The sequence below is a fragment of the Bufo bufo genome, chromosome 7 (assembly GCF_905171765.1).
Source record: "Bufo bufo chromosome 7, aBufBuf1.1, whole genome shotgun sequence".
Taxonomy (NCBI): Eukaryota; Metazoa; Chordata; class Amphibia; order Anura; family Bufonidae; genus Bufo; species Bufo bufo.
The window spans coordinates 110,606,228-111,759,660 of record NC_053395.1 but is presented as its reverse complement, the minus strand read 5'-3'; the positions used below and the strand labels follow the sequence as shown (position 1 = coordinate 111,759,660).

The following is a 1,153,433-nucleotide window of genomic DNA, read 5'->3' as shown; positions in this document are numbered from 1 at the left end:
ACATAGGAATTGTACCCCTAATATGTTGGGTCTCTTGAGTGACCCAGCCTATTAGATTTCATTACTTGCATCTCTGCACACTTCTGGGTTTTTCACCCTTTAGATGCCGTGATCACACTTGATCACGGCATCTAAAGGCTGTAATGACGACGATCAGCATTATTGCCGGTCACGGTCATGAGCCACAGCAGAGATCCGCTGGCTATGGCACCTGCTGCATGCATGAGTGGGTGCCATGTTTAAAGAACTGGTAGCCAGTGGGTTAAATGCTTATACACTTAGCAGCTGCAGCATCATGGATGACATTATACGAAAGTACTTAAAGGGGTTATCCCATGATTAATGTAAAAAATGAAAATCGGACATCATATAGTACATGACAATCTCTTTCTAACAAAGCTAGGACCAGCTCTGTACCTCACATGGATCCAGGAATCTCTACATTTATTGCTCTTCTAGATTCATATCAAGATGACAGCTCAAAGGGAGTGTTTTTTTCTGCTGCAGCTCAGAGGACGTGTCTTTTCTGTTGGAGCTCTCTTCCTATCACAGCTCAGGAGGCAGTTAAAGGATGAAACTGAGCATGTGCGGCCATTTCAGTGAGCAGGACAAAGAAATAATAAAAAAAATAAAAAAACAGATGCCTCGATACAGATAAATTTTATTGAATAACACGTGGCTATGCAAAATTTTTCTAATTACATGCAGTTACAAAAGTATTTAGATTCAGGTGCTCTTTTGAAAACTGTACAATATTTTTCATGGGACAACCCCTTTAACAGTAAATAAGTAGGTTTTGGGTTGCAGTTTGGGCACTCGCTCTCTAAGGCCTCTGTCATGTTTTTGGGACGGATAAGATGCGGGTGCGTCGCAAGTTCGGGTTTGGGTTAGGTGTTCTGTAGATTTTATTATTTTCCCTTATAACATGGTTATAATGGAAAATAATAGCATTCTTAATACAGAATGCATAGTACAATAGGGCTGGAGGGGTTAAAAAATAAATAAAAAATAATTTAACTCACCTTAAGGCCGTGGTATCCCGGCCTGGATTCCTGCTGACAGCAGGAGCGCCCGGCGTCATTGGTTGCTATGACGGCGTGTGCTTCATGCCGCCGCTGCACTACAGTAATACACTCGTATAGATCATATGAGTGTATTACTGTAGTGCAGCGGCGTCATAGCAACCGATTCGGCCTTATCCACTTGTTCGCCCCGCTCCGCTTCTCTTCTGTCTTCATCTGTGAGGAAAAGGACCTGTGACGTCCCTGTGCTCATCACATGATCCATCACCATGGTGATGGACCATGTGATGAGCGCAGTGACGTCAAAACAGGTTCTTTTCCTCACAGATGAAGACAGAAGAGAAGCCGAGCTGCGCGAACAAGTGGATTAAGGTGAGTTAAATTATTTTTTTTTAACCCCTCCTGCCCTATTGTACTATGCATTCTGTATTAAGAATTGTTAGCGGTTTTCTTCAGGCAGGTTTATGATGGTTATATGATGAGGCATCAGACCTCCAACCCGTGAATATTTCCCTGTGCAACGAATATCCAGTCGGCTTCTGATCAGGAGATATATAACCAGCCCTGACTTAACATAGGTTGTTAAATATCTGAAATCTTTATTTCCCAGCACATACTTATAGGGCTTATTGGGGGTGGGCGCATATTGTCTCTCAAGATCCAATTGGAACAATCCTGGTATTTCTTAGGAGGCCTTGGGAACATGTTTGTCAAGATACAGTTGAAACTTTGTTAAACAATGCTGGTATCTGCTATATACAATACATGAAAAGGGTTATTTTACATTGAACAGGTTTCTCTCTACTTGCTGATAAGTTGAATAGGGTATCATAGGTCGCTGTCAGTGTATGTGAGGTGAGATGTTAAATAGCCTTTTGTTCAGGGAACCTGCTATTCTGTCCAGAGGGTGTGAGATATGTTAATTTGAGGTACTGCATTCCATAAGAGATAAGGCTTGTATAATCTGTCTAATCTGTGATGTAGCAAAAGTAAGACACCGTCAATGGTATAAAGGCGGGTGCAGCTGGCTCAGTGTGGATATAAGCCAATCCAAATAGCAAAAAAGGGCAGCACTCCAGAAAGTAAAAAATGAAAAAATCTTTTATTTACCCATATGGGACAAGCGACGTTTCGGCTCAGTATGTGAGCCTTTCTCAAGCAGTGAGTACAGACAAAGTACTGAGTTTATATACCAGTAGAGTGAATCCAGTCAATGTACAATACAGGTGTGTTCAATTCATAACAAATTAAATAAAAAATACAATACAAATGCCAAATTTTCAGTGTATCTCTTAATAATAATTAGTACATAATCATACAATAAATATTCGATTATAAAACTGTGTATATTATTCAGTGGACTATACAAATATAAGTAAAAATTCATAATTATCAATCATATCGTAAACTGTGCCAGCTGTATGTGTTGATAAAGTGCTTAGTGCTTACTGCGTAGGTCAAGCAGACGGAGGGTGAAGGAGGAGGTAAAGCATAGACGGCTGCCATAATTCATGCGGTCCGGCGTGCCTGTAGCGCAACTGCGCATGTCTCGATGACGTGTATTACGAACTTCTGGGTTTCGGTATGCTTGCAGTGCCGCGACTGCGTGCTGACATTCTGATGTCACTTCGGCCATCTTAATTAAGGGCACACTATCTTTATTGCCAGATGCTTCTAGTGGCAACAACCGATGTATAACAAAGCAAGGTAATAGCACATATTAATGCTATATAGGTGGCTCAGTGGGCTCAGATACGGGCCGCAACAACATCAGAGTTGTAGCCCCCATCCGTGACCCCAGATCAGTTGCACACCAACACGCTAGTGTAGGGTCGCACTGTATCTGTGATCCAAGCCCACCCATTGCCACCCAATAGGGAGGGATCTCCTCATAGACACCTCCTATGTAAACAACGGACTACACTTGCAGAAATTCCAGATACACACAAAAGTAAAAAATATACAATAAAAGAAGACAGTCCTTGTGTAAGCATGCCGTCCACAATTGCAGCCTCATACTTCCTCACGCCATACTCCATGGCCCACCTATTGCGGTAAAATGAGAGAAAAAAAAGGAAAAGATAAATTATATTAAAAATGAAAATTCATAAAGAACATATTTTTGTCCTGTACAAAAAAAATCACACAATATACACAGGCGCGAACGACATCACAATATGCAACAAAGAGGCAAACCCCACTCCTAACCAACCCCGATTTTGTAGTCCACATTTAGACCATATGGTTTAAGGGAATTAAGTGTGTGAATCCATTTCAACTCCCCTTTTTTTAAGAGATTGGCTCTATTGCCACCTCTCCCGGGCATTGGTATAAAGTCTATGTTGCATTATCGACTTTTTACCAATGCCCAGGAGAGGTGGCAATAGGGCCAATCTCTTAAAAAAAGGGGAGTTGAAATGGATTCACACACTTAATTCCCTTAAACCATATGGTCTAAATGTGGACTACAAAATCGGGGTTGGTTAGGAGTGGGGTTTGCCTCTTTGTTGCATATTGTGATGTCGTCCTCGCCTGTGTATATTGTGTGATTTTTTTTTTTGTACAGGACAAAAATTATATGTTCTTTATGAATTTTCATTTTTAATATAATTTATCTTTTCCTTTTTTCTCTTTTTTTTCTCTCATTTTACCGCAGTAGGTGGGCCACGGAGTATGGAGTGAGGAAGTATGAGGCTGCAATTGTGGACGGCATGCTTACATAAGGACTGCCTTCTTTTATTGTATATTTTTTACTTTTGTGTGTATCTGGAATTTCTGCAAGTGGAGTCCGTTGTTTACATAGCAGGTGTCTATGAGGAGATCCCTCCCTATTGGGTGGCAATGGGTGGGCTTGGATCACAGATACAGTGCGACCCTACACTAGCGTGTTGGTGCGCAACTGATCTGGGGTCACGGATGGGGGCTACAACTCTGATGTTGTTGCGGCCCGTATCTGAGCCCACTGAGCCACCTATATACGCTATATAGCATTAATATGTGCTATTACCTTGCTTTGTTATACATCGGTTGTTGCCACTAGAAGTATCTGGCAATAAAGATAGTGTGCCCTTAATTAAGATGGCTGAAGTGACATCAGAATGTCAGCACGCAGTCGCGGCACTGCAAGCATACCGAAACCCAGAAGTTCGTAATACACGTCATCGAGACATGCGCAGTTGCGCTACAGGCACGCCGGACCGCATGAATTATGGCAGCCGTCTATGCTTTACCTCCTCCTTCACCCTCCGTCTGCTTGACCTACGCAGTAAGCACTAAGCACTTTATCAACACATACAGCTGGCACAGTTTACGATATGATTGATAATTATGAATTTTTACTTATATTTGTATAGTCCACTGAATAATATACACAGTTTTATAATCGAATATTTATTGTATGATTATGCACTAATTATTATTAAGAGATGCACTGAAAATTTGGCATTTGTATTGTATTTTTTATTAAATTATTTTATTTGTTATGAATTGAACACACCTGTATTGTACATTGATTGGATTCACTCTACTGGTATATAAACTCAGTACTTTGTCTGTACTCACTGCTTGAGAAAGGCTCACATACTGAGCCGAAACGTCGCTTGTCCCATATGGGTAAATTAAAAGATTTTTTTTCATTTTTTACTTTCTGGAGTGCTGCCCTTTTTTGATATTGATTTGATATTGATATAGAGAGAGAGAGATGACTGTACGTTTTCCTCCATCTACGGCCGTGTGTGTATGTGTATATATACATATGTATGTGTGTGTGACACATGAAGACACTAAAGACTATGAAGGAGATAAAAAAAAAAAAAAACTTCTGTGTAATTTGGTGCACAGTAGGAAAAAATCTCCTGCATAGTGAAGAGAGAAGAAAGAAAAGTAAGAAAAAAAGATAAGGCATGCAAGCTCTACACATAGATAGGATATTCGGGTTAGATCGTTTACTGGGCTAACCCTGCCCTCCATGGCACATGGCTGCCCAGTAATGTTACAGATAGGCAGGTACATTCCACCTCATGCCTTGACCAATAGAAATACTTTTTAGACCTGGAAGGTACACATTCGCACATTTCCTGAGAGTGGCGGTGGGTGGCGCTCAAACACTCACCATCCACTACCACACCCAGAACATGCGCAAATGCTCCCAAATGAATCAGCCTTCTTTTAAACAAATGTGGCCCTAATCGGACAACATCTATTTAATCTGGTACAAATATTCTACTGACCCACAGTGAATCTCTGTTAGACATGGTTCCGAAAGGGGGGATCAGTCCCTGAGGAAGGTCTTTTAAAACAGGGTCGACCAAGAAAGGTGATATAGCAGTCACATGGACACCAGTCCCACCAACCAATGTTTCATGTTGGGGCCCCCATGGTTCAGTGAGACCGGCATCAATGTGCCATACCCCACCGTTGCTGATGAGGACCTGCTGGTAGCTTTCACTAAGAACATTGCTCTCAGAGCCAGCAGCCATTAGAACCCCCTCAAACCAACGGTGGCGGCTTTCACATGGGAAGTAGGGACCAGTGCTGATTTATAGAATTTCCCTTGCAACGACCTGACCCGATCATGCTCTCATAACCGTAATCAGGTCAGACCTTACACAGGGAGGCATATAGAAAATAAACCTACATACCATTCCTAAGCCAAAAAGAAAGTCTACTATAGTCATCCTATACTTAATAAAACTTTCCATAACAGTTCCCTCCTCTCTGTAATATGTCCCCTGTGTTCTTTGAGTCTCTTGCTGAATTTTCGGTTTCCTCAGCTTGCCCTCGTCGATTGTGATACTCCTTGGGTGTCATTGCCTCCATGATGATGCTCCATCCTTCGGTTAGATTCTTTGGGGAGTTGACTCTGAGGGAGGTCCTGCTGTGGTAAGGTGTGGCGTGGCGATGAACGTTTAGTTGGACATCCTTTCCATCAAAGACATAGGTTGATCCATGGTGTATCTGGGAGCTGCGATGAGGATGTGATTCTCTGCACGTGACTGGGTGATCCGATCGATCAAACAGCAGGAGCATCTCACCAGGATATATATGATAAAGAGAAAAACAACAACATGAGGATATACAGTACAGACCAAAAGTTTGGACACACCTTCTCATTCAAAGAGTTTTCTTTATTTTCATGACTATGAAAATTGTAAATTCACACTGAAGGCATCAAAACTATGAATTAACACATGTGGAATTATATACATAACAAACAAGTGTGAAACAACTGAAAATATGTCATATTCTAGGTTCTTCAAAGTAGCCACCTTTTGCTTTGATTACTGCTTTGCACACTCTTGGCATTCTCTTGTTGAGCTTCAAGAGGTAGTCCCCTGAAATGGTTTTCACTTCACAGGTGTGCCCTGTCAGGTTTAATAAGTGAGATTTCTTGCCTTATAAATGGGGTTGGGACCATCAGTGGCGTTGAGAAGTCAGGTGGATACACAGCTGATAGTCCTACTGAATAGACTGTTAGAATTTGTATTATGGCAAGAAAAAAGCAGCTAAGTAAAGAAAAACGAGTGGCCATCATTACTTTAAGAAATGAAGGTCAGCCAGTCAGCCGAAAAATTGGGAAAACTTTGAAAGTAAGGGCTATTTGACCATGAAGGAGAGTGATGGGGGGCTGCACCAGATGACCTGGCCTCCACAGTCACCGGACCTGAACCCAATCGAGATGGTTTGGGGTGAGCTGGACCGCAGAGTGAAGGCAAAAGGGCCAACAAGTGCTAAGCATCTCTGGGAACTCCTTCAAGACTGTTGGAAGACCATTTCAGGGGACTACCTCTTGAAGCTCATCAAGAGAAGGCCAAGAGTGTGCAAAGCCGTAATCAAAGCAAAAGGTGGCTACTTTGAAGAACCTAGAATATGACATATTTTCAGTTGTTTCACACTTGTTTGTTATGTATATAATTCCACATGTGTTAATTCATAGTTTTGATGCCTTCATAGTCATGAAAATAAAGAAAACTCTTTGAATGAGAAGGTGTGTCCTAACTTTTGGTCTGTACTGTATATACTCCCATTTCCTTCAACCAGTTACCTATGGAAAACAGGAAATCTCCAAAACCACCCAAAGCTGTGAAAGGATTCTATCCCTCATTTGTAATAGCCCTATCTCAATTACAGTGACCTTATCCATATGGGCCTGGACTTTATCCCTGGTATCTGCAGTCCTCTCCTATAAACTCACAGAAACCCCCCTAAGAAGCTAAAAGATAATCCAACGCCATATTTTCCTGTAAGACGAGGGTTGGGTTGGTGCACCTGTTTGCAAGGGAAACAAAAGCGAAATATCATCATAGTCAATGTTTAATTTCTTAATCAGTTTTGCCACATATTCCTCTTGTATCTGCTGCAAGTCTCTAGGCATCAGAATTAATAGACTCATTATCCATGGGGTTGGGAAGGGTCTTCCCATCCAAATACTACTCCTCCCTTTGACCATAGACCGTTAGAGTCTTTTGGTCAGCCCTTGAATCTTTGATGCCCTTGCATATATTGTTCTACTGGGCTGTGCAGACTGTACAATAAGGTGATTAGCATGCTCAGACAAAACTTGTTCCACAGGTTCTGTAAATCCATGAACCTGTGGTAGAGTCAAGTGTGCGCAGATCTCATCATCTGATTCTGTTGTTAATTTTGTTTCTAAAGGGTACAATGGCACATATGGGGGTGGGGCAGGAGTTGGAGTCACAATGGGGGTTTTACTTTGCTGTCTTGTACTTGAACTGCACAAGTCAGTCCAAAACTTTTGCACAGATAGCCATGCCTGGCCACAAGTTTTCATATACTTTTTATTCCAATGAGGGTCTCCTTTGTACCATGGAAAAGTGTCTGTCATTCAGACATAGGCCCTTGATCATGGCCATATGAAAGTCTGAAAAAGACCCTTCTTTTGGGAACGGGTCAGTACATTTCATTCCTTCTGTCCATTTACACATATTATCAACCCAAGGATCAGTACAAAATTGACCTAAACACCTCTGGACAAACATTTTTGGACTTTCCCCCAATTCATTTTTAGGAGACAGTTTCACCATAGAGTGATTCGCAGCAGATTTTCGGAACATGATTTTCAGTTCTAAATTCAAAATTCAGTTTCTCTGTGGGATCCTTCTTACCATAAGAATTGCCCATTTTTTACTTGGCTAAAATATACAGTGAGATCAGCTGAATTTGGAGGTTTATCAAAGGATGATTATGTTTGTGTTCAGTGCAAAAATACTTACTGACAAACCTTATGCTTATCAGTTTATTTTTACAAACTTTGTTAACCCTTTAGGTGTTGCACAAGATTTAATGGAAAATAGAGATACAATTTCAAAATTTCACTTTTTTGGCAGATTTTCCATTTTAATTTTATTTTTCCAGTTACAAAGCAAGGGGTAACAGCCAAACAAAACTCATTATTTATGGCCCTGATTCTGTAGTTTACAGAAACCCCCCATATGTGGTCGTAAACAGCTGTACGGGCACACGGCAGGGCGCAGAAGGAAAGGCATGCCATACGGTTTTTGAAAGGCAGATTTTGCTGGACTGGTTTTTTGACACCATGTCCCATTTCAAGCCCCCCTGATGCACCCCTAGAGTAGAAACTCCAAAAAAGTGAGCCCATTTTAGAAACTACGGGTTAGGGTGGCAGTTTTGTTGGTACTAGTTTAGGATACATATGATTTTTGGTTGCTCTATATTACACTTTTTGTGCGGCAAGGTAACAAGAAATAGCTTTTTTGGCACAGTTTTTTTTTGTTGTTATTTACAACATTCATCTGACAGGTTAGATCATGTGGTAATTTTATAGAGCAGGTTGTCTCGGACACGGCGATACCTAATATGTATACAATTTTTTTTATTTATGTAAGTTTTACACAATGATTCCATTTTTAAAACCCAAAAAAGTTTTAGTGTCTCCATAGTCTAAGAGCCATAGTTTTTTCAGTTTTTGGGCGATTATCTTAAGTAGGTGTAAGATGACAAAAAATGGCTTTTTTTACACCGTTTTTACTTTTAATTTTTTTTACGGTGGTCACCTGAGGGGTTAGGTCATGTGATATTTTTATAGAGCCGGTCGATAAGGACGCGTCATACCTAATATGTATACTTTTTTTATTTATTTAAGTTTTACACAATGATTTCATTTTTGAAACAAAAAAAATCATGTTTTAGTGTTTCCATAGTCTAAGAGCCATAGTTTTTTCAGTTTTTGGGCGATTATCTTGGGTAGGGTATGATTTTTGCGGGATGAGATGACGGTTTGATTGTTACAATTTTGGCGTACATGTGACTTTTTTGATCACTTTTATTACCTTTTTTTGGAAGTAAGGTGGGCAAAATTTAAATTTCATCATAGTTTTTTTATTTTTATGGCATTCACCGTGCGGGGAAAGTAACATGACCGTTGTATAGATCAGGTCGTTACGGACGCGGCGATACCAAACGTGTAGGGATTTTTTATTTTTTTCATTTTTAATCGGTGATAAATGTTGTTGTTTTTTTTTTTTTTTTTTTTTCACTTTTTTCACTTTTTTTTTTGACCCAGACCCACTTGGTTCTTGAAGATCCAGTGGGTCTGATGTCTGTATAATACAGTACAGTACACCATATAGTGTTTTGTACTGTATTTTACTTACACTTTGTCTGAACAGATCTATGCCTTTAGCACAGATCTGTTCAGCACCATGGACAGCAGGATGCCTGACACGGCGTTCTGGTGCCATGGGAACCTTCCCCGTCTGCTCAGTAGTGGCCAAAACTGCGCAGACGGGGAAGGGTAAGGAGGGGGGCTGTCTGGGGGCTCTCTCCATCGGGGGGCTGCAAAGGCACAGCAGCCCCCCGATGGGAGAGGGAGGGAGCTCCCTGAGCTGTTAACCTTTTCCATACAGCGGTCCGTACGAACCGCGGTATGGAAAAGGTTAAACGGCTGACATCGCATCACAGATGTCAGCCGTTTATACCAGGGTGTCAGCAATGTGCTGACACCCTGGTATACCCACTAGCCACCAACGATTATTCAAGGGAAGGCCTCCTGCACCGCCCGCAACACCCCCCCTGCACCTCCCACCGGGATAAAATCATTCAGGGGTGCAGGGGGGTGAAACATATATATTTTAGGAATACTAAAGTTTCTGATCGGGATCAGAAACTGCAGAAAGCGAAACGAACCGCAGGTCTGAATTGACCTGCGGTTTGTTGCGATCGCCGACATGGGGGGTCACGGGGACCCCCCCGCGCATTTAGCCGAGATGCCTGCTCAATGATTTCTGCGGGACTTCAGATCCCTCTATTTCTTTAGGAATATCGGATTCATGCGGGACATCAGATCCCTCTATTTCTTTAGGAATATCAGATTCCTGGGAGACGCTTATCAGAAGCGCTTACCGGGTTCAAATAATCCACTCTTACAGTATAGGGCAGTAATAATATATATAAAAAATATAGAATCACTTACCCCATACAGTTTTTTTGGTGGATCCCACCTTCTGACACCAAACTGTTAGCGGTTTTTCTCAGGCAGGTTTATGATGGTTATATGATGAGGCATCAGACCTCCAACCCGTGAATATTTCCCTGTGCAACGAATATCCAGTCTGCTTCTGATCAGGAGATATATAACCAGCCCTGACTTAACATAGGTTGTTAAATATCTGAAATCTTTATTTCCCAGCACATACTTATAGGGCTTATTGGGGGTGGGCGCATATTGTCTCTCAAGATCCAATTGGAACAATCCTGGTATTTCTTAGGAGGCCTTGGGAACATGTTTGTCAAGATACAGTTGAAACTTTGTTAAACAATGCTGGTATCTGCTATATACAATACATGAAAAGGGTTATTTTACATTGAACAGGTTTCTCTCTACTTGCTGATAAGTTGAATAGGCTATCATAGGTCGCTGTCAGTGTATGTGAGGTGAGATGTTAAATAGCCTTTTGTTCAGGGAACCTGCTATTCTGTCCAGAGGTTGTGAGATATGTTAATTTGAGGTACTGCATTCCACAAGAGATAAGGCTTGTATAATCTGTCTAATCTGTGATGTAGCAAAAGTAAGATTTATGAAAAATCCCTTTCAAGAATGCTATTATTTTCCCTTATAACCATGTGATAAGGGAAAATAATAATGATCGGGTCCCCATCCTGATTGTCTCCTAGCAACCGTGCGTGAAAATCCCACCGCATCCGCACTTGCTTGCGGATGCTTGCGATTTTCACGCAGCCCCATTCACTTCTATGGGGCCTGCGTTGCATGAAAATCGCAGCATGCTCTATATTCTGCGTTTTTCACGCAACGCACAAGTGATGCGTGAAAATCACCGCTCATGTGCACAGCCCCATAGAAATGAATGACTCTGGATCGCCCGTGTGAAAGAGGCCTAAAAGGTTCACCATCAGGAAAAAGTCAAAATGGACGATTTGCTATTTGACGATTTGCTAAGTGAATAAAAAATTATATAAAAGTCGTGCACAAAGTGGTATCAATGAAAAGTACAGATTGCCCTGCAAAATATGAGCCCCCACAGCTCTGTACACATAAAAATAAAAAAGTTATGAGGGTAAGAATATGGTGATGCAAAGAAAATTGTTTTCCAAGAGCCATAACTTGTTTTTATTTTTCCATCAATGTAGCTGTATGTGGGCTTATTTTTGGGAACGGGATGTAGAGGGGGGAAAAAGTGGTGTGAAAAAGTTGAACACTGCGTTAGGGGTGGGCGATATGGCCTAAAATCTATATTGCAATATAATTTTAAGCATGTGCGATATGCAAAATATATTGCGATATATTGTTTTCTATATTTGTGGTGGGGGGGCAGGGGTTTAAACTCCTTTTTTTTTTTTTTTTACTTTTTTATTTAATAACTATTAGCCTCCTTAAGGGCTAGAACCCTTGTCATATTCACCCTAATAGATCTCTATCAGGGTGAATAGGACTTTACACTCTCCCTGCTGCCCTGTGCTTTGTGCACACAACAGCAGGGAGCTGACCATGGCAGCCAGCCTCTGATCCGCCCCCCCAGCCTCTCATGTGCCCCCCCCAGCCTCTGATCAGCCTCTCCCTCTTAGCCCCCCCTTTCTCCCCAGTATTAATCATTGCTGGCAGTGGCCACAGGGTCCCCCTCCTCCCCCCCCCCCCCATCATTGGTGGCAGTGGGCAGTTCCGATCGGAGTCCCAGCAGTGGTGTAATGCTGGGGCTCCGATCGGTTACCATGGCAGCCAGGAGTCACGCTACTGTAGTCCTGGCTGCCATGGTATGTTAGTAAACAGCATTATACTAGCGTGCGCCGTGGCCGCCGGTCGCTCCTTCTTCTCATAGGTCTGTGCGGCGCATTGCTAATGCTATAAGCATTAGCAATGCGCCAGACAGACAGAAGAAGGAGCGACTGGCGGCCACGGCGCACGTGCATATAATGCTGCTCACTAACATACCATGGCAGCCAGGACTACAGTAGCGTGACTCCTGGCTGCCATGGTAACCGATCGGAACTGCCCACTGCCACCAATGATGGGGGGTGGAGGGGGACCCTGTGGGATATGGCTGGCATATTCATTGGTGGCGCAGTGGCCACAGTCCCTCCCCTCCTCCTCCTAATCTGTCCTCATTGGTGGTCAGCGGCAGCTGCGCACAGTGGGGAGGGAGGAACTCCCTCCTTCTCCACTGTGCCGGCTCAGGAGAAAATGGTGCGCGCAGAGAGCGCAATCATATCGCGGTCCGGCGATATAGGCGATATGTCAAAAATCCATATCGTGGCCCAAATTTATATCACCTATATCGCCCACCCCTACACTGCGTGTTTGCGACTTAAAGCGTAACTCATGTTTTCATTAAAAACTGCTGCAGCAGCATTATGCATAAAGTAATCTTTAGTTTCTTCACATAACACTGTTTTCCTTGAGTTTTTCCCTTAGTTACGGCTGTTTAAACATTGGACTGGGAGATTTAATAAAAGTTTATTTGATGCAGTGTTATTGACGTGCTGATTTGGATAAAGTATGATTGATTTAAATGTATTGATATCCTATTGTCATATAATGTACGGTTAATCTGAATAATTGGCTGTATGTAAAACCTTTTTAATAAAAATGATCTGATTAAAAAATAACATTTACAATATGGGGACCTTCTCAAGATGTCTCCTCTTCAAGTTCTCTGAGGCCAAAACTGCTTTCCCTCACTTCCCATACATACTTGCTGTAGCCAGAAGCTCCCGGACAGCCAATCAGATTGGATTACTGAGAGACACGCCTCCTCACTCTGAAGCCTAATGCAGGCATGCAGTGTGAAGGACCGCCATCCGTCTTCCTGTCTTCTTAGCCAGTCTTTTAAAGGAGCAGTGGAAAGGGACAGAGGACATTAATGAAAGCTGTTATTATAATGTAATTGCAGATCTTTTGACAATCATTGACAGACTAACTCAGGTATACATGCCTAGCTCTAATAAACTAGCAAATAAAAAATATATGACAGTTACCCTTTAAAAGCTATGTACACCTTCAGGGGCAATTTTTTTTAATGATTGCATTTTACCCATTTTGGGCTAAAAATCTTCTTTTCGATTGGTCTTTATTAAAAGTGTTGAGCTGTTCTATCACAAAGAGTTGCCATGCCATAGATTGGAGATCACAATTAGAGAACAATTAATGAACACACATTTTCTTCAGAAACAATGTAATCTTCATTGTTATGGCCATACCATGCTACTAGAACAGTGTTTTACAAAATAACTAGGGATGAGCGAATCGACTTTGGATGCTTCATCTGAAGTTGATTCGCATAAAACTTTGTTGTTATACTGTACGGAGCGAGAGCTTTTAGAATGTATTGGCTCCAATGAGCCGAAGTTATTACTTCGCGAAGTCTTCCAAGACAATAACTTCGTGAATTACTTATTACTGTTAAAAAACCTTGATACCAAACTCTGGTTCAGTATCAAGGTTTTTTTACATTAATAATTCACTGGTATATGAAGTCTCACGAGACTTCGCGAAGTAATAACTTTGACTCATCGGAGCCAATACATTGTAATACTGTACGGAAGGTTAAAACGGTCAACAATTAGTAAGAAGTGCCTTTGCTTTGAATGACTTCAGCACATCTATGGCCACAAGACATCACTAGTCTCTCACACTACTCCGGTGTAATTTTTGAATGCAGGGAAGGAACCACTTGTTGTCTAAGAAAGTTCTGTTAAACATTTTCATTCACTCTGCTATGTAGCTGTATAACATATAAAAAGGGATTAGGGTCCGCGCTGCAAAAAAGGAAAGCTTAGGGGTAACACAAAAATCACTGGTTCTTTTGTATGCTGCTTCTTCCAGTCTCCTCCTTACCCTTCCTACTTCGCAGCTTCTTAGTCTCTGAACCAACGGGCGGTAGTGGGTATGCTTTTCACCCCTTCAATGAGAGTATCAACATAGCACAGACCCGCATGTAAAATAGTTCACGCTTCTTTATTATACTTACAAAATCGTGATCTTGAACATGACATAGAACATATAACAAAGCCCGACCCGAGTTTCGCTCCTGCTTCATCTGGGGCTTTTCAGTTTTACTTTCGGTTATGGGCGGTATTTATCACCACGTTACATCCTCTCACTCGCTCATTGCTAAAAAATGCCCTTATACCATTTCCACGTTATTTTGGGCCTGTTTTCAGTATTTCTCAATCCTTTATATACTCATATGCATATATGTAAAAAACTCTATATAAAAAAATATATATATATATGCTCCCAATATGCCATGAATAAATTGGCGAAACTGGCAAGGAGATAGTGAGAGGATGTGACGTGATAAATACCGCCCATACCCGAAAGTGAAACTGAAACGCCCCAGTTGAAGCAGGAGCGAAACCCGGGTCGGGCTTTATCATATGTTCTATGTGATGTTCAAGATTACGATCTTGTAAGTATAATAAAGAAGCGTGAACTATTTTACATGCAGGTGAAGCATACCCACTACTGCCCGTTGGTTCAGAGACTAAGAAGCTGCGAAGTAGGAAGGGTAAGAAGGAGATTGGAAGAAGCAGCATACAAAGAACCAGTGATTTTTGTGTTACCCCTAAGCTTTCCTTTATTGCAGCGTGGACCCTAACCCCTTTTTATACGTTTTGGACTGAAAGAAGTGGGGACCTACTTCTACAAAGGGACTGTAGCTAATATCAGCATGTAATCTAATACACAAAACTTTTGTATATGTGTAGTTGTATGAGGCCCTACTGAAGACATTCCCCCAAACCATTACACTTCCTCCACCTTTTCAATGACTTCTTTATACACTTTGGGTTTAATATTTCCCAGTTTTACGATGAACATAATGTTTCCCATTGGACCCAAATAAATTGAACTTGCTTTCCTCACTAAAGTGAACTTGGGACCACTTCTCCTCTGTCCATGCAACATGCTCCTCAGCAAAAGTTAATGCCCTAAAATAACTTTTTCCAATATAATTTATTTGTTAATTTTGTATTTTTCTGAGTGTTTTACCTACCTAAAGCGCACAGTGAACATTCACTGTGCGCCTAAAACTCAGTTCTCCGTACACCGCTGACAGCTCAAATTTATGAATGGGCAACAGCATCGCAGGGAGTACGGGCAAGAGCACATATTGCTGCTTCTTCCCGTGCTCCCAGGAGGATTACTTACTCCTGGCATGGCACATGGGTACTCTGTACCCATGTACTATGCTAGGATTAGCTGAGCGGAGCCGGCCCCTGCTTCTGCATGCTCTGCTAAGTTATGTGCTGATATTCTGTTTTCTTAGCTTAGCGGAGCAGGCAGAAGCAGGAGCCTGCTCTGCTCAGCTAATCCTGGCATAGTACATGGGTACAGACGACCCATGTACTATGCCAGGGGTTAGTAATCCTCCACACAGGCAGGAGCAGCAATGTGCGCTACTGTTCGCCCATTCATAAATTCACACTGTGTGACAGCTCAGCAGTGTACAGAGAACTGAGTTTAAAGTGAATGGTGCGATTTAGAGAGGAAAAACACTAAGAAAAATACAAAATTAATAATTAAAGTATATTGGAAAGTTTTTTTTTTTTTTAGGGCATTAGGGACATCATATTAAAATTTAATTCAAAGGTTTAGTTACTCTATAAACATCGAGACACTGTATGATGAGACAGATCTTTAGCTTGTTCAGTGCTGAAATGGTGAACAATTCCAGCTGCAGTGTTGAACTGATTGCCCGTTGAGATTCTCCACATTAGGCTACATGCACACGACCGTATGTGTTTTGCGGTCCGCAAAAAAAAGGATGACGTCCGTATGTCATCCGTTGTTTTTTTTTTTTTTTTTGTGGATCTATTGTAGCAATTCCTATCCTTGTCAGCAAAACTGACAAGAATAGGATATCTTCTTTTTTTTTTTGCGGGGCTACGGAACGGACATACTGATGCGGACAGCACACTGTGTGCTGTCTGCATTTTTTGCGGACCCATTGAAAGAAATGGGTCTGCATCCGATCCGCAAAAAAAACGCTACGGAAACAAAATACGTTTGTGTGCATGTAGCCTTTTGCTGTCTTCTCTTGCAGTTGTCTTTCGTGAATAACTAGTCGCCATGGGGGGACTTGTATGAGTTTGTGAAGTTGTAAAGATGCAATATTCTAAAAAATCACAAATTTTGAACAACCAACTTCTCTTGCTATGGCTGATCTAAACAACTTGCCGCCGGAGGGTTTCAGTCACTTAAAGGGACCCTGTCACCTGGATTTTGTATATAGAGCTGAGGACATGGTTTGCTAGATGGCCGCTAGCACATCTCCAAAAAAAAAAACCGATTTGATACATATGCAAATTACCCTGAGATGAGTCAGAGCTTAAAGATATGACTCTTCTCTGGTCACACAAGAAAGATATGACTTATGTTAATTAGCATAAAAGGCGGGAAGTACAAAAATGCATAATACTTATTGAATTCGTCTGCAAATGACATTAAAAGTGTAATTGATATGTTTAGGGTAACCCAATGAACATTTAGAAACGCTCAGTGAGGGTAGCATAGTAGAGGTGACAGGTCCCCTTTAAGAACAGCTCACCATTTTCCAAAGTTGGTTAAATAGCATTTGTCAAATAATTAAGAAAATTAGTACCAGATGCCCGATTAAGACCAATAACTGGGAAGTATCTGAAAGTGTTCTCTAATTTTGATCAGTGTTCTTTAAATCTCATAGAATTTTTTTATACTGTGCTTCAGAATATATGTACCTCATGAAATATGCTTAAAATACTGCTCTTTTACTTCTGTTTGGATAATTTCAAATAGGACTAGGCAGTTACCTTGACATTTAGGAGATTGTACTGTATGTTGTTCTCTAATTTTGATCTCCAGCGTATGTCCACCATCATTTGCGACTTCCAAAGTGCCAAGAAAAGGTGGCATGGCATCGCGGGAATGTGCGAGGCTTTGCACAGCCTGCTGGATTTACTATAATTTATGTTAGAAACTGCCTCTTAATAAATTGCGAGCATCTCACTCCAGAGCAGAGTGATCAAGACTAGCATATGGATATGCCAGTCTTGATGAATGCCCCTTTAATGCTTCTCATTAAAATTTGGTTTCATCAGTCCATAAAACATTGTTTCAATAGCCTTCAATAGTCCATGTGATCTTTAGCAAACTGTATAGTCGTGACCAAAAGTTTTGAGAATGACACAAATATTCGTTTTCACAAAGTTTGCTGCTAAACTGCTTTTAGATCTTTGTTTCAGTTGTTTGTTATGTAGTGAAATATAATTACACGCACTTCATACGTTTCAAAGGCTTTTATCGACAATTACATGACATTTATGCAAAGAGTCAGTATTTGCAGTATTGGCCCTTCTTTTTCAGGACCTCTGCAATTCGACTGGGCATGCTCTCAATTAACTTCTGGGCCAATTCCTGACTGATAGCAACCCATTCTTTCATAATCATTTCTTGGAGTTTGTCAGAATTAGTGGGTTTTTGTTTGTCCACCCGCCTCTTGAGGATTGACCACAAGTTCTCAATGGGATTAAGATCTGGGGAGTTTCCAGGCCATGGACCCAAAATGTAAACGTTTTGGTCCCCGAGCCACTTAGTTATCACTTTTGCCTTATGGCACGGTGCTCCATCGTGCTGGAAAATGCATTGTTCTTCACCAAACTGTTGTTGGATTGTTGGAAGAAGTTGCTGTTGGAGGGTGTTTTGGTACCATTCTTTATTCATGGCTGTGTTTTTGGGCAAAATTGTGAGTGAGCCCACGTCCCTTGGATGAGAAGCAACCCCACACATGAATGGTCTCGGGATGCTTTACTGTTGGCATGACACAGGACTGATGGTAACGCTCACCTTTTCTTCTCCGGACAAGCCTTTTTCCAGATACCCCAAACAATCGGAAAGAGGCTTCATCGGAGAATATGACTTTGCCCCAGTCCTCAGCAGTCCATTTACCATACTTTCTGCAAAAGATCAATCTGTCCCTGATGTTTTTTTTGGAGAGAAGTGGCTTCTTTGCTGGCCTTCTTGACACCAGGCCATCTTCCAAAAGTCTTCGCCTCACTGCGCGTGCAGATGCGCTCACACCTGCCTGCTGCCATTCCAGAGCAAGCTCTGCACTGGTGGCACTCCAATCCCGCAGCTGAATCCTCTTTAGGAGACTATCCTGGCGCTTGCTGGACTTTCTTGGACGCCCTGAAGCCTTCTTAACAAGAATTGAACCTCTTTCCTTGAAGTTCTTGATGATCCTATAAATTGTTGCTTGAGGTGCAATCTTAGTAGCCACAATATCCTTGCCTGTGAAGCCATTTTTATGCAACGCAATGATAGCTACACGCGTTTCTTTGCAGGTCACCATGGTTAACAATGGAAGAACAATGATTTCAAGCATTACCCTCCTTTTAACAGGTCAAGTCTGCCATTTTAACCCAATCAGCCTGACATAATGATCTCCAGCCTTGTGCTCATCAACATTCTCACCTGAGTTAACAACACGATTACTGAAATGATCTCAGCAGGTCCTTAAATGACAGCAATGAAATGCAGTGGAAAGGTTTTTTTGGGATTAAGTAAATTTTCATGGCAAAGAAGGACTATGCAATTCATCTGATCACTCTTGATAACATTCTGGAGTATATGCAAATTGCTATTATAAAAACTTAAGCAGCAACTTTTCCAATTTCCAATATTTATCTAATTCTCAAAACTTTTGGCCACGACTGTAGACAGGCAGCAATACTCTTTTTGGAGAGCAGCGGCTTTGTTTTTGCAAGCCTACCTTGCACACCATTGGTTTTTTTAGTGTCCTTCTCGTGGTGGACTCATGAATATTAGAGAGCAATCATTAGGAGAAATGAAATGGCCACCATCTTATTAGTTCACAGTAGGGCTGCAGCTAACGATTATTTGAATAATCGATTAGTTGTCGATAATTTCATCGATTAATCTGGAAAAAACACCAAAATGACAAAAAAAGGGGTTTAAATGATTTTTCTTGAAACATTATGTTCTAAGGCCATATTAAAACAAATTTAGGAATTAATATTTTTCATTACAATGTAAAAAAGACAAGTTATGGGGGATCTGTGGATGACACTGTTATGGGGATCACACTTACGGGGGATATCTGTGGATGACACACTGTTATGGGGAGGGAGATCTGTGGATGGGACTGTTATGGAATGGATCTGTGGATGGCACTGTTATGGGGTGGGGGAACTTTGCACTGCTATGGGGAGGGGGATCTGTGGATGGCACTGGTATGGGAGGGGGATCTGTGGATGGCACTGTTATGGGGAGGGGGATCTGTGGATGGCACTGTTATGGGGAGGGGGATCTGTGGATGGCACTGTTATGGGGAGGGGGATCTGTGGATGGCACTGTTATGGGGAGGGGGATCTGTGGATGGCACTGTTATGGGGAGGGGGATCTGTGGATGGCACTGTTATGGGGAGGGGGATCTGTGGATGGCACTGTTATGGGAGGGGGATCAGTGGATGACACTATATAGCATCGTATGCTATGTGTCATCCACAGATCTCCCTCCCCATAACAGTACCATCCACAGATCCCCCTCCTCATAGCAGTGCCGTCCACAGACCCCCCTCCCCATAGCAGTGCATAGATCCCCCTCCCCATAGCAGTGCACAGATCCCCCTCCCCATAACAGTGCCATCCACAGACCCCCCCCATAACAGTGCCATCCACAGACCCCCCCCCCATAACAGTGCCATCCACAGACCCCCCCCCCATAACAGTGCCATCCACAGACCCCCCCCATAACAGTGCCATCCACAGATCCCCCCCATAACAGTGCCATCCACAGATCCCCCCCATAACAGTGCCATCCACAGATCCCCCCCCATAACAGTGCCATCCACAGATCCCCCCCATAACAGTGCCATCCACAGATCCCCCCCCCCCATAACAGTGCCATCCACAGATCCCCCCCCCCAACAGTGCCATCCACAGATCCCCCCCATAACAGTGCCATCCACAGATCCCCCCCCCCCCCATAACAGTGCCATCCACAGATCCCCCCCCATAACAGTGCCATCCACAGATCCCCCCCCCCATAACAGTGCCATCCACAGATCCCCCCCATAACTGTGCCATCCACAGATCCCCCCCATAACTGTGCCATCCACAGATCCCCCCCCATAACAGTGCCATCCACAGATCCCCCCCATAACAGTGCCATCCACAGATCCCCCCCCCATAACAGTGCCATCCACAGATCCCCCCCCCATAACAGTGCCATCCACAGATCCCCCCCATAACAGTGCCATCCACAGATCCCCCCCCATAACAGTGCCATCCACAGATCCCCCCCCCCCATAACAGTGCCATCCACAGATCCCCCCATAACAGTGTCATCCACAGATTCCCCCCCATAACCGTGCCATCCACAGATCCCCTCCCCATAGCAGTGCACAGATCCCCCCCCATAACAGTGCCATTCACAGATCCCCCTCCCCATAACAGTGCCATTCACAGATCCCCCTCCCCATAACAGTGCCATTCACAGATCCTCCTCCCCATAACAGTGCCATTCACAGATCCTCCTCCCCATAACAGTGCCATTCACAGATCCCCCCCCATAACAGTGCCATCCACAGATCCCCCCCCCCCATAACAGTGCCATCCACAGATCCCCCCATAACAGTGTCATCCACAGATCCCCCCCATAACCGTGCCATCCACAGATCCCCTCCCCTAACAGTGCCATTCACAGATCCCCCTCCCCATAACAGTGCCATTCACAGATCCCCCTCCCCATAACAGTGCCATTCACAGATCCTCCTCCCCATAACAGTGCCATTCACAGATCCTCCTCCCCATAACAGTGCCATTCACAGATCCTCCTCCCCATAACAGTGCCATTCACAGATCCTCCTCCCCATAACAGTGCCATTCACAGATCCTCCTCCCCATAACAGTGCCATTCACAGATCCCCCTCCCCATAACAGTGCCATTCACAGATCCCCCTCCCCATAACAGTGCCATTCACAGATCCCCCTCCCCATAACAGTGCCATTCACAGATCCCCCTCCCCATAACAGTGCCATTCACAGATCCCCCACCCCATAACAGTGCCATTCACAGATCTCCCAATACACCGGCCACATCAGTATTCAGACTATTCCTTAACTGGCAGTAACTTTTACTTGAACTTTAAATCCGCTCTATTATCTTTTATTACCTTACAAATACAATGAAGTTCCAGTAGCAGGCGGCGGCGTAACGTTACTCACTCACGTGACGCGCCTGCTCTGCCCACTTCATGAATGAAGCAGGCGCGTCACGTGAGTAAGTGACTTAACGCCGCCGCCCGCATCGGAGCTTCATTGTAAGTTAGTAAAGATGCGCTGAGTTAAAGTTCAAGTAAAAGTTACTGCTGGTTAAGGACCCTGACAGCCCGCTCCCGCCCCGCATAGCAACGAATCGGCCGATTATTCGATAACTGCATTCGTTGGCAATGAATCCTGTTATCGAATATTATCGATAACTTCGATTAATCGTTGCAGCCCTAGTTCACAGAAAAGCTGTCCTAATCACACAGCAGGACAAGTTACTTCAGAACACTGAGCTACAGAGCTGCCTCATCCTCCTCTCTGCTTTACTTGTCAGGGCTTATTATTTTGAATACAGTTTAATATGATCTTCAGCTGAATCTCTGTAGGAATGCAGTTCATAAGAAGACTTGACATAGAGAGCAGGGTGGGGGATGTGGCTAATGAGCAGCAGCACTTGTATGCAGTCTCTATTACCACAGTCTGTCCTGTTCATCCTCTCTGTACTTTTGTATTGGAATGAAAGCAAAAATAGTAGAGCTCCATGACCGTACAAATGAAGAGTTCCTTGCGTAATGTGTGGTTCTACCGTCCTGTATTCACAGCATTATTTCCTGGGCGGACTTGGAAATGTAGCTGTTTCATGAATCACTAGCTATGTGAAAGTGGCCAAAAGGAAGAAAAATAAAGGGGAAAAATGTAATTTTCAAAAAATTAGAGGGGTTGTACACCTTTTTGAATAAGTTTTGGGTCCCCACCAGACCTGTGGACAGAGGTCAGTTCTGGGTTCTTCAGTTTGCGGCGCTCTTGTCCACATTTGTCAACTTCCGGCATGGAAGTTGACAAGCGACATGTTCTGCTGCAGCCAATGACTAGCTGCAATGGTGAAATCAACCAATTGGCATGTTACTGGGTCATGTGCTTCTTCAGGTGCATGTTATTGATACAGACAGTCATTGACTGCAGTGGCACACGTGACACCTGTGCATGCCGGAAGTCGACAAGCAGGGACCAGAGTGCCATGAAACAAAGGAGCCAGAACTGAGCATCAGGGAGCAGGTAAGTATGCTTCCCTCCACAGGTCCGCAGGGAAATTTGTTCAAAAGGTGTAGAACCCCTTCAAATTCTTATACATGGTTCTGTTTATGTCTCCAATGAATAATGACTTTGCTCTTATGTTTATTGATAAGCAGCAGGCAAAATATGTTCTGCCCAGTTCATTTCTGTGCAGGCAACAGGCGATGGCATCTTCATTCATGTTGAAGTCAATGTGCTAGTTAATTATATGACAAGAAAATAAAAAGTAACAATTTTTTCGGCTCTCCACTTTTACAGAACAATAATGAATGTGGGTGTAGCACACAGTGAGGTGAACCCAAATACGAGGGTAATGAACAGTCGTGGAATGTGGCTGACGTACGCTTTGGGAGTTGGCATGCTACACATTGTCCTCCTCAGCATTCCCTTCTTTAGTGTTCCTGTTGCTTGGACCTTGACTAATGTCATTCACAACTTGGTAAGTTCTTGATACAGTTGCTTGTTAGTACTTTGAGCCCAAAATAGGAATACCTGAAAGAGTAACTTCATTCAGGAAAGTAACTGAATATCAGTTTAACCCTTTAAGGACCTAGCTATTTTTCACCTTATTGACCAGGCCATTTTTGGAAATTTGACATGTCACTTTATGTGGTGTAAGAAGGTACCTGGAATCATCGTGGATGGAAGGTATGTGTCACCAGAGCGAATCCCCACAGTGGTAATAACTTTGGAATTATTTTACTTATCCAAACCATTCTGAGATTTTGTTTTCTCGTGATACATTGTACTTCAAGATGGTGGTAAATTTGAGTCAATATAATTCACCTTTATTTATTAAAAAATCCATAATTTACAGAAAATTTGGAACAATATGCAATTTTCAAAATTTACATTTCTCTGCTTTTAAGGCAGATGGCAATACCCCATAATAGAGTTATTACTTTACATTTCCCATATGTCCGCTTTTATATTTGCATCATTTTGTAAATGTAACTTTATTTTTTAGGATGTTATAAGGCTTAGAATTTTAAAAGCAAATTTCACTTCTGTATTTGGCGCAGTGAGTGAAGGCCGCGCTCCTGGTGCCGGCTTTCTCATTGTGACATAGTCGGCGCAGGCGCAGTGAGGATTCCGGCACCAGGAGCGCGGCCTTCACTCACTGCCTGCGCCGAATACAAAAGTGAACGGCGCAGGCGTGGGATTTCATCAACGGTGCATGGAACTTGGACGTCAATCAAGAGGAGCGGGACGGGCAGAACGGAGGACCTGGGTGGGATAAAGGGTGAGTAGAGCCTCTAGGTGCTGAATCTACCTAGAGGCTAATTAGCATATGATAAAAGTGTGTATTTTACCAAAACGGCTGCAGGGAGAAATGTAAAAAACATACTGTTATGTAGTGCTGATATTAGCGCATCGCTAATGTCAGTCAGCTACATAACAGTAATTCTGATGGTAGAAACCCTGTAAGGATCAGGCCATTTTTTGCAAATCTGATGTGTCACTTTATGTGGTGATAACTTTAAAACGCTTTTACTTATCCAAGCCATTCTGAGATTGTTTTCTCGTCACATACTGTACTTCATGACAGTGGTTAAATTTGAATCAAAATATTTAATTTTTATTTATAAAAAAAATACCACATTTGCCAAAAAATTTCACATTTTCATTTTTAAAATAGGTATTACTTTACATTTCATACCATTTTGTAAATTACTTTTTATTTTTATTTTTTATTTTTTGGGACGTTAGAAGGTTTCGAAGTTTAGAAGCAAACTTTTTACGAAAATTTCCAAAACCCAATTTTTAAGGACCAGTTCAGGTCTAAAGTCACTTTGTGAGGCTTACATAATAGAAACAACCCTTAAATGGCCCCATTTTAGAAACTACACCCCTCAAGGTATTCAAAACTGATTTTACAAACTCTGTTAACCCTTTTAGGTGTTCCACAAGAATTAGAGGAAAATAGAGATGAAGTTTCAGAATTTCACTTTTTTGGCAAATTTTCCATTTTAATAATTTTTTTTCCAGTAACAAAGCAAGTAGAGATGAGCAAATTTCCGGTTATGAAATTCGTTCACGCGTCGTTTGCTGGTAAAAGGGGAATTGCATTATTACCACGGACCATAACGCAATTCTATGACTGAATGCATAACGGGAACGGGACGGATCCGTTATGCAGTCCATAGACTTCTATTATGAATGAATAACAGAATGCCTCTAAAGGCATTCCTTCATAGAGTTGCGTTATGGTCCGTGGTAACGGAATCCATAACGCAATTCACCTTTTACCAGCAAACGAAGCGTGAACGAAATTCAAAATATGAAATTCTCTCATCTCTAAAAGCAAGGGTTAACAGACAAACAAAACTCAATATCTATTACCCTGATTCTGTAGTTTACAGAAACACCCCATATGTGGTCATAAACTGCTGTACGGGCACACGGCAGGGCGCAGAAGGAAAGGAACGTCATATGGTTTTTGGAAGGCAGATTTCACTGGGATAATTTTATGTTGCATTTGAAGACCCCCAGATGCACCCCTAGAGTAGAAACTCCCAAAAAGTGACCCCATTTCGGAGACTACGTGGTAAAGGTGGCGGTGTTTTACAATGTTCATCTGACAGGTGTTAGATCATGTGCTATTTTTATAGAACAGGTTGTTACAGACACGACAACTTTTTTTGGTTGTTTGTTTCAGTTTTACATAATAAAGCATTTTTTTATTTTTTTTTTATTTTTTTGTGTCTCCTTATTCTGAAAGCCATTGTAACGGATCCGCTTCCGTTAATGGACGCTTCCTAGCTTGCGCCAAGGACCACAAGCACCGCACTGGACACCACAACCACCGCAGACTCCACAACCGCCGTAGCTTAACTGGAGCCGCGCCGTCTTCCTTCCACCCTGAATGAACCTCCAGCATTCAGGACCATGTGGGAAAGATCTCTCCTCCAGGGAATATGCAGAGCATAGCAATCCCCAGCGTGATACAGCAATTCCCTCCAATAACGAGACAAGGCTGCGTTTTGAAGGGTTAGAAAAACATGAACTGAACTGAACTCTTTATTGAGGGCTACCCGCCCGTATTTATGCAGGTCCCCACAATGCATCATGGTTTCCTCCTCTCTGCCCTGGAGACACCCGAAGAGCAATTCAATTATCTCCCAGGACAAAGGGAAATCACCAATACACATGTGAGAACAACAGGAGAGGAATCACCACCCAAATACACAAATTCAACCCTTCTGTCTGGGATATAATTATGGATTAACATAACTATCACAGACAGTAAAAACACAGTTTTTAAACATACACTGTAACTTTCAAACCATACATTCCATCTCCATAAAAATTACATATTTAAACTCCGCATACATCAAACAGAAACACTTCCAAAAATCACACAAATCCCTCCAGCGGATCAAAAGTTTAGTGGAAGTCCTTTGTGACCGACAGCAAGCACAATTTCCTGCCCAAAACAGTTCCATAGATTTGGGCTGTGCGGTCGGTCAATTTCATGCAGAAAACGACTAAGTCCCATCTTCGAACGGGACTTAGTCTCTGGAGCTGAAAGTTCAGTATGGAAGAAGGCAATATGTCCCGGGGCCATAGTCGTAGGGCAGGAGGCTAGCCATAAGTTTTCTGCAATGCCCAGTGGCAAATGGCAGTTTGTCACAGCCATTTTTTTATGGGTGACTGCCTTATGTAGGGGCAAATTTTTTTTCGGTATGAGATGACTGCTACTTTTTTAGGATGCATATGACTTTTTGATCGCTTGGTATTACACTTTTTGTTGTGTAAGTTGACAAAAAATTGCATTTTTGGTCTCATTTTTTATTTTTTTTTGTGTTCTGAAGGTTTAGTTCATGTGATATTTTTATACAGCAGGTTCTTACAGACGCAACAATACCTAATATGTTTACTTTTTTTTTCATTTAAAGAGGACCTTTCACCGATCCTGACATTGTTTTTTTCTCCCAGGCTGTGAGCTCTGCGATGCGATTGGCCAGCGCTTCAGCCTAGGAGAAGGAGACGCCCAGCAGAACAAGGGCAGACTCCGCCTACTATAACCAAGTCCCCGAACATACCAGAGGACATAACGGGAGAACGGAGCGGCGCCCAGGGATAATAGTAAGTGCAGTGAGAATTCTGGGCGCCGCTGTATATGTCATGATACTTAGTTCTCAATGTCAGGATCGGTTAAGTTTTACACAATAACAGCATTAAAAAAAATAAAAATGATCATGTTTTAGTGTCTCCATATTCTGAGAGCCATAGTTTTTTTAGTTTTTTTTTTGCGGAATGAGGTGACGGTTTGATTGGTACTATTTTGGGGGACATACGCCTTTTTGATCGCTTGGTGTTGCACTTTTAGTGATGTAAGGTGACAAAAAAATTATTGTTTTAGCACAGTTATTATATAATTATTATTTTTTACGACGTTCAGGAGAGGGTGTGGATCATGTGATATTTTTGTAGAGCCAGTCGTTACGGACACGGCAACACCCAATATGTCTGGTTTTCTTCTTCTTTTTTTTTTTTTTTTGGTCTCACTCTGGCATCTGTGTTTTCACCTTTGACGGTGTATGTAGCAGGGGCCCGTCAGTGCCGGGTCCGTGCTGCTGATCGGGTGGGCACAGCTCCTGCACCCGCCCAATCAGCCTACTGTGCATGTACGGCGCTGGTCCTTAGGGGGTTTAGCAACAGTTCAGTTATGTAGTCACTTTGTGGGGCTTACATAGTGGAAACTACACCACTTAAGATATTTAAAGCTGATTTTACAAACTTTGTTAACCCTTTAAGTGTTCCACAAGAATTAAAGGAAAAAGATCACATTTTTGAATTTCACTTTTTTGGCAGATTTTCTTTTTCAAATTTTTTTTGCCTGTAATGCATCAAGGGTTAACAGCCAAACGCAAATCAATATTTATTACCCTGATTCTGCAGTACAGAAACACTCCATATGTGGTTTTAAACTGTTGCATGGGCACACAACAGGGCGCAGAAGGAAAGGAGCGCCATATTGACTTTAGAGGGCTGATTTACCTTTTGATAATTTTAACCACTTCGCGACCGCCCATTGACTATAAACATCCTTGGCAGTCAGGTTTATCTCTGAATAGACGTTCTAAAACTTCTTTTCAGAGATCGCAGCTGCACTCTAATCGACCAATGCGACTTAGAATTGCAAAATGGCGACAAGTTTGTAGTCTTGTCGCCATTTGCGCCTAGACGCTCCGCTGCTCTGCTCCTTTCACACATGAGTTGAACTGACATGGGACGTGCTGCTATCAGCGCGTGCCATGTTCTCCTCAACAGCACAGGGGAAAAGGAGGCAGTCCCTCCCCCCTGTGCCACTGCTTCCGCTGCAACCCATGGACTGATAGCAGGGAGGAGAAGGGGAGGGGCTGTTACCACTGCGCCACCAATGAATATAGTTTATGCCTGAATACAAACGCAGGCTGCGAGTACTGGCCATATACCATACCCGGCACCCGGCCTCTATGACTGCGCGCTGCGATCCACCGCAATTAACCACTCAGGCACTATCAGCCTGGGTTTGTAGGCTTGTTTATTTCAGATATAACCTATAATCATTGGTGGTGCAGTGCGCCTCCAACCAGGGGCGGACTGAGAACCCTCAGGGCCCCCGGGCAAAATAAATCAAGGGCCCCCTACAGGCCCCACCCATGTTCTGCTGCAAGCCCCACCCTTGTCCCGCCTCCATGTCCCGCCTCCAGCCACACCCTACACAATCTTTAATAAGATTTCAAAGTTAAAGTGACACAAAAGGCACCCAGACCACTTCAGCTCATTAAAGTGGTCTGGGTACAGTGTCCCTTTTGCAAATCGAGCTGCAATGTTCTAGAGAAACTACATTGTTTACGTCCCAGCAATAAGTTGGCCTCTAGTCGCTGGCAGCCACCTGAGGGCTTCCTGGAGTAAAACAGACCTTAGGTCCGGTATCTGACGCTGGACGTCCTCACACTCGGCATGATGACCTCCAGGGTCAAATTTTTCCCCATAGGAAAGCATTGATTCAATGCTCTCATATGGGGTGATCTAATCTCAGCGTCCATTAGTGAGCCTCTGTTAGAAGCAGTGTGGGCATAACTACTGTGAAGGGGGCACATATCTGGGCATAACTACTGTGAAGAGGGCACATATCTGGGCATAACTACTGTGAAGGGGGGGAGGCCCTTCACAGTAGTTATTCATCCCTTTCAGCAGTCCCCCCTTCAGTGAATGGGGGACTGCTGAAAGGGGTTAATAACTACTGGGCAACCCCACAGATCATCCCCCCCACCCACCTTGTACTTGTTCCACTGATCCGCTACATGGGCATGAGTTCAATCACTTGGGTGCGCAATCCCATCCTGAGGCGCGTGATCCCGCGAGACCCGTGACCTACAGCGGCAGGAAGGGATTGGCCACCGAAGTGACTCAACTCATTCCCGCGCAGCCCACAAGTAGCGGAACAATTTCAAGAGGGGTGGGGAATAGCCAAATAAAAAAATATTTTGAACCAAAAGGTGTTGTGGGGGGATCTGTGGATGGCACTGTTGTGGGGGGATCTGTGGATGGCACACTGTTGTGGGGGGGGGCTCTGTGGATGACACACTGTTGTGGGGGGGGGGGCTCTGTGGATGACACACTGTTGTGGGGGGGCTCTGTGGATGACACACTGTTGTGGGGGGGGCTCTGTGGATGACACACTGTTGTGGGGGGGGCTCTGTGGATGACACACTGTTGTGGGGGGGGGGCTCTGTGGATGACACACTGTTGTGGGGGGGGGGCTCTGTGGATGACACACTGTTGTGGGGGGGGGGGGCTCTGTGGATGACACACTGTTGTGGGGGGGCTCTGTGGATGACTCACTGTTGTGGGGGGGCTCTGTGGATGACACACTGTTATGGGGGCTCTGTGGATGACACACTGTTATGGGGGGCTATGCGCGAAAAAGACGACTTGGCGCAGGCGCAGTAGAGGTTAACAAAATGCAAACAAAAATAAAGGTTAACAAAATGCAAATATCTAGACCTCTTCAGCACCTCGGTGACGTTTAATTGACAGTATTATGTCTATATCGTGGAAAATGGTTTTAAGGAAATGAAATAAAGATTTAAAATGTTATATTAGTCAGCAGTTCAAGCTAGACGTAATGCAAAACTATCTCCCACGATATAGACATAATACTGTCAAGTAAACGGAACACCGGCATCTGGTGCTGTAATGGCAGCGGGGCCCGGTGCAGTCACTGTATTCTATTACATTAGCTTCCACTGTCGGCTCCTATTACACTGCCTGCTACTGAGGTTGTGAGTACAGAGAGGGAGAGGATCGCATAGGAATATTACTATTACAGTGAGCGGGGCCAGGTGTTATGTTATTCTGGGGCGGGCCCCCATCCCGGCCGGGCCCTCGGACCATATCCGAAGTGCCCGACTGGTCAGTCCGCCCCTGCCTCCAACACCCCCCTCCCCCCCAGTATTATAACTATTATAATCATTGGTGGCAGAGGCCACAGCATCCCGTCTCCCCTCTTCCTCATTGGTAGCAGTGGCCACAGGGTCCCCTCTTCTTCATTGGTGGCAGTGGCAGCTTCTAATCGGAGCCCAAACAGTGTAATATTTTAATTCTTGTGGTACATCTAAAGGGTTGAGAAAGTTTGCAAAATCAGTTTTGAATAACTTAACCTGTTGCGGACACATGATGTACTGGTACGGCATGTAGTCCTCGTACTTAAGGACACATGACGTACCGGTACGTCATGTGTAGTTCCGATCATGGACAATGCACGGGGGAGGTCCTGTGACGGGCTTGTGAGATCCTGCCCCCTGGATCTCACAGGCAGGAAGCTGTATGAGTAATACACATTGTATTACTCATACAGCTAATGCATTCCAATACAGAAGCATTGGAATGCACTGTAAAGGGGAGTAGACCTCCAAAAGTTGAAGTCCCAAAGTGGGACAAAAAATAATGTGAAAAAAAAAGTTAAAAAAATAAAGTTTTCCCCCCATAAATTAAAAGTTTCAAGTAAAAATAAACAAAAACGTAATTTTCCCCAAATAAAGTAAAAACAAAATGGGAAAAATTAGGGGGAAAAGAAAAGTAGACATATTAGGTATCGCCGCATCCGTATCGACCGGCTCTATAAACATATCACATGACCTAACCACTCAGATGAACACCGTAAAAAATAAAAACTGTGCTAAATAAACAATTTTTTTTGTCACCTTACATCACAAAAAGTACAGCAAGCGATCAAAAAGGTGTATGCCCACCAAAATAGTACAAATCTAAGTCACCTCATCCCGCAAACAATGAGCCCCTACCTAAGACAATCGCTTAAAAAAAAAAAAAAAAAAAAACTATGGCTCAGGATATGGAGGCACTAAAACATCATTTTTTTTGTTTTAAAAAAGCTGTTATTGTGTAAAACTTAAAGGGCTTTTGTCACCCCACAAAAGTCATATATTTTTTTTTTTGGATAGTTACATTCCTTATAGCGCGATATAGGAGAATATAATTTTATCACTTACTTTCATGCGGCCGTTTCTTTAGAAAACGAAGTTTTATAATATGTAAATCCGGTCTCTACCAGCAAGTAGGGCGTCTACTTGCTGGTAGCCGCAGCAGAATACCGCCCCCTCGCCGTGTTGATTGACAGGGCCAGCCGTGATCTCCTCCTCCGGCCGGCCCTGTCAGTATTTCAAAAATCGCGCGCCTCTGTTCATTCGGCGCAGGCGCTCTGAGATGAGGCTCGTCTCCTCAGAACTCCCTCAGTGCGCCTGCGCCGATGACGTCTTCTCTTTCGGTGATGTCATCGGCGCAGGCGCACTGAGGGAGTTCTGAGGAGACGAGCCTCCTCATCTCAGAGCGCCTGCGCCAAATGAACAGAGGCGCGCGATTTTTGAAATACTGACAGGGCCGGCCGGAGGAGGAGATCACGGCTGGCCCTGTCAATCAACACGGCGAGGGGGCGGTTTTCTGCTGCAGCTACCAGCAAGTAGACGCCCTACTTGCTGGTAGAGACCGGATTTACATATTATAAAACTTCGTTTTCTAAAGAAACGGCCACATGAAAGTAAGTGATAAGATTATATTCTCCTATATCGCGCTATAAGGAATGTAACTATCCAAAAAAAAAATAATGACTTTTGTGGGGTGACAGAAGCCCTTTAAGTAAATAAAAAAAAATCGCCGTGTCTGTAATAACTTGCTCTATAAAAATATCACATGACCTAACCCCTCAGGTGAATACCGTAAAAAAAAAAAAAAAATGGTGTAAAAAAAGCCATTTTTTCACCTTACATTACAAAAAGTGTAATAGCAAGCAATCAAAAAGTCATACGCACCCCAAATAGTGCCAATCAAAAATCATACCCTACCCAAGATAATCGCCCTACCCAAATTATACCCTACCCAATAATAATATGGAGACACTAAAACATGATTTATTTTTTGTTTCTAAATTGAAATCATTGTGTAAAACTTACATAGATAAAAAAAAATAGTACACATATTAGGTATCGCCGCGTCCGTAACAACCTGGTCTATAAAAATACCACATGATCTAACCTGTCAGTTGAATGTTGTAAATAACAAAAAATAAAAACGGTGCCAAAACAGCTATTTCTTTGGTTGTAATATAGAGCAAACAAAAATCATATGTACTTTAAACTAGTACCAACAAAACTGCCACCCTAACCCGTAGTTTCTAAAATGGGGTCACGTTTTTGGGAGTTTCTACTCTAGGGGTGCATCAGGGAGGCTTCAAATGGGACATGGTGTCAAAAAACCAGTCCAGCAAAATCTGCCTTCCAAAAACCTTATGGCATTCCTTTCCTTCTGTGCCCTGCCGTGTGCCCATACAGCAGTTTACAACCACATATGGGGTGTTTCTGTAAACTACAGAATCAGGGCCATAAATGTGGAGTTTTGTTTGGCTGTTAACCCTTGTTTTGTAACTGGAAAAAAAATAATAAAATGGAAAATCTGCCACAAAAGTGAAATTTTGAAATTGTATCTCTATTTTCCATTAATTCTTGTGGAACACCTAAAGGGTTAACAAAGTTTGTAAAATCAGTTTTGAATACCTTGAGGGGTGTAGTTTCTAGAATGGGGTCATTTTTGAGTGGTTTCTATTATGTAAGCCTCACAAAGTGACTTCAGATCGGAACTGGTCCTTAAAAAGTGGGTTAAACAATAAAAAAAAGAAAAAAAAAAGTGGGTTTTTGAAACTTTCTGAAACATTTCAAGATTTGCTTCTAAACTTCTAAGCCTTGTAACATCCCCAAAAAATAAAATGTCATTCCCAAAATGATCCAAACATGAAGTAGACATATGGGGAATGTAAAATAATAACTATTTTTGGAGGTATTACTATGTATTATAGAAGTAGAGAAATTGAAACTTGGAAATTTGCAAATTTTTAAAAATTTTGGGCAAATTTATTTTTTTTTTTTTTTAATAAATAAAATTGATTTTTTTTTTTACTTCATTTTACCAGTGTCATGAAGTACAATATGTGACGGGAAAAAAAATCGCAGAATGGCCTGGATAAGGCTATTTTCACACTTGCGGCAGGACGGATCCGACCTTCCGCTATTTGGCCGGACCGCCGCTCCGTCCCCATTGACTATAATGATGACGGGGGCGGAGCTCCGGCGCAGCACGGCAGTGCATGGCGAAAGGCCGCCGGACTAAAAGTCCTGCATGTCCGACTTTTTAGTCCGACGGCCTCTCACCGCGAACTGCCGTACTGCGCCGGAGCTCCGCATTATAGTCGATGGGGACAGCGAAATAGCGGAAGGACGGATCCGACAGGGTGAACAGCCTGTCGGATCCATCCTGCCACAAGTGTGAAAGTAGCCTAAGTCAAAGCGTTTTAAAGTTATCACCACATATATTGACACTGGTCACATTTGCAAAAAATGGCCTGGGCAGGAAGGTGAAAAATCGGAGAAATTCATATTTAGAAGTGTTTTCAAAATTTTCACTAAACCTGAAGTGATGTGACACAATTACAAAGTTATTACCATAAACTGGCATGCCAGATTTTCAAAAATAGGCTCTGTCAGGAAGGTAAAAAAAATGACGGGTTGGGATTAAAGAATTGGGTTAAAGAATTTTGATGATATTTTAAATTTTGTATGTCAATATTTATATTAAAAAACACATACAATCCTGCAGGTTTTGCACTGGCCAGATCACTTTACTGCAGTTAACTGCATATCACAGTCAGGAGTAGAATGACTGACAGATATCACCTCTTTGTACAGATAACACATTATCCACCATTCAGAATAGGTGATTGTCAGAGCTTATCTATTCTTTCCTTTTACAATGACCTCTGCACAGGTCGGGCATGCTGAAAAACTCTCCAGTGGAAATCGGTGAGTCATCTCCTGTCCATTGTGTCTATGGCCCATGGTGGCTGCTGTAAAGCATTTTGAGATATTCCCAAAAAATTTATTAGCCAATAGGAGCAAGCTCGCAGGTTCTTCACTCATATCCTAACTACCATACAAGGTCACATGACCCTTATTATCCAATAGAAGCTCGCAGCTCCTTCAGTCTTGACATACAGTTTTACACCAGGTTTCCATTTTTCTTCACGGTTATAAGTCACTGAGGAGGCAGGGTGCTGTGGAGGTCACTGTTAAGGAGGCAGGGTGCTGTGGAGATCACTGTTAAGGTCACTGTTAAAGAGGTGTGCTGGGGAAATTACTGTTAAGGGGTAGAGGCTCTGTGAAGGTCACAGTTAAAGGGTTTCTGTCACCCCACAAAACTTTTTTTTTTTTTTTTTTGGATAGTTAGATTCCTCATAGCGCGATATAGGAGAATATAATAGTCTTACTTACTTTCATGCGGCCGATTCTTTATAAAACGAAGTTTTATAATATGTAAATGAGGGCTCTACCAGCAAGTAGGGCGTCTACTTGCTGGTAGCCGCAGCAGAAATCCGCCCCCTCGCCGTGTTGATTGACAGGGCCAGCCGTGATCTCCTCCTCCGGCCGGCCCTGTCAGTAATTCAAAAATCGCGCGCCTCTGGTCATTCGGCGCAGGCGCTCTGAGATGAGGAGGCTCGTCTCCTCAGCACTCCCTCAGTGCGCCTGCGCCGATGACGTCTTCTCTTTCGGTGATGTCATCGGCGCAGGCGCACTGAGGGAGTGCTGAGGAGACGAGCCTCCTCATCTCAGAGCGCCTGCGCCGAATGACCAGAGGCGCGCGATTTTTGAATTACTGACAGGGCCGGCCGGAGGAGGAGATCACGGCTGGCCCTGTCAATCAACACGGCGAGGGGGCGGATTTCTGCTGCGGCTACCAGCAAGTAGACGCCCTACTTGCTGGTAGAGACCGAATTTACATATTATAAAACTTCGTTTTATAAAGAATCGGCCGCATGAAAGTAAGTAAGACTATTATATTCTCCTATATCGCGCTATGAGGAATCTAACTATCCAAAAAAAAAAAAAAGTTTTGTGGGGTGACAGAAACCCTTTAAGTGGATGGGGTGCTGTGGAGGTCACTGTTTAAGTGGATGGGGTGCTGTGGAGGTCACTGTTAAAGGGAACCTGTCACCCGGATTTTGGGTATAGAGCGGAGGACATGGGTTGCTAGATGGCCGCTAGCACATCCGCAATATCCAGTCCCCATAGCTCTGTGTGCTTTTATTGTGTAAAAAAAAACTATTTGATACATATGCAAATTAACATAAAAGAGTCATATCTTACTTGTGTGACCAGAGAAGAGTCATATTTTCAAGCTCTGACTCATCTCAGGTTAATTTGCATATGTATCAAATTGTTTTTTATACACAATAAAAGCACACAGAGCTATGGGGACTGGATATTACAGATGTGCTAGCGGTGATCTAGCAACCCATGTCCTCAGCTCTATACACAAAATCCAGGTGACCGGTTCCCTTTCAGGGCGGAGGTCACTGTTAAGGAGGCCTGGTGCTGTGGAGATCATAGTTAAGGGGACGTGGTGCTGTGGGGTTCACTATTAAGGGTGCGGGGTGCTGTGAAGCTCACAAGAGAGTGGGGTGCTGTGGATTGGGTTGCCACCCAGCCAGTAACTCACTTGCAAAGTCGGTAATTTAGAGCCCCTGCTTTAATTTTTTTTCTACCTGCAATACTAAGTGAAGGTATTGCTATACGGACTGTTACTAATGAGCACTTCCATCATAGAGCGCTCAGTATAGTACAGCCTTTAACTCCCTATCCCCCTTCCTTCCTGGGGGACTCTAATGGGGGCCCTATTAACTCTGGGAGGTGCCAATGGGGACATTATTAATATTGGGGGCATTAGTAATTCTGTCGGGCGCTACTGCGGTGATTACTATTACTGGAGGCATTTAATATTACTGGGTGGCACGAATGGTGGCATTAGTAATTTTGGGGGGTACTAATGGGGGCATTATATTTACTGGGGGGATTAATATTACTGGTGGCGCTAGTGGGGGCATTAATATTACTCGGGGGCGCTAATGAGGGCATAATTCTGGGGGGCACTAATTGGGGCATTACTATTACTGGGTGCGCTGATAGGGGCATTATTCTGGAGGGCACTAATTGAGGCATTATTATTACCGAGGGGCACTATTAATTCTGGGGGGCACTAATGGAGGCATTACTATTACTGGGGGCTCTAATGGGGGCATTATTTTGCAGGGCGCTAATGGGGCATTAATATTACTGGTGGGCACTAATGGAGGCATTATTAATACTGTGGGGCACTAATCGGGGCATTATCAATTCTGGGGGGCACTAATGTAGGCATTATTAATACTGGGAGCCACATTATGACATGGCGACAGCGCTGGGTACTTTTTCTAGTCTATATTATAAAAAATCAATGTCTGTCCTCTGTAGGCATCTAAACATCTGAACCGACATCAAATTTGAGACATAGGTACATCTGGTGTCTGAAAAGGTTTTCGTCTCAGCTCTCTAGGACATACCGTTCTTGAGATTTTCCCACAAAATGCAAATTTTTCATCATTACATATTATTAGTGATGAGCGAGCATGCTCGGCCGAGTATCTGTTCGGCTCGAGCATCACTGGGGAAATTACTGTTAAGGGGTAGAGGCTCTGTGAAGGTCACAGTTAAGTGGGTGGGGTGCTGTGGAGGTCACTGTGTGCTCGTCGCATTGCTCGAGTCTCCTCCCCGCACGTTTGGCGCCTCCTAAGCAGTCAATCAACGTTCAGCTAAGTAATTCTCTTCAGTTTAATGCCATAGCCATGTTATCTATAAGCCTTACACTGGTTGGCTGGCCGGAACACATGGTACTAGTTTATATAGGAGCTGACGTCCTGCGCCCAGATCATTCAGCGGCAGGGACAGATAACGTTTTGCTGAAAATTCACAGATTTAACTCCAAAAAAACTATTGAAAGACCAAACAGTCCTCTTAAGGACTACAGTGTGTTGGACAGCATTGCAGCTTTTTTTTTTTTTTTTTCTTCTTCCCAGGGGTTAAATTCAGCAGTATCAGGGACAGGCGTCTTCAGGAAGGGACAGATAGTGCAGGGCTGGAAAATCGCTTTTTTAAGTACCCAAAAGCTTTTAAAAGACAGGAAGATTTGATAGTAGTGAGATCTACAGTACGCCATCAGAAAGCAGTGTGTTTAGCAGACATTATAAAAAGGGGCTTATTCACTAGTGAGATATACACCGCTCCATCATAGAAAAAAAAAATTCTGGGGAAATTAACCTGATTTGTGCCACATCTTTGTGTGCGTTCATTCCTCAACCGTTATATTCAGTACTCCAGCAGACAATTATTTATATTTTGGTCAAATTTACCTAGTTTTGGGCACATCTGTGTGTGCGTGTTCAATCCACAAACGTTATATACAGTATTCCAGCAGAGAATACATTTTATTTGGGACACATTTAACTACTTTCGGGCACATCTGTGTGTGCGTTTAGGCCGCAACCATATATACAGTATTCTAGCAGAGAATTATTTGTATTTGGGACAAATTTAGCCCGTGCTCAAAATGTTTTTGAGGGTCACCAGCAGGCCATCAAGGATAATTTTTCAAGGGTGTGTATGATGCCCTCTTTTATGTGTAATAAACGGTGTTTTGGAGTGCTGGTTCCTTGTAATACACTGCTCAAAAAAATAAAGGGAACACTTAAACAACACAATGTAACTCCAAGTCAATCACACTTCTGTGAAATCAAACTGTCCACTTAGGAAGCAACACTGAGTGACAATCAATTTCACATGCTGTTGTGCAAATGGGATAGACAACAGGTTGAAATTATAGGCAATTAGCAAGACACCTCCAATAAAGGAGTGGTTCTGCAGGTGGTGACCACAGACCATTTCTCAGTTCCTATGCTTCCTGGCTGATGTTTTGGTCACTTTTGAATGCTGGCGGTGCTTTCGCTCTAGTGGTAGCATGAGACGGAGTCTACAACCCACACAAGCGGCTCAGGTAGTGCAGCTTATCCAGGATGGCACATCAATGCGAGCTGTGGCAAGAAGGTTTGCTGTGTCTGTCAGCATAGTGTCTAGAGCATGGAGGCGCTACCAGGAGACAGGCCAGTACATCAGGAGACGTGGAGGAGGCCGTAGGAGGGCAACAACCCAGCAGCAGGACCGCTACCTCCGCCTTTGTGCAAGGAGGAACAGAAGGAGCACTGCCAGAGCCCTGCAAAATGACCTCCAGCAGGCTACAAATATGCATGTGTCTGCTCAAACGGTCAGAAACAGACTCCATGAGGGTGATATGAGGGCCCGACGTCCACAGGTGGTGGTTGTGCTTACAGCCCAACACCGTGCAGGACATTTGGCATTTGCCAGAGAACACCAATATTGGCAAATTCGCCACTGGCGCCCTGTGCTTTTCACAGATGAAAGCAGGTTCACACTGAGCACATATGACAGACGTGACAGAGTCTTGAGACGCCGTGGAGAACGTTCTGCTGCCTGCAACATCCTCCAGCATGACCGGTTTGGCATTGGGTCAGTAATGGTGTGGGGTGGCATTTCTTTGGAGGGCCGCACAGCCCTCCATGTGCTCGCCAGAGGTAGCCTGACTGCCATTAGGTACCAAGATGAGATCCTCAGACCCCTTGTGAGACCATATGCTGGTGCGGTTGGCCCTGGGTTCCTCCTAATGCAAGACAATGCTAGACCTCATGTGGCTGGAGTGTGTCAGCAGTTCCTGCAAGACAAAGGCATTGATGCGATGGACTGGCCCGCCCGTTCCCCAGACCTGAATCCAATTGAGCACATCTGGGACATCATGTCTCGCTCTATCCACCAACGTCACGTTGCACCACAGACTGTCCAGGAGTTGGCAGATGCTTTAGTCCAGGTCTGGGAGGAGATCCCTCAGGAGACCGTCCGCCACCTCATCAGGAGCATGCACAGGCATTGTAGGGAGGTCATACAGGCACGTGGAGGCCACACACACTACTGAGCCTCATTTTGACTTGTTTTAAGGACATTACATCAAAGTTGGATCAGCCTGTAGTGTGTTTTTCCACTTTAATTTTGAGTGTGACTCCAAATCCAGACCTCCATGGGTTGAAAAATTTGATTTCCATATTTTTTTTTTGTGTGATTTTGTTGTCAGCACATTCAACTATGTAAAGAACAAAGTATTTCAGAAGAATATTTAATTAATTCAGATCTAGGATGTGTTATTTTTGTGTTCCCTTTATTTTTTTGAGCAGTGTATTTGTCAGCCCTTTTACTTAGTACATAGACTTTGAGTGTAGGAGTCCCACTACCTGAACAATTGTACCACAATGTGAATGAGGCCCTCCTTTATGTGATATACAGGTTGTATCGGAGTGCCTCTTCCTTGTAATTTTTGGCAGCACTTACACTGTATATACAATTGAATATACAGGAAAGAATGTTTCCTAACAATTTTTGCTCCAAAAAGTTTTTTTTTTTTGTTTTTTTTTGGGGGGGGGGCGGGGTTTTGGGTGTTATATTTTTTTTTGTCGGTCTGTAAAAGTGGTGTACAACATGGTTCCCAGCAGCGACATTGGAGTCCAAGATGCATCCAGTCATGGTCCCTCTGCTGTTCCTGATCGATTTCAGAGGTGTTTCTATCACTTTCAGACCTTTTCCTATGAACCAGGCACCCTCCCCTCATCCGAGCAGGGGGTGCATCGTTGTCTCCCATTGACTTTCATTATACTCTGGTGCTTGGCCGAGCGCACGAATATCACTATGTGTTCGTACCGAACACCAGAACACTTTGGTGCTCGCTCATCACTACATATCATATTATATTAGTCAATAAAAACTTGCATCTCATTCACTTGTATTCTAACTCACATGACCCTTATTACCTAATAGAAGCTCGCAGGTCCTTTAGTCTTTACCTCACTGACCAACACACAGTTTTACACCAGGTTTCCATAACAATTCAGCCATTTTTATTCACTGTTAGGCCTCTTCACACAAACGTGTTTTCCATCAGGGTGCGATGTGTGAAGCAAACGCATAGAATCCAGACTGAATCCTGACCCATTCATTTCAATGGGTCTGTGCACATGTTTTTCAGGCATCATTTCTGCGTTCTCGAAAAATCACAGCATGTTCTATATTCTGCGTTTTTCACGCAGCTCTGGTTCCATAGAAGTGAATGGGGCTGCAGTGAAAAACTGATCGCATCCGGGTGCAATCTACATGAAATGCGCTTTTCACTGATGGCTGCTGGGACATGTAGATTATTCTTGTGTGAAAAAATGTATCAAAAACGTATTGCACCAATGCATTTTGTGGAGTTCTGGTGACGAACCGGGCTCTCCTTAGGGCTGCCAGGCAGAGGCATCCGACCAGCAGTGAGCCCGGTGATGTCACCGGCACTGATGGGTGGGCTTTAGCGCTGCCCTAGTCTGTAAAACTGCTAGGGCAGCACTAAAGCCCGCCCATCAGAGCGGGTGACGTCGCCGAATACACTGCTGGGCGGAAGCCTCTGCCCGGCAGAGTGTTATTGTAAATAAATGAGCCCTTGCCCTGCGCTATCCAGGGCATGGCAAGGGAGCGCATCGGAGCATAAACTGCTCCGATGCTAACATCAGGGTGGCTGCCGGGGTGAAATTATGGTGTTGTCCGTGTTCAGCTCTGAACCCGGACAACCCCTTTAAGGCATCTCCGTACTGGCATCAGGTTCAGAGGCTTATTCTGACATCCAACAGGAGAGCAAATATATTTGGCTATAAATTTTCTCAGCATTTCTAAAAATTGCTTCTTGTGCTAGGCAGTGTTGTAGTCCAACAACATGCAGATGGCAATATACCTGACATTGGGATTCCATTTAACAAAATAACTCCTTGTCGTAATTGGATATGTCAGAGAGCTATTTTGGCTCCAAGTCTATTGACACCACAATAGAGCCAGAACAGATGGTGCAGTACCCAGTTGAGTTTTTAAATTCTTTAGAACCAACGAGTGCCTTGTTACCTGAATCTAAAGGTTGGTGCTCCAGTTATTCTCTTGCAAAAGCTGGATGCACCAAGACTGTGTAAAGGGTGTGCATTAAAACATGCCATCTTCACTGAATGTGCTAATGGGGCAGAAGTTTTTATTCTACAAATTCTACTGATTAGATCAGATAAACAATACCTTTTAAAAAGTTTAGTTTCCATTTATACTGATAATAAACAGGGCCCAAGGCTGATCATTGCAGGTGGCTTGCATAAATCTAGACTGCATGTTTCTCGCATGGACAATTGTATGTTACATGCTCCAGAGTTTGATCAGGTAAAAATCTTTGGCAGTTTTATCGCCAGGTGCATAGACATGTTGTTTATCCACATGCTCTGTCTTATGACTCCATCTCCTGCCAGTTTAGCTGTATTTAGGAGGTTAAAAATAAAACTGCCAGGGTATATAGGACTACTAGCAATTCTTCAGTAAAAAAAAACAACAAAAAAACGAGGGCATTGATTGGCCTCCTGGGCACCCTTAGAACAAATCCAATAAACTTACAGACCAACGCGTGCAGAACCAGGCACTTTTTCTCATTTGTAATTTTTGGACTGATGTCCATTAACCCTTCAAGACCAAACAATTTTTCACCTCTTTGCCCAGGCTATTTTTAGCAAATCTGACATGCGTCACTTTGTAGTAATAACTTTAAAACGCTTTTACTTATCCAGGCCATTCTGAGATTGTTTTCTCATCACATATTGTACTTCATGACAGTGGTAAAATTGAGTCAAAATATTTCATTTTCCATTTTGTCCACCATGACTGCTACACATGAGATTGACCCCTTGACCTCTGTAGGGGCAGGAACACAGAGTTTAAAAGGCCACCACCCACTCTCGCCCTCAGTGTTTCCTGTCCCTGAGAGGGCAACTCACAGAGAGTCCTCATGTGGGAGGTGAAGATTTATATACAGATTTCTTTATTTTTTTGGTACCTTTCTGAGGGGATTACTGCGGTTTCTCCTTCACTTCTGCCCTCCTGCGATCTTTATTAAAGCTGGGCAATGGACTAAATCAGGAGCAGATCTCGTCCCTGATTAACGGGGGCCTGTTTCTCTCCATTTTCGCAGGGTCTGCCTTCCCTTCTGTGTGGAAGCTGACCGCGAACTTTAGAGCACGCTGCACACCGTCCTTGTTGTTCGCGCCGCAGCACTGCGCTCTATTCCCGGCTTTGCTGGGAACCACATGGGGAGTACGCGCGCGCCTGTGACGTCAAACACTGTGCCTGGATGAAAAAAAGCTGTGTTTTCAAACTACGTACCGCTGCTCCACTGTGGTTGTTCCCGGCTCCAGAATTAAGATGTCAGCTCCTGATGCCCCTGCAAGCCAAATTGATTCTACAGACCCACCATCGGCTACTCCAACAGTGAGAATATCTGTTACCCTGACATTTTATTTATGTTATGTACTTCTGATACTGGATTGCTCCTCTCTTTATAGGGAGTGAAAGAGACCAGAGTTAAATCTAGGGTCGCTAGATGTGCAACTTGTACCAAAAAACTCCCTGAAAATCACAAAAAGCTCTGTCAGGCTTGCATAAATGACCTTGTAAAAGAGGAGCAACAGTCTATCCTTATGGAGGCTAAATCTATGATCCAAAATGAGAGAAAATCCTCCTTGGCCTCCCTCAGATCCATTCCTCCGGCCAGAAGGTCTAAAGTTTCCATTCCATCCGCCTCTGAAGCAGAGGACATGGACGAGGAGGCTTCCACTTCTTGACAGAATTTTGATATTGATGTACTGTCAGAGGGAGAAATTGTGGAAGATAGAAAGCATTATTACTTTTCTTCTGAGGATATGGAGGAGTTGCTGGGAGCTGTGAGAGCTGCTATGGGCATTGAAGACGTGCAAAAGCCCCGATCACTTCAGGATGAGATGTTTGGGGGGCTTAGAGCAAAAAGATCTAACGTATTCCCTGTAAATGAGAATATTAAAGATATGATTCTGGATGAATGGACATACCCAGAAATAAGACTTGGTGTTTCTAGGGAGTTTAGGAATAGGTTGCTGTTTGATCAATCCCTTTTGAGGATTCATCTCAACTAAAGGATCCCATGGAGAGGAAGGCAGATGCGCTATTGAAAAAATCCTGGGAAGCCTCCATGTTTGGGGTTAGGATCAACATAGCCGCAACATCCTTAGCTAGAGCCATGTATATCTGGCTGAACTAATTAGAGAACCATATTAAAAGCAAAGCTCCCAAAGAAGAAATCCTAAGCTCTATTCTCCTAATCGGCCATAGCATTTCTGGCCGATGCCTCAGCAGAATCGGTCAGGTTTGCCGCTAAGGATGCAGCACTTTCAAATTCAGCAAGAAGGGCACTGTGGATGAAGTCTTGGGGGAGCGACCGAATCTCCAAGGCAAAATTATGCTCTATTGCTTTATCCGGCGAATATGTTTTTGGCCCAGTTTTAGATACAATTCTTGAAAAGGCAGCGGACAAGAAAAAGGGTTTCCCAGAGGACAGCAAACAGAAGCCTTTTCGTTCCTTAACCCTCAATCCAAATCTTATAGAGGCAAAGGAAAGTCGGGTCGGTGGAGCCATCAAAAAGGGGGAAAGGGCAGAGGTTTCCTTCTCAATCCCCAGAATAAACAGGCCGAAAAACAATGACGCCAGGGTGGTAAGAAGGTTGAGGAATTTTCTATCTCCTTGGGAATTCATAACCCAGAATCCCTGGTCTTTGGACATTATAAAAAACGGATACAAGATAGAATTTTTCTCAAACCCTCCAAAAAAGTTCCAGATAACCTCCCACAGTCAGAATATAATAGAGAAAATTTGGCAGGGTGTCTTAGATTTTAAAAGATCAAACGTGGTAATAGAGGTTCCCGAGTTAGAAAAGCTAAAAGGTTATTATTCTAATCTATTTTTAGTCCAAAAACCCGATGGGTCTTCCCATACTATTATAAACCTAAAAGGGCTAAACAAAGTCATAACCTACAGGAAATTCAAAATGGACACAATTTTGTCAATAATCCCTTTAATCAAAAATGGTGCATACATGGCGTCTATCGATCTATTGTTCTAAAAGATGCCTATTACCACGTTCCCATACATCAAAATTCTCAAAAATACTTCTGATACGCTTTAATAGACGAATTAGGTATTGTAAATCATTTCCAGTTCACTAACCTACCCTTTGGTATATCTTCCGCTCCAAGGGTATTCACAAAACTGGTGGTAGAAATTATCTCCCCTCTCAGGCTAGAGGGCTTCAAAATGTTCCCCTACTTAGACGATTTTCTTATCGTAGGCAATTCAAAATCGGAAACATCCAAACAGACAGATTATCTGATTTACAAGTTCTCAGAACTAGGTTGGCTGATAAAGTCACTGAAAGTCTTGTCTAGTGCCATCAACACGAATTAAGTTCCTAGGGGTAAATCTAGATTCTATTACCCAGACATCATCTCTCCCACAAGAAAAGCTGGAGTCTTTCAGGGAGAAGATAAGGAAATTCCAATCTCAAAAACAGTGCTCTATCAGAGGAGCCATGAGCATACTGGGAACGATGACCTCATGCATCTCAGCGGTGGCATGGTAACACAATCCTGGATGAAAAGGGAAAATCTGTCAAAAGGTGTAACCTGGTTAAAAATTCCGGAAATTCAGGTCATTAGAGATGCAAGTAACACCGGCTGGGGGGCAAAGGTGGCCTCCTCAAGCTACCAGGGCAAGTGGTCAGACGAGGTAAAGCAAAGTTCACCAAACTACAGAGACCTAAGAGCTGTCTGAGAAACGCTAAAAGTATCTCAAAACAAACTCTTCGGAAAACATCTGAAAATATTTTCCGACAATATAACAACCGTGGCCTACCTAAAGCACCAGGGGGGCACAAGGTCTCCAAGCCTGGGGGGACTGACAGAGAAAATATTTTTCTGGGGAGAAGAAAATGTCCTTTCAATTACAGCGATACATCTCAAGCGTTCAGAGAACATAGAAGCCGACTATCTCAGCAGAAAAATATTAGACCCAGGGGAGTGGTCTCTTCTAAGTCTGGATATTTTTCAGAAGATTTCCAAAAGATGGGGAATGCCTCAGACTTATTTGCGTCAAAAATCTATGCGAAAGTGGAGCGGTTTTATTCCCTGGACCCCAGAGAAGAACCATGGGCTGTCAATGCCTTTTCAGTCAAATGGACTTGGAACCTCGCATATGCTTTTCCTCCTTGGGCCCCAATTCCTTGAGTACTACAGAAAATAATAACCGACCCAATAACAGTGATACTAATTATTAATGTCACGGTAGGTAAGATAAGGGAAGGAAATAGAACACGGCAAAGTGAACAAAACAACTGACAAGGCCCCAAAAGCTAGGGAACAAAGGGGTCACCTCCTAGCAATCCCTAAAACACTTTCCCTAAGCTGCTATGCCCATGTGCATATCTCGGTGGTAGACATGCACATGACCACGTACCTAAGACTAAAATACACTGAACCAAACCTTCAGCTGTAGGGAAGAGGAAAAGAGACACCCAGCTCCTTCAACAACCAAAGGAGCTAGCGTTTCCCTAGAGGCCTAGTCAAAACAGACACAGAAGGGAAAAGGACTTATCTAGAAATGTGCTGGAGCAGACGATCCACCAAACTTCAGAGCTCACACAAGGCAGAACTATAACCCGCAAAGGCTATAGGGAGAGAGAGGAATAAATAGCCTCACCAATTACCTAAAGAACAACACCTGAGAGAAGGTGGGATTCTGCTCAAACCCACAACAAAACAAACTGTCAGATCGAGTCACATGCAGCAATTCTGACAGATCTCCTTAAGAACACCCATAGGGCAGGGCGTGACAATTCCCTACTGGCCGAAGAGATGTTGGTTCCCCCATCTTAAAAGAATAAGCTCTGGAAGAACCGTGGAAAATACCTTTCCAAAAGAACATTCTATCGCAGGGTCCCATCCTCCACCAGGATCTCAAGATCTGGAAAAAATACTGCAGTTGGCTAGGGCAAGATTGCCCAATTATGTCTTCCCTAAGTATCGAGAAAATTTTAGATTTTCTCCAGAAAGGTTTGGCTATCGGTCTCGGGCCTAGTACACTAAAGATCCAGATCTCAGATTTTGGGTGCTTGCTATGATATAGATTTAGCCATCCATAGATGGATAAGCAGATTTATAAGGGCTGCTTCCAGACCCTCTATAACCCCAAGGGTTCCCCAGTGGGGTTTAAACCTGGTCTTGAAAGGGCTAATGAAACACTAATTTTTTCCTTTACTGGACATTTCAATTAAATACCTTTCTTTCAAAGCAGCATTTTTAATAACCATAACCTCAGCAAGACGCCTGGGAGAAATTCGGGCTTTGTCCTGCCGAGAACCATATCTCTCTATTTTTCCGGACAGAATTGTTTTAAGACGCTAGATCCAGGGTTCCTTTCAAAAGTCGTCACAGACTTTCATAGAGATCATCCTACCTTCTTTTTCTACAGACATAGGAAGTTCATTTGAAGAACAATTCCAGCTCCTGGTTGTAAGGGAGACAATTATTTAGTACCTAGCAACTACAAGAGAATTCAGGAAGGGTGACAACCTACTTATTCAATTCGCAGGTCAAAACAAAGGGAAAAAAGCTTCCAAGGCCTCTATAGGTCATTGGATTAAATCCACAATATCCTGCTGCTACCAAATGTCAGGCCTTACTAGTCCCACAAATGTTAGAGCCCATTCCACTAGGGCAGTGGCATCTTCATGGGTGGAAAGAGCTGGCGTTTCACTTGATAGAATCTGTAGAGCCGCCACCTTGTCGAGTATAAATACGTTTATAAAACATTATCGTATTGATGTCTCTGCTTCTGCTGATATGGCCTTTGGCCAGAAAGTATTGCAAGCAGTTTCCCTCCCTACTAAGTAACCTGATAGTTCTCATGCGTAGCCGTCATGGTGGACTCAAGAAAACCGTAATTAGACTTACCCGTAATTCTGTTTCCTTGAGTCCACCATGACTGCTCGTATTTCCCCCCCCCCCCTAAAAAAAATAATAAATAGGTTTGAGTATGAAGAAATATTCTAAAAAAAAATTTTGATAGAATATAAGGCTGCACCCACTTTGCTAATTTGTAAACACTGAGGGTGAGAGTGGGTGGTGGCCTTTTAAACTCTGTGTTCCTGCCCCTACAGAGGTCAAGGGGTCAATCTCATGTGTAGCCGTCATGGTGGACGAAATGAAACAGAATTACCGGTAAGTTTAATTTACGTTTTTTATTTCTAAAAAAAAATACCAAATTTACCAAAAATTGGGAAAATTTCCAAACTTTAAATCTACTTTTATAATAAATAGTAATAGCTCCAAAAATAGTTATTACTTTACATTCCCCATATGTCTACTTTATGTTCGGATCATTTTGTGAATGCCATTTTATTTTTTGGGGACGCTAGAAGACTTAGAAGCTTAGACACAAATCTTGAAATTTTTCTGAAAATTTCCAAAACCCACTTTTTAAGAATCAATTCAGGTCTGAAGTCACTTTGTGAGGCTTACATAATAGAAACCACCCAAAAATGACCCCATTTTAGAAACTACGCCCCTCAAGGTATTGAAAACTGATTTTACAAACTTTGTTAACCCTTTAGGTGTTACAAGAATTAATTAGCAAATTTCTGAATTTCACTTTTTTGGCAGAATTTCCATTTTAATCCATTTTTTTCCACTAACAAAGCAAGGGTTAACAGCCAAAAAAAACTGAATATTTATTGCCTTGATTCTTTAGTTTACAGAAACACCCCATATGTGGTCGTAAACTGCTGTACAGGCACACGGCATTGCGCAGAAGGAAAGGTACGCCATATGGTTGTTGGAAAGCAGATTTCACTGGGATAATTTTAAGCTGCCATGTCACATTTGAAGACCCCCTGATGCACCCCTAGAGTAGAAACCCCAAATAAATTACCCCATTTTGCTACCTTATCCCATAGTTTCCAGTTTTGTTGGTACTATTTTAGGGTACATTTGATTTTTGGTTGCTCTATATTACACTTGTTGTGAGGCAAGGTAACAGAAAATAGCTGTTTTGGCACCGTTTTTATTTTTTGTTATTTTCAATGTTCATCTGACAGGTTAGATCATGTGGTATTTTTATCGAGCAGGTTGTTACGGACGTGAAAATACCAAATATGACTACTTTTTTGGGTTGATTGTGTCAGTTTTGAAAAAAAAAAGATTTATTATGTAAAATAGTGTCTCCATATTCTGAAAGCCATAGTTTTTTTTATTTTTTGGGCGACTGTCTTATGTAGGGGCTAATTTTTTTTGGTATGAGATGATGGTTAGATTGGTACTATTTTAGGGTGCGTATGACTTTTTTATCGCTTGCTATTACACTTTTTGTGAAGTAAGGTGACAAAAAAATTGCTTTTTTTGACACCATTTTTATTTTATCTTTCTTACGGTGTTCACCTGAGGGGTTAGGTCATGTGGTATTTTTTTTAGAGCAGGCTGTTACGGACGCGGCAATACCTAATTTTGGGCGGATTGATACTATTTTGGGCGGCATTCACCTTTTTGATCGCTTGGTGTTTTTACTTTTAGTGATGTAAGGTGACAAAAAAATGTTTTTATGTTTTTTATTTAATTTTTTGACTGTGTTCACCTGAGGGATTACGTCATACCTAATATGTCTATTTTTCTTTTTTTTTCCTATTTTTTTACAATTTATTTATTTTGGGGAAATTACGCTTTTTTTTTTTTCTTTTTTTTTACTTGAAACTGTAAAAATTAATTTTTTTACCTTTTTTTTCACTTTACTTTTTTGTCCCACTCTGGGACTTCAACTTTTGGGGGTCTGATCACCTTTTAAAATGCATGACAATACTTCTGTATTGTCATGCATTGGCTGTAAGTGTATCCAGGGGGCTGGATCTCACAGGCTGTCACGGAAAGCAGCCATGATGCCTAAGGAAGGCATTGGGCTGCCTTCCATGCCATCGGGTCCCCATCATAGCTGCGCGGGGACACGATGGCTGTTTACTCCCTGGACTATCAGTTACTGCCGGACCCCTGCCGCTGATCGGGCGGGCGCAGCTCTTGCACTCGCCCGATTTCTCTTTCTTTATCTAGTTCTTACAAACACAATAAGAGGAATTCTTTATAGTTTTTGTCAGTTTACATACGTCCTCATCCTTTAACCCCTTAGGGACCCATGACATACCGATACGGCATGGTTTCCGAGTCCTTAAGGACCCATGACGTACCGGTACGTCATGTATAGTTCCGATCACCGCCGCCCGGCGGTTTGCGGCGATCGCTGACATGGTTCCCGAGTCCTTAAGGACCCATGACGTCATGTATAGTTCTGATCACCGGCGATTTGCGGCGATCGCCGATAGCTGCCTTCCTGTGACGAGCCTGTGAGATCCAGCCCCCTGGATCTCACAAGCCGGAAACTGTATGAGTAATACACACAGTATTACTCATACAGCCAATGCATTCCAATACAGAAGTGAATAAAAATAAAGTGAAAAAAAAGTTGAAAAAATAAAGTTTTCTCCCCCAAAAATTTAGTTTCAAGTAAAAATAAACAAAAACGTCATTTTCCCCAAATAAAGTTAATATTTTTTTTTAAATGGGGGAGGGGGGAGTATACATATTGGGTATCACCACGTCCGTATCAACCGGCTCTATAAACATATCACATGACCTAACCCCTCAGATGAACACCGTAAAAAATAAAAACTGTGCTAAATAAACCATTTTTTTTGTCACCTTACATCACAAAAAGTACAACAGCAAGCGATCAAAAAGGCGTTTGCCCACCAAAATAGTACCAATCTAACCGTCACCTCATCCCGCAAAAAATGAGGCCCTACCTGAGACAATCTCCCAAAAAATAAAAAAACTATGGCTCAGAATATGGAGACACTAAAACATCAATTTTTTTTTGTTTTAAAAAAGCTGTTATTGTGTAAAACGTACATAAATAAAAAAAAAAAAAAGGTATACATATTTGGTATCGCCGCGTTCGTATCGACCAGGTCTATAAAAATATCACATGACCTAACCCCTTCAGATGAACACTGTAAAAAAATGTAAAATAAAAACTGTGCAAAAAAAACGTTTTTTGTCACCTTACATCACAAAAAGTGTATTAGCAAGCGATCAAAAAGTTACACGCACCCCAAAATAGTGCCAATCAAACAGTCATCTCATCCCGCAAAAATCATACCCTACCCAAAGTAATCACCCCAAAACTGAAAAAATTGTGGCTCTCAGACTATGGAAACACTAAAACATGATTTTTTTTTGCTTGAAAAAAGAAATCATTGTGTAAAACTTACATAAATAAAAAAAAAAGTATACATATTAGGTATCGTTGCATCCGTGACAACCTTCTCTATAAAAATATCACATGATCTAACCTGTCAGATGATTGTTGTAAATAACAAAAAATAATAACTGTGCCAAAACAGCTATTTCTTGTTATCTTGCCTCACAAAAAGTGTAATATAGAGCAACCAAAAATCATATGTACCCTAAACTAGTACCAACAATACTGCCACCCTATCCCGTAGTTTCTAAAATGGGGCCACTTTTTTGGAGTTTCTACTCTAGGGGGGCTTCGAATGGGAGTTGGTGTCAAAAAAATCAGTCCGGCAAAATCTGCCTTCTAAAAACCATATGACATTCCTTTTCTTTTGCGCCCTGCCGTGTGCCCGTACAGTAGTTTACGACCACATATGGGGTGTTTCTGTAAACTACAGAATCAGGGACATAAATATTGAGTTTGGTTTGGCTGTTAACCCTTGCTTTGTAACTGGAAATAAATTATTAAAATGGAAAATCTGCCAGAAATTTTGAAATTGTATCTCTATTTTCCATTAAATCTTGTGGAACACCTAAAAGGTTAACAAAGTTTGTAAAATCAGTTTTGAATACCTTGAGGGGTGTAGTTTATAGAATGGGGTCATTTTTGGGTGGTTTCTATTATGTAAGCCTCACAAAGTGACTTCAGACCTGAACTGGTCCCTAAAAATTGGGTATTGAAAATTTCTGAAAAATTTCAAGATTTGCTTCTAAACTTCTAAGCCTTGTAACATCTCCAAAAAATAAAATATCATTCCCAAAATGATCCAAACATGAAGTAGACATATGGGGAATGTAAAATAACTATTTTGGAGGTATTACTATGTATTATAGAAGTAGAGAAATTGAAACTTGGAAATTTGCAATTTTTTACACATTTTTGGTAAATTTGGTATTTTTTTATAAATAAAAATTATTTTTTTTTAACTTCATTTTACCAGTGTCATGAAGTACAATATGTGACGAAAAAAAACATTCTCAGAATGGCCTGGATAAGTCAAAGCATTTTAAAGTTATCAGCACTTAAAGTGACACTGGTCAGATTTGCAAAAAATGGCCAAGTCCTTAAGGTGAAATAGGGACGAGTCCTTAAGGGGTTAAAGGGAATCTATCTCACTTTTTATTTTGTACTATTATGTGCAGTAATATATGAGTAGTACTGCCAATAAGGAGTGCAAATCTCTGTTTTTATTTTTCTACTGCCCCCTGTTTCCCTATTGGTATTAGGGTTTAAAGCTTTATTGAAATAAATTGTCAGGACTGTATTTCAGTCCCGCTTTGAATGCTAACAGCGGTGGAACTGGGGGCAGTAGGAAAATAAAAAAATAGCAATCTGATCTCCTTGTGTTCAGTACTACTCATATATTACAATTGACAGTAATAGGGGAGTGTCTGTAACAAGCCGGGTGGCAAGCAGCTACATACAGGATGTAAATTAACCATGAACATATCTGTTAAAAATCATAGTAATCTCAGAAAATCCCATTAAATGTTTCCGCCAATGAAATGTGTGCCATATTTTTTTAGAACATCCTGGAGTCTTCTCACCTGTGGACAAAAAGTTGTTTCCTCAGAACCCACCATCTCCTCACCGTTTAGGCCATCTCTGCGGCTTTCAGACCAGCTTTGGGCTGTTCCACTCGGGTCCTGACTGGATGTGTGTACATGCAGCTGAACAGGAAGACTCAGAAACATGTTTGATTGGGACCCGAACAGAAGAGCCCATAACTATTCTGAGCGCAGCAGAGACGGCAGCATTGGCAGGGCAAGAGAAAGGTAAGTAAACAATATTTTGTCCACAGGTCACAAGATCCCAGGATTTTCTTTTCTTTCAAATTTCTGTTTATTGAGGCAACAGAATCAAATAAAAACAGTAATACAAAAAGGGGCAACATACCGCTGGATCATAAAGCAATAGACATTGTATAGAAGAGCATTATAAAGTCATGTATATGCACACATTACCAATTAATGATGACCTTTGACATATCAAATGAAATGATATAACCATACTACCCCACGTGAATGAGTGATCTATGTATATAATAAAGCAGAGCTGCCTCAAAGAGTATTGGGTTGTGCCGGTATTAACCACCCGCGGAGCGTTCGGAGAAAACTTATTTAAGGGTCTGAGGAGAGGTCTGAAGAACACCCTTGGTATTTGTCGAGCCATTTTGCCCAGTTAGTTAAGTACCTGTCATGGGACAAAGTCTCCCAGCTGGACAGTTCCTCAAATCTGCATATTTCTTGCACTTTATCTCTCCACATCTGTACGGTGGGGGCCTGAACAGAAAGCCATTTAAGAGGGATAAGTAGTTTGGCCGCAGCAATTAGGTGAGAGAGTAAGGAGTGCTTGCTAAGGGGACAATGTAGTTCCGGCAAGTTCAAGAGGACAGCTTTGGGCGTTAGTCGTGCCAGCTGGGCAAATTTGTTTGATCTCATTTGCCACACCATCCCAAAACTGGCGAATCCCAGGTCACAACCACCAAACATGCAGAGCTGTGCCCTTGGCTGCAGAGCATCTCCAACAAGCCTCCGACACCGACGGAAACCTCTTATTCAACAAATCTGGTGTACGATACCACTTAGTAACAAGTTTAAAGGCATTTTCTTGCATTGTTATACAGCGGGAAAAACCGCGTGAATGGCTAAGAATCCTGTCTACTTCAGAATCCGTGAAGCTTATTCCCAGGTCGGCTTCCCATTGGTTAATATAAGAAGGTCTTTTACTACCCTTTGATTCAAGTATTTTATTGTAGAGGCATGAGAGTAGTTTACGTCTAGGGATGGGGGATTGTAAAATAGCGTCCTACCAAGAGGGAATGTAATCCTTTTGAGCCTTGCTCAATTAGTCCTTGCATATACTACTAAAATGTAAGTAGTGCAAATGTGTCCACTTGTGTATGTTATAGGAATTCCTTAATCTATGTACCTCCGGGATCACATTGCCCTTCAATACATCGCCCACCACTGCATTCCCAAAGCTAGGCCACAAATTGAAAACGTCCCTATACCCCATATGTAGGTAATATGGAACCAAGAGGATAGGCATAAAAGGAGAAGGACCTCTGGGAAGTTCCAATAGAGATCATACCTTGTTCCAGGCCCTGTACATACCCACATATGTAAGGTTCAATGCATTTCCACCAACATCCACAGAAGGCGGGACCCCCCATAATCTGGCCAGTTCAGCAGGGTCCCATGAGTAATTAACTATGTGACAACCTAGTTTACTAGCGTGGGGGTTCAGTATTTCTGAATGTAATCTAATTTGGTTGGCTAAGTAGTAGCTTTGAACATCCGGTAGGCCAAAAACACCTCTGGAAATTGGTTGGGATAAAAGAGTATAAGATATCCGAGGTCTAGACTTCCTCCAGATGAAGGCTGAAAATAGTCTTTGTACTTGTGACAGATATGATTTGGGAAGGGAGATCGGCAGGGTCTGGAACAGGTATAGTAATCTAGGGAGGACATAAGTCTTTAAAAGGTTTTTCCTACCTATCCAAGAAAGGAAGGGGATTTTTAAATCTTTTAATTGTGCCCGGATATCTGATAAAAGGGTAGCATAATTTAAGCGAAATAATTTGCTTGGAACAGTGGATATATTAACTCCTAGGTATTTAATGTGTGACGTCCATTTGAAGGGAAATTAGTTGGACAATAAGGATATGATACTATTAGGTAAATTAATTCCCATGGCCAAACTTTTTGGGAGATTTATTTTAAAATTGGACACGTGGCCAAACTCCTTCAGTCACTTCAAGACCTCTGGGAAAGCAGTGAAAGGGTCAGACAAGATCAACAGCATATCATCGGCAAAGGCCGCCACTTTGTGTTGTGTGGGGCCCATTTTAACCCCCTTGATGTTGTCATTTTGTCTGACCGCTTGTATAAAGGTCTCCAGACAGAGTATAAAAATGGTAGGGGACAAAGGGCACCCCTGGTGAGTGCCATTAGAAATATTAAAATGAGGGGATAGTATGCTATTGACCCTCACCCTTGCATGGGGGGCTGAGTACAGGGACATCACCGCTCCAACAAACTTAGAGTGGAAACCAAATCTGTGAAGAGCGGCTTCCATAAACCTCCAGTCCACTCTATCAAAAGCCTTTTCGGCATCTGTACTCAGCAGAGTCAGGCTTTTCTTATTCCTCATAGCGTGTTGTATTAACATCTGGACTCTGAAGGTGCTGTCCCTGCACTCACGCCCCCCCACAAAGCCCGTCTGTTCAGGAGAGACAAGAGTTTGTAAGAATGGGGCGATTCTGTGTGTCAACAATTTGGCCCAAAGTTTAATGTCAGTATTTAGGAGGGATATAGGTCTGTAGTTAGAGGGAATTTCCGGATCTTTGTTTGGTTTAGGGAGGACCACAATGTGTGCCTCTAGTGCTTGTTTTGCCGGTGGAGCACCATCTAGCATGAAGTTGAAGTAAGTCACCAAATGTGGGCCTAGTACATGGAAAAATAAAATTTATAATATATAATCGGCAAGCCATCAGGGCCTGGGCTTTTCCCTGAAGGGATTGAATTTAGAATTTTTTGGACTTCTGTAAGAGTGATAGGAGAGGTCAGGGATTCTCTGTCTGCCTGCGAAAGTGCTGGTAAATTAAGAGATGACAGGAAGTTATTGGTAAGATTACTCCTGTCCTGTCTGGTATCGGGTGGGTCATTCTTACGGATGATATAGAGTGACATAGCATGAATTAAATATCTTGGCTATACTTTGAGTATCCGACACTAAGTCTCCTTTTATCACTACGCATCTTGGTTATATAGGACTGTTCATTTCGCTTTTTAACCACCCCAGGACCGCCGTACGCAGGATTGCATCCTGGCGGCGGCCCTGTTATTCCTCCTGGACGCGCCGGCGCGTCATCTCGCGAGAGGCGAGATTTCCTGTGAACCCGCGCACACAGGATCGCGCGTTCACAGGAACCGGAGGTAAACGAGTGGATCTGCAGCCTGCCAGCGGCGATCATTCGCTGGCAGGGTGTAGATGCGATTTTTTATTTTTTATTTATTTATTTTTTTAAGCCCAAAAAGGTATATTAGACTCTGTTTTGATAACAGCGTCTAATATACCTGCTACCTTGTCCTCTGGTGGTCCCTTTTGCTTGGATCGACCACCAGAGGACACAGGCAGCTCTGTAAAGTAGCACCAAACACCACTACACTACACCCCCCCTGTCACTTATTAACCCCTGATCACCCCATATAGACTCCCTGATCACCCCACTGTCATTGATCACCCCCCTGTAAGGCTCCATTCAGACGTCTGTATGTGTTTTGCGGATCCGCAAAACACATACGAATGTCTGAATGGAGCCTTACAGGGGGGTGATCACCCCATATAGACTCCCTGATCACCCCACCCTGTCATTGATCACCCCCCTGTAAGGCTCCATTCAGACGTCCGTATGTGTTTTGCGGATCCACAAAACACGTACACCGCAGATCCGCAAAACACGGACACCGGCATTGTGCTTTCCGCATTTTGCGGATCCGCACATTGCCAGAACTATATAGAAAATGCCTTTTCTTGTCCGCAATTGCGGACAAGAAAAGGACATGTTCTATAGGCTCTACAAAAAACGCAGTGTTCGCCCTATCAGGCCTGATCTTGTGCGCACACTTGCGTTCAGTCCGCTCCACCGCAGTGACATAAAAAAAAAAAATTCTGATCACTGCAAAAACACAGTAAAATCGCTGCGGCGCTATAAAAAGATCACTTTTGAGGGGCATGGCGAGTTCATAGAAGATTTTTTATTTTTTTGGCACAAGTTAGCGGAAATTGATTTTTATTTTTTATTTTTTTGTTTTTTCTTACAAAGTCTCTTATTCTACTAACTTGTGACAAAAAAAAAAATCTCACATGAACTCACCATACCCCTCACGGAATCCAAATGCGTAAAAATCTTTAGACATTTATATTCCAGACTTCTTCTCACGCTTTAGGGCCCCTAAAATGCCAGGGCAGTACAAACACCCCACATGTGACCCCATTTCGGAAAGAAGACACCCCAAGGTATTCGCTGAGGGGCATATTGAGTCCATGAAAGATTTAACTTTTTGTCACAAGTTAGCGGAAAGGGAGACTTTGTGAGAGAAAACTAAAAAAAATCAATTTACGCTAACTTGTGCCAAAAAAAAAAACTTCTATGAACTCGCCATGCCCCTTACGGAATACCTTGGGGTGTCTTCTTTCCAAAATGGGGTCACTTGTGGGGTATTTATACTGCCCTGGCATTTTAGGGGCCCTAAAGCGTGAGAAGAAGTCTGGAATCCAAATGTCTAAAAATGCCCTCCTAAAAGGAATTTGGGCCCCTTTGCGCACCTAGGCTGCAAAAAAGTGTCACACATGTGGTATCGCCGTACTCAGGAGAAGTTGGGCAATGTGTTTTGGGGTGTATTTTTACATATACCCATGCTGGGTGAGAGAAATATCTCTCTCAAATGACAACTTTGTATAAAAAAAATGGGAAAAGTTGACTTTTAGAGAGAGATTTCTCTCACCCAGCATGGGTATATGTAAAAATACACCCCTAAACACATTGCCCTACTTCTTCTGAGTACGGCGATACCACATGTGTGACACTTTTTTGCAGCCTAGGTGCCCAAAGGGGCCCAAATTCTAAAGAGCACCTTTAGGAATTCACTGTGCATTTTTTACGCATTTGGATTCCAAACTACTTCTCACGCTTTAGGTCCCCTAAAATGCCAGGGCAGTATAAATACCCCACAAGTGACCCCATTTTGGAAAGAAGACACCCCAAGGTATTTCGTGATGGGCATAGTGAGTTCATGGAAGTTTTTATTTTTTGTCACAAGTTAGTGGAATATGAGACTTTGTAAGAAAAAAAAAAAAAATCATCATTTTCCGCTAACTTGTGACAAAAAATAAAAACTTCTATGAACTCACTATGCCCATCAGCGAATACCTTAGGGTGTCTACTTTCCGAAATGGGGTCATTTGTGGGGTGTTTCTACTGTCTGGGCATTGTAGAACCTCAGGAAACATGACAGGTGCTCAGAAAGTCAGAGCTGCTTCAAAATGCGGAAATTTAAATTTTTGTACCATAGTTTGTAAACGCTATAACTTTTACCCAAACCAATAAATATACACTTATTGCATTTTTTTTTTTATCAAAGACCTGTAGAACAATAAATTTACAGAAAAATTTATATAGAAATGTAGTTTTATTTGAAAAATTTTACAAACGAAAGTGAAAAATGTCATTTTAGCAAAAATTTCTGTAAATTTCGATTAACCACCTCAGCTCCCCTAGCTTAAACACCCTTAATGACCAGGCCACTTTTTACACTTCTGACCTACAGTACTTTCATCATTTATTGCTCGGTCATGCAACTTACCACCCAAATGAATTTTACCTCCTTTTCTTCTCACTAATAGAGCTTTCATTTGGTGGTATTTCATTGCTGCTGACATTTTTACTTTTTTTGTTATTAATCGAAATTTAACGATTTTTTTGCAAAAAAAGGACATTTTTCACTTTCAGTTGTAAAATTTTGCTAAAAAAACGACATCCATATATAATTTTTTTCTCTAAATTTATTGTTCTACATGTCTTTGATAAAAAAAAAATGTTTGGGTAAAAAAAAATAAAATGGTTTGGGTAAAAGTTATAGCGTTTGCAAACTATGGTACAAAAATGTGAATTTCCGCTTTTTGAAGCAGCTCTGACTTACTGAGCACCTGTCATGTTTCCTGAGGTTCTACAATGGCCAGACAGTACAAACACCCCACAAATGACCCCATTTTGGAAAGTAGACACCCTAAGGTATTCGCTGATGGGCATAGTGAGTTCATAGAACTTTTTATTTTTTGTCACAAGTTAGCGGAAAATGATGATTTTTATATTTTTTTTCTTACAAAGTCTCATATTCCACTAATTTGTGACAAAAAATAAAAACTTCTATGAACTCACTATGCCCATCAGCGAATACCTTGGGGTGTCTTCTTTCCAAAATGGGGTCACTTGTGAAAAATGGCTGGTGAAATCCGAAAGGTGCTCTTTGGAATGTGGGCCCCTTTGCCCACCTAGGCTGCAAAAAAGTGTCACACATGTGGTATCTCCGTACTCAGGAGAAGTTGGGCAATGTGTTTTGGGGTGTCATTTTACATATACCCATGCTGGGTGAGAGAAATATCTTGGCAAAAGACAACTTTTCCCATTTTTTTTTTATACAAAGTTGGCATTTGAACAAGATATTTATCTCACCCAGCATGGGTATATGTAAAATGACACCCCAAAACACATTACCCAACTTCTCCTGAGTACGGCGATACCAGATCTGTGACACTTTTTTGCAGCCTAGATGCGCACATTCCTTTTAGGAGGGCATTTTTAGACATTTGGATACCAGACTTCTTCTCACGCTTTGGGGCCCCTTAAATGCCAGGGCAGTATAAATTCCCCACATGTGACCCCATTTTGGAAAGAAGACACCCCAAGGTACTCAATGAGGGGCATGGCGAGTTCATAGAATTTTTATTTTTTTGGCACAAGTTAGCGGAAAAAGATTTTGTTTTGTTTTTTCTCACAAAGTCTCCCTTTCCGCTAACTTGGGACAAAAATTTCAATCTTTCATGGACTCAATATGCCCCTCACGGAATACCTTGGGGTGTCTTCTTTCCAAAATGGGGTCATTTGTGGTGTGTTTGTACTGCCCTGGCATTTGAGGGTCTACATGTATGGCCAGCATTAGGAGTTTCTGCTATTCTCCTTATATTGAGCATACAGGTAATGAGATTAATATTTTTCCGTTCAGCCTCAGGGCTGAAAGAAAAAATGAACGGCACAGATTTCTTCATTCGCATCGATCAATGTGGATGAAAAAATCTCTGCCAAAAAAAAAAAGAGGGGAAAGGCGTCTGCCAGGACATAGGAGCTCCACCCAACATCCATACCCACTTGGCTCGTATGCCCTGGCAAACCAGATTTCTCCATTCACATCAATCGATGTGAATGAATAAATCATTGCCAGGATTTTTTATATATTTTTTTTTATGTACAAAGTGTTTGCCAAAGTATATGAACACCGCCGCCTCCTCAGCTCATATGCCTCGGCAAACGTATCTTTTACTGCAGAGGAGAAATCTGGTCTTGCAGCGCCGCATACACCGACTTTTGTGTAATCTGACAGCAGCGCAATGCTTCTGTCAGAATGCACATCTATGCTGCAGCTAGTCGATCGGTTGGTCCACCTGGAAGGTAAAAAAAAACAAAACAAAAAAGAAAAAACCAGGCCGCAACATAATAAATTTATTAACTTTATAATAACTTTTGAACAGAACATTTAAACTTTTGAACTGAACGTTAACTTTTTGGCTTACCGGTGATTTTTTATTTTTTATTTTTTTTTACCTTTATAGGACAAACCTCTCCTTCCCCATGGGACAATGTGCAAAGCGCAAATCGCCCAAAGATGTGGCGAAGTACATTATGCACTTTATCCCAGGTGAAAGGAGAGGTTTGCAGCAGCTGTGAGAGAAAGGGCCCTAATAGCCCTGTGTGCCTGTCCTGTGAGATGCAATCCCTATGCTAAGTGTACCTGTGTGTGGTACTTCCGGAAACACTCCCCTAAGCATAGGGCAGGGTGGTCAGGGCAGTCAGGACAGAAATAGCGGGTGTCACGCCTTATTCCACTCCTGCTACAGACACAACATTTTTTTCGGGGTGACGGTTGGGTTGAGGTACCAGCAACGACATTGGGGAAATGTCGCTCGTGTAGACTGCTCACTACACTGGTGGTTGGGGCCACGGAACCTCCTGGATACAGGAGGTTCTCGATGATCTCTTCCTGAAATGTGAGGAAGGATCCTGTTCTCCCAGCCTTACTGTAGAGAACAAAACTATTATAGGCAGCCAATTGAATTAAATATACAGACACCTTCTTATACCAGCGTCTGGTGCATCGGGAAACTAAATACGGAGCCAACATCTGGTCATTGAAGTCCACCCCTCCCATGAGCGCATTATAGTCGTGGACTGAGAGGGGCTTTTCAATGACACGGGTTGCCCGTTCAATTTGTATTGTCGTGTCTGCGTGAATGGAGGAGAGCATGTAAACGTCACGCTTGTCTCTCCATTTCACCGCGAGCAGTTCTTCGTTACACAAGGCAGCCCTCTCCCCCCTTGCAAGACGGGTGGTAACGAGCCGTTGGGGGAAGCCCCGGCGACTAGGTCGCACGGTGCCACAGCAGCCAATCTGTTCTAGGAACAAATGCCTGAAGAGGGGCACACTTGTGTAAAAATTGTCCACATAAAGATGGTACCCCTTGCCAAATAAGGGTGACACCAAGTCCCAGATTGTCTTCCCACTGCTCCCCAGGTAGTCAGGGCAACCGACCGGCTCCAGGGTCTGATCTTTTTCCTCATAGATCCGAAATTTGTGGGTATAGCCTGTGGCCCTTTCACAGAGCTTATACAATTTGACCCCATACCGGGCGCGCTTGCTTGGGATGTATTGTTTGAAGCCAAGGCGCCCGGTAAAATGTATTAGGGACTCGTCTATGCAGATGTTTTGCTCAGGGGTATACAAATCTACAAATTTCTGATTGAAGTGGTCTATGAGGGGCCGAATTTTGTGGAGCCGGTCAAAAGCTGGGTGGCCTCTGGGACGAGAGGTGCTGTTGTCGCTAAAGTGCAGGAAACGCAGGATGGTCTCAAAATGTGTCCTGGACATAGCAGCAGAGAACATGGGCATGTGATGAATTGGGTTCGTGGACCAATATGACCGCAATTCATGCTTTTTGGTTAGACCCATGTTCAGGAGAAGGCCCAGAAAAATTTTAATTTCGGAAACTTGGACTGGTTTCCACCGGAAAGGCTGGGCATAAGAGCTTCCCGGGTTGGCGGATATAAATTGAGTGGCATACCGTTTTGTTTCTGCCACGACTAAGTCCAAGAGCTCCGCAGTCAAGAACAGCTCAAAAAATCCCAGGGCCGAACCGATCTGATCTGTCTCAACCCGAACTCCAGACTGGGCGGTGAAAGGGGGAACTACAGGTGCGGCTGAAGTTGGTGACTGCCAATCAGGATTTGCCAGCACCTCAGGGACTCTAAGGGCTCTACGGGCCTGTCTTTGCGGTGGCTGCGACGGGGTAACTATTGCACGTGCCACCGTACCAGCTTCAACTGCCCTTCTGGTGCTCGCCACTTCACCATGTTGTACGGCAGTGCTGGTACTAGGTCCAGGATGGGCTTCGCTGCTGGTGTATGCCTCACCACGTAATCCAACAGCGCCAGCCCCACTCTGCTGCCCTTGAAACGGATCCTGCACAACCTGTGGTCTAGCGACACGGGGCCGGGTACGCCTGGTGCTATCAGGGACCTCAACCTCCTCGTCCGAACTTTGGGTCAGACTGCCACTGCTTTCTACAGGTTCATATTCTGACCCGCTAGATTCGTCAGATGAGGGTTCCCATTCCTCATCCGACTGGGTCAGAATCCTGTAGGCCTCTTCAGAAGAATACCCCCTGTTTGACATTTTGGACTACTAAATTTAGGGGTATTCCCTGAGACTACCCAAGAAAAAAAGCAAGCCTGTCTTACAAATAGGAGGCTAGCGAAGTACCGGAGGCCGCTGCGATTGATAAAAAATATCAAAACTGATTTTTTTTATCGCCGCAGTGCTTGTAAAGTGATTGTGCAGTGATCAAAAAATAATAATTTTTTTGTCACTGCGGTGGGGCGGGCGTGGGTGAACGCACGTGTGGGCGACCGATCAGGCTTGATCGGGCAAACACTGCGTTTTGGGTGGAGGGCGAGCTAAGGTGACACTAATACAATTATAGATCTGACTGTGATCAGTTTTGATCACTTACAGATACTATAAAAGTACAAATGCTGATTAGCGATACGCTAATCAGCGAATAAGTGACTGCGGTGCGGTGGGCTGGGTGCTAACTGACGCTAACTACCTAACCAAGGGACCTAAACTATCCTAAACCTATCAGTCAATACCAGTGGAAAAAAAAAAGTGACAGTTTACACTGATCACTTTTTTCCCTTTCACTAGGTGATTGACAGGGGGCGATCAAGGGGTTAATTGGGGTGATGGAGGGTGATCTGGGGCTAAGTGCAGTGTTTGGTGGGTACTCACAGTGATGTGTGCTCCTCTGCTGGAACCAACCGACGAAAAGGACCAGCAGAGGAGCACAGAAGCCATTTAACACCTTATATTTATAAATATAAGGTGTTCTATGGCTTCTGATTCGATTTTTTTAAAATCAGCAACCTGCCAGCAACGATCATTGGCTGGCAGGTTGCTGACGAAATACTTCTCAAACTTTTGCCGGCCCGCGATGTGCATGCGCGGGCCGCCTCTGACCGAAATCTCGCGAGAGGACGCGTATATGCGTCCAGGAGGAATCAATTAACCACCTCCAGGACGCGTCGCTGCGTTCGGCGGTCCGGAGGTGGTTAATATCAAAAAAAGTTAAAATTTCAGCAGCAATGAAATACCACCAAATGAAAGCTCTATTAGTGAGAAGAAAAGGAGGTAAAATTCATTTGGGTGGTAAGTTGTATGACCGAGCAATAAACCGTGAAAGTAGTGTAGTGCAGAATTGTAAAAAGTGGTCTGGTCATTAAGGGGGTTTAAGCTAGGGGGGCTGAAGTGGTTAATAAGGGCCGACATCAATCTGTTCCCATGCGCATATTGTTTATGCCTAACTTTAAGATACACCTTAGCTGCCTTTATATTTAAAAGATCTTTTAGTTCCCCCCCTAAGATCTGTCAAAGCGTCTAGATCCCTAACCGCCATGGATCTTTTATGGGCTTGTTCCAGTGATGATATTTGGGACAGCAAGGAGTTTAGACGTATTTCACGTTTTTTCTTTAAATGAGAACCCAGTGCTATGAAGGAAGCTTAGAAGGACCATTAAAGCTGAATGTCAGAGAGACTACCGCTATGGGAAGAAATGGAGTGAAAAGGATACCATTAGGTATCATGTAGGATAATATGACCCCGTTCAATCATTCAACTGCAAGGGGCCACCATTTCTTCTGTTCCTCTGCCTCTTCACCGTGGACCACTTAGAAGGAACTTGTAGCGGAGGTAAGTCCTCTTCCAAGGGAACCGGCATCCAAGAAGATAAGACCATAGGCTCCAGGTTCAATGGTTCCCATATTTGTCTCAGGTCCTCTGGTGCACGGATAGTTTACCGTCTGTTCCCGTGCGTAATGAGAAGGCCGAAGGGAAATAGCCAGCGGTATATAATTCTAGAGGAGCGCAGAAGATCCATAAGAGGTTTCATCAGTCTCCTTTTCTGTAAGGTGAAGGATGCAAGGTCCTGGTATATCTGTATCTTGGAACCCATAAGCTGAATTTCCCCCATAGATCTGGCTTTTTGCAGAATAGCTTCAGTGTCCCTAAAACTTAGCAACCCGCATATAATGTCTCTGGGGTTATCAGAAGGGAGAGGCTTTTGTCGCAAAGCTCTATGAACTCTTTCAATTACTACCTGTTCTGCCCTGGCTGGGCCCAGCAGAAGCTCAAATAGATCCCTCATGACTCTGAATAAGTCCTCTTTATCTGTGGCCTCAGGAAGATTACTGATTCTTAGATTCTTTCTACGGTTTCTATTCTCCTGATCTTCTAGGAGTAATAGAGAGTTGTTTATCACCGTGCGGTGGGTGTTTAAGGTGACTCTAACTGCTGAGTTAAAGGTTAGCAGTGCGTCCTGGTTCTGTTCCAGCGCATGAGATTCAGGGAGAAGAAGCGCTGAGTCTTTCAGCCGGGGCGCCATCTTAGAAGCGCGTCCAGCCTGCTGAAGCGATTGTCGGCTGACGAATTTCTCCATGTCTTTCTGGGGATGGGAGTCTTCCAAAGTAGACACCGTGCAGCCCAGGGAGTTCTTCGGTTGGATTTTGACCATTCCGGAGGGTTAGTGTGCTTGATAACAGGCTTAAAGGGTTTCTACCACCTCATTTTGATCTAATTAGCTCTCAGACACTAGCGATCTGCTAGTGTCTGATCTACCTAACAATGCTATTCTCAGACCTGTGTGTGGATCCGTTTCACTAAAAAACAAACTTTAATTAATATGCTAATGAGCTTATAGGTGCTATGGGGGGCGTCTTTTCAGCACCTAGAGGCTCGGTCTACTCACATTGTATGCCGCCCCGCTCGTCCGTTAAGCCCGCCCATCTCCTCTTGAATGCCATCCTCCATCTGAGCCAGCAGACGAATTCTCGCGCCTGCGCCATGCGCGTCTGTATTCGGCGCAGGCGCAGTGAATGTCTGACCGCTGCCTGCACAGACATCTCGGTCATCGGCGCCGCTATGTGGGCGTAAAATCAGCACCTAGAAGCTCCGTCCACTCACCCATTATGCCGCCCAGGTCCAGTGTTGTGCTTGCCCAGCTCCTCTGGATTGATGGCACGGTCCGTCGCATCGCTGCCGAAATCCCGCGCCTGCGCCGTTCACTTCTGTCTTCGGCGCAGGCGCAGTGAGTGAATGATGCGATCCTGGTGCCGGATTCCTCACTGCGCCTGCGCCGACTACGGCACAGTGAGGAAGCCGGCATCAGGAGAGCGGCCTTCACTCACTGCGCCGAAGACAGAAGTTATCGGCTCAGGCGCGGGATTTCGGCAGCGATGCGGCGGACCGTGCCATCAATCAAGAGGAGCTGGGCGGGCACAACACTGGACCTGGGCGGGATAATGGGTGAGTGGACGGAGCCTCTAGGTGCTGATTTTACGCCCACATAGCACCTAGAGGCTCATTAGCATATAATAAAAGTGCTTTTTTAACAAAAACGACTGCAGGGACTAACGTTAGAAACATACTGTTATGTAGTGCTGACATTAGCGCATCGCATCGCTAATGTAAGTCAGCTACATAACAGTATTTCTGGTGGAGGCAGGGAGTGAGGGATCCTTTTTGGGTGGGCTGTGGAGTGAAACAGTGAAACAAATTTTACCACTTTTTTCAATTAGTTCCAGGACTTGATCACCCACAATCTAATTTTTATTAAGGTAGTTGTGGTGCAGAAGCTCATATCTGTCTGTTCAAGAATATGGACACTCCACAAACGTTCTTGGTCACTTGCTGGGCCAGTCCTGTATTTTACCAGTCGTGTGGTTCATGCATTTTGGTGACTATTTTCAGGTCCCACCAATTTATGATTGCGCGAGTTAATTGAGGAATTAAGGCCAATGATTACCCTCCGGATGGAATAATTCCTAAATCCCTAGACCCCATGAATTTATTTTTGGATGAATTTTTAAAGTAAGGTAACAAATAGCTGTTTTGGCACCGTTTTTATTTTTTTGTTATTTACAACATTCATCTGACAGGTTAGATCATGTGGTATTTTTATAGACCAGGTTGTCACGGACGCGGCGATACCTAATATGTAACATAGTACATAAGGCCGAAAAAAGACATTTGTCCATCCAGTTCGGCCTGTCATCCTGCAAGTTGATCCAGAAGAAGGCAAAAAAAAACTGTGAGGTAGAAGCCAATTTTCTTCACTTTAGGGGAATAAAAAATTCCTTCCTGACTCCAATCAGGCAATCAGAATATCTCCCTGGATCAACGACCCCTCTCTAGTAGCTATAGCCTGTAATATTATTACACTCCAGAAATACATCCAGGCCCCTCTTGAATTCCTTTATTGTACTCACCATCACCACCTCCTCAGGCAGAGAGTTCCATAGTCTCACTGCTCTTACCGTAAAGGATCGTTTTCTATGTTTGTGTACAAACCTTCTTTCCTCCAAACGCAGAGGGTGTCCCCTTGTCACAGTCCTGGGGATAAATAGATGATGGGATAGATCTCTGTACTGACCCCTGATATATTTATACATAGTAATTAGATCTCCCCTCAGTCGTCTTTTTTCTAACGTGAATAACCCTAATTTTGATAATCTTTCAGGGTACTGTAGTTGCCCCATTCCAGTTATTACTTTAGTTGCCCTCCTCTGGATCCTCTCCAGCTCTGCTATGTCTGCCTTGTTCACTGGAGCCCAGAACTGTACACAGTACCCAATATGTATACTTTTTTTATTATTTATGTAAGTTTTACACAATGATTTCATTTTTGAAACAAAAAAAATCATGTTTTAGTGTTTCCATAGTCTGAGAGACATCATTTTTTCAGTTTTTGGGCGGTTACCTTGAGTAGGGTATGATTTTTGCTGGATGAGATGACTGTTTTATTTGCACTATTTTGGGGTGTGTGTGACGTTTTGATCGCTTGCTATTACACTTTTTGTGATGTAAGGTGCCAAAAAATGGCTTTTTTTACACCGTTTTTAGTTTTAGTTTTTTACGGTATTCACCTGAGATTTTAGGTCATGTGATATTTTTATAGAGCAAGTTATTACGGACGCTGCGATACCTAATATGTATACTTTTTTTTTATTTATGTAAGTTTTATACAATGATTTCATTTTTGAAGCAAAAAAAATCATGTTTTAGTGTCTCCATATTCTGAGAGCCATAGTTTTTTCAGTTTTTGGGCGATTATCTTATGTAGCGTCTCAATTTTTGCGGGATGAGATGACTGTTTGATTGGCACTATTTTGGGGTGCATATGACTTTTTGATCACTTGCTATTACACTTTTTGTGATGTAAGGTGACAAAAAATGGTTTATTTAGCACAGTTTTTATTTTTTACGGTGTTCATCTGAGGGGTTAGGTCATGTGATATTTTTATAGAGCCGGTCGATACGGACACGGCAATAACTAATATGTATAATTTTTTTTTATTTATGTAAGTTTTACACAATAACAGTTTTTTTAAAACAAAAAAAATATGTTTTAGTGTCTCCATATTCTGAGCCATAGTTTTTATATTTTTGGGGCGATTGTCTCAGGTAGGGGCTCATTTTTTTGTGGGATGAGGTGACTGTTAGATTGGTACTATTTTGGTGGGCAAACGCCTTTTTGATCGCTTGCTGTTGTACTGTTTGTGATGTAAGGTGACAAAAAAATTGTTTATTTAGCACAGTTTTTTTTGGGGGGGGGGAAATGACGTTTTTGTTTAATTTTACTTGAAACTTTTAATTTTTTTGGGGTTAACTTTATTTTTTCAACTTTTTTTTTTTTCAACTTTTTTTGTCCCACTTTGGGACTTTTACTTTTGTGGTTCTAATCCCTTTACAATGCATTCCAATACTTCTATATTGGAATGCATTGGCTGTATGAGTAATACACAGTGTATTACTTATACAGCTTCCTGCCTGTGAGATCCAGGGGGCTGGATCTCACAGGCTCATCACCAGAAGGCAGCGCAATGCCTTCCTTAGGCATCACGCTGCCTTCCATGCAATCGGGTCCCCCCTACAGCCGCATGGGGACCCGATGGTGCCGCAACCGCAAGTAAAAGCCGCAAACCGCAGGTCTGAATTGACCTGCGGTTTGCGGCGATCGCCGTCACGGGACCCCCCCCCCCCCTCCCCCGCGCATTTAGTCAAGGTGCCTGCTCGCCGTCGGCAAAGATCGGAAATACACATGCCGTTCCGGTACGTCATGTGTGGTGAAGAGGTTAAAGATAATACAAACAGATCCGTTCTGAGTGGATGCAGACGTTTGTATTATCAGTCACTTTGAAAAATAGCTTGTCATTATAGCTAGAGATGAGGGAATTTCAAGTTATGAAATTCGTTTACGCTTCGTTTGGTGGTAAAAGCAGAATTGCGTTATGGATTCCGTTACCACGGACCATAATGCAATTCTATAACGGAATGTCTTTAGACCTTTTTCTACTGCCCCCTGTTCCCCTGCTATTAGGGTTTAAAGCTGTATTGAAATAAATTAGCTTTGGCACTGTCAAGGTCTGTTGGGGTCATCTGCGTCATCGCCCTCTAGATCCTCCTGCTTTTCTCCTGTCGCATAGGCACATAAATCATCTAGTTCTGTATAGAATTCCTGGACGTTTGTCCTCCTCCTCATCCTCCTCCTGTGCCAGTTCAGCCTCCACACTGCACAGGTGGCCATGAGATGTAGGCACCATGTCTTCTGTCCCCTCACCATTCAGATTTATCAGCATCCCCTCCAGGACGTGAAGGAGTGGAATTACATAATTCATCCCATAGTCCTGGCGACTGACAAAGTGGCCTTCTCAAAGGGCCTGAGCAAATAACAGGTGTCGCACATGAGCTGCCACTGTCTAACATCAAAGTTACACCGGGGAGTAGTCCTGTCTTTTGACATCAAGAAATCGGTCACGAGTTTCCTCTGCTCATACAGTCAGCCCAACATGTGGAGCGTGGATTTGCAACAAGTGAAAATGTTGCATATGAGGCGATGTAGGGGAACACTGTTCTGCCTTTGCAGATCAAGGAAGGCGTGTTTTTGCATGGTTAGAGTGGCTGAAGTGCATGCACAGTTTCCTTGATATTTTCAAGACATCGTGCAGTTGGGTGGGAGACTTCAGCCCTCCTGACTCCTCCCGTTATCGGTGACAATGTTTCCTGTCTCCAGTTAGCAAGGAAACAGCCAGGGTTTGATTTCTTGGTTGATGACAGGGAGCAGTTCCTCCTCGGTGTGGCTCCGTTCTCCCAGGCTGACCAGGTACAGAACCACGTGACAACGCTGTGCTTTGCATAGGTGGTATGCTGGAGGACCACTGTGAACAGGGCCTACAGTGGAGGATGACGACAAGGTGGAGGATGAGGAGGCAGAGGAGGACATTGGCGCAGAAATCCCACAATTACAACGCAGAGACAGCATTGCCATCACCTGTTTAAATTGCTGGTGTGCCTGGGCCGGAACAACATTTACAGAGTGGTCTGTAAAGGACATATATTGTCTTTGACCATAGTTAAACCTCCATACATCAGCACTGACAAGAACTGTACCAGATGCCGCCAGGCTCAAGGACTGACCCACCTTCTGCTCGACATATGTGTGTAGGGCTATTACAGCTTTTTTTTAGAGAAGTAATGATGGCTTGGGATTAACCACTTTAGGTGGACACAACCATCAGTTCTCTGAAATGTTCAGAGTCCACCATATAAAAAGGGAGGGACTGTAGTACCAGCAACTTAGCCAGGTGCACATTCAGCTTCTGCGCCGTTGGATGAGTGTATGCATACTGTTGTCTCTTCGCCTCGGTGATTGATTTGCTTACGAAACACGTGATGAGGAGGAGGAAAAGCATCAGGAGCAATTGAAGAAGGGATGGAGCGACAGGTTCCTTCTGCTGAGGTTGAGGAGCCCTGAATGCTGGAGAAGGCATGCTGGCCACTGGGAGATGCAGAGGTTGCTGTGTCAGACTGTATCACTGTATTAGTGCCACCGTTTTCCCAGGCAACTTTATGGTGATGCTCCATATGTTGACGCAGGGCCCTGGTGCCAACATTAGCACCCTGACCACACATCACCTTCTGCCCACATATCCTGCATACCGCCACGATAACATCCTCCAGTGACTTGATAAAAAAAAATCCCACACTGCCAAGTATGGCATTTTGCCCCCTACTGCTGCCTTTATGAACCCTTCCACCTCTAGTTGTTTCCTGACAGATAGGCTCCTGAGTAGCAGACTGTCTCCCCAGGTGCATTTTGCTCCAGATTTCCCACTGCTCCCACCCTCCTGACTTATCTGCACGCTACCACCCTGCAGCTGTTTCATGGGCCTGCTGCCACCCTGACCCCCTGATGATGATGCCTCTTCTTCACCCGGCTCCCACGTGTGATGGGTTACATCATCATCCACTACTGTCTGATCGTCACTTATGTCACCCTCACCATTCTCATGGCAACACGCGCTCTCACCCGACTGTCATCATCCCTAGTTGCGCCCTCCCTTAGGCATGTAGTAGACATCTCTTCAAAGGCCGTGCTGGCCTTTAGCTGCTGACTGTCCTCACTAAGCTCGCCTTCGCTGAAAAGTGAAGCAGAGTCGGCAGCATGAATTGCTTCCCAAACAGAAGGAGCAGCAAAAGAAAGAGGCAGTTGGAGGACAGTTGAGGGCACAGCAGTTGTGGTGTCAGAGGAACCAACAGATTCCTGGCTGTTTGTATCTGTTGTCTCCTGAGATGATGTTGAAGAGCGAGTCAATCATTCCAGTACAGCTAGATTGTTGGTCGAAACATGACCGCTGGATGACACTGACAGCTCTGGCCTGTTGCTGCGGCTGCTGCTACCACCACCCCTTCTTCTGCTGCTACTTGTGCTGGCTACAGCAAGATTTTTGCCACTGCCGTTCCTTTTGAGGGCCCAGGCAACTGTCTGTTGGCTAAAGTGTACAGTAACTGAATCAGTAATGTAACTAAGTATGAATGGCGCAGCAGGTGAACTAGATAAACGCCCCTTAGACCGCCTGTTGACGCTGAGTCTGATTTACAGCAAGGGCTCATGCACGTGAACATATTTTTTTTCCCTGTCCGCTCCATTTTTTTTTCCAACCAGTATGCGAAACCATTCACTTCAGTGGGGCCGCATGGCTGTAACGCAAACAAATACAGCATGTTCTATTAGGAGCCATTTATTCCGTTCCTAAAAATACAGAATGCACATGGCCTACGTGCTCACATGTATATGTATAACAGAGCAGATTAAGGATAAATGGCACAGCAAGTGAACTAGATAAACGTGCCTATATATTAGACCGCCTGTTGACAATGAGTCTGATTTACAGTAAGTCTATGTATAACAGAACAAATTAACCACTTCCCGCAACTGTAACGCCGAAAGGCGTCATTGCGGCGGCTCCCCCAGGCTACGCTAACGCCAATAGGCGTCATCTCGCGTGAGCCGAGATTTCCTGTGAACGCGCGCACACAGGCGCGCGCGCTCACAGGAACGGAAGGTAAGAGAGTTGATCTCCAGCCTGCCAGCGGCGATCGTTCGCTGGCAGGCTGGAGATGTGTTTTTTTTAACCCCTAACAGGTATATTAGACGCTGTTTTGATAACAGCGTCTAATATACCTGCTACCTGGTCCTCTGGTGGTCCCCTTTGTTTGGATCGACCACCAGAGGACACAGGTAGCTCAGTAAAGTAGCACCAAGCACCACTACAGTACACTACACCCCCCCCCCCCCGTCACTTATTAACCCCTTATTAGCCCCTGATCATCCCTGATCACCCCATATAGACTCCCTGATCACCCCCCTGTCATTGATCACCCCCCTGTCATTGATCACCCCCCTGTAAAGCTCCATTCAGACGTCCGCATGATTTTTACGGATCCACTGATAGATGGATCGGATCCGCAAAACGCATCCGGACGTCTGAATGAAGCCTTACACGGGCGTTATCAATGACTGTGGTGATCACCCCATATAGACTCCCTGATCACCCCCCTGTCATTGATTACACCCCTGTCATTGATCACACCCCTGTCATTGATCACCCCCCTGTAAAGCTCCATTCAGATGTCCGCATGATTTTTACGGATGCACTGATAGATGGATCGGATCCGCAAAACGCATACGGACGTCTGAATGAAGCCTTACAGGGGCATGATCAATGACTGTGGTGATCACCCCCCTGTCATTGATTACCCCCCTGTAAAGCTCCATTCAGATGTCCGCATGATTTTTACGGATGCACTGATAGATGGATCGGATCCGCAAAACGCATCCGGACGTCTGAATGAAGCCTTACAGGGGCATGATCAATGACTGTGGTGATCACCCCCCTGTCATTGATTACCCCCCTGTAAAGCTCCATTCAGATGTCCGCATGATTTTTACGGATGCACTGATAGATGGATCGGATCCGCAAAACGCATCCGGACGTCTGAATGAAGCCTTACAGGGGCGTGATCAATGACTGTGGTGATCACCCCATATAGACTCCCTGATCACCCCCCTGTCATTGATTACCCTCCTGTCATTGATTACCCCCCTGTAAAGCTCCATTCAGACGTCCGCATGATTTTTACGGATCCACTGATAGATGGATCGGATCCGCAAAACGCATCCGGACGTCTGAATGAAGCCTTACAGGGGCATGATCAATGACTGTGGTGATCACCCCATATAGACTCCCTGATCACCCCCCTGTCAAGCTCCATTCAGATGTCCGCATGATTTTTACGGATGCACTGATAGATGGATCGGATCCGCAAAACGCATACGGACGTCTGAATGAAGCCTTACACGGGCGTGATCAATGACTGTGGTTATCACCCCATATAGACTCCCTGATCACCCCCCTGTCATTGATTACCCTCCTGTCATTGATTACCCCCCTGTAAAGCTCCATTCAGACGTCCGCATGATTTTTACGGATCCACTGATAGATGGATCGGATCCGCAAAACGCATCCGGACGTCTGAATGAAGCCTTACAGGGGCATGATCAATGACTGTGGTGATCACCCCATATAGACTCCCTGATCACCCCCCTGTCATTGATTACCCCCCTGTAAAGCTCCATTCAGATGTCCGCATGATTTTTACGGATGCACTGATAGATGGATCGGATCCGCAAAACGCATACGGACGTCTGAATGAAGCCTTACAGGGGCGTGATCAATGACTGTGGTTATCACCCCATATAGACTCCCTGATCACCCCCCTGTCATTGATCACCCCCCCTGTCATTGATCACCCCCCCTGTCATTGATCACCCCTCTGTAAGGCTCCATTCAGACATTTTTTTGGCCCAAGTTAGCGGAATTATTATTTTTTTTTCTTACAAAGTCTCATATTCCACTAACTTGTGTCAAAAAATAAAATCTCACATGAACTCACCATACCCCTCACGGAAACCAAATGCGTAAAAATTTTTAGACATTTATATTCCAGACTTCTTCTCACGCTTTAGGGCCCCTAGAATGCCAGGGCAGTATAAATACCCCACATGTGACCCCATTTCGGAAAGAAGACACCCCCAGGTATTCCGTGAGGGGCATATTGAGTCCATGAAAGATTGAAATTTTTGTCCCAAGTTAGCGGAACGGGAGACTTTGTGAGAAAAAAATTAAAAATATCAATTTCCGCTAACTTGTGCCAAAAAAAAAAAATTTCTATGAACTCGCCATGCCCCTCATTGAATACCTTGGGGTGTCTTCTTTCCAAAATGGGGTCACATGTGGGGTATTTATACTGCCCTGGCATTCTAGGGGCCCCAAAGCGTGAGAAGAAGTCTGGTATCCAAATGTCTAAAAATGCCCTCCTAAAAGGAATTTGGGCACCTTTGCGCATCTAGGCTGCAATAAAGTGTCACACATCTGGTATCGCCGTACTCAGGAGAAGTTGGGGAATGTGTTTTGGGGTGTCGTTTTACATATACCCATGCTGGGTGAGAGAAATATCTTGGTCAAATGCCAACTTTGTATAAAAAAATGGGAAAAGTTGTCTTTTGCCAAGATATTTCTCTCACCCAGCAAGGGTATATGTAAAATGACACCCCAAAACACATTCCCCAACTTCTCCTGAATACGGCGATACCACATGTGTGACACTTTTTTGCAGCCTAGGTGGGCAAAGGGGCCCATATTCCAAAGAGCACCTTTAGGATTTCACAGGTCATTTACCTACTTACCACACATTAGGGCCCCTGGAAAATGCCAGGGCAGTATAACTACCCCACAAGTGACCCCATTTTGGAAAGAAGACACCCCAAGGTATTCCGTGAGGGGCATGGCAAGTTCCTAGAATCTTTTATTTTTTGTCACAAGTTAGTGGAAAATGCAGATTTTTTTTTTTTTTTTTTTTTTTTTTTTTTTTTCATACAAAGTCTCATATTCCACTAACTTGTGACAAAAAATAAAAACTTCCATGAACTCACTATGCCCATCAGCGAATACCTTGGGGTCTCTTCTTTCCAAAATGGGGTCACTTGTGGGGTAGTTATACTGCCCTGGCATTCTAGGGGCCCAAATGTGTGGTAAGGAGTTTGAAATCAAATTCTGTAAAAAATGACGAGTGAAATCCGAAAGGTGCTCTTTGGAATATGGGCCCCTTTGCCCACCTAGGCTGCAAAAAAGTGTCACACATCTGGTATCCCCGTACTCAGGAGAAGGTGGGGAATGTGTTTTGGGGTGTCATTTTACATATACCCATGCTGGGTGAGAGAAATATCTTGGCAAAAGACAACTTTTCCCATTTTTTTATACAAAGTTGGCATTTGACCAAGATATTTATCTCACCCAGCATGGGTATATGTAAAAAGACACCCCAAAACACATTCCTCAACTTCTCCTGAATACAGAGATACCAGATGTGTGACACTTTTTTGCAGCCTAGGTGGGCAAAGGGGCCCATATTCCAAAGAGCACCTTTCGGATTTCACAGGTCATTTTTTACAGAATTTGATTTCAAACTCCTTACCACACATTTGGGCCCCTAGAATGCCAGGGCAGTAGAACTACCCCACAAGTGACCCCATTTTGGAAAGAAGAGACCCCAAGGTATTTCGTGATGGGCATAGTGAGTTCATAGAAGTTTTTATTTTTTGTCACAAGTTAGTGGAATATGAGACTTTGTAGGAAAAAAAATAAAATAAAAAAAAATCATCATTTTCCGCTAACTTGTGACAAAAAATAAAAAGTTCTATGAACTCACTATGCCCATCAGCGAATACCTTAGGGTGTGTACTTTCCGAAATGGGGTCATTTGTGGGGTGTTTGTACTGTCTGGGTATTGTAGAACCTCAGGAAACATGACAGGTGCTCAGAAAGTCAGAGCTGCTTCAAAAAGCGGAAATTCACATTTTTGTACCATAGTTTGTAAACGCTATAACTTTTACCCAAACCATTTTTTTTTTACCCAAACATTTTTTTTTTATCAAAGACATGTAGAACTATAAATTTAGAGCAAAATTTCTATATGGATCTCGTTTTTTTTTGCAAAATTGTACAACTGAAAGTGAAAAATGTCATTTTTTTGCAAAAAAATCGTTAAATTTCGATTAATAACAAAAAAAGTAAAAATGTCAGCAGCAATGAAATACCACCAAATGAAAGCTCTATTAGTGAGAAGAAAAGGAGGTAAAATTCATTTGGGTGGTAAGTTGCATGACCGAGCAATAAACGGTGAAAGTAGTGTAGTGCCGATTTGTAAAAAAGGGCCTGGTCTTTAGGGGGGTATAAACCTGTGGTCCTTAAGTGGTTAAGAATGAATGGCAAAGCTGTTTAACAAGATGCACAGGGCGATTACACTAAGCCCGCACTGTACCTGCAGTCTCCCTACAGTGTCTAAACCTGCAGTCTCCCTACGGTGTTTGAAAACTGTCCCTACACTACCTCTGCACTCTCCCTATCCAAAATTCTGCAGTTAAAAGCTTTCTAAAACTCTGTCCCTAGCGCTTGCCACGTCTTTCCCATGCTCAGTTTACAGTGAAATGGCGGCGACCATGCAGGATGAGGTTTTTATAGGGCTGTGACATCACAGGGGATGGCTATCTGCTGAGAGGCTGGCTGCACAGCATTATGGGTGATCTCGCATTCCCAGGCTTCTTACTTTCACTTTGTTAGCCACCATTTTAGCGGGGAAAAAAAACTATTTGTTTCCATGAACTGGGAGAAAATTCGTGGCAAATCTAAATTTTCCTGATACTCGGATCGAAGTCGATTTGTTTCACTTACCGTAGATTTGCTCAACGCTAATTATACCCCTACAGATTTTCTTTCTTCTTGTGAACAAACTCGAATTTGCAAAATAGTTGGATGCATTTTTCTTCGAAATGTTGCCATTCACTGAGGTATCTTCCCACAATAATTTATTAGATGTCCGACAAGAACACTGTAAATCACAATGGCATAAATGTGGGACAACTGCTTTAACAAGACGATATAATTGAAAAGTTAAATTAATTCAGAAAGTGACTCATACTAGCTAGATTCATTACACACAGAGTGATCTATTTCAAGTGTTTATTTCTTTTAACGATGATGATTATGGCTTACAGCTAATGAAAACCAAAAAGTCAGTATCTCAGAAAATTAGAATATTGTGAAAGACTCAGGGTGTCGCGCTCTAATCTGCTAATCTACACAAAACGCTTGCAAAGGTTTCCTAAGCCTTTAACCCCTTCACGACTTGTGGCCGCATGTGACTTGTGGACCTTTGACGTACTAGTACATCATGCTGATTGGGCAGGCATCGGAGCTGTGTGCGCCCGATCAGTGCAGGGGCCTGTGTGTAACTGACTGAAATAAAAAAATAAAAACGGACATATTTCATATTTGGTATTGACGCGTCTGTAACAACCTACTCTTTAAAAATAACACATAATCTGTACTGTCAGGTGAATGCCATAAAAAATAAAAACTTCCAGAATAGCCATTTTTTGGTTACCTTGCCTCACAAAAAGTGTAATATTGAGAGATCAAAAATCATACACACCAAAATTGTACCAATAAAACTGTCACCTTGTCCCGTAGTTTCCAAATTGGGGTCACTTTTTGGGAGTTTCTTCTGTAGGGGTGCGTCAGGGGGTCTTCAAATGTGACATGGCAACTTTTGTCCTCCAAAATCCATTTGTTGCTCCTTCCATTCTGCGCCCTGCCATGTACATTACGACCACATATAGGGTGTTTCTGTAAACTGCAGAATCAGGATAATAAATATTGAGTTTTGTTGTTAACCCTTGCTGCCTTACAGGAAAAAAATGGATTAATATGTGAAATCTGCAAAAAGCGAAATTTTGAAATTTCTTCCCTATTTTCCTTTAATTCTTGTGGAACACCTGAAGGGTTAACAAAGTTTATAAAATCATATGTGAATAACGTGAGGGTGTAGTAAAATGTGGTCATTCATTGACTGGTTTCTGTTATGTAAGCCCCACAAAGTGACTTCATAATTGAATTGGTCCTTTTAAAAAGCGTGTTTTGGAAATTTTTAAAAATTAATAAAATAAAGTAACATTTACAAAATGTATGCATATTGGAAACGTAAACTATTTTATGAGGTATCCTCATCTGTCTTAAAAGCAGAGAAATTGAAATGTTGATAATTGCGAATTTCTCCAAGTTTTTTGTTAAATGTATTTTTTATTAATAAAGGTGAAATATATGGGCTCAAATTTACCAGTGTCATGAAATACAGTATGTCACGAGAAAACACTGAGTGACTTGTTAATTAAAGGAAGGAAAAAGTGTGGTAGAAAAAGGTGCAAAAGCAACAGGGATAACCGCAACCTTGATAGGATTGTCAAGAAAAGCCCATTCAAGAATTTGGGGGAGATTCACAAGGAGTGGAGTGTGGCTGGAGTCAGTGCTTCAGGAGCCACCACACACAGAAGTATCCAGGATGTGGGCTACAACTGTCGCATTCTTTGTGTCAAGCCACAGTGGGCCCCACAGTGCCATCGCTATGTTTTGACTCATGCACAGTACTTACATTGTACTGTGCATGAGTCAGTAAGGTAGAAGCCTATACACTGACAAGACGGCCAGAAGTCCCAAAACATGCGCTATAGTATTATCCTATTGTGCAAGCATAGAGAACAAGGAAGGCTGGCAGGAGGTGGTGACACTCATTGATGACGCGCCATCTCCTTCAGAGATGAGCAGAAGACGCCGCATGAGTGGTCACGGACAATGCCTGCGCTGCGGAAGGTAAGTTCTAATGAACTGTTCATTCCTCCACAGGTTGAGTTCAATGATGATTTTTTAACTATGGGCTGGAGAACCCCTTTAACCTTTTGCAAATAAAGTGCAGTGGTAGGCTCTAAACTGTAACCCAATGCATGAAAGTGTCGGGTTACATTGCGATGTGTTGCAGATTGCTGTGATTGTGCTGTCATTAGACAGCTGTTGTCACAGTAAGGATCACTTAGACAAGCAGAAGCGCTTTCTCTGCGTGGCATCATTGTAGCAGGGCGCTACAACAATCCATCGCAGTGTAAAAGCCCGCAGGGGAGCACTCTTCTTGATGTAAGAGTGCCCCCTATTGGCTTTAAAATTAAAAAAAAAAGTTCTGCGCATTCTTGGCTATGGTTAAAAGATAATTACATGTGATGTGTAATCCCACAAAGTCTCTCTTCATATAAATCTGTGAGATTACGCAATGTTTTCTAGCCCTCGGGGTACTCCAGATCCAAATGTTAGGAACCTTTCCTCAATGCCAAGTGTTCCTCTAGATATTACATATCTCTCCTCACTTCAGCAATAAGGTCCTGGAAAAGGATATAGATATAGTGCTCACCGTATTTTTGGTAATATTAATAGTTTTTATTGTACTTACAAGACATAAAACTTGCTTCATTCATATAAAACTTCATAAAATCTCATAGCCCGACCCGGGTTTTAAACCACTTCATCAGGGGCGTCTCACCATTTATATCTGGTGCAAGCGCTTTTAAACCTCCTGTTTGCAGCATCATATCCGCTTACTCCTTTCCTTATTTTCATAATATGTCTCACACACTTAATAAATAAATACCCATCTTCTCAAATAATTGACAAACCTATATTCCTTTCATTTCATATACAAATACATTTAAATACAAACTCATTTTATATTCCCAATAATAGATGTATCACTAATTTCAATGCTTTCTAGCCCCTACAGAGACCTGCGGATAATTACCATGACCGGCGATAATGCCGATCGCGGTTATTAAAGGCTTTAGACACCCCCTGCGGCCAATAAGTCATCAGTAGTTGCGCTGAAAACTATGAGCCTCACTGACAAGGATGATAGTGTTCATGCTGCAATTCTTATTTTGGCCACCAGATGGCAGGCCAGGATAAGAAATGAGCAATTTTCAATCCAAAACCCATTTTAAAAATTCCTGATAGTACAAAATTTTTAATTAAAAAACATAATTTATAGGCTCATATATGAGCTTCAAAATCATCACAAAAAATGTTTAAAAAAAAGTCATATATATAATTATAATAAAAAAATAAAAATAACAAAAAATATAAACATCATGGCTATCATCGTGACTGAAAACGCCCATACTATTAAAAATATAAAACAATTTCCAATAAGGCGAATGGCGTAACAGAAAAAGCATAAAAATGCCCGATTTGCCATTTTTTCATTGCTTCTCTTACCCAAAAATTTTTTGTCAGACACACTCCAAAAATTGTATCCATAAAAACTACAGATTGTCCCACAAAAAATGAGCCCCTAAACAGCTCAGTAGACATAAGTATATGTACCAGTATATAAGAATATGGTAATGTAAAAAAACATTTTTTTATCAAAGTTTACATTTATTTTTACACTATTTAGACATACAAAAACCTATACATATGTGGCATCGTTGTACTCGTACTGACCCAGTGAATTAAGGGCATGTTTTGCCGCAAACGAAACTCTGTGGGAACAAAACCAGTAAAACGGTGGAGGAATTGCATTTTTTTTTTTCCAATTCCACCCCATTTGGAATTTTATTTTACCGCTTTCCACTATATTTTATGCCATAATTAATGGAGGCATTAAAAAGTACAACTTGTCCCGCAAAAAATAAGCCCTCAGACAGCTATGTGAACGGAAATATAAAAAAGTTATGGCTCAAGGAAAATAGGGAAGATAAATGAAAACGCAAAAATGAAAAAAATAAAACTGCCAGTGAAAGGGTTAATTAGCAGAATCACACCTACTAGACAGGTACTCTTTATATCAAATGCAATATTTTTACTCCACTGTAATTAATCGTAAATGCACTAATAAATCTGTCCTACCACATGGAGAGCTTCTCTGATCACATTTAGGATTGTCAGTAAAGCCTCATTCACACGTCAGTGTTTTGGTCAGTAATTTCTTGTACTTTCACACTTGCGGCAGAGGATTCCGGCAGGCAATCTGGACGCAAACGGATGCATTTGTGAGGCGGATCCCTCTCTCACAAATGCATTGCAATACCGGATCCGTCTTTCCGGTTGTCATCCAGAAAAACGGATCTGGTATTTATTTTTATCTCATTTTTAAAGGTCTGCTTTGCCGGAACACTTGGGGTCGGATCCGGCATTAATGTATTTCAATGGAAATTAATGCCGAAACCGGCATTCCGGCAAGTTTTTAGAATTTTTGGTCGGAGAGAAAACTGCAGCATGTTGCTGTATTTTCTCCGGCCAAAAAAACGTAAGAGGGACTGAACTGATGCATACTGAACGGATTGCTCTCCATTCAGAATGCATTAGGATAAAACTGATCAATTTTTCCGGGATTGAGCCTTTGTGACGGAACTAAATATCGGAAAACAAAAACGCCAGTGTGAAAGTAGCCTTCCATAAGTGATTGTGAGCCAAAACTAGGATTGGAGTCTCCACAGACATGAGATCTAAGGGAGACCTCTGCATCTGTTTTGTGTTTAGAGCTGCATCTGGTTTTGGCTCAAAATCATTGACCAAACACTGACTGTGTGAATGAGGCATAAGTCTGTACCTTGAACTGTCATTTTGATTTGCTACAATGTATTTTACGTCTTATTTCTTATTTCAGGGAATGTATGTTTTTTTACATGCAGTGAAAGGAACACCGTTTGAAACGCCAGACCAGGGCAAAGCACGGCTACTAACACACTGGGAGCAGCTGGATTATGGGGTGCAGTTTACTGCATCAAGAAAATTCTTCACAATCTCTCCAATAATTCTGTAAGTTATGTTTTTTTTTATAGAAATACACAATATGCATTATGGATTGCATTTTGTAAACAATCATTTTAACTTTAAACCTTTTTAGGCCTTATTCACACGTAAGTGCACCCATTCATTTCAATTTGTGTATTCATACATCTATGTTTTAGCACAGTCCATGGTTTTAGCATAGAAGCATGCCCTGTTTTGGTTTGCGGATCCATTATTCCCATTACAGTTTATAGGTCCTTAAAAACACGGACGCTATCCATGTTTCATCCGAGTTCCATGGACCATTTATAGGAGAAGCTCTGAAAATTCTTTTTTTTTAGCTGTGCAGTGTCCATTGAACACAGATGACACATGGACAGCAGAAAACGGACACGCGGGCCAAAAACGGACTCTTCACAGAAGAATCACTAACAATCTTATCACGGATTTCATCACAGATGTGTGAATAAGGCCTTATTTTGGGCCTCAAAGACCAGAAAATGTTTAACCCCATAAGGACATCCGCCGTACATGTACGGCGCTAGTGGACGTGACTTAAAGACCACTGCCGTACATGTACGGCGGGCTGATTGGGAGGGTGCAGGAGCTCCGCCCTCCCGATCAGTGGCAGGGGCCCAGCAGTCACTGATAGCCGGACCCCTGCTGTATGTGCCGGCATCGGTGTTTTCATTAACCCTTGATGTGCCGTGGTCAGCGCTAACCGCGGCACGCGCAATGTCTGTAGAGGGATTGAGCACCCATTGGGTCCCCGCGCTGCTGTGACGGGGACCCAATGGCAGGGAAGGCAGCCCAATGCCTTCCTTGGGTATCGTGGCTGCCTTCCGTGACACTGTTACCGTACACTGATAATACACTTACAGCCAATGCATCACAATACAGAAGTAAAGGGGATCAGACCCCCAAAAGTTGAAGTCCCAGAGTGGGACAAAAAAATAAAGTGGGGAAAAAAAGTTTTATTAAAAGAAATTAAGTTTCAAGTAAAAAAAAAGCGTCCTTTTCCCAAAGTAAGTAAAAAAAATAAATTGTAAAACATATGGGAAAAAAAGAAGAAAAGTAGACATATTGGGTATCACCGCGTCCGTATCAACCGTCTCTATGAAAAATATTACATGACCTAACCCCTTAGATGAACACCGTGAAAAAAATTCAATAAAAACTGTGCTAAGAAAAAAAAAAAAATTGTCACTAAAAGTGCAACACCAAGCGATCAAAAAGGCGTATGCCCCCCAAAATAGTACCAATCTAACTGTCATCCCACAGAAAATAAAACTATAGCTCTCAGACTATGGAGACACTAAAACATGATTTTTTTTTTTGTTTCAAAAATGCTTTTATTGTGTTAAATGTAAAGTAAGTTGACATTAGGTATTGCCACGTTCATAACGACCTGCTCTATAAAAATATCACATGACCTAACCCCTTAGGTAAACACTGTAAAAAATAAAAACTGTCAAAGGCATTTTTGTCACCTTACATCACAAAAAGTGTAATAGCAAGAGATCAAAAAGTCATATGCACCCCAAAATAGTGCCAATCAAACAGTCATCTCATCCCCCAAAAATGATACCCTGCATAAGACAGCCGCCCAAAAAAATAAAAAAAAACTATGGCTCTCAGAATATTGAGATACTAAAACATGATTTTGTTTCAAAAATGCTGTTCTTGTGTAAAACTTAAATAAATTAAAAAAAGTATACATATTAGGTATCGGCGCGTCCGTAAGAACCTGCTGTATACAAATATCACATGACCTAACCCCTCAGTTGAACAACGTAAAAAAATAAAATAGTGTGTCAAAAAAGCCATTTTTGTTCTCACCTAACAACACAAAAAGTGTAATACCAAGCGATGAAAAAGTCACATGCACACCAAAATAGTACCGATCAAACCGTCCTCTCATACCAAAAAAAATAAATAAACGATGGCTTTCAGAATATGGAGACGCTAAAAAATCATTTTTTTTTTTTTTTGAAAAATGCTTTATTTATGTAAAACAACCAAAAATTTGTCATATTTGGTAATGACGCACCCATAACAACCTGCTCTATAAAAATACCACATGATCTAACCTGTCAGATGAACATTGTAAATGACAAAAAATAAATAAAACCTTCCCTCACAAAAAGTGTAATATAGAGCAACCAAAAATCATATGTACCCTAAAATAGTACCATCAAAACTGCCACCTTATCCTGTAGTTTCCAAAATGGGGTTACTCTTTTGGAGTTTCTTCTCAAGGGGTGCATCAGGGGGTCTTCAAATGTGATATGGCAAGTTAAAATTATCCCATTAAACTCTGCCCTCCAAAAACCATATGGCGTTCCTTTCCTTCTGCACCCTTCTGTGTGCCCGTACAGCAGTTTACGACCACATATATGGAGTGTTTCTGTAAACTACAGAATCAGGGCAATAAATATTGAGTTTTATTTGGCTGTTACCCCTTGCTTTGTTACTGGAAAAGATGGATTAAATGGAATATCTGCCAAAAAGTGAAATTCTGAAATCCGTCTACATTTTACTTTAATTCTTGTGGAACACCTAAAGGGTTACCAAGGTTTGTAAAATCAGTTTTGAATACCTTGAGGGGTGTAGTTTCCAAAATGGGGTCACTTTTTTGGAGTTTTTACTCTAGGGGTGCATCAGGCGGTCTTCAAATGTGACATGGCAAATTAGAATTATTCCAGTGAAATCTGCCTTCCAAAAACCATATGGCATTCCTGTCCTTCTGCGCCTTACCGCGTGCCCGTACAGCAGTTTAGGACCACATACGGGGTATTTATGTAAACTACAGAATCAGGGCAATAAATATTGAGTGTTGTTTGGCTGTTAACCCTCGATATGTTAAAGAAAAAAATGGATTAAAATGGAAAATCTGCCCAAAAAATTGAAATTCTGAAATTTCATCTACATTTTCCTTTAATTCTTGTAGAACATCTAAAGGGTTAAGAAAGTTTGTAAAATCAGTTTTGAATACCTAGAGGGGTGTAGTTTCTAAAATGGGGCCATTTTATGGGTGGTTTCTATTATGTAAGCCTCACAAAGTGATTTCAGACCTGAGCTGGTCCTTTTAAAAAGTGGGTTTTGGAAATTTAATGAAAAATTTCAAGATTTGCTTCTAACGTCCCAAAAAAAGAAAATGTCATTTACAAAATACTCCAAACATGAAGTAGACTTGTGGGAAATGTAAAGTAATAACTATTGTAGGAGTTATCACAGAGAAATTTAAACTTTGAAAATCGTGAATTGGTATTTTTTTTTATAAATAAAAATGAAATATTTTGACTCAGAGTTACCACTGTCATGAAGTACAATATGTGACGAGAAAATAGTCTCAGAATGGCCTGGATAAGTAAAAGCGTTTTAAAGTTATCACCACATAAAGATTTGCAAAAAATGGCCAGGCCCTTAGGCTGGGTTCACACTTGAGCGTATTTGTCGCGTGTTTTATGCACGTTTTTGTGCGCGTTTTTGTCCATAGTCAACGCGCGTATTACGCGCGTTTGTGTGATTGACAGCAGTGTTGTTCAATGAAAATACAGCCCTGTCTGTTGCTATGTGCCAAACGCGCGTTCGTCCGCGCGTTTTTCTGGTCACAAACGCGCAAAAGAACATATTTGCGCGTTCCTATGCAATCCTATGGCCGCAAACGCGCGACAAAACGCCCCAAAGAAGCTCAAGAACTTTTTTGAGCGTAGGGCGTTTTTCAGTGCGTTCAAACGCGCTGTAAAACGCTCAAGTGAGAACCAGGGCCATAGGGAAGCATTGGTTTTCATGTGTGGAGCGTTTTACAGCGCGTTTGAACGCGCTGTAAAACGCTCAAGTGTGAACCCAGCCTTAAGGTGAAAAATGGCAGGGTCCTTAAGTGGTTAAAAAATACTTTTTATCCCTCTATACCGATAGCCACAACATTTGCGTCATAAGTTTTATTATTCAGTGGTACTGTTTTGGTGTGTGTATATAATTTATAATATCTTCGCTTTTGTTATTTTTTTGAGGGCTGATGCAAAAAACAAACACAAAAAAGCAAATCCATGGTTTTGGAGGTTTTGTTTTCATGACATTCACTGTGCAGTATAGGCAACTTTATTGTGCAAGTCAGTGCAATTATGGCAATAAACAGGAAAAAAGGACAATCTCCCAACACCCATAAAAATTCTAAATTTATTGTCACAATCTAAAAAACATCATGTATCCACAGGAGACGCTTAGGCTCCTTTCACACTAGCGTTTTTTGCGGATCCGTCTTGGATTTGCAAATGCTTCTGTTACAATAATACAACCGCATTTATCCGTAATGAACGGATTCGGTTGTATTATGTCTTCTATAGCCATGACAGATTCGTCTTGAACACCATTGAAAGTCAATGGGGGACGGATCCGTTTTCTATTGTGCCAGATTATGTCAGAGAAAACGGACCCGTCCCCATGGACTTGCATTGTGTGCCAGGACGGATCCGTTTGGCTCCACTTTGTCAGGCGGAACCGAACTTGACCCCGAACCCTATTGAAGTCAGTGGGCACCCGAACTTTGGGTCACTAAAATTCCTGTAAAATAGTCATAACTTTACGCATGCAAACAATAGAGCTGAGAAATGGAGATCATTCTAAATTAAAGTGGTATTATACCTACTATAAATGGAAAAATGGAAGCTCTTAGCGCACATTTTGATCAAACGTGTGTCGGGCCCATCTACCAGGCGTCAAGGTGGCTTCCGCAGACTGATACCTAACACTAATTTACCACCTCTCTTGGACTTATCTAAGCCTAAGTTTTCAGAGTAGTGTAGGAACCAGCTACATTTGTACTCTGCTCAGAAGCCCCAGGCAGATGGGCGTTGTCCATTCTAAAAGAGGTGCTACCCTCAATATGTACTACAAGAAATTTAGACTAGCACATTCATAGTCACAGGTGCATATCCATAAAGCAAACATGGTTGATAAAAAAAATGGCTGCACAACTTTACACATACAAACAACAGAGCTGAGAAATCAACCATGTTTGCTTTATGGATATGCACCTGTGACTATGAATATGAATGTGCTAGTCTAAATTTCTTGTAGTATATATTAAGGGTAGCACCTCTTTTAGACTGAGCAACGCCCATCTGCCTGGGGCTTCTGAGCGGAGTACAAATGTATCTGGTTCCTACACTGCCCTGAAAATGTAGGCTTGGATAAGTCCAAGAGAGGCAGTAAATTAGTGTTAGGTACCCGTCTGCGGTAGCCACCTTAACGCCTAGTAGATGGGCCTGACATAAGTTTGATCAAAATGTGCGCTAAGAGCTTCCATTTATAGTAGGTATAATACCACTTTAATTTAGAATGATCCCCATTTCTCAGCTCTGTTGTTTGTATGTGTAAAGTTGTGCAGCCATTTTTTTTATCAACCATGTTTGCTTTATGGATATGCACCTGTGACTATGTATATGAATGTGCTAGTCTAAATTTCTTATAGTAGTGTAAAATTGTCATATTAAGGGCTAGAGGGCTGCAAAAGGAAGCAACATGGGGGTAAAAGCAGGACAATTGCCCTGCAGACATATGTGGATAGGGAAATGACATAAAATAACATTAAAAATTAATAATCTTGAACTAGGAGGCGGAGGTCAAAGTGGAGTAGGAGGTTAAGGAGGCGGTGGACGTGGCAGTGTAGGTTGAAGCGTTGGTGGAGGAGGTAGCCAACACTGTTTTTGTTGTTGTTGTTTTTTTTTACTTTTTATTTTTTATAAATTTGGGAAGACGCCAAAACATTGGGAAATAGAAAAGAGAATGCAAAGAGATAGTGCACTGGACTATAACAATTGCTGGGTGCGGCCGGTATACATGTCTATTCAAGGGACGGACAAGACCTGTGGAATCCATGCCTGGTTCATTTTAATGAACAAGAGTTTGTCCACATTGGCTGTGGACAGGCGGCTGCGCTTGTTTGTGCTCACCCCCCTGCCATGCTAAACACACGTTCGGACAATACACTGGCTGCAGGGCAGGCCAGCACCTCCAAGACGTAAAGGGCAAGCTCAGGCCATGTGCCCAATTTGGAGACCCAGAAGTTGAATGTGGCAGACCCATCAGTCAGTACGTGTAGGCGCGTGCACACCTACTGTTCCACCATGTTGCTGATATTCTGCCTTCTGCTAAGACGTTCCATATCAGCTGGTGGTGCTGGTTGTTGTGGCGTGCTCACAAAGCTTTTGCATATTTCGGCCATGATAATACTCCCTCCTGAGGTGCTGGCGGTTCCCCAGCTGCGTTGGCGACTTCTCCCTCCTCCGCTGCCTTCACATTGTGCTTCCACTGAGCCCCCGCTCTCAGGTGGGAATGCCATTAGCAGCGCATCTACCAGTGTGTTCTTGTACTCGCGCATCTTCCGATCATGTTCCAGTGACTGAATTAAGGATGGCATGTTGTCCTTGTAGCGGGGATCCAGCAGGGTGGCCACCCAGTAATTAGCACTGGTTAGAATGTGGGCAACTCGTCAGTCGTTACGCAGGCACTGCAGCATGTAGTCGCTCATGTGTGGTAGGCTGCCCAGAGGCAACGACAAGCTGTCCCCTGTGGGAGGTATATCGTCTGTGTCCTCTGTATCCCCCAGCCATGCTCCAGTGATGCCCATGACCTGCTTTGGGTGCCACCCTGCTGTGAAAACTGTTCCTCCTCCTCATCCTCCAGAACTGTGCTTTGGCTGGACAGTTGTGTACATGACCACTGTTTGTGCAGGAACCATCCCTCCGAGCCACTTGTGAATGACTGGCCTGATAACCGTGGAAATGATCCATCTTTCTTCTCCTGTTCCTCCTGTGCCACATCCTCTTCCATCATCGACCAAAGTGGTTTTTCAAGGAGACATAGAAGTTAGATAGTAACGCTGAGGACTGCGTCATCGGCACTGGCCATGTTGGTGGAGTGTTCGAAACAGCGCAACATGGCACACGTCCCACATGGAGGCCCACTCATTGGTGGTGAAATGGTGCTGTTCCATAGAGCGACTCACCCATGCGTGCTGAAGCTGAAACTCCACTATCGCCTGCTGTTGCTCGCACAGTCTCTCCAGCATGTGCATATGAGACGGTGAGGAGGAAGGCCGAAGTTACGCCGCAGCGCAGACAGGCGAGCAGCAGCAGGGTGAGAACACCGAAAGCGCGCACAGATGACCCGCACTTTCTGCAGCAGCTCTAACATATCGGGGTAATTTTTCAGGAACCTCTGCAACACCAAATTCCGCACATGCACCAGGCAAGGGATGTACATAAAACCGGCTAGGCCCAGAGCTGCTACGGGATTTCGCCCATTATCGCACACCACCAGGCCGGGCTTGAGGCTCAGTGGCACCAACCACTCATCGGTCTGTTGTTCCGTGCCTGTCCACAGCTCTGGTTTTGGTTTTTCCCCCAAACAGATGAGTTTCAAAACAGCCTGCTGTCGTTTCCCCCGGCTGTGCTGAAGTTGGTGGTAAAGGTGTTGCGCTGACCGGATGAGGAGGTGGTAGAGGAGGAAGCGGAGTAGGAGGAGGAGGCAACAGTAGGCATAGAGAAACGTCCTGCAATCCTCGGTGGCGGAAGGACATGCTCCAAACTGCTATCCACCTCAGGCCCAGCCGCCACTGCATTTAACCAGTGTGCAGTTGGGGAGATATAACGTCCCTGCCCTTGCTTACTGGTCCACATATCGGTGGTTATGTCGACCTTGCCACAGGTGGTGTTGCGCAGTGCACACCTAATTTTGTCCAGCACTTAGTTGAGCAGGGCAGGGATGGCTCGTCTGGAAAAGTAATGCGCCTGTGTCACAGCCAAGTCTGTCTCCACCAGACCGAATGACAGCATTTTAAAGGCCAGGAATTTTGAAATGCTGGCATTCAGGGCCAGGGATCGCGGGTGTGTAGGGGGGTACTACCTCTTTCTTTCCAGTGTTTGGAAGATGGACAGCTGAACGCTTCCATGGGACAGTGTGGAGATGCTTGGTGACGGAGGTGGTGGCGTTGCTGCCACATCCTCTGTTTTGCGGGGTGGCAGGTGCCACTGTCACTCGAGATGGGGAGGAAGAGGCCGAGATTGCATCAGAAGAGGGAGCAGGAGGAGCCTGAGATCTTTTGTGGTTTTTGAGGTGTTTACTCCACTGCAGCTCGTGCTTTGCATTTAGATGCCTGGTCATGCAGGTGGTGCTCAGGTTTAGAACGATTATGCCTTGCTTCAGGCTGATTGCACAGCGTGCAAACCACTCTCATCTTGTCGTCAGCACATTGTCTGAAAAACTGCCATGCCAGGGAACTCCTTGGAGCTGGCTTTGGAGTGCTCAGTGCCTGGGTGCGGTGGGCAGTAGCAGGCGTACTGGCTAGGGGACGGCCCCTCTGCTTTTGCACCCTGCTCCCTCTTTTGCTGTGCAGCTGGTGCTGTGTGACCACCACCTCTTCCTCCGAACTGCACACGTCACTCACATGACCTTGATTCCATGTGGGGTCTAGGACCTCATCATCTTCCACCCACTCTAAACCCCTGCCCTCCTTGCCGTCTGCACACTGCAGAAAGCCGCAGCAGTTGGCACCTGTGTTTCGTTATGTCTGCATCCTGAAATATAAGTGGTTGGCATCAGTGCACTCAATCTCTTCCACTTCTGGGGCAGGGCTATGTAGACGGCCCACGGAAACCCTGCCAGCAGAGTCATCAAAAAGCATAAGAGACTGCTGCATGACTTGGGGCTCAGACTGCTTGGCTGACTTGCAAGGGGGTGAGGTGAACGACAGAAGCCCATGGGCTGCAGGTGCCAACTCTGCGTTTTCAGCAGGGGACCGGGCGGGAGACTATGTGGAGGCACTGTCAGCCACCCAATCTACTACCGCCTCTACTTGTTCTGGCCTCAACATTTGTACACCGGTATTCGGGCCTACAAAATGACGCTGAATATTCTGTCGACGACATGCACCTGAGGAAGGTGTTTCATTTGGGCGTGTATCTGGCACAGATCGACCACGTCCTCTCCCTGCAACAGGAGCTCCACCAACACCAGCAGCACCACAACCAGGGCCACGTCCCTTATTTGATGCTCTCCTCATTCTTTGAGGTCACTGTCATGACTGGGAGTAGGGGAAACCCCCCATCGCGCAATGCTCTGGCTACCAGGCCGCAATGCAGGGAAAAGGGAGCTGGTCACCTCCTAACGCTTCCCTCAACAGGCCCTAGTCTCCTAACTGTATGAGCCCCCTTCAGTGGTAAGAGGACTCATACCCACGTGCCTAGAGATCTAGGAATCCCTGCATTGCCCTACAGATGATGACAGGGCAGAGAATACCTGTGCATCCACGACACGGATGACAGGCGTCTCCAGAGGCCCAGTAGCTGACAGGATGCAAGACTGTGGGTGAAACAGAACGGCAGATAAGTCACACAGCAACATAACAATGCTATCTACACTTGCCTGCCGCAGCCGAGATAGACGTAGGCACCAGGCTGGGAAACTCGCAGTCTTGCCTTCGCTTAACCCCTCCGGGAAAGCACGCCCCTTTGGGAGCCATCACACCACCATGCGCACCTCCAAACAGGGACCACACCAAAACTACATACACCAGGTGGGGGAGGGAAAACAGAAACACACCGGAGGGGACAAACTGACACAGCAAAGGAAACAGAATCACAAATAAGGGTGGCTCACACAGACATCAAACATACAGCCAGGGAGCAAAGCTCCAACACAGGCTGACAAGCAAACTCCGACCTCAGGCAGCAACACACCAACATATAAAGAGGCCAGAGGTCACACCCACCACAGAACATTAACCCTGTGCAAACCAAAAATGGGGAAACACCACAACCCATGGAAAATGCCTCACATGCAAACACTGTTGCCAACGACAACCGCACGTGTAGACACAGAGTCACGACTTAACCAAGGGTCGTGACACTCCCACCCCTCAAAGCCCACCCCCAACCAAAAAGGGGAAGCTAGTGGGGCCAAACAACAGGGAGGGGGGAGGGGCAATGACTGATAACCACCAGTGTCTCCCTCCAGAACTGCCGCTAACAAACCTGGACCGACACAAAGGTCCCAGGTCGTCAGCCACCAAAGCAGACTGGAGGAAACAACAACTGTAGGCACTGCCAGACAGGTTCCCGTATCTCCCTCCAGAACTGCCGCCAAACTACCTGGACCGACACCTAGGTCTCAGGCAGCCAGCCACCAAAGCAGTCTGAAGGAGGGACACTGGACACCGCATGCAACTCAGGAAAATGTTCCTACTCCAGGTCGCTGCCAGCAGACATTCCCAGACCAGCACCGAGTAGGTATACCAAGGAATACTGCCAGCAGACGACCAGAGCAAGGAACCCTGAGAGGGACGAGGGGTCACCAACACTGACACGGTTAGCAAGGTGGCGGGGAATAAGCCACCAACCACACCGTTAACGGTGAACCCCATAACGCTCTCCCTCCGGAGAACGCACATGTATGCCGAAAACGGCAGGCAATACATGCTGCACGCTATTTCGAAGGCACGTGACTGCGGAGCCTTTATTTGTGATTATGTCACGGCGGGGAGTGGGGAAACCCCCCACCGTGCCTTTGCGTTCACTGCAACGCAGGGAACAGAGAGCAGGACACCTCCTAACGCGACCCTGAAGATCTCCCTAAACTCCTAATGCATGAGCCGCCTCAGAAGGTAAGGGGGCTCATGCTCTCCAACCTAGAACCCTAAGTCGCCCTGGTAATCCCTCAATAAGGAGCAGGGGAGCGACAACAGAAACACACCGGAGGGGACAAACTGACACAGCAAAGGAAACAGAATCACAAATAAGGGTGGCTCACACAGACATCAAACATACAGCCAGGGAGCAAAGCTCCAACACAGGCTGACAAGCAAACTCCGACCACAGGCAGCAACACACCAACATATAAAGAGGCCAGAGGTCACACCCACCACAGAACATTAACCCTGTGCAAACCAAAAATGGGGAAACACCACAACCCAGGGAAAATGCCTCACATGCAAACACCGTTACCAACGGCAACCGCACGTGTAGACACAGAGTCACGACTTAACCAAGGGTCGTGACAGTCACCCACCGAACTAACAGATGGATTAACTATATTAATTTCCCTGTCACGTATGCAGTGCAGGTGTACCTCACACAAAAAATGGGAATATGTCACCCACCAAACTAACAGACAGATTAAAGGAAACCTGTCATCAACTTTATGCTGACCTCACTGAGGGCAGCATAAATTAGTGACAGAAGTGCTGATTTCAGCGGTGTGTCACTCATGAGCTAAAAGTAAGTGGTTGCCGAGAACCAGCATCATAATCATTGCAGCCCAGGCCTGGAAAAGAGTCAAATTTACCTGAGAAGAGTCATGGTTATTCATCATCTCCTGCTCTCCCCGACCATCTGCTGATGATTGGAAGTTCTCTCCTAGAGAGAAAGGGAGAAAACTAGGTAGACTGTCGATTATCAGCAGGTGGGCAGGGAGAGCAAGAATTCCTAAATAACCATGACTCTTCTCAGGTGGCCGTCACTCTTTTCCAGGCCTAGTCTGCAATGATTGTGATGTTGGTTCTCGGCAACCACTTACAGTTGTTTTCAAAATTATTCAACCCCCACTGAAATTGAGTGTTTTGGCCAGTTTGACATTGATTTTGATCATTTCAGTCATCTTGTTTACAATTAAATCAAAGAGGCACTTGTAAGTCAGACAAATATAACATAACATTTATAATGAAATAACCACAAATGTCTTTTCTGTGCTCACATCATTATCAGTTTTATTCAACCCCCAAGTGACATTCAATCTTAGTACTTAGTACAACATCCTTTTCCAGTTATAACAGCTTTTAAACATGAAGCATAGCTTGACACAAGTGTCTTGCAGCGATCTACGGGTATCTTCGCCCATTCTTCATGGGCAAAAGCCTCCAGTTCAGTCACATTCTTAGGCTTGTGCGCTGCAACTGCTTTCTTTAAGTCCCACCAGAGGTTCTCAATCGGATTTAAGTCTGGTGACTGCGATGGCCACTTCAAAATGTTCCAGCCTTTAATCTGCAACCATGCTCTAGTGGACTTGGAGGTATGCTTGGGATCATTGTCCTGTTGAAAGGTCCAACGTCTCCCAAGCCTCAGGTTTTTGACGGACTGCATCACATTTTCATCCAATATCTCCTGGAACTGAAGAGAATTCATGGTACCTTGCACACGCTGAAGCTTCCCTGTACCTGTAGAAGCAAAACAGCCCCAAAGCATGATTGACCCCCCCGCCATGCTTCATAGTAGGCAAGGTGTTCTTTTCTTCATAGGCCTTGTTCTTCCTCCTCCAAACATAGCGTTGATCCATGGGCCCAAACAGTTCTAATTTTGTTTCATCAGTCCACAGAACACTATCCCAAAACTTTTGTGGTTTGTCCACATGACTTTTGGCATACTGCAGTCGACTCTTCTTATCCTTTGGAGACAGCAAAGGGGTGCGCCTGGGAGTTCTGGCATGGAGGCCTTCATTACGCAGTGTGCGCCTTATTGTCTGAGCTGAAACTTCAGTACCCACATCTGACAAATCTTTTTTCAGTTCCTCAGCAGTCACACAGGGACTTTTCTCCACTTTGCGCTTCAGGTAGTGCACAGCAGTCGAAGTCAGCATCTTCTTTCTGCCACGACCAGGTAGCGTTTCAACAGTGCCCTTTGCCTTGAATTTGCGAATGATGCTTCCTATGGTGTCTCTTGGTATGTTTAACATCTTTGCAATCTTCTTATAGCCATTGCCCTTCCTGTGAAGAGAAATCACCTCTTCTCTTGTCTTCCTGGACCATTCTCTTGACTTCACCATGTTTGTAAACACACCAGTAAATGTCTAGAAGGAGCTGAGTATCACAGTCCTTTTAAATCTGCCTAATTGGTGCTTATTATGCTTGATTGCTGCTCCTTGACATCCACAGGTGTTTTTTATACCTGATAGAAAACACTTGAATGAACCTCTTTTCTTAAGAGTGGTAGTCTTTAAGGGGTTGAATAATTGTGTCAATGAAGAAATCACAATAAAAAACATTTAATACTGTATTACAAAAACAATTGATGTCATTTTAGTTGCATTTGGTTCTTTAAAAAGTCCTTGTAAGATTTCATTCTGAACACAATTACAAATGTACACTAAATTCCCTAAAACCCTTTACAGCATTGAGGGTTGAATAATTTGGAACACAACTGTGCTTTTAACTTGAAAATGACAGACAGAAATCAACTCACCTGTCTCTACTTTATTCTGCTGTCAGTATGGGCAGCATAAAGTTTGACAGGTTTCCTTTAACTATTATATTTTTGTGTCATGGGTAAAAAGATGGTGGATTGCACCCACAAAAAAATCTCTACAGGTCACCCACAGAATTAACAGCCAGATTAATTATTATATTTCTTTGTCAGGGGTGCAAAGCTGGTTTATAGTACCCGACAAAAAAAATCACTATAGGTCTAGGTCACCAACAGAAAAAATGATGAGATGAGATTCCTAACACTGTCCCTCACTTCAGCTGCCTGCTTCCTGTCCCTGCGCTACTCAGAGCTGATGGGCTGTGCTACACGGAATCCAACTTTTATAGAGGCTGGGTCACATGATACAGCGGCCAATCACTTACTAGGCATGGCTATGATAGCTTCTAAGTGCCCACAGCTTAAAAGCTTGTTGATTGGCTGCACTGCAGCCTTTAACCACTTCCCATCTGGGCCCTTTGCCCCCTTCCTGACCAGGCCAAATTTTGCAAAACTGACATATCTCACTTTATGTGGTAATAACTTTGGAACACCTTTATTTATCCAAGTCATTCAGAGATTGTTTTCTCGTGACACATTGTACTTCATGATAGTCATAAATTTGAGTCAAAATATTTCACCTTTATTTATGAAAAAATCCCAAATTTACCCAAAAATTTGAAAAATTCGCAATTTTCTAAATTTCAATTTCTCTGCTTTCAAAACAGAAAGTGATACCTCATAAAATAGTTATTATTTAACATTTCCCATATGTCTACTTTATGTTGGCATCATTTTGGAAATGTCATTTTATTTTTTTAGGACGTTAGAAGGCTTAGAAGTTTAGAAGCAATTCTTCAAATTTGTAAGAAAATTGCCAAAACCCACTTTATAAGGACCAGTTCAGGTCTGAAGTCACTTTGTGGGGCCTACATAGTGGATACCCCCATAAATGACCCCATTGTAGAAACTACACCCCTCAAGGTATTCAAAACCGATTTTACAAACTTTGTTAACCCTTTAGGCGTTCCACAAGAATTAAAGGAAAATGGAGATCAAATTTTTAAATTTCACTTTTTTGGCAGATTTTCCATTTTAATCAATTTTTTTCTTTAACACATCGATGGTTAACAGCCAAACAAAACTCAATATTTATTACCCAGATTCTGTGGTTTACAGAAACACCCCACATGTGGTCGTAAACTGCTGTATGGGCACACGGCAGGGCGCAGAAGGAAAGGAACTCCACATGGTTTTTAGATGCCATGTCCCATTTGAAGCCCCCTGATGCACCCTTACAGTAGAAACTCCCAAGAAGTGACCCCATTTTGGAAACTAGGGGATAAGGTGCCAGTTTTATTAGTACTATTTTTGGGTACATATGATTTTTTGATCATTCATTATAACACTTTATGGGGCAAGGTGACCAAAAAATTGGTTGTTTTAGCACAGTTTCTATTTATTTATTTTTACAGCGTTCACCTGAGGGGTTCAGTCAAGTGACATTTTTATAGAGCAGATTGTTACGGACGTGGCGATACCTAATATGTATACTTTTTCTCATTTATTAAAGTTTTACACAATAATAGCATTTTTGAAACCAAAAAATTATGTTTTAATGTGTCCATGTTCTGAGAGCTATAGGTTTTTTATTTTTTGAGAGATTTTCTTATGTAGGGGCTCATTTTTTGCGGGATGAGGTGACGGTTTTATTGGTACTATTTTGTGGGACATACGCGTTTTTGATCACTTGGTGTTGCACCTTTTGTGATGCAAGGTGACAAAAATTGCTTGTTTTGACAGTTTTTTTTTTTTTTTTTTTTTACGGTGTTCACCCGAGGGGTTAGGTCATGTGATATTTTTATAGAGCTGGTTTTTACGGACGCGGCAATACCTAATATGTATACTTTTTTTTATTTGTTTCACTTTAACACAATAATAGCATTTTTGAAACCAAAAAAATGATTTTTTAGTGTCTCCATGTTCTAAGAGCTATAGTTTTTTTATTTTTTGAGAGATTTTCTTATGTAGGGGCTCATTTTTTGCGGGATGAGGTGACGGTTTTATTGGTACCATTTTGTGGGACATACGCGTTTTTGATCACTTGGTGTTGCACCTTTTGTGATGCAAGGTGACAAAAATTGCTTGTTTTGACACAGTTTTTTTTATTTATTTTTTACGGTGTTCACCCGAGGGGTTAGGTCATGTGATATTTTTATAGAGCTGGTTTTTACGGACGCGGCAATACTAAATATGTCTATTTTATTTTATTTTTTCTATTTTTTTTTTTTTTTTTTTTATTCCTTACTTGGGATTTTTTTTTTTTTTACATGTGAACCTTTTTTTTATTTTATTTTTTCAACACTTTATTTTATTTTTATTTTATTTTACACTTTTCGTCCCCCATAAGGTCATACAAGACCTCTGGGGGACATTTACTTCACTTTTTTTTTTTTTTTCATAGTTGATTTCTCCTGTAACTGGGGCTGACATAGTAGCCCCAGTTACAGGACAAATGCACCCCTATAGAGGCTGTACAGCAGCAATCCTGCGCTGTACAGCCTCACAGCAGGGCTGATCGAGGTCTCTGAGAGACCTCACACAGCTCCTGCACACTCCGGTCCCGGCGGTCACATGACCGCCGGGCCGGAACAGGAAGCGCACAGCGCTTCCTGCTCTGCAGACACAGCGCTCGGTGAGCGCTGTGTCTGCAGCGATCGTGAAGGCAGGGACACCTGGGCACTGTCCCTGCCTTATCTCTGGGTTGCCCTGCTGTCACTGACAGCGGGCAACCCGATCAGCAGCTGCACGATTAGCGTGCAGCTGCTATTTCTGACAGGACGTTTTAAAACGTGCTGTCAGAAATAGACGTCCACCCATAGGACGTTTATATCCTATGGGCGGACGTGAGGCGGTTAAACAAGCTTTATTAAATGCCCGAACACCGAACTCGAACCCAAACTTTTCCGACAAAGTTCGGGTCCGTGATACCCAAAATCATAAAGTTCGGTACGGACCCGAACTTTACAGTTCGGGTTCGCTCAACACTAGTCACGTGTGTTAATAACTTTGGAATGCTTTTACTTATCCAAGCCATTCTGAGATTGTTTTCTCAGGACGTATTGTGCATCATGTTAGTGGTAAATTTGAATCAATATGTTTTACTTTTATTAAAATTTGGAATGTTCAGTATTTTCTAAATTTGACTCTCTCTGCTTTTAAGACAGATTGTGGTTTCTTATAAAATACTTATTAATTAATATTCCCCATATGTCTACTTTATGATGGCATCATTTTGTAAATGTCATTTATTTATTTATTTTAGGACGTTTGAAGGCTTAGAAATTTAAAAAATTTTCAAGAAAATTTCCAATATCACCTTTTTAAGGCTAGCGCTACACTGCGACGTCACGCAGTCTATGGTGTCGCGCTGCGACGCAACTTTCGCACAAAAATTCATAGACTATCATTGCAGTAAAATATACTGATCTCCTGGGGGACAGAGGGGTAAAACTTAGAATTTAATAATATATATCTAAAATGATGAAGCACTAGCCAGGAGAGCCTCTGAGACAAACAAACAAAAGACAGCCCAGATGGGCCTGGACGCACAAACACTGAATGGTAACAGAGGTAAGTAGCATACAAAAAGGAACGTTCTCACCCATCAGATGCAGTAGACGTGGATGGTGTAGTCACTTTCATAAATGTAGACATCCATGCAGAGGACTGTGTTGATGTGTTACCATACGGAAGTGATGCCAGTGTGGGGACCTCAGCATGTACAGGAGCAGGGAGCAAAGAATCCCTAAATCACCCTAAATGAGGGGCAGGGGCTAAGTCACCCTACCTATCTATACGAGGTACTTGCCCCGCAAGGAGCGTCCCCATCCGGATACTTTTCCCTGTTCCTGGCGCGGAATCCCTAGTACACCCTATTGAAGTTAAACTCCTGACGTGTCACGTTTCATTCAGCACGAACTCATCAGGGAAGATGTACATAAGTAATAGCAAGCAAAAGATGGAGCTTGCATTACAAAAACAAAGGGGGGGGGGGGGTTGTGGAGACAAGCAAATATTGGCAGTGGTTAAAGCTGGTATGAAAATATTCCAAAAAGGATAAGAGAGGCCAGGTCAGTGGAACCAAGACCACCAGAAAAACCACAAATAGCTTGAGCACAGGCGCACCAGTGGGTGATGCCTGCTAGAGACCAGGTGTGACCCAGGATATGTAATATCCAAATTGGCTGTCAGCAGAGAGTGCTTACCTGTCAGCGCTTTTTAAATGCACAGAACTGCACGCCAGTGTTCCCAATCTGCCCCGCTTCCGGCCATGTAACACCAGATGGAGGAAGTCACGTGATCGGTGGAACGCAAGGAAGCTGAGCGGCGCATCGCGGCGACGTGCTCCCAGGCCCGTGGCGCCGCATGATGACGTTGCAGATCACATGGCAGAAGCCACATGATCGGACCAAGCCGGCCAAGGAGCCCAGCACCGCAAACACGCCACGCCCTCACATACAAGCGTGCCGCAGCAGGGGCGGTTGTACATATAATCAGGGGGCGGACTAGATGCATAGCAATCCAGATGCCTCAGGCTGTTGAGCCGGGCATCAAAGGTGGCAATTGAGGCACGTAGTGTAACAGAGCCTCTAGTAACTAATTTAAAATACTAATAATACAAAGCTATAGATGGCTAGCTAGGAAGACACCGGCCTCAATTAGCGCACAAACTAGCTATATGTTCGCTATGAGGACCAGACAAACAGAAAAATTGGATAATGGGGGAGGAGGAGGGGAGGGAAGGAGAAAATCCTTAATGTAGCAACTAAAATTCAGTTGCTCATTCAAACTTAGTGGGCCCATGGTTTCTAAATAGTATATCCAACGGATCTCCCGTTGGAGAATGGCACGATCCCAGTCCCCCCCACGCCGTGGAGGAAAGACACTTCTATACCCATGACAGATATACGGGCTTTCCCATTATGGTGACTATAAATGTGATTGGCCACAGGTGTATCTTTGGCCTTAGCAATATCATTTAAATGTTCATGTAATGACCGGCGTCACACAAAGGGAGGGAAATGGGAAGGCCCTGTCCAAGGGAGAGGGAAAGATGGTGACCCCTGACTCACCTTGCGGCTGGCACCTGACTGCCCTGACGTCCCTAGACGGGTTCCTCACCCGTACGCCGATCACGTGCCTAAACCCTGGCTTTCCCTAAGATGAGCCCTATGTAGTGAATGGGGCGGTGGGATCACTAGTCCGCACCACTGACACTAAGAGGAAAACACCAAGGAGAGGACAGACAATACAGACAAACATATAATCCCAGGTGGGCGACAACAACAGACCACCAAGGCCCAACAGGGATCCGGAGGGTAACGTTCTGGAACAACAACCAGGGAACACAGCCACACAGCTCCAGTGGGTCAGTATAGAAGTCCAGGCAGGAAGCTCTATATCTGGAAACCAGAGAAGTGAGAGATGGGAATATAAGGAGGTTGGGATTGCTGGACAAGAAACAGCTGAGGAGGAGAAGCTACGGATCCCTGAGTGAGCCAAAAAGGATTGCAAGGCAAACCCAGAAAGCTACCATTAATAAACAGCACTGTCTTTAGACATAGAGCGTGCAGCCACCCGCTGCGACTTCCTGACCCCGGGTATAACGGAGTCAGGCGTGGCTCTTGACACCCTCGTGACAGTTCACCGATTCTTCTGCAAAACTCCACATATTCCCTGCCGCATTCGCATGTCAGGAGATATATCACCCCGCGAGTTTGACAGTTGATAAAATGATGAATGGAGTATTCTTTGCCCGTGATAGTGCTACGAAACCTCTTCCCGGTTTGCAAATAGGTGCAAGCAATGCAGCCACTGCACCTAAAGAAACCCTTAACGTTAGATTTTAACCATGTGGAATCAGATTGGGGAGGAGGTATAAATTCACTGGAGACCAACCTGTCGCAGAGACTACGGCCGCGGCGATAAGTGAGGTGTGGATACTCGCCCACAACCTCTCTCAAATCCACAATTTTTTTCGGAAAACCTCTCGAATTTCACATGCAGCCCTGTCGTATGTAGTAATTAGGCGTATTAACTTCGGGGTCTGCACTTGATTAGATTTAGGAGTTAGAAGAGTCATTCTATTCTCATAGAGTGCAGACCTAAAGGCTCTCCTCAAGACTTTATCTGGATATCCTCGCTGGCGAAACCAAACACGTAGGTTATCCGCCTGCCTGATTAATTCGCGCTTGGTGGAGCAGTTCCTCCTCAGGCGGAGGTACTGCCCCTTAGGGATTCCTCGCTTAAGCGGGAGAGGGTGACTGCTCTCCCACCTAAGCAAGGTATTAGTGGATGTAGGTTTTCTATATACAGACGTTTCAAGTTCGCCACCATCTGTCTTAGAAACAAGGACATCAAGGAAAGGCAACCGTTTGCAGTCTGCCTCACAGGTAAAATGTAAACCAATATTATTATCATTGAGCATCTCCACCAAAGAACGGAACAAATCCTCGCTACTGTTCCATATGATGAAGATGTCATCAATGTACCGCGCCCACAGCCCCACTTGGTCCATGAGTGCATATCGTTCCTCCCTAAAGACCAGGGTCTCCTCCCACCAGCCCAGGAACAGATTTTTTTTTTTTATAAATAAATCTTTATTACAATTTTTCCAATTCTTACATAGTTTTTCACAAATCATCTTAATCTTACATGATTATATTAATTAAATACATATATTTATTCCCCCCCCCCCCCCCCCAGCCCTTAGTATGTCGGTTGCTGGAAGAGAAAAAATATATAAAAATAAAAAAAATACCATCTTCACGCCATTGCCCCTCCCCCCTGCCAACCCTCAGTTTTTATTGAGCCATCTGTGTTTTTTCTTAAACCCGATCAGATGGAACTCCTCACTGGCTAGCATCATTGTTGTGCGATTTTCCCATTCTTTAAATGTAGGGACCTACATTTAAAGTTGGGGCACTTCCATACCGTCCATCACCCCTAAGATGCATTCCTCAAAATGTCTGGGTACTATAAACTGGTGATATTCCACATTTTTTTTAAGTTAACTTTGCCCAGTAATTTAGGATTTTTATGCATGTCCATAATATATGTATATCGTCCACTCCTGTCTCTCCACACTTCTGGCAAGTAAAGACTTTAGTTCTATAGTACTTCATTAACTTTTTTGGAGAGTAGTAGAGACGATACAGTATATTAAATTGGATTATTCTATAAGAGAAATTCCTTGAAACCCTGGTCTTTGCCTGTATAGCTGAATCCCAAAAACCTTCCCTCACAGGTTCCAAAATGCCCTGTCATTTATGAATCAGGTTATCCACTGCTCTTCTGTTATTCTTTTGATGCGACAGCCATATTCTTGAAATCAATTTCTTGCCAGGTGTTAACTTAATAATATTCTCCAAGGGCTGTGGCAAAGTGGTTATTTGTATGCCTTTCCCTATCATCTTATACAGTGCATGTTTTAGTTGTAAGTAATAGAACCTCATCCCTATATTTTTCAGTTGGTATTTCGTTTTTAGCTCTTAATAATGTATTATATCCCCCACCTCCCATACCTGTCCTAGTTTGTATATTCCGTGTTTCCACCAGATCTTCTGTTCAATTAACTTTAATTCTGTGAGGCCAGTATTATCTCATAGTATGGTATCTGCATAGAGCCCAGTTTGGGACCATAATTCTTTTACTGTCTCCCAACTCTTGGCCATCAGCAGAATCAAAGGTCTATGTTTACCTCCCTGTTGGGCCAGAATACCTGTTTCCATAACTTGAAAGATATTACATTTCTCCAGTTTTTTATTTATCCCTGCTATTAAGTTTTTGTAACTTTGTGTGTTACTCCATGTTATAATGTTTTTTATAATCCATGCACTAAAATAGAGTTCCAGGTCTGGTACGGATAATCCACCCTCCTTCTCCTGGATACTCAGTATCTGTGCCTTAGTCCTCATTTTTTTTTCCTCGCCTTATTAAACCAGTTAGTAGGCTAGCTATTTTTTTAAAGTATCTTTTGGGGATTATCACTGGTGTATTCCACAGAATGTAGTTCAGAGCGGGTAATACGCACATCTTAACCAGTGAAATATGTCCTGCCATCGACATGTACAATTTTTTCCATACCTCTATTTTCTTCCTAATTTCCTGGATTTTCGGGATCACATTTAATTTAACAAAATCTTTGGGATCCGGAGTGATCTGAATTCCCAGATATTTAACAGGTTCATCAATCCTCTTAATTTCCAGCTCTCCCGGTCTGAACTCATTCAGAGGGTCAATCGGGATACACGCCGATTTGGACCAGTTTATCCTAAGTCCCGCATGTCTACCAAATTGCTCGAATACCTGAAATATCCTATTTAACCACCTCAGCCCCCAGTGCTTAAACACCCTGAAAGACCAGGCCACTTTTTACACTCCTGACCTACACTACTTTCACCGTTTATTGCTCGGTCATGCAACTTACCACCCAAATGAATTTTACCTCCTTTTCTTCTCACTAATAGAGCTTTCATTTGGTGGTATTTCATTGCTGCTGACATTTTTACTTTTTATGTTATTAATCGAAATTTAACGATTTTTTTGCAAAAAAATGACATTTTTCAGTTGTCAAATTTTGCAGAAAAAACGAGATCCATATATAAATTTTGCTCTAAATTTATTGTTCTACATGTCTTTGATAAAAAAAAAAATGTTTGGGTAAAAGTTATAGCGTTTACAAACTATGGTACAAAAATGTGAATTTCCGCTTTTTGAAGCAGCTCTGACTTTCTGAGCACCTGTCATGTTTCCTGAGGTTCTACAATGCCCAGACAGTACAAACACCCCACAAATGACCCCATTTCGGAAAGTACACACCCTAAGGTATTCGCTGATGGGCATAGTGAGTTCATAGAACTTTTTATTTTTTGTCACAAGTTAGCGGAAAATGATGATTTATTTTTTTTTTTTTTTCTTACAAAGTCTCATATTCCACTAACTTGTGACAAAAAATAAAAAGTTCTATGAACTCACTATGCCCATCACGAAATACCTTGGGGTCTCTTCTTTCCAAAATGGGGTCACTTGTGGGGTAGTTATACTGCCCTGGCATTCTAGGGGCCCAAATGTGTGGTAAGGAGTTTGAAATCAAATTCTGTAAAAAATGACCTGTGAAATCCGAAAGGTGCTCTTTGGAATATGGGTCCCTTTGCCCACCTAGGCTGCAAAAAAGTGTCACACATCTGGTATCTCTGTATTCAGGAGAAGTTGAGGAATGTGTTTTGGGGTGTCTTTTTACATATACCCATGCTGGGTGAGATAAATATCTTGGTCAAATGCCAACTTTGTATTAAAAAATGGGAAAAGTTGTCTTTTGCCAAGATATTTCTCTCACCCAGCATGGGTATATGTAAAATGACACCCCAAAACACATTCCCCACCTTCTCCCGAGTACGGAGATACCAGATGTGTGACACTTTTTTGCAGCCTAGGTGGGCAAAGGGGCCCATATTCCAAAGAGCACCTTTCGGATTTCACAGGTCATTTTTTACAGAATTTGATTTCAAACTCCTTACCACACATTTGGGCCCCTAGAATGCCAGGGCAGTATAACTACCCCACAAGTGACCCCATTTTGGAAAGAAGAGACCCCAAGGTATTCGCTGATGGGCATAGTGAGTTCATGGAAGTTTTTATTTTTTGTCACAAGTTAGTGGAATATGAGACTTTGTATGAAAAAAATAAAAAAATAAAAAAAAATCATCATTTTCCACTAACTTGTGACAAAAAATAAAAAATTCTAGGAACTTGCCATGCCCCTCACGGAATACCTTGGGGTGTCTTCTTTCCAAAATGGGGTCACTTGTGGGGTAGTTATACTGCCCTGGCATTTTCCAGGGGCCCTAATGTGTGGTAAGTAGGTAAATGACCTGTGAAATCCGAAAGGTGCTCTTTGGAATGTGGGCCTCTTTGCCCACCTAGGCTGCAAAAAAGTGTCACACATCTGGTATCTCCGTACTCAGGAGAAGGTGGGGAATGTGTTTTGGGGTGTCATTTTACATATACCCATGCTGGGTGAGAGAAATATCTTGGCAAAAGACAACTTTTCCCATTTTTTTATACAAAGTTGGCATTTGACCAAGATATTTATCTCACCCAGCATGGGTATATGTAAAAAGACACCCCAAAACACATTCCTCAACTTCTCCTGAATACAGAGATACCAGATGTGTGACACTTTTTTGCAGCCTAGGTGGGCAAAGGTGCCCAAATTCCTTTTAGGAGGGCATTTTTAGACATTTGGATACCAGACTTCTTCTCACGCTTTGGGGCCCCTAAAAAGCCAGGGCAGTATAAATACCCCACATGTGACCCCATTTTGGAAAGAAGACACCCCAAGGTATTTAATGAGGGGCATGGCGAGTTCATAGAAAAAAAAAATTTTGGGCACAAGTTAGCGGAAATTGATTTTTTTGATTTTGTTCTCACAAAGTCTCCCTTTCCGCTAACTTGGGACAAAAATTTCAATCTTTCATGGACTCAATATGCCCCTCAGCGAATACCTTGGGGTGTCTTCTTTCCAAAATGGTGTTATTTGTGGGGTGTTTGTACTGCCCTGGCATTTGAGGGTCTCCACAATCATTACATGTATGCCCAGCATTAGGAGTTTCTGCTATTCTCCTTATATTGAGCATACGGGTAATGAGATTTATTTTTTCCGTTCAGCCTCTGGGCTGAAAGAAAAAAATGAACGGCACAGATTTCTTCATTCGCATCGATCAATGTGGATGAAAAAATCTCTGCCAAAAAAAAAAAAGGAGGGGAAAGGCGTCTGCCAGGACATAGGAGCTCCGCCCAACATCCATACCCACTTAGCTCGTATGCCCTGGCAAACCCGATTTCTCCATTCACATCAATCGATGTGGATGAATAAATCATTGCCGGGATTTTTTTTTTTATATATACAAAGTGTTTGCCAAAGTATATGAACACCGCCACCTCCTCAGCTCATATGCCTCGGCAAACGTATCTTTTACTGCAGAGGAGAAATCTCGTCTTGCAGCGCCGCATACACCGACTTGCGTGTAATCTGACAGCAGCGCAATGCTTCTGTCAGAATGCACATCAGTGCTGCAGCTAGTCGATCGGTTGGTCCACCTGAAAGGTAAAAAAAAGAAAAAAGAAAAGAAAAAAACCAGGCCGCAACGCAATAACTTTATTAACTTTAGAACAGAACATATTAACTTTTTTTAAACTTTTTTACTTACCGGTAATTTTTTTTTTGTTTAGTTTTTTTTACCTTTATAGAACAAACCTCTCCTTCCCCATGGGACAATGTGCAAAGCGCAAATCGCCCAAAGATGTGGCAAAGTACGTTATGCAGTTTATCCCAGGTGAAAGGAGAGGTTTGCAGCAGCTGTGAGTAAAAGGGCCCTAATAGCCCTGTGTGCCTGTCCTGTGAGATGCAATCCCTATGCTAGGTGTACCTGTGTGTGATACTTCCGGAAACACTCACCAAAGCATAGGGCAGGGTAGTCAGGACAGAAATAGCGGGTGTCACGCCTTATTCCACTCCTGCTACAGACACGACATCTTTTTCGGGGTGACGGTTGGGTTGAGGTACCAGGAACGACACTGGGGAAATGTCGCTCGTGTAGACGGCTAACTACACTGGTGGATGGGGCCACGGAACCTCCTGGGTAAAGGAGGTTCTCGATGATCTCTTCCTGGAATTTGAGGAAGGATCCTGTTCTCCCAGCCTTACTGTAGAGAACAAAACTATTATACAGCGCCAATTGAATTAAATATACAGACACCTTCTTATACCAGCGTCTGGTTCTGCGGGAAACTAAATACGGAGACAACATCTGGTCATTGAAGTCCACGCCTCCCATGAGCGCATTATAGTCGTGGACACAGAGGGGCTTTTCAATGACACGGGTTGCTCGCTCAATTTGGATTGTCGTGTCTGCGTGAATGGAGGAGAGCATGTAAACGTCACGCTTGTCTCTCCATTTCACCGCGAGCAGTTCTTCGTTACACAAGGCAGCCCTCTCCCCCCTTGCAAGATGGGTGGTTACAAGCCGTTGGGGGAAGCCCACGCGACTAGTTCGCGCGGTTCCACAGGCGCAAATCCGTTCTAGAAACAAATGCCTAAAGAGGGCCACACTTGTGTAAAAATTGTCCACATAAAGATGGTACCCCTTGCCGAATAAGGGTGACACCAAGTCCCAGACTGTCTTCCCACTGCTCCCCAGGTAGTCAGGGCAACCGACCGGCTCCAGGGTCTGATCTTTTCCCTCATAGATCCGAAATTTGTGGGTATAGCCTGTGGCCCTTTCACAGAGCTTATACAATTTGACCCCATACCGGGCACGCTTGCTTGGGATGTATTGTTTGAAGCCAAGGCGCCCGGTAAAATGTATTAGGGACTCGTCTACGCAGATGTTTTGCTCAGGGGTATACAAATCTGCAAATTTCTGGTTGAAATGGTCTATGAGGGGCCGAATTTTGTGGAGCCGGTCAAAAGCTGGGTGGCCTCTGGGACGGGAGGTGGTGTTGCTAAAATGCAGGAAACGGAGGATGGCCTCAAATCGTGCCCTGGACATAGCAGCAGAGAACATGGGCATGTGATGAATCGGGTTCGTGGACCAATATGACCGCAATTCATGCTTTTTTGTCAGGCCCATGTTGAGGAGAAGGCCCAAAAAAATTTTAAGTTCGGAAACTTGGACTGGTTTCCACCGGAAAGGCTGGGCATAAAAGCTTCCCGGGTTGGCGGTTATAAATTGTGTGGCATACCGGTTTGTCTCTGCCACGACTAAGTCCAAGAGCTCCGCAGTCAAGAACAGCTCAAAAAATCCCAGGGCCGAACCGATTTGAGCTGTCTCAACCCGAACTCCAGCCTGGGCGGTGAAAGGGGGAACTACAGGTGCGGCTGAAGTTGGTGACTGCCAATCAGGGTTTGCCAGCACCTCAGGGATTCTAGGGGCTCTACGGGCCTGTCTGTGCGGTGGCTGCGACGAGGTAACTAGCGCACGTGCCACCGTACCAGCTTCAACTGCCCTTCTGGTGCTCGCCACGTCACCATGTTGTACGGCAGTGCTGGTACTAGGTCCAGGGAGGGCTGCGCTGCTGGTGTATGCCTCACCACGTGATCCGGCAGCGACAGCCCCACTCTGCTGCTCTTGAAGCGGATCCTGAGACTACCCAAGAAAAAAAGCAAACCTGTCTTACAAAGGGGAGGCTAGCGAAGTGCCGGAGGCTGCTGCGGTTGATAAAAAATATCAAAACTGATTTTTTTATCGCCGCAGTGCGTGTAAAATGAATACTATAAAAGTACAAATGCTGATTAGCGATACGCTATTCAGCGAATAAAAGTGACTGCGGTGCGGTGGGGTGGGCGCTAACTACCTAACCAAGGGGCCTAAACTATCCCTAAAACCTAACAGCCAATACTAGTGAAAAAAAAAAAAGTGACAGTTTACACTGATCACTTTTTTTCCTTTCAATAGTGATTGACAGGGGCGATCAAAGAGGTGATCAAAGGGTTAATTGGGGTGCAGGGGGGTGATCTGGGGCTAAGGTGTGCTATTTGGTGTACTCACTGTGAAGTCTGCTCCTCTGCTGGATCCAACCGACGAAAAGGACCAGCAGAGGAGCAGACAAGCCATATAAATGATCATATTTACTAATATGATCTGTTATATGACTTTTGATTGGATTTTTTGAAAATCGCCAGCCTGCCAGCCAATGATCGTTGCTGGCAGGCTGGTGACGAACTTGTTCTTTGAATTTTGCCGGCCCGCGATGCGCATGCGCGGGCCGGCTTTGAGCGAAATCTCGCGTCTCGCGAGATGACGCGTATATGCGTGATTGTCCGCAGCGCTGCCACCTCCGGAACGCGAATCTGCGTTAGGCGGTCCGGAGGTGGATAATGATCCGTGTGAACCCACAAATAACATGATATCATCTGCGTATAAAGCAATTTTTTTCCTCATGGGTGCGATATCTGAACCCCACAATCTGCAAGCGGTTCGATAGCTATAGCAAAGAGCAGCGGGGAGAGGACATCCCTGTCTGACCCCTCTGCCAATTGGTATGCGACCTGAATGTTCTCCATTTACTATCATCCTTGCGGTGATTTCCGTATACAATAGTTTTACCCATGTAACAAAACGATCCCCGAATCCCATTTTTTTCATTGTGCTGAACAAGAAGGGCCATTCTATCGTATCAAAAGCCTTTGAGGCATCTATAGTCACAATCAACCGTTCTCCGCAATTTGTGGGTTCAAACTGGGTATTCACAAAGTATCTCATGATATACTCTGTGGTAGTTTTGCTCAACATGAATCCCGATTGATCCTCATGAACAAGCTCCGAGATCACACACCTAAGTCTGTTTGCCAGAATCTTGGCTAGTATTTTATTATCTGTGGTGATCAATGAGATAGGGCGGTATGAATCCATCAGGGCCGGGTCCTTGCCTGGCTTTAAGATGAGTGGGATCAAGGCCTCTCGCATAGAATCTGGCAGTTTTCCCGCCTGCTCCGCTGACTCCCAGATTTTAAGCAGTTTCAGAATTAATATTTCTTTATATTGGGCGTACACCTCAAATGGGATGCCATCTATTCCTGGGGCCTTGTTCTTTGTTATCCCTTTTAACATCTCCTTCACTTCTATCTGGGTTAAGGGAGCTTCCAGGGACTTGCATTGATCTATTGTTAACCTCGAGATAGTAATTTGATCCAAAAACTGTTGTATTTGCACAGAATTTTTATTTATCTTACTTCTGTATATATCTGTAAAATATTTTTGGAGTAGCTCTATTTTAACTGTTTGCTCCGTATTTTTATGTCCAGTTTTATCCAATATACAATGGATATACTTATTCTTTTTTGTTTGGGTCGCTACCAGGGCCGCTAATTTTTTCCCGGGGATGTGTGCATAGATATAGTTGTCCCTTACGTGGTTTTCTTTTTGTTGTTCTGCCAGTAAGAACAATTTATCCTTTCGTTCGGAGGCCTTCTCTATCCAGAGAGTATAGTTTTGATCTGTGGGATTTGCAGTGTAATTTTTTTCACTTATCTGGATTGTGATCCGAAACACCCCGTTGCCCATATTTCACCCCTGCAATTTCCAGTGAACTTTTCTAATTTGTGAAAACTAAATCAATCCGTGATAGACTCCTATGAGTCTTTGAAAAACATGAGTATTTCCGTAAATTAGGGTGCATGACCCTCCAAATGTCAACCCAACCCATCTCTTTAGTGATATTTATTAGTTTAGATCCCATACAGGGCCCCTGATTATTCCCCAATTTACATCTATCTATTCTTGCATCCATAACGTTATTAAAGTCTCCAACCACCAACAGTAGTTTATCCCCTGCCTTAAGTGCAATATCATACATTTTTAAAAGGACGTCGATTTTAAAGGGTGGCGGTATATACACACTTGCTATCAACCATGCTCTACCTTCCAGTATACAATCCAACAGGACATAGCAGCCCTCCTTGTCTATAGTTACTTTCACTATTTTTATATCTATGTCCCGATGTATTAATATGCTTACTCCTCTCGCGTATGCTGAATATACTGAGTGGAAAGCATATTGCATCCATTGTCTACCTATCCCAGCCGTTGTCTCATTCGTGAGGTGTGTCTCCTGCAAACAGACCACTGCTGGGAGAGATCTATGTATTGCATCGAAGACCGCGACTCTCTTTGAACCCCTACTCAACCCCCTAATATTCCATGAGATGATTCTAATGTTTTTTTTTTTTTTTTTTTTTTTTTTTATCATCTTCCTATCATTACCATAAAATGGCAGGCCCCCAATATTATAGATGGGTCGAAAACCCTGATATAGGAAAAGAAGAGGGATGGCCCAACGGGAATGGAGGAAGGAGACAATGGAGAAAGAGAAAAAAAAAAAAAGGCAAACCTAGGTCCTAGTTCTCTAAACTAGCATTCGCCCCTACGGCGCCCCGTACATCCCAACCCACTGCTCAGCCCTTTATCTTTTCCTTAACCCATTCTCCCGCCGCCTCTGCTGTCTCAAAGAACCACGATTTACTTTCCCATTCAATTCTCAGCTTGGCCAGAAACATCATTGAGTATTTAACATTCTTTGACCGCAATATTTTTTACACATCCATAAACCGGCTTCTTTCATTTACCGTTTCTTTTGCGTAATCGTGAAATATCATAACTGTTGTACCCGCATAGTCCAGCCTCCCTTTCCTTCTTGCGCTGCGCAATATCTCCTCCCTGTCCCTGACCGAGAGCAGATTCAAAATCATAACCCTCGGTCTTGTACCAGGAGGAGGTATCTTTGCCGGCACTCTATAGGCACTCTCCACAAAGCTTTTATATTCAGAAATATCCTGACCCAATTGTTCCTTCAACCAGTCTTGTATAAAAATACGAGGGTCTTGCCCCTCTGTTCCCTCTGGGATCCCCAGGCATCTCAGAGTTGACCTCCTGACCCTATTTTCCAGCTGTATTAATTTATATTTTATTTCCTTATTTTCTACCATTAACCTGTTTTTCTCTTTAACCACTGTCTGCGCTATATCCTCCACTTCTGATGTTCTTTTCTCTACTTCTGTCAATCTATCTTTGTAGTCTTGTAGATCCACCCTAAGGAGTCCGACCGATTCCCTAATATTTCCAGTCTAGAGAGAGAGGTCCCGTATCGCCGTGTTACATTTTTTTATTTCCTGAAATATATCTTGCAGGCTAGGAGCCTGTTCCAAAGCGGCTCTTTTTCTTTCGGCCTCATCAGACTGGCCACCACCTCTCTCCCCAGACTGAGGGCCTTCCCCTACCAACACCAATTCCGAGTTTCCCTCCAGCCCAGGAACAGATTAGCGTACGATGGGGCACAAGAACTCCCCATTGCTGTGCCCCTGAGCTGGTGGTAGACCCTGCCATTAAAAGAAAACACATTACAGGTCAGCGTGAATTCTAGTAAAGAGAGGACAAATAGGCTGTGGGCTTGGAACTGACATCCGCGGGTACTCTGAAAATGTTCAACTGCTCTAATACCCAAGGAATGGGGAATGCTAGAGTACAATGCTTCAACGTCGATGCTTGCTAACATACTGTCATGCCCCGCTCTGACTATGTGCGGAGGTCGGCCAGGATAGCAGCACGAGTTTAGTGTTTGTTTTGGAGCTGTGCTGGATCCGCCTCTCATCAGGTGCACTGGGTGGAGTCATTCGTTTAAATAGCACACCATCCAAGTGCTCTGAGTGGATTATAGGAATCATTGTGGTCTTGGAAGCTAGGAAGGAAGGTTGGCTGTTCCAGCTCAGCAAGCTAAGTGTGATTTCAAGTTTGGTTGTTTTGTGTCATCTCTCCCATCCAGGTTCTGTGCGAGCAGGCTGCTCCTATTTCCCCTCTTCACCATCTTAGGGAATTTAGGGTGTTTCAGCCCAGGCACGGGGACACATCATACCTACCATTAAGGTCTGCATGTGGGCTGAACAGTGCAGGGAAAGAGGTCAGGGATTAGCTAGGAGGTGACCCTTCCCCTGTCTCTCGCCCAGAGCCTTGTTGGTGGGTTATCTGTGAGTCTGAGTGCACGCCCGCCGTCACACATACTATCATCCTCAATATGAATCTTTTCTAATTGTTTTAATAAGTGCGTGGTGTCACGGGTATACAAGGGTAGTGCAGTGACGAAGGGAGCCAGAGCCCGATCAACATAGATCCCCACATTCTGGCAATGATTCCCCACCCCCGATACAATGGGCCGCCCCTTAAGAGGGTGCATCCCCTTGTGTAACTTGGGGTGACAATAAAACGTTGCCATAAGGGGATGGGTAGGTAGCAGAAACTTGTATTCATCGTCCGTGATGATCCGTGACAACCTAGCCTCATCCAAAATAGTCTTCAATTGCATTCTGAACCCTTCAGAAGGATCACGTGCCAAGACTTCATATGTGGAAGTGTCCTTCAACAAAGATTCAAAAATAGTCCTATATTGACCATGGTCCATAACCACCGTATTCCCTCCTTTATCTGAGGGTTTAATAACTATAGAGTGATCGCTTTCAAGATTAGAAATAACAGTGGCATGGGGCCGGTCAAGGTTGGAAAAATGAGAGGGATGTAAGTCCTCAATCTGTTGTGAAACTGTGTTAAGAAAAACATCCACACATGACAATTCACCAGAATTAGGTGGCATTTTATTGCTTTTAAGCTTTAGACTAGTGAACGGACCCAAACCCTCCTGCTGGTCGAATTCCCTATCAAGACCGTACAGTAAACGCACGTCCGAAAGGATGGCTAGAGAAATGCCAAGCTCGCGACACCGTTTTTTCTCTGTAGTTTATGAAATTTGTGCCAGCAAAGCTTGCGAACAAAGAGGTTGAGGTCCTTAATGATGTCAAATTTATTGAAATTAGGGGTCGGTACAAAAGAGAGAGCAAGTTGGAGAACCTCGGTCTCAACCGTACTGAGAAGACGGGAGGAAAGGTTACCAACCTGAGGTCCTAAGGGTTTGGAGTTGGTTGGGTACGATTGCGTAATGGATAGGTCTGCGGATTATTGGCTCTGATATTAGCAAGTACCCCCTAAAAAATGCCAGTCCCTCCCCCGTGAACCTCCTCTCTGTCGCCCACGGCGGTTGCCCCCCCCCCCGAGGGGACAACCTGACTCCTTTTGGCACGCTATCAGAATCAGAGCAATCGGTTCCGGTCGAGGGTTGGTCAGTGTTGCCACCCGCAATATCTCTCCTGTTGGTTTTCTTTAAAGTCTGCTATAGGGTTGTTGCGGGTATCGAAATTTCGATACCCAATCGATACTTTTGTCCCGGTATCGATACGATACCGGGATTTCCGTTTTTTCGATACTGGGCTGCGCTTCTGCGCAGTCTAGTATCTCTGAACATGAGCGCGCTGCTATCGGCGCGCTCATGTTCTCTCTCAGCAGCACGGGGAGAAGGAAGCTGTCCTCCCTCCCCCTGTGCTGCTGCCGCTGCCACCAATGAGAAGAGAGGGGCGGAGGAGGGGCGGCAATGAGAAGAGAGGGGCGGAGGAGGGGCGGCAATGAGAAGAGAGGGGGTGGAGGAGGGGCGGCAATGAGAAGGGAGGGGCGGGCGCACTGCGCCCCCAATGATAGGATTACTATCGGAGCGATGGGAGGAGACATCAGCTTCACTAGTGGGCGTTCCTTTTCCCTGCGCTGCGATTGGACAGCGCTACAGCCAGGGAGAAGGAACGCCCACTAGTGAAGCTAATGTCTCCTCCCATCGCTCCGATAGTAATCAGCAGCATGTGGAGCAGGAGAGGAGACAGTAATGGGGCACTGCGGGCGAACGGAGCGGCGCCCAGGACTAAATGGTGAGTGCTGAGACATCGCTGGGCGCCGCTCTGTGTGGCCTAATAGTGAAAGTCTGGACTCATATACAGTAGTCAGTCTAACACATACAGGAGGCGGGTGCCGGCAGCAGAATCGCATTGCCGGCACCCTGCCCCTGACAGGGAGCTGCGATCAGCGGCAGTTAACTGCCGCTGATCTGCTAGTACCCGCCTCCTGTATAAAGGGGTAAAATCATTGGTGGTGCAGTGTGCCCCCCCCCTCAATCCCCCCATCCCATTAAAATCATTGGTGGCACAGTGCGCCGGCCCCTCTCAACCCTCCAGTATTAAAATCATTGGTGGCAGTGGCCACAGGGACCTCTCCACTCCCCCTCATTGGTGGTGCAGTGGCAGCTTCTGATCGGAGCCCCAGCTGTGTAAGCCTGGGGCTCCGATCGGTTACCATGGCAGCCAGGACGCTACAGAAGCCCTGGTTGCCATGGTAACATCCCTGATGCTGTGTGCACAAAGCACAGAGCAGCAGGGACAGTGTGGAGTCCTATTCACCCTGATAGAGATCTATCAGGGTGAATAGGAAAAGGGATGAAAGATCCCAGGTTCTAGCCCCTAAGGGGGGAAATAGTTATTAAATAAAAAGTGAAAAAAAAAAAAACACTAAAATATGAAGTATAAATCACCCCCCTTTTCCCAATTTCACATATAAAATATATAAATAAACATATTACATCGCCACGTCAGAAAAGTCCAAACTATTAAAATATTAAAAAAAAATCTAGGTGGTGAATGCCGGAACAGAAAAAATAAAATAAAAACTGCGCGATTCGCCATTTTTAAAAATGAGGAATGCACGTGGCTTTTTTTGTTTATTTTTTTCGCGTGGTATCGAATGGTATCGAGTATCGCAATACTTTTTCATGGTATCGAAACCGAATCAAAAATTTGGTATCGCAACAACTCTAGTCTGCTAGGTCTCTCACAAATTGGCAGTGCTTGCGCTCCTTGAGATGATACTGATATTTCTCAAGGAAATTATGTAGTTGCTTCTCTTTATTTGCAAACTCCGCCTCCTGTGAGAACATTTGAGCAACCTCAATACCTGCAGTCCATTTTTTTTTTAGTGCTTCTAGATCATTTTTCTCCTGTATTAAAAGAAGGCGCATGAGCCGTAGAGAACTCTCAGTGGCATCCTTCTCCCACTTGCTGAGGAAGCCCAGACTTCTGAATCTCGCTGCTGGCAATAGCGAGATCCTAAGTCCCCTTGGAACAATATTATGTTTGAGCTAATTCTCCAGGCTCTGTACCTCCCACCAAGAGAGGATTTGGTCCTTATAAATATCAGTTCCTTAAACGCTGCATGAAAGGAGGGAGTGTACTTTTTCTGGGAAAATTATTTGTCAGAAAATACTTCTCTGGCCTCCACCAGCCAGTTCTCAGCATTGAAGCCAGTGGCAAGGAAGCCTGCCATGCTCTGTAACAACTTAATATACGACAATCTATGAGGCCAAGTAAATCAAACTTGACAGATTACTCCCAATAGTAAATAGCGAAATATACTGATCCCCTAGGGGACAGAGGTGTAAAACTTAGAATTTAATAATATATATCTAAAATGATGAAGCACTAGCCAGGAGAGCCTCTGAGACAAACAAACAAAAGGCAGCCCTGATGGGCCTGGACGCACAAACACTGAATGGTAACAGAGGTAAGTAGCATACAAAATGAACGTTCTCGCCCATCAGATGCAGTAGACGTGGATGGTGTAGTCTTTCAGTGTGCGTCCAGGCCCATCTGGGCTGTCTTTTGTTTGTTTGTCTCAGAGGCTCTCCTGGCTAGTGCTTCATCATTTTAGATATACAGTACAGACCAAAAGTTTGGACACACCTTCTCATTCAAAGAGTTTTCTTTATTTTCATGACTATGAAAATTGTAGATTCACACTGAAGGCATCAAAACTATGAATTAACACATGTGGAATTATATACATAACAAACAAGTGTGAAACAACTGAAAATATGTCATATTCTAGGTTCTTCAAAGTAGCCACCTTTTGCTTTGATTACTGCTTTGCACACTCTTGGCAGTCTCTTGATGAGCTTCAAGAGGTAGTCCCCTGAAATGGTTTTCACTTCACAGGTGTGCCCTGTCAGGTTTAATAAGTGGGATTTCTTGCCTTATAAATGGGGTTGGGACCATCAGTGGCGTTGAGGAGAAGTCAGGTGGATACACAGCTGATAGTCCTACTGAATAGACTGTTAGAATTTGTATTATGGCAAGAAAAAAGCAGCTAAGTAAAGAAAAACGAGTGGCTATCATTACTTTAAAAAATGAAGGTCAGTCAGTCAGCCAAAAAATTGGGAAAACTTTGAAAGTAAGGGCTATTTGACCATGAAGGAGAGTGATAGGGTGCTGCGCCAGATGACCTGGCCTCCACAGTCACCGGACCTGGACCCAATCGAGATGGTTTGGGGTGAGCTGGACCGCAGAGTGAAGGCAAAAGGGCCAACAAGTGCTAAGCATCTCTGGGAACTCCTTCAAGACTGTTGGAAGACCATTTCAGGGGACTACCTCTTGAAGCTCATCAAGAGAATGCCAAGAGTGTGCAAGGCAGTAATCAAAGCAGAAGGTGGCTACTTTGAAGAACCTAGAATATGACATATTTTCAGTTGTTTCACACTTGTTTGTTATGTATATAATTCCACATGTGTTAATTCATAGTTTTGATGCCTTCATAGTCATGAAAATAAAGAAAACTCTTTGAATGAGAAGGTGTGTTCAAACTTTTGGTCTGTACTGTATATTATTAAATTCTAAGTTTTACCTCTCTGTCCCCTAGGGGATCAGATAAAGGAGGGAATACGGTGTTTATGAACCATGGTCAATATAGGACTATGTTTGAATCTTTTTTAAGGACTCTTCCACATATGAAGTCTTGGCACGTGATCCTTCTGAAGAGTTCAGAGTGCAATTGAAGACTATTTTGGTTGTAAATTTAGTTTTTATTAACAATTGAAGACTATTTTGGAGGAGGCTAGGTTATCACAGACGATGAATACAAGTTTCAGCTACCTACCGATCCCCGTATGGCAACGTTTTATTGTCTCCCCAAGTTACACAAGGGAACACACCCTCTTAAGGGGCGGCCCATCGTATCGGGGGTGGGGAATCATTGCCAGATTGTGGGGATCTATGTTGATCGGGCTCTGGCTCCTTTCGTCACTGCACTCCCCTCGTATACCCGTGACACCATGCACTTGTTAAAACAATTAGAAGGGATCCATATTGAGGATGATAGTATGTTAGCAAGCATCGACATTGAAGCATTGTACTCTAGCATTCCCCATTCCTTGGGTATTAGAGCAGTTGAACATTTTCAGAGTACCCGCGGATGTCAGTTCCACAGCCTATTTGTCCTCTCTTTACTAGAATTCACGCTGACCTGTAATGTGTTTTCTTTTAATGGCAGGGTCTGCCACCAGCTCAGGGGCACAGCGATGGGGAGTTCTTGTGCCCCATCGTACGCTAATCTGTTGCTGGGCTGGTGGGAGGAGACCCTGGTTTTAGGGAGGAACGATCTGCACTCATGGACCAAGTGGGGCTGTGGGCGCGGTACATTGATGACATCTTCATCATATGGAACGGTAGCGAGGATTTGTTCCGTTCTTTGGTGGAGATGCTCAATGATAATGGTTTACATTTTACCTGTGAGGCAGACTGTAAACAGTTGACTTTCCTTGATGTCCTTGTTCCTAAGATAGATGGTGGCAAACTTGAAACGTCTGTATATAGAAAACCTACATCCACTAATACCTTGCTTAGGTGGGAGAGCAGTCACGCTCTCCCGCTTAAGCGAGGAATCCCTAAGGGGCAGTACCTCCGCCTGAGGAGGAACTGCTCCACCAAGCATGAATTAATCAGGCAGGCGGATAACCTACGTGTTTGGTTTCGCCAGCGAGGATATCCAGATAAAGTCTTGAGGAGAGCCTTTAGGTCTGCACTCTATGAGAATAGAATGACTCTTCTAACTCCTAAATCTAATCAAGTGCAGACCCCGAAGTTAATCCACCTAATTACTACATACGACAGGGCTGCATGTGAAATTCGAGAGGTTTTTCTGAAAAAAATTGGGGAATTCTTTTGCTGGACCTTGATTTGAGAGAGGTTGTGGGCGATTATCCACACCTCACTTATCGCCATGGCCGTAGTCTCTGCGACAGGTTGGTCTAGAGTAAATTTATACCTCCTCCCCAATCTGACTCCACATGGTTAAAATCTAACGTTAAGGGTTTCTTTAGGTGCAGTGGCTGCATTGCTTGCATCTATTTGCAAACCGGGAAGAGGTTCCATAGCACTGTCACTGGCAAAGAATACTCCATTCATCATTTTATCAACTGTCAAACTCGTGGGGTGATATATCTCCTGACATGCGAATGCAGCAAGATCATCTGCGAGTTCCGCAGAAGAATCGGTGAACATTTAAATGATATTTCTAATGCGAAAGATACACCTGTGGCCAATCATATTCATAGTCACCATAATGGGAAAGCCCGTATATCTGTCATGGATATAGACCGTGTCTTTCCCCCACGACGTGGGGGGGACTAGGACCGTGCCATTCTCCAACGCGAGACCCGTTGGATATACAATTTAAAAACCATGGCCCCACTAGGTTTAAATGAGCAACTGAATTTTAGTTGCTACATTTGAAGGATTTTCTCCTCCTTCCCCATTATCCAATTTTTCTGTTTGTCTGGTCCTCATAGCGAACATCTAGCTAGTTTGTGCTCTAATTGAGGCCAGTGTCTTCTTAGCTAGCCATCTATAGTTTTGTATTATTAGCATTTTAAATTAGTTACTAGAGGCTCTGTTACACTACATGCCTCAATTGCCACCTTTGATGCCCGGCTCAACAGCCTGAGGCATCTGGGTTGCTATCCATCTAGCCCGCTCCCTGATTATATGTACAACCACCCCTGCTGTGGCACGCTTGTATGTGAGGGCGTGGCGTGTTTGCGGCGCTGGGCTCCTTGGCCGGCTTGGTCCGATCATGTGGCTTCCATGTGATCTACGACGTCATCATGCGGGGCCTCGGGGCGCGTCGCCACGATGCTCCGCTTCCTTGCGTTCCACCGATTACGTGACTTCCTCCATCTGGTGTCACGTGGCCGGAAGCAGGGCGGATCGGGAACACTGGCGCGCAGTTCTGTGCATTTAAAAAGCGCTGACAGGTAAGCACTCTCTGCTGACAGCCAATTTGGATATTACATATCCTGGGCCACACCTGGACTCTAGCAGGCATCACCCACTGGTGCGCCTGTGCTCAAGCTATTTGTGGTTTTTCTGGTGGTCTTGGTTCCACTGACCTGGCCCCTCTAATCCTTTTTGGAATATTTTCATACCAGCTTTAACCACTGCCAATATTTGCTAGTCTCCACAACCCCCCCTTTGTTTTTGTAATGCAAGCTCCATCTTTTGCTTGCTATTACTTATGTACATCTCCCCTGATGAGTTCGTGCTGAATTAAACGTGACACGTCGGGAGTTTACCTTCAATAGGGTGTACTAGGGATTCCGCCCGGGAACAGGGAAAGGTATCCGGACGGGGACGCTCCTTGCAGGGCAAGTACCTCGTATAGATAGGTAGGGTGACTTAGCCCCTGCCCCTCATTTAGGGTGATTTAGGGATTCTTTGCCCGTACTGCTGTCCATGCTGAGGTCCACACGCTGGCATCACTTCCGTATGGTAACACATCAACACAGTCCTCCGCATGGAAGTCTGCATTTATAAAAAGTGACTACACCATCCATGTCTACTGCATCTGATGGGTGAGAACGTTCCTTTTGTATGCTACTTACCTCTGTTACCATTCAGTGTTTGTGCGTCCAGGCCCATCTGGGCTGTCTTTTGTTTGTTTGTCTCAGAGGCTCTCCTGGCTAGTGCTTCATCATTTTAGTTTTACCCCTCTGTCCCCTAGGGGATCAATATATGTCTCTATTTACTATTGGAAGTAATTTGTCAAGTTTGATTTACTTGGCCTCATAGATTGTCGTATCATTTCAGTAAATGTCGACATGAAGGTTGAGCAACACATGTCGCAATATAGTTGTACCCCTTTTGTCTTGCGACAAATGTCGCTTGTAACCCTGGCTTTAAGGACCAATTGAGTTTTGAAGTCAGTTTGAGGAGCTTACATAATAGAAATCACCCTTAAATCACCCCATTTTAAAAACCACACCCCTCAATTTATTCCAAACAGATTTTTTAAAATGTTGTTATCCCTTTAGGTGTTCCACAGGAATTAAAGCCAATTAAAGGGAAATGTGAAACACTTTTCTTGCAGGTCTTAAATTTTTTTGTATTAACAACACAATTAACTTCAATATTTGTTACCCTGATTCTGCAGTTTACATGAACACCCCATATGTGGTTGTGCACTGCTGTATGGGCACACGCAAGGCTCAGAAAGGAAGGAGGACCATATGGTTTTTGAAGGGCAAATTTTGCTGGAATGGTCTTTGGGAATCGTCATGTTTGAAGAGACCCCGATGTACCTCTACAGTGGACCACATTTTAGAAATTACACCACACAATTAATTAAGGGGTTTGGTGTTTCATAGAATTGGGAAGGACTTGGCTGCTCAAAATAATTTTTTTTTATTTTTTACAAGAAAATGGTGCACAAGGGATAACAGGAGACTATCACCCCACAATTTGCTGCCCATTTGCTGTCTGGGAATATGCCAAGGCTCAGAAGGGAAGGAGCAGCATCTGGATTTTCTAAAATGGGAATTGCTGAAATGGTTTTTAAGGGCCATAATTTTATTTTATTTTTTGGTTGACTGAGCTGTGTGAGGGCTCATTTTTTTGTTAGTTTTTATTGGTACCATTTTGGCTTTGTGATAGCTTTTTATGTCATTATTGGGAGGTGATGTGGGCAAAAATTGCAATTCCATCAGTGTTTTTAATTTTTTTTAAAGGGTTCATCATGTGGTACATGTGATATAAACTTTATTCTGCAGGTTGATACAATTATGGCAATATCAAATTTTTATCTTTCTACAGTAACATTGTGGGATACATATACGTTTTCGATCTTTTGATATTATGTTTTTGGGAGGTTCTGGCATAGTTTTCTATTTATTTATTTTTACGGCATTCACCTGATGTGGGATTTTTATACAGCCTGCCGTTATGCATGTGGCAATACAAAATATGTCTATTTTTTTATTTTTTATTCTATTTTTTTACATGACTTGTTAAGGGAAAGGGGAGCGTTTTTTTTTGTTTGTTTTTTAACACCTGAAATTTGTATTTATTTATTTTTTCTTTAACAGACTCACTGCAGAGCTAATGGAGGTCTAGGAACACCCGGGGACCGCTGGGGCAAGAATAGGAAGCAGAATAGCCCTTTTTTAGCTGTATACACAACGCTCATTCAGTACTGTAAATCGATTTAGAAGGCAGGGACACTGGACACTGAGCAACTGCCACAGCTCTATGGGGTGCCCTGCTGTCAGTGACAGCCAGCCCCCACTCAGCTGCATGATTATTGTGCAATTGCAATCACTGAACAGATGTTCCAAAACATCCATTCAGAGATAAGTCCCAAGCGGCGTGACATTAATAGCCATTGAGCGGCCGGGAACTCGTTGAAAAAGTGTTTTGTTTTTTTATTTTCATGAAAATGTGGAAAATTGCTTCCAAGATTATAAGCATTCTAAGGTAAAAAAAATATGATGTTTAATCCCTTTCTGACAATTGAAGTAATATTACATCACACACGTTATGATGATCGGGAGAGCACAGGAACTGTGTGCGCTCGATCAGTGCGGGGGTGATGCTGTATTCGCCGGTATCATTGTAAATGCGATGCCGATTTATTAACCACTTATATGCAGTGATCAATGGTGACCATGGAATATATGAGGTTCGCAGACTGAGGGAGCTCCCTCTGTCTATCCATCGGCCGCCCACATTGCTGTGACAGGTCGCTGATGGCTGCCATGGCAACCTCACATAGGCCTTGGGGTGTGCCCTGTACAAAATCCCATGAGGCCCAGCCCCCAGTCTGAGTCTCATAGGCACAATTTTAGTGTGAAACTGACAGTTTCAAAGTAGTACAATACAACATGTATTGTACTACATTGAACCAGCTATCAAAGTCCTGAAGTCCCATACTGAGAGTAAAGTAAAAAAGTGAAGTAAAAAAAAGTATTTATTTATTTATAAAAGTCCCCCTTTCCCTTCTTCAAGCCATTTTGAATAAAAAAAAAAATAGCATATTAGGTATTGCCGTGTCTGTTACCACCGCCTCTATAAAAATATCACATGAACAACCCTTTAGCTGAACGCCATAAAAAAAATAAACTTTGCCAAAAAAGCTATTTTTTGATCACCTTGCCCTCAAAAAGTGTAATATCAAGCTATCAAAAAATGATACGTACCTCAAAATGGTACAAATAAAAACGAGCCCCTACACAAGACGATGGGGCAAAAAAAAAAAAAAACATAAATTTTTTTTGTCCTCAAAAATGTTTCTATTGTGTGAAACTTAAACCTGTCAGGTGAACGCGGTAAAAAAATATAAACAGTGCCAGACCCTCCATTTTTTTGTTAACTTGCATTATAAAAAAAGTAGTATCAAGTGATAAAAAAAAACACATGTACCCCAAAATAGTACCAGTGAAACTCTCACCTTATCCTGTAGTTTCCAAAATGGGTTCAATTTGTGTGAGTTTCCACTGAAGGGGCGCATCAGGGGGCTTAAATGGAACATAGAAAATTATCCCAGTGAAATTTACCCTTCAAAATCCACATCCTTCCCTTCTGCACCTTGCCATGCGCCCATACAGCAGTTTATGACCACATGTGGGGTGTTTCTGTAAACTACAGAATCAGGGCAATAAATATTGAGTTTTGTTTGGCCTGCCTTAGAGGAAAAAATTGATTTAAAATCTACACAAAAAAAAGGGAAATTTGGAAATTTCTCATCTACGTATTCCTTGTAGAACACCTAAAGGGTTAACAAAGTTTGTAAAATTATATTTGAATGACTTGACGGTTGTAGTTTTTAAAATTGAGTCATTTATGGGTGGTTTCTATTATGGAAGCCCCACAAAGTGACTTCCTAGCTGAATTGGTCTTTTAAAAAAACGAGTTTTGGAAATTTTCTTAAAAATTCTTAAAGTATTACATCTAAAAATTTACAAAATTAGGGCACCGTAAAGTAGACATATGGGGAATGTAAAGTAATAAATATTTCATGAGGGATCACTCTGTCTTAAAAGCAGAGAAATTCAGATTTTAAAAATAGCTAATTTTTCCAAATTGTTTTGTACATTTTGGATTTTTTTTATAAGTAAAGGTGAAGCTTATTGATTGAAATATACTAGTAATATGAAGTACAATGTATCAACATATTCCAAAGATATTACCACATAAACTATAAACTGAAACCTATCAGATGTCCTGGCCTGGAAGGAGAAAACTGATGGCAACATAAATTTGACATTTGGTAAATTTAAAATATTTAACTATTTTGTGTAGTTTAACTGTCCTAAAAGCCGAGAAATTCAAATTTAAAAGATTGAAAATTTTTTTGATTTTTTTTTAAATAGATAAATGTAAAACACATCGACCTACTTTACCAGTAACATAAAGTATGTACAATTGAGGAGATATATTTGTCCTTTTTGGCATTAAAAATTTTGCACATTTTTAAACACCACATATTTCTTCATTTGCGTCTGTTTTCAGGTGCAAATGAAAACAGAAATTTATGGCGGCTCCAAGCTGCTGTAAATTTCATTCTGGCACAAGGGCAGCAGAAAGATGCACCTAAAGTGGAGTAAATTAGTAAAAAAATTTTACTGCCTCATTTTGAGCTACTTGGTTTGTTTATATCTTTTCTCTTCTTTAACCCCTTAACGACCCAGGACGAGAATGCTCGTCCTCAATCGCCGGCACTTAGCGCTCGTCCTGCAGTTGTTCCTCCCCCCGCGTGCGGTCCCCCGATCAGCAGCAGAGATCCGGCGGTTACTAACAGCCAGATCCCTGCTGCTTCCACCAGCATTGGCGATAACGCCGATGCCGGTGGATTAACCCCTCATATGCCGAGCTGACCGTGGCATATGGCAGGTTTACGCTCCCTCACCTCATGCATCGGGTCCCCGTGCTGCTGTGGCTGGGACTCGATGGTTGCCATGGCAACCCCAAGCCATTCCAAGGATTGGGGCCTGTCATGTCCGGAAGCCTAAGAGGCCCAGCCCCCAGGCTGGGTCTCCTAGGCAACGGTTAGCGTCTTACAGTATAAGACACTAACAGTTCAATACAGCACAATACAAATGTATTGTGCTGTATTGAAACAAGGATTAGACCCTGTCCCATAGTGGGACCACAAATAAAGTGGAAAAAAAAAGTTAATAAAATTAAAGTTTTACAAAATAAATTAAAAGTTTCAAGTAAAAAAAAAAAAAAAGCATCCTTATCCAAAAATAAAGTAAAAAAATAAAAATAGGGAAAAGACATATAGACATATTAGGTATCGTCGCGTCCGTATCGACCAGCTCTATAAACATATCACATGACCTAACCCCTTAGATGAACACCATAAAAAATAAAAACTGTGCTAAATAAAAAAAAAATTTGGTCACCTTCCATCACAAAAAGTACAACAGCAAGCGATCAAAAAGGCGTACGCCCACCAAAATAGTACCAATCTAACCGTCACCTCATCCTGCAAAAAATGAGCCCCTACCTGAGACAATCGCCTAAAAATAAAAAAACTATGGCTCAGAATATGGAGACACTAAAACATGATTTTTTTTTTTGTTTCAAACTGGTATTGTGTAAAACTTACATGAATAAAAAAAAAAGTATACATATTAGGTATCGCCGCATCCGTATCGACCGGCTCTATAAAAATATCACATGACCTAACCCCTCAGGGGAACACAATAAAAAATAAAAACTGTGCTAAATAAACCATTTTTTGTCACTTTACATCACAAAAAGTGTAATAGCAAGCTATCAAAAAGTCATATGCACCCCAAAATAGTGCCAATCAAACCGTCATCTCATCCCACAAAAAATGAGACCCTACCTAAGATAATCGCCCAAAAACTGAAAAAAATATTGCTCTCAGACTATGGAGACACTAAAACATGATTTTTTTTTGTTTCAAAAAAGAAATCATTGTGTAAAACTTACATAAATAAAAAAAATTGTATACATATTAGGTATCGCCGCGTCCGTGACCACCTGCTCTATAAAAATACCACATGATCTAACCTGCCAGATAAATGTTGTAAATAACAAAAAAAAAGGTGCCAAAAAAGCTATTTCTTGTTACCTTGCCTCACAAAAAGTGTAATATAGAGCAACCAAAAATCATATGTACCCTAAACTAGTACCAACAAAACTTCCACCCTATCCCGTAGTTTCTAAAAATGGGGTCACTTTTTTGGAGTTTCTACTATAGGGGTGCATCAGGGGGGCTTCAAATGGGACATGGTGTCAAAAAAAACAGTCCAGCAAAATCTGCCTTCCTAAAACCAAAATGGCGCACCTTTACCTCTATGCCCTACTGTGTGCCCGTACAGTAGTTTACAGCTACATATGGGGTGTTTCTGCAAACTACAGAATCGGGGCAATAAATATAGCATTTTGTTTGGCTGTTAACCCTTGCTTTGTTACTGGAAAAAATGGAAAATTTGCCAAAAAATCTAAATTCTGAAATTTCATCTACATTTGCCAATAACTCTTGTGCAACACCTAAAGGGTTAACAAAGTTTGCAAAATCAGTTTTGAATACCTTGTGGGGTGTAGTTTCTTAGATGGGGTCACTTTTATGGAGTTTCTACTCTAGGGGTGCATCAGGGGGGCTTCAATTGGGACATGGTGTAAATAAACCAGTCCAGCAAAATCTGCCTTCCAAATACCATACGGCACACCTTTCCCTCTACGCCCTACTGTGTGCCAGTACAGTAGTTTACGGCCACATATGGGGTGTTTCTGCAAACCACAGAATCGAGGCAATAAATTTAGCATTTTGTTTGGCTGTTAACCCTTGCTTTGTTACTGGAAAAAATTTATTAAAATGGAAAATTTGGCAAAAAATCTAAATTCGGAAATTTTAGCACCATTTGCCATTAACTCTTGTGGAACACCTAAAGGGTTAACGGCGTTTGTAAAATCAGTTTTGAATACCTTGAGGGGTGTAGTTTCTAGAATGGGGTCATTTTTGGGTGGTTTCTATTATGTAAGCCTCACAAAGTGACTTCAGACCTGAACTGGTCCCTAAAAAGTGGGTTTTTGAAAACTTCAGAAAAATTGCAAGATTTTCTTCTAAACTTCTAAGCCTTGTAACATCCCCCAAAAATAAAATATCATTCCCAAATTGATCCAAACATGAAGTAGACATATGGGGAATGTAAAGTAATTACTATTTTTGTAGGTATTACTATGTATTATAGAAGTAGAGAAATTTTGGGTAAATTTGGTATTTTTTTTATAAATACATTTTTATTTTTTTTAATTTAATTTTACCAGTGTCATGAAGTACAGTATGTGACGTAAAAAACTATCTCAGAATGGCCTGGATAAGTCAAAGCGTTTTAAAGTTATCAGCACTTAAAGTGACACTGGTCAGATTTGCAGAAAAAAAAAAGCCAAGTCCTTAAGGTGAAATAGGGCTGAGTCCTTAAGGGGTTAAAGGCTTCCGTTTTTTGCATTCTGTCTGGGCATTCCATTATTTTCCGTTATAACCAGGTTATAACGTAAAGCCATAACGGAATCCCTAATGCTAGTGTGAACCCACCCTTAGATGGGAAACATTACAAACTAAGGCCTCATGCACACGACCGTTGTGTGCATCCGTGTCCGTTGTTCCGTTTTCCGTGATTTTCTGCTGACCCATTGACTTTCAATGGGTCCGTTGAAAACTCGGAAAATGCACCGTTGTTCGTCCGTGATCAGTGTTTCCTGTCCGTCCAAAAAATCTGACCTGTCCTATTTTTTTGACGGACAACGGATGCACACAAGATTGTCATCCGCGTCCGTGATCCGTGTCCGTAGACTACTTTCACACAGACGGATCGCAGATCCGTCTGCATAAAAGCTTTTTCAGAGCTGAGTTTTCACTTTGGGAAACTCAGATCCGACAGTATATTCTAACACAGAGGCGTTCACATAGTGATGGGGACGCTTCAAGTTAGAATATACTAAGAACTGTGTACATGACTGCCCCCTGCTGCCTGGCAGCACCCGATCTCTTACAGGGGGCTGTGATCCGCACAATTAACCCCTCAGGTGCCGCACCTGAAGGGTTAATTGTGCGTATCATAGCCCCCTGTAAGAGATCAGGTGCTGCCAGGCAGCAGGGGGCAGACCCCCCTCCCTCCCCAGTTTTAAATTCATTGGTGGCCAGTGCGCCCCCCTCCCTCCCCTGTATTACATTCATTGGTGGCCAGTGCGGCCTCCCCTCTCCCCCCCCCCCCTCCTAATTAAAATCCCCCCCTCCATATACTATGGCCCCAGTTGTGCCCTCATACATATACTATGACCCCAGATGTGTCCCTATACATATATTATGGACCCAGTTGTGCCTCCATACATATATTACGGTCCCAGTTGTGACCCTATACATATACGATGGCCCCAGTTGTGCCCCCATAGATATATTATGGCCCCAGTTGGTGGCAGTGGAGAGTTCCGATCGGAGTCCCAGTTTAATCGCTGGGGCTCCGATCGGTAACCATGGCAACCAGGACGCTACTGCAATTTTAGAAGCATTATACTTACCTGTGCTGTCTGTGACCGGCCGGGCTCTCCTCCAACTGGTGAGTGACAGGTCTGTGCTATAAGCAATGTGCCGCACAGACCTTCCACTTACCAGTAGGAGGAGCGCCCGACCGGCCACAGACATCAAGGTAAGTATAATGCTTCTAAAATTGCTAAGTAACCATGGCAGCCAGGACTGCAGTAGCGTCCTGGTTGCCATGGTTACCGATCGGAGCCCCAGCGATTAAACTGGGACTCCGATCGGAACTCTCCGCTGCCACCAACTGGGGCCATAATATATCTAAGGGGGCACAACTGGGGCCATCGTATATGTATGGGGGCACAACTGGGACTGTAATATATGTATGGGCGCACAACTGGGGCCATAATATATGTATAGGGACACATCTGGGGTCATAGTATATGTATGAGGGCACAACTGGGGCCATAATATAAAGATGGGGGCACAACTGGGGCCATAGTATATGGGGGGGGGATTTTAATTAGGAGGGGGGAGGGGAGGCTGCACTGGCCACCAATGAATGTAATACAAGGGAGGGAGGGAGGGGGGGCCGCACTGGCCACCAATGAATTTAAAACTGGGGAGGGAGGAGGGTCTGCCCCCTCCTGCCTGGCAGCACCTGATCTCTTACACCTGCGGCACCTGAGGGGTTATTTGTGCGGATCACAGCCCCCTGTAAGAGATCGGGTGCTGCCAGGCAGCAGGGGGCAGTCATGTACACAGTTCTTAGTATATTCTAACTTGAAGCATCTCCATCACTATGGGAACGCCTCTGTGTTAGAATATACTGTCGGATCTGAGTTTTCACGATATAACTCAAATCCGATGGTATATTTTAACATAGAGGCGTTCCCATGGTGATGGGGACGCTTCAAGTTAAAATATACCATCGGATTGGAGAAAACTCTGATCCGATGGTATAATAGGGACTCCTGACTTTACATTGAAAGTCAATAGGGGAAGGATCCGTTTGCAATTGCACCATATTGTGTCAACGTCAAACGGATCCGTCCCCATTGACTTGCATTGTAAGTCAGGACGGATTCGTTTGGCTCCGCATGGCCAGGCAGACACCAAAATTACTTTTTCCTTCATGTCCGTGGATCCTCCAAAAATCAAGGAAGATCCACGGAAGAAAAAACTGACACGGATCACGGAACTACGGAACCCGTTTTTGCGGATCGCAAAAAAAAAAGGTCGTGTGCATGAGGCCTAAAGGAGAGGGGGTGGAATTTTTATTCATGCCATTCACACCCGTTTCTGGTTATCTATAATCCTATTCCTGGTTCCCCTAATATTATTTAAGTAGTGGTATCCTTTGCTACCTGTAATCCAAAAGTGTTAATTCATTTTATGAGAGATTTTATTTAGTTATGGACTCCTCTATGGATAGATTTTCTTGATTTTTTTTGAAAATGCAAGTGAAGTGGTTAGATCTCTGGAAAATCTTGCTACTGGACCTTAAAGAGTATGGAAACGTTCAAGGCCATTTTGTAAATACGATTTATGCTACTTTCACACCTGCGTTAGGTGTGGATCCGTCTGGTATCTGCACAGACAAATCCGCACCTATAATGCAAACGCTTGTATCCGTTCAGAACGGATCCGTTTGCATTACCATGATAATCCACGGATCCGTTTGCATTACCATGATAATCCACGAATCCGCACCTATAATGCAAACGCTTGTATCCGTTCAGAACGGATCCGTTTTCAGTTGCACCATATTGTGTCAGTGAAAACTGATCCGTCCCCATTGACTTACATTGTAAGTCAGGACAGATCCGTTTGGCTCTACATCGTCAGGCAGACATCAAAACGCTGCAAGCAGCGTTTTGGTGTCCGCCTCCAGAGCGGAATGGAGGCTGAACGGAGGCAAACTGATGCATTCTGAACGGATCCTCAGACTCCTTTAAACCATATTTCTATGAGGTCAGGTGATCAGAGATAAGGCTTCACATGAGTCTCAGCTGACAGAACTCAGGAGCGATGGTCTGCAAATAGATTTTTTTAACAGCATGTATCACAAAAAATACAGAAATTTTTGAATAAAGACAAAAAAATCATTTAACCTAAAATAAGTCAAATACAATCATAAAAAAATGCCCCGAAGATGTTCACAGCCTTTATACAGGGAGTGAAGAATTATTAGGCAAATGAGTATTTTGACCACATCATCCTCTTTATGCATGTTGTCTTACTCCAAGCTGTATAGGCTCGAAAGCCTACTACCAATTAAGCATATTAGGTGATGTGCATCTCTGTAATGAGAAGGGGTGTGGTCTGATGACATCTACACCCTATATTAGGTGTGCATAATTATTAGGCAACTTCCTTTCCTTTGGCAAAATGGGTCAAAAGAAGGACTTGACAGGCTCAGAAAAGTCAAAAATTGTGAGATATCTTGCAGAGGGATGCAGCACTCTTAAAATTGCAAAGCTTTTGAAGCGTGATCATCGAACAATCAAGCGTTTCATTCAAAATAGTCAACAGGGTCGCAAGAAGCGTGTGGAAAAACCAAGGCGCAAAATAACTGCCCATGAACTGAGAAAAGTCAAGCGTGCAGCTGCCAAGATGCCACTTGCCACCAGTTTGGCCATATTTCAGAGCTGCAACATCACTGGAGTGCCCAAAAGCACAAGGTGTGCAATACTCAGAGACATGGCCAAGGTAAGAAAGGCTGAAAGACGACCACCACTGAACAAGACACACAAGCTGAAACGTCAAGACTGGGCCAAGAAATATCTCAAGACTGATTTTTCTAAGGTTTTATGGACTGATGAAATGAGAGTGAGTCTTAATGGGACAGATGGATGGGCCCGTGGCTGGATTGGTAAAGGGCAGAGAGCTCCAGTCCGACTCAGACGCCAGCAAGGTGGAGGTGGAGTACTGGTTTGGGCTGGTATCATCAAAGATGAGCTTGTGGGGCCTTTTCGGGTTGAGGATGGAGTCAAGCTCAACTCCCAGTCCTACTGCCAGTTTCTGGAAGACACCTTCTTCAAGCAGTGGTACAGGAAGAAGTCTGCATCCTTCAAGAAAAACATGATTTTCATGCAGGACAATGCTCCATCACACGCGTCCAAGTACTCCACAGCGTGGCTGGCAAGAAAGGGTAATAAAGAAGAAAATCTAATGACATGGCCTCCTTGTTCACCTGATCTGAACCCCATTGAGAACCTGTGGTCCATCATCAAATGTGAGATTTACAAGGAGGGAAAACAGTACACCTCTCTGAACAGTGTCTGGGAGGCTGTGGTTGCTGCTTCACGCAATGTTGATGGTGAACAGATCAAAACACTGACAGAATCCATGGATGGCAGGCTTTTGAATGTCCTTGCAAAGAAAGGTGGCTATATTGGTCACTGATTTGTTTTTGTTTTGTTTTTGAATGTCAAAAATGTATATCTGTGAATGTTGAGATGTTATATTGGTTTCACTGGTAAAAATAAATAATTGAAATAGGTATATATTTGTTTTTTGTTAAGTTGCCTAATAATTATGCACAGTAATAGTCACCTGCACACAGAGATATCCCCCTAAAATAGCTAAAACTAAAAACAAACTAAAAACAGCTTCCAAAAATATTCAGCTTTGATATTAATGAGTTTTTTGGGTTCATTGAGAACATGGTTGTTGTTCAATAATAAAATTAATCCTCAAAAATACAACTTGCCTAATAATTCTGCACTCCCTGTAGTGTTTACCTATCATAGTTCAAAATACAGTGTCTTGTCTGAACTGGATGACATCTTTGAATCTCCTGCTATTCACACTGAATTGCAGTCTATAGAATACCAACTATCTGGTATTTAGTCCTTTATTGCTTAAATTAAAGCAAGAGCATGTGGAAAAGAAAGGGATGTGTAAGGTGTATATGAGTTTATACGAGTTAATGACTGTGTTTTTATTGATGTATATGAACAAGTGGATAAACGTCTTTTAATGTGGGACTGTAACGCTTGTAGCTAGGGACAGACACTGACAGTGATCCCTAACCTAGAACGTAGCCTGCTTTACCTACTTGCAGTATAAGCCCTGCTTGGCAGAACCACAACTGGATGACAATTCCTACTCTATATAAGTGCAGAGACAACAAACACAAAAACAGAGTTGTACAGCAATGGGTCAGAACCAGACAGGCTACGCAGTGCCAAATGAAAGAAAGAGATTGGTCAGAAGACAAGCCAGGGTAAGAAGAACAAATGAATCAGTATGCACATGCAGGAACAGGGAACAAAGAACCTAGTTAGTGAGCCAAACAAGACTATCACTGGCAATGGTGTATGGCCAGGAAGGGATTTAAATAGAGCATGGAGTCCCTAGATCAGAACCTGATATGTCTATGACTTGGCACTCCATTAGTCAAAAACACCAGTACACAGTTATAAAGCAGCTGAGCTAATCAGCCCACTGCTGATCTTCCCCCAGCACATGCCCGCTACAGGGAGGAACAGAGCATTGCAGCGCGTCTCTCCCGACACGGCCATACCGAGGCTGCTGGAACCCGGACAGGTACGTTTATTACAGGGACACTTTGAAGGGTTAGAGGTTGATGTTGTTTCCCCATTTCCTATATTTGGAAATCTACACCAGATAGGAAGAAGAACCTGCGCAGCAATGTAGATTAGCAGACTAAGCTTTTGTTCAAAATCACACTCTGGATATCAGAACTTCCTGGTTGGTGGTTTGTATTTCTACAAGTTCTGAAGGAGAAGCCTTGCTGTAGACTTTTTCACTACACATTCATATTGCGAGTTAAGGGAACCAGTCTGGGAGACTATTGGGTCATATTGTTAAACAGAGCTCCACAGCTCCTCCAGTGTTGCGGATCCGCACTCCACAGAGTACTTTGTTTACTGACCCTCAAGATATTCTCACTCAGTTTTCTTATTTTTACTAAGATCCGTACATCTCTAAAGTAAATTACAGTATGGCTGACTTGAAGGCATATTTAGATGATATTCTGTTTCCCTCTCTGTCCCAGAAACTCACTCAGATGTTAGATGCTCCATTTTCCCTAGAGGAGATTAAAGTATAGCCTTTATGGCCAAGGGGAAGACATCTAACCCAGTTGGGATTCCATTAGAAGCGAGTGTAATACATTGATGTCTGAGCTCCACAGCTAGTGTTATTATATGATGATGTGTTTCAGCAAGAATCCTTAACTGATTCAATACGTGATTCAACTATTATAGTCAGATTGCAACCTGGGAAAAACCAAGTTTAAATAATCAAATTTCCATGATAAACCTACACAATAAAGTATTAAAGGGGTTTTCCAGGCTCTTGGTATTGATAGGTTTTTTAATATCAGATTGGTGAAGGTGCCACAGAGGATTTTTTTTATTTTTTATTAAATGCTTTTATTGTGTATGATTGCAAAGAAAGAAAAATAGACATACAGTATTAGGTATCACAGCATCCATAATGACTGTCTCTATAAAAAAAATAAATCACATGATCTACCCCGTCAGATGAACACCATAAAAAATAAAAACTGTGTCAAAACAGCCATTTTTGTTAACTTGCCTTACAATAAATTCTTTCATTCAAAAACCGCCTCAGCAGCAAATAACAACCAGGGAAGTAGAAATCAGAAAAATCCAGAACACCTTCCCATAAATCTAAAATATACCTTTTAATAATCTCTTAAAAATAAGATCAAATCAAGGTCAAATCCCATGGATCAAGGCAACATATATACAATGAGAATGCTTTATATCTCAGAACAAAAAAGTTCTCCATGGTTACGGTTTGCTGAAATAGCCCGATGTCCCTTCTTTAAGGATAGGAGCTAAGAATTTACATCATATCCGCTCTGTGGAACACATATGCATACCAATACGGCGTGTTATTAATTTTCTCATGACCATAGGTATTTTTCATCATAGAACATTGGGTAAACATCATTTATCATGTGAAGGAGTAGAGGGTAGACGATTTGAGGAGTTGATGGTGTGGGCGTGTATGTGGGAGGGGTAGTAAATGGGAGGATAGTATTTAAGGCGCCAGTTTTGAACTAGAACTGAGACACCTAACATCTCAAGCCTGCATCTTGGCTCTAGTCTCGATTGAGGGGCACTGAGTGATAGTCTCCACTGTGAGACTGATGGTTAAGTATTATCTTTCCCCTGATGAACTGGTGATCTATACCGACTGGGGAAACGCAGCGTCGGGAATTTGTTTTATGTTACTTTTTGTCCTTTTAGTGGTATGCTTTTATGTACTCAGCTTTATCATTCTCTCTGTATAGGATAGTAGTTTATAGGGGTAATCAGATTAGGTATAAGGACAGGGAACCCCTACCATCAAGGGGTGTCCCTGGGTTGTGGTCTAGTAAGGGACACACAGGGAGATATTTAGGTCTTTTTATCTATCTATTTACATATTGCATTACCCTGGAATTACCATCAGTGATATTATCAACAAGTTCCTCCTCAACACTTGACTCATGGATGAGTCCCCCTCCTATCCTTAAAGAAGGGACATCGGGCTATTTTAGCAAACCGTGAGTAACCCTGGAGAACTTTTTTGTTCTGAGATATAAAGCATTTTCATTGTATATATGTTGTCTTGATCCATGGGATTTGAGCTTGATCTGAGCTTATTTTTAAGAGATGATTAAGGTATATTTTAGATTTATGGGAAGGTGTTCTGGATTTTTCTTGCCTTACAATAAGCATAATAGTGAGTGATCAAAAAGTACTATGTACCTCAAAATGGTACCAATGAAAACATAAACAAAAAGGCTTTGTGTAAAAGTGGTAAAACATGAAAGAAAAACTATATAAAATTGGTTTCTCTGTATTCGTATTGACCAGCAGAATAAAGAGAACCTAACCTGTCATTTTTCCTGCACTGTGTTCACTTGAATAACAATACCCCAAAATAATGTCGAGCAAAGCACGCTTCAGATCATAGATCCGAAGTCGCTTCGTTCAAAACTTTGTTTGAATGCTGTACAGAGACCCATCTCCGTACAGCATTCAAATGTTTAGGCATTGCGAAATTAATTATGTTTGAAGTCTAGCGAGACTTCGCTAATTAACTTTGGACTTCGATTATTCAACTTGGAATAAAAACATTATAAAACTGGAATCCAATGCCGGCTTCGGTCCCAGCTCGTACCTGGTACCTACAATTAAAAGGTGTGATGTGAGTCTTAGATGGCACAAGCTGGGCACAGCATATTTGTCACTGAAATACTTTGCACAGTCCACTGCACATTAGTTTCTGCAAAATATCTGTGGTGTCACAATGCTCACTCCACTCCTCAGTAAATATCTTGAGGGTAGGGCTGGGCGATATGGCCTAAAATCTATATCACGATATAATTTGAAGCATGTGCGATATAACAATATATCACGATATATTATTTTCTTCTCTATGTATGCAAATTACAAAACTGTTCAAGAAATTTTTAAGATGTGTATTGTGTAACAGATCTTTTTCCAAACAATGTAAGGCCTCATGCACACGACCGTTGATCATCCGCGGCCGTGATCCGTGTTTCCTGTCCGTCCAAAAAATATGATCTGTCCTATTTTTTTGACAGACAACGATTCAAGTCAATGGGTCCGTGAAAAAACACGGATGCACACAAGATTGGCATCAGCGCCCGTGATCAGTTGCCGTAGGCTACTTTCACACAGACGGATCGCACAGTATATTCTAACACAGATCCGACAGTATATTCTAACACAGAGGCGTTCCCATAGTGATGGGGACGCTTCAAGTTAGAATATACTAAGAACTTTGTACATGACTGCCCCCTCCTGCCTGGCAGCACCCGATCTCTTACAGGGGGCTGTGATCCGCACAATTAACCCCTCAGGTGCCGCACCTGAGAGGTTAATTGTGCGTATCATAGCCCCCTGTAAGAGATCAGGTGCTGCCAGGCAGGAGGGGGCAGACCCCCCTCCCCTGTATTTAACTCATTGGTGGCCAGTGCGGCCTACCTTCTCCCCCCCCCCACCTAATTAAAATCACCTTCCCACATCATTGGTGGCCAGTGCGGCCTCCCCTCTTCCCCCCCTAATTAAAATCACCTTCCCCCATCATTGATGGCCAGTGCGTCCTCCCCTCTTCCCCCCCCCCAATTAAAATCACCCCCCCATCATTGGTGGCCAGTGCGGCCTCCCCTCTCCCCCCCCTAATTTAAAATCACCTTCCCCCATCATTGGTGGCAGCGGAGAGTTCCGATCGGAGTCCCAGTTTAATCGCTGGGGCTCCGATCGGTAACCATGGCAACCAGGACGCTACTGCAGTCCTGGTTGCCATGGTTACTTAGCAATTTTTAGAAGCATTATACTTACCTGCGATGTCTGTGACCGGCCGGGCGCTCCTCCTACTGGTAAGTGACAGGTCTATGCTATAGGCAATGCGCCGCACAGACCTTCACAGACAGCGAAGGTAAGTATAATGCTTCTAAAATTGCTAAGTAACCATGGCAACCAGGACTGCAGTAGCGTCCTGGTTGCCATGGTTACCGATCGGAGCCCCAGCGATTAAACTGGAACTCCGATCGTAACTCTCCGCTGCCACCAATGATGGGGGAAGGTGATTTTAATTAGGGGGGGGGAGAGGGGAGGCCGCACTGGCCACCAATGATGGGGGGGTGATTTTAATTAGAGGGAGAGGGGAGGCCGCACTGGCCACCAATGATGGGGGGGTGATTTTAATTAGGGGGGGGAGAGGGGAGGCCGCACTGGCCACCAATGATGGGGGAAGGTGATTTTAATTAGGTGGGGGGGGGGGGAGGGGGTAGGCCGCACTGGCCACCAATGAATATAATACTGGGGAGCTAGGGAGAGGGGCCGCACTGGCCACCAATGAGTTAAATACAGGGGGGGGAGGGGGGCCGCACTGGCCACCAATGAGTTAAATACAGAGGAGGGGGGTCTGCTCCCTCCTGCCTGGCAGCACCTGATCTCTTACAGGGGGCTATGATACGCACAATTAACCCCTCAGGTGCGGCACCTGAGGGGTTAATTGTGCTGATCACAGCCCCCTGTAAGAGATCGGGTGCTGCCAGGCAGCAGGGGGCAGTCATGTACACAGTTCTTAGTATATTCTAACTTGAAGCGTCCCCATCATAGAATATATTGTCGGATCTGAGTTTTGACGATCTAACTCAAATCCAATGGTATATTCTAACATAGAGGCGTTCCCATGGTGATGGGGATGCTTCAAGTTAAAATATACCATCGGATTGGAGAAAACTCCGATCCTATGGTATATTAACTCCTGACTTTACATTTAAAGTCAATGGGGGACGGATCCGTTTGCAATTGCACCATATTGTGTCAACGTCAAACGGATCCGTCCCCATTGACTTGCATTGTAAGTCAGGACGGATCCGTTTGGCTCCGCACAGCCAGGCGGACACCAAAACGACTTTTTCTTCATGTCCGTGGATCCTCCAAAAAGTAAAGGAAGACCCACGGAAGAAAAAACAGACACGGATCACGGACCTACGGACCCCGTTTTTGCGGACCTTAAAAAAAACGGTCGTGTGCATGAGGCCTAAAGATGAGATGTCCCCCAGCCAGCACCATCAGCCCCATGCCATTGCCATCATTCATGTCCCCCAGCCAGCGCCATCAGCCCCATTCCATTTGCCATCATCATGTCCCACAGCCAGCGCCATCAGCCGCATGCCATTGCCATTTCTCATCATCCATATCCCCTAGCCAGCGCCATCAGCCCCTTGCCATTGCCGCCATCAGCCCCATGCCATTGCCATATCATCCATGTCCCCCAGCCAGTGCCATCAGCCCCATGCCATTGTCATATCATCCATGTCCCCCAGCCAGCGCCATCAGCCCAATGCCATTGCCACCATCGTCATGTCCTACAGCCAGCACCATCAGCCCCATGCCATTGCCATATCATCCATGTCCCCCAGCCAGCGCCATCAGCCCCATGCCATTGCCATATCACCGTCAGCCAGCGCGATGACGATGTGTGACCGCAAGGCCCTGGCCAGTGCAGCACGGTGCATAGTCGGGAGGCCACGGAGTGATGAGTGAGATGTTTCTTCAATTCACTACCGCTCCGTAGTCATCTATTGCGATATGGCGATATACAGATGTGTCATCGCTACCGCTCCCTTATTTCGCAATTCGTTACTAACTAAACGCGATTTTTATCTCCTTCAGTCTATCAATACACACCAATGCCAGTAGATGGCGGTGTTGAGTTAAAGTTAATATCGCTATCCGGCTCAGGGCTGGGACAAGGCCATTTGGTGCCCAGGGCGAAGATGGCAAACTGCGCCCCCCCCCCCCCGTTTTTAAGAAAGAATCAATGTTGTTTCAAAACAAGAATATACTTAAAGCAATAGAACAAAGGACTGTGGGACTTTGAAAGTCACAGACACTGTGATGTGTAAAGAAGCAATAATTTATTACATAGAAAATGTCAAGTGACAAAAGCTAGCCTACAAATATTAACAAACATACACCATCCATAGTGGTATACATATAAACAACAAAGCAAACAAAAACTGTACAACAAAACATATATAACTGCAATGACACTGTAAACTTGCTGAAAACAGTTGCAAAAATGTCAAGTATACTCCTATGGAAAAGTTAGTATTATGACACAATCACAAAGACACCTTTCTTGCTTTCATAGAAGCAAAATCATCTATGACACTATCAAAATTTATCTCTTTTGCAATTGCATACTCAATAGAAAGAATACTGAGGTTTGAAAGCCTGTCTTGACCTATAGTTGACCGTAAATAATTTTTAATGAGTTTCAGCTTGCTAAAGCTCCTTTCACAAGATGCAACAGTAACAGGAAGAGTCAAAAAAATATTTAATGCTGTTTCAATATTCGGATAACAAGCAGTAAGAGAATAGTCGTGTATTATCTGACACAGATCAAGGGGTGTTGCAGATTTTACATTTGACGGTATAGACTCAATGAAAAATTTAAAGCTTTCAATCTCGGCAGAGATTTCCAAGCCATCAAGATCTTCATTATACTTGGAAGCCAAGTTAAATGCAGATTTTTGTAATTCTGTCACAGTCATTGTTACAAGAGCAGGGCCAGAGAGGAACTCAAAGTCCTGGGATGTTTCCTTTAATGTTTGTGACTTCCATGTCATGTCAGTGATGAGAACATCAAAAACCTGGTTAAAGTCAATTCTAAAACGGTCTTCTTCACTCAGCTTGACCTGAGCATCTTGGGACTCGTATAAGGCTATGGTTTTAGGTTTTCTTTGCCTCTTTGGTGGAAATGTTGCAGGAATCTGAAGTTTTTCACATACTTCTGCAGCATAATGAAATATTTCCTGGACATCCATATTACGCATTTCTTGAAAAGTGCGTCTTAAGCCATCAATCATATGAGATGCCTGTAGTATGGAAATCCCTTTGGCCTGGATAGCTTGGTTTACTCGATCGACCTGATTCAAGATTCTGTTCCACACAAACAACGTACACAAAAAACGATAATTAACCTGCAGCAGAAGACTTTCAGATGTTGATACAGATTCGGGGTTTGACGAGTTTTCTATAATGTCCGAAAGAGCTTCACATACATCGGTGATCTGTGTAAATAAAGCTTTTATTGCATTTGCTCTTGAAGACCATCGAGTATCTGTATGGCCCTTTAGAGTTGTCTTTACAAGTTTTGTTAAGGTTTCCCAGCGGGATGTGGAACTGGAGAAAAATGTAAACATTCTTTGAACAGTTCCGAAAAAGGTTTTAACTTCTGGACTCACGGAAGCTGCATGTACCCCTGCCAGGTTTAGGCTATGGGCTGCACATGGAACATATCTTGCATGTTTATTTTCTTGCAGAATTCTTGCCTGCACACCATTGTATTTGCCAGCCATGTTAGCTGCATTATCATAGCCTTGACCCCTTGCATCCTTAAGGTTAATTCCATCGGTTTTTAACTTGTTGATAATTTCTGAGGCTAGACCACTTCCAGTTTTCTCTTTTGTATAAATAAAATCTATAAAGCTCTCTTCTATTGTCACCTTCCCTTTAACAACAGTGACATAGCGTAGAACTTCACTCATTTGCTCATGATGGGAGATGTCTGGAGTACAATCAAAAAGCAATGAAAAAAACTTTGCCTCCTTTATTCTTAATAAAATGGTAGAGCGAACAGTGTTGGCCAATAAACTGATAAATTCATTTTGAATTTTATTGGAGAAGTAACTGACGGTATGCCTCCGATGTGTTTCTATTTTTTCTTTCAAAAACATGTTGTGATGGCTTATTACTTCCAAAATGTCAAGAAATATACCAGAATGTGGCCTACCAATGACATCTTCGGAACCTCTAAGTGCCAGATTGTTTTTGGCACAAAACAATATGCAATCCAAAATACATTTTAAGACGTTTCGCCACTTCTCTTTTTCAGTATTTATTACTTTCTCCAGTTCACTTCCAATTACTTTCCCATCTTTCAAACTTTTTTCCATCATTTTCCACTTTGAATAGCATTCCCGATGTTCTGGTGAATTTTCATGTGTAGGTATACGAGGATTCAGGTGTTTCCATGCACAGAATCCCTTTTTTGGGTCGGTTAAGGCATAGTTGTGCTTACCAAACAAAATGCATGGAAAGCAAAATAGACAATGTGAGATTTTTGAATAAATTAACCATGCACGATCAATATATTTACCACTACGCACATTTTTAGTAAACCAAGTGGCATTGAAAGTGCGTCCTTCTTGTGGTTTACATTTTCCAAAGTCACCATCTTTTCCTTGATCTGGGCCCTTTTCAACCAAATAACACCTAATCTTGTCTGTTAAAGTTGGCCATGAGGGAGGATCATTTGGGTTAATCGGAATATAAGCTTCAGGCGAAGTATCCTCTAAAGAGGGCTCACTTGGTGTTGTTTGCTTTTCTGCTGCTTGGGCTTCAGAAACAAATGGCTCGCTGTTACTCTCTTCTGTACAGAGCGTGTTCTCCAAACTTTTATCAGCCTCACTGACAGCAATCATCTCTTCATCTAGGGTGGCTGAAGTATTGTCAGTTGCAGAACTTGTGCTGGCAACTTCTTCTGGTGTGGTGGTGGTATTCAGAGAAACGTTGCTTGTGCTTTGTTTCAACCATTTCTGCCACTGTTGCGATAACTTTGTGGCTTCCTCTTGTGCCAATTTCCTTCGTTTTCGGAATTCTGCCCCAGATGGTTTTTTCGACATTCTTTAGAGAACAAAAATACCAAGCAAACTCCGCTCAAAACTGCATGTTCATACAGCAACGATAAATCAAAAAATGCAGGCTAAAATATCTAAATACAGGGTTTGACAAATTTGCTTGGAATCTAGGAGCCAGCTAAAAAAGTTAGGAACCAAAAAACGCTCCCCGTCCCGCCAAGCTCGCGCGCAGAAGCAAACGCATACGTGAGTAGCTCCCGCATATGTAAACGGTATTCAAACCACACATGTGAGGTATCGCCGCGATTGGTAGAGCGAGAGCAATAATTCTAGCCCTAGACCTCCTCTGTAACTCAAAACATGCTACAAACTTGTAGAATTTTTTTAAACGTCGCCTATGGAGATTTTAAAGGGTAAAATTTTGTCGCCATTCCACGAGCTAACGCAATTTTGAAGCGTGACATGTTGGGTATCAATTTACTTGGCGTGACATTATCTTTCACAATATAAACAAAAATTGGGCTAACTTTACTGTTGTCTTATTTTTTAATAAAAAAAGTGCACTTTTAAGACCGCTGCGCAAATACGGTGTGACAGAAAGTATTGCAACGACCGCCATTTTATTCTCTGGGGTGTTAGAATAAAAAATATATATATTGTTTGAAAGTTCTAATTAGAGGGAAGGAGATGGCAGTGAAAACAGTGAAAAACACATTAGAACTGCACAGAGTGGCTGCATGTGATGGCACAGTGAAGCTGCAATTAATGTTTTTTTTTTTTTTACAGAAAAGGCAAGCTTAAAATAACACAAAATCATTTCTTTAAACTGCTTTTTTTTATTAAAAAAATTATGATCATCTCAGTCCAATCCCCCCCCCCCCCCCCCCCCGGGGGGGGGGGGGGGGGATTGGACTGAGATGACCATAATTTTTTTAATAAAAAAATTAGTTTGTTATTTGTATTACATTATTTTCTTACTTTTTACAGTCTGTGTGTGAGTAGCAGCTAGTGAAGGCAGGCTCCTCGTGGCTTGTTCTTCACGCGCCGACACAGCTCCCTGTAGGCTGCGCGAGTCCTCCCTCTCTCACCTCACACCTCGCCTCCGGCGTGAGCCGCGTGACGTCACACGGCGCACGCCGGTGGTATCAACCAAATGAATCCTCCATGGGGGGGGGGGGCGAGGAAACGCAGAGGAGGAAAGGGAGCCCGAGCCAGGAGCGCAGTCGGCACAAAATTCATAGGGGGAGAGAAGGAGCAGCGCTGACATGGCTGGTGTGGACGGTGTAGGCGGGTGCAGGAGCGCACTCAGCACAGCAAGCACAGCAAGTGGCGCTTGGCTAATGTGGTACAGTGAAGCTGTACACTGCTGGCACTTCACCTGCGCCCCAGGGCCGGACTGGGGATAAAAACCAGCCCTGGAAAAAGTTGCACACCAGCCCCACAGCATTGCGTCATTATTTACTTGTTTAGAATAGGAGAAAGCATTCATTTTAAAACACGTGTGTAAACACGAATATGAACTTTGCCCCACGATAGCTCTTTTGTAGAACCCCCATAAAAACTTACAGTTACTTGACTTGGCCCTTGGGGATCTCGGACGCCACTTCAACACTTGGCCGGGGGCTCGGCGGAGCTGATGTTGTGCTTTATCCTAATGAGAAAGATTTCATAATAAGGATTTGGAGAAGGGGCAGAGGGATAGCAGAGCAGGGAGAGGCTGGTGCTGCTACTAGGGGGTCATACCATGGGGGAGTAATAAAGCCCACCATAATGCCCCCCCCCCAGTAGTAATAATTCTCCTTATAATATGCAAAACATACCCCTTTGTAATGCCCCCAGTTGAACTAATGTTCCCATAATGTGCCAACATAAAATACCCCTTCTCAGTGCCCCCGTAGATGACCCCCATAGTGCTCCCCCCTTCCCCATAGTACCCACCATAATGTGTCCCAGTATAAAATGCCCCTATACAGAGCCCCCCATATAAAATATCTTCTTTTTAGCCTCAGTAGATGCCCCTAAATAATCTGCAGTAAGATGTGCCCCCATAGATGCCCCCATATCATGTGCCAGTAGCCAGAGCCCCCCCCCATATCATGTGCCAGTAGCCAGAGTGCCCCCATATCATGTGCCAGTAGCCAGAGTGCCCCCATATCATGTGCCAGTAGCCAGAGTGCCCCCATATCATGTGCCAGTAGCCAGAGCCCCCCCCCCCATATCATGTGCCAGTAGCCAGAGTGCCCCCATATCATGTGCCAGTAGCCAGAGTGCCCCCATATCATGTGCCAGTAGCCCCCCATATCATGTGCCAGTAGCCCCCCTTATTGCCAATAGCCCCCTTATGGGCCAGTAGCCCCCCTTATGTGCCAATAGCCCCCCTTATGTGCCAGTAGCCCCCTTATGGGCCAGTAGCCCCCCTTATCATGTGCCAGTAGCCCCCCTTATCATGTGCCAGTAGCCCCCCTTATCATGTGCCAGCCCAGTAGTCCCCCCTTATCATGTGCCAGCCCAGTAGTCCCCCCTTATCATGTGCCAGCCCAGTAGCCCCCCTTATGTACCAGCCCAGCCCAGTAGTCCCCCCTTATCATGTGCCAGCCCAGTAGCCCCCCTTATGTGCCAGCCCAGCCCAGTAGTCCCCCCTTATCATGTGCCAGCCCAGTAGCCCCCCTTATCATGTGCCAGCCCAGCCCAGTAGTCCCCCCTTATCATGTGCCAGCCCAGTAGTCCCCCCTTATCATGTGCCAGCCCAGTAGCCCCCCTTATGTACCAGCCCAGCCCAGTAGTCCCCCCTTATCATGTGCCAGCCCAGTAGCCCCCCTTATGTGCCAGCCCAGCCCAGTAGTCCCCCCTTATCATGTGCCAGCCCAGTAGCCCCCCTTATCATGTGCCAGCCCAGCCCAGTAGTCCCCCCTTATCATGTGCCAGCCCAGTAGTCCCCCCTTATGTGCCAGCCCAGCCCAGTATTGTACCTATATAAATAAAAAAAATAATAAAAAAAACTTATACTTACCTCCAGCAATGTGATGCGATGCAGGCCGCCTCTTCCGTCTGTGTCCCTCGCTATACGGCAGTCAGGCGACGCGATGACGTCATCGCGCCGCCTGCACCGGCCTCTGATAGGCTGCCAGCACTAGGCCGGCAGCCTATCAGAGGAACAGGAGGGGACACACCTCTCCCTCCTCTGCCGCAGCGCAGGCATCTGTATTGCCGTCCTGAGGACGGCAATACAGATGACTATGGAGATGAGCGCTTCCGCAATGGAAGCGCTCATCTCCTGCTCTGCCCTGCCGCCGGCCGCGGCCGCCCCCACTTGTCACCAGGGCCGCGGCCTTGCGGCACTCAGGCTTGCCGGCCCTGCTGCGCCCCCCTCCTGTAGCGCCCAGGGCACCCGCTCCTTCGGCCCCTGCCTTGTACCGGCCCTGATCCGGCTCCTGATACAGCCCGTAATCATCCCGACACTATACAGGAGCCGGGCGATGGCACCTCAACATTAAATCATAAAAAAAAAAAATATAAGACCAGCAGAGGGTGTGCACACCAAAAAGTTTTACTTTTAGATCGATAAATAGATAGATAGCATAATAATATCATACTTGGTTTGGATTGCACCAGTATGATATTAATAAGCGCTATAGCTGGGTTATATTACTGCCTGTGTAATTTTAACATATTCTTATATGTACTGAACATATTTTTTAAATAAAAAAAATACCTACAGTACAAATGTTTTCTATACCATAGATATCAATAAATCAACATTATTTATCCGATAGTGTATATACAGTACACTGGAGATTACAAGACTAATAAAAGTGTGAATTAGATTGTGTTTTGAACAGTATAATGTACATAGATAGATAGGTAGGTAGAAAAGAGGAGTAAGGAGTACAAACACTGTGGCATTGAATTTCCATTAACCCAGTTGCCGTACAATGCGCGCACCCATCCCCCAAATTTCCTATTCATTGTTCACCAAGGAAACTCCTGTACAAAGGGCATGCTACTACAGAGGATATTGATATCTATGGTATAGAAAACATATTTGTGCTGTATATATAATTTTTATTTAAAAAATATGTTCAGTACATATAAGAATATGTTAAAATGACACAGGCAGTAATATAACCCAGCTATAGCGCTTATTAATATCATATTGGTGCAATCCAAACCAAGTATGATATTATTAAGCTATCTATCTATTTATCGATCTAAAAGTAAAACTTTTTGGTGTGCACACCGTCTGCTGGTCTTGCATCTAAGTTTATTTAACAAATAGCACTGTGAGATAACATACTACTAATGATTAAAAATTTAAAAATAAAATAAAAAAATAAGCATAGAAAGATAGCCTAATCGCCTAATTAAATAAAAAAATTACACATACAGTACACATATATATTACTGAATATGGTGTTATTTTACACCCTACCCCCCACTCTCAGTATGGCTACATTAGGATGTAAGGCCCCTTTCACACTGGAGAGGAGGGGCTGGAGGGGTTAAAAATAAATAAAAAAATAAACTACTGTACAATGGACTAACTGTACATTTAGGGGGGGGGGGGGCGATATTGCCTAAAATCTATATTGCAATATAATTTTAAGCATGTGCGATATACACTCACCTACAGAATTATTAGGAACACCTGTTCTATTTCTCATTAATGCAATTATCTAGTCAACCAATCACATGGCAGTTGCTTCAATGCATTTAGGGGTGTGGTCCTTGTCAAGACAATCTCCTGAACTCCAAACTGAATGTCAGGATGGGAAAGAAAGGTGATTTAAGCAATTTTGAGGGTGGCATGGTTGTTGGTGCCAGACGGGCCGGTCTGAGTATTTCACAATCTGCTCAGTTACTGGGATTTTCACGCACAACCATTTCTAGGGTTTACAAAGAATGGTGTGAAAAGGGAAAAACATCAGGTATGCGGCAGTCCTGTGGGCAAAAATGCCTTGTGAATGCTAGAGGTCAGGGGAGAATGGGCCGACTGATTCAAGCTGATAGAAGAGCAACGTTGACTCAAATAACCACTCGTTACAACCGAGGTATGCAGCAAAGCATTTGTGAAGCCACAACACGCACAACCTTGAGGCGGATGGGCTACAACAGCAGAAGACCCCACCGGGTACCACTCATCTCCACTACAAATAGGAAAAAGAGGCTACAATTTTCACGAGCTCACCAAAATTGGACTGTTGAAGACTGGAAATATGTTGCCTGCAGGGCTGTGGAGTCGAGGAGTCGGGGGAAATTTTGGGTACCTGGAGTCGGAGTCGGCAAACAATGCACCGACTCCGACTCCGTTTTCTACTAAATTTAGATTGGAATAAAAATAAAAAAAGCAAGTTTAAATGTCCCAATTCACAAAAAGTTATAATTAATGACTTCTCTACTGTAAGAATAAAGACCAATGCATGCAGTGCCTCACGTAACCGCAAAACGAACACGTTAAGTGACCGTGAAGAAGCATGCTTTTCATGTGCTTCACTATATGGCACGCAACGCACAATTAGGAGCTGCAATACTTATACTTTCCATAGTGTTGTGTTCTGCTTTTACAGGGAACGCAGCGTCCATGTGTAACCTAGCCTCTCACTGATAAGGGATTAAATAAATATGTTTTTTGCAGGACTAGAGAGTTAGACACTTGTATAAGTGAAGGGAATGGAGGGCCAATAGTTCAAGACTGAAGCTGTAAACCATTGGAAAAACTGCTGTCATTCAGCTAAGGCTATAAAAACTTGTAAACTCTGATTGTTAGCTTAAACTTTAAACATGACTATGGGATTCTCCTAGGAAAATCATGTTTTAGAATAAATGCCCCTTCCTGGATCCTCCCACTGCCCTATCTTCAGCAGCAGATAAGCACACAAAGGAGAAAGCAGCAGCCCAACTACCTCTCTGCTAGAAGAGCTTAGAAGAACTTGTGTTTGTCTTTTGCTTAAACTGTGCAATACAGTAGACTGTTGGCTTCCCAGCCAGTAGTCCTGTGGTAGGTTGCGTTTCTTTCCCTCAAGGAATGTATAAAATACATTCGCATATTAATACGTCGGAGTCGGGGAGTCGGAGTCGGAAGTACATAAAACTGAGGAGTCTGAGTCGGAACATTTATCTACCGACTCCACAGCCCTGGTTGCCTGGTCTGATGAGTCTCGATTTCTGTTGAGACATTCAAATGGTAGAGTCCGAATTTGGCGTAAACAGAATGAGAACATGTATCCATCCTCTGATGGCTACTTCCAGCAGGATAATGCACCATGTCACAAAGCTCGAATCATTTCAAATTGGTTTCTTGAACATGACAATGAGTTCACTGTACTAAAATGGCCCCCACAGTCACCAGATCTCAACCCAATAGAGCATCTTTGGGATTTGGTGGAACAGGAGCTTAGTGCCCTGTATGTGCATCCCTCAAATCTCCATCAACTGCAAGATGCTATCCTATCAATATGGGCCAACATTTCTAAAGAATGCTATCAGCACCTTGTTGAATCAATGGCACATAGAATTAAGGCAGTTCTGAAGGCAAATGGGGGTCCAACACCGTATTAGTATGGTGTTCCTAATAATTCTTTAGGTGAGTGTATATCGCGATATATTGTTTTCTATATTTGGGGGGGGGGGGGTGTTTAAACTTCTTTTTTTTTTTTACTTTTTATTTAATAACTATTAGCCTCCTTAAGGGCTAGAACCCTTGTCATATTCAGCCTAATAGATCTCTACTAGGGTGAATAGGACTTTACACTCTCCCTGCTGCCCTGTGCTTTGTGCACACAAAAGCAGGGAGCTGACCATGGCAGCCAGCCTCTGATCCGCCCCCCAGCCTCTCATGTGCCCCCCAGCCTCTCCCTCTTATCAGCCCCCTCTGGTAACTCAAACCCACCCCTCCCTCCCCAGTATTAATCTTCGGTAGATGTGGCCACAGAGTCCCCCTCCTCCCCCCCCATCATTGGTGGCAGTGGGCAGTTCCGATCGGAGTCCCAGCAGTGTAATGCTGGGGCTCCGATCGGTTACCATGGCAGCCAGGAGTCACGCTACTGAAGTCCTGGCTGCCATGGTATGTTAGTGAGCAGCATTATACTCACGTGCGCCGTGGCCGCCGGACGCTCCTTCTCATAGGTCTGTGCCGCGCATTGCTAATGCTATAAGCATTAGCAATGCGCCGCACAGACAGAAGAAGGAGCGACCGGCGGCCACGGCGCATGTGAGTATAATGCTGCTCACTAACATACCATGGCAGCCAGGACTTCAGTAGCGTGACTCCTGGCTACCATGGTAACCGATCGGAGCCCCAGCATTACACTGCTGAGACTCTGATCAGAACTGCCCACTGCCACCAATGCAGACAAACATTCCCGACCTCTGACAGGACGCTGTGATCCGCGCGATTAACCCCTCAACTGAGGGGTTAATTGCGGCGGATCGCAGCGTGTAGTCATAGGGGACATTCATTTTTATGTACAGTAGTCAGGCGCAGGCAGTGTAGTCAGCGATACTGAGGTATAATACTGCAATGTACACCATTAGTCGATCCTTTTGTATGTACTTGCAACCTTAATGTATCGCACTGATCACTGCGTGCTTCCACTCCATTAGCTGAGATTAGCTTATACTGCTATATTAACCCTATCTTCTGCCAGTAATTCCAGTCGTGGCTGTTTACTAATTCCCTATATACCTATTCACTATTCACACACCGATTCTAACTTGCCCTAAGCTGCTTCGTTAGCTACAATGAAACTCCTTGCTGCAAAACTGTCTAAAAGTTAAGCTCTACACTGTAACACCCCTCCCGACATGTTTCGCCACTATGTGGCTTCGTCAGGGACAGTGGGGTACTAGTAGGAGTGTAAGCACGCAGTGGTCAGTGCGATACATTAAGGTTGCAAGTACATACAAAAGGATCGACTAATGGTGTACATTGCAGTATTATACCTCAGTATCGCTGACTACACTGCCTGCGCCTGACTCTGATATGTGTGTAGGGCTCGCAAAGCCGGCCACGCACAGATAGACTGCTGCGTTGATCGAATATAGTAAAATACCCATATCCCTGCCAGACTAAATTTTGGCACAGTACGATAATGCAATATATCTATTCTCACTAACTATTGACATCAACCTGTCTGCCACAGAAATATAAATATAACACCTGAATAGGTGTCTATAATTACTGAATAAGGGGACAGGATCCCTTGGTTGCCGCTGGTAATTACTAGCAGCTACTAGTTCAGTAGATATAAAACCCCGCTGCACACTGACAATTTTAAACATATTTTTTCTATTACACTTATGTTTTAAGAATGATGAAATAAAGATATATATTTTAATATTAGAGACCCCTAAAGGGATTTGGTTTGGTCTATTGACCGTGGTATACATTGTTTACTGTATATGGTGTTACTTTACGCCCTATCCCCCACTCTCATTATGGCTACAATAGGATCTAAGGCCCCCTTCACATGGGCGAGGAGGGGCTGGAGGGTTTAAAAATAGGGCTGGAGGGGTTAAAAATTAATACAAAATAATTTAACTCGCCTTAATCCACTTGTTCACACAGCCCGGCTTCTCTTCTGTCTTCTTCTTTGAGGAATAGGACCTTTTGATGACGTCACTGCGCTCATCACATGGTCCATCACATGATCTGTTACCATGGTGATGGATCATGTGACGGACCATGTGATGAGCGTAGTGACGTCACCACAGGTCCTTTTCCTGTGCACAGCACAGAAGAAGACAGAAGAGAAGACGGGCTGCACGAACAAGTGGATTAAGGTGAGTTAAAAATATATACACTGCTCAAAAAAATAAAGGGAACACTTAAACAACACAATGTAACTCCAAGTCAATCACACTTCTGTGAAATCAAACGGTCCACTTAGGAAGCAACACTGAGTGACAATCAATTTCACATGCTGTTCTGCAAATGAGATAGACAACAGGTGGAAATTATAGGCAATTAGCAAGACACCCCCAATAAAGGAGTGGTTCTACAGGTGGTGACCACAGACAACTTCTCAGTTCCTATGCTTCCTGGCTGATGTTTTGGTCACTTTTGAATGGTGGCGGTGCTTTCACTCTAGTGGTAGCATGAGACGGAGTCTACAACCCACACAAGTGGCTCAGGTAGTGCAGCTTATCCAGGATGGCACATCAATGCGAGCTGTGGCAAGAAGGTTTGCTGTGTCTGTCAGCGTAGTGTCCAGAGCATGGAGGCGCTACCAGGAGACAGGCCAGTACATCAGGAGACGTGGAGGAGGCCGTAGGAGGGCAAAAACTCAGCAGCAGGACCGCTACCTCCGCCTTTGTGCAAGGAGGAACAGGAGGAGCACTGCCAGAGCCCTGCAAAATGACCTCCAGCAGGCCACAAATGTGCATGTGTCTGCTCAAACGGTCAGAAACAGACTCCATGAGGGTGATATGAGGGCCCAATGTTTACAGGTGGGGGTTGTGTTTACAGCCCAACACCGTGCAGGACGTTTGGCATTTGCCAGAGAACACCAAGATTGGCAAATTCGCCACTGGCACCGTGTGCTCTTCACAGATGAAAGCAGGTTCACACTGAGCACATGTGACAGACGTGACCGAGTCTGTAGATGCCGTGGAGAACGTTCTGCTGCCTGCAACATCCTCTAGCATGACCGGTTTGGCATTGGGTCAGTAATGGTGTGCGGTGGCATTTCTTTGGAGGGCCGCACAGCCCTCCATGTGCTCGCCAGAGGTAGCCTGACTGCCATTAGGTACCGAGATGAGATCCTCAGACCCCTTGTGAGACCATATGCTGGTGCGGTTGGCCCTGGGTTCCTCCTAATGCAAGACAATGCTAGACCTCATGTGGCTGGAGTGTGTCAGCAGTTCCTGCAAGACGAAGGCATTGATGCTATGGACTGCCCCGCCCGTTCCCCAGACCTGAATCCAATTGAGCACATCTGGGACATCATGTCTCGCTCTATCCACCAACGTCACGTTGCACCACAGACTGTCCAGGAGTTGACAGATGCTTTAGTCCAGGTCTGGGAGGAGATCCCTCAGGAGACCGTCCGCCACCTCATCAGGAGCATGCACAGGCGTTGTAGGGAGGTCATACAGGCACGTGGAGGCCACACACACTACTGAGCCTCATTTTGACTTGTTTTAAGGACATTACATCAAAGTTGGATCAGCCTGTAGTGTGTTTTTCCCCCTTTAATTTTAAGTGTGACTCCAAATCCAGACCACAATGGGTTGAAAAATTTGATTTCCATTTTTTTATTTGTGTGATTTTGTTGTCAGCACATTCAACTATGTAAAGAACAAAGTATTTCAGAAGAATATTTAATTAACTCAGATCTAGGATGTGTTATTTTTGTGTTCCCTTTTATTTTTTTGAGCAGTGTATTTATTTTTTCCAACCCCTCCAGCCCTATTGTACTATGCATTCTGTATTAAGAATGCTATTGTTTTCCCTTATAACCATGTTAAAAGAGAAAATAATAATAATCGGGTCTCAATCACGATCGTCTCCTAGAAACCGTGCGTGAAAATCGCACCACATCTGCACTTGCTTGCGGATGCTTGCGATTTTTACTCAACCCCATTCACTTCTATGGGGTCTGCGTTGCTTTGAAAACGCACAAAGAGGAGCATGCTGCGATTTTCACGCAACGCACAAGTGATGCGTGAAAATCACTGCTTATCTGCACAGCCCCATAGAAATAAATGGGTCCGGATTCAGTGCGGGTGCAATGCATTCACCTCACGCATTGCAGCCGTGCGGAAATCTCGCCCGTCTGAAAGGGGCCCTACAAGTGGAGTACGTGTTTATTAACTAAAATCAGGAAAATAGCTAAAATGATGACCAGCAATAAAAAAATAGCAATGAATAAAAAATAGCAATAAATTTAAAAATAGTGATAGATTCAGGAGCATACACAAACAAATAAATTAATATCCCATAAATATCATAGTTTATGTAGCAGCACCTGAGTTAGATAGTGTTCCAATTCACAGAGGGGAATAAGACAAGTTCAGTTCACTTCCATATTCTAATATTGTAGCAGCATAGAAAAGGAGAATAGAGAATAAATATATATATATCTTCAAATTCACAGCAATTTGTTGCAGTATAGACAAGGTGGCAGTAGTTGGTAAATAACTATCAATGTCAGCGCTTCGATCTTTTAATGGAATTTGCCGTATAACAGAGACAGCAGGCAGTTAGTGAAGGACCTATTTATGGGATATTTATTTGTTTGTGTATGCTCCTGGATCTATCACTATTTTATATGTATTGCTATTTTTTATTCATTGCTATTTTTATTGCTGTTCATTATTTTAGCTATTGTCCTGATTTTAGTTAATAAACACGTACTCCACTTGTAAGTGTTGCCTGCTACTATTTATTTATTTATTTACAACTAGATTGGGTGAGTCTTTTAGCAGTGCACCTATCTATTATTACTCCTGGTTGAGCAACCCAATATTTTTATATGTGAAAAACTTGCATTAATTTTTAAATGATTATTTTACCATTTTTCCTATTTACATACATTGACCGTACATATATTTTATTGATTTATTTATATAAGGACCAGTCAGAAAAGAAAATGGCAGTCTACATTTTTTGGGAGGCAGAGATACTGTCCTTTTTTTTTTTTATTTACCCTGGATGTTCTGGAGCGTCCACCTGACCTCCTGTCATAAGGCCCATTAACCCTTTCATCCCCTTGCTACAGTACCTCGCGCTGAGCGGCAGTATAACCAGAAGCGCAGTGAAAGGGTCTCCAGCAGGAAAATAACCTGCACTTTCAGCCATCTGCAGACAATACCCTCCTTCCCCCAAACAGGGAGTTCCTTTAGTCTCCGGGCTTTCAGTGAATGGGAGGGCAGGGCATCAGTGTGTAGAGAGATAGCGTGCGATCTAATTCACAGACAGCAAGATCCCTGTAGGGGGGAGGGGGATGCAACCCTATTCAGAGCCCCAGTAAAGTTCATTTGATATACATGTATGCATATATGTGTATATATATGTGTGTCTGTGTATTCATGTGTGTATATATACATATATATATATATATATATATATATATGTATATGTATGTAATTACATGCATATATTCAGGTATCTATTGCTCTCCAAGAAAAAAAAGGGAGTAGTGCATACAGTACTTTCTTTAGCAGAACAAAGGCTCTTTACAGGAACTGACTAACATTCGATTTGCTAATATAAGCTTAAGTCCTCAGAAGTGTTTTATGTTATATTTATATCCAGTACAGCAGTATATTATGTATATACATAGTTCCACTACCAATCGCAATGCATGACTTCATAGAAATGTAAAAACTGATATTATTGATAACTAGCAATGCATTTTTTGCAAATATAAAAATATATTACAAGTTATATTATAATATTGAAATAGAAAATATATTGGGCGATCACTCTAACATCAAACACACATTTATTATATAAAATGATATCAGACACTATAAAATCAATATAAAATCAATATAGAATCAATTAAATCACAATGTCCACAAAGGGGGCAACTACTGTGTGCCACTGAGAGTCCGTAATACAAATGAAGATCTCTTTTACCATACAAGTGCATATACTGCTCTTTGCTTCCTTATGGAGCTTAGAAGGTTGATGTTATATCGACAAAAATAATTGCAATTGCTGCAAGTAGTGTAAGTTCTTATACAATCCGAAGGGTTGTAGAATCAATAGTGATCATATTTAGTCAAATTGTAACAGATGGTAGTGTCTGCTATTCAGCCGCTTACCTCCTTCCTTCAGGAATTATTCTGGCGTCTCCGCTGATGTTACTGAGGGGCGAGCGGTGCGGGAAACTCCGGCGTCTCGCGTCGCACTCCTGGATTAGATGTTCTCGAGGTCTGTATTGACAAACTCTCGCGGAATCACGCTTACGGGATTTCTCTCTCGTCCGGAACTTACGTCTCTGGTATGTCGAGTCAGAGCCCGATTTTTCTAATTCTTTTACGATGATGTCTGCATGGCCATGCGACTGGAAATATTTAGACAGGTGTGTGGCATTACCAGACGCGTTTTGGGATATGTCACTATCCCTTCCTCAGTGGTTGCGCTACACCTGTCTGCATCCATCTTATATAATAAGTAAAGGTGGAGTCAATTCATGGAAACCGGATCCGAAATCTAGGATTCGATGTTTGCAATTTTTTTAAAGAAGGAAACATTCATTGCGATTTATTTACGATTTATGTCTTGCAATTTTTCTTCTTTTATATGCTTTCTAGATCAGACACTGAGTTTACTACATCAACAATAGATATCAGATTCCATTCGGAATTCAGTTTCTACAGTATCCGTTTTTAGTATGGTACTTCTTTCATGCATTTCCCTTTCGATTTTTTTGCGATTTTTCTTCATTTATTAGCTTTTTCTTTTTTATTATTTAAAACACAAAATTAAAATGTTATTATAATATTATTAAAATATGTGGACAATTCAAATTGATTTCAACATCAACATAAAACATGGTAGGAAATCAATACCATGTCATATCTTGATGGGTAAATACATCCAAAAAAATATCACAATCGATGACAACATTACATACACTTGAGGGTGAGTTCAGAGATGGGCCTCGGCGGTGAAGGAGGAGGCGGGGGCCCCAGGCCGGGCGGGGGTCGCAGTGCCGATAAACGGCCAGACATGCGACCCCCCATCAGGCCGGGGGCACCCACCTACAAAAAGCCGAAGAGCTCCAACTCAGAGTTCAACCCTGCTGGTAGCAATTTCCCAAATTCATATATTCGTCGGGACTCCATCCTAGACATCTGTTTAATAAAATTCCCTCCTCTCCAGTGCTGATCTACCTTTTCCAGTGCCATTAAGATGAGATTGGTTGGGTCACTATTGTGGACCTCTTTGTAGTGTTTAGACAAAAAATGTTTCTCATAATATTGGCTATGTGTTCAGCCAATCTCGTCTTTAGTAGCCGTTTGGTCCTACCAATATACTGTCTATTGCATGGACACTGGATCAGGTAGATAACACCGGTAGAGTTACACGTAAGACAGTCCTTGATCTGCCAAACAACGGCATTTTGTGTGGAAGAGACTGTTGTAGTGTTACGAGGTTTATTATTGATTTTACACGCCATACATTTTCCACATTTGAAAAATCCCTTTAGATCCATCCAGGTACCCAGAAGGGATTTCTTCTTATTTTTGGATTTGACAGAGGGAGCTTTTTTGATACCCAAATTGGGTGCCTTGGTAAATGTGACTTGCGGAGATGTAGATAGAAGATGACCTATCACTTTATCATTTAATATGTGATGCCAATGTGTTTTTACTATTTTTTGTATTTTTCTATAGTCATCATTAAAAGGAAGGATAATCCTACTATTAATCTCATCAGTTGTTTTGGATTTTTTCTTCCTCTCTCCCATCTGGTTATCAAAAAAGGTCTGTCTGTCTAATTTTATGACCTTTTCTATGGCCTCCCCCACTATCTCATCCGGGTATTCCTTCTCTAGGAACAGTTCTCTCATTCTAGCCGCCTCCTCCTCAAAAAGATGGTCCTCTGTACAGTTCCTCCTAATTCTGCGTAACTGGCCGGCTGGGATGTTACTCAACCATCTTGGGAGGTAGCAGCTCGAATATTGAATAAAACTGTTCTTGGTTGTTGGTTTATAAAATGTGTTACATATAAACCTATTGTTCTGTTTCTTTATTATTAGATCAAGGAATTCAGTCTCTTCCTTAACGGTGGAGGTAAATACCAGGTTCAAATGATTCTCATTAATCTCCCTCAGGAAAAGATCCAAATTTCCCCTATCACCCTTCCAGATAAAGATCACGTCGTCAATGTAGCGGCGCCATAGGGCCAGATCCATCCCCAGTCTCGGCCCAATATGGTGATGTTCCCATTCTGCCAAAAACAGATTGGCATAACTGGGGGCGAATCTGGTCCCCATGGCAGTCCCGCATTTCTGTAGATAATAGACGCCTTCAAAATAAAAATAATTGTGATTCAGGATGTAATCTATACCATCTATAATAAAGTCGACGTGTGTATCCTCAATTGTTCCTTCTCTTTCCATTTGTTGTCTCACCGCCATCATCCCCTGTTTGTGGTCGATCGCTGTATAAAGGGATTGAATGTCTAGGGTCCCCATAATCCACTCCGGTTGGCTATCTATATTCTCAAGGGCCTGAATAATATGGGTCGTGTCTTTAATGTATGAACTAGTTTTTTTCACTATTGGTTGTAATTGTGTGTCTATATATCTAGACAAATTAGATGTGATCGATTCAATTCCCGACACGATCGGTCGGCGGGTGGATTTTCCAACTTCTTGTGGATCTTGGGCAGACCATAGAAGACCGGAAGTCTCCTCTGTGTGCCCAAAATGAATTTGAATGTTCTGTTTTGATATTATTTTTTGTTCTAAGCCTCTCCTACAATATTCTTTCAGATCTTGGTCGAATCTATCAAGGGGGTCATTTTTCAATCTTAGATATGTTTTACTATCCGCGAGTTGCCTTAAACATTCATTATTATATTTTATAGTATCTAATATGACCACCGCACCTCCCTTATCTGCGGGGCGTATAGTAATTGATTTTGTTAAGTTATCTCGATAAGGGTGTCTGGCTTTCATTTTCCTTATGTCTTCCTCCACATTTTTTTGGAAGGTTGCGATTTCTCTGCTTATCTCATTCCTTGGGAACATAGTTGATTTTGTTTTTTAGTACAAAACTTTTTGATACAGGATTTCTTGGTGTAGAATTTTTCAAGGGGCTATTCTCATTCACCTCTCTCTCTTGTTATAGGGTTTTTCAAGAAGTATTTCTTTAAACAGACACCTCTGATAAATTTTTGTATCCCTATATATGTTGAAAATGTGTCAACCTTTTCAGTGGGGGCAAATTTAAGGCCTTTTTCTAACAATTTGTTCTGTGTGGTGGTCAGTGTCACAGAACTCAGATTAATCACTGATCCCGTGTTTATTATTAACGGTGCCTCTTGTGTGGTGGTTCTTTTCCTCTTACTCTTTCTTGTTCTTCCGTGTATCTTTGATATTGGTGTCTCGGGATTTCCCTGTGATTTGCTGTGAAATGTGGATAGTGATTCTTTTTCTGTGTATTGTAAAATAGATTCCTTTCTACATTCTGTTGTGGGTAGTGATATCTCTGCCTCAAATTGTAGTGATATTTGAGTGATTCCTGGTTGTGAGTGGGAGGTGTTTGTTCTCTGTGTCTCGTCCGTGTTCTGTGATGGGCCGGGGTGTGATCTAAAAAAGGCTGGTCAGATAATTGTTCATATCTATTATTCACTGACACAGCATAATTATGTGTAGCATCTTTTACACAAATTTTTCTTAGTGAGGTTTCTCTTTGGGGTGAATCAAAACAGTCCCCCGTTCTCTCTATTTGATGATTCCTGTATGTATTTAAATGTTTTTTAGTTTTTTTATTAATAATTTCATTTTCTGTTTTGTCTAATCCCTTACATATTCTTTCTTGCCAGGTATCGAATTCACTATTCCTAGGAAGTTTGTCTATTTGTTCCTTTAATCCATCTATTTTTATATTTAAATCCCCCAATATTTCAGTTCTCCTTTTGATGATAAGTTTGATAAGTGAGATAGAGTGGGTATATAATAATGTATTCCACTCTTCCTCAAATGTCTCACTTAGCAAATCTTGAGCTGGGATCTTATTCAATAATAGTCCTTTGGGGATTTTTTTGTGTTCCATATAAAATTGTAATGACCTGATCTCCCAATGTTGTCTTAATTGTTTTTGTAGCAGACCTTCAAGGTCTCTAAATATATCCACCATGGTTTTATCACCTGCTGCTGTTTCATAGTCCACATCATTAAATTTAAAAGTATCAGCTTTATATTTTTTATTTTGAATATGGTGCCAAATGTCCATAGTGTAATTTGGAGGAGCTCACTCACTGAGGGTGAAAGGATATTGAAATGAAAATCGATTGTAGTGGTGGCTCACTCCCTATTACCTATGGTATGGTGCTGCCAACCCAATAGAGAGGACACCCTGCCTCTCAAAAGAGAAGAAACATGAAATAGAAAATATATTGGGCGAGCACTCTAACATCAAACACACATTTATTATATAAAATGATATCAGACACTAGAAAATCAATAGAAAATCAATATAGAATCTATTAAATCACAATGTCCACAAAGGGGGCAACTTCTGTGTGCCACTATGAGAGTCCGTAATACAAATGAAGATATCTTTTACCATACAAGTGCATATACTGCTCTTTGCTTCCTTATGGAACTTAGAAGGTTGATGTTATATCGACGAAAATAATCGCAATTGCTGCAAGTAGTGTTGTTACTTTCGGGTAAGTTCTTATACAATCCGAAGGGTCGTAGTATCAATAGTGATCGTATTTAGTCAAATTGTAACAGATGGTGGTGTCGGCTATTCAGCCGCTTACCTCCTTCCTTTAGGAATTATTCTGGCGTTTCCGCTGATGTTACCGAGGGGCGAGCGGTGCGGGAAACTAAGTTCAATCAATTTGAGAATATAGGTAACATCTAAGGTATCAAGGCAACCAATAAAATAAACTACCCATTGCATTTGAAATGTTATCAGTGGTTCCCAGAATAAGGAAACAAAAGACTCATACTTGACACGTGACTTCTCCCAGCCAACAGATATTATTCAAATTAAAGATAAACTTTAATCAATCTCAATTAATATATACAGTATTTTTTTTCGCCCTATAAGATGCATCGGCCCGTAAGACGCACATAGGATTTACAGGGGGACAATAAGAAAAAAATATTTTTCATTATACCTCAGGTCAGACCACCAATCAGACCCCCTTGTTAATCATACCTCAGCTAACAGCCCCAATAAGATCTCCAATGTTAATAAGACCTCAAATCAGACCCCCAATTATACCTCAGCTCATGCCCCAATATGAATGACCCCCAATCAGACCTAATAAGAGCCCCATGCCTCTCATCAGCCCCCAGTAGCCTCATAGCAGCCCCCAGTAACCTCTCATCAGCCCCCAGAAGTTTCCATCAGCCTTATAAATGTAAAATAAAAATAAAACACTTAACTCTCCTGCACGCAGCCGCTCCTTCAGCGAGATCTGCATCCTCCTGCTGTCTGCTGTGCTGTGAAGGCTGCACACAGCGTGACGTCACAGAGCACCTCACGCTGTGCGCAGCCCTGCACAGCCGAGGACCAGGAAGCGGTGAGTGCAAAGCCTTCATTGCTTCCCGGTCCTCCGGTACTAATGAGCGCTTCTATAATGGAAGCGACTCATTAGTATTTGCCCCATAAGACGCAGGGGCATTCATTTTCCCCACACAAAAATACTGTGTGTGTGTGTATGTAATATATATATATATATATATATATATATATATATATATATATATTAGACCATTAACAATAGATATATATATATATATATATATATATATACTCACCTAAAGAATTATTAGGAACACCATACTAATACGGTGTTGGACCCCCTTTTTGCCTTCAGAACTGCCTTAATTCTACGTGGCATTAATTCAACAAGGTGCTGATAGCATTCTTTAGAAATGTTAGCCCATATTGATAGGATAGCATCTTGCAGTTGATGGAGATTTGAGGGATGCACATACAGGGCACGAAGCTCCCATTCCACCACATCCCAAAGATGCTCTATTGGGTTGAGATCTGGTGACTGTGGGGGCCATTTTAGTACAGTGAACTCATTGTCATGTTCAAGAAACCAATTTGAAATGATTCGAGCTTTGTGACATGGTGCATTATCTTGCTGGAAGTAGCCATCAGAGGATGGATACATGTTCTCATTCTGTTTACGCCAAATTCGGACTCTACCATTTGAATGTCTCAACAGAAATCGAGACTCATCAGACCAGGCAACATTTTTCCAGTCTTCAACAGTCCAATTTTGGTGAGCTCGTGAAAATTGTAGCCTCTTTTTCCTATTTGTAGTGGAGATGAGTGGTACCCGGTGGGGTCTTCTGCTGTTGCACCCCATCCGCCTCAAGGTTGTGCGTGTTGTGGCTTCACAAATGCTTTGCTGCATACCTCGGTTTAAAAGAGTGGTTATTTCAGTCAACGTTGCTCTTCTATCAGCTTGAATCAGTCGGCCCATTCTCCTCTGACCTCTAGCATCCACAAGGCATTTTTGCCCACAGGACTGCCGCATACTGGATGTTTTTCACTTTTCACACCATTCTTTGTAAACCCTAGAAATGGTTGTGCGTGAAAATCCCAGTAACTGAGCAGATTGTGAAATACTCAGACCGGCCCGTCTGGCACCAACAACCATGCCACGCTCAAAATTGCTTAAATCACCTTTCTTTCCCATTCTGACATTCAGTTTGGAGTTCAGGAGATTGTCTTGACCAGGACCACACCCCTAAATGCATTGAAGCAACTGCCATGTGATTGGTTGACTAAATAATTGCATTAATGAGAAATAGAACAGGTGTTCCTAATAATTCTTTAGGTGTGTGTGTGTGTGTGTGTGTATGTGTGTGTGTGTGTGTGTGTGTATATATATATATATATATATATATATATATACACACAAAGGAAAAATGGCGGCACTGGCTGTAAATAAATAAAAAATAGGGTGCACGATCCTAGGGTATAGACTTCTCACCCCACAAATAGAATCCAGAAAAAGGACGGCACTCCAGTAAGGTGAAAAAAATTATGATACCTTTATTCAAACATCCGGTGCAACGTTTTGGCTCCAAATGAGCCTTTTTCAAGCAGAGATACAAGTTGAGTGGAAACAAACTTATAAGTGAATCAATTAACAAAGGCACACCCATCTCTGGGGGTGGCTACACAATTACAAACATGTGAGTAAATCCTGAAGACACATCCCACATCGGGTGTGTTCACAAAACAAATCTATGTCATGATAAGAAAGTGCAAAACACTAAGTGCTGGATAAAAAAACATATATATCACATAGTTACACATTGCAAGTGCATTTATAAATTACATATTCCATGTGGATCCAGGGACACATACATTGATCGGGCACACATGACTAATCGATGCGTGCGTCCGGTACCCCATGCGTGTAAAGGAGCATAGAGATATGGACATATTCGACATCACCTGGAGACACATTCCATGCGGCTATACAATATGGTAAACATTCCGACACATAGACACGGCGTAACCTTCATCCCGGACTTGGAACGTCATCAAAGCCTGCCGACATCACTGCGTCAACAAGACGCCCTTGGCTGGTAACGGCGCATGCCCAGTATCGATCTATGTTACAAAGCGCCATCTTTAAAGCTGGAAAAATACCCTTAACCTGTGTAGCAGCATACTAAGATGTATTAAAGCATCAAACCTGTATAGAACCAGAGTGTGGCGGTCAAGACAGGTAGTGACAACAAGGTAAACCAATGTGTCAACAAACCATACCCAGGTATCAATCCTGTACACACACGGAAACCGCAGTGTGTAAACAGGTACATACCATGGGTGTCATACCACAGCTAACACTCAAGAGGGCTCTCCTCTCCAGGTATACAGATGCCACAGGGGGTAAATTCAGCCGGCCAAAAGAATCTGGGCTGCAACGCCGCAAACCAGTACCACAGAATATGTGTATATATATATATATATATAAGTCCCAGGAGGTTCGCCGGTCCTAGTGATATGGAAAAATATATAAAAAACACAATAAAAATGTAATAAATAATGATATTATATACACATAGCCCATGGAAATAACGCTCCTGTGTATGATGCTCCTGTGTCCAATTCCTCCACTTGCTCCTGCCCATAAAAGTGCTGAAGTGTAAAATAGTGATCTAAGGGCTCTTTCACACCTGCGTTCTTTTCTTCCAGCATAGAGTTCCGTCGTCGGGGCTCTATGCCGGAAGAATCCTGATCAGTTTTATCCTAATGCATTCTGAATGGAGAGAAATCCGTTCAGGATGTCTTCAGTTCCGGAACGGAACGTTTTTTGGCCGGAGAAAATACCGCAGCATGCTGCGCTTTTTGCTCCAGCCAAAAATCCTGAAGACTTGCCGCAAGGCCGGATCCGGAATTAATGCCCATTGAAAGGCATTGATCCGGATCCGGCCTTAAGCGAAACGTCGTTTCGGCGCATTGCCGGACCCGACATTTAGCTTTTTCAGAGTGGTTACCATGGCTGCCGGGACGCTAAAGTCCTGGCAGCCATGGTAAAGTGTAGTTGGGAGCGGGGGAGCAGTATACTTACCGTCAGTGCGGCTCCCCGGGCGCTCCAGAGTGACGTCAGGGCGCCCCAAGCGCATGGGTCACGTGATCACATGGATCACGTCATCCATGCGCATGGGGCGCTCTGACGTCATTCTGGAGCGCCCCGGGAGCCGCACGGACTGTAAGTATACCGCTCCCCCGCTCCTACTATGGCAACCAGGACTTTAATAGCGTCCTGGGTGCCATAGTAACACTGAAAGCATTTTGAAGACGGCTCCGTCTTCAAATGCTTTCAGTACACTTGCGTTTTTCCGGATCCGGCGGGCACCTCCGGCAACGGAAGTGCACGCCGGATCCCAACAACGCAAGTGTGAAAGAGGCCTAAAGATAAAATAGAAAAATATATGAATATATACACTGCTCAAAAAAATAAAGGGAACACTTAAACAACACAATGTAACTCCAAGTCAATCACACTTCTGTGAAATCAAACTGTCCACTTAGGAAGCAACACTGAGTGACAATAAATTTCACATGCTGTTGTGCAAATGGGATAGACAACAGGTGGAAATTATAGGCAATTAGCAAGACACCCCCAATAAAGGAGTAGTTCTGCAGGTGGTGACCTGACCACTTCACAGTTCCTATGCTTCCTGGCTGATGTTTTGGTCACTTTTGAATGCTGGCGGTGCTTTCACTCTAGTGGTAGCATGAGACGGAGTCTACAACCCACACAAGTGGCTCAGGTAGTGCAGCTTATCCAGGATGGCACATCAATGCGAGCTGTGGCAAGAAGGTTTGCTGTGTCTGTCAGCGTAGTGTCCAGAGCATGGAGGCGCTACCAGGAGACAGGCCAGTACATCAGGAGACGTGGAGGAGGCCGTAGGAGGGCAACAACCCAGCAGCAGGACCGCTACCTCCGCCTTTGTGCAAGGAGGAACAGGAGGAGCACTGCCAGAGCCCTGCAAAATGATCTCCAGCAGGCCACAAATGTGCATGTGTCTGCTCAAACGGTCAGAAACAGACTCCATGAGGGTGATATGAGGGCCCGACATCCACAGGTGGGGGTTGTGCTTACAGCCCAACACCGTGCAGGACGTTTGGCATTTGCCAGAAAACACCAAGATTGGCAAATTCGCCACTGGCGCCCTGTGCTCTTCACAGATGAAAGCAGGTTCACACTGAGCACATGTGACAGACGTGACAGAGTCTGGAGACGCCGTGGAGAACGTTCTGCTGCCTGCAACATCCTCCAGCATGACCGGTTTGGCATTGGGTCAGTAATGGTGTGGGGTGGCATTTCTTTGGAGGGCCGCACAGCCCTCCATGTGCTCGCCAGAGGTAGCCTGACTGCCATTAGGTACCGAGATGAGATCCTCAGACCCCTTGTGAGACCATATGCTGGTGCGGTTAGCCCTGGGTTCCTCCTAATGCAAGACAATGCTAGACCTCATGTGGCTGGAGTGATTCAGCATTGATGCTATGGACTGGCCTGCCCGTTCCCCAGACCTGAATCCAATTGAGCACATCTGGGACATCACGTCTCGCTCTATCCACCAACGTCACGTTGCACCACAGACTGTCCAGGAGTTGGCAGATGCTTTAGTCCAGGTCTGGAAGGAGATCCCTCAGGAGACCGTCCGCCACCTCATCAGGAGCATGCACAGCCGTTGTAGGGAGGTCATACAGGCACGTGGAGGCCACACACACTACTGAGCCTCATTTTGACTTGTTTTAAGGACATTACATCAAAGTTGGATCAGCCTGTAGTGTGTTTTTCCACTTTAATTTTGAGGGTGACTCCAAATCCAGATCTCCATGGGTTAAAAAATTTGATTTCCATTTTTTTTTTTTGTGTGATTTTGTTGTCAGCACATTCAACTATGTAAAGAACAAAGTATTTCAGAAGAATATTTAATTAATTCAGATCTAGGATGTGTTATTTTTGTGTTCCCTTTATTTTTTTGAGCAGTGTATTTAAAAAAAAAAAAGGAGAAATCTTGAAACAGATGTTAATAATCTCTTAGTGTGTACACACGATACAGGACATTAACCTGATGACTGCTGGAGGCAAACCACCCCTCATACCACGTCACCAAAGTAAAACTCAATATTCAAGCCTTTAGGTTTTAGGCTGTCCAGTCTATGGATCCAGCTCAGTTCCCGACGTTTAAGCATTTTGGACCTATCAACCCCACGTCTAGGTTGGGGTATGTGATCGACAATCCAGCATCTAAGATCATTCTCTCTGTGTTTAGCCTCAGAGAAATGCCTTGATACTGGTAAATCCACACGCTTTTTCTTGATACTTAAGCGGTGGTTGTTTAACCGTGTCTTGAGGTCCGTTGTCGTTTCCCCCACATACAACAGGTTACATTGGCAAGAGAAAACATAAATAACATAACTGGAGTTGCATGTGAGGTGAAACGAAATGTCATGTGATACACCTGTACTGGGATGTACAAAGACCTTCCCTTTTCTTATATATCTGCAATTGACACAACCCAAGCAGGGAAAACACCCCAAGCCGGGTTGTGTCAAGGTGGTCTGTTTTAAGGACACCCTAGGACCCATGTCGGCTTGCAATGTGTAACTATGTGATATATATGTTTTTTTATCCAGCACTTTCTTATCATGACATAGATTTGTTTTGTGAACACACCTGATGTGGGATGTGTCTTCAGGATTTACTCACATGTTTGTAATTGTGTAGCCACCCCCAGAGATGGGTGTGCCTTTTTTTAATTGATTCACTTATAAGTTTGTTTCCACTCACCTTGTATCTCTGCTTGAAAAAGGCTCATTTGGAGCCGAAACGTTGCACCGGATGGTTGAATAAAGGTATCATCATTTTTTTCACCTTACTGGAGTGCCGTCCTTTTTCTGGATTCTATATATATATATATATATATATAACAGTCAAAGAGCAGCACAAAAACAAAATGGCGGTGCAATACCTTCAAAAGACCAGGGACCAAGGTCTTGCTGAGTATAGCAGAAAAGAACGAAGGCAGCACTCAAAAATTGGTGAAAAAAGTGGGTAATTTATTAACCCATGTGACAGCAACGTTTCAGCTCTCTCTATGGAGCCTTTGTCAAGCTTTCTCTATGGAGCCTTCTCTTCTTAGTCTTGTTGTGAGCCCATACAGCAGTTTACAACCACGTAAGGTGTGTTTCTGTAAACTGCAGAATCAGAGTAATAAATATTGAAGTTTTTTTGGGCTGTTAACCCTTGCTGCCTTACAGTGGGGGAAATTGATTAAATTGGAAAATTTACAAAAAAGTTAAATTTTGATATTTCACCTCTTTTCTTTAATTCTTGTTAAACATGTAAATGGTAACTAAATTTGTAAAAACAGTTTTGAATCATTTCAGGGGTATAGTTTCTAAAAGGGGGTCATTTATTGGTGGTTTCTACTACGTAAGACCCACAAAGTGACTTTATAACTGAACTATTCCTTAAAAAAGTGAGGTTGGAACTTTTCTATTGCTTCTAAAATTCTAAGCCTTCTAACATCCTAAAATTTTTTTATGACATTTACAAAGGATGCCAACATAAAGTAGACATATGGTGAATGTTAATTGAAAGGTTTTTCCAAGATTTTCATACTGATGACCTATCTTCGGGATAGGTCATCAGTATCTGATCAGTGGGGATCCAATACCTCAGACCCCAGCCGATCAGCTGTTTTGAGAAGGCACCAAGCACAGCATCGTACATTGTATAGCGGCTGTCCTTGGTATTGTGCCCAGCCCCATTAACTTGAATGAGGCTGAGCTGCTCCTAGGCATTGTGACACATGAACGTGTTGTCACTGGCCTAGCAAAAGCTGAGAGAAGGCCTTGGCGCTTCTTGAAGAGCTGATGTCACAGTCTCTCCTGTGACAGGGGTCAGAAGATCTAAGAGACTGGCTGTACATGATGTGATCTGACAGCCTCTTTGGTTTCACTTGTTTCTATGTTGTTGCTGGGTATGACCACACCTCTTCTCAGGTGTAGCTTAAGTGGTCATTCCAACTCCTCTATTTAGTCTGGTCTCACCCATCATGCTCAGGGCAGTTTCTAGGGAATTTTACCAGCAGGGCGAACATTAAAAAACACTGACTTAAACAATATTGCAAAGCATACACAGCACAGAAAAGGTTTTGTCTGTCCATAGGCTGTGCCTGGTATTGCAGCTTAGCTCACTTCTGTTGAATGGAACTGAGTTATAATCACATCCATATCTCATCATAGGTAAGGGTGGTGGAGTTTCTAATCATGGACAACCATTTTATGTATTTATTTAAAAAGTGTCTGTAGCAACACTTATGCAATAGATTATTTTCTTACTGTGCAGTTGTAGTCCAGTGGGTGTAGTTCAGATGGTGCTGTCCAGTTGGTGTAGTTAAGTTGCTGCAGATCTGTGTTTCCACTTCTGATGCAGAACAAGCAAGAACCTGTGAATATAGGACAGAAGCCACCATGTGAAAATGCTTCTCATAGACTGAGTTTTAGCTAACACCAACTCTTCTTTCCAGAAAAGATTTTGTCTGTCCATGGGCTGTTCCTGGTATTTCAGCTTACAGGAAAAAGAAAAGAACAGGAGGGAGCGCCTCGTGTGCAGAACCGTATGTGAGGTTATTATAAAAAATAAATAAATATAAAGTAATGTCGCACTCGAATGAGGTGGAGATCCAACAGAGGTGCTCCCACTAACAGACAACACCCAGTCTGATAAGAGTAAATGTATAAGGAAATAGAAGTGGGGCACTCTCTAAAAGTAAAGGGATCTTTAATAAACGTAAAATACAATAGATTAACAATATACAATAAAATTCAATAATATTTAAAACAGCAGAGGATAAATCGTTAAGAACAGTGGTGAGAGTTCAGCAATGAATAAAACCTAAAATGATAAGATCAACATAAATATAGATCCCAATAGATAAATATTGTAAAACAATAAATTCGAATATATAAAAATAATCGGAAAAATATTTGAATAAATAATCATAAGAATATTATTTTCCACTGGTGGTAAGTGAATGCGTTTTCCACATACGAAGTATAAATGGATAGATAAATAATCGTTTGTATCCGATGATGGTGAACTTATGACCAGTCTTTTATACACATAGATGAATAGTCAATGCAAAATTTTCGTGATATAAATGGTCGCTGACTGCTGAATATTATAATCGAATTACGGCCAGTCTTTTAATACATGTGCATGGTAATGGCCAAAGTTCCAGGAATATATGGCTTTCGATAATTTAGGCAGACAATATTACAGCTGCTTGCTAGCACAGCGGCGTCCCGCTGTATTTGGTTGAAAAAGGCTTCATGTCTAAATACTTATACCGAGGTGGCTGGCACCTACATCCCTGTGTATAAGAGACTGGTCATAAGTTCACCACCAGGGGCGGGCCGTGATGGCAGGCGTCTGCAGAGTGGGAGCGGCTTTTGCTAGAATGCCAAATGTGGCCACGATGTTTATGAGCGGTCATACAGCTGCATGATGCACCTCTAGGAGAGGCTAGAGCGACTGTGCTATGGGCTGCAATGTTTTGTGGGCGGAGTTCCAGCTGTGGGCGGAGTTCAAGGTGCATGACGTGCCTCAGAGTGACAGGCAGAGGCGCGTCTGCATCACTTCGCTCGCATCCGAGGTAGGTGTTTACAGGGCGCCAGTGGGTGGATTCATCTCCCTGTGCTCGGCCCATGACTGGTCCACAGCCTGGAGAGGAGGGGGAAAAAAAGGCTTCATGTCTAAATACTTATACTGAGGTGGCTGGCACCTACAGTTGCAGTACTATAGCTATATGTCGGTGCCGGTAACTGTAAAGGGATTTTGGTATGTTTGGTATATGAATATATAGAACGTTCCGAAGTATGTATTGCGCAGCTAACAATATTTAAGTGACACAAAAAAAAAATATATATATATATATACAGTAAAGACCAAAAGTTTGGACACCTTCTCATTCAAAGAGTTTTCTTTATTTTCATGACTATGAAAATTGTAGATTCACACTGAAGGCATCAAAACTATGAATTAACACATGTGGAATTATATACATAACAAACAAGTGTGAAACATCTGAAAATATGTCATATTCTAGGTTCTTCAAAGTAGCCACCTTTTGCTTTGATTACTGCTTTGCACACTCTTGGCATTCTCTTGATGAGCTTCAAGAGGTAGTCCCCTGAAATGGTTTTTAACTTCACAGGTGTGCCCTGTCAGGTTTAATAAGTGGGATTTCTTTCCTTATAAATGGAGTTGGGACCATCAGTTGCATTGAGGAGAAGTCAGGTGGATACACAGCTGATAGTCCTACTGAATAGACTGTTAGAATTTGTATTATGGCAAGAAAAAAGCAGCTAAGTAAAGAAAAACGAGTGGCCATCATTACTTTAAGAAATGAAGGTCAGTCAGTCAGCCGAAAAATTGGGAAGACTTTGAAAGTAAGGGCTATTTGACCATGAAGGAGAGTGATGGGGTGCTGCGCCAGATGACCTGGCCTCCACAGTCACCGGACCTGAACCCAATCGAGATGGTTTGGGGTGAGCTGGACCGCAGAGTGAAGGCAAAAGGGCCAACAAGTGCTAAGCATCTCTGGGAACTCCTTCAAGACTGTTGGAAGACCATTTCAGGGGACTACCTCTTGAAGCTCATCAAGAGAATGCCAAGAGTGTGCAAAGCAGTAATCAAAGCAAAAGGTGGCTACTTTGAAGAACCTAGAATATGACATATTTTCAGTTGTTTCACACTTGTTTGTTATGTATATAATTCCACATGTGTTAATTCATAGTTTTGATGCCTTCAAACTCTCTGAATGAGAAGGTGTGTCCAAACTTTTGGTCTGTACTGTATATATGCTAGCGATAAGTAAATAAATATTAAGTCCCTAATTGATAGACTCAGAATAAAAACATAGATAGGCACTAATTATAAATAAATAAATGGCAGAGGTTCAGGATAGCTGAATGGTGTTAACCTACACTAAAAAAAAAAAAAAAAAAAAAAAAAAAAAAAAATATATATATATATATGAGCAATACAGAATATCTAAAATATAAAAAATATATATAAAAGAGTGTGCAGTATAAGTGAACACTGTAAAGTGTCTAGAAGCTCTTTTTCTTTTTATCCTATCTTATAGGGGGGTCAAGCTATTTTTACTGATTTTTTTTATTTATTCTTACGACCATTGGGGGTTATCCTTGGTTGTCTTAGTGATGCGCCTGGGACTTATGATGTACTCTTTGGATTTATTATATTTGGTCTAGTCATAGGGTTTGATCTGATATCGCAATACCGCTGGCAGCACGAAATAAGGTGGGCGGGACATTTTTCGCACTATTTGTATGTAAACTATGTGCTCTATATTTTTATAATATAGGAAATGTAGCCATTAATGCAACAAGAGGGGGGGGAAGAAAAAAAATTATTTTTTCTTTCCCTTTTCCCTTCCTTTTTCTTTTCTCTTTCTTTTCTTCTTCCCTTTTTCTTTTCTTTCTCTTCCCTTTCCCTTTCCTTCCTCTTTTCCCTTTCCTTCTCCCCTCTCCCCTTTTTTCTTTTCTCTTTTCTCTTTCCCTCCCCTTTTATTTAGTAGTAATAAGCCAGAGGGGGGGGAGATTATCCTTTTATTCAATTATTATGGATTATAAAATGGTCTCGCTAATCTCGTTCAATCCATATGGGGTAAGAGTATCTAGTTGGTAAATCCAATATACCTCCCTTCTCTGGAGGCTGATGAACCTATTGTATTAATTATCTGGTATGTGATCAATCGGAGTAATTTTTAGTGCATGTTTTTTTTTTTATGGTGTGGATGCACAGTGCCTAGAGATGCTATGTTTCATGCACTGTTTGTGTATGTTATATCTATGTTGATTTACTCTACAGTGTAGTGCTTGTGTCGTGCGTCCCACATATTGAAGGCCACATTCGCACTCAATCAGGTATATGACGTAACCGCTTTGGCAGGTTAAATTATGTTTTATCGTAAAAGTGGCGCCATTCTTTGTTAAGGTAAACGTTGTGCTGTTGTGTGTGATTATAGTACAACATAAGCAGCGCTTTGCTCGACATTTGTAGCTGCCCACGGATTTTTTCGTGGTATTGTTTCATATCCTCAAATGTTGTTTTAATTTACATGGAGCAAGGGTACTTTTAATTGTAGGTGCTCTTCTATAAATAATCACAGTTTTTTTTCTGGAGATGTTTTTCGAGGTACGGGTCTTGTCTCAAGATATGCCAGTAGCCAATATGGTATTTCAGCTTAGCTCACTTCTTTTGAATGTAAGTCTGATACAATCACATCCATATCTCATTATAGGTAAGGGTGGTGGTGTTGTTTCTCATCGTGGACAACCATTTTAGGTATTTTGGTCTTTTTCTAAAAAGTGCCTGGAGAAAACTTATTCAAAATACATTTTCTTACTGTGCGGTTGTAGTCAGTAGTAGTAAGGGTCCAGTTGGTGTAGTTCAGATGGTGCAAGGCAGTTGATGAAGTTCAGATGTTGCAGTCCAGGTCGTGTCGTTAGTTGCTGCAGTCCAGTTTAATGGTCTGGGATATCTACTGAAGCAGAACAAGCAAGAACCTGTGAATAAAGGAAAGATCATGACACCATGTAAACCTGTAGACTGAACTTCAGAAAAGACCAATGCAAATCATATGTCTCTTACTGTTGTATTCATGATGTCGATCTTCAAGATATCTAGTTTTAAACAAAGTTCACTTTTCTTTACTTAGCTGCTGCAAAGGCATCTATTGCTTCAGAATAATCTGTATTTTCCCCTCCCCACGACAGCATCACTGAGAGATGGCTCCGCCTCCATGGACAGGAAACCTGTAGCATAAAAAAGGTGGAGCCACTCTCCCACCTCAGTGAGGTTTCCTGTCCTGGAGCAGGAGACTTGTAGCAAGTTTTTCTTCTAGGGACCCATGGCTTGGAAATCCTAGGAAAGCCTAGAGAGCCATGGGTCATGCCAGTCTTAACCAGGTGTGGAGTTTACCTGAGGGATGGGGGTTGGTCCAGGCCAGCCATTCGTTCTGAGACTGAAGACACCGGTCCCTCAAAGGAGTGGGGCCGCGATGCAGAGCGGCTGATGGAGGACACGCCAGAGGGCGGCTGTCCCAGGCGCGCACCTCGGAGGGACTGCAGGCTGAAGCCGGAGCAGTGGAGTACGCCGGAGCGCCAAACCGGAAGTCGCGGGAATGACATCAGGTAAGACGTGCGTTCCACAGTGGGGTTCCGGTCAGGTGACCGGAAATAAAAGGATGATGTCTCAGTTCGGCAGTTCTCGGAGCGCATTGAGGTCGGCGGACCTCACTAAAACTCTGGGCCACCAGTTTTTCTCCTCCTCAGCCTCTCCAGGCGGATCAGAAGGGTGAGAGACAGACCACTTCGGTTTCAGGCACAGCGCTCCCAGGGAACATGTGGAACTCTCAGAGGAGAGGTGCTGTTCCCTGCGACATATTTACTATTATCCTCTATGCCTCCAGGAATGAAGAGGATAAGAGACCAGAGGAAGCAGAAACTGAAAAACAGATGCCGGTACAGAAGATGCTTCTAAAGGGGTAAGACACAGGATTTTAATGAAGATACTAATGTATGTCTTTCGTATCTATCGTTTGGTTTTTTAGATGGCACCTAAAAAAGCCGTATCAAAAAAGAAATATAAGGAATGTGTATTGTGTAAATGCCCCTTGTCTACTTCTTATACCAAAAAATTATGCCAGGATTGAATTGAGAAGACCCTGGCGGAAGAATCCCCAAATTTCATGAAGGACATTAGAGAGCTAATTAAAACGGAGGTTAAGGAATCCCTTAAAACATCTAAAAAGTCTAAAAGATCAGTAGAAAAGACGGATTCAGAAGTAGAGTCTATAGGTATTAGTGAGGAGGATAGGGATGAGAGGTCGGAAGATTCATCCTTAGAGGAAGAGGAACAAGAGAAAAAATTTCTATTTCCGGTAACTGATACGGAAAAATTGCTTAAAACTATTAGGGCTACGCTAGAGCTAGAGGACATCAGAGAAGACAGGTCTATGGCGGACACAGTCTTTGAGGGATTGCGTGAAAAGAAAAGAAGATGTTTTCCCTTACATAAGAGCATATTGGCTTTAGTTGAAAAGGAATGGAAAAAGCCGGACAAAAAAGCCTTTATTAGTAAAAATTTTAAGAGAAAGTACCCCTTTGAAGAGGAGGCTACTGCTTCATGGGATAAAGCACCTAAATTAGACGTGGCCATTTCTAAAGTTTCCAGGAGATCTTCTTTACCATTTGATGATATGGGATTTTTAAAGGACCCGCTAGACAAAAAGATAGACTCTTGCCTCAAGAATACTTGGGAACCATCTACACCTTCTTTTAGACCCAACATAGCAGCTACAGTTACGGCCAGGTCCTTAGCCTTGTGGCTGGAGAGACTAGAGGGACAGTTAAGAGATAAGTGTCCTAGGAAACAAATTTTAAATTCATTGCCAACCCTGCAGAAGGCGGCGGATTTCCTATCGGATGCTTCCGTTGAGGCGGTTCGGTTGGCAGCCAGATCTGCTTCAACTTCAAACTCTGCCCTTAGAGCCCTTTGGCTTAAGAACTGGAGGGGAGGCGACATGGCCTCTAAACAACGGTTGTGTAGTATCCCCTGTCAGGGGCAGTTTTTGTTTGGCCCAGAGCTGGATGCCCTCTTAGAAAAAGCAGCAGATAGAAAAAAGAGAATGCCTCAGGAATCCTCCCTTTCAGAATACCTCCAGGTTTCAGGGAAAGAGACAACCGGGGAATAGAGATCAGTTTCCCAGACCAAGGGGATCAGGCGGTAGAGGCTTCATGTTTGGAAGTTCCTCCTCCTCCCAGAAGGACAAGCTGTCGAAAAAATGACGCCAGACTACAGGTAGGAGGGAGACTAAAATTCTTTCCCTCCGCCTGGAGAGAAATTGCAGGAAAATGGGTGACTGGAATTGTAACAGAGGGTTTAAAACTGCAGTTCAGAGGACATTGTCCTCAAAGATTTGTGGTTACAGAAAAATCCCAAAAATTGTCAAAGGAGGTGTCTCAGCTGATAGAGAAAAAAGTGTTAGTACCGGTACTAAGGGCAGAACAGGGGGAGGGCTTCTACTCTACTCTGTTCTTAGTCAAAAAACCGGACTGCTCCTACCGAACAATTATAAATTTAAAACAACTAAACAAAAATCTGGTGATAAAGATTCAAGATGGAAACCATAAAGTCTGCAATTCATTTAGTTTTTCAGGGATGTTTCATGGCGGTGTTAGATTTGAAAGACGCATATCTACATATCCCGATGCATCCCCGCTTCCAGAAATTTCTGAGGGTAGCGGTTGTAGAGAACAAGGGAACCAGACACCTACAGTTTCAGGCCATGCCCTTTGGCCTATCAACGGCTCCGAGAACCTTTACCAAGGTGATGGCGGAGGTGGCATCCTTTATTCGGAAGGAAGATATTCTGTTTCTACCCTATCTAGACGACTTCTTGATTATAGCAAAAACACGAGAGAAATGTCGGAATTCTGTCCAGACGGTAATTCAGATCCTAGAGCATCTGGGCTGGATAATCAACTTAAAGAAATCCAAGTTAGAACCCAGCACAAGCCAGACATTCTTGGGATTACAGCTGGACGCGTCTTCCATCAGAAAAGATAGCCAGAATCCAGAACGAAGCCTGGAGAGCTCAGAAGAATCCGAGTATGTCAGTCCGAAAGGCAATGTCTCTATTAGGATTAATGACTGCCTGCATCCCAGCAGTACGATGGGCACAGTTTCATTCAAGAGTATTACAGGGGGAAATATTGAATACAACAAGACGAAAGAAAATAACCCTGGACTCCCAGATGTTTCTCAGCCAGAAAACCCTTATCTCCCTCAACTGGTGGTTGGAGGTCGAAAACTTAGACCAGGGTATCCCGTGGAATTACCCCGATCCAGTAGTGATTACAACAGACGCCAGCCCATGGGGGTGGGGCGCACATTTCCGGGGTCAGTTGAGGCAGGGAATCTGGTCCCCGTTACAGACGCAGTTCTCTTCCAACAGGAAAGAATTAAGAGCAGTATTATTAGCCTTAAGGACAGCCCTTCCAGAACTGCAGCACCAGCATATCAGGATCATGTCAGACAACAGAACGGTGGTGTCATACCTAAACCGTCAGGGAGGTACCAAATCCCGATCTTTAATGAGGGAAACAGAGATGATATTCTCAGTGATAGAAGGGGGTTTAACTCACATATCCGCTCTGCATATAAAGGGGAAAGAGAATGTCCAGGCCGACTTTTTAAGCCGTCATCGTTTCAAACAGGGAGAATGGTCCCTGGACCCATCAGTATTTGCGAAAATCATGGATCTGTGGGGGCTACCAGAAATAGATCTTTTTGCCACCAGGGAGAACAGACAGGTAGCAAGGTTTTGCTCCCTCAGCCCTTACGAATCCCCATTTGGGGTGGATACCTTCCTCCTAGAATGGAAATTTCATCTGGGAATATATGCCTTTCCCCCTCTTCATCTCCTTCCCAAAGTCCTCAAAAAAATAAGGGAAGAAAAATCGGACATGATAGTGATCGCCCCCTTTTGGCCAAGGAGGGCATGGTTCTCTCTTCTCAGGTCCATGTCGGTAGCAGAACCATGAGTTCTTCCCGAGATTCCGAATCTCCTGAGGCAGGGCCCAGTAATGCACGCAGAGGTAGAATCTTTACATCTTACGGCATGGAGATTGAGAGGGCACACTTAATTAAGGAGGGATTCTCAGAAGCACTAATTTCTACTATTCTTAGTAGCAGGAAAAAAGTGACCTAACACTATTTATGCCAGAATATGGAAGAGATTCCTATTCTTTGCAGGTCTTGACACCAGTATTTGGCCAGAGAGGATTTCCACCAGACAGGTCTTAGAATTTTTACAGAGAGGGCTATCTTTAGGATTAGCAAAAAGTACCCTGAAGGTTCAGGTTTCGGCCCTCTCAGGTTTAAGCGGTAGGAGCCTGGTTATGGATCCCTGGATAGTCAGGTTCTTCAGGGCAGTGGATAGGGTTGCACCAGTCAAGGGACCCAGATTTCCCCCCTGGGACTTGAACTTAGTTTTAAAAGTCTTGACCACTCACTCGTCCATTTGAGCCCATTGAAGATTGCTCGATTAAAAATCTCACGTTAAAGTTGGTTATGTTGATAGCTCTTATTTCAGCACGTAGAGTTAGCGAGCTTCAGGCCCTATCTATTAATCCCCCTTTATGACCATACGCGAGGATAGGGTGATACTAAGACCAGATCCAAAGTTCATTCCTAAAGTACCTTCTAAAACTAACAGGTTGCAGGAGATAGTTCTCCCAGTCTTTTTTCCAGAGCCAAAATCTGAGGATGAAGAAAGATGGCACTTATTAGACGTAAGAAGGTGCCTGATCCAGTACCTAGGGAGATCCAAGGACTGGAGAAAATCCTCATCCTTGTTAGTCTTGTACGCTGGGGCTAGGAAAGGTAATGCTGCCTCCAAAAGTACCATCGCCCGGTGGATTCGGGAGCTAATTTCTTTAGCCTACTCCTGTTCTGGTCTTTCTCCTCCAATATCTTTGAAGGCTCACTCTACTAGGGCAGTGTCTACCTCCTGGGCAGAAAGGTCTAGTGTTTCTATTGACCAAATCTGCAGGGCGGCCACGTGGGCTTCTCCCTCTACCTTCTATAAGCACTATAGACTTCAACTTGACTCCATCTCTGACCTACTTTTTGGTACTAAGGTATTAGAGGTTGTCACCCACCCTTGAATTCTACGTAATCTTTCTCAGTGGTGCTGTCGTGGGGAGGGGAAAAATGATGATTACACTTACCGGTAATCGGATTTTCCTGACCCCACGACAGCACCCGTCTAATTCCCTCCCTAAGGTGGTGGTTGGTGTTAAATTTCACGTGGTGAGATGCAAAAAAATAAAATAAAAAAATATAGATATTAACCAAAAGGGGAGTCCCTCTCATACTCTGTAAACCCACTGAGGTGGGAGAGTGGCTCCACTTTTTTTATGCTACAGGTTTCCTGTCCATGGAGGCGGAGCCATCTCTCCGTGGTGCTGTCGTGGGGTCAGGAAAATCCGATTACCGGTAAGTGTAATCATCATTTTTCTGCCATCTCACTTTCAATAGATAGGATTGCTAGAGCCGATAGCCTGTCTTCAGACATAGTAGAACACAAGTATGTTTTTATTAGCTTTAATTTGCTAAAGCTCCTTTCACAACTTGCAACTGTCACTGGAATAGTTAATAAAATTCTCATTGCAATCCATATATTTGAGAATAGATCATGGCATTGGGTATCTTGTATGTGTTGCAAAACTTCAAGTGGTCTAATAGAATCTTTGCTTATAGTTGGTTGGATATGCTGTAGCTCATCACACAGCTGGATGCTATTTATATCATGTTGGTCTACCATCTTCAGCAGTGTGGCTTAATATTTGCTCCAAGTCCTTACATAGGCCTAGAAGTTTGTCTTTTACTGGCAATATGTCTGTGATGGTTCTCATTTATCCAGGTCATGGTATATCTGTAAAGAATAAATCAAGGCAACTGGACTTACTGTAGATTTTTTGAAAACATTTCACTCATTCTTCCAACGAGCTTTCTCAATTCTGAGTGACTGTGCAAGAATTCTCTGTTAATAAATATGTAACTGAATCAACATCTGGTAATTATTCCCAGCATGGGGTCAGAGGTCATTATACCCAGCATGGGGTCAAAGGTGTTGATACTATTATCCTAATTGGAGTCAGTAGGTGATAATGACCTCTCTGAAAAAGGTGTCAAGACAGCATTGTATGTGGCAGACAATAGATGTCTAACCCCCCACCTCTATTCGAGCTTGGCTTCTCTATTTTTACGTAGATGGACTCCTTCACACCTCATTTTGAAGGAGGCCATCTACAAGAGGGATTTAGCTTCAGATGAAAGTTTTGAGTCATCAGTGTTTTCTTCTAAATCCATAAGAGCTTCATAAATCTCAGTATACTGGTAACGGACAGCTTTCAACTCTGCATTCCTAGCTTGTTGCACACACTTTCTTCAATGTTAGATGTTTCACATGGTCACTTATAATACACCATCTTTTTGAAGAAGAAGCAAAAAGGTTCACAGACTTGATAGATAATTTGGATGCATCTGCCACTACAAAATTCAAACTGTGGCAACCACATGGATTGAAAAATGCTCGAGGGGATTGTTGTAAAACGCTGGTTTGCACACCTTTGTTAATGCCAATCATATTGGCCCGTGATCATACCCTTGGCCTCTACAGTTGTCCATATCCAGACCACAATTCGATATCTCATCAAAGAGAAGATTACTAAGTCCTTCACCTGAGGTATCATTTGCTGGTCGGTATCCAATGAAATGTTCACCTACTGATAGTTTTTCTCCTGTGAGATCTACAAACCTTAGGGTATATGATAGCGGTTCAATATGACTAATATCTTGGGTGCAATCCAAAATAATTGAAAAGCATTTAGCTTTCTTTACCTTATCTAATATGTTGTTTTTAACTTGAGAGGCCATTGAAATTATAATTTCATTTTGAATAAGATTACCACAGTAATGGACAAAGGTTTTCTGAGACATTACTCTTTGTAAATGATCTTTCATTACTTGTTTCAAATTTTGCGAGAAGTTGAATCAGACCAAGAAAGTTGCCATTATTCAGTGTATTTAATTTATTGGATGACCCCACGAAATGGCTAATTGTTGCTTGCCAAAAATTGTGTAACTGCCATAATTCTTTCCAGAACATCTCTCCAACGTTTAGTTTCTTGATTTATCTGGGTTTGCTATTTTTTGTCAATGCCTTGTACCTTTTTACGAGTTTTCTGCATGAATCAATTTCTGATGGCTATGAATGTAGGCAGGAGAAGATTCATGCATTGTTCGATATTCCCCAATATGCTGCCATTTATTAATGCCTTCAGCGCCAAATTTAGAATTTTGGACTGGGGTCAAATAACACAGCAAAAGCAGTAAATTCTGTTAGTAGACAAAGAATATTGAACCCATCGCCTAGGCATCTGCTCCTTGTTTGGCAAAACTAAAAAGCCATAGAAAGCGGAAAAATTACGCTTATTATGATCTTTTGGGTAAACAAAATTAGCAGGGGCAGAGGCTGTGGTCCTTGTAATACAATAAGGTTTCTTAATATACTGTTGATTATCCTTGGCCATAGTCCTACATCTTGATATGTGGCCACACTATCCAAATGGGCAGTGTTCCTACTGACTCTTCACTAGTTTCCTGCACACACTCAGAATGGCCTTGAGACTGTGAAACCTGATGTCACGGCTGAGGATGGGGGAAACCCTCAGCCGTGTGCCGGAGGATGATGGTCGCTGCTTGACCAGGACAAACAGGATAAGGGAGCAGGTCACCTCCTAACAGCGTCCCTAACCTGACCCTAACTCCTACCTGCATGGGCCGACCTTGAAGGTAGGAGGACCCATGCGCAGGAACCTCGGATCCCTACTCGCCCTCCGCCGGTCCCTAGGCTAGGAGTCAGAGTAAGACATCCTGTTCCTTCTGGATACGGAGGAACAGGAGTCTAACTGGCCAAGCTGCAAGGAAGGGAGAACAAGTGCAACCTGTGGCAGTGGCAGGTACTTGCCACAAACATCACACTGACCTGCCACAGACAACCAAGCCTGGAACCCATGTGGGTGTACTGCCCACAGACAGCAGGACTCAGCACACACACATACAACACACGGGAACCCAGGACCACAGGTGCAATAAAACAACATAAAGCAAACACATCTTCAGACACCAAAGGACATATATAAGCTTATGACCAGAAGGTTGGCCCCCACTGGCAGTTGGTAAGTAACCAGGAGGATGTCTACAGCCAGCATGGCTGAAACACCCTCTCTGGCTACTGCCTACAACTGAGGCTTTATAGGGCCAAGAGGCCACACCCAACAATCAGACACACCCCGTGACTCAGACACACAGAAAGGGAGTTAACCCTTCCAATACCACAGAAGGGAAAACATAACTTAAAGGGGAAGTGTCAAAACTACAAACACACTGTGGCTGTTGCCGCAGGCAACGACATGGGTGGCAAGCGTGTCCTGGGAGTCAGCCCGAAGGCCGGGACACTGCCACCACATGTACACATACAACCAAACGTTGCCACGGGCAACCACAGTGAAGGGAAGATGTCAGTGCACACCACACACAAAACAGAGTGCACACAGACATACAAAAGTGCATACAAACGTGCACATAACTCCAAGGGAACCGCACACATAGCTGTTGTCCGCGGCAACCGCACCTGAGGCTAACTACATTATGCCTCAAGCTGCGGTTGACACTACAACCCAAAACCGCGGGCAACAGTATGCGGCTCCCAAGGAGTCACGGCCATAACCGTGGCCGTGACACCTGAGGGCTTTCTGTAGATGATGTAGGCTGTATTATGTCATCTGTGGTTTCCTCTTCAGATTGTAAAACATCAGAACAGCTCTTCAGTTGATGTACACTGTACATCTGTAGTTGATAATTCAGCATCTTTTTAAAAAAAAAAACATAGCCATTGTTTTTGCTGCTTTTTTATCTTCAAATTTTTGTTTTCTTTTCTTTCTGTTTTGTGCTCCTGAAAGTTTTGATGGGGCCATTTGTGTTACTTTTGAAGAAAATAAAAAGTGTTGGTAACTAAAGTTGTACATGCCCTTTTGTTTTAACAATAAAAAGGCCAATTTCTGAAAATTCGGTGTTTGGTCAGTCATTTCCATCGGTAATTGTGAGCCAAAACTAGGAGTGGGTCAAAAATATAGAACAGAAACAAATTGTTTTATTATACCTTATCTCTGTGTAACCTTCATTCCTGGTTTTGGCTCACAATCGGTGACCAAAAACAGAATAGGTGAAAGCAGCCTAATTGTATACAATTGTACTTTCATCGCTATTTTAATTGTGTTCCAAATATGTGTTATAAGAAAACATTTCAAGTAATTGTCTCGGATTAGAAAGCAGCATGGGGCACATTTATCTAAACTGTTTCATAAAAAACGGTCTTATTTTCTCAGATCAACCAGTCAGAGCACACCTCTTCATTTCTTAAAGTGTTCGGAAAAAATAAAAGGTGAGCTCTGGTTGGTTGCTATGGGCAACCTAAACAGTTTTCTTATTAGACATTTTGAATGAGCCCCCATATGTTTTTTTTTTTTTTTTCCAGAAAAGGTTTTGGGCTGTGCCTGGTATTGCTGCTTAGCTCAATTTTGTTGAATGGAACTGAGCTACAATCACATCCATATCTCATCACATAAGTAAGGGTTGTGGAGTTTCTAATCATGGACAACCATTTTATGTATTTCTTTAAAAAGTGTCTGTAGCCACACTAAAGTGTATCTGCACTGCCTTAACATTGGGCCGACTAACTGCCACAAGCGTTTATAGAAACTCTTGTGCCAGATAATCGGCCAGTGTAAAGATGCCAGAGATCATGCGATGAACGCTTGGTGGAAATGATCAAAGGTGTGGACGCCTTAATCAATGTTCCTAGTCAGCAGCTCGTGTTGTCTAAACAGACGTCTGCCTGCAGAGAACAATGCTGGCTTATGAGAACAAGCGATAGCTCGTTCTCATATCTGCAAAGACAATCGTTGTGTGTAAATGCAGAGCTTTACATCCACTGAATGAGCAGCAGATTGTCAGGGAGGAAGCATCCTTACTGACAATCTGCTGCTAGTTGCAGTGTGTAAATCCACTTTGTGCAATAGATTGTTTTCTTACTGTGAAATTGTAGTCCAGTGGGTGTAGTTCAAAAGATGCCGTCCAGTTGGCGTAGTTCCGAATGTGCTGTCCATTTGGCCTAGTTAAGTTGCTGCAGATCTGTGTTTCCACTCCTGATGCACAACAAGAAAGAACCTGTGGATATAGGACAGAAGACACCATATAAAAATTCTTCCGCACATCCTCTCATCATAGCTAAGGGTGGTGGTGGTGTTCCTAATGGTGGACAACCCTTTTAAGTTTTTTTTGTCTTTATTTAAAGTTTCTGTAGCAGCACTTAAGCAATAGATTGTTTTCTTACTGTGCAGTTGTAGTCCAGTGGGTGTAGTTCAAATGATGCCGTCCAATTGGCGTAGTTCAGAATGTGCCGTCCAGTTGGCGTAGTTAAGTTGCTGCAGATCTGTGTTTCCACTCCTGATGCAGAACAAGAAAGAACCTGTGGATATGGAAATGCTTCCCATAGACTGAGTTTCAGCTAACGCCAACTCTCTCTCCCACCGCTGAACTATACAGTCCAGTAGCCTTCACTATGATCAGTGTTATAAAAAAAAATATGAAAGTGATTGTCTAGGATTAGAAAAAAAAACTTGCTTTTGCTCACATTTTGTCTGTCCATGGGCTTTGCCTGGTATTGCAGCTTAGCTCACTGCTATAGAATAGAACGGAGGTGTATGAGGGCTTGATTTTTGTGTGACGCTTTGTGGTTTTCATTTTGGGGTACATAGTGCTTTTTGATTGCTTTTTGTTCCCTTCTTTTGGTGGTGAATAAACAAAAAGCAGCAATTCTGGCTATTTTTTTAAGCCATTGTTCACTGTGGCAGTAACGCAGCCAGCTGCTCTGGCAAGAATGCTTGCCGTTGACCATGCTAAAAATGATGCAGCATGCATTTTTTTGTCTGGATGAACACCAACATTTATGCCAGAACTTGTGAGTGTATAAGCCCCTGGCTTGCACTGGATAGCATTAGGCTACCTGCATACAATGTGGGTAGCATTGGTTTTTTTTCTCCATGGATTCTTCTGTGGAAAAACCACAACTTAAGGGCTCATGTAAACAGCGGGTCCACAGTATACGGGCCCCAGCCGTTTGTGCACTGCATCATGAATGAAAGGTGTGGTGCAGAACGGAGGCACGGAACCTTACAGAAGCACTATGGAGTGCTTCGGTGTAGTTTCTCACCATGCTTCCACGCCACAAAAAAATAGAACATGTTCTATTTTTTTTTGGGGTGTGGATGGATCAGTGGAAACCGCACAGAAATTGCGGTCCAAATGAATGGAACAACTGGTCAACAACCGTATGCATGAGCATGTGTGTGTGTGTATGTATATACAGTCAGGTCCATAAATATTGGGACATCGACACAATTCTAATATTTTTGGCTCTATACACCACCACAAATGTATTTGAAATGAAACAAACAAGATGTGCTCTAACTGCAGACTGTTAGCTTTAACCACTTCCCGCAACTGTAACGCCGAAAGGCGTCATTGCGGCGGCTCCCCCAGGCTACGCTAACGCCAATAGGCGTCATCTCGCGTGAGCCGAGATTTCCTGTGAACGCGCGCACACAGGCGCGCGCGCTCACAGGAACGGAAGGTAAGAGAGTTGATCTCCAGCCTGCCAGCGGCGATCGTTCGCTGGCAGGCTGGAGATGTGTTTTTTTTAACCCCTAACAGGTATATTAGACGCTGTTTTGATAACAGCGTCTAATATACCTGCTACCTGGTCCTCTGGTGGTCCCCTTTGTTTGGATCGACCACCAGAGGACACAGGTAGCTCAGTAAAGTAGCACCAAGCACCACTACACTACACTACACCCCCCCGGTCACTTATTAACCCCTTATTAGCCCCTGATCACCCCATATAGACTCCCTGATCACCCCCCTGTCATTGATCACCCCCCTATCATTGATCACCCCCCTGTAAAGCTCCATTCAGACGTCCGCATGATTTTTACGGATCCACTGATAGATGGATCGGATCCGCAAAACGCATCCGGACGTCTGAATGAAGCCTTACAGGGGCGTGATCAATGACTGTGGTGATCACCCCATATAGACTCCCTGATCACCCCCCTGTCATTGATTACCCCCCTGTCATTGATTACCCCCCTGTAAAGCTCCATTCAGACGTCCGCATGATTTTTACGGATCCACTGATAGATGGATCGGATCCGCAAAACGCATCCGGACGTCTGAATGAAGCCTTACAGGGGCATGATCAATGACTGTGGTGATCACCCCATATAGACTCCCTGATCACCCCCCTGTCATTGATTACACCCCTGTCATTGATCACCCCCCTGTAAAGCTCCATTCAGATGTCCGCATGATTTTTACGGATGCACTGATAGATGGATCGGATCCGCAAAACGCATACGGACGTCTGAATGAAGCCTTACAGGGGCATGATCAATGACTGTGGTGATCACCCCCCTGTCATTGATTACCCCCCTGTAAAGCTCCATTCAGATGTCCGCATGATTTTTACGGATGCACTGATAGATGGATCGGATCCGCAAAACGCATCCGGACGTCTGAATGAAGCCTTACAGGGGCATGATCAATGACTGTGGTGATCACCCCCCTGTCATTGATTACCCCCCTGTAAAGCTCCATTCAGATGTCCGCATGATTTTTACGGATCCACTGATAGATGGATCGGATCCGCAAAACGCATCCGGACATCTGAATGAAGCCTTACAGGGGCGTGATCAATGACTGTGGTGATCACCCCATATAGACTCCCTGATCACCCCCCTGTCATTGATTACCCTCCTGTCATTGATTACCCCCCTGTAAAGCTCCATTCAGACGTCCGCATGATTTTTACGGATCCACTGATAGATGGATCGGATCCGCAAAACGCATCCGGACGTCTGAATGAAGCCTTACAGGGGCATGATCAATGACTGTGGTGATCACCCCATATAGACTCCCTGATCACCCCCCTGTCATTGATTACCCCCCTGTAAAGCTCCATTCAGATGTCCGCATGATTTTTACGGATGCACTGATAGATGGATCGGATCCGCAAAACGCATACGGACGTCTGAATGAAGCCTTACACGGGCGTGATCAATGACTGTGGTTATCACCCCATATAGACTCCCTGATCACCCCCCTGTCATTGATCACCCCCCCTGTCATTGATCACCCCCCCTGTCATTGATCACCCCTCTGTAAGGCTCCATTCAGACATTTTTTTGGCCCAAGTTAGCGGAATTATTATTTTTTTTTTCTTACAAAGTCTCATATTCCACTAACTTGTGTCAAAAAATAAAATCTCACATGAACTCACCCTACCCCTCACGGAAACCAAATGCGTAAAAATTTTTAGACATTTATATTCCAGACTTCTTCTCACGCTTTAGGGCCCCTAGAATGCCAGGGCAGTATAAATACCCCACATGTGACCCCATTTCGGAAAGAAGACACCCCCAGGTATTCCGTGAGGGACATATTGAGTCCATGAACGATTGAAATTTTTGTCCCAAGTTAGCGGAACGGGAGACTTTGTGAGAAAAAAATTAAAAATATCAATTTCCGCTAACTTGTGCCAAAAAAAAAAAATTTCTATGAACTCGCCATGCCCCTCATTGAATACCTTGGGGTGTCTTCTTTCCAAAATGGGGTCACATGTGGGGTATTTATACTGCCCTGGCATTCTAGGGGCCCCAAAGCGTGAGAAGAAGTCTGGTATCCAAATGTCTAAAAATGCCCTCCTAAAAGGAATTTGGGCACCTTTGCGCATCTAGGCTGCAATAAAGTGTCACACATCTGGTATCGCCGTACTCAGGAGAAGTTGGGGAATGTGTTTTGGGGTGTCATTTTACATATACCCATGCTGGGTGAGATAAATATCTTGGTCAAATGCCAACTTTGTATAAAAAAATGGGAAAAGTTGTCTTTTGCCAAGATATTTCTCTCACCCAGCAAGGGTATATGTAAAATGACACCCCAAAACACATTCCCCAACTTCTCCTGAATACGGCGATACCACATGTGTGACACTTTTTTGCAGCCTAGGTGGGCAAAGGGGCCCATATTCCAAAGAGCACCTTTAGGATTTCACAGGTCATTTACCTACTTACCACACATTAGGGCCCCTGGAAAATGCCAGGGCAGTATAACTACCCCACAAGTGACCCCATTTTGGAAAGAAGACACCCCAAGGTATTCCGTGAGGGGCATGGCAAGTTCCTAGAATTTTTTATTTTTTGTCACAAGTTAGTGGAAAATGCAGATTTTTTTTTTTTTTTTCTTTTCATACAAAGTCTCATATTCCACTAACTTGTGACAAAAAATAAAAACTTCCATGAACTCACTATGCCCATCAGCGAATACCTTGGGGTCTCTTCTTTCCAAAATGGGGTCACTTGTGGGGTAGTTATACTGCCCTGGCATTCTAGGGGCACAAATGTGTGGTAAGGAGTTTGAAATCAAATTCTGTAAAAAATGACCAGTGAAATCCGAAAGGTGCTCTTTGGAATGTGGGCCCCTTTGCCCACCTAGGCTGCAAAAAAGTGTCACACATCTGGTATCCCCGTACTCAGGAGAAGGTGGGGAATGTGTTTTGGGGTGTCATTTTACATATACCCCTGCTGGGTGAGAGAAATATCTTGGCAAAAGACAACTTTTCCCATTTTTTTATACAAAGTTGGCATTTGACCAAGATATTTATCTCACCCAGCATGGGTATATGTAAAAAGACACCCCAAAACACATTCCTCAACTTCTCCTGAATACAGAGATACCAGATGTGTGACACTTTTTTGCAGCCTAGGTGGGCAAAGGGGCCCATATTCCAAAGAGCACCTTTCGGATTTCACAGGTCATTTTTTACAGAATTTGATTTCAAACTCCTTACCACACATTCGGGCCCCTAGAATGCCAGGGCAGTATAACTACCCCACAAGTGACCCCATTTTGGAAAGAAGAGACCCCAAGGTATTCGCTGATGGGCATAGTGAGTTCATGGAAGTTTTTATTTTTTGTCACAAGTTAGTGGAATATGAGACTTTGTATGAAAAAAAAAAAAAAAAAAAAAAAATCATCATTTTCCACTAACTTGTGACAAAAAATAAAAAATTCTAGGAACTTGCCATGCCCCTCACGGAATACCTTGGGGTGTCTTCTTTCCAAAATGGGGTCACTTGTGGGGTAGTTATACTGCCCTGGCATTCTAGGGGCCCGAATGTGTGGTAAGGAGTTTGAAATCAAATTCTGTAAAAAATGACCTGTGAAATCCGAAAGGTGCTCTTTGGAATATGGGCCCCTTTGCCCACCTAGGCTGCAAAAAAGTGTCACACATCTGGTATTGCCGTACTCAGGAGAAGGTGGGGAATGTGTTTTGGGGTGTCATTTTACATATACCCATGCTGGGTGAGAGAAATATCTTGGCAAAAGACAACTTTTCCCATTTTTTTATACAAAGTTGGCATTTGACCAAGATATTTATCTCACCCAGCATGGGTATATGTAAAATGACACCCCAAAACACATTCCTCAACTTCTCCTGAGTACGTAGATACCAGATGTGTGACACTTTTTTGCAGCCTAGGTGGGCAAAGGGGCCCACATTCCAAAGAGCACCTTTCGGATTTCACTGGTCATTTTTTACAGAATTTGATTTCAAACTCCTTACCACACATTTGGGCCCCTAGAATGCCAGGGCAGTATAACTACCCCACAAGTGACCCCATTTTGGAAAGAAGAGACCCCAAGGTATTTCGTGATGGGCATAGTGAGTTCATAGAAGTTTTTATTTTTTGTCACAAGTTAGTGGAATATGAGACTATGTAGGAAAAAAAAAAAAAAAAAAAAAAATCATCATTTTCCGCTAACTTGTGACAAAAAATAAAAAGTTCTATGAACTCACTATGCCCATCAGCGAATACCTTAGGGTGTGTACTTTCCGAAATGGGGTCATTTGTGGGGTGTTTGTACTGTCTGGGCATTGTAGAACCTCAGGAAACATGACAGGTGCTCAGAAAGTCAGAGCTGCTTCAAAAAGCGGAAATTCACATTTTTGTACCATAGTTTGTAAACGCTATAACTTTTACCCAAACCATTTTTTTTTTACCCAAACATTTTTTTTTTATCAAAGACATGTAGAACTATAAATTTAGAGCAAAATTTCTATATGGATCTCGTTTTTTTTTGCAAAATTTTACAACTGAAAGTGAAAAATGTCATTTTTTTGCAAAAAAATCGTTAAATTTCGATTAATAACAAAAAAAGTAAAAATGTCAGCAGCAATGAAATACCACCAAATGAAAGCTCTATTAGTGAGAAGAAAAGGAGGTAAAATTCATTTGGGTGGTAAGTTGCATGACCGAGCAATAAACGGTGAAAGTAGTGTAGTGCCGATTTGTAAAAAAGGGCCTGGTCTTTAGGGGGGTATAAACCTGTGGTCCTTAAGTGGTTAATTTGAGGGTATTTACATCCAAATCAGGTGAACGGTGTAGGAATTACAACAGTTTGCATATGTGCCTCCCACTTGTTAAGGGACCAAAAGTAATGGGACAGAATAATAATTATAAATCAAACTTTCACTTTTTAATACTTGGTTGCAAATCCTTTGCAGTCAATTACAGCCTGAAGTCTGGAATACATAGACATCACCAGATGCTGGGTTTCATCCCTGGTGATGCTCTGCCAGGCCTCTACTGCAACTGTCTTCAGTTCCTGCTTGTTCTTGGGGCATTTTCCCTTCAGTTTTGTCTAAAGAAAGCGAAATTCATGCTCAATCGGATTGAGGTCAGGTGAATTGACTTGGCCATTGCATAACATTCCACTTCTTTCCCTTAAACTCTTTGGTTGCTTTTGCAGTATGCTTTGGGTCATTGTCCATCTGCACTGTGAAGCGCCGTCCAATGAGTTCTGAAGCATTTGGCTGAATATGAGCAGATAATATTGCCCGAAACACTTCAGAATTCATCCTGCTGCTTTTGTCAGCAGTCACATCATCAATAAATACAAGAGAACCAGTTCCATTGGCAGCCATACATGCCCACGCCATGACCCTACTACCACCATGCTTCACTGATGAGGTGGTATGCTTAGGATCATAAGCAGTGTCTTTCCTTCTCCATATTCTTCTCTTCCCATCACTCTGGTACAAGTTGATCTTGGTCTCATCTGTCCATAGTATGTTATTCCAGAACTGTGAAGGCTTTTTTAGATGTCGTTTGGCAAACTCTAATCTGGCCCTCTTGTTTTTGAGGCTCACCAATGGTTTACATCTTGTGGTGAACCCTCTGTATTCACTCTGGTGAAGTCTTCTCTTGATTGTTGACTTTGACAAACATACACCTACCTCCTGGAGAGTGTTCTTGATCTGGCCAACTGTTGTGAAGGGTGTTTTCTTCACCAGGGAAAGAATTCTATGGTCATCCACCACAGTTGTTTTCTGTGTTCTTCCGGGTCTTTTGGTGTTGCTGAGCTCACCGGTGTGTTCCTTCTTTTTAAGAATGTTCCAAACAGTTGTTTTGGCCACGCCTAATGTTTTTGCTATCTCTCTGATGGGTTTGTTGTGTTTTTTCAGCCTAATGATGTCTTGCTTCACTGATAGTGACAGCTCTTTGGATCTCATCTTGAGAGTTGGCAGCAACAGATTCCAAATGCAAATATAACACTTGAAATTAACTCTGGACCTTTTATCTGCTCATGGTAATTGGGATAATGAGGGAATAACACACACCTGGCCATGGAACAGCTGAGAAGCCAATTGTCCCATTACTTTTGGGACTTTAACAAGTGGGAGGCACATATGCAAACTGTTGTAATTCCTACACCGTTCACCTGATTTGGATGTAAATACCCTCAAATTAAAGCTGACAGTCTGCAGTTAAAGCACCTCTTGTTCGTTTCATTTTAAATGCATTGTGGTGGTGTATAGAGCCAAAAATGTTAGAATTGTGTCGACGTCGCAATATTTATGGACCTGACACATATATATATATATATATATATATATATATATCAGGCTTATACAGCTGCATAGTACATATTTACAATTATGCTCAGCACTGTTACTGTACATATACATTATAATTATACTCAATGACCGTATATTTTCTATAGTATTATCTGAGACTGAGTAAAATTATATATACAGGCTGTATATATAATTATACTCAGTCTCTAATAATACTATAGACAATATACTGTCACTGAGCATAATTTTATATATATATGTACTAAGCAGCTGTACCTGCCATTGCTGCAGGCTGCCAATGTACTGTATTCCTAACTTAATACACTGCTTTAACTTTTTGACTGTAACCTGGGCTGGGCCTGGTGCTATTGCCACTTCCTGACTGAAGAATCTGCTGGTGGAGGGACCGGAGCCTGACTCAGAGACCCTGGATCAGAGGTCGCAATAACGCCTGTACAAGCGTCATAGACGCCTGTTCACGCCATTTTACTCCCTGGAAAAAGTCTAAAGTGTACCAATACGCCTTAGACTTTTCCCTGCCATTTATCAGCGCTGTGAACAGCACAGACAGCGCAGCGATGTTGCTGCTGCCTGAAACAACCAATAACAAGGCTCCTTACAGTAAGGATCTTTGTGATTGGTCAGTTTGAGCCGGCTGCTGGAGCTTATGGCACACCGCTCTGAAGTGAGGAAGGAGGTGCGCGATCCTCACTGGCGGGGTAAGTGAGCTTGCTGTGAAATTTTGTAGGGGTCCCGGATCTGAGCATTTTTTCCTCTCTAATGATGAGTCTGAAGCTCTCAGCCGAGCGCTGTCTCTCCTCACTGCTGGGTGTGGTAGTGAAGACTGCCTCAATAGAAGGTCTAGGGGACAGTCTTCATTACCGCACTCAGCAGTGAGAAAAAGTGGCTGAGCGCTTCAGACTCCTGCCTATAGAAGTCAGCGGAGGTCCCAGCGCTGGACACGCCAACAGGAGACCTCCATACAACCTCCATAACGGACAGACCTGTCACCTGTAGACCTCTACCTATGTCACTTGTCAGCTTTGTTATGAATCCATCAAGGATTCATTGTGCAACATGTTCCATCAGACGCTGAACTAGAGAGAGTGTGTGCTATAAGGATTTCTTCTTTAATGTGGTGGCACATGGTGCTACAAGGACTGCATGTGGCCATTTACAGCCTCCAGAACATACAGTACTTCTGCCAAGCGCATTAAGTCTTCGCTGTAAAACTGTATAATCCAATAACCACAGCGGTGGTGGCAATTTTGCGGCATGAGATAGGGCAACAGGGTCATGGAAGACAAACTATACTATACTAAACTTTATAGCAAGATCAAGCATAACACAAAATGACAGCCTCTAGATCAGGGATCAGCAACCTCTGGCACTCCAGGTGTTCTGAAACTAGAACTCCCAGTATCCTCCTTTCACTTCTTTGAGAGTTACAAGAACAGCTGAGCAAGTGTGCATGCTAGGTGTTGTAGTTTCACAGCAGTGCTGGAGTGCCAAAGGTTGCTGAACCCTAGATCAGTGGTTATCACTGCGTGATGACATCATCCAGATCCACAACATGTGACTGTGGCGGTGCAAGGTATGTGGCCGGGTCTTTCGCTTGTGCCCTTGGCACCAGCATGCACCACCATCCATTGTGCCTGTGTCCTGCTCTGCCAGTGCCTCAGGTCTCTTCAGAGTCTACCAACAGCCCCAGTGGCACCGACATACCCACCTGAGAGGTCATCTATAAGGACTTAACTTTGGTGGGCAGCAATCGCCACGTGATGGATGGCATACCCCAGTGACCAGCGGCACAGAAACAGCAGCAAAAATGAAAGGGATTTTCCCAAGATCAACACTATTTACCTATCCATACTTGACCCAGAGAACACTAGAACCTGGTAACCAAGGTGGGACCCCCAGCGATCATGTACTTGAAGGTGACATGTCTGTTTTAGTAACGACTTGCATTTCCCATGCAATAACAATTTTGGTGAGTCAATTCTTCTGACTCTATATTGTACCATTCCTCTATTATTCCTACTAGCACTTATGAACGAATTGCTAGTAGTCTGCAATAAAGGTCCAGCTGGATGTTACCAGTTGACAGCACTGATTTAATGATGCAGGGACACCCCCATCTGCACCTTCACTGCAAACTGCCAGCAAGTCATTCATAACTAATAACAGTAATAACAGAGTAATTGTGCCACATAAGGTCATAAGAATAGATGCTCCAGGATTGTTATTACACAGGGGGTGCAAGTAGCTACCAAAACAGACAAACCCAGAGAGGTTAGTGGTCCTCTTTAACGACAGGTGATAAATATCGATCTTAGGACAAACCCTTTAAACCTCATAAAATCACTGCAACAGTGACCTCAGTGGTGCCGACCCCTCAGTGCAACAGTGACCTCAGTGGTGCCGACCCCTCAGTGGTACCGACCCCCTCAGAGCAGCAGTGACCTCAGCTAAATTTAAAATTGTCTAAATTTGCTATTTATGCATGGAAGACAGTTCTAGACTACTAGTAATGGTTTCCCTGCATAAATAGCAACCCCTTAATGGTATGTAGGCCTTCGTATTAACTATTTTAATTACTGTAACTTTCGTACTCATCAGCTAAAAATACTCCTCAAAAATTGTAAGAGGAGTATTTTTACTCTTCCAGAAAAAATGTAGCGCAATCTCTGCTCTGGATTCTTCTTTCTGTGCCAGTGAGTGAGAGAGAGACAAAGAAAATGGCGCCGACTGCTGCACTCTTCTGCTCTAAGTCTCTTCTGCTCCCGCCTGAAGTAAACGGACGCACGCAGCAGCGCTGTGAGTCACAGCCTGACGTCACCTCACACAGCGCACTGGGCGTTACGGTTGCTGCTGCCAGGCCCTGCCCCTTAACAGGGCAGTCCGCAGCCATCGCGGAGCGCAGTGGCACTTTTACTTAGCCTGTAGATGCCAACGGCGCCCCCCTCTTCTTGATTGACACACGTGCCCTATGCGGTCGCACCCCTCGCCCGGCTATAGAAATGGCCCTGATCATGCTATGCGGTTGATAGCTCCTTTCTGGTTGTGGAAGTGCTGGTGTTGGTTCTCCTTTGAGTTCCTGCTCGTCTGCGTACTTCGGAGTTAAGTGTTTTTTCCTTATTTCTTGTTTGTTGTATTCTCCTATATTTTAGTATTAGGCCTGAGGGAGTCTCCTGTTCCTTCAGCTGGGAAGGAACAGGACATCTTTTGTCCTGACACTATTTCCAGGGCCCTTTAGGGTCAGATAGGGTGCTAGGTTCCTGCGTATGAACATTCCCACCATATCATACTGATAGTAGTCAGGGCTTGGTTTAGGGATTCACTAGGTGGTGACCTTTCCCCTTTTCTTAGTTTCCAGGCCTAGTTCCCTTCCCTCTTGTGGTCGGTGTGGATTTTACTACCCACACTAAACCGTGACAGCTGATCGGCGTTGGACCCCCTCTGATCAGATACTGATGACTTAGTTCAGAGAATAGGTCATCAATATAAAAAATTCAAAAAAAAACTTTAATAACTAATTTGAAGTATCACTATCCGTCTCAAAAGCAGAGAAAATGTAATTTAGAAAATAGCAAATTTTCCCTTTCATCCTCCATGACGGCATACCATGAGAGATAACCCGCCTCCGACCAGGTAGGGACAGGAAGTATAAATTAAACCCTCCTTCAGCTCATCCTCAGTGTCTTCCTGTCCCTCCAGGTAGGAGAAGGATCATCCTCATGGCACATGCGATGAGCCCGTTCTGTTTCAGGCAGCAGAACGGTAAGAAGAAAGAAGGCCTGATTACACATGAGGGAGCGACAGCACCCGTGCCCTAGTTGGGTATTGAAGTGCTGTGAAGATACCGAGGTTACCGCTCCTTACCTCTCGCTGCACGCGTTGGGCGCGGAGGTCCATGTGCGACCGGACACTCAGGGAGTCCCTCCAGTCTGTTTGGAAGCTCCTCATCGCGATCCGATAGTTTCGTCTCTCGCGATGAACGCCACCGGAAGTCCTATGCGGTTCACGTGGTTTCCAACCGGAACTTCCGCTCTGTGGAACGCACGTGGAGGGGGCGGAGCTAAAAATCGGCCCGCTGATCTGAGGTCTACAGGTGAGAGTATTTAAAGAGGGGTTTTGCAAGATGGTTGTGGTAAACATGTCTGAGCAACCTGATGGAAACCTCTCAGGGACCCTCTATTGTAAGTTAAGGTCCTGGGGGATGGGTGAGTGCTGGTTATATTACTTTGCTAATCCCAGTATGTGCCTCTTCTCTCTCTCTCTCTCTCTCTCTCTCTCTCTCTCTCTCTCGATAAGGATATAGATCAGAAAAAAGCTAGTCCAAAAAGTAAAAAATGTGTTGTGTTCAGCTAGATTGCCCGACACTTATACCAAAAAAACTTAGCAAAAAATTTAACTCTAATATGGTGAAGGACTTAGTCCCGTCAATTAGAGAGGAGCTACGAGATGTAATACGGGAAGAAATGAGATCTGCTATGGTAGAAAGTACGGTAGTTATTCCTGGAACATCTAGCTCTAAACACAGAGATCCAAAATTGAACATCTCTGGGTCGTCATCCTCTGACTCAGAGCTTGATTCTGAGAATGAAGATTCCGAGATCTCTTCCGGGTCTGATTCAGAGTATAAAAACGTCCTTTTTTCCTCTGAAAACACGAAGGAGTTAGTAAAAGCCATTAGTACTACTATGGGGCTATCAGATGAAAAAGTGCAGAGGTCTGTCCAGGACCAAATGTATAGCGGTCTAGAACAAAGAAAAAAGAGGGTGTTTCTGGTCCATAAAAACATGATGGAACTAATTAAAAGAGAATGGAAATCCCCAGATAAAAAACTATTTATTCCAAAAACGATGAAACGTCGCCTCCCATTCTGCAAAGAAGACGAGGCCCTATTAACAACTTGCCCCAAAGTGGATGTATCTCTATCCAAACTAGTAAAGGGGCTAATGCTCTCCCATTTTAAGATATGGGGACCTTAAAGGACCCCATGGACAAAACAATCTGATCAGGTGCTTAAAAAAGTCTGGGAGGCTATTGGACTGAGAACTATTTAAGCCTAATCTGGCGGCCACATCCGTATCAAGGTCTTTAAAACTGTGGCTGTTGCAGTTAGAGGTTCTCCTGAAATAAGGAGCCTCATATGATACTTTAAAAGACTCCTTTCCCCTACTAGTGAAAGCAGTTGATTTCCTGTCAGACTCCACGGCAGAGTCAGTCAGAATGGCCGCAAAGACCTCTGGTCTAGCAGTTGTAGCTAGGAGAGCTCTCTGGTTAAAATCCTGGTCCGGTGATACCGGTTCCAAAACAAGGCTTTGTAGTCTGCCCTTTCATGGGAACCTACTGTTCGGCCAAGATCTTGAATCCATTTTAGAGAAGGCCGCGGACTCAAAAAAAATCATTCCCCAAAGATACAAACAAAAGGAAATTTCCCTTTCGTAGGAATAAAAAAGGGAGTTCTTTCTAGGCCAAGAGAACCTCTAGGGACACTCCTTGGTCAAAAGGGAAAAATCAAAAAAGTGGTAACAGAGCTTTCTTATTCACCCCAAGAAATACAGATCCTAAACAATGACGCCAGAGAGGTAGGAGGAAGACTGAAGCTGTTCTTAAAGGAATGGGAAGATATCACAATAAATCCCTGTGTGTTAAAAATCATTTCAAAAGGTTACAATATTACCTTTCGCCTTCCTCCTCCCCCAAATGTATTCAGAATAACCCCCATCCAAAGATCGGCTGTGTTACAGAAAAATTTGGAAGGGGGGATTCGGGATTTGTTGGCCCAAAAAGCCATTGTCCCGGTTCCTCTCTCTCAATAGAGGAAAGGTTATTATTCAACCGTTTTCCTGGTAAAAAAACAGATGGAAAATCTCGACTAATAATAAACTTTAAAAAAATTTAACTAATTCATAAAACACGTCCGGTTCAAAATGGAAACAATAAGGTCTATAATAAACCTGTTAAAAGAAGGAGATTTTTTAGCATCAATAGACCTAAAGGACGCTTTTTTCCATATCCCAATTTGCGAGGAATCTCAAAAGGTTTTCTTAGGAAAAAAAACTGTCATTTCCAATTTCAGGTACTCCCATTTGGAATTACCTCCGCACCAAGGGTATTTACCAAGGTAATGTTGGAGGTAGTGGCTCACTTAAGAAGACGAAACATCCTGATATTCCCTTACTTAGACGACCTATTGATCGCAAGCAATTCAGAGACAAATCTCAAAAACAATCTGTTTCTGACTTGCCAAACTCTGTACCGTACAGGGTGGCTAATAAATTGGAAAAAGTCAAATCCTTGCCCATCTCAGAATCTAACCTTCCTGGGGGTTCGTCTAGATCCGATTCACCAAGAGACAGTTCTTACAGACCAGAAGGTAATGGGGATAAGCGAAAAGGCAACAAATTTCCAAAATCAACCTGTATGTACGAGCAGAGAAGCAATTAAACTACTGGGCTCTCTGACCTCATGCATCCTGTCTGTAAGATGGGCTCAGTTCAACACCCGGATCCTGCAACAATGGAATTTAGAGTGTTGGAACAGAAGCCCGGATTCTCTAGAGGAAAAAATTCTAATCCCCGGACCAGTGTTTCAGTCCCTGCAGTGGTGGAAACCATCTGTTAAAGGGAGTTCCTTGGAACCCCGAACACTTAGTCGCTATCACAACGGACGCAAGTCTTTGGGGCTGGGGAGCGCATTGTTCTCATCTCTATTCCCAAGGAGAGTGGTCTGTCACTCAAAAATCTCTGTCATCAAATCAAAGAGAACTCACGGCAGTCTGGGAAGCGATAAAGGCGTTTGCCCATCTTATACAAAACAAATACGTTCAGGTAAGAATGGACAATACAACAGTAGTTGCTTACCTGAACCATCAAGGCGGGGCAAGAAGTTTAGCATTGAGCAAACTAACAGAAAAAATATTCTCCTGGGCGGAGAATCACTTATCATCAATCCATTCAAAAGGATCCCTAAACATAGAAGCAGACTTTTTAAGCAAAACTTCCTTAAAAACAACAGAATGGAGCCTAGAAAGACACGTCTTTCTCCAAATCACGGAATTGTGGGGAACCCCACAAGTAGATCTTTTTGCTTCAGCCACAAACACAAAACTAAAAAAGTTTCAGCCAGCAGAAAAGATGTAACTTCTAAAATTTATCGTAAGGTGTGGAATAAATTCTGCTGTTGGTGTATCCAGGAAAAAACTTCTTTGCAGAAGTTCTCAGTCCAAGCAGTTCTAGGTTTCCTGCAGTCCGGCTTTGAAAAAGGTTTACGCCCAAACACGCTAAGGGTACACATATCAGCCTTAAGTGCAGTGTTTGGTGAAAAAATTACGGAACATCCTTGGGTTATCCGTTTCTTAAAAGGAGCAGATAGGTTAAGACCGTAAGACCTACAGTTTCCCCTTGGGATCTCAATGTAGTGCTATTAGGTTTGACAAACGCCCCGTTTGAACCATTGTCAGAAACCTCGTTGAGATATCTATCTCTAAAGACTTTATTCCTGGTATCAATGACCTCAGCGCGAAGAGTGAGTGAAATCCAAGCTCTAAAAATAGTGGAACCCTTTTGCACCATATTTCCGGACAGAATTGTATTTAAACTGGACAATTCTTTTCTTCCTAAAGTGGTATCAAACTTCCACAGGCAGGAGGAAATTATTGTCCCATCATTCGGCTCAAACCCAAAAAATGAAGGAATTTTCACAAGTTAGATGTACGTAGGGCTGTGTTACTCTATCTAGAGGTTGCAAAAATGTTTAGGAAAACAGACTACATCTATTTGTCCAGTTCAGTGGAACACATAAAGGGCAAAAAGCCACAAAAAACTCCTTATCCAGATGGATAAAAATTGCAATTTCAGAGTCATATAAAGTGTCAGATATTCCTCCACCAAAGTCCTTTACAGCACATTCCACACGATCCGTGGCTGCATCCTGGGCAGAGAGGGCAAGTGCCTCATTAGAACAGATATGCAAAGCAGCGACATGGTCAAGTACTCATACATTTATTAAACATTATAGAGTGGATACTACATCTAGTGAGGAGCTCGCTTCGGCAGGAAGGTGCTTCAAGCCATAGTCGTCGTGTCCCCCCCCCCCCCTAATAAGAGTATTAATCTGTTATATCTCATGGTATGCCATCATGGAGGATGAAAGGGAAAAACCAAATTACTTACCGGTAATTCCCTTTTCATGAATCCTCCATGACAGCATGGATTTCCCACCCTAAATTACGTATATGAATAAATATATGTAGGAATATGTACATACAGGCCCACATATAGACCAAAAATTTGGTGAAGGTGTGTGTGGGTGTGAATGCAAAAAAAAATTGTAAATAGATAATAATCCTTTTATATGAGGATAAGACTCTCTAGGCTGTCGGTCCAGAAAGACACTGAGGATGAGCTGAAGGAGGGTCTAATTTATACTTCCTGTCCCTACCTGGTTGGAGGCGGGTCATCTCTCATGGTATGCCGTCATGGAGGATTCATGAAAAGGGAATTACCGGTAAGTAATTTTGTTTTTTTCCAAATTTTTCTTACAATTTTTGATTTTATTATTATTTTTTATAAGTAAAGGTAAAACATATCGACTCAAATTCACCACTAACATGAAGTATGATATGTCGCAAGAAAACAGTCGCAGCTTCCTCGTAAAAGCCAATGAAGGGGCTGCAAGTGGCCAAAAATGAGTGATTTGTGCTGTTCAAAACAGCTGCAATCACTTCCATGTTTACAGAGGGGTTTGGTATAGTGTCCCCAGTAAGTGCTGCAATTAACTACTAAAGCATACCAGCCAATCGCAGCCCCAGAGGGGCATATATTTTAGCAAGAGCCTCTCTGCATGCTGCCATTTCAGTTGATATTGCATGCATAGAGGTTCTGTGACCTGCTGTGCGGTGACCTACTGGGACTTGTCATGCACCTGTGCACTCTGATCTACTGGGTTAATGTGCTAAAACTATGTCTCTCAAACTGCTTGCATTGATCTTAATTTGTGTATTTGCAGCAATTGCACAATCCTTGACCCCTTATCCCCTGTGCAGTTTTGTGCGGATGCCAAGCCATCCATTCCTTTTTTTTTTTTTTTAGCCCTGTACCAATTTTTCTTTACCGGAGTCATAAGTCACTGATCAGCACCTCTGCTCAGCTTTGGTGCAGGGAGTTTTTTTTATTCATCTGTGCTCCTTTTTTGGCCCTTTTTTTTTATTTTTTTTACACCTTTGCTGTGTGCATCCTGCAGCGGCTGAGCACTGATCAGTACCATACATTGTACCTATATATACAGCTCTAGAAAAAAAATGGACTATTCCATTTTTTCTTAAATCGGCATCTCCACATGTATGGCAGCCATTCCATTCTAGTGTTGGTTGAATTCCATCACAGGCACACCTCATTTTACTTATTCAGGTGCAGATTAGGTAATCACCTAAACCAAATCTAAGAAGCAAAAGCATAAAGACCACTGCTTTTGATCATGACTGTTCTTTTGTTATAGAACCAGCTGGATGGCAAAAGCAATACTAGTAGTACCTAAAAGTAAGTGTAATAAAAAATAACTACAGACCATGCCAAAAGAGTTGAAAATAATAGTTCTGAGTGGGAAAAAAATGGTTGAATTCTAGATTTATAGGCAGAGGGATACAGTAAGCATCGGGTTGCTTTCATTTTTCAAATTTCAAAGACAGCGGCTTATAAGAACAAGGTCAAGCAGCAAACATTGGGAACAACAAAGCTACAGATTGGCAGAGGGCAGAAAAGACTTTCTGCTGACCGTGATGATCGCCACCTCATTTGAATCTCACTTAACAACTGTAGGATGACATCAAGTGATCTACAAAAAGAATGGCAAGCAGGACCTGGGGTGACATGCATGGCAAGGATGGTTTGAAACAGGCTTCTAGAGGAAGAGCTGAAGTCATGCAAAGCTAGTAAAAAGCCCTTCATCAATGAGGAGCAAAAGATACAAGGATTGGAACATAGAGGATTGGAATAAGGTCACCTTCTCTGAGTCAAATTTTCAGCTTTGCCCAACAACAGGTCATGTATTGGTTAGACGGAGACCTGTAGAGGCCTACAAGCTACAGTGTCTCACACCCACTGTGAAATTTGTTGAAGGATCGGTGATGATGTGGGGCTGTTTCAGCAAGGCTGATTTGATTTTGTAAAGGACACCTGAATCAAGCCGTGTCCAGAGTTATCCTGGAAGAAAACTTGCTTCCTTCTGCTCTGACAATGTTCCCAAACTCTGACAATTGTTGTTTTTTTTGTTTGTTTTTCCAGCAGGATGTTCCATGTCAAACAACCAGGTTAATCAAGGTGTGGATGAAGGACCACCAGATCAAGACCCTGTCATTGAGCCTAATCTCCAGACCTGAACCCCCATTGAAAACCCCTGGAACCTCAAGAGGAAGATGCATGAACTTCTGCTCTAAGAGTGGCATAAAGTTACCCAACAACCCCGTGAAAGACTGGTGGAAAGCATGCTAACACTTATGAAAGCTGTAAAAATCAGGGTTATTCCATAAAATATTGTTTTCTGGACTACATGTCTGTTCAGTGTGTGCCATTGTATACCTTGTGGGCTGGTTGCTGCGTTCCTTGCATACTGACCACGGAATCTTGTGTGTGTAATCTGCAACTGTGACTTGTATCTATCCTTTTTCTGTATCTGCATAGAGAAGCTATTTGATACTGTACATGTCTGTTCACCATTTACTATTGTGGTGTTGGTTGTTTGCTTGATACTTGTGGATGTTTAGCTAGCATGATTTCTCAGTATGACAGTGCACATTCACTTCAGTCAGTGTGTACTGGCAGTGGTTGTGATTTGCACTACTGTGACATGTATCTTTCTTTATTCTGGTCCTTGTGGGATTAATTCCCTCCTATCTGATTCTGCGCCTGTTGTCCATGAGTTTAAAGGGAACCTGTCATCAACTTTATGCTGACCGTACTGAGACAGAAATAGTGATTTCAGCGGTTGCTGTGAACCAGCATCATAATCATTGCAGCCCAGGCCTTGAAAAAATCTACTTGAAAAGAGTCATGGTTATTCATAATCTCCTGCACTCATTCATCCGCTGATGATTGGCAGTTCTCTCCTAGACAGAAAGGGAGAAAACTAGGTAGAAGCCTGTCAGTCATCAGCAGGTGGGCAGGGAGAGCAGGAATTCATGAATAGCCAGGACTCTTCTCAAGTAGATTTGACTCTTTTCAAGGCCTGGGATGCAATGATTATGTTGCTCGTTCTCGTCAACCACTTACTTTTAGCTGATGTGTGGCACACCGCTGAAATCAGCATTTCTGTCGCTACTTTATGCTGCCCTCAGTACGGTCAGCATAAAGTTGATGACAGGTTCGCTTTAAGTCTGCTACATATGTTCCAGTGTTCTGTGTGAGGTGTTGGTTCCTTGTTCTGTGTCAGGCTGCTGTATGTTGCTGATATCTGTAAAGAATAAATCAAGGCAACTGGACTTACTGTAGATTCCTTGAAAACGTTTCACTCGTTCTTCCAAAGAGCTTTCTCAATTCTGAGTGACTACAAGAATTCTTATTCTCTGGGAATAAATATGTAACTGAATCAACATCTGGTAATTATACCCAGCATGGGGTCAGAGGTCATTATACCCAGCATGGGGTCAAAGGTGTTGATGCCATTATCCTAATTGGAGTCAGTAGGTGATAATGACCTCCCAGAAAAAGGTGTCAAGACAGCAATGTATTGTGCTCCAATTAGGATAATTGAATCAACACCTTTGACCCCATGCTGGGTATAATGACCTCTGACCCCATGCTGGGTATAATTACCAGATGTTGATTCAGTTACATATTTATTAACAGAGAATTCTTGTACAGTCACTCAGAATTGAGAGAGCTCGTTGGAAGAACTAGTGAAACGTTTTCAAGAAATCTACAGTAAGTCCAGTTGCCTTGATTTATTCTTTACAGATATACCATGACCTGGATAAATGAGAACCTTCACAGCTGTATGTTGCTGAGTTCTGTGTTTGCTATGTGTGTCTTGAGTTCTTTAACCCGTCCTGGGTGCTCAAATATATTATCTACAGTCTTTGTTTGTGTACTGGCATGGACTTTCTATATTAATTTAATTTGAGCCTGTTTTTGTGCCCATATTTTGTCCATATTCCTGTGGCAGCTGTGTCTGTACTTTGTGTTGTAAGGTCAATTTGAGTGGCTTGTGCATCTTTCTGCCTAGTCGTCTTGACCATTGCTGTCCAGTATCCACAAAGTGTGAATGGGTTCCTGCAGCTCTTTCCGAGAGTGATTGAGTTCCTTCAGCTCTTGCTGAGTGTGAACAGGTTCCTGCATCTCTTGCTGAGTGTTAACGTGTGAGACTTGTGAGGCACCTGTGACCTCTGATTTACTGTGCTAAAAATATGTCCCTATCCTCCTTCTCCCCTGTGTACGTTTTTACGGATGTTGAGCCATCCATTAACTTTTTTTTTTTTCCTGCCCTGCACCTTTTCTTTATGTGAACTGTGGCTGCCAAGCAGTGATCAGTGACATATGTCACAGCTTTGACACAGGGAGTTTTTCTTTCCTGTGTGCATCCTGCAGCCGCTGAGCTCTGATCAGTACCATACATTACGTATCATACCTGTGTTCTATATATACAGCTTTGGAATAAATTGAGACCACTCCAATTTATTCTTAAATTATCGTCTCCACGTCTATGGCAGCAATTCCATTCCTGTGTCGGTTGAATTCCATCACAGGCACACTTCATTCTACTTTTTCAGGTGCTGATTAGGTGATCACCTAAACCAAATCTAATTATCTACAGGGTTCCTGCAGCTCTTGCCGGGTGTAAATGCATTCCGGCTGCTCTTGCCACGTGTGAACTGGTTCCTGCAGCTCTGGTTGGGTGTGAATGGGTTCCTAAATCACCTACTCTGTGTATGCGGGTTCCTGAAGTTCTTGCTGTGTCTGAACAGTCTGCTAAAGTTCTTTGTCATGTCAGCCTCCTGTTCTATTTGTGCCCAGAACCAGTCTGCAAAGCAAAGACCTGCAGGACTGTTACTTCCCTTGCAAGTGCCATATGTATCTTGGCAGCATATGGCCTTGAACTTCATACCGATCTCCCTCCTGCTTTTGGTTATATTGTAGTCTGGGTGGTGGATGACTGATTTTTTAAAATGGCTTACTTTGTACCTCTGATCAGCCTCCTGTCTGTCAGTCAACTAGCCAATTTGTTCTTCATTTTTTGACTGCATGGTTTACCTTTTATACATCATGTCTGATTGGGAAATGCAGTTCAACTCTAAGTTCTGGAGAGCTACCTGTAAAATGTTGGATATCAAGTTGGACTTTTCCTCAGCTTGCCATCAGCAATCCAATGAAGAAGCTGAATGTATTAATCAAGTCCTGCTCAGCTATCTGCAACGCTTTACTTCTGCACATCATGATGCCTGGGTTGCTTTGTTCCCCTGGGTGGAGTTTCATACAGCTACCTGACTCCTTTTTTCATAGTGTATGGTTGTCAGTTGCAGGTTATTCTTCTGCCACTTGTCTCCTCTGGAGTTCCTGTAGCTGAGTAAAACATCCCTGCTTCGAGGGGGCGGAGCCTGACCGAGCATGGAGTAAGACGCACGGTTCAGAGCTCCTGCAAACATCCGTCCAGTTCAGCCTGACCGCAAGTGTATACAGCCTTTTAAAATATCCCCGCGGACGTACCTGAGGTGCTGATACAGAGGCACGGCAAGTGCGACTGCTTGCGATGCCTAAGAAAGTAAAAAACACGCAGAAACTGGAGCAGGACCTGCGATCCCGAGGAGGAGAACGCGCGTATGCTGCAGCACCAGGACATCGCAGCGCGACTGGGGAAATATGCCCATCAGCCCCAGAGAAGCCAGCCAGAGCAATGGGAAAACGCAGGAGGAGACCAGAATGTTTCAGGGGGTAATGACGGCTCCTCTGACGAAGAGATGCCTATGCAGGACTCTGATGTGATTCTTAGTCAGCAGGCTGCGCTCAGTCAGCCTAGATGCGATACCCCTGTGAACCCAGTGCCAGTTGCAATAGAAGCAGAGCCTAATTTAAATGATATAATGGCAGCCATAGCAAGCTGCAATTCCACTTTGAAGAATTTAAACCTTCAGTTTGGCAGCCTCAAGGAGGACATTTCTATCATAAGGCATAATCTTCATAAAGTGGCAGAGCGTACTTCTGAAGTGGAGCGCAGGGTATCTGCATTGGAGGATGGTGCTAAACCGTTGCACAAGGCCGCCAAAGTTGCTGTTTATGATATAGCGGCATTATACGCTAAAACGGATGACCTGGAAAATAGGTCGAGACGCAACAACCTGCGACTAATTGGTGTGCCCGAAAAGGCGTAAGGACCTAATGCCACAGAATATATTGAAAAATGGTTGGCGGCTAAATTTAAAGATAAAGGCCTTTCCTCCTTGTACGCTATTCAGAGAGTGCATCGCGTCCCCACTAGACCTCTGCCACCTGGTCGCCCGCCCAGTCCAATTTTGGCTAAAGTGCTACACTACAGAGATCGGGACACTATACTGAGGCAGTCCAGGGATCATCCGGATGTAGCGAAAGACGGGGTCAAAATATCTATCTTTCCGGACTACTCGTCCGAAGTGCAGAAGCAAAGAGCCCGTTTTGTGGAAATTAAGCGACGCCTTCGTGGATTGCAGGTTCAATACTCCATGCTGTTCCCGGCTAGACTCCGTGTGGTAGCCTTCGGTTCTGCGATGTTCTTCGAGAACCCGGATTCGGCTCTGCAATGGCTAGATAAGAACGAACGGCAGCTCTGGAATCAAAACTTCGACACTTGAAGTCTGACTGGCGGCTGTGGTACCTACAACACCCTTCCGTGGGGAATGTCTATTTCCTTGAGCGGTATTTAATCTGGACTTCCCGGACCTGTTGTTCAGGGGGGTCCTCTCACAGGAGCGTGAGTAACTGTTGTTACATGTACTCTGGGGCGATACTATATCTCGCTGCATTTTGAACTTAAGTTTGCTTTTTGCTACGTTGGGATGGTTCTTTTTAAAATAGCCCTGTATTGTTGGGTTATTAATATGTCTTTTCAGTATGCTTTACTGGTTGGGAAGGGGGGGGGATTGGGTGGGGAGGGAGGGAGGGAACTTTCCAGTGTTGTTTTAAGAATGCAGGTAATAATTCGATGCAATAGAGTTCGGCTACGCGGAAGCGCCGATTGCAGCTATTATAGTTCTGTGACCTACTATGACAGTTACAACCAGGGTGATTAGCTGGAATGTGCGGGGAATGGCGGAGGTGAACAAGAGAAACAGTATATTTCAGTACCTATTGAGGCACCAACCAGATGTCTGCTGTTTACAAGAGACGCATATGGTTCAATCTAGACTGCATATGATTAAAAAATCTTGGATGGGTTACTCGGTGCACTCTGTCTTCTCCGCACATTCTAGAGGTGTCAGCTTCCTGGTTCATAAGAGGGTCCACTTTGAGTGATTGAAGGAACTAGTAGATCCGGAGGGCAGGTTTGTGGGCGTACATTGTGCTCTTCATGGAATCAGAATGGTGCTGGTGAGCATTTATATACCTCCGCCATATACCTCAGTGCCTTTTGAGGTCGGTACTGGAGTTTGTGGCGGAATTCTCTGATTTACCATGCCTCCTCATAGGTGATTTTAATAATGTACTACATGAATCCTTAGATAGATGTAAGGTGTCGGCGGGAGGTGATGCTGGGGCTGAAACCGCTTTTAGCAGATTGCTAACGGAAGTAGGTCTCTTAGACGTCTGGAGGGAAACTCATCCGGGGTGCTGAATGTACTCTTGCTGATCATCCACATACACGTCCCTGTCTAGGATAGACTTAGGGTTAGTGAACTCCTGTATGTACTCGCTTGTGACTAAATCTGTATATTTGCCTAGGACTCTATCTGACCACTCACCACTGTGTATTGATCTGGCACTGACGGGCAACCCAGTATTGGGGAGAAGGGTGTGGCGCCTTAATGCGTTCTGGCTGACATTGATGGGAGACATGGAAGAGGTGGTGACTGCCATGACTGAATACTTTGAGGTAAACCGAAACACGGCCTCCATTCACTCAGTCTGGGAAGCCTCCAAGGCGTACCTGAGGGGGATTTTGATTAAATCTGTCAGTAAAATAAAATCTAAATCTAGAGAGATGGACGCTCGGATGCATAAGGATATGCAGGTAGTAGAGGCCGCCTTCACCCAGACCCCGACTACAGAAAATGGTGTGCGGTTACGGGAGACTCAGGAAGCGTTGAGATGTCACCTTCTACATGTAGTGAACAGAAAGCGCTTGTTCTATAAGCAGCAACTCTTTGAGGAAGGTGAAAAGGTGGGTCATATGCTATCAGTGGTTTCTAGGGAACAACAGGGCACGGCGTGCATCACGGGCTTAGTGGATTCAGGGGGGCAACTTAGACATGACTCTGGTAGCATATTAGAGATTTTAGCTAATTTTTATTTCTCTCTCTATTAATCGAAGACATCCTGTTCTGAGGAGGATATAATGAAGTTTTTGAGTGAGACTGATCTCCCGAAGTTAACTCCGGAGGCCCGCTCTTTGCTAGATGCCCCTTTGAAATTGGAGGAGCTTGAAGAGGCAGTACGAATGATAAGGCACCAGGGTTAGATGGGCTGCCTGTTGAGATCTATAAGAGATGCTCTGGGGTTCTGTTACCGGATTTACTGGAGGTATTAAAATATTCCCTGGAGGTTGGTTACTTACCGTCTTCAATGCAAGAGGCCCTGATAGTGGTTTTGCCTAAGGCTGGAAAGGACCCGAAGTTGCCGGACTCTTATAGGCCTTTATCCTTGTTATCCACGGATGTTAAGATACTGGCAAAGGCCTTGGCTGCACGCTTGTCCAAAGTAATATTGTCTGTGGTTCACCCTGATCAGATGGGGTTTATGCCCCAGAAGTCAACCGCTATTAATATTCGCAGGGTTTTTGCTAGCTTGCAGTTTGCTTCGGACAATGTGGGGGACAGGGCCATTTTCTCCTTAGATGCGGCCAAGGCCTTTGATAGTGTAGAGTGGCAATTCTTATGGATTACCTTCCGGTACATGGGTTTTGGGGATACCTTTATTGCGTGGTTTAAAGTACTGTATTCTAGCCCGAAGGCCAGTATAAGAGCGAATGGAGGGGTGTCCAAGCAATTTAATCTATATCGGGTCACCCGACAGGGCTGCCCTTTATCACCCTTGTTGTTTGCATTGGCGATAGAACCGCTGGCTGCGGCGGTACGTAAGTCCGCCCAGATCCAAGGATTTCAGTATGGCACTTTACAAAATAAGGTAGCTATGTACGATGATAATACCCTATTGTTTTTGGGGGACACATCTGCGTCATTGGTGGCTGTGAAGTCCCTTATCGACAGATTTGGGCGATTGTCTGGTCTGACGATTAACTGGCATAAATCGGCGCTGATGCTTGTGGATGGTCAACCAATATCAGGGGCGGTATCTGCTAATAATGTCCCATGTGTAGAGGTATTTAAGTATCTGGGGATTAATGTCTCCCCTAGGATTACCGACTTTGAGAGTTTGAATCTTATTCCACTGTTGGATAAACAACGAAATAAGTGCAAAGCCTGGTGTAAATTGTTCCTTTCTGTGGTGGGCAGGGCTAACCTTATTAAAATGGTACTGATGCCACAGCTTCTATATATTCTACATAACGCCCCAATATGGCTGTCCGCAGATAATTTTGGTAGAATTAACTCCATGTTTAGGGAATTGCTGTGGCGTAAGGGACAAGCTAGGATTAAACTCGAAACGCTGCAACATTACAAAACAGAAGGGGGATTGGCGATTCCCAACCCGTGGGTATATTACTTGGCGGCCCAAAGTCAAAATTTTAAGGGGTGGTTAGACTCGGAGCTCTCGGATGTGACTAGTCGGATATTATTGTCACACCTGCGGGCTACTGATATCATGTTATTGTTGGAAGGGGTAGAGGCGAAAACGAGGAGGTCAGATCTTCTCTTGCATCGTACAATGTACTTGGTATGGAACTCGGTCAAACGCCTGAGGGGGGTTGCTAAGATATGTGAATATACTCCACTATGGGGTAACCCAGTTCTATCTGAATTTACGCTGCTGAACGGTTTTGAGGAATGGAAGGAGAGAGGGGTCTGGCGGCTTGGTCATCTGCTAGAAAGTGGAGTCTTTAGAACTTGTCTGCCTACCTTTAAGTCTTCTGAAATAATAACCCTAAATCCCTTTCCTCCGATACTGAGGTTAGGACTGTATCACTGATTGTATATTCTGCTCTTGGGTTTTTACGCCCCAGGTGCATTATCTTGCACTTATCAACATAAAATTTTAGTTGCCAGATTTTTGACCATTCCTCTAGTTTTCCTAAATCCTTTTCCATTTGGTGTATCCCTCCAGGAACATCAACCCTGTTACAAATCTTTGTGTCATCAGAAAAAAGACACACCTTACCATCGAGGCCATCTGCAATATATATTAAACCAGGGCTTGACAAATTTCCTTGGAATCTAGGAGCCAGCTAAAAAAGTTAGGAGCCAGGCGGAGCCGCGTCATAAAATCTATATTGCGATATAATTTTAACCCCTTAAGGACTCAGCCCTATTTCACCTTAAGGACTTGGCCATTTTTTGCAAATCTGACCAGTGTCACTTTAAGTGCTGATAACTTTAAAACGCTTTGACTTATCCAGGCCGTTTTGAGATTGTTTTTTCGTCACATATTGTACTTCATGACACTGGTAAAATGAAGTCAAAAATTTTTTTTTTTTGCTCAAAATAATACCTAATTTACCCAAAAATTTTAAAAATTTGCAAATTTCAAAGTTTCAGTTTCTCTACTTCTGTAATGCATAGTAATACCCCCAAAAATTGTGATGACTTTACATTCCCCATATGTCTACTTCATGTTTGAATTGTTTTGGGAATGATATTTTATTTTTTGGGGATGTTATAAGGCTTAGAAGTTTAGAAGCAAATCTTGAAATTTTTCAGAAATTTACAAAAACTCAATTTTTAGGGACCAGTTCAGGTCTGAAGTCACTTTGCGAGGCTTACATAATAGAAACCACCCAAAAATTACCCCATCTAAGAAACTACACCCCTCAAGGTATTCAAAACTGATTTTACAAACTTCGTTAACCCTTTAGGTGTTGCACAAGAGTTATTGGCAAATGGGGATGAAATTTGAGAATTTCATTTTTTTGCCTAATTTTCCATTTTAACCCATTTTTTCCACTAACAAAGCAAGGGTTAACAGCCAAACAAGACTGTATCTTTATTGCCCTGACTCTGCCGTTTACAGAAACACCCCATATGTGGCCGTAAACTACTGTACGGCCACACAGCGGGGCGTACAGTGAAAGGTGCGCCGTTTGGTTTTTGGAAGACAGATTTTGCTGGACTGGTTTTTTGACACCATGTCCCATTTGAAGCCCCCTGATGCACCCCTAGAGTAGAAACTCCATAAAAGTGACCCCATCTAAGAAACTACACCCCTCAAGGTATTCAAAACTGATTTTACAAACTTTGTTAACCCTTTAGGTGTTGCACAAGATTTAATGGAAAATAGAGATACAATTTCAAAATTTCACTTTTTTGGCAGATTTTCCATTTTAATATTTTTTTTCCAGTTACAAATCAAGGGTTAACAGCCAAACAAAACTCATTATTTATGGCCCTGATTCTGTAGTTTACAGAAACACCCCATATGTGGTCGTAAACCGCTGTACGGGCACACGGGAGGGCGCAGAAGGAAAGGAATGCCATACGGTTTTTGGAAGGCAGGTTTTGCTGGACTGTTTTTGTCCCATTTGAAGCCCCCCTGATGCACCCCTAGAGTAGAAACTCCAGAAAAGTGACCCCATTTTAGAAACTACGGGATAGGGTGGCAGTATTGTTGGTACTAGTTTAGGGTACATATGATTTTTGGTCGCTCTATATTACACTTTTTGTGCGGCAAGGTAACAAGAATTAGCTTTTTTGGCACCGTTTTTTTTTTTGTTATTTACAACATTCATCTGACAGGTTAGATCATGTGGTAATTTCATAGAGCAGGTTGTCACGGACGCGGCGATACCTAATATGTATACAATTTTTTTAATTTATGTAAGTTTTACCCAATGATTTCATTTTTAAAACAAAAAAAAAGTTTTTGTGTCTCCATAGTCTAAGAGCCATAGTTTTTTCAGTTTTTGGGCGATTATCTTAAGTAGGGTCTCATTTTTTGCGGGATGAGATGATAGTTTGATTTGCACTATTTTGGGGTGCATATGACTTTTTGATCGCTTGCTATTACACTTTTTGTGACGTAAGATGACAAAAAATTGCTTTTTTTACACCGTTTTTATTTTTATTTTTTTACGGTGGTCACCTGAGGGGTTAGGTCATGTGATATTTTTATAGAGCCGGTCGATACGGACGCGGCGATACCTAATATGTATACTTTTTTTTAATTTATGTAAGTTCTACACAATGATTTCATTTTTGAAACCAAAAAAATCATGTTTTAGTGTTTCCATAGTCTAAGAGCCATAATTTTTTCAGTTTTTGGGCGATTATCTTAAGTAGGGTCTCATTTTTTGCGGGATGAGATGACGATTTGATTGTTACAATTTTGGCGTACATGCGACTTTTTTGATCACTTTTATTACCTTTTTTTGGGAAGTAAGGTGGGCAAAATTTCAATTTCATCATAGTTTTTTATTTTTATGGCGTTCACCGTTCGGGTAAAGTAACATGACCGTTTTATAGATCAGGTCGTTACGGACGTGGCGATACCAAACATGTGTAGGGAGTTTAATTTTTTTCATTTTTAATCAGTGATAAATGTGTTTTTTGATTTTTACTTTTTTTTTCACTTTTTTTTACTTTTTTTTTTACCCAGACCCACTTGGTTCTTGAAGATCCAGTGGGTCTGATGTCTGTATAATACAGTACTGTACTCTATATAGGGTACTGCACTGTATTTTACTTACACTGAACAGATCTCTGCCTTCAGCACAGATCTGTTCAGCACCATGGACAGCAGGACGCCTGAGCAGGCGTCCTGTTGCCATGGGAACCTTCCCCGTCTGCTCAGAACTTCAGGGAGCTGACCATGGCAGCCAGCCTCTGATCAGCCCCTCCAGCCTCCCTCTTATCAGCCCCTCCAGCCTCCCTCTTATCAGCCCCTCCAGCCTCCCTCTGATCAGCCCCCTCCAGCCTCCCTCTGATCAGCCCCTCCAGCCTCCCTCTGATCAGCCCCTCCAGCCTCCCTCTGATCAGCCCCTCCAGCCTCCCTCTGATCAGCTCCTCCAGCCTCCCTCTTATCAGCCCCTTCAGCCTCCCTCTTATCAGCCCCTCCAGCCTCCCTCTTATCAGCCCCTCCAGCCTCTGATCAGCCCGTCCCGTCCCCCTCCCTCTTATCAGCCCCCTCTGGTAACAAACCCACCCCGCCTCCCTCCCCAGTATTAATCATTGGTGGCAGTGGCCACAGGGTCCCCCTCCTCCTCCTCCCCCCATCATTGGTGGCAGTGGGCAGTTCCGATCGGAGTCCCAGCAGTGTAATGCTGGGGCTCCGATCGGTTACCATGGCAGCCAGGACGCTACTGAAGTCCTGGCTGCGATGGTATGTTAGTAAGCAGCATTATACTCACGTGCGCCGTGATCGCCGGACGCTCCTTCTTCTCATAGGTCTGTGTGGCGCATTGCTAATGCTATAAGCATTAGCAATGAGCCGCACAGACAGAAGAAGGAGCGCCCGGCGGCCTCGGCGCACGTGAGTATAATGATGCTTACTAACATACCATCGCAGCCAGGACTTCAGTAGCGTGACTCCTGGCTGCCATGGAAACCGATCGGAGCCCCAGCATTACACTGCTGGGACTCCGATCGGAACTGCCCACTGCCACCAATGCAGAGAGTCGAGACTGAAGAACCCGGCACCCGACCTCTGACAGGACGCTGTGATCCGCGCGAATAACCCCTCAACTGAGGAGTTAATCGCACGGATCACAGCGTGCAGTCATAGGGGCCGGGATATGGCCGGCACATTCATTGGTGGCGCAGTGGCCACAGTCTCTCCCCTCCTCCTCCTACTCTGTTCTTAGTGGCCAGCGGCAGCCGCGCACAGTGGGGAGGGAGGGACTCCTCTCCTTCTCCACTGTGCCGGCTCAGGAAACCATGGTGCGCGCCGAGAGCGCATCTTTGAAAACGGGCTGACAAATACCCAAGCGCCAGGACCAAATTCCTGGTCGCCATGGCGACCTGGCGCCCGGGATTTGTCGAGCCCTGTATTAAACAATATGGGTCCCAGAACAGATCCCTGAGTTACCCCACTAGTAACAAGACCTTGGTCTGAATATACTCCATTGACTACAACCCTCTGTTGTCTGTCCCTCAGCCACTGCCTAATCCATTCAACAATATGGGAGTCTACGTACAGCCTTATTCTACATAATTAAAAAACGAATCTTTATTTCATGATGGAATAACCTTTGGATGGTAATATATTTTCCTCAAAAAGCATTTTATATAAAAAAAAATCCGATTTAAATCAAAAAAATCAGATTTTTTTTGATTTATTAAAAAAAAAATCATTGATTTTTATCCACCCTGGTTGCCACTTATATAACGCTCTCTGGGGGGCCAGAGAGATAATTTCATTAGGAGTATCCCTGAGTCAAATCTTTGCAAATGACAGCGGATCCACATCTGGAACTGTGTTATCAGACTTGTTTTTATACTATTTGATGGCTATCTTTGTTTCATTTCTAGGTGGATATACTTCTCCCTAATTCTGAACATAATTTAGCAAATTACTCTGTTTGGTGTGGGAGTCTGTTAACTATCACCGGCAACATCTCCTTCCGATACATCAGCTGGTTAAATGGCCACACACCATACCAAAACAGTAACATACTTCTCAGATTTTACTGCAGGTCTCTAGTGGTTTAACTGAGGTCTCGAACATGTATAGCTTACAGTAGGGATCAGCAACCTTCGGCACTCTAACTGCTGTAAAACTACAATTCCCAGCATGCAGATTTAATCAGCTGTTCTTGTACAGTCATAGAAAAAATTGTTGGTACCCTTCGGTTAAAGAGAGAAAAACCCACAATGGTCACGGAACTTGAAACTGACAAAAGTAAAAAATAAAAGCCTATTGGAAATCAGACATTGCTTTTGAATTGTGGTTCAACAGAATCCTTTATAAAACAAACTAATGAAACACAACCTTTTGAGGCAATCCCTGCAATCAAGCAATTTCTGTAACTCTCAATAAGTCTTCTGCACCAGGTATTTTGGCCCACTCCTCATGAGCAACTGCTCCAGCTGTCTCATGTTTGAAAGATATGTTCTCAAGACTGCATGTTTCAGCTCCTTCCACAGATGTTTAATACAATTTAGAACAGGGCTCATAGAAGGCCACTTCAGAATAGCCCATTGCTATGCTTTAGCCACTTCTTGGATGCTTTTAGCTGTGTGTTTTGGGTCAGTATTCTGTTTGAGGACTCATGATTTTTAAATTGTATACTTCACTGTAAGGGCCTGGGAGGTTTGGTCTCTGCTGTTGAATTTAGATCCCCAGCTGCTAAATATAGCTGCTAAATATGCGTGCTGCGGTATTTGTCCGGCCACCTCTTGACATGTTTGCCAGATCTCCGGACCGTCCCCATTATAATGAACGGGACTAGGGCGGACTTCCGGCAGCACACATGTGCAAATGTTAGTACATACTTGGCAGGTTGTTTCACTGTCGGCCTAACGCAAGTGTGAAAGAAGCTTTTTTTGGGTTTGTACATATGTATAATTTTTGTGGTCAAAGGTTACATATTTATTGTATTTTCAATTTATAAGATTCATCGGACTGTAAGACACTCCTCGGGTTTAGACAACAGAAAAATAGAAAAAATATTTCCTAGTTCCTTTGGTCAGCTCCTGTTACCCTTAGTGTGACATCTGCTGACAATTGTACAAACCAGCTATGATTCATGTAGTCACCTCATTTAATGTACCTATCGAAATAAATGTGTCTCTGTCATTGCTCTGTTGTGTCCTGCCATGCTTCTTGTTCTGCAAGATTATTATGCAGCCCATACAGCTGTGCTACACCCATTCAGCACTGCTATATACACACACTAATCTTTAACCCTTTTTCTACCAGTGCTGTACATGTACAGCGCAGGAGCTATGGGTAAGCATGACACCCGCTCGCGTGTGCAGCGGGAGCCATGGCCGGCAGGTCTCTGCTGTTTCAATCAGCAGAGACCCGCGTCTAATGACCATGACCAGCAATAATGCCAATCGCAGTCATTAAAGCCTTTGGATGCCATGATCAAGTGTGATCACAGCATTTAAAAGCTAAAACAATCTGTGCTTCTTACCAGCATCCTCTGCAGCCAATGAGGATGCTGGTAATTGATTTTCAATACGCTGGGTATCTCTGAAGAGACCCAGGATATTGAAGCTGCAATTCTTATTTTGACCAGTAGCTGGCAGGCCAACATAAGAAATGAGCAATTCTAGTACCAATATGGATATACAAGAAACATAATGGTACAGAATAAAAAAATAAAAATACTGAGTAGCCTCAAACACAAACTACAAAACCTCCCCTTTCTGTAGAAAAAAAGTTAATAACAAAAAAATATAAACATCATGGGCATCAAAAAAACACCTGTAATATTAAAATATAAAATATATGGCGAATGGCGTAGCGGAAAAAAGGGTCAAAATGGCAGTTTTGCCATCTTTTCATTGCTTCTCTTACCCGAAATTTTTTTATAAAATGTGATCAAAATGTCACACGCAATGGTATCAATAAAAACTACAGATCGTCCCACAAAAAAATGAGCCCCAGCTCAGTAGATATAAGATATCGCAGCATGTTCTATATACTGCGTTTTTCACACAACACTGGACCCATAGAAGTGAATGGGGCTGCGTGAAAATCGCATCCGCAAGCAAGTCGTGTTGCTTAGTAACTGGACGCTCACCTCGTATTAGGCGAGATACTTGTGTATAAGACCTATCTTATATCATGGCACATTCCAATCAAACATTTGCATGTAAATAGTGTGCAACTATCCCATTTTTTGTACATCACTGTTCGGTGTGCCACTTAAAGGGTTTGTCCCGCGAAAAATAATCTACAGTTTTCAAACCAGCACCTGGACTTTTGTAATTTCATGTAATTAAAAACTTGGCATAGCCACCGAGTTATTCAATAAAAAGTATCAGTATGGTGCCACCTGCTGTTTGTTCTTTTTCTTATTTCTTTGTCCTGCTCACTGAGAAGACTGCTTTTGCTCAGTTTCATCCTTCAGCTGCCTCCTGAGCTGTGATAGGAGAGCATGGACACACCTCCTTAGCTGCATCAGAAAAGACTCTCCCCTTCTAGCATCTGCTAGAAGTTATTGGCATCTGCTATATAATGTCTGATTTTCATTTTTTACATTAGTCATGGGATAACCACTTTAAATCTCTTTGGTAATTCCAGGCAAGACTTTATCTGGTAATCAAGAGTCTATAGTACAGTTTTGTCAAGTTACAGTGATGATTGGTATCATAGTCTGCCATGATAGAAGGTCTGCTTAGCACATAATTCTAATTTTAATAGAAAGCAAGCGTAGCTTTAGCAGCTATAGGAGGTCCGGTTTCCAAGAGAGGGAAGGGATCACAGTCTCCCAAACTAAGCCGATCCTGGGTATACAGATCTATGAATCTCAGTTACTTGGCTACATATTTTTACCGTTTGCAGGGTAATTAAATTCTCTCAGAGGGGCGGATATGGAATTTCCATTCATAAAGGGGGGTGGGTATACAGATCACGACACCAAAACCGAAGTCCTACTATGGCTTAAACATAAATCTAAGCACCTAATACATATTGGTTTGCTGTTTAAAGGGGTTGTCTGGGTTCAGAGCTGAACCCGGACATACCCTTATTTTTCCCCTCCCCACGACAGCACCACTGAGAGATGGCTCCGCCTCCATGGACAGGAAACCTGTAGCATAAAAAAGGTGGAGCCACTCTCCCACCTCAGTGAGGTTTCCTGTCCCTGGAGCGACCTGTTAGCTTTCTTTCCCTAGGGACCCATGACTAGAAAATCTTAGCAAAGCCTAGAGGGTCATGTGGTCTTACCAGCCAGGGACCAGGTGCCGGGGGTCCTTCTTTCAGGAAGACAGGGGATGGTCCAGGCCGTTCCCTGATCTTCACGGCTGGCAGCGCGAGTCCCTCAAAGGAGTGAGACCGCGTGGTGGGCATTAGAACGCTGGGATGTCGGGGGTGGCTGGAGAAGGAACATCCTAGAGGGGTGATGTTCCGGGCGCGCACGTGGAGGCTGTACGCTGTGTTTTAAGTCAGCAGCAGAGACGTGCTGGGAGCCTGAACAGGAAGTCGCGGGAGAGTGACGTCACAGGTGAGACGTGCGTTCCACAGGCCGGGTTCCGGTCATGTGACCGGAAATAAAAGCAGTGTTCGGAGCCGGCGTTTCCAAAGCTGGGGGCACCCTTTTCTTCAGTATTTTCTGGTGTATGAAGTCTATTCTAACCCCTCTAGGGCGGCCGGATTGATTATTACCCAGCTCTCGGGACAGACAGAGCTCAGGCGTTTCGGGACCTGCTACATCGGCACTGGTGAGAACCTGCATGATAGATGTCTGGCACGGGATTGGCTCCCAGGGACCATGTGGAACTCTCAAAGGAGAGGTGCTGTTCCCTGCTACATATAAATATGTTTTTAACCCTCTATGCCCTCAGGAGTAAGCATGGAGGAGGATAAGAGGCCTGAAGAAATGGAAGCAGAGAGGCAGACTCCGGTATAGACGCTTCTGAAGGGGTAAGGTACATTCCTTGGCATTGGAAAATACTGATATACGGTTGTGTATATACTTTTTTTTCCTTAGATGGCGCCAAAAAAGGTCATGGCGAAAAGGAAAAATAAAGAATGTGCCATATGTAGATGCCCCTTGTCTTCCTCCTATCCTAAAAAATTGTGCCAGCAGTGTATCGAAAAGACTCTGGCGGAGGAATCCCCAAGTTTTATGAAAGACATTAGGACCTTAATTAGATCCGAGGTAAAAGATTCCCTAAAATCATCTAAGAAATGTAAGCGATTGGAGGAACAGGTGGAGTCAGAGGTGGAGTCTTCGGGCGATAGTGAAGGCATGAATAAAAGTGAAGAGTCCGAGGATTTGTCTTCTTCAGAAGAAGACAGTGAGAAAAAGTTCCTATTCCCAGTGGGTCATGCTGATAAATTGCTTAAAACTATACGGGCCACTTTGGAATTAGAGGACGTTAAAGAGGACAAGTCGGTAGCGGACGCAGTTTTCGAAGATTTACGTGAAAGGAAAAGAAGATGTTTTCCCTTACACAAAAGTACACTCACCTAAAGAATTATTAGGAACACCATACTAATACGGTCTTGGACCCCCTTTTGCCTTCAGAACTGCCTTAATTCTTCGTGGCATTGATTCAACAAGGTGCTGATAGCATTCTTTAGAAATGTTGGCCCATATTGATAGGATAGCATCTTGCAGTTGATAAAGATTTGAGGGATGCACATCCAGGGCACGAAGCTCCCGTTCCACCACATCCCAAAGATGCTCTATTGGGTTGAGATCTGGTGACTGTGGGGGCCATTTTAGTACAGTGAACTCATTGTCATGTTCAAGAAACCAATTTGAAATGATTCGAGCTTTGTGACATGGTGCATTATCCTGCTGGAAGTAGCCATCAGAGGATGGGTACATGGTGGTCATGAAGGGATGGACATGGTCAGAAACAATGCTCAGGTAGCCCGTGGCATTTAAACGATGCCCAATTGGCACTAAGGGGCCTAAAGTGTGCCCAGAAAACATCCCCCACACCATTACACCACCAGCCTGCACAGTGGTAACAAGGCATGATGGATACATGTTCTCATTCTGTTGACGTCAAATTCGGACTCTACCATTTGAATGTCTCAACACAAATCGAAACTTATCAGACCAGGCAACATTTTTCCAGTCTTCAACAGTCCAATTTTGGTGAGCTCGTGCAAATTGTAGCCTCTTTTTCCTATTTGTAGTAGAGATGAGTGGTACCCGGTGGGGTCTTCTGCTGTTGTAGCCCATCCGCCTCAAGGTTGTGCGTGTTGTGGCTTCACAAATGCTTTGCTGCATACCTCGGTTGTAACGAGTGGTTATTTCAGTCAACGTTGCTCTTCTATCAGCTTGAATCAAGTCGCTCCATTCTCCTCTGACCTCTAGCATCCACAAGGCATTTTTGCCCACAGGACTGCCGCATACTGGATGTTTTTCCCTTTTCACACCATTCTTTGTAAACCCTAGAAATGGTTGTGCGTGAAAATCCCAGTAACTGAGCAGATTGTTAAATACTCAGACCGGCCCGTCTGGCACCAACAACCATGCCACACTCAAAATTGCTTAAAACACCTTTCTTTCCCATTCTGACATTCAGTTTGGAGTTTAGGAGATTGTCTTGACCAGGACCACCCCCCTAAATGCATTGAAGCAACTGCCATGTGATTGGTTGACTAGATAATTGCATTAATGAGAAATAGAACAGGTGTTCCTAATAATTCTTTAGGTGAGTGTATTTATGGCAGAATTTGGAAAAGATTCCTATCCTTTGCAGGCCTAGAGACCAACGTTTGGCCAGCCAAAATTTCTACAAAGCAGATGTTAGAATTTTTGCAGCAAGGACTATCTTTAGGCTTAGCTAAGAGTACTCTAAAAGTTCAGGTTTCTGCCCTCTCTGGGCTAAGCGGTAGGAATTTGGCTATGGATCCTTGGATAGTTAGGTTTTTTAAAGCAGTGGATAGGGTTGCTCCAGTTAAGGGACCTAGATTTCCCCCCTGGGACCTAAATCTGGTATTAAAAGCACCAACCAAATTTTGATTTCTGTTTTCGATTTCAGTATCAGCCTGTCGAAGATGGTTCTATCAAATTGCTCATCCTGAAGTTGGTTATCTTAGTAGCCCTCACTTCAGCACGAAGAATTAGTGAGATCCAGGCCCTGTCCATTAATCCCCCGTTTATGGCGATACGTGAGGATAGGGTAGTGATGAAGCCAGACCCTAATTTTATCCCCAAAGTCCCTTCCAAGAGAAACAGGTTACAGGAGATAGTTCTCCCAGTTTTTTTTCCAGAACCGAAGAATGAGGATGAAGCAAAAAGGCACCTTCTAGATGTAAGAAGGTGTCTGATCCAGTACCTAGAAAAGACCAAGGACTGGAGAAAATCTTCATCGCTATTTGTCTTGTATGCAGGGGCTAGGAAAGGTAATGCTGCCCCAAAGAGTTCTATCGCTAGGTGCATCCGAGAGCTAATTTCGTTAGCATACTCTTATTCTGGTTCTTCTCCTCCTCTATCCTGGAAGGCTCACTCTACTAGAGCGGAGAGGGCCAGTGTATCGATCGATCAAATCTGTAGAGCTGCCACTTGGGCCTCTCCCTCTATTTTCTATAGGCGCTATAGGCTTCAGCTGGACTCTATCTCTGACCTCCTTTTTGGCAGAAAGGTGTTAGAGGCGGTTACCCACCCTTGATTTCTATGTAATCTCTCTGTGGTGCTGTCGTGGGGGAGGGGAAAAATGATGATTACACTTACCGGTAATCGGATTTTCCTGACCCCACGACAGCACCCGTCTCATTCCCTCCCTAAGGTGGTGGTGCTGTGTTGAGAGCACGTGGTGAAGCAAAAAAAATTATTTGAAAATTCTGTTATAACCTTGATTAACCAAAGGGGGAGTCCCTCTCATGCTCTGTAAACTCACTGAGGTGGGAGAGTGGCTCCACCTTTTTTATGCTACAGGTTTCCTGTCCATGGAGGCGGAGCCATCTCTCAGTGGTGCTGTCGTGGGGTCAGGAAAATCCGATTACCGATAAGTGTAATCATCATTTTCACCCAGGCAGCCCCCCTGAGGCTAGAATCAGAGCATCGCATGCTCCGATGCACTCCCGGGCTCTTTTGTTTTGAAAAAACACACGGCCGGGCGGAAACCATTCTACTGGCTAGGGCAGCGCTAAATCCCGCCCATCAGTGCCGGTGACGTCACCGGGCTTCCTGGCAGCCCCATGGAGAGCCCCGGTACGTCACCGGATCTTCAAAAAATGCCTTTGCCCTGCGCGATTTAGCGGACAACCCCTTTAATAATATGTGTTAGTCACTTGAGCATTTAGTAATATATATTCCTAGTAGAGATAAAGAGGGGGTTAATGTTAGTCACGTTCAGAACAAAAACATGTTTCTTACCCCCCAGTGAGTAGTGATAAATGTCCATCTGTGTAAATAAAAACCATGAGTACGAAGACAGTTCATTAATCTAGCATAAATGGTATGGGATCTAGAAAAAACTGAGTCGTAGCAAAAGCGAAATTCATGCTTTTTGGGTACAAGGTATCTAACTCATAGATCCACCTCAATTCTTTCTGTTTCAGGATCATTTTCCTGTCTCCTCCTCATCTAGGTGGAGGGACATAATCAATGATTCTATATCTCCAGTTGACTCACATTGTGTTGAGATTCTTCAAAATGTTTGGGTACACGTAGATCTAAGGCCTTATTCCGCATCTTTGATTTGTTTTGCCCGTTTATTTCTTTACAGGCATTGATCGTTTCTCCTACATACAAGAGTCCACATTGTAATGTGTAGACTACATAGGGTGTATATATTGGGACATCAACACAATTCTAACATTTTTGGCTCTATACACCACCACAATGGATTTGAAGTGAAAAGAACAAGATGTTCTTTAACTGCAGACTGTCAGCTTTAATTTGAGGTTATTTAAATCCAAATCAGGTGAATGGTGTAGGAATTACAACAGTTTGCATATGTGCCTCCCACTTGTTAAGGGACCAATAGTAATGGGACAGAATAATAATCATAAATCAAACTTTCACTTTTTAGTACTTGGTTGCAAATCCTTTGCAGTCAATTACAGCCCGAAGTCTGGAACGCATAGACATCACCAGACGCTGGGTTTCATCCCTGGTGATGCTCTGCCAGGCATCTACTGCAACTGTCTTCAGTTCCTGCTTATTCTTGGGGCATTTTCCCTTCAGTTTTGTCTAAAGAAAGTGAAATGCATGCTCAATCGGATTCAGGTCAGGTGATTGACTTGGCCATTGCATAACATTCCACTTCTTTCCCTTAAAAAACTCTTTGGTTGCCTTTGCAGTATGCTTTGGGTCATTGTCCATCTGCACTGTAAAGCGCCGTCCAATGAGTTCTGAAGCATTTGGCTGAATATGAATAGATAATATTGCCCGAAACACTTCAGAATTCATCCTGCTGCTTTTGTCAGCAGTCACATCATCAATAAATACAAGAGAACCAGTTCCATTGGTAGTCATACATGCCCATGCCATGACACTACTACCACCGTGCTTCACTGATGAGGTGGTATGCTTAGGATCATGAACAGTTCCTTTCCTTCTCCATACTCTTCTCATCCCATCACTCTGGTACAAGTTGATCTTGGTCTCATCTGTCCATAGGATGCTCTTCCAGAACTGTGAAGGCTTTTTTAGATGTCGTTTGGCAAACTCTAATCTGGCCTTCCTGTTTTTGAGACTCGCCAATGGTTTACATCTTGTGGTGAACCCTCTGTATTCACTCTGGTGAAGTCTTCTCTTGATTGTTGACTTTGACACACATACACCTACCTCCTGGAGAGTGTTCTTGATCTGGCCAACTGTTGTGAATGGTGTTTTCTTCACCAGGGAAAGAATTCTTCGGTCATCCACCACTGTTGTTTTCCATGGTCTTCCGGGTCTTTTGGTGTTGCTGAGCTCACCCGGTGAGTTCCTTCTTTTTAAGAATGTTCCCAACAGTTGTTTTGGCCACGCCTAATATTTTTGCTATCTCTCTGATGGGTTTGTTTTGTTTTTTTCAGCCTAATGATGGCTTGCTTCACTGATAGTAACAGCTCTTTGGATCTCATCTTGAAAGTTGACAGCAACAGATTCCAAATGCAAATAGCACACTTGAAATGAACTCTGGACCTTTTATCTGCTCGTTGTAATTGGGACAATAAGGAAATAACACACACCTGGCCATGGAACAGCTGAGAGGCCAATTGTCCCATTACTTTTGGTCCCTTAACAACTGGGAGGCACATATGCAAACTGTTGTAATTCCTACACCGTTCACCTGATTTAGATGTAAATACCCTCAAATGAAAGCTGACAGTCTGCAGTTAAAGCACATCTTGTTTGTTTTATTTCAAATCCATTGTGGTGGTGTATAGAGCCAAAGATGTTAGAATTGTGTCGATGTCCCAATATTTATGGACCTGACTGTATAATAGCCCTCAATAGGGTAGATCTTACCAGTATAGTTTATCTGCTCCTCCCATTGGTTACATCATCAAAGGTCATCATATGAGTGCGGGACAATAGTCCCGCGGGCAGCCCAACGTCCACAGCATCATTGTAATCTATGATACTGTGTGCTCCCGTGTGTCACGAGGGTATCAAGAGCCACGTCTGACTCCGTTATACCCGGGGTCAGGAATTTGCAGCGGGTGGCTGCACGCTCTATAGCTAAAGATCATGGTGTTTCTTAGTTATTGTTTTCTGTGTTTGCCTTGCTATCCTTTTTGTCTCTCTCAGGGATCCGTAGCTTCTCCTCCTCAGCTGTTTCGTGTCTGCCACTCCCTACCTCCTTATATTCTCCCCTCACACTTCTCTAGTTGCCAGTTATAGAGCTTCCTGCCTGGACATCTATACTGACCCACTGGAGTGGTTAATCCTGGTTGTTGTTCCTGTGTGCTACCCTCCGGATCCCTGTTGGGCTTATTGTTGTCTCCTGTTGTCACCCACCTGGGATTATATGTTGAGTCTGTGTTGTCTGTCCTTCCCTTGGTGTTTTCCCTTAGAGCTAGTGGTGCGGACTAGTGTTCCCATCGCCCTGTTCACTACCTAGGGCTCAGCTCAGGGAAAGCCAGGGCTTTAGGCACGTGATCGGCGTACGGGTGAGGAACCCGTCTAGGGACGTCAGGGCAGCCAGGTGCCAGCCGCCAGGTGAGTCAGGGGTCACCATCTTCCCTCTCACTTGGGCAGGGCCTTCCTTGTTCCCTCCCTCTGTGTCACGTATGTGATAGCCACGCCGACCGTGATATTATAACTGGCCCTTACTTTTTGAGAAAAAAAATAATAATAATTATATAATTTTTTATTTGTTGTTTTTTTTTTTCTCTACTTAGAATCCAATATGGATCCTATTGATGCCTTGGCAGAACAGCTTCAAAGCCTGTCTTTGGAGGTGGCAGGATTGAAGGCGTCTGTTCTCCAACAACAGCAGCAAATGCAGCAGACCGCACCCCCAGCGGTTGCTATGGGTAACCAGGTTGTCACTGAACCCAAGGTTGCTCTTCCCGACAGATTTTCTGGGGGAAGGGACAAATTTGCAACGTTCCGTGAGGCCTGCAAATTATATTTTAAGTTGCGCCCTTACTCCTCAGGTCATGAAGAACACCGGGTTGGGATTGTCATTTCCCTGCTTCAGGGGGATCCGCAATCCTGGGCGTTCTCGTTACCCCCTGGTTCTCAGGCTCTTCGGTCAGTGGAGGGATTTTTTGGGGCTTTGGGTCTCATATATGATGACCCTGACCGAGTCGCCCTGGCTGAGTCAAAGTTACGGAGACTCCTACAGGGAGATCGGTCAGCAGAGGAATATTGCTCAGAGTTCCGTAGGTGGGCTACGGATACTCAGTGGAACGACCCGGCTCTCAGGAGTCAGTTCTGCTCTGGGTTATCTGAAAGGGTTAAGGATGCACTGGCGCTGTATGAGACCCCCCTTTTCCTTGATGCTGTTATGTCCCTCTCTATCAGAATAGATAGACGTCTTAGGGAGAGATCGAAAGTTCCGGAGCAATTGGTTACCTCTCCCAAGCAACAGTCAGTCTGTACTGACTTAGATGAGCCTATGCAGCTAGGCGGAACTTCTCGTCAGGTCCGTCCTCCCGAGGTTCGCCGTAGGGGGGGGGCTTGTTTTTTCTGTGGGGGGAGGGGTCATTTCATTAATGTCTGTCCCTCCTTTCTCAAAAACAAAAGACCGTCGGAAAACTACTAACCCCGGGCTGTGCGGAGGATGTCAGCCGGGGGGTATACGTTTCCTCCATACGAACATCTCAATTTGTGTTACCAGCGGTCATTGTTTTTGGTGTTAAGACGGAGTCTATTTCTGTTTTTCTAGACAGTGGAGCAGGGGTAAACTTGATTGATGCCCATTTTGCCCGCACTATGGGTTTGTCTCTCTGTACGCTGCAGAGACCTATTCCCGTATTCGCTATAGATTCTGCTCCTCTGTCTCAGAGAAACCTCACCCACATTGTTCGTAATTTACACCTTCGGGTAGGGGACCACCATAATGAGTGTCTTTCATGTTACGTTCTGGAGGGCCTTCCCTCTCCGGTGGTATTGGGTCTTCCCTGGTTGGTAGCGCACAATCCAGTGGTGGATTGGCAGGCCAGGGAGATATTGGAGTGGAGTGAGCATTGCAGAGAGAATTGCTTAAATAACAATTGCTTAATCGCCTCCATAGCTTCCCTACCTACATTTATTTCGGACTTTGAGGACGTTTTTTCTGAAAAGGGTTGTCAGAAACTACCACCTCATCGTCCTTATGATTGCCCGGTTTACCTGATTCCCGGGGCAAAATTACCCAAGTCCAGGTTGTATAATCTTTCGGGTCCCGAGAGACAAGCCATGAAAGATTATATCTCCGAGAGTCTGGCTAAGGGACACATCAGACCCTCTTCTTCACCTGTGGCTGCAGGGTTTTTCTTTGTTAAAAAGAAAGATGGGGGCCTGCGTCCTTGCTTAGATTTCCGTGAGTTAAACCAGATAACCATCCGTGACCCATACCCTCTTCCTCTGATTCCTGACCTTTTTTATCAGATTGCGGGTGCTAAGTGGTTCTCCAAACTTGATCTTAGGGGGGCCTACAATCTGATTCGTATCAGGGAAGGGGATGAGTGGAAGACAGCTTTTAACACCCCTGAGGGGCATTATGAAAATCTTGTTATGCCTTTCGGTCTGACCAATGCCCCTGCTGTCTTCCAACATTTCGTTAATGATATTTTTAGTCATCTCATCGGCAGGTTTGTAGTCATATACCTAGATGATATCTTAATTTATTCGGCTGATCTGAAAACACATGAGGTGCATGTCAGGCAAGTACTGCAGGTCCTACGGACGAATAAATTATATGCGAAGATTGAAAAATGTGTCTTCGCTGTTCAGGAATTACAGTTCCTGGGATATCTATTATCTGCTTCAGGTTTCCGCATGGATCCTGGGAAGGTCCAAGCAATTTTAGATTGGGATCTTCCTGAGAACCTTAAAGCCCTACAACGGTTTTTGGGTTTCGCTAATTTCTATAGAAAGTTCATTAAAAATTATTCAGTGATCGTTAAACCCCTTACCGACATGACTAGGAAGGGGACGGATTTTTCCAAATGGTCTGACGCCGCTAAAGATGCATTTTCCTCTCTAAAGGAGAGGTTTACCTCGGCACCTGTTCTAATTCAACCTGATGTCTCCCAGCCTTTTATTGTCGAGGTAGATGCGTCAGAGGTGGGAGTGGGAGCTGTATTGTCTCAGGGTCCGTCTCCTGGCAAATGGCGTCCTTGCGCTTTCTTTTCCAAAAAATTATCTTCTGCAGAGAAGAATTATGATATTGGAAATAGGGAACTGTTGGCGATTAAACTGGCGCTTGAAGAGTGGCGTCACTTCTTAGAGGGAGCAGTCCACCCCGTCACGGTGATTACGGATCACAAGAACCTTCTGTATCTAGAATCGGCTAAACGTCTCACCCCTAGACAAGCTAGGTGGTCGCTATTCTTTACCAGATTTAACTTTGTAATCACCTATCGTCCTGGGGCAAAAAATACCAAGGCAGACGCATTATCTCGTAGTTTCCCTGGAGGGGGTAATGTTTGTGATCCGGTACCTATTTTACAAAGAGGAGTGGTTGTCTCTGCTGTACACTCTGTTCTAGAGGGAAAGGTGTTAGAGGCTCAGGGGGACGCCCCGGCCTCTTGCCCCTCAGAGAAATTGTTTGTACCGTTAAACCTGCGTCTTGAATTATTAAAAGAACATCATAATTCGGCACTTGCTGGACACCCGGGTAGTAAAGCAACCTTGGAGCTTTTATCTCGTCGTTTTTGGTGGCCAAGGTTGCGTCAGGATGTAATGGATTTCGTGTCTACTTGTTCTACTTGTGCACGCGCGAAAGCCTCTCATACACGTCCAGCAGGGTCTTTATTGCCACTTTTCATTCCCAATAGGCCATGGACACATCTGTCTATGGATTTCATCACTGACTTACCGTTGTCGGCGGGTAAAACAGTTATCTTGGTAGTAGTAGACAGGTTTAGCAAAATGGTACACTTTATTGCGTTACCCGCACTTCCTAATGCTAAAACTCTTGCTCAGGTGTTTATCAGTGAAATCGTGAAGCTTCACGGGGTCCCTTCCGATGTGGTTTCGGATCGGGGAACCCAGTTTATTTCTAAGTTTTGGAAAGCTTTTTGTTCCCGTTTGGGGGTTCACTTGTCCTTTTCCTCAGCTTTCCATCCTCAGTCGAATGGACAGACTGAGCGTACCAACCAAAACCTAGAAACATATTTAAGGTGTTTTGTGTCTGAAAACCAAGAGTTGTGGTCATCATACTTACCGTTAGCTGAGTTTGCCATAAATAATCATTATCAGGAGTCCACCGGCAAGTCACCATTCCTTGGTGCATACGGTTTTCATCCCCAATTTTGTACTTTCAAAGAGGGGGGGTCTTCTGGGGTTCCCGAAGAGGAAAGGTTTTCTTCATCTCTTTCATCGGTATGGCAGAAGGTGCAAGTTAACTTGAAAAAGATGAGTGGTAAATATAAATGCATGGCCGATAAGAAACGGTCGCCAGGTCCGGACCTAGGAGTGAATGACTATGTGTGGTTGTCTACTAGGAATATTAAGTTGAAGGTTCCTTCTTGGAAACTGGGTCCTAGGTTCATTGGTCCCTATAAAATAGTAACCGTCATTAACCCTGTGGCTTTTCGCCTGGAGCTACCTCAGACTTTTAAGATCCATAACGTCTTCCATAAATCGTTACTCAAGAAGTATGTTCCACCTCTAGAACCATCGCCGCTGCCACCTCCTCCTGTTATTGTGGATGGTAATCTGGAGTTTCAAATAGCCAGAATTGTTGATTCTCGTCGGGTCCGCCGCTCTCTTCAGTATCTTGTGCATTGGAGGGGTTACGGTCCCGAGGAAAGAATGTGGGTTCCAGCGTCAGAGGTAAACGCCAACAGGTTAATTCAGACTTTCCATGCCTCTCATCCGGAGAGACCTGGTCCTGAGTGTCCGGAGGCCCCTCGTGAAAGGGGGGGTACTGTCACGAGGGTATCAAGAGCCACGTCTGACTCCGTTATACCCGGGGTCAGGAAGTCGCAGCGGGTGGCTGCACGCTCTATAGCTAAAGATCATGGTGTTTCTTAGTTATTGTTTTCTGTGTTTGCCTTGCTATCCTTTTTGTCTCTCTCAGGGATCCGTAGCTTCTCCTCCTCAGCTGTTTCGTGTCTGCCACTCCCTACCTCCTTATATTCTCCCCTCACACTTCTCTAGTTGCCAGTTATAGAGCTTCCTGCCTGGACATCTATACTGACCCACTGGAGTGGTTAATCCTGGTTGTTGTTCCTGTGTGCTACCCTCCGGATCCCTGTTGGGCTTATTGTTGTCTCCTGTTGTCACCCACCTGGGATTATATGTTGAGTCTGTGTTGTCTGTCCTTCCCTTGGTGTTTTCCCTTAGAGCTAGTGGTGCGGACTAGTGTTCCCATCGCCCTGTTCACTACCTAGGGCTCAGCTCAGGGAAAGCCAGGGCTTTAGGCACGTGATCGGCGTACGGGTGAGGAACCCGTCTAGGGACGTCAGGGCAGCCAGGTGCCAGCCGCCAGGTGAGTCAGGGGTCACCATCTTCCCTCTCACTTGGGCAGGGCCTTCCTTGTTCCCTCCCTCTGTGTCACGTATGTGATAGCCACGCCGACCGTGATACCGTGCGTACGATCAATGCCGCTCCGGGACATATGGCCCTCTCACGGACCGTATATCTCGGAGGGCATACGGTCGTGTGCAAGAGGCCTTATTATGAAATGTGCTCATCTTTTCCATACTGCTTTCTGCTTCCCACATTTTCTTATTACTGTAGTCTATTGTTTTGCTGTGTGGATGCCATGTTAGTTGTAAAACAATGTAATTTGTAGTTTCTTGTAATGTAATTTGTTGTTTATTTGTATGTTTTTACTATATTTTTTTATTTTCAATAAAACAAGTTAAATGTTTCGTTAACATAGTTTAGACCAGATCTGATATCTGGTTGCAGGGTCCATTGTTCCTCCTACCTGCAAGGAAGAAAAAAAAGACTCTACAGATTGTGTTAGGTCTTCGGTTATTTCTCCCTTTTTATTTTATTTTTGCCTTTTTGTCTTATTTGGCCTCCTTTTTGTATGCACTGCACATTTTCTAATAAAGCCTAAAATGTTTCTGCTGAGAGACATTGGCTCCTGGCACTGATGTGGCTGTTATTTTGATGCCTACAACCTACTGTACGATACCTAAATATTATTCCAGACCCGTTAATGGCGACGGTATACCCAAATGGCAATAGCTTCTGTTTGACCGGCATGAGCGAACCTATACAATATTAGGCCTAATACACACGAAAGTAGTTTGGTCCCATCTGATGTGCATTTTTTGCCGATTTGGATGTGGAGCCATTAATTTCAATGGGGCATCCATATTTCCATTCCGTGGCCCCACAAAAAAAAAAGAATATGTCCTATTCTTGTCCGTTTTGCGGACAAAAATAGACATTTGTAGCATATCGCGGGACCTGCAGAAGGGAAAATGCGGGATGCACACAGCCAGTATTCGTGTTTTGCGGATCCACGATTTGTGAACTGCAAATAAGGATACAGTCATGTGCAGGAGGCCTTAGACAGGTATTTTCAGTGCTATGGCTATTCAGCTTATAATGCCAAGTTAACAAAATAAAGGGATTGCATGGAGTACTTGGGCTACTTTCACACTTGCGTTCGGGGTTCCGTTTGAAGGCTCTCACAAGCGGTCCCGAACGGATCCGTACAGCCCCAATGCATTCTGAGAGGATAAGGATCCGCTCAGAATGCATCAGTATGGCTCCGTTTCGCCTCCGTTCCGCTCAGCAGGCGGACACCCGAACGCAGCTTGCAGCGTTCGGGTGTCCGCCTGGCCGTGCGGAGCCAAACTGATCCGTCCAGACTTACAATGTAAGTCAATGGGGACTGATCCGTTTGACGTTGACACAATATGGTGCAATTTCAAACGGATCCGTCCCCCATTGACTTTCAATGCAAAGTCAGGACGGATCTGTCTGACTAACTTTTAGACGATTTTTTTCTGAAATATAATGCAGACGGATCCGTTCTGAACGGATACCATCGTTTGCATTATAGGAGCGGATCCGTCTGTGCAGACACCAGACGGATCCGCTCCGAACGCAAGTGTGAAAGTAGCCTTACTTTTGCACTGATTATATTTAGATGTATTCTACATGCTAAAAGAACCATAACATTTTGCATGAATTGTTCAGAAATGGGTACAAAATGTCTCGTTTCCAGGTTACATTTCTGCTAACCAAGGAACAAATAAAATTCACAGCAGATATCTTTTATGGAAATTGTTGGTTGGGTGTACTTTGCTTAGGGCAGCTGCAATGACAGGGAACATTACCCAGCTGCAATGATGGAGAACATTACCCAGCTGCAATGACAGGGAACAGCTATGATGCCGAACCCAGTTATTTAACCTTTCAAATGCTGCTTTCAAAAATGGTCAGCATCTGTGAGGTTAGACAGAGGGATGCGGCTCTCTCTGCCTTCCGATCAGAGTTCCTGCATTAAAATTGCGGGGCTCAGATCATTTATCATGACAGCCTGGAGCCTACTGAAGCTTTGCAGGCCTGTCATTGTAATCTGACTGCATAGGCATGAGGCACGGCTCAGCAGGCAGAGCGGCAGAATCCCACTTACCATAATAGACCTCTAATAGACCACATGACCTAACCCCTTGGGTGAACACCGTAAAAAAATAAAAACGGTTTTGAAAAAGCAATTTTTTGTTACCTTACATCACAAAAAGTGTAATAGCAAGCGATCAAAAAGTCATATGCACCCCAAAACCTTAAACATTCTCACCCAAAAAAATAAAATAGGGCTCTCAGAATATGGAGACACTGAAACATGATTTTTTTTTATTCAAAAATGCTGTTTTTGTGTAAAACATGCATAAATAAAAAAAGTTGACATATTAGGTATCGCTGCGTCCGTAACAACCTGATCTATAAAAATACCCTATTATCTAACCTGTCAGATGAACATTGTAAATAATAAAAAAATATAAAAAATGTGCCAAAACAGCTATTTTTTGTTATCTTGCCTCACAAAAAGGTTTAATATCGAGCAACCAAAAATATGTACCCTAAAATCATACCAACAAAACTGCCACCTTATCCCGTAGTTTCCAAAATGGGGTCTTTTTTTTTTTGTAGTTTCTACTCTAGGGGTGTATCAGGGGGTCTTCAAATGTGACATGGCAGCTTAAATGTATCCCAGTGAAATCTGTTCTCCAAAAACAATATGGCGTTCCTTTCCTTCTGCGCAATGCCGTGTGCCTGTACATCAATTTGTGACGACACATGGGGGGTTTCTGTAAACTATAGCATCAGGGCAATAAATATTGAGTTTTGCAAATAAATAAAGTAATTGGAGGGCACTCAAATATCTGACTACATTCAAGGCAGGATATCAATACTCCTAATTTATTCACATAAAACTAATGTATTGGCATAAAACTCATAAAATCTACATACATATAAAACATAAATGTATACATATGTCCATGTAGTAATACTCAGTCAGCCCTGTGACCATGTATCATCGCCAGGTCGGCGTCAATCGTAAATGTCCACGCTAAATATAATCGCCTGATGGCGCTTGAGTCACTTATGATGTATCAGACAACACATGAAAAATAACACATGAAATACTTCAGTCACTCATTTAAAAACTTATTAAACCCAGCGCATCACCAGCCTTTCACAGAGCAGTGTGTAATACGTGAGACACAGCTAGGTCACGTGGGACGCCGCGTTTGAGACCTGCTAACCGCTCGGGACGCCGGGTGAGTTTAAGCGGCTGCTGGATGAGCCCACAGGAACAGAAGAATGGTAAAGTACTCTGCCCTATGGGGCTTATTTGAAAAGATTATACCAGTGATTCCTATTGCATGCAGACACCTGAGCGGGTGATCTAGTGCGGACAATCATAAGTGACTCAAGCGCCATCAGGCGATTATATTTAGCGTGGACATTTACGATTGACGCCGACATGGCGATGATACATGGTCACAGGGCTGACTGAGTATTACTACATGGACATATGTATACATTTATGTTTTATATTTATGTCGATTTTATGAGTTTTATGCCAATACATTAGTTTTATGTGAATAAATTAGGATTATTGATATCCTGCCTTGAATGTAGTCAGATATTTGAGTGCCCTCCAATTATTTTATTTATTTGCATTTTCTTAACGGATTTGGGTGAATCCGCAGAGTGAGCACCGGGTCCTTGGAAGAGGTGGGGTGAGCTGCTGTACACTGGTATATTGAGTTTTGTTTGGCTGTTAACCATTGCTTTGTTAGTGAATTTTTTTTTATTAAAATGGAAAATCTGCCCAAAAAAAGTGAAATTCTGAAATGTCATCTCCATTTTCCATTAATTCTTATGGAACACCTAGAGGGTTAACAAAGTTTGTAAAAATCAGTTTTGAATACCTTGAGGGGTGTAGTTTCTAAAATGGGGTCATTTTTGAGTGTTTTCTATTATGTAAGCCTCACAAAGTGACTTTAGACCTGAACTGGTCCTTAAAAAGTGGGTTTTGGAAATTTCCAGAAAAATTTCAAGATTTGCTTCTTAACTTCTAAGCCTTCTAACGTCCCCAAAAAATAAAATGGCATTCACAAAATAATCCAAACATGAAGTAGACATATGGGGAATGTAAAGTAATAACTATTTTTGGAGTTATTACTATCTATTATAAAAGTAGAGAAATTTAAATTTGCTAATTTTTCCAATTTTGTGGTAAATTTGGTATTGTTTTATAAATAAAAAATAAATATTGTACTCAATTTTACCACTATCACCTTAAAGCCCAGGCCGAATTTAGCAAATCTGATGCGTCACTTCATGTGGTAATAACTTTAAAACCCTTTTACTTATCCAGGCCATTCTGAGATTGGTTTATCAATCTCAGAATAAATAAACATATTGGTATCACCGATTTCCAAAAATTGACTATTTAAATATAAGAATATTTTCCTGCACGGTATAAGCCATAATGGGGAAACAATGAAAAGGGCAATGCAAAGAACATTTAGATTTTTTTGTCAGTTTTTTTTTTTTTTTTTTTTTAATAGTAAAACAAAGTATAAATCTGGTATTGCTGTAATCATATTGAGCTGCAGAATAAGGATGCCATTATTTTTAGTGCGCAGTGAACAACGTAATATAAAAACCTTTATAGCAGGATTGTGGATTTTTTTCATAGCAGAATTGGCCTGCGCCGCGGCCGTACCTATCTTCAATCTGCGCAGGCGCACTGAGAGGCGGCCGCTCGCTCCTCAATGCGCCTGCGCCGGGTGTAGATGTGATGTCATTGGCGCAGGCGCATTGAGGATGGAGCGGCCAAGCGAGTGGCCGCCTCTCAGTGCGCCTGCGCAGATTGAAGATAGGTACGGCCGCGGCGCAGGTGCCAGATTTTGAATGCTAACAGGCAGGGCCAGCAGAGAACGATTCCGTTCCCTGGCCCTGTCAATCACAATGCGGAGGGAGCGTCATTAGGATCGGAGGATGCGGCTGCTACCAGCAAGTAGCCGCCCTACTTGCTGGTAGCAAGGTAATTTGCATATTTTAAAAATAGCTTTTTATCAAATTCTACTGAACCAAAATGATTATTTAACTTATGTATGCAGAGATCGCAGTGTAGGGATTATTTGTAAACAAAATAAATAAATAACGGTTTAGTGGGCTGACAGAAGCCCTTTAAACATAAAAACGTGATTTTAAACAATAGGTCCTTTTTTGATCACACATTTCCCTTAAGGTAGTAGAAGTTGATTGATAGTTGAACCAGCAGTCATCTGGTGAATGATTCATTCTCAGACACAGCCTTGCCTGAGAATTTTATTCCATATTGGCGTTACAGTTGTTCAGACTGGCCATACATGTTTAATGAAATCGGGCGATGGACAAAAGAACTTTCTGGGAACGTTGTTTCTAAGAAAGACGAGCAAATAATTGTTTTGGTTGAAAACTACTAACTTTAGACTACTGTGTATGAGCACCTTTACTCCTTAACTCTGTGGGGCAGATGTACCAAGATTGGCGTTACAAGCACCATTCTTATTTATTTTACTTACGGTATATAGTGTTAACATATTCCGCAGCGCTTTACAGACATTAGCATCACACTGTCCCCAATGGGGCCCACAATCTTAGTTCCCTATAAGTATGTCTTTGAAGTGTGGGAAGAAACCAGAGGAAACCCACGCAGACATAGGGAGAACATGCAAACCTCTGTATTTCCATGCAGTAAAGTACTGTATTATCTATTTTCATTGTGTCCCATGTTAAAGTGTCTAGAGGAGAAGGAACTCTACTTCGAATTGCTGTTACTTTAGCTTTTGCAATATACTAACAATTCCTGAGAATTAATAGGTTCTCTTTAAGCTCTGCAGGTACGATAAAACTTCAAGTTGTAAGTACAGTACTTCCATCCTGTCACAGCATGCTGGACCTTATATTTTTTCAAAAGCTGAATAATGACTGGTTGCCGATCGCCTAAAATATTAGTATATTTATGGTGTTAATTGAGACAGTTTTCTGATTATTTTTCATGTTTCTTTTTCTTTCCTTTTTTGACTCAGGTACTTCTTGACAAGTTTCTATACAAAGTATGATCCAACACATTTCTTCATCAACACGGCTTCCCTCCTTAGTGTACTAATTCCGAAATTACCACAGCTCCATGGAGTCAGAATCTTTGGCATTAATAAATACTGAACAGGGCTACAGCAGAATCTGTTATTTTGAGCGCACAACTTTTTGGCTCTGGCTCTTTCTGGTGGAGGAAAGGATTACTGGTTAGGCCATTTTAACAGTTTATAGCGTAAAATTCTAACTGTCCCTTCTTTGTAAGCTGTCAGAATCCACACAGACTTAAAGAAGGTACCTCCCCTTCTATGAGAGTAAGGGGTCTTGTGTAAAGGTTAGCCTTTGCAGGCTGGGCTGGCCCAGCTATGACCCGAAGTTTGCAGTGCACAAAAAAGACTGACATGAAAGGTAGAAACCGCATCGTGATTATGGATGATCGTATTGTGAACATCATCTATTAAGGACACAGCATTTGTCACTTTTTAATATTTAAATGATCATCTGTAGCGATCCAGTTTGTGACCAGCAACAGCATTCTGTAATGGTTTGCTGCATGCTGCATTGGTATGCATTAGTGTTTATTTCATTTTTTTTTCTCTTTAAATCTTAGTTTATTCATCCTTGCTTTATGGCCGAACATACTGTCAGTAGTCATTCAAATGTCTTATGTAGGCAAACAGTACCATTATTAGACATCCTTCAATATTAGAAGTTTTGTGATAATGTGCTAGTATAATTGAATATGTTTGCTTGATTCATTATCTACACAGTGGCATAATTTCAATAGTGTCTTGTTTTATAAAGAATGTAGAAGTGTGGTGTTATTTTTTTGAAATTTTTATTGTGTGAATATGGCTTTGAATCACAAATGTTAACAGCCAGTGTTCCTCTAAAAGCGTTCTTTATGCTTGTACAATCGGTACAATACCAGTCTGGTCTATGTTGCATTTGGAAAAATAAACTAATCAAGGTTTGTAATAAGAAGTATTACAGTAAGTCCTTGACTCACTGCGCCATACACTGAACGGGACGGCGCAAGATACATGGCAGACAGGCCGGCAGGAAGAGACCAAGGCTGCCTGGCCCTGTCAATCAAGTGCAGAGGGGCACGTCCAGAGGTGGGAGAATGGAGCTTCTAGGAGCAGGGGAAATGCCCATCTTCACCTAGAGGCTAATTAGCATATTATAAAAGTTAGATTTCTGGAGTAACGGGGGCATAGATACAAGTAGGAATAGGCTAGTTAGGTTCAGCTGACATTAGCACATCACTAATGTCAGCTAGTTTAATAGGGTTAATTCTGATGACAGAAACCCTTTAAAGTTACCTAAACTGGTATAGCGTGCCATCATAAGCCAAGCTAGTTCAATTCGTGCAGAATGATGGCTCACCAACTAACTGATACATGAAATAGTTTTATGAGCACCCAGCCTGCTGACTACACACAAATCAGCTATAAAATGTGCAACCAAAAAATTATAAAATATGGCTGTCTTTCCAATAAATTTTATATATACAGACCATTTATTAGCAATGGTAAAATAATTAAAACAACATAAAACTGTTAAAACATATACGCTAATTCAGGTACATATGATCCTAGTCTATGATTCTGCCGTGGGACCCTTGCAATTAGAATACCATTAGTTCATGTATCACACCAGGAGGACACATTTTGCAAATTCTTCTTACATAACTCTTACACATAATTCAGATATGACTTGAATAGATTGATAATTTATTTTGAGCTAATTGCCTGTAGCAGCTTTTCTATTCTTTCGAGGTTATATCCAATGCTGCATATGGCGATAATTATACAGAGCAGTATTTGCTAACAAAAGCTAAGGTATATAAATCAGATGCAAACAGGAACATAGCTTCACATATAGTGTGATTTCACAGTTTATTATACAGTATTATGAACATCATCCCAAATATAACATAGCATTGTGTTCTCACTATCAACATTTGAGTGTCTCTTATAAGAGCTTTTATTTCCTGCTATGAGTCTGCAATTTATGATAGGTCTGTGGTATTAAATAAAGTAGAGAAGAGTTGGTCGGCACTCCTAGTCACTGAAGGTGGTGCTCAGTGGTTAATGGTATTCAAAGTCAGATATAGTAAACCACGGCACAGTTGTATTGCAAAATAGTGAAAATTCTTTATTCCACCCAAAATTAATAAGAAGCCATTGGCCAATGTTTTGGTCTAACCTAGATCTTGTTCACAGCCTGTTGTATACATATAAATAAATTATAAGGGGTGGCACGTGATCAAAAATCCATGATTCCAGAGATTACAAGATTAAAGGGAACCTGTCACCGGGATTTTGGGTATAGAGCTGAGGACATGGGTTGCTAGATGGCCACTAGCACATCTGCAATATCCAGTCCCCATAGCTCTCTGTGCTTTTATTGTGTAAAAAAACCGATTTGATACATATGCAAATTAACATAAAAGAGTCATATCTTACTTGTGTGACCAGAGAAGAGTCATATTTTCAAGCTCTGACTCATCTCAGGTTAATTTGCATATGTATCAAATTGTTTTTTATACACAATAAAAGCACACAGAGCTATGGGGACTGGGTATTGCGGATGTGCTAGCGGCCAGCTAGCAACCCATGTCCTCAGCTCTATACCCAAAATCCAGGTGACAGGTTCCCTTTAAAAAAAGAAATTATAAAGTTCTACATAATAGAAAAGTAGTAAATAATAAAGCATAGGTAAGTGGTCCTCCTAGGAGTCTCATTTAGGGTATAGTGGAGTCATATTGATGAAGATCACTGGGGATGTAGTAAACAAACATCATATGAAATCAAGTTTAACATGGTGTATTAGTACATATTTTGTGTATATATATATATATATATATATATATATATATATATATATAATTAGTGCTGCCCATAATTATTCATACCCCTGGCAAATTTTGACTTAAAGTTACTTTTATTTAACCAGCAAGTAATTTTTTTACGGGAAATGACATAGGTGTCTCCCAAAAGATAAGACGATGTACAAGAGGCATTATTGTGAAAAAAAAAAAAAACATTTCTCCGCTTTTATTTACATTTGAGCAAAAAATACAAGATGTTCCGCACTGTGGAAAATCTCAGAGGACGTGGTCGGAAGCCAAAAGTGACACCTGTGCTGGCCAGGAGGATAGTTAGAGAGGTGAAAAAGAATCCAAGGATCACCACCAAGGCCATCCTGGTGAATCCGGGCTCTGCTGGTGGCAATGTCTCAAGGCAGACAATCCAACGGACACTGCACAATGCAGACCAAGGAGGACTCCACTTCTCCAGATAAGGCACACAAAAGCTCGCTGTCACGACTGTGACTGATCCAGACAGGTCTGGGAGGAGAAGGTCGCAGCGACTTGCTACTCGCGATAGCTTGTGAGTTTGCTCCGTGGTTCAGGGTATGTCATCTGGGTTTTGCCTTGTGAACCTTTTTGTCCTGACTGGGAGTTTGTAGGCATCCTTCTCAGGTGAGTCCTGTCTGCCACTCCCAGCTACTATATTAGTTTCACTTTCACTTGCAGTCATTGCCAGATATAGTCCTTACTTCCAGTTCTATTCTGACCTTTGAAGGAGATCGTTTGATGGTGTTGCTGTGGAGCTCTTGTCCAGCGTGGACTGTCGTGATTGGGATCGCCTTCTCTGCTCGTGACTGGATAAGTCTATTGTTTGATATAGTTTGTTTGTTGCTGTCTTCCCCTGCTGTTCTCCTAGACATGAGTGATGGTGACTAGTGCTCCCATCGGCCTTTCCCCACTCTAGGCTTGTTAGGGTGACTGAAGGTTTTAGGCATCCTGCTCGCCGCACGGGTTCACACCCCGTCTAGGGTATCAGGGCAGACAGGTGCCAGCTTAGGGTTAGTAAGGGGTGGCCATACTATTCCCATCCGTAGATAAGGGTCCCCCTTCCCCTCCGTCTGGTGCGACACGACTGCTGCTGGGGTAGCGGTCGTGACACTCGCTTGGCCTTTGCAAAAGCTCATCTGGACAAAGAAGACGACTTATGGTCTTCTGTGTTATGGTCAGATAAAACAAAAATTGAATTGTTTGGTCACAATGATGTTTCCTTCATTTGGCGTAAAAAAGGAGAAGCCTTCAACCCAAAGAACACCATCCCCACTATCAAACATGGTGCTGGGAACCTAATGATTTGGGGGTGTTTTTCAGCCAGTGGATCAGGGAACCTAATCACAGTAAACGGCACCATGAAAAAAGAGCAATACATGAGGATTTTCAACGACAACATCAGGCAGTCTGCAGAGAAACTTGGCCTTGGGCACCAGTGGACATTTCAGCATGACAATGACCCAAAACACACAACAAAAGTGATGAAGAAATGGTTAGCAGACAACAACATTAACGTTTTGGAGTGGCCCAGCCAGAGTCCAGACTCGAATCCAATTGAGAATCTGTGGAGGGAGCTAAAGATCAGGGTGATGGCAAGAAGACCCTCCAACCTGAAAGATTTGGATTGCTAAAGATGTATGGGAAAAAATACCTGTGGAGACATGCAAAAAGCTGGTCTGCAATTATAGGAAGCGTTTGATTGCTGTAATAGCCAATAAAGACTTTTTGCTCAAATGTAAATAAAAGCTGAGAAATGTTTTTTTTCCACAATAATGCCTCTTGTACATCGTCTTATTATCTTTTGGGAGACACCTATGTCATTTCCCAGTAAAAAATTACTTGCTGGTTGAATAAAAGTAACTAAGTCAAAATTTGCCAGAGGTATGAATAATTATGGGCAGCACTGTGTGTGTGTGTGTGTATATATATATATATATATATATATATATATATATATATATAGTAGCGCAAAGGTCCCCATGTATGCACCAGAGCAAATATGGAATATAGTAGAAAATGGAATAATGTTAGTCCCTTCCAAAAAATGGAATAATGTTAGTCCCTGCTCATGGGTCAATCTAATGCTGGCAGTAATATGCATAAGTAAGTAATCGATAAGGCATATGTATATCAACCAAAATTGGCTATAATATTGGTGGTCAGCGGATACCTACCGTAATCTTGGTCGTTGTAAGGAGGATGGCGTGTGACTGCTGCAGTACGAGATTCACATTTAGCTGAGCTCCCATTAGCAGTACTTACAATTACATAGTGACACAGTTTAGAAGGTTGAAAAAAGACATCTGTCTATCCAGTTTAGCCTGTTATCCTGCAAGTTGAACCAGAGGAAGGCAAACATTTGGATTTGAGGCCTAAATCTAAATTATATCCCAAATAGAACACTACGACGAGGAAAGATTCTTCATCAACATAGAAGGGCATTCTTCACTTTAAGAGCTGTGAGACTGTCAAAATAGTTGTTCACGTCAGGCTCCAAATGATAAAATTATAGCCATATCAATATGTATACTGGAGAGAAACAGATGAAAGTTCTCTGGGCGTTATTTTGGGAAGTGTTTATATACTACATCATACACGCTCAACCAATCAAAAAATGACAGGTATCTGTTTACAGTCAGGTCCATAAATATTGGGACATCGACACTATTCTAAAATTTTTGGCTCTATACACCACCACAATGGATTTGAAATAAAACTAACAAGATGTGCTTTAACTGCAGACTATCAGCTTTAATTTGAGGGTATTTACATCCAAATCAGGTGAATGGTGTAGGAATTACAACAGTTTGCATATGTGCCTCCCACTTGTTAAGGGACAGAATAATAATCATAAATCAAACTTTCACTTTTTAATACTTGGTTGCAAATCCTTTGCAGTCAATTACAGCCTGAAGTCTGGAACGTATAGACCTCACCAGACGCTGGGTTTCATCCCTGGTGATGCTCTGCCAGGCCTCTACTGCAACTGTCTTTAGTTCCTGCTTGTTCTTGGGGCATTTTCCCTTCAGTTTTGTCTTCAGCAAGTGAAATGCATGCTCAATCGGATTCAGGTCAGGTGATTGATTTGGCCATTGCATAACATTCCACTTCTTTCTCTTAAAAAAAACTCTTTGGTTGCTTTTGCAGTATGCTTTGGGTCATTGTCCATTTGCATTGTGAAGCGCCGTACAATGAGTTCTGAAGCAGTTGGCTGAATATGAATAGATAATATTGCCCGAAACACTTCAGAATTCATCCTGCTGCTTTTGTTAGCAGTCACATCATCAATAAATACAAGAGAACCAGTTCCATTGGCAGTTATACATGCCCACGCCATGACACTACCACCACCATGCTTCACTGATGATGTGGTATGCTTAGGATCATGAGCAGTTCCTTTCCTTCTCCATATTTTTCTCTTGTGATCACTCTGGTACAAGTTGATCTTGAACATCCATAGGATGTTGTTCCAGAACTGTGAAGGCTTTTTTAGATGTCGTTTGGCAAACTCTAATCTTGCCTTCCTGTTTTTGAGGTCACCAATGGTTTACATCGTGTGGTTTTCTTCACCAGGAAAAGAATTCTTCGGTCATCCACCACAGTTGTTTTCCGTGGTCTTCCAGGTCTTTTGGTGTTGCTCAGCTCACCTGTGTGTTCAGGGCCGGACTGGGGATAAAAACCAGCCCTGGAAAAAGTTGCATACCAGCCCCACAGCGTTGCGTCATTATTTACTTGTTTATAATAGGAGAAAGCATTCATTTTAAAACACGTGTGTAAACACGAATATGAACTTTGCCCCATGATAGCTCTTTTGTAGAACCCCCATTGTTCATATTATCACAGTGTTTTCCCAACCAGGATGCCTCCAACTGTTGCAAAACTACAACTCTCAGCATGCTCAGACAGTGTTTTACCACGCCCTTTGACCCGCCCCTTTTTTGTTGGCCATCTATTTAATGATTGTTGCATGCAACATTTTACTTGACCAGCTACTTTAGATATTCTACGGCAGTCCTGTTACAATCCCCTCAATGAGCCTTTCGACCAAATAATAAAAATATTTATAAAATCTCACCCATATGACTTCCGGTTCCGGCGCCGACATGTGAGAGCGGCAGGCACGAGAGCTCCGATGCAGTTGTATTTCATATAGTTGCAAATTGCCCGTATATCGCCAGAACTCGAGTGAATACCTGCCCTGAATCACCGACTACAGCGCATGGATCGATTTCTGACTAATATGGGCAAAAAAACAAAAGGCAGAGCGGTTTCTCCCTCGCGGTCCGAGGACCAGGCTGACGCAAGAATGGCGCCTAAGGTACCTGAAGCGGGTGCGGCGGTCGAGCTGACGGGACACTCAAATGCTCCGCCACAAATTGATTATAAGGCTCTTGCGGTGGAGGTAGCTACATTGCTGGCACCGGACATGCGGGAAACCTTAGCAGCGTCGGTTACCAATTTCATGCGACAGTTTCAAGAGGCGGTCCAGCAGCATGAGACTCGGCTGGATGAAGCTGAGGGCCGCATTCAAGTGCTGGAGGACACCACGGAGTCGATTTTATCAAAACTCCAGTCAGCGGTAGCTGACAACAAACGCTTGTGGGAGAAGATTGAAGATCTAGAAAATAGATCCCGGCGCAACAACCTACGGTTAGTGGGCCTCAAAGAATCTATTCCTCAAGGAGATTTACTTACCATCTGTGAGCAGGAGTTGCCACAGGCCTTGGGGATAGCAAGGAGCTGTAAAGTGGAGCGGGCTCACAGAGTGGGTCCTCCTCGCCCTGTCATTGAAAATCAGCCAAGCAGCCCAAGACAGGTGATCATGCATTACTTGGACTATTCAGACAAGGAGGCCATCTTCAAGGCCTTTAAAGCTCACAAGGAACCGGTCATACTGAGGGGCATGAAGATTCTCTTGTTCGGTGACTATTCCGCTGAGGTTACTAAGAAGCGTAAAGCTTTTTCCCCACTGTGCACCCAGTTACATCGCGGAGGAGTTAGATTCGCTCTAATTTATCCGGCCACATTGAGAGTGTTCAAACTGGACGGTTCCAGCAAGACCTTCACCTCACCTGAGAAAGCGGCGGCTGAACTTGAGGGAAAAATGGGTCCAGTAACGAGAGGCCAACGGAACCTACTGAAAGGTGCGCAGGAAGATTTGGCGCAGACTTCTGACCAGCAAGATGATCCCCGACCCAAGAGACTGCGCTGAATACCGATCTGTAAAGTATCATTGCTGTCAGTCTTGGTCTGAGGACGTTTTCTCCTTACAAGGAGATTGTGGAGATAGAGCTGATGTACGAGCAGGGGTGGTGGACGTCATCAGTTTTGTCTATGTCTTAATTTTCTGCTTTATATTTTCCTTTCAACTGTTTCGGGGGTGAAGGAGTTTTAGCCTGATATCACATGAGGAAAAAAGTGAAGTTTATTAGAGCTAGGAAGTGGGCACTAGGTAGATCTGTAGTGCGCTTTGCTTTAGGGATGTTAAATAAATTGGGGGGGCGGGGGGTTGGTTTTATCATGTTAGTCACACGCAAATGTCTGTCTCAATTGATTCTGTTTTTTCCTGCTGTGCAATGGTGAAATTAGTGTCATGGAACGTTAAAGGGTTACGTTCCCCACAAAAGCGTAATATGATCTTCAAACGTTTAAAGCACCTAGGAGCCGATATCGCCATGCTACAGGAAACCCACCTTACGGAAAATGATTTTAGGCGCATGGAAAAATCCTTGGTGGGAAAAGTTGTGGGTTCTCCCGCAGTGCTTCATAAGGCAGGGGTAATGTTTCTACTACATAAAAATCTAAAATATGATATCTTAGGAGTCAACTTAGATGATTCAGGGCGTTGGTGTACGCTGCATTTGAAGTTCAATTCAGAAGAAATTAAGTTACACAACATATATGGCCCCAATGGTGAGAATAAGACCTTTTTTGCTGAGCTGGTAACCAGGATAAATGGAGGTTTGGTGCCCAAACAGATAGTTGGGGGGATTTGAACACAGTGGTTAGCACTTTAGAAGACAGAAAGCGTGCAGTTAGATGGTCAGTTCTCCCTCATTTTTATGATACAGTGCTGGAACCCTTTTTGAGAGACACAGCCTTAATTGATGCATGGAGGTTGGCCAATCCTGACGACAGGGATTTCACTTTTTATTCATCTCCTCATGACTCCTGGTCCAGGATCGACTACATTCTAGTATCAGATTCTCTGAGAACGAGAGTAGTGGATTCAAAAATACATGACATGGTAATCTCGGACCATAGTCTGATTTCTATAACGATGTCTGAGATCCAACCAAAGGGCCAAGATATTATTTGGAGATTTCCTGCTTACCTATATAATGATGAAAACTTTAGGGAGATTCTTAGAGGATGGTATCTAGAGTATAGAGGAGATAATATGTCTAGTCTTGAAAATCCGTCTTTGTTTTGGGACACAGCCAAGGCCGTCCTTAGAGGTAGGATAATAGCTTATGCTAGGGGATTGAAAAAAAAAATCTCGGACCGCCCTCAGGAATTTAGTTCCTCCCTGCGGAGGGCATATACAAACTACCAGACTAGTATGACCTTACAAAACAAGGAAACTTGGATTATTGCTAAAAGGGAGTTTGAGCTCTGGTATGAAAGGAAAATGAAATGTGATATGTCTAACTTGGAGAATAGGTATTTCAGGGGAGGAAACAAATCTGGTAAAATGTTGGCCAATCTTATCAAGAATTCTAGACGTCAGAATCACATCCTGAAAATAGCTGATACTAGAGGTAGTTGTCACGGAACCATGAACCAGACGTACAACAAGAGAGAAGAGAAAATAAGAAGGCTTTATTGAAAATAAAGCTGTAAAGCAAAAGTCCAAACGGATGGTGAAACCGAGCAGAGTCTTTGCGAAGCCAGAGGTCAGGAACCAGAAGGGTAGTCAGACGAAGCCAGGATCAGGAACCAGCAGGGTAGTCAGACGAAGCCAGGATCAGGAACCAGCAGGGTAGTCAGACGAAGCCAGGATCAGGAACCAGCAGGGTAGTCAGACGAAGCCAGGATCAGGAACCAGCAGGGTAGTCAGACGAAGCCAGGATCAGGAACCAGAAGCAGCAGCAGTCTTAGAAGCATGTGTACACAAGAGGACCAAGCAAGGAACTGAAGCCACAGACCTCCTATATATATGAGCTAGGCATCCAGCTCCTCCCAGTGGGAAGGAGGAGTCGCAGGGTGGAAGGCTACAAGAAACCCAGAAACCAAGATGGCCGCCAGCACATGTCAAACGAAGGAGAACAGCAAGAAGGTAAGACCATGACAGTACCTCCCCCTCAAGGGCCCCTCCTCCGCGGAGCACAAAACGGTTTCTGAGGGAAGCGTGCGTGGAAGGCTCGGAGCAAGGCAGGAGCATGGACATCTGCGGAGGGAACCCAGGAACGCTCCTCTGGACCATAACCACGCCAATGGACCAAAAACTGCAACCGACCGCGGACCAGGCGTGAGTCCAGGATATTGCTCACCTCATATTCCTCACGATTGCCCACTTGGACCGGACGAGGCCGAGGAACCGAGGAAGTGAAACGATTACACACCAGTGGCTTCAACAGGGAGACATGAAACACGTTGGAGATCCGCATGCCAGGAGGAAGCGCAAGGGCATAGGCTACCGGGTTTACCCTGCGAAGCACTCGGAAGGGACCAACAAAGCGAGGCGCCAGCTTGGGAGTGGGCACTCGAAGGTTGAGGTTGCGGGTGGACAACCATACACGGTCTCCGACCTGGTAGGAAGGAGCAGGCGCTCGTCTGCGATCAGCCTGGAGTCTCTGGCGCTGCGCAGAGACCTCAAGGGACTTCTGGATCTGTACCCAAGAAGCACGTAGGACGGAAAGGTGATCCTCCACAGCCGGAATATCCTGGGGAGAGAATACCTCCGGTAACACGGCAGGTTGGAACCCATAATTGGCCATGAAGGGAGACGTCCCAGAGGAAGAGTTCACCGCCGTGTTCCTGGCAAACTCAGCCCAAGGCAGGAGGTCAACCCAATTGTCTTGGTGGTCGGAGACATAGCAACGAAGGAATTGCTCCAAGGCCTGATTGGATCGTTCTGCGGCCCCATTGGACTGAGGGTGGTAGGCCGAGGAGAAGGAGAGATGAATCCCCAACTGGGAGCAAAAGGCGCGCCAGAACCTGGACACAAACTGACTCCCCCGATCCGACACAATCTCCTTGGGCAAACCGTGCAACCGGAAGACCTCCCTGGCAAAAATCGTGGCCAACTCTTGTGCAGAGGGTAACTTCTTGAGAGGAACACAGTGGCACATTTTGGAAAACCGATCCACAATCATGAGAATGACCGTATGGCCTCGGGATGCAGGGAGGTCCACAATGAAATCCATCCCCAGGTGTGACCATGGGCGCTCCCCGGTGGCTATGGGTTGCAGAAGGCCCAACGGAAGGTGCCGAGGGGACTTACTCTGGGCACAAACGGAGCATGCCGCTACATATGCGGCGATGTCGGAACGTAGGGAAGGCCACCAGAACAGACGTGAAACAGCCCAGGACAGCTGATTCTTTCCAGGATGCCCCGCGGTCTTGGAGTTATGGTAGGTCCGCAACAACCGAGTGCGCAACTCCTCAGGCACAAAACATCTGCCGTTGGGTCTCCCAGAGGGAGCACCAGATTGAGCCGCCAAAATCTGCTCACCCAGGGGAGAGGTCAGGCTGGTGCGAATGGCGGCCAGGATCTGATTCGGAGGTATGACCGAAGTCGGAATCGACTCCTCCCTGGACAGCTCGGAGTACTGCCGTGATAAGGCATCCGCCCTGATGTTCTTGGAACCGGGTAGGTAGGAGACCACGTAATTAAAACGTGACAAGAACAGAGCCCATCTGGCCTGACGTGGTGTCAATCTCTTGGCCTCAGAAAGGTAGGTCAGATTCTTGTGGTCCGTCAGGATGAGAACCGGAACCACCGAACCCTCGAGCAAGTGCCTCCATTCTTTAAGGGCCTGCACGATGGCCAATAACTCCCTGTCACCAATCTGATAGTTGCACTCCGCGGAAGACAGTTTCCGGGAGTAAAACCCACAAGGAAGCAGAGGACCCTCTGGTGTTCTACGCTGAGACAGAAGGGCGCCTACTCCCGTCTCAGACGCGTCCACCTCGAGGACAAAGGGCAACCCAGGGTTGGGATGCGACAGAATCGGAGCCGACACAAAGGCGGACTTTAGGGCCTCAAAAGCTCGGATGGCCTCGAGCGGCCAGACCTGGGAATTACTGCCCTTCCTGGTCAGATCCGTGAGAGGCTTGGCCAGCATGGAAAAGTCCCTGATGAACTTCCGATAATAATTGGCGAAGCCCAAAAAGCGCTGCAGGGAACGAAGACCACTGGGCTGGGGCCACTGTAAGACAGCCGAAACCTTCTCAGGATCCATGGAGAACCCCTCAGCGGAAATGATGTAACCTAAGAAGGTTACCTGGGATCGGTGAAATTCGCATTTCTCAAGCTTACCGAACAGCTTGTTCTCTCGTAACCGTTGCAACACTCGTCTGACATCCAGAATGTGGACCTCCATGGATTCAGAATATACCAAGATGTCATCCAAATAGACCACCACACACTGCTGCAACAGGTCACGGAAAACATCGTTGATGAATTCCTGAAAGACTGCGGGCGCATTGCACAACCCAAAGGGCATAACCAAGGATTCATAATGACCGGTCCTGGTGTTAAACGCGGTCTTCCACTCATCGCCCGCCTTGATCCTTACCAGGTTATATGCCGCCCTCAGGTCGAGTTTGGTAAAGACCGTGGCCCCTTTAAGGCGATCGAACAGCTCGGAAATCAAGGGTATCGGGTAAGCGTTCTTGATCGTGATGCGATTGAGACCCCTGTAATCGATGCAAGGCCTCAACTCACCGCCCTTCTTTTTCACAAAGAAAAATCCAGCCCCTGCCGGGGACGAAGATTTGCGAATGTGTCCGCGTGAAAGCGCCTCCCTCACGTACTCCTCCATGGCCTCATTCTCCGCTACCGACAGTGGATAGACTTTGCCACGAGGAGGAACGGCACCAGATTGTAACTCTATGGCACAATCGTATGGGCGGTGCGGAGGTAGGGCAACCGCGCGCACCTTATCGAATACATCCCGGTACTCCTCGTATTCAGGAGGCAACAGAGAGTCCGAGGAAGTACACAGCAACTTGACAGGCCCATGGATGCAACTAGCCCCACACTGCGGTGACCACGAGAGGATCTCGACCGATCTCCAATCGAAAGTCGGATTATGCTTCTGGAGCCAGGGGTACCCCAAGACCACCGAGTAGTGTGGAGACGAAATAACCTGGAGACAGACCGACTCTCTGTGAACGGCACCAATGGCTATCCCCACTGGAAGGGTCTCATGAGTCACGTGTGGCGGCAGAAGGGGTCTGCCGTCTATCGCCTCAAGAGCCAGTGGGGAACCTTGAGCCTGCAGAGGAATGGAATTGGCGGCAGCGAACACACTATCAATGAACAAACCACCAGCACCAGAGTCCACCAACGCCTGGGTCGTCACCGAGCCCCCGACCCAGGAGAGGACAACAGTGATCAGTGGTTTGTCAACACGGGAAACCGGGGACGAGGAGACTCCACCCAAGATCTGCCCCCGACAGGATCTCAGGTACGAGCGTTTTCCCGGACGGTTCGGACATGCCAACCGAAAATGCCCACCGAGACCACAGTACATGCATCGGCCCTCGCGTCTCCGGAGTGCCCTCTCCCCCTCGGACAGGCGAGCAAACCCCAGCTGCATGGGTTCACCCCCAGACAAGTCATCCCCAGGAGGCGTGGGAGGAGAGGGAGGCACGGGTGGGACAGCAAACGTAGGCACCAATCTGTTAGAAGACCTCCGCAGGTTCTCCTTAAAGGAAGGTCTCTCCCTGAGTCTGGTGTCAATCAAAATCAGGAATGAAATAAGAGACTCGAGCTCAACTGGTAGGTCCTTAGCTGCAACCTCATCCTTCAAGGCATCCGAGAGACCATGAGAGAAAGCAGCGACCAGAGCCTCATTATTCCAGCCCACCTCTGCTGCCAGGGTACGAAACTCAATGGCGTATTCAGCTACGGATCGTGAACCCTGTCTGATGGACATAAGGAGCTTCGCAGCAGAGGCAGCACGAGCCGGCACATCGAATACCTTCCGAAGAGAAGCAACAAAACCGGAAAACTCGGCAACCACCGGATTGTTGTTCTCCCATAAAGGGCTGGCCCAGGCCAAGGCCTTGTCCGAGAGCAGCGAGATCAAGAAGCCCACCTTTGATCTCTCAGTAGGAAAGGCATGTGGCAGCAACTCGAAATAAATGCCCACCTGGTTAAGGAAACCTCGGCACTGAGTTGGCTCTCCCCCAAAGCGCTGTGGAAGAGGGGCAGAACCGGTCATACCCCGAAACACCGCAGGCGCAACAACAGGTGTCGGGGTAGACTCTGGCGCAACAACCGGAGCGGCAGTAGGAGCGAGCCCAGGAGCGACAACAGACCCATCGGCAACGGGAGCGAAATGAGCCGTGCGTTCAAGCAGGGTTTGCAACGCCACAGCGAACCGACCCAACAGGTGATCCTGCTGATCAAGTCTGGCAACCAGCGTGGGTAGCGAGGATGGCCCTGTACCGTCAGAATTCATGGCTTGGTCCTAATGTCACGGAACCATGAACCAGACGTACAACAAGAGAGAAGAGAAAATAAGAAGGCTTTATTGAAAATAAAGCTGTAAAGCAAAAGTCCAAACGGATGGTGAAACCGAGCAGAGTCTTTGCGAAGCCAGAGGTCAGGAACCAGAAGGGTAGTCAGACGAAGCCAGGATCAGGAACCAGCAGGGTAGTCAGACGAAGCCAGGATCAGGAACCAGCAGGGTAGTCAGACGAAGCCAGGATCAGGAACCAGCAGGGTAGTCAGACGAAGCCAGGATCAGGAACCAGCAGGGTAGTCAGACGAAGCCAGGATCAGGAACCAGAAGCAGCAGCAGTCTTAGAAGCATGTGTACACAAGAGGACCAAGCAAGGAACTGAAGCCACAGACCTCCTATATATATGAGCTAGGCATCCAGCTCCTCCCAGTGGGAAGGAGGAGCCGCAGGGTGGAAGGCTACAAGAAACCCAGAAACCAAGATGGCCGCCAGCACATGTCAAACGAAGGAGAACAGCAAGAAGGTAAGACCATGACAGTAGTATGCATAATAAACCAGAGGAAATAGTCTCTATCCTAGGAGATTTTTATAGGAACTTATATAGAGATCCGGGTCCCAAGTCCCGGTTGTCTTCCTTTCTCTCCAAATGTATTAATCTGCCTACTCTTTCCTCAGCCCAGTTAGATGCATTGAACACCCCTATATCTGAGGAGGAGATCCGTATAGCCATCAAGGGTTTAGGTCTACATAAAGCCCCGGGTCCAGATGGGTTTTCGGGAGAATTTTACAAGATGTTGGGAGATGAGCTAAAAGAGCCCCTAGCTGCAGTGTTTAACGGTATGTTGGGGGGTTCCCCTTTGTCATCATCTGACAACTTGGCGTATATTAAACTAATACCAAAGCCAGGTAAGGATGCGACGGATCCCTCATCATACCGTCCAATATCTTTAATTAATGTGGACTTGAAATTGGTGGCAAGAATTATAGCGGACAGACTCTCTTCATTTATGCCGGGGTTGGTGTCTCCGTCCCAATCTGGCTTTGTCAAGGGCAGAGCTGCTGTTTCCAACATCAGAAAGGTACTGGCGGTGCTGGATGTGGTCCAGTGGAACACTTGTCCTTCTCCGTGTCCGTCGCTCCTGGCGATTGATGCGGAGAAGGCATTCGATAGTGTCAGGTGGGATTGGATGGATGAGATACTACACTGCGTGCAGAATTATTAGGCAAATGAGTATTTTGACCACATCATCCTCTTTATGCATGTTGTCTTACTCCAAGCTGTATAGGCTCGAAAGCCTACTACCAATTAAGCATATTAGGTGATGTGTATCTCTGTAATGAGAAGGGGTGTGGTCTAATGACATCAACACCCTATATCAGGTGTTCATAATTATTAGGCAACTTCCTTTCCTTTGGCAAAATGGGTCAAAAGAAGGACTTGACAGGCTCAGAAAAGTCAAAAATAGTGAGATATCTTGCAGAGGGATGCAGCACTCTTAAAATTGCAAAGCTTCTGAAGCGTGATCATCGAAAAATCAAGCGTTTCATTCAAAATAGTCAACAGGGTCGCAAGAAGCGTGTGGAAAAACCAAGGCGCAAAATAACTGCCCATGAACTGAGAAAAGTCAAGCGTGCAGCTGCCAAGATGCCACTTGCCACCAGTTTGGCCATATTTCATAGCTGCAACATCACTGGAGTGCCCAAAAGCACAAGGTGTGCAATACTCAGAGACATGGCCAAGGTAAAAAAGGCTGAAAGACGACCACCACTGAACAAGACACACAAGCTGAAACGTCAAGACTGGGCCAAGAAATATCTCAAGACTGATTTTTCTAAGGTTTTATGGACTGATGAAATGAGAGTGAGTCTTGATGGGCCAGATGGATGGGCCCGTGGCTGGATTGGTAAAGGGCAGAGAGCTCCAGTCCGACTCAGACGCCAGCAAGGTGGAGGTGGAGTACTGGTTTGGGCTGGTATCATCAAAGATGAGCTTGTGGGGCCTTTTCGGGTTGAGGATGGAGTCAAGCTCAACTCCCAGTCCTACTGCCAGTTTCTGTGGTACAGCAGTGGTACAGGAAGAAGTCTGCATCCTTCAAGAAAAACATGATTTTCATGCAGGACAATGCTCCATCACACGCGTCCAAGTACTCCACAGCGTGGCTGGCAAGAAAGGGTATAAAAGAAGAAAATCTAATGACATAGCCTCCTTGTTCACCTGATCTGAACCCTATTGAGAACCTGTGGTCCATCATCAAATGTGAGATTTACAAGGAGGGAAAACAGTACACCTCTCTGAACAGTGTCTGGGAGGCTGTGGTTGCTGCTGAACGCAATGTTGATGGTGAACAGATCAAAACACTGACAGAATCCATGGATGGGAGGCTTTTGAGTGTCCTTGCAAAGAAAGGTGGCTATATTGGTCACTGATTTGTTTTTGTTTTGTTTTTGAATGTCAGAAATGTATATTTGTGAATGTTGAGATGTTATATTGGTTTCACTGGTAAAAATAAATAATTGAAATGGGTATATATTTGTTTTTTGTTAAGTTGCCTAATAATTATGCACAGTAATAGTCACCTGCACACACAGATATCCCCCTAAAATAGCTAAAACAAAAAACAAACTAAAAACTACTTCCAAAAATATTCAGCTTTGATATTAATGAGTTTTTTGGGTTCATTGAGAACATGGTTGTTGTTCAATAATAAAATTAATCCTCAAAAATACAACTTGCCTAATAATTCTGCACTCCCTGTAGATAGGATGGGTTTTCGTGGCCCAGTAAGAACTTTTATTTCAGCGCTTTATACTTCCCCTAGGGCGAGGATAGCTATTCCAGGTTTTTTGTCACCTTCATTCCCGTTGTGCAGGGGGACACGTCAGGGGTGTCCGCTTTCCCCGCTATTATTTAATCTCACTTTAGAACCTTTAGCTCGTATGTTAGAAGGGGGAGAGGTCTTTAGAGGGATCAAGGTAGGGCAGAAGGAATTATTCACGGCACTTTTCGCCGATGATGTTCTTCTGTTCATGGCCAACCCTTTGGAGGACATGGAAAATGTTATCCGTCTCCTTGACTCCTTTGAGCTAGTGTTCTGATGCCACTAAAACCAGTGATGGCTGGAGGTAGATTTCCCAGTATATGCGAGGGTATTAGGGTTAGTGATTCCCAAATCACCTTTCTAGGCATAAAAATAGGAAGGTCTCCTTCTTCCCTTTACAACCTAAATTATCTCCCCTTGTTTAAAAAAATTAAATCTGATCTCAGCAGGTGGCAGAGCCTCCCCTTGTCTTTGTCCGGTAGGAGTCATTTACTGAAAATGATATGTTTTGAAACACTCTGATGTGCGTGACCTTCATTCAGTGATCACTAGGTTCTTATGGGCAGGTAAGAGACCCCGTATAGCCTTAGCCAAGTTGATGTTACCTAGAGAGTTGGGTGGCCTTAATGTACCAAACGTTAGATTGTATAACCTGGCATGCCTTATTAGGCATGGTTTAGATTGGGTGCACGAGACTAGCCATTTCTCCAATTATGGCCTGGAAACACAGTTGTCTCACCCTTGGCCATTAGTGAATCTACTGCACTCTAGGAGACGGGCTCTACCCCAGCTTCTGAAACACTCATTGATAATTCGTGATATAATGGTGGCATGGAAGGAGGTCCGCAAACTAGCCAAAAAACCTTATTTGGCCTCCAGAGTAATGGGTATTTGGCAGCATCCCGAATTTCCGCAAGGAGTGGCGAATAAGATGTTCCAGGTCTGGAGATCTAGGGGCATTAAAACATTACTTGACCTTCTACAAGTTACAGAAAAAAGATATCTCACTTTTCCAGAACTCTGCCAAAAATATAGTCTAGATAAACATCATATGTTACCCTTCCAGCAGGTGTATTTTTTCTGTAGGGATAGATTAAGAGATGTAGCAAGTGAATGCACAGGGGCCTCCTTGATTTTCTCCCTGGGAGCGGAAAAGTCCAGGCTCTCTATATCTTATATATATAAAGTGTTAAGGGAATCAGGTAATAAAGCCTCAGTCCAGTTTCTCTTTAAAAAATGGGAAAAGACGCTAAACATTGCAGCCGCACCTGAAAAAATTCTTCAGGGTTGGCTCAGAGTGTGCAAGGCGGTGCCTTGTGAGGTGTGGAGGGAATCTCACTTGCGTTTAATGCATTCAGCCATTTATGCATTCACCTTTCCTAAAAAGCCAAATAAGATGGATTTTCTTACTGCCTGCCCGAAATGTGGGGTGGTTAAAGCAGATCTGGCTCATTGTGTATGGTCGTGTCCTCAAGTGCAGGCATTTTGGAGTCAGGTCAGATGCTGGATTGGGGAGGTTTGGAAAGTGGATCTGAGTCTAACACCTGAAATTATGCTCTTCCATGATTTTGAAGACTCTCAAAATTCTACCCCCTTGATAGTGGACATAGTCTTGGTGATTTCACTGCGTTGTCTCCTTCAAAGGTGGTTAAAACCAGGGGTTCCTGGGCTTCAGGAGGTTAAGTCACAGATGGTGCGTTTCATGTATATTGATAAACTAGACACAGAATCTAATAAAGATAAGAAAACTAAAGGGTTTTTAAAAAAATGGAAAACTTTTATTGCAAACAACTTCAAACAAGAGGTTATTGGTGAGATTATGCAGTCATTCAAGTATACAGAATGGTATAACCTAGAAGCCCTCAAAGGCACTTTGGGAAAACTGGCCATCTGACTATTTAAGGTCGGCTACAAAGAGGGATAGGAGGGGTTGACTATAGTATGCGTCTAAGATGATGGGAAAAATCATTAACAATCTGTTGGAATTATAGAGGGGAAGGCATTTGCTGATGTGACTTAGTTGGGTGGGGGAGGATGGTGGGTGTGGGGTTTTTGGGTCTTCTTGTATAAAATTATAAAAATGTGTAGAGAACAAGATGCAAAGATAAGCCGCACTCACCATTCGTGTTCACGCTTCTTTATTGCAGGGCATGTTGCGGGGGCAGACTCACATGGAGTATCAATCCACAGCGACGGCCGTTTCGCGGTATGACCGCTTCCTCCGGCTGTTTGATCCACTCTGGGAATCAAGTGTGTGCTAGTTATAGCCTCATATGGGGGAGGGTCAACTGACCCATCACTCAAACACCCTTGAGGCTACACCCACTGCACAAACCTGAAACACAGGTGCATTGATACATTAGTGCAAGTTTAAGTTTAAAAACAATACTGACACAAATGAAACAATAGTTACAAAAAGTGACACATAGTCTGCGAATAGTATCTACACACATGGAAGAGTACATAAATATAAATGAAAGGGATGCAAAAGTTAATGCAATGATATATAAATACAAAAACGTATAAATATACGTACAGTGACTAAAGATAATCTAAGGTGTATACATAGGAGAATCATATTTATATAGCGTCCTATTCAATGAATGCTGCCAGATCATTGCGTTCGTTTAAGCCTAAACAACCTGTGGCATCCGTTTTAATAATATACCGAGTGATGGGTCAGTTGACCCTCCCCCATATGAGGCTATAACTAGCACACACTTGATTCCCAGAGTGGATCAAACAGCCGGAGGAAGCGGTCATACCGCGAAACGGCTGTCGCTGTGGATTGATACTCCATGTGAGTCTGCCCCCGCAACATGCCCTGCAATAAAGAAGCGTGAACACGAATGGTGAGTGCGGCTTATCTTTGCATCTTGTTCTCTATTTCATTCTGTTCAAGCCCTGCACCCCGATTTCTTGGACGGTCGGATTAGGCCAGGATTGCGTTCCTTCAATTCCCAGGTGGGAGGACGGTGCCCTCAGTACCTCTTGTTATGTGCTGCTGTCTGCTTATTTCTCCTGAGAGAGCACGCCTGATTGTTTAGCACCTGTTTTGTTTTTGGAACCATGGCTGAAGACACGACTCCCAGTGTCACGACGGGCAGAGTGGGGGCGGACTCATATTTCTTGGAGTGCAACTCTAAGGACTTGCTAGAGTCCTGTAGTACAAGGAAATTAGAATACAAAGTTACACAACTCGCTGATAAAGAAGTGCGGCTCTTTTGGACCATTAACTCACTTAGGTCCTATAATGAAAGTGGACGGGTCCCACGTGGACTCCGTACCTATAAAGAGCTGGCACAATTTGAAGACGATACATTGTGAATGAATGGAAGGAGCTACATAAGGACTTCTCAATGAAAATTTTACAAGCGGTTATGAATTGAAACGAAAGGGAATATGATACAGTCAATATGGAGTTAAAAAGAGCAAAAGAGGAATTAAAATCGCGTATATCAGAGGTCCAATTTGTTGCTTTTGAGAAACGCCTTAACAGGAAACTTGTGGTAACCCAGACTGAGATCAAAGAAAAAAAGAAGGATAAATTCCTACGAGACAAAGCTGACTATGATACGGGGCGTATCTTCGATTGGAATAGGAAGAGGTTCAAGAAACGCCGCCCATTTCGGAGACCCAAAAGCGACTATTGGACAACAGAGTCGGAATCTAGTGCGTCTGATGACTCAACTAATCTATCCACCAAACCCCGCAGTAATATCCCTTTAGGAGGAGAACCCGGAGAGGGGGGCGGGGAAGAAGAAAGCGTGCGCAGGTCGGCACGCAGGAAAAAACAGGTCTCATGGAGGAGTTAACAGAAGGGGACAGTGTCATTTCTTCTAACCTTGTCATTAACATCAGTGGTGTCGAGTTGCCCTCGGACTGCACCTCGGTCCTCAATTTGGGACTGGGGTTCAGTCCGACGGAACAATTCGACAGGACCACATTTGAAATTGATCTATTTAAAAATGTACGTAAGCTGTATTTAAAGAAGCATTTTAATAAGGCCTCGATCTCCCAGTATATTACAAGGGAAGGAGACAAACCTGTGGATATTCATCCTTTGGGTTACAATATCTCTGAACCCTTTAATGCACAAGAAGTAGCCTGTCTGGAATTTATGGCCGACACGGATCTAAGCCCGGACTCTGCACCACCCACCCCACATAGCAGTTTCAGAGGAGGTATTCCATCCTCTTTTTGCCCCCCTATGCCCGCCGGCTCGATAATTGATGTATTTTATAAGAGGATTCTGAGAGATACAAAGGCCTTAATATATCCAAAAGGGAAGGAGAATTTGAATAAGAGGCAACTCAATGCCATACAATGGCTGCGTAACTCAGACCTCATTATCAAGCCGGCGGACAAGGGGGGTAACGTTGTTGTTATGTCACGTGATTTTTATGCCACTGAGGCGGAAAGACAGTTGAATGATGGTTTGACATACAAGAAATTACTCTCTGATCCCATTCCCGAAATTAGGTCCAAATTGGTGGACCTGTTGCAGAGGTACATTGAGGCAGGTGTCCTCCATGGATCTACCATTGACAAATTGGTTCCTTCCTTTCCGAATAGACCCTCTTGGTATTTTCTCCCTAAGGTACACAAGTCACTGACCCATCCCCCTGGACGTCCTATTGTGGCGGGGGTTGGGTCAGTGACTGAACCCTTGTCGAGGTACCTAGATTGGTTACTGCGTCCTGTTTTATTCAGGTTTCCCACGTATCTCGGTGACACCAACGACTTCCTCCTGGCCCTTGATGGCTTCCAGTGGCAGGAGGGTTGGAGTTTGGTGTCCCTGGATGTGGTTAATCTTTACACCCGGATCCCACAACGTGGAGGTGTAAACGCAGTTCTTGAACTTATTGAACATTTGGGAAGGGACTGTCAGTTCAGTGAATTTGTATAAGAATCACTTTTGTTCATTTTGGAAAACAATATGTTTCTCTTCAATGACCAGTGGTATAGGCAAATCTTTGGAACGGCCATGGGGACACCTGTCTCATGTACCTTTGCAAATATATTCCTGGGCAGATTTGAAGATAGGTATATATTCTCAACGTCTAACCCCTTCCTCAGTCACATACGTCTGTTTTTGCGCTACGTGGATGATATCTTCATGGTGTGGTCGGGTACACAGGAGCAGTGCAAGCATTTTGTGGCACATCTTTACGACGCGAACGACATGAACATGATGTTCACCCTCAATTTTGGGGGGGGCGACCATCGAGTTCTTGGACGTTCGTGTTGTTGTAGAAGATGGTGCCTTATATACCGAAGGGTATCGCAAACCCACTGCCACAAATACCCTGCTGCACCATGAGAGCTATCATCCACGTAGCGTAACCAAGTCAGTCCCTTATGGACAGTTTTTAAGACTTAGACGTATTAACAGTCAGGATACAATATTCCTGAGACAGGCTGATGAACTGAGGAACAGATTGATCCAGCGCGGATATCCACCAGAGCAGTTAGATACAGCCCTAGAGAGGGCTAAAACCCACACACAGCAATCACTAATGAAACGCAGGAAAAGAAAAAGTGGGCTGGACAGTGGTGCAGAGAAGGACAGATTTGTGTTCGTGTTCAAGCATAGTCCTATGGCAGACTATATTAAGAAAACAATATTAAATAATTGGGAAATCCTAAAGGCAGAGGATGATTTGGGTGAATTCACAGATCAAAAACCCATATTAGCCTTTAAACGATGTCGCACGTTTAGGGACATTCTGGTGCGTAGCCGTTACAGCGAGCAAAAACCGCGCGATTGGTTGTCACTCGGTAAGCCGGTTGGCAACCATCGCTGTGGTGACTGCTCCCTGTGCGGATACATGTTTAAAGGCCGCCATTTTTTCTTTGGAGGTCTGGAACACTGTGTGCATCAATTTATCAATTGCAGAACGACGCACGTAGTCTATGTGTTAATTTGTGTATGTGGATCCTTCTATATAGGAAAAACCAAGAGATCCTTAATGGAGCGGGTACGAGAACATCGTAACTCAATCAAAACAGGCAAGGGACGTACTCGCCTAATTGAGCATGTACGGTGCCAACATGGGGGAGACGCAAATGTCTTGCGATTTGCGGGCCTAGAACATGTCCCCCCACCAGTTCAGGGAGGTGATAGACACCGCACCCTGCTCCAGAAGGAAGCTCGGTATATTATTAAAACGGATGCCACAGGTTGTTTAGGCTTAAACGAACGCAATGATCTGGCAGCATTCATTGAATAGGACGCTATATAAATATGATTCTCCTATGTATACACCTTAGATTATCTTTAGTCACTGTACGTATATTTATACGTTTTTGTATTTATATATCATTGCATTAACTTTTGCATCCCTTTCATTTATATTTATGTACCCTTCCATGTGTGTAGATACTATTCGCAGACTATGTGTCACTTTTTGTAACTATTGTTTCATTTGTGTCAGTATTGTTTTTAAACTTAAACTTGCACTAATGTATCAATGCACCTGTGTTTCAGGTTTGTGCAGTGGGTGTAGCCTCAAGGGTGTTTGAGTGATGGGTCAGTTGACCCTCCCCCATATGAGGCTATAACTAGCACACACTTGATTCCCAGAGTGGATCAAACAGCCGGAGGAAGCGGTCATACCGCGAAACGGCCGTCGCTGTGGATTGATACTCCATGTGAGTCTGCCCCCGCAACATGCCCTGCAATAAAGAAGCGTGAACACGATTGGTGAGTGTGGCTTATCTTTGCATCTTGTTCTCTATTTCATTCTGTTCAAGCCCTGCACCCCGATTTCTTGGACGGTCGGATTAGGCCAGGATTGCGTTCCTTCAATTCCCAGGTGGGAGGACGGTGCCCTCAGTACCTCTTGTTATGTGCTGCTTATAAAAATGTATATTGCCTCTTTGCTCATGTAACCAAAAGTATTGTAAATTTTGTATGTTGGTGACACCAATAAAAAATATTTGCAAAAAAAAAAAATCTCACTCTCACCCATATGCTGCAAAAAAAATAAAAAAATCTGCAATGTAAAATCGATAATAAAGATCAACTACAAACATAAACATATTTCACATGAAAACTTACAATTACTTGGCTTGACCCTTGGGGATCTCGGACACCACTTCAACACTTTGGCCGGGGGCTCGGCAGAGCTGATGTTGTGTTTTATCCTAATGAGAAAGATTTCATAATAAGGATTTGGAGAAGGGGCAGAGGGATAGCAGAGCAGGGAGAGGCTGGTGCTGCTACTAGGGGGTCATACCATGGGGGAGTAATAAAGCCCACCATAATGCCCCCCCCAGTAGTAATAATTCTCCTTATAATGTGAAAAACATACCCCTTTGTAATGCCCCCAGTTGAGCTAATGTTCCCATAATGTGCCAGTATAAAATACCCCTTCTCAGTGCCCCCGTAGATGACCCCATAGTGCTCCTCCTCCCCTTCCCCCCACCATAATATGTCCCAATATAAAATGCCCCTATACAGAGCCCCCCATATAAAATACCCCTTCTTTTGAGCCTCAGTAGATGCCCCTATAGTGCCCCCAATCATGTGCCAGTAAGATGTGCCCCCATAGATGCCCCCAATCATGTGCCAGTAAGATGTGCCCCCATAGATGCCCCAATCATGTGCCAGTAAGATGCACCCCAATCATGTGCCAGTAATAAGAGCCCCCCCACCATCATGTGCCAGCAGCCAGAGCCCCCTCCATATCATGTGCCAGTAGCCCCCCCCTTATGTGCCAATAACCCCCCTTATTATGTGCCAGTAACCCCCCCTTATGTGCCAGTAGCCGCCCCTATCATGTGCCAGTAGCCCCCATATCATGTGCCAATAGCCCCCCTAATGTGCCAATAGCCCCCATATCATGTGCCAATAGCCCCCATATCATGTGCCAATACCCCCATATCATGTGCCAGTAGCCCCCCTAATGTGCCAATAGCCCCATATCATGTGCCAGTAGCCCCCATATCATTAGGCAATATCCCCCATATCATGTGCCAGTAGCCCCCATATCATGAGCCAATATCCCCCATATCATGTGCCAATAGCCCCCATATCATGTGCCAATAGCCCCCATATCATGTGCCAGTAGCCCCCCTAATGTGCCAATAGCCCCCATATCATGTGCCAATAGCCCCCATATCATGTGCCAATAGCCCCCATATCATGTGCCAGTAGCCCCCCTAATGTGCCAATAGCCCCCATATCATGTGCCCATAGCCCCCATATCATGTGCCAATATCCCCCATATCATGTGCCAATATCCCCCATATCATGTGCCAATTGCCCCCATATCATGTGCCAATAGCCCCCATATCATGTGCCAGTAGCCCCCTAATGTGCCAATAGCCCCCATATCATGTGCCCATAGCCCCCATATCATGTGCCTATATCCCCCATATCATATGCCAATAGCCCTATATCATGTGCCAATATCCCCCATATCATGTGCCAATAGCCCCCATATCATGTGCCAATAGCCCCCATATCATGTGCCAATATCCCCCCATATCATGTGCCAATAGCCCCCATATCATGTGCCAATAGCCCCCATATCATGTGCCAATATCCCCCATATCATGTGCCAATAGCCCCATATCATGTGCCAGTAGCCCCCCTAATGTGCCAATAGCCCCCATATCATGTGCCCATAGCCCCCATATCATGTGCCAATATCCCCCATATCATGTGTCAATAGCCCCCATATCATGTGCCAATATCCCCCATATCATGTGTCAATAGCCCCCATATCATGTGCCAATAGCCCCCATATCATGTGCCAATACCCCCATATCATGTGCCAGTAGCCCCCCTAATGTGCCAATAGCCCCCATATCATGTGCCAGTAGCCCCCCTAATGTGCCAATAGCCCCCATATCATGTGCCCATAGCCCCCATATCATGTGCCAATATCCCCCATATCATGTGTCAATAGCCCCCATATCATGTGCCAATAGCCCCCATATCATGTGCCAATACCCCCATATCATGTGCCAGTAGCCCCCCTAATGTGCCAATAGCCCCCATATCATGTGCCAGTAGCCCCCATATCATTAGGCAATATCCCCCATATCATGTGCCAGTAGCCCCCATAATGTGCCAATAGCCCCCATATCATGTGCCAATAGCCCCCATATCATGAGCCAATATCCCCCATATCATGTGCCAATAGCCCCCATATCATGTGCCAATAGCCCCCATATCATGTGCCAGTAGCCCCCCTAATGTGCCAATAGCCCCCATATCATGTGCCAATAGCCCCCATATCATGTGCCAATAGCCCCCATATCATGTGCCAGTAGCCCCCCTAATGTGCCAATAGCCCCCATATCATGTGCCAATATCCCCCATATCATGTGCCAATATCCCCCATATCATGTGCCAATAGCCCCCATATCATGTGCCAATAGCCCCCATATCATGTGCCAGTAGCCCCCCTAATGTGCCAATAGCCCCCATATCATGTGCCCATAGCCCCCATATCATGTGCCTATATCCCCATATCATATGCCAATAGCCCTATATCATGTGCCAATATCCCCCATATCATGTGCCAATAGCCCCCATATCATGTGCCAATAGCCCCCATATCATGTGCCAATAGCCCCCATATCATGTGCCAATATCCCCCATATCATGTGCCAATAGCCCCCATATCATGTGCCAATAGCCCCCATATCATGTGCCAATATCCCCCATATCATGTGCCAATAGCCCCATATCATGTGCCAATATCCCCCATATCATGTGCCAATAGCCCCCATATCATGTGCCAGTAGCCCCCCTAATGTGCCAATAGCCCCCATATCATGTGCCAGTAGCCACCCTAATGTGCCAATAGCCCCCATATCATGTGCCCATAGCCCCCATATCATGTGCCAATATCCCCCATATCATGTGTCAATAGCCCCCATATCATGTGCCAATAGCCCCCATATCATGTGCCTATATCCCCCATATCATATGCCAATAGCCCTATATCATGTGCCAATATCCCCCATATCATGTGCCAATAGCCCCCATATCATGTGCCAATAGCCCCCATATCATGTGCCAATATCCCCCATATCATGTGCCAATAGCCCCATATCATGTGCCAATATCCCCCATATCATGTGCCAATAGCCCCCATATCATGTGCCAGTAGCCCCCCTAATGTGCCAATAGCCCCCATATCATGTGCCAGTAGCTCCCCTAATGTGCCAATAGCCCCCATATCATGTGCCCATAGCCCCCATATCATGTGCCAATATCCCCCATATCATGTGTCAATAGCCCCCATATCATGTGTCAATAGCCCCCATATCATGTGCCAATAGCCCCCATATCATGTGCCAATAGCCCCCATATGTGCCAGTAGGCCCCCTTATCATGATCCAGTAGGCCCCCCCTTATCATGATCCAGTAGGCCCCCCCTTATCATGATCCAGTAGCCCCCCCTTATGATCCAGTAGGCCCCCCCTTATCATGATCCAGTAGGCCCCCCTTATCATGATCCAGTAGGCCCCCCCTTATCATGATCCAGTAGGCCCCCCCTTTATCATGATCCAGTAGGTACCCCCCTTATCATGATCCAGTAGGCCCCCCTTATCATGAGCCAGTAGCCCCCCCCCTTATCATGATCCAGTATTGTACCTATATTTAAAAAAATAAACACTTATACTTACCTCCAGCCCCCATATCATGTGCCAATATCCCCCATATCATGTGCCAATATCCCCCATATCATGTGCCAATATCCCCCATATCATGTGCCAATAGCCCCCATATCATGTGCCAATAGCCCCATATCATGATCCAGTAGGCCCCCTTATCATGATCCAGTAGGCTCCCCCTTATGATCCAGTAGGCCCCCCCTTATCATGATCCAGTAGACCCCCCCTTATCATGATCCAGTAGGCCCCCCCTTATCATGATCCAGTAGGCCCCCCCTTATCATGATCCAGTAGGTACCCCCCTTATCATGATCCAGTAGGCCCCCCCTTATCATGAGCCAGTAGCCCCCCCCCCCCCCTTATCATGATCCAGTATTGTACCTATATTAAAAAAATAATAATAATAAAACACTTATACTTACCTCCAGCAATGTGATGCGATGCAGGCCTCTTCCGGCCTATGTCCCTCGCTATACGGCTCAGGCGGCGCGATGATGTCATCGTGCCGCCTGCACCGGCCTCTGATAGGCTGCCAGCACTAGGCCGGCAGCCTATCAGAAGAACAGGAGGGGACACACCTCTCCCTCCCCTGCCGCAGCATAGACATCTGTATGGCCGTCCTGAGGACGGCGATACAGATGACTATGGAGATGAGCGCTTCCACAATGGAAGCGCTCATCTCCTGCTGCTGTGTCCTGCAGCCAGCCGCCCCTCACTTGCCACCAGGGCCGCGGCCTTGCGGCACTCAGGCCTGCCGGCCTACCGGGATATTTCCCGGTGTCCCGGCAGGCCAGTCTAGCCCTGGGTGTGTTCCTTCTTTTTAAGAATGTTCCAAACAGTTATTTTGGCCACGCCTAATGTTTTTGCTATCTCTCTGATGGGCTTGCTTCACTGATAGTGACAGCTCTTTGGATCTCATCTCGAGAGTTGACAGCAACAGATTCAAATGCAAATAGCACACTTGAACTTGAAATGAACTCTGGACCTTTTATCTGCTCATTGTAATTGGGATAATGAGGTACGGTAATAACACACACCTGGCCATGGAACAGCTGAGAAGCCAATTGTCCCATTACTTTTGGTCCCCTAACAAGTGGGAGGCACATATGCAAACTGTTGTAATTTCTACACCGTTCACCTGATTTGGATGTATATACCCTCAAATTAAGCTGACAGTCTGCAGTTAAAGCACATCTTGTTCGTTTTATTTCAAATCCATTGTGGTGGTGTATAGAGCCAAAAATTTTAGAATTGTGTCAATGTCCTAATATTTATGGACCTGACTGTATATGTGATTACAGTTGAAACTATCATTCTTCTATATTTCATTACTACTCATGCATATATAATATGGAATAGATAATAGGTCACACGGCTCTTGTTGCAGACCCTTGTGAATTCGGCCAGCAAGTAAAATGTGCATAATGAACTTTTCCCCATTTACAGGAAATCTTCCTATGGCCCAAAGTCACAAAAGTGGCCAGAGACTAAACAATAGAAATACTTCTCATGAGAAACATCTTCTTCTCTCATAAATCCCTCTTTTGTTTCTATTTTTAAACTCTGTTTTCTCAGGTACATATGCTCCTCCTAGTCAGGGAGGATACTTTTGCTCTCCAGTAGGTTCTAGAACCTCTCAGAGCAAGGGGACTTTTGATGTTCCTTTTTTCACTCCATTCCCCAATAGTGACCTCCAGAGGGCACTTATCACCTTTAGGGTGTTCCAGTTTCTGCTCCAATTTCCTGCTTATATGGTTGATGTACCTTATCCTTAGTTACATTGTCTAATCATTTTCGTAGTCTACAAAAGTATTTAGAAATCAATAAACAGCATAACTATACTCCTGCTCCTAAAATCAGTAATTGTAAAAGCGTAAGCAATATCCCCATAAACCAGCCACCGATACTTTTTAAACCAATTGGCTGGATTGAGGAAGGATAGGAAGTCAAGCCATGAGGATTCCATTCTTCTTAAGACATCTTTGCTTGAATTCTTTAACCTTTCCCAAAGCTGTTACACCTGCTGGATCGACATAATGACAACAAGTAGGGCAGATTATCTGACACATAGTGGCACATTTATTAAGACCAGCGTTCTAGACACCAGTCTTAATAAACTCCTAAACTGGCGATGAATCCACCAGAGTTATGAAGAGGCACTGGCCTCTTCATAACTTCGGTGGATCCTCCATCAGTTCTAAATGTAAGACAGCTTCCTAGCTGTCTTACATTTAGACCTTTTCCTACACCTAAAACAGGGATAGATAATCGGCCCATCCGCTTCCATGCCACACCCACAATTTTAGACCTGATGTGAACGGGGAGAAGTCACAGATTGCAGCGCAACTAACTGTTGTGCCGCAATCTGCGCCTGAAATACGCCTAATTTTGGCGTATTTCAGATTGATAAATAACCCCTATAATCCCTTCTTTTGCTGTAAGGTAGTCCTGAACCAAAATCGATTTGACTGATAGTTTTCACTAATTTGACATTGTACCACATCGGTGTCATTCATCATATCTAGAATTTTGTAAATATGTACAGAACAGACCAAAAGTTTGGACACACCTTCTCATTCAAAGAGTTTTCTTTATTTTCATGACTATGAAGGCATCAAAACTTTGAATTAACACATGTGGAATTATATACATAACAAACAAGTGTGAAACAACTGAAAATATGTCATATTCTAGGTTCTTCAAAGTAGCCACCTTTTGCTTTGATTACTGCTTTGCACACTCTTGGCATTCTCTTGATGAGCTTCAAGAGGTAGTCCCCTGAAATGGTCTTCACTTCACAGGTGTGCCCTGTCAGGTTTAATAAGTGGGATTTCTTGCCTTATAAATGGGGTTTGGACCATCAGTTGCGTTGAGGAGAAGTCAGGTGGATACACAGCTGATAGTCCTACTGAATAGACTGTTAGCTGCTTTTTTCTTGCCATAATACAAATTCTAACAGTCTATTCAGTAGGGCTATCAGCTGTGTATCCACCTGACTTCTCCTCAACGCAACTGATGGCCCAAACCCCATTTATAAGGCAAGAAATCCCACTTATTAAACCTGACAGGGCACACCTGTGAAGTGAAGACCATTTCAGGGGACTACCTCTTGAAGCTCATCAAGAGAATGTCAAGAGTGTGCAAAGCAGTAATCAAAGCAAAAGGTGGCTACTTTGAAGAACCTAGAATATGACATATTTTCAGTTGTTTCACACTTGTTTGTTATGTATATAATTCCACATGTGTTAATTCATAATTTTGATGCCTTCAGTGTGAATCTACAATTTTCATAGTCATGAAAATAAAGAAAACTCTTTGAATGAGAAGGTGTGTCCAAACTTTTGGTCTGTACTGTATATTGTGGGGATTATCTCTGGTAGACAGGCTTGCGGACGCAGTATAGAGGCAACAACAACATTTTTAACTTAAACAGTTCACTGTTTATTCACACATAATGATAAGAAAAACAAAAAGTCAGTTTCAAGGAAAAGAGTCACCTTGAGTCTGGTGTTTGTTCACACCATGAAGCAATGCAGAAGTCCTTGCACATAGCAGAAACCACCTGCTCTAATGCCAACAAGGTAGCAAGCCTTTACCCAAGCCCAAACTCCCAGGTCCCAAAACACAGAGACTGACAGAGCTTCACTGTCAGAGAGGAGTAAATTCCTACCACCTGACAGTGCTGCCTGTGTTTTATAGCCCGAACCAAGACCTGGCCTGGAACGTGGGGAGAAGCCACCCACCCTGCACTTTGGCTGCTCCCAGTAAGAGCCGGCCCGGATTGGCTTTACAGCCGTACTAAATAGCAAAACCATGTCAGCCAGCACTAGCTGCCGCTGAAACATGAAATTACCGGCTCTTACCTCACCGAGGCCAGGAATCTCGGTGACACATACATTCCGTCAATGACGGACCCTTACGCCTTCCTACAGTATCTAGATATTCTGTATAAGTTAATAACACCTCCCATATTTATGATCTTTTTAAAGCGCCAACATATTCCGCAGCGCTTTACAATTCAGGGATTCATGTACAAACCGTCATAAATAACATATAAACAGATAAGTCAATAATTACAACAAGAGGAATGACGACCCTGTTTGCAAGAGCTTACAATCTATGAGATAGGGGTGACACAAAAGGTAAAAGTGCTTGTTTTGTACATTGATCCAACCATCTTGGTAAAATAGGGGAGCAGATATAAAGCTGCATGAGCTAGTCACCAGCCAATATATAAAATGCTTCTGGGTGCATGGGTGTGGTGGAGGGTTTGGTGGAGAATCAGGTTCAGGAAATGATAATAAATGAGATATATATGGAGAGGTGTTAGATCAGGGATGTGATAGGCCACTCTAAAATGATGTGTTTTTAGGGAGCGCCTAAAACTGTGTATATTGTGATTTAACCTCATTTCTTGGGGTAGGGCATTCCAGAGAACTGGTGCAAATCGGGAGAAGTCTTGGAGCTGGGATTGAGAGGTTCAGATTATGGCGGATGTCAGTCGTAAATCATTTACAGAGCGAAGAGCACGAGAAGGGTGGTAGACAGAGAGGAGAGAGTAGATGTAGAGGGGTGCAGCACTGTGGAGAGCTTTGTGGGTGAGAACAAGCAGTTTAAATTGGATTCTATGCTGTAAGGGCAACCAGTGTAATGACTGGCACAGGGCAGAGGCATTGGAGTAGCGGTTGGACAGATAGCTAACCTTGGCTGCTGCATTAAAGATTGCTTGGAAAGGGGAGAGTCTGGTGAGGCAGAGGCCAATTAATGGAGAGTTACAGTAATCAAGGCAGGAATGGATCAGGGCGACAATGAGAGTTTTCGTTGTTTCCGTAGTGAGAAAGGGGTGGATTCTAGAGATGTTTTTGAGGTGCAGGCAAGAGTCTGAATATAGGGGGTGAAGGAAAGATCAGTGTCAAATGTAATACCTAGACAGCAGGCGTGCTGCCTAGGGGTGATGATGGTGTCGCACTGAGAGGGAGATATCAGGTTTGGGTAGGTTAGTAAATGGAGAGAAAACAAGAAGTTCAGTTTTTAAAAGATTCCTTTTCAGACATGATGTTATAGACGGTGGAAAGATAGTCACTGATGTTCTGTAATACAGTAGGGGTGATGTCGGGTATAGTGTATAGTTGGGTGTCCTCAGCATAGAGATGGTACTGGAAACCAAATATGCTGATGATTTATCCAATTGGGGATATATATAGAGAGAAGAGGAAAGGGCCTAGGACTGAACCCTGAAGAACCCCAACAGCAAGAGGGAGAGGAGAAGTGGAGCGGTCAGAGAGAAATAAAAGGCAGTGTCCTTTAGGCCGATAGATTGGAGCATGGTGAGTAGGAGATGGTGTCAAAAGATGCTGTCATGGACATTCCTGTGGCAGGAGATCGGTGAGACTGGCAACACGTGGTTTGATCTGACAGTTTTTCCCTGTGGATCAATTGGCATCTGTGTGGTTTCTGGTATGGCCACACCCCTTGCCTTAGGTGTTGCCAATGTGGTCATTTAACCTTCCTTATTTATAGTTGCTTCTCCCATAATGCTGTGCGGTTTATAGCTTCAGTTTCAGTTGTGGATTGCTGGTGTGTGGATCTCGGCGGAGTTCCTGGTGCTTCCATTGCTCTTTTAAAAGTTAAGTCTTTCCTTCCCCTTTTGTATTTTGTTTGGGTTCTGTGTGTTGTATTTCCCTATTGTTTGTATTAGGCCTGAGGAAGAATCCAGGTAGTCTCGTCCCTGCCATTAGTACCAGGGTCCTATAGGGCTAGATAGGACTCTAGGTATTCCTGCGTATGAACACTCCTACCTCTTGGGTCTGTTCATACTGATAGTCAGTCAGGATTTTGGTTAGGGTTTTACTAGGAGGTGTCTATCTTCCTTCCTTAGTTCTGAGGCCTTATTCTCTGTTCCCCCTTCCCTCTTATACTCGGTGTGGTGTTTCACTCAAGGGAGAATGGGCAGAGAGTAGGTACTGTTTCAAATTGCTGTCAGGAGGTCATTTGTCGCTTTGGTGAGGGCAGTTTCTGTAAAATGTAGGGCGCAGATACCAGATTGTAATGGATAAAGGAGAGAGAGAGCAGAGAGATAGCGGATGAGGTGAGAGTAGACCAGATGACCAAGGAGTTTAGAGATGAATGGAAGATTGGAGACTGGTCTGTAGTTAGTTGTGCAGAATGGGTCCAGAGATTTTTATTTACTTATAATGGAGTAATGATAGTGTTTGAAAGAGGAGGGGAAGATACCAGAAGACAGAGAGAGGTTGAAGATTTTTTGTTAGGCGTGTGGTGACATCCGGATCATGTGGTAGGACGAGAAGAAGAGAGGAGCCTGGAGACTTCTTCTATGACTGGATCAAACTCCATATGCCTGCTATGCCAAACAACCCACCATAACCTTTCAGCTGCCTGAGATGAGATTTATCTATCCGGGTGCTGGATAGCACCAGCTTCTCGTCTATACTGATGCAGTGTGTTATATGGAATAGCATTGGGATCTATTTTCTCATGTGATACTACAAAAGTGGCTGGTGCTAATTAGATACATGTACCTCATAACCTCTAGGGGGACCCATTTATAGGCATTGGACCTACACACTATATATACACTTTTTGGCAGTATCACAGGTTGATAGAACATTGTATAGTTGACAAATAACCTAATCGTTTTGTCGTCTATCCATTTTTATTGTACCGGATCCCACGCCATCTTTTCCGTACACCTTAGCTGTAATCACTCCGTGGCAGAAACAGGAATAGCCAGATAAGGCATTGTCGACGATGATATAGGACTATGTGTATTAATCCAACAGTTTTTAAGTTAATTTTTACTTTCCATGTAATTTACTAAGACCTGATGATGTTTAATGAATTTATTGTCCCATTCCTCATGCAGAATGTCATTCAGTGACCCCACCTGAGGCAACATCAAATCTAGTAGGAGGATTACACCTGTCAGCATGATGTTTCTTGGCTTCCCCTGGAGTTTGACTGAAGTAGTGGTTGTCAGCTGGACTTGATAAGGGCCATCAAACCTTGTCTCCAGAATTATTCTGGTGTGTCTTTTTAACACCACCCAATAACCATGCTGGAGGTCATGTGATCCCTCTTTTGAATCTAAATCTGGAATTGAAGAATACACAAGTTTATGAGCATTGTTCAACGGTCTCTTCAACTGTTGCATGTAATCTGTCATGTCCCCATACTTGGTGTGCAACTGCTGTGGGAAATACACAGAGCCTTAAAAAAGTATTCATATTCCTTGAATTTTTACACATTTTTTCACATTACACCCACAAACTTAAATGTATTTTATAGGCTTTTTATGTAATAGACCAACACAAAGAAGCAAATACTGTATGTGTGAAGTGAAAAAATCTGTTTTTCAACATTTAGAATAAATAAAAATGTGGCATGCATTTGTATTCAGCCCCCCTGAGTCATTACTTTGTAGGACTACATTTCACTGCAATAACAGCTGCAATTTTTTTTGGCATATATCTCTACCTGCTTTGCAGATCTAAAGGCTGACATTTTTGCCCATTCTTTTTAGCAAAATAGCTAGCTCAAGCTCAGTCAGATTGGATGGAAAGCATCTGTAAACAGCAATTTTCAACTCTTGGCAAGGATTCTCGGAGGCTTGACTTTGACTGGGCCATTCTAACACATGAATATGCTTTGATCTAAACCATTCCATTGTAGCTCTCGCTCGAAGTTGAACCTCTGCACCTCTACCAGGTTTTCCTCCAGGATTGTCCTGTATTTAGCTCCATCCATATTCCCATCAACTATGACCAGCTTCCCTGCCCTGGTGAAGAAATGCATCCCCAGAGCATGATGCTGCTACCACCATGTTTCATGGTGGGGATGGTGTGTTCAGGTTGATGTGTATTTTTATGCCACACATAGCATTTTGCATTTAGGTCAAACTTCAACTTTCAAGTTTGATCTCATCTGGCCAGAGCACCTTCTTCCACGTTTGTTGTGTTCTCTACATGGCTTGTGGCAAACTGCAAACTGAACTTCTTATGGCTTGCTTTCAGAAATTGCTTTCTTCTTGCTACTCTTCTGTAAAGGCTAGATTTGTGGAGTACAGTTCTTATAGTTATCATGTAGACAGATTCTCCCACCTGAGCTGTGGATCTTGGATGCTTCTCCACTTAGTGCTCTCCTTGCGTGGGCTGTCAATTTAGGTGGATGGCCATGTCTTGCTAAGTATACAGTTGTGCCATACTCCTGTTTTTTTGATGATGGATTGAACAGTGCCCTGTGAGATGTTCAGAGCTTGGGATATTTTTTATAACCTAACCCTGCTTTACAACTTCATCCCTGACCCTGTCTGGTGTGTACCTTGGTTTTCATGATGCTATTTGATTACCAATGTTCACAAAAAACCTCTGAGGCCTTCGAAGAACAGCTGTAGTTATGCTGAGAATAAATCACACACAGGTGGACTTTACAGGTATTTACCTATTAGGTGACTTCTGAATGCAATTGGTCATATTAGGTTTTATTTAGGGGTATCAGAGTACAGGGACTAAATATAAATGCACACCACACATTTCACATTTTTATTCTTGCTGCTTGCTACTTTGTGTTGGTCTCATAAAATCTTAATAAAATACATTTACATTTGTGGGTAATTAATTTCAAGGCACTGTAAGCCTGTCTTTGGGGGTCCTCCAAAGAACACCTTATAGGGACTGAGCCCAGTCTTTCTATGTGTGGTGATTCTCACAATATAGAGAGCTATTGAAAGGCACTCAGTCTATTGTCTGGATTTTCAACTTGAATGTACCATTCAGGAGTTATACTCTTCATCTGCTCTAGGGGTGATATGGCACATGGAACGCTTGTTTTATGCCAAAAGCTCTCATTATCTTTTTCATCACTTCTCTCTGTCGTTTCTGGTACTCCGTATGTGCTTATCACTTCATTGATCAACTTCTTTGCAGCGGGAGTATACTTTGCACTGGCCATACTTCTGGATAACCCGAGAAAAGGTATATGCAAACCAGCACAAATTGATAAACACCTACCGTGGGTAGTTGTATATAACCAATCTGCAACTACTGGAATGGGTGGTCTGGCTTTGGAGCTCCATTTAGAGGTACCTTTATCACTTGATTTGGATTGTGTCAGGTTTAAATCCTGCACTCCTGCTAAAAGAGTAATACGCAAGTGGATTCTGTATGCTCCCATGCTTCTGCGTGAGAAACCCTTGGGTATGTTCATCTACCTCATGACAAAAGAGAGTGAAAAACAAATGGTAATTTGGCAACCCTAATGTGCGAGGGGGCGTAAGAAGAGTCTTTAATTGGTAAAAAGATTTCTGCACTTCAGTTGGGACCTCAAAAAGATCTAATGCAACAGTGTCATAAAGTGGTTGTAAAAGAGATGAAGCCCCAGAGATACACTCTCTAACAATAGCTTACCATCCCCAAAAACTGTCTCATCCTCCTGGCTGTCTGTGGAAATGGGGTTGATTCAGTAGCCTGAATGTGCTCATTACTAAGATGCTTTGTACCTGCTGAAATTCAGTGCCCCAAAAATGACACTCTAGGCAAACAGTACTGCAGCTTAGTCTTTGAGGCTTTGCAACCATTAGCAGCCAAAAATCACAGCAAGCTAATCATCTCTTTTGCACAAGCTTCCTGTTGATCACAAGCTAGCAACAAATCATAAACATATTGTGGAATCTGCGTAGTCTCATGTACAGGGTGCCACCCTAACAATACTGTAGCCAACGCTGTACTGTACAGCATGGGTGTATTAGTCGCCCATTGACACAAAACAGTTCAGCAGTGTTGTTCTCCTACATGAGTAAAAGCAAACAAAGACTGACATTGCTCTTCTAATGGCACAGAAAAGAAAGCATTTGCCAAATCCACCACAGTGAAACATGTAGCAGTAGTTGGTATCTGTGATAGGAGAGTATGAAGATTAGGCGCATTGAGGTTTGGATGACAGTCACAGCATTCACTGCTCTAAGATCATGTACCATCCAGTACTCAGTCGGCACCTGTTTTGGTGTTAACAAAGCAACAGGAAACAGGGGCATGTTTTAGAGGGAGGTACATTTCATAATTGCCTCTGCCTGTAGAAGAGAGGTAATTGCGGCCTCTTGGGGGTGCACTCAAAGAATACTGATGTTGGCATGGAGGGGTGTGGTTGGTTTAACCTGTATCACTGCAGAGGCCACTGACATAGTGCCAAAGTCTGTTTTTCCCTTGGCCACAAAGTATCAGGGATTTATTGCATAACTGTCACGAAAAGGGGGTGGGGAAGGGTGCAAAACTGACTCCACCCACACCTCTATCCCTGCCTACTTGCACTTACCTGTCCTAGGTAATGGAGCGCAACTGGGCGGCGATCCCTAAGAGACAAACAAGACAGACAAACACAAAGTAGTAAAGCAAGCAAAGTCTAAACCAGGAGGTCAAGGCGGTACCAGGGAGCAAGCGGAAGCCAAGTCAGAACACTAACCAGGAGTCAATACCAGGAGAAGCAACTAGACACAGGGAGCAGGCGAGGACAAGTCAAAGGCTAAGCAGGAGTCTATACCAGGAAATACAACCGGACACAAGGAGCAGGCGATGACAAAGACGATAAACGAGCCGAGATCCAAAATACCAAAACAGGAATATCACCAAGTGTAGGACCTTAATCACAGGCAACCTGTGGCCAGCAGGCTGCCTGTTAAATAGAGGGGAGAAGGAGTCATGTGACGTGGCCAGCGTCACATGACTCGTTCCCCCTGCATACAGCTGAGCGCCGAGTGCCCAGCTCGGTGCTCAGACTCCTCACAGTAACCATGGGAGCGGAGGACGCCGGCCGCGCTAAGCAAGTGTGCGCGGCCGGGTCCTCCCCGCCCCCCGTTGCTCTGGAGACGAGGATGCAGTGCACGTCCTCTCTCCGAACTCACCACAGGGTGCTGGCGGCACTAAGGAGGAGGAGCGCAAAGCCGGCGCCCTGTGATAGTACCCCCCCTTCTACGAGGGGCCACTGGACCCAAAGTCGCTGGAGATGGTTTTTCCGGATGAGCGAGATGATATTTTTTAATCAACCTCGTAGCATGAATCCTATTCACTGGCACCCAGGACCTTTCCTCGGGTCCATAACTAGGGATGAGCGAACCCGAACTGTATAGGGTTCATAAAGAATTTTGGGGTGTCCGTGACACAGACCCGAACCCAAACATTTTCGTAAAAGTCCGGGTTCGGTGTTCGGCGCTTTCTTGGCGCTTTTTGAAAGGCTGCAAAGCAGCCAATCAACAAGCGTCATACTACTTGACCCAAGAGGCCATCACAGCCATGCCTACTAGTGCAGCATGTGACCCAGCCTCTATTTAAGCTGGAGTCACGTAGCGCCGCACGTCACTCTGCTCTGATCAGTGTAGGGAGAGGATGCAGCTGCTGCTGTTAGGGCGAGATTAGGCAGGGATTTATTTACTGAAGTGATCGATATACAGCTGTGTATCATACAACCTCTGCTATTCAATTGCTCACTGTTTTAAGGCTGCCCAGAGCGTTTTTCAGTCACTTTTTTCTGGGGTGATCGGCGGCCATTTTGGGTCTTGTGGTGCGCCAGCACAAGCTGCCACCAAGTCCATTTTTAACCATCAATAGTGTGTTTTTATTTTTGCTATATCCTACATCAGGGGCTTGGCTGTGCTTGCTATTTTATTGAGGGGTAAAATACAATTGCCAAAATAGTAGTACCCTAAATCTGGTGTTTCAGCTGTGGCTAGCCAATTGTAATACTGTCTGCTGTCTGCCGAAGCACAGTTTTTGTTCTGGGTTGAATACAATTCCCAACTTAGCAATTCCCTAAATTAGTGGTTTCTGCTCTATCAGGCCAAGGTTAAATCTATCCATAAAAGGGTATATTAGATTGAAGGTGCGGATAGGGTCATCCTCAATAACTTCACAAGCTACCGTGCATTTCCAAGTCTAATTCTGTCCGTAAAAGGGATACCTGTCATCCAGCGCCTAAATACTAGGCCTACAATTTATATTCAGCTAAATCTGTCGTTACTGCTGTGCCTGTATTAGTGTAATACGGTACCTAAATAGATAGCCAGATAGTGTTAGGTGCCTGTAAAAAAAGGCCTGAATTTGAATTCAATACATTGGGCCAAATAATTATTTTCTTATTGTGGTGAACGGTAACAATGAGGAAAACATCTAGTAAGGGACGCGGATGCGGACATGGTCGTGGTGGTGTTAGTGGACCCTCTGGTGCTGGGAGAGGACTTGGCCGTTCTGCCACAGCCACACGTCCTAGTGAACCAACTACCTCAGGTCCCAGTAGCCACCAGAATTTACAGCGATATTTGGTGGGGCCCAATGCCGTTCTAAAGATGGTAAGGCCTGAGCAGGTACAGACATTAGTTAATTGGGTGGCTGACAGTGGATCCAGCACGTTCACATTATCTCCCACCCAGTCTTCTGCAGAAAGCGCACAGATGGCGCCTGAAAACCAAGCCCATCAGTCTGTCACCTCACCCCCATGCATATCAGGGAAACTGTCTGAGCCTCAAGTTATGCAGCAGTCTCTTATGCTGTTTGAAGACTCTGCTGGCAGGGTTTCCCAAGGGTATCCACCTAGCCCTTCCCCAGGGGTGGAAGAGATAGAATGCACTAACGCACAACCACTTATGTTTCCTGATGAGGACATGGGAATACCACCTCAGCACATCTCTGATGATGACGAAACACAGGTGCCAACTGCTGCGTCTTTCTGCAGTGTGCAGACTGAACAGGAGGTCAGGGAGGAAGACTGGGTGGAAGACGATGCAGGGGACGATGAGGTCCTAGACCCCACATGGAATGAAGGTCGTGCCACTGACTTTCAGAATTCGGAGGAAGAGGCAGTGGTGAGACCGAGCCAACAGCGTAGCAAAAGAGGGAGCAGTGGGCAAAAGCATAACACCCGCCGCCAAGAGAGTCCGTCTGCTACTGGCCACCGCCATCTGGGACCGAGCACCCCAAAGGCAGCTTCAAAGAGTTCCTTGGCGTGGCAGTTCTTCAAACAATGTGCTGACGACAAGACCCGAGTGGTTTGCACGCTGTGCCATCAGAGCCTGAAGCGAGGCATTAACGTTCTGAACCTTAGCACAACCTGCATGACCAGGCACCTGCATGCAAAGCATGAACTGCAGTGGAGTAAACACCTTAAAAACAAGGAACTCACTCAGGCTCCCCCTGCTACCTCTTCTGCTGCTGCCGCCGCCTCGGCCTCTTCCTCCGCCTCTGGAGGAACGTTGGCACCTGCCGCCCAGCAAACAGAGGATGTACCACCAACACCACCACCTCCGTCACCAAGCATCTCAACCATGTCACACGGCAGCGTTCAGCTCTCCATCTCACAAACATTTGAGAGAAAGCGTAAATTCCCACCTAGCCACCCTCGATCCCTGGCCCTGAATGCCAGCATTTCTAAACTACTGGCCTATGAAAAGCTGTCATTCAGGCTGGTGGACACAGACAGCTTCAAACAGCTCATGTCGCTTGCTGTCCCACAGTATGTTGTTCCCAGCCGCCACTACTTCTCCAAGAGAGCCGTGCCTTCCCTGCACAGCCAAGTATCCGATAAAATCAAGTGTGCACTGCGCAACGCCATCTGTGGCAAGGTCCACCTAACCACAGATACGTGGACCAGTAAGCATGGCCAGGGACGCTATATCTCCCTAACTGCACACTGGGTAAATGTAGTGGCGGCTGGGCCCCAGGCGAAGAGCTGTTTGGCGCACGTCCTTCCGCCGCCAAGGATCGCAGGGCAACATTCTTTGCCTCCTGTTGCCTCCTCCTCCTACTCGGCTTCCTCCTCTTCTTCCACCTGCTCATCCAGTCAGCCACACACCTTCACCACCAACTTCAGCACAGCCCGGGGTAAACGTCAGCAGGCCATTCTGAAACTCATATGTTTGGGGGACAGGCCCCACACCGCACAGGAGTTGTGGCGGGGTATAGAACAACAGACCGACGAGTGGTTGCTGCCGGTGAGCCTCATGCCCGGCCTGGTGGTGTGCGATAATGGGCGAAATCTCGTTGCAGCTCTGGGACTAGCCGGTTTGACGCACATCCCTTGCCTGGCGCATGTGCTGAATTTGGTGGTGCAGAAGTTCATTCACAACTACCCCGACATGTCAGAGCTGCTGCATAAAGTGCGGGCCGTCTGTGCGCGCTTCCAGCGTTCACATCCTGCCGCTGCTCGCCTGTCTGCGCTACAGCGTAACTTCGGCCTTCCCGCTCACTGCCTCATATGCGACGTGCCCACCAGGTGGAACTCCACCTTGCACATGCTGGACAGACTGTGCGAGCAGCAGCAGGCCATAGTGGAGTTTCAGCTGCAGCACGCACGGGTCAGTTGCACTGCGGAACAGCACCACTTCACCACCAATGACTGGGCCTCCATGCGAGACCTGTGTGCCCTGTTGCGCTGTTTCGAGTACTCCACCAACATGGCCAGTGGCGATGACGCCGTTATCAGCGTTACAATACCACTTCTATGTCTCCTTGAGAAAACACTTAGGGTGATGATGGAAGAGAAGGTGGCCCAGGAGGAGGAGGAGGAGGAAGACCGGTCATTTTTAGCACTTTCAGGCCAGTCTCTTCGAAGTGACTCAGAGGGAGATTTTTTGCAACAGCAGAGGCCAGGTACAAATGTGGCCAGACAGGGCCCACTACTGGAGGACGAGGAGGATGAGGAGGAGGTGGAGGAGGATGAGGATGAAGCATGTTCACAGCGGGGTGGCACCCAACGCAGCTCGGGCCCATCACTGGTGCGTGGCTGGGGGGAAACGCAGGACGATGACGATACGCCTCCCACAGAGGACAGCTTGTCCTTACCTCTGGGCAGCCTGGCACACATGAGCGACTACATGCTGCAGTGCCTGCGCAACGACAGCAGAGTTGCCCACATTTTAACGTGTGCGGACTACTGGGTTGCCACCCTGCTGGATCCCCAGTACAAAGACAATGTGCCCACCTTACTTCCTGCACTGGAGCGTGATAGGAAGATGCGCGAGTACAAGCGCACGTTGGTAGACGCGCTACTGAGAGCATTCCCAAATGTCACAGGGGAACAATTGGAAGCCCAAGGCGAAGGCAGAGGAGGAGCAAGAGGTCGCCAACGCAGCTGTGTCACGGCCAGCTCCTCTGAGGGCAGGGTTAGCATGGCAGAGATGTGGAAAAGTTTTGTCACCACGCCACAGCTAACTGCACCACCACCTGATACGGAACGTGTTAGCAGGAGGCAACATTTCACTAACATGGTGGAACAGTACGTGTGCACACCCTTCCACGTACTGACTGATGGTTCGGCCCCATTCAACTTCTGGGTCTCCAAATTGTCCACGTGGCCGGAGCTAGCCTTTTATGCCTTGGAGGTGCTGTGCCTGCCCGGCGGCCAGCGTTTTGTCTGAACGTGTATTCAGCACGGCAGGGGGCGTCATTACAGACAAACGCAGCCGCCTGTCTACAGCCAATGTGGACAAGCTGACGTTCATAAAAATGAACCAAGCATGGATCCCACAGGACCTGTCCATCCCTTGTGCAGATTAGACATTTATAACTACCTCCCCTTAACCATATATTATTGTACTCCAGGGCACTTCCTCATTCAATCCTTTTTTTATTTTCATTTTACCATTATATTGCGGGGCAACCCAAAGTTGAATTAACCTCTCCTCTGTCTGGGTGCCGGGGCCTAAAAATATCTGACAGTGGCCTGTTCCAGTGTTGGGTGACATGAAGCCTGATTCTCTGCTATGACATGAAGCCTGAATCTCTGCTATGGGACCTCTCTCCTCTGTCTGGGTGTCGGGGCCTAAATATATCTGACAGTGGCCTGTTCCAGTGGTGGGTGACGTGAACCCTGATTCTCTGCTATGCCATGAAGCCTGATTCTCTGCTATGGGACCTCTCTCCTCTGTCTGGGTGCCGGGGCCTAAATATCTGACAATGGCCTGTTCCAGTGGTGGGTGACGTGAAGCCTGATTCTCTGCTATGACATGAAGCCTGATTCTCTGCTATGACATGAAGCCTGATTCTCTGCTATGGGACCTCTCTCCTCTGTCTTGGTGCCGGGGCCTAAATATCTGACAATGGCCTGTTCCAGTGGTAGGTGACGTGAAGCCTGATTCTCTGCTATGACATGAAGCCTGATTCTCTGCCATGAGACCTCTCTCCAATTGATATTGGTTCATTTTAATTTATTTTATTTTTATTTTAATTAATTTCCCTATCCACATTTGTTTGCAGGGGATTTACCTACATTTTGCTGCCTTTTGTAGCCCTCTAGCCCTTTCCTGGGCTATTTTACAGTCTTTTTAGTGCCGAAAAGTTTGGGTCCCCATTGACTTCAATGGGGTTCGGGTTCGGGGCGAAGTTCGGGTCGAGTTCGGATCCCGAACCCGAACATTTCCAGGAAGTTCGGCCGAACTTCTCGAACCCGAACATCCAGGTGTTCGCTCAACTCTATCCATAACCCTTCCAATGGACCAGGTATTGAAAAGAGTTACGAAGTCTCCTAACATCAATGATTTTAGAAATAATAAATTATTTTTGATCATTCAACTGTACCGGGGAAGGGACTGCCTATAACTATGGGCGAAATATATTTCTTAAGCAATGATTTGTGAAATACGTTGTGAATATGAAACGAGTCTGGCAGCTTCAACCTAAATGATACGGGATTAATAATGTTGAGAATTTCATATGGTCCAACAAATCGTGGCACCAATTTCCTGGAAGACACTTTTAATGACAAATTTTTTGTGGACAACCAAACCTTTTCCCCAACCCTAAAATGTAACCCTTTGGAACTCTTCCTATTAGCATAAATTTTTTGAACCTCCCGAGCTTTTTCCATGTTCATTTGAACCCGAGCCCAGACTGTGCATAGTTCTGAAGTTACACTGTCAGCTTCAGGGTTAGGTGAGGAAATCGATGAACAAGAATTAAATCGAGGATGGAAACCAAAATAACAGAAAAACGGAGACACTCCAGTGGAAGAGTTCACACTGTTATTGATGGCGAACTCCACCAAAGGAAGATACAGTATTTCACCCATAATTGCTGATTATCAGAGATGTAAGATCTTAAAAATTGTTTAACAGCCTGATTCAACCATTCTGTCTGTCCATTAGTCTCGGGATGAAAAGCTGACGAAAAGGACAATGATATCTCACATCTCTGACAAAAGGCTCTCAAAAACTTAGAAACAAACTGAACACCCCTGTCAGATACAATGTTCTCAGGAACTCCATGCAATCGTACCACTTGCGCAATAAAAACAGAAGCCAGAGTCTTGGCATTCGGGATCTTGGCCAGAGGAACGAAGTGTACCATTTTACTAAACCTATCGACCACTACCCAAACCACTGACTTACCCTCAAAGGGTGGCAAGTAAGTAATGAAATCCATAGAAATATGTGACCAGGGTTTACTAGGAATGGGTAGTGGTCGTAACTCACCAGCAGGACATGTTCTAGGAGTCTTGGACCTGGCACATACCTCGCAAGCAGTGACAATCAAACTGACATCCCTCGATAATGTGGGCCACCAATAAGACCTGGACACCAGTTCCCTGGGGGCCTCAATACTGGGATGACCACATAAAACAGAATCATGGCATTCACCCAGCAGCCGGAGACGGAAATGCCCAGGAGCAAATAACTTATATGTGGGTGTCTGCACCGGAGCTATGTGTTGTGCTGCCTCAAAATCAGAAGCAAGATCCGTGGATAATGATGCCACAATGATGTTAGCTGGTAAGATGTGTTCAGGAGGAGTGTTAGGAGGTTGAAACGCACAAAAGCTTAGAGACAAAGCATCAGCCTTCACATTGTTACTTCCTGGCCTGAAAGTAATAGAGAAGTTAAAACGCGTGAAGAATAATGCCCATCTGGCTTGGCGAAGATTCAGACGTCTCGCGGATTCGAGAAATAATACATTTTTATGGTCAGTAAGAACATTGATGCAATGTTTGGCCCCCTCCAAAAAATATCTCCACTTCTCAAATGCCCATTTAATGGCTAACAATTCACGATTACCAATATCGTAGGAGAGAATTTTTGGGAAAAAAATGCACAGGGTCTTAGGTTAGTGAGGTTAGGGTGTTACTGATAAAGAACTGCCCCCACCCCATCTTCAGAAGCATCCACCTCCACTACAAAAGGTTTTTTCTGATCCGGCTGAATCAAGACTGGGGAGTTCCTAAAATATTTTTTAAGGGTTTCGAAGGCTTCAGTGGCCTCCAAAGATTAATTAACAAGATTCATTCCCTTCTTAGTAAGGTCGGTCAAGGGTTTAGCAGTTACAATTTATTTTTTTATAAACTTGCAGTAATAATTGGAAAACCCCAAAAAGCGCTGTAGAGCTTTAAGGGAGGATGGTCTCACCCAGTCCTGAATAGCCTGTACCTTTTACCGGATCCATCTTAAACAAGTGTGGAGTGAGGATATAGCCCAGATACAAAATTTCTTGCACCCCAAAAATACATTTCTCTAACTTGGCAGACAATTGATTTCTTCTTAGAATATCAAGCATTAGTCTGATGTGCATAACATGAGAATCCCAATTCGAAGAAAAAAATCTAAATATCATCAAGATAAACAATCATAAATCTACCAATAAATTCTCAGAAAATATCATTCATGAAATTTTGAAAAACTGCAGGAGCATTACTAAGCCCAAAAGGCATGACTAAATAGTCAAAATGTCCCTCACGAGTGTTAAAAGCAGTTTTCCATTCATCCCCTTCTTTAATTCGGATCAAATTATATGCCCCTCTCAAATCAAGTTTGAAAAACCATGATGCCCCAGAACCTGATTGAACAGATCGGGGATCAATGGAAAGGAATATTGATTTTTAATGGTGATTTTTTTCAATTCTCGATAGTCAATACAGGGTCCGAGGCCTCCATCCTTCTTTTTGACAAAAAAGAACCCCGCCCCCATAGGGGACACAGAGGGTCTAATGTGTCCTTTAATTAGGCTTTCCTTAATATATTCCCTCATGGAATTGCTCTCTGGACCAGATAAATTATATATTCGACCCAGGAAACCTGGATCCTACCACTAAATCAATAACACAGTGATAAGATCTATGGGGGCGCAGACTCTCTGGGTCAGATGAGCAGAACACATCAGCATATGCCTCGACATATGAAGGTAAGGTAAGATTTTGCAGAGACTCCCGCCTGTACAATGGGTAAACAAGAGTTAAATTTAGGACCCCATTTTTCAACCTCTCCTCTGGTCCAATTAATGACAGGGTTGTGCAATTGGAGCCAGGGCATACCTAAAACAATTTCAGCGGGCAAATTCTCCAAATCAAAAAAGAGCAACTCTTAGTAAGACTCACCCCTACAGTCAAAGTTATTTCAGGTGTGCAAAAAGCTAAACAGTTCCTCCCAACAAAGGGGTGGAATCAATGGCTACAATGTAAATAGAGCTGGGAAGGGCAAAAATAGCTGCATAGGTTCGTCAGTACAAGGCCCTGACTTGACCCCCACAGGACTGGTCTCTGGTTTGGACATAACCTGTGGAAAAAAAACAGATGTTCCCGCTGTCTCTCCCTAATGCGTCTGTCCAGTCTCACAGCAAGTGTCATGGTTTGTTCCAAGGTCCCAGGAGAAGGATAACATACTAACATGTCTAAAATGCACCATTTTCTAAAATGAGTACAGTAGTCTTCTACAGGTCAGTCACCCTGCACAAGAGCTTTAGATGACTCTCCGCTACAGTTGCTCTGTCTGGTTCATCTTATAGAACCCCAAGGGCCTGAAAAAATGTGTCAACTGATCTAAGACACTGAGAGTCGGCGGGTAACTAAAACGTCCACTCCTGGGGGTCGCCTTGTAATAAGGAGATAATAATTCCCACTCTTTGTTGTACAGAACCAGAAGAATGGGTCTGCAGACGGAAATACAGTTTACAATTCTCCTTAAAGGCTAAAAGAGATTGCTGGCTCAGTTTAATATAGGCCAAAAAAGACCCTGCCTGGAGCGTGGGGAGAAGCCACCCACCCAGCACTTTGGCTACTCCCAGTAAAAGCCGGCCCGGATCAGCTTTACAGCCATACTAACAACAAAACAGGGTCAGTCAGCATTAGCTGCCGCTGACACTTAAAACTACCGGCTCTTACCTCACCGAGTCCAGGAATCTCGGTGACACATACCTTCCATCAATGATGGCCCCTTGCGTCTTCCTACATACCTCCCCCCTTTGTTCAACCCTGAGGGAGTGAACACCCGCCAGACAGTGTACCCGGGACAGGGCATCTGCGTTTCCCTGTAACCTGCCTGCCCTATGTTCCACAGAAAACTTGAAGTTTTGTAAAGATAAGAACCATCTGGTGACCCGAGCATTCCTCTCTTTGGCTTGGCTCATCATCGGACTGGCCCATTCACTTTTTCACTCCTCGATGACACCTAGCTGGAGCATTAGCTGCACTTCCTCTGCGATGGCTTGTCGCTGAGCCGCGGGTACCCGGTATGGTTTTAATCAGACTTTTGCCTGAGGCTCAGTGATAATGTCATGTTGGACTATGGAAGTGCGTCCAGGGAGGTCCGAGAACACATCCATGTACTAATGAACTCCCTGGCTTCCTGACCCTGTTTAGAGGCTGTCAGCAATTTTCACTGTGGCAGCCGCTTCCCTTGCCTCAGACAGAGGGGCCTAAACCGCTTCCCCTAGAAACCCTGGTCGTGGGCTGTCTTCCGAACAGGTTTCACTATCTTTTCAGAGTTTGAGCAGATTCACATGGTACACCTGCTCTGGCTTTCACCTCCCTGGCTGGTGTACCTTGTAATCTACCTCTCCAATTTTTTCAAGCACCTCGTAGGGCCCCTGCCACCTAGCTAGGAACTTACTTTCTATGGTTGGTACCACAACCAATACCCAATCACCCGGGTTAAAGGTCCGGACCCGAGCCTGCCGATTATAGATCCTACTCTGGGCTCGCTGCGCTGCCTCCATATGCTCCCTAACCAGAGGTAAAACTGTTTCCATCCGTCCTTGCATCTGGGTGACGTACTCAACAACACTTCTGTTCAGTGTGGGTTGTTGTTCCCACGCCTCTTTGGCCACGTCCAACAGACTGCGGGGGTGTCTGCCGTATAGCAGTTCGAAGGGCGAGAACCCAGTAGAGGCCTTGGGCACTTCTCGCACTGCGAACATGAGATAGGGCAGAAGAAAGTCCCAGTCCCTCCTATCCTTAGAGACCACTCTTTTTAGCATATTTTTAATGTTTGATTAAACAACTACCAGGCCATCCTTTGCAGATGATACACGGACGTCCGTAACTGTTTTATGTGGAGCAACTTACAGAGTTTCCTCATGACCTTTGACATAAATGGTATCCCTTGGTCAGTCAGAACCTACTTAGGCAGACCCACGCGAGAAAACATCTCCATTAACTCCTTAGCTATGAGTTTGGCTGATGTATGCCGCAGTGTATACCGAGTATACCGGGTACCGAGTGGCGTAGTCGAGGACAACCAAGATGGGTTGGTGTATTCTAGCAGACTTCAATACCGGGCCTACGAGATCCATAGCGATTCACTCGAACGGGACCTCGATAATTAGGAGGGGTACAGGGGACTACAGAAATGTGGCTGGGGGGTAGTTATCTGGCAGGTTGGGCAAGACTTACAATATTCTTCTACCTCTCTGAACACACTGGGCCAGTAAAACTGCTGTAGACTCCGATCCTGCATTTTTTGCATTCCCAGATGACCCCCGAGAACATGCTGGTAGGCTAACTCTAACACGAGTTTGCGATAAGTCTGGGGCACCATCAACTGTTCAATGGATTCACCTCGCAGCTGGTTTACTCGATACAACATCTCTTGATGAACCACAAAACGGGGAAACACTGCCTCTGCCCCCGGTTGTTGTGGTTCCCCATCTATTATTAATACATTTTCCCAGGCTTGGGATAGGGTTGGGTCCCAATGTTGTGAAGTGCCAAAATTATCCCCGGAGACATTGAGGTCGGCTAGCTCCGGACCTGGCGGCAAGTCCTCCATGTCTCCCACCATCACACTTAGCGGGGTTGTCTCCCCCTCTTTCACCGAAGTGGTGGTCACCCCTACCGCTGGCCCTTCGGACTCAGGTTCTGGTCTCCCCCCTGAGCCAGGCCACTCTGCTAGGGTCACAGCTGTCTCACAGGTATCGGTAACTTTCGTGTCCGGCCATAGTGCTGGGCAACCGGGGTAGTCTCTCCCAATTATTAGTTCATACGGTAATTTTGTGGCGACGGCCACCTCATGAGTCCACCTACCGGCCACCGTTGATATAGATACCAGGGTGGTGGGATAGTCCTTTAAGTCCCCATGAATACACACAATGCCGACCCTTCGGCCAGTGTACTCAACGGGGCCGCACCAGGGCAGCTCTTACCAGGGACACCAGGCTCCCTGAATCCAGCAGTGCCACCGCCATAGTGTCCCCCACCATAGTGTCCCCCACTTCCACCTGGCACAGGTGGCTATTGTCTACAGTCTCGGAGGTACCTGTGGCACACAGCTTCCTGGCATACAATGAGTGGCGGCAGCCATAATTGGTATCCATGGGTTCACCCCGATGGGGACAGTCGGCCCTTATGTGTCCATGCCCGTGACACCGCCAGCAAACCACTGGGGATTGGTCTGCAGGGGATGCGCCTCGGGCGGGTTTGGCTGGCAACGGCCGCCGGGTCTGGGGTGGAGATTTCATGGTTTGATGGGCCCCCTCACAGAAGAACCCCCCTGCAGATTTCTGGTGGCCTCGTAGCGCTCCACCAGGTCGACCATCTCTAAGACATTACCAGGAGACACCTGGCCGATCCAGTGCTGGAGAGGGTACGACAAAGCCCTCCAAAACACATCCGCCAACAGACGGTCCAGCATAGCAGTGGGAGTCAATATGTCAGGCTGCAGCCATTTCTGCAACCGGTGTAGCAGGTCATAATATTGTGGTCTGGCGGGTTCAGCCGAGTTAAATTCCCACTGGTGCACCCGCTTAGCCTGGACCAATACATTCACCCCCAGTCTTGCCAGGTTCTCACCTTTTATGGTCGGATAGTCGGCCGCTTGATCATCGGGAAGATAAAAAAACACTTGCTGGGTGTCACGGAACCATGAACCAGACGTGCAACAAGAGATAAGAGAAAATAAGAAGGCTTTATTGAAAATAAAGCTGTAAAGCAAAAGTCCAAACGGATGGTGAAACCGAGCAGAGTCTTTGCGAAGCCAGAGGTCAGGAACCAGCAGGGTAGTCAGACGAAGCCAGGATCAGGAACCAGCAGGGTAGTCAGACGAAGCCAGGATCAGGAACCAGCAGGGTAGTCAGACGAAGCCAGGATCAGGAACCAGCAGGGTAGTCAGACGAAGCCAGGATCAGGAACCAGAAGCAGCAGCAGTCTTAGAAGCATGTGTACACAAGAGGACCAAGCAAGGAACTGAAGCCACAGACCTCCTATATATATGAGCTAGGCATCCAGCTCCTCCCAGTGGGAAGGAGGAGCCGCAGGGTGGAAGGCTACAAGAAACCCAGAAACCAAGATGGCCGCCAGCACATGTCAAACGAAGGAGAACAGCAAGAAGGTAAGACCATGACAGTACCTCCCCCTCAAGGGCCCCTCCTCCGCGGAGCACAAAACGGTTTCTGAGGGAAGCGTGCGTGGAAGGCTCGGAGCAAGGCAGGAGCATGGACATCTGCGGAGGGAACCCAGGAACGCTCCTCTGGACCATAACCACGCCAATGGACCAAAAACTGCAACCGACCGCGGACCAGGCGTGAGTCCAGGATATTGCTCACCTCATATTCCTCACGATTGCCCACTTGGACCGGACGAGGCAGAGGAACCGAGGAAGTGAAACGATTACACACCAGTGGCTTCAACAGGGAGACATGAAACACGTTGGAGATCCGCATGCCAGGAGGAAGCGCAAGGGCATAGGCTACCGGGTTTACCCTGCGAAGCACTCGGAAGGGACCAACAAAGCGAGGCGCCAGCTTGGGAGTGGGCACTCGAAGGTTGAGGTTGCGGGTGGACAACCATACACGGTCTCCGACCTGGTAGGAAGGAGCAGGCGCTCGTCTGCGATCAGCCTGGAGTCTCTGGCGCTGCGCAGAGACCTCAAGGGACTTCTGGATCTGTACCCAAGAAGCACGTAGGACGGAAAGGTGATCCTCCACAGCCGGAATATCCTGGGGAGAGAATACCTCCGGTAACATGGCAGGTTGGAACCCATAATTGGCCATGAAGGGAGACGTCCCAGAAGAAGAGTTCACCGCCGTGTTCCTGGCAAACTCAGCCCAAGGCAGGAGGTCAACCCAATTGTCTTGGTGGTCGGAGACATAGCAACGAAGGAATTGCTCCAAGGCCTGATTGGATCATTCTGCGGCCCCATTGGACTGAGGGTGGTAGGCCGAGGAGAAGGAGAGATGAATCCCCAACTGGGAGCAAAAGGCGCGCCAGAACCTGGACACAAACTGACTCCCCCGATCCGACACAATCTCCTTGGGCAAACCGTGCAATCGGAAGACCTCCCTGGCAAAAATCGTGGCCAACTCTTGTGCAGAGGGTAACTTCTTGAGAGGAACACAGTGGCACATTTTGGAAAACCGATCCACAATCATGAGAATGACCGTATGGCCTCGGGATGCAGGGAGGTCCACAATGAAATCCATCCCCAGGTGTGACCATGGGCGCTCCCCGGTGGCTATGGGTTGCAGAAGGCCCAACGGAAGGTGCCGAGGGGACTTACTCTGGGCACAAACGGAGCATGCCGCTACATATGCGGCGATGTCGGAACGTAGGGAAGGCCACCAGAACAGACGTGAAACAGCCCAGGACAGCTGATTCTTTCCAGGATGCCCCGCGGTCTTGGAGTTATGGTAGGTACGCAACAACCGAGTGCGCAACTCCTCAGGCACAAAACATCTGCCGTTGGGTCTCCCAGAGGGAGCACCAGATTGAGCCGCCAAAATCTGCTCACCCAGGGGAGAGGTCAGGCTGGTGCGAATGGCGGCCAGGATCTGATTCGGAGGTATGACCGAAGTCGGAATCGACTCCTCCCTGGACAGCTCGGAGTACTGCCGTGATAAGGCATCCGCCCTGATGTTCTTGGAACCGGGTAGGTAGGAGACCACGTAATTAAAACGTGACAAGAACAGAGCCCATCTGGCCTGACGTGGTGTCAATCTCTTGGCCTCAGAAAGGTAGGTCAGATTCTTGTGGTCCGTCAGGATGAGAACCGGAACCACCGAACCCTCGAGCAAGTGCCTCCATTCTTTAAGGGCCTGCACGATGGCCAATAACTCCCTGTCACCAATCTGATAGTTGCACTCCGCGGAAGACAGTTTCCGGGAGTAAAACCCACAAGGAAGCAGAGGACCCTCTGGTGTTCTACGCTGAGACAGAAGGACGCCTACTCCCGTCTCAGACGCGTCCACCTCGAGGACAAAGGGCAACCCAGGGTTGGGATGCGACAGAATCGGAGCCGACACAAAGGCGGACTTTAGGGCCTCAAAAGCTCGGATGGCCTCGAGCGGCCAGACCTGGGAATTACTGCCCTTCCTGGTCAGATCCGTGAGAGGCTTGGCCAGCATGGAAAAGTCCCTGATGAACTTCCGATAATAATTGGCGAAGCCCAAAAAGCGCTGCAGGGAACGAAGACCACTGGGCTGGGGCCACTGTAAGACAGCCGAAACCTTCTCAGGATCCATGGAGAACCCCTCAGCGGAAATGATGTAACCTAAGAAGGTTACCTGGGATCGGTGAAATTCGCATTTCTCAAGCTTACCGAACAGCTTGTTCTCTCGTAACCGTTGCAACACTCGTCTGACATCCAGAATGTGGACCTCCATGGATTCAGAATATACCAAGATGTCATCCAAATAGACCACCACACACTGCCGCAACAGGTCACGGAAAACATCGTTGATGAATTCCTGAAAGACTGCGGGCGCATTGCACAACCCAAAGGGCATAACCAAGGATTCATAATGACCGGTCCTGGTGTTAAACGCGGTCTTCCACTCATCGCCCGCCTTGATCCTTACCAGGTTATATGCCGCCCTCAGGTCGAGTTTGGTAAAGACTGTGGCCCCTTTAAGGCGATCGAACAGCTCGGAAATCAAGGGTATCGGGTAAGCGTTCTTGATCGTGATGCGATTGAGACCCCTGTAATCGATGCAAGGCCTCAACTCACCGCCCTGCTTTTTCACAAAGAAAAATCCAGCCCCTGCCGGGGACGAAGATTTGCGAATGTGTCCGCGTGAAAGCGCCTCCCTCACGTACTCCTCCATGGCCTCATTCTCCGCTACCGACAGTGGATAGACTTTGCCACGAGGAGGAACGGCACCAGATTGTAACTCTATGGCACAATCGTATGGGCGGTGCGGAGGTAGGGCAACCGCGCGCACCTTATCGAATACATCCCGGTACTCCTCGTATTCAGGAGGCAACAGAGAGTCCGAGGAAGTACACAGCAACTTGACAGGCCCATGGATGCAACTAGCCCCACACTGCGGTGACCACGAGAGGATCTCGACCGATCTCCAATCGAAAGTCGGATTATGCTTCTGGAGCCAGGGGTACCCCAAGACCACCGAGTAGTGTGGAGACGAAATAACCTGGAGACAGACCGACTCTCTGTGAACGGCACCAATGGCTATCCCCACTGGAAGGGTCTCATGAGTCACATGTGGCGGCAGAAGGGGTCTGCCGTCTATCGCCTCAAGAGCCAGTGGGGAACCTCGAGCCTGCAGAGGAATGGAATTGGCGGCAGCGAACACACTATCAATGAACAAACCACCAGCACCAGAGTCCACCAACGCCTGGGTCGTCACCGAGCCCCCGACCCAGGAGAGGACAACAGTGATCAGTGGTTTGTCAACACGGGAAACCGGGGACGAGGAGACTCCACCCAAGATCTGCCCCCGACAGGATCTCAGGTACGAGCGTTCTCCCGGACGGTTCGGACATGCCAACCGAAAATGCCCACCGAGACCACAGTACATGCATCGGCCCTCGCGTCTCCGGAGTGCCCTCTCCCCCTCGGACAGGCGAGCAAACCCCAGCTGCATGGGTTCACCCCCAGACAAGTCATCCCCAGGAGGCGTGGGAGGAGAGGGAGGCACGGGTGGGACAGCAAACGTAGGCACCAATCTGTTAGAAGACCTCCGCAGGTTCTCCTTAAAGGAAGGTCTCTCCCTGAGTCTGGTGTCAATCAAAATCAGGAATGAAATAAGAGACTCGAGCTCAACTGGTAGGTCCTTAGCTGCAACCTCATCCTTCAAGGCATCCGAGAGACCATGAGAGAAAGCAGCGACCAGAGCCTCATTATTCCAGCCCACCTCTGCTGCCAGGGTACGAAACTCAATGGCGTATTCAGCTACGGATCGTGAACCCTGTCTGATGGACATAAGGAGCTTCGCAGCAGAGGCAGCACGAGCCGGCACATCGAATACCTTCCGAAGAGAAGCAACAAAACCGGAAAACTTGGCAACCACCGGATTGTTGTTCTCCCATAAAGGGCTGGCCCAGGCCAAGGCCTTGTCCGAGAGCAGCGAGATCAAGAAGCCCACCTTTGATCTCTCAGTAGGAAAGGCATGTGGCAGCAACTCGAAATAAATGCCCACCTGGTTAAGGAAACCTCGGCACTGAGTTGGCTCTCCCCCAAAGCGCTGTGGAAGAGGGGCAGAACCGGTCATACCCCGAAACACCGCAGGCGCAACAACAGGTGTCGGGGTAGACTCTGGCGCAACAACCGGAGCGGCAGTAGGAGCGAGCCCAGGAGCGACAACCGACCCATCGGCAACGGGAGTGAAATGAGCCGTGCGTTCAAGCAGGGTTTGCAACGCCACAGCGAACCGACCCAACAGGTGATCCTGCTGATCAAGTCTGGCAACCAGCGTGGGTAGCGAGGATGGCCCTGTACCGTCAGAATTCATGGCTTGGTCCTAATGTCACGGAACCATGAACCAGACGTGCAACAAGAGATAAGAGAAAATAAGAAGGCTTTATTGAAAATAAAGCTGTAAAGCAAAAGTCCAAACGGATGGTGAAACCGAGCAGAGTCTTTGCGAAGCCAGAGGTCAGGAACCAGAAGGGTAGTCAGACGAAGCCAGGATCAGGAACCAGCAGGGTAGTCAGACGAAGCCAGGATCAGGAACCAGCAGGGTAGTCAGACGAAGCCAGGATCAGGAACCAGCAGGGTAGTCAGACGAAGCCAGGATCAGGAACCAGAAGCAGCAGCAGTCTTAGAAGCATGTGTACACAAGAGGACCAAGCAAGGAACTGAAGCCACAGACCTCCTATATATATGAGCTAGGCATCCAGCTCCTCCCAGTGGGAAGGAGGAGCCGCAGGGTGGAAGGCTACAAGAAACCCAGAAACCAAGATGGCCGCCAGCACATGTCAAACGAAGGAGAACAGCAAGAAGGTAAGACCATGACACTGGGGCCCAGATGCCAGGAACGGAGCGACGACCTCAGCCCACGGTCTCAGGGTAACTTCTCCCTCACGGCCACCTTTTCGAACATCGCCATATAGGTCTCGACGTCATCTGAGGGGGACATCTTAGGGATCGCCTCACGGACAGCTTTCCGGGCATCGCGGACGTTCTGGGACTGTAATAGCAGATGGTTATTTTCCTGCTGCTGCTTGTTAGCCTCCCGCTGCTGCAAGTTAGCCTCTACGAGGGCTTTCACAACCGCCTCCATTTTATCAGGTGACACGGGTCGTAACTTTGTCGGCTTAATGTAGGACATGCCCTTGTGGCCGGGAAAAACAAAAAAACTTTTCCGCCTTCAGGCCTGCCTCACTGTGTTTGCCCGCATCTGACACCAATTGTGGGGTTTTGCTCTGGTAGACAGGCTAGTGGACACAGTCTTTAACTTAAACAGTTTGGTGTTTATTCACACATAAGGAAAAACAAAATGACCATTTACAGTCTTGGTGTTTGTTCACACCATGCAATGTCCATAGAACAAAATCTTCACCTGGTTAGCAGTTTTCCATCTGCAGTCCACAGCAGGCTTTAGGGGCCTGTTTCCCGGCATGCGGCTCTGAGCCTTTTAGCAAGGCACAAATTCACAGGTCCCAAAACACAGAGACTCCCCAGCTTCTCTGTCAGATGGAGGAAAAACCACACCCAGCTGAGACTGCTGGCTGGGTTTTATATAGGCCAAAAAAGACCCGGCCTGGAGCGTGGGGAGGAGCCACCCACCCAGCACTTTGGCTACTCCCAGTAAGAGCCGGCCCGGATCGGCTTTACAGCCATACTAACAGCAAAACAGTGTCAGTCAGCACTAGCTGCCGCTGACACTTAAAACTACTGGCTCTTACCTCACTGAGGCCAGGAATCTCGGTGACACATACCTTCCATCAATGAAAACCCCTTGCGCCTTCCTACAGAGCCTACAAATGAATATAATAAGCAAATAGTGAACCTCTATTAAAGAGCATTAGAACAAGGAATTCTTAAAAAGGAATAAGATTTTTTTACAGGAACAAAACAACAGTTACTTCTTTTACTGCATTCCAAAGGTACAGAAAGACCCATTAAATCTCTCTAGAAGGCCAATAATATCAGGTATAGGTATATAGTATATAGATGATAAGATATGATATAATGAAAAGTATATAAGTGTGGCCTCGTCATAAATTAGGCAAATCTTCCGGCAGCACAGGGGAGATCACAGCATAAAATGGTGGTCTATGATTTTGTCACAAACAGACTACAATCTGAACAGCTAGACTTCTTACTGGAAAGTATTACGCTTTGTTTGAATTCGCTTTTATTAGTTTTGTCACGTGTAAAACATAAAATTATACAGTGCACAAACATTACAGAGAAAAATGTTCTTACATTTTTTTTGCATATGGCATCATGGCAAAACCAAGTGTAAAATTCTAGGTTGACATGTGAACCTTCCTCCAGTCTATAAACAAGCAGGGTCCACACCCAACCCAAGATGGAAAAGAACAGATGGATTACATGTTTCTATTACCTCTTGTAGTTTCATACATAAAACATCTAAGACACAGACAGATATGTATAAACACGTTGGAAAGAACAGTAAGGAGAGATGGTAAGGAAGGGAAGGGTTGTGGGGGGATGGGGGGATTGGGTCATGAATTATGTGCATCTGCTGCCACCTCTACTTGTAAGAGTATGTTGGGACGTAAACCCTTCATGTTTGGCCCCTCCAAAGTCTCCGGGTATTCCAGATTTTCAAAAAGTGCCCATGTTTCCTCTTGGTCCAACTAATGAGCTCTTCAAAGTTGCACATCTGATCGATCTTTGCACACCATTCCTCCAATGAGGGAGGCGATGTTTGTAGCCATCATAATGGAATCAGCGCCTTCGCTGCTGCCAGCAAATACAGTACAGACCAAAAGTTTGGACACACCTTCTCATTCAAAGAGTTTTCTTTATTTTCATGACTATGAAGGCATCAAAACTATGAATTAACACATGTGGAATTATATACATAACAAACAAGTGTGAAACAACTGAAAATATGTCATATTCTAGGTTCTTCAAAGTAGCCACCTTTTGCTTTGATTACTGCTTTGCACACTCTTGGCATTCTCTTGATGAGCTTCAAGAGGTAGTCCCCTGAAATGGTCTTCCAACAGTCTTGAAGGAGTTCCCAGAGATGCTTAGCACTTGTTGGCCCTTTTGCCTTCACTCTGCGGTCCAGCTCACCCCAAACCATCTCGATTGGGTTCAGGTCCGGTGACTGTGGAGGCCAGGTCATCTGGCGCAGCACCCCATCACTCTCCTTCATGGTCAAATAGCCCTTACTTTCAAAGTTTTCCCAATTTTTTGGCTGACTGACCTTCATTTCTTAAAGTAATGATGTCCACTCGTTTTTCTTTACTTAGCTGCTTCTTTCTTGCCATAATACAAATTCTAACAGTCTATTCAGTAGGACTATCAGCTGTGTATCCACCTGACTTCTCCTCAACGCCACTGATGGTCCCAACCCCATTTATAAGGCAAGAAATCCCACTTATTAAACCTGACAGGGCACACCTGTGAATTGAAAACCATTTCAGGGGACTACCTCTTAAAGCTCATCAAGAGAATGCCAAGAGTGTGCAAAGCAGTAATCCAAGCAAAAGGTGGCTACTTTGAAGAACCTAGAATATGACATATTTTCAGTTGTTTCACACTTGTTTGTTATGTATATAATTCCACATGTGTTAATTCATAGTTTTGATGCTTTCAGTGTGAATCTACAATTTTCATAGTCATGAAAATAAAGAAAACTCTTTGAATGAGAAGGTGTGTCCAAACTTTTGGTCTGTACTGTATGTAATAAGATTGGACTTAGAGGGACAGTACGTACTGCTCGGTTTGGCAAAAAAAACAAACATATCCAGAGTGAGTGTAAAGGGGGATTTGCACAACTCTTGAATAACTGATTCTATTTGTTTTCAAAATGTTACTATGGAGTCGCATGTCCACCAGATGTGCAAGTAGGATCCCCTGGACTTCTGGCATCTCAAACATCTGTCTGTGTCAGAGACATTGTGGAGGAAGAGGAATTCAGGTGTCTTATACCAACGACACAGGAGTTTATAATGATTCTCCTGAAGCCGTACACAGCGGGAGAAACCTTGAAAGTGAGACAATATAAAGCGTGTGTCTGTGTCTGACAAGGTAAGACCCAATTCCTTTTCCCAGGAGCTCAGAAAAATCGGCTTTGTCTGGTGGGAGTTCACTACAAAATGTTGGTATAGATATGAGACTTGACACCATCAGTTCCTCAAAGTCAGTGAGGTCTCTCTCAGGGACGGCCAAAGCTAGGAATTTAGAGCAGATATATCTAAAGTGAGCATAATAGAAGGACAATGTCACCTCACGTATGCCCGCAAGGAGATAGCGGCCAAGTATTTCGAATGATGGGATGGCCTTTCTAGTGAAAGCGTCCCGTAGCATCCACATTTTCAGTGAGTGCCAGAAACCCTCTTTGGCCGAACCTGGGGAAGAGTGAAAAGCTGGATGGAAAAAGTGGGGATGGCCTTGGAGCCAATGATTGACCCATTTGTCGCCAGACTTCCATAGGGCCCTGTAGCATTGGATTAACTCCCACAATTGCTCTGGGTTTAAGGTTTGGGATTCACATGTTCCCCACGTCAGTGCTGCTGTTTGGTGAAATGGTGATTGCAAAGGGGTCGTCCTCCTCACCAACTGGAAACATCAACTGTAGCCATCTATTCAGTTGTACCGCCTTGTAATAAGAAAGCACGTCAGGAAAGCCCAGACCTCCCGTCTTCCTGCTCTTGATAAGCATTGAGTACGACATATGTGATCTCCTGTTTTTCCATAAGAACCTCAAAAAGGGACTCCGAATAGAAGTGAAGAATGCCGGGGAAAGGAGGACCATTTGCAGAATGTACAGAACTTTTGGCATAATATATGTTTTCAATAAATTTCTTCTTTCCAACCAGGATATCCACAGTGAGTCACATGATTTCAGCATTCTAGTGAGCTCCACCAGAAGTGGTGCAAAGTTTAAGCTATAAAGCTCAGATAGGAGAGAGAGAGAGGCGAATATCACGACCGGCGTGCCGATCACATATGTGACGCAAAGGGAGGGAAAAGGAAGGCCCTGTCCAAGGGAGAGGGAAAGATGGTGACCCCCAACTCACCTTGAGGCTGGCACCTGACTGCCCTGACGTCCCTAGACGGGTTTCTCACCCGTACGCCGACCACATGCCTAAACCCTGGCTTTCCCTAAGATGAGCCCTACGTAGTGAATAGGGGGGTGGGAACACTAGTCCGCACCACTAACACTAAAGGGAAACACTAGGGAGAGGACAGACAATACTGACAAAACATATAGTCCCAGGTGGACGACAACAAACAACCAACAGGGATCCGGAGGGTAATGCTCTGGTACGACAACCAGGGATAACAGCAACTCAGCTCCAGTGGGTCAGTATAGAAGTCCAGGCAGGAAGCTCTATATCTGGCAACCAGAGAAGTGGGAGAGGGGAATATAAGGAGGTTGGGAGTGCCGGACAAGAAACAGCTGAGGAGAAGAAGCTACGATTCCCTGAGTGAGACAAAAAGGATTGCAAGGCAAACACAGAAAGCTACCATTAAGAAACAGCGCGATCTTTAGACATAGAGCGCGCAGCCACCTGCTGCAACTTCCTGAGTCGGATATAATGGAGTCAGACATGGTTCTTGACACCCTCGTGACAGCGAACTCCCAGGTAGGTAATTGAGGAAGGGGCCCATGCAAAATTAGTACTTGATTACTACTTAGGGATTAGCAGTTGGAGGACTGATATGTTTAGAATCTCTGATTTAGTTGAGTTTACTTTGTAATTGGACATGACACCAAACTCCTGCAGCAACTTGGAAATACTAGGGAGACTGACCTCTGGGTTAGATGTTAAAAAAAGTAAGTTGTTTGAAAAGCTAGGAATTTCAGCTTTTTTCCACCTACCCGTGTTTCGCCGAAAATAAGACAGGGTCTTATATAATTGTTTTCTCCGAAAAAAAGGGTTAGGGCTTATTTTTGGGGTAGGGCTTATTTTGGCTCCATGAACATATTTTATATAGACACATGCCAATTACAGAACAGTTCCTGGACAGTGTTTATATTAAATATGACTATAACCCCCCTCATCCATAGGAATGCACCCATATCCTGCAGTACATGGGTGCCGTATATTGCCCCCGAGCTGTCCTTACCCAAGGGACCTAGGCAGCCATCTACGTACCAGGGAGAGCATATACAGCACGGAAGCGATGTAGGGAGCTCCTCCAGGCAGCAGAGAGGAGAAGGAGATCCTCCTGTTATCTCCTTCATATAAGTAAGAACGTGCGGGCTGGCGGCAGTACAGGGCATACAGAGAAGCTGCCAGCCCAACATGAAAGTGAGGGGAAATTCGGGCTGCCGGCATAATTTAGCATTTAGTGAAGCCGCCAGTCCGCCCGTCAGGTGCTGCTTAGTGCCGCGATGTATGCGCTGGCTTGTAGCTTCACTGAAGGCTAATTCACTGAAACCTGAAGGCTGCGCTGCCCGCCCTCCAGCCCACAGTTTCAAGGCAGCTCAGGAGCCATTAGTGAGCGCTCCTGAGCTGCTGCAGCCTGCACATTTCCCCCACCTTCCCTTTATATAAAATAAAATATGGCTGTATCTAGGGCTTATTTTTGGAGTAGGGCTTATATTTTAAGCCTACTCCAAAAACCCTGCAAAATAGCACTAGGATTTATTATTGGGGATAGGACTTATTTTCGGGGAAACACGGTAAGTTCATGCCCTGAATGTGTTCTTGTTCCCTAACTGCCTGAAGTAGAGTTTCCATTACGAGCACAAAGAGAGTTCGGGATAAAGGACACCCCTGTCTCGTGCCATTTGTTATTTCAAAGGCTGGGGACAATGTGCCGTTTACATTGAGGCGTGCATGAGGGGACTTATTTAACGTGAAGATGGAATGTATCAAAGGTTGTGGGAAAGAAAATTTGCAGAGAGTCTCCTTGATGAATGTCCATTTGACCTTATCGAAAGCCTAGGGGCTAGGGGAGTGTTGGAATTGTGGGCCATGTGGATGGCATGGAACAGTCGGGAAGTGTTTGTCTTCCCTTCTCTGCATTGAACGAAACCAACCTGTTCTGGGCCTACTAAAGAAGGGATGAAAGGTCTGAGTCTGTTGGCCAGCAGCTTAGCCCATATTTTCAGGTCTTGATTTAACAAAGATATTGGCCTGTAGCTGCCACATTCTGCAGGGTCCTTTCCCTCTTTGGTGATTAAGGTGATGAAGGCTTCTAGGGTTTGTCTGGGTAGGGAACTCCCATCAAGCAGGGCATTACAAACCTCTGTCAACCTGGGAATGATGATCCCCTGGAATCTCTTAAAATACTGTAGGGGAAAACTATCTGGCCCCGGGCTCTTTTTGGGCGAGAAGCTATGAAGAACAGCTTTCAGCTCCTCTTCTGATACTGGACGGACTAAGTCTGCAGCCATTGATGCAGTTATGGTGGGGAGTTTTAGAGAATACAAGAACTTATTAGTTACTTCCATCGCCTTCCTCTCCTCATATTTGTCATCTGGGCCTTTAAGGTTGTACATTTTAGAATAGAAGAGGTGGAAAGCCTTAGCAATATCTTCAGGTCGATGAGGCAAGGTTGCCAGCCTCTGTTTTGATTTTGTGTATGGAAGATTTTGCCATGGCTTTCTTGAGGAAAAAGGACATAAATCCCCATGTGCATAAAGAAGGTGCTTAAAGTATAGGAATTTTTTTGCTGATTAAGGTTGAAAGATATGTTTTGAGTTTGGCTCTTAAGATCCCCAATTCCTCTTGGAGAGGGATAGATTTAGATCTCTTTTGGACTCTTTCAACCGCTGCAATCTGTTGCAGAATGCTATCCACTTCCTTCTGCTTGTCTCTTTTTAGTTTAGAGCCCAGTTTAGCGCCCAGGGCTATGAAGATCTCCCTAATAAATATTTTGCGGGGCCTCACAGACTATCGGCGCCACCATTCCTTTCCCTGCATTTAACTCAAAATACTCTTTCAAGTGTCCCTACCTTTTGGCGAACATTATCATTACTAAAGAGGGACTCATTTAGCCTCCATGACCAATCTCCCTTGGGTAACTAATTCATGGATATAGTAACATGGCAGGGTGTATGATCAGAAATGGTGATATTCCCTATGGTGGCTGTACGAACTTGTAGCTGCACTGCCTTTGAGATTAATATATGATACAATCTTTGGAATGAGCCATGCGTAGCTGATCTGAACGTGTAATCTCTAGTTTGGGGGTGCAACTGTCTCCATACATCTATCAACCCCAACTCATGCAATTTAGTATGTAGCTTTCATATTGCCTTCTGTGTTAAGTGAGAGCATTGTGAAGAGGAGTCTAGGAGTGGATTTAGTACTAGGTTTAGATCTCCCCCTAGGATAATCTGACCCTCAGCGAACAATTTCAGGGTCTCTAGGACTTGTAGTAGCCAGGGTAGTTGTTTTGTGTTTGGGGTGTATATATTTGCTAAAGTGTATTTACTGGAAGCAATAGAATCCTTAAGAAAAAAGAACCCTACCTTCAGCATCAGAGTACTGTTGAGAGACCTGGAATGGGACAGATTTGTGGATCGCTGTTGTCACTCCTTTCGTGCGGGAGGTTTCCTGGCAGCTGTTGTCCCACTGATTAAATTAGCGGTTGGGGAGTTTCGATATTTAGTATTTTCTGAAGAGGGTTTCTTGCAAGAAGGCGATGCTGGTCTTAAGCTTGCGTAGTAGGAAAATAGTATTGTGCCTCTTATCGGGTGAGTTTAGGCCCTATACGTTAAAGGTGGTCACGACTATCTCTGCCATAACTTCCTATGTCAATCTGGCGACAAACAACCTAGTTATTCTAGGAGGATAATAGAGAGCAAAGACAAAGTTTACTAATTCAAGTAAATAATAATGGTGAGATAAACGGGGTTGGGAGAGTAGAGTAGGAATTATAGGACTAACAGACATAGGTAAAGACGTTAGTCAAGACGAGACAGTTAGAAGGTTGTCAACGAATAGTAACCGTCAACTAATAAGTAGTAACTACAATATGTATTATACTTCAGGCGGATAAATCAGGTTGAGGCCTGGAAAGGAAAACAAAAATTGTGTGTGTCTTGCCTGCTAAGACACACTAACAGGTTATATTAGCTCCCACCAACCGACTCTATGGAGTGGGTGTAAAGTGGGGGAGGGGGGCGGTTCGGTTAAACCTAGACATGTTGTGCACCCCAGCACCACCGATGAGGGCGATGAAAGGTTGTGAACAGAAACGAGAAGAGACTTAGAGACAAAGAGTAGTACAACCATTGAGCCAACTGAACAGCCACTTGTTAAGTTCAGCAAAGGTGAGATCATAATCCTCTCTCAGTGGAGGAGAGTGGGGGGAGGTTGAAGGTTAGAGTTGAGAGGCCAGTTGTAACACACTAACACTGCCAAAACAAGTGTTACGACGTAATAATCATTAAAGGGAGTCTGTCACCAGCATTTCACTTTTTTAACCCTTCCTACAGCTCCCTAGCATGCTTACAGTTAATAAAAACGTTACCTCTGGCATCAATCCTGGACTTATAGAACCATAAAAAACGATCTTTATAACATATGCAAATGAGGGCTCGCAAGTGCCCAGGGGCGGCGTTACTCTCTTAGGTGCCCTGCTTGCTCAGCCTTTTCATTGCGTCCCCCTGCTTCTTCTTACCCTCCGCCCACCCATCCTTTCCCTCTGACCGCCTTTCTACTAACTTGTTATGCTGCCGATATCCTGCGCCTGCACACTCATTCCTTTGGCCGGCGCATGCGCACTGCGATGCCCATTCCTTGTACGGCATAGGGATGAGAAGAAACTGGATCTTAGTGGACTTAGGAAATTGGGTTCGCCGTCTTGGGAGGTTTCTTCTTGGACCTTGGCGATTGGATCCTGTGAGCCACCTTCCATGGTTCAACTTTGGGGAGCTGTGGAAGATCTTGGTCATCTAACATTGGTAACCAGGATTGGATAGTCACCTGTGGAATCTCCAGAGCGCACCAGACTTTTTCCAGATCCACGGGGGTATGTAGTGTAAGCCTCCGTCCATTGATCCAAATAGCTAAACGAAACAGGAAGAGCCATGTGTACTGTAGATTTTTTGATCTTAGAACTTCCAGTAATGGCCATTTGCCAGGGTGGCCGGGGCTATGTCTTGATAGAAATGTAGGATGGAGTCAGCGTATTAGGCAAGCTGCTTTTCCCTGGCTGCTGTTAAAATTTGTGAAGTGTCCACAAAGGATAAAAGACCGCAGATGATGACTAGCGGAGACTCCCCTTGTTTATGCTTGGGGCGTAGAGCCCTATTTATGCGCTCTATAACTTTTCCCACGACTCTATCCTGGCCCAATAAATCACTAAAAATCTCAAGTCCTACCTTCTGTAGAGACTCTGGAGCAAACTGTTCAGGTAGGCCTTTCGGATGTTTCTTCTCCGACTCCGATTCTCCTGATCCTCAATAAGCAATAGAGCCTTGTTTATGAATTCAGCCTGCTGCAATGAGCACGTCGCTGCTGCCTCTGAAAAGGCTACAATGGAGGACTGAGCACTTTCAAGGCTCTCCACTCTCTTTCTCTTCATATCCAAACTGCGATACACAAGGTACCACTTGGAACCGAACCCGAGTTCGGGATATGTTTTTTTACAGTATAAATTAATTTCTGAAATTATTATGTGAAGTCTCGCGAGACTTAGCGAAGTAATAACTTTGGCTCATCAGAGCCAATACATTCTAATACTGTACGGAGCTCCTGCTCCATACAGTATTAGAACGAAGTTTTATGCGAATCGACTTCGGATGTTTCATCTGAAGTCGATTCGCTCATTTCTACTAGTAACTATAGCATGTAATATTACACTCCAGAAATACATCCACGCCCTCTTCAACGCTTTTATCAAATTCACCATGACCTCCTCAGGCAGAGGGTTCCACAGTCTCACTGCTCTTACCGTAAAGAATCCTCTTCTATGTTTGTGTACAAACCTTCCTTCCTCCAGATGCAGAGGATGTCCCCTTGTCATAGTCCTGGGGATAAATAGATGATGGGAGAGATCCCTGTACTGACCCCTGATATATTTATACATAGTTATTAGATCTCCCCTCAGTCGTCTTTTTTTGAAGTGAATAACCCTAATTTTGATAATCTTTCAGGGTACTGTAGTCCATCCATTCCAGTTATTACTTTAGTTGCCCTTCTCTGAAACCTCTCCAGCTCTGCTATGTCTGCCTTGTTCACAGGAGCCCAGAACTGTACATAGTACTCCATGTGTGGTCTGACTAGTGATTTGTAAAGTTGCAGGACTATGTTCTCATCACGGGCATCTAATAATAGAACATTGATTGTTTATGGGAGTATGTGTCCTCTTTACTCAATGGACTGGGAAACTGCAAATGTTTCACAGCATACACAGATAGGTAAGTTGAAACATAGTTATTTCCTAAACTCTTGCTTGAAACCTTTTAAAAAAAGGAGTCCATATCATGCTTTCTCCTCAAGTTTTACATCAATTCTCGAATGTTCCAACCTTAGCCCCTTCAGGAGCAAGCCACTTTTCACTTTACATGTATGGCGGGCTGATCGGGCGGGTGCCGGAGCTGCACCCACCCGATCAGTGGCAGGGGTCCGGCAGTCACTGATAGCCAGACCCCTGCTTTATGCGCCGGCATTGGTGAAAACACCGATGCCGGCGCATTAACCCTTGCAATGTCGCGGTCAGCACTGACCACGGCACATGCGGGATCCTGCTGGGTGTGGGGTGGCCATCAGGTCCCATGCTGCTGTGATGGGGACCCGATGGCAGGGAAGGCAGCCCGATGCCTTCCGTGACAGTCTGTGAGATCCAGCCCCCTGGTTCTCACAGGAAGCAGGCTGTAAGTGTATTACAGTATGTAATACACTTACAGCCAATGCATTACAATACAGATGTATTGTGATGCATTGTAAAGGGGATCAGACACCCAAAAGTTAAAGTCCCAGAGTGGGACAAAAAAAATTAATATAAAAAAAAAAAAAAAAAAGTGAAAAATAAAAATAAATTCCTTTTTCCAAAATAAAGTAATATTTTTTTTTTTAAAGTAGGGAAAAAAATTAAAGTAGACATATTAGGTATCACCACGTCCGTATCGACCGGCTCTATAAAAATATAATATTACCTAACCCCTCAGGGGAACACCATCAAAAAAATAAAATAAAAACAGTGCTAAAGAAACATTTTTTTGTCACCTTACATCACAAAAAGGGCAACACCAAGCGACTGAAAATGTGTATGCCCCTCAAAATAGTACCAATCTAACCGTCACCTCATCCCACAAAAAATGAGCCCCTACCTGAAACAATCGCCCAAAAAATAAAAAAAACTGTGGCTCTCAGGCTATGGAGACACTAAAAAATGTTTTTTTTTTAATATCTAAAAAAAAAAGTAGACAAATTAGGTATCGTCGCATCCGTAACAAGCATTATAAAAATACCACATGACCTAACCCCTCAGATGAACACCTTAAAAAAGATAAAATATAAACTGTGTCAAAAAGCACAAGAAATGTAATAGCAAGCGATCAAAAAGTCATGTACCCCAAAATAGTGGCAATCAAACCGTTATCTCATCTTGAAAAAATATCCTACCTAAGACAATCGCCCAAAAAATAAAAAAAAACAATGGCTCTCAGACTATTGAGACACTAAAAGATTTTTTTTTGCTTAAAAATTGCTGGTATTGTGTAAAACTTAAATAAATTTTAAAAAGTACATATATTAGGTATTGCCACGTCTATAAGAACCTGCTGTAAAATATCACATGATCTAAACCCTCAGGTGAACACCGTAAATTTTTTTAAATAAAAAGTGTGTCAAAAAAGCAATTTTTTGTCACTCTACATCAAAAAAATTGTAATACCAAGTGATTGGTATTACATATGCACCCTAAAACAGTACCAATCAAACCGTCATCTCATACAAAAAAAAATGAGCCCCTACATTAGGCTACTTTCACACTAGCGTTGTTTGAATCCGGCGTTCAATTCCGACACCGGAACTGCCCGTCGGATCCGGAAAAACGTGTGAAAACGGATTACATTTGAATCCTGATCAGGATTTTGATCACAATGAAAAAGTGCATTGGAAAAGACGGTTCCACCCATTTATGGACTTTAACTTTTTTTTCACATTTTTCGGGTTTAACATGCAAAAGCCAGATCCGGTTTGACTGAACACACAGCGCCAGATCCGGCGTTACGCAAGTCAATGGGAAAAAGGCCGGATCCGTCGTTCAGTCAAAGTGTTCAGGATTTTTGGCCGGAGGTAAAAATACAACATGCTACGTTTTTCTGAAAAGCCTGATCAGTCAAAAAGACTGAACTGAAGACATCCTGATGCATCCTGAACGGATTGCTCTCCATTCAGAATGCATTAGGATAAAACTGATCAGTTCTTTTCCGGATTTGAGCCCCTAGGATGGAACTCAGCGCTGGAAAAGAAAAACGCTAGTGTGAAAGTACCCTAAGACAGTCGCCCAAAATAAAAAAAAAGTGGCTTTCAGAATATTGGAGACACTACAAAATATAGTTTTTTTTTAAAATGCTTTATTATGTAAAACTGAAACAAACAACCAAAGAAAGTAGTCATATTTGGTATTGTCACGTGCGAAACAACCTCATCTATAAATATACCACATGATCTAACCTGTCAAATGAACATTATAAATAAATAAAAAACAGTGCCAAAACAGCTATTTTTTGTTCATTTGCCTCACAAAAAGTGTAATGTAGAGCAACCAAAAATATGTACCCTAAAATAGTACCAACTAAACTGCCACCTTTTTATCCCGTAGTTTCCAAAATGGGGTCATTTTTGGGAGTTTCTACTCTATAGGGTGCATCAAGGGGTCTTCAAATGTGACATGACAACTTAAAATTATCCTAGTGAAATCTGCCTTCCAAAAACCATATGGCGTTCCTTTCCTTCTGCACCCTGCCGTGTGCCCGTACAGCAGTTTAGGACCACATATGGAGTGTTTCTGTGAACTACAGAATCAGGGCAATAAATATTGAGTTTTGTTTGGATGTTAACCCTTGCTTTGTTACTGGGAAAAAATGGATTAAAATGGAAATTCTGCCAAACATTTTCCTTTAATTCTTGTGGAACTCCTAAAGGGTTACTAAGGTTTGTAAAATCTGTTTTGAAAACCTTGAGGGGTGTATTTTCCAAACTGGGGTCTTTTTTTGGAGTTTCTACTCTAGGGGTGCATCAGGGGGTCTTCAAATGTGACATGGCAACTTAACATTATCCCAGTGAAATCTGCCTTCCAAAAACCATATGGCTTTCCTTTACTTCTGTGCCCTGCCGTGTGCCCGTACAGCAGTTTACGGCCATATATGGGGTGTTTTATAAACTAGAGAATCAAGGTAATAAATATTGAGTTTTGTTTGGCTGTTAACCCTTGCTTTGTTAGCGGGAAAAAATGTATTAAAATTGAAAATCTGTCAAAAAAGTGAAATTCTGAAATTACATCTACATTTTCCTTTAATTCTTGTAGAACACCTAAGGTGTTAAGAAAGTTTGTAAAATTACCTTGATAGGTGTAGTTTCTAAAATGGGGCCATTTATGGGTGGTTTCTCTTATGTAAGCCTCACAGTGACTTCAGACCTGAACTGGTCCTTAAAAAGTGGGTTTTGGAAATTTTCAGAAAAATTTCAAGATTTGCTTCTAAACTTCTAAGCCTTCTAACGTCCCAAAAAAAGAAAATGTAATTCACAAAATGATCCAAACATGACGTAGACATATGGGAAATGTAAAGTAAAATTGGCAAGGTCCTGAAGGGAATTGTATAAAAAAGGGGTAGCAGGCAATCGCTGTTAACACCTGGATACACTATATTTATTACAATTGGAATTAGTTAAAAATGTCAGTAATACACAATAACATAAATTGCTATAATATACCATACAAGATGAAATAAAAAATTAAAAAATATTAATAAAAACTTGGTATCCTTGGTTAATTCAACTGGATGTAAATCAATTATGGGTAGTCTCTGTGTGTTAGTATAACAGCGTTAGTCACAGGTTAGCAGCAGTTTTGTAGTTCCTTAATTACAAGGTGATCGATATGTCCCAAAATAGCCAGGTGGTTCGCACTATTATGTTAACCCCTGATTTGTTCCTTATGAAGTATAGACAAATATATGTAAGCTATACACAATTTTAGTTCAGGATAACTCACGGTTTTTGCGGGTGCCCGATTCCTGAGGATGTGCCTGGACGCGGCATCCCGCGTGGTCTATGGCACTGGTCTTACCTCTGGATATGGCTACCCCTTTGGAGAGTGTTCCGTGAGGTTGCTTCTTTCTTTTAGGCAATCTTCCGTGGTAAACACTATAAGTTGTACTATGTTCCGACCTTGTGAGTCCGCGGTCCTCGAGGTTCCCGGCGGTATGTGCTTCCGGGTATGAAAGCCAACCTCTCCACGTGACTTCAAACTTTGGTCATATGACACGGAAGTCCCGTACTTTTAGATTCAATGATAGCTTTTTCAATATTTCGAATACGATAATAACTGCTTCGAAGATAGTTGCTGTGGGGATCCTGTTCTTTCGTGATCACGTTCATAGATGATGGACCCTCCTTTCCCAAACGCGTTTCGGGACCTCAAGTCCCTTCATCAGTGAGTGAGGGTCTTTCTCCAGACACCGGCCTTTTATAGGGAATTGTGGGTAGTATTTTGAAGTTAACCTGGAGCTGGAGCATCGGACTACATCGGAATGGATCATACATAGATCGCCTAGGCTTTTCTATATCCGACCTACTATAATATAATCGCAAATGAACATACATATTCGATTATATATATTTGAAAATTCGAGAAGTATATTCGAATGTTCGTGCTGCAACAATGTTACCATGATAAAACGATATCCACAACAATTACATACATACGAGCATATACATTTCAATTATACAATCATAAAACATATTTAAAATACAGTATATTAAAATGTGTTAATATAATAAAATAGGTGAAGATCTGGTCAGCATGTGAAAAATATAGGGTACGTATATACAAGTAGTATTGGGGGTGAGGGCCTTCCGCAGAGGGGGAAACAAGCAATTTTTAAGCTATCGTTTTCCCATCGACGGGAGGCACCCACCCCTATAATTATTCCTCACAGGAAGCCAAAGAGCTCCAGTTCTGCATTTAAGCCTTTTGGTACTATGGAGTCGAATTCAAATATTCTCTGTGACTCCAGACGAGACATTCTGCGAACATGGTTACCTCCTCTCCAATCATTTTCTATCTTCTCTATTGCTGCATATTTAAGGCCAGATGGATCCTGATTATGGGCAATTTTAAAATCATTTGAAACTGTGTGTTTTATATACCCTTTCCTTATATTCGAAATATGTTCTGCAATGCGAATTTTAAATGTTCTTTTTGTACGTCCCACATACTGCTTCTGACATGGACACTCCAATACGTATATTACGCTGGTAGTGTGACATGTCAGAAATTCAGAAATAGAGTGGGTATGAGAATTCGCAGTTGATGTTACTTCAGCGGTCTTCCTCGGGAATGATGTTGTAGTGCAATTTGAGCACTTCCCGCATCTAAAGAAGCCTATTATGTCTGCCCATTTTTGGATACTCTTTATTTTATTTTCTTTGCCATTTTTTCTAATGGATGGTGCCACCTTTAGGCCTAAGTTAGGAGCCTTAGAGAAGGTTATCTTGGGTACTGGGGGGATAAGTGCACCTATTATTTTGTCTTTTTGTATATGGTGCCAGTGGTTCTGAATGATTTTTTGAATTTTTCGGTATTCTGTATTATATTGCAAAACCATCCTCATTTGGTTGTCCTCCAATGTCTGTTCTTTTCGCTCTGATTTGTCTTCAAAAAAGGTTTTTCTGTCTAAGGATCTTACTTTATCTAATGATTGTTCCAAAAGTTTTGTTGGGTATTTTTTATTCACAAAGGATGGCTTCATTTTTTCTGCTTCCACCTCAAATGTCTCCTCGTCGGTGCAATTCCTCTTTATCCTATAGAATTGCCATTGTGGAATATTTGAGAGCTATTTATACAAATGGCAACTTGTAAACAATATATAGCCATTTTTAGCTGTGGACTTCTGATAGGTATTGTCACGAGGGTGTCAAGAGCCACGCCTGACTCCGTTATACCCAGGGTCAGGAAGTCGCAGCGGCTGGCTGCGCGCTCGATGTACAAAGACAGTGCTGTTTCGTAATGGTAGCTTTCTGGGTTTGCCTTGCAACCCTTTTGGCTCACTCAGGGATCCGTAGCTTCTCCTCCTCAGCTGTTTCTTGTCCAGCAATCCCAACCACCTTATATTCCCATCTCCCACTTCTCTGGTTGCCAGATATAGAGCTTCCTGCCTGGACTTCTATACTGACCCACTGGAGCTGTGTAGTTGTGTTCCCTGGTTGTTGTTTCAGAACATTACCCTCCGGATCCCTGTTGGGCCTTGGTGGTCTGTTGTTGTCGCCTACCTGGGATTATATGTTTGTCTGTATTGTCTGTCCTCTCCTTGGTGTTTTCCTCTTAGTGTCAGTGGTGCGGACTAGTGATCCCACCGCCCCGTTCACTACTCAGGGCTCATCCTAGGGAAAGCCAGGGTTTAGGCACGTGATCGGCGTACGGGTGAGGAACCCGTCTAGGGACGTCAGGGCAGTCAGGTGCCAGTCGCAAGGTGAGTCAGGGGTCACCACCTTTCCCTCTCCCTTGGACAGGGCCTTCCCATTTCCCTCCCTTTGTGTGACGCCGGTCATTACAGGTATTGCATGTTAACTTGTCCTCATTTTTAGTTATTTGGATATCCAGGAATTCTATTGCTCCCGAGCAGACATTTGAGGTAAATTTCAGATTGTGTGCATTATTGTTAATCTCTCCCAAAAAGTATAGGAGTGCTTGTTCACCTCTCTTCCATACAAAAATGACATCATCAATGTAACGTTGCCATAGTACCAGGTCCGCCCCCAGTCTTGGAGCAATGGAGTTGGATTACCAAATTCGCATAGCTGGGAGCGAACCTGGTACCCATGGCCGTCCCGCATATTTGCAGGTAGTAGTGGGAGTCAAAATAAAAATAATTATGATCCAATATGAACTGTATACCTTCTATTATGAAGTCAATCTGTTCCATATGTAGCCTGCCTTCTTGGATCAGCTGTATCCTTGTGGCCTCAATCCCTTGTTTGTGATCTATACAAGTATACAGGGATTGGACATCCACGGTCCCTATGATCCAACTTGGGTCATATTTAAGGTTCTCTATAGTTTTAACTATCTGGGTTGTATCTTTGATATATGACATAGTAGATTTTACCCTAGGTTGTAATAACCTGTCTATGTACTGTAACAAATTGGCCGTTATTGACCCTATACCCGATATAATGGGGCGGCCTGGTGGGTTGTCTTTATCCTTATGGGTTTTGGGCAGACAGTACAGAACAGGTATTCTTTGTTCTGTATTTCGGATGAAATTATATTCACTGTCTGATAATATACCCTTTTTTAGGCCTTTGTCACAATACACTAACAGTTCTTGATAAAACCGAGTTGTAGGGTTACCTGTCAATTTTTTGTATGTCATGGTATCCGATAATTGTCTATAGCATTCATTATTATAATTTGAAAGGTCCTGGATTACGATGGCACCACCCTTATCTGCCGGATGTATGACAATCTCATTATGGGATTGTAGTACCTTGATCGCATCAATTTCTTTTTTACTCAAATTATTTCGGCTCTTTGGTCTATCATTTAATTTCCTTAGATCTGTTTCCACACATTGTCTAAATGCTGCTATCTCCTGACTTATCTCTTGACGAGGATATTTTTTGGAGCTTTCTTTCAGATTTGTATGGACATATACACTCACCTAAAGAATTATTAGGAACACCTGTTCTATTTCTCATTAATGCAATTATCTAGTCAACCAATTGTCATGGTCTTACCTTCTTGCTGTTCTCCTTCGTTTGACATGTGCTGGCGGCCATCTTGGTTTCTGGGTTTCTTGTAGCCTTCCACCCTGCGGCTCCTCCTTCCCACTGGGAGGAGCTGGATGCCTAGCTCATATATATAGGAGGTCTGTGGCTTCAGTTCCTTGCTTGGTCCTCTTGTGTTCACATACTTCTAAGACTGCTGCTGCTTCTGGTTCCTGATCCTGGCTTCGTCTGACTACCCTGCTGGTTCCTGATCCTGGCTTCGTCTGACTACCCTTCTGGTTCCTGACCTCTGGCTTCGCAAAGACTCTGCTCGGTTTCACCATCCGTTTGGACTTTTGCTTTACAGCTTTATTTTCAATAAAGCCTTCTTATTTTCTCTTATCTCTTGTTGTACGTCTGGTTCATGGTTCCGTGACATTAGGACCAAGCCATAAAATCTGACGGTACAGGGCCATCCTCGCTACCCACGCTGGTTGCCAGACTTGATCAGCAGGATCACCTGTTGGGTCGGTTCGCTGTGGCGTTGCAAACCCTGCTTGAACGCACGGCTCATTTCGCTCCCGTTGCCGATGGGTCGGTTGTCGCTCCTGGGCTCGCTCCTACTGCCGCTCCGGTTGTTGCGCCAGTGTCTACCCCGACACCTGTTGTTGCGCCTGCGGTGTTTCGGGGTATGACCGGTTCTGCCCCTCTTCCACAGCGCTTTGGGGGAGAGCCAACTCAGTGCCGAGGTTTCCTTAACCAGGTGGGCATTTATTTTGAGTTGCTGCCACATGCCTTTCCTACTGAGAGATCAAAGGTGGGCTTCTTGATCTCGCTGCTCTCGGACAAGGCCTTGGCCTGGGCCAGCCCTTTATGGGAGAACAACAATCCGGTGGTTGCCGAGTTTTCCGGTTTTGTTGCTTCTCTTCGGAAGGTATTCGATGTGCCGGCTCGTGCTGCCTCTGCTGCGAAGCTCCTTATGTCCATCAGACAGGGTTCACGATCCGTAGCTGAATACGCCATTGAGTTTCGTACCCTGGCAGCAGAGGTGGGCTGGAATAATGAGGCTCTGGTCGCTGCTTTCTCTCATGGTCTCTCGGATGCCTTGAAGGATGAGGTTGCAGCTAAGGACCTACCAGTTGAGCTCGAGTCTCTTATTTCTTTCCTGATTTTGATTGACACCAGACTCAGGGAGAGACCTTCCTTTAAGGAGAACCTGCGGAGGTCTTCTAACAGATTGGTGCCTACATTTGCTGTCCCACCCGTGCCTCCCTCTCCTCCCACGCCTCCTGGGGATGACTTGTCTGGGGGTGAACCCATGCAGCTGGGGTTTGCTCGCCTGTCCGAGGGGGAGAGGGCACTCCGGAGACGCGAGGGCCGATGCATGTACTGTGGTCTCGGTGGGCATTTTCGGTTGGCATGTCCGAACCGTCCGGGAAAACGCTCGTGACTCATGAGACCCTTCCAGTGGGGATAGCCATTGGTGCCGCTCACAGAGAGTCGGTCTGCCTCCAGGTTATTTCGTCTCCACACTACTCGGTGGTCTTGGGGTACCCCTGGCTCCAGAAGCATAATCCGACTTTCGATTGGAGATCGGTCGAGATCCTCTCGTGGTCACCGCAGTGTGGGGCTAGTTGCATCCATGGGTCTGTCAAGTTGCTGTGTACTTCCTCTGACTCTCTGTTGCCTCCTGAATACGAGGAGTACCGGGATGTATTCGATAAGGTGCGCGCGGTTGCCCTACCTCCGCACCGCCCATACGATTGTGCCATAGAGTTACAATCTGGTGCCGTTCCTCCTCGTGGCAAAGTCTATCCACTGTCGGTAGCGGAGAATGAGGCCATGGAGGAGTACGTGAGGGAGGCGCTTTCACGCGGACACATTCGCAAATCTTCGTCCCCGGCAGGGGCTGGATTTTTCTTTGTGAAAAAGAAGGGCGGTGAGTTGAGGCCTTGCATCGATTACAGGGGTCTCAATCGCATCACGATCAAGAACGCTTACCCGATACCCTTGATTTCCGAGCTGTTCGATCGCCTTAAAGGGGCCACGGTCTTTACCAAACTCGACCTGAGGGCGGCATATAACCTGGTAAGGATCAAGGCGGGCGATGAGTGGAAGACCGCGTTTAACACCAGGACCGGTCATTATGAATCCTTGGTTATGCCCTTTGGGTTGTGCAATGCGCCCGCAGTCTTTCAGGAATTCATCAACGATGTTTTCCGTGACCTGTTGCAGCAGTGTGTGGTGGTCTATTTGGATGACATCTTGGTATATTCTGAATCCATGGAGGCCCACATTCTGGATGTCAGACGAGTGTTGCAACGGTTACGAGAGAACAAGCTGTTCGGTAAGCTTGAGAAATGCGAATTTCACCGATCCCAGGTAACCTTCTTAGGTTACATCATTTCCGCTGAGGGGTTCTCCATGGATCCTGAGAAGGTTTCGGCTGTCTTACAGTGGCCCCAGCCCAGTGGTCTTCGTTCCCTGCAGCGCTTTTTGGGCTTCGCCAATTATTACCGGAAGTTCATCAGGGACTTTTCCATGCTGGCCAAGCCTCTCACGGATCTGACCAGGAAGGGCAGTAATTCCCAGGTCTGGCCGCTCGAGGCCATCCGAGCTTTTGAGGCCCTAAAGTCCGCCTTTGTGTCGGCTCCGATTCTGTCGCATCCCAACCCTGGGTTGCCCTTTGTCCTCGAGGTGGACGCGTCTGAGACGGGAGTAGGCGCCCTTCTGTCTCAGCGTAGAACACCAGAGGGTCCTCTGCTTCCTTGTGGGTTTTACTCCCGGAAACTGTCTTCCGCGGAGTGCAACTATCAGATTGGTGACAGGGAGTTATTGGCCATCGTGCAGGCCCTTAAAGAATGGAGGCACTTGCTCGAGGGTTCGGTGGTTCCGGTTCTCATCCTGACGGACCACAAGAATCTGACCTACCTTTCTGAGGCCAAGAGATTGACACCACGTCAGGCCAGATGGGCTCTGTTCTTGTCACGTTTTAATTACGTGGTCTCCTACCTACCCGGTTCCAAGAACATCAGGGCGGATGCCTTATCACGGCAGTACTCCGAGCTGTCCAGGGAGGAGTCGATTCCGACTTCGGTCATACCTCCGAATCAGATCCTGGCCGCCATTCGCACCAGCCTGACCTCTCCCCTGGGTGAGCAGATTTTGGCGGCTCAATCTGGTGCTCCCTCTGGGAGACCCAACGGCAGATGTTTTGTGCCTGAGGAGTTGCGCACTCGGTTGTTGCGGACCTACCATAACTCCAAGACCGCGGGGCATCCTGGAAAGAATCAGCTGTCCTGGGCTGTTTCACGTCTGTTCTGGTGGCCTTCCCTACGTTCCGACATCGCCGCATATGTAGCGGCATGCTCCGTTTGTGCCCAGAGTAAGTCCCCTCGGCACCTTCCGTTGGGCCTTCTGCAACCCATAGCCACCGGGGAGCGCCCATGGTCACACCTGGGGATGGATTTCATTGTGGACCTCCCTGCATCCCGAGGCCATACGGTCATTCTCATGATTGTGGATCGGTTTTCCAAAATGTGCCACTGTGTTCCTCTCAAGAAGTTACCCTCTGCACAAGAGTTGGCCACGATTTTTGCCAGGGAGGTCTTCCGGTTGCACGGTTTGCCCAAGGAGATTGTGTCGGATCGGGGGAGTCAGTTTGTGTCCAGGTTCTGGCGTGCCTTTTGCTCCCAGTTGGGGATTCATCTCTCCTTCTCCTCGGCCTACCACCCTCAGTCCAATGGGGCCGCAGAACGATCCAATCAGGCCTTGGAGCAATTCCTTCGTTGCTATGTCTCCGACCACCAAGACAATTGGGTTGACCTCCTGCCTTGGGCTGAGTTTGCCAGGAACACGGCGGTGAACTCTTCCTCTGGGACGTCTCCCTTCATGGCCAATTATGGGTTCCAACCTGCCGTGTTACCGGAGGTATTCTCTCCCCAGGATATTCCGGCTGTGGAGGATCACCTTTCCGTCCTACGTGCTTCTTGGGTACAGATCCAGAAGTCCCTTGAGGTCTCTGCGCAGCGCCAGAGACTCCAGGCTGATCGCAGATGAGCGCCTGCTCCTTCCTACCAGGTCGGAGACCGTGTATGGTTGTCCACCCGCAACCTCAACCTTCGAGTGCCCACTCCCAAGCTGGCGCCTCGCTTTGTTGGTCCCTTCCGAGTGCTTCGCAGGGTAAACCCGGTAGCCTATGCCCTTGCGCTTCCTTCCGGCATGCGGATCTCCAACATGTTTCATGTCTCCCTGTTGAAGCCACTGGTGTGTAATCGTTTCACTTCCTCGGTTCCTCGGCCTCGTCCGGTCCAAGTGGGCAATCGTGAGGAATATGAGGTGAGCAATATCCTGGACTCACGCCTGGTCCGCGGTCGGTTGCAGTTTTTGGTCCATTGGCGTGGTTATGGTCCAGAGGAGCGTTCCTGGGTTCCCTCCGCAGATGTCCATGCTCCTGCCTTGCTCCGAGCCTTCCACGCACGCTTCCCTCAGAAACCGTTTTGTGCTCCGCGGAGGAGGGGCCCTTGAGGGGGAGGTACTGTCATGGTCTTACCTTCTTGCTGTTCTCCTTCGTTTGACATGTGCTGGCGGCCATCTTGGTTTCTGGGTTTCTTGTAGCCTTCCACCCTGCGGCTCCTCCTTCCCACTGGGAGGAGCTGGATGCCTAGCTCATATATATAGGAGGTCTGTGGCTTCAGTTCCTTGCTTGGTCCTCTTGTGTTCACATGCTTCTAAGACTGCTGCTGCTTCTGGTTCCTGATCCTGGCTTCGTCGGACTACCCTGCTGGTTCCTGATCCTGGCTTCGTCTGACTACCCTGCTGGTTCCTGATCCTGGCTTCGTCTGACTACCCTTCTGGTTCCTGACCTCTGGCTTCGCAAAGACTCTGCTCGGTTTCACCATCCGTTTGGACTTTTGCTTTACAGCTTTATTTTCAATAAAGCCTTCTTATTTTCTCTTATCTCTTGTTGTACGTCTGGTTCATGGTTCCGTGACACCAATCACATGGCAGTTGCTTCAATGCATTTAGGGGGGTGTTCCTGGTCAAGACAATCTCCTGAACTCCAAACTGAATGTCAGAATGGGAAAGAAAGGTGATTTAAGCAATTTTGAGCGTGGCATGGTTGTTGGTGCCAGACGGGCCGGTCTGAGTATTTCACAATCTGCTCAGTTACTGGGATTTTCACGCACAACCATTTCTAGGGTTCACAAAGAATGGTGTGAAAAGGGAAAAACATCCAGTATGCGGCAGTCCTCTGGGCGAAAATGCCTTGTGGATGCTAGAGGTCAGAGGAGAATGGGCCGACTGATTCAAGCTGATAGAAGAGCAACGTTGACTGAAATAACCACTCGTTACAACCGAGGTATGCAGAAAAGCATTTGTGAAGCCACAACACGCACAACCTTGAGGCGGATGGGCTACAACAGCAGAAGACCCCACCGGGTACCACTCATCTTTACTACAAATAGGAAAAAGAGGCTACAATTTGCACGAGCTCACCAAAATTGGACTGTTGAAGACTGGAAAAATGTTGCCTGGTCTGATGAGTCTCTATTTCTGTTGAGACATTCAAATGGTAGAGTCAGAATTTGGCGTAAACAGAATGAGAACATGTATCCATCATGCCTTGTTACCACTGTGCAGGCTGGTGGTGGTGGTGTAATGGTGTGGGTGATGTTTTATGGGCACACTTTAGGCCCCTTAGTGCCAATTGGGCATCGTTTAAATGCCACAGGCTACCTGAGCATTGTTTCTGACCATGTCCATCCCTTCATGACCACCATGTACCCATCCTCTGATGGCTACTACCAGCAGGATAATGCACCATGTCACAAAGCTCGAATCATTTCAAATTGGTTTCTTGAACATGACAATGAGTTCACTGTACTAAAATGGCCCCCACAGTCACCAGATCTCAACCCAATAGAGCATCTTTGGTATGTGGTGGAACGGAGCTTCGTGCCCTGGATGTGCATCCCTCAAATCTCCATCAACTGCAAGATGCTATCCTATCAATATGGGCCAACATTTCTAAAGAATGCTATCAGCACCTTGTTGAATCAACGCCACGTAGAATTAAGGCAGTTCTAAAGGCAAAAGGGGGTCCAACACCGTATTAGTATGGTGTTCCTAATAATTCTTTAGGTGAGTGTATGTCCTGTTTCTGATCAACATTTATGGGGTTTTTTAAGAAATATTTTTTCAAACACAATTTCCTAATGTATTTTTCCACTCCAATGTAGGTATCAAATTTATTAAACTTTTTAGTAGGTGCAAATTTTAGTCCCTTATTTAATAGATTTGTCTGTGCTGAGTTGAGGGTGATTGAGCTTAAATTGATTACAGAGTCGTCTGTGCTATCTACTATTATCTGTTGTGGTATTTTCTTCCTTCCTCCCCTTCATATCGGTTTCTTTGATTTTCCTGTTTGTTTATTTGGTGTCTTTGTGCATAGTTGTTCCTCAGCCGATATGGCGGTGATTTTGGTGTGTATGTCCCCTGTGTGTATTGTTCCCTGTGATTCCGATCCTGTGATCGTTATCTCAAATTGTATGAGTGATTGTATTGTGGCCTGTGTCTCTTTACTGGTGATTGTGGTGTCCGTTGACGTGGTTGTGCTTCGCGGTGTGATTGTGGTGTTCTCTGTCGTATTCGTGCCCCGTGATGTGGTGGGGTTACATCTAAAAAATGATTGGGATCGCTGGGATTTTTTGTACATTTGTCGCCTCTGTAATTCTTTTTTTTATTATTTATAGTAGGTTGGTTCTTATAGCTGTTTTCTTCCTTTCTCTGATTTCTATTAGTGCTATTTTTTAGTTTCTTTATTTATTTCTCTAGAATTTCATGTTCTATTTTAGATCTGGTCAGCAAGTGTATATACGTACCCTATATTTTGCACATGCTGACCAGATCTTCACCTATTTTATTATATTAACACATTTTAATATATTTTAAATATGTTTTATGATTGTATAATTAAAATGTATATGCTCGTATGTATGTAATTGTTGTGGATATCGATTTATCATGGTAACATTGTTACAGCACGAACATTCGAATATACTTCTCGAATTTCCGAATATATATAATCGAATGTGTATGTTCATTTGCGATTATATTATAGTAGGTCGGATATAGAAAAGCCTAGGCGATCTATATATGATCCATTCCGATGTAGTCCGATGATCCAGCTTTTAGGGTTAACTTCAAAATACTACCCACAATTCCCTATAAAAGGCCGGTGTCTGGAGAAAGACCCTCACTCACTGATGAAGGGACTTGAGGTCCTGAAACGCGTTTAGGAAAGGAGGGTCCATCGTCTATGAACGTGATCACGAAAGAACAGGATCCCCACAGCAACTATCTTCGAAGCAGTTATTATCGTATTCGAAATATTGAAAAAACTATCATCAAATCTAAAAGTACGGGACTTCCGTGTCATATGACCAAAGTTTGAAGTCACGTGGAGAGGTTGGCTTTCATACCCGGAAGCACATACCGCCGGGAACCTCGAGGACCGCGGACTCACAAGGTCGGAACACAGTACAACTTATAGAAGATTGCCTAAAAGAAAGAAGCAACCTCATGGAACACTCTGCAAAGGGGTAGCCATATCCAGAGGTAAGACCAGTGCCATAGACCACGCGGGACGCCGCGTCCAGGCACATCCTCAGGAATCGGGCACCCGCAAAAACCGTGAGTTATCCTGAACTAAAATTGTGTATAGCTTACATATATTTGTCTATACTTCATAAGGAACAAATCAGGGGTTAACGCACCCATAATAGTGCGAACCACCTGACTATTTTGGGACATATCGATTACCTTGTAATTAAGGAACTACAAAACTGCTGCTAACCTGTGACTAACGCTGTTATACTAACACACAGAGACTACCCATAATTGATTTACATCCAGTTAAATTAACCAAGGATACCAAGTTTTTATTAATATTTTTAAATTTTTTATTTCATCTTGTATGGTATATTATAGCAATTTATGTTATTGTATATTACTGACATTTTTAACTAATTCCAATTGTAATAAATATAGTGTATCCAGGTGTTAACAGCGAGTGCCTGCTACCCCTTTTTTATACAATTACCTTTATATACGCTTGGGTGAAGCTTAGTAAGTGCACCGCTACCATCAAGTCAGACGGTGGAGCCACCTCACTCTAGTCTTCTAAGGTCCTGAAGGGGTTAAGGAATGAGCCTAATTTTGCAAATATGACATGTCATTTTATGTGGTTATATCTTTAGAATGGAGACTATTTTCTTGTGACACATTGTACTTCATGTCAGTAGTAAATTTGCATTAATATGTTTTACCATTATTTATAAAAAAAATCTTAATTTTATAGGAAAAATTCACAAGTTTCCAAATTTTTTTTTTTTTTTTTGGTGATACCTCATAAATTAGTTATTCATTAATAGTTATCATGTCTACTTTATGCCAGCATTTTTTTCTAAGGCTACTTTCACATTAGTTTTTTTGGCGCATCCGTCATTGACCTGCAAAAACGCTTATGTTACAATAATACAACCACATGCATCTATTTGTATTATGTCTTCTATAGCCATGACGGATCCGTCATGAACACCATTGAAAGTCAATGGGGGACGGATCTGTTTTCTATTGTGTTAGAGAAAATGGATCCGTCCCCATTGACTTACATATCCTGTGTCAGGACAGATCTGTCTTGCTCCACACCACATGGCGGACAGAAAAGCGCTGCAGGCAGCATTTTGGTGTCTGCCTCCAAAGCGGAATGGTGACAGAACGGAGGCAAACTGATGCATTCTGAGCGGATCTTTTTCCATTCAGAATGCATTAGGGCAAAACTGATCTGTTTTGGACCCCTTCTGAGAGCCCATGACGGATCTCAGAAACGGAAAGTCAAAACGCTAGTGTGAAAGTAGCCTTACATATAATTTTATTTTTTTAAGACATTAAAAGGCTTAAAATTTTAGAAGCAATTTTCACATTTTCAAGAATATTTCCCAAACCCACTTTCCCAAGAACCAGTCCAGCTATGAAGTGAGAGTCTTACATAATAGAAACCACCAATAAATTATCCAAGTGTCACACAAGGGGGTGGGAAGAGTGCACGACTAACTCCACCCACACCTCTGTCCCTGCCTACTTGCACTTACCCGTCCTAGGTAATGGAGCGCAACTGGGCGGCGGTCCCTGACCTGAGTTAGTGCGAGGGGAACACACAAGACAAACAACACAAAGATGTCAAACTAGCAATGACTATATGAGGAGATAACCGCGGTACCAGGAGGGTAGCGGAAGCCAAACCATACAAGCAAGGGTCAATACCAAGAGAAACAAACACGACCAGGGAACAGGTGAAGACGAGTCAAAAATACGAACCAGGGGTCAATACCAGGAGATGCAAACACGACCAGGGAGCAGGCGAAGGCAAGTCAAAATACGAACCAGGGGTCATTACCAGGAGATGCAAACACGACCAGGGAACAGGCGAAGACGAAAACGAGGAACAAGCCGAGAATCCAAAACCAATAACAGGAATGTCTCAGGAAAGATACACCAAGTAATGGACCTAAATTACAGACTGGATAGAGATAGGCTGGATAAAGAAGCAGCAGGGAGGCAGCACTGGGAAGTAGGTAAGTATGCTTCCCCCAAAGATGCACAAGCCTTTTAAAGAGAACCTTTCACCACTCCTGACCTGCCTGTTTTAATAGCTTCATGCATTCCCCATGTAATAATAAGTCTGGAACATAGGAGCACCATATGGCATTTGGAGGGAAGATTTAGCTGAAATGGCCTTCCAGAGCTACAGTATGTCACATTTTGAAAAGACCCTGCGCCCCCCAACAACTGAAAAAATGTATGTCATTTTGGAAACTACACCCCTGAGATAATTTTTCAGGGGTGTAGTGAGCAGTCTAACCCAACAAGTGTTTTATAGAATTTTGAAACACTTGGCTGTGAAAATGAAAAATAAAATTTTTGCAATAAAATGCTACTTTAGACCCACATTTTCACATGGGGTAACAGGAGAAAAAGCACCCCAGAATTTCTTACTCATTTTCTCCTGAAATACAGCAACTCCCTATATGTGCTCATAAACTGCTGTATGGACCACCTCAGGACTCAGGAGGGAAGAAGTGCCATATGGCTTTTGGAGAGGAGATTTAACTAAAAAAGGCTTTCCGTTGCCATCTCATGTTTGAACAGAACCTGAGGTACCCGTACAGTGGAAACGGAAAAATATGACCACATTTTGGAAACTACAACCCGTAAGGAATTTGTCACATGGTCTAGTGAGCACTTTGACCCAACAAGCATTTATAGAATTTAGAAACAATTGCCTTTAACCACTTAAGGACCACAGGTTTATACCCCCCTAGTGACCAGGCCCTTTTTTACAAATCGGCACTTCACAACTTTAACGGTTTATTGCTCGGTCATGCAACTTGGCACCCAAATGAATTTTACCTCCTTTTCTTCTCACAAATACAGCTTTCTTTTGGTGGTATTTGATTGCTGCTAAGATTTTTCGTTTTTCTGATAATCAAAATAGGCCGCAATTTTCTCAAACAAAGTGTATTTTTAACTTTCTCTGGTTAAATTGTTCAAATATAATTAAATTTCTATACAAGTTTGTGTCAGAATTTATTGTGCTACATGTCTTTAATAAAAAAAAAAAGTGTATATTTATTGGTTTGCGCAAAAGTTATAGCATTTACAAACTATGGTACAAAAATTTGAATTTCCGCATTTTGAAGCGGCTCTGTCTTTCTGAGCACCTGTCATGTTTCTTGAGGTGCTAAAATGCCAGGATAGTATAAATACCCCCCAAATGACCCCATTTTAGAAAGAAGACACCCCAAAGTATTCGCAGAGGGGCATGGTGAGTTCATGTATGATTAAAAAAAAATTCACAAGTTAGCGGAAAATGACACTTTCTGAGAAAATAAATAAATAAATAATCTCTGGCAAAAAAAAAAAAAATCTCCCACGGACTCACTATGCCCCTCAGTGAATACCTTGGGGTGTCTACTTTCCGAAATGGGGTCATTTGTGGGGTGTGTTTACTGTTCTGGCATTTTGGGCGGGGCTAAATTGTGAGCAACCCTGTAAAGCCTAAAGGTACTTGTTGGACTTTCGGCCCCTTTACGCACCTAGGCTGCAAAAAAGTGTCACACATGTGGTATCGCCGTACTTAGGAGAAGTAGGGCAATGTGTTTTGGGGTGTATTTTTACATATACCCATGCTAAGTGAGAGAAATATCTCTGTAAATTGACAACTTTGGATAAATTTTTTTTAAAAGTTGTCATTTACAGAGATATTTCTCACACAGAGTATGGGTATATGTAAAAATACACCCCAAAACACATTGCCCTACTTCTCCTGAGTATGGCGATACCACATGTGTGACACTTTTTTGCAGCCTAGGTGCGCAAAGGGGCCCAAATTCCAATGAGTACTTTTAGGATTTCACAGGGCATTTTTTACGCATTTGGATTCCAAACTACTTCTCACGCTTTAGGGCCCCTAAAATGCCAGGGCAGTATAAATATCCCACAAGTGACCCCATTTTGGAAAGAAGACACCCAAGGTATTCCGTGAGGGGCATGGCGAGTTCCTAAAATTATTATTATTTTTGGCACAAGTTAGCGGAAAAAGAATTTATTTTTATTTATTTTTTTCTTACAAAGTCTCATATTCCACTAACTTGTGACAAAAAATAAAATTTTACATGAACTCGCCATACCCCTCACAAAATACCTTGGGGTGTCTTCTTTCCAAAATGGGGTCACTTGTGGGGTATTTATACTGCCCTGGCTTTTTTGGGGCCCTAAAGCGTGAGAAGTAGTTTGGAATCCAAATGCGTAAAAAATGCCCTGTAAAATCCTAAAAGTACTCATTGGAATTTGGGCCCCTTTGCGCACCTAGGCTGCAAAAAAGTGTCACACATGTGGTATCGTCGTACTCAGAAGAAGTAGGGCAATGTGTTTTGGGGTGTATTTTTACATATACCCATGCTGGGTGAGAGAAATATCTCTGTAAATTACAACTTTTCCAATTTTTTTTATACAAAGTTGCCAATTTACAGAGATATTTCTCTCACCCAGCATGGGTATATGTAAAAAGACACCCCAAAACACATTGCCCTACTTCTCCTGATTACGGCGATACCGCATGTGTGACACTTTTTTGCAGCCTAGGTGCGCAAAGGGGCCCAAATTCCAATGAGTACCTTTTAGGAGGGCATTTTTAGACATTTGGATTCCAGACTTCTTCTCACGCTTTAGGGCCCCTAAAATTCCAGGGCAGTATAAATACCCCACAAGTGACCCCATTTTGGAAAGAAGACACCCTAAGGTATTCCGTGAGGGGCATGGCGAGTTCATAGAAGATTATTTTTTTTGGCACAAGTTAGCGGAAATTGATTTTTTGGGGGGTTTTTTTTCTCACAAAGTCTCCCTTTCCGCTAACTTGGGACAAAAAGTTCAATCTTTCATGGACTCAATATGCCCCTCAGCGAATACCTTGGGGTGTCTTCTTTCCAAAATGGGGTCATTTGTGGGGTGTTTGTACTGCCCTGGCATTTGAGGGTCTCCACAATCATTACATGTATGGCCAGCATTAGGAGTTTCTGCTATTCTCCTTATATTGAGCATACGGTAATGAGATTTTTTTTTCCATTCAGCCTCTGGGCTGAAAGAAAAAAATGAATGGCACAGATTTCTTCATTCGCATCGATCAATGTAGATGAAAAAATCTCTGCCAAAAAATGTGCAAAAAAAAAAAAGAGGGGAAAGGCGTCTGCCAGGACATAGGAGCACCGCCCAACATCCAAACCCACTCAGCCCGTATGCCCTGGCAAACCCGATTTCTCCATTCACATCAATCGATGTGGATGAATAAATCATTGCGGGAATTTTTTTATTTTTATACAAAGTGTTTGCCAAAGCATATGAACACCGCCCCTCAGCTCATAAGCCTCGGCAAACGTATCTTTTACTGCAGAGGAGAAATCTCGTCTTGCAGCGCCGCATACACCGACTTTTGTGTAATCTGACAGCAGCGCAATGCTTCTGTCAGAATGCACATCAGTGCTGCAGCTGGTTGATCGCTTGGTCCACCTAGAAGGTAAAAAAAAAACAGAAAAAAAAAAACAGGCCGCAACGCAATAAATTTATTAACATTAACTTTATATAACATTTGAACAGAACATTAACTTTTATAAACTTTATTGAACTTTTGAAACAGAACATTAACTTTTTTGCTTACCTGGGATTTTTTATTTTTTTTACCTTTAGAGGATAAACTTCTCCTTCCCCATGGGACAATTTGCAAAGCGCAAATCGCCCAGAGATGTGGCGAAATACATTATGCACTTTGTCCCGGGTGAAAGGAGAGGTTTGTGGCAGCTCTGTGTGAAAGGGCCCTAAGACCCCTGTGTGCCTGTCCTGTGTAACGCAATCCCTACACTAATAGTGTACCTGTGTGTGTTACTTGCGGAAACACTCCCCTATGCATAGGGCAGGCTGGTCAGGACAGTCAGGACAAAAAAAGGTGGTGTCACGCCTTATTCCACCCCTGCTACATACACAACATCTTTTTCTTGGGGAACGTTGAGTTGGGGTACCAGGATAGACACTGGGGAAGTGTCTGCCATGTAGCCGGCTCACTACATCAGGGACTTGGGGCACAGACCCTCCTGGATACAGGATTTCCGAAATTATCTCTTCCTGGAATTTTAGGAAGGATCCTGTTCTCCCAGCCTTACTGTAGAGAACAAAACTATTATATACAGCCAATTGAATTAAATATACAAACACCTTCTTATACCAGCGTCTGGTGCGGCGGGAAACTAAATAGGGAGCCAAACATCTGGTCATTGAAGTCCACCCCTCCCATGTGAAGGTTATAGTCGTGGACAGAGAGGGGTTTCACAATGACTCCAGTTGCCCTTTCAATTTGGACAGTCGTGTCTGCGTGAATGGTGGACAGAAGGTAAACGTCCCTCTTGTCCCTCCACTTTACCGCGAGCAGTTCTTGGTCACACAAGGCAGCCCTCTCCCCCCATGCAAGTCGGGTACTAACTAGCCGTTGGGGGAAGCCCCGGCGACTAGGTCGCGCGGTGCCATAGCATTGAATTCCGACTAGATGTAAGTGCTGAAAGAGGGCCACACTTGAGTAAATATTGTCCACGTATGAGTGGTACCCCTTGTGGAGTAAGGGTGACACCAAGTCCCAGACAATCTTGCCACTGCTCCCCAAGTAGTCAGGACATCCGACCGGCTCCAGTTTTGAGTCTTTTCCCTCATAGACCCTAAAATGATATGTATAGCCTGTGGCCCTTTCAGAGAGCTTATACAGTTTGACCCCATACCGGGCGCGCTTGCTGGGGATGTACTGTTTGATGCCAAGGCGCCCGGTAAAATGTACTAGGGACTCGTCTATGCAGATGTTCTGATTGGGGGTATACGCATCTGCAAATCTGGATGACAAATGGTCTATGAGGGGCCGAATTTTGTGGAGCCGGTCATAAGCAGGGTGGCCTCTTGGATGACAGGTTTTATTGTCAGCGAAATGCATAAAGCACATGATGACCTCAAAACGTGCCCTGGACATTGCAGCAGAGAACATGGGCATGTAATGTATTGGGTCTTTAGACCAATAGGACCGCAATACATTTTTTTTAGTTAGACCCATGCTAAGGATAAGGCCCAAAAAATTTTTACATTCGGAAACTGACTAGTTTCCACCGGTAAGGCTGGGCATAGTATCTTTCCGGATTGGCGGTTATATAGTCTGTGGCGTAGCGGTTGGTTTCTGCCACAACTAAGTCATAGAGATGAAGAACGGTGAAGAACAGCTCAAAAAACTCGAGGGCTGATCCTAAATGAGCTGTCTCCACGCGAACTCCAGACTGGGCGGTGAATGGGGGCAATACGGGTGCGGCGGAAGCAGGGGAGTGCCAATTAGGATTTGCCAGCACCTCTGGGAGACTAAGGGCTCTACGGGCGTGTGAACGTGGTGGCTGCGACGGGGGAGTTACTCCATGTGCCACCGTACCAGCTTGAACTGCCCTTCTGGTGCTCGCCACTTCACCAGGGAATACGGCAGTGCTGGTAGAAGGTCCAGGATGTGCTGCGCTGCTGGTGTATGCCGCACCATAAAAAAGATCAACGCTAGCACCACTCTGCTGCAAATGAGGATCATCATGCGGGGTATGCAGAACTCTGACATGGGATCGGGTACGCCTGACCGTAGCAGGGACCTCAACCTCGTCATCTTCGCTAACGGTTAGAGTGCCACTGCTGTCTACAGGTTCATATTCTGAACCACTGGATTCAGCGGATGAGGCATCCCCATCGCTTTCATCCATCATGGCCAGAATCCTGTAGGCCTCTTCAGCGGAATACCCCTTGTTTGACATTTTGGGCTCACTAAATTTAGGGGGTATTCCTCTGAGACTACCCAGGAAAAAGAGCAAACCTGCCTAGTAAAAAGGAGTGCTTGCGAAGTAAAGCTGTGATCGCTAATAAAGATCCAAAAAGCTCAAAAGTGATCTTTAACCACCTCAGCCCCCAGTGCTTAAACACCCTGAAAGACCAGGCCACTTTTTACACTTCTGACCTACACTACTTTCACCGTTTATTGCTCGGTCATGCAACTTACCACCCAAATGAATTTTACCTCCTTTTCTTCTCACTAATAGAGCTTTCATTTGGTGGTATTTCATTGCTGCTGACATTTTTACTTTTTTTGTTATTAATCGAAATTTAACGATTTTTTTGCAAAAAAATGACATTTTTCACTTTCAGTTGTCAAATTTTGCAGAAAAAACGAGATCCATATATAAATTTTGCTCTAAATTTATTGTTCTACATGTCTTTGATAAAAAAAAATGTTTGGGTAAAAAAAAAATGGTTTGGGTAAAAGTTATAGCGTTTACAAACTATGGTACAAAAATGTGAATTTCCGCTTTTTGAAGCAGCTCTGACTTTCTGAGCACCTGTCATGTTTCCTGAGGTTCTACAATGCCCAGACAGTACAAACACCCCACAAATGACCCCATTTCGGAAAGTACACACCCTAAGGTATTCGCTGATGGGCATAGTGAGTTCATAGAACTTTTTATTTTTTGTCACAAGTTAGCGGAAAATGATGATTTTTTTTATTTTTTTTTCTTACAAAGTCTCATATTCCACTAACTTGTGACAAAAAATAAAAAGTTCTATGAACTCACTATGCCCATCACGAAATACCTTGGGGTCTCTTCTTTCCAAAATGGGGTCACTTGTGGGGTAGTTATACTGCCCTGGCATTCTAGGGGCCCAAATGTGTGGTAAGGAGTTTGAAATCAAATTCTGTAAAAAATGACTGGTGAAATCCGAAAGGTGCTCTTTGGAATATGGGCCCCTTTGCCCACCTAGGCTGCAAAAAAGTGTCACACATCTGGTATCTCTGTATTCAGGAGAAGTTGAGGAATGTGTTTTGGGGTGTCTTTTTACATATACCCATGCTGGGTGAGATAAATATCTTGGTCAAATGCCAACTTTGTATAAAAAAAATGGGAAAAGTTGTCTTTTGCCAAGATATTTCTCTCACCCAGCATGGGTATATGTAAAATGACACCCCAAAACACATTCCCCAACTTCTCCTGAGTACGGAGATACCAGATGTGTGACACTTTTTTGCAGCCTAGGTGGGCAAAGGGGCCCATATTCCAAAGAGCACCTTTCGGATTTCACAGGTCATTTACCTACTTACCACACATTAGGGCCCCTGGAAAATGCCAGGGCAGTATAACTACCCCACAAGTGACCCCATTTTGGAAAGAAGACACCCCAAGGTATTCCGTGAGGGGCATGGCGAGTTCCTAGAATGTTTTATTTTTTGTCACAAGTTAGTGGAAAATGATGATTTTTTTTTTTTTCATACAAAGTCTCATATTCCACTAACTTGTGACAAAAAATAAAAAGTTCTATGAACTCACTATGCCCATCAGCAAATACCTTGGGGTCTCTTCTTTCCAAAATGGGGTCACTTGTGGGGTAGTTATACTGCCCTGGCATTCTAGGGGCCCAAATGTGTGGTAAGGAGTTTGAAATCAAATTCTGTAAAAAATGCACTGTGAAATCCAAAAGGTGCTCTTTGGAATATGGGCCCCTTTGCCCACCTAGGCTGCAAAAAAGTGTCACACATCTGGTATCTCCGTACTCAGGAGAAGTTGGGCAATGTGTTTTGGGGTGTCATTTTACATATACCCATGCTGGGTATAATACGGCGATACCACATGTGTGACACTTTTTTGCAGCCTAAATGCGCAAAGGTGCCCACATTCCTTTTAGGAGGGCATTTTTAGACATTTGGATCCCAGACTTCTTCTCACGCTTTAGGACCCCTAGAATGCCAGGGCAGTATAAATACCCCACATGTGACCCCATTTTGGAAAGAAAACACCCCAAGGTATTCAATGAGGGGCATGGCGAGTTCATAGAATTTTTTTTTTTTTGGCAAAAGTTAGCGGAAATTGATTTTATTTATTTTTTTCTCACAAAGTCTCCCTTTCCGCTAACTTGGGACAAAAATTTCAATCTTTCATGGACTCAATATGCCCCTCACGGAATACCTGGGGGTGTCTTCTTTCCGAAATGGGGTCACATGTGGGGTATTTATACTGCCCTGGCATTCTAGGGGCCCTAAAGCGTGAGAAGAAGTCTGGAATATAAATGTCTAAAAAATTTTACGCATTTGGATTCCGTGAGGGGTATGGTGAGTTCATGTGAGATTTAATTTTTTGACACAAGTTAGTGGAATATGAGACTTTGTAAGAAAAAAAAAAAAAATTCCGCTAACTTGGGCCAAAAAAATGTCTGAATGGAGCCTTACAGAGGGGTGATCAATGACAGAGGGGTGATCAATGACAGGGGGGTGATCAATGACAGGGGGGTGATCAGGGAGTCTATATGGGGTGATCACCGCAGTCATTGATCACGCCCCTGTAAGGTTTCATTCAGACGTCCGTATGCGTTTTGCGGATCCGATCCATCTATCAGTGGATCCGTAAAAATCATGCGGACATCTGAATGGAGCTTTACAGGGGGGTGATCAATGACAGGGGTGTAATCAATGACAGGGGGGTGATCAGGGAGTCTATATGGGGTGATCACCACAGTCATTGATCACGCCCCTGTAAGGCTTCATTCAGACGTCCGTATGCGTTTTGCGGATCCGATCCATCTATCAGTGGATCCGTAAAAATCATGCGGACATCTGAATGGAGCTTTACAGGGGGGTGATCAATGACAGGGGTGTAATCAATGACAGGGGGGTGATCAGGGAGTCTATATGGGGTGATCAGGGGTGATCAAGGGTGAATAAGGGGTTAATAAGTGACGGGGGGGGGTGTAGTGTAGTGTAGTGGTGCTTGGTGGGACTTTACTGAGCTACCTGTGTCCTCTGGTGGTCGATCCAAACAAAGGGGACCACCAGAGGACCAGGTAGCAGGTATATTAGACGCTGTTATCAAAACAGCGTCTAATATACCTGTTAGGGGTTAAAAAAAACACATCTCCAGCCTGCCAGCGAACGATCGCCGCTGGCAGGCTGGAGATCAACTCTCTTACCTTCCGTTCCTGTGAGCGCGCGCGCCTGTGTGCGCGCGTTCACAGGAAATCCCGGCTCACGCGAGATGACGCGTATATGCGTCGCTGAGCGCAGGGCTGCCACCTCCGGAACGCGAATCTGCGTTAGGCGGTCCGGAGGTGGTTAAAGCGGCGCAGCAATTTTACAGTGTTTTTGCAGTGATCAGAAAAAAAAAATTCTGTCACTGCGGTGGGGCGGTGTAACGGGTTCTGAAGGTGCACTCGGTCCCCCATTACCCGCAGACCTGTTGCTTAGCTTTGGGAATGTGGATCTGTGTTTGACCTCATTCCCAGGGCGGCTTTACTGCTGGGTTGCTCCCTGCTCCTAAGTCTGCCTTGAGCGCCGAGCTGATCAATGGATGCTCAACTGGTTGGTCTGTCGGTCATGTGACGCTGGACACGTCACATGACCCTCACTCCCCACTATAAATACAGGCAGCCTGCTAGTCACAGGTTGCCTGTTAATTTCTAGGTTCCTGGCTATTTGTTGGACTACTTATTACTCACCTGATTCCGTTCCCTGACGATCCTTTGCCTGCTCCTCCTGTACTGCGCATCCGTCCTGGTATTGTGACCTCGGCTCCCACCTGACTACTCTCTTAGGACTCCTCTGGTACTTCTCTGCTCTCCTGGTATTTGACCCCGTCTTCTCCTGACCATTCTTTGCTTAACCCTTTGTACTGCGTAGCTCTCTTGGTTCTGACCCGGTCCGTTCATGTTCCGTATTTTGTCTTGTCTGTCTTCCTTGCACGTATCCTAAGTTAGGGACTGTCGTCCAGTTGTCCCCTGTCATCAGGACTCGTGAGGCAAGTAGGCAGGGCCAGGGGTGAGGGTGGAGCGCAGTGGTCACTATCCCTCCCCCTGTGTGTGTGTGGACGTGACCGTTACAGATTAACAGGCCTCTGGCTGGACCACCGTCTGAGAACAGAACTATCGTTCTTGTCGTCTCTCTCTAACTCGTCTGTCAAGTCGGACAACTAGGGTCATCATCTCCTCTAAGGTCTCAGGAATTTGATCATTGACTAATAGATCTTTTAAATTATCAGATAGACCAGACCTAAACTGACTCTTCAGGGCTGGTTCATTCCATCTTGAGGGGACACACCACCGTCTGAATTGGGTGCAATACCCAGGGCCTGAAAGTTAGACAACTGGCCCCAGGAGGTAACGTAAATGCCCAGTCCTGGGGATCACCCTGTAGTAGAGAAATGATAATCCCCACGAGTTGGCTCTCGGGACCGGAGGACACGGGGCGCAAGCGGAAGTAGAGTTTGCAACTCTCCTTAAAGGAGAGAAAGCTCTTCCGGTCTCCGGAAAAGGGTTCTGGGAGCTTGATCTGGGGTTCAAAATGTGGACTGGAGGGCAGAGGAGTGGAAGAACCTTGCCCTAACTCAAAAGAACGGAGTTTCTCTCCTAGCTCCTGCACCATCTGTGTTAAGTTAGAGACATGGTCAGTCAGGGTAGTAAGAGGATTCATGATACAGTGGTTATTAGGCCTGTTAATCTGTAACGGTCACGTCCACACACACACAGGGGGAGGGATAGTGACCACTGCGCTCCACCCTCACCCCTGGCCCTGCCTACTTGCCTCACGAGTCCTGATGACAGGGGACAACTGGACGACAGTCCCTAACTTAGGATACGTGCAGGCCAGACAGACAAGACAAAATAGATACTCTCTCCCATTGATTCCGGATTTATTTAACCAGGTTTTGATGGCAACCTGGTTTTCCAAGATTGCCCTGAAAGGGGCATACAATCTAATCCGAATCAAGGAGGGAGATGAATGGAAGACGGCGTTCAATACTCCGATAGGACACTTTGAATATCAGGTGATGCCTTTTGGACTCAGCAATGCCCCAGCTGTGTTCCAAAACTTAATGAACGATATTCTTAGGGAGTTCGTAGGGAAATTTATTATTGTCTATCTTGACGACATTTTGATATTCTCTCCTGATTTCGAATCTCATGTGTCTCATGTCAAACAAGTATTAGAGGTGTTGAGGAAGAACCAGCTATCCGCTAAGCAAGAGAAATGTGTCTTTGGTGTACAGGAGAGACTGTTTCTAGGGCACATTCTGACTCCTCATGCCTTTAAGATGGATCCTGGTAAGGTTTTAGCAATTAAGGAATGGGTAAGGCCTTCATCCTTAAAGGCTTTACAACGGTTTTTGGGTTTTGCTAATTACTACCGTAAATTTATCATGAATTTTTCTGTAATTGCTAAGCCATTGACCGACCTTACTAAGAAAGGGGCGGATTTGGAGAATTGGTCTACCAAGGCCATTTCTTCATTTGAAACTTTATAAAAGGCATTTAGTAGCGCTCCCATTCTGATCCAGCCTGATCAGGAGAGACCATTTATTGTGGAGGTGGATGCGTACGAGGACGGGGCAGGAGCAGTCCTTTCACAAGGTCCTGCTAGCCTCACTAACCTGAGACCGTGTGCCTTCTTCTCTAGGAAATTCTCTCCCACGGAGAGAAACTACGACATAGGGAATAGGGAGCTGCTGGCTATTAAATGGGCATTTGAGGAGTGGAGGCATTTTTTGGAGGGGGCAAGGCATTGTGTAACTGTTGTCACTGATCATAAAAACCTAATGTTTCTCGAGTGTGCTAAGAAGTTGAATCCCCGACAAGCCCGATGAGCTCTGTTTTTTACCCGTTTTGATTTCTCCATTACGTTCAGGCCGGGAAGTAAAAATGTGAAGGCAGACGCATTATCTCGGAGCTTCCATGCTTTTCAACCCACTGAGACGCCGCCTGAATCCATCCTACCAGCAAACATCTTCTTAGCGGCTCTAACCCAGGATTTCTCGGCTCACATTAAGGCTGAACAACATCTGGCACCGGCATCCACCCCAACAGATAAGTTGTTTGTCCCCGTACAATTTCGTCTCCAGCTGTTGGGTGAGTGTCACGATTCTGCCATTTGTGGACATCCGGGTGTTGAGGGCACTAAGGATCTGGTTTCTAGATCTTATTGGTGGCCCACTCTGACCAGGGATGTCAAGTCCTACGTGTCAGCCTGTGAGGTTTGTGCCAGGTCTAAGACACCTACGACCCCTACCCATTCCCAGTAGACCCTGGTCCCATATCTCGATCGACTTTATAAGTGACCTACCGCTGGCGGAGGGCAAGACTGTGGTTTGGGTAGTGGTCGATAGGTTTAGCAAGATGGTTGATTTCATTCTTCTGTCTAAACTTCCGAATGCTAAAACCCTGGCGTCTATTTTTGTGAGAGAGATTGTTCGTTTACATGGCATCCCGGAAAATATTGTTTCTGACAGGGGTGTGCAGTTTGTGTCCAAATTATGGAGGGCCTTCTGTCAAAAATGTAAAATTTCGTTGTCTTTTTCTTCCGCCTACCATCCTGAGAGTAATGGGCAGACTGAACGCCTTAATCAGTCTGTGGAACAATTCCTGAGGTTGTATGTTGCTGATGACCAGCAATTATGGGTCAAATTCCTTCCGTTGGCTGAATTTGCTTTGAATAACCATGTCAATTCTTCTGCTGGGGTCTCCCCTTTCTTTTGTAACCATGGTTTTCATCCCCGTTTTCATTCTGGGTCGTCCGTCTCCTCCTCTAACCCTGTAGCTGATAAACTCTCTTCTGAACTGTGCACAGTTTGGGCCCGGGTTCAATCGAACCTAGAAAAGGCTCAAAGTTCTCAAAAACTCAAGGCCGATAGGAGACGTTCAAGGGGGGTGAACTTTCAGGTTGGGGATAAAGTATGGTTGTCCTCCAAGAATATCTCTCTCAAGGTAGCTTCTAGAAAATTTGCTCCTCGTTTTATTGGACCATATAAGATCACGGAGGTGATTAACCCGGTATCATTTAGGTTGGAGCTGCCCGAGTCATTCCACATTCATAATGTGTTCCATAAATCTCTACTTAAAAAATATTTTGAACTGGTAGAACCATCGAAAGCCTCGCCTCCGCCGGTTCTTGTTAATGATGCTGTTGAGTATGTCGTGTCTAAAATAGTGGATGTCAGGAAGGTGCGTAATTCCTTGCAGTACCTGATTCACTGGAAGGGGTATGGACTTGAAGAGAGATCTTGGGTACCTGCCAGGGAGGTTCATGCTCCTAGACTGGTTCGCAAATTTCATTTAGAACACCCTGAAAAGCCATCGCCTGAAGTCTTGGGTCTGGTGGCCCCTCGTAAAAGGGGGGGTACTGTAACAGGGTTACGAAGGTGCACTCGGTCCCCCATTACCCGCAGACCTGTTGCTTACCTTTGGGAATGTGGATCTGTGTTTGACCTCATTCCCAGGGCGGCTTTACTGCTGGGTGGCTCCCTGCTCCTAAGTCTGCCTTGAGCGCCGAGCTGATCACTCGGTGCTCAACTGGTTGGTCTGTCGGTCATGTGACGCTGGACACGTCACATGACCCTCACTCCCCACTATAAATACAGGCAGCCTGCTAGTCACAGGTTGCCTGTTAATTTCTAGGTTCCTGGCTATTTGTTGGACTACTGATTACTCACCTGATTCCGTTCCCTGATGATCCTTTGCCTGCTCCTCCTGTACTGCGCATCCGTCCTGGTATTGTGACCTCGGCTCCCACCTGACTACTCTCTTAGGACTCCTCTGGTACTTCTCTGCTCTCCTGGTATTTGACCCCGTCTTCTCCTGACCATTCTTTGCTTAACCCTTTGTACTGCGTAGCTCTCTTGGTTCTGACCCGGTCCGTTCATGTTCCGTATTTTGTCTTGTCTGTCTTCCCTGCACGTATCCTAAGTTAGGGACTGTCGTCCAGTTTTCCCCTGTCATCAGGACTCGTGAGGCAAGTAGTCAGGGCCAGGGGTGAGGGTGGAGCACAGTGGTCACTATCCCTCCCCCTGTGTGTGTGTGGACTGAACGCAAGTGTGCGCACAAGATCAGGCCTGATCGGGTGAACACTGCGTTTTTTGTAGAGCCTAAGGTGACCCTAATGTACTTATATAGATCTGATCTAATCAGCGACTAATCAGTGACTGCGGTGGGCTGGGCGCTAACTACCTAGCAAGTAGCTAACTACCTGGCGGTGATGAGGGACCCTTACAGGGGGGTGATCAATGACAGGGGGGTGACAGGGGGGTGATCAGGGAGTCTAATATGGGTGATATGGGGTTAATAAGGGGTTAATAAGTGACAGGGGGGGGTGTAGTGTATGTGTGGTGATTGGTGCTACTTACAGAGCTGCCTGTGTCCTCTGGTGGTCGATCCAAGCAAAAGGGACCACCAGAGGACCAGGTAGCAGGTATATCAGAAGCTATTTTGTAAATAGTGTCTGACATACCTCTTTGATTGGATCTTTTAAAAATCTACATCCTGCCAGCCAATGATCGCGGCCAACAGGCTGTAGATGAACTTCTGAACTGCGCGATCCTGTGAATGTGCGCTCCTGTGAGCGCGCGTTCACAGGAAATCTCAGGTCTCACGAGATGACGCCTTTCGGCGTTAGTGTGACCTGGGAGAGCCGCCGCAATCACGCCTTTCGGCGTTAGTGTGACGGGAGATGGTTAAAAATGAAAATTACACTTTTTTACAATAAAATGCTGCTTTAGCCCCAAATGTTTCATTTTCACAAGGAAATTCTTACACATTTCCTCCTGAATACTGCGACACCTCATATTAGGTCGTAAACAGCTAAATCGGCGCACCATTTGGCTTTTGGAGGGCAGAATTTGCTGAAATAGATTTATTGTGCTATGTTCCATTTGAAGATACCCTGAGGTACCCTTACCATGGAAACCTCAAAAAAGTGATCCGATTTTGGAAACTACACTCTTCAAGGAATTTTTCACAGGTTGATGTCAGCATTTTGACTGAAAAAGCTTTTCAGAGAATTTAGAAACACTTGGCTGTAAAAATGAAAAATGAAATTTTTTACAATAGGATGTTATGTATGCCCAATTTTTTTTATTTTCATAGGGACTAACAGGAGAAAACACTTGACAATTTTATCTTGAATATGTCAACATTTCGTATGTAATCGTAAACTGCTGTATGGACACACACCATAGAACTTAGAGGGAAGAAGTGCCATATGGTTTTTGGAGGGCAGATTTTTCTGAAATGTTGCATTTAAAGAGACCCTGAGGTACTCCAACATTGGAAACCCCAAAAGAGTGATCTAATTCTGGAAAGTAACATATTTTTTGCTTTATAACATTTTAGCAAGAAAAAAATCTTATCTTATAAATGGCAGCATATCCAGCATGGCCAAACTCCCGACTACTTACCTAGGCTAGTTTCACACTAGTGTTAGCAAATCGGGTATTCTGATCTGTCTCAGAATACCAGACTTAATACGATTCGGTTTTAGCCCTATTAATTGTCAATAGGGCTAAAATTCGGTTTGGATGCATCATGTTCTTTTGTAAATCCGTTTTTTGGACAGACAAAATACCATTGCTTGCTGAGGTATATTGTCTGGTCAAAATACCAAATTTCAAATGGATCTCTATGGTGTATGGTTGCCGGATTTGAATAGAAATCGTCCAGCATCATCCGTTTTTTTCCAGATCCGTTTTTTCATTTTTAACCATGTGCACATGCGCAGGTGCCATTCTCTTGAAGACCAATACCCCATTTAATCTCTAGTGACCTGAAGACATCACATGACCAGTAAAAAGACCCCTCCCAAGTGGTAATTCTGTAAAAGGAATAAAAGCTGCATCACTGTGTAAAAGGTAAGATATCTTGTATTACATGAATTACAATTAGGGATGAGAGGATCGACTTTGCACGCTTCATCCGAAGTCGATTCACATAAAACTTCATTATAATACTGTAAGGGGCGGTGTGAGGAATATGGATTAATATTTACTGTCAGCCATGAGGTAGTGAACTCCACAGGAGGGAAAAAAAGCTGGTCGTCAGGAGAGACAAGAGTGTCTCCCTGAATACTGCTCAATAGGAAAACCGAAAAACTATGAGGGGCAGTATACTAAAATAAAACTTCACTTTTAATGACGTATAGGAGATAAAAAGACGGCCCCTACAGACATACAACGAGTAAGACCTGTGCACACTCGACCTGGTGTGGTGAGTGGTCAAAGATGGTTACATAACAAACATACATACATATAGGTGATGGACTGGACTAGTAATAAGGAAAGGCGGGCAAGACTATGTTAGAGTACTAACAAACTGGCCCTAATGCCTCCCTACTTGTCCTGATCCGCCCTACAGATAGTGTCCAAGGGACGAGGTCCAAAAAAGCCCCGCAAGGGGTGGCCCAGACTGGAACTCTCTTCCTGTTAAGATGACCCTAATAAGGCCCTGACACAGGGGAGAGATTCCGTCCAAAGGATTAGCACATATACAAAAATAGCAAAAATGAGTAAAAGATGTTACCCCACTCAGACACCACAAGAGGGGAGAGGGTGGGGATATACTCATGTGTCCCGACACGTTTCTTCACAGGATGCCCCAGGATTCATCAGGGGACACGGGGCAATGGTGGCGGTTATCCCTCCCGGCTAGTTAACCCAAGAGCGGGGGAATAGACTGCGTAGATACTACAGTCCTGGTGTGGCTGAGTCTAGGGATAACAATAAAGAGCAAAAAAGCAAAATAAGTCACATAACACAGATAAACCTCCATCAGTCCACCCATATGGGGCTCTGGAGGCAAAATTACTTACATTTTGTTGGCAGCGGTCGGCGTATAGCTCTAGGTCCACCTTTAAAGCAAAGACCCAGGGTGGTGGTGTCTGCTGTGGTGGGGTGACCGGCAACAAGTGGGGCAAAAACCGCCCCCTTATAAGGGCTGTAGGGCCCTGTGATGCGTCCCATAGCCTCCTGCGCCTACCTATGACGTCAGAGGAGGCGTATCCATCGCATGCCCATGTGATCGCACAAGTTGCGATCACATGTTCGCGCATGCGCACAGAGTCACCCATGCGTTTCATGGGGCTGTGAGTGGAACGCATAGCTGTACTTCCGCATCATGTGACCGCCGCAATGCGCCACCGAGACACGCTGTTACATCACAGCGGCGGTCACGTGATCGGAACAGAACAACAGCAAAGGTGTCCCTGGTGACTGAAGAGCCGAGTAAGGCTATACACTTGATAGGCATATAATCATCCAGGGGCATCATAGAGGACATGCAAAACCGCTCCCCCGGTCTGCATACCTCATAGCTGGGTCGTACTCCTCTTAAAGGTATATTAGTAGGAGGAACACAGCGCTAATGGAAACTTCAGAAAATAGGGTAAAGAAGGAATACACCAGGGGGGAGTAAATCTACTCATCAGTCTGTTAGGACCCTAACCCCCTTGTCCCTATTACAAAGAGGGGACATGACAGTATGCGTCCATTGTCCCACATATTAGACCAAAAATACAGGGGTTAAATGGCCGTTCGTCTGATCCACGGATTCAGGAAATTAAATAATGGTAATCAAAGGAAACAGCTAAAATTTAGTTGTTCATTCAAGCCGTGAGGGGCGACCGTATTGAGGGTGAACGTCCACCAGCATTCTCTTTGCAGAATGAGTCTGTTCCAGTCGCCCCCCCGTGTAGGTTTGGGCACCCATTCTATGGCCATGAAGTTGATTGCCGAGGTGCGTCCATCATGAGATAGCTGTACATGATGTGCTATGGGGGTATCTCTGTTATTTCGGATGTCCCCGAAATGTTCCCCCATGCGTTTACGCAATTCCTTAAAGGTTTTGCCCACGTAGCGAAGCCCACAGATACATGTTACAAGGTAAATCACACCCGCCGTGCGGCAATTAATGAAACCCTTCACATGGTAGACCGTGTTGTTGGGTTCCCCAGTGAAGCTCTTACCTTGTGACAGACTCCCACAGAAACTGCAGAACCCGCATCTGTGGCATCCCGTCACAGGTGTGTCCAGCCACGTCCGTGGCTTCACTGGCGGGGTGAAATGGCTGTGCACCAGTCTGTCCCTCAGGTTGTTGCCTCTCCTGAAAGTGAGAGAAACAGTGGGGCTTAGGACATCTGAAAGGTCTGGGTCCATAAGGAGAGTATCCCAATGCCGTGCCAGGATTCTCTTTACCTGGGAAGCTGCGGCGTCAAAAGTACCTATTAACCGGACAGTACCTTGAGATTCGCTCGCCCCACTGGTTGTGGGGTGGAGTAGCTCAGTTCTCGTACGAACTTTGGTTTTTTAATATGCCAGTCTGAGGGTCTTGTCAGGATACCCTCTTTCCTGGAATCTCGATCTTAGATCTCTAGCCTGGTATTTAAAGTCGTTGAGTTCTGAGCAATTACGTTTTAATCTAAGGTACTGTCCGGTTGGGATTCCTCTCTTGAGGGGGACAGGATGACAGCTGTCCCACCTGAGCAGAGAATTAGTGGAAGTCGGCTTCCGATAAATGGACGTGCTCAAGCCGGCCTTTTCGTCCCTGCAAATAACCACATCCAAAAAGGGGAGGCGGTCTTTGACGATCACAGAAGTGAATCTAAGGTTGAAACTGTTTACGTTCAACTCAGAGATGAGTCTGCAAAACTCGCTCTCTGGTCCGCTCCACAAGACGAATATATCGTCAATGTAGCGTGACCAGAGAGCGATATGTTCGGTGAACCACGTTAATGGCTCACCAAACACTACCGACTCATCCCACCAGCCCAGGAGCAAGTTGGCATACGACGGAGCACAGGAACTGCCCATCGCGGTGCCCCTGAGCTGGTGGTATAACCGGCCATCAAACAGAAAAAAGTTATTCGACAGAATAAAATTCAGCAGTTCGAGGGTAAAGGTGTTATGCATCATGAATTGTTGGCCCCTAGGAGGGCCCTGCTTCTAAGCCACAGCCAGATAGCAGAAAACTCCTAGCAGGCCCCATTTGATTACATTTCACATCTCCATTCAGACAGCACTGATCCTGCAGGAAAACCTCCCTGCAGGGGGTCTAAGCCATTCCCCAGTTCAATCGATTCTAGCAGACAGCATGGAAGCGGCAATTTATAAGGAATTATCAATCGCCCGGCCATCGCAGGCGCAAACCAGATACATATTTGTGTCCTAGTGGCCACGATGAACATGCCCATGGTCTTAGTTTGATGGTGGGATGCCAGGAAAGGGATATATATATATCTCCCCACAGAAACCCAATAGCGGCACCATGCTTGGACTCTAGTTGTAGCCGGAACCCAGGCGGATCAATTGGGCCCGGAACCACCTCCCTACGATATTTTGGTCTGGCGCTATGAACCCTAAACATAGAAACATAGAATGGGTTTTAGAAAGGGTTTTGTGGGTCATTTAATGCCAACCCAGAAGAGGGGGGAGTGGACCCTTCTCAGAGGAGGGGCTGGCTACAGGTTAAAAGGCTTGTGCCAGCAAGCGGGCGGGTCTTTTTCTAAAAGGGGGTCACATCATGCAAATGTATTTGGAGAGACCTGGAAACCAGCTGACATCACTGACCTCCATGTGAATACAGCAAAGGAACATTCATCTACCCGGTAACTGACCTGTGCTCTGTGTAATCCTGTTTGGACTATATTACCTGTATCTGTAACCTCAGACCACTGTATACAGTGTATTCTGTGTGTATAGTGTTATTTCTAGTGTGCCCTTAAGGCAATTAAATATATAATTTAATCTTGTGCTGTCTTGTATCTCGATCGCAAATATCCATGTCCGTGTTTCTGCCTAGTTATAAGCTACCGCGGGTTGTTTTCTCACCCTATATAATCCCGTTAGCTCTCTCAGCTTGTTGCCTCTCTGTGCCCACGTGGACAGGAGGTGTCTGTGTAAACTGTACCAAGCCGACCTTACCTGCTTCTCTGGAGGGCGTAACGTCACGCTTTGATAACCAGGGACCATACCACGTCTCGTGAGCTCAACGTAGTTCACGTCAAGCGGGCACGAGGGGTGGTATCCGTCACATATGAGCTCTGTACAGTATTAGAATGTATTGGCCTCGAAGAGCCGAAGTTATTCGGTATCAAGGCTGCCGCTCCATATAGTATTATAACACAGTTTTATGCGAATCGACTTCGTATAAAGCATCCAAAGATGATTTGCTCATCCCTAATTACAATGTTTAAATATGTGCTAGATCCAGGCTTGGACTGGCCCACAGGGGTACAGGTGAATCCCCCGGTGGGCTCCTAAGCAAGGTGGGCTCCCACCCCCTGCACAAGTGGCACATAACACAATAGACTTACAGCACTACATACATATATTCAATATACAGCACCTCAACCAGCTTATGTTCATGTAAAAAACTTGATGAATTATTAAATAAACTCCCCTGTTTATTATTATAGACACGATCAGATAGCTGAGATGACTTCTAGGTATAGAGGAAAGCTAGCTGGTGTCCTCTTTTCCCCAGGACCTACCTTCTCAACGCTGCTGTAGGGACCCCCATATTCAATCATCTGGTAGCATCTTGCTGCTGCTGTATGAGCAGGTAATATTTGAATGTATCCGTATGGTGGGCCCTCAAAATAAATTTTTCTGGTGGGTCCTAGGTACCCTAGTCACTGGCTAGATCTGTCTATATGTGCTCACATATATACACACTACAGACATATATAGTCAGGGACATCAACACAATTCTAACATTTTTAGCTCTATACACCACCACAATGGATTTGAAATGAAACAAACAAGATGTGCTCTAACTGCAGACTGTCAGCTTTAATTTGAGGGTATTTACATCCAAATCAGGTGAACGGTGTAGGAATTACAACAGTTTGTATATGTGCCTCCCACTTGTTAAGGAACCAAAAGTAATGGGACAGAATAATAATCATAAATCAAACTTTCACTTTTTACTACTTGGTTGCAAATCCTTTGCAGTCAATTACAGCCTGAAGTCTGGAACGCATAGACATCACCAGATGCTGGGTTTCATCCCTGGTGATGCTATGCCAGGCCTCTACTGCAACTGTCTTCAGTTCAGGTGGTATGCTTAGGATCATGAGCAGTGTCTTTCCTTCTCCATATTCTTCTCTTCCCATCACTTTGGCACAAGTTGATCTTGGTCTCATCTGTCCATAGGATGTTGTTCCAGAACTGTGAAGGCTTTTTTAGATGTCGTTTGGCAAACTCTAATCTGGCCTTTCTGTTTTTGAGGCTCACCAATGGTTTACATTTTGTGGTGAACCCTCTGCATTCACTCTGGTGAAGTCTTCTCTTCATTGTTGACTTTGACACACATACACCTACCTCCTGGAGAGTGTTCTTGTTCTGGCCAAATGTTGCGAAGGGGTTTTTCTTCACCAGTGAAAGAATTCTTCAGTCATCCACCACAGTTGTTTTCCGCGGTCTTCAGGGGTCTTTTGGTGTTGCTGAGCTCACCGGTGCATTCCTTCTTTTTAAGAATGTTCCAAATAGTTGTTTTGGGCACGCCTAATGTTTTTGCTATCTCTCTGATGGGTTTGTTTTGTTTTTTCAGCCTAATGATGGCTTGCTTCACTGATAGTTACAGCTCTTTGGATCTCATCTTGAGAATTGACAGCAACAGATTCCAAATGCAAATAGCACACTTGAAATGAACTCTGGACCTTTAATCTGCTTATTGTAATTGGTATAATGAGGGAATAACACACACCTGGGTCATGGAAAAGCTGAGTAGCCAATTGTCCCATTACTTTTGGTTCCTTAACCGCATGCGTATCGCGGGCCGGCAAAAGTTAGAGGAGTATTTCGTCATCAACCTGCCAGCCAATGATCGTCGCTGGCAGGTTGATGATTTTTAAAAAAATCTAATCACAAGCCATCTAACACCTTATATTTATAAATATAAGGTGTTAAATGGCTTCTCTGCTCCTCTGCTGGTCCTTTTGGTCGGTTGGTTCCAGCAGAGGAGCAGACATCACAGTGAGTACACACCAAACACTTCACTTAGCCCCAGATCACCCCCCATCACCCCAATTAACCTCTTGATCACCCCTGTCAATCACTAGTGAAAGGGAAAAAAGTGATCAGTGTAAACTGTCACTTTTTTCCCCCACTAGTATTGACTGTTAGGTTTAGGATAGTTTAGGCCCCTTGGTTAGGTAGTTAGCGATCGTTTAGCGCCCACCGCACCGCAGTCACTTATTCGCTGATTAGCGTATCGCTAATCAGCATTTGTACTTTTATAGTATCTGTAAGTGATCAAAACTGATCACAGTCAGATCTACAGGGAGTGCAGAATTATTAGGCAAGTTGTATTTTTGAGGATTAATTTTATTATTGAACAACAACCATGTTCTCAATGAACCCAAAAAACTCATTAATATCAAAGCTGAATATTTTTGGAAGTAGTTTTTAGTTTGTTTTTAGTTTTAGCTATTTTAGGGGGATATCTGTGTGTGCAGGTGACTATTACTGTGCATAATTATTAGGCAACTTAACAAAAAACAAATATATACCCATTTCAATTATTTATTTTTACCAGTGAAACCAATATAACATCTCAACATTCACAAATATACATTTCTGACATTCAAAAACAAAACAAAAACAAATCAGTGACCAATATAGCCACCTTTCTTTGCAAGGACACTCAAAAGCCTGCCATCCATGGATTCTGTCAGTGTTTTGATCTGTTCACCATCAACATTGCGTGCAGCAGCAACCACAGCCTCCCAGACACTGTTCAGAGAGGTGTACTGTTTTCCCTCCTTGTAAATCTCACATTTGATGATGGACCACAGGTTCTCAATTGGGTTCAGATCAGGTGAACAAGGAGGCCATGTCATTAGATTTTCTTCTTTTATACCCTTTCTTGCCAGCCACGCTGTGGAGTACTTGGACGCGTGTGATGGAGCATTGTCCTGCATGAAAATCGTGTTTTTCTTGAAGGATGCAGACTTCTTCCTGTACCACTGCTTGAAGAAGGTGTCTTCCAGAAACTGGCAGTAGGACTGGGAGTTGAGCTTGACTCCATCCTCAACCCGAAAAGGCCCCACAAGCTCATCTTTGATGATACCAGCCCAAACCAGTACTCCACCTCCACCTTGCTGGCGTCTGAGTCGGACTGGAGCTCTCTGCCCTTTACGAATCCAGCCACGGGCCCATCCATCTGGCCCATCAAGACTCACTCTCATTTCATCAGTCCATAAAACCTTAGAAAAATCAGTCTTGAGATATTTCTTGGCCCAGTCTTGACGTTTCAGCTTGTGTGTCTTGTTCAGTGGTGGTCGTCTTTCAGCCTTTCTTACCTTGGCCATGTCTCTGAGTATTGCACACCTTGTGCTTTTGGGCACTCCAGTGATGTTGCAGCTCTGAAATATGGCCAAACTGGTGGCAAGTGGCATCTTGGCAGCTGCACGCTTGACTTTTCTCAGTTCATGGGCAGTTATTTTGCGCCTTGGTTTTTCCACACGCTTCTTGCGACCCTGTTGACTATTTTGAATGAAACGCTTGATTGTTCGATGATCACGCTTCAGAAGCTTTGCAATTTTAAGAGTGCTGCATCCCTCTGCAAGATATCTCACTATTTTTGACTTTTCTGAGCCTGTCAAGTCCTTCTTTTGACCCATTTTGCCAAAGGAAAGGAAGTTGCCTAATAATTATGCACACCTAATATAGGGTGTTGATGTCATTAGACCACACCCCTTCTCATTACAGAGATGCACATCACCTAATATGCTTAATTGGTAGTAGGCTTTCGAGCCTATACAGCTTGGAGTAAGACAACATGCATAAAGAGGATGATGTGGTCAAAATACTCATTTGCCTAATAATTCTGCACTCCCTGTATAATAGTATTAGTGTCACCTTAGTTCGCCGTCCACCCAAAACGCAGTGTTTGCCCGATCAGGCCTGATCGGTCGCCCACACGTGCGTTCACCCACGCCCGCCCCACCGCAGTGACAAAAAATTATTATTTTTTGATCACTGCACAATCACTTTACAAGCGCTGCGGCGATAAAAAAAATCAGTTTTGATATTTTTTATCAATCGCAGCGGCCTCCGGTACTTCGCTAGCCTCCCATTTGTAAGACAGGCTTGCTTTTTTTCTTGGGTAGTCTCAGGGAATACCCCTAAATTTAGTAGTCCAAATGTCAAACAGGGGGTATTCTTCTGAAGAGGCCTACAGGCTTCTGACCCAGTCGGATGAGGAATGGGAACCCTCATCTGACGAATCTAGCGGGTCAGAATATGAACCTGTAGAAAGCAGTGGCAGTCTGACCCAAAGTTCAGACGAGGAGGTTGAGGTCCCTGATAGCAGCAGGCGTACCCGGCCCCTTGTTGCTAGACCACAGGTTGCGCAGGATCCGCTTCAAGGGCAGCAGAGTGGGGCTGGCGCTGTCGGATTACGTGGTGAGGCATACACCAGCAGTGCAGCCCTCCCTGGACCTAGTACCAGCACTGCCGTACAACATGGTGAAGTGGCGAGCACCAGATGGGCAGTTGAAGCTGGTACGATGGCACGTGCAATAGTTACCCCATAGCAGCCACCGCACAGACAGGCCCGTAGAGCCCCTAGAGTCCCTGAGGTGCTGGCAAACCCTGATTGGCAGTCCCCAACTTCAGCCGCACCATTAGTTCCCGCTTTCACCGCCCAGTCTGGAGTTCGGGTTGAGACAGCTCAGATCGGTTCGGCACTGGGATTTTTTGAGCTGTTCTTGACTGCGGAGCTCTTGGACTTAGTCGTGGCAGAAACAAATCGGTATGCCACTCAATTTATAGCCGCCAACCCGGGAAGCTATTATGCCCAGCCTTTCCGGTGGAAACCAGTCCAAGTTTACGAATTAAAAAAAATTCTGGGCCTTCTCCTCAACATGGGTCTAACCAAAAAGCATGAATTGCGGTCATATTGGTCCACGAACCCAATTCATCACATGCCCATGTTCTCTGCTGCTATGTCCAGGGCACGATTTGAGGCCATCCTGCGTTTCCTGCACTTTAGCGACAACACCACCTCCCGTCCCAGAGGCCACCCAGCTTTTGACCGGCTCCACAAAATTCGGCCCCTCATAGACCACTTCAACAACAAATTTGCAGATTAGTATACCCCTGAGCAAAACATCTGCGTAGACAAGTCCCTTATACATTTTACCGGGCGCCTTGGCTTCAAACAATACATCCCAAGCAAGCGCGGCCTGTATGGGGTCAAATTGTATAAGCTCTGTGAAAGGGCCACAGGCTATACCCACAAATTTCGGATCTATGAGGGTAAAGATCAGACCCTGGAGCCAGTCGGTTGCCCTGACTACCTGGGAAGCAGTGGGAAGACAGTCTGGGACTTGGTGTCACCCTTATTTGGCAAGGGGTACCATCTTTATGTGGACAATTTTTACACAAGTGTGCCCCTCTTCAGGCATTTGTTCCTAGAACAGATTGGCTGCTGTGGCACCGTGCGACCTAGTCGCCGGGACTTCCCCCAACAGCTCGTTACCACCCATCTTGCAAGGGGGGAGAGGGCTGCCTTGTGTAACGAAGAACTGCTCGCGGTGAAATGGAGAGACAAGCGTGACGTTTACATGCTCTCCTCCATTCACGCAGACACGACAATACAAATTGAACGGGCAACCAGTGTCATTGAAAAGCCCCTCTCAGTCCATGACTATACAGGGAGTGCAGAATTATTAGGCAAGTTGTATTTTTGAGGATTAATTTTATTATTGAACAACAACCATGTTCTCAATGAACCCAAAAAAATCATTAATATCAAAGCTGAATATTTTTGGAAGTAGTTTTTAGTTTGTTTTTAGTTTTAGCTATTTTAGGGGGATATCTGTGTGTGCAGGTGACTATTACTGTGCATAATTATTAGGCAACTTAACAAAAAACAAATATATACCCATTTCAATTATTTATTTTTACCAGTGAAACCAATATAACATCTCAACATTCACAAATATACATTTCTGACATTCAAAAACAAAACAAAAACAAATCAGTGACCAATATAGCCACCTTTCTTTGCAAGGACACTCAAAAGCCTGCCATCCATGGATTCTGTCAGTGTTTTGATCTGTTCACCATCAACATTGCGTGCAGCAGCAACCACAGCCTCCCAGACACTGTTCAGAGAGGTGTACTCTTTTCCCTCCTTGTAAATCTCACATTTGATGATGGACCACAGGTTCTCAATGGGGTTCAGATCAGGTGAACAAGGAGGCCATGTCATTAGATTTTCTTCTTTTATACCCTTTCTTGCCAGCCACGCTGTGGAGTACTTGGACGCGTGTGATGGAGCATTGTCCTGCATGAAAATCATGTTTTTCTTGAAGGATGCAGACTTCTTCCTGTAACACTGCTTGAAGAAGGTGTCTTCCAGAAACTGGCAGTAGGACTGGGAGTTGAGCTTGACTCCATCCTCAACCCGAAAAGGCCCCACAAGCTCAACTTTGATGATACCAGCCCAAACCAGTACTCCACCTCCACCTTGCTGGCGTCTGAGTCGGACTGGAGCTCTCTGCCCTTTACCAATCCAGCCATGGGCCCATCCATCTGGCCCATCAAGACTCACTCTCATTTCATCAGTCCATAAAACCTTAGAAAAATCAGTCTTGAGATATTTCTTGGCCCAGTCTTGACGTTTCAGCTTGTGTGTCTTGTTCAGTGGTGGTCGTCTTTCAGCCTTTCTTACCTTGGCCATGTCTCTGAGTATTGCACACCTTGTGCTTTTGGGCACTCCAGTGATGTTGCAGCTCTGAAATATGGCCAAACTGGTGGCAAGTGGCATCTTGGCAGCTGCACGCTTGACTTTTCTCAATTCATGGGCAGTTATTTTGCGCCTTGGTTTTTCCACACGCTTCTTGCGACCCTGTTGACTATTTTGAGTGAAACGCTTGATTGTTCGATGATCACGCTTCAGAAGCTTTGCAATTTTAAGAGTGCTGCATCCCTCTGCAAGATATCTCACTATTTTTGACTTTTCTGAGCCTGTCAAGTCCTTCTTTTGACCCATTTTGCCAAAGGAAAGGAAGTTGCCTAATAATTATGCACACCTAATATAGGGTGTTGATGTCATTAGACCACACCCCTTCTCATTACAGAGATGCACATCACCTAATATGCTTAATTGGTAGTAGGCTTTCGAGCCTATACAGCTTGGAGTAAGACAACATGCATAAAGATGTGCTCAAAATACTCATTTGCCTAATAATTCTGCACGCAGTGTAATTCGCTCATGGGAGGGGTGGACTTCAATGACCAGATGTTGGCTCCCTATTTAGTTTCCCGACGCACCAGACGCTGGTATAAGAAGGTGTCTGTATATTTGATTCAATTGGCGATGTACAATAGTTTTGTTCTCTACAGTAAGGCTGGGAGAACAGGATCCTTCCTCAAATTTCAGGAAGAGATCATCGCGAACCTCCTGTATCCAGGAGGTTCTGTGGCCCCAACCACCAGTGTAGTGAGCCGTCTACACGAGCGTCATTTCCCCAATGTCGTTGCTGGTACCTCAACCCAACCGTCACCCCGAAAAAGATGTCGTGTCTGTAGCAGGAGTGGAATAAGGCGTGACACCCGCTATTTCTGTCCTGACTGCCCTGACCACCCTGCCCTATGCTTAGGAAAGTGTTTCCGGAAGTACCACACACAGGTACACTTAGCATAGGGATTGCATCTCACAGGACAGGCACACAGGGCTATTAGGGTCCTTTCACTCACAGCTGCTGCAAACCTCTCCTTTCACCTGGGACAAAGTGCATAATGTACTTCGCCACATCTTTGGGCGATTTGCGCTTTGCACATTGTCCCATGGGGAAGGAGAGGTTTGTCCTATAAAGGTTAAAACATTTTTAAAAAAACACACCGGTAAGCAAAAAAGTTGACGTTCTGTTCAAAAAGTTAAATAAAGTTTATATGTTCCGTTCAAATGTTATTATAAAGTTAATAAATTTATTGCGTTGCGGCCTGGTTTTTTCTTTTTTTTTTTTACCTTCCAGGTGGACCAACCGATCGACTAGCTGCAGCACTGATGTGCATTCTGACAGAAGCATTACTCTGCTGTCAGATTACACAAAAGTCGGTGTATGCGGCGCTGCAAGACGAGATTTCTCCTCTGCAGTAAAAGATACGTTTGCCGAGGCATATGAGCTGAGGAGGCGGCGGTGTTCATATACTTTGGCAAATACTTTGTATATAAAAAAATAAATAAAAAATCCCGGCAATGATTTATTCATCCACATCGATTGATGTGAATGGAGAAATCGGGTTTGCCAGGGCATACGGGCTAAGTGGGTATGGATGTTGGGCGGAGCTCCTATGTCCTGGCAGACGCCTTTCCCCTCCTTTTTTTTTTGGCAGAGATTTTTTCATCCACATTGATCGATGCGAATGAAGAAATCTGTGCCGTTCATTTTTTCTTTCAGCCCAGAGGCTGAACGAAAAAAATAATAATCTCATTACCCGTATGCTCAATATAAGGAGAATAGCAGAAACTCCTAATGCTGGCCATACATGTAATGATTGCGGAGACCCTCAAATGCCCGGGCAGTACAAACACCCCACAAATGGAAAGAAGACACCCCAAGGTATTCGCTGAGGGGCATATTGAGTCCATGAAAGACTGAAATTTTTGTCCCAAGTTAGCGGAAAGGGAGACTTTGTGAGAAAAAACAAAAAAATATCAATTTCCGCTAACTTGTGGCAAAATTTTTTTTTTTATATGAACTCGCCATGCCCCTCATTGAATACCTTGGGGTGTCTTCTTTCCAAAATGGGGTCACATGTGGGGTATTTATACTGCCCTGGCATTTTAGGGTTTTAGGGGCCCTAAAGCGTCAGAAGAAGTCTGGGATCCAAATGTCTAAAAATGGCCAGCTAAAAGGAATTTGGGCCCCTTTGCGCATCTAGGCTGCAAAAAAGTGTCACACATCTGGTATCGCCGTACTCAGGAGAAGTTTGGGAATGTGTTTTGGGGTGTCATTTTACATATACCCATGCTGGGTGAGATAAATATCTTGGTCAAATGCCAACTTTGTATAAAAAAAAATGGGAAAAGTTGGCATTTGCCGAGATATTTCTCTCATCCAGCATGGGTATATGTAAAATGATACCCCAAAACACATTGCCCAACTTCTCCTGAGTACGGCGATACCAGATGTGTGACACTTTTTTGCAGCCTAGGTGGGCAAAGGGGCCCACATTCCAAAGAGCACCTTTAGGATTTCACAGGTCATTTTTTACACATTTTGATTTCAAACTACTTCCCACACATTAGGACCCCTAAATTGCCAGGGCAGTATAACTACCCCACAAGTGACCCCATTTTGGAAAGAAGACACCCCAAGCTATTCAGTGAGGGTCATGGTGAGTTCCTAGAATTATTTTTTATTTGTCACAAGTTAGCGGAAAATGATGATCTTTTTATTTATTTATTTTCTTGCAAAGTCTCATATTCCACAAACTTTTGACAAAAAATAAAAACTTCCATGAACTCACTATGCCCATCACGAAATACCTTGGGGTGTCTACTTTCCAAAATGGGGTCACTTGTGGGGTAGTTATACTGCCCTGGCAATTTAGGGGCCCTAATGTGTGGGAAGTAGTTTGAAATCAAAATGTGTAAAAAATGCCCTGTGAAATCCTAAAGGTGCTCTTTGGAATGTGGGCCCCTTTTCCCACCTAGGCTTCAAAAAAGTGTCACACATCTGGTATCGCCGTATATGTAAATTGACACCCCAAAACACATTGCCAAAGTTCTCCTGAGTACGGCGATACCAGATGTGTGACACTTTTTTGCAGCCTAGGTGGGCAAAGAGGCCCACATTCCAAAGAGCACCTTTAGGATTTCACAGGTCATTTTTTACACATTTTGATTTCAAACTACTTCCCACACATTAGGGCCCCTAAATTGCTAGGGCAGTATAACTACCCCACAAGTGACCCCATTTTGGAAAGAAGACACCCCAAGGTATTTCGTGATGGGCATAGTGAGTTCATGGAAGTTTTTATTTTTTGTCACAAGTTAGTGGAATATGAGACTTTGTAAGAAAAAAAAAATCATCATTTTCCAACGTGTGACAAAAAATAAAAAATTCGATGAACTCACTATGCCCATCAGCGAATACCTTAGGGTGTCTACTTTCCGAAATGGGGTCATTTGTCGGGTGTTTCTACTGTCTGGGCATTGTAGAACCTCAGGAAACATGACAGGTGCTCAGAAAGTCAGAGCTGCTTCAAAAAGCGGAAATTCACATTTTTGTACCATAGTTTGTAAACGCTATAGCTTTTACCCAAACCATTTTTTTTTTACCCAAACATTTTTTTTTATCAAAGACATGTAGAACAATAAATTTAGAGAAAAATTTATATATGGATGTCGTTTTTAAAAAAAAATAATTTACAACTGAAAGTGAAAAATGTCATTTTTTTGGCAAAAAAATCGGTAAATTTCGATTAATAACAAAAAAAGTAAAAATGTCAGCAGCAATGAAATACCACCAAATGAAAGCTCTATTGGTGAGAAGAAAAGGAGGTAAAATTCATTTGGGTGGTAAGTTGCATGACCGAGCAATAAACGGTGAAAGTAGTGTAGTGCAGAAGTGTAAAAAGTGGCCTGGTCATTAAGGGTGTTTAAGCTAGGGGAGCTGAGGTGGTTAACAAGTGGGAGGCACATATGCAAACTGTTGTAATTCGTACACCTTTCACCTGATTTTGATGTAAATACCCTCAAATTAAAGCTGACAGTCTGCAGTTAAATACTATATTGTTCATTTCATTTCAAATCCATTGTGGTGGTGTACAGAGCCAAAAATGTTAGAATTGTGTCCATGTCCCAATATTTATCGACCTGACTGTGTATATATATATATATATATATATATATATACACACAGTGGATATAAAAAATCTACACACCCCTGTTAAAATGTCAGGTTTCTGTGATGTAAAAAAATAAGACAAAGATAAATCATTTCAGAACTTTTTCCACCTTTAATGTGACCTATAAACTGTACAACTCAATTGAAAAACAAACTAAAATCTTTTAGGTAGAGGGAAGAAAAAATATAAAATAATATGTTTGCATAAGTGTGCACACCCTTAACCTGTTAGGGACATACCTGATGTCCTTGTACTTAAGGACACAGGGCGTACCTGTACGTCCTGTGTAGTTTCGATCACCGCCGCGCGGCGGGCGGTGATCGAAGCAAGGTGCCTGCTCAAATCATTGAGCAGGCACCTTGGGTCAATGCGCGTCAATTCAGACCTGTGGTTTGCGGCTTTTACTGGAGGTTGTGGCGCGGGTTGGAGGTACCATCGGGTCCCCGTGCGGCTGTAAGGGGGACCCGATGGCATGGAAGGCAGCGCAATGCCTTCCTTAGGCAACGGCGCTGCCTTCCGGTGACGAGCCTGTGAGATCCAGCCCCCTGGAGCTCACAGGCAGGAAGCTGTATGAGTAATACACACTGTATTACTCATACAGCCAATGCATTCCAATACAGAAGTATTGGAATGCATTGTAAAGGGGATCAGACCCCAAAAGTTCATGTCCCAAAGTGGGACAAAAAAAAAAGTGAAAAAAAGTTTTAAAAATAAAGTTTTTCCCGAAAAAAAAAAAGTTTCAAGTAAAATAAAAGAAATGTCATTTCCCACAAAAAAAGTAAAAAAAATTGGTAAAGAATAGAAAAAAAAAAGACATATTAGGTATCGCCACGTCCGTATCGACCGGCTCTATAAACATATCACACGACCTAACCCCTCAGATGAACACCGTAAAAAAAAAAAAATTAAAACTGTGCTAAATAAACCATTTTTTGGTCACCTTACATCACAAAAAGTACAACAGTAAGCGATCAAAAAGGCGTATCCCCACCAAAATAGTACCAATCTAACCGTCACCTCATCCCGCAAAAATGGGCCCCTACCTAAGACAATCGCCCCAAAAATAAAAAAAAACTATGACTCAGAATATGGAGACACTAAAACATAATTTTTTTGGTTTTAAAAAAGCTGTTATTGTGTAAAACTTAATAAAATTTAAAAAAGTATACATATTATGTATCGCCGCATCCGTAATAACCTGCTCTATAAAAATATCACATGACCTAACCCCTCAGATGAACACCGTAAAAAAATAACAAAAAAAACGGTGTAAAAAAAGCAATTTTTTGTCACCTTACATCACAAAAAGTGTAATAGCAAGCGATCAATAAGTCTTACATAAATACTTACATAAATAAAAACATAGTATACATATTAGGTATCGCCACGTCCATGACAACCTGCTCTATAAAAATACCACATTATCTAACCCTGTGGTGGGCAAACTTTTTTGTCAACTGAGCCAAATATCGCCAAAACCACGATTGGAATTTCTTTCGAGAGCCACATTTTTAAAACCTAAAATATTGCGTCAACAGTACCAGTGAGGTCTATTAGGGCTCATGCACACGACCGTGTGCCCGCAAAAAAGTAGCGCATGCTGAAGTGAATGGGTCCATGATGCGGGCTGCACACGGCCGTGTGCAGCCCGCATCATGGACCCATTCACTTCAGCATGCGCTACTTTTTTGCGGTGCGGGCAGTCGGATGCGGATCACGAATCCCATTCAAGTGAATCCGCGATCCTCATGCAGCTGCCCCATGGTCTGTGTCCGTGCATTGCGGACCGCTATTTGCGTTCTGCAGCACAGGCACGGCGCCCTTACATTCGTGGGCATGAGCCCAGAATGTGTTTTTACATACTTTTATATGTACTTTCTTTTATTTGGATGTTGATTATTATTTCATTTTATCTTTATCATTTTTTACTTTTATTAAACTTGTCTGCAGATGTGGATGTAATGTGGATGACGCACTTATGGGGATATCTGTGGATGACGCACTTATGGGGGATATCTGTGGATGACACATATATAGCATAAGATGCTATATATGTGCCCTCCACAGATATCCCCCATAAGTGCCCTCCACAGATATCCCCCATAAGTGAGTCATCCACAGATATCCCCCATAAGTGCCCTCCACAGATATCCCCCATAAGTGCCTTCCAGTAAGTAAAGTAATGTATTAGTGGGGGGAAGGGAGGAGGCAGGGTCACTTGCGGCGGGGCCGGTGCAGTGCCCGGCGCCGTGCACACACTGGGGGCAGCTCCTACCTTTCTGCTGCAGAACATTTCGCTCCTCCTGAGCGGTGGCCTCTTCACCACTCGTCACATGGCCGGCAGTGGGCAGCCGAACTAGAGCGCCGCTGCCCGCCCTTCTGCTGCTGTGCGCTGCGTGACATCTCTCCCTCCGTCATGCACCTCCTGCCCCGCCTGCCTGCTTCATTCATAAAGTGGAAGGAGCAGACAGACATTTTATAAGCAGCTTGAGCGGCGCGATATGGCTGCGCGGCCGCCCACCTGCCAGCCCGCACCAAAGAGCCGCATTGAAGGATCTAAAGAGCCGCTTGTGGCTCGCGAGCCGCACTTTGCCGATCACTGATGTAACCTGTCAGATGAATGTTGTAAATAACAAAAAAAGAAAATTTGCCAAAACAGCTAACTCTTGTTACCTTGCCTCACAAAAAGTGTAATATAGAGCAACCAAAAATCATATGTACCCTAAACTAGTACAAAACAAAACAAAACTGCCACCCTATCCAGTAGTTTCTAAAAGGGGGGCACTTTTTTGAGTTTCTACTTTAGGGGTGCATCAGGGGGGCTTCAAATGGGACATGGCGTCAAAAAACCAGTCCAGCAAAATCTGCCTTCCAAAAACCGTATGGCATACCTTTCCTTCTGCGCCCTGTTTTGTGCCTGTACAGCAGTTTACAACCACATATGGGATGTTTCTGTAAACTACAGAATCAAGTGTTTCTGTAAACTACAGAATCAGAGCCATAAATATTGAGTTTTGTCTGGCTGTTAACCCTTGCTTTGTAACTGGAAAAAAAATATTAAAATGGAAAATCTGCCAAAAAAAGTGAAATTTTTAAATTGTATCTCTATTTTCCATAAATTCTTGTAGAACACCTAAAGGGTTAACAAAGTTTGTAAAATCAGTTTTGAATACCTTGAGGGGTGTAGTTTCTAAAATGGGGTCACTTTTTTGGAGTTTCTACTCTAGGGGTGCATCAGGGGGGCTTCAAATGGGACATGGTCTCAAAAAAACAGTCCAGCAAAATCTGCCTTCCAAAAACCGTATGGTATTCCTTTACTTCTGCGCCCTGCCGTGTGCCCGTACAGCATTTTACGACCACATATGGGGTGTTTCTGTAAACTAAAGAATCAGAGCCATAAATATTGAGTTTTGTTTGGCTGTTAACCCTTGCTTTGTAACTGGAAAAAAAATATAAGAATGGAAAATCTGCCAAAAAAGTGAAATTTTGAAATTGTATCTCTATTTTCCATTAAATCTTGTGGAACACCTAAAGGGTTAACAAAGTTTGTAAAATCAGTTTTGAATACAATTTCTAGAATGGGGTCATTTTTAAGTGGTTTCTATTATGTAAGCCTCACAAAGTGACTTCAGACCTAAACTGGTCCTTAAAAAGTGGGTTTTTGAAAATTTCAAGATTTGCTTCTAAACTTCTAAGCCTTGTAACATCCCCAAAAAATAAAATATCATTCCCAAAATGATCCAAACATGAAGTAAACATATAGGGAATGTAAAGTTATAACTATTTTTGGAGGTATTACTATGTATTATAGAAGTAGAGAAATTGGAACTTAAAAATTTGCAAATGTTTCCAAATTTTTAGTAAATTTGGTATTTTTTATAAATAAAAATGATTTTTTTTACCCCATTTTACCAGTGTCATGAAGTACAATATGTGACGAAAAAACTATCTCAGAATGGCCTGGATAAGTCAAAGCTTTTTAAAGTTATCACCACTTAAAGTGACACTGGTCAGATTTTAAAAAAATGGCCTGGTCCTTAAGGTGAAAATGAGCCCGGTCCCTATGGGGTTAAACTAATACTTTATTGAAGCACAGAGGGTGGCAGAGAGGAGGCTGAGGAAAGGGAGGTAGCTAGCTGGGTAACAGAAAGCGGGGCAGAGGGAAGAGTGCCAGTGAGGCTAGCCCTGATCTGACACACCCCAACAAGTTTGCATGTTTGGCAGATGAGGGGGATGTCAGTTCAGGGACGGCACTGCTGCAGCCGGACACTTCTTCGGCCAGTCAGGGGAATGTCAGCTCCAGTAAGCAGGGGACCAGGAGAGCAGGGCAATGCAAACAGTTGCTGGTAGTGGGAGACTCCATTATTAGGGGAACAGATAGGGCAATCTGTCACAAAGACCGTGATCGCCGAACAGTGTGCTGTCTTCCTGGCGCTACAGTTCGATACATCGCGGATCGGGTTGACAGATTACTGGGAGGGGCTGGAGAAGATCCAGCGGTCATGGTCTATATCGGAACCAATGACAAAGTTAGAGGTAGGTGGAGAGTCCTTAAAAATGATTTCAGGGATTCAGGTCAAAAGCTTAGGGCAAGGACCTCAAAAGGTAGTATTTTCCTAAATACTGCCTGTAGCACGGGCCCCACAAGAAAGGCAGTGGGAGATTAGGGATATTAACAAGTGGCTCAAGAACTGGTGTAGGAAGGAGGGGTTTGGGTTCTGGAGAACTGAGCCGACTTCTCTATCGGCTACAGGCTCTATCGTAGGGACGGGCTGCACCTCAATGGGGAAGGGGCAGCTGTGTTGGGGAGAAAGATGGCTAGAAGGTTGGAGCAGTATTTAAACTAGAGACTGGGGGGAGGGAAATTACATTATAGGAGGGGAAGATAGATAGTGCAGATAGAGACCAGGGGCAAGGTAGTGGGACTGGGGGAGGAATGGAAGGAGGGACTAGAACAGTTCAGAAGGAAAGGTGTAGGGTAAAAAATATACATAAACCTCTCAAATGTATGTATACTAATGCCAGAAGCCTGACTAATAAAACTGAGGAACTAGAATTAGTGATGTGTGAGGAGGACTATGACATAGTGGGAATAACGGAAACATGGCTGGATGATAGCTATGACTGGGCAGTTAATGTACAAGGTTACAGTCTGTTTAGAAAGGATCGTCAAAACCGGAGAGGGGGAGGGGTCTGCCTTTATGTAAAGTCCTGTCTAAAGCCTACACTCTTGGAAGATATAAGTGAGGGACATGAACATGTGGAGTCACTGTGGGTAGAGATACATGAAGCTAAAAACAATAATAAATTACTAATAGGAGTTTACTACAAACCACCTAATATACCAGAGTCCACAGAAAATCTACTACTAAACTAGATAGACAAGGCAGCAAATCATAATGAGGTTGTTATTATGGGGGACTTTAACTACCCAGATATAGACTGAGAAACTGAAATCTGTACATCCCATAAAGGAAACAGGTTCTTGGCAATAACCAAAGACAATTACCTCTCCCAACTGGTTCAGGACCCAACTAGAGGGACGGCCATACTGGACTTAGTATTAACCAATAGGCCTGACAGAACAACAGACGTGCAGGTTGGGGGACACCTGGGAAATAGTGACCATAAAGTAATAACCTTCCATTTATCATTCAAAAAAGCATTTCTACAGGGAGGAACAAAAATACCAAACTTCAAAAAAGAGAGGCCATAGGCCTAACTAACTGGGACAAAGTCCTCAAAAATAAAAATACATCCACAAAATGGGATATCTTTAAAAACATCCTAAAATATCATTGCGAGAGGTACATACCGTATGGGAATAAAAGGTTAAGGAACAAAAAGAAACCAATGTGGATAAATAGAACTGTAAAGAAAGAAAGAAATGACAAAAAGAAAGCATATAAAATCACTAAAACAGGAGGGTAGCGAGGAAGCACTGAAAAACTATAAGGAAAAAATAGAACATGTAAAAAACAAATAAAAGTGGCCAAACTAGAGACCGAGAGATTAATTGCCAAAGAGAGTAAAACTAACCCTAAAATGTTCTTCAATTATATAAATGTTAATAAGTATAAATCTTAAGGTGTCGTCCCTTTAAAGAGTAATGAGGGGGGAGTCGCAGAGAGTGACGAGGAGAAGGCAAAGCTGTTAAATATTTTTTTCTCCAATGTATTCACTGAGGAAAATAAACTGTCAGATGAAATGCTGAATGTAAAAATAAATTCCCCATTAAAAGTGTCCTGTCTGACCCAGGAAGAAGTACAACAGCGACTTAAAAAGATTAAAATAGACAAATCGCCAGAACCGGATGGCATACACCCCCGTATCCTAAGGGAATTAAGTAATGTCATAGCCAGACACTTATTTCTGATATTTGCCGACTCTATACTGACAGGGAATGTTCCACAGGATTGGCGCATAGCAAATGTGGTGCCAATATTTAAAAAGGGTCCAAAAACAGAGCCTGGAAACTATAGGCTGGAAAGTTTAACATCCTTTGTGGGTAAACTGTTTGAACGTTTTCTAAGAGATGCTATCTTAGAGCATCTCAACGGAAATAAGCAAATAATGCCATATCAGCATGGCTTCATGAGGGATTGGTCATGCTAAACTAATTTAATCAGTTTCTATGAGGAGGTAAGTTCTAGACTTGACAGTGGCGTATCAATGGATGTCGTATATCTGGACTTCTCCAAAGCATTTGACACTGTACAACATAAAAGGTTAGTATATAAAATGAGAATGCTCGGACTGGGAGAAAATGTCTGTATGTGGGTAAGTAACTGGCTGAGTGATTGAAAACAGAGGGTGGTTATTAATGGTACACACTCAGATTGGGTCACTGTCACTAGTGGGGTACCTCAGGGGTCAGTATTGGGCCCTATTCTCTTCAATATATTTATTAGTGATCTTGTAGAAGGCTTGCATAGCAAAATATAAATTTTCGCAGATGACACTAAACTGTGTAAAGTAATTGACACTGAAGAGGGCAGTATACTACTACAGAGGGATCTGGATAGATTGGAGGCTTGGGCAGATAAGTAGCAGATGAGGTTTAACACTGACAAATGTAAAGTTATGCACATGGGAAGGAATAATGCAAGTCACCCGTACATACTAAATGGTAAAACACTTGGTAACACTGACATGGAAAAGGATCTAGGAATTTTAAAAAACAGCTGCAAAAAACAGTGTCAGGCAGCTGCTGCCAAGGCCAATAAGATAATGGGTTGCATCAAAAGGGGCATAGATGCCCGTGTTAAGAACATAGTCCTACTACTTTACAAATCGCTAGTCAGACCACACATGGAGTACTGTGTACAGTTCTGGGCTCTTGTGAACAAGGCAGACATAGCAGAGCTGGAGAGGGTCCAGAGGAGGGAAACTAAAGTAATAACTGGAATGGGGCAACTACAGTACCCTGAAAGATTATCAAAATTAGGGTTATTCACTTTAGAAAAAAGACGACTGAGGGGAGATCTAATTACTATGTATAAATATATCAGGTGTCAGTACAGATATCTATCTCATCATCTATTTATCCCCAGGACTGAGACGAGGGGACATCCTCTGCATCTGGAGGAAAGAAGGATTGTACACAAACATAGAGGAGGATTCTTTACGGTAATGTAACGGGGTGCCGAAGGCGCACTCGGTCTCCCATTAGCCGCAGACCTGCTGCTTAGCTTCGGGAGTGAGGATCTGTGTTTGACCTCGTTCCCAGGGCGGCTTTCCTAGCTGGGAGGCTCCCTGCTCCTAGGTCTGCCTTCATCGCCGAGCTGATCACTCGGTGCTCGACTGGTCGGTCTGTCGGTCATGTGACGCAGGCCACGTCACATGACCCTCACTCCCCACTATAAGTACAGGCAGCCTGCTGGCCACAGGTTGCCTGTTAATTTAGGTTTCTGGCAGTTGTTGGATACCTGTGTACTTACCTGATCCTGTTCCCTGACGATCCTTTGCCTGCTCATCCTGTACTGCGCATCCTTCCTGGTATACTGACCTCGGCTTCCACCTGACTATTCTTTGCGGACTCCTTTGGTACTTCTCGACTCTCCTGGTATTTATGACCCGGCTTCTTCTGACCTTTCTTTGCTTATCCCTCTGTACTGCGTTGTCCTCTTGGTTTTGACCCGGTCCGTTCCCTATCCGTTATTTGTCTTGTCTGTCCTTCCCGCACGTATCCTAAGTAAGGGACTGCCGTCCAGCTGTCCCCTGTCATCAGGACTCGTGAGGCAAGTAGGCAGGGCCAGAGGTGAGGGTGGAGCGCAGTGGTCACTATCCTCCCCCTGTGTGTGTGTGTGTACGTGACCGTTACAGATTAACAGGCCCAATAACAACTGTATAATGAATCCTCTGGTGACCCTGACTGACCATGTCTCTAATATGATGCAGATAGTGCAGGAGCTAGGGGAAAAACTCTGTTCTTTTGAGTTAGGGCAAGGTTCTTCCACTCCTCAGGCCTCCAGTCCGCATTTTGAGCCCCAGATTAAGCTCCCAGAACCCTTTTCTGGAGACCGGAAGAAGTTTCTCTCTTTTAAGAAGAGTTGCAGACTTTACTTCCATTTGCACCTCGTGTCCTCTGGCCCCGAGAGTCAACGCGTGGGCATTATCATTTCCTGACTACAGGGTGATCCCCAGGACTGGGCGTTCTCTTTACCTGCTGGCGCCAGTTGTTTAACTTCTGTGGAGGGGTTCTTTCAGGCCCTGGGTACCCTCTATGATGAACCAGACAGGGCTCTAGTAGCCGAGACGGCTCTAAAGGCACTGGTTCAGGGCAATCTACCTGCGGAGGATTATTGCACCCAATTCAAAAGGTGGCGAGTCCTCTCAGGATGGAATGAACCAGCCCTGAAGAGTCAGTTCAGGTCAGGTCTGTCTGATAATTGAAAGGATCTTCTGGTCAGTTATCAACTTCCAGAGACCTTAGAGGAGATCATGACCCTTGTTGTCCGACTTGACCGATGGGTTAGAGAGAGACGACAGGAACAACAGTTCTTTTCCCAGATGGTGGTCCAGCCAGAGTCCTATACCAGAGACAATGTTGAGGTCTCCACCGAGGAACCCATGCAGGTTGGCATGACCCAAGGGAATCTTCGCCGCAGACGTGGAGAATGCTTTTACTGTGGAGATCCTGACCATTGGATCAAACAGTGTCCTAAGAAGGTCCTCTGTCAAGTCTCCTAAGGCAAGGCAACCTAAAGACCAGGTACACCCTGATTTTTCTAATTGTAAGCTTTTGGTACCCGTTACGATTTCTCTGGGGGTAGATAAATGGCCGGCTAAGGCCTTTATTGATTCTGGCTCAGCGGCTAGCTTTATTGACTCCGAGTACGCTGTAAGATTGGGTATTCCAATGTTTGCTTTACCAACTCCTATCCATGTCATGGCTATTGATGCTACTCCTCTTATTGGTGGTACGGTGAGCTCATGTACCTCAGAGATTTCTCTAACCGTGGGTGTGTGCCACTCAGAGAGATGTTCCCTTTTAGTCCTGGAGAACCTACCGGCTGAGGTGGTACTAGGGTTGCCTTGGCTCCGACTACATAACCCCACTATAGATTGGTCCAAGGGGGAGTTGGTGAGATGGGGGCCTAAGTGTGACTCGTGCTTGTCCGTGGTACAGGCTGGGGTCTCAGTAAAGTCTGATACTTTACCCACTGTTGTTAGTGAATATTCTGATGTATTCTCATCACAAACCCCGGAGGTTCTACCTCCCATAAACCTTATGATTGTACTATAGAGCTAGTAGAGGGGCCCAAGTTTCCTAAGGGGCGAATTTATAATCTTTCTAAGCCCGAACGCAATGCCATGGAAGATTATATTAAGGAGAGCCTTGGTAAAGGGCATATTAGACCTTCTGTCTCTCCTATTGGGGTGGGGTTTTTCTTCGTTAAGAAAAAAGATGGTGGTCTTAGGCCATGTATCGATTACCGGAGATTAAATAAAATCACTGTCCAGAATAGATACTCCCTCCCATTGATTCCGGATTTATTTAACCAGGTTCTGGGGGCAACCTGGTTTTCCAAGATTGACCTGAAAGGGGCATACAATCTAATCCGAATCAAGGAGGGAGACAAATGAAAGACGGCGTTCAAAACTCCGGCAGGACACTTTGAATATCAGGTGATGCCTTTTGGACTCAGCAATGCCCCAGCTGTGTTCCAAAACTTCATGAATGACATTCTTAGGGAGTTCTTGGGTAAATTTGTTATTGTCTATCTTGACGACATTTTGATATTCTCTCCTGACTTCGAATCCCATGTGTCTCATGTTAAACAAGTATTAGAGGTGTTGAGGGAGAATCAGCTATCCGCTAAGCAAGAGAAATGTGTCTTTGGTGTACAGGATATTCTGTTTCTAGGGCATGTTCTGACTCCTCACGCCTTCAAGATGGATCCTGGTAAGGTACTAGCAATTAAGGAATGGGTAAGACCTTCATCCTTAAAGGCCTTACAACGGTTCTTAGGTTTCGCCAATTACTATCGTAAATTTATTATGAATTTTTCCATAATTGCTAAACCGTTGACTGACTTTACTAAGAAAGGGGCGGATTTGGAGAATTGGTCTACTGAAGCCATTTCTTAATTTGAAAAATTAAAAAAGGCATTCAGTAGCGCTCCCATTCTGATCCAGCCTGCTCAGGAGAAACCTTTTATTGTGGAGGTAGATGCGTCCAAGGACGGCGCAGGAGCAGTCCTTTCACAAGGTCCTGCTAGCCTTACTAACCTGAGACCATGTGCCTTCTTCTCCAGGAAATTCTCTCCTACGGAGATAAACTACGACATAGGGAATAGGGAGCTGCTGGCCATTAAATGGGCATTTGAGGAGTGGAGGCATTTTCTGGAGGGGGCAAGGCATTGTGTAACTGTTGTCATTGACCATAAAAACCTTATGTTTCTCGAGTCTGCTAAGAGGTTGAATCCCCGTCAAGCCAGATGGGCTCTGTTTTTTACTCGTTTTGATTTTTCCATTACGTTCAGGCCGGGAAGTAAAAATGTGAAGGCGGACGCATTATATCCGAGCTTCCATGCTTTTCAACCTACTGAGGTACCACCTGAATCCATCCTACCAGCAAAAATCTTCATAGCAGCTCTAACCAAGGATATCTCGGCTCGCATTAGGTCTGAACAACATCTGGCACCGGTATCCACCCCAACAGATAAGTTGTTTGTTCCCGTACAATTTCGTCTCAAGCTGTTGGGTGAGTGTCATGATTTTGCCTTTTGTGGACATCCGGGTGTTGAGGGCACTAAGGATCTGGTTTCTAGATCTTATTGGTGGCCCACTCTAACTAGGGATGTCAAGTCCTACGTGTCAGCCTGTGAGGTTTGTGCCGGGTCCAAGACACCTAGGACTCGCCCTGCTGGTAACCTACGACCCCTACCCATTCCCAGTAGACCCTGGTCCCATAGCTCGATGGACTTTATAACTGACCTACCGCCGGCGGAGGGTAAGACTGTAGTTTGGGTAGTGGTCGATAGGTTTAGCAAGATGGTCCATTTCATTCCCCTGTCTAAACTCCTGAATGCCAAAACCCTGGCGTCTATTTTTGTGAAAGAAATTGTTCGATTGCATGGTATCCCGGAAAATATTGTTTCTGACAGGGGTGTGCAGTTTGTGTCCAAATTATGGAGGGCCTTCTGTCAAAAATTTCAAATTTCATTGTCTTTTTGCTCTGCCTACCACCCTGAGAGTAATGGGCAGACTGAACGCCTTAATCAGACTGTGGAACAATTCTTGAGGTTGTATGTTGCTGATGACCAGCAATTATGGGTGAAATTTCTTCCATTGGCTGAATTTTCTTTGAATAACCGTGTCAATTCTTCTGCTGGGGTTTCACGTTTCTTTTGTAACCATGGTTTACATCCCTGTTTTCATTCTGGGTCATCCGTCTCCTCCTCTAACCCTGAGGAGGATAGGCTCTCCTCTGAACTGTGCACAGTTTGGGCCCGGGTTCAATCGAACTTAGAAAAGGCTCAAAGTTCTCAGAAACTCAAGGCCGATAGACGTTCAAGGGGGGTGAATTTTCAGGTTGGGGATAAGGTATGGTTGTCCTCCAAGAATCTCTCTCTTAAGGTAGATTCTAAAAAGTTTGCTCCTCATTTTATTGGACCATATAAGATCACGGAGGTGATTAACCCAGTATCATTTAGGTTGGAGCTGCCCGAGTCATTCCACATTCATAATGTGTTCCATAAATCTCTACTTAAAAAATATTTTGAACCGGTAGTACCATCGAAAGCCTCGCCTCCGCCGGTTCTTGTTAATGATGCTGTCGAGTATGTCGTGTCTAAAATAGTGCATGTCAGGAAGGTGCGTAATTCCTTGCAGTACCTGATTCACTGGAAGGGGTATGGACCTGAAGAGAGATCTTGGGTACCCGCCAGGGAGTACTTGTTCTAAAATTTCATTTAGAACACCCTGAAAGGCCATCGCCTGAAGTCTTGGGTCCGGTGGCCCCTCGTAAAAGGGGGGCTACTGTAACGGGGTGCCGAAGGCGCACTCGGTCTCCCATCAGCCGCAGACCTGCTGCTTAGCTTCGGGAGTGAGGATCTGTGTTTGACCTCGTTCCCAGGGCGGCTTTCCTAGCTGGGAGGCTCCCTGCTCCTAGGTCTGCCTTGATCGCCGAGCTGATCACTCGGTGCTCGACTGGTCGGTCATGTGATGCTGGCCACGTCACATGACCCTCACTCCCCACTATAGTACAAGCAGCCTGCTGGCCACAGGTTGCCTGTTAATTTAGGTTTCTGGCAGTTGTTGGATACCTGTGTACTTACCTGATCCTGTTCCCTGACGATCCTTTGCCTGCTCCTCCTGTACTGCGCATACTTCCTGGTATATTGATCTCGGCTTCCACCTGACTATACTTTGCGGACTCCTTTGGTTCTTCTCGACTCTCCTGGTATTTATGACCCCGGCTTCTTCTGACCTTTCTTTGCTTATCCCTCTGTACTGCGTTGTCCTCTTGGTTTTGACCCGGTCCGTTCACTATCCGTTATTTGTCTTGTCTGTCCTTCCCGCACGTATCCTAAGTTAGGGACTGCCGTCTAGTTGTCCCCTGTCATCAGGACTCGTGAGGCAAGTAGGCAAGGCCAGGGGTGAGGGTGAAGCGCAGTGGTCACTATCCTCCCCCCTGTGTGTGTGTGTACGTGACTGTTACAGGTAAGAGGAGTGAGACTATGGAACTCTCTGCCTGAGGAGGTGGTGATGGTGAGTACAATAAAAAAGTTCAAGAGGAGCCTGGATGTATTTCTGGAGTGTAATAATATTACAGGCTATAGCTACTAGAGAGGGGTCGTTGATCCAGGCAGTTATTCTTATTGTCTGATTGGAGTCGGGAAGGAATTTTTTATTCCCCTAAATTGGGGAAAATTGGCTTCTACCTCACAGGTTTTTTTTGCCCTTCCTCTTGAATAACTTGCAGGATGACAGGCCGAATTGGATGGACAAATGTCTTTTTTCGGCCTTATGTACAGTCGTGGCCAAAAGTTTTGAGAATGACACAAATATTCGTTTTCACAAAGTTTGCTGCTAAACTGCTTTTAGAGCTTTGTTTCAGTTGTTTCTGTGATGTAGTGAAATATAATTACACGCACTTCATACGTTTCTAAGGCTTTTATCGACAATTACATGACATTTATGCAAAGAGTCAGTATTTGCCGTGTTGGCCCTTCTTTTTCAGGACCTCTGCAATTCGACTGGGCATGCTCTCAATCAACTTCTGGGCCAATTCCTGACTGATAGCAACCCATTCTTTTATAATCACTTCTCGGAGTTTGTCAGAATTAGTGGGTTTTTGTTTGTCCACCCGCCTCTTGAGGATTGACCACAAGTTCTCAATGGGATTAAGATCTGGGGAGTTTCCAGGCCATGGACCCAAAATGTCAACGTTTTGGTCCCCGAGCCACTTAGTTATCACTTTTTGCCTTGGAAAATGCATTGTTTTTCACCAAACTGTTGTTGGATTGTTGGAAGAAGTTGCTGTTGGAGGGTGTTTTGGTACCATTCTTTATTCATGGCTGTGTTTTTGGGTAAAATTGTGAGTGAGCCCACTCCCTTGGATGAGAAGCAACCCCACACATGAATGGTCTCAGGATGCTTTACTGTTGGCATGACACAGGACTGATTGTAGCGCTCACCTTTTCTTCTCTGGACAAGCCTTTTTCCAGATGCCCCAAACAATCAGAAAGAGGCTTCATCTGAGAATATGACTTTGCCCCAGTCCTCAGCAGTCCATTCACCAAACTTTCTGCAGAAGATCAATCTGTCCCTGATGTTTTTTTTGGAGAGAAGTGGCTTCTTTGCTGCCCTTCTTGACACCAGGCCATCTTCCAAAAGTCTTCGCCTCACTGTGCGTGCAGATGCACTCACACCTGCCTGCTGCCATTCCTGAGCAAGCTCTGCACTGGTGGCACTCCGATCCCGCAGCTGAATCCTCTTTAGGAGACGATCCTGGCGCTTGCTGGCCTTTCTTGGACGCCCTGAAGCATCCTTAACAAGAATTGAACCTCTTTCCTTGAAGATCTTGATGATCCTATAAATTGTTGATTGAGGTGCAATCTTAGTAGCCACAATATCCTTGCCTGTGAAGCCATTTTTATGGAACGCAATGATGGCTGCACACGTTTCTTTGCAGGTCACCATGGTTAACAATGGAAGAACAATGATTTCAAGCATCACCCTCTTTTTAACATGTCAAGTCTGCCATTTTAACCCAATCAGCCTGACATAATGATCTCAAGCCTTGTGCTCGTCAACATTCTCACCTGAGTTAACAAGACGATTACTGAAATGATCTCAGCAGGTCCTTTAATGACAGCAATGAAATGCAGTGGAAAGGTTTTTTTGGGATTAAGTTAATTTTCATGGCAAAGAAGGACTATGCAATTCACCTGATCACTCTTCATAACATTCTGGAGTATATGCAAATTGCTATTATAAAAACTTAAGCAGCAACTTTTCCAATTTCCAATATTTATATAATTCTCAAAACTTTTGGCCACGACTGTACTATGTTACTATTATGTTACCTTTTGATTTTATTACAGCACTCAGTCTTTTTGGGTATGAGTATCAGCATGGCATATTTTGACTTGGCAAGATTTGCCCACTCTTCTTTGCAAAAACACTCCAAATCTGTCAGATTGCAAGGGCATCTCCTGTACACAGCCCTCTTCAGATCACCCCACAGATTTTTTATCGGATTCAGGTCTGGGCTCTGGGTGGGCCATTCCAAAACTTGAATCTTCTTCTTGTGAAGCCATTCCTTTGTTGATTTGGATGTATGCTTTGGGTCGTTCTAACAGAAGCCTGAAGGTTTTTTGCCAATATTGACTGGTATTTGGAACTGCTCATAATTCCCTCTAGCTTAACTAAGGCCCCAGTTCCAGCTGAAGAAAAATAGCCCCAAAGCATGATGCTGCCACCACCATGCTTCACTGTGGGTATGGAGTTCTTTTGGTGATGTGCAGTGTTGTTTTTGCGCCAAACATATATTTTGGAATTATGGCCAAAAAATTCAACCTTTGTTTCATCAGACCATAACACCTTTTCCCACATGCTTTTGGGAGACTTCAGATGTGTTTTTGCAAAATGTAGCCTGGTTTGGATGTTTTTCTTTGTAAGAAAAGGCTTTCGTCTTGCCACTCTGCCCCATAGCCCAGACATATGAAGAACATACGGGAGATTGTTGTCACATGTACCACACAGCCAGTACTTGCCAGATATTCCTGCAGCTCCTTTAATGTTGGTGTAGGCCTCTTGGTAGTCTCCCAGACCAGTTTTCTTCTCGTCTTTTCATCAATTTTGGAGGGACGTTCAGTTCTTGGTAATGTCACTTTTAATGGTCACGTACACACACACGGGGGGGGGATGGTGACTACTGCGCTCCACCCTCACCCCTGGCCCTGCCTACTTGCCCCGCAAGTCCTAATGACAGGGGACAACTGGACGGCGGTCCCTAGCTTAGAATACGTGCTGGGAGGACAGACAAGACAAATAACGGATAGTGAACGGACTGGGTCAATACCAAGAGAGCAACGCAGTACAAAAGGATAAAGCAGAGAATAGTCAGGAGAAGCCGGGGTCAAATACCAGGAGAGTAATGAAGTACCACAGGAGTCTGCAAAGAATCGTCAGGTGGAAGCTAGGGTCAGACTGCCAGGAGAGCAGCGCAGTACAGGAGGAGCAGGCAGAGGATCGTCAGGGAACACAGGAACAGGTAAGTATGCCAGGAAACAAAATCGCCAACAACCTAATTAACAGGCAACCTGTGGCCAGTAGGCTGCCTGTTAAATACTGGCTAGCTGGAGTCATGTGACGTGCCCAGCGCCACATGACCCACACTAGTAAATACAGCTGAGCACCGAGTGCCCAGCTCGGTGCTCAGACCTCCCCTGGTTGCAGGGGAACTGAGGACGCAGGCCACACAGAGGAGACGTCCCGCCCCCTATCACCTAGGAGACGAGGACACAGTGCGCGTCCTTGCTCCTGCACAGAGATGGGACGTCGACGGCGCTGAGGAGAGCGAGCACCTCGGAGTCCCGTGACAGTACCCCTCCTCTTATGCGGGGCCACTGGACCCAAGACTTCCGGCAACGGTCTTTCAGGATGTTCTAAATGAAATTTTCGAACAAGTCTAGGAGCATGAACCTCCCTAGAAGGTATCCAAGATCTATCTTTGGGTCCATACCCCTTCCAGTGAATCAGGTACTGTAAGGAATTACGCACTCTCCTGACATCCACTATCTTAGACACCACATACTCGACAGCATCATTAACAAGAACTGGCAGAGGCGAGGCTTTCGATGGTACAATAGGTTCAAAATATTTTTTAAGTAGAGATTTATGAAACACATTGTGAATGTGGAACGACTCGGGCAGCTCCAACCTAAACGATACCCGATTAATCACCTCTGTAATCTTATACGGTCCAATAAAACGAGGAGCAAATTTTCTAAAAACTACCTTGAGAGAGAGAGATTCTTGGAGGACAACCACACCTTATCCCCAACCTGAAAGTTCACACCCTTAGAACGTCTCCTATAGGCCTTGACTTTCTGAGTACTTTGAGCCTTTTCTAGGTTTGATTGAACCCGAGCCCAAATCCACCTCGGGATTAGAGGAGGAGATGGATGACCCAGAATGAAAACGGGTATGGAAACCGTGGTTACAAAAGGGGAGACCCCAGCAGAAGAATTAACACGGTTATTCAAAGCAAATTCAGCCAACGGAAGGTATTTAACCCATAATTGCTGGTCATCAGCAACATACGACCTCAGGAATTATTCCACAGACTGATTGAGGCGTTCAGTCTGCCCATTACTCTCAGGGTGGTAGACGGACGAAAAAGACAACGAAATCTGGGATTTTTTTACAGAAAGCCCTCCAAAACTTGGACACAGACTGCACACTACTGTCAGATACAATATTTTTTTGGATACCATGTAACCGTACAATCTCTTTCACAAAAATAGACGTCAGGGTTTTCGCATTCGGGAGTTTAGACAGCGGAATAAAATGAACCATCTTTCTAATCCTATCGACCACTACCTAAACCACAGTCTTACCATCCGCCGGCGGCAGGCCTGAAAGCAATGGAGAAATCAAAACGAGTAAAAATCAGTGCCTGACGGGGATTTAACCTCTTTGCAGACTCGAGAAACATTAGGTTCTTATGGTCAGTGACAACAGTTACACAATGTCTTGCCCCCTCCAGAAAATGCCTCCACTCCTCAAAAGCCCATTTAATAGCCAGAAACTCCCGATTCCCTGTCGTAGTTTCTCTCGGTGGGGGAAAATTTTCTGGAAAAGAAGGTACAAGGTCTCGGGTTATTAAGGCTAGCAGGACCTTGTGAAAGGACCACTCCTGCCCCGTCATCGGACGCATCCACCTCAACAATAAAAGGTCTCTCCTGATCTGGCTGGATCAGAATGGGAGCGCTACTGAATGCCTTCTTTAGGGTTTCAAATGAAGTAATGGCCTCAGTAGACCAATCATCCAAACCCACCCCTTTCTTAGTGAGGTCGATCAACGGTTTAGCAATTACTGAAAAATTCTTAATGAATTTACGGTAGTAATTGGCAAAACCTAAGAAACGTTGTAAGGCCTTAAGGATGAAGGCCTTACCCATTCCTTAATTGCTAGTACCTTACCAGGATCCATTTTGAAGGTGTGAGGAGTCAGGACATGACCTAGAAACAGAATCTCCTGTACACCAAAGACACATTTCTCTTGTTTAGCGGATAACTGATTCTCCCTCAACACCTCCAATACTTGTCTAACATGACACACATGAGATTTGAAATCAGGAGAAAATATCAAAATGTCGTCAAGATAGACAATGACAAATTTACCCAAGAACTCCCTGAGAATATCATTCATAAAGTTTTGGAACACAGCTGTGGCATTGCTGAGTCCAAAAGGCATAACCTGATATTCAATGTGTCCAGCCGGAGTATTGAACGCCGTCTTCCATTCGTCTCCTTCCTTGATTCGGATTAGATTATATGCCCCATTTCAGGTAAATTTTATAAAACCAGGTTGCCCCCAGTACCTGGTTAAATAAATCCAGAATCAATGGGAGAGATTTATTATTTAATTTCCGGTAATCGATACAAGACCTAAGACCACCATCCTTCTTCCTACCGAAGAAAAACTCCACCCCCATAGGAGAGACAGAATGTCTAATGTGTCCCTAACCGAGGCTTTACTTAATATAATCCTCCATGGCCTTGCGTTCGGGCTTAGAAAGATTAGAAATACGCCCCTTAGAAAACCTGGCACCATCTACTAATTCTATGGTGCAATCAAAAGGTCTATAGGGTGGTAGAACCTCCGGGGTTGATGATAACACATCTGAATATTCCTTAATGACTGTGGGTAATGTATCAGATTCTACAGAGACACCAGTCTGTAACACGGACAAGCACGAGTCGCACTTAGGTCCCCATTTCACCAACTCGCCCCTTGACCAATCTATAGTGGGGTTGTGTAATTGGAGCCAAGGCAACCCTAGTACCACCTCGACCGGTAAGTTCTCCAGGACTAAGAGGGAACATTTCTCAGAGTGGCACACACCCACGGTTAAAGAAATCTCTGAGGTACACAACTTCACCGTACCACCTACCAGGGGAGTGGCGTCAATAGCCATGATATGGATAGGTGTAGGTAGAACAAAAATTGGAATACCCTATCTTAAAGCGTACTCAGAATCAATAAAGCTGGCCACTGAACCAGAGTCAATAAAGGCCTTACCCGACCATTTATTTACCCCCAGAGATATCGTTATAGGTACCAAAAGCTTACATTTCGTAATATCAGGGTGTACCTGGTCTTTAGGTTGCCTTGCCTTGGGAGATTTGTCAGATAGGACCTTCTTAGGACACTGGTTGATCCAATGGTCAGGATCTCCGCAGTAAACACACACTCCACGTCTGCGGCGCAGATTCCCTCGGGTCATGCCGACCTGCATGGGTTCTTCGGAAGAGACCTCAGCATTGTTCCTAGACTAGACCTCAGGCTGGACCACCATCTGGGAAGAGAACTTTCGTTCCTGTCGTCTCTCTCTAACCCATCGGTCAAGTCGGACAACAAGGGTCATCATCTCCTCTAGAGTCTCTTGAAGCTGATAACTCACTAGAAGATCTTTTAAGTTATCAGACCTGAACAGACTCTTATGGGCTGGTTCATTCCACCCTGAGGGAACACACCACCTTCTAAATTGGTTGCAATACTCCTCTGCAGGTAGATCACCCTGAACCAGTGCCTTTAGAGCAGTCTCGGCTACCAGTGCCCTGTCTGGTTCATCATACAGGGTACCCAGGGCCTGAAAAAAAACCTCTACTAATGCTAAACATGTCGTCAGCTGGTAAAGAGAATGCCCACTCCTGGGGATCACCCTGTAATCGAGAAATGACAATGCCCACGCGTTGACTCTCGGGGCCAGAGAACAAGGTGCGCAAACGGAAATAAAGTTTAAAATTTTCCTTAAAGGAAAGAAACTTCTTCCGGTCTCCAGAAAAGGGTTCAGGAAGCTTAATCTGGGGCTCTAAATGTGGACTGGAGGCCTGAGGAATGGAAGAATCTTGTCCAAACTCAAAAGAACAGAGTTTCTGCCCAAGCTCCTCCACCATCTACGTCAGGTTAGAAACGTGGTCTGTCAGGGTCACCAGAGGATTCATGATACAGTGGTTAGGTTAGGCCTGTTAATCTGTAACGGTCACGTACACACACACGGGGGGAAGGAGGATAGTGACCACTGCGCTCCACCCTCACCCCTGGACCTGCCTACTTGCCTCGCAAGTCCTAATGACAGGGTACAACAGGACGGCAGTCCCTAGCTTAGAATACGTGCTGGGAGGACAGACAAGCAACGGATAGTGAACGGACCGGGTCAATACCAAGAGAGCAACGCAGTACAAAAGGATAAAGCAGAGAATATTCAGGAGAAGCCGGGGTCAAATACCAGGAGAGTAATGAAGTACCACAGGAGTCCGCAAAGAATCATCAGGTGGAAGCCGGGGTCAGAATACCAGGAGAGCAGCGCAGTACAGGAGGAGCAGGCAGAGGATCATCAGGGAACACAGGAACAGGTAAGTATGCCAGGAAACAAAATCGCCAAGAACCTAATTAACAGGCAACCTGTGGCCAGCAGGCTGCCTGTTAAATACTGGCTAGCTGGAGTCATGTGACGTGCCCAGCGCCACAGGACCCACACTAGTAAATGCAGCTGAGCACCGAGTGCCCAGCTCGGTGCTCAGATCTCCCCTGGTTGCCGGGGGAACTGAGGACGCCGGCCACGCAGAGGAGACGTGCGCGGCCGGTCCATCCCGCCCCCTATCACCTAGGAGACGAGGACGCTATGCGCGTCCTCGCTCCTGCACAGAGATGGGATGCCGACAGCGCTGAGGAGAGCGTGCGCCTCAGCGTCCCGTGACACACTGTTGTGCCATATTTTCTCCACTTGATGATGTCTGTCTTCACTGTGTTCCATGGTATATCTAATGCCTTGGAAATTCTACCCTTGTATTCGTCTCCTGACTGATACCTTTTAACAATGAGATCCCTCTGATGCTTTGGAAGCTCTCTGTGAACCATCGCTTTTTTTGTGGGATGCAACTAAGAAAATTTCAGGAAAGACCAACTAGAGCAGCTGAACTTTATTTGGGGTTAATCAGAGGCACTTTAAATGATGGCATGATTTTGAATGTTTGATTAATTCTCAACACAGCTACATCCCCAGTTATAAGAGGGTGTGCACACTTATGCAACCACATTATTTTAGTTTTTTTTTGTTTTCTTCCCTCCAACTAAAAGATTTCAATTTGTTTTTCAATTGAGTGGTAGAGTTTATAGGTCACATTAAAAGGTGGAAAAAGTTCTGAAATGATTTATTTTTGTCTCATTTTTTTACATCACAGAAACCTGACATAGTAGTGTATAGACTTTTTATATCCAATATATATATATATATATATATATATATATATATATGCATGCAGAGAAAGCAGGACTGCTCTCCAAATAGTGATGAAAGCAAAAAAGTTTTATTCACCCATAATGTGGCAAATCTTGCGACGTTTCAGCTCACACGAGCCTTCCTCAAGCATAGAGATAGTGAAAGTGAAGACATATAAAGCATTACAGAAAGTGTCCCACCCATCAAGGTGTGGTTACAATCAACTTGAATTACATACATCTGATGCAAATAAATAAAGTGCATGTGTATAAAGTGACCAGTGTCATACGATCTACAATTTCAGGATATAATCCATATTATACAGAACAAAACATGCACAAAACTTTGTTCCAATTTGAATCATAAAATAGTGACAACATAGTGAATAAGGATCATAGAAGTTAGACCCTAGGAAGCCATGGGGCCCACATATACCATCACGTTCCTTGAGCGTCTCCATCTCCTCAGTGCGCATAACCAGGATGGCGTCATCGTGTGGATCACAGTATGAAGGTCGTGCGCATGCGTTCTGTAAGGCCAATCTGAAATCGCCATTTTGCTTATGGGAAACATGCCCTATACATCCGTTCACATTCATCGCATAGATGTTAACTATACAAAATGTTTGCTCAACAAGATATAGAACGGAATATATAGAGGACCGCAGTAGGGATCTCCTACATAAACCAGTGTCAGGACCGGGGTCCCATCCTCTCAGGAGGGATACCAGACCATGGGGCCGTGTATGTCGGAGGGGGACATCTCCATGAACCCCGCCGACAGCCGTAACCCACTTACTGGCAAAAACGCGGTCATAGAGGGGTTATCCCTCACCATTACAGAAACAGCATCGCACTAAGGGCTTATTACATATCTGGAATAGCGCATAAAAGAGAGGACGCTGAGGTCGGTACTGGGCTGCATCGCTTCCAACAGGTCAAAGTCCAAGGATCCACATCCAATATTGTGAAGATTAAAAATTCTAAAAAGGCAAAAAGAAATGCATACTTTAGTTTCCAAATTGATATTATGTTGCAGTTATGATTACACATTGTTCTTTCACAATTCTCCTGCACTATTACATGTACAAGGAAGGTACATCACACACTCGCAGAGAAAACAAGAGTGAGCGACAGATCTAAATGCTCCTACCTAAACTCTACATTCAGACCTCTAGGGTGCAAGCTATCCAAATCATATATCCAACGTAATTCTCTTTTCTTCAAAATTGTTAGGCGATCACCGCCTCTTCTGGGAAGTGCAACCTGATCTATAATCCAGCATCTTAGATCCCGCTCGGAGTGTCCAAGGGATCCAAAGTGTCTGGAGACTGGTAAATCGATGCGTTTTTTCCTTATTGAATTCCTATGGTTATTCAATCTCAATTTCAATTCTGTGGACGTTTCACCAATGTATATCAAGTTACAGGGGCAGGCCAACACATAAATTACATATCATGATCAGCAATTCAAATGAAATTTAATAGGATATTCCTTATGTGTAGATGGATGTATGAAGGACCTGGATTTACATATATAGCGGCAATTGACGCAATTGAGACATGGATAGCAACCAAGTCCCGAGCGCGTCAATGTTCGCTGCACACTGATTTTCTTAGGGCCGACATCCGCTCTAACTAGATGGTCTTTAATGTTTTTATTTTTCCGATATGATAGAAGGGGAGGAAATTTAAGTTCTGGCACATCTTTTATGGACCTACCTAAAATGCTCCAATTAGCCTTAAGGATACGTCCTATCTCCACACTACATTCAGAGTATGTGGACATGAACGGTATCCTCTGGATCTTTTGAGAGGTAGTTGATGTCTTTTCTGTGTTACTATGTAATATTTTATTCTTTTGTTCATCTAACAATCTACGGGGATAACCCCGTTCCCTAAATTTGCCTGCCATCGTTTCTAAAGTGGTCACTAGCTCGGTCTGGACCGATACAATACGTTTTGTGCGTAGGAATTGTGAATGCGGAAGATGTTTGACTAGGCTTCGAGGGTGGTTACTTTCATACCGTAAAATCGTATTCCTGTCTGTTGACTTAACATATAGGCCTATATTGATTGAACCATCAACCAATTTGACATTGGTGTCCAGGAAAGACAATTGTGTTTTAGAGTAAGACACTGTATATTGAAGATCAGAGTCAATACTACACTGCTCAAAAAAATAAAGGGAACACTTAAACAACACAATGTAACTCCAAGTCAATCACACTTCTGTGAAATCAAACTGTCCACTTAGGAAGCAACACTGAGTGACAATCAATTTCACATGCTGTTGTGCAAATGGGATAGACAACAGGTGGAAATTATAGGCAATTAGCAAGACACCCCCAATAAAGGAGTGGTTCTGAAGGTGGTGAGCACAGACCACTTCTCAGTTGCTATGCTTCCTGGCTGATGTTTTGGTCACTTTTGAATGCTGGCGGTGCTTTCACTCTAGTGGTAGCATGAGACGGAGTCTACAACCCACACAAGTGGCTCAGGTAGTGCAGCTTATCCAGGATGGCACGTCAATGCGAGCTGTGGCAAGAAGGTTTGCTGTGTCTGTTAGCGTAGTGTCCAGAGCATGGAGGCGCTACCAGGAGACAGGCCAGTACATCAGGAGACGTGGAGGAGGCCGTAGGAGGGCAACAACCCAGCAGCAGGACCGCTACCTCCGCCTTTGTGCAAGGAGGAACAGGAGGAGCACTGCCAGAGCCCTGCAAAATGACCTCCAGCAGGCCACAAATGTGCATGTGTCTGCTCAAACGGTCAGAAACAGACTCCATGAGGGTGATATGAGGGCCCGACGTCCACAGGTGGGGGTTGTGCTTACAGCCCAACACCGTGCAGGACGTTTGGCATTTGCCAGAGAACACCAAGATTGGCAAATTCGCCACTGGCGCCCTGTGCTCTTCACAGATGAAAGCAGGTTCACACTGAGCACATGTGACAGACGTGACAGAGTCTGGAGACACTGTGGAGAACGTTCTGCTGCCTGCAACATCCTCCAGCATGACCGGTTTGGCATTGGGTCATTAATGGTGTGGGGTGGCATTTCTTTGGAGGGCCGCACAGCCCTCCATGTGCTCGCCAGAGGTAGCCTGACTGCCATTAGGTACCGAGATGAGATCCTCAGACCCCTTGTGAGACCATATGCTGGTGCGGTTGGCCCTGGGTTCCTCCTAATGCAAGACAATGCTAGACCTCATGTGGCTGGAGTGTGTCAGCAGTTCCTGCAAGACGAAGGCATTGATGCTATGGACTGGCCCGCCCGTTCCCCAGACCTGAATCCAATTGAGCACATCTGGGACATCATGTCTCGCTCTATCCACCAACGTCACGTTGCACCACAGACTGTCCAGGAATTGGCAGATGCTTTATTCCAGGTCTGGGAGGAGATCCCTCAGGAGACCGTCCGCCACCTCATCAGGAGCATGCACAGGCGTTGTAGGGAGGTCATACAGGCACGTGGAGGCCACACACACTACTGAGCCTCATTTTGACTTGTTTTAAGGACATTACATCAAAGTTGGATCAGCCTGTAGTGTGTTTTTCCACTTCAATTTTGAGTGTGACTCCAAATCCAGACCTCCATGGGTTGAAAAATTAGATTTCCATTTTTTTTTTTGTGTAATTTTGTTGTCAGCACATTTAACTATGTAAAGAACAAAGTATTTCAGAAGAATATTTAATTAATTCAGATCTAGGATGTGTTATTTTTGTGTTCCCTTTATTTTTTTGAGCAGTGTACATTCTTTACATAGCTTCTTTCCATATTCATCAGGCAATCTTTTAGCGCAAGAAATGCATAGAGGAGGTTTTTTAACTTTTTTTTTTAGCCTCTTTAGGCTACTTTCACACTAGCGTTCGGGGCTCCGCTTGTGAGCCCCTACATTAGATAGTCGCCTAACAAAAAAAAAAACTGTAGCTCCCATGCTATGGGGATACTAAAATATTTTTTTGGGTTCCTAAAATGATAATATAGTGTAAAATCTAAATCAATTTTAAAATGTAGACATATTAGGTATCGCCGCGTCCGTAAGAATCTGACTAAACCCCTCGGATTAACAGCGTTAAAAATTTAAAATAAAAACGGTGCCAAAACACCAATTTTTGGGCAAAAGTTCCATTTGAATCCTTTTTTCCGGTAATAAAGCAAGGGTTAACAGCCAAACAAAACAAAATATTTATTGCCCTGATTCTGTAGTTTGCAGAAACACCCCATATGTGGTCATAAATGGCTATATAGCCACATGGCAGGGCATAGAACGAAGGGAACTCCATATGGTTTCTGGAAGGCAGATTTTGATGGACTGGTTTATTTACACCATGTCCCATTAGAAGCCCCCCCTGATGTAGCCTAGACTAGAAACGCCAAAAAAGTGATCCCATCTAAGAAACTACACCCCTCAAGGTATTCAAAAGTTACTTTAAAAACTTTGTTAACCCTTTAGGTGTTCCACAAAGCTAAATACCGAATGTAGAAACCATTTTAGAATTTAAATTTTTTGTTACCTTGCCTTAAAAAAGTGTAATAAAAAGCAACTAAAAATCATATTTACCCTAAAATAGTCGCAAAACAACAACCACCGTATCCCGTAGTTTCCTAGATGGGGTCACTTTTATGGAGTTTCTACTCTAGGGGTGCATCACGGGGCTTGAAATGGTGTAAATAAACCAGTCCAGCAAAATCTGCCTTCCAAAAACCATATGGCGTTCCCTTTCTTCTATGTCCTGCCGTTTAGCCAAATAGCAGTTTACGACCACATATGGGGTGTTTCTGCAAACTACAGAATCAGGGCAACCCATTTTGGAGTTTTGTTTGGCTGTTAACTCATTTTTCCCAGTAATAAAGTAAAGGTTAAAATGGAAAATTTTCCAAAAAATTGTTTCTCCATCTGCCATTAACTCTTGTGGAACACCTAAAGGGTTAACGAAGTTTGTAAACCCAGTTTTGAATACCTTGAGGGGTGTACTTTCTTAGATGGAGACACTTTTTTGAAATTTCTATTCTAGGGGTGCAACGGGGGGCTTCAAATGGGACATGGTATAAACAAAACCAGTCCTGCAAAATCTGCCTTGCAAAACCCATATGGTGTTCCCCTCCTTCTATGTCCTCCCGTTTGGCCAAACAGTAGTTTACGACCACATATGGGGTGTTTCTGCAAACTACAGAATCAGGGCAACCCATATTGAGTTTTGTTTGGCAGTTAACCCTTGTTTTTTTCCTGGCAAAAATTGATTATATTGGAAAATTTTCCAAAAAATCTAAATTCTTAAATTTTATGTCCATTTGCCATGAAGTCTTGTGGAAGACCTAAAGGGTTAACAAAGTTTGGAAAAACAGTTTTAAATACCTTGAGGGGTGTAGTTTCTAGAAAGGGGTCATTTTTAGATGGTTTCTGTAACGGATCTCCTAGCACCCCGGCCGGGTACCTCAGTCGATAGTTGCTCCTAGTGCTTCCCGAGGTCTCCAAGCACTCCACTTGACACCGTAAGCACTGCAGACCCCACGAACCGCCGAAGCTTGGTTGAGGTCTCGCCGTCTCCTACCCACCCTGGACCTACGACAAGGCTCCAGTGGGTCAACCTCTCTTAAGTCCAGAGAGCAGGAACAGCTCTTACAAGAGCTAGTAGTTATAGCCAGGGGAGTATAGCAAATCTTCAGCGTATAGCAATCCCCAGCGTCGATCAGTTACCCAAACATCAACCTCAACATGATGAAGGATAAAACAGGCACACTTTATTGAGGGCTACCCGCCCGTATTTATGCAGGTCCCCATCTGGTGGACACGCCCCTAGGGGACCAGAAGGAAGACTGTGACACAGGACAGATATGCAGCAATTCAGGATACACAGACACAATACATCCCCACAATGCATCATGGTTTCCTCCTCTCTGCCCTGGAGACACCCGAGGAGTAATTCAATTATCTCTCAAGACAAAGGGAAATCGCCAATACACATGTGGGGACAACAGGACAGGAATCACCATTTAAACATGCAATGTCACAACCCTTACAGTAAACACAGACATTTAACATATCCCCAGATAGCTCAAGTCTGAGTGCATATTATTAGGTGAATGGCACTCAGACTACACGAATACAATAAAATTAGCTATCTGGGTACCCTCACATAACATAAAAGACAATTCCAAAGACAGATTTAAGCTGTGCGGCCGGTCTGTCTTCTCCTTTAAAGTTAGTATGGGCCATAATCCTGAGGCAAGAGGCTGGTAGCCAGGCCCCTCTGAAACCCAGTGGCGAGGTTTGTTTCGCCACACATCTCCCCCTCCCAGGGAAGACTAACCAGATACCTGACCTCATGCCGGTCGGTATCTGAGTTAGTCTGGCAGTCCACCCACAAACCAATACTGGACCTGTTGAATTTTGGGGCCTGGCTCTGTTCTGTGTGTCCCCAGCTGTTGAGGGGGCATCTGCTACTCCTTGCTTCCTTGTTGCTCTCTAGCTTGGAGCTGTAGGTACTTGGTGGGCAGAGGCCAACTGCGCTCTGCCCCGATGCCAGCTCTTCTGCTGGGGTAGCCTGTGGGAAGTCCGGCTCTGGAGAGGAGGATAGAGGAGGGCAGAGGCCGACTGCGCTCTGCCAAGATGCCAGCGCTTCCGCTGGGGTAGCCTGTGGAAAGTCAGCCTCTGGAGAAGAGGATAGAGGAGGGCAGAGGCCAACTGCGCTCTGCCCAGATGCCAGCTCTTCTGCTGGGGTAGCCTGTGGGGAGTCAGGCTCTGGATAAGAGTATAGGGGAGGCCAGAGGCCGACTGCGCTCTGCCCAGATGCCAGCTCTTCCGCTGGGATGTGGTCAGGGAATCCTATCCCCAGGACCTTGTTGCAGATCGGCTGTGGAGAGGAGAAATCGCTTACCTCCTCCTCCTGGCATTCCTGCAGGGTTGGTGGGGGATCTGAACCAGCCGTCCAGCATCCCGGTAGGCATGGTGCAGAGACCGCGGTCCCATCTGCACCATCGGAGTTAGCGGTGCTGTCCCCCTGTGGTTGGGGAGAGAGATAGGTTGTCTCTTCTCTCTTTACAACACACTGCTGCTGGGGAGTCAGACCAACTGTCTCAACTCCCTGAAACTCCGGCTGCCGTTTGGGATCTGGGCCGACTGCCCAGCATCTCTGTAGGGCCGGTGGAGAGACCTCGGTCCCATCTCCACCTGCCATCGGGAGGTCTTCCCAGAACCAGTCGATGAAGTTCCCTACTTTGGGAGTTGGTAGGGAAGCAGGGGGTATCGCCGGCAAGTCTTCCCAGTTGTAGGAGGGCAGATCTGGCTCTGCTTGTCGAGTAGGTTGGGGATGAATGGAGCTGAGCAGGTGTTGGTAGGTCTGCTCCAGCTCCCACTCCCTTGTTACCAGGTGGGTCATGTCTCTGCTCACCTCCCTTCCGTCAGCATAAACATGCATGCCCATCCGGTAGTCGTAGATTTCCCAAAACCTAGGCTCCTCCGTGCTGCCAAGATCAATGTCCTCCTCCAAGGCATCCCATAGTAACCCAGGTCCATCATAATCCTCACCCTCGGGTCTGTTGTGCTCAGCCATCCAGGGGGAATGTTGAATGACATGGCACCTTAGGGCCTGGTAAGCATCCTCTAGCCAAAGCTCCTTACATACCAGGTTCTGGAGCTCTGTTACCCAGTCATCCAGGGGCTGCTCTCCCAAGAGACCCATCCGCATCGCCACACGCTTCTGTAGCCGCTGCTCATAACTGGGGAGACTCTCACCTCGCCGCCGCTGGGCATTTTCCAGGGCATCATACCAGACTTCCTTTCTGTCTGCATCCCTGTAGTCTTCGGCTGCCTCCTCCTCCTCGTCATAGAACGCTGTCCGAAGACTAGCCGATTCCATCCTGCTGTAGCCAGGGGCGCTGTACGGATACTAGCGTTGCCCTCAATTTAGTAAATCCACGAACGGTGTCTCCGAGCTGCTTCTCCTCTCACTAGGACACCATCCCACTGCTTGCCACCAAATGTAACGGATCTCCTAGCACCCCGGCCGGGTACCTCCGTCGATAGTTGCTCCTAGTGCTTCCCGAGGTCTCCAAGCACTCCACTTGACACCGTAAGCACTGCAGACCCCACGAACCGCCGAAGCTTGGTTGAGGTCTCGCCGTCTCCTACCCACCCTGGACCTACTACAAGGCTCCAGTGGGTCAACCTCTCTTAAGTCCAGAGAGCAGGAACAGCTCTTACAAGAGCTAGTAGTTATAGCCAGGGGAGTATAGCAAATCTTCAGCGTATAGCAATCCCCAGCGTCGATCAGTTACCCAAACATCAACCACAACATGATGAAGGATAAAACAGGCACACTTTATTGAGGGCTACCCGCCCGTATTTATGCAGGTCCCCATCTGGTGGACACGCCCCTAGGGGACCAGAAGGAAGACTGTGACACAGGACAGATATGCAGCAATTCAGGATACACAGACACAATACATCCCCACAATGCATCATGGTTTCCTCCTCTCTGCCCTGGAGACACCCGAGGAGTAATTTAATTATCTCTCAAGACAAAGGGAAATCGCCAATACACATGTGGGGACAACAGGACAGGAATCACCATTTAAACATGCAATGTCACAACCCTTACAGTAAACACAGACATTTAACATATCCCCAGATAGCTCAAGTCTGAGTGCATATTATTAGGTGAATGGCACTCAGACTACACGAATACAATAAAATTAGCTATCTGGGTACCCTCACATAACATAAAATACAATTCCAAAGACAGATTTAAGCTGTGCGGCCGGTCTGTCTTCTCCTTTAAAGTTAGTATGGGCCATAATCCTGAGGCAAGAGGCTGGTAGCCAGGCCCCTCTGAAACCCAGTGGCGAGGTTGGTTTCGCCACAGTTTCTATTATGTAAGCCTCACAAAGTGACTTCAAAGCTGAACAGGTCCATAAAAAGTGGGATTTGGAAAATTTCAGAAAAATTTCAAAATTTGCTTCTAAACTTCAAAGCTATGTAACATCCCCAAAAAATAAAATATCATTTCCAAAATGCTACAAACATGAAGTAGACATATGGGGAATGTAAAGTCATCACAATTTTTGGGGGTATTCCTATGTATTACAGAAGTAGAGAAACTGAAACTTTGAAATTTTTCCACATTTTGGTAAATTTGGTATTTTTTTATGCAAAAAAATTTACTTTTTTGACCCAATTTTAGCAGTGTCATGAAGTACAACATGTGACGAAAAAACAATCTCAGAATGTCCTGGGTAAGTCAGAGCGTTTTAAAGTTATCAGCACTTAAAGTGACACTGGTCAGATTTGCAAAAAATGGCCAAGTCCTTAAGGTGAAATAGGGCTGAGTCCTTAAGGGGTTAAGGAGTTAAGGTGAAAAATGGCAGGCTCCTGAAGGGGTTAATACTTGGATGCCTAAATTGTGTCAATGAAAGGTTCTGAATCCCTCATTTTTAGCCCTATTCAGCAGAGGGTGGAGCTGAGCCTGGTTTCCCTCCCATTCTCGGCCCAGCCATACCTGTGCAGGCTCCACCTTTCTCAAGAACTGGGAAAGATAAAATATCCATAAAACATTTCTTCTCGTTCACACTAATGGATATCTGGGGCCTAACATGTTTTATTAACGCATATTTTATCAAGCTGATCGTTCGAATACCAAATATGACTAGTGTAGGAGACCTAGAATGTGAGATACTCGTTATTAGGGTTGTTGCGATACCAAAATTTTGATTAGATTTCGATACTATAAAAAAGTATTGCGATACTCGATACCACGTGAAAAAAATAAAACGCCAAAAAGGCCGCGTGCATTACTCATTTTTTTTCTTTTTTTCCAAACTGTTTTTATTAAGTTTTCAAATATTTAACCCCTTAGTGACCACCCATACGTGTTTTTACGGCGGTCACTAAGGGGCCTTAGGCTGGGCCGCCGGGTTTTTACGGCGGCCCAGTCTAAGCGCTGCACGGCTCCCCCGTGCAGCGGGGAGCGCGGACCTGGCTCTTACATGAGAGCAGGGTCCCTGCTCTAACAGCCCGGACCGGCAGGAGTGCCGATCCGGGCTGTTTAACCCTTTACATGCCGCTGCATGTAAAGTGGTGACAGAGGGAGCGGTCTCCCTCTGTCTACCATCAGCACCCCAAAAATGGGATCGAGGGGTGCTGATGTGTTAGGAAGCTTACCTTGCTTCCGATCAGGGCCCCGAGCCTGTCTTCCGTTACCTCCAGCAGGCTGTGCCTCTCTGGCGCAGCCTGCTGGTCAATGTTTGAATAGCATTGCTATTGAAATGCAATGCATTATAGAGATAATGCATTACATTTTAAAAGCAATCAAAATACTGTATATTATAGTCCCCTTGTGGGACTATTAAGTAGTAAAAAAAAAATAGAAAAAAAATACACATTTATTAAATTTAAAAAATTCCATAAAATAAAAAATATGCTTTTTTTTCCATTGAAAATACGCTTTTCAATGAAAAAAATTGCAAAAAGAAAATATCCCCCATATGTTTGGTATTGCCGCGTCCGTACCGACCGGGACTACATAAATATTACATAAATTATCCCCTATGGTGAACGCCGTAAAAAAAAAAACAGACAGAATTTCAAATTTATTCTTAGTTTCCACCGAAAAAAAGCGTAATAACAAGCGATCAAAAAGCGGCATTTACTCCAAAATCATACCAATGAAAAATACAAGTCGTCTTTCAAAAATCAAGCCCTCACACAATTGCATATAAAAAATAAACAAAGTTATGGGTCTTGTGAAGTGGCAATGCAAAATCATTTTTTGGTAATAAGAGTTTTTATTGCAAAAAAAGTAGTAAAACGTAAACAAAATTATAAGTATTTAGTATCACTGTAATCGTACTTACCCAGAGAATAAAGATATTATGTTATTTGTACCGAAAAATGAACGCCATAAAATTTATAATGTAAAAACGCAGTGGCAGTATTGCTATTTTTCCCCATCTCCCTCCAGAAAGAGTTAATAAAAGTTAATCAGAAAGTTATGTGTACCCCAAAATGGCGCCATTAAAAACTACAACTTGTCCCGTAAAAAACAAGCCCTCATAAAGCTATATAGATGAAAAAATACAAAAGTTATAGCTCTTGGAACGAGACCATGAAAAAAGGAAAAAAAACGCTTGGTCATAAAGGCCCAAACAGGCTTGGTCACTAAGGGGTTAAAGAATAAACATACAAACAAAGGCAGTGTCGCACTGCTACCATTGGTATCCATTCTTACAAGTGCAAAGTAATTTACCAGTTGTAGTGTCCATGAACATACAGAGGCTGACAAAAACCCAACTAAACTATCAGTATTAGCCGTCCGCCTCTGTGGGTTACAATAGCAGCCATCCCCGAGAGAGCCTTAATATTATAGACCGATATGATCCCTAGTGGGCTCCCGGGGTAGATGCCCTGATATTGTCTCATTCCTATTGTACTTTGTAGTAGTGAATTTAGAGAACGACACAGACAAATAAAGAAAAGACTAGAACAAAAACGGAGATGCTCGGGAGTGTTTGGGCTCAATGATCCCCCCCCTTCCCAATTCAGGATAGTAGAACCGGTTCTTCGCCAGCTGTCATCTGTTGCAGAAACCACGTGGTCCCCGAAAAGCATTCGTGTATGGCCTTACGGATATGTAACGGCAGTATATTAATAAAGCTTTCCCACACCTGAAAGAAATGTTCTACTTGGTGTGACGCCTCCACCCAGTCCATGCGCATGATATAAGATAGTTTCTCCAAGAATAATTTAAAAGGGGGAATTGTGGGCTGTAACCAGACTTGCAAAATTGCCTTGGTGTCTGCCGCTGCCACAAAGTGTAGCTGTTTCCTACATCCCGGGGTGCAGTTGTATTTGTCCTTATCCAAATAACCGAACAGCGCCCAAAGTGGGTCGCGTGGGGTAAAATTGGTCAAGTGTGTGTTAGTGAAGGTGATGATTTTGTCCCAAAACTTTCTTATCATTGGACAGTCCCATAGACAATGGTAAAGTCCAGCGTCCAAAGTTCCGCATTTAAAGCAATTGGTGGTGTCATATATACCCATTCTAAACCCCCTTCTCGGAGTCAGATATGATCTATGACAGATTTGTAGGATCATCTCTGTGTATCTTGCTACAGGTAAATGTTTGTATGAGAATTCCAGTGCCCGGAGTATCACTGATGGGGTGGCTTGTGGTACCTCTGTCTGCCATCTAGTCATGGGAACTGTGGATGTGGAATAGTCAATTGGTACATGGAGGAATTTGTAATTTGATGATATTTGTTTCTTCCCCTCATTGGGATTCGAGAACCATTTTTTAAAGTATGGACTCCACTCACGTTCAGTCAAGGCGGAAATCACTTCATTGATATAGCTTTTTGCTTGTAAGTATGGGAAAAAGGGAAAAACTATGTGTGGGTATTCCTTCTGCAAGTCCTGGAGTGGTTTAACCATTCGTGTTTGCGTGCTTATAAGTTTGTCAATGTTGGTGATGCCTTGCGATTGCCAGCGTTTGAACGTTGAGTGGGAAGATCCGTTCTGAAATGAGGGGTTCCTTACTAGTGTCAGATGCACCGAAAATGATGCATGTAATTTACACAGAACTCTTGCCCTGCACCATGCCCGCCATGTTGTCATGAGGAGAGGATTAGTTTTTACCATTTGGGGGAGATTTCCGAATGAGATATGCAGTAGGTTCGGTAGTGCTATATGTGGAATAAAGGCTTGGTCCAGCGTAACCAGAGTGTATTTCGACGTAGAGTGTAGCCAGTCTCGTACCCCTCTCATCAGAGCCGCAATATTGTATAATCTAATATTAGGAAAGATTAGGCCCCCATTTAATTTTGGTTGTTGTAGTATGTGCCAAGCTATTCTAGGGCGCCTCCCATTCCAGACAAACATCCTATATAGATAGTTTATCCTTTTTTCGTCTTTAGGCCTAAGGCAGATGGGCAGCATTTGGAGGATATACAATAGCCTGGGAAACTCTGACATTTTAAGAAGGTTTGTCCTCCCCACATATGAGAGTGTGAAATGTTTCCAGGTCGCCAGGGTAGACTCCAGAGAAGAGAGATAGGGTCCTATGTTACAGTTATACAATTACGATGGGTTTTTGGGGATAGAAACCCCTAGGTATGTTATGGTCTTATTGTTCCATGAAAATGGGAAGGCCCTTGTCCATATCGGCCTCCCAGGTCCGCTCACTAGTAGTGCTTCCGTTTTGTCCGGGTTAATGGTATATCCTGATAAAGTACCAATATCCTGGATCTCAGCCAATAAAATTTCAAGTGAATTTTTGGGGTCGGAGATCATCAGCAGGACATCGTCCGCAAATGCTGCCGTTCTCATTTCCGTGTTACCTATCGTCACCCCACGAAAACTATGCGTGGATTGAAGATAATATAGGAGCAGATCCAGGGACAGATTAAACAAGATTGGGGAAAGGGGGCATCCTTGTCTCGTACCCCTAAAGAGGTCAAGGACTCCCGAGTTTTTCCCGTTAATAGTTATTATAGTTGTGACATCAGTATATGTATTAGTTATGAATTGCCTAAATCCGTTGCCAAAGCCGCGGATATCTAGGACAGTTTGTAGGAAGGACTAAGACACCTTGTGGAAAGCCTTCTCGGCATCTAAGCCGAGAAGGAGTATTTGTGGTTGCGTGGGGTCCTGAGCCGCGACTGTGGCTGCTACTACTCTGCGGACATTATTAACTGCATGTCTCCCTTGTGTGAAACCCATCTGGGTGGGGTAGATTAGGGTCGGAATAAAGGTTTGCAATCTATTTGCAATGATTTTAGCTAAAAATTTGTAGTCTTGGTTCATTAAGGTTATTGGCCTGTAGGATTGTGGTAGGTCAGGATCCTTATCTGGTTTGAGAAACACTATCACCCTAGATTCCGTAAATCTGTCTACCTCCACACCCTCTTTGTATATATTTGTGTGTACAACGTGGTCAGGGTTGGAATAATCACTGGTGCTAACATCTTGTAATATTCCGCAGTTAGGCCGTCAGGCCCTGGTGTTTTGTGATTGTGAGATTCTGAAATAGCTTGTTTCACCTCATCCTCAGTAATGTCAGCGTCTAAATATGTTTTTTCTTCTTCAGATAGGGAGGGCATGGACAGGGAGTTCAGGAAGGATCGATTTCTCCCCTGGTCTGTGGGGGAGACCCTATAAATGTCCTCGTAATATTTAAAAAAGACCTCAATTATTTCATCTGTCGTAGAGTATAGGTGGCCAGTCTCAGGGCACTTGATTCGTGCAATTGGTTTAGTGCTTTTAAAAGGTTTAGTTAGGGAGGCTAGCAGGGTTCCCACCCTATTGCCCCAGCGGAAATATTTGTTCTGTATGCACCGGGTAAACCAGTGTGCCTGACCCTGGACGAATGTATCTAATAGTGTTTTGGCATCTATGAACGCCTGTTTTGTTTGAGGTTTGAGGGACTCTGAATGGGCTTTCTGAGCTGACAGAAGGTCACAATGTAACGTGTTAAAGCGATCCCTCGCCATTTTTTTCCTGTGTGCCATGTTAGCTATTACATGCCCGTGCATAACCGCCTTGGAGGTTGCCCATAGCAATGGGGTGTCTTCGAGATGCACGTCATTGTCATCCAAGTAATTTGTCCATTGGACCTTGAGGTACGTCCTAAAGTCCTCTGACTCAGAGAGGTATGTGAGGAACCTCCATAGGCAGGATCTTATTTGCGGTTGCAAGGCTTGAATAGTGACCGTTACAGGTGCATGGTCCGAAATTAATATCGGGTGTATAGTGGTATCCAGCAAATTATCCAACAGAGTGGTGGAGGTCAGAAACAGATCAATTCGTGAGAATGAATCATGGGTTTTGGAGTAGCAGCTATATTCTCGAGTGTTGTCGTGAATCGTTCTCCATATGTCACATAAGTGTAACCGGTCCATTAGTTGTAATATCGCGCGGGGAGCCGGTGAGGTTTGTGGTCTATGGTGTGATCTGTCTAAGTGTGGATTTAATGTGGCGTTAAAATCTCCTGCCATTATGAGCCTGCGTGACACTCGATTGGTGAGTATCCCTGATATTTTGGTGAAAAAAGCCGGGCTCGGGGAATTGGGGGCATATATATTTAGTAGGGAGTATGGTACACCTTCTATCAATACGTCCAGAAGGAGGTAACGTCCCGCTGGATCTATTGATGAGTCCTGTATCTCATATTTTAGTCCACGTCTGAACAGAATCGCCACTCCCCTGGACTTAGAGGTGTGTGAGGCTGTCAGACACTCAGAGAGCCAAGGGGCTTTTAGTGTAGACTGAGAGGATTTCTTCCAGTGCGTTTCTTGGAGAAATATAATGTCGGGTTTAAATCGTTTAAGGTGTGTCACAACTTTCCTTCTCTTAGTTGGGGTATTTAACCCTGTTTCATTCCATGTGAGCAGTTTTAAATGTGGTGAGGTGTTGTAGGTGGGTGTGGTGGATTTAAGTGTGGTACTCATCTGGCCAAGGGGGTATACGGTAGTGATCGGAAAAGTCAGTCACATTGAGGTCCTCTCCCACCCGTCCCAGCGAGTGAGCAAGAGTGGCGTTACGCGGTAGAGAAGGGGGTCCCAAGTCCCGAGCATCCCAGTTAACAATCTGAAACACAAAACACAACTTGTAATATACAGTGGGATGCGAAAGTTTGGGCAACCTTGTTAATCATCATGATTTTCCTGTATAAATCGTTGGTTGTTACGATAAAAAATGTCAGTTAAATATATCATATAGGAGACACACACAGTGATATTTGAGAAGTAAAATTAAGTTTATTGGATTTACAGAAAGTGTGCTATAATTGTTTAAACAAAATTAGGCAGGTGCATAAATTTGGGCACCACAAAAAAGAAATGAAATCAATATTTAGTAGATCCTCCTTTTGCAGAAATTACAGCCTCTAAATGCTTCCTGTAGGTTCCAATGAGAGTCTGGATTCTGGTTGAAGGTATTTTGGACCATTCCTCTTTACAAAACATCTTTAGTTCATTCAGGTTTGATGGCTTCCGAGCATGGACAGCTCTCTTTAAGTCACACCACAGATTTTCAATTATATTCAGGTCTGGGGACTGAGATGGCCATTCCAGAACGTTGTACTTGTTCCTCTGCATAAATGCCTTAGTGGATTTTCAGCAGTGTTTAGGGTCGTTGTCTTGTTGAAAGATCCAGCCCCGGCGCAGCTTCAGCTTTGTCACTGATTCCTGGACATTGGTCTCCAGAATCTGCTGATACTGAGTGGAATCCATGCATCCCTCAACTTTGACAAGATTCCCAGTCCCTGCACTGGCCACACAGCATGATGGAACCACCACCATATTTTACTGTAGGTAGCAGGTGTTTTTCTTGGAATGCTGTGTTCTTTTTCTCCATGCATAACGCCCCTTGTTATGGCCAAATAACTCAATTTTAGTTTCATCAGTTACAGCACCATATTCCAAAATGAAGCTGGCTTGTCCAAATGTGCTTTAGCCCACCTCAAGCAGCACTTTTTGTGCTGTGGGCGGAGAAAAGGCTTCCTCTGCATCACTCTCGCATACAGCATCTCCTTGTGTAAAGTGCGCCTAATGGTTGAACGATGCACAGTAACTCCATCTGCAGCAAGATGATGTTGTAGGTCTTTAGTGCTGGTCTGTGGGTTAACTCTGACTGTTCTCACCATTCGTCGCTTCTGTCTATCCGAGATTTTTCTTAGTTTGCCACTTCGAGCATTAACTTGAACTGAGCCTGTGGTCTTCCATTTCCTCAATATGTTCCTAACTGTGGAAATAGACAGCTGAAATCTCTGAGACAGCTTTCTGTATCCTTCCCCTAAACCATGATGGTGAACAATCTTTGTCTTCAGGTCATTTGAGAGTTGTTTTGAGACCCCCATGTTGCTACTCTTCAGAGAAAATTAATAGAGGAGGGAAACTTACAATTGACCCCCTTAAATACTCTCTCATAATTGGATTCACCTGTGTATGAAGGTCAGGGGTCACTGAGCTTACCAAGCCAATTTGAGTTCCAATAATTAGTTCTAAAGGTTTTGGAATCAATAAAATGACAACAGTGCCCAAATGTATGCACCTGCCTAATTTTGTTTAAACAATTATAGCACACTTTCTGTAAATCCAATAAACTTCATTTCACTTCTCAAATATCACTGAGTGTGTCTCCTATATGATATATTTAACTGACATTTTTTATCGTAACAACCAACGATTTATACAGGAAAATCATGACAGTTAACAAGGTTGCCCAAACTTTCGCATCCCACTGTACAAAGATAAACATTAGTGAATGTCAAGTGGCATCCCTTGGTAGGGCATTCAAGTGCAATTCAAAAGGCAGAAACACAGAACAATTGAAATTAGGAGGTTCTCCCCCCAATGTGCGACGAATGTTCATCCCGCATCTGGTTGGCCGAAGAATCTTCTGGCATCTGTTGGGTTGTCGAACAGGTGCGTGCGTCCCTCGTGTTGGACTCGCAGCCTTGCCGGGTACAGGAGCTGGAAGCGAATGCCACGGTCATGGAGGTAGCTGCATATTCCCACGAACGCTTTTCTTTTCTGTGTCACCAATGCCGAAAAGCCTTGGAAAATGAGAATTCTCTGGCCTTCTATCACCATTTGTCGTTGGTTACGGTAAGCTCTGAGAATCTTTTCTTCCATTATAAGTCTGGACGGATCCGCTCGCCTCCGCACGGCCAGGCGGACACCCGAACGCTGCAAGCAGCGTTCAGGTGTCCGCTCACTGAGCGGAGCGGAGGCTGAGCGCTGGCAGGCGGATGCATTCTCAGTGGATCCGCCTCCACTGAGAATGCATTAGAGCTGAACGGCTGCGTTCAGGACCGCTCGTGAGCCCCTTCAAACGGAGCTCACGAGCGGACACCTGAACGCAGGTGTGAAAGTAGCCTAAGCTGTAGGGCCTGCAGAATTTTTAGTGCCAGATAAGCTGTTAGTGCCTCCCCAGTCACCGACTCCGGAATTCCCACAAATCAGAGATTGTTTCTCCTATCCCTGTTCTCCAGGTCTTCCAGTTTTTCTCTAAGCAGCGTCTCTGTGGCTTCGCACTGTCGTAATGAGGCCAACGCCACCTCCATATTAGTTTCTCCTGTGACCACTCTGTTTTCTAGATCTGTGATCCTTTGTGTATTAGCAGTGATCTGGGCCATTGCAGAGTTAATGGAGGCGTGTAGGATGTCAAATATTTTATCAAACAGTGGTAGCAGTAGACGGGTCACTTCTTGGGCCACTGACGCAGCCTGTGCGTTGTCCTGGGGTGGCTGAGGAGACGGGCTGTGTGGGGGTGAAAGGTTTGGTGGCGTGATATCATCCGTTATCATTTCTTGCGAAGAGAGTGGCGACTCAGGAGCCTGTTCCTCCATTCGGGACGATGTTTATTCCTCAGCGTAGGTTTATTGGAAACTTTAGTTAGTTGAGATTTGGAAGCCATTTGACTTGGCTGCGTCTTGCGTTGTAGTCTCTGAGGTTGGGGTCCCATGAGGAATTTGTCCATTCCTGTGCCCTGTGTAAGGAGAGTGAGGGTGATCGGTCAAGAGGGGGCCTTAGAAGAACCAGATCTTTACATTAGGAGGGTGGGCCTCTCTTCCGCTGGAGTAATTTATAGCATTTCATGCGGAGGTCTATGACCGCTGGAAAAGTGAGCGATTGGTAAGAAGTTGCTCAGTGTTCTGCGCGGTTGTACGCATTAATAGGTTAATAGATGTGCCAGCATAGAAGATATTGGGATCCCAATTGGTCAGGATTGCTTCGCCTGATTGTAGAGGTATTCTGGAAAGCTATTTCAGTTGGCGTAAGAGATCCGTAGCTCAATTTGACTTTTATGGGTTAACGGTCACACGGTGCGTTCACCCAGTACAATATTTATACAGATAGGAATAAAAAGCAAGGTTTGGCCATAAAGAATTGCAGGAACAGTAGTATTAGATGGTGTTATACCGGGATACACCACTAGATGGCTGTTGGCTCAAAAATTCACTACGTGGAGAGAAGTGAAGAGAACTTCAGCATGGACGGGGAAGCGCCATCTTGGAAGTACTCACAAGTCCCTGTACTGCAGGTAAGGTACCTTCTTCACTCCAGGAGAGGGTTCTGTGTGGGGTCGCTGGTCTCCCTGGCAGATGCACTATGTCCCAGCTTCTGGTCGCTGGTCTCCCTGGCAGATGCACTATGTCCCAGCTTCTGGTGCTGTGCAGTGGGGGTGGGAGGGTGCGGGCCTCGGTAGTGAGGATTTCCTTCAGGGCTCTGGTAGTGGATTTGTGGCCCCTGCGCTTCCTCCCCTTCTTGGGAAAGGGCCCGCTTGGTGTGCTTCTCTGTTGCTGGCCCGACGATCGGGATTGAAGGGGCTGGGTGGCAGGGAGCGGATGCAGGCAGCAGCCCCGTGGTCCAGCAGCCTAAACCAGTGCTGTGCAGCTCACTGCTGCGGACTCCGGGCAATGTTTTTTTGTCTCCCTCCAATCTTTGTGTCCTGGAGGGTTTATGACTTCTTGGTAGGTATGTCTGACGCCTTGTTGGACGCCGATGGTGGCAGATTATTTAGCTGACGAGGAGGACGCTGTTAAAATGCGGCCATACTTGATGTCCCGCCCCCGGAAGTCCCCGTGCATTCCTCATTTAAAAAAATGGCGAATCGCGTAGCTTTTATTTTTATTTTTTTCAATTCCGGCGTTCACCGCATAGGAGATTTTTTTTATATTTTAATAGTTTGGACTTTTAGGACGTGGCAATATGTAATATGTATATTTATTTATTGTTAGAGAGAACAAAGAAGTAGGACTGCACTCCAAGATAGTGATAAAATCAGCAAGTGGTTTATTCACCCATAATATGGCAAGTCTTGCGACGTTTCGGCTCACAAGAGCCTTCCTATATTTTATATGTAAAATTGGGAAAGGGGGTGATTTATACTTAATAATTTGTTGATTTTTTTAAAACTTTTTTTTTTACTTTTTATTTAATAACTATTAGCCCCCTTAGGGGATAGAACCTGGGATCTTTTCAACCCTTGTCTATTCACCCTAAGGGTTCATTCACACGTCCGTGGTGTATTGCGGATTCGCAACACACCCGGCCGGCACCCCCTATAGAAATGCCTATTCTTGTCCGCAGCTGCGGACAAGAATAGGACATGTTTTATCTTTTGCGGAGCTGCAGACCGGAAGATCGGGCCGCGCTCCGCAAATGCGGATAGCACACTGTGTGCTGTCCGCATCCATTCCGTCCCCATAGAGAATGAATGGGTCTGCACCCGTTCCGCAAAATTGCGGAACAGATGCGGACCCATTTGCGGATGTGTGAATGGACCCTAATAGAGCTCTATCAGGGTCAATAGGACCTCACACTCTCCCTGCTGCTCTGTGCATAGTGCACACAGCAGCAGGGAGCTGACTATGGCAGCCAGGGCTTCAGTAGCGTCCTGGCTGCCATGGTAACCGATCGGAGCCCCAGGATTACACAGCTGGGGCTCCGATCAAAAGCTGCCACCAATAAGGAGGAGGGGAGGGGATCCTGTGGCCACTGCCACAATTTTTTTTTTTATACTGAGGGGGTTGAGGGGGGGAGCGCACTGCACCACCAATGATTTTAATACTGTGGAGGGCGCACTGCGCCACCAATGATAATTTACATTTAATACAGGAGGCGGGTGCCGCCAGCAGAATCACATAGCCGGCACCCTGCCTCTGACAGGGAGCTGTGATCAGCGTCAGTTAACCCCTCAGGCGCGGTGTTGGCTATGTGATTCTGCTGCAAGCACCTGTATTTGCATTAAACCTTAACTGTCATTGGTGGCGCAGTGCGCCCGCCCCTCTCTCTTGTTATTGGCAGCAGCGGCACAGGGGGGGAGAGAGAGAGAGAGACTCCTTCTCCCCTGTGCTGAAAGCAGCGCGCTCCATGTTCTCTGATGCTAGGCTGCGCAGCCTAGTATCGATAAATGTCAAATCCCGGTATCAGTGGCGACTCTAGGAACAATATATAAAATGGGGGGGGGGGGGAGAAAAACAAAATAAGTATATATAAATAAGATTACAAAATACGAGAGAATTGCGGTATGCAGGGATACATTCATAATAAAACAATTTACTTACAAATGAAGCTATTCAGTCGTCTGCTGTGCCGTCCTCTGCTTGCTTCCGCGGATTCTTTCCCCTTCTTTCTGTCTCTCGTCAGTGCGCAGGCGCACTGTTATGGTGGATCTGTGGAAGACACACTGTTATGGGGGCATCTGTGGATGACACTGTTATTATGCCTCTCATCACTCCCATATCAGCCCCCATGCCTCTCATTAGCCCCCATATCAGCCCTTATGCCTCATTAGCCCCCATTATAAGCCCTTATGCCTCATTAGCCCCCATTATGCCTCTTATCAACCCATATTAGCCCCCATATCAGCCCTTATGCCTCATTAGCCCCCATATCAGCCCTTATGCCTAATTAGCCCCAATTATAAGCCCTTATGCCTCATTAGCCCCCATTATGCCTCTCATCACCCCAATATCAGCCCCCATGCCTCTCATTAGCCCCCATTATAAGCCCTTATGCCTCATTAGCCCCCATTATGCCTCTCATGCCTCATTAGCCCCCATTATGCCTCTCATCACCCCCACGCCTCTCATTAGCCCCCATATCAGCCCTTATGCCTTATTAGCCCACATTATAAGCCTTTATGCCTCTTATTAGCCCCCATTATGCCTCTTATTAGCTCCCATTATGCCTCTCATCACCCCCATATCTCTCATTAGCCCCCATATCAGCCCTGATGCCTCATTAGCCCCCATTATAAGCCATTATGCCTCATTAGCCCACATTATGCCTCTTATTAGCCCCCATATGCCTAATTAGCTCCTATATGCATAATTAGCCCCCATTATGTCTCTAATTAGTCCCCATTATGCCTCTCATTAGCCCCTATTATGCCTCTTATTAGCGCCCATATGCCTCATTAGCGCCCATAAGCCTCATTAGCGCCCATATGCCTTATTAGCTTCCATTATGCCTCTAATAGTCTAATTAGCCCCCATTGTCTCTAATTAGCCCCCATGATGCCTCTCATTAGCCCCCATGATGCATCTTATTAGCCCCCATATGCCTCATTAGCCCCATTATGCCTCTAATAGTTTAATTAGCCCCCATTATGTCTCTAATTAGCCCCATTATGTCTCTAATTAGCCTCCATTATGCCTCTCATTAGCCCCCATTATGCCCCCAGCAGCCTCATTTTTTATAAAATAAAAAACCACTTACCTCTCCTGCTCCTGGACGCGGCCTGCAATTTTCTTTCTCCTCAGTCGACTGTGCTCTGAACTGGCCCGCACAGCGTGAAGTCACAGAGCGCCCTCACGCTGTGCGCAGCCCTGCACAGCCGACAGCCGAGGACCAGGAAGCGGTAAGTACAAAGCGTTTACCGCTTCCTGGTCCTTCGGTACTATGGAAGCGCTCATTAGTATTCACCGGCCATGGGGGCTCAAGAGGCAGAGAAGGTGCTTTGGGGAATCAGCGGGGGGCACCCGGGGAGGCAAAGAATAACATAGGGGGGCAATTCCCCCCCGCCCTTGCCCCCCTGTAGCGACGCCACTGCCCGGTATCGATACCGGGACAAAAGTATCGATTGGGTATTGATATTTCGATACCCGCAACAACCCTACTCGTTATGCTGGCTGTCGGGGGTGGGATGCATTATTACTGTGATAAGTAGGTTAATTGTACCAGAGATGAGTTATAGCTTCTAATACGTTTTCTTCATCTTCTAGTAGTCCATCTGAAAAGCTTCTGACCTCCACTGTGGGAGGGGCCATGCTGTCAGGACCTACTAAAAGGAATGACAGAAAGGAATGTCCATAGACTTTAACAGGAAAGTGGAATGCCCATAGAGAATAATGGACCAGAGTGGAATAATGCCCATAGAGAATAATGGAAATGTAATATTTGAATTAGAGACAAAACCATTTGACATATCTTTTAATTATTTAGCAGGTTTACTCTCCAAGTTCAGTGGGATTATTTAATGTTCAGATTAAGTGGAATTATCACTGTTTTCTGCAGAATGACGAGGGTGAATGACACAAAGGAATGCCCATAGACTATAATGGAAAGTAAACTATGAGCTCATTTTCAGGTAAATCTGTGTTATGTAGGACATTAACCTTTACCGCAAGTGTTCCCTGGTAGAGTAGCACATTGTAAAATAAAAATTACCTTGGATTATAACAGTTTTCTATAGAATGCAAAGGTGAATGACATAATGGAATGCCCATAGACTATAATGGTAAGTAAAACATGACTTGGTGCCTGAACCATTCAACACATCAAATAAATCTGGAGCAGGCTTACTCTTCAAGTTCAGTGGGATTATTTAAAATTGAAATTAAGTGGGATTATCGTTGGTTTCTATGAAGTGCCAAGGGGAATGACACAAAGGAATGCCCATAGACTATAATGGGAAGTAAACTATAAGCTCATTTGCAGGTAAATCTGTTATGTAGGAAAAAACGGAATTAGTCTTACCGGTAATTCTGTTTCCATGAGATCATCACAACGGCATACAAGGAGATTGACCCCTGACCTCTGTAGGGGCAGGAACAGAGAAAGGTTAAATACCCCCCTCCAACCACCAACACCAGTGTTTCCAAAATCACACAGAGTAACCCGGTGGTGACAAACAGTGAAAAAAGGTATTCCTTCATACCTTCTAGAGACACTCTAAAGTAAAATTTTTGAACAATAGGGAGGGAATAACGTCCCGTCGTGATGATCTCATGGAAACAGAATTACCGGTAAGACTAATTCCGGTTTTTCCCATAGCATCATCACGACGGCATACAAGGAGATATAAAAAATATATCAGTTAAGGGGGGGCTACAGCCTGGAGGACTTTCCATCCGAAGGACAGATCAGAGGATCTGGAAAGATCCAGGCGGTAGTGCTTTATAAACGTATTAATGCTGGACCAAGTGGCAGCACGACAGATTTCTTCCAGGGAGGCCCCAGCTCTCTCTGCCTGAGAGGAAGACATGGCCCTAGTGGAATGGGCCCTAATGTTGACTGGACACGTAAGATTTTGTATTTGGTAACACAGACAAATAGTTTCTTTGAGCCATCTAGCTATAGAGGACCGGGAGGCTTTTTGGCCCTTAAACCTTCCTCCAAAGAGAACTAGCAAGTTGTCGGATTTTCTAAACTTTTCAGTCACAGCAATATAGTTTAGGACTGCCCGTCTAACATCCAGAGAGTGGAAAGAGGATTCTTTGTCATTAGAGGGGTGTTGACAAAAGGAAGGTAGGGTAATTTCCTGGCTCTGGTGAAAACTGGATACAACTTTAGGGAGGAAACCGGGGTCCAGTTGGAGAATGATTCTATCATCTAGAACGCGGAGGTAGGGTTCCCTGACTGATAGAGCTTGCAACTCGCCTAGTCTGCGGGCCGAAGTTATTGCAATTAGGAAGGCAGTCTTTAGGGACAATAATTTTATTGAACAATCGGAAATGGGCTCAAAAGGTGGTAGAGTGAGACCCGTAAGAACGATGTTCAAATCCCAGGAAGGGACACGGGAGGTGATTGTTGGGCGGAGCCTGGTAGCTGCCCTAATAAATCTTTTGATCCAACGATGACTAGCTATATCTTGGTCAAAAAAGCTACTTAGGGCTGAGATTTGGACCTTCAGGGTAGAGGGTCTAAGCCCCAGGTCAAGACCCTGTTGTACGAAATCCAGAATTCTTTGAATGTTGGGTCTATGCAAATGTGGAGACTTGTCCCCACTCCAGGAACAGAAGCGCTTCCAGATTTTAAGGTAGATTGCTGAAGTTATATTCTTTCTGGAGGCTTTCAAGGTAGTAATAACTTTATCTGACAGGCCCTGAAGTCTCAGGGTTTGGGACTCAGGATCCATGCTGCTAATTTCAAAAACTGCGGGTTTGGGTGCAGAACCGGACCCTGCTGGAGTAGATCACCCCCCCGCATAGGAAGGGGCCAAGGATCCTGGAGAGATGTGAACCAACTTCTCTTCAGCCATAGGGGAGCGATCACAATTACCGTGGCCTTGTCCTGGCAAATTTTTTGTATCACCTTCGGAATTAAGGGAAGTGGAGGGAAGGCATAGCACAGTTTCCAATGCCAATGGATGGCGAAGGCGTCCAATGCATGAGGTCTGTCTCTGGGGTTTAAAGAACAGAATGTCTCCACCTTTGAGTTTGCCCTGGTGGCAAATAGGTCCACGTCGGGCATCCGCCACTTTCCTACCACTAGCCTGAATGTTTCTGGGCTTAGGGACCATTCCGTATGATCGATCCTGTGGCGGCTGAGAAAATCTGCTTCCCGAGTCAGTGTTCCTTTCAGATGAACTGCAGATATAGAGGCCACCTTCTGCTCCGCCCATGCAAAGATTTTCGTTGTCAGTGCTTGAAGGGTTGTTGACCGTGTTCCCCCTTGATGGGAAAGGTAGGCAATGGCCGTAGTGTGGTCTGATAGCACTTTTATGTGATGACACAGCATTCTCTCTGCTACCTTCAACGCTTCCCAGACTGCTCTCAGTTCCCTGAAATTTGACGACTGGGATCTGATTGATTGTGGCCAAGTGCCCTGAAATAGATGATCCCCCACCTTTGCACCCCAGCCGGACAGACTTGCGTCTGTTACTACTTGTAATAGGGGAATATTTCTGCCAGGGAGTTCACCGGGATAAGTTTTCGTGGTTTTTCCACCAATTTAGAGTCTGCAGTATCCGGGTTGGTGGGATCACTTGACGATCTAGAGAGGATTGGCACCTGTTCCAGACACTCAGGATCCAGGACTGAAGAGGTCTGAAGTGGATTTGACACCAGGGAACTGCCGGAATACAGGATGTTAACAGACCTAGCATACTCATCGCCTCTCTCTAGGGGTAGGAATACCGCTTGCTTTCGGAAGTCTAGAATCATGCCTAAAAATCGAACTTTCCTCGAGGGGGTGAGGACGGACTTTTCTTCGTTCACGATCCACCCGAGGTCGTCTAGGATGGAGAGAAAATATCTCAGATTTGAGTTGATTGAAGTCTTCGCTGATCAGAAGAAAGTCGTCCAAGTAGGGAATTACAATAAGTCCCTTCCTCCGGACGAAGGCGACCATGTCTACCACTACCTTGGCAAATATTCTCGGGGCTGATGAAATCCTGAAGGGAAGGGCTCTGAACTGGTAGTGATGAATTTTCCCTGATATATCCTGGATTGCAAATCGGAGAAAACTCTGTGAATCGGTGTGAATGGGAATGTGGTAGTAAGCGTCTCGCAGGTCTATTGTACACATGAAGATGTCTTTGCTTAAAAGTGGAATTGTAGATGCCAGGGTTTCCATCCTGAATTTCCGATAAAGAATAAACTTGTTTAATGGTTTCAGGTTTATGATAGTTCGAAACGTGCCTTCTTTTTTCTTGATTAGAAATAATGTTGAATAGTAACCCCTGCCTCTTTCTGGAGGTGGAACTGGGGAGATTACATTCATCTGATGAAGTTTCTGGACTCCCTGCCAAAGGTTGGTTTGGAACCGTGTCAGTGAAAATTTGTTTGGGGGTTTTGAAGACCACTCTATTTGATATTTGATAGCCTGTACCGACTACTTTGGAGATCCAGGGATTTTGGGAAATAGATTCCCATGTCCCCAGGAATTCTGAGAGTCTTCCCCCCACTCCGGCGTCATTGCTTATCGGAGGATTTTTGGTGGGAGGAGGATTGGCCTCTTCCTCTTCCCCCTTTTGGATAACTCCAGAGCCCCGATTTCCCTTTCCCCCTGTAGCTTTTCTCTTGATTCGAGGAGGAGCGAAAGGGAAACTGGCGTCTGAAGGGACGATCTTCCGGAAACCCCTTCTTTTTGTCCGTGGCCTTCTCTAAAATCTTATCTAGGACCGGGCCGAAAACATATTCTCCAGAAAAGGGTATAGAGCAGAGTTTTAATTTAGATGTCTTGTCCCCAGACCAGCACTTCATCCAAAGGGCTCGTCTGGCCGAATTGGAAAGTGCCGCATCTCTGGCGGAGAATCGGACCGACTCGGCCGAGGCATCCGCCAGGAAGGCCGTGGCAGATTTTAAAAGAGGGAGAGAATTTAGGATTTCTTCTCTAGATGTTTTATCTTTTATATGGGCTTCTAATTCTCCCAACCAAAGATACATGGATCTAGCGACTGAGGTAGCCGCAATATTGGTTTTAATATTAAACATGGCAGCCTCCCAAGACTTCCTGAGAAGACTGTCAGCTTTATGATCCATAGAATCCTTGAGTTGGGAGGCATCCTCAAATGGAAGGGATTTTTTTTGTTTACTTTAGCAATTTGAACATCAATTTTGGGGATTTCATTGAAAATTTTGGACTCCTCAGGATCAAATAACAATCTATTTTTAAACAAAGCCGAGACTCCCAGCCGTCTTTCCGGGTCTGCCCATTCGTCAAGGACCATATCTTTAATACTCTCGTTTATGGGAAACACAAGAGTTTTTTTTAACTCTCAATCCCCCAAACATTTCTTCTTGTACAGAATGGGTACGTTGTACCTCCTCCACTCCCATGGTAGACCTGACCGCCCTTAATAGGTCGGACATATCCTCAGTAGAAAAATAATATCTACAACCACTATCCATTGAGTCTGAATCAGAGACTCTTTCCCCCTCTTCCCATGACCTGGCGGAGTGGACGTTCTCGTCTGCTCTAGCCTCAAAGTCAGAAGGGGACGGTAATCTAACCCGCTTTCTTTTAGGTTGCTGCAAATCGGGGGGATTAGTAGACAGGTGGGCTAAAGATGAACGGATCTCTTCCTGTATCATAGATTTTAATTCCTCTTTTAGAGAGGGTGCTTCGTCCCGTACAATATTTGATATACAATGTTTGCACAATTTCTTGGGATAGTTGTCAGGAAGTCTGCCACTACAGGAGATACATTTGAGGGATCTCTTGATCTTTTTTTGGGTTTCTTTAGACACGGATGGAGGCAGCGTCGGTTCAGGCTCTCTAGGGGACCGCTCTGTCCCAGACATTGTAGCCGGATGTTTTGTCCTTTTTCCGGAAGGTAAGGGCTCCGCTAGCTGTGGAACCGATCCTCAGAAGCATCTTACTAGAGTTCAGGCCTCGGCTTTAAGCCGGGCCCGACGCCGAACACGTCACTTCCGGGACGCCAGCCGTGACGTCATAACTATGCACCGCCGGCGCGCAACCCAGCTGAAGCCTCAGTAGGCCAGGAGGGAGTCGACGCCGAGGGAACAGGCCCCGGATTAACCGGGACGAGACAATACCCCCACACCCCCTGCCCAGCGTTAGTACTGGACCATGGGAGGGCAGGGGGACGCCTGCAAGATGCCGGCGATTTTCAAAGGTAACCGAAAAACAAAAAATAATCAAGTTCCTTAGCTTCATCTCCCTGCATACAGGTAGACCTTTCTCTGCCCTGTCCTCTGTAGGGACAGGAAACACTGGTGTTGGTGGTGGGAGGGGGGTATTTAACCTTTCTCTGTTCCTGCCCCTTCAAAGGTCAGGGGTCAATCTCCTTGTATGAAGTCGTGATGATGCTATGGAAATAAACCTTTACCGCAAGTGTTCCCTGGATAGATTAGCATATTGTAAAATGAAAAATACCTTGGATTATAACTATTTTATATAGAATGCAAGGGTGAATGACATAATGGAATGCCCATAGACTATAATGGGAAGTAAAATTTGATTTGGAGTCTGAACCATTTAACATATCAAGTCAATCTTTAGGAGGGTTACTCTTCAAGATCAGTGGGATTATTTAAAATTGAGATTAAGTGTCATTAGTTTCTATGACAAGGGGAATCACACAATGGAATGCCCATAGACTATAATGGGATGTAAACTATGAGCTCATTTGCAGGTAAATCTGTGTTATGTAGGAAATTAACCTTTACCGCAAGTGTTCCCTGGGTAGAGTAACACATTGTAAATTTAAAACTATCTGGGATTAAAGCTGTTTTCTATAGAATGACTGAACACAACGTCAAATATACAGCATCAAATATGTGCAGGATACAGTACGTTTGAATACTCCCTTAGGGTAGGGTCACACTGAGCGCATACGCAGCGTATTTAAGGCTGCGAGAAATGTGCCGGACACCGGGAAATACACTGCGTATGTGCTAAGAGCAGACACACAGGGCTTTCCCTCCGCGGCCTTGTGTGTGCAGTAAGTTTCAGATGCGGGCCGAGCGCACCAACGTTAAGGCTGGGTTCACACTTGAGCGTTTTACAGCGCGTTCAAACGCGCTGTAAAACGCTCAACACATGAAAACCAATGCTTCCCTATGGCCCTGGTTCTCACTTGAGCGTTTTACAGCGCTGAAAAACGCGCTGTAAAACGCCCTACGCTCAAACAAGTACTTGAGCTTCTTTGGGGCGTTTTGACGCGCGTTTGTGGCCATAGGACATTGCAGTCAATCACACAAACGCGCGTCAAACGCGCGTTTACTATTGCAAAAAACGCGCATAAAAACGCGCGACAAAAACGCGCGTTAAACGCGCATATCAAAGACGCTCAGGTCTGAACCCAGCCTAACTGTGACGCGTGGGGCCACTTCCAAACCTCACTGCAGACACAGCGGAGAGAAGTCCTGTGTGTCTGCTCTTAGCGCATACACAGCGTAGTTTCTGCTGCCCTGCACATTTCTCGCAGCGTCAAATATGCTGCGTATGTGCTCAGTGTGACCCTACCCTTAATTTGTAAAAAAAAAAAAAAGCCTCTGAAAAATTAACGAAGCAATCTGTTTGGTTGCTATGGGCAACTGTCAGCTGTTCCCCTGTACAGATTTTGATAAATCTCCCCCTATGTTTTTAGGTTTCTTAATTTGTTGTAACATTGTTCTTGGTTTGTTTAGCCTTTTCTCTGACAATGCTACTTCATTCACTCCCCTATGGCGCTGCCATTGTTTACCACGGCGTTCTTTTTTGTCTCGGAGTGTCATGTTTTTCCTGCTGGGACAGAAATGTCAATGTTTATTTGTATACTTTTTATTTTGACCCCTCCCCACTTCCCATCCCTTCTTTGTTTTTGCCTCCCTCCTAATTTTGATAGAGCTGCAATACCACACACAACCTGAGGACAGGTGTGGTGCTGTTTTTGGAAGAAAACTGTAGTTTTTCTAATCCTGGATTACCCCTTTAAATAAGAAAAGTTTTAAATAAAATAAGTATTTACACATTTTCTATAAACTTGTCAGTTTTCATTCTCAGTAATACCAACATGCTATAGGAGTTTCTTCAGTTTCCCCCTACATTTTACAAGTAAAGTTCTGCTCAGGAAATTTTGATGCAGCAGAGTCCCATTGCAATCAATGGGATTCCACTGCACAGTGCACACTACAGAATTTCAGCGGTGGAGCTTTCCACAGAAATTTCTCTGTTGAAAGAGTGAATATGTTAATTCTTTCAGCGGAATATTGAGCGGAATGCACTGCCAGCTATAGGGACCGGCAATGGCTGCGCTGCTCATGCACCGACTAAATAAGTTGGGGCGGGACGCATTTGGAATTTCCAAAATGAATTTCTCCGCTTGGAAATTCCGTAGTGTGCATGGACCCGTAGTTGCCCCCATGTATCCTCCCCCCCAAAATCAGAGCCCATTCCTAGTCCTGGGCCTATAGTTGGTGAGGGGGTGGAAAGATGTTGTGTCTTTAGTTCAAAAATTACATTTCCATTATTCTCTAGGGTTATTCCACTTCCCATTATACCCTTTGAATCCCCTTTAATCTCCACTTTATTATTTGCCACTGAACTTGGAGATTATGTCTGCTAAAGATTTATTTGATATGTTGAATCGTTCACACTCCAAATCACATTTTAGGCTACTTTCATTCACACTAGCGTTCGGGGTTCCGCTTGTGAGTTCTGTTTGAAGGCTCTCACAAGCGGCCCCGAACGGATCCGTACAGCCCCAATGCATTCTGAGTGGATGCGGATCCGCTCAGAATGCATCAGTTTGCCACCGTTTGGCCTCCGTTCCGCTCAGCAGGCGGACACCCGAACGCAGCTTGCAGCGTTTTCGTGTCCACCTGGCCGTGCGGAGCCAAGCGGATCAGTCCAGACTTACAATGCAAGTGAATGGGGACGGATCCGTTTGACGTTGACACAATATGGTGCAATTGCAAACGGATCCGTCCCCCATTGACTTTCAATGTAAAGTCAGGATTATACCATCAGATCGGAGTTTTCTCCAATCCGATGGTATATTTTAACTTGAAGCGTCCCCATCACCATGGGAACGCCTCTATGTTGGAATATACCATCGGATTTGAGTTAGATCGTGAAACTCAGATCCGACAGTATATTCTAACACAGAGGCGTTCCCATGGTGATGGGGACGCTTCAAGTTAGAATATACTAAAAGAACTGTGTACATGACTGCCCCCTGCTGCCTGGCAGGTGCTGCCAGGCAGCAGGGGGCAGACCCTCCCCCCCTCCCCTGTATTTAACTCATTGGTGGCCAGTGCGGCGGCCCCCCTCCCCCCCTGTTTTTAACTCATTGGTGGCCAGTGCAGCCGGCCCCCCTTCCCTCCCCTATATTTAACTCATTGGTGGCCAGTGCGGCCGGCCCCCCTCCATCCCCTGTTTTTAACTCATTGGTGGCCAGTGCGGCCGGCCCCCCCTCCCCCTGTTTTTAACTCATTGGTGGCCAGTGCGGCCGGCCCCCCCTCCCTCTTCCCCCTAATTAAAATGACCGACCCCCCCATCATTGGTGGCAGCGGAGAGTTCCGATCGGAGTCCCAGCACCTGCCAGGCAGCAGGGGGCAGTCATGTACACAGTTCTTTTAGTATATTCTAACTTGAAGCGTCCCCATCACCATGGGAACGCCTCTGTGTTAGAATATACTGTCGGATCTGAGTTTTCACGAAGTGAAAAATCAGATCTGAAAAAAACCAGTTATGCAGACGGATCCGTTCTGAACGGATGCAAGCGTTTGCATTATAGGAGCGGATCAGTCTGTACAGACACCAGACGGATCCGCTCCTAACGCAAGTGTGAAAGTAGCCTTACTTCCCATTATACTGTATTGGTATTCCATTCTGTCATTCACATGTTATTCCATAGAAAACAGCTTTAATCCCAGATAGTTTTAAATTTACAATGTGCTACTCTACCAGGGAACACTTGCGGTAAAGTTTAATTTCCTACATAACACAGATTTACCTGCAAATGAACTCATAGTTTACTTCCCATTATAGTCTATGGGCATTCCATTATTATTATTATTTATTATTAAAGCGCCATTCATTCCATAGCGCTGTACATATGTTAAGCGGTGCACATACATAATACAGACAGTTGCACTAATCATAAACAAGACAAGTTACATTGTGCCATTCCCCTTGTCATTTCATAGAAACCAATGATAATCCCAATGAATTTGAAGAGTAAGCCTGCTAAAGATTTACTTGATATGTTAAATGGTTCAGACACCAAGTCACGTTTTACTACCCATTATAACTGTTTTCTAATGAAAGCAAAGGGGAGTGACATAATAGAATGCCCATAGACTATAGTCTATGGGCATTCTATTATGTCACTCACCTTTGCTTTCATTAGAAAACAGTTATAATCCAAGGTAATTTTAATTTTAAAATATGCTACTCTACCCAGGGAACACTTGTGGCAAAGGTTAATGTCCTACATAATACAGATCTACCTGCAAATGAGCTCATAGTTTACTTCCCATTATAGTCTATGGGCATTCCATTGTGTCAGTCCTATTGTCATTTCATAGAAACCAATGATAATCCCACTTAATCTCAATTATAAATAATCCCACTGAACTTGAAGAGTAAGCCTGCTACAGATTTATTTACCTATTCTCTTCAATATATTTATTAATGATCTTGTAGAAGGCTTGCATAGTAAAGTATCAATTTTCGCAGATGACACTAAACTGTGTAAAGTAATTAACACTGAAGAGGACAGTATACTACTACAGAGGGATCTGGATAGATTGCAGGCTTGGGCAGATAAGTGGCAGATGAGGTTTAACACTGACAAATGTAAGGTTATGCACATGGGAAGGAAAAATGCAAGTCACCCGTACATACTAAATGATAAAACACTCGGTAACACTGACATGGAAAAGGATCTAGGAATTTTAATAAACAGCAAACTAAACAGCAAAAACCAGTGTCAGGCAGCTGCTGCCAAGGCCAATAAGAAAATGGGTTGCATCAAAAGGGGCATAGATTCCCGTGATATGAACATAGTCCTACCACTTTACAAATCGCTAGTCAGACCACACATGGAGTACTGTGTACAGTTCTGGGCTCCTGTGAACAAGGCAGACATAGCAGAGCTGGAGAGGGTTCAGAGGAGGGCAACTAAAGTAATAACTGGAATGGGGCAACTACAGTACCCTGAAAGATTATCAAAATTAGGGTTATTCACTTTAGAAAAAAGACGACTGAGGGGAGATCTAATTAATATGTATAAATATATCAGGGGTCAGTACAGAGATCTATCCCATCAGCTATTTATCCCCAGGACTGTGACTGTGACGAGGGGACATCCTCTGCGTCTGGAGGAAAGAAGGTTTGTACACAAACATAGAAGAGGATTCTTTATGGTAAGAGCAGTGAGACTATGGAACTCTCTGCCGGAGGAGGTGGTGATGGCGAGTACAATAAAGGAATTCAAGAGGGGCCTGGATGTGTTTCTAGAGCGTAATAATATTACAGGCTATAGCTACTAGAGAGGGGTCGTTGATACAGGGAGTTATTCTGATTGGAGTCGGGAAGAAATTTTTTATTCCCCTAAAGTGGAGAAAATTGGCTTCTACCTCACAGGGTTTTTTGCCTTCCTCTGGATCAACTTGCAGGATAACAGGCCGAACTGGATGGACAAATGTCTTTTTTCGGCCTTATGTACTATGTTACTATGTTACAGATTTATTTGATATGTTGAATGGTTCAGGCACCAAGTCACGTTTTAATTCCCATTATAGTCTATAGGCATTCCTGTGTGTCATTCACCCTCTTCATTCTGGAGAAAACAGTGATAATTCCACGTAATCTGAACATTAAATAATCCCACTGAACTTGGAGAGTTAGCCTGCTAAATAATTATTAGATATGTCAAATGGTTTTGTCTCTAATTCAAATATTACATTTCCATTATTCTCTATGGGCATTCCACTTTCCTGTTAAAGTCTATGGGCATTCCATTCTGTCATTCCTTTTAGGCTACTTTCACACTAGCGGCAGGACGGATCCGACAGGCTGTTCACCCTGTTGGATCCATCCTGCAGCTATTTCACCATGCTGCGTCCCCATTGACTATAATAGGGGCGGGGTGGAGCTCTGGCACAGCACGGCAGTGCACGGCGAAAGGCCGCCGGACTAAAAGTACTGCATGTCCGACTTTTTAGTCCGGCGGCCTCTCACTGCGAACTGCCGTGCTGCGCTGGAGCTCCGCCCCCATTATAGTCAATGGGGGCGGAGCGGCGGTCTGGCGAAATAGCGGTAGGACAGATCCGACAAGGTGAACAGCCTGTCGGATCCATCCTGCCGCTAGTGTGAATGTACCCTTAGTAGGTCCCCATGCTGTCTGAGCTCCGAGAGACATCTTCATTAACACTTGCAAAGGGTCAATTTTTAACATTCAAGTGATAATCTGATTTCCTCCAAAGGGAAAGCATATTCCACATGCAGTCCCAGACTGAACACCAACGCGAAAACAATATTTTAGAATGGTGAAATATAGTATACAGAAACAGGCCTCTGGCAGAGGAAGGCTTGGGTGGCCCCCTGGGCTTCAGCCCATTGCAGGGGAGCAGGAAACTGGATGAGGAGAGGTTTTCGGAGACCCAGCCAGCCCCTACTACTGTATCTATGAAATCTACAGAAAATTAGCAACCCCCATTTGCATTTGGCAAATAGTATACCTATTAGTCTTACATTTATCTGAAGGTTGTAAAGATTGGACACAAATATCTTAAACTACAGCAGTGCACTGTGAGCGTCTCTGTGGGACAGAGCTTTATGAAGTCCTCATCCAGGCAGCTTCCCAAATAACCGCAATTCCGCTTGTCCTGGTCCGCTCCGTGAATTCTATTCAGAGACAGAAAGAAACCACACCCTTTCAGTTCCGCTCTGCTGCGCATGCGCTCTCCTCTGTGCTGTGACCTGTTCTGGAGGAACTTGAAGTGATCCGGGGCACTACGGGTGAGCCACGCATGCTCGGAGGGAAAAGGGAAGCCTGTCCTGAGACGCTAGGGTAAGAAGGGTGCACGTGTTCTAATGTCCTTCTAGTATAGAGTCTGATGAGAAATCTTCTATCCGTTTACGGGAAGGATTAGTTCTGGTCGTAGTGGTATTGCAGGTAGTGCTGTGCAGTCAGAGGGTCTCTCCAGTAACCTTGCATCAGTTGTACTTGGGTCAGATTCTGTTGACCTGTGCCTATGGCATGTCCACGCGCTCACTTTTTGAAAAACTCTGATTTGCCAAAATGTGTCACATGTGCCTGTATTTTATTTATGGCAATAAAGTGAAGAAGGTTTTGCATAAAAGTGAGTGCTGATCCCTTTTAGGCTTGAGTGAATCGACCCTCAATTCATAGTTCCAGAGTCAATTCATTCAAATACTGTTTCCGTATAGCATTAAAATGTATTGGCTCCATGGAGCCAAAGTTCATGTTGCCTGAAGTTGCATGAGACTTCGGTGTATTACTGTATTCACGTCTGAGGACCTTCCCTTAGGCTAGCTGTAGTGTAATTATTATCCTACCTTATAGGGCGGCCCAAACTGATGCCATGGCCCTTTTTTTTAATTTTATTTTTTATTTTTATTTTTTTTTTCTAAAGAGCCCCCCGGTTCGTCCACTGTTGGCACCGTATATTTTGGTGCCTTATATTATAATCAGGCGACTCGGTTATACTAGGCGGAGACTTGTATTTTCCCTGGGAGTGGTTATCTTCCCCCTGGCTGTGAGTGCATCCAATCAGAGCGCCCTGTTCTTAGCTCAAGTTCTCATCTTCATTCAGCAGGACCTGCACTGACGTCACCGCGCTCACCACGTGGTGAGCGCGATTACGTCACCGAAGGTCCTTTGGCAGGTCCTGAAAGAAGAAGAAAGAAGACGATGCCGGCTGCGCGAACAAGAGAATGAGGTGAGTTAATTTTGTTTTTCTTTTTTAACCCCTCAAGGCACATTTTAGTTAGCATTCTGTATTAAGAATGCTATTATTTTCCTTTATAACCATGTTATAAGGGAAAATGATGCATTAAATTGTGGGTATTATCATCTTGCTCTTTCAGCCTTAGGCCTCCTGCACACGACCGTTGTGTGCATCCGTGGCCATTGTGCCGTTTTCCGTTTTTTTTTCGCGGACCCATTGACTTTCAATGGGTCTGTGGAAAAATCGAAAAATGCACCGTTTTGCAGCCGCATCCGTGATCCGTGTTTCCTGTCCGTCAAAAAAATATGACCTGTCCTATTTTTTTGACGGACAACGGTTCACGGACCCATTCAAGTCAATGGGTCCGTGAAAGAACACGGATGCACACAAGATTGGCATCCGCGTCCGTGATCCGTGACCGTAGGTTACTTTCATACAGACGGATCCGAAGATTCGTCTGCATAAAAGCTTTTTCAGAGCTGAGTTTTCACTTCGTGAAAGCTCAGAACCGACAGTATATTCTAACACAGAGGCGTTCCCATAGTGATGGGGACGCTTCTAGTTAGAATATACTACGAACTGTGTACATGACTGCCCCCTGCTGCCTGGCAGCACCCGATCTCTTACAGGGGACTGTGATCCGCACAATTAACCCCTCAGGTGCTACACCTAAAGGGTTAATTGTGCATATCATAGCCCCCTATAAGAGATCAGGGGCTGCCAGGCAGCAGGGGGCAGACCCCCCTCCCTCCCCAGTTTTAATTTCATTGGTGGCCAGTGCGGCCCCCCCTCCCTCCCTCTATTGTATTATTTTCGTGGGTGGCACAGTGTGCGGGCCCCCCCTCCCTCTATTGTATTATTTTCATTGGTGGCACAGTGTGCGGCCTCCCCTCTCCCCCCCCCTCTATTGTATTATTTTCATTGGTGGCACAGTGTGCGCCCCCCCCCCCTCCCTCTATTGTATTATTTTCATTGGTGGCACAGTGTGCGGCCCCCCCCCCCCCCCCCCCCCCCCGATCATTGGTGGCAGCGGAGAGTTCTGATCGGAGTCCCAGTTTAATCGCTGGGGCTCCGATCGGTAACGTCCTGGTTGCCATGGTTACTTAGCAATATTAGAAGCATCATACTTACCTGCTGCGCTGTCTGTGACCGTCCGGGAGCTCCTCCTACTGGTAAGTGACAGATCATTAAAGGGCTTCTGTCACCCCACTAAACTTTTTTTTATTTTTTTTATTTGCTTACTTATAATCCCCACACTGCGATTTATGCCTACATAATCAAATTAATCATTTTGGTCCTGTAGATTTTGTTTTAAACATGCTTTTAAAATATGCAAATTACCTTGCTACCAGGACCAAATTCACCAATGAAAATAATACAATAAAGGGAGGGAGGGGGGGCCGGGGGGAAGGGCCGCACACTGGCCACCAATGAAAATAATACAATAGAGGGGGGGCCGCACACTGGCCACCAATGAAATTAATACAATAGAGGGAGGGGGGGCCGAGGGGGGTCTGCCCCCTGCTGCCTGGCAGCCCCTGATCTCTTACAGGGGACTATGATACGCACAATTAACCCCCCTCAGGTGCGGCACCTGAGGGGTTAATTGTGCGGATCACAGCCCCCTGTAAGAGATCGGGTGCTGCCAGGCAGCAGGGGGCAGTCATGTACACAGTTCTTAGTATATTCTAACTTGAAGCGTCCCCATCACCATGGGAACGCCTCTGTGTTAGAATATACTGTCGGATCTGAGTTTCACGATCTAACTCATATCTGATGGTATATTCTAACATAGAGGCGTTCCCATGGTGATGGGGACGCTTCAAGTTAAAATATACCATCGGATTGGAGAAAACTCAGATCCGATGGTATAATAGGGACTCCTGACTTTACATTGAAAGTCAATGGGGACGGATCCGTTTGCAATTGCACCATATTGTGTCAACGTCAAACGGATCCGTCCCCATTGACTTGCATTGTAATTCAGGGCGGATCCATTTGGCTCCGCACGGCCAGGCGGACACCAAAACGACTTTTTTTTCATGTCCGTGGATCCTCCAAAAATTAATTAAGACCCACGGACGAAAAAACGGTCACGGACCTACGGACCCCGTTTTTGCGGACCTTAAAAAAAAAACGGTCGTGTGCAGGAGGCCTTACCTGCAGTCAGCTAGCTGTTCACTTCCTGGTTTTCTGCAGCTAAGGCTGGGCGGGCTTAGGCAGCTAGAGTGAAGGCCGGCCACACCTCCTTATGACATCACACTGAGAACTGAGTTCTTACGTGCTAGTTCATGTGAATAGTATGAGTCATCAGTCTGGCAGCCTGCAGTGTCTGAGGCCCCTCCCCCTGCTGGGGAATCATCAGAGAGTCATGGGAAGTGAGCTAAGTGTACAGGAACATGTTCTGTCCTGCAGTCTAAGGGTCCATTCACACATCCTTAATTTGGGTCCGCATTCGTTCTGCAATTTGCGGACCCATTCACTTTCAATGGGGCTGGAACGGATGCGAATCCGCATTTCCAGGATCCGCATCAGTTTTTTCAGGATCTGTTTTTTCAGGATCCACAATTCCGTTCCTGAAAAAAATAGAACATGTCCTATTCTTGTCTGCAATTGCGGTCCAGAAAAGGCATTTTCTATTATAGTGTCTGTGATGTGCGGTGCTCAAATTGCGGATCGCACATTGCAGGTGTCTGTGTTTTGTGGATCCGCAATTTGCGGATCTACAAAACACTTACGGACGAGTGAATGGACCCTAATACAGTCTTATCTTTTACAAACCCATTCTGTGCAGCTAAACAGTAGTTCACTACTATACATTTGTTCAAAAGCTTGTCAGCAGTAGCCGTATGATCTGTGCTTTTGACGCCCATAAAACATGACCATCCCCCACTGACGCAGATTTTTATCCAATACAGCTCTACTACAGCTATGTATAAACATTAGACCTTTTATCTGTATATATGCATATACAGTCGTGGCCAAAAGTTTTGAGAATTACATAAATATTGGAAATTGAAAAAGTTGCTGCTTAAGTTTTTATAATAGCAATTTGCATATACTCCAGAATGTTATGAAGAGTTATCAGATGAATTGCATAGTCCTTCTTTGCCATGAAAATTAACTTAATCCCAAAAAACCCTTTCCACTGCATTTCATTGCTGTCATTAAAGGACCTGCTGAGATCATTTCAGTAATCGTCTTGTTAACTCAGGTGAGAATGTTGACGAGCACAAGGCTGGGGATCATTATGTCAGGCTGATTGGGTTAAAATGGCAGACTTGACATGTTAAAAGGAGGGTGATGCTTGAAATCATTGTTCTTCCATTGTTAACCATGGTGACCTGCAAAGAAACGCGTGCAGCCATCATTGTGTTGCATAAAAATGGCTTCACAGGGAAGGATATTGTGGCTACTAAGATTGCACCTCAATCAACAATTTATAGGATCATCAAGAACTTCAAGGAAAGAGGTTAAATTCTTGTTAAGAAGGCTTCAGGGCGTCCAAGAAAGTCCAGCAAGCGCCAGGATCATCTCCTAAAGAGGATTCAGCTGCGGGATCGGAGTGCCACCAGTGCAGAGCTTGCTCTGGAATGGCAGCAGGCAGGTGTGAGCGCATCTGCACGCACAGTGAGGCGAAGACTTTTGGAAGATGGCCTGGTGTCAAGAAGGGCAGCAAAGAAGCCACTTCTCTCCCAAAAAAACATCAGGGACAGATTGATCTTCTGCAGAAAGTTTGGTGAATGGACTTCTGAGGACTGGGGCAAAGTTATATTCTCCGATGAAGCCTCTTTCCAATTGTTTGGGGCATGTGGAAAAAGGTTTGTCCGGAGAAGAAAAGGTGAGCGCTACCATCAGTCCTGTGTCATGCCAACAGTAAAGCATCCTGAGACCATTCATGTGTGGGGTTGCTTCTCATCCAAGGGAGTGGGCTCACTCACAATTTTTCCCCAAAACACAGCCATGAATAAAGAATGGTACCAAAACACCCTCCAACAGCAACTTCTTCCAACAATCCAACGACAGTTTGGTGAAGAACAATGCATTTTCCAGCACGATGGAGCACCGTGCCATAAGGCAAAAGTGATTAACTAAGTGGCTCGGGGACCAAAACGTTGACCTTTTGGGTCCATGGCCTGGAAACTCCCCAGATCTTAATCCCATTGAGAACTTGTGGTCAATCCTCAAGAGGCGGGTGGACAAAGAAAAACCCACTAATTCTGACAAACTCCAAGAAGTGATTATGAAAGAATGGGTTGCTATCAGTCAGGAATTGGCCCAGAAGTTGATTGAGAGCATGCCCAGTCGAATTGCAGAGGTCCTGAAAAAGAAGGGCCAATACTGCAAATACTGACTCTTTGCATTAGGCCTCATGCACACGACCGTTGTGTACATCCGTGGCCGTTGTGCGTTTTCCGTTTTTTTCGCGGACCCATTGACTTTCAATGGGTTCGTGGAAAAATCGGAAAATGCACCGTTTTGCAGCCGAGACCGTGATCAGTGTATCCTGTCCGTCAAAAAAACATGACCTGTCCTATTTTTTTGACGGACAACGGTTCACGGACCCATTCAAGTCAATGGGTCCGTGAAAGAACACGGATGCACACAAGATTGGCATCCGTGTACGTGATCCGTGGCCGTAGGTTACTTTAATACAGACGGATCCGAAGATCCGTCTGCATAAAAGCTTTTTCAGAGCTGAGTTTTCACTTCGTGAAAACTCAGGTCCGACAGTATATTCTAACACAGAGGCGTTCCCATGGTGATGGGGACGCTTCAGGTTAGAATATACTAAAAGAACTGTGTACATGACTGCCCCCTGCTGCTTGGCAGGTGCTGCCAGGCAGCAGGGGGCAGCCCCCCCTGTAGTTAACACATTGGTGGCCAGTGCGGCCGCCCCCCCCACCTCCCTCCCCTGTAGTTAACTCATTGGTGGCCAGTGGGCCCCCCCTCCCTCCCCTGTAGTTAACTCGTTGGTGGCCAGTGGGCCCCCCCTCCCTCCCCCTCCTAATTAAAATCTCCCCCCCTATCATTGGTGGCAGCGGAGAGTACCGATCGGAGTCCCAGTTTAATCGCTGGGGCTCCGATCGGTAACCATGGCAACCAGGACGCTACTGCAGTCCCGGTTGCCATGGTTACTTAGCAATTTGTAGCAGCATTATACTTACCTGCGAGCTGCGATGTTTGCGTCCGGCCGGGAGCTCCTCCTACTGGTAAGTGACAGGTCTGTGCGGCGCATTGCTTAATGACCTGTCACTTACCAGTAGGAGGAGCTCCCGGCCGGACGCAGACATCGCAGGTAAGTATAATGCTTCTACAAATTGCTAAGTAACCATGGCAACCGGGACTGCAGTAGCGTCCTGGTTGCCATGGTTACCGATCGGAGCCCCAGCGATTAAACTGGGACTCCGATCGGTACTCTCCGCTGCCACCAATGATAGGGGGGGAGATTTTAATTAGGAGGGGGAGGGAGGGGAGAGGGCCCACTGGCCACCAACGAGTTAACTACAGGGGAGGGAGGGGGGGGCCCACTGGCCACCAACGAGTTAACTGCAGGGGAGGGAGGGGGGGGCTTACTGGCCACCAACGAGTTAACTACAGGGGAGGGAGGGGGGGCCCATTGGCCACCAATGAGTTAACTACAGGGGAGGGAGGGGGTGGCCACTGGCCACCAACGAGTTAACTACAGGGGAGGGAGGGGGGGTCCACTGGCCACCAACGAGTTAACTACAGGGGAGGGAGGGGGGGGCCGGCCGCACTGGCCACCAATGTGTTAACTACAGGGGGCAGTCATGTACACAGTTCTTTTAGTATATTCTAACCTGAAGCGTCCCCATCACCATGGTAACGCCTCTGTGTTAGAATATACTAAAAGAAGATACAAGCGGCACTTCTGCTCTCAGCGATGCGGTGCGCGTGTCCCGGAGAAGATCCACAGATAATTGTATAGTAAGGACCAGCACTCGCTCTAATAGTAGTTTCAAGAAATTTTAATGGTCACATACAGGTGATAAGTGACGCGTTTCGGCTACTGTGAGCCTTTGTACATAGAATATACTGTCGGATTTGAGTTTCACGATCTAACTCATATGCGACAGTATATTCTAACATAGAGGCGTTCCCATGGTGATGGGGACGCTTCAAGTTAAAATATACCATCGGATTGGAGAAAACTCCGATCCTATGGTATATTAACTCCTGACTTTACATTGAAAGTCAATGGGGGACGGATCCGTTTGAAATTGCACCATATTGTGTCAACGTCAAACGGATCCGTCCCTATTGACTTGCATTGTAATTCAGGACGGATCAGTTTGGCTCCGCACGGCCTGGCGGACACCAAAACGACTTTTTTTTCATGTCCGTGGATCCTCCAAAAATCAATTAAGACCCACGGACGAAAAAACGGTCACGGAAAAACGGAACCCGTTTTTGCGGACCGCAAAAAAATACGGTTGTGTGCATGAGGCCTAAAATGTCATGTAATTGTCGATTAAAAGCCTTTGAAACGTATGAAGTGCGTGTCATTATATTTCACTACATCACAGAAACAACTGAAACAAAGATCTAAAAGCAGTTTAGCAGCAAACTTTGTGAAAACTAATATTTGTGTCATTCTCAAAACTTTTGGCCACGACTGTACACACAGTTTTACACCAGGTTTCCATAACAACCCAGCAATTTTTCTTCACTGCTGTAGATCAGCTTTAACCCTTTCACGCCCAGCGCTGTACATTTGTGGCGCTGAGCCGGTATTTAAAGATGGCGCCCGCTCCTGCCTGCTGCGGGCCCCACAGCCACGGGTGGCTGTCTGATTTTAGCAGACACCCGCGGTTCATGTGTGCAACGGGCAGTAATGCCGATCGCAGACATTTAACCCCTCAGATGCTGTGGTCAATCCTTACCACGGCATCTGAGCGCGCTGATACCGAAAGTGCGCACTTTCAGTTGTGCTTCGGCTCCCCTGTCTGGCGATCGGAGGAGCTGGAGCGTGTATGCAGCAGCCCATGTCTTTATAAATGACACAAGGCTGCTGCATAGTATTTCCTATGGAGCCCTTGCCTGTAATAGGGCTCCATAGGAAAGTAGTGAAATCATCATAGACTTCAATGCAAGTCCATTGGAGTCTATGATAGCAACCAGATTATTGCATGATATAGTTCTATGGGAATTATAAAAAAGTGTAAAAAAAAAGAAAAAGTTAAATTTTTTTTATTAAAAAACCTAAAAATTAAAATCACCCCCCTTTTCCCAAAATAAAAATAAAAATAAAAGAACTAAAAAAATACAAAAAATACACATTATGGGTGTCGCAATGTGCGAAAACGTCCATAGTATAAAATTATATTCCCCATACGGCAAACAGCGAAATGGAAAAAAGTGTCCAAATGGCCGATTCGCTGTTTTTGGTCGTTTCATTTTCTAAAAAAAATGTAATAAAAAGTGATCAAAAAGTCATACACATCCCAGAATGGTATCAATGAAAAGTTCAGATTGCCCCGCAAAAAATGAGCCCCCATACATCTCTGTACACATAATTACAAAAAGGTTTATAGGGGTCAAAATATGGCGACAAAAAATAAAACTGATATTTTTTTCCACTTTTTTAAAAAATTTTATCACTGTCAAAACGCAAGAAAAACTATACATATAAGGTATAGCCTGATTCGTACTGACCTGTAGAATAAAATTATCGTACATCGAACGTCATAATTAAAAAACCTGTAAAACTGGTGGAATCCCTTTTTTTTTTTTTTTTTTTTTTTTTGCAAGTTCACCCCATTTGGAATTTTTTTCCTGCTTCCCACTACATCATATGCAATATTAAATGGTGGCGTTGGAAAGTACAACTTGTCCCACAAAAATCAAGCCCTCATATGGCTATGTGAACAAATAAAAAAGTCATGGCTCTGGGAAGGCAGGGAGTGCAAAATGAAAACGCAAAAAAAATAACTCCGGTCCTGAAAGGGTAGGGGCAGGACGCAGTGGATGACACTGTTAAGGGAGCGGAGTGCTGTGCAGATCACAGTTATAGGGGCAGGTAGAGCGGCAATTCAGGCCACCCTCAAAATACAGACTTAAAAACCCCACCCCAAGGTTTCAATAAGCCATGCCCCCGATCCTGTTAGGTCATCCCCCCCCCCCCCCCCACTCCGCAGCCGACGTGGATTGAAAAAATAAATGTAAAAATCAACTTCTGTCTTATGCATTGGCGGGAGGGAGAGTGACTTTCTTAATGCAGCTCACACTCAGACAGCACAGTGCTGCTGTCTGAGAGTGAGCTGTTCAAAAGGACATCCCTGTGTCTGTCCAGGCCCTGCGCCGGAGGACAGGGAGTCTGAAAGCCATACTGTCCGGCCTAAAACTGGACCTCTGGCCACCTTAGGGGCAAACTGCTGTGAAGGTCACAGTTAAAGGGACTGTCCACTTTGGAGGTGAGTGTTAAAAGGCAGATTGCTGTAGAGGCCACTGTTAAGGGGATGGGGTGTTGTGGAAATCACTGTTAATGAGATGCGATACTGTGGAGGTCACTAATAAGGGGGCAGCTGCTGTGGAGGTCACTGTTAAAGGGGAGACTGTGGTGGAGGTCTCTGTTAAGGGGGTAGGGAACGGTGGAGGTCACAGTTAAGGGGACGGTCCGCTATGGAGGTCATTGTTAAGAGGCGGGGTGCTGTAGAGGTCACGGTTAGGGGGCGGGTGTTGTGTAGGGCACATTTCAAGGGAACAGAGTGCTGGAGGTCACTGTTAATGAGATGGGATACTGTAGAGGTCACTAATAAAGGGACGGCCGCTGTGGAGGTCACTGTTAATGGGGCGGGGTCGTGTAGATGTCACTGTTATAGCGGATACTGTCAACACACACAAACATTAGATGAAATATACCCATGCGAAGCCAGGTCTTTCTGCTAGTATATATAGTGAGGTCCATAAATATTGGGACACTTACACAATTCTAACATTTTTGGCTCTATACAGCACCACAATGGATTTGAAATAAAAAAAACGAACAAGATGTGCTTTAATTGCAGACTGTCAGCTTTAATTTTAGGGTATTTACATCCAAATTAGGTGAACGGTGTAGGAATTACAACAGTTTGCCTTCCACTTGTTAAGGGACCAAAAGTAATGGGACTATTGGCTTTTCAGCTGTTCCATGGCCAGGTGTGTGTTATTCCCTCATTATCCCAATTACAATGAGCAGATAAAAGGTCCAGAGTTCATTTCAAGTGTGCTATTTGCATTTGGAATCTGTTGCTGTCAACTCTCAATATGAGATCCAAAGAGCTGTCACTATCAGTGAAGCAAGCCATCATTAGGCTGAAAAAACACAACAAACCCATCAGAGAGATAGAAACAATATTAGGTGTGGCCAAAACAACTGTTTAGAACATTCTTAAAAAGAAGGAATGCACCAGTGAGCTCAGCAACACCAAAAGACCCGGAAGACCACGGAAAACTGTGGTGGATGACCAAATAATTCTTTCCCTGGTGAAGAAAACACTCTTCACAAGATCAAGAACACTCTCCAGGAGGTAGGTGTATGTGTGTCAAAGTCAACAATCAAGAGAAGACTTCACCAGAGTGAATACAGAGAGTTCTCCACAAGATGTAAACCATTGATGAGTCTCAAAAACAGGAAGGCCAGATTAGAGTTTGCCAAACTACATCTAAAAAAGCCTTCACAGTTCTGGAACAACATCCTATGAACAGATGAGACCAAAATCAACTTGTACCAGAGTGATGGGAAGAGAAGTGTATGGAGAAGAAAAGGAACTGCTCATGATCCTAAGCATACCACTTCATCAGTGAAGCATGGTGGTGGTAGTATCACGGCGTGGGCATGTATAGCTGCCAATGGAACTGGTTCTCTTGTATTTATTGATGATGTGACTGCTGACAAAAGCAGCAGGATGAATTCTGAAGTGTTTCGGGCAATATTATCTGTTCGTATTCAGCCAAATGCTTCAGAACTCATTGGACGGCGCTTCACAGTGCAGATGGACAATGACCCAAAGCATACTGCAAAAGCAACCAAAGAGTTTTTTAAGGGAAAGAAGTGGAATGTTATGCAATGGCCAAGTCAATCACCTGACCTGAATCCGATTTAAGCATGCGTTTCACTTGCTGAAGACAAAATGAAGGGAAAATGCCCCAAGAACAAGCAGGAACTGAAGACAGTTGCAGTAGAGGCCTGGCAGAGCATCACCAGGGATGAAACCCAGCGTCTGGTGATGTCTATGCGATCCAGACTTCAGGCTGTAATTGACTGCAAAGGATTTTCAACCAAGTATTAAAAAGTGAAAGTTTGATTTATGATTATTATTCTGCCCCATTACTTTTGGTCACTTGACAAGTGGGAGGCACATATGCAAACTGTTGTAATTCCTGCACCGTTCACCTGATTTGGATGTAAATACCCTCAAATTAAATCTGACAGTCTGCAGTTAAAGCACATCTTGTTTGTTTCAATTTAAATCCATTGAGGTGGTGTATAGAGCCAAAAATGTTGGAATTGTGTCGATGTCCCAATATTTATGGACCTGACTGTATATAATTTGATAACATGAGAACTTCTCATAAGCAGCTTTAATAACATGAGAACTTCTCAAGGATACACCTTCTACTTATAAGAACCCCATATGACCCTCAAAATGGAGAAACAGACAAAAATGTACAGTGTTTATTTTAGGACATGGTCAGATATCATAGTCACAAAATACGGACTCTGACACCTGACTTTCTTCACAGGTCTGGGTCAAAGTCAGAATGCGTTATAGATTTACTTTTTATATGCTAAATCACACAGCCAAAGAAAGCCCATAGCTGAGCCTATAGCTCTATGATATATGTAGATGTAATAATAGGCATTTTACTTCTCTGAAATGCTGATGAAAAATTTTTCATTTTACTTAACCACTTCAGCCCCCCTAGTTTAAACACCCTTAATGACCAGACCACTTTTTACACTTCTGCACTACACTACTTTCACCATTTATTGCTCGGTCCTGCAACTTACCACCCAAATGAATTTTACCTCCTTTTCTTCTCACTAATAGAGATTTCATTTGGTGGTATTTCATTGCTGCTGACATTTTTACTTTTTTTGTTATTAATCGAAATTTAACGTTTTTTTTGCAAAAAAATGACATTTTTCACTTTCAGTTGTAAAATTTTGCAAAAAAAACAACATCCATATATAAATTTTTCTCTAAATTTATTGTTCTACAGGTCTTTGATAAAAAAAAAATGTTTGGGTAAAAAAAAAAATGGTTTGGGTAAAAGTTATAGTGTTTACAAACTATGGTACAAAAATGTGAATTTCCGCTTTTTGAAGCAGCTCTGACTTTCTGAGCACCTGTCATGTTTCCTGAGGTTCTACAATGCCCAGACAGTACAAACACCCCACAAATGACCCCATTTCGGAAGTAGACACCCTAAGGTATTTGCTGATGGGCATAGTGAGTTCATAGAACTTTTTATTTTTTGTCACAAGTTAGCGGAAAATGATGTTTTTTTTTTTGTTTTTTTTTTCTTACAAAGTCTCATATTCCACTAACTTGTGACAAAAAATAAAAACTTCCATGAACTCACTATGCCCATCAGCGAATACCTTGGGGTTTCTTCTTTCCAAAATGGGGTCACTTGTGGGGTAGTTATACTGCCCTGGCATTTTAGGGGCCCAAATGCGTGCGAAGTAGTTTGAAATCAAAATGTGTAAAAAATGGCCGGTGAAATCCGAAAGGTGCTCTTTGGAATGTGGGCCCCTTTGCCCACCTAGGCAGCAAAAAAGTGTCACACATGTGGTATTGCCGTACTCAGGAGAAGTTGGAAAATGTGTTTTGGGGTGTCATTTTACATATACCCAAAGTTGGCATTTGACCGAGATATTTCTCTCACCCAGCATGGGTATATGTAAAATGACACCCCAAAACACATTCCTCAACTTCTCCTGAGTACGGCGATACCAGATGTGTGACACTTTTTTGCAGCCAAGATGCTCAAAGGGGCCCACATTCCTTTTAGGAGGGCATTTTTAGACATTTGAATCCCAGACTTCTTCTCACGCTTTAGGGCCCCTAAAATGCCAGGGCAGTATAAATACCCCACATGTGACCTCATTTTGGAAAGAAGACACCGCAAGGTATTCAATGAGGGGCATGGCAAGTTTATAGAAATTTTTTTTTTTTTGCCACAAGTTAGCGGAAATTGATTTTTTTTTTTGTCTTTTCTCACAAAGTCTCCCTTTCTGCTAACTTGGGACAAAAATTTCAATCTTTCATGGACTCAATATGCCCTTCAGCGAATACCTTGGGGTGTCTACTTTACGAAATGGGGTCACATGTGGGGTATTTATACTGCCCTGGCATTTTAGGGGCCCTAAAGCGTGAGAAGAAGTCTGGAATATTAATGTCTAAACATTTTTACGCATTTGGATTCCGTGAGGGGTATGGTGAGTTCATGTGAGATTTTATTTTTTGACACAAGTTAGTGGAATATGAGACTTTGTAAGAAAAAAAAAAGAAAAAAATTTCCGCTAACTTGGGCCGAAAAAATGTCTGAATGGAGCCTTACAGGGGGGTGATCAATGACAGGGGGGTGATCAGGGAGTCTATATGGGGTGATCACCCCCCTGTCATTGATCACCCCCCTGTAAGGCTCCATTCAGACGTCCGTATGTTTTTTACGGATCCACGGATACATGGATCGGATCCGCAAAACACGTACGGACATCTGAATGGAGCCTTACAGGGGGGGTGATCAATGACAGGGGGGTGATCAGGGAGTCTATATGGGGTGATCACCCCCCTGTCATTGATCACCCCCCTGTAAGGCTCCATTCAGACGTCCGTATGTTTTTTACGGATCCACGGATACATGGATCGGATCCGCAAAACACGTACGGACATCTGAATGGAGCCTTACAGGGGGGTGATCAATGACAGGGGCGTGATCAGGGAGTCTATATGGGGTGATCACCCCCTGTCATTGACCACCCCCCTGTAAGGCTCCATTCAGACGTCCGTATGTGTTTTGCGGATCCGATCCATGTATCCGTGGATCCGTAAAAAAAACATACGGACGTCTGAATGGAGCCTTACAGGGGGGTGATTAATGACAGGGGGGTGATCAGGGAGTCTATATGGGGTGATTACCCCCTGTCATTGACCACCCCCCTGTAAGGCTCCATTCAGACGTCCGTATGTGTTTTGCGGATCCGATCCATGTATCAGTGGATCCGTAAAAAACTTGCGGACGTCTGAATGGAGCCTTACAAGGGGGTGATCAATGACAGGGGGGTGATCAGGGAGTCTATATGGGGTGATCAGGGGTTAATAAGGGGTTAATAAGTGACAGGAGGGGGGTGTAGTGTAGTGGTGTTTGGTGCTACTTATTACTGAGCTGCCTGCGTCCTCTGGTGGTCGATCCAAGCAAAAGGGACCACCAGAGGACCAGGTAGCAGGTATATTAGACGCTGTTATCAAAACAGCGTCTAATATACCTGTTAGGGGTTAAAAAAAATCGCATCTCCAGCCTGCCAGCGAACGATCGCCGCTAGCAGGCTGGAGATCGACTCGCTTACCTTCCGATCCTGTGAACGTGCGCGCCTGTGTGCGCGCGTTCACAGGAAATCTCGCGTATATGCGTCCACCCAGAATAGCAGGGCTGCCGCCCGGACGCAATCCTGCGTACGGCGGTCCTGAGGCGGTTAAAGGGCTTCTGTCACCCCACTAAACAGTTTTTTTTGGTTACTTATAATCCCTATACTGCGATTTATGCATACATACTGTAATTAATCATTTTGGTTCAGCAGATTCTGTTAAAAACGTACTTTTAAAATATGCAAATTACCTTGCTACCAGCAAGTAGGGCGGCTACTTGCTGGTAGCAGCCGCATCCTCATATCCTAAAGACTCCCCCTCCGCATGTTGATTGACAGGGCCAGCGGACGGGATCTTTCTCTGCTGGCCCTGTCTGCATTCAAAATCTGGCGCCTGCGCCGTACCTGACTTCAGTCGGCGCAGGCGCACTGAGAGGAGGACGCTTGCTCGGCCGCTCCTTCCTCAATGCGCCTGCGTCGGGTGTAGATGTGACGTCATCGGCGCAGGCGCATTGAGGATGGAGCGGCTGAAGGAGCGTCCGCCTCTCAGTGCGCCTGCGCCGACTGAATACCGTTACGGCGCAGTCGCGAGATCTTGATAGCAGACAGGACCAGCCAGAGGACGATCCCGTCCGCTGGCCCTGTCAATCTTTAGGATAGGAGGATGCGGCTGCTACCAGCAAGTGGCCGCCCTACTTGCTGGTAGCAAGGTAATTTGCATATTTTAAAAGTACATTTTTAACAGAATCTGCTGAACCAAAATGATTAATTACAGTATGTATGCATAAATCGCAGTATAGGGATTATAAGTAACCGAAAAAAATAAAATAATGTTTAGTGGGGTGACAGAAGCCCTTTAAAGTATTTGCAAGATCTGATAAAGCTGTAGAAGAGCCTGTAGTCTGATGGTATGATTGTAGCGTTGAAAAACAAAGGTTTTGGGGTTCAAGACCTAATAGAAACCTTAATAACAAAAATGTCTTTTTAAACCCTAGCTAGGAGACAAATTTAAATTATGTTTGACTTTGATGTTTGACTTACCTCACTGATCAGCGTCAGAGTAAAAATGAGTTTTAGAGTTACTGTGTATTTGTATGCTAAATCACATTGATAAAGAAAATCCATAACTATTTAGAGCTGAGCTTATACAGTAGCTTAATGGTAAAGCTTTTGGTTTATAAACTAGTAGCTTTCAGGTTCAAGACCTGATATAAACCTTAAAAAAAAATTATAATTTTTTAGCCCTCGCTAGGAGACAAATTCAAATGATGTTAGACTTTGATGTCTTACTTTTCTTACTGGTCAGCGTCAAAATGAGTTTTAGTTACTGTGTATTTCTATGCTAAATCTCTTAGAAAATCTACAGCTACTTAGAGCTAAGCCTATAGATTAATGGTAAGGCTTCTTGCTTACAAATACCAGTTTTTAGGTTCAAAATCCAATAGAAACCTTAAAAAACAAGAAGTAGAATTTGTTTAACCCTAGCTGGGAAAAAATGCAAATGATGTTTAATTATGTCTGACTTTATCACCCATCAGGGTCAAATGAGTTTCAGATATAATGTGTATTTCTTGCTAAATCACATAGCCCAAAAAAAAATGAAGTAAACCCACATTTGCACCCGCAAGTGAAACTCCTATTGTACCCTTAAAGGGGTTCTGCACTTTGTTTAAACTGATGATCTATCCTCTGGATAGATCATCAGCATCTGATCGGCGGGGGTCCAACACCCGGGACCCCCGTCGATCAGCTGTTTGAGAAGGCAGCGGCGCTCCAGCAGCGCCGCGGCCTTCTCACTGTTTACTGCAGGCCCAGTGACGTCACGACTAGTATCACTGGCCTGGGCGCGGCTAAGCTTCTTTCCCTTGAATGGAGCTTAGCACTGCCCATGTTAGTTGATACAAGTCGTGACGTCACTCGGCCAGCGGTAAACAGTGAGAAGGCCGCGGCGCTGCTGGAGTGCCGCTGCCTTCTCAAACAGCTGATCGGCGGGGGTCCCAGGTGTTGGACCCACGCCGATCAGAAGCTGATGATCTATCCAGAGGATAGATCATCAGTTTAAACAAAGTGCAGAACCCCTTTAAGTGAACCCTCTATTGCAAAAATCACAGAAAAATATACAAAGCATCCTGCATGATATGATAAATGAATATCCAGATGTGCATGTCTACACAGAAAATAATGCACTAATAGCATACACAATAGATGCAAACATTATATATGGACTAAGCCCTCACCTAAGCAAGGTTGCCTGTGGGATAGGCAGGGCAAAAATGCCCAAAAATGCTACTCCCAAGATAAAATAGGAGCGCATTTACATATGAAGGTGCCACTCTTGAAACAGTATACTACAAACTAATAAAGAATCACAGAGAAAAATACAAAACATCTTGCATGATATGAAAAATTTATATGCGGATGTGCACTTTTGCCCTGCCTATCCCAAGGGTGGCCTTGATTAGGTTGTTCCTACGGCTGTGTGGCCTCCTCCTCTCAATGGGGACAAGAATAGGACATGTTCTATTTTTTTGCGCATCCGCAAATGCGGATGCGGACAGCACATTCTGGCCCGATTGAAAATGAATGGGTCCGCACCTGTTCCGCAAAATTGCGGAACGGATGCAGACCCATTTTGCGGACGTGTGAATGGACCCTAAGGGTGCAAACTGGGTTTACTTTTTTGTGCTATGTTAATTTAGCAGCAAATACACAATTATATCTGAAACTCTTTTGACGCTGATGGGTGAGAAAAGTCAGACATCAAAATCAAACATCATTTGCATTTGTCTCCTAGCTAGAGTTAAAAAAAATCTACTTCTTGTTTTTTAAGGTTTCTATTGGGTCTTGAACCTAAAGGCTGGTATTTGTAAAGCTTGCTATTAAGCTTTAAGCTCTGCTCTAAATAGTTGTGGATTTTATTTAGCTATTTGATTTAGCATAGAAATACACATTAACTCTAAAACTCATTTTGAATCTGACCAGTGAGGAAATTCAGACTTCAAAGTCAAACATTATTTAAATTTGTCACGTGCCTAGGGTTAAAAAAAAAAAATATATATATATTTTATATATGTTGTATCTTTATTAAAGGATTTTTCATAAGTTACAATACAAAGGTATAATCAGATTTGTATAAGATCGATAAATCTGTAATTTAGAACAGGGCCATCCAAAGCTAAAGTACTAAACAAGTCAGGGACACTACCATGCAAAAATAATACACGCAAACCTTTAAGATGGAGAGAAAGAGGTGTCCCTGCTAAGCATACAACTTATGTGGTATAAAACAACATTAAAAAAAAATATATTTTTAAAGGGTTTCTGTCATGAGAAATAACGTTCTGTAGCTGACTGACATTAGCGATGTGCTAATGTCAGCAGTACATAACAGTGTGCTTTATAACTCCCTGCCTGCCGCAGTTCTCTTAAAATAAAGACTTTTAAAATATGCTAATGAGCCTCTAGGTGCTATTAGGGCGTTGCTTCAGCACCTAGAGGCTCGGTCTATGCACCCTTTGGCACGCCCAGGTCCAGGTGATTGACTTTCGAGTTCTCCTTGGTGTCCCGTAAATTCTGCGCCGTCCAGTTTAGTATTTGGCGCAGTGAGTGAAGGACGCGCTCCTGCTGCTGGCTTCCTTCCTTTGGCGCAGGGTTAGGGTCACTCACTGCACCAGCGCCAAATACTAAACGGGACGGCGCAGGCGCGGGATTTATGGGACGATGAGGAGAACTCGAAAGTCAATCAACTGGACCTGGGCATGCCAAAGTGTGCGTAGACCAAACCTCTAGGTGCTGAAGCAACGCCCTAATAGCACCTAGATGCTCATTAGCATATTTTAAAAGTCTTTATTTTAAGAGAACGGCGGCAGGCAGGGAGTTATAAAGCACACTGTTATGTACTGCTGACATTAGCACATCGCTAATGTCAGTCAGCTACAGAACGTTCTTTCTCATGACAGAAACCCTTTAACCGCCTCCGGACCGCCTAACGCAGGATCGCGTTCCGGAGGCGGCAGCTCTGCGCACAGTCACGCATATATGCGTCATCTCGCGAGACGCAAGATTTCCTATGAACGCACACAGGCGCGCGCGTTCACAGGATCGGAAGGTAAGCGAATGGATGTCCAGCCTGCCAGCGGCGATCGTTCGCTGGCAGGCTGGAGATGCGATTTTTTTTTTAACCCCTAACAGGTATATTAGACGCTGTTTTGATAACAGCGTCTAATATACCTGCTACCTGGTCCTCTGGTGGTCCCTTTTGTTTGGTTCGACTACCAGAGGGCACAGGCAGCTCAGTAATAAGTAGCACCAAACACCACTACACTACACCCCCCCTGTCACTTATTAACCCCTTATTAACCCCTGATCACCCCATATAGACTCCCTGATCACCCCCCTGTCATTGATCACCCCCTGTCATTGATCACCCCCTTGTAAGGCTCCATTCAGACGTCCGTATGTTTTTTACGGATCCACGGATACATGGATCGAATCCGCAAAACACATACGGACATCTGAATGGAGCCTTATAGGGGGGTGATCAATGACAGGGGAATGATCACCCCATATAGACTCCCTGATCACACCCCTGTCATTGATCACCGCCCTGTAAGGCTCCATTCAGACATCCGTATGTGTTTTGCGGATCCGATCCATGTATCCGTGGATTTGTAAAAAACATACGGACGTCTGAATGGAGCCTTACAGGGGGGTGATCAATGACAGGGGGGTGATCACCCCATATAGACTCCCTGATCACCCCCCTGTCATTGATCACCCCCCTGTAAGGCTCCATTCAGATATTTTTTTGGCCCAAGTTAGCGGAATTTTTTTTTTTTTCCTACAAAGTCTCATATTCCACTAACTTGTGTCAAAAAATAAAATCTCACATGAACTCACCATACCCCTCACGGAATCCAAATGCGTAAATTTTTTTAGACATTTATATTCCAGACTTCTTCTCACGCTTTAGGGCCCCTAAAATGCCAGGGCAGTATAAATACCCCACATGTGACCCCATTTTGGAAAGAAGACACCCCAAGGTATTCCGTGAGGGGCATATTGAGTCCATGAAAGATTTAAATTTTTGTCCCAAGTTAGCGGAAAGGGAGACTTTGTGAGAATTTCTATAAACTTGCCATGCCCCTCATTGAATACCTTTCGGTGTCTTCTTTCCAAAATGAGGTCACATGTGGGGTATTTATACTGCCCTGGCATTTTAGGGGCCCTAAAGCGTGAGAAGAAGTCTGGGATTCAAATGTCTAAAAATGCCCTCCTAAAAGGAATGTGGGCCCCTTTTGCGCATCTAGGCTGCAAAAAAGTGTCACACATGTGGTATTGCCGTACTCAGGAGAAGTTGGGCAATGTGTTTTGGGGTGTCATTTTACATATACCCATTCTGGGTGAGATAAATATCTTGGTCAAATGCCAACTTTGTATAAAAAAATGGGAAAAGTTGTCTTTTGCCAAGATATTTCTCTCACCCAGCATGGGTATATGTAAAATGACACCCCAAAAAACATTGCCCAACTTCTCCTGAATACGGAGATACCACATGTGTGACACTTTTTTGCAGCCTAGGTGGGCAAAGGGGCCCACATTCCAAAGAGCACCTTTCGGATTTCACCGGCCATTTTTTACACATTTTGATTTCAAACTACTTCGCACGCATTTGGGCCCCTAAAATGCCAGGGCAGTATAACTACCCCACAAGTGACCCCATTTTGGAAAGAAGACACCCCAAGGTATTTCGTGATGGGCATAGTGAGTTCATGGAAGTTTTTATTTTTTGTCACAAGTTAGTGGAATATGAGACTTTTTGTAAAAAAAAATAAAAATAAAAAAATCATCATTTTCCGCTAACTTGTGACAAAAAATAAACAGTTCTATGAACTCACTATGCCCATCAGCGAATACCTTAGGGTGTCTACTTTCCGAAATGGGGTCATTTGTGGGGTGTTTGTACTGTCTGGCCATTGTAGAACCTCAGGAAACATGACAGGTGCTCAGAAAGTCAGAGCTGCTTCAAAAAGCGGAAATTCACATTTTTGTACCATAGTTTGTAAACGCTATAACTTTTACCCAAACCATTTTTTTTTTTTTACCCAAACATTTTTTTTTTTATCAAAGACATGTAGAACAATAATTTTAGAGAAAAATTTATATATGGATGTCGTTTTTTTTTTTTGCAAAACTTTACAACTGAAAGTGAAAAATGTCATTTTTTTTTAGAAAAAAATCGTTAAAATTCGATTAATAACAAAAAAACTAAACATGTCAGAAGCAATGAAATACCACCAAATGAAAGCTCTATTAGTGAGAAGAAAAGGAGGTAAAATTCATTTGGGTGGTAAGTTGCATGACCGAGCAATAAACGGTTAAAGTAGTGTAAGTCAGAAGTGTAAAAAGTGGCCTGGTCTTTCAGGGTGTTTAAGCTATGGGGACTGAGGTGGTTAAGGTTTCTATTGGGTCTTGAACCTGAAAACTAATGGTTTATAAACCTTACCTTTTCAGCTATAGGCTCAGCTCTAGATGGTTATGGATTTTCTTTGACTATGCGATTTAGCATACAAATACACAAAGTCAGACATAAAAGTCAAACTCAGATGTCAGAGATATGAAAGTCAGGGGTCAGAGAAAGTATTTTGCCTCACACTGACATTATTCTGATACTTGACTATGATATCTGACCATCTCCTAAAATGAACACTGTACAAATGATTTATTTTCCTGACACCAAAACTGGAATAGATATTCACAGATATATGTGAATATAGAAATGGACACACATATATCTCAACATTATTTAACATTATTTAATATTTTAGCTCTTTAAGGGCTGTTTTTTGCGGTCCGCAAACCGCGGATCCGCAAAAAAACGGAAGCTGCCCAGGTGCCTTCCGCAATTTGCGGAACGGAACGGGCGGCCATTGATATAACTGCCTATTCTTGTCCGTTTTGCGGACAAGAATAGGACATGTTATATTTTTTTTTGCGGGGCCGCGGAACGGAGCAACGGATGCGGACAGCACACAGAGTGCTGTCCGCATCTTTTGCGGCCCCATTGAAGTATGTGCCCACAATGTGCGGCTCGGACGCGGACCAAAACAACGGCCGTGTGCATGAGGCCTAACACTGTACACAGCCATAAAATATGTATTACTGTTACAGATTCCTTTATGGAAGCATTCATTAGTAGAGGAGCAATGGGCTCCATTCAGGCTCTGTGCTCACCGCTTTCTGGTCTTCCTCAGCCGCACGCTGTGTCATAACCTGCTCACAGCGTGAGGACGTCGGACCTCACACTGTGGGACGTCTGGTCACAGCATGGTAGGAAGGCCAGTAAGAGCGCTGGATCTCAGGAGTGGCCATGGCATCCGAAACAGGAGAGGTAAGTTGAGTAAGTTGTTTTTTTGTTTTTTTTCTGCTCTGATTAATATGGGGCTCTGATCTGCGGTCTGATTGGGGGTCATTCACATTGGGGTTCTGATCTGAGGTCTGATTGGGGGTCATTTACATTGGGGGTCTGAATTGAGGGTCTGATCTGAGGTCTGAATGGGGGTCTTGTAAACATTGGGCTCTGGTCTGAGGGCTGATTGGGGTCTTATTGGGGCTGTGATCTACGGTCTGATTAGGGGTCTTAATAACATAAGGGGTCTGAGCTGAGGTCTAATGAGAAAATTTTTATTTATTTTTTTCCGCTCTAAAGACAAGTCATATGGTTATTTGCTGTTAGTTAGGCCCATTGCTAAACATGAAAAATTGACCAGGTAAGGAAGGGTGGATAAGCACTCTGAAAATGAAGTGGTTAACCTGTAGGATAATCGGGCGGGCGCAGGAGCCCCCTGGATCTCACAGGCAGGAAGCTGTAAGTGTATTACAGTGTGTAATACACTTATAGCCAATGCATTACAATACAGAAGTATTGTAATGCATTGTAAAGGGGATCAGACCCCCAAAAGTTGAAGTACCAGAGTGGGACACAAATTAAAGTAAGGCTGCGTTCACACGGGCGAGTATTCCGCGCGGGTGCAATGCGGTAGGTGAACGTATTGCACCCGCACTGAATCCTGACCCATTCGTTTCTATGGGGCGTGAAAATCACCGCTCATCTGAACAGCATCACTTGTGCGTTGCGTGAAAATCGCAGCATGCTCTATATTCTGCGTTTTTCACGCAACGCAGGCCCCATAGAAGTGAATAGGGTTGCGTGAAAATCGCAAGCATCCGCAAGAAAGTGCGGATGCGGTGCGATTTTCACGCATGGTTGCTAGGTGACAGTCTATTCACTATATTATTTTCCCTTATAACATGGTTATAAGGGAAAATAATAGCATTCTGAAAACAGAATGCTTAGTTGTGATCACCGCGGTGATGGACCATGTGATTGGAGCATGTGATCTGACGTCACCAAAGGTCCTTTAGCCCATAGTTCATCTTTAAAGAAGTAAAGAAGAGATCGGGACCTACGCGAACAAGAGGAGAAGGTGAGTTAATTTTTTTAATTTTTTTTAACCCTCAATTGATCACCTACTAAGCATTCTGTTTTCAGAATGCTATTATTTTCCCTTATAACCATGTTATAAGGGAAAATAATAACATCTACACAACACCGAACCCAAACCTGAACTTCTGTGAAGAAGTTCGGGTCTGGGTACCACAGTCGGTTTTTTATCACGCGCGTGCAAAACACATTGCACCCGCGCGATAAAAACTGAACATCGGAACGCAATCGCAGTCAAAACTGACTGCAATTGCATTCCTACTCGCGCGGGTTTGCCGCAACACACCGGGATGCATCCGGAACTAATCCGGACACGCTCGTGTGAACCCAGCCTAAAAAAAGAAGTAAAAAAAATAAAGTTTTGCTAAAAAATTCAAGTAGACATATTGGGTATCGCCACGTCCGTATTGACCGGCTCTATAAACATATCACATGACCTAACCCCTCAGGTGAACACCGTCAAAAAAATAAAATAAAAACTGTGCTAAAAAAATAATTTTTTGTCACCTTACATCACTAAAATTGGCATACCAAGCGATCAAAAAGGCGTAAGCCCGCAAAAATGGTACCAATTTAACCGTCACCTCATCCTGAAAAAAATGAACAAAAGAAGCTCAAAAAATATGGCTCTCAGACACTAAAACATTATTTTTTTTTTGTTTAACAAATGCTTTTATTGTGTTAAATGTAAAAAAAAAAAAAAAAAGTAGACATATTAGGTATTGCCGCGTCCGTAACAACCTGATCTATAAAAATACCACATGACCTATCCCCTCAGATTAACACCGTAAAAAAAAAAAGTGTCAAAAAAGCAATTTTTTTTCATCTTGCATCACAAAAAGTGTAATACCAAGCAATCACGAAGTCATATGCACCTTAACATAGTACCAATCAAACCGTCATCTCATACCGAAAAAAATGTTATCCTACCTAAGACAGTCGCCCAAAAAATAAAAAAAACTATGGCTTTCAGAATATGGAGACACAAAAATTAATTTTTTCCCAAAAATGCTTTATTATGTAAAACTGAAACAAACAACCCAAAAAAATTGTGTATTTGGTATTGTCACGTCCCTAACAACCTGGTGTATAAAAATACAACATGATCCAACCTGTCAGATGAACATTGTAAATAACAAAAAATAAAAACTGTGCCAAAACAGCTATTTTTTGTTACCTTGCCTCACAAAAAGTAATATAGAGCAACCAAAAATCATATGTACCCTAAAATAGCACCAACAAAACTGCCACCTTATCCCGCATTTTCCAAAATGGGGTCATTTTTTGGAGTTTCTACTCTAGGAGTGCATCAGGGCGTCTTCAAATGTGACATGGCAACTTAAAATTATCCCAGTGAAATCTGCCCTCCAAAAACCATATGGCGTTCCTTTCTTTCTGTGCCCTGCTGTGTGCCCATACAGCAGTTTACGACCACCTATGGAGTGTTTCTTTAAACTTCAGAATCAGGGTAATAAATATTGAGTTTTGGTTGGCTGCCTTGCTTTGTTATTGGAAAAAATGGATTAAAATGGAAAATCTGCCAAAAATGTTAAATTTTCATCTACATTTTCTTTTTATTCTTGTGGAATAAAACGTTGTAAAGGGTTAACAACGTTTGTAAAAATCGGTTTTGAATACCTTGAGGGGTGTAGTTTCTAAAATGTGGTCATTTTTGAGTGGTTTCTATTATATAAGCCTCACAAAGTGACTTCAGACCTGAACTGGTCCTTAAAAAGTGGGTTTTAGAAATTTTCTGAAAAATTTCAAGATTTGCTTCTAAACTTCTATGCCTTCTAACGTCCCCAAAAAATAAAATGGCATTCATGAAATGATCCAAACATGAAGTAGACATATGGGAAATGTAAAGTAATTATTACATGAATTATCACTAGCTGTTTTAAAAGCAGAGAGATTTGGAAAGTTACGAATTTTTCCAATGTTATTTTATTTTTTAATTAGTGAAAAATGTTGACTGAAATTTACCAATATCATACAATGTTCAATGTGTCACGAGAAAACAATCTCAGAATGGCTTGGATAAGTAAATGCAATCCAAAGTTATTACCACATAAAGTGACACATGTCAGTCAGATTTGCAAAAATCGGCCTGGGATTTAAGGTGAAATGTGGCCCGGTACTGAAGGGGTTAAAATAGGAAAAACTAGATGGCATCGTTTTTTGTTGCAATTTTTGCGACATTGCTGCAAAATGCCATTGTTTGCTGCAGTTTGGCAAAAACATGTTGTTTTGCATGTATTTTATGAACATTGTGGCAAAAATGCAAGATGAGCACACCTGTAACAATAATGAAACCTGCAAACCTAAGTAAAATACGATAGCGGCTCACCCTTTGGTTATATCGGATCACGTTCTCTATCTATATGAATACACCCTGGCACATATATTTAAATAGTTATTTTATATAGGCACGCTACATCTGGGATTCAGAGACTTTTGGACTTCTATATATCGTTTATTAGAACACACCACTTAGGCTGGTTTCACACGGGCGTTGCGGGAAAAGGTCCGAGTGCGTTGCGGGAACACCCGCAATTTTTCCGCACGAGTGCAAAACATTGTAATGCGTTTTGCACTCGCGTGAGAAAAATCGCGCATGTTTGGTACCCAAACCCGAACTTCTTCACAGAAGTTCGGGCTTGGGATCGGTGTTGTTGAGATGTTATTATTTTCCCTCATAACATGGTTATAAGGGAAAATAATAGCATTCTGAATACAGAATGCTTAGTAGGTGATCAATTGAGGGTTAAAAAAAAAATAATTAACTCACCTTCTCCTCTTGTTCGCGTAGTTCCCGGTCTCTTCTTTACTTCTTTAATGATGAGCTGTGGGCTAAAGGACCTTTGGTGACGTCAGATCACATGCTCCAATCACATGGTCCATCACCGTGGTGATGGACCATGTGATTGGAGCATGTGATCTGACGTCACCAAAGGTCCTTTAGCCCACAGCTCATCATTAAAGAAGTAAAGAAGAGACTGGGAACTACGCGAACAAGAGGAGAAGGTGAGTTAATTTTTTTATTTTTTTTTAACCCTCAATTGATCACCTACTAAGCATTCTGTATTCAGAATGCTATTATTTTCCCTTATAACCATGTTATAAGGCAAAATAATACAGTGAATAGACTGTCACCTAGCAACCATGCGTGAAAATCGCACTGCATCCGCACTTGTTGGCGGATGCTTGCGATTTTCACGCAACCCCATTCACTTCTATGGGGCCTGCATTGCGTGAAAAACGCAAAATATAGAGCATGCTGCGATTTTCACGCAACGCACAAGTTATGTGTGAAAATCACCGCTCATGTGAACAGCCCCATAGAAATAAATGGGTCGGTATTCAGTGCGGGTGCAATGCATTCAACTCGCACATTGCATCCGCGCGGAATACTCGCCCGTGTGAAAGGGGCCTTAGGCTACTTTCACACTGGCGTTTTGGCTTTCCGTTTGTGAGATCCATTCAGGGCTCTCACAAGCGGTCCAAAACAGATCAGTTTTGCCCTAATGGATTCGGAATGGAAAAGGATCCGCTCAGAATGCATCAGTTTGCCTCCGTTTTGTCTCCATTCCGCTTTAGAGGCGGACACCAAAACGCTGTCTGCAGTGTTTTGGTGTCCGTTTGACGAAACTGAGCCAAACGGATCCGTTCTGACACACAATGTCAATGGGGACGGATCAGTTTTCTATGACACAACATGACACAACAAATCAGAAAAAAGACACACCTTAGGGCTCTTTCACACTTGCGTTGTTTTGTTCCGGCATAGAGTTCCGTCGTCGGGGCTCTATGCCGGAAGAATCCTGATCAGGATTATCTCCATGCATTCTGAATGGAGAGAAATCCGTTCAGGATGCATCAGGATGTCTTCAGTTTCGGACCGGAACGTTTTTTGGCCGGAGAAAATACCGCAGCATGCTGCGCTTTTTGCTCCGGCCAAAAATCCTGAACACTTGCCGCAAGGCCAGATCCGGAATTAATGCCCATTGAAAGGCGCATTACCGGATCCGATGTTTAGCTTTTTCTGAATGGTTACCATGGCTGCAAGGACGCTAAAGTCCTGTTTGCCATGGTAAAGTGTAGTGGGGAGCGGGGGAGCAGTATACTTAGCGACCGTGCGGCTCCCGGGGCGCTTCAGAGTGACGTCAGGGCGCCCCACGCGCATGGATGACGTGATCGCATGGATCACGTCATCCATGCGCATGGGGCGCTCTGACGTCATTCTGGAGTGCCCCGGGAGCCGCACGGACTGTAAGTATACTGCTCCCCCGCTCCCCACTACTACTATGGCAACCAGGACTTTAATAGCGTCCTGGCTGCCATAGTAACACTGAACGCATTTTGAAGACGGATCCGTCTTCAAATGCTTTCAGTTCACTTGCGTTGTTACGGATCCGGCGGGCACCTCCGGCAAATGGAGTACACAACGGATCCGAACAACGCAAGTGTGAAAGAGGCCTTACCATCTAGGCCTTCTGCAATATATATTAAACAATATAGATCCCTGAGTTACCCCACTGGTAACAAGACCTTGGTCTGAATATACTCCATTGACTACAACCCTCTGTTGTCTGTCCCTCAGCCACTGCCTAATCCATTCAACAATATGGGAGTCTACGTACAGCCTTATTCTACATAATTAAAAAACTAATCTTTATTTCATGATGGAATAACCTTTGGATGGTAATATATTTTCCTCAAAAAGCATTTTATATAAATAAAAAAAAAATATAATCATTGATTTTTATCCACCCTGGCCCGGTTGAGCAAGATGGGGGAAAGATGATGAATTCTGTTTTATCCACGTTAAGTTTTAGAAAGCGAAAGGTGAAGAAGGATTATATAGAAGATAGACATTGTGGGATTCTTGATAGTAAGGTGGTGATGTCTGGACCAGAGAGGTAGATTTGTGTGTCGTCAGCGTAGGAGTGATACTGAAAGCTATGGGACTCTGAGCTGTCCCAGGCCAAAAGTGTAGATAGAGAAGAGCAGGGGTCCTAGGACAGAGCCTTGCGGGAGATCAACAGAGAGGGAATGAGAAGAGGAGGTGGTGTGGGAGTGGGAGACGCTAAACGTACGGTCTGTGAGGTATGATGTGATCCAGGAGAGGGCCAGGTCAGTGATGCCAAGAGATGAGAGAGTTTGCAACAGAAGGGAGTGGTCAACAGTGTCGAAGGCAGAGGACAGGTCAAGGAGAAGGAGGACAGAGTATTGTTTCTTGGTTTTGGCTGTCAGGTTATTAGTGACTTTGGTGAGGGCAGTCTCAGTCAAATGGTGGGGTCGGAAGCCAGATTGTAGGCGGTCAAAGAGGGAGCACGAGGAAAGGTGAGAGGACAGTTCAGAATGGACATGTTGTTCAAGTAGCTTTGAGGCATACAGAAGAAGTGATATGGGGCGATAACTGGACAAAGAAGATGGGTCAAGTGAAGGCTTTTTGAGGATGGGTGTAATGGTAGCATGTTTAAAAGCAGAGGGGAAGACACCAGAGGTTAGTGATAGGTTGAAGAGATGAGTTAGGGCTGGGATAAACACTGTGGTGAGGTTAGGGATGAGATGGGATTGGGTCAAGTGCACAGGTGGTGAGATGTGATCTGGCCAGTAGAGTGGAGTTAAAAGTGCTAAAAAGTTGTTTAGGACTGTGGGCCAGGGAAGATATGAGAGATGAGAAGTAGGCCTGTTTTGCATCAGCGAGTGAGGATTTGAATATAAGGAGGGATTGCTTGTATGCGGTGAAATTATCTTTTGAATGGGATTTCTTCCATCACCGCTCAGCAGCCCTGGAAGCTTGTCTGAGTTTTGGTCAGGTTGGTGTGCCAGGGTTGTCTGTTAATTTTTCGGGTTTTCTTGTGTGTGAGGGGGGCAACAGTGTCCAGAGCTGTACTTATTGTGGTGTTATATAGGGTGGTGGCATCTGGGTCTTGGAGGGAACAGATGGTAGAGAGTGGGAGAAGAGAGTCAGAAAGCAAGCGAAAGTCGAGATGTTTAAGGTTCCTGTGGGGGGGGGGGGGAGCAGCAGAAGAGACCAATGAAGAGAAGGTGAGTAGGTTGTGGTCGGATAGGAGGAGAGGCGAATTAGAAAGGTTAGATAGGGAGCAGAAGCGGGTAAAGATAAGATCCAAAGTGTGACCATCTCTGTGGGTGGGAGCTGAAGACCACTGTGATAGGCCGAAGGAGGAATAGAGCGATAGGAGTTTAGAGGCGGCCGAGTGGCAGGTGTGAATAGGGATGTTGAAGTCACCCATGATGATAGTGGGTATGTCGGCAGAAAGAAAGTGTAGTAGCCAGGTGTTAAAGATGGTGGCTGGGCCTGGGGGGCGGTAAATGACGGCTACTTGAAGGTAGGAGGGAGAGTAGATGCGAACAGAGTGTACTTCAAATGAGGTGAGTGTAATAAGGGGTGGCAGTGGAGTTGGGCTATAGGAGCAGGTGTCTGATAGGAGAAGACCAACTCCTCTACCATGTTTGCAGCCGGGGCGGGGGGTGTGAGTGAATTGAAATCCACTATAAGAGAGTGCAGCAGGGGAGGAAGTGTCAGAGGGTGTCAGCCATGTTTCTGAGAGACCCAGAAAGGAAAGGTTTTGAGAGATGAAAAGTTCATGAATGTACGACAGTTTGTTACAGACAGAGCGTTTGTTCCATAATGCTCCTGCAAGAGGAACCAAAGGAGCAGGGGTCACAGGAATGGTTATTAGGTTTAAGGGGTTGCAGACATTTTTAGAAGGATATTTTATTGGGACGTAGAGGTGATAGTGGGGATTTGCTGAGTGGGGCCTGGATTTTGAGAGATATCACCAGCGGTAAGGAGAAGCAGAGAAAGTGTTAATAGGTGAGAATAGGAGAGGGCATGAGGTATCTGTGTGTGTTTGGGAAGGAAGTGTTTTATGTTGCCAAACAGGTTTGTGCAAGCTGTCAGATGAGAAGGTAAGATGGAGGAAGAGATGAATAGTTCCTTGCTGGGTGAATGGACGTGGGGGTATTTCAGGAGGTTGTGGAGAAGTGGAAAAAGAGGAAAAATGTAAACATTGTTTGCATTAACTATATCTGTAATTACCTGTGGTCCCCTTCTGGTCATATTCTGGTATAATTCAGTCTGTGCACTTAAGAGTTGCACTTGAGAGATGTTGCATTTGGAAAGACCAAGGTCTGAAAAGACCTAGGACCTTAGATTTATACCACTCATTGTTCAATCAGGTGTGACCAAGAGGGAAGGGGGCTACATTTGGCCTAATCAAGGAGGACCAGATACAGGGGTGAAATAGTCAATGTAAACAAATACTCAATAAATCCAGCAGGGAAGGAGACATTAATAGTTCAGACAAGACATACCAGGATTTAGAAGGAGAGATGAGAGGGATGGACAATATCAGACTGTGGAAAAGCTGGGTGCAGCAGTAAGCTTCAGACAAGACATGCCAGGATTTAGAAGGAGAGATGAGAGGGATGGACAATATCAGATTGTGGAAAAGCTGTGTGCAGCAGTAAGCTTCAGACAAGACATAACTGGAGATGAGAGAATTGGGTGATGGTCAGTAGGCAGTGATGACAAAGTGGATTCAATATCCATAATATTACATTTTGGTATAATTCAGTCTGTGCACTTAAGAGTTGCACTTGAGAGATGTTGCATTTTTCTGTGAGGAAATAGCCGATTACCGTTCAGGTCCTATGCGCTGGCGTCCCACGTGATTCTCTGCTCTCGGTGTTACACGTGGTTTGTTGTGTACGCTGCTCCGATCGGGCTGGTTTGGCTAACAATGATTAAGTCCTTTGGAGCGCTCCAATTTTCTTCTGCTAGCTGAAAACTTTGATACATCATTTTCAAGGTTGGATCTTTTATCACCAAACGCGTTTCAGAGTACTTCCCACTGCATCAGTGGCCATATTGATCCATATGATCCTACCTCCTTTTATACTTTTGACAACAGGAAAAAATGGAATGGACTTTTTTGTTTGTACTTCTAATATGGTTTCCTGACCTCTCTAGTGCTTTTTTTTTGGGCACAGATTCCTCCATATCAGTATTAATTAATCTCACATTTCCTTTCTGTATAATATTCCACAAGAAACGCATTGCATTTCATTCGTGTTTTTCTTGCGTTTTTTCTGCTGTTATTGCTTTTTTTTGCAGTTTTCATTGTGTGCCAAAATGCATATACATTTTTTTTTTTGCTTATTTGTTAAATAAAGCAAATAAAAATATTATAAGGGCTGTTTCACACGAGCGAGTCCATTGCAGGAATCACGCTCCGTGTGTGAGTGTGATCCTCTGCTCTGGACTTGCAGGAGCGCATGGCATTATCATGATTTATAATGCTATGTGTCTCTGCATGGCCTTTTTTCCACAGAATCATACTGACATAAAGCTGTCAGTATGATTCTGTAGAAATAAGGTCAAGCAGAGACACATAGCCTTATAAATCATGACTCCTGCAAGTCCAGAGCAGAGGCTCACACTCACACACGGAGCGTGATTCCCGCAATGGACTCGCTCGTGTGAAGCAGCCCTAAGAGTAGTGAATGTGTATTCGAAAATAACATTAAATAAGGTGAACAAAAATGTAACGTCAGAGAATAATCCCTCACATACACGATCAGAGAGACATTTATATGTATATAGGAGGTTCACAAATGCCCAAGATATTAAGCTGTTATCTCTGCTTTTTTTATTTTTTGTTAAAGGGTAACTGTCATGTTTTTATCAAAAAATCAATTTTAGCATATGTTACTTCTGCAGCAGCATTATGCATAAAGCAATCTTTAGTTTCTTCACATAACACTGTTTTCCTTGAGTTTTTCACATAGTACGGCTGTTTAAACATTTACAATATGAGGATCTTCTCAAGATGGCTCCTCTGCCAGTTCTCTGAGGCCAAAACTGCTTTCCCTCACTTCCCATACACACTTGCTGTAGCCAGCAGCTCCCTGCCAGCCAATCTGATTGGATTACTGAGATACACGCCTCCTCACTCTGAAGCCTAATGCAGGCATGCAGTGTGAAGGACCGCCATCCGTCTTCCTGTCTTCTTAGCCAGAGACAGACAAGCCATAGCAACTGTCTTTTAAGGGAGCAGTGGAAAGGGACAGAGGACATTAATGAAAGCTGTTATTATACGGTAATTACAGATCTTTTGACAATAATTGACAGACTAACTCAGGTATACATGCCTAGCTCTAATTTTTCTTTTTCCTTTTTTTCTTCTTTTTGTATTTGTATCTTTTCTTTTTTTCTGGATTTGGAGAATACAATTCTTTTCAAGATGGTCAAGATTGTTTTTTTTTTTTACGATTTCATATTCATTTCATGTTTGTTTTTATATGTTTTTTAACAGATATATTTTATATATTTTTGGGGGTTTTATGCAAATATGTACTCAGCTGTGCTAAGGCACAAATAAGTGTTCTGTTCTAATAAACTATACACAGAAGTCTAAAAGTCTCTGAATACTGTAATCCCAGATGAAGTGTGGCTATCTAAAATTATAACTGCAAACCTAAGTAGTTTGAATGAAATTGTGAGACCCTGCAAGGTAGGCAAACTTATTGAAGCTGAGACCTTATCTGACAGATGCGGCAGGCAGATATATTTTTATATTTTTTGTGGGTGTTTGCATACTGTTTGTACAGTGCCTTGAAAAAATATTCATACCCCTTGAACTTTTCCCACGTTTTTTTTTTTTGGGTTACACCAATAAGCTTAAATGTATTTTATTGGGCTGTTATGTCAAAGACCAACACAAAGTAGCAATTATGTGTGAAGTGAAAAGAAAATGATACATGGTTTTCAAAATGTTTAATAAATAAAAATGTGAAAAGTGTGTAGTGCATTTGTATTCAGCCCCCCTGAGTCATTACTTTGTAGGACCACCTTTCTTTGCAATTACAGCTGCAAGTCTTTTTGGGGTATGTATCTACCAGCTTTGCACATCTATAGGCAGTTCTTATTTGCAAAATAGCTCAAACTCAATAAGATTAAATGGAGAGCACCTGTAAACAGCAATTTTCACATCTTGCCATAGCTTCTAGTAACATAGTAACATAGTACATAAGGCCGAAAAAAGACATTTGTTCATCCAGTTCGGCCTGTTATCCTGCAAGTTGATCCAGAGGAAGGCAAAAAAAAACTGTGAGGTAGAAGCCAATTTTCCCCACTTTCGGGGAATAAAAAATTCCTTCCCGACTCCAATCAGGCAATCAGAATAACTCTCTGGATCAACGACCCCTCTCTAGTAGCTATAGCCTGTAATATTATTAAGCTCCAGAAATACGTCCAGGCCCCTCTTGAATTCCTTTATTGTACTCACTATCACCACCTCCTCAGGCAGAGAGTTCCATAGTCTCACTGCTCTTACCGTAAAAAGAATCCTTTTGTATGTTTCTTTCCTCCAAACGCAGAGGGTGTCCCCTCGTCACAGTCACAGTTCTGGGGATAAATAGATGATGGGATAGATCTCTGTACTGACCCCTGATATATTTATACATATTAATTAGATCTCCCCTCAGTCGTCTTTTTTCTAAAGTGTAAAGTAAATAACCCTAATTTTGATAATCTTTCAGGGTACTGTAGTTGCCCCATTCCAGTTATTACTTTAGTTGCCCTCCTCTGGACCCTCTCCAGCTCTGCTATGTCTGCCTTGTTTACAGGAGCCCAGAACTGTACACAGTACTCCATGTGTGGTCTGATTAGCGATTTGTAAAGTGGTAGGACTATGTTCTTATCACGGGCATCTATGCCCCTTTTGATGCAAGCCATTATCTTATTGTCAGCTGCCTGACACTGTTTTTTGGAGCTTAGTTTGCTGTTTATTAGAAATTCCTAGATCCTTTTCCATGTCATTGTTATCGAGTGTTTTACCATTTAGTATGTAAGGTTGACTTGCATTATTCCTTCCCATGTGCATAACTTTACATTTGTCAGTGTTAAACCTCATCTGCCACTTATCTGCCCAAGCCTCCAATCTTTCCAGATCCCTCTGTAGTAGTATACTGTCCTCTTCAGTGTTAATTACTTTACACAGTTTAGTATCATCTGCGAAAATTGATAATTTACTATGCAAGCCTTCTACAAGATCATTAATAAATATATTGAAGAGAATAGGGCCCAATACTGACCCCTGAGGTACCCCACTAGTGACAGTGACCCAATCTGAGTGTGTACCGTTAATAACCACCCTCTGTTTTCTATCATTGAGCCAGTTACTTACCCACATACAATGGGATTTAGGTCTGGACTTTGACTGGGCCATTCTAACACATGAATATGCTTTAACCTCTTGCCGTCACACTAACGCCGAAAGGCGTCAGTGCGGGGGCTCTCTCAGGTCTCAATGACTCCTATTGGCGTCATCTCGTGAGACCCGAGATTTCGCGTGAACATGCGCACGCGTTCACAGCAGCGGGCAGCTCTGAAGTTAAACTACAGCCTGCAAGCGATGATCATTCGCTGACAGGCTGTAGATGTTAAAATAATCGCATCAGAAAAGTATATTATACGCTGTTTTATTAGCAGCGTCTGATATACCTGCTACCTGGTCCTCTGGAGGTCCCTTTGGCTTGGATCGACCACCAGAGGACACAGGCAGCTCTGTAAGTAGCACCACACTACACTACACCCCCCCCCCCCCCGCTGTCACTTATTACCCCTTTATTAACCCCTGATCACCCCATATAGACTCCCTGATCACCCCCCTGTCATTGATCACCCCCCTGTAAGGCTCCATTCAGACGTCCGTATGTGTTTTGCGGACACCGGCAATGTGCTTTCCGCATTTTGCGGATCTGCACATTGCCCGAACTATATAGAAAATGCATTTTCTTGTCAGCAATTGCAAGAATAGGACATGTTCTATATTTTTGCGGAACGGAAGTGCGGTCCCGGAAGTGCAGATCCGCAATTCCGGATCCGAGCAGGACAAAGTCTGTCCCCATAGAAATGAATAGGTCCGCAATTCCGTTTCGCAAAATGCTGAACAGAATTGCGGACGTGTGAATGGGGCCTAAGGGTCCCTTATCACCGCCAGTTAGTTAGCTACTTGTTAGGTAGTTGGCGCCCAGCCCACCGCACCGCAGTCACTGATTAGTCGCTGATTAGCGTAATCGCTGTCGCTAATCAGCACTAGTACTATATAGTATCTGTAAGTGATCAAGACTGATCGCAATCAGATCTATATCAGTACATCAGGGTCACCTTAGGCTCTACAAAAAACGCAGTGTTCGCCCGATCAGGCCTGATCTTGTGTGCACACGTGCGTTCAGTCCGCCCCACCGCAGTGACAGAAATATATATTTTTCTGATCACTGCAAAAACACCGTAAAATCGCTCCGGCGCTATAAAGATCACTTTTGAGGGGCATGGCTAGTTCATAGAAGATTTTTTATTTTTTTTGCCACAAGTTAGCGGAAATTTATGTTTTTTTTTTTTTTTTTTTGTTTTTTCTTACAAAATCTCATATTCCACAAACTTGTGTCAAAAAATAAAATCTTACATGTACTCACCATACCCCTCACGGAATCCAAATGCGTAAAAATGCCCTGTGAAATCCTAAAGGTACTCATTGGAATTTGGGCCCCTTTGCGCATCTTGGCTGCAAAAAAGTGTCACACATGTGGTATCGCCGTACTCAGGAGAAGTAGGGCAATGTGTTTTGGGGTGTATTTTTACATATACCCATGCTGGGTGAGAGAAATATCTCTGTAAATTGACAACTTTGTTTAAAAAAAATGGAAAAAGTTGTCATTTACAGAGATATTTCTCACACACAGGATGGGTATGTGTGAAAAGACACCCCAAATCACATTGCCCTACTTCTCCTGAGTACGGCAATACCACATGTGTGACACTTTTTTGCAGCCTAGGTGCGCAAAGGGGCCCAAATTCCAATGAGTACTTTTTAGGATTTCACAGGGCATTTTTACACATTTGGATTCCAGACTTCTTCTCACGCTTTAGGGCCCCTAAAATGCCAGGGCAGTATAAATACCCCACAAGTGACCCCATTTTGGAAAGAAGACACCCCAAGGTATTCCGTAAGGGGCATGGCGAGTTCATGTAAAATTTTATTTTTTGTCACAAGTTAGTGGAATATGAGACTTTGTAACAAAAAATAATAATAATAAAAAATACATTTTCCGCTAATTTGTGCCAAAAAAAAAAACTTCTATGAACTCGCCATGCCCCTCACGGAATACCTTGGGGTGTCTTCTTTCCAAAATAGGGTCACTTGTGGGGTATTTATACTGCCCTGGCATTTTAGGGGCCCTAAAGCGTGAGAAGTAGTTTGGAATCCAAGTGTGTAAAAATGCCCTGTGAAATCCTAAAGGTACTCATTGGAATTTGGGCCCCTTTGCATTGGAATTTGGGCCCCTTTGCGCTCTTTGCAAAAAAGTGTTACACATGTGGTATCGCCGTACTCAGAAGAAGTAGGGCAATGTGTTTTGGGGTGTATTTTTACATATACCCATACTGTGTGTGAGAAATATCTCTGTAAATGACAACTTTAAAAAAAAATGTATACAAAGTTGTCAATTTACAGAGATATTTCTCTCACCCAGCATGGGTATATGTAAAAATACACCCCAAAACAAATTGCCCTACTTCTTCTGAGTACGGCGATACCACATGTGTGACACTTTTTTTGCAGCCTAGGTGCGTAAAGGGGCCGAAAGTCCAATGAGTACCCAATGAGTATAGGGCTGCTCACAATTTAGCCCCGCCCAAAATGCCAGAACAGTAAACACACCCCACAAATGACCCCATTTCGGAAAGTAGACACCCCAAGGTATTCACTGAGGGGCATAGTGAGTCCGTGGGAGATTTTTATTTTATTTTTTGCCAGAAGTTAGCAGAAATGGAAACTTTATTATTTCATTTTTTTTTCCTCAGAAAGTGTCATTTTCCACTAACTTGTGAAAAAAAATTAAATCATACATGAACTCACCATGCCCCTCCGCGAATACTTTGGGGTGTCTTCTTTCTAAAATGGGGTCATTTGGGGGGCATTTATACTATCCTGGCATTCTAGCACCTCAAGAAACTTGACAGGTGCTCAGAAAGTCAGAGCTGCTTAAAAATGTGGAAATTCACTTTTTTTTTAGTTTGTAAACGCTATAACTTTTGCGTAAACCAATAAATATACACTTATTGTATTTTTTTTATCAAAGACATGTAGCACAATAAATTCTGACACAAACTTGTATAGAAATGTAATTATATTTGAACAATTTTACCAGAAAAAGTTAAAAATACACTTTTTTGAGAAAATTGCGGTCTATTTTGATATCAGAAAAACGAAAAATCTCAGCAGCAATCAAATACCACCAAAAGAAAGGTGTATTTGTGAGAAGAAAAGGAGGTAAAATTCATTTGGGTGCCAAGTTGCATGACCGAGCAATAAACCGTTAAAGTTGTGAAGTGCCGATTTGTAAAAAAGGGCCTGGTCACTAGGGGGGTATAAACCTGTGGTCCTTAAGTGGTTAATCCCATTGTACCTCTGGCTGTATTTAAGGTCATTGTCCTGCTGGAAGGTGAACCTCTGTACCATGCTCAAGTCTTTTGCGGCCTCTACCAGGTTTTCCTCCAGGATTGCCCTGTATTTAGCTCCATTAATCCATCCATCCATCCTCCTATCAACTCTGACCAGCTTCCCTTTTCCTGCTGAAGAAAAACATCCCCACAGCATGATGCTGCCACCACTGTGTTTCACGGTGATGATTGAATGTTCAGGGTGATGTGTAGTGTTAATTTTCCACCACACATAGCATTTTGCATTTAGGCCAAAAAGTTCAACTTTGGTCTTATCGGACCAAATCACCTTCTTTCGCATGTTTACTGTGTCCCCTACATGGCTTGTTGCAAACTGCAAATGGGACTTCTTATGGCTTGCTTTCAAAAATGGCTTTCTTCTTGCCACTCTTTCATAAAGGCCAGATTTGTGGAGTACACGGCTAATAGTTTTCCTGTAGACATATTCTTCTATGTGAGCTGTGGATCTGTGGACCATGGGACCTTTTGGCTGCCTCTCTAATTATTGCTCTCCTTGCCCGAACTATCAGTTTAGGTGGATGGCAATCTCTTGGTAGGTTTGCAGTTGTGCCATACTCCTTTCATTTTTAGATGATGGATTTGAACCAGTGCTCCTTGAGATGTTCATAGCTTGGGATATTTTTTGTATAACCCAACGCTGCTTTACACTTTTCCACCAGTTTACTCCTGACTTGGGATGAGCGAACTTATGTTTTCAAGTTTGGCGTACAAGGTTTGGGTTATCTAAGAATTCTGTTATGGAATTCTTAGATAACCCAAACCTTGTACGCCGAACTTGAAAATACAACACTACTCCTGACCTGTCTAGTGTATTCCTTGGTTTTCATGATGCTGTTTGAACATTAATGGTCACTAACAAACCTCTGAGGCCTTCACAAAACTGTCAATGTAGGATTGGCACACTCAAAACATGCGGAGCCCCACGGAGTTGAAACAATTTATTATAACTACGTTTGATAAAATATGATAAAATACAATAAAATACATAAAATAAATTAAACAATGGTAGTAGTTTTGTAATATTCGAATCAACTTATTGCAGACAAAGTATCTTGGATGTTCTCAATAGTGGATGGGTCTGCAATGACACACAATAGATGCTTAACTGCAGATCCTAACAACAGGGTGTTGTCTTGCAAATAAAACGCACTCTAGGTCACTACAGTCCATATGTATACAAGTCACAAAATATTCAGAAGGACTGTTTGAATTCCAGGAGGTTGCATCAAACTCCGGTTATATTCATATGCAAGAAAAACGCACTGAGAGACTCTACATGCAGAAAAGCGCATACAGTGATTTCCTATGCAGGCACTATATTCCTATCTCTGTATATCTACAGTTTCTGCAATCCATGCATTCCAAGGTTGTTATAGGAGTTTTTCATAAGAATTTTCTGCATGCATTTATATTTGTATTTTTCTCAAGAATTCTATTCAAGAGGATCCTCAAAGAAGTTATTCCACACAAAGTCCCGATTGCAATATTCACATATGAACGCTATATTGTTGTTTCGTTATAAATGTAAGTTTGTAACGATAACCCACACTTGTGGGCTTACCTGGCCTTTTTATTCAGCTGTTTTTTTCTGGGTGATTGTCGCTTCCGACTTTAGGCCGGCGTCCCGGTCTTTGCTGTGTCAGCGGCTTAGTATTCCCCAGTGATGACTTTCAGCTGGTTGCAGGCAGGTTAATATAGAGCGTCTTGTTTGAATCCTCGATATCCTCTGGTTTTTAACAGTGCACTGTTATTTCGGGGTTCAAATCCTTCAGGGGTGAAACTCTCGCCAGACGCGTTTCGGGGACACTCTCCCCTTCCTCAGTGGCATCACCCCTATGAGTGAATGGTGGGTTTTTATATCCCTCACGGTCTTGTGTGGAAAAGGATCATGGGAAAAGAAAGGGATCATGGGAAAATGGTATTCTGGAAAAGGAGTATGGATTCTCCCAATATAAGTCTTCCCCTACCATATTTCTTTTTCAATCTTTTTCAATCTTGTTCATCCATGATCATTCAAGGATTGATAAATGATATGATTTTCTTCATAGATAGTTCAAAGTTCATAAGTCATACGATATTGTTGCTTTTCATACATGCGGTTTTTGGTTGCAGTTATTGTGCGTTTTTTTTAAGATTGCGTTTTTTCACCATTTGTTGCATTTTTTGAACCACTTGTTGCGTTTTTTGAAAATTTGTTGTGTTTTTACTTCGAAATGTACTATACCCCATGTTGCATTAAAATAACATTGATATTTAAAATTGTAGGGCAATTTTAGCAGCTTAAAAATGACCTCAAATTGGGTCGGATGGCGATACATCCGACACGTTCAGGGAAGAGTTAGGGGGCGCACGCCTGTGGCCCAGAGAGAGTCACAGTGCTGATAAACAGCCAAACATGCGACTCTCTGTGGACTCACGGGCGGGCGACCCTCCGTCTTATTAAAAGCCAAATATTTCAAGCTCTGAGTTTAGTCCCCTTGGCATCATGCTCCCAAAGTCGTATATACGTCTCGATTCCGCTCTCGACATTTTCTCTATGTGATTGCCCCCCCTCCAGTGTGTGTCTATCTTCTCCAGCGCCATAAATGTCAGGCCTGTACAGCTTTTGTTATGTGTCTCTTTAAAGTGTTTAGATAGTGGATTATTTTCGCATCCTTTTGTGATATTGTTGAGATGTTCCGATACTCTCACTTTCAGCTGTCTTTTAGTGCGGCCAATATACTGTTTAGGACAAGGGCACTGGATTAGGTAGACCACACTGGAGGAATTGCATGTCAGAGGTTGTTTCACTGTCATCGAGAAGGCATTTTGGGTTGAGGAAACTTCTGTCATTTTTTGGGGAAATTTAGTTTTCCTACATCCTATGCATGTTCCACATCTAAAGAAACCTTTAGCATTCAGCCAGCCTGATGTGTTTGTTTTCTTCTTTTTGTCCTTTATTGAGGGGGCTATTTGTATACCCAAGTTAGGAGCTTTAGTATAGGTAATGAGTGGTTGAGCTGGTAAAATAGGGCCAATTATTTTATCATATAGCACATGGTGCCAATGTTGTTTGATCAGTTGTGAGATTTGTTTTGATTGAGCATTGTAAGGCAGGATTATTCTGAACTCAGAACTTTTATCAAAGTTCTGTGGGGATTTGGTCTCAAAGAAGGACTCTCTGTTCAGCTGTCTTACCTTTCCCAAAGCTTCTTCAAGTATTTTAGCCGGGTAATTCCTTTCTCTAAACTGCAAATTCATTGTTATGGCTTCTTCCTCAAAAATTTTATTTTCAGTACAGTTACGTCTAATGCGGCGGAACTGCCCGAGGGGGACATTTGTGAGCCATCTTGGCAAATGGCAGTTAGAGAAAAGAATAAACCCATTTTTAGATGTTGGTTTGTGATAAGTGTTACACAAGTATTTATTGTCTTTTTTTGTTATTTGTATGTCTAGGAAGTAGGGCTGTCGAATATAATCGATGCAGCGATGCATCGCGATTCGACCCCCAGCGATTCTGCATCGATGCGGTTGCTTTAAATAATCGATGCATGTTGATAACGTCAGCGTCGCGTTCGCCGTGCAGAGCCGAGTCGGAAAAAAAAGTTTTTGGGCGCCTTCTTTCCCTCCTCCCGCCTCCCGCTGACGTGACGACAGTGACACCCCCCTCCCCCTGTGTAAATCTTTATTGGATCACACGAACCAAAAAACAAAACAAAAAAACACACCTACCTGACCTCATGTTGTCTGTGGCTGTGCCACATTGCCCGCTTGTCTGTCTGACCTGCTGTGGCCTGCCCTTTACCAATCATTATCCAGTGTCATGTGTGTGTTTTCTTTTTTTTTTTGGTATTCTGTGGTGACTGTTTGTGATCCCATAAATATTTGTCCAAGGTTTTCAGATTCAGTTGCCAATTTTTTCGGTCAAGGATTTTCCAGCTTCCTCTAATGGTGGCGTGGCTTGGCTTCAGTTGGTGTATGCGACTATGCGTGGTAGAGTGCAGGTAAAATTTTCTGTTAAGTCACTGTGTGACGACAAGCTTTTCAATTTCTAGCACTGGGGAGAATGGTATTATTTTTTAAGATTGTGTCAGACACAATCTTCAAAAATGTGTCCATTCCATTGAATTTTCTAACTTGATGTACTGTCTATCTTTTGAATGTCAATTTTTAGGGGGGCTCAACTTAAAACCTCAGCCAAATATTCTAAAAGTGTATTTATTTGATTAAAGACAACTGACGCCCGCCAAGCCACCAGAGGAAGGCAAATCATTGAAAGAATAAATTGAAACTTAAAACCTGGAGTAAATCTTTATTGGATCACACAAATACACATTCACACAAACCAAAAAAACACACACCGACCTTCTGACATCATGTCTGACTATGGTGGCTGTGCCACATTGCCCGTCCTGTGGCCTTCCCTTTACCATTATGATTCAGTGAGGAGGATGTGTGTTTATTTTTTTTCTGGTATTCTGTGGTGTGTGTTTGTGATCCCATAAAGATTTGTCCAAGGTTTTCAGATTCAGTTGAAAATGTATTCTGTCAAGGATTTTCCAGCTTCCTCTAATGGTGGCATGGCTTGGCTTCAGTTGATGTATCGTGGTAGAGTGCTTGCTGAGTGCTCAGTGCAGGTAACGTTTTCTGTAAAGTGACAACTCTGAGAGCTTATAGCACTGATCTAGACGTACTACCCATCTGGTGGTGGTGGTGCTGGTGGTGGTGGTGCTGGTGCTGGTGGTGGTGCTGGTGGTGGTGCTGCTCCTGCTGCCAAAACAATCACGGTGAACCAGGAAGTTCTGCAACACAGACAACTTGAACACACTGTGTGACAGACAGTTCCTGACTGGCAAACATCACAGTGAGTGAACCTATAACACAGTCACTGACTGTGTTATAGGTTCACTGACTCACTGTGATGTTTTACAGTCAGGAACTGAAGTGCTCCTTTTTTTGTAGGTACTGTTTAATATTATATAATATATAATATATATTATATGGTAAAACTATTGTAAAACTTATAAACTAACTGCACCAGCCAGGCCAGCACAACAGTTTAATGTTACAGAGACACTGACAGTACTGTTTTAAATAAATACTGTTGTCTGCTGCACTGTTTTGTTCATTCAGACTTTGCTATATGATATGCAGGGAACTTGGTATGATTTGTTTAAATAGCAGATACAAATAAATTATTTTTGTGCAATTTCTGACTGATTGAATTAATTTTTTGATGTAAAATTGAAAAACAAGGGGACTTGGGTAATAATCTTGATGCATCGTGATGCATCGCCGAATCGAATCGAATCGTGGACTTGATAATCGTAATCGCATCGAATCGTGAGACGAGTGAAGATGCGCAGCCCTACTAGGAAGTCTACCTTTTCTTTGTTCATGCCTGCCGTAAAACGTAAGTTGTATATATTCTTATTTAAGTCTTGCATAAACTGTTGTAGTCCATCCTCACCATTTCTCCAAATGAAAACGACATCGTCGATGTAGCGCCGCCATAGGACCAGGTCGCCCCCAAGCTTGGGGTCTATAAACTCATGTTCCCACTGGGCCAAAAATAAATTAGCGCAGCTGGGGGCGAACCTGGTACCCATGGCGGTGCCCCTCAACTGTAAATAATATTCATCGTTGAAGAAAAAATAATTATGGTGAAGGATATGATCCACACCCTCTATTATAAAATCTATCTGTTCCCGCTGCATAGTCCCATTGGAATTCAGTTGTTCCTTTAGGGCCAAAACCCCCTGTGTATGGTCTATTATCGTGTAGAGGGACTGTATGTCCAGTGTGTTAATAATCCACTCCGGTTGGACATCCAGTCCCTCCAATATCCCAATAATTTGGGTTGTGTCCTTGATATAGGACTTGGTAGTTTTTACCAATGGCTGCAGCAGGATGTCGATATATTGCGATAGATTCGCTGTTAAGGACCCTATCCCTGATATAATTGGGCGCCCCGGAGGGTTTTCAATATCCTTATGGATCTTCGGCAGGCAGTAGAAAATTGGAAGTCTACCTAATGTTCCCGTAATGTAATTATATTCCTGTGCAGTCAGAATGTTTTGTTGAAAACCTTTATCACAATAATTGGTCAAAACCAACTTGAATTCGCTTGTTGGATCCTTCTTTATTTTTTTATAAGTGGATTGGTCAGACAGCTGAAACAGGCATTCTTCATTATATTTGTCTTTACCCCAAATAACAATAGCGCCCCCCTTATCGGCCGGGCGAATTACAATGTTCTGTTCTTCCTGCAATTCTCTTATGGCCTTAATCTCGGCGTTGGTTAGATTGTTCCTATCAGATCTTTTTGGTTTGATCTTGTTCAGACCTATTTCAATGTTTTTTTGAAAGGCAGATATCTCTGGACTGATCTCTGCTCTCGGAAACTTTTTTGATTTGATCTTTAAATGAGTGTGTGTGAAGGGATCTACCTTCTCCGTGTCTGTGCTAATTGGATTCTTCAAAAAATATTTTTTCAAACACAATTTCCGGAAAAATTTTTGAATACCTATGTAGGTATCAAATTTGTTTAGTTTTTTTGTGGGGGCAAATTTTAATCCCTTATTTAATAAGGTGATTTGTGCAGGTGTGAGAATTATTTGACTCAGATTAACAATATTACTCTGGTCTGTATTTAATAGTGTCTCTTGTGCTCTGGTTTTCCTCTTACCTCGTCGTGTTTTCTTAATTTTATGGGATATTCCCTGTGATAGTGTCTCTGACTGTCTGTTAAATAATTGTCTTGAACATTGTGTGAGCGTGAGTCCTGTTTCTCTGCATGTGTCCTCTGGTATGTCGATTTCTTCTGTTCCAATGGTGGAGTTCTGTGCCTCAGATTGTATGGTGGTCTGTAAGGTATTGGTGTTTGTTTTTCGTGATCTGGTGATTGTGATCGTCCGAGTCTGATTCTGGGTGGGTGGTGAGGCGGGGTTTGGTCTAAAAAAGAATTCTGCGCCAAGGTTTCAAATCTATTTTGGGTTGGTACGCTATATCTGTTATGGTCCTCATATTCTCCTAACATCTGTACATTGCTTTTTGTTTTCGGCACTTCATTTGTTGATCTTATTTCGTTTGGTTTTACTTTTGATATATATTTGTGCTTTTTCATTTTTTGGGTAATTATTTCTTGCTCTGTTTTATCTAAACTTTTACACAGTCTTTCTTGCCAAATTTCGAAGATCTGATCTTTTGGAAACTGGTCTATTTTATTTTTCAGTTTTGTAATCTGTTCTGACAGGTTATCCAAAATCTCAGATCTACGTTTAATATTCAATTCGACTAATACACGTGACTGTGTGGATAAAAATTCTTCCCACTCTTTGTTAAATGCCTCTCCTGATAAATCCTGTGCTGGTGATTTGGTTAATTGCAAACCCTTTGGGATCTTATTGAATGCCAAATACTGTTTCAAGGAGCATATTTCCCAGAACTGTCTCAGCTGTTTTTGCATTAGATTTTCCAAATCCCTGAACGTGTCAGAGACAGACGTCTCGCCACCCGATCCCATGATGTCATCATCAATGACATCAAATATGAAGGCCAAGATGGCTCACAAATGTCCCCCTCGGGCAGTTCCGCCGCATTAGACGTAACTGTACTGAAAATAAATTTTTTGAGGAAGAAGCCATAACAATGAATTTGCAGTTTAGAGAAAGGAATTACCCGGCTAAAATACTTGAAGAAGCTTTGGGAAAGGTAAGACAGCTGAACAGAGAGTCCTTCTTTGAGACCAAATCCCCACAGAACTTTGATAAAAGTTCTGAGTTCAGAATAATCCTGCCTTACAATGCTCAATCGAAACAAATCTCACAACTGATCAAACAACATTGGCACCATGTGCTATATGATAAAATAATTGGCCCTATTTTACCAGCTCAACCACTCATTACCTATACTAAAGCTCCTAACTTGGGTATACAAATAGCCCCCTCAATAAAGGACAAAAAGAAGAAAACAAACACATCAGGCTGGCTGAATGCTAAAGGTTTCTTTAGATGTGGAACATGCATAGGATGTAGGAAAACTAAATTTCCCCAAAAAATGACAGAAATTTCCTCAACCCAAAATGCCTTCTCGATGACAGTGAAACAACCTCTGACATGCAATTCCTCCAGTGTGGTCTACCTAATCCAGTGCCCTTGTCCTAAACAGTATATTGGCCGCACTAAAAGACAGCTGAAAGTGAGAGTATCGGAACATCTCAACAATATCACAAAAGGATGCGAAAATAATCCACTATCTAAACACTTTAAAGAGACACATAACAAAAGCTGTACAGGCCTGACATTTATGGCGCTGGAGAAGATAGACACACACTGGAGGGGGGGCAATCACATAGAGAAAATGTCGAGAGCGGAATCGAGACGTATATACGACTTTGGGAGCATGATGCCAAGGGGACTAAACTCAGAGCTTCAAATATTTGGCTTTTTATAAGACGGAGGGTCGCCCGCCCGTGAGTCCACAGAGAGTCGCATGTTTGGCTGTTTATCAGCACTGTGACTCTCTCTGGGCCACAGGCGTGCGCCCCCTAACTCTTCCCTGAACGTGTTGGATGTATCGCCGTCCGACCCAATTTGAGGTCATTTTTAAGCTGCTAAAATTGCCCTACAATTTTAAATATCAATGTTATTTTAATGCAACATGGGGTATAGTACATTTCGAAGTAAAAACACAACAAATTTTCAAAAAACGCAACAAATGGTTCAAAAAATGCAACAAATGGTGAAAAAACGCAATCTTAAAAAAAACGCACAATAACTGCAACCAAAAACCGCATGTATGAAAAGCAACAATATCGTATGACTTATGAACTTTGAACTATCTATGAATGTTATTCTGAGAAAATATGGTTTACAGCAGATTCAGGAGTAAAGAATGTAAACAAATATCAAAAAAAAAAAAACGCATGCAAAAAACGCATGCATAAAAATATTTTGAAAATTAAGAAAATCATATCATTTATCAATCCTTGAATGATCATGGATGAACAAGATTGAAAAAGATTGAAAAAGAAATATGGTAGGGGAAGACTTATATTGGGAGAATCCATACTCCTTCTTTTCCAGAATACCATTTTCCCATGATCCCTTTCTTTTCCCATGATCCTTTTCCACACAAGACCGTGAGGGATATAAAAACCCACCATTCACTCATAGGGGTGATGCCACTGAGGAAGGGGAGAGTGTCCCCGAAACGCGTCTGGCGAGAGTTTCACCCCTGAAGGATTTGAACCCCGAAATAACAGTGCACTGTTAAAAACCAGAGGATATCGAGGATTCAAACAAGACGCTCTATATTAACCTGCCTGCAACCAGCTGAAAGTCATCACTGGGGAATACTAAGCCGCTGACACAGCAAAGACCGGGACGCCGGCCTAAAGTCAGAAGCGACAATCACCCAGAAAAAAACAGCTGAATAAAAAGGCCAGGTAAGCCCACAAGTGTGGGTTATCGTTACAAACTTACATTTATAACGAAACAACAATATAGCGTTCATATGTGAATATTGCAATCGGGACTTTGTGTGGAATAACTTCTTTGAGGATCCTCTTGAATAGAATTCTTGAGAAAAATACAAATATAAATGCATGCAGAAAATTCTTATGAAAAACTCCTATAACAACCTTGGAATGCATGGATTGCAGAAACTGTAGATATACAGAGATAGGAATATAGTGCCTGCATAGGAAATCACTGTATGCGCTTTTCTGCATGTAGAGTCTCTCAGTGCGTTTTTCTTGCAAATGAATATAACCGGAGTTTGATGCAACCTCCTGGAATTCAAACAGTCCTTCTGAATATTTTGTGACTTGTATACATATGGACTGTAGTGACCTAGAGTGCGTTTTATTTGCAAGACAACACCCTGTTGTTAGGATCTGCAGTTAAGCATCTATTGTGTGTCATTGCAGACCCATCCACTATTGAGAACATCCAGGATACTTTGTCTGCAATAAGTTGATTTGAATATTACAAAACTACTACCATTGTTTAATTTATTTTATGTATTTTATCATATTTTATCAAACATAGTTATAATAAATTGTTTCAACTCCGTGGGGCTCCGCATGTTTTGAGTGTGCCAATCCTACATTGACAGTTATACAATTTGAAGGGTGAATTCATCAGATTGTGCACCTCTTATGGTTGTGGGACTAGTGAGCTATTTCCAATATATTTACTAAGCCTTCACAAAACATCTGCAGTTATGCTGAAAATAAATTACAGTACACACAGGTGAACTCTATTTACTTATTAAGTGACTTCTGAAAGCAATTGGTCACACTGGATATTATTTAGAGGTATCAGAGTACAGGGGGCCACACTTTTCAGATTTTTATTTATAAAAATGTTTGAAAGCCATGTATGTATGATTATCTTTTCACTTCACACATACTTGCTACGTTGTGTTGGTCTATTCCAATAAAATACATTAAGTTTGTTGGTATAACATGAAAACATTTGGAAAAGTTGAAGGGTTACTTTTTCAAGGTACTGTATGTATACATGTGTGTTGCATTGGGTTAGACAGGACCCACCAGGGGAATTGATATGGAGGCCAATGTTCCCTCTATACAGGAACAATGCATGTTCTGTTTTAGGTTTGAATGCCATTGATATAAAAACTCCTGAAATGCTGTTTTCTCAGATATTAAATAAATTTGTAAATTATGCATGATTGCTAAATGAGAGAAAAATGTCATGGGTAGAATGTTTACACTGGCAGAGCTCTAAGGCTTTATGGACAACCATTTTTTTCATTTTTGTGGTAGCACACTGACCTATTCATTTCTGTGGGGCTTTGCACACATTTTTTTGTGAATTCAAGTGGCTGTTCTGGAAATTATAGAATACTATATTTCATTTAATGTTTGTGTGTGTCATAAAATGTGATATCAACACTATCCACTCTAACAGCAGTGGCGTCGCCGGGGAGGGGGGGGGGGGGGGCAGAGGGGTCCACGGCCCCCCCTACATCACGCTGTGCCCCTCCAACTAAAATACCGTCATCGCGCTGCCTGAGCCATACAGCGCGGGACACAGGCCGGAAGAGGCCTGCATCGCATCACTGACATGGAGGTAAGTATAAGTGTTTTATTTTTTTTTAAAATATTTTTACAGGCACAATAAGGGGGGCTCTTGTTACTGGCACATTGGGGGGGCTTATTACTGGCACATTTGGGGGGGCTTATTACTGGCACATTTGGGGGGGCTTATTACTGGCACATTTGGGGGGGCTTATTACTGGCACATTGGGGGGGCTTATTACTGGCACATTGAGGGGGCTTATTACTGGCACATTGAGGGGGCTTATTACTGGCACATTGGGGGGGCTTATTACTGGCACATGATGGGGGGCTTATTACTGGCACATGATGGGGGCTTATTACAATACTGGCACATGATGGGGGGCTCTTACTGGAACATTGGGGGGGCTCTTATTACTGGCACGTGATGGGGGGCTCTTGTTACTGGCATGTGATGGGGGCTCTTGTTACTGGCACGTGATGGGAGAACTTATTACTGGCACGTTATTGGAGGCACTTATTACTGGCACGTTATTGGTGGGCACTATAGGGGCATCTACGGAGGCCACAAAGAAGGGGTATTTTATATGGGGGGCTCTGTACAGTAGCATTTTATACTGGGACACATGGTGGGTACTATGGGGAAGGGGGAGAGGAGTACTATGGAGTCATCTACGGGGGGCACTAAGAAGGGGTATTTTATACTTGCAAATTATGGAGGACACTGAGGGCATCTACTGCGGCACGATATATGGGGCATTTTATACTGGTACATTATGGGGGGCACTAGGAGGAAGGGGGGAGAGGAGCACTATTGGGGGCATTTACTGGGGGTACTATATAGGGGTATTTTATACTGGCACATTATGGGGGCACTATGGGGACATTAGCTCAACTGGGGGCATTACAAGTTTTTTGTTTTTTTTGCATTGTCACATTATAAGGAGAATTATTTCTACTGGGGGGGGGCATTATGGTGGGCTTTATTACTCCCCCATGGTATGACCCCCCTAGTAGCGGCACCAGCCCCTCCCTGCTCTGTGACCCCTCTGCCCCTTCTCCAAATCCTTATTATGAAATCTTTCTCATTAGGATAAAGCACAACATCAGCTCTGCAGAGCCCCCGGCCAAAGTGTTGAAGTGGCGTCCGAGATCCCCAAGGGCCAAGCCAAGTTATTGTAAGTTTTCATGTGAAATTTGTTTGTTATACATATATAGCCTACACTGTGCCACACTATGTACAGTATACCTCTACACTGTGCCACACTATGTACAGTATACCTCTACACTGTGTAGTCTGTTCTATAAGCACCCTTGTTCTGTGGCGGCGGACAGAAAATAATCTGGAAGTGCCCCTCTCGAGACCAGGCTCTGGATCCGCCAGTTTAGAAATGTCAAATGTACACTCCTGTGAGAGGCGGGGAGGGAGATCTGTGGATGACACTGTTATGGAGGGGGAAATGGGGATGACACTGTCATGGGGTGGATCTGTGGATGACACATATAGCATAAGATGCTATATACGGTATGTGGCATCCACAGATCCCCCCCATAGCAGTGTCATCCACAGATCCCCCTCCCTATAAAAGTGTCATCCACAGGCAACTAGGACATGTTGAAATCTAAGTGATTTTTTATTTATTTTTTTAAACCACAGACAGCAGGACTTTTCTTCCCTGTTGCGGTTTTAGGTATTGGGTAAAGTATTAAAGTATCGCAGCATTTCTAAGCGTACTTGTGTAAATGTATCGTTGTTATAGCTGCCCCCCCTACTTTTGTCCTGGCTCCTAGTGTGCCCCCCCAAAATTTGAAAGCTAGAGACGCCACTGTCTAACAGTGACATCTACAGCATCCCGCCCCCAAAACAGTGACCTCCACAGCCCCCACCCCTTAACACTGACCCCTCCCCCGCAGTGCCCTGTCCCCTTTAAATTGAACCTCTACAGCAGCCCACCCCCTTAATCTGTCCTTTACAGTAGCCTTCCGCTTTAACAGTGACTTTCACAGCATACCACCCCGTTGACAGTGACCTCCACAGGGGCCCTGTCACTCTAAGACAGCAGCACTGTTGTAAGAGGTGGACCCGAGGGAGTCCGTTAGGATACAGTGAACCACACAAGAATGAATGCACGGACAGTGAGCTGTGTGAACCAAAATAATTTTACTGACTTTAGAAGAAAAAACTACACTGTATATACAATATAATGTACACCGTGATCCAGCCGGACCACACGGAGTCAGGTATGTTCTAGTGTACTGAAGTGGTGATACAAACTCTCTGGGTTGTTAGCAACCCAAGATTGTCCACAGTGGGGCCCCAGCCGGGAATTCCCTAATTTAGGTACTGTACCTTTAAATATTCATACTTTGCCTAAATGCCACTAAATATGGCAGGATCTCCTAACCAAACACAGCGAACCAAAGCCACTAGGAATCAACACAAAATTTGGGGTTTGTGTACCTGGGATCTCAGCTGAGGGTCACTGTGGCTCACAGAGGCCAAATACAGAAAAATCACACACTATCCCCCCCAAATGCCGGTAATGCCCACTCCCCCACCTCAGCTAGACCCCCTTGAACTTCCACGTGGCTATTTGTAACTCCAGAGCCAGGATGTGGATCCACTTGCTGTCGCAGTAAAGCTTGACCCTTTAAGGTTTTTATATTAGGGAAATTTGGACATTTTAATGAAAATATGTGTGTTTCTGTATGTTTTACACACAAAAAAGCTATACAAAATAGAGCTAAAACAAATACCGTATTTTTTGTGAATAATCTTTTTTATTAAGTTTCACATAGATGTTCATAAGATGAACAATATATCAATTAGCACAACTGAAGAACATGCATTATACATATATGCATATTAATTAGAGATGTCATAGATACAAGATATTCCTACATGTTATCATTGACAAATAAAGTGCGAATGAAGTGTAATGCTTCCAAGGGGAGACCAGCCGATCACTCATTTCTATTGGATGTGGAAGCAATGTATCTTTAATCATTTTAAATTAAATCAGTGAACAAAAAACAAAAGGGGGAAACAGGGATAAAAAAGTATTTTCACTCAGGCTGGCGAAAAAGCATATTGGGGAGGGGGTACTATGTGTGATAAATATCCTCACGAAGTGTAAAGGTGGTGAGCTACCCACGGGTCCCAAGTTCTGTCTCTCTTCCTAGGATCAATAATATAAGGGGGGAGACGTCTTTCATATCTACATGTAGTATTTACAGCAAGTATAACTTCTTGTATGCTGGGTGGTGTTGCTGATTTCCAATGTCTCGTTATGACCAATTTGGCGCTAAGAAGTATATGCCCTAGTAAGTTTGTGTGGATAGAGTGAAGATTATGAATACCTATAAACAGGAGAGCTAATTCCGGGGAGGGGGAGACCATAGTAGCAGAAAATTGAGATACTAAGCTAAAAATTTGTTGCCAATAGGTATGTAGTTTAGGGCAGGACCATAAAATGTGGTAGAGAGTGCCCGTGTTTCCGCAGTCTCTCCAGCAACAAGCCGACACCCCCGGATACATTTGGTTCAGCCTATTTGGAGTGAAGTACCACCTCAATAGGGTCTTCACCCCTGCTTCAAAATGTGTGACACATTTGAAGTTGGACGACATAAAACCTATGGCCCGAGACCACTCCTCCTCTGAATAAGCCCGTCCCACATCTGATTCCCATTTTAAAATAGGATTGGATTTCACAAACGTTGCCTTGTCGTTTAAACAGGTCGTATAGATGCCTAGTGCACTGTTTTTTATGGAATAGAGGGTTTTGGAAGAGCCTAATTATGTCAAAGTTTAGACTCAGTGGTGTTTTTAGACATGTATTGTAAAAATGTCTCACTCTCAAATATTTATAAAAATCTTTATGTGGAATGGGGAAACTGCCTTGAATCCCTTCAAAGGAAAGCAGCTCTCCTCCCTGAACAATCTGATCCAGGGTGAGTATACCCGCTTTACGCCAGGTGGAAAGGTCCAGGCCATCAGAACCACCTTCTAGTGTCTGGGTAGATATTAACTTGCTCGGGAGGGCAGCTATCTCTCCATATGAATGGTGAAATCTGCGCCACACATATCCCGCAAAAGCCACAGTAAGTAGAGTGGGTTTGGGAGGTCTGGGGTTCCATAGAATTTGAATTCGGTAGTCCCTTAAAGAGTTCCCTGCAATGGATTCCAGTTCAATCTGAAGCCAAGGTTTATAAGAAGAGTTACTCCACCATTCTCTAAAGAATGAGAGGCCAATTGCAGTTGCACAATGATAATCTTTTATGGAAGGAAGTCCCAGACCTCCCGCTCCCCTCCGCCTAGTCATCAGAGTGATGGCAATTCGCAGGCGCCCAGATCTCCACAGGAATCTATTCAAAAGTGCTTGTGCTCTTGTAAAGAAGGATTCTGGGATGGGGATGGGAAGAGCTCGGAAGACATAAATTAGTTTTGGAAGAGTCATCATCTGGAATGATGCTATTCTACCAACCCAAGATAATGTTCTTCATAGAAAAACAGTTGAGATCCTGCGCTAGGGTGGACAGGAGGGGTTCGTAATTTTGTTTATATAAGGAAGAGGAGGGACATGTAAGTTTTAATGCCTAGATACATAAGCTCTGAGGTTTGCCAATCTAGAGGATAAAGAGCTTTTAATTTCCTAACTCCAGGTAGGGGGATATTAATTGGTAGAACTTGCGTCTTGGCTTCATTTACTTTATAATAGGATAGTGATCCAAAGTGAGATATAACTTTAAGTGCGACGCCAAGGGACTCTGTCGGGTTTGATAAGGTGAGGATGATATCGTCCGCGTATAAGGAGATGGTATGGGTAGATGATCCTACCACAAATCCACGAATCTCAGCTGTAGAGCTGTAGAGCTTCTAGAGCTAAAATAAAAAGGAGGGGCGATAACGGGCAGCCCTGACGGGATCCATTAGTTAGTTGAAAGCTATTGGAGAGCACACCGTTCACAAAGACCTTAGCCGTCGGGGTGGAATATAGGCTAGAGATAGCATTCAGGATGCACCCACTAAACCCCATTTCCTCTAATACAGAGAAGGCGAATGACCAGTGCAGGCGGTCAAACGCCTTCTCCGTGTCTAATGCCACCGCCAGTAGGGGATGTTTATATGACTCGGCATAATTGAACAGGTCCATAACTCTACGGATGTTATCTGAGGCTAATCGTCCTTTAATGAAGCCAGTCTGGTCTGCCCTTACCAGCAATGGAAGAATAGGGGAAAGTCTATTGCCCAAAAAAAATTTGCAAATATTTTGATGTCCGAATTCAGTAAGGAAATCGGTCTGAAATTTTGCGGTACATCATTGGGTTTGCCAGGTTTGGGGATCGTTACGATCAACGCTTGGAGCATTTCCGTTGGGAATGGGTTGCCCAACATACACTGCTTAAAAATAGACAAAAGATGAGGTGATAACACAGATTAAAACTGCTTATAATATTCGTTTGATAAGCTGTCAGGCCCAGGGGATTTTCCCAGAGGTAATGCTGATACCAATCTCTGAATCTCCAATTCAGTAGGGGGAACATTTAAAGCTTCCAGTTGATCTTTACTGAGTGAGGGTAAATCTGCTTTCTCTAGAAACTCCGAGACCAGAGAGGAATAATTCTCCGGTAAGGGAGTGGTATCCCTGAGATTATAGAGATTCAAATAAAACAGCCTAAACTGTTCAGCAATGTCTCTAGGGTCCATTAATTTTGCACGGGTTTGAGGGTGGGTTATAAAGGCGATCCTAGATTTAGCTTGCTGAATTTTAAGTTGTCTTGCTAATAATCGCCTGGCTTTATTGCCCTGTGCGTAGTAGGTAGATTTTAGTCTAAGTAGTCTTTTTTCGTAGTCTTGTTGTAATATTAATCTTAGTTTATCTCTCTCAGTTCTCAGTTCTTTTGAGATATGGGGGGAAGGTTTCTGTTTATTCAACTTTTCTAGTTTGGATATTTTTTCTAATATTATTTTAGCTGTTTGCTCCTTCCTTTTCTTCTCAATGTGGTTCATTTTAATAAGGTGACCACGGATACAGGCCTTGTGGGCTTGCCATATTACAAAAGGGTCACAGACCGAACCTACATTAAATAGAAAGTATTCCTGCAGTGATTGCACAATTTCTTTCTGACAAGAAGGGAGGGTGAACAGAAACGAGTTGTTTCTCCACACAGGAGCTGTGTTAGTCTGATATTTGTCTTCTAGGGTAATACTGATAGGAGCGTGATCAGAGTTGCTAATAAGGCCAATTGCTGATGATACTGTATGGAAGAGCGTAGTTCGGTCTACAAGAAAAAGGTCTATACGGGAGTAAGATTCATGGAACGGAGAGAAATATGTGTAGTCTTTCTCTAAACTATGTTGAGCCTGCCAAGGATCTATAAGGCCCTCTATGTTGATAAAGGACACCAGATCTCCTGAAGAGCGTCTAGATGCATTCGTAGAGTCTAGGGAAGGGTCAATAACGGAATTAAAATCCTCACATAGGATCAGTTTACCCTGCTTGCACCAGTCTCATCACTTTGTGGAGGAATGAGACTTGGCGCATGTTGGGGGCGTAAAGGTTAACCAAGGTGTACACAATATTGTTAATTGAGCAGACCAGAATGACAAATCTTCCATGTTTGTCCGCTTGATGGGATATCAGTGTAAAGGAGACTGTATTTTTGACTGCAATAAAAACCCCTCTAGCTTTTTTGGAGTGATGCGATTGGATAATGGTGGGAAACATGCGATGTTTAATCCGATGGGCATCACTGCTTAAAAGATGTGATTCCTGAACACATAGAATATCAGCTTTTAGAGATATCGCTTCCCTCCATACAAATGACCTCTTTTGAGGACAGTTTAGCCCCCTGACATTCAGAGATACTATCTTAACCCCCATAATGCAGTATTATTCCGCTTTATAGCAATAGGGTATTGCCTGAGAGAGCCAGCATAGTGTGAGTGATAACCTATAAGAAAGGTTAGCGGGATGGGATAACATAGCCATTGTAGTGACAATAACAGTAACAAAAACATAGCAACCTGAACAGTTTAACCCGAATAGGGTCAGGTGAGGCAGAAGTTCTTGCAAGTAGTCAGGCTCGCAGATCAAAAAATGGGTTAACACATCTGCAACGCCGGAAAGGAGGAACCTGCACCTATAATGGAATCACAGTAAAGAGAAAAAACCTCTAATGCAATAAACAATAAGGCCCGCTACGACCCGGGGACCTTCACAATTAGATCCGTAGGTTAGAGAGCTTTTCCTGTTGGGCCTTTTTATAGGTAAATGCATTGATATCCAATTCATTATTGTCAAAATGGATGTTCATTTCCTTTAAGAGCCATGCTCGACTATAGTTGCAATTTTGTATGTCTTGAGTAGGCCAATTTAAGGTCACACAAAGGTTTATACTTTTCAGTGTTATCCTTCCCATGAGTATACCAGTCTGAGAAGAGGCATCCTTGTTTACTTACTTAAATTTATGACGGGAGTAAAAGATAAGCTTTGTGCAGCTGGTGATAATTACCTATACAATTAGGCATTTATTAATGAAGCAAAATATATAATATGTATCTATTCATTTAATGAGCCTTAGTTAGTCCTTAGCATAAGACAATCAGTAGGACATATATATATTTGTTTATATTATATTGTTATATGTTACGAAGACAACATGTATCCAGTATATATATATTTCTCATTAGGGGAATATCTGTCTCAAGAAGAGTGTCTGTGAAGATGTGTATTTTGTAACAATTAATCACATCTTTGGTATGACAGAGGAGGTACTGATATCTTTGTGAGAAAACAAGGGAATTTACGATCCACAAATAAACAGTGTGAGAAACACTAAGTGAGACGCCTAGAGGTCTGTCTCTAATTGCTACAAGTGTCAGAATTAATCCCTATGGCTTTGAATTAAAGCTTCTAAGGTCAAAATGTATATTCGGACTTATATAAGTTAACCCTTTATACTATGATGCAAATAGCTTATACAGCAGTGCCACCTATGTGTCAGTAGGTGACATTACAACAGTAGCAAAAATGCATTCTGGGTAGGGTTATGATGTCACATTTTATCAATGGTCACGCCCATCCGACAATGATTGGAAAGTTCCCAAACTAGGAAGGTGTGTCTAACTGATAAGTTTGGGATCATAAGCCATAGAGAGAAAGTAAGAGAAAGTAAGAGAAAGTGAGAAGGAAGGAGAAAGAAGGAAGGAGAGGAGAAGTTGAGGTCTATCAAGATGAAAGCCATGGTGAGATGTGCTATGATGGACCACCCAGCTTTCCTAGGAGCAGAAGTGAGATTCCTACTAGGACTTGGTAAGAGACACAGAAAATGATATTTCATTTTATTAAGACTAATTTGATAGTGTGGGTGAAATTATACCATCTAGATTGGCGAATAAATAAATGATTAAATTAATTGATCATCTCCATATTGAGATGTAGTCTTAGGATATTGTGAGGCTTCATTCTACCTGCAGAAGAATCTAGACTCATAATCTAGCAAAACATTAAATAATTGCTTATATATATATATATATTGATAGAACATTCTTCGCCAAGCTAAGTGATGGATTCCCACAAGGAAGATTTGTTTCAAATCCTTCCCATTTAAGATCCTAGATCCCTGTTATTTGTCTTAATAGTCTTACCAAAAAGTTATATATGTGAAAATAGTCCAGGATTGGGCGAAAGGATACAGTTATCTCTTCTAAGTTATATCCTTGAATGGATTTGCCCATCTTGATATCATGAGGTTTTCTCTGAACAGAAGTAATATATATAACTTATGTTCCTATTTTGACATCCTAACCTAATAATAGCTCGGTTATAATGTGACAAGTTATTTCCACTCACATGTATTGTTAAGCTTGTAATGCTTTATATTAACGCTACATATATTCATTTGCATGTATCATTATGTTTATTTACTTATATATGTTTATAATCTTGTAACCAATAAATCTGCATATTTTTATAATACCTGCGTATTATTGTATAATGTAGAACTACATTTTATCATTAACGTCATCTCACGTCAAAAGAACTTATTATCTGAGGAAATAGTCGGACTCAGATGTGAATTGTATCAATTAGGTCGTCTACAATTCACCAGGTCATGATTTTAAGAATTTATGACAAATTTTATAAATTTAATTTTTTTATGATTAATTATTTTTATGACAATAATTAATAATTCTTAATTGAATTATTACCCACCGACATTCCGCATATGGATGCGGATAGCCGATGGAAGGATGTTAACCTGCGACTAAGAGTTCCTTCATGTTTTCCGGTTTCTTCCTCGGCTTACTTGCTTCCACTCTTGGGGGATTGCAGGGATGGTAGCAGAATTCTTTGTATCTGGATGAGATAGCGGGATTCTCCATTCACTGAGTAGATTCTTGCCCTCTTCCAAGGTGCGGATCACATGCATACTATCATCTTTATGCACTAGCAATTTCAGGGGGAAGCACCAACGGTACTGAACATTGGAATTACGTAAGGAGACAGTTATAGGCAGGAGATCACGCCTTTGTTTCAGAGTCACTGCCAATAGATCAGCAAAAAATTTCACGGATTGGAAAGGGGAAGGCAGAGTGCCAACCTTTCTAGCAGCGAACATTATGGCTTCTTTCACATGGAAAAAATGGACTCTCGCTAGAGTGTCTCTCGGTATATCAGGGCCCAGGTGTTTTGGTTTAGGAACCCTGTGTGCTCTATCAATAATGAGGTCCTGCTGCGTTAGCTTTGGTAATAACTTGCAGAAGAAAGTTTTGATGTAAGCAGTCAGATCTTTAGGGGGAACATCTTCTGGGATGCCTCTAAACTTAATATTATTTCTACGTGAGCGATCCTCAAAGTCCACCATTTTCCTTTTAATGGTTTCAACCTCCTCATCATATCATTGTGAGCATCAATCACAGTATTTTGAGACGTGGCGAACTCGCCCATTTTCGATTCTACATGCAGGACTCTATCTTCCATCTCTTGCAATCTTGCAGTTATCGGATGGGTTACTGCGACAATGTCCTGCTGTATAGCGCTTGCAGTATGTGCTTTAAAGTCGCCTCTGTCGGTGGCTTGTCTGAGGTTGGCAGGTTAGAGAGAGGATCTGCCTGATTGTTATGCAGTAAGGAACTCTCTAACGCAGCCCTATCACTGACCTGTGAATATACAGGATCGTCTCCTCTCGAACTCTGCCGCTCATAGCCTGAGGGTTGCGGCCGCTCTGACTGGTTGTTCCGGGCGCCATGTTGCAGGTCTGCCTCTGGTAGCGGTGGGGGATCCCGTTCCCTCAGGAGTAGGGGGAAGAGATGGTAGAGCCGGTTCCGGATATACCGGGGAGCTTGGTGCAGATGGAGGAGACAGCGATCTAACCGATTGTGCCGGAGAATCGCTGTGGACAGAAGCGGGAAAGTCCTCCTTGCTCAGTAAGTCGCCGGCATCTTTATTTCTCCCCTTCTCGAAGTAAAAGGCCAAATTCGCGTTATTTAGCTTCGGCAGGGACTTCTTTGTCTTCCCCATGTTGTCAGGAAGGGACATGAGTGGAGGGGGCACTGAATAAAACGAGGTGACTGAGGTTTTACGCTGATTAAAAGTCGCTCTGCTGCAGGAGCTACTCCTCTATGCGGCCATTGCCTTCAGCAGCCAAGCCACGCCCCCCAAATACCGTATTTTTTGCCCTATAAGACGCACCTTGGTTTTTGAGGAGTAAAATAAGAAAATAATTTTTTTTAACCAAAAGGTGTGCTTTTGGTGGGTTTTGAACTAATGGTGGTCTGTGGATGACACTATTAGGAGGATCTGTGGCAGGGCTCCAGACTAAAAAAAATATCAAGGAGCCATTGGCTCCTAACCTGAAAAATTTAGGAGCCAAATGACATTTTTAGTCGCCAAATTTAAAATACATATAATATAGCTGGGATGCTTAGGACTAGGAGCATGGGGTTTTCTAAGCTACAGCCCACGCAGTTAAAGGGGTTGTGCATTCATTTCCATGTCCTGTCAGACTAGCCAGATTCACGTTGGTAATCCCTATGTGCTGGGTTCTGGCTCATTCGCTTCCCGGCCTCCGCTGCTTATCTTGGGTTTCTCTATGAAAAGGTTAGACTGCAGTGGCATCAAGACAATTACTGGCCACAGTGGAGATCTGCTTCCCTTGCATCACAATCATTTAACATATAATGCAAGGAAAGTAGACAGGAGTCCATGCATGCAGCCACTGGCATCTAATGTGTATGAGGATCTTAGTCCTGAAGAGGGGCGTCACCCGATACAGCGACGGTGACGGGACTATCAGACAGGGCAGAGGGCGGCTTCGGCTGTGACCGGACTGTCAGATACGGCAGAGGGTGGCTATGGCTGTCACCGACCTATCGGGGGGATTACTGTAGGGACCGTCACCAGAAACACAGCGAACACTTCTGACGGAACGTCACCTCCGCCCCACTGCCCGTATCCAGTAGGGGTTGTCAGAGGCACCTTTCAGAGAAAACTCGAGTGGGACACTTTACCTAGCACTGTGGCCCCTTGGGTCTATGGACTGGTGGGGACCCCAGTGTGAGAAAACCCCTTCTTTGCTGTAACACATGGCAGTTATGATGCACCCAGGATTGTAAAGGGTTACTATAAAATTATATAATTAACCACTCAACACCGCGAGCAGCCTCTGCAGTACATGATAAACTTGGAGATCACACCGCTGTCATGTGGGAGGTTTCACAGGATCCATTTATCTTCGGCTACAAGGCAGACTTACTATGTAACCTCAGCGCTGAAGGTTAAAACCACCGTGTCAGAGCCAGCATGAAATCTAAGCTGAGCGGCTTCATGACATATTTCAGGGCAGAGAGACAGATTCCATTAAAAAGAGCCCAGCCTCTGCTCGTCAGTCTCGTTACCTGGTATGTGGAGGCCGCATCGTGCTCGGTAGAGGCACAGTCCTGAGGCAATGTGTCAGGTCATGTCAGGGGGAGCATTACACTATACATGAATTATAACACACGGCTCAGTGAACGGGCGGCTCTGACGAATCAGTGGGAGGAGCTCTCCTCACCTACCAGACCAGCAGACTGTAATTCGCGGGTTAGACCTGGCAGCCAATGGCGAAGTGGATAGGTGGGGCTTTCTCCTGACACCAGAGCGTGTCGGCTAAGTGTAAAAGGAACCACAGAAGAAAAAGCCGGCGGGCAGCAGACTCCTTGAAAGCCTTTTTTTTTTTTCTTAAAGAGACAGAGCAGCAGGGGGTTTAGGCGCAAATAGCAACAAGACTGCAAAGTCTTGTCGCCATCTTCTAATTCTAAGTCGCATTGGCGACCATTTTGGTTGCCATCTGGAGCACTGTGTGGATGACACTGTTATGGAGAGGATCTGTGGGTGACACTGTTATGGAGGAATTCTGTGGATGACACTGTTATCGAGGAATTCTGTGGATGACACTGTTATGGGGGGGGGGGGATCTGTGGATGGCACTGTTATGGGAGGGGGATCTGTGTATGACACTTATGGGGGGATCTGTGGATGAACATGTTTTGGGGGGATCTGTGGATGACACTATATAGCATCTTATGCTATATGTGTCATCCACAGATCCCCCCCCATAAGTGTCCCCCAATACACTGGGCCCCGCCTCTCACAGCAGTATTCATATCTAGTATATAGAGAGGCTGAGCACTCTCCACCTGGACCACACAGAGACTGACACAATAGGTACTGATGATAATATTTATTACACCTAAATGAAGATCGATTTCTAAAACTGTAATAGAACAATAAAATATTCAGAATAAAATACAAAGTAAAACAGCATAATAACTAACTGGGCATACAATAAAATACAATGGGTACTTTGTAAAACTCTGAATAGTTAATATATAAATAATCGATGGAAGCTACCACTGAGGAAGGGGCTAGGAAAAGACCCCGAAACACGTCTGATTTTAAGACCCGCACATCAGCTGATGAACGTCCTGACCCCAACAACCCGGACTGGAAATTTTACCCTGACAAACTTTTCTGGCATATATTCAACGCTACATTCGATCCACACTGCTACTACACCTGAAAAAACCGAGAAAATCACTGGAGAATATCTACTGGAGAATACTCGCATCGAGGGCTGCTAACTTGCCTGCACCGCTCCAGCTGAACGATCATAACGAGGTACTGCCGGATCTGACATTTTCAGCCACGTGGGACGCCACTGTGCTTTAGTCAGACGGCAATCGCAAGTGTGATTTATTATTTTGTCATTATTCTGCCAGACAGGGAATATTCGTCGAATATATTGAAATAACCGAATGAAATAATCGAAAGAAATTTATCGAACTGTGTCCGGACATTTACCTGAATATTCGAGTAGCTATTCGACATAGAATACCTCTCGATTTTTTTCATATCTTCGATTATTTATTCATTGAACTTCCATCGATTATTTATATATGAACTATTCCGAGTTTTACAAAGTACCCATTGTATTTTATTGTATGCCCAGTTAGTTATGCTGTTTTACTTTGTATTTTATTCTGAATATTTTATTGTTCTATTACAGTTTTAGAAATCGATCTTCTTCATTTAGGTGTAATAAATATTATCATCAGTACCTATTGTGTCAGTCTCTGTGTGGTCCAGGTGGAGAGTGCTCAGCCTCTCTATATACTCTAGATCTCTTTTTTGACTGGGTGAGTCATTAGGCTTGTTAGCACCCATCCACAGCTATAAGCGGAGTGAGCCACCATATCTTCTATAAGTATTCATATCTAAACAGTAATCCTTAACCTCGAGTACGGCAACTTAATTTTAAAGCAGCACTATCCTGTTTACTACCTTACAATCAAGCTCCCGTCTTGGTAACCACATAATCAAGCTCCCGTAGCAGGCAGAGCGGCCAGCAGTGTAACGTCACTCACTCACGCCACGCGCCTGCTTAATTCATAAAGTGGGAGGAGCAGGCGCGTGAAGTGAGTGAAGTTACACTGCCGCCCGCTCTGCCTGTTACCGGAACTTGATTGTAAGGTAGTAAACAGGATAGCGCTGCTTTAAAGTTAGTTACTCGAGGTTAAGGATTACTATTTAGATATGTATACTGCTGTGAGTGGCGGGGCCCGGTGTAAGAGTACATTGACTGCACCAGGCCCCACCTCGAGTTGCCGGCCTCCAGCCCCTCCTCGCTCCCTGCTTATGCATCGCTGCGCTGTGCAGCATTGCAGCCGGCGATGTATCTGCGTTAGCGATGTAAAAATGGCAGCATTCGCCCCATAAGATGCACTGCCATAAGTGCGTCTTATGGGGCGAAAAATACGGTATATTTAAAAAAAATATGAAAGAAAAAGGGAAAAAAAATGTGTGTATGTAAAAAAAAAAAAAACATAGCTATAGTTATTAGTTTAAGTAATAGGAGAGGAGACTGCATACTCACATTTTCCCCCTTTTTTCTTTAATTAAAAAAAATATATATATACAGTACAGACCAAAAAAACATAGCTATAGTTATTAGTTTTAGTAATAGTATAGCAGACTGCATACACAGATTTTCCCTGTTTTTCTTAAAAAAAAATTAAATAAAATATAGGTACTAGTTTTAGCAATAGTATAGCAGACTGTGGGGGAGATTTATCAAAAGTGGCTTAAAAGAAAACTGGCTTAGTTGCTCATAGCAACCAATCAGAATCCAGAATAAGATTGGTTATGGGCAATGCAGCCAGTTTTACTTTACAGCACTTTTGATAAATCTCCCCCCACAAAGTCTGCTATACTATTACTAAAACTAGTAACTATCATATTCTCTGCCCCATAAGACGCATTTTTTTAGCCCCCAAAAGTAGGGGAAAAGTCCCCAGCGTCTTTTGGGGCAAATACTAATGAGTGCTTCCATTATGGAAGCGCTCATTAGTACCGGAGAACCTGGAAGCGGTGAAGCTCTGTACTTTTTTTTTAATTAAGTAATTTTTTATTAGCATTAAGCATTTTTTAATAATAATACAAACATAAGGCCCCAACCCCCACATACCCTCCCCCCACAAACCATCATTGCGATGCCCTCCATCTTCCGTAGCTTCAACATTCGGTTACACCAGTACATCCACATAAAAATTACACAGGCACAAGCCCCATCCCTACAACAATCCCACAAAATTTTGAGAGAAAATTTGTGATCTTATAATTGGAGTTGGAATATACATTTGTTATCGGCCATAACCTCCCCACATTACATTGCATATCGTAGAAGCATTCTATGTCTTCTATGAGGAATCGCCAATCACCAAGCCATATATATACAATGAGCGATAGTACCCTCACACTAATCCCAGACGGTATCTCTGAAGTTCCCTGGACGCCAGCCCGGGGGCATCAATCCAAGGAGTCCAGAGCTTTTCAAATTTGGCCATGGCACCCCTCTTCCTATAGACCCCTCGTTCCAGATTAAGTAACCAATTAATCTTGGCTATATATTCGGTTTTACTAGGACTACCCTCATCCAGCCAATGTTGAGCAATCAGCTTACGAGCCATATACAACATTCTGGCCACTGCTATCTTCCTGGGCTCAGTGATTGGCAAGTCCTCCACATACCCCAATATACAGACAAATGGCGTCACATCCAGCGTAACTTCATACAGAGAATTGATAAGATGCAGCACTGTGCGCCAAAAACCTTCCAGTGCCGAGCACGACCACAGCATGTGTAGCATACCTGCTTCCTCCCCGCATCGCGGGCATTTGGAGTCCAACTGAAGTCCAATATTAAACAGAAACTGAGGAGTTCTATAAACCCTATGAATTAGATATAGGTGCGACAGCCTATGGGCCTCGCTGAGAGAGAGCTGCGGAATCCTCTCCAATATCTCCGGCCACTGGGTTTCCTCTAACGGCCCCATCTCCGCTTCCCATTTTGTCCTACTATTTATCGGGTGGTCTTGCAGAAATAGATCCAGCAAGGTCTGATAGAGCAAAGAAATAACTCCAGAGGAGGAATCCCTCTTCTCTATAAACGCAATAATCTTGTTTTGAAGTACCGTGCTCAACATACCGCCGTCCTGGTCAGCCCGAAAGGCATGGCGCAGCTGCAAGTACCTATAGAAATCGGAGGACGGCAATCCAGTTTCCGTCTGAAGTTGCTCATAAGATTTAAGACCATTATTATCAATAAGTTGGTGAATTCTAATAATGCCCCTGTTACGCCAACCCCTCATTCCCTGCAAAGCACCTAAATGAGGCAACCACGGGGTGTCCCATATAGAGGTATACTGCGTTATGCCCTTAATGCCCTGCATGTCCCTCACTTTCCACCACATTTTATGCAAGAGGCGCAGCGTAGGGAACGCCACATCCGACATCTTTAGCTTATCTGCCTCTAACGCCTCATAGAGATTTGATACCACCAAAAAGTCTCTCAGTAGCCTATGCTGGGTATCTCCCTCTCCCCTTTCCCAGCCCCTCATATGCTCTTGTTGGGAAGCTAGGAAATACACCCACGGGTTTGGAAGAGCCAATCCCCCATCAGTTTTACCTCTCTGCAGTATTTCCAGCCGCAGTCTTGCTGAGCCCCCCCTCCATATAAGCTCCCTAAACAGTCTATTAACTGAGTGAAAAAATCTGAGCGGTAACCATATAGGGGAATTATGTAGTAGGTAAAGCAGCTGAGGCATCCAGATCATCTCATAATCAGTAAGCTTCCTAGACACCACCACCCCCAGATACTTGAATTCACTCAACACCTGTAATCCTGACTGAGCATAATCCGCAGAATGATCTACCTGATCTATAGGAAGGAGGGACGATTTACTCCAATTGATAACCAGGCCAGAGTACTGCCCAAAAGTGCCAATCACATCCATAACTACTGGAAGGGATTCTCTAGCCTCGGCCAAGAACAGTAAGGCATCGTCCGCATACAATGCTATTTTCTCCTGAAACCCGCCCCGCTTAAACCCAATGACGTCAGCATGACTCCGAATCATAGCCGCCAATGGCTCTATAGCCAGGGCAAATAGTAACGGAGATTGGGGGCAGCCCTGCCTAGTTCCCCTATAAAGCCGAAACCCTTCTGATAAACATCCATTCACCCGAGCTGTAGGCCCACCATATAACAACCGCACCCACACTATAAAGTTATCCCCCAAACCAAACCTCTCCAGTACCTCCCACAAATACTCCCACTCTATACTATCGAATGCCTTAGCGGCATCTAAGGAACAAATGACTCTATCCCCTGGGTTATCTACCGGGATCTGCATATTAAGATAAAGGCGTCGGATGTTAATCGCTGTAGATCTGTTCGGTAGAAATCCTGACTGATCCATATGTACAATGGAAGAGATAACCTTAGAAAGGCGTAAAGCCAGCACCTTAGCAAGTATCTTTATATCTGTGGGTAACAATGAGCTTGGCCGGTAGGAATCTGGAAGAAGTGGATTCTTCCCAGGTTTTGGAAGACTCACAATAATAGCCTCTTGCATTGACGCAGGAAGCGACCCAGTCTCTGAGGCCTCCTGGTAAACCTTCAGCAGCTGGGGCAATAAGATGTCTCCAAACTTCTTATAGATTTCCACCGGCAGCCCATCAGCACCTGGGGATTTATTATTTGCCATAGAGGCCACCGCCTCCTCGATTTCTAGCAATTGTAGTGGGCCATTTAGATATGCACTATCTGAGTCTGACAACTTAGGCAGGGATACCCCCTGCAAATACAGTGATATATCTTCCCTATTATAATCTAGACGAGATTGGTACAAATCAGCATAAAAGGCATGGAACATCGACACTATGGCCTGGCTATCCACTATGTCCCTTCCGTCCTCCCCCTGTAAAGCTGTAACATATGCCGACACGGTCTGCGCCCTAGCCACAGTAGCCAGTAAATGGCCCGCCTTCTCTCCCTCATCATAATACTTCTGTCGCTGAAAGGATTGTTTTGTACGTGCAAGCTCCACAACGTGCGAGTTATATGCGTCCTGTGCCTCCTTCCAGACGGATAAAGATAACTGATCACCCTTCTCCACATACTGCGCCTCCGTCACCCCCACCCGATCCCTCAAAAACTCTCCAAATTGTCTACTTTTAAGTTTGGCCCTACTAATCCCTTGAATAAGCGTACCCCTTAAACAAGCCTTCATGGCATCCCACACCACCCCGCCTGCAGCTGAGCCTACATTTAAGGTAAAATATTCCTGTATAGTGGAGCTTACATGGGGACAATCGATCACCTGCAGCCAAAAAGAGTTAAATGTCCACAACCGTTGAGATATCGGAACCATGGACAATCGCAAAAGCAGAGGGGAATGGTCAGACAAAGCCCTAGCCACCTGCCTCCTCCACCTGCCTACACACCAATTCAGATCCCAGCGCCAGATCAATGCGTGACAAGGCCTCATGCGATCTAGTATAGCAAGAAAACTGACGCACTTTGGGATGACGGACACGCCACAAATCTATCAGGGCCACTTCCTCCAGCAATCTACCAAAGGATGAAACAGGACCCTCAGCTTCCACCTGCGTCCCCCCATGTCTATCTCAGTAGGGGTGTATAGTGTTATTGAAGTCCCCCACCATAATAACTGGAATGTCAGGGTTACTATTAATGTCAGGGCGCCTCTCAACGCCACACTGCTATAAGGTGGCGGTATATATAGTGATACCAGCAGGTGCTCCTGCGTGTAGATAGTGCAGTGAATACATACGAAGCGGCCGTCAGGGTCGACACTGGACGACTGGACCTGGAAAGGGATTGACTTATGAACCAGGATGCTAACCCCGCGAGAATATGTAGAGAACACTGAATGAAATGTATGGCTCATCCATGACCTATGGAATGCCTGCGCCCCTTCCTGCAGAAAATGGGTCTCCTGCAAACATATAATAGCGGGAAAGTACGGGCGTAGATAATCCAGCACGGCAAATCGCTTTGATGGATCACCCAGACCGCGCACATTCCAGCTAACAACAGTAAATACATTAGCCATATTTAAATACTAGGAAAATGACCCAGTCAATAACATAATGTAACGTGAGTGTTGTAGGTACAAACAGTACTACGGCCGTAGTGCACCGACGGGCAAGCATGATATCACAGATAAAGAGCATCACAGATATACTGTAAATAATCCCCAAAACAAAAAAAATATAGTAAAAACAAAAACTGGAACCAAAAAATCGCGCCTGCATTGCGTCTTCCAGCAGGCTGAGGCACAAGTCCTCCATGAAACCGGGTACAACAGTAACGTTACAACCTCTCTACTTCTGCTGAGCGAGATTGTCCCTCGCCATAAAAGGATACACGTGCTCCGTGGGCAGTTCAGTAGTAGAACAGTAGAGGGATAACCTTCCAACAGGTCACCTAGTGAAAACTAAGGATGGAAACTTGTAGTAAACGGACGACCTCTCCTCCTGTCGCAGCTGACGTTCATGCTGGTCGATCCACGTGGCCGCATCTTTCGGTGCATTGAAGAAATGAACAGATCCCAGAGCAGCCACCCGCAGACGTGCTGGGTACATCATAGAGTAGGACACTTGTAAGGAGCGAAGTCGCCGCTTGACATCTAGGAACTGGCTCCACTTCTTCTGGACCTCTGATGAAAAGTCCTGAAAAAACGCAATCTTTTGCCTATTAATAGCAATGTCGGGGCGATTTCTGGCTGCCCGCAATATGGCATCTCGGTCCCGGTAGTGAAGTAATTTAATCAAAACAGGACGCGGTGGCGCTCCCGGTGGCAGCGGTCTGGTGGGAACTCGATGCGCCCGCTCTACCGCATACAGCAGTGAAAGCACCTCAGTGCCAAATGCTTCTTTAAGCCAATTTTCAAAATATGAGGTAGGGTCTTGCCCCTCAACTTTTTCAGGGATCCCCAAAAGCCGCACATTATTGAGTCTAAGACGGTTCTCTAAGTGATCAGACTTGGCGATTAGTGCTGAAATTTGATGATCATGGATGCGGGACGCCCCGGAGAGAAAGGGGGTAGCTTATCCTCCACTTCACTGACACGACCCTCCACCTTCCCCATTCTTTCATTAACTTTTTGTAGGTCATGGCGTATAAAGGACAGTTCTTGCTTTAGGGACCCCACTTGCTGTTGTAGTGTATTCAGGGTCACTCCACATCTAGTAACAGCCTGGAGGACATCTTTCAATGTGGGCTCTGCACTGTGGGTAGACATGTCCCCCTCCTCCTCAGCCATTACAGCCCCCGCTGCACCAACCTCCATATCAGAGTTGTCTCCTCCTGTGGAAGCTGTCTCCGGGTCAGATATCCTCTCCTCCTCCTCCATATACGGCCCCTTCAGCTCCGGCATTTGATGTGTAGCCCTGGAGGACATTGCATTCCGTCCTGCGGCCGGGGTGCCTCCCGCTCTGCCCTGCCTCTTCCCTGGGAGCGTGCCGGCGCGATCTTGTGACTCCCGCTCTGCGCCACCAGCCGCCTCCTTGTTCTTCTTGCCGGCTCCACCAGCCATGGGACGACTTTCAAATGCGGCCCGGAGTAAGTATACACGCAGATATAAACTTTAAATAGGACTTTGCCAACGATAAAGCCCACGGAGCAGGCTATTTGAACAGTACAAGCGGGAGCCGACACACACTGCAGCCGCTCACATCCCCGGTCAGGCCACGCCCTGTGAAGCTCTGTACTTACCGCTTCCTAGTCCTTGGCTGTCCCCTGTGCTGTGGCTGCGCACAGTGTGAGGGCTGATGAGAGGCATGGGTCTCTTATCTGAGGTCTTATCAACACTGGGGGTCTGATTGGGGCTGTCAGCTGAGGTCTAATTAACATTGGGGGTCTGATTGCTGGTCTGACCTGAGGTCTAATGAAAAATATATTTTTTCTTATTGTGCTCCTCTAAAACCTCGGTGTGTCTTATGCCGCAAAAAATACATTATATATACAGTACAGACCAAAAGTTTGGACACACCTTCTCATTCAAAGAGTTTTCTTTATTTTCATGACTATGAAAATTGTAGATTCACACTGAAGGCATCAAAACTATGAATTAACACATGTGGAATTATATACATAACAAACAAGTGTGAAACAACTGAAAATATGTCATATTCTAAGTTCTTCAAAGTAGCCACCTTTTGCTTTTATTACTGCTTTGCACACTCTTGGCATTCTCTTGATGAGCTTCAAGAGGTAGTCCCCTGAAATGGTTTTCACTTCATAGGTGTGCCCTGTCAGGTTTAATAAGTGGGATTTCTTGCCTTATAAATGGGGTTGGGACCATCAGTTGCGTTGAGGAGAAGTCAGGTGGATACACAGCTGATAGTCCTACTGAATAGACTGTTAGAATTTGTATTATGGCAAGAAAAAAAGCAGCTAAGTAAAGAAAAACGAGTGGACATCATTACTTTAAGAAATGAAGGTCAGTCAGTCAGCCGAAAAATTGGGAAGACTTTGAAAGTAAGGGCTATTTGACCATGAAGGAGAGTGATGGGGTGCTGCGCCAGATGACCTGGCCTCCACAGTCACCGGACCTGAACCCAATCGAGATGGTTTGGGGTGAGCTGGACCGCTGAGTGAAGGCAAAAGGGCCAACAATTGCTAAGCATCTCTGGGAACTCCTTCAAGACTGTTGGAAGACCATTTCAGGGGACTACCTCTTGAAGCTCATCAAGAGAACGCCAAGAGTGGGCAAAGCAGTAATCAAAGCAAAAGGTGGCTACTTTGAAGAACCTAGAATATGACATATTTTCAGTTGTTTCACACTTGTTTGTTATGTATATAATTCCACATGTGTTAATTCATAGTTTTGATGCCTTCATAGTCATGAAAATAAAGAAAACTTTTTGAATGAGAAGGTGTGTCCAAACTTTTGGTCTGTACTGTATATATGCATACGTCTCAACCCTTCCTCAACAGTACTCATCCTTGTTCTTCCTCCAAACACAGCGAGTGCCGTTGATACCAATAAGTTATATTTTGGTCTCATCTGACCACATGACAGCCAATGCCTCCTCTGGATCATCCAGATGTTCATTAAGGAACTTCAAACGGACCTGGACATGTCCTGACATGAGCAGGGGAGCCTTGCGTGCCCTGCAGGATTTTAATACTTGACGGCGTAGTGTGTTAATAACGGTAATCTTTGAGACTGTGATCCCCGCTCTCTTCAGGTCATTGACCAGACCCTCTCGTGTAGTTCTGGGCTGATTCCTGACCTTTCTCAGAATCAACCTTACCCCACGAGGTGAGATCCTTCATGGAGCCCCAGACCGAGGAAGATTGACAGTCATCTTGTGTCTGGCATTTTCTAATAATTGTGTCAGCAGTTGTTTCCTTCTCACCAAGCTTCTTGTCAATTGTCCTGTAGCCCATCCCAGCCTTGTACAGGTCTACAATTTTGTCCCTGGTGTCCTTAGACAGCTCTTTGGTCTAGGGCTAGGCCATGGTGGAGAGGTTGGAGTGTGATTGAGTGAGTGTGTGGACAGGTGTCTTTTATATAGGTAACAAGTTTAAACAGGTGCAATTAATACAGGTAATAAGTTCACAGTAGGAGGGCTTTTTAAAGAAAAACGAACAAGTCTGGGAGTGAGAAATATTATTCACAAGTTTAAAACTGACAGTTGACAATCTTCCCAGCCGTAGATGTCCCAGCAAATTCATTCCATGATGAGACTGTGCAAGCTCAGAGACGTTGCAATAGAACCCAAGAGCCTGAGACTCCCCAGGCCTCTCGTAGCGTGCTAAATGTTCAAGTTCATGACAATACAATTTAAAAAAGACCAAACGAGTATGGCTTGTTTGGAAGAGTTGCCAGGAGAAAGCCTATTCTTTCTAAACAGAATATGACAGCCTGGCTTAAAGGGGTTCTCTGACCCCTGCTTGAAATGTCACGGTCACGTGACTGCTCCTCCAGCGATTCCACGTCTTCCAGTCCCTCACGTCTTCTTCTTTTCCTCTGTGAAGCAGGAGACAGTGCATCATCACTGACGTCACTGCCTCCTGACAGCCTTCCTTGGTCCTGATGCCTGCACATTACTGCTCCTGTTCCTGGACCGCTAGCCGTCTTCTGAGTTTCCAGGCTTGTGTGTGAAGGCTGTACTGACTCATACACAGCGTGATGTAAGTGCTGTGTATGAGTCACATCATAGCGAGCAGCCTGGCTGATCGCTATCCTGTGTATGGCACTTGTGGGGCGCTGTGGCGGTCACTGTAAGGGGGGGCACTGTGGATCAATTGATGTACTCCCGTACTTTTTCAATCCTAGGCTGACTCAGAGTCTCACTTTGACTTAGCGTTAACAATCTTAATATACAATTCAGCCATTTATCACTTAGAGCATACTTTGATAGATGAGGCGAGTATTACACTTCTGAAGCACCATCGGTACTTTCATAACTTGATTCTTCAAAATTGAAAATGTTGCATGGCTCGCAGGCCCATATATTCAGAGAACGCCAAGTTGTAGCACATTCAAGCATGACGTTTCGGGGGCACGCCCCCTTACTCATGATCGCTATGCTGTGGATGTCACTGTAATGGGGGGCACTGTGGATGTCACTGTTATAGGGCCACTGTGGTTACTGATATGGGGGCTCAGTATGTGTTATAGGGCTCATGCAAACGACTAGAATTCGGCCCAGGAATCACAGTCCATGTGTCGCCAACATTTTCCAGGTTGACCGTGCATCTCTGACCCTCCTGACTGTATGATTGCAATGTGTGATACAACCAGTCTATATCTGGACTTGGGGCACCTCCTTATGTGTAAATACCCCACGATCAGATAGAGACTGGCTGTATGATAGTAATATGTGATACAACCAGTCTTTACCTGACCGCACGGCCACTGTCGTGCACTCATCTTATCATGCATATACCCCCTAATCAGATAGATACTGGCTGTATCATACATTAATGGGATAGTTTAGGTCAGGAGAGTGCAGTTGGCCTGGGAGATGCGGCCTGCATACGGACAGTGTTCCCCGGGCTGATGATGGTCGTATCACACAGTGTATCACACGTAAAAGGCCAAGATAAACCCTTCAGCAGGCAGGACCAAAAAAGATGGCATTAGACCTCATGCACACAACCGTATGCATTTGTGGTATGCCAGTTGCGCACCTGTTAAATAAGTATACTGTCCATGTGTGACCTGCACTTTTTTGTAGAACCATTGACTTCTATGGCTTCGAAGTCTGAATTTTGAAGACCAGAATAGGACATGTTCTATGTCTTGCAGAACTAACATACAGATGAAAACACCTGCTTTCCACCTCTGTATATCGGTTTCACAAACGATTGAACATGTCCTATTCTGGTTCTAAATATGCAAATCTCGAACCCATAGAAGTCAATTGCTCTACAAAAAATGTTTGTTGCACACGAACAGTATACTTATTTACACACACTTCAGCAGGTAATATTATACAAGATCAGTCCTTTGTGCCATCAGTACTCTATGACATCAACTCCCCCAGTATCATGAGTCCTCTGTGCCATCAGCTCCCTCAATGCCATCAGCTCCCACATTCCATCAGTCCTCTGTGCCATCAGCTCCCTCCAGTGCCATCAGTCCTGTGTTCCATCAGTTCCCTCCAGTGCCATCAGTCCTTTGTGCCATCAGCTCCCCCTAGTGCCATCAGTCCTCTGTGCCATCAGCTCCCCCCAGTGCCATCAGTCCTCTGTGCCATCAGCTCCCCCCAGTGCCATCAGTCCTGTGTTCCATCAGTTCCCTCCAGTGCCATCAGTCCTTTGTGCCATCAGCTCCCCCTAGTGCCATCAGTCCTCTGTGCCATCAGCTCCCCCCAGTGCCATCAGTCCTCTGTGCCATCAGCTCCCCCCAGTGCCATCAGTCCTTTGTGCATCAGCTCCCCCCTTGCCATCAACTCCCCCCATTCCATCAGTCCTTTGTGCCATCAGTGAATGGAGCTGAGGATTATTATTTTTTTAATAGATAATTAGAAATAAATAAAATTTACAATTTTTTTTTTTTAAAAGCCAAAGCTTAAAATGTCCAAATTTTCCCAAGATGAATTAGAGGGTCAACATTAAAAATAAAGTCACTTTGAAGAAGTTTTTAATGTTTCGGCACAGTACAACATCTGTTCTGGCAGTACAGTGCCATAGAACCATCAATAGAAAAAAGGCCACCAAAAATGCAAAGTCCTTTGAAGTCTTGTGCTGAGCCCAGCCAGTGGATAACTTACACAAGCAGCATCCATTTTCACAATATACTGTAAGCATGCAGTAATGGTTTTAGAAACGTTTTGTCTTAATCTTTTGTAACAGAAAAATTATATAAGAAAGGAAAAATTTACTTCTTTTTTCATAATTCTCAATTTTACTTACTGTATTTTTCGCCATATAAGACGCACTTCCCCCCCCCCCCCCCAAAAGTGGGGGGGAAATAGCAGTGCGTCTTATGGGGCGAATGCTGCTGATTTTGCCGTATTTTCAATGATACACCCGCCGCGATGCCGTGCGGCAGGTGTATCAGCTGTGAGGGAGGAGGGGCTGGGGGCTGGCATCTGCATTTATAATTCAACAAAAAGAGAATCGGTACAACATATTACCTAATAAAGTTAAATTTTATTATGACATAAAATAACATACAAACAAATGTAGAGACCATACAGCATGCCTCAAAAGGCAGTCCACAATGCATCCACCACTAACAGTTATAATTAATATCAATTCTCTCAATAGAATAGGAAGTATAGGTGCACACAGGGTCTGGATCAGCATGTATATTTAAAGCTGTATCTAACTATGATAGCACAATTATCTCCACTATGAGGTGAATCAAGCATAAATATATATCGGGCGTCAATGCTGTCCACACATTCCAATTCCAACCATCCTGACTGTTCAATTTGTCATTCATAATATAAGTGAATATGCCGGACCATGCTAATAGCTCGCTTACCCGATATTCAGTGGCGTGCGTGTGGGCTGTCTCTATCTGGCGTACTCCTCGACGTACGTTTCGCTAATGCTTCTTCAGGAGGATTACTTTCTAATGGCTAGGGAGGTCTTTTTAAGTGCATCATGACCAATGACTATCGATCCCTGTATCATGTGGTTCCGTTCCTGATGATTCCTATAGCGGCGCATCCCGTGATCGTAGGATATGGGTGCATATGGGACTTCCGCCCTTCCATCAGCGCGATCCAAGTGAGGGCAGACACGTCTGACGTCACGCTGATCGCGCCCGTCCGGACAGCGGAAGTCCTCCCAGCCTCGATCCGTGATGCGCACAGGAGCCATCAGGTTGTTCATCTTCATAATATTATATATGGGAGTACTTTCTCATCTATGTATCTATTGCTGGTGTTGCTCTTCCATTTCTCCTATGTATCAATCTGTAATTTATACAGAGATAAGTTCGCCACTGAATATGGTTCTACCGAGACTTAGGTTGCGTCCTATTCTTTTAAGCTTTTTCTATATATATTACACAATTACCTTATTAATCTATGCTGGAAAAATAATAATAATAATATATCTATAACCCAAATAAGGGGATGCAGCTATGAGGAGTCAACATCTCCCACAGCATAACATCTCCTATCTAGTATAGGCATGGACAGTACGTGCATGGATCGGAGCTGGAATTATTGATGTCTTTTCATAATGTATGTTAGACACGCATGTGTATCCACATGGCATGCACACATGCGTGTCAACATAAAGTACATACATATTCATATAAGTCACTATATGGCATATCCATGCCCCTTGACAGGTTCATCCAGTATCATTTTCCATGCATGCATTGACACATCCCTGCTTGACATCAAATCTATCTATCAAAGTGTCATGTGCATAAAGTGCATCCATAATTCATATACATATACAAATACAAGTGCATATAAAATATCCGGGGTTTATCCCAATCATTGATGTAAACATTGATGGTCATAAATCCATTTCATTGTCATAAATATTATAAATGTTAAAGTGCCGTGCATAAATTTTACTATCAATCTTTAATGTGTATTTAGTGATACTCTATAATTATTATCAATCCTTTATCTAGCAATCTAATATTTAAAATCCATTCCTAGTCGGAAAAGTGAGTAGACATATTTACCCTTAGTATACGTTAGTGCCTACTTATCCTCCCATACTCTGTAGTCTAGAGGGGTGCTCAGCATTCCCTCCAAACACAGAGTAGTGTCTATTTATCTGTGCATCTTCTATATATGTACATTTCGCCTCTCAGGGCATTATCACCAACCACAGTTCCATTGGTCTATATTGGTTCTTGTGCATAATATATATTTAATGGGGCTGATATCAAACCTTGCATATCATTCCCGTGTCTAGTTTAACCAGCATAGTAGTAATTCCATATATTGTATTCAAATGCTTTTTGCCATTCATTCATTAGCTATTAAATTCTTCTTTTTTCTACTTTTTCCCTTTTCCCAGGTTTCAGTGGACCATCTTAGACGCAGGAATCCCACCACTGATCACACATCACCATCACGTAAGTTCTACAGCATTTATAATGACAGCGGGGCCCGTGCAGTGACTGTATTCTACTACACGGGCCCCACTCACTGTATAATCGTATCTGTATTCTGTAATAGTTAATTGTGTATATAATGTAATCGCATAATCAGCGCTACTTACAACTACAAGCGCTCGGTAGGTAGCAGAGAGGAGGGAGGAGGCAGGCTGGGAGGACGGGCGGGCGGCGCGTCACTCACTACGTCACGCGCTTGCGCCGCCCACTTTATGAATGAAGCAGACGGCGTGGGCGCATGACGTAGTGACTCACGCTGCCAGCGCCCGTCCTCCCGGCCTGCCTCCTCCCTCCTCTCTGCTACCTACCGAGCGCTTGTAGTTGTAAGTAGCGCTGATTATGCGATTTACGTTATATACACAGTTAACTATTACAGAATACAGATACTGACCATGAACTAAACCAAAGTTGAGAAACTCAATAAGCACCTGGAATGACCAGATGTTGATTCAGGAATTAACGACTGAATTTAAGTCTCCTTTCATTAGAGACTTGGATATACTAATGAAGTCACAACTTCAGAACCGATCAAAAATCACTGCCTCACCTACAGTTTCAAAATGTAAGTTATTTAACTCACATTATTTGTATTCTTTTTTCTCTAAACTACAAATGGAATGACGAATATACAACATGTAAACATTATTAATAATATGTAACAACATGTAAAGTATTACAATTCCATGTTTGTACTTATAATTTACTTAAATTTGCAAGTGTATCTACACTTTGAAAAACTTTATAAAAATATTTTGAAAGAATACAGATACGATGATACAGTGAGCGGGGCCCGTGTAGTAGAATACAGTCACTGCACGGGCCCCGCTGTCATTCTAAAAGCAGATGCGACCCCCACCTCTTGTATTGAGGGTCATTCACTACAGGGACACTGTTATGGAGGGGATCTGTGGATGACACATAGCATAAGATGCTATATATGTGTCATCCACAGATCCCCCCCCATAACTGTGTCATCCACAGATCCCCCCCCCATAACTGTGTCATCCACAGATCCCCCCCCATAACTGTGTCATCCACAGATCCCCCCCCATAACTGTGTCATCCACAGATCCCCCCCCATAACTGTGTCATCCACAGATCCCCCCCCATATCTGTGTCATACACAGATCCCCATAACAGTGCCATCCAGAGACCCCAATAAGAGCCACCCACAGATCCCCCATAAGTGTCACCCACAGATCCCCCATAAGTGTCACCCACAGATCCCCCATAAGTGTCACCCACAGATCCCCCATAAGTGTCACCCACAGATCCCCCATAAGTGTCACCCACCGATCCCCCATAAGTGTCACCCACAGATCCCCCATAAGTGTCACCCACAGATCCCCCATGTGCGTCACCCACAGATCCCCCATGTGCGTCACCCACAGATCCCCCATGTGCGTCACCCACAGATCCCCCATGTGCGTCACCCACAGATCCCCCATGTGCGTCACCCACAGATCCCCCATGTGCGTCACCCACAGATCCCCCATGTGCGTCACCCACAGATCCCCCATGTGCGTCACCCACAGATCCCCCATGTGCGTCACCCACAGATCCCCCATGTGCGTCACCCACAGATCCCCCATGTGCGTCACCCACAGATCCCCCATGTGCGTCACCCACAGATCCCCCATGTGCGTCACCCACAGATCCCCCATGTGCGTCACCCACAGATCCCCCATGTGCGTCACCCACAGATCCCCCATGTGCGTCACCCACAGATCCCCCATGTGCGTCACCCACAGATCCCCCATGTGCGTCACCCACAGATCCCCCATGTGCGTCACCCACAGATCCCCCATGTGCGTCACCCACAGATCCCCCATGTGCGTCACCCACAGATCCCCCATGTGCGTCACCCACAGATCCCCCATGTGCGTCACCCACAGATCCCCCATGTGCGTCACCCACAGATCCCCCATGTGCGTCACCCACAGATCCCCCATGTGCGTCACCCACAGATCCCCCATGTGCGTCACCCACAGATCCCCCATGTGCGTCACCCACAGATCCCCCATGTGCGTCACCCACAGATCCCCCATGTGCGTCACCCACAGATCCCCCATGTGCGTCACCCACAGATCCCCCATGTGCGTCACCCACAGATCCCCCATGTGCGTCACCCACAGATCCCCCATGTGCGTCACCCACAGATCCCCCATGTGCGTCACCCACAGATCCCCCATAATAGTGCGTCACCCACAGATCCCCCATAACAGTGCGTCACCCACAGATCCCCCATAACAGTGCGCCATCCACAGACCACAATTAGTTAAAAACCCACCAAAAGCACACCTATTGGTTCAAAATATTTTTTTTCTTATTTTCCTCCTCAAAAACCTAGGTGCGTCTTATGGGCCGGTGCGTCTTATAGGGCGAAAAACACGGCAATTTTATTTTAAAATTATATCTGTCATCTATTGGGACAAAGTAGTCACAGTTAAGACAATGTCCCGTCAGAGGGAGAATAAATACGGATGGCATGTATAAATTGTATAATCACAGGGTACCACCTGCCTTAAAACGTAGCCTTTATTATATAATACGTGTAAAATAACAAACTCCCATTAGAACAAAGAAAGAAAAAGAAAAAACTAAAATCGACACTCTATAGATGGACCAGCGGTCAGTGCTCTGAAACAAGTTATTTCTGTATCTTGGTGAGATCCCTAAAGGACGTTTGATTTTAGGCAGGATGATGGTTTCTAGAATGGGCCTGTCCCTGGATATTGCCCTAAGATATTTATTACTGCCTAAAAAACGGAATGGCCGCCCCGATAGGGGCGATCCCGTGTTCAGGAACCTCCTGTATTGCCCTAGTATACCCCTATTGGTGATAGTTAGGACTGGGTCTGGTCGCAGTCTCCTAGGGAGTAACCTAGGCTAAGTACAGAAAATAATAAAGATATATTCACCGATTATTGCATCATATAAATACATGCTGGGTCCAAAATGTCGTTTAGAGTGAAAAAGAGAGGTATTCTATGATACACATTCTAGACAGCTGCTTAATGCTCACAGTGGTGCATTATTGTGACGCAGACGTTCATTACGATGCCAAGCGTACTATTGGTATTGGTATGTATATATATATATATATATATATATATATATATATAATTCCCAACGCGTTTTGCCCATACCAATAACCTGGGCTCATCAGGGGATATATAACAGGCATCAATATTAGCATGAACAGGACACAATCTTCCTTATCATGGATGACAGTACAATACGATTGTCACCAGTGTTAGGCTTTCAATCTTTACAGCCTTACACCACCAATCCACACTCTTGGACGGTACAGTCAGAACCACACAAAACAGGGTCACAGCCCTATATGGACTTAGTGGATAGATTTGTTCCCCCTAAAGACAGACATCTAAACACTTCACCATATCCATATGTGAGCTGGTAGTGTGTCTGCCGACGATACACATTAATGGTCACATTAAAGGGGTTATCCGAGTTAATAAAAAAAAAAATAAAACCTCTTAAAATCCATCAGGATATACATATAATTTGGTTAAGCTAGATTTCATCAAGTTAAAACCCATATGTCCACCTTTTCATGGTTCTGTCATTGTTTGTTTACATGCTGAAGTACAAGGTGAGGGGGCGTATAACAACAAAGCCTGAGCTCTGCCTCATGAATATTTCTGGGCGTGAACAACCTGACCTTTCCTTCACCCTGCTCTGCACTTTGCAAAAAAACAAAAACAAACATGATCATCTCCTAGCTCACACTGGCAGAAGATCTTCCTGTCACATTGCAGCTAGAGATGGGAAGTTTGGATCTTTTTCATGAATCGGTTCATTTGAATCAGTTCACTCAAAAGAACCGATTCATGAATCGAATCTTCGGTTCACTTGCGGAGTCGGCTCTCAAGTGAACCGAAGGTCAAGAGGGACTCGCTCCTGGCAAACACAGCACTGCTGCAGTGAATGCAGTGGAGCAGACTGTGATGTAGTGGCTATAGTTATTGCAGGGACTCAGATAATTGTCTGAGAGTTTATTAGTTAAAAGAATCGTGTCTACCAGACTTCCTGCTATGCACCCTGTACACACACAGCTCTGCTACATGCTATACTACACACCCTGTACACACACAGCTCTGCTACATGCTATACTACACACCCTGTACACACACAGCTCTGCTACATGCTATACTACACACCCTGTACACACACAGCTCTGCTACATGCTATACTACACACCCTGTACACACACAGCTCTGCTACATGCTATACTACACACCCTGTACACACACAGCTCTGCTACATGCTATACTACACACCCTGTACACACACAGCTCTGCTACATGCTATACTAATGCCCCCCCCAGTCTCCCCTCCCCCCTCTGCTGCCGGAGAAGATATCGCCTCGGCTCTGGTATGTACTGCACATGAGCGATCGTATACCAGAGCCGAGGCAGTGTGAGAAGAGCTGGAGAGGGGAGGGCACCAGAGGCTCTGAGCCGAGGCAGTGTTAGAAGAGCTGGAGGGGGGAGGGCACCAGAGGCTCTGACGTTTCGTTTAGAGCCTGGCCACTCCCTCAAGCGGATGCGCCCCAGAGAGGAGCGTCACGATAGCTCTTCCCCTCCTGCGTCATCGCGCCGCCCATCAGTGAGCAGCCGCTCCTCCCGTTCGCGTCGCCCCCCGCACCACGGCCCAGCCTCCATTCAAGAGGCGCCTTACAGAGAGATCTTTAGACGGTAAAGACAGCATCTTCAGAGCCACATAATCACATCCGGATTATGCAGATGTCTGCCAACCCATATGAATATAACTATTTAAGTGACTCCCACTCACACAAGGTAGATCAATCAGTGATGCTATACATCTCACCTGGCAGGAGACAAAAAATACATAGGTGGATCCCTGCTATATATATATATATATATATATATATATCTGTACAGATGAGGATGTATATGCTGGATAGGGGCATTATAGTCCCTATGTTTACATCTGACCGTACAGTTATATATTTTTATATTTAACGTCCTACACATTTCCGTCAATCACGTGTATGTTTCTTTTTAGCTTTTATGCTATATTTAATTTTGTTCTTCTTGTTTTATTTAATTTTAACTTTCACCTTTTTCACTATAAGAGAAGGTGGGATAGCAGGGTGTAGGAGATGGCTACATGCCCTCCCCATTACAGTCAACCCACTGCTATAATATAACCACACTTTTATATCGATAATTCATGACAGACTATAAAAAGCAAGAGAAATCAATGTTCTCATTAAGTCCCAGTGGTGACATGGTACTTAACCTATGAATCCATCTGGACTTTTGTTTCAAGATAGTGTCTATGTCACCTCCTCTGATAGAGTGTTTTATAGTCTCTATCATAGAGAAACGTAGTGTATTTGGGTCTGCTCCATGCTGGAGTACAACATGTCTGGACAATGGTTTGTCACGTTTATGACGGACATCTCCGACATGTTCCAATATTCTCTTTTTGAATGCCCTACATGTTTTCTATTGGGACAAGAAAGGTCTATGTCCTGCGCAAAAAATAAATAAAAAATAATACATGTAGGCTGGCTTCAAAATTAGTTATTTGCAGTTCAGATGGGCCCATTGCAAAAATTGAAAATAATTGGCTTGGTAAAGAAAAATGCATTTTGGGATACATGGGACCTTTTTTTTTTTATTTTATTTTTTTGGAGGCGGCGGCTAACCAAAAGCAACTCTGGCATTTTTTTTTTACAAAGTGTTCAGCGTAAAATAATGAGATACGTTAATAGATTGGGTCGTGGGGAAAATGTGGTGATACCAATTATTATATTTATTAATTTTTTTAAAATATATTCAGAATAATCAATAGGAATGGGGCCTTTAATTAATTTGTAACTTTATTTTTTTATATATAATTTTAAAAACTTTATACTTTTTTTTTTCTTGAGCCTGTGATCTTTTGATCGTTTGTGCTATACACTAATACGTCTGTACCACAGTGCATAGCATAGTGATTACAGTCTCGGCAATGAGAGCCAGGTGCCAACTGTAATACAGTTGGAAGCCATAAGTGATGGTCGGAGTCCAGCTCCTGACCTCATGCTATCGCCATGGCTTAAAATAATACATCAACTAAAATGCAACAGTACTCTGCTAACTCTGCTACTGTGTGGGGGCAGCCACAAGGAGACGTTATACTGTATGGGGAAGCCACAAGGAGACATTATACTGTATGGGGGCAGCCACAAGGAGACATTATACTGTATGGGGGCAGCCACAAGGAGACGTTATACTGTATGGGGGCAGCCACAAGGAGACGTTATACTGTATGGGGAAGCCACAAGGAGACATTATACTGTATGGGGGCCACAAGGAGACATTATACTGTATGGGGGCAGCCACAAGGAGACATTATACTGTATGGGGGCAGCCTCAAGGAGACGTTATACTGTATGGGGGCCACAAGGAGACATTTATACTGTATGGGGGCAGCCACAAGGAGACGTTATACTGTAGGGGGGCCTCAAGGAGACGTTATACTGTAGGGGGGCCTCAAGGAGACGTTATACTGTAGGGGGGGCCTCAAGGAGACGTTATACTGTATGAGGGCCACAAAGAGCTACTATACTGTATGGGGGGCCACAAGGAGACGTTATACTGTATGGGGGGCCACAAGGAGACGTTATACTGTATGGGGGGCCACAAGGAGACTATATACTGTACGGGGGGGCACAAGGAGACATTACACTGTATGGGGGCCACAAGGAGACATTACACTGCAGGGGGCGGGCGCCACAAGGAGATGTTATAATAAATAAAGTCTTGTGGCGGCCACCATACATACAATAATACTTTACGATATTCAGTCCTGATCAAAAGTTTAAGACCACTTGAAAAATGGCAAAAAATCCTATTTAGCATGGCTGGATTTTAACAAGGTTCCAAGTAGAGCTTCAACATGCAACAAGAAGAAATGGGAGTGAGACAAAACATTTTTTGAGCATTCAATTTAGTGAAAACAACGAATAAACTGAAACAGGCTGTTTTTCAGCTGATCAAAAGTTTAGGACCACACCTCCCAAAAAAACTAAACCAGCCCAAAACAGAAATCCAACTTCCAAACATCAACTCAGTAATGAGTAGCTCCACCGTTATTGTTTATCACTTCAAAAATTCGTTTCAGCATGCTTGATGTAAGCGTTTCCATGAGCTGAGTGGGAACATTTCCCCAAGTGGTGAAGACGGCCGCACGAAGGCCATCTACTGTCTGGAACTGTTGTCCATTTTTATAAACTTGTAAACTTCCCTTGCCATCCATCCCCAAAGGTTCTCAATTGGATTTAGATAAGGGGAACACGCAGGATGGGCCAAAAGAGTGATGTTATTCTCCTGGAAGAAGTCCCTTGTCCTGCGGGCATTGTGTACTGTAGCATTGTCCTGTTGAAAAACCCAGTCGTTACTACATAGACGAGGGCCCTCAGTCATGAGGAATGCTCTCTGCAACATCTGGACATAGCCAGCGGCCGTTTGACGCCCCTGCATTTCTTGAAGCTCCATTGTTCCACTGAAGGAAAAAGCACCCCAGACCATTATGGCGCCCCCTCTACTGTGGCGCGTAGAAAACATCTCAGGTGGGATCTGCTTGTCATGCCAGTAACGTTGGAAACCATCAGGACCATCAAGGTTAAATTTTTTTCTCATCAGAAAATAAAACTTTCTTCCACCTTTGAATGTCCGATGTTTGGTGCTCTCAGGCAAAGTCAAAACAAGCAGTTCTTCTGTGGCGTTCAAGGAGACAAGGTCTTTGAATACGTTTTTTGTTTTTGAAGCCCTTCAGTCTCAGATGCCGTCTGATGGTTATGGGGCTGCAGTCAGCACCAGTAAGGGCCTTAATTTGGGTTGAGGATCGTCCAGTGTCTTGACGGACAGCCAATTGGATCCTCCGGCTCAGTGCTGATGACATTTTTTTGGATCTTCCACTTAACTTTTTTGTTCCATAACCCTCAGGATCATTTAAGAAATTCCAAATGACTGTCTTACTGTGTCCCACCTCAGCAGCGATGGCTCGCTGTGAGAGACCCTGCTTATGCAGTTCAACAACCCGACCACATTCAAAAAGGGAGAGTTTTTTTGCCTTTGCCATCACAACGTGTGACTACCTGACAGAAAATGACAATGAATCCACATCTTTGCACAGATTTGGCCTTTTAAAGGCATGTGGTCCTAAAATTTGGATCAGCTGAAAAACAGCCTGTTTCAGTTTAATCATTATTTTCAATTAATTGAATGCTCAATTTTTTTTTTGTCTTACTCTCATTTCTTCTTGTTGCATGTTGAAGCTCTACTTGGAACCTTGTTAAGATCCAACAATGTAAAATATGATTTTTTTTTACATTTTTCAAGTGGTCTTAAACTTTTGATCAGGACTGTACTTTTCCCGCTTCTGCCTCGCTTGTGTGCTCTGATTCTGACATCAGATGTCGGTGGGCGGAGATTTGAATATGGGAGCAAGGAGGAGGAAGAGCCGGGGGCGGCCCGCTGCGGGAAGTAGTAAGTTTCTAATTTTGTCATCAGAGCACACGAGCGAGGCAGCCGCAGGAAAAGTCTCTCCAGAGACACCCAGTACTCACACAGAGTTCGCCACATAGAACCGGCACGGGTGGGTGACGGATGGTGATGTCAGATGGTGGGTGGAGTCTGGAGACTTGAATAAGGGAGGCAGGGCAAGAAGGAGCGAGTGGAAGTAATGTGTTTGTACTCAGCGCTATGCAAGGTGCAGGGGCGGGCGGATGCAGATTTAGAAGCGGTCAGCGCACATGACCGCTTCGATGACGTCACAAAATACAGCGGTAATGAGGAAACAGCGATATCGCCATATCGCCGTTTTTTAATTCCGCTGTATATCGTGAACACCGGTATATCGCCCAACACTACCCCGCACCCAAAACAGTGACCTCCACAGCCCCCCACCCCTTGGACCTTCACAGCAGACCACCCCCTTAACTTTGACCTTTACAGCATCCTTCCCCTTTAAGGCTACATTAACACGACCGTATGTGTTTTGCGGTCCACAAATTGCAGATCCGCAAAACACGGATACCGGCCGTGTGAATGTAGCCGGCCCTATGATAGAAATGCCTATTCTTGTCCGCGATTGCGGACAAGAATAGGACATGCTCTATATTTTTTGCGGCCCCATTGAAATGAAATTGCGGAAAGGATGCGGAGCCAAAAATACGGTTGTGTGAATGCACCCTAACAGTGACTTTCACAGCATACCACCCCCTTGACAGTGACCTCCACAGGGGCCCGCCCCCTTAACAGTGGCCTTTACTGGATCGGGGGCGTGTCCTTTTGAACAGCTCACTCTAAGACGGCAGATTCGGAGTGATGTCCGCTAACCGTGCACCCATACCTTCACGCATTGCCGTCCGACTATTCGTAACCAGCAGCACTGTACTGTCTGAGTATGAGCTGCAGGGAGAAAGTCACCCTCCCTCCCACCTCTGCAGCTGACAGAAATCGATTTTTACCTTCATTTTTTAAATCCCTGTCGGCTAAGAAGTGGAGGGGCATGGCCTAACCAGATATGGGTGTGGCTTAGTGGGACCTAGAAGGTGATTTTTATTTTTTTTTTAAACATTTTTTTTAATTTTATTTATAATAAATCCTTTTACATGACAATTTCACTGCACGTCACATATTGGTGAGCAGAAAAAGTAATACATCACACATTACAAGAATAATAGACATATTGCATACATGTCAAGGTAGGGTGATCAATGTTGAGCACGTGCAGAAAGAAAAATATAAGTAAGCATTTATTAAACAATAACCTCCCCCCCCTCCCTCCTTAACCCTCCCACCCCACCCTAAAGGATGTCTGTACCTACTCCTACTCCCCCCTCATACAGTATGCTAGACTGAGTCAGCCGGAATTTATTTACGTGGGTTGTGGCACCGGGCCCGACTCCCGGGTATCACCTGCTAATCTCCCAATGCTCCCAGTCAACACTGCCTTTGAGTACCACTCTGTATACCTAAATGATGCCATTAGTGTCGTGATATCTCTCCGTGGAAGATGTTTTTCAATGAAGGTTTGCCATTTACGGAAGAATTCCTTTGTTTTTTTTCCCTTTTTGATGCTCCGTATCAAGTTTGTCTATGTACATGAAGTGAGACATTTGGGAAATCAGTTCACTAATTTGAGGTGTGTTAGGTTTGAGCCAACAATTTAGAAGGCCACGGAGAGATATCAGCAGGGCTACATCAACAATCAACCTGGGTTTTGCGGTGCCTTCAAAAATGTGTAAAAGTAAAGTGCCGGGGCTGTGAGCTAGTGATTCCCCCCATGTGCCCTTGATCCAACCAGACACCAACTTCCAGAAGGTCTGAACAGATGTACATTCCCACATACAGTGTAATAAGTCTGCCTGCTCTGCACCGCATTACGGGCACTTTGTTAAATAACCTTCTTTTGGGCTCCTTCTTGATATGTTGAATGCGTAAATCGCTGAATGTATGAAACGGAAATGTGACTCTCTCCATTTTTCACAAGGCACCGCCTTACAAACTCTCATCCACCCCGTCAAAACTTCCTCTACTGGCAACGACACCTTCAGTTTTCTCCCCCATTTTTTGAAAAGGCCGGCCTCTATCTTCTTATCCGCTGATTCTCTTATAACAAGGTATATATGAGAGATAGAGTATCTAGCATCGCCTTGCGTCAGTGAAAATGCCAGAGATTGGTTTGTACATTCGCTAGAAACGTCAAACAGTCTCTGTTTGCAGAAGTGTATAAGTTGCTGGTAGGCAAGAAACTGGGAACCACCAAGACCATATTTGTCATATACTTCTGAGAATGTCCTATATCTTTTCTCAGATATGTGGAGCACATCTAAAAATGTGTGTATTCCTCTAGATCTCCATGTTTTAAACATTTTGTTTTGTGCTCCTAAGGGGAATTCGGGGTGCCTCCATAGTACCAAGTTTCTGGAAGCTAGAAATGGTCTCTTGGCTAATTTACGCACCTCCTTCCAAGTGACCATGGTGTCTCGTAAAATCAGAGAGTGTTTTAAATGGGGTGGAAGTGCCTGTCTTCTAGTGTGCAGTAAGTTTACCAACGGCCATTCACCCGCCAATTGCTGTTCCAGACTAGGGTTGGAGTAAAAGTGAGTATTATACGTCCAATCCAGGCAATGCCTGAATAGGCAAGCCAGATTGTACAGCCGTATGTTTGGGATGTTCAAACCCCCTTGACACCTGGGCAACATTAGCTTAGATAGGGCCACCCTAGGTTTTTTCCCTGACCATAAGAAAGATGTAAACATGGATTGAATACCCCTGACATCAGAGTGTGTCAAGAGCAATGGCAGTGTTTGCATAGGATACAGGAGTTTCGGGAAACAGATCATCTTGATAAGATGTCCTCTGCCTGTTAGGGACAATGGGAGATTTTTCCACCTGTCAAGATCTTTCTTTATTGCTTTAAATAAGGGGGTATAATTTAGAGCATAAAGTGATTCTAGAGATCGCCCTATTTTGATGCCTAGATATTTGATATAGGTTTCCGCTACTACTATCTGATTACATGACTCTGGCAGTTTGAGTTTTGGCGAGGAAGTTCTCAGTGTGAGTAACATACATTTGTCTAAGTTTATTTTAAAGCCTGAAACCGGGCCAAATGAGGCCAGCAGTCGCAATACTTTCTCTAGGTCAGACAACGGGTCGGAAAGAAAAATGAGAAGGTCATCAGCAAATAACGAGGTCCTCACCTCCACTTTCCCTACCTTTTATGCCCTGACAAATATTTGCCTCCTCCAGCAGCCTAATCAACGGCTCCAAGGCTATATTAAATAATAATGGCGAGAGGGGGCAGCCCTGGCGCGTTCCTCTGGCTAGCTTAAAGGGCAGTGACAGGAATCCGGGTGTCGAGATTCTGGCTCTGGGTTCGCTATAGAGTGCTGATACAAATATTCTAAAGGGACCGGAAATCTGCATTTCGTCCAAGACCCTGTCTAACCAGTCCCATCTCACGTTATCAAATGCCTTTTCCGCGTCAAATGCAACTAACGAGGGCATAACAGATCTATCAAGATTCCCTTTCACTGCATCAAGTACTGTGAGGACTTTGCGGATGTTCAAAACTGCTGCTCTATTTTTGATAAATCCCGACTGGGATGGGGATACTAGATCAGGCATCACCAGAGAGAGTCTATCCGCCATTATTTTCGCTGCTATCTTTAGATCGACATTGATAAGTGAGATGGGACGGTACGACGAAGGAAGCAGCTCCCCCCTCCCGGGCTTGGGAATTAACTTAATATAAGCCACATTATCTGAGGAGGACAAGGGTGAGCCCGTGAGGACACCATTAAAAACCTTAGTGAGAGGCTCCACTATTTCTCCCGCCGACATCTTATAAAATTCTATGGAGTACCCATCGGGTCCTGGTGCCTTGTGTAGTTTCGAGTTTTTGATTGCCTTCAGGACTTCCGAGTCCGTGATTGGCGAGTTTAAAGCCTCGAGCTGGGCCTGCGACGGTGCTGGGAGGGTGGTACACTTCAGAAAGAACTCGGACATTGGATCAATTGGGCCCGGATCTTCATACAACTTAGCATAAAAGTCGCGCAAAACGGATACAATCTTCTCTGGCTTTTTGTGTACCTCACCCCGAGGGTCTGCTATGGACGTGATGTGATGCTGTCGCCTAGCATTTTTCACTAATGACGCCAAGAGTCTGCCTGACTTATTACCTTCCCTAAAAAATTTGGCCGTGGAAATTGACATATCCATCTTTGCCCTTCTCTCACAATTCATAATTTTCCCTGGCTACCCTCCATTGTATCCTAGATTGTTCTGAGGGCCTGGTCACATGTTCCGTATAAGCCGAACGGAGCACCTGACTATGTTTTGTTAATTCTTGAGCCACTTTCCTCTTGAGTCCCTGTGTATATGCCATTATGCGACCTCTTAGCACCGCTTTAGCTGCATCCCAGTAAATAGATGGTGAGTCTTGGTGTGAGCTATTATCCCCCTTGTATTCCCAATACCAACCCCTGAGTAGATCCGCAAAGTTCTCATCGTGATATAAGAATGTTGGGAAGCGCCATATGATGTCTGAACCCCTGGGCTGTTTTTCTGCTAGATTTAAGGAGATGGGGGCATGATCTGATATAATCAAATCGTTTATCTTGGTTCCTAAGATCCTGTTTGTTAGATCGCTGGAGGTAAGAAGGTAATTGATTCTCGACCATGAGTCGTGGGGGTTGGAGTAAAAAGTATACTCCCTACTATCAGGGTTTGAGAGCCGCCAGGAGTCTATCAGTGCTGTATCATCCATAAATTTTACCAGTCCCCCCTCCACTACGGATAGGCGCTCTTCATGCTCCCTCGAGGAATGCACAGCATTAAAGTCTCCCCCCACCACTTTGTTGGATGACCCATCTTTGGCAATAATCCCGGCTAATTTAGATAAAAAGGGCCTATTGTCTCCATTAGGGGCATAAACATTGTAGATCGTGAATTCATCCGATCCCAGCGAGATCCTCGCTACACACCATCTCCCCTCGTCGTCACACGACTGTTCTAGAACAGTGGAGGACAAATTCTTATGTATCAAGATCAGCACTCCCGCTTTGCGATTGACTGCAGCGGAACCCACCACGGTACCCACCCACATCCTCCTCATCCTGACATAATCCTCGTCTGATAAGTGCGTCTCCTGTAGGAGGGCTATGTCAGCATGAAGGTTTTTAAGATGCCGGAGTATCTTGTTTACGCTTCTGAGGGGAGCGCAACCCCTTAACATTCCAGGATACTATTTTCATGGTGGTTCCCGCTGTGTGCCAATTTGCATGCGGAGATGAGGAGAGGCAGACATCCAATAGTTAAATACAAAATTAACATTTCCCAAAATCCCTGCAATATAACAAAAACAACAACAATAAATGCAGAGCCTGAATATATTAGGCCCTAAATATGACCTTAAAGGCCATTTTTGATCTTTTAGCGACTTCGCTTTTTTCCCCATGCGTAAGCGCACGATCAAGATGTTATGATCGCCACGCCCCCCCTAACTACCAACCTACTGAGAGCACGTTTCCAACTTTAACTGTAACCGAGCAGAGCATATCAACATTAAGAATGTGGTGTAGCGTGTCCCAACCATCAGCCCACCCATCCGGATCAAGAAAACCGGGGCCCCAGGGATCAGTGAGAAAAACGATTTCCCTGCGGGAGCAAATTTGTGCCCCCGATTTCCCCAACCCGAAAGGAAAAGGCCAAACCCTACCACACGCATCCATTCCGGTATATAACAATAAAAATGACATGACATAATGGCAGGGCACACCGAGTCAGTGGATCCGCCTCTCGGATTCGGGAGAGCCGGGGCCCCAGGGATCAAGTGAGACCTTAACATCCCTACGGGAGCAAATCTGCCCCCGGCCACCCTCATCCAACAGGCCGACCCCACCACATACCGCCTAAACGCTCTGGAGTCCATATTGTCCCCTGGACCTGGGCAATGGAGTACTTCGCCAGGCTCCGCAGTCAGTTCATCTAATCTCACGACGTTGGCTCGAGCTCACGCCGATTCGATCCACAGTGGGTCGCTCGTGTGGTCCCGCCAACAACGGGTCCTCCGTATGGCCGTTCAAGCCCCAGTCCCGATCACGATGACTCGGCGTCCCCGACATTTCCCGATGGGATGGCGTGTTTCTTACTAGGGAGTTGGAAGCCTCGTCCGGCGAATGGTATAACGTAGAGGAGCCATCCGGACGGTAGATTAGAAGAGATGCTGGGTATACCAGTGCGAATTTGACCTTCCTGTTGTATAGTTGCGTACAGATCGGCGAGAAAGCCTTCCTTCTCCTAGAGACTTCCGCAGAATAGTCCCCAAAAATTAATATCTTCGCCCCTCTCAGCATGACAGGGCCTTTACTCGCTTTGTAAGCTCTGAGGATGGCCTCCTTGTCGGAGTAATCTAAATACCGCATAATGACCTGCCTGGGTCTGACTGGTTGCTGGTCATCACTGCGGTTGTTCGGGCCCACTCTGTGTGCGCGCTCCACCTTGCAATGGCGCGAAATCCCCAGGGCCCCGGGTAGCTCGTTTTCGCAGATAGCCAGTAACTCCCCCGCCGGTATCGCCTCCTTCAGCCCCACCAATCTCAAGTTATTGCGTCTGGAGCGATTTTCTAAGTCCTCCACCTTCTCACACAATCTCTTGTTTTCCGTGAGCACCTTATGCAGTTTGTGGAGGATCGATTCTGCCGTGTCTTCCATCACCTGTATTCAGGATTCAGCCACATCTAATCTGGCATCATGTTGTTGCACAGTGTCCTGCAGCTGTTGCATGACATGGGTGACTGAAGAGGCCAAGGTTTCCCCAGGTCAGGAGCCAGGTGGGCAGCGACTTCCACTGCAAGCGCCTTGTAATCTATATATTTAATCAGGGATTCCGGCATGATATTCTGCGTCTCCTTTCTCTCTGCTATCTGCTCCGGCTGACTCTGGAACGCGCTTAAGTCCGCCGCGTCTGAATTCGGCGCCATGCTGGCTGGCATCTCGTCCTCATGCAGCGGTGATGGTAGCACTCTGCTCTTGAGTTTTTTGCCCATGTTTACAAGGTAGCGATCCATACAGCGTGGTCGCACCCTGCGGTCCCGCTCCCTACTTCAGAGAGGCAGTCGCACGGGCAGTATGTCTCGGTTTGTGGCTGGCAGTCGGGGAGCTCCTGCACCGAGCTGCTTCACATGGCGGCGCCGGAACCGGAAGTCACGTCAGTCTCCGAAGGTGATTTTTAACTTCATTTTTTCAATCTGTCTGCTGAGGAGTGGGAGGGGGCGTGGCCTAACCGGATCGGGGGCGTGGCCTTTTGAACAGCTCACTCTAAGGGTCCATTCACACGTCCGTAGAATGGTTCCGCATCCATTCCGCAATTATGCGGAACAGGTGCGGACCCATTCATTCTCTACGGGGCCGGAAGAGATTTGTGCTGTCCGCATCTGCATTTCCTGAGCGCGGCCCCGATCTTCCGGTCTGCAGCTCCGGAAAAAAATAGAGCATGTACTATTCTTGTTCGCAATTGCGGACAAGAATAGGCATTTCTATGGGGGTGCCGGCTGGGTGTATTGCTGATCCGCAATGCACTACGGACGTCTGAATGGAGCCTAAGGCCTCATGCACACGACCGTATTTTTTTGCGGTCCGCAAAACGGGGTTCCGTTTTCCCGTGATCCGTGACTGTTTTTTGTCCGTGGGTCTTCCTTGATTTTTGGAGGATCCACGGACATGAAAAAAAAAGTCGTTTTGGTGTCCGCCTGGCCGTGCGGAGCCAAACGGATCCGTCCTGAATTACAATGCAAGTCAATGGGGACGGATCCGTTTGACGTTGACACAATATGGTTACATTTCAAACGGATCTGTCCCCATTGACTTTCAATGTAAAGTCTGAAGTCCCTTTTATACCATCGGATCGGAGTTTTCTCCAATCCGATGGTATATTTTAACTTGAAGCGTCCCCATCACCATGGGAACGCCTCTATGTTAGAATATACTGTCGGATATGAGTTAGATCGTGAAACCTCATTTCCGACAGTATATTCTAACACAGAGGCGTTCCCATGGTGATGGGGACGCTTCTAGTTAGAATATACTACAAACTGTGTACATGACTGCTGCCTAGCAGGATCCGATCTCTTACAGGGGGCCGTGATCAGCACAATTAACCCCTCAGGTGCCGCACCTGAAGGGGTTAATTGTACTATCATATCCCCCTGTAAGAGATCAGGGCTGCCAGGCAGCAGGGGGCAGACCCCCCCCCCTCCCCAGTTTGAATATCATCGGTGGCCAGTGCGGCCCCCCCCCTTCCTCCCTCTATTGTAATAAATCGTTGGTGGCACAGTGTGCGCCCCCTCCCCTTCCTCCCTCTATTGTAATAAATCGTTGGTGGCACAGTGTGCGCCCCCTCCCCTTCCTCCCTCTATTGTAATAAATCGTTGGTGGCACAGTGTGCGCCCCCCCCCTTCCTCCCTCTATTGTAATAAATCGTTGGTGGCACAGTGTGCGCCCCCTCCCCTTCCTCCCTCTATTGTAATAAATCGTTGGTGGCACAGTGTGCGCCCCCCATCGGCCCCCCCTCCCTCTATAGCATTAACAACATTGGTGGCCAGTTTGCGGCCTCCCATCTCCCCCCCCCCCCCCAATCATTGGTGGCAGCGGGTTACTAGCAATAGTACAATAGTAAAAGATTCATACTTACCTGGGAGCTGCGATGTCTGTGTCCGGCCGGGAGCTCCTCCTACTGGTAAGTGACAGTTCATTTAGCAATGCGCCGCACAGACCTGTCACTTACCAGTAGGTGGAGCTCCCGGCCGGACACGAACATCGCAGCAGACGCCAGCAGCAGGTAAGTATGAATCTTCTACTATTGTACTATTGCTAAGTAACCATGGCAACCAGGACTGTAGTAGCGTCCTGGTTGCCATGGTTACCGATCGGAGCCCCAGCGATTAAACTGGGACTCCGATCGGAACTCCGCTGCCACCAGGGGGGGAGATGGGAGGCCGCACACTGGCCACCAATGTTGTTAATGCTATAGAGGGAGGGGGGGCCGATGGGGGGCGCACACTGTGCCACCAACGAATTATTACAATAGAGGGAGGGGGGGCCGCACTGGCCACCAACCTATTATTACAATAGAGGGGGGGGCCGCACTGGCCACCAATGATATTCAAACTGGGGAGGGGGGGGGGGGGTCTGCCCCCTGCTGCCTGGCAGCCCTGATCTCTTACAGGGGGATATGATAGTACAATTAACCCTTTCAGGTGCCGCACCTGAAGGGGTTAATTGTGCTGATCACGGCCCCCTGTAAGAGATCGGGTGCTGCCAGGCAGCAGGGGGCAGTCTTGTACACAGTTTGTAGTGTATTCTAACTAGAAGCGTCCCCATCACCATGGGAACGCTTCTGTGTTAGAATATACTGTCGGAAATGAGGTTTCACGAAGTGAAAACTTAGATCTGAAAAAGCTTTTATGCAGACGGATCTTTGGATCCGTATGTATGAAAGTAACCTACGGACACGGATGCCAATCTTGTGTGCATCCGTGTTCTTTCACGGACCCATTGACTTGAATGGGTCCGTGAGCCGTTGTCCGTCAAAAAAATAGGACAGGTCATATTTTTTTGACGGACAGGATACACGGATCACGGTCTCGGCTGCAAAACGGTGCATTTTCCGATTTTTCCACGGACCCATTGAAAGTCAATGGGTCCGCGAAAAAAAACTGAAAATGGCACAACGGCCACGGATGCACACAACGGTCGTGTGCATGAGGCCTAAGTGTAGTGGAGCTTAAGTGAGTGTGAGCTGCAGGGAGAAAGTCACCCTCCCTCCCACCCCTGCAGCTGACAGAAGTTGATTTTTACCTTCATATTTTCAATCCCCGTTGGCTCATTAGTGGGGGGCGTGGTCTAACCGGACCAGGGGCGTGGCTTAGTGGGACCTGGGGCGGGGTTTTAAGTCTTTTGAGGGTGGACACATTGTGGCAGGGGGCGTGTCTGGGCTCCTTCCTGGAAGAGTGACGCCCCTCTGGGCACCTTACTGGCTCATCTGCATATCAAATAAACTGTATTTTCAGAGGATAAAAACATCTATTGCTGGAACAAAGGCACATCTGGAAATAAGGTACTAAGTGCAATTAGGCTATGGCTTTACTTCAATAGCAATTATCCTGGTGAAAGATTTCCTTTAAGGGCTCTTTCACACTTGCGTTGTCCGGATCCGGCGTGCACTCCATTTGCTGGAATTACACGCCGGATCCGGAAAAACGCAAGTGAACTGAAAGCATTTGAAGACAGATCCGTCTTCAAAATGCGTTCAGTGTTACTATGGCACCCAGGACGCTATTAAAGTCCTGGCTGCCATAGTAGTAGTGGGGAGCAGTATACTTACAGTCCGTGCGGCTCCCGGGGTGCTCCAGAATGACGTAAAAGTGCCCCATGCGCATGGATGACGTGTCCATGCGATCACGTCATCCATGCGCTTGGGGCGCCCTGACGTCACTCTGGAGCGCCCGGGGAGCCGCACGGACGGTAAGTATACTGCTCCCCCGCTCCCCACTACACTTTACCATGGCTGCCAGGACTTTAGCGTCCTGGCAGCCATGGTAACCATTCAGAAAAAGCTAAACGTCGGATCCGGCAATGCGCCGAAACGACGTTTAGCTTAAGGCCGGATCCGGATTAATGCCTTTCAATGGGCATTAATTCCGGATCCGGCCTTGCGGCAAGTGTTCAGGATTTTTGGCCGGAGCAAAAAGCACAGCATGCTGCGGTATTTTCTCCGGCCAAAAAACGTTCCGTTCCGGAACTGAAGAGATCCTGATGCATCCTGAACGGATTTCTCTCCATTCAGAATGCATTAGGATAAAACTGATCAGGATTCTTCCGGCATAGAGTCCCGACGACGGAACTCTATGCCGGAAGAAAAGAACGCAAGTGTGAAAGAGCCCTAAACCCTTAGGGACTAGGCCATTTTTTGAAAATCTGACCAGTATCACTTTATGTGGTGATAACTTTAAAACGCTTTTACTTATCCAGGCCATATTGTACTTCATGACACTGGTAAAATGGAGTAAAAAATTAATCTTTTTTATTTATAAAAAAATACCAAATTTGCAAGTTTTTAAGTTTCAATTTCTCTACTTCTATAATACATAGTAATATCTCCAAAAATAGTTATTACTTTACATTCCCCATATGTCTACTTCATGTTTGGATCATTTTGGGAATGACAATTTATTTTTTGGGGATTTTACAAGGCTTAGAAGTTTAGAAGCAAATCTTGAAATTTTTCAGAAATTTTCAAAAACCCACTTTTTAAGGACCAGTTCAGATCTGAAGTCACTTTGTGAGGCTTACATAATAGAAACCGCCCAAAAATGACCCCATTCGAGAAATTACACCCCTCAAGGTATTCAAAACTGATTTTACAAACTTTGTTAACCCTTTAGGTGTTCCACAAGAATTAATGGAAAATGGAGATAAAATTTTAAAATTTAACTTTTTGGGCAGATTTTCCATTCTAATATTTTTTTTCCAGTTACAAAGCAAGGGTTAACCGCCAAACCAAACTCAATATTTATCGCTCTGATTTTGTAGTTTACAGAAACACCCCATATGTGGTTGTAAACTGCTGTACAGGGACACTGCAGGGCGCAGAAGGAAAGGAATGCCATACGGTTTTTGGAAGGCAGATTTTGCTGGACTGGTTTTTTGACACCATGTCCCATTTGAAGCTCCCCTGATGCACAAAGAAATTTTTGCAGCAGAAACTCCAAAAAAGTTACCCCATTTTACAAACTACAGGATAGTGTGGCAGTTTTGTTGGTACTATTTCAGGGTACATATGATTTTTGGTTGCTTTATATTATACATTTTTTGTTATTTACAACATTCATCTGACAGGTTAGATCATGTGATATTTTTATAGAGCAGGTTGTCACGGACGCGGAGATACCTAATATGTATACTATTTTTTTATTTATGTAAGTTTTACACAATGATTTCATTTTTCAAAAAAAAATAATAATCCTGTTTTAGTGTCTCCATAGTCTGAGTGCCATAGTTTTTTCAGTTTTTGGGCGATTATCTTAGGTAGGGTTTCATTTTTTGAGGGATATTCATAGTTGGGACATAACCTGGGTAAGGTTTATTTAAATAGTTTATTTACAAATGCCTATGCAGGCGTTGAACCTATCTTGCCCCAGGTGAAAATTAATACTTCACTTTTATTAATACTTGAGATTAAAATCTAAATGTGAATGTGAAACATTTATTTTTAATTTTAATTAACGAACCAAAATAACAAAGAAGGTTAAAAATCCAGTCACCGCTCCACTGAAATATTGGTCAATAAATCAGGGGGGAGACCATGTGCACTCTCTCACCCTTATCACTTTACAGGCAATATGCTGCCCTCACACTGCTTGCAGTGCTACTGCCAACTGAACTAGGTTGTCAATCCAACCATGTAGTTGTGGGAGCAGTGATGCGTCAACCCACTGTGAGATCAACACATTAGATCATCACATGTGCTTTAAACTGACAGCTATCCTAATGGCAATAGACTCTGCAAGCAGGAAAAGCACGGTTTATGTTAGTAGGCCTAACATTGAAAAGTAGGCCAGCCGGACTACTGTTGGCTAGTTAGCAGTGGAGTGAAGCGCTGAGTTAAAAACTAAGACTGCCCCCGACATGTTTCACCAGACTTCTGGCTTCTTCAGGGTTAAATGGGCAGCAATGAGTGACCCCATGCGACTGGTGGATTAAATACATCATATTAGGATTGACAGACCCGGCATCCTATAATATATATATATATAGCAAAACAACCAACCAATTGTGTCTAAGAACACACCCCCACAAACAGGAGTGAAACGCCAATCCGAATCGTCTGCTGGATTCGTCATCACTGACGCGCTATCGTCATCAGCAGTGCGCTATCAGAGTCACCTGCTAGAATCGTCATCAGTGACGTCCTGTCCTTCAGATCCCTGCGCAAACACTTCGAGCGTCGGAGCTCATATTGTTAAACTGCGCATGCGTGCAGACTCTGACTCTAAAAGAGGAGAGTACTGTGCGGACCGCGGCTACTCCGACACTTAGGGCGAATACACTGTGAATACACTGTACAGAGTGAGGCCGCGCATGGACTTGGAGGTGAATGGGCATAAAATAAACATTCAGTTGACCATCCAAACGCCACCCTATAGATGCACTTCTCATGCGTATCTGTGGTGCGGATATTATAAAATGCTAATTGCTACATTAAATATAGTATAACATAAACAAATTGTGTTATAATAGTATATCGACCACAGTGCCACAGCTGCACAATTAGGAGGATGGCATTATTATTTATTGTGGTGATACATGTTGGTTTTTATCAGGTTGATGTATTCATGTTTTTACCATAACTGCATGATTAAGGGGATAGTTTTATTATTTAGAGTTGTGGTACATATTGGTTTTTAACAGGAGGCTATATCCATGTTCTTGTTGCAAATAGGTGGGCACTATATCTTCCAACAGAGGATGTAATTAATCGACACAGTACTAGGGATACACTGAAATTTTGGCTCTTATATGTATATACTTGTATAGGTGTCCACTGACACTTGAAAGGTAGAAAACATAAGGTAAAAATGCATTGATGACCTAGTTTTTACCACACAAAACCCCTCCTTCATTCTCAAAGAAAAGCCGTGAAGGCAAAACCCTCATTGAGCCCTTTTGGGTTGAGACTATCAAGCCGGTAGATCCACCTAGTTTCTTCTTTCAGAAGGATGACATCCAGATCACCCTTTCTTACACCTAGGTTTTTTTTTTACAAATTCCCCAGAATTTAAGCACCTTGTGATCTCCACCATGATAATCCCTTACATGCCTGGAGATAGACGTATCTGCCTTAGTGTTGATACTACTTCTATGTTGGCAGATCCTTCTCCTAAACTCTTGAGACGTCTTACCGACATAAATCTTAGCACATGGACATTGGATGGCATATACAATGCCTTTGGTCTGCAATTAATATATTGCCTGAGGTGGTATTCTTTCTCATCCACAGGATTGACAAAGGATCGACATCTTCTCACAAGAGGGCAGGAGACACAGTTCCCACACGGGTAGGTACCCACTATATTAGATGTTAGCCAAGTGGTTTTTGGCTGTACAGGACTGTAAAAACTATGGAACAGTGCATCCTTCAAATTCCTACCTAGACGGTAGGTAACACTGGGGTTCTGCGTAATGACTGCCCTCAGATCATTGTCCACCCACAGGACATGCCAGTGTTTCTTCAGAATCCGGAACATTTGATTGTTTTGGGCATCAAAGGTGCCAATGCACCTGACAACATGTGCATCGGGACCTTTGTGTGCGGCATTTAGCAGTTCTGTCCGGTTGATGTTACTTGCCCTGGCATATGCCTGGTGTAAAACCTTTTTAGGATATCCCCTTGCACGAAAGCGCTCATATAGAGTTTTGCTCTCTTTGATAAAACTGCCATTATCTGAACAGTTCCTGCGGGCCCTAATATATTGTCCCACAGGTATTCCCTTTCTGAGTGGTCTCGTGTGATAGCTGTTCCACTGTAGTAAATTGTTCGTCGCTGTGGGTTTGCGATGGATCTCAGACTGGATTTGGCCATCAGGGTCCAGGATAAGTTTGAGATCCAAGAACGTGATAGTGTTATCGTGAATCTCAGAAGTGAATGTCTTACCAATAGAATTGGTATTGAGGGTTTGAACAAACTGGTGAAACTTATCAGTGGTGCCTTCCCAAAGTATTAGTACATCATCGATGTATCTACCCCAGAAAAGTATGTGCTTTGTGAAATCCGATAAATCATGTGTAAAAACAATAGTGTCCTCCCACCACCCTAAGAAGAGGTTAGCATAATTTGGTGCACATTTACTTCCCATCGCGGTGCCAACCGATTGTAAATAATAATGTCCGTCAAAAAGAAAGTAATTGTGCGCGAGTAAAAATTTGAGGAGAGTCAAAATAAACTCATTGTGTGCACAGAATAGAGTGCTCTTGGTGGAAAGAAAAGAAGAGACTGCCTTAATCCCTAAATCGTGTCTAATGTTCGTATACAAGGCCTCAATATCGAGGCTTGCTAACTTGGTTTGTGAGGTAACCTGTATATCCTGGAGCCTGATGACCATATCCTTGGTGTCCCTAATGTATGATGGTAGGCTGGGTACAAATGGTGCTATAAACTCATCTACGTATTGACTGATATTCTCAGTCATACTGTTGTTGCCAGATACTATGGGTCTACCTGGGACCGGTCGTCTTTGTTTATGCACCTTAGGGATGGCATAAATAGTGGTAGTCGTTGGGTGCATCTTAAAGAGGTATTTGAATTCCTCTTTAGAGATGAGCTTGTCCTCCTTCGCTGCAGAGAGTATCACTTTCAGATCACCCAGAAAATTTTCTGTTGGATTGTAATCCAGCTTCTGATAGGTATCTGTTTGTTTAACCAAGTCTTCAACCATCTTTTTATAGTCTAGTTTGTCCATAAGGACAACGTTTCCACCCTTGTCCGAGGGTGTTATTACCAAATCATCATTCTTACTAAGTTCATCTAGTGCCTGTTGTTTATCCACCTCTAAATTAAGCTGTGTATTGGGTATTTTGGTACTAAGGGTTTTTAGATCCCTTGTCACTAACTGGACAAAGGTGTCTATATTCCCGTACTGAGAGAATGGAGGCGTGTATTTTGATTGTGGTCTTAGTGATGACAAAGGTGCCTCAACTAGATCATGGGCATTCTCATCGAGTGTGTCCAGTGATTCCAGAATGGCCAAGGCCTCTTTTTCTTTGGCCTGCATTCGCTGGAAGTCTCTGGATTGTTGATTAAATTATTTATGCAGGGCAAGCTTTCTTGCGAACAGGTTAATGTCCTTGACCCAGTTAAAACATTCAAAGGCTGGAGTGGGTGTAAATGATAAACCTCTACTAAGTATCTTAAGGTGCCTGGGTTCCAATTTAAAGCTGAAAGATTGATAACCCTAAGTGGGTCATCTATGTCTTTACATTGTATGCCCACTTCTCCCTGTCTCTCAGGGCTGGGCCCTGGCCTAAAAAAGAGGGGAGGGCCGTAGGTGCCACTGCAGAGGACACTGTTAAGGATGAAGCACAGAAAGCCCCAGATGCTGCCGAGGGTAACAGTTGTCCTCCAGAGGTGGAGGCATACTGCTGCGAATTCTCTAGTGAGACGGGAACTGGCACTGTCGAAACTGCATTTGGTGCTGGAATAGATCCCTGAAAGCCTTGCAAAGTTTGACCCGTTTGTGTTACTGTACCTATCTGAGGGGCGGGTGCCTTCCTTTGGTTGGACGGTCCTCGTGCTCTATATTTACGTTTAGTCCCCACAGGATTTCTAGTGGGTCGGTTCTCTAATCCTGACCAATCTGACTCAGAAAAGTCAGATTGCGAGGCGTTTGGCCTGTTAGTATTATATCTTTTAGCTTGACTATTAACAGTACTGGGCTTATTGAAATAGACCTGACCTGTGTCAAAATCCCTTTTGTCTCTAATGTATTTATTGTGTTTTCTTTCTTTTATTTCGGTTTGAAAGGACTCAATATGCTTCTGTAGCCGCGATTCCTGTGCAGCAAATTCAGAATTGGACCTAAGATTCTGGATCTGAGCTATTTCTTGCTCCAATTGCTTAGCTGTTCTAGTCAAAGCTAATCTCTCATATTCCAGCAAGTATTGTTGCATCCGTAATGAATTTTCTGTTAGTAGTTGTTGCCAACCCTTAATGAAGGTGGCATTGTCTTGGTGTGAATGTGGGACAATGTTAATTCGCATGCCCCTAAACACCAGGCCCTGTTGCTAGTAGGTGTCTAGACTTGCAACTTCCCACTGGGCTCTAACATATTGCTTATAGGTCTTATATATTTCTCTGAATGCTACTTGTATATCCGTGGTATTGATAGGGAGACAGCCAGTGGAAAACACTTGTGCTGCCTCTGTGATATTGAAATTTGAGGACGGTACATTCGAAAGGAAACCTGCCATATGACACTGGTCACCTGTAGGGTTAGGTAAGAAAAGGAGGGGTTAGTGGGCAATATGGGTCCCTAAAATCAAAGGCTGTTGAGCCTATACCAATAGCATATTCATAGTTGGGACATAACCTGGATGTCATCCTTCTGAAAGAAGATACTAGGTGGATCTACCGGCTTGACAGTCTCAACCCAAAAGGGCTCAATGAGGGTTTTGCCTTCACGGCTTTTCTTTGAGAATGAAGGAGGGGTTTTGTGTGGTAAAAACTAGTGAATCAATGCATTTTTACCTTATGTTTTCTACCTTTCAAGTGTCAGTGGACACCTATACAAGTATATACATATAAGAGCCAAAATTTCAGTGTATCCCTAGTACTGTGTCGATTAATTACATCCTCTGTTGGAAGATATAGTGCCCACCTATTTGCAACAAGAACATGGATATAGCCTCCTGTTAAAAACCAATATGTACCACAACTCTAAATAATAAAACTATCCCCTTAATCATGCAGTTATGGTAAAAACATGAATATATCCACCTGATAAAAACCAACATGTATCACCACTTTAAATAATAATGCCATCCTCCTAATTGTGCAGCTGTGGCACTGTGGTCGATATACTATTATAACACAATTTGTTTATGTTATACTATATTTAATGTAACAATTAGCATTTTATAATATCCGCACCACAGATACACATGAAAAGTGCATCTATAGGGTGGCGTTTGGATGGTCAACTGAATGTTTATTTTATGCCCATTCACCTCCAAGTCCATGCGCGGCCTCACTCTGTACAGTGTATTCACAGGGCAGATCGCACACGGTTTACTGTCTCTCGCCTTAAGTGTCGGCGCAGCCACGGTCCGCACAGTTCTCTCCTCTTTTAGAGTCAGTCTGCACGCATGCGCAGTTTAACAATATGAGCTCCGACACTCTAAGTGTACGCACAGGGATCTGGACGATAGGACATCACTGATGACGATTCCAGCAGGTGACTCTGATAGCGCACTGCTGATGACGATAGCGCGTCAGTGATGACGAATCCAGCAGACGATTCGGATTGGCGTTTCACTCCTGTTTGTGGGGGTGTGTTCTTAGACACAATTGGTTGGTTGGTTTTTGCTATATATATTATAGGATGCCGGGTCTGTCAATCCTAATATGATATATTTAATCCACCAGTCGCATGGGGTCACTCATTGCTGCCCATTTACCCCTGAAGAAGCCAGAAGTCTGGTGAAACATGTCGGGGGGCAGTCTTAGTTTTTAACTCAGCGCTTCACTCCACTGCTAACTAGCCAACAGTAGTCCGGCTGGCCTACTTTTCAATGTTAGGCCTACTAAGTAGTTAGACACTGCATCAAAACCGTGCTTTTCCTGCTTGCAGAGTCTATTGCCATTAGGATAGCTGTCAGTTTAAAGCACATGTGATGATCTAATGTGTTGATCTCACAGTGGGTTGACGCATCACTGCTCCCACAACTACATGGTTGGATTGACAACCTAGTTCAGTTGGCAGTAGCACTGCAAGCAGTGTGAGGGCAGCATATTGCCTGTAAAGTGATAAGGGTGAGAGAGAGTGCACATGGTCTCCCCCCTGATTCACTGACCAATATTTCAGTGGAGCGGTGACTGGATTTTTAACCTTCTTTGTTATTTTGGTTCGTTAATTAAAATAAAAAATATATCACATTCACATTTAGATTTTAATCTCAAGTATTAATAAAAGTGAAGTATTATTTTTTTTTACCTGGGGCAAGATAGGTTCAACGCCTGCATAGGCATTTGTAAATAAACTATTTTTTGCGGGATGAGATGACTGTTTGATTGGCACTATTTTGGGTGCATATGACTTTTTGATCGCTTGCTATTACACTTTTTGTGATGCAAGGTGACAAAAAATGGCTTTTTTTACACCGTTTTAAGTTTTATTTTTTTACGGTATTCACCTAAGGGGTTAGCTCATGTGATATTTTTATAGAGCAGGTTATTACGGACGCGGCGATACCTAATATGTATACTTTTTTTTATTTATGTAAGTTTTACACAATAATATTTTTGAAACAAAACAAAATCATGTTTTAGTGTCTCCATATTCTGAGAGCCATAATTCTTTCAGTTTTTGGGCGATTATCTTAGTTAGGGTCTAATTTTTTGTGGGATGAGATGACTGTTTGATTGGCACTATTTTGGTGGGCATACGCCTTTTTGATCGCTTGCTGTTGTACTTTTAGTGATGTAAGGTGACAATTTTTTTTTTATTTAGCACAGTTTTTATTTTTTACGGTGTTCATCTGAGGTGTTAGGTCATGTGATAGGTTTATAGAGCCGGTTGATACGGACGCGGCGATACCTAATATGTCAACTTATTTTTCCCTATCTTTTAACAATTTTTTCTTACTTTATTGGGGGAAATTAAGTTTTTTTTTTTTTTACTTGAAACATTTAATTTTTTGGGGGGAAAACTTTCTTTTTTAAAACTTTTTTTCACTTTATTTTTTGTCTTACTTTGGGACTTGAACTTTTGGGGGTCTAATCCCCTTTACAATGCATTCCAATACTTCTGTATTGGAATGCATTGGCTGTATGATTAATACAGTGTGTATTACTCATACTGCTTCCTGCCTGTGAGATCGAGGGGGCTGGATCTCACAGGCTCTTCACCGGAAGGCAGCGCCGATGCCTAAGGAAGGCATCGCGCTGCCTTCTATGCCATCGGGTCCCCATTACAGCCGCACGGGGACCCTATGGCACCGCCGCAACCACCCGCAGATCCCCCCGCGCATTTTCCCAGGGTGCCTGCTGATTGATTTCAGCAGGCACCCAGTTCCTATCACCGCCCGGCGGTGATCGGAACTACACATGACGTGTCGGTAAGTCATGTGTCCTTAAGTACCGGGACATCATGCCGTACCTGTGCGTCATATGTCCCCAAGAGGTTAAAACTCATCTACAGCAGTTAAAATAAATGGCTGGGTTGTTATGGAAACCTGAAGTAAAACTGTATATGTGGAGACTGGAGGACCTGCGAGCTTCTATTGGCTGATAAGGGTCATGTGACCAAGCTTCTATTGGCTAATGTATTTTTGGGGAATATCTGTACGTCCTAGAGAGCTGAGTCATGTTCTAAAACCTTCCCGGACACCTGATGTGCCTGTGTGCCAAATTTCGTGATTGTAAATGCGACGGTGCGGATTCCTTTAGCGGACATACACACACACATACACTCAGCTTTATATATTAGATATTCATTGGTGGCGCAGTGGCCACAGTCCCTACCCTCCTCCTCTCTGTTCTCATTGATGGCGCAGTGGCCACAGTCCCTTCTCCTTCTACTCTGTTCTGATTGGTGGCGGAGTGGCCACAGTCCCTCCCCTCCTCCTCCTAGTCTGTTCTCATTGGTGGTCAGCGGCAGCTGCACACACTGTTACGGCTCAGGAGAACATGGTGCATGCCAAGAGCGGCGCATGCCATGTTGCACCGCGATATGGCGATATAATCGAAATCTCTATCGTTGGCCAAATTTATATCATTTATATTGCATATTGTCTATATCGCCCACCCCTTTGTTCATGTCACGATTTTCCTATCCGTTTAACGTGTACAAAAAATGTATGCGTTAATGGATGCCTCAAACAGATACCATACAGTGTCATCCGTCACCATAGAGTTCCATTGTAAGAAAAAAAAAAAAAAACATTAGTATATACAGATGCATCCACTCTTACATGATCTCCAAACTGGAAGTGGTGTCAATTTTGTCCTGACTGCAAAACAACATAATATCGCGAGACTGTAACTAAACAAAGAACTGTAATACACATCACAACCAACCACTGGGTGGTGAGTGCTCCACCTTTAGCTTATTGCTCAGGCTGCTTTTTCTTCTGTTTAGAGAACAGAGAAGCTGGCCTCAGATATGAGATACAGTCATGTGAAAAAATTAGGACACCCTTTGAAAGCATGTGGTTTTTTGTAACATTTTTAATAAATGGTTATTTCATCTCCGTTTCAACAATACAGAGAGATTAACCACCTCAGCCCCCAGTGCTTAAACACCCTGAAAGACCAGGCCACTTTTTACACTTCTGACCTACACTACTTTCACCGTTTATTGCTCGGTCATGCAACTTACCACCCAAATGAATTTTACCTCCTTTTCTTCTCACTAATAGAGCTTTCATTTGGTGGTATTTCATTGCTGCTGACATTTTTACTTTTTTTGTTATTAATCGAAATTTAACGATTTTTTTGCAAAAAAATGACATTTTTCACTTTCAGTTGTAAAATTTTGCAAAAAAAACGACATCCATATAGAAATTTTGCTCTAAATTTATAGTTCTACATGTCTTTGATAAAAAAAAAATGTTTGGGTAAAAAAAAAATGGTTTGGGTAAAAGTTATAGCGTTTACAAACTATGGTACAAAAATGTGAATTTCCGCTTTTTGAAGCCGCTCTGACTTTCTGAGCACCTGTCATGTTTCCTGAGGTTCTACAATGCCCAGACAGTACAAACACCCCACAAATGACCCCATTTCTGAAAGTACACACCCTAAGGTATTCGCTGATGGGCATAGTGAGTTCATAGAACTTTTTTTTTTTTGTCACAAGTTAGCGGAAAATGATGATTTTTTTTTTTTTTTTTTTTTCTTACAAAGTCTCATATTCCACTAACTTGTGACAAAAAATAAAAAGTTCTATGAACTCACTATGCCCATCAGCGAATACCTTGGGGTCTCTTCTTTCCAAAATGGGGTCACTTGTGGGGTAGTTATACTGCCCTGGCATTCTAGGGGCCCAAATGTGTGGTAAGGAGTTTGAAATCAAATTCAGTAAAAAATGACCTGTGAAATCCGAAAGGTGCTCTTTGGAATATGGGCCCCTTTGCCCACCTAGGCTGCAAAAAAGTGTCACACATCTGGTATCTCCGTACTCAGGAGAAGGTGGGGAATGTGTTTTGGGGTGTCATTTTATATATACCCATGCTGGGTGAGAGAAATATCTTGGCAAAAGACAACTTTTCCCATTTTTTTATACAAAGTTGTCATTTGACCAAGATATTTATCTCACCCAGCATGGGTATATGTAAAAAGACACCCCAAAACACATTCCTCAACTTCTCCTGAGTACGGGGATACCAGATGTGTGACGCTTTTTTGCAGCCTAGGTGGGCAAAGGGGCCCATATTCCAAAGAGCACCTTTCGGATTTCACTCCTCATTTTTTCCTGAATTTGATTTCAAACTCCTTACCACACATTTGGGCCCCTAGAATACCAGGGCAGTATAACTACCCCACAAGTGACCCCATTTTGGAAAGAAGACACCCCAAGGTATTCCGTGAGGGGCATGGCGAGTTCCTAGAATTTTTTATTTTTTGTCACAAGTTAGTGGAAAATGATGATTTTTTTTTTTTATTTTTTTTTTCATACAAAGTCTCATATTCCACAAACTTGTGACAAAAAATAAAAACTTCCATGAACTCACTATGCCCATCAGCGAATACCTTGGGGTCTCTTCTTTCCAAAATGGGGTCACTTGTGGGGTAGTTATACTGCCCTGGCATTCTAGGGGCCCAAATGTGTGGTAAGTAGGTAAATGACCTGTGAAATCCGAAAGGTGCTCTTTGGAATGTGGGCCCCTTTGCCCACCTAGGCTGCAAAAAAGTGTCACACATCTGGTATCTCCGTACTCAGGAGAAGTTGAGGAATGTGTTTTGGGGTGTCTTTTTACATATACCCATGCTGGGTGAGATAAATATCTTGGTCAAATGCCAACTTTGTATAAAAAAATGGGAAAAGTTGTCTTTTGCCAAGATATTTCTCTCACCCAGCATGGGTATATGTAAAATGACACCCCAAAACACATTCCCCAACTTCTCCCGATTACGGAGATACCAGATGTGTGACACTTTTTTGCAGCCTAGGTGGGCAAAGGGGCCCATATTCAAAAGAGCACCTTTCGGATTTCACAGGTCATTTTTTACAGAATTTGATTTCAAACTCCTTACCACACATTTGGGCCCCTAGAATGCCAGGGCAGTATAACTACCCCACAAGTGACCCCATTTTGGAAAGAAGAGACCCCAAGGTATTCGCTGATGGGCATAGTGAGTTCATGGAACTTTTTATTTTTTGTCACAAGTTAGTGGAATATGAGACTTTGTATGAAAAAAAAAATAAAAAAAAAAATAAGCATTTTCCACTAACTTGTGACAAAAAATAAAAAATTCTAGGAACTCGCCATGCCCCTCACGGAATACCTTGGGGTGTCTTCTTTCCAAAATGGGGTCACTTGTGGGGTAGTTATACTGCCCTGGCATTTTCCAGGGGCCCTAATGTGTGGTAAGTAGGTAAATGACCTGTGAAATCCTAAAGGTGCTCTTTGGAATATGGGCCCCTTTGCCCACCTAGGCTGCAAAAAAGTGTCACACATGTGGTATCGCCGTATTCAGGAGACGTTGGGGAATGTGTTTTGGGGTGTCATTTTACATATACCCATGCTGGGTGAGAGAAATATCTTGGCAAAAGACAACTTTTCCCATTTTTTTATACAAAGTTGGCATTTGACCAAGATATTTCTCTCACCCAGCATGGGTATATGTAAAATGACACCCCAAAACACATTCCCCAACTTCTCCTGAGTACGGCGATACCAGATGTGTGACACTTTTTTGCAGCCTAGATGCGCAAAGGTGCCCAAATTCCTTTTAGGAGGGCATTTTTAGACATTTGGATACCAGACTTCTTCTCACGCTTTGGGGCCCCTAGAATGCCAGGGCAGTATAAATACCCCACATGTGACCCCATTTTGGAAAGAAGACACCCCAAGGTATTCAATGAGGGGCATGGCGAGTTCATAGAAATTTTTTTTTTTTGGCACAAGTTAGCGGAAATTGATATTTTTAATTTTTTTCTCACAAAGTCTCCCGTTCCGCTAACTTGGGACAAAAATTTCAATCTTTCATGGACTCAATATGCCCCTCACGGAATACCTGGGGGTGTCTTCTTTCCGAAATGGGGTCACATGTGGGGTATTTATACTGCCCTGGCATTCTAGGGGCCCTAAAGCGTGAGAAGAAGTCTGGAATATAAATGTCTAAAAAATTTTACGCATTTGGATTCCGTGAGGGGTATGGGGAGTTCATGTGAGATTTTATTTTTTGACACAAGTTAGGAATATGAGACTTTGTAAGAAAAAAAATAAAAAATTCCGCTAACTTGGGCCAAAAAAATATCTGAATGGAGCCTTACAGAGGGGTGATCAATGACAGGGGGGTTGATCAATGACAGGGGGGTTGATCATCGACAGGGGGGTAATCAATGACAGGGGGGTGATCAGGGAGTCTATATGGGGTGATCACCACAGTCATTGATCATGCCCCTGTAAGGCTTCATTCAGACGTCCGGATGCGTTTTGCGGATCCGATCCATCTATCAGTGCATCCGTAAAAATCATGCGGACGTCTGAATGGAGCTTTACAGGGGGGTAATCAATGACAGGGGTGTAATCAATGACAGGGGGGTGATCAGGGAGTCTATATGGGGTGATCACCACAGTCATTGATCACGCCCCTGTAAGGCTTCATTCAGACGTCCGGATGCGTTTTGCGGATCCGATCCATCTATCAGTGCATCCGTAAAAATCATGCGGACGTCTGAATGGAGCTTTACAGGGGGGTAATCAATGACAGGGGGGTGATCACCACAGTCATTGATCATGCCCCTGTAAGGCTTCATTCAGACGACCGGATGCGTTTTGCGGATCCGATCCATGTATCAGTGCATCCGTAAAAATCATGCGGACATCTGAATGGAGCTTTACAGGGGGGTGATCAGGGAGTCTATATGGGGTGATCACCACAGTCATTGATCACGCCCCTGTAAGGCTTCATTCAGACGTCCGGATGCGTTTTGCGGATCCGATCCATCTATCAGTGGATCCGTAAAAATCATGCGGACGTCTGAATGGAGCTTTACAGGGGGTAATCAATGACAGGGGGGTAATCAATGACAGGGGGGTGATCAGGGAGTCTATATGGGGTGATCACCACAGTCATTGATCACGCCCCTGTAAGGCTTCATTCAGACGTCCGGATGCGTTTTGCGGATCCGATCCATCTATCAGTGGATCCGTAAAAATCATGCGGACGTCTGAATGGAGCTTTACAGGGGGTTGATCAATGACAGGGGGGTAATCAATGACAGGGGGGTGATCAGGGAGTCTATATGGGGTGATCAGGGGTGATTAGGGGTGATCAGGGGCTAATAAGGGGTTAATAAGTGACGGGGGGGGGGGGGTGTAGTGTAGTGTAGTGGTGCTTGGTGCTACTTTACTGAGCTACCTGTGTCCTCTGGTGGTCGATCCAAACAAAGGGGACCACCAGAGGACCAGGTAGCAGGTATATTAGACGCTGTTATCAAAACAGCGTCTAATATACCTGTTAGGGGTTAAAAAAAACACATCTCCAGCCTGCCAGCGAACGATCGCCGCTGGCAGGCTGGAGATCAACTCTCTTACCTTCCGTTCCTGTAAGCGCGCGCGCCTGTGTGCGCGCGTTCACAGGAAGTCTCGCGTCTCGCGAGATGACGCGTATATGCGTGACTGTGCGCAGGGCTGCCACCTCCGGAACGCGATCCTGCGTTAGGCGGTCCGGAGGTGGTTAAAGTAATCCGACTAAACAAAGAAAACTGAAGAAAAGTCTTTTCAAGATCTTCTGTAAATGTCATTCTACAAAAATGCCTATTCTAACTGAGGAAAAAGATAGGACACCCTTGCCCCTAATAGCGAGTGTTACCTCCTTTGGCTGAAATAACTGCAGTGAGACGGTTCTTGTAGCCATCTACCAGTCTTCGACATCGGTCTGAGGAAATTTTACCCCACTCCTCAATGCAGAACTTTTTCAGCTGTGAGATGTTTGAGGGGTTTCTTGCACGTACAGCCCTTTTCAAGTCACCCCACAGCATCTCAATGGGATTCAAATCTGGACTTTGACTTGGCCATTCCAGGACTCTCCATTTCTTCTTTTTCAGCCAATCTTTGGTTGATTTACTAGTATGTTTTGGGTCATTGTCATGTTGCATGGTCCAGTTCCGCTTCAGCTTTAATTTTCTAACTGATGGTCTCACATGTTCTTCAAGCACCTTCTGATACACAGTAGAATTCATCGTGGATTCTATGATGGTGAGCTGACCAGGTCCTGCTGCAGCAAAGCAGCCCCAAACCATGACACTTCCACCTCCATGCTTCACAGTTGGTATGAGGTTCTTTTCTTGGAATGCTGTGTTGTGTTTACGCCAAACATGTCCTCTGCTGTTGTGTCCAAATAATTCAATTTTGGACTCATCTGTCCAAAGAACATTATTCCAGAAGTCCTGGTCTTTGTCAACTTTATCGCTGGCAAATGTCAGTCTGGCCTCGATGTTTCTCTTGGAAAGCAAAGGTTTCCTCCTTGCACACCTCCCATGCAAGTTAAACTTGTACAGTCTCTTTCTGATTGTAGAGGCATGTACTTCTACATCAACAGTAGCCAGAGCCTGCTGTAGTTCTTGAGATGACACTTTAGGGTTTTTGGATACCTCTTTTAGCATCTTGCGGTCTGCTCTTGGGGTGAACTTGCTGGGGCGACCAGTCCTGGGCATGTTGGCAGTTGTTTTGAAAGCCCTCCACTTGTAGACTATCTTCCGGACAGTGGAATGGCTGATTTCAAAATCTTTTGAGATCTTTTTAAATCCCTTCCCAGACTTATAGGCTGCTACAATCTTTTTTCTGAAGTCCTCTGACAGCTCTTTTGCTCTCACCATGGTGCTCACTCTCACTTCAACAGTCAGGAGCACACCAAACTAAATGTCTGAGGTTTAAATAGGGCAAGCCTCATTCAACATGCAGAGTAACGATCTACTAATTATGTGCACCTGGTGTGATATACCTGTGTGAGATCTGAGCCAATTTAAGAGGGAATACATGTGAGGGTGTCCTATCTTTTTCCTCAGTTAGAATAGGCATTTTTGTAGAATGACATTTACAGAAGATCTTGAAAAGACTTTTCTTCAGTTTTCTTTGTTTAGTTGGATTACTTTAATCTCTCTGTATTGTTGAAACGGAGATGAAATAACCATTTATTAAAAATGTTACAAAAAACCACATGCTTTCAAAGGGTGTCCTAATTTTTTCACATGACTGTAGTTATCAGCAGACCCGGCTAAATTTGGTGAGATCTATTGGGAATATTAAGTGTGCGAAAGTCAAACACATAAGAATAAAGGAACACTGAATCCAGAATCCAAACATCATGTGTGATACTGCCTGCTGAGCCGTGTATTTAATCCTATCTGCGATACTGCCTGCTGATCCGTGCATTTAATCCTATGATGTGTGATACTGTCTGCTGAGCTATGTATCTAATCCTACCCTGTGTCACACTGTCTAAAGAGCTTAATTTCCAATCCTATTATGTGTGATACTGTCTGCTGGGCCGTGTGTCTAATCCTATCATGTGTGATACTGTCTGTTGAGCTGTGTATCTAATCCTAAGGCCCCTTTCAGATAAGCGAGTTTTCCACGCGGGTGCAATGCGTGATGTGAAGGCATTGCGCCCGCACTGAATCCGGACACATTCATTTCAATGGGTATGTGTACATGAACGTTGTTTTTCACGCATCAATTGTGTGTTGCGTGAAAATCACAGCATGTTCTATATTCTGCATTTTTCATGTAGCCCTGGCCCCATAGAAGTAAATGGGGCTGCGTGAAAAACGCATTGCATCCGCAAGCAAGTGGTAGTTGCTAAGAGATGTTGTTTGTAAAGCTTCAGTTTTTTTTATCACGTGCGTGAAAAACGCATCAATGCACATTTTACCCGCGCAAAAAAAACTGAACGCAATCGCAGACAAAACTGACTGAACTTGCAAAATGGTGCGAGTTTTCCTGAACGCATCCGGACCTAATCCGTCACGCTCGTGTGAAAGAGGCCTAACGGTTGGGAGTGGAACTGAGGGAGGTGGGAATTTTGTTAAGGGTACTTTCACACTAGCGGCAGGACAGATCCGACAGGCTGTTCACCCTGTCTGATCCGTACTGCCGCTATTTCGCCGTACCACCGGACCGCCGCTCCGTCCCCGTTGACTATAATGGGGACGGGGGCGGAGCTCCGGCGCAGCACGGCAGTTCACGGTGAGAGGCCACCGGACTAAAAAGACGGACATGCAGTACTTTTAGTCCGGCGGCCTTTCGCCGTGCACTGCCGTTCTGTGCCGGAGCTCCGCCCCCGTCCCCATTATAGTCAATGGGGACGGAGCAGCAGCACGACGAAATAACGGCAGGACGGATCTGACAGGTTTAACAGCCTGTCGGATCCATCCTGCCGCTAGTGTGAAAGTAGCCTTAAACGTGTCTGATTTTAAATTCCCAGGTTTTCCTGTATCCATCAATCTTAAAATTCCCTCTAGAGAGGAAGGTTTTATGGTAAGGAACAGATCTGAGCAGGTGGTCAGATGGAGGTAGAGATAAGAAGTTCCTTGCTCATGTGCAGGAGTTTTAGGGTATTTTAGGCAGTGAAGGAAAATTGGGGTAATAGTTGTGGGAAGCAGAAACATTGTTTGCAGTTTATATTTCACTAGTTACAATTCTGGTATAATTTGATTTTGTGCACTTAGGAAGTTTGCATTTTGGATGAAGACCAATGTCTCAGAAGAACTAAAGCCTTACATTTACAGTTCTAAGTGTGAACAATAGAGGAGGGGCTGTATTTCCCTTAGGCCTCATTCACACATACGTGGATTTTCACGGACCACATACTGGCACTACTGGTGGAAACGGAGGAGCATTAAACACTGGAGTCATTAAATATATATATAGGGACCTCAGGGGGCATTATAATACAGGGCACAGTACAGGGGAGTTATAACTGCAGAGGGCATTAGAACTACATGGGGACCTGCAGGGGCGGCATTATAAATACTGAGGGCACTATGATATTACTTGGGAATCGTTGAGTTGCTTGTTAGTGAAGGAGATCGCTGCTATTACATGCAGCAATCTCCTTCATACTATGGGGAGGAGCGATCGCTAATGCCATCGCTCCCCCCATATACAGGGCGGGCCATTTATATGGATACACCTTAATAAAATGGGAATGGTTGGTGATATTAACTTTCTGTTTGTGGCACATTAGTATATGTGAGGGGGGAAACTTTTTAAGATGGGTGGTGACCATGGCGGCCATTTTGAAGTCGGCCATTTTGAATCCAACTTTTGTTTTTTCAATAGGAAGAGGGTCATTTGACACATCAAACTTATTGGGAATTTCACAAGAAAAACAATGGTGTGCTTGGTTTTAACGTAACTTTATTCTTTCATGAGTTATTTACAAGTTTCTGACCACTTTCAAAATGTGTTCAATGTGCTGCCCATTGTGTTGGATTGTCAATGCAACCCTCTTCTCACACTGATAGCAACACCGCAGGAGAAATGCTAGCACAGGCTTCCAGTATCCGTAGTTTCAGGTGCTGCACATCTCGTATCATCTGAAGGCAATCGTCTATGCTGTGAAGATACGAGATGTGCAGCACCTGAAACTACGGATACTGGAAGCCTGTGCTAGCATTTCTCCTGCAGTGTTGCTATCAGTGTGTGAAGAGTGGGAGAAGAGGGTTGCATTGACAATCCAACACAATGGGCAGCACATTGAACACATTTTGTAAGTGGTCAGAAACTTGTAAATAACTCATGAAAGAATAAAGTTACATTAAAACCAAGCACACCATTGTTTTTCTTGTGAAATTCCCAATAAGTTTGATGTGTCAAATGACCCTCTTCCTATTGAAAAAACAAAAGTTGGATTCAAAATGGCCGACTTCAAAATGGCCGCCATGGTCACCACCAATCTTGAAAAGTTTCCCCCTCACATACAGGGAGTGCAGAATTATTAGGCAAGTTGTATTTTTGAGGATTAATTTTATTATTGAACAACAACCATGTTCTCAATGAACCCAAAAAACTCATTAATATCAAAGCTGAATATTTTTGGAAGTAGTTTTTAGTTTGTTTTTAGTTTTAGCTATTTTAGGGGGATATCTGTGTGTGCAGGTGACTATTACTGTGCATAATTATTAGGAAACTTAACAAAAAACAAATATATACCCATTTCAATTATTTATTTTTACCAGTGAAACCAATATAACATCTCAACATTCACAAATATACATTTCTGACATTCAAAAACAAAACAAAAACAAATCAGTGACCAATATAGCCACCTTTCTTTGCAAGGACACTCAAAAGCCTGCCATCCATGGATTCTGTCAGTGTTTTGATCTGTTCACCATCAACATTGCGTGCAGCAGCAACCACAGCCTCCCAGACACTGTTCAGAGAGGTGTACTGTTTTCCCTCCTTGTAAATCTCACATTTGATGATGGACCACAGGTTCTCAATGGGGTTCAGATCAGGTGAACAAGGAGGCCATGTCATTAGATTTTCTTCTTTTATACCCTTTCTTGCCAGCCACGCTGTGGAGTACTTGGACGCGTGTGATGGAGCATTGTCCTGCATGAAAATCATGTTGTTCTTGAAGGATGCAGACTTCTTCCTGTACCACTGCTTGAAGAAGGTGTTTTCCAGAAACTGGCAGTAGGACTGGGAGTTGAGCTTGACTCCATCCTCAACCCGAAAAGGCCCCACAAGCTCATCTTTGATGATACCAGCCCAAACCAGTACTCCACCTCCACCTTGCTGGCGTCTGAGTCGGACTGGAGCTCTCTGCCCTTTACCAATCCAGCCACGGGCCCATCCATCTGGCCCATCAAGACTCACTCTCATTTCATCAGTCCATAAAACCTTAGAAAAATCAATCTTGAGATATTTCTTGGCCCAGTCTTGACGTTTCAGCTTGTGTGTCTTGTTCAGTGGTGGTCGTCTTTCAGCCTTTCTTACCTTGGCCATGTCTCTGAGTATTGCACACCTTGTGCTTTTGGGCACTCCAGTGATGTTGCAGCTCTGAAATATGGCCAAACTGGTGGCAAGTGGCATCTTGGCAGCTGCACGCTTGACTTTTCTCAGTTCATGGGCAGTTATTTTGCGCCTTGGTTTTTCCACACGCTTCTTGCGACCCTGTTGACTATTTTGAATGAAACGCTTGATTGTTCGATGATCACGCTTCAGAAGCTTTGCAATTTTAAGAGTGCTGCATCCCTCTGCAAGATATCTCACTATTTTTTACTTTTCTGAGCCTGTCAAGTCCTTCTTTTGACCCATTTTGCCAAAGAAAAGGAAGTTGCCTAATAATTATGCACACCTAATATAGGGTGTTGATGTCATTAGACCACACCCCTTCTCATTACAGAGATGCACATCACCTAATATGCTTAATTGGTAGTAGGCTTTCGAGCCTATACAGCTTGGAGTAAGACATCATGCATAAAGAGGATGATGTGGTCAAAATACTCATTTGCCTAATAATTCTGCACGCAGTGTATACTAATGTGCGACAAACAGGAAGTCAATATCACCAACCATTCCCATTTTATTAAGGTGTATCCATATAAATGGCCCACCCTGTAGAATTGGTTGGGAAAGGGTTAAATCGCTCATTAGCTGCACAGTCCCAAAGTTGTATTTTACACTTCTTATTGAAAAGTTAATTTTTTTTATACCTTTTGCTATATTATTTGATGTACTGTCCTTATGTGTTCATTGTGCCTACAGTCATATTTTTACTTTACAATAACGTGGTTATTTTGTTAAAAAAAATATTTTACTTACAATAACACCAGCAAAAACGATCACACAAATCTAAGTACATTCTGTATGACCATGTACATTATATTTGCAATGGGCATGTGCTTATGTAGCATGGCAGAAAAGCTGTTTATTATTATTCACTACACACATCACATCCGGACAGAAAACTCTCTTCTGTGAAAAAGGGGGATGGGGGGGGGGGGGGGCTACTGAAATACAGCAGCACCTCCACCACCTTTCTAGTCTCAGTAGTGGTCGCTCAGGACTGTAGGTACACAAAGCAGAGCTCCTTATCTCTGTATCTGTATCACACTCTATACAGATACATACAATAGCTTCATAGAAAGTATCACATCTGTTAGGATTAGATACACAGCTTATCAGACTGTATCACACATGCTAGGATTAGATACACTGCTCAGCACACTCCTCTCCTGAGATACTCTGTGCTGCTGTGGACCCTGCTCCTTCCACTATGTAACAGGATTAGATGCAGCAGCTCAGCAAACATTATCACACATGGCAGAATTGGATACACAGCTCATCATGCAGTATCACACATGACAGGATTAGATACATTGGCTCAGCAGACAGTATCATACATGTTAGGATTAGGTACACAGCTAAGAGGACTGTATCACATATGATTGGATTAGATACATAGCTCAGCAGACAATCGGGGTCTACAATGGTTTACATTGCGCAGGTAAAAGGCTATTGAGTAGTGGAGGCTCTTGTTGTGGGTGCTGAGTGGGCCTTGCACCTCTTGAGTCGCAAGTAGACGCTAGAGGTCAGTGTGTGGATACAGTTAGTATAATAGATATGGGGGGAGCAAAAAAATCTAAAACCAACAAAAGTTTTCTACAACCCATTGTATTATTTGCACAGTGGGCGTGCAGAGGGCAGAGTGGTGACACACAGGGGACAGTGATGGTATACCCAGGGGACAGAGTGGTGGCATCCAGGGGGCAGATCTTTAGAGCCTACAATGTGCTTTATTCTAGTCTAGTAATGAAACCAAAATTAAAGGGTATGGGCACCTTTTGAGCACTAAAAATCAATAAACCCATAACTTACCGTAATGCAGCACATAATAAAACTGCACTTGTTCGTTTACTGGTATCAGCTTTGCTTCACGTGCTCTCAGAAATGCTCTTCTATGAGTTTTGCTTAGGGCTGTCATCTCCTGTGAGAATCTGTGGGCGTTTCTGTTTATTTCACATGCACCAGCACAAACTCTGCTGCCCTGCCCCCACATCCTGTTGCACAGCACAGCTAGCAGCCACTTACATATAGGTTGCTGGAACTTGCAAGTAACTTGGTAGTAAGATTTCATTCCAATCCACAACATGGTAAGTCTTACAGTAGGCTACAGCCTGTAATCAGCAGATCTAGTTCTCATTTTCCATTCTGTAGAAAGTCCATTATTTGTAGACACAATAGATATTTCTGCTGATAACATTAGTGCAATGATGTACAGTCAGAACCATGGTGTTATAAGCAGGATATAATTATCATTACTGACAGCTCTCACTACATGCACTGTCTTCTGAACACAGTATTGTGTGCAGTCTGCACAGTGACCGGTCTCTTGTCCCACACAGATTAGTACAGTGTGATGACACACAATGCTATGTACACATATAAGTACACAAAGGGGGAGATTTATCTTAACTAGTGCAAAGGAAAACTGGCTTAGTTGCCCATAGCGACCAATCAGATTTCTCCTTTCATTTTCCAATGAAGCTGTGAAAAATAAAAGGTGGAATCTGGGTGCTATGGGCAACTAAGCCAGTTCTACTTTACACCAGTTTGATAAATGACATATATATGTATGTGTAAAGAAAAAAATGACAGCACTCTCAAACACTTTATTCACTCCTGTGGTCGCAATGTTTTCAGCTCATTCACAGAGCCTTTTTTCAAGCTATGAGTGAACTTGTGGGGATTCTGTGACCACGGGCCATAAGGGTCCATTCACACGTCTGCAACTGTTTTGCGGTACGCAAATTGCGGATCTGCCAAACACAGACACTGGCCATGTGTGTTCCTCATTTTGCAGTCGGACTGCACATGGCCGGCACTATGATAGAAATGCTTATTCCCTTTCGTCCTAACCAGCAGCACAAGTGGGGTATTCGCCCCTGTGAAGCTGGTCAGGACAGGCGGAATTTTTGCTGAATAAAATTCTGCATCATTAGTAATTAATACTAATAGGAGGGAAATATCTAGGTCTTAGCTGGGAACTTACTATATTTCATAAGATGGTCCCACAGTGGGGAGCCTGGGGATTGTTGGAGGAGGAGCTGTTGCTCCCTCCTCCCCCCTCCCTCCCCTTCCTGCTATATAAGGCCAGGCTGCTTGCTAGGTCAGTGTTGCACTCAGTTTCTGTGTGCAGCTGACCTTGACTGTTGGCTGATCCAGTGTTCTTCTTTACTCTGATCAGAGGGCTCAAGATTGTGCTCAAATTCTTAAGGTCATGACGTCCCCTTCTCACGGTAAGATTGACGTCTGGGGTAGACCCTTTTTTTGCGTTGGAACTATTTAATAGTGCTTATTTCTTTTCTTAGGAAAAGCTGCCCACAAGCAAAAACACCTGACTTGTTCCGGTTGTGGCACCCCGTTACCTGATGCCTACGAGTTCCATCGGTGTCCAGGCTGTCGCCCTAGGCCGGCCAATCCTGAGCCTACGGTTGTAGAAATGTTCTCGTGGATGAAGGAGTTCATGGACACGTCCATCGCGGAGATCAAGGGGGCGGTTTCCAATAAGAGACCTAGGCAGGCCTCTCCTGGGCCTGTTCCAATGTCCGAAGACGTGATCTCGCTTGACGAGAATTCCTCCTCTGAGGAAGAGGAGTCGGTCTTTTCTTTTCCAGACGAAAAGACACAGAGATTTCTGCGCTCCATCAGGTCAAGGGACCAGGATGTTGAGCATGGGGAAGCTCCACACTCCACAGCTAGGGGGCCAAGGGCCTTCAAAGTGGACGAGTCGCTTTAAAAATTAATGGCGACAGAATGGAAACATCCAGAGAAAGGCGCGGTCTTAACCAAAAGGTTCAAACTTATGTTCCCCCTACAGGACGGGGACTCCCTGGATTGGGTCCCACCACCTAAGGTGGATATGGCAATAGCCAAGCTTTCCAGGAGAACCTTGGTGCCTTCCGATGACGGGAGTAATCTGAAGGATCCCCTGGATAGACGCGCAGAATGTTCGCTGCCTCTGTGGCCGTAGCCGGTACCGAAGTGTCTGATTTCATTCGCGCCCGCACGCTTAAGATCCAAGCAGACATAGATTCGGGAGTCGCCAGAGATGACATCCTGGATCAATTTAAGACTCTGTTATTGGGCATAGATTTTATGGCGGATGCAACTAAGGCTAGCTGCTAAGTCAATGGCTTTGTCTGCTGCCAGCAGACGGCCTTTATGGCTGAAGCCCTGGGTAGCGGACAATATATCCAAATTTAATCTGTGCACTCTCCCTTATGAGCCTGGCAGGTTGTTCGGCTCCGAACTAGACCGCCTCATGGAAAATCTAGCGGAGAAGAAGGGAAAATCACTCCCTCAGCAATCCTTTCGAGGACGTGGAAGAGGCAGAGGTGGAAGATTCCAGGGAAGAGAGAGGAACCAGAGACGTTCCAAAGGTAACAGGAGAAATAGAGGTCGCAGTCGCGGGAACCGCAGGGCTGATCAATGACTCTCGGCAGCCCATCACCTCTCCATCCCCACCCCCCACGCTTCCACACGAATCTCCCTGCCTGAATCCTCCAGTAGGAGGTCGTTTATTTTTGTTCAAAGATTTTTGGAAGCAAATAATTCCAGATCCTTGGGTGCTGCAGGTCATCATGACCGGTTACAGGATCGATTTCATTTCCCAACCTCAAGAGAGGTTCGTCCTTACAGGACATCTAACACCCAGCAGACAACTGGTCCTGGAGGACTCTGTACTCCAGTACATTGTCAAAGGGGCCTTAGAGGAGGTTCCTCCTCGCGAGCTCGGTCAGGGAGTGTATTCTCCCATTTTTCTTGTTCCAAAGCCGTCAGGAGACTGGCGCATGATTATCGATCTGCGTTACCTAAATCGGTTCATCAGAAAGAAGCGTTTCCGGATGGAAACCATTCGCTCAGTCCTTAACATCCTGAACCCTGCAGACGTGATGGTAACGATAGATCTGAAGGATGCTTACCTTCATGTTCCTATCTGTCCGGCCCACTGGAAATATCTCAGAGTTGCTGTCTTCATAAAAGAGGTAGTGAAGCACTACCAGTTTGCTGTGCTGCCCTTTGGCATCTCCTCTGCGCCACACACCTTCACAAAGGTTGTGGCTCCTGTGGTTGCCCACTTAAGGCTCCTCGGCTTAGAAGTCGTCCCTTATTTAGACGACTGGCTTTTAAAAGCCGTGTCCGCAGACATCTTACAAGTCCAACTTCAACAAGCTCTCCACACTCTGCAGAACCTGGGATGGCTCGTGAATTGGGACAAATCAGAGTTGGTCCCCTCTACCACAAGGCGGTTTCTGGGGTTTGTGATAGATTCACAACTAATGACCCTATATCTGTCTCCACAGAGGAGAGACAAAGTAATAAAAGCTGCAGAGTTTCTCCTATCCCCCAGACGGGTGTCTATTCGGGTTCTCATGAGGATGTTAGGCCACATGTCAGCGTCTGCAGAGGCAGTGCCTTCGGCCTTGTGGCATCTTCGGCCACTACAAGAGGAAGTCTTAGCGGTTTGGAATCGCAAACCAAGAGACCTAGATCGGAATCACTCCCTGTCTGTAGAAGTCCGTTCCTCCCTCAGGTGGTGGAAGAACCTAGTGGATGGAATGCCTTTATCCCAACCTACTTGGGTGATCATGACCACGAACGCCTCCCTTCTATGCTGGGGAGCCCATCTGGGACACAATACAGTTCAGAATACCTGGAATACTCAGGAGAGACTCCTATCGTCCAATCTGAGGGAGCTAAGGGCGGTCAGGCTAGCCCTCAATCACTTCTCACCTCTCATCCAAGGTCAAGCCGTGAGAGTACGGACCGACAACACGACTGTGGTGGCTTATCTAAACAGACAGGGAGGAACGAGATCCCGGACCCTCCTGAGGGAGGTGGGATTAATTTTATCTTGGGCAGAGAGCAATCTATCTCATCTAGTGGCAGTCCACATCAGAGGGGATCTCAATATAGTAGCAGATCGTCTAAGTCGGGGCCTTCCGGTACCAGGAGAATGGTCCCTGAACGACAACATCTTATCCAGGATAGTCCAACGCTGGGGGTCTCCCGAGATCGATTTGATGGCAACTCTTTTGAACGCCAAAGTAAGCAAATTCTGCTCCTTGTACAAGGAGGACAATCCGGTAGCGATAGATGCTCTGTCCATAACATGGAGGTTCAGGCTGGCCTGTGTATTCCCTCCAATTTCCATGATACCAAGGGTATTGATGAAGATCAAGCAAGACCAGACCTCAGTGATAGCCATCATTCCATTCTGGCCGTAGAGGTCTTGGTTCACCCAGCTCATGCAGATGAGTCAGGGCAATTATTGGAGACTTCCCCTAATACAGAACCTAGTGTACCAGAACACAGGTCCCTGTCTAGATCTGAGGAGGCTCAGTCTGACAGCCTGGAGACTGACCGGTCCCTTCTAGAAGCTAGAGGGCTTTCGGTGGAGGTCCTGAGAACAATCTCTCACTCCAGAGCGGATTCTACGAATCAGAAATATTTCCGCATATTCAAAATATTTATGCAATGGTGCACGGATAGAGAGGTAGTTTCCTCAGATCCTCCTCTCTCTGATATTCTTCAATTCCTGCAGGATGGTCTAGACAAGGGTCTAAGCCCATCTACATTGAGAGCTCACGTTGCTGCCTTGTCAGCATGCCTTGGTAAACCAATTTCTCAGGACCCCCTAATCAAGAGGTTCCTTAAAGGTGCTCAGAGGCTTAGGCCCAGCATCCAGAGATCAATCCCTGAGTGGGAGCTGCCAGTGGTCCTAAGGGGGTTGTGCTCCCCCCCCCCCCTTCGAGCCTTTGGAACAGGTAGACTTAAAATACCTTTCCCTCAAAGTTACCTTTCTTTTGGCCATAACCTCAGCCAAGAGGGTTGGGGAGCTCCAGGCTCTGGGGGCAGCGGAACCATATTTAAGTTTTCTGCAGGACAAGATCCTGTTAAGATTTCTGCCTACCTTTCTACCAAAGGTTCCTTCGTTTGTGAATACCAACCAGACAATAACACTGCCGGTGTTTTCTCCTACTTCTAACACTCCTGAGGAGGAGAGATTACTTTCCTTGGACATCCCAAGGGTCCTCAGAATATACTTGAACAGAACTGAAGAGTTCAGGAGATCAGAAAATCTGCTGATCGCTTATTCAGGGAACAACAGAGGGCTCAAAGTTTCCAAGCCCACCTTGAGCAGATGGATTAAAGAGGCTATTAAGCTGGCGTTTACGTCCCAAGACTTACCACCGCCATCCTTCTTATCTGCCCATTCTACAAGGGCAGTTTCTACATCATATGCGGAAAGGAAACTAATCCCTTTAGAGCAAATTTGTGCTGCTGCCTCGTGGAGTACGCAAAACACCTTTATTTCCCATTACCGCCTGGAGAATAGGCGTTCAGAGGGAACAGCCTTTAGACGGTCTGTGTTAAATGCTGCTCGTCCATAGGTCAGCTCTCTAACTCCTGTGGAATAATTCAACTACTTAGTAGAAAGTCCTTTAGCCCTCCCAAAATTTGTGTGAGGTTCCTTGCTACTTCCGCACTTGTGCTGCTGGTTAGGACGAAAGGGAAGCTTCAATTTTGACGTAAATTTGTTTTCCCTTAGTCCTAACAGCAGCACACAAATATCCCTCCCTCTATGCTGTTATGATTACTTGTTAAAAAAGCAACTAGCCCTATGAAGGGCGGCCTATATAAGGAGGGGGGAATTAATTACTAATGATGCAGAATTTTATTCAGCAAAAATTCCGCCTGTCCTGACCAGCTTCACAGGGGCGAATACCCCACTTGTGCTGCTGTTAGGACTAAGGGAAAACAAATTTACGTCAAAATTGACGCTTCTTGTCCGTGGCTGCGGACAAGAATAGGACATGCTCTATTTTTTTGCGAGGCCGCGGAATGGAAGTTTGGATGCGGACAGCACATGGTTGAAAATGAATGGGTCTGCACCCCTTCCGCAAAATTACGGAACGGATGCGGACCCATTATGTGGATGTGTGAATGGACCATTAGTTATGGCCCATGGTAGCAGAATCCATAACGGAATTCTTACATAATCCGAACCTGAACCTTGTATTCTAAACTTGAAACACAAGATCGCTTATCTCTAGTTGTGACCACAGGGGTGAATGAAGTGTTTTTCTTTTCACTCACTTTTTTGTGAGAGTGCTACCATTTGTTAAAATTCTTATATTGTCCTGGATTTGTTGCAGGATCCATTATCCTGCACCTCCATATTTATATTTGCCCTGATGTGTTGCCATTGTTTTATATATATATATATATATATATATATATATATATATACTGACCAAAAATATAAACGTAACACTTTTTTGGTTTTGCTCCCATTTTGCATGAGCTGAACTCAAAGATCTGAAACATTTTCAACATACACAAAAGACCCATTACTCTCAATAAAATAAATCTGTCTAAATCTGTGTTAGTAAGGGGGGTGGGGGTGGAAAGTGCCTTTAGCGCTGTGGCATTAGAAGAATTTGGGTATCTCTGACTTTTAGTCTAACCAGACTGTCTATTACTCTGTAATTCCTCTAGCGCCGTTTTATGGAAACAATAGGTTTAAATAGCACACCAAATGCTTCAAATAACTTCTTTATTAACTTCAACTTTTCTTCATATATAACACGGACTATCTGCTGCAGAGGCGTCAATGTAAAAAACACGTGTTGAAAAGATATCACAAAATGGCTGTATGCATAAGATGGTGGTTCAACTGTTCAATCTTGTCATTCAACATAAAATGGTGGTTATATGTCTCTTTTTAGTATCTGTACTGTCACTTTAAGTTATTTAAGCACTTTATGATCTCTGAGAGGTATATCTGAGATTAAAATAGACAAATCGCCAGGACCGGATGGCATACACCCCCGTATCCTAAGGGAATTAAGTAATGTCATAGCCAGATCCTTATTTCTGATATTTGCAGACTCTATACTGACAGGGAATGTCTCACAGGATTGGCGCATAGCAAATGTGGTGCCAATATTCAAACAGGGTCCAAAAACAGAGCCTGGAAACTATAGGCCGGTAATTTTAACATTATCTTAGAGCATCTCAACGGAAATAAGCAAATAACGCCATATCAGCATGGCTTCATAAGGGATCTGTCATGCCAAACTAATTTAATCAGTTTCTATGAGGAGGTAAGTTCTAGACTTGACAGCGGCGAATCAATGGATGTTGTATATCTGGACTTCTCCAAAGCATTTGACACTGTACCACATAAGAGGTTAGTATATACAGTGGGATGCGAAAGTTTGGGCAACCTTGTTAATCGTCATGATTTTGCTGTATAAATCGTTGGTTGTTACGATAAAAAATGTCAGTTAAATATATCATATAGGAGACACACACAGTGATATTTGAGAAGTGAAATGAAGTTTATTGGATTTACACAAAGTGTGCTATAATTGTTTAAACAAAATTAGGCAGGTGCATAAATTTGGGCACCACAAAAAAGAAATGAAATCAATATTTAGTAGATCGTTCTTTTGCAGAAATTACAGCCTCTAAACGCTTCCTGTAGGTTCCAATGAGAGTCTGGATTCTGGTTGAAGGTATTTTGGACCATTCCTCTTTACAAAACATCTTTAGTTCATTCAGGTTTGATGGCTTCCGAGCATGGACAGCTCTCTTTAAGTCACACCACAGATTTTCAATTATATTCAGGTCTGGGGACTGTGATGGCCATTCCAGAACGTTGTACTTGTTCCTCTGCATAAATGCCTTAGTGGATTTTGAGCAGTGTTTAGGGTCGTTGTCTTGTTGAAAGATCCAGCCCCGGCGCAGCTTCAGCTTTGTCACTGATTCCTGGACATTGGTCTCCAGAATCTGCTGATACTGAGTGGAATCCATGCGTCCCTCAACTTTGACAAGATTCCCAGTCCCTGCACTGGCCACACGGCCCCACAGCATGATGGGACCACCACCATATTTTACTGTAGGTAGCAGGTGTTTTTCTTGGAATGCTGTGTTCTTTTTCCTCCATGCATAACGCCCCTTGTTATGGCCAAATAACTCAATTTTAGTTTCATCAGTCCACAGCACCTTATTCCAAAATGAAGCTGGCTTGTCCAAATGTGCTTTAGCTCACCTCAAGCGGCACTTTTTGTGCTGTGGGCAGAGAAAAGGCTTCCTCTGCATCACTCTCGCATACAGCATCTCCTTGTGTAAAGTGCGCCGAATGGTTGAACGATGCACAGTGATTCCATTTGCAGCAAGTCTGTGGGTTGACTCTGACTGTTCTCACCATTCGTCGCTTCTGTCTATCCAAGATTTTTCTTGCTCTGCCACTTCGAGCCGTAATTTGAACTGAGCCTGTGGTCTTCCATTTCCTCAATATGTTCCTAACTGTGGGAACAGACAGCTGAAATCTCTGAGACAGCTTTCTGTATCTTTGTCTTCAGGTCATTTGAGAGTTGTTTTGAGACCCCCATGCTGCTACTCTTCAGAGAAAATTAAGAGGAGGGAAACTTACAATTGACCCCCTTAAATAGTCTTTCTCATAATTGGATTCACCTGTGTATGTTGGTCAGGGGTCACTGAGCTTACCAAGCCAATTTGAGTTCCAATAATTAGTTCTAAAGGTTTTGGAATCAATAAAATGACAACAGTGCCCAAATTTATGTACTTGCCTAATTTTGTTGAAACAATTATAGCACACTTTCTGTAAATCCAATAAACTTCATTTCACTTCTCAAATATCACTGTGTGTGTCTCCTATATGATATATTTAACTGACATTTTTTATCGTAACAACCAACGATTTATACAGGAAAATCATGACGATTAACAAGGTTGCCCAAACTTTTGGATCCCACTGTAAAATGAGAATGCTCGGACTGGGAGAAAATGTCTGGATGTGGGTAAGTAACTGGCTAAATTATAGAAAACAGAGGGTGGTTATTAACGGTACACACTCAGAATGGGTCACTGTCACTAGTGGGGTACCTCAGGGGTCAGTATTGGGCCCTATTCTCTTCAATATATTTATTAATGATCTTGTAGAAGGCTTGCATAGTAAAATATTAATTTTCGCAGATGACACTAAACTGTGTAAAGTAATTAACACTGAAGAGGACAGTATACTACTACAGAGGGATCTGGATAGGTTGGAGGCTTGGGCAGATAAGTGGCAGATGAGGTTTAACACTGACAAATGTAAAGTTATGCACTTGGGAAGGAATAATACAAGTCACCCGTACATACTAAATGGTAAAACACTCGGTAACACAAACATAGTAACATAGTACATAAGGCCGAAAAAAGACATTTGTCCATCCAGTTCGGCCTGTCATCCTGCAAATTGATCCAGAGGAAGGCAAAAAAAAACCTGTGAGGTAGAAGACAATTTTCCTCACTTTAGGGGAATAAAAAATTCCTTCCCGACTCCAATCAGGCAATCAGAATAACTCCCTGGATCAATGACCCCTCTCTAGTAGCTATATCCTGTAATATTATTACACTCCAGAAATACATCCAGGCCCCTCTTGAATTCCTTTATTGTACTCACCATCACCACCTCCTCAGGCAGAGAGTTCCATAGTCTCTCACTGCTCTTACCGTAAAGAATCCTTTTCTATGTTTGTGTACAAACCTTCTTTCCTCCAGACGCAGAGGATGTCCCCTCGTCACAGTTACAGTCCTGGGGATAAATAGATGATGGGATAGATCTCTAACGTGAATAACCCTAATTTTGATAATCTTTCAGGGTACTGTAGTTGCCCCATTCCACTGACATGGAAAAGAATCTAGGAATTTTAATAAACAGCAAACTAAGCTGCAAAAACCAGTTTCAGGCAGTTAATGGGTTGCATCAAAAGGGGCATAGATGCCCGTGATAAGAACATAGTCCCACCACTTTACAAATCGCTAGTCAGACCACACATGGAGTACTGTGTACAGTTCTGGGCTCCTGTGAACAAGGCAGACATAGCAGAGCTGGAGAGGGTCCAGAGGAGGGCAACTAAAGTAATAACTGGAATGGGGCAACTACAGTACCCTGAAAGATTATCAAAATTAGGGTTATTCACTTTAGAAAAAAGACGACTGAGGGGAGATCTAATTACTATGTATAAATATATCAGGGGTCAGTACAGTTGCAATAGGTGGAACTATAAGTAAACACATATATATCTAGTTCAGTATACCGTTCTAAACACAATACTAACAATATGAACATTATATAACTGTTTTAAATACCTATATCGGCCTCTTGTTCCCATAAAACTCAGCTCTCACTGGAGTGAATGTCTCTTCAGCTCCTGTCTCTGGTGAATAATGATTCTAGCAGCAGGAGCTGGGGGAATTCCCAGACAGGCTGTGTGTGAGGCTAGCTGTGATTGGTGAAAACTCTTTCTTGCTGTGTGAGAAGCTGGCTATGTTTGGTCTAGACTTCTGCCCAGAAAAAACAGATTAACACTATGCTTTCTGTTGTTTCTGCTGAGCTTACCTAACACTATAAAATGAATCTTAAAGGCATATTATCTTTTCTGCTTCTGTGAACACAAAATATAACCGTTATGACATCCAAAACATGATGTCACAGTAAATAAATCTGCTTTTGTCTTTACCACATAAACATAGGAACTGTATTAAGGTTATTATCAGGTTTAGCTGTATACACTGTGAACTGTTACTCCCTCCTGCGGGGTTGTTTGGGCACAAAACAGCAACACCGACACCTCTGTAGCTTGTGCGTCAGACTGTTGCTAGTTTATTTTGCAAGTTGCTCAAAATAACAAACAAAACCAAAACAAACAATAGCCGTCTGGCTCCTGCCTATCTCACTTGGCAGCCCTAGCTGAACTCATAACACAAAACACAAAGAGCATCTTCAAGGGGAAAACAGAGCAACTTACAGTTCAGTAGTTAGACAGAAAAGCGACCGCTCTCAGACTGCGCACACTCCCAGAGAGAGGGCTCCTGGGTCAGGGCTGCTGACTTAATTAGTACATCTGTGTGAGCAGTCCCCCAAGGCAGGTAAAACCCGAACTGGTTCCGGGTAGTCAGGGAACCCACCCAACTCTTCCCTGACCGGCTCCAGGACCCTAAACTGGCTTTCTTTTTCCCAGGAAGCTTCTAGAGACAAAGAAAACCAAACCTTCCTGGAGCCTTTTAACACATGAAGTGCCGGAAACTTGGTGCAATGTACACACCATGGTAATAGAGAATACTCAAGGTCAGGAGGTCTATAGTCGTGGCCCAGTGTATTGTGACTCAGAGGTGTCTATAAATATAATTATTGTGCTGAAGTGTACCTATATTATAGTTATTTTAAAACATAACTTTTATTTTGTCGATATTTAGAATATAAAGACACTTTTTTTGAAACAATGCTTGTGTTGCACTGCTATCTTTAGAGGAGTGCCAGGCGTGACATAGAGATTCCGATTTTTTCAGGCAGCGTTTTTTTGTGCTGTGGTCGCTTTTTACACGATTATTCAGGTGGGTTGCTCTGCCTGAGTTCTATCCCTACATATACTAGTCGTGATGAGTGGGGAGAACCCTATCTGGCTGTATTCCGGGCACCCGCTCTTACAAGGGCGACCCACAACCGCTGGAACCTCGGATCTATCGCTGTTTCACCCTGACAGCTAAATTCACTCTAAACTGTCCGACGCTTTTCACCACTAGGAGCAGTGGTTCTTCAGGGACAAAGAGACAAGCGTCGGGGCGCCTAGTGCAGTGGCAGCGCTCCCGCACGCATAGGAAGGCAGTGGCAACTAGTAAGGGTAAATGTGTCTCTTTTTATGGCGTCCCAGCTCCTCCCATTTAGTTGATTAACCTATGGGTTCTTTGCTGGGCGTCATGTCAGTGTCCGCCCCTGTCCTTACGTCACACCTCCTGGACGCAAACGCAAGCTGATTGGGCTATTTAGTACTTGCTTACCCTGTCAGCAGTGCTCTGCCCGAAACCGGAAGTGACGTTGGTGGGTGGCGGCTAGGTTACTATGAGGATCTAGTGCCGCGTCCCCGGCAGGTCCTGGCAGCTAACATGTAAAGGAATACTTTTCATGTGTCAGTGGACACTAATTTACAGGCTCGGCAATCATTTCTTAGGATTCTTGGGTGCGATCAGATAATGAGAATCGCGCCTATGCACTATAAATCATTTAAAAATCCTAAGAAATGATTGCCCAGCCTGTAAATTAGTGTCCACTGACACATGAAAAGTATTCCTTTACATGTTAGCTGCCAGGACCTGCCGGGGACGCGGCACTAGATCCTCATAGTAACCTAGCCGCCACCCACCAACGTCACTTCCGGTTTCGGGCAGAGCACTGCTGACAGGGTAAGCAAGTACTAAATAGCCCAATCAGCTTGCGTTTGCGTCCAGGAGGTGTGACGTAAGGACAGGGGCGGACACTGACATGACGCCCAGCAAAGAACCCATAGGTTAATCAACTAAATGGGAGGAGCTGGGACGCCATAAAAAGAGACACATTTACCCTTACTAGTTGCCACTGCCTTCATATGCGTGCGGGAGCGCTGCCACTGCACTAGGCGCCCCGACGCTTGTCTCTTTGTCCCTGAAGAACCACTGCTCCTAGTGGTGAAACGCGTCGGACAGTTTAGAGGGAATTTAGCTGTCAGGGTGAAACAGCGATAGATCCGAGGTTCCAGCGGCTGTGGGTCGCCCTTGTAAGGGCGGGTGCCCGGAATACAGCCAGATAGGGTTCTCCCCACTCATCACGACTAATATATGTAGGGATAGAACTCAGGCAGAGCAACCCACCTGAATAATCGTGTAAAAAGCGACCACTGCACAAAAAACTGCTGCCTGAAAAAATCAGAATCTCTATGTCACGCCTGGCACTCCTCTAAAGATAGCAGTGCAACACAAGCATTGTTTCAAAAAAAGTGTCTTTATATTCTAAATATCGACAAAATAAAAGTTATGTTTTAAAATAACTATAATATAGGTACACTCAGCACAATAATTATATTTAATGTACACACCATCCAGTACTTTCTCTGCCAAACATTGTGACACCCTGTCACAACACATATAAGGCTATACTAGCAACCTAGGAGAGGTCTTAGCTGGCAAGCTACAGGGGGGGGGGGGGTCAGAAAACCAATCAGTACCTGGTGTGGCCACCATTTGCCTCACATAGCGCAAAACATCTCTATGGCATAGAGTTAATCAGGTTGTTGATTGTGGCCTGTGGAATGTTGGTCCACTCCTCTTCAATAGCTATGCGAAGTTGCAGAATATTGGCAGAAACTGGAACACGCTGTCGTATACGCCGATCCAGAGCATCCCAAACATGCTCAATGGGTGACATGTTCGGTGAGTATGCTGGCCATGCAAAAACTGGGATGTTTTCAGCTTCCAGGAATTGTGTACAGATCCTTGCAATATGGAAGGGGTTAAACAGCCGACATCGGTGCCAGCACCAATGTCGGCCATTTCAATCAGAGTGTTAGCTGTACATTACAACTAACACTCTTCCCCGCTGCCGTTCTGCCATCCCTAACCACCTCAGCCCCCAGTGCTTAAACACCCTGAAAGACCAGGCCACTTTTTACACTTCTGACCTACACTACTTTCACCGTTTATTGCTCGGTCATGCAACTTACCACCCAAATGAATTTTACCTCCTTTTCTTCTCACTAATAGAGCTTTCATTTGGTGGTATTTCATTGCTGCTGACATTTTTACTTTTTTTGTTATTAATCGAAAATTAACGATTTTTTTGCAAAAAAAGGACATTTTTCACTTTCAGTTGTAAAATTTTGCAAAAAAAAACGAGATCCATATATAAATTTTGCTCTAAATTTATTGTTCTACATGTCTTTGATAAAAAAAAAAATGTTTGGGTAAAAAAAAAAATGGTTTGGGTAAAAGTTATAGCGTTTACAAACTATGGTACAAAAATGTGAATTTCCGCTTTGACTTTCTGAGCACCTGTCATGTTTCCTGAGGTTCTACAATGGCCAGACAGTACAAACACCCCACAAATGACCCCATTTCGGAAAGTACACACCCTAAGGTATTCGCTGATGGGCATAGTGAGTTCATAGAACTTTTTATTTTTTGTCACAAGTTAGCGGAAAATGATGATTTTTTTTCTTTTTTTTTCTTACAAAGTCTCATATTCCACTAACTTGTGACAAAAAATAAAAACTTCCATGAACTCACTATGCCCATCAGCGAATACCTTGGGGTGTCTTCTTTCCAAAATGGGGTCACTTGTGGGGTAGTTATACTGCCCTGGCATTCTAGGGGCCCAAATGTGTGGTAAGGAGTTTGAAATCAAATTCTGTAAAAAATGACCTGTGAAATCCGAAAGGTGCTCTTTGGAATATGGGCCCCTTTGCCCACCTAGGCTGCAAAAAAGTGTCACACATCTGGTATCTCTGTATTCAGGAGAAGTTGAGGAATGTGTTTTGGGGTGTCATTTTACATATACCCATGCTGGGTGAGATAAATATCTTGGTCAAATGCCAACTTTGTATAAAAAAATGGGAAAAGTTGTCTTTTGCCAAGATATTTCTCTCACCCAGCATGGGTATATGTAAAATGACACCCCAAAACACATTCCCCAACTTCTCCTGAGTACGGAGATACCAGATGTGTGACACTTTTTTGCAGCCTAGGTGGGCAAAGGGGCCCATATTCCAAAGAGCACCTTTCGGATTTCACAGGTCATTTTTTACAGAATTTGATTTCAAACTCCTTACCACACATTTGGGCCCCTAGAATGCCAGGGCAGTATAACTACCCCACAAGTGACCCCATTTTGGAAAGAAGACACCCCAAGGTATTCGCTGATGGGCATAGTGAGTTCATGGAAGTTTTTATTTTTTGTCACAAGTTAGTGGAATATGAGACTTTGTATGAAAAAAAAAAAAAATTAAAAAAAATCTGCATTTTCCACTAACTTGTGACAAAAAATAAAAAATTCTAGGAACTCGCCATGCCCCTCACGGAATACCTTGGGGTGTCTTCTTTCCAAAATGGGGTCACTTGTGGGGTAGTTATACTGCCCTGGCATTTTCCAGGGGCCCTAATGTGTGGTAAGTAGGTAAATGACCTGTGAAATCCTAAAGGTGCTCTTTGGAATATGGGCCCCTTTGCCCACCTAGGCTGCAAAAAAGTGTCACACATGTGGTATCGCCGTATTCAGGAGAAGTTGGGGAATGTGTTTTGGGGTGTCATTTTACATATACCCTTGCTGGGTGAGAGAAATATCTTGGCAAAAGACAACTTTTCCCATTTTTTTATACAAAGTTGGCATTTGACTAAGATATTTCTCTCACCCAGCATGGGTATATGTAAAATGACACCCCAAAACACATTTCCCAACTTCTCCTGAGTACGGCGATACCAGATGTGTGACACTTTTTTGCAGCCTAGATGCGCAAAGGTGCCCAAATTCCTTTTAGGAGGGCATTTTTAGACATTTGGATACCAGACTTCTTCTCACGCTTTGGGGCCCCTAGAATGCCAGGGCAGTATAAATACCCCACATGTGACCCCATTTTGGAAAGAAGACACCCCAAGGTATTTAATGAGGGGCATGGCGAGTTCATAGAACTTTTTTTTTTTTGGCACAAGTTAGCGGAAATTGATATTTTTTATTTTTTTCTCACAAAGTCTCCCGTTCCGCTAACTTGGGACAAAAATTTCAATCTTTCATGGACTCAATATGCCCCTCACGGAATACCTGGGGGTGTCTTCTTTCCGAAATGGGGTCACATGTGGGGTATTTATACTGCCCTGGCATTCTAGGGGCCCTAAAGCGTGAGAAGAAGTCTGGAATATAAATGTCTAAAAAAATTTACGCATTTGGATTCCGTGAGGGGTATGGTGAGTTCATGTGAGATTTTATTTTTTGACACAAGTTAGTGGAATATGAGACTTTGTAAGAAAAAAAAATAATAATTCCGCTAACTTGGGCCAAAAAAATGTCTGAATGGAGCCTTACAGAGGGTGATCAATGACAGGGGGGTGATCAATGACAGGGGGGTTGATCAATGACAGGGGGGTTGATCAATGACAGGGGGGTTGATCAATGACAGGGGGGTGATCAATGACAGGGGGGTGATCAGGGAGTCTATATGGGGTGATAACCACAGTCATTGATCACGCCCGTGTAAGGCTTTATTCAGACGTCCGTATGCGTTTTGCGGATCCGATCCATCTATCAGTGGATCCGTAAAAATCATGCGGACGTCTGAATGGAGCTTTACAGGGGGTTGATCAATGACAGGGGGGTAATCAATGACAGGGGGGAGATCAGGGAGTCTATATGGGGTGATCAGGGGTGATCAGGGGCTAATAAGGGGTTAATAAGTGACGGGGGGGGGGGGTGTAGTGTAGTGTAGTGGTGCTTGGTGCTACTTTACTGAGCTACCTGTGTCCTCTGGTGGTTGATCCAAACAAAGGGGACCACCAGAGGACCAGGTAGCAGGTATATTAGACGCTGTTATCAAAACAGCGTCTAATATACCTGTTAGGGGTTAAAAAAAACACATCTCCAGCCTGCCAGCGAACGATCGCCGCTGGCAGGCTGGAGATCAACTCTCCTACCTTCCGTTCCTGTGAGCGCGCGCGCCTGTGTGCGCGCGTTCACAGGAAGTCTCGCGAGATGACGCATATATGCGTGACTGTGCGCAGCGCTGCCACCTCCGGAACGCGATCCTGCGTTAGGCGGTCCGGAGGTGGTTAAAGGGGGCAGTCCGATGGTTAGCCCCTTCCATACAGTGGTCCTTAAGGACCGCGGCATGAGAAGGGGTTATGTCTGCAGTTTGAAGCAGACTGTCAGCTTTATGTTACAGCTGACATTCTGCACCGCTCTGCCATCCTGAAAGGGAGGGGAGGAGGAGGTAGAGAGAGACATTGGGCCAGATTTATCATGACTCTGACAGCTCACTCCACTTTAACATATGGCTAAAGTCAGTTTTAGCCAAGTCAGATTTATGATCGGCCCTTTAAGACTGTAATAAATGTGGTTTGACAGTAGCAGTTTATCAGTCAGTAAGCAGCTTTACAAAAGTCGCACATCTTTACGAAAAAGTCGCACTTTTTATGAAAAAGTTGCATGTTCTATTAAAAAGTCTCATAATATAAGCATGGTCCTCACTGGAGTGAAATTGCGACTTTTTTGCGACTTTTTAAATAGTCCCAATAGTAAATCTGTCTAGAGATTCATTTACATAAGAAAATACGCCCACTTTCAGAAAACTGGCGAGCATAGTGCAGAGCAGAAAAAAGTCGCAAATTTGTGCGCAGTTTTAGCGTTTGGAACTTTTTTGGGGACTTTTTCACTCCATTATTCTGACCTGAGCTAAAGATAAATCTGGCCCAATGTGTGCTCCCATGTGACGGGATTCTCTGTAAATCCACTGAGAGCAGCCTGCTGTGCGTAGGAAGCACAGCAGGCTGTAGATCAAAAATGGAAAAAGATAGATACCTGTAAATAGAACCAATTGGAGAAATGATTATTTATTTTTTATTTTTACAAAGGTGTCCATATCCTTTAAATACAGAATTATTTCAACTGTGTGAATATTCAGTAAGAAAAAAAGAAGAAAACATTGTGGATCTTGCAGACTTCTGATTTTCCTTTTTGTTTTGTTTCAGACTGTTAATTTAAAGGATGAATTTAAAACTTTGCAATTTTATGAAAAACTCTTGGATGCCTATTAAGCGAAAAATTTCTGTACGTTGTATGGTTTACTACCAAAGAGTTGTTCTGGGAATAGAAACAAGCTGTGATGATACTGGTGCTGCTGTTGTTGATGAAAATGGTAGAATACTGGGAGAGGCTCTTCTTTCGCAGAAAGAAGTTCATTTAAAGTGAGTAAATGTGCATACATTATTGTTTTGTTTTTATATGTTCATTAACTTCTGGGTTAGGGTACTTTCACGCTAGCGTTATTCTTTTTCCGGTATTCAGTTCCGTCCTAGGGGCTCAATACTGGAAAAAAGCTGATCAGTTTTATCCTAATGCATACTGAATGGAGTGCAATCCATTCAGTATGCACGAGGATGTCTTCAGTTCAGTCCCTCTTATGGTATTTTCTCTGTCCAAAATTCCGTAACACTTGCCGAAATGCCGGTTCCGGCATTATTTACCATTTGAAATGCAAATGTTCCGGCAAAACGGATCATGTTTTCCGGTCTGCGCATGCACAGACCTTTAAAAATGCAAAAAAATAAAATAAATCTGAATCCGTTTTTCCAGATGACACCGGACAGACTGATCCGGTGTTTCAATGCATTTGTTAGACGGATCCGCATCCGGATCAGTCTACAAATGCTATCTGTTTGCACACTGATTTCCGAATCCGGCAGGCAGTTTCGGCGATGGAAAAGTACCCTTAAATGAGTTTCCAGCTTTGTAGTTGGCTGTCCAAATGATAGGCCATCACTAATTCATCAGCAGGAGTCCGGATCACAGCTCCCCCTTTCATCGGCTGACCTGTGTAACTCCATTGTCGAAGGCCTGCGTCGGAAATACACTGCACCGTCAACATTGTAGTGGACACTAATCATCATTTTAGCTCTACTCCCAGTGAAGTTAATAGGAGGATCGTTGCAGTGATGTGTGCAGTCCACTACAATGTTGACAGTGCTCTGAAGCTCAGATGCTGCTCAGGTGATGGAGCTACACAGAACAGCTGATTTATGGGGTTGTGGTGTGTTTGACCAACCAATCAGCTAGTGATGACCTATCCTGAGGATAGGTCATCACTTAAAAAAAGGCTGGACAACCCCTTTAACAATTAGGCCTGTTTGTCACTTAATGACCAAGCAAGTTTTTCAAATCTGGTAAATGTGCATATCCTGTTTCTGTTTTGTCACATATTGTACTTTTGGTCCAAAATGTCATATATTCATGTACATACTGTACTAATGCTTTATGAAATTTATATTTATGTATGTCCGCTTTATTTTGTTAGCAATCTTTTAAAAATGCTACCTTTTCAAACTAATTACAAGGCTCACAACAGAGTAACTAAACCTTTGACTAAAATGCTAATAAGATGTCCCGAATGCCCTAATAAAACTTTTTCTAATATACCATTAATGGATTTTTTATTTTTATTAGAGTTTTCCCTACCTAAAGCACACTATTCCCTGTGCACTTAAAACTGTCATTTCTGTACACCGCTAACCGCTCAGCTAATTTTGGCATAGTACATGGGTACAGGGTACCCATATTCTATGGGAGGAGTTAGTAAACCTCCAAGGAGCAGGGGCAGGAGCAGCAATATGTGCTCCTGCCCGTACTCGCTATGCTGCAGCCCCATTCATAAATTGTCTATAGCCCGTACTCTGTACACCGCTGAGCAGTCAGCGGTGAACAGAAATGTCAGTTTTAAGCACACAGGGAATGGTGCACTTTAGGTAAGGCCTCATGCACACGACCGTTGTGTGCATCCGTGGCCGTTGTGCCGTTTTCCGTTTTTTTTTCGCGGACCCATTGACTTTCAATGGGTCCATGGAAAAATCGGAAAATGCACAGTTTTGCCGCCGCATCCATGATCCGTGTATCCTGTCCGTCAAAAAAATATGACCTGTCCTATTTTTTTGACGGACAACGGTTCACGGACCCATTCAAGTCAATGGGTCCGTGAAAGAACACGGATGCACACAAGATTGGCGTCCGTGATCCGTGGCCGTAGGTTACTTTCATACAGACGGATCCGAAGATCCGTCTGCATAAAAGCTTTTTCTGAGCTGAGTTTTCACTTCGTGAAAACTCAGAACCGACAGTATATTCTAACACAGAGGCGATCCCATAGTGATGGGGACGCTTCTAGTTAGAATATACTACGAACTGTGTACATGACTGCCCCCTGCTGCCTGGCAGCACCCGATCTCTTACAGGGGGCTGTGATCCGCACAATTAACCCCTCAGGTGCTGCACCTAAAGGGTTAATTGTGCATATCATAGCCCCCTATAAGAGATCAGGGGCTGCCAGGCAGCAGGGGGCAGACCCCCCTCCCTCCCCAGTTTTAATTTCATTGGTGGCCAGTGCGGCCCCCCCCCTCCCTCTATTGTAATATCATTGGTGGCCAGTGTGTGGCCTCCCCCGGCCCCCCCTCCCTCCCTCTATTGTATTATCATTGGTGGCCAGTGTGCGGCCCCCCCTCTATTGTATTAATATCATTGGTGGCCAGTGTGCGGCCTCCCCTCCCCCCCCCCCTTTCCCCCGATCATTGGTGGCAGCGGAGATTCCGATCTGAGTCCCAGTTTAATCGCTCTGGGGCTCCGATCGGTAACCATGGCAACCAGGAAGCTACTGCAGGCTTGGTTGCCATGGTTACTTAGCAATATTACAATATTAGAAGCATCATACTTACCTGCTGCGATGTCTGTGACCGGCCGGGAGCTCCTCCTACTGGTAAGTGACAGGTCTGTGCGGCGCATTGCTTAATGATCTGTCTGTCTGGGGGGGCCGGGGGGGGCCGCACACTGGCCACCAATGATAATACAATAGAGGGGGGCCGGGGGGGGCGCACACTGGCCACCAATGAAATTACAATAGAGGGGGGCCGACGGAGGCTGCACACTGGCCACCAATGAAATTACAATAGAGGGGGGAGGAGGGCCGACGGAGGCCGCACACTGGCCACCAATGATATTACAATAGAGGGGGGGCGGGGGGGCCGCACACTGGCCACCAATGATATTCAAACTGGGGAGGGAGTTGGTCTGCTGCCTGGCAGCCCCTGATCTCTTACAGGGGGCTATGATACGCACAATTAACCCCTTCAGGTGCGGCACCTGAAGGGTTAATTGTGCTGATCACAGCCCCCTGTAAAAGATCGGGCACTGCCAGGCAGCAGGGGGCAGTCATGTACACAGTTTGTAGTATATTCTAACTAGAAACGTCCCCATCACTATGGGAACGCCTCTGTGTTAGAATATACTGTCGGATATGAGTTTCACGATGTAACTCAAATCCGATGGTATATTCTAACATAGAGGCGTTCCCATGGTGATGGGGACGCTTCAAGTTAAAATATACCATCGGATTGGAGAAAACTCCGATCCTATGGTATATTAACTCCTGACTTTACATTGAAAGTCAATGGGGGACGGATCCGTTTGAAATTGCACCATATTGTGTCAACGTCAAACGGATCCGTCCCCATTGCATTGTAATTCAGGACGGATCAGTTTGGCTCCGCACGGCCAGGCGGACACCAAAACGACTTTTTTTTTTTTTCATGTCCGTGGATCCTCCAAAAATCAAGGAAGACCCACGGACGAAAAAACGGTCACGGATCACGGAAAAACGGAACCCGTTTTTGCAGACCGCAAAAAAAAACGGTCGTGTGCATGAAGCCTAAGGAAAAGTCTAATAAAAATAGAAAATACATTAAGAAATATATTACAAAAAGTTTTATTAGGGCATTAGGGACATCTCATTACAATTTTAGTCAAAGGTTTAGTTAATCTTTAACATTTTTAAATACATTTTGTTTTCAAATGTATGATGCAAGATTCCGGAACATAAGCCTATTTCACAAACCCCACCCCTCACGGTAGTATTCACTGGTGGTGTAATAAGTATTCTGAACACATTAATTTTTTGCATGAATAAATTCAGAGTGGATGTAAAAATCTAGATTTATTTTTATTTTACAAACACTGCATCCATTGGACACATTTATCGTACAGTACATGAAACTGAAAAAATGCACCTCAGCATTTACCCACCTAGGTCATAATCGGTTGCATAGACACATGGTGGGGCCCAAAATAAAGAGAAGTACCTTGTGGGTTTCAGAACAAATTAAATGGATGTACACTCACTGGAAAAAAAAAATAATATAAAAATGATCAGCGCACCCTTATAGAAATGTTAAAAAAAACTCTGTGTGCAGTTAATGTATCAGGCAAATTTGTAAGTGATTATACACTCACCTAAAGAATTATTAGGAACACCTGTTCTATTTCTCATTAATGCAATTATCTAGTCAACCAATCACATGGCAGTTGCTTCAATGCATTTAGGGGGGTGCTCCTGGTCAAGACAATCTCCTGAACTCCAAACTGAATGTCAGAATGGGAAAGAAAGGTGATTTAAGCAATTTTGAGCGTGGCATGGTTGTTGGTGCCAGACGGGCCGGTCTGAGTATTTCAGAATCTGCTCAGGGACTGGGATTTTCACGCACAACCATTTCTAGGGTTTACAAAGAATAGTGTGAAAAGGGAAAAACATCCAGTACGCGGCAGTCCTGTGGGCAAAAATGCCTTGTGGATGCTAGAGGTCTGAGGAGAATGGGCCGACTGATTCAAGCTGATAGAAGAGCAATGTTGACTGAAATAACCACTCGTTACAACCGAGGTATGCAGCAAAGCATTTATGAAGCCACAATACGCACAACCTTGAGGCGGATGGGCTACAACAGCAGAAGACCCCACCGGGTACCACTACAAATAGGAAAAAGAGGCTACAATTTGACGAGCTCACCAAAATTGGACTGTTGAAGACTGGAAAAATTTTGCCTGGTCTGATGAGTCTCGATTTATGTTGAGACATTCAAATGGTAGAGTCCGAATTTGGCGTAAACAGAATGAGAACATGTATCCATCATGCCTTGTTACCACTGTGCAGGCTGCTGGTGGTGGTGTAATGGTGTGGGGGATGTTTTCTGGGCACACTTTAGGCCCCTTAGTGCCAATTGGCCATCGTTTATATGCCACGGGCTACCTGAGCATTGTTTCTGACCATGTCCATCCCTTCATGACCACCATGTACCCTGGCTACTTCCAGCAGGATAATGCACCATGTCACAAAGCTCGAATCATTTCAAATTGGTTTCTTGAACATGATAATGAGTTCACTGTACTAAAATGGCCCCCACAGTCACCAGATCTCAACCCAATAGAGCATCTTTGGTATGTGGTGGAACGGGAGCTTCGTGCCCTGGATGTGCATCCCTCAAATCTCCATCAACTGCAAGATGCTATCCTATCAATATGGGCCAACATTTCTAAAGAATGCTATCAGCACCTTGTTGAATCAATGCCACGTAGAATTAAGGCAGTTCTGAAGGCAAAAGGGGGTCCAAAACCGTATTAGTATGGTGTTCCTAATAATTCTTTAGGTGAGTGTAGGTGTGGTCTGATTAGACACTTACGACCTATTGTGGCAATACCCAAAGCGCTTCCCTTGCTGCACTATTAAAAGGCTCTTAGAGGCTACTTAGGGTAGTCGTTGACTGTTAGACATGCCTCTACTAGGCATTGAAGATAGTTTTGACAAAGTTTTGGCATTTTGACTGCTTGACAGACTTTGAGAGGGGGGAGATCATTGGACACTGTTGGCTGTTCTGACCTAGCTGTTAGGATGCGTTGAGAGCAGTGGTTACATAAGAGCACACACACACACACACACACACATACATGAACAAGCTCTGGAAGGCCCAGACACACCTGCAGTAGAGATGATCATTTTATCTGCTGACAAGCATGAACAACTCGCATGTTTTTGCTGTTCATCTATATTCCATATTACAAACCTTTATCTCTGCCAGGACCATTTCCAGGCACTTAGCAGAAGGAAATTTGTTGTCATGGCACTTATTACGTGTCCTGCAATTGACAGACGGCCACAGTCGCCTTCATTTGCAGTTGTATCATGAAAGAGAAACTTGGATTGCTATGGACTGGAACTGCATTTTGTTCTGTGACAAATCCAGATTCTGTTTGGAATTTAACGAAGATTGGGTTTGAGTATGGAGGCCCTGTGGTAAGTGCTTTAATTCTGCCTTTGTTATGGAGCGATACACTGCCCCATCTGCTGGAGTGATGATCTGGGGAGCCATTTCATTCAACAATCAATGGGACACTGGCAGCTCAGTGATATGTGCAGGACATCTTGCAGCCACATGTGTTGCCTCTCATGGCAGGGCTTCCAGCTGGCATTTTTCAGTCATTTAGAGAAACTCTCAACCAAGGAAATGTCTCAGCCAGATTGCAAGACTTCCATGGCCTTTTCAGTTGTCATATTTATCAACAATCAAGCATTTATAGGACCTGTTGGGACGCCAGCTTCAGCAACCTACAAGTGTTCAGGATCTACAGGCGCATCTGCAACATCTGTGGGAAAATGTGCTGTAAAATACTGTACAGAACCTATAGGCCCATGCCCAAGCTATCTCATCTTGTATCTAGGATAGAGGCGAGCATACAGAGTACTAGAGCCTTCTTTAAATTGTACAGTTTGCAATGAACTTATCCTTTTTGCTCAAAAAATCACTTGCATATATTATCATTAAATTCACACATGTACAGAGAAAATTAAACTCTGAAGAAAGGAAAGGAGAAAAAAAGAGGACAAGGGGAGGAAGAGACGGAAATAAAGGATTAAATATAAATTTGAGAAGAAATAAAGAAAGATATTTAAGGGAAATATCAACAGAGGGGGAAAGGAGAAAAGGGGGGGGGGGAAATTTATTTGGGGAAAAAAATTAAAATTCTTTAATGGCGCCTAAGCAAAATAGGCGATCAGCGGAATACTCATCATCCAAAACGGGGCAAAAACCACCAGAGACTGCTAAAATTGAGCATTTTTTGAAGTCCCCAAGCGTAATCACTAGAGCAGGACAAAAAGGAACCAATGAATTGAATATTAAAAAATCTGCTGGACTGGGCGAGGAAGGTATAGTGGAGGATTATACCCCGGTGGAGGTGGCGGAGAGAGAGGGAGAAAATGAGTTGGCGAAAGATGCCTTGTCTCCACTAAATGAAATCTTGATGGCAGTAAAAAAAAAAATGGGGATCTAATACAGGACATCTCAATCCAGCTCGGAGTAATACAATCGGATGTCGTCCTGATAAGGGATGATGTAAAGAAGATAAGAGACATAGTTACAATCATAGAAAAAAACGTGGGGGTACTAGAGGTGGAGGTTAAAATGCTTAAGACTGAAATCCCTAATTTGAGATCGGAGACCAATACTTAAAAAAAAAAAAAAAGGTTATGGAACTGGAAGACAGATCAAGGCGATCTACTGTGAGAATTGTTGGTCTACCAGAGGCTATGGAGGGAGATAATCCCACTATGATACAGGATCTAATCATGGAGAGGTTTGGAACGGAGCATTTCTCTCCATTATTTCTTGTGGAAAGATACATTGAGTTCCAGGATGTAAACCAGTTCCTGGAAGGCAGCCACGGATACTCCTTGCTAAGTTATTGGTGTCAAGGGATCGGGACATGATTCTGAGGACAAGGGAGTGCTCTCCTACTGTATATAATGGGAATAAATTGTCTTTTTTTCCGGATTTTCCTAAGGACATTCAAGATAAGAGACGTAATTACATTGAAGTTAAAAAAACGTCTCCAGAAAAAGGACATTAAGTATTCATTTGTTTATCCGGCCAAACTGCAGATAATCTTTAATAGTGTCACCCAATTTTTTGACAGGCCAGACCTTGTGGTAGACTGGCTTGATCGGAATAATATTTGAGTGGTCCTTGGCTGGGGAGGCGGGAGGAGAGAGGGAGGTCTTAGTTTAGAGTTCTGTTGCAGGAATGTGGTGGATCAAGAAGTTTGAAAGGGGGGATATGAGTTTTTGGGGAGTGGGTTTTTGGGGATTTGGGGTTGGTTGCGATGCATCTCCTTTTGGGGGTATGGGGGTAGGAATTATGAGTAACCTTGTATTTGGGCAATTTACGGGCTGATTGATGATGGTGACAATACTAACCTGGAATGTTCAAGGGCTTGTAGATAAGTTAAAAAGGCAGGCGGTCTCTGATTTGGTTCGGTGACACCTACTTGGGATTGTTAGTCTGTTGGAGACCCACTTTACTCAGGGCATGATCCCTCGACTTGGTGGGGCCTGGGCTGCACAGGTCTACCACTCCACCTTTACTATTTATTCTAGAGGAGTGACAGTTCTAATTAATAAGCAGATAGATTTTCTTTGTTTGGCATCTTCTATCGATAAGCAGGGAAGATATGTTTTTCTCTATGGAAGGCTTGTAGGGAAATGATGTATTCTGGGTTTTATTTATATTCCTCCTCCTTTTTTTATTCATATACTTAATTCTTTGTTAGCTTTTGTGGATCAGTGGCCGGAATGTCCTACCATAGTGATTGGAGATTTTAATAGCTATTAATCCGGAGACAGACAGGATATCTTCGGGAGGGAATATTCACACTCCTCCCCAAGGGTCCCCATTGGCACTCTTTTGCCAGGAATGTGGCTTTTTGGACGTATAGGGACTCTTAGGAAAGGGAAAAAGAGCTTACTCCTGTGTAAGCAAATCAGGGTATTCTATGTCTAGGATAGATCTGGCACAAATAAATAAAAGTTATCTGAATTGTGTTAAACGGATAAAGTATGAGACTAGGGCCTCATGCACACGACCGTATTTTTTTGCGGTCCGCAAAAACGAGTTTCGTTTTTCCGTGATCCGTGACAGTTTTTTCGTCCGTGGGTCTTCCTTGATTTTTGGAGGATCCACGGACATGAAAAAAAAGTCGTTTTGGTGTCCGCCTGGCTGTGCGGAGCCAAACGGATCCGTCCTGAATTACAATGCAAGTCAATGGGGACGGATCCGTTTGACGTTGACACAATATGGTGCAATTTCAAACGGATCCGTCCCCCATTGACTTTCAATGTAAAGTCAGGAGTTAATATACCATAGGATCGGAGTTTTCTCCAATCCGATGGTATATTTTAACTTGAAGCGTCCCCATCACCATGGGAACGCCTCTGTTAGAATATACCGTCGGATTTGAGTTACATCGTGAAACTCAAATCCGACAGTATATTCTAACACAGAGGCGTTCCCATGGTGATGGGGACGCTTCAGGTTAGAATATACTAAAAGAACTGTGTACATGACTGCCCCCTGCTGCCTGGCAAGTGCTGCCAGGCAGCAGGGGGCAGCCCCCCCCTGTAGTTAACACATTGGTGGCCAGTGCGGCCGGCCCCCCCTCCCCTGTAGTTAACTCATTGGTGGCCAGTGGGCCCCCCTCCCTCCCCTGTAGTTAACTCGTTGGTGGCCAGTGGGCCCCCTCCCTCCCCTGTAGTTAACTCGTTGGTAGCCAGTGGGCCCCCCTCCCTCCCCTGTAGTTAACTCGTTGGTGGCCAGTGGGCCCCCCCTCCCTCCCCTGTAGTTAACTCATTGGGCCCTCTCCCCTCCCTCCCCCTCCTAATTAAAATCTCCCCCCCTATCATTGGTGGCAGCGGAGAGTACCGATCGGAGTCCCAGTTTAATCGCTGGGGATCCGATCGGTAACCATGGCAACCAGGACGCTACTGCTGTCCCGGTTGCCATGGTTACTTAGCAATTTGTAGCAGCATTATACTTACCTGCGAGCTGCGATGTCTGCGTCCGGCCGGGAGCTCCTCCTACTGGTGACAGGTCTGTGCGGCGCATTGCTTAATGACCTGTCACTTACCAGTAGGAGGAGCTCCCGGCCGGATGCAGACATCACAGCTAGCAGGTAAGTATAATGCTGCTACAAATTGCTAAGTAACCATGGCAACCGGGACAGCAGTAGCGTCCTGGTTGCCATGGTTACCGATCGGAGCCCCAGCGATTAAACTGGGACTCCGATCGGTATTCTCCGCGGCCACCAATGATAGGAGGGGGGGATTTTAATTAGAAGGGGGAGGGAGGGGAGAGGGCCCACTGGCCACCAACGAGTTAACTACAGGGGAGGGAGGGGGGGGCCCACTGGCCAGCAACGAGTTAACTACAGGGGAGGGAGGGGGGGGGGGCGGCCGCACTGGCCACCAATGTGTTAACTACAGGGGGGGGCTGCCCCTGCTGCCTGGCAGCACCTGCCAGGCAGCAGGGGGCAGTCATGTACACAGTTCTTTTAGTATATTCTAACCTGAAGCGTCCCCATCACCATGGGAACGCCTCTGTGTTAGAATATACTGTCGGATCTGAGTTTTCACGAAGTGAAAACTCAGTTCTGAAAAAGCTTTTATGCAGACGGATCTTCGGATCCGTCTGTATTAAAGTAACCTACGGCCACGGATCACGGACACGGATGCCAATCTTGTGTGCATCCGTGTTCTTTCACGGACCCATTGACTTGAATGGGTCCGTGAACCGTTGTCCGTCAAAAAAATAGGACAGGTCATATTTTTTTGACGGACAGGATACACGGATCACGGTCTCGGCTGCAAAACGGTGCATTTTTCGATTTTTCCACGGACCCATTGAAAGTCAATGGGTCCGCGAAAAAAAACGGAAAACGGCACAACGGCCACTGATGCGCACAACTGTCGTGTGCATGAGGCCTAGGTCTGTATGAGACCATGTACCTCTTTTGCTGGAGTTATGTGGAGTGGATAACAACTTTAAGGTGAAACCCCCATTTAGACTGAATCCCCCTTGGATCTCAATAATGGACAATCATGATCTGATAAAAAGTGAGATCAGGTATTTTTGGGAAAGGAATTATGGGACAGTGAAGTCCTAGTTTGTGTGGGATTCACTTAAAGCCTTCATGAGGGGGATTTTCATTAGTAATATCTCCAATCTGAGAAAATCGTATGCTATGAAGGAGAAGGAATTAGAGGAAACAGCAGCTGCCGGAATGAATGAGTTTGCCAGGAGTGAAACAGAAAAAAATAGGCAAATTATGCAGAAGACAGGTCAGGCTTATTTTGATTTTCTCCTGGATAAAGCTCAACAGAGGTCAAAAATACATTTTCGGAATCGGGTTGCCCAGGGAAAATGCTGGCTAGGGTGATTTCCAATCAGGACCAAAAAATGCAGAATAGTAGTATTCGGTCTCCTGATGGTATTATTACTGAAGATCAGGACTGTATACAAAAAATATTTGTGAAATATGTTTTTGAATTGTATAAATCGAATAATATCCTTTCAGATTATGCGATTGATTCATATTTGGAATCCATTTATCTTCCAGTTCTTACAGATATTCAAAGAAAGTCTCTTGAGGTCTATTTTTCTATCCAAGAGTTAGAGGACGCAATTAAGGCCTGCTCAGGAAACTCTTCTCCTGGATTGGATGGATTCCCATATGAATTTTATCACAAGTATGGGGAGATTATCCTCCCTTGTTTACTGAAGATATTTACCGATCCACTAGAGAATCAATGACAGAGGCTATGATCATAGTTATATTGAAAAAAGATAAGGATCCCCTTGATTTGGGGTCCTATAGACCTATCTCTCTTCTTAACACTGATGTTCTCTCCAGGATTCTTGCCACAAGGCTTTCCAAGGTTATTCCATCAATCATACACCCTGATCAAAATGGATTTATCCCTAATAAATGTACTCACTATAATTTGCACGACTCTTTGCTAATTTGCAGCCTCCTGGGGGAGTTTCCTGGTCCATGCTGTCTTTAGATGCCTCTAAGGCTTTTGACAGGGTGGAGAGGGGATTCATCTGGAGAGTGCTACAGAAGATGGGATTTGGACCTAGGTTTGTTAATATGATAAAGCTTTTGTACAGATTCCCTACTGCAAGCCTTAATATAAATGGGGCTCTCAAGGAGGAGTATCTCTGACTAGAGGCACCCGCCAGGGATGTCCTGTTTCTCCTCTTTTATTTGATATCTATATTGAGCCCCTTGCTGCTAGGATTAGACAAGACCCCCAGATTTTAGGATTTGGGGTTTAGGCATAAAAGACCGTATGTCCCTATATGCAGATAATATTTTATTTTATTTACAACAGACGAATATTATACTTCCAAAAATTATTGAAATTGTTAACTCCTTTGGGAAGGTCTCGTTTCTAGATATAACCTGGGTGAAAACCACACTTATCCCTTTAGACAGACTTGAACTCCCCAATGAGGAACCTTTAAGTATTTTGAATATCTTGGATTCTTTTGAATATAGAGCATAACAATAACTTCCAAGATTGAGGATTTCCCGAGTATGGATTGAAGATAAGTTATTCAAATTAATTGAGAGAATTCATTATTATTGATTTATTATGGGGGAGAAAATGTGTAAGGCTTAAACTGGAGCATTTTTATAAGCCGTTGGAACAAGGAGGGCTTAACCTTCCCTGTTTCAAGGGCTATTTTTAGCTACACAGTTGTGGGGTTTTTTCGCGAATGGAATGACAGCCCACTCTGTAGAACTTTTGGTGGGGAGTTCTCCATACAATAATATTTTCACCTTAATGGAATCCGGTCAATTAATTAATTCTTATAAGGAATTTAGAGTGGCTGGGAAGCTAATCATATAGTCCTGGGGTTCTTTAAGACACTGGTTGGGAATAGAGGGTTCACTTGGATGCACCCCTTTATGGTATAATTATCACCTACAAGTTTTAGAGGATGTGGGTTTGGATCAGTACTGGCAAAAAAATATTTTTTAATCTCGCACAAGTGGTAAGGAATACGGATATTCTTCCATTTTAGAGTTAACACAAAGAGAAAACTTACAGAATTTATCATCGTTAAGTTATTTGCAGTTAAGATTGGCACATAGGAGTGTTAGGAAAAAAGATATGTTTGAGATAGACACTAATACACATTTAAGTGATTTTATAGGTAATTTGGGGCAAAAGGTCAAGATTTCTCAACTTTATAAAGGATTACTTAAAACCCGATTTAATAACACATGTTCTCCTGGACAAACGGCATGGCAAACTGACTGCCCAGCGATTCAGTTAGAAGAGTTGGATAATATTTTGTCGAATTTAAGATTAGTTTCTTATAATCTTAATCACGTTTGGTTCAATTTAATATTTTACACAGATTATATATTACACCTGTGTGGCTTTATAGATGTGGTGTGAGGAACACTTCCAATTGTCCACGGTGTGATGCACCTGATGCAGACTATCTGCATATGTTTTGGTCTTGTGCACAATTGAAACAATATTGGGGTGCAATCCATAAAATCATTACCCATAAACTGAAAGTTGGGATTCCATTTGCAGTGGAATGTTGGGTGTTGGGTGATCTCTCCAAGGTGGGCTGCCATAAATATAAAAGAGTCCTTTTGATTAAAATTATGTTTCTCGCAAGACTCTTGATAGCTCGGACATGGTTCTCGCGAAATGCCCCAAATATTAATACATGGTTAAACCTTGTCAATATAATTAAGAGGGATGAAAATGGATTAGGATCTGGGAAGAATGGAAGTTTTAAGGTCTTTTTGCCTCAATTCCCTCAATATCCCCTTACGTTTAGGTGAGAGTGATGGGAGACGCATCGCAAAGGGGAGGGTTGTTTGGGGAAGATTATTATATTAAATGTTATCGTTTACATTTTTTATAAAAAAAAAAAATAATTATACATGTAAAGTTTCCTTCAATTCCAACAACTTCTTATTTGGTGCATTATTTGTTGTCAATGATTGTATGATATAACACCCCTAGAATTAACTCCATTATGAAAGCTACACCACCAAAGTATTCTTATGTGGGTGTAGAGAGTATTTAGTTTATTTTATTTTTTTTGTGTAAATTAATGTGAAGCTGGTGCAAAAAAAATGTAAATTAGATTCCCCCCCCAAATCAGTAATTTATAGAACATATCTACAGGAAACTGAAGAAAATCCAGCCCAAAAAATTTTGCACTGTTACTCATGTGTAAATAATTATCTCCACTTAGGGCTCTGTCACACGAGCAGATGCTGTGCGGGTAATCTGCTGCGTGAAAGAGTGCAAAGCCCCTTTCTGGACAGCAGAGACACGGAGCATTAACATGATTGATAATGCTCTTTGCCTCTCTGTGATCTTTTTACTACAAAATCATAGTGAGATAAAATTGTCACTGTGATTTTGTAGTAAAAAGGTCACAGAGAGGCAAAGAGCATTATCAATCATGTTAATGCCACGTGTCTCTGCTAGTCCGGAACGGGGCTTGGCGCTCTTTCACGCAGTGGATTCCATGCACGGAATCCGCTTGTGTGAAAGAGCCCTTAGTCTCTAATCTGTCATCTTTCCACATATTTTCTGGACAAGCATTTGCATAAAAAAGTAAATTAGCCCTTCTGAAATAGCTGGATTTCTGCATTGTTTCCTAATGGATTGTTCTCTTTGTCATGGTGGCGGCCCATGCCCACCGTTGCTTCATTCTCATACAGACAGAACTGCCACTCTGCTTACCAGCTCCCCTGCTCTGGAGACCTTCAGGCCAGCCACTGAAATAGTGTTACCTGGGTTGCCCCCCCCCCCCCCCTCTGACCTAAAACTGTTCATCAGATTGCACTGCCAGTCCAGACCTTGGCCTGTCCCTAACTATGGTTTTACTTGATCCTTTGGAGCTCCACATTGCTGTCTCTTGACCCCATGAGTCAGCAGCTTACCAGACAGACTACTCCAAGAAATAGTGTTTTGGTTGTTCCCTTGCAGCACAGTCCAGATTCCTGTATAGGAGTTAAAGAATAAAGACCAGGAGGCTGCCAGGATAATGTCCTTGGGAGTATCCCCAAGGCAGATCTGTTTAGTAGACACAGTGGGCCAGATTTATCATTCCTCTGACAGCTCACTCCACTTTAACATATGGCTAAAGTCAGTTTTAGCCAAGTCAGATTTATGATCGGCCCTTTAAGACTGTAATAAATGTGGTTTGACGGTAGCAGTTTATCCGTCAGTAAGCAGCTTTACAAAAGTCGCACATCTTTACGAAAAAGTCGCACGTTTTTATGAAAAAGTCGCATGTTCTATTAAAAAGTCTCATAAGATAAGCATGGTCCTCACTGGAGTGAAATTGGGACTTTTTTGCGACTTTTTTAAATAGTCCCAATAGTAAATCTGTCTAGAGATTCATTTACATAAGAAGACACGCCCACTTTCAGAAAACTGGCAAGCATAGTGCAGAGCAGAAAAAAGTCGCAAATTTGTGCGCAGTTTTAGCGTTTGGGACTTTTTTGGGACTTTTTCACTCCATTATTCTGACCTGAGCTAATGATAAATCTGGCCCAGTGGGTCCACATCCGCTTCATGACGTATTTGCTCAGGCAGTGGACCTTGCTGACACACCCAAGTTAGATCTCTCTGAAGTGTATAAGGAGTCAACTCATTTACTGCATCAGCGCCACCTCCACAAGCCACAGTACCTGCACTGCAAACACTGCCAGCCCCTTGCAGATCCAGTCTGCATCTCCCTCTGCCTCCATGCTATGAAGTTCTGCCATGGTTTTCTAAACTAGTGCACTGTCAACTTTGAATTGCAGGCCCATCATTTCCTTATGAACCGGTCCAAGTTTTCCTTACAGTTTTGTACCCTCACTTCTGAGCTTGCATGGAACAATGAGGGTCTGACTGGATGCATCAAAGATGAACTGGCAGTTCGGGACATACCAACTACCTTAGATGATCTAATCTCACTGGCTACCCACATTGTTATTGCTTGAAAAAGGTTCCATTGAGAGGACCCAACGTCGCACCTGGTGTAATAAACACATCAACTGTTTTTTGGAAGTGCCGTGGATTTTCTTATTTTTATATTTGATCTGGATGTTGGATCGCTTCCGTGGCCGCTGGCACTCCGTCTTTTCATTTTGTCTGCAGTGCTGCCCAATATTTTTTTCATTGGCTAACCACATAGATATTCACTTCAGAGAATCCCTTATGAAGTCCATGCATGAGAGGAGGCCTATGCCTTTTTTTCAGAGGCCTATGCTTCCACCTTTTTCAACTACTACTCCTGAACCGATGCAGGAAACTCCAGTGCCTAGGATCTATCTGAGAGATGACTCTGGTCAAGGACAAGATCTCTCCAAAGTTAAATATATCACATGATCCGGGGTGTCCGATGAACACAATAAAATAAAAACTGGGTTAAAAAAAAGCAATTTTTGTCACCTCACATCACAAAACGTGAAACAAGTGATCAAAAAGGCATATGTCCCACAAAATGGTACCAATAAAACAGTCACCTCATCGTGCAAAAAATGAGCCCCTACATAAGAAAATTGCTCAAAAACAAAAACAAAAAAACCTATTGCTCTCAGAAGATAGAGATATTAAAAAAAATGTGTTTCAAAAATGCTTTTATTGTGTTAAAGTGAAATAAATAATAAAAAGTATACATATTGGGTATCGCCGCGTCCGTAACAACTAGCTCTATAAAAATATCACATGACCTAACCCCTCAGGTGAACACCATAAAAAATAAAAACTGTGCCAAAAAAGCTATTTTTTTTATCACCTAACATCACATAAAGTGTAACACCAAGCGATCAAGAAGGTGTATGCCCCCAAAATAGTAACTCTCAAACTGTCACCTCATTCCGAAAAAAATGAGACCCTAAGACACTCTGTCAAAAAATAAAAAAGCTATGGCTCCCAGACTATGGAGACGCTATTATTGTGTAATACTTAAATAAGAAAATATACATATTAGGTATTGCCACGTCCGTAACGATCTGCTCTATAAAAATGTCACATGACCTAACCCCTCAGGTGAGCGCTGTAAAAATAAATAAAAACTGTGCTAAAACAACCAATTTTTGGTCTCCTTGTCCCATAAAGTGTAATAATGAATAATCAAAAAATCATATGTACCCAAAAATGGTACCAATAAAAACATCAACTCTTCCTGCAAAAAACGAGTCCCTGAGCCTTCACATTTTTAACCCCAGGGCGGAACGTGACAACAAAATTAAACCTAGCAAAGAATAAAGACCATCTGGCCTGTCTCGGGTTCAGACGCTTGGCTGACTCCAAGTAGGCCGATTCTTATGGTTGGTAAACACTGTAATAGGGTGTCTGGCTCCCTCTAGCCAATGGCGCCATTCCTCAAAAGCTAATTTGATGGCCAACAACTCCCTATCCCCCACATCGTAATTTCTCTCTGCGGAGGAGAGTTTCTTTGAGAAAAAGGCACACGGTCGCCATTTGACAGGAGAGGGACCCTGAGACAAGACCGCACCCACACCCACACCCACCTCAGAAGCGTCCACCTCAACAATGAAAGGCAGAGAGACATCAAGTTGTACCAAGATGGGAGCGGAAGCAAAGCTTTTTTTGATACTAGAAAAGGCCTTACGCGCATCTACCGACCAGGAGGAAAAATCTACCTCCTTTTTAGTCATATCAGTGAGTGGCTTAACAGAGGAATAATTCAAAATGAACTTCCTGTAAAAATTGGCAAAACCCAAAAAGAGCATCAACGCCTTCTGATTCTCAGGAAGCTCCCAATCAGGCACAGCGCAGACCTTCTCAGGGTCCATGCGAAAACCAGAAGCGGAGAGAAGAAAACCCAGAAATTGAATTTCTGGAACCGCAAACACACATTTTTCCAGTTTAGCGTACAATTTATTCTCCCGCAGAATGAGCAAGACCTAACGTAGGTGGTCCCTATGAGTCTTGAAATCAGGAGAAAAAATCAAAATGTCATCTAGATACACTAGTACAAATTTCCCCATTAAATGATAAAAAATGCTGTTCCCAAAATGTTGGAGGACGGCTGGAGCATTCATCAAACCAAAAGGCATAACCAAATTCTCGAAATGGCCCTCAGGGGTATTGAAGGCCGTCTTCCATTCGTCCCCTTCCCTGACCCTGACCAGGTTGTATGCCCCTCTTAAATCCAACTTAGAAAAAACTTTGGCCCCAACAATCTGGTTGAACAGGTCCGGGATCAGGGGAAGCGGATAAGGGTCACGAATTGTGATACTGTTCAACTCCCTGAAATCCAGACATGGTCTTAAAGAACCATCTTTTTTCTTAACAAAAAAAAAAAAAAAAAACAGCGGTAACAGGTGACTTCGAGGGTCGAATGTGTCCCTTTCTCAGGCTCTCAGAGATATAAGTACACATAGCGACCGTTTCAGGTTGGGAGAGATTGTATAAACGAGATTTAGGCAGCTTGGCGCCTGGAATGAGATTAATAGGGCAATCGTACTCCCGATGAGGGGGCTGCTCCTGGACACCACTCTCTTAAAACACATCCGAAAATTCTGAGAAAAAAAGATGGTACAGTCTTGGTAGAAAGCTCTGAAAGACGCCGTGAGGCAATTCTCTCTGCAAAAGTCACTCCAACCATTTATTTGCCTTGCTTGCCAATCAATGGTGGGGTTATGTTTAGTGAGCCAGGGTAGCCCCAACACTAGAGGAGTAGGTAATCTGCTTAGGACGAAACATGACACATCCTCAACATGAGCATCACCCACAGTCAAACGGATATTGTGAACTATGCCTTTTAATGATTTTTGAGAAAGTGGAGCGGAATCGATAGCAAAAATAGGTATATCATTTCCCAAAGTGCATACCTGGAAACCATGTGTTATAGCAAATTGGTTATCAATGAGATTGACAGCTGCTCCATTATCTACGAAAATCTCACAAACAATGTTCTTGCTATCTAGCGCCACCCTGGCAAGTAGGACAAAACGGGAACTACAAGCAAACGGAAAACCTTCAATTTCCGCATCAACCTTGCCAATAGTAACAGATGGAAAGTTATTAGAGGATTTTTTTCTTTTTGTTTCTTTATTACCCTCAGAAAACTCCCTGAATCTCCTAGAGGGGCAAACATTTGCCAAATGATTTATACCTCCACAACAGAAACAAACCCTCCTCTGAGAGCTGAATCCTCTACTATCAGAGGCAAGCAAACCCAGCTGCATGGCCTCCTGCTCAGAGGGGATTGAGAAAGACTGAGGCCCCTGCAGACTGAATAAGACCGCCCCACTGTCCTTGGACTGAATATGACAGGAAGGTGTGATCTCTCCTCTCTCTCTAAGACGCCTGTCAATACGAATAGCTCGAGACATGGCAGACTCCACCGAGGCAGGTCTCTCATGAAAGGCAAATGCATCTTTCAATCCCTCCGAAAGACCATGGCAAAATTGACTTCGGATTGCAGCATGATTCCAACCAGTATCAGCTGTCCATCTCCGAAATTCTGAACAGTATATCTCTGCGGACTGTTTACCCTGGCATAAAATACGCAGTTTAGATTCAGCCAGAGCAATACGATCCGGGTCATCATATATCTGACCCAGGGCTGCAAAAAAATCATCCACCAATCGGAGGGGCCGTGCCCCCACCGGCACCGAAAAGGCCCAAGACTGAGCATTATCCCTGAGCAGCGAGATGATGATCCCCACCCTCTGCTCCTCATCACCAGAGGATGGGGAAGTAGGCGAAAAATGGAGTTTGCAATCCTCTCTAAAACGAACAAAATTTTCACTACCCCCGGAGAACGTATCCGGAAGCGAGATCTTAGGCTCAGAACAAACTCCATGTACGCAAGCAGAACCGGTCACCTGAAACTGAGATACAGTTTTACGGATATCTGCTGCCTCCAGTGAAAGACCCTGCATGCGCTCAATCAAGACTGAAACCGTATCCATGCTTAAGACCGTTTTGGCGGTTTATAATGTCACGGATGGTGTTGCAGAAAACTAGAAGTCACAAATAAAGATCCGACTGACTTGATCCCAAACTAAGGAACATATGGGTGAGCCCTATAAAAGCCCTAGAGCTCTCCCTGACTGCTCAGCCCATGCAAAGATCTTTGACAGAAAATTGCATGCCCTCGTACCTAGGCTGTGTGACACCTGAAAACCCTATAATAGTGAGGGGACACGACCATTGGCTCCCTGCACTTAATACGGAGGGAGTCAGGGTCGCCTAGAATCAAGCCAACAGGAAAACACAAATACAGGCATAGACTTATCTGAGGAACCAGGAGTTGCAGCATCTAGCAGTGAGCACAATCCAGGAAGTAATATAAACCGCAAAGTGAGGCAGTATGGGAAGGGATGCAATCAATGCAAATAGATGACAGCTGAGAGAGGGAAAAGAGATGACAAAACGAAACCAAAACAAAAGAACCTCATGCAAGAGGTACTGAAGAACGTCTGTCAGAGCTTCAGAGATCTGGCGGTGACAGTAGATATATGGGGAATGTTAAATAATATTTTATGAGGCCAATAAAACTGGCACCTTATCCCCTAGTTTCCAAAATGGCGTCACTTTTTGCGAGTTTCTACTGTAAGGGTGCATCAGGGGGGGCTTCTAATGGGACATTGCATCTAAAAACCAGTTCAGCAAAATCTACCTTCCAAAAACCATATGGCGCTCCTTTTCTTCTGCGCCCTGCCGTGTGCCCTTACAGTACATCGGTTTACGATGTGGGGTCTTAATGTAAACCGCAGAATCAGGGTAATAAATATTAAGTTTTGTTCGGCTGTTAACCCTCGATGTGTTAAAAAAATTGATTTAAAATTGAAAATCTGCCAAAAAAGTGAAATTTAGAAGTTTCATCTCCATTTTCCTTTAATTCTTGTGAAACACCTAAAGGATTAACATAGTTTGTGAAATCCATTTTAAGTAACTTGAGGTGTGTAGTTTCTACAATGGGGTCATTTATGTTTTTTTTTTTTTGTTTTTTTTTTTACTATGTAAGCCCCCACAAAGTAACTTCAGAACTGAACTGGTCCTTAAAAAAGTGGACTGGAAATTTTCTTAAAAATGTAAAAATTTTCTTAAAAAATTCTAAACCTTCTAACGTCCTAAAAAAATAAAATTACATTACCAAAATGATGCCCATATAAAGTAGATGTCACGGATGGTGTTGCAGAAAACTAGAAGTCCCAAATAAAGATCCGACTGACTTGATTCCAAACTAAGGAACATATAGGTGAGCCCTATAAAAGCCCTAGAGCTCTCCCTGATTGCTCAGCCCATGCAAAGATCTTTATGATAGAAAATTGCATGCCCTCGTACCTAGCCTGTGTGACACCTGAAAACCCTATAATAGTGAGGGGACACGGCCACCGGCTCCCTGCACTTAATACGGAGGGAGTCAGGGTCACCTAGAATCAAGCCAACAGGAAAACACAAATAAAGGCATAGAGGAACCAAGAGTTGCAGCATCGAGTAGTGAGCACAATCCAGGAAGTAGTATAAACCGCAAAGTGAGGCAGTATGGGAGGAGATATAAAGGGGTATAAACAGCTGAGAGGGAAAAGAGATGACAAAATGAAACCAAAACAAAAGAACCTCATGCAAGAGGTACTGAAGAACGTCTGTCAGAGCTTCAGAGATCTGGCGGTGACAGTAGATATATGGGGAATGTTAAATAATATTTTATGAGGCATCACTATTGGTCTTAAAAGCAGAGATTCAAATTTGGAAAACAGTGAATTCTTTCAAATTTTCTGTAACTTTTGGATTTTTTTTTATAAATAAAGGTAAAACATATTGACTCGCATTTACCATTAACATAAAGTACAATGTGTCACGAGAAAACAATCTCTGAATGGCTTGGATAAGTAAAAGCGTTCCAAATTTATTACCACATAAAGTGACACATGTCAGATTTGCAAAATTAGACCTGGTCAGGAATGTAAATGGCCCGGTCTGGAAGTGATTAAAAAGGATGGTTCCCTGCGACCTTGTATTAATTTCCATAGCCTGAATGAGATTACTGTGAAGAATAGATACATATCTCTGCCACTGATTTCTGAGCCGTTTGACAGACTTCATGGAGCCTGAGTGTTTACAAAGCTTGATCTGCATATATAGCTGCAAAGACAGTCACTGTGAATACTAGATTATACACCAACTTTGAAAAACTTGTATAAGAAGTCATCTCTTATTTGTTAGGCTGGCCCATGTCTGCTGCTGTCCAGCTGCCCCGGACAGGTGCAGGTGTTGCTCCACTCTACCTGTGTGTATTGGGACTAGTGCTTAGTGAACTTCCTCACAGCAGGCTGAGTATGTGTGATCCGATAAACAGCCAGGATCAGGCAGGAGTCAGGTCAAGCAGCAAATGGTCAAATCCAGAAAACAGACAGAAGTCAGTACACAGGCAGACACACCTGTATAACAGCACACTTTTGTAGGACACTAGTGGAGTAGAACTTACTGCTCCGGCACCCTCCCAGCCTGGCCTCAGGCTGGGGAATATTTAGGTGCGTGTGTGAGAAGCAACAAGCAGGCCGTGGCCTACAAATAACAGCCAGGAAGCTTATGTGGCCAGGGTTGCTGAGGAGTAGAGGAAATCTGGCAGGTCCAGGCGAGCAGAGTGCTGCTCGTGCCCAACAGAAAGAGTGTAGTAGCAGGAGGCATAGGCTGCTGATATAATAGTAACCCCATCTCTTTACTCCCTGTCTACTTTGGTCCAGGCAGCTCTGCTCAAGAAAGCAACATAACCCAGCAATCATGATGTGCAGAAAAAAAGTGCTGTAAAAAGTTAATTAAAATCTGGTTAATGTACTCCTCTTCTCCATAGGTCTGTGGATAATAAGCTGAGCAAATGTTCAATTTGTCATCTAGGTGTTTATAGATGACTCTCCAGAATTTGGAAGTAAATTGCACTCCTTGGTCAGACACAATGTGTAAGAGCATCTAAGCAGACTATGTGTTTTAGGAAGAAGTTGGCTAGTTGAGTAGGAAGGCTTGCCAGAGGTATGAAGTGGGCCATGTTAGAAAATCCATCAGCCACCACCCAGATTACAGTGCAGGAAGGCTGAAGATCAGTGATGAAGTCCATGGCTATGTTTTCCCATTGAGCTTCAGGTATTGGCAAGGGAAGCAAGAGTCCTGCAGGTTTTTGTTTAGGAGAGTTCTGTGTTGTCATTAGAGATCGTAGGCCATCAGTAATGTTGAGAGATCAGGGTAGTAGTTTTGTGGAAATCTGGGTGGCCAGCAAGTTTGGAGCGATGTCCCCTGCCCAGGACCCACCCCCTCTTGACCATCGAGGTGTATGTTTTGTCAGGTAGAATGTCCTTAAGTTGAACTGGAGTGGGAAATATCATGTGGGCAGAAGTGATGATGTGTTGGGGCTCCTCCACCCAAAGAGCCCATCAGTCTTGGTATTCTTGGCTGGGCACAAGTGCAGAATAAAATCAAACTGAGAAAAGAGCAGCGACAACTGGGCTTGCCAAGAATTAAGGTTTTGTGTGGACTGAAGGCAAGTTGAATTTTCATGGTCCATATAGATGACACAGGATGGCTGGTGCCCTCCAACAGATGCTTCCATTCTTCTAGAGCTATCTGAATGGCGAGCAGTTCTCTGTCCGGAATAGTTGGTCTCTGCAGGAGAAAAAGACTTGGAAAAAAGCCACAAGTGACCATCTTACCAGAGAGACCGTTTTATGTTAGGACAGCCCTGGCACGCATCCAACTCTACAGTCGTGGCCAAAAGTTTTGAGAATGACACAAATATTAGTTTTCACAAAGTTTGCTGCTAAACTGCTTTTAGATCTTTGTTTCAGTTGTTTCTGTGATGTAGTGAAATATAATTACATGCACTTCATACGTTTCAAAGGTTTTTATCGACAATTACATGACATTTATGCAAAGAGTCAGTATCTGCAGTATTGGCCCTTCTTTTTCAGGACCTCTGCAATTCGACTGGGCATGCTCTCAATCAACTTCTGGGCCAATTCCTGACTGATAGCAACCCATTCTTTCATAATCACTTCTTGGAGTTTGTCAGAATTAGTGGGTTTTTGTTTGTCCACCCGCCTCTTGAGGATTGACCACAAGTTCTCAATGGGATTAAGATCTGGGGAGTTTCCAGGCCATGGACCCAAAATGTAAACGTTTTGGTCCCCGAGCCACTTAGCTATCACTTTTGCCTTATGGCACGGTGCTCCATCGTGCTGGAAAATGCATTGTTCTTTACCAAACTGTTGTTGGATTGTTGGAAGAAGTTGCTGTTGGAGGGTGTTTTGGTACCATTCTTTATTCATGGCTGTGTTTTTGGGCAAAATTGTGAGTGAGCCCACTCCCTTGGATGAGAAGCAACCCCACACATGAATGGTCTCAGGATGCTTTACTGTTGGCATGACACAGGACTGATGGTAGCGCTTACCTTTTCTTCTCCGGACAAGCCTTTTTCCAGATGCCCCAAACAATCGGAAAGAGGCTTCATTTGAGAATATGACTTCGCCCCAGTCCTCAGCAGTCCATTCACCATACTTTCTGCAGAAGATCAATCTGTCCCTGATGTTTTTTTTGAAGATAAGTGGCTTCTTTGCTGCCCTTCTTGACACCAGGCCATCTTCCAAAAGTCTTCGCCTCACTGTGCGTGCAGATGCGCTCACACCTGCCTGCTGCCATTCCTGAGCAAGCTCTCCACTGGTGGCACTCCGATCCCGCAGCTGAATCCTCTTTAGGAGACGATCCTGGCGCTTGCTGGACTTTCTTGGACGCCCTGAAGCCTTCTTAACAAGAATTGAACCTCTTTCCTTGAAGTTCTTGATGATCCTATAAATTGTTGATTGAGGTGCAATCTTAGTAGCCAAGATATCCTTGCCTGTGAAGCCATTTTTATGCAACGCAATGATGGCTGCACGCGTTTCTTTGCAGGTCACCATGGTTAACAATGGAAGAACAATGATTTCAAGCATCACCCATGTCAAGTCTGCCATTTTAACCCAATCAGCCTGACATAATGATCTCCAGCCTTGTGCTCATCAACATTCTCACCTGAGTTAACAAGACAATTACTGAAATGATCTCAGCAGGTCCTTTAATGACAGCAATGAAATGCAGTGGAAAGTTTTTTTGGGGATTAAGTTAATTTTAATGGCAAAGAAGGACTATGCAATTCATCTGATCACTCTTCATAACATTCTGGAGTATATGCAAATTGCTATTATAAAAACTTAAGCAGCAACTTTTCCAATTTCCAATATTTATGTAATTCTCAAAACTTTTGGCCACGACTGTAAGTAGAACTGCCTAGAGGTACCATAAAATTGGTATCTCCATAATCGTACTATCCTGCAGAATAAAGCTAAAATGGCATTAGTACCACGCAGTGAACACCATAAAAACAAAATCCTAAAAACAGTGGTGGAATTGCTATCATGTCTGATAAGGCAGGTAACAGATGTGCGGAGGGGAGGGAAGGGGAGTACCCTTTCACTAGGGAGAGGGAGGAGTGGTGACCCCTAACTCACCTAGCACTGGCACCTGGCTGTCCTGACGTCCCTAGACGGGCTGCTAAACCTGTACGCCGATCACGTGCCTTGTCCCTGGCTTACCCTGAAGCCCTAGGTAGTGAGTAGGGCGGTGGGAGCACTAGTCCTCACCAATGACACCTAGGGTAACAAAAGGGAAAGGACAAACACCACAAACAATCCCAGAAGGGAGACAACAAACAGAAGAGAACCGGAGATCCGACAGCACCAGTTTCGACAGCTCCACAGCATCTCAAACTCCACCAGAGGTCAGAATAGAAGATCTGGAAAGAAGTTCTACAGGGTGGGCCATTTATATGGATACACCTTAATAAAATGGGAATGGTTGGTGATATTAACTTCCTGTTTGTGGCACATAAGTATATGTGAGGGGGGAAACTTTTCAAGATGGGTGGTGACCATGGCGGCCATTTTGAAGTCTGCCATTTTGAATCCAACTTTTGTTTTTTCAATAGGAAGAGGGTCATGTGACACATCAAACTTATTGGGAATTTCACATGAAAAATGGTGTGCTTGGTTTTAACGTAACTTTATTCTTTCATGAGTTATTTACAAGTTTCTCTTTGTTTACAGCCATTGACATGTTGCCGAGGTTAACACGTGAGGAGCTGATAGAAATTGTGTTGATGTCTGGTTAACGCAGTAACCGGGTCATTGCAGCAGATTTCAATGCAAGACACCCTACGAGACCACCCATCTCCCATGCTACAGTTAGCAAACTGCTTGCTAAGTTTCGTGAAACTGGTTCAGTGTTGGATTTGCCAAAATGTGGACGCATGAAATCTGTCTCTAATGAAGAAACATCAGTGGCTGTCCTAGCTTCATTCAGCAAGAGCCCACAGCGTAGCACTCGCCACATGTCACTGGAGAGTGGCATTAGTCGAACATCCCTTCGGCGGATATTAGCTACTCACAAATGGCACCCTTACAAACTCCAGCTACTGCAGCATCTCAACGAGGATGACCCAGATCGGCGCACTGAATTTGCAGAATGGGCAAAACAAAAATTGGAACAGGACCCTCAGTTTACGCAGAAGATTTTGTTCAGTGATGAGGCAAACTTTTATGTGAATGGTGAAGTTAACAAACAAAACCACCGCTATTGGTCTGACACTAACCCACATTGGATAGATCCCTCCAAGAGTGTTGGAACAAAATTGATGGTATGGTGTGGTATATGGGGTACAAAGATAGTGGGGCCATTCTTCATCAATCAAACCTCAAGGCCACTGGATATGCGAAATTGCTACATGATGATGTGTTTCCCTCTTTATGCACTGAAGCTGGCACGTTCCCTGAGTTTTTCCAGCAAGATGGTGCACCACCACATTATGGGTGTCGGGTCGGAGCATTCCTAGATGAACAGTTTCCTGGAAAGTGGATTGGTCGTCGTGGGCCAGTTGAATGGCCCCCAAGGTCTCCCGATCTGACCCCCTTAGACTTTTATCTTTGGGGTCATCTGAAAGCAATTGTCTATGCTGTGAAGATACGAGATGTGCAGCACCTGACACTACGGATACTGGAAGCCTGTGCTAGCCTTTCTCCTGCGGTGTTGCTATCAGTGTGTGAAGAGTGGGAGAAGAGGGTTGCATTGACAATCCAACACAATGGGCAGCACATTGAACACCTTTTATAAGTGGTCAGAAACTTGTAAATAACTCATGAAAGAATAAAGTTACGTTAAAACCAAGCACACCATTGTTTTTCTTGTGAAATTCCCAATAAGTTTGATGTGTCACATGACCCTCTTCCTATTGAAAAAACAAAAGTTGGTTTCAAAATGGCCGACTTCAAAATGGCCGCCATGGTCACCACCCATCTTAAAAAGTTTCTCCCCTCACATATTTTAATGTGCCTCAAACAGGAAGTTAATATCACCAACCATTCCCATTTTATTAAGGTGTATCCATATAAATGGCCAACCCTGTATATCTGGCAACAAGGGAAGCAGAAAGGGAGAATATATATTAGCTGGGAATGGCTGACAGAGAATGGCTGAAAGGACAAGCTACAAATTCCAAAATGGGACAAAAAAGATCGCAAACCTAAACAGGAAAACCTTGACCGGAATTCATTCCCACCACTAGGTCATAGAGCGATCTCTTGAAACCGAGCGAGTAGCCACCCGCTGCGACCTTCTGACCAGGCACTAAAGGTTCAGCGATAGGTCGTGACACCCTCGTGACAATTACATTGATTTTTCAAAGTCTTGTATAATTCACTCAAAATGGTGCAATAAAAAATTGCAACTTTTACTGCATAAAAAATAAGCCCTCATATGGCTATATTGATGGAAAAGTTAAAATGTTTTGGCTTTTGAAATGCAGAGATAAAAAAAAACTAAATCGCCTAAGGCCAGACACACACGAGTGAGTTCAATGCGAGGAACTCCTATCCTCTGACAGGATCACACAGCATTAGGTTTAATGCACACAAACTAATTTTTCTTTCATTTCCGTATGTCCACATGTCCTTTCCGCAAAAAAACATAGAACATGTTCTATTCTTGTCCGTTTTGCGGAGAAGGACAGCCATTGTTACTAGGGATGAGCAAATCGACTTAGGATAAAACATCCGAAGTCGATTCGCATAATACTTTGCTTGAATACTGTACGGAGCGAGCACTCCGTACAGTATTAGAATGTATTGGCTCCTTTGAGTCAAAGTTATTACTTTGCGAAGTCTCGCAAGACTTCGCTTAATAACTTTATAAATCAATTTCTACTGTAAAAAAACATTTCCCAAACTCTGGTTCGGTTCAAAGTATTGTGCGAATCGACTTCGGATGTTTCATCCAAAGTTGATTCGCTCTTCCCTACTTGTTACAATGGATCTGCAAAGAAATACAGATGCATCACGGACGTCACGCAGATGTCATCTGTTTTTTTTTTTTGTTGTTTTTTTTTTTTGCAGACATACATACGGCCGTGTGCATAGTCCCTTAATTATTTATAAGGCTGTGTGTTTCTGTGAGACCTGGAATCTAATGAATTACATTGACAACAGTCAAGTGAATTTTTTTTTTTCTTACCTCATCCCCAGAATTTTTTTTAATAAAAAAGCCATATTGATCATAAAGTCATATGTCCCCCAACATGGTACCATTAAACCTACAGCCCACTCCATAGAAAACAATCCCTCAAATAGCAAGTGGAAAAGGGTCATGGCCGTCAGAATATGGCAAAACAAAGCAAATTGTTTAACCCCTTAAAAATATTGCTATTTTTCACCTTAAAGGGGTTCTCTGGGAATTAAGAAAATGAAAATACTTATAGGGGTTCTTGCAGTTTGTTTAAACTGATGATCTGTCATCTGGATAGATCATCAGCATCTGATCGGCGGGGGTACGACACCCGGGACCTCCACCGATCAGCTGTTTGAGAAGGCAGCGGCGCTCCAGGCCTTCTCACTGTTTACCGCATCATCAGTTTAAACAAACTGCAGAACCCCTTTTAAATATTACTTTTTTATAAATATATTCCAAAATAAATTTTTATTATAACTGCTTGTTTTGTCTGGGGAGCAATCATTAGCAGAAATAAAATGGCCGCGTCCTATCAGTACACCGAAAACCTGTCTTAGGCTAGTTTCACACTACCGGCAGCCTTCTCCGGCAGACTGTTCTGGCAAAATTTTAATTTCTCTGCTTTTAAGGCAGATAGTGATACCTCACCAAATAGTTATTACTTTACATTTCCCATATGTCTACTTTATGTTGGCATCACTTTGTAGATGTAATTTTATTTTATCAAGACATTAAAAGGCTTAGAATTTTGGAAGCAATTCTTAAAATTTTTAAGAAAATGTTCAAAACCCACTTTAAGGACCAGTTCAGTTATGAAGTCATTTTGTGGGGCTTACATAACAGAAACCACCCATGAATGACCACATTTTAGAGAATACACCGCTCAAGTTATTCAAAACTGATTTTACAAACTTTTTTAACCCTTTAGGTATTCCATAAAAATTAAAGAAAAATGGAGATGAAATTTTGTAAATTACACTTTTTTTAAAAAGATTTTCCATTTTAATCTAAGGGTTAATCTATCGGTTAACAGCTAAACAAAATTCAAAATCTATTACCCTGATTCTGCGGTTTACAGAAATACCCCATATATGGTCATAAAATGCTGTATGGACATGCAGAAGGAAAGTAGCACCATATGGTGTTTGGAGGGCAGATTTTGCTGGACACCATGTCCCATTTGATGCCCCCCTGACGCACTCTACAGTAAAAACAACCAAACAGTGACCCTATTTTGGAAACCACAGGATAGGTATAATTGATAGTATTTTGGGGTACATATGATTTATTATCGCTTTATATTATGCATTTTGTGAGGCAAAGTTACCAAAAATTGCTGTTCTGGCACAATTTTTATTTTTATTTAAATTTTTTTACAATTTTCATCTGACAGGTTAGATCATGCCCTATTGTTATAGAGCAAGTTGTTACGAAACATTTTTTTCTGCTGATTGTCTTTTTTAGGGGCTCGTCTTTTGTGGAAAGAGTTGACGTTTTTATTGGTACCAATTTTGGGTACATGGCACAGTTTTTATTTTATTTTTACGGCTTTCACTTTAGGGGGTAGTTCATGTCAGTTTTATAGAGCAGGTCATTACGGATGCAGTGATACCTAATATGTATATATTTTTTTTTTTAGAACGCATTTTTGAAAAAATAACATGTTTGTGTGTCTCCATTTTCTGAAAGCCATTTTTTTTATTTTTTAGGCGATTGTCTTATGTATGGGCTAGAGTTGAGCAGACACCTGGATGTACGGGTTCGGTCGAACTTCACAAAGAAAGTTCGAGTTCGGGGCCCGAACTTGACCCCAAACTCGAACCCCATTGAAGTTAATGGGGACCGAACTTTTGAGCACTAAAATGGCTGTAAACAAATCATGGAAAGGGTTAGAGGGATGTAAATGGCAGTAAAATGTGGTTAAGAGCATGGCAAGTGCTCTGCAAACAAATGTGGATAGGGAAATAACATAAAATACGTAAAAATAAAAAATTATAATCTTGATCTTGGAGGACGAGGTCCATATGGTGTAGGAGATTGAGGAGGCGGTAGATGTGGCGATGTAGGTGGAAGCAGCGGTGGAGCATGAAGAGGTAGCCTACACTGCTTTTTGGTTTAAATTATTACTTTTTGTTTAAATTAGGGTACACCCCAAAACATTGGGAAATATAACCTGTTATAACCCCCTCTAGCCGTGCTAAACAAACGTTCAGACAATACACTGGCTGCAGGGCAGGCCAGCACCTCCAAGGCGTAAAGGGCAAGCTCAGGCCATATGCCCAATTTAGAGACCCAGAAGTTGAAGGGTGCAGACCCATCAGTCAGTACCTGTAGGCGTGTGCACACATACGTCCCCGTGATGTCCATGATCCAATTGGATATCTGCTCTATCAACTTTCAATGTTCTTTTCTGCGCCTACCATGTTGATCACGGTTAGCGGCGAATCAGGGTTCCACGCCAGAGAGGGAGCATGAGAAAGGGAGACCACATCCAAGGGAGGTCAATGGCTGCAATGTGATCAAGCTGAAATGTGGGACAAATTATTGAAGCCAAAGCTTCCAAGTAAAGGAGGGGGCGCGCGGCAATTACCCACTCCCGACTCGGGGAGGTAGTGACGATAAATAACAATACAGTGATAAGCGTAAATGTGGCGCACAGGATCCCACAATGACCAACCTGAGGTGCACTCAGTAAAGTGGACTCACCCCGTCCACTCCAAATGACTGAGTAGTGAATAATGCCAACAAACTTCGTCTGTCCCGAAATAAGTCCAGTACAATATGTAGTTGGGGGCAACGTCGATTATTTTGTGTCCCACACTGGAAAGTTGTAAACCAGCAAGATGTAGCGGCGTCCCGCTATATATTCAAACCAGCGGCGTCCCACTGGAATATTTACACTGCGATTTTAATAAATGTTCTGCCGGAAAAGTTCGAAAAAAGTCTTACCGTATTGCTTTTCTCACCACAAAGTCGCTCTACTGAATGATTCTATATGGGTAGAAACCAGTATTGTCCGAGCGGTAGTAGTTTTCACTTCCCACGCTGGTAAATGTTTAACACGTGTAGACCGATTTTTGCTGTAAACTGTGGTCTTTCGAAATCTTTCTCATTTACCCTTTACGCGGTAGTGAACAATATTTACTGTGAGAGTCCGGCAATATCTTCAAATTTCCAGTGTTCAAAGGTTCGGGGTCCTGTCTTAGCTAGACGTTGCCCCCAACTACATATTGTACTGGACTTATTTTGGGACATACGAAGTTTGTTGGCATTATTAAAGTCTGGAACTATTTTGTGTCAGAAGGGAGTGAGCTATAAGATCATTATAGCTATCACATTTCCTGCGAGTATTGTATATTCGAAAAATATCACGAATATTGCTGCTATTTATGCGAATATTTCTATTTATTCATCAATTTATAGCATTCATAACCTTATGTCTTTTTGTTTTTTATGCCATTTGGGTCTAATATACTGGTGCACTATCCAGACTAGGAAGTCTTATATGCCACCAATATATTCAGCTATTATAATACATGCTATTATTTGTCGAGCCTTACAGTTATTTTAACACAAGGGTATTATCCTTTTATCGTATTCTTATTACTGTTGCCATTAATGTTGTTTAATAGGTTAATACATTTCTGTGTGGTTCTAATATCTTGAGTGCCCAGTTTTTTCACTATAAATAACAATACAGGACTCTTAAGATGCCTTGTTATTGGAATGATTATTAAAAAATTATAGGGAATATCACTGGGGTATTTTGGATTTGGAAACGTTAGACAGGAGAGACCCTGCTGCCGCTTTGTCAACTCTAGATAACTTCTGCCTGATCGCACGTCCCCGTGATGTCCACAAACCAATTGGATATCTGCTCTATCAACTTTCGATGTTCTTTTCTGCGCCTACCATGTTGATCACGGTTAGCGGTGAATCAGGGTTCCACGTCAGAGAGGGAGCATGAGAAAGAGATACCACATCCAAGGGAGGTCAATGGCTTCAATGTGATCAAGCTGAAATGTGGGAAAAGTTATTAAAGCGGAAGGATCAAATGAAAGGGCCAATAATCTATGCAGAGCAGGGGTTTTTCATCGCCAGAAATGGGTTAATGTCACCCACCAATGGAACAGATGATTTTAAAAAAATTCGTTCCCTGTCACCTATGCAGAGCAGGGGTTTATTCACGGCAAAAATGGTAAAATGTCACCCAAGTATGTAACAGAAAAATTTGTTACATTTATTAACCTGTTCAATAGGTAGAGCAGGGGTATATCGCAGCCAAAAATTGGTGAATGTCGCCCAACTATGTAACAGAAAAATTAGTGAAATTTATTAACCTGTCAACTAGGTAGAGCAGAGGTATATCACAGCCAAATATTGGTGAATTTCACCCGAAAATGTAACAGACAAATTAGTGAAATTTGTTTACCTGTCTACTAGGTAGAGCAGGGGTATATCGCAGGCATAAATTGGTGAATTTCACCTGAAAATGTAACAGACAAATTAGTGAAATAAAATAAAATATAAGTACAAATTAAATCTTGATGTATGAGGTGGAGGTCCATATGGAGTAGGAGTTTGAGGAGGCGGTGGACGTAGCGGTGTAGGTGGAAGCGGCGTTGGAGGAGGATGAGGAAGCCAACACTAGTTTTTGGTTTAAATATATATTTTTTAAATTAGGGTATACCCCAAAAAAGTGGGAAATATCCAAAATACAACAATAAGCAATTGCACTGTAGTATAACAATGACTGGGTAAGGCCGGTATACATGTCTGTTCTGCACAATATATGGACAAGTCCTGTGGGATCCATGCCTGGTTCATTTTAATGAACCTGAGCTTGTCCACATTGGCTGTGGACAGGCGGCTGCGCTTGTCTGTGATAACGCCCCCTGCAGTGCTAAACACACGTTCAGATAATACACTGGCTGCAGGGCAGGCCAGCACCTCCAAGGCGTAAAGGGCAAGCCATGTGCCCAATTTGGAGACCCAGAAGTTGAAGGGGGCAGACCCGTCATTCAGTACGTGTAGGCGTGTGCACACATAATGCTCCACCATGTTGCTGAAATGCTGACACCTGCCAAGACGTTCCATATCAGCTGGTGGTGCTGGTTGTTGTGACGTGCTGACAAAGCTTTTCCACATTTCGGCCTGCCTTATGAGGTGCTGGTGGTGCCCCAGCTTCATTGGTGACCTCTTCCTCCTCCTCTGCCTTCGCCTTGTGCTTCCACTGTGCCCCTGCTGTCAGGTGGTGGGAATGCCACCAGCAGCGTGTCTACCAGCGTGCTCTTGTACTCGCGCATCTTACGAACACGCTCCAGTGACGGAATTAAGGACCATACGTTGTCCTTGTAATGGGGATCCAGCAGCGTGGCCACCCAGTAATCAGCTTAAGTTAGAATGTGGGCAACTCGGCGGTTGTTGTGGAGACACTGCAGCATGTAATCGCTCATGTGTGCCAGGCTGCCCAGAGGCAACGACAAGCTGTCCTCTGTGGGAGGTGTATCGTCTGTGTCCTCTGTATCCCCCCCAGCCACGCACCAATGATGGCCATGAGCAAGTTTGGGTGCCACCCTGCTGTGAACACGGTTCCTTTTCCTCATCCTCCGCCTCGTCATGCTCCAGAACTGTGCCCTGGCTGGACAATTGTGTACCTGGTGTTTGTGGGTGCAGGAACCCACATTTGGAGCCACTTGTGAATGACTGACTGGAAACCCTATGAAATGATCCCTCTTCCTCCTCGTCCTCCTGTGCCACATCCTCTTCCATCATCGCCAGAAGCGTTTTTTCAATGAGGCATAGAAGTGCGATAGTAACGCTGAGAACGGCGTTATCGGCACTGGCCATGTTGGTGGAGTACTCAAAACAGTGCAACAAGGAACACAGGTCTCGCATGGAGGACCAGTCATTGGTGGTGAAGTGGTGCTGTTCCGCAGAGCGACTCACCCCGTGCGAGCTGCAGCTGAAACTCCACTATCGCCTGCTGCTGCTCACACAGTCTGGCCAGCATGTGCAAGGTGGAGTTCCACCTTGTGGGCATGTTGCATATGAGGCGGTGAGCGAGAAAGCCGAAGTTACACTGCAGCACTGTATCAGCAGGGTGAGAACGCCGAAAGCGTGCACAGACGGCCTGCACTTTCTGCAGCAGCTCTGACATATCGGGGTAATTTTTAAGGAACCTCTGCACCACCAAATTCAGCAAATGCGCCAGGCAAGGGATGTGCGTCAAACTCAATAGTCCCAGAGCTGCTCCGAGATTTCGCCCATTATCGCACACCACCAGGCCGGGCTTGAGGCTCACTGGCTCCAACCACTCATGGTCTGTTGTTCCATGCCCTTCCACAGCTTCTGCGTGGTGTGGGGTTTGTCCCCCAAACAGATACGTTTTAAAACTGCCTTCTGTCGTTTACCCCTGGCTGTGCTTAATTTGGTGGTGAAGGTGTTACGCTGACCAGATGAGGAGCCGGTAGAGGATGAGGAAGCGGAATAAGAAGAGAAAGCAACAGGAGGCAAACTGAAGGGCCCTGCAATTCTCGGTGGTGAAAGGACATGCGCTAAACTGCTATCCGCCTCAGGCCCAGCCGCCACTGCATTTACCCAGTGTGCTGTTATGGAGATATAACGTCCCTGACCGTGCTTACTGGTCCACGTTTACATAGTTAGGTGGACCTTGCCACAGATGGTGTTGCGCAGTGCACACCTGATTTTGTCCCCCACTTTGTTGTTCAGGGAAGGAATGGCTCACCTGGAAAAGTAGTGGCGGCTGGGCACGATGTACTGTGGGAGAGCCACCCCATAAAGGCTTTTAAAACTCTCCGTCTCCACTAGACAGAATAACAGCATTTCAAAGACCAGTCATTTTGAAATGCTGGCATTCAGGTCCAGGGATCGCGGGTGGGTAGGGGGGTACTTTCTCTTCTGCTCCAGTGTTTGGGAGATGGAGAGCTGAATGCTTCCGTGGGACGTTGTGGAGATGCTTGGTGACCCAGGTGGTGGTGTTGCTGGCAGATCCTCTGTTTGCGGGGTAGCAGGTGGCACTGTCACTCCAGAGGTGGATGAAGAGGCCGAGACTGCAGCAGAAGAGGAAGCAGGAGGAGCCAGAGACCTTTCTTGTTTTTTGAGGTGTCTACTCCAATGCAGCTTGTGCTTTGCACTTAGATGCCTGGTCATGCAGGTTGTGCTCAGGTTGAGAACGTTTATGCCTCTCTTCAGGCTCTGATTGCACAGCGTGCAAACTACTTGTGTCTTGTCGTCAGCACATTGTCTGAAGAACTGCCACACCGGGGAACTCCTTGGAGCTCGCTTTGGTGTGCTCGGTCCCTTGCTGCATTGGGCAGTAGCAGGTGTACTGTCTAGGGGACGGCCGATCCGCTTTTGCACCCTGCTCCCTCTTCTGCTTTTATTTTTTTTATTTTTTTATTATATCTTTTTATTTTCAAAAGTATAAAGATGTACAATCTTCCATTTCAATATTACAAAACATTTATCTCATCTAATATTGAATTTCATTCTTATTTTTTAACCCCCCCCATCCCACCCTCCAACCCCCTTTTTTCCCTGGAGCTACTGTCATTGCCTTTTCCTTACACCTAATGTTATCATTTCCAATTGCCCCATATCCGCAACCTCTAATGCTTTTCTGGTGGCTCTGTGCGACCACCGCCTCTTCCTCCGAACTACACATGTCACTTGCATGACCTTGATTCCATGTAGGGTCGAGGACCTCATCGTCCTCCACGTGTAGAAAAGAAGATGGCTTCGGCAGCATTCCGCAATATCAAAAATACTTTAATCGTACCTCCAGACACAGATGGCAACGAACGTTTCGACTGTGTAACAGTCTTTGTCAAGCCTAATGACACAAAATCTGATAGGCATATATATACCCCCCTCATATAAAATACACACCCCGTTACATCATTAGTGCAGATCACTACACAATAGGATACACATGTTCATACTTTAACTCACAGCTAACGACATGTCCAACGAACTCGTGTAGTTCTCCTCGGCGTTTCCTTATCTGTAATGCGCAGTCGCGTCTCAACCCATCTAAAACCCGGAAGTATCATACGTCGCCATGGCGCCCGGAGGCGCACGTGTCTCTAGCCAATGAGCTGCCAGAGGGCCTCACTGACGTCACAGACTGCGCGTCAACCTCGTAACACTCACCCAAGAGCGCACATCCGTGCGTCGATGGCGTGGGTCACATGAGGTACGCAGCCAGTAACAACATCGCGCAGGTACCGGCGCCATGACAACGAAGACGCCACGATCCACGCTGCTTACTGTGGAGTAAATATGTGCTATCCGTATCCAAAATGAACTGGTTTGTGCAACATATAGACAACACAGATAATAGCCCGATTACAGAGGGACATCAAGCCGGACTGTACATATTCATGATCATAACAGGTATAGGGCAAAAACATATCATAGCAAGTACAGATAGCAATACAAACAGTGTATCCCATGTATACTTCACATATGGATCATCATCATAGCACTTTGACATATAAATTTGGGGACCAATCCCCCGGTGGATGCGCTACATATAGGTTAAAATCATAATGTCCCTATACTAAGAGGACAAAACAATGACACACATCAATCGATGGATGAGACATTGAACTCTAGATTCAAACCAAAGGGTTGAAGGGACCTAAGGGTATGGATCCATTTAAGTTCCTTTTTCCTCAGGATTCCCTTCCTGTCCCCACCCCTTCTCAAATATCCCACGCTATCAATAGCCCGAAATCTCAATTGATTGATAGAATGTTTGCAATCAATGAAGTGTTTGGCAACCGGTTTGTCGAGTGCACCTGTTCTTATTGTACTTTTATGTTTATTAATTCTTTCCCTCAATTCCATCGTAGTCTCCCCCACATAGATCAAGCTACATGGGCACTGTATCATGTAAACCACATCTGTGGACTTACATGTATAGTGACCCTTGATTTTGAACCGTTTACCACTATAGGGATGTGTAAAACCGTCGCCTTTCATGATGCCACCACAGTTGCAACAGGAAAGGCAAGGGAAATTACCATTCCTCATTGGTGCTAGTCTTTTCTGTCTTTCGATGTCCTTACCCCCTATATCCGCTTTCACCAATCTATCCCGTAGGTTGGGGCTCCGTTTGTATGCCATCATTGGGGGAACTGAAAATTCAGTGACTGTAGGCAATCCTTTCTGCAGGATCTGCCATTCCTGACGTAGGATGGTGGCTATATTGCCGCTATCACTCCCAAAGATGGATACAAATGGAATTCGGGGGGGTCTCATGTTTCTGTGGTTTCTTTACCAAAGTGGAACAACGTTCCATAGATGTAATCCTATGCTTGGTACGGTTAATCAATTTGGTGGGATAACCTCTCTTACTAAACTTATCGCACATCTCATCAACTCTGAATTCAAAGAGGGTGTCATCTGATACGATGCGACGTACTCTAAGTAATTGACTCCACGGAAGGGAGCTTACCATATTCTGAGGGTGACTACTGTCATACATTAACAAGGTGTTCTTGTCTGTAGGTTTTTGGAAGAGATCAGTACAGATCCTTCCATTGAGCACCTGAACTCGGACGTCAAGGAACTGCAGCTCACGGGCAGAATGCATCACGGTGAACTGCAGGTCCCGGACCCCAGAGTTCAGGTGCGCATGGAACTCATCCAACTCGGGCACAGTCCCCGTCCAAATCAAGAAAATGTCGTCGATGTAGCGCCACCAGCACAGGACTCTCTCAAAAAATGTGGAGTGATACACCAGCCGATCCTCCACCTCCGCCATGAAGATGTTTGCGTAGGTGGGGGCCACATTGGACCCCATCGCCACACCCCGCTTTTGCTGGTAGAAGGTGTCCCCGAAGAGAAAATAATTCCTCCTCAGGACCACCTCCAGGAGGGCGAGGATCAGCCGGCGCGCCCCAGGAGAGAGCCCTGTGCCGGCCAGGGCCACATCGACGACATTTAGACCATAAGAGTGATCAATGGATGTATACAGGGATACAACATCAAAACTCACAAGCAAAAACTCCGCCGGCAAATCAAGTGAATTCAGCTTTGTCAAGAAATGGCCAGTATCACTGATATAGGAGGGAGCCGTGGTCGCGTGGATCCGCAACACTTTGTCCAAAAAGATGGATACAGGATTAAAGATGGAACCCCTGCCCGACACTATAGGTCGGCCAGGGGGATCCACAAGACTCTTGTGGATCTTTGGTAATACATATATCACAGGGGTGATCGGATGGCTCACCCGCAGAAAGCGATATTGCGGAATGCTGCCGAAGCCATCTTCTTTTCTACACGTATACGATTTGGCCTGATGGATCAAGGGCCTACGGTTAGGCTGCTGCATTGACATAGACGCATTATCCTGAGACCGCACAGTGCTGCTTCTACACTACTATTTGTCTCTACATTTGATCCGAGAGGCGTGCACTGGGGAGTTGGACGCAGTGGTGATACACATCATGGAGGGTCCCCCAGGTCCAAGTAAGAATATGGATACCTCGCCAAGACACATGTATGTATATACTGATGAGGACATACAGCGACTTATCAATGTAGATGGATGTGATGTGACATTTTTAAGCTCCCCCTCTGTTGATATCCTGAAACGTAAAGTAGAGCAGGACCTCAAGAGATTGAATACTATGGAATTACATTTGATTACCTTAAGGGAATATTACAAGCAACAGAGGATACCTAGGGGACTTAGATCTTATCTTCGCCCCAATTTATTCCCGACGAATGGTGATTTTTGTAAAGCCTTTGAAGCTATCAACAATCAATATTCTTTTGAATTAATGTTATTAAACATAGACTTTTTGCAGAAAGAGGTTGACAACCTGAGGAAAACCACAGCCGAGTTGGAAGTCCAGATCCAGGACCTCATGAGTGCTGAGGATTTTACAGTATACAAAGACAAGACCACACAACATATTGCACGACATAAGTTGGAAGTGGAACACGTCAAGAGAGATAAGTGGCATAGAGACTTAGATGATTACCAGTCTGGCAAAATATACAACTGGCAGTCATCTCAGCCACAAAGGTTTAATAGGCGTAGACGGGGTAAACGCTTTGATCAAGGCAGATTTGGCTTCAGCACTGGGGAATCTGATTCCGCTGACGAATCAGGTGCGTCTAATTTTTTAGGCCCAAGCAGAAAAAGAGGGGAAGGCGATATAGAAGGGGTGGTAGGAAACACCACCGATCCAACAAGAACCCTTCCCCCAATATCGATAGAGGCCCCCACCCATATCCAGGGGAGAGTAACGAGACGCGGACAGCGGAATTGATGAACCTGGTCGTGAACATCTCTTCCTTCCAGCTTGACAAAGCACAAATTAGTGTGCTAAGCCGTGGCCTAACATTCTGCCCTACAACATCAAGGGACTGGTTCGAGTTTGAGCTCGACTTACAAAAGTTCTTTAGACGCTTGAGACTGAAGGCTTTTTTTTCAGTTAGAAATATTGATGTACCTATTAGTCAACTTGATGTTTCCACTGATACCTTAATGTGCAAAAACTTCGATTTACGCAATAAAAGTCACTTTACTCCACCGCAAAACAACCATGTGATTGAAACCTACATCAGCTTTGTCAGGAAACGGATCGAGCAATTGAGGGTGGAGGGAACCCACCAGTTCAAACACAACCTATCTCAAGATGAGAGGCGGGCTGTTCTTGAACTGGAACACAACAAGCAATTGACGATCAAGCCAGCTGACAAGGGGGGCGCCGTGGTCGTGATGGACACCTGTAAATATATTGACGAGATCAAAAGACAGGTAGGAGATATTAATGTCTATGAGATGTTGGGCAAGGATCCGAGGTGGGACATAGCAGATATCATAGGGGTGTTATTGGATGAGGCTCTTAGTCAAGGAGTCATTGACGATGAACTAAACAGCTTTCTGCGGGTGAGCCATCCGATCACCCCTGTGATATATGTATTACCAAAGATCCACAAGAGTCTTGTGGATCCCCCTGGCCGACCTATAGTGTCGGGCAGGGGTTCCATCTTTAATCCTGTATCCATCTTTTTGGACAAAGTGTTGCGGATCCACGCGACCACGGCTCCCTCCTATATCAGTGATACTGGCCATTTCTTGACAAAGCTGAATTCACTTGATTTGCCGGCGGAGTTTTTGCTTGTGAGTTTTGATGTTGTATCCCTGTATACATCCATTGATCACTCTTATGGTCTAAATGTCGTCGATGTGGCCCTGGCCGGCACAGGGCTCTCTCCTGGGGCGCGCCGGCTGATCCTCGCCCTCCTGGAGGTGGTCCTGAGGAGGAATTATTTTCTCTTCGGGGACACCTTCTACCAGCAAAAGCGGGGTGTGGCGATGGGGTCCAATGTGGCCCCCACCTACGCAAACATCTTCATGGCGGAGGTGGAGGATCGGCTGGTGTATCACTCCACATTTTTTGAGAGAGTCCTGTGCTGGTGGCGCTACATCGACGACATTTTCTTGATTTGGACGGGGACTGTGCCCGAGTTGGATGAGTTCCATGCGCACCTGAACTCTGGGGTCCGGGACCTGCAGTTCACCGTGATGCATTCTGCCCGTGAGCTGCAGTTCCTTGACGTCCGAGTTCAGGTGCTCAATGGAAGGATCTGTACTGATCTCTTCCAAAAACCTACAGACAAGAACACCTTGTTAATGTATGACAGTAGTCACCCTCAGAATATGGTAAGCTCCCTTCCGTGGAGTCAATTACTTAGAGTACGTCGCATCGTATCAGATGACACCCTCTTTGAATTCAGAGTTGATGAGATGTGCGATAAGTTTAGTAAGAGAGGTTATCCCACCAAATTGATTAACCGTACCAAGCATAGGATTACATCTATGGAACGTTGTTCCACTTTGGTAAAGAAACCACAGAAACATGAGACCCCCCGAATTCCATTTGTATCCATCTTTGGGAGTGATAGCGGCAATATAGCCACCATCCTACGTCAGGAATGGCAGATCCTGCAGAAAGGATTGCCTACAGTCACTGAATTTTCAGTTCCCCCAATGATGGCATACAAACGGAGCCCCAACCTACGGGATAGATTGGTGAAAGCGGATATAGGGGGTAAGGACATCGAAAGACAGAAAAGACTAGCACCAATGAGGAATGGTAATTTCCCTTGCCTTTCCTGTTGCAACTGTGGTGGCATCATGAAAGGCGACGGTTTTACACATCCCTATAGTGGTAAACGGTTCAAAATCAAGGGTCACTATACATGTAAGTCCACAGATGTGGTTTACATGATACAGTGCCCATGTAGCTTGATCTATGTGGGGGAGACTACGATGGAATTGAGGGAAAGAATTAATAAACATAAAAGTACAATAAGAACAGGTGCACTCGACAAACCGGTTGCCAAACACTTCATTGATTGCAAACATTCTATCAATCAATTGAGATTTCGGGCTATTGATAGCGTGGGATATTTGAGAAGGGGTGGGGACAGGAAGGGAATCCTGAGGAAAAAGGAACTTAAATGGATCCATACCCTTAGGTCCCTTCAACCCTTTGGTTTGAATCTAGAGTTCAATGTCTCATCCATCGATTGATGTGTGTCATTGTTTTGTCCTCTTAGTATAGGGACATTATGATTTTAACCTATATGTAGCGCATCCACCGGGGGATTGGTCCCCAAATTTATATGTCAAAGTGCTATGATGATGATCCATATGTGAAGTATACATGGGATACACTGTTTGTATTGCTATCTGTACTTGCTATGATATGTTTTTGCCCTATACCTGTTATGATCATGAATATGTACAGTCCGGCTTGATGTCCCTCTGTAATCGGGCTATTATCTGTGTTGTCTATATGTTGCACAAACCAGTTCATTTTGGATACGGATAGCACATATTTACTCCACAGTAAGCAGCGTGGATCGTGGCGTCTTCGTTGTCATGGCGCCGGTACCTGCGCGATGTTGTTACTGGCTGCGTACCTCATGTGACCCACGCCATCGACGCACGGATGTGCGCTCTTGGGTGAGTGTTACGAGGTTGACGCGCAGTCTGTGACGTCAGTGAGGCCCTCTGGCAGCTCATTGGCTAGAGACACGTGCGCCTCCGGGCGCCATGGCGACGTATGATACTTCCGGGTTTTAGATGGGTTGAGACGCGACTGCGCATTACAGATAAGGGAACGCCGAGGAGAACTACACGAGTTCGTTGGACATGTCGTTAGCTGTGAGTTAAAGTATGAACATGTGTATCCTATTGTGTAGTGATCTGCACTAATGATGTAACGGGGTGTGTATTTTATATGAGGGGGGTATATATATGCCTATCAGATTTTGTGTCATTAGGCTTGACAAAGACTGTTACACAGTCGAAACGTTCGTTGCCATCTGTGTCTGGAGGTACGATTAAAGTATTTTTGATATTGCGGAATGCTGCCGAAGCCATCTTCTTTTCTACACGTATACGATTTGGCCTGATGGATCAAGGGCCTACGGTTAGGCTGCTGCATTGACATAGACGCATTATCCTGAGACCGCACAGTGCTGCTTCTACACTACTATTTGTCTCATCGTCCTCCACATCATCTTCCACCCAGTCTTCACCCCTGCCCTCCTTGTCGGTCTGCACACTGAAGAAAGCCACAGCATTTGGCAACTGTGTTATGTCATCATCTGAGACGTGCTGTGGTGGTCCTCCCATGCACTCATCATGAAACATAAGTGGTTGGGCATTGGTGCACTTAGCCCTGCCCCAGAAGTGGAAGAGATTATGTGGATGGCCCTGTGAAACCCTGCTAGCAGAGTCATCAAAAAGCAAAAGAGACTGCTGCTGGGGGTGAGGTGAAAGACTGATGGACATCGGCTGCAGGTCCTAACTTTGATCTTTCAGCAGGAGACTGGGTGGGAGACAATGTGAAGGAACTGAAGGCACTGTCAGCTATCCAATCTACTATCGCCTGTCAATGGTGAGGAGAGAAGAGAGATGGGCAGCACTGCCAGACGTCACAATGTATGTGTACCCGGTCCTTAACTACCTGTCCCTTTAAAACGCCAACGGCGGTGCACAGCCTCAACAGCAAGCAATGTAACAGTATAAAGGATAATAGAATAGCATATGGTGCGAAGCAAAACAGGAAGTCGTCGGCCGTTTTGCGCTAACTTGCGCTTCGTCTGGCCAGTGACATAGTTGCGCTAACACGCGCATCTTATACACGTCACTGCATCTGGTTGTCAAAGTAACCAAGACGCTTGACTTCCTTGCGACCGCCCATACGATCCAGCCCAGCTGAATATAGTAACTCCTATGCGGCATAAGGGGAAAAGGTCAGACAAATACGCTTAAATCATTTCTATCATTGAGTCCCAAAGGGCCTCAGGCATCAGCTTTTATTATCCACTTGGATTCCCTCTGTAGGAGTGCACGGTGCCTGTCCCCACCTCGGGACCTAGATGGCACCTGTTTAATCCCTGCAAAGGAAATACACTGTGGATTACCACAATGTTCATTGCGAACGTGTTCAATGAGCCTAGTACAGCCCTTGCCTGTTTCAAGGGAATTTAGATGCTCTCTAAACCTCTCAAACAAGGGGCGGATTGTTTTCCTTATGTAGAAGGCCCCGCAATGACAGGTGATCAAGTAGACGACATAGTTACTTCTGCAGGTGATAAATTGTGTGACTCGGTGTGAAACCCGACCAAAAGACAGGTATTCCCTTTGATTGTTATAATTACAGAAGGAGCAATTCCCACATTTGAAATTGCCCTCTGGTCTACTGGATGACAGCCAATTGCTGGTCGCTTTATTCCTGAATCTACTCCTTACAATTTGATCCTTTAAAGTGTGACACATTTTAAAGGCTATAAGTGGTCTATTATTTGCAATCCCTTCCAACACTTCCTCATTTTTCAAGATCCCAATTGTTACAAATAGCAACGTTTAATGAGACTTGCTGCGGGACTGTATTTGAATGTAAAAACGAATCTCTCCATTTCACTACAAACATTTCTCCTTTTCCTGTGCAATAACTCTTGTTGGGTGAAGGATCCTGCTTTCTTTCTGGCTGTGTCTACATCCCTCTCCTTGTATCCTCTGTCAAGTAATCTACCTTTTAGTTCCTCTGACTGTCTATTGTATCCCTCTTCAATGTTGTTTATACGTTTTAGCCACATAAATTGGCCATAGGGTATAGACTTCTTGACACTGTCCGGGTGGAAGCTTCTGTGGTGCAAAAGGGAGTTTGTAGCTGTGGGCTTACGGTGGCCGCTGGTATGCATGCCAACCTCTCCAGCCTCTACATGCACATCCAAGAACTCAAGAGAATGACCCCCAAAATTGTGGGTAAATCTCATGTTCATGCTGTTGCTATTATTCAGATAAGAAACAAAATCCCTACATTGCATCTCAGTACCCGACCATATAATGAATACATCGTCGACATATCTCAAGAACAACTGTATGTATTGCAAGTATGGGTTGGCCGTAGTGAAGACATACCTGTCCTCAAATACAGTTAAGAACAAATTAGCATACGTGCAAGATACAGACGTACCCATAGCAGTTCCTACATTGATTGTGAAATGTAAAAAAAAACCATGAGAGAATGAAGGTGAGTGCTTCTGCAATAAATTGGCAATATGTATGTTTTTTATCAGTTTTGCCTAACACCTGATTGATTGCTTGAACCCCTATGTCATGTGGTATCCTGGTATATAGGCTTTCCACATCCAGTGACACCAATGCGAGTCCCTCGCGCCATTCAAAATGATTGATGGCCCGGAGGAAGTCGCTAGTGTCACTTAAATATGTGGGAGCCCTGGATAAAAGGGGTCTAAGCAACCAGTCAATATATCAATATATTGGGAGAGAGGTTCCGTTAGAGATCCTATACCCACCACAATGGGGCGGCCTGGAGGAGCTGTAAGAGATTTGTGTATTTTCGGAACAAAATACCAGGCTGGCTTATTGGGATGCTGTGGTACCAACTTCTCAAACATATTGGAGGGCAAAAAATCTGCAGCTACGTATTTAGAAACTAATTCTTTTAACTGAGACAACAAACCTATTGTGGGATCCTTCCCTAATTTTTCATAAGTGGTCGTGTCATCAAGCTGCCTATTCGCCTGACTGATGTAGTAATTCTTAGTTAGTAAAACCACATTGCCCCCCTTGTCGGCGGGCTTGACAACGACATCTTCTAATTTACCCAGCCACTTCAAAGTGGATTTTTCTTGGGGAGTAATATTCTCATACATAGCGGGATAGATGAGGACTTTTACGTCTCTCATCACACGCTTCTGGAAGATGTCGATGCCACAGCCAGCCGGCATGGGGGGAGAGAACGTGGATTTAACGCCTCCCTTAAATGTGTCCCTCTCCACAACCTCACCCTCTCTCTCCTGCAGGTTTATGTCAGTGAGCAACTCTAAACAGCCAATCTCTTCTACATTAAAAGGGTCGGCGATGTTCAACCCCAAATAACTGGTATAGGCTGGAATTTCTCCCTGTTTAATGGGTCGCTGGTGAGATGGTAGATCTTTAAACATTTTCTTTAAATAGAGCTTGCGGACAGCCCTATGCAGATCCACTTCAAATCCTACCTGTTCGAATTGTTCGACCAGACTGTCCCCCAGCCCCAGGTTGAGGGCTGAGATGCAGACCGGAGACAACTCATGATCCATAAGATTAACAACAATGTTCTGTTTCATTCGTGTGTCCTTGTTTCCAGGAGACAAAATTAACATTTCCAAGAGACTTGTCTCCTCCTTCTGGTTGATTTTCTCTGTTCTCTTATTTCTTCTTCTTACCCCTCTTTCTTACCCCTCTTCGGGTTTTCTTCCTAAAGGGTCTACTCCAGTGGTGCTGTTAATTTGGCCTCCTTCTGAGGCATTGGAGTCGGAATCTGTGGTCCAGAATTCACTTCTGATTCTACGCACAGGACGCCTCTTGCGCTGCTTCCGTTTATTCCATTCGAATACTCTTCCATTCTCATAGTCCCACTTATCTCTTAGGAACTTATCTTTTTTCCTCTCTTTTATTTCCACTTGTGTCAAAATTAACTTTTTGTTCAATTTGTTCTCAAAATTGAGATATTGGGTGTCGGTAAATCTCACTTTAAGCTCCTCTCTCATTTTTGCCAATTCCTCTTTCATTTTTGCCAAGCCGCATATTCAGCCTCGTCTTGCTGAAGCACCAGCTGTAATATTTGCATGGAGAAATTCATGTGCATGTCTTTCCATTTGGCAACAAAGGTGTCATCATCCTCATATTGCATGAGTTCCTTATAGATCCTCAGTCCTCTGGGAACTCTTTGACTTTCCTTTTATGATGTGAGTTAACCGTCCAAAAAAAGACACACCACCTTATCAGCCAGCTGTGTTATTCTAACAGGGTGGGCCATTTATATGGATACACCTTAGGCTACTTTCACACTAGCGTTCGGAGCGGATCCGTCTGATGTTTCATCAGACGGATCCGCTCCGATAATGCAGACGTTTGCATCCGTTCAGAACAGATCCGTCTGCATTATTACTTAGAAAATTTTCTAAGTCTGAAAGTAGCCTGAGCGGATCCGTTCAGACTTTACATTGAAAGTCAATGGGGAACAGACCTGCTTGAAGATTGAGCCATATAGTGTCCTCTTCAAGCGGATCCGTCCCCATTGACTTCCATTATAAGTCTGGACGGATCCGCTCGCCTCCGCACGGCCAGGCGGACACCCGAACGCTGCAAGCAGCGTTCAGGTGTCCGCTCACTGAGCGGAGCGGAGGCTGAGCGCTGGCAGGCGGATGCATTCTCAGTGGATCCGCCTCCACTGAGAATGCATTAGGGCCAGACGGATGCGTTCGGGGCCGCTCGTGAGCCCCTTCAAACGGAGCGCACGAGCGGACACCCGAACGCTAGTGGGAAAGTAGCCTTAACCACCTCCCGTCTGCCCATTGACTATAAACGTCCAGGAGGTGGATCTCTATTTCTGAAAGCACGTTTTAAAACGTCCTGCAGCTTTTCCCCCTGTGCTCTGCCCCTGTACATAGAAACTCTGTGACTCAGCTGCCTCCTGACAGCCAAGAACATGGAGCTTTACCCTGAGACCTTTTTTGCTGGTCTCCGGGCTTTTGATCGCTCTGACAAGCAGTCAGAGCGATCACAAATGCATCTACCATCTCCCTCTTATTACTGCCAGTCAGAGAGGGAGATCGGTATTTAAAGTAGGCATCGCGATCGTAATTCTTAACTGTAAGCCCTGGAGACCGATCAGCATAGTCTCCAGGGCATGTGAGCGCTGTAATTTCCAGTTACAGCGCTCTGAAATGCTTGTACCGTCTCCCTCTCTGTAGCGCTGGCAGGAGAGGGAGATCGGTACATTCACACTCCAGCAGCGATCCCCCAGCAGCTGTTTACACTGGAGACAAATCAGCAGCATTGTCTCCAGAGCATGTGTTGTGAGCGCTGTAATTTGCAGTTACAGCGCTCAGAAAGGCTTGTACTGTCTCCCTCTCATTAGTGCTGGCAGGAGAGGGAGATCGGAACATTTACACTCACCCAGCAGCTGTTTTCACTGGAGACCAATCAGCACGATCTCCAGGACATGTGACTGTCTGAGTCGGGTGAGTGCAGGAGCTGTCAGGTCTCCAGAGACCTCGATCAGCCCTGCACTGAGGCTGTACAGCAAAGTATACTGCTGTACAGCCTCTCTGGGGGGTGCATTTCTCCTGTAACTGGGGCTGCTATGTCAGCCCCAGTTACAGGAGAAATCAACAGTGAAAAAAAAAAAAGTGAAGTTAAATGTCCCCCAGAGGTCTTGTATGACCTTATGGGGGACGCAAAGTGTAAAATAAAAAAAATAAAAATAAAATGTTAAAAAAAAAAAAAAAATTAAGTTTTCACATGTAAAAAAAAAAAATTCCCCAAGTAAGAAATAAAAAAATAATTTAAAAATAGAAAAAATAAAATAAAATAGACATATTTGGTATTGCCGCGTCCGTGAGGGTCGGCTCTATAAATATCACATAATCGACCCAGTCCAATAAACACCATAAAAAATAAAAATAAATAACTGTCAAAAAAAGCCATTTTTGTCACCTTACATCACAAAAAGTGCAACACCAAGTGATCAAAAAGGCATATGTCTCACAAAATGGTACCAATAAAACAGTCACCTCATCTTGCAAAAAATGAGCCCCTACATAAGAAAATCTCTCAAAAAATATAAAAAACTATAGCTCTTAGAACATGGACACATTAAAACATAATTTTTTTGTTTCAAAAAGGCTATTATTGGGTAAAACTTTAATAAATAAGAAAAAGTATACATATTAGGTATCGCCACGTCCGTAACAATCTGCTCTATAAAAATGTACCTTGACTGAACCCCTCAAGTGAACGCTGTAAAAATAAATAAACACAAACTGTGCTAAAACAACAAATTTTTTGGTCACCTTGCCCCATAAAGTGTTATTATAAATGATCAAAAAATCATATGTACCCAAAAATAGTACCAATAAAACTGGCACCTTATTACCTAGTTTCCAAAATGGGGTCACTTTTTGGGAGTTTCTACTGTAAGGGTGCATCAGGGGGGCTTCAAATGGGACATGGCATCTAAAAGCCATGTGGAGTTCCTTTTCTTCTGCGCCCTGCCATGTGCCCATACAGCAGTTTATGACCACATGTGGGGTGTTTTTGTAAACCGCAGAATCTGGGTAATAAATATTGAGTTTTGTTTGGCTGTTAACCATCGATGTGTTAAAGAAGAAATTGGATTAGAATGGAAAATCTTCCAAAAAAGTGAAATTCAAAAATTTGATCTCCATTTTCCTTTAATTCTTGTGGAACGCCTAAAGGGTTAACAAAGTTTGTAAAATCGGTTTTAAGTAACTTGAGGGGTGTAGTTTCTACAATGGGGTCATTTATGGGGGTATCCACTATGTATGCCCCACAAAGTGACTTCAGACCTGAACTTGTCCTTAAAAAGTGGGTTTTGGCAATTTTCTTAAAAATGTGAAGAATTGCTTCTAAACTTCTAAGCCTTCTAACATCCTAAAAAAATAAAATGACATTTCCAAAATGATGCCAACATAAAGTAGACATATGGGCAATGTTAAGTAATAAATTTTTTATGAGGTATCACTTTCTGTTTAAAAAGCAGAGGAATTGAAATTTAGAAAATTGCGAATTTTTCAAAATTTTTGGTAAATTTGGGATTTTTTCATAAATAAAGGTGAAATATATTGACTCAAATTTATGACTATCATGAAGTACAATGTGTCACAAGAAAACAATCTCTGAATGACTTGGATAAGTAAAGGCGTTCTAAAGTTATTACCACATAAAGTGAGATAGGTCAGTTTTGCAAAATTAGGCCTGGTCAGGAAGGGGGCAAATGGCCCAGATGGCAAGTGGTTAATAAAATGGGAATGGTTGGTGATATTAACTTCCTGTTTGTGGCACATTAGTATATGTGAGGGGGGAAACTTTTCAAGATGGGTGGTGGCCATTTTGAAGTCGGACATTTTGAATCCAACTTTTGTTTTTTCAATAGGAAGAGGGTCATGTGACACATCAAACTTATTGGGAATTTCACAAGAAAAACATTGGTGTGCTTGGTTTTAACGTAACTTTATTCTTTCATGAGTTATTTACAAGTTTCTGACCACTTATAAAATGTGTTCAATGTGCTGCCCATTGTGTTGGATTGTCAATGCAACCCTCCTTCTCTCACTCTTTACACACTGATAGCAACACAGCAGGAGAAATGCTAGCACAGGCTTCCAGTATCCGTAGTTTCAGGTGCTGCACATCTCGTATCTTCACAGCATAGACAATTGCCTTCAGATGACCCCAAAGACAAAAGTCTAAGGGGGTCAGATCGGGAGACCTTGGGGGCCATTCAACTGGCCCACGACGACCAATCCACTTTCCAGGAAACTGTTCATCTAGGAATGCTCGGACCTGACACCCATAATGTGATGGTGCACCACCACATTATGGGTGTCAGGTCCGAGCATTCCTAGATGAACATTTTCCTGGAAAGTGGATTGGTCGTCGTGGGCCAGTTGAATGGCCCCCAAGGTCTCCCGATCTGACCCCCTTAGACTTTTGTCTTTGGGGTCATCTGAAGGCAATTGTCTATGCTGTGAAGATACGAGATGTGCAGCACCTGAAACTACGGATACTGGAAGCCTGTGCTAGCATTTCTCCTGCGGTGTTGCTATCAGTGTGTGAAGAGTGGGAGAAGAGGGTTGCATTGACAATCCAACACAATGGGCAGCACATTGAACACATTTTATAAGTGGTCAGAAACTTGTAAATAACTCGTGAAAGAATAAAGTTACGTTAAAACCAAGCACACCATTGTTTTTCTTGTGAAATTCCCAATAAGTTCGATGTGTCACATGACCCTCTTCCTATTGAAAAAACAAAAGTTGGATTCAAAATGTTCGACTTCAAAATGGCCGCCATGGTCACCACCCATCTTGAAAAGTTCCCCCCTCACATATACTAATGTGCCACAAACAGGAAGTTAATATCACCAACCATTCCCATTTTATTAAGGTGTATCCATATAAATGACCCACCCTGTATATTCCAGCGACTTAACGCTCATGGACTGGAGCGTATCTTGGTGGTTGCAATCTGTAAAAAACGCACCTGCTCCTTCTCTGCCCATATTCAGACTAGGTGTTGAATCTTGGGACGTCATGGGTACAGAATGTGTGTATGTCAAAAATATCCGGCGTGCTCTACCAACTAAAGTCCATAGAACATCAATGGTGAGGAGAGAAGAGAGATGGGCGGCACTGCCAGACGTCACAATGTGTATGTATGTGTACCCGGTCTTCAACTACCTGTCCCTTTAAAACGTCAACGGCGGTGCACAGCCTCAACAGCAAGTAATGTAACAGTATAAAGGATAGTAGAATAGGCGGCACTCACCAGCGTAGATAAGACTATCCTTTTATTAGTACAAAAGATAAAATGATGCATAGGAGTTACTATATTCAGCTGGTCTGGATCGTATGGGCGGTCACAAGGAAGTCCAGCGTCTTAGTTGCTTTGACAACCGGACGCAGTGACTTGTATAAAATGTGCATGTTAGCACAACTATGTCACTGGCCCGACAAAGTGCAAGTTAGCGCGAAACGGCCGCCGCCGACGACTTCACATGTGTTGCTTCGCACCATATGCTCCAGCCCGAAGATTTTATCTTTTGTACTAACAAAAGGATCGTCTTATCTACGCTGGTGAGTGCCGCCTATTCTATTATCCTTTATACTGTTACTATTGCCTGTACTTGTTCTGGCCTCACCATTCGTAGAGCCGCATTAGGCCCGACCAAATAACGCTGAAGGTTCTGTCGCCTACTCGCACCTGAGGAAGGTGTTTCACTTGTGCGTGTAGCTGGCACAGATCGACCACGTACTCTCCCTGCAACAGGAGCTCCACCAGCAGCACCACGACCGGGGCCACGTCCCTTATTCAACGCTCTCCTCATTCTCCGCAAATGTAGGATCTTGCCCAAACTGGGTGTTTTTTTTAATAACAGAATATAACAGCAGTATCTAATGCGTGTATTTCACACTGACTGATGCAGAAAAAGCTGCAAACTTAGTATTTTGCCCAAAATGGGTGTTTTTTTAATAGCAGAATATAACAGCAGTATCTAACACGTGTATTTCACACTGACAGATGCAGCAAAGGCCGCAAATTTAGTATTTTGCCCAAAAAGGGTGTTTTTTAAAACCCAGAAAATTATTGCAGTATTTCAAGATTATACTTCACACTGACAAATGCAGCATAGGCCCCAGATGTAGGGTATTGCCAAAAATGGGGGCTTTTTTAAACCCAGAAAATTATTGCAGTATTTCAAGCTTATATTTCACACTGATAAATGCTGCAAAGGCACCAGATGTGGGATATTGCCAAAAATGAGTGTTTTTTTAAATCAAGAAAATTATTGCAGTATTTCAAGCTTTCACACTAAGGGCTCTTTCACACCAGCTTTCTTTTCTTCCGGCATAGAGTTCCGTCGTCTGGGCTCTATGCCGGAAGAATCCTGATCAGTTTTATCCTAATGCATTCTGAATGGAGTGAAATCCGTTCAGGATGCATCAGGATGTCTTCAGTTCCGGAACGGAAAGTTTTTGGGCCGGAGAAAATACCGCAGCATGCTGCACTTTTTGCTCCGGCCAAAAATCCTGAAGACTTGCCGCAAGGCCGGATCCGGAATTAATGCCCATTGAAAGGCATTGATCCGGATCCGGCCTTAAGCTAAACGTTGTTTCGGCGCATTGCCGGATCCGACGTTTAGCTTTTTCTGAATGGTTACCATGGCTGCCGGGACGCTAAAGTCCTGGCAGCCATGGTAAAGTGTAGCGGGGAGCGGGGGAGCAGCATACTTACCGTCCGTGCGGCTCCCGGGGCGCTCCAGAGTGACGTCAGGGCGCCCCCAAGCGCATGGATCACGTGATCGCATGGCACGTCATCCATGCGCATGGGGCGCTCTGACGTCATTCTGGAGCGCCCCGGGAGCCGCGCGGACTGTAAGTATACCGCTCCCATGCTCCCCGCTCCTACTATGGCAACCAGGACTTTAATAGCGTCCTGGCTGCCATAGTAACACTGAACGCATTTTGAAGACGGATCCGTCTTCAAATGCTTTCAGTACACTTGCGTTTTTCCGGATCCGGCGTGTAATTCCGGCAAGTGGAGTACACGCCGGATCCGGACAACGCAAGTGTGAAAGAGGCCTAACAAATGCAGCATAGGCCCCAGATGTAGGGTATTGCCAAACATGGGTGCTTTTTTAAACCCAGAAAATTATTGCAGTATTTCAAGATTGTATTTCACACTGACAAATGCTGGAAAGGCCACAGATGTAGGGTCTTGCAAAAAATGGGTGATTTTTTTAAAACCCAGAATATAATTGCAGTATTTCAAGCTTGTATTTGACAAATGCACATATGCTGTGCTGGTGCACTGAACTTGCATAAAATGGCCGCCGCCGCCCACCTAAGTAACAGACGGATAAAAATTATTTTTCTGTGTCAGTGGGCTCAGGGCAGGGTAAAAAGATTGTGCACTGCACCCACAAAACAAAATCTTGGTACATCGCAGAGTTAACAAGCACTTCAGATTAAAGATTCTGTCCTATTCTCTCCCTCACAGCAGCAGCATCCTCTTCCTACACTAATCAGAGCAGAGTGAAGTGCAGCGCTACGTGACTCCAGCTTATATAGAGACTGGGTCACATGCTGCACTGGCCAATCACAGCCATGCCATTAGTAGCATGGCTGTGATGGCTTCTAAGGGCACACAAGTTAAGCGCTTGTTGATTGGCTGCTCTGCAGCTTTTCAAAAAGCGCCATTAAATCGCCGAACCCGAACTTTTACTGAAAGGTTCGGGTCCGGGGTCCAAAAATCCTAAAGTTCGGTACGAACCCGAACTTTACAGTTCGGGTTATCTCAACCCTAGTAGGGGCTCATTTTTGCGGGAAGAGATGACAGTTTGATATGTACTATTTTGCAGTACATAAAACTTTTTTGATCACTTTTAATCACTTTTTAATACCATTTTTTGGGGAAGTGAGGTGGACAAAATTTTAATTCCATCATAGTTCATTTTTATTTTTTATGACTGCCACCGTGCGGGAAAAGTTCCATGATCCTTTTATACAGTGACAAATAAACAAATACACCCAATCCTAACTAAATAAACAAAAAGAAAAACCGAATAAAAAAACCCCCACAAAACTAAAAAGACAAACTAACAATCAATCTGCAACAAAATTTCAGTCCAGAATCAATCTTCATTTATTGCGCTGTGGTCTTTATTGTGAGGTGGGCACCTTTCACAATTAACTGAAAACCAAACAAAAAGAGAAAACCGCGCTGCTCAGAATAGGTATAAATTCACATTAGGAGAGAAAAAGGAGTGTCTTTGCGATGTTATTCGTCAGTATTCTGCATGGATTATCACAAAAGTCGATGCTCTAATCTCCTAGAGAACAGAAGAAATAGCCCGATGAGAGGACGTGCACATTTTATATGATAGTTGTTTTATGGATCTTGTGAGTAGAATAAATCCTTGTATTTAAACTCAGTTGGCAGTACTTCACTATGTCGGGCTATTTCTTCTTTTCTCTAGGAGATTAGAGCATCGACTTTTGGGATAATCCATGCAGGATAGTGAGGAATAGCATTGCAAAGACACTCCTTTTTCACTCCTAATATGAACCTATACCTATTCTGAGCAGCTTGATTTTCTCTTTTTGTTTGATGATCCTTTTATAGATCAGGCCACATGTGTAGTCTATTTTATCATTTTTGATTTGTACCCAGACCCACTTGGTTCTTGAAGATCCAGTGGGTCAGATAGCTGTACAGTACACTGCGGTACATTGTATAGTGTACTGGAGTGTATTGAACTCGCACTAAGCCTGATCAGCCTCCTGCCTCTGGCAGGACCTGTCAGGCTCAGATATACCATGGCAAGCCATGGTTGCCATGGTAACCATTGGGACGCTGCCACAGCAACGGAGCGGCCTGATGAGGGAGGGAGCTACGGTCCGCAGTTTGGAAGGGGTTAAGTGGCCAACGTTGGTGCCAGCACTAATGTCTGCTGTTGGAGCAGAGTGTCATCTGTATGTTACAGCTAAAAAAGATTGCGGCAGGGGAGGGAGATATGCGTCGCTGGCCATCCTGAAGATTATTGGGGGCCCAATTAGGCAAGGACCAAATTGGGGCCAATTGCTGGATAAACTTATACCTGAATTTCCCAGAAAGCCCACTTGGTATTTTGTCCCTAAAATACACAAGTCAATCACTAAGCCCCCCGGCCGTCCAATAGTGGTGGGGATTGGGTCCGTCACAGAACCCCTTTCTAAGTATCTCGACTGGCTACTTAGACCATTACTTACTAGTGCTCCCACTTATCTAGGAGACACCAGTGACTTCCTCCGTACCATTAAAGGTTTTCATTGGCGCGAGGGGTTCAGCCTGGTGTCCCTTGACGTGGAGATCCTTTATACACGTATACCCCACAGTGCTGGTATAGAAGCTAATCTGGTCTGGCACAGAGGATCAATGCAAAGACTTTGTGGCTTACTTAGATGGCAATAATATGAACATAAAGTTCTCTCTGAATTTCGGGGAATTCCTCCTTGGAATTCTTAGATGTTTTAGTGTCCATACAAGGTGACCATCTACACACCACTTGCTATCTCAAGCCGTCAGCCACAAACTCTTTGCTGCATTTCAACAGCTTCCACCACAGAAACGTGAAACAGTCGGTCCCGTATGGCCAATTTATTTGCCTTAGGCGAACTAATAGCACACAGGGAGGCTACACAAAACAATCACATGAATTAAAGCAGAGGCTACTACGTCGAGGTTACGTGGAGGAAGAGATAGAAGATGCCAGGATGAAGGCAGGGTCATTCTCACAAGAGGAGCTTTTATATAGACAGAAACACAATGCGCACAAGAATGAAGATAGGTTTGTGTTCGCATTCAGGTTTAGTACTGCGGCTGAATTGATTAAACGCATCATTCATGAAAATTGGGACACACTGACGGATGAGGCTGGGCTGTCGGGCCTGACTAAGAGCAGACCCATAATTGCCTTTAGACGTTTCCATACTATCAAGGACAAATTAGTCCGTAGTAGAATGCTGGCGAGACCAGCCAGCAATTGGTTAACTAGTCATAAATCCATCTGCAACTACAGGTGTAATTTTTGTTCTTTTTGAAGCTTCAACAGCCAGCTTAAACATCTTATGTTTGGAGGGGTCTCACATAACATCACTCAGTTTGACATGCAGGAGTAAATACGTGGCGGGGCCTTTTACATTGGGAAGATGATATGCCCCCTCTTTGAGAGATTCAGGGAACATCCTAATTCCCTGAAAACTGGGAGAGGCTGCACTAGGCTCATTGAGCATGTTTGCAATATGCATGGTGGTGATCCGCGTTGTTTAACATTCTCTGGTATCGAACTGGAGCCTGTCATGCCCTGCGGGGGTCACAGACACAGGGCGCTCCTAAGGAGAGAAGCCAGGTGGATCATCAAGGCAGCCGCTCTCGATCCCCTGGAGCTCAACGACAAAAATGATTTGAGTGTTTTCATTTAAGTTCGTTACTTTATGTTTGCTATTGCATACTTTGTATATTTGCAACGATGTGTTTTTAATAAGGAAGAGCAACCTGTGAGCGTCGGTGTCGCCTTGACAACCGGATGCAGTGTTTAAGAGGCACTGATGCATGCTTGCGCAGTGAGGTCAGAGGCCAGACGAAGCGCAGATTCGAGCGAAACGGCCGTCGCCGCAACTATGTCCGTACTGATGCACACCTGCTCCACCCTGCTGTTTTTATGAAACTACGCGAATAAAGAATCTTTCATTACAACAGTGGTGAGTGCCGCCCTGCTTTTGCTTTTCTTCTCTGCTTTCTAAAGTAGATGAATTGATGGCCCAGGGGGAAACTAGAGACTGTCATATCTGCCAGCTATACTGCCTACATGAAGATATAGAGAACCGCAACAGGAGAAATAATGTTAGAATAAGAGGTCTCCCTGAATCTACCAAAACAGAGGATTTGATCCCAACACTTCAAGACATATTTAGCACCTGTGAGGCAGTGACAGGAGTCATTTATGATGGGAGATATGTGTCACCCAGAATGCTGCAGGAAGCATTCTAAAAGAGGTTTTGTTTGCACCAGGAACGTGTCACCAAGGTGCCCGGCCTTGGTGTAGTAAAGGCCCCTAGATTAGGTGTCCACTAAGGTAGTTGGTGGACACCATGATAGATAGCATAGCTGGTTCCAGCTAGTCTGGGTCAGGCTTTTACTGGGAACAGGCAATGTGCTGGGTGGGTGCCTCTTCCCCATGCTCCAGTCCGGGACTTGGGGCATGCTCATGTCCAGGGATTCTATTTAATCCAGCTGCTGGACTTAGGTGTGTTTCGGTCTGGGGGATAAATGTAGACAGTGTGAGGTAACACCGTCAGTGTGTGCTGTGTTTGTTGGACCCGGCTGTGATCCGGATTTATCGGCTGTACATATTTGGACAAGCCTAAATAGGGAAGACTTTGATGAACTTTGTGGTGTCCCTGCCTCTGTACACTGGTCACGTGGGTGCGGTTCCTTACACACCATACTGGAGAAACCCGTCTGAGCGCCTGGAGATAGAGTTCATTGAACCCTGGCTCCCATCAACCCAGATCCCTCCAAACCCAGAGATGTCATTTGCCATCTTTACTATTTTGCAGTTAAGGAGGAAATAATGCGAAAGGCCCGCAACTTTTCTACCATTGACTTTGATGGGGCTACTTTAACAATCCTGCAAGATCTGTCACGCTCCACCTTGGCCCAGAGTAGAGCCCTCAAACCTTTTTTAGACCTCCTCAGAGCAAATGATATCGCCTATACGTGTGGTTTGCCATTTTAGCTAGTAGTTCGCAAGAATGGTCAACGTATTGAGCTGCAAGACCCAGAGGATTTGACGGCGTTCCTCACAGCCATGGATCTCGCTATAATTCAACTACTAGATTGGCATGGTGTGCCTCCACTACCTTCTCGTTCTCTACTACGGAGACCTAGGAGCGACTTCCTGCAACACAGCAGCGCTACCCAACCCACCTGAAACTATCGGAAGATTTTGAGGAAAGCATATGTTTATTAAGGGTTCTCTAGAAGAGATAAACAGAGCTCTACCTGCTAGGCAGTGACACTTTGTTTGTATTTAAGAGAGCTCCTATCCATTATAGTTAAGCTACTTGTTTGCTTTCTTCTTTCTTTCTCTTTATTTGGTTATCTGGCTTGTCCCTGGCCTACAGCTCTCGGGGACACATCGCTACTTTGGTGGCTCTGGTTGTGGGGGGTTATATCCTGCTTGTTAGGTATCTGTTTGCTCTGTCATTGGAAGTCCGTCTCCTATTTAGGAAACTCATCTCTACCTAGTTAGAGACGTCGCACCACTCTCCGCAGAGGTTTTTTTTCTCTTCTCTTTTTTTTTTGCTTGTTTTGAGGATTTTTCCTGCGCAGATCAGATACTGCACAGGACCAGTGACACTATCTTGTCATTGCTAGGTCTAACTCTGAATTTTCACACTTTGTAGGGACACATAAGTAGTCTCTTGAGCCTTTTTTATATCCTCCACTTCTTTCTATGTTTCAATCCTTACTTTTCCTGAACCACCCCTTCATACCCTACCTCACCCTTCTATCCGTGAATATGGCTCCACCTCGTGCCAGACTCGGCTCACTAAATGTAAGAGGATTTAATATTCCTGAAAAACGCTCTACTGTTTTATACGGCATGCACAGAGAGAGGGTGCATATTCTTTTGCTACAGGAAACACATTTTAAGCAGGGCCGTATACCGGGTTTATACTCTAAATACTATTGGGCTCACAGTACCAATCCTGACTCGAAAGGGGTCTCTATTGATTTGCATAAATCTCTGCCTTATACCTTTTTAGAGTCCCAGGCGGACCCATGTGAATGGTTCCTTTTTCTTAAGCTGAGGATCCATGAGAGAATGTACACCATCGGGAACCTATACTTGCCGAACTTAACTCCGAACTTAACTCCTTAAGGACCGGGCTCATTTTCACCTTAAGGACCAGGCCATACTATACATGTTACTTTATGTGGTGATAACTTTAAAACGCTTTGACTTACCCGGGCCATTCTGAGATAGTTTTTTTTTTGTCACATATTGTACTTCATGAAACTGGTAAAATGGAGTCCAAAAAATTCATTTTTATTTATAAAAAAAAATACCAAATTTACCAAAAATTGGGAAAAATTAGCAAAATTCCAAGTTTCAATTTCTGTACTTCTATAATACATAGTAATACCTACAAAAATAGTTATTACTTTACATTCTCCATATGTCTACTTCATGTTTGGATCATTTTGGGAATGACATTTTATTTGTTGGGGAAGTTACAAGGCTTAGAAGTTTAGAAGCAAAAACCATCCAAAAATGACCCCATTCTAGAAACTACACCCCTGAAGGTATTCAAAACTGATTTTACAAACTTTGTTAACCCTTTATGTGTTCCACAAGAATTAATGTAAAATAGAGATAAAATTTCCCAATTTCACTTTTTTGGCAGATTTTCCATTTTAATAATTTTTCCCATTTACAAAGCAAGGGTTAACAGCCAAACAAAACTCAATATTTATGGCTCTGATTCTGTAGTTTACAGAAACACCCCATATGTGGTCGTAAACTGCTGTACGGGCACATGACAGGGCGCAGAATGAAAGGAATGCCATATGGTTTTTGGAAGGCAGATTTTGCTGGACTGTTTTTTTGACACCATGTCCCATTTGAATCCCCCCTGATGCACCCCTAGAGTAGAAACTCCAAAAAAGTGACCCCATTTTATAAACTACACCCCTCAAGGTATTCAAAACTGATTTTACAAACTTTGTTAACCCTTTAGGTGTTCCACAAGAACTCATGGAAAATAGAGATAAAATTTTAAAATTTCACTTTTTTGGCAGATTTTCCATTTTTATAATTTTTTTCCAGTTACAAAGCAAGGGTTAACAAATTTAACAGCCAAACAAAACTCCATATTTATGGCTCTGATTCTGTAGTTTACAGAAACACCCCATATATGGTCATAAACTGCTGTACGGGCACATGGCAGGGTGCAGAAGGAAAGGAATGCCATACGGTTTTTGAAAGGCAGATTTTGCTGGACTGTTTTTTTTTTTACACCATGTCCCATTTGAATCCCCCCTGATGCACCCCTAGAGTAGAAACTCCAAAAAAGTGACCCCATTTTAGAAACTACGGGATAGGGTGGCAGTTTTATTGGTACTATTTTAGGGTACATATGATTTTTGGTTGCTTTATATTACACTTTTTGTGAGGCAAGGTAACAAGAAATAGCTGTTTTGGAACCGTTTTTATTTTTTGCTATTTACAACATTCATCTGACAGGTTATGTGGTATTTTTATAGAGCAGGTTGTCACGGACGCGACAATAGCAAATATGACTACTTTTTTGGGTTGTTTGTTTGTTTTACATAACAAAGCATAATATATATTTTTTTTATATATATTTTAGTGTCTCCACATTCTGAAAGCCATAGTTTTATTTATTTTTTGGGCGACTGTCTTGTGTAGGGGCTTATTTTTTTTGGAATGAGATGACTGTTTGGCACTTTTTTGGGGTGCGTATGACATTTTGATCGCTTGCTATTACACTTTTTGTGATGTAAGATGACAAAAAATGGCTTTTTTTTTTTTACACCGTTTTTATTTTTATTTTTTTCTGGTATTCATCTTAGGGGTTAGGTCATGTGACATTTTTATAAATCAGGTTATTGCGGACGTGGCGATACATAAATAAAAAGTATACATATTAGGTAAGTTTTACACATTGATTTAATTTTTGAAACAAAAAAAAATGATGTTTTAGGGTTTCCATGTTCTGAGCCATATTTTGGGGATTGTCTTAGGTAGGGTAACAGTCGCGTACACACACACACACACAGGGGAAAGGGAAGTGACCACTGCGCTCCACCCTTACCCCTGGCCCTGCCTGCTTGCCTCGCGAGTCCTAATGACAGGGGACAACTGGACGGCAATCCCTAACTTGGAATAAGTGCAGGGATGACAGACAGACAAACAACAGGACGTGAACGGTCCGAGTCAATACCAGGAAAGCTACAAAGTACAAAGGGAGCAAGCAGAGAATTGTCAGGAGAAGCCGGGGTCATAAATACCAGGAGAGCAGCAAAGTACACAAGGAGCAGGCAGAGGATCGTCAGGAATTCAGCAGGAGGTAAGTACGCCAGGAAAGACCAAATCACAGGTGGAACCTAAATTAACAGGCAACCTGTGGCCAGCAGGCTGCCTGTATTTATAGTGGGGAGTGAGGGTCATGTGACGTGGCCAGCGCCACATGACCGACAGACCAACCAGTCGAGCACCGAGTGATCAGCTCGGCGCTCAAGGCAGACTTAGGAGCAGGGAGCCACCCAGCTAGTAACGCCGCCCTGGGAATGAGGTAAAACACAGATCCTCATTCCCAAAGCTAAGCAACAGGTCTGCGGGTAATGGGGGACCGAGTGCACCTTTGGAACCCCGTTACAGTACCCCCCCCCTTTTACAAGGGGCCACCGAACCCAAGACTTCAGGCGATGGCTTTTCAGCGTGTTCTATAAAGAAATTTTATGAAAAGTCTAGGAGCATGAACCTCCCTGGCAGGTACCCAAGATCTCTCTTCAGGTCCATACCCCTTCCAGTGAATCAGGTACTGCAAGGAATTACGCACCTTCCTGACATCCACTATTTTAGACACCACATACTCGACAGCATCATTAACAAGAACCGGCGGAGGCGAGGCTTTCGATGGTACTACCGGTTCAAAAAAATTTTTAAGTAGAGACTTATGGAACACATTATGAATGTGGAATGACTCGGGCAGCTCCAACCTAAAAGATACCGGGTTAATCACTTCCGTGATCTTATATGAACCAATAAAACGAGAGTTTCTTGGAGGACAACCATACATTATCCCCAACCTGAAAATTCACCCCCCTTGAACGTCTCCTATCGGCCTTGAGTTTCTGAGAACTTTGAGCCTTTTCTAAGTTCGATTGAACCCGGGCCCAAACTGTGCACAGTTCAGAGGAGAACCTATCCGCCTCAGGGTTAGAGGAGGAGACGGATGACCCAGAATGAAAACGGGGATTGAAACCATGGTTACAAAAGAAAGGTGAAACCCCAGCAGAAGAATTGACACGGTTATTCAAAGCAAATTCAGCCAATGGAAGAAATTTCACCCATAATTGCTGGTCATCAGCAACATACGACCTCAAGAATTGTTCGACAGACTGATTAAGGCGTTCAGTCTGCCCATTACTCTCAGGTTGGTAGGCAGAGGAAAAAGACAATGAAATTTTACATTTTTGACAGAAGGCCCTCCAGAATTTGGACACAAACTGCACACCCCTGTCAGAAACAATATTTTCCGGGATACCATGCAATCGAACAATTTCTTTCACAAAAATAGACGCCAAGGTTTTGGCATTCGGGAGTTTAGACAGGGGAATAAAATCTTGCTAAACCTATCGACCACTACCCAAACTACAGTCTTGCCTTCCGCCAGTGGTAGGTCAGTTATAAAGTCCATCGAGATATGGGATCAGGGTCTACTGGGAATGGGTAGGGGTCGTAGGTTACCAGCAGGGCGAGTCCTAGGTGTCTTGGACCTGGCACAAACCTCACAGGCTGACACGTAGGACTTGACATCCCTAGTTAGAGTGGGCCACCAATAAGATCTAGAAACCAGATCCTTAGTGCCCTCAACACCCGGATGTCCACAAAAGGCAGAATCGTGACACTCACCCAACAGCTGGAGACGAAATTGTACGGGAACAAACAACTTATCTGTTGGGGTGGATACCGGTGCCATGTGTTGTTCAGACCTAATGCGAGCCGAGATATCTTGGGTAAGAGCTGCTAAGAAGATTTTTGCTGGCAGGATGGATTCAGGTGGTACCTCAGTAGGTTGAAAAGCCTGGAAGCTCCGAGATAATGCGTCCGCCTTCACATTTTTACTTCCCGGCCTGAACGTAATGGAAAAATCAAAACGAGTAAAAAACAGAGCCCATCTGGCTTGACGGGGATTAAACCTCTTAGCAGACTCGAGAAACATAAGGTTTTTATGGTCAGTGACAACAGTTACACAATGCCTTGCCCCCTCCAGAAAATGCCTCCACTCCTCAAATGCCCATTTAATGGCCAGCAGCTCCCTATTCCCTATGTCGTAGTTTCTCTCCGTGGGAGAGAATTTCCTGGAGAAGAAGGCACATGGTCTCAGATTAGTGAGGCTAGCAGGACCTTGTGAAAGGACTGCTCCTGCGCCGTTCCACCTCCACAATAAAAGGTTTCTCCTGATCAGGCCTCAGTAGACCAATTCTCCAAATCCGCCCCTTTCTTATTAAGGTTGGTCAACAGTTTAGCAATTACGGAAAAATTCATAATAAATTTACGATAGTAATTGGCGAAACCTAAGAACCGTTGTAAGCAGAGGCGGACTGAGAACCCTCAGGGCCCCCGGGAAAAATAAATCAAGGGCCCCCTTACAGGCCCCACCCATGTTCTGCTGCAAGCCCTACCCTTGTCCTGCCTCCAGCCACACCCTACACAATCTTTAATAAGATTTCAAAGTTAAAGCGACACAAAAGGCACCCAGACCACTTCAGCTCATTGAAGTGGTCTGGGTACAGTGTCCCTTTTGCAAATCGAGCTGCAATGTTCTAGAGAAACTGCATTGTTTACGTTCCAGCAATAAGTCAGCCTCTAGTGGCTGGCAGCCACCTGAGGGCTTCCTGGAGTAAAACAGACCTTTGGTCTGGTATCTGACGCTGGACGTCCAGGGTCAGATTTTTCCCTATAGGAAAGCATTGATTCAATGCTTTCGTATGGGGTGATCTAATCTCAGCGTCGATTAGTGATCCTCTGTTAGAAACAGTCCCCTCCACCTTTTACTTGTTCCACTGATCTGCTACTTGCGGGCTACGTGGGCATGAGTTCAGTCACTTCGGCGCGTGATCCCGCGAGACCCGTGACCTACAGCGGCGGGTCTCGTGGGATCACGCGCTGCAGGACGGGATTGCGCACCGAAGGGACTGAACTCAAGCCCGCGCAGCCCACAAGTAGCGGAACAATTACAAGAGGGGTGGGGAATAGCCAAATAAAAAAATATTTTGAACCAAAAGGTGTGCTTTTGGTGGGTTTTGAGCTAATGGTGGTCTGTGGATGACACTGTTGTTGGGGCTCTGTGGGTGGCACTGTTGTGGGGGCTCTGTGGGTGGCACTGTTGTGGGGGCTCTGTGGGTGGCACTGTTGTGGGGGCTCTGTGGGTGGCACTGTTGTGGGGGCTCTGTGGGTGGCACTGTTGTGGGGGCTCTGTGGGTGGCACTGTTGTGGGGGCTCTGTGGGTGGCACTGTTGTGGGGGCCCTGTGGGTGGCACTGTTGTGGGGGCCCTGTGGGTGGCACTGTTGTGGGGGCCCTGTGGGTGGCACTGTTGTGGGGGCCCTGTGGGTGGCACATATATAGCACCTTATGCTATATATGTGTCATCCACAGATCCCCCCCATAACAGTGTCCCTGTGAGTGAATGACCCCCAATACAGGGTCTGGGGGCCAGCATCTGGTGTTGTAATGGCAGCGGGGCCCGATGCAGTCACTGTATTCTATCGCACCGGGCCCCGCTCACTGTAATACTAATTTTCATATGTGAACAAGAAGAGAAATCCTCTGCGATCCTCTCCCTCTCTGTACTCACAAACTCAGTAGCAGGCAGTCCGGGCGGCAGCGCAACTCACTGACGTCACGCGCCTGCTCCTCCCACTTTATGAATGAAGCAGGCGGAGCAGACGCGTGACGTCAGTGGGTTGCGCTGCCGCCCGGACTGCCTGCTACTGAGTTTGTGAGTACAGAGAGAAGGAGAGGATCGCAGAGGATTTCTCTTCTTGTTCACATATGAAAATTAGTATTACAGTGAGCGGGGCCCGGTGCGATAGAATACAGTGAGTGCACCGGGCCCCGCTCTCATTACCACCATTACCAGGCCAGCATAACACATGCCCCATGACCATGTCCGAAGTGCACGACCGGTCAGTCCGCCCCTGGTTGTAAGGCCTTTATGGATGAAGGTCTTACCCATTCCTTAATTGCTAGTACCTTACCAGGATCCATCTTGAAGGCGTGAGGAGTCAGAACATGCCCTAGAAACAGAATCTCCTGTACACCAAAGACACATTTCTCTTGTTTAGCGGATAGTTGATTCTTCCTCAACACCTCTAATACTTGTTTAACATGAGACACATGGGATTCGAAGTCAGGAGAGAATATCAAAATGTCGTCAAGATAGACAATAACAAATTTACCTAAGAACTCCCTAAGAATGTCATTCATGAAGTTTTGGAACACAGCTGGGGCATTGCTGTGTCCAAAAGGCATCACCTGATATTCAAAGGGTCCTACCGGAGTATTGAACGCCGTCTTCCATTCGTCTCCCTCGTTGATTCGGTTTAGATTGTATGCCCCTTTCAGGTCAGTTTTGGAAAACCAGGTTGACCCCAGAACCTGGTTAAATAAATCCGGAATCAATGGGAGGGAGTATCTATTCTGGACAGTGATTTTATTTAATCTCCGGTAATCGATACATGGCCTAAGACCACCATCTTTTTTCTTAACGAAGAAAAACCCCGCCCCCATAGGAGAGACAGAAGGTCTAATATGCCCTTTACCAAGGCTCTCCTTAATATAATCTTCCATGGCCTTGCGGGCATAGAAAGATTATAAATTCGTCCTTTAGGAAACTTGGCCCCCTCTACTAGCTCTATGGTACAATCATAAGGTCTATGGGGGGGGGGGGGGTAGAACCTCCGGGGTTGGTGATGAGAATACATCAGAATATTCCATAACAACAGTGGGTAAAGTATCAGACTTTACTGAGACCCCAGCCTGTACCACGGACAAGCACGCTTCACACTTAGGCCCCCATCTCACCAACTCCCCATTGGACCAATCTATAGTGGGGTTATGTAGTCTGAGCCAAGGCAACCCTAGTACCACCTCAGCCGGTAGGTTCTCCAGGACTAAAAGCGAACATCTCTCTGAGTGGCACACACCCACGGTTAGAGAAATCTCTGAGGTACATAAGCTCACCGTACCACCAATAAGAGGAGTAGCATCAATAGCCATGACATGGATAGGAGTTGGTAAGGCAAACATAGGAATACCCAATCTTACAGCATACTCAGAGTCAATAAAGCTAGCCGCTGAGCCAGAATCAATAAAGGCCTTACCTGGCCATTTATCTACTCCCAGAGAAATCGTAATGGGTACCGAAAGCTTACATTTAGAAAATTCAGGGTGTACCTGGTCTTTAGGTTGCCTTGCCTTAGGAGACTTGACAGAGAGGACCTTCTTAGGACACTGGTTGATCCAATGGTCAGGATCTCCACAGTAAAAGCATTCTCCACGTCTGTGGCGAAGATTCCCTCGGGTCATGCCAACCTGCATGGGTGGAGACCTCAGCATTGTCTCTGGGATAGGCCTCTGGCTGGACCACCATCTGGGAAGAGAACTGTTGTTTCTGTCGCCTCTCTCTATCCCGTCGGTTGAGTCGGACAACAAGGGTCATCATCTCCTCTAAGGTCTCTGAAAGTTGATAACTGACCAGAAGATCCTTTAATTTATCAGACAGACCTGACCTGAACTGACTCTTCAGGGCTGGTTCGTTCCACACCACCTTCTAAATTGGGTGCAATAATCCTCCGCTGGTAGATTGCCTGTCACGGAAGGTGTACAGCAAACTAAAAGACACAAAAGGAAAATCAGACTGACTGGATCTAAAACTAAGGAACCAAAGGGATAGCCCTGCAACAGACCTGGCTCTCTCCCTAACTGCTCAGCCTATGCAAAATTCTCAATGGTAGAAGATCGCATATCCTCGTACCTCGACTGTATAACCCCTAAACACCCTATAATAGTGAGGGGACATGACCACCGGCTCCCTACACTTGATACGGAGGGAGTCAGGGTCACCTGGGATCCAGCAAACAGGAAAATACAAATGAATGAACAAAACTTATCTGTAGAAGACTCAGTAGTAGCTTCCAGCATGCATACACTCCAGGAAGTTGTATAAACCGCAAAGTGATGCAGTATGGGAAGGGATTTAAAGGGATGCAATCAGTGCAACTACATGACAGCTGAGAGAGGCTAACGAGATGAGGAAACTAAAGCAAAACAAAAGAAACCTCAAGTGGGAGGTTCTGAAGAACATCTGTCAGAGCTTCTCAGATGTCTGGTGATGACATTGCCCTGAACCAGTGCCTTTAGAGCCGTCTCGGCTACTAGAGCCCTGTCTGGTTCATCATAGAGCGTACCCAGGGCCTGAAAGAACCCCTCCACAGAATATAAACAACTGGCGCCAGCAGGTAAAGAGAACGCCCAGTCCTGGGAATCATCCTGTAATCGGGAAATGATAATGCCCACGCGTTGACTCTCAGGGCCAGAGGACACGGGGCGCAAACGGAAGTAAAGTTTACAATTCTCCTTAAAAGAGAGAAACCTCTTCCTGTCTCCAGAAAAGGGTTCTGGGAGCTTAATCTCGGGCTCAAAATGCGGACTGGAGGCCTGAGGAGTGGAAGAACCTTGCCCTAACTCAAAAGAACTGAGTTTTTCCCCTAACTCCGGCACCCTCTGCGTCAGATTAGAGACATGGTCAGTCAGGGTCACCAGAGGATTCATAATACAGTGGTTATTGGGCCTGTTAATCTGTAACGGTCGCGTACACACACACACAGGGGGAAGGGAAGTGACCACTGCGCTCCACCCTTACCCCTGGCCCTGCCTACTTGCCTCGCGAGTCCTATTGACAGGGGACGACTGGACGGCAATCCCTAACTTGGAATAAGTTCAGGGATGACAGACAGACAAACAGGACGTGAACGGACCGAGTCAATACCAGGAAAGCTACAAAGTACAAAGGGAGCAAGCAGAGAATTGTCAGGAGAAGCCGGGGTCATAAATACCAGGAGAGCAGCAAAGTACACAAGGAGCAGGCAGAGGATTGTCAGGAATTCAGCAGGAGGTAAGTACGCCAGGAAAGACCAAATCACAGGTGGAACCTAAATTAACAGGCAACCTGTGGCCAGCAGGTGGGGAGTGAGGGTCATGTGACGTGGCCAGCGTCACATGACCGACAGACAAACCAGTCGAGCACCGAGTGATCAGCTCGGCGCTCAAGGCAGACTTAGGAGCAGGGAACCACCCAGCTAGTAACGCCGCCCTGGGAATGAGGTCAAACACAGATCCTCATTCCCAAAGCTAAGCAACAGGTCTGCGGGTAATAGGGGACCGAGTGCACCTTTGGAACCCCGTTACAGGTAGGGGCTAATTTTTTGCGGGATGAGGTGACGGTTAGATTGGTACTATTATGGTGGGCATACACCTTTTTGATCACTTGCTGTTGTACTTTTAGTGATGTAAGGTGACAAAAAATGGTTTATTTAGCACAGTTTTTATTTTTTATTTTTTACGGTGTTCATCTGAGGGGCTAGGTCATGTGATATGTTTATAGAGCCAGTCGATACGGACGCGGCGATACCTAATATGTCAACTTTTTTGGGAAAAATTACGTTGTTGTTTTTTTTTACTTGAAACTTTTTATTTTTTGGGGGAAAACTTAATTTTTTCAACTTATTTTTACTTTATTTTTTGTCCCACTTTGGGACTTCAACTTTTGGGGGTCTGATCCCCTTTACAATGCATTCCAATACTTCTGTATTGGAATGAATTTGCTGTATGAGTAATACAGTGTGTATTACTCATAAATCTTCCTGCCTGTGAGATCCAGGGGGCTGGATCTCACAGGCTTTTCTCCGGAAGGCGGTCCTGATGCCTAAGGAAGGCCACTGCACTCGCCCCCCGAACCACCCGGAAACGCCGCAAACTACAGGTCTGAATTGACCTGCGGTTTGCTGCGATCATCGATATGGGGAGGGGTCGTCACAGGACCCCCCTCGGCTTTGTCCCAGGGTGCCTGCTGATTGATTTCAGCAGGCACCCAGTTCCGGTCACCGCCCGCCGCACAGCTGTGATCGGAAATACACATGACGTACCGGTACATCATGTGTTCTTAAGTACCAGGACATCATGACGTACCGATACGTCATATGTCCCTAAGAGGTTAAGTAATTACTTACAGGTTTTCTGTCCAAATTAGACGCCTTCTCTGAAGGGATCGTACTGCTAGGGGGCGACTTTAATATGACTATAGAGCCCTTGTTGGACTCCTCCATGGGCAAATCAATGGTTCCTAGCTCAGCAATTTCTTGAGCAAAACAAGCATTACACTCTAGGCAACTGGTAGATGTTTGGCGCATTTTGCAACCTAAGGACATAGATTACACCTATTTTTCCCCAGCCCACCACTCATACAGTAGGTTGAACGTGTTCCTAATCTCACTGTGCACTGGCCTTCCACCCAAAAACACATATAGGGACTTCCAGCTGGTCTGACCACTCCCCAATATTCCTATCTTTGGAGTTACCGGGACTGGTGGCTAGGGAATGGACTTGGCACCTAAATGAGGCTCTCCTTCGTGACAGTGTGTTTTTGAGTGATCTGGAATCCGCCATTAAGGGTTTCATAATGGATCACTCTTCGGATCCTACGGCTCTTCCTCTGCAATGGGAGGCACTAAAATGTGTACTACGAGGGGTGTTTATTCAAAATGGAGCTAGATTCAAGAGGGAGCTGTCTGCCATAGTACAACAGTTATTGTCCCAAGTAACTGCCTTAGAGTATTCAGACAAACAGTTACTGGACCCTGGGCTTCTTATTGAGATTACCCTGGCCAGAGATTAGCTTCAGAAGGTCCTCACAGAATCTACCTGTAGAAATGCTGAAAGGTTTCAGAGTTTCCGGTTTGAAAACTCCCAACAAACCTGGGAAAGCCCTAGCGAGACTCATACATCCTCGCCAACAAGCTAGTCACATTCCCACTATTAAAGATACGAGGGGCACATCAGTTCACCATCCTTGTGAAATAGCTAAGGCCTTTAAATCATATTACGAATTACTATATAACATCAGGGGCGAACTGATATGCAAACATAAGACTTTGACAACCATATAAAAACTTATGTAAAAGAAATTGCGCTGCCCTCAATCTCTGAAGAGGTGAGTGCTACAATGGAGGAGGCATTCTCAGAGATAGCGATTAAAGAGGTTTTGACCTCTCTGAAAGGGGGGAAGAGCCCAGGCCCAGATGGGTTCACTGCACCTTTTTTCAAGAAATTTTGAGATCTCCTTGTACCTTTCCTCTTGAAGGTATTTAATAGCATCTCCCCTTCCTGCCCTTTTCCTAAACAAGCCTTAGAGGCACATATAGTCGTGATCCCGACACCTAACAAAGATGTGACCGTCTGCAATAATTATCGACCCATCTCGTTAATTAATTGTGACATCAAAATGTATTCTAAACTGTTAGCAAATCGCCTCAGCAAAGTGCTTCTGGAGGTTATCCACAGAGATATCAAGTAGGCTTTGTGCCAGGCAGGGAAGCTAGGGATAACACCATTTAGACTATTAGGGTCCATTCACACGTCCGTTGTTTCTTTCCTGATCTGTTCCGTTTTTTGCGGAACAGATCTGGACCAGATCTGGACCCATTCATTTTCAATGGGTCCTGAAAAAAATCGGACAGCTCAATGTCTGATTTTTTTTCAGGAGCCATTTAGAGTTGAGCGAACACCTGGATGTTCGGGTTCGAGAAGTTCGGCCGAACTTCCCGGAAATGTTCGGGATCCGAACCCGACCCGAACTTTGTCCCGAACCCGAACCCCATTGAAGTCAATGGGGACCCGAACTTTTCGGCACTAAAAAGGCTGTAAAACAGCCCAGGAAAGAGCTAGAGGGCTGCAAAAGGCAGCAATGTGTAGGTAAATCCCCTGCAAACAAATGTGGATAGGGAAATCAATTAAAATAAAAATAAAATAAATAAAAATTAACCAATATCAATTGGAGAGAGGTCCCATAGCAGAGAATCTGGCTTCACAACAGCAGAGAATCAGTCTCTTCATGCCATAGCAGAGAATCTGGCTTCACGTCACCCACCACTGTAACAGTCCATTGTCATATATTTAGGCCCCGGCACCCAGGCAGAGGAGAGAGGTCCCGTAACAGAGAATCTGGCTTCATGTCAGCAGAGAATCAGTCTGCATGTCATAGCAGAGAATCAGGCTTTACGTCACCCAATTTAGGCCCAGGCAGAGGAGAGAGGTCCCGTAACAGAGAATCTGGCTTCATGTCAGCAGAGAATCAGTCTGCATGTCATAGCAGAGAATCAGGCTTTACGTCACCCAACACTGGAACAGTCCATTGTCAGATATTTAGACCCAGGCAGAGGAGAGAGTTCCCGTAACAGAGAATCTGGCTTCATGTCAGCAGAGAATCAGTCTGCATGTCCTAGCAGAGAATCATGCTTTACGTCACCCAACACTGGAACAGGCCACTGTCAGATATTTAGACCCAACAGAGATTCAGGCTTCATGTCAGCAGAGAATCAGTCTTCATGTCACCCACCACTGGAACAGGCCACTGTCAGATATTTTTAGGCCCCGGCACCCAGACAGAGGAGAGGTTCATTCAACTTTGGGTTGCCCCGCAATATAATGGTAAAATGAAAATAAAAATAGGATTGAATGAGGAAGTGCCCTGGAGTACAATAATATATTGTTAAGGGGAGGTAGTTAATGTCTAATCTGCACAAGGGATGGACAGGTCCTGTGGGATCCATGCCTGGTTCATTTTTATGAACGTCAGCTTGTCCACATTGGCTGTAGACAGGCGGCTGCGTTTGTCTGTAATGACGCCCCCTGCCGTGCTGAATACACGTTCAGACAAAACGCTGGCCGCCGGGCAGGCCAGCACCTCCTAGGCATAAAAGGCTAGCTCTGGCCACGTGGACAATTTGGAGACCCAGAAGTTGAATGGGGCCGAACCATCAGTCAGTACGTGGAGGGGTGTGCACAGGTACTGTTCCACCATGTTATTGAAATGTTGCCTCCTGCTAACACGTTCCGTATCAGGTGGTGGTGCAGTTAGCTGTAGTGTGGTGACAAAACTTTTCCACATCTCTGCCATGCTAACCCTGCCCTCAGAGGAGCTGGCCGTGACACAGCTGCGTTGGCGACCTCTTGCTCCTCCTCTGCCTTCGCCTTGGGCTTCCACTTGTTCCCCTGTGACATTTGGGAATGCTCTCAGTAGCGCGTCTACCAACGTGCGCTTGTACTCGCGCATCTTCCTATCACGCTCCAGTGCATGAAGTAAGGTGGGCACATTGTCTTTGTACCCTGGATCCAGCAGGGTGGCAACCCAGTAGTCCGCACACGTTAAAATGTGGGCAACTCTGCTGTCGTTGCGCAGGCACTGCAGCATGTAGTCGCTCATGTGTGCCAGGCTGCCCAGAGGTAAGGACAAGCTGTCCTCTGTGGGAGGCGTATCGTCATCGTCCTGCGTTTCCCCCCAGCCACGCACCAGTGATGGGCCCGAGCTGCGTTGGGTGCCAGGCCGCTGTGAACCTGCTTCATCCTCATCCTCCTCCACCTCCTCCTCATCCTCGTCCTCCAGTAGTGGGCCCTGTCTGACCACATTTGTACCTGGCCTCTGCTGTTGCAAAAAACCTCCCTCTGAGTCACTTCGAAGAGACTGGCCTGAAAGTGCTAAAAATGACCCCTCTTCCTCCTCCTCCTCCTGGGCCACCTCCTCTTCCATCATCGCCCTAAGTGTTTTCTCAAGGAGACATAGAAGTGGTATTGTAACGCTGATAACGGCGTCATCGCCACTGGCCATGTTGGTGGAGTACTCGAAACAGCGCAACAGGGCACACAGGTCTCGCATGGAGGCCCAGTCATTGGTGGTGAAGTGGTGCTGTTCCGCAGTGCGACTGACCCGTGCGTGCTGCAGCTGAAACTCCACTATGGCCTGCTGCTGCTCGCACAGTCTGTCCAGCATGTGCAAGGTGGAGTTCCACCTGGTGGGCACGTCGCATATGAGGCGGTGAGCGGGAAGGCCGAAGTTACGCTGTAGCGCAGACAGGCGAGCAGTGGCAGGATGTGAACGCCGGAAGCGCGAACAGACGGCCCGCACTTTATGCAGCAGCTCTGACATGTCGGGGTAGTTGTGAATGAACTTCTGCACCACCAAATTCAGCACATGCGCCAGGCAAGGGATGTGCGTCAAACCGGCTAGTCCCAGAGCTGCAATGAGATTTCGCCCATTATCACACACCACCAGGCCGGGCTTGAGGCTCACCGGCAGCAACCACTCGTCGGTCTGTTGTTCTATACCTCCCCACAACTCCTGTGCGGTGGGGGGCCTGTCCCCCAAACATATGAGTTTCAGAACGGCCTGCTGACGTTTACCCCGGGCTGTGCTGAAGTTGGTGGTGAAGATGTGTGGCTGACTGGATGAGCAGGTGGAAGAAGAGGAGGAGGAAGCTGAGTAGGAGGAGGAGGAGACAGGAGGCAAAGAATGTTGCCCTGCGATCCTTGGCGGCGGAAGGACGTGCGCCAAAAACAGCTCTCCGCCTGGGGCCCAGCCGCCACTACATTTACCCAGTGTGCAGTTAGGGAGATATAGCGTCCCTGGCCGTGCTTACTGGTCCACGTATCTGTGGTTAGGTGGACCTTGCCACAGATGGCGTTGCGCAGTGCACACTTGATTTTATCGGATACTTGGTTGTGCAGGGAAGGCACGGCTCTCTTTGAGAAGTAGTGCCGGCTGGGAACAACATACTGTGGGACAGCAAGCGACATGAGCTGTTTGAAGCTGTCTGTGTCCACCAGCCTAAATGGCAGCATTTCATAGGCCAGTAGTTTAGAAATGCTGGCATTCAGGGCCAGGGATCGAGGGTGGCTAGGTGGGAATTTACGCTTTCTCTCAAATGTTTGTGAGATGGAGAGCTGAACGCTGCCGTGTGACATGGTTGAGATGCTTGGTGACGCAGGTGGTGGTGTTGGTGGTACATCCCATGTTTGCTGGGCGGCAGGTGCCAACGTTCCTCCAGAGGCCGAGGAAGAGGCCGAGGCAGCGGCGGCAGCAGCAGAAGAGGTAGCAGGGGGAGCCTGAGTGACTTCCTTGTTTTTAAGGTGTTTACTCCACTGCAGTTCATGCTTTGCATGCAGGTGCCTGGTCATGCAGGTTGTGCTAAGGTTCAGAACGTTAATGCCTCGCTTCAGGCTCTGATGGCACAGCGTGCAAACCACTCGGGTCTTGTCGTCAGCACATTGTTTGAAGAAGTGCCATGCCAGGGAACTCCTTGAAGCTGCCTTTGGGGTGCTCGGTCCCAGATGGCGGCGGTCAGTAGCAGGCGGAGTCTCTTGGCGGCGGGTGTTCTGCTTTTGCCCACTGCTCCCTCTTTGTCTTTTGCTACGCTGTTGGCTCGGTCTCACCACTGCCTCTTCCTCCGAACTGTGAAAGTCAGTGGCACGACCTTCATTCCATGTGGGGTCTAGGACCTCATCGTCCCCTGAATCGTCTTCCACCCAGTCTTGATCCCTGACCTCCTGTTCAGTCTGCACACTGCAGAAAGACGCAGCAGTTGGCACCTGTGTTTCGTCATCATCAGAGACGTGCTGAGGTGGTATTCCCATGTCCTCATCATCAGGAAACATAAGTGGTTGTGCGTTAGTGCATTTTATCTCTTCCACCCCTGGGGAAGGGCTAGGTGGATGCCCTTGGGAAACCCTGCCAGCAGAGTCTTCAAACAGCATAAGAGACTGCTGCATAACTTGAGGCTCAGACAGTTTCCCTGATATGCATGGGGGTGATGTGACAGACTGATGGGCTTGGTTTTCATGCGCCATCTGTGCGCTTTCTGCAGAAGACTGGGTGGGAGATAATGTGAACGTGCTGGATGCACTGTCGGCCACCCAATTGACTAATGCCTGTACCTGCTCAGGCCTTACCATCCTTAGAACGGCATTGGGCCCCACCAAATATCCCTGTAAATTCTGGCGGCTACTGGGACCTGAGGTATTTGGTACACTAGGACGTGTGGCTGTGGCAGAACGGCCACTTCCTCTCCCAGCACCAGAGGGTCCACTAACACCACCACGACCATGTCCGCGTCCCTTACTAGATGTTTTCCTCATTGTTACCGTTCACCACAATAAGAAAAATATTATTCGGGCCAATGTATTGAATTCAAAATCAGGCCTTTTTTTACAGACACCTAACACTATCTGGCTATCTATTTAGGTACCGTATTACACTAATACAGACACACCAGTAATGACAGATTTAGCTGAATACAAATTTGAGGCCTATTATTTAGGCGCTGGGTGACAGGTATACGTTTACGGACAGAATTAGACTTGGATCTGCACTGTAGCGTGTGTGTGAAGTTCTTGAGAATGACCCTATCAGCATCTAGATTTAAAGTAGGCCTGATACAGCAGAAACCACTAATTTTGAGAATTGCAAACAAAAACTGTGCTTTGACGGACACTAAATAACTTGACCAGCTAAAACAGTAATGACAGATTTGGATGAATATAAATGTGAGGCCTATTTTTTAGGCGCTGGGTGACAGGTATACGTTTAATCACAGAATTAGACTTGGATCTGCACTGTAGCGTGTGTGTGAAGTTCTTGAGAATGACCCTATCAGCACCTCGAATCTAATCTACCCTTTTAGGGATAGATTTAAAGTAGGCCTGATACAGCAGAAACCACTCATTTTGAGAATTGCAAAATTGGGAATTGTTTTTCAACCCAGAACAAAAACTGTGCTTTGACGGACACTAAAAATAACTTGACCAGCTAAAACAGTAATGACAGATTTGGATGAATATAAATGTGAGGCCTATTTTTTAGGCGCTGGGTGACAGGCTCAACTTGCCCCTGATGTAGTATATGGCCAAAAAATAACCACACTATTGATGGTTAAATGCACTTTGTGACAGGCTCAACTTGCCCCTGATGTAGTATATGGCCACAAAATAACCACACTATTGATGGTTAAATGCACTTGATGAAAGCTTGACCCTGATGTAGGATATAGCAAAAAATAACCACACTATTGATGGTTAAATGCACTTGGGGGACAGGCTCAGCTTGCCCCTGATGTAGTCTATGGCCAAAAAATAACCACACTATTGATGGTTAAATGCACTTGATGAAAGCTTGACCCTGATGTAGGATATAGCAAAAAATAACCACACTATTGATGGTTAAATGCACTTGGGGGACAGGCTCAGCTTGCCCCTGATGTAGGATATAGCAAAAAATAACCACACTATTGATGGTTAAATATACTTGGTGGCAGCTTGTGCTGGCGCACCACAAGCCACAAAATGGCCGCCGATCACCCCAGAAAAAAGTGACTAAAAAACGCTCTGGGCAGCCTAAAAACACTGAGCAATTGAATAGCAGCAGTTCAATGATCCACAGCTGTAGATCGATCACTGAATGAAGTCTTTTGGAGGAGTTAATCACTGCCTAATCTCGCCCTAACGTCGCAGCTGCAACCTCTCCCTACATTTGTATCAGCAGAGTGACGTGCATCGCTACGTGACCCAAGCTTATATATAGGCTGGGTCACATGCTGCACTGGCCAATCACAGCCATGCCAATAGTAGGCAAGGCTGTGATGGCCTCTTGGGGCAAGTAGTATGATGCTTGTGGATTGGCTGCTTTGCAGCCTTTCAAAAAGCGCCAAGAAAGCGCCGAACACCGAACTCGAACCCAGACTTTTATGAAAATGTTCGGGTCCGTGTCACGGACACCCCAAAATTCGGTACGAACCCGAACTATACAGTTCGGGTTCGCTCATCCCTAGACCCATTGAAAATGAATGGGTCCAGATCTGGTCCAGATCTGTTCCGCAAAAAACGGAACAGATCAGGAAAGAAACAACGGACGTGTGAATGGACCCTTAATCTTATTTCCAGGGTGCATAGACATCAGGATTCTTTGTATCTCCTATCAGTAGATGCTGAAAAAGCATTCGATAGGGTGCATTTGAGATTTATGATAGCTTTCCTGAAACAATTAGCATTAGGGCCTAGCTTTGTGGATAGAGTCTGTGCCCTTTACACCAACACCACAGCTAGAGTCAGAGCTAATGGTATACTAGTACCTTCTTTTAATATTAGAAATGGGACTCGGCAGGGGTGCCCTCTCTCACCTCTGCTGTATGTCTTGGTAATGGAACATCTAGGCAATGCGCTGAGAAGGAATTCAGTCATTCCTGTAATGCGGGTCGGGGATTGCCAGCATAAACTGGCACTTTATGCGGGTGATCTCCTCCTGTATGTCTCAAGCCCTTATACTTCCCTCCCATCTATTCTCAGTGAATTCCAGCAGTTTAAGATTAACCTCACCAAAATTGGTCTAATAGGTCATCTCTGAAACTCTAGGTCCAGCTGGAACAAGATCTCTCCCCGATGGACTTGTTGATTGCTCCATGGGTGACTCAGGACAATAGACCACCATTAGAGGAATGGCCCTTCCTAGTCCGTCATGCTCTTACTCATTGGGACAGCTGGGTCTTGAAGTTTCAGATATCACAGAGACCAGGTCCTATAACGCGCATCACGGGCAACCCTGCTTTCACCCCTGGATTAAGGGTAGATAGGTTCCTAATATGGAAGAGATCTTCGTATCCCAGGATCCGTGATGTCATGAAGAATGCAAAAGACGTTTCCTACGAATCCCTTGATCTGGATGACAGGCTTAAAGGCTCTCTGTGGCTCTCGTATGCTCTGCTTAGTTCGTACCTAAATGGCTTACTCAACCAAAAGCTTTGTCATAACTTGACGGACTTTGACACCCTTTTTCTAAAACCCAACATTCATTTCAGACTGTTATCACAGATGTATAAGATTCTACTGGACCAGAGCAACCCAGATGTAGCTCCCTATTTTTGAAAATGGGAAGTTGAACTACAACTCACTTTTTCACTGGAGGACATTCTCAAGATGTGTACGTTCTCTCATGGATTGTCTGTAGCAGCCCACACAAAATAAAAGAATTTTAAGATTCTCTCCAGGTGTTATTACTGCCCTACGAACCTTCACCGAATGTCCCCTAATGTATCCAGCTTATGTTGGAGATGTGGACAGGAGGAGGGAACCGTGTTACATATATGGTGGTCTTGCCCTACTATAAGAAAATTCCGGGACCAAGTCCTCCAGGTTTACGGCAAATTTTCAGGGAAGAAAGTGCCCAATCTACTCAAAGTGACTCTTCTCTCGCTAGTACCAGGGACTTTAGCCCAAATGAAGAAGAGTGCTCTGAGGTTCTTCCTCACAGCAGCACGATTAGTGATACCGAGGCACTGGAAACCGAGGGTTGTGCCCTCTCACTGTGAATGGGCTGCTGAGCTCCGACATTTATTTAGATTGGAAGAACTGATTGAATACTCTCATGATCAGGGGGATAGGCTCTATATTAGATGGAACTCTCTCTGTTCCTTTACTCCACAGAGTTCCCCAGGTTTTTTGGAGAGCTTTCCAAGTGATGTTAAGAAACTGACATTGTGGCATTATCATATATTGATGGGACTGGGGTGAGTGTGTCATCTAGGCATTAGCAAAAGGAGTTGGTATAAAAGATTCCTTACCTCCTCCCCCTGCCCTTCATCAGGATAGGTCATCAATATCAGATCAGCGGGGGGCCTGACTCCCGGGACCCACCGCCGATCAGCGCTTTGTGAGCAATACACTCTCTTCCAAGGCCATGTGACATTACTGTACATCAGTTACATGGCCTACATGCAGCTTAGCCCCATTGAAGTGAATGGGGCTGAGCTGCATTACTGAGCACAGCCGCTATACTATGTACAGTCGTGGCCAAAAGTTTTGAGAATTACACAAATATTAGTTTTCACAAATTTTGCTGCTAAACTGCTTTTAGATCTTTGTTTCAGTTGTTTCTGTGATGTAGTGAAATATAATTACACGCACTTCATATGTTTCAAAGGCTTTTATCGACAATTACATGACATTTATGCAAAGAGTCAGTATTTGCAGTGTTGGCCCTTCTTTTTCAGGACCTCTGCAATTCGACTGGGCATGCTCTCAATCAACTTCTGGGACAATTCCTGACTGATAGCAACCCATTCTTTCATAATCACTTCTTAAAGTTTGTCAGAATTAGTGGGTTTTTGTTTGTCCACCCGCCTCTTGAGGGTTGACCACAAGTTCTCAATGGGATTAAGATCTGGGGAGTTTCCAGGCCATGGACCCAAAATGTCAACGTTTTGGTCCCCGAGCCACTTAGTTATCACTTTTGCCTTATGGCACGGTGCTCCATCGTGCTGGAAAATGCATTGTTCTTCACCAAACTGTTGTTGGATTGTTGGAAGAAGTTGCTGTTGGAGGGTGTTTTGGTACAATTCTTTATTCATGGCTGTGTTTTTGGGCAAAATTGTGAGTGAGCCCACTCCCTTGGATGAGAAGCAACCCACATGAATGGTCTCAGGATGCCTTACTGTTGGCATGACACAGGACTGATGGTAACGATCACCTTTTCTTCTCCGGACAAGCCTTTTTCCAGATGCCCCAAACAATCGGAAAGAGGCTTCATCGGAGAATATGACTTTGCCCCAGTCCTCAGCAGTCCATTCACCAAACTTTCTGCAGAAGATCAATCTGTCCCTGATGGGTTTTTTTTTAAGAGAAGTGGCTTCTTTGCTGTCCTTCTTGACACCAGGCCATCTTCCAAAAGTCTTCGCCTCACTGTGCGTGCAGATGCGCTCACACCTGCCTGCTGCCATTCCTGAGCAAGCTCTGCACTGCTGGCACTCCGATCCCGCAGCTGAATCCTCTTTAGGAGACTATCCTGGCGCTTGCTGGACTTTCTTGGACGCCCTGAAGCCTTCTTAACAAGAATTGAACCTCTTTCCTTGAAGTTCTTGATGATCCTATAAATTGTTGATTGAGGTGCAATCTTAGTAACCACAATATCCTTGCCTGTGAAGCCATTTTTATGCAACGCAATGATGGCTGCACGCGTTTCTTTGCAGGTCACCATGGTTAACAATGGAAGAACAATGATTTCAAGCATCACCCTCCTTTTTAACATGTCAAGTCTGCCATTTTAACCCAATCAGCCTGACATAATGATATCCAGTTTTGTGCTCGTCAACATTCTCACCTGAGTTAACAAGACGATTACTGAAATGATCTCAGCAGGTCCTTTAATGACAGCAATGAAATGCAGTGGAAAGTTTTTTTTGGGATTAAGTTAATTTTCATGGCAAAGAAGGACTATGCAATTCATCTGATCACTCTTCATAACATTCTGGAGTATATGCAAATTGCTATTATAAAAACTTAAGCAGCAACTTTTTCAATTTCCAATATTTATGCAATTCTCAAAACTTTTGGCCACGACTGTACAGTGATGTGCATGGTTAGCTGCTAAGACTCCAACGTGCTCACCAGTGCTTCGGTGAGTGTGGCAGTTCCCTGGAACATCTAATTGGGTGGGGGTGATGGGACCCCCACCAATGTGATAATGATGACCTATACTGTTAGGCCATCATCATTTCCTGGATAACCCCTTTAAGTCCTTTTCTCAAAGCCTGAGCAAACCACAGCAAAGAACTGTTAAGAGACTAATAAGAAAGTTAAACTGCATAGTGATTCTGAAGTTCTGTAATTATCTCCATTGGTTCAGTTGCCTGATCACCCAGGCCTGAGGTTAGTGGGGATCAATCTGCAGTTTTATTAAAAGGGTTTTCCGGGATTGTCTGTATAGGTCATTAGTATCTGGTGGGGGACTGATACCCAGGACCCCCAATCTGCTGTGTGAGAAGGCACTGGCTCTCGCAGCAGTTCTGCGGTCTTCTCTCAGCTCACAAAGCATAGCGCTGTACATTGTATGGCGGCTGTGTTTGCTATCACAGCTCAGCCCCATTCACTTAAAGGGGCTGTTCCACAAAAAATATTCTACAGTTTTCAAACCAGCACCTGGATCTGAATACTTTTGTAATTGAATGTAATTAAACATTTAGCACATTATTCAATAAAATGTATAGCGCCACCTGCTGTTTTTTTTTTCTTATATCTTTGACTTGCTCACTGAGAAGGCCGCACATGCTCAATCTCATCCTGCAACTGCCTCCTCAGCTGTGATGGGGAGAGCTGAGACATGCCCCCTTAGCTGCAGCAGGAAAGACACTCCTCTTGGGCTGTCAGCTTGATATAGCAGAGCAAGGAGTGTGTAGACCTCTGAATTCATGTGAGGTATAGGACTGGTTCTATCTTTGTTAGGAAGAGATGGTCATGTACTATATTATGTTGGATTTTCATTTTTTACATCAGTCGTGGGATAACCCTTTTAACTGGTGCTGAGCTGCACCTAGGCCATGTGACTGATGAACTTGACATCACATAGCCTAGGCAAAGCTGTAAGAAGGAGACCGCTGTACTGCGAATGCTGATGCCTTCTCAAAGAGCTGATTGGTGGGGGTCCCAGGTGTCAGACCCCCACCAATCAGATACTGATTATCTATCCAGAGGATCAGCCAATAGAAGTTTGCAGGTCCTTAGTCTCCACATACACACAGTTTTACACTAGGTTTCCATAACAACCCAGCCATTTTTCTTCACTGCTGCAGGTCAGCTTTAAAGGTGTAGGGCGCTGTGGATGACACTGTTAAGGCAGCGGAGTGCTGTGGAGGTCACAGTTCAGGGGGTAGGTAGGGTGGCCAAGGTTAAAAGATGGACTTAAAACCCCGCCCCCAGGTCCCACTAAGCCATGTCCCTGATTGGTTAGGTCACGCCCTCCCACTCCGCAGCCGACGGGGATTGAGAAAATGAACTTCTGTCAGCTGCACGGGTGGGAGGGACAGTGACTTTCTCCCCGCAGCTCACATTCAGACAGCACAGTGCTGCTGTCTGAGAGTGAGCTTTTCAAAAGAACATCCCTGTGTCCGTCTAGGCCCTGATCCAGACGGAGGACAGGGAGTCTGAAAGCCGGACTGTCTGGCCTAAAACCGGACCTCTGGCTACCCTAGAGGCAGGCTTCTGTGGAGGTCACAGTTAAGGGGACTGTCCGCTATGGAGGTCAGTGTTAAGGGGCAGATTGCTGTAGAGGCCACTGTTAAGGGGAGAGGGGTGTTTTGGAAATCACTGTTAACGAGATGAGATACTGTGGAGGTCACTAATAAAGGGGCAGCCACTATGGAGGTCACTGTTAAGGGGGTGGACGCTGTAAAGGGCACTGTTAAGGGGGCAGGGAATGATGGAGGTCACAGTTAATGGGACGATCCGCTATGAAGGTCAGTGATAAGGGGCGGGGTGCTGTAGAGGTCACTGTTAAGGGGGTGGAGTGTTGTGGAAGTCGCATTTTAAGGGAATAGAGCTCTGTGAAGGTCACTGTTAAAGGGGCGAGTTATTGTGGAAATCATTGTTAACGAGACGGGGTACTGTGTAGGTCATTAATAAAGGGGTAGCCGCTGTGGAGGTCACTGTTAAAGACGAGGGCGCTGTGGATGTTACTGTTAAGGGGGCAGGTTGATGTGAATGTCACTATTAAGGGAGGAGGGGACTGTGGAGGCCAGTATTAAAGGGACAGCGGGGTACTGTGTGGTCATTGTTAAGGGAGCGGGGTACTGTGAGGTCGCTTTTAAGGGAGCGGGGTACAATGGAGGTCACTGTTAAGGAAGTGGGGTACTGTGGCAATCACTGTTAAAGCGGCAGTCGCTGTGGCGGTATCTGTTAAGGGGGCCAGGAATGGTGGAGGTCAGTTAAGGGGACTGTATCCTATGGTCAGTGTTAAGGGGCGGGTGCTGTAGAGGTCACTGTTAAGACGGCGAGCCCCTGTGGAGGTCACAGTCAAGGGGATGGGGTGCTGTGGAACTCACTGTTAAAGGGGCAGACTCCTTTAAAGGTCAAAGTTAAGGGGGTGGGCTGCTGTGGAGGCCCCATTTTAAGGAGACGGGGCACTGTGGGGTGGGGTCAGTGTTAAGGGGTGGGGGGCTGTGGTGTTCACTGTTAAGAGGGCCGGGGTGCTGTAGATGTCACTGTTATAGTGGATACTGTCGATATCTTTTAACGATGCACAAAAACATTCAGTGAAATAGATTAAATATACCCATGCGAAGCCGGGTCCTTCAGCTAGTTTTATCATAAATTTTAAGCCCAAATTGAACCCCTTTGCAAATTTTAGTGAAATGCAGCTGGTCTAGGGGCTCATCCACTAAGATGTTGTTTTTCAGGCGCATAGAACTGTGCAAATGTTTCATTTAAATGGTTTTTAACCCCCTCAGGACCATTTTTGTTTTTTCCCCCTCCCTACCTTTGAAGAGCCATAACTTGTTTAGTTTTTGTTCACATAACCATATTAGGGCTTGTTTTTTGTGTGACAAGTTGTATCTTAGATTAGCACCATTGAATGCACCATATTCTTGTATTAAAATTTGGGAAATAAATTCTTTGTTAGGTGAAATTGAAAAAAGCACAATTCTGACAATGTTTTTGGGTTTTGTTTTTAAAGTGCTCACTGTGGTCTATATTGACATGACCCTGTTCTATAGGTTAATACAATTACCATATTGATATATTTTTTATGTATGCTTCGCTATATTCTGACACCCTTAAACTTTTTTACAGTATTTTCATCTACAGAGCTGTGTCAGGGCTTGTTATTTTGCATGGTGAGCTGTAGCTTTTATTGGTAGCATTTTGGGTACAAAAATATTTTTTGATAAATTTTTATTCATTTTTGGGGGATGCAAAGTGACCCACAAATACACTGCGTGCAGAATTATTAGGCAAATTAGTATTTTGACCACATCATCCTCTTTATGCATGTTGTCTTACTCCGAGCTGTATAGGCTCGAAAGCCTACTACCAATTAAGCATATTAGGTGATGTGCATCTCTGTAATGAGAAGGGGTGTGGTCTAATGACATCAACACCCTATATTAGGTGTGCATAATTATTAGGCAACTTCCTTTCCTTTGGCAAAATGGGTCAAAAGAAGGACTTGACAGGCTCAGAAAAGTCAAAAATAGTGAGATATCTTGCAGAGGGATGCAGCACTCTTAAAATTGCAAAGATTCTGAAGCGTGATCATCGAACAATCAAGCGTTTCATTCAAAATAGTCAACAGGGTCGCAAGAAGCGTGTGGAAAAACCAAGGCGCAAAATAACTGCCCATGAACTGAGAAAAGTCAAGCGTGCAGCTGCCAAGATGCCACTTGCCACCAGTTTGGCCATATTTCAGAGCTGCAACATCACTGGAGTGCCCAAAAGCACAAGGTGTGCAATACTCAGAGACATGGCCAAGGTAAGAAAGGCTGAAAGACGACCACTACTGAACAAGACACACAAGCTGAAACGTCAAGACTGGGCCAAGAAATATCTCAAGACTGATTTTTCTAAGGTTTTATGGACTGATGAAATGAGAGTGAGTCTTGATGGGCCAGATGGATGGGCCCGTGGCTGGATTGGTAAAGGGCAGAGAGCTCCAGTCCGACTCAGACGCCAGCAAGGTGGAGGTGGAGTACTGGTTAGGGCTGGTATCATCAAAGATGAGCTTGTGGGGCCTTTTCGGGTTGAGGAGGGAGTCAAGCTCAACTCCCAGTCCTACTGCCAGTTTCTAGAAGACACCTTCTTCAAGCAGTTGTACAGGAAGAAGTCTGCATCCTTCAAGAAAAACATGATTTTCATGCAGGACAATGCTCCATCACACGCGTCCAAGTACTCCACAGCGTGGCTGGCAAGAAAGGGTATAAAAGAAGAAAATCTAATGACATGGCCTCCTTGTTCACCTGATCTGAACCCCATTGAGAACCTGTGGTCCATCATCAAATGTGAGATTTACAAGGAGGGAAAACAGTACACCTCTCTGAACAGTGTCTGGGAGGCTGTGGTTGCTGCTGCACGCAATGTTGATGGTGAACAGATCAAAACACTGACAGAATCCATGGATGGCAGGCTTTTGAGTGTCCTTGCAAAGAAAGGTGGCTATATTGGTCACTGATTTGTTTTTGTTTTGTTTTTGAATGTCAGAAATGTATATTTGTGAATGTTGAGATGTTATATTGGTTTCACTGGTAAAAATAAATAATTGAAATGGGTATATATTAGTTTTTTGTTAAGTTGCCTAATAATTATGCACAGTAATAGTCACCTGCACACACAGATATCCCCCTAAAATAGCTAAAACTAAAAACAAACTAAAAACTACTTCCAAAAATATTCAGCTTTGATATTAATGAGTTTTTTGGGTTCATTGAGAACATGGTTGTTGTTCAATAATAAAATGAATCCTCAAAAATACAACTTGCCTAATAATTCTGCACTCCCTGTAGAGATAGTTTACATATGGAATAAATACTTGTTTGGATGCAGCACTTTTTTTGGGATGTTTAGTTTAGTGTTTATTTTATACGCAAAAGGGGATGATTTGATTTTTCAATTTTGTGTGCTTTTATGTTTTTTTTAAATACTTTTTAATTTTCTTTTTTCATCCTCATAGGGGATTTGAATATGTGCATGTCTCATCACTTACACCAGGGATCAGCAACCTTCGGCACTTAAGCTGCTGTTAAATTACAACTCCCAGCATGCAAACGTGCTCCTTTGTTCTTCTAACTCCCATAGAAGTAAATGAAGCATTCTGGGAGTTGTAGTCTTTGAACATCTGGAGTGCCAGGAGTTGCTGATCCCTGACTTAAACCACTACAATAGTTTAGTTGAAATTAAAACAGCAAGTATTGTAAACATGACCTTCCTGAACAGGGGCGGACTGGCCATAGACCCCACCGGGAAATTTCCTATTGGGTTAATAATTAGCCCATCGGGCTGCCTATGCCCTCCTTATGGATGCAGGGGCCTCTCCTGAATTCAGCTGTATCACCTTCCTCAGGAGGGTGTGTAGTGCTTTATTCTTCTGTATGTATGGTAGTGCTGAAAAACCAGTCAGGAAAGTGCTGATGGTAGAGCTGGCTTTGCTGTTGCCTGTGTCTCATGTCCTTATCCCCTCCTTCTTATCTTAATTAGAAACAAGTAGAGAAGGAGGCTAGAACGTAGCATCTGTCACTGGACACCACAGAGGGCCACCTTCTAAACAAGAAAGGGGCTGCGACAGTATGTTATGCTGCACTGTGTTTTTTTGTTCTGCTAGAACAGTGATGGCAAGTCTGAGTGCCCAAACTGTAACCCAAAACGCACATATATATCGCAAAGTACCAAATCGGCAATTTAACCTGAATACTACAGTCCAATATAGTATATCTTCCATGTAATTGATGATTTAGATGTAATAGCCTGCCTACATTCAGTGTGCTCTCTGTGCCATTCATAGCACGCCCTGCACTGATGAATAGCAGGAAAAGTCGAAGGCATATTGGTACACCATAGACTTTTTCCAGGGTGTGAGTGCCCGTGCCAAAGGTTCGCCATCACTGTGCTAGAGCAGGATGCTGCACTGTGGTATTTGGATATTTTGCTGGGGTAGTATATTGTGCTTCATTGTGATATTGGGTTCTGCTGGGGTAGTATATTGTGTTGTATTGTGATATTTGGTTCTACTGAAGTAGTATATTGTGCTGCACTGTGGTATCTAGTTCTTTTGGGGTAGTATATTGTGCTGTACTGTGGTATCTGGTTCTGTTGGGGTATTATATTGTGCTGCACTATGGTATTTGGTTCTGCTGAGGTAGTATATTATGTTGTACTGTGATATTTGATTCTTCTGGGGTAGTATATTGTGCTGCACTGTGGTATCTGGTTCTGTTGGGGTATTATATTGTGCTGTATTGTATCTATTTCTGTTGGGGTATTATATTGTGCTGCACTGTGGTATTTGGTTCTGCTGGGGCAGTATATTTTGCTGCACTGTGGTATTCAGATCTGCTGGGTTAGTATTTTTGGCTGCACTGTGGTATTTGGTTCTGCTGGGGCAGTATATTTTGCTGCACTGTGGTATTCTGAACTGCTGGGGTAGTATTTTTGGCTGCACTGTGATATTTAGTTCTCCTGGGGCATTTTATTGTGCTACACTGTCACGGCCATGGTTATGACCGTGACTCTTCAACCGCATGCGATTGTCAGCGGTTTGGTTTTGTTGACAATCACAGGTGAGGGCAGTGGTTTTTGCCTCACCTGTGGTTGCCGCTGACAACGCTTGCTTGTGGCAGCTTTCCTGCTGGGCATGCGGTTGCACCTAGCAACCCCTATGTTAGGTGTGTGTGTATTGTGTTCACTGTGTTGTTTGTCTCTGTGTAGTGTGTTGTGTGCACTGACACTTTTCCTGCACTGTGGTTGCCCGTGGCAACGTTTGGCTGTCTGTACATGTGGTGGCAGTGTCCCGGCCTCTGGGCTATTCCCCAGGACACAGTTGCCACCCATGTCGTGGCCAGCGGCAACAACCACAGTGGGTTGCTACTGTTGGACACTTTCCCTTTAATCTTGTGTTTTCCCTTCCCGGGTGTTGGAAGGGTTAACTTCCTTCCTAGTGTGTGTGTGTGTCACTGGGTGTGTCCGACTGTGGGGTGTGGCTTCCTGGCCTATATAGCCTCACTGTTAGCATGGCTCTGGGGGTTGTTTCAGCCATGCTTGCTGGAGCAGCCTCCTGTGTTACTATCTGCCAGTGAGAGCCACCCCTGTGGTCATAAAGATATTGTCCTTATGTTTATGTCTGCTGTGTGTTGATGTAGTATGTTATGTTGAGACCTTTCTATGTGTTTGGTGCAGCTTATGGTTCTGGATTCCTGTTTGCGCAGGGATCCAGTCAGCAAGGCTGTGACAGGTTGGTGGAACTAATAGTTCGCCTGTCATTCCCGTAAGGCTGTATGTGTACCTCTTTTCCCAACAGCTTGGCCATTGAGACTCCTGCTCCTCCGTGCCTAGGAGGAGTAGGTCGTCTTACTCTGACTCCTAGCGCAGGGACCGGACGGAGGGTGAGTTAGGGATTCGAGGTTCCTGCACATGGGTCCTCCTACCTTTAAGGTCGGCCCATGCAGTTAGGAGTTAGGGTCAGGGTAGGGATGCTGTAGGAGGTGACCTGCTCCCTATCCTGTTCTCCTGGCCGAGTAGGCCTACAGCACATGGTAGCGCACGGCTGAGGATTTCCCCCATCCTCAGCCGTGACATACACACTATACTGCCCCTTTGTGACATTGCTGGCCCCATCTATTTGATTTGATCATGCCTACTCATGTTGGCCCTACCTTCTGTTAATCTGGAAATACTGACAGTGCCCGTCACGACCTATGTGGTCTGGCGAGCTGGTGGACGTGGGGAGCAAATCACAACCGGATTCGACAAGTACGGGTTTATTGAGAGACCTTGGTCTCTCAATAAACCCGTACTTGTCAAATCCGGTTGTGATTTGCGCCTCACGTCCACCAGCTCGCCAGACCACATAGGTCGTGACGGGCACTGTCAGTATTTCTAGTAATTAACGAAGTGGCGACTTGGCCCTCGCCCTTGGTTCTTTTGGACACGGCAGCTCCAACCTGATACTTAGCTAATCCAGCGGACCTTCATCACGGTTGCACCCAATCGGTGCAACCTAAACAGGTGAGCAGCACATATTCCCCTTAAATTGAAGAACGCTGTTTCATCTTTACCTATTTACCCTATGAGCGCCTTTCTCATCCTGTGGCCACAAATTTTCTGTTAATCTGGGCCTGCCTACAACATGAGGACACTTTTATCTATTTTTTTCTATTCCAGGGCCACTTTAAATTCTCAGTCCATCCCTGTTACTGAGTGACAGAGTGATAGACAGGTGCAGCCTGTTAGGGCTTACCATCGAAGGGAAGATGGGGAGGGAGACAGAAGGCAAGGTGCCTATGTAGTATAGATAGGGTTATTGCAGGTTGTATTCTTGTCTGAAGTGGTGGGTTTCCAGGTTGCTTTTGAAAGTTTGAATGGTAAGAGAGTTTTTAGCTGCAGGATGTTGTCCCTAATCCCAAGGCAGAAGCTTTATCACCCAGTACAGAAATTGAGTGAAGAATGGAGGACAAGCTAGAGGAGAAAGGGGATAAGTCGGCTCCTCAGCAATCAAGTGCCTGCGAGGAAGACACTCCCTCTTGGCTAGCGCAGACGGAGAGTGCCCCAGGACCCAGCACGGCACCATCCAGGCCTCTAGCTGCTTCCAGAGGCGATTTCTCCCTCCCCTTTTGCTCTACCCAGTCGGGCCAGATGACTAGCAATGCCTCCTGCAGAATCTCTGCTAAATACCCAGGTTCTGGAGTATTTATCTAGAGCCCAGCAGGAGGATCATTTAGACCTTTTTAGTCTGGCCCATTTTTTTCTCCGGCTGCCTCCAGATCGATTACTGAGAACTAAATCGGCTCTCAGAATTGTTCTGGATGCAGCCACTCCCCCCAACGACCCCACAGAGGTGTTTGTGGCCCTGGAAAATTGGCACCTCCATGGGCACATGTTGGCCCCTGGCCAATGCCAATTCCCAGGGCTCACAGAGTCCCCCACAGTTCCCTTCTCCAAGGGATCATTTTGGGCCACCTATTCGGCCATATGGCCCACAGTATCAGGGGGAGTCTTTTTATGGGCAGCTTTTCCCCTCCTCCTTACAAGCTGGCCCATCACAGTACTCAGGCCCCCCTTCCCAACCAGCCTACCGTGGCCCGCAGTATCAGGGTCCCCCCTCGCCATCTGGGCATTTTTTTAAATTTGTGATTTCGTTTTTTTTAGCTTTATTTATGTTATTTTATGAAAAGTACACAAAAAATAAGTTGAGTTGACTTTTTTGTCTGTGAATAAACAGTTATATTTTCATGAATTTTATGGTTAGTTCTCTTTATTATATACAGTGCATAATAATATTTATGTTGCAGCAACACATATACCACATTAATAATAGTACACTTTTACTAAACATTAAAGGGGTTGGCCACTCTCCAAGTATTTGCTACTACTGTGTGGGAGGCAGGGAAAAAGTTAATTTCCTAATATATGTCTTTAAGCAGATCTGCCTGTTTTTTCTATTATCTGAAGCCATGCCTCCTGAGCCCGCTCTGCCATGCAGCCGAATCTGTCCACAGCTGCACGCGACATGGCGGAGCTTCACAACAAACTCGTCCATGCCAGATTATCTGTGCAGTCTATCTGCGCCTGCGCTCTTCTCCCTCACCTGTAAGAGCAGAGCATGTACAGTCTGCTCCCATTACTGGTGCCCTCAGAGTGTGAAAGAAATCAGCAGCTAGTGGAGAAGGAGTATGTGCTTCCCTGAAGTTCCCTGCCTTAACACCCTCCTGAGCCCCTGCATTAAGTAGGCATTTGAAAAAAAAATATTCCGGTTACTGTCCTGACCCGAAAATGGGCGGGGCTACCAAAAAGTGGTCTGATCCTAGATTTTACCAACTATATAAATACGTGTTATATATTTACAGTATATACAAACCGGATTCCAAAAAAGTTGGGACACTATACAAATCGTGAATAAAAACTGAATGCAATGATGTGGAGGTGCCAACTTCTAATATTTTATTCAGAATAGAACATAAATCACGAAACAAAAGTTTAAACTGAGAAAATGTACCATTTTAAGGGAAAAATATGTTGAATCAGAATTTCATGGTGTCAACAAATCCCCAAAAAGTTGGGACAAGGCCATTTTCACCGCTGTGTGGCATCTCCCCTTCTTCTTACAACACTCAACAGACGTCTGGGGACCGAGGAGACCAGTTTCTCAAGTTTAGAAATAGGAATGCTCTCCCATTCTTGTCTAATACAGGCCTCTAACTGTTCAATCGTCTTGGGCCTTCTTTGTTGCACCTTCCTCTTTATGATGCGCCAAATGTTCTCTATAGGTGAAAGATCTGAACTGCAGACTGGCCATTTCAGTACCCGGATCCTTCTCCTACGCAGCCATGATGTTGTGATTGATGCAGAATCTGGTCTGGCATAATCTTGTTGAAAAATGCAGGGTCTTCCCTGAAAGAGATGACGTCTGAATGGGAGCATATGTTGTTCTAGAACCTGAATATATTTTTCTGCATTGATGGTGCCTTTCCAGACATGCAAGCTGCCCATGCCACACGCACTCATGCAACCCCATACCATCAGAGATGCAGGCTTCTGAACTGAGCGTTGATAACAACTTGGGTTGTCCTTGTCCTCTTTGGTCCGGATGACATGGCGTCCCAGATTTCCAAAAAGAACTTCGAATCGTGACTCGTCTGACCACAGAACAGTCTTCCATTTTGACACACTCCATTTTAAATGATCCCTGGTCCAGTGAAAACGCCTGAGCTTGTGGATCTTGCTTAGAAATGGCTTCTTCTTTGCACTGTAGAGCTTCAGCTGGCAACGGCGGATGGCACGGTGGATTGTGTTCACTGACAATGGTTTCTGGAAGTATTCCTGAGCCCATTCTGTGATTTCCTTTACAGTAGCATTCTTGTTTGTGGTGCAGTGTCGTTTAAGGGCCCGGAGATCACGGGCATCCAGTATGGTTTTACGGCCTTGACCCTTACGCACAGAGATTGTTCCAGATTCTCTGAATCTTCGGATGATGTTATGCACAGTTGATGATGATAGATGCAAAGTCTTTGCAATTTTTTCGCTGGGTAACACCTTTCTGATATTGCTCCACTATCTTTCTGCGCAACATTGTGGGAATTGGTGATCCTCTACCCATCTTGGCTTCTGAGAGACACTGCCACTCTGAGAAGCTCTTTTTATACCCAATCATGTTGCCAATTGACCTAATTAGTGTTAATTGGTCTTCCAGCTCTTCGTTATGCTCAAATTTACTTTTTCCAGCCTCTTATTGCTACTTGTCCCAACTTTTTTGGGATTTGTTGACACCGTGAAAATTGGAATCAACGTATTTTTCCTTTAAAATGATACATTTACTCGGATTAAACGTTTGATCTGTCATCTACGTTCTATTACAAATAAAATATTGACATTTGCCATCTCCACATCATTGCATTCAGTTTTTATTCACAATTTGTTTAGTTTCCCAACTTTTTTGGAATCCGGTTTGTACATAATTATATGTGTATATAAACTATATATATACACTCACCTAAACAATTATTAGGAACACCTGTTCTATTTCTCATTAATGCAATTATCTAGTCAACCAATCACATGGCAGTTGCTTTAATGCATTTAGGGGGGTGGTCCTGGTCAAGACAATCTCCTGAACTCCAAACTGAATGTCAGAATGGGAAAGAAAGGTGATTTAAGCAATTTTGAGCGTGGCATGGTTGTTGGTGCCAGACGGGCCGGTCTGAGTATTTCACAATCTGCTCAGTTACTGGGATTTTCACGCACAACCATTTCTAGGGTTTACAAAGAATGGTGTGAAAAGGGAAAAACATCCAGTATGCGGCAGTCCTGTGGGCAAAAATGCCTTGTGGATGCTAGAGGTCAGAGGAGAATGGAGCGACTGATTCAAGCTGATAGAAGAGCAACGTTGACTGAAATAACCACTCGTTTCAACCGAGGTATGCAGCATTTGTGAAGCCACAACACGCACAACCTTGAGGCGGATGGTCTACAACAGCAGAAGACCCCACCGGGTACCACTCATCTCTACTACAAATAGGAAAAAGAGGCTACAATTTGCACAAGCTCACCAAAATTGGACTGTTGAAGACTGGAAAAATGTTGCCTGGTCTGATGAGTCTCGATTTCTGTTGAGACATTCAAATGGTAGAGTCCGAACTTGGCGTAAACAGAATGAGAACATGTATCCATCCTCTGATGGCTACTTCCAGGAGGATAATGCACCATGTCACAAAGCTCGAATCATTTCAAATTGGTTTCTTGAACATGACAATGAGTTCACTGTACTAAAATGGCCCCCACAGTCACCAGATCTCAACCCAATAGAGCATCTTTGGGATGTGGTGGAACGGGAGCTTTGTGCCCTGGATGTGCATCCCTCAAATCTCCATCAACTGCAAGATGCTATCCTATCAATATGGGCCAACATTTCTAAAGAATGCAATCAGCACCTTGTTGAATCAATGCCACGTAGAATTAAGGCAGTTCTGAAGGCAAAAGGGGGTCCAACACCGTATTAGTATGGTGTTCCTAATAATTCTTTAGGTGAGTGTGTGTGTGTGTGTGTATGTATGTATATATATATATATATATATATATATCCAAAAGATGAGGCAGCACTCCAAAGGATCAAGTGAAAAACGGTGGACCCTTTATTGACCCCTCTGCAACGTTTCAACCGCTCAATGCAGTCTTTATCAATCATGCTTGATAAAGACTGCATTGAGCGGTTGAAACGTTGCAGAGGGGTCAATAAATAAAGGGTCCACCGTTTTTCACTTTATCCTTTGGAGTGCTGCCTCATCTTTTGGATATATATCATGTATTTAGCTGTTGAGCCTGAGGCTTGGAGGATTTTGCACCCGTGGTCGATTGGACTAGTGCTGCTGTCTGAATTTTTGTTTGTGTATACATACAGTCAGGTCCATTAATATTGGGACATCGACACAATTCTAAGATTTTTGGCTCTATACACCACCACAATGGATTTGAAATGAAACGAAGTAGATGTGCTTTAACTGCAGACTGTCAGCTTTAATTTGAGGCTATTTACATCCAAATCAGGTGAACAGTGTAGGAATTACAACAGTTTGCCTAGAATATTGAACCTTTTCACAAAATTCTAATTTTAAGCTGCATTAATGCAATTCCTTTTAATTTGCATTACTAAAATAAATAGACTTTTGCACGATATTCTAATTTTTCGAGTTTCACCTGTTTGTGTATGTGTGTGTGTGTGTGTGTATATATATATATATATATATATATATATATATATATATACACTGCTCAAAAAAATAAAGGGAACACAAAAATAACACATCCTAGATCTAAATTAATTAAATATTATTCTGAAATACTTTGTTCTTTTGACAACAAAATCACACAAAAATAAAAAAATGGAAATCAAATTTTTCAACCCATGGAGGTCTGGATTTGGAGTCACACTCAAAATGAAAGTGGAAAAACACACTACAGGCTAATCAAACTTTGATGTAATGTCCTTAAAACAAGTCAAAATGAGGCTCAGTAGTGTGTGTGGCCTCCACGTGCCTGTATGACCTCCCTACAACGCCTGTGCATGCTCCTGATGAGGTGGCGGAAGGTCTCCTGAGGGATCTCCTCCCAGACCTGGACTAAAGCATCTGCCAACTCCTGGACAGTCTGTGGTGCAATAGAGCGAGACATGATGTCCCAGATGTGCTTAATTGGATTCAAGTCTGGGGAACGGGCGGGCCAGTTCATAGCATCAGTGCCTTCGTCTTGCAGGAACTGCTGACACACTCCAGCCACATGAGGTCTAGCATTGTCTTGCATTAGGAGGAACCCAGGGCCAACCGCACCAGCATATGGTCTCACAAGGGGTCTGAGGATCTCATCTCGGTACCTAATGGCAGTCGGACTACCTCTGGCGAGCACATGGAGGGCTGTGCGGCCCTCCAAAGAAATGCCACCCCACACCATTACTGACCCAATGCCAAACCGGTCATGCTGGAGGATGTTGCAGGCAGCAGAACGTTCTCCACGGCGTTTCAAGACTCTGTCACGTCTGTCACATGTGCTCAGTGTGAACCTGCTTTCATCTGTGAAGACCACAGGGAGCCAGTGGCGAATTTGCCAATCTTGGTGTTCTCTGGCAAATGCCAAACGTCCTGCACGGTGTTGGGATGTAAGCACAACCCCCACCTGTGGACGTCGGGCCCTCATATCACCCTCATGGAGTCTGTTTCTGACCGTTTGAGCAGACACATGCACATTTGTGGCCTGCTGGAGGTTATTTTGCAGGGCTCTGGCAGTGCACCTCCTGTTCCTCCTTGCACAAAGGCGGAGGTAGCGGTCCTGCTGCTGGGTTGTTGCCCTCCTACGGCCTCCTCCACGTCTCCTGATGTACTGGCCTGTCTCCTGGTAGCGCCTCCATGCTCTGGACACTACGTTGACAGACACAGCAAACCTTCTTGCCACAGCTCGCATTGATGTGCCATCCTGGATAAGCTGCACTTCCTGAGCCACTTGTGTAGGTTGTAGACTCCGTCTCATGCTACCACTAGAGTGAAAGCACCGCCAGCATTCAAAAGTGACCAAAACATCAGCCAGGAAGCATAGGAACTGAGAAGTGGTCTGTGTTCACCACCTGCAGAACCACTCCTTTATGTTGTCTATCCCATTTGCACAACAGCATGTGAAATTGATTGTCACTCAGTGTTGCTTCCTAAGTGGACAGTTTGATTTCACAGAAGTGTGATTGACTTGGAGTTACATTGTGTTGTTTAAGTGTTCCCTTTAGTTTTTTGAGCAGTGTATATATATATATATATGTATATAGTGTTTGTATTTATATGTATAATTATTATTTTTTAAATATGTTTAACTCCTTAACGACCTGCGTCGTACATGTACGGTGCAAACGGACGTGACTTAACGCCCTGTGCCCGCCCAATATGCTGCAGGGGTCCGGCAGTCACTGATAGCCGAACCCCTGCTGTATGCGCCAGCATCGGTGAAATCACTGATGCCGGCGCATTAACCCCTGCACAGCCGCGGTCAGTGCTGACTGCGGCACGTGCAGGCTTCAGACATGTGCAGGGTGGCCATCGGGTCCCCGCGCTGCTGCGATGGGGACCTGATGGCAGGGAAGGCAGCCGGATGCCTTCCTTAGGCATCGTGCCTGTCTTCCGTGACAGCCTGTGAGATCCAGCTCCCTGTATTACACTAGTAATAACACTTACACCCAATGCATTACAAAACAGAAGTATTGTCTTGCATTGTAAAGGGGATCAGACCCCCAAAAGTTGAAGTCCCAAAGTGGGACAAAAAAGTAAAGTTAAAAAAAAAAAGGTAAATATTTTAGTCAAATTTTTTTTAAAGTTTCAAGTAAAAAAAAAAGCGTCCTTTTCCCAAAATAAAGTAAATTAATATTTTTTTTAAAATCGTGAAAAAAAGAAAAGTAGACATATTAGGTATTGCCGCGTCCATATTGACCGGCTCTATAAAAATATCACATGACCTAACCCCTCAGGTAAACACCGTCAAAAAAATAAAATAAAAAAAGTTTTTTTTTTAGCACCGTTTTTGTCACCTTACATCACAAGTGATCAAAAAGGCGTATGTCCCCAAAATAGTACCAATTTAACAGTCACCTCACCCCGCAATAAATGAGCCCCTACCTAAGACTATCACCAAAAAACTTTGGCTCTCAGACTATGGAGACACTATAACATAATTTTACTTTTGTTTAAAAAATGATATTATTGTGTAAAACTTAAATCAATGAAAAAAATAGTAGACATATTAGGTATCGCCACGTCTGTAAAGACCTGGTCTATAAAAATACCACATGACCTAACTCCTCAGGTGAACACCGTAAAAAAAAAAAAAAAAACTGTCATAAAAGCCATTTTTTTGTCGCCTTACATCACAAAAAGTGTAATACCAAGCGATCAAAAAGTCATACGCACCCCAAAATAGTACCAATCAAACCATCATGCCATCCCGCAATAAATGAGATCCTACCTAAGACAATTGCCCCCCCAAAAAAAAAAAAACTAGGGCTATGCTGTTATTGTGTAAAACATAAATGAATAAAGTATACATATTAAGTATCACGCATCCATAAGAACCTCCTGTATAAAAATATCACATGACCTAACCCCTCAGGTGAACACCGTAAAAAAAAAATTAATGGTGTAAAAAAAGCCATTTTTTGTCAACTTACATCACATAAATTGTAATAGCAAGCGATCAAAAAGTCATACGCACCCCACAAGCATGCCAATCAAACAGTCATGCCATCTCGCAATAAATTAGGTCCTACCTAAGACAATTGCCCCCCCCAAAAAATGAAACTAGAGCTCTCAAAATATGGAGACACTGAAATATGATTTATTTTTAAATTCAAAAATGCTGTTATTGTGTAAAACTTAAATAAATTTAAAAAGTATGCATATTAGGTATCGCCACGACCGTAAGAACTTGCTGTATAAAAATATCACATGATCTAATCCCTCGGGTGAACACCGTAAAAAAAAAAATATATATATATAAAATGTCAAGCCATTTTTTGTCTCCTTACATCAAAAAAAGTGTAATACCAAACAATCAAAAAGTCATACGCACCTAAAATAGTACCAATCAAACCGTTATCTCATACCGAAAAAAATGAGCCCCTACTTAAGACAGTCGCCCAAAAAATAAAAATAAATTATGTCTTTCAGAATATGGAGACACTGAAAAATATATTGTTTTCAACAATGCTTTATTATGTAAAACTGAAACAAACAACCAAAAAAAGTAGTCATGTTTGGTATTGTCACGTCCGTAACAACTTGCTCTATAAAAATACCACATGATGTAACCTGTCAGATGAACATTGTAAAAAACAAAAATAAAAAATGTGCCAAAACTGCTATTTGTTACCTTGCCTCACAAAAAGTGTAATATAGAGCAACCAAAAATCATATGTACCCTAAAATAGTATCAACAAAACTGCCACCTTATCCCGTAGTTTCCAAAATGTTTTTTTTTTTGGAGTTTCTACTCCAGGGGTGCATCAGGGGATCTTCAAATGTGACATGGCAGCTTACAATTATCCCAGTGAAATTTGCCTTCCAAAAACCATATCCTTTGCCTTCCTATTGCGCCCTGCCGTTTGCCCGTACAGCAGTTTGCGACCACATATGGGGTGTTTCTGTAAACTACAGAATCAGGGTAATAAATATAGAGTTTTGTTTGGCTGTTAACCCTTGCTTTGTTAGTGGAAAAAAATTGATTCCAATGTAAAATCTGCCAAAAAAGTGAAATTCTGAAATGTAATCTCCATTTTCAATTAATTCTAAAGGAGCACCTAAAGGGTTAACAAAGTTTGTAAAATCAGTTTTGAATACCTTGAGGGGTGTAGTTTTTTAAATGTGGTCATTTTTAGGTGGTTTCTATTATGTAAGCCTAACAAAGTGACTTCAGGCCTGAACTGGTCCTTTAAAAAGTGGGTTTTGGACATTTTCAGAAACATTTCAAGATTTGCTTCTAAACTTCTAAGCCTTCTAACGTCCCCCAAAAAATAAAATGGCATTCACAAAATGATCCAAACATGAAGTAGACATATGGAGAATGCAAAGTAATAACTATTTTTGGATTTAACTAATTTGGTATTTTATATAAATTAAAATGAAATATTTTGACTCAATTTCACCACTGTCATGAATACAATATGTGATGAGAATACAGTCTCAGAATGGCCTGGATAAGTAAAAGCGTTTTAAAGTTATTACCACATAAAGTGACATGTCAGATTTGCTAAAAATGGCCTGGGCAGAAAGGTAAAAAATGGCTTGGTCCTGAAAGGGTTAAAGGCACCGCGTCCTCTTCATACAGCTGATCGGCTGGGTGGCGTGTGCTGGACCCCTGCCGATCAGATATTGATGACCTATCTTGATGATAGGTCATGAATATATATGGAAGGACAACCCCTTTCACCCCTTCAAGACCAGGCCATTTTCCAATTTTTACTTTTGGCCTTTCCGAAGCCATAACTTTTATAATTTTCCATTCAAATAGCTGTATGAGGGCTTGGTTTTTTTTTGCGGGATAAATTGTATTTTTTTATTGTCACAATCTACTTTTGAATTTGCTGTGGTGTAAAGCTTTAAAATCCAGATGGGGTGTAATGTAAAAAATGTATTAATAAATCTGCCACAGTGTAATTACAGTGATACCACATTTGACATTTTTTTCTTTTAATACTGAAAAAGAGAATTTCAAAAAAGTATATTCTTTTCTTTGCATCTCCATATTCTGATCCCCATTTCTGTTTTAGAATTCTGTCTACGTTGATGATTGAGGGCTAATTTTTTGCATTGTGATCTGTAGTTTTATTATTTAAACCACTTTGGAGTATGTGAGTGAGTGGGTGAAATGAATGGGTCCGCATCCTATCCGCAAAAGAAAATACGGAACGGACATGGAAACAAACAACGTTCGTGTGCATGTAGCCTTACACACACTAATATTAATTTGCTTTTCACCAATATCTACAGATTTATAAACTTTTTTATAATTTTGTTATTATACATATATACATATGTTTATAAAAAATATTATGTCCTTTTAAGCACACTATAGTAAGAACAATACATATGGAGTTAAGCGCCAAGACACATGTAATGATAGTTTTTATTACATCAGAATGAGGCCAACTACAACTTTATTAATGATGAGGTGAAAACATGTATACATTTTTGGCAAAATTTTACACTTTCTATGAATGAGGTATTAGTACTTATTTCACATACCCTGTGCGAAACAATATATGTAAGCAAAATATGTAAGCTTACAAACCCACGTAAAGCGTCCTCATTATCTTGCGAGTCCCTAACTAAAAAATACAAAACCAAACTAAAAAATAACCATCCAGGTTAAAAAAACAAAAAAACTGGCAAACACAAACGTCCATGAGTCGAGTACTACTTCTGAAAAGGGAATGAACTGATAGTCGACATAAAATATTCAGAAAATAAGTCCCTCACTATCAGTCCAGCAGATCCAGATCTTCCAAGTTGGAAAGTGTCTCTTCCTGATGGCGGACTATAGACTTGGGCGTCTTCATCAGGTGTCGACTCATAGGTACGTATGTAGTTGTGAAGCACTACACACGCTTTGATGACCACATTGACATTTTCGGGGGCCAGCTGTATGGCCGAAAGAAAAACCCACCATTTACTAGAAAAAATCCCAAAGGCACACTTCACAAACCTTCTGGCCCTACTTAACCGATAATTAAAAGTGCGCCTCTTTGCATCCAAACCTCGCCTAGCTGTGGTACGTCCAGTTGGTTGGACTGAAGCCACTGACCCATTCTGGAAGCCCTGAAGATGCGAGCATCTGCAGTACTTCCATAGGACCCAATATCTACAATTATAAACCTGTAGTTTGTGTCAGAAAAGGCCACAAAACTACAGAGAAAAACTTTTTATAATTATAGAATCGGGACCCTGAGTTCGGTGGCTTCTTAAGCCTTATGTGCTTCCCATCAAGAGCACCAATACTATTTGGGAATTGAGCCCTCTCCAGGAAGCCCTAGGCAATATCAAGCCACTGCTGCCTGGTTGAATGAGGCACTGAAGCTTTCAGTCTCAACCAAATGGTGGCACATGTAGCCCGTACCATGCCAGCAATTGTGGAGGACCCAATTTTAAACTCAAAATATAAATGATGAAAAATCTGAAATGAAAAAAAAAAAATACAAAAATAAAACATTAATAGGCAAAATATCACATGTTTCAAAATCTACTACCTTACTTTACATTATTTAATGGCAATGTGTCTGGCAAGTTGAAATAAAAATAGGCCATACTCCAAGATTGGGACTCAATACTTTATATTGATATATATACACTGCTCCAAAAAATAAAGGGAACACAAAAATAACACATCCTAGATCTGAGTTAATTAAAAATTCTTCTGAAATACTTTGTTCTTTACATAGTTGAATGTGCTGACAACAAAATCACACAAATAAAAAAATGGAAATCTAATTTTTAACCCATGGAGGTCTGGATTTGGAGTCACGCTCAAAATTAAAGTGGAAAAACACACTACAGGCTGATCCAACTTTGATGTAATGTCCTTAAAACAAGTCAAAATGAGGCTCAGTAGTGTGTGTGGCCTCCACGTGCCTGTTTGACCTCCCTACAACGCCTGTGCATGCTCCTGATGAGGTGACGGACGGTCTCCTGAGGGATCTCCTCCCAGACCTGGACTAAAGCATCTGCCAACTCCTGGACAGTCTGTGGTGCAACGTGACGTTGGTGGATAGAGCGAGACATGATGTCCCAGATGTACTCAATTGGATTCAGGTCTGGGGAACGGGCGGGCCAGTCCATAGCATCAATGCCTTCGTCTTGCAGGAACTGCTGACACACTCCAGCCACATGAGGTCTAGCATTGTCTTGCATTAGGAGGAACCCAGGGCCAACCGCACCAGCATATGGTCTCACAAGGGGTCTGAGGATCTCATCTCGGTACCTAATGGCAGTCAGGCTACCTCTGGCGAGCACATGGAGGGCTGTGCGGCCCTCCAAAGAAATGCCACCCCACACCATTACTGACCCAATGCCAAACCGGTCATGCTGGAGGATGTTGCAGGCAGCAGAACGTTCTCCAGACTCTGTCACATCTGTCACATGTGCTCAGTGTGAACCTGCTTTCATCTGTGAATAGCACAGGGCGCCAGTGGCGAATTTGCCAATCTTGGTGTTCTCTGGCAAATGCCAAACGTCCTGCACGGTGTTGGGCTGTAAGCACAACCCCCACCTGTGGACGTCGGGCCCTCATATCACCCTCATGGAGTCTGTTTCTGACCGTTTGAGCAGACACATGCACATTTGTGGCCTGCTGGAGGTCATTTTGCAGGGCTCTGGCAGTGCTCCTCCTGTTCCTCTTTGCACAAAGGCGGAGGTAGCGGTCCTGCTGCTGGGTTGTTGCCCTCCTACGGCCTCCTCCACGTCTCCTGATGTACTGGCCTGTCTCCTGGTAGCGCCTCCATGCTCTGGACACTACGCTGACAGACACAGCAAACCTTCTTGCCACAGCTCGCATTGATGTGCCATCCTGGATAAGCTGCAATACCTGAGCCACTTGTGTGGGTTGTAGACTCCGTCTCATGCTACCACTAGAGTGAAAGCACCGCCAGCATTCAAAAGTGACCAAAACATCAGCCAGGAAGCATAGGAACTGAGAAGTGGTCTGTGGTTACCACTCCAGAACCACTCCTTTATTGGGGGTGTCTTGCTAATTGCCTATAATTTCCACCTGTTGTCTATCCCATTTGCACAACAGCATGTGAAATTGATTGTCACTCAGTGTTGCTTCCTAAGTGGACAGTTTGATTTCACAGAAGTGTGATTGACTTGGAGTTACATTGTGTTGTTTAAGTGTTCCCTTTAGTTTTTTGAGCAGTGTACTTTTACTCCTTTCCGACCAGCGCCGTAATAGTACGGCACAGCGGAACGTGACTTGCTGCCCAGCGCCGTACTATTACGGCGGGCTGATTGGGGCGGGTGCAGTAGCTCCACCCGCCCGATCAGCAGCAGGGGTCCACCAGTGACTGATAGCCGGACCCCTGCTGCATGTGTCGGCATCGGTGAAAACACTGATGCCGGTGCATTAACCTTTGATATGCCGCGGTCCGCGCTGACCCGCGGCACATGCGATGTATGGGGAGGGAGGGAGCAGACATCGTGTCCCCACACTGCCATGACGGGGACCAATGGCAGGGAAGGCAGCCCGATGCCTTACTTAGGCATCATGGCTGCCTTTCCTCTTAGCCTGTGAGATCCAGCCCCCTGGATCTCACAGGCAAGCAGGCTGTAAGTGTATTACACTGGTAATACACTTAGAGCCAATGCATCACAATACAGAAGTATTGTTATGCTTTGTAAAGGAGATCAGACCCCCAAAAGTTGAAGTTCCAGAGTGGGACAAAAAAAAAAGTGAAAAAAAACTAAGTGAAAAAAATACATTTTACAAAAAAATTAAAAGTTTCAAGTAAAAAAAAAAAAGCGTCCTTTTCCCAAAAGAAAGTTTTAAAAAAAATAAATAAATAGGAGAAAAAAATAATAGTAGACATATTAGGTATCGCCGCGTCCGTATCGACCAGCTCTATAAAAATATCACATTACCTAACCCCTCAGATGAACACCGTCAAAACAATTAAACAAAAACTGTGCTAAAAAAACACATTTTTTGGTCACCTTACATCACTAAAAGTACAACACCAAGCGATCAAAAAGGCATGTGCCCCCCAAAATAGTGCCAATCATCTCATCCCACAAAATTGTTACGGAGACTCCTACAGGGAGAGCGGCCAGCAGAGGAGTATTGCTCAGAGTTCCGTAGGTGGGCTATGGATACCCAGTGGAACGATCCGGCTCTGAGGAGTCCGTTTTTCTCGGAGTTATCCGAAAGGGTTAAGGATGCGCTTGTGCTGTATGAGACCCCCTTTTCCCTTGATGCTGTTATATCCCTTTCTATCAGAATAGATAGACATCTTAGGGACAGATTGAAAGATCCTGAGCAATTAGTAACCCCTCCCAAGCAGCAGCTAGTCCTTACAGACCTAGACGAGCCTATGCAGCTAGGAGGAACTACTCATCAGGTCCGTCCTCCTGAGGCTCGCCGTAGGTGTGGAGTTTGTTTTTTCTGTAGGGGGAGGGGTCATTTCATTAATGTCTGTCCTTCCATACTCAAAAACAAAAGACCGTCGGAAAACTACTAACCCCAGGCTGTGTGGAGGATGTCAGCGGGGGGGGGGGGGGGGGGATACGTTTCCTCCATACGAACATCTCAATTTGTGTTGCCAGCGGTTGTTGTTTTTGGTGTTAAGACAGAGAATATTTCTTTCTTCCTAGGCAGTGGAGCAGGAGTAAATTTGATAGATGCCCAGTTTGCTCAGACTATGGGTTTGTCTTTCTGTACGCTATAGAGACCTATTCCCATTTTCGCTATCAACTCTGCTCCTCTGTCTCAGAGAAACCTTACTCATATTGTCCATAACTTACACCTTCGGGTAGGGGACCACCATAACCAGTGTCTTTCATGTTATGTTCTGGAGGGCCTTCCCACTCCTGTGGTATTGGGTCTTCCCTGGTTGGTAGCGCACAATCCAGTGGTGGATTGGCAGGCCAGGGAGATATTGGAGTGGAGTGAGCATTGCAGAGAAAATTGCTTAAATAGCAATTGCTTAGTCGCCTCCATAGCTACTCTACCTACTTTTGTTTCGGACTTTGAGGACGTTTTCTCTGAAAAGGGGTGTCAGAAGTTACCACCTCACCGTCCTTATGATTGCCCGGTTAACCTGATTCCCGGTGCGAAATTACCCAAGACCAGGTTATATAATCTTTCGGGTCCCGAGAGACAAGCCATGAAAGATGATATCTCCGAGAGCTTGGCTAAGGGACACATCAGACCCTCTTCATCACCTGTGGCTGCAGGGTTTTTCTTTGTTAAAAAGAAAGATGGGGGCCTGCGTCCTTGCCTAGATTTCTGCGAACTAAACCGGATAACCATCCGAGACCCATACCCTCTTCCTCTCATTCCTGACCTGTTTAATCAGATTGCGGGTGCTAAGTGGTTCTCCAAACTTGATCTTAGGGGGGCCTACAATCTGATTCGTATCAAGGAAGGGGATGAGTGGAAGACAGCCTTTAACACCCTGGAGGGGCATTATGAAAATCTAGTCATGCCTTTTGGTCTGACCAATGCTCCCGCTGTCTTCCAACATTTCGTTAATGATATTTTTAGTCATCTTATTGGCAGGTTTGTGGTGATATACCTAGATGATATTTTAATTTACTCGTCTGATCTGAAGACACACGAGGTACATGTCAGACAGGTACTGCAGGTCCTAAGGACGAATAAATTATATGCGAAAATTGAGAAGTGTGTTTTCGACGTTCAGAAAATACAGTTCCTGGGATATCTATTATCTGCTTCAGGTTTCCGTATGGATCCTAGGAAATTCTAGATTGGGATCTTTCGGAGAACCTTAAAGCACTGCAACGGTTTTTGGGTTTCGCTAATTTCTATAGAAAATTCATTAAAAACTATTCTGGGATTGTCAAACCCCTTACTGACATGAGTAGGAAGGGGACTGATTTTTCTATAAGGTCTGACGCCGCCAAAATTGCATTTTCCTCTCTAAAACAGTGGTTTACCTCGGCACCGGTACTAATCCAACCTGCTGTCTCCCAGCCTTTTATTGTTTAAGTAGATGCGTCAGAGGTGGGAGTGGGGGCTGTACTGTCTCAGGGTCCGTCTCCTGGCAAATGGCGTCCTTGTGCTTTCTTTTCTAAAAAACGATCTGCAGCGGAGAAGAACTATTATATTGGCAAAAGAGAACTATTAGCTATTAAACTAGCGTTTGAAGAATGGCGTCACTTTTTAGAGGGGGCAATCCACCCCGTCTATGTGATTATGGACCACAAAAACCTTCTGTATCGCGAATCAGCTAAGCGTCTCACCCCTAGACAAGCTAGGTGGTCTCTATTTTTTACCAGGTTTAACTTTTTCATCACCTATCGTCCTGGGCCAAAAAATACCAAGGCAGACGCATTATCTCGTAGTTTCACTGGAGGGGATAATGTGGGTGATCCGGTACCCATTCTACAAAGAGGAGTGGTTGTCTCCGCTGTACATTCTGTTCTGGAGGGGAAGGTGTTAGAGGACCAGGGGGACGCCCCAGTCTCTTGTCCCTCAGAGAAATTGTTTGTACCTTTTTAAACCTGCATCTCGAATGATTAAAGGAACATCATAATTCGGCACTTGCTGGGCACCCGGTGTCGCCTCCAGTTCTCTGAGAAGGTCTGGCAGACGTTCTTGTCTACCTCTTTCATGACGTTCTTTGTTTTGGTTTCACTTTGTCATCTCCTTTCCTTCTCCCAGCTGTCGCCTATTTACACTAATTGCCTCCCTTTATATTACCTCCCATACTGCCTCACTTTGCGGTTTATACTACTTCCTGGATTGTGTTCACTGCTGGAGGCTTCTGCTGCTGCTGATTCATCAAGATAAGTCTTTTTCCTTTATTTGTGTTTCCTTGCTGGCTTGATTCTAGGTGACCCTGACTCTGTCCTTATTAAGTGCAGGGAGCCGGTGGTCGTGTCTCCTCACTATTATAGGGTTTTCAGGTGTCACATAGTATTAGGTACGTGGGCATGCAATAGTCTACCATAAAGATCTTTGCATGGGCATAGCAGTCAGGGAGAGCTCTAGGGGTTTTATAGGGCTTACCCATATGCTCCTTAGTTTAGGATCAAGCCAGTTGGATGTTTATTTAGAAGTTCCAGCTTTCTGCAACACCATCCGTGACACCCGGGTAGTAAAGCAACCTTGGAGCTATTGTCTCGTCGTTTTTGGTGGCCAAGGTTGCATCAGGATGTAATGGATTTTGTGTCTACTTGTTCTACTTGTGAACGCGCTAAAGTCTCTCATACACGTCCTGCAGGGTCTTTATTGCCACTGGTCATTCCCAATAGGCCTGTCACCGCCAGATCTCTGTGAATCTCTGACAGACGTTCTTCCCACCTTTTGTTTTGGTTTCGCTTTGTCAGCTCTTTTCCTTCTCCCAGCTGTCATCTATCTGCACTGATTGCTTCCCTTTATATCCCCTCCCATACTGCCTCACTTTGCGGTTTATACTACTTCCTGGATTGTGCTCACTGCTAGATGCTGCAACTGCTGGTTCCTCAGATAAGTCCTTTCCTTTATTTGTGTTTTCCTGCTGGCTTGATTCTAGGTGACCCTGACTCCCTCCGTATTAAGTGCAGGGAGCCGGTGGTCGTGTCCCCTCACTACTATAGAGTTTTCAGGTGTCATACAGTCTAGGTACGAGGGCATGCAATTATCTATCATGAAGATCTTTGCATGGGCTGAGCAGTCAGGGAGAGCTCTAGGGCTTTTATAGGGCAAACCCATAAGTTCCTTAGTTTGGGATCAAGTCAGTCGGATGTTATTTATAACTTCCAGTTTTCTGCAACACCATCCGAGACAAGGCCATGGACACATCTGTCAATGGATTTCATCACTGACTTAGCTTTGTCTGTGGGTAAAACAGTTATCTTAGTAGTAGTGGACAGGTTTAGCAAAATGGTACACTTTATTGCGTTACCCGCACTACCTAATGCTAAGACCCTTGCTCAGGTATTCATCAGTGAAATTGTGAAGCTTCACGGGGTCCCTTCCGATGTTGTTTCGGATCGGGGAATCCAGTTTATTTCTACGTTTAAGAAAGCTTTTTGTTCCCGTTTGGGGGTACACTTGTCCTTTTCCTCAGCTTTCCATCCTCAGTCGAATGGACAGACTGAGCGTACCAACCAAAACCTTGAGACATACCTGAGGTGTTTTGTGTCTGAAAACCAAGAGGTGTGGTCATCATATTTACCGTTAGCCAAGTTTGCTATAAATAATCGCCGTCAGGAATCCACTGGCAAGTCACCATTTCTTAGTGCATATGGTTTTCATCCCCAGTTCTGTACTTTAAAAGAGGGGGGGTCTTCTGGGATTCCCGAAGAGGAACGGTTTTCGTAATCTCTTTCATCTGTATGGCAGAAAGTGAAAGCTAACTTGAAAAATATGGGAGGTAAATATAAATGCATGGCTGATAAGAAACGGTCGCCAGGTCCGGACCTAGGAGTGAATGACTGTGTGGTTATCTACTAGGAATATTAAGTTAAAGGTTCCCTCTTGGAAACTGGGTCCTATGTTCATTGGTCCTTACAAAATAGTAGCCATCATTAACCCCGTGACTTTTCGCCTGGAGCTACCACAAACTTTTAAAATCCATAACGTCTTCCATAAGTCGTTACTCAAAAAGTATGTTCCACCTCTAGAACCGTCACCACTGCCACCCCCTCCTGTTTTTGTTGATGGTAATCTAGAGTTTCAAATATCCAAAATTTGTTGATTCTCGTCGGGTCCGCCGCTTTCCTCAATATCTGGTGCATTGGAGGGGTTACGGTCCTGAGGAAAGAATGTAGGTTCCAGCGTCCTGAGAGACCTGGTCCTGAGTGTCCGGAGGCCCCTCATGGAAAGGGGGGTACTGTCACGTCTGACTTCGTTATACCCGGGGTCAGGAAGTCGCAGCGGGTGGCTGTGCGCTCTATGTCTAAAGATAGCGCTGTTACTTAATGGTAGCTTTCTGTGTTTGCCTTGCAATCCTTTCTGTATCACTCAGGGATCCGTAGCTTCTTCTCCTCAGCTGTTTCTTGTCCGGCACTCCCAACCTCCTTATATTCCGCTCTCCCACTTCTCTGGTTGCCAGATATAGAGCTTCCTGTCTGGACTTCTATACTGACCCACTGGAGCTGAGTTGCTGTTATCCCTGGTTTTCGTACCAGAGCATTACCCTCCGGATCCCTGTTGGTTGTTTGTTCTCGCCCACCTGGGACTATATGTTTTGTCAGTATTGTCTGTCCTCTCCCTAGTGTTTCCCTTTAGTTTTAGTGGTGCGGACTAGTGTTCCCACCGCCCTATTCACTACGTAAGTCTCATCTTAGGGAAAGCCAGGGTTTAGGCACGTGATCGGTGTACGGGTGAGAAACCAGTCTAGGGATGTCAGGGCAGTCAGGTGCCAGCCTCAAGGTGAGTTAGGGGTCACCATCTTTCCCTCTCCCTTGAACAGGGCCTTCCTTTTCCCTCCCTTTGCGTCACGTATGTAATCGGCACGCCGGTCGTGATAGCATTAGAGCAAAACTGATCCATTTTGGACCGCTTGTGAGAGCCCATGATGGATCTCACAAACGGAAAGCCAAAACACAAGTGTGAAAGTAGCCTAACCTGTCATTGTAAAAAACAAAAAATTAAAACTGTGCCAGAAAAGCCATTTTTTGGTACCTTGCCTCACAACAAAACGTAACATAAAGCGATCAAAAATCATATGTACCCCAAAATAATACCAATAAAACTGTCACCTTATCCCGTAGTTTCCAAAATGGGGTCACTTTTTGCCGTAGCAGTGGTGAATCAGGGGGGGGCTTCAAATGGGACACGGTGTCTAAAAACCAGTCTAGCAAAATCTGCCTTCCAAAAACCATATGGCGCTCCTTTTCTTCTGCTCCCTGTCGTGTGCCCCTACAGCAGTTTACAACCATGTGTGCGGTATTTCTATAAACTGCAAAATCAGGGTAATAGATATTGAGTTTTGTTTGACTGTTAACCTTTGATGTGTTAAAGAAAAAAAATGGATTAAATGAAAAATCTGCCAAAAAATGAAATGTAGAAATTTCATCTCCATTTGCCTTTAATTCTTGGGGTTAACAAAGTTTGGAAAATCAGTTTTTATTAACTTGTGTGTAATTTCTAAAATGATGTAATTCATGGGTGGTCTCTATTATGTAAACTCCACAAAGTGACTTCATAACTGAATTGGTCCTTAAAAAGTTTAAATTACTTCTAAAATTGTAAGCCTTTTAAAGTCCTTAAAAAGTAAAATGGCATTTACAAAATTATGCCAACATAAAGTAGACCTATGAGGAATATTAACCCTTTCATGATGAAAGGTCATTGATGCCCCAGTGTCCAGGTCAAAATTTACAAATCTGACATGCGTCAATTTATGTGGTAATAGCTTTGGAACGCTTTTACTTATCCAAGCCATTCTGAGATTGTTTTCTCGTGACACATTGTACTTCATGACAGTCATAAATTTGAGTCAATATATTTCACCTTTATTTATGAAAAAATCCCAAATTTACCAAAAATTTAGAAAAATTAGCAATTTTCAAAATTTCTATTTCTCTGCTTCTAAAACAAAAAGTGATACCTCATAAAATATTTATTACTTAACATTCCCTATATGTCTACTTTATGTTGGCATCATTTTAGAAATGTCATTTTATTTTTTTAGGACGTTACAAGGCTTAGAAGTTTAGAAGCAATTCTTAAAATCTTCCAAAACCCACTTTTTAAGGACCAGTTCAGGTCTGAAGTCACTTTGTGGGGCTTACATAGGGGATACCCCCCATAAATGACCCCATTGTAGAAACTACAGCCCTCAAGTTACTCAAAACTGATTTTACAAACTTTGTTAACCCTTTAGGTGTTCCACAAGAATTAAAGCAAAATGGAGGGGAAATTTCTAAATTTCACTTTTTGGGCAGATTTTCCATTTTATTACATTTTTATCTTTAACACATTGAGGGTTAACAGCCAAACAAAACTAAATATTTATTACCCTGATTCTGCAGTTTACAGAAAAACCCTACATGTGGTCGTAAACTGATGTAAGGGCACACGACAGGGTGCAGAACAAAAGTAACGCCACATGGTTTTTGGAAGACAGATTTTGCTGGACTGGTTTTAGATGCCATGTCCCATTTAAAGCCCCCCTGATTCACCCCTACAGTAGAAACTCCCAAAAAGTCACCCTATTTTGGAAACTAGGGTATAAGGTGACAGTTTTATTGGTACTATTTTGGGGTACATATGATTTTTAATTGCTCTATATTATGTTTTTTGTGAGGCAAGGTAACAAAAAAAATTGCTGTTTTGTCATCTTAAATTTTTTACAAGATTCATCTGACATGGTAGATCATGTGCTATTTTTATAGAGCAGATTGTTACGGACGCAGTGATATCAAATATGTTTACTTTATTTGTTTGTTTCAGTTTTACATAATAAGGCATTTTTGAAAAAGAAATTATGTTTTTTGTGTCTATTTTCTGAACGCCATATATTTTCTATTTTTCTACCGATCGTTTTGTGCAGGGGCTCGTTTTTTGCAGAAAGAGTTGAGGTTTTTATTGGTACCATTTTTGGGTACATATGATTTTTTTGATCATTCATTATTACACTTTATGGGGCAAGGTGACCAAAAAAATTGGCTGTTTTGGAACAGTTTTAGTGTCTCCATAGTCTGAGAGCCATAGCTTTTTTATTTTGGGGCGATTGTCTTAAATAGGGGCTCATTTTTTTGTGGGATGAGGTAATGGTTTGATTGGTACTATTTTGGGGTGTATACGCCTTTTTGATCGCTTGGTGTTGCACTTTGTGATGTAAGGTGACAAAAATGGCTTTTTTTTACACATTTTTTATTTTTTATGGTGTTTATTTGACGTGGTTCATTATGTGATATATTTATAGAGATAGTCGTTACAGACGCGGTGATACCGAATATGTGTTTTTTTTTTTTGGGGGGTTTTTTTTATAGGAAAAGGCTAATTTTTATTTTATTTACATTTTTATTTATTTATTTTTACTTTTTATTATTTTCCTTTTTTTTTTTTTATCAGTTCCCTCTTGGATCTTGAAGATCCAGTGGGGCTGATGGTTGTACTATACTTTACAATGCTCTTGCTTTGCAAAGTATAATACTACCAGATTTCCTGTAGGTGACAACATCGGACACCTTTGCAAAGCGTCTGGTTGCCATGGCTGCCATGGTTGCCCCTCCCTCTATTAACCCCATGGATGCCGCTGCCGCGGCATCTATGGGGTTACAGCAGAGTGTCAGCATAGAGCTGACACTCGCTACTGATGGCGGCTGCTCAGGAACAGACCCGCCGCCATCACACACAGCAGGGGGACCGCATCGAGTGCAGGGGGCAGTGCTGGAAAAGGGGGGCGATACGGCCAGCATTGAGAAAGAACAGATCGGGGCGGGCAGGGGGCGGACCGCATCAGGGGCATGCTACATGGATGGGGGGGCGGGGACCGATGGCAGATGCAGGGCTCACGGTGATGATGGGTTGGAGGCGCACAGGAAGGGGGCACAGATCGGGGGGCTTCAGGACACATTACCTGATTGCAGAGCGCAGATCAGAGCCTGAAACCGGCATTTTAACACTGCCGCGATCCGATTGGTTAGTCTGCACAGACTAACCAATCGGATCGATTACCAGCAAGGGACCACTCTGATTGGTCCCTTGCCGGCATTACTAGACTGTATGCTGTCCGTGACAGCACCTGGGCAGGGGCAGAAGCTTTGCAGCGCTTGGATTAAAGAACTGCCATGACGTCTATACACGTGGTAGCTGCACGGGGTATGATTGTGGTCATGAAGGGTTTAAGTAATATTTTATGAGGTATCATTTTCTGTTTTAAAAGCAGAGAAATTCAAATTTTCAAGATTTTTTCATAAATAAAGGTAAAAAATATTGACTCATTTATGACTCTCATGAAGTACAATGTGTCACGAGAAAACAATGGCTTGGATAAGTAAAATGGCCTGGGCAGGAGGGTGAAAACCTGCCCGGGGTAGAAGGGGTTAAGTTCAGTGTATTTTGTTTTGCATTGGTTTTTAGTAATTTTATTTTCAACAGTATCATCATACAGATGCTTTATTTCTATAATCTAAGTGTTTTGATCAAATAGTTTGAAATACTGTAGACCAGAAAATTACATCGTTACATAATATAGCTAACGAGATAGATATTTTTAAAGCTGCCATGTTCTATAAATGTTTTATTTTGCAATTTAATATTTTTTTTTTATGTTGCAGAACAGGAGGAATCCTACCAACTGTGGCACAACAACTTCATAAAGATAACATTGATAGAGTTGTTAATGAAGCCATACTGTCTAGTGGCATCTATCTGCATGAGGTTTCAGCTATCGCCACAACAGTGAAGCCTGGACTTGCATTAAGTCTTGGAGTTGGTGTTTCATACAGCTTAAACTTGGTTAAACGTTATAACAAACCCTTTATACCGATCCATCATATGGAAGCTCATGCATTAACTATTCGATTATTGCACCAAGTGGAATTTCCATTTTTAGTACTTTTAATTTCTGGAGGCCATTGCATCTTGTCTATTGCTAATGGGGTATCAGACTTTTTGCTGCTTGGACAGTCACTAGATGAATCACCAGGTGAAGTCTTGGACAAGGTATTGTCATTTATTTTCCTATTGTCATTCCTAGTGTTTTCCATTGTCATTTAATAGCTATATATCAATGTTTTACTTATTGAAGTCCACTAGGGATAAAGATGGATTTATTTATCCTGGTGGTACAGTAGGTATATACATGTCCATCATCCACTGTAATTGATGTTCCTCTGTACTGTGTCAAGCTGATTTCTGTGCTTTCATACATACTATAGGTCCAAGACAGGGGCGTACATAGAAATCATGGGGCCCCATAGCAAAACTCAGAATTGGCCCCCCCCCCCCCAATAAAAAGTTTAATAATTAAAGCTGATTAGTGAAGGTGCGGGGTACATTAGGAGCTAAATAAAAGGTTAGGCTGTGGTCACATCACGTTTTTGCCATCCGTTTTTACTTATATGTTGGTGGGGGGGGGGGGGGATAAAAAAGTGCTGCACCCAATGCTTTTCTATCCTGCAGAGTCCAGTAGAAAACACATATAGGTTAACATATAAATTTTTCTTTCAAACTCTATGATAAAGGATGCCACTGTATGTATACATGAAACGGATGGAAAAAACGGGATATGAACTCGGCCTTACCCTTTAAGTTTTAGTTATTTTATGATAGGTGTAAATCAGAGGAGAGCCTATAGGGTTAATTACTGCAGCAGAACTGTCCACATTGGTCAATGTGACCCCTGGGACAGATCTTCTGCAGGTCCACAGCATTAGATCTCTGTCTCACAGCTCAACTTCTCCCTTTGTTATTAACAGGGAGCAGAGCTGAGCAATTTTAGTCATGTCCCATCCTTTTACCTCAGAGGTAGTCTATCTGGAGCATCCAGCACATGCCACAGGTCCCATATGAAAGAATACATATGCACTACAGTAAGCAGAGCTGAGGCTCCTGTCTGACCCTGACAGCTCTAAGTACAGTTACCCTGCTGCAGCAAACAGCCCGTCTTCCTGTCAGCTCCTCTCAGCTCCATCATGCAGAGCGCTTCTGCTTCCTGATTGGAGGAATCGGCTGCTCACTCTCCCTGCTCCTTCCCTCCTTCCAGCCTGCTGTTGTCAGCGCAGCACTAGCGCTGTGTATAATGCCAAATGAAAATCTAAATATGTAAATGGCACTGGGGCGTTTGGGGTGGCAATGCGCCCCTCATTGACACTGGGCCCAGGGCCGCCGACTCAAAAGCCCCATTGCCAGTATTTATCTCTCTGTTAACTAATGCAGCATGTATTCAGGTCGGAAAGGGGGCGGAGCCATGCAGCCTGGCCGGGACCCCTAACCTCACGGGCCCCATAGCCAGTGCGTGGTCTGCCTATATTGACGGTACGCCACTGGTCCAAGATCACTTTGGCAAATGTTTTTTTGCACATAACTGGTTGGTTATGTAATACATTGGGTACAAATATTAATTTCTTGTTAACTACATTTGACTAAATGCATTGCTTTTTTGTTGAACTTGTATTGGGTTAGGGCCTTTATAAAGCAGTCAAGCAGAACTGCCGTACTGTGTATCAAAGTTGATTTGTATCAATCATATCAATGGAAAAAGTAATGCAATAAATTAAAATACTATATCACATCTATAGGCACTCTGTGTATTGTGGATGTGAACAAAGCGCAGGCTCTGGGTTGGCATCCAGGTGGGGAGGCACAGAGTAGTCTCTCTGTGAGGGGCAGGGCTGCCATCAGAAATTTTGGGGCCCCTTACACAGCTCAAGGCCTGGGCCCCCCCCCCTCCTACCCCGCTCCTTTAGAATCTGTCCTGACTCCGCCTCCTGGCCCCCCTCCATCCCCAAGGACCCACTTTCCCAATTTCCCAATTTCATTATTTTTTTACAGATACAAAGTTAGTAAAAAGTGAGAATCAGTGATTTCAGTAAGGAATTATTTTTTGACCAAATAATATGAAGCCTGCTACCATGACAAGGTAGACTCTTTTAAGCAGGGGACCCTACACTAACACTAACTACACTACCTGTCTTAATATGCCCTAGCAATCTTCCCCTGGCACATTTAAGAAAAAACACCTTAAAAGCACAAGGTTTACTGTTTTACCGTTTGTTATATCTCCCCTAACAAATCATCTAAGAACTAAACAAAACTCCTACAATACACAAGGTACTCTTTTGAGAAGGACCCTATACCAACTACATGTTTTTTTTTCCATGCCTCCCCTAGCCATCTTCCCCATCATCTAGGACAAAAAAAAAAGAGCCCTTTAGTTTAATGCTTTGGTCAAAATTTTGTGTTTCTTTTGATCCAATCAGTTATGAACTTTTTAATTGTATAAATAAAACCACAAAAAAAAAAATTCACACTGTATCTATAAATATACAGTACAGACCAAAAGTTTGGACACACCTTCTCATTCAAAGAGTTTTCTTTATTTTCATGACTATGAAAATTGTAGATTCACACTGAAGGCATCAAAACTATGAATTAACACATGTGGAATTATATACATAACAAACAAGTGTGAAAAAACTGAAAATATGTCATATTCTAGGTTCTTCAAAGTAGCCACCTTTTGCTTTGATTACTGCTTTGCACACTCTTGGCATTCTCTTGATGAGCTTCAAGAGGTAGTCCCCTGAAATGGTTTTTTAACTTCACAGGTGTGCCCTGTCAGGTTTAATAAGTGGGATTTCTTTCCTTATAAATGGGGTTGGGACCATCAGTTGCGTTGAGGAGAAGTCAGGTGGATACACAGCTGATAGTCCTACTGAATAGACTGTTAGAATTGGTATTATGGCAAGAAAAAAAGCAGCTAAGTAAAGAAAAACGAGTGGCCATCATTACTTTAAGAAATGAAGGTCAGTCAGTCAGCCGAGAAATTGGGAAAACTTTGAAAGTAAGGGATATTTGACTATGAAGGCGAGTGATGGGGTGCTGCGCCAGATGACTTGGCCTCCACAGTCACCGGACCTGAACCCAATCGAGATGGTTTGGGGTGAGCTGGACCGCAGAGTGAAGGCAAAAGGGCCAACAAGTGCTAAGCATCTCTGGGAACTCCTTCAAGACTGTTGGAAGACCATTTTAGGGGACTACCTCTTGAAGCTCATCAAGAGAATGCCAAGAGTGTGCAAAGCAGTAATCAAAGCAAAAGGTGGCTACTAAGAAGAACCTATAATATGACATATTTTCAGTTGTTTCACACTTGTTTGTTATGTATATAATTCCACATGTGTTAATTCATAGTTTTGATGCCTTCATAGTCATGAAAATAAAGAAAACTCTTTGAATGAGAAGGTGTGTCCAAACTTTTGGTCTGTACTGTATATAAATACAATAAATTAGTTAAATATTTAACTATGGTGAGTTGACCATCTCCTCAGTTTTAAGCTTCCAAAGTCTTCAATCAAATCCTTAAAACTCAGTTTACGTGCAAGCTCATGCTCAATGGAAAGAAGTGCAAGACTATTCAGACGTTGCTCACTCATTGTTGACCGCAGATAGTTTTTAATTAAAGATAGCTTGCTAAATGCTCTCTCTCCTTCAGCAACAGAGAGTGGAATTGTGGTGAAAATTCTGAGAGCAATAGATATTTCTCCAAATATTCCTTCAAGCTGTAATTTATGTATGGAGTTCAACAAGTCAAGAGGGGCTAAGTCTCTTGTAAATGTGGCATCATATACCTTGCGAAGATGCTGAAGTTCGCCTACTAGAGAGCTTGAGAGATAGTCAGAGTAGAAGGAGATCAGGTTTTCTGTGGAGCTTACTAATTCCGCATCTGAAAGGGTTCTTAATTTCAAAATGGGAGTAAACAGGCAGCAAACCTTTTCCATTGATTGAAACCGCTGGTTGAACTCACTAATTATAGAATCAAGTGCCACAAAGAAAACGTTGATCTTGAATTCCATTTCAGCTTCTTCTGGTTCAATACATACATCTGGCTGCTGCTTTCTTGACCTATTCAGCCGCCTTGGTGCTTTCAGGATATTCGGTATCCCCATTTCTTCTGCCACAAGTTTTGCCTCAGAAAGTAGATCTGTCCACCTATCACGGAGTGCCTGCATTTCCAGCGAAAGGGATTTAATATTTTCTTTCTCTTTTGCCGATTGAAATAGATCTGGCTTGAAGAATCTTGTTTCTCTCTTCAAAACTGCAGAACTTTTAACCAGAATGTTGCAAGTATCATAGCCTTAAAAGATAAAAAAATATCTTTCAGTCCCATCGCTTCAGAATGAGCCTCACTTGAAAGTCTTTGGGATGAAATTACTTTTTCGAGGGCTTGAATGATGCCTGGAAGTCTTAAAGCAACTGGGCGAACAGCTTCCACTCTAGTACTCCATCTGGTGTCACTCAAGGCATGCAGTGAACTTCCAATTTCATCCTTCAATATTTTCCACCTTTTGTGGACTTCCACTAAACAGTACATATAAACGATTGACACATCCAAAAAACGTAATCACATCAGGGCAGCAGGATGCGGCATGTACACCAACAAGGTTTAAAGAATGGGAAGCACAGGGACAAAATACAGCTTTTGGAAACTTCTTTTGTATGTGTGCTCTAACTCCTTTTTTTTTTTCCCGGACATATTTGCACCATTGTTAAATCCTTATACATTACATTCATATATACCCTGCACGTGTAGAGGCACTTTTATTGTATATACATTTAGTCATAGACTACTGGTTGCCTACTCTTGACAAGTGCATTTGTATTTTTATTTGTTTAAAATTTAACTTTTATTTTGCCTTGTTAATAATAAATTATGAACATCTTATTATCCAACCTACTATATTAAAACTATCTCTGGACATCCATGTGTGTACTTCTATTATTTATTAATTCCCTTTTAGCACTATTAATGCAGCAGTGGTGAATAGGTTGACCTGTGCAATCATCAAGATTTATTCCATGCTCAGCCAGTCTCAATAACAGCTTTTCTGCTATCTCTTTGCCAGTCTTTTGGTGAAAATAAAAAAACTCAATAAACCTTTCTTGAATAACACAATTTTTAGTCTCTGAATTTCTATGCACATACCTTAAAACAATGACATTTTGTTCTGTATGTGAAATATCAGGTGTGGCATCACATATCAGAGAGAAATAAATTGCATTCCTCCTTTCAGACAGAATGGTGTCCAGAACATGTTTCCCACATATATTTATAAACTCATTTTGGGTTTGATAATGAGCATGAACTTTTCTTCCACTCTCTTGGCTTCTCTTTACTTTTTCCAAATGTTCATGTAGCATTGGATCATAGTGTGCTATCAATTCCAGTACACCAAGGAAATTCCCGTTGTGCAAGTCTCCAATTCTTTGAGAGCTTCCACGAAATGCCAAATTTCTTAATGCCAGAAATAAGGTAACATCCAGAAGTCGTTCTAATAAAACAGAACATTTTTTAGTTTCATTGTCCAAACTTTTCTGCAATTGGGAGTCCAAACCATGGCCTGCAATAGATTTTTGAAGCTTCCTCCAACTCCAATAGTGTTGCTTGTGATTGATGGAATTCTCATGTTCTGGCAATCGATTGTACAGAAAATGCCACTTGTTTTTTGACGGATTAAATCCCTCTTTCCGACAAAGAAATCTAGTAGCTTTGCCACGGTCAGAAGAGAATGTAAGGCAAGTCACACAGTACAAAACGTGCTTGCTGGTACTCCACCTTAGCCAGTCCCGCACTATTTTCTCACGTCCATTTGATGATTTTGCATAGAGTAAAAACTCACTGAATGAAAGTTCTTCACAATCCTTGTCCATGCCTTTTATCATTTCCTGTAGTTGTTCTTTATCTAAACCACAAATCACAATACTTTCTCTGTGTTTGTCCGTCAACACATCTGGCCAAACTGCTGGATCCTTCCAATCAGGCTCTTCTTCATTTTCCACAAGGCCAGAAATGTGCTCAGTCTGAGTTTCATCTTCTTCTTGTGGATATGTGTCAGTATGACCTTCAGTGTCAGTTACAAAAGATGTGCTGCATGAAGCAGTCTCCTCTTCTGGTTCAACAAGAACTTCTTTCTCAGATGGCTCAACAGACTCTGCAGTGGCAGCTTCCTCTGGTGATTTCTGCTTCTTGAAAAACTTTAACACATTTTTGTTTCAAAGTTTTTCTTCTTCCTGTTCTCTTTCTCTCTTCTCCTTCCGCTTCAATGAACCAGACTTATGCTGATACATTGTAAAATGTGACATAAAACCTTAAAAAATTAGAAAAGCTCAGTGTTAGGCCCCGCCCCCATACAGCTCCATATACATCTACCATATACAGGGTGAACAGATTTAGAAAAACAAAACAGGACACCTATTAGCAATACAACATTGAAAACCTTTATCCGTTGCTCTGTTCCAGAGATACTGCTCTCAATCCAAATTTGTAAATGATCTTCTTGCGTTCCCGAGCCCCGAGTGCACTGGTACACCCACACACCATCTAGACTGGCATACCAGTGCACTCAGGGCTAAGAACGCCCAATGCATTGTTAGAATCAGAATGAATCCTTGTGCCAGTGTCACGACTGAAGGTGGGGGAAACCCTCAGCCGTGCGATGTCTATATGAAGTATAGCTGCTAGGCCAGGACAGGAATCAGGTCACCTCCTATCACATCCCTAATTCTGACCCTGTCTCCTAGCCGTATGAGCCAACGCTGATGGTGGGAGGGCTCATACTCTGAAACCTCAGATTCCTACTAGCCCTCAGGGTGGCCCTGGACTAGGAGCAGGGTTCCTCCTAGACACAGAGCAACAGGAGTCTAACTGGCCAGCTGCAAAGGTAAGGGGAACAAATACAGCATATGGCAATGGCAGGTAGTGCAACTAGTACCACACCTACCTGCCACAGACACACAGCCTGGAACCCGTGCACAAGTGCTGCTGTCCACAACAACATAAACGGACAGAGCACACACCACACAATCACACAGGAACCCAGGACCATACGCTGCAATAAACATAAAGACACCACTAGACATATAATAACAAAAGAACAATAATGTCTAACATAAGATAAGTTTATGACCACAAGGGTGGCCCTCACTGGCAGATGGTATATAACCAGGAGGATGACTCCAGCTAACCATGGCTGAAGTACCCCTCAGAGTCTGGCATCCAGCAGGAGCTATATAGCCCCAAGTAGCCACACCCACACACAGACACACCCAGTGTTCACACACAAGGAAGGGAATTAACCCTTTCAATACCAGGCAAGGGATGGAAACTACTTAAAGGGGAAAAGCACAAAGAAGCACACACTCCACCTGTTACCACCGGCAACGGCATGCGTGGCAAGCATGTCTTGGGGATCAGCCAGAAGGCCGAGACACTGCCACCACATGCACACAACTCCACACGTTGCCACGGGCAACCACAAGTGAAGGAAAGTGTCACAGTGTACACATAACATAAATCCCGTGCACACCAGACATAGGAAGTGCATACATAAAAACCACACGTTGCCAGAGGGCAACCGCATGCCGTGACAGCAAGCCGCCTAGCGTCCAGCTCCGACTGCTACACTGCCAACCACATCATGTTGCCAGCGGCAACCACACGTGAGGCAACATACCAGCAGCCCTCACCATGTGGTTGACAACAGACCAAACCACAGGCAACTGCATGCGGGTCCAAAAGTCACGACCATGACCATGGTCGTGACAGCCAGTGGCTCAACCTTAGCTACAATCACGGCAAAGGTGCTCTCTCCAGCAGACACACACACCCTATTGTCTTGTGAAAATTGTAGTAGTAATATATAGGCTTCTGGCTGGCACTCAAATAGATGGACTAAGGCTACTTTCACACTTGCGTTCGGTGTTCCGCTTGTGAGTTCCGTTTGAAGGCTCTCACAAGAGGCCCCGAACGGATCCGTACAGCCCCAATGCATTCTGAGTGGATGCGGATCCGCTCAGAACGCATCAGTTTGGCACCGTTTGGCCTCCGTTCCGCTCAGCAGGCGGACACTTGAAGGCAGCTTGCAGCGTTTTGGTGTCCGCCTGGCTGTGCGGAGCCAAACGGATCCGTCCAGACTTATAATGCAAGTCAATGGGGACGGATCCGTTTGACGTTGACACAATATGGTGCAATTGCAAACGGATCCGTCCCCCATTGACTTTCTATGTAAAGTCAGATATACCATCAGATCGGAGTTTTCTCCATTCCGATGGTATATTTTAACTTGAAGCGTCCCCATCACCATGGGAAAGCCTCTGTTAGAATATACCATCGGATTTGAGTTAGATCGTGAAACTCAGATCTGACAGTATATTCTAACACAGAGGCGTTCCCATGGTGATGGGGACTCTTCAAGTTAGAATATACTAAAAGAACTGTGTACATGACTGCCCCCTGCTGCCTGGCAGGTGCTGCCAGGCAGCGGGGGGCAGACCCTCCCCCCCTCCCCTGTATTTAACTCATTGGTGGCCAGTGCGGCCCCCCCTCCCTCCCCTGTATTTAACTCATTGGTGGCCAGTGCGGCCAGCCCCCCCCTGTTTTTAACTCATTGGTGGCCAGTGCGGCCGCAACCCCTCCCCCCTGTATTTAACTCATTGGTGGCCAGTGCGGCCGGCCCCCCCCCCCTAATTAAAATGACCAACCCCCCATCATTGGTGGCAGCGGAGAGTTTTGATCGGAGTCCCAGTTTAATCGCTGGGGCTCCGATCGGTTACCATGGCAGCCAAGACGCTACTGCAGTCCTGGCTGCCATGGTTACTTATCAATTTTAGAAGTATTATACTTACCTGCGATGTCTGTGACCGGCCGTGCGCTCCTCCTACTGGTAAGTGAAAGGTCTGTGCGGCGCATTGCTTATAGCACAGACCTTTCACTTACCAGTAGGAGGAGCGCCCGGCCGGTCACAGACATCGCAGGTAAGTATAATGCTTCTAAAATTGATAAGTAACCATTGCAGCCAGGAATGCAGTAGCGTAGCGATTAAACTGGGACTCCGATCGGAACTCTCCACTGCCACCAATGATGGGGGGTCGGTGATTTTAATTAGTGGGGGCCGGCCGCACTGGCCACCAATGAGTTAAAAACAGGGAGGAGGGAGGGGGGCGGACGCACTGGCCACCAATGAGTTAAAAACAGGGGGGAGGGGGGGCCAGCCGCACTGGCCACCAATGAGTTAAAAACAGGGGGGGGTGGCCACACTGGCCACCAATGAGTTAAAAACAGGGGAGGGAGGGAGGGGGGGCCCGCACTGGCCACCAATGAGTTAATTACAGGGGAGGGAGGGGGCGGGCAGCAGGGGGCAGTCATGTACACAGTTCTTTTAGTATATTCTAACTTGAAGCATCCCCATTACCATGGGAACGCCTCTGTGTTAGAATATACTGTCGGATCTGAGTTTTCACGAAGTGAAAAATCAGATCTGAAATAAAGTTATGCAGACGGATCCATTCTGAACGGATGCAAGCGTTTGCATTATAGGAGCGGATCCGTCTGTACAGACACCAGACGGATCCGCTCCTAACGCAAGTGTGAAAGTAACCTTACATGGACTGGTTTGCCTTGTAAAATATATTGGACAGTTTTATTATTCATGTTCTATTGAATACACATGCATGCGCGTTTATCCAAAAGTTTTGCAATGTCAGCACATCTATATATATCCTTCACAACTGAGCCTGAGTAAAATTGGTGGTGTGAAGGATATCCCGTATATATAGATGTGCTGACATTGCAAAACTTTTGGATAAACGCGCATGCATGTGCATTCAATAGAACATGAATAATAAAACTTACACAAGTTTACTATAAAGGAGCGCTTGGAGAAACCACACACAAGCGGGGACTTATCACTGGAAGCATTACAGTGACCCCTAGGAGTGGTTACTCACAAGTACTATCAGTTCTATTATAGTTCAAGATTTTATGTTATTACATATATGTCCAATAAATGCCCTATATTTTACAAGACAAACCAGTAAATGTAAGTCCATCTATTTGAGTGCCAGCCAGCCCAGAAGCCTATATATTGTTAGCATCAGGGTTGCACGCACTATTACTATGTACCATCCGGTTAGTGAGGGTGACCTGCTGTCAGTTTCTTAATGAAGTCATTACGTTCTATGTTAATACAAAGACCAATATTCCCCCAATACAGTGACCATAAAGTGGTATATACCACTGTACACAAGTGCTCTGCAGACCGTACAAATTATTACAGTATAGTTTTGTTTAAAGACTCACAGGAGATGTCTTCTCTAAACGAATCACAGGGGGTGTCTTCTGTAATGAGAGTTGTCCACTTTTTCTTTTCTTCACTATTCGGTTCAGACCGCCATGAAGATTTCTCCCAGATTTCTTCTGTCTCCACAAAACCTATCAGATAAACATTTTTACAAACTCCCCATGTGTATTGCCCCACACAGTAATAGTGCCCGCTTTGTGCAACTATTAACAGAGTGGGTCCTACCCAAACTATAGGGGCAACTATTAACAGCGGGTCCTACTGAAACTATATGGGGGCAACTATTAAAAAAGGGTCCTACCCAAACATTATAGGGGCAACTATTAACAGAGGGTCCTACTGAAACTATATGGGGGAAACTATTGACAGAGGGTCCTACCCAAACTTTATAGAGGCCCCATAGTTTGGGTAGGCCCCTTTGTTAATAGTTGCCCCCGTATAGTCGTTGTAGGTCCCTCTCAGCAAAGAGGGGCCTGCTACAACAACTATATGGGGCCCCCATAAAGTTTGGGTAGGCCCCTCTGTTGTGCATGCTCTTCTTTCCAGGCGCCGCTCTACTCCTCTGTAGAGATGTCGCGAACATAAAATTTTCCGTTCGCGGACGGCGAACGTGAATTTCCGCAAATGTTCGCGAACCGGGCGAACCGCCATAGACTTCAATAGGCAGGCGAATTTTAAAACCCACAGGGACTCTTTCTGGCCACAATAGTGATGGAAAAGTTGTTTCAAGGGGACTAACACCTGGACTGTGGCATGCCGGAGGGGGATCCATGGCAAAACTCCCATGGAAAATTACGTAGTTGACGCAGAGTCGGGTCTTAATCCATAAAGAGCATAAATCACCTAACATTCCTAAATTGTTTGGAATAACGTGCTTTAAAACATCAGGTATGATGTTGTATCGATCAGGTAGTGTAAGGGTTACGCCTGCTTCACAGTGACAGACCAAACTCTCCGTTTAACGCACCGCAAACAACCGCAAACAGTCCATTTGCACAACCGCAAACTCCCCATTTGCACAAGGTTGGATACCAAGCTAGCCATGTCCTCACTGACGTCATTGAAGGTCTCTTCCTCCACCCAGCCACGTACAACACCAAGGGTCCCCGAAAGGTGACAACAAGCCCCCTGGGACTCCTGCTGTGGTTGGTCTTCCACCTCCTCAAAGCCACCTTCCTCCTCTGACTCCTCTTCTTCAGACTCCTCTCTTTGCGTTGCCGCAGGTCCAGCAATCGACGACGACAAGACTGCTTCTGGTGGTGATGGTGACCACAACTCTTCCTCTTCATGCTCATCTACGGCCTGATCCAGCACTCTTTGCAGGGCACGCTCCAGAAAAAACGCATATGGGATGAGGTCGATGATGTTGCCTTGAGTTTGACTGACCAGGTTTGTCACCTCCGCAAAAAGACGCATGAGCCTACAGCCATTGTGCATGAGCGTTCAGTAACGCGGCCAAAAAATACCCAGCTCCGCAAAGACTGTCCTCTTTTTTTTTTTTATTAAAGAAATCTGATCTTACCAGTTTAATCTCTGTTTTGTTCCCTATCAGGGGCCGTTGTATGGAATAGATTTTAGGAACTGGTAGATGGAAAAAGATGCTTAGTCGGTCCTCTTATTTCCAATTTGGGGCGCTGCGCGTGCGCTGTACAATGTACTGTGCTACCCGATATGATATGAGTACTATTCCTATCAGTTTAATCCCTGTTACGTCCCCTATCAGGGGACGTGTATGGAATAGAGTTTAGACAACCGCAAAGAGTTGTCAAAAGTTCACACACTCATTACATACATTTTTTTCCTCTATGCGTCAATCTTGGTGTAGTGATGACTGTGCTCATGCGCACGTTTGGGAGATTGCAGTCGATGGCGGTTTTTCAAAGCCTATGGTCGTGCTGAGGTAGTTCAGTGACAGTTAAGTGACCCTGAAAACAATGATTCTGCTGTGTGGGCCCATTGTTGGCCTAGTATGCTTTAATGATCACCTTAGATGATCACAAAGAAAATTAATGTTTTTTCTATGCAAAACTCTCCAGCCGATCGCTTTTGGTCTGTTCACAATGAAGCAACGACCTTATCTCATCTGGGGTGTGCCAACATTGCGCTGAAGGTCCTTTCTGACAGGACACTTGAAGCAGAGCAGGCCAGAAGTTCTATCGCAAATTGGGATAGCTCAGGCCACAGGTCAAGCCTGCACACCCAGTAGTCAAGGGGTTCATTGCTCCTCAGAGTGTCGATATCTGCAGTTAAGGCGAGGTAGTCTGCTACCTGTCGGTCGAGTCGTTCTCTGAGGCTGGACCCCGAAGGGCTGTGGCCATGCGTAGGACTTAAAAAGCTCTGCATGTCCTCAATCAACAACACGTCTGTAAAGCGTCCTGTCCTTGCCGGCGTGGTCGTGGTAGGAGGAGGATTACTTTCACCTCTTCCCCTGTTAGATTCCCGTTGTGCTGTGACATCACCCTTATACGCTGTGTAAAGCATACTTTTTTAACTTGTTTTGGAACTGCTGCATCCTTTCCGACTTCCGGTAATTCGGTAACATTTCAGGCACTTTCTGCTTATACCGGGGGTCTAGTAGCGTGGCCACCCAGTACAGGTCGTTCTCCTTCAGCCTTTTTATACGAGGGTCCCTCAACAGGCATGACAGCATGAAAGACCCCATTTGCACAAGGTTGGATGCCGAGCTACTCATGTCCCGTTCCTCGTCCTCACTGATCTCATTGAAGGTCTGTTCTTCCCCCCCAGCCACATAAAACACCACGGGTACCAGATAGGTGACAACAAGCACCCTGGGATGCCTGCTGTGTTTGGTCTTCCTCCTCCTCAAAGCCACATTCCTCCTCTGACTCCTCTTCCTCAGACTCCTCTTCCAGCGTTGCCGCAGGTCCAGCAAGCGATGCTGATAAGGCTGTTTCTGGTTGTGATGGTGACCACAACTCTTCCTCTTCATGCTCATCTACGGCCTGATCCAGCACTCTTCGCAGGGCACGCTCCAGGAAGAAAACAAATGGGATGATGCATGAGCCTACAGGCATTGCGCATGAGCGTCCAGTAACGTGGCAAAAAAATACCCAGCTCCGCAGAGGCTGTCCTAGCACACCGGTCATACAAATACTCGTTGACGGCTTTTTCTTGTTGGAGCAGGCGGTCGAACATTAGGAGTGTTGAATTCCAACGTATCGGTCTGTCGCAAATCAAGTGCCTCACTGGCATGTTGTTTCGCCGCTGAATATCTGAAATGTGCGCCATGGCCGTGTAGGAACGCCTGAAATGGCAACACTCCTTTCTGGCCTGCTTGAGGATGTCCTGTAAGCCTGGGTACTTATGCACAAAGCGTTGTACGATCAGATTCAACACATGTGCCATGCACGGCACATGTGTCAACTTGCCCAAATTCAATGCCTCCAACAAATTGCTTCTGTTGTCACACACCACTTTGCCAATCTCCAGTTGGTGCGGAGTCAGCCACTGATCCACCTGTGCGTTCAGGGCGGACAGGAGTGCTGGTCCGGTGTGACTCTCTGCTTTCAGGCAAGTCAATCCCAAGACGGCGTGACACTGTCGTATCCGGGATGTGGAATAGCCCCTGGGGAGCTGGGGGGGTGCAGTTGATGTGGAGCAAGACGCAGCAGCAGAAGAGGACTCAGCCGAGGAGGTTAGCGAAGAGGATGGAGTAGGAGGAGTAGAGGAGGTGGCAGCAGGCCTGCCTGCAAGTCGTGGCGGTGTCACCAACTCCTCTGCAGAGCCACGCATTCCATGCTTGGCAGCCGTCAGCAGGTTTACCCAATGCACAGTGTACGTGATAGACCTGCCCTGACCGTGCTTTGCAGACCAGGCATCAGTGGTCAGATGGACCCTTGCCCCAACACTGTGTGCCAGACATGCCATGACTTCCTTTTCCACAATAGAGTACAGGTTGGGGATTGCCTTTTGTGAAAAAAAAAAATTCAGCCGTGTACCTTCCACTGCGGTGTCCCAATAGCTACAAATTTTTTGAAGGCCTCAGACTCCACTAGCTTGTATGGTAAAAGCTGGCGGGCTAAGAGTTCCGACAAGCCAGCTGTCAGACGCTGGGCAAGGGGGTGACTCTGTGACATTGGCTTCTTACGCTCAAACATTTCCTTGACAGACACCTGACTGTGGGCAGATGAGCAGGAACTGCTGAAGGTGAGAGGCGGAGTGGCGGATGGTTGAGAGGGGGCAAGGAGGACAGCAGTGGTTGACGTGGCTGAAGATGCTGGACCAGGAGGAGGATGGTGGCTTTGAGTTTGTGTGCTGCTTGTACTCATCATGTGTTGATCCCATAGGCGTTTGTGATGTGAGATCATGTGACTTCGCAAAGCAGTTGTACCTAGGTGGGTGTTGGACTTCCCACGACTCAGTTTCTTTTGGCACAGGTTGCAAATGGCATCGCTGTTATCAGAGGCAGACACACAAAAAAAATGCCACACTGCTGAGCTTTGCAATGACGGCATTCTGGTGGTGGCAACAGCATGCGTTGATTGGCGTGCTGTCTGGCTGACCCCGGGTGCCGATACATGCTGTCTGACTGTGCCACTAGCTCCTTGCGACGACCTCCCCCTGCTTCCAACTCGTCTGCTCCTCCTCTCTGTCTCCCCATCTGAACTTTCCCCCTGTTCTTCTTCTCTTCGAGCGGGCACCCACGTGACATCCACGGACACATCGTCATCATCAACCGCTTCACTTGTATCTGACAACTCAGCAAAGGAAGCAGCAGGGGGTACAACATCATCATCATCACACCGTACGTCCATGTGTGTAATGCTGCATGACTGAGACATATTCCTGTTATCTACATCCTCTGGCAATAATGGTTGCGCATCACTCATTTCTTCCAACTGATGTGTAAATAACTCCTCTGACAGATCAAGTGAAGCAGCTGTGGTGCTAGTGTTGGTGGTGGCGGCAGGCGGGCGAGTGGTAACTTGAGAGGTGCCCAAAGCTGAGCTGGAGGAGGATGGTGCGTCAAGGTTCTGAGCGGAAGCTGTAGAAGATTGGGTGTCCTGTTTTAGCCAGTCAACTATGTCCTCAGAACTTTTCGAGTTCTGGGTACGTGGCCTCTGAACACTGGGTATTATTCTAGGGCCAAAGGAAATCACAGCCTCACGACCACGACGGACCCTGCGGGGTGGCATGCCTCTGCCTGTCATATTTTTTTCTATTAGTTGTACTATGCGTGCAAGCTACTGTGACACCAGATATGAGTGGTGCAACTGGGCACTGGCAGTAGTGAGCACAGTACACTCTGTGGCGGGCCTGACACACACGCTTGCAGGCAACTGCAATTATTTTACAGTGAAAAAATCGTTAGTTTTTTTTTAAATGCAAGCTACTGTGACACCAGATATGAGTGGTGGCACTGGGCACTGGCAGTAGTGGGCACAGTACACTCTGTGGGCCTGACACACGCTGGCAGGCAACTGCAATTAGATTACAGTGAAAAAATTGTTTAAATGCAAGCTACTGTGACACCAGATATGAGTGGTGGCACTGGGCACTGGCAGTAGTGGGCACAGTACACGCTGTGGCGGGCCTGACACACACGCTTGCAGGCAACTGCAATTATATTACAGTGAAAGAATTGTTTAAATGCAAGCTACTGTGATACTAGATATGAGTGGTGGCACTGGGCACTGGCAGTAGTGGGCACAGTACACTCTGTGGGCCTGACACACATGCTGGCAGGCAACTGAAATTAGATTACAAAGAAAAAAAACAGCAGACTGATGTACTAGCCCTAAAAAAGGCTTTTTGGGGAGCTGTCAGGACGCTGTCCTTACAGCAGATCAGATGAGTCTGTGAGGACTGGAGTGGACACTGAATACACTGGCCTAACTATCGATTTCCCTATTAAATCAGCAGCAGCTGCACTGTCCCTGCTCTCACTAAGGCCGAATGCACACGGCCGTGTTCCGCAGCCGAGAGAGATCCGTGGTATGCCGGGCTGGATTCCTGTTCAGAGCAGGAGCGCACGGCGTCATTGGTTGCTATGACGCCGTGCGCTTCATGCCACCGCTGCACTACAGTAATACACTCGTATGATCTATACGAGTGTATTACTGTACAGCAGCGGCGGCATGAAGCGCACGGCGTCATAGCAACCAATGACGCTGTGCGCTCCTGCTCTGAACAGGAATCCAGCCCGGCATACCACGGACCGCTTTCGGCCGCGGAACACGGCCGTGTGCATTCGGCCTAACACTGCAGCTTCCAAATTAATCTAAGATGGATGCTGTCCTTGCTTTTTGATAGGAGGTGGGAGGGTCTGGGACGGAGGGTCTGCTGATTGGCTGGAATGTGTCTACTGACTGTGAGGTACCGGGTCAAAGTTTGCTCAATGATGATGTATAGGGGGCGGACCGAATATCGCATATGTTCGCCCGCCGCGGCGAACGCGAACAAGCGATGTTCGCCGGGAACTGTTCGCCGGGAACTGTTCGCCGCCAAATAGTTCGGGACATCTCTACTCCTCTGTAGCCAGCAGACTGATCCTCTTGCCTTGCTCCTCTTCCGAGCTCCGCCACAGCGCTACTGAGGTCAGGTAACGAGTCACGTCATAGCGCAGCCCCTCCCGGCGGCCACTGCTGTTTTACAGTGGAAGCAGCCGCCGGACCCAGAGCTATGACCGGGTGCTGCATGAAAGTGTATGATGTCAGTGTGTGTGAGTGTGACTGATCGATTGACTGCACTGAGTACAAATTGCAATCAGTCAGTCAGGTCAGTAGCGACTCTAGGAACAATATATAGGGGGGGCACATAAGATACCACAGTCAAAAAGGTGGGGGGCACTAATAATTTTCAACGCTTAATCATACTACTGAAAAAAACAAAATAAGTATATATAAATAAGATATCAAAATACGAGAGTATTGCAGTATGCAGGGATGCCACATTATAGCACTACATTTACATTTATTTATTATCAAAAAGCATCATACATAACAAAAAAAAACTTTTTTACTGTCCCTTTAAGCAAAAGCCAGAATCTAATTAAAGACAAAAACAGACATTAAACTGCATTTATAATAAAGCAATTTACTTACAAAAGAAGCTATTCAGTCGTCTGCTGTGCCGTCCTCTGCTTGCTTTTGCGGATTCTTTCCCCTCCTTTCTCTCTCTTCCTCAGTGCGCAGGCGCACTGTTATGGGGGATCTGTGGATGACACACTGTTATGGGGGGGGATCTGTGGATGACACACTGTTATGGGGGGGGATCTGTGGATGACACACTGTTATGGGGGGGGATCTGTGGATGACACACTGTTATGGGGGGGGATCTGTGGATGACACACTGTTATGGGGGGGGATCTGTGGATGACACTGTTATGGGGGGGGATCTGTGGATGACACACTGTTATGGGGGGGATCTGTGGATGACACTGTTATGGGGGGGGATCTGTGGATGACACTGTTATGGGGGGGATCTGTGGATGACACTGTTATGGGGGGATCTGTGGATGACACACTGTTATGGGGGGATCTGTGGATGACACACTGTTATGGGGGGATCTGTGGATGACACACTGTTATGGGGGGATCTGTGGATGACACTGTTATGGGGGGATCTGTGGATGACACTGTTATGGGGGGGGATCTGTGGATGACACACTGTTATGGGGGGGGATCTGTGGATGACACACTTATGGGGGGGATCTGTGGATGACACACTTATGGGGGGGATCTGTGGATGACACACTGTTATGGGGGGGATCTGTGGATGACACACTGTTATGGGGGGGATCTGTGGATGACACACTGTTATGGGGGGGGATCTGTGTATGACACACTGTTATGGGGGGGATCTGTGGATGACACACTGTTATGGGGGGGGATCTGTGGATGACACTCAACCACTCTCAAACCCAACTGGTCAAACTTGTTAAATGGATCCCAAACAAAATATGCACAATAATAACACCCCCCACCCCCTCCAACACGTAATTAACCCCTTCATGGCCTAAACATTTTTTTCAAAGCAGAACACACAGCTAAATGGGGCTGGGTGGGCTGGCAAGGGAGGGGTTAATAACAATAAGTGATGGATCATGGAGGATCATCATGGCCCTGGATAATGTTGGAGGGGTTAATAACAATAATTGATGGATCATGTCATGGAGCATCATCATGGCCCTGGATAATGTTGCTCGGTCTTTGCTGGTCTTTGCTCGGGGGTAAAATGCAAAATGCTGTTTTCTGGATTATCCCACAGGGCCATGATCCTCTATCACTTATTGTTATTAACCCCTCCCTTGTCAGCCCACCCAGCCCCATTTAGCTGCGTGTTTTCTGCTGCAGAACATGATATGATATTGGGCCGGGACTTCCCCTTGTTTTGGAAGTTGTGGGAGAAGAGAAACATTCCTGCAGAATCTGTGCCTTCTCCTTTAAATAATCATTGCTATGGGGGGCCTATTGAATCCAATGGTTTAAAGGAAGAGACCATTGAAATCAATGGTGCCGATAAGGTGCAAAATGAAGATGTCATGGTAACTGAAATGTCTGATGAAAATGTGGGGTTATGTGACGTACCTAATAATGACACTTTTCCATTGCAGTTCTTAGCTAGTGAAGATGAAGCTTCCCCAACTGGGGAAAATGTGTTGGACTTAGGGGTGTCTCGGGGTAACTTTAGTACAGAGCAATTGAGAGACCCCACTCTCATGAGTGCTCATGGAAATGTTACTGTTATAGATGGTGTACCACAGGTACCAGAAGCGGACCAAAAATTTCCGCATTTTGCCATGAATGGAAACCTGCTGCATCGAGTTAATAAATGCAACAATGAAATTGTGGAGCAGCTTCTGGTGCCAAAACCCTATAGACGTATGGTACTAGATCTCGCACATAACCACGTGCTTGGGGGTCATTTGGGTGTTAGCAAAACACAGGAGAGGGTACTACAAATATTTTTCTGGCCTTGAGTATACAGGGAAGTAGATATATACTGCGAGTCCTGCCCAACCTGCCAGATAAGTGCCCCGACCTCACATTTCCGGAGTCCCTTGGTTCCTCTTCCCATCAATGAGGTACCTTTTGAAAGAATTGCCATGGACTTGGTGGGTCCCATTGTTAAGTCAGCTAGGGGACACCGGTATATCTTGGTTGTGTTGGACTATGCCACATGATACCTGGAAGCGGTACCGTTGCGAAACATGGCGTCCAAAAATATTGCCCAGGAATTATTTTTTATGTTCTCCCGTACGGGGATCCCTAAAGAAATTCTCACAGACCAGGGTACCCCCTTTTATGTCGAAAGTCATGAAAGAGTTGTGCAAGTTGTTCAAAATCACCCAAATACTTACCTCGGTGCACCACCCACAGATGGGTTGGTCGAGAGGTTTAGCAAGACACTGAAACAGATGTTAAAAAAAGTGGTAGAAAAGGATGGTCAGGACTGGGACTGCCTCCTACCATACCTTTTTGTTCTCTGTTAGTGAGGTGCCTCAGGCTTCTACAGGGTTCTCACCATTTGAGTTACTATATGGCCATCACCGGTTTACTCGATGTAGCTAAAGAAACCTGGGAGGCTGAGGCTACGCCCTATAAGAGTGTCATTGAACATGTGGCTGATATGCAAGACAGGATAGCGACAGTGATGCCTATTGTTAAAGAACATCTGCAAAGAGCTCAGGAGGCTCAAAGCAGAATTTATAACAGGTCTGCCAAGGTAAGGGACTTTAATCCCGGGGACAGGGTCCTGATTCTAGTTCCCACTGTAGAAAGTACGTTTCTGGCAAAGTGGCAGGGTCCCTATGAGGTTGTGGAAAAAGTGGGCGAGGTGAACAATAAGGTGCACCAACCAGGAAGGAGAAGACCCTACCAGATTTACCACGTAAATCTGATCAAGCCATGGGAAGATCGGGAGTCATTGGTGGCCGCACAAACCGTGAGTAAGGAGGTGTCACCACCAATTCATCCGGTAAAAATTAGTGAGGCATTGTCAGTACCCCAGAAACAAGAAGTAAAGGAGTTTCTACAGGAAAATAGAGGAAGGTTTTCTGACCTACCAGGCCGTATCCACTTGATAAAACATTCTGTGAGAACTGAGCCCCACAGTAAGGTGAATTCGATGCGTACCCCATGCCTAGAGTAGTTGAACTAATTGAGAGGCTTGGGAAAGCAAGGCACATCACGACCCTTGACCTTACAAAAGGGTATTGGGAGATACCATTATCAGATGATGCAAAAGAAAAGATGGCATTCTCCACTCCAGAGGGGCTGTTCCAGTACACAGTGATGCCGTTCGGGTTACATGGAGCCCCTGCTACATTTCAGAGGTTGATGGACCTGATCTTGAAGCCACATCGTAACTATGCTGCCGCTTACCTTGATGATGTGGTAATTTTTTCATCTGATTGGAGAAGTCACCTCTGGAAGGTACAGGCCGTTATAGACTCATTAGTGATGCTGGCCTAACCATAAACCCTGAGAAGTGTGCAGTGGGTCTAGAGGAAGCAAAATATCTGGGCTACATTATTGGTAAAGGGCTGGTTAAACCCCAGATCAATAAAGTAGAGGTGATACAAGACTGGCCTAGGCCCTTAACAAAGATACAAGTCAGGGCCTTCCTTGGCATGACTGTGTACTACCGCCGGTTCGTACCGAATTTTGCCTCAATGGCAGCACCATTGACTGACCTAATGATAGGCCCTAAGTCAGTAATGGTGAAGTGGACCCCAGAGGCAGAAAAGGCCTTTCAAAGCCTAAAGTCCGCTCTCTGTCAACAGTCCGCTCTCTGCCATAGTGGAACGAGAGTGTCTAGCCATTGAATGGGCTCTGGAGTAACTTAAATATTACCCGCTGGTAGGAAATTTCAGTTGGTAACAGATCACGCTCCTTTAACTTGGATGAAACAAAACAGGGAGAATAACGCAAGAGTGACCCGGTGGTTTCTCTCCCTGCAAAATTTTAATTTCAAGGTTGAACATAGGCTGGGGAAATTACAGGGGAATGCAAATGCTTTGTCCAGGGTACACTGCTTGTTGGCTAAAAATATCCAGACCTCTGGTCTGGAGAAGAGGGGGTGGGGATATGTGGTAAGGTGAACAGAAAAGTGTATGGTAATGTCCTGGAAGGGGTGTATATCCCACCCAGCTTCCTCAACTGGGTGAGGTAAATAAAATCCAGAAGTTTAGAATGGTCTCAGCAATGTGTAGGTTGCTGATGTAGTGTCCCACTAGGTAGGCGTGGGCACTACACAAGGGTCAATTGGGTGACGTGTTACTCCTGCTCACAAGGGACAGTAATATTACATTTAACTATGCATTTAATGTATTTTTCTATGTGTTTTTACATGTATGATTTCCCTGTGTTAACTGGGTGTCAGGCCTATTAGGGTGTAGTTAGGCATCCTAGACGCTAGAGGGAGATAGAGAGCCCCTAATATAAATGTCCAGGCCCAGACAGGGAGGAGTTAGTTCATAGTCAGGAGTCTGTGAAGACAGAAGTGAGAAGGCATCAGCCAGAGATATGCTGAGGGCCTCCTCCTGACATGCAGCTTGATAGCCCTGGCTGCTAGCTACGACCAGGAGGCTAGTGAAGAACTCTAGCCTGCCTGTAGATCAAGTGAGCCTCAGTTAGCTCAGAAGATTACCCCAGTAGTAGGAATGTACCTCCTGGGAGAAACCTGCAGCTTCCCTACCAAGCAAGGATAATACAAGTTCAGATAAGTAACCTGATGGGCAGAAGTACTATAAAGTAAAGAGCAACGGTCAATACTGGAGGAAGGATTTATATACCAAGGATTAAAGCCAGCAATTAGGCATCCGGGCCTTGGGATCCAGCCAGCTAGAATAGCTGAAGGGGATAGAGCAGCATTGCACTGCAAAGCATTAACTGTTTGCCCTCCAAGTATCTTGCATGATTAATACATGCCATTATTGAAAGAAAACCTGCTTGTGGAGTATTGTTCAAGGGACTGCATCATCATTATCAACTGTAACTGTCTGTACAAAGTTGGACTGTTTTTCCACCAAGTAAAGCAACGTTTAGTTCACCAACTGTGTACTCATTTACTACTCCTACAAATCGGTGTGCCACCGTTACAGGCACTGGCGTCACGAATCTTAAAGGGACCTTACCTAAGGCACTCAAAACACCTACAACATCCAGGGCACCCCACACACCATCAGGCCTGGTCCCTATCTACAGAGTGTGCCCCAGAGGAACTAGTGTCTGCCTCTCATTCACTGTTGCATGCCTGCCCAGGGTTCTCCTCAGAAAAGTGAGTAACCCTCGATTTGCCCATACCGTGACCTCACTGTTGCTGTACCCTGCAGGTCTGGCGTGCTGCACTGAGACAGTTTTGTTAAGTTCATGGGCTGGATTTTATTTGACTGGGAAAAGGTAGGATTGGTAGAGGGACCTCCCCAGTCCACCCCATTCTGGGACAGGTTTTCCCCTAGCCTGAGGGATCCCCAGCTGAAGCCAGCTGGGATCATCAAGGGGAAATAAAGCACAGTCCAGGCTGTCAGTCTAGAGAGAGTGATGTCTTGAGAAAGCCGAATTCTCCGTGTGAACTGTGTACAATAATCACTGTATTAGCCAGAGCCCAGACAGGCAGGTGTTTATTTTGGTTTATGTTTTGTGGTGCTGGTCCTTCACCTTACCCAGTGAATTATAACTGGGTTGCCTGTATTGCCGGAGTGTGATAAATAAAGCAACATTTGGATTTTAACCCTGTGGTCTGCAAGAGAATCTGTCATCGCCGCCCTACCTGAGAGTGTAACCCCTTACAGTATGTACAGTCGTGGCCAAAAGTTTTGAAAATGACATAAATATTGGAAATGGGAAAAGTTGCTGCTTAAGTTTTTATAATAGCAATTTGCATATACTCCAGAATGTTATGAAGAGTGATCAGATGAATTGCATAGTCCTTCTTTGCCATGAAAATTAACTTAATCCCAAAAAAAACTTTCCACTGCATTTCATTGCTGTCATTAAAGGACCTGCTGAGATCATTTCAGTAATCGTCTTGTTAACTCAGGTGAGAATGTTGACGAGCACAAGGCTGGAGATCATTATGTCAGGCTGATTGGGTTAAAATGGCAGACTTGACATGTTATAAGAAGGGTGATGCTTGAAATCATTGTTCTTCCATTGTTAACCATGGTGACCTGCAAAGAAACGCATGCAGCCATCATTGCGTTGCATAAAAATTGCTTCACAGGCAAGGATATTGATTGCACCTCAATCAACAATTTATAGGATCATCAAGGAAAGAGGTTCAATTCTTGTTAAGAAAGCTTCAGGGCGTCCAAGAAAGTCCAGCAAGCACCAGGATCGTCTCCTAAAGAGGATTCAGCTGCGGGATCGGAGTGCCACCAGTGCAGAGCTTGCTCAGGAATGGCAGCAGGCAGGTGTGAGCGCATCTGCACGCACAGTGAGGCGAAGACTTTTGGAAGATGGCCTGGTGTCAAGAAGGGCAGCAAAGAAGCCACTTCTCTCCAAAAAAAACATCAGGGACAGATTGATCTTCTGCAGAAAGTATGGTGAATGGACTGCTGAGGACTGGGGCAAAGTCATATTCTCCGATGAAGCCTCTTTCCAATTGTTTGGGGCATCTGGAAAAAGGCTTGTCCGGAGAAGAAAAGGTGAGCGCTACCATCGGTCCTGTGTCATGCCAACAGTAAAGCATCCTGAGACCATTCATGTGTGGGGTTGCTTCTCATCCAAGGGAGTGGGCTCACTCACAATTTTGCCCAAAAACACAGCCATGAATAAAGAATGGTACCAAAACACCCTCCAACAGCAACTTCTTCCAACAATCCAACAACTGTTTGGTGAAGAACAATGCATTTTCCAGCACGATGGAGCACCGTGCCATAAGGCAAAAGTGATAACTAAGTGGCTCGGGGACCAAAACGTTGACATTTTGGGTCCATGGCCTGGAAACTCCCCAGATCTTAATCCCATTGAGAACTTGTGGTCAATCCTCAAGAGGCGGGTGGACAAACAAAAACCCACTAATTCTGACAAACTCCAAGAAGTGATTATGAAAGAATGGGTTGCTATCAGTCAGGAATTGGCCCAGAAGTTGATTGAGAGCATGCCCAGTCGAATTGCAGAGGTCCTAAAAAAGAAGGGCCAACACTGCAAATACTGACTCTTTGCATAAATGTCATGTAATTGTCGATAAAAGCCTTTGAAACGTATGAAGTGCGTGTAATTATATTTCACTACATCACAGAAACAACTGAAACAAAGCAGTTTAGCAGCAAACTTTTTGAAAACTAATATTTGTGTCATTCTCAAAACTTTTGGCCACGACTGTATATTCCAGCAAGATATACATAGAAGAAAATGGCATCCAACACGTCCCCAAGGAAATATAATATCCAACAGGATCAACCAAGTAGCTACCGGCTGTATACTAAATGTTCAGTGTTCAGATAGCATTCAAATCACATTATTCTGATAGCAGTTTCATTTGGGAGTCCAATTGTTTGTTTTTAGCTATCAGACCTGCGGATAAATAATATATGCCTCGGCTGAGGCTCTTACCCCACTCCTGTATGCAGTTTCTTCCTATTTGGGGTGGACGCCAGAGAGCCGTATATGCTGCAGTGTTTGTTTTTGTATCTCCGCGGTCTGTTTAGAGCGACCACGTGATCCAACCATGTGATCGAACGGGAGGTCAGATGATTAGAGTTCCTTGCACAGAGGATGAGCTGTAGAAGTATAGCGCTATTATAGTAAAATGTCTGTGTGCTTCACTTGGTCCGGACCTGGCAATTTCTAGCTGGATGACACAGATGAACGCCAAATGCGTTTCGGGGCTTCTTGCTCTTTCATCAGTGGCTTAAGTCTGTGTCATTTCCAGTTCCCCTTTTATAGGGTTCCATAAAGGTTGGTTCTAAAAAGTGGAATCCGAATCTTCAAGATTAGGTTTAAAACCAGAACTGGATCATGAGAAATAGTGTCCCTTTATTAGTGTTTAGTGCTTCCATTAGCATCTATGCAAATATAGTATCCCAATTCTGATGTTGTCCTATAAAGCAGTGTTTCCCAACCAGCGTGCCTCCAGCTGTTGCAAAACTACAACTCCCAGCATGCCCGGACAGCCTTTGGCTGTGCGGGCATGCTGGGAGGTGTAGTTTTGCAACAGCTGGAGGCACACTGGTTGGGAAACACTGCTATAAAGGGTAGTGCGATTTTGTTGCGTCTTTGTTTTGTTTCTTATTTTATTTTCATTCATTACAGATTTTGAATAGAGTAAGTCCTTCATTGACTATTTTTCATAGCGATATGCTGTTAATAAGGTATACAGTGCTGCCCATAATTATTCATACCCCTGGCAAATTTTGACTTAAAGTTACTTTTATTCAACCAGCAAGTAATTTTTGGACGGGAAATGACATAGGTGTGTCCCAAAAGATACTGAGACGATGTACAAGAGGCATTATTGTGGGAAAAAAAACATTTCTCAGCTTTTATTTACATTTGAGCAAAAAGTGTTTAGTCCAAAATTATTCATACCCTTCTCAATAATCAATAGAAAAGCCTTTATTGGCTATTACAGCAATCAAACGCTTCCTATAATTGCAGACCAGCTTTTTGCATGTCTCCACAGGTATTTTTGCCCATTCATCTTTAGCAATGAGCTCCAAATCTTTCAGGTTGGAGGGTCTTCTTGCCATCACCCTGATCTTTAGCTCCCTCCACAGATTCTCAATTGGATTCAAGTCTGGACTTTGGCTGGGCCATTCAAAACGTTAATGTTGTTGTCTGCTAACCATTTCTTTACCACTTTTGCTGTGTGTTTTGGGTCATTGTCATGCTGAAATGTCCACTGGTGCCCAAGGCCAAGTTTCTCTGCAGACTGCCTGATGTTGTCATTGAGAATCCTCATGTATTGCTCTTTTTTCATGGTGCCGTTTACTGTGATTAGGTTCCCTGGTCCATTGGCTGAAAAACACCCCCAAAGCATTAGGTTCCCACCACCATGTTTGACAGTGGGGATGGTGTTCTTTGGGTTGAAGGCTTCTCCTTTTTTACGCCAAATGAAGAAAACATCATTGTGACCAAAGAATTAAATTTTTGTTTCATCTGACCATAGCACAGAAGACCAGAAGTAGTCTTCTTTGTCCAATTGAGCTTTTGCAAAGGCCAAGCGAGCTTTTGTGTGCCTTATCTGGAGAAGTGGCATCCTCCTTGGTCTGCATTGTGCAGTGTCCGTTGGATTGTCTGCCTTGAGACATTGCCACCAGCAGAGCCCGGATTTACCAGGATGGCCTTGGTGGTGATCCTTGGATTCTTTTTCACCCATATAGTAAAGAAAGGTAGATAATCATGAGAAGGCTGGTCTAGAGGGGGGAGGATTCTGGAATGTGGGGGGAGGAAAAGTTTAACACCTTTTTTATCTGACATCAATACTAATACAAAAAACCTGAAGTTTACTTCCAATATACTGTAAGTACGAAACAAATTGAGTTTTTGGACCTATTGATTTCAGTAGCCTGATGGGAACGTTAAAAATCAAAATAATAAATCTTTATTGGTAAAGAATGTTTAAAAATATAGGGAATAACCCCACTAATAAACAGGCTTAAAGAGGCGTATCCGTTGTATGGCTGAGTACATATGGCTGAATACATATAGACTACCATACACACATGTCAATGGATGAAGTGATGTGCAGATATGTGAAGTACTATACTCTACTTGCGCTCACTAATCCATACCACACACCTCCACTAATATAAGAGGTCACTGAGGACTGATTCATCAGGGTCAATTTTGTGCCCCCAGACAGCTATCATAGGACACAGTTAGCCCACACGCTGCCTATGTCTTTAGGTGACCAGCCGGTCACTCAATGCTGCCCTCACAAGCGACTGTTATTGTCTAACAGTGTGCCTCGCATTGTATTAGGCAATTATTACACATGGCTCAGTAATGTGTCCAGCTTTCTATAATTAGCTAGACGCGTTTCCATGCCTGCATAGACTCAGCACTTCCTCAGGAGCCTATTGCTATAAGATGCACAGTTTAGGTGATTGTGCAACAATATTCTGCCTAGTTGCTGATACTCGGGGTGGCCACGTGAGCACAGAAAATTTAAAGGGGCTACACCCTGCCTCCCTGGGCGTGACAAAGGACGGCCTGCCAGTCAGATGGGAAAAACTTCTTTCTCATATAGAAGACTACAGAGAAGAGAGGGTATTTGATTACAGTACCAAACACATGGATGCTCTGAAGTTGGACACGGACGTGTCCTCATCCGAGTGTGAGACTGAACTTGACCAGCCAGCTCCTAGCAGAGGACAGAACTCACAGTCGCTTAGACAATTACAATGTGCTAGAGGTAGAGGCAGAAGAGGACGTGGTAGTAGAAATTTTAGAGGTTTTTTTAAACACTCCCCCAGTGTCTCAATACCTGCTGTGAAACAAGAAATAAGTGAGTTAGGTCAGACCGGTGATTTACAAATAGTGAATTTTTTGTCACGCCTTTTATCTGACCTTTAAATGAAAGTTCTCCAAAAGAGACCTCTCTTTTGTACTCATCCAGGGATTTAATCTCTTTGGATGGGTAAAGGATATATTCCTCTTTGCACAGAGACTAAAGTGGTGTAAATTCTTTATGACAAATGATTGCCGTAAATGTGAGGAGCTGGGATTTAAAGCCCAAATCCTCCCTGATGTCCAATTACTTGCAGACCTTTATTCTGAGGGTACGCGGGAAGAGGGAGATGGTCCATTTACCGCTTTGAGACCACCCTCTAGGAAACTTCTTTCTTTTGGAGATACTACACCAGTGGACACATTTGTGTCAATTGTTACTAATAAATTGCGTACCTTAGAAATGCACACAAAGGGCCCAGACAATTTGAATAGGATGAGAGAGAGGCATTGAGAGGGCTTCAGCAGGACTGTGATTTCATAATAAAACCATTGAATAAGGGTGGTAACATTGTTTTTCTGGGACATGAGTTATATCACAAAATGTGTTCCAGAATTTTGAGTGATACACAAAAATACAGAAAGTTGCCATCCAATCCCACACTGATATTTTAAAAAAAAGAGCTATCACAGATCCTACAAAGAGCCATTGATACCAACTTGATTAACAAAGCTGAATTTGCCTTTCTACTTTTCAGAATTCCCTGTGTTGGCTGCATTTTATAGTCTTCCTAAGTTGCATAAGGGGACGAACCCCCTAAAGGGCAGGCCAATTGTGTTGGGCGTAGGGAGTTTGACTGTTAACATCAGCACCTACGTAGACACCATTATGAGACCATTTGTGGCTAGTTTGCCCTCATACGCAAGGGACACAATGGATGTTCTTTTCGCCAACTTAATAACATCCACTGTGAAGGGGGCACTCTTCTGGCTAGCCTGGATATTGAGGCCCTCTACAGCTCAATTACCCATGAGTTGGGCTGTAGAGCGGTACTCACGTTTTTGCAGCAAAAAGGGGGCAACATCTGGTATGACATAATTTGTTGGTTATGGAGCTCCTTGAGTTTGTGCTTACACATAATGTGTTTATCTTTGATTCTCAGATCTTCCACCGGCTCAGGGGAGTGGCGATGGGGAGCCCATGTGCCCCTACATTCGCCAATCTCTACCTGGGCTGGTGGGAGAGAGAAATTGTATTCAGCAATGCCCTTGAGCCCTTTACATCTCAGATCCTGTTATGGATCAGGTACAGTTGCAAGAAAAAGTATGTGAACCCTTTGGAATGATATGGATTTCTGCACAAATTGGTCATAAAATGTGATCTGATCTTCATTTAAGTCACGACAATAGACAATCACAGTCTGCTTAAACTAATAACACACAAAGAATTAAATGTTACCATGTTTTTATTGAACACACCATGTAAACATTCACAGTGCAGGTGGAAAAAGTATGTGAACCCTTGGATTTAATAACTGGTTGAACCTCCTTTGGAAGCAATAACTTCAACCAAACGTTTCCTGTAGTTGCAGATCAGACGTGCACAACGGTCAGGAGTAATTCTTGACCATTCCTCTTTACAGAACTGTTTCAGTTCAGCAATATTCTTGGGATGTCTGGTGTGAATCGCTTTCTTGAGGTCATGCCACAGCATATCAATCGGGTTGAGGTCAGAACTCTGACTGGGCCACTCCAGAAGGCATATTTTCTTCTGTTTAAGCTATTCTGTTGTTGATTTACTTCTATGCTTTGGGTCGTTGTCCTGTTGCAACACCAATCTTCTGTTGAGCTTCAGCTGGAGGACAGATGGCTTTAAGTTCTCCTGCAAAATGTCTTGATAAACTTGGAAATTCATTTTTCTTTCGATGATAGCAATTCGTCCAGGCCCTGATGCAGCAAAGCAGCCCCAAACCATGATGCCCCCACCACCATACTTCACAGTTGGGATGAGGTTTTGATGTTGGTGTGCTGTGCCTCTTTTTCTCCACACATAGTGTTGTGTGTTTCTTCCAAACAACTCAACTTTGATTTCATCTGTCCACAGAATATTTTGCCAGTACTGCTGTGGAACATACAGGTGCTCTTGTGCAAACTGTAAACATGCAGCAATGTTTTTTTTGGACAGCAGTGGCTTCCTCTGTGATATCCTCCCATGAAATCCATTCTTGTTTAGTGTTTTACGTATCGTAGAGTCGCTAACAGGGATGTTAGCATATGCCAGAGACTTTTGTAAGTCTTTAGCTGACACTCTAGGATTCTTCTTCACCTCATTGAGCAGTCTGCGCTGTGCTCTTGCAGTCATCTGAACTTTCTCGATTTATAGACAATTTGTCTTACCGTGGACTGATGAACAGCAAGGCTTTTGGAGATATTTTATAACTCTTTCCAGCTTTATGCAAGTCAACAATTCTTAATCGTAGGTCTTCTGAGAGCTCTTTTGTGTGAGGTATTATTCACATCAGGCAATGCTTCTCGTGAAAAGCACACCCAGAACTGGTGTGTGTTTTTTATAGGGCAGGGTAGCTGTAACCAAAACCTCCAATCTCATCTCATTGACTGACACCTCACTGACAGTTGGCTGACACCTCACTTAAATTAGCTCTTGGAGAGGTCATTAGTCTAGGGGTTCACATACTTTTTCCACCTGCACTGTGAATGTTTACATGGTGTGTTCAATAAAAACATGGTAACCTTTAATTCTGTGTGTGTTATTAGTTTAAGCAGACTGTGATAGTCTATTTCTTGTGACTTAGATGAAGATCAGATCACATTTTATGACCAATTTGTGCAGAAATCCATATCATTCCAACGGGTTCACATACTTTTTCTTGCAACTATACATCGATGTACTGATCCTATGGCGTGGCAGTAAGATGCAATTTCAGGAATTTGTTGCAGTCCTTAATGTGAATCAGCTTGGTCTGGTCTTCACATCAGAAATTCATGAGAAGTGTATATCATTTCTGGACCTTTCAATTTCCAGCAATGAATTTGGTTACATAGATACGAGTATTTTTCAAAAATCTACTGCCACAAATAACCTCCTACTGTGGCAAAGTGGACATCTGGTAACCCTTAAAAGAGGTATACCCAAAGGGCAATACCTGAGGGTCTGAAGAAATTGTTCTAAAATTTCTGATTTCAGACATGCAGCCAGGGACCTGCAACAAAGATTTACTGATTGCGGTTATCCCCAATATGTTTTAAAACGGGCTTTCCAGCACTCACTGAGTGTGAATCATGAACAACTGCTATACCCGAAAACAAGGGAACTGCAGGATAATACACTCAGAATTATTGGGACTTATGACAAAGCTCATAAGGAAGTAAGGCAGATATTATCTGAAAATTGGTATATACTGCGAAGTGATCCAGATATTGGTAGCATTGTTCCCGTGCATTCTGCCATCACTTACTGCCGGAGTCAAATTCTACGGGATCGACTTGTTCATAGTTAATATCAAGGGCCTAGTCAACAAATATGGTTACAGAACAACTTGGTTGGCACCTTTCCATGTGGTTCTTGCAAATTCTGCAGATACATACGTAGGGGTAAATCCTTTACGGGCAGCACCACCGATAGATCATTTTTTATTAGATCATTGGTTAACTGTAAATCCATGGGGGTTGTGTACCTAATGTCGTGTGTCTGCGGGATTAAATACTTTGGTAAAACTTAACACAAATTGCGACAACGTATTGGCGAACATATCTCGGATATAGCCAAATTGAATGACACACCGGTAGCCCGCCACGTCAGTGAGTGCCATGATGGCAAGGTTCAATCAGTCAGTTTTCAGGGCATTGAATTGATAAAAAGGTCGCCGAGAGGTTGCAACTGGGACTTGTTACTGCTTCAAAAGGAAGCTCAGTGGATATTTAGGTTAAATACAACCAAACCTATGGGTCTGAATGATGCTATCTCATTCACATCATTCATTTAGATATCCGCTCAACTTAATTGTCTTTCAGTTATTTACGTGATTTTGCTTTCCCTATGTACTTTGTCCGGGGACGATGGTTTATCATCGTCCCCGTTGTTCTCATAAGGGTTTAAATGGGATGTGTTTCTATGTATATCTTGGTTTGCACTGTATGTTTTTTTACCTGTAGCATCACCGAGATATCCCCTATATGATGGATTCCCGAATCTTTATGTATAGCTGCCTTGTAAGTTCCACATGTTTTCTTAGTTACCTTTGGTACTGCCCCTGTTATGTGACGACACGTATAGGGCGGTTCTGCAGGCGTATGAGTAAGAAGTTTTCCCCATCCAACTGGCAGGCCGTCCTTTGTCACGCCCAAGGAGACCGGGTGTAGCCCCTTTTAAATTTCAGCCCTCATGCAGCCACGAAGCGGCCATCATAGCGCCGATGCTCCAACCCGAGTATCAACAACTAGGTAGAATATTGTTGCATAATCACCTAAACTGTGCGTCTTGTAGCAATAGGCTCTGAAGTGCCAAGTCTATGCAGGCACGGAAACGCGTCAAGCCAATTATAAAAAGCTGGACACATTACTGAGCTATGTGTAATAATTGCCTAATACAATGCGAGGCACGCTGTTTGACGATTACAGTCGCTTGTGAGGGCAGCATTGAGTGACCGGCTGGTCACTTAAAGTCATAGGCAGCGTGTGGGCTGTGTCCTATGATAGCTGTCTGGGGCCACACTATTGACCCTGATGAATCAGCCCTCAGTGACCTCTTATATTAGTGGAGGTGTGTGGTATGGATTAGTGAGCGCAAGTAGAGTACAGTACTTCACATATCTGCACATCGCTCCATCCATTGACGTGTGTATGGTAGTCTATATGTATTTAGCCATATGTACTCAGCCATACAACGGATACGCCTCTTTAAGCATGTTTATTAGTGGGGTTATTCCCTATATTTTTAAACATTCTTTACCAATAAAGATGTATTATTTTGATTTTTAACGTTCCCATCAGGCTAGTTAATTTATTGTGAGTAAGGGACGTATACCTACAAACTGATTTAGGGTAAGTCTGTTACCTATTGATTTCAGTACAGACTAATAGCTTAGAATGCAGCACCTTTCAGAAATCAGTAGCAAAAAATAGCTTTATCTTATATTCAAGCTGTCACCTTCCGAGGTGGCTTATGAACATCCCAGTGAGCCAATTCCAACGCCTTAAGCTGAATTGTACTGTGGATGATACCCTTGAAAAGGAGGCTGACCAGATGGCAAGGGAGTTTGAAACTAAGGATTACCCATCGAAATTAATACATACCTCTTTAGACAAGGTTAGAAAGAGGAATAGGATGGATTTTTTAAAATGCAAAGAAAAAGTTGAAAGTGAACAAATTGAAGAAATAAAACTGATTTTCCCATATAATGCCCAATATAGGAAGGTTGAAACGATAGTGAAAAAACATTGCCAATATTTACTGAAGGATAAAATAATAGACCCCTCCCTTCCAGCATCCCCTAGAATTGTCTACACTAAAGTTCCATCCTTATCTTTAAAGAGGACCTTTCACCTATTATGACATTGTGAACTAAGTATACAGACATGGAGAGCGGCGCCCGGGGATCTCACTGCACTTACTATTATCCCCGGGCGCTGCTCTGTTCTCCCATTATGTCCTCCGGTATCTTCGGTCACAAAGTTATGGTAGGCGGAGATTTCAGTCACTAAGTTATGGTAGGCGGAGTCTGCCCTTGTTCTGCTGTAGCGCTGGCCAATCGCATTGCAAAGCTCACAGCCTGGGAGGTTATTTTCTCCCAGGCTGTGAGCTCTGCGCTGCGATTGGCCAGTGCTACAGCAGAACAAGGGAAGACTCCGCCTACCATAACTTAGTGACTGAAATCTCCGCCTACCATAACTTTGTGACCGAAGATACCGGAGGGCATAACGGGAGAACGGAGCGGCGCCCAGGGTTAATAGTAAGTGCAGTGAGATCCCCGGCTGCCGCTCTCCATGTCTGTATACTTATTTCACAATGTCATAATAGGTACCAATACCAAAACCGGGGAAATCTCCTTTACAAACAAATTATCGACCTCTCTCACTGCTAAATTGTGATATTAAAATATATGCTAAGATCCTAGCAAACAGACTTCTCTTGGTTATCCCCTCCTTAGTCTCAATCGATCAAACTGGTTTTGTGTCAGGGAGACAGGCACCAGATAATACTAGGAGACTTTTGACACTTCTGCAGACAGCAGAACGTTCGACCACGCCAACTACATTCTTAACACTGGACGCCGAGAAGGCGTTCGACCGTGTAAATTGGCCGTATGCCTTCTCGGTGCTACGAAAACTTGGCTTCTCTGGACCAATCTACTCAGCAATTGCTGCACTTTACTCCAATCCTTGTGCCAGAGTGTTTACAAACAGCACCCTGTCCACAAATTTTAAGCTGACTAACGGCACCAGACAAGGGTGCCCACTGTCCCCTTTATTTTTCATTCTCTCCATTGAACCCCTAGCAGAATTACTTAGGTGCAATCCTAATATCAAAGGCCTACAAATAGGATCAACTGAACATAAGCTGGCGCTCTTTGCCGACGACATTATAGTAATCTGCACAGACCCGGTAGCCTCCCTTCGCGGAGTATTTGACCTACTGACATCCTTCGGTCGGGTCTCATACTACAAATTAAATGTTGACAAATCCCAATGCTTGCCTATTAACATACCATCCGAACAATTATTACTACTAAAACGCCTATTTCCCCTGGACTGGCAACAGGAAAGTATTTCATACCTAGGTATACAACTAAACTGATTTAAAGAGACAGGGGGCACACCAAATACTTCAGGGAGTGCAAAGGGTGGTGTAACTGCATATGACAAATGACCTGACCCAAGAAGGAGTCAAAAAGAGCCACCCCATAAATGCACATCCGACCATAAAGAAATGTTAAAAAATCGATATAAGTTTATTGAACACAACAACAACAGACACGCATTAAAAAATTGTATACAATATAGAACAAAGTGCGGTATGCAATAAAATGTATGTAACCGACACACTCAGATCCACTGAATTACCACATATATATATATGTATGCGTTATCAACCAGCATATAAAGCAATACAATAAATCCCATGAAGCAAATGTAAGGTAAAGCCACTAGAAATGAGGATAAAGACAGACCGACATAAGGTCAAATATCAAGAGCCAAACCTACATAGCCAGTTGGTGCAGTGGACCTGGAAAAATGACAAGCGCCCAACGCGTATCGCCGGAGCAATCCGGCTTCCTCAGGGGTGAAGGGCTGTATGTTGGAATGTCACCTAATATAGGGTATTGGATAGGGTGTAATTACAATCACCTGTGTAGCAGAAAAAGCTGTAATCCGTGTGTGGGCATATTCAATTCCAGTCAAACCGGAAGTGTGGAAGTCACATGATCGGCTGGTGGAACGCCAAAACACCAGCCAAAACACAGCCATACAGCAAGAAAGGAAGAGGGGGCATTGATATATTGGATATATATTGCATAATGCAGCAATACAACTAACCCACCCAACATCAAAAACATTCCACTCCAATTTCCCCCCTCTCTAGAAGAAATAGAGCAAGAAATTAAAAATATGAAGAGTCAAATGATCTCCTGGTTTGGGAGGGTTGCAGCGTATAAGATGCTGTTACTGCCCAAACTTCTCTATCTTTTCAGAACCCTGCCTATCCCGATCCCTGAACATTTCTTTAACAAAGCTAAAAAACTGATGGACTTCATCTGGAACTTTAAACACCCAAGAGTAGCATATGCAACCCTGACCTCTCACAAAAAAATTGGAGGACTGGGAGTGCCTAACCTAAAACACTACCGAACAGCATGCCTACTGGACCAACTGGTTCACTGGTGGAATGATTCCAAAGATAAACACTGGGTAACCATGGAGAGAACATCTCTCAACCTCTCCTCACTCCGCTCACCAATGATGAGCGCGCTATGGAATCTTAATACTAGGCCTTCCCCTCTGCAGACAGTTAAATTATCCCTCAAGGCGTGGAAATTGTACCTGGGCAGTACTGGCAATGCAGGGACTATCCCATCCCAGGTCATATCCATGAATTGTCTGGCTGATCACATTCCGGGACTTAACCTTCGGAGTTGGATCTCCCAGGGTGTCAAAACGGCGCAAGATTTGATGGACAAGGAGGATCTTCTATCCTTTTCCCATATACATGATAATTATCACATTCCCCACGGGGATTTCTACAAATTCCTACAAATCAGATCTTTTCTGAAGGGGAGGGAGGGCAAGTCCCTACAGTTCCCACTGATAGTTAGGAGATTCTTGCATGATAGGTTCCTGAAAAGGGTAGGTATCTCTCTCTTTTATGATCTTTTGAATCGGGGAAATGAGTGGACAAAACCGCCCCCCATGAAAGCATGGGAAAAAGACCTCGATCAAACGTTTTCTAAAGAGCAATGGCATGCAGCCTTCAGAATAGCCACCTCTTCTTTTAGATGTGTGACACACCGAGGCCATTTTTAAAACTAGCCTAAGATGGTATTTTACCCCGAATAGACTAAACCTGATGTTTCCCTCTGCCACTCCGGACTGCTGGAGATTATGTGGACACAGGGGGTCCCTCCTCCATATCTTATGGTCTTGCCCCAAGGTTTCCCTTCTATGGAGTAGTGTGCATCACCTACTGGCCCCCCTTATGTCTACACTCCCCCCTCTATCGCCCGAACTGGCACTTCTATTCATCGGAATAGACACCATAGATGGTAGCTGTAGGACTGTATTGGCTCATATACTTATGGCAACCAAATTAACGATCACCAAGCATTGGAAGGACCCTAATACCCCTCCTCTACAGGAGGTGATCTCTCTAGTAAATTCTACCTGTATGCACGAAAAAATGTCTCATACTGGCACTCTGTCCCTAAAAAAATTCCAGCCCGCATGGTCAGTTTGGATTTCCAGTCAGTGGTATGTGTGTTAACAAATTCCCGAAGATTGTCCCAGAGTACCCATAGATCTTAGGCCCTCTTTGAGGTCAGTGTCTGTTTCGAGCTGCGATTCCGGTTAGTGGGTCACCTGATAGCCTTGTGTTCAGACTGTTAACTCTGTTCTATGTTCATTGTCATTTATATTTTTGTGTTTCTTTTACTTTGTTTTATTTTCTTTAAAATCTCACTCCTTCAATTAACCCCTGGCTGGGGTGTAATGCTCTTCTGCGGTATATTTGACGCTTGTATTATTACTTGAACGATAACTGATAATAATTTGTCTAATGAATAACTATTGTTTAGGCGCTATTACGCCCTGTATGTGACATTGTAACTTTACTTTTTGGAGATAATCAATAAAAACTTTGTGATTAAAAAAAAAAGTCATATGCTTCCCAAAATAGTGCCAATCAAACCGTCATCTTATCCTGCAAAAATTGAGACCCTACCTAAGATAATCGCCCAAAAACTGTGGCTCTCAGACTATGGAGACACTAAAACATGATTTTTTTTGTTTCAAAAATGAAATCATTGTGTAAAACTTACATAAATTAAAAAATTGTATACATATTAGGTATCGCTGCGTTCGTGACAACCTGCTCTATAAAAATACCACATGATCTATACTGTCAGATGAATGTTGTAAATAAAAAAAATAAAAAACGGTGTAAAAAAGCTATTTCTTGTTACCTTGCCTCACAAAAAGTGTAATATAGAGCAACCAAAAATCATATGTACCCTAAACTAGTATCAACAAAACTTCCACCCTATCCCGTAGTTTCTAAAATGGGGTAACTTTTTTGGAGTTTCTACTCTAGGGGTGCATCAGGGAGGCTTCAATTGGGACATTGTGTCCAAAAAACCAGTCTAGCAAAATCTGCCTTCCAAAAACCGTATGGCATTCCTTTCCTTCTGCGCCCTGCCGTGTGCCCGTACAGCAGTTTACGACCACATATGGGGTGTTTCTGTAAACTTCAGAATCAGGGCCATAAATAATGTTTTGTTTGGCTGTTAACCCTTGCTTTGTAACTGGAAGAAAAATAATAAAATGGAAAATCTGCCAAAAAAGTGAAATTTTAAAATTGTATCTCTATTTTCCATTAATTCTTGTGGAACACCTAAAGTGTTAACGTTTGTAAAATCAGTTTTGAATACCTTGAGGGGTGTAGTTTATAGAATGGGGTCATTTTTGGTTGGTTTCTATCATGTAAGCTTCAGAAAGTGACTTCAGACCTGAACTGGTCCTTAAAAAGTTGGTTTTTGAAAATTTCTGAGAAATTTCAAGATTTACTTCTAAACTTCTAAGCCTTGTAACGTCCCCCAAAAATAAAATGTCATTCCCAAAATGATCCTAACATGAAGAAGACATATGGGAAATGTAAAGTAATAACTATTTTTGTAGGAATTAATATGTATTCTAGAAGTAGAGAAATTGAAACTTGGAAATTTGCAAATTTTTCAAAATTTTTGGCAAATTTGGTATTTTTTTTATAAATAAAAATGAATTTTTTGGACTCCATTTTATCTAGTACACTATGTGACGAAAAAACAATCTCAGAATGGCCGGGATAAGTCAAAGCGTTTTAAACTTATCACCACATAAACTGACACTGGTCAGATTTGCAAAAAATGGCCTGGTCCTGAAGGTGAAAATGAGCCCGGTCCTTAAGGGGTTAAAAAGAGAATTTCAGAACATATTGCCACGGAGTGGATAGGAAAAACACACAGTATCAAAGCACTTCAAATGTCACCATAATAAATATCCTAGTACTTTAGCCTACACTGCATTAGAAGTGATTAGACCACATTGGAGGGGAGGAGATCATATTCCCAACATGTCCCGAGTAAAGTCAAAGAAGATATTTGAATTTAATACACTAGTCCCAGGTGGACTGAATGCAGATCTGAAATTATTTGGTTTTCTGTGGTACTTGGGCCTGGAGTTGACGGAACATCGGGGTCAGGCTGGTACTCTACCAGCACCCCGATCTTCCCTTGACCTCAGGTCCATCTATCCACTTGTCAGAATCCTCCTCCCTCTAGACCAGCCTTCTCATGATTATCTACCTTTCTTTACTATATTGGTGAATTGAAACTATATGGGACATTTCAACACTTTTGCTTTTATGTATTTTAATTTCTATTTATTCTATTCTTCCTTTATTTTATATTTTTTGTATTTCCCAATGTACATTTCATTATATATACATTATATATACCTTATTAACAGTATATCTCTATGAAAAATAGTCAATGAAGGACTTACTCTATTCAAAATCTCAACACCAAAATGAATATATGGATTGTCACTATATCATATGAAATAATATACCAATCAATCCATAATTTTATTACAATCACTTTAATTCACATGATTGGCAAAACACAATATTAAAATGAAGATTAAAATCAATAGGGCTAGTGGTGCATGGTTGGTGGGCTATCAACATAAAGTGCAAGTGCAAACATGCGGTCAGCAATAAAAATAAATAAAGACAATGACCATTAACTGTCAGCTGCAAAGTTGATAGACTGCACTAATTAAAAGATAAATGTAAACATGTGCAAATCAGGAGATGTACCTGGCACCGTTGTTGTGGCACACTATAGAATGTCAAATTATCAATATCAGATCATCTTATACAAAATCAACAAGTACAAACCATTAAAGGCGAATGTGCATCACCAAAGGTTGGTGGAACTTGGTGAAAATCCAAACAGTGCTGCACAATAGTACTGACCGCAAGATAGTCCACAAGAAAACACACACACCACCAGTCCACTCCCCGACGTGTGTTTCGCGTGCTGCTTTTTCAAGGGGTGATAGTAGCCCAGTACTGGATACATATAGGACTCAATATGCAAAACGGATCACAAAGCAAGGTCATTCGTTGGCCCAAACATTTAAACACAATCTATACCTGCTTATGATAGGTAGAGCCATTAGCTGACTAATCTCTCCTGTATATTATAAATAATAAGTAGGCGCCACTGACTATATGGCGCCTGAATCTCTGCCCAGACGCCAGCGAATGTATGCAAGCCCCGCAGTCTGGAAGAGGAGGACCGCGCGTCGGGTCATGTGAATTGCCAATCATGTGAGTTAAAGTGATTGTAATAAAATTATGTATTGTTTGATTACATTTTTTGTTGGTATATTATTTCATATGATATAGTGACGAATCATATATTCTTTTTGGTGTTGATAATTTGTTTATATATTTGTCTAATACATTTATATGGGAAATCTGTAAGGAATGAAAATAAAACAAGAAACGCAACAAAGACGCAGCAAAAACACACTATCCTTTTTAGGACAACATCAGAATTGGGATACTAAATTTGCATAGATGCTAATGGAAGCACTAAACACTAATAAAGGGACACTATTTCTCATGATCCAGTTCTGGTTTTATACCTAATCTTGAAGATTCGGATTCCACTTTTTAGAGCCAACCAATATGAAACCCTATAAAAGGGGAACTGGAAATGACACAAACTTTAAGCCACTGATGAAAGCGCAAGAAGCCCCGAAACGCATTTGGCGTTATTCTGTGTCATCCAGCTAGAAATTGCCAGGTCCGGACCAAGTGAAGCACACAGACATTTTACTATAATAGCGCTATACTTCTACAGCTCGTCCTCTGTGCACGGAGGGTTGAGCACGGAACTCTAATCATCTGACCTCCCGTGCGATCACATGGTTGGATCACGTGATCGCTCCATACAGAAGCAACCACTGCAGCGTATACAGCTCTCTGGCTTCCACCCAAAATAAGAAGAAACCACATACTGGAGTGGGGTAAGAGCCTCAGCCGAGGCATATATTATTTATCCACAGGTCTGATGGCTAAAAACAAACAATTGGACCACCAAATGAAACTGCTATCAGAATAATGTGATTTGAATGCTATCTGAACACTGAACATTTAGTATACAGCCGGTAGCTACTTGGTTTGATCCTGTTGGATATTATATTACCTTGGGGATGTGTTGGATGCCATTTTCTTCTATATATATCTTGCTGGAATATACATATATATATGTATTCAAGATTAACATATCTGGACTCTGAGGATATCTTGAGGACTGAGTATTCATGTATTTGATCTGTGTGAGGCATATGCGAGTCAGCTTTACATTACCTTTTACTGGCTCCTATATATGATACACATAAGTAACATAGGTAGTGTTCTATTATGTATGCAGCATATATGAAATAACCGTATATTTTCATAACCTTCTTTTTTGTCTTGGGGGGATTTTGTTTTCCATGATTTTATGAGATGTGTAGTTTATTTATTTTTGGTTTTTAATTCATATGTACTCAGCATGTTTTTTACTCTATGTACTCAGCTAAAATTTTAATTTATGTACTCAGCTTATATTTGACTAAAAACAAGAAGTGAGAAGTTTTAAATAAATTGTGTTTCCTACAGCAATTAGTATTAGGTGTTCGTGCCTTACTGGTATACAAATACCTTCCCCTTTTTTACCACCAAGCAGAGCACATCCCTGTGCAGAATATTTTTTTTCCCTTGGCTACCACATTTGGTCTGCCAGTCCAGGACTAACCCTCTGCCACTCCAGGCAGATAAGTTATAGTCCCCCCGGGACTCCCCAGGGCCACACCCTCTGTCACTAAGACAGATAATTTAGTGGCCCTTAATTTGAGTCCCACCCGGGGTCATACCCTCCGCCACTAAGACAGATAATTCAGTAATCACTAAATCAAGCCCTGTCCCGGAGCACCCCGGGGCTACTCCCTTTGTCTGGACAGGACAGATAATTTAGTAGCCCCTAATGCGGCACCACCCCCCTGCCAGGGGAAATCTCTTGCTCTGCTTACCATTAACTGTGAAGGTGCCTGACACGAACCACACAGACAAAACACAAACAACAACCTCAGAAGAGCAAACTCAAACTTTTCCTCTAAGGTTCTAGGAACTCACGATTTTACATCAACCGAAGTTGCTACTACGTACGTAACATCAACAGAACAGATTACCACAGGATAGTGGAGTACAGCAGATGAGATGACCAGAATTTTCTCCCTTTGCCTCTGATGCTGCAGTCCTCATCCTCAAGCGTTTTCCACTGTGCTCTGGGAACCCCAAACTTCGGCTAGCGACGCTACTTCTCCTGAGCCCCACGTTGGGTGCCAACTGTTAAAGTTGCCCTCAATTAGGGCTAATTATGTTTGCTCTAATGCTCCAAATCAATAGTAACCCAAGGGTTTTACGTGCACAGAAGAAAATAACAGACTGGGGTCAAAGCAAATTCTCACTTATTACAGGAAGTACAGCAGTTTAAAAAGACATCAGAGGGGCATTCCCCCTGAGGCATGTGGCATTGTTACATTGGCTAGAATATGAAAAAAGATAACACTTGGCATCTGCACATTGTGCATTGTTTTACTAACTCTGGTATGCAAACTATGTAAACATCTAAGTCCAAGCGCCATATTGTAATGGCTTCACTCTAACAGCAGTACAGCATACGTCATATAAGACATCAGGGAAGAGGATCCTCTTGGAACTTAAAGGGAACCTGTCATGTGGATATTTGATTATAATCTAACTAATTATATACAATCATAATACTAAAAAGTGCCATAGATGTATTCACTTACTGGTGTGACAGATGGTTATCTCATAATATACACACAAAGATGCCGCATGCTAATGAGCTGATTTGACTCCAGCGTGATGTCATTGAGTCCAGCGTATATTTAATTCAGAGCTATAGCCACTCCCTTGCCCAACTGCTGCTGATTCATATGGAAAATAACTGTCATTCAGCAGCAGGTGGGCGGGGAGAGTCAGGAGCTCATAAATATTCATGACTCATCATTATCAGCTGGAGCTTTTCAATACAAGATGTTGGCAGATTGACTGGGTCAATTAAAGAAAGTGACCCAGCATTTTGAAGAGAATCAGTCACTTATTTATGTTGCCCTCATGTTCTACTGCCATGGCTGCTGGAGGGGGGTGGAGGGGCAGGAGTTCCAAAGTAGAGGTACTGTTCCAAAGCAGAGGTAGAGGTACTTAACTGAGACAATTTAGATTAAGTCTGACTAGGTTCTTCAAAGACTTTCTGAAGGACCAAGAAAGTGCTGCATATAGGACACATCAGGATTGTTCTTTTCTTTTCAATTGTCTTTTTATTGGTTTTACAAAATGAAAAGTACAACAATAGAGCATGAATAGCATTGTCCAAGGAATATTATGGAGACTACAATGCGAGGCAAATTGGCTTAAGACAATGCATAGCTAACACATGGTTAATACAAGGAAGTCAAGTGTAACAGTAGAAATTACAAATGTACAAAACGGATACATTGAAATTACATAAAATAGATAACGGCAAATGTGAATTACTTCGTTACTAAACCGCTTAGTGAGAAAGACCGTGTGGAATCAAAAGCTTGTGTTGTGGGGGAGAGGGGTTAAGCAAGGGGGAGGGGATGGGGGGTGAAGTGGGCTGCTCCTAAGTGTGATCTTTTGTTTTGTCTATTGGTATGAGATCCAATCGGTCCAGACTTTCTGGAAGGTGATATGTGATTCCCATGCTAAGAGTTCCTCCATATGGTATATGTGGTTAATTTTGTGGAGACATTACAAATGTGTGGGGGAAGTCTGTTGGTTCCAGTGTTGTGTTATCAGGGATTTTGCTGCGGAGGTCAGGTATTGGAATAGTTTTATTTTTGTGTGTGGTCCGGCCGTCTTTAACAAGGGGCAAAAGGGGCAGCTGCCCCAGGCCCAGTTGCTCCTGGGGGGCCCAAGGCCACTGCCCCGGGTTTTAGGCTGTCAGCTACACAGGGGGTGCTGCCATACCATGTCTGCCGGCACTCCAGGCAGCTGTCACGGATGGTGTACAGGAAACAAGACAATACCATATAAACAATGTCTCTCTGGATCCACAACTAAGGAACAAAGGGAGACCCCTGCAATAGACCTGCCGCTCTCCCTCACTGCTCAGCCTATGCGAACACCCCAAAGGTGGATGGCCGCATATCCACGTTCCTCGGCTATCTATTACCTGAAGACCCTACAATAGTGAAGGGACACGACCACCGGCTCCCTACACTGACACGGAGGGAGTCAGGGTCACCTGGATCCAGAAAAGACAAAATCATAAATACATAAACAGCACTTATCTTGCAGACGACTGAGGACTGGGAACTGGGAACAGCATGCACACACACTCCAGGAAGTTGTATCAGCCGCACACTACTGCATTATGGGGAGGAACTTAAAGGGTAGCAATCAGTCCAACTGCATGACAGCTGAGATAGACTAACGAGATGAGAAACTAAACCAAAACAAAGAAATTCAAGGAGGAGGATCTGAGAAGCTCCTGTGAGCGTTTCTCAGCTGTCTGGCTGTGACAGCAGCCAACTGAGAGCTGTGATTCTCTTAGGAGAAAGGACCTTAGATTACATCATCACCATGAGATCAGTAACCTAGCAATATTACTGGTCACATGGCTATGAGGTCATCAAAGGTCCTTTCTTTCTACCAGGAGTGTTGCTGCAGGAGAAGTTTGCCTTAACTGTGGAGCTTTTTTTGTGAAGATTACATCAGGAAAAGGTGACATGGGCTGTTATGCTAATATACTGTAAGCTACTGTATTTTGTGGGGTGCTGTATACTGTGGGGTGCTATACTGTGCTACTGTATACTGTGGGGTACTGTATACCGTGAGGTGCTGTATATTGTGGAGTGCTATACTGCTCTTCTGTATATTGTAGGGGGCTATACTGTTCTACTGTATACTGTGATGTGCTGTATACTGAATACTGTGAGGTGCGGTATTCTGTATAGTTTGGGATGCTGTATACTGTGGGGGGCTGTATAGTGTGGGGTGCTGTATAGTGTATAGTTTGGGGTGCTGTATACTGTGAGGTGCTGTATACTGTGGGGTGCTGTATACTGTGGGGTGCTGTATACTGTGAGATGCTATACTGCTCCACTATATACTGTGGGGTGCTGTATACTGTATAGTGTGGGGTGCTATACTGCATACTGTGGGGTGCTGTATACTATAGGGTGCTATACTGCATACTGTGGGTTTCTGTATACTATAGGGTGCTATACTGCATACTGTGGGGTGCTGTATACTATAGGGTGCTTTACTGCATACTGTGGGGTGCTGGGGTGCACTGTAATGCTAGGGTGAGCCGAGCCCCGATCTCCTTCCTGCAGAGCGGTGCCCACTTCCAGCCTGAGCCCAGCTGCCCAGAGCACTGATCCTGAGCCGCTGGAGTCTTTAGAACTATAAGTATTTACAATCATTCATTGTACTCTACAAGGTGTGTGGATTTTTTGTGTGTTGTGGTGGAGGGCGTGATTGCATGCTAGGGTGTGGGAAGGTGGGATCCAGGGGGCCCAAGTAAATTTTTGTCCAGGGTCCAATCAATATTAAAGACGGCCCTGCGTGTGGTATGTCCTGCAGCCCGACATTTATTAGTACTGAGGCCGGAGTGGGAGTTGTAGGTAGTGAGCATGTGGTCTTAATTGCCTCTAAGGACTTGGACCAGAAAGGTTGAAGTATCGGGCAAGACCACCACATGTGCAAATAAGTGTCTTGTGAGAGAGAACATTTCCAGCAGTGGTCAGTGCCAAGACATCTCATCTGTTTGAGTCTGACTGACGTAAGATACCATCTGGTGCAGAGTTTGAATGAGTTTTCTTGCATCCTCGTGCATCGTGAGATGCCGTGTGATTGTCTGTATATTTGTTTAATCTCTGTTTCTGTCCAAGACGTGTTGAGGTCTCTACTCCATGCCGCAATGTATTCTCTCTCTGAGGGGTGTTTTATTTGTTGGAGGATCCCGTATAGTTGCGATAGCAAGTGTTTGTGGGGTCTTTTCACTGATATCAATTTTTCAAATAGCGTGAGGTCCCTCAGTGTGTTGGGGAGTGCAAGATAGGGCTTCAGAAGAGATCTTATGTGGGCTCTCTCTATAGCAGGGGTCAGCAACCTTCGGCACTCCAGCTGTTGTGAAACTACAATTCCCAGCATGCTCCATTCATTTCTGTGAGAGTTCTGAGAAGAGCAGAGGAAGTATGCATGCTGGGAGTTGTAGTTTCACAACAGCTGGAGTGCCGGAGGTTGCCTACCCCTGCTCTATAGTGTGCAGTGAGGTGGATGTCAAAGGGTCAGGGTTCTTTGAGTCAACAAAATCTAGGATGTGTATGGATCTCAGTTCTGATGCTTGATGTGAGTGTTTGTATATTGTGTGGAGTATAAGCTTGGGATATCACTTAGTAGTGTTGATCACGTATATTCAAATAGCGAATTTTTTTTGCGAATATTGGTACTTCGAGAATTTGCGAATATTTAGAATATAGTGATATATTCATAATTTTGAATATTTTAGATTTTTTTTAAATCTGTACACATGATCCCTCCCTGCTTCTAGCTTGTGGGCCAATGAGAAGGCTGCAATATCTTTGACTTTAGAAGTAGTGTTGATTGCGAATTTTCGTAATGAGAATCAAAGAGATCGTGAAAATTCAGATCCAATGGTATATTCTAACCCCCAGGCGTTCCCATGGTGACGGGGACGCTTGTCGGGGAGGAGTATGTCAAAGTGGAACAACTGTACAGATAAAAAAATAAAAAGACGAATATTCTAAAAAAAAAATTATATATTTGTTTTTTTAGAATATTCGTAATATTCTAAAACAAGAATATATAGCAATATAGCGAATATTCGAAAAAAAACGAATGTAGAAAAATTTTGCTAATATAGTGCTATAATCTTTTTTTTTTAATTACAACTATTAGACAAAGATTATAGCACTATATTAGCTAAATTGCTCTACATTAGTTTTTTTCCGAATATTCTCTATATTGCTATATATTAGTTTTTTAGAATATTCGTAATATTCTAAAACAAGAGTATATAGCAAATTCGCATTACGAAAATTCTCATTCTGAAACTTTGCATTACGAAAATTCGCAATCAACACTACTCCTAAAGTCAAAGATATTGCAGCCTTCTCATTGGCCCACAAGCTAGAAGCAGGAAGGGATCATGTGTACTGATTAAAAAAAAAAAAAAAATCGATACATTCTTGTTTTAGATTATTACAAATATTCTAAAAAACTAATATATAGCACTATATCGAATATATTAGTTTTTTTAAATATTCGTCTTTTTTTCCCATCTGAAGTCATGATTCCTTCCTGCGATTTTTTTGAACGAGAATTTTCGTAATATAATAATTCTATTATATATACCACTATTGATGTCAGGCTTACTGGCCTATAGTTGCCCGATTCCTCCCTACTACCTTTCTTGTGAATGGGCACAACATTTGCTAATTTCCAATCTTCTGGGACGACTCCTGTTGCCAGTGATTGGTTAAATAAATCTGTTAATGGTTTTGCTAGTTCACCGCTGAGCTCTTTTAATAGCTTTGGGTGTATCTCATCAGGCCCCTGTGACTTATTTGTATTAACTTTAGACAGCTGACTTAGAACCTCTTCCTCTGTAAAGACACATGCATCAAAAGATTCATTAGTCTTCTTTCCTAACTGAGGTCCTTTTCCTTCATTTTCCTTTGTAAAAACTGAACAGAAGTATTCATTGAGGCAGTCAGCTAGCTCTTTATCTTCTTCCATATATCTTCCTTCTTTTGTTTTTAATTTTGTAATACCTTGTTTTAGTTTCCTTTTTTCATTTATGTATCTGAAGAATGCCTTATCGCCTTTTTTCCCTGACTGAGCTAATTTCTCTTCTGCCTGTGCTTTAGAAGCTCTTATAACTTGTTTGGCCTCTCTCTGCCTAATCTTATAAATTTGCCTGTCATCCTCGTTTTTTTTTTTTTATAGTTCCTGAATGCTATCTTTTTGTTTTTAATGATTTTGGCCACTTCTGCTGAGTACCACAGTGGTCTCTTCCTTTTTTTGCTTTTACTGACAAGTCTAATGCAATTTTTTGTTGCCTTTAATAGTGCCACTTTTAAGTAGTCCCATTTCTCCTGGACTTCAATGAAACTGTTCCAATCTGATAGGGACTCGTATACCACTAATCTAATTTTAGAAAAGTCAGTTTTTCTAAAATCTAAAACTTTTTTGTTTTTGTGTGGTGTGACTCAGTCACTGTACTTATAGTAAACCACACTGACTGGTGATCACTAGATCCCAAGCTTTCCCCTACAGTAATATCAGATACCAAATTCCCATTTGTGAATACTAAATCTAAAATGGCCTCCTTCCGGGTTGGCTCCTCAACTACTTGCTGTAGAGATAATCCCAGTAGGGAATTTAGAATATCTGTACTTCTGGCAGAACTAGCTATTTTCATTTTCCAGTTTACATCAGGAAGATTGAAGTCTCCTATAATGATAACTTCCCCCTTCAATGTCATTTTAGCTATTTCCTCAACTAGTAGATCATCTAATTCTTTAACTTGGCTAGGTGGTCTATATATCACACCTACACAAGTTACCTTATGATTATCAAGCTGCAAGGTAACCCAAACTAACTCTAAATTGTTCTTGCTAACTTGTATCAAATTAGATTTTATGCTATCTTTCACATACAGGGCCACCCCTCCCCCTTCTTGCCTTCTCTGTCTTTCCTGTATAGAGAGAACCCTGGTATTGTTATATCCCAGTCATTACTCCCATTGAACCATGTCTCAGTAACAGCCACTACATCTATATTCTCAGATGCCATTATAAAATCACAGCTAAGACGATATCCCGTCAGAGGGAGAATAAACACGGATGTTATGTATATATTGTATAGTTACAGGGTACCACCTGTCTGTACACACCTTTGGACACACCTTCTCATTCAAAGAGTTTTCTTTATTTTCATGACTATGAAAATTGTAGATTCACACTGAAGGCATCAAAACTATGAATTAACACATGTGGAATTATATACATAACAAACAAGTGTGAAACAACTGAAAATGTCATATTCTAGGTTCTTCAAAGTAGCCACCTTTTGCTTTGATTACTGCTTTGCACACTCTTGGCATTCTCTTGATGAGCTTCAAGAGGTAGTCCCCTGAAATGGTTTTCACTTCACAGGTGTGCCCTGTCAGGTTTAATAAGTGGGATTTCTTGCCTTATAAATGGGGTTGGGACCATCAGTTGCGTTGAGGAGAAGTCAGGTGGATACACAGCTGATAGTCCTACTGAATAGACTGTTAGAATTTGTATTATGGCAAGAAAAAAGCAGCTAAGTAAAGAAAAACGAGTGGCCATCATTACTTTAAGAAGTGAAGGTCAGTCAGTCAGCCGAAAAATTGGGAAAACTTTGAAAGTAAGGGCTATTTTACCATGAAGGAGAGTGATGGGGTGCTGCGCCAGATGACCTGGCCTCCACAGTCACCGGACCTGAACCCAATCGAGATAGTTTGGGGTGAGCTTGACCGCAGAGTGAAGGCAAAAGGGCCAACAAGTGCTAAGCATCTCTGGGAACTCCTTCAAGACTGTTGGAAGATCATTTAATGGGACTACCTCTTGAAGCTCATCAAGAGAATGCCAAGAGTGTGCAAAGCAGTAATCAAAGCAAAAGGTGGCTACTTTGAAGAACCTAGAATATGACATATTTTCAGTTGTTTCACACTTGTTTGTTATGTATATAATTCCACATGTGTTAATTCATAGTTTTGATGCCTTCATAATCATGAAAATAAAGAAAACTCTTTGAATGAGAAGGTGTGTCCAAACTTTTGGTCTGTACTGTATAAAATAACAAATTCCCATAAAGACAAACACAAAAAAGGGAAAAGAAAAGAATAACGAAATAAGTGGATGTGCGCTCTGTGACAATGTTTCTGTTCCTCAGTAAGATTTTGATCTAGGCCTGGTGATAACTTCCTAGTTATGGCCCTAAGATATTTGTCCCTGCCTAAAAAACGGAATGTCCGCCCCGATAGGGGCGATACCGTGTTCAGGAACCTCCTGTAACGCCCTGGACTGCCCCTGTTCGGGGATATATTGGGCAGAGAATGTTCGAATGCCCAGTTAGTAATGATCTAGTCTAGGTACAAAAAAAATAATAAAGTTTAGGTACGCAGAGCTGCAGAATATACTAATATATATGCACTGTATAGATACGTGCTCAATATAATATGTCGTTTAAACAATACTGAAGAATAAAGATGTTGGATAAATACAATGTTCTATGTACACATTCTAGGCAGCTGCTCAGTGCATACTGTGGTATAGTTCACGGAGCAGCTGTCTATCACGATGCCAAAATACACTATTGGTATAGATATAATCTTATCGGCGCCTAGAGTTGCTGCCCCAAAGCAACAAAGCACACCTGGGCACCTCAGTTCCAATGCGTTTCGCCCACACCAATAACCTGGGCTCATCAGGGGACACTCAATTCAGTGACCTACTAGGCATCAATGTTAACGTGAAGAGAACACAATCTTCCTCCTCACTGATGACACTAAATGAAGTTGTCATCCGTACCAGGCTGTCATTCATTGCAGCCGTACATTAGTTATACATGACAAATAAATCTTACGATAATATATAGTGCAGTCAGACTTATGGACCGGATCCAGTCTCTATGCACTCATTTTCAGTGGACGTTATCCCTGTATGGTCAGAAACCAACAGGGCCAAAGTGCCTTAAAGGTGCCGCACCACGTCCAGATACCAGATCCAGAGGGGGAGGGGTCTGCCTTTATATAAAGTCCTGTCTAAAGCCCACAGTCCGAGAAGATATAAGTGAGGGACATGAACATGTGGAGTCACTGTGGGTAGAGATACATGGAGCTAAAAACAACAATAAATTACTAATAGGAGTTTACTATAAACCACCAAATATACCAGAGTCCACAGAAAATCTACTACTAAACGAGCTAGACGAGGCGGCAAATCATAATGAGGTGGTTATTATGGGGGACTTCAACTACCCAGATATAGACTGGGAAACTGAAACTTGTATATCTCATAAAGGGAAACAGGTTTGTGGCAATAACCAAAGACAATTACCTCTCCCAACTGGTTCAGGACCCGACTAGAGGGACGGCCATATTGGACTTAGTATTAACCAATAGACCTGACAGAACAACAGACGTGCAGGTTGGGGGACACCTGGGAAATAGTGACCATAAAGTAATAACCTTCCAATTATCATTCAAAAGAGCGTTTCTACAAGGAGGAACAAAAATACCAAACTTCAAAAAAGCTAAATTTAGCCAACTAAGAGAGGCCATAGGCCAAACTAACTGGGACAAAGTCCTCACAAATACAGACACAAAATGGGATATCTTTAAAAACATCCTAAAAACTCATTGTGAGAGGTACATACCGTATGGTAATAAAAGGTTAAGGAACAAAAAGAAACCAATGTGGATAAATAGAACTGTAAAGAAAGCAATAAATGACAAAAAGAAAGCATATAAAACACTAAAACAGGAGGGTAGCACGGAAGCACTGAAAAACTATAAGGAAAAAAATAGAACATGTAAAACAAATAAAAGCGGCCAAACTAGAGACCGAGAGATTAATTGCCAAAGAGAGTAAAACTAACCCTAAAATGTTCTTCAATTATATAAATGTTGAAAAATATAAATCTGAAGGTGTTGGCCCTTTAAAGAGTAAGGAGGGGGGAGTCGCAATGAGCGACGAGGAGAAAGCAAAGCTGTTAAATATTTTTGTCTCCAATGTATTCACTGAGGAAAATAAATTGTCAGATGACATGCAGAATGCAAAAATAAATTCCCCATTAAAAGTGTCCTGTCTGACCCAGGAAGAAGTACATCAGCGACTTAAAAAGATTAAAATAGACAAATCGCCAGGACCGGATGACATACACCCCCGTATCCTAAAGGAATTAAGTAATGTCATAGCCAGACCCTTATTTCTGATATTTGCAGACTCTATATTGACAGGGAATGTCCCACAGGATTGGCGCGTGGCATATGTGGTGCCAATATTCAAAAAGGGGCCAAAAACAGAGCCTGGAAACTATAGGCCGGTAAGTTTAACATCTGTTGTGGGTAAACTGTTTGAAGGTTTTCTGAGAGATGCTATATTAGAGCATCTCAACGGAAATAAGCAAATAACGCCATATCAGCATGGCTTCGTGAGGGATCGGTCATGTCAGACTAATTTAATCAGTTTCTATGAGGAGGTAAGTTCTAGACTTGACAGCGGCGAATCAATGGATGTCGTATATCTGGACTTCTCCAAAGCATTTGACACTGTACCACATAAAAGGTTAGTATATAAAATGAGAATGCTCGGACTGGGAGAAAACATCTGTATGTGGGTAAGTAACTGGCTGAGTGATAGAAAACAGAGGGTGGTTATTAATGGTACACACTCATATTGGGTCACTGTCACTAGTGGAGTACCTCAGGGGTCAGTATTGGGCCCTATTCTCTTCAATATATTTATTAATGATCTTGTAGAAGGCTTGCATAGTAAAGTATCAATTTTCGCAGATGACACTAAACTGTGTAAAGTAATTTACACTGATGAGGACAGTATACTACTACAGAGGGATCTGGATAGATTGGAGGCTTGGGCAGATAAGTGGCAGATGAGGTTTAACACTGATAAATGTAAAGTTATGCACATGGGAAGGAAAAATGCAAGTCACCCGTACATACTAAATGGTAAAACACTCGGTAACACTGACATGGAAAAGGATCTAGGAATTTTAATAAACAGCAAACTAAGCAGCAAAAACCAGTGTCAGGCAGCTGCTGCCAAGGCCAACAAGATAATGGGTTGCATCAGAAGGGGCATAGATTCCCGTGATATGAACATAGTCCTACCACTTTACAAATCGCTAGTCAGACCACACATGGAGTACTGTGTACAGTTCTGGGCTCCTGTAAACAAGGCAGACATAGCAGAGCTGGAGAGGGTTCAGAGGAGGGCAACTAAAGTAATAACTGGAATGGGGCAACTACAGTACCCTGAAAGATTATCATAATTAGGGTTATTCACTTTAGAAAAAAGACGACTGAGGGGAGATCTAATTAATATGTATAAATATATCAGGGGTCAGTACAGAGATCTATCCCATCAGCTATTTATCCCCAGGACTGTGACTGTGACGAGGGGACATCCTCTGCGTCTGGAGGAAAGAAGGTTTGTACACAAACATAGAAGAGGATTCTTTACGGTAAGAGCAGTGAGACTATGGAACTCTCTGCCTGAGGAGGTGGTGATGGTGAGTACAATAAAGGAATTCAAGAGGGGCCTGGACGTATTTCTGGAGCTTAATAATATTACAGGCTATAGCTACTAGAGAGGGGTTGTTGATCCAGGGAGTTATTCTGATTGCATGATTGGAGTCGGGAAGGAATTTTTTTTCCCCCTAAAGTGGAGAAAATTGGCTTCTACCTCACAGGGTTTTTTGCCTTCCTCTGGATCAACTTGCAGGATATCAGGCCGAACTGGATGGACAAATGTCTTTTTTCGGCCTTATGTACTATGTTACTATGTAAAGTGCCAGCAAATAGCCATATAAAAGTGGTCACATCTGCTCACTCATGTACACCACATCCCAAGAAATAGATTGTAGTACTTGCGTGCCCAAGACAGGCTACATAGGGGTGGTTCCATACGCTCACTGTAGAGTACGACAGCCAAAGGTGTTCCGGCTTGACCTGTGGTGGTCTGTAGGAGAAAAGGGGGGGGGGGAGAAATAATGGAGTACTTAGCCATCGCAGTAGCTATATTTCTGACCTCCTTTTCCAGAGAATCAGGTCGTCCGTGCTTGTAAAAACGTACCTGCGCCAGTGCCTCAATAATTTCGATGTGAGGTCGCTGGATGCAGCTCTGGCTATGATTCAAATAGCCCGCCTGGTGTGGATATGGGCGGGGCCAGTATCGGCGTGTTCTTCGTTAAACTCACGTGACCTGTTTTCATTTTGCATGGAGTGGGCATTTCTAGATGACGCCTCCCGCGTTGCATCACTGCGTCCATTGGTAACGCGATGACCCGTAGCTACGTCATCCGTCCGTGACAATGGTCACGTGACTGCGCATAGCTACATCAACCCTATGTGACCAAGCAAAGCCTGAATCTGAGATAAGGCGCTTAGCGGCGAGATATTCCACATCACCGGTCACACGACGGCCTGTTGCTAAGTCACCGATCACAAGGCTATAGCAGTCGTCACGTGGTGGTACTGCATAATTTTCATGGATGTCTCGGCTGGCCAAATCAAGCATCGCTGCTGAGAGGGCTCCCCAATTCTCTATGTCATCCAACTAGGGCAGACATAAAACATGACCCTATTATACAGAAAATATGGATGAACCCTGTGCTGTTTATGGTGCAGACGTATGTAAGAGCATACAGATATATCCCTACTGGCACTAGTAAACACATAGAGAGATTGTTAATTCCATGACCATGTCTAACCGTACAGTTACATCTATCGGGCTCAGAAAAACAAAAAATGTGTTGAAATGAATATATATTTGTTTTTTATTTTTTATTGTTTATTTATTTTAACGTTCAATTCCTTCATTTTAAGAGAGAGTGGAGAAGTATAGTGTCATCATTGTCTAGGGACGTCAGGGCAGTCAGGTGCCAGCCGCAAGGTGAGTCAGGGGTCACCACCTCTCCCTTGGGCAGGGCTTTCCCTTTTCCCTCCCTGTGCGTGACGCCTGGTCATTACAGCTATGCACTAACTGATCCCCAATACTACGACCTTGTCTAAAGGTGATCGATAGACGCTCAGGGAGGAGATCAGTTAGATCCGGGTCAGATTTTAATAGTGACCAATAGCGTCCTATTATTTCCCGGACCTGGTGGGACTCCGTATCATATGTTCCAATAATCCTAATAACCTCTTTTGACATTGTGTTTACCATCAGAGTTGATAAGTGTAGACCTGTCTATGGACTCTGCATTATTCCAAGCCTCATACAAACATGCATCTGAGTAGCCTCTCTGTTTGAAGCCATGGAATAGTACTGTGGCCTGGTTCCTAAACTCTGTCTGATTCAAACAGTTTCTGCGTACTCGCAGAAACTGCACTTTAGGAATTCCCCGTTTCAGCGGTTTAGGGTGAAAGCTTTCCCATCTGAGCAAGCTGTTTGTTGATGTCTGCTTTCGGAACAGTGTAGTCGTTAGGGTGTTATTGGCGCTTCTACTGATTTGCACATCCAGGAAGGTTATACTTTGATGCTGCAGTAAAAAACAAACCAATGTGGTTTCTGGTTAGGTCCTGCATGAAACCTTTAAAATCATCTGGAGTACCTGACCAGAACAACAGAATGTCGTCGATGAATCTCGACCAAAACATGATATGTCTGGTCCATCTCATCATGTCCTCGGTAAAGACAACAGTATCCTCCCACCAGCCCAGGAGCAAGTTAGCGTATCTTGGGGCACAGGGGCTCCCCATCGCTGTGCCCCTGAGCTGGTGGTAGAAACGGTCATTGAACACAAAGTAATTGTGATTTAGCGCAAATTCTAGGAGCCGAATCACAAATTGATTATGATGCTTGAGGTCAATGGATCTGGAGTCTAAAAACTACTTGGCTGCTGCTAGGCCTTTACTATGAGGGATCGATGTGTAAAGGGCCTCCACATCAATGGAGGCCAGCCGCACCCCTGGGTCCAGTGTGATACCTTCAATGCGCTTTAACAGATCGGTCGTATCACGGAGATAAGACGGTAATGATGTTACAAAGGGGCGTAGTATCCTATCAATGTAGGTGCCCACATGCTCAGTAAGACTCCCTATCCCAGATACAATAGGTCGACCCTTGAGGGGGACGGTGCCTTTGTGAATTTTTGGAAGGCAGTAGAACGTGGCCACCCTGGGGTTTGGTGGTCCAAGATAATCATGTTCCTGTCGGTCAATAAGTCTCCCCTCAAGGGCTTCCTGTAGAATCTGAGATACTTTGTGTGTATCCTGTAGTCGGATCACATTTCAGTAACTCATAACTGGATCGGTCCGATAAGAGTGATAAACACATATTGCGGTATTGTTGATTAGACATCACCACCACATTACCCCCTTTATCAGATGGTTTAAAGATGAGGTTCTTATTTATACTTAAATTACGCAGTGTTTCCATCTCCATAGATGTATTGTTTTTGTTAGTGCTGCTTTGTGTAGATACAATATTGCCTATATCTCGAGTAACTGATTTCAAAAATAGGTCTATGTGAGCCTCTCCCGCTTCGGAGGCATTCTGGTGCTTTTATTTTTGAAATTGGTGAAAGGTCCCTGGCCTTTGGGGCGATCGTTGTCACCGACTACCGGATACACACAGAAACGATCTCATATTCTACAGGAGGCCCTTGAGGGGAGACTTATTGACCGACAGGAACGTGATTATCTTGGACCACCAAACCCCAGGGTGGCCCCGTTCTACTGCCTTCCAAAAATTCACAAAGGCACCGTCCCCCTCAAGGGTCCACCTATTGTATCTGGGATAGTGAATCTTACTGAGCATGTGGGCACCTACATTGATAGGATACTACGCCCCTTTGTAACATCATTACCGTCTTATCTCCGTGATATGTCCGATCTGTTGAAGCGCATTGAAGGTATCACACTGGACCCAGGGGTATGGCTGGCCTCCATTGATGTGGAGGCCCTCTACACGTCGATCCCTCATAGTAAAGGCCTAGCGGCAGCTAAGTACTTTTTAGACTCCAGATCCATTGACCTCAAGCATCATAACCAATTTGTGATACGACTACACTGTTCCGAAAGCAGACATCAACAAACAGCTTGCTCAGATGGGAAAGCTTTCACCCTAAACTGCTGAAACTGGGAATTCCTAAAGGGCAGTTTCTGTGAGTATGCAGAAACAGTTTGGATCAGACCAAGTTTAGGAACCAGGCCTCCGTACTATTCCATCGCTTCAAACAGAGAGGCTACTCAGATGCATGTTTGCATGAGGCTTGGAATCATGCGGAGTCCATAGACAGGTCTACACTTACCCACTCTGATGGTAAACACAAAATGTCAAAAGAGGTTATTAGGATTATTGGAACATATGATACGGAGTCCCACCAGGTCCGGGAAATAATAGGACGCTATTGGTCACTATTAAAATCTGACCCGGATCTAACTGATCTCCTCCCTGAGCGTCTATCGATCACCTTTAGATGAGGTCGAAGTATTGGGGATCAGTTAGTGCATAGCCATTTTGAAGTCCCCCCTGCACAAAATACTTGGCTCATGGATAGAAGGGTTGGCACCCACAAATGTGGAAAATGTAATGCCTGCTCGTTTATTGAAGTGGGCAATACCTTCTCCAACAGCAACCGGGACTACACATACATGGCTCGCTCCTTTGCAAATTGCAATACGGTAGGCCTGGTGTATATTGGCACAATGTGGGTGCGGCTTGAGCTATGTTGGGAAAACATCTAGGGCCTTTATAAAGAGAATACTGGAACATGTGGGTGATGTCCGCCATAAACGTGACAAACCACTGTCCAGACATGTTGTACTCCAGCATGGAGCGGATCCCAACACATTACGTTTCTCCATGATAGAGACAATCAAACACCCTATCAGGGGAGGTGACATAGACACTATCTTAAAACAGAAGGAGTCCAAATGGATTCATATGTTAAACACAATGTCACCACTGGGACTGAATGAGAACATTGATTTCTCTTGCTTTTTATAGCTGGCCATTTACTATCTATATAAAAGTGAGGGTATATTATAGCATAGTGTCTACCAGAAGAAGGGGAGGGTATGTAGCCATCTCCAACACTATGCTTCTCCACTCTCTCTTAAAATGAAGGAATTGAACGTTAAAATAAACAATAAAAAATAAAAAACAAATACATCTATCGGGCTCAGAAATAAACAAAAAATGTGTAGAACGTAATATATAAAACTGTACGGTTAGACATGGTCATGGAATTAACAATCTCTCTATGTGTTTACTAGTGCCAGTAGGGATATATCTGTTGTGTGCTCTTACATACGTCTGCACCATAAACAGCACGGGGTTCATCCATATTTTCTGTATAATAGGGTCATGTTTTATGTCTGCCCTAGTTGGATGACAGAGAATTGGGGAGCCCTCTCAGCAGCGATTCTTGATTTGGCCGGCCGAGAGATGCATGAGAATTAAGCGGTACCACCACGTGACGACTGCTATAGCCTTGTGATCGGTGACTTAGCAACAGGCCGTCCTGTGACCGGTGATGTGGAATATCTCGCCGCTAAGCGCCTCACCTTAGATTCAGGCTTTGCTTGGTCACGTAGGGTTGACGTAGCTATGCGCAGTGACGTGACCATTGTCACGGATGGATGACGTAGCTACGCGTCATCGCGTTACCAATGGACGCAGTGACGCAACGCGAGAGGCGTCATCTAGAAACGCCCACTCCATGCAAAATGAAAACAGGTCACGTGAGTTTAATGAAGAACACGCCGATACTGGCCTCGCCCATATCCACACCAGGCGGGCTATTTGAATCATAGCCAGAGCTGCATCCAGCGACCACACATCGAAGTTATTGAGGCACTGGCGCAGGTACGTTTTTACAAGCACGGACGACCTGATTCTCTGGAAAAGGAGGTCAGAAATATACCTACTGCGATGGCTAAGCACTCCATTATTTCTCCCCCCCCCCCCCTTTTCTCCTACAGACCACCACAGGTCAAGCCGGACACCTTTGGCTGTCGCACTCTACAGTGAGCGTATGGAACCACCCGTATGTAGCCTGTCTTGGGCACGCAAGTACCACAATCTATTTCTTAGGATGTGGTGTACATGAGTGAGCAGATGTGACCACTTTTATATGGCTATTTGCTGGCACTTTGTTATCATTGTGTATCTGGACGTGCTGCGGCACCTTTAAGGCACTTTGGCCCTGTTGGTTTCTGACCATACAGGGATCATGTCCACTGAAAATGAGTGCATAGGGACTGGATCCGATCATAAGTCTGACTGTACTATATATTATCGTAAGATTTATTTGTCATGTATAACTAATGTACGGCTGCAATGAATGACAGCCTGGTACGGATGACAACTTCATTTAGTGTCATCAGTGAGGAGGAAGATTGTGTTCTCTTCACGTTAACATTGATGCCTAGTAGGTCACTGAATTGAGTGTCCCCTGATGAGCCCAGGTTATTGGTGTGGGCGAAACACGTTGGAACTGAGGCGCCCAGGTGTGCTTTGTTGCTTTAGGGCAGCAGCTCTAGGCGCCGATAAGATTATATCTATACAAATAGTGTATTTTGGAATTGTGATAGACAGCTGCTCCGTGAACTATACCACAGCATGCACTATGCAGCTGCCTACAATGTGTACATAGAATATATCCAACATCTTTATTCTTCAGTATTGTTTAAACAACATATTATATTGAGCACGTATCTATACAGTGCATATATAGCAGTATACAGGGAGTGCAGAATTATTAGGCAAGTTGTATTTTTGAGGATTAATTTTATTATTGAACAACCACCATGTTCTCAATGAACCCAAAAAACTCATTAATATCAAAGCTGAATATTTTTGGAAGTAGTTTAGTTTGTTTTTAGTTTTAGCTATTTTAGGGGGATATCTGTGTGTGCAGGTGACTATTACTGTGCATAATTATTAGGCAACTTAACCAAAAACAAATATATACCCATTTCAATTATTTATTTTTACCAGTGAAACCAATATAACATCTCAACATTCACAAATATACATTTCTGACATTCAAAAACAAAACAAAAACAAATCAGTGACCAATATAGCCACCTTTCTTTGCAAGGACACTCAAAAGCCTGCCATCCATGGATTCTGTCAGTGTTTTGATCTGTTCACCATCAACATTGCGTGCAGCAGCAACCACAGCCTCCCAGACACTGTTCAGAGAGGTGTACTGTGTTCCCTCCTTGTAAATCTCACATTTGATGATGGACCACAGGTTCTCAATGGGGTTCAGATCAGGTGAACAAGGAGGCCATGTCATTAGATTTTCTTCTTTTATACCCTTTCTTGCCAGCCACGCTGTGGAGTACTTGGACGCGTGTGATGGAGCATTGTCCTGCATGAAAATCATGTTTTTCTTGAAGGATGCAGACTTCTTCCTGTACCACTGCTTGAAGAAGGTGTCTTCCAGAAACTGGCAGTAGGACTGGGAGTTGAGCTTGACTCCATCCTCAACCCGAAAAGGCCCCACAAGCTCATCTTTGATGATACCAGCCCAAACCAGTACTCCACCTCCACCTTGCTGGCGTCTGAGTCGGACTGGAGCTCTCTGCCCTTTACCAATCCAGCCACGGGCCCATCCATCTGGCCCATCAAGACTCACTCTCATTTCATCAGTCCATAAAACCTTAGAAAAATCAGTCTTGAGATATTTCTTGGCCCAGTCTTGACGTTTCAGCTTGTGTGTCTTGTTCAGTGGTGGTCGTCTTTCAGCCTTTCTTACCTTGGCCATGTCTCTGAGTATTGCACACCTTGTACTTTTGGGCACTCAAGTGATGTTGCAGCTCTGAAATATGGCCAAACTGGTGGCAAGTGGCATCTTGGCAGCTGCACGCTTGACTTTTCTTAGTTCATGGGCAGTTATTTTGCGCCTTGGTTTTTCCACACGCTTCTTGCGACCCTGTTGACTATTTTGAATGAAACGCTTGATTGTTCGATGATCACGCTTCAGAATCTTTGCAATTTTAAGAGTGCTGCATCCCTCTGCAAGATATCTCACTATTTTTGACTTTTCTGAGCCTGTCAAGTCCTTCTTTTGACCCATTTTGCCAAAGGAAAGGAAGTTGCCTAATAATTATGCACACCTAATATAGGGTGTTGGTCATTAGACCACACCCCTTCTCATTACAGAGATGCACATCACCTAATATGCTTAATTGGTAGTAGGCTTTAGAGCCTATACAGCTTGGAGTAAGACAACATGCATAAAGAGGATGATGTGGTCAAAATACTCATTTGCCTAATAATTCTGCACTCCCTGTATTCTGCTGCTCTGCGTACCTAAACTTTTATTATTTTTTGTACCTAGACTAGGTCATTATTAACTAGGCATTCGAACATACTCTGCCAAACATATCCCCGAACAGGAGCAGTCCAGGGCGTTACAGGAGGTTCCTGAACACGGGATCGCCCCTATCGGGGCGGCCATTCAGTTTTTTTAGGCAGGGACAAATATCTTAGGGCCATATCTAGGGACAGGCCCAAACTAGGAAGTTATCACCCTGCCTAGATCAAAATCTTACTGAGGAACAGAAGTATTGTCACAGAGCGCACTAAGTGCACATCCACTCAGGAAGCGTCGTTATTCTTTTCTTTTCCTTTTTTGTGTTTGTCTTCATGGGAGTTTTATACGTACTAATAATAAAGGCTACATTTTATGACAGGTGGTACCATATCAGATGCCATTATAGCCTCAAGTTCATTGATCTTATTCCCTAAACTGTGAGCATTTGTAGACAAGAATCTGAGCTTGTAATTTCTTAACCTTTGTGCTACTGGCATTGTTCCGGGGGGCAGTTGGACTGCTGGATTATCACTTTTTTGCCCCCCTTTCCTAGTTTAAATGCTCCTTAGCAAATACTTGGAACTGTTCACCGAGGACATTCGTTCCCTTGAGAGAAAGATGCAAACCATCTTTCTTGTTCAGTTCTTTTCTATTCCAACAAGAGCTAACATTAGACACAAAGCCAAACCCTTGGTTCAGACACCATTCACCAAGCCATACATTGAATTACTTAATGCGCATCTTCCTGTCATGCTGAAGGTTATGCACAGGCAAAACTGCAGAGAATGAAACAGTTGCTGCAACCTCCCGTATATCCTTTCCAAGAGTGTGAAAAGCTCCTTTCACCTTTGAAACCTCATTGCAAGCCAGATCATGTGTCCCAAGATGGACAATAACATCCACCTTCCTTTCTGGCTTTGCTTGCCTAACAATATTAAGGATCCGTCGTCTATCCCTGCTAGCGGTAGCACCATGGAGACATCTTACAACACCATTCTCCTCAAACTTCACACATCTTATGATGGAATTGCCCACCAACATCTGCTTACTATCAGTCCTCACCTTCTCCTTTTTGTCTTTGGCTGCAGTCTTGCATACTTTAGGTATGGGAGATGATTGTTCCTCACCCACTGTGCTTGAGCCATCCTCCATGTTGCTCTTGCACTCTGAAAGTGCTGCAAATGAATTATGGAGAGCCACAGACTGTGGGACATGTCTTCTATCCACAACTCTCAGTCTACCAGAACCTGCAGTAACCCATCTTCCATTTTATAGGGGGCCTCTGTGGTAGTGGCATTACAATGTTCTCAGCCTGAGTTTGTTTAACGGTTAATTTACAAATCTCATATTTCAAAAAGGCTATTTCCTGCTGCATTATGGAGATCTGTCTGTCAGAATATTTATGCTGTCTCTGATTGACAGTCTATATTATTTATGTGAATAAGTTAAAATCTGTAATAAAGGAGATTCTAATTTATTATCATAAATATCAAGCTAAAACAAGCTCATGATCTGCGTTGAATTGAAGACAAAACCCAGTTAGACAAAATATATGTAATTTATTAATACAAATTTTAGTACAAAATATATATAATAAAATTGTTGACAATTGAAATTCAATCAATGATATGCAAAATAGTGAGAAAGTCAAAAATAATTGAGAATATATATCTACACAATTATGCCTTCTTATAATGATACCCCTCAATTATATTTTAAATCAATTTAATACTTTATTTCTCTCAGCTGACAAATGTCCGATTAAACCCAAATCTGGTTTATCTTTTATCTATACAGATATTTATACATATATAATCAACCATACCGGTCTAGAACTGAATTCAATTCCTTGGAGATAATACTGTGTTTTCACCAGTATATTTTCAATCTTCCTGTATTGGATTAATTTTCAGGATGATGCTGCAGGTACACCCCAATCTTATTCCAAAACAGATACTATGCGCAAGGTATGGTTAATTGAATATATATAGATATGTATTATATTAATTAATTATCCTATAAAATATAGGTAAGGTTATACTATACCAAAATGTCAGCTAGCAGAAATCAGTTTCAATGGTTCTAAGATGGCTGCCTCCAATGACTGAAAAGGTGGTCAGGGCTGGATCTGGTCTTTTCCCTTTTGATGGTTTCCTGATGATCGTCCCTTGATGATAGAGAGAGAGCTCCAGAGATCGATCCTTTCTGTCAGCCCAGACCATCTTTTTATCCCATCTTAGAAAGGGCTTGGCCAATTTTTATCATTAACTTGTGACCTCACTTTATAATTAATAGAACCTCCCTCTAGGGAAAATACACCCTAGATCTTTATGTTACCCTAACACTAGATGGCACTAGTACTCCATACAAAAATCGAGGCACTTATTATTTCTCTTATTCATTTACTAGCGATAAATTTTAACTAAGGTTTCAGAAAAAACCATGAGGAGATCTTGAATAGACAATGACTTTTGTGTTTAGTCAAACACCTCGCATATCCCTTAATCTTTTGACCAGACCTAATTAAATCAAGATACACATGACCATACTCAAGTCATTGTCTTGGGAAAAGACAGGGTTTGTTTATGATCACCTGTGTCCACATTTCTCCATTCAAGAGAACCTCAAGGAAAGAAATAATTAACTTGTTTTTTATACTGAGAGAAATTCTAAAAATGACAGGAATCTGTACCTCATTTCTAACCTTAAAACTGAATATATCTAAAAGGACCACACTCATATATACAGTACAACACACATATTTTAATTGATGATATAAAAATCAATCTACTCATACATTGCTTAATATAAAAACCCCAAAGAATGATTAGAGTCTTTCTATACACTGAAAATCATCAAGACTCAGCACATGTCTAATACATTGTCTTATCTAGGCAATTACTTTTCATCAGACCTTGGGACGTCTCCTTCTCACAAAAACAGACTTGGGTAAACACTTTGGTACAGATTGTTAATCTTAGGTTAGTAATTCGGAGTTAAAATCCTGAACTCACTCTGCACTCTTAAAATAAGACAAAATGGTTGTCTTTTAGGCTCATGTTCAGACATCTTATATAGGCCTTATACTTATAGACTTTATTTATACCCAATAGTTCTGACATGTCTACAGATCAGACAGTATCCAAACCTCCGAAGAGTGGAACCTGAAATAAAAGCACAACAATTCCTGCACAGAACCAGGTCTGCCATTGTAAAGAGGGGAAAGATTTTAAACAAACAAATCTTACTTGTTTAGATTGTATCCACCTCCAGATTACCTCCTGAGTATCTCCAATGCACTTATAAAATTCAGCAAGCTATAATTTGGCAAGCTAATACTATGTTGCTATATATATATATATATATATATATATATATATAACACTATATCGAATATATTAGTTTTTTAGAATATTCGTCTTTTTTTTTCTATCTGAAGTCATGATTCCTCCCTGCAAATTTTTGTAATGAGAATATTCGTAATGCGAATTTTCGTAATATAATAATTTGCTATATATTTTTGTTTTAGGATATTACGAATATTCTAAAAAACAAATATATAGCAATAGAGAATATTCGAAAAAAAAAAACAAATATAGAGCAATTTAACTAATAGTGCTATAATCTTCTTTGTCTAATAGTTGTAATTTTTTTCTCATCTGAAATTCAGTTTGGAAAAAATTACAACTATTAAAAAAAAAAATGATTATAGCACTAGATTAGCTAAATTGTTCTACATTAGGGTTTTTTCGAATATTCGCTATATTGCTATATATTCTTGTTTTAGAATATTACGAATATTCTAAAAAACTAATATATTCATTTTTTAGAATATTCGTCTTTTTTTTTTTAAATCTGTACAGTTGTTCCACTTTGGCATACTCCTCCCCGACAAACGTCCCCGTCACCATGAGAACGCCTGGGGGTAAGAATATACCATCGGATCTGAGTTTTCACAATATCATTGATCCTCATTACAAAAATTTGCATTACGAAAATTCACAATCAACACTACTCCTAACGAATATTCGAATTCACGAATATTCTACAAAATTTTCGCGAAATATTGGAATTCGAATATGACCCCTGCCGCTCATCACAATCACTGAGTGAGGACGTAGGGGGGGCTTAGTTTGTGGACACAACAGGATTGTTCTTTTCCCCAGAGTGGAGGAGCCCGGGCCAGTGCTTCTCTGGAAAGCAAAGGTAAGATTTGCTTTGTAAGAAAGAAAATGATGTGCCAGGACTTCAAAATAGATTGTACATTGATTAATGAATCCTGTACAGTAGTTCCATCATAGCGTTGATAGACAGGCAAATGTGGCCCAGCACTGCAGGACATCCAGGATCAACCATGGCCATATTGATGTTTTCTCTTACAGTGGGATGCGAAAGTTTGGGCAACCTTGTTAATAATCATGATTTTCCTGTATAAATCGTTGGTTGTTACGATAAAAAATGTCAGTTAAATATATTGTATAGGAGACACACACAGTGATATTTGAGAAGTGAAATGAAGTTTATTGGATTTACAGAAAGTGTGCTATAATTGTTTAAACAAAATTAGGCAGGTGCATAAATTTGGGCACCACAAAAAAGAAATGAAATCAATATTTAGTAGATCCTCCTTTTGCAGAAATTACAGCCTCTAAACGTTTCCTGTAGGTTCCAATGAGAGTCTGGATTCTGGTTGAAGGTATTTTGGACCATTCCTCTTTACAAAACATCTTTAGTTTGATGGCTTCCGAGCATGGACAGCTCTCTTTAAGTCACACCACAGATTTTAAATTATATTCAGGTCTGGGGACGGATATGGCCATTCCAGAACATTGTACTTGTTCCTCTGCATAAATGCCTTAGTGGATTTTGAGCAGTGTTTAGTTGTCTTGTTGAAAGATCCAGCCCCGGCGCAGCTTCAGCTTTGTCACTGATTCCTGGACATTGGTCTCCAGAATCTGCTGGTACTGAGTGGAATCCATGCGTCCCTCAACTTTGACAAGATTCCCAGTCCCTGCACTGGCCACACAGCCCCACAGCATGATGGAACCACCGCCATATTTTACTGTAGGTAGCAGGTGTTTTTCTTGGAATGCTGTGTTCTTTTTCCTCCATGCATAACGCCCCTTGTTATGGCCAAATAACTAAATTTTAGTTTCATCAGTCCACAGCACCTTATTCCAAAATAAAGCTGGCTGTCCAAATGTGCTTTAGCCCACCTCAAGCGGCACTTTTTGTGCTGTGGGCGGAGAAAAGGCTTCCTCTTCATCACTCTCGCATACAGCATCTCCTTGTGTAAAGTGCGCCGAATGGTTGAACAATGCACAGTGACTCCATCTGCAGCAAGATGATGTTGTAGGTCTTTGGTGCTGGTCTGTGGGTTGACTCTGACTGTTCTCACCATTCGTCTCTTCTGTCTATCCGAGATTTTTCTTGGTCTGCCACTTCGAGCCTTAACTTGAACTGAGCCTGTGGTCTTCCATTTCCTCAATATGTTCCTAACTGTGGAAACAGACAGCTGAAATCTCTGAGACAGCTTTCTGTATCCTTCCCCTAAACCATGATGGTGAACAATCTTTGTCTTCAGGTAATTTGAGAGTTGTTTTGAGACCCCCATGTTGCTACTCTTCAGAGAAAATTAAAAGAGGAGGGAAACTTACAATTGACCCCCTTAAATACTCTCTCATAATTGGATTCACCTGTGTATGTAGGTCAGGGGTCACTGAGCTTACCAAGCCAATTTGAGTTCCAATAATTAGTTCTAAAGGTTTTGGAATCAATAAAATGACAACAGTGCCCAAATTTATGCACCTGCCTAATTTTGTTTAAACTATTATAGCACACTTTCTGTAAATCCAATAAACTTCATTTCACTTCTCAAATATCACTGTGTGTGTCTCCTATACAATATATTTAACTGACATTTTTTATCGTAACAACCGACGATTTATACAGGAAAATCATGATTAACAACAAGGTTGCCCAAACTTTCGCATCCCACTGTACCATTATTAGTGGCCCTCCTTTGTTAAAGGGGTATTCCCATCTTGCTAATTCATCCTTACCTGCATCCAGCTATACTGTTCCCTTCCTGGTTTTCTGCTTCTAAGGCTGGGCGGGCTTAGGCAGTTTGAGTGAAGGCCGGCCACACCTCTTTATGACATCACACTGAGAACTCAGTCCTTGCGTGCTAGTTTATGTGAAGAGTATGAATCATCAGTCTGGCAGCCTGCAGTGTCTGTGAGGCCCCTCCCCCCTGCTGGGGAATCGTGCTCAGAGAGCCATGGAAATGATCTAAGACAGTAAACATGTGGCTGTCCTGCATTCTAAAACAGTTTTACACACAAAACCCATTCTGAGCAGCAAAACAATAATTCACCCCTATACATCAGCCTAAAAGCATGTTAGCTAGTAGCCAAATGATCTGTGCTTTGCCTCCCCTAAAATATTACCATCCCCCACCGACCAGCACTGATGCAGATTTGTTTCCATTACAGCTCTACTACAGTTGTGTATACACCTAAGGGTACTTTCACACTAGCGTTATTCTTTTCCGGCACTGAGTTCCGTCCTATGGGCTCAATACCAGAAAAGAACTGATCAGTTTTATCCCCATGCATTCTTAACGGAGAGCAATCCGTTCAGGATGTCTTCAGTTCAGTCTTCATGACTGTTCAGGACGGAGAAAATACCGCAGCATGCTGCAGTTTTATCTCCGTCCAAAAAAACTGAACACTTGCCTGAATGCCGGATTTGGCATTTATCCCCATAGGAATGTATTAGTGCCGGATAAGTCCTTCCGATCTGCGCAAGCACAGACTGAAAAAACGAAATGCCAGATCTGTTTTGCCGGATGATACCGGAAAGACGGATCCGGCATTTCAATGCATTTTTCTGACTGTTCAGGATCCTGATCAGTCTTACTAATGCCATCAGTTGGTATACGTTTTGCCGGATCCGGCAGGCAGTTCCGGCTTGCCGGATCACTCTGCCGCAAGTGCAAGTAGCCTTAGACCATGTATCTGTATAAATGCATATACAGCCCTGCTACATCAATCTTTGCCAGTACCCTCTAGCACTGTGGCAGACCCGCTTCCTATACAGCTCTGCTACATCTGTCTCCGCCAGTACCCTTTAGCACTGTGGCAGAAACGCTTCCTATACAGCTCTGCTACATCTATCTTCCCCAGTACCCTCTAGCACTGTGGCAGAACCGCCTCCTATACAGCTCTGCTACATCTATCTTCGCCAGTACCCTCTAGCACTGTGGCAGAACAGCTTCAGATACAGCTCTGCTATATATATATATATATATATATATATATATATATATATATATATATATATATATATATTAGGGCTGCACGATATATCGCAAAAATAATTGAATCGCGATAATCGGCAAATGCGATATGGCGATTCGGCCGACCCAAAAATGCCGCGATTATATATGAAGGGGCCCCTATTGATAAAATGTCCTCTGTCCTATTGATAAAATGGCCAGCCTCTGTACTCACTTTCACGATGAATGCACTGCAGAGAGCGGGAGTGACGTCACTTAATTCAGGAAGCAGGAGCGTGACTAAGTGGGAGGAGCGTAACAGTGACGTCAGTCACGCGCCGGCCGGCTCGCTCGCTGCCGCTCTCTGCATTGTGAGTGCATTCATAGTGAAAGTACAGAGGCTGGCCATTTTATGAATAGGAGAGTTATGTGCGCAGTTTAGGACACATAGGGCCATGAGGGGGACCAGCATAAGATGCTATATGTGTGTCTTATGCTGGTCCCCCTCATGGCCCCATGTGTCATAGCACACATCCCCTATAACAGTGCCATCCACAGGTCCCCCATAAGTGTCCTCCGCAGATCCCCCCTAACAGCGTCCTCCCCAGATCCCCCACATAACAGCGTCCTCCCCAGATCCCCCACAACAGCGTCCTCCACAGATCCCCCACATAACAGCGTCCTCCACAGATCCCCCACATAACAGCGTCCTCCACAGATCCCCCACATAACAGCGTCCTCCACAGATCCCCCACATAACAGCGTCATCCACAGATCCCCCACATAACAGCGTCCTCCAGATCCCCCACATAACAGCGCCCTCCACAGATCCCCCACATAACAGCGCCATCCACAGATCCCCCACATAACAGCGCCATCCACAGATCCCCCACATAACAGCGCCATCCACAGATCCCCCACATAACAGCGTCCTCCACAGATCCCCCACATAACAGCGTCCTCCACAGATCCCCCACATAACGGGCCCTAATCGCAATCGCACAAAATTCCCATATCGTGCAGCCCATATATATATATATATATATATATATATACACACACACATACACATACACACACACACTGCTCAAAAAAATAAAGGGAACACAAAAATAACACATCCTAGGTCATCCTACATCCTGAATTAAATATTTTTCAGAAATACTTTGTTCTGTACATAGTTGAATGTGCTGACAACAAAATCACACAAAAATAAAAAAATGGAAATCACATTTTTTAACCCATGGAGGTCTGGATTTGGAGTCACACTCAAAATTAAAGTGGAAAAACACACTACAGGCTGATCCAACTTTGATGTAATGTCCTTAAAACAAGTCAAAATGAGGCTCAGTAGTGTGTGTGGCCTCCACGTGCCTGTATGACCTCCCTACAACGCCTGTGCATGCTCCTGAAGAGGTGGCGGGGATCTCCTCCCAGACCTGGACTAAAGCATCTGCCAACTCCTGGACAGTCTGTGGTGCAACGTGACATTGGTGGATAGAGCGAGACATGATGTCCCAGATGTGCTCAATTGGATTCAGGTCTGGGGAACGGGCGGGGCAGTCCATAGCATCAATGCCTTCGTCTTGCAGGAACTGCTGACACACTCCAGCCACATGAGGTCTAGCATTGTCTTGCATTAGGAGGAACCCAGGGCCAACCGCACCAGCATATGGTCTCACAAGGGGTCTGAGGATCTCATCTCGGTACCTAATGGCAGTCAGGCTACCTCTGGCGAGCACATGGAGGGCTGTGCGGCCCTCCAAAGAAATGCCACCCCACACCATTACTGACCCAATGCCAAACCGGTCATGCTGGAGGATGTTGCAGGCAGCAGAACGTTCTCCACGGCGTCTCCAGACTGTCACATCTGTCACATGTGCTCAGTGTGAACCTGCTTTCATCTGTGAAGAGCACAGGGCGCCAGTGGCGAATTTGCCAATCTTGGTGTTCTCTGGCAAATGCCAAACGTCCTGCACGGTGTTGGGCTGTAAGCACAACCCCCCACCTGTGGACGTCGGGCCCTCATGGAGTCTGTTTCTGACTGTTTGAGCAGACACATGCACATTTGTGGCCTGCTGGAGGTCATTTTGCAGGGCTCTGGCAGTGCTCCTCCTGTTCCTCCTTGCACAAAGGCGGAGGTAGCGGTCCTGCTGCTGGGTTGTTGCCCTCCTACGGCCTCCTCCACGTCTACTAATGTACTGGCCTGTTTCCTGGTAGCGCCTCCATGCTCTGGACACTACGCTGACAGACACAGCAAACCTTCTTGCCACAGCTCGCATTGATGTGCCATCCTGGATAAGCTGCACTACCTGAGCCACTTGTGTGGGTTGTAGACTCCGTCTCATGCTACCACTAGAGTGAAAGCACCGCCAGCATTCAGAAGTGACCAAAACATCAGCCAGGAAGCATAGGAACTGAGAAGTGGTCTGTGGTTACCACTCCAGAACCACTCCTTTATTGGGGGTGTCTTGCTAATTGCCTATAATTTCCACCTGTTGTCTATCCCATTTGCACAACAGCATGTGAAATTGATTGTCACACAGTGTTGCTTCCTAAGTGGACAGTTTGATTTCACAGAAGTGGGATTGACTTGGAGTTACATTGTGTTGTTTAAGTGTTCCCTTTATTTTTTTGAGCAGTGTGTATAATATATATATATATATATATATATATATATATATATATATATATATATATATATATATATATAGTTCCATATACGGGCAGAAAAAATTAATAAACCGGACATGGACAAAAAATACTTTCTTGTGCATGAGCCCTAAGGGTAGGTTCACACTGAGGTTTTTTTAAAGCATATTTTGAGGCAGATTTCCATTCAGATTTTTCAGCCAATGCCAGCAGGGAGTCCAGAAGGAAGGCGACGTTGAGTCCTTCTTTTACATTTCCGATTCCTTTCGAACCCACTTCTGGTTTTGAATGAAAAAACTGCAGGAAAATTTACATCAAAACCTCCTCCAAAAATCTCTTTGTGAACCTACCCTCATTCATGTCCTTTTACGCAAATAACTGAAAAATAACGGGGCATATATGTAAATTTTCTGGACAAAATGCTGTATTTATGAAGCGCTGCTCTGTACCATGCACCAGTGTTGCATGTCAGTGGGCGCAGTTGGCGTATGTAGCCATAGGCCTGTATTCACCTGATGGAGGCCAAAAAAGCTTTTTCTTGGCTTCTATGGCAAATTATTACCTCATAAAAGAGCGCGTCGGGCTTTCTATTCATATACAGCAGGTCATAGTTTTTTTTGTATTATTTAGTAGCCATAGCTTTTTTATTTTTTAATCGATTGTCTTAGGTAGGGGCTCATTTTTTGCAGGATGAGATGACGGTTTGATTGGTACTATTTTGGGGGGCATATGCCCTTTTGATCGATTGGTGTTGCACTTTTTGTCATGGTAGGTGACAAAGAATAGCTTTTTTGGCATTTTTTTTTTTTTTTACGGTGTTCATCTGAGGGGTAAGTTCATGTGACGTTAGCCAGGCTATGAGCTGTGCGCTGCGATTTGCCAGCGCTGCAACAAGGGACACGCCTCATACAAAAAATCAGTCCAGTGAGAGCAGACACCGGAGCCTGTACCGGGCGAACGGAGCGGTGCCCAGACATACTAGTAGGTGCAGGGGGACCCCTGGGCACCGCTCTGCCCACTGATATAGTTAGTTTTTAGTTTGTATACAAGTGAAAGGTCCTCTTTAAGGACCACAGGTTTATACCCCCCTAGTGACCAGGCCCTTTTTTACAAATCGGCACTTCACAACTTTAACGGTTTATTGCTCGGTCATGCAACTTGCCACCCAAATAAATTTTACCTCCTTTTCTTCTCACAAATACAGCTTTCTTTTGGTGGTATTTGATTGCTGCTGACATTTTTCGTTTTTCCGATATCAATCAAATAGGCCCCAATTTTCAAAAAAAAAAGTGTATTTTTAATTTTCTCTGGTTAAATTGTTCAAATATAATTACATTTCTATACAAGTTTGTGTCCGAATTTATTGTGCTACATGTCTTTGATAAAAAAAAAATACAATAAGTGTATATTTATTGGCTTGCGCAAAAGTTATAGCGTTTACAAACTATGGTACAAAAATGTGAATTTCCGCATTTTGAAGCAGCTCTGACTTTCTGAGCACCTGTCATGTTTCTTGAGGTGTTAGGATGCCAGGATAGTCTAAATACCCCCCAAATGACCCCATTTTAGAAAGAAGACCCCCCAAAGTATTCGCGGAGGGGCATGGTGAGTTCATGTATGATAAAAAAAAAAATTCACAAGTTAGCGGAAAATGACACTTTCTGAGGAAAAAAATAAATAAATAAAGTTTCCATTTCTGCTAACTTCTGGCAAAAAAATAAAAAATCTCCCACGGACTCACTATGCCCCTCAGTGAATACCTTGGGGTGTCTACTTTCCGAAATGGGGTCATTTGTGGGGTGTGTTTACTGTTCTGGCATTTTGGGCGGGGCTAAATTGTGAGCAACCCTGTAAAGCCTAAGGCTGGGTTCACACGGGCGTTGCGGGAAAATGTGCGGGTGCGTTGCGGGAACACCCGTGATTTTTCCGTGCGAGTGCAAAACATTGTAATGCTTTTTGCACTCGCGTGAGAAAAATCGCGCATGTTTGGTACCCAAACCCGAACTTCTTCACAGAAGTTCGGGCTTGGGTTAGGTGTTCTGTAGATTGTATTATTTCCCCTTATAACATAGTTATAAGGGGAAATAATAGCATTCTGAATACAGAATGCATAGTAAACTAGCGCTGGAGGGGTTAAAATAAATAAATAATTTAACTCACCTTAGTCCACTTGATCGCGTAGCCCGGCATCTCCTTCTGTCTCCTTTGCTGAACAGGACCTGTGGTGAGCATTAATTACAGGTAAAGGACCATTGGTGACGTCACTCCGGTCATCACATGATCCATCACCATGGTAAAAGATCATGTGATGGATCATGTGATGACCGGAGTGACGTCACCAAAGGTCCTTTACCTGTAATTAATGCTCACCACAGGTCCTGTTCAGCAAAGGAGACAGAAGGAGATGCCGGGCTACGCGATCAAGTGGACTAAGGTGAGTTAAATTATTATTTATTTGTGGTCGGATCGGCTATCAGAAAGGTGAAACTAACCTATCTAACCCTATCTACAACGAGCAGTAGAATTATGCCATAACTGCTGTGGAAGGGCAGCCTAAAGTGGGCCACCCTAATGTGAAGTGACTGTAAGATGGTGTGGGTGGGTGAAATCAGCTGAATCGGCGTCAGCCTGGACCCACAGGTGCCTATAAATAGCCTAGTAATCAGCCAGCCAGGGCCCATAGGTACGTATGAATAGCCTTGTAATCAGCCTCCCCTCCCATAAATGCAGCAATATCCTGCTTATACTTGTGGTCGGATCGGCTATCAGAAAGGTGAACCTAACCTATCTAACCCTATCTACAACGAGCAGTAGAATTATGCCATAACTGCTGTGGAAGGGCAGCCTAAAGTGGCCAAAAAGAGCAGGCCTTAGTTTAGAGTAAATATATACATACCGTTACGACACCCACTTTGAACGAAAAGACCTTTCACGATGAAGGTGCGGAATAGACCGTATATAACACTGACTTCCATCTACCTTACCTCTTTGTCTTGTGCATCGGCACATCGTTCTTGGAGATGGTTAATGCTGATGGATTGGACGAGTGGCCGGTAACCAGAAATGATTTACTCCTATGTACACTAACACGTGGCCACACAACGAAAAGGACTGAATCCTGAGTGCTGCAGACTGAAGCAATGGTGAATCTGTTGGAAGGCCCTAAATTAACTCCAACATTCGCCAAGGGTCCTGATAGGACACCAACTGTTCCTGGTGGCAAAATACTTCACCGCTACTTATTCCCCAGGCCACACTTTTATTCTTATTTTTATTTTTTATAAAAGGAGCCAAAAATTAGAACATGGCGTACGCCGTCTTACTCTAGTAGTAGATTAATAGAAATGTGTAAACTCACCAGGCCTGGGGAACCACAAACAGGAATACATGCCTATTTCGATTAACGAGCTAATGTTGCCTGTAATAAGGACAGACGTACACCATACCTGCGGTTGTAACAGAAAATAAGCTTAAGGTCGTGATAAACTATGTATACTGTGCCTGTAGTCGTGATATGCATTGTCGTGTCTGTAGACGTGGTAGACTTCGTAATTTGCGCCTTATCACTGTACCTCCTACTGGAACACAGACAGATACCCAGGACTTAGGCCGGACACCAACACCCTCAGCCTGAGTTTGTAGATGAAGTAAGTCTGCCTGGGAGAAGGTGATGTCCGCAAAGGCAGGCTCGGGATGACGGCTTATAAAGAAAACAACGATTTCCTTTTTATACCCAACAACCTAGAAATTAAAAGTTAGAGAAAACAATAATGTGAGTGAGGCTCTAATGACACGAGCCACCACAAGAAATTGTATTGCGAGCCACAGATGACAAAGCCATGCGAGCAGGTCTGAAGGCAGAAAAGACCTGTAACCTACTTGTGGTGGGACCACGCAGCCGGCCTCGAATGGAGGAGTTTGTGTGTAAAATCTAAACGGAGAAGCCATGCGTGAGAGACTCTAATGGCGGAGCCATGCGTGAGAGACTCTAATGGCGGAGTCGTATGCGTAAACCTAAACAGAGAAGCCATGCGTGAGAGACTAATGGCGGAGTCGCATGCGTAAACCTAAACGGAGAAGCCATGCGCCAGAGACTCTAATGGCGAAGCCACATGTGTAAACTAAAACTGAGAAGCCATCCGTGAGAGACTAATGGCAGAGTCGTCCGTGAGAGACTAATGGCGGAGTCATACGTGTAACTAAAACGAAGAAGCCATGCGCAAGAGACTAATGGCGGAGTCATATGCGTAACCTAAACGGAGAAGCCATGCGCGAGAGACTAATGGCGGAGTCATCCGTGAGAGACTAATGGCGGAGTCATCCGTGAGAGACTAATGGCGGAGTCATCCGTGAGAGACTAATGGCGGAGTCATCCGTGAGAGACTAATGGCGGAGTCATCCGTGAGAGACTAATGGCGGAGTCATCCGTGAGAGACTAATGGCGGAGTCATCCGTGAGAGACTAATGGCGGAGTCATCCGTGAGAGACTAATGGCGGAGTCATCCGTGAGAGACTAATGGCGGAGTCATACGTGTAACTTAAACCAGAGAAGCCATGCGTGAGAGACTAATGGCGGAGCCATGCGCGAGACACTAATGGCGGAGTCATATGCGTAATCTAACGGAGAAGCCATGCGCGAGAGACTAATGGCGGAGTCATCCGTGAGAGACTAATGGCGGAGTCATCCGTCAGAGACTAATGGCGGAGTCATCCGTCAGAGACTAATGGCGGAGTCATCCGTCAGAGACTAATGGCGGAGTCATCCGTCAGAGACTAATGGCGGAGTCATCCGTCAGAGACTAATGGCGGAGTCATCCGTCAGAGACTAATGGCGGAGTCATCCGTCAGAGACTAATGGCGGAGTCATCCGTCAGAGACTAATGGCGGAGTCATCCGTCAGAGACTAATGGCGGAGTCATCCGTGAGAGACTAATGGCGGAGTCATCCGTGAGAGACTAATGGCGGAGTCATCCGTCAGAGACTAATGGCGGAGTCATCCGTCAGAGACTAATGGCGGAGTCATCCGTCAGAGACTAATGGCGGAGTCATCCGTCAGAGACTAATGGCGGAGTCATCCGTCAGAGACTAATGGCGGAGTCATCCGTCAGAGACTAATGGCGGAGTCATCCGTCAGAGACTAATGGCGGAGTCATCCGTCAGAGACTAATGGCGGAGTCATCCGTCAGAGACTAATGGCGGAGTCATCCGTCAGAGACTAATGGCGGAGTCATCCGTCAGAGACTAATGGCGGAGTCATCCGTCAGAGACTAATGGCGGAGTCATCCGTGAGAGACTAATGGCGGAGTCATCCGTGAGAGACTAATGGCGGAGTCATCCGTGAGAGACTAATGGCGGAGTCATCCGTGAGAGACTAATGGCGGAGTCATCCGTGAGAGACTAATGGCGGAGTCATCCGTGAGAGACTAATGGCGGAGTCATCCGTGAGAGACTAATGGCGGAGTCATACGTGTAACTTAAACCAGAGAAGCCATGCGTGAGAGACTAATGGCGGAGCCATGCGCGAGACACTAATGGCGGAGTCATATGCGTAATCTAACGGAGAAGCCATGCGCGAGAGACTAATGGCGGAGTCATGCGTGTAATAAAAACGGAGAAGCCATACGTGAGAGACTAATGGCGGAGCCATGCGTGAGAGACTAATGGTGGAGCCATGCGCGAGACACTAATGGCGGAGTCATATGCGTAACCTAACGGAGAAGCCATGCGCGAGAGACTAATGGCGGAGTCATACGTGTAACTAAACCAGAGAAGCCATGCGTGAGAGACTAATGGCGGAGTCATCCGTGAGAGACTAATGGCGGAGTCATCCGTGAGAGACTAATGGCGGAGTCATCCGTGAGAGACTAATGGCGGAGTCATCCGTGAGAGACTAATGGCGGAGTCATCCGTGAGAGACTAATGGCGGAGTCATCCGTGAGAGACTAATGGCGGAGTCATCCGTGAGAGACTAATGGCGGAGTCATCCGTGAGAGACTAATGGCGGAGTCATCCGTGAGCGACTAATGGCGGAGTCATACGTGTAAAACTAAAACGAAGAAGCCATACATGGGAGACTAATGGTGGAGCCATGCGTGAGACTAATGGCGGATTTCCTTTTTTTTTTTTTTTTTTTTTTTTATAAAATATAAACCACTTATGCAGCACCAGTATGATTTGTGGACTCACATAACCAATGACCCTCTCCGATAATAAACCTAGGACGCTAATCAGCCTACAACCATATTGTACACCTAACGTACATGAAGAACGGTCATCGGGCCCCCGAGGCCATGAAGCCCCCCGAAGCCAAGAGACTGAACTAAATGACCTTACAGTGACAAGTAATTAAAACGTGACCCAGACCTAAAGAAAAATGCATAGACATTAGTGATCCGAACCATGCGTATAAGCGAAACATTAAACCAACCGCAATACTGAAACAGATGGGAGAAAAACAAGAGCCAGAGGCATTGCAGTTCGCTAAGAGAAGACCCTTATCGTGACAAAATGAATGAACTACTGTGAAAATATAGTAAGGCCTTACTCCTATTGGCCCACTGACCGCGGGGGAGCCATTTGGTTAACTGGGGCAGGATACCAATCTGAGTGAATACAATGCAGAAGTCAGGAGACCAGTCTTAGTGAATGCAAACCAGGAGTAAAGAACACCACAAATATATATATATTTTTTTGAAGTGAACAGAAAAAGAAGACCTATGGAATGTAACAAACCACCAAGGAAAGAAACGTAAGCCTGAAAAGAAAGCAGCTATGTTTATCGGAAGAGTAGTATCAGAGCGGTGTGCTGTTTGCCCTAGTAAGAATAGTGAGTAACCATGCTGTAGAAATGAAAAGAAATGCAGCTTCAAGTGGAAGCAGAGTATAACACGTAATGTAAGAACAAGTAGGTGAATGCAGCTCTGGATGCGAGTGGTGTCTAAAACATGGTATGGGCACAGCTCTGAGTAAGAGCATGAAGAGCATGGTATAAAGCAGCCGTATGAAAGCAATCTAAAGTGAGCAGAGTATTAACGTAACGCAACAGCGGACGTATGAACGCAGCTCTAGTAGTGAATGGTGTATAGGACAAAATGTAAATGCAGACACACAGACGTAGTTTTGAAGGTACCAACCCTAACCACAATCATTCGACCATCAGCGCAAAACCCCCTACGTCCCAGAACACTGCAAATCGCGGACCGCAGTGCGAGTCCTGTGCAGCAAGGTCGATGCTACCGTGAGCGCCAGTATTCACATGGCACCTTTTGCTGTTTGCCCAGATGTGAACGAGCTGCCACACAATGCTGCAGGGTTTGTTTTTTATTTTTTTAAATCGACCATTGATCCATATCTACCATCACTTAACACAGCGTGCATAGCTTGAGCCCCCTGCAGACACGCGCTCCGCATGTAAACCAGGTATCGGAAAACATACAACCATGCCCACTCTAAGCACATGCTACCCCAATAACTGTATGCAATGGCCCCACCAGGCCTCTGAATAGCCAGACAAACAATAATAACAACCATCGTTTGACCATTGGCGCCCAAACTCTGCTTCAACCCAGAGCGCTACATGTCGCAGACCGCAGCGTGGGTCCCGTACAAACAACGCCGATCCTACCATGAATACTAGCGCCCTCCTGAGACATTCTGCCATTGCCCAGCCGTAAGGAGCCTCCACACCATGCTGCTGTATCCTAGAGCTGACCCAGAGGTAGTGAAATCAGCTGAATCGGCGTCAGCCTGGACCCACAGGTGCCTATAAATAGCCTAGTAATCAGCCAGCCAGGGCCCACAGGTACGTATGAATAGCCTTGTAATCAGCCTCCCTTCCTACAAATGCAGCAATATCCTGCTTATACTTATTTTTTAACCCCTCCAGCGCTAGTTTACTATGCATTCTGTATTCAGAATGCTATTATTTTCCCTTATAACCATGTTATAAGGGAAAATAATAATGATCGGGTCTCCATCCCGATCGTCTCCTAGCAACCGTGCGTGAAAATCGCACCGCATCCGCACTTGCTTGCGAATGCTTGCGATTTTCACGCAACCCCATTCACTTCTATGGGGCCTGCGTTGCGTGAAAAACGCAGAATATAGAGCATGCTGCGATTTTCACGCAACGCACAAGTGATGCCTGAAAATCACCGCTCATCTGAACAGCCCCATTGAAATGGATGAGTCGGGATTCAGTGCGGGTGCAATACGTTCACATACCACATTGCACCCGCGCGGAAATCTCGCCCGTGTGAACGCAGCCTAAAAGGTATTTGCTAGACTTGCGGCCCCTTTACTCACCTAGGCTGCAAAAAAGTGTCACACATGTGGTATCGCCGTACTCAGGAGAAGTAGGGCAATGTGTTTTGGGGTGTATTTTTACATATACCCATGCTGGGTGAGAGAAATATCTCTGTAAAGTGACAACTTTGTATAAAAAAAATTAAAAAGTTGTCATTTACAAAGATATTTCTCACACACAGTATGGGTATATGTAAAAATACACCCCAAAACACATTGCCCTACTTCTCCTGAGTACGGCGATACTACATGTGTGACACTTTTTTGCAGCCTAGGTGCGCAAAGGGGCCCAAATTCCAATGAGTACCTTTTAGGAGGGCATTTTTAGACATTTGGATTCCAGACTTCTTCTCACGCTTTAGGGCCCCTAAAATGCCAGGGCAGTATAAAATACCCCACAAGTGACCCCATTTTGGAAAGAAGACACCCCAAGGTATTTCGCGATGGGCATAGTGAGTTCATGGACATTTTTATTTTTTGTCACAAGTTAGTGGAATATGAGACTTTGTACGAAAAAAAATTAAATTAGAAAAAAAAAAATTTCCGCTAAGGGCTCTTTCACACTTGCGTTGTCCGGATCCGTCGTGTACTCCATTTGCCGGGAGTGCCCGCCGGATCCGTAACACCGCAAGTGAACTGAAAGCATTTGAAGACTGATCCGTCTTCAAAATGCGTTCAGTGTTACTATGGCAGCCAGGACGCTATTAAAGTCCTGGTTGCCATAGTAGTAGTGGGGAGCGAGGGAGCAGTATACTTACCGTCCGTGCGGCTCCCGGGGCGCTCCAGAATGACGTCAGAGCGCCCCATGCGCATGGATGACGTGATCCATTCGATCACGTCATCCATGCGCGTGGGGCGCCCTGACGTCACTCTGAAGTGCCCCGGGAGCCGCACGGACGGTAAGTATACTGCTCCCCCGCTCCCCACTACACTTTACCATGACAAACAGGACTTTAGTGTCCTGGCAGCCATGGTAACCATTCAGAAAAAGCTAAACGTCGGATCCGGTAATGCGCCAAAACGACGTTTAGCTTAAGGCCGGATCAGGATTAATGCCTTTCAATGGGCATTAATTCCGGATCCGGCCTTGCGGCAAGTGTTCAGGATTTTTGGCCGGAGCAAAAAGCGCAGCATGCTGCGGTATTTTCTCCAGCCAAAAAACGTTCCGGTCCTGAACTGAAGGCATCCTGATGCATCCTGAATGGATTTCTCTCCATTCAGAATGCATTGGGATAATCCTGATTAGGATTTTTCCGGCATAGAGCCCCGACGACGGAACTCTATCCCGGAAAAGAACAACGCAAGTGTGAAAGAGCCTTAACTTGTGCCAAAAAAAAAAAACTTATATGAACTCGCCATGCCCCTCACGGAATACCTTGGGGTGTCTTCTTTCCAAAATGGGGTCACTTGTGGGGTATTTATACTGCCCTGGCATTTTAGGGGCCCTAAAGCGTGAGAAGAAGTCTGGAATCCAAATGTCTAAAAATGCCCTCCTAAAAGGAATTTGGGCCCCTTTGTGCACCTAGGCTGCAAAAAAGTGTCACACATGTGGTATCGCCATACTCAGGAGAAGTAGGGCAATGTGTTTTGTGGTGTATTTTTATATATACCCATGCTGGGTGAGAGAAATATCTCTGTAAATTGACAACTTTGTATAAAAAAAAAATGTAAAAAGATGCGCAAAGGGGCCCAAATTCCAATGAGTACATTATGAGGATTTCACAGGGCATTTTTACGCATTTGGATTCCGTGAGGGGTATGGTGAGTTCATGTAAGATTTTATTTTTTGTCACAAATTAGTGGAATATGAGACTTTGTAAGAAAAAATAAATCAATTTCCGCTAACTTGTGCCCAAAAAAATAAATCTTCTATGAACTCGCCATGCCCCTCAAAAGTGATCTTTATAGCGCTGCAGCGATTTTACTGTGTTTTTGCAGTGATCAGAAAAAAAAAATTCTGTCACTGCGGTGGGGCGGACTGAACGCAAGTGTGCGCACAAGATCAGGCTTGATCGGGCGAACACTGCGTTTTTTGAAAAGGCATTTTCTATATAGTTCTGGCAATGTGCGGATCCGCAAAATGCGGAAAGCACATTGCCGGTGCCCGTGTTTTGCGGATCCACAAAACACATACGGACGTCTGAATGGAGCCTTACAGGGGGGTGATCAATGACAGGGGGGTGATCAGGGAGTCTATATGGGGTGATCAGGGGTTAATAAGTGACAGGGGGTGTAGTGTAGTGTGGTGATTGGCTGCTGCCTGTGTCCTCTAGTGGTTGATCCAAGCAAAAGGGACCACCAGAGGACCAGGTAGCAGGTATATCAGACGCTGTTAACAAAACAGCGTCTGATATACCTTTCTGGGGTTAAAAAAAATCGCATCTACAGCCTGCCAGCGAATGATCGCCGCTGGCATGCTGTAGATCAACTGGTTTACCTTCCGATCCTGTGAACGCGCGCTCCTGTGTGCATGCGTTCACAGGAAATCCCGGCTCACGCGAGATGACGCCGATCGGCGTTAGTGTGACCTGGGAGAGCCGACGCAATCACGGCGTTAGCGAGACGGCAGGAGGTTAAACAAAACAAAATGTTTGTGTCTCCATAGTATGAGAGCCATAGTTTATTTTATTTTTTGGTCCGATTGTCTTAGGTAGGGGCTCATATTTTGCCGGATGAGGTGACTGTTTGATTAACATAGTAACATAGTACATAAGGCCAAAAAAAGACATTTGTCCATCCAGTTCGGCCTGTCATCCTACAAGTTGATCCAGACGAAGGCAAAAAAATAACTGTGAGGTAGAAGCCAATTTTCCTCATTTTAGGGGAATAAAAAATTCCTTCCCGACTCCAATCAGGCAATCAGACTAACTCCCTGGATCAACGACCCCTCTCTAGTAGCTATATCCTGTAATATTATTACACTCCAGAAATACATCCAGGCCCCTCTTGAATTCCTTTATTGTACTCACCATCACCACCGCCTCAGGCAGAGAGTTCCATAGTCTCACTGCTCTTACCGTAAAGAATCCTTTTCTATGTTTGTGTACAAACCTTCTTTCCTCCAGACGCAGAAGATGTCCCCTCGTCACAGTCACAGTCCTGGGGATAAATAGATGATGGGATAGATCTCTGTACTGACCCCTGATATATTTATACATAGTAATTAGATCTCCCCTCAGTCGTCTTTTTTCTAACGTGAATAACCCTAATTTTGATAATCTTTCAGGGTACTGTAGTTGCCCCATTCCAGTTATTACTTTAGTTGCCCTCCTCTGGACCCTCTCCAGCTCTGCTATGTCTGCCTTGTTCACTGGAGCCCAAAACTGTTGTGGAGATTAGCTGTACAAATGGTAGGCAGTCGGCAGGATTGGATGCAACATAAGGGTTTTATTGGAAAAAACACAACTCAAATTTGGTCCAACAGGATGGCTTGGCTTCAGCCCATCAAAGTTCAGTCACATAAAGCACTTATCTTCAGCCCTCATGTGTCATATAACAGTTTAATTGTTAAACAGGCAAAATACAGGAGTCACCTTTGTGCAGAATCTTGTCTTTTCCCTTCTCAGGAACACTGTGGAGAGGAGTGCTCCTAAGTCCTCTGCAGACTAACACCAAACACATACTGACAGTGTGTCTTTTAAATTAGCTTCCAGCTGGGTGAGGTGGTAACACAGGAGATGGAGTATGGGAGTGACTTTCCCACCCAAACTCTTCAGTCACTCCTAAATCCCGGACCCAAGTTCCAGCTACCACAAACTCAGCAATCTAACATCACTGGTTGCCATTTACCTCCGGGATTTACATCACTGAGAGCAGCAGCCTCAGTGACACATACTTACCATCAATAACCTCACCCTTTAGATGCTTACATATCCCCCCCTCTGCCCAAGGCCAGGGGACTGGGCACTTGACCCTGATAGACAGTAAATCCTTTTGACATGAAAGGTGTACCCTGGTCAGTCAGTATTTCTTTTGGTAGGCCAGTTCTGGAAAATATATGAACCAACTCCCGAGCAATGCACTTGGAGGAGGTATTCCGCAACGGAATGGCTTCAGGATACCTGGTGGCATAGTCCAGCACTAACAAAATATACTGGTGGCCTCGGGCAGACCTAACTAACGGCCCCACCAAATCCATAGCTATTCTGTCAAATGGAATCTCAATTATTGGCAGGGGAACCAAGGGGCTCCGAAAGTGACTCACAGGAGCCGTTACTTGGCAGGTAGGGCAGGACCGACAAAACCTTTCAACCTCTTGGTAACAACCTGGCCAATAGAACCTTTGCAGGATTCTTTCCTTTGTTTTGTCAGTCCCCAGATGACCCCCAAGTAAATGGGTGTGGGCCATATCAAGGACCATCCTTCTATAAGGTATGGGTACCACCAATTGCTCCACAATTTCATTACGCATCTTAGTACCACGATACAGTAAGTTATAACTGACAGCAAAATGAGGAAACCTTTGATGAGCATTAGGCTCGTGAGGTACCTCATTCAGTACAGTTACATTTTCCCATGCATGTTTCAGGGTGGAGTCTCGTAACTGAGCAGTCCCAAAGTTCTCCCGTGACACTTCCAAGTCCGGTACATTCTGCTCAGGGTTAGACTCCTCACCCTCATCCCCAGCCAATACTTCAAGGGGAAAACTGTCTGATACCTCATTGGTCACCCCTACAGCATCTGTTTGGGCTTCTTCCCCTAAAGGAATTGGGCTGAAAGAAGGTGAAGATGCAACAGGCGTATCATTACAGTGGGAATGAGACCAGAGTTCCCAGAACAACGGAAAATCACGTCCCACAATCAATGGATGTAATTAGTCTGGTACCACACCCACTTCATGGGTCACTGTCCCGCAGCCAGTCCCTACAGTCACTTTGGCCAGCGGATAATGCTTAGTGTCCCCATGGATACAAACCACCCCCACCCGCCTTTCAGGGATGACCAGGTCATGGGGTACGGCAGCACACAAGAGGGTGACCAGGCTACCTGATTCCAAAAGGGCCACAACACTAACCCCGTTTACCTGGAGTTGACGCTCCTGGGGACCTGGTTCCTGCAGGGGTGTAGCACTGCAAACAGGATGAGCAAACATGGAGAGGCGGCGGGTGGCACCACACTCCATTGGCTCCTCCCCCTGGGAACAGTGTGCTGCAATATGCCCCGGTTGCTGACACTTCCAACAACGGACCTCAGGTCGGCCTTCGAGTGGGGCTTCAGAACGGGAGGGTACCTTTCTTGGAATGAAAAACCTCTTTCCCCGGGGTGAGCCACCCAGGCTTTGTCTGTTGGCTCGGTCCTCCTGCTCAGAGGTAGAAATGGCTGTGGAGGTCACTCTCTGTCGACGACCACCAGAGGATCCCACGAACTGCTGTGGTTTACCTTCAGGCCTCAGACAGGTCTCGGTAGTCGTAAACCGCTCCACAAGTGAAACCAATTGATCCAGGGTTTTGGGGTCTCCCTGAGCAACCCAGCGGTGAATGTCCCAAGGAAGTCCACTCACATAGCGGTCGAGCACGATTCGTTCGACCAGGTCTGCTGTACTCAGTGTCTCGGGTTGTAGCCACTTGCGCACAAGGTGTAACAAATCAAACATTTGAGAGCGGGGCGGTTTTATCTCTTCAAACCGCCATTCATGGACTCTGCAAGCACACACAGATAAGGTGACTCCCAGCCTGGCCATGAATTCTGCTTTAAGGATATCATAGTCTTTGGCCTGTTCTGCTGTTAAATCAAAATATGCTTTTTGCGGCTCTCCAGTCAAATAAGGCGCCAGAACCTCAGTCCATTCAGCCACAGGGAGTTTCTCCCTTTCCACAATCCTTTCAAACACCGCCAGATAGGCCTCTATGTCGTCATCTGGGGTCATTTTTTGCAAGGCGCGGTGCACTGCTTTTTTTTCATTCACAGTCCCAGCTAATTCCTCTATATTCCTTGGTTGAGCTGACACACTCTCTCTCAGGACTGTGATCTGTTCCAGCAACAGACGGTTGGTTTCCTGCTGGGCAGCACTGACCTGCACAAACTGCTTAACCAGCTCATCCATGGCAGGAGTCTCACTGGGCAACAATGTAGCAGCCTTTATCCAGGACATAAGCAGGTTACAGAGTCCAAAAAAAAATATTATGCAGCCGTTACCCTTAGCAACCACTTGCCCGCATCCGACACCATATGTGGAGATTAGCTGTACAAATGGTAGGCAGTCGGCAGGATTGGATGCAACATAAGGGTTTTATTGGAAAAAACACAACTCAAATTTGGTCTAACAGGATGGCTTGGCTTCAGCCCATCAAAGTTCAGTCACATAAAGCACTTATCTTCAGCCCTCATGTGTCATATAACAGTTCAATTGTTAAACAGGCAAAATACAGGAGTCACCTTTGTGCAGAATCTTGTCTTTTCCCTTCTCAGGAACACTGTGGAGAGGAATGCTCCTAAGTCCTCTGCAGACTAACACCAAACACATACTGACAGTGTGTCTTTTAAATTAGCTTCCAGCTGGGTGAGGTGGTAACACAGGAGATGGAGTATGGGAGTGACTTTCCCACCCAAACTCTTCAGTCACTCCTAAATCCCGGACCCAAGTTCCAGCTACCACAAACTCAGCAATCTAACATCACTGGTTGCCATTTACCTCCGGGATTTACATCACTGAGAGCAGCAGCCTCAGTGACACATACTTACCATCAATAACCTCACCCTTTAGATGCTTACACTGTACACAGTACTCCATGTGTGGTCTGACTAATGATTTGTAAAGTAGTAGGAATATGTTCTCATCACGGGCATCTATGCCCCTTTTGATGCAACCCATTATCTTATTGGCCTTGGCAGCAGCTGCCTGACACTGGTTTTTGCAGCTTAGTTTGCTTTTTATCCTTTTCCATGTCAGTGTTACCGAGTGTTTTACCATTTAGTATGTACGGGTGACTTGCATTATTCCTTCCCATGTGCATAACTTTACATTTGTCAGTGTTAAACCTCATCTGCCACTTATCTGCCCAAGACTGCAATCTATCCAGATCCCTCTGTAGTAGTATACTGTCCTCTTCAGTGTTAATTACTTTACACAGTTTAGTGTCATCTGCGAAAATTGATATTTTACTATGCAAGCCTTCTACAAGATCATTAATAAATATATTGAAGAGAATAGGGCCCAATACTGACCCCTGAGGTACTCCACTAGTGACAGTGACCCAATCTGAGTATGTACCGTTAATAACCACCCTCTGTTTTCTATCATTGAGCCAGTTATTTACCCACTTACAGACGTTTTCTCCCAGTCCGAGCATTCTCATTTTATATACTAACCTTTTATGTGGTACAGTGTCAAATGCTTTGGAGAAGTCCAGATACACGACATCCATTGATTCGCCGCCGTCAAATCTAGAACTTACTATTGGTACTATTTTAGGAGGCATACGCGCTTTCGATCTCTTGGTGTTGCACGTTTTGTGATAGTAGGTGACCAGAAAATTTCTTTTTTGCCACTGTTTTTATTTTTATTTATTTACAGTGTTCACCTGAGGGGTTAGGTCATGTGACATTTCTATAGAGCCAGTCATTATGGACGCGGCGATACCTAATATGTATACTTTTTCTAATTTATTGAATTTTTACACAATAGCATTTTTGAAACCAAATTTTTTTTGTGTCTCATAGTCTGAGAGCCATAGCTTTTTTATTTTTTGTTCGATTGTCTTAGGTAGGGGCTTATATTTTGCGGGATGAGGTGACGGTTTGATTGGTACTATATTAGGAGGCATACACCCTATCGATCGCTTGGTGTTGCACTTGCAATGTCGATTTTAACACTGTTTTTATAAAAAAATTTACCGTGTTCACCTGAGAGGTTAGGTCATGTGATATTTTTATAGAGCTGGTCGTTACGGATGTGGCGATTGCAAACATGTTTAGGGTATTTAATATTCTTAATTCTTACTGAATTAGAAAAGTGCGTATATGGGAAAATGTTAGATTTTCTTTTTTACTTAAATTTTTTTTTTTACATTTTTTGATCAGACCCACTTGGTTCTTGAAGATCCATTGGGTCTGATGCCTCTATAATGCACAGCAGTACACTGTATAGTGTACTGCAGTGTATTTTCTATTACTTAGCCTGTTCAGGCTCCTGCCTTTAGCAGGAGCCTGATCAGGCTTAGATATACCATGGCAAGCCGGATGCCTGTGAAGGCGTCTGGTTGCCATGGTAACCGTCGGGGCTGACACAGCAGCGCCCGATGGGGGCAGGAGCTCCCTCCCTGCCCCTTCCATACAGCAGTCCCTACGGACCACGGGATGGAAGGGGTTAACTGACATCAGTGCCAGCATGGGGCATGGGGTTCCGCCCAGCCAGAAATTGAAAGGGGAGGGGTGCCGGCACAGTTATACACAGCAGCGCAGGCCCGATCTCCTCACCACTCACTAAGGGCTGCGCTGCTGAACGCTGCAAATCGATCACAAAGCACGGACAGCTCCACTCCTCGTACCCTGATTCTACACCATTCTCTCCCACTACGGCCACGCTGCATACAGAGCATGCGCGGCTCTGTATCAGACGGCCGTGAAGAAAGAAGCAGACGTGTAGCAGACGTGCGCGCTCTCGTGGGAATGACCAGCTGCCTGGGTAAGTGTAAGTGCGGTCTGCGCAAGCGCCCATAGATGCGGCCGTGGACCGGTAGCCGTATCTATGGTTTGCCAAGTGTAAACAATGGGGTAGGAGGGAAGGCAATTTTTCTAAATGGGTGCATTTTAAATAATAGAAGCAATTTAGAAAAATGAAGTATGGCACCAGTGTAAACATTTGAAACATGATCATGAAGATGGGAATACCCCTTTAACTATTGCATGCCGTGAAAATACAACTCTGATTTATTCCAGATGCAATGTTTCGGCAAACATGCCTTTCTTAAGCATGCATATATGTACACAACTGTGCTACTATATATACTTGAACACATAGTGACGTCATAATTGTGAGATAGGCATACAAAAAACATCCTGTTTCAGCCAAAAATTATATTTATGAAAGGCAACAGAAAGCATATCAGTATAAGTGTAGTAACTAAGAATAATACCTGGATGTTTTGGAGTAGGGATGGCACACTTCTGGTATGACATGAGTCTCTGCCTCATTTCGGATTTGTTTACTACACCAACACCCACAGGTATTATTGTTAGTCAGTACAACCTTTACATGGTCCCTCAGTCTGGTTCAGTAGGCCATACAATCATAGGTAAGCCTCAAAAGGTAATTGCTAAAGAAGCTGGCTATTCAGAGTGCTGTAACCAAGCATATTAATGGGAAGTTGAGTGGAAGGAAAAAAGTATGGTAGAAAAAGATGTACAAGCAACAGAGACAACCGCAGCCTTGAAAGGATTGTCAAGAAAAGACCATTCAAGAAGAGCCACCACACACGTATCCAGCACCTGGGCTACAATTGTCACATTCCTTGTGTCCTGCTACTCATCACCCAGAGACCATGTCAAAAGCGTCTTTCCTGGGATAAGGAGAAAAAGGACTGGACTGTTGCTCAGTGGGCCAAAGTCCTGTTTACAGATTTAAAGAGGACCTTTCATCTGTTTTGACATAGGCTTATTATTTTATTACCTTGTAGGTAAGGAGCTTTCTCCCTGGCTGTAAGCGGTCGGCTCTCATTGGATTGCGCTCAAAGCCAGGGAAAAGGAGACGCCAACAGCAGAAGACTGCGTTTCAGCCCCGTTGCGAAGATACAGCTCATTACAATACAGTGCGCCAAAATAATGGGGGACCACAGCGGACGAACGGGGGGATGGTTTGAAAAAGAAAATACACCCATGGCATCAGTGGGGGCCGCCCTACAAGGTAATAACATAATTAGCCTATGTCAAAACAGATGAAAGGTCCTGTTTAAGTAAATGTTGCTTTTCATTTGGAAATCAAGGTCCCAGAGTCTGGAGCAGGCATCCTCAAACTGCGGCCCTCCAGCTGTTGTAAAACTACAACTCCCACAATGCCCTGCTGTAGACTGATAGCTGTAGGCTGTTCGGGCATGCTGGGAGTTGTAGTTTTGCAACAGCTGGAGGGCCGCAGTTTGAGGATGCCTGGTCTGGAGGAAGAGTAGAGAGACACACTATCCAAGTTGCTTGAGGCCTTGAGGTCCAGTGTGAAGTTTCCACAGTCAGTGAGGATTTGGGGAGCCATGTAATCTGCTGGTGTTGGTCCACTGTGTTATATCAAGTCAAAAGTCAGCACAGCAGTCTACCAGATAATTTTAGAGCAATTCATGCTTCCTTCTGGCAAAAAGCATTATGGTGATGCTGATTTCATTTTCTAGTAGGACTTGTCACCTGCCCACACTGCCAAAAGTGCCAATACCTGGTTTAATAGCCACGGTATCACTGTGCTTGATTGGACAGCTGTTACAACCAGTGAGTTGGAGTCACTGGTCAAACCAGAGAGTATGGATCCTCTGTGTCAACCAAGGGAAGGCAGCCACTAACCCCTAGGATGTGATTCAGAACACTCACAGGAGATAGGATAGAATGCAGCAAGAAAGAAACTGAACCACAACCTACAGGATTAGCTAATATGGTTGACAGCTGACTGGCAGTCAGCTGTGAACACTCCAATAGCTCAAGTTGCAATAATAGCCGCAGTTAGTGTGAACTGAGTCCAATAGCAGACACGGTGGTGAGAAGTGGTTATGCAGAGAAGACTGGAGTAAAGGCAGCAGATGATGATGATTGTCAGAGGCAAAATCTGAAGCGTGGTCAGAGGTCAGAAGCCAGTATCAGATAGTAGCACAGAGGGTCAGACAGGCTCAGAGTCAGACAGGTCCAGTAGTCGACGCAGGTGGCAGGCAAACAGAATGGGAAAAGAGGCTGAGTCAAACACAGGAGATCAGAACACAACACCTTTTGCTATTACTAATAGTAACTCAACTCTCAGGCAATCTCCTGGAAGAGGAAGCTGCTATTTCACCTTGTAACCTCGCCCATGGGCCATGCTGGGAGGCAGGAATGCCAGCATGGGATGAGGCACAGAGGCAGCATGGCCGAAGGACCCGTCTGGCAGGTACGTGCCTGCCAAATCTGGTGGAGACAACAAACAGCAACGGGCAGTAAGGCAGGAAATGCTGGGAATATGACAGGTGAGACCGTGGGAGGTATGGCAGAAGGCCCAGGCCTAACACCAAAAAACTTGCCCGACAAAAACCCCATAGAGGATCTGTGGGTTATTGTCAAGAGAAAGATGAAACACCAGACCCAACAATTCAGACGAGCAGAAGGCCACTATCAAAGCAACCTAGGCCTCCATAATACCTCAGCAGTGCCACAGGTGGATCGCCTGCATGCCACACTGCATTGATTCAGTAATTCATGCAAAAGGAGCCCCAAATAAGTATTAAGTGCATATACTAATCAGATTTTTCAATAGGCCAACATTTCTGTATTAATAATTTTTTTAAATTTTCTAAAAGAATGACGTTTGGGTTTTCATTAGCTGTAAGCCGTATTCATTAACATAAAAATAAATAAACGTTTGAAATTGATCACTCTGTGTGTAATGCATCTATATGTTATATGACATTCACTTTTTGAATTGAATTAAATAAACTTTTCAATTCATTTCTAATTTGAGATGCACCTGTGTGTGTATACAGTATATATACTGAGTTCAGCAGCCAATAATATATTGTGTGTAACTGTAACTGCAATTCTGTGCAAATCAAAATGCATAATTACATAGTTGTAATATTTTTTTCTTTAGGTTGCTAGGAGACTTTCATTGTTCAAGCATGCTGAATGTTCTTCCATGAGTGGTGGACAATCCATAGAGTACTTGGCTCAGTTTGGTAACAAGCGGTTTATCAGACGCCAACCTCCAATGTCACAGTACCAAGACTGCAACTTTTCTTTTGCTGGACTTCGAAACCATTATGATCATATTATTCAAAAACTAGAGAACAATGAAGGTATATTGCAAATACATGGTTTTATGTTATTTCTAAAATATGTTTGGACATCTTCTTCTATTTGTTCGCATGTAAATCCAATGTACCTCAACAGGGCTGAATTAAGCTTGGCGGAGGCCCTTGATCACAAAATCTAGTGGGGTTCCCTGTCACAATCCCTACTCAATAGGTCACGTCACTGGGGTGAATTATACTAGTGAGCTCATCAAGTTACCACAGAAATTCCCACCCACCTATTCTAGATGACGGAATTATGCTAACTTACTCCCCTAGATTCTAACACCCCAATATTTTCTATCACAATAGCTGCCACCACCTATACTATAAGGCAATAGGGGCCTATACTCAGATATTCTCTCAACCCAAATTTAACACAGTAACACATCTATATGGGACCTCAAATCCTCTGAAACACTACTGATAACGTATTCCCTCCGAAAAAGCAAGTTCTATAAGACCACAAGGAAGGGACATCAATTTTTAAATTTAATACACAATAGTGCAGTGCAATACAAAAGAAAGTGTCAGATAAAAGCTAAAAATATACATACAATAACAATGCAGTGAACAGATAAAATAAAAGAGATAAAATACAGAATATTGGCTTACTGAGATGCAGCAGTTATATTCCGGCTGTGGGGACAGCTGAAGATATGGGCAGTCACTCCAAACTATGTGGATCCCCAAAATGGCTGACAATTACCTGTTCCCAAACACCCATTTTTATCCCCCCTCAGCCGATAGGTGGGCTGTGAGGGAACCTCCCTCCTTTTGGTCTGGCCTTCTGGGACGTCTGATATTATTCAGGTTTCTGCCCCACCTTCCCAGAAGACTGACTGAGGTGGCAATATGAATCACGGCGATTCCTCGCTGTATGACAGCAAATTTGGCGAGATAAACGGGAGACAAGGCGCTCATAGGGTAGTTTTAGAGAGAGTACTGTGTCAGTAGTTACACTCACCTTCTGGTGTTGTGCTTGTGACAGCACAACACTTGCAAAGGCGAGGGGGAATAAGGGTTCAATCCGGATGAGGCATGCTGCTGGTATCTTTCTCAATCCTAGGAGTTGCCAGTACTCCAGAGGAGTGATGTAGAATACTGTGAAAGGGCTGTGTACTAGCTTGTACACACTGATACCTTTTGGCGCAAAACCACACAATAGCGAATGATGTCTTTTTAGAAATATTTATTTGTTCAGGTGACAACGCGTTTCGGAGTAACAATACTCCTTTATCAAGTCTAAAAGAAACAGTAATATGTGAAGTAGTAGTGCCAGGGGATAAACCATAAGGAGAAAGATAAAATATATATACAGTACAGACCAAAAGTTTGGACACACCTTCTCATTCAAAGAGTTTTCTTTATTTTCATGACTATGAAGGCATCAAAACTATGAATTAACACATGTGGAATTATATACATAACAAACAAGTGTGAAACAACTGAAAATATGTCATATTCTAGGTTCTTCAAAGTAGCCACCTTTTGCTTTGATTACTGCTTTGCACACTCTTGGCATTCTCTTGATAAGCTTCAAGAGGTAGTCCCCTGAAATGGTCTTCCAACAGTCTTGAAGGAGTTCCCAGAGATGCTTAGCACTTGTTGGCCCTTTTGCCTTCACTCTGCGGTCCAGCTCACCCCAAACCATCTCGATTGGGTTCAGGTCCAGTGACTGTGGAGGCCAGGTCATCTGGCACAGCACCCCATCAATCTCCTTCATGGTCAAATAGCCCTTACTTTCAAAGTTTTCCCAATTTTTCGGCTGACTGACTGACCTTCATTTCTTAAAGTAATGATGGCCACTCGTTTTTCTTTACTTAGCTGCTTTTTTCTTGCCATAATACAAATTCTAACAGTCTATTCAGTAGGACTATCAGCTGTGTATCCACCTGACTTCTCCTCAACGCAACTGATGGTCCCAACCCCATTTATAAGGCAAGAAATCCCACTTATTAAACCTGACAGGGCACACCTGTGAAGTGAAAACCATTTCAGGGGACTACCTCTTGAAGCTCATCAAGAGAATGCCAAGAGTGTGCAAAGCAGTAATCAAAGCAAAAGGTGGCTACTTTGAAGAACCTAGAATATGACATATTTTCAGTTGTTTCACACTTGTTTGTTATGTATATAATTCAACATGTGTTAATTCATAGTTTTGATGCCTTCAGTGTGAATCTACAATTTTCATAGTCATTAAAATAAAGAAAACTCTTTGAATGAGAAGGTGTGTCCAAACTTTTGGTCTGTACTGTATATATATATACACATACACACACGCATACACGTGCGTATAAATCATAATAATGGGAAGTCAATGATGACATTGAGTCAATAGATATAGGATTAAAATTGGAGGTAAAAATAATAATAATATATTATATATATATATATATATATATATATATATATATATATATATACAATGCAGGAGAGAGACTTATATAGGAAAGCTAAAATGGTGGCCTTAGTGCAGAAAAAACAGATGGACTGATAAAATATTATAAAAAATATATGATATATATGATTATAAACATAAATATGGGTATAAGTTTCAGGGGATACATAATTACACTTAATCATGTCACTGCCCTAGTTGCGATTGTACTATCCACAGGGACACTCATAGGTAAAGAATGACAGTGGGCCTGATATGCCGCCAATGTTAACTTTGATGGTGTGGAACCGTATATGCACGCATACCGAATTATAGGCAAACATATGCGTATAAAAACATATATACACACACATACACAACAATAGTAATGATACTTATAGTGATGATTAGGGGAGGCACATGGTGTGAGGTGATGAAGGCAATTACCTTTGGGACCGGCTATACACAATTGGCAGGGCTGGTCCAATTACTATAGTTAGAATAAAAGAAAAGACATTATTTTCTATAGGCTTTGATGCTGGATTGAAGTTCAAAGGTTTTTGAAGTTAAATTGAGTGGTTTATTAGCTCAAATAATCTGATATACTGAGCCAAATAGACCTACAGTATTAGTTTGATGGGTTGGTGTGGAGCAGAGCATTACCTGGTGTCGGGTCCTGTCTGTGTGTGAGCACGCGCTTTAAGAGCCGAACAGAAGGGGGGAGGTGTGGCAGATTGCTGGCTGTTCATTGGAGGATGTGAGAAGGCGGGGGGCGGGGCTGGTCACGGACTGCAGCAGTGGACTCTGTCTGTATTTGCGATGTCAGTGCGCTGTGTTCATCATGTTATTGCGCTTTGTAGCGGAGTATTGCCAACAGTAATCCAATGATGTCGGGGAAAGGGTGTGCTAGAGCTGGATGAATGGATAGAGATCAGTGGTATGGTCAGTTGGTGGTATGTAGGTAGACTAAATCAGGAATGGTTACAGAGTGACTGGGATGAGATACGGTAGATAGAGGGGGCAACCTGAGACTATAGGAGTGTGGGGGGGGTGGTGAATGTTGGTGATATTGATGATAGTGAATGACGATAATGATGATGATGACAATAATGATAATAATGATGATTATCAAAATGATGATAAAACAAATCAGATGATGGGAATAGATTGAAAATGATTATTATGATATTAATGATGGTGAATGATGATAGTAATGATGATGATGACAATGATAATGATGATGATTATCATAATGATGATAAAACGGATCAGATAATGGAAAGGAGATGATAATGATGAAGGGGGGATTTTTATATATATATGGATATCAATATAAATTGATTTGATTGATAATTGTTTTAGAATGTGTGTTTTGGGAGAAGGGGGGGGGTTTGTATTTTAGAAGCAATTGCTTTCAAGAAATTCGTTAAGACCATAGGGCTCTATTGTCTGTAATTTAAATATCCAGAACATTTCTTTCCTTCTTAGTTTTTGATACCGGTTGGTACAGGTGGTGGGGATTTGTTCTATTGGTGTTATTGAAAGGTCCACGGGATTTTTGTTATGGCAGTTGAGAAAATGTTGCGACACTCCATGTTTTATGAAGCCGTTTGTAATATTTCACCGGTGTTTGTTTATTCTCTCTCTCCCATTTTGGAAAGAAGACACCCCAAGGTATTTCGTGATGGGCATAGTGAGTTCATGGAAGTTTTTATTTTTTGTCACAAGTTAGTGGAATATGAGACTTTGTAAGAAAAAAATAAATCATCATTTTAACTTGTGACAAAAGAAAAAAAAAATCTAGGAACTCGCCATGCCCCTCACGGAATACCTTGGGGTGTCTTCTTTCCAAAATGGGGTCACTTGTGGGGTAGTTATACTGCCCTGGCATTCTAGGGGCCCTAATGTGTGGTAAGTAGTTTGAAATTGTCGGAATATTTATGCTGTCTCCGATTGACAGTCTATATTATTTATGTGAATAAATTCAAATCTGTAATGAAGGAGATTATAATTTATTATCATAAATATCAAGCTAAAACAAGCTCGTGATCTGCGTTGAATTGAAGACAAAACCCAGTTATAGACAAAATATATATATAATTTATTAATACAATTTTTAGTACAAAATAATATATAATAAGATTGGTGATAATAAAATTCACTCAATGATATGCAAAATAGTGAGAAAATCAAAAATAATTGAGAATATATATCTACACAATTATGCCTTCTTATAATGATACCCCTCAATTATATTTTAAATCAATTTAATACTTGATTTCTCTCAGCTGACAAATGTCCGATTAAACCCAAATCCGGTTTATCTTTTACCTATACCTATATTTATATATATATATAATCAACCGTACCGGTCTAGAACTGAATTCAGTTCCTTTGGAGATAATACCGTGTTTTCACCAGTATATTTTCAATCTCCCTGTATTGGATTAATTTTCAGGATGATGCTGCAGGTACACCCTAATCTTATTCCAAAACAGATACTATACGCAAGGTATGGTTAATTGAATATATATAGATATGTATTATATTAATTAATTATCCTATAAAATATAGGTAGGGTTATACTATACCAAAATGTCAGCTAGCAGAAATCAGTTTCAATGGTTCTAAGATGGCTGCCTCCAATGACTGAAAAGGTGGTCAGGGCTGGATCTGGTCTTCTCCCTTTTGATGGTTTCCTGATGATCGTCCCTTGATGATAGAGAGAGAGCTCCAGAGATCGATCCTTTCTGTCAGCCCAGACCATCTTTTTATCCTATCTTAGAAAGGGCTTGGCCAAGTTTTATCATTAACTAGTGACCTCACTTTATAATTAATAGAACCTCCCTCTAGGGAAAATACACCCTAGATCTTTGTTACCCTAACACTAGATGGCACTAGTACTCCATACAAAAATCGAGGTACCAATTTATATTTTCTATATATTCTCTTATTCATTTACTAGCGATACATTTTAACTAAGGTTTCAGACAAAACCTTGAGGAGATCTTGAATAGACAATGACTTTTGTATCTGGTCAAACACCTCGCATATCCCTTAATCTTTTGACCAGACCTAATTAAATCAAGATACACATGACCATACTCAAGTCATTGTTCTGGGGAAAAGACAGGGTTTGTTTATGATCACCTGTGTCCACATTTCTCCATTCAAGAAACCTTCAGGAAAGAAATCATTAATTTGTGTTTTATACTGAGAGAAATTCTAAAAATGACAGAGCAATCTGTACCTCATTTCTAACCTTTAAAACTGAATATATCTATAAGGACCACACTCTTATATATACAGTACAACACACGTATTTAAATTGATGATATAAAAATCAATCTATTCATACATTGCTTAATATAAAAACCCCAAAGAAAGATTAGAGTCTTTCTATACACTGAAAATCATCAAGACTCAGCACATGTCTAATACATTGTCTTATCTAGGCCTTATACTTGTGGACTTTATTTATACCCAATAGTTCTGACAAAATCAAAATGTGTAAAAAATGACCTGTGAAATCCTAAAGGAGCTCTTTGGAATGTGGGCCCCTTTGCCCACCTAGGCTGCAAAAAAGTGTCACACGTGTGGTATTGCCGTACTCAGGAGAAGTTGGGCAATGTGTTTTGGGGTGTCATTTTACATATACCCATGCTGGGTGAGATAAATATCTCGGCAAAAGACAACTTTTCTCATTTTTTTTATACAAAGTTGGCATTTGACCGAGATATTTCTCTCACCCAGCATGGGTATATGTAAAATGACACCCCAAAACACATTCCCCAACTTCTCCTGAGTACGGCGATACCAGATGTGTAACACTTTTTTGCAGCCTAGATGCGCAAAGGGGCCCACATTCCTTTTAGGAGGGCATTTTTAGACATTTGGATCCCAGACTTCTTCTCACGCTTTAGGGCCCCTAAAATGCCAGGGCATATAAATACCCCACATGTGACCCCATTTTGGAAAGAAGACACCCCAAGGTATTCAATGAGGGGCATGGCGAGTTCATAGAATTATTTTTTTTTGCCACAAGTTAGCGGAAATTGTTTTTTTTTTGTTTTTTTCTTACAAAGTCTCCCTTTCCGCTAACTTGGGACAAAAATTTCAATCTTTCATGGACTCAATATGCCCCTCAGCGAATACCTTGGGGTGTCTACTTTCCGAAATGGGGTCACATGTGGGGTATTTATACTGCCCTGGCATTTTAGAGGCCCTAAAGCGTGAGAAGAAGTCTGGAATATAAATGTCTAAAAAATTTGACGCATTTGGATTCCATGAGGGGTATGGTGAGTTCATGTGAGATTTAATTTTTTGACACAAGTTAGTGGAATATGAGACTTTGTAAGAAAAAAATTAAATAAAAATTTTTCGCTAACTTGGGCCAAAAAAATGTCTGAATGGAGCCTTACAGGGGGGTAATCAATGACAGGGGGGTGATCAGGGAGTCTATATGGGGTCATCACCCCCCTGTCATTGATCACCCCCCTGTAAGGCTCCATTCAGACGTCCGTATGTTTTTTACGGATCCACGGATACATGGATCGGATCCGCAAAACACATACGGACATCTGAATGGAGCCTTACAGGGGGGTGATCAATGACAGGGGGGTGATCAGGGAGTCTATATGGGGTGATTACCCCCCTGTCATTGATCACCCCCCTGTAAGGCTCCATTCAGATGTCCGTATGTGTTCTGCGGATCCGATCCATGTATCAGTGGATCCGTAAAAATCATACGGACGTCTAAATGGAGCCTTACAGGGTATGATCAATGACAGGGGGGTTATCAATGACATGGGGGTGATCAGGGAGTCTATATGGGGTGATCACCCCCGTCATTGATCACCCCCCTGTACGGCTCCATTCAGATGTCCGTATGCGTTTTGCGGATCCGATCCATGTATCAGTGGATCCGTAAAAATCATACGGACGTCTGAATGGAGCCTTACAGGGGGGTGATCAATGACAGGGGGGTGATCAATGACAGGGGGGTGATCAGGGAGTCTGTATGGGGTGATCACCCCCCTGTAAGGCTCCATTCAGATGTCCGTATGTGTTTTGCGGATCCGATCCATGTATCAGTGGATCCGTAATAATCATACGGACGTCTGAATGGAGCCTTACAGGGGGGTGATCAATGACAGGGGGGTAATCAATGACAGGGGGGTGATCAGGGAGTCTACACTGCGTGCAGAATTATTAGGCAAATGAGTATTTTGACCACATCATCCTCTTTATGCATGTTGTCTTACTCCAAGCTGTATAGGCTCGAAAGCCTACTACCAATTAAGCATATTAGGTGATGTGCATCTCTGTAATGAGAAGGGGTGTGGTCTAATGACATCAACACCCTATATTAGGTGTGCATAATTATTAGGCAACTTCCTTTCCTTTGGCAAAATGGGTCAAAAGAAGGACTTGACAGGCTCAGAAAAGTCAAAAATAGTGAGATTTCTTGCAGAGGGATGCAGCACTCTTAAAATTGCAAAGCTTCTGAAGCGTGATCATCGAACAATCAAGCGTTTCATTCAAAATAGTCAACAGGGTCGCAAGAAGCGTGTGGAAAAACCAAGGCGCAAAATAACTGCCCATGAACTGAGAAAAGTCAAGCGTGCAGCTGCCAAGATGCCACTTGCCACCAGTTTGGCCATATTTCAGAGCTGCAACATCACTGGAGTGCCCAAAAGCACAAGGTGTGCAATACTCAGAGACATGGCCAAGGTAAGAAAGGCTGAAAGACGACCACCACTGAACAAGACACACAAGCTGAAACGTCAAGACTGGGCCAAGAAATATCTCCAGACAGATTTTTTTAAGGTTTTATTGACTGATGAAATGAGAGTGAGTCTTGATGGGCCAGATGGATGGGCCCGTGGCTGGATTGGTAAAGGGCAGAGAGCTCCAGTCCGACTCAGACGCCAGCAAGGTGGAGGTGGAGTACTGGTTTGGGCTGGTATCATCAAAGATGAGCTTGTGGGGCCTTTTCGGGTTGAGGATGGAGTCAAGCTCAACTCCCAGTCCTTCTGCCAGTTTCTGGAAGACACCTTCTTCAAGCAGTGGTACAGGAAGAAGGCTGCATCCTTCAAGAAAAACATGATTTTCATGCAGGACAATGCTCCATCACACGCGTCCAAGTACCCCACAGCGTGGCTGGCAAGAAAGGGTATAAAAGAAGAAAATCTAATGACATGGCCTCCTTGTTCACCTGATCTGAACCCCATTGAGAACCTGTGGTCCATCATCAAATGTGAGATTTACAAGGAGGGAAAACAGTACACCTCTCTGAACAGTGTCTGGGAGGCTGTGGTTGCTGCTGCACGCAATGTTGATGGTGAACAGATCAAAACACTGACAGAATCCATGGATGGCAGGCTTTTGAGTGTCCTTGCAAAGAAAGGTGGCTATATTGGTCACTGATTTGTTTTTGTTTTGTTTTTGAATGTCAGAAATGTATATTTGTGAATGTTGAGATGTTATATTGGTTTCACTGGTAAAAATAAATAATTGAAATGGGTATATATTTGTTTTTTGTTAAGTTGCCTAATAATTATGCACAGTAATAGTCACCTGCACACACAGATATCCCCCTAAAATAGCTAAAACTAAAAACTACTTCCAAAAATATTCAGCTTTGATATTAATGAGTTTTTTGGGTTCATTGAGAACATGGTTGTTGTTCAATAATAAAATTAATCCTCAAAAATACAACTTGCCTAATAATTCTGCACTCCCTGTATATGGGGTGATTACCCCCGTCATTGATCACCCCCCTGTAAGGCTCCATTCAGACGTCCGTATGTGTTTTGCGGATCCGATCCATGTATCAGTGGATCCGTAAAAATCATACGGACGTCTGAATGGAGCCTTACAAGGGGGTGATCAATGACAGGGGGGTGATCAGGGAGTCTATATGGGGTGATCAGGGGTTAATAAGGGGTTAATAAGTGACAGGGGGGGTGTAGTGTAGTGGTGTTTGGTGCTACTTATTACTGAGCTGCCTGTGTCCTCTGGTGGTCGATCCAAACAAAAGGGACCACCAGAGGACCAGGTAGCAGGTATATTAGACGCTGTTATCAAAACAGCATCTAATATACCTGTTAGGGGTTAAAAAATCGCATCTCCAGCCTGCCAGCGAACGATCGCCGCTGGCAGGCTGGAGATCCACTCGCTTACCTTCCGATCCTGTGAACGTGCGCGCGTTCACAGGAAATCTCTCCTCCTGGACGTGTATATGCGTCCAGGAGGAATGAATCGACCACCTCCAGGACGCGTCGCTGCGTTCGGCGGTCCGGAGGTGGTTAATAAAGCCGGTTTTTGCTTCAGTCTGCTTGTCCACTGTACTGTACTTGAATCCTGCTTTGCGGTCTCTCCCTCCTCTGACCGCATCATATACATTAGTGTTTCCCAACCAGTGTGCCTCCAGCTGTTCCAAAACTATAACTCCCAGCATGCCCGGACAGCCTTTGGCTGTGCGGACATTCTGGGAGTTATAGTTTTGCAACAGCTGGAGGCACACTGGTTGGGAAACACTGATATACATGGTCGGGAAGTTCTGAGCTCCCTGAGGCAGGGCAGTCCAAGTATACTGGTTAACCATAAATGCAATGGCAAACAGATACTGACAGTCAGGATGCAGCGGGACACTAAAGAAAACATTTGCCAGGTCTATCACCGTGAAACACATAGCAGTGGATGGAACTTGTGACAATAAGGTGCCTGACAGGCTGTTCTTTAACTGGTTTCTTCTTTATTGGGAACAGTGGGGTATTAGCGGAAGATACTGTTTTTACCAATGCACCAGCCTGGAGAAAAGCATCAATTTGACTGGTCACTGCTATCTCCTGGGCATGACTAAGGGGGTACTGCTTTACTTTAAGGGTCTGACATCCTGGCTTAAGATGCACTGTGACCGGTGACACGGGGAGTTTCCCTATGTCTGTTTTAGATGTTGCCCACAAATCCTTCTGCACCACCTCAAGAACAGCTTGGTCTACTAGAGTTAATTCTGACGGTTCAGTCTCAGGCAGGGCCAGTGTCGCTATTAAGTAACATAATACTTCTTCTGGGACCCCAAAATCTACACGGGTAGTGCCATTGGGGTGAACGTGTATATGGGCTCCCAGTGCTTGCAAAACGTCAGTCCCTAAAATAGGTTCTGGCAGGTTTTCTTTAACTAACAATTGGGTAACAACCGTACTGTCTTTTATCTTTAATTTAACTTGCTCAGATTCACTGACACAAAAACGGTTTCTCCTGTAAATCCCACAGCCGGTACATGCCAAGGAGTAAACTGATGTGGCCGCAAGAAACTCTGGTCTACTACTGTTGGCTGCCCCCGTGTCAACCAGGAATGGTACTGCCTTTCTGTTTCTGAGTATACAACAATCTACCTTGTACAACTTCTCCTCTCCATCCCTTAGTTTCAACCTCACGAGCTACCTTTATCCATGTATCAATCTCTTCTTCACATCCACGATCCTTTATCCAACCACAATGTTTCCTACTGAATCTTTCCCAGACTTCTAGGTTAAGATTCCCATACTTCATCCCTGTCTTCTCCAACACTCTGTCCACATTCTTCAGACCCTCTTTACCTCCCCTTTCCTTCACTAATGTTTTGGCTGTCTTATAACCTTCGGGTATACTGAAATTATTCCCCATTGCTCTTCAACTGTACTAGAACAACTATAGAAAGTAACACAATTCAGACGTCTATTTCCCCTCAGTTTCCTCAGCGCTTCCTCACTATTCACCTAGTGTACTCTGTTTCTGAGATTTCCTCTCTATAATGTTCTGCAATTTTCCAAACACTGTAAAGAACAAACAAAACTTATACCGTGACTCCTAAAGCCAGACCAAAAACATCATCAATCAAAGTTACTCATGATCAGAAACTAAACCCAACAATCATGACCCTAAGCATGCAGCCAAGACAACACAGGAGTGGTTCACAGATACGTCTGAGAATGTCCTTGAGTGGCTCAGCCAAAGTGCTGACTTAAACCCAATCAAACGTCTCTGGTGATACCCGGAAATGTTTGTCCTGCAATGATCCCTATTCAACCTGACAGAGTTTGAGAGAATCGCAGAGAAGAATGGCAAAAATTCCCTAAATCCAGGTGTGCAAACCTTGAGATATCATACCCAAGAAAACTGAAAGCTGTAATTGCTGCCAAAGGTGCTTCAACTCAGCACTAAGTAAAGGGTCTGAATGCTTATGTCAATGCAATATTTTAGCTTTTCCTTTTCAATAAATTAGCAAAGATTTTGAACATTTAGTTTTCACTTTATTATTATGGGGTATTGAATGCAGAATAATGGGAATTTTTATTTATTTATTTTAGCACAAGGATGCAACTTTTTTTTTTTTTTAATTAATTATCTTTATTACTTGATATATAAAAGCAAATTACGGTACAAAAATAATTTTTCATTTTCCTTTCCCCTTATCCCCCACCCCCCTCCCCGTACCTGTGGTGCGTCAAAAAAAAAAAAAAAAAAGGAATAGTTATCCAAACTGATCAAATCCTCCAACCGCCCCATATCTTAATCCACTTCTCCTCAGCTTCCCTCTGTTTATACATAATTTTCTCATAATTTTTTACCTTGTTAATTAGTTTTATCCATGTATTTATCTCTGGAATATATCGAGCAAACCAGGTCCGACTGACCAAAACTCTGGCCAACATCAGTATTCTACCTAGGAAAATCTTTTGATACTTATGGTTATTTATTTTGGAAAGATCATTAAGCACAAACACTTGTGGTTCAAGAGGAATTCGTATTTTTAATTTGTAGCGGATAAAGTTGTTAATACTATTCCAGTATTTTATAAGTTCTGGGCAGGTCCAGATCATATGAAGATAATCCGCACCTGAGGTGTCACATTTAGGGCAATTAGAGGTGTCTCTTAGCCCACATTTATTCATCCATAAAGGGGTAACATATAATCTGTGACAAATATTAAAATGTACTAGAACATGGTTAAAGTTCTGGGATAGTGAACCTAGATTCCCAAAAATATTGTCCCACCCTTCTACTTGTATGTTCGGACAATCCATCTCCCACGCTCTTTGTCCTGGTGATTGTGTATCACTAAATCGTGCCTTAAGTAATAACTTATATATATTTGAAATCTTCAATCTAGGCGGTGTCCCCCCTACCCAATCATTTAAAAAAGATGAGCTATCTATATCCAACACAGATTTATCGTCCAGACTGGATAAGGCTGAACGCAGTTGAAAATATCTAAACCATGAAACATTTTCTATATTATGTGAAATATACAAAATTACCTGTGAAATTACCTGTAAAATATACAAAATTTAATTTTTTTGCCAGAATGTGTCAGCTGCAATATCATCTAACCTTTGTAGGTGCAGATTATGCCAAAGAGGCGTGAATGTAAGTGAGCCCTTTACCTTCAACCATGTCCTAGTAGTAGCCCACACTTTCAGGAGTAGTTTTATAGTCTCTCTATAGCCCTGCTCATGGCTCCTCAATAACCCGGATTCCAGAAGAGTGAATATATTACTATGAGCGTGGCTACCCACTATTTTCCCTAGAAGTGCACTGTTTTCTGATTCAAAGCACATCAATAGCTGAGTAGCAATAAAATATCCTTTTAAAGTAAGGGACATTTAAACCCCCGCACTCCAGTGATTTATACAAATATTCTAACTTTATTCGCACTCGTTTTCTTCCCCATATTAAATCATTAATTATTCTTTCCATAAGTTTAAAGTATTTATCTTGTATCCAGATAGGTGTATTCCTAAGCACATAAAGAAGTTGTGGTAGTATCACCATTTTGACCAATGAAACTCGGTCAGCTCTAGACAGGGGAAGTCTCAACCAGATCCCTATTTTAGCTCTAATCTTTGTCACCATGGGGATCAGATTAAGTTGTAGAAAATTTTCAACCCTGGGTGAAATAATCAAACCCAAATACTGAAAAGAATCAACGATATCCAACTGCGTCACAAGAACCTCTTTCTGTGGTAGGGGGTCTATTGGCATCAAACTGGTCTTAGACCAGTTTATAAGAAAACCGGACACCTCACCAAATGACTTAACCATTTGAATAATTCTGGGGAGAGTTGTTTCCGTATGGTCTATAAAAAAAAGAACATCATCCGCGTATAGGGAAATACGGTCCTGGACTCCTAGCGTACCAAATCCCTTAACTTGATCATCCTGCCTAATGGCCAGCGCAAGAGGTTCAATATAAATATCAAATAACAATGGGGATAGTGGGCAACCCTGACGCGTCCCTCTATTTAAATCAAAGCTAGTTGTCAGGATCCCATTGAGACTCAATTTTGCCTTGGGGAATCTGTACAGTAACTTAAGAATGCCTATGAATCTTTCCCCAAAGCCCATCCTTACCAGGACCTTCCAGAGGAATCGCCACTCCACCCTGTCAAAGGCCTTAGAGGCATCCAGTGACAGGATGGAGCGAGCGGTCCCCCCAGGGGCCTGAATATTAGCAAAGAGCCGATGAAGATTATGGTGTGTGCCCTTGTTTTGAACAAAGCCATTCTGATCCGGATGGACAATGGAGAAAATAACCCCAGAAAGCCTTGTGGCAAAAATCCTCGCAAAGAGCTTTACATCTGCATTAAGCAGTGAGATTGGTCTATATGATTCTAGATCTACGGGATCTTTGCCTTTTTTTGGAATTAATGTTATTACGGCTTCCAACATTGAATCTGGTAACTTCCCATCCTCCACTGAATCAGAAAGGACCTCCAGCAGTCTGGGGAAAATAATGTCCCCATATTTACTGTAGAATTCATATGGGAGTCCATCTGAGCCAGGGGTGGAATTGGCCGAACATAATTTAATCGCTCCCTCAAGTTCCTGGATTGAGACATCCAATTCCAGTGCTTTCTTTTGCGCCTCAGTAATAGTTGGAAAAGCAATGTCATCGAGATAGGCATCCATCTTATCATCTGTGATCTACGAATCCGCTTTATACAAATCCAAGAAATAGTCCACAAAGGCCTTCTCTACAGGACCCTGTCCACTAACCATCTTACCATTAACCAGTCTAACATTATCTATATATTTTTTGGATTGTTGACTTGAGATCACTCTGGCCAAAAGTTTACCAGGTCGCCCTGACTCCATAAAATATTTTTGCCCTTTAAAGAAAAGGCCCTTTTGGGCCTTGTCCAATAAAAAGTTAGAGTATACTTGTGTGGCCATTTGCATACTTTCTCTATTCTCCTCCGTCTTATTCATATAAAAGGATTGTGTCGCCATTGATGCAAGTTCTTCCAGATTTTTCTGTTTTTTCCCGTACTCCTTTCTAAGGTTCGCAATATTACTGACCATCATTCCCCTCATATATGCCTTGAAGGTATCCCATACCACTTGGATTTTTGCTGAGCCATAGTTGTTATCCCAAAATCGACCAATTTCATTCTGGATTGTCTTACGTGTCTTTATTACTGTTAACCAGTAAGGGTTTAATCTAAAAGGGGGCTTTTGTATGTGTCTTTCCTGGGTTAAACAGAGTTCGAGGACTAACGGTGAATGGTCCGAAATTGACCTTGTTTCATATTTCATTCGTTTTACGAGTTTCACGTATTTACTACTAATCAATGCAAGATCTATTCTAGACATAGATTTACCTGCTTTACTAAAGCATGAAAAGGCCCTTTTCCCCTGTCCTAGATGTCCCCACACATCTTCAAAACCCGCCTCAGAGCAAAACCGTGCCAGGGGAGACCACTGAATCGGGCTATCTCCCCTGACACTCGTAGAGACCCTATCACGCAGAGGATCAATGACACAATTGAAATCACCAATAATCATTGTTGGGCACTCTGGCCATTTATCCATAAATAATAACAAAGAATTAAGAACTAAAAAGGAAAATGGCGTGGAATATAAACAAAAGCCAAAATACATGTCTTCCCCCTTAGTCTACAATATAGGAAGATAAATCTCCCCTGATGGTCGACAGAGGATGCCTCACAGACGAAATCAATCTGTCTATGTATCAAGACAGTAACACCTCTAGAGTGGCTGGAAAAAGTAGAATGATACGTGTGCGCGGCCCATCCCCTGCCGACCGCCCTAGAGGTCTCTTCAGTAAGATGAGTTTCTAACAAACATACTATTGCTGGTAGGTGGACCTGTGTCAAGTCAAAAATCGCTTGTCTTTTTCCTCTATCCCCCAATCCGCGTATATTCCAGGCAAGGATTCTAGTCGTCATTATCAAAAGTGGTTAGGTAGGACAAAAACGACAAACAAAAAAAAATAAAAATTAAAAATAAAATAAAAAATAAAAAAATAATAAATTGGACGCACCACAGCCCATCTCCCACCCCAGGGCCCGCCCCCCCGTACAGGTAATCCACCACGTATTGTAGTAGATTTCTCTCCTATGACCATCCCTCCCACTCTCCCCACACTCAGCCCTCCCCATTAAGAAATGGAGAAAAGGACAATTGGGAATATAAACCCCCCATAACAGTTATTCCCACCAAATCCTGAAACAATTAAGTCACAGATCATTTTGTTCGAGCCAGTCCGCGGCTTTATCTGGAGTATCAAAAAATAGGATTTTATCATTAAAAATAATCCGCAATTTTGCTGGGAACATGAGAGAGTATTTAATATCCCTTTCTCTTAGCTTCTTTTTTAGCGTCATGAATGTGCGTCTCTTTTCTTGTATGTCTTTTGAAAAATCCGGAAAAAAAGCCAATCTATTACCATTATATACAACCGGTGAGCATTCCCTCGCCCTTCTCAATAGCATATCTTTATCCCCTGTAGCCAATAACTTAACAAGAAATGTCCGAGGTTGTCTCCCTGGGATCGGTTTACCCCCTGGGACCCGATGGGCTCTTTCTATCATAAACAATGGGGAGAACGAGTCCTTCCCGAAATTCTCAAAAATTAACTTCTGTATAAATTGAGTAGGATTCTTCTCTTCAGCACCCTCTGGGATCCCTATTATTCTCACGTTGTATCTTCGCGACCTATCCTCAAGGTCCGCCACCTTTTTCTTCAGAAGGTTACACTCTAATTTCAGTGTGGAGACTTCAGAGTTTGTTTTTTGGGATTCGTTCTGTATCAAGGACGTAGAGCTCTCAAGATTATTAACTCTGTCTCGGATTTTCGACAAATCATCTCTTATCAGACCCACATCAACCTGGATAAATCCAAGTTGGGTTGTAACAGCCTGTATTAAATCCCCATTTTGTTTAACTGCTAGGAGTATTTCTTCTCCTCCTCTTCTTTTTTTTTTTCTTTCTTTTTCTTTTTCCTCTTCCTTCTTTTCTTTCGCTTTGTGCTTTTATCGCTTATTCCTTTTATATTTGTATTTATAATTCACTTTTTATTTTGCTTTTTGGCCACCTCACTTTTCTCTTTCAACAGTGAGGGTACTAGCAGTAAGCTTTACAACATATAGATTGAAAATGTTCTAAAATGCTAAAGCAGTTTTAATTAGTGGTTAGTATTGAAGGTAGAGGGCATATGGAGACACAATAAGCCAGAAAAAAAAAAAAAAAGGAACAGTCTCACCAGCTTTAATATACCCCGTCCGTCCACCTGAAGAGCAGTATCGCCGACCAGGACGACAGCGGAGCCGCCGATCCACAAAGCAGAAGCCAAGCAGAGTTCCCAGGTGGAATCCAACAGCCCGTCCAGCAGCCGTCAGTCGAAGCGGTCACAGCACAGTTGGCCACCGCGGCACAGGGGAGGAGAGGAGGAGGACCGGAAAGGCTGGAGACACGAGGAGAAGGTCGGACATGTGGAGGGGGATCAGGCAACACTCACAGTCACGGCAAGGTTAGTCACTTCGGCACACGGAGAGAGGGGAGGAGGATCGACAAGAACTAGAGACATGAGGAGGGGGTCATGTATGCGGAGGAGGTAGGACAGGGCTCCCAGGTGAGCTGAGAATCAAGCGCTCGCCACCCACGCAGCAGATGAGAGCGGTGACCAGGCGAATCAGGTCAGGCAGAGCTCGCAAGTATAATCCGACAGCCCGTCCAACCGCCCGTCAGCCCAAGCGACCACAGGAGAACTAGTCCCAGCGACACAGGGAAGGAGAACAGGAGGACCGGAAGAAGGCAGGAGGCTAGAAGTCAACGGCTAAAACAGGAGCACATACCCCGCGACCATAAGGAGCATAGGGGCAGGAATCACCGCAGAGACGCCAGGAGGATCAGGATAGCGAAGTAGCCGAGCCCTGGGGAGGGTGGAGAGCGCGACGTACGTGTCTACGTCATCACGTCATTCTCAAGGATGCAACTTAACAAAATATGAAACAAGGTCTGAAGACTTTAATGTTTGAGGGTTGTAGTGGTTTTAACCCCTTCAGGACCAAGCCAGTTTTGCAATTGTTTGAAATTTTACGTGTAATTTTACGTGGTAATAACTGCTTTTACTTATGCAACCAATTTTGAGAATGTTTTCTTGTGGCACATCATACTTCATATAAGTGGTAAAATACAGTGTCACTACCAGAGCTTTGGGACGTTCTCACAGCTCTGTTTCTCCACCCCTGTGATAATGTCACTACTAGAGCTGGGAGGAGTTTTCTGTTTCCTTCCTCCCAGCTGCGTTTGATTTCCCTGCCTTTATATTCCCCCTCCTCCTATTGTAGGTGTGGATTATATTTCTCATTTGGGTTGTAGCTCTTGCTTGAGTATCTTCCCTTGCATGCTATCCTTTCACTGGACCTGTGTTCTGCTGCAGCAAGTACTCCGGATATTGCCAGCCTGTCTTTGGATCCGTCTTCACTGCGGCTGCAGCCCCTTCAGCTGAGTGTGCAGACATTGTTGTGTATCTGTGTTGTCTGACTGGATCCGAGGCGACCACGGTTCCCTCCATATACTGAGCAGGGCACCGGTGGCCGTGCCCCTTCCACCATTGTAGGGGTTACAGTGGTCATCAGTCTTAGGTACGCGGGCATGCCTCCTTCCACCATTTGGATCCGGGCATGGGCTTAGCAGCATAGGGAGAGCTTTCAAGGGTCTGACAGGGGTAACCCTTTATCCTCCCTAGTTTGGGTCCGGTCAGTAGCTCTATTTTCTGTGCATGCTCTTGTTGCTCACATACAGCCGTGACATTATAATCCACCAAAACCGTCTTTTTTGACATGGATCCGCTTTCTGGCCTGGTTGACCGCATGCAGGGTCTTTCTTTGGAGGTAGCGGATCTCCGTCAATCTATGACTCAGCTTCAAGCATTGGGCTCTGCTCCGGCCCATGGAGTCTGTTGCGAGCCAAAGGTCTCACTTCCGGAAACGTTCTCCGGGGGCAGTGAGAATTTTGTTCGCTTCAGAGAGGCATGCAAACTCCATTTTTGCTTGTGTCCACATTCCTCTGGTAATCAGGAGCAGAGGGTGAGGATTGTCATCTCCCTGCTCAGGGGTAATGCTCAGACTTGGGCTTTTTCGCTGCCATCAGGGGATCCCTCCCTTCGATCCGTGGAAGGATTTTTTGTGGCCCTGGGGCAGATATATGATGACCCGGATCGTGTTGCTCTGGCCGAATCTAACTTACGTTTTTTATGCCAGAGCAAACTGTCTGCGGAGCTTTATTGTTCTGAATTTCGGAGATGGGCAGCTGATTCAGGTTGGAATGATGCTGCACTCCGGAGTCAGTTCTGTCATGGTCTCTCAGAGAGATTGAAAGATGCGTTTGCTTTCCATGAGAGACCAACGTCCTTAGAGTCTGCCATGTCATTGGCGGTACGCCTTGACAGGCGTCTAAGAGAAAGAAACGAGACCTCTCTGTCCAGCCATTGTCAGTCTAGGGGCAGTGGTGCGGACTCATTCAGTGTGCAGGGGCCTCATCCTGTCTCGCTCCCCTCTGAGGAGGAGCCCATGCAGCTAGGTCGACTTGCCCCTGATAAAAGAGGATTTAGTCCTCAGAGTATGGTGTGTTTTTGTTGTGGGGGCATAGGTCATTTGGCAAATGTTTGTCCGTCTAGGAGATTCTTGAACTGTACTAAGAGCGATAATAAGCGAAAAACCTCAAAAGGTAAATCATCAAACTCTGCTTCATCTGCTACTTTGGGCAAAGTTGATGTAGGAATTGATGCTTTTTCTCTGACCTGCAGTTCCCGTTTTCTCCTGTCTGCCAGGGTGGCGCTAGAGAGCAAGGTCATTTCTTGTGAGATTTTTGTTGATAGTGGAGCGGCCGTCAATCTTATTGACACTCAATTTGTAGCCATGCATGGTTTTCAGGTTTGCACATTAGAAAAGGATATACCTGTTTTTGCTATTGACTCTGCTCCACTCTCACAGAGATCTCTGAAGGGCATTGTTCACAATATCCGGTTAGCTGTAGGTGACACTCATGTGGAGGATATGTCTTGTTTTGTCCTAACGGATTGCCTTCTCCTCTAGTTTTGGGGTTACCCTGGCTCACTAGACATAACCCCACTATTGATTGGCAAGGAAGGCAAATAAATGAGTGGAGTGACTTTTGTAGAGAGAATTGTCTTACAGCGACTTTTGCAGAGGTGTCTACTAAAACTGTGCCATCATTTCTCTCTGATTTCTCGGACGTGTTTTCCGAGAGCGGTGTTCAGGAGCTACCTCCTCACCGGGAGTTTGACTGTCCCATTAACCTCATTCCCGGCGCCAAGCTGCCAAAAGCTCGCCTCTACAATCTCTCACAACCGGAAAGAATCGCAATGCAAACCTATATCTCCGAGAGTCTCGATAAGGGGCATATTCGTCCCTCAAAATCACCTGTTGCCGCTGGTTTTTTTTTTGTTAAAAAAAAAGATGGCTCTCTGAGACCTTGCCTAGATTTTAGGGAGCTGAACCGTATCACGATTCGCGATCCCTATCCCCTTCCTCTGATCCCGGACCTCTTCAACCAAATTGTTGGGGCCAAGGTTTTTTCCAAATTGGATTTGAGAGGCGCGTACAACCTGGTCAGGGTCAGAGAGGGGGATGAATGGAAAACGGCCTTTAATACCCCTAACGGGCATTTCGAGAATCTCGTTATGCCTTTCGGCCTGATGAATGCTCCGGCCGTCTTTCAGCATTTTGTTAACAGTATTTTCTACCATTTAATGGGGAAATTTGTATTGGTGTATCTTGATGATATTTTGATTTTTTCCCCTGATGTTCAGACCCATAAGGATCATCTTTTTCAGGTTCTGCAGATTCTGCGGGAAAATAAATTGTACGCCGAGCTGGAGAAATGTGTTTTTATGGTATCGGAGATTCAATTTCTGGGTTTTCTCCTCTCTGCTTCTGGTTTTCGCATGGATCCGGAGAAGGTCCGTGCTGTACTTGAGTGGGAGCTTCCTGAGAATCAGAAGGCATTGATGCGCTTTCTGGGTTTTGCAAACTATTACAGAAAGTTAATTTTGAATTATTCCTCTGTTGTCAAACCCCTCACTGACATGACAAAAAAGGGGGCGGATTTTTCCTCTTGGTCGGAGGAGGCGCTTGCAGCTTTTTCTAAAATTAAAGAGAGTTTTGCATCTGCTCCCGTTTTGGTGCATCACGATGTTTCCTTACCTTTTATTGTTGAGGTGGATGCTTCCGAGGTGGGTGTGGGTGCGGTTTTGTCCCAGGGCCCTTCTCCTGCCAAATGGCGACCCTGTGCCTTTTTCTCTAAAAAACTCTCCCCGGCAGAGAAAAACTATGATGTGGGAGATAGGGAGTTGTTGGCCATCAAGTTGGCTTTCGAGGAATGGCGCCATTGGTTGGAGGGGGCCAGGCACCCTATCACCGTTTTTACCGACCATAAGAATCTGGCATACTTGGAGTCGGCCAGGCGTATGAATCCGAGACAGGCCAGATGGTCTCTGTTCTTCTCCAGATTCAATTTTGTCGTCACATTCCGCCCTGGGAACAAAAATGTGAAGGCTGATGCTCTCTCTCGCTGTTTTCCGGGAGGAGGAAACTCCGAGGACCCGGGTCCCATTTTGGAGGAGGGGGTAGTTGTTTCTGCTCTATATTCGGATTTGGAGGCCGAGGTCCAGGCTGCCCAGACTGAGGCACCTGCCCGTTGTCCTTCTGGGAAGTTGTTTGTGCCTCCTGAGCTACGTCACAAACTCTTCAAGGAGCATCATGATACTGTTCTTGCTGGTCACCCCGGGAGTAGAGCCACGGTAGATATCATTGCTCGGAGATTTTGGTGGCCGGCTCTTCGTAAGTCGGTGGAGGGTTTTGTGGCTGCTTGTGAGACGTGCGCTCGCGCTAAGGTCCTTCATTCACGGCCTTCAGGTTCCCTTCTCCCGTTACCCATACCTTCCCGTCCTTGGACACACCTGTCCATGGACTTTATCACGGATCTTCCTCGTTCCTCAGGGAAGTCGGTGATCCTGATGGTGGTGGACCGTTTTAGCAAGATGGCTCATTTCGTACCTTTCCCTGGTTTACCCAATGCTAAAACGTTGGCGCAAGCTTTTGTCGACCATATTGTTAAATTGCATGGCATTCCCTCTGATATTGTTTCCGATAGAGGCACGCAGTTTGTGTCCAGGTTCTGGAAGGCTTTCTGTTCTCGCCTGGGGGTTCGGCTGTCCTTCTCTTCTGCTTTTCACCCGCAGTCGAATGGTCAGACTGAGCGCCTCAATCAGAATCTGGAGACATATTTGCGCTGTTTCGTGGCAGAGAACCAGGAGGATTGGTGTTCATTTCTCCCTCTTGCTGAGTTTGCTCTGAACAACCGTCGTCAGGAATCTTCTGATAAGTCGCCATTCTTTGGTGCATATGGGTTCCATCCGCAGTTTGGGACATTCTCGGGAGGGGCTCTTTCTGGTTTACCTGAGGAGGAGAGATTTTCCTCGTCTTTGTCTACCATTTGGCAAAAGATTCAGAGTAATCTTAAAAAGATGAGTGAGAAGTATAAGCGTGTGGCTGATAAGAGACGTGTGCCTGGTCCGGACCTGAGTGTGGGTGATCTGGTGTGGTTGTCTACAAGAAATATTAAACTGAAGGTTCCCTCCTGGAAATTGGGTCCCAAGTTTATTGGGCCTTATAAAATCTTGTCAGTCATCAATCCTGTTGCCTTCCGTCTTGATCTTCCACGGGTTTGGAAGATACATAATGTATTTCACAGATCTCTCTTAAAACCATATGTCCACCCCACGGTACCCTCCTCTTTGCCTCCTCCTCCGATTTTGGTTGATGGCAATCTGGAGTTTGAGGTTTCCAGAATTGTGGACTCTCGCATTGTCCGCAGTTCTCTCCAGTACCTCGTTCATTGGAAGGGTTATGGTCCTGAGGAGAGGATGTGGGTTCCGGTGTCGGACATTAAAGCCACTCGCCTCATCAGGGCATTTCATAGGGCTCATCCTGAGAAGGTGGGTCCTGGGTGTCCGGAGTCCACCCGTAGAGGGGGGGGGGTACTGTCACTACCAGAGCTTTGGGACGTTCTCACAGCTCTGTTTCTCCACCCCTGTGATGATGTCACTACTAGAGCTGGGAGGAGTTTTCTGTTTCCTTCCTCCCAGCTGCGTTTGATTTCCCTGCCTTTATATTCCCCCTCCTCCTATTGTAGGTGTGGATTATATTTCTCATTTGGGTTGTAGCTCTTGCTTGAGTATCTTCCCTTGCATGCTATCCTTTCACTGGACCTGTGTTCTGCTGCAGCAAGTACTCCGGATATTGCCAGCCTGTCTTTGGATCCGTCTTCACTGCGGCTGCAGCCCCTTCAGCTAAGTGTGCAGACATTGTTGTGTATCTGTGTGTTGTCTGACTGGATCCGAGGCGACCACGGTTCCCTCCATATACTGAGCAGGGCACCGGTGGCCGTGCCCCTTCCACCATTGTAGGGGTTACAGTGGTCATCAGTCTTAGGTACACGGGCATGCCTCCTTCCACCATTTGGATCCGGGCATGGGCTTAGCAGCATAGGGAGAGCTTTCGAGGGTCTGACAGGGGTAACCCTTTATCCTCCCTAGTTTGGGTCCGGTCAGTAGCTCTATTTTCTGTGCATGCTCTTGTTGCTCACATACAGCCGTGACATACAGTCAATATGTCTTACCTTTATTTTATTTTTTTATCCAATATTTACACAAAATTTGGAAAAATTAGAAATGTTCCCAGTTGAATTTCTCCTCTTTTGAAACAGATAGTGATACTTGATAAAATAGTTATCTAACATTCACCATATGACCAGCTTATGTTGACATCATTTTGTAAATGTTCTTTTTCTTTTAGGCCATTAGAAGGCTTATAATTTTAACAGCAATTTTTCAAATTTACAAGAAAATTTACAAAACTGACCAGTTCAGTTATGAAGTCACTTTGTGCGGCTAAGATAATAGAAACCACCTTATTTTAGAACCTACGCCCCTCAAAGTATTTAAAACTGATTTTACAAACTTTAACCATTTACGTGTTCCACAAGAATCAAAGGAAATAGAAGTAAAATTTCAAAAACATTTTTTTGCAGATTTTTAATTTTAATTAATTTTTTCCTGTAATGCAGCAAAACAAACCTCAATATTTATTAGTGTTAATCTAGTGGGACCGCGCTTCTCCTTGTTCACACAAAGCGTTTTTCCAGGAATGCAGGTAATCACTTCTTCTGGCTCAAGACAGACAGATATTTATTACCCTGATTCTGTAGTTTACAGAAACTCCCCATGTGTGGTTGTAACTTGCAGTATGGGCAGACACAGGGGTTTAATGAAAGCTTCTACCCTACATGCATTTCATGCAATTTAGACACACTTGACTGTGAAAATAAAACATTGCATTTTTCCTGTAAAATGTTGCTTTAGACTCGAGTAACAGGAGAAAAGGAACCAAACAATTTGTTAAGCATTTTCTCCTGATTATGGCTAAACGCCATATGTGCTTGTAAAATGCTGTTTGGGCACACTGTAGGGTTCAGAATAGGAAGGACACCATGTATGGTGGCTTACAACTGCGGAGGTACTTAAGTTAAATAACAAAAGAAACCTCTAGGAAGTGACTGTGTTTTAGAAACCACACCCCTCATGGATTTACCTAGGGGTGTAGTGAGCATTTTGACCCCAGAGGTGTTTGGCAAAAATTAATTCACAGCAGTGAAATGTGAAAATTGCAATGTTTACACAGATTTGCCAATTCAGTGCCCAATATGTTGTGCCTAGCATATGCCAGTGTGAAATACAAGCCCTATTATTTTTATAATGTGCTTCCTGCTCCCTGATCTTTTGCCTGGACTAGTGTTGGGCAAATCAAAGTTGACAAAGTGAAATTCGATCCAAATTTCATGAAAAAATTGATTCGTCTCAAAGCCAATTTCTTTGCGCATCAGGGTAATAAATCAGATTTCTCAAAAATGGCTGCTGCACATGTTACAAACTGAAAGTAAAAAGCCCAGGAATGAGGGATCCCCCATAATGCCATGCAGCCAGCTAATCAGCAGATAGCCAGCCCCTGTGATGTCACAGCACCATAAAAAGCCTCATCCTGCCCGGTCTGTGCAATTTTCCTGTGAACTTAGTGCAGGGAGAGACTTGACAGGTGCTAGGGACATTCTTTACAAAATATTACTTTTGAACATTTCAGGTACAGCTTAGAGATAGTGTAGTGATACAGTCCTGATCAAAAGTTTAAGACCACTTGAAAAATGGCAAAAAATCATATTTAGCATGGATGGATCTTAACAAGGTTCCAAGTAGAGTTTCAACATGCAACAAGAAGAAATGGGAGTGAGACAAAACATTTCTTGAGCATTCAATTTAATGAAAACAACGAATAAACTGAAACAGGCTGTTTTTCAGCTGATCAAAAGTTTAGGACCACACCTCCAAAAAAAAATAACCCCCCCCCCCCCAAAACAGAAATCCAACTTCCAAACATGAACTCAGTAATGAGTAGCTCCGCCGTTATTGTTTATCACTTCCAAAATTCGTTTCGGCATGCTTGATGCAAGCGTTTCCATGAGGTGAGTGGGAACATTTCTCCAAGTGGTGAAGACGGCCGCACGAAGGCCATCTACTGTCTGGAACTGTTATCAATTTTTGTAAACTTCCCTTGCCATCCATTCTCAAAGGTTCTCAATTGGATTTAGATCAGGGGAACACGCAGGATGGGCCAAAAGAGTGATGTTATTCTCCTGGAAGAAGTCCCTTGTCCTGCGGGCATTGTGTACTGTAGCGTTGTCCTGTTGAAAAACCCACACAGACGAGGGCCCTCAGTCATGAGGAATGCTCTCTGCAACATCTGGACATAGCCAGCGGCCGTTTGACGCCCCTGCACTTCCTGAAGCTCCATTGTTCCACTGAAGGAAAAAGCACCCCAGACCATTATGGCGCCCCCTCCACGGTGGCGCGTAGAAAACATCTCAGGTGGGATCTGCTTGTCATGCCAGTAACGTTGGAAACCATCAGGACCATCAAGGTTAAATTTTTTCTCATCAGAGAATAAAACTTTCTTCCACCTTTGAATGTCCCATGTTTGGTGCTCTCTTGCAAAGTCCAAACGAGCAGTTCTGTGGTGTTCAAGGAGACGAGGTCTTTGAAGATGTTTTTTGTTTTTGAAGCCCTTCAGTCTCAGATGCTGTCTGATGGTTATGGGGCTGCAGTCAGCACCAGTTAGGGCCTTAATTTGAGTCGACGATCGTCCAGTGTCTTGACGGACAGCCAATTGGATCCTCCGGCTCAGTGCTGATGACATTTTTTTGGGTCTTCCACTTGATTTCTTTGTTCCATAACCCTCAGTATCATTTAAGAAATGCCAAATGACTGTCTTACTGTGTCCCACCTCAGCAGCGATGGCGCGCTGTGAGAGACCCTGCTTATGCAGTTCAACAACCCGACCACATTCAAAAAGGGAGAGTTTTTTTGCCTTTGCCATCACAACGTGTGACTACCTGACAGAAAATGACAATGAATCCACATCTTTGCACATATTTGGCTTTTTAAAGGCATGTGGTCCTAAAATTTGGATCAGCTGAAAAACAGCCTGTTTCAGTTTAATCGTTATTTTCAATTAATTGAATCCTCAAATTTTTTTTGGTCTCACTCTCATTTCTTCTTGTTGCATGTTGAAGCTCTACTTGGAACCTTGTTAAGATCCAACAATGTAAAATATGATTTTTTTGCCATTTTTCAAGTGGTCTTAAACTTTTGATCAGGACTGTATAATAGGCAGGCTTTATCCACACTATAGGGAGAGATAAGGGGCCAATTGAACAGTGTAACGCTTGGCTAATAGAGAAGATATTCTATTACACCTTGCTGAACTAATTAGGATTAAACAGTGTTCTAATACTACTGATTTTAGGTTGTTTGCATTCTTTTATACATAAGTAAATCCGTTCATTCATGATTCTGTAATTGGGGTGAAATTGCGACCTAATACTACTATTTTTGGGGTGTTCACGTTCTTTTATAAATAAGTAAATCTATTCATCTTTGATTCTGGGGTGAAATTGCAGGCTGATACTACAGATTTTGGGGTGTTCAAATTCTTTAACACATAAGTAAATCTGTTAATCCTTAATTGTGTAAGTGGGGTGAAATTGTGACCTGATACCACCGATTTTTGGGGTTCACATTCTTATTTTACATAAATAATTCTATTCAGCCTTGATTGTGTAATTGGGTTAAAATTGTGTCCAGATACTACTGTTTTTGGGATGTTCACATTCTTTTATACATAAATCAATTCATCCTTGATTATGTGGTGACATTGTAGCCTGACATTACTGCTATTTTACACTTACAGTTACTGGTACAGTACAGTATGTCTGACAGACAGGTGCCGGAGCCTTCTATGGTAACAGACAGTGGCAAAAATGTTTCTTTTTTTTTTTGTAATTCTTTATTTATTGAATTAAGCAGTAAACAATGACTGAGCAAAATCCCTTTGTAACATGAGTACAATATTTCCGCCAAAAACTGTTTTAACTATAGAGGATGTACAAATAAGTAATATAACATAAGATCATCTAAGTATGAAAATACAAATAGAATATGGGGGACAGAGAGGGAAGGCTAGGAGGTGGGGGAGGGTGGAAGGAGGGTTAGGGTATAGTAAGATGGACAGCTAGATGAGTGTCTGGTCTGTTGAATGGTAGCAATGGAAGGAGAGGGAGTACTTTGGTAGCGTTGTGCCTGGAACTGTCGCCAGGGGCACCATACTTTAAGGCAGTGGTCCCCAACCTTTTTTGCACAAAGGACCAGTTTCATGCAAGGCAATTTTCCCAGGGACTGGGGGGAAGGGGGTTCTGGGGCGGGGCTTAGGGGGTACTGGTCGGCACTGAATGATTCACACGCATAACAAAACACAATGTGCATATTAAAATATATAACACTATAAAACAATTACATTTATTATTTAAATGTGACTCAACTCGCCATAATGCAGAATCAGTGGGAGCACTGGGCTTGCTTCCGTGCAACAAGACAGTTCCATCTATGGATGATGGGCGACAATGACACCCGAAGTGTGTTCCTTATGTCCAGTCTACACCATAATCTTATTTTGGTTGCTGTTACTGCAGAAAACACTGCTTCACAAAGATAGGACGTTTGAAATGGCAGCAGAACGCTTTTGTGGATATCTCAGGATGTTCTGCCTTGACTTTAATCCAGAACATTGCGATATTTGACGTTTCAAACATACTTTTAAAGCCACCATCATTTGCAATCTCAAGCAGTTGGTCTTCTTCTAGCACGGACAAGGTTGCCTCACCAGGCTTGTTCACAAATGAGTCACGGATCCATTCCTTCCTAGTTCGCGGGCCTTGTGTAGTTGGAAAATAACGCTCAAACGCTTTTAAAAGCTGAGATAGGTGAGCGTGCAGCAGCTGGGAGAAGGAAGGTACAGGCTCGGTCTCTTCCAAAATCCCTGCTAATGTTTGAAACATGTCAAATATCCCTACTTTCACTCGCCGTCCCCACAATTCCAGTTTCGCTTTGAATGCAGCCACTTTATCTGCCAACTTGAAGACAGTTGTCATTCTCCCCTGAAGTGACAGATTGAGGTCATTGAGCAAGTTGAATATGTCACACAAGTAAGCAAGTTTTAGAACCCATTCTTTACTACTGAAATGTGCAGCAAGTTGTGATTCTTTTTCTAAAATAAATCTATGAAACGGCTCTCGTAACTCAAAAACCATTGCCAGAGATCTACCTCTAGAAAGCCACCTCACTTCTGTATATAACAAAAGACGTTTGTGCTCCGTGTCCATCTCCTCACAGAGCTGCTCGAACAGATGTGAGTTAAGGGCATGTACTTTGATGTAATTTATTACTGTAATCACATCTTTCAAAACGCTGTCAAATTCGGATGACATTTTTCGGCTAGCCACCATTTCTCTATGGATGACACAGTGCATAGACTCACATTTAGGCGCAGCTGTGGTGTTGATTGTCAACAATAATGCACATTACATATCCTCATGCACATCCTCGTGAAAAATATATCACACAAAAACAAGCATTATTGCCTTGTTGTCAATGTCAGTAGACTCATCAACTTGGATTGCATACCACGCTGACTCATTAATCCTCTCTAACAATTGTACCTCAATTTCCTCTGCTATTTCATCAATTCGTCTAGTTATGGTGCTAGCCAAAAGAGGAACCTGTGCTATCTTTTTAATTGCAGCCTCTCCTAAAAGCTCACGGCAGATGTCCTTAGCGGCAGGCAGGATCAACTCTTCACCAATAGTAAAGGGCTTCTTAGCCTTGGCAATGCGGTTAGCCACTAAGAATGATGCTTTCAGTGCAGACACATTTGATGATGAGGTGATTTTCAGTAATTGCTTCTGTCCTTCATATTCATGTTTTTTTCTTTCAAAAAACTCCAAAGGCTTGTCTTTTGATGCAGGGTGATTGGTTTCTAAGTGGCGAAGCAGTTTTGAAGGCTTCATGGCCTCGTTGGATAGTTGTTCACCACATATTACACATAGCGGGTTTGGGACATGTGAATCACCTGTTGCGATGAACCCGTAATTTAAGTAATTTCTTTTAAATGCAGATTTCTTTCTTTTTTTTGCAGTGTTGGAGTGTTTGGCCGTCTCGTCATAGGGTCTTTTTCCCTTTCTTCCCTCTGCAGCAATGTTTGTTTTTTACTCTTTTTACAAGGGTTAATTAGCATATGGCTTTAGTTTATCGGTGTGTGGAGTGCACAAGTGAAATTTTTATAAAATCTAATATGTCCACTTGTTATGGTTGAATATAGCTCTGTTTTTTTATTTTTTTTATTGGCCCCTCAGTTCTACTGCGACAGCCCCTGTTCCTTTATACACAGGTTCAACGGCACTATTCTTGTTCTCCTATTTGGTGCATGGCCCGAATAAATCCTGCAATTAAGAAATTATTTTATTGGAGAACCACCACATATGGATATTCACATATTGCTGTAACGTTTTGGGCAACAGTGGATACGCCCTTTGTCAAGCTGTGATTGGCATGTAGTGTAGCATGGTACAGGTATAGGCAGCACCGTATATTTAAAAATCTGTAATTCTAGGTTCAGGGAGGAAGAGACTTCATCCCTGCTCAGTGGACATTGTATTGCAACAGTCGATACCAATTCGATACCATGCAAAAAATTAAAATACTCACACGTTAGCTACATGTTACATGGGGTTAACGTGTGAGTATTTTTTTTATTTTTTGCAAAGTATCAATTGTCCATTATGTGAGGAGGTACTTGATGGGGTCACTTACTATTAATGTGAAGCAAATAGAGGTCTAAATTGATAAAGCCATGTGCCTCATATTAATAGTAACACCAGCAAGTACTTCCTGACACAATGGACATTGGGCAACATGGGGTTAATTTGTGGGTTGGTGTTGGGTACTACAGTATGATAAGGTTACTGGTTATTAATGTGAGACACATGGAGTCTAAATTGATAAAACCATGTGCCACATATTGATAGCAACCTCGTCAAGTAACCCTCTTAACATAATGGACGACATGGGGTTAATGGCATCAGGTACAGTACAGACCAAAAGTTTGGACACACCTTCTCATTCAAAGAGTTTTGTTTATTTTCATGACTATGAAAATTGTAGATTCACACTGAAGGCATCAAAACTATGAATTAACACATGTGGAATTATATACATAACAAACAAGTGTGAAACAACTGAAAATATGTCATATTCTAGGTTCTTCAAAGTAGCCACCTTTTGCTTTAAATAAGGATTTGCACACTTTTGGCATTCTCTTGATGAGCTTCAAGAGGTAGTCCCCCGAAATGGTTTTCACTTCACAGGTGTGCCCTGTCAGGTTTAATAAGTGGGATTTCTTGCCTTATAAATGGGATTGGGACCATCAGTTGCATTGGGGAGAAGTAGTCCTACTGAATAGACTCTTAGAATTTGTATTATGGCAAGAAAAAAGCAGCTAAGTAAAGAAAAACGAGTGGCCATCATTACTTTAAGAAATGAAGGTCAGTCAGTCAGCCGAAAAATTGGGAAAACTTTGAAAGTAAGGGCTATTTGACCATGAAGGAGAGTGATGGGGTGCTGCGCCAGATGACCTGGTCTCCACAGTCACTGGACCTGAACCCAATCGAGATGGTTTGGGGTGAGCTGGACCGCAGAGTGAAGGCAAAAGGGCCAACAAGTGCTAAGCATCTCTGGGAATTCCTTCAAGACTGTTGGAAGACCATTTCAGGGGACTACCTCTTGAAGCTCATCAAGAGAATGCCAAGAGTGTGCAAAGCAGTAATCAAAGCAAAAGGTGGCTACTTTGAAGAACCTAGAATATGACATATTTTCAGTTGTTTCACACTTGTTTGTTATGTATATAATTCCACATGTGTTAATTCATAGTTTTGATGCCTTCATAGTCATGAAAATAAAGAAAACTCTTTGAATGAGAAGGTGTGTCCAAACTTTTGGTCTGTACTGTACATGCTGGAGTAACTTGCTGTTAATATGAGGCACATTGTTTTATTAATTTTGACCTGCATGTGCCTCACATTAATAGTAAGTAAGAGACATTAAACTGTATGGGGCACTGGGGCAGCTACAATGAGACATTACTGTATGGGGCAGCCACAAGGAGACATTTGGACAACAATTTTTGAAGCCCATTCCCCTCAATATAACAATGTCTTGTGGCCACCATGCAGTAATGTCTTCTTGTTGCTCATGTATGGGGGAGTGGGGAGGGACTCATCATGACTCATTCCCTAATGCCTGCTATTTCAATGTGCAGTAGTGCAGTGCAGCTTGCAGGCAGGAAAGAGTAGGCCACAGTCAGACAGGGGCAGGGCCGCAGTTGTAGAAGACATACATGGTCATCATAGACATAACACCTTTACTTAAGACACTCTGGCTGCCCGGGTCTAATATATCTCTGTCACACTCGTCTTCCTCCTCTTTGTACAGTGGCTCCTGTCATGGGTCAAGTCCTGGGAAAAAAGTGTGGGAACTCACCCAAGATCCACTGCCACCCCGATTCCCCCCCCCCCCCCAAAAAAAAATAAACAAAATAATATACACTGCTCAAAAAAATAAAGGGAACACTTAAACAACACAATGTAACTCCAAGTCAATCACACTTCTGTGAAATCAAACTGTCCACTTAGGAAGCAACACTGAGTGACAATCAATTTCACTTGCTGTTGTGCAAATAGGATAGACAACAGGTGGAAATTATAGGCAATTAGCAAGACACCCCCAATAAAGGAGTGGTTCTGCAGGTGGTAACCACAGACCACTTCTCAATTCCTATGCTTCCTGGCTGATGTTTTGGTCACTTTTGAATGCTGGCGGTGCTTTCACTCTAGTGGTAGCATGAGACAGAGTCTACAACCCACACAAGTGGCTCAGGTAGTGCAGCTTATCCAGGATGGCACATCAATGCGAGCTGTGGCAAGAAGGTTTGCTGTGTCTGTCAGCGTAGTGTCCAGAGCATGGAGGCGCTACCAGGAGACAGGCCAGTACATCAGGAGACGTGGAGGAGGCCGTAGGAGGGCAACAACCCAGCAGCAGGACCGCTACCTCCGCCTTTGTGCAAGGAGGAACAGGAGGAGCACTGCCAGAGCCCTGCAAAATGACCTCCAGCAGGCCACAAATGTGCATGTGTCTGCTCAAACGGTCAGAAACAGACTCCATGAGGGTGATATGAGGGCCCGACGTCCACAGGTGGGGGTTGTGCTTACAGCCCAACACCGTGCAGGACGTTTGGCATTTGCCAGAGAACACCAATATTGGCAAATTCGCCACTGGCGCCCTGTGCTCTTCACAGATGAAAGCAGGTTCACACTGAGCACATGTGACAGACGTGACAGAGTCTGGAGATGCCGTGGAGAACGTTCTGCTGCCTGCAACATCCTCCAGCATGACCGGCTTGGCAATGTGTCAGTAATGGTGTGGGGTGGCATTTCTTTGGAGGGCCGCACAGCCCTCCATGTGCTCGCCAGAGGTAGCCTGACTGCCATTAGGTACCGAGATGAGATCCTCAGACCCCTTGTGAGACCATATGCTGGTGCGGTTGGCCCTGGGTTCCTCCTAATGCAAGACAATGCTAGACCTCATGTGGCTAGAGTGTGTCAGCAGTTCCTGCAAGATGAAGGCATTGATGCTATGGACTGGTCCGCCCATTCCCCAGACCTGAATCCAATTGAGCACATCTGGGACATCATGTCTCGCTCTATCCACCAACGTCACGTTGCACCACAGACTGTCCAGGAGTTGGCAGATGCTTTAGTCCAGGTCTCTCAGGAGACCGTCTGCCACCTCATCAGGAGCATGCACAGGCGTTGTAGGGAGGTCATACAGGCACGTGGAGGCCACACACACTATTGAGCCTCATTTTGACTTGTTTTAAGGACATTACATCAAAGTTGGATCAGTCTGTCGTGTGTTTTTCCACTTTAATTTTGAGTGTGACTCCAAATCCAGACCTCCATGGGTTGAAAAATTTGATTTCAATTTTTTTATTTTTGTGTGATTTTGTTGTCAGCACATTCAACTATGTAAAGAACAAAGTATTTCAGAAGAATATTTAATTAACTCAGATCTAGGATGTGTTATTTTTGTGTTCCCTTTATTTTTTTGAGCAGTGTATATATATTTCGCAGAAAATTCAGTGCAACATAAAACGTAAACAAAAACTGGAATTTGCGCTATATATCTGTTCAGGCGTAATTAGTCTCTTTCATATTATAAGCTCCCCTTATATATAATTTACTTACAGTTCTGAAGACTCAGGGGTACTGGCTGGCTTAGCCTCAGATAAGAGCCCCATGCCTCATAGCAGCCCCCAGTAGCCTCATAGCAGCCCCCAGTAGCCTCATAGCAGCCCCCAGTAGCCTCATAGCAGCCCCCAGTAGCCTTATAGCAGCCCCCAGTAGCATTATATCAGCCCCCAGTAGCCATATATCAGCCCCCAGTAGCCTCTCCATCAGCCCCCAGTGTCTCTTACCAGCCCCCAGTGCCTCTCCATCAGCCCCCAGTGCTTCTCCATTAGCCCCCAGTGCCTCTTCATCAGCCCCCAGTGTCTCTCCATCAGCCCCCAGTGCCTCTCCATCAGCCCCCAGTGCCTCTCCATCAGCCCCCAGTGCCTCCTACCAGCCCCCAGTGCCTCCTACCAGCCCCCAGTGCCTCTCACCAGCCCCCAGTGCCTCTCACCAGCCCCCAGTACCTCTCCATAAGCCCCTAGTGCATCTCACCAGCCCCCAGTGCCTCTCCACCAGCCCCCAGTGCCTCTCACCAGCGGCCCCCCAGTGCCTCTCCATCAGCCCCCAGGCCCCCCAGTCAGTACCTCTCCATCAACCCCCAGGCCCCCCAATCAGTGCCTCTCCATCAGCCCCCAGGCCCCCCAGTCAGTGCCACTCCACCAGCCTCATAAAATAAAAAAACACCCTCTCCTGCTCCTGGACGCCGCCGCTCCTCTCCTCCTAGGCGATGATCCTGATGTCGGCTGTGCTGTGAAGGCTGCGCACAGCGTGACGTCACAGAGAGCCTCAGCCCTCATGCCTGTGCGCAGCCCTGCACAGCCGACAGCTGAGTACTAGTGTTGAGTGAACCCAGTGAAGTTCGGGTTCGCCGTCTCTGGCCGAACTTCAGGTCAAAGTTCGGGTTCGGGACCCGAACTTGACCTTAACTTGACCCCGAACCCGGACCCCATTAAAGTCAATGGGGACCCGAACTTCACTTTATTATTTTCCGTTATAACATGGTTATAACGGAAAATAATACTATTAGCTTTTTCAGATCTGAGTTTTCAACTCAGATCCGATGGTATATTCTAACACAGAGGCGTTCCCATGGTGATGGGGACGCTTGAAGTTAAAATATACCATTGGATTGGAGAAAACTCCGATCCGATGGTATATTCTAAACTCGAGGCGTTCCCATGGTGATGGGGACGCACCTCTGACAGGGCGCTGCCATCCGAGGCATCTGAGGGGTTAATTGCGCGGATGGCAGCTCCCTGTCAGAGGTCAGGTGCCGGGAATGTTTCTACAATGTTTGCCCCCCCCCCCCATCATTGGTGGCAGTGGCAGTTCCGATCGGAGTCCCAGCAGTGTAATGCTGGGGCTCCGATCGGTTACCATGGCAGCCAGAACGCTACGGAAGTCCTGTCTGCCATGGTCAGTTAGTCAGCAGCATTATACTTACATGCGCTGTGACCGCCCGGCGCTCCTTTTTCCTGTAACTCACAGGTCTCTGCCACGCATTGCTTATGCTTATAGAAATGCCCCGCACAGACCTGTGAGTTAAAAGAAGAAGGAGCGCCGGGCGACCACAGCGCATGTAAGTATAATGCTGCTGACTAACTGACCATGGCAGACAGGACTTCCGTAGCGTTCTGGCTGCCATGGTAACCGATCGGAGCCCCAGCATTACACTGCTGGGACTCCGATCGGAACTGCCACTGCCACCAATGATGGGGGGGGGGGCAAACATTGTAGAAACATTCCCGGCACCTGACCTCTGACAGGGAGCTGCCATCCGCGCAATTACCCCCTCAGATGCCTCGGATGGCAGCGCCCTGTCAGAGGTGCGTCCCCATCACCATGGGAACGCCTCGAGTTTAGAATATACCATCGGATCAGAGTTTTTTTCCAATCCGATGGTATATTTTAACTTCAAGCGTCCCCATCACCATGGGAATGCCTCTGTGTTAGAATATACCATTGGATCTGAGTTGAAAACTCAGATCTGAAAAAGCTAATAGTATTATTTTCCGTTATAACCATGTTATAACGGAAAATAATAAAGTGAAGTTCGGGTCCCCATTGACTTTAATGGGGTCCGGGTTCGGGGTCAAGTTAAGGTCAAGTTCGGGTCCCGAACCCGAACTTTGACCTAAAGTTCGGCCAGAGACGGCGAACCCGAACTTCACTGGGTTCACTCAACACTAGTACTCAGCTGTCGGCTGTGCAGGGCTGCGCACAGGCATGAGGGCTGAGGCTCTCTGTGACGTCACGCTGTGCGCAGCCTTCACAGCACAGCCGACATCAGGATCATCGCCTAGGAGGAGAGGAGCGGCGGCGTCCAGGAGCAGGAGAGGGTGTTTTTTTATTTTATGAGGCTGGTGGAGTGGCACTGACTGGGGGGCCTGGGGGCTGATGGAGAGGCACTGACTGGGGGGCCTGGGGGTTGATGGAGAGGTACTGACTGGGGGGCCTGGGGGCTGATGGAGAGGCACTGGGGGGCCGCTGGTGAGAGGCACTGGGGGCTGGTGGAGAGGCACTGGGGGCTGGTGAGATGCACTAGGGGCTTATGGAGAGGTACATGGTAACCGATCGGAGCCCCAGCTTTACACTGCTGGGACTTCGATCGGAACTGCCGCTGCCACCAACAGTTCGGGTTCACTGAACTCTACCGAGGACCAGGAAGAGGTGAGTACAAAGCCTTCACTGCTACCTGGTCCTTTTGCCCGGCGTTAAAGACGGGCTTTCCTGAAAGGGAACGGCGTTCCTGCTATTAAAATGTGTAGAAACGCCGTTCCCACACTAGCCCTGGCTCCTGTCCTGTGCTGCTCGGCGATCTCGCCCGTTATCTGATTCCGACGTCAGTGGGCAGAGACTTCATTTTGGGAGCGAGGAGGAGTCGCGGGCGGCCGCTGCGGGCTCTAATTGTACTGGCATGATGCAATCATGCAGGGGCGGGTGGATGTAGTTAGCGTTGGCGTCTCTGCTCCTCTGTATTGCCGAGGCCCGGCAAACAATCTTCCATGGCCCGGTCCTGGGCCGCGGCCCGGTGGTTGGGGACCGCTGCTTTAAAGTAACCATCTCTAGTTCTATTAGTCAGGCTGATGAGTTCCTCAAATTGACAAATTTTGTTCTCCTTTGTTACCCATTCCTGGAAGGATGTAGGGAATTGGCTAAGCCAATGTAGTGGGATTAGGGCCTTGGCTGCTGCCAGTAGATGTGTGATTAGGTTTTTCTTAGACGGCGTGTAGGCCGAGTTTGCCCTAGCTAAAATGATTTGGTTAATCTCAAAGGCAAACGAGGTGAAACAGATTTTCTGAATGGTCTCCTCGACCTGCCTCCAGTAAGTAGTAATAAGGGGGCATTCATACCAGATGTGGGAGAGGGAGCCGACATGTGTCCCACATCTCCAACAGTTTTTAGATTGAAAGAGTTTGTGAGTGAAAAGAAACTCTGGGGTTTTATACCAACAAGTTAGTACCTTTTGTAGTGATTCTCCTGCAATCTTACACATGAGGAGAAGCTATGAGATGTACATAGAATTGTCTGAACTTCTTCATCTGTAAGGGATATGTTCAGCTCCCTCTCCCAGGAGGAAATAAAAGTGGGTCTAGATGGGGTCGGGGGAGTGAGGATTAGAGAATAGATTCTTCCCACCTTCCTAGTTAATGTTAAAACAGTAGACAGAGCGACTTCAAATGGGGTAAGCTGTCTTTTAAAGAGAAAGGCCTGTATGAATCTCTCTGCCACTCTCTGAAAATGTGCCAGGTGAAGTGGGGTAATTTGTGCAAGCCATAATAAATCTTGTAGTGCCTCTTGTGATGGTATCTTGTCTGAATGCAAGAGGTCAGCAATGGAGATGGAGTTGAATTTCTCCCAGAAATCTGAGTAGGGAGAGTCGATTTTAGTGAGGGCTATCAGTAGTAGGCTTGAGGGGAGTAGTGGCGATGGAAAGGGTGCTAGTATGTCTTTCAAGGAAAGCCAGACTGCGCATGTACCTTTCAGTAGTGGGTCGAAGTCAGGATGCCTAATGACCCCTGCATCCGAAAACCAAAGGGCTTTTGATAACGAGGAGCCCAGAGATTGCTGCGCCAGAACATCCAGGTCTAGCTGTTTGCTAGGTTTGAGTATTTCTAGCCATCTGTTGAGGTGTATGGCTTTGTAGTATGATTTGAGGTAGGGTAACCTGGGTCTGCGTCCTTTCCAGAGAAATTTAGAGAGTAGGGATCTAACAGAGCTAAAGAAGGTTGCTGGTAAGTAACCAGGAATCATTTAGAGTGTATACAGTACCATTGGCACAATATATGTCTTGAGTAGATTCTTGCGACCCATCCACGAGATATAAGGGAAGTCATAGTCTTGTAAGAGGCGCTTAAGATCTGTTAAAAGGGGGAGAAAATTAAGTCTATATAGTTCTGTGAGATGGTTCAGGAGTTAGATACCTAAGTATTTTAGGGAAGTAGAGACTCATGGGTAAGGGGAGTGTTGTTTGGCTACAGAGACTTCTCGTGCTGGGGTGGTGATTTTGAGCACTTCTAATTTTGTCACATTCACTTTGAAGTTAGAGAGAAGGCCAAAATCTTCCAGGATTTTCATGAGCAGTTGGAGATCAGATACAGGATTATAGAGCAGGAATAAGAGATTGTCTGCAAAGGCGACACATTTGAGCTGTAGAGGGCCAGTTCTGAAGCCTACAATGAAGGGGTTTTGGCGAAAGCTCTGAAGGAGAGTTTCTACTACTAGGATAAAGAGGGAGAGGGAAGGGCAACCCTGTGTTGTCCCATTTGTGATTCGAAAGGAGGGAGATAGGGTGCCATTTATTTTGATACGGGCAGAGGGTTGTGCGTAAAGGGTAAATATGGCAGCGATCAGTTCGGGTTGAAATTAAACTTGCGCAAAGTGGCCTCCATGAAAGTCCAACTGACCCAATCAAATGCTTTCTCAGCATCTATTCCCAATAGTGCAAGAGGTAGTTTACGTTTATGTGCTAGATGTATAACATGGAGCAGTGTACAGGAGTTGTCTCTGCCTTCTCTGCCCTTAACAACGCCTGCCTGTTTCTTTCCAATGAGATGGGGGAGCAAGGAGCTAATGCGGATAGCTAATAGTTTAGCCTATACTTTTAAGTCAAGGTTCAGTAAAGGGATGGGATAGTTCACACATAGTTGGGGGTCTTTCCCAGTTTTGTGGATTAATGTGATATGTACCTCTTGTGATTGTGGGAAGAGAGTGCCGCCTTGGAGTAAATGGTTGCAGAGGGTGATTAGATGTGCAGAAACACAAAGTTTTATAGATGCTCATCCGTCTCTTGTTATGCAAGGTGCTCAAAGTCTGACTGACTCACCCAGTCAGCAGGGGGGTGTATAGAAATAAACTTGATTAATAGACTGGCACACTATATCTGGTAGCAAGTAGAGAGCAGACAGATTGTATTAAATATAGGTTAATTTATTTTCCTTATTATAGTTAAAATATATAGATAAAAAATAGAGGATATATATATATATATATATACTCACCTAAAGAATTATTAGGAACAGCTGTTCTATTTCTCATTAATGCAATTATCTAGTCAACCAATCACATGGCAGTTGCTTCAATGCATTTAGGGGGGTGCTCCTGGTCAAGACAATCTCCTGAACTCCAAACTGAATGTCAGAATGGGAAAGAAAGGTGATTTAAGCAATTTTGAGCGTGGCATGGTTGTTGGTGCCAGACGGGCCGGTCTGAGTATTTCACAATCTGCTCAGTTACTGGGATTTTCACGCACAACCATTTCTAGGGTTCACAAAGAATGGTGTGAAAAGGGAAAAACATCCAGTATGTGGCAGTCCTGTGGGCAAAAATGCCTTGTGGATGCTAGAGGTCAGAGGAGAATGGGCCGACTGATTCAAGCTGATAGAAGAGCAACGTTGACTGAGATAACCACTCGTTACAACCGAGGTATGCAGCAAAGCATTTGTGAAGCCACAACACGCACAACCTTGAGGCGGATGGGCTACAACAGCAGAAGACCCCACCGGGTACCACTCATCTCCACTACAAATAGGAAAAAGAGGCTACAATTTGCACAAGCTCCCCAAAATTGGACTGTTGAAGACTGGAAAAATGTTGCCTGTCTGATGAGTCTCTATTTCTGTTGAGACATTCAAATGGTAGAGTCCGAATTTGACGTCAACAGAATGAGAACATGTATCCATCATGCCTTGTTACCACTGTGCAGGCTGGTGGTGGTGGTGTAATGGTGTGGGGGATGTTTTCTGGGCACACTTTAGGCCCCTTAGTGCCAATTGGGCATTGTTTAAATGCCACAGGCTACCTGAGCATTGTTTCTGACCATGTCCATCCCTTCATGACCACCATGTACCCATCCTCTGATGGCTACTTCCAGCAGGATAATGCACCATGTCACAAAGCTCAAATCATTTCAAATTGGTTTCTTGAACATGACAATGAGTTCACTGTACTAAAATGGCCCCCACAGTCACCAGATCTCAACCCAATAGAGCATCTTTGGGATGTGGTGGAACGGGAGCTTCGTGCCCTGGATGTGCATCCCTCAAATCTCCATCAACTGCAAGATGCTATCCTATCAATATGGGCCAACATTTCTAAAGAATGCTATCAGCACCTTGTTGAATCAATGCCACGTAGAATTAAGGCAGTTCTGAAGGCAAAAGGGGGTCCAACACCGTATTAGTATGGTGTTCCTAATAATTCTTTAGGTGAGTGTATGTGTATGTATATGTATATATATATAAAGTAAAGAGTAAAAAACTGTCTCCACAAAATGGATTTGGCCAAAAAATAATAGGTTCTTATGTTGAAAATATCAGTTGGTCACCAGTATAGTTACTTTTAGGTTGATAGCTGTATAGGCAGGTGTCATCCGCTGGATATATTGGTATAGTAATATGATTGCAATGCATCCGTAATGTGGCGATAGTAGTAAAAGTATAATATTTAAATGTCTCTGGTGAACCAGAGTTACTGTTTCAGAGCTATTTCAACCTATAGATGTTAAAGATATCAGTTGATCAGCAGATTAGTTATTAAGTTAATAGTCGTACAAACAGAAGTAATCCACTGGATATATAAGTATAGTAATGTAATTTCTGTATAGCCACAGTTTGGTAATAGTACTGTATATTATATCACACCCCTCAGTATGTCACACCTATCGATAGAACACCTATGCCAGTCCTTAAAAAGACTTTTGTGGCCCTATTATCTAGCGTTTGGTGTCCCTAACAGTCTGTCCCTGCTCCACAGAGCAACCTCTCCCTACACTGGCAAAAAACTGAATGTAAAATGGCTGCCAGATCTGGTTTATTTATAGTGTAGGTGGTGTGTCCATGTGCTGAAACGTCTCAATTGGCTGTCCTGTCTCACCTGATGGATGTGTCATGGGTCAAAGTTCTGCACAATGCAAAAGAATATGGTGCCAGCGGACATCGCCATATGTTCGTCTTTTCGTCGAACCGCGAACGGGCAAAGTTCCTCGCGAAACGACCGCCGGGCAAACCGCAAGGCCATCTCTACTGGTGACCAACTGATATGTGAACAGAAGAACCTAATGTTATTATTTTTTGGACAAATCCATTTTGTGGAGAGTTTTTTACCTTTTACTCTTTACTTCTATTTTTTATATATTCTATTTGATTATCTATCCTCTATTTTTTTTTATCTATATATTTTAACTATAATAAGAAAAATAAATTAACCTACCGTATATTTAATATAATCTGTCTGCTCTCTACTTGCTGCCAGATATAGTGTGCCAGTCAATTAATCAAGTTTATTTCTATACACCCCCCTGCTGACTGGGTGAGTCAGTACGACTTTGAGCACCTTACATGACAAGAGACGGGTAAGCATCTATAAAACTTTGTGTTTCTGCACTCAAATCCATTTCACCCAATACAGTTTTGCTCCCTGACTATTGAATCATGGATATCTGGAACCACGTTGTGAGCAAACGACTAAAAGCAGAATCGGTTATGTTTGATACTACTACTATCAATACAATTAAAGACAAGTTTATGACAGACATATTTAGGGACCTTGAAACACTCTTACATAGACAGTTGAATCAAAGGTGGGAGATACAATCTCTAAAGCAATACGTAGAAAGTGGTAAGCTCCCAAGAGGATTATGCCTGACTAAAACCCCAGCACAGGATATACGTATGTGACACTAATTTCAATAAAGAATGGAAATCTCTTCTGATGTCTCAGTCTCTGGCACTAACTGAACTGATCAGAAGAAGAACACAAATCCTAGAGGAGACAACAGATAAAATCAATAAAATGAAAGAAATAGTGGAAATATTGCCAAAAAACTAAGAATTTAATAGGTGGCAAGAAATACTATGTAAGAGCTTAGACAAATTATAAAAAGAAAAAATGTGGGGGGTTCAGTCAGCACAACCCTGTATGCAGGTGCACATCGCTATGGCGAAATACACATACAAACGCAAAAACACAAATGCAATAGCACTCTGCAACCAGCACTCTGCCCTGCCTCTATGCTGGATGTTGAATGAGGCATTGGTGTACCTTTTGGCCAAAGCGTAATAAGCCACTCACCACGTCAAGGTCGCCTCTATGAGTGGTCCCTAACACTAGTACCTACCTGTTATGGGCCATGATAGCCACACAAAGTCCAGGGAGCGCAGGTACAGCATGCACGCCAGGCACACTCTGCTTTTAAGCAGGCGTGGCGATCTCCATGCAGTCATGCACACCTGACCAGTTAGTCTGCCCTGGAGGCTGGTTTTAAAGTCTGTATAAAACTGAGTCTGCTTTTACAGCGCCTACCAGTAGCCATTTGGCTCCAGGAGAAGTATATAGTGGGCTCAGCATGCATGTTGGTACTTGCATTCCTGGATCCGATGAAAGCTGTTACGGCACCGGACGGGGTTAAAAGCAGAGTGTGCCTGGCGTGCATGCTGTACCTGCGCTCCCTGGACTTTGTGTGGCTATCATGGCCCATATAGACATAACATAACCATTCAACCAGCAGATAAGGGAGGAGCTATTGTCATCTTAGAAACAGAAAAAAATTATCAAGAATGTAGGAGACAGCTATCAGACACAACCACCTACAGAAAATTAACTGAAGAATACAAACAAAGACTCAAATACTTTTGCCAAGAAGGAACAAAGAAATACATTTTATCAGACCAGGAAGCCAAATTCATATTGAACACACAATATACAGTCGTGGCCAAAAGTTTTGAGAATTACATAAATATTGGAAATTGGAAAAGTTGCTGCTTAAGTTTTTATAATAGCAATTTGCATATACTCCAGAATATTATGAAGAGTGATCAGATGAATTGCATAGTCCTTCTTTGCCATGAAAATTAACTTAATCCCAAAAAAAACTTTCCACTGCATTTCATTGCTGTCATTAAAGGACCTGCTGAGATCATTTCAGTAATCGTCTTGTTAACTCAGGTGAGATTGTTGACGAGCACAAGGCTGTAGATCATTATGTCAGGCTGATTGGGTTAAAATAGCAGACTTGACATGTTAAAAGGAGGGTGATGCTTGAAATCATTGTTCTTCCATTGTTAACCATGGTGACCTGCAAAGAAACGCGTGCAGCCATCATTGCGTTGCATAAAAATGGCTTCACAGGCAAGGATATCTTGGCTACTAAGATTGCACCTCAATCAACAATTTATAGGATCATCAAGAACTTCAAGGAAAGAGGTTCAATTCTTGTTAAGAAGGCTTCAGGGCGTCCAAGAAAGTCCAGCATGCGCCAGGATTGTCTCCTAAAGAGGATTCAGCTGCGGGATCGGAGTGCCACCAGTGCAGAGCTTGCTCAGGAATGGCAGCAGGCAGGTGTGAGCACATCTGCACGCACAGTGAGGCGAAGACTTTTGGAAGATGGCCTGGTGTCAAGAAGGGCAGTAAAGAAGCCACTTCTCTCCAAAAAAAACATCAGGGACAGATTGATCTTCTGCAGAAAGTATGGTGAATGGACTGAAGAGGACTGGGGCAAAGTCATATTCTCCGATGAAGCCTCTTTCCGATTGTTTGGGGCATCTGGAAAAAGGCTTGTCCGGAGAAGAAAAGGTAAGCGCTACCATCAGTCCTGTGTCATGCCAACAGTAAAGCATCCTGAGACCATTCATGTGTGGGGTTGCTTCTCATCCAAGGGAGTGGGCTCACTCACAATTTTGCCCCAAAACACAGCCATGAATAAAGAATGGTACCAAAACACCCTCCAACAGCAACTTCTTCCAACAATCCAACAACAGTTTGGTGAAGAACAATGCATTTCCCAGCACGATGGAGCACCGTGCCATAAGGCAAAAGTGATAACTGAGTTGCTCGGGGACCAAAACGTTGACATTTTGGGTCCATGGCCTGGAAACTCCCCAGATCTTAATCCCATTGAGAACTTGTGGTCAATCCTCAAGAGGCGGGTGGACAAACAAAAACCCACTAATTCTGACAAACTCCAAGAAGTGATTATGAAAGAATGGGTTGCTATCAGTCAGGAGTTGGCCCAGAAGTTGATTGAGAGCATGCCCAGTCGAATTGCAGAGGTCCTGAAAAAGAAGGGCCAACACTGCAAATACTGACTCTTTGCATAAATGGCATGTAATTGTCGATAAAAGCCTTTGAAACGTATGAAGTGTGTGTAATTATATTTCACTACATCACAGAAACAACTGAAACAAAGATCTAAAAGCAGTTTAGCAGCAAACTTTGTGAAAACTAATATTTTTGTCATTCTCAAAACTTTTGGCCACGACTGTAGACTACCGCTATTCTACTGTCTACCAAAAGTACATAAACATTTAGTGAACTCACCAGGACGCCAGATCATTCCGGGTATCAGATCCCTAACATCAAACCTCTCACCGTATATAGACAGGCCCCTTCAACCTGTAGTTAAAGAAACACCTTCCTACATAAAAGACACTACCCAAATAATTTAAACAGTAGAAGAATTGGAATACAACCCTGATTGGATTCTGGGCACTCTAGATGTACAGTCGCTATATACAGGGTAGGCCATTTATATGGATACACCTTAATAAAATGGGAATGGTTGGTGATATTAACTTCCTGTTTGTGGCACATTAGTATATGTGAGGGGGGAAACTTTTCAAGATGGGTGTGACCATGGCGGCCATTTTGAAGTTGACCATTTTGAATCCAACTTTTTGTTTTTTCAATAGGAAGAGGGTCATGTGACACATCAAACTTATTGGGAATTTCACAAAAAAAACAATGATGTGCTTGGTTTTAACGTAACTTTATTCTTTCATGAGTTATTTACAAGTTTATGACCACTTATAAAATGTGTTTAATGTGCTGCCCATTGTGTTGGATTGTCAATGCAACCCTCTTCTCCCACTCTTCACACACTGATAGCAACACCGCAGGAGAAATGCTAGCACAGGCTTCCAGTATCCGTAGTTTCAGGTGCTGCATATCTCGTATCTTCACAGCATAGACAATTGCCTTCAGATGACCCCAAAGATAAAAGTCTAAGGGGGTCAGATCGGGAGACCTTGGGGGCCATTCAACTGGCCCACGATGACCAATCCACTTTCCAGGTAACTGTTCATCTAGGAATGCTCGGACCTGACACCCATAATGTGGTGGTGCACCATCTTGCTGGAAAAACTCAGGGAACGTGCCAGCTTCAGTGCATAAAGAGGGAAACATAATCATCATGTAGCAATTTCGCATATCCAGTGGCCTTGAGGTTTCCATTGATGAAGAATGGCCCCACTATCTTTGTACCCCATATACCACACCATACCATCAATTTTTTTGTTCCAACAGTCTTGGAGGGATCTATCCAATGTGGGTTAGTGTCAGACCAATAGCGGTGGTTTTGTTTGTTAACTTCACCATTCACATAAAAGTTTGCCTCATCACTGAACAAAATCTTCTGCATAAACTGAGGGTCCTGTTCCAATTTTTGTTTTGCCCATTCTGCAAATTCAGTGCGCCGATCTGGGTCATCCTCGTTGAGATGCTGCAGTAGCTGGAGTTTGTAAGGTTGCCATTTGTGAGTAGCTAATATCTGCCGAAGGGATGTTCGACTAATGCCACTCTCCAGTGACATGAGGCGAATGCTACGCTGTGGGCTCTTGCTGAATGAAGCTAGGACAGCCACTGATGTTTCTTCATTAGAGACAGATTTCATGCGTCCACATTTTGGCAAATCCAACACTGAACCAGTTTCACGAAACTTAGCAAGCAGTTTGCTAACTGTAGCATGGGAGATGGGTGGTCTCGTAGGGTGTCTTGCATTGAAATCTGCTGCAATGACCCGGTTACTGCGTTAACCAGACATCAATACAATTTCTATCCGCTCCTTACGTGTTAACCTCGGCGACATGTCAATGGCTGTAAACAAAGAGTAGTAAATAACTCATGAAAGAATAAAGTTACGTTAAAACCAAGCACACCATTGTTTTTCGTGTGAAATTCCCAATAAGTTTGATGTGTCACATGACCCTCTTGCTATTGAAAAAACAAAAGTTTGATTCAAAATGGCCGACTTCAAAATGTCCGCCATGGTCACCACCCATCTTGAAAAGTTTCCCCCCCTCACATATACCATGCCATACCATATGCCACAAACAGAAGGTAATATCACCAACCATTCCCATTTTATTAAGGTGTATCCATATAAATGGCCCACCCTGTACAATCATCGATCATGAACAGGGAATTAATTCTATGACTATCCAATTGGAAACAGCGGTTTATTCTAAACAGAACAGATCAAATATTTAGCAGAAGGAGTGAGATACATTCTAACACATAACTATTTTGTTTTTGATACAGAATTTTTCCTACAAACCAGGGGCACTGTCATGGGTACCAGGTTCGCCTCCAGTTATGCCAATCTTTTTTTATGTCCCATTGGGAAGACCGCTACATCCAACCTAGAGTGGGGACGGACCTGGTACTGTGGCAGAGATATATAGACGGCATTATTTTCATCTGGCGAAACAGTGAGGCAGAACTCCAGATATTTCTTGAACAGATCAATAATAATACACTAAACTTACACTTCTCTTCCAATATCAGTAAGAAAAAAATATAATTTTTAGACCTACAAATTAGGACACAGGAAGACAAGCTAATATGCAGTACTTATCAAAAACCCACAGCAAGAAACATTTTTATCTTATTCTCAAGTTGCCATCTGCCGAGATGGCTCCTTAATATCCCAACAGGCCAAATCAGACTTCTAAAACGTAACTGCACGCTTGACCATCAATTTGAACAGGAAGCTAACATACTAAAGGAACAATTCATAACTAAACAATATCCCACAAATGAGACAGAGAAGTCTCTAGCTAAAATAAGAGATCTGGACAGACCCGCTTTTTTCAATACTAAAGATAACCCCCAATAAAAACATAGAGAAAGATGCGCCTTTACGCATCATACTTCCATACAATGCTCAATATAAGAAGGTGGAACAAATCATAAAGAAACATTGGAATTACATTCTAAGGGACAAAACAATAGTCCTATATATCCCTATAAATCCACAAATAACTTTTAGTAAAGTACCAAATCTAGGCGTGAAGATTGCACCTTCCATCAAACCACGGGAAAATAAAATACAAGAACACCCAATAAGTAGCTGGTTCAATCTCAAAGGATTTTACAGATGTGACAGATGCTGCAATTGTAGACTCACGCCCTTTCCAAAATAAAAAAAATTTGGAAAATCTGCTCAACAAAAAACAGCTTCACACATGAAATAAAAGAATTCCTTACCTGTAGTAGCGCTAACATCATCTATATCATACAATGTCCGTGCAAAAAAACATATGTAGGAAGAACGAAAAGACCAATGAAAAAACGGATAGCAGAGCACATTAACAACATTAGGAAAGGATATGACAAACACTCGCTATCAAGCCACTTCAAAACACATCATAATCAGGACCCAAAAGGCCTATTCTTTGCAGCAATTGAGAATATAGAGAAGAACTGGAGAGGAGGGGACCAGATTACAAAAATGTCCTGTGCAGAATCGAGATTCATTATTGAATTAAACACACTCTTACCTGAAGGCTTGAACGCCAAACTTGAGCTATTTGGATTCCTGTAGGTCCTGGGGCAGGTGCCTCGGGCTGACGGGAAATCGGAGTCAGGCTGTTCTACCAGCACTTCGATCTCCCCTTGGTCTGAGGCCCCCGCCCCCTTGCTTCCATCAATAATATCCGTCATCAAACAGCCGTCATTAAATATTTTTCACCAACTCTCTACAGATACTCATCTGAAAGGATACACATTTGTACAAAACACAAATATATCTTCTAATATATAAAGCTGAGTGCATGTGTGTGTATGTCCGCTAAAGGAATCCGCACCATCGCATTTACAATAACGAAATTTGGCACACAGGTACATCAGGTGTCAGGGAAGGTTTTAGACCAGGACGTACCGTTCCTGAGATATTAACAAAAAATGCATTAGCCAATAGAAGCTTGGTCACATGACCCTTATCAGCCAATAGAAGCTTGCAGGTCCTCCAGTCTCCACATACACAGTTTTACTCCAGGTTTCCATAACAACCCAGCCATTTATCTTTACTGCTGTAGGAGAGCTTTAAAGGAAATCTTTCACCAGGATAATTGCTATTGAAGTAAAGCCATGGCCTAATAGCACTTAGTACCTTAGTTCAAGATGTGCCTTTGTTCCAGCAATAGATGTTTTTATCCTTTTGAAAATCTAGTTTATTTGGTATGCAAATGAGCCAGTAAAGAGCCCAGTGGGGCGTCACTCTTGGTTAGGCCACACCCCTCCCACTCCTGAGCTGACGGGGATTGAAAAAAATGATGGTAAAAATCAACTTCAGCTGCAGGGGTGGGAGGGAGGGTGACTTTCTCCCTGCAGCTTACACTCAGACAGCACAGTGCTACTGTTTTAGAGTGAGCTGTTCAAAAGGACACACCCCTGATCAGGTTAGGCCACGCCCCCTAACACTCCGACGACTGAGATTGAAAAAATTAAGTTAAAATCAACTTCTAGGTTGCGCTAAGCCACACGCCGATCTGGTTAGGCCACACCCCTCCACTTCTCAGCCGACAGGGATTGAAAAAGGTAAAAATCAACTTCTGCCAGCTCCTGAGCTGACGGGGATTGAAAAAAATGATGGTAAAAATCAACTTCAGCTGCAGAGGTGGGAGGGAGGGTGACTTTCTCCCTGCAGCTCACACTCCGACAGCACAGTGCTGCTGTTTTAGAGTGAGCTGTTCAAAAGGACACGCCCCCGATCCAGTAAAGGCCACTGTTAATGGGGCTGGCCCCCGTGGAGGTCACTGTCAAGAGGGGTGGTATGCTGTGAAAGTCACTGTTAAAGGGGAAGGCTGCTGTAAAGGTCAAAGTTAAGGGGGTGGACTACTGTGGAGGTCCAATTTTAAAGGACGGGGCACTGTGAGGGGGTCAGTGTTAAGGGGTGAGGGGCTGTGGAGGTCATTGTTTTGGGGGAGGGGTGCTGTAGATGTCACTGTTATAGTGATTAGTGTTGATATCTTTTAACAACACACACAAACATTAAATTAAATTAAATAGATTAAATATACCCGAGCTAAGCCGGGTCCTTCAGCTAGTAAGAATATAAAATTATAAAAAGGTAAAACAAATTAAAACCTCATAAATCACTAAAATCCATAAAGATTTATCATTAGTCACATTACACATACCATCTAGTGAACCTCATAAATAGTCTTATATAGCTATAGAAACGTTATACACTGACTTGTACACAGACACCCCTAAAAAGGGATTGACTAATAAATACCCATTGGGATATTCTCACATATACCATCCCTTCTACTCTACTCAACTTGTCTATATATACATTAACTACAATTTTTAGCTTCGATGTGTGTGTATATATATATATATATATATATATATATATATATATACACAGTGGATATAAAAAGTCTACATACCCCTGTTAAAATGTCAGGATTCTGTGCTGTAAAAAAATGAGACAAAGATAAATCATTTCAGAACTTTTTCCACCTTTTAATGTGACCTATAAACTGTACCACTCAATTGAAAAACAAACTGAAATCTTTTAGGTGGAGGGAAGAAAACATAAAAAACTTAAATAATGTGGTTGCATAAGTGTGCCCCTATAACTGGGGATGTAGCTGTGTTCAGAATTAAGCAATCACATTCAAAATCATGTTAAATAGGAGTCAGCATACACCTGTTATCATTTAACCACCTCAGCCCCCCTAGCTTAAACACCCTTAATGACTAGGCAACTTTTTACACTTCTGCACTACACTACTTTCACCATTTATTGCTCGGTCATGCAACTTACCACCCAAATGAATTTTACCTCCTTTTCTTCTCACTAATAGAGCTTTCATTTGGTGGTATTTCATTGCTGCTGACATTTTTACTTTTTTTGTTATTAATCGAAATTTAACGACATTTTGCAAAAAAATTACTTTTCACTTTCAGTTGTAATTTTTATTTTAAAAAAACGACATCTATATATAAATTTTTCTCTAAATCTATTGTTCTACATGTCTTTGATAAAAAAAATGTTTGGGTAAAAAAAAAATGGTTTGGGTAAAAGTTATAGCGTTTACAATCTATGGTACAAAAATGTGAATTTCCGCTTTTGGAAGCAGCTTTGACTTTCTGAGCACCTGTCATGTTTCTACAATGCCCAGACAGTAGAAAAACCCCACAAATAACCCCATTTCGGAAAGTAGACACCCTAAGGTATTCGCTGATGGGCATAGTGAGTTCATAGAACTTTTTATTTTTTGTCACAAGTTAGCGGAAAATGATTATTTTATTTTTTTTTCTAACAAAGTCTCATATTCCACTAACTTGTGACAAAAAATAAAAACTTCCATGAACTCACTATGCCCATCACGAAATACCTTGGGGTGTCTTCTTTCCAAAATGGGGTCACTTGTGGGGTAGTTATACTGCCCTGGCATTTTAGGGGCCCTAATGTGTGGGAAGTAGTTTGAAATCAAAATGTGTAAAAAATGCCCTGTGAAATCCTAAAGGTGCTCTTTGGAATGTGGGCACCTTTGCCCACCTAGGCTGCAAAAAGGTGTCACACATGTGGTATCGCCGTACATATACCCATGCTGGGTGAGATAAATATCTTGGTTAAATGCCAACTTTGTATAAAAAAATGGGAAAAGTTGTCTTTTGCCTAGATATTTCTCTCACCCAGCATGGGTATATGTAAAAAGACAACCCAAAACACATTACCCTACTTCTTCTGTGTACGGTGATACCAGATGTGTGACACTTTTTTGCAGCCTAGGTGGGCAAATGGGCCCACATTCCAAAGAGCACCTTTAGGATTTCACAGGGCATTTTTTACACATTTTGATTTCAAACTACTTCTCACACATTAGGGCCCCTAAAATGCCAGGGCAGTATAACTACCCCACAAGTGACCCCATTTTGGAAAGAAGACACCCCAAGGTATTTCGTGATGGGCATAGTGAGTTCATGGAATTTTTGGTCACAAGTTAGTGGAATATGAGACTTTGTAAGAAAAAAAAAAATCATCATTTTCCGCTAATTTGTGACAAAAAATAAAAAATTCTAGGAACTCTCCATGCCCCTCACGGAATACCTTGGGGTGTCTTCTTTCCAAAATGGGGTCACTTGTGGGGTAGTTATACTGCCCTGGCATTTTAGGGGCCCTAATGCGTGAGAAGTAGTTTGAAATCAAAATGTGTAAAAAATGCCCTGTGAAATCCGAAAGGCGCTCTTTGGAATGTGGGCCCCTTTGCCCACCTAGGCTGCAAAAAAGTGTCACACATGTGGTATCGCCGTACTCAGAAGAAGTAGGGAAATGTGTTTTGGGGTGTCTTTTTACATATGCCCATGCTGGGTGAGAGAAATATCTCGGCAAAAGACAACTTTTCCTATTTTTTTATACAAAGTTGGCATTTGACCGAGATATTTATATCACCCAGCATGGGTATATGTAAAATGACACTCCAAAACACATTGCCCAACTTCTCCTGAGTACGGCGATACCACATGTGTGACACTTTTTTGCAGCCTAGATGCGCAAAGGGGCCCAAATTCCTTTTAGGAGGGCATTTTTAGACATTTGGATCCCAGACTTCTTCTCACGCTTTAGGGCCCCTAAAATGCCAGGGCAGTATAAATACCCCACATGTGACCCCATTTTGGAAAGAAGACACCCCAAGGTATTCAATGAGGGGCATGGCGAGTTCATAGAAGATTTATTTTTTTTGTCCCAAGTTAGCGGAAATTGATTTTATTTATTTTCTCACAAAGTCTCCCTTTCCGCTAACTTGGGACAAAAATTTCAATCTTTCATGGACTTAATATGCCCCTCAGCAAATACCTTGGGGTGTCTTCTTTCCGAAATGGGGTCACATGTGGGGTATTTATACTGCCCTGGCATTTTAGGGGCCCTAAAGCGTGAGAAGAAGTCTGGAATATAAATGTCCAAAAAATTTTACGCATTTGGATTCCGTGAGGGGTATGGTGAGTTCATGTGAGATTTTATTTTTTGTCACAAGTTAGTGGAATATGAGACTTTGTAAGAAAAAAAAAAAAAAAACTATTTCCACTAACTTGTGCCAAAAAAATGTCTGAATTGAGCCTTACAGGGGGGTGATCAATGACAGGGGGGTGATCAATGACAGGGGGGTTGATCAGGGAGTCTATATGGGGTGATCACCCCCCTGTAAGGCTCCATTCAGACGTCCGTATGTGTTTTGCGGATCCGATCCGTGGATCCGTAAAACACATATGGACGTCTGAATGGAGCCTTACAGGGGGGTGATCAATGACAGGGGGGTGATCAGAGAGTTTATATGGGGTGATCACCCCCCTGTCATTGATCACCCCCCTGTAAGGCTCCATTCAGACGTCCGTATGTGTTTTGCGGATCCGATCGGTGGATCTGCAAAACACATACGGACCTCTGAATGGAGCCAGCCTTACAAGGTGGGGGATCAATGACAGGGGGTGATCAGGGAGTCTATATGGGGTGATCACCCCCCTGTAAGGCTCCATTCAGACGTCCGTATGTGTTTTGCGGATCCGATCCATGGATCCGTGGATCCGTAAAACACATACGGACATCTGAATGGAGCCTTACAGGGGGGTGATCAATGACAGGGGGGTGATCAGGGAGTCTATATGGGGTGATCACCCCCCTGTCATTGATCACCCCCCTGTAAGGCTCCATTCAGACGTCCGTATGTGTTTTGCGGATCCGATCCATGAATCCGTGGATCCGTAAAACACATACGGACGTCTGAATGGAGCCTTACAGGGGGGTGATCAATGACAGGGGGGTGATCAGGGAGTCTATATGGGGGGGGTCACCCGCCTGTCATTGATAACCCCCCTGTAAGGCTCCATTCAGACGTCCGTATGTGTTTTGCGGATCCGATCCATGGATCCGTGGATCCGCAAAACACATACGGACCTCTGAATGGAGCCAGCCTTACAAGGGGGTGATAAATGACAGGGGGGTGATCAGGGAGTCTATATGGGGTGATCACTCCCCTGTAAGGCTCCATTCAGATGTCCGTATGTGTTTTGCGGATCCGATCCATGGATCCGTGGATCCGTAAAACCCATACGGACGTCTGAATGGAGCCTTACAGGGGGGTGATCAATGACAGGGGGGTGATCAGGGAGTCTATATGGGGTGATCAGGGGTTAATAAGGGGTTAATAAGTGACAGGGGGGCTGTAGTGTAGTGTGGTGCTTGGTGCTACTTATTACAGAGCTGCCTGTGTCCTCTGGTGATCGATCCAAGCAAAAGGGACCACCAGAGGACCAGGTAGCAGGTATATTAGACGCTGTTATCAAAACAGCGTCTAATATACCTGTTAGGGGTTAAAAAAAAATCGCATCTACAGCCTGCCAGCGAACGATCGCCGCTGGCAGGCTGTAGATCCACTCGCTTACCTGCAGTTCCTGTGAACGCGCGCGCCTGTGTTCACAGGAAATATCGCGTCTCGCGAGATGATGCGTATATGCGTGACTCTGCCTGAGACTGCCGCCTCCGGAACGCGATCCAGCGTTAGGCGGTCCAGAGGCGGTTAAAGTGCCTCTGATTAACCCCAAATAAAGTTCAGCTGCTCTAGTTGGTCTTTCCTGAAATTTTCTTAGTCGCATCCCACAGCGAAAGCCATTTTTCCACAGAGAGCTTCCTTCCAAAGCATCAGAGGGATCTCATTGTTAAAAGGTATCAGTCAGGAGAAGGGTACAAAAGAATTTCCAAGGCATTAGATATACCATGGAACACAGTGAAGACAGTCATCATCAAGTGGAGAAAATATGGCACAACAGTGACATTACCAAGAACTGGACGTCCCTCCAAAATTGATGAAAAGATGAGAAGAAAACTGGTTTGGGAGGCTACCAAGAGGCCCACAGCAACATTAAAGGAGCTGCAGGAATATCTGACAAGTACTGGCTGTGTGGTACATGTGACAACAATATCACGTATTCTTCATATGTCTGGGCTATGGGGTAGAGTGGCAAGACGAAAGCCTTTTCTTACGAAGAAAAACATCCAGACCAGGCTACATTTTGCAAAAACACATTTGAAATCTCCCAAAAGCATGTGGGAAAAGGTGTTATGGTCTGATGAAACCAAGGTTGAACTTTTTGGCCATAATTCCAAAAGATATGTTTGGCGCAAAAACAACTGCACATCACCAAAAGAACACCATACTCACAGTGAAGCATGGTGGTGGCATCATCATGCCTTGGGGCTGTTTTTCTTCAGCTGGAACTTGGGCCTTAGTTAAGCTAGAGGGAATTATAAACCGTTCCAAATACCAGTCAATATTGGCACAAAACCTTCAGGCTTCTGCTAGAAAGCTGAACGTTAAGAGGAACTTCATCTTTCAGCATGACAATGACCCAAAGCATACATCCAAATCAACAAAGGAATGGCTTCACCAGAAGAAGATTAAAGTTTTGGAATGGCCCAGCCAGAGCCCAGACCTGAATCCGATTGAAAATCTGTGGGGTGATCTGAAGAGGGCTGTGCACAGGAGATGCCCCCGCTATCTGACAGATTTGGAGTGTTTTTGTAAAGAAGAGTGGGCAGATCTTGCCAAGTCAAAATGTGCCATGCTGATAGACTCATACCCAAAAAGACTGAGTGCTGTAATAAAATCAAAAGGTGCTTCAACAAAGTATTAGTTTAAGGGTGTGCACACTTATGCAACTATATTATTTTATTTTTATATTTTTTTCTACCCTCTACCTAAAAGATTTCAGTTTGTTTTTCAATTGACTTGTACAGTTTATAGGTCACATTAAAGGTGGAAAAAGTTCTGAAATGATTTACCCTTGTCTAATTTTTTTACATCACAGAACCCTGACATTTTAACAGGGGTGTGTAGACTTTTTATATCCACTGTATATACATATATTCTCCTACCTAGATATATTTTCCTTTTATATACCATTTTATACCCAAATCTTCTTTTTATATATACATTCTCCCTTATTATACATATTTTTAACTATTGTATAATTTTGAAGTAGATAAAGATTAACAAAAAACTCTAAAGAAACATACAACAAAAAATTATGTTTCTTTTCTTTAATGACATTCCCAAAAAAGTACTCACAATAAAACAAGAAGCAAATTTACTATGATTGGGAGACATACGTAACAGCGGGTTACCACTGAGGAAGTAGTTAGTTTAGACTCCGAAACTACGATACCCGCTTGTCCTGAGAGAAAAGGACCACTTAGACCAACTCAATAGGAAGTGCTTTCCTACAACTAAGCTAGCCCGCATATCCACTGCAGCTTTCCCGGCATATGTAAACCAGCAAACACAAATCACATGGGATGCCGAATCTGCTGTGCACGCATTGGGAGAATACAGCGGACAGCAAATCCTAACCAGACAGCTTACTGGAAAGGAGCGGCTACATAAATAGAAGATATCAGAAAGGTAAAAAGAGGCAGTGTATTGTCTCCGTGTGGGATGCCACAGGAGCGATACAAATAATACCTGCCCGCCACAGGACTTAAAGTATCTAATATAATATAATAGCCGCATCATCCAGTATAACAGCCGCATTCACTGTAAGGCCGGACATTTATAAGTGGAAATAGCTGGGAATTAGTAACTGTGGTTCACCAGAGACATTCGAACATTATACTATTACCACACTGTGGATATACAGAAATTACATTACTATACTTATATATCCAGTGGATTACTTCTGTTTGTACAACTATTAACCTAATAACAACTAATCTGCTTATCAACCACTGGCGTAGCTATAGGGGTCGCAGCGGTCGCAGTTGCGACCGGGCCCCTAAGCCAGGGGGGTCCAGAGCGCCCCCCTTGCCAGTGGCACTGTATTTTCCCTTTATAAGATGCACTGCATCTTATAAAGAGAATCCTAGTGAGCGCTTCCATTATGGAAGCGCTCACTAGTTTGCAGGAGGCAGGGAAAGAAGCTCTGTGAGCGCCGTACTTACCCCCTCCTCCTGCTTGCAGCGCCAGGACGTACAGAGCGCACTCTGACCCGACGCTGCAGGCAGTCAGGGGACTGCAGTGCGGGCCCTGAGAAGAAAGCCAGGACAGAGAGAGTGGCGGCAGGAGAGGTAAGTTATTTTATTATTTTAGTCTGATCTGAGGTCTGATATGGGGGTCTGGAGGGTCTAACAGACTGGAGGTCTGATATGGGGGTCTGAAGGGTCTAATGGGGAGACTGGAGGTCTGATACGGGGGTCTGAAGGGTCTAATGGGGTGACTGAAGGTCTGATATAGGGGTTTGAAGGGTCTAATGGGGGCACTGGAGGTCTGAAGGGTCTAATGGGGAGACTGGAGGTCTGATATGGGGGTCTGAAGGGTCTAATGGGGGGGCACTAGAGGTCTGATATGTGGGTCTGAAGGGTCTAATGGGGTCACTGAAGGTCTGATATAGGGGTCTGAAGGGTCTAATGGGGGGCACTGGAGGTCTGATATGGGGGTCTGAAGGGTCTAATGGGGAGACTGGAGGTCTGATACGGGGGTCTGAAGGGTCTAATGGGGTGACTGAAGGTCTGATATAGGGTTTGAAGGGTCTAATGGGGGCACTGGAGGTCTGAAGGGTCTAATGGGGAGACTGGAGGTCTGATATGGGGGTCTGAAGGGTCTAATGGGGGGCACTAGAGGTCTGATATGTGGGTCTGAAGGGTCTAATGGGGTCACTGAAGGTCTGATATAGGGGTCTGAAGGATCTAATGGGGGGCACTGGAGGTCTGATATGGGGGTCTGAAGGGTCTAATGGGGAGACTGGAGGTCTGATATGGGGGTCTGAAGGGTCTAATGGGGTGACTGGAGGTCTGAAGGGTCTAATGGGGGGCACTGGAGGTCTGATATGGGGGTCTGAAGGGTCTAATGGGGAGACTGGAGGTCTGATATGGGGGTCTGACACAAACAATAAATTCTGACACAAACTTGTATAGAAATGTAATTATATTTGAACAATTTTACCAGAAAAAGTTAAAAATACACTTTTTGGGAGAATTTTGATTAATCTATTTTAGTCTATTAGTCACATTGAGGGTAGTTATTGTGCAGTCCATCTAGGTAGGAAGGTGAGAAGAGGGGGAGGGGATATATTAAGGTCGAGAAGGGAGTAAAATCTAACTGATAAGAGATAAGTTCGGATGAGTGCTAGTGTGTCCTCCCTTTCGGTATCAGTTATTACCCCAGCATCCTTTTCCCATTTCATTTTAACCTTGATCGGGTATGACTTCAAGAATTCCCCGTGTAGTAATAGATAGATTTTCGAGATAGCCCCCTTTACTGATCCTATTGCCACTACCGCATCAAGCGTCTGATTAGTTGTGTATTGTATTGATGATAATTTGGATTTTAGTCCGGGATCCACATCCCTCTCCAGGACCGCCACTGGCAAAGAACATCCCGATCCCCATTTAACAAGTCTACCTTCCTTCCCCACACCCCCAGGCACGCTCTATCCCTTAAAGTGTTGCAATTGAGCTGATAGAAAGTATATTAAGGGGTTAGGCAACGCTAAACCGCCCGCATCCTTGCCTCTTTGCAGAGTTTGATTCTACTTCTCTTGTTTTTTCACTGTAAAAAACTAAAGATTTGTTGTATTTTGTAGAAGTAATGCATGGGTATCCATACTGGTGAGTTATGGAGCATATATAAGAGTTGCGGCACCATTTTAATCAGATTGCCCCTACCAACTAAGGATATGGGCAGTTTATGCCAGGAGGCAGCCTTGAGTTTGAACTTAGCTAGCAACGGCACTATATTATCGGGTATGTATCTGTGGGGATTGATGGAGATTTCAACCCCTAAATACAGTATGTAAAGGAGAATACTACCCTCACTTTACTTTGATCGAGGCATAAACTTTGCGGAAGCGGGGATAATGGAAGTATTACAGACTTATCCCAATTAATAAGCAGTCTGGACTGTCTGCCAAATTCGGAGATGAGTGATATAATAGGGTCTATGGATGAAGCCAAGTCACCCACATACAACAGCATATCATCTGCGTAAAGCGATACCCGCTCCTCCATATCGCCTCTTCTAAAGCCCTGTAGTACCAGAGTGGTTCTAAGTAAACAAGCTAACAGTTCTATAGCAATAGCAAACAAGAGAGGGGACAAGGGGCATCCTTGCCTCGTTCCACTCTCCAGTGCCAGCGCTGGAGAAATCCCCCCCCCCCATTCACCCTAATCCTAGCCCTATACAGCAGCTGCACCCATTTTATAAACACTGGGCCAAACCCCATTTTTTACATAACTGCCCAAAGGTAATCCCACTAGACGCTTTCAAAAGCTTTGGCCGCGTTGAGTGAGATCACAGTCCTACATCTCTCCCCCTCCCCCTATTTAATCCAATCCATGTACCAGTTTAGTAGCTCTTCTCTGAACTCTCTCCAAAGTATCAATATCCTTCTGGAGATATGGTCTCCAGTACTGAGCACAATACTCCAAATGAGGTCTCACTAGTGCTCTGTAGAGCGGCATGAGCACCTCCTTCTTTCTACTGGCAATGCCTTTCCCTATACACCCAAGCATTCTGCTAGCATTTCCTGCTGCTATGACATTGTCTGCCTACCTTTATATCTTCTGAAATAATGACCCCTAAATCCCTTTCCTCAGATACTGAGGTTAGGACTGTATAACTGATTTTATATTCTGCTCTTGGGTTTTTACGCCCCAGGTGCATTATCTTGCACTTATCAACATTAAATTTTAGTTGCCAGATTTTTGATATTCCTCTAGTTTTCTTAAATCCTTTTCCATTTGGTGTATCCCTCCAGGAACATCAACCCTGTTACAAATCTTTGTGCCATCAGCAAAAAGACACACCTTACCATCGAGGCCTTCTGCAATTTCGCTGATAAAGATATTAAACAATATGGGTCCCAGAACAGATCCCTGAGATACCCCACTGGTAACAAGACCATGGTCTGAATATACTTCATTGACTACAACCGTCTCTTGTCTGTCCCTCAGCCGCTGCCTAATCCATTCAACAATATGGGAGTCCAAGCCCAAAGACTCTAATTTATTGATTAGCCTTTTATGTGGCACAGTATCAAAAGCCTTACTAAAGTCTAGATAAGCGATGTCTACTGCACCTCCGCCATCTATTATTTTAGTCACCCAATCAAAAAAATCTATAAGATTAGTTTGACATGATCTCCCTGAAGTAAACCCATGCTGTTTTTCATCTTTCAATCCATGGGATTTTAGATGTTCCACAATCCTCTCCTTAAGTATGGTTTCCATTAATTTCCCCACTATTGATGTCAGGCTTACTGGCCTAAAGTTGCCCGATTCCTCCCTACTACCTTTCTTGTGAATGGGCACAACATTTGCTAATTTCCAATCTTTTGGGACGACTCCTGTTACCAGTGATTGGTTAAATAAATCTGTTAATGGTTTTGCTAGTTCACAGCTAAGCTCTTTTAATAGCTTTGGGTGTATCCCATCAGGCCCCTGTGACTTATTTGTATTAATTTTAGACAGCTGACTTAGAACCTCTTCCTCTGTAAAGACACATGCATCAAAAGATTCATTAGTCTTCCTTCCTGAGGTCCTTTTCCTTCATTTTCCTTTGTAAAAACTGAACAGAAGTATTCATTTAGGCAGTCAGCAAGTTCTTTATCTTCTTCCATGAATAATAGTATGAATAACTTTCAATAACCTGTTAGCTAAAACCTTGGCTAGTACTTTAATGTCCGCCGTCAGCAGAGAGATAGCTCGATAGGAATCCATCTGTGTAGGATCCTTGCCCCCACTGCAACACCACAAGCAGTGGTGGACGCCCCACCCCGGCAACGCAGGCAAGCCTTAGTGACGGAGCGGTCACGTGATGCGGCACACGACCGCGGCGGCACATTTAAGGCCGCTTTCACACCTGCATTCAGAGTGGATCCGTCTGGTGTACCGACGGATCCGCTCCCACAATGCAGACATTGGGATCCGCTCAAAACGGATCCGTCTGCACCATAGCTCTGAAAAATTCCAAGTGTGCAAATTAGTCAGACTGACCCGTCCAGACCCCACACCGAAAGTCAATGGGGGATGGATCCGCTCGAAATCGCACCACATTGTGTCAACTTCAAACGGATCCGCACCCACCGACCCACACTGCAAGTCCGGACGGATCCGTCTGGCTCCGCACGGCCAGGCGGACACCCGAACGCTGCAAGCTGCGCCCGGGTGTCCGCCCGCTGAGTGGAACGGAGGCCAGGCGAAGCCAACCCGATGCACTCCGAGCGGATCCGCATCCGTTCGGGGCCGCCCACGAGAGCCCCGAAACTGAACCCACAAGCGGAACCCCGAACGCTAGTGTGAAAGCAGCCCAATGCGGAAACACATACCAGCCCACAGACTCCTCTAAATATGGGCAGATGATCAAAGTGCATGGAAACTTATTAAGTATAGGTCAGGGTAAAAAGTACCAGGCCAGTGGCTGGGAGCTGACATAGAATACGAAAGCACACAGTTAACCCCTCATTATCCTAATGGACGGCAGATAACTACATTGCGCTGTGGACAGGTGGATTACACCCCACCACACCGCGATGTTGTGTTAAGAGACCATGTTCAGACTCATTATAATCACACCGTGTACAGTGTAAAAAGTGCGTACCATATATTATGAGGAGGAATAATGGCAAAAATGTCAGTATTCCAAGACAACAGCTGACTTAGTTTGACATAAAGTGCTAATGCATAAACCAGATATAATATATATATATACATAAATATTGACAGGAGCATCCAACCTAAGGGGCTGAATTATTACAATATTGGGTCATACACAATTGCTGGGAAGATAAGTGCTAGTAGAGTACAAATTCGATTATAATAAAACGCACTCAAGATAATTATATACTTAAAAAAGGGAAGAGAGGCGCAAGTGAAAAGCAAGTGAAAAGAGTGCTCGGTGCAGTGATGGAAAGAAAAGGAGACAGAAGAAGACTATAAAATTATTATTATACATCATGGTGAAAATATATGGTCGGAACATCTCGAAAGAAGGGGAGATATTGTGTAATATTGATGGAACAATTGTAGTTGTATAACCAGCATATGGCCTGGGGAAGTCCAGAATGTATACAAAAGGCACCATGCACAAAGACATAACTCTGTATGGAACCATGACTCCACTGGAATGGTCCTCCACTGCCACAGACGTCATCGGTAGTGCTAAAGATAAATCAAGAAAGCACAGTACGTTAAAAAACAGGGGAATGACGGACAAAAAATTAAAAACACGGGACCCGGGATGAGCAGAGGGACCCCAAGGGGACTCAAAAACAGGGAATATTATTAAGGACATCCATCACGGGATGTATCAGTTATAGAAATGGAGCAAAAGAGAGGTCCTCATTTAACCCCCTAGGTGTCATGCTGTCTAATTCGTGAATCCAGCGTACTTCTTTTTGCGCCAAGATCTTCCTCCAGTTACCGCCGCGGGGTGTCATGTACACCCTATCGATCCCACATATTCTAAATTGCGAACTATCACAATTGTGAAACAATTTAAAATGTTTGGGAATCGTTTTTAGTAGGGTCACATCATTTTCATCTTTGGCAGCCTCAATACCCAGGACGTGTTCTCGTATCCTCCTCTTGAGCTCCCTGGATGTCAACCCAACATAAATGCGTTGGCATGGACACTTCCCCACATATATCACACCTGGAGTATTACAGGTGATAGTATGTGTGATAGTGTATTGTTTACTGTTGGCGAATGGATTGCTAAAGGAAGTAGTCCTGTCGACATTGGGGCATGCCACGCACCTCCCGCATGGGGTACATCCCCACTTGGAACCTTTTGAGTCGGGATTCAATTTGGTCTGATGACCTGGATAGTAACTGTTTACCAACAGATCCTTAAGATTTTTGGTGCGTCTGTACGTGATGGAAGGGCAGGTAGGTAAGATTTTTGCCAAAATGGGGTCTAATTGTAGGACCTCCCAGTACTTGGCTAGTGTACCTCAGATTGATTTCCACTGCGGGTTAAATGAGGTGATAAACCATACCTTGTCCACTGGATTGTGTCGTTTGTGGTTGTATGCCAAAAGAGGATCTCTCTGCACTTGTTTCGCCTTCTGGTGACACTGTTTGATGTTCGCCGCTGAATATCCACGATCCGAGAATCTTTGTTGCAGGTCCTGAGACTGACTGTTGAATGCCTCTTCCGTCGAGCAGATTCTCCTAGCCCTTAAGAACTGGCCATATGGGATGCTACGGATAAGGCTCTGTGGATGGCAAGACTGCGCGTGTAGGACAGAATTGGTGGACGTTGCCTTGCGAAATAAGTCTGTCGATATCCTGCTGGACTGGTCTACACGGATCTGTACATCGAGAAAGTCGAGGTACGTCTTGTTGATCCTAGATGTTAATACAATATTACGGTTATTGCGATTAAGCAACCCCACCAACTCAGTGAATCCAGATTGTGTCGATGTAGCGGGCCCACATCTGGATTCCGCCGATGTCACCGTAGACCTCCGCAAGGAAGACCTCCCTCTCCCACAGCCCCAGGAACAGGCAGGCATAGGACGGCGCACAGGCCGCCCCAATGGCCGTTCCCTGGAGCTGCAGGTAGAAGGCGTTCCCAAAAAGAAAGAAATTATGCGTTAAGACAAACTCAAGGAGCTCAACGACAAACTCACCCAAATCGTCCTCGATGTTGGACATGGTTAAAAAGAACCGGACTGCCTCCAAGCCATCCCTATGGCGGATACTGGTATATAGTGATTCAACGTCGCATGAGGCGATCCACATATCCGGTTCAAGATGAAGATCGTTCAAACGGCGTAAAAAATCGGTCGTGTCTTTGACAAATGATGGGAGTTGTTCTACAAGTGGCTGTAAAATAAAGTCGATGTATTTGCACGCTGGTTCACACAAGTTCCCCTTCCCTGATACTATGGGGCGTCCAGGGGGGCATGTCTCATTTTTATGCACTTTAGGGAGTAGATATAAACACGCCACTTTTGGATATTCGGGAATGAGGCTTATAGCTTGTTTTTTGTACCAAGGCACCCAATTCTCGTTTATATTGATCACTCGGGTTAAAGGTCAGGCGTTTGTAGCAGGTGGAATCCCTAAGTTGTCTGTGAGCTTCTTTCTCATATGCATCACGGGGCCACACCACCACATTACCGCCTTTATCGGCGGGTTTAATCACCACCTCCTTCTTTTTTTGCTGCTCTTTAACGGCCCTTCGCTGTGTGAAGGTCAGATTATTAAACTTAGTGGGATAGGAGGCCGAGATCTTATAAAGATCTCGAGTGACCAACTGTACGAATGCCTGAATATTGGGGTACATGCTAAAGGCCGGAAACCTAGTTGATTTTGGTAGGAGGGAGGAAGGAAACTTACCACACGGCCTAATTGCCCCTGGTTCTTGTTTTTCCATCAGTTCCTCCAAAATGGTAACCGCCTCTATTTTTTGTGGCGTGGTAAGGGTTGCTTGTGGTACATGTCTCGTAAAAAACATCCTTTTAAAAATCAGCTTGCGAGCAAAGAGATTAAGATCTTTAACTACTATAAAACAATCAAAATAATCAGATGGCACAAATGATAGACCAAGACTGAGTACCTCTAATTGTGCTCTAGACAATTCTGTATTTGATAGATTAATTACCTTGGGGTTGGTGACATATGTTGAGTTATCAGCATTGCGCTTAGGATAATTTTGTTTCTGATGTGTCGGGGATGCCTTCCTCTTCATTCTGCGGCTTGGATATCATGTAGGTAACCGCACTGACTGATTAGAATCACCCCCCATGGACGTATTTGAGGACATAGAGCTGGATCTAGATCTGGACTCCATTTGCGCCATTTATAGACGAAGTTGTTCTCATAGTCTAGTTTATCCCGTTGTAATTTTTTACTTTTTTCCGATTTGATTTGTTTTTCCCATATGTCGTATGAGTCTTGAATCTCTTTTTCCCATTTTTCATGTTCACCAGTGGACAATCGGGATACAAGTAGTTCGGTACTACATTGAATAACCGGTTCCAGCTCACATAGTGTTTTTTTGTTCAAATCATTGATGGCCTGTATCAGAGACCTGGAGCAGATGTTACATGACTCCTCCCACTTTGTCAGGAAATCCGTGTCCTGGCTGTTGTAGGTGGGAAAAATTTGGATCCTTAGGCCTCTAGGGATATAATTGCATTTTAAAAAATTTCCAGGGATACCTGGTTCCACCAGGTCTTCTCCTGTTTAAGATGGTATTTTTTTAGTTCGTTCTTGAGGTCCCGTATCTGCCGACCATCCACATCCTCACCAGTGCTCCCCTTGGGGTCCCTCTGCTCATCCCGGGTCCCGTGTTTTTAATTTTTTGTCCGTCATTCCCCTGTTTTTTAACGTGCTGTGCTTTCTTGATTTATCTTTAGCACTACCGATGACGTCTGTGGCAGTGGAGGACCATTCCAGTGGAGTCATGGTTCCATACAGAGTTATGTCTTTGTGCATGGTGCCTTTTGGATACATTCTGGACTTCCCCGGGCCATATGCTGGTTATACAACTACGATTGTTCCATCAATATTACACAATATCTCCCCTTCTTTCGAGATGTTCCGACCATATATTTTCACCATGATGTATAATAATAATTTTATAGTCTTCTTCTGTCTCCTTTTCTTTCCATCACTGCACCGAGCACTCTTTTCACTTGCTTTTCACTTGCGCCTCTCTTCCCTTTTTTAAGTATATAATTATCTTGAGTGCGTTTTATTATAATCGAATTTGTACTCTACTAGCACTTATCTTCCCAGCAATTGTGTATGACCCAATATTGTAATAATTCAGCCCCTTAGGTTGGATGCTCCTGTCAATATTTATGTATATATATATATTATATCTGGTTTATGCATTAGCACTTTATGTCAAACTAAGTCAGCTGTTGTCTTGGAATACTGACATTTTTGCCATTATTCCTCCTCATAATATATGGTACGCACTTTTTACACTGTACACGGTGTGATTATAATGAGTCTGAACATGGTCTCTTAACACAACATCGCGGTGTGGTGGGGTGTAATCCACCTGTCCACAGCGCAATGTAGTTATCTGCCGTCCATTAGGATAATGAGGGGTTAACTGTGTGCTTTCGTATTCTATGTCAGCTCCCAGCCACTGGCCTGGTACTTTTTACCCTGACCTATACTTAATAAGTTTCCATGCACTTTGATCATCTGCCCATATTTAGAGGAGTCTGTGGGCTGGTATGTGTATCCGCATTGGGCTGCTTTCACACTAGCGTTCGGGGTTCCGCTTGTGGGTTCCGTTTCGGGGCTCTCGTGGGCGGCCCCGAACGGATCCGTGGAGCCCCAGTGCATTCTGAGCGGATGCGGATCCGCTCGGAGTGCATCGGGTTGGCTTCGCCTGGCCTCCGTTCCACTCAGCGGGCCGACACCCGGGTGCAGCTTGCAGCGTTCGGGTGTCCGCCTGGCCGTGCGGAGCCAGACGGATCCGTCCGGACTTGCAGTGTGGGTCGGTGGTTGCGGATCCGTTTGAAGTTGACACAATGTGGTGCGATTTCGAGCGGGTCCATCCCCCATTGACTTTCGGTGTGGGGTCTGGACGGGTCCGTCTGACTAATTTGCACACTTGGAATTTTTCAGAGCTATGGTGCAGACGGATCCGTTTTGAGCGGATCCCAATGTCTGCATTGTGGGAGCGGATCCGTCGGTACACCAGACGGATCCACTCTGAATGCAGGTGTGAAAGCGGCCTTAAATGTGCCGCCGCGGTCGTGTGCCGCATCACGTGACCGCTCCGTCACTAAGGCTTGCCTGCGTTGCCGGGGTGGGGCGTCCACCACTGCTTGTGGTGTTGCAGTGGGGGCGTTTCCTTGGCGGCGCCCATGACATTGCGGCCACGTGCTGTGTCACGCGATCGCCGCATCACTATCCCTCCGCCCCTTGGAGTTTGAGGCCTCATGTCTTGTTGGTGCCGCTGTCACTCAGACGTTTGGCCGCAACTACTGCACTGCCCCCGGTTCCTCCTCCATATGACTACATGGGCTACTGATTGGCTTTCCTGGCATGGTCAGGGCGTGTCTTATGATGCACCTCTGACACTGCGGTCATGTGCTTGCTCACATGCTCGCTCTGTCAGCTTAGTCCTGCCCCCATTAGTACTGGGGCTCCAATTCCATTGGTGCTGACGTCATTCAGGTCCTGCAATCTTAATTATCTTCCACACACCTGTGTGGGCACTATATAGGGGAGATGTTTTTATGTTTCCGTATCCCCAGAAGAAGCCAGATCTACTGGCGAAACGGCGTTGGGTCAGGAGTTGGCCGAGAGATCTTTGCACCATTCAGGGTATGTTTAATTGTGTTCCTTCCATCTTAAACCTCAGTCTCCACAATCGCCTCTGTTGCATTGTGTTTGGGGCGTTGCTGCTATGAGGCTCTGAGGTATGCTCTTTCAGCTAGTATTCTTTTTCCCTGTATTTTTTTGCACTGATCTCCCGGCCTCTCCTTGGGTCCTGCTCCTCATCTGTGTGTCCCGCCTCGTGCTGCCTGTTTTATAATACATGTATGTACTGTTTATATATATTTACAATAAAGCTTTTTGGATTTTCATACATACGAAAGTTAGTTTCACTTTTTTTGGTGATTATTATGACTCCTTGGGGGTCCGATGTTTTGATATCATTCTGTCCGGTTAATATTGGTTAACCTTGACGTCCAGTAAGTATGCTCTCCTTTTTTGGACTTCAGCAGAGAAGTCAGGAAACAGGGAAATACGATTTCCATTTATAGTAAGATCCGCACAATCTATTGCGCCTTTTAATATTGCATCTCGATCTCTAAAATGCAGAACTTTAAAGGGAATCTGTCACTGGGATTTTGTGTATAGAGCTGAGGACATGGGTTGCTAGATGGCTGCTAGCACATCCGCAATACCCGACTCCTATGTCTAATGTATGCAGACTCCTATGTCTAATGTATGCAAGACTGCAGCCAAGGACAAAAAAGATAAAGTGAAGTCTCAAAGGAAGCAGCTGTTGCTGGGTGATTCAATCATAAGAAGTGTGGAGCTTAAAGAAAATGGTTTTGTGAGATGTCTCCCTGGGGCTACTGCTAGAAGAGATAGAAGACGTATTATTAATATTGTTAAGCAAGCAAAGCAGGAAGGGGACGTGGATGTTCTTGTCCATCTAGGGACAAATTATCTGGCTTGCAATGAAGTGTCAGAGGTGAAAAAATCTTTTATCACACTTGGTAATGACGTACAGGATTTTGCATCCACCATTTCATTTTCTGAAGTTCTGCCTGTGCATAATGTTCAGAATGATAGGCAGAGGCGCATAAAGGAGTTCAACATATGGCTTGGTAAATGGTGTCAAGAGCAAGGATTTGGCTTTGTTTCTCATGATAGCTCTACTTGGAATAGAAAGGAACTGTACAAAAAAGATGGTTTGCATCTTTCTCTCAAAGGAACAACTCCAAGAATTTGCGGAAGAGTATTTAAACTAGGAAGGGGGGGCAAAAGAGTGAAAATAAGAGTCCAATTGCCCCCCGAAACAATGCCAGTACAGGTCAGAAGCACAGAGGTTAAGAAATGATAAGCTCAGAGTCCTGTCTACAAATGCTCGCAGTTTAGGTAAAAAAATCAATGAACTTGGGTCAATAATGGCATCTGAGAATGTAGATTTAGTGGCTGTTACGGAGACATGGTTTAATGAAAGAAATGACTGGGACATAACCATACCAGGGTACTCTTTATACAGAAGAGACAGAGAAGGCAAGAAAGGAGGAGGAGTGGCCCTGTATGTGAAAGATAGCATTAAATCTAACCTAATACAAGTTGGTGAGGCCAACATAGAGTCAGTTTGGGTTACGTTGCAGTTTGCTAACCATGCAGTAACTCGTGTAGGTGTGATATATAGGTCACCTGGTCAAGTTAAAGAACTAGATGATCTACTAGTTGAAGAAATAGCTAAAATGACAATGAAAGGAGAAGTTATCATTATGGGAGATTTCAATCTTCCAGATATAAACTGGAAAACCAAAATAGCAAGTTCTACCAGGAGTACAGATATTCTAAATTCCCTACTGGGGTTATCTCTACAACAAGTGGTTGAGGAGCCAACCCGGAGGGAGGCCATTTTGGATTTGGTATTCACAAATGGGGATTCAGTATATGATGTCATTGTAGGCGAAACCTTGGGATCTAGTGATCACCAGTCAGTGTGGTTTAATATAAGAACTGTGAAAGAGTCCCACCACACAAAAACAAAAGTTTTAGATTTTAGAAAAACAGACTTTTCAAAAATGAAATTAGTCATAAATGAGTCCTTATCAGACTGGAACGGATTACATGGAGTCCAGGAGAAATGGGACTACTTAAAAGGTGCATTATTGAAGGCAACAGAAAATTGCATTAGACTTGTCAGTAAAAGCAAAAAAAGGAAGAGACCACTGTGGTACTCAGCAGAAGTGGCCCAAATCAATAAAAATAAAAAGCTAGCATTTTGTAATTATAAAAAAAAACAGAGCAATGAAGATAAGGAAATCTACAAGATTAGGCAGAAAGAGGCCAAGCAAGTTATAAGAACTTCTAAAGCGCAGGCAGAAGAAAAACTAGCTCAGTCTATGAAAAAAGGGGATAAGACATTCTTCAGATATATAAATGAAAAAAGAAAATTAAAACAAGGAATAACTAAATTAAAAACAAAGGACGGAAGGTATGTAGAAGAGAATAAAGGGCTAGCTGACTGCCTTAATGAATACTTCTGTTCAGTTTTTACAAAAGAAAAAGAAGGACCTCCACTAGAAAGGATGACTAATAAATCGTTTGATGCATGTGTCTTTACAGAGGAAGATGTTCTAAGTTTGCTGTCTAAAGTGAAGACAAATAAGTCACAGGGGCCTGATGAGATACACCCAAAATTATTAAAAGAGCTTAGTGGTGAGCTGGCAAAACCGTTAACAGATTTATTTAACCAATCATTAGTAACAGGAGTCGTCCCGGAAGATTGGAAATTGGCAAATGTCGTGCCCATTGACAAGAAAGGTAGTAGGGAGGAATCGAGCAACTATAGACCAGTGAGTCTGACATGAATAGCAGGCAAATTAATGGAAACCCTATTAAAGGATAGGATTGTGGAACATCTAAAATCCCATGGATTGCAAGATGAAAAACAACATGGGTTTACTTCAGGGAGATCATGTCAAACAAATCTTATAGATTTTTTTGACTAGGTGACTAAAATAATAGACGGTGGAGGTGCAGTAGACATCGCATATCTAGATTTTAGTAAGGCTTTTGACACTGTCCCACATAGAAGACTTATCAATAAACTGCAGTCATTGAGCATGGACTCCCATATTGTTGAGTGGATTAGGCAGTGGCTGAGTGACAGACAGCAGAGGGTTGTAGTCAATGGAGAACATTCAAAACAAGGTCATGTTACCAGTGGGGTTCCACAGGGATCTGTACTGGGACCAATTTTGTTTAATATCTTCATAAGTGATATTGCAAAAGGCCTCGATGGTAAGGTTTGTCTTTTTGCTGATGACACAAAGATATGTAACATGGTTGATGTTCCTGGAGGGAAACGCCAAATGGAAAAGGATTTAGGAAAACTAGAACAATGGTCAGAACTCTGGCAACTGAAATTTAATGTGGATAAGTGCAAGATAATGCACCTGGGGCGTAAAAACCCAAGGGCAGAATATAGAATATTTGACACAGTCCTGACCTCAGTATCTGAGGAAAGGGATTTAGGAGTAATTATTTCAGAAGACTTAAAGGGTGGAAGACAATGTAATAGGGCAGCAGGAAATGCCAGCAGAATGCTTGGATGTATAGGGAGAGGTATAAGCAGTAGAAAGAGTAAAGTGCTTATGCCGCTGTACAGAACACTGGTGAGACCTCACTTGGAGTATTGTGCGCAGTACTGGAGGCCATATCTCCAGAAGGATATAGATACTCTAGAGAGAGTTCAGAGAAGAGCTACTAAACTAGTACATGGATTGCAGGATAAAACTTACCAGGAAAGATTAAAGGACCTTAATATGTATAGCTTGGAAGAAAGAAAAGACAGAGGGGATATGATAGAAACTTTTAAATACATAAAGGGAATCAACTCGGTAAAGGAGGAGAGCATATTTAAAAGAAGAAAAACTACCACAAGAGGACACAGTTTTAAATTAGAGGGGCAAAGGTTTAAAAGTAATATAAGGAAGTATTACTTTACTGAGAGAGTAGTGGATGCATGGAATAGCCTTCCTGCAGAAGTGGTAGCTGCAAATACAGTGAAGGAGTTTAAGCATGCATGGGATAGGCATAAGGCTATCCTTCATATAAGATAGGGCCAGGGACTATTAATAGGATTCAGATATATTGGGCAGACTAGATGGGCCAAATGGTTCTTATCTGCCGACACATTCTATGTTTCTATGTTTCTATCCCCATAGCTCTGTGTGCTTTTATTGTGTAAAAAAAATGATTTTAAACATATGCAAATGTCCCTGTCCCTGTGCGAGGTACCGCGGCAACGGTCCTCAAGCCTGATTGTATCGTCGACTACAGTCTGTATATGGGAGGAGTTGATCTCCCTGATCAAGTGCTCAAGCCATATAATGCCATGCGCAAAACCCGGGCATGGTACAAAAAAGTTGCAGTCTACTTGGTACAGGTTGCCTTGTACAACGCTTTTGTACTATCCCGAAGTGCTGGCAGCACAGGGACATTCCTCCAATTCTATGAGGCAGTCCTCAAGGGCCTGATTTTTTCAAACCGGGAAAGAGCAGGCCGGAGTACCTCGGGAATTGGAGGCGCCCGGATCGTCCCTGGCCAATATTTTCCAGGTGTGGTCCCCCATACTGGAAAGAAGGGACGAACCCAAAAAAGATGCAGAGTGTGTCACAGGAGGGGGATGCGGAAGGACACCACCACTCAATGTGACACGTGCCCCGATCATCCGGGCCTCTGCATTATCGATTGCTTCAGGGAGTATCACACTTCCATGGAGTACTACATTTTTATAATCCCCAACAGTCCCCTAGAGAACATAAAAAACTATGGCTCTCAGACATTTTTTAGACACGGAAACAATTTTTTTCCCCAAAAATATTCGTTTTAGTGCAGGCATCCTCAAACTGCGGCCCTCCAGATGTTGTAAAACTATAACTCCCAGCATGCCCAGACAACCTACAGCTATCAGCAGGGCATTGTGGGAATTGTAGTTTTACAACATCTGGAGGGCCGCAGTTTGAGGATGCCTGCTTAGTGTCTCCAAAGTCTGAGAGCCATACATATTGGGCATCGCCGCATCCGTAAAAATCTTCTCTATAAAAATAACATTTAACCCAACCCCCCCGGATGAACAGCTTTAAAAAAAAAAAAAAAAAGGGTCTAAAAAAAAAGCCATTTTTTGTCACCTAACATCACAAATAGTGTAATAGCGAGCGATCAAAATGTCATATGCACCCCCCATTAGTGCCAATAAAACCGCCATCTCATCCAGCAAAAAATGAGCCCCTACATTAGATAGTTGCCCAACAACTGTAGCTCCCAGGCTATTACTAAAATAATTTTTTTTTGTTCCTAAAATGATAATATAGTGTAAAATCTAAATAAATTTAAAAATGTAGACATATTAGGTATCGCCGCGTCCGTAAGAATCTGCCCTATAAAATAACATTTGACCAAACCCCTCGGATGAACAGCGTTAAAAATATAAAATAAAAACTGTGCCAAAACACCAATTTTTGGGCAAAATTTCCATTTGAATACTTTTTTTCCGGTAATAAAGCAAGGGTTAACAGCCCAAAAAAACTAAATATTTATTGCCCCGATTCTGTAGTTTGCAGAAACACCCCATATGTAGTCATAAATGGCTATATAGCCGCAGGGCATAGAACGAAGGGAACGCCATATGGTTTCTGGAAGGCAGATTTTGATGGACTGGTTTATTTACACCATGTCCCATTAGAAGCCCCCCTGATGTAGCCTGGACTAGAAACTCCAAAAAAGTAACCCCATCTAAGAAACTACACCCCTCAAGGTATTCAAAAGTTACTTTACAAACTTTGTTAACCCTTTAGGTGTTCCACAAAACTAAATAGCGAATGTAGAAACAATTTTAGAATTTAAATTTTTTGTTACCTTGCCTCCAAAAAGTGTAATATAGAGCAACCAAAAATCATATTTACCCTAAAATAGTCCCAAAACAACAACCACCTTATCCCGTAGTTTCCTAGATGGGGTGACTTTTATGGAGTTTCTACTCTAGGGGTGCAGCAGGGGGCTTGAAAGGGTACATGGTGAAAATAAACCAGTACAGCAAAATCTGCCTTCCAAAAACCATATGGCGTTCCCCTTCTTCTATGTCCTGCCGTTTAGCCAAATAGTAGTTTACGACCACATATGGGGTGTTTCTGCAAACTACAGAATCAGGGCAACCCATATTGAGTTTTGTCAAGTATGTAGAAGTGTGAGGCGGCACTGCCAATCCGTCCGGAATTCTCAGAGACGGGAACTGCGCAACTCAGTCAAAGGATATCTTTAAGTGGTGCTCTGCTATCAACCAGGAGTTCACAGTAATAGTGCGGTAAAGTAGAAGAAAAGATAGCGGCACTCACCCAGATGTTACAAGTAGTATCTTTATTCTTAACCCCTTAAGGACGCAGGGCGTACCGGTACGCCCTATTTCCCGAGTCCTTAAGGACTCAGGGCGTACCGGTACGTCCTAACTTTAAATGCAGATTCCAGCGCCGCGGGGGTTAATGGGAACGGGATGCCGGCATCCTGTCACAACGCCAGGGGGGGGTCATGTGACCCCCCCTTATCGGCGATCGCCGCAAACCGCAGGTCAATTCAAACCTGCGGTTTGCTGCGCTTTTTGCAGTTTCCGCGGGGATCAGAAACTTTAGTGTCCCTCAAACATAGATTTTGCACCCCCCCTGCACCCCTGCATGATTTTTGCTGGCGGGTGGTGCGGGGGGGGAGGTGGGGGCGGTGCGGCAGGCGGGATCGCGATCCCACGCCCGCCTCCCCTTGAAAATTCGTTGGTGTAGAGTGGGTATACCAGGGTGCCAGCACATTGCTGGCACCCTGGTATAAACGGCTGACATCGGTGATGCGATGTCAGCCGTTTAACCCTTTCCATACAACGGTCCATACGGACCGCTGTATGGAAAAAGTTAACAGTAAGAGGGAGCTCCCTCCCTCTCCCATCGGGGGGCTGCAGTGCCTTTGCAGCCCCCCGATGGAGAGAGCCCCCAGAGAGCCCCCCGACAGCCCCGTCCTTACCCTTCCCCGTCTGCGAAGTTCTGACCAGTACTGAGCAGACGGGGAAGGTTCCCATGGCAACAGGACGCCGTCTCAGGCATCCTGCTGTCCATGGTGCTGAACAGATCTGTGCTAAAGGCAGAGATCTGTTCAGACAAAGTGTAAGTAAAATACAGTACAGTACAATATATTGTACTGTACTGTATTATACAGAAATCAGACCCACTGGATCTTCAAGAACCAAGTGGGTCTGGGTCAAAAAAAAGTGAAAAAAAAGCAAAAATCAAAAAACACATTTATCACTGATTAAAAATTGAAAAAAATAAAATTCCCTACACATGTTTGGTATCGCCGCGTCCGTAACGACCTGATCTATAAAACGGTCATGTTACTTTCCCCGCACGGTGAACGCCATAAAAATAAAAAAATAAAAACTATTAGGAAATTGAAATTTTGCCCACCTTACTTCCCAAAAAAGGTAATAAAAGTGATCAAAAAAGTCGCATGTACGCCAAAATAGTACCAATCAAACCGTCATCTCATCCCGCAAAAATCGTACCCTACCCAAGATAATCGTCCAAAAACTTAAAAAAAACTATAGCTCTTTAGAACATGGACATATTAAAACATAATTTTTTTGTTTCAAAAATGAAATCATTGTGTAAAACTTAAATAAATTTAAAAAAAAGTATACATATTAGGTATCGCCGCATCCGTATCGACCGGCTCTATAAAAATATCACATGACCTAACCCCTCAGGTGACCACCGTAAAAAAATTAAAATAAAAACGGTGTAAAAAAAGCCATTTTTTTGTCATCTTACGTCACAAAAAGAGTAATAGCAAGCGATCAAAAAGTCATATGCACCCCAAAATAGAGCCAATCAAACCGTCATCTCATCCCGCAAAAAATGAGACCCTACTTAAGATAATCGCCCAAAAACTGAAAAAACTATGGCTCTTAGACTATGGAGACATTAAAACATTTTTTTTGTTTTAAAAATGAATTCATTGTGTAAAACTTACATAAATAAAAAAAATTGTTTACATATTAGGTATCGCCGCGTCCGTGACAACCTGCTCTATAAAATTACCACATGATCTAACCTGTCAGATGAATGTTGTAAATAACAAAAAATAAAACGTGCCAAAAAATCTATTTCTTGTTACCTTGCCGCACAAAAAAGTGTAATATAGAGCAACCAAAAATCATATGTACCCTAAACTAGTACCAACAAAACTGCCACCCTATCCCGTAGTTTCTAAAATGGGGTCACGTTTTTGGAGTTTCTACTCTGGGGGTGCATCAGGGTGGCTTCAAATGGGACATGGTGTCAAAAAAAACAGTCCAGCAAAATCTGCCTTCCAAAAACCGTATGGCATTCCTTCTGCACCCTGCCGCGTGCCCGTACAGCGGTTTACGACCACATATGGGGTGTTTCTGTAAACTACAGAATCAGGGCCATAAATAATGAGTTTTGTTTAGCTGTTAACCCTTGCTTTGTAATTGAAAAAAAAATATTAAAATGGAAAATCTGCCAAAAAAGTGAAATTTTGAAATTGTATCTCTATTTTCCATTAAATCTTGTGCAACACCTAAAGGGTTAACAAAGTTTGTAAAATCAGTTTTGAATACCTTGAGGGGTTTCTTAGATGGGGTCACTTTTATGGAGTTTCTACTCTAGGGGTGCATCAGGAGGGCTTCAAATGGGACATGGTGTCAAAAAAACAGTCCAGCAAAATCAGGCTTCCAAAAACCATACGGCGCACCTTTCACTCTACGCCCTGCTGTGTGGCGGTACAGCAGTTTACGGCCACCTATGGGGTGTTTCTGTAAACGGCAGAGTCAGGGCAATAAAGATACAGTCTTGTTTGGCTGTTAACCCTTGCTTTGTTAGTGTAAAAAATGGGTTAAAATGGAAAATTAGGCAAAAAAATGAAATTCTCAAATTTCATCCCCATTTGCCAATAACTCTTGTGCAACACCTAAAGGGTTAACGAAGTTTGTAAAATCAGTTTTGAATACGTTGAGGGGTGTAGTTTATAGAATGGGGTCATTTTTGGGCGGTTTCTATTATGTAAGCCTCGCAAAGTGACTTTAGACCTGTAGTGGTCCCTAAAAATTTGGTTTTTGTAAATTTCAGAAAAATTTCAAGATTTGCTTCTAAACTTCTAAGCCTTGTAACATCCCCAAAAAATAAAATATATTTCCCAAATAAAATATAATTCCCAAAATGCTACAAACATGAAGTAGACATATGGGGAATGTAAAGTCATCACAATTTTTGGGGGTATTACTATGTATTACAGAAGTAGAGAAACTGAAACTTTGAAATTTGCAAATTTTTCAAAACTTTTGGTAAATATGGTATTTTTTTATGTAAAAAAATTAACTTTTTTGACCCAATTTTAGCAGTGTCATGAAGTACAATATGTGACGAAAAAACAATCTCGGAACGGCCTGGGTAAGTCAAAGCGTTTTAAAGTTATCAGCACTTAAAGTGACACTGGTCAGATTTGCAAAAAATGGCCAAGTCCTTAAGGTGAAATAGGGCTGAGTCCTTAAGGGGTTAAATATCGAATACAAAGTTCTGCAGGCTGGAGCGGACATGAGCGTATGTTTGCTGAGTGGTCAGATCACTCAGCAAACATACGCTCATGTCCGCCCCAGCCTGCTGAACTTTGTATTCGATATTTAAGAATAAAGATACTACTTGCAACATCTGGGTGAGTGCCGCTATCTTTTCTTCTACTTTACCGCCATATTGAGTTTTGTTTGGCTGTTAACCCATTTTTTCCAGTACTAAAGTAAGGTTTAAAATGGAAAATTTTCCAAAAAATAGAAATTCCAAAATTGTTTCTCCATCTGCCATTAACTCTTGTGGAACACCTAAAGGGTTAACAACGTTTGTAAACCCAGTTTTGAATACCTTGAGGGGTGTACTTTCTTAGATGGAGTCACTTTTTTGGAATTTCTATTCTAGGGGTGCAACGGGGGGCTTGAAATGGGACACATGGTATAAATAAAACCAGTCCTGCAAAATCTGCCTTCCAAAACCCATATGGCGTTCCCTTCCTTCTATGTCCTCCCGTTTGGCCAAACAGTATTTTAGGACCACATATGGGGTGTTTTTGCAAATTACAGAATCTGGGCAACCCATATTGAGTTTTGGCAGTTAACCCTTGCTTTGTTCCTGGAAAAAATGGATTATATTGGAAAATTTAAAAAAAAAAATCAAAATTCTTAAATTGTATGTCCTTTTTCCATGAAGTGTTGTGGAAGACCTAAAGGGTTAACAAAGTTTGTAAAATCAGTTTTGAATACCTTGAGGGGTGTAGTTTCTAAAATGGGGTCATTTTTGGGTGGTTTCTATTATGTAAGCCTCACAAAGTGACTTCAGACCTGGACTGGTCCATAAAAAGTGGGATTTCGAAAATTTCTGAAAAATTTCAAAATTTGCTTCTAAACTTCTAAGCTATGTAACATCCCCAAAAAATAAAATGGCATTCCTAAAATGATACAAACATGAAGTAGACATATGGGGAATGTAAAGTCATCAAAATTTTTGGGGGTATTACTATGTATTACAGAAGTAGAGAAACTGAAACTTGGAAATTTGCTAATTTTTCCAAATTTTTTGTAAATTTTGTATTTTTTTTATGCAATTTTTTTTTCTTTTGACCCAATTTTAGCAGTGTCATGAAGTACAATATTTGACGAAAAAATAATCTCAGAACGGCCTGGGTAAGTCAAAGCGTTTTAAAGTTATCAGCACTTAAAGTGACACTGGTCAGATTTGCAAAACATGGCCAAGTCCTTAAGATGAAATAGGGCTCCTTAAGGGGTTTAAAAGTGGGTTTTGGAAATTTTCCGAAAAATTTCACGATTTGCTTTTTTCTAAGCCTTCTAACGTCCCCAAAAAATAAAATGTCATTTTCAAAATGATCCAAACATGGAGTAGACACATGAGGAATGTAAAGTAATTACTATTTTTGGAGGTATTACTTTCTATTATAGAAGTAGAGAAATTGAAATTTGCTAATTTTTCCAAATATTTGGTAAATTTGGTATTTTTTTATGACAAAAAATTATTTTTTTAACTCATTTTTTCCACTGTCATGAAGTATGATATGTGATTAGAAAACAATCTCAGAATGGCCTGTATAAGTGAAAGCATTTTAAAGTTATTACCACATAAAGTGACACATGTCAGATTTGCAAAAAAATGGCCTGGGCAGGAAGGTGAAAACAGGCCCGGGTTTGAAGGGGTTAAGTGCTCTCTTTTATGAAATGCTGACAGAATTGCCAGATCAATCCTTTGTTTATCTTCCATGAGAAAAGCTTCATGGTAAAGTCTGTCTTAGGCTACTTTCACACTAGCGTTTTTTGCGGATCCGTCATGGATTTGCAAAAACGCTTCCGTTACCATAATACAACTGCATGCATCCATCATGAACGGATCCAGTTGTATTATGTCTTATATAGCCATGACGGATCCGTTATGAACACCATTGAAAGTCAATAGGGGACGGATCAATTTTCTATTGTGTCAGACAAAACGGATCTGTCCCCATTGACTTGCATTGTGAGTCAGGACAGATCCGTCTTGCTCCGCACCACATCGCAGACAGAAAAATGCTGCTTGCAGCATTATTCTGTCTGCGATAGTGATGCAGCCAAACGCAACCGAATGCATTCTGGTGCACTCCGTTTTGTTCAGTTCAGTTTTGTCCCCATTGACAATGAATGGGGACAAAACTGAAGCCTTTTCTTCCACTATTGAGATCCTATGACGGATTTCAATTGCGGAATTGAAAACGCTAGTGTGAAAGTAGCCTTAAAGGGGTTGTCCCAGAATAAAAAGTAAAAAATCACTGACCACTGTGGTGATGCCAATAGGCACTCCACATGCATAATTCTGGTGAATCTGCACTTCGCAAAAATTCCAAGTTTATTATATCTTAGGACAAATGATCAAAGGGGTATTCTAGGATTTGGATACTGATAACCTATTCTCAGGATAGGTCCTCAATATTAGATCCGTGGAGGGCCGACACCCGGCATCCACATTGATTAGCTCTCAGGGAAGGCAGAGGAAACCATACCGTGGATAAAATCCAAAGCAGCTCATCTCTAATTGACTTGAATAAAAGCTGAGCTGCAGTACCCCGATAAAGCCACTACACAAGGAACAGGACCTTCTGCTTCCAGCTCCATTCACTATACAGTGTCCAACATCAGCAGGTGCTCAAAGCAGCTGCTTAGTGGAGGTTCCAAGTGTTGGACTGGAAATCCCTTAACACAATTTAGAGAGGCCCTTTCACCACTCCTGACATGTCTGTTTTAATAGCTTCATCCATTCCCACGTACTAACAATTCTGGAGCATCTATTCATATGTCTGTATGTTGTCTATTATTTCTACTAGAAGTTATGAATAATTGCTAGCTGTCTGCAGTAAGGGTACAGAGGGATGGTAACCAGTTGGGGGGGGGGGGGGGTTGTACCTGCGCAGTCTGATTGGATAGAGTGAGTCTGTGCATGTACACCCCCCCAACTTGTTACCTCCCCTCTGTACCCTTACTGAAAGCGAATAGCAATTCATTCATAACTTCTAGTAGAAATAACAGAGGAATGGCACAACATACAGCCATAAGAATAGATGCTCTAGAATTGTTATTACATGGGAAATGCTTGAAGCTATTAAAACAGACATGTCAGGAGTGGTGACAGGTCCTCTTTAACCTGTTCCGGACATAGGGCGTACCGGTACGCCCTGATTTCCCGATCCTTAAGGACACAGGGTGTACCGGTACGTCCTATATATTTCCGATCACCGTCGCTTGGCGGGCGGTGATCGGAACCCGGTGCCTGCTCAAATCATTGAGCAGGCACCTTGGCTAAATGTGAGGGGGGGTCCTGTGACCCCCCCCCCCGCGTAGGCGATCGCAGCAAACCGCAGGTCAATTCAGACCTGCGGTTTGCTGCGTTTTCGGTTTATTCGGGTCTCTGGGGACCCGATAACCTGGAACAGGATGGTGATCGGTGGTGTGATAATACACCACCAATCACCATCCTTAGATCCTGAGAGGTGATGGTGCCATCACCTCTCAGGATCGCTCTCATTGGTGGGCTGGGCGGGCGGGAGGTTCAAATCATCGCAGCGCTCCTCTCCTCCTCCTCTTCAGTCTGGAGCCCGAGGAGAGAGGAGCGCTGCACGTGTCTCAGAGCCAGCACCCCCCATCTGTTCAGAGCCCAGGATCCAGCCAGCACCCCATCTGTGCCCCAGCACCCCCAGGTATTTAGGGAAAGGGTAGGGACAAGTTAGATTAGGCAGGGATATTTTGGGAAAGTTAGTTGAAGAAAAAAAAAAAAACTGTTTTGGTTGCATCACCCTAAATTGGGTGTCTGGGGTCCACAGCACAGCTGTGTGACCCTAGACTTCCCAGGGGTGCTGCAGTTTGCCCCCCGGCCCCCCCAAAACTTTTTTGGGGTGCAGGCAGTTTTTTTGTGTGCGTACGCTGACTGTGGCCGACACTCTTAGCGTCCGGCCACTGTTAGCGCATCCCACACCCCACCACTGATCAACTTCGGACGGTTGATCAGCGATTTAAAATTTTTATTTAATTTATTTTCACCTTTTTTCCCCTTTTTTTAGTTAGTCTTTTTTTTTGTCTGTTAGGTTTAGGGTGAGTTCGCGAACACCCTTGCCCCCACACACACGCACACCAAATAAAGATTTACACGCACGCACACACACACGCGCAGACACACACTCCCCTATGGCCCGCCGGATGTTCTCGGCCGAGGAGGCATACGCCCAGCTTGCCTCCGAGTCCGAGAGTCCCAGTGAGGACAAGGATGACCCCACTTTCCTTTTGTCATCCGCGTCCTCCTTATCATCTAGCTATGATGATGAGCCCCCAAGGCGGCGGAGATGCCGCCAGGCGGAGCAAGGGGACCGCCTTGCTAAAGACCCTGTGGCCCACCCTAGTACGAGCAGCTCTGGGGCTCATATTAGTTTTCCGGCCAACCAGTTAAATCCATCGGAGCCCCCTGTCGGTGAACTTGTCTGGTATACCCCAGAGCGTTATGAGCCTGTGATTCCTGATTTTGTAGGCCAATCAGGAATCCAGATTTCTACAGGGAGTGCAGAATTATTAGGCAAGTTGTATTTTTGAGGATTAATTTTATTATTGAACAACAACCATGTTCTCAATGAACCCAAAAAACTCATTAATATCAAAGCTGAATATTTTTGGAAGTAGTTTTTAGTTTGTTTTTAGTTTTAGCTATTTTAGGGGGATATCTGTGTGTGCAGGTGACTATTACTGTGCATAATTATTAGGCAACTTAACAAAAAACAAATATATACCCATTTCAATTATTTATTTTTACCAGTGAAACCAATATAACATCTCAACATTCACAAATATACATTTCTGACATTCAAAAACAAAACAAAAACAAATCAGTGACCAATATAGCCACCTTTCTTTGCAAGGACACTCAAAAGCCTGCCATCCATGGATTCTGTCAGTGTTTTGATCTGTTCACCATCAACATTGCGTGCAGCAGCAACCACAGCCTCCCAGACACTGTTCAGAGAGGTGTACTGTTTTCCCTCCTTGTAAATCTCACATTTGATGATGGACCACAGGTTCTCAATGGGGTTCAGATCAGGTGAACAAGGAGGCCATGTCATTAGATTTTCTTCTTTTATACCCTTTCTTGCCAGCCACGCTGTGGAGTACTTGGACGCGTGTTAGGGAGCATTGTCCTGCATGAAAATCATGTTTTTCTTGAAGGATGCAGACTTCTTCCTGTACCACTGCTTGAAGAAGGTGTCTTCCAGAAACTGGCAGTAGGACTGGGAGTTGAGCTTGACTCCATCCTCAACCCGAAAAGGCCCCACAAGCTCATCTTTGATGATACCAGCCCAAACCAGTACTCCACCTCCACCTTGCTGGCGTCTGAGTCGGACTGGAGCTCTCTGCCCTTTACCAATCCAGCCATGGGCCCATCCATCTGGCCCATCAAGACTCACTCTCATTTCATCAGTCCATAAAACCTTAGAAAAATCTTGAGATATTTCTTGGCCCAGTCTTGACGTTTCAGCTTGTGTGTCTTGTTCAGTGGTGGTCGTCTTTCAGCCTTTCTTACCTTGGCCATGTCTCTGAGTATTGCACACCTTGTGCTTTTGGGCACTCCAGTGATGTTGCAGCTCTGAAATATGGCCAAACTGGTGGCAAGTGGCATCTTGGCAGCTGCACGCTTGACTTTTCTCAGTTCATGGGCAGTTATTTTGCGCCTTGGTTTTTCCACACGCTTCTTGCGACCCTGATGACTATTTTGAATGAAACGCTTGATTGTTCGATGATCACGCTTCAGAAGCTTTGCAATTTTAAGAGTGCTGCATCCCTCTGCAAGATATCTCACTATTTTTGACTTTTCTGAGCCTGTCAAGTCCTTCTTTTGACCCATTTTGCCAAAGGAAAGGAAGTTGCCTAATAATTATGCACACCTAATATAGGGTGTTGATGTCATTAGACCACACCCCTTCTCATTACTGAGATGCACATCACCTAATATGCTTAATTGGTAGTAGGCTTTCGAGCCTATACAGCTTGGAGTAAGACAACATGCATAAAGAGGATGATGTGGTCAAAATACTCATTTGCCTAATAATTCTGCACGCAGTGTACAGTGGGCTTCACTGAATATGACTTTTTTTGTCTTTTTTTCAGTGACCACTTTGTAAATCTAATAGTGGAGCAAACAAACCTGTACGCCCAACAGTTTGTTGCTCAACACCCGGGCTCCTTTTTGGCTAGGCCCAGTGGCTGGACTCCGATCAGTGCAGCCGAGATGAGGACGTTTGGGGCCTCGTGCTGCATATGGGCCTAGTCAAGAAACCTACTGAAGTGGGGACGTCATCTATCAGGCCCCACTTTACAGAACGGCCATGACACGCTCCCGGTTTGAGGCCATCCGGAAATGCCTGCATTATTCAGATAATGCAGCATGCCCCCCCCCCAAGGTGATCCTGCCTATGACCGCCTGTACAAAATCAGGCCGGTCATCAATCACTTTGGGGCCAAATTTGTACAGGCCTATGTACCTGGAAGGGAGGTCGCGGTTGATGAGTCTCTCATTGCTTTCAAGGGGAGACTCCTTTTCCGCCAGTATGTTCCCTCTAAGCGGGCGAGGTATGGCGTGAAGCTGTACAAACTTTGTGAGAGTACCTCAGGGTACACTTACAAGTTTCGTGTGTACGAGGGGCAAGATTCCCGTATTCAACCCCCAGAATGTCCCCCCACTCTGGGTGTTAGCAGGAAACTTGTGTGGGACCTTATGCACCCACTGCTAGATAAGGGTTACCACCTGTACGTGGATAACTTTTATACTAGTATCCCCTTGTTCCAGTCCCTCGCCGCCAGATCCACATCCGCTTGTGGGACCGTGCAGAAAAATCAACGCTGCCTCCCTACCCACCCCCTCCAGGTACCTATCCCCAGGGGTGAGACCTGTGCCCTTATCACTGGAAACCTGTTGCTGGTCAGATATAAAGACAAGAGGGATGTCCTTTTACTGTCCACAATTCATGGTGACGGCATCACCCCTGTCCCTGTGCGAGGTACCGCGGCAACGGTCCTCAAGCCCGATTGTATCGTCGACTACAATCGGTATATGGGAGGAGTTGATCTCTCTGATCTAGTCCTCAAGCCATATAACGCCATGCGCAAAACCCTGGCATGGTACAAAAAAGTTGCGGTCTACTTGGTACAGGTTGCCTTGTACAAATCTTTTGGGCTGTCTCGGAGCGCTGGCAACACAGGGACATTCCTTCAGTTCTTTAAGGCAGTCCTCAAACTCCTGATCTTTTCTGACCGGGAAAGAGCAGGCAGGAGTACCTCGGGAACTGGAGGCGCCTGGATCGTCCCTGGCCAACACTTTCCAGTGTGTGTCACAGGAGGGGGATACGGAAGGACACCACTACTCAATGTGACACGTGCCCCGATCATCCGGGCCTCTGCATTATTGGTTGCTTCAGGGAGTACCACACTTCCATGGAGTACTAAATTTATATCCCAATTTAGCCACTGACAATCGGCTAAAAAACTGGTTCTCAGACTTGAGACACTAAAACTAAAAAAAAAAAAATTCTAAAATATAATTTTGTAAAACTAAAATAAATAAAAAAAATGTAGACATATTAGGTATCGTTGCGTCTGTAATAATCTGCTCTATAAAAATACCCCCCCAACCCCTCAGATGAACACGGTCAAAAAAAAAAAAAAAAGGTGCAAAAAAAAGTTTTTTTTTGTCACCTTACATCACAAATATTGTAATAGCAAGTGATCAAAAAGTCGTATGCCCACCAAAATGGTGCCAATAAAACCGTCCTCTCATCCCGCAAAAAATTAGCCCCTACCTAAGATAATCGGCTAAAAAGTAAAAAAATAATGACTCAGACTATGGAGATACTAAAATGTTTTTTTTTTGTTTATAAAAAGATAATATAGTGTAAAACATAAAAATAAAAAAAATAGACATATTATGTATCGCCGCGTCCGTAAGAATCTGCTCTATAAAAATACCCCCCCAACCCCCCAGATGAACACGGTAAAAAAAAAAAGTGTTTTTTTTGTCACCTTACATTACAAAAAATGTAATAGCAAGCGATCAAAAAGTCAAATGCCCCCCAAAATAGTGCCAGTAAAACCGTCCTCTTATCCCGCAAAAAATGAGCCCTTACCTAAGATAATCGGCTAAAAACAAAAAAATAAATAACTCTTAGACTATGGAGATACTAAAATGTTTTTTTTTGTTTATAAAAAGATAATATAGTGTAAAACATAAATAAATAAAAAAAAGTAGACATATTAGGCATCGCCACGTCCTTAAAAATCTGCTCTATAAAAATACCCCCCCATCCCCTCAGATGAACACGGTAAAAAAATAAAACTAAAAACGGTGCCAAAAAAGCAATTGTTTGTCAAATTTACCATTTTAATCAGTTTTTTCCCCAATAACAAAGTAAGGGTTAACAGCCAAACAAAACTTAATATTTATTACCCTCTTACTGAAGTTTACAGAAACACCCCAAACTGCTGTATGACCAAACGGCAGGGCGCAGAAGGAAAGGAACGCCGTATGGTTTCTGGAAGGCAGATTTTGATGGTCTTTTTTTTTGGGCACCATGTCCCATTTGAAGCCCCCCTGATGCACCCCTAGAGTAAAAACTCAATAAAAGCGACCCCATCTAAGAAACTACACCCCTCAAGGTATCCAAAACTGATTTTACAAACATCGTTAACCCTTTAAGTGTTCCACAAAATTTATTGGCAAATGGACATGAAATTTCAGAATTTCTATTTCTGGTAACCTTGCCTCACAAAAATGTAATATAGAGAAACAAAAAAATCATATGTACCCTAAAAATAGTCCCAACAAAACTGCCACCTTATCCCGTAGTTTCCAAAATGGGGTCACTTTTATGGAGTTTCTACTCTAGGGGTGCATCAGGGGGGCTTCAAATAGGACATGTTGTAAATTATCCAGTCCAGCAAAATCTGCCTTCCAAAAACCATTACGTCGCACCTTTCCCTCTACGCCCTACTGTGTGCCCGTACAGTAGTTTACGGCCACAAATGGGGTGTTTTCTGCAAACTACAGAATCGGGGCAATAAATATAGCATTTTGTTTGGCTGTTAACCCTTGCTTTGTTACTGGAAAAAATGGATTAAAATGAAATTTGAGAATTACAATTATTTGGCAAATTTTCCATCTCCTTTTGCCAATAACCCTTGTGCAACACCTAAAGGGTTAACAAAGTTTGTAAAATCAGTTTTGAATACCTTGAGGGGTGTAGTTTTTTAGATGGGGTCACTTTTATGGAGTTTCTACTCTAGGGGTGCATCAGGGGGGCTTCAAATGGGACATGGTGTAAATTAACCAGTCCAGCAAAATCTGCCTTCCAAAAACCATACGTCGCACCTTTCCCTCTACGCCCTACTGTGTGCCCGTACAGTAGTTTACGGCCACATATGGGGTGTTTTCTGCAAACTACAGAATCGGGGCAATAAATATAGCAATTTGTTTGGCTGTTAACCTTTGCTTTGTTACCGGACGGGCGCTCCTCCTCCTGGTAAGTGACAGGTCTGTGCTATAAGCAATGCGCCGCACAGACCTTTCACTTACCAGTAGGAGGAGCGCCCGGCTGGTCACAGACATCGCAGCTCGCAGGTAAGTATAATGCTTCTAAAAATTGCTAAGTAACCATGGCAACCAGGGCTGCAGTAGCATCCTGGTTGCCATGGTTACCGATCGGAGCCCCAGCGATTAAACTGGGACTCCGATCGGAACTCTCCACTGCCACCAATGATGGGGGAACGTGATTTTAACTAAGGGGGGGAGGGGAGATGTGAGGCCGCACTGGCCACCAATGATGGGGGATTCGGAACGTGATTTTAACTAGGGGGGGGAGAGGTGAGGCCGCACTGGCCACCAATGATGGGGGATTCGAAACGTGATTTTAACTGGGACGGGGGAGAGGGGAGGCCGCACTGGCCACCAATGAATATAATATTGGGGAGGGAGGGGGTCTGCCCCCTCCTGCCTGGCAGCACCTGATCTCTTACAGGGGGCTATGATACGCACAATTAACCCTTTAGTTGCGGCGCCTGAGGGGTTAATTGTGCAGATCACAGCCCCCTGTAAAAGATCGGGTGCTGCCAGGCAGCAGGGGGCAGTCATGTACACAGTTCGTAGGATATTCTAACTTGAAGCGTCCCCATCACTATGGGAACGCCTCTGTGTTAGAATATACTGTCGGATATGAGTTTCACGATCTAACTCAAATCCGATGGTATATTCTAACATAGAGGCGTTCCCATGGTGATGGGGATGCTTCAAGTTAAAATATACCATCGGATTGGAGAAAACTCCGATCCTATGGTATATTAACTCCTGACTTTACATTGAAAGTCAATGGGGGACGGATCCGTTTGAAATTGCACCATTTTGTGTCAACGTCAAACGGATCCGTCCACATTGACTTGCATTGTAAGTCAGGACGGATCCGTTTGGCTCCGCACGGCCAGGCGGACACCAAAACGACTTTTTTTTCATGTCCGTGGATCCTCCAAAAATCAAGGAAGACCCACGGACGAAAAAACGGTCACGGATCACGGACCAACGGAACCCTGTTTTGCGGACCGTGAAAATTTACTGTCGTGTGCATGAGGCCTAAGGAGTTAAGGCTACATGCACATAACCGTTGTTTTTGTCCGCATCCGAGCCGCAGTTTTTGCGGCTTGGATGCGGACCCATTCACTTCAACGGGGCCGCATAAGATGCGAACAGCACTCCGTGTGCTATCCGCATCCGTTGCTCCATTCCGTGGTCCGCAAAAAAAATTTAACCTGTCCTATTCTTCTTCATTTTGCGGACAAGAATAAGCAGTTATATTAATGGCTGTCCGTGCCGTTCCGCAAATTGCGGAACGCACACGGACGCCATCCGTGTTTTGCAGATCCGCAATTTGCAGACCGCAAAACACACAACGGTCGTGTGCATGTAGCCTAATCTGTAGTAGCAATGTTAAATATTTTAAAAAAAATTTTTTTGAAGTAAATAATTTACTGCAATTGTATGCCTCAAATTCTTTTAATGGTGTTTTATAACATTGTTTATCAGGAATACGGAAGGGGATATTGCTTTCCTGTGCAGCTGACATTGCAGCCTCATTTCAACACTCTGTTGCACATCACCTGGTGAAACGTACTCAACGAGCTATTTTCTTCTGCAAGCAAGAAAGACTTTTACCATCTTCAAAAGCTTCATTGGTGAGAACTTAGGATACAGCGGTGTGATAGTGTTAAATGAAAGATGTACCCATGAATCATACTGAATCTTACATCATTTGTATTAATCTGGATTAAAGGGGTTGTCCAGGCTATCCTCAGGATATGTCATTAATATCAGATCGGCACCCGGCACCCGGCACCCCCACCGATAAGCTGTATGAGTGCACATGTGCTGTCTCCCGTTTCTCTTTCTGTCTGCTGCTGCGGTCTATGGTCTTTGGCATAGACCACAGTGGTGAACAGGAAGAGAGAAGGGAGACGTGCGTGCAGTCTCCTCATACATCTGATCGGTGGGGGTGTCGGACTCCCGCCGATCTGATATTGATGACCTATCCTCTGTATCAATAGTAAAAGCCCGGACAACCCCTTTAAGCAGTTTATTGGAATCTGCCACCATGTCTTCTTAAGGGTTATCCGAGTTAGGCCTCTTTCACACTACCGTTTTTTATTTCCGTTTTGTGGGCCGTTTTTTGCGTTCCGTATACGGTCCGTATACGGAGCCATTCATTTCAATGGTTCCGCAAAGAAAACGGAACCATTGAATGTACTCCGTATGCATTCCGTTTCCGTATTTCCGTTTTTCCGTTCCGTTGAAAGATAGAACATGTCCTATTATTGCCTGCAAATCACGTTCCATGGCTCCATTCAAATCAATGGGTCCGCAAAAAAAACGGAACACATACGGAAATACGATGCAGCTCAAGGCAAGGGGAGCATCGGAACAAGGAAATGCTCCAATGCTCCATTCCTACATGGTAAAGGAGTGAAGTGAGCTTATATCCGGGTTCAGGCCTGAACACAGACAACCCCTTTAGGTAGAAAAGAGGGACAGAGAGACTGGTCAAAAAGAGGGATTGTTCCTCCAGAAGAGGGACACTCGAGAAGCATGCTAATTCTATCTTGTACAATGCTGTGCTTCTGTATCTAACTCTATCCTCTACGATACAGTCTACAGTTACTGTATAAAAGATTCTCTTGTATAATACTGCCTACTGAGCTTTGTATATAATCCTATCTTGTATGATGCTGTCTGGTGTGGTGTGTATTTTTTTTTTTTTTTTAACTCATTTTATTAAAAGAAAATGACACAAGTATGGCATACATGTAGCAATGTGATGGCCCACGCAGGGGCGCCTCAGAAATACCAAGAGAACAGTGATACATAAAGACATTGACATTTATCAGGACTCTAGCATGTAAAAGGACATGTTCTTAACCCTGACAGCATACAATATTCACAGAATAGACAAATCACACACATAAATGCTCCAACATTAACATCAGTGATAACAGTGCTATAAAGTATCTGAATATTGGTTCGAAGATCAATGTGACCCGTCAGCCGTCGAGTGCAGACGCGATGAGTGTAAGGTGAGAGGAGAGGCACACCAGTCACCCCAGACTTTATCAAATTTTTGTGGACACCCCCTATGCTTATACACAATGTTCTCCATGGAGACTGCGTGGTTCACAAGAGTGAGCCATTGTCCCTTCGAGGGGGGGGAATCTCCCATCCATCTTATGGCAATTGCCTTTCTAGCTAGAAATAGTGTTTCCGCTAAGAAGATTCTGTGGTAGTGTGACCACGACTCTTCATCAATGACTCCCAGAATGCACATCTTGGGGCATAACGGCAATGTCACAGGAACCATAGTTGCGAGGACCTCCAGAACTGAAATCCAGAACTGTCGAATGAACTCACAATCCCACATCATATGCCAAAAATTGGCTCCAACAGCATCGCATCTATGGCACCTGGAGTGGCTAATCCGGCCCATCTTTTGAAGTCTGGTGGGCGTGAGATAGCTACAATGAAGGATAAAAAGCTGGATCATCCTATTATTTATAGAGGGTGATACCTTGGTCGGAGCCATTAATGCCTCCTCCCAATCCTCAGAAGACAAAGATGGTATTAGCAACTTCCATCTGCCCTCAACGGCCAACGGGGCCACCAGCAGGCGGCAGCCCAACAAGTGTGTATATAGCGCTGAGACTATGCCTCTCGGGCCTTGCGATTTTAAAACCCCTATGATAGGGTATTTAGAAATACTCCTGTTATCACCTCTGAATTGGGCCTGTAGTGCATGTCTCAATTGGAGGTACCTGAAGAAAAGAGTACGGGACACCTGAAACTTATCCTGAATCTGGGAGAATGATCTAAGCTGCCCACTCTCATATAGATCGCCCAAAGTGAGTATACCATGCCTCTTCCAGTCAGACACACCCTCCAGCTTTACCAGATGTGGGAACATACAGTTATCCCATACGGGGACTTCACTTGGCAAATCCTTGTAGGATTTTAACTTAGATGCCTGCCATATCTGATGGGCTAGCTTATGTACTGGGAGAAGACCCTTTTGAATATGGCGAGATCCCTCCAGAAAGGGGCACAGCGTGGGGACTTGCAAATATTCGTGCAGGTAGCATTCTGCGTTTGGGCTTGGGGCATCGGTGACCCAATATCTCAGAAATCTAAGTTGACTTGCAATATAATAAAGAAAGAAGTCTGGAAGGGAAGCTCCTCCCTGTAGCCTCGGCCTCTGTAAAACTGACAGTGAGAGTTTCCTCCTAGATTTACCCCATACAAAGGAGGCTATAATAGCATGGATACGTTGAAAAAATCCCCTGGGGACTGGCGTACAGGCGTAGTACAGCAAGTATAAACCCTTGGGCAAGAGTACCATCTTTACCAGATTCAATCTACCCATAACCGACAAAGGGAGGGTCTCCCATGTTTTAACCTTATCTTGGAATATGGTCTCTAAGGGTTCAATATTCAATACATAGGAGAGTTGGGGCTCTTTAGTGATTATTACTAGGGATGAGCGAACCCGAACTGTATAGTTCGGGTTCGTACCGAATTTTGGGGTGTCCGTGACACGGACCCGAACCCGAACATTTTCGTAAAAGTTCGGGTTCGGTGTTCGGCGCTTTCTTGGCGCTTTTTGAAAGGCTGCAAAGCAGCCAATCAACAAGCGTCATGCTACTTGCCCCAAGAGGCCATCACAGCCATGCCTACTATTGGCATGGCTGTGATTGGCCAGTGCAGCATGTGACCCAGCCTCTATTTAAGCTGAAGTGACGTAGCGCCGCACGTCACTCTGCTATGATCAGTATAGGGAGAGGTTGCAGCTGCGACGTTAGGGCGAGATTAGGCAGATTAACTCCTCCAAAAGACTTCATTCTGTGATCGATCTGCAGCTGTGGATCATTGAAGTGCTATTATTGACTTGCTCACTTTTTTGAGGCTGCCCAGAGCGTTTTTAGATCACTTTTTTTCTGGGGTGATCAGCGGCCATTTTGTGACTTGTGGTGCGCCAGCACAAGCTATCACCAAGTGTATTTAACCATCGATAGTGTGGTTATTTTGTGCTATATCCTACATCAGCTGCAGGCTGAGCCTGTGTCACCGAAGTGCATTTAACCATCAACAGTCTGGTTATTTTGTGGCCATATACTACATCAGCTGCAGGCTGAGCCTGTGTCACCGAAGTGCATTTAACCATCGACAGTCTGATTATTTTTTGGCCATATACTACATCTGGTGCAGGCTGAGCCTGTGTCACCCAAGTGCATTTAACCATCAACGGTGTGGTTATTTTTTGGCCATATATTACATCAGGGGCAAGTTGAGCCTGTCACCCAGCGCCTAAAAAATAGACCTGACATTTCTATTCAACCAAATCTGTACTGTTTTAGCTGGTCAAGTTATTTTTAGTGACCGTAAAAGCACACTTTTTTTTCTGGGTTGAAAAACCATTCCCAAATTTGCCATTCTCAAAATAACTAGTTTCTGGTATTTGAGGCCTACTTGAAATCTATCCTAAAAAGAATATCTTACATTGAAGGTACTGATAGTGTCATTCAGAAAAACCTAAGACACACGCTAGCGTGCTGATAGAAATCTGATTCTGTGATTAAACCTATACCTGTCACACAGCGCAAAAAAAACCAGGCCTCACATCTCTATTTAACCAAATCTGTACTGTTTTAGCTGGTCAAGTTATTTGTAGTGACCGTAAAAGCACACTTTTTTTTCTGGGTTGAAAAACCATTCCCAAATTTGCCATTCTCAAAATAACTAGTTTCTGGTATTTGAGGCCTACTTGAAATCTATCCCAAAAAGAATATCTTACATTGAAGCTAGTGATAGTGTCATTCAGAAAAACCTAAGACACACGCTAGCGTGCAGATAGAAGTCTGATTCTGTGATTAAACCTATACCTGTCACACAGCGCAAAAAAAAACAGGCAGTGGCCTGTTCCAGTGGTGGGTGACGTGAAGCCTGATTCTCTGCTATGACATGAAGACAGATTCTGCGCTGACATAAGGCCAGATTCTCTGTTACAGGACCGCTCTCCTCTGTCTGGGTGCCGGGGCCTAAATGTGTGACAGTGGCCTGTTCCAGTGGTGGGTGACGTGAAGCCTGATTCTCTGCTATGACATGAAGACTGATTCTGCGCTGACATGAAGCCAGATTCTCTGCTATGGCATGAAGAGACTGATTCTCTGCTGACATGAAGCCAGATTCTTTGCTATGGCATGAAGAGACTGATTCTCTGCTGATGTGAAGCCAGATTCTCTGCTATGGGACCTCTGTCCAATTGATATTGGTTCATTTTTATTTTTTTAATTTTTATTTTAATTCATTTCCCTATCCACATTTGTTTGCAGGGGATTTACCTACATGTTGCTGCCTTTTGCAGCCCTCTAGCTCTTTCCTGGGCTGTTTTACAGCCTTTTTAGTGCCCAAAAGTTCGGGTCCCCATTGACTTCAATGGGGTTCGGGACGAAGTTCGGATCGGGTTCGGATCCCGAACCCGAACATTTCTGGGAAGTTCGGCCGAACTTCTCGAACCCGAACATCCAGGTGTTCGCTCAACTCTAATTATTACCCCTAAGTATTTAAACCTATTAACTACAGGCAGGTTGTTTCGACAACTAGGCCAATCATGGTTCCAGAGTGGCATAATGGCAGACTTGCCCCAGTTTATGTGCAGCCCAGAGTATTGTCCAAAGCGCTCTATGATTTCAATAGCTCTTAGTAGAGATACTTCCGATTCCGACATAAAGAGGATCAAGTCGTCTGCATACAGTCCAATCCTGTCTTCCCTATCTCCCTCGCAGACACCTGCATAAACCTGGTCCTGTCTAAATCTAATGGCCAGATTCTCTATGGCAATTGCAAACAGCAAAGGCGAGAGCGGGCATCCCTGCCTCGTGCCTCTGAGTAAGGGGAACCTATCAGAGTGGGAACCGTTCAGTTGGATGCTAGCAGTGGGTTTTTTATATAATATTTCTATCCATTTAATAAATTTAGGACCGAAGCCAAAGCTGCCCAGCACTGCAGTCAAAAAGGGCCATTCCAACGAGTCGAAAGCCTTGGCCGTGTCCAGTGAGGCCAAAGCCCATCTCTCCTTCTTAGCTACCCCCAGCTACGCAATTACTTGAGCCCTCCTAATGTTGTCTGATGTGGACCTTCCAGGCATGAAGCCCGACTGATCAGAGTGAATTATTGACGTGATGACCTTATTCAATCTATTGGCTATAATTCTGGTCAGGATTTTATAGTCCAAGTTTAAAAGTGAAATTGGACGATAAGATCCACATTCCAATGGGTCCTTGCCAGGCTTCAAGATCACAACAATGGATGCATCATACATGGAATCTGACAAGGAGCCACGGGAGTGCGCCGCTCGGTACAGGTTCAGTAACTGAGGGTTTAGATTTTCCCCATACTTAGAATATACCTCTACCGGGATGCCATCTGGGCCTGGGGCTTTCCCTGTCAGTAGATCCTTAATGGCTCTCTCCACTTCCTCTAATGTAATATCCTCCTCCATAAGACCCTTATCTAGGTCCGCTAGCCGAGGATGAGACACTTCAGTGAGGTAGGACTCTAATTCTAGCCCTGAGTAAGTAGCTGCTGATTTGTATAGGTCTCTGTAAAAATTATGAAAGCATTTCAATATATCTTGCACCGATTCCATTATGCGGCCGTCAGTTTCCTGTATCCTGAGTACCGGGGGAGACATATTATTAGTGCGTGCTATATGTGCAAGTAACTTCCCTGTCTGATTGCCTGTATCAAACGCCTGTTGCTTAAGGAAGTAGAGCTTCCTTTTGCTCTTTTCCTCCAGATGCAGCATGTACATTCTCCCTCTGGATAACCACTCTAGTCTGCGCTCTTCAGAGTGGGACTCAGTGAACGCCCTCTCTGCCTCCGTGCAGCTGGCGTGTAAATCATGTTCCTTACGTTGTGAACCTCTCTTAACGTATGAGATGGAGGATTTGATGCAACCTCTAAGGTACGCTTTCATTGTCTCCCAAAGCAATAGAGCGTCAGTAGACTCGCCCTGTACCTCAAAGAACATCCTCAACTGATCAGGGATTCTGTCATTTAAACCAAACAAGGACAGCCAGAAAGGGTGTATACGCATCTTACTGCCAGCGCCGGCATGATCAGTCAGGGCCAACTCCGCCAACAATGGGGCATGGTCGGAAGGGCCCTGTGGTCCGTGCCTAATATTCACCAGGTCAGTATATACTATGGCATTGCCAAACAAGTAGTCAATTCTGGACAGGGCTCCCCTGGCAGGGGTAAAGCAAGAGTATTCCCTCGTTAGTGGGTTCCTGGCTCTCCACATGTCTACCCATCCCATCTCCTGCGATATTCTGGCAAGAACCGTGCTGTTCCCTCCCGTCCCTCCTCTATCTGCCCTACAGCTGAATCTGTCTAAATCCTCACTGACTACTTGATTAAAGTCTCCCATACATATGAAATGGGCATTGGGATAGTTAGCCACAAAACCCGTGACTGCTTGTAGAAGGGATAAAGATGCAGGAGGGGAATTATACAGATTAACAATCACATATGGGACACAGTTAATATGAGCATGTATGAAGATGTACTGCCCTCCCTGATCCACAGCTGAGTAGTGAATCTCGCATCTGAGGCTTCTATGGAACAGCAGGGCCACACCTCTGGAGTGAGAGCTCCCATATGAGTTGAATAAGTGTTGCGCCCAGGGCTTTTTCAACCTGTTCCCTGTTTCCGGGGTGAGGTGGGTTTCTTGAAGGCCCAGAATATGAGGATTAAAGGAGCGTATTTGAGAAAAAATCGCAATCCTCTTATTAGGGTCTCCCAGTCCCCTCACGTTCCATGACATCACTCTCATGGAGGCCATGGAATCACCAGGTTTGAATCAAGGACAAATACCCACATCCACATTGCATACACTGACAGTTTAGGCATTTGATCAACATAAAGCAGAGACCCCCCTGTTGCTATCATGAAGAGAGATGGCCACAGTTGAGACATATAAGCTTGAGCATACAAAAACATAATACAGAACAATAACATTATAAACATGAAGGTGTCGAATCCTGATCCGACTAACTTGGTGGCCCTTAACTTGGGGATCTGTATAGTGCAAATAGGTGTTATAACCATACAGGTATTGCTCCTACCCCCCATTCAGCAAATATATGCAAAACTGCAGGCCTTAATACATGACAATGGAACATGTTGACAAAGTGACTGGTGCTGTGTGAAGGGAAACGCCCTGCATTTAAGTGAGAACACACATAAGACTATCAAATGCAGTCCAGAACATGAAAAAGTGACCAATATCAGCTGTGCTGCATCTTAAATAATGTCATGCTCAGGGCAAACAAGAACAAGTCTCCCTAGAATCAGACATATGGGGATGTTTTAATACTTGCTGTGAACAGACAGCGAAAAGTTCAGCGCGGTCCGGGACGCGCAGCTTTTCTTGAGGTCCAGTCCTCCGCCTTGCGAGGATCATTGAAAAACACGGTTTTATCGCCGTCTATGACTCTAAGGCGGGCCGGATTAGCCATCGAATATTGAAGATTTAGATCCCGAAGCGACGTTTAACTGCAACAAATGTGGCTCTCCTCTTCTGGAGATCTGCAGTGAAATCCGGAAAAAGGGAGATCTTTGCATTTTCATGCCTGATGTCTTGCTTGCTTCTGGCCTGGCTAAGGATAAGATCCTGGTCTCTCCAATTCAGCAGACGCGCCAAGAGGGGTCTAGGAGGAGCCCCTGGTGGGGGGTATCTGGCTGGGACACGATGTGCCCTCTTCACGGTATATGCAGGAGAGAAGGGTGCCTCAGGGAACTGCTCTTTAAACCAGGCCTCTAGTAAGGCCGCAGGATCTCTGCCCTCAGCTTTCTCTGGTAGGCCCAAGATCCTCACATTGTTGCGGCGCGATCTATTTTCCAGGTCGTCACATTTCTGTTGCCACTGAACTACGGATCGCTCCAGGTCTTGCATCTTCCCTGCCATGGGTCTGGTCAGATCTTCCAGCGCAGACACGCGATCTTCTGTGTTTTTGACCTGATCTCTGAGCTGCTGCATGTCATGGCGGAGCAGGCCCACATCCACTCTCACCTCCTCCAGCTTCCCGGTGAGTGATGTTTGGCATGAGGATATTGCCACTAGTAACTTCTCATAAGCTGCCTTGAGGGTAAACTCCTGCTCAGCGCCTTCCTCTGCATCCGCCTGTTGGGCAGCCTGCCCGCGGGTAACAGCCGCACGTGTAGGAGTCGTGGCTCCACTTTGGGCCTCAGACCTGGCGAACTCTTTGAGCTTCTCCGCAGCCGTTTGCGCTTTGCTGGGCCCCATAGTCGGTGTGCGGGGTCTCCTCCGTCTCCTACACACCGTCCACTCTGTGCCTGGAGTCGGCAGTTTGTCAGGATGGTGAAGGATTATCGAGGGTAAGTGGAGCTACTCACAGAAGCGTGCTTACATGCCGGCTGCTGGCCACGCCCCCGGTGTGGTGTGTATTTAACCTTGTCATGTCAGATACTGTCTGCTGCGCCTCTGTATCTTAGTCTGTCAACTGCGATACAGTCTGAGTGATCCTTTATCAAATATTTTGGTTTTGATACTGTCTGCTTAAGTGTGTATCTAAGGCGTCATGCACACGTTTTGCAGTCTGCAAATGACGGATCCACAAAATGGATACCGTTTGTGTGTGATCTACATTTTTTTGCAGACCTATTGATGCAGTCTGCACTTGGGGAACTGACATATGGATGCAGAAAGTGTCATCTGTGTGCTTTTCACATTCGTATATCTGTTCTGCAAAAGATAAAACATATCCTATTCTGGATCACAAAATCTGGACTGTGAAGCCATTGAAGTTAACGGGTCTGGAAAAAAATGCACATTACACATGAACGGTATGCTTATTTTGCGGATCTGCGATTTGTGGACCATAAAACTGATAGTCATGTGCAATAAGGTCTAATCCTATATTTTTTTGCTACTGCCCACTGAAGGGTTTATCTAGGCCAGGGTTAGGCAACCTCCGGCTCCCAGCTGTTGTGAAACTACAACTCCCAGTATGCATACTTGCTCTGCTCTTCTAAGAAATCTCATAGAAATGAATGGAGCATGCTGGGAATTGTAGTTTCACAACAGCTGGGAGCCGGAGGTTGCCTACCCCTGATCTAGGCCTAAGGACTAATACACACTTCCATGATCCGCCTGGGAAACACGGTTTGTGTGTTGGGCGCATCTCCTCTGACCTGAACTTGGCTATATCATAGTAAGTAAGTTTCTTATCGGATTGTGGGGCTATCGTATATGTGTTGATAGGAGGACACTGCAACAGTCAGTTCGGTTCAGGGGAGCCATGGTCGGCACGGGGGATGCGGCTGACACATGGACAGTGATTCCTGGACCGATCACGGTCGTGTGCATGAGCCTTTTTACTGTCATGCATCATATTGTCTGCCCCTATAGCCAGTCATGTGTGATACTGTGTGCTAAGTTGTGGATCTAAGCCTATCCTGTGTGATGCAGACTACCAGGTGATAGGTGGCAGATGATAGAGTGTATATATATTTATATTATTTGAAAAATCGGTAGAACTGCAAAATATTGCCGTGTGGGCTCTGCCTCCTATTGTTCTCATTGGCCACAACACCGTTCATACAATAGGTGTTTTATAGCTGCAACTGGTGGAAAACAGACATAGAAAATAGATGCCTGACACACAGTCACTTGTGGCTTTTTAGGGGAATTGTGTGAATAATATATTTACAGTATATATCTCTTTATAATATCTTTGTACTGTTTTATCACATCAATATTCAAATTCAAACACACACTATATGTGTGTGTGTATGTATATATATATATATATATATATATATATATACACAGTTGTGTTCAAAATTATTCAACCCCCAATGCTGTAAAGGGTTTTAGGGAATTTAGTGTACATTTGTAATTGTGTTCAGAATGAAATCTTACAAGGACTTTTTAAAGAACCAAATGCAACTAAAATGACATCAATTGTTTTTGTAATACAGTATTAAATGTTTTTTTGTGATTTCTTCATTGACACAATTATTCAACCCCTTAACCTCCTCAGGACCGCCGTACGCAGGATTGCGTCCTGGCGGCGGCCCTGCTATTCTGGGTGGACGCATATACGCGTCCTCTCGCGAGAGGCGAGATTTCCTGTGAACGCCCGCACGTTCACAGGATCGGAAGGTAAGCGAGTGGATCTCCAGCCTGCCAGCGGCGATCGTTCGCTGGCTGTTTTGATAACAGCGTCTAATATACTTGCTACCTGGTCCTCTGGTGGTCCCTTTTGCTTGGATCAACCACCAGAGGACACAGGCAGCTCAGTAATAAGTAGCACCAAACACCACTACACTACACCCCCCCCCCTTGTCACTTATTAAGCCCTGATCACCCCATATAGACTCCCTGATCACCCCCCTGTCATTGATCACCCCCTTGTAAGGCTCCATTCAGACGTCCGTATGTTTTTTACGGATCCACGGATACATGGATCGGATCCGCAAAACACATACGGACGTCTGAATGGAGCCTTACAGGGGGGTGATCACCCCATATAGACTCCCTGATCACCCCCCTGTCATTGATCACCCCCCTGTAAGGCTCCATTCAGACGTCCGTATGTTTTTTACAGATCCACGGATACATGGATCGGATCCGCAAAACACATACGGACATCTGAATGGAGCCTTACAGAGGGGTGATCAATGACAGGGGGGTGATCACCCCATATAGACTCCCTGATCACCCCCCCTGTCATTGATCACCCCCCTGTCATTGATCACCCCCCTGTAAGGCTCCATTCAGACATTTTTTTGGCCCAAGTTAGCGGAAATTATTATTTTTTTTTTTTCTTACAAAGTCTCATATTCCACTAACTTGTGTCAAAAAATAAAATCTCACATGAACTCGCCATACCCCTCACGGAATCCAAATGTGTAAAAATTTTTAGACATTTATAGTCCAGACTTCTTCTCACGCTTTAGGGCCCCTAAAATGCCAGGGCAGTATAAATACCCCACATGTGACACCATTTCGGAAAGAAGACACCCCAAGGTATTCCGTGAGGGGCATATTGAGTCCATGAAAGATTGAAATTTTTGTCCCAAGTTAGCGGAAAGGGAGACTTTGTGAGAAAAAAAAAAAAAAAAAAAAAATTTCCGCTAACTTGTGCCAAAAAAAAAAAAATTTCGATGAACTTGCCATGCCCCTCATTGAATACCTTGGGGTGTCTTCTTTCCAAAATGTGGGGTATTTATACTGCCCTGGCATTTTAGGGGCCCTAAAGCGTGAGAAGAAGTCTGGGATCCAAATGTCTAAAAATGCCCTCATAAAAGGAATTTGGGCCCCTTTGCGCATCTAGGCTGCAAAAAAGTGTCACACATCTGGTATCGTCGTACTCAGGAGAAGTTGGGCAATGTGTTTTGGGGTGTCATTTTACATATACCCATGCTGGGTGAGATAAATATCTTGGTCAAATGCCAAATTTGTATAAAAAAATGGGAAAAGTTGTCTTTTGCCGAGATATTTCTCTCACCCAGCATGGGTATATGTAAAAAGACACCCCAAAACACATTGCCCTACTTCTTCTGAGTACGGCGATACCAGATGTGTGACACTTTTTTGCAGCCTAGGTGGGCAAAGGGGCCCACATTCCAAAGAGCACTTTGAATTTCACAGGGCATTTTTTACAGATTTTGATTTCAAACTACTTCTCACGCATTAGGGCCCCTAAAATGCCAGGGCAGTATAACTACCCCACAAGTGACCCCAGTTTGGAAAGAAGACACCCCAAGGTATTACGTGAGGGGCATGGCGAGTTCCTCGAATTTTTTATTTTTTGTCACAAGTTAGCGGAAAATGTTTTTTTTTTTTTCTTACAAAGTCTCATATTCCACTAACTTGTGACAAAAAATTTAAACTTCCATGAACTCACTATGCCCTTCACGAAATACCTTGGGGTGTCTTCTTTCCAAAATGGGGTCACTTGTTCTGGTAGTTATACTGCCCTGGCATTCTAGGGGCCCTAATATGTGGTAAGTAGTTTGAAATCAAAATGTGTAAAAAATTACCTGTGAAATCCTAAAGGTGCTCTTTGGAATGTGGGCCCCTTTGCCCACCTAGGCTGCAAAAAAGTGTCACACATCTGGTATCGCCGTACTCAGGAGAAGTTGGGCAATGTGTTTTGGGGTGTCATTTTACATATACCCATGCTGGGTGAGATAAATATCTTGGTCAAATGCCAACTTTGTATAACAAAATGGGAAAAGTTGTCTTTTGCCGAGATATTTCTCTCACCCAGCATGGGTATATGTAAAAAGACACCCAAAAACACATTGCCCTACTTCTTCTGAGTACGGCAATACCAGATGTGTGACACTTTTTTGCAGCCTAGGTGGGCAAAGGGGCCCACATTCCAAAGAGCACCTTTAGGATTTCACAGGTCATTTTTTTTACACATTTTTATTTCAAACTACTTACCACACATTAGGGCCCCTAGAATTCCAGGGCAGTATAACTACCCCACAAGTGACCTCATTTTGGAAAGAAGACACCCCAAGGTATTTCGTGATGGGCATAGTGAGTTCATGGAAGTTTTTATTTTTTGTCACAAGTTAGTGGAATATGAGACTTTGTAAGGGAAAAAAAAAAATCATCATTTTCCGCTAACTTGTGACAAAAAATAAAAAGTTCTATGAACTCACTATGCCCATCAGCGAATACCTTAGGGTGTCTACTTTCCGAAATGGGGTCATTTGTGGGGTGTTTGTACTGTCTGGCCATTGTAGAACCTCAGGAAACATGACAGGTGCTCAGAAAGTCAGAGCTGCTTCAAAAGCGGAAATTCACATTTTTGTACCATAGTTTGTAAACGCTATAACTTTTACCCAAACCATTTTTTTTTTTACCCAAACATTTTTTTTTTTATCAAACACATGTAGAACAATAAATTTAGAGAAAAATTTATATATGGATGTCGTTTTTTTTAAAAAATTTACAACTGAAAGTGAAAAATGTCATTTGTTTGCAAAAATATCGTTCAATTTCGATTAATAACAGAAAAAGTAAAAATGTCAGCAGCAATGAAATACCACCAAATGAAAGCTTTATTAGTGAGAAGAAAAGGAGGTAAAATTAATTTGGGTGGTAAGTTGCATGACCGAGCAATAACAGGTGAAAGTAGTGTAGTGCAGAAGTGTAAAAAGTGGCCTGGTCATTAAGGGTGTTTAAGCTAGGGGGGCTGAGGTGGTTAAAGACTACCACTCTTAAGAACAGAGGTTCATTCAAGTGTTTTCGATCAGGTATTGATAACACCTGTTGATGACAAGGAGCAGCAATCAAGCATAATAAGCACCAATTAGGCAGATTTAAAAGGACTGTGATACTCAGCTCCTTCTAGACATTTACTGGTGTGTTTACAAACATGGTGAAGTCAAGAGAATGGTCCAGGAAGACAAGAGAAGAGGTGATTTCTCTTCACAGGAAGGGCAATGGCTATAAGAAGATTGCAAAGATGTTAAACATACCAAGAGACACCATAGGAAGCATCATTCGCAAATTCAAGGCAAAGGGCACTGTTGAAACGCTACCTGGTCGTGGCAGAAAGAAGATGCTGACTTCGACTGCTGTGCGCTACCTGAAGCGCAAAGTGGAGAAAAGTCCTCGTGTGACTGCTGAGGAACTGAAAAAAGATTTGTCAGATGTGGGTACTGAAGTTTCAGCTCACACAATAAGGCGCACACTGCGTAATGAAGGCCTCCATGCCAGAACTCCCAGGCGCACCCCCTTGCTGTCTCTAGTTTTGGGATAGTGTTCTGTGGACTGATGAAACAGAATTAGAACTGTTTGGGCCCATGGATCAACGCTATGTTTGGAGGAGGAAAAACAAGGCCTATGAAGAAAAGAACACCTTGCCTACTGTGAAGCATGGAGGGGGGTCAATCATGCTTTGGGGCTGTTTTTCTTCTACAGGTACAGGGAAGCTTCAGCGTGTGCAAGGTACCATGAATTCTCTTCAGTACCAGAAGATATTGGATGAAAATGTGATGCAGTCCGTCACAAACCTGAGGCTTGGGAAACGTTGGACCTTTCAACAGGACAATGATCCCAAGCATACCTCCAAGTCCACTAGAGCATGGTTGCAGATTAAAGGCTGGAACATTTTGAAGTGGCCATCGCAGTTAAATCCGATTGAGAACCTCTGGTGGGACTTAAAGAAAGCAGTTGCAGCGCGCAAGCCTAAGAATGTGACTGAACTTGAGGCTTTTGCCCATGAAGAATGGGCGAAGATACCCGTAGATCGCTGCAAGACACTTGTGTCAAGCTATGCTTCATGTTTAAAAGCTGTTATAACTGGAAAAGGATGTTGTACTAAGTACTAAGATTGAATGTCACTTGGGGGTTGAATAAAACTGATAATGATGTGAGCACAGAAAAGACATTTGTGGTTATTTCATTATGAATGTTATGTTATATTTGTCTGACTTACAAGTGCCTCTTTGATTTAATTGTAAACAAGATGACTGAAATGATCAAAATCAATGTTAGGCCTCTTTCACACTTGCGTTGTCCGGATCCGGCGTGTACTCCACTTGCCGGAATTACACTCCGGATCCGGAAAAACGCAAGTGTACTGAAAGCATTTGAAGACGGAACCGTCTTCCAAATGCTTTCAGTGTTACTATGGCACCCAGGACGCTATTAAAGTCCTGGTTGCCATAGTAGGAGCGGGGAGCGGGGGAGCGGTATACTTACAGTCCGTGCGGCTCCCCGGGCGCTCCAGAATGACGTCAGAGCGCCCCATGCGCATGGATGACGTGATCCATGCGATCACGTGATCCATGCGCTTGGGGCGCCCTGACGTCACTCTGGAGCGCCCGGGGAGCCGCACGGACGGTAAGTACACTGCTCCCCCGCTCCCCGCTACACTTACCATGGCTGTCAGGACTTTAGCGTCCCGGCAGCCATGGTAACCACTCTGAAAAAGCTAAATGTCGGCTCCGGCAATGCGCCGAAACGACGTTTAGCTTAAGGCCGGATCCGGATCAATGCCTTTCAATGGGCATTAATTCCGGATCCGGCCTTGCGGCAAGTGTTCCGGATTTTTGGCCGGAGCAAAAAGCGCAGCATGCTGCGGTATTTTCTCCGGCCAACAAACGTTCCGTACCGGAACTGAAGACATCCTGATGCATCCTGAACGGATTACTCTCCATTCAGAATGCATTAGGATAATCCTGATCAGGATTCTTCCGGCATAGAGCCCCGACGACGGAACTCTATGCCGGAAGACAATAACGCAGGTGTGAAAGAGCCCTTAAACTGGCCAAAACACTCAATTTCACTGGGGGTTGAATAATTTTGAACACAACTGTATATATATTACATATATACTACTCACAAAAAGTTTGGGATATCTGGTTTGTGGGTAAAATTTTAGGATGAACTTAAAATGCACTCTAACCTTTACAGATGAAGTTAATGTGACCCTCTCTAAACTTTTGAATGCACATATTCAACTTGTGAACAGCATAAGATGTCAAGGTCAAGCTGTAATTGATGCTCAAAGTCACATGACTGTAGCTCCCCACAGCCGGCAGCACTCATGCAGCCCCAAACCATGACACTCCCACCACCATGCTTGACTGAAGGCAATACACACTTGTCTATGTACTCCTCATTTGGTTGCCGCCACACACACTTGACATCATCTGAACCAAATAAGTCTTGGACTTATCAGACCATAGAACATGGTTCCAGTAATCCATGTCCTTAGTCACTTCTGCTCAATTGTTGCGGGCTTTCTTGTGCATCATCATTTAGAAGAGCCTTCCTCCTTTAACCTCTGCAGCAATGTTGGCAGCAATTATACTTCTATTTTGAAAAGACAACCTTCTTTGGTCAACCATGGCGAGGCCTGTTCTTAGTGGAACCTGTCTTGTTAAACCGCTGTATGGTCTTGGCCAATGTGCTGCAGCTCAGTTTTAAGGTGTTGGCAATCTTCTTATAGTCTAGGCCAGGGATGGGCAAACTGCGGCTCTCCAGTTGTTGTAAAACTACAACTCCCAGTATGCCTAGTCTGCCTACAGCTATCAGCCTACAGCTGGGCACCATGGGATTTGTAGTTTTACAACAGCTGGAAAGCCGCAGTTTGCCCATCCCTGGCCTAGGCCATCTTTATGTAGAGCAACAATTATTTTTCAGATCCTTAGAGAGTTCTTTGCCATGAGGTGCCATGTTGAACTTCCAGTCACCAGTATGAAAGAGTGTGAGAACGATAACACAAAATTTAACACAATTGCTCCCCATTTACATCTGAGGCCTTGTAACACTAACAAGTCACATGACACAGGGGAGGGGAAATTGCTAATTGGGCAGAATTTGGCCTTTTTCACTTAGGGGTGCACTCACTTTTTTTGCATGCGCTTTAGACATTAATGTATGTGTGTCAAATTATTTTGAGGGCACCCCAAATTTACATGGTTATACAAGCTGTACACTGACTACTTTACATTGTATCAAAGTGTTGTATCTTCAGTGTTGTCCCATGAAAAGATATAATAAAATGTTTACAAAAATGTGAGGGGTGTACACACTTTTGTGAGATACACAAACATACTAGCAGAATGACTCATCTTCGCATTGGTTCATTTAATTTGTTGTTTGTTTGTGTGTGTGGTTAACCCCTTCCCGACCTGAGCCATAATAGTACAGCGCAGCGGAACGTGACTTGCCACCCAGCGCCATACTATTACGGCGAGCTGAACGGGCAGGTGCAAGAGCTGCGCCCACCTGATCAGCGGCAGGGGTCCGGCAGTGACTGATAGCTGGACCCCTGCTGTATGCGCCAACATAGATGAAAACACAGATGCCGGCGCATTAACCTTTGATGTGTCGCGGTCCGTACTGACCGCGCCACGTGCGATGTATGGAGAGGGAGGGAGCAGCCATCAGGTCCCCGCCCTGCTGTGACAGGGACCCGATTGCAGGGAAGGCAGCCCGATGCCTTACTTAGGCATCGGGCTGCCTTCCCTCTTAGGCCTCATGCGCACGGCCGTTGTTTTGGTCCGCATCCGAGCCCCAGTTTTGGCAGCTCGAATGCGGACCCATTCACTTCAGTGGGGCCGCAAAAGATGAGCACAGCACTCCGTGTGCTGTCCGCATCCATTGCTCCGTTCCGTGGTCCGCAAAAAAAATATAACCTGTCCTATTCTTGTCCGAAGAAAAGGCAGTAATAATAATGGCTGTCCGTGCCGTTCCGCAAATTGCGGAATGCATACAGACGCCATCCGTGTTTTGCGCATCCGCAATTTGCGGACCACAAAACACACAACAGTCGTGTGCATGAGGCCTTAGCCTGTGAGATCCAGCCCCCTGGATCTCAGGGCAAGCAGGCTGTAAGTGTATTACACTGGTAATACACTTACAGTCAATGCATCCAAATACAGAAGTATTGTGATGCATTGTAAAGGGGATCAGACCCCCAAAAGTTGAAGTCCCAGAGTGGGACAAAAAAAAAGTTACATAAGAATAAAACCTGTGCTAAAAAAACATTTTTTGGTCACCTTACATCACTAAAAGTGCAACACCAAGCGATCAAAAAGGCATATGCACCCCAAAATAGTACCAATCAAACCGTCATCTCATCCTACAAAAATGATACCCTACCTAAGACAATCACCCAAAAATTGAAAAAACTATGGAGACACTAAAACATGATTTTTTTTTTGTTTGTTTCAAAAATTATATTATTGTGTAAAACTTAGAGGACCTTTCACTAGAATAAAAAATCTAAACTAAGTATACAGACATGGAGAGCGGCGCCCAGGGATCTCCCTGCACTTACTATTATCTCTGGGCCCCGCTCCGTTCTCCCAGTATAGGCTCCGGTATCTTCATATGTTCGCCTCAACTGGGTGGAGCCTGCCGGCGTCTCCTTCTCTAAGGCTGTAGCGCTGGCCAATCGCAGTGCTGAGCTCATAGCCTGAGAGTTTTTTTTTCTCTCAGGCTATGAGCTGAGTGCTGCGATTGGCCAGCACTCCAGCCTGGGAGAAGGAGACGCTGGCAGGCTCCACCCAGTTGAGCCGAACATATGAAGATACCGGAGCCTATACCGGGAGAACGGAGCGGCGCCCAGGGATAATAGTAAGTGCAGGGAGATCCCTGGGCGCCAATCTCCATGTCTGTATGCTTAGTTTAGATTTTTTATTCTAGTGAAAGGTCCTCTTTAAATAAAATAAAAAAAGTTGACATATTAGGTATTGCCACGTCCGTAAGGACCTGCTCTATAAAAATATCACATGACCTAACCCCTCAGATGAACACCGTAAAAAAATAAAAACCGTGTCAACAAAGCCATTTTTGGTCACCTTACATCACAAAAAGTGTAATAGCAAGCGAATCAAAAAGTCAAACGCACCATAAAATAGCACAAATCAAACCATCATCTCATTCTGAAAAAAATGAGCCCCTGCATAAGACAGTCACCTGTGGAGACACTAAAAAATAATTTTTTTCAAAAATGCTTTATTATGTAAAACTGAAACATATTTGGTAGTGTCTCGTCCGAAACAACCTGGTCTATAAAAATAACACTAGATCCAACCTGTCAGATGAAAATTGTAAATAACAAAAAATAAAAGCTGTGCCGAAACAGCTATTTTTTGTTACCTTGCTTCACAAAAAGTGTTATATAGAGCAACCAAAAATCATATGTACCCTAAAATTGTACCAACAAAATTGCCACCTTATCCCATAGTTTCCAAAATGGGGTCATTTTCTTGGAGTTTCTACTCTAGGGGTGCATCAGGGAGTCTTTAAATGTGACATGGCAGCTTAAAATTATCCCAGGGAAATCTGCTTTCCAAAAACCATATGGCGTTCCTTTCCTTCTGCGCAATGCAGTACAGCAGTTTACGACCACATATGGGGTGTTTCTGTAAACTACAGAATCAGGGCAATAAATATTGAGTTTTGTTTGGCTGTTAACCCTTGCTTTGTTTTTGGAAAAAAATTATTAAAACAGAAAATCTACCAAAAAAGTGAAATTCGGAAATTTCATCTCCATTTTTCATTAATTCTTATGGAACACCTAGAGGGTTAACAAAGTTTGTAAAATCAGTTTTGAATACCTTGAGGGGTGTAGTTTCTAAAATGGGGTCATTTTTGAGTGGTTTCTATTATGTAAGCCTCACAAAGTGAGTACAGACCTGAACTGGTCCTTAAAAAGTGGGATTTGGAAATTTTCTGAAAAATTTCAAGATTTGCTTCTAAGCCTTCTAACATCCCCAAAAAATAAAATGGCATTCACAAAATGTTTATTTTGTCACTTGATTCCATTTGTCCCCTCAAGATACAGTTTCACCACAGCAGCTGCTGAACAATTCACCAACTGTGCAGTTTCAGAAATACTGCCTCCCTTGGCCTGAAATCTAAAAATCATCCCTTTTTGCAACTCGTCCCTTCCACCCATGACAGCAACGAGGGATATGTGTGATGACAACCATGCGTAAACCTTTTGAGATTCTGTTCACTTCAAGTTTGCTGGATTTTTCAAAATGTTTGGTTTGGACCCAAATCGATCAACCCCAACTAAAGTTGCTCCAATTTCCCTGAAAATTGGTATATAACACCCTCTAGTTTCCTGTGAAAAGATGGTATCTCTTTTCGATAATTTTTTTTTATTTGCTCTTTTTCTCTCCTCTCTATCTAAGTTCTTGAACGCAACAACAGCAATAGCAAATGATGTCACATGTGACGCTGACAAACATAGCTATGAGTAAACGCATGGTTGATGGCATTAACACACTGTGCCGTTGAATGTGTTATGCTTTTACTTATTCCAGAGCTACCAAAAATTACCTTATTGGGGGGCAGATGGAGTTTAAACACATGGTGTTTTGGGAAACAAAAACTGTGGCTTGCTGGGGGACAACTGTTCAAAAATGATGCCTTAAAGGGGTCAGAATGCCTGCCCATATGACACACACAATTCAAGAGTCCCACCACGCCGCTCGGGCCAGAGCCTACAAAAATTACATTTAATGGAAGTGCTCCATGTTTGCAAACCAACGAGAGTTGAATTTTCCATATAGCATCAGAACCTTTGCATGCTTGGCGGGAAGTACCACACAGACAACCCCTGGGCCAGAACCTAAAACAATAAACTTAAAGGTAAAGGCACTAAATCGCCAGTGCCGTAGATACATTTTTTTCCTGGGGGGGTTCAGCTTTCTCAAATTATAAGACTTTATCTAGCAGACTAACCAGGGTTTGAAAAAAATATACCAGCCATATCATTCCTAAACCAATCCTTTACCTTGAGCAATACCGATTTAGTTGTTTGACACCATATGGAAAAAACATGTTTTAAAAAGACTCGTAATTGGTACCTACCCACTCCAGTCTGGAGTGACAGTCTATGGCACGCATGACACATCACATGCTAGCTTACTCTTGTAATTTCCATAAGAAATTGCGTTTCTTTATTGTTGAGGAGACTAGAGTGTGAGAGACTAGAAAAAATACATCAAATCATGCAGCCTGCACAATAAGTGATGTGGACCAGCATGGTGGTGGCCAGTTCCCTCAATTCATAAGAGTCTGGGGGCTGGACTAAATATATGAATTGACACTGTCTGTAGCCTGGTGTGGGGGGTGGGGGTGGGGGTGGTATTTGAATCTTCTTGATTTTCTTTTTTAACTATTACTTTTACTTACACTAGTGCTCCAGAGTCTCTGTCTGTGTCTCTCTCTCTCTCTCAAACTACTTCTTTTTCTTTCTTCTCTCTCTCTTCTAATCTTCTGAGATCTCCAGGCTCTGTGCTCTGTCAGCCGCCGCCCAGGAGTAGCAGGCACGCCAGGCAGGAAGCTGGCCGGGGTTCAGACGTACGACAGGCGGAGGCGGAGCCTGAAGGCAGCGTGCATGCCATGTGATCATCAGCGTCATCCCTGCCTGGCTGCCCTGTGTGTGTCTGTGAGTTACTTGTGCCGCCGTACCTGCCCCCCTGCGCTGCCCGGCCCCGCCCTGCAGCCTCCATCACCTTTCTGTGTGCCGCACTGCCCGCGCCGCTATTGCAGCCAGCCGCACGCCCGGGCCGTTCTCTGGCAGGTTAGGAGGACAGACACTCTGGGGGGGGGGGGGGTTTGAACCCCCCTATCCCCCCCCTTATCTACGCCCCTTTAAATCGCGCCATATTTGAGGACAAACGAGCAGTGGAACCCTTGTTTGAAACAAAAGAGCTTCCCGCGCTGGATAGATGAAAACAACGGTAATTAGTGTGCTACGAAAGTCAGCAAAAAAGAATTTCAATATCCATACCTACATGTATGTAGAAAACGTGTAGCTGTTTCTCCGGTGTTGTTTTTTCTTCAATGTTGTTTTTTCGTATCCTCTCCGATAACAATGGCATCCTCTGCTTCAACCCTCTGCGATTGCGCAGCTCCGGCCGGCAGCTAGCGCATGCGAGGAAAGCTTACGGGTAGTTACTGGAAGCATTCCTATGTGACGTCACACTCAGGTACGGAAGCCTGTTAGGGTCAAAATTGATCCGACGTGTTTTGGAATATGCTTATTTCTTTCCTAACGGCATTTGTGACAAGGCATTTTTAAGTTCCATGATGGTGAAAGGAGCTTCCAATTTTAGTTTTTGATCAGGGGAAAGATAGGGGACTTTAGAAGAGTCTAGAAAGCTTCCTATAACAGATGCTCTCTTCTCAGGCGTCTCGGAGGGGGGAAGATTATAAAGGTTATTATAATAAGTCCGAAATTGCGCAGTGATCTGAGAAAGGGAGAAAATTGGTTTACCATCGGGTGTAGATAATTGATGGACGTAGTTAGAAGACCTTCTCCCCTTAATCCTGCTCATCAGAAATTTAGTGGCCTTATCACCGTGGGCAAAGAACTTATGTTTAGTGCTCATGAAATATTTGGCTGCTTTGGATGATAGAAGAGATTTCAGTTTCGCTCTATTTTCTGATAGCTTTTTTAAGTGGGAGTCAGAGGTGGATGATTTATGACAAGACTGCAGACTCTGGATTTTTTTGAGGACTTCATCTATGGCTTTTTCTTGAAGTTTCTTTTTATAAGACCCAATGCTGATGAAGTGACCCCTGACGACCGGCTTGTGGGCGTCCCAAAGTGTGTTAATAGAAATGTCCGAGCATTTATTTAGGGAGAAATAGTCCTCTAAGTGTTTGGAAATTTGGTCTATTGAGTCTTGGGAACCTAATAGAGTCTCATTCAAACGCCAATTGAAACATGAGGTTTTTTTTGTGGGAGCTAATATCTGAATAAATACAGGGGAGTGGTCTGACAAGTGTATGGAACCTATCGAGGCTGTGCTACACAGATGGAGGTGTTCCTTAGAGATAAACAGGTAGTCTAGCATGTGGCATGGGCAGAGGAATAAAAGGTGTAGTCAAGAGCATTGAGATGGTGGGAGCACCAGGAGTCAACCAGATGAAGATTCCAGAGGTTATTCCTGATGGATTTGAGAGATTTGCCAGAAAGGGACGATCTGTGAGATGAAACATCTAATTGCGGGAGTAGTGCAACATTCAGATCACTTCCCATTATCACAATACCCTCTTTAAAAGGGTTAATAATTGGAACCATGTTAGCTATCCATTGGGACTGATTGGAATTAGGAACGTATATATTTGCAAAGGTGTATATTTGTTGGCCAATAGAACCCTTTATCAAGATATACCTTCCATCTGGGTCAAGTATTTGGTCAATGAGTTTAAATGGAACCTTTCTATGAAAACCTATACTAACCCCACATGATGCGGACGAATTGCCCCCACAATGGTACCAGTCTGAATAATAGGAAAACTGCATATTGGGGTAATGGTTAAAACGATAGTGTGTCTCTTGGAGGAACACCACTTCAACTTTGGCTTTTCTTAGAATGGTAAAGACCTGGCTCCTTTTGGAAGGGGAGTGAAAGCCCTTAACATTGTAAGAAGCAATGTGTAAATCAGCCATTTGGTGAGATGTAAGTGGAGTTACCTCTAAGCCAGAGATGTCTCCTCCAAGAGAGGGGATGGGTAATGTGTGGTCTTGTCTCTAGGTGAACAAACTGAATCGAGATGCGGCAAGGATCGCATGTAGCAAGTTTGAGTGTCACATACCTTGGAGAAAAACAGGGTGAAAACATAGAACAGAACATAAGAATACAAACAAAGAATAAGTCAGCATATTTGAATATACTGCATACATGTGGGGGAAAAGTGGTCTAGTGACCGAAAAGGAGGTCGAATAACACCTCAGATGGGGCCAATGGTTTATCAGGGAGAATGAGTCTGCCTGAGCGGTATAGCCGGCATGTTAACACTGACATCATATCTAATATTAAGCCAAGTTACTAACATGACATTAATGAACCTGCTCAGGAAAAAAGGTTAAACATTTGCGCCAACCATACAGACAAGAACTACTGCAGTTTAGCCTGATGATCCTGGGAAAGGTTTCTAGAAGTAAGCTGTAGGCTTCTTTTCTTGGATCTGGAGGACTTCGGGGTACGTAAGATTTCAAATGGAACCGTTTTAGGAAGATCCGGGAGGTCACGTAAGTCCTGAAAAAGTTCCCAGTTCTCAATCGGCATAGGGTCAACTTTTAAGAGGTCATAAGTAGCTTGTAGATCTGTAAAGGACGTGATGAAGACTTTTTTCCCAGCAAAGGAGAACGCAAGTCCAAAGGGATAGGACCAACGGTAAAGGACTTTGTTGGACCGGAGCCAGTCGGTCAGAGGTTTGAGCGCCCTACGTTTTTTCAGAGTAGAGGGGGCCAAATCTTGATAAATTTCCAACTTAGAGTCCTCATAAGACAAGTCGGCACTATTGCGGGCTGCTTCTAAGATGGCGGATTTTACCGGGAAGTTTAAAAACTTGCAAATGACATCCCTGGGTGGGTCAAAGGGCTTAGGTTTCGGACGAAGGGCCCTGTGCGCCCGTTCGATGACCACGTCTTGCGGGAAGTCGGGGCCCAGTAATGAGCTGCAGATAGCTAGGACAGCCGCCGGTATATCCCCTGGTAGTACCGCTTCTGGTATCCCACGGAACCTTAAATTGTTCCGGCGCCCTCTGTTTTCTTGGTCTTCAATTGTGTTATGCATCTCATTTAGATAATTTGAGCAGCAGCGCAAGGCATCCGACACTGCTGTATGATGATTCAGGGACGCCGTTTGGTGTAATTCTAGGGTCTCTACCCTGTCCCCAATGTGCCGTACCTCCTGCCTGAACGCTGAAATTTCTGTGAGGATGGGTTCCATGACCCTGCTCAGGGCTCGATCTAGATATTTTCTAGTAAGGGGTAGGTCATAACTGACCTAGGTGTCCTCCGTTTCGCTCTCTTCTTCCGAGAGGGCTGGAGCCCGCTTCAGCGCTTTAGGCTGTGGCATCGGCGCCATCTTAGTTTCCCTTGCTGCGACCGTTGCAGCCGCTTTCTTGAGGAATTTCTCCATATCTCCAGGGGGAATCTGTCCTTTAGGGTTGGTGGGGTGATCACCTTGCTTCTGGTTGCCGATTTTCACCATTCTCGCCCAAATGTGCTAGTGTAAGCTGGTGTTATAAACGAGCCTCCTAGGAGAGCAGGAAACTATGCGACCATCTCCGTCCGGCGCTAGCTCCGCCCCCCGGAATATGCCTATTTCTTCATTAGGGAGCAGTGAAACCCTTCTGTGCCTGGCCAAGAGTCCCAGCCCACCCTCAGAAAAATTTAATTTAGCGGACTGAGAGTTCAATTTTTCTTATACTGTAGCTGCAGAACACTCACATGCTTGGCAAAAAGTTCAACGCCATCACTGCCCAAGGCCAGAGCCCAGAAAAATTAAATGTAGGCGAAGGTGTGGAATTGCGCCATATTTACCACAACTAAGTGGTACGGCAGACATTGAACCACCAGCAGCTTGACCAGGTGGGTGTTCAGCTTGCAAATAAGCTATTGAAAACTATGAATAGAATTCTCAAGCCCCCACATCCCATTATGGATGACTCATGATGGACCAGAGGACAAAGAGAAGGAGGATACTGAGCAGGAGAAATAGCAGCTGATTATGATGACAGGAACACTGTACTGCTTGGGGATGCAGGCTGTCCAAGAGCAGGAGGACAGACTTGTTCTGATTGACAACGCTGGCCAGTTCTATTTTCCCAAAGGATCCGGTGTTCCTGCCACATGTGCTGCAATAGAGCCCTGGTATCTTTGTTTGTGTTTGTATGCCCACAGTTTATTTTAATCCTGCAGATCTTGCACACAGCTGTGCTTTTGTGTGCTTGCCTCTGCTATTTATTGCCACCGCGGTCACCACCCTTCTCCTCTGATGTCTCCTCCTCCTCCTCTCAACACCGTAATTCTGCTCCCAGGTCTTGTCCAATCATCATCATAATCCTCACCCTCCCTGCCACTTTTATCATACTGTAATATATTATGGTGGGCTTCTTGGCTCCCCCCCCCCCCTCCGTATTCCCTGCTATGTATTTGCCCAGAGAGCCACTGTTGCTACCACTGCCCCAACTGCCAATAAAGTGCCCCCATCTCCATATGAACCTCCTCCTCAAGGCAGTCCAAACGCTGACTGTTATCACACAAGTCATCAATAGGGATACTCTCTTGACTATTTGCCGTAGGACATGGTGGAGTTTTGTTGCCTCTTCTTAGGAAAAGGAAGGTGCCCCACTAGGAGGGGGCAGTGAAGACAAAAAGGACAGCACTGAAAGGCTTCACTGGGGCTTCAGGGAGGAGGAGCAGGAGGGATGCTGTGACCCCTGCCTCCAGTTCATGGTGTCAGACTCAAGACTCCCCTTCATCTTACTGTGACTGAGAGGAGGAGTGAGCCATCTAATCTACAATCTCATCCTTTTTCTCCTCAATGATAATGTTGCACCTTTCTAAAGCCAGAGAGGGGAAGGGTTTCCTCCCAGATGTGACAGAGTGTCCTTGGAGTTCATCAGCTAACTCGGCCGCCTCTCGCACACTCTTTGGCTTGTGCTCGCATACATACTTTTGCAGCTCAGGGGAGCAATTGGAGACAAATTGTTCCCGGACTATCATATTAGCCAGGGAATGCTTGGTGTCCTGGGTGAGGGGATCAGACCACTGTTTGAAGATGGTCTGCAATTTGTCAAGATAGTCCATAAATGTATCCTCGGGCCCTCTCCGTAGGGACCGGAATTTCAAACGGTATGTCTCTGGGGTAAGCATGTATTTGGCCAGGATAGCCTCTTTGATGGCCTTGTAACTGGCCCACTCTGCAAAGGGTAGTCCAACAAGGGCCTCTATGGCTTTGCCCTTCAGTGCAAAGATAAGGTGGCCCAGCCACTGTGGCTCTGGCACTTGGTACTGATGGCAAGAGGTTTCAAAAACATGCAGGAAGATGTCAGTCACAGTTCTCAGACTCCATCACCGGCAGTTTTGGCTTGACCACAAGGGAGGGTCCTGTGGGGGCAGCAGCCCGGTCCGGCCGCTGAAGCCGTAATTGGGCCATTGCCAGTTCGTGACCTTGGCCAGCCTCACGCCGACGGTTTGCGGCCTCCAGCAGCCGAAGATAGAAGTCCGGGTTAGTGTGGAGTAGCTGCTCCATACCACTTGGGGAGGGCATAGAAACAGAGCTATGCTCAGCTGGAGAACTGCAAGACTCAGCAGGATGTCCGTTTCCCAGTTCATCATCCTCGGTCTTGGAGGGGTTATCCAACCCAGTGGCGTCTGAGTTTCCTCCATTCAATAAATCCTGGGCCTTCAGCATACTTCGGGTTTGAAGGCCCTGTGGTGTACTCATTGTTGCCAAATAAAAGAAAGGAAAGAAAACGAAGAGGGGGTTGGGGGTACACTCCCAGCTGCTATGTATGTATAAACCAAAAAATGCACTGTGTCTCTGTCTTAAAAAACGGTTAGGACACACTGGCGCTCTAAGCAAGCTGCAATCTCACTTAGCTGCCACCAATTCTGTCACGACCACCCCCGTTTAATTCAGACTTACGTGCCAACAGGGAGAAAAGCTCAACTGGGGGTGGACCGAGACAGGGGAAAGGTACAGAATTACCCAAACAGTCAATCCTGGAGCCGCCTTATTTTCTGCTGCCCCCACGTTCATGAGGGAACGACTCTGTAATTGTAAGCTTAGGGGTTCGGACCACTCACAGATCAGCCCTGGTACCACGCTACAATCTAACACCAATCAAGTCACAACCCAGTTATGTCTCTAATACCAGTCGACTATAAAACAGGTAGGTCTCTTCAAGGCGTACAAGTACATTGTTGCAGTGTGACTTAGAGAAAGAGACGATTTAAAAAAAGATATAAAAATATCTTTTACTTTGAGTAACACAGAAGTGAAACAAACAATGCATACAAAAATTTACAGAAAACAGTACAATAGCACAATGGCATGTGTAAGATAAACGGGGATACAAAGAGAAATTACTATCTTCGACCTTGCCCATGCAAAATCCAGGCACAAACTTACGTTCCAACGGGCAGCCTATCGGCGGTGTGAACACAGGGCAAAAAGCCCCCTTTTTCCTTGTGCAGGAATTGTTATGCCCCATATTCTGGGAGTGGCAGGGGTTTGGCCCGACCAGTCACTGAACAGGGAAGGCTGTTCAGTGGGTGTTTCCTAAGGCGGGTCTGGCTTCGCCTCCCTGCCGCCCCCGGCCAGAGTTTTCCTATTTTTACCAAAAGGGCCCTTAATTTTGCCTGCGCAATAATTATGGAAAATCGGGTGCTTGGGCTGGGTTCCCCATGAATTTGTGAACAATTCCGTGGGTGACATGCCACCCCTCTGCCTTACAGGAGACCGGTACCCCGTTTCTCATATGAGGAGGGCCCTAGCTCTGTCATGTCTGGGTTCTGTCTGCTCCCCTCAATACAAGCTTTGTTTTGAGGGGGCTCCCATGCCGGTACCCTAATTCCGGCCCGAGTTATGGCCAAATATGTTTTCCTGGGTGACTAAGAGATTGGCTCCCAGGCCCTACTTGCGGACACCACATGCCATTCCTTTGAAGTGGACAGTGGAGGGGAGTGGTTAATGAGCATTCGTTTACCCTGGGTGCCTATCAAAGCAGTTGGGATACACATGTCTGAGGGTTTACTTTGATGCTACACTGAACGTGTACTCTAGGTGTCGATTCTCTCCTTTGAAGCTTGCCCCGAGGGTGAGATACTCTCAGCAGGGGGGGTAATAGAGTAATCATAGCTACAGGACATCCTGTTCCCTGGCTGAGGTAGAACTCTGATTCTCACTGGAAGTGGTTCATATTAAACGGATCGGACCTCAGTCATAAAGACATTTTTATGAGTAAGGTCCGGACGGTGGTGCGACATTGTGTCACACAGAGGCTTTCTCATAACTGTATATGATCATTTCTGTCACACTGCATGCGCTCACCCACCCTCATCAGCAGTTTAACACAGAATTACATTCTGCTGCTCGTTCTGCAAGGGCACCTCTCTGCCTGCTGCCCCACTGGCTGATGAGGTTGTTTTTTAGCCTTTGAGCCAATTGGGGCAAGCCTCTCCCCACTTCCTCCCATGGGTCATGTGAGCATCCTTCTTCTTCGTCCCTCATGGTTTTTCCTGCCGACATATGCTCTCTTTCTCTCTTTCTTTGTTAGTGTTAGTCCAGGCTTATTTATTTACTAAATTTTAAAAAAATTATCTCAGTTTTTTTCTTCTTTTACCTAAATTTGATTTGAAATGTTTTATAGCCCCTTCACATGTGAAAACACTACATCCACATTCCTGTGAATAAATAAAATGAATACACGTTCATCCCAAAGAAGGTATTCAGCTGAGGAGGTATACATTGCCTCTGATACTGACACGGCCAGCAAGGATTTCACATTTCTCTTGTCCTTTTACTTCTCCTCATCATCCAGTGATGAGGGACCCTCAAGAAGGAGTCACAGGACAACTGCTGAGGCAGCCCCCCAAAGTGATCCCATCAGCCTCAAATTTCTGTGGGCAGGTCAGTAACCCAGGTTGACATTGTGGACATCACATAAATTGTTTTCAAAATCTTTTTCTCTGAGGATTTTGTAAATTTTAGGTGGCCCCAGTGGCGTAGTGTGGGCCATTGCCCCGGGCGCCAAATTGCAGGAGGCAGCAGGCAGTAAAATGAGGGCGATAGAAGCCTCTGGCTCCCGTCCCCTCTTTTATGCCTCATAGGCTTCAGGCCACTATGCCTGAAACCTATAAGGCAGTTGAACGGCACAGGGGATCTCGATTACCTCACTGTGACCTCCTGCAACGGGTCTCATGGTGATGTGTTCATGACCACCTGCGCCGGGACGCCTGAACACAGGCCACAAGCGGTGACGGAGTGAAGAAGAGAGGTGAGTATTTTTATTTTATTTTTTTATGTATGCCCCCTAAGGCAGGCTGTACTGGGGGCACTATGGAAGTGGGAAGGATGGAGGAAGATTACTATATATATAAAGAGAGAGAGAGAGAGTGGGTCATAATGATAGAGGGTGCCAATACTTCATATACAGAGGGGGCCAATATTTCTAATACAGAGGGGGTCATTGTACTATTAATACAGAGGGGGCCAATATACTACTAATACAGAGGGGGCCAATATACTACTAATACAGAGGGGGTCATTATACTAGTAATACAGAGGGGGTCATTATACTAATAACACAGGGGGCAATTATATATAATAATTCAGAGGGGACACTTCAACGGGTCTTTATAAATTCTGGGGCTACTACAGTGGTCTTTATAAATACTTGGACCACTATAGGAGGCATTATAACTACTGCAGTCACTATACGGGAATGTATTACTATTGCGGGCTCTTATAGGGGTACCTCATAGAGGGGCTTTGTTACTGCTGGGGGCACTATAGCAGGCCTTATTTCTACTAGGAGCCCTATGGGGGCATTATTAATACTAGGGTGCTGAGTTTTTTTTAATTATTATTGAGCGCAATATGGAGGACTAATCTAGTTGCTATTGAGAGTGATGCAGGGAACACTATTACCATTGAGGACATTTTGGCAGTGTATTATTATGGGGGACTATCTGTATGGTACTAGCACAGTATTGGGGGTAGCAGCAGGATGACGGTGTTGACGCATCGGGAGGGGGAGGATGATAGTAAAGTGAGGAATCTGAAAAAAATGTTCTGTGATAAACTCTGCAGAGACGAGACACGGCTGAAAGTAGGTATCATGGTGGTCTTATCTCTGAATGAAGACGTTGAGGAAAGAGTGTAAAGTACCTGTCACGAGGGTATCAAGAGCCACGTCTGACTCCGTTATACCCGGGGTCAGGAAGTCGCAGCGGGTGGCTGCGCGCTCTATATCTAAAGATCACGTTGTTTCTTAGTGATTGTTTTCTGTGTTTGCCTTGCTATCCTTTTTGTCTCACTCAGGGATCCGTAGCTTCTTCTCCTCAGCTGTTTCTTGTCTGCCACTCCCAACCTCCTTATATTCTCCCCTCACACTTCTCTAGTTGCCAGTTATAGAGCTTCCTGCCTGGACATCTATACTGACCCACTGGAGTTGTGAATCCTGGTTGTCGTTCCAGAGTGCTACCCTCCGGATCCCTGTTGGGCTTGTTGTTGTCTCCTGTTGTCGCCCACCTGGGATTATATGTTGAGTCTGTGTTGTCTGTCCTCCCCTTGGTGTTTTCCCTTAGAGCTAGTGGTGCGGACTAGTGTTCCCACCGCCCTGTTCACTATCTAGGGCTCAGCTTAGGGAAAGCCAGGGCTTTAGGCACGTGATCGGCGTACGGGTGAGGAACCCGTCTAGGGACGTCAGGGCAGCCAGGTGCCAGCCGCAAGGTGAGTCAGGGGTCACCACCTTCCCTCTCACTTGGGCAGGGCCTTCCTCGTTCCCTCCCTCTGTGTCACGTATGTGATAGTCACGCCGACCGTGATATTATAACTGGCCTTTACTTTTTGAGAAAAAAATAAATAAAATAATAATAATTTTTTTTGTTGTTTTTTTTTCTCTACTTAGAATCTAATATGGATCCTATTGCTGCCTTGGCAAAACAGCTTCAAGGCCTGTCTTTGGAGGTGGCAGGATTGAAGGCGTCTGTCCTCCAACAACAGCAGCAAATGCAGCAGACCGCACCCCCAGCGGTTGCTATGGGTAACCAGGTTGTTACAGAACCCAAGGTTGCTCTTCCTGACAGATTTTCTGGGGGAAGGGACAAATTTGCGACGTTCCGTGAGGCCTGCAAATTATATTTTAAGTTGCGCCCTTACTCCTCAGGTAATGAAGAACAGCGGGTAGGGATTGTCATTTCCCTGCTTCAGGGGGACCCGCAATCCTGGGCGTTCTAGTTACCCCCTGGTTCTCAGGCTCTTCGGTCATTGGAGGGATTTTTTGGGGCTTTTGGTCTCATATATGATGACCCTGGCTGAGTCGAAATTACGGAGACTCCTACAGGGAGATCGGTCAGCAGAGGAATATTGCTCAGAGTTCCGTAGGTGGGCTACGGATACTCAGTGGAACGACCCGGCTCTCAGGAGTCAGTTCTGCTCTGGGTTATCTGAAAGGGTTAAGGATGCACTGGCGCTGTATGAGACCCCCCTTTCCCTTGATGCTGTTATGTCCCTCTCTATCAGAATAGATAGACGTCTTAGGGAGAGATCGAAAATTCCTGAGCAATTGGTTACCTCTCCCAAGCAACAGTTAGTCTGTACTGACTTAGATGAGCCTATGCAGCTAGGCGGAACTTCTCGTCAGGTCCGTCCTCCCGAGGTTCGCCGTAGGGGGGGGGCTTGTTTTTTCTGTGGGGGGAAGGGTCATTTCATTAATGTCTGTCCCTCCTTTCTCAAAAACAAAAGACCGTCGGAAAACTACTAACCCCAGGCTGTGCGGAGGATGTCAGCCGGGGGGTATACGTTTCCTCCATACGAACATCTCAATTTGTGTTACCAGCGGTCATTGTTTTTGGTGTTAAGACGGAGTCTATTTCTTTTTTTCTAGACAGTGGAGCAGGGGTAAACGTGATTGATGCCCATTTTGCCCGCACTATGGGTTTGTCTCTCTGTACGCTGCAGAGACCTATTCCCGTATTCGCTATAGATTCTGCTCCTCTGTCTCAGAGAAACCTCACCCACATTGTTCATAATTTACACCTTCGGGTAGGGGACCACCATAATGAGTGTCTTTCATGTTACGTTCTGGAGGGCCTTCCCTCTCCGGTGGTATTGGGTCTTCCCTGGTTGGTAGCGCACAATCCAGTGGTGGATTGGCAGGCCAGGGAGATATTGGAGTGGAGTGAGCATTGCAGAGAGAATTGCTTAAATAACAATTGCTTAATCGCCTCCATAGCTCCCCTACCTACATTTATTTCGGACTTTGAGGACGTTTTTTCTGAAAAGGGCTGTCAGAAGCTACCACCTCATCGTCCTTATGATTGCCCGGTTAACCTGATACCCGGTGCAAAATTACCCAAGTCCAGGTTGTATAATCTTTCGGGTCCCGAGAGACAAGCCATGAAAGATTATATCTCCGAGAGTCTGGCTAAGGGGCACATCAGACCCTCTTCTTCACCCGTGGCTGCAGGGTTTTTCTTTGTTAAAAAGAAAGATGGGGGCCTGCGTCCTTGCCTAGATTTCCGTGAGTTAAACCAGATAACCATCCGAGACCCATACCCTCTTCCTCTCATTCCTGACCTTTTTAATCAGATTGCGGGTGCTAGGTGGTTCTCCAAACTTGATCTTAGGGGGGCCTACAATCTGATTCGTATCAAGGAAGGGGATGAGTGGAAGACAGCTTTTAACACCCCTGAGGGGCATTATGAAAATCTAGTTATGCCTTTCGGTCTGACCAATGCCCCTGCTGTCTTCCAACATTTCGTTAATGATATTTTTAGTCATCTCATCGGCAGGTTTGTAGTCATATACCTAGATGATATCTTAATTTATTCGGCTGATCTGAAAACACATGAGGTGCATGTCAGGCAAGTACTGCAGGTCCTACGGACGAATAAATTATATGCGAAAATTGAAAAATGTGTCTTCGCCGTTCAGGAATTACAGTTCCTGGGATATCTATTATCTGCTTCAGGTTTCCGCATGGATCCTGGGAAGGTCCAGGCAATTTTAGATTGGGATCTTCCTGAGAACCTTAAAGCCCTACAACGGTTTTTGGGTTTCGCAAATTTCTATAGAAAGTTCATTAAAAATTATTCAGTGATCGTTAAACCCCTTACCGACATGACTAGGAAGGGGACTGATTTTTCCAAATGGTCTGACGCCGCTAAAAATGCATTTTCCTCTCTAAAGGAGAGGTTTACCTCGGCACCTGTTCTAATTCAACCTGATGTCTCCCAGCCTTTTATTGTTGAGGTAGATGCGTCAGAGGTGGGAGTGGGGGCTGTATTGTCTCAGGGTCCGTCTCCTGGCAAATGGCGTCCTTGCGCTTTCTTTTCCAAAAAATTATCTTCTGCAGAGAAGAATTATGATATTGGAAATAGGGAACTGTTGGCGATTAAACTGGCGCTTGAAGAGTGGCGTCACTTCTTAGAGGGAGCAATCCACCCCGTCACGGTGATTACGGATCACAAAAACCTTCTGTACCTAGAATCGGCTAAGCGTCTCACCCCTAGACAAGCTAGGTGGTCGCTATTCTTTACCAGATTTAACTTTGTAATCACCTATCGTCCTGGGGCAAAAAATACCAAGGCAGACGCATTATCTCGTAGTTTCCCTGGAGGGGGTAATGTTAGTGATCCGGTACCTATTTTACAAAGAGGAGTGGTTGTCTCTGCTGTACACTCTGTTCTAGAGGGAAAGGTGTTAGAGGCCCAGAGGGGCGCCCCGGCCTCTTGCCCCTCAGAGAAATTGTTTGTACCGTTAAACCTGCGTCTTGAATTATTAAAAGAACATCATAATTCGGCACTTGCTGGGCACCCGGGTAGTAAAGCAACCTTGGAGCTATTATCTCGTCGTTTTTGGTGGCCAAGGTTGCGTCAGGATGTAATGGATTTCGTGTCTACTTGCTCTACTTGTGCACGAGCGAAAGTCTCTCATACACGTCCAGCAGGGTCTTTATTGCCACTTTTCATCCCCAATAGGCCATGGACACATCTGTCAATGGATTTCATCACTGACTTACCGTTGTCGGCGGGTAAAACAGTTATCTTGGTAGTAGTAGACAGGTTTAGCAAAATGGTACACTTTATTGCTCTACCCGCACTTCCTAATGCTAAAACTCTTGCTCAGGTGATTATCAGTGAAATCGTGAAGCTTCACGGGGTCCCTTCCGATGTGGTTTCGGATCGGGGAACCCAGTTTATTTCTAAGTTTTGGAAAGCTTTTTGTTCCCGTTTGGGGGTACACTTGTCCTTTTCCTCAGCTTTCCATCCTCAGTCGAATGGACAGACTGAGTGTACCAACCAAAACCTAGAAACATATTTAAGGTGTTTTGTGTCTGAAAACCAAGAGTTGTGGTCATCATATTTACCGTTAACTTGAAAAAGATGAGTGGTAAATATAAATGCATGGCCGATAAGAAACGGTCACCAGGTCCGGACCTAGGAGTGAATGACTATGTGTGGTTGTCTACTAGGAATATTAAGTTGAAGGTTCCCTCTTGGAAACTGGGCCCTAGGTTCATTGGTCCCTATAAAATAGTAGCCGTCATTAACCCTGTGGCTTTTAGCCTGGAGCTACCTCAGACTTTTAAGATCCATAACGTCTTCCATAAATCGTTACTCAAGAAGTATGTTCCACCTCTAGAACCATCACCGCTGCCACCTCCTCCTGTTATTGTGGCTGGTAATCTGGAGTTTCAAATAGCCAGAATTGTTGATTCTCGTCGGGTCCGCCGCTCTCTTCAGTATCTGGTGCATTGGAGGGGTTACGGTCCCGAGGAAAGAATGTGGGTTCCAGCGTCAGAGGTAAACGCCAACAGGTTAATTCAGGCTTTCCATGCCTCTCATCCGGAGAGACCTGGTCCTGAGTGTCCGGAGGCCCCTCGTGAAAGGGGGGGTACTGTCACGAGGGTATCAAGAGCCACGTCTGACTCCGTTATACCCGGGGTCAGGAAGTCGCAGCGGGTGGCTGCGCGCTCTATATCTAAAGATCACGTTGTTTCTTAGTGATTGTTTTCTGTGTTTGCCTTGCTATCCTTTTTGTCTCACTCAGGGATCCGTAGCTTCTCCTCCTCAGCTGTTTCTTATCTGCCACTCCCAACCTCCTTATATTCTCCCCTCACACTTCTCTAGTTGCCAGTTATAGAGCTTCCTGCCTGGACATCTATACTGACCCACTGGAGTTGTGAATCCTGGTTGTCGTTCCAGAGTGCTACCCTCCGGATCCCTGTTGGGCTTGTTGTTGTCTCCTGTTGTCGCCCACCTGGGATTATATGTTGAGTCTGTGTTGTCTGTCCTCCCCTTGGTGTTTTCCCTTAGAGCTAGTGGTGCGGACTAGTGTTCCCACCGCCCTGTTCACTATCTAGGGCTCAGCTTAGGGAAAGCCAGGGCTTTAGGCACGTGATCGGCGTACGGGTGAGGAACCCGTCTAGGGACGTCAGGGCAGCCAGGAGCCAGCCGCAAGGTGAGTCAGGGGTCACCACCTTCCCTCTCACTTGGGCAGGGCCTTCCTCGTTCCCTCCCTCTGTGTCACGTATGTGATAGTCACGCCGACCGTGATAGTACCTCAGAGGAAACGTGACTTGATGTAAGAGGTGTGGTGCTGTATTCTACTGTATATTTTTTTCATGGTAGGGTTGGGGGGGAGGACTTCAGGCCACACTGTATGTGATCTGAATTCTAGAGCCTCCCATCCATCTTCTAGATTATCTGTACTGTGTTATGTGTGGTGTTACATAGGACTGCAGTTGACATCTACTACATTATCTGTAAAAGAAAAAGGGGCGCAATAATTGGGGTGCCACTGGGTGGCCCAAACTAATTTATATGCCCAGCAATTTATTGCCCAACATCCAACATCATTTGCTCAACCACTGAGGTGGACCCAGGAAAGATAGCAGAGATGAGGACATTTGGGCTCTTGCTGCATATAAGCCTTGTAAAAAAAAAAAGCAAAAAAAAACGGAATTGAAACAGTATTGGAGTACAGATATTTTGTACCACACTCTAATTTACAGTATGGTCATTACCCTGCAACAAATTAAAGCAATTAAGACATTTTTGCATTATAATGATGATGTGCAATGACGGAACCTAAGTGATCCGAGATTTGAACATCTATTTAAGATTCGGCTAGTCCTCGACCACTTTCGCACCAAGTTTGCTGAGGTGTACATCCCAGAAAAAAACATCTGTGTCCCTTAGACACTTTAAAGGGAGGGTAAAGAGTTAGTTGGAAAATAGTGTGGGACTTAGTGCACCCACTGCTGGACAAGGTTTACCACCTCTAACTATTACACCAGCATAACACTATTTAAGTCCCTAAGTTCCAGAGGTACAGTAGCTTGTGGCATGGTACGCAAAAATCAAAGGGCACCCTACATCCCTGCTCAGTCAAGAGGGATGTCCTTGTACTGACCACAGTTCACAGTAACAGTGGCTCCCTTGCTTCAATATGAGGTACCACTACCCCCAAGCCAGACTGCATCATGGACTACAATACTCACATGGTAGTGGTTGATCTTTCAGATGAAGTGCAAAAGCTGTGCAATGCCATGTGGAAAACAAAGGTGTGGTAGAAAAAGCTGGCTATGAAAATTATACAGATGGCATTGTATAATGCTTAAAGGGGGTTGTCTCACTTCAGCAAATACCATTTATCACGTAGACAAAATTAATACAAGGAACTTAGTAATTATATTGCCTCATTTGCTGGCTTAATTCATTATTCCATTGCAACGCAGATACAAGGTGGTGGGATGGGAGTTTCTGCACATGCATTATTTGATGATTCTGCGCGCTCCTAAGGTCCCAGTCATTTTACCACTTTACTACACTCTGATATACTCCATACAGCTTACATGTTCACTTTTCACAATTCACTACACTTTCATTTCTGGAAACAGTGGGGTCAAAATTCTCACTATACAAGGGCAGCATGGTGGCCTTTAGCGCCTTGCAGTGCTGGGGTCCTACTGTAGGTTTGAATATGACCAACATCTTCATAGAATTTGTATGTTCTCCATGTGTTGGAGTAGTTTTCTTCTGGGTACTCCAGTTATCTCCCACATGCCAAAGATATACTGATAGAGAGCTTAAATTGTGAGTCGCAGTGGGGATAGTGAAAGATGATAATTACTATAAAGCGCTGCAGAATATGTAAGTGCTACATAAGTGAGTAAAATAAGTTTACCACTTGAAAGATTCCTTGAGGGGTATGGTTTCCAAAATGGCGTAACTTCCTTGTGGTTACAACTGTCGGGATACCTCAGGGTTTCTCTTCAAATGTGACATGGCACCGAAAACCTATTATAGTGAAATCTGCCCTCCAAAATCCAAATGCCCATACAGCAGTTTATGGCCAAATATGGTGTGTTGCTGTATTCAGGACGGATAAATAAATAACAAATTGTGGGTAATTTTCTCCTGTTACTCCTTGTATAAATGGAAAATGTGGGACTAAAGCTAAAGGTTTTTTTTTATGTAATTTTTAACTTTCACAGCCAAGTGTTTTTAAATTCTATATAAAAAAAGCCTGTTGGGGCAAAGTACTCATTACATTAAAACATTCCTTGCTGGATGTGGTTTCCAAAATGAGGTCCACTGTAGGGGTATCTCATGGTCTCTTTAAATGCAACATAGCACCCAAAAACCATATGGCACTCATTCCCTTCTGACCCCTGCTTTGTACCTACAGAGCAGTCTTCAACCACATATGTTTTTTTGTAAACTGCAGAATTAAGGTAATATATATTGAGTTTTATATTTTTTTTTGCTGTTAACTCTTGCTGTGTTATAGGAATAATGAACTGAAATTCCTGTAGAACACTTTCCTAAAGTGCCAAGTTCCTAAAATCTGTGAATAATTTGAGGGGTGTAGTTTCTAAAATGGGGGGATTAATGGATGTTTTCTATTATGTAAATCCCTCAAAGTCACTTCAGAACTGAATTGGTCCTTTAAAAAAGGCAGTTTTGGAGATTTTCTTGAAAAATGGCTTTTAAATTTCTCCTCTCCTGACATGTTTGTGTTAGTGTTGTGGGGATTCGCTCTGGTAGACTGGACAAGCGGACGCAGTATAGAGGCAAAGACCAGTTTGTAACTCAAAAAAACTTCAGTGTTTTATTCACACTTATGGCAACATCAGTTTTGGTGTTCGTTCACACCTAGACAGTTCATACAGCAACACAGTCACCTGTTATCCTAGGTGTTAATTCACACCTGATCGGCATTGCTCATGCGAGAGCAGACCTCCCAAACTCAGGCCTCCAGCCTAGCACACAGCTCAGATCCCAATCCAGCAAATGCCAGAGCTCCTCTGTCAGAGAGAGAGGTAATCACACCCAGCTGACACTGCCGGCTTGTTTTTTTATAGGCCAGTCAAGACCCGGCCTGGAACGTGGGGAGTAGTCACCCACCCAGCACTTTGACTACTCCTAGTAAGAGCCGTCCCGGATCAGCTATACAGCTATACTAAATAGCTAGGTGTCAAACAGCAACTGCTGCTGACACATGAAAACTGGCTCTTACTCCACCGAGGCCAGGAACACATAACTTACGTTAACGACGGACCCTTGCGCCTTCCTACATACCTCCATCCTTTGTTCAACCCTAAGGGAGTGAACACTTGCCAGACAGTATACCCGGGACAGGGCATTCGTGTTTATACTGACTTTAAAACCAGCCTCAAGGACAGATTAACTGGTCAGGTGTGCAATGTCCTTGAGGCTGGTTTTAAAGTCAGTATAAAACTGAGTCTGCTTGTATAGAACCTACCATTAGCCATCTGGCTCCAGGAGAAGTATATGGTGGGTTCAGCATGCATGTTGGTACTTGCATCCCTGGATCCGATGAAAGCTGTAATGGCACCGGACGGGGTTACAAGCAAAGTGTACTTGGCTTGCATGCTGACCTACATTCCCTGGATTTTATGTGGCTGTCATGGCCCATGAACAGGTAGGAACAAGAGTTAGGGACCACTCAATTGAGACGACCTTGACGCGGTGAGTGGCTTACTATGCTTTGGCCAAAATATAAACCAATGTCTCATCCAGCATGGAGGGCAGAGTGCTGGATGTAGTGTGCGATCACATTTGCATTTTCCGTTTGTATATGTATTTCGCCATAGTGATCTGCACCTGCAGGCAGGTTGTGCTGACTCAACCCCCCACCTTATGAAATACGTTATGAATTTTCAAAGCCTGAGGATGTTCAAGATGGAAGGCTACAGGGATAACAATGCCAGTGATTTTATATGGACCAATAAATCTTGGGCCCAACTTCCAAGAAGATACCTTAAGCTTAATGTTTCTTGTGGACAGCCACACAGAATCACCCACTCTCAGTACCATTCATACGTCTCCTGTCAGCCACACGCTTATACCTGTTGCCCATCTTTTTCAGGTTATTTAGAATTTTCTGCCAAATCGAATACAAAGAAGAGGAAAATCTTTCCTCCTCAGAAATATCGGAAATTTGAGTGGACTCCTGTCTACGGTTATTAATGGAAAACTCAGCTAACGACAAGAATGAAGACCACTCCTCCTGGTTCTCCGAAACAAAACATCTCAAGTAAGTCTCCAGATTCTGATTGGTGCGCTCCGTCTGTCCATTCGACTGAAGCTGAAAAGCCGAAGAAAAAGACAATTGTACTCCCAGTCGAGTACAGAATACTTTCCAGAATCTGTAAACAAACTGAGTTCCCCGATCAGACACTGCATCAGAGGGAATGCCATGTAGTTTCATGATGTTATCAACAAACACCTGTGCAAGAGTCTTGGCATTAGGTAGAGCCGGCAATGCTATAAAATGCGCCATTTTGCTAACCCGATCAACTACCACCAGGATCACGTTTTTTCCCGAAGAATTCGGTAAATCCGTGATAAAGTCCATGGACAAATGCGTACAAGGTCTGGACGGGATGGGTAACGGAAGAAGAGATCCAGAAGGCCGAGTATGTGTCACCTTAGCACGAGCACAGGTACAACAGACTGACACATAGTCCTCAACACACTTACGCAGCCACGGCCACCAAAATCTGCACGAGATGAGCTCGACAGTGGATCTACTTCCAGGGTGTCCAGCCAAGACAGTACAGTGAATACCTTATGACGTAAATCTGAAGGAACAAACCATTTCCCTGGAGGACAAGAGTCCGGTGCATCCTCTTGGGCCTCCAACACCTTAGCCTCAAGATCAGGATATAGGGCAGATATGACTACCCCTTTAGACAAAATAGACTAGGATCTTTAGAATCACCCCCCCCCCCCCCCCCCCCCCCGCAGGAAAGCGACGTGACAAAGCATCCGCCTTGACTTTCTCAACCCCAGGGTGGTAGGTGACAATGAAGTCAAATCTGGTGAAAAACAGCGACCATCTGGCCTGCCTTGGATTCAGTCGTTTAGCCGACTCAAGGTAAGCCAGATTTTTGTGATCAGTAATTACCGTAATAGGATAAAGCCAACTTAATGGCCAGCAATTCCCTATTACCCACCCATAATTTATTTTAGCAGTTTAGAGTTTTTTAGAGAAAATAGCACATGGGTGCCATTTACTAGGTGAAGGACCTTGTGACAAAACTGCTCCCACCCCTACCTCGGATGCGTCAACCTCTACAATGAATGGCTGAGACACGTCCGGTTGCACCAGAATAGGGGCTGAAGCAAAACATTCCTTCACAGCAGAAAAGGCTTGTAATGCCGCCTCTGACCAAGTCATGTCTGTTAAAGTTTTAACCACAGTTGAATAGTTCAAGATTAGGGATGAGCGAACCCGAACTGTATATAATTTTGGGGTGTCCGTGACACGGACCCGAACCCGAACATTTTCGTAAAAGTCTGGGTTCGGTGTTCGGCGCTTTCTTGGCGCTTTTTGAAAGGATGCAAAGCAGCCAATCAACAAGCATCATACTACTTCCTCCAAAAGGCCATCACAGCCTTGCCTACTATTGGCATGGCTGTGATTGGCCAGTGCAGCATGTGACCCAGACTCTATATAAGCTTGGGTCACGTAGCGCTGCACGTCACTCTGCTGATACAAGTGTAGGGAGAGGTTGCAGCTGCGACGTTAGGGCGAGATTAGGCAGTGAGTAACTCCTCCAAAAGACTTCATTCAGTGATCGATCTACAGCTGTGGATCATTGATCTGCTGCTATTCAATTGCTCAGTGTTTTTAGGGTGCCCAGAGCGTTTTTCAGTCACTTTTTTCTGGGGTGATCGGCGGCCATTTTGTGGCTTGCTTGTGCGCCAGCACAAGCTGCCACCAAGTACATTTAACCATCAATAGTGTGGTTATTTTTAGCTATATCCTACATCAGGGTCAAGCTTTCATCAAGTGCATTTAACCATCAATAGTGTGGTTATTTTTTGGCCATATACTACATCAGGGGCAAGCTGACCTTGTCACCCAAGTGCATTTAACCATCAATAGTGTGGTTATTTTTTGCTATATCCTACATCAGGGTCAAGCTTTCATCAAGTGCATTTAACCATCAATAGTGTGGTTATTTTTTGGCCATATACTACATCAGGGGCAAGCTGACCTTGTCACCCAAGTACATTTAACCATCAATAGTGTGGTTATTTTTTGCTATATCCTACATCAGGGTCAAGCTTTCATCAAGTGCATTTAACCATCAATAGTGTGGTTATTTTTTGGCCATATACTACATCAGGGGCAAGTTGAGCCTGTCACAAAGTGCATTTAACCATCAATAGTGTGGTTATTTTTTGGCCATATACTACATCAGGGGCAAGTTGAGCCTGTCACCCAGCGCCTAAAAAATAGGCCTCACATTTATATTAATCCAAATCTGTCATTACTGCTTTAGCTGGTCAAGTTATTTTTACTGTCCGTCAAAGCACAGTTTTTGTTCTGGGTTGAAAAACAATTCCCAAATTTGCAATTCTCAAAATTAGTGGTTTCTGCTGTATCAGGCCTACTTTAAATCTATCCCTAAAAGGGTATATTAGATTCAAGGTGCTGATAGGGTAATTCTCAAAAACTTAACACACACGCTACAGTGCAGATCCAAGTCTAATTCCGTGATTAAACGTATACCTGTCACCCAGCGCCTAAAAAATAGGCCTCACATTTATATTCATCCAAATCTGTACTGTTTTAGCTGGTCAAGTCATTTTTACTGTCCGTCAAAGCACAGTTTTTGTTCTGGGTTGAAAAACAATTCCCAAATTTGCAATTCTCAAAATTAGTGGTTTCTGCTGTATCAGGCCTACTTTAAATCTATCCCTAAAAGGGTATATTAGATTCAAGGTGCTGATAGGGTAATTCTCAAGAACTTCACACACACGCTACAGTGCAGATCCAAGTCTAATTCTATGATTAAACGTATACCTGTCACCCAGCGCCTAAAAAATAGGCCTCACATTTATATTCATCCAAATCTGTACTGTTTTAGCTGGTCAAGTTATTTTTACTGTCCGTCAAAGCACAGTTTTTGTTCTGGGTTGAAAAACAATTCCCAAATTTGCAATTCTCAAAATTAGTGGTTTCTGCTGTATCAGGCCTACTTTAAATCTATCCCTAAAAGGGTATATTAGATTCAAGGTGCTGATAGGGTAATTCTCAAAAACTTAACACACGCTACAGTGCAGATCCAAGTCTAATTCTGTGATTAAACGTATACCTGTCACCCAGCGCCTAAATAATAGGCCTCAAATTTATATTCAGCTAAATCTGTCATTACTGGTGTGCGTGTATTAGTGTAATATGGTACCTAAATAGATAGCCAGATAGACTTAGTGTTAGGTGTCTGTAAAAAAAGGCCTGAATTTTAATTCAATACATTGGCCCGAATAATATTTTTCTTATTGTGGTGAACGGTAACAATGAGGAAAACATCTAGTAAGGGACGCGGACGCGGACATGGTCGTGGTGGTGTTAGTGGACCCTCTGGTGCTGGGAGAGGACGTGGCCGTTCTGCCACAGCCACACGTCCTAGTGTACCAACTACCTCAGGTCCCAGTAGCCGCCAGAATTTACAGCCATATTTGGTGGGGCCCAATGCCGTTCTAAGGATGGTAAGGCCTGAGCAGGTACAGGCATTAGTCAATTGGGTGGCCGACAGTGCATCCAGCACGTTCACATTATCTCCCACCCAGTCTTCTGCAGAAAGCGCACAGATGACGCATGAAAACCAAGCCCATCAGTCTGTCACATCACCCCCATGCATATCAGGGAAACTGTCTGAGCCTCAAGTTATGCAGCAGTCTCTTATGCTGTTTGAAGACTTTGCTGGCAGGGTTTCCCAAGGGCATCCACCTAGCCCTTCCCCAGGGGTGGAAGAGATAGAATGCACTAACGCACAACCACTTATGTTTCCTGATGATGAGGACATGGGAATACCACCTCAGCACGTCTCTGATGATGACGAAACACAGGTGCCAACTGCTGCGTCTTTCTGCAGTGTGCAGACTGAACAGGAGGTCAGGGATCAAGACTGGGTGGAAGACGATTCAGGGGACGATGAGGTCCTAGACCCCACATGGAATGAAGGTCGTGCCACTGACTTTCACAGTTCGGAGGAAGAGGCAGTGGTGAGACCGAGCCAACAGCGTAGCAAAAGACAAAGAGGGAGCAATGGGCAAAAGCAGAACACCCGCCGCCAAGAGACTCCGCCTGCTACTGACCGCCGCCATCTGGGACCGAGCACCCCAAAGGCAGCTTCAAGGAGTTCCCTGGCATGGCACTTCTTCAAACAATGTGCTGACGACAAGACCCGAGTGGTTTGCACGCTGTGCCATCAGAGCCTGAAGCGAGGCATTAACGTTCTGAACCTTAGCACAACCTGCATGACCAGGCACCTGCATGCAAAGCATGAACTGCAGTGGAGTAAACACCTTAAAAACAAGGAAGTCACTCAGGCTCCCCCTGCTACCTCTTCTGCTGCTGCCGCCTCGGCCTCTTCTGCTGCTGTCGCCGCCTCGGCCTCTTCCTCCGCCTCTGGAGGAACGTTGGCACCTGCCGCCCAGCAAACATGGGATGTACCACCAACACCACCACCTGCGTCACTAAGCATCTCAACCATGTCACACGGCAGCGTTCAGCTCTCCATCTCACAAACATTTGAGAGAAAGCGTAAATTCCCACCTAGCCACCCTCGATCCCTGGCCCTGAATGCCAGCATTTCTAAACTACTGGCCTATGAAATGCTGTCATTTAGGCTGGTGGACACAGACAGCTTCAAACAGCTCATGTCGCTTGCTGTCCCACAGTATGTTGTTCCCAGCCGGCACTACTTCTCCAAGAAAGCCGTGCCTTCCCTGCACAACCAAGTATCCAATAAAATCAAGTGTGCACTGCGCAACGCCATCTGTGGCAAGGTCCACCTAACCACAGATACGTGGACCAGTAAGCACGGCCAGGGACGCTATATCTCCCTAACTGCACACTGGGTAAATGTAGTGGCGGCTGGGCCCCAGGCGGAGAGCTGTTTGGCGCACGTCCTTCCGCCGCCAAGGATTGCAGGGCAACATTCTTTGCCTCCTGTCTCCTCCTCCTCCTACTCAGCTTCCTCCTCCTCTTCTTCCACCTGCTCATCCAGTCAGCCACACACCTTCACCACCAACTTCAGCACAGCCCGGGGTAAACGTCAGCAGGCCGTTCTGAAACTCATATGTTTGGGGGACAGGCCCCACACCGCGCAGGAGTTGTGGCGGGGTATAGAACAACAGACCGACGAGTGGTTGCTGCCGGTGAGCCTCAAGTCTGGCCTGGTGGTGTGCGATAATGGGCGAAATCTCGTTGCAGCTCTGGGACTAGCCGGTTTGACGCACATCCCTTGCCTGGCGCATGTGCTGAATTTGGTGGTGCAGAAGTTCATTCACAACTATCCCGACATGTCAGAGCTGCTGCATAAAGTGCGGGCCGTCTGTTCGCGCTTCCGGCGTTCACATCCTGCCGCTGCTCGCCCGTCTGCGCTACAGCGTTCCCGCTCACCGCCTCATATGCGACGTGCCCACCAGGTGGATCTCCACCTTGCACATGCTGGACAGACTGTGCGAGCAGCAGCAGGCCATAGTGGAGTTTCAGCTGCAGCACGCACGGGTCAGTCGCACTGCGGAACAGCACCACTTCACCACCAATGACTGGGCCTCCATGCGAGACCTGTGTGCCCTGTTGCGCTGTTTCGAGTACTCCAACAACATGGCCAGTGGCGATGACGCCGTTATCAGCGTTACAATACCACTTCTATGTCTCCTTGAGAAAACACTTAGGGCGATGATGGAAGAGGAGGTGGCCCAGAGGAGGAGGAGGAAGAGGGGTCATTTTTAGCACTTTCAGGCCAGTCTCTTCGAAGTGACTCAGAGGGAGGTTTTTTGCAACAGCAGAGGCCAGGTACAAATGTGGCCAGACAGGGCCCACTACTGGAGGACGAGGATGAGGAGGAGGTGGAGGAGGATGAGGATGAAGCAGGTTCACAGCGGGCTGGCACCCAACGCAGCTCGGGCCCATCACTGGTGCGTGGCTGGGGGGAAACGCAGGACGATGACGATACGCCTCCCACAGAGGACAGCTTGTCCTTACCTCTGGGCAGCCTGGCACACATGAGCGACTACATGCTGCAGTGCCTGCTCAACGACAGCAGAGTTGCCCACATTTTAACGTGTGCGGACTACTGGGTTGCCACCCTGCTGGATCCACGGTACAAAGACAATGTGCCCACCTTACTTCATGCACTGGAGCGTGATAGTAAGATGCGCGAGTACAAGCGCACGTTGGTAGACGCGCTACTGAGAGCATTCCCAAATGTCACAGGGGAACAAGTGGAAGCCCAAGGCGAAGGCAGAGGAGGAGCAAGAGGTCGCCAACGCAGCTGTGTCACGGCCAGCTCCTCTGAGGGCAGGGTTAGCATGGCAGAGATGTGTAAAAGTTTTGTCACCACGCCACAGCTAACTGCACCACCACCTGATACGGAACGTGTTAGCAGGAGGCAACATTTCAATAACATGGTGGAACAGTACCTGTGCACACCCCTCCACGTACTGACTGATTGTTCGGCCCCATTCAACTTCTGGGTCTCCAAATTGTCCACGTGGCCAGAGCTAGCCTTTTATGCCTTGGAGGTGCTGGCCTGCCCGGCGGCCAGCGTTTTCTCTGAACGTGTATTCAGCACGGCAGGGGGCGTCATTACAGACAAACGCAGCCGCCTGTCTACAGCCAATGTGGACAAGCTGACGTTCATAAAAATGAACCAGGCATGGATCCCACAGGACCCTTGTGCAGATTAGACATTAACTACCTCCCCTTAACAATATATTATAGTACTCCAGGGCACTTCCTTATTCAATCCTATTTTTATTTTCATTTTACCATTATATTGCGGGGCAACCCAAAGTTGAATGAACCTCTCCTCTGTCTGGGTGCCGGGGCCTAAAAATATCTGACAGTGGCCTGTTCCAGTGGTGGGTGACATGAAGCCTGATTCTCTGCTATGACATGAAGACTGATTCTCTGCTGACATGAAGCCTGAATCTCTGTTATGGGACCTCTCTCCTCTGCCTGGGTGCCTGGGCCTAAATATGTGACAGTGGCCTGTTCCAGTGGTGGGTGACGTGAAGCCTGATTCTCTGCTATGACATGAAGACTGATTCTCTGCTGACATGAAGCCAGATTCCCTGTTACGGGACCTCTCTCCTCTGTCTGGGTGCCGGGAACTAAACATATCTGACAGTGGCCTGTTCCAATGTTGGGTGACGTAAAGCATGATTCTCTGCTAGGACATGCAGACTGATTCTCTGCTGACATGAAGCCAGATTCTCTGTTACGGGACCTCTCTCCTCTGCCTCGGTGCCTGGGCCTAAATATGTGACAATGGACTGTTCCAGTGTTTGGTGACGTAAAGCATGATTCTCTGCTATGACATGCAGACTGATTCTCTGCTGACATGAAGCCAGATTCTCTGTTACGGGACCTCTCTCCTCTGCCTGGGTGCCTGGGCCTAAATATGTGACCATGGACTGTTCCAGTGTTGGGTGACGTAAAGCATGATTCTCTGCTAGGACATGCAGACTGATTCTCTGCTGACATGAAGCCAGATTCTCTGTTACGGGACCTCTCTCCTCTGCCTGGGTGCCTGGGCCTAAATATCTGACAATGGACTGTTACAGTGGTGGGTGATGTGAAGCCAGATTCTCTGCTATGGGACCTCTCTCCAATTGATATTGGTTAATTTTTATTTATTTAATTTTTATTTTAATTAATTTCCCTATCCACATTTGTTTGCAGGGGATTTACCTACATGTTGCTGCCTTTTGCAGCCCTCTAGCTCTTTCCTGGACTGTTTTACAGCCTTTTTAGTGCCAAAAAGTTCGGGTCCCCATTGACTTCAATGGGGTTCGGGTTTGGGCCGAACTTCTCGAACCCGAACATCCAGGTGTTCGCTCAACTGTAATAGAAACATATAAGAGAACAACGGAAAATGTTAATATTATACAGTACAATATTAGAAATTCAGTATAAAATACAGTATTAAAAAGTTCAATATTAGTATAGTATAATATACAGAACCGCAATCTGTTGTATTTTATCCAGCATCGGCAAAAATTTCACTGTCTGACGTGAGCTTGGATATTTGTGTCCTATCCAGCACTAGTCAAAGATTGCATGCTGTCTAGTGCCGTAAAGATTATAGTTTCTCCCACAAGGTAACAATGCAGAGGGCACCTTATGATGTGCAAATAGTATTTCTTTCTCCAATAGCAATATCATATAGATGTGGATTCTGTTTTGTGATTATATAGTTCCAATTTGTCAGCCGACTTACTATCTACATTCATGCATTGTGGGTAGTTGAGTATTTGAGTATTGGATCTCTTACTCACAGTTAGTTGTCTCCGGATTTAGCTCCTGACATAAGCAACTTGGTAGTGTTATATAGCTTGTAGTATCCCGTTAATGTTATATATATCTCTGTGGCCGCGGCGTACCACGTGCCTACAGAACTTGTGCTGCTTGTATCTGCCAAGGCACCTCCACAGTCGTTGGATGATTACCAGGTCTGGAATACAGGTTAGCTTTATAGGGCTGTAGTAGACGTCAGGTGTTGCGTCAGGAGAACTTGATTAGAGCTCTCTTTTAGGACATAAGGGTCCGGTATTGATGAGAACGTTCAGCTGGGGGTCCTCTTTCACCAGACGCGTTTCGGAGATCTCGGTCTCCTTCCTCAGTGGTCTGACCACTGAGGAAGGAGACCGAGATCTCTGAAACGCGTCTGGTGAAAGAGGACCCCCAGCTGAACGTTTCCCATACAGCTTGGACTGGTCCTCTGGTGAGTGGGGCCCCTTCCTAAACTTTAGACTGAAAGATAATGTGCTGCTCAGGGACTGACAGGTTTTAGTGTAATCAGCACTCCTGGTCAGTAAGGCTGTGTCCACAGGGTCTGATTTTTACAAAATCGCGGCAAAAAAACAACAAATTTTTACGCGATTTTCCTGAAAATAGGACCTTGTGGACCCAACCTTACTGACCAGGAGAGCTGATTGGTCTGAAAACTGTCACTCAAAAGCACTGGCAGGCTCTCCTCCAATGGGCCAGCACTGCTAATCAGTGAGGAAGAATGAAGGACCCACTGCTGCTGTGTGGAGATCGAGCCCTGCTGCGAGAAGGGAGAGGAGCCTGGCTGAGGACACGAGAAACAGCAATACAGCCAGGAGGTGAGGAAGGGATCTGTATGTAATGTAGTGTAAAATAGTTCCTGCATGTATGACAGTGTGTGTATGTGACAGTGCCTGCATGTGTACAAGTGTGTATGTGACAGTGCCTGCATGTGTGAGGATGTATGACCGTGTGTATGTGACAGAGCCTGCATGTGTGAGGATGTATGACCGTGTGTATGTGACAGTGCCTGCATGTGTGAGGATGTATGACCGTGTGTATGTGACAGTGCCTGCATGTGTGAGGATGTATGACCGTGTGTATGTGACAGTGCCTGCATGTGTGAGGATGTGTGAAAAATAGTGGTTGCATGTATGAAAGTCCAGTATGTGTGTTAGGGCTCATTCAGATGGCCGTATGAAGGAGTCCGCATCTGTTCTGCAATTTTGCAGAATGGGTGTGGATCCAATCATTTCAACGGGTACGCAGAAGATGCGTGCGTCACACATCAACACAACATGGTGTTGTCCACATCCATGTCCTTTCCGTAGCCCCGCAAAAACGATACAACATGTCCTATTTTTGTCTGCAATTGCAGACAAGAATAGGCATTTTCTATCATAGGACGCACATGGCCAGTCTCCGTGTTTTGTGGATCAGCAATTTGCGGACTGTAAAGCACAGCCGTCGAAATGGGCCCTTTGGCTGGCACCACAAGGTGGATTTGGCTGCAACACGCATTATGCAGCCAAAGATTTCAGCGATACTACGATACATCACAACTAGTAAATGTAAATGAGGGCTTGACCTGACGGTCACAAAAAAATCCAACCTGATGAATTTCTTGCAACTTTTCAATTGTGATTTTAAGAAACTTCAAGTTCACAATGGTACCCCATTCATTTTAACAGAATGCATTGCAGCATTGTGTCTGCTGTGATCCTTGGTTGCATGACACATTGTTGGCCAAAAGCAAGGGGTCACTTTATCTATTGCATATATTTACGTCTGTATGTGTGGTTTGTGGAGGGGGGGGGGGGGGGGGGGGGTAGGCCCAGGTACATTCTTTGCACAGGGGCCCTCAGCTGTCTGTGTCCACCCCTGACAACTACCTCAGTGTGAAATCCTTCAGGTGACTGTGTTGGATTATTGTTATACCAATGGTGTATTGTACTGGCCTGTCATGAATAGTAATGTATGGGATTATACTGTCAATTGTTTACTGTGATCCATGTCCATATTGTGCTGCTGTGATACTGAAATTTCTCTCTGGAACAATAAAGTGTATTGTATCTTGTTAGTTGTTTTGTATTAATAGCCATATAGAGACCACAAATAGCAGGGCATTAGCAAACAAGCAGTAGAACATCAATGCTGATTTAAATGTTCTAGTTTACAGCCACTGTTATTATTAACTACATTGAAGGATATTTACTAAAATATTTACGCCACTATTGTGGAGTAAAAAAGTTGTAAATTATTTATTTATTTTAAGCACTTATATTCCGCAGCACTTTACAGGCATTAACATCAAGTTGTCCCCAATGGGGCTCACAATCTAAGTTCCCTATCAGTATGTCTTTGGCATGGCAACTTTTTGAGCTTATCGCCACTTTTCTAAAGTGGCACAAAAGCGGCGTGGCTTCACACAGCCTACTGGACTTTCTATAACTTACACCAGAGACTAGTGTAAGTTATAGCTGAATTTTACGCCAGCCTGTAGCTGATGTAGACTTCAGTTTATGGGGCATGGACTGCCAGAGATGCAACTAACTTATTAAAGGCCATCTCCTGACACCTCAGCCGGTCAGCTGTTTGAAGAGAAAGAACTCTATGCCATGCCACTCACTTCCTGTCTTACATTTAGACCATTTTCTACATCTAAATCAGGCGTAGAAAATCATAAATGAGATGGGCCTGCGGGCACGCCCATGCCACAGCCACTCTTTTAGACCTGGCGTGAGCAGCGAATAAGTTGCATATTCTCCCGCACTGTGGCGTGCGACAGAATCTACACCACAAAATTGACGTATATCTGGTCATAAATGACCCCCATAGTTTTTAAAGCTGAGAAAAGACATACGTTCATCCATTTCAGCCTGTTATTCTGTAAAGTTGATCCGGAGGAAGGCAAAAAACCCTTAGCCAATTTTCCTTATTTTAGGGGAAAAACTTACTTCCTGGCTCCAATCAGGCAATTAGTAAATAGTAACTATTACCTGTAATATTATTACACTCCAGAAAAACATCCGGGCCCCTCTTGAACTCTTAGTGAGTTCACATCACAATCTTGGTACCGTTCAGGTGATTAGGGATTTCAGTACCTGATAGTTTCCTTGAAAGTCTGGAGAACTCTGGGTGGATATTCCTGGGGTAGCATCAGGAGTAGAGAGGGTGTAATTTTTTCTATTGGCTGTACTTGTAAAACCATTTACCAGTCAATATATGGATTGCTAAAATCCCATAAAATAACTACACTTTATTACTCTGCAGCCTGGGTTGCAGTAGTGATTCTGGCCACTAAGGCTGCGTTCACACGGGCGAGATTTCCGCACGGGTGCAATGCGGTAGGTGAACGTGTTGCACCCGCACTGAATCCCGACCCATTCATTTCAATGGGGCTGTTCAGATGAGCGGTGATTTTCACGCATCACTTGTGCGTTGCTTGAAAATCGCAGCATGCTCTAAATTCTGCATTTTTCACGCAACTAAGGCCCCATAGAAGTGAATGGGTTTGCGTGAAAATCGCAAGCATCCGCAAGCAAGTGCGGATGCGGTGCGATTTTCACTCACGGTTGCTGGGAGACGATCGGGATGGAGACCCGATCATTATTATTTTCCCTTATAACATGGTTATAAGGGAAAATAATAGCATTCTGAATACAGAATGCATAGTAAACTAGCGCTGGAGGGGTTAAAAAAATAATAATAATAATTTAACTCACCTTAGTCCACTTGATCGCGTAGCCCGGCATCTCCTTCTGTCTCCTTTGCTGAACAGGACCTGTGGTGAGCATTAATTACAGGCAAAGGACCTTTGGTGACGTCACTCCGGTCATCACATGATCCATCACATGATCTTTTACCATGGTGATGGATCATGTGATGACCGGAGTGACGTCACCAAAGGTCCTTTACCTGTAATTAATGCTCACCACAGGTCCTGTTTAGCAAAGGAGACAGAAGCAGATGCCGGGCTACGCGATCAAGTGGACTAAGGTGAGTTAATTTTTTTATTTATTTTTTTTTTAACCCCTCCAGCACTAGTTTACTATGCATTTTGTATTCAGAATGCTATTATTTTCCCTTATAACTATGTTATAAGGGGAAATAATACAATCTACAGAACACCTAACCCAAACCCGAACTTCTGTGAAGAAGTTCGGGTTAGGGTACCAAACATGCGCGATTTTTCTCACGCGAGTGCAAAACGCATTACAATGTTTTGCACTTGCACAGAAAAATCGCGGGTGTTCCCGCAACGCACCTGCACATTTTCCCGCAACGCCCGTGTGAACCCAGCCTAAAAGTTCTCACAATGACAGTTAAATGAAAGTGAATAATAAACAAATGAAAATGGATTGATTTCAAATTGATGGTGTATGTAAAGGGGTTGTCTCATCATAGACAATGGGGGCATATCGCTAGGATATGCCCCCATTGTCTTATAGGTGCAGGTCCGCACCTATATTGAGAACAGAGCCCCGCAAGGTGGTGGCTGGAGGACTCCGGTCCGGCCACTACCAAGTCGGCTCCCCATAGAAGTGAATGGGAGTGTACCGCGCATGTGCGGCTCCTGCTCCCATTCATTTCTATGTGGCTGGCGGAAATAGCCAATCTATTTTCGCCGGCCCCATGGAAAATGAATGGAGGGCGGCTGCGCATGCACAGTTCGCCCTCCTTCACTTGCGGGGATTCGTTCTCTATATAGGTGCGGGTCCCAACGGTGGGACCCGCACCTATAAGGCCCCTTTCACACGGGCGAGTATTCCGCGCGGATGCAATGCGTGAGTTGAACGCATTGCACCCGCACTGAATACCGACCCATTCATTTCTATGGGGCTGTTCACATGAGCGGTGATTTTCACGCGTCACTTGTGCGTTGCGTGAAAATCGCAGCATGCTCTATATTCTGCGTTTTTCACGCAACGCAGGCCCCATAGAAGTGAATGGGGTTGCGTGAAAATCGCAAGCATCCGCAAGCAAGTGCGGATGCGGTGCGATTTTCACGCACGGTTGCTAGGAGACGATCGGTATGGAGATCCGATCATTATTATTTTCCCTTATAACATGGTTATAAGGGAAAATAATAGCATTCTGAATACAGAATGCATAGTACAATAGCGCTGGAGGGGTTAAAAATAAATAATAATAATTTAACTCACCTTAGTCCACTTGATCGCGGTGCCGGCATCTCGTCTGTCTCCTTTGCTGAACAGGACCTGTGGTGACGTCACTCCGGTCATAACATAATCCATCAAATGATCTTTTACCATGGTGATGGATCATGTGATGGACCATGTGATGACCGGAGTGACGTCACCACAGGTCCTGTTCAGCAAAGGAGACAGAAGGATATGCCGGCACTGCGATCAAGTGGATTAAGGTGAGTTAAATTATTATTATTATTTTTTAACCCCTCCAGCGCTATTTTACTAAGCATTCTGTATTCAGAATGCTATTATTTTCCCTTATAACCATGTTATAAGGGAAAATAATACAATCTACACAACCCCGATCCCAAGCACGAACTTCTGTCAAGTAGTTCGGGTTTGGGTACTAAACATGCACGATTTTTCTCACGCGAGTGCAAAACGCATTACAATGTTTTGCACTCGCGCGGAAAAATCGTGCGTGTTCCCGCAACGCACCCACTCCTTTTCCCGCAACGGCCGTGTGAAAGAGGCCTAACACAATGGGTGCATATCCTAGCGATATTCCCCTATTGTCCATGATGAGACAACCCCTTTAAAAAAGTGTGACTTTTGTAAAAGGAAATATAACTGTGTTTTATTATTTTAGGTTGTGTCTGGAGGAGTTGCCAGCAATGGATACATTCGCAAAGTGCTACAAAATTTAACAGATGATATGGATATGTCTTTGTTTTGTCCTCCACCACAACTCTGCACAGACAATGGCGTAATGATTGCCTGGTGAGATAATAAGGTCATTTTGATGTACGACTGCATCCAAATGCACAGTATGATTTGGAACCCTTGAGTGATCCGTTAATTTACTCGCGAAAGGGCTTCTGTGATATCCAGCCATATTTTCACCTGGGATTGGTGCAAAGTCTGATGCTCATTGTGTAAGCCCTTGGTGCCATTCCTGAGTGATCACAGAGTACCAATAACCATTGGCAGCCAAGGTTCTGGTAAAGGCCCCAAGATCTGCCATAACCAAATAGATTCCCAGTCAGCGCTACACAATGTTAAAGCATTACAAAAGATTATTTACTATTCATCACCCCATAGAATATAAAAACTAGTCAATGCATTTTCTGTAACCTAAAATGCCACTGAAGAAAACAAATCACCTTGCAAAAAATTGCCATCATACAGCTACATTTATAGGAAAATAAAAAAAAGTTATGCTATTAATTGATGGCATGGAAAGCAGATAAAGGGAAGAATGGTAGCATAAAGGTAAGGTAAAATAATTCCACTAGCTGGATGAGAATAGAGGGAAGAGTGTCAGAAAAGCTAGTCCTGCTCTAGCACACAACAACAAGTTAGCATATGATGGTGATGTCAGTTCAGGGGTAGCACTTTTGCAACAAACAACTTCATCTGACAGTTGTGCTTGTAGAAAGCATGGCTAGAAGGTCAGAGAACAGTTTAAATTAGTTTAAAGGCAACTACACATGTAGAGGAGAAGATAGTGAGATTTATAAATTAAGCTGGGGGTAGGATAGTTAATAAGGGTTTAAAATAAAAAAAAATTGCTAATAATCTAACAAAAAAAACCTGAATTGGAATTTGTAATGTCGGAGGAAAAACATCATATAGTGGGAGTAACTGAGACATGATTGGATGATGACTGGGTAATTCGGGATTTGGATAAAGGATTTGCATTTACATAATGTCCCGTCTAAAGCCAAAGTACAGGAAGATATACTGTATGTGAGGGGCATGGCCATGTGGGGTTTCTATAGGTAAAAGTACATGAAGAAAAAGGAACAATAATAAAATACTGTTAACATTAGTGATTATAATATAATTTAAACTTGTCTTACAATATTGTGATTTGTTGATAAGCCACAAAAATATTGAACTTCTGAAAGGTGAAGTTAGATTAGGCTACTTTCACACTGGCGTTTCTGGGTCCGCTTGTGAGATCCGTTTCAGGGCTCTCACAAGTGGCCCAAAACGGATCAGTTCAGCCCCAATGCATTCTGAATGGATAAGGATCCGTTCAGAATGCATCAATTTGGCTGCGTTTGGTCTCCATTGCGCTTTTTAGACGGTCACTAAAACGTAGCTTGCAGCGTTTTGGTGACCGTCTGACTATGAAGAGCCAAATGGATCCGTCCTGACTTACAATGTAAGTCAATGGGGACGGATCCGTTTTTCACTGACACAATATGGTGCAATTGAAAACTGATCCGTCCCCCATTGACTTTCAATGTAAGTCAAGACGGATCCATTTTGACTTAGACTTTTTTTTTAATGAATAATGCAAATGGATCCGTTATGAACGGATACAAGCGTTTGCATTATCAGTGTGGATCCGTCTGTGCAGATAGACGGATCCGCACCGAACGCCAGTGTGAAAGTAGCCTTAGTTGTCCCAGATAACTGAGACAGTGGGTGTATATTTATGAATCCTGTAGACAGTGTATAATTAGGCTATTCGATCCGAATTTATTCGTGGTTAATCGCGTTAAAAAAGTTATTTCCTGCCTGCAGAGAGCCTGTATAGTGGTGTAGAACACAGTGCCTTGCAGTAACACGCATAAGGAGTCTGCTGTGGTAGTGAAATTATACTGTCAGTATGACACGCAGATGTCCTTTTACACCATCGTCAGCTGATTCCACATAGATGTCTACAGAACCTGTACTATTAAACGCTTATACAAGTAGAGCCCCCCGACAGAGTGGAGATGGTGTCAGCAGTAAGTTTGTGTTGACGTCACTGAATTATTTTGCCCTTCCTCTGATCCATCAGAACAATAACCCCCAAAAAATGGATCCCGCCTTCACTCAGTCAGCATTTGGTCAATAATCCATTAGTATTGCTGCAGCCAAAAAAAACAGGTGTAGATCTAAAACAGAGATGAGATGTGAATGGAATATTTGCATGTCTTCTGTGTTTTGTATCCACTCCTGCTTTTGGCTACCAAATTATAAGCCAATTCTGATGGGACCATACAGGCCTTACAGCTGCTACATAGACAGGATCCGCTGTGCGTCTCATTTTTCCTTCTTTCTGAAGGATCAGAAGAAGGGTCAATTAATATTGATGTCAACCAGGCCAAAAAGGCAAAGTAATGGCCCAGTCATGGAGTGGGGAGGGTGGGAACAGCATAAGAAGTCCACAGAGTGGCCCAGTGACATAGTGGTGAGGTGGCAGCAGCATGAGAGGACAAGAGAGTGGTGATTTGGTAGCAGCATGAGGAGACCACAGAGTGGTGAAGTGGCAGCAGCATATGGAGACCACAGGTGACATAGTGTGGAGGTGGTAGCAGCAGCATGAGGAGACTGCAGAGTGGCCCAGAGACAGAGTTGTGAGTTGGCAGCAGCATGAGAAGACCACAGAGTGGCAAGGTGACATAGTGTTGAGATAGCAGCAGCATGAGGAGACCACAGAGTGGTGATTTCACATCCAGCATGAGGAGACCAAAGAGTGGCACAATTACAGGGTTGGAGGTGGCAGCAGCAGCATGAGGAGACCACAGAGTTGTGATTTGACAGCAGCATGAAGAGACCACAGAGTGGTAAAGTGGCAGCAGCATGAGGAGGCCACAGAGTGGCACAAAGAGTGTGTAGGTGGCACCAGCAACATAAGGAGGCCACAGACTGGCAAGGTGAAATAGTGTGGAGGTGGCAGCAGCATGAGGAGACCACAGAGTGGCACAAAGCCAGAGTGTGGAGGTGGCAGCAGCAGCATGAGGAGACAACAGAGTGATGATTTGGCAGCAGCATGAGGAGACCACAGAGTGGTGAAATGGCAGCAGCATGAGGAGGCCACAGAGTGGCACAAAGACAGAGTGTGTAGGCGGCAGCAGCATGAGGAAACCACAGAGTAGTGATTTGGCAGCAGCATGAGGAGACTACAGAGTGGTGAAATGGCAGCAGCATGAGGAGACCACAGAGTAGCCCAGTGACAGAGTGGGGAGGTGGGTGGCAATAACAGTACTCGCTGACGATGGTGGGTGTAAGAATTAGCACTTGACATAAGATGTGTGGCATCAGGCGGGTGGCAGTATCAGAATAGTAGCTGAGGCAGGTAGCCAGAAGAAACCGGTCTCTTTTGTCAAGATTTGGGTGAGGCAGCATGGATGATCTAATCTGATGCATCAGGCATTGGTGGGTGGAAATCCTGGCTGATCCATGCCTGATTCATCTTGACAAATGTCAGTCTCTCCCCATTTTGGACAGGCGAGTTCTCTTTCGGGTAACTATGGCCCCCGCTGCACTAAACTCCCGCTCTGATGCCACACTACTGGCCGGGCAGGACAGGTTTTCCAGGTCAAACTCGTCCAGTTGCGGCCACAAATCCAGTTTAGCTGCCCAGTAGTCCAGCGGATCTTCAATGTGGGGTGGCAGGGTGCTGTCCAAGTATGCCACCACCTGCTGGTTCAGGTTCTGCTCCAGGCCTAGCTGCTGCTGCTGGTGAGTAGTTTCTTCACTAGGCTGCTTAAGAAATCGGCTCATTATAGCTGCTGCTGATGGAGCTGGTACTGCTCCTACCCCCCCCCCCCCCAACACAGCAGCCATGGCAGTGGAACGAGAGCGCAGTGGGCCTGCAAGAGGATGGACGACGGCACAGATAGGCAGCAGCCAACTGACTACATAGGATGTCTCTATAGTAGTTCAGTTTGTCCTCTCTCTCAGCTGGTGTAAAAAAGGCCCCCATTTTGGACCGGTAGCAAGATTCCAACAAGGTGGAGAGCCAGAAGTCATCCCTCTGCCGAATGGTGACAATTCGGCTGTCACTACCCAAGCAAGTGAGCATGCAGCGGGCCATTTGCTCAAGTGACTCGTAGGGACTCTCTGCCTTCATCTCCACTGCATACTGCCACGGTGTGCCGGGGTCATCTGCCTTGTCTTCCTCATCCCCCTCTTGCTCCTCCGGCTGCTCCTGCTCCTCGACTCCTGTCACCTGTGTAGAAAAAACACCCATTTAGCTACAAATTGCTTGTGCTCCAATGTCCTCCTCCAGTTCAGCCCCCACAGGGCTCATGTGGCCGGGAGATGTAGGCACCACATCTCCAGTCCCCTGACCAGCCAGATTTACCAGCATCTGTTCTAGGATATGAAGCAGTGGAATGATGTTGTTCATCCCGTAGTCCTGGCGAGTGACAAATAACATGGCATTCTCAAAGGGCCTGAGCAAACGGCAGGTGTAACGCATGAGCTGCCACTGACTGACATCGAAGTTACACAGGGAAGTACTCCTGTCCGCTTGGATCATCAAGAAATCGTTTATTGCCTTTCTCTGTTCGTATAGTCGGTCCAACATATGGAGGGTGGAATTCCAACGGGTGGAAACGTCGCATATCAGCCTATGTTGGGGGATGCCGTTCTGCCGCTGCAGCTCAAGGAGGGTGTGCTTTGCAGTGTAAGAGTGGCTGAAGTGCATGCAAGTTTCCTGGCCATTTTTAGGATGTCTTGCAGATGGGTGGAAGACTTCAGGAATCGCTTGACAATCAGATTGAACACGTGCGCCATGCAGGGCGTATGGCTCAGCCCTCCTTGACGCAGCGTCAACACCATGTTCTTCCTGTTGTCGGTCAACATGGTTCTGATTTTGAGTTGTCGCGGAGAAAGCCAGGATTCAATTTCTTGATGTACATGGAGCAGTTCTTCCCCTGTGTGACTCCGTTCGCCCAGGCAAACGAGGTGTAGAACAGCGTGACACCGCCGTGCCCTGCACATGTGGTATGCTGGAGGAGCACTGTGAATTGTCCCTGCAGTGGAGGCTGAGGACACGGTGATGGATGAGGAGGCAGAGGCGGACATTGTCGCAGGACCAACGGCGTGAGAACGTGGAGGCAGAAGCAGCGTCATCTGGCCAAGTTGCTGGTGTGGCTGGGCAGGGACGACAATTACCCAGTGGACATATATTGTCCTTGACTGTAGTTACAGCTCCACACGTCAGGGCTGCTGGGCACTTTGGCAGACACCGACAGGCTCAAGGACTGGCCCACCTTCTGTTCTAAATATGTGTGCAGGGCTGGTACTGCCTTTTTGGCAAAGAAATGACGCCTTGGGAATCTCCACCTCGGCTCAGCACAAACCATCAGTTCTCTGAAAGGTGCAGAGTCCACCACTTGAAAATAGAGGGACTGCAGCACCAGCAACTTGGCCAAGAACACGTTCAGCTTCTGCTCTGTTGGATGAGTGCATGCATACTGTTGTCTCTTGGCAATCTCTTCGATGATCGATTGCTGATGGAATGACTGACGAGGAGGTGCAGAAGCATCAGGATCCACAGATGATGGGAAGGACAGACAACTCCTTTTGGCTAAGGTGGTGGAGCCTTGACTGCCTGAAATCGGGTGCGTGCCACTGGGTGATGCAGCAGTTGCTGCAGCAGGCTGGACCACCACATCGGAGACACGGTTCTCCCAGGCCACTTTATGGTGACGCTGCATATGTTGATGCAGGGCCGTGGTGCCAACATTGGCACCCTGGCCACGCTTCACCTTCTGCCCAAAGATTCAGCAAATGGCCATGTTCACCTTCTCCGGCGGCTTAACAAAAAACTGCCACACATCCGAGTAGGTGAATTTACCCCCAACACTCTGATGTCACTTAGGACGAAGTGGTTGACTGAGTCAACCATTCAGGCACCTCTGGGTTGCTGGTCAAGACGGCTAACAAGTCTTTTTTTTCCCACTAATACACCACAAAAAAGGTTTTAAAACATATAACTGCACCGCTGAACGGCAAATAAGCCCCTTTTTTCACTAATACACCCCAAAAAAGGCCTCAGAACATATATCTGCACCGCTGAACGGCTAAAAACACTTTTTTTCCACTAATACACCCCAAAAAGGCTGTCATTTTGTCACTTCACCGCACAAAGGCTAATAAGCATTTTTGTTCCACTAATACACCACAAAAAAGGCTTCAGAACATATGACTGCATTGCTGAACAGCTAATAATACATTTTTTTCCACTAATACACCCCAAAAAAAGCTGTAATTTTGTCACTTCACCACACAACAGCAAATAAGTCCTTTTTTCCCTACTAATACACCCCACTAATGCTTTAGAACGTATAACTGCACCACACAACGGCTAATAAGACGTACAAATATTTCCTAGTAATACACCCTGTTAATGGCTGTATCACACAGCACTTGCACCCCAATAATAAGCAAGGTTTGCTGGAATTACAGAGGTATCATCTATTGCAAACCTGAAAGCAGCAGTATAATGGAAATTTGGATCCCCAGTCTGTGCAGCAAGGTGTAATAGTATTGCTCCTATTACCCAGGCTGTACACTCCCCTATTGGAACCTGTTCTCCTTTTATAGTGTGGAATAATTCCTCCCTATCCTTTCCCTACACTTCTAATGATCTTTCCCTGGACTTATATTCAGCCCAAAAAAAGTTTTAAAGTTTTTTCTACCACTTTCCCTAGAGCCTGCTAACGTCTCTCCCTGAATGGCTGAATCCAAGATGGCTGAGGCTATCTATAGGGCTGTGACATCACAGGGGCTGGCTGTTGATTGGCTGCATGCATGGCATTGTTGGTGATCCCTTGTTCCCAGAGTTCTTTTCTCCATGTCCTAACACGTGCAGCAGCCATTTTAGGAAAAAATGCCATTCGTTACCACGAAGCGTGAGGAAATTCGGATTTGGTGCGAATCTAATTTTTCCTGAAATTCGGATCGAATTCCACTTCGTCAACTTTGATTCGCTCATCTCTAGTTATGACTTCCCTGCAGTCCAGCAGCTGTGGCCATGCTTGAACACTACAGGAAGAAGCTCCAGCCTATGTGTGCTTCCACAGTCCTGGCCACCAGAGAGGCCAGCGCCTTTTTTTATAGTGTACAAACACATCCACCACTTCTAAACTGCAGGGTGGTCGTAACCCTTGGATACGAGCAGTGCATAATTTGATGGAAAAATGAATCAAGCCAGCAAAGGAGGCAATATGGACAATCACAATACATTAGTAAGTGGCTTGTATTAAAGAGGAACTGTCACCAGAAAATTCAATGCAATCTGGCAGCACTATGATACAGAGCAGGAGGAGCCGAGGAAATTGATAAATAGTTTTGTAGGAAAAGATTCCGTAACCCTGTAATTTATACATTTATATCTTTGCTTTTTTCACTTCTTGTGAATACTTATCGGTACAAGGAGAAGGTGTTATCAGTGATTGATAGCATTGTATGTATAAATGTGCATAAGAGAAGGCTGTCAGTCACTGATAACCCTTCCTTCATGTACGGATAGCTGTTCACAGGGCTGCAGATGTAAATGTAAACATGACTAGTTTTACTGAACCTACAAAACTATATATCAATCTGCTCAGCTTCTCCTGCTCTATAACATGGTACCTGCAGGTTGCACTGCATATTTAGTGACAGGTCCTCTTTAACTATCTCTACATGATAAATGCTGTTTGCTGAAATGAGACAACCCCTTTAAATGTAGCAACTAGCGTTGGGCAGCTGCTGCCAAAGTTAAAAACATCATGGGTTGCATCAAGAAGGGCATAGATGCACATGACAAGAATGTATACTATACTTTGATTTATCAAGGCTAGCTTGTGCTACTTTATAGGGCCGCTTCATAAATTACCTGCCTTTTCTGGTTCTCCGGTCTCCAGAATTAAATCCAGGGCAGCTCATAGGTGCCAAAGATTTCAGTCATTATTTACTGCATACATAATTATGAATTAGCTGGCTTATGGCCCCAGCCCTTGCAACACTCTCCTCACCTCCTTTTTGTAGAATTTGCGAGGGCAGCCTAAAACGCATATTACCACTAGAAAAGTTGCAAATGCATTGAAAAAACTGGTGTAAAAAGATAAATTCTCCCCATAGTACTAACAATATACACTCACCTAAAGAATTATTAGGAACACCATACTAATACGGTGTTGGACCCCCTTTTGCCTTCAAAACTGCCTTAATTCTACGTGGCATTGATTCAACAAGGTGCTGATAGCATTCTTTAGAGCATCCCAAAGATGCTCTATTGGGTTGAGATCTGGTGGGCCATTTTAGTACAGTGAACTCATTGTCATGTTCAAGAAACCATTTTTCCAGTCTTCAACAGTCCAATTTTGGTGAACTCGTGCAAATTGTAGCCTCTTTTTCCTATTTGTAGTGGACATGAGTGGTACCCGGTGGGGTCTTCTGCTGTTGTAGCCCATCCGCCTCAAGGTTGTGTGTGTTGTGGCTTCACAAAAGCTTTGCTGCATACCTCGGTTGTAACGAGTGGTTATTTCAGTCAACGTTGCTCTTCTATCAGCTTGAATCAGTCGGCCCATTCTCCTCTGACCTCTAGCATCAACAAGGCATTTTTGCCCACAGGACTGCCGCATACTGGATGTTTTTCCCTTTTCACACCATTCTTTGTAAACCCTAGAAATGGTTGTGCGTGAAAATCCCAGTAACTGAGCAGATTGTGAAATACTCAGACCGGTCCGTCTGGCACCAACAACCATGCCATGCTCAAAATTGCTTAAATCACCTTTCTTTCCCATTCTGACATTCAGTTTGGAGTTCAGGAGATTGTCTTGACCAGGACCACAACCCTACATGCATTGAAGCAACTGCCATGTGATTGGTTGACTAGATAATTGCATTAATGAGAAATAGAACAGGTGTTCCTAATAATTTTTTAGGTGAGTGTATAGATCACTAGTAACACACCCATAGAATATTGTGTACAGTTTTGGGCACCAGTGCACAAGAAAGACATAGTACAGGTTGAGTGGGTTTAAAGAACATGGCCATCTGCATGAGCCCTTAATGTTAGATTAGTAGATTAGTTTGTGCAAAGAAAATATTTTTGGAGTTATAACATACTTTATTTCCTCAGGAATGGCATTGAGAGACTACGCATTGGTGCTGGAGTCTTAGAAAATACAGATGACATACGTTATGAACCAAGGTAATGATTCAGACTTGACTAGTAGTTTAGACGTTAGTATGACTCAATCAATCAAAAAGTTGTATACCAGTGTTTGTTAGTTAATCATTGTTTCTTAATGGTACCTTTGTTTTAGCACCAGAGTTATCAGTATTTCTTTAATTCTGAATAACTGTAATAATTTTACTCTTCATCTTATCACAGGAGTATGAAAGATAGCTTACATTCCCACACTTATATTTTTTAGATAATGGGGGAGATTTATCAAGGCTGGTGCAAAGAAAAACTCACTTAGTTTCCCATAGAAACCAATCGGATTCCACTTTTCAGAGCAAAATTAAAAGATCAATCTGATTGGTTGCCATGCATCCTGCTTTCCAGCAGGCTGTTACAGCAGAGAACAGCCTGCCGCAATGCATACTGGCCCCATTAACTATAATGGGATCTGGCAACTACCAGGCAAGTTTTACTTTGCACTAGTTTGGCTAAATCTCCCAATGTACTGACTTCCTTCATACAGTACATTTCTAAAGTTCTTTAACCAGTTCCCAACCACCCCTAGACTATTTATGTCCGGGCAGTCAGGACAAAAAAACATCCTCGCCTTCTCTATGGAAAGCCCTGCTGTCACTGACATCGAGCCCCCTGCTCCAGCTGCGATCTCTGCAGGGATGTTTTAAAACGTCCCTGCAGAGATCGCAGCTGGAGCAGGGGGCTCGAAGTCAGTGACAGCAGGGCTTTCCATAGAGAAGGCGAGGATGTTTTTTTGTCCTGACTGCCCGGACATAAATAGTCTAGGGGTGGTTGGGAACTGGTTAAAGAACTTTAGAAATGTACTGTATGAAGGAAGTCAGTACATTGGGAGATTTAGCCAAACTAGTGCAAAGTAAAACTTGCCTGGTAGTTGCCAGATCCCATTATAGTTAGAGCCTTGAACGGATCTCCCAAGCGGACCCAGAAACGCCAGTGTGAAAGTAGCCTAAGCGTGGTTGGAGTCTCAGATGGGCACAGCATATTGGGCACTGAAATACCATATCTGTGCATAAAATTGAAATGTTCATTTTGCAGTCTTCTGCGCGTTAATTTCTACAAAATACCTATGGCATAAAATTTTTGACTCCACCCCTTAATAGCTTGAGGGGCAGTGTTTCCAAAATCGGGTCACTTCCCAGGGTTCCAGTTGTCAGCACAAGCTGTGTAAATCACCACATTTGGGCCTCAAAATGCACATGGTGCTTTATTACTCCTGAGTTCTTTCATACTTTAATGCAAAAGATTAGGCTTACATGTAGGGCGTTTCTAAACCTGAAACAATAGCATAATAGGAGAGCTTACTTTGCACACTGGCAGAACATATTGGACACTGAAATGGCATATCTGTTGAAAATTTACATTTTGCACCTGTCTGCTGTACATTCATTTCAAAACACCTGTGCGGTCAAAATGTTAACTACACCCGTTGAAAAATTCTGTGACGGGTGTGGTCTATAAAATGGAGTAATTTATTTTAAGTTTCCTTTTTTATTTCACCTCAGAGCAGGGGAACACCTAGATCTGACAGGGCCCCTAGCAGACCTTACTATGGGTCCCCCGCCCTACCCAGCTTCCCAATATGCCTGCATCAATCACTCCCAGGCAACACAGAATGCAAGCCGCAGTGCCCCAGTTCTCTGATTAATTTACATTTTTCTTATAAGTGGAAGACATTTTAATTTAAAAAAAATTGCAAATCCTCTCTTTTTTCTGAACCCTGCAGTTCAAGACTACATAGGAGGTATTATCATACTCTGGAAATATTATGTATCAAAATTTGGGTGCTTTTTCGCCTATTACCCCATGTGAAAATGAAAAATCTGGTGCTAAAGCAATATTTTATTGGAAGAAATAAAATTTTACATTTTCACAGCCAAGTGTTTCTAAATTCTTTGAAACGCTTTTGGGCCAAAGCCCTCACTACACCCCTCGATAAATTCCTTGGTCTGTGTAGTTTCCAAAATGGGGTCACATTTTTTGGGGAGTTTCCACTGTAGAGGTTCCTGAGGGTCTCTTCAAATGCAACATAGTGTGTGAAAACCATTATAGCAAAATCTGCCCTCCAAAAGCCAAATGGCGCCTTCCCTTATAAGCTCTACTGTGTTCCCATACAGCAGTTTTTTACCATATATGCGATGTTGCTGTATTCAGGGAAAAATATGTAACAAATTGTGTGGTACTTTTTCTCCTGTTACTCTTTGTGAAAATAAAAAATGTGGCGCTAACGCAACATTTTATTGGAACAAATGAAATTTTTCATATTTACAGTCAAGTCACTATACACCTTGATGAATTCCTTGAGGAGTTTAGTTTTCAAAATGGCATCATTTTTTGATGTTTCCACCTTTTGGGGTACCTCAGGGTCTATTTAATTCTGACATGGCACCAATAAACCATTCCAGCAAAATCTGCTATTAAGGACATGTGCATGGACAATGGTTGTGGAACCACTGTGCCAAGTAACCAGTTTGACATTGGGTCGAACCCTAATGGCGATATTATGATGCTTTCCCAGTATTCACTCTTTAACTGCTACCTCCTCGGATGGTCCTGGTGTACTTGACAGTTCACCTACTGTGGTCAGAGACACTTCTGAAAACACCAGAGACACAGGCATTGCACCATTTTGAACCAGGCTAAACACAGACAAATCCAAGGCAAACACTGATTACAGGCATGAGACAAAACGCAGACCACTGGCAGATAAACAGAACTGAAACCCATGCAGATAGACTACAAGAGCCAGACATACAGACTTCAGGAACTAGGACACATGGACTACCGGTGCAGACTACTCGAACTTGGACACGGTTCAAACATAGCAGATACATAAGTAAAAGTTAGCAAAAAAGAACAGGCACAGAACATTAGGACACATTTCAAACACAGCAGATACAGGAATATACATTGACAGACAGACTGATAAGCCCAATATAGGTTCTAGCAGACCACATACCACAGGCTCTATCTTAGGGATGGGCTGCACCTCAGTGGGGAAGGGGCAGCTTTTTTTGGGGAGAAGATGGCTAAAAGGTTGGAGGATAGTGCAGATAGAGACCTGGGACAAGGTAATGGAACTGGGGGAGGAATGGAAGGAGGGACTAGAACAGTTCAGAAGGAAATGTGTAGGGTAAAAAATATACATAAACCTCTTAATAGTATGTATACTAAAGCCAGAAGCCTGACTAATAAAACTGGTAAACTGGAATTAGTGATTTGTAAGGAGGACTATGATATAGTGGGAATAACTTAGACATGTCTGGATAATAACTATGACTGGGCAGTTAACGCACAGGGTTACAGTCCATTTAGAAAGGATTGCCAACCGGAGAGGGAGAGGAGTTTGCCTTTTATGTCAAGTCCTTTCTTTTTAAAAGGCTTTATTTATAAATTTTAAATCTTTGTTACAGACAGAAACAAAAACCACCGGGGACATACCCGGTAAGAGTTAGCAATGAACATACATACCCATCAGACAATGTCACAAAGGGCCACAATACTATGGGAACAATATGGACACGATAAATTCCCAAATATAAGATCATATGGGTGAAGACCCTATTAACCATAGTCAAAAAGAATTACTCACAGCGTCTGATTCCATGCATACACACATACACACCGACAGTGACACGTTCTCGAACTGAAACATTCCACTTCACAACTCAACCGTATTGGCGTTAATTCATACCCCCCAGATCTTCTCAAATTTCTCTGGAATGCCCCTGGCCTCATAGGTAAGCTTATACAGAGACAATGTGGTATTGATCAAAGTAATCCAATGAGAGATCGCTGGTTGTTTAGGAGGCTTCCAGTTCAGCAGGATGGATTTCCTAGCATAAAATAATAGTAACCTGTAAAGGATTCTCATGTATTTGGTCGGAATAATCTCATTAACCAAACCCAGCAAACAAACCTCAGGTGTTACTACCGCTGGGAATCCTAATTTGGTGTCAAAAAAGGCATGTACATCAGCCCAAAATTTAGCTATAATGGGACACTCCCAGACCATGTGCATGAGTGTACCTTTAGCGGTGTTACATCGGGTACATGAGTCAGAGGAAAGCTTCCGCATATGCATTAACCGTACCGGAGTATAATACACTCTATGTAACCATTTTGCCTGAATCAGCTGATCCCGTGCACAGATCACCGTCCCCCTCCAGGAGGAAATCAGTTCTTTTTCATGATGAGATGCTAAACTAGGAATATCCGCACGCCACTTGCCAAACGCTTTTGCAATCGGGGAGGGGCGAACTGATATAAGGAACCCATACAACTCAGAGACCATCTTAGTCTGTTGGACTCGCCTAACAATTTTCTCAACAGGGCTAAATTCTATTCTCAGTGGGCCAGGCCCAAATTGGGCGTTACAGGCGTGCCTCAACTGAAAGAATTTAAACAGGGAGGATCGCTGCGACCCACACTCCGCCTGTAGGGACGAGAATGATTTAAAGTATCCCTCCTCATACAACTGAGTGAGGTATTTGACACCACGCTGTGGCCAGAATTCAAAGTCTGGCAGTGATACTAATTCTGACAATAAAGGGTTTCTCCATAACGGTAGGACAGGAGACCATAAGACTCCCAGGTCGTCGTCCTCATTTCTCACCCCCACAAAAGAGCTCCATGCCTTCAACACACTAGTCATGAGCGACGTTCGGTGCCGCAGTGGATACTGCCCGTTCCTGTACACTAAATTAGTCATGGCTTCATAAGAACCCATCAATGCGGCTTCCAACACTACAGCGGGATTACTAGGGTCTGCCTGAACCCACCATGCAACATAGTTTAATTGCGCCGCTATATAATACAAGTACAGATCAGGGAGCTCTAAACCTCCTCTGCTATACGGAGCCTTTAGAGTTTCCCTAGCTATGCGTGGGACCGACTTGTTCCACAAAAAGGTTGTCAACATAGAATCCATATTCTTAAAGTGCGACTTAGGAATTATAACAGGGGCCGCCCTGTAAATATATAATAATTTGGGTAACAAGACCATTTAAAAAACATTTATACGGCCAATCAAGGACAGCGGTAAGGCCTCCCATGCCTTCAGCCTCCGCTGGACATATTGCACAACCGGGCCCAGGTTAAGGGCAGCAAAGCACGACACATCTTTGTGAATAACTATTCCTAGGTACGTAAAGCGATCCACTACCTGAAGGGACGAAGACGGGGATATACTCTAAGAAGACACATCATCCACTAAGTATAATGCCGACTTAGCCCAATTCACACGTAGACCTGAAAAGGAACCATATGAGTTGACTAAATCCAAAAGGTTCTCCAAGGAAGGGCCCACATCTCCCAAATATATCAGCATGTCGTCAGCATATAATGAAATCTTTTCAGAGATGCCCGCTACCTCCCAACCCCTAATCCCAGCACTGCCATCTATACTGATAGAAAGGGGTTCCATAATCAACGCAAATAAAAGAGGGGACAACGGGCACCCCTGTCTAGTACCCCTCCCCAATGGAAATGGCTGAGATAGGTAACCGTTCACCCTTACCCGGGCCGTTGGATGCATGTACAACAAGTGAACCCACCGCAGAAAATTTTTGGGGATCCTTAGTTTCGCCATGACCGCCCACATAAACTGCCATTCGACAGAATCGAAGGCCTTTTCATTATCTAGTGATGCTATCGCTCTATTACCTGCATTATCATGCTTCACCTGTAAGTTCGTAAAAAGACGCCGAAGATTTATGTCCGTGGATTTCCCAGGCATAAAACCCGACTGATCCACTCCAACTATAGAAAGTATAACAGCCGACAATCGAGTAGCCAACACCTTAGCTAAAATCTTAGCATCAGAATTAATTAGCGATATCGGCCTATAAGAGCTGCATTGGTCCGGAGGCTTCCCAGGTTTGTGGATCACTACTATAGTAGCTTCCCGAAACGATGTCGGCAATTCTCCTGTTTCAAACGCATGCGCAAACATATTACAGAGTCTCGAACTCCCATCCTTAATTTGAAAAGCATACCATTCCACTGGAAAGCCATCCGGACCAGGAGCCTTACCCCCTGACATAGATGAAATTGCCGTCTGGATCTCTTGTTGCATTATGGGCGCATCTAACATCTGCTGATCCGAACGAGACAGCTGTGGCAAGGGAATGGCATCCAAAAACCGCAAGGTATCTTCAGGTAACTTAGCGGCTCTGGAGGCATAAAGGGCCGAGTAATATGTAACAAATTGGGCACTAATATCCTCCGGTGATGTGCATAACTCCCCTGCATCACTCCGAATGCCCGCCACCACCGCTTGCGGTGTTTCCACTCTAGCAAGATACGCTAATGCCTTTCCACTCTTATCTCCTTCCGGGAAACAATTCTGTTTCAGGGACAGTAGACGTTTCTGCGTATATTCAGTTAAATGCAAGACATACTGTCTCTGTATGGAGAGCCATTCGGACCGATGCACTGGCGTGGGGTCATCCACATATTCTTTTTCAGCTATCGCTAGTTTCTCCTCCAGCTTCACTCTAGTGACAGCTAGTTCTAGTCTGTGGGTTGCTACTGCCACTATTACAATCCCCCTCAACACAGCCTTAGACGCATCCCATTCCACCAAAGGATTAGAGGATCCCTTATTCTCTGCCCAAAATGTCGAAATGCCCTCAACACAAGCTACATGCACCGGAAGTACCTCCAGCCATTTGGGATTAAGTCTCCAGACAGGGCGTGGCCTACCAACCGCAAGCCTAAGCACTACCTGCAGGGGGGCATGATCAGAGATTCCCCTTGGCAAGTATTCCGCCTCCCTCACCCACTGAATGCCCGCCTGGTTCGCAAAGGCCAGATCAATGCGAGACATAGAATGAATCGAGGCTGAATGACAGGAATACTGTCTGGCCATAGGATGGAGTCCTCTCCAAATCTCAAATAAATTATTCGCCTGTGCCCAATGTTGGAGCGTCGGCACATGTCTAGCAGTCGGCCGAAGCCTGTCCAGCTGGGCATCCAGTGTAGCGTTAAAATCCCCTAGCATGAAAAGGGGGGCCACCGGAAGAACAGCTACTCGAGTCATAATATAGTCTAACAATTCCCTCGCAAACGGCGGCGGTACATATACGGCCACTAGTATAACCCCATGACCCCAGATAGTGGCCTGCAGTAGGACATATTTCCCTAACGGATCAATGTGCACAGAGATCAGCTGAAAGGGAAGAGACTTACTGACCAGTACCGAAACTCCCCTAGCATAGTTGGAGTAAGTTGCGTGATACACAGGACCCACCCACGGCCTCTTAATAGATAGCACCTTTCGCCCCCGAAGATGAGTTTCCTGAAAAACAAGAATATCCGGCTTATACTTTTTAACATAATTAAACACCAAAGCTCTTTTTATCTTATCGTTCAGACCTCTCACATTCCAGGAGATTATCTTACATCCCGCCATTCTTTCCGGAGATACATGGACCAATCAACACCCGTGTCACTGTCACACTCACACACACACACATACAAGACAAATTGAACAATGAACATACCCATGCCTAACCCACCCTGCCTAGACTTCCCCAACCTGTTTAAGCTCCTGGAGCCCTAAACTTGATAAACTAACGTAGGTCTATCCTGAGTACTCAGAACTAGTTAACAGAGAATCAATATAGCAATTATTCACTACAGGTACATCACCTTGAACGGAGCTCACCCCTGATAATAGTAAGCTATTAAATTGCAACATATAATCCTGCCTGCCCCAGCCTAGGAGCTAACTAAGAAAAACAATGCCCCCCAGTTCAGGCAGAAAAAACTCTTGACGCCAACAGTGTAATCTTCTCCGTCGCAGCCATCAACCCGGATGCGAATGATCAAGCCAGTCCATGGCCTCCTCTGGCGTTTGAAAAAATTTGGCACGGTCACCCTCCTGGATCTGCAGTCTGGACGGATACATCATGGCGTACTTCAGCCCCAACTCACGGAGGCGAGCTCGAACTGCAGCAAACTGGCGACGTTGCTTCTGGACTTCCGCCGTGAAGTCAGGATAGAGCAAGCGAGAGAAGCGGTTTTGCGGCCATCAGTTTAATAGAGCCTAATGGTAAAAAAAAGACTGGAGTGTCAGACAGGAGAGACAGCTCACACACTGGCTTAAACAGCAGAGTCTCTTACAGATGAAAGTCTGCCCACCAGGAGATAGATAGATAAAATATGGGAGTAGTAGCTGAAGCTTCGGTGTTGCCCTTAAAGAGAGAGGGCTATAGGGAATCCACATAACAGGAGCACTCTCCCCAGCCAAGCTCCTTCTTCAGCCACCGGCGTTCAGCCACGTGTGCTCCTTCCCCTGCGGCAAGATGTCGAGCGTCACACTCCACACTGCCCAGCAAAGCTCCCGGCGAGAGGCCCGACGGTGGCAAGTATTCAGCGGCAGCTTACCGCGACTCCGCAGCTCACTCCAGCTCCCAACACTGACGGCGTCGGCTCCCTGCTACTGCGTCCTGCCGGGGGACACCGCTCCTCACCTCCCCAAGATGGCCGTCCTCCGCTACCCCGAGAGTAAGGTAGGGAAAGTCACACTGCCCGCTCCACAGGAATCGCCGTCTGTGCTCCGGGGTCCTTTCTAAAGATATAAGTGAGGGACATGAACATGTGGTGTCACTGTGGGTAGAAATACTTGGAGGCAAAAACAATAATAAAATACTAATAGGCCTCTACATAACTTCAGCGTGTCCACCGCCAATTCTAAATATAAAGACAGTGTTACGCTCTAGTGTGAGAGGGAAACCCCACACCGAACATAGGAGGGAAAGGAAATAAGGCCTGAAAACTAGGGAAGGAAGATGGACACCTCCTAGTGAAAACTCTACTGTTTGCCTTGACTGATTACCAGTATGAACAGACCCCAAAAGTAGGTGAATTCATTCATAGGAATACTTAAAGTCCTATCTAACCCTAAAGGACCCTGGTACTAATGACAGGAATGAGACAACCTGTTCCTCCAAAAGGAAGAATGAACGTGAGTCTCCCTGAGGCCTAATACAAAGCAACAAGGAAATGCAACACACAGAAAAGTCCAAATAAAATACAAAAAAGAAAGGTAACACTTAACTTCCAAGAAGCTATGGCAGCACCAGGAACTCAGTCGAGATCCAAACACTAGCTATCCACAGGTCCAACTGAAGCTATAAACCGCGCAGCATTGTGGGAGAAAGAACTATAAATAGGTAAAGTTAAATGACCACAATAGCAACACCTGGAAGTTAAGGGTGTGGCCAGTACCAGAACAACACAGACGCCTATTGATCCACAAGGTAAACATGTCAAATCAAACCATGTGTTGCCAGTCTTAAAGATCTCCTGTCACTCACTGTCGCGGGGACGTCCGTATGTCTCGGTACGTCTGTGACAGACAGCTTCCTTGCTGTGTTACAATTAGACCATCTTCTATGCCTAAACCAGGCGTAGCAAATGTTAAATAAGATGGGCCTACCGACCTGTCCTCTTCCCTACCTACACCACGCCCCCCTTTTTTAGGCCTGGCGTGAACTGGGGAAGAAGTGGCAGATTCTTCCACAACATGGGGTGTGACAGAATCCGCGACAGATATGTTCGTAAATGACCCCATTGTACCTAATGTGAAACATGGAGGAGGCTTGGTCATGTTCTGGGCTGCTTTGCTGCATCTGGCATAGGATATATTCAATCTGTGCGGGGTACAATTAAATTTCAAGACTATCAAGCCATTCTGGAGCGAAATGTGCTGCCGAGTGTCAGAAAGCTTGGTCTCAGTCACAGGTCATGAGTCCTCCAATAGGACAGTGACCCAAAACATCCAAGAACGGCTAAGAGAATAGCATTGGGCTATTCTGAAGTGGCTTTCTATGAGAGCCCTGATGTAAATCCTATTGAATATCTGTTGAAGGAGCTGAAATATGCAGTCTGGAGAAGGCACCCTTCAAACCTGAGACAACTGGAGAACTTTGCTCACGAGGAGTGGGCCAAAATACCCGTGGACAGGTGCAGAAATCTCATTGAGGGTTACAGAAATTGATTGTAGTTATTGCCTCAAAATGTTGTGCAACAAACTATTAAGTTAAGGGTGCCATAATTTTTGTCCAGGCCCATTTGTTCCAGCATCATAATTTTTAGGACTCATAGGCCCCAATACCTTCACTTCATAATTCTGGTGTCAAAATTTTGCAAAAATAGGGCTTTTGCTACCTTTCACGCTTGCACAAAATGTGTGACTTTTTTGCACTCGCTTGTGCAAAATTTTGCAACTTTTTGCATTTTTACTCCACTCACTCCAGTTTTGTAATGTGGGTGGAAAAGTGGGTTTGGTAAACTATGTTAATGAGTTTCACTCCAGATTTATCACTGAGACTTTTTAAAAAAAAGTCATAAAAAAGTCACAATCTTACTGCAGGAGGAGTGTGGAGTAGGAAAACTGGAGTAAATTCTCTAGACAAGTGTTAGGTCTAAGGATAAGCCTAATTTATCAAGTAACATGAGACATTTGATAAATGTGGCATAAAGTACTCCAACACAGACTCAAGCAAAACTGACTTACAATTTTCCCCTCATGATAAATTCCCCCCATAATATTTAGGAAAACTTGTTATCTCTTTTCATTTATTTTTTTTATGATTTGTTTTCCCTCCCCAAGCTCTGGTAAACCATTACAGCAACAGATGTCTGAGTGACACTGACATATATAGCCTTGGGTAAACGCACATTTGAAGGCGTTAACATGCAGTGTGTTTAAAAAGACACAGTGCCGGCACGTCTCATGCTTTTTTCATATTCCAAAGCTTCCAAAGATTGTCCCTGATCGGAGGCAGACGTTGTTATGAGATTTTTTTTAAAAAGTGGCGTGAGGGAGCATGATGGTTGGCAAGTGGATGTGACATTAATGACCTGCAGCAGCCATACAGAATATGATGTTAGGTAGGCAGGCTGACAGACAGCAGGAGCGACAAGATGGGGCAGCAGCAGCAATGAGAGGACTATTGATCTCATTCAGCCTGCCTGAACTGTGAGAAAATTTCTGTATTACTATATTAATAGTACATTTATGCTGCACCTTAATTTAAACACCCCACCAAGAAAATGTCAAAATTTCAACCATGTGGAAAGTTCACAGAAAGTGACGATTGAGGCTTTAGTCGCATAATGCAGGTCCTAGCTTTGCCTGGACATTAAAAAACAGCTGGTATCGATGCAGTGATCACTTACATTTATGCTGCACCTTAAACAAATTTAAAACCTCATTAGTGGCAGTGGCATGATGCAGTCTTTGCCACACAGTGATAATCACAGGGAGCGGCCCATGTTATCTGCAACATGAGAGTACCAGGCAGGGATGTTTTTTTGAAAGAAATAATGCCAGCTAGGAATCATCCAGCGAGGCTTAGTGCACACCATTAGCTGTCTAAAGGTAGCAGACTCGACTAAATGGTACGGCAGCAACTGCGCTGCCAGCAACTTGGCCAGGTGGAAATTAAGCTTGCTCACCATCGGATTGCTGGGCACTTGAGTTGTTTCCTGGCCACCCATTCCGTTATCGATGGCTGACGATAGATCGGCGGAGGAGGAGTCTGAGCAGGAGACGCAGAAAGGGATGATGATAATGTGAAAGACACCGTACTGCTCGTGGATTCGGCCTTGCTGCCGCAAACTGGACCAAGTGAAGGAGGGAACTCCTGCTGCGGTGGCTGGCTGCCACCTCTGTTTGCCCATGGGATGGGGTGATGCCACTTCATGTGGTTTAATAGAGCTGTGGTGCTGCGTTTGTCTTTGCCTGCACACAATTTTATTTTGCTCTTGCACAAGGCAATGCTTTTGTCTTCCGGCATTGCGGATAAAAACTGCCGGGAGACCCTCCGCGAGGCAGCCGAACTTGCCTTAGCTCTGGCACGTTTTGCTCTTTGATGCTGCTACCAACACCCTCCTCCTCTGATGTTGCCTCCTCCTCATCACCCTGATCTGGTTCCCAGGCCCTCACCCTTCCTTTCGCTTCTATCAGACTGTGATCACGGTTATCGGCGAATCAGGGTTCCATGTCGGAGAGGGAGCGTGAGAAAGAGAGACCACATCCAAGGGAGATAAATGTATATAAAAAAAATTGTATCGAGCGGAAATATGGCAAAAGTTATTGTGGCGCAAATGTGAGACAAATTACTGAAGCGCAAATGTGGGACAAATTATTAAAGCGCAAATGTGGGAAAAATTATTGAAGCGCAAATGTGTGACAAATTAGTAAAGCGCAAATATGGGACAAATTATTGAAGCGCAAATGTGGGAAAAATTAGTAAAGCTTAATTGTGGGACAAATTATTGAAGCGCAAATGTGGTACAACTTGTTAAAGTTTAAGCATTGAATGAAAGGAGGTGGCGCGCATCAATTATAGAAGAATTTCTGAAATTTTATTCCCTGTCACCTATGCAGAGCAGGGGTTTATTCACGTCCAAAATTGTAAAATGTCAACCCAATAATGTAACAGAAAAATTACTAAAATTTATTAACCTGTCTACTTGGTAGAGCAGGGGTCTATGACATAAAAAAATTGTTTATTGTCACCTGAAAATGTAAAAACTAATTATTGAAATTTATTACGCTGTCAACTAGGTATAGGAGGGGTATACTACACCCAAAAATTGGTGAATTTCACCTGAAAATTTAACAGACATATTAGTTAATTTTTTTAACCTGTCTACTAGGTATAGCAGTGGTATATCACACCCAAAAATTAGTGAATTTCACCCGAAAATGTAACTAACAAAGTAGTGAAATGACATAAAATAAAATACGTACAAATAAAAAAAATTTTTGATTTATCAGGTGGAGGTCCATATGGAGTAGGTGTTTGAGGAGGCGGTGGACGTAGCGGTGTAGGTGGAAGCAGCGTTGGAGGAGGACGAGGTAGCCAACACTGGTTTTTGGTTTAAATTTTAGGGTACACTCCAAAAGAGTGTGAAATATCCAAAATACAAGAATGAGCAATTGCGCTGTAGTATAACAATGGCTGTTTAAGGCCGGTATACAGTCGTGGCCAAAAGTTTTGAGAATGACACAAATATTAGTTTTCACAAAGTTTGCTGCTAAACTGCTTTTAGATCTTTGTTTCAGTTGTTTCTGTGATGTAGTGAAATATAATTACACGCACTTCATACGTTTCAAAGGCTTTTATCGACAATTACATGACATTTATGCAAAGAGTCAGTATTTGCCATGTTGGCCCTTCTTTTTCAGGACCTCTGAAATTCGACTGGGCATGCTCTCAATCAACTTCTGGGCCAATTCCTGACTGATAGCAACCCATTCTTTCATAATCACTTTTTGGAGTTTGTCAGAATTAGTGGGTTTTTGTTTGTCCACCTGCCTCTTGAGGATTGACCACAAGTTCTCAAGGGGATTAAGATCTGGGGAGTTTCCAGGCCATGGACCCAAAATGTCAACGTTTTGGTCCCCGAGATACTTAGTTATCACTTTTGCCTTATGGCACGGTGCTCCATCGTGCTGGAAAATGCATTGTTCTTCACCAAACTGTTGTTGGATTGTTGGAAGGAGTTGCTGTTGGAGGGTGTTTTGGTACCATTCTTTATTCATGGCTGTGTTTTTGGGCAAAATTGTGAGTGAGCCTACTCCCTTGGATAAGAAGCAACCCCACACATGAATGGTCTCAGGATGCTTTACTGTTGGCATGACACAGGACTAATAGTAGCGCTCACCTTTTCTTCTCTGGACAAGCCTTTTTCCAGATGCCCCAAACAATCGGAAAGAGGCTTCATCGGAGAATATGACTTTGCCCCAGTCCTCAGCAGTCCATTCACCAAACTTTCTGCAGAAGATCAATCTGTCCCTGATGTTTTTTTTGGAGAGAAGTGGCTTCTTTGCTGCCCTTCTTGACACCAGGCCATCTTCCAAAAGTCTTCGCCTCACTGTGCGTGCAGATGCGCTCACACCTGCCTGCTGCCATTCCTGAGCAAGCTCTGCACTGGTGGCACTCCGATCCCGCAGCTGAATCCTCTTTAGGAGACGATCCTGGCTCTTTCTGGACTTTCTTGGACGCCCTGAAGCCTTCTTAACAAGAATTGAACCTCTTTCCTTGAAGTTCTTGATGATCCTATAAATTGTTGATTGAGGTGCAATCTTAGTAGCCACAATATCCTTGCCTGTGAAGCCATTTTTATGCAACGCAATGATGGCTGCACGCGTTTCTTTGCAGGTCACCATGGTTAACAATGGAAGAACAATGATTTCAAGCATCACCCTCCTTTTAACATGTCAAGTCTGCCATTTTAACCCAATCAGTCTGATATAATGATCTCCAGCCTTGTGCTCGTCAACATTCTCTCCTGAGTTAACAAGACGATTACTGAAATGATCTCAGCAGGTCCTTTAATGACAGCAATGAAATGCAGTTGAAAGGTTTTTTGGGGATTAAGCTAATTTTCATGGCAAAGAAGGACTATGCAATTCATCTGATCACTCTTCATAACATTCTGGAGTATATGCAAATTGCTATTATAAAAACTTAAGCAGCAACTTTTCCAATTTCCAATATTTATGTAATTCTCAAAACTTTTGGCCACAACTGTACATGTCTATTCTGCACAAGGTATGGACAAGTCCTGTGGGATCCATGCCTGGTTCATTTTAATGAACGTGAGCTTGTCCACATTGGCTGTGGACAGGCGGCTGCGCTTGTCTGTGATGACGCCCCCCTGCTGTGCTAAACACACGTTCAGATAATACACTGGCTGCAAGGCAGGCCAGCACCTCCAAGGCGTAAATGGCAAGCTCAGGCCATGTGCCCAATTTGGAGACCCAGAAGTTGAAGGGGGCAGACCCGTCATTCAGTACGTGTAGGCGTGTGCACACATACTGCTCCACCATGTTGCTGAAATGCTGCCTCCTGCTAAGACGTTCCATATCAGCTGGTGGTGCTGGTTATTGTGGCGTGCTGACAAAGCTTTTCCACATTTCGGCCATGCTAACCCTGTCTTCTGAGGTTCTGGCGGTGCCCCAGATGCGTTGGCGACCTCTTCCTCGTCCTCTGCCTTCGCCTTGTGCTTCCACTGTGCTCCCGCTGTGAGGTGGGAATGCCACCAGCAGCACGTCTACCAGCATGCACTTGTACTCGCGCATCTTCCGATCACGCTCGTGAGGGAATTAAGGACGGTACGTTGTCCTTGTAACGGGGATCCAGCAGCGTTGCCACCCAGTAATCAGCACAAGTTAGAGTGTGGGCAACTCGGCGGTCGTTGCGGAGACACTGCAGCATGTAATCGCTCATGTGTGCCAGGCTGCCCAGAGGCAACGAAAAGCTGTCCTCTGTGGGAGGTGTATCGTCTGTGTCCTCTGTATCCTCCCAGCCACGCACCAGTGATGGCCATGAGCTGGTCTGGGTGCCACCCTGCTGTGAACATGGTTCCTTTTCCTCCATCTCCTCCTCCTCATCCTCCACCTCCTCATCCTCCAGAACTGTGCCCTGGCTGGACAATAGTGTACCTGGCGTTTGTGGGTGCAGGAAACCACCCTCAGAGCCACTTGTGAATGACTGGCCGGAAACCCTACGAAATGATCCATATTCCTCCTCCTCCTCCTGTGCGACATCCTCTTCCATAATCGCCAGAAGCGTTTTTTCAAGGAGGCATAGCAGTGGGATAGTAACGCTGATAACGGCGTTATCGGCACTAGCGATGTTGGTGGAGTACTCGAAACAGCGCAACAAGGAACACAGGTCTCGCATGGAGGCCCAGTCATTGGTGGTGAAGTGGTGCAGTTCCGCAGAGCGACTCACCCGTGCGTGCTGCAGCTGAAACTCCACTATCGGCTGCTGCTGCTCGCACAGTGTTGCTAGTATGTGCAAGGTGAAGTTCCACTTTGTAGGAACTTCACATATGAGGCGGTGAGTGAGAAGGTCAAAGTTACGCTGCAGCACTGACAGGCGAGCAGCAGCAGGGTGAGAGCGGTGAAAGCGCGCACAGACGGCCCGCACTTTATGCAGCATCTCTGACATACCGGGGTAATTTTTAAGGAATCTCTGCACCACCAAATTCAGCACATGCGCCAGGCAAGGGATGCGCGTCAAACCGGCTAGTCCCAGAGCTGCTACGAGATTTCGCCCATTATCGCACAGCACCAGGCCGGGCTTAGGGCTGACTGGCACAAACCACTCATCGGTCTGTTGTTCAAGGCCGTCCACAGCTCCTGCGCGGTGTGGGGTTTGTCCCCCAAACAGATACAGTTGCAAGAAAAAGTATGTGAACCCTTTGGAATGATATGGATTTCTGCACAAATTGGTCATAAAATGTTATCTGATCTTCATTTAAGTCACAACAATAGACAATCACAGTCTGCTTAAACTAATAACACACAAAGAATTAAATGTTACCATGTTTTTATTGAACACACCATGTAAACATTCACAGTGCAGGTGGAAAAAGTATGTGAACCATTGGATTTAATAACTGGTTGAACCTCCTTTGGCAGCAATAACTTCAACCAAACATTTCCTGTAGTTGCAGATCAGACGTGCACAACGGTCAGGAGTAATTCTTGACCATTCCTCTTTACAGAACTGTTTCAGTTCAGCAATATTCTTGGGATGTCTGGTGTCAATCGCCTTCTAGAGGTCATGCCATAGCATCTAAATTAGGTTGAGGTCAGGACTGACTGGGCCACTCCAGAAGGCGTATTTTCTTCAGTTTAAGCCATTCTGCTGTTGATTTACGTCTATGCTTTGGGTCGTTGTCCTGTTGCAACACCCATCTTCTGTTGAGCTTCAGCTGGTGGACAGATGGCCTTAAGTTCTCCTGCAAAATGTCTTGAGAAACTTGGGAATTCAAATTTCCTTCGATGATAGCAATCCGTCCAGGCCCTGACGCAGCAAAGCAGCCCCAAACCATGATGCCCCAACCACCATATTTCACAGTTGGGATGAGGTTTTGATGTTGGTGTGCTGTGCCTCTTTTTTTCCACACATAGTGTTGTGTGTTTCTTCCAAACAACTCAACTTTGGTTTCATCTGTCCACAGAATATTTTGCCAGTACTGCTGTGGAACATCCAGGTGCTCTTCTGCAAACTGTAAACGTACAGCAATGTTTTTTTGGACAGCAGTGGCTTCCTTTATGGTATCCTCCCATGAAATCCAATCTTGTTTAGTGTTTTACGTATCGTAGATTCGCTAACAGGGATGTTAGCATATGCCAGAGACTTTTGTAAGTCTTTAGCTGACACTCTAGGATTCTTCTTCACCTCATTGAGAAGTCTGCGCTGTGCTCTTGCAGTCATCTTTACAGGATGGCCACTCCTAGGGAGAGTAGCAGCAGTGCTGAACTTTCTCCATTTATAGACAATTTGTCTTACCATGGACTGATGAACAGCAAGGCTTTTGGAGATACTTTTATAACCCTTTCCAGCTTTATGCAAGTCAGGAATTCTTAATCGTAGGTCTTCTGAGAGCTCTTTTGTGCGAGGCATCATTCACATCAGGCAATGCTTCTTGTGAAAAGCAAACCCAGAACTGGTGTGTGTATTTTTATAGGGCAGGGCAGCTGTAACCAACACCTCCAATCTCATCTCATTGATTGGACTCCAGTTGGCTGACACCTCACTCCAATTAGCTCTTGGAGATGTCATTAGTCTAGGGGTTCACATACTTTTTCCACCTGCACTGTGAATGTTTACATGGTGTGTTCAATAAAAACATGGTAAAATGTAATTCTTTGTGTGTTATTAGTTTAAGCAGACTGTGATTGTCTATTGTTGTGACTTAGATGAAGATCAGATCACATTTTATGACCAATTTGTGCAGAAATCCATATCATTCCAAAGGGTTCACATACTTTTTCTTGCAACTGTAAGTTTTAAAACTGCCTGCTGTTGTTTACCCCTGGCTGTGCTGAAGTTGGTGGTGAAGGTGTTACGCTGACCGGATGAGGAGCCGGTAAAGGATGAGGAAGCGGAGTAGGAAGCCACTGGAGGCAAACTGAAGCGCCCTGCAATCCTCAGTGGTGAAAGGACATGCGCCAAACTGCTATCCGCCTCAGGCCCAGCCACCACTGCATTTACCCAGTGTGCTGTTATGTAGATATAATGTCCCTGACCATGCTTCCTGGTCCACGTATCCGTAGTGAGGTGCACCTTGCCACAGATGGAGTTGCGCAGTGCACACCTGATTTTGTCCCCCACTTGGTTGTGCAGGGAAAGGATGGCTCGCCTGCAAAAGTAGAGGCTGCTGGACCCGACGTACTGTGGGACAGCCACCGCCATAAGGCCTTTAAAACTATCCGTCTCCACCAGACTGAATGACAGCATTTCAAAGGCCAGTAATTTAGAAATGCTGGCATTCAGGGCTAGGGATCGCTGGTGGGTAGGGAGGTACTTCCTAACCCTTGAATTTCACACGTGCTGATGCTGCAAGGACAGAAAAATTGTGTATTTTGACCACAAAGGATGTTTTATTAATAGAAGAATATAACCACAGTATCTAAATGGTGTATCTCACACCGACTGATCCAGACTAGGCCGCAATCAAAGATTATTGCCCAAAATCGCTGTATTTCAAATAACTGATTAGAACCACAGTATGTAAAGGGTGTATCTCACACTTACAGATCCAGACTAGGTCGCAATTAAAGAATAATGAGGAAAAGTGAATGGGCACTCTTATAGATGGAATCACATAGACTGAATCTATAGTAAGATCAATAGAATTTTATTAATAAAAGTAATATCTGATACTCTAATAAAAAGATATATAAAAATAATGAAGTATATATCAAAGAAAGAAAGATATTAAAATATATATAAAGATGTAAAATATATATATATAAATTCAAAAAATAGCAGCACTGTATATACTCAATAAAATATTCCTAGGATGGAGTAATGATGTGCAGAGGTCAGCTGGTGAGCTGTAAAAGAACCCAAAATAAAGTTCCCAAAATAAATTCAAAGTTCGTTCAATTATTGTGTAACACCTCTACTGTTGTACAGAGAGATACATGTGGAGAGTTGTTGTTGTAATATTGCAAACTGCTTTCTTAATACCAATAGTGAATGAATTAGCTGATGCACAGGTCAGGTTGTTTCCTGAAAAGGTGATAGGTATAATTGATATATTCAAAAAACAGGTGCAATAAAAAGAAAGTGAAAAATAACAAAATATACAAAAAAAAGGGATATATATGTGTGTGTATATACACTGCTCAAAAAAATAAAGGGAACACTTAAACAACACAATGTAACTCCAAGTCAATCACACTTCTGTGAAATCAAACTGTCCACTTAGGAAGCAACACTGGGTGACAATCAATTTCACATGCTGTTGTGCAAATGGGATAGACAACAGGTGGAAATTATAGGCAATTAGCAAGACACCCCCAATAAAGGAGTGGTTCTGCAGGTGGTGACCACAGTCCACTTCTCAGTTCCTATGCTTCCTGGCTGATGTTTTAGTCACTTTTGAATGCTGGCGGTGCTTTCACTCTAGTGGTAGCATGAGACGGAGTCTACAACCCACACAAGTGGCTCAGGTAGTGCAGCTTATCCAGGATGGCACATCAATGCAAGCTGTGGCAAGAAGGTTTGCTGTGTCTGTCAGCGTAGTGTCCAGAGCATGGAGGCGCTACCAGGAGACAGGCCAGTACATCAGTAGACGTGGAGGAGGCCGTAGGAGAGCAACAACCCAGCAGCAGGAGCGCTACCTCCGCCTTTGTGCAAGGAGGAACAGGAGGAGCACTGCCAGAGCCCTGCAAAATGACCTCCAGCAGGCCACAAATGTGCATGTGTCTGCTCAAACGGTCAGAAACAGACTCCATGAGGGTGATATGAGGGCCCGACGTCCACAGGTGGGGGTTGTGCTTACAGCCCAACACCGTGCAGGACGTTTGGCATTTGCAGAGAACACCAAGATTGGCAAATTCGCCACTGGCGCCCAGTGCTCCTCACAGATGAAAGCAGGTTCACACTGAGGACATGTGACAGACGTGACAGAGTCTTGAGACGCCGTGGAGAACGTTCTGCTGCCTGCAACATCCTCCAGCATGACCGGTTTGGCATTGGGTCAGTAATGGTGTGGGGTGGCATTTCTTTGGAGGGCCGCACAGCCCTCCATGGGCTCACCAGAGGTAGCCTGACTGCCATTAGGTACCGAGATGAGATCCTCAGACCCCTTGTGAGACCATATGCTGGTGCGGTTGGCCCTGGGTTCCTCCTAATGCAAGACAATGCTAGACCTCATGTGGCTGGAGTGTGTCAGCAGTTCCTGCAAGACGAAGGCATTGATGCTATGGACTGGCCCGCCCGTTCCCCAGACCTGAATCCAATTGAGCACATCTGGGACATCATGTCTCGCTCTATCCACCAACGTCACGTTGCACCACAGACTGTCCAGGAGTTGGCAGATGCTTTAGTCCAGGTCTGGGAGGAGATCCCTCAGGAGACCGTCCGCCACCGCATCAGGATCATGCACAGGCGTTGTAGGGAGGTCATACAGGCACGTGGAGGCCACACACACTACTGAGCCTCATTTTGACTTGTTTTAAGGACATTACATCAAAGTTGGATCAGCCTGTAGTGTGTTTTTCCACTTTAATTTTGAGTGTGACTCCAAATCCAGACCTCCATGGGTTGAAAAATTTGATTTCCATTTTATTTTTTTGTGTGATTTTGTTGTCAGCACATTCAACTATGTAAAGAACAAAGTATTTCAGAAGAATATTTAATTAATTCAGATCTAGGATGTGTTATTTTTGTGTTCCCTTTATTTTTTTGAGCAGTGTATATATATATATATATATATATATATATATATATATATCCAAAGTGAGCTAGTTAAGACGTACTGATATATGAGTAGGTCAAGAATAGGAGATCAAAGTAGCGATATGTGAACACTACCGCTTGTAAGAATTGTATCCACAGTGATGATACACTTTCATTTATGGTCTCTCTGGAGAGTATATCTTTTTGGTTGGATGTTATTAATTGCCACGTAACATACTTAATAATTATTGTTGGCTAATATTCATATATTGCTGCGATCTGGATTCAGAGTTCAATAGCACAAGTGCAGTTGTAGAGAATTGTTCCGGTACTCACATTTGCAAGGAGAATGTCAGTTCGTAGCGTCCCACGTGGAGTGAGTAAATGGTAAGCTTACCTCTAATTTTTGTCTTCAATGGTATCAGAAGGAAGACTGCGATGGTACTTCGTTTGAATTGAGTTAAATGTGTAGCAGATGCAGTCCACTGTGACTGGTGGTTGGGGCACTGCTGTATCTCACTACTCCTCTTTAGCGACCCCAGACTCTCGGCTTGTAGTGCTTCCCCCTCTGTGTCTTTGGCGTCCCTCGTGTCTCCAGTAATGCCTGCACAGGTAATGGAGCTGAGCTGGCTTCCTGCTACTTCCTGTAGCGTGCCGATCGCTGCCGTTCTTACTGGACCTTTTTCTTGGAAGCGCTTCACTTGATATCAACAGGAGCGATATTAAATATCGTATTGCCGGTTATTATGACATCAGATCGAATATATCCTATACGCCAACACGCGTTTCGAAGACTCTGCTGTCTCCTTTTTCAGTGGCTATATTTTACATCTTTATATATATATATATATATATATATATATATATATATATATACACCGCTCAAAAAAATAAAGGGGAACACTTAAACAACACAATGTAACTCCAAGTCAATCACACTTCTGTGAAATCAAACTGTCCACTTAGGAAGCAACACTGAGTGAAAATCAATTTCACATGCTGTTGTGCAAATGGGATAGACAACAGGGGGAAATTATAGGCAATTAGCAAGACACCCCCAATAAAGGAGTGGTTCTGCAAGGAGGAACAGGAGGAGCACTGCCAGAGCCCTGCAAAATGACCTCCAGCAGGCCACAAATGTGCATGTGTCTGCTCAGTCATAAACAGACTCCATGAGGGTGATATGAGGGCACGACGTCCACAGGTGGGGGTTGTGCTTACAGCCCAACACCGTGCAGGACGTTTGGCATTTGCCAGAGAACACCAAGATTAGCAAATTCGCCACTGGCGCCCTGTGCTCTTCACAGATGAAAGCAGGTTCACACTGAGCACATGTGACAGACGTGACAGAGTCTTCAGACGCCGTGGAGAACGTTCTTCTGCCTGCAACATCCTCCAGCATGACCGGTTTGGCATTGGGTCAGTAATGGTGTGGGGTGGCATTTCTTTGGAGGGCCGCACAGCCCTCCATGTGCTCGCCAGAGGTAGCCTGACTGCCATTAGGTACCGAGATGAGATCCTCAGACCCCTTGTGAGACCATATGCTGGTGCGGTTGGCCCTGGGTTCCTCCTAATGCAAGACAATGCTAGACCTCATGTGGCTGGAGTGTGTCAGCAGTTCCTGCAAGCCGAAGGCATTGATGCTATGGACTGGCCCGCCCGTTCCCCAGACCTGAATCCAATTGAGCACATCTGGGACATCATGTCTCGCTCTATCCACCACAGACTGTCCAGGAGTTGGCAGATGCTTTAGTCCAGGTCTGGGAGGAGATCCCTCAGGAGACTGTCCGCCACCTCATCAGGAGCATGCACAGGCGTTGTAGGGAGGTCATACAGGCACGTGGAGGCCACACACACTACTGAGCCTCATTTTGACTTGTTTTAAGGACATTACATCAAAGTTGGATCAGCCTGTAGTGTGTTTTTCCACTTTAATTTTGAGTGTGACTCCAAATCCAGACCTCCATGGGTTGAAAAATTTGATTTCCATTTTTTTATTTTTGTGTGATTTTGTTGTCAGCACATTCAACTATGTAAAGAACAAAGTATTTCAGAAGAATATTTAATTAACTCTCTATGGATCTAGGATGTGTTATTTTTGTGTTCCCTTTATTTTTTTGAGCAGTGTATATTTTAATATCTTTCTTTCTTTTATATATACTTCATTCTTTTTATATACCTTTTTTTTTTGAGTATCAGATATTACTTTTATTAAAAATATTCTATTGATCTTACTTTAGATTCAGTCTATGTGATTCCATCTATAAGAGTGCCCATTCACATTTCCTTATTGATTTTACTTGGTGAACAGGGTGCGACATCAGTTTGGAGCACCTTGCCATCACCAATCAGAGGGCGAGCCACCCTATATATCCCCCACTACGCAATTAAAGATTATTGCCCAAAATGGCTGTATTTCAAATACCTGAATAGAACCACAATATGTAAAGGGTGTATCTCACACATACAGATCCAGACTAGGCCGCAATTTAAGTTTTTTGCCCAAACTGGGTGTTTGTTTAATAACTGAATATGACAGCAGTATATAACCCTTGAATTTCACACGTGCTGTTGCAGCAAGGGCTGTAAAATTGTGTATTTTGCCCACAAAGGATGTTTTATTAATAGAAGAATATAACCACAGTATCTAAATGGTGTATCTCACACCGACTGATCCAGACTAGGCCGCAATTAAATTTGTTTTCTCAAAATGGCTGCATTTCAAATAACTGAATAAAACTACAGTATGTAAAAGGGTGTATCTCACAATGACATATGCAGCAAGGGCTGCAAAATAAACTTTTTTGCCCAAAACAGGTGTTTGTTTAATAACTGAATATGACAGCAGTATATAACCCTTGAATTTCACACGTGCTGATGCTATGGCTGTAAAATTGTGTATTTTGCCCAAAAAGTGTTTTTTTTTTAAAACCCAGAAAATTATGGCTGTATTTCTAGCTTAAATTGCACACTGACTAATCTAGATGTTGGATATTGCCAAAAAAGTGTGTTTTTTTTTACTAACAGAATATGAAAGCTGTATATAACCCTTGAATTTTACACGTGCAGACGCTGCAAGGGCTGTAAAATTGTGCATTTTGCCAAAAAAGGGTGTTTTTAAAAACCCTGAAAATTTTGGCTGTGTTTCTAGCTTAAATTGCACACTGACTAATCCAGATGTTTTTTAAAACCAGATTATTAGTGCAGTATGTCAAGCTTGGATTCGAATGTCACAAAAGCTCAGATGCAGTGCGGCACCTGAGGGGTTAATTGTGCGGATCACAGCCCCCTGTAAGAGATCGGGTGCTGCCAGGCAGCAGGGGGCAGTTATGTACACAGTTCTTAGTATATTCTAACTTGAAGCGTCCCCATCACCATGGGAACGCCTCTGTGTTAGAATATACTGTCGGATCTGATTTTTCAAGATGTGAAAACTCAGATCTGAAAAAGCTGTTATGCAGACGGATCCGTTCTGAACGGATGCAAGCGTTTGCATTATAGGTGCGGATCCGTCTGTGCAGATACCAGACGGATCCGCACCGAACGCAAGTGTGAAAGTAGCCTAAATATATGTAGATCGCTGAGTTAGATTCGAGTTCTGATCACAGATTCTGTCCTATTCTCTCCCTGAAATCACCAGCAGCATCATCTCCCTACACTAGTAACAGCAGAGTGACGTGCAGCGCTATGTGACTCAAGCTTATATAGAGGCTGGGTCACATGCTGAACTGGCCAATCACAGCCATGCCATTAGTAGGCATAGCTGTGATGGCTTCTAAGGGCACAGAGTTAAACGCTTGTTGATTGGCTGCTCTGCAGCCTTTCAAAAAGCACCAAGAAAGCACCGAACCCGAACTTTTACTGAAATGTTCGTGTTCGGGTCTGGGGTCCAAAAATCCTAAAGTTCGGTACGAACCCGAACTTTACAGTTCGGGTTCGCTCAACCCTGGTTAAGAGCATGGCAAGTGCTCTGCAAACAAATGTGGATAGGGAAATGACTTAAAATAACATAAAATACGTAAAAATAAAGAATAATAATCTTGATCTAGGAGGACGAGGTCCATATGGAGTAGGTGGTTGAGGAGGCAGTGGATGGGCCGGTGTAGGTGGAAGCGGCGGTGGAGGAGGAGGAGGTAGCCAACACTGGTTTTTGGTTTACATTTTTAATTTTTTTTAAATTAGGGTACACCCCAAAACATTGGGAAATATAACCTGTGAAAACCCCCTCCAGCCGTGCTAAACAAACTTTCAGAAAATACACTTGCTGCATGGCAGGCCAGCACCTCCAAGGCGTAAAGGGCAAGCTCAGGCCATGTGCCCAATTTGGAGACCCAGAAGTTGAAGGGGGCAGACCCGTCATTCAGTACATGTAGGCGTGTGCACACATACTGCTCCACCATGTTGCTGAAATGCTGCCTCCTGCTAAGACTTCCATCATCGCCAGAAGCATTTTTTCAAGGAGGCATAGAAGTGGGATAGTAACGCTGAGAATGGCGTTTTCGGCACTGCTCATGTTGGTGGAGTACTCGAAACAGCGCAACAAGGAACACTGGTCTCGCATGGAGGCCCAGTCATTGGTGGTGAAGTGGTGCTGTTCAGCAGAGCGACTCATCCGTGCGTTCTGAAGCAGCTAAAACTACACTATCGCCTGCTGCTGCTGCTCGCACAGTCTGGCCAACATGTGCAAGGTGGAGTTCCACCTTGTGGGCACGTCGCATATGAGGCGGTGAGCGGGAAGGCCGAAGTTACACTGCAGCGCTGACGGGCGAGCAGCAGCAGGGTGAGAACGCCGAAAACACTCACAGACGGCCCGCACTTTCTGCAGCAGCTCTGACATATTGGGGTAATTTTTAAGGAACCTCTGCACCACCAAATTCAGCACATGCGCCAGGCAAGGTATGTGCGTCAAACCGGCTAGTCCCAAAGCTGCTACGATATTTCGCCCATTATCGCACACCACCAGGCCGGGCTTGAGGCTCACTGACACCAACCACTCATCGGTCTGTTGTTCAAGGCCCGTCCACAGCTCCTGCGCGGTGTGAGTTTTTTCCCCCAAACAGATACGTTTTAAAACTGCCTCCTGTCGTTTACCCCTGGCTGTGCTGAAGTTGGTGGTGAAGGTGTTACGCTGACCGGATGAGGAGCCGGTAGAGGATGAGGAAGCGGAGTAGGAGTAGGAAACAACAATAGGCAAACTGAAGCGCCCTGCAATCCTTGGTGGTGGAAGGACATGCGTCAAACTGCTATTCGCCTCAGGCCTAGCCGCCACTGCATTTACCCAGTGTGCTGTTATGGACATATAACATCCCTGACTGTGCTTACTGGTCCACGTATCCGTAGTTAGGTGGACCTTGCCACAGATGGCAATGCGCAGTGCACACCTGATTTTGTCCCCAACTTGGTTGTGCAGGAAAGGGATGGCAAGCCTGGAAAAGTAGTGGCGGCTGGGCACGAAGTACTCTGGGACAGCCACCGCCATAAGGCTTTTAAAACTCTCCGTCTCCACCAGACAGAATGACAGCATTTCAAAGGACAGTAATTTAGAAATGCTGGCATTCAGGGCCAGGGATCGCGGGTGGGTGGGGGGGTACTTCCTCTTCCGCTCCAGTGTTTGGGAGATGCAGAGCTAAACACCAGGTGGTGGTGTTGCTGGCAGATCCTCTGTTTGCGGGGTGGCAGGTGGCACTGTCACTCCAGAGGTGGATAAAGAGGCTGAGACTGCAGCAGAAGAGGAAGCAGGAGGAGCCAAAGACCTTTCTTGGTTTTTGAGGTGTCTACTCCACTGCAGCTCGTGCTTTGCACTTAGATGCCTGGTCATGCAGGTTGTGCTCAGGTTGAGAATGTTTATGCCTCGCTTCAGGCTCTGATTGCACACCGTGCAAACCACTTGTGTCTTGTCGTCAGCACATTGTCTGAAGAACTGCCACGCCAGGGAACTCCTTGGAGCTGGCTTTGGTGTGCTCGGTCCCTTTCTGCGGTGGGCAGTAGCAGGCGTACTGTCTAGGGGACGGCCGCTCCGCTTTTGTACCCTGCTCCCTCTTCTGCTGTGCTGGTGGCTCTGTGCGACCACCGCCTCTTCCTCCGAACTACACAGGTCACTCACATGACCTTGATTCCATGTAGGGTCGAGGACCTCATCGTCCTCCACATCATCTTCCACCCAGTCTTTACCCCTGCCCTCCTTGTCTGTCTGCACACTTTCGAAAGCCCCAGCAGTTGGCCCCCGTGTTTTGTCATCATCCGAGACGTGCTGCGGTGGTCCTCCCATGTACTCATCTTGAAACATAAGTGGTTGGGCATCGGTGCACTCAATCTCTTCTACTTCTGGAGCAGGGCTAGGTCCGCCTTGGGAAACCCTGCTACCTGAGTCATCAAAAAGCAGAAGAGACTGCTGCATGACTTGGAGCTCAGACTGCTTGGCTGATTTGCAAGGGTGTGAGGTGAAAGACTGATGGACATCGGCTGCAGGTGCCAACTCTGATCTTTCAGCAGGCAGGGTGGGAGACAATGTAAAGGAACTAGAGGCACTGTCAGCAACCCAATCTACTATCGCCTGTACTTGTTCTGGCCTCACCATTCCTAGAGTCGCATTAGGCCCGACCAAATACCGCTGAAGGTTCTGTCCACTACTGGCACCTGAGGAAGGTGTTTTACTTGGGCGTGTAGCTGGCACAGATCGACCACGTCCTCTCCCTGCAACAGGAGCTCCACCAGCAGCACCATGACCAGGGCCATGTCCCTTATTCGACGCTCTCCTCATATTTTTAAAATTTAGGATCTTGCCCAAAAATTGTGTTTTTTAAAACCCAGAAAATTATTGCAGTATTTCAAGCTTAAACTTCACACTGACTAATGCTGCATAGGCCCCATATGGTGGGTATTGCTAAAGATGGGTGCTTTTTTAAACCCAGAAAATTATTGAAGTATTTCAAGCTTATATTGCACACTGACAAAACCTGCATATGCCCCAGATGGAGGGTATTGCCAAAAAGGGGTGCTTTTTTAAATCCAGAAAATTATTGCAGTATTTCAAGCTTGTATTTAACAATGACAGATGCAGCCAAGGCCGCTAATTTAGTATTTTGCCCTAAATGGCTGTTTTTTTTAATAACAGAATATGACAGTAGTATCTAACACTTGTATTTCACACTGTCAGATGCAACAAAGGCTGTAAAATTTTGTATTTTGCCCAAAAAGGGTGTTTTTTAAAACCCAGAAAATTATTGCTGAATTTCAAGCTTGTATTTAACAATGACAGATGCAGCAAACGCTGCAAAATTAGGATTTTGCCCTTAATGGGTGTTTTTTAATAACATAATATGACAGTAGTATCTAACGCTTGTATTTCACACTGTCAGATGCAACAAAGGCTGTAAAATTTAGTATTTTGCCCAAAATGGGTGTTTTTTAAAACCCAGAAAATTATTGCAGTATTTCAAGCTTAAACTTCACACCGACTAATGCTGCATAGGCCCCAGATTGAGGGTATTGCCAAAAAGGGGTGCTTTTTTAAACCCAGAAAATTATTGCTGTACTTCAAGCTTGTATTTAACAATGACAGACCCAGCAAACGCCGCAAAATTAAGATTTTGCCCTAAATGGGTGTTTTTTTTAATAACAGAATATGACAGTAGTATCTAACGCTTGTATTTCACAGTGTCAGATGCAACAAAGGCTGTAAAATTTAGTATTTTGCCCAAAAGGGGTGTTTTTTAAAACCCAGAAAATTATTGCAGCATTTCAAGCTTGTATTTAACAATGACAGATGCAGCCAAGGCCGCAAATTTAGTATTTGGCCCAAAATGGGTGTTTTTTTGAATAGCATAATAAAACAACAGTATCTAACGCGTAAATTTCACATTGACAGATGCCGCAAAGGCTGCAATATTAAGTACTTTGCCCAAAATGGGTGTTTTTTTAATAGCAGAATAGAACAGCAGTATCTAACGCGTGTATCTCACACTGACAGATACAGCCAAGGCTGCAAATTTAGTATTTGACCCAAAATCAGTTTTTTAATAACAGAATAGAACACCACTATCTAATGCATGTATCTCACACTGACAGATGCAGCAAAGGCTGCAAAATTAAGTATTTTACCTAAAAGGTTTTTTTTTTAAACCCAGATTATTATTGCTGTATTTCAAGCTTGTATCTCACACTGACCGATGCAGCGAAGGCCGCAATTTTAGTTTTTTGCCCAAAATGGGTGTTTTTTTAATAACAGAATATGACAGCAGTATCTAACGCTTGTATTTCACACTGAAAGATGCAACAACAGCTGTAAAATTTAGTATTTTGCCCACAAAGGGTGTTTTTAAAAACCCAGAAAATTATTGCAGTTTTTCAAGCTTAAACTTTACACTGACTAATGCTGCATAGGCCCCAGATGGAGGGTATTGCCAAAAATGTGTGTTTTTTAAAACCCAGAAAATTATTGAAATATTTCAAGCTTGAATTTAACAATGACAGATGCAGCAAACGCCGCAAAATTGAGATTTTGCTGTAAATGGGTGTTTTTTTTTAATAGCAGAATATGACAGCAGTACATAACGCTTGAATTTCACACTGACAGATGCAGCAAGGGCTTTAAAATTTAGTATTTTGCCCAAAAAGGTTGTTTTTTAAAACCCAGAAAATTATTGCTGTATTTCAAGCTTAAATTGCAAACTGACTAATGCGGCAAAGGCCAAATATGGAGGGTATTGCTAAAGATGGGTGCTTTTTTAAACCCAGAAAATTATTGAAGTATTTCAAGCTCATATTGCACACTGACAAAACCTGCATAGGCCCCAGATGGAGGGTATTGCCAAAAAAGGGGGCTTTTGTAAACCCAGAAAATTATTGCTGTGTTTCAAGCTTGTATTTAACAATGACAGATGCAGCAAACAACGCAAAATTAGGATTTTGCCCTAAATGGGTGTTTTTTTAATAACATAATATCACAGCAGTATATAGCACTTGAATTTCACACTGACAGATGCAGCAAGGGCTTTAAAATTTAGTATTTTGCCCAAAAAGGGTCAACTCTGGTCTTTCAGCAGGAGACTGCGTGGGAGACAATTTAAAGAAACTGGAGGCACTGTCAGCAACCCAATCTACTATCGCCTGTACTTGTTCTGGCCTCACCATTCCTAGAGCCGCATTAGGCCCGACCAAATACCGCTGAAGGTTCTGTCGCCTACTCTCACCTGAGGAAGGTGTTTTACTTGTTCGTGTAGCTGGCACAGATCGACCACGTCTCCCTGCAACTGGAGCTCCACCAGCAGCACCATGACCGGGGCCACGTCCCTTATTCGACGCTCTCCTCATATTTCTAAAATTTAGGATCTTGCCCAAAATGGGTGTTTTTTTAAATAACAGAATCTAACACGTGTATTTCACATTGACAGATGCAGCAAAGGCTGCAATATTAAGTACTTTGCCCAAAATGGGTGTTTTTTTTAATAACAGAATAGAACAGCAGTATCTAACGCGTGTATCTCACACTGACAGATGCAGCCAAGGCCGCAAATTTAGTATTTGGCCCAAAATGGGTGTTTTTTTAAATAACATAATAGAACAGCAGTATCTAGATACGCCTGACCCAAGAGAGAGTCACAAGAACCACCCTATCAATGCACATCCAATAATAAGCAAATGATAAAATGTATAAAGTTTATTAGACACACCAACAAACACACATTTAAAATTGTATACAAAATGAACAGCGTGTCGGTAACAAATAAATATGTGTAACCGACACATACAGAGTCCACTGAACGTCCACTAAATGGGGACATACAATATAAGCCAGCTATATACAATATGTACCTGTAAACAGCATAGAGAAAATATCGGATAAGGTAAGGCCACTGATGAATAAAAACAGACCAAAATGGAGTCAAATAGCAAGAGCCAAAACCTGCATGAACAGCTGGTGCAGTGGACCTGAAGACATGAGAAATGCCCAACGTGTATCGCCGGCGCAGTCCGGCTTCCTCAAGGGTCAATAATAGAACAGCAGCATCTAACGCGAGTATCTCACACTGACAGATGCAGCCAATGCCACAAATTTTGTATTTGGCCCAAAATGGGTGTTTTTTTTTTAATAACTTAATAGAACACCAGTATCTAACGCGTGTATCTCACACTGACAGATGCAGCAAAGGGCTGCTAAATTCAGTATTTTGCCCAAAATGTTTTTAGTTTTTTTTTTTAAACCCAGAAAATGATTGAAGTATTTCAAGCGTATATTGCACACTGACAAAACCTGCATAGGCCCCAGATGGAGGGTATTGCCAAAAAGGGGTGCTTTTTTAAACCCATAAAATTATTGCTGTACTTCAAGCTTGTATTTAACAATGACAGACCCAGCAAACGCCGCAAAATTAAGATTTTGCCCTAAATGGGTATTTTTTTCATAACAGAATATGACAGCAGTATATAACGCTTGAATTTCACACTGACAGATGCAGCAAGGGCTGTAAAATTTAGTATTTTGCCCAAAAAGGGTTGCTCACTGACTAATGCGGCATAGGCCCCAGATGGAGGGTATTGCCAAAAATGGGTGCTTTTTTAAAACCAGAAAATTATTGCTGTATTTCCAGCTTGTATTTAACAATGACAGATGCAGCAAACGCCGCAAAATTAGGATTTTGCCCTAAATGGGTGTTTTTTTAAGAACAGAATATGACAGCAGGTTATAGCGCTTGAATTTCACACTGACAGATGCAGCAAGGGCTGTAAAATTTAGTATTTTGCCCCAAAAGGGTGTTTTTTAAAACCCAGAAAATTATTGCTGTATTTCAAGCTTAAATTGCACACTGACTAACAGTGGCGGATCCAGAGCCTGGTCTGGGGAGGTGCACTTCCAGATTATTTTCTGTCCGCCGCCACAAAACAATGGTGCTTATAGAACAGACTACACAGTGTAGCGGTATACTGTATATTGTGTGGCACAGTGTAGAGGTATACTGTATATTGTGGGGCACAGTGTAGAGGTATACTGTATATTGTGTGGCACAGTGTATGCTATATGTGTATAACATAAACATATTTCACATGAAAACTTACAATTACTTGGCTTGGCCCTTGGGGATCTCGGACACCACTTCAACACTTTGGCCGGGGGCTCGGTGGAGCTGATGTTGTGTTTTATACTAATGAGAAAGATTTCATAATACGGATTTGGAGAAGGGGCAAAGGGATAGCAGAGCAGAGAGAGGCTGGTGCTGCTACTAGGGGGTCATACCATGGGGGAGTAATAAAGCCCACCATAATGCCCCCCAAGTAGAAATAATTCTTCTTATAATGTGACCATGCAAAAAATACCCCCTTGTAATGCCCCCAGTTAAGCTAATGTCCCCATAGTGCCCCCATAATATGCCAGTATAAAATACCCCTATATAGTGCCCCCAGTAAATGCCTCCATAGTGCTCCTCTCCCCCTTCTTCCTAGTGACCCCCATAATGTACCAGTATAAAATGCCCCAGTAGATGCCCTCAGTGTCCCCCATAATTTGCAAGTATAAAATACCCCTTCTTAGTGCCCCCGTAGATGACCCCATAGTACTCCTCTCCCCCCTTCCTCATAGTACCAACCATAATGTGTCCCAGTATAAAATTCTACTGTACAGAGCCCCCCATATAAAACACCCCTTCTTTGTGGCTTCAGTAGATGCTCCTATAGTGCCCCCAATAATGTGCAAGTAATAACAGCCCCCCCCATCATGTGCCAGTATTAACAGCCAGCCTATCATGTGCCAGTAATAACAGCCCCCATCATGTGCCAGTAATAACAGCCCCCTCCATCATGTGCCAGTGATAACAGCCCCCCCTATGTGCCAGTAATGACAGCCCCCCCTTATGTGCCAGTAATGACAGCCCCCCATTATTTGCCAGTAATGACAGCCCCCCATTATTTGCCAGTAATGACAGCCCCCCATTATGTGCCAGTAATGACAGCCCCCCATTATGTGCCAGTAATGACAGCCCCCCATTATGTGCCAGTAATGACAGCCCGCCATTATGTGCCAGTAATGACAGCCCCCCATTATGTGCCAGTAATGACAGCCCCCATTATGTGCCAGTAGCCAGAGCCCCCCATTATGTGCCAGTAGCCAGAGCCCCCCATTATGTGCCAGTAGCCAGAGCCCCCCATTATGTGCCAGTATCTAGAGCCTCCATTATGTGCCAGTAGCCAGAGCCCCCCATTATGTGCCAGTAGCTGCCAGTATTGTACACAAAAAAAAATAAACACTTATACTTACCTCCTTGGCAGCTATGCGATGCTGGCCTCTTCCGGCCTGTGTCCCGCGCTGCATAGGCCCCAGATGGAGGGTATTGCCAAAAAAGGGGGCTTTTGTAAACCCAGAAAATTATTGCTGTGTTTCAAGCTTGTATTTTACAATGACAGATGCAGCAAATGCAGCAAAATTAGGATTTTGCCCTAAATGGTTGTTTTTTTTATAACAGAATAGGACAGCAGTATCTAACGCTTGTATTTTACAATGACTGGTGCAACCAGGGCTGTAAAATTTTGTATTTTGCCCAAAAAGGGTGTTTTTTAAATCCCAGAAAATTATTGCTGTATTTCAAGCTTAAATTGCACCTTGACTAATGCAGCATAGGCCCCAGATGGAGGGTATTGACAAAAATGGGTGTTTTTTAAAACCTAGAAAATTATTGAAGTATTTCAAGCTTGTATTTTGTGTGAAACCATCGACTCCTATGTCTAATGTATGCAACAAAAAAGATAAAGTGAAGTCTCAAAGGAAGCAGCTGTTGCTGGGTGATTCAATCATAAGAAGTGTGGAGCTTAAAGAAAATGGTTTTGTGAGATGTCTCCCTGGGGCTACTGCTAGAAGAGATAGAAGACGTATTATTAATATTGTTAAGCAAGCAAAGCAGGAAGGGGACGTGGATGTTCTTGTCCATCTAGGGACAAATGACCTGGCTTGCAATGAAGTGTCAGAGGTGAAAAAATCTTTTATCACACTTGGTAATGACTTACAGGATTTTGCATCCACCATTTCATTTTCTGAAGTTCTGCCTGTGCATAATGTTCAGAAGGATAGGCAGAGGCGCATAAAGGAGTTCAACATATGGCTTGGTAAATGGTGTCAAGAGCAAGGATTTGGCTTTGTTTCTCATGATAGCTCTACTTGGAATAGAAAGGAACTGTACAAAAAAGATGGTTTACATCTTTCTCTCAAAGGAACAAATGTACTTAGTGAACAACTCCAAGAATTTGCGAAAGAGTATTTAAACTAGGAAGGGGGGGCAAAAGAGTGAAAATAAAAGAGTCCATTTGCCCCCCGAAACAATGCCAGAACAGGTCAGAAGCACAAAGGTTAAGAAATGATAAGCTCAGAGTCCTGTCTACAAATGCTCGCAGTTTAGGTAAAAAAATCAATGAACTTGATTCAATAATGGCATCTGAGAATGTAGATTTAGTGGCTGTTACGGAGACATGGTTTAATGAAAGAAATGACTGGGACATAACCATACCAGGGTACTCTTTATACAGAAGAGACAGAGAAGGCAAGAAAGGAGGAGGAGTGGCCCTGTATGTGAAAGATAGCATTAAATCTAACCTAATACAAGTTGGTGAGGCCAACATAGAGTCAGTTTGGGTTACGTTGCAGTTTGCTAACCATGCAGTAACTCGTGTAGGTGTGATATATAGACCACCTGGTCAAGTTAAAGAACTAGATGATCTACTAGTTGAAGAAATAGCTAAAATGACAATGAAAGGAGAAGTTATCATTATGGGAGATTTCAATCTCCCAGATATAAACTGGAAAACCAAAATAGCAAGTTCTACCAGGAGTACAGATATTCTAAATTCCCTACTGGGGTTATCTCTACAACAAGTGGTTGAGGAGCCAACCCGGAGGGAGGCCATTTTGGATTTGGTATTCACAAACGGGGATTCGGTATATGATGTCATTGTAGGCGAAACCTTGGGAACTAGTGATCACCAGTCAGTGTGGTTTAATATAAGAACTGTGAAAGAGTCCCACCACACAAAAACAAAAGTTTTAGATTTTAGAAAAACAGACTTTTCAAAAATGAAATTAGTCATAAATGAGTCCTTATCAGACTGGAACGGATTACATGGAGTCCAGGAGAAATGGGACTACTTAAAAGGTGCATTATTGAAGGCAACAGAAAATTGCATTAGACTTGTCAGTAAAAGCAAAAAAAGGAGGAGACCACTGTGGTACTCAGCAGAAGTGGCCCAAATCATTAAAAATAAAAAGCTAGCATTTTGTAATTATAAAAAAACCCAGAGCAATGAAGATAAGGAAATCTACAAGATTAGGCAGAGAGAGGCCAAGCAAGTTATAAGAACTTCTAAAGCGCAGGCAGAAGAAAAACTAGCTCAGTCTATGAAAAAAGGGGATAAGACATTCTTCAGATATATAAATGAAAAAAGGAAATTAAAACAAGGAATAACTAAATTAAAAACAAAGGACGGAAGGTATGTAGAAGAGAATAAAGGGCTAGCCGACTGCCTTAATGAATACTTCTGTTCAGTTTTTACAAAAGAAAAAGGAGAAGGACCTCCACTAGAAAGAATGACTAATAAATCGTTTGATGCATGTATCTTTACAGAGGAAGATGTTCTAAGTTTGCTGTCTAAGGTGAAGACAAATAAGTCACAGGGGCCTGATGAGATACACCCAAAATTATTAAAAGAGCTTAGTGGTGAGCTGGCAAAACCGTTAACAGATTTATTTAACCAATCATTAGTAACAGGAGTCGTCCCGGAAGATTGGAAATTGGCTAATGTCGGGCCCATTCACAAGAAAGGTAGTAGAGAGGAATCGAGCAACTATAGACCAGTGAGTCTGACATCAATAGTAGGCAAATTAATGGAAACCCTATTAAAGGATAGGATTGTGGAACATCTAAAATCCCATGGATTGCAAGATGAAAAACAACATGGGTTTACTTCAGGGAGATCATGTCAAACAAATCTTATAGATTTTTTTGACTGGGTGAATAAAATAATAGACGGTGGAGGTGCAGTAGACATCGCATATCTAGATTTTAGTAAGGCTTTTGACACTGTCCCACATAGAAGACTTATCAATAAACTGCAGTCATTGAGCATGGACTCCCATATTGTTGAGTGGATTAGGCAGTGGCTGAGTGACAGACAACAGAGGGTGGTAGTCAATGGAGAACATTCAAAACAAGGTCATGTTACCAGTGGGGTTCCACAGGGATCTGTACTGGGACCGATTTTGTTTAATATCTTCATAAGTGATATTGCAAAAAGCCTCGCTGGTAAGGTTTGTCTTTTTGCTGATGACACAAAGATAGGTAACAGGGTTGATGTTCCTGGAGGGAAACGCCAAATGGAAAAGGATTTAGGAAAACTAGAAGAATGGTCAGAACTCTGGAAACTGAAATTTAATGTGGATAAGTGCAAGATAATGCACCTGGGGCGTAAAAACCCAAGGGCAGAATATAGAATATTTGACACAGTCCTGACCTCAGTATCTGAGGAAAGGGATTTAGGAGTAATTATTTCAGAAGACTTAAAGGTGGGAAGACAATGTAATAGAGCAGCACGAAATGCCAGCAGAATGCTTGGATGTATAGGGAGAGGTATAAGCAGTAGAAAGAGTGAAGTGCTTATGCCGCTGTACAGAACACTGGTGAGACCTCACTTGGAGTATTGTGCGCAGTACTGGAGGCCATATCTCCAGAAGGATATAGATACTCTAGAGAGAGTTCAGAGAAGAGCTACTAAACTAGTACATGGATTGCAGGATAAAACTTACCAGGAAAGGTTAAAGGACCTTAATATGTATAGCTTGGAAGAAAGAAGAGACAGAGGGGATATGATAGAAACTTTTAAATACATAAAGGGAATCAACTCGGTAAAGGAAGAGAGCATATTTAAAAGAAGAAAAACTACCACAAGAGGACACAGTTTTAAATTAGAGGGGCAAAGGTTTAAAAGTAATATAAGGAAGTATTACTTTACTGAGAGAGTAGTGGATGCATGGAATAGCCTTCCTGCAGAAGTTGTAGCTGCAAATACAGTGAAGGGGTTTAAGCATGCATGGGATAGGCACAAGGCCATCCTTCATATAAGATAGGGCCGGGGGCTATCCATAGTATTCAGTATATTGGGCAGACTAGATGGGCCAAATGGTTCTTATCTGCCGACACATTCTATGTTTCTAATGACAGATGCAGCAAACGCTGCAAAATTAGGATTTTGCCCTAAATGGGTGTTTTTTTAATAACCGAATATGACAGCAGTATATAACACTTGAATTTCACACTGACAGATGCAGTAAGGGCTTTAAAATTTAGTATTTTGCCCAAAAAGGGTGTTTTTTAAAACCCAGAAAATTATTGCTGTATTTCAAGCTTAAATTGCACACTGACTAATGCGGCATAGGCCCAAGATGGAGGGTATTGCCAAAAATAGGTGTTTTTTAAAACCCAGAAAATTATTGAAGTATTTCAAGCTTGTATTTACGTAAATGGACAAATAAGGCGTGACGCTCAATTTCAAATTAACACACAGTTACTATTGAGGTGCACCTGCACTGATATCGGGCACAGCCACAGGTCCTTTCTCCTCTCTTCCTGTCTGTCAGCAGCCCTGTTTTACACAACACACACTATTCTTCTTTACAGTCCTAGACTTTTCAGTCACTTTCTCTGTCAATAAGTTTGATTGATTGATTTCCGACTGTCCCTTATTTATTTTTCACTGTCCCTGACTCCCTTAGATTGTTTTCTTGGTAGACACTGTAAGACCCAACCACCCTCTTTCACAGCCCAGCATATAATGGCATTCGGTTCATTCTGATACAGTACCTCCCTGACTACTGCAGCACTGATTGGCTCATCTAGGCTGTCTGTCAGTCTGGGAGCCAATCAGGGCAAACCCTACAAACCCCCTCCATACAGGGCCGTGGTCACCTGTGTCACTCCTCTGCCTTTCATTATGTTAGTGTCTAAACTGCATGCACCATAAGCATCTTCGAACGTCACAGGGTAACCTGACTGTGCCTCCTAACTTGTGCTATGCCCTCTTATACCTTGTATTGTGCCCCCTTACCATACCCTGTACTGTGCCCTCTTATAATCTATACCATCGGTGCACAGCCTACAGAGCAAAAGTTTGCGGGCCCTGTCTTGCAGGACAGAAACACAGCTGATCATGTGATCAGCTGTGTTTCTTCCTGGAGAGCCCCACTGAGCTGGATTAGAGGTCTTGCTCCTGCACTCTAGCAGGAGCAGGTTGGGTCCCTGGCTGTCAGTCACAGTGGGGGACCTGAGGAGAAGCCAGAAGGGATTTATTACTGCTTCTGTCTTGTCCTTAGATAAGTGCATAGTGCTATGCAGTTTGGACCGTCTTGGGGGTCAGTAGACCCTGATCAGCTCTGCCGGTGTACAAAGCCCCCACAAGAAGCTGGTTTCCCCTGTTACTGGGGCTCCTGTGAATGCACCAGATACAGTGGAAATAGTGCAAAATAAAAAAAGAAATTTCAGTAGCTTCTTGTGTCAAAAATGTATATAAAAATAAGTTAAAAATGATATTTAAAAAATTGAAAACACAATATAACATAAGTAAAAGAATAAACAAGTGCAAAAAAAAAAGCCAGTGTCCTCCAGAGGTCTTTTAAAGACCTCTTAGGGGACATATGTGGGATAATTATACTGTATATATAATGGCTCTCGTCGATTTGATGAAAAGTCAATAAAATTTCTTCATTACAAAAAAATAAAGAGGTTATAAATAATGGATCCTACAAGCAGCAAAAACAAAACAGTAAGTCATAAAACACATCGGGTATTCAGAGGATTGTATCACACTACAAAGAGGATATGCTAATTTTTTCAACTGCTTTCAGTAGTTCATTCTCTAGAAATACCCATTCTACATAAAGATAACATTTTGAGAGCCAGATCATCACAATTTTTTTTTGTTATTGCTAAATGAGGTAGAACGCTGGGAGACATGTTATCCCCTAGTTTGTTCTGTAGCCCAGGAAAATATATATAATTTTTTAATGTGGCAGTTTTAGCTGCAATATTTGTGTTTATGCCAATAAAACCAAAATATTTTCTGATATTAATAACAAAACATTCAAGCGTTAAACGCGTTGTCTCATCTGAGACAAAGGGGGCATATCGCTAGGACCCGCACTTATATCAAGAACAGAGCAAGCCAAAGTGGTGGCTGGAGGACTCTGGTTTGGCTACCACAGAAATGAATGGGAGCGCACTGCAAATGACTGGCCAACACTGGCTATTTTTGGCGGCCCTATTGAAAGAAATGGAGGGCGGCTTTCGGGGCTTAGTTTATAAGATAGGTGCAGGTTCCAGCGGTGGGACCCGTACCTATCAGACAATGGTGGCATATACTAGCAATAAGGCCCTATTATCTCAGATGAGACAACCTCTTTAACCACTTAAGGACCACAGGTTTATACCCCCCTAAAGACCAGGCCCTTTTTTACAAATCGGCACTCCACAACTTTAGCGGTTTATTGCTCGGTCATGCAACTTACCACCCAAATGAATTTTACCTCCTTTTCTTCTCACTAATAGAGCTTTCATTTGGTGGTATTTCATTGCTGCTGACATTTTTACTTTTTTTGTTATTAATCGAAATTTAACGATTTAACCAGTGAAATCCGAAAGGTGCTCTTTGGAATATGGGCCCCTTTGCCCACCTAGGCTGCAAAAAAGTGTCACACATCTGGTATCTCCGTACTCAGGAGAAGTTGGGGAATGTGTTTTGGGGTGTCATTTTACATATACCCATGCTGGGTGAGAGAAATATCTTGGCAAAAGACAACTTTTCCCATTTTTTTATACAAAGTTGGCATTTGACCAAGATATTTATCTCACCCAGCATGGGTATATGTAAAAAGACACCCCAAAACACATTCCTCAACTTCTCCTGAATACAGAGATACCAGATGTGTGACACTTTTTTGCAGCCTAGGTGGGCAAAGGGGCCCATATTCCAAAGAGCACCTTTCGGATTTCACTGGTCATTTTTTACAGAATTTGATTTCAAACTCCTTACCACACATTTGGGCCCCTAGAATGCCAGGGCAGTAGAACTACCCCACAAGTGACCCCATTTTGGAAAGAAGAGACCCCAAGGTATTCGCTGATGGGCATAGTGAGTTCATGGAAGTTTTTATTTTTTGTCACAAGTTAGTGGAATATGAGACTTTGTATGAAAAAAAAAAAAATCATCATTTTCCACTAACTTGTGACAAAAAATTCTAGGAACTCACCATGCCCCTCACGGAATACCTTGGGGTGTCTTCTTTCCAAAATGGGGTCACTTGTGGGGTAGTTATACTGCCCTGGCATTTTCCAGGGGCCCTAATGTGTGGTAAGTAGGTAAATGACCTGTGAAATCCGAAAGGTGCTCTTTGGAATATGGGCCCCTTTGCCCACCTAGGCTGCAAAAAAGTGTCACACATGTGGTATCTCCGTACTCGGGAGAAGTTGGGGAATGTGTTTTGCGGTGTCATTTTACATATACCCATGCTGGGTGAGAGAAATATCTTGGCAAAAGACAACTTTTCCCATTTTTTTATACAAAGTTGGCATTTGACCAAGATATTTCTCTCACCCAGCATGGGTATATGTAAAATGACACCCCAAAACACATTCCCCAACTTCTCCTGAGTACGGCGATACCAGATGTGTGACACTTTTTTGCAGCCTAGATGCGCAAAGGTGCCCAAATTCCTTTTAGGAGGGCATTTTTAGACATTTGGATACCAGACTTCTTCTCATGCTTTGGGGCCCCTAGAATGCCAGGGCAGTATAAATACCCCACATGTGACCCCATTTTGGAAAGAAGACACCCCAAGGTATTCAATGAAGGGCATGGCGAGTTCATAGAAATTTTGTTTTTTGGCACAAGTTAGCGGAAATTGATATTTTTTATTTTTTTCTCACAAAGTCTCCCTTTCCGCTAACTTGGGACAAAAATTTCAATCTTTCATGGACTCAATATGCCCCTCACGGAATACCTGGGGGTGTCTTCTTTCCGAAATGGGGTCACATGTGGGGTATTTATACTGCCCTGGCATTCTAGGGGCCCTAAAGCGTGAGAAGAAGTCTGGAATATAAATGTCTAAAAAATTTTACGCATTTGGATTCCGTGAGGGGTATGGTGAGTTCATGTGAGATTTTATTTTTTGACACAAGTTAGTGGAATATGAGACTTTGTAAGAAAAAAAATTAAAAAATTCCGCTAACTTGGGCCAAAAAAATGTCTGAATGGAGCCTTACAGAGGGGTGATCAATGACAGGGGGGTGATCAATGACAGGGGGGTGATCAATGACAGGGGGGTGATCAGGGAGTCTATATGGGGTGATCACCCCCCTGTCATTGATCACCCCCCTATAAGGCTCCATTCAGATGTCCGTATGTGTTTTGCGGATCCGATCCATGTATCCGTGGATCCGTAAAAATCATACAGACATCTGAATGCAGCCTGACAGGGGGGGTGATCAATGACAGGGGGGTGATCAGGGAGTCTATATGGGGTGATCACCCCCCCTGGAAGGCTCCAGGGAGACGCCTGTATGTGTTTTGCGGATCCGATCCATCTATCAGTGGATCCGTAAAAATCATGCGGACATCTGAATGGAGCTTTACAGGGGGGTGATCAATGACAGGGGGGTAATCAATGACAGGGGGGTGATCAGGGAGTCTATATGGGGTGATCACCACAGTCATTGATCATGCCCCTGTAAGGCTCCATTCAGATGTCCGTATGTGTTTTGCGGATCTGATCCATGTATCCGTGGATCCGTAAAAATCATACGGACATCTGAATGCAGCCTGACAGGGGGGTGATCAATGACAGGGGGGTGATCAGGGAGTCTATATGGGGTGATCACCCCCCCTGGAAGGCTCCAGGGAGACGCCTGTATGTGTTTTGCGGATCCGATCCATCTATCAGTGGATCCGTAAAAATCATGCGGACGTCTGAATGGAGCTTTACAGGGGGTTGATCAATGACAGGGGGGTAATCAATGACAGGGGGGTGATCAGGGAGTCTATATGGGGTGATCACCACAGTCATTGATCACGCCCCTGTAAGGCTCCATTCAGACGTCCGTATGCGTTTTGCGGATCCGATCCATCTATCAGTGGATCCGTAAAAATCATGCGGACATCTGAATGGAGCTTTACAGGGGTGTGATCAATGACAGGGGGGTAATCAATGACAGGGGAGTGATCAGGGAGTCTATATGGGGTGATCAGGGGCTAATAAGGGGTTAATAAGTGACGGGGGGGTGTAGTGTAGTGGTGCTTGGTGCTACTTTACTGAGCTACCTGTGTCCTCTGGTGGTCGATCCAAACAAAGGGGACCACCAGAGGACCAGGTAGCAGGTATATTAGACGCTGTTATCAAAACAGCGTCTAATATACCTGTTAGGGGTTAAAAAAAACACATCTCCAGCCTGCCAGCGAACGATCGCCGCTGGCAGGCTGGAGATCAACTCTCTTACCTTCCGTTCCTGTGAGCGCGCGCGCCTGTGTGCGCGCGTTTACAGGAAATCTCGGCTCACGCGAGATGACGCCAATCGGCGTTAGTGTGACCTGGGAGCGCCGCAGAAATGACGCCTTTCGGCGTTATCGTGACGGTAAGTGGTTAATAGCAGTACTGTAGCTTCTTGAATTGTGATTCTGATCATGTTGTTTATAAAATAGATTGTATTATATGTAATAAAATGTATAAGGATGAGCGAACCGAGTTCTATCCGAACGTAGTTATTTTTTTCGGATGGCAGGTGAACCTGAATTTTTCAGGGTTTGTATTGGATGAATCCACTAAAACAGCATGCAGCACCATTTAACAATGTGTAGGCGGGAAAAAAACACTAGGGAGGAAGAAGAAGGGTTGTCACATGACCCTGAGAGGGGTGCACACAGCAAAATGTTGGAAAGGTCTCTGTGCGTCATTAATACAAGAAGAAGGTGGCAGGTGGTCTGTGCAGGGAATCAGGCCAACGGCAATGGGAGATAGGAGAGGTGGAACAGGGGGAGAAAAAAAGTTAACAAAAGCTCTGGATAAATGAAGGAGGAAAGGAGCAGGGGCTCGGTGAAGATGAGTGAGTTAACAGAAGGATGGGAATCTGTGTGGCAGGGGGAAGGGTAAGTGTCAGGGAGTCTATGAACGCAAGCAGCTTAATGAGGCAATAAAAACCATTAAATAAGCATTGAAGCTGCTGGCAGTACAGAATCCAGACAGACAGCAGCAACTTCAACAGTTCCCCGACCTCCCTCTGTCCCACAGAGAAGAGACAGTGCAGATTCACTCACACTGTCTGCATCTCTTCAGGCTGCTGCTCCAGTCGCCACTGTCTCGCTCTCCAATACCTTCTCAGAATAGAGAAGAGGGGTTGTGTCTGAGAGGCTCCGCAGCAAGGGAGTTTGTAAGCTCTGAGTTTCCTTCATCAGGGGACAGCAGCAGATGGCCTCTGGATTTTTTTTTAAATAGGTGGTCAGGCTACTGCTCCCAGACCCCTTCTGAGCTCAGGCCCAAAACAGTGGCTTCCCTGATAGCTATGCCCCGATGACTCTTCATGCTGTTGCCACCTTCACCAGTCTGTTACGGGGCCACTAGTGTCCCTGTTTGGCTCCGTTGATATCACCGTTTATTTTTCCTTTCTTCTGGTCTGTCAAAAGTACAGAAAAAAAATAATAATAATGGGTCCTGTCGTTTGAACGTCCAAAAGGCCTCTATCCGATGGTACGGATTTGGAAATTTGGAAACAAAAAGCAGGGGCAAGTCTAAAACACAAAAGACATATTTCCATCACATATGATGTCTGTTTTGGACCCACTCCTGTTTTTGCCTTACCAATACTGATCAAATGCTGACCAAATACTGACGATGTGAAGGTGGATGCTCAAACTACAGGATTTGCATTTTTTGGGCTGTTCTTTTGACTGATCAGAAGAAAGGAAAAATAAACAGTGATGTGAGCACAGCCAGACTGCTGATACCCTCCCCACTGTCATGGGGCCACTACTTGAATTTTGAGCCACTGCACGGTTAAGTGTACGGCAATAAATTTGATCTGACGCTAACATTGACCTGTAAGGCGAAGTTCACACTTTTGTTATTTAGTCAGTTATTTCCATCACTTATTGAGAAGAAAATTCAGGAGCCAAATCTACTCTCAGAATAGGTATCATGAATAGATCTGCACCTTTTCTGTGGGTTTGACCCCCACCTATTTTGGGCTGGCAATAACTGACCAAATAAGTGAAGCGTGAACTAAGCCTAATAGTGACGCACAGTCATTCTATACAGTATCTAACAGAAGGGATTCAAACGCATGTGTTTGCGCTGCCATAACATGGATTAAATTATTTTTTTTTCTCCACTACTTTATTGGTGCTGCCTGTCATGCAGATACACAGTTACTGTTTTGCTACCAGAAAGGACTAGTTATGCATGTTGCTGCACTCAACAGTGATGTACACCAGGATACATTCTCCCTAAAGTTTAATGTCCTTTGTGACAAATTAATTTGGATCAAAGCAAAAAAAAATTTAAGAATTCGGCGAATCGACTGAATAGAATTTTTGAAGACTTTGCTCATCACTACTCTTAACCTGTTAGGGTGTATGCATGATTTTCTCAGGGAAGAGGTCAAAGGGTATTCTCACCTGGGACACATATGGGGTATATATTGATAGGATGTGCCATAAATGTCTGATAGGTGCGGGTCCAACCTGCGTATATGTCAAGAACAGGGGTCCGAAGTAAAAGGAGAGCACATTGCGCATACGCAGTGTCCTCTCCATTCGCTGCTATGGGAGTTCCAAAATAGCAAAGTCCCATAGCAGCGAATAGAGAACAAGCAGCACAAGCGTTGCTGTTTCCTGAGGCGATCTGAGGTAATTCAACCAACTTTATTCAGACACAAACAATATAACAAAGGTTATAAACTGTCATATCTATATAGCCTACAGGTGGCAGTAAACATGTTAACATGTATAACTCCTAACAGTTGCCACCTCTCCATTCACCAATATGGGATTCCTGAAAATAGCCACACTATTTTCTAGCGTTAGTTCCATAGCCGTGAATGAAGGGTGGACGCGCTTGCTACCTGTACAATTTGGGGCCCCGTTCTATGCCAAAAATGTCCCAGATGGGAATACCCTTTAAAATGAAATTCATTATGACATAACCAAGTTAGCAGAGCGTTGCTAGGACTCTTAGCAATGTTTGGAGTCCCAGCAACGTTGCGCCGAATAAGAACAGTCACTGGTGACGGAGAGGGTCAGCAACTCTTTAGGTGAACGCTGTGGGGGGAATGGATCAATCTTCTACACCAGTTTTATGGCGATGGAAGGTTGCAAATTTCGCCGCATGTCCCATTTTGTGCCTAAATATATAAATGCGTATTATATATGTAATATTAGGGGATTACATAGAATAAATAACATAGGTGCACCTCCCCCTTGAGGAATGGGTCCTCATTTATCAAAGCTATCTACCAGTAAGACTGTCTTCATTGCCCATAGCAACCAATCAGCGAGCAGCTTTCATTTTTCCAGAATAGTTAAAGAAATGAGCTCTGATTGGTTGCTAGGGGTAACAAAGACAAATGAAGCCTAAGATGTACATTGGAACAGATTTTTCACATGTTCGTATCTAGTGATGGACGAACATTGGCCGGGACGATTCGCGAACGCGTTTTCGCGATCAAATGTTTGCGAACTGCGCGTTCGCGGCGGGCCCCATTCACTTTAATGGCAGGTGAACCTGAAAAACCTTCAGGTCATATTTGCAGCCAGCAAACACTTACTAGAAGTATGCAAATAGTCCCACAACGTGGACAGTGATATACCAGAGGGGGATCATTGGCAAAAATTCCCACAAAAAATATGTATTTTAACCTGTTGCGGACACATGATGTCCTGGTACTTAAGGACACAGGGCGTACCTGTACGTCCTGTGTATTTCCGATCACCACCGCGCGGCGGGTGGTGATCGGAACTGGGTGCCTGGTCAAATCATTGAGCAGGCACCCTGGGACAATGTGCCGGGGGGTCCTGTGACCCCCCGTGTCGGCGATCTCAGCAAACCGCAGGTCAATTCAGACCTGCAGTTTGCTGCGTTTCCGGGTTATTCGGGTCTCTGGTGACCCGATAACCCAAAACAGGATGGTGATCGGTGGTGTGATAATACACCACCAATCACCATCTTGCGATCCTGAGAGGTGATGGTGACATCACCTCTCAGGATTGGCTCTGATTGGTTGCAGGCGCAGGCGGGCCATTCAAATTAGTGCAGCGCTCCTCTCCTCCTCCTTTTGTGTCCGGGAGCCGAGGAGAGAGGAGTAAGATGCACGATCTCCAGAGCCAGCTGCACGATCTTCAGAGCCAGCACCCCCTTCTGACCCTGCACAGTGAAAGGTATTTAGGGAAAGGTTAGGGACAGGTTAGGTTAGGCAGGGATATTCAGGGAAAAAGTTAGTAAAAAAAAAAAAAAAGTTTTTGATTGCATCACCCTAAATCGGGTGTCTTGGGTCCACAGCACAGCTGTGTGACCCTAGACCCCCCCCCAGGGGTGCTGCAACTTGCCCCCCTGCCCCCCCACACAACTTTTTTGGGGGCGCAAGCAGTTTATTTTTTCTGCGTACGCTGACTGTGGCCGGCACTCTTAGTGTCCGGCCACTGTTAGCACATCGCACACCCCACCACTGATCAGCTTCGGACGGCTGATCAGCGAGTTAGAATTATATATTTTTTTTCACATTTTTTGCCCTTTTTTTTATTTAGTATTTTTTTTTTTGTTAGGTTTAGGGTACGTTCGTGAACACCCGTGCCCCCACACAAACACGCACACCAAATAAAGTTTATTAATCACGCACACACACACTCCCCTATGGCCCGCCGGATGTTCTCGGTTGAGGAGGCATACGCCCAGCTTGCCTCAGAGTCCAAGAGCCCCAGTGAGGACGAGGAGGACCCCACTTTCATTTTGTCATCCGCGTCCTCCTCATCATCTAGCGATGATGATGAGCCCCAAAGGCGGCAGAGACGCCGCCAGGCGGAGCAAGGGGACCGCCATGCTAGGGACCCTGTGGCCCACACTAGTACGAGCAGCTCTGGGGCTCATACTAGTTTTCTGGCCCACCAGTTAAGTCCACCGGAGTCCCCTACCGGTGAACTTGTCTGGTGTACCCCAGAGCATTTTGAACCCGCGATTCCTGATTTTGTAGGCCAAACAGGAATCCAGATTTCCACAGTGGGCTTCACTGAATATGACCATTTTAGTCTTTTTTTTCAGTGACCACTTTGTAAATCTGATGGTGGAGCAAACGAACCTGTACGCCCAACAGTTCATTACTCAACACCCGGGCTCCTTTTTAGCTAGGGCCGGTGGCTCGACTCCGGTCAATGCAGCCGAGATGAGGACGTTTTGGGGCCTCGTGCTGCACATGGGTCAAAAAACCTAGTGTCAGGCATTACTGGAGTGGGGACATCCTTTACCAGACCCCACTTTACTGTACAGCCATGACACGTACCCGGTTTGAGGCCATCCGGAAATGCCTGCATTATGCAGATAATGCAGCATGTCGCCCCCCCCCCCCAAATTTGTGCAGGCCTATGTCCCTGGAAGGGAGGTCGCGGTTGATGAGTCTCTCATTGCTTTCAAGGGGAGACTCATTTTCCGCCAGTATGTTCCCTCTAAGTGGGCGAGGTATGGCGTGAAGCTGTAAAAACTTTGTGAGAGTACCTCAGGGTACACTTACAAGTTTTGTGTGTACGAGGGGCGAGATTCCCGTATTCAACCCCCAGAATGTTAGTAGTGAATTGATATAACACGGTACAAGTTCACTCACGTGTGCGCCAACTCAGCCGCCTTATGTGTGATATGGTATACTGGATATCTTTCCTTTCACGTAGTGTTTAGCGCAATGCGCTTCTTACCGGATACTTGTGGCTGTCTGCGGAGTAGTACCTGTTCGGATCCAAGCTGCATGTCTGTGGCTCCACAGGTAGTCTCCTGCTGATTGCGGCACTACGCACCTGCGCAGTGTGAGTTTCCGGACGCTCACGGCCCCACGAGTTGTCTCTCTCTGATATCGAAACTTCGCGCATGGCACTTTGATTTCCCAGTCGCCAAATTGTATCTTCTTTGTATAGTTGTAGCAATCTGGAATTTGGTATTCTGGTCGCATAACACAGGGTCTTTGTAGGGATGCAGTCGTTCTTGTCGCCAGACGCGTTTCAAAACCGCAAGGGTTTGACATCTTGTGAGCTGGCCATTTTTTATCTGTTATGTATTAATAGCTATGGGATGGTAGCAGGCCGTGCTCTATTCTGGTGAGCTTCCCATCAATTTGTTTATTTGTGTATAAATAGTAAACATATTAGATATCGCCACGTCCGTAAGAATCTGCTCTATAAAAATACCTCATGATCTAACCCATCAGATGAACATGGTCAAAAAAATAAAATAAAAACGGTGCAAAAAAAGTTATTTTTTTGTCACCTTACATCACAAAAATTGTAATAGCAAGCGATCGAAAAGTCATATGCCCCCCAAAATAGTGCCAATAAAATCGTCCTCTCATCCCGCAAAATATGAGACCCTACCTAAGATAATCGGCTAAAAAAAAAAAAAAAAACGGACTCTTAGGCCTCATGCACACGACAGCATTTTTTCACGGTCCGCAAAACGGGGTTCCGTTGTTCCGTGATCCGTGTCCGTTTTTTCTTCCGTGTGTCTTCCGTGATTTTTGGAGGATCACCAGACATGAAGGAACGTTAAAAAAACATTTTTCGTTTTGGTGTCCGCCTGGCCGTGGCGGAGCCAAACGGATCCGTCCTGACTTACAATGCAAGTCAATCGGGACGGATCCGTTTGACGTTTACACAATATGGTGCAATTGCAAACGGATCCGTCCCCCATTGACTTTCAATGTAAAGTCAGGAGTCCCTATTATACCATCACCATGGGAACGCCTCTATGTTAAAATATACCATCAGATTTGAGTTATATCGTGAAAACTCAGATCCGACAGTATATTCTAACACAGAGGCGTTCCCATAGTGATGGGGGCGCTTCAAGTTAGAATATACTAAGAACTGTGTACGTGACTGCCCCCTGCTGCCTGGCAGCACCCAATCTCTTACAGGGGGCTGTGATCCGCACAATTAACCCCTCAGGTGCCGCACCTGAGGGGTTAATTGTGCGTATCATAGCCCCCTGTAAGAGATCAGGTGCTGCCAGGCAGGAGGGGGCAGACCCCCCTCCCTCCCTCCCCAGTTTTAAATTCATTGGTGGCCAGTGCGGCCTCCCCTCTCCCCCCTCTCCTAATTAAAATCTCCCCCCCCATCATTGGTGGCAGCGGAGAGTTCCGATCTGAGTCCCAGTTTAATCGCTGGGGCTCCGATCGGTTACCATGGCAACCAGGATGCTACTGCAGTCCTGGCTGCCATGGTTACTTATTTAACAGTTTACCTCGTTAGGAAGGAGTTTATTTAGAGGCAGTGATTGACGTTCCCGGTTTGTTCCTCACATCGAGCGTGGTCATTGTTGTCAGAGCAGCTTAAGTGACTGCAGACTCAGGCTTCCTTACCTTTATCATCTCTTATTAGGACTGTGCACGAGCTTCATGTAAGTATCCCCCCCCCATCCCATCATTGGTGGCAGCGGAGAGTTCCGATCGGAGTCCGAGTTTAATCGCTGGGGCTCCGATCGGTTACCATGGCAGCCAAGACGCTACTGCAGTCCTGGCTGCCATGGTTACTTAGCAATTTTAGAAGCATTATACTTACCTGCGATGTCTGTGACCGGCCAGGCGCTCCTCCTACTGGTAAGTGAAAGGTCTGTGCGGCGCATTGCTTATAGCACAGACCTTTCACTTACATAGAAACATAGAATGTGTCGGCAGATAAGAACCATTTGGCCCATCTAGTCTGCCCAATATACTAAATACTATGGATAGCCACTGGCCCTATCTTATATTAAGGATGGCCTTATGCCTATCCCATGCATGCTTAAACTCCTCCACTGTATTTGCAGCTGCCACTTCTGCAGGAAGGCTATTCCATGCATCCACTACTCTCTCAGTAAAGTAATACTTCCTGATATTACTTTTAAACCTTTGCCCCTCTAATTTAAAACTATGTCCTCTTGTAGCAGTTTTTCTTCTTTTAAATATTCTTTCCTCTTTTACCTTGTTGATTCCCTTTATGTATTTAAAAGTTTCTATCATATCCCCTCTGTCTCGTCTTTCTTCCAAGCTATACATGTTAAGGTCCTTTAATCTTTCCTGGTAAGTTTTATCCTGCAATCCATGTACCAGCTTAGTAGCTCTTCTCTGAACTCTCTCCAAAGTATCAATATCCTTCTGGAGATATGGTCTCCAGTACTGAGCACAATACTCCAAATGAGGTCTCACTAGTGCTCTGTAGAGCGGCATGAGCACCTCCCTCTTTCTACTGGTAATTCCTCTTGCTATACACCCAAGCATTCTGCTAGCATTTCCTGCTGCTCTGTGACATTGTCTGCCTACCTTTAAGTCTTCTGAAATAATGATCCCTAAATCCCTTTTTTCAGATACTGAGGTTAGGACTGTATCACTGATTTTATATTCTGCTCTTGGGTTTTTACGTCCCAGGTGCATTATCTTGCACTTATCAACATTAAATTTTAGTTGCCAGATTTTTGACCATTCCTCTAGTTTTCCTAAGTCCTTTTCCATTTGGTGTATTCCTCCAGGAACGTCAACCCTGTTACAAATCTTTGTGTCATCAGCAAAAAGACACACCTTACCATTGAGGCCTTCTGCAATTTTGCTGATAAAGATATTAAACAATATGGGTCCCAGAACAGATCCCTGAGGTACCCCACTGGTAACAAGACCTTGGTCTGAATATACTCCATTGACTACAACCCTCTGTTGCCTGTCCCTCAGCCACTGCCTAATCCATTCAACAATATGGGAGTCCAAGCCCAATGACTGCACTTTATTGATAAGCCTTCTATGTGGGACAGTATCAAAAGCCTTACTAAAGTCTAGATAAGCGATGTCTACTGCACCTCCTCCATCTATTATTTTAGTCACCCAATCAAAAAAATCAATAAGATTAGTTTGACATGATCTCCCTGAAGTAAACCCATGCTGTTTTTCATCTTTCAATCCATGGGATTTTAGATGGTCCACAATCCTCTCCTTAAGTATGGTTTCCATTAATTTCCCCACTATTGATGTCAGGCTTACTGGCCTATAGTTGCCCGATTCCAACCTACTACCTTTCTTGTGAATGGGCACAACATTTGCTAATTTCCAATCTTCTGGGACGACTCCTGTTGCCAGTGATTGGTTAAATAAATCTGTTAATGGTTTTGCTAGTTCACCGCTGAGCTCTTTTAATAGCTTTGGGTGTATCCCATCAGTCCCCTGTGACTTATTTGTATTAATTTTAGACAGTTGACTTAGAACCTCTTCCTCTGTAAAGACACATGCGTCAAAAGATTCATTAGTCTTCTTTCCCAACTGAGGTCCTTCTCCTTCATTTTCCTTTGTAAAAACTGAACAGAAGTATTCATTGAGGCAGTCAGCTAGTTCTTTAACTTCTTCCATATACCTTCCTTCTTTAGTTTTTAATTTGGTAATTCCTTGTTTTAGTTTCCTTTTTTCATTTATGTATCTGAAGAATGCCTTATTGCCTTTTTTCCCTGACTGAGCTAATTTCTCTTCTGCCTGTGCTTTAGAAGCTCTTATAACTTGTTTGGCCTCTCTCTGCCTAATCTTATAAATTTGTCGGTCATCCTCGTTTTTTTTTTTTTTATAATTCCTAAATGCTATCTTTTTGTTTTTAAACACCTGAGGGGTTAATTGTGCGGATCACAGCACCCTGTAAGAGATCGGGTGCTGCCAGGCAGCAGGGGGCAGTCATGTACACAGTTCTTAGTATATTCTAACTTGAAGCGTCCCCATCACTATGGGAACTCCTCTGTGTTAGAATATACTGTCGGATCTGAGTTTTCACAAAGTGAAAACTCAGATCTCAAAAAGCTTTTATGCAGACGGATCTGCGATCTGTCTGTGTGAAAGTAGCCTAAGGGACACGGATCACGGACGCGGATGACAATCTTGTGTGCATCCGTGTTTTTTCACGGACCCATTGACTTGAATGGGTCCGCGAACCTTTGTCCGTCAAAAAAATAGGACAGGACATATTTTTTTGACGGACAGGAAACACGGATCACAGACGCGGATGAACAACGGTGCATATTTCGAGTTTTCAACGGACCCATTGAAAGTCAATGGGTCCGCAGAAAATCACGGAAAACGGAACAAAGGACACGGATGCACACAACGGTCGTGTGCATGAGGCCTAAGACTATGGAGATACTAAAATGTTTTTTTTTGTTTATAAAAAGATAATATATTGTAAAACATAAACATAGACATTTTAGGTATCGCCGCGTCCGTAACAATCTGCTCTATAAAAATACCCCATGACCTAACCCCTCAGATGAACACGGTCAAAAAAATTAAATAAAAACGGTGCCAAAAAAATGTACACCAATGCCTCATCTACCATAGAGGCAGGGCAGAATGCTGGTTGCAGAGTGCTATTGCAATTGTGTCTTTCTTTATATATGTATTTCACCATAGCAATGTGCACCTGCATATAGGGTTGTGCTGATTGAATCCCCCACATTTTTTCTTTGTAGTATTGTCACGACTGTGACTGATCCAGACAGGTCTGGGAGGAGAAGGTCGTAGCGACTTGCTACTCGCGATAGCTTGTGAGTTTTCTCCGTGGTTCAGGGTATGTCATCTGGGTTTTGCCTTGTGAACCTTTTTGTCCTGACTGGGAGTTTGTAGGCATCCTTCTCAGGTGAGTCCTGTCTGCCACTCCCAGCTACTATATTAGTTTCACTTTCACTTGCAGTCATTGCCAGATATAGTCCTTACTTCCAGTGCTACTCTGACCTTGGAAGGAGATCGTTTGATGGTGTTGCTGTGGAGCTCTTGTCCGGCGTGGACTGTCGTGTTTGGGATCGCCTTCTCTGCTCGTAACTGGATAAGTCTATCTCTGCTGTTGGTTGTTTGTTGCTGTCTTCCCCGGTTGTTTTCCTAGACGTGAGTGATGGTGACTTGCGCTCCCATCGGCCTTTCCCCAGTCCAGTCTTGTTAGGGCGACTGAGGGTTTAGGTATCCTGCTCGCCGCACGGGTTCACACCCCGTCTAGGGTATCAGGGCAGACAGGTGCCAGCTTAGGGTTAGTCAGGGGTGGCCATTCTATTTCCCATCCGTAGATAAGGGTCCCCCTCCCCCTCCGTCTGGTGCGACACAACTGCTGCTGGGATAGCGGTCGTGACAGTATATCTGGCCTTTTAAAAAAAAAAAAATGACATTTTTTTTTCTTTTTTGCTTGCTGTTTTGCTTTGTATTTTGTCTGTTCCACTATGGATCCGGTTTCGGTTTTGGCGAAACAATTACAGGGGTTATCCCTTGAAGTGGCAGGATTAAAAGCAACAGTGCTGCAACAGCAATCCTTGGGTTCCACCGTTGCTACGGGAAACCAAGGTACTCCTGAGCCAAAAGTGGCTTTACCTGATAGGTTCTCTGGAGGGAGAGACCAATTTGTAACCTTCAGAGAAGCTTGCAAATTGTTCTTCAGGTTACGCCCTAGATCCTCCGGCGGTGAGGAACAACGGGTGGGCATTGTAATTTTTTCTCCTGCAAGGAGATCCGCAGGCTTGGGCTTTCTCCCTACCATCAGACTCTCCGGCCTTACGATCAGTGGAGGAGTTTTTTGAAGCCCTGGGTCTCGTATATGATGACCCGGACAGGGTCTCACTGGCTGAGTCTAAGCTACGTAGACTTCGGCAAGAGAACCGGCCTGCTGAACTATATTGTTCCGAATTCCGTAGGTGGGCTACTGATACGTTATGGAACGACTCGGCCCTTAGGAGTCAGTTCTGCCAGGGGTTGTCTGAAAAATTAAAAGACGCGCTGGCGGTATACGAGGTCCCTGGGTCTCTTGAGGCTGCTATGTCTCTGTCCATAAGAATCGACAGACGACTCAGGGAGAGACTATTAAATTTTACGGAGGCCTCTATAGGGCAGGGATCGGTCTGTTATGGTCCAGTCGAACCAATGCAAATAGGGGGCGCCACTAGACGGGTGAATCCTCCTAAGTTCCGCCGTAGGTCAGAGGTTTGTTTTCGTTGTGGGGGGAGGGGTCATTTTGTAAAGGTTTGTCCCTCAGAACCCAAGAGACCACAAACAAAGGAGCCGCCGGAAAACTAGAGTCCCCAGATTGTGCGGAGGAGAACAGTCTGGGCGTATTCGTTTCCTCCATACGCATGTCTCAGTTTTTGTTGTCCGCTACCGTTGAGGCGGGCAATAAAACTGAGATCTGTTCCGTCTTTTTGGGCAGTGGGGCGGGGGTCAACTTGGTGGATTCACGGTTTGCTCAGGCTCTGGGTTTTACTCCGGAATCGGTATGCAGAACTATTCCTGTGTTTGCCATCGACTCCTCCCCTCTTACTCAGAGAGAGTTAACTCAGATCATCCATAATATCCATCTGCAGGTAGGGGACCTCCATAAAGAGCATATCTCTTGTTATGTCCTGGACGGTCTTCCGGCTCCTATGGTATTGGGGCTTCCCTGGCTGGTGACTCACAATCCAGTGGTGGATTGGCAGGCCGGGGAGATTGTGGAGTGGAGTGAACACTGTAAGGACAACTGCTTGAGTAGTAGGTGCTCTACACTCTCTGTAACATCTTTACCTGCCTTTCTGTCAGATTTTATGGATGTGTTCTCTGAGAAGGGTTGTCAGGGGTTACCACCTCATCGTCCATATGATTGCCCGATTAATCTATTACCTGGGGCAAAACTACCTAAAACCCGGTTATACAATCTTTCCGGCCCGGAGAGGAAGGCTATGAAAGATTATATTTCGGAGAGTTTGGCTAAGGGACACATCAGACCCTCTTCTTCACCTGTGGCTGCAGGGTTCTTTTTTGTTAAAAAGAAAGATGGGGGCCTACGTCCTTGCCTGGATTTCCGGGAATTAAACCGGATAACTATCCGAGATCCCTATCCTCTTCCTCTCATTCCCGACCTCTTTAATCAGGTTGCTGGTGCTAAATGGTTCTCCAAAATGGATCTCAGAGGAGCCTATAACCTGGTTCGCATCAAAGAGGGGGATGAGTGGAAGACGGCTTTTAATACTCCGGAAGGGCATTATGAAAATCTGGTCATGCCATTTGGTCTTACTAATGCGCCTGCGGTATTCCAACATTTTGTCAACAATATTTTTAGTCACCTTATCGGGAGATTTGTTGTGATATATCTTGATGACATCCTGGTCTATTCCCCGGATCTGGATACACATAAGATCCATGTGAGACAAGTGCTGCAGATGTTAAGGGCCAACAAATTGTTTGCTAAGTTAGAAAAATGTGTGTTCGCCGTAAAAGAACTGCCATTTCTGGGGTATGTGTTGTCAGATTCAGGTTTCCGCATGGATCCAGAGAAAGTCCGGGCGATTATAGACTGGGATCTGCCTGAGAACCTGAAGGCATTGCAACGCTTCCTGGGGTTTGCCAATTTTTATAGAAAGTTTATAAAGAACTATTCCTTGGTGGTAAAACCACTGACGGACATGACCCGAAAGGGATCCGATTTTTCCAAATGGTCACATGCAGCCAAAACTGCCTTTGCATCTCTGAAGGAGAGATTCACCTCGGCCCCTATTCTCGTACAGCCAGATGTCTCGCTTCCTTTTATTGTAGAGGTTGACGCATCAGAGGTGGGGGTGGGAGCGGTACTATCTCAGGGCCCGTCCCCTGGTGAATGGCGTCCGTGTGCTTTCTTTTCGAAGAAATTGTCTACTGCAGAAAGGAACTATGATGTTGGCAACAGGGAACTTTTGGCTATTAAGTTGGCTTTTGAGGAGTGGCCTCATTTTTTGGAGGGGGCGGTTCATCCAGTCACGGTGATTACTGATCACAAAAACTTATTATATCTGGAGTCTGCTAAACGTCTCACCCCTAGACAGGCTCGGTGGTCGTTATTTTTTACTAGGTTTAATTTTGTAATAACCTATCGCCCGGGGGCAAAAAATACTAAGGCGGATGCATTGTCTCGAAGTTTTCCTGGAGGGGGTGATGTTGAGGTACCAGAGCCCATTTTGCAAAAGGGGGTGGTGGTCTCTGTATTACATTTAGGTTTGGAGGGGAGGGTGTTGGAAGCTCAGGGGGACGCCCCGGCTTCCTGCCCCTCGGGTAAACTGTTTGTGCCAGAAAATTTACGACTGGAGATACTAAAAGAACACCATAACTCCACACTGGCAGGACACCCAGGTAGTAGGGCAACCTCTGAGTTAGTGTCTCGTCGGTTCTGGTGGCCTAAATGGCGCCAGGAGGTGTTGAATTTTGTGTCTGCATGTGCTACCTGTGCTCGTTCTAAGGTAGATCATACTCGTCCGGCAGGGCGTCTTTTACCTCTGGCCATCCCCAACAGGCCTTGGACGCACCTGTCAATGGATTTCATTACGGATCTACCAGTATCAGCGGGGAAGACTGTTATTCTTGTAGTTGTTGACAGATTCAGTAAAATGGTGCACTTTATTGCTCTTGCCGCATTGCCTAATGCTAACACACTGGCTCAGGTTTTTATTGACCACATCGTGAAGCTTCACGGGGTCCCTTCCGATATTGTTTCGGATCGTGGTACCCAATTCGTTTCTAAATTTTGGAAAGCTTTTTGTTCTCGTTTAGGGGTTCATCTGTCGTTTTCTTCATCTTTCCATCCACAGTCCAACGGTCAGACTGAACGTACCAATCAAAACCTAGAGACATATTTGAGATGCTTTGTTTCCGAAAATCAGGAGAAATGGTCATCTTATTTACCGTTAGCCGAGTTTGCCATTAATAATCGTCGTCAAGAATCCACCGATAAGTCACCATTTTTTGGTGCGTATGGTTTCCATCCTCAGTTTTGTACGTTTTAGTGAGGGGGGGGGGCGTCTGGGATTCCCGAGGAGGAACGATTTGCGTCTTCACTTTCTTCAGTGTGGCAGAGTGTGCAAGAAAGTTTGAAGAGAATTGGTGGTAGATACAAACGTGCGGCTGATAGGAAGCGCTCTGAAGGTCCGGACCTTGGGGTGAATGACTTGGTGTGGTTGTCTACCAGAAATATCAAGTTGAAGGTTCCCTCGTGGAAATTAGGTCTGAGATTTATTGGTCCTTATAGGGTAATTAAGATCATTAACCCGGTGGCTTTTCGTCTGGAGCTACCTCAGACTCTAAGGATCCATAATGTCTTCCACAGATCTCTGCTTAAGAGATATGTAGAACCTCCTGAACCATTGCCACTACCGCCTCCACCGGTGGTTGTTGATGGCAGTCTTGAGCTTCAGGTAGAAAAGATTGTTGATTCACGATATGTTCGCCGCTCTCTTCAGTACCTGGTGCACTGGAAAGGTTATGGTTCCGAAGAGAGAATGTGGGTTCCAGCATCAGAGATAAAAGCGGACAGACTCATTCGGGCTTTTCATAGCTCCCATCCGGAGAGGCCTGGTCTTGAGGGTCCAGGGGCCCCTCGTAGAAAGGGGGGTACTGTCACGACTGTGACTGATCCAGACAGGTCTGGGAGGAGAAGGTCGCAGCGACTTGCTACTCGCGATAGCTTGTGAATTTGCTCCGTGGTTCAGGGTATGTCATCTGGGTTTTGCCTTGTGAACCTTTTTGTCCTGACTGGGAGTTTGTAGGCATCCTTCTCGGGTGAGTCCTGTCTGCCACTCCCAGCTACTATATTAGTTTCACTTTCACTTGCAGTCATTGCCAGATATAGTCCTTACTTCCAGTGCTACTCTGACCTTGGAAGGAGATCGTTTGATGGTGTTGCTGTGGAGCTCTTGTCCGGCGTGGACTGTCGTGTTTGGGATCGCCTTCTCTGCTCGTGACTGGATAAGTCTATCTCTGCTGTTGGTTGTTTGTTGCTGTCTTCCCCTGTTGTTTTCCTAGACGTGAGTGATGGTGACTAGCGCTCCCATCGGCCTTTCCCCAGTCCAGTCTTGTTAGGGCGACTGAGGGTTTAGGCATCCTGCTCGCCGCACGGGTTCACACCCCGTCTAGGGTATCAGGGCAGACAGGTGCCAGCTTAGGGTTAGTCAGGGGTGGCCATTCTATTTCCCATCCGTAGATAAGGGTCCCCCTCCCCCTCCGTCTGGTGCGACACGACTGCTGCTGGGATAGCGGTCGTGACAAGTATATATTGGAGGCGTGGCGATCTCCATGCAGTCATGCACACCTGACCAGTCAGTCTGTCCTGGAGGCTGGTTTTAAAGTCAGTATAAAAGTGAGTCTGCATATATATAGCACCTACCAGTAGCCATTTGGCTCCAGGAGAAGTATATAATGGGCTCAGCATGCATGTTGGTACTTGCATCCCTGGATCCGATGAAAGCTGTAATGGCACCGGACGGGGTTAAAAGCAGAGTGTGCTTGGCGTGCATGCTGCACCTGCATTCCCGGGACTTTGTGTGGCTGTCATGGCCCACAAACAGGTAGGAACTAGTGTTAGGGACCACTCCATAGAGGCGACCTTGACGTGGTGAGTGGCTTATTACGCTTTGGCCAAAATGTACACCAATGCCTCATCCAGCATAGAGGCAGGGCAGAATGCTGGTTGCAGAGTGCTATTGCAATTGTGTCTCTTTCTTTGTATATGTATTTCGCCATAGTGATGTGCACCTGCATATAGGGTTGTGCTGATTAAATCCCCCACACTTTATGGCAAATGCAGATGAAATTTCTGAATTTCTATTTTTGGTAACCTTGCCTCACAAAAATGTAATATAGATAAACCAAAAATCATATGTACCGTAAAAATAGTCCCAACAAAACTGCCACCTTATCCCGTAGTTTCTAAAATGGGGTCACTTTTATGGAGTTTCTAATCTAGGGGTGCATCAGGGGGGGCTTCAAATGGGACATGGTGTAAATAAACCAGTCCAGCAAAATCTGCCTTCCAAAAACCACACGGCGCAGCTTTCACTCTACGCCCTACTGTGTGCCCGTACAGTAGTTTACGGCCACATATGGGGTGTTTCTGCAAACTACAGAATTGGGGCAATAAATATAGCATTTTTTTGGGCTGTTAACCCTTGCTTTGTTACTGGGAAAAAATGGATTAAAATGGAAAATTTGCCCAAAAATTTTAATTCTCAAATTTCATCTCTATTTGCCAATAACTCTTGTGCAACACCTAAAGCGTTAACAACGTTTGTAAAAATCAGTTTTGAATACCTTGAGGGGTGTAGTTTCTTAGATGGGGTCACTTTTATGGAGTTTCTACTCTAGGGGTGCATCAGGGGAGCTTCAAATGGGACATGGTGTAAATAAACCAGTCCAGCAAAATCTGCCTTCCAAAAACCGTACGGCGCACCTTTCCCTCTACGCCCTACCGTGTGCCCGTACAGTAGTTTACGGCCACATATGGGGTTTTTATGCTAACTTCAGAATCAGGGTAATAAATATAGCGTTTTGTTTGGCTGTTAACCCTTGCTTTGTAACTGAAAAAAATTTGCCCAAAAATCTAAATTCTAAAATTTTATCTCCATTTGCCATTTACTCTTGTGGAACACCTAAAGTGTTAACGACGTTTGTAAAATCAGTTTTAAATACCTTGAGGGGTGTAGTTTCTAGAATGGGGTCATTTTTGGGTCTTTTCTATTATGTAAGCCTCACAAAGTGACTTCAGGCCTGAACTGGTCCCTAAAAATTGGGTTTTTAAAAATTTCTGAAAAATTTCAAGATTTGCTTCTAAACTTCTAAGCTTTGTAACGTTCCCAAAAACTAAAATGGCATTCCCAAAATGATCCAAACATGAAGTAGACATATGGGGAATGTAAAGTAATAACTACTTTTGTAGGTATTACTATGTAATATAGAAGTAGAGAAATTGAAACTTGGAAATTTGCTAATTTTTCAAAAAGTTTGGTAAATTTGGTATTTTTTTAAAAATATAAATGTTTTTTTTTTTTTTACTTCATTTTACCAGTGTCATGAAGTATAATATGTGATGAAAAAACTATCTCAGAATGGCCTGGATAAGTCAAAGCGTTTTAAAGTTCTCACCACATAAAGTGACACTGGTCAGATTTGCAAAAAAGGCCTCGTCCTTAACCCCCTAGCTTAAACACCCTTAATGACCAGACCACTTTTTACACTTCTGACCTACACTACTTTGACCGTTTATTGCTCGGTCATGCAACTTACCACCCAAATGAATTTTACCTCCTTTTCTTCTCACTAATAGAGCTTTCATTTGGTGGTATTTCATTGCTGCTGACATTTTTACTTTTTTTGTTATTAATCGAATGTGGGCACCTTTGCCCACCTAGGCTGCAAAAAAGTGTCACACATCTGGTATCCCCGTACTCAGGAGAAGTTGGGCAATGTTTTTTGGGGTGTCTTTTTACATATACCCATGCTGGGTGAGAGAAATATCTTGGCAAAAGACAACTTTTCCCATTTTTTATACAAAGTTGGCATTTGACCAAGATATTTATCTCACCCAGCATGGGTATATGTAAAATGACACCCCAAAACACATTGCCCAACTTCTCCTGAGTACGGCGATACCAGATGTGTGACACTTTTTTGCAGCCTAGATGCGCAAAGGGGCCCACATTCCTTTTATGAGGGCATTTTTAGACATTTGGATCCCAGACTTCTTCTCACGCTTTAGGGCCCCTAAAATGGCAGGGCAGTATAAATACCCCACATGTGACCCCATTTTGGAAAGAAGACACCCCAAGGTATTCAATGAGGGGCATGGCGAGTTCATAGAAAAAAAAAATTTGGGCACAAGTTAGCGGAAATTTATTTATTTTTTTCTCACAAAGTCTCCCTTTCCGCTAACTTGGGACAAAAATTTCAATCTTTCATGGACTCAATATTCCCCTCAGCGAATACCTTGGGGTGTCTTCTTTCCGAAATGGGGTCACATGTGGGGTATTTATACTGCCCTGGCATTCTAGGGGCCCTAAAGCGTGAGAAGAAGTCTGGAATACAAATGTCTAAAAATTTTTACGCATTTGGATTCCGTGAGGGGTATGGTGAGTTCATGTGAGATTTTATTTTTTGACACAAGTTAGTGGAATATGAGACTTTGTAAGAAAAAAATAATAATTTCCGCTAACTTGGGCCAAAAAAATGTCTGAATGGAGCCTTACAGGGGGGTGATCAATGACAGGGGGGTGATCAATGACAGGGGGGTGATCAGGGAGTCTATATGGGGTGATCACCCCCCTGTCATTGATTACCCCCCTATAAGGCTCCATTCAGATGTCCGTATGTGTTTTGCGGATCCGATCCATGTATCCGTAAAAAACATACGGACATCTGAATGCAGCCTTACAGGGGGGTGATCAATGACAGGGGGGTGATCAATGACAGGGGGGTGATCAGGGAGTCTATATGGGGTGATCACCCCCCTGTCATTGATCACCCCCCTATAAGGCTCCATTCAGATGTCCGTATGTGTTTTGCGGATCCGATCCATGTATCCGTGGATCCGTAAAAAACATACGGACATCTGAATGCAGCCTGACAGGGGGGTGATCAATGACAGGGAGGTGATCAGGGAGTCTATATGGGGTGATCACCCCCTGTCATTGATCACCCCCCTGTAAGGCTCCATTCAGACGTTCGTATGTGTTTTGCGGATCCGATCCATGTATCCGTGGATCCGTAAAAATCATACGGACGTCTGAATGGAGCCTTACAGGGGGGTGATCAATGACAGGGGGTGATCAGGGAGTGTATATGAGGTGATCACCCCCCTGTCATTGATCACCCCCCTGTAAGGCTCCATTCAGATGTCCGTATGTGTTTTGCGGATCCGATCCATGTATCAGTGGATCCGTAAAAATCCTACAGATGTCCGAATGGAGCCTGACAGGGGGGTGATCAATGACAGGGGGGTGATCAGGGAGTCTATATGGGGTGATCAGGGGTGATCAGTGGTTCATAAGGGGTTAATAAGTGACAGGGGGAGGGTGTAGTGTAGTGTATTGGTGTTTGGTGCTACTTTACTGAGCTACCTGTGTCCTCTGGTGGTCGATCCAAACAAAAGGGACCACCAGAGGACCAGGTAGCAGGTATATTAGACGCTGTTATCAAAACAGCGTCTAATATACCTGTTAGGGGTTAAAAAAATCACATCTCCAGCCTGCCAGCGAACGATCGCCGCTGGCAGGCTGGAGATCCACTCTCTTACCTTCCAATCCTGTGAACGCGCGCGCCTGTGTGCGCGCGTTCACAGGAAATCTCGGCTCACGCGAGATGACGCGTATATGCGTCGCTGAGCGCAGGGCTGCCGCCTCCGGACCGCAATCCTGCGTTAGGCGGTCCGGAGGCGGTTAAGGTGAAATATGGCCGTGTCCTTAAGGAGTTAACACGTGCCTAACTTTTAACTAAGCTTTATTAAATCTTATTCTAAATGACTGACGTTCCAGTGCCAATCATGCTTTAGAATCTATGCTCTCATGTGGGAGTATAGATTCCCCTGTAGCCGCACTGAGCGCTGTTCAGGCTGGAACATTGCTGCTCTTACCTGTACCAGCCCTACTTCGCTGAAGCCTGACATACATGGGCTATGTCAGCTATTAGCAGAGGGGTCACAAGCAGGAAAGTGATGTCTTATGTGAGCTCCTGCTCTACGATCGCTCTGCTAATAGCCTGCGCACCACAGTGGTGAAAAAAACTAACTTAAAAAAAAAAAATTATATAGAGGATAGTAATCTCATGAGAAAAGGTTATGTAATTGAATACAGAGAGTACTATACTCGCTTACATAGCCTGTTCTTGTGAGATTTACCAAACAGCTTGTCTTCTCCCTGGCGGTGAAGCAGACTGCTGCGATTGGAGAGCTTCACAGCCAGGAAGAAGTAGATGCCCACTGAGGAGAGCTTGAGGTCTCTGCCTCCCTGTACCGATGGTACAAATTAGCATATTGTTGTCACGGCTGAGGATGGGGAAAACCCTCAGCCGTGCGATGACTGAAAATGGTGTCGCTGCTAGGCCAGGACAGGAATCAGGGAGCAGGACACCTCCTATTATGTCCCTAATTCTGACCCTGACTCCTAGCTGTATGAGCCGACCCTGATGGTAGGAGGGCTCATACTCCGGAACCTTGGGGTCCCTACTAGCCCTCAGGGTGGCCCTGAACTAGGAGCAGGGTAAGACAACCTGTTCCTTCTAGATGCGGACGAACAGGAGTCTCACAGGCCAAGCTGCAATGAAAGGAGAACAAATACAACATATGGATATGGCAGGTGAACTAAAGCAGTTCCAAACCTACCTGCCACAGCCACGCTGACTGGAACCCGTGCATGACTACTGATGTCCACACAACACAAAGGGACACAGAACACAACACATATCACACAGGTAACCAGGACATCCATAGTTGCAATAAACCGATAAATCATAAAGACATCTTCAAACATCAGACATAAAGTTTTATGACCACAAGGGTGGCCCTCACTGGCAGATGGTATATAACCAGGAGGATGCCTCCAGCTAACCATGGCTGAAGTACCCCTCAGAAACAGGCATCCAGCGGAAGCTAAAAAGCCCAAGTAGCCACACCCATACACATGCCCAGTGTTCACACACTAAGAAGGGAGTTAACTCTTCCTACACCAGGCAAGGGAAAAAGCCACTTAAAGGGGAAGTGTACAATAAACATTTACACTGCAGCTGTTACCGCAGGCAACGACATGCGTGGCAACCATGTCCTGGGAGTCAGCCAGAAGGCCGAGACACTGCCACCACATGTACACAATACCCCACGTTGCCACGGGCAGCCACAAGTGAAGGGAAGTGTCACAGTGCACACATACATAAAAATGCTTTTATTGTGTAAAACTTAAATAAATAGCAAAAAGTATACATATTAGGTATTGCCACATGCGTAACGACCTGCTCTATAACAATATCACATAACCTACCCCCACAGGAGGACGCTGTAAAAATAAATGTATATAAACTGTGCCAAAACAACCAATTATTTGGTAACCTTTCCCCATAAAGTGTAATAATGAATGATCAAAAAATCATATGTACCCAAAGATGGTACCAATAAAAATGTCAACTCTTCCTGCAAAAAAACGAGCCCCTGCACAAAACGATCGGTATAAAAAATAAATAAATATGGCGTTCAGAAAATGGAGACACAAAACAGAATTTTTATTATTTTATTATGTAACAAAGTAGACATATTTGATATCGCATCCATAACAACCTGCTCTATAAAAATAGCACGTGATCTGACCTGTCAGATGAACATTGTTAAAAATGAAAACTGCGCCAAAACAGTCATTGTTTTGTTACCTTGCCTCACAAAAAATGTAATATTGAGCAACCAAAATCATATGTACCCCAAAATAATACCAATAAAACTGTCACCTTATCCCGTAGTCTGCAAAATGGGGTCACTTTTTGGGAGTTTCTACAGTAGGGGTGCACCAGGGCTTAAAATGGGACATGGTGTCGAAAAACCACTCCAGCAAAATCTGCTTTCCAAAAACCATACGGCGCTCCTTTTCTTCTGCGCCCTGCCGCGTGCCCTTGCAGCAGTTTACCACCACATGTGGGGTGTTTCTGTAAACTTCAGAATCAGGATAATAGATATTGAGTTTTTCTTGGCTGTTAACCCTTGATGTGTTACAGGAAAAGATTTATTAAAATGGAAAATCTGCCAAAAAGGTTAATTTTAGAAATTTCATCTCCATTTTGCTTTAGTTGTTGTGGAACACCTAAAGGGTAAAAAAAGTTTGTAAAATCAGTTTTGAATAACGAGGGTGTAGTTACTAAAATGGGATAATTTATGGGTGGTTTCTACTATGTAAGCCCCACAAAGTGACTTCAGAACTGAACTGTTCCTTAAAAAGTGGGTTTTGGAAACTTTAACTTTCTTTTCAAGAATTGCTTCTAAAATTAAAAAAAAAAAGGAAAAAGGAAAAGACCTTTTACAAAATGATGTCAACATAAAGTAGACATATGGGGAATGTTAAGTAATAAATATTTTATGAGGTATCAATTTCTGTTTTAAAAGCAGAGAAATTCAAATTTTGAAAATTGCAAATTTTTCCAAATGTTTAGTAAATTTTGGATTTTTTTATAAGTAAAGGTGAAATATATTGACTCAAATTAAGTACAATTAGTCACGAGAAAACCATCTCAGAATGGCTTGATAAGTTAAAGTGTTCCAAAGTTATTACCACATAAAGTGACACATGTAAGATTTGCAAAAAATGGCCTGAAAAACTGTCCCGGGGTAGAAGGGGTTAATAACCATTGGTCACTTAGTAAGGTACTTACGCATATACACACATTTTTCCCCTGTCCAAGCATTCTCATTTTATGTACTAGTACTAACCTTTTATGTGGTAGAGTATCAAATACTTTGGAAAAGTCAAGATACAGTGGGGCAACAAAGTATTTAGTCAGCCACCAATTGTGCAAGTTCTGCTGCCACCTCAAAAGATAAGAGACCTGTAATTTTCATCATAGGTATACCTCAACTATGAGAGACATAATAAGAAAAAAAATCCAGAAAATCACATTGTCTGATTTTTAAAGAATTTATTTGCAAATTATAGTGGAAAATAAGTATTTGGTCAATAACAAAAGTTCATCTCAATACTTTGTTATATAGCCTTTGTTGGCAATGACAGAGGTCAAACGTTTTCTGTAAGTCTTCAGAAGGTTTTCACACACTGTTGCTGGTGTTTTGGCTCATTCCTCCATGCAGATCTCCTCTAGAGCAGTGATGTTTTGGGGCTGTCGCTGGGCAACATGGACTTTAAACTCCCTCCAAAGGTTTTCTATGGGGTTGAGATCTGGAGACTGGCTACGCCACTCCAGGACCTTGAAATGCTTCTTACGAAGCCACGCGGCGGTTTGTTTGGGATCATTGTCATGCTGAAAGACCCAGCCACATTTCATCTTCAATGCCCTTGCTGATGGAAGGAGGTTTTCACTCAAAATCTCACAATACATGGCCCCATTCATTCTTTCATTTACACGGATCAGTCGAACTGGTCCCTTTGCAGAAAAACAGCCCCAAAGCATGATGTTTGCACCCGCATGCTTCACAGTTGGTATGGTGTTCTTTGGATGCAACTCATCCTTCTTTCTCCTCCAAACACGACGAGTTGAGTTTTTACCAAAAAGTTCTACTTTGGTTTCATCTGACCATATGACATTCTCCCAATCTTCTCCATGTACTGGCTTAAGCAAGGGGACACGTCTGGCACTGCAGGATTTGAGTCCCTGGCGGGTAGTGTGTTACTGATGGTAGCCTTTGTTACTTTGGTCCCAGCTCTCTGCAGGTCATTCACTAGGTCCCCCCGTGTGGTTCTGGGATTTTTGCTTACCGTTCTTGTGATCATTTTGATCCCACCGGGTGAGATATTGTGTGGAGCCCCAGATCAAGGGAGATAATCAGTGGTCTTGTATGTCTTCCATTTTCTAATAATTGCTCCCACAGTTGATTTCTTCACACCAAGCTGCTTGCCTATTGCAGATTCAGTCTTCCCAGCCTGGTGCAGGTCTACAATTTTGTTTCTGGTGTCCTTCAACAGCTCTTTGGTCTTGGCCATAGTGGAGTTTGGAGTGTGACTGTTTGAGGTTGTGGACAGGTGTCTTTTATACTGATAACAAGTTCAAACAGGTGCCATTAATACAGGTAATGAGTGGAGGACAGAGGAGCTTCTTAAAGAAGAAGTTACAGGTCTGTGAAAGCCAGAAATCTTGCTTGTTTGTAGGTGACCAAATACTTATTTTACTCAGGAATTTGCCAATTAACTCATTAGAAATCCTACAATGTGATTTCCTGTATTCTTTCCCCCCATTCTGTCTCTCATAGTTGAAGTGTACCTATGATGGAAGATACAGGCTTCTCTCATCTTTTTAGGTGGGAGAATTTACACAATTGGTGGCTGGCTAAATACTTTTTTGACCCACTGTATATGACATCCATTGACTCACTCTGGTCAAGTCTAGAAGTTAACTTCTCATAGAAACTGTTTTAATTAGTTTGACAGGACCGATCTCTCATGAATCTTGCTGATACAGTGTTATACACTTAATTTTATTGATATACTCAAGAATAGGATCACTTAGAAAACCCTCCAACAGTTTACCCACAACAGATGTTAGACTTACCAGCTTATAGTTTCCAGGCTCTGTTTTTGACCTCTTTTTTTAATATTGGCACCACATTTGCTAAGCGCCAATCTTGTGGAACATTCCTTGTCATTATAGAGTCCCTAAATATCACAAATACAGGCCTTAGCATACTGACTTGGGTGTATGCCATCTGGACAAGGTGATTTGTCTATTTAAATTTTTTAAGATGACGCTGCACTTCTTCCTGGGTCAGACAGGCCGCTTTTAATGGGGAGTTTACTTTTACTTTGACACTCTGCATTTCATCTGATATTTCATTTTCCTCAGTGGAGAAAAAAAAATATTTAATAGATTTGTGTTCTCCTCATTGCTTTCTACAACTCCTCCCTCATCACTCTGTAAAGAGCCAACACTTTCAGATTTAAACATCTCTCTGCATCTTGCTGACCTTTCTAGGACATGGAGACTTTGAAGCATGATTTGCAAAAGATAGGGATGGTCATCATTTAGACAGGACTTTATATAATTGCAAACCCCTCCCCTTCTCTATTTTTTACGATCCTTTCTAAACAAACTGTAACCTTGTAAGGTAACCACCCAGTCATAGCTATCATCCAGCCATGTCTCAGTTATTTCAACTATGTCATAGTCCTCCTCAGACATGACTAATTCCAGTTTATCAGTTTTAGTCAAGCTTCTGTCATATTTGGCAATTTTTTTTTACCCTACACCTTTCCTTATGAACTGTTCTAGTCCCTCCTTTAATTCTTCCCCCAGTTCCATTACCTTAGTCACTATATGCACTATCTTCCCCTCCTATAATGTATTTACCCTCCCCAGTCTCTAGTTTAACCCTTAGGATACCAGCGCCATACATGTACAGAAACTAGGTCTGTAATCCTAGCACCTTACAGCTACGGCGCGCTGATCAGGCAGGCGCAGGAGCTGTGCCCACCCAATCAGCTGCAGGGGCCCAGCAGTCACTGATAGCCAGACCCCTGCTGTAGGCGTCGGCATCATTGAAAACACCGATGCCGGTGCATTAACCCTCACACAGCCGCGGTAAGCGCTGACCGCGGCATGTGCGCTATCCTGATGGGTCCTGGGTGTCCATCGGGTCCCCGCGCTGCTGTGACGGGGACCCGATGGCTTGGACGGCAGCCCAATGCTTTCCTAAGGCATCATGGCTGCCATCCTTGTGAGCCTGTGAGATTCAGCCCCCTGGATCTCACAGTAAGCAGGCTGTAAGTGTATTACACTCAGTAATATACTTACAGCCAATGCATTACAATACATATGTATTGTAATGCATTGTAAAGGGGATCAGACCCCCAAAAGTTGAAGTCCCAGAGTGGGACAAAAAATAAAGTAAAAAAAAAAAGTAAAAAGTTGTACAAAATAAAAAATTTAACATTTCAAGTTTTGAAAAAAGCGTCCTTTTCCCAAAATAAAGTATAAAAATATCATATGATCCACCCCGTCAGGTGAACCCTGTTAAAAATATAAATTAAAAAAATGCTATTTTCTGGTCACCTTGCCTTACAAAAAGTGTAATACCAAGCGATCAAAAAGTCTTATGTACCCCAAAATTGTATCAATCAAATTGTCATCTCATCCCGTAAAAAATGAGCCCCCTACCTAAGACAATCGTCCAAATAATAAAAAAAAACTATGGCTCTCAGAAAATGGCAACACAAAAACAAGATTTTATTCTGTTCAAAAAGGCTTTCCCTGTGTAAAACTTAACAAAAATAAAAATGATAGACATATTAGGTATCTCTGCGTCCGAAACAACCTGTTCTATAAAAATATCACATGAGATGGCCCCTCAGGTGAATGCTGTAAAGAAAAAAAAACTATGCCAAAATAGCCATTTTTTGTCACCTTGCCTCACAAAAATATAATACCAAGCGATCAAAAAGTCTTACGTATGTACCCCAAAATGGTACCAATCAAACCATCATCTCATCCCGCAAAAAAATAGACCCTACCTAATAGGGTTGTCATGGTACCAAAATTTTGATTAGCTTTCGATACCATAGAAAAGCATTGCGATACTCGATACCATTCGATACCACGCAGTAAAAACACGAAAAAAGCTGCATGCATTACGCTCTTTATGGAAAGTCCGGCCCATAATAGAAAAGTCCTATCCTATTTTTGGGGGGGGAACAAGGTGACAAAAAAATGGCGAATTGCGCAGTTTTTATTTTTTATTTTTCTGTTACAGCGTTCACCGCATAGGAGCTATTTTTTATTCTTTTAATAGTTTGGACTTTAAGGACGCGGCGATATGTAATATGTTTATTTATTGTTTATATATTTTATATGTTAAATTGGAAAAGGGGGTATTTATACTTATTATATATTTTTTTTTTTACTTTTTATTTAATAACTATTTCCCCCCTTAGGGGCTAGAACCTGGGATCTTTTAATCCCTTGTCCTATTCACCCTACCTAATAGAGATCTATTAGGGTGAATAGGACTTTACATTCTCCCTGCTGTCCTGTGCTTTGTGCACACAGCAGCAGGGAGCTTACCATGGCAGCAAGGGCTTCAGTAGCATCCTAGCTGCCATGGTAACCAATCGAAGCCCCAGGATTACAATGCTGGGGCTCTTATCACAACTGCCACTGCACCACCAATGAAGAGGGTGGAGGGAACCCTGTGGCCAGTGCCGTCTTTAACGTGGGGCAAAAGGGGCAGCTTCCCTAGGCCCATTTGCTCCTGGGGGGCCAAAGGCAGATGCCTTATGAGCCCCGCTGGCCACTAGTGACATGGGGGGGCGGTGGCAGGGCACAGGGAGATGAGCACTTCCTTTGTCGTAGCGCTCATCTCCATAGTCATCTGTATCGCTGTTCTCAGGACAGCGATACAGATGGAAGTGCTCCGTCGGGGCAGAGGAGGGAGAGGCGGTGCAGGCGGCACGATGACTGAGCCGTACAGAGCGGGACACAGGCCGGAAGAGTCCTGCATTGCATCGCTGCCAGCCTGATGGAGGCAAGTATAAGTGTTTATTTTTGTTATATGGTACTACTACTGGCACATGATTGGAGGGCATCTATGGGGGCGCCTGTTACTGCCACATGATTGGGGGGCATCTATGGGGGCACCTGTTACTGGCACATGATTGGGGGGCATCTATGGGGGCACTTGTTACTGGCACATGATTGGGGGCATCTATGGGGGCACTTGTTATTGGCACATGATTGGGGGGCATCTATGGGGGCACTTGTTACTGGCACATGATTGGGGGGCATCTATGCAGGCGCTTGTTACTGGCACATGATTGGGGGGCATCTTTGGGGGCACTTGTTACTGGCACATTGGGGGCATCTACGGAGGCCCTTGTTACTGGCACATGATTGGGGGCATCTATAGGGGCACATCTTACTGACACATTATTGGGGGTCACTGTGGGGGCAACTATGGGGACACTTCTAACAGGCACATTATTGGTGGCACTATGGGGGCACTTAGAAGGGGTATTTTATATGGGGGGATCTGTATAGGGGTATTCTATACTGGGGCACATTATGGTGGGTACTATGGGGAAGGGGAGAGAGGAGTACTATGGGGGGCACTAAGAAGGGGTATTTTATACTTGCAAATTATGGGGGACACTGAGGGCCTGTCACTGTGGGGAGTGAGGGAAACCCCCCACCATGCGGTGTCAAAGGGTAAAAGGGGATCAGCCTAGCCAAAAGGAGTAATAAGGGAGCAGGTCACCTCCTACAGCATCCCTGACTCCTCACCGTATGAGCGGACCCCGATGGTAGGACGGCTCATACTCTGGATTCCTAGAGACCCTGAGTCACCCTAGTAATCCCTCACCAAGGAGCCGGGAAGAGACGACCTGTTCATCCCAGTCATGAAGGAACAGGAGTCTCTGAGGCCAGGCTGCAAGGAGAGGGGAACACATATAGCATATGGAGTTGGCAGGTAAGCAAAACCCATAACACACTTACCTGCCACAGACACACTGACTGGAACCCATGCACAAGTGTTGCTGTCCACACCAACATTAAGGACACAGCACTTACCACAACCACACAGGAACCCAGGACACCCATAGCTGCAATAAACGTAAGACAGGGGAATGTCTAGCAAACATGCTGGACACCAAACATCACCAGCCATGTAACACAACACAAGACATACAACACCCTGAACATAACCCACGCAAACCAAAAGATAAGAAGGGAAAGAGATACCATAATAGCATTAATGACCACAAGGGTGGCCCTCACTGGACAGATGGTAAAAGCCAGGAACAGTGAACCACCAGCATACACCAAGGCTGGAGGAACACTGAGCTTCAGGCATCCAGCAGAGGCTAAATAGCCCAAGCAGCCACATCCACACACACATAAACCCAGTGTTCACAAAACACTAGGAAGGGAGTTAACCCTTCCAACTCCAGACAGAGGAAGGAAGCCACTTAAAGGGGAAGTGCACATACAAGCATACCAAACAACACGTTACCACCGGCAACAGCATGCGTGGTAACCATGTCACGGCAATCACCCAGAAGGCAGAGACACTGCCACCGCATGCTCACACAGCAACACATTGCCACGGCCAACCGCAAGTGTGGCAACAGTGTCACAGCGCAAACCATAGAAACATAGAATGTGTCGGCAGATAAGAACCATTTGGCCCATCTAGTCTGCCCAATATACTAAATACTATGGATAGCCCCTGGCCCTATCTTATATGAAGGATGGCCTTATGCCTATCCCATGCATGCTTAAACTCCTCCACTGTATTTGCAGCTACCACTTCTGCACTAAGGCTATTCCATGCATCCACTACTCTCTCAGTAAAGTAATACTTCCTGATATTACTTTTAAACCTTTGCCCCTCTAATTTAAAACTATGTCCTCTTGTAGCAGTTTTTCTTCTTTTAAATATTCTCTCCTCTTTTACCTTGTTGATTCCCTTTATGTATTTAAAAGTTTCTATCATATCCCCTCTGTCTCGTCTTTCTTCCAAGCTATACATGTTAAGGTCCTTTAATCTTTCCTGGTAAGTTTTATCCTGCAATCCACGTACCAGTTTAGTAGCTCTTCTCTGAACTCTCTCCAAAGTATCAATATCCTTCTGGAGATATGGTCTCCAGTACTGAGCACAATACTCCAAATGAGGTCTCACTAGTGCTCTGTAGAGCGGCATGAGCACCTCCCTCTTTCTACTGGTAATTCCTCTCCCTATACACCAAAGCATTCTGCTAGCATTTCCTGCTGCTCTGTGACATTGTCTGCCTACCTTTAAGTCTTCTGAAATAATGACCCCTAAATCCCTTTCCTCAGATACTGAGGTTAGGACTGTATCACTGATTTTATATTCTGCTCTTGGGTTTTTACGTCCCAGGTGCATTATCTTGCACTTATCAACATTAAATTTTAGTTGCCAGATTTTCGACCATTCCTCTAGCTTTCCTAAGTCCTTTTCCATTTGGTGTATCCCTCCAGGAACATCAACCCTGTTACAAATCTTTGTGTCATCAGCAAAAAGACACACCTTGCCATCGAGGCCTTCTGCAATTTCGCTGATAAAGATATTAAACAATATGGGTCCCAGAACAGATCCCTGAGGTACCCCACTGGTAACAAGACCTTGGTCTGAATATACCCCATTGACTACAACCCTCTGTTGCCTGTCCCTCAGCCACTGCCTAATCCATTCAACAATATGGGAGTCCAAGCCCAAAGACTGCACTTTATTGATAAGCTTTCTATGTGGGACAGTATCAAAAGCCTTACTAAAGTCTAGATAAGCGATGTCTACTGCACCTCCTCTATCTATTATTATAGTCACCCAATCAAAAAAATCAATAAGATTAGTTTGACATGATCTCCCTGAAGTAAACCCATGCTGTTTTTCATCTTTCAATCCATGGGATTTTAGATGTTCCACAATCCTCTCCTTAAGTATGGTTTCCATTAATTTCCCCACTATTGATGTCAGGCTTACTGGCCTATAGTTGGCCGATTCCTCCCTACTACCTTTCTTGTGAATGGGCACAACATTTGCTAATTTCCAATCCTCTGGGACGACTCCTGTTGCCAGTGATTGGTTAAATAAATCTGTTAATGGTTTTGCTAGTTCACAGCTGAGCTCTTTTAATAGCTTTGGGTGTATCCCATCAGGCCCCTGTGACTTATTTGTATTAATTTTAGACAGCTGACTTAGAACCTCTTCCTCTTTCTGTCTTTCCTGTATAGAACCCTGGTATTGATATATCCCAGTCATTACCCCCCTTGAACCACGTCTCAGTAACAGCCACTACATCTATATTCTCAGATGCCATTATAGCCTCAAGTTCATTGATCTTATTCCCTCGACTGCGAGCATTTGTAGACAAGACTCTGAGCTTGTCATTTCTTAACCTTTGTGCTACTGGCCTCTTCTGGCATTGTTCCGGGGGACAGTTGGACTGCTGGATTATCACTCTTTTGCCCCCCTTTCCTAGTTTAAATGCTTCTTAGCAAATACCTGGAACTGTTCACCGAGGACATTCATTCCTTTGAGAGAAAGATGCAAACCATCTTTCTTGTACAGTTCTTTTCCATTCCAACAAGAGCTAACATGAGACACAAAGCCAAACCCTTGGTTCAGACACCATTCACCAAGTCATACATTGAATTCCTTAATGCGAATCTTCCTGTCATGCTGAAGGTTATGCACAGGCAAAACTGCAGAGAATGAAACCGTTGATGCAACCTCCCGTATATCTTTTCCAAGTGTGTGAAAAGCTTCTTTCACCTTTGAAACCTCATTGCAATCCAGATCGTTTGTCCCAAGATGGAGAATAACATCCACTTCCCTTTCCTGCTTTGCTTGCCTAACAATATTAAGGATCCGTCGTCTATCCCTGCTAGCGGTAGCACCAGGGAGACATCTTACAACACCATTCTCCTCAAACTTCACACCTCTTATTGTAATGACCGGCGTCACGCAAAGGGAGGGAAATGGGAAGGCCCTGTCCAAGGGAGAGGGAAAGGTGGTGACCCCTGACTCACCTTGCGGCTGGCACCTGACTGCCCTGACGTCCCTAGACGGGTTCCTCACCCGTACGCTGATCACGTGCCTAAACCCTGGCTTTCCCTAAGATGAGCCCTGTGTAGTGAACGGGGCGGTGGGATCACTAGTCCGCACCACTGACACTAAGAGGAAAACACCAAGGAGAGGACAGACAATACAGACAAACATATAATCCCAGGTGGGCGACAACAGCAGACCACCAAGGCCCAACAGGGATCCGGAGGGTAACGTTCTGGAACAACAACCAGGGAACACAGTTACACAGCTCCAGTGGGTCAGTCAGGAAGCTCTATATCTGGCAACCAGAGAAGTGGGAGATGGGAATATAAGGAGGTTGGGATTGCTGGACAAGAAACAGCTGAGGAGGAGAAGCTACGGATCCCTGAGTGAACCAAAAAGGATTGCAAGGCAAACCCAGAAAGCTACCATTACAAAACAGCACTGTCTTTGTACATCGAACGCGCAGCCACCCGCTGCGACTTCCTGACCCCGGGTATAACGGAGTCAGACGTGGCTCTTGACACCCTCGTGACAGTACCCCCCCTTCCACGAGGGGCCTCCGGACACTCAGGACTAGGTCTCTCAGGATGAGAGGCATGAAAAACCCGAACTAACCTGTCAGCGTTTACCTCAGACGCTGGAACCCACATTCTTTCTTCGGGACCGTAACCCCTCCAATGCACCAGATATTGAAGAGAACGGCGGACCCGACGAGAATCAACAATTTTGGATATTTGAAACTCTAGATTACCATCCACAATAACAGGAGGGGGTGGCAGCGGTGATGGTTCTAGAGGTGGAACATACTTTTTGAGTAACGATTTATGGAAGACGTTATGAATTTTAAAAGTCTGAGGTAGCTCCAGGCGAAAAGCCACGGGGTTAATGATGGCTATTATTTTGTAAGGACCAATAAACCTAGGACCCAGTTTCCAAGAGGGAACCTTCAATTTAATATTCCTAGTAGATAACCACACATAGTCATTCACTCCTAGGTCCGGACCTGGCGACCGTTTTTTATCAGCCATGCATTTATATTTACCTCCCATATTTTTCAAATTAGCTTGCACTTTCTGCCATACAGATGAAAGAGACAACGAAAACCGTTCCTCTTTGGGAACCCCAGAAGACCCCCCCTCTTTGAAAGTACAGAATTGGGGATGAAAACCATATGCACCAAGAAATGGTGACTTGCCAGTAGATTCCTGACGGCGATTTTTTATGGCAAACTCTGCTAACGGTAAATATGATGACCACACCTCTTGGTTTTCAGACACAAAACATCTTAGATATGTCTCAAGGTTTTGGTTGGTACACTCAGTCTGTCCATTCGACTGAGGATGGAAAGCTGAGGAAAAGGACAAGTGTACCCCCAAACGGGAACAAAAAGCTTTCCAAAATTTAGAAATAAACTGGGTTCCCCGATCCGAAACAACGTCGGAAGGGACCCCGTGAAGCTTCACGATTTCACTGATGAATACCTGAGCAAGAGTCTTAGCATTAGGTAGTGCGGGTAACGCAATGAAGTGTACCATTTTGCTAAACCTGTCCACTACTACCAAGATAACTGTTTTACCCGCAGACAAAGGTAAGTCAGTGATAAAATCCATTGACAGATGTGTCCATGGCCTATTGGGAATGACAAGTGGCAATAAAGACCCTGCAGGACGTGTATGAGAGACTTTCGCGCGCGCACAAGTAGAACAAGAAGACACAAAATCCATTACATCCTGACGCAACCTTGGCCACCAAAAACGACGAGGCAATAGCTCCAAGGTTGCTTTACTACCCGGGTGCCCAGCAAGTGCCGAATTATGATGTTCCTTTAATAATTCAAGACGCAGGTTCAACGGTACAAACAATTTCTCTAAAGAGCAAGAGACCGGGGCGTCCCCCTGGGCCTCTAACACCTTCCCCTCCAGAACAGAGTGTACTGCAGAGACAACCACTCCTCTTTGTAGAATGGGTACCGGATCACTCACATTACCCCCTCCAGGGAAACAACGCGATAATGCATCTGCCTTGGTATTTTTTGCCCCAGGACGATAGGTAATAACAAAGTTAAACCTGGTAAAAAATAGCGACCACCTAGCTTGTCTAGGGGTGAGACACTTAGCTGATTCGAGGTACAGAAGGTTTTTGTGGTCCGTAATCACAGTGACGGGGTGGATTGCCCCCTCTAAAAAGTGACGCCATTCTTCAAACGCTAGTTTAATAGCTAATAGTTCCCTATTGCCAATATCATAGTTCTTCTCTGCTGCAGATAGTTTTTTAGAAAAGAAAGCACAAGGACGCCATTTGCCAGGAGACGGACCCTGAGACAGCACAGCCCCCACTCCCACCTCTGACGCATCTACTTCAACAATAAAAGGCTGGGAGACATCAGGTTGGATTAGTACAGGTGATTGCATTCTAGGGTGTGGGAAGGCGGGATTCAGGGGGCCCAAGTAAATTCTTGCCAAGGGTCCAATCAATATTAAATATTGCCTGTGGCCACTGCCACCAATGATTTAATACTGGGGGGGTTGGGGGGGCACTGCGCCACCAATGATTTAATACTGGGGGGCTTGGGGGATGCACTATGCCACCAATGATTTAATACTGGGGGTTTGGGGGGGCGCACTGCACCACCAATGTTTTTAAAAAAATGTATACAAATACAGGAGGCGTGTGCCGGCGGCAGAAACACATAGCCGGCACCCAACCTCTATGACAGGGAGCTGCGATCAGCGGCAGTGCGGCACCTGTGGGGTTAATTGCCGCTGATCGCAGCTCCCTGTCTTAGAGGTTGGGTGCCAGCTATGTGTTTCTTCAGCCGGCACCCGTCTCCTGTATTTGTATTAAACGTTAGTTATCTTCATTGGTGGTGCAGTGGCCACAGCCCCTCCCCTCCTCCTCCCCTCTCTATCCTCATTGGTGGCAGCATTACAGGGGGGGGGGGGGAGAGTGACTCCTTCTCCCCTGTGCTGCTGAGGAAACATGGCGCGCGATAAATGGCAAAAGTATTGATTGGGTATCGATAATTTGATACCCTGTGCAACCCTACTTCCTAAGACAATTGCCCAAAAAATAAACAAAAAGTCTTTAACTGTGTAAAATTTAACAAAAATAAAAATGATAGACATAATGGGTATGGCCACGTCCATAACAAACAGCTCTATAAAAATCTCACATTATATGCCCCCTCAGGTGAATTCTGTAAAAAAAATATAAAAAAACTATGCCAAAACAGCAATTTTTTTCACCTTGCCTCACAAAAAGTGTAATGCCAAGCAATCACAAAGTCTTATGTACCCCAAAATGGTACCAATAAAAATGCCATCTCATCCCACAAAAAATAAGCCCCCACATAAGACTATAAATAAAAGATAAATAAAACAATGGCACCCGTAAACCAATCCATCAAAATCTGCACTGCAAAATCCATATGGCGCTCCTTCCATTCTGAGTTCTGCCATGTTCCCCCACAGCAGTTTACCACCACATATGGGGTGTTGCCGTATTCAGGAGAAAGTGGGTAACAAATTATGGGGTTCTTTTTCTCCTGTTACCCCTTGTGAAAATGAAAAATGTGGGGACATTTCATTGGAAGAAATGAAACTTTTCATTTTCACAGCCAAGTGTCTCCAAATTCCGTAAAAAAACGCTTCGGGGGTCAAAGTGCTCAGTACCCCCCTTAATATATTCTTTAAGGGGTGTAATTTCCAAAATGGGGTCATTTTTTGAGGGTTTCCACTGTAGGGGTACATAAGGGTCTCTTCAAATACAAAACGGTGCATAAAAACCATTGTACAGTCGTGGCCAAAAGTTTTGAGAATGACACAAATATTAGTTTTCACAAAGTTTGCTGCTAAACTGCTTTTAGATCTTTGTTTCAGTTGTTTCTGTGATGTAGTGAAATATAATTACACGCACTTCATACGTTTCAAAGGCTTTTATCGATAATTATATGACATTTATGCAAAGGACCTCTGCAATTCGACTGGGCATGCTCTCAATCAACTTTTGGGCCAATTCCTGACTGATAGCAACCCATTCCTTTATAATCACTTCTTGGAGTTTGTCAGAATTAGTGGGTTTTTGTTTGTCCACCCGCCTCTTGTGGATTGACCACAAGTTCTCAATGGGATTAATATCTGGGGAGTTTCCAGGTCATGGACTCAAAAGGTCAACGTTTTGGTCCCCGAGCCACTTAGTTATCACTTTTGCTTTATGGCACGGTGCTCCATCGTGCTGGAAAATGCATTGTTCTTCACCAAACTGTTGTTGGATTGTTGGAAGAAGTTGCTGTTGAAGGGTGTTATGGTACCTTTCTTTATTCATGGCTGTGTTTTGGGGCAAAATTGTGAGTGAGCCCACTCCCTTGGATGAGAAGCAACCCCACACATGAATGGTCTCAGGATGCTTTACTGTTGGCATGACACAGGACTGATGGTAACGCTCACTTGTTCTTCTCTGGATAAGCCTTTTTCCAGATGCCCCAAACAATCGGAAAGAGGCTTCATCGGAGAATATGACTTTGCCCCAGTCCTCAGCAGTCCATTCACCAAACTTTCTGCAGAAGATCAATCTGTCCCTGATGTTTTTTTTGGAGATAAGTGGCTTCTTTGCTGCCCTTCTTGACACCAGGCCATCTTCCAAAAGTCTTCGCCTCACTGTGCGTGCAGATGCGCTCACACCTGCCTGCTGCCATTCCTGAGCAAGCTCTGCACTGGTGGCACTCCGATCCCACAGCTGAATCCTCTTTAGGAGACGATCCTGGCGCTTGCTGGACTTTCTTGGACGCCCTGAAGCCTTCTTAACAAGAATTGAACCTCTTTCCTTGAAGTTCTTGATGATCCTATAAATTGTTGATTGAGGTGCAATCTTAGTAGCCACAATATCCTTGCCTGTGAAGCCATTTTTATGCAACACAATGATGGCTGCACGCGTTTCTTTGCAGGTCACCATGGTTAACAATGGAAGAACAATGATTTCAAGCATCACTCTCCTTTTAACATGTCAAGTCTGCCATTTTAACCCAATCAGCCTGATATAATGATCTCCAGCCTTGTGCTCGTCAACATTCTCACCTGAGTTAACAAGACGATTACTGAAATGATCTCAGCAGGTCCTTTAATGACAGCAATGAAATGCAGTGGAAAGTTTTTTTTGGGATTAAGTTAATTTTCATGGCAAAGAAGGACTATGCAATTCATCTGATCACTCTTCATAACATTCTGGAGTATATGCAAATTGCTATTATAAAAACCTAAGCAGCAACTTTTCCAATTTCCAATATTTATGTAATTCTCAAAACTTTTGGCCACGACTGTAGCATAATCTTCCTTCTGACCACTGCCATGTGTCCATAGAGCAGTTTACCACCAAATATGGGGTACTTGTGTAAACTGCAGAATCAGAGTAATATATATTAAGGTTTATTTTGCTGTTAACCCTTGCTGTGTTGCAAGAAAAAATTGATTAACATAAAAAATTTACCAAAAAAGTGAAATTTTGAAATTTCACCTCCATTTTCCTTTAATTCTTGTGAAACACCTCAAGGGTTAACAAAATTTGTAACATCAGTTTTGAATAATATGAGGGGTGTAGTTTCTAAAATGGGATAATTTATGGGGGGTTTAAATTACGTAAGCACCTCAAAATCACTTCATAACTTAATTGGTGCTTAAAAAAATGGTTTTGGAAATTTGTTGAAAATGTGAAAAATTGCTTCTAAGCCTTCTAATGTCCTAAAAAAATGATTCTAACATAAAGGAGACATTTGGGGAATGTTAAGTAATAAATATTTTATGAGGTATCACTTTGTTTTAAGAGTAGAGAAATTGATATTTTGAAAATTGCAAATTTTTCAAATTTTTGGCCAAATTTGGGATTTTTTATAAATAAAGGTGAAATATATTGACTCAAATTAATGACTTTCATGAAGTACGTTGTGTCACGAGAAAACATTCTCAGAATGGCTTGGATAAGTAAAATCGTTCCAAAGTTATTACCACATAAAGTGACGCATCTCAGATTTGCAAAAAGTCTGAAAAGTGTCTCAGTACTGTAGGGGTTAAACACCTTATAGCCATCTTATTCCCCCAAACAGCTGCACCTTCGCCATTGAGGTGCATCCAATCCCTACAATATAACCTGTAGCTGACAGAAAAGTCAGGCTAGTTCTCTCAATCCCCTCCTTCCTACACCAAGTATTGAGCCATTTTTTTTAACTCCCTAATCTTCCGCTGTCTTTCTGGCAGGGGCGGGCTGGGACAGGGAGGGAATTGCCCCCCAGGCCGCCCTAAAAAAACTGCTGGGCCGTCTTTAACAAATAATAATTATTTTTATTTATTTTTTATTCCTCAGGCCGGTGGTGGCGGCGGGCAGTAGAAGATGAGCGCTTTCATTGAGCGATGAGCGATACAGATGCCTGTGCTGCGGCAGGGCAGGGGAGGAAGAGGCGTCTCCCTTCCCTGTTCTTCTGATAGGCCACAGGCACTAATGCCTGCAGCCTATCAGAAGTCGGCTCAGGCAGCACGATGACATCATGATCATTGCGCCGCCTGAGTCGGGCAGCACACAGCGGGGGACACAGGCCGGAAGAGACCTGCATCGCATCGCTGCTGATGGAGGTAAGTATTAGTGTGTTTTTTGTTTTTTTTTCTTTGCAGGAGAAGCTGGCACTATGGAGAGAGCTGGCATTTCTTACAGCCCCATTTTTTATGGGGTGGCATTCTGGGGGCATTTATTTGTTGCCCATTTTGGGGGGGCACTATGGGGGCATTTCTTACTGGCACATTATGGGGGGCATCATGGGGGAGAGGAGCACTATTAGGGCATCTGGGGGCTCTAAAGGGGCTTTTTGTATTATTGGCACATTATGGGGGGCACTATAGGGGAGAGCAGCACTATGGGGCATCTGTTGGCACTATAGGGGCATTATTTGGGGGCACTATGTGGAAGTGGGGGCTCTAAAGGGGCCTTTTTTTATTGGCACATTATGGGGGGCACTATGGCATCTGGTGGCACTAATGAAGCATTTTTTACTGGCACATTATGGGAGGTATTATAGGGGAGAGCGGCACTGTGGGGCATTATTTGGGGGCACTATGGGGGAGTGGAGCACTGTTGGGGCATCTGGTGACACTAAGAAGGGGCATTTTTTACTGGCACATTATGGGGGAGAGGAGCACTATAGGGGCATCTGCTGGGGGCACTAAGAAGGCTAATTTTTTTACTGGCATATTATGGGGACACTATGGGGAAGGGGGTGAGGAGCACTATGAGGGCATTTACTGGGGCACTATATAGGGGTATTTTATACTGGCATACATTATGGGGAAATTAGCTCAACTGCGGGCACTAAGCGGGGGTATTTCATGTACTGTCATATTATAGGGAGAATTATTACTACTAGGAGGTATTATGGGGAGCTTTACTACTACTGGGGGGCTATGAGGAACATGATTACTAGTATGGGCACTATAGGGGCATTATTACTACTAAGTGTGCTCTGGCAGATAATTATTTCTATTGGTGGGATTTTGGGGAGCACTTACTTTGGGGGGCACCCGGGCACAGTATCAGCTTAGGACAATTATTTTTGGGTGACATTATCTTTATACTATTATTGTCTGGGTGCAGTTATTTTTTAGAGCACTGTGTGCCAATAATTGTTGAAGGGGGCACTGTCTGTGTGGTAGTAGTATTTCCAGGGGGACTGTTTCTGCAGTATAGTATTGGGGGTGGCAGGAAAGGGTGTTCAGAAGATGTGAAGATTATGGAAATGTGGGAAACTAATGTCTGTTTGTCAATCTCTGCAGATACGGGAGATGGCTGAAAAATCATCATGGCGGTCTGGTCTGAATGGAGAAGATAAAGAAAACGTCTACAACAAAGGTGACATCACTGGATGTAAGAGGTATTGGGCGCTATGTAGGAGAAGAGATGCTCCGGCTCCTCCCCCTGCCATTTGCAGAAGGAGGATTCAGAGCTGGGTGAGGACGGCCAAGGGGGGCAGCAGGCCACGGGCGGGTGGCAGATGGTTGGGGGAACCACAGGCATAGAGCAGGATCTGGGAGGGAGGAGAGCGGAGTAGCTTCCTGACTGTAGCCTGCTGTTTATTGTATAATGTGAAGCAGGCAGTGCAGCCAGGACAGGCCCTCCCCTATCCGTATGATGTGTAGAGACAGGCCTCAACAGTAGAATTTTAGCTGTACAGTGTTTGTTGGGAGTGGCCTATTACATGTAACAGGGGATTTTAATAATGGGTGGGGCTACAAAATGGGCCACTTGACTGGATTTGCGCCCCAGGACTAAGGCTGCCAGTCCTTCCCTGCTTTCTGGTGTGGCTTGTGCTAGCAGTAGTAGTTCAGAAAATACTACCTTTGAGATACTTGCCCTGAGCTTGCGACCTAAGTCCCTGAAATAATTTTTAAGGATGCTTCATCTACCTCTAACTTTGTCATTGGTTCCAAAGTGTACCATGACCGCTGGGTCTTCGCCAGCCTCTTCCAGTGATCTATCAACCTGATCCACAATATGTCGAACTCGAGCACCAGGAAGAAAACACACAGTTCAATGATCCCATTCTTTGTGACAGATCGCCCTATCTGTATCCCTAATGATCGAGTCTCCCACTACCAGCACCTGTCTGGCCTACCCTGGTGCCCTGCTTACTGGAGCTGGAATTCCCTGGGCTTGCAGAGAAAGTGTCTTGCTGCAGCAGTGCTTTCCCTGAACTACTATTCTCCTCATTTGACACAAACTTGTTGGAGAGTGTCAGATCAGGGCTAGCCTCCCTGAAACTGTTCTCTCTATCCTGCTTTACGTTATCCAATTAACTCACTTTCCCGATCCTCTATACAACCACCATCCCCCTCATCTACCCCATAGAGTGTCTGTTCCTAAAGTCCCTGAATCTAAAGTCACTTATCTTGAAGATGTGTCATTAGAAAATTACCTATTGTTTATTGCTTAACATATTTTTTAAGATGTTATTTTTAATTTTCCATGTCAAATTTATAGTTAAACAAAAACCATAAACTCCTGTAAGTTTCTCACTGGACAATAAGCTAATAATAGGCGTTACTTTTTGGTCTGTACAGATCACTTTACTGCTGTTATATATTATTCTAAACCTGCCTGTAATGATAAGGAGATATCACCTCTGTGTATAGATAAGACAGGATCCACCATTCACAATAGGTGATTGTCAAAGCTTACCTACCCTATTTTTCGAACTATAAGATGAACTGGACTATAAGACACACCTAGAATTTGGAGGAGGAAAATAAGAAAAAATATATTTTCCACTTGAATGGTGCTTAGCGGTGCCCAGGCCAGTGATACTAGTCGTGACGCCACTGGGCCTGTGATAAACAGCGAGAAGGCCGCGGAGCTCCTAGAGCACCGCTCCTTTCTCAAACAGAAGATCAGCAGGGGTCTCGGGTGTCGGAACCCCACCAATCAGATGCTGATGATCTATCCAGAGGATAGATCATCAGTAAAAAAAAAAAGAAAGAACAGCAGAACCCCTTAAAGGCAAACACACTTGCGATCAAACATGTGCACGTTCGCAAACTCACATTTTTTGTCTGCTTATATAGCTGCTACTCCTAGACAGCTTCAAACCAGTCTGTTGATTCCCCCCCCCCTCTGGATTTAACCCCTTCTTGACCAGCATCGTAATAGTATGGCGCTGCGGGAAGTGACTTGACGCCCAGCGCCATTCAGGTACGGCACTCTGATCGGGCGGTTGCAGCAGCTGTGCTTGCCCGATCAGCAGCAGGTGTCCAGTAGTCACTAACAGCCATGCCCCTGCTGTATGCGCCGACGTCAGTGAAAACACCAATGTCCACGCATTAACCCTTTCCTATGTTTGCTGACCGCTGCATGTGCAGTTTGTGTGGAGTGAGGGAGCTCCATCCCCGTCCCCATCGGGTCCCCATGCTGTGGTGACAGGGACACGATGGTTGGGAAGGCAGGCCCATGCCTTCCATAAGCATCATGCAGCCTTCCATGGAAGCCTGTGAGACCCAGGCCCCTGTATAAAAAAAAAAAAAAAAAGGAACAGTAGAACCCCTTTAAGACAAACGGCTATATATCATCCCAATGAGTGGTGACTACACAGTGCATTGGTTGATGTCATTTAACCCCTTAGTGACCAGCCTGTTTTGGACCTTACTGACCAAGCGTTTTTCTTCCATTTTCATCGTCGCGTTCCAAGAGCTATAATTATTTTTCCGTCTATATAGCTTTATGAGGGCTTGATTTTTGCGGGACAAGTTGTAGTTTTTATTGGCGCCATTTTGGGGTACACATAACTTTCTGATTAACTTTTATTAACTCTTCCTGGGAGGGAGATGGGAAAAACAGCAATACTGCCACTGCGTTATTACGTTATACATTTTATGGCGTTCATTTTTCTGTATAAATAACATAATATCTTTATTCTCTGGGTCACTACGATCACAGTGATACCAAATACATATATATTTTTTTTTTTCTATTTTACTACTTTTTTGCAATAAAACCCCCTTTTTCTTTAAAGAAAAAAATGTTTTTGCATTGCCACTTCCCAAGACCCATAGCTTTTTTACTTTTCTTTCTATCGAGTTGTATGAGGGGTTGATTTTTGCGGGACGACTTGTATTTTTTATTGGTATCATTTTGGAGTAAATGACGCTTTTTGATCGCTTGTTATTACGTTTTTTCGGTGGCAACTAAGAATAAATTTGAAATTCTGTCTTTTTTTTTTTTTACGGCGTTCACCGTAGGGGATAGTTTACGTGATATTTATATAGGGACTATAACAGACAACATTCTGATTGATTTTAAAATGCAATGCATTATTCCTATAGTGCATTGCATTTTAATGTCAGTGCTATTCTGACATTGAAAATGTAATTAGAGAAGGCTCACCTCCTAGACAAAAAATGGAGTGGGTGCACCTACAAAGAAGGTTACACCCAATCTTCAAGAGAATTGAATAGATAATTGAAGGAGTAGGGCACACCTACATTCAGATACACATAGGAGAGTTTTCTAGACAATGAATTTATTTGTACCAGAAAATATGTGATTACACTTACCGGTAATCGTTTTTCCTTGAGCCTATGACAGCACCCATGGATAGCATCCGCCCCTTTCCTCAGGACAGGAAACAGGAAGCACAGCCTCTTTAAAAGGGAAGTACAACCCCCATCATGCCAGTCCTATTCCAAGAACTAAGGAAACAGAAAAGACTACACCACAGGACACAATACATCCATAATAGATCAAACACACACATATATATATATATATATATATTTATTTATTTTTTACTATATTTAATTCTTTTTATTTTTTTATATATATTTTTATTTATTTATTTTTTATTTATTTATTTATTTTATATTATGGGAGGGTCCTAGGCGGGTGCTGTCATAGGCTCAAGGAAAAACGATTACCGGTAAGTGTAATCACATATTTCCCCCCTCGCTTATAACAGCACCCATGGATATCTAGGCGAGATTATCTAGGGTGGGACAACTGAAAAAAGAAATCCCTTGTTTCTTCTAGCCGCATTACCAGATTGTCTGGGAGCTTCTCTTCTCTTAAAGTTGAATCTAGTTGTCTGAGAGCGAAAAGGTTTCTTAGGAGGCTGCTGATACATAGAGGGGAATCCCTTTTTTCTGTCAGAAGCTTTTTCCAGCAAATCATCTAACGTTGGCCCAAAGAGGAATTCACCCTGACAGGGAATGGCACATAATTTCGTTTTTGAACCCGAATCTCCTTTCCAATCCTTAAGCCAAATGGCCCTCCGGGCGGAGTTTGAAAGAGCAGCGGCTCTTGCTGATAGCTTCAGAGAATCTACTGAGGCATCTGCTAGAAAATCAACGGCACTATAAAGGGTTGGGAATGAGGCAAGCAACTGCTCCACCGGTGCCCCCTTCTTTATTTGCTCCTCCAATTCGTTCATCCAGACTCTTAATGATCTGGCCACTGAGGTGGCGGCTATAGAGGGCCTGAATGAGCCAGCCGTCGCTTCCCAGTTCTTTTTTAAATATACCTCGGCCCTTCTGTCCATCGGATCTTTAAGTGTTCCCGAGTCTTCAAACGGGAGGGCTGCCTTTTTAGAGATCTTTGCTACTGGGGCGTCTAGTTTCGGAGCTCTATCCCAATCAGCTGAAGCCTTATCTTCAAAGGGATACTTCCATTTTAGGGCAGATGGCACAAAAAACTTTCTGTCCGGCTGACTCCATTCATTCTTAATTGCAGAAGTTATATTCTCGTGAACGTCAAAACACTTCAACTTCCTAGGACCCAGGCCCTCAAATATAGTATCTCTCATAGACTGAGGCTCTGACTGGTCATCAAGTCCCATGGTCGCTCTGACGATCCTGACTAGGGAATTAATGTTCTCTGATAGGAACAAAGGTCTCCCTGCCAATTGCTCATCCTGGGAGTGATCCGAGGATGGTAGCTCTCCCTCCTCCTCTAACCCCGATAACAACTCTTGATCACTTGAAGGGGGAATAGAGGCAGCAGCAGAAGTACTGGGACGATCTTCAAGCAGATTACTCAAGGACTCTCTCACTGACTCCTTGACCTCGTCCTTGATAATCTGTTTTAGGCTTGATAAGAGAGAAGGGGCCTCATCCTCCAATAATTTGCCCACGCAGGTCTGGCAGGCAGGTTTACCCCAACCGGACGGTAGCTTTCTTTTACAAATTGCGCAGCCCCGCTCCTTGGATCTTGACCCCCTTCTCTCTTTGGAAGTCTAGGCACAGATAAGAAGACTCCCATTAGGATAATGTAATATATGAAAAAAAGCAGGGTATTCACCCCTCTTACCCCCACCGGTACCAAAGTCTCGTTGGTGGTTTCAGTGGGCTCAACGCGCTGTGTGGGCTCCATTTTCTGCCTTTGGCTTTCTTCCATGGAGATCACTGCAGGCCACAACACCAGCCTGCAGTGAGAGCTGGCTGGATTTGAACTTTGCCGGGCGTGTACCGGCACCCTCCCCTTCCAGTCTAAGGCATGCCCCCTCCCAATGCTTGGACCGGAAGCGCAGGATTCGGCGCTGACTACTGACGTCAGCGCCGGCCCGCTTACCTGGAAGTGACGGCGCCGTGCTCCCGCACGAACACCGGATCGCAGACGAACTTACAGCACGGCCGCAGAGGTTCGCCGTGCAGGGGACACCTAAGCGACCCCGAAGGGGGAGTGACCGGAGCGAGGGGGAGCCCAGGGATCCAGGCTCCAGCAGCGGCTTCCAGAGAAGACTTACGCCGCTCGGGTAGGCCCTCCTCCCACGGGTAAATACCAGGGGCTCCCGCAGCTCCAACCTCTATCGTGCTGTGCATCCACCCTGTCCCTTAGGACAGGAAACAGAACTGGCATGATGGGGGTTGTACTTCCCTTTTAAAGAGGCTGTGCTTCCTGTTTCCTGTCCTGAGGAAAGGGGCGGATGGTATCCATGGGTGCTGTCATAGGCGAGGGGGGAAAAATATATAGTAATACATAAAATATTATTAAACATATATTTGCATGCTATATAGACTTATAATCGCTTTAAAATTATTAAAATTGCAAACATCCATAAAAAGCAACACTAAAATATAAAATTATGTAGAAAATCCTAGGGAAGAAATGTCCTATTAGAGTCTCAGATTTTTTTGTTCCTTTCTATTACTCTGAATGTCCGTGTTACATTAATTGTCCAGTGGACCTGATATCCACGCTGTTTGGACGCAGTCCGTAGTAATCAGGATTTTAGAAAGTTCACAGGTTAGTTTCAATGTAGCCGAAGTGAGGATGTGTGGTTGAGTCACTCACATTTCTTTTGCTACAAGTTTAGCAATACATCCAATCACTTTGCCTGTGTATACATTCATACTGCATTGGTTTTACTTACAGTTCTGTAGATTTGTGCCGGCTGTACTGCGGTTGACGTGGCGTCCCACATCTAGTACGCTTACAGGCTGTGATGTAGTTTCCAGGAGATAGATTCAGGGATCTGCAGCAATCAACTGTAGGAGTGCCGTCTCAGTGGTTTTGTGTGGTTTAGTTCCTGCACAGGCAGGGCCGCTGATAGGCCAGTACAGCTGGCCCAGTTGTACCAGGCCCGGCTGGCAGGGGGGCCCGGCAGTGGCGTAGCTATAGGGGTCGCAGCGGTCGCAATTGCGACCGGGCCCCTAAGTCAGGGGGGCCCACGGGGCCCCCTCAGCCAGGAGAACGCGGCCCCAAGCTGGTGAAATCAGATTCACATGGGGCGGAGGCGGAGCGGAGGCGAGGCCCTGCATGACGCGCACTGTGCAGGGCAGGGCAGGCTAAGTAGGAGGAGGGAGGGGGAGTGGCTTCAGTTGAGGTCAGAAGACGAAAGAGGAAGCTGTGTGCAGCCGCCGGTACTGACTGACTCCGCCTCCTCTCCTGGCTGAGAGCTCCCCTCCTCGGCTCCTCCTATCCTGAGCCTGCGAGTGCGGCTGCCTGCCAGACTGTCTGCTGTGCTGAGGTGAGCGTGGCTAGCTGGACCATCCGACTGGACCAGGGTCCTGGTGGTCTGGTCCAGACCAGTTAAAGTGTGTGTCTGTGAACTGTGAGTGTCCCTGAGTGAGTGAGTCCGGTCCGGGGGCCCTAACCCACCTGGTGGAAGCGCCGGTGGCGGTGACATAGTCAGTGATAACTAAGCCCAGCAGCCCCAGACCAGACCAGTCAATACCCGCTCCTTTAGGAAAAAACTAATCAGTACTCTCATCACTCAGATGTGACTGCAGGCAGCACAGCAGCAGGCCAGAAGCGATCGATCAGCCAGGATTAATGTGCACAGCCTGGGTGGGAGGCCCCCCTTACCCTGGCCTTAGGCAAGTGACAAACTGCCCCCCCCCCCTCCTCAATCTGAATCCACAGATCCCCTCCATAACAGTGCCATCCACAGATCCCCTCCATAACAGTGCCATTCACAGACGACCCCCCAGCGCCATAAATATCACTTGTAGACAAATCTGCATGTTGTTTCAAGGCGGCGTCTGGGGAGGGACCAAGGGCGGGGCCAGGGGTGTGGCTGAAGGAGGGATCAGGGGGTGGAGCTGAAGGGGGCCCCGTCATGTATGCTGTACGGGGCCCCATGATTTCTATCAGCGGCCCTGTGCACAGGTGCTCAATCAAGCAAGCAGGTCAGATGTCACTGCGGCTGTTGATTTCAGGTTTTTTCTTTACCAAATTTTTTTGGATACCGATCCCACTACTCCTGGTCGATTTGAAGCGCTTCAATGTATATATTCTGACATTGACCAGCAGGCTTCGCCAGAGAGGTGCAGCCTGCTGGAAATTACTCAAAGCTGGTCTGGGGCCTAAACGAGACCCCAGCCAGCCTTCACACACATCGTCATCGCACTTGCGGGGTGCCGATGGGAGACAGAGGGAGTCTGCTCCCTCTGTCAGCACTTTACATGCGGCGGGCTCCATTACCCGCGGCATGTAAAGTGTTAAACAACCCGGATCGGCACTCCTGCCGGTCCGGGCTGTTAGAGCAGGGCCGCGGCTCTTATGTGAGAGCCGGGCCCCTGCTCCCCGCTGCACGGGGGACCCATGCAGCTCTTAGACTGGGCCACCGTAAAAAAGCAGCGGCCCAGCCTAAGGCCCCTTAGTGACCACCGTAAAAAAGGCGTATGGGTGGTGACTAAGGGGTTAAAGCATGCAGCAGCACATAAGCAACTCCAGTATATATATTTAAAGCAAACAACACACCACCAACTCCAGTATATGTTATACACACACAGCACTGGTTAAAGTCCTTAAGGCCTCTTTCACACGGGCGTCACAGATTTGGGCCAGATAAGATGCTGGTGCGTCGCTGGAAAATTTTCCGCGCGAGTGCAAAACATTTTTATGCGTTTTGCACCCGCGTGAGAAAAATCATCATGTTTGGTACCCAAACCCGAACAGTTCGGGTTTGGGTTAGGTGTTGTGTAGATGGTGATGGATCATGTGACAGACCAGTTCGAGTTTGGGTTAGGTGTTGTGTAGATGGTGATGTATCATGTGACGGACCATGTGATGAGCGCAGTGACGTTACCACAGGTCCTTTTCCTCAAAGAAGAAGAAGGAAGAGAAGCCGGGCTGCGCGAACAAGTGGATTAAGGTGAGTTAAATTATTATTATTATTTTTTTAACCCCTCCATCCCTATTTTACTAAGCATTCTGTATTAAGAATGCTATTATTTTCCCTTATAACCATGTTATAAGGAAAAATAATAATGATCGGGTCCCCATCCCTAGCAACCATGCGTGAAAATCGCACTGCATCCGCACTTGCTTGCAGATGCTTGCGATTTTCACGCAGCCCCATTCACTTCTATTGGGCCTGCGTTGCGTGAAAAATGCACAAAATAGAGCATGCTGCGATTTTCACGCAACGCACAAGTGATGCATGAAAATCGCCGCTCATGTGCACAGCCCCATAGAAATCAATGGGTCCGGATTCAGTGCGGGTGCAATGCGTTCACCTCACGCATTGCACCCGCGTGGGAATCTCGCCCGTGTGAAAGAGGCCTAAAGTATGCAGCAGCACGCCACTAACTCCAGTATAGTTTATAAAAAGTGCAATGGCTAAAGTATTTTAAAGGGGTATTCCCATCTGTAAGATCATATTTAATAAGTTAACACTAATGCCCTAGAACCTAGATCATTTTTGCAATTGGCTTTTATTATTTAAAATGCACCCATTTTGAAATATCCCCTTACCCCTTACCCCATTGTTGACATCTGAATTCCCATAGATACGGCCACCGCTCCAGGGCTGCATCTATGGGCTGCGCTTGTGCAGACCGCTCTCCCTTTTCACCCAGGCAGCCGGCAATTCAGACGAGTACGCGCACGCTGCCGCGGATGCGCATATTGTCTTTCCTCACTGCCACAGAGCCGTGCAGCCCCCCACCCCCACCCCCTGCAGCACTCAATGTGCCCTTTTATTTTATAGCAGGCGGGCACGCAATCCCCCATCTGCAGCCCTCAATGTGCCGGTTTATTTTTGCCCCGCTTCGGCGGAGACCCCCCCCCCTCTTTCCCTCCCTCTTTTATTTTCAGGATGGCCGAGCGTTAGCAGAGTGTCAGCACACAGCTGACACTCTGCTTGAAATGGCAAACATCTGTGTGTCAGCAGTTTAACCCTTTCCATGCCACGGTCCAAAGGGACCGCTGTATGGAAAGGTTTAACAGGGAGAGCGCTCCCCCCTCCCTCACCCATCAGCGGCTGCTCTGTTGAGGCAGCGGCTGATGGTTACCATGGCAACCGAACGCCTTCACAGGCTTCCGGCTTGCCATGGTAAGGCTAAGATCAGGCTTCTGCTAAAGGCAGCAGCAGCTTGATCAGCCTTTCTGAAAGACACAATACACTACAGTACACTATATAGTGTACTTAGTGTATTATATAGGCATCAGACCCACTGGATCTTCAAGAACCAAGTGGGTCTGGGTAAAAAAAAAAAAAAAGGGAAAAAAAGTACAAAATTAAAAAAAAATATTTCTTCTTATAGCCGCACATTTATCACTGATTAAAAATTCAAAAAAATAAAGTACACTACTCATGTTTGATACGACCTGATCTATGTTACTTTCCCCGCACGGTGAACGCCATAAAAATAAAAAAAAGATGATGAAATTGAAATTTAGCCCACCTCACTTCCCCAAAAAGGTAATAAAAGTGATCAATAAAGTTGTATGTACGCCAAAATGGTACCAATAAACCGTCACCTCATCCCGCAAAATATTAGCCCCTATTGCCAAAAATAAATAAAAAATCTGGCTCTGACTATGGAAACACATTTTTTTTTTCTTTTAAAATGCTTTTATAAGTAAAATAAATAACAAAAAGTGTCCGTAAGAACCTGCTCTATAAAAATACCATATGACCTAAACCCTCAGGTGAACACCGTAAAAAAAAAAAAGTTGTAAAATAGCCATTTTTTGTCACTTTACATTACAAAAAGTGCAAAAGCGATCAAAAAGGCGTACGCACCCCAAAATAGTGCCAATCAAACCATTATCTCATCCCGCAAAATATGACAATCGGTCAAAAAATAAAAAAAGCTATGGCTCTCAGACAATGGAGACACTAAAATATGATATTTTTTTCCTTCAAAACTACTATTATTGTTCTAAAATGAAACAAATAAAATAAAGTATACATATTAGGTATTGCCACGTCCGTAAAAACCTGCTCTATAAAAATACTACATGACCTAACCCCTCAGATGAACACCGTAAAAAAAATAATAATGAAAACTGTGCCAAAATAGCCATTTTTTGTCACCTTACATCACAAAAAGTAAGCGATCAAAAAGGCATATGCCCCCCAAAATAGTACCAATCAAATAAAACCGTCATCTCATCCCGCAAAAAAATGTATGCAGCGCGGACTCTGTATCGAGCTACGCATAGAGGGGGTGTGCATTGGAGCAATTGGGATCGGAGTGGAGGGACAATAGAGGATAATTTTATTTAGTGGCAGATGTAGCAGAGCTGTATTGAAAGCTGTTGAGCACAGTGCTTGTGGGGGAGGGGAAGACAGATGTAGCAGAGCTGTATATGAAGCTGGTCAGCCACAGTGCTGGTAGTGGAGAGGAAGACTTATGTAGTAGAGCTGTATATGCATCTATACAGATACATGGTCAACGGTGTATACACAACTGTTGTAGCTGTAATGGAAACAAATCTGCATCAGTGCTGGTGGGTGGGGGATGGTAATATTTTAGGGGAGGCAAATCATTTGGCTGCTAGGTAACATGCTTTTGGGCTGTAGTGAATTATTATTTTGCTGCTCAGAATGGGGTTTGTGTGTAAAACTGTATTAGACTACAGGACAGAACATATTAGCTCACTTATTACAGCGCTTTGAGTGACGATTCCCCAGCAGGGGGGAGGGGCCTCACAGACACTGCAGGCTGCCAGACTGATGACTCATACTCTTCACATGAACCAGCACGCAAGGACTGAGTTCTCAGTGTGATGTCATAAGGAGGCGTGGCTGGCCTTCACTCAAACTGCCTAAGCCCACCCAGCCTTAGCAGCAGGAAACCAGGAAGTGAACAGCAGAGCTGGCTGCAGGTAAAGGTGAAATGGCAAGATGGGAATAACCCTTTAAAGTATGCAGCAGCACACCACGAACTCCAGTATATATGTTATACACAGTGGACTGGTTAAAGTCCTTTAAAGCATGCAGCACACCACCAACTCCAGTATATATGTTATACACAGTGGAGTGGTTAAAGTCCTTAAAAGCATACAGCAGCACACCACCAACTCCAGTATACAGTATGTTCTACACAGAGCACTGGTTAAAGTCCTTTAAAGCATGCAGCAGCACACCACCAACTCCAGTATATTTTATACACAGTGCACAGGATAAAGTTCTTTAACCACTTAAGGACCACAGGTTTATACCCCCTAGTGACCAGGCCCTTTTTTACAAATCTTTTTTTTTTATGCCAAGGACGAATCTAAATTTCCCTCCAAGGAGAGGGAAATAGAGAAGAGAGAAGGGAGCTCACAATAGGGTAGTATGTTCAAACAGATAAATTAATCAAGTGAGAAATATCCAAACTCACCTTATAGAGTTGTGCTCATGTAGGCACAACTCTACTGTAGACTTAGTAGAAATAGGACCTTTACACCAGGACTGCAGCCGCAGATTGTATAATCTCTTGGATGGGATGTCCAGTCCCCCAAAAGAAATTTGTAGTAGAAGGAAAAGAAAGGAGTTCTGCGTCGGCGCAAAAGACACTGGTGAAGATGGTCTTAATAAAATAAATCTTCTTGTTTTAATAGAAACAACGGGGATCAGGATCTCCCCTTCATCAGGTTTCACAATAAACAATACAAATAGATCAATATTTATAGATAAAACATGTCAAAAAAACGCCAAAAGGATGCACCTGGGTGACGCCCCCTGTGGGAGGAGCCATCCCCAGGTGTCATCCAGAATGCCGGCTAAATTTTTAAAACTAAACCATAGCAGGAACATATAACCATTTCTATATTTCATATACAGAATCACTTCTATATTTGTATATAACCGACCATTATTATTAATACGATCGTTCCTGTTATGTGTGGCTCCCGGTCATGTGATCGCAAGTACAAGCGGTCACATGACTCGGGAAACAGGAAGTATACTCCGGTGAGCACCGTCCTCTCATGGAAAGGCAAGAGGAAAGGCCGAACTATAATAAGAATATGTATCCATTCCTGGAGCTTATGTGTAGAAGCGATTCTACATTTGGGTAAAAACGAACATTATTATTCATATGATCGTTTCTGATATGTCTGGTTCCCGATCATGTGATTGCAAGTGCGAGCGGTCACGTGGCTCGGGAAACCGGAAGTAACCTCAGATAAACGCCACCCTCTTATGGAGAGACAAGGGGAGAAGCCGAGCATCGCAAGACCTTGCTTCTATAGGGGCGCATGCTCAGTTAAACATTCTGTGTAGACGGCTGCAGTGGATGACGCAAGGTAACACGTGATCGCAACTGTGCGGTCACGTGATGCATTGCCATAGCAGCACCGATGCTAGTAGACCGTGGTAATCGATATAGGGTTACTATGTATACTTATTTAAAAAAATATATATATTCCTGGATATATGTATATAAAAAAGGTTGTGTTTGACCAATAAGATTCCATGTGATAAAATGTGTATAACATAGAAACATAGAATGTGTCGGCAGATAAGAACCATTTGGCCCATCTAGTCTGCCCAATATACTGAGTACTATGGATAGTCCCTGGCCCTATCTTATATGAAGGATAGCCTTATGCCTATCCCATGCATGCTTAAACTCCTTCACTGTATTTGCAGCTACCACTTCTGCAGGAAGGCTATTCCATGCATCCACTACTCTCTCAGTAAAGTAATACTTCCTTATATTACTTTTAAACCTTTGCCCCTCTAATTTAAAACTGTGTCCTCTTGTGGTAGTTTTTCTTCTTTTAAATATGCTCTCCTCCTTTACCTTGTTGATTCCCTTTATGTATTTAAAAGTTTCTATCATATCCCCTCTGTCTCTTCTTTCTTCCATGCTATACATATTAAAGGTCCTTTAACCTTTCCTGGTAAGTTTTATCCTGCAATCCATGTACTAGTTTAGTAGCTCTTCTCTGAACTCTCTCTAGAGTATCTATATCCTTCTGGAGATATGGCCTCCAGTACTGCGCACAATACTCCAAGTGAGGTCTCACCAGTGTTCTGTACAGCGGCATAAGCACTTCACTCTTTCTACTGCTTATACCTCTCCCTATACATCCAAGCATTCTGCTGGCATTTCCTGCTGCCCTATTACATTGTCTTCCCACCTTTAAGTCTTCTGAAATAATTACTCCTAAATCCCTTTCCTCAGATACTGAGGTCAGGACTGTGTCAAATATTCTATATTCTGCCCTTGGGTTTTTACGCCCCAGGTGCATTATCTTGCACTTATCCACATTAAATTTTAGTTGCCAGAGTTCTGACCATTCTTCTAGTTTTCCTAAATCCTTTTCCATTTGGCGTTTCCCTCCAGGAACATCAACCCTGTTACATATCTTTGTGTCATCAGCAAAAAGACAAACCTTACCATCGAGGCCTTTTGCAATATCACTTATGAAGATATTAAACAAAATTGGTCCCAGTACAGATCCCTGTGGAACCCCACTGGTAACATGACCTTGTTTTGAATGTTCTCCATTGACTACAACCCTCTGCTGTCTGTAACTCAGCCACTGCCTAATCCACTCAACAATATGGGAGTCCATGCTCAATGACTGCAGTTTATTGATAAGTCTTCTATGTGGGACAGTGTCAAAAGCCTTACTAAAATCTAGATATGCGATGTCTACTGCACCTCCACCGTCTATTATTTTAGTCACCCAGTCAAAAAAATCTATAAGATTTGTTTGACATGATCTCCCTGAAGTAAACCCATGTTGTTTTTCATCTTGCAATCCATGGGATTTTAGATGTTCCACAATCCTATCCTTTAATAGGGTTTCCATTAATTTGCCTACTATTGATGTCAGACTCACTGGTCTATAGTTGCTCGATTCCTCCCTACTACCTTTCTTGTGAATGGGCACGACATTTGCCAATTTCCAATCTTCCGGGACGACTCCTGTTACTAATGATTGGTTAAATAAATCTGTTAACGGTTTTGCCAGCTCACCACTAAGCTCTTTTAATAATTTTGGGTGTATCTCATCAGGCCCCTGTGACTTATTTGTCTTCACTTTAGACAGCAAACTTAGAACATCTTCCTCTGTAAAGACACATGCATCAAACGATTTATTAGTCATCCTTTCTAGTGGAGGTCCTTCTCCTTTTTCTTTTGTAAAAACTGAACAGAAGTATTCATTAAGGCAGTCGGCTAGCCCTTTATTCTCTTCTACATACCTTCCGTCCTTTGTTTTTAATTTAGTTATTCCTTGTTTTAATTTCCTTTTTTCATTTATATATCTGAAGAATGTCTTATCCCCTTTTTTCATAGACTGAGCTCGTTTTTCTTCTGCCTGCGCTTTAGAAGTTCTTATAACTTGCTTGGCCTCTTTCTGCCTAATCTTGTAGATTTCCTTATCTTCATTGCTCTGCTCTGGGTTTTTTTATAATTACAAAATGCTAGCTTTTTATTTTTAATGATTTGGGCCACTTCTGCTGAGTACCACAGTGGTCTCTTCCTTTTTTTTGCTTTTACTGACAAGTCTAATGCAATTTTCTGTTGCCTTCAATAATGCACCTTTTAAGTAGTCCCATTTCTCCTGGACTCCATGTAATCCGTTCCAGTCTGATAAGGACTCATTTATGACTAATTTCATTTTTGAAAAGTCTGTTTTTCTAAAATCTAAAACTTTTGTTTTTGTGTGGTGGGACTCTTTCACAGTTCTTATATTAAACCACACTGACTGGTGATCACTAGATCCCAAGGTTTCGCCTACAATGACATCATATACCGAATCCCCATTTGTGAATACCAAATCCAAAATGGCCTCCCTCCGGGTTGGCTCCTCAACCACTTGTTGTAGAGATAACCCCAGTAGGGAATTTAGAATATCTGTACTCCTGGTAGAACTTGCTATTTTGATTGAAATCTCCCATAATGATAACTTCTCCTTTCATTGTCATTTTAGCTATTTCTTCAACTAGTAGGTCATCTAGTTCTTTAACTTGACCAGGTGGTCTATATATCACACCTACACGAGTTACTGCATGGTTAGCAAACTGCAACGTAACCCAAACTGACTCTATGTTGGCCTCACCAACTTGTATTAGGTTAGATTTAATGCTATCTTTCACATACAGGGCCACTCCTCCTCCTTTCTTGCCTTCTCTGTCTCTTCTGTATAAAGAGTACCCTGGTATGGTTATGTCCCAGTCATTTCTTTCATTAAACCATGTCTCCGTAACAGCCACTAAATCTACATTATCATTTCTTAACCTCTGTGCTTCTGACCTGTTCTGGCATTGTTTCGGGGGGCAATTGGACTCTTTTATTTTCACTCTTTTGCCCCCCCTTCCTAGTTTAAATACTCTTTCGCAAATTCTTGGAGTTGTTCACTAAGTACATTTGTTCCTTTGAGAGACAGATGCAAACCATCTTTTTTGTACAGTTCCTTTCTATTCCAAGTAGAGCTATCATGAGAAACAAAGCCAAATCCTTGCTCTTGACACCATTTACCAAGCCATATGTTGAACTCCTTTATGCGCCTCTGCCTATCATTCTGAACATTATGCACAGGCAGAACTTCAGAAAATGAAATGGTGGATGCAAAATCCTGTACGTCATTACCAAGTGTGATAAAAGATTTTTTCACCTCTGACACTTCATTGCAAGCCAGGTCATTTGTCCCTAGATGGACAAGAACATCCACGTCCCCTTCCTGCTTTGCTTGCTTAACAATATTAATAATACGTCTTCTATCTCTTCTAGCAGTAGCCCCAGGGAGACATCTCACACAACCATTTTCTTTAAGCTCCACACTTCTTATGATTGAATCACCCAGCAACAGCTGCTTCCTTTGAGACTTCACTTTATCTTTTTTGTCCTTGGCTGCAGTCTTGCATACATTAGACATAGGAGTCAATGGTTTCTCACTCTCTGTGCTTGAGTCCATATCCATGTTGTCCTTACATTCTGAGAGTGCTGCAAATGAATTATGGAGAACCACCGACTGTGGGACATGTCTTCTATCCTCCACTCTAAGTCTTCCAGAACCTACAGTAACCCATCTGCCATTTCTGGGGGTCCTCTGTGGCAGTGGCATTGCAGCAGTCCTAGCTGGAGTTTGTTTAACAGATAATTTAAATATCTCTGATTTCAAAAATGCAATTTCCTGCTGCAGTAAGGAGAACTGTCTACAGATCTGACAGCATCCGAATCTCCAAAGAGTGGAACATGAAATAAATGCACAACAATTCCTTCACTGAACCAAGTCTGCCATTTTAAAGAGGAAAAAAAAAAAAAAAATTGTAAATTTAAATTGAACAAATCTTACCTTTTTTTTTTTGTATTGTTTCCACCTTCCAGCCTACCTCCTGACTATCTCCTGCAATATCTCTTCACTGTACTTAATGTAGTACTTGAAGGTAGTACTTGCAGCTAAGACATAGATGTTCTTTGCAGTGATGGAATACTCAAATAAAATCCATTGTAAAAATAGATAAATAAATATATATATATATATGTTTAAAAGCTAATGGGTATATCATATATAGCATACTCTAAAAATTATCTATATGGGGAGAGCATGTGACGTATCATTCTAACGCGCATTTCTCTATCTAGACCTTTTAATATATATGGACTCCACAGAATTGTCTGTCATCTGAACTGTGGATACCACTTTGATGGAGGGGATATATAAGATGATGTGTCCAAAGCTATAGATGGGATGAAAAAAGAAGAGTGGGGACAGAGAGCAATTGAGTACCCAAACAGTGGGAGAATACGGCCTTTTTTATATTTGATTGTTTATTGTTATATTTAATTTTTTTATATATATATATATATTTCCACCTTACAGATTGATTTCGAAGGCCTCATTGAGCCCATACGGGTTGAGTGTATTGAGTTTAAAGATCCAATACATCTCCCGACGCCTGATGTATTGGACATCTTTTTGGAGATGTATTGGAATGTATTTGATAGGTGTTACAGTGAATCCAACTGTATTACCTTCATGGTGTTCGGCCGCATGTCTGGACACACTGTGTTTCATATACTTTTTCTTGATGTTTGAGCGGTGTTTGTTGAATCGATTTCGTAGGGTCTGTATGGTGCGACCTACGTATTGTAGATGACATGGGCACTCTAGCAGATAGATTACGTAATTGGAATTACAGGTTAGGTGGTATTGAATTGAAAAGGAATCTCCAGTGCTTTGGCTGAAAAAGGATGATCTTTGATGGATACTAGTGCAACACAAACATCTTAGGTGGCCGCATTTAAAAGTACCTTTGGGGGCCCTAGTGTCCTTGTCCTCATCGTTAGTAGGATGTGAAGCTGATCTCATTTTTGCTAGGCGCTAGAATATTTTTCAGAGTTTTAGCTCTTCTGTAGGTGAAACGTGGGGTCTCTGGAATAATCCTTGTGAATTTTAGGAAGATGATAGAAAGTCGCAAGAGTTGCTTCTTTCACTAGAATGTATTCTTTCTCTTTTTTGTCTAAAACTTTTTCTGCTGATTTTATTAGTTTTTCAAACTCGTTTTTATCTTGAATGGATGGGTCGCTATACAGTGGTTTATACTATAGTAATTTGTATCTGAAAGTATGTTTAGAGCTTCTTTTATGTACTCCTCTCTGTTCTGGATTACAATTCCACCTCCTTTGTCCGCATTTCTTATTATTATATTTGTGTTTTGATTGTAAGTTTTTGAGGGCTACTCTCTCGCATGGTTTGAGATTATGTTTTTTATGGGAGAGTGGAATAGATTCTTGGTTTATTTGTCTGAAGTCATTTGATACTAGGGAGTAGAACGTATCCAGAAAATTTCCCTTATGGTGAATGGGATAAAAACTAGACGGAGGTTTGAGGCCTGATGGTATAGCTCTCATCTCTTCTCCCTCAGAAGTGGAAATAGTATTTATCGGTATTTGCGGTTTTCTTGCCAAACTTTCTAGCATTTTAAAATGTCGTTTTAGGGTAAGTTTCTTGATTAACCGGTTTAGATCTAAAAACAGATCAAACTCATTGATTTTGCTTGTTAGGCAAAATGACAGTCCTTTGTATAGCACTGCAATTTCTGCTTTCTTTAGGGTGTATGAAGATAGATTAAAAATACCCAAGGAATTTTTGGTATTTATTCTATTATCTGGATTTATATTTAGATTTTTCTCTTTGTTTTTGTTTTTGCCTGCTCGGCAGCCTCTTCTAGGTTTTTTCTTTTCGTGGGTTTCCGACCTAGTGGGTGAAAAACATTTTTTTCACCCACTAGGCCGGAAACCCACAAAAAGAAAAAACCTGGAAGAGGCTGCCGAGCAGGCAAAAAGAAAAAGAAAAATATAAATATAAATCCAGATAATAGAATAAATACCGAAAATTCCTTGGGTATTTTTAATCTATCTTCATACACCCTAAAGAAAGCAGAAATTTCAGTGCTATCCAAAGGACTGCCATTTTGCCCAACAAGCAAAATCAATGATCTCAAACCATGCGAGAGAGTAGCCCTCAAAAACTTACAATCAAACACAAATATAATAAGAAGAAATGCAGACAAAGGAGGTGGAATTGTAATCCAGAACAGAGAGGAGTACATAAAAGAAGCTCTAAGCATACTTTCAGATACAAATTACTATAAACCACTGTATAGCGACCCATCCATTCAAGATAAAGACGAGTTTGAAAAACTAATAAAATCAGCAGAAAAAGTTTTAGACAAAAAAGAGAAAGAATACATTCTAGTGAAAGAAGCAACTCTTGCGACTTTCTATCATCTTCCTAAAATTCACAAGGATTTAAAAAATCCCCCTGATAGACCCATTATTTCTGGGGTGTCCTCCCTCACCAGGAATCTCTCCCACTATATTGACGTACACCTCCAAAAATATGTTCTCAATTTAAAATCACATCTTAAAGACTCTACATCTCTAATAACATCCATAAAGGATATAAAATGGAAAGAAAGCTACCACTTGCTGACTTTAGATGTATCAGCCCTCTATTCAAATATATCCCATAATTTGGGGCTGAAATGTGTTTCCTCTTTCCTAAATAATGACCTAGAAATGCCAACAGAACAGAAAGCCTTTATCACTAAAGACATGGAGTTCATTCTTACCCACAATGCATTTATTTTCCAAGACCAGATCTACAAACAGATACGGGGGACTGCGATGGGGACGCATTTCGCACCAAGCTTTGCGAATTTATTTATGGGAATGTTTGAAGAATTCTTTATATATCAAACTAAGTTCTGGCCTAAAAACATCATTTATTTCAAAAGATATATTGATGATCTGATTTTCATTTGGGACGGCGAGCAACCAACAATAGAGGAGTTTATATCTCACCTCAATACAAACACCTGGGGTATCACATTCGTAGGAACATATGATAAGAAGAAAACAGAATTCCTAGATTTAGAGATTTTCATCCAGAACAACGAAATAAAAACCCGAACCTTCTTTAAAAAGGTAGATGGCAACAGCTATCTCGACTTCGGCAGCACACACTACAGAAAGTGGAAGTCGAATATTCCATTTAGCCAGTTTAAGTGCATTTGGCGAAACTGTACACTAGATACAGACTTCACTTCACAATGCGATATCCTCACTTCTAGGTTTAATCAAAAAGGGTACCCAAGTAACATCATTGTGGGCGCCAGAGAAAAAGCCAATAAACTAACACAATCAGAAAGTCTAGTCACAGCACGGAAAATAGGGGCAAATACTGATATCAGCTCCTACTGCTATAGCTTCAAAACAACATATAATCAAAACCATAATGCTATAAAGGCGACACTGGGTAAACATTGGCATATCTTGAAAAGAGATCCTATACTTAGCCAAATTATTCCAGAGACCCCACGTTTCACCTACAGAAGAGCTAAAACTCGGAAAAATATTCTAGCGCCTAGCAAAATGAGATCAGCTTCACATCCTACTAACGATGAGGACAAGGACACTAGGGCCCCCAAAGGTAGTTTTATGTTTCAATGATATTTATTAAAGTTTTTCACAATAATAAGGTACACAGTACATTGTGCATAAAATAAAGGACGTAGTGTCCAGTCAAGTAGACACTCCAAACAAATAATACAAAGAACAAAAAGACATAGAATAAATTAAGCAAAAATAAGAGAAATATCAAATAGTCAGGGGTAGCAGTCATGCAGTTCTAAATCTCATGGGTTAAGTCTCGGATGGCGATCAACAAAAAGAAGGCCCATATTAATTTCCATCTCTTAGTTGCATATGAAGTATACTGTATCCTATCAAAGTTCAGGGTAGAGAGAAAGGTTGACAGAGTGGGGGGAGGACGACCAGGGCTCCCAGACACCCTCAAACAAGGAAAATGTATCCGAGCGGATAGCCGACATCCGTTCGTATTGGTAAATCTTGTTAACCCTATCAATCACCGCTTGATAGCTCAATGATGAGGAACGCCACTGAGAAGCTATATGTATCCTAGTAGCAAGCAGGATGAATTGGGCCAACTTGAATTTGGGCCAACAATTTTGCATTTGTTAATTTAGATGGCTTGTCTCCAAGCAGAAATACAGAGGGTGTAGGGGATAGGGTGTGCCCCAACAAGGATGAGAGCAGATCACAAATGCGACCCCACAACCTGGAAGCTATGGGACATGTCCACCAGGTATGGAACATCGTGCCCTCCTCTCCACAACCCCGGAAGCAAGTAGAGGGGACCTCTGGATAGAAGTGGTGTAATTTGGCCGGAACCAGATATGTCCGGTGAAGGATCTTAATAGAGGTCTCCGCCAGAGTAGTTTGCCACGACCCTTTAGAGAGTGTCTGGGAACGCTGGTGCCATCTAGATACACTGAATACCTCTAACAGATCAGCCTCCCATTCCAACATATAACGAAGCTTAGAGTCCTCTGGAGGTGCAGTGAGAGTAGAATAAATCCGGGACAGTAGACCCTGCTTATATAGAGAGAAGGACATTAGCCTTTCAAAAGGTGTATAATCAATATTATGGGAACCATTCTTTAGGGAGTGGAGAAAGGAGAATACTCTCCGGACATTGAATTGCTCACGAGCTGGAGGGGTGAATTTCTCAAGGAAATCAGGCATAGTTAGGATTTTACCCCGTACTAGGAAATCCCGGAGGGAGCACAATTTTTTTTCGACCCACCATGAAAAAGCCCCAGATTGAAGTCCAGGGGAGAAAGCCGGATTACCCAAAAGGTATTCTAAGGGGGACGGTTTGGATTGAAGGGAGCGCTTGAACCTAATGGATCTCCATAGGAGCAAAGCATAATATGAGAGCTGGGATTTGGTACGGAGTGAAGAGGGTAATGAGGAGGTGGTCCAAATAAGGGCTCTCCAGGAGAACGGCCCCAACAGCGATTGTTCAAGGGAAACCCATATAGGTTGAGCTTGTGCAGAGAGATGTGTCAGGAATAGTTGAGCTAATCTGGCTGCCCTGTAGTACTGAGCTAAATCTGGCACTGAAAGGCCACCATGAGCCTTATGGCGACACATAACAAGCTTAGAAATACGAGCTCATTTATGGGCCCAAATAAACTTAAGGATGTCCGCCTGGAGAGCCCCCAGATCAGACGCTGGGACTGGGATCGGAAGGGTGCGGAATAGGTATAGTAGCCGTGGAAGGACCACCATTCTCACTATATGAATCTTATCCACCCAGGACACTGGAAGAGATTCCCATGACTGCAGGTCCTTTCGTATTTGAGTGAACATGGGAAGATAATTATATTTATATAGAGTGTTAAGTGTTTTGGTCAGCGATATGCCCAAATATGGAAGGAAGTGCAGGTTGTGTAGAAATGGAAACTCGCTCTGAAGAATCTCAGAAACCTGGGAGGTGACATTACTCAACAAAAGTTCAGACTTGGATTGGTTGACTTTTAAGCCTGACGCATCTGAGAAAGATTTAAGAAGGGACAAAAGGGAGGGAAATTAAATTATAGGATTGGTGAGTGTAACGGTTCGTTTCAGCAGACAAGGGGTTAAAATCCGTTTAGGCGATAAGCCCCTTTCTGAGAGACAGGCACAGCTACTGCAGAACACCAACTCCCAAACTAGATACAAAGTAGCACTCCAAACTGGAACCTCACGAATAGCTGCTAGCAGACGAACAGGAAAAGCATACAATCCTGGCAATCGGTCTTCTAACAGCATACAGCGGATCCCCCCAATAACGAGACAAGGCTCCGTGTTGAGGGTCAAACAGTGGTCTGACTGTACTTCACGTACAGCCTCTTTTATTCACAATCCACAAACATAGTACTGCCCACAGGGGTTTGAAATACAACCAATCAGTAATTAACAACACATACAATGTAACTACAGCAACCAATCGTTCACGCCCCCAGAGGACCAGAATGAAGACTGACATGGGACAACATATCCCCACAATGCATCATGGTCTCCTCCCCTCTGTCTGGAGACAACCTGAGGAGCAATCCAATTATCTCTCAGAACAAAGGGTGATCGCCAATACACATGTAGATACAACAGGACAGACATCACCATTTAAACACTTAATGGGACAATGGCACAATAGAAACACACCCAGCATTTTCCTCCCAAGCTGACAAGTTACAATTATTATAGATTGTTACAACTTTGTGAGTTTACATTGGCCATACATATAACTTACATTAATTCAAACAGTATAACGTGGGGACAAACCTATCCAAAATTCACTTGAATCGGTTCAGGGGTTTAAAAGTTAGTATATGGCCCATAATCCTGGGGCAAGAGGCCAGCAGCCAGTCCTCTCCAAAACCCAGTGGCGAGGTCGGTTTCGCCACACATCTCCCCCCCCCCAGGGAAGACTAACCAGATACCTGACCTCACGCCGGTCGGTACCTGAGTTAGTCGGGCAGCCCACCCACAACCCAATACTGGACCTGTTGAATTTAGTAGCCTGTCTCTGTCCGGTGAGTCCACCAAGGTTATGTTGGAAGCTGGTACTCCCGGTCTCTGTGTTGCTCCCTGGCTTGGAGTGGAGGTTGCTTTGTGGGCAGGGATCAGCGGTACTCTGCCCTGGTGCCAGCGCTACCACGGAAGAAGCCTGGTTGGAGCCTGGTTGTTGGAGGGGGAGACCGACTGTCTCTACCCCCTGTGCTGTAAGTGCAGAGACCACGGTCCCATCTGCACTGTTGTGGGGCTTACTTTGTCCCCCTGGTGCGTTAAGCTGCCGCTGGGGAGAGGGGGTAATGAGCTCCTCTCCCATACATACTTCCAGCCGCTGGGGGGGGGCGACCGACCGTCTCCGCTCCCAATACAGTGTCCTGCTGCTGGGGAAAGGAGACTGGGCTCTCTATTCCCTGCTGGACACTCTGCCGCTGGGGGACAGGACCGACTGTCTCTGCCCCCTGTAACTCCGCCTGCCGCTGGGGAATGGAGACTGGGCTCCCAATTCCCAAAAAATCATGCTGCTGCTGGGGGGCAGGAACAACTACCTCTGCCCCCTGTAACTCCACCTGCCGCTGAGGAGGGAGGACGCTGCTCTCCTCTCCCTGCACTTCACACTGCCGCTGGGGAATGGAGACTGGGCTCCCAATTCCCTGCAATTCACACTGCCGCTGGGGAATGGACACTGGGTTTGTCACCTTACTGTCCTGCTGAGCCTTCTCACTGGCGTGGAACAGCTGCTGGTAGCCCTGTTCCAGCTCCATCTCCCGGGTTACCAGGTGGACCAGGTCCTGCTCAATCTCATGAGTGTCGTCCCAGTCATACCTGCTCTCCCTCCATTCCAAGAGCTCATGGAACCGGGCTTGTGTAGGGCTCCCAAACTCCAGCTCTGAAAAAGTCTCCCATAACAAGCCAGGACCATCAAACTCCTCTCCCTCCGGCTTGTCATGCTCAGCTGTCCTGGGTAGGTACTGTGCCCCATACCACCAGAGCGCCTGGTAGGCATCTTCCAGCCACAGCTCTCGCCATGCTAGGAGTTCCAATTCCTTTACCCATTCCTCCCGGGGCTGCTCTCCCAGGAAGGGCATCCGCAGGGCTACTCGTTTCTGCAACCGCTGGTCTTCCGTGGGGAGTCTCTCGTCCTGCATATACTCCACAATACCCAGTACCTGGTACCAGATGCCTTTGCGGACTGCATCTCGGTCATCCATGACACCCTCATCGTACTCCACTGCTGTTTCCATTCTGGTGCTGTCAGGGTCGCTGTACTGGGACATGCGTTGCCCTCAAATTGTAATTCCAGGGAATGATGTTTCTTTGTAGCTGTCCTTCTGGGCTGTGGGAACGATCCCGCTACTTGCCACCAATGTAACGGTCCGTTTCAGCAGACAAGGGGTTAAAATCCGTTTAGGCGATAAGCCCCTTTCTGAGAGACAGGCACAGCTACTGCAGAACACCAACTCCCGAACTGGATACAAAGTAGCACTCCAAACTGGAACCTCACGAATAGCTGCTAGCAGACGAACAGGAAAAGCATACAATCCTGGCAATCGGTCTTCTAACAGCATACAGCGGATCCCCCCAATAACGAGACAAGGCTCCGTGTTGAGGGTCAAACAGTGGTCTGACTGTACTTCACGTACAGCCTCTTTTATTCACAATCCACAAACATAGTACTGCCCACAGGGGTTTGAAATACAACCAATCAGTAATTAACAACACATACAATGTAACTACAGCAACCAATCGTTCACGCCCCCAGAGGACCAGAATGAAGACTGACATAGGACAACATATCCCCACAATGCATCATGGTCTCCTCCCCTCTGTCTGGAGACAACCTGAGGAGCAATCCAATTATCTCTCAGAACAAAGGGTGATCGCCAATACACATGTAGATACAACAGGACAGACATCACCATTTAAACACACAATGGGACAATGGCACAATAGAAACACACCCAGCATTTTCCTCCCAAGCTGACAAGTTACAATTATTATAGATTGTTACAACTTTGTGAGTTTACATTGGCCATACATATAACTTACATTAATTCAAACAGTATAACGTGGGGACAAACCTATCCAAAATTCACTTGAATCGGTTCAGGGGTTTAAAAGTTAGTATATGGCCCATAATCCTGGGGCAAGAGGCCAGCAGCCAGTCCTCTCCAAAACCCAGTGGCGAGGTCGGTTTCGCCACAGTGAGTGTTAACAAAAGGTCATCAGCAAAAAGGCTCAATTTATACTCCACACCCCCAACCGAGATCCCTGTTATGTCTGGGTGAGATCTAATCTTTATCGCTAATGGTTCCATGGCTAAGGCAAAAAGAGCTGGGGAGAGGGGGCAACCTTGGCGTGTTCCTCTAAAAATTGGTATAGACGACGGATGTGAGGAAGGTAATTTGAGGCTAGCCTGAGGCGAAGAGTACAAAGCTTGAATAGCAGAGAGAAAAGGGCCTCTAATGTTGAAGTGGGAGAGAGTCCGCCAAAGATAGGTCCAAGAGACCGTATCAAAGGCTTTCTCTATATCCAGCGCTAGTAAAGCTACTGGAGTTGAAGTCCTGTTCGCCTCATGAACTAGACCCAAGACCTTCCGTATATTATTCGGGGCTTCCCTGCTGGGGATGAAACCAACCCAAAGATAGTTTTAAATGCGGCCACCTAAGATGTTTGTGTTGCACTAGTATCCATCAAAGATCATCCTTTTTCAGCCAAAGCACTGGAGATTCCTTTTCAATTCAATACCACCTAACCTGTAATTCCAATTACGTAATCTATCTGCTAGAGTGCCCATGTCATCTACAATACGTAGGTCGCACCATACAGACCCTACGAAATCGATTCAACAAACACCGATCAAACATCAAGAAAAAGTATATGAAACACAGTGTGTCCAGACATGCGGCCGAACACCATGAAGGTAATACAGTTGGATTCACTGTAACACCTATCAAATACATTCCAATACATCTCCAAAAAGATGTCCAATACATCAGGCGTCGGGAGATGTATTGGATCTTTAAACTCAATACCCTCAACGCGTATGGGCTCAATGAGGCCTTCGAAATCAATCTGTAAGGTGGAAATATATATATATATATATATATATATAGAATAAATGAACTCCGCAGCACATCCGAGTAGTGAAGAAGTAAAAGAAGCTTTATTCACCAAGCATGCGACGTTTCAATCCTCTCAATGGGATTTTTCTCAAGCAGTGACATTGTGGGCAGTGCACAGTACATATTTAAACACATTGACATAATTAAACAATCAATGAGTAAATTACAAGCATTTAAAGTGATATATTAAAAAACTGACAACAACAGTGTTATCATTACAAAATAGCATTTCATAAAATTACATACAGTGTTACAGTGCAAACGATACCTGTATCAAATCCAACGTACAGTGTACAGACAAAATACTTTACTAACAATCATGATTAATTCAGGTGTATGCCATTATAATAACCAAAAATGTGCAGGTGTACCTCAGTAGAATGATGAGTTAGATCACAGGAGTGTGCGATGGAGTCAGAACACATGGGTCACGGCGTCTCAGACATGCCAATGCGCATGTCTCAAGGACCTTCCTGGGGATTCCGATCACATGATCACCCATTCTGGTCATTCGATGTAGTGCGCATGTCGCAGGACCTGTGAGCATGTGATCACAGCATGTGATCACTCTTCCGGTCATGTGTTCAGGTAAATCATCCGGTCATGTGATTCAGTGTGTCACATGATCGGAATAAACGAACTTAAAGATTCAAGTGTTCAGTGGTATTCAAAACACATAGGAAAGCATGATTCCACAGCTATATTTCCAAAAATCATTGTAGGGGACATATACACTCACCTAAAGAATTATTAGGAACACCTGTTCTATTTCTCATTAATGCAATTATCTACTCAACCAATCACATGGCAGTTGCTTCAATGCATTTAGGGGTGTGATCCTGGTCAAGACAATCTCCTAAACTCCAAACTGAATGTCAGAATGGGAAAGAAAGGTGATTTAAGCAATTTTGAGCGTGGCATGGTTGTTGGTGCCAGACGGGCCGGTCTGAGTATTTCACAATCTGCTCAGTTACTGGGATTTTCACACACAACCATTTCTAGGGTTTACAAAGAATGGTGTGAAAAGGGAAAAACATCCAGTATGCGGCAGTCCTGTGGGCAAAAATGCCTTGTGGATGCTAGAGGTCAGAGGAGAATGGGCCGACTGATTCAAGCTGATAGAAGAGCAACGTAGACTGAAATAACCACTCGTTACAACCGAGGTATGCAGCAAAGCATTTGTGAAGCCACAACACGCACAACCTTGAGGCGGATGGGCTACAATAGCAGAAGACCCCACCGGGTACCACTCATCTCCACTACAAATAGGAAAAAGAGGCTACAATTTGCACGAGCTCACCAAAATTGGACTGTTGAAGACTGGAAAAATGTTGCCTGGTCTGATGAGTCTCAATTTCTGTTGAGACATTCAAATGGTAGAGTCCGAATTTGGCGTAAACAGAATGAGGACATGTATCCATCCTCTGATGACTACTTCCAGCAGGATAATGCACCATGTCACAAAGCTCGAATCATTTCAAATTGGTTTCTTGAACATGACAATGAGTTCACTGTAATAAAATGGCCCCCACAGTCACCAGATCTCAACCCAATAGAGCATCTTTGGGATGTGGTGGAACGGGAGCTTTGTGCCCTGGATGTGCATCCCTCAAATCTCCATCAACTGCAAGATGCTATCCTATCAATATGGGCCAACATTTCTAAAGAATGCTATCAGCACCTTGTGGAATCAATGCCACGTAGAATTAAGGCAGTTCTGAAGGCAAAAGGGGGTCCAACACCGTATTAGTATGGTGTTCCTAATAATTCTTTAGGTGAGTGTATATAACACCTAAAGTAAGTTATAAATATGCAAAGTATAAAGAAATATGTCATCTTACAAATATAAGGATATGTATGCAGGCATAAGCAGTAGCGGAGTACATATGGCAGTGTGGGTACCCGGTATAGGATCATTGCCGACCCAGGCGCATCGAATCACATGGACAGTACCATTTATGAGTCACTCATCAATCGGGGAGAAAAAATAACTGTATACAACTGGAAGTACCATTGTTGTGTACAGGAAAGCTATATGTACTGTGCGGAAGTACCGCCGCTTTCCTTGCTATATAAGGACTTAGTTTATTAGTTGTTGAGTAGCCCCCTAGTCTAAACGAGGAATTCAGTATATGCGACTTATGTGGTTATCACAAAGTCCCAACCTGACTAGTCCCCCCTGTCCGTTGGATACCATCCCTGGAAATCCAACATGTCAGACCCGGGATCATCCTCTAGATTCCGGGGGCACATTAATATATATCCATAAAATATGTCAATCTTCTCCTCGAGACTGATGGCTCAAAAGGCCTGTCCAAATGTAAATCCGAGCACATGGGTATAGCAACTAAACCATCTCAGGTAATCCAACACCACCTGTGTATAATCAAATGCCCGCATACAATTCGAAAATAGAAAAACGTGTCTAGGAAATCAATATATCCGTGCATCAGTGCGGTGAACAATCATATGTCATGCTATGCATAAGGCATGACCGTATAACCTGCTGTGCACAGAAACATGATCCCACCTATCTTGTTATAAAGGCATTTCTTTCTAAGGAAAATACAAATAGAATTGTATATGGCAATAAGGTAAGCGGTGTATATATATAGGTCCCATCATGATCCAGTGGATGAGTCTTCCAGCGCTCACCCTTTATTGTGGGTACACACAATATTCACCATAATCCTGAGGGTAATAAAAACAATATATAAGATCACCTTGTTGTATAAACAAGGGGCACAACCACTTAAAACTCAACATAAGAGCAGGCGAGCAGAGTCAAGAGCACAATCACCTAGGACAATAACCAGGGCTTATAATCAACATTTAATCCCTGTGGTCTTAAAGTATTTAGTTTAGCAATCCATCTCATCTCACATTTTTTGAGAAGGGCAAGTCTGTTCCCCCCCCTCCGTGGTGTAGGGATATGGTCGACCAGCATACATTTAAGGTCCCGCTCCTTGTGGTCCATGTCAGTAAAATGCTTCGGGACTGGAAGGTCCATCCGTTTTTTACGGATGGTATATCGATGTTGATTGATTCTACTTTTAAAATCCAGTGAAGTTTCCCCAATGTATAATAACTGACATGGACACCAAAGGATATATATAACAAAAGAGGATTCACATGTCAAAAAGTGCTTGATGTAGTGCTTCTTTTGCATACGTGGATGCAGAAAAAAGCTTTCCATGCTTAAATTGTATTAATTGTCGATACATGCAAAAAGGCAGCTTTTTTCTGCATCCACGTACGCAAAAGAAGCACTACATCAAGCACTTTTTGACATGTGAATCCTCTTTTGTTATATATATCCTTTGGTGTCCATGTCAGTTATTATACATTGGGGAAACTTCACTGGATTTTAAAAGTAGAATCAATCAACATCGATATACCATCCGTAAAAAACGGATGGACCTTCCAGTCCCGAAGCATTTTACTGACATGGACCACAAGGAGCGGGACCTTAAATGTATGCTGGTCGACCATATCCCTACACCACGGAGGGGGGGGAACAGACTTGCCCTTCTCAAAAAATGTGAGATGAGATGGATTGCTAAACTAAATACTTTAAGACCACAGGGATTAAATGTTGATTATAAGCCCTGGTTATTGTCCTAGGTGATTGTGCTCTTGAGCGGCTCGCCGGCTCTTATGTTGAGTTTTAAGTGGTTGTGCCCCTTGTTTATACAACAAGGTGATCTTATATATTGTTTTTATTACCCTCAGGATTATGGTGAATATTGTGTGTACCCACAATAAAGGATGAGCGCTGGAAGACTCATCCACTGGATCATGATGGGACCTATATATATACACCGCTTACCTTATTGCCATATACAATTCTATTTGTATTTTCCTTAGAAAGAAATGCCTTTATAACAAGATAGGTGGGATCATATTTCTGTGCACAGCAGGTTATACGGTCATGCCTTATGCATAGCATGACATATGATTGTTCACCGCACTGATGCACGGATATATTGATTTCCTAGACACGTTTTTCTATTTTCGAATTGTATGCGGGCATTTGATTATACACAGGTGGTGTTGGATTACCTGAGATGGTTTAGTTGCTATACCCATGTGCTCGGATTTACATTTGGACAGGCCTTTTGAGCCATCAGTCTCGAGGAGAAGATTGACATATTTTATGGATATATATTAATGTGCCCCCGGAATCTAGAGGATGATCCCGGGTCTGCCATGTTGGATTTCCAGGGATGGTATCCAACGGACAGCTGGGACTAGTCAGGTTGGGACTTTGTGATAACCACATAAGTCGCATATACTGAATTCCTCGTTTAGACTAGGGGGCTACTCAACAACTAATAAACTAAGTCCTTATATAGCAAGGAAAGCGGCGGTACTTCCGCACAGTACACATAGCTTTCCTGTACACAACAATGGTACTTCCAGTTGTATACAGTTATTTTTTCTCCCCGATTGATGAGTGACTCATAAATGGTACTGTCCATGTGATTCGATGCGCCTGGGTCGGCAATGATCCTATACCGGGTGCCCACACTGCCATATGTACTCCGCTACTGCTTATGCCTGCATACATATCCTTATATTTGTAAGATGACATATTTCTTTATACTTTGCATATTTATAACTTACTTTAGGTGTTATATATATGTCCCCTACAATGATTTTTGGAAATATAGCTGTGGAATCATGCTTTCCTATGTGTTTTGAATACCACTGAACACTTGAATCTTTAAGTTCGTTTATTCCGATCATGTGACACACTGAATCACATGACCGGATGATTTACCTGAACACATGACCGGAAGAGTGATCACATGCTCACAGGTCCTGCGACATGCGCACTACATCGAATGACCAGAATGGGTGATCATGTGATCGGAATCCCCAGGAAGGTCCTTGAGACATGCGCATTGGCATGTCTGAGACGCCGTGACCCATGTGTTCTGACTCCATCGCACACTCCTGTGATCTAACTCATCATTCTACTGAGGTACACCTGCACATTTTTGGTTATTATAATGGCATACACCTGAATTAATCATGATTGTTAGTAAAGTATTTTGTCTGTACACTGTACGTTGGATTTGATACAGGTATCGTTTGCACTGTAACACTGTATGTAATTTTATGAAATGCTATTTTGTAATGATAACACTGTTGTTGTCAGTTTTTTTAATATATCACTTTAAATGCTTGTAATTTACTCATTGATTGTTTAATTATGTCAATGTGTTTAAATATGTACTGTGCACTGCCCACAATGTCACTGCTTGAGAAAAATCCCATTGAGAGGATTGAAACGTCGCATGCTTGGTGAATAAAGCTTCTTTTACTTCTTAACTACTCGGATGTGCTGCGGAGTTCATTTATTCTATACTGTTTGGAGGTGGATCGCCGACTCAGCCTCTGGCACTCCGTCTGTACTCTTCAGACAGTGGTGCTGCCCACATTCCTTGATTTATATATATATATATATATATATATATATATATATATATATAAAAAATTAAATATAACAATAAACAATCAAATATAAAAAAGGCTGTATTCTCCCACTGTTGCTCAATTGCTCTCTGTCCCCACTCTTCTTTTTTCATCCCATCTATAGCTTTGGACACATCATCTTATATATCCCCTCCATCAAAGTGGTATCCACAGTCCAGATGACAGACAATTCTGTGGAGTCCATATATATTAAAAGGTCTAGATAAATAGAGAAATGCGCGTTAGAATGATACGTCACATGCTCTCCCCATATAGATCATTTTTAGAGTATGCTATATATGATATACCCATTAGCTTTTAAACATATATATATATATATATATTTATCTATTTTTACAATGAATTTTATTTGAGTATTCCATCACTGCAACGAACATCTATGTCTTATACACATTTTATCACATGGAATCTTATTGGTCAAACACAACCTTTTTTATATACATATATCCAGGAATATATATATATATATATATATATATATATATATATATATATATACATACAGTGGGGGAAATAATTATTTGACCCCTCACTGATTTTGTAAGTTTGTCCAATGACAAAGAAATGAAAAGTCTCAGAACAGTATCATTTCAATGGTAGGTTTATTGTAACAGTGGCAGATAGCACATCAAAAGGAAAATCGAAAAAATAACTTTAAATAAAAGATAGCAACTGATTTGCATTTCATTGAGTGAAATAAGTATTTGAACCCCTACCAACCATTAAGAGTTCTGGCTCCCACAGAGTGGTTAGACACTTCTACTCAATTAGTCACCCTCATTAAGGACACCTGTCTTAACTAGTCACCTGTATAAAAGACACCTGTCCACAGAATCAATCAATCAAGCAGACTCCAAACTCTCCAACATGGGAAAGACCAAAGAGCTGTCCAAGGATGTCAGAGACAAAATTGTAGACCTGCACAAGGCTGGAATGGGCTACAAAACCATTAGCAAGAAGCTGGGAGAGAAGGTGACAACTGTTGGTGCGATTGTTCGAAAATGGAAGGAGCACAAAATGAACATCAATCGACCTCGCTCTGGGGCTCCACGCAAGATCTCACCTCGTGGGGTGTCAATGGTTCTGAGAAAGGTGAAAAAGCATCCTAGAACTACACGGGAGGAGTTAGTTAATGACCTCAAATTAGCAGGGACCACAGTCACCAAGAAAACCATTGGAAACACATTACACCGCAATGGATTAAAATCCTGCAGGGCTCGCAAGGTCCCCCTGCTCAGGAAGGCACATGTGCAGGCCCGTCTGAAGTTTGCCAATGAACACCTGAATGATTCAGAGAGTGACTGGGAGAAGGTGCTGTGGTCTGATGAGACCAAAATAGAGCTCTTTGGCATTAACTCAACTCGCTGTGTTTGGAGGAAGAAAAATGCTGCCTATGACCCCCAAAACACCGTCCCCACCGTCAAGCATGGGGGTGGAAACATTTTGCTTTGGGGGTGTTTTTCTGCTAAGGGCACAGGACAACTTATTCGCATAAACGGGAAAATGGACGGAGCCATGTATCGTGAAATCCTGAGCGACAACCTCCTTCCCTCTGCCAGGAAAATGAAAATGGGTCGTGGATGGGTGTTCCAGCACGACAATGACCCAAAACATACAGCAAAGGCAACAAAGGAGTGGCTCAAGAAGAAGCACATTAAGGTCATGGAGTGGCCTAGTCAGTCTCCGGACCTTAATCCAATCGAAAACCTATGGAGGGAGCTCAAGCTCAGAGTTGCACAGAGACAGCCTCGAAACCTTAGGGATTTAGAGATGATCTGCAAAGAGGAGTGGACCAACATTCCTCCTAAAATGTGCGTAAACTTGGTCATCAATTACAAGAAACGTTTGACCTCTGTGCTTGCAAACAAGGGTTTTTCCACCAAGTATTAAGTCTTTTTTTGTTAGAGGGTTCAAATACTTATTTCACTCAATGAAATGCAAATCAGTTGCTATCTTTTATTTAAAGTTATTTTTTCGATTTTCCTTTTGATGTGCTATCTGCCACTGTTACAATAAACCTACCATTGAAATGATACTGTTCTGAGACTTTTCATTTCTTTGTCATTGGACAAACTTACAAAATCAGTGAGGGGTCAAATAATTATTTCCCCCACTGTATATATATATTTTTTTTTAAATAAGTATACATAGTAACCCTATATCGATTACCGCGTTCTGCTAGCATCGGTGCTGCTATGGCAATGCATCACGTGACCGCACAGTTGCGATCACGTGTTACCTTGCGTCATCCACTGCAGCCGTCTACACAGAATGTTCAACTGAGCATGCTCCCCTATAGAAGCAAGGTCTCGCGATGCTCGGCTTCTCCCCTTGTCTCTCTATAAGAGGGCGGCGTTTATCTGAGGTTACTTTCTGTTTCCCGAGCCACGTGACCGCTCGCACTTGCGATCACATGATCGGGAACCAGACATATCAGAAACGATCATATGAATAATAATGTTCGTTTTTACCCAAATGTAGAATCGCTTCTGCACATAAGCTCCAGGAATGGATACATATTCTTATTATAGTTCGGCCTTTCCTCTTGCCTTTCCATGAGAGGACGGTGCTCACCGGAGTATACTTCCTGTTTCCCGAGTCATGTGACCGCTTGTACTTGCCACACATCGTATTAATAATAATGGTCGGTTATATACAAATATAGAAGCGATTCTGTATATGAAATATAGGAATGGTTATATGTTCCTGCTATGGTTTAGTTGTAAAAATTTAGCCGGCATTCTGGATGACACCTGGGGATGGCTCCTCCCAAGGGGGCGTCACCCAGGTGCATCCTTTTGGCGTTTTTTTTACATGTTTTATCTATAAATATTGATCTATTTGTATTTTTTTTTTTGTGAAACCTGATGAAGGGAAGATCCTGATCCCCGAAACGCGTTGTTTCTATTAAAACAAGAAGATTTCGTTTATTAAGACCGTCTTCACCAGTGTCTTTTGCGCCGACGCAGAACTCCTTTCTTTTCCTTTTTTACAAATCGGCACTTCACAACTTTAACGGTTTATTGCTCGGTCATGCAACTTGGCACCCAAATTAATTTTACCTCCTTTTCTTCTCACAAATACAGCTTTCTTTTGGTGATATTTGATTGCTGCTGAGATTTTTAGTTTTTCTGATATTAATCAAAATAGACCGCAATTTTCTCAAAAAAAGTGTATTTTTAACTTTTTCTGGTAAAATTGTTCAAATATAATTACATTTCTATACAAGTTTGTGTCAGAATTTATTGTGCTACATGTCTTTGATAAAAAAAAATCCAATAAGTGTATGTTTATTGGTTTGCGCAAAAGTTATAGCGTTTACAATCTATGGTACAAAAATGTGAAGTTCCGCATTTTGATTCAGCTCTGACTTTCTGAGCACCTGTCATGTTTCTTGAGGTGCTAGAATGCCAGGATAGTATAAATACCCCACAAATCACACCATTTTAGAAAGAAGACACCCCAAAGTATTCACGGAGGGGCATGATGAGTCTGAATGGAGCCTTACAGGGGGGTGATCAATGACAGGGGGGTGATCAGGGAGTCTATATGGGGTGATCAGGGGTTAATAAGTGACGGGGGGGGGTGATTGGTGCTACTTACAGAGCTGCCTGTGTCCTCTGGTGGTCGATCCAAGCAAAAGGGACCATCAGAGGACCAGGTAGCAGGTATATTAGACGCTGTTAACAAAACAGCGTCTAATATACCTTTCTGATGCGATTATTTTAACATCTACAGCCTGCCAGCGAATGATTATCGCTGGCAGGCTGTAGTATAACTTCCGAGCAGCTCGCCGCTGTGAACGCGCGCCTTTCGGCGTTAGTGTGACGGCAAGCGGTTAAAGTATGTAGCAGCACAACATCCACCCCACTCTATATGTTATACACAGTGCATTGGTTAAAGACCTTTAAAGCATGCAGCAGCACACCACCACTAAGATCTTTTTAAAGCATGGACAAGCACGTTAGCAACTCCAATATATATTATACTTGGTTCAGCGGTTAAAATCACTTTTTAAAGCAGCACACTATTATAAATTAGCCATCACCTATACTTACATCCTTAGGGCTCATGCACACGACTGTTGTGCGGCTTTTCCGTGCATTGGAGACTGCAATTTGCAGTCCCCAATGCACGGGCAACATCAGTGCGGCGGCCAGGACGGATCGAGACCCATTCAACTTGAATGGGTCCGTGATCCGTCCGCAACGTAAAATAATAGAACATGTTCTATTTTTTTGCAGTGCGGAGGCACGGACAGAAACATCAGCTTACGTGGGCTTCCGATCAGTGCTTCCGTTCTGCACCGCATCTCACGGATTGCAAACCCATTCAAGTTAATGGGTCCGCATCCTTGATGCGGGGTGCACACGGTGCCCGTGTATTGTGGACCCGCTGTATGTGGGCCGCAATACGGCCACGGGCGGGCAACGGCCGTGTGCATGAGCCCTTAGCTTGTATCCTCAGTGCATTTCTCCAGCCTAATTGTAGCCTGCAGCAGGGAAAACTACTCTGTCTTCAACACAAGAAGTCCACCACGTGGTACGAGTGGAGAAGGTAGCAGGAGTTAGGAGCGGAGGAGGATGGAAGCCACAGTATATGCACGCCCACCACATGCGTATCATCGCTTACATGATGACACCCAGTTAGCTAACACCGATACATGCTCAGAGACCCATTTAACTCCATGACATATTTTTTTCACTAGTGGAGCCACCATCTTATTTCCCACTACTAAGTCTATGTGGGAGAATACTGCATGTGAACATGAATAAACATCACTTGCCAATGCTATGGATTATGATTATTGTGTCAAAGCAATATTTTGTGTAGGTTGCAGAAGAGTCATTTATGTTTATGTTCTTCCTTTTAGAGCTTTGTTTGGCAGAGACATCTCAGAACAAGTTAAGAAAGCTGCAATAAAGTTACCCTCTCTCAAGAATATAATGTAATCACTGTGAATAATAGACTGCCTGAAAGAACAGATTTGCTACTTATAAAGGGTCCATAGAATTGATATTCTTGTTAATACCTAGCATATAAAATGGAAACTGTTTATTAAAAGCATGCCAGCCTTATGTTTTTAATTCCTTCTATGCCTATGTTGTTTTTTTCAAAGTGATAACATAAGGAGTTCACATGCTGATTGATCCCTTTACTAGAGTTGAGCGAACACCTGGATGTTCGGGTTCGAGAAGTTCGGCCGAACTTCCCGGAAATGTTCGGGTTCGGGATCCGAACCCCATTGAAGTCAATGGGGACCCGAACTTTTCGGCACTAAAAAGGCTGTAAAATAGCCCAGGAAAGGGCTAGAGTGCTGCAAAAGGCAGCAAAATGTAGGTAAATCCCCTGCAAACAAATGTGAATAGGATAGGAAAATGAATTAAAATTAAAATAAAATAAATTAAAATGAACTAATATCAATTGGAGAGAGGTCTCATGGCAGAGAATCAGGCTTCACGTCACCCACCACTGGAACAGGCCATTGTCAGATATTTAGGCCCCGGCACCCAGACAGAGGAGAGAGGTCCCATAGCAGAGAATCAGGCTTCATGTCATAGCAGAGAATCAGGCTTCAAGTCATAGCAGAGAATCAGGCTTCATGTCATAGCAGAGAATCAGGCTTCACGTCACCCACCACTGGAACAGGCCATTGTCAGATATTTAGGCCCCGGCACCCGTACAGAGGAGAGAGGTCCCATAGCAGAGAATCAGGCTTCATGGCATAGCAGAGAATCAGGCTTCACATCACCCACCACTGGAACAGGCCACTGTCAGATATTTTTAGGCCCCGGCACCCAGACAGAGGAGAGAGGTCCCATAGCAGAGAATCAGGCTTCATGTCATAGCAGAGAATCAGGCTTCATGTCATAGCAGAGAATCAGGCTTCAAGTCATAGCAGAGAATCAGGCTTCATGTCATAGCAGAGAATCAGGCTTCACGTCACCCACCACTGGAACAGGCCATTGTCAGATATTTAGGCCCCGGCACCCGGACAGAGGAGAGAGGTCCCATAGCAGAGAATCAGGCTTCTTGGCATAGCAGAGAATCAGGCTTCACGTCACCCACCACTGGAACAGGCCATTGTCAGATATTTAGGCCCCGGCACCCAGACAGAGGAGAGAGGTCCCATAGCAGAGAATCAGGCTTCATGTCATAGCAGAGAATCAGGCTTCAAGTCATAGCAGAGAATCAGGCTTCATGTCATAGCACGTTTTGGGTCTAACTCACCCACAGTATCAGCTGCATCACCAGATTCCGAAGCAGACATGACCCTGGCTGTTATTTGGGAGGTACGTTACCTATATGGCTGCTGCTGCCATCACCCTCCTCTTCTATTGTTGCATCCTCCTCAGCATCCCAGTCCGGTTCCCAGGTCTTGTCCAACATACTACCGTCATTGGAGTCCTCACCACCGCTTTAATCAGACTATGAGATATTATGGTTGGTTTTTTGGACCCCCCTGCTCTGCATTTGCCCCGACTGGCACTGTTGCTGCTCCTCAATGCCAATAACGTGGCTACGGGTGCCAATACTAACCACCAACACAGTATGCATGGGATATGCAGCCTCCTCCTGAACCTCCTCCTCAGGGCAGTACAAACAATGACTGCTCTCACACAAGTTGTCAACAGGGAGACTCTCTTGATAATCTGCCGTAGGGCAAGCTGGAGTTTTCTTGCCACATAGGAAAAATCAAGGGGCCTCACTAGGAACGGGCAGTGAAGACTGAGGGGACTCTACTGAAAGCCTTCTCTGGGGCTGCAAGGAGGAGGATCAGGAGAAACGCTGTGACCCCTGGCATCACAGTACAGTGTCAGACTCAGAGGTCACTTCAACGTCATCCTGCTGCGACTGAGACAGGGATAACTGCAGCCTTCTACTACTACTACTTCTGGCCAGATAGCTGGTGCTGCTACTACCCACATCCTGGCTCTGGGTCTTTCGTTTGGAACACTTCCATGTCCCTGACATTTTTGAGCCTAAATGTACACAGTCACACAAAGTATGAAACTATTTGCAAATCTAGTTTAAAGGAACTTAAAGACAGGAAGGCGCATTAAAATGTCCTTCCCTTTCCACAAACACACTGAAGTCAGTTCTATCGACAGCTGAATATGGAAATAGTGCAGTATCGGTGCCACTAACAGATTTCCGCTCAATGTATTTTACCCATTAAAATATGCAGATTCAGAAAAAAAATATTTCTTCAATGTAAAAGTTCACAAACTACTATGCAATTATTGCCCCCCCCACCCCCACCCCCACCCCCACCCCCACCACCACCATACCAACAATTGAAGCGCTTGGAAATGCACCACGGATTTCGGCCTAGTTTTTCACTTCACCACTTACAAATGTTAACCATCCGCTTCCCTCCGTATTGTAAGACATGTACAGTGCCTTGAAAAAGCATTCATACCCCTTCAACTTTTCCAAATGTTTTCACGTTACACCCACAAACCTAAATGTATTTTATTGATATTTTATGCGATAGACCAACACAAAGTAGCAAGTATGTGTGAAGTGAAAAGAAAATGGCACATGGTTTTCATATTTTGAACTAAATAAAAATCTGAAAAGTGTAACTTGCATTTATATTCAGCCCCCTGTATTCTGATACCCCTAGATAAAATCCTGTATGACCAATTCCCTTCAGAAGTCACCTAATTAGTAATTAAAGTACACCTGTGTGTGATTTATTCTCAGTACAACTACAGCTGTTCTGTGAAGGACTCAGAGGTTTGTTACAGAACATTAGGGATCAAAAAGCATTATGAAAACCAAGGAACACACCAGACAGGTCAGGGACGAAGTTGTGGAGAAGTGTAAATCAGGGTTAGGGTATAAAAAATATCCCAAGCTCTGAACCTATCATGGAGCACTGTTCAATCCATCATCCAAAAATGGAAGGAGTATGGCACAACAGCAAACCTACCAATAAATTGCCGTCCACCTAAACTGACAACCCAGGCAAGGAGAGCACTGATTAGAGAAGCAGCCAAGAGGCCCATGGTCATTCTGGAGGAGCTGCGCAGATCCACAGCTCAGGCAGGAGAATCTGTCCCCAGGACAACTATTAGTTGTGTACTCCACAAATTTTAGGTTTTATGGTAGAGTGGCAAGAAGAAAGCCATTTTTGAAAGCCAGCCATAAGTCCTGTTTGCAGTTTGCCACAAGCAAACACAGCAAACATGTGGAAGAAGATGCTCTGGTCAGATGAGACCAAAGTTGAACTTTTTGGCCTAAATGCTAAATGCTATGTGTGACAGAAAACTAACACTGCACATCACCATGAACACACCATCCCCACTGTGAAACATGGTGGTGGCAGCATCATGCTGTGGGGTTGCTTTTCTTCGACAGGGGAAGCTGGTCAGAGTTGATGGGAAGACAGAGCTAAATACAGGGCAATCTTGTAGGAAAACCTGGTAGATGCTGCAAAAGACTTGAGACTGCAGCAGAGGTTCACCTTCCAGCAGGACAATGATCCTAAACATATAGCCAGAGCTAACATGGAATGGTTTAGATAAAATCATTTAGAATCTGTGGCAAAAAATTGAGCTCTTTTGGAAAGAATGGGCAGAAATTTCAGCCTATAGATGTGCAAAGCTGGTAGAGATATACTCCAAAAAGATTTGCAGCTGTAATTGCAGTGGAAGGTGGTCCAACAAAAGTATTGACTCAGGATGCTGAATACAAATGTATGCCACACTTTCCAAATAAGTTTGTTTTATTAAAAATCCTGAAACCCATGTCTAAGTAGTTTAAGGCTGACATGTCAGCCTGCATTTGTGGGAGGGGCGTAGGCGCCCTTAAAAGGGAGCACGCCCTCTCCCCATTTGCGTGCGTTTTCTGGTGCATTTCCCGCCTTTGACGTCACGCCCCGTCCTGCTGTGCTGCTGTGCAGGTAAGTTGGCTGAGGGTTCCCCTCCAACGCTCTCCGCTCAGCTGTTTGGGTAAGTTCCCTATCCTCCCGTACCACTCTCCGGCTTGTTTCTCCCACCCCCCGGCCCGGTCCGCCCGCTACCCACCTTGCACACCGGGTGGTACGGCCGGCACGTCCTCGCTCAGGCGCCGGCTTGGGCAGACCACGTGGGATGCCGGGCAGCGCCTCCGTTGCCTTGGCGACGGAGCCTGCGTCCCGGCCTGCCTTTGTTGTCGGGCTCTCTTCCCGGCGCCAGCCGCCGCAGCAGCTCACCCCCCTTTTTTCTTGCTGGTCCAGGCCCTCTCCCCGGGCGGGTCCGTCCAGACCCAGGGGTGCCGCTTCTTCCGACGCAGCTGCTGGCCGGCGGCCGGCTGCTGTTCACCGCAATAAAGTTTAAAAAAAAAAAAAAAGCAGTAAAATGTAAAAGCATATACATAAAGTCCCTTATGTTTCAGATCCCCAAGTGTTCGCCTGGAAGAAAAAGTCAGTCCATAAACTGTACCCAGTGGGCATGCAGCGGTTCGGTCCGGCAGGAACAATAAAAAAAAAAAAAGAAAAAAAAAAAGGGGTTTCACACACACTGTCTCAGGTGAATAAGCCCCATCACAGGCTCTCACCAGTCCCATACAATCCTAGCTGATTGTCTGGGTCATAGCACGCCGCACGGCTCCCCGGTGTCCTCCCCTGTCTTTTGAACCGCAGACCAAGTTAACCCTCCACACCCCACGTCAGCGGTTCGCTACCTTCCACGTCAGCTCCACAAACGCAGTTTCACAGGGACATACAGTTCCCTGGGTCTAGGGTCGAGTAAATGGCGCATGCAGGGGCCACCCCCCCATCCCTCATGCTACTGGTTATTGTTGCAGACTCTGGGTACTCTGCCGTGCTAGCCATCCATCGTCTGCCAAAGGTCATCAACAGTTCCACCCGCTGCAAACACCGCCATTCTGCTCTACCACATCCACGGACGTTGTTCGGTAAATACTTATTTTCTATGTCATATCATGCTCCACCATGTTTGGGGGCCTGTTCCGTGTTAGGCTTACGTATTACTTGTTATCATTGCCCATGACGCTTCAGGCTCACGTTTCAGTTGCCGTCAGAGCCGGTTTCAGGGGCATATAAAAAAATAAATAAATAAATAATAATTATCATGTTGGTTGTCTGTTCCGGTTCAGGCTTACATTTTGTGTTCTTTTCTGTTGCCAGTTACGTTTCTGGCTTACGTTTCCAATATAACATGTCTACTGCCTGTTACGTTTCAGGCTTACGTATTTTCTCTTTCTGTCATCAGTCACGTTTCTGGCTTACGTTTACGCTATTTCATGTCTGTTGCCCGTCACGTCTTCGGGCTTACGTTTTTCCTTTTCTCTTGCCGGTTCCATCTCCGGCTTACGCTTTAAAAATATGTCATGCTGCCTATCACGCCTCAGGCTTACGTTTTTCTTAAATTGTCGCCTGTTACGCCCCAGGCTTACGTATCTACTGTACACCGTCTGTTGCCTGTCACGTTGTCAGGCTTACGTTTCTCTCATGTTTTATTCCCCGTTACGCTGTCGGTTTTACGTTTTCCATTACCGGTTACAGGTCAGGTTCATGCGGTTAATCACTATTCTTTGTCGCTATCATTATTTTCCAGGTTCGATCAATATTATTTTCCACGGTACGACCCCAGGTTTGGTGTTTTTTCCATGTGTATAAACCCCTGTCGATAGCCACGGCCTCGTAGCGCTTACGTCTTGTTTTTCACTTGTTAGGCTGGTAAGGTCTTCCACAGTAGTACCCCCTTCATAGTTCTAGGCACTCGCCCGCCCCAGTTCTCTCTTCATCACCATTCACGGCTCGGGTGTCGTCCTTCTGTCATGTGGGGCCTCCAGCTCAGCTGTTAACTTTTTGTTTATCACCTCACAGCCACGACATGTTGCAGGTGTCTAACATCGAGGAAGCCCTGTCCATCCCGGAGACACCGGCATCCGAGCGGCCCAGCTCCTCATCACTGAGGAGTTGGACGATCGCTAAATTAATCGCGGAGCTCAACAGAAGAGGGATCCAACACCCCGCTTCCGCCCGGAAAGCTGAACTATTCAGGCTACTCATGGCGGAGCCAGCAGCCCCGGACTTGGAGCAAGTCTCCATGTCCACTTTGCAAGTGTCCCTGACACAACTGCACGCCATGATGAACACCATTGCCTCCTCAGTCTCAGACGTGCAGTCCACACTCCTGGCCGTTGAGTCTCACCAGGGACTGACATCCGAGCGTGCCGCCTCTCCATTGCCGGTTGCCCCCACGGCAGGGTTGGTTCCCCCAGGTAGGGCCCTTTGCGCACCCGAGGTAGCTCCAGCCCACTTCATCCCCAGCAACATCAAGAAGGACATTTTAGAGGGCAAGGACATCAATCTGGCGTCCATCTTGATAGCAACCCATGACACAGTAGACAGCAAGACCATTGCTTGCGGCGACATGTCCATCGTCCTCAAAGCGAGGGACCCCCGCCTCAACAGGAAGCTAACCACCACGGAGTTTGTCCTGGCGTTTAGCTTATTCAGGGACGTCATCTGCTCCGTCCACCCTGAGAGGCGGGAGGAGTTGGATACCTACCTCTACAGGGTCACGGACTTGGGCCACAAGTACGGTGGGCAGGCTTTCTACGATTATCATCGCTCTTTTTCAGCGAAAGCCGCCGCCTCACTGGTCCAATTCCAGCACCTCACGAACTGGGCGGTCATGGACATGGAGCTTTTTTGCCGACATTTCGCGTGCCTCAGGGCCCCGGCATGTGCGTCGTGCCAGTCCATTACTCACTCATCAGATTGGTGCCCCAACTCAGGTCCCTCCACGTCTCAGGGCAGATCCCTCCGTAGTAGCTCCGGGTCCCTCCCACGACCTGGCGCAACCACGGATAAGCTAGGCCGGCCAATAGTTTTCCTGGGCAACAGCCAAGTCTGCAATAATTTCAACCAGGAGGCTTGTTATTATTATAAGTGCAGGGCTCTCCACGTCTGCGCAGGCTGTTTCAGGGCTCACCCGCAGACGGCGTGTCCACAAAGAGCAAGGCCATCCTGACTAAGCGGGGTCAACGTGGTCTTGTTAGAGTCCCTGTTGCGCGAGCATCACAGCCCGCATTGGGTGCAGTTCTTGGTGTCCGGGTTCACCACCGGGTTCCACACGGGGCTGGTAGCTCTCCCACAAACTTCCTTGGAAGGGCCCAACCTGCTGTCAGCAAGCAGGGACCCTGAGCCAGTGGGGACTCTGATCAGGTCAGAGTTGGAAAAGGGGTTTCTCATTGGCCCCTTCCCCTTCATTCCATTCGACCTCTGGAGGATCAACCCTATTGGTATTGTGACCAAGCAGTTCACAAATAAAAAACGTCTAATCTATGACTTGTCGGCGCCTCATGGCTCCAGCGTACCCAGTCTTAACTCCTTAGTGCCATCCGAGGAGTTCTCCATGAGCTATGCCACCATAGACAAGGCCATACAACTGATCCTCCAAGTAGGTCGGGGGGCTTGGTTGGCAAAGGCAGATATCGCCGACGCTTTTAAGTTGCTGCCCATTCATCCACGGCTCTGGAGGTTCTACGGCATCAAGTGGCAAGATCAGTACTTCTTTGCCAATCGCCTGACGTTCGGGTCCAAGAGCAGTCCCTGGCTGTTCGACCAGTTCGCTCAGGCATTGCATTGGATTCTGGTCAACCACTGCGATTGCCCTATGACCATCCACTACTTGGATGATTTTCTCATCATCGAAAGCCCAGACCACCAGCCTTGTAAACTCCAGGCTCTGCTGCAACTGTTCGGTCGACTCAACGTTCCGGTGGCAGCTTCAAAAACCGAAGGGCCCGCCACGGTAATCACCTTCCTAGGCATAGTTCTAGACACAGGGAAGATGGAGGCCAGGCTTCCAGCCGAGAAGTTGGCAAAGATTAAGGAAGCCATCTCAACAGCGGCAGGCTGCAGGACGTGCACCAAGGTCGAGTTGCAGTCCCTTTTAGGCATGCTCAACTTTGCCACCAAAGTCATGCCCCAGGGCAGGGCCTTCATGTCCAGGCTTCTCCAATTACTCCCCTCAGCCCCAGAGCAGGACAGCCTCGTCACCTTAGACGCCCAGGCCATGGCCGACCTGGCCATGTGGGAGAACTTCCTGGCCTCTTGGAACGGAGTCTCTTTGTTTGTTCCTCGGCTAGGCCCGGAGTCCACCTTGATTTTCTCGGACGCCGCCGCCTCCGGGGGGTTCGCGGCGATCTGTGGGAACCAATGGTTTGCGGGCCCTTGGCCACCCGAGGTATCAACAGCCAGAGGCGCTTTGCAGTCATCCCCGTTGCTGGAATTCTACCCAGTCGTGGCGGCAGCCCAGGTGTGGGGCAGCCAGTGGGCCAATTCTTCTGTGGCGTTCATCACTGACAACCAGACAGTGGTGGACATCATCACCAAGGGCAGGTCTCAGTCACCTCGGATCATGTCATTTGTCCGCAGGCTGGTCTGGCTCTCGCTGATGTACAATTTTCACGTGGCATGCAGGCACATCCAGGGGGTTCACAATGTGGCCGCAGATGCCCTATCTCGTTTTAATTACGAAACTTTCTTTCAGGTCATGCCAGAGGCAGACCGTGTGGGGCTACCTCCTCCAACGTACTAATTTCTAGTGTTGGATTAAACCGTTTCATTAATTCAGCAAAAACATTGATGCAGAAGTCTTTGTCTCACAACACTGCCAGGAACTACAGGACCGCCTGGAACACTTTCAACAGGTTCAGGGGCCTACACCCAAGTCAAGACACCAACAAAACCACGTACATCACAGCTTTCATAGCCTTCTGTCATTTCGATCTTAAGCTGTCCTTCAATACCATTAAATTGTATTTGGCCGGAGTCCAACATTTTTCCATGTTGGAAGACCCCGAAAGCAGGTCGGTTTTTCTATCCCAAGCGGTCAGGGCAACCCTTAGGGGGGTTCAGAAAAGTAGTCACGCAGCTATCCCGAGCAGGCAGCCCGTATCTGGCGAACTTTTTAGGAAACTCTCAACCTCCCTAGATAGTCTTCCTTTTGGGCTCCTTCCCAGCACAGTCATCAAGGCCACCATGTACCTTGGTTTCTATGGGTTCTTAAGACCCGGCGAATTCACCCGCACTTCAGCTAGGTCCAAGGGTCTCACTAGGGGTCAGCTAGTCTGGCACCACGACCATTTCTCCCTGCACCTCCTCACTTCCAAAACCTCGCAGGTAGGTCCACCAGTGGAGGTGGATTTTTTCCCTTCTGCCAACGCATGGTGCCCGGTCCAGGTACTCAAGAGTCTGCTGTCAGCTCTAGGGGACTCCGCCCCTGATCAACCATTGCTCCCGTTTCAGGCCACCGCCCTCACAGCTTCGCAGATTATCTCACACGTCCGCACTCTGGCAATGGGCTGGGGTTTTGACCCCAAGGCCATTTCAGGGCACTCATTCCGCATTGGAGCTGCATCCGCAGCGTCAAAGCACAACGTCCCCGGTCACATCATCCGGAAAATGGGTCGCTGGCGCTCCTCATGCTTCACACGCTACATACCTAACCCCCAGGTCGAGATATCCCAGGCTTTCCACAAGTTGGTTTTGTAACTCGGTTCACTGCCAATAAAGATTTTTTCCTCCCTACCTGTTTGTCTTTTTGCCCCCTTTTAGGCTTACCCGCGGCATGGCTAAGGGCACCTCTCTAGCCATATCAGGTAGGCATGGTGGTTTTCCTCTGTCAGGTTCGGCACGTTCAGGCACGAGCTCGGCCGTAGCCTTGACCACAAGTAGTTTAAGGCTGACATGTCAGCCTGCATTTGTGGGAGGGGCGTAGGCGCCCTTAAAAGGGAGCACGCCCTCTCCCCATTTGCGTGCGTTTTCTGGTGCCCCACCCACCCTCCCCTTTTCTCTTTCATACTCATCAGGGTATGCCCCCTTTTAGGCTTACCCGCGGCATGGCTAAGGGCACCTCTCCAGCCATATCAGGTAGGCATGGTGGTTTTCCTCTGTCAGGTTCGGCACGTTCAGGCACGAGCTCGGCCGTAGCCTTGACCACAATTTTCTTTTTACTTCACACATACTTGCTACTTTGTGTTGGCCAATCACATAAAATCCCAATAAAATACATTTAACTTTGTGGGTGTAAAGTGAAATTTTTTTTCAAAACTTCAAGGGGTATGAATACTTTTTCAAGGCACTGTATATGCAGGTTTTCAAAATTTTAACCGAAAAAAATTAATTTGAACTGTGTGGAGATGAAACATGGATTTTTGTCAACTTTGTCAAGTTATCACTCACAGATGTTATCCTTCGCTACCCTGCGTATTGTAAGACACATATATATGCTGGTTTTAAAAACTTCAACCAAAAAAAAATTTAAGTTGAACATCCTTATGGGATTCGCGTCCCCACCTATCCCTTCGTTGAACTTGATGGACGTATGTCTTTTTTCAACTGTATTAACTATGTAACTAGGTGCGAAGATGAAACAACACAAATGTATGCCTAATATTTCACGTTATCACTCACGGATTTTTGTCCAATACCCTACATATTGTAAGACACTAGTCACAAAAAGTTAGGGATATTTAGCTTTCGGGTGAAATTTATGGAAAAACGTAAAAGGTTTATTCATTTATCATGAAAGTAGGGTATTTTAGTAGAAGCATGCAATGGTGTTTTTCTTTATCTCACACAATTTATTGAAACAAAAGCCAACAACAGTGGTGAGTATACCCCCACAATGTCTCAATAACTTGTCATGTAACTTGAGCATCAATTACAGCTTAACAATGACATCTCATACTGTTCATAAGTCGTCTGCTAAGGCATGGCATCCCATCCTTCTTGAATGGCAGCCCTCAGGTCATTGAGGTTCTGGGGTACAGAGTTACGTGCCTCTATACGGCGTCTCAGCTGATCCCATAGGTTTTAAATAGGATTCAGGTCTGGAGACAGTGCAGGAAACTCCATTTGAGGTACTCCAGTCTCCAGCAGCCATTCCCTAATGATGCGACCTTGAGGAGCTGGCGCATTTATCGTACATGAATTAAATTAGGCCTTTGCTGTTCATGCAGAGGCACAGTGACTAGATTAATGATGTTATTCAATTAGTATGGGCTTGTCACTGTACCATTTACAAAGTGTAGGGCAGTTCTGTATTGACTAGACACACCTTCCCACACTGCAACACCACCACTACCAAAGGCCCGTCTGGTGACAACAGTGGCTGATGTATAGCGCTCTCCAACATTGTTGGCAGCCATCATTTCTGCTCAGTGTGAATTGACTTTCATCAGTGAACAGCACTGAAGCACACTAGTCCCTCGTCCAGCATAGATGCTCCCTGGCCCATGCAATACAATGATGCCTGTGCCTGGTGGTATGGTCAGGTACCTTTGCAGGTACTGTAGCACACAGACCTCGCTGATGTAAATGGTTTCAAATGGTCTGATGGGACACTTGGGTGCCTCTCACCTCCCTTAAATGTGCCTGGAGTTGTGTGGCATTCATCATCTGGTTCCACAAGGCATTCACATGAAGCGGTCATCTGTGTGGGATGTGGCCAAAGGACATCCACTTCTACGCCTTTGTGTGACTCTTCCAGTCACTCTTGCTACCTGCTGATGACACTCTAAGCTCAGTGACCACTTCCGTCTGAGAACATCTTGCTTGAAGTCTCACAATGGCAAGGTACTGTTGACAAATTGTTAGGTGTTGTCTTGTTCTCATGATGTTAAAATCTGAACAGCATAAGAAGGAGGACTGTTTAATTAATGAATTCTAATTGAACCAGGATTGGGTGATTCATGGATCAAACACCTGTTGTGAAGTTTGCCGCTCCTTGTTGGAGAACAGCAAATTGTACTGAAACATTGAAAAGTTGGACATATGCATTCAAAAGTATAGAGAAGGTCACATTAAGTTAATCTATAAAGGTTAGAGTGCATTTAAGGTTTTTGTGATTAGTGTATATATAGGTCTCTCTCTCTAAATATATATTTAGCAAGCATTTAGATTTTTTTTTTACTGCAACTTTTTTACACATGCAGTGCTGTTTTTTGGTGAAAAAATAAAATAAAATGTTTGCTAGATGGTTATGATGTGTGTGTCAAACTGGTTTTATTTGCAATGGATTGCGGCAAAAGTTGCGCAATCCATTGCAAATGAAACCAATGAAAGAAACCTTCTGCTGTGATTTATTATTTTGATGATAATGGGGCTGGGGACCCTATCTAGAGCACAAAGAGGCAGTCAGCCACAAAGTTTGGTATAAAAAATATGATGTGTGTGTGTCGCTTCTGACAGTGACATTAGCTGCGCCACATCTCCAGTGTAAAGTGTGCGCATCCAAAAAATATCTGTGACATCCAGTGTACTTTTTCAATAGACGGTGTCCGCTTCTGACAGTGACATTAGCTGTGCCACATCTCCAGTGTTAGGTGTGCGCATCCAAAAAATATCTGTGACATCCAGTGTACTTTTTCAATAGACGGTGTCCGCTTCTGACATTGACATTAGCTGCGCCACATCTCCAGTGTAAAGTGTGCACATCAAAAAAATATCTGTGACATCCAGTGTACTTTTTCAATAGACGTTGTCTGCTGCGGACAGTGACATTAGCTGCGCCACATCTCCAGTGTTAGGTGTGCGCATCCAAAAAATATCTGTGACATCCAGTGTACTTTTTCATTAGACGGTGTCCGCTTCTGACAGTGACAATAGCTGCGCTACATCTCCAGTGTAAAGTGTGCACATCCAAGAATTTATCTGTGACATCCAGTGTACTTTTTCTATAGATGGGGTCCGCTTCTGACAGTGACATTAGCTGCGCCACATTTCCAGTGTAAATTTTGCGCATTCAAAAATGTATCTGTGACATCTAGTGTACTTTTTCTATAGATGGGGTCCGCTTCTGACAGTGACATTAGCTGCGCCACATTTCCAGTGTAAATTTTGCGCATTCAAAAATGTATCTGTGACATCCAGTGTACTTTTTCAATAGACGGTGTCTGCTGCAGACAGTGACATTCGCTGCACCACATCTCCAGTGTAAAGTGTGCGCATCCAAAAAATATCTGTGACATACAGTGTACTTTTTACATGGACGCTTTGGACAGTGACATTACCGGTGGTACCTTTCCTGTATAACGTTTCCTCATCCCAAATACCTGTGACATTCCCTGTAATTTTTTATTAGACGCTGGTGACAGCATTTACATTATCTGCGGGATATCTCCTGTGTTTCCACATCCCATATTTTTATGCGCATATACTTCCAAATCCTACGCTACTGTACGTGTGACATATTTTCAAGCATATATAACATTTAATATGAAGAAGGCGATGTTGCCGTGATGCTGATGGTTCACACAGACGCCGTGGCCCTGAGCGCGTTGAAACTGTGGCTGCTGCCAGAGCACAAGAAAAACAATCTTCCACGATACCTAGCTTCATGTCCCAGTTTGCAGGGTGGCGCAGGCCACCATTCTTGAAGTCAGGCCAGTGAGACCAGGTTGTCGGTTGGAATGCAGCAGATAATACTTCCAGTCGGTTAGGCACCACCCTGTCTTCCACCAAGTCCAGTCTTGATACTTCTTCCTCTCACCATGGAGAGTCTGGCCAAACAAGTGATCCCACACTCGGATATTCCGAAGACCTCTTTTCATCACCATTCTTTGATTTGGCCCTCTCGCCAAGCACGCTTGAAGAAGGACAGATCTTGTGCCCTGATTCCCAAACTCTTGAGCATCCACAGTCACAAGAAGATGACGGTGGGGAACGGCAATTACTGTTTAATGAGGTGGATGATGATGAGACACAGTTGCCAATAAGTCCACGGCAATTAGTGTCTAAAGAGGTTGATGAAGAGGATGAGACACAGTTGTCAATCACTGAGGTTGTGGTTAGGTCAACAAGTCAGGAGCATGAGCAGAGTGAGGAAGTGGAAGAGGATGTGGTGGACGATGAAGTCACTGACCCAACCTGGGAAGGTGGAAAGCCGAGCGAGGATAGCAGTACAGAGAGGGAGGGATCTGCAGCACTGCAACAGGCTGGAAGAGGCAGTGGGGTGGCAAAAGGGAGAAGGCATGCTACACCAAACAAGCCCGCAACTGTTCCACGGAGCACCCCCTTGCGGAAATCTCCCATGCCAAGGGGTAGGTGTTCCGCAGTATTGCGCTTTTTTGAGGAAAGTGCGGACGACAAAAGAATAGTACTTTGCAACCTGTGCCGTACCAAAATGAGCTGGGGCGTAAACACTAGCAACCTTGCCACCACCAGCATGATCCGCCACATGGCTTCAAAGCACCGTAATAAGTGGGCCGAACGCCTGGGTCCACAATCTGTGTCTGTGGGTCACACCACCTCCTCTTCCTCTATGTTACGTGCTGGCCAATCCCCTGTTGAAGGCGCAGGCCCGGATGCCTCCCACCCTGCACCTGGACATTCGCAAGCACCATCAGCGACCATATGCACTTCCGTGTCCCAGCGCAGCGTACAAATGTCCTTACCCCAGGCATTTGAATGCAAGCGCAAATACCCAGGCACCCACCCACAGGCCATAGCACTAAATGCGCATCTTTCCAAATTGCTGGCCCTGGAAATGTTGCCATTTAGGCTTGTGGACACTGAGGCCTTCAGCAGCCTGATGTTGGCGGCCGTCCCGCTTTATGCAGTCCCCAGTTGCCACTATTTTTCACGGCCCTGACCAATGCAGTTACTGGGAAGGTCCACTTAACCACGGACATATGGACAAGTGCATTTGGCCAGGGATGCTATATTTCCCTGATGGCACACTGGGTGAACGTTGTGGAGGCCGGTAGCGAGTCGTACCCTGGGATGGCACAGGTGCTACCGACGCCAAGGATTGCGGGCCCTAATTCCATCAGGGTTTCCGCTACCACCTACGTTAGAGGTTCCAACCCCCACTTCTCCTCCTCCGCCTCCTCCTCCACTTTCACCTCAGAATTATCATCTTGCAGCACCAGTCAGCCATTAGTCGGTAGCTGAAAACAGTGTAGCACTGCAGTGGGGAAGCGTTAACAGGCCGTGCTGAAGCTGATCTGCTTAGGTGACAAACAGCACACTGCCACAGATCTGTGGCAGGGAATAAGAGACCAGACTGAGCTGTGGCTCTCGCTACTCAACCTAGAACCAGGCATGGTTGTGTCTAATAATGGCCGTAACTTGGTGGCGGCTTTGGAGCTCGGCAAGCTCACACACATCCAATGCCTAGCCCATGTCTTAAAATTAGTGGTTCAGCGGTTTCTCAAAACCTACCCCAATTTGCCTGAGCTACTGGGGAAGGTGTGCACATTTAGTCATCAACAGCTTCAGCCAGTCTGTCAACGCTGCAGCAGCGCTGGAAGTTGCCAGCTCATCGGCTGTTGTGCGACGTGAGCATGCGCTGGAACTCCACATTCCACATGTTGGCCAGGCTTTGTGAGCAGCAGAGGTCAGTAGTGGAATACCAGCTGCAACAGGGTCATCGCCCTTTCAGTCAGCTTCCACTATTCACAAGCGAGGAGTGGACATGGATGTCTGACCTCTGTGAGGTTTTAAGAAACTTTGAGGAATTAACACAGATGGTGAGCGGTGATAACACTATTAGCAGCGTACCCATCCCACTTCTGTGTCTACTCAAATGCTCGCTGCTCACAATTAAGGACGACGCTTTGCGTGTGGAAGAGGTGGAAATGGGGGAAGACATTACACAGGGTGATAGCCAGAACACCCTCAGTTCGTCTTCTCAGCGCGAATTGGACGATGAAGAGGAGGAGCAGGAGTTGGCTGCCTCCGCTACAGAAGTTAGTACCCATGGAAGTTTAATTCCATCAGTTCTGCGTGGTTAGAAGAGGAGGAAGAGGATGAGGAGATTGAGAGTCATCCTCCTGATGATGACAGCGAAGTCTTGCCTGTTGGTACTCTGGCACACATGGCTGACTTTATGTTAGGCTGCCTTTCCAGCGACCCGTTATACGCATTTTAGACAACACGGATTACTGGTTGTTCACCCTTCTTGACCCCCGCTACAGAGAGAACTTCTCATGTCTCATTCCTCCAGTGGAGAGGATGAGCAAAACGGTGCAATACAAGAAGGTCCTTGAAAAATTGCTCCAAGAATTTCCATCTGACAACGCTGGCAGCAGAGTCCGTAGTTTCTTAGGCAACCGTGGAGGGGAGACAAGGGGAACACACAGCAGTTCCAACAGAGGCAGAGCAACACTCTCCAAAGCCCGGGTGTCATGCCCCACTCTGACGATGTGCGGAGGTCAGCCAGGATTGCAGCACGAGTCTAGTATTTGTTTTGATGCTCTGCTGGATCCGCCTCGCATCAGGTGCACTAGGTGGAGTCATTAGTTTAAATAGTCTCCAGCTAAAGTGCTCTGAGCGGATTATACTCATCATTGTGGTCTTGGAAGCTAGGAAGGAAGGTTGGCTGTTTGTTCCTGCTCTCAGCAGATAAGTGTCTTTTCTTGTTTGGTTGTTTATGTCATCTTACCCATCCAGGTTCTGTGCGAGCTGGCAGCTCCTTTCTCCCCACTTCACCATCTCAGGGAGTTCAGGGTTCTGTTAGTATAGGCTGGTGGACACAGCAAATCTACCATCAAGATTTGTCTGTGGGCTGAGCATTGCAGGGAAAGGGGTCAGGGATAAATTAGGAGGTGACCCTTCCCCTGTCTCTCGTTCAGAGCCTGGTTGGTGTGTTATCTGTTTAATTGTGCACGTCCGCCGTGACATTATAATCCGCCATACTGTGACCGCCATTTCTCAGTGTTTATGTGATGGCGTCAATTGAAGCACTGGTTGACCGCATGCAGGGTTTGTCCCTGGAGGTTGCGGATCTACGTAGTACGGTCACACAGTGTCAGAGGGTGTTGGCTTCAGGTACAGGTCAAATTGTTGGGGAGCCTAAAGTCGCTCTTCCGGAGAAATTTCCAGGGGGTACTGATGATTTTTTCCGTTTCAAGGAATCACGTAAGTTGTACTTTCGTTTGTGCCCATTTTCATCAGGTAATGAGGATCAAAGGGTGGGTATCGTCATGTCTTTGCTGAAAGGGGACGCGCAATCCTGGGCTTTTTCCCTGCCGCCCGGTTCTCTGGCTCTCCGGTCGGTGGAGGAATTTTTTAAAGCCCTGGGATTGATTTACGATGACCCAGACCGAGTCAAAATTACGTAACTTACTACAGGGTAAACATACTGCTGAGGTTTACTGCACAGAGTTTAGGAGGTGGGCTACTGAGTCGGGGTGGAACGACCCCGCGTTACGTAGCCAGTTTTGTCAGGGGTTATCTGAAAGGTTGAAGGATGCTCTGGCTTTTCATGAATACCCTGATACTTTGCATTTTCCAATGTCTTTGGCGATACGTTTGGATAGACATATCAGAGAGAGGGGTAAGGGTCCCTCTGTGCAGGGGATTCCTCCCGCGTGTAGTTTTGTTCCACCAGCTGCCCAGGGAGATATTGCTTGTTATTCTGGCCTAGGAGAGGAACCCATGCAGTTAGGTCAGATATCTTTCCATTCTGATAGTAGAGACTTTCGTAAAGCGCACAATTTATGTTTCTTTTGTGGAAAGAGGGGTCATTTTGTTTTTTCTTGTCCGTATGTTGAACCACAGGGGAGAGTGATAAAGAAAAAAGAAAAAGAAAAAAAAACCTCCCTCACACTTGGTAGTATGAATGGTGTGGTAGAGCAGACTGGTATGCAAGTTCCCTGCAGTTCCCGTTTTCTCCTTTCAGCTATGGTGGCGCTAGAGTCTCGAAATGTGTTTGTTGATGTTTTTCTTGATTGTGGTGCTGGGGTAAATTTTATTGACTTTCTGTTTCTTGAGGGTTTGGGACTAAGTATTTGCACGTTAGAGTGTTTTTGCCATTGATTCTTCCCCTCTTTCTCAAGGGAGCCTTACTCACGTTGTTCATGATATTCATTTAAGGGTGGGTGATTCACATGCTGAGATTATTTCCTGTTTCGTCATGAAGGATTTGCCAGCTCCAATAGTTTTGGGGTTGCCATGGTTGTCTAAACATAACCCAATTATAGACTGGCAGGCGAGACAAATTATTGGTTGGAGCAAGTTTTGTTCGGATAATTGTCTTGTCACATCTATTTCTGAAGTGTCCGTTACGGCCTTGCCTCAGTATCTCTCAGATTTTTCGGACGTGTTTGCGGAGGGTGGGGCTCAGGAATTGCCCCCTCATCGTGACTATGATTGTCCTGTGAATCTCATTCCGGGGGCTAAGTTGCCTAAGTCTCGGCTCTACAACCTCTCTCAACCCGAGAGAGAGGTCATGCGAAAGTTTGTCGCCGAGAGTTTGGCAAAGGGTCATATTAGACCATCTAAGTCTCCAGTGGCTGTAGGTTTGTTCTTCGTGAAGAAGAAAGATGGATCACTGAGACCGTGTTTGGATTTCCGGGAGCTGAATCGTATTACAGTCTGGGATCCATATCCCCTGCCTTTGATCTCTGATCTTTTTGATCAGATTGTTGGAGCCAAGGTGTTGTCCAAGTTGGATTTGAGAGGAGCATACAATCTGATCAGGATCAAGGAGGGGGATGAGTGGAAAACGGCCTTCAATACGTACGAGGGTCACTTTGAGAACCTGGTAATGCCTTTTGGGTTGACGAATGCGCCAGCGGTATTTCAGCGATTCGTCAATGATATTTTTCATCATTTGGTGGGGAGGTTCGTAGTAGTCTACCTTGATGACATTTTAATTTATTCTCCTGATCTGAAGACCCATCAGGATCATGTGAGACAGGTTTTGACGATCCTGCGGGAGAATAAGTTATACGCCAAATTGGAGAAATGTTTGTTTGCGGTGCAAGAGCTTCCATTTTTGGGATACATGCTTTCTGATTCTGGTTTTCGTATGGACCCCGAAAAGGTCCGGGCGGTTCTGGAGTGGGACCGACCGGAGAATCAGAAAGCTTTGATGCGATTTTTGGGGTTTACGAATTATTATAGAAAATGTATTTTGAATTATTCCACGCTAGTCAAATCTCTTACTGATATGACCAAGAAGGGCGCTGATGTCTCTGTCTGGTCGGATGAGGCATTGCAGGCCTTTTCGGCTATTAAGGAGCGTTTTGCGTCTTCTCCCATTCTGGTGCAGCCGGATGTATCTCAGCCATTCGTGGTCGAGGTTGATGCATCAGAGGTGGGGGTTGGGGCGGTGCTTTCGCAGGGTCCTTCTCCTGGCAAGTGGGCCCCGTGTGCCTTCTTCTCCAGGAAGCTCTCGGTCGCTGAGAGGAATTATGATGTTGGAGATAGGGAGTTGTTGGCGATCAAGTTGGCCTTTGAAGAATGGCGTCACTGGTTAGAGGGGGCTTCTCACCCCGTTACTGTGTATACAGACCATAAGAATTTTGCTTACCTGCAATCTGCCAAGCGTCTGAACCCTAGACAGGCCAGATGGTCATTGTTTTTTACCAGGTTCAATTTCGTGGTTACCTTTCGCCCAGGGGTCAAGAACGTCAAGGCAGATGCCTTGTCTCGCAGCTTCCCTGGGGGAGGTGATTCAGAAGATCCAGCGCCGATTTTGGCGGATGGAGTGGTGGTCTCCGCTCTGTACCCTGAATTGGAGATGGAGGTGTTGGGAGCTCAGGAGGGGGCTCTTGGTTCGTGTCCGCCAGGGAGGTTGTTTGTTCCTGAGGGCCTACGATACAAGGTGTTCAAGGAACATCACGATACTGTTCTCGCTGGACATCCTGGTGGTACAGTAGGTGAACCCGATTTTGTGTCAATCTCGCTCTCTTTCTCGGCGAGATTGAGCACCTACGAGCCCCATCGCGGGAGCCAGCGCCGAGCTGGCTTGCCGCGATGGAGACAGAGCCGTCATAGAAGCGACGGGAGATCCGACTTGGATTCCCGCCAATTCTACACGTGTGCGGCGTTTGTTATGAATCCTGAGGGGGAAGTCCCCGCCGGATTTTAAATAAAAATCCGGCATGGGTCCCGCCCTCAGGAGCATACCGGGCCCTTAGGTCTGTTATGGGTTGTAAGGAGAGCCCCCCCTACGCCGAAAAAAACGGCGTAGGGGGTCCCCCTACAATCCATACCAGACCCGTATCCAAAGCACGCTACCCGGCCAGCCAGGAAGGGAGTGGGGACGAGCGAGCGCCCCCCCCCCCCCCCCCTCCTGAGCCGTACCAGGCTGCATGCCCTCAACATGGGGGGGTTGGGTGCTCTGGGGCAGGGGGCGCACTGCGGCCCCCCCACCTCAGAGCACCCTGTCCCCATGTTGATGAGGACAGGGCCCCTTCCCGACAACCCTGGCCGTTGGTTGTCGGGGTATGCGGGCGGGAGGCTTATCGGAATCTGGGAGCCCCCTTTAATAAGGGGGCCCCCAGATACCGGCCCCCCACCCTAAGTGAATGAGTATGGGGTACATCGTACCCCTACCCATTCACCTGCAAGAAAAGTGGTAAAAACACAAATAAACCACACAGTGTATTAAAATATTTTATTTTTCTGCTCCGGAGGCCGCCCCCTGTCTTCTTTATTAGCTCTTTTACCAGGGGGGGCTCTTCTTCTTCCGCTATCCCGACGGGTCTTCTCCGCTATCCGGGGGGTCTTCTCAACTCTCCGGGGTTCTCCTTCTGTCTTCGCCGCTCTCCGTTGTTGACTCGGCGCACCCCGGTTCTTCGTCTCGCGAGATCTCGGATTTTAAATAAAAATTTAGCGAGACGAAGAACCGGGGTGCGCCGAGGCCGCCCCCTGTCTTCTTTATTAGCTCTTTTACCAGGGGGGGCTCTTCTTCTTCCGCTATCCCGACGGGTCTTCTCCGCTATCCGGGGGGTCTTCTCAACTCTCCGGGGTTCTCCTTCTGTCTTCGCCGCTCTCCGTTGTTGACTCGGCGCACCCCGGTTCTTCGTCTTGCGAGATCTCGGATTTTAAATAAAAATTTAGCGAGACGAAGAACCGGGGTGCGCCGAGTCAACAACGGAGAGCGGCGAAGACAGAAGGAGAACCCCGGAGAGTTGAGAAGACCCCCCGGATAGCGTCGGGATAGCGGAAGAAGAAGAGCCCCCCCTGGTAAAAGAGCTAATAAAGGAGACAGGGGGCGGCCTCGGCGCACCCCGGTTCTTCGTCTCGCTAAATTTTTATTTAAAATCCGAGATCTCGCGAGACGAAGAACCGGGGTGCGCCGAGTCAACAACGGAGAGCGGCGAAGACAGAAGGAGAACCCCGGAGAGTTGAGAAGACCCCCCGGATAGCGGAGAAGACCCGTCGGGATAGCGGAAGAAGAAGAGCCCCCCCTGGTAAAAGAGCTAATAAAGAAGACAGGGGGCGGCCTCCGGAGCAGAAAAATAAAATATTTTAATACACTGTGTGGTTTATTTGTGTTTTTACCACTTTTCTTGCAGGTGAATGGGTAGGGGTACGATGTACCCCATACTCATTCACTTAGGGTGGGGGGCCGGTATCTGGGGGCCCCCTTATTAAAGGGGGCTCCCAGATTCCGATAAGCCTCCCGCCCGCATACCCCGACAACCAACGGCCAGGGTTGTCGGGAAGGGGCCCTGTCCTCATCAACATGGGGACAGGGTGCTCTGAGGTGGGGGGGCCGCAGTGCGCCCCCTGCCCCAGAGCACCCAACCCCCCCATGTTGAGGGCATGCAGCCTGGTACGGCTCAGGAGGGGGGGGGGGGGGGGGCGCTCGCTCGTCCCCACTCCCTTCCTGGCTGGCCGGGTAGCGTGCTTTGGATACGGGTCTGGTATGGATTGTAGGGGGACCCCCTACGCCGTTTTTTTCGGCGTAGGGGGGGCTCTCCTTACAACCCATAACAGACCTAAGGGCCCGGTATGCTCCTGAGGGCGGGACCCATGCCGGATTTTTATTTAAAATCCGGCGGGGACTTCCCCCTCAGGATTCATAACAAACGCCGCACACGTGTAGAATTGGCGGGAATCCAAGTCGGATCTCCCGTCGCTTCTATGACGCGCTTGCTGGGATGTGCTGTCACTATTCCAGTGAGTGCGAGATCTCGGCACCATGTCGCCGAGTATCAGCGCGACGCTGTCGTGCTAAAAGCACAATATCACAAACACCTACTGTAAGTCCACCTGTGATCTGGTGTCCCGGAGGTTCTGGTGGCCAGGTTTGCATAAGAGTATTGAGAATTTCGTGGCAGCTTGTGAAACCTGCTCTCGGTCTAAGGTTGCTCAGACTCGACCGCCTGGTTCACTTCTTCCATTGTCTATTCCATCTCGTCCTTGGACACATTTGTCCATGGACTTTATTACGGACCTACCGAGTTCCTCCGGGAGAACAGTGATTTTGGTGGTAGTCGATCGTTTCAGTAAAATGGCTCACTTTATACCACTAACAAGTCTGCCTAACGCTAAGACTCTTGCGCAGATTTTTGTGGATAATATTGTTAAATTGCACGGTATTCCTTCGGATATTGTCTCTGATAGGGGCAAGCAGTTTGTCTCCAGGTTTTGGAGGGCATTCTGCTCTCGACTTGGCATTCAACTTTCTTTCTCGTCGGCTTTTCATCCACAGTCGAATGGTCAGACGGAGCGTACCAATCAAAACCTGGAGACCTACTTGAGGTGCTTTGTGGCTGAGAATCAGGAGGACTGGTCCTCATTCTTGCCCTTAGCAGAATTTGCATTGAATAACCGTAGGCAGGAGTCCACGGGTAAGTCGCCATTTTTTGGCGCATACGGTTTCCATCCTCAGTTTTGTACCTTTTCTGGGTCTGGTTCCTCCGGGATGCCAGAGGAGGAGAGATTCTCTTCTGCCTTATCCTCTATCTGGCGGGGGATTCAAGGGAATTTGGAGAGGATGGGTGAGAGGTATAAACGAAGGGCTGACAGGAGACGTGTGACTGGTCCGGACCTGTGTGTGGGTGATTTGGTGTGGTTGTCCACTAGGAATATCAAGTTGAGAATGCCATCTTGGAAACTGGGTCCAAGATTTGTTGGTCCATATAAGATTTATGCTGTGATCAATCCTGTGGCATTTCGACTTGATCTGCCGCAGACTTGGAGGATCCACGATGTCTAAAAAAATTTTACAAAAAAAATATGTTAAACTGGTGGTACCATCGCCATTGCCTCCTCCTCCTGTTCTGGTCGAGGGAAACTTGGAGTTCGAGATCTCCAGGATTCTCGACTCAAGAGTTCTGCGGGGTTCCCTCCAGTACCTGGTTCACTGGAGGGGATATGGTCCTGAGGAGAGGATGTGGGTTCCGGCGTCAGATGTCAATGCCAGCCGTCTGGTGAGGGCCTTTCATATGTCCCATCCGGATAAGGTTGGTCCAGGGTGTCCGGAGGTCACCCGTAGAAGGGGGGGTACTGTCATGCCCCACTCTGACGATGTGCGGAGGTCAGCCAGGATTGCAGCACGAGTCTAATATTTGTTTTGATGCTGTGCTGGATCCGCCTCGCATCAGGTGCACTGGGTGGAGTCATTAGTTTAAATAGTCTCCAGCTAAAGTGCTCTGATCGGATTATACTCATCATTGTGGTCTTGGAAGCTAGGAAGGAAGGTTGGCTGTTTGTTCCTGCTCTCAGCAGATAAGTGTCTTTTCTTGTTTGGTTGTTTATGTCATCTTACCCATCCAGGTTCTGTGCGAGCTGGCAGCTCCTTTCTCCCCACTTCACCATCTCAGGGAGTTCAGGGTTCTGTTAGTATAGGCTGGTGGACACAGCAAATCTACCATCAAGATTTGTCTGTGGGCTGAGCATTGCAGGGAAAGGGGTCAGGGATAAATTAGGAGGTGACGCTTCCCCTGTCTCTCGTCCAGAGCCTGGTTGGTGTGTTATCTGTTTAACTGTGCACGTCCGCCGTGACACCGGGACAGTTTCATGACACTCCACCAGCATCACCCTGATGCGCGGCCTACTGTCACAAGGAGGGAAACATTTTGGAAGATGAAGGAGTACATAGCAGACCGTGTCAGCGTCCTCAATGATCCCTCAGTGCCTTACAACTACTGGGTGTCCAAGCTGGACACGTGGCACTAAATGGCGCTCTACGCCTTGAAGGTGCTGGCCTGCCCTGCCGCCAACGTTTTGTCTGAGCGGGTATATAGTGCTGCTGGTGGCATCATAACAGATAAGCGTATCTGCCTGTCAACAAAATGCTGACAGGTTGACTCTTATAAAAATGAACAAGGCTCAGATTGACCATGACTTCTTGACTCCACCAGAGGAAAGCGGCTGAACATAAAGGCACTTTAAATGTGTTGTTTATAATGTACTGAATACACTGTATTCCCATGCACCCCTTCCACCACAAAGAAGGGTATATGGTTGAATCTTCCTTTTCTCATCCTCCTCCTCATCATCATCATATCAATATGCTTATTCGTCACATATAATGCCCTTGCATACAGTTCTGTTCAAAATAATAGCAGTGTGTTTAAAAAAGTGAATAAAGCTCAAAATCCTTCTAATAGCTTCTATTTCCATACCCACAAATGCATTGGGAACACTACACATTCTATTTCAAATCAAAACATGAAGAAAAATATATCAAATTTGTGTTGTTCCTCTAAAAAAATTGAAGAAAAGTGAATATTAGACTGTTCAAAAAAATATCAGTGTTTGTATTCTTCCTTACAAACTCAAACATTCACTATATAAACTGAAAAATGTTTGAAGATTTTGCTTTCCTTTGAATCACTTAACTAATATTTAGTTGTATAACCACTGTTTCTGAGAACTGCTCTTCATCTGTGTTGCTTGGAGTCAACCAACTTCTGGCACGTTAATTGCAGCCCAGAGTATTCCAGCCCAGGATGATTGGACTACATTTCACAGTTCTTCTCTATTTCTTGGTTTTGCCTCAGAAACTGCATTTTTTATGTCACCCCACAAGTTTTCTATTGGATTAAGATCCGGGGATTGGACTGGCCACTCCATAACGTCAATCTTGTTGGTCTGGAACCAATATGTTGCACGTTTACTGGTGTGTTTGGGGTCGTTGTCTTGTTGAAACACCCATTTCAAGGGCATTTCTTCTTTAGCATAAGGCAGCATGACCTCTTCAAGTATTCTGATTAGTGATGAGCGAGCATGCTCGGCCGAGTACCGGTTCGGCTCGAGCATCACTATGCTCGGCAGATCCGAGCGCTCGGCCGAGTACCACATGTGCTCGAGCGCCATGTTCGAGTCTCCTCCCTGCACGTTTGGCGTCTTCTAAGCAGCCAATAAACATGCTGGTAAGTATTGCCATCACTGTAATGCCATTAGCCATGTTTTCTACTGGCATTACATTGATTGGCTGGCCGGAACACATCATCCGGTCACAAGGGTTCGGCTCATTGCGAGTCAGGGAGAGCTGCTGTTAGGAAGGGACAGACAGTGTAGGGAGATTGTGTTCTCAAATTACTCTATCTAGAGACGTTTCAAAGACCCAAAAGTCCTTTTAAGGACTACTGTGTGTGTTGGCAGCAATTTAAAGTGCATATTTGCAATTTTAATATTTTTTTTTTATTGCTGTTTAACCCATTAATCTCAGTGCTCTGCATTAGAATACCGTCTGTGAACTTCAGGGCCATATATTGTGATATAGTGAAAATCAATATATGTACAAATTTCACTGAATCTGCACACAGTTTTGTTGTCTGCGGTAGAAACCGTTTATCGCAGCGCATTGCATTTCTATACCGTCTGAGGGCTTCTGTTATAGAGGATATTAATTATTGATATTTATGCAAATCTCAATAATTAATATTCATAAATAGGCGTGAGTCGTCTAGTGATGACTCCACCTATTTATGCCTAAAATATAAGAAACTAACTCTATATTAAAGGAAATATTAACTATTGATATTTTTGATAATACCAATAAATAATATTCATAAATGGCCGTGAGTTGTCTAGTGATGACTCCGCCTATTTATGCCTATATACACTCACCTAAAGAATTATCAGGAACACCTGTTCTATTTCTCATTAATGCAATTATCTAGTCAACCAATCACATGGCAGTTGCTTCAATGCATTTAGGGGTGTGGTCCTGGTCAAGACAATCACCTGAACTCCAAACAGAATGTCAGAATGGGAAAGAAAGGTGATTTAAGCAATTTTGAGCGTGGCATGGTTGTTGGTGACAGACGGGCCAGTCTGAGTATTTCGCAATCTGCTCAGTTACTGGGATTTTCACGCACAACCATTTCTAGGGTTTACAAAGAATGGTGTGAAAAGGGAAAAACATCCAGTATGCGGCAGTCCTGTGGGCAAAAATGCCTTGTGGATGCTAGAGGTCAGAGGAGAATGGGTCGACTGATTCAAGCTGATAGAAGAGCAACGTTGACTGAAATAGCCACTCGTTACAACCGAGGTATGCAGCAAAGCATTTGTGAAGCCACAACACGCACAACCTTGAGGCGGATGGGCTACAACAGCAGAAGACCCCACCGGGTACCACTCATCTCCACTACAAATAGGAAAAAGAGGCTACAATTTGCATGAGCTCGCCAAAATTAGACTGTTGAAGACTGGAAAAATGTTGCCTGGTCTGATGAGTCTCGATTTCTGTTGAGACATTCAAATGGTAGAGTCCGAATTTGGCGTAAACAGAATGAGAACATGTATCCATCCTCTTATGGCTACTTCCAGCAGGATAATGCACCATGTCATAAAGCTCGAATCATTTCAAATTGGTTTCTTGAACATGACAATGAGTTCACTGTACTAAAATGGCCCCCACAGTCACCAGATCTCAACCCAATAGAGCATCTTTGGGATGTGGTGGAACGGGAGCTTCGTGCCCTGGATGTGCATCCCTCAAATCTCCATCAACTGCAAGATGCTATCCTATCAATATGGGCCAACATTTCTAAAGAATGCTATCAGCACCTTGTTGAATCAATGCCACGTAGAATTAAGGCAGTTCTGAAGGCAAAAGGGGGTCCAACACCATATTAGTATGGTGTTCCTAATAATTCTTTAGGTGAGTGTGTGTATATATATATATACCTAGCTATACTCTCTAGCTAATTAACTAGCTAACTACTTCTGATTGCATATACACTACACTGAACTACACTACATGTGACTTACTATCACTATTATAATAATATACTATTAAATACTAAAAACACTACACGGTGTATTATGAGCAATAAAGTATTTATTACACAATACAACTATACAATTCCAATAATACGCTATATCTATATATATTTATAGATCAATGGATATAAATATATATACATATAGACGTACACACCACAGCAAAGTAACAGTACTACAATAAGCAATATTATTAAACACAATACAAACCTAACTACACTACACAATACACAATTCCCATTCCACCCTACACACACTATCTATATTTTACACTCACATACACATTAGCACCCCACCGAACCTGGCTCTAAGCTTTCCCTATGGGAGAAATAAAGGGTTAACACACACTCAGCTGCTGCTGGGGTAGGCAGGGCAGCAGTGAAGGGGTAAAGGATTACAGGGCAGCTACAGGGGTAACTGGGGCTGCCTCAAGGGTTCTGAGGTTAATGCTGCGGGAGGTCAGCAGCAGGGGTAAATACTGACTGCAGGAGTTCAGCAGCCGGGGTTAGGGGATGGTTGGTGGAGCAGGGGTTAATGCAGGGGTTATGCAGCAGGGGTTATCGGTGGTATAGGGAAAAAGGGGTTAAATGCAGGGGTTAGAGTTAACCCAATGCCGGCCAGGGGTGAATAGGGGTAAATCAGGGCAGGGGTATTAGGGGTACTGCAATGCTGGAGGGAAAGGGTTACTCAGCCATCTCCAGGGGCATGTGGGGCTCTGCTTCTCATCCTTCAGGGAGCTGTTCCGTTCATCTTAGCTGCTCCCATGTGTCTCTGTTTGAGGCCGTCCCAAGAGAGAGTGCCTTTGTCCTGGTTTGAGCTAATATAAGCCCAAAAGCAGCCCACCTCCCCCCTCTTCAACAGGAGGGTGATGACATAATCATGGGCATGTGACGGAATGCTTGAACTGCCAGTTGGCCACCTGAGGCTAGCTCAGGATCTGTACAGACAAAGGAATCAAAGGACTTCCTGCCCAAGGTGTAAACGAGAGCATCCCCCCAGATGCTACACCATAACATCACACACTCCCACGTCATAACAGAACTAGGCTGATATATATATATTAGACATATCTACATATATATATATATATATATATATATATATTCAAATATCACCCTTCCCGCTACAATCCCCCTGTTGTCAAATTACACGACAATAACTTGAGGGAAGGGTAGGGATGTATTTGCCTCCTTAACCCCACTCACTCTTGGTGACAGTTCAGGAAGGACTGAAGTATACTGTGGCCCTTAGGTACCTAGACATCACCCATCACGACCGACTCCTCCGACCTGCTCTTTACTGTATCCATATATAAGCAAAACTTCGTGGCACTCTGCCGTCCGTTTGCTGCTGGAAGTCGGGTTCCCACCCCATTTCAGTAAGAATATAAAACTCTAGCAATAGCGTTGCAAAGAAGGAATTCTTTAATAGACATTTGCGGCTGTGTACAATTTGTGATGATTCGGCCACACATTGGGCTTCATCAGACTTCTGCCGCTTTGGGGTAGATATCCAGGATGTTGGCGTCAGGGTAAACGTGCAATCGCACTACTGTATCCAGGCGTCTCTATCCACAGGATACACCGTCTTCTTTTTCTCTGGACTGCGGTCTTTCAGTGTCGATCTTCAGGTATCATCCACTCCCAATGTCATATTTTCCGTACTCTGGAATGGCTTCACCCTCAGTCACTAGGTCGATCCACGTAGCAACCGTGGACTGGCCTTCTTTCGTTTCTGCTGTCATTGTCGATCTTCAGGTGCCTGCCGCTGCCCCCATTGTCGTCTTTTATTAGTCAGACTCTGGGATAGCTTCACCCTCACGGTCTCCAGGTAGTACGGTCAACCGTGGAATGGCCTCCTGCTAGTAACGGCACAACTTTTCTTCCAACACTGCTTCTTCCATCTTGATTGAAGAATCAGTTGTTCGTGAGGTTCTCCCATGCACAGATACATAGGTCTTTACAAGGCAGGTCAGAAATTCTGGTAAGAAGTGATGTCATGGTACCTAAATTCTAACTGCGGGAAAGAACACCGCACTAACTGCCATTCAGTCCAACCCTTACAAACTTCACCGTTCTTGGGATTAAAGTTGCAAATAACTTGGCGGTGTTGGGAGGGATGTGACCTGTTTTTTGTGTGAATGGGGAAAAGAGTAGATTCCCTAGGGAATCTACTCTTTTCCCCATTCACACAAAAACATGTCACATCCCTCCCAACACCGCCAAATTTGATTTAGTGTGTGTACTCATGCAACCTGGCATATCTCTGTACACCTCCAAAGACACAGGTAGGTCACAGACCCACGTGTCAATGGGAAACCGACTATAGGATGCAAATGTGTACAGCCATATTGTAACTCACAGTGAGTTGGCGAGTTTCCCTGGGTCTAGGCTGTCAAACATTTGTACCTAGAGTGTCTATGGGTACACAATCGACAAACATACAAATAATCAATATATGTACATAGCACTATGGGGTTTCAGGATCGCATAAGTTATATATCCTGAACCCTCATAGGAAACAAAGTGTGTCCATAAGATATCTGGCTACAGGAATATATTGGAGTTATGTCCTGAGCCTCCTCCTCCGGTTAGTTCAGTAAAGTTCTGTCTGGTTCTGGTGTGCTTGGTCAATAAGTCCCTTGACCCTCCGATACACAGTCCCATGTAGATGATGATGACCAGAACCAGAAGAACTTTCACTGGGTGATTGTAGCTGGATAAGCTCTTCTACCCGAACATCTCCAAGACTTTCTCCAGAGCCTGAAATAATACTCCCGCTGGATTGTGGCACAGTTCTCCGTCTCTTGAAAACCTCTGAACAAAGGTTGCTTGTCTGCCAAAATCCAGTGGGATCCTCTGGAGCCTCACCGCGTTTCTGGGCTGTCAGATGCTTACTGCCAGTGGTTTCCTCATCCCACTACTGGCTCCCTGGGACGTTTGACAGAATAACTCAGCCTTATACCATGGAACCCGCAGAAGCAGTGGATCCCATGACGGCCCTGACCCAGCAACTTAACCTCATGACGCAGGCCTTCTAAGAGATACAGGCCATGAGCACCTGCTGCAGAGGGTTGCCACACAGGAGCAACGCATCGCAGAGCGCACCGCGCTACCACCCTCGCCTCCCCCTGCGCCGGCGCGCACCCTGTCAGTCAGTCTCCCTGAGCGGTTTTCAGGCGATCGGAGGAAGTACCGCTCCTTCATCATCTCCTGCGAGCTGTTGTTTTCCCTGAAGCCTCGTACATATGTCACGGACTTCATCAAGGTATGCACGGCAATCTCCTTGCTCTCAGGGCCTCCCCAGACCTGGGCGCACCAACTCCTACAAGCCGATGACCCAGTGCTGGCATCTTGGGAGTCCTTTGCCGCAGCAATGCAAAGACTTTATGATGACCCCCTGTGTTCTTCAACCGCCAGGGGTTGCGCACCCTCCGCCAGGGCAGACGTCCAGTGGAGGATTACATCATGGAGTTCCGTGAGGTAGCCCCGGATACGGGCTTGAACAAGGTTGCCTTGATTGACCAGTTCCGCATCGGCTTGTCCGAGCAGCTCAAGGATGAGCTCGCCCGCATCGGGGTGTCGGGCTCCTTGGGGGGCCTGATGGATTCAGTAACCCACCTGGATCGCCGCTTCTGGGAGAGACGACAGGAGCGACAACAGACCCCGCCTCTACCGGAGCGCCGGTCAAAGTCCTCACGGCTTCCGGTTCCTGTTTCTGTGGCGGCAGACGGTAACCAGGAGGAGCCGATGCAGATCGGGGCTGTTCGGGGTCCCCTGTCCACGGTGGAGAGAACCGGGAGACGAACCCTGCATCTGTGTTTATACTGCGCAAAACCGGGCCATTTCCTGAAGGACTGTCCCATCAAACCTCCTACAGGTAGGCCGGAGACACCCACGGTATGCATTAACCTACCTATGTATAACAACTCTTCTCATCTCACCATCCCTGTTTCCCTGCAGCTGGGCAACAACAATATTGATCTCTCTGCCATCATTGATTCGGGCGCAAGCAGCTGTTTTATGGACAAGGATCTGGCTTCCCAACTAGGCATCCCGTTGCGCCCTAAGAAGAACCCATCCCAGCTGCATCTGGTGGATGGCAGCACCCTAAAGACGGGACCTATCGCCATGGAATCCCATCCCTTGTTCCCCCGCATCGGCATTTACCATTCCGAGAAGATCTTGTGGGACATCGTGCCTTCCCCCTTGTTTCCAGTCATTCTAGGCATCCCCTGGCTTAGGAGACACAACCCCACGATCAACTGGACCTCTGGCTCCATCACCTTCACGCCCCCCTCCGGTCCTCCTGTTCACGCGTCTCCGGCTCCAAGCCCTCCTATGGTTCTGGGCACCATTGAACACAGACTACCCGACAAATATCGGGACTATGCAGACGTTTTTGAAAAAAAAAGAGCAGCCGCCTTGCCGCCACACAGGCCCTATGATTGCCCCATTGACCTGCTCCCTGGAGCCCCACTGCCGTACGGGCGCCTGTACAATCTGTCCAAACCCGAGACTAGGGCCCTGAAGGACTACATAGAGGAGAGCCTAGCGAAGGGGTTCATCCGTCCCTCAACCTCTCCGGCATCTTATTCGTGGGGAAAAAAGATGGGGGTCTCCGGCCCAGTGTTGATTACCGGGCCCTGAACGACATCACCAAGAAGAACCGGTACCCACTCCCCTTCATTCCCGACTTGCTGGACAGAGTCAAGGATGCCCGTTTCTTCACCAAGATCGACCTCCGGAGGGCCTATAATCTCGTTTGTGTCAAGAAGGGGGATGAGTGGAAGACAGCATTCCGCTCATGGTTTGGGCACTACGAGTACCTTGTCATGCCTTTCGGGCTCTGTAAGGCCCCTGCCACATTTCAGTGCTTCATTAATGACGTCTTCCGTGACCTGTTGGATACCCATGTTGTGCTATATCTGGACGATATCCTTGTCTTTTCCAGATCACTGCCACAACACGAACGGCATGTCAAATCGGTGCTCAGCGTCTGCGGACCCACAGTCTCTATGGCAAGCTTGAAAAAAGCACCTTCAAAGTCTCGTCCATCAAGTTCCTGGGCTACATCCTATCCCCAGGCCGAGTGGAGATGGACCATAGGAAGATCCAGGCCGTCCAGAATTGGCCTGTCCCCCGCAATCGGCGGATGGTGCAGCAGTTCATTGGCTTTGCCAATTTTTACCGCCGATTCATTCGGAACTTTTCAGCGATCTGCGCTCCCATCACTGCACTGACCAGGAGCAACATCCTGTTTGAATGGACCCCGACGGTCCAACAGGCATTCCAGCACCTCAAGAGGCTGTTCACACAAGCACCTATACTGGTACAACTGGACGCCTCTTGCCCGTTTTTTCTGGAGACCGACGCCTCCGAAGGGGCTATCGGGGCTGTTGTCTCCCAGGTCCATGGGGAGAAGCAGCTTCTCCATCCCGTTGCCTTTTATTCCCGCAAACTCACCGGGGCTGAACGCAACTATGATGTGGGTGAGAGGGAGCTGCTTGCCATCAAGGACGCTCTGGAGGAATGGAGACATTTGCTGGAGGGAGCCGAAAACCCTGTGGTGGTGTACACCGACCATCGCAACCTCGAGTATGTCCACAGTGCCAAGCGACTGTGTCCTCGACAAGCCAGGTGGGCTCTCTTTTTCTCCCGTTTTTGCCTCCAGATTACCTATCGACCGGGATCCAAGAACGGCAAGGCTAATGCCTTGTCCCGTATATGTGCTCCTCCGAGGCCGATCCTGCACCTCCGAAACCGATCCTACCAGCCGCATACTTTCTAGCCACCCAACACTCGAGATCGAGAGGATCCGACGGGCCAGCACGCCAGCTCCAGAGGAGGCAGCCCATCTGCCAATAAAGCAGGGGCTTCGTTACCACCAACAGTGGATCTATGTCCCAGTCTCCCAGCGACTGCCTGTACTACAGCATCACCATGACCACCCCACAGCAGGCCACCGAGGTAGGCGCAACACCACTGAATGCATCCTACGTCGGTTTTGGTGGCCCTCTTTGGCAGCCGACGTACGCTCCTTCATCGAGTCTTGTTCCGTGTGTGCGCTCTACAAATGTCCCACCTCAAAACCCGTTGAGTTATTACAGCCTCTGCCAGTGCCAACCCTTCCATGGTGCAACATAGTGCCTGTCTTCTGCCTATCACCCCCAGTCCAATGGGCAGACCGAAAGGACCAACCAAACCCTCGAGCAGTTCCTTCGCTGTTACACATCCCATCTGCAAAACGACTGGGTGAGCCATCTCCCCTTCGCGGAATTTACCTGCAACAATCAGCTTCATTCCTCCACCGGGCCATTCTATGCCAACTACGGCTATCATCCCTCAACTCTCCCGGATCTCCCGGTGCCTGAAGTGGCTCAACGGCTCTGGCTCCTACGAGAACTGAGGCGGACCCTAACGCAACAACTCCAGGCCGCTCAGCAGCGGCACAAGACGCAGGCAGACCGTAGACGCACAGAGTTCCCCAGATACAAAGACGGGGACAAGGTGTGGCTTTCCACACAGCACCTCAAGCTGTCCTGTCCCTCCCGAAAACTGGGACCCCATTACCTTGGTCCCTTCGAGATCGTGAATATGGTCAACAACGTTGCAGCTAAGCTCCGGTTGCCTACTTCCCTGGGAATCCACCCGGTATTCCACGTGTCCTTGTTGAAACCACACCGTGCCAACCCATTCCCGGGCCAGGCGCCTGCTCCTCCACCTCCCATCCAGGTGAATAACGATGACGAGTACGAAGTCCAGGAGATCCTGGACTCCCGACGCCGGCGTGGGGTTCTGGAGTATCTCGTCCACTGGAAGGGGTACGGTCCCGAGGAGCGTTCCTGGGAGCCCTCGGGGAATGTCCATGAAGTGCTCCTTGGTGGGGGGCTCTGTCAGGAAGCAGGGGGTGTTACCTCTACTCGGGGACCGCAGGCACAGCGCAGGGCACGGGTTCCCCTTCAGCACGGTAGAACACCTGGTGCCCGAGGTGCGGGTGCGCGAGTCATGTGGCGTGTGCACATGCGCAGTACGCAGGCTGCGTGCGCATCCCCGGGAGCATAGCGTCCCTGCATTATCCGGCTGTCAGGTGTGAGCCTTGCTGGGGGAGGTTCCCAGTACACACCTTCCACCTTCCTCGCCTGCCATTGGTTCCCGGGGAGGGAGGCCTCCTGGTTGCCTTGGGGACCAGGGGATGGTCCTACCTTCCCTGGCTATAAAGACCTGGCCTGAGCTCTGGTTCATTGCTGAGTTATTCCACCTTATGGTGAACACCTAGCCTCCCTGCGGATCCTCCTATTTGCCTGTTGTTCCTTTGTATCCTTCCCGGTTACTGACCCTTGGACTGTCTTCCGCCTTTGAACCTTTGCTGCCTGCCTCGAGCCGGATTGGAGATTGACTACCCCTCTTGGATTATCCCTAAACTTGTACCGCATTTCTGGGCTGTCAGCTGCTTACTGCCAGTGGGTTCCTCATCCCACTACTGGCTCCCTGGGACGTTTGACAACACCCTACCTTCAGAGGATTGCGTCCTCTGCTTTACATCCTTCTGCACCAACAGATAAGGATGGCCACCCTATTAGGTTAGGATACCCGAGGGGAGCTGTGGACAAACACCATCTTGTTATTGATGGCACTATATCCCTGTCCACTCATGTGTACTAAGGCTGATTTCCCCCTGTCATCCTGTCTTGTGGAGGCCAGCAGAATCCATGGCATGGGTCATGCTCTGGCTCTTCAGGACTCCACAACACAAAAACACAGTCCACACTCTGCTGCCAATCATTGTGCCCAATCCCAATCAGAGCTGTGTTACCTGATCGGACTAGAATTAAGTGCGCAGCACAACATTACACCAATTTTGTCTGTCCGCCCCAGTCCCCAGTATAACACAGCCCTACTGAAAACCTTGAGCAAAACAGTGTTACCTGTATCGATCAGAGACCTTGGTTGCTCATCGTGACATCCCACTTAACTGTGTTCCAATGTCACCTGTTTCGCAATCCAACAATTTTCTCGATCCACAGTATAACACAGTTTTACTCAAAGGGGACACAAGAATAAATCAAAAACAACAGCGACTGGACTCACAGCAAGGAATGTAAACTACAAAAATCAACAGGGTGGAACACATTCATAGACAAGGACTGCCACCATCAACATCAAGAAAAACATACAAACAGATAACAAAAACACATAGCATGGACATACACAGGGAACAAACGGTGTAACAAAAAGTACAGGGGTGTCAAATGTTGCCTAGCCTACCTTGGCCATTCTGACCCCTCAGCACCTGGTGAGGCATATGCCGCTGAGGTGTAACTCCTTTATGGCCAAGCTGACTAGACCCCACTGCACAATTTGTTACCTGGCTAATACTGTTGGACACATTGCAATTACTTGCACAAGGGCAATTCCTTGCAAGGTGTCCTTTGTTCCCACACCTGAAACATGTGACTTGGTTTCCTGTCCTGTGTGTTATGTTCCTATCTGTTTTGCAGTGTCTCGCTATGTGACCTAGGCCACCACATGCAAAACATCTGATGTTTGCTCTGCATGGCCTAGGTCCATCTACACTGCAGCCGTGCTCCCTTCTCCTGAACTGTTCCATCCTCAGGGACACACTCTTCACAACAGTTCTTTTTCCCAAAGTCAGGGAAAAATCTCTGTTAGGCTGGACAGGCTTGATCTGATGATTTGACCGGTCACAGACTATTCTCCCCCCTTTTTGCCCTGCACAGGGCAAAGTTTTAGGAGATTCCGACCCTGACTTTATGGAAAAAGAAAGGGGCGGCACCAAATTGGTGATAACCTGTTGCATGCCAGACATTAGCTGGGACCTTACAGCAACCTCAGCCTTCAATTTGGCAGTCCACCCCACACACACTATCTATCTATATTTGTATTCGGGTCGTCTATGCGTGTAAGACCTACCTACCTACTTCTAAAGCAGTAGAGGTGTGCCGAGACTGCTGTACGGAGGGTAGGCTAAAGGGGCCCACCCCCAATGAGTTGTTGTAATAATGGGATTGGGAGGGTGGGGCAAACGAGCTGACGCTGGTCAGGAGAGAGGGGGAAGGCAGAGCCTTATAAACGCTAAACCCCGCCTCCCCTCATACAAACACAGCAAATATACATTTGCTTATCACTTGTATTCGGGTCGTCTATGCGTGTGAGACCTACCTACCTACTTCTAAAGCAGTAGAGGTGTGCCGAGACTGCTGTACGGAGGGTAGGCTAAAGGGGCCAAAAATCACAAACATAGGTTAAATGTTATATGTTTATTTATAATTACAAAACTAGATTACTGAAGGCACTAGACATTTCAACCTGCGGGTTTGGTATATACCGGGCATAACAAGCCGACTTCCACCTGCCTAGCTTCTTAATTACATGTACCGGGACATTGTGCTTAGATGCGGCGGAGGCCGCCCCGATGCGCATAGAATGCCCCGTAATCGAGCTGGGGTCGACACCAATGTTCCGCAACAAAATACGGATAAACTTGAGGAAATTTGTGCAAATCAAAGGAGCAGAACCTAACCTAAGCAGAGGTGCCTCACCCGGGGTTTCCTTAATAAACTGTAACCACTCTCGAATGGTTTTCACAGGACACCATTTGTTACCAGTAGGAAAGTATTTAACTTTAGTCAGCTGTCCTGGGCGTGTCGTCTTTGTAGAGGTTAGCGCAAGAATGTAACAAGACCCGTCCCAAGAGAGCTGACTCTTCCTCAGATAATTTTTACAGCTCGCGGCGCAGGTGAATTCGCCTGGTCTGAGGAAACCATAGAAAGCCAGATACATGGTTGTCTTTATCAGTAAGCTAGTATATTCACCAAAAGGATATCCTTGCAACATATCAGATAAGGACCTGAACATCTTCCCCGTAAATGGCTGCCGGGAAGGACGGGTGACAGCAGAGCCTTTCTGTATACACCTCAGTAACATTTTGATAGGATGCACAGAAAACAATGATGGTAGATGAGGATGCTTCAAATACAAATGATGTTGTATTCCGGACAGATATGATTTAATAGTACTGTAAGACAGCTTCAGGTGTGAGTGGGAAAATGCACCAAATGCCAGTAGATAAGATATATATCCTGCTCCACCTGACGGGTGCGTTCTCTTAAAGTTACAGAATGACGCCCAAGCTTTCTTATACATCCTCAAGGTGTTATCGGACAGTGATCTAGTCATAAGAGACCTAGCAGTGGTAAGGTGAGCCGCTAGTCCATCACTAACTGGTCGAACTCGGGAATGGTTGCTGGTGTGTGGTCTGCCTGTGGAGAGACCTGAAAGAAGAGCGACAGGTTACCCCTAGATAAAACATCCGCCGCTACGTTAGCTTGCCCCTTAATGTGATCACATATAATATGGAAATGATATTGAAGTGATAACCAAACGAGTCTCCTCACAAATGACACAATCTGAGCAGAGGCTGATCTACCCTTAGTGAGCATCTCTACTAAGGCCTCATTATCTGTCAGGAAGAGCACTGACTGATTCCTCCATAGTGGACCCCACACCCGAGCTGCCGCCACCAGCGGGTATATCTCGAATAATGAGGAACACCTGGTGAAGCCCTCCAACCTGACCACCTCCGCTGGCCATTGATCTGCCATCCACCTATGACCGAAAATAGCTGCAAAGCCTACTAGGGATGAGGCATCCGTATGGACTACTGGAGATTTACTTGAAACTGACGGAACGAATAACGATATGCCGTTCCACTGTGACAGGAACTCATCCCACATAACTAAATCTGCCATCGCATTCTGATCTATGACTACCAGGCTATCTTGATCGTGAGCATGTTTCAAGAGCTTCAACAGTCTAGCGATGAACGACCTGCCTTGTGGAATAATGCGTGTAGCAAAGTTGAGCATGCCAAGCAGTGACTGGAGATCTGCTTTGGTGACAGTCCTGACGCGTGCTAACCTATGAACTGCTTCCTTAACTCTAATCAATTTGTCCTGCGGGAGACTAGCTTCCATATTAACAGTGTTTAAGCAAATGCCGAGAAAGGTGATGGTAGTATCAGGATCTTCCACCTTGTGTGGGGCAACAGGGACCCTGAGATCTGCAAACATCGCTTGCAGCACCTGCAGGTCCTGAGGCGCATGGTTCGGGGATTCTATTAACAGAAAGTCATCCAGATAGTGAATTACGTGATTGACCCGGAACAAATCTTGAAGTATCCAATGCAGGGCTATGGCAAACTGGTTAAAAATCCAGGGGCTGGATTTAGAACCAAAGGTCAATTTGTTAGCAAAGTAGTACTTACTTGACCACTTGATCCCATACCATTGCCACAACTCTGGTTGGACAGGGAGCAACTTAAAGGCATCAGTAATGTCGGCCTTAGATAGCCAAGCTCCCCTACCCAGACTGAGAATAACCTGAATAGCTTCATCAATGGATGCATATTTCATTGAAAATTCCTCTGAAGGAATTAATGAGTTAAGGCTAGGTACCGGTAAAGAATGTGGAGCTGACAGGTCATAGATTAGCCTTTTTTTATTGCTAAATTTGCCAGTCACTACACCAACTGGGTTAATCCTCCAACAATCAAAGGGAGGTTGATCAAATGGCCCAATGAGATACCCCTTATTGAGCTCGGCCTGAATGAGCTGAGAAACTGCTTCGGAATCCTTCGAGGCTGACAGTAGGTTCTTACATTCATAGTTGGCCTGAGGAAGAGCCAGTAAACCTGTATGGAAACCTGCTGACAAACCCTTAATGACAAAACGCACCCAGTTGGTATCTGGATGAGAACCTAAAAAAGACTGAAGGAGGCCGACATTCACCATGCCTAGTCATGCCGGTTCCTGCTTTCTCTGTGGGCAAGATGCCCGGGGGTGGGCTCTGAAACATATGGTACATAAATGCAATAGCCTACATTGGTTGAAATGACAGACCGCGAAATTGAAGTTATTACAGATTTGGGATCTGCCCAAATACTTGTTGGGTCGCCCCAACTTGTCTACCCCCGATGTAGCCTTACTGATTGACAGGCCAGGAGTATTACTAGCCTGTGACTGAGCTGGGTTATCACCGACTGAGCACCAGTCTGTCATATGCGAGTATGAATTGCATTTGGAGCAGGCTGAGGCTTTGAGACCGGCAAAGTGTCTACAGAATAACTCCGTATCAATATTAGACCAATCTACCGTATGTTGGAATTGAGCCAACGCCGCTGCAGCTTTTGCTGAGAAGGAACGGTGATGGTCGTAAAAAGCTGACCCACCATACTTATAAGCCAAATCCACCACCTTGTACATATACAGGTCTAACTCCTCCCTGCGCTGAGGATTACCTGAACAAACAACATCCCTATATAAGCTGAAAGCTAAAACAAACTCTGGGATGCTGAGTTTCCTGTTCAACCGCACATCTTTGGATTTGAGCACCACCGAGACCTCACCACAGACTATAGTTTTGTTGTCCGGTGCCTCATGTGCTGCTATTAGCAAGGATGCTAAATTAACATCCCTACCATCAATTAGATCCTGCCTAATATTAGCAGGAATAAAATGAAAAGGTGCTATAAAGGGTGTTAGACCTGACCCACCAGTTATACTATTGCGGGAATTAGAAGACCCCGCCGCACTCTGTGCCATCAAACGAGTAGCTGTATTGCCAGCTTCGACCGACTCTAATCTATTTTGAAAGTCCGACATAGATGATGCCATAGAGTTGATGGCCGCATGCAGCTGGGTGAGCGAGGTCTGGATCGTAGCCATGGAAACTGTCTCCTGACTCTGGCCCGCCGGATCCGAAGACAGCAATCGAAAAAGTTCTGCCTTCCTTGCGGAGGCTGGGAATGGGATGCCTCTTTTGGTCAGCTCTGCCATCAACTTGGGCACTGTCCATGATCTTAACGACTGCCTGGAGTCTCTCGCTGAACCTGATGCCACGCTTGCACGGGAAGATGACGTGTCGCCCACCACAGATTCTTGAGACATCTTTAACTAAAACATGACATGGTTAATGTAGAACAGAAATCCACCACCTGAATTCACCTGAGCCAAGACGTGCTAAGAACACTCATATCCGCACACAGGGCCGGCCTTAGGTGTTCAGGCACCCTGTGCGAGCTAACCTTGTGGTGCCCCCCCCCCCCCCAAAAAAAAACAACCACTGCTTGTTGCTGGCATCATGGCATAGGCAGGCTGACTATCCAACCAAGTAGTTACCAGCCCACACCCCCCAAAGGCCAGTGTAATGTTATACTTCCCTACTTCGTGAGATTTCCCTACCCTCGTCACTTCCGGTCGCACCGGACATGACGTGAGGAGGTGTGCAGCGCCGTGCAGGCGCACAACGACAGGTTAGGGAAATTTCACAGCAGAGTGCGCATGCGCCAGGAGCCTCGCCGGCGGTTAGGGTAGGGAAAAACTATGGGCCAATGCGCAGGCGCAGTGATCGGATGGATGTTCTCAGCTGAACACCGGCCGACACTGCGCATGCACCGGGAGCCTCAACAGCAGTTAGGGAAGGGAAAAATTACGTACGGGCCAGTCCTTTTTCCCTACCCTAACCGCTGGTGAGGCTCCCAGCACATGCGCAGTGTCGGCCGGTGTCCAGCTGAGAAAATTAGTTTCCAATGTAGTATTAATAACTAAACAATTAAATAATAAACATATTGCATTGTCTACTTACCACCAGAACAATAAGATGATCTGGACTCTGGCTGCAGTCTGGCTCTGGGGACTCCATTGTCACTCTCTTCTCCCCCCCCCCCCTCCCTCCCTCCCTCCCTTGTCACTCTCTCCCCCCCCCCCCTTCCCTTGTCACTCTCATTATTCCCCCTCCCTCTCCCTTGTCACTCTCATTATTCCCCCTCCCTCTCCCTTGTCACTCTCATTATTCCCCCCCCTCTCCCTTGTCACTCTCATTATTCCACCCCCCCTCCCTTGTCACTCTCATTATTCCCCCCCCCTCTCACTTGTCACTCTCATTATTCCACCCCCACTCCCTTGTCACTCTCATTATTCCCCCCCCTCCCTTGTCACTCTCATTATTCCCCCCCCTCTCCCTTGTCACTCTCATTATTCCCCCCTTGTCACTCTCATTATTCCCCCCCCTCTCCCTTGTCACTCTCATTATTTCCCCCCCTCCCTTGTCACTCTCATTATTCCACCCCCCCCCTCCCTTGTCACTCTCATTATTCCCCCCCTCTCCCTTGTCACTCTCATTATTCCCCCCCCTCTCCCTTGTCACTCTCATTATTCCACCCCCCCCTCCCTTGTCACTCTCATTATTCCCCCCCCCTCTCCCTTGTCACTCTCATTATTCCCCCCCCTTGTCACTTTCATTATTTCCCCTCCCTCCCCCCTTGTCACTCTCATTATTTCCCCCCCTCCCTCCCCCCTTGTCACTCTCATTATTTCCCCCCCTCCCCCCTTGTCACTCTCATTATTCCCCCCCCCTTGTCACTCTCATTATTTCCCCCTCCTTGTCACTCTCATTATTTCCCCCCCCCTTGTCACTCTCATTATTTCCTCCCCCCTCCCCCCTTTTCACTCTCATTATTTCCTCCCCCCTCCCCCCTTGTCACTCTCATTCTACTCCCACCTCCACCTCTAGTGTAGCGTGGCCGAGCTCTGTTCGATCCGCGGTACAGGAGCATTTGTTTGCTGTACCCGGCCGGACTGACAGGAAGTGCACACTAAGTGAGCACTTCCTCACTTCCTGTCAGTCCGGCCGGGTACAGGAAACAAAAGCTTCTGTACCGCGGATCGAACAGAGCTCGGCCACGCTACATTAACAGCACACAGCAGGCGCAGGCAGGATTCTTTAGAGCGGCAAGCGCTCAGCCTCAGCATGAGGGGCGCCGCCGGCCACCCGAACTTATATAAGCAATTTTTTATTTTATTTTTTTAGACCGCAACGGGCGCCGGGCGCCCCCTGCTAGATACAGGGGAGGGGGAGCCCGCTCCGAGGGAGAACACAAGTGCCGCCTCGCCTGCCACATATTACATTGCGAGCTGTCGGCCTCCCGGCGCCCCTGTTGCTATGGCGCCCTGTGCGGCCGCACAGCCCGCACACCCCAAAGGCCGGCCCTGTCCGCACACGTGACTCGTACCCAGCACACGAATCACCCTACAACCACCCAGTAGCATAACCGGAATGTGGATACCATAGAACTTACTGTGAAGCACCCAGCGAGTATCGGCTGACCCATGATAGTAACGTGAGGCATGCAATTCGTAACTGTAGTGAGGACAGGACCTGAACCTGTCTGTAGCCGTGACAGACGTATCGAATCGTTGCCTGTAGTCGTGACAGGACTTAATTAGTCTGTAGTCGTGACAGACGTATCGAATCGTTGCCTGTAGTCGTGACAGGACTTAATGAGTCTGTAGTCGTGACAGACGTATCGAATCGTTGCCTGTAGTCGTGACAGGACTTAATGAGTCTGTAGTCGTGACAGACGTATCGAATCGTTGCCTGTAGTTGTGACAGGACTTTAAGATATCTGTACATGACAGACATGTGGACAGCTATGTGTATCTAGGACATAACATGCGTATTGCAGTGTGTGGCCTGTAGTCATGACAGGCTATAACGTAGTTGTGGACATATCAGACATATTCAAGTCCTATGTAAAGCTATGTGTTGAAAACATTACATATACACGTGTGTATATATATATATATATATATATATATAATGGAAAAAAATTGGACTGCACTCCAGAAGGTTTCTTCAGTAAAACAACAGGTAGTGTTTATTCACTCATGTGGTGGCAGCAAAAAAGCCATATACATATACTTTTTTTTAAAAAAAATTTTTTACACGTGAGTTGTGGCAGACCACCACAATAGTACTGAAGTTGTTTGCTTGTGAATGCCAAAAACAGCTATAAGACTGAATACATAAACAGGGTGTTAGCTACTACTGGCTATAACCTCAACCTACCCTACTCTAAGATAAATTGTAGCTTACATGCCCCGGATGCCTGCGTGTCAGATAAACTCAGCCGCTTCTAATCGCAGAGATCCTTATACGCCAGATGACAAACCGTATATCTAGGAAAATCACAGTAGTGCTATAAGTACTAAAATCTACCCCCTTTTTTTTCCTTTTTTTTAATAATATATATATACATATATATATACACCTACACATATACGCCTGACCTCATGTGACTGCCTAATAATTATCCTAACTGACAATACAAATACACATTCAATTTAAGTAAACCATGAATACTAATGCTTATAAGGATTTGTATAGTAGCACTACTGACTTTGACCAGTAGATGGCATGCAAGTACAGTTTAGCCAGCAGAGCACGATAGAGCAGAGAGACGCCGACAATGAAAACAGCAGAAGGTTCGTATGATCGCATGCTGAACACCCCCCTTCTCTCTCCCCTGTGCGCTGGCCATACAGCCCCGATCTTAACGCTATCTTGCAGAAGTAGTAGGGTAGAAAAATGCCAATGAATGCCGAACTTGCTGCTGCTTGTGAAACGAAGTACCGATACCAGGAAGTGACGCAGACGCGCACCACCAGCCACAAACGAGCTGACGCTGGTGAGGAGAGATAAACGCTAAACCCTGCCTCCCCTCATACAAACACAGCAAATATACATTTGCTTATCACTTAACACTCACATACACATTAGCAGCCCACCCAACCTGGCTCTAAGCTATCCCTATGGGAGAAATAAAGGGTTAACACACACTCAGCTGCTGCTGGGGTAGGCAGGGCAGCAGTGAAGGGGTAAAGGATTACAGGGCAGCTACAGGGGTAACTGGGGCTGCCTCAAGGGTTCTGAGGTTAATGCTGCGGGAGGTCAGCAGCAGGGGTAAATACTGACTGCAGGAGTTCAGCAGCCGGGGTTAGGGGATGGTTGGTGGAGCAGGGGTTAATGCAGGGGTTATCGGTGGTATAGGGAAAAAGGGATTAAATGCAGGGGTTAGGGTTAACCCAATACAGGCCAGGGGTGAATAGGGGTAAATCAGGGCAGGGGTATTAGGGGTACTGCAATGCTGGAGGAAAAGGGTTACTCAGCCATGTCCAGGGGCATGTGGGGCTCTGCCTCTCTTCCTTCAGGGAGCTGTTCCGTTCATCTTAGCTGCTCCCATGTGTCTCTGTTTGAGGCTGTCCCAAGAGAGAGCGCCTTTGTCCTGGCTTGGGATAATATAAGCCCAAAAGCAGCCCACCTTCCCCCTCTTCAACAGGAGGGTGATGACATCATCATGGGCGTGTGATGGAATGCTTGAACGGCAGCACCGCAACAGTCTGAAAGAGGCAGTGGGGTTGCAAAAGGGAGAAGTCGGCCCACACCAAACAGGCCCGCAACCGTTACACCGATCACTCCCATGCATAAATCAACCTTAGCAAGGGGAAGGTGTTCCGCAGTATGGCGCTTTTTTGAGGAAAGTGCAGAGGACAAAAGAGTGGTAGTTTGCAACCTGTGCGGTACCAAAATGAGCTGAGGCATGAACACTAGCAACCTCACCAGCATGATCCGCCACATGGCATCCAAGCACCCTACTAAGTGGGCCGAACGCCTGGGTCCACAATCTGGGTCTCGTGGTCACACCACTGCCTCCTCTTCCCCTGTGTTACGTGCTGTTCAATCCCCTGTCCAAGACGCAGGCCCGGATGCCTCTCGCCCTGCACCTGGACCTTCGAATGAACCAGCAGCAACAACATCCACTTCCCTGTCCCAGTGCAGCGTCCAAATGTCCATACCACAGTCATTTGAACGGAAGCGCAAATACCCACCCACCCACAGGCCATAGCACTTAATTGCCAACTTTAAAAATTACTGGCCCTTGAAATGTTGCCATATAGGCTTGTGGACACTGAGGCCTTCCGCAGACTGATGTCGGCCGCGGTCCCTCGGTACGCAGTCCCCAGCCGCCACTATTTTTCACACACCGTGCCCGCCTGTCCCAGAACATCACCCGTGCCCTGACCAACGCAGTTACTGGGAAGATCCACTTAACCACGGACACATGGACAAGTGCTGGTGGCCAGGGACGCTACATTTTCCTGACCGCACACTGGCTGAATGTGGTGGAGGCCGGGAGTGAGTCGTACCCTGGGATGGCATATGTGCTACCCCCGCCCAGGATTGCGGGCCCTACGTCCATCAGGGTCACTGCAAGCAGCTATGTTACTGGCTCCAACCCCCACTTCTCCTCCTCTTCTGCCTCATCCTCCTTCACTTCCACCTCCATCAGCCATCAGCCATCAGTTGCTAGCTGGAAGCAGTGTAGCACTGCAGTGGGGAAGCGCCAACAGGCCGTGCTGAAGGCTTTATGAGTGTAGGAGTCCCACTACCTTCAATTGTACCACAATGTGAATGATGCCCTTCTTTTATGTAATATACAGGTTGTATCGGAGTGCCTCTTCCTTGAAATTTTTGTAAGCACTTGCACTTTATATACAAGTAAATATACAGGAAAGAATGTTTCCTAACAATTTTTCCTCCGTCTAAAATCGTTTTAATCTTCGGTTTGGTGCGTATTATTGTCAGTCTGTAAAAGTGGCGTACTACTTGGACAACATCGCTCCCAGCAGCGAACTGGGAGTCCAAGATGCATCCAGACATTTTCGTATGAACCAGACACCCTCCCCTTTTCAGAGCAGGGGGTGCCTTGTTTAATGCTCGGGTTCTCCCATTGACTTCCATTGTGCTCGGTAGAGCACCCGAGCATCCTGAGGTGTTCGGCCCAAGCCCCCGAGCACTATGGTGATTGTTCAACACTAGTCACAAGCAGTGGGGTAAATTATGCCCTGTTATCCCTTGTGAAAACAAAAAATCTGGAACTAAAATTACTTTTGTACAAAATAGGGGTGTGGAGTGGTTATGGTCCACTGTTTTCCGGTATTTCTTGGCGCAAAGTACCGGAAAACAGTGGACCATAACCACTCCACACACCTACATTGTGTCTCCATCGCTCCTCCAGAGGACTGGCAACCCTTCAAACGAGAAGTGAACGGTACTAGCAGCAACGACCACCTTTAACCACACGCCTACACTAGTGTTGTGCCTATGCATGCACAACACAAAAAGGGGAGCATAACTGATTATATTTTCTCTGTCAACCATCTACAACAAAACTATTACCCTATGAGTGCCTCTCCCTTTTCTGCCACAATTGATTTTTACAAAATGTAATTTTTTCATTTTCACAGCCGTGTGTCTAAATTCTATGAAACCCCTGTTCATAAATTGCTTAGGGGGTGTAGTTTCCAAAATGGGGTCTCTTCCTGGGGGGGGGGGGGGGGGAGTTATTTCACACCAGGGCCTCAACATATGTCAGCAAATCTATGTAAATCACGATCACATTAGGCCTGATATGCACATGATGCTCTTTTACTCCTGAGCCCTGTGATATATCCAGACAACAATTTAGGGACACAGGTAGGGTGTATGTACAATCAGAAAAAACAATATAATAATTATTGAGCTGACTTTATATAGTGGCACAAATTGGGCATGACATATTGGCCACTGTAGAAAAATTGTAATTTAATTTTTTCACCTTTCACTACACATTCATGCACTGCAGGGGTACCTCAGGGTGTCCCCAAATGGGACATGGCACCTAAAAACTCTTTCAGTGAAATCTGCTTTCCAAAAGCCATATGGTGCTCCTTCCCTTCTGAGCCCTGCTGTGTGCCCATACAGCACTTTACTAGCATATATGGGGTGTGGGCGTATTCAGGAGAAAATCTGTAACAAATGTGGTGGTGTGTTTTTTTTTTCCTGTTACCCCTTGTGAAGTTGAGAAGTTTGGTCCTAAAGTGACATTTTACTGAAAAAAAAGTATGTAATTTTTAATTTTTTAAGGCCAAGTTTTCAAAATTCTATGAAATGCCTGATGGGCTAAAATGCTCACTATACCCCTTGAACAATTTCTTGGGGGTGTAGTTTCCAAAATGGGGTTTGTGGTTTGCACTGCCAGCCCCATAATCTAATTTATCTTCTCACTTGGAAGTGTCAAACAGTCAAACTCACCCAGACAGCTTAGGGGCGGAGCGGCAGTGATGTGAGAGATCTCACACACCCGACTGGTCGAGCCCCATCCATAATAGTAAGTCCAGTCAGTCAGTGTAGTGCAACAGGGCTGGCAGGGACTGAGTCACTCACAGTAAGTCCCCCTGTTGCACGCAGCACGCCACACACGGCCTCAAACACCACCACCCCTCCCACCTCCATACATACTTGGAGCCCGGAGTTGAACAGTGGGGACTGAGCAGCACAGCAGGCGGTATGTGTATTGGCATGAGCTGGCTGCAACTGTTTAAAACAATAGCTGGGCTCCACCGGCCCACTGCACATGAAAAGACATGCGGCCCACCGGGAAGTTTCCTGGTACATTGTCAATCCACCCCTGTATTTTCATCACCGATTGAGTTAACATCATCTGACATTGACACATCAGCTCGATGGGGAAAACACTGATTAGGCCCCTACACATATGGAACCAAATTGCCGCTAGAATGAAGTACAATGTGTCTCTAGAAAACAGTCTCATGGCTCGGATACATAAAAGCATTCCAAAGTTATTGCCATATAAAGTGACACATGTCAGATCTGTGAAAATACGGTCAGGAAGGTGAAAATAGCAGGGTTTTGAAGGGGTTAAGCATCTCGTTCATACCTCAGAATCTTTGAATTACAAATGGGAAAGGTTTTCTGAGAATCAGAAAAAGGCTTTATATAAATATGTAATCTTATAATGCACAAGCAGATATGAAATAACAACTGCAAATTACATTTTGTTTAACCCCTTCTTTACCCTGGCTCAGTTTTCACCTTCCTGCCCAGGCCTATTTTTGCAAATCTGACATGCCCCTTTATGTGCTCATAACTTTGGAATGCTTTTACTTATCTAACAGACTGTGAGATTGTTCTCTCATCACACATTGTACTTCATGTTAGAGGTAAATTTGGGCCCATATTTTTTCTTTTATTTAAAATTTTTTTAAAATTTACTGAAAATTTGAAAACATTTTCTACATTTAAACAGATAGTGATACTTCATAAAATAGTTCATCATTTTGTAAATGTCATTTTATTTTTTTAGGACGTTAAAAGGCTTAGAATTTTAGAAGCAACCATTCACATTTTTAAGAAAATTTATAAACTCCACTTTTTTGAGGACCTTTTTCAGTTCTGATGTGACTTTGAGGTGTATTAGAAACCACACATAAATAACCCCATTTTAGAAAATGCACCCCTCAGATTATTCTAAACTTTTGTCAAGCCTTTAGGTGTTCCACAGGATTTAAAGTAAAATGGAGGTGAAATTTTAAAATTTTACTTAGAAACACTGGGCGGTGAAAATGAAAAAGCCAAATATCCCTAACTTTTTGTGAGTAGTGTATGTTGTTTTTCAAAACAAAAAAAGAACTAACTATATGGAGATGCCCTGGTATGGAGTTCAGACTAGTATTTCAGGCGTTTTCACTGACATTTCAAATGCTACATCTATTGTTTGTACAGTAAAATACTTGAACAGTTTTGTGCTTATTTCAACCACCTCAAAAATTGGATTTCTGTTAAAATGGGGGGGGGAATGAGAGAAATGTCCTTGCAGGTAGCTGCTTTTGATGTTCTGTAGCAGTTGTGCTAGGAGGCATACCCAGCCTCAGCTCCTAACTTCTAACTCCCTGGCTTTCCCTGCCTGTCCATATTCCTCACAATTCTTCTTCTTTGTAATTCTAGCCTTTTCATTTCAATGTCTTTGGCAGTAAAAAGGAGCTTGGTTATGACTTTTGACTGTCTCTAAGATCGTTTTTCTGTTATGCATACATTGCATACAATCAGGGCTGGTGCAAGGATTTTTGCCAAAACAAGCGAAGCTACATTTTGGCGCCACCCCCTCGCAGCTCACCTGGCTCTGGTCCCGTCTGCAGCAGCTGTCTTCTCCTCTGTGTGGTCCTGGTATCTTCTCTCTGCTTCAGACAATCGCTGGTTTGAGGACCGTATTTTTCGTCTCTAAGACGCACTGGCCCATAAGATGCACCTAGGATTTAGAGGAGGATAATAAGAAAAAAATATTTTCCATTGCACCTCAGGTCAGACCAGCAATCAGACACCCAATGTTAATCAGACCTCAGATCAGACCCCCAATGCCTCAGATCAGCCCCCCATGTCAGCCATCAGCCCCCCCATGTCAACCATCATGCCCCCATGTCAACCATCATGCCCCCATGTCAGCCATCATGCCCCCATGTCAGCCATCAGCCCCCCATGTCAGCCATCATCCCCCCATGTTAGCCATCATGCCCCATATCAGCCATCAGCCCCCCACATCAGCCATAAGCCCCCCCATGTCAGCCATCATGCCCTCATGTCAGCCATCATGCCTCCATGTCAGCCATCATGCCTCCATGTCAGCCATCAGTCCCCCATGTCAGCCATCATACCCCCATGTCATCCATAAGCCCCCCATGTCAGCCATCATGCCCCCATGTCATCCATCTTGCCCCCATGTCAGCCATCAGCCCCCCATGTCAGCAATCATGCCCCATGTCAGCCATCAGCCCCCCATGTCAGCCATCAGCCCCCATGTCAGCCATCAGCCCCCATGTCAGCCATCCGCCCCCCATGTCAGCCATCATGCCCCCATGTCAGCCATCATGCCCCCCATGTCAGCCATCATGCCCCCCCATGTCAGCCATCATGCCCCCCATGTCAGCCATCATGCCCCCATGTCAGCCATCATGCCCCCCCATGTCAGCCATCATGCCCCCCCATGTCAGCCATCAGCACAAATAAAATAAAATAACTTACCTCTCCTGCTCCTGGACGCTGCCGCTCCTCACCACTATCGCTGTCTCTCTTCTTCCTGGTTCTCGGCTGTCAGCTGTGAAGGCTGCGCACAGTGAGGTCACATGGTGCGCAGCCCTGCACAGCAGACAGCCGAGCGGAGGACCAGGAAGTGGTGATCCTTCACCGCTTCCCGGTCCTCCAGTACTAATAAAGCACTTCCAAAATGGAAGCGCTTCATTAGTATTCGCCCCATAAGACCCAGGGGTGAAAAATACGGGGTATTTAAAAAAAAATTAAAGTTTCATTTTTCCGCCCCCCGCCTCTGCGCCTTCAGGCTTCTGCTAGAAAGCTGAACATGAAGAGGAACTTCATCTTTCAGCATGACAATGACCCAAAGCATACATCCAAATCAACAAAGGAATGGCTTCTCTAGAAGAAGATTAAATTTTTGGAATGGCCCAGCCAGAGCCCAGACCTGAATCCGATTGAAAATCTGTGGGGTGTCCGACTTCCGGGGGCGGGACATCAAGTATGGCCGCGTTTTAACAGCGTCCTCCTCGGCAGCTAAATAATCTGCCGCCATCGGCATCCAACAGGGCGATAAATCCTCTAGGACGCTGGTGAGCTGCACGGCACTCGTATAGGCCGCTGGACCAAGCGGCTGCGGCCTGCACCCGCTCCCTGCCACCGGCTCCCTTCACAACCAGGGCCCTGAAGAAAACCCTCACCACCGAGGCCTGCACCCTTCCACCCCCACTGTACAATACTAACAGCTTGGACATATTGCATCTGCCAGGGAGATCGGCGATCCCACACAGAACCCCCTCCTGGAGTGAAGAAGGTACCTTACCTGCAGTACGAGGGACTTGTGAGTACTTTCAAGATGGCGCTTCCCCGTCCATGCTGAAGTTCCCTTCACTTCTCTCCACATAGTAACTTTTTGAGCCAACAGTGACACCTAGTGGTGTATCACGGTATAACACCATCTAATACTAATACTGATGTTCCTGCAACTCTTTATGGCCAAACTTTGCTTTTTATTCCTACCAGTATAAATATCGTACTGGGCGAACACGCCGTGTGGCCGCTAACCCATAACAGTCAAATTTAACTGCAGATCTTTTACTCCAACTGATAAAGCTCTCTATAATACCTTTACGATCGGGCGAATCGGTCCACTTACCCACACGTGAGGGCCCCCGGCCGAGGTGGCACCGAGCTACAGACGCGCTCCAGTTACGCACTCTCTCATCTACGCCTGTGTTGAGGAGGAGGCCTGGGCGTACACAACAGATCTGGACCGCCCATGTGCGTCTCCATCGGCACGCCGGGTCTTTGCTCTACCAACGGAGGCCTGGACACTTCAGGTGGGGAGGACCACACGACCCTGCCCCATAAAGCCTGTCACCAGACCCTGGGACCTTGAAACCCCACTGACCAGGGGCATATCACATGGTCTGCTGCTCACATCTGGACCGGGTCACTACCCTCTGTTACCCCCCACGCTTGCAAGAATCCTGACCAAGTGGGATCCCAATATCTTCCAGTGGGGAAGCTTGCACATTTATTAACCTATTAAGGCGTACAACCGCACAGGACGCTGAGCAACTTCTTGTCAATCGCTCACTTTTCCAGCGGTCATGGACCTCCGTATCAAATGCTATAAACAATTCCAGTAGAAGAGAGGCCCACCCTCCCAATGTAAAGATCTGGTTCTCCTAAGGCCCCCCCCCCCCCTTGACCGACCGCCCTCACCCTCCCTGCACAGGGCACAGGAATGGACAAATTCCTTATGGGACCCCAACCACAGAGAACGCAAGACGCAGCCAAGTCAAATGGCCTCCAAATCTCAACCAACTAAAGTCTCCAATAAACCTACGCTGAGGAATAAAAAGACACCTTCGTCGTCCCGAGCGGAGGAACAGACCCCAGAGTCGCCACTCTCCTGATAACAGATGATATCACACCACCAAATCTTTCACCTCCACACAGCCCGTCTCCTCAGTCACCCCAGGACAACGCACAGGCTGCGGCAGTGGCACAAGAAGTGACCCGTCTACTGTTGACACTCTTTGATAAAAGATTTGACATCCTACACGCCTCTATTAACTCTGCAATGGCCCAGATCACCGCTAATACGCAAAGGATCGCAGACCTAGAAAACAGAGTGGTCACAGGAGAAACTAATATGGAGGCAGCGCTGGCTTCACTACGACAGTGCAAAGCCACAGAGACGCTGCTTAGAGAAAAATTGGAAGACCTGGAGAACAGAGACAGGAGAAACAATCTCTGATTTGTGGGAATTCCGGAGTCGGTGACTGGGGATGTGCTAACAGCTTATCTGGCGGTAAAAATTCTGCAGGCCTTACAGCTTAACCTGCCGGCTGACCCTATGATAGTAGAGAGGGCACACAGAATAGAACCACCCAGAGACCAAGGAAGGGGGGCGCCCTAGACCCGCAATTGCTAAATACATCCAGTGGGCCACTAAAGAAAAGATTCTCAGAGCTTACCGTAACCAACAACAACTGGTGATAGACGGCCAGAGAATACTCCTTTTCCAAGACTTTTCGGCAATGGTGACACAGAAAAGAAAAGCGTTCGTGGGAATATGCAGCTACCTCAATGATCGCGACATTCGCTTCCAGCTCCTGTACCCGGCAAGGCTGCAAGTTCAACATGAGGGCCGCACACACCTGTTCAACGACCCAGCGGACGCCAGAAGATTCTTCGGTCAACCAGATGCGGGATGAACATTCATCACACATTGGGGGGAAGAACCTCCTAACCTCAATTGTTCTCTTTTCCTGCCTTTTGAATTGCACTTGAATGCCTTACCAAGGGATGCCACTTGAAATCCACTAATGTTTATTTTTGTTTATTACAAGTTGTGTTCTGTATTTCAGATTGCTAACTGTGATGCGTAACGCCACACTTGCTTGCTCGCTGGGACGGGTGGGAGAGGACCTTAACGTGACTGATCCTTCCGATGACTACCGTATAGCCCCTTGGCCAGATGAGTACCACACCTGAATCCACCACACCCACCTACAACACCTCACCACATTTAAAACTGCTCACATGGAATGTAACAGGGTTAAATACCCCAACTAAGAGAAGGAAAGTTGTGACACACCTTAAGCGATTTAAACCAGACGTTATATTTCTCCAAGAAATGCACTGGAAAAACTCCTCCCAGTCTACACTAATGGCCCCTTGGCTCTCTGAGTGTCTGACAGCCTTGCACACCTCTAAATCCAGGGGAGTAGCGATTCTGTTCAGACGTTGGCTAATATATGAGATACAGGACTCATCAATAGATCCAGCAGGACGTTACCTCCTTTTGGACGTATAGATAGAAGGAGTACCATACTCCCTACTAAACATATATGCCCCCAATTCCCTGAGCCCATCTTTTTTCACCAAAATATCAGAGATACTCACCGATCAAGCGTCATGCAAGCTCATAATAGCAGGAGATTTTAACGCCACATTAGATCCACACTTAGACAGATCACGCCACAGATCACAAACCTAATCGGCTTCCCGCGTGATACTACAACTAATGGACCAGTTACATTTATGTGACATATGGAGAACGATCCACGATAACACGAGCATATAGCTGCTATTCCAAAACCCATCATTCATTCTCACAAATTGATTTGATTCCTACCTCCACCACTCTGCTGGATAACTTGCTGGATACCACTATACATTCGATATAAATTTTGGACCATGCACCTATAATAGCTTACGTAGCACACAAGAAAAAAAAGGCAAGGGACCATTTTAACGCGTTACATTGCGACCTTCTGTCAGCTCAGAAAGCCCATTCAGAATCCCCCACACCTCAAACAAAACAGGCGTTCATAGATGACAAATAACTATTCGATACATTCGTCCAGGGTCAGGCACACTGGTTTATCCGGTGCATACAGAACAAATATTTCCGCTGGAGCAATAGGGCATAAACCCTGCTAGCCTCTCTCACTAAACCTTTTAAAAGCACTAAACCAATTGCACGAATCAAGTGCCCTGAGACTGGCCACCTATACTTCACGACAGATGAAATAATTGAGGTCTTTTTTAAGTACTATGAGGACCTTTATAGGGCCTCCAACACAGACCAGGGGAGAAATCGATCCTCCCTGAACTCCCTGTCCATGCCCTCCCTATCCGAGGAACAAAAAGCATACTTAGACGCTGACATTACCGAAGATGAGGTGAAACAAGCTATTTCAGAATCTCACAATCGCAAAACACCAGGGCCTGACGGCCTAACTGCGGAATATTACAAGGTGTTAGCACCAGAGATTATTCCAACCCTGACCACGTTGTATTTTTACTGCCTGAATAAACGCTTAAAACAAAAACTTTGTTGTCATATTTATTAAAATAGTGGCGGCCCACCACATGATACACCTATCAGGCTAAGTCTGGAGGAATGGCTCACACCACAATTGTATGGGTACAGACTCTACCTCCACACTTATTGAAACAGTGTGTATTGTCTGGATATATCAGGATTTATTGTGTATCTCTATACTCTCCTGCTCAATTATCCAAACACACTGTAGATGCTTGCTACGTGCGCTGAATACACTTGTTTTCATTTAAGTAATTTGTAACCACAGCCATACACAAAGTTGCAACTGTTGAAATGGTTGCAACAGTGTATTGCACTAGCAACCTTATGCAAATGGAGGAATAGGGTGGAAGCACTGCAGGTGAGAGCTATGTTATTGTTAAAGCTCTACCCTATAACCTGCTTCTCCCAGCCTATTACTTTCCATCACCATTTACATAAATGTCAGGACTGTCCCTGCCTAATCCTGCGTCTGCTCGACGCGTTTCTATATCACTGTTAGCGATATGTCTTCAGGAGCAGAGTGTAGTTCTCCCCATTTGTTTGTCAAGACTGACACTCAGCCTGCAGGAACACGCCGCTGCACGCTCCTGTTAGCGTGCGTGCAGCATACAATGACAGAGCCTCTGGCTCTGTTTACGGCCGTCGCATGGCCGCTCGACCGCCGCTCTTATATTAAGGTAGCCACTCCCACTAGGCGGAGCTCATCGGCATGCGGATACGTCACCTAGAAAGGAGAGACATCATCTTGCTCCGCTATGCCTATTCTAATCATGCTAACCGCTGTCATGGTTATACTTTTATTGGCAGAAAGAATTGCCTACCGTGTCAGAAGATGTACTGAAGGGTATATCATCACCCTAGAGGTAAATAAAAGGGGGATGGCAACAAACTAACACTTCTAGTGGCCACATCCCCGATCCCTCAAAAGTCACTTAAATCAATGGTGACATATTTAATACATATGTGACCTGCCAGAGGATGTAGTTATCTATATCTCATATACCACATATAGATCTATTAAAAGGATATACATGAGATATTGTTTTATTGGTTCTATAGATAACTACACCTCAGCATAAATATGGGATCACCCACATTGTACTCACAAATATACAAAGAGGGTGTGGAGGTAGATAGATTTATGGAATCTAGGGTGGTAGTGCTTCCCAAGCCATATAAGAATCCTGACCTACCACAATCCTACAGGCTAAAATCATTGCAAATAGAATGCAAACCTTTATTCCGACCTTAATCCACCCCACCCAGATGGGTTTCACACAAGGGAGACACGCGGTTAATAATGTCCGTAGAGTAGTAGCAGCCACAGTCGCTGCTCAGGACCCCACACAACCACAAATACTCCTTCTTGGCTTAGATGCCGAGAAGGCTTTCGACAAGGTGTCTTGGTCCTTCCTACAAACCCTCCTAGATGTCTACAGCTTTGGCAAAGGATTTAGGCAATTCATAACTAATACATATACTGATGTTACGACTATGATAACTATTAACAGGAAAACCTCGGGAGTCCTCGACCTCTTTAGGGGCACAAGACAAGGATGCCCCCTTTCCCAAATCTTGTTTAATCTGTCCCTGGATTCGCTCCTATACCATCTTCAATACACACATAGCTTCCGTGGGGTGACGATAGGTAATACGGAAATGAGAACCGCAGCATTTGTGGACGATGTCCTGCTGATGATCTCCGACCAAAAACATTCACTCAAAATTTTATTGGCTGAGATCCAGGATATTGGTACTTTATCAGGATATACCATTAACCTGGACAAAACAGAAGCACTACTAGTGAGCTGACCTAGGAGACCGATATGGACAAGGGCCTTCCCATTTTCATGGAAAGATAAGACCATAACATACCTAGGGGTTTCTGTCCCCAAAAAAACATTGCAATTATATAACTGTAACATAGGACCCTATCTTTCTTCTCTGGAAATAAAGTTAGAGTATAATAAAGTTAGAGTATTTCTCAGTGATAGCTGTGTGTGTGTCATGTTATTGCCAACTGAGAAATATCTCTCCTGACGTCAGTGACATCAAACCAACGTGGTCGTAGAGGTCCAGAAAGGTCCAAATCCTTTTAGTTTGGGGGCTCGTCCAGGATAGAGAAGGCCATCCTCGTGTCCGGTAAGAGAGACATCCCTTTTGTTCACTGCCTGGTCCGAGGGCACTGGCCACATCTCTACCCGGCGGGCCGAATCCGAAAGCTCTGATGTAGTGGTGGAGCTGAGCAGGCCAGCCTCCGTGGGAGCGGCACTGCTCCCTCCGACGACCTGGTGTCGCTGTGATTTGCAGGGTCGTCCCTTTCAGTCCCGGAAGCGGCAGCCCATGATCCCGGCCCGGCCTGGCTGGCTGTCCTGTGTGTGGTCGCCCCTCTCTTCCTGCAAGTGGCCTCAGGCTCCCGCCGCCTCCCTAGCCCGGGGCTGCGGGGGCCGCCGCCGCCTAACCTCCAGATTCAATATGCCGGGCCCAGTCCGCAGACCGGAAGCAGAGCCCGACCCGTGTGTATGCCACCGTCACCGATGTAAACAGCCTGAGAGGACTTGAGGAGCCGCAAATACTGGGGGTAAGAAGGGGCCAGGCTGTGCCCACATGTGATTGTGCAGGCTGTCAGGGTTATGTAGTGTATATTATTTACATACAGTCTTATAAATTATAAGACTGTATGTACACTAATATACACTACATAACCCTTACAGCCTGCACAGTCACATGCAGGGATGGACTGGGACAATAAAGTGGCCCTGGACTTCAGCCAGACCGGCCCACTGACCGGCCCACCGGGGGCGGAGCAAATAAAGGGGCGGGGCTCACATACATCCATTCAGCAGAGCCGGGGGCGGAGCAAATAGAGGGGCGGGGAAACAAGAGAGGCGTGGCTCACATCCATCCATTCAGCAGAGCCGGGGGCGGAGCGGCAGGAGGGGTGGTGGCGGTGCTCACAGCCATCCATTCTGCTAAACGGGGGGCGGAGCAGCAGTAGGGGAGGGGCTCACATTCATTCAGCTGCGCTGGAGGGCGAAGCAGGAGGCGGGGCTCACATCCATCTATTCAGCTGAGCCAGGGGCGGGGCTAACATCTCTCTTCAGTCTATCAGGGCCTCGCTGATAACCGCCCCGCCCCCGTCTGGTAGTGATGCCGCCCAGGGGCGTACATAGAAATCACTGGGCCCCATAGCAAGAATATGAATTGGGCCCCCTAACCCCACCCACTACCCATGCCTGGCCCATCCCACCTCCTGTCCTGGCTCCTCCCCCGCCACACCCCCATTTGCCAATAAAGAAATGTATACATACGTTCGTACGTATTCGTACTGACCCAGAGAATGAAGGGCACAGGTCAGTTTTGCGGTAAAGGGAATGCCGTAGGAACAAAACCCTGTGGTATCTGAATCTATGGGACTTCTGTGGATATTCCATAAAAGTTTTATCTGCAGTCCTATGTAACACTACAAATAACACAGTGATAACTATCTAAGTACTGATAATGTAGTAGATGTCACCTGTAGTCCTATGTAACAGCACAAATAACACAGTGATAGCTCTCTGAATACAGATAACACAGTGATGGCTCTCTGATTACCTAAAATGTAGTAGTATTACCTGCAGTCCTATGTAACACCACAGATAATACTAGTGTAGATAATGTGGTAGTGTTACCTGCAGTCCTATGTAAAACCACAGATAACACTAGTGTAGATAATGTGGTAGTGTTACCTGCAGTCCTATGTAAAACCACAGATAACACTAGTGTAGATAATGTGGTAGTGTTACTTACGCCCTTAGTGTGCCTCCCTGTGTCTCTCCCACGGGACTCTATGTTGGCGGCGCTGCCTCCTCTTCCATCTTCTTCTTCTTCTTGCCCCGCACAGAACGTCCTGATGCACCTGTGTCAAGACATAGGAACAGTGGTCATGGTGATGGTGACACACAGGGACAGAAACACACATACAGGGACAGACACACACACACACACACACACAGGGACAGACACACACACACACATACATAAAATAAATATGATCACATCACACATCGCTGCTCCTGCCTGTCTGCTTTGGTAAAGCCGGGCATAGATGGGCTATGTTAGGATTTAGCAGAGTGGGCACAGGACAGTGGATACAGGGCACGATATGTATGTGAGCACAGCTGAGCGAGTGCAGGGCAGGAGCACGCATACATATCGCTCCTCCTGTCTGTGTCATAACCCTCCCCCGGGCATTTTGGGGGGCATTAGAGGTTGGATAACCCCTTCAACTCTTTGCTGCTGATGCTAAGTGTGCCCAAAGCCACCAATCATATCCCCCATCAGCGTCAAGGAGTTAAAACCCCTATAATGCCCCCCGAAATGCCCAGGGGTGGGGGGGGGGGGGGGGGGGAGTAGGAGGAAAGCACACTGGAGCACATTGTCCTCCTGAATCCTCTATTAGCCCACAGACCCCCCCCCCCCCCTTAAAAAAAACACACACAAAAAACCACTGCTTGCTGTTGCTGCCCTCCCCCATCAAGAATACCCTTATGATCCAAGCACATTGTCCTCCTGACTAAGTCATCTCTACGAGCCTACAGGGCCCCCCTCCCCCTCTTACTGTGGCACAGGCACACTAGACAACAGTGTGTTTATGTGCACTGTTCACTGTCCGGACGGAGCGATCCTTCAGTCTAGCAGCAGGTGAGGGGGGGGGGGGTTGGGGGGGTCGGGACTGCAGTTGAACTTACTGTGATGAATTGAGGCAGACATGAGCGCAGCAGAAGGATACTACTCTGGCTGCACGCCTCTGTCTGTGCTTCAGCGGCGCCTGCTCCTGCTGCCTGGCCAATCAGCAGCAGGATCTTTGCTGTGCTAAACGGCCAGTGTAAAATGCAGGGAACGAGCGAGCCCGCAGCCCGGATCATGGAGCGGTCGGGGGAGGGGGGAGCAGGACGTCCGGACCCGAGGGAAAACAACTTTGTGAATAAACTGTGCAGAGTAGACAAAGGGGGCGGAGCCTTCCATGCGCTCCGGGCCCCATAGCAACGGCGTGGTCTGCCTATATTGGCGGTACGCCACTGATGCCACCGCTGAGTGTACTGTGCGTGCAGGGGGGTCGTGCGGCCAGGGCCCCCTGATGGCGGCCCTGGCCGGCCCATAATTCGATCGGCCCACCGGGATTCTCCCGGTACTCCCGATGGCCAGTCCATCGCTGGTCACATGTGGGCACAGCCCTGGCATCCAATACATATCACAGAGAGCTATACTGTGCATTATAAGCTATACTGCACAGTATAGCTCTCTGTGACATGTATTGGATGCCAGGGCTGTGCCCACATGTGACTGTGCAGGCTGTCAGGGTTATGTAGTGTATACTATTAGTTTACATACAGTCTCCAGTTTACAGGAATCTCCAGGAGTGACATCGGCTGGGCAGATCCGCTTCTAGGATCTGGGCTCCATGGACATTCTGTAACCCTCACATGCTTCTTTATGCATCACAGCAAGGAGATTGGGGCAGTTGACAGCAGGGCTCTGGCTGGAGGTAGCACTTTGTGAAAGGTTGTCACACAGGTTGTCAGGGGCTGGGAGTGGAGAACATCTTGGTGTGTAACCTGGTGTCACTATGCTATACAAATGATCTGCTGGGCATGGTGCCTCCACAGAGGGCAGGGAATCAGATTGACTGAGGAGAGCTTGTACTTTGGAGAAGAATATGTGGCTTCATGTGACAGAGCAGAGGAATCACACAGAAGAGTGTGTGGATGAGGATACGTCGTGTCTCCAGGAGCTCTGCCCCTGACATCTCCAAGTGACAGACACTGCTGGACCCCCCTGGCACCCTGCACACATTATAAATGCACAGTATAGCTTTCCCTGATATGTATTGGATGCCAGGGCCATGCCCACATGTGGCGAGTGGCGGTGCATTATACACAGCAGCACGGTGTCCGGTACTCACACAAAGACGTGGTAGACAAATGCCCAGCCTCGGGGTCTCTCCAGCACGTTGTACAGGTAGTTCTGCAGCCTCCGGTACGTCACGTTCCTCCGGCAGCTCTGGCTGCTGTTGTACGACAGCGGCTTCCCCAATAAGCTCATGCAAGCTCCCTGCTTCCCCCGGCGGCTCTCCTGCAAGCCCCCTCCCGGTCCCACACCGCTGCCCCTGCCAGTGTCACTGGTGCCCAGGAGAAGCAGCCCGTTCCCTCTACTGGAGTTCAACAGCACCCTGTTGCCCCGACCCAACTCCACCTCTTTCATGCCGTAGTAACGGTCCCTGCCCCTGCCTTTACCTCCAGAGCTACTTTTTATTCCAGAGCCTAGAGCCTCCCACATCACCTCCACTATGGTTGCAGGGCATGGCATCACCGGCGTGGGCACAGTGGGCAGTGAGGTGCTCCGGGTGCATGCACAGAGCAGACCTGGGGACAGGGTGGCAGCGCTTCCTGGCTTCAGACTGTCAGATCTGATCACAAGTTGGCACCAGCCATACATACAGGAAGGCTCTGTGTGCAGGGTGCCAGGGGGGTCCAGCAGTGTCTGTCACTTGGAGATGTCAGGGGCAGAGCTCCTGGAGACACGACGTATCCTCATCCACACACTCTTCTGTGCGATTCCTCTGCTCTGTCACATGAAGCCACATATTCTTCTCCAAAGTACAAGCTCTCCTCAGTCAATCTGATTCCCTGCCCTCTGTGGAGGCACCATTCCCAGCAGATCATTTGTACAGCACAGTGACACCAGGTTACACACCAAGATGTTCTCCACTCCCAGCCCCTGACAACCTGTGTGACAACCTTTCACAAAGTGCTACCTCCAGCCAGAGCCCTGCTGTCAACTACCCCAATCTCCTTGCTGTGATGCATAAAGAAGCATGTGAGGGTTACAGAATGTCCATGGAGCCCAGATCCTAGAAGCGGATCTGCCGAGCCGATGTCACTCCTAGAGATTCCCTTGCTGCTCTCTGTACAGGAGGGGACAGTGATCACACAGCTCTCTGCATCCAGCAGGCTGCTCAGCCTCCACACAGGCAGCTCCCAGCAGTCTACTGTGCCTTCATACATAGAAGCCTGGAGGTCACTTCCAGGCAGCTGAAACTCCATGCATGATGGTCAGAGTGGCTGTGAGAAGCTTGGAGCCCACCACCTCCAGGCAGCTGCACTTCAAAAACTTTTCCAGGAGAATCCAGCAACTCTGTGACAGCAGGAAGGGGTTGCCAGTCACTCACTTGTCCCTGTGCAGCCTGCAGCTCCAGTCCTTCTCCTGGTGCTGCTGCTGACATACATTCAAGGGGGACAGAAGGGGAAGGGGGGTGAGGAAGGGGGGTAAGGAAGAGGGGGGGTAAGGAAGAGGGGGGTGAGGTAGAGGGGGGGAAGGGGGGTGAGGAAGAGGGGGACAGAGGGGGAAGGCCAGGTACTTACAGGAGGACTATATCTGAGTATAAATTAAAGTGGTTGTTCGGGTTCAGAGCTGAACCCAGACATACCTCCATTTTCACCCAGGCAGCCCCCCTGACTTGAGCATCGGAGCAGTTCATGCTCCGATGCTCTCCTTTGCCCTGCGCTAAATCGCGCAGGGCAAAGGCATTTTTTGAAGATCTGGTGACGTACCGTGGGGCTGCCATCAGTGACGTCACCGTCACTGATGGCCGGGATTTAGCGCTGCCCTAGCCAGTAAAACGGTAATATGAACAATGGGGTTCTACAAAAGAGCTATTGTGGGGAAAGTTTCATATTCATGTTTACACACGTGTTTTAAAACGAATGCTTTCCCCTTTTATAAACAAGTAAATAATGACGCAATGCTGTGGGGCTGGTATGCAACTGTTTCCAGGGCTGGTTTTTATCCCCAGTCCGGCCCTGCACGGCATAGAGTCTCAGGGAGATCTATCCGTTAGTTGTTTTGTGTCAGGGACACACAATAGGATCTCAGGGAGATCTATTTACTTTATCTAACTGTCGACAGATTTTTTTAGTACCAGGGGTACATGTAAGAGAACAGTCTTAGGGAGACTGACCTACCTTGGTTTGATCCATATAGATAAGATTACTATTACTATAAAGTGATAAGATCAATTATTGATTATCTGTCTTGTTTTGTGGAGGTCTTGTCTGGGTGGTAAGTGTACAGACATACCTCCTTGTTACTATTGCTGTGTATTGTCATATACAGTACAGACCAAAAGTTTGGACACACCTTCTCATTCAAAGAGTTTTCTTTATTTTCATGAATATGAAAATTGTAGATTCACACTGAAGGAATCAAAACTATGAATTAACACATGTGGAATTATATTCATAACAAACAAGTGTGAAACAACTGAAAATATGTCATATTCTAGGTTCTTCAAAGTAGCCACCTTTTGCTTTGATTACTGCTTTGCACACTCTTGGAATTCTCTTGATGAGCTTCAAGAGGTAGTCCCCTGAAATGGTTTTCACTTCACAGGTGTGCCCTGTCAGGTTTAATAAGTGGGATTTCTTGCCTTATAAATGGGGTTGGGACCATCAGTTGCGTTGAGGAGAAGTCAGGTGGATACACAGCTGATAGGCCTACTGAATAGACTGTTAGAATTTGTATTATGGCAAGAAAAAAACAGCTAAGTAAAGAAAAACGAGTGGCCATCATTACTTTAAGAAATGAAGGTCAGTCAGTCAGCCGAAAAATTGGGAAAACTTTGAAAGTAAGGGCTATTTGACCATGAAGGAGAGAGTGATGGGGTGCTGCGCCAGATAACCTGGCCTCCACAGTCACTGGACCTGAACCCAATCGAGATGGTTTGGGCTGAGCTGGACCGCAGAGAGAAGGCAAAAGGGCCAACAAGTGCTAAGCATCTCTGGGAACTCCTTCAAGACTGTTGGAAGACCATTTATGGGGACTACCTCTTGAAGCTCATCAAGAGAATGCCAAGAGTGTGCAAAGCAGTAATCAAAGCAAAAGGTGGCTACTTTGAAGAACCTAGAATATGACATATTTTCAGTTGTTTCACACTTGTTTGTTATGTATATAATTCCACATGTGTTAATTCATAGTTTTGATAGTCATGAAAATAAAGAAAACTCTTTGAATGAGAAGGTGTGTCCAAACTTTTGGTCTGTACTGTATTATTATGGGTGGACAAGGTTCAAAAGTGGAGTTTCCTCCTACAAATGTAGGAGAAACATGTAAAGAATATGTTGCAAGGGTTAGTCCCACAAATTACTACCTCATCAATCCATGGGTAGATAACTTGGCAGGATGGACAGAGTTTATGGACGCATGTAGTCCATTTCCACGTGACGGTGACAATAGTCCCTATCACATGGATATGGTCAAAGGACTGTGTTTGGGAGACAAAGTCGCCTGGCCACACTTTGACCAAGACCCACAGTGGGACACAACATATATGCAAAAAGGAGGAGAACAATGGTTAGAAATAGCATGTCATTGGTATGATAGGCCCACAAAAAAGGCCAAATCACCTAAAAATTTACCCAATGACTCAAAGAAACACGATCTTGAGGCGGACCTCAGAAAGGGAAGAGAGAACAAAATCCTAGAAAAACCACCGCCATACAAAACCCAGAGTGTAACCAAAAACCACACCGTGATATTGGCTGCGGGTCATATTGTCGTGTAACCAGTGCCCACAGCACCCCGCCCGCTTGTGTCCTTGGTGGAACAGATATCAGCATCTGCCTTTCAACAACCTGATTCTTCCACTGAAGCAACAGGAGGACAAGCGTCCACACCAATAGAACCACCCAGTGTTCGGGATAAAAATTATATGTTCAACAAATCACCCCCTAGTGTCTCATCAACGCGACATCTCCCACCTACCCCCCCCCCCCCCCCCCACACACAGGTTGTACAAAAAAACACACGTTTCACTGAAAAGACACAAAGGGAGGAAGATAGGTTAACCAGTCCCGTAGCCGGACACACTAGGAGTAAAGAACAGGAGAAGGGACATGAGGATTCATTTCCCTTTATGACAATAGGAGATAAGTTAATGAAGAAACCCATAGAAATAGAGGACATCATAGGATTATCAAACATTGTCCCAAACCCACTACAGCACCATTAGGTACTATCACCTATCTGAAAAGGGCATGTAAAGGGAGAAATTGCACACAGGAGGATATGAAGCTGATAGTGGATGGTATAATAGAGATGCACTCAGGGTGGGATTGGGTTAAAATACCCAGCATTAGCCTCATTCAGACAACCCCCAATGCTACTACATACAGCCTGAACACAGAACAGGGCAGGAACAAGATGTGGGAAGAACTCACGGAACACATGAAAGAGGTTTTCAAACAGAGGTCCTCCCTCCCCATAGCCGTAGAATGCAAACAAAAGAACAATGAGTCAGTTACTGATTTCTGGAAGCAGTTCATAGACTGCTGGAAACACGAAGTAGGTCTCACAGTGACTAACCAAGATAGTTTGGTTATCTCATTCTCTTAACAGTAGCGGGGAGAAAGGTAGGTTTCATGGTAGATAGCGGAGCCACATACAGTGTCCTGTGTAGGGATTTTTACAAAGGTCCTTTAAGAAAGTCCGATCCTTCCATGGGAATCAATGGGGTTCTTACAAAAACATACAAAACTGACCCACTGACACTTGAAACCATAGACGGAGATTACATCACTGACCACACTTTCAGCATCATCCCTGAGTGTCCAGTAAACCTCTTAGGTAGAGATTTGTTCTGCAAGTTGAAACTCAAGGTTTTTGCATCTCAGGGAGGACTGGATGTGCGATCAGATCTCATACCCATTGCCAAACCCTCATCATCATCATTTTTTCCTACACTCACCACATTTGAGTCACACGAATTGGAGGACATTGACCCTAACCTGTGGTCATCCGGAGACTATGACACAGGATTCATTGACTGTACTCCATATAGGGCCACACTCAGAGCAGATGCAACCACGGTGTACCAAAAACAATACCCACTATCGAAAGAGAAAATCAAAGGGTTAAGACCCATGATACAGGAATTCCTACGGACCGGAGTCCTAGAGGACACTGTCTCACCATACAGTACACCCATCAATCCAGTGACAAAGGCCGATGGTACGGTAAGATTTGTACAAGACTTAAGGTCAATTAATAGTCTCATCATCATCCCTATTGCGCCCATTGTACCTGATGTGACACAACTGCTCTCAGCCATCCCTGCAGATGCTGTCTGTTTCAGCGTGATAGACCTGAAGAATGCTTTCTTCTCTATCCCGGTTGACAAGCAGACCAGACTCCTTTTTGCTTTTTCCTTTGAGGGTCGTCAACTCACCTGGTGCAGGATGCCCCAGGGATATGCTGATTCACCTATAGTGTACAGCAGGGATCAGCAACCTTCGGCACTCCAGCTGTTGTGAAACTACAATTCCCAACATGCTCCATTCATTTCTATGAGAGTTTTTAGAAGAGCAGGGCAAGTATGCATACTGGGAGTTGTAGTTTCACAACAGCTGGAGTGCCGGAGGTTGCCTACCCCTGGTGTACAGCATTGTCCTCCAGGCCAGTTTAAAACCATGGCACCCTTCCCCCCCAGGTTTCTGTACTCTTGCAATACGTGGATGATTTGTTATTGTGCAGTGTGTCAGAGGAGGCCAATGTAACAGATGGTTTATCTTTGTTGAAATGGTTGTCTGAATGTGGACACAAGGTGTCACGCAAGAAAATGCAATGGTGTAAAAAGCAAGTTGAATACTTGGGCTTTGTTCTCACAAAGGGAGAAAGGAGAATCAGCACAGAAAGAGTCCAGTCTGTTGCAGGCCTGGTCACCCCGCACACCAAAAAAGAAATGTTATCTTTCCTTGGTATGATAAACTACTGCAGACAATGGATTCCTGGTTGCTCCTACTATGACAATGTAATGAGACAAGCCACTCTGGCAGACATGCCAGATCTCATCAGGTGGTCTGAGGAAATGTTTAATGCATTTGATTATTTGAAATGTTCTTTAATGACAAGCCCGGGTTTGGGCCTCCCTGACTACAAACTCACATTCCACGTATATGCTCGACAAAATTGTAAAACCATGGCGGGTGCGCTGATACAATATCACGGAGGCAAGTTACGTCCTTGTGCCTTTTTCTCAAAGGTGGTTCCGGCATCCGTCCAAGGAATGCCGGCCTGTCTGAGATCTCTTGCAGCCTGTGTTATGATGGTTGAGCTTGCAACGCCACTCACAATGGGACATGAGACCTATCCTGCACATGATGTAGTAGGCCTTCTCAAAGGCATACACACACAGCACATGTCCGCACAAAGACTATCTGGATATGAGATTCTACTCCTCAGCAATCCCTCCCTCCAAATAAAATACGCAACACACACCTCAGGTCCAGCACCTATCTTGAATGCTCTATTAGGACTTAAAGGACCTGAGGATCACTTGACAGAGGCACATGATTGTATACACGCCATACAACATGAGACATCACCCCGCTCTGATTTACAATTTGTACCAGTAGAAGGGGCTCCTGATGTTTTTGTTGATGGATCCTGCAGCAGACCAAATGACAACACTTATCATGCAGGATATGCTATTGTTATGCTACCCGATGTTGTCCTGGAAGCCAGACCCATCACATACCAATCTGCACAAGCAGCAGAATTAATTGCATTCCTAGAGAGCATGCATACTATATGAAGGCAAGCCAGTCACCATTTACACTGACAGCAGGTATGCACATGGAGTGGTCTGGGACCGCGGGGTCATTTGGCAAATGAGAGGATACATTGCAGCTGATGGTAAGCACATCTCACATTCACAACTTGTCATACAACTTTTAGAAGCCATTAGATTGCCCTCACAGATTGCAATTGTCCACTGCAGGGTGCATACTGGTGGTAAAGATCATGTGTCCCAAGGAAATGCCCTGGCAGACGCGGAGGCCAAAAAGGCTGCATTGATGGCCCCGGCCACATTGCAAATGGTGAATTTAGTACCTCCTTCACTTGAGTTAACTCAGATGCTTGTGGATCTCCAGTCCTCAGCTACTGACGAAGAAATGGCCGATTGGTGTTATCCAATCTTGCAGAAGAATCCTAGGACAGGATTAATCTGCAAAGAGGGGAAACCATGCATACAACAGCACAGCTCCCCTCTGTTCATTGTACATTTTCATGGAGTAGGACACAACAGCATTCAAACAACACACATGCTGCTAGCACAAAATTTCTATATTACAGACATTAAACAGTTAGTGTCAGATTATGTGGGAAGGTGTATCACATGTTTAAGGAACAACCCAAACACCAATATCAAAGTCCCACATCAACACCTTGATTACCCCACCACTCCTTTTACACATCTGCAGGTAGATTTCACACAAATACCTAGACAGAAAGGAAAACAAGAATACGCCTTGATCATAGTTGACATGTTCTCAAGATGGCCAGAGGTCTACCCTACAAGATCAGAAGATGCCAAAACAGTAGCAAGGATACTGACACATGACATCATTCCAAGGTGGGGCTGTCCATTGGTAATTGAATCTGACCAAGGACCAGCTTTCACCAAGGGCAGACTAGATGGGCCAAATGGTTCTTATCTGCCGACACATTCTATGTTTCAAAGGTAAACAAGGAGCTGACAAAACTCCTTAAGGTTGAATGGAAAATGCATATCCCATACCACCCACAAAGCTCTGGCATTGTGGAACGCATGAACAGAACCCTAAAAGATAAATTGAGAAAGGCAACAGGGGGCACATTTGAGAAATGGAAAGATATACTGCCAATAGTCTTAGCTGAGATCAGGATGACCCCTAATAAAAAGCTAGAGATATCACCATTTGAGATACTTATGGGAAGACCTTTTCCCACACCATGGGCAAAGAACCCTCTGGTAGTACAGGAAAGGGACCTCAACCTCATTAGAGAAGAATATGTAACCAGATTGATTAAAACCCTAAGTGAAATTGAGGAAAAAGTTGCTTGTAAGTCTCTTTGTCTTCCACAGGAACCAACTCACCCATTCCAAGTGGGAGATATCGTGCTGATAAAGAAATTAAAGAAAGGAAAATTTGCATGAGACTTCACCTACGGACCACCGACTACAGTGGTAGCCGTGACCCGCACAGCTGTACTTACAGAAGAAGCACCTACCTGGGTCCACACCACCAGAGTAAAACTGGTAAAGGAGGCACGCCAAAAGGAGGTAATAACGGGGACAGACAGTCTTGACCTCGAAAAAGGACAAAGTGAGGTACTAACGGGAGCAGACAGCTCTGACCTCCACCAGGATGCACTCCCTCAATTCTGGAAGATGGCACAGACAGTCCACTTGGACTGTGGGATAACTGATGATCCTAATGACTCGGCTGGAGGATAACAAAGCTGAAGTTGCTATAACTCAGAAATGGGAAAGCACTACCTTCTGGTACAATTCCTCCAGTACTCACGTTGCAACTTACTCCTTCTGTTTATGCAGCATAATGAAGTGCAGTCCTTCCACAAGATGCGGCAACCACTATAAGAATGGACAGGCTTATGTTGGGAATCATTATCCTGATAATTATTATAGTAATAGCAATAGTTGCAACATGTATCATACCATGTGTACGGAAACTAATAATGAAAGGAGTATCAAATATGTCATTTTATGAGACTCTGCTGCCTAATCCTGAAGACAACTCACATGAAGGATATAGAAAACATCTGGCGGTATACAGGGAAAAGGGCAAGGGTAAGAACCATATTATCTAAGAAATTTGGTTCTAAGAAGGGATTGAAGAGAAATGTGACTCCATCTTGTTTCTTCTAAATATGTAAAGAATTGTTATAACATCTTACCCACGCACTGTTTCAAGTTCCCCCGCTGTGAGTTAGGTTTGCTTATCTGTCCAAGGACAGATTTTGGGAATCTCCTAGAACTAGTACAAACGTTCTTGCCTTATTCAGGGTCATTCGGCACAACTGCGTACATTCTTATATGTGACTGATTAAAACCTATTCTTTTTTTTTACTGCATGTACACATACCATAAAACGATGTTCCGGTAGTATGTGTATGAGCACCAATGTTTATCTATATGATTGGTTTAACGCTGTTGTTATGCAAACTTTTCTACTGCCTATATAAGGCCAAGCAATAGCATAATAAAGTTATTTAATAAATAAAGTATTTCTCAGTGATACCTGTGTGTGTGTGTCATGTTATTGCCAACTGAGAAATATCTCTCCTGACGTAAGTGACATCAAACCAAGGTGGTCGTAGAGGTCCAGAAAGGTCCAAATCCTTTCAGTTACAGCCCACAATTCCCCCTTTAAAATTATTCTTGGAGAAACTATCTTATATCATGTGTATGGACTGGGTGGAGGCTTCACATCAAAAAGATAAAAAAGTAGAACATTTCTTTCAGGTGTGGGAAAGTTTTATTAACATATTGCCGTTGCATATCTGTAAGGCCATACACGAATGCTTTTCGGGGACCACATGGTTTCTGCAACAGATGACACTTGGCGAAGAATCGGTTCTACTATTCTAAACCGGGGGGAGGGGGATCATAGAGCCCAGATACTCCCGAGCATCTCTGTTTTTGTTCTAGTCTTTTCTTTATTTGTCTGTGTTGTTCTCTAATTCACTTCCACGAAGTAGCACTGTACATTAGGAAAGAGAAGATATTGTGGCATCTACCCCGAGAGCCCACTAGGGACCATATCAGTCTATAATATCAAGGCTCTCTCGGGGATAGCTGCTATTGTATCCTACGGTCGGCTAATACTGATAGTTTAGTTGGGTTTTTGTCAGCCTCTGTATGTTCATGGAGAACTACAACTGATAAATAATGATGCCTGAGAGAAGCAACCATCCCATATTCCATGGGCTATCCTGCAAGACTCAGAGTGGTGGATGGAGAGGCTTCAGAGTGGTTGACCCTATGAAGAAGTTCCCCAAGACGCTGAGACTTTAACTGCATCCAGGATATAGCCATTATCTGCAGACAACAAACTGGTCTGGTTTGTTTGCTATGATCCAGATGGCCAAATAGGTTGAATAATCATACCAATTTTCATTTTAGCTAAAGCTAAAGGGCTGGAACATTTTATTTCAGTCACTTAAATGGTTAGACTATAGTTGTGGCTGCATAGATGCGTATGCCAATAGTCATCTTAGGAAGAAGCATCCCGGTCTTACTGGCCTACAGTTTGGGGTAATATATTACTCCAGAATATAAATATAAGAAAAGAAAGCAAAGGTTAAGATTCTATATTGTGATTATAGAATTTAAATAATGTTGTCCTACAGGTTATATACAGTTAACTATATAGTAATCTTACATGCTGGTAAACCAGCTGCACTGCGATCCATGCTTGATAACAAGTATCTGCCTCGGAATCCATGGCTGAGCTAAAAATACTATCATGGAACGTCAGGGGATTGGGTACGCCGCAAAAGAGATCCAAGGTATGTGCCTTTATTAGAAACTCTGGTCCACAAATTCTGTGCCTTCAAGAAACACATCTTGTAACTACCACCTCTAGGGCCCTACATAAACCTTGGGTTCAATGGGCCGAGCATTCATATCACACCTCGTCATCATGAGGAGAATCCCTATTAATCCACAAACAACTATGTTGGGAGGTAAAAGACTTAGCCGTTGATTCGGAAGGCAGTCTTTGTTCACTCTCTGATTGACAATGTACAGTACACATTATTATGCATTTATAACCCCCCCCCTGGATCTATGCAAATATTACACTTAGCTGCCACTTTTGCTGCCACCTATCCACACTCCAGAATATTATACATGGGAGATCTAAACATGACATTGGACCCCTCGTTGGACATACAGTTATAGATACAGAGGACTTGTTGGGAGCAGGGAGCCCATCGCGACTCAACAGTTTCCTGACCGAGTTTAGATGGCTTGACCTTTGTAGAATCACACACCCCAGAGACAGGGTATATTCCTGCCACAGTGGAAGTCATAATTCCCTAACCCGAAAAGATAAAATGCTAGGAAATGAGATGACCATGTTGAACCTATGCTCCATTTCATACTTAGCTAGAGGGATATCAGACCATTCGCCAATACTAGGTACTATAACGCGTGGAACATCTTCAGTAATGTACAGAATGAGTATACATCCGTTCTGGCTGGGCCTGTTAGCCTCAGCAGACGGGACCGCATATCAGTTAAAACAATTTCTGGAAGTACATGCAGATGAGCCCAATATAGCATTGGTATGGGACACCTTAAAAGCATTCCTCCGTGGGTCACTGCACACTATTATATCCCATATTTAAAAAAACACCAAACGCCTGGAGATGGAGCTGGAAACTCAGTGTAATGTACTGGAACAACAATATGTCTAACACCGGAGAGATTTTAATAGAAATGCCTGGCTCTAAGCAGGTAGGGAATACCTAACTATACTCAAAGACAAGGCAGATAAGAAATTATTCTTTATGAAACAGACCGCATTTGAACTAGGTAACCAGTCAGCTAAATTATTGGCCCAACTTATCCGCCATAACTCACCCTCTTCAACAATATTATCGGTCAGGAACCCTATGAGCCAAGTACTGAACATTGAAGATGGAATCCTACAGACGTCCACACAATTTTACCAAGAATTATATAGCTCTAGTATTACAGCTTCAGAAGCAGAAATAGATAGATATCTGGATGATATATCTCTTTCCAGGCTCACTACAACACAAAGTGCCCAGTTAGATCAACCAATTAGTTCAGAATAAATAACACAAGCCATATCAGACCTCAATAATGGGAAGTCACCTGGTCCAGATGGACTTCCTAAAGAAGTATATGCAAAATATGCAGAGGTAATGGCTCCATAATTACTAGCCACCCTCTATGTAGCCTTAGAAACAGGTCATCTACCGGAATCATTTATGGAAGCCACTATTATAGTATTGCTTAAGCCTGATAAAGACCCCCTAGACTGCAGCTCCTACAGACCCATCGCATTATTACAAAATTCTAACTAGGGTCCTAGCCACTAGACTGAACCGGGTGATCCACCATGACCAGACGGGATTGATGCCAGGGAAATCCACCACTGAAAATATCAGAAAAGTTCAAGTGGTCAGGCATCTGGGATTTTCCTTGAATGAGGATTGGGCCCTGGCCTCCTTAGATGCGACCAAGGCATTTGATTCAATAAAATGGGCCTTTTTATTTCAATGCCTAAAGGGGTATGGTTTTGGCATACAATTTCTCTCTTATATAGTAACCAGGTAAGCAGACTACTAACAAATGGAGAGCTATCAGAGACCTTCCCTCTTCACAGGGGTACAAGACAGGGATGCCCCCTGTCACCACTTCTATTCGCACTAGCAATTGAGACCCTTGCAATTAAAGTGAGAAATAGCAATAATATAGCAGGGCTGAAAATAGGAGATAGAAATCTGTATAGTATCATATGCGGACGACATGATTCTATATTTGTCATCACCCAGCGCATCTCTTGGAGGTGCAATTGGGCTGATAAATGAGTTTGGAGAGTTTTTAATATTTTTTTATGAGCTGTATGCCAAAATCATCAATATTAAAACAAGAAAAGGCTTGAACTACTTCAGTTGTGTGTAATGAATCTAAAATATATGAAAGTCTAATGTTTATCAGTACATTACAGAAAATAATGAACTTTATCACAATATGCTAATTTTTTCAGAAGGACCTGTATATGCCTCTGGGCAAGGCGAATTGGACTGGCCCATCCCATGTGGAAAGACTCAAAGTAGTGGACAATTTCAAATACCTAGGAGTACACATTACCAAAAAACACTCTCAGGCCTTATCACTTAATATACAGTCGTGGCCAAAAGTTTTGAGAATGACACAAATATTAGTTTTCACAAAGTTTGCTGCTAAACTGCTTTTAGATCTTTGTTTCAGTTGTTTCTGTGATGTTGTGAAATATAATTACATGCACTTCATACGTTTCAAAGGCTTTTATCGACAATTACATGACATTTATGCAAAGAGTCAGTATTTGCAGTGTTGGCCCTTCTTTTTCAGGACCTCTGCAATTCGACTGGGCATGCTCTCAATCAACTTCTGGACCAATTCCTGACTGATAGCAACCCATTCTTTCATAATCACTTCTTGGAGTTTATCAGAATTAGTGGGTTTTTGTTTGTCCACCCGCCTCTTGAGGATTGACCACAAGTTCTCAATGGGATTAAGATCTGGGGAGTTTCCAGGCCATGGACCCAAAATGTCAACGTTTTGGTCCCCGAGCCACTTAGTTATCACTTTTGCCTTATGGCACGGTGCTCCATCGTGCTGGAAAATGCATTGTTCTTCACCAAACTGTTGTTGGATTGTTGGAAGAAGTTGCTGTTGGAGGGTGTTTTGGTACCATTCTTTATTCATGGCTGTGTTTTTGGGCAAAATTGTTAGTGAGCCCACTCCCTTGGATGAGAAGCAACCCCACACATGAATGGTCTCAGGATGCTTTACTGTTGGCATGACACAGGACTGATGGTAGCGCTCACCTTTTCTTCTCCGGACAAGCCTTTTTCCTGATGCCCCAAACAATCGGAAAGAGGCTTCATCGGAGAATATGACTTTGCCCCAGTCCTCAGCAGTCCATTCACCATATTTTCTGCAGAAGATCAATTTGTCCCTGATGTTTTTTTTGGAGAGAAGTGGCTTCTTTGCTGCCTTCTTGACACCAGGCCATCTTCCAAAAGTCTTCGCCTCACTGTGCGTGCAGATGCGCTCACACCTGCCTGCTGCCATTCCTGAGCAAGCTCTGCACTGGTGGCACTCCGATCCCGCAGCTGAACCCCCATTTAGGAGACGATCCTGGCGCTTATTGGACTTTCTTGGACGCCCTGAAGCCTTCTTAACAAGAATTTAACCTCTTTCCTTGAAGTTCTAGATAATCCTATAAATTGCTGATTGAGGTGCAATCTTAGTAGCCACAATATCCTTGCCTGTGAAGCCATTTTTATGCAACGCAATGATGGCTGCACGCATTTATTTGCAGGTCACCATGGTTAACAATGGAAGAACAATGATTTCCAGCATCACCCTCCTTTTAACATGTCAAGTCTGCCATTTTAACCCAATCAGCCTGACATAATGATCTCCAGCCTTGTGGTCGTCAACATTCTCACCTGAGTTAACAAGACGATTACTGAAATTATCTCAGCAGGTCCTTTAATGACAGCAATGAAATGCAGTGGAAAGTTTTTTTTGGGATTAATTAAATTTTCAGGCAAAGAAGGACTATGCAATTCATCATATCACTCTTCATAACATTCTGGAGTATATGCAAATTGCTATTATAAAAACTTAAGCAGCAACTTTTCCAATTTCCAATATTTATGTAATTCTCAAAACTTTTGGCCACGACTGTATACCCCTTAATTGTCCATATACAGAATAAACTCCAAAATTGGAAGACTCTGCCCATTTCTGTGGCAGGACGTATCAATTTAATCAAAATGATTATACTTCCAAAAGCCCTCTATATCTTTCAACACTCAGAGACTTATATACCCAAATCGCTTTTTAAAGAAATAGATGCCCTGACTAGAGTCTTTGTCTGGGGCAGATCCCGACCTCTTGCAATTATAGACAAATGGAAAAGACTGATACCCACAATTACGGAAGAATGTATTTCAACTTTATTAGAATCGCATTTACATTTACAGCAGCCAATAATAAAATAATACAACTATACATCATCCATCAAATATATCTCACACCAACTAAGCTGTATAGAATGGGCAGAGCATCATCCACGGCCTGTCCTAGATGCGGGAAAATGGAGGCAGATTTTTGGCACATGATTTGGAAGTGTGGCCCGATTGCTGCATTCTGGGTGGAGGTAACATCTTTTCCATCAAGCCTGGTGCAAATTAGAGTGGAATGCACACCTGAGATACGCCTGTTGGGAATATTGAATGAGGATACTTGGGATCACTATATGACAACGTTCTTAAAAGAATCTTTATTCATGGCACGTAAATGCATTGCTCTAAAATGGTACAACCCCAATATACCGAACCTGACCATGTGGAAACAACAAATTAATCAAATCCAACCATACATAGTGCTAGTATTTAAGCACCGTAACAAACCACAAAAATTTGAGAGAGTCTGGGATTTGTGGTGTGACTCCCCTCAAACACAGTACTCATCCTCGAGACTGCAACAGGCTATATCTTCAGCTTGAGGCTTCATGGTTCAATCGGTATAATGGGAACATGAGAACGATATAGATATAGTATGGCTATATACAGATACATGGAACAAAAGTCAGTGCAGTGGGAAATTGTATATTGTAAAAGTAAAGGTTTACGGTTTGATTGAAGTTATCAGACATTCATAAGATCACTGTAAAGATTGGTAATTAGAACATGTATCAAGAACATATATATCAATGTAAAATAGTAACATAGTACATAAGGCCAAAAAAAGACATCTGTCTATCCAGTTCGGCCTGTCATCCTGCAAGTTGATCCAGAGGAAGGCAAAAAACTGTGAGGTAGAAGCCAATTTTCCCCACTTTCGGGAAATAAAAAATTCCTTCCCGACTCCAGTCAGGCAATCAGAATAACTCCCTAGATCAACGACCCCTCTCTAGTAGCTATAGCCTGTAATATTATTACACTCCAGAAAAACATCCAGGCCCTTATTGTACTCACCATCACCACCTCCTCAGGCAGAGAGTTCCATAATCTCACTGCTCTTACCGTAAAGAATCCTCTTCTATGTTTGTGTACAAACCTTCTTTCCCCCAGACGCAGAGGATGTCCCCTCGTCACAGTCACAGTCCTGGGGATAAATAGATGATGGGATAGATCTCTGTACTGACCCCTGATATATTTATACATAGTAATTAGATCTCCCCTCAGTCGTCTTTTTTCTAAAGTGAATAACCCTAATTTGATATTACTTATTACTTTAGTTGCCCTCCTCTGGACCCTCTCCAGCACTGCTATGTCTGCCTTATTCACCTGGAGCCCAGAACTGTACACAGTACTCCACTAGCGATTTGTAAAGTGGTAGGACTATGTTCTTGTCACGGGCATCTATGCCCCTTTTGATGCAACCCATTATCTTATTGGCCTTGGCAGCTGCTGTTCATTGGCTTCTACCTCACAGTTTTTTTTTTGCCTTCCTCTGGATCAACTTGTAGGATAACAGGCTGAACTGGATGGGCAAATATCTTTTTTCGGCCTTATATACTATGTTAATATGTTACTATGTTACCCAATAAGAGAAATCACATCCTCCTCTTGTCGTGCAAATTTAAGACCCACATTATTTTCCTGCACGAAACCCATGCCAAAACTCCCCAAATCTCCCTTCTTGCATTGGTATCACAGTAGTCATGCTACCTCAGCTTCTAAGGGAATAGTCATTCAGGTTAACTTCCCTTACTTCTGAAACAATATGCCGATGCAGAAGGTAGACTCCTATTAGTAAAGGGTGAGATTGCCTCATAAATGTGCACCCTTGCCAACTTTTATGCATCCAATTCAGGACAAATCCGATGGTTACTTAGAGCTTTTGATACCTTACAGCTTTTAGCAGAAGGTAACGTTTTTTTAGGTTCTGACTTGAACATAACCTTTGACCCTTTTATGGACTCCTCAACTAGATAATCAAGACATATTACTTCAGCATTAGGCTACTTTCACACTTGCGTTTGGGGTTCCGCTTGTGAGATCCGTTTGAGGGCTCTCACAAGCGGCCCCGAACTGATCCGTTCATCCCCAATGCATTATGAATGGATAAGGATCCGTTCAGAATGCATCAGTTTGGCTCCGTTCCGCCTCCATTCCGCTCTTGAGGCGGACACCAAAACGCAGCTTGCAGCATTTTGGTGTCCGCCTGGCCGTGCGGAGCCAAACGGATCCGTCCTGACTTACAATGCAAGTCAATGGGGACGGATCCGTTTGATGACACAATATGGTGCAATTGCAAACGAATCCGTCCCCCATTGACTTTCAATGTAAAGTCAGGAGTCCCTATTAATATACCATCGGATCTGAGTTTTCTCCAATCCGATGGTATATTTTAACTTGAAGCGTCCCCATCACCATGGGAACGCCTATATGTTAGAATATACCATCGGATTTGAGTTAAATCGTGAAAACTCAGATCCGACAGTGTATTCTAACACAGAGGCGTTCCCATAGTGATGGGGACGCTTCAAGTTAGAATATACTAAGAACTGTGTACATAACTGCCCCCTGCTGCCTGGCAGCACCCGATCTCTTACAGGGGGCTGTGATCCGCACAATTAACCCCTCAGGTGCCGCACATGAGGGGTTAATTGTGCGTATCATAGCCCCCTGTAAGAGATCAGGTGCTGCCAGGCAGCAGGGGCCAGACCCCCCTCCCTACACAGTATTAAATTCATTGGTGGCCAGTGCGGCCCCCCCTCCCTCCCCAGTATTAAATTCATTGGTGGCCAGTGCAGCCCCAACCCTCGCCTCCCTCCCCAGTATTAAATTCATTGGTGGCCAGTGTGGCCCCCCTCCCTCCCCAGTATTAAATTCATTGGTGGCCAGTGCGGACCCCCCTCCCTCCCCAGTATTAAATTCATCGGTGGTCAGTGCGACCCCCCCTCCCTCTCCAGTATTAAATTCCCCTCTCCCCCCCTCTAATTAAAATCCCCCCCCATCATTGGTGGCAGCTGAGAGTTCCGATCGGAGTCCCAGTTTAATCGTTGGTGCTCCGATCGTTTACCATGGCAGCCAGGACGCTACTGCAGTCCTGGCTGCCATGGTTACTTTGCAATTTTAGAAGCATTATACTTACCTGCGCTGTCTGTGGCTGGCCGGCGCTCCTCCTACTGGTAAGTGACAGGTCTGTGCTATAAGCAATGCACAGACCTTTCACTTACCAGTAAGAGGAGCGACCGGCCGGCCACAGACAGCGCAGGTAAGTATAATGCTTCTAAAATTGCTAAGTAGCGTCCTGGCTGCCATGGTAACCGATCGGAGCCCCAGCGATTAAACTGGGACTCCGATCGGAACTCTCCGCTGCCACCAATGATGGGGGGGAGTGATTTTATTTGGGGGGAGAGGGGAGGCCGCACTGGCCACCAATGAATTTAATACTGGGGAGGGAGGGAGGGGGGGCCGCACTGGCCACCAATGAATTTAATACTGGGGAGGGAGGGGGGCCGCACTGGCCACCAATGAATTTAATACTGGGGAGGGAGGGGGGGTCTGGCCCCCCACTGCCCGGCAGCACCTGATCTCTTACAGGGGGCTATGGTACGCACAATTAACCCCTCAGGTGCCGCACCTGAGGGGTTAATTGTGCGGATCACAGCCCCCTGTAAGAGATCGGGTGCTGCCAGGCAGCAGGGGGCAGTTATGTACACAGTTCTTAGTATATTCTAACTTGAAGCGTCCCCATCACTATGGGAACGTCTCTGTGTTAGAATATACTGTCGGATCTGAGTTTTCACGATGTGAAAACTCAGATCAAAAAAAGCTGTTATGCAGACGTATCCGTTCAGAACGGATACCATCGTTTGCATTATAGGTGCGGATCCGTCTATGCAGATACCAGACGGATCCGCACCGAACGCAAGTGTGAAAGTAGCCTTGTTCTGCTTCGCGTTATTGAACTGTTGTATAACACTAGTCAGACAGCTTAACAATAATTCAGAAGTCAAGAAACGTGAGACATCAGATCTGTATGTATTCTTTTTTCTGAATAACTTTGTAAAACTACAATATAAACATAAACAAAACATATGTGTCAGTACATTACATATAATACAGCAGCCTCACTCCATCAGTGAGAGTACTCACAGACAATTCCATCATTAGTCCAGGAATAGATCAAGAGCTCCTCTGCATGCAGCCTGCCACATCCAAGAGCAGTGATGAAATGGAGGAAATACAGTTCCAGGTTAAAGGTTACCGCCTCTGACTCAGAGAACAATACACTTCCTGTAAAGTTCTGGCGAAGTAGAAACTAACTCTGACCACTAGATGGCAGCAACGTCAAACATAACATTTAAATATAATCTTTACAGCACATTACATCCATTTATTATGCACAAAATGAGCAGAACACTCCCTGTCTGGCATAATTATTATGTCACTACCTAAATAACTACTGCTATGCAGGAAAAACATATAAACAGGAAATGGAATCCTAGCTAATCGGAAACTAAAACTATAATGTCAGTTATAGGTCTAAGATAGATTTTGGAAGTCCCATTCTTTGCAATCTTGACCTCCACCTTCCTAACCTTGCCATCCCTGCTTGGTAGAGCATTGACAATAAGTCCTACAGGCCACTCGTTCCTGCTCTCTTGGCTGTCTTTCAACAGAACAACATCACCCACTTTTACATTTGGGCGATCCTCAGTCCATTTCCTACGGCGTTGCAGATTGGACAGATACTCCCTCTTCCATCTTTTCCAAAAGGTGTCTGCCAAGCATTGTACTTGCTTCCATTGTTTCGCATGAACTTGTGTTGTACTTATGGTTCCGGATGGAGCAGACAAAGAGTTCACTTGTTGAGTCAACAACATTGCTGGGGTAAGGACCATAGGTGTATCTGGGTCTGAGGACACAGGAACTATAGGCCTGGCATTCATAATAGCTGTAACCTCTGCCATAAAGGTGCTTAAAGCCTCATGGGTCAAGTAAGAAGTTTTAGTTTGTAGCAACATAGCGTCCAAGATTCGCCTGGCAATACCTATAAGTCTCTCCCAGACACCACCCATGTGTGAAGAGTGCGGAGGATTAAAGACCCATGTACATCCTCTGTCTTGGAGAAAGTCTTGCATTTGTGATTCGCTGGCACAAATGTTAAGTTCCTTGCAGGCTCCTACAAAGTTTGTTCCTCTGTCAGAACGGAGCAGTTTTGCTGGGCCACGAATTGAGAAGAATCTCCTTAAGGCATTAATAAAGCTTGATGTTGACATGGTTTCAAGTAGCTCTATGTGAACAGCTCGGGTGGACAAACAAGTGAAAAGGACTGCCCATCGTTTACTGTCTGCGCTGCCTCCTCTAGTGCGGCGAGTTAAAACAGACCACGGACCAAATACATCTAAGCCCACATTAGTGAAAGGTGGTTGAGCAATTACTCTGTCCTCTGGTAGCTCTGCCATCTTTTGACTTTGTAACCTTCCTCGCAGCTTGCGACAGATGACACATTTGTGTATGACAGCTGATACCAAGCGTTTGCCACCAAGAATCCAGAAACCTGCGGATCTAATTGCACCCTCTGTGATGTGTCGGCCTTGGTGAACTACTTGTTCATGATAGTACCTAACAAGCAGTGTCGCAATGTGGTGATCATAAGGTATAATGACAGGCTGTTTCTCTTCCTCTGTAAGTTCTGCAAGAGACAAACGTCCACCTACTCTCAACAACCCATTTTTGTCTAAAAAGGGGCTAAGCTTCCTAAGACGGCTTAGTTTTGGGAATGTCTTTTGTTTTTTGATGCAGTCAATTTCCTTCTGGAAATGTTTGTTTTGAACAGAAGAGATTATAACAGACTTTGCCTGAGTAAGTTCTTCTAGATTGACCTGTTCATGGAAACTTTCCCACCTTCTGACCTGATTGCTGCTGGTTCCCCTCTGGAAGGTTCTAGCGACATGGATGAGTCTGGCTAGGGTCTTAACTAATATCTTCCAGCAAGAAAATCTATCAAAGCAATGTGAGTGAAGTGTGGCTTCAGAAGCTCTGGTGCTGAAGCTTGTAATTTCAAATCTGATTTCAGGGTCAGCTTCAGGCTCTATGAGTGGAAAAACATTAGCAGTGTCTACCTGCTCACAGTGTGGTTGGTACAGAAAGGATGGGCCTGAGAACCATATAGAGTTCTGAAGGCATGCTGCTTGAGTAGGCCTAGTAGCATAATCTGCAGGGTTTTGATCCTCTGTAGAGAGGGCCTGTTTATCATCATCTTTAGTTTTCTGAAATACTGTGATCCCTAGATTGTCTATCTCAATGTTGGAATTGACTTCTTCTTTACCATATAGTGTAGGAGAGTCACAGTGTTGTGTTGACCTGCCAAAGCTTTCCTTGACAATGAAGTTGTTGTGACAGGGACTGAGAAGGGATGTGCGTCCATTTGTTAACACAGACGTCTTCAAAGTGCTAATGTTGTCAGGCTGGTGCACTGTCCCCTGGCAAACTTCTCCTACAATGACCCACCCCAGGTCCAGTCTCTGTGCATAGGGGGCGTTATAAGGTCCATTGATTTTCTGGCGTACCTTGTGTACCTGCAGAATATTTCTTCCAAGAAGTAGAAGGATAGAAACATCTGGCTCAACAACTGGGATAAGGTGAGCAATTGAGCGGAGGTGAGGGTGGTGATGAGCCACTTCTGGAGATGGAATCTCAGTTTTGTCGTCAGGTATCATGCCACACTCTATTAGGGTAGGAAGTGGGAACTGCACTTTCTTATTGAAGGATTCAATGGTAAAGTCAGTAGCTCTTCTCCCTGTGGTTTCAATTGTCCCTGCACATGTCCTTAGAGTGTATGGAACTGCACTTGCCTTAATGTTAAAGATATCAAAGAAATCTGACTTTGCAAGGGATCTGTTGCTCTGTTCATCTAGCACTGCATACATTTTCACTGCCCTTTCTCTCTTGCCAGTGGGATACACAGTCACTAAACAGATTTTAGAGCATGATCGTGCACTCTTGCCTTGTCCACATATTTCTGTGCAATTAGACATTACAGAGGAGAGTGGGGTCTCTTGTGGCTCCCTGCCCTGATCTTTCCTGGGTTCTACAGTCTCTAGTGGGGTAGGAGCAGGGCCAGGGTGTAAAGCTGCAATATGTCTCTCACTGCCACATTCTGTACAGTCTACTGGTATTTTGCAGTCTTTGGCAATGTGATAAGTAGATCCGCAGCACTTGAAGCAGATGCCGTTTTGTTTAAGGAAGAACATCCGCTCCGCAATGGGTTTGCTTCTAAAGCCTTTGCATTTCTTTAGTGGATGTGGTTTTTTGTGTATTGGACAATGTCTGTCAGGGTTTTCTATGGTGTGTACCTTGTGGGTGCTTTGGTAGTCTGTAACTTCTGAAGGCACAGCTGTTTTGTGTGTGGATACATAGGTCCTACCGTGAGGTCTGTGAGGTCTCTCAGGTCTGTGTGATTGATTGCCGCTGGTGGCGAAGGCAAAACTGGGATCACTTCGGATTTTCGCTTGCTGTCGGACAAACCTAGAAAACACAGAAAAAGGGGGAAAAGCGACTCCATAATCTTCTTTGAATTTACCTCCCACAGACATCCACTTGTCTTGCAGATTTGAGGGTAGTTTCTCTACTATGGGATTAGTGCCTCTAGCTGTATCTAGATACGAAAGTCCTTGCAAGTAGCCATCCTCTTTGGCATATTCTATCTCTAGTAGAAGATCACTTAGTTCTTGTAGCCGCACGTTGTCTCTGTAGCCCACCCTGTGAAAGACTTCAAGTTTTTTCAACAGTGCTCCTTCTATTACCTCTGGGGATCCATACGTTTCTTCTAGTCTTTTCCAGGTCATATTGAGTCCTGCTCCAGGGTTGAACAGGTTTGCTCTTCTCATCCTCTTAGCATGCTCTGCTGACTCAGTACCAAGCCATTTTATCATTAAATTAAGCATTTCTGCTGGTGATAAAATCAGACCTTCAGTGGCATTCAGAAAGGAAGATTTCCATGCCCAAAAGTTTTCAGGACAGTCATCAAATTGGAGAAAGCCTGAGCTAACCATTTCTTTGCGGATGAGATATTTGGTGACATCCACTGCACATTGTTGTTCGCGTATGTAATCTATAGGTTGAGGTGATGGGAACACTTGTTTTTTGTTCTTAGGGGTTTCTGGTGCTTCATTCTTGATTTGCTGGCAGCCGTTGACCTCATGTGGTTGTTTGGGCCTGCTCAGGGGGTATGTTGATCTCGGCCTGAATTCCTTTGCTTCAGGTATAAGAGACTGTTCCTTTGTATGCGCATCAGTAAGGCTCTGGACGTACTCACTTGTACGATCTGCAGAGAATAGAGGTTTTTCTGGAACCTCTGAGTCTTTATATGATTTTTCACTTCCTGACCGACTTGTTCCCATGTAGGCAGCGGCCTCTGCTTCAGCAACTGCAACTGCAGTCTGTCGCTGCAGGATGAGCAATTTTGATTCTAAAACCGCTTCTTCTTGTGCTATGGCAGCTTCCCTAGCTGCTCTCTCTTGTGCTATGGCAGCTTCCCTAGCTGCTCTCTCTTGTGCTATGGCAGCTTCCCTAGCTGCTTCCATAGCTGCTTCCTTAGCTCTCTCTTGTGCTATGGCAGCTTCCCTAGCTGCTGTCTCTTGTGCTATGGCAGCTTTCTTTGCTGCTAACTCCTGTATCATCATGGCTTCTTTTTCTGCATACTGTAGCTGGACGCGGGCAGCTTCTGCCTTGGCACGAGCTCTAACTGCTGAGGAACTTGCTGAGGACATCTTGCTAGCCCGTGAAGTTCTAGAGACATGCGACCTTGCATCGTCTTGCTGGGCACTGGGAATGTTCTCCCTGCCTTGCTGTGTCGGCGGTAGCGTGGCATCAGCCTGGTACTGTGTTCCTGATCTTAGACTCATGCTGCAGTAATGGCGTCTCAGTTTATTCCAGACCGCCACGTGGGTTGTCTTTTTACTGGCTATTCCAGACCGCCAAGTGGATTGTCTTTTTACTGTTCTGCTTCGCGTTATTGAACTGTTGTATAACACTAGTCAGACAGCTTAACAATAATTCAGAAGTCAAGAAACGTGAGACATCAGATCTGTATGTATTTTTTTTCTGAATAACTTTGTAAAACTACAATATAAACATAAACAAAACATATGTGTCAGTACATTACATATAATACAGCAGCCTCACTCCATCAGTGAGAGTACTCACAGACAATTCCATCATTAGTCCAGGAATAGATCAAGAGCTCCTCTGCATGCAGCCTGCCACATCCAAGAGCAGTGATGAAATGGAGGAAATACAGTTCCAGGTTAAAGGTTACCGCCTCTGACTCAGAGAACAATACACTTCCTGTAAAGTTCTGGCGAAGTAGAAACTAACTCTGACCACTAGATGGCAGCAACGTCAAACATAACATTTCAATATAATCTTTACAGCACATTACATCCATTTATTATGCACAAAATGAGCAGAACAAGCCTTAATCAGTAAGCTTCAGGATAAGCTCAATGACATGCACCTAATAGACATCTGGAGGTCATGCAAACCATCTGCGAGGTTTCCTTATTAGCTCAAATAGCAACTACTAAAAAACTCAATAAAACATCCTTCTCGCATGACAGACAAAAATACCTTACTACCTTAAGACTCCAGCTTAGGACTCAAGCACACAAACTTATTTTATTTTTTTTGCGGGCCGTATACCGAACCATTCATCTTCAATGGGTCCTCAAAAAAAACAGAAGTTACTCTGTGTGCATTCCTTTTCCATATGTGCGTTCTGCAAAAAAAAAAATAGAACGTGTCCTATTAATGTCCGCATTATGGACAAGGATACTGTTCTATTAGGGGCCAGCTGTTTCAATCCGCAAAATACGGAAAGCACACAGACGTCATCAGTATTTTTTGCGGACTGCAAAATACATATGGTCTTGTGCATGAGCCCTTAACCACTTAACTGTTTTGAAAAAGTCCAGCTCGGTGTCACACCTGTGACAGGTGGTAGAAGATCTGAAAGACTGGCTGCATGTCAGTGATGTGACAGTTTCTTTTGGTTTCACTTTGTCCATTTTTGTCAATTTTTTGCCGGGATATCCACACCTCCTTTTCAGGTGTAGATCATGTGACCATTACTACTCCCTTCTTAGTCTGCTTTACCCATCACTCCTTGCTGTTGATAGCTCATTCTGGTTGTGGATTGTTTGGTGTCTGGATCTCGGCTGAGTTCCTGCTTTACATTTACCCAGAGTTAAGTGTCTTTCCTTTTTGTATTGTGTTTATTTCCCTGTCTCTTGGTACCAGACCTGAAGAAGACTCTTATTCCTTCAGCTGGGAAGGAACAGGTCGTCTGTGGCCCAATCACAATCTTCAGGGTCTTCTAGGGTGAGCCAGGCTTAGGTTCCTGCGGATGAACAGTCCTACCATCGGGGTCTGTTCATTCTATTAGCAGTCAAGGCTCGGGTTGGGCTTTATTAGGTGGTGACCTTTCCCCTTTCCCTAGTTTGCAGGCCTCGTACCTTCTCCCTCCCTTTTGTGTTTGGTGTGAAGTTCTCCTCCCACACCAAAACTGTCTCGCAGATCCAGAGACCTCAGGCGGCTGGTTCCGACAGTGGGAATGCGTCCGGCCTTGAACCTAAGGTTGCTCTCCCGGACAGATTTTCCGGGGGCAGTGACAATTTCATGCTGTTTAAGGAATCATGCAAATGATATTTTAAGCTATGTCCTCATTCTTCTGGTACTGAAAGTCAAACAGTGGGTATAATCATGTAATTTCTTAAAGGAGACGCTCAGGCGTGGGCTTTTTCTTTGCCGACCGGATCGCAGTCCCCCGGTTGGTAGATTAGTTTTTCGGAGCTCTAGGTCTGATCTACGAAGACCCAGATTGGATTTCCCTGGCTGAGACCAAGTTGCATGGTTTACGCCAGGGAAAGTGGTCTGCAGAGATCTATTGCTCTGAATTTAGGAGATGGGCTACCGATACGGAGTGGAATGATCCAATTCTCCGTAGTCAATTTTGTCAGGGGTTATCCGAGAGGCTGAAAATCTTTCATGAAAATCCAGAGTCATTGGAGGCGGTTATGTCACTTGCTGTACGTATCTAAGATCTAAAGTCTCTCACTCTCAGGATGTACTATCCTATGAGCTGGCAGCTTCCTCTGACACTTTGGGTGAAGAGACACTTGAGTGTATGTCTGGTGATGAGCCCATGCAGTTGGGGGGAGCTACCACTAGACCTGTGGGAAAGAATGTTGGTCATAAGAAAGGAGCCTGTTTTTTCTGTGCTAAAAAGGGACATTTTGTTAATGTATATCCCTACGTTCAGCGTCAAGGTGAAAACAAAAATAAAATGTTTAATTCCCATTTTACTCTTGTTGGTGTCGGTGGAGAGCCAGAGAACTTAAATTTATCATTTACTGGTAGTACCTGATTTCTCCTGTCTGCTGAGGTGGAGCTAGAGTCTAAAATTGTGAAAATCTAGGCCTTTATTGACAGTGGGGCTGGGGTTAACCTAGTTGATGGTCAGTTTGTTCGCATGCATGGATTGTCAACAAGTGGGGCTTTTTTTAACGTGTTAGCTGCTGACAATAGTTTTGCCATCTGCAGCCTGTGCTGTCAACGCATAAGTCACGGTAAGCCCAACACTCACCTAGGGACGACTGCCTTAACCCCTTAAGGACTTAGGGCGTACCGGTACGCCCTATTTCCCGAGTCATTAAGGACTCAGGGCGTACCGGTACGTCCTAAGTTTAAATCGCGATTGCGGCGGGGGTTAATCGCAACAGGTTGTCCGCTGAAATCTTTCAGCAGGCATCCTGTCACAATGCCGGGGGGGGGGTCCCGTGACACCCCCGTATCGGCGATCGCCGCAAACCGCAGGTCAGTTCAGACCTGCGGTTTGCGGCTTTTACCTTATCCGGCTGTTGCGGACGGCGGTGCCATCGGGTCCCCATGCGGCTGTAGGAGAGACCCGATGGCATGGAAGGCAGCGCGATGTCTAAGGAAGGCATCGCGCTGCCTTCCAGTGACGAGCCTGTGAGATCCAGCCCCCTGGATCTCACAGGCCGGAAGCTGTATGAGTAATACACAGTGTATTACTCATACAGCCAATGCATTCCAATACAGAAGTATTGGAATGCATTGTAAAAGGGATTAACCCCCAAAAGTTGAAATCCCAAAGTGGGACAAAAAATAAAGTAAAACAAAAGTTGAAAAAATAAAGTTTTCCCCCCAAAAAATTAAAAGTTTCAAGTAAAAATAAACAAAAACGTCATTTTCCCCAAATGAAGTTGAAAAAAATAGGTAAAAAATAGGGGAAAATAAAAAAAATTTATACATATTAGGTATCGCCGTGTCCGTATCGACCGGCTCTATAAACATATCACATGACCTAACCCCTCATATGAACACTGTAAAAAATAAAAAATAAAAACTGTGCTAAATAAACCATTTTTTTGTCATCTTACATCACAAAACGTACAACAGCAAGCGATCAAAAAGGCGTTTGCCCACCAAAATAGTACCAAAATGAGCCCCTACCTGAGACAATCGCCCAAAAAATAAAAAAACTATGGCTCAGAATATGGAGACACTAAAACATGATTTTTTTAGTTTAAAAAATGATATTATTGTGTAAAACTTACATAAATAAAAAAAAAGTATACATATTAGGTATCGCTGCATCCGTATCGACCGGATCTATAAAAATATCACATGACCTAACCCCTTAGATAAACACTGTAAAAAATTAGAAATAAAAACTGTGCTAAATAAACAATTTTTTGTCACCTTACATCACAAAAAGTGTAATAGCAAGCGATCAAAAGGTCATATGCACCCCAAAATAGTGCCAATCAAACCGTCATCTCATCCCGCAAAAAATGAGACCCTACCTAAGATAATTTCCCAAAAACTGAAAAAACTATGGCTCTCAGAATATGGAGACACTAAAACATGATTTTTTTTTTGTTTCAAAAATTATATTATTGTGTAAAACTTACATAAATAAAAAAAAGTATACATATTAGGTATCGCCGCATCCGTATCAACCGGCTCTATAAAAATATCACATGACCTAACCCCTCAGATGAACACCGTAAAAAATAAAAAATAAAAACTGTGCTAAATAAACCATTTTTTGTCACCTTACATCACAAAAAGTGTAATAGCAAGCGATCAAAAAGTCATATGCACCCCAAAATAGTGCCAATAAAACCGTCATCTTATCCCGCAAAAATTATAGCCTACCCAAAGTAATCGCCCAAAAACTGAAAAAATTATGGCTCTCAGACTATGGAAACACTAAAACATGATTTTTTTTTGCTTCAAAAATGAAATCATGGTGTAAAATTTACATAAATAAAAAAAAAGTATACATATTAGGTATCGCAGCGTCTGTAATAACTTTCTCTATAAAAATATCACATGACCTAACCCTTCAGGTGAATACCATAAAAAATAAAAATAAAAACGGTGTAAAAAAAAGCCATTTTTTGTCACCTTACATCACAAAAAGTGTAATAGCAAGCGATCAAAAAGTCATATGCACCCCAAAATAGTGCCAATAAAACCGTTATCTCATCCTGCAAAAATCATACCCTACCCAAGGTAATCACCCAGAAACTGAAAAAATTATGGCTCTCAGACTATGGAAACACTAAAACATGATTTCTTTTGCTTCAAAAATGAAATCATTGTGTAAAACTTACATAAATAAAAAAAAGTATACATATTAGGTATTGCCGCATCCGTGACAACCTGGTCTATAAAAATATCACATGATCTAACCTGTCAGATGAATGTTGTAAATAACAAAAAATAAAAACGTTGCCAAAACAGCTATTTCTTGTTACCTTGCCTCACAAAAAGTGTAATATAGAGCAACCAAAAATCATATGTACCCTAAACTAGTACCAACAAAACTGCCACCCTATCCTGTAGTTTCTAAAATGGGGTCACTTTTTTGGAGTTTCTACTCTAGGGGTGCATCAGGGGGGCTTCAAATGGGACATGGTGTAAAAAAAAAACAGTCCAGCAAAATCTGCCTTCCAAAAACCGTATGGCATTCCTTTCCTTCTGCGCCCTGCCGTGTGCCCGTACAGCAGTTTACGACCACATATGGGGTGTTTCTGTAAACTACAGAATCAGGGCCATAAATATTAAGTTTGGTTTGGCTGTTAACCCTTGATTTCTAACTGGAAAAAATTATTAAAATGGAAAATCTGCCAAAAAAGAGAAATTTTTAAATTGTATCTCTATTTTCCATTAATTCTTGTGGAACACCTAAAGGGTTAACGACATTTGTAAAAGCAGTTTTGAATACCTTTTTGGGTGGTTTCTATTATGTAAGCCTTGCAAAGTGACTTCAGACCTGAACTGGTCCCTAAAAATTGGGTTTTTGAAAATTTCTGAAAAATTTCAAGATTTTCTTCTAAACTTCTAAGCCTTGTAACATCCCCAAAAAATAAAATATCATTCCCAAAATGATCCAAACATGAAGTAGACATATGGGGAATGTAAAGTAATAACTATTTGTGGAGGTATTACTATGTATTATAAGAGTAGAGAAATTGAAACTTGGAGATTTGCTATTTTTTTTACAAATATCTCAGAATGGCCTGGATAAGTCAAAGCGTTTTAAAGTTATCTGCACTTAAAGTGACACTGGTCAGATTTGCAAAAAATGGCCAAGTCCTTAAGGTGAAATAGGGCTGAGTCCTTAAGGGGTTAAGAAGGCACCTGGCCTCCCATCACCGAGTCTAGTGGGAGCAACGCCGTCAGAACCCACAAAGCCACACTCCCGGCACTCCACGTCCTGCCTCTTCTCCTCTCTCCTCCCATTTGTCCTCCACTCCACCTTCCACAGTGCTGTCGTCGCGTTCATCTGGCACAAGGCAAGCTTCCGTGGCCCAAATGTTTGAGTGTAAAAAAATGATGAAGCTGGATAATCCTCTTGACCAACGGCTGACCGCTGGCTTGTTGGAACTGCTAGCCCGCCAACTACTGCCACTCGGACTGGACTCGGAGGCCTTTAGAAAATTTGTGGCCATTGGCACACCGCAATGGAAGGTCCCCAGAAGGAAATATTTCTCCCAGAAGGGCTTTCCTGAACTTTATGGCCACTTTCAGCGGCGAGGTTAATATATCTCGGGCACACAGTGTTGGTGCCAAGATTCATCTGACCACAGATACGTGGTCTAGGAAACACGGGCAGGGAAGGTACATAACTTTTACTACCCACTGGGTGAGCCTTCTGACGGCCATCTAGCATGTAAACCCGTAGCACCCGTGTGGATTTGGTGTTACCGCCGCGGATTGCATGCAGGCCTGCCTCTTCTCCTCCTCCATCCTCCGTCTACTCCTCGGCTGATTCCTCCTTTTCCACTGCTACCGCCTCTTCCGCTGCACCCCCAAGCTACCCAGAACCTATTCGACGTGCGAGATGAGACATTGCCATGCTATGCTGTGGCTGTTGTGCCTGGAAGCCAAGAGCCACACGGGTCCTGCACTGTTTTAAGTTCTACGGTCACAGGCCGATCAGTGGCTAACCCTGCTCAATTTGACAGTTGGTGAAGTAGTGTGCGACAACAGTGCCAATCTGCTGAGCGCACTGAAACAGGTCAAAATGACACACGTGCCTTGCATGGCACACGTCCTGAACTTAGTCGTGCAGCGATTCGTTGCCAAATACCCTGGGGTCCAGGACGTCTTGCAGCAGGCCAGGAAAATCTCAGGCCATTTTAGAAGATCTTACACGGCCATGGCTCGCCTTGCTGACGTTCAGCGGCGACACTACTTGCCCGTCAGACGTCTGATTTGTGACTGCCTGTCGCGCTGGAACTCCACCTTGTACAGTGCTTTGCAAAAGTATTCACCCCCTAATTATTTCGTATTTTGGTGTCTCACAACCTGGAATTAACAAGGATTGTTTGAGGATTTGCATCATTTAATTTACAGAACATGCCCACAACATTGAAGATGTTTTTTTTTTTATTTTATTGTGAAGCAAACAACAAATAGGACAAAATAACAGAAAAAAATCAATGTGCATAACTATTCACCCCCCTAAAGTCAATACTTTGTAGAGCTACCTTTTGCAGCTATCACAGCTCCAAGCCGCTTTGGATAAGTCTCTATGAGATTGCCACATCTTACTACTGGGATTTTTGCCCACTCCTCCTTGCAAAACTGCTCCAGCTCCTTCAAGTTAAATGGTTTGCGCTTGTGAACAGCAATCCTTAAGTCTGACCACAGATTTTCTATTGGATTGAGATCTGGGCTTTGACTAGGCCATTGTAACACATTGACATGTTTCCCCTTAAACCACTCAAGTGTTGCTTTAGCAGTGTGTTTGGGGTCATTGTCCTGCTGGAAGGTGAACCTCCGTCCTAGCCTCAAATCATGCACAGAGTGGTACAGGTTTTGCTCAAGAAAATCCCTGTATTTAGCACCATCCATCTTTGCCTCAAATCTGAACAGTTTCCCAGTCCCGGCTGCTGAAAAACATCCCCACAGCATGATGCTGCCACCACCATGTCTCACTGTGAGGATCGTGTTCTTTGGGTGATGTGATGTGTTGGGTTTGCGCCAGACATAGCTTTTTCTTTGATGGCCGAAAAGTTCAATTTTAGTCTCATCAGACCAGAGCACCTTCCTCTATACATTTTGGGAGTCTCCCACATGCCTTTTCATAAACTCACAACGTGCCTTTTTGTTTTTAACTGAAAGTAATGGCTTTCTTCTGGCCACTCTGCCATAAAGCCCAATTCTATAGAGCGTACGGCTTATTGTCGTCCTATGTACAGATACTCCAGTCTCTGCTGTGGAGCTCTGCAGCTCCTCCAGGGTTACCTTAGGTCTCTGTGCTGCCTCTCTGATTAATGCCCTCCTTGCCAGGCCCGTGAGTTTTTGTGGGCGGCCGTCTCTTGGCAGGTTTGCTGTTGTGCCATATTCTTTACATTTGGTTATGATAGATTTGATGGTGCTCCTGGGGATCATCAAAGATTTGGATATTTTTTATAACCTAACCCTGACTTCTACTTCTCAACAACATTGTCCCTTACTTGTTTGGAGAGTTCCTTGTTCTTCATGGCAGTGTTTGGTTAGTGATGCCTCTTGCTTAGGTGTTGCAGCCTCTGGGGCCTTTCAAAAAAAGGTGTGTATATGTAATGACAGATCATGTGACACTTATATTGCACACAGGTGGACATCATTTCCGTAATTATGTGACTTCTGAAGGTAATTGGTTGCACCAGAGCTTTTTATGGGCTTCCTAACAAAGGGGGTGAATACATACGCACATGCCAATTTTCTGTTTTCTATTTCTAAACAATAGTTCTATTTATATCTTTTTCTCTTTTCACTTCACCAACTTCACCGACTATTGTGTTCTGATCATCACATAAAATTAGGCAGACCACGCAGCTGCTATGGGGCCCGAAAGGAATGGAAGGCCCCGCCCACTCCCAGCGCAGCAGGGAGGATCGTGACCGATAAGCGCACTCGCCTAGCTCATGACAGTGTGGACTACCTCACATTTAAAAAAAATGAATGAGGAATGGATCTTGGAGGAATTCAACACCTGTGATGACCACGTGTAATTGAATTTCCTCATGCCAGCCCACACATATCCGCCACCACCCAGAACAAAGAATGGTCCTTGCCTTATGTATATACAGCGGCTTAAAAGGCCTTTTATGTCAGGTGAATGCCTAATTTTTGGGGCCTGTACTGGCTGACAGCTACATATTTATCCTGTGACCGCCTAATGTACCTCCAGCCACAGAATCCAAAGTTCTGTGCTGTTAGGTGAATGCCTATTGCCTAATTTTTGGGGCCTGTACTGGCCGACAGTTACATATTTATCCTGTCACCGCCTAATGTACCTCCAGCTACAGAATCCAAAGTTATTTGCTGTCAGGTGAATGCCTATTGCCTAATTTTTGGGGCCTATACTGGCCGACAGTTACATTTTTTATCTCTAGCCACATAATCACACCCCTGTCTCACTCCTCTGCCTCTCATTATGGTGGCTTATGAACCGCATTCACCATAAGGACCTTCTAATGTCACAGAGTCATGTGACTGTGCCCCGCACCCCGTACTGTGCCCCCTAATACCCTGTTGTGACCTCTTACACACCCTGTGCAGTGCCCCTAGTCATTCCCTGTACTGTGCCCTCTTATACCCTTTTATCCGGTCACGATATGGCGGTGTTATCCGGTCACTGTGCAGAGGTGTTATCCGGTCAATGTATGGCAGTGGTATTCAATAACTGGATGGCCATAACTGTATCCCTTTCCCTGCCCACACCATCCTTTGTTAGACCTGCCATTACCGGGAAAAATATTCAGATTGCGGAGCTAAGGACTTTTGCGTCACATTCTGTGTCAGAAATACACCTAACATAGACGTATTTCTATATAATAAATGACCACCTAATTGTATTATTATTCGGGGGTAGGGCTAATATCTTTATATTATATAGATTCTAGTGTATTATACTGTGCCCTGTATTTTCCAGTAGAAAATGATCCTTGGGAAACAGTCCTTATCCCTGACCACCAGGACCAAGTAGCGCTCTGTCAGTACATGGCGGCCTCCCCTCTCCGCCACGCTGCTCCGCTGTGTACTGGTGCTTATTCTGACATTAGGGCTGGGTTCACATCCTATTTTTGCCATCCATTTAATGCATACCAAAAATGTATGCGTTAACAGATGCCTCAGACTGATGCCGTACAGTGGCGTCCGTTCATCATACAGTTCCATGGTAGAAAAACTAATTTACGTTAACGCATGCATTTTTTAATGGACTCTGCAGGATACAAAAACATGGAGTGCTGCACATTTGTATACATCAAACCGACAGGAAATACAATTTTTCTAGGCTCCAGCAGGGCACATTTTTGAGTTTCCCTTTAGGACGCATGAAAATGGCCCCTGATTAAAATACAAATTTTGTGGGAATTTTTACCAATGATCCCCTTCTGGTATATCACTGTCCATGTTGTGGGACTATTTGTGTACCTCTAGTATGTGTTTGCTGGCTGCAAATATGACCTGAAGGTTTTTCAGGTTCGCCTGCCAATAAAGTGAATGGAGCCTGCCGCCAACGCGCATTCGCGAATCATCCCGGCCGATGCTCGTCCATCAGTAGTGGATGATTTTCATCAGGAATTAATTTTGTGTTTTGTGTTGGAGGGTCTGCCTGCTTCGTTGGTTTTTGGGCTTGCCATGGTTAAGTAAACATAATCCTACCATCGATTGGCAAGCGAGACAGATTCCTCAATTGGAGTGATTATTGCACAGTTGTCTTAATACATCGATTTCTGTTGTAACCAATAAAGCTGTACCCTCATTTATATCTGAATTCTCGGATGTGTTTTCTCAAAGTGGAGGCCAGGATTTACCTCTCAATCGGGATTATGATTGTCCCATCAATCTTATTCCCGGAGCTAAATTGCCCAAATCTCTAAAGAACGGCCATGCGAGAATATATCACAGAGAGTTTGGCTAAGTGACATATCAGACTGTCTAAATCCCCAGTGGCCGCGGGGTTTTTCATTGTGAAGAAAAAGGACGGTACTCTCAGGCCATGTTTGGACTTCCATGAACTTAATCGTATCACTGAAAAGACAAACACCAGCGGCTCAACCTCTCACCTTAAATGGATGAGGTGCTCACCTAAAACGGCCCACCCTTAGGCCCAAAAGAACGTGAAAAGTGCATATATATATATATATATATATATATATACACTGCTCAAAAAAATAAAGGGAACACTTAAACAACACAATGTAACTCCAAGTCAATCACACTTCTGTGAAATCAAACTATCCATTTAGGAAGCAACACTGAGTGACAATCAATTTCACATGCTGTTGTGCAAATGGGATAGACAACAGGTAGAAATTATAGGCAATTAGCAAGACACCCCCAATAAAGGAGTGGTTCTGCAGGTGGTGACCACAGATTACTTCTCAGTTCCTATGCTTACTGGCTGATGTTTTAGTCACTTTTGAATGCTGGCGGTGCTTTCACTCTAGTGGTAGCATGAGACAGAGTCTACAACCCACACAAGTGGCTCAGGTAGTGCAGCTTATCCAGGATGGCACATCAATGCGAGCTGTGGCAAGCAGGTTTGCTGTGTCTGTCAGCGTAGTGTCCAGAGCATGGAGGTGCTACCAGGAGACAGGCCAATACATCAGGAGATGTGGAGGAGGCCATAGGAGGGCAACAACCCAGCAGCAGGACCGCTACCTCCGCCTTTGTGCAAGGAGGAACAGGAGGAGCACTGCCAGAGCCCTGCAAAATGACCTCCAGCAGGCCACAAATGTGCATGTGTCTGCTCAAACGGTCAGAAACAGACTCCATGAGGGTGATATGAGGGCCCGACGTCCACAGGTGGGGGTTGTGCTTACAGCCCAACACCGTGCAGGACGTTTGGCATTTGCCAGAGAACACCAAGATTGGCAAATTCGCCACTGGCGCCCTGTGCTCTTCACAGATGAAAGCAGGTTCACACTGAGCACATGTGACAGACGTGACAGAGTCTGGAGACGCCGTGGAGAACGTTCTGCTGCCTGCAACATCCTCCAGCACGACCGGTTTGGCATTGGTTCAGTAATGGTGTGGGGTGGCATTTCTTTGGAGGACCGCACAGCCCTCCATGTGCTCGCCAGAGGTAGCCTGACTGCCATTAGGTACGGAGATGAGATCCTCAGACTCCTTGTGAGACCATATGCTGGTGCGGTTGGCCCTGGGTTCCTCCTAATGCAAGACAATGCTAGACCTCATGTGGCTGTAGTGTGTCAGCAGTTACTGCAAGATGAAGGCATTGATGCTATGGACTGGCCCGCCCGTTCCCCAGACCTGAATCCAATTGAGCACATCTGGGACATCATGTCTCGCTCTATCCACCAATGTCACGTTGCACCACAGACTGTCCAGGAGTTGGCAGATGCTTTAGTCCAGGTCTGGGAGGAGATCCCTCAGGAGACCGTTCGCCACCTCATCAGGAGCATGCACAGGCGTTGTAGGGAGGTCATACAGGCACGTGGAGGCCACACACACTGCTGAGCCTCATTTTGACTTGTTTTAAGGACATTACATCAAAGTTGGATCAGCCTGTAGTGTGTTTTTCCACTTTAATTTTGAGTATGACTCCAAATCCAGACCTCCATGGGTTGAAAAATTTGATTTCCAGTTTTTAATTTTTGTGTGATTTTGTTGTCAGCACATTCAACTATGTAAAGAACAAAGTATTTCAGAAGAATATTTAATTAACTCAGATCTAAGATGTGTTATTTTTGTGTTCCCTTTTTTTTTTTGAGCAGTGTATATAGGGGCACACTGCAATCGGGAGTACTAAATCCACCAAGTGGAACATGTTTAAAATACTAACACATATAAAATGCTAAATATAGCAACATAGTATACACCATATAACTCCCAGCACACAAACCCCAAAGCAATCCTTAACTGGCTGTATCATCCCTCTCCTTTATCCAGTGTACAAATGCTCCTAGGATCGTCCAGCTTAGGCAAATGTCAATCAACTAGTGAATACAACCTGCCGATGTAATATGTGCAGGTGGCTATAACACTGTGGAGGACTGTATCATCATTGCATTCAAAATCCAGGCATAGTCCAGTATGTACTTCTATTAAATCAATAGACAGTCACTGATAACTTCCGAGCAGCCACAACAGCTGTGCCTGCAAGTGCACAAACAACAGGCTCACTCCTAAACAGGAGCTGGGTCTTACCCTTCTTCACTGCGTTGTGGCAGCGCTGATTCCAGGCGGCCGCACACCAGCGGCGTCCCACGTGTTGTGCTGAACCCCTACGTGGCGTCCCACGTGACCTGGTTGCTCCGGAGATTGAATGGAACTGAAGTGACGTCACTGGTAAGCGACGATTTTTCCCGGATTCGAATGTCTCCGAATTTTTCGATTTTCTCAATTTTTTCAATTCTTTCGATTTTTTCTTTAGATGGTGATATTGTCTCTCCTTGATTAATGAGACATACGCTCACTCCTTACGCCAGACGCGTTTCGAGGTGCTGTACCTCTTCCTCAGTGGCCAACTGAGTGAGCGCTTCCACATTCTTTTAAAGGGGCTGGTGTTCCCATAATGCTCCACTTCACTAAGCAATGTTGAAACTCCGGGATGGAGTGGAATGCCTAAATTGGTGTATACGTTCTCTAACTTTACGTACATATAAAATGCATATAGGCATAACTAGAAACCTATGTCTTTCATATCTAATACCAAATAAAATCTTTGCATTAAAAAAATTATAACATTGATAAAATTATAAATATATATTAGGAATAGATGAAAATAGCGCAAATGACATAACAGTATATACTCAAGGTCATGCCGCATAGAAAACGTATGCGATACCACTGTCGATGAATTCCAACGCAAAACATCTTATAGGATATAGGGGGGATTTATTGCATAGTCATCTCATATAGTGCCCTCGATTTATAACAATCGTACACCCTCGTTCCTCGAGAGACTCATACAGGATGAATTGTTCTCGAGAACTTCCATTTCGGCGTTTAGGCCCCTTGGGAAGTCGAAATGGAAGTCTTTGGATGTCTATGAAAGTTGGGGGGGTTGTCTGGTGGTGATGAGACATCGGAGTCTGGTCGTTTATCGACATTCCGATCTCCCCTCCCTACCAGATAGCTCCTTCATTACATACAATTCCTCGATTCACTCCTTCGATATAATTCCTCGATTTACTCCTTCGATAACCCTTCGAGACTTTCTCGATATTTCCTCGATATTTTCGAGTAATCGAGAACAATTCATCCTGTATGAGTCTCTTGAGGAACGAGGGTGTACGATTGTTATAAATCGAGGGCACTATATGAGATGACTATGCGATAAATCCCCCCTATATCCTATAAGATGTTTTGTGTTGGAATTCATCGACAGTGGTATCGCATACGTTTCCTATGCGGCATGACCTTGAGTATATACTGTTGCGTAATTGGCGCTATTTTCATTGATTCCTAATATATATTTATAATTTTATCAATGTTATAATTTTATTAATGCAAAGATTTTATTTGGTATTAGATATGAAAGACATAGGTTTCTAGTTATGCCTATATGCATTTTATATGTACATAAAGTTAGAGAACGTATACACCAATTTAGGCATTCCACTCCATTCCGGAGTTTCAACATTGCTTAGTGAAGTGGAGCATTATGGGAACACCAGCCCCTTTAAAAGAATGTGGAAGCGCTCACTCAGTTGGCCACTGAGGAAGAGGTACAGCACCTCGAAACGCGTCTGGCGTAAGGAGTGAGCATATGTCTCATTAATCAAGGAGAGACAATATCACCATCTAAAGAAAAAAATTGAAAGAACTGAGAAAATCCAAAAATTCTGAGACATTCGAATCCGGGAAAAATCGTCGCTTACCAGTGACGTCACTTCAGTTCCATTCAATCTCCGGAGCAACCAGGTCACGTGGGACGCCATGTAGGGGTTCAGCACAACACGTGGGACGCCGCTGGTGTGCGGCCGCCTGGAATCAGCGCTGCCACAACGCAGTGAAGAAGGGTAAGACCCAGCTCCAGTTTAGGAGTGAGCCTGTTGTTTGTGCACTTGCATGCACAGCTGTTGTGGCTGCTCGGAAGTTATCAGTGACTGTCAATTGATTTAATAGAAGTACGTACTGGACTATGCCTGGATTTTGAATGCAATGATGATACAGTCCTCCACAGTGTTATAGCCACCTGCACATATTACATCGGCAGGTTGTACTCACTAGTTGATTGACATTTGCCTAAGGTGGACGATCCTAGAAGCATTTGTACACTGGATAAAGGAGAGGGATGATACAGCCAGTTTAGGATTGCTATGCGCTTTGTGGTTTGTGTTCTGGGAGTTATATGGTGTATACTACAGTATGTTGCTATATTTAGCATTTTATGTGTTAGTATTTTAAACATGTTTTAATAAATTACATCCACTTGGTGGATTTAGTACTCCCACTTGCTGTGTGCCCCTATATATATTAGGGCTGTACGATATGGGAATTTTGTGCGATTGCGATTAGGGCCCTAAAAATTGCGATAACGATATGCGATGCGGTATTTTAAGGGAATTGTGCTAGAGGTCTATTTGCTTGGATTTTCCTATATGAGCCACTGATGCGGCTGGGTATGACATAGTTATGGGGGATCTGTGGATGGCACTGTTATGGGGATCTGTGGATGGCACTGTTATGGGGGATCTGTGGATGATGCACTGTTATGGAGGATCTGTGGATGACGCCTTTATGTGGGGGATCTGTGGATGACGCCGTTATGTGGGGGATCTGTGGATGACGCCGTTATGTGGGGGATCTGTGGATGACGCCGTTATGTGGGGGATCTGTGGATGACGCCGTTATGTGGGGGATCTGTGGATGACGCCGTTATGTGGGGGATCTGTGGATGACCCCGTTATGTGGGGGATCTGTGGATGACGCCGTTATGTGGGGGATCTGTGGATGACGCCGTTATGTGGGGGATCTGTGGATGGCACGGTTATGTGGGGGATCTGTGGATGGCACTGTTATGTGGGGGATCTGTGGATGGCACTGTTATAGGGGATCTGTGGAGGACACTTATGTGGGGAATCTGTGGAGGACGCTGTTATGTGGGGGATCTGTGGAGGACGCTGTTATGTGGGGGATCTGTGGAGGGCGCTGTTATGTGGGGGGATCTGTGGAGGACGCTGTTATGTGGGGTGATCTGTGGAGGACACTTATGGGGGATCTGTGGAGGACACTTATGGGGGATCTGTGGAGGACACTTATGGGGGACCTGTGGATGACGCTGTTATGGGGTGGATCTGTGGATGGCACTGTTATGGGGTGGATCTGTGGATGGCACTGTTATAGGGGATGTGTGCTATGACACATAGGGCCATGAGGGGGGCCAGCATAAGACACACATATACAGTCAGGTCCATAAATATTGGGACATCGACACAATTCTAACATTTTTGGCTCTATACACCACCACAATGGATTTGAATTGAAACAAACAATATGTGCTTTAACTGCAGACTGTCAGCTTTAATTTGAGGGTATTTACATCCAAATCATGTGAACAGTGCAGGAATTACAACAGTTTGCATATGTGCCTCTCACTTGTTAAGGAACCAAAAGTAATGGGACATAATAATAATCATAAATCAAACTTTCACTTTTTAATACTTGGTTGCAAATCCTTTGCAGTCAATTACAGCCTGAAGTCTGGAACGCATAGACATCACCAGACATTGGGTTTCATCCCTGGTGATGCTCTGCCAGGCCTCTACTGCCACTGTCTTCAGTTCCTGCTTGTTCTTGGGGCATTTTCCCTTCAGTTTTGTCTTCAGCAAGTGAAATGCATGCTCAATCGGATTCAGGTCAGGTGATTGACTTGGCTATTGCATAACATTCCACTTCTTTCCCTTAAAAAACTCTTTGGTTTCTTTTGCAGTATGCTTTGGGTCATTGTCCATCTGCATCTGCAGTGCCATCCAATGAGTTCTGAAGCATTGGGCTGAATATGAGCAGATAATATTGCCCGAGAAACTTCAGAATTCATCCTGCTGCTTTTGTCAGCAGTCACATCATCAATAAATACAAGAGAACCAGTTCCATTGGCAGCCATACATGCCCACGCCATGACACTACCACCACCATGCTTCACTGATGTGGTGGTATGCTTAGGATCATGAGCAGTTCCTTTCCTTCTCCATACTCTTCTCTTCCCATCACTCTGGTACAAGTTGATCTTGATCTCATCTGTCCATAGGATGTTGTTCCAGAACTGTGAAGGCTTTTTTAGATGTCGTTTGGCAAACTCTAATCTGGCTTCCTGTTTTTGAGGCTCACCAATGGTTTACATCTTGTGGTGGACCCTCTGTATTCACTCTGGTCAAGTCTTCTCTTGATTGTTGACTTTGACACACATATACCTACCTCCTGGAGAGTGTTCTTGATCTGGTAAACTGTTGTGAAGGTGTTTTCTTCACCAGGGAAAGAATTCTTCGGTCATCCACCACAGTTGTTTTCCGTTTTACTTCCGGGTCTTTTGGTGTTGCTGAGCTCACCGGTGCGTTCCTTCTTTTTAAGAATGTTCTATCTCTCTGATGGGTTTGTTTTGTTTTTTCAGCCTAATGATGGTTTGCTTCACTGATAGTGACAGCTCTTTTGGATCTCATCTTGAGAGTTGACAGCAACAGATTCCAAATGCAAATAGCAGACTTGAAATGAACTCTGGGCCTTTTATCTGCTCACTGTAATTGTGATAATGAGGGAATAACACACATCTGGCCATGGAACAGCTGAGAAGTTAATTGTCCCATTACTTTTGGTTCCCTAACAAGTGGGAGGCACATATGCAAACTGTTGTAATTCCTACATTGTTCACCTGAGTTGAATGTAAATACCCTCAAATTAAAGCTGACAGTCTGCAGGTAAATCGCATCTTGTTCGTTTCATTTCAAATCCATTGTGGTGGTGTATAGAGCCAAAAATGTTAGAATTGTGTCGATGTCCCAATATTTATGGACCTGACTATAGCATCTTATGCTGGTCCCCCTCATGGCCCTATGTGTCCCCTCATGTGTCCTAAACTGCGCACATAACTCTCCTATTGATAAAATGGCCAGCCTCAGTCTGTACTCACTTTCACTATGAATGAGCATTGCGGCAGCGAGTGAGCCAGTCGGCGCGTGACTGACGTCACTGTCACACTCCTCCCACTTAATTCAGGAAGCAGGAGCGTGACTAAGTGACTTCAGTCACGCGCCGGCCGGCTCGCTCGCTGCCGCTCATTCATCGTGAAAGTGAGTACAGACGCTGGCCATTTTATCAATAGGAGAGAGGCCATTTTATCAATAGGGGCCCCTTCATATATAATCGCGGCATTTTCGGGTCGGCCAAATCGCCATATCGCATTTGGCGATTATCGCGATTTGATTATTTTTTCGATATATCGTGCAGCCCTAATATATATATATATATATATATACAGTACAGACCAAAAGTTTGGACACACCTAATTCAAAGAGTTTTCTTTATTTTCATGACTATGAAAATTGTAGATTCACACTGAAGGCATCAAAACTATGAATTAACACATGTGGAATTATATACATAACAAACAAGTGTGAAACAACTGAAAATATGTCATATTCTAGGTTCTTCAAAGTAGCCACCTTTTTGCTTTGATTACTGCTTTGCACACTCTTGGCATTCTCTTGATTCTCTTGTTTTCACTTCACAGGTGTGCCCTGTCAGGTTTAATAAGTGGGATTTCTTGCCTTATAAATGGGGTTGGGACCATCAGTGGCGTTGAGGAGAAGTCAGGTGGATACACAGCTGATAGTCCTACTGAATAGACTGTTAGAATTTGTATTATGGCAAGAAAAAAGCAGCTAAATAAAGAAAAACGAGTGGCCATCATTACTTTAAGAAATGAAGGTCAGTCAGTCAGCCGAAAAATTGGGAAAACTTTGAAAGCAAGGGCTATTTGACCATGATGGAGAGTGATGGGGTGCTGCGCCAGATGACCTTCCCTCCACAGTCACCGGACCTAAACCCAATCGAGATGGTTTGGGGTGAGCTGGACCGCAGAGTGAAGGCAAAAGGGCCAACAAGTGCTAAGCATCTCTGGGAACTCCTTCAAGACTGTTGGAAGACCATTTCAGGGGACTACCTCTTGAAGCTCATCAAGAGAATGCCAAGAGTGTGCAAAGCAGTAATCAAAGCAAAAGGTGGCTACTTTGAAGAACCTAGAATATGACATATTTTCAGTTGTTTCACACTTGTTTGTTATGTATATAATTCCACATGTGTTAATTCATAGTTTTGATGCCCTCATAGTCATGAAAATAAAGAAAACTCTTTGAATGAGAAGGTGTGTCCAAACTTTTGGTCTGTACTGTATATATATACACACTTAATCGTATCACTGTCTGTGATACTTATCTCCTTACTTTGATCCCTGATTTGTTTAATCAGATTGTCAGTGCCAAGGTGTTCTCCAAGTTGGATTTGAGGGGGGCATATCATCTGGTAAGAACCAAGGAAGGGGACGAATGTAAGACAGCATTTAATACCCCTGAATGTCATTTTGAGAATCTGGTCATGCCTTTTGGGTTAACCAATGCGCCTGCGTTAATGACATCTTTCATCATCTGGTGGGGAGGTTTGTTGTGGTATATCTGGATAATTCATTCTCCTGATATGAAGACCCATCAGGATCACGTGAGACAGGTGTTACAGATCCTAAGAGAGAATAAATTGTATGCTAAGATGGAGAAGTGTGTATTTGCAGTTCAGGAAGTGCAATTCCTGGGTTATCTACTCTCGTTCTCAGGATTTCAGGTTGGATCCTGAGAAGGTCCGTGCTGTGCTGGACTGGGATCGTCCCGAAAATTTGAAAGCCCTTATGCGGTTTTTGGGGTTCACCAACTACTACGTAAATTCATTTTTAATTACTCGACTGTGGTTAGAGGTGTTGGAGGCGCAGGGAGAAGCATCGGATTCTTGCCCTCCGAGGAAGTTGTTTGTTTCTTCTGAGCTACGTCACAAGGTGTTCGAGGAACATCACTATACTGTTCTCATAGGACAACCAGGGAGCCGATCCACTGTCAATCTCATATCTCGTAGATTCTGGTGGCCAGGATTACGCAAGTGTGTTGAGGACTATGTGTCAGCTTGTAGCACTTGTGCACGTGCTAAGGTGACACATACCTGGCCTTCTGGATCTTTACTTCCGCTGCACATTCCTTCTAGACCATGGACTCATTTATCCATGGATTTTATCACAGATTTACCCAATTCTTCAGGGAAAACTGTGATTCTGGTGGTTGTTGATCGCTTTAGTAAGATGGTGCACTTTATAGCCTTACCAGGTCTTTCCAATGCTAAAACTCTTGCACAGGTGTTTGTCGATAACATTGTGAAACTACATGGTATTCCCTCTGATGTGATGTCTGCTAGAGGGACTCTGGAAGGCGTTCTGTACTCGTCTGGGGGTACAATTGTCCTTATTTTCGGCCTTTCACCCTCAGTCGAACGGACAGACTGAACGCACGAACCAGAATTTGGAGACTTACTTGAGATGTTTTGTCTCAGAGAATAAAGAGGAGTGGTCTTTATTCTTGTCTTTGGCCGAATTTGCCATAAACAACCGTAGACAGGAATCTACTAATAAGTCGCCGTCTTTTGGGGCATATGGGTTCGACCTGCAATTAGGCACATTTTCTGGCACTATGACTTCTGGTATACCTGAAGAGGAAAGATTTTCTTCTTCTTTGTCAGCTAATTGGCGGAAAATTCTAAATAATCTGGAAAAGATGGTCAAGAAGTACAAACGTATGGCTAACAAGAGAAGTATAAATGGTCCGGACCTGAGAGTAGGTGATTCTGTGTGGCTGTCCACAAGAAACATTAAGTTGAAAATAGCTTCTTGGAAGTTGGGTCCAAGGTTTATTGGTCCATATAAGTAAACTGCCACTGTTAACCTGGTAGTCTTTCGTCTTGAGCTCCCCCAAGCTTTGAAAATTCATAATGTGTTCCATAAGTCGTTGTTGAAGAGTTATTTTGAACCTGTTGAACCGTCCACCTTGCCTCCTGCTCTTGTGATGGTGGATGGTAATTTGGAATTTCAAATCGCCAGGATAATTGACTCCCAACTTCTCCATAGATTCCTCCAGTATCATGTGCACTGAAAGGATTACGGACAGGAGGAGAGGATGTGGGTCCCAGCGGACGACATTAATGCTAAGCATCTGGTGAAAGCTTTTCACAGAACTCATCCAGATAAAGTGGGTCCTGGGGGTCCGGAGGCCACCCGTAGAACGGGGGGTACTGTCACACCCGTGACAGGTGGTAGAAGATCTGAAAGACTGGCTGCACATCAGTGATCTGACAGCTTCTTTTGTTTTCACTTTGTCTATGTGTTGCTGGGATTTCCACACCTCCTTTGCAGGTGTACAGTCGTGGCCAAAAGATTTGAGAATTAGATAAATATTGGAAATTGGAAAAGTTGCTGCTTAAGTTTTTATAATAGCAATTTGCATATACTCCAGAATGTTATGAAGAGTGATCAGATGAATTGCATAGTCCTTCTTTGCCATGAAAATTAACTTAATCTCAAAAAAAAACTTTCCACTGCATTTCATTGCTATCATTAAAGGACCTGCTGAGATCATTTCAGTAATCGTCTTGTTAACTCAGGTGAGAATGTTGACGAGCACAAGGCTGGAGATCATTATGACAGGCTGATTGGGTTAAAATGGCAGACTTGAAATGTTAAAAGGAGGGTGATGCTTGAAATCATTGTTCTTCCATTGTTAACCATGGTGACCTGCAAAGAAACGCGTGCAGCCATCATTGCGTTGCATAAAAATGGCTTCACAGGCAAGGATATTGTGGCTACTAAGATTGCACCTCAATCAACAATTTAAAGGATCATCAAGAACTTCAAGGAAAGAGGTTCAATTCTTGTTAAGAAGGCTTCAGAGCGTCCAAGAAAGTCCAACAAGCGCCAGGATCGTCTCCTAAAGAGGATTCAGCTGCGGGATCGGAGGGCCACCAGTGCAGAGCTTCCTCAGGAATGGCAGCAGGCAGGTGTGAGCGCATCTGCACGCACAGTGAGGCAAGACTTTTGGAAGATGGCCTGGTGTCAAGAAGGCCAGCAAAGAAGCCACTTCTCTCCAAAAAAAACATCAGGGACAGATTGATCTTCTGCAGAAATTATGGTGAATGGACTTCTGAGGACTGGGGCAAAGTCATATTCTCCGATTGTTTGGGGCATCTGGAAAAAGGCTTGTCCGGAGAAGAAAAGGTGAGCGCTACCATCAGTCCTGTGTCATGCCAACAGTAAAGCATCCTGAGACCATTCATGTGTGGGGTTGCTTCTCATCCAAGAAAGTGGGCTCACTCACAATTTTGCCCCAAAACACAGCCATGAATAAAGAATGGTACCAAAACACCCTCCAACAGCAACTTCTTCCAACAATCCAACAACAGTTTGGTGAAGAACAATGCATTTTCCAGCACGATGGAGCACCGTGCCATAAGGAAAAAGTGATAACTAAGTGGCTCGGGGACCAAAACTTTGACATTTTGGGTCCATGGCCTGGAAACTCCCCAGATCTTAATCCCATTACGAACTTGTGGTTAATCCTCAAGAGGCGGGTGGACAAACAAAAACCCACTAATTCTGACAAACTCCAAGAAGTGATTATGAAAGAATGGGTTGCTATCAGTCAGGAATTGGCCCAGAAGTTGATTGAGAGCATGGCCAGTCGAATTGCAGAGGTCCTGAAAAAGAAGGGCCAACACTGCAAATACTAACTCTTTGCATAAATGTCATGTAATTGTCAATAAAAGCCTTTGAAACGTATGAAGTGCGTGTAATTATATTTCAATACATCACAGAAACAACTGAAACAAAGATCTAAAAGCAGTTTAGCAGCAAACTTTGTGAAAACTAATATTTGTGTCATTCTCAAAACTTTTGGCCACGACTGTAGATCATGTTACCATTACTACTCATTTCTTAGTCTGGCTTTAACCATTACTCCTTGCGGTTGATAGTTCATTCTGGTTGTGGATCGCTTGGTGTCTGGATCTCGGCTGAGTTCCTGCTTTCCATTTTAACCGGAGTTAAGTGTCTTTCCTTTTTGTATTGTGTTTATTTCCCTGTCTCTTGGTACCAGACCTGAGGCAGACTCTTGTTCCTTCAGCTGGGAAGGAACAGGTCGTCTGTGGCCCAATCACAATCTTCAGGGTCTTCTAGGGTGAGCCAGGCTTAGGTTCCTGCGGATGAACAGTCCTACCATCGGGGTCTCCCACTCTTCACACACTGATAGCAACACCGCAGGAGAAATGCTAGCACAGGCTTCCAGTATCCGTAGTTTCAGGTGCTGCACATCTCGTATCTTCACAGCATAGACAATTGCCTTCAGATGATACGAGATGTGCAGCACCTGAAACTACGGATACTGGAAGCCTGTGCTAGCATTTCTCCTGCGGTGTTGCTATCAGTGTGTGAAGAGTGGGAGAAGAGGGTTGCATTGACAATCCAACACAATGGGCAGCACATTGAACACATTTTATAAGTGGTCAGAAACTTGTAAATAACTCATGAAAGAATAAAGTTACGTTAAAACCAAGCACACCATTGTTTTTCTTGTGAAATTCCCAATAAGTTTGATGTGTCACATGACCCTCTTCCTTTTGAAAAAACAAAAACTGGATTCAAAATGGCTGACTTCAAAATGGCCGCCATGGTCACCACCCATCTTGAAAAGTTTCCCCCCTCACATATACTAATGTGCCACAAACAGGAAGTTAATATCACCAACCATTCCCATTTTATTAAGGTGTATCCATATACATGGCCCACCCTGTGTATATGTATATATGTATATATATATATATATATATATATATATGTATATATATATATATATACACACACACTGCTCAAAAAAATAAAGGGAACACTTAAACAACACAATGTAACTCCAAGTCAATCACACTTCTGTGAAATCAAACTGTCCACTTAGGAAGCAACACTGAGTGACAATCAATTTCACATGTTGTTGTACAAATGGGATAGACAACAGGTGGAAATTAAAGGCAATTAGCAAGACACCCCCAATACAGGAGTGGTTCTGAAGGTGGTGATCACAGACCACTTCTCAGTTCCTATGCTTCCTGGCTGATGTTTTGGTCATTTTTGAATGCTGGCGGTGCTTTCACTATAGTGGTAGCATGAGACGGAGTCTACAAGCCACACAAGTGGCTCAGGTAGTGCAGCTTATCCAGGATGGCACATCAATGCGAGCTGTGGCAAGAAGGTTTGCTGTGTCTGTCAGCATAGTGTCCAGAGCATGGAGGCGCTACCAGGAGACAGCCCAGTACATCAGGAGACGTGGAGAAGGCCGTAGGAGGGCAACAACCCAGCAGCAGGACCGCTACCTCCGCCTTTGTGCAAGGAGGAACAGGAGGAGCACTGCCAGAGCCCTGCAAAATGACCTCCAGCAGGCCACAAATGTGCATGTGTCTGCTCAAACGGTCAGAAACAGACTCCATGAGGGTGATATGAGGGCCCGACGTCCACAGGTGGGGGTTGTGCTTACAGCCCAACACCGTGCAGGACGTTTGGCATTTGCCAGAGAACACCAAGATTGGCAAATTCGCCACTGGCGCCCTGTGCTCTTCCCAGATGAAAGCAGGTTCACACTGAGCAAATGTGACAGACGTGACAGAGTCTGGAGACGCCGTGGAGAACGTTCTGCTGCCTGCAACATCCTCCAGCATGACCAGTTTGGCATTGGGTCAGTAATGGTGTGGGCGCACAGCCCTCCATGTGATCGCCAGAGGTAGCCTGACTGCCATTAGGTACCGAGATGAGATCCTCAGACCCCTTGTGAGACCATATGCAGGTGCGGTTGGCCCTGGGTTCCTCCTAATGCAAGACAATGCTAGACCTCATGTGGCTGGAGTGTGTCAGCCGTTCCTGCAAGACGAAGGCATTGATGCTATGGACTGGCCTGCCCGTTCCCCAGACCTGAATCCAATTGAGCACATCTGGGACATCATGTCTCGCTCTATCCACCAACGTCACGTTGCACCACAGACTGTCCAGGAGTTGGCAGATGCTTTAGTCCAGGTCTGGGAGGAGATCCCTCAGGAGACCGTCCGCGACCTCATCAGGAGCATGCACAGGCGTTGTAGGGAGGTCATACAGGCACGTGGAGGCCACACACACTACTGAGCCTCATTTTGACATGTTTTAAGGACATTACATCAAAGTTGGATCAGCCTGTAGTGTGTTTTTCCACTTTAATTTTGAGTGTGACTCCAAATTCAGACCTCCATGGGTTGAAAAAATTTATTTCCATTTTTTAATTTTTGTGTGATTTTGTTGTCAGCACATTAAACTATGTAAAGAACAAAGTATTTTAGAAGAATATTTAATTAACTCACATCTAGGATGTGTTATTTTTGTGTTCCCTTTATTTTTTTGAGCAGTGTATATATATATATATATATATATACAAACCGGATTCCAAAAAAGTTGGGACACTATACAAATCGTGAATAAAAACTGAATGCAATGATGTGGAGGTGCCAACTTCTAATATTTTATTCAGAATAGAACATAAATCATGGAACAAAAGTTTAAAGTGAGAAAATGTACCATTTTAAGGGAAAAATATGTTGGATCAGAATTTCATGGTATCAACAAATGCCCAAAAAGTTGGGACAAGGCCATTTTCACCACTGTGTGGCATCTCCCCTTCTTCTTACAACACTCAACAGACGTCTGGGGACCGAGGAGACCAGTTTCTCAAGTTTAGAAATAGGAATGCTCTCCTATTCTTGTCTAATACAGGCCTCTAACTGTTCAATCATCTTGGGCCTTCTTTTTGCACCTTCCTCTTTATGATGCGCCAAATGTTCTCTATAGGTGAAAGATCTGGACTGCAGACTGGCCATTTCAGTACCCGGATCCTTATCCTACGCAGCCATGATGTTGTGATTGATGCAGAATGTGGTCTGGAATTATCTTGTTGAAAAATGCAGGGTCTTCCCTGAAAGAGATGACGTCTGGATGGGAGCATATGTTGTTCTAGAACCTGAATATTTTTTTCTGTAGAGATGGTGCCTTTCCAGACATGCAAGCTGCCCATGCCACACGCACTCATGCAACCCCATACCATCAGAGATGCAGGCTTCTGAACTGAGCGTTGATAACAACTTGAGTTGTCCTTGTCCTCTTTGGTCCGGATGACATGGCGTCCCAGATTTCTAAAAAGAACTTCGAATTGTGACTCGTCTGACCACAGAACAGTCTTCCATTTTGCCACACTCCATTTTAAATGATCCCTGGCCCTGAAAACGCCTGAGCTTGTGGATCTTGCTTATAAATGGCTTTTTCTTTGCACTGTAGAGTTTCAGCTGGCAACGGCGGATGGCACGGTGGATTGTGTTCACTGACAATGGTTTCTGGAAGTATTCCTGAGCCCATTCTGTGATTTCCTTTACAGTAGCATTCCTGTTTGTGGTGCAGTGTCGTTTAAGGGCCCGGAGATCACGGGCATCCAGTATGTATTTACGGCCTTGACCCTTACGCACAGAGATTGTTCCAGATTCTCTGAATCTTCGGATGATGTTATGCAAAGTTGATGATGATAGATGCAAAGTCTTTGCAATTTTTCGCTGGGTAACACCTTTCTGATATTGCTCTACTATCTTTCTGCGCAACATTGTGGAAATTGGTGATCCTCTACCCATCTTGGCTTCTGAGAGACACTGCCACTCTGAGAAGCTCTTTTTATACCCAATCATGTTGCCAATTGACCTAATTAGTGTTAATTGGTCTTCCAGCTCTTCGTTATGCTCAAATTAACTTTTTCCAGCCTCTTATTGCTACTTGTCCCACCTTTTTTGGGATTTGTTGACACCGTGAAAATTGGAATCACCGTATTTTTCCTTTATAATGATACATTTACTCGGATTAAACGTTTTATCTGTCATCTACGATCTATTACAAATAAAATATTGACATTTGCCATCTCCACCTCATTGCATTCAGTTTTTATTCACAATTTGTTTAGTGTCCCAACTTTTTTGGAATCCGGTTTGTATATATATGAACCTGTAATTTACATACATATCTATGTATACTTATATTTCCCCCAAGTCTGCCCAGTCCTCATTTGTATGTGTATAAAGATATACACTCACCTAAAGAATTATTAGGAACACCTGTTCTATTTCTCATTAATGCAATTATCTAGTCAACCAATCACATGGCAGTTGCTTCAATGCATTTAGGGATGTGGTCCTGGTCAAGACAATCTCCTGAACTCCAAACTGAATGTCAGAATGGGAAAGAAAGGTGATTTAAGCAATTTTGAGCGTGGCATGGTTGTTGGTGCCAGACGGGCCGGTCTGAGTATTTCACAATCTGCTCAGTTACTGGGATTTTCACGCACAACCATTTCTAGGGTTTACAAAGAATGGTGTGAAAAGGGAAAAACATCCAGTATGCGGCAGTCCTGTGGGCAAAAATGCCTTGTGGATGCTAGAGGTCAGAGGAGAATGGGCCGACTGATTCAAGCTGATAGAAGAGCAACGTTGACTGAAATAACCACTCGTTACAACCGAGGTATGCAGCAAAGCATTTGTGAAGCCACAACATGCACAACCTTGAGGCGGATGGGCTACAACAGCAGAAGACCCCACCGGGTACCACTCATCTCCACTACAAATAGGAAAAAGAGGCTACAATTTGCACGATCTCACCAAAATTGGACTGTTGAAGACTGGAAAAATGTTGCCTGGTCTGATGAGTCTCGATTTCTGTTGAGACATTCAAATGGTAGAGTCCGAATTTGGCGTAAACAGAATGTGTTGGACCCCCTTTTGCCTTCAGAACTGCCTTAATTCTACGTGGCATTGATTCAACAAGGTGCTGATAGCATTCTTTAGAAATGTTGGCCCATATTGATAGGATAGCATCTTGCAGTTGATGGAGATTTGAGGGATGCACATCCAGGGCACGAAGCTCCCGTTCCACCACATCCCAAAGATGCTCTATTGGGTTGAGATCTGGTGACTGTGGGGGCCATTTTAGTACAGTGAACTCATTGTCATGTTCAAGAAACCAATTTGAAATGATTCGAGCTTTGTGACATGGTGCATTATCCTGCTGGAAGTAGCCATCAGAGGATGGGTACATGGTGGTCATGAAGGGATGGACATGGTCAGAAACAATGCTCAGGTAGCCCGTGGCATTTAAACGATGCCCAATTGGCACTAAGGGGCCTAAAGTGTGCCCAGAAAACATCCCCCACACCATTACACCACCACCACCAGCCTGCACAGTGGTAACAAGGCATGATGGATACATGTTCTCATTCTGTTCACGCCAAATTCGGACTCTACCATTTAAATGTCTCAACAGAAATCGAGACTCATCAGACCAGGCAACATTTTTCCAGTCTTCAACAGTCCAATTTTGGTGAGCTCGTGCAAATTGTAGCCTCTTTTTCCTATTTGTAGTGGAGATAAGTGTACCCGGTGGGGTCTTCTGCTGTTGTAGCCCATCCGCCTCAAGGTTGTGCGTGTTGTAGCTTCACAAATGCTTTGCTGCATACCTCGGTTGTAACGAGTGGTTATTTCAGTCAACGTTGCTCTTCTATCAGCTTGAATCAGTCGGCCCATTCTCCTCTGACCTCTAGCATCCACAAGGCATTTTTTCCCACAGGACTGCCGCATACTGGATGTTTTTCCCTTTTCACACCATTCTTTGTAAACCCTAGAAATGGTTGTGCGTGAAAATCCCAGTAACTGAGCAGATTGTGAAATACTCAGACCGGTCCGTCTGGCACCAACAACCATGCCAAGCTCAAAATTGCTTAAATCACCTTTCTTTCCCATTCTGACATTCAGTTTGGAGTTCAGGAGATTGTCTTGACCAGGACCACGCACCTAAATGCATTGAAGCAACTGCCATGTGATTAGTTGACTAGATAATTGCATTAATGAGAAATAGAACAGGTGTTCCTAATAATTCTTTAGGTGAGTGTATATATATATAAAAATGCCCCCCAATTCCCATCTTCTCCTCTGTCATTTAACCCCTGTTCCCTACTACCCCTGTATTGATTTACCCTTTTTTTTAGGGACAGTTTATAGCCAAGTGGGAGGGTGCTGCTGTTTTGTGTGTGTGAGTATATGTTTAACTAGATTTTGGGGTATTATTAAAATATAGTATATAGTCTTTTGTCACCGCCTTAATCCAACACATGTAGAAATATGGTAAAGAAACAGGTAGAAATAGGAAATAGGCAGAGTCAGCAACAGCTAGTTACGACTATTTATTAATATAAAATATTAATAATTAATATTCCCTTTAACATTGGCTAGCCAGGCCCAATTCTAGGACTTTGTTTCTGTGTTTGGCTTTGGTGAAAACATTGCTTATTCTGTGGACTAGTCAGGTGAGAGAGACGCGGACAGTGTTGGATTCTGTGCATCCAGAGCCTGATAGTTTGGACAGGTAATGCGGTTTTCATTCAGAGCTGAACACAGGGCAAAAATCTACAGCAGAGAACCTAAATCTTTAGTTTTTTTTATAACAGATTTTAACAATTTTCTGTTGCTTTACACTCCCGTGAACACGTGCGAGCGTCCATCGAAGAAATCATCGCATACCATCGCTTTGAGAGAACTATCGCTACTATCGGGTACTATAGGACCTCCTCCAAGCAGCAAACGAAGGACAGAAAAAAGACAGCACCAGAGAAGTTGGTATCTCAAAAAGTGAGTATGGACTTCTTGACACTACAGCAATTAGCAAAACACAGCACATTTAACTCCATTCTCCCCACCACTTACAAATCTACAGAGATGCTATGGTCCACTTTGTTGGACCAGGCATACGCTCATGATAAAATATGTATTAGTAAAAGTGTCTTTAATAAAACTACCAAACGGCTCCAAATGTTAGCTAAATTGGTGCACACCTTTGAAGATACAATTTGGAAGCCAGAACATGCAGAGACACTTACCAGCACAGGAAGGGCAGAGGAAGTTTCCAACATGGCAAGCTTTCACTGCAATTGTTGGGTTGAGAACATCAGACAAGTACACACATTAGAATCTCAACTTCAAGAAAATGTCCCAGTGTACAATCGAGAGGGGCAGAGAAATTTGCGTGTTAGAGTCTAGACTCTCGGAGAAGGAGAGCTATTACTCTGACATGGACAAAAGCTGCTCAGATTGTACACTGAGATAAATCAGTTCAAGAACAGCGCTGCATCCACAGATACACTGATTGTTAAACTTAGAGAGGACATAGAAACATAGAAACATAGAATGTGTCGGCAGATAAGAACCATTTGGCCCATCTAGTTTGCCCAATATACTGAGTATTATGGATAGCCCCTGGCCCTATCTTATATGAAGGATGGCCTTATGCCTATCCCATGCATGCTTAAACTCCTTCACTGTATTTGCAGCTACCACTTCTGCAGGAAAGCTATTCCATGCATCCACTACTCTCTCTATTACTTTTAAACCTTTGCCCCTCTAATTTAAAACTATGTCCTCTTGTAGCAGTTTTTCTTCTTTTAAATATTCTCTCCTTTTACCTTGTTGATTCCCTTTATGTATTTAAAAGTTTCTCTCATATACCCTCTGTCTCGTCTTTCTTCCAAGCTATACATGTTAAGGTCCTTTAATCTTTCCTGGTAAGTTTTATCCTGCAATCCATGTACCAGTTTAGTAGCTCTTCTCTGAACTCTCTCCAAAGTATCAATATCCTTCTGGAGATATGGTCTCCAGTACTGAGCACAATACTCCAAATGAGGTCTCACTAGTGCTCTGTAGAGCGGCATGAACACCTCCCTCTTTCTACTGGTAATTCCTCTCCCTATACACCCAAGCATTCTGCTAGCATTTCCTGCTGCTCTATGACATTGTCTGCCTACCTTTAAGTCTTCTGAAATAATGACCCCTAAATCCCTTTCCTCAGATACTGAGCTTAGGACTGTATCACTGGCTGCAAAAACGCAAACCATTGCGGATTTGCAACAGGTAATATCGAATCTGTCACGGCCTGGTGCTAACGGCATGTTGCCCACAAAACAGGTTTGCATTTCGGGAACGGAACAGAGGGAGACAGCGGCAACGACGCCGATGTCTCCCACGGATCAAACATCCGACGCTCTAGACACTAGGGGACAGGTGGAAAGGACGCTATAGTTCTCCCCAACACCCAGGGAGAACAGATATATCAGCCGTGTCCAGGATCAGGACAACACTTGGGGAGGGGGAAGTGATTGGCAAACAGTATATACCACTTCCAATCCGCCAACTCGTCTGGAAACACAGGAGGAATTTTATTCTAACCACACCAGTATGGAAAGAATAAATTTCCTGTTACAGATCTGCAAGGAGATCCCAAAATACGATCCCAACGTGGATCCATTTACTTCATGTGATATCATCGAGGGTCATTGTAACAAATATTCTGTGGCCCACGAATATCGCATGGAGTTATTCAAATTATGGTTTCCTACACACCTGAATCAAAGGTATGAGGTAACGGGAAGCACGCAACCCCAAAATGGCCAGTTTCATGATAAGGAGGAACGTCTTTACATACTCATGAGACTGGCAACGGGCCATTGGGACGTTACTCCAGATATCCTTACTAAATTCAAACCCACTATGTATGATGAGCCTTTGTCTCTGTTTAGTCGGTTTGAAGCAATGTACAGAAAGGTTACGAATGATCAAGGTATCAGAATTACACAGGGTATGAGCTGCATGTTTGTGGAAAAATTCCCATACCTTGATACTGCAATCTGGCTGAGTGCAGCTAGGGAGCCATCTCTCACGGATGCAGCCATTATTTTTGAGCAGTATAGACAAGATAAACTGCATAATAATAAAATATGTCAAAGTAAGGGAGCGTGTGCCTGTACACGGTAGATCTCAAGATGAATGTGTACAGCACACTAAATCAAATTCAACTGTTCGCTCCATGGCCGCGCAATTGGAAAAGACAGGAAGCATTCAATGCTTTCTGTGTTTACAATATGGGCACATAAAGAGGAATTGTCCACAATGGCCACAAAATAATTGTGCCAATCCTGAAAAAACTGGCAATAATAATGGTTTTAAGATGAAAACGAATTATGCCAAAACAGTGGGGGAACAGGTTGAGAAAAATCTGGGGCATTCACAAGGGCAGACACCAAAATGTGTGGCCATTGTAAGTACCCCAGCCCATACAGCAGGGGGTGTGGAATCTAAGGAATCCACACCAAGTGTTCAGGGTGAGAACACACAGGTGACAGTATGTACCTCACAGGTACCTGCTGGGAGTCTGGTAGAAATTGATTGAAGATCAGGGATCCCTAAAGATCAGGCACCAGTATGTCCCATCATACTGGATTCTTCAGGGAGACCCCACATTAAAACCAGAATAAAAGATCAAGATACTAAAATCATGCTTGACACTGCTGCGGATATTTCCATTACCAACCTCAAACATGACGTCAATACCTCAACGCCAATACCGCTTTCCGCCAGAAGCCACCCAGTCAATTATGGACACTGTCCAAGAATTGAAGACGAGGGGTGTGGTTATAGAGGGAAATTCAAAATGCAACAATGACCTCTGGCCAGTAAATAAGAAGGACACCAATGCGTGGAGGCTCATCATAGACCTCAAGGTCCTTAATAAGTAAACCCCAATGTCTGCTTCGGTGGTGGCACAGACTCTCGACATCATGGCCATAATAAGCGGCAAAAGTTGCGTATTCTTGACCATAGATGTTGCGAATGGGTTCTATTCCATTAAACTTATGGAGAACTGCAGGTACAAATTTGCCTTTACGGTGGAGAACAAACAGTACATGTTTTGTGTACTCCCCCAGGGGTTCCACAGCAGTCCCACGTATTTAGCGGCCGTACTGAGCGTGTTTTTACGTCTGAATGTCTTCTACAATATGTAGACGACTTGCTCTTACATACAGAAACCATGGAAGAACACTTGTTTCTGTTGAGAGAGCTGTTGGGACTCCTGGCTAGGGACGGACTCAAGTTGAGTCGCCACAAGGCAAATATGGCCAAAGCAGAGGTGACTATCCTTAGGGTCCAGATTTATTTTGGAGCCAAAGGAATCGTGGTGGCCTGAGTGGAAGCCATGGTAAAGTTACCTAGGCCTGGCACTCTACAGGATTTGAGAAAATTCCTGGGAGTAGCCAACTTCACGAGGGAGTTCATAGAAGATTTGGCTGCCAAAGCGAAACCTCTCTATGAACTCCTCCGAGGAGAAGAGCCCTCACTCGAGGGTTGGTCAGATGCTCAGGAAGAGGCCTTTTCTACCTTGAAAAGGGACCTCTCCTCTGACCCTGTATTGGCCACTCCCCATCCAGAAGAGGAAATGGCAATACAGGCGCATGCAGGAACGGAGTCTATCTCATCAGTCCTTCTACAGCAGATTGGGTACGAGACAAGACCACTGGGATACTTCTCCAGACTACTTTCGCCCGTTGAACGAGGGTTCGATTAGTGTGCTAAACAACTGGCAGCCATACATTATGCCGTCAAAACCACTGAGCATATTGTAGGCTTCAGGCCCCTCACTTTGCAGACTCCACATTCTTCTTTGGCTCTCTTGCTCCGTGATACACTTCCCGGAGTCTCTCAACAGAGATTCGGGAGGTGGATTATGGATCTCAGTGGGATCAGGGCGGAATCTAAAGGTGAACCATCGAGCCAAGTATGTTCTGTCCCAGTTACTGAACATGCCTGGAAGCTAACATGACTGTGGAAACCAGCGCAAATCAATGCGTCACAAATGTTCAGGACTGATAGACATCCAGAAGACAGAGTCATCTTTGTTGATGGCTCTCAATTCTACATGGATTGGACATATGTGACGGGTTTTCCTGTGCCGAATGAGACCACAGGCACCCAGAGTCTCATCGGGTTGCCAGGTTACATGTCAGCACACGGGCAGAACTGGAGGCTGTCACCCTGCACCTGGACACATGGAAAAGACAAGGATTTGTGGATAGCCAGAACAAACCTCTGGCCCATGTGACGGTCCTGAAAGAATTGTAGGAATGGGGCATGGCAGACCCGGCAGAAGCAGCCATCATTAAAAACCCTGCTCATCAGAAAGATGAAGAGCCCTTGACGCTAGGCAACAACGAGGCGGATGAATTGGCCAAACTAGCAGTAGTGTTTGGGACCCTTCAGGAACCGAGCACTGAGCCGCTACCAGCTTACCGGATTGCAGTAAGACGGACCAATCTGAAAGATGGCCCTGTGTCATTTGGAGAGGAACAAACAAAAGAAAATCCTCTTCTAATGACACACATCACCATAGCATCCCTGGTCAATACGACAAGGGATCCTGTGTTATGATACCGGAACGCAGCAACTTCCTCTTCCCATGGTCCCGCAGCATCTGCAAGCAGAACTGACGAGACTGACGAGACTAAACCACCAACTGTTTGGACACCTTGGCCAGGATAAACTCTTCTCTCCTAAAGGACAAATTATACTGGCCAGGAATGTCCAATTTGGTGGAAGAAGTTACCCAACAGTGCCTGGTATGAGCTCAGGTTAACCCAAGGGCGTCAGCCCTGAAGCCAATGTTGTAGAGAGTTCCTCCTGCAGATGGTCCATGGTCCACAATCCAAATTGATTACATCGGACCTTTACCAGCAGGAAGTCGTAACTGTCGTTACGCACTGGTGGTAGTGGATGTCTTCTCTAAATGGGTAGAAGCCATCCCCAGGGTCAACGATTTGGCTGCAACTACTGCCCGTGTTCTTTGGGAACAGGTTCTATCATGATGGGGTATCCTCAGAGTGATCGAGTCAATCAGAGGAACCCATTTCACGGGAAAGGTAATGAAAGCGCTTTGTGGTCTCGTAGACATAAAACAAAGGTTTCATGTGCCTTACCCCCCTCAGTCTGCGGGCATTGTAGAGCGGATGTACCGAACCATTAAAACACGGCTTTCCAAAGCACTGCTGGAGAAAGGTTCCTCATGGGTAACATCTCTTCCAGCCTTGCTAATGGGTATCTGAGCTACCGAGGCAACCAGTACCGGTATCACACCATTTGAACTGATGACCAGATGAAAAATGCCCCTATGCCTGCCTAATGAACCTCTAGTGATTGATGGTGGATCCCTGCGACTGACATTCATATACATTATAGCTTTGGCTAGACGACGCCTACCAGGCACTCTGGTGGTATATGATTCGGCACTCCCCCTGGATGGCTGAGCACGACAGACCCGAGGGTGAGGATTATGATGGCCCTGGCCTATTGTTTGAAGCCTTCACAGAACCGGAGTTCGGAGATGCTGGAGAGTCCCGGTTCTGGGATATCCATGACTACAGGGAGGCTATGCATGATTGGGCTACAGCGAGAGAGGTGAGACAAGACCTGGCATCTCTAGTGACAATGGAGTGGGAGCTGGAACAGGATTACCAATACTTCCTCAACTCAATTTGGCCCCAATATACACTGCCAGAGAGCTGGGTGGCAGTCCCAGACCTTCAACCCTACAGTTGGGAAGATCCAACTGAAGTATCCTCTGCTTCAGTACCAGCTCCCGAGGTAGGGGACTTGACAGATCACAGGATGGAAACTCGCCATGGAGCCAAATAGCCAGAAAAGATACAGGGTTCCTCTGAACACGGAACGTCTCTATCTTGTGACACTGGTGGTAAGCATGATGATGGCAGCATTATTTGGCATGGTTAACATATCACTTAGTAAAGCTGGTCTTTTAATGGTAGAATGTTTGGGTGGCAAAATCCTGGAACCATACGATAACTTCACCTTTACTCCGGGAGAGTGGTTATCTGTATGGTTTCCAGAGGGAAGGATTTGCCAAAGGTGTAATTCAACATTATACCCCAGTGGAGAATGTGTCTGCCATACAACATGACTTACATGCCCTCTGCCTCAAGGAATTTAGACATTTTCAAGATACAGACCCAACACCTATCAAATCTTTAAGATGGGTGTCTAGGGACCCTCACTTGCACCCTTACAAGCAAGTGGAAGCCAACGCTACCACTGTGTTGTTGTACGAAAGAAAGAGTTCTGAGTCCTGAAGATGTCACTGGGGCAGAGTATAGTGGCTGGTATATCCTCAAAACTACTTTCACAAGGAAGGATAGCCATGATGGTTTGAGAGTAAGGATGTATTTTGATAGACCCATTTCTGTAAAAGGCACCCTAAAAGCTTGTTGTATGTTGAGGGATTCCCAGATGATTATCACCAGGGAATCCAGTTATGCTCAGCGACATGTGTCCAAATATTACTTACGAACTAGTGTAATGATGTTAAAGTTAAACTGCAGTAACTCTGGTTAGGCCCTATGGGATGATCAGAGTGGTCTGGTAATACTTGAAGGCTTGTATCGAGCAATAGTTTTAAAGGTATGGACTGATGCCAAGAATCTAAGGTATACTCAGGTGGAGGGATCTCCATCCATACAGTCTTTCATGATCACTATCATGATCACAGAGACAACTGTGTACCGGAGGTGACTGGGAACTATTTCGTCACGTATGCCCACTGGGAACAGGACACCCAGATGGTGATGTCGGACACTAGCGCCTGGAGATGGGATTTAGTGTGCAATGGGGTGGATACCCCTACAGTGGATTTATGGATGGACGGTGTGACTAAATCGTCACTGGGGCTGTTGGAGAGGCCTGAGGGCTAGCCTCCTTCCTTCGGACTATAGACCCATAACTATGGAGACCCCCTCAGACCTTTTGGGGTTACAATTAACTATGAATCCTGATCTGCGTGTGGAATTTATATGCCACATATTTCCTATTGCCCATTAAAGATGCAGGGTGTGAATCCAGCAACACAAAAAGGGTTAACTCTGCTCTGCGACTCCCACTGATTGTGTTAGTGATGGGATTAAGACAGCTGACTCTTGGATCAGCCGACTCCTAGATGAGTAGATCACCCTATGATACACTCAGGAGATAATCCCATCACATGTGTCTCCTCTCTCCCTATTCATTCATTATGGGGGGGGGGGGGGGGGGAGATGTCTGTTTGCAAGTTGTTCATGGTTGATTGATGTTGATTGATTTATGTTGTTAGACTTCTTGAACTGTATATATACTGAGTTGGTCTTCAATAAAGAGAGTTCCTGTTTTGCCCTCAACATAGAGTGTCATCTCATGTGTGGGGAAACAGCTATATTTACTCTGGGGATTGCTATCGGTATTATACTCCCCTGGGATTACAACACGGTTCTACCCACTGAAAGTTGGATCCTGGTCTTCGGCCCAGGGTGGGTGGAAGACGGCGAGACCTCAACCAAGCTACGGCGGTTCGTGGGGTCGGCAGTGATTACGGTGTCAAGTGGAGTTCTTGGAACTCTCAGGAAGCACTAGGAGCATCCATCAACGGAGGTACCCAGTCGGGGTGCCAGGAGATCCGTTACAGTGCTGGCAGCAGTGGGATGGCGTCCTAGTGCGAGGACAAGCAGCTCGGAGACACAGTTTGTGGAGTATATTGAGGGCAACGCTAGTATCCGTACAGCGCCCCTGGCTACAGCAGGATGGAATCGGCTAGTCTTCGGACAGCGTTCCACTACAAGGAGGAGGATTACCCGGTCTGGAGGGATGCAGTCGAGAAAGGCGTCTGGCACGAGGCCCTGGAAGACATACAGTGTCGGCTGGGTGAGAGTCTCCCCAGTGAGGAGCAGCAGTTGCGGATGTGAGTGGCCCTGCGAATGCACCTTCTGGGAGAGCAGCCCGTGGATGAGTGGGTGAAAGAACTCGAGAGCCTGGTATGGAAGAAGCTTTGGCTAGACGACGCCTACCAGGCACTCTGGTGGTACGTGATTTGGCACTCCCCCTGGATGGCTGAGCACGACAGACCCGAGGGTGAGGATTATGATGGCCCTGGCTTGTTGTTTGAGGCCTTTGCAGAATCGGAGTTCGGAGATGCTGGAGAGTCCCATTTCTAGGATATCCATGACTACAGGGAGGCTATGCATGATTGCGCTACAGCGAGAGAGGCGAGACAAAACCTGGCATCTCTAGTGACAATTTAGTGGGAGCTGGAGCAGGATTACCAATACTTCCTCAGCTCAATTCGGCCCAAATATACACTGCCAGAGAGCTGGGTGGCAGTCCCAGACCTACAACCCTACAGTTGGGAAGACCTGACTGAAGTATCCCCTGCTTCAGTACCAGCTGCGGAGGTAGGGGACCTCATAGACTGGTCCTGGGGGGAACCCCATATGGCAGGTGGAGATGGGACCAAGGTCTCTCCACCGGCCCTACAAGGATGCTGGGTGGTCGGTCCAGATCCCCAACGGCATCCGGAGTTTCAGGGAGAAGGGACAGTCCGTCTTGCTCCCCAGCGGCAGTATGTTTTGCAGGGAGAGCATCATTTTTCAGGGAGAGGAGAGCATCGTCTCCATTCCCCAGCGGCAGTGTACCTTGAAGGGAGAGGAGACAACCGGTCTATCTCCCCAACCACAGGGGGTACAGCACCCCTAACTCTGATGGTGCAGATGGGACCGCGGTCTCTGCACCAGGCCTACCAGGATGCTGGACGGCCAGTACAGATCCCCCACCAACCCCGCAGGAATGCCAGGAGGAGAAGGTAAGCGATCCCTCCTCTCTACATCCTGATTCGTAACAAGGTCCTGGGCGTAGGATTCCCTGACCCCATCCCAGAGAAAGAGCTGGTATCTGGGCAGAGTGCAGTTGGCCTCTGCCCTCCCCTATCCTCTTGTCCAGAGGCCGACTCCCCACAGGCTACCCCAGTGGAAGAGCTGGCATCTGGGACAGAGCGCAGTTGGCCTCTGCCCTCCCCTTTCCTTTTGTCCAGAGCTCGACTCCCCACAGGCTACCCCAGTGGAAGAGCTGGCATCTGAGCAGAGCGAAGTTGGCCTCTGCCCTCTTATCCTCTTGTCCAGAGGCTGATTCCCCACAGGCTACCTCAGCGAAAGAGCTGGCATCTGGGCAGAGCGCAGTTGGTTTCTGCCCACCAAGTACCCACAGCTCCAAGCTAGAGAACAACAATGCAAGGAGCAACAGACACACACTCAACAGCTGGGGACATACAGAACAGAGCCAGGCCCCAGAGTTCAACAGGACCAGTGTTTGTTTATGGGTGGGCTACTCAAATAACTCAGGCACCAACCGACAGGAGGTCAGGTACCTGGTTAGTCTACTGTTGGGAGGGCAGAAATGTGACGGACTAAATAGTCACTGGGGCTGCTGGAGAGGCCTGAGGGCTAGCCTCCTTCCTACGGACTATGGACCCAGAACTATGGAGACCACCTCAGACCTTTTGGGGTTACAAGGAACTATGAACCCTGATTTCTGTGTTGAATTTATATGCCACATATTTCCTATTGCCCATTAAAGGTGCAGGGTGTGAATCCAGCAGCACAAAAAGGGTTAACTCTGCACTGAGACTGACTCCCACTGATTGTGTTAGTGATGGGATTAAGACAGCTGACTTTTGGTCCCTTAAGTGGGAGGCACATATGCAAACTGTTGTAATTCCTACACCGTTCACCTGATTTGGATGTAAATACTCTCAAATTAAAGCTGACAGTCTGCAGTTAAAGCACATCTGGTTTTTTTTCATTTCAAATCCATTGTGGTGGTGTATAGAGCCAAAAATTTTAGAATTGTGTCGATGTCCCAATATTTATGGACCTGACTGTATACCGAGTTGGTCTTCAATAAAGAGAGTTCCTGTTTTACCCTCAACATAGAGTGTCATCTCATGTGTGGGGGAACAGCTATATTTTCTCTGGGGATTGCTATCGGTATTATATGCCCCTGGGATTACAACACGGTTCTACCCACTGGAAGTTGGATCCTGGTCTTGGGCCCAGGGTGGGTGGTAGACGGTGAGACCTTAACCAAGCTGCGGCAGTTCGTGGGGTTGGCAGTGATTATGGTGTCAAGTGGAGTGCTTGGAGCCCTCAGGAAGCACTAGGAGCATCCATCAATGGAGGTACCCAGTCGGGGTGCCAGGAGATCCGTTACAGACGGTAACCCTATGATCGGGGAATACTGGAATAGATATGCGTCTTCTGATTGGAAAGACCCCAGAGGCAGGGATATTAACTTTGACATCAATATAGATGGTTTGTTTAACCACCTGCCATCTGGGCCATTTGCCCCCTTCCTGACCAGGCCAAATTTTTCAAAACTGACATATCTCACTTTATGTGGTAATAACTTTGGAACGCCTTTATTTATCCAAGTCATTCAGAGATTGTTTTCTCGTGACACATTGTACTTCATGAAAGTCATAAATTTGAGTCAAAATATTTCACCTTTATTTATGAAAAAATCCCAAATTTACCCAAAAATTTGAAAAATTCGCAATTTTCTAAATTTCAATTTCTCTGCTTTTAAAACAGAAAGTGATACCTCATAAAATATTTATTATTTAACATTCCCCATATGTCTACTTTATGTTGGCATCATTTTGGAAATGTCATTTTATTTTTTTAGGACGTTAGAAGGCTTAGAAGTTTAGAAGCAATTCTTCAAATTTTTAAGAAAATTGACAAAACCCACTTTTTAAGGACCAGTTCAGGTCTGAAGTCACTTTGTGGGGCCTACATAGTGGATACCCCCATAAATGACCCCATTGTAGAAACTACACCCCTTAAGGTATTCAAAACCGATTTTACAAACTTTGTTAACCCTTTAGGCGTTTCACAAGAATTAAAGGAAAATGGAGATCAAATTTTAAAATTTCACTTTTTTGGCAGATTTTCCATTTTAATCAATTTTTTTCTTTAACACATCGATGGTTAACAGCCAAACAAAACTCAATATTTATTACCCAGATTCTGCGGTTTACAGAAACACCCCACATGTGGTCGTAAACTGCTGTATGGGCACACGGCAGGGCGCAGAAGAAAAGGAACTCCACATGGTTTTTAGATGCCATGTCCCATTTGAAGCCCCCTGATGCACCCTTACAGTAGAAACTCCCAAGAAGTGATCCCATTTTGGAAACTAGGGGATAAGGTGCCAGTTTTATTAGTACTATTTTTGGGTACATATGATTTTTTGATCATTCATTATAACACTTTATGGGGCAAGGTGACCAAAAAATTGGTTGTTTTAGCACAGTTTCTATTTATTTATTTTTACAGCGTTCACCTGAGGGGTTCAGTCAAGTGACATTTTTATAGAGCAGATTGTTACGGACGTGGCGATACCTAATATGTATACTTTTTCTCATTTATTAAAGTTTTACACAATAATAGCATTTTTGAAACAAAAAAATTATGTTTTAATGTGTCCATGTTCTGAGAGCTATAGTTTTTTTATTTTTTGAGAGATTTTCTTATGTAGGGGCTCATTTTTTGCGGGATGAGGTGACGGTTTTATTGGTACTATTTTGTGGGACATTCGCATTTTTGATCACTTGGTGTTGCACCTTTTGTGATGCAAGGTGACAAAAATTGCTTGTTTTGACACAGTTTTTTTTTTTTTTTTATGGTGTTCACCCGAGGGGTTAGGTCATGTGATATTTTTATAGAGCTGGTTTTTACGGACGCGGCAATACCTAATATGTATACTTTTTTTTATTTTTTCTATTTTTTACTTTTTTTTTTCATTCCTTTCTTGGGGACTTTTTTTTTTTTACATGTGAAACTTTTTTTTATTTTTTTATTTTCAACCTTTTATTTTTTTTATTTTACACTTTTCGTCCCCCATAAGGTCATACAAGACCTCTGGGGGACATTTACTTCACTTTTTTTTTTTTTTTTTTCCACTGTTGATTTCTCCTGTAACTGGGGCTGACATAGTAGCCCCAGTTACAGGACAAATACACCCCTAGAGAGGCTGTACAGCAGCAATCCAGCGCTGTACAGCCTCAGAGCAGGGCTGATCGAGGTCTCTGAGAGACCTCACACAGCTCCTGCACACTCCGGTCCTTCTCTGCATACACAGCGCTCACCGAGCGCTGTGTATGCAGCGATCCGGAAGGCAGGGACACCTGGGAACTGTCCCTGCCTTGTCTTAGGGTTGCCCTGCTGTCACTGACAGCGGGCAACCCGATCAGCAGCTGCACGATTAGCGTACAGCTGCACTTTCTGAACGGACGTTCTGGAACGTCCGTTCAGAAATAGACGTCCACCCATAGGACGTTTATAGTCTATGGGCGGACGTAAAGCAGTTAAATGGCCTTTTTGTGAGGCAGTGGATGAAGGGTGCTGGACATTTACACAGTGGGTCTATCTGTCCAAATCCAAACCCATAGGAAAACTAGTGTTACAGGCTGGAGAGAGTGCTCAATGGTATCAGTTCAGAGGTACTGGGCAAGTGTGTGTAACGGTGGTGAGAATTCCCTATGAAACGGAAGGTCTCCAGCTTGTGAAACCGCATTTGGACTCTTGCAATACCCCTATCCATCAATTGGCAGATCCTATAACTCCTCAACTGTCATCCCCATGGAAGATCATCAAACAAAATTTGTCCTATACACCTGGAGAATTTCCGTGGATGACTTCAGAGTAGACCATTGGGATCACAGATGTGAGGAGTTTGTGAGAAACCAAATTGATATGATAAGAGGTGGGATAGAGGCGGGGCAAAAGGGTAAGAAAAGATGATCCTTGACACCGGAAATACAAGGGGAGAAGAGATCTGGTTGCCATGGGACTAGGCGGAGGTGCATTGGGAGTGAGCGCCCTGAACACTATGGATATGGAAGTCCTGAGAAGTAAACTTGGGGATGTTGCGCGACACACCAGGGAAGGATTCAAAACCCAGCTTGATGTAAACCACGTTCTAGTGAGTTTACAGCATTCACACCTAGATGCCACTATATCTCTATCTTCTGCACATCCTTGTACAACGACCACTACCCATTCAACCTCTGTCAACAGGTAAGTCCCCTGATCTCTCCCTTTGCAGCCAATCACACCAACTGGTGGGTGGTTCAGTGGCACGGATGTCGGAATCTTCCTTGTACTGCATCGTCTTTGGCACCTATATCTGGCCATCTTAGACAGGGTTACAGTGCCATTACCTGGGAATTGTTATGAATAACTAGATATTACTTTATCCACAGCTCCCCTCGGACGTTCTAACCTATGAGGGAGGCCATCCTTATCTGTTTGACACAGAAGGATGTTGGAGGAAAGATGATGCTATCCTCTTTCAAGGTGGGATTGGGTGCTTAGACACCAGTGTTGGAACACCGAGGGGTCCTGTATGATGAAGGACAGCCTATAACCCTCCTCCCATCTGAAATACTTGGGACAGGGGTATTGGTACCAAGGGCAAAATTTGTCATATACAATTTATGGAACTAACTGCACTGAGAGAGGAAAACCTCCTCCGAGGAGCATATTGCACCCTTTGTCCCGTCCTAGGATTAGACGTCGCGGAACAACAGGGAAGAACATTGATCACCCCAGAGAAGAGACATTCCTCTTGGTTTTGGTAAAGAACTCCTGCTAGACTTCTGCAAAGAAGACAAGATACTTAAGAATCTTCGAGAGACTGAGAATCGGGCCACTATTCAACTAACCCATGACAAAACCAAGATAACTGCGATTGCTACTGCTTTAGAAAAGGACTCCAAGGTTTCATGGTGGGAGAGTCTATTTGGCTACAGTCCAGAGGCTTCATCATTTTTCAATCTCTTGCTACACCCGGTGAAAGTTCTTCTGGTTCTGGTTATCATCATGTACATGGGACTGTGCTTTATTTACCGGGGGTCAAGGGACTTGCTGACCAATTACACCAGAACCAGACAGAACTTCATAAAGCTAACCGGAGAAGGAGGCTCAGGATGTAACTCCAGTGAAATCCTGAAGCCAGGGACCTCATGTACATACTTTGTCTCCTATGAAGGTTCAGGGTGTAAAACCAATGCAATCCTGAAACCACATAGTGTTGTATATATATTGTTTGTGTATTTTTCTATGAATTTAAGAGTGTTGGGTGGGGGAGCGGAGCCTGACCGCTGAGCGAGATGGAAGTCTGAGACAGAGCAGACCCGTGCCAAGCTACAAAAAGACACCCCAAACTGAACAAAAATGGTGAAGATTGGGAGAGACAGTTTGAGATAACACCCTACAACCCCTAAACACAAGAAGGGGCAGACGGAGATGGATCGATTTGTGAGAAAAAAGCTGGTGCTTTCACCAGCACGCACAAAACAAAATGGCGCCGCTACCTGACTCAGAGGAGGAGGAAGCCTTACTCCAAGCAACAAAAGAGGAAAGAACTTCTTCATGATGGGGCGGCAATTCATATGTACCAGGATATAGCCCCCACAACACTAAATAAAAAGCGCATTCTCAAGCCCCTTACAGAATACCTGAGGGGCCACATAATAATGTACCACTGGCTTTTCCAATTTGGCCTTACTTTCAGCAAAGAAGGAAAAAGGTACACAGTTCGCACACCATCGGACCTATTGGACTCACCTTGGAACCGATCCGATACATATAGATTCCTGGCTACCTTTGGACAGCACAGCGCTAAAACTACCCCCACTGCCTAGGATGGAACCATGAAAGAATATAAAAACTCCAGCAATTGCGTTTTCCAGATAGTGTGAATGCACTTTTACCCCGACGCCAGTATCCTGTGCATCTACCCTAAAGCGGCAGAAGTCTGATGAAGGCCAATGTGTGCCGAAATGTCAAAAATTGTACACAGCCGCTAATATCAATTAAAGAATTTCTTTTTTGCAACGCAATTGCTGGAGTTTTTATATTCTTACTGAAACGGGGTGGGAACCCGACTTCCAGCGGCAAACGGACGGCAGAGTGCCACGAAGTTTTGCTTATATAGGATGGAACCATGGTCGGTAGTCACCAAGCACAAGTCGCCGGGCACCAGAAGAAGAAAGGATTGAATACACAGAATCCATTGCATGTTCAGATAATGTGTACCCATTCTCTTGCTGTGTCTCCTTTGCTTCCTCTCTTTACCATCATTCATCTGTCTTCTCCTCTCTTCTTCCATTATATCATTGTCTCTACATTCCTTTTCTTTCAACCTTCAAATTCTAATTATTGAGCCCACTGTGCATCCTCTCAGCGACACACCCCCTAAAATGAGACCACTAACGCTAGGGTTCTTGTCATACTTTAGCTTAATGTACAGTGAGAGCCATGCCAGTACTTAATGTGGTGTATCTAAAAAGAAATAATCTAAGATGCTCTTACTCCTTATGACTTTCCCTCTAAATCCTCCACACTTTACCAATCTATGCTTTAAATTTGCTTACTAAATATCATAACTCATATGGATCATGTATGGGCTACTTAAACTCTCCAAGGAGGGTGACATGTACAGTAGACTACCTTAGCCGATGCATGACTAAATCCTGGAAGGGATAAATACCCACTACTTTATGGAGCACGGGTCTGTGGTGCCAGATCAGGAGGTTTATTAACCACTCTCTGCCTCCACACACTCAAGTATACATGGTGAGCACTGATTTCCATCTCTTGCCTCCCATTCCCTGTGATAATATGTGGCTCACCCTAGAGTCGGTCACAATTATCTTCTTTAATAATTTGAGTGTTTGGTTTTTGTTTAATAATTTACAAGTTATGCTCTTGTTATGTACCCTTACACAGGCCGCTCCCAGGAAAGACTGCACCAATAAGTCCACCCATATCCATGCCTCATCATCATGGCAACTCTGACCACCACCTCCTTCAATGTCAGAGGCTTCAACACACCGCAAAAAAGATCCCAGTTATTTACCCTTCTGAGGAAGTACAGATTAGACATCTGCTTTCTGCAGGAGACCCACCTAAAAACTAACAAGATCCCTAAACTACCACTTACACACTATGACCACTGGTTTCACTCCACTTACAAATCAGCTGCGAGGGGAACTAGCATAGCTATAGCTAAACAAGTGCCATTTGAGCACATCCTAACACAATCAGACCCAGAAGGAAGATATGTCTTTGTGAAAGGGAAAAATTGGACATGTTATGGTCTCCCTAGCTAGACTTTATACTCCCAATACTAAACAACATACACGGATTAAAAACATACTATCCAAGTTTCAAACCTTTGCTGAAAGCATTCGCTTAGTGGGTGGAGACTTAAACGTTTCTCTTAATCACACTGTAGATATATCTAGGGGAACCTCCACTGTTTCACAAAAGACATCCAAAAAGTGCTGAGGGAAAATTACCTAGTAGACTCGTGGAGAACCCTAAATACCTCCACCAAATACTTCACATTCTATTCACAGGTACATCACAAATATCAGAGATTGGATTATATATTCATCTCTGACAATCAACTAGACATGCTCCAACACTCCGTTATTGGCTCAATAACAATATCAGACCATACTCCAGTTTCAACATCCATATACTTCCTATCTCTTCCCCCCAGAGAATGACCTGGCACCTAAACGAAACCCTGTTAGACTCAGAAGAAGCTTTGAAAAACATTAGTCACAAACTTACCTTATACTTTCAAGATAACATTCCAACAGATACCTCCAGGCCAGAGTCTGGGAGGCACACAAAGCTTACATCAGAGGAGAGTTTGTGGCGTTGGGCGCTAAGATAAAAAAAAGACAGACAAAAAATGCTCAACTCGCTGCTATCCCAAATTGCTTCAATAGAAGCCATCCGGAAACAATCTAAAGCGAGAATTATGCAAACAGATTTGGCCACACTACGCCGGAAACTAAAAGAACTACTCAACATCAAAATGTGCCAAAGCCTACCAATACACAAGGTTTAAATACTACGCACATGGGGACAAAGGTAACAAGTTGATGACTTAATTAAAAAGCGGAAAGACTCTCAATACATAAAAAGTATAAAGACTCACACGGGATCTATTACTAACGAAACTAAAACTATTGCAGCAGAGTCATTTCTAAAAAACAACTGTACAATATTCCAACACACCTAACAGCAAACACAAATCACGCTAAAAAATATCAATTCCTATCCACTCTTAAATTACCCTCAATATCTAAAGAGGACGGCTCCCTCTTGCTATCCCCCATCACATCAGAGGAAATCACTAGTATTATCACTTTGCTACCACACGGGAAAGCGCCAGGCCCCTACAGGCTACCTGCAGGGTACTATAAGAAAAACTTCTACCTATTCTACTCCCTACCTACATTACCGCATGGTGTCAATCACTAATGGAAGGAACAACCCCTCTGAAACAAACTCCTGAGGCGACCATAACTGTATTCGCTAAAGAGGGAAAGGATGATACGGTCTGTAGCAACTATAGGCCCATTTCCCTTCTTAACCTACAGTCGTGGCCAAAAGTTTTGAGAATTAGATAAATATTGGAAATTGGAAAAGTTGCTGCTTAAGTTTTTATAATAGCAATTTGCATATACTCCAGAATGTTATAAAGAGTGATCAGATGAATTGCATAGTCCTTCTTTGCCATGAAAATTAACTTAATCCCCAAAAAAACCTCCACTGCATTTCATTGCTGTCATTAAAGGACCTGCTGAGATCATTTCAGTAATCGTCTTGTTAACTCAGGTGAGAATGTTGACGAGCACAAGGCTGGAGATCATTATGTCAGGCTGATTGGGTTAAAATGGCAGACTTGATATGTTAAAAGGAGAGTGATGCTTGAAATCATTGTTCTTCCATTGTTAACCATGGTGACCTGCAAAGAAACGCGTGCAGCCATCATTGCGTTGCATAAAAATGGCTTCACAGGCAAGGATATTGTGGCTACTAAGATTGCACCTCAATCAACAACTTATAGAATCATCAAGAACTTCAAGGAAAGAGGTTCAATTCTTGTTAAGAAGGCTTCAGGGCGTCCAAGAAAGTCCAGCAAGTGCCAGGATCGTCTCCTAAAGAGGATTCAGCTGCGGGATCGGAGTGCCACCAGTGCAGAGCTTGCTCAGGAATGGCAGCAGGCAGGTGTGAGCACATCTGCACGCATAGTGAGGCGAAGACTTTTGGAAGATGGCCTGGTGTCAAGAAGGGCAGCAAAGAAGCCACTTCTCTCCAAAAAAAACATCAGGGACAGATTAATCTTCTTCAGAAAGTATGGTGAGGACTGGGGCAAAGTCATATTCTCCGATGAAGCCTCTTTCAGATTGTTTGGGGCATCTGGAAAAAGGCTTGTCCGGAGAAGAAAAGGTGAGCGCTACCATCAGTCCTGTGTCATGCCAACAGTAAAGCATCCTGAGACCATTCATGTGTGGGGTTGCTTCTCATCCAAGGGAGTGGGCTCACTCACAATTTTGCCAAAAAACACAGCCATGAATAAAGAATGGTACCAAAACACCCTCCAACAGCAACTTCTTCCAACCTATCCAACAACAGTTTGGTGAAGAACTATGCATTTTCCAGCACGATGGAGCACCGTGCCATAAGGCAAAAGTGATAACTAAGTGGCTCGGGGACCAAAACGTTGACATTTTGGGTTCATGGCCTGGAAACTCCCCAGATCTTAATCCCATTGAGAACTTGTGGTCAATCCTCAAGAGGCGGGTGGACAAACAAAAACCCACTAATTCTGACAAACTCCAAGAAGTGATTATGAAAGAATGGGTTGCTATCAGTCAGGAATTGTCCCAGAAGTTGATTGAGAGCATGCCCAGTCGAATTGCAGAGGTCCTGAAAAAGAAGGGCCAACACTGCAAATACTGACTCTTTGCATAAATGTCATGTAATTGTCGATAAAAGCCTTTGAAACGTATGAAGTGCGTGTAATTATATTTCACTACATCACAGAAACAACTGAAACAAAGATCTAAAAGCAGTTTAGCAGCAAACTTTGTGAAAACTAATATTTGTGTCATTCTCAAACCTTTTGGCCACGACTGTAGATGTGAAGATCTGGGCAAAAATCCTAGCAAATAGACTAAATCAAATTATCCCTAAAATAATACACCCAGATCAAGCGGGCTTTGTGACAGGCAGGGAAGGGAACTTCCACTCCTGCAGAATACTCCATGCAATCAAACTGACAACTAACAAAAAAAGTCCCCTTATTTTACTCGGTACAGACGCCCAAAAAACATTTGACAGAGTCAACTGGATTTATATGCAACGAGCTCTACACAGATTTGGAATACCTGACCCCTTTATTTAGCTATAATGACATTGTACAGCTGCCCTAGTGCCAGAGTAAGGGTTAATGGCACTCTTTCGGAAAAAAAATTAAACATTAGTAATGGAACCCATCAGAGATGCCCACTATCACCAACTCTATTCATTATTACTATGGAGACCCTGTTACAAACAATCAGAGACAATCCATCTATTAGAGGATTGAGGTTTAAAGAGACTGAACATAAATGTGCAGCCTTTGCAGATGACTTCCTGTTATTGCTTACGAACCCTACTCAGGCATTTCCATTGCTAATGAAGATATTTGAGGAATTTGGTTCTAGGAGCAATTTTAAAATTAATTATACTAAATCTGAAGCACTAAACATTACTCTCCTACACCCACAAATTCAAAAACTACGTGACTCCTTTCTGTTCAAATGGCAGCAAGACAAAATCAAATACCTAGGGATTTATCTAACTGCCGAGTTCTCAAAATTATACTCCGCAAACTACTCCACCCTTCTAAAACAAGTCAAAGATCAGCTAAAGTCTCTATAACTACCATACAGTATATATCATGGCTAGGTAGAAAAAAACTTGCTACAGACCTATATCATGCCAAAATTCTTACACTTGCTACAAATGGTACCCATATACCTCCCTCAAATCTTTTTTACATCAGTACGCTCCATATTCACTTTCCTATGGAAAGGTAGAAAACCGAGAATAGCATATGATAGACTAACTAAAGAACGTTCCAATGGAGGATTTGGCTTTCCAGATGTAAAAACGTATTACTGGGCAATACAACTAAAGAGATGGCTTCAGATATACATCCCCCAATTCAGGATTCTAATGTCAGATATAGAACTGGTAAGCCACTCTGATAGACAATTAGCGAGAATGTGGGGCATTGGGGTGACCTACCCACTGCCAGATGGCCTAACGAAGGGTGTTCATACTACCATTAAACTTCTGAAAACAGATAAAACTCCATTCTCTGACCCCCAAGATATATGCCCTCTTTCCTACTCCCATACCTACTATACCCTGACATGGCTGCCCCCCCCCCCTTTTTGGGGTAGTCTCAAAAACGTAAACATTGAAGAGTTAGTATTTAACACTAAAACCCCTACTGACATGGATGGTCTTTGTTCTTACTATATAAATAAAGACAACTTCCTAGCTCAAAGGGAGTTTAACCCCTTCAGGACCCTGCCATTTTTCACCTTAAAGGGATTCTGTCACCTCGTTTTAGCCTATAGAGCTGCGGACATGAACGGCTAGATCGCCGCTTGCATGTCCGCAATATACCTGTCCCATAGCGATGTGTACTTTTGTGTTTATTTTTATCTGATTTTATAGATATGTAAATTAGCCTGGTAAGGAGCCCAAGGTGCTGTACTAACCTTCTTGGAGCCCAGCCACGCCCCCTATGAAGGATTCCAGCACTGCCTGCGTCCTCCGAATCTCCTCCTTGCTCACAGTTAGATCGCCGCGAGCTCGCGCATGCGCAGTGCCGGCAAAGTGTTCCTTACCTGTGCTGGCATCAGCCTCAGGGAAGGAACTGCGCATGTGCGAGCTCACGCATCTCGAGATTATGGCGATCTAACTGTGAGCAAGGAGGAGATTCGGAGGACACAGGCGTTGCTGGGCAGCTTCATAGGGGGCGTGGCTGGGCTCAAAGAAGGTTATTACAGCCCCTTGGGCTCCTTACCAGGCTAATTTTCATATCTATAAAAAAATAAATGTAACTCAATAAAGTACACAGCGCTATGGGACAGGTATATTGCGGACATGCTAGCGGCGATCTAGCCGTGCATGTCTGCAGCTCTATAGGCTAAAACGAGGTGACAGAATCCCTTTAAGGACCAGGCCATTTTTTGCAAATCTGACATGTCACTTTATGTGGTGATAATTTTAAAACGCTTTTACTTATCCAGGCCATTCTGAGACAGTTTTCTCGTCACATATTGTACTTCATGACAGTGGTAAAATTGAGTAAAAAAAATGTATTTTTATTTATAAAAAAAATGCCAAATTAGCAAATTTCTATTTCTCTACTTTTATATTATATAGTAATACCTCCAAAAATAGTTATTACTTTACATTCCCCATATGTCTACTTCATGTTTGGATTATTTTGTGAATGCCATTTTATTTTTTGGGGACGTTAGATGGCTTAGAAGTTTAGAAGCAAATCTTGAAATTTTTCTGAAAATTTCCAAAACCCGCTTTTTAAAGGACCAGTTCAGGTCTGAAGTCACTTTGTGAGGCTTACATAATAGAAACCACCCAAAAATGACCTCATTTTAGAAACTACACCCCTCAAGGTATTCAAAACGGATTTTACAAACTTTGTTAACCCTGTAGGTGTTCCACAAGAATTAATGGAAAATAGAGATAAAATTTCAAAATTTCACTTTTTTGGCAGATTTTCCATTTTAATAAATTTTTTCCAGTTACAAAGCAAGGGTTAACAGCCAAACAAAACTTAATATTTATTGTCCTGATTCTGTAGTTTACAGAAACACCCCATAAGTGGTCGTAAACTGCTGTACAGGCACACAGCATTGCGCATAAGGAAAGGAAAGGAATGCCATATGGTTTTTGGTAGGTGGATTTTGCTGGACTGTTTTTTTGACCCCATGTCCCATTTGAAGCCCCCCTGATGCACCCTTAGAGTAGAAACTACGGGATAATGTGTCAGTTTTGTTGGTACTATTTTAGGGTACATAAGATTTTTGGTTGCTCTATATTACACTTTTCGTGAGGCAAAGTAACCAAAAATAGCTGTTTTGGCACTGTTTTTATTTTTTTATATTTACAACGTTTATCTGACAGGTTAGATCATGTGGTAATTTTATAGAGCAGGTTGTTACGGATGCGACAATACCAAATATGACAACTTTTTTGGTTGTTTGTTTCAGTTTTACGTAATGAAGCATTTTTGAAAAAAAAATTTTTTGCAGTGTTTCCACGTTCTGAAAGCCGTAGTTTTTTATTTCTTTTTTTGGCGATGGTCTTGTGTATGGGTTCATTTTTTTCGGGATGAGATGATGGTTTGATTGGTACTATTTTCGGGTGTATATGACTTTTTGATCGCTTGATATTACACTTTTTGTGATGTAAGGTGACATAAAATGGCTTTTTTGACACCTTTTATTTTTTTACGGTGTTCACCAGAGGGGTTAGGTCATGTGATATTTTTATACAGCAGGTTCTTACATACGTGGCGATACATAAATAAAAAAAAGTTGACATATTAGGTAAGTTTTACACAATGATATCATTTTTTAAACAAAAAAAAATGATGTTTTAGTGTCTCCATAGTCTGAGAGCCATAGTTTTTTCAGTTTTTGGGCGATTGTTTTAGGTAGGGTATAATTTTTTGAAGGATGACGTGACGGTTATATTGGTACAATTTTGGGGGGCATACGCCTTTTTGATTGCTTGTTGTTACACTTTTTGCGATGTAAGGTGCCAAAGTTTTTTTTTTTTTTTGACAGTGTCGATACGGACGCGGCGATACTTTGTCTACTTCCCCCCCCCCTATTTTTGACAATTTTTTAAACTTTATTTTGGGAAAAGGACACTTTTTTTTTTACTTGAAACTTGTAATTTTTTTTGTAAAACTTGTAATTTTTTGTCCCACTCTGGGACTTCAACTTTTGGGGGTCTGATCCCCTTTAAAATGCATTGGCTGTAAGTGTATTACAGCACAGTGGCTCAGTGGTTAGCACTGGTGCTTTGCAGTGCTGGGGTCCTAGGTTTGAATCCGACCAAGGGCAACATCTGCATGGAGTTTGTATGTTCTCCCCGTGTTTGTGTGGGTTTCCTCCAGGTACTTCGGTTTCCTCCCCCACTCCAAAGACATACTTACAGTGACCTTAGATTGTGAGCCCCATTGGGGACAGTTGGATGCTAATGTGTGTAAAGCGCTGTGGAATATAGTAGCGCTATATAAATACATAAAATAAATGAATAAATGAATAATACACTTACAGCCTGTTTGCCTGTGAGATCCAGGGGGCTAGATCTCACAGGCTCTCCCGGAAGGCATCGGGCTGTCTTTCCTGCCATCGGATCCCTGATGGAAGCTCCGGACATCGCACGTGCTGTGGCACATCAAGGGTTAATGCGCCGGCATCAGTGATTTCTCTGATGCCGATGCATGCAGCAGGGTCCGGCAATCCAGGGGTACCCCCGGGTACATCACCAGCTGAAATTGATCAAATACATATACGATCACACGGATTCTCCAGATGTGTTAAAATCCAGGAACAAATAATATTATAAAACAAAGACAGGTGTACTCTGCGGTCTTACTAAGCCAGGGCTTGACAAATTTCCTTGGAATCTAGGAGCCAGCTAAAAAAGTTAGGAGCCAGGCGGAGCCGCGTCATAAAGTCCCCAGTAGATGCCCCCATAGTGCTCCCCCCCCCACTTCTCCATAGAGCCGCCCCCCCCAATAATGCTGTATACCATGTTACATATGCAGTGTACATGTGCTGTATACCATGTTACATATGCAGTGTACATGAGCTGTATAGTATGGTATATGCAGTATACAGGACTATGATATATGTACAGTATATAGGACTATGACATACAGTGTACATGTGCTGACACCTCAGGCTCCTTCCTCACTTGGATGAGAGTAGTAGTAATTTGCACTGCAGGTGAACCTGAGAGCCACGAGGAGGTCAGCACTATGGCCCCACACAGCAGGTCAGGCCTCCAGCCCATCAGACACAGCAGCAGCTTAACGTGCTGCCAGGCCGGACTCTGCATTCCGCTTATAGAGCAGATGGGCCGCCCGAGCTCGCTGGGGGCAGGACGGAGCTTCTCCTCATCACACCACATCTGTCACAGTGGACTTCCGCGGCGTATGCTCAGCCATGGGCAGGGAGCGTGTCCAAAGAGCAGCCGCATATATGGAACCTAAGGCACCGTCACACAGCTCTCCGCTCATCTCCACTCCTGTGCTGCCTGTGGACAGAACGCCCCCCCCCTCCCGAGCTCCGCACCCATCGCCCGGGCACCTTTGAAAACGGGCTGACAAATACCCAAGCGCCAGGACCAAATTCCTGGTCGCCATGGCGACCTGGGATTTGTCGAGCCCTGTACTAAGCCCTCAAACTGGTGTTAAAATTGAGAGATTAGCCAACATGTCCTACACGAGGACATGTCTGAGCCCGAGCACCGCGCCAAGGTTTCTCAAGTAGCTCCTACCTGGGCCGTATGGGCGAATTACAGGAATTACAGGATCGCAAGGTCCGACTCAAAGCAATCTCCCAGTAACCTCCAGCATGTGACCATGCGTACAATGGGAGGAGGCAGAGAGCTCTGAGCCCCACCCAAGACTGACTTTGTTTATGTTATATTGTTTGTACTGTTTATCACATCCACACATTTGCTATCCTGTATAGGATGTCCATTGTGGTACTTGTGGTCCGTTGCAGGCATCCTCCATTGAATGCATTTTTGCTGGGGATTGCTCCTGTAATTCGCCCACTGGCTCCTGGTATTGCCCATACGGCCCAAGTAGGTTTAGCGTTAGGTCCCGAGCTACTTGAGAAACCTTGGCGCGGTGCTCGGGCTCAGACATGTCCTCATGTAGGACATGTTGGACATGTTGGCTAACCTCTCAATTTTAACACCAGTTTGAGGGCTTAGTAAGACCGCAGAGTGCACCTGTCTTTGTTTTTGTTATATTATTTGTACTGCTTATCACATCCACACATTTGCTATCCTGTGTAGGATGTCCATTGTGGTATTTGTGATCCGCTGCAGGCATCCTCCATTGTATGCATTTTTGCTGGGGATTGCCATTAGCAGCAAACCACAAGTGCAGGATCTGCCGCCCCCCCCCTTCCCCCCGGTATAGATGCACCACTGCATATGGGGTTGAGCACTTCCTGCTTTTTAATACCACACCAATTTGTAGTTTGTATTTTAAAATCCAGGAACACTCATACAAGACTATGAATACATGGTATAATGATCCAAACAAATTATACACAATGGGACTAAGGTAGACTAATGCTTACTGGAGATGCTCACAAACAGAAGGCTCACTGAGCAACATATTCTGGTCGTGCCCTTTAATCAAAAGATTTTGAGACCAGATAGAAAACAAAATAAATCACATATGTCTTTCCTAGTGATATCGAGGGTAATTTAAGAGTGGATAGGAATTGATCTATTTTAGCGTGATCTGCGTTTGCTGTTAGGTGTGTTGGAATATTGTACAGTTGTTGGTAGAAATATCTGAACTCTGCTGCAATATTTTTAGTTTAGTTAGTAATAGATCCCGTGTGAGTCTTTATACTTTTTATGTATTGAGAGTCTTTCCGCTTTTTAATTAAGTAAACTCTCTCCCACCTCAGTATTATTATGGCTACCCACACCGAGCTGGACTCCGAAAGCATTTGACCTCCCTACATGGTTGGTGCAGACTGCCAGATTACTAATACCCCTACATTGGCTTAATCCAGACCCTCAGACTCTGGAACAATGGCAGACGAAAGTAGAACAAATCTACCTTATGGAAGAATTAGCAAGCTGGGCTTATAGATCCCACTTTAAGTTTTGGCGCCTCTGGACACCATGTAGGGAATACAGAAACGCTAATAGATGACAAGTCCGATCTTTACTCCACAGCATAGGATCACTCTTCATCTTTAACGCCTCTGACAATACAATACAAACTGTCCATTGCTCAAGACTCCATAATTATCACATGCAGATGACTCAAAACCAGACATCTATCCTGAACACTTGAACTGCCATGGTGTGAAGCAATGTGATATTACATAATAGAAAATATGCCACATGATTGGATTTACATACCAGTAGAGCAAACCCGGGAGCGACCTGTGACCTATGACTCCTACCCTACGACCTTGGTCCAAAGACCCTTTAATGAGGTTTTCCCAACATTGTTTCTTGATTATATGTTAATATATACCTAATAGTGCCTACTTACCTGGATCAATGTCTTCCCCTCACTTCACAACTTATGTTTTGTGGAGCTAGACTTTTATTATACTCTGTCTGGCCCACTGCTAAAGGATGAGATCATATAGGGACGGGGTATTGCCATCGCCGTTCCCCTTCGTGCAGTGAACAGCCAAATCCACAATAATGTCATACTATAATATTATTATGTTCTTATTTTGAACTTCATGTTTTGTTATATGCAATTTTTGGAAAATCAATAAAAAGATATTTGATTAAAAAAAAAAAAGGGTTGGGTGGGGTTGTGACAACATGGGTTTGTGTGAATGGGGACAAGGAGTAGGGTACTCTAGGGACAGGCCCCCTCCTTTCCTACTATTTTTGCCACTCCAACCCTAAGAACGGCGGAGTTCGTAAGGGATGGACTGAATGTCAGTGCAATGTTCTTTCCCGCAGTTAGAATTTAGGTACTATGACATCACCTCTTACTCAGGGATTCTGGACTGCCTTGGTAAAGATCCACGTTTCTGTCCATGGAGGAACCTCATCAACAATCTACACTTCAATCAAAGAGAGAGGAGAAGCGTCTGGCAGAAGAAGGCCTCTGCTGAAAAAATGCCATCCCACGATACTGTACCCTAAGATTGAGGTGCCGAGTGGGTCGACCTATGAACTGCAAGGGAGAAACCATTCTGGAGTCTGAACAGAAAAAGAAAAAACGAACTCAGGATTAGTGGATACCTTATGATTGGCATAAGACTGCAGAGAAAAGAGCTTCAATCCTGACACGAGAAAGCAGGGAGGGACAAGAAAGGTGAAGACTGTTTATTTCGCGGATGGGGAAGTTGGGTTCCAGTGACGGGCAGGGAAGAGGTCACAGACACGAGAGGTGATGTCTAGGTACCTAAGGACAGGATTACACTTCAGTCCATCCTGAACTGTTACCTACAGTGAGTAGGGTTGAGAAAGCAAATACATCCTAATACAACACTTCCCTGAAACTTTATTGTCGTGTTCTCGGCAACAGGGGGATTGTAAAGGTAAGTGTGTGTGTGTGTGTATATATATATATATATATATATACACTGCTCAAAAAAATAAAGGGAACACAAAAATAACACATCCTAGATCTGAATGAATTAAATATTCTTATGAAATACTTTGTTCTTTACATAGTTGAATGTGCTGACAACAAAATCACACAAAAATTAAAAATGGAAATCAAATTTTTCAACCCATGGAGGTCTGGATTTGGAGTCACACTCAAAATTAAAGTGGAAAAACACACTACAGGCTGATCCAACTTTGATGTAATGTCCTTAAAACAAGTCAAAATGAGGCTCAGCAGTGTGTGTGGCCTCCTCTTGCCTGTATGACCTCCCTACAACGCCTGTGCATGCTCCTGATGAGGTGGCGGACGGTCTCCTGAGGGATCTCCTCCCAGACCTGGACTAAAGCATCTGCCAATTCCTGGACAGTCTGTGGTGCAACGTGACGTTGGTGGATAGAGCGAGACATGATGTCCCAGATGTGCTCAATTGGATTCAGGTCTGGGGAATGGGCGGGCCAGTCCATAGCATCAATGCCTTCGTCTTGCAGGAACTGCTGACACACTTCAGCCACATGAGGTCTAGCATTGTCTTGCATTAGGAGGAACCCAGGGCCAACCGCATGTCACGGAACCATGAACCAGACGTACAACAAGAGATAAGTGAAAATAAGAAGGCTTTATTGAAAATAAAGCTGTAAAGCAAAAGTCCAAACGAATGGTGAAACCGAAGCAGAGTCTTAGAGAGGCCAGAGATCAGGAACCAGAAGGGTAGTCAGACGAAGCCAGGATCAGGAACCAGCAGGGTAGTCAGACGAAGCCAGGATCAGGAACCAGCAGGGTAGTCAGACGAAACCAGGATCAGGAACCAGCAGGGTAGTCAGACGAAGCCAGGGTCAGGAACCAGCAGGGTAGTCAGACGAAACCAGGATCAGGAACCAGCAGGGTAGTCAGACGAAGCCAGGGTCAGGAACCAGAAGCAGCAGCAGTCTTAGAAGCATGTGAACACAGGAGGACCAAGCAAGGAACTGAAGCCACAGACCTCCTATATATATGAGCTAGGCATCCAGCTCCTCCCAGTGGGAAGGAGGAGCCGCAGGGTGGAAGGCTACAAGAAACCCAGAAACCAAGATGGCCGCCAGCACATGTCAAACGAAGGAGAACAGCAAGAAGGTAAGACCATGACAGTACCTCCCCCTCAAGGGCCCCTCCTCCGCGGAGAAAAAAACGGTTTCTGAGGGAAGCGTGCGTGGAAGGCTCGGAGCAAGGCAGGAGCATGGACATCTGCGGAGGGAACCCAGGAACGCTCCTCTGGACCATAACCACGCCAATGGACCAAAAACTGCACCCGACCGCGGACCAGGCGTGAGTCCAGGATATTGCTCACCTCATACTCCTCATGATTGCCCACTCGGACCGGACGAGGCCGAGGAAGTGAAACGATTACACACCAGTGGCTTCAACAGGGAGACATGAAACACGTTAGAGATCCGCATGCCAGGAGGAAGCGCAAGGGCATAGGCTACCGGGTTTACCCTGCGAAGCACTCGGAAGGGACCAACAAAGCGAGGCGCCAGCTTGGGAGTGGGCACTCGAAGGTTGAGGTTGCGGGTGGACAACCATACACGGTCTCCGACCTGGTAGGAAGGAGCAGGCGCTCGTCTGCGATCAGCCTGGAGTCTCGGGCGCTGCGCAGAGGCCTCAAGGGACTTCTGGATCTGTACCCAAGAAGCACGTAGGACGGAAAGGTGATCCTCCACCGCCGGAATATCCTGGGGAGAGAATACCTCCGGTAACACGGCAGGTTGGAACCCATAATTGGCCATGAAGGGAGACGTCCCAGAGGAAGAGTTCACCGCCGTGTTCCTGGCAAACTCAGCCCAAGGCAGAAGGTCAACCCAATTGTCTTGGTGATCGGAGACATAGCAACGAAGGAATTGCTCCAAGGCCTGATTGGATCGTTCTGTGGCCCCATTGGACTGAGGGTGGTAGGCCGAGGAGAAGGAGAGATGAATCCCCAACTGGGAGCA

General features: G+C 44.4%; 2 protein-coding genes and 1 long non-coding RNA gene across 6 annotated transcripts in view; all 3 read left to right on the top strand.

Moving 5' to 3' along the window:
• ORMDL1 (ORMDL sphingolipid biosynthesis regulator 1) overlaps window positions 1-233,454 on the top strand; it is a 261,792-nt gene extending 28,338 nt beyond the window's left edge. Inside the window, exons 2-5 of one of the 3 annotated variants that reach the window (XM_040440518.1) lie at window positions 23,113-23,293; window positions 80,929-81,080; window positions 113,577-113,582; window positions 198,747-199,542. In XM_040440518.1, the coding sequence (XP_040296452.1) occupies window positions 23,120-23,293; window positions 80,929-81,080; window positions 113,577-113,582; window positions 198,747-198,774 (360 nt within the window). In that variant the 5' untranslated portion in view covers window positions 23,113-23,119 and the 3' untranslated portion in view covers window positions 198,775-199,542. Of the gene's footprint in view, window positions 1-23,112; window positions 23,294-80,928; window positions 81,081-113,576; window positions 113,583-166,281; window positions 166,397-198,746; window positions 199,543-232,472 lie in introns of those variants that run through there. The other 2 variants (XM_040440516.1, XM_040440517.1) reach the window with 2 other exon arrangements.
• Window positions 233,455-403,841: 170,387 nt separating this feature from the next.
• Window positions 403,842-502,634, top strand: LOC121008107. The gene is made up of 3 exons (XR_005780518.1): window positions 403,842-403,916; window positions 479,870-479,927; window positions 502,577-502,634. It is a non-coding gene; the product is annotated as an uncharacterized LOC121008107 (long non-coding RNA).
• A 36,465-nt stretch (window positions 502,635-539,099) lies between these two features.
• On the top strand, window positions 539,100-1,035,521 carry OSGEPL1 (O-sialoglycoprotein endopeptidase like 1). 2 transcript variants are annotated; one of them, XM_040440619.1, is made up of 10 exons: window positions 539,100-539,310; window positions 650,909-651,296; window positions 741,718-741,922; window positions 828,885-829,033; window positions 883,086-883,216; window positions 892,296-892,367; window positions 1,010,938-1,011,027; window positions 1,011,393-1,011,400; window positions 1,019,402-1,019,407; window positions 1,035,508-1,035,521. In XM_040440619.1, the coding sequence occupies exons 1-7, from the start codon at window positions 539,111-539,113 to the stop codon at window positions 1,011,014-1,011,016; spliced, it is 1,224 nt and encodes a 407-aa protein (XP_040296553.1). In that variant the 5' UTR covers window positions 539,100-539,110; the 3' UTR covers window positions 1,011,017-1,011,027; window positions 1,011,393-1,011,400; window positions 1,019,402-1,019,407; window positions 1,035,508-1,035,521. The 2 variants fall into 2 exon arrangements, with proteins under 2 accessions (XP_040296553.1, XP_040296552.1); XM_040440618.1 differs by lacking the exons at window positions 1,011,393-1,011,400; window positions 1,019,402-1,019,407; window positions 1,035,508-1,035,521 and having other exon boundaries at window positions 1,010,938-1,011,184.
• Window positions 1,035,522-1,153,433: the final 117,912 nt, after the last annotated feature.

What these genes read in the sequence shown, in the direction of transcription:
- OSGEPL1 (XM_040440619.1), top strand. Translation starts at nt 539,111, where the DNA reads ATGAATTTAAAACTTTGCAATTTTATGAAAAACTCTTGGATGCCTATT. An exon ending in CAGAAAGAAGTTCATTTAAA is followed by an intron (nt 539,311 to 650,908) that starts GTGAGTAAATGT and finishes TTTATGTTGCAG; the next exon opens with AACAGGAGGAATCCTACCAA. An exon ending in GACATACGTTATGAACCAAG is followed by an intron (nt 892,368 to 1,010,937) that starts GTAATGATTCAG and finishes TCTTCCTTTTAG; the next exon opens with AGCTTTGTTTGGCAGAGACA.